Here is a 983641-nt window from a genome sequence, read left to right as displayed (position 1 = left end):
GATAGAAGACTGAGCAGCAGGTGATCAGGGCCACATCAGGTGGGGCTTGTAGGCTAGGGCAAGAGTTAGACACTTTTCTAAGTGGAATAATAACAAAAGGAAGCCACTGAAGCTTTTAAGCAGGGGAATAATACGTAATTTACATTTTTGTAAGATCACTCTGGCTGCTGGGTGGAAAGGGAGGGCAAATGGGAAGACAAGGAAAGCATTTAGGAAAATCTGGTAGCCTGGGCAAGTGGAGTTGTCCTGAGACTAGGGTTTATAGAGACGGGAGCAATGAGAAGTAGATGGTCTCAGGATACATTTTATAAATTTTGAAATTTGGCTTAAACAATGAGTAGACTGAAATTGAGAATGGTAGGGGAAGACAGATGTTCTATGCTTATACAACAGAAAGAACCAATAATTCTTTGCAGATGAATTGGATATAGAGGATAATTCTTTTTTTTTTTTTTTTTTTTTTTTTTTTTTTGAGACAGGATCTCACTCTGTCACCTAGGCTGTAATGCAGTGGCATGATCTCAGCTCACCACAGCCTCGACATCCTGGACTCAAGCAATCCTCCCACTTCAGCCTTGCAAGTAGCTGGGACTACAGGTGTTTGCCATCATGCCCAGCTAATTTTTCGTGTTTTTTGTAGAGATAGGGTCTCACTATATTGCCCAGGTTGGTCTTGAACTCCTGACCTCAAGCAATCCACCCACAGCAGCCTCCCAAACTGTTGAGATTAAAGGCGTGAGCCACAGACCCTGCCAGAGCCAATAATTCTTAACTTAGAGATTGACAAGTACAAGTAGGTACCTATCCTGGGCTTCAAGTTTCTTGGATAAATTTCCACCCCATATTAGTGAGTTGGTCACTGTGTTTTTTCTTATCCAAGAGCATGCGGTAGGTGCGGAGTAAATATTTGTTAAATTATGATGAATAGCAAATCAACCCTAATATGCATAAAACTTCTAGTTTAAATAGAATACTCCTAAGAACTGATGTATATTCATAATGGGGTTTGTATCTTCCCTAATATGATATGCAGATTAGTGGCTTAAAAAGAGCAAGAGCTTGTAAAGGGAGGCTGACTTGGGTATGAAACTCTGACACTCACTAGCTAGGCAATTGACATAATTATAGTTAAGCAATCAATATTTATTGAGTGTCATCCATGCACCAAGCCCTGATTTAGGGGCTGTGAACAAAACAGAGTCCCTGCTTTAATACAGCTCACATTCCAGAGGAAAACAACAGACCATAAACAAATGAATAAACATAATGGTAAAAAGTACTATAAAGAAAAATAAAGCAGAATGTGAAGAAAAGAGAAAGAAAGAAAATCCTCTTTTATTTGCAGTGGTCAAAGATGGCCTCTTTGATAAGACAGTGTTTAAACAGGGACCTAAATGAAGTGAAGGCATGTGTCACTTGAATATCTAGGGAAGAATATACCAGGCAGGACTGCTAGTATAAAGGATCGGAAGACTAAGAGTGCTTGGGGGTGTTTGACAAGCACACCAAGGTGACTGGAGAAAACAAAGAATGTGGAAAGCACTCAATGACAGGTCCAAAAAGTAGGACAGATCATACAGGGTCTTGTAGGTCTTAATTAAGGCTCTGGTTTTTTCACTTAGAAGGGATGGGAAGCCATTCAAGGGTTTTGAGTGGAGAAGTGACATGAGCTGACTCAACATTTGAAAAGTATGTTTGGTAGAAGATATAAATTTTGGAGTCTTCAGTGTAGTTTATATTTAAAGTCATGGGACTAGATGAGGTTACCTAGGGAGAAACAGATATACAGAGTGAAAAGGAGGTCCTCAGGTTCAACCCTGGGGCACACCAAATTAATAATAGTAGCTAACATTCATTGGGTGTTACTAGAAGCCCAAGCACTGTAAAATGTTTACAGATGTTAACTCATTTAACACTCACAATAACTCTGTGAGTTTGTATGATTTTATTCTATCTTAGAGATAAGCCTACAGGGGCACAGGGAAATTAAGTAACTGGTCTGGGTTCAGACTGCTAGCATGTATGGAACCAGATTCAAACCCTGACAGTTTTGATTGAAGGCCCTACTCTTGATACAAGGCTACTCTCTCATCTTGTTTCACTGCTATGCTATACTGACCACATTTGTAAAATGAGGATAACAATACCCACCAAGCTACAGAGATGTGAAGATTAGAGGTAATGTATGTAGAACACCTAGCATATAGTAGATGATCAATAAATGATAGCTAGTTCGTAACTGAGAGAATAGGACTTCTTAGCAGAGATTGGAGAACAGACAGAGATACCTTACCATGTGCTAAGGTCTGAATGTTTGTGTCCCCCAAAATTCATATGTTGAAACCTAATCCCCCATGTCATGGTCTTAAGAGGTAGGGTGATATGGTTTGGACCTGTGTCCTCACCCAAATTTCATGTTGAATTGTAATCCCACGTTGGAGGTGGTGCCTAGTGGGAGGTGATTGGGTCATGGTGGCAATTTCTCATGGTTTAACACCATCCCCTATGTAGGTGTTGTCTTGATAGTGAGTTCTCATGAGATCTAGTTGTTTAAAAGTGTATAGTATCTCCCTCCACCCACTCCTCATGCTCCAGCCATGTAAGACCTGCCTGCTTCCCCCTTGCCTTCCACCATGAGTAAAAATTTCCTGAGGCCTCCCTAGAAGCCACTATGCATCCTGTACAAGTTGCAAAATTGTGAGCCAATCAAACCTCTTTTCTTTATAAATTACCTAGTCTCAGATATTTCTTTAGAGCAGAGCAAGAACATAATAATGCATAGGGCCTTTGAGAAGTGACTAGATCATGAGCTGGAAGCCCTCATAAATGGGATTAAAAGAGGCTCGAGGGAGCTCATTTGTTCCTTCTACCATGTGATGACACATCTATGAACCAGGCACCAAGCCCTCACCAGACACTGAACCTGCTGGTGCCTTAATCTTGGACTTCCCAGCCTCCAGTGAGGAATAATCTCTGTTGGATATAGCTGTTCTTAAAGCTAGATCTACCCATTAGACTTCTCAATTAAGTAAATCAATAAATTCCTTCTTTGGCTTAGTTCCAGTTGACATAATAAAGGCTTACCAATAAATGACTTGCCCAAAGCCACACAATAAGCAAACTCCAATTTGAATAGGGTTATTGTTATTTGTTTCTGAAATAGTCCTAAGTAATACAAGCAAGTTATAACATCTAGAAGTGTACAGTTACCAACCTTGAGCCACTTCACCTCCAGTAATAGAATGAATATGTGTGTGAAAACTGAGACTAGCAGGTCTAATTGGTGCAAATTTTTCTTATGCTTCCATTTCCACTGAAATTAGTTTAGTTATTACTAAGAAGTGTACTTTATGGGTTTGCTATATGGATCAAATAAAACCATGTGTGGGCTGGGCACGGTGGCTCATGCCTGTAATCCCAGCACTTTGGGAGGCTGAGGTGGGAGGATCACTTGAGACCAGGAGTTCAAGACCAGCCTGGCCAACATGGTGAAACTCTGTCTCTACTACAAATACAAAAATTATCCGGGCATGGAGGCACACGCCTGTAGTCCCAGCTATTTGGGAGGCTGAGGCACAAGAATCGCTTGAACCTGGGAGGCGGAGGTTGCAGTGAGCCGAGATCGTACCACTGCACTCCACCCTGGGCAACAGCGAGACTCTGTGTCAATAAAACAAAACGAAACAAAATAAAATAAAATAAAATAAAATAAACCACGTGTGAGTAAAGAACTTTGTTAAAAATGCGTATTGCCAACTTTAGGTCAAACTTCACAGTTGCTAAATACAAACGCCAATTGTTTTTAAGTGTTTAGTTGTTTCTACTGATGCATTTGTCAAGAATGTTTCTGGAAGTTGCAAACTTAGAGAGTAATGGCTTTGGGAATATTCCAACAGTCTAAATATCAACCAATGAAATCAAATTGCCAAAAACATAACAATAATGAGTTTATTTTCAGTAAAAGCTGTTTTATAAGATGTAAGAATATCAAGTCTTGCACAATAGATGCACCTTAATATACATAGTGATTTATTCTCTGGGATGCTTATTTTAACTTAGGTAATATTATTTTGTCCAATATTTCAACTTTCTGACAGCTGGAAATTACTTTAGGCTGTAAAGAAGGAAGCAGAGTCATTCTCCCATGGCCTAAACCTTCCAGTTCACTTGAGCCAGTTCAGTTTTCCAATAGTTCAAGGCAGACAGACCAAACCAGAACTTTCCATGCCATGAATACCTGTTCTGAAGGGGCAGGCTTAAGTGTCTATTGGGTCTGAGAGAGATGTGCATATGTGAAGCCTAACGAAGTGGGTATGTATGCTCATGGGCATGTAAGCTTACCTATTTCCCTATTTACCTAGACAAGATTGATTATACATTTTCATCACAAATTAGGGTAAAACCATTTCATGTTTATACAGCTGGCTTCCAAAGTAATATTAGGGGGTGGGTGCAATGGCTCACACCGGTAATCCCAGCCCTTTGGGAGGTTGAGGTGGGCAGATCACTTGAGGTCAAGAGTTTGAGAACAGCTTGGCCAAAATGGTGAAACCCCATCTCTACTAAAAATACAAAAATTAGCCAGGTGTGGTGGCATGTGCCTGTAATCCCAGCTACTCGGGAGGCTGTACCACTTCACGCCATCCTGGGCTACACAGCAAGACTCTGTCTCAAAACAAGCAAACAAACAAACAACAAAGTAATATTAGGGATCATCCTTCACAGGAAGAACAAAAAGACACACCTATATTCCTGGAGTCAAGTCCTTCAGTTTCTAGAATCAAGTCAGCTATTCAATATTTATTTCGTGTTCTTCTATTAAAAATATTATCCTAAGGAAACCCTGCCTCTTTGGGAAGAAAGTTTTCCACATCTGTATATTTTTCTCTCTTTTGCTTTCTTCACTTTTCTTCAAGATAGATATCTTTAGGATAGAGCTAAAATGATTGGCATTTCTCTCTTCCTTTTCCTCACAAGCAAACATTTTTCTGTCCATGGAATAAAAAAATGTCCCTAGATCAAGATGCTCTTTCTTGCAGCTTTAAGCCTCCAAAATTTCACTCAGACTTATAATTTATGTAATTACTCAAATAATAATTCACAAATGAAATATGTTCCCCATTTTTTTTAAGAGATGGGGTCTTGCTATGTTGCTCTAGTTGGTCTTGAACTCCTGGCCTCAAGCAAACCTCCCACCTGGACCTCCCAAAGTACTGGGATTATAGGCATGCTCACCCAATTTATGTTCCCAAATTTTAAAACCTAATTATCAATTATAAGCATAGCAATTCTTCTGGCACCACAGTGAAACAGAGAAAGTACACAGGTTTCTGTAACCAATAAGCATTGTATACCATTAAAAATAATAAATTTCTTCAGCTAACTCAGATATTTGCTCATTTGTTCATCATGGCTTCTTTCAGATATTGGGGGAGGTGGTGCAAATTGAAAATTTTATATTTTCAATTATTTTCTTGAGACTGAAAATCTTACTACTTATAAAGTTTTCCCAAGAGCAAAAATAGGAGACAGAAAAATCAGTACTAACAGACTTGGAAAGGGTATAATTGATTAAGAAGTAAAATTATTCCCTGAAATGACATCTGAGAATGTCTTTGCCTCCTTCCTTTAAGTCACCCAAATGAAAAACACATTTGGCTCAAGGGAGAATTAAATAAAGGATAGGGAGATTAAAATACAAAATATTTTTTCCATTAGGTCAATACTTCACAATGTAGTTAAGTCAGCTCTAACTTGGAATTTGAATCCCATGACTCCCAAATTTATCAGATGTAAAAAATAACAGTGTCTCAGCTGAGCTACTCTGAACAACTCTCCCATAATAACTAAACTAATTTCAGAGGAAATGAAGGCACAAGAAACATTTGCACCAATCAGAACTGCTAGTCTCAATTTTCACAAACCATATTCCTTCTATGGCTGGAGTTGAAATAGTTCAAGGTTAGTAACTGTGCACTTTCAATTTTTATTTTTATTATTATTATTTTTTAAGACAGAGTCTCACACTGTCATCCAGGCTGGAGTGCAGGGGTGCCATCTTGGCTCACTGCAACCTCTATCTCCCTGGTTCAAGGGATTCTCCTGCCTCAGCCTCCCAAGTAGCTGGGATTACAGGTGCCCACCTCCATGCCAGGCTTATTTTTGTATTTTTAGCAGAGATGGGGTTTTACCATGTTGGCCAGGCTGGTCTCGAACTCCTGACCTCAAGTGATCCGCCCACCTCAGCCTCCCAAAGTGCTGGGATTACAAGCATGAACCACCGCACCTGGCTGACTTTTAAATTTTATAAGTTGCCTGTATTACTCAGGATTGTTTCAGAAAACAGAAACCCTATTCAAACTGCAGTTTAAGCCAAGGAGGAAATTTATTGATCTATTTGATTGGGAAGTCTAATGGGTAGATTCAGTTTTAGGGACAACTATATCCATAAATTCTGATAATATCATCAAGATCCTGTTTCTTTCTCTCACCACCTCTTATTTTACTTTCCTCTGTGATTCCTTTTATTCTCAGATGAATGCTCTCCACATTAAAACAAGGTGGCTGCTGGCAGCCCTAAACAACATTGTCCTTACTGGTCATAATCCTACTGAAAGACAGCATCTTTGCCCAGAATGCCAATAAAAGTCTCAGTGAAGACTCTGATTAGTCCTACACTGATCATGTGCCTATCCTTGACAATCACTGTGACTAGAAAGAGGAATTGGTTGGCCAAACCTGGGTCACTTGCCCACACTAGGCTTGAAGCGGGAGGGGAATAGGAAGAAAAGCCAACTTCATCTGAATTTCTCAGACTGGGCTTGTAATAGAGGGTAGAGAAGATTGACAATAAATATAGTGTTGTTATAAAAAGAAAATATGTAGTATAAACATCAAGTTATAATCTGAAAATGTCTTGTTAATATCTGTAGGTCCAGCACCTTGTAGGAAGTAAACTCAGATTTATTAATTTTTGTGGGAGGGTAGAAACTGATGAAAAAAAAGGAAGGCATTCCAAGGGAAATGTGGTCCTGGATAAATTCAAGACATTTAGGCTGTAGCTTCTAGGGACTAAGGAGAGTGTGGGAGATGCTCTCTTGAGGGTCAGAGATGGGAGCTTAATACTCTCTGAATCCAGGCTGGCCTTGTTGGCATCTAGAAGCTTCTAAACTTTGTTCTTTCTCTCTTGCTCCCTCCCTCCTACTTATTCCCTCCCTCCACATAATCTGTTATCTATGCCATGCATTAGCATCATCCTTCTCTGAAAGCTTCTTGGTTCCTGCTGCTCCATTAAAATGATTTGAATTTTCATGGCCCAAACTATAGCACGGACTAAACATGACCTCTAGTTCCCAACATCTGCTGACCTCAGTTTCTGTGTCTTGGTTCAAATCACAGAAAGAGAATCCTATTAGCTCAGCATGAGTCATGGGACCATTCTGATATACTCACCTGGGGCCAAAAAATTGGTCTGCTCTACCTACCTCCTTGGCAAGGGTTTTAAGGCACTGTCCCACTTTTAATACCCCCAAACACACTCAAAATTTGGTTTCACCATGAAAAACAGGGCCAGAAACTAGAAGAATAGTAAGGATTGTATAACATGATACTTTTAGTTACCACTATGATGGCTGCTTGGAGAAGTAGCTCAGATCAAAAGATTATTCTAAAAAGAAAATGGTTGTTCACCTGAAATATCTGCAGTGTAGCTGCAGGATTTGAGGGCTACCAAAACAAAAGCCAAATGCAAATGTAATCCCTGTATCATCTTTTTTTCCGCATGGCTATAAATTTGCAATAATGTTAAATAACTGTGTTAAATATCTAACATGGGGCATATGCTTCTGAAGGCCACTAACTGATCAGATAGCACTATCTGTTACCTAAGAAGGTGAATTATTTAAAGAAGTTTTGCTCTCTAATAAAAAGGAATAAAGAGAAAAACAGAGAAAGAGGAAGAAGGAAGGCAGTGAAAAATGCATACTGTACTTTCCAGCCAATTACTTACTAAATATCTCCAGAATTATTCCACTTTTCTTGATCTTTCTGCCACTCCCCAGCTTCTCCTTCTTAAATTACTAAAGAATTCAGGCTGGACTTTCTGCAGTAATCTTTTGCTTCTGTCAGCCACTCTGTATACTCCAGCCAAAGGGATTACTATGGTTTAAGTGTGTCCCCCAAAGTTCATGTGTTGGAAACTTAATCCCCAATGCAAAAGTGTTGAGAGGTGGGACCTTTAACAGGTTATTAGGTTGTGAGGAATTTGTCCTCACAAATGGATCAATGTCGTTATTGCAAGAGTGGGTTTGTTATAAAAGTGAGTTTGGTCCCCTCTTGCTTTCTCTTGTGCTTTCTTGCCGTTTCATCATGGAATGACAAAGCAAGAAGGCCCTCTCCAGATGCTGGCCCCTCAGTCTTGGATTTTCCAGCCTCTAGAACTGTAAGAAATAAATTTCTGTTCATTATAAATTACCCAGTCCCTGATTATTCTGTCACAGTAGCACAAAACAGCCTAAGACAGGGATGTTTTCTAAATTATAAATCAGATCAGATCACTGTTTGACTTTAAATCATTCAATGGCTCCTCAGTACTCTCAGAATAAAATGCAAATTCTTAAAAATCTTACAAATCCCTCATGATCTGTCTCCTCATTGCCTCTCAGCCTCACCTTACTCCCTTTACTCTAACCACACACTGAACTCCTTTTAGTCATCAAATGTGGCATGCTCTATCCTAGCTGGTAAATACTGTTTTGTCATCCTCATCCCTTATAACTAACACTGGCTCAACCCAGAATTTACTTAATTTACTTCCTGAGCCTTCTGTGGGCCCCCTGGGTCTGTGTTAGCGCCTCTTCTCGTATGTGCTGTCTTTTTTTTATATATATTAAAGCACTTATCACAGTGTCCTGTATTGTGATTACTTTTTTATTTGTTTACACCCTCTGCCAACATTTATTCAGACCCTGCCATGCACCAGGCAGTATGCTTAGCACTTTACAGACATTCTCTCATTTAATTTTCACTATATCTCAATGATGTAGGTTCTTTGATTACCTGTATCTTACAGACAAGATGATAGACTTAGAGAAGTTAAATTGTGTTCAAGCTAATATGTGGTGAAGGCAGCCTTTGAACTTGGGTAGTCAGCCAGACACTCCTAATACCCTGCTCTCCCAAACCCTTCATGAGAGCAGGAACCACTTCTATCTTGTTTACTGTTACATCCCCAGAGTCTGTCACAGTCTGACACATGGTAAGGGTTCACAAAATATTTCTTTAATAAATGTGGAATGATTTTTGCTTATGGCTGGATCCATTCTTCACGCATATTTTACAATTTCTACACTGAGTTAGATGTCTTAAAAACTAGAAAAAAAACGGCCAGATGTGGTGGCTCATGCCTCTAATTCTAGCACTTTGGAAAGCCAAGGTAGGTGGATCACTTGAGGCCAGGAGTTTGAGACCAGCCTAGGCAACATGGAGAAGCCCTGTCTCTACTAAAAATACAAAAATTAGATGACCATGGTGGTGCATGCCTATATTTCCAGTTACTGGGGAGGCTGAGGCACAAGAATCACTTGAACCTGGGAGGGGGAGGTTGCAGTGAGCTGAGATGAGATTGCACCACTGCACTCCAGTCGGAGCAACAGAGTGAGACTTTGTCTCAAAAAAAAAAAAAAAAAAAAAAAAAAAAAAAAAAAAAAAAACCTAGAGAAAAGGACTGCCAAAAATAAATCTCAACAGGTATTCATAAAGCCTGCAACTATAAGATCTGTGCACCCTGTTCCTTCTCCCCTCAAGCTCTATTTTAGACCATAGCTGAGTTGCTCATTCTCTGTAAAGATTAGAATTCCTCCCTTGAGTGGGTTATTGTTAGCTGGAAGTAAGCATCCATTCTCAAAGCCCCCTACGTATGCTTTTGAATTTTAGGAGCCAGAAAGTTAGAAACTACATTTTTCAGATTCTCTTGCAGCTAGATTTCAGGATACTAATTAGACTCTACCACGGAGATGCCCGCATATGAGATTTAGCAGGTTAAAGTAGGGTGAAAGTCATTTTCCTATTGCTGCTGCTGCTAAGCAACACTGTAAATGTGTATTTGAAGCCAGAACCCATCTTTCAGTAGTCACCAAAGTCATGAGCATTGACAGACAGTTTTGGCAGCTGACCTGTAGGCTACAGCCATTGTGGTGTACCCCTGAAATACAGAGTGCACTGGTGGTCCCTAACTTCAGTTTCTTTAGTGTTTCTAATGAATTTTACAAGCACTTAATTCCTTGTTTTTATAACTCCTTTCTTCTGGAAATACATAAGGCTGTTTCTGTTTCCTGAATTGAAACCTGACTGACACACCCCCTTAATTGCTGTATCTAGCTGACCCCTTTTTGTGTAAGCAAGAGCAAATCATATGTAAATGCAGTTATTTTGGAAATGTAAATGTAGTTATTTTGGAAATGTAAATGTGTGATGAGTAAAAAATTAATTGACAGGAATTAGAATAATGAATGAAAGAATTACAGGGGGTTTGTGTGTGTGTGTGTGTGTGTGTTTCACAAGTTGAGGAAGAGAGATGTTGAAAAAGATGAATCATCTGGAATGACAGAAGAAAATGAGTAGAGAACGCTCAGGTTCTATAAGGGAATAGCAGAGCAGATTTGGAATTAATAATGAGTCATTATTAAGAACTTAGTCTAATAACTGTTTACACGTGTGGAGCTATTTAGAGCTCCCAACGTTTCCTCATACTCTATTTTATTTGATCTTAACAATGAATGATTCTGTGAGCTAAGTGTTTGCAGGCCCTTTAGTGCATTTTGCACATGAGGAAAGAAAGTGAGGCCCAGAAAGCTCAAGGATGCAGCTGTAAGTGGCTGGGTCAGAATGCTGATTCCAAGTTTCAGCATCCTACTCCAAGCAGTTAGCTATAGAAATTACTTTTGGTTTAAGGATGAGGGACAACTGAGGAATTCAGACTGCCAAAGACAATAAGCATGCTATTTTGAATCTGAACACAAAGACTGTAGGGCCCAATCAGAAAGAGGCTTTCTTTTCTCAAGACTAGGAAATATCTTTCCTTGTTTTTTTTTATTCAGTGACTGGTCCCTGAGAGGTAGAACCTGAGTGAGCTGGCAGTGGAGCTGAGAAGCTAAATGGGTCCAGTCTCTACGCTGGGTAGTTAAAATTTGGCATTTTGTAAATAGTCTTCACTTGATGTTCCCATATTGTCAATCTTGCACTTAAGAATTTGGCTGGGCTGGGTGCAGTGGCTCACACCTGTAATCCTAGCACTTCGGGAGGCTGAGGTGGGTGGATCACCTGAGATTGGGAGTTTGAGACCAGCCTGACCAACATGGAGAATCCGGTCTCTACTAAAAATGCAAAATTAGCTGGATGTGGTGGCGCATGCCTGTAATCCCAGCTACTCGGGAGGCTGAGGCAGGAGAATCTCTTGAACCCGGGAGGCGGAGATTGTGGTTAGTTGAGATTGCACCATTGCACTCCAGCCTGGGAAACCAGAGTGAAACTCCATCTCAAAAGAAAAACAAACAAACAAACAAAAGAGTTTGGCTGAATTCTTATTGGCTTATCGCAGAGAATGGCTCTGGGGCAAAAGGAAAGGCTAGTTGTGGTTCCAAGGTCACATTAGTCTAAAGAGAAGGGCACCCTTTGGGTGCTTTGAGTCGTGACTTATGGTGCGTGAGACGCCTTCTTTGCAGAAGGGCCCTGGGGTTTGGGTTCTGCCAGCCACACGGGTCCCTCACAGCTCTTACACTTCCTTTCATCTTAGTCAATCCTACTTTAAGATGTGAATAGGCAATGGGCCTTGCTTGGGGAAAAGAGTGAGCTGTCCCTACTGGTGCAGTGTCACATAGAAACAGCTGCTCAAAAGTAGTGTGAGAAAGGGAGGATGAATGAGCAGTCATTTCAGGAAACTAGAAGGTGTTGGCTCTAGTATTTATTTCCTCTGCCTGGATGCCACTTCAGGATAAGCTGAAAGGAAGAGTGTCCTCTGCCCCTTGGGTGACTGACACAATGATGAACACAGATTCATCTGGCCCTGACCTGGGAATTGTGAAGAAGAAAACACTTTCTTAGGGAGACTGTACAACGAGGACTTCCCCCACTTTTGTCAGGTCTGGTGGCATTTGCCCTGGACTAGTCCCTGCCTCAGGGAATACAGGCAACAGTCACCCTAGGGTTAGCTGGGCACGGAGCGGCCCTGGAAGAAAAGAAGATATGAAAAGAGGAAGGAATGAGCTCACCTTGCCTGCAACTGTCTCTCAGGGGAGAGGGTTTAAGGAGACTTAAAGAAGAGGAGAAAAGTCCAGGAACTGAGAGCTGCTGTATATGTACAGGTGTGTGTAGAAATTCTAAAAGTTACTGGTAGATGCACTCTCAAAAAAGAGGTGCAGAGGGCAATATAGCACATTAGACATCCATAAAAATACACCCACAGTCTTAAGACTAATGGGTGGTCATATAGCTATTTGAGCTGAAGGTGAAAAGACCCATTTAGAGGTTCCAAGCCTTGGAAACTCTGAGATTGCATTTTGTAAACTGGGTGGGGAGGGTATATTATCTGACTCATCTTTGTGGCTGATTTTGATTCATGTTGTTCTTTTAAACTGCCCTGTACACACATCTACCAGTCTGCAAGGGCCAGATGGTCATAAATTTTTCTCCTGCCCTCACTCTGGATGGGAGCTCTTCTTACTCTCCACATCAGTACAGGAAAGGTATTTGCAAGAGAAAGAAGTAAAGGAAACTGACAGGAGACTATTAAAAGTCTTTCTGACTTTAGGCCGGGTGCAGTGGCTCACACCTGTAATCCCAGGACTTTGGGAGGCCGAGGCAGGTGAATCACTTAACGTCAGGAGTTCAAGACTAGCCTGCCCAACATGGTGAAACCCTGTCTCACTAAAAATACAAAAATGAGCCACGTATGGTGGCACATGCCTGTAATCCCAGCTACTCCAGAGGCTGAGGCACAAGAATCATTTGAACTTGGGAGGCAGAGGTTTCAGTGAGCCAAGATCACGTCACTGAACTCCAGCCTGGGTGATAGAGTTAAACTCTGTCTCAAAAAAAAAAGTCCTTGTGACTTTTGTTTTTTGAGATGGAGTTTTGCTCTTGTTGTCCAGGTTGGGATGCAATGGCATGACCTCTGCTTACTTCAACTTCTACCTCCTGACAATTCTCCTCCCTCAGCCTCCCAAGTACCTGGGATTACAGGCGCCCACCACCATGCCAGCTAATTTTTTGTATTTTTAGTAGAGATGGGGTTTCACCATGTTGGCCAGGCTGGTCTCGAACTCCTGACCTCAGGTGATCCACCCACCTCGGCCTCCCATAGTGCTGGGGTTACAGATGTGAGCCTCCTTGCTCAGCCTTGGCTTTTTACTCTAAACCTGGATTTGTCATGTAGGGGCTTAGAAGCCAGCAGGGATTATTATCATCATTTTCCCATTGAGAAAATAGGCAGTGGAGTCAAATAATTTGCCCATAATCATTCAACTATTACACCTGGCAGAGCCAGGATTTGAACCAGGTCTGCCTGAGTCCATGCTGCCTTTTTGAAGGAAGACTTATGGATTAGGGTACACAACTGCCTCTCCACTGCAGGACTCTAATATAAGTGAGAGTATCCAGCTGCTATCTTCGATCTCTCTTGACCCTCACGCATGATAACAAGCCTGGATGAGGACAGAAAGAGCTGCTACACCACCCCACTTTGCAGCCCAGTGACATGTCCAGCAGGCTAAGGACACCAGCTTATCTGAAAGTGACTGCCAGCCAGAGTCCCACCAGTTGGAATTCCAATAGTGTGTGGGGTGGGTAGGGCAGCACTCACTGCCCGTGATCATCAGTGCCCTTGTTCTTCTCCCTCCTCTCACCCACCCCACCCCTGCCAAGGCCTCCCTAGCCCTTCAGCTGTGAGGCTTTGAGAGGTCTCAGGCTCAGCATATCTCTTTCAAAGACTTCCTGACAGAAGGTAAGTGCAAGCCAGTTGCAATGAAAATGCTTTAAAATCTTCCTTTAGGCCCTAAAGAGTATAAGCTGAAGTGGTTTCCAAGATGATTTGAGCAAATTCATCACACAGAGAAGGTGTCATTAATAAACAGTAGAGAGTTTATTTCTTCATATCAATGGCACTGAAAGGCTATTCAGAAGTAATCAAACTTTGAATAATTAGGAGTGATGAGTCTTTTGCTTTCTTAGCCTCTCTGCAAAAAGTGCAGAAGCCATATGTGGATTAAAATTAAATATGCTACCAAAAAGGAGGCAATTTCAAAAGGCAATGTGTAAGTAACTCCCTTAGTGGTTAACTTGGACACACTGTTCTCTCTATTCTCTTGCCATTCTGCTGTTTAGCAAATGCAGGACACTGAAAGAAAAGAAAGTATTTTTCATATGAGAATGACCCATATCAGATTTAATTTATCAATCTTGGAAATAGGGTTCAGAGTGGGAAGAATGAAGCTCACTCATACCTTTTCCTAAAAGCTCCATTAACGAAAAAGGCAAGTTTGAGCAAGATAGGGTTTTTCTGAACATAAAGCGGGGTTTAGAGTGTCTGTTTCTTTGGTGTGTGTGTGTGATGTGTGTGTGTATGTGTGTGTGCGTGCGTGAAAAAGTATTTGTCTTAATAGGAACTTTTGTTATGAGAAATGTGCATATTATTGAAAATAATACAACTAAGAAAAACTAAAGTAGAGAAGTATATCATATATCAGTCAAATTTCATATATGTAAATCTATATTTACACAAGGAATAATTAGGGAGTGATTATTTAATTTTTTGTTTGAGAGAGAGATTCAAATATAGAATTTCTCTACATACCAAGATCCTGATTGGACATCCATGCTTCCAGATTTAGGAAAATTTAATTTACACTCACATTTTTAGGCTCATAAAGCTTCTGAGTAAAAAAAAAAATGTACCAGAAATAAGATGGAGTGAATAAAAATACATTTTTAACAGAAAGAGTCTTTCTGTACAAACAAAGAAAAGCCAAGTTATGGATACAGTAAGAAGCCAATATTGGGTTAATTTATCTAGGTTACCTTTAGTTGCTGCCTTGATTAACTTTCTGCCACCCCCGCCCCCCCCCCCATGCAAATGACACATATTTTAAACAGGGTTGCAGAGGGGGAGTTCAGAAAAAAAAATGCTTAAGACGATTGATACATACTTTTGTATACAAATAATGAAATTCTCCCAGGTGATTAGTGTTTATTCATTAAAGCTTCCATCATTAAACATTAGTTCTTGGCCTTCCCTGTTTAGCCCAGTCCTTACCAATAAGCTGCAGTTTAAAGTGGTAAATATGCATGTTGCTAAAATTATTCCATAATTTAAAAAATCTCAAATGAACAAAATTATCTTGTTTCCAATTAGTCTAAATAAATTAGATATTAGTATAGAGATTACAAAGTTATTTAAGAAAGAAATTCCAGAATCAAAAAGAAGAGCGGTTGAGGTGCTTTTTTTCTAACTAAACTTGAAGGTTGCGTTTGAGACAGAAAGTGGAAAAGAGACATTTTTTTCGGAGTATTGTGGACACTGTTGGTTGCCAACTCTTCTTTCTTTTTAGGCTATCGTTCCTAGCTCTCTTTAAAGCCAGTGTAACTTTGTGACCCAGTTCTGGCCAATGATATGAGGGGAGGTCTGCTGGGGTGGGAGGAGGAGTTAACTTCTGGGAATGACTTTTATTCCTGATCAAAACAGATGAGGGTTCAATGCAATTGTATGAAGATGTAATCTTGGAGCTGCAGCAGCAATTTTATTACCACGAGATAAACATTCAAGACTCTGACAGTGTCAGTGTAGAGAAAATAACTGATCTTTAATGGCATTGCGGAGCCACTTCCCAACCCCAGAACCATCTATCGCCAGACATGTGTTATTTGCTTAAGCCACTATTTGTCATGTGTTCTGTGACTTGCAGCTATATGTATCCTGGTGGATACAACAGACCTAGCAAAGGAAAGGATATATATATATATTTTTTGGTTAACATCTCACTCTGTTTCCCAGGCTGGAGTACAGTGGTACAATCACAGCTCACTACAACCTTGAACTACTGGGCCCAGGTGATCATGCTGCATCAGCCGCTGGAGTAGCTGGGACTACAGACACATGCCTCCACACCCAGCTACTTAAAAAAATGGTTTTTTGTGGGAGCTAAATGATGAGATCTTATGAACACAAAGAAGGAAACAACAGACACTGGAGTTTACTTGAGGGAGACAGTGGCAGGAGGAAGAGAAGCAGAAAAGATAACTATTGGATACTGAGATTAATACCTGGGTGATGTAAAAATATGTACAACAAACCTCCGTGACACCTGTTTATCTATGTTACAAACCTTCACATGTACCTCCAAACCTAAAATAAAAATTAATTTTTTTTTTTTAAGAGACAGGGGTCTCACTATGTTGCCCGGGCTGGTCGGTAACTCCTGGCTTTAAGTAATCCTCCCACCTTGGCCTCCCAAATCCCTGAGGTTGCAAGAGCCACCACACCTGACCCGGAAAGCATTATTCAACCAGAGCCACCATTACTCCATTTGGTACTTCTGTGTAACTTAGAAACTAGATGCTTCTTCCTCCAGAGGGGTGTTAAGTCCCACCTACCCACTTTGCCAAGTGCCCTTGTGCCATCACAGGTAACTGCGTTGCTTCCTTACAAGTTTATGGAAGGTCCGCCTCTGCTCAAAGGACTCAGGTTGAGGCTGCCAATTCCAAAACAGGAGGAGAGGGCAATGTGAGTTCCTTTTGCTTTCTGTCACATTGCAAGTGCATATATTGCATTGCTTATATATACTCTTGCAATGTGAAAATATGCACTTGTAATGTGAAATGGACTGTTACAGTGCAGATTATTTAATTATCTCATTCTTCTTCTCTGTTTGATCTACCGGCAGCACTTCATTTGTACACCTAGCATGACATCATTTAGCATTCACTTGATGCATATAATAAATTTACATATTAGGTTGGCCAGAATGCATTAGCTGGTACTATGTCATTTTCATCATGTTTAACCAAAATTTCACGTTATTAAATAAAGTATTTTTATTAAAAAGTCTAATTAATGTAAACACTATAAAAACCTAGTTTTGTCTGCGAAACTGGTAAAATTAATCCACAGGAGTACAGAAATATATGTAGGATAATAATGACTTTAAATTTAAGACATGCAAAGTTAACAGAAGTCTGACATAACATGTTTTCCCACTCATTAAATATTATATGCTGTTACTATGGGTACTCACTGATATACACTAAACTGGAAACAAACATGGTGACTAACACTGTATGACAAGATCCAGAATAATCTTATATTAGATGATCATAAAATATAAACATACACTTTAAAATTCTCCTTGAACTCTTAGATCCGTCTGAAAACTTTAACATAATGTATTTAAAACATCTAGGCTAATACTATACTTTCAAGGATCATTTCTATAATTAGTTGAAACATCTAGGTTGACAGCCTGAATAGACAAAGCAATCATCATAACTAGACCAGATATGACATAGATGTTAGAACTAGACAGGGAATATTATAATTATGATATTAATACTACTATATTAATATAATATATAAAGATCAAAGGAATAGAATACATAGCCCATAAATAAATGCACTCATATACAGTCAATTGATTTTTTGTTGTTGTTGAGAGGGAGTCTGGCTCTGTCATCCAGGCTGGAGTGCAGTGGCGCAATCTCTGCTCACTGCAAGCTCTGCCTCCCAGGTTCACGCCATTCTCCTTCCTCAGCCTCCCAATTAGCTGGGAATACAGGCACCCGTCACCATACCCAGCTAATTTTTTTTATTGTTTTATTTTTAGTAGAGATAGGGTTTCACCATTTTAGCCAGGATGGTCTTGATCTCCTGACGTCGTGATCCGCCCACCTCGGCCTTCCAAAGTGCTGGGATTACAGGCGTGAGCCACCGCACCCAGCCATCAATTGATTTTTGACAAGATTCAAATTCAATTCAACAGAGAAAATACAGTGTTTTCCACAGATGGTACTTGAATAATTTGACATTGAAAGGAAGAGAAAGGAAAGAAAGGAAGGAAGGAAGGAAAGAAGGAAGGAAGGAAGGGGAAGGGGAAGGGAAAGGAAAAGGGAAAGGGAAGGAAAAAAGAAAAGGAAAGAGGAAGGACCTTACACCTATGCAAAAATGAACTCAAAATGGATCATACTCCACAATGTAAAATGTAGAAATAAAAAACTTCTAGAAGAAAAACAGCATTTTGTATGATCTTGGGTTTGGTGATGAGTTTTTAGATATGAGACGAAAAGCACAATCCATAAAAGGAAAAATATGATAAACTGGACCCATCAAAATTAAAAACTTTGGCTTTTCCACCAAATCTGCCCTCCCCCACACACAAAAAAATGCTGTTAGTAGAATAAAAATACAAGCTACAGACTGGGAAAAAAGTTCCAAATCATATATCAATAAAGGACTTACAACCAAAATATAAAGAACTCATAACAAGAAAAACAAATAAAGTAATTTAAAAAAGACAAAAAGAGATCTGAACAGATACTTTTCCAAGAAGATACACAAGTGGCAAATAAGCATATGAAAAGATGCTCACAATAGTTATTGGAGAAACACAAATGAAAACTGCAGTAAGATACCTCAACACACCTATTAGAATGACAACTTTTTTAAAAAATGATAATTCAAAATGCTGGTTAAGACATGGTGCAACAAGCACTCTTGTCCATTCCTTGTGGTAATGCAAAATGGCAGAATGAGTTTGTCAGTTTCTTACAAAGTTAAACATATGCTTATCATGTGGCCCAACAATACCACTCCTAGGTAATTATCAAAGTGAATTGAAAACTTGTATTTATAGAAATCTATAAATGAATATTTATAGCAGCTTTGTTCATAATTACCAAAAACTAGAAGTAACTGAGATATCCTCAAGAGGTAAGCAGATTAACATATTGTGGTATATCATGCAATGGAATACTACTCAGCAATAAAAAGAAATTAACTATTGATTCACACAACAACATAGATGAATCTTAAATAAATTTTTGCTAAGTGAAAGAAACCAGACCTAAAAGATCACAACCTATTTTATTTTATTAATATGACATTCTGCAAAAGGCAGATCAGTGGTTGCCATGTGTTGAGAAGAGGTTGACTGCGAAGGGATCATACAAGACAATTTTTAGGGTAATAGAACAGTTTTGCAAGATACTGTGGTGGTAGATTCATGACTCTATGCATTTGTCCACATTCACAAAAGGTACATTTATTCTAACTAAGGTATAATGTATTATAAACCTAAGTGAAATTTACTGTATACAATTTTTTAAAAAATCAACCACAACGTGGGGAGATTCCAGGATGAAATGCAGACTGACGAATCTGTGTTACAAATATATGACATAACCTGACTAAAATGGTTGGGGAAAAAGGAGCTGACCTAAGTAACTTTGGAAATGTGTTTTAACTGGATACTGTAAGGCTAAAGCAAAATCAACTGTACATAAATGCTTTTCTTTAATTGGTCATTATGTTTCAGGCAGGAGTATGAGTTAGCAGTCCTGAAACTACTTTACATGCATACTAAGGCTGAACAAATAAGTAAATAAATTGTAGTTAATGGAAGCCAGCTTTCTCACTGTCAGAGAAAGAAGTTACAAACAAGCAAGAGAAGACTGAAATGAATCCTGTGGTTCTAAATAAAGTTGGCAATGACAATATGAATTCAATGTGTGTGTGTGTGTGTGTGTGTGTGTGTGTGTGTGTGTGTGTGTGTGTCCCATTTGAGACTCAGAGTTTAGGGTTTTTCTTGGGGGCTAGTGCTAAAAGGCATTCTCTGCCTGGCAACTGTCAAAATATCAGACTCTGAAGGAGAGTCTTGGAACAATTTGAACAAGAAAATCAATAATTATATTATTGGATTACAATCCAAACAAACTATATATATATATAAAATATGTAATTTCATTCCATACAATAGTATGGAATGAGTACAAATAAGTAAATGAATAAACAAATAAATTAGGGGAAGAAGAGCAAAACTTCCTTACAGAAGAATTCTGAATTATAAGTGTAGAAGGAATGAGGGACATTTAAAATCACCATTAGAGCACCTTAGTAATAACCGCTGCAGGTAAGATCCACTAAAATTAGTAGGTAAAACCTTAAGGAAAAGCAGCATATTTGTGTAGCCTCAAAGTATCTCATCAAAAAAAAATTTGTTAATTATTGTGGTAGCTTAAACATATGTCCAGGAATTATTTGATAATCCTTCATCTAGAAGGTGAAGCCTGATTCACTTCACAGGATTGGATAGTTGAGCTGGTAGGTGTAGGGCCCACACAGTCAAATCAGGAGCATGTGTAGCTCACTTACTTTGAGTGTAGATTGGACTGATTGTTTCAAATGAATAGAGAATGGAAAGGGAAAATGGTAACTTTACGGTGAAGAAACCTGGCAGGCACTACCTTAACCAAGTGATCACAGTTAACATCATCAGCAAACAAGTTACATTGATCATGTACTCTCAATATGATGTGATGAGAGGAGCACTCTACCTCCATGATATTGTTTTCCAAAAATCCATAATTCAGTCCAATCATGAGAAAACTTCAGAGAAAGTCCCATTCAGGGATATTCTATGAAATACTTGACCAGTGGTCTTCAAAATTGTCAAGGTCATGATAAAACAAGACTGAGGAACAAATTGAGGGAGACTTAGACATGATGATTAAATGTAACACGGTCTCCTGCATTAGATCTCAGAACCAAAAAGGAAACATTGGTGAAATCTGAATGAAGTCCGCAGTTTAATTAACAGTATGGCACCAATAATTTCACAATTTCAATCACTGTACTGTGGTTATATAACATAACATTAGCAGAAACTAGATGAAGGATGTCCATGAACTTTCTGCACTATATTTGCAACTTTTCTGTAAATCTGAGCTTATTTCAAAATAAATGTTTTTAAAAAGTACTTGCATGGGCACATACTAGCTGGTATCTCATGTTAGCTTCTCTTGGTTAATTCACTTGATAATGCTAGAGAATGATAGTGCTGGGAAATCTCTGTTGTTGCCTCTACTCCAAATAAAGTGTTTTTCTAAGGATAAGTGATTGTAGTGGCATTTATAATTGCTTTAGTCCATTCAAGCTGCTATAACAAAGTACCATAAACTCGGTGGCTTATAAGCAGCAGCAATTTTTGAAAGTTCTGGAGGCTGGGAAGTCCAAGATGAAGGCACCAGCAGATTCAATATCTGGTGAGGATCCGGTTCATAGGCACTTTCTCAGTGTGTCCTCACCTGATGAAGTGGGTGAGAGGTTTCTCTTCAGTCCCTTTTATAAGGGCACTAATCCCATTCATGAAGATCATGACCTAATCACTGCCCCAAAGGCCCCACTGTTACTGAGCAAAAGGGCTCACTACCCAAGGCACTAGACCCAAGGCACTAGAAGCCAATATTACGGCACCAGGCTTTTGAGAAAAGCTTTTATTGTGAGTCAGTCAACAAGGAGAGAAGAGTCCAGATCAAATCTGTCTCCCTGTGCTGGCTTTAAGGCAGTCATTTTATTAGAAAGGGTTTACAGGGTAGATTCTGGGATTAGTAGGTGATTGGTGGAAAGAAAGGGGAGGTCTGGAAAGTCCTCAGGCATGCACAATTATCTCTTCATGCTACTTCATGAATCACATTTGCAAACTTGGGGAACTTAGTAGGAAACATGGTGGAAATGAAAATTTTATCCTGCACAGACTCCAGTTGACCATGTTGGTTCCAATCAATTTCAGCCTTTTTTTTTCTTGTTTTTTTTAAATATCACAAGTAGAGGGAGTTTCAGCATTTCAGCAAGTTGTTTCTTTTCTTATCTGCCCTCATACAAGCTCAAGAATTTCTGTTATTCACTGGCTTCTTTAACTCTGTGGCACAATTTCGCCTCCTAACAATACCATCATCTTAAGAGTTAGGATTTCAATATATGAATTAGATAGGGACACAAACATTCAGACCATAACAATAAGCGTGGGAAATTTCTTTGCCCTTTAAATGAACAATATCATGATGAGAAGATACCAGGCTGACCCTTTTAAAAGTTAGCGCTTCTGACCAATGTCAGTTTTGAGTAGCTGAGGACACCGTGGTTTCATTGTCCTGTTAGTGGAGACTGGTTTTCAGAGTGCCATCATGGCTGGATAACCAGGTCGGGACACACGATCGCTCAGGGGCAAGGTGAGTGAGCTACACATGCCCCTGATTTGACTGTGCAGGCCCTACACCTACCAGCTCAACTATCCAATCCTGTTTTGAGACTGTTTGGAGGTATATGATCCAGGATGTCTGAATCAAACCAACACTAAAACCAGAAATACCTAAAAATGAGGCATTGTAAAAATGATGGCAAATATTGTTTCGGTCTATTTCGGCCTTGTTTTTGTTTTTGTTTTTGTTTTTAATGCTCACCACTGGCCCTAAGCATTCTAGGTGCTAGCGACTTCAACAGTGGTCAAGTGAGAGGCTGGGGAAGGGTGGAGCGGCAACTTTGGAATATGGACTTGTAAAGCTGTTTTGTATTGTTACCTGTGCTTCATCTATATTAAAATGTTTTTTTCTTTCATTGGAAAAGAGCTTTGTAGTTTTACCTTGGCTAAGCTCTTTCTTACTCAGCGGCTTTTGCAAAGCTACAGTGAAGTCATTTTTGCTTATTATTTGTGCTTCTACCTACTTCCAAAAAGGATCTAAGATGACTTATTCCCCAAACAATTGTGCTAACCCTAGGCCTTCATTCTCTTCCAGACCATCTGTTCCTCTTTACCATGAAGTCATAGTACTATATTTGTGATAGCACAATCATTTCCATGGCAACAGGATGTGGTCCTCATCACTGAATCCTGATTTCACTCTGACAAAGATCAAGCAGCAGGGGATTGGGTAGTATATTCTGACATTTTCTATTCTTTTTCAAGCTCAGTGTCTCTCTGAAGAAATTCCTACTTTTGATTCTAAAATTTTATACTCAGCCTAGAAATATGTTTTTGCAGAGTTTACATATGAAGAATTTGCCCAGCAAATAATTAGACATGCAAGCCAAAAATAATTTTGTGTGATTTGAGAAAAATCACACAAATCTATACACACACACACTATGATATGTAAACTTGCTTGAAAGTGAGATGATTAGCAAATGCCATTCTGGTTTGGATAAAAGAAAAAAGAACAGCAAATCCATTTAAAAGACAAGAAACTTCTAAGCCTAAGAAATTTGCTTTGATGACTGTGATAAGCAGTGGAAGGGACCTGACCTAGTTCTTACTCAATGCTTTCCTTTTCTTCTTTAGCACAAATAAGACACAAAAGGGCCTTCCCATGTGAGCTCAGACTATCTGATCAGGGAAAGATAGATGGATAGCTTTATTAATATGAATGACCAATATTCGTATAATTTTGTCCATTTGCTTTGATTGCACACAGTTTAATTACACAGTCTTTGGAGAAGTTCCTTAGAAAACTATTGCTACACTATGCAATTGAGTTAAAAGTATAAACTTTAAAAAGGGAACTAGTTACTACAGCATCAGAAAAAAAAATACCTAATTGGTCCATTAATTTAGCAGCTTTACAGGACAGATGGCAAAGACTGTTATAATGAGGCTCTGCTAGACATATTACATAACATAATATATATCATATATATTGTATATAGCATGTTAGATATGTGTAATGTCATATGTCTTATATAAGATATATGTGTCAGAGAAAAAGAGTAACTTGTAAGACTTGATCATGTTCCCTTCTTCTGTTCTCCTCTAGCTTCCTTGTTGAGTCTAAGGGGTCAGTCGGGGAAAGAAATAGGGAGAAAAGTTGGTAAGGGACAGAAAGAAGAACTGAAGGAGAAGCTAAAGCAATTTACATTAAAAAGAAAAAAAAAAGATAAGAATTACCTGCAGTGGAAAAGATCTGGAAGGAAGGGGAAAGGGACAGAGAAAGTAGGGAGGTGAGAGGTGAAGAGAGTGATTGAAATCTGAGCAGGAGCATTTGGACAGCAGCTGCTCTGCAGCATGGGGCTTTAGGGAAATAGGAAAGGAGGATTTTAACTAAGTTCCATTGTTTGTGATGGGATGTGATTCATCACTTTGCTACTTCTTCAAGAGCCTTCAGTGAAAATAAATTATTTTTCAAAGCTCTTTAAAGATGGATTTGTGATTCTTTTGAATGAGACAAAATATTCAGATGGACTCTAAGGCTACAGAAAGCCTTATTCTGATTTTACAAATATATATGTAAGCAGCCTCTCTTGAGGAAAATAACAAGTGGTGCTATCATTGACTGCTCTCTCTGACCCTCGGAGATTATGTTGACCAGAGCTGTCCCAGTCCCAAATAATATAATATTTGCAGTAGGTACTGTCCAGAGATGGGTGGTCTTCCGTGGTCTGGAGTTTCTAACTCTAACGAAACTTAATTTTAGCCTTAAAGGATTTAGGAACTTAGAAGAATCAAATGTGGAAGGGTAGAAAAATATACAATGATTGCTTCAGAGAGCCCTAGTGCCAAGCCAGTTTTTGAGGCCTACGAGAAGGCAAAGGATAATTACAGAGAGCATCATGATACCTAAAGGACAGGCTTCACTGACAATTGTAGTATTAAGACCTCCTCCAATCTCACGTTGGTCTGAGTCTTATTACAGACTGTAGTTGCTTCAAAAAATGCAGAGCCTTTACTCATGCATAGGAGTATGGTAATAAGTGGGAAGGAAGTCCTTCTGTGAAGGTCATCATCACTTTTGATCTCATCATTATTTTCCTAGTGTGAACATCATAATAGAGGATATGTAATGATTCAGGGGAGGGCAAGGTAAGACAAGGTGAAAATGATCATCAGGATAGAAATGGGAGGCCAGGGCAAGAGTAGGAAGGCTCAGCGATTCCCAAGTGTCCCATCTAACATTAGTGCATGAGATGCACTGTGATAAAAAAGAGTTCTGTGAGAAGACAATTTTGGGCACACTGTATAATTGTTTTTCCCTTGGAAAAATACCCACTTGCATGCTATAGACTCTGAGAAGTCCCAACAAGAAAAAAATTTCTGCTTAAACTACTGTTGCCCAAAATTATTTGATCATAAAACACATTTTAGCAACATCTATTAACATTCCAAGAGACTGGTATTATTCAGAACATACATTGGCTAATATTGGGGCAGATGATGTATCTAAAATCACCTCATAACAGGTTATATTACTGTGATAGCTTTAAAAAATACTGAAGGGCATTGGCCTACTGTCAACCTGTATTCAATTACTGTGACTTTTGGCCTTCCTATAATTTTGGTGTAGGACTTCACCCTACTATACAATCAGGGCTTGCTTCATAAAAACTGGGTAGGGTTTGTATGTAACACTCTACAACTCTACAAAGCTTCACCCCTTCCTTCAGTGCTCCCAAATGCTCATTACCTTCATGATGCCTGTTACTACCCAGAAACTCTCATTTGGCAAATCTCCAGGACGTAAACTTTTCTCTGCAGGACTGCACGCATCAGTGTCTTTAAACTCCCTCCCACCAAACCAATCTTATTTTTCAAGAAACAGCTTTCTGCTAGGGAACCAACAAAAAACTCCATCCTAATGTTTCCAGGATAGCCAGGTTACATATTTGCAGCCTGACAGGGACTTCCTGAAAATGTAATGCCTTTCTCCTAAAATAAAAATAAAAGAAGTTCCATGGTAGGGATTTCCAGAACTGGGACAAGTTAACAAAAGGAAATGTTTTGAGTTAGATAGGCCTTTAATGATCCACAGATAGTATCCCTTGAGAAGTTGCCTCTTCTCTTTAAAAGAAGGGGACTCAGTCAGCAGGATGATGCTCTCTTTGAAGGAACCACGCTTGACTGTGTGATATATTTCTTTTAAAAATACAAGAATCACTGGCACAGTCTCATAAGTGTGTGTAGGGGAGGTATCTACATTTAATGAATAAATAGTTGTCTCTGCTTGGGTGTGGACTTTAAACACTTTTTTTTGTTTATTTTTGAATAGGTAACACACTCATGTATACAAAATCAAAAGGCACAAAAGAGCATATCATGAAAAGTGAGTTTCTCTTTTTTCTCAGTTATTCTGTTTTCCTCCCCAGAGGCAACCACTATTACCAATTTCTTAAATTTCCTTCCATGGACATTCTATATATAAAAATGTATATATGTATTTTTAAACATATATAATTCTTCTTTTTTTACACAGATGGTAGCATAATATACATACTACTCTCTATTTTATTTTTTTATTTATCAAGATATCTTAGCTACCTCTCCATATGGAGAGTTAGTGACTTGGCTATTTTAACAGCTGAGTGTTGTTCACTGAATGCCTGTGCCATTTTGTTTTGCCATTCTATTGAGGGATATATATGTTGTTGCCAATCTTTTGCATTATTAACAATATTGCATTGAATAGGCTCACTGGATAAATACCTAGACATGGAATATGTGTCAATATGTACGTGCATTTTTACTTTTGAAAGATATTTCCAACTTTCTCTCCATCCCTTACACATCCATCAACTATTTATGACTGGCTACTTCCTCAAACTTTCATCAAAACAATATTTTATCAAATGCTTTAATCTTTTACAGTTTGATAGGTGAAAATTATAAGTGTGTGTGTTTGTTCGTTTTTTTTATAACGCAGGAACCAAAGAGAGAGAAGTTTCAACTCAGGTAAGTAGAGTGGTGCTGAATTAAAATAATAAGTTTACCTTAGATAAAAAGTAATTTGAGATTTAAGTAGGTTACTTCAAAATATTAAAGACGGCCAGGCGCGGTGGCTCACGCCTGTAATCCCAGCACGTTGGGAGGCCCAGGCAGGTGGATCACAAGGTCAGCAGATCGAGACCATCCTGGCTAACACAGTGAAACCCCACCTCTACTAAAAATATAAAAAAATTAGCCAGGCGTGATGGCAGGCACCTGTAGTCCAAGCTACTCGGGAGGCTGAGGCCAGAGAATGGTGTGAACCCGGGAGGCGGAGCTTGCAGTGAGCCGAGATGGCACCACTTCACTCCAGCCCGGGCGACAGAGCGAGACTCCGTCTCAACAACAACAACAAATTAAAGACACTTTCTACCAAGAAGGCTTACACATACATAATTCTGACGGACACTTTTAGAAAAGGAGGAAAACCCATAATCTCCTGAGAGTTTTCTAGCTTCACAATTCTGTGATTTCTGTAATTCCATGGAATAAGAAAGTACTGAACAGTGAGAAGAATACTTTCATTACCGATCCATCCATGATCGCAGTTTAGAAAATAAAGGGAAAACGTTTCTTTTGTAAATCACTAAATATAAATCAGGAGAAAAGAGGGAGACTACAGTTGTCTCCACTTCTGATTCACCTCAGCCTGCTAGTCTGGTGGCCATGTCCAGGACCTTAAAATCAGCTGGAGCCATTCAACCTCCCAAATTTCAAATTCATGCCTCTTACCATTTGACCACAGCTTCTGGCCTTCCAGCCACCTCATTTCACTATTGTCACCACACTTGTTCTCTCAGTTGACTATGCCTTTCCCCTTTCCTCTTTCTCCACCCAAGACTACCCACTTTTCTCCCCCGTGAGAAATTTAACTATATCACTATCCATCTTTGCTTCCTTCTTTCCTAACATAAACATGCACTATAAACTTAGATGTTTATGAAATACTTAATTTTTCTGTGAATAAATTCAACTTCAATTGCAAGCCTCTGTCCTAACATATAATCTTGGCAAATTCTCTGCCTTTCTCTGGATTATATCTACATTTTCAGAGTCTGGGGATTGTATTATGCCATAGGGGGTGGACAGGGTTTCAGGGAGCCCTGCCACACATACAGCAGCCACCTTCTCTTTGCACTGGCAGTCTGCAGATCACCATCATCAACCATCTGACTGTCAGAGCATGCTGGATGCTGCCAGGCTGTCAACTCCTTCAGGCCCTCAAGTGCACAGGAAGTCATTCCTCTGCTGCACTGCTGCATGAGGTTGGCTTGGGCCCATGCTCCTAGACATCACTGACATCACTCAGTCTTTCTTTGTCCTTTCATGAAAACAAACAAAATATTTCAAAGTATGAACAATAATATAAACCGTCCACGTACTTATCACCCCAAATGAACTAATGTTACTGTCTTTTCATATTTCCATCAAAGTACTTTTTAAAGAAATAAAGATAAAGGTCAAGTCTCCCATATGTCCTTCCTAGCATAATTCCTTTACTTTCTTTACTCCCAGAGGTAATCACTATCATGAATTTGGTGCAAATCTGTTAGTCCATGTTGATATGCTTTTGTTTGACATAACTGTAGAAAAACACAATATCTTGTATTGTTTTTTAAAAGCGTATGCACACAGTATCATACGGATATAATATGCTGCAACTTAATGTTGCAGAATGTTTTCAAAATATATCCATATATTGATATAGTCAGACAGTCATTTTAATTTCTGTACTGTCTATCACAGAACGAATACATAACAGTTTCTTCCCATTCATTCATTCTTGGGTTGTTTCTAGTGTTTTGTTGATACAAACAAATATTGCAACAACTATCCCTTCCTATCCTTTTTCACCATATAGTAGTCTCTCTCACAGTAAATGACATCACCAGGCACTGGGCCTAGGTGCTCCGCCAAAAACTTCAGTCATCCTTGAACCCCTTTCCTCACATCTCAAATCCCCATCAAGTTGTCTGTTTTGGCTTCAAAATATATTCTGGATCCAACCACTTCTCAACACTTTCAACCAATCCAAGTGACCAACATCACTTTCCTATGATTGCAATTGTTTTCTAATAATACTACACCCTACAGTCTCTTCTACACAGAACAGCCAGAGTGGCCTTTTAAGAATGCACTTTCGATCAATAGTATCTGACATGGTTTGGTCGTGTTCCCACCCAAATCTCACCTTGAATTGTAACCCCCACAATTCCCATGTGTTGTGGAAGGAACCCGGTGGGAGGTGATTGGATGATGGGGGCGGGTCTTTCTTCCACTGTTCTCGTGATAGTAAATGAGTCTTACGAGATCTGATGGTTTTAGAAAACGGGAATTTCCGTGCACAAGCTCAGTTTTCTGTTGTCTGCTGCCATGTGAGATGTGACTTTCATTTTCTGCCATGACTGTGAGGCCTCCCCAGCCATGTGGAACTGTTAAGTCCAATAAACCTCTTTCTTTTGTAAATTGCCCACTCTCAGGTATGTCTTTATCACCAGTGTAAAAACGGACTAATACGGTATGCCTGCGCAAAACCCTCCAATGGCGTCTCGTTCCGCCAAAAAGTCCAAACTCCTTACCTTGGCCTGAAGGCCTTATGTGATGTAGCCTTTGCTTATCTTCCAGATTCATCTCTTGCCACTTTCCAGTCACTAACTCCACCCCACCTCATGGGCCTTCTTCCTTTCTTCCAGTGTTTCAAGCACATTTCTGCCATTCCTTCTTGCCTGAAGTGCACTTTCCTTAGAACATAAACACAGATCTTGTTCTCTCATTTTTCTAAGTTTCCTCAAATTCACCTCAGGGAGGCCCTCCCTGTCCATCTTACCTAAAATAGTACTTCCAGCCCCTATCCCTTTACCCTGCCTGACCTAATATATGTGTTTATTCATAAGTTTGTCTCAATTTCATGAGAACAGTCTTGTTCATCATTTTATTCCCACAGCCTCGTATAATGCTTGGTTTATATAGGAACTTGATAAATATTTATTCAATAAATACATGAATAAATGTTTCCTTATATGTATTTTCAACCTTTTTTTCTAAATTATAGATGTTTCTGGATCATAGAATGTTTGCATTTTCAACTAGGCAAGGTATTTCCAAATTGCTCTCCTAAGTAGTTGTATCAATTTACATCTCAACAGAAAGTAAGATTTTTTCATTTCCCTGTATCCTTGCCAACACATGACATTGCCAGACTTAGAGTCACCAATCTCATGGATGTTTTGATTTGTATTTATCTGATTACTAGAGTGAGGTTGAGCATATTTTTTTTTTACTTCATTTTCTATTAGATTATCTTTCTCTTATTTACAAAAGTAATATATGTTTTCTGAATACTAATCTTTTGTTTAATATATGTTACAATTATCTTCTCCCAGACTGTGGCATTCCTTTTAATTTTGTTTATGGGATATTTTATCAAACAGAAGTACTAAATTTGGAGTGTTCAAATTTATTAGGTTTTTCCTTCATAATTTGTGCTTTTGATGTTACATTTAAGTAATCCTTCCTTCCCCTGTGATCATGAAATGTGTTCTCCTATAATTTCTTCTAATAGTTGTGAAGTTTTTACTTTGTTCCGGGTTTAGATCTTTTCCATCTGGAATTCAGTTTATACCAGTGGCTCCCAAACTGTAGTGTGGGGATACCTGTAGAGTCCCCAAGACCCTTTCAGGAGCCCTACAAGGTCAAAACTATTTTCATAATCATACTAAGATGTTATTTGTCTTTTTTGCTCTCATTCTTTCATGAACAGTGGAGTCTTCCAGAGGCTACACAACATATAATGATGTCATCACTCTGATGCCTAATAGAATGTGTGCTTATCTGTTCACGTGTTTTACAGATTTCTCAGTTTTAATTTCTAATATGATAAATATTGACAGATATAACCCACATAAACAAAAGCTCTGTGGGACCTTCAGTAATTTTTAAGAGTATACGCTGAGCGCGGTGGCTCATGCCTGTAATCCCAGCACTTTGGGAGGCTGAGTTGGGTGGATCACCTGAGGTCAGGAGTTCGAGACCAGCCTGACCAACATGGAGAAACCCCATCTCTACTAAAAATACAAAATTAGCCAGGTGTGGTGGCACATGTCTGCAATCCCAGCTACTCAGAAGGCTGAGGCAGGAGAGTCACTTGAACTCAGGAGGCAGAGGTTGCAGTGAGCCGAGATCACTCCATTGCACTCCAGCCTGGGCAACAGAGCAAAACTCTGTCTCAAAAAAAGAGTATAAAGAAGTCCTGAGACCCAAAAGCTTGAGAATTGCTGGTATAAGGTATAAGAAAGGGATCTAATATTTTTTTCTTTTTTTTAGTATAGAAAGTCAGTATTCCCCAAACCCACTAGGTTTATAATGTTTTCTTTATCATATGTCAAGGTCTCATATGTACATGTGTCTACCTCAGGGCTTTTCTTCATATTACAACCACTGTACTATTTAATTACTACAGTTCTACAAGGAACCTTCCTTTCTGGGAAGGCAAATTATACTTTCTTAATTTTTTAGAATTGTCTTGGCTCTTCCTAAAACTATTCTCTCTATAAGTAACTTTAGAATTAGCTCATCAAGTTCCACAAAAAAATCTTGTCGAGAATTTGATGAAATTGCATTGAATTGTGGAGAATCATACTTCTTATAGCATTGATTTTCTGTTCTGTGAATTTACATATTACATATTTTTTATTACAATTTTTTTTTGCCCTTTGCTATTTATAACATTCTTCGTAAAGGCTTTGCACATTTGTGTTAGATTTGTTCCTAAGTATCTTATTATTTCTGTTGCAAGTATAAATGTGATCTTTTCCTCTCATTACATAGGTGTATGCATTTCCTATTACTTAGGTATATAGGATTGCTATTGATTTTTCACATTGATCATGCATTTAACCATACTCAACACTTAGTCATTCTAATTTTTTTTCTTATAGAGCCTCTTGGAGTTTCTGGCTGAGAAATGATACTGTGCACACATATTTTTATTCTTCCTTGCTAATCACTGAATACCTCTTTTTCTCTTATCGTAAATACAGGGACTAGAACTTGTAGTATGATGTTTAATTATAGAGGTTTCAGCAGGCTTGCTATATTCTTGACTCTAATAGGAATGCTTCTATAGTCTCATAATTAAATATGTTATAGACTCTTCATATATACCCTCATGAAGTTAATATTTCTAGTTAATTAAGACATTTTGTTTTAAATTATAGTTCTTAAATTTTTAATGCTTTGTTTGTATCCATTGAGATGAGCATATGGGTCTTCACCTTAATCTGGTAATAAGGTAGATTACAGATAGATTTTAAAATCATAATACCATCTTTACATTTGGGGCAAATTTTAGTTGTACCTGATATATTATTTTGTATACTTTGTTGGATTTGATTTCATAATTATTTTATTTAGGATTTTCGTGTCAATGTTAAAAAGTGAGATTCATCTGTAATTTTCTTTGTCTATAGAGTTGCCTATTTTGGTATCAAGATTATATTAACTTTGTAAAATAAACCGGGTTGCCTTTACTCTTCTTGTCTAAAATAGTTTGTGCAAGTTAGTATAGTCTGTTCCATGAAATTTGATAAAATTCACCTGTAAAACCATCTGGCCTGGCTTCTTTGGCAAGGGATGGAAGGATGACCTGGAGGAGACTATTGGGAGACTTTTGACTATTGATCTATTATCTTTATGATGCTTGATTTATTCAGATTTTATATTTCTTCTAGAGTTAACTCTTAAATTTGTATTTTTCTGGTAGGTTGTGGATTTCACCTCAATTTTCAATCTACTGACATAAGATCACACAATATTACAAAATTTCTGGTATATATATCTATATTCTTCTTTGAATTCCTCATATTGCTTATTTATGCTATCTTCTTTTCAATGTGGCTTGTTAAAGGTTTATTTATTTTATTGGTTTCCTCAAAGAACCCACTTTTGAATGTCTTAATCAATTTTACTTTTTTTTCTTTCTTTTTTTTTTTTTTTTTAGAGATAGAGTCTTGCTCTGTCACCCAGGCTGGAGTACAGTGGCACAATCTTGTCTCACTGCAACCTCCACCTCCCGGGTTCAAGTGATTCTCCTGCCTCAGCCTCCCAAGCACCTGGGACTACAGGTATGCACCACCACACCCAGCTAATTTTTTTGTATTTTTAGTAGAGATGGGGTTTCACCGTGTTGATCAGGCTGGTCTTGAACTCCTGACCTCAAATGATCCACCCAGCTCGGCATCCCATAGTGCTGGGATTACAGGCGTGAGCCACCATGTCCGGCCTTTTTTTGTTTTTTGAAATGACTCTGTTCATTTTCCAGATTCTAGGGATAGGTGTTTGCTCATTTACTTGAAATCATTTTTAATAAATGCATTTAATACCATACATTTCCTTCAAATGACTGAGTTACTTGCATTATACAAGTTGTTCTATGCAGTATTTTCTTTGTTACTCTTTTCTAAATGGTTTTTATTTTTAAGTCATGAGTTATTTATGAGTCTGTCATTAAGTTTCAAACTTAGTAAAATTGATTTCTAACTTTACTAAATTTTGGTCAGAGAATATAGTCTGTACTGTGGTGATTTTTGAAATAGCTGGCCTGGTATGTGGTCAAATTATATAAATGTTTAATGTGTGTTTGAAAAGAATATCTATTTGTTGGGTGGAGGGTTTTTACATATGTATATAGATAGATATTATAGAAATCTTTCATTTCCTGGAGATGATCCATTTCCACTGAAATAGAAATCCAGATTGAAAAATAATCTTAAACTGACCTTAAAATAAATACATTCAATAAGATAAAGAAATAAAAAAGAATCAAAGGTTAAGAAACAAACACAAAAGACATGAATAAAGTAAAGATAAATATGAAAAATAATTACATAGGAAAATGGAGGCCAGGCATGGTGGCTCATGCCTGTAATCCTAACACTTTGGGAGGCAGAGGCAGAAGGACTGCTTGAGCCCAGGTGTTCGAGACCAGCCTGGGCAATATAGGGAGACCCCGTCTCTACAAAAAATTTTTAAAAAATTAGCCAGGCATGGTGGCATGCATCTGTAGCCCCAGCTACTCAGGGGGCTGAGGTAGGAGGACTGCTTGAGCTGGGAGTTTGAGACAAACTCTAAACTGCTGAGAGAAACAATTATTGAATTGCTAAAGTAAAGAATTGACCCAGAATTCAGCATGATATCAAAGAAAAGACATATTGTGGCAGTTTCAAATCATGGCCACAAATTCTTTGACACTCCTCCCATTAAGAGGTGGGTCTAGTTCCCATATTCCCAAACTGGGTGAGCTTGTGACTAAGTAAAGGTGGAAATGACATTATATATGACTTGTGAGGCTGGGCAATAAAAGTTCATGCATTGCACCTTGTTTGCCAGAACACTCATTATTGGAGCCCTGGGCTACCATGTCAGGAGTCTGACTACCCTGAGGCCACCATGATGTGAGGAAACAGAAACCACATGGAGAAGTCATGTGTAGGCATTCCAATCTACAGTCCCAGCAGAGTGCCACCTCTGTCCCTCTAGCCTAGAGGCAGGTGAGTAAAAAGTCCTCCAGTCATTCAAGTGACCACCCACTGTTCAAGTCTTCTCATCTGACTCCCTGGATATCTTGAAATACAGTCAAGCTATCCCCGATGTACCTGTTCAAATATCTATGATGCAGAATCTGTGAGCATAATACAATATTAATAGTTATTGCTTCTTGCCACTATGTTTTGGAGTGGTGTGTTGTTACATAGCAATATATAGACAGAACACACGAAGGATGCATCTAATAGTAATTTCAGAAAGAGGGAATAAAATGGTGGAAATAATATTTGTAGAGATGATACAGAGAATTTTTTAAAAATGAAGTTGCATATTAAGTGCAAAATAATGAAAACAAATTCATACTTCGATATACTGTAGTGAAGACACCTAACATTAAGGATAAAGGGCAAATTTTAAAAGCCACCCCAAAGAGAAAACACAGATTACCCATAAAAGAATGACAATTAGGTCGGGAGTGGTGGCTCATGCCTGTAATCCTAGCACTTTGGGAGGCTGAGGCGGGAGGACCATGAGGTCAGGAGTTTGAGACCAGCCTGGCCAACGTGATGAAACCCCGTCTCTACTTAAAATACAAAAATTAGTCTGGCATGGTGGCGGGCGCCTGTAATCCCAGCTACTCGGGAGGCTGAGGGAGGAGAATTGGTTGAACCCAGGAGGAGGAGGTTGCAGTAAGCCGAGATTGCACCACTGCACTCCAGCCTGGGTGACGGAGCAAGACTCCCATCTCAAAAAAAAAAATGACAATTAGACACCAAACTTCTCATTAGCAGCAATAGAAACCAGAAGCCAACGCAATAATATCACCAAAGGACTGAGATGAAAATAATTGGCAACATAGGTTTCTATATCCAGCTAAGTGACAATTCAAGAATAATGAAATAGAAAACTTTTCTTTAAAACTGACCTTAACAAGCATACATTTTTATTGAAAGAGCTACTAAAAGATGCATTGTAGCAAGAAGAAAAGTGAATTCAGAATGAAAGCATTGTATTAAAGAAACAAATGGTAAAAACAAAAATTGATAAATTATGTTGATAAGTCAAATTACACTATTGATTATATAGTAACAGTTTTATGTTCTGATAAATATGGAACTAAAATTCTAGATAACAATAACTCCCAATACATTAGATAGATAAAGCAGTCTTGGGGCTGGAGGATAACTGGCTTTAAAAAACTTCAGAAATCCGCCAGGAGCGGTGGCTCACGCCTGTAATTCCAGCACTTTGGGAGGCCGAGGCGGGCGGATCACGAGGTCAGGAGGTCAGGAGGTCAGGAGGTCAGGAGATCGAGATCATCCTGGCTAACACGGTGGAACCCCATCTCTACTAAAAATACAAAAAAATCAGCCGGGCGTGGTGGCGGAAGCCTGTAGTCCCAGCTACTTAGGAGGCTGCGGCAGGAGAACGGCGTGAACCCTGGAGGCGGAGCTTGCAATGAGCTAAGATGGCGCCACTGCACTCCGTCCTGGGCAACAGAGCAAGACCCTGTCTCAACAACAACAACAGCAACAAAAACAACCTTAGAAATCGTTAGGAAAATAAATGCTTAAGCATGCATGTCAAAATTTTAAGAGTAGCTTCTAAAAGAATAGACAAAATATAACCTACTTCAAATAGAGGTAAAAGCAAGGGAATTTTCAAAAGTTATCAATCCAACAAAGGCAAGAGAGGCAAATAAACAACCACCACCACAAAAAAAAAAAAAAAAAGAGAAATCATTGCAAACAGAAAATCAAAAGTATATTGGAATCCCAGCACTTTGAGGATCCCAAGGCGGGCTGATCACCTAAGGTCAGAAGTTCAAGACCAGCCTGGCTAACATGGCGAAACCCTGTCTCTACTAAAAATACAAAAGGTAGCCAGGTGCAGTGGCACGTGCCTGTAGTTCCAGCTATTTGGGAGGCTGAGGCAGGAGAATCGCTTGAACCAAAGAGGCAGAGGTTGCAGTGAGCTGAGATCATGCCACTACACTCCAGGCTGGGCGACAGAATGAGACTTCCTCTCAAAAAAATAAAAAAAAAAATAAATAAATAAATACATTGGTAGACATCAAAAGCAGACGTTGGTAGAGATAAATTCAAATAGATCATACTCATATAAATTGAACTTTTCAGTTAAAAACAGACTGTCAGGATTAAAAACAACAACAAAAAATCAGCTATATGTCACATACAAAAGATGTGGCCATAATAAAATAACATAGAAAAGGTTAAAAATAAAGGTAAAAGTTATAGCAAGCAAATGCTAAACAAAAGAAAGTTGAAGTTTAATATTGGTAGCAGACAAAAATAGTATAAAGCAAAAAGTATTAATAAGGATAAAAACATTACGTAATAATAAAAATTAAAAATTGCCAAGTTCTATCTAGCTGACCATATAACCATGATATAAAACAAAAACTAACAGAATTACACCAAAAATTAGTAGATCAACACTATATTGAAATTTAATTTTTTTTTTTTTTTTTTTTAAAACAAGTTCTCACTGTGTTGCTCAGGCTAGGCTGAAACTTCTGGGCTCAATGGATTCTTCCACCTCAGCCCCCTGGGTAGCTGGATCTATAGGTGCATGCCACCAAGCCCAGGAGCTATATTGGAAAATTTAAATATGTCTTTTTAGAAATTCACAGATCAATTAAACAAAAACTAAATTGAAAGTCGGCAGATGTTTTTAGTATTGTTTTCCTTGTGTACAAATTGTAATTTGCAGGTCATTTAGAGCGATAGTTTTTCCTTTTTTTTAACTTATTCCTTTGGTTTCCTGTTTTAGCATTGCGTCCATGTAGACTTGAGACCCCCTGGCTATGTGTCTCAGGATGTGTCCTTCAGTTCTGCCTCCTGAGCCTCAAAGTAAGTTGGCCTAAGTCTTGTGTGTGCTAGTTTGTTTCCTTTCACCACCATAACTAAGCAGTTTTTGTTGTTTTCTGTTTGCTTTGTTTTTTAAACTCTAGCCCAGGGTAGAAGTCACAGTTTTTCCCAAATTCCAGTTTCACGATGAACCTGACTAAGGTGCCTTACCACGTTTGGGGTGCCTTTGATCTCCACTACTGGGAAGGATTCAAACTCCTAGAAAACTTCTACCAGCTTCCAAACTCAGAAGATCAACGAGGCTGTAGCTGTAGCCCCCACTAACCCAGTTGTGTTGGTCTTTTTTTTTCTTTTTTTTTCTTTTTAAGATGCAGTCTCACTCTGTCAGCCAGGCTGGAGTGCAGTGGCGCAATCTCGGCTCACTGCAACCTCCACCTCTTGGGTTCAAGCGATTCTCCTGCCTCAGCCTACCCAGTAGCTGGGATTATAAGTGTGTGCCCCCACACCCAGCTAATTTTTGAATTTTTGTAGAGACAGGGTTTCCCCATGTTGGCTAGGCTGGTTTCGAACTCCTGACCTCAGGTGATCCACCTGCCTCGACCTCCCAAAGTGCTGAGATTACAGGCATGAGCCACTGTGCCTGGCTGATCTTTCATTTTGATGCCCAGAGACGATTATTTTGTTAATGAACCCAGAGATGTCTTTTAATTTTTAATTAAATTTTATTATTGAAATTCTTGGAGAAGATGTAGAAATTCAAAGCTTGAGCTCCACAAAACCATTTTGACCATTTTCCTATGACATTCTGGATGTAGGGAACTCTGGTCTTGCTACCTTTTTTGGCTTTCCTTAGTAATATGGATTCAGGCTTCTTGTATTCTCAAATGCCAGAAATCTATTTGGAATCTCTAAATCACAGGGCTTCTGGCTCAGGTAGAGGCACAGTATAAAACCCCCTGTTTCTTGCTCTCCTCGCTGACTTATTGTATACGACAATTAGAGACATTAAAACAATATATTCTGGTACTGAAACTCTTGCTCTTAAATTAGTCTTTGTCCTAAATTTCTTCAAAGTCTATGCATTTTTGTAACCTTAAGTTTTGAAATCCAGTAGGGAAGGGGTATAAGAAAAGGTGTGTGGAGGAAAACCCCACAATTACATCTCATTATTATTCTACCAGAGAAGAGATTTTCCTTTCTGCATTTATGTCCTGGAATCTACTTTTTCTTATTTCCCCAGAGGCCTCACTCTTATCTACCTCTCTCTCTCCCTCTCTTTTTTTTTTTTTTTTTTTGAGACAGGGTCTTGCTCTGTCTCCCAGGCTGGAGTGCAGTGGCATGATCATAGCTTACTGTAGCCTCGAATTCCTGGGCTCAAGAGATCATCCCACCTCAGCCTTCCCAGTAGCTGGGACTACAGGTGCATGCCACCATGCCCAAGTAATTTTATTTTATTTTATTTTTAAGATGGAGTCTCCCTCTGTCACCCAGGCTGGAGTGCAGTGGCATGATCTTGGCTCACTGCAACCTCTACCTCCTGGGTTCAAGCGATTCTCCTGCCTCAGCCTCCCCAAGTAGCTGGGACTACACCACCACAGCCAGCTAATTTTTTTGTATTTTTAGTAGAGACGAGGTTTTACCATGTTGGCCAGGCTGGTCTCAAACTCTTGACCTCAGGTGATCTGCCCACCTCGGCCTCCCAAAGTGCTGGGATTACAGTCGTTGAGCCATCATACCCGGCCTATTTTATTTTTTATGGAGACGAAGGTCTTGCTTTGTTGCCTATGTGGGTCTTAAACTCTTGGGCTTAAGTGATCCTCCAGCTTCTGCCTCCCAAAGTGCTGGGATTACAAGCGTGAGCCACCATGCCTGGCTGGCCTCTATCCCTGATTTTTCTATATCAGATGTTTTCCTGCTGAAGTTTCCCACCTCTTTATAAGACAAAACTATCTTTCATTCATTTTATAGGCAAGCTTTCTGAAAACCACACAAGTAGCTTTAATTACTATCTAACTGCTGATGACTCCCAAAGCTACAACTCTAGTACAGGTTTCTCTCATGTTCTCCAGATACACAAGTTTTCTCAACACCAGACAAATGTAGTTCAGCATGTCCAAAATAAATTCATTATCTCCACATCCCATACACCTCTCCAAACCTGTTCCTTCTCTTACATTTTCTATTTTCATGCATTTCTCAAGCAGAAACCTGAGAGTCTTCTTGATTCTTTCCCATCCAATAACTCACCCAGTTCTGTCATTATATTTCCATTTAATGAATTTCTATAGTCACATATTTGTTAAGTACCACTAGAACCATAGCAGTATAATGAATTAAAGATGAGGTTAGGCTGGGCACGGTGGCTCACCCACGTAATCCCAGCACTTTGGGAAGTTGAGGCGGGTGGATTGTTTGAGCCCAGGAGTTTGAGACCAGCCTGGGCAAAGTGGTGAAACCCCATCTCTACAAAAAATAAAAAAATTAGCTGGGTGTGGTGGTGCGCACTTGTGGTCCCAGCTACTCAAGAGGCTGAGGTGGGAGGATTGCTTGATCCCAGGAGATCAAGGATGCAATGAGCCATGATCATGCCACTGCACTACATTCCAGCCCAGCAACACAGTAAGACCCTGTCTCAAAAAAAAAAAAAAACAAAAAACAAAAAACAAAACCAAAAAACCCAAAAAACATGAGCTTAAAGTGGTAGAATGAAAAAAGATTTTTAATATCATTAAATTCCAGGTAAAAGATAATTTGGGTAAAGAAAACATAATTAGTATTACCAAATGGGTGTGGTGACTCACGCCTGTAATTCCAGCACTTTGGGAGGCCGAGGTGGGCAGATCACTTGAGGTCGGGAGTTTGAGACCAGCCTAGCCAACATGGTGAAACCCCGTCTCTACTAAAAATACAAAAAAATGAGCTGGGCATGGTGGCATGCACCAGTAATCCCAGCTACTTGGGAGGCTGAGGCACGAGAATTGCTGGAATCCTGGAGGCAGAGGTTGCAGTGAACTGAGATTACGCCACTGCACTCCAGCCTATGTGACAGAGCAAGATTCGTCTCAAAAAAAAAAAAAAAAAGAAAAAGGAGAAAATGAAAATTTACAAGAGATTATTAGATTTAGTTCAAAGGTTCCTGGCTATCTATCTGAAGCTTACCTGAGGGGTAAAAGAGGACTTTCTGCAGAATATACAGTAGTTTACAACAACTGTCTGGACTACCTTATTTTGTTTTGTTTTGTTTTAAATGGTATTTTCACTCATACTAAAATGGGTGAGAGTAGAGTGACATTCCACCTTGTACCCAAAGTCCATTGCTTCTCGGCCTTTTGGCAAAGATTAAGTGTAGTATCAAGTGTACACAAAGTCCAAATTCAAATGATACAATCTGTTTTGGAGAATATTGACATTTATTTATTTATGAGATAGGGTCTGGCTCTGTCACCCAGGCTTGAGTGCAGTGGCACGATCTTGGCTCACAGTAACCTCTATCTCCTAGGCTCAAGGGGTTCTCTCACCTCAGCCTCCAGAGTAGCTGGTTCTACAGATGTGTACCACCACGCCCAGCTAATTTTGTTTTTTTTTTTTTGATAGAGATGGAGTTTTGCCATGTTGCCCAGGCTGGTCTCGAACTCCTGGGCTCAAGCAATCTGGAGAATATTGGTCCTTTAAATGGCAATATAAAGTTCCTTAGGGTGTATAGCTTCTTGAACTGGATCTTAAATGGAATCATTTCCAACTGTCATAGATTTTAGGCAGCAAAACTAGGGATGTCCCCCTCAGAATTTAGAGATTGCTGAGTCTGGAAGTATACTTTAGAGGTAACAGGGTCCCTTTTCTTGATTTTAAGATAGACTGCGGATCTAGCCTCTTCTTAAAATCTCCCATGGAAAACAGATTATAATAGATGGGTGTCTGACAACTATTATTACCACCAGGCAATGTGCTTCTTTGCTCAACTATCTCTTCTTTCTCCTCTTCCAGACTTCATGGTTTTCTTTTTTCTTTCTCTCTTCCCCTATTCTTTCTTCTTTCTCAATTCAGTTTTCCTGCCTCTTTTACTTTCTTACCCACAAATGGGGGGAAAAAAAAGCAAATGTGGAAGTTCCTGACTGGCCACATTCCAGAGAATTGAGGAAATGCAAGTTGTTACATAACTGGGCGGGGCCAGTAGCATGACCTAGAGTTGAGGGAGGAGGAGAAAATAATTTTAAAGGTAAGAAAAGGCAAAATGGCAAATAAAGATATAACTTTAAACTTCTTTTACTTAAAATAATTCTCTGTGAATTCCATCCAGGGCATGCCATCTTTCTCAGGCTGTGACCATTCCCAGAAGTAGATCCAAAAATTACCAAAGAGGCATTTTGGTCTGTACTGGTGTATTAAAAAATGATCATCCTCATCAATTTTTGCTCATACATAAGTATTAGTGCCTGATACTGCATTAGAGCCACAGGAATTGCCTGTGACAAGATTTTTTTTTCAATCATCAGTTGTGAAAAGCTATTATACTTATCTTTTTTCTTTCCTTTAGACAAGGGTCTCACTCTGTTGCCCAGGCTGGAGTGCAGTGGCGCTATCTCAGCTCACTGCAACCTCCACCTCCCGGATTCAAGCAATTCTTCTGCTTCAGCCTCCCAAGTAGCTGGGATTACAGGCGTGAGCCACTGCGCCCGGCCCTACGCTTATCTTTAATGTGCTTCCTTTTCAATGTCTAATGTTACTTTCAGACTCCTGTAATATAGAAGTTCAGGCATTCTTTAAAAACCATGCTAACCACCACCAAAACAACAATAACAACAATAAACTCAACTTTGCTTTTTGGTTGGCAGAAAATGTTGAAAAATGTATGAAATTAAAGCCAACCATAAGTAGTCTACCTCAGAAATAGCTGCTATTAACATTTTATTATATTTATGACCATTTTCTATGTAATTCTATTTCATAGTTGCACTTTACATCTATAGTTTTGTATCTTTCAGGCATAATTTAGTATACTTTTAGCCATGGTTTTCCATCCCTTTTCTGGTAGGATGAGCTGTATGTATTCCTTTTCCTGCTGGGAAATAGAATGTGAACAAGTATACTATGCAAAATCTCATTCTGAAGGACTTTACAGTTGACTGGGACACTTACGTGGATTATCTGATTGCATGTCTGTACTCAATCTCAAGTGGAATGGTTCCAAAGACCTCTACCACAGCATTTATCACTCTATAATTTAACTTCCCTTTTACTTAACTGTCTTTTAAACTTAAGCTCTGACAGCAGGACTGTTTCATTCACCATTTTCACCCTAATGACTAGCATATGACCTGATACAATGAAAATTCTATTTATGAAAAGACTGAATATGAATATGAATATGAATGAAAGGCTGAATAAATTACTAAATACTAAAATTCTAGAGGATCCACAACTCATCAAACTTCTCCACAGTAGCAGGATACACCAAGATTAAGATTCCCAGAAGTAAAGTTTTAGTTTCAATATAGATTTGTCTTGAAAAAGCAGAGAAAGATAGAAATTGATCATCATCAATTGAACATGCTCTATAGATACTAAACTCAACTCTACCTAACATTCCTACAGTGCTTTCTTGCTAAAATTTGACTGTTCCTCAAATACTTAGAGAAAATTAGTTTCAGCTTCTTTCTACAGCTGGTAACCTTCTGTAACATCTAGGCCACTGCTGCCTGTATTTTGGAAATGTTGGCATTCCAGTTATTTGGCATGCCCTCTGGTCCTGGTCTTACCCACAGGAACATTGTTAAAGAACTAAGACTGGTGGGGTGCAGTGACTCATGCCTGTAATCCCAGCACTTTGGGAGGTTAAGGCAGGTGGATTGTTTGAGCCCAGGAGTTCAAAACCAGTCTGAGAAACATGAAGAAACTCCATCTCTACTAAAAATACAAAAATTAGCCAGGCGTGGTGACATGTGCCTGTAGCCCCAGGTACTCAGGAGGTTGAGGTGGGAGAATGGCTTGAGCCCGGCAGGTTGAGGCTGCAGTGAGCTGTGATTATGCCACTACGCTACAGCCTGGGTGATAGAGACCCTGTCTCAAAACAACAACAAAACAACAACAACAAACTAAAACTATTCATGTCCTCTTGGACAAAGAATGGATGACTTGGAGGATCACAATTGGAACATTACAGCCAATGGTTGAGAGAGCACGAGAGTGAGACAGCATGCAAGCCAAAGCCATTCCAGAGGTGTTAGTTTGAAAGAGGGCAGGGGAAAGCATAAGCAGCTCGTTTTGCTCCGTAGAAGCCTCCTTATCCTCTTTAGCTTTGAACCAGATCTTGGCTCTCATTTCATTCAAATACAAAACAGCTAATGAACTGAGATATCCTTCACAAATAGATGAAAGAATTTATACTGGCCAGGCATGGTGACTCACACCTGTAACCCCAGCACACTGGGAGGTTGAGGTGGGAGGATCACTTATCACTTGAGATCAGGAGTTCATGACCAGCCTGGGAAACACAGTGAGACCTCAAAAATAAAGAAAATTTGGCTGGGCATGGTGGTACATGCCTGTAGTCCAGCTACTTGGGAACTTGAAGTGGGAGAATCACTTGAGCCCAGGAGGTTGAGGCTGTAGTGAGCCGTGATTGCACCACTGCACTCCAGCCTGGGCAACAGAGTGAGACCCTGTCAAAAAGAGAGGAGGGGAGGGGAGGGGAGGGGAGAGGGGAGCGGAAGGGAGGGGAGGGAAGAGGGGAGGAGAGGGGAAGGCAGGGCAGGGCAAGAAAGAAAAGACAGAAAGAAAGAAAGAGAAAGAAGGAAGGAAGGAAGGAAGGAAGGAAAGGTCATATGATAAAACTGGTCATATAGTTTTGAGGCAGTATGCTGTCGACCTCTACAGCATTTTGTATTTGTTTTTAAAGGTGCATTTAACCTACATTAATTAAAGTGTGTATGCAGTTCTTATTCACCCTTTATATCAAGTAAGAGCATTTGTTGAGTGTCTACTAAGTGCCAGGCTGCTTACATATGTTACATGCCTTATTTAATTGAATTGAATTCAGAACCTGCCTCCAGAAACATAATTATCACATTTACTTTGAAATTGTATATAGCCCTTTCCTTAAAATCCTACATCCAGTTTACTTAGCCCTATCCCATTACAGGCAAAAAAAATTAACAATAATAATGCTAGAATTTATAAACACTTCTCTGTGTTTATAAATTCTCTGAAAAATAGAGACCACTGAGCTTTCCATTCTACACCCTGATCCAATTTTCTTTCCGAAATTTTAAAGGTAACTTTTTGTATTACATTCTAATTAGCTGATAGCCTCTCTTCTCTTTTGCCATCCTTCCCTAGCACCCTCTCCTGCCATATAATGAAAGAATTAACTGCTTCACCTAATCTCAAATTAAAAAACATAAAGTTAAATAAAAATAATTTGGACGTTGAAGACTTTTTCTACATCGAAGTCTGAGACTCTGTTGTGAGATAACTGATGAGTTATCCTTCATCTTATAACTGTGCACTTTACTCATTGCTTAAATATTTCATTTAGTTAAAACTTTAATCTTGTTAAATGTAATAGCAATTTCAATTACTGAGATTAGTTGAAGGCCCAATAAAATTATTTTCTTACTTCTTTAGGATTACTTCTAAAGAATACGTGGTCCAACTTTTTTTTGTTTTAGAGATGGGGTCTCACTATGTTGCCCAGGCTGGTCTCGAATTCCTGGGCTGAAGCAGTCTTCCACCTTGGCCTCCCAAAGTGCTGAGATTACAGGTGTGAGCCATTGTGCCCAGCTCCCAAATTTCTATTAATTTGGTTTTTGTTTTTTAATTCCTTGACTTAATGAACATTTATTGAGCATTCCTTGTATCTGGTGTTCTGCTAGGGAAGTGATAATACAAGAGTAAGCAAAATAGGCACAGCATCTACTCTTACAGAGCTTACAGTTGGAGGTAACAGACATTAAACAAAGATTTACAAATATGAAAGACTTACAAATGCCATGAAAAGGAAGGGCAGAGTGCTATGGGAACATATAACCAGTTTAGCTAACTTAGCCTAATGGTTGGGGGTTGGAAAGTAGAGAAAGCTCATCCAAAGAAGTTCAGATTTAGGCTTAAAGCATAGGTAGACATAAGAGTAGTCTGCAGAGAAGAATTACCTAGATAGAGGGAACAACTTATCTAAAGGCTCTGAGAAGAAAAGAACACTGCTTATTCAAGGACCTAACAGAAAGTCACTGTAGCTAGAGTGGTGATACCAGGGGGTGGGGAGGGTTGTCAGAGAAGAGGCAGGCAGAGACCAGAACAGAGGTCATCATAAGGATTGGAAACTTTATCCTAAGGGTAATGGAAAAGCAATGGAGACTTAAAGCCAGGGGAAAAAACTTTTTAAAAAGCTTAACATAGCTAAAATGTGGAATATACGTACACATTAATTTACTATTTAATTTGTTCCAGAATGTGCTCTTACATCTTAACCCAACAATATTAAGAATTGTTTTTAAGATGGAGCCTTGCTATGTTGCCCAGGCTGGCCCCAAACTCCTTGGCTCAAGTGATCCTCCTGCCTCAGCCTCCTGAGTAGCTGAGATTATAGGCACCTGCCACTGTGCCAGGCTAATATTAAGAATTTTAACAAATATGACCAGGTGAGGTGGCTCACCTGTAATCCCATTACTTTGGGAAGCCAAGGCTGGAGGTTTTCTTGAGCCCAGGAGTTTGAGACCAGCCTGGGCAACATAGGGAGACCGCTGTCTCTACAAAAAATAAAAAAATTAGCTGGGCATCGTGAGGGAAGCCTGTAGTCCCAGCTACTCGAGAGGCTGAGGCAGAAGGATTACTTGAGCCCAGGGGGTTGAGGCTGCAGTGAGCTGTGATCATGCCACTATACTCCAGCCTGGGCAACAGAGCAAGACCCTGTCTCAAAAAAAAAAAAAAAAAAAAGAGAAAAGAAAGAACTTTTACATATATGGAACAAACTATCCAGGTTTTTGACATGTAAAAGTTTTCTGAGAATAGAAAAGACCCTGGGATTGTTAAGCAAAGCAAAAAAGTGCTTGGATGCATATTCTTAGTATGCCTTGAAGTGATGGACCTAAGTCCTAAGTTTCTTTGCTTTTCATCTTTATCACATTTTAACTTGAATTGCAAATTGAATTGGTACAATAATAATGTCAGGGAAAAGAGGAAGTTGTGTGTTATTTCATTTTCACACTGCTATAAAGATACTACCGGGGACTGGGTAATTTATAAGCAAAGGGGGTTTAATTGACTCACAGTTCTGTATAGTTGGGGAGGCCTCAGGAAACTTACAGTCATGGTGGAAGGCGAAAAATGCACCTTCTTTACAAGGCAGCAGCGAGAGACAAACAAAGGAGGAAGTTCCAAACACTTACAAAAACATAAGATCTTGTGAGAACTCACTCACTATCATGAGAACAGCATGCGGGAAACCACCCCCTGATCCAATCACCTCCCTCCCTGGACAGGTGGGGATTACAGGTCCCTCCCTCAACATGTGGGGATTATAAATAGAGATGAGATTTGGGCGGGGACACAGGGCCAAACCATATCAGTGTGTGCATGAGTACATGCATGTACATGTTTCCCATAGTTTTGAAGAACAGATTTATGACAATGAATATCAGTATCACATTCTTAGTGCTCCAAAGTAGTATCTACCTGATAAAAGTTAGGAAAGTGGAAACTAGAAAATATTAAAAGATTATGTTATTTTAGTTGGGTGTTTTAAGAAAAATATGGCAACTTCTAGGTAACTCAACAGACTTTGACATGAAATATGTTGCTGTTAGATTAGGGACCCACAAGATGATTTCAGTAAGTACTGTGCAAGATTTCAGTAAGTAAAGAGATGCATGAACACTAAGGCCTTCTGCCAATAAAATAAGAGAGGCTAGGGTTCTCGTTTTGGTTTTTCAATACTTTTCAATCTTTCCTATGAGCATCTCTTCTTCTCCAGATTGTGTCCATTAAATCAGCAGATAAAAATTTTAGGTGTGGTAATTTCTCAGAGGTATTTGCTTATTGGGAGTTGGGGGAAACCTTGAAGATAATAAGATTTCCCTTAGTAAATATTAGGAAAATGGAGAAGTGAAGGGGGAGAGAAAGCTCTGAATATTATTCCCCAACTGTCACCTCAGTGCCTCCCAAATCAGAAGTTTCTTTTCTTCAATCTTGGACTGCAATGGTTCCTGACTATTCTTCAGGCTAAAAGACTCCATCTTTGGAGTGAATGAATAAATATACACTTGGCAAACTGTTTGAAAAAGGCTACTGACCCTTGATCTAAGAAATCTTGAGCAACAGGAGACCTGAATTTAAATGTCAATTTCTATCTGACTCACTATTTGAAGAGAATGAATTACGCATTTGATTGAATCACTTAACTCTATGGTCTGAGGTGTGGTACTGAAGAGGAATGAATGGCTAGCTTCACACACATTGTGTACTGAGTATGCAATTGATAATAAATGTGTTTCTGCTTTGATGAGAATGATTTACCAAGTTCCTAATTGTGCACAGGATTTATAAACATTCAGAATATGTAGGCTAAATATTAAAATAAATTAGGGCTTGTTATGATGTCATGGCACAGGCTGTCTATTATTATAAAAAGGGAGGAGGCCTGCTGTGTATTAATTGTCAGGTTACCAAAGCTCTGGGTAAATTTGGTAAGAATGTTAAGAGTAGCTTCTCAGCAAGTACTCAGTGTTTGATTGAAAAGAGGCCATTCTCTCTACTTGGACAGAAATGTGGTTATATTAGGCTGCTTTATGTGATAAAAGGTTTTTGAAAAGTTTTAAATCTCTAGCATCGGACTCACAATGTCCTAATATTGTGTTCTTTCCTGTAATCAGAGTCATGAATAAAGAAATCCATCTTCTAGCACTGGATGCCAATAGATTTGAATGTGAGTTCAGACCTATGAGTATTATAGACAAAGACTAGATTGAGAGCTGGGTACAGTGATTCACACCTAAAATCCCAGCTACTTGTGAGGCTGAGGCAGCAGGACTGCTTGTGGCCAAGAGTTAGAGATAGTCTGGGCAATACAGTTAGACTGCATCTCTATTTAAAAAAAAAAAAAGACTAGATAGAGTATTATTTTAAAAAATAATGTTATGCTGTAGTAGTTCTATTTTACTCATTTTAGCTTGATATAAAAGAGCAAAAGGGGCCGGGCAAGGTGGCTCACACCTGTAATCCCAGAACTTTGGGAGGCCAAGGCAGGTGGATCACTTGAGGTCAGGAGTTTGAGACCAGCCTGGCCAACATGGTGAACCTCGTCTCTACTGAAAATACAAAAATTAGCCGGGCATGGTGTTGCACACCTGTAGTCCTAGCTACTTGGGAGGCTGAAGCACAAGAATTGCCTGAACCCAGGAGGCAGAGGTTGCAGTGAGCTGAAATTGTGCCACTGCACTCCAGCCGGGGTGACAGAGTAAGACTCTTGTCTCAAAAAAAAAAAAAGCAAAAAGGCAGAAAAAATTTTGACGTTTATCAAGTTCAGTGTTGTATAATGGGCACTCAATCATGTATGTCATCATTAAAGGTCACAGGAAGCCTATAACAGGTAATGCTTCTATTTTGGTCAAGGAGCAAACTGAAGTTCAGATACCAAGATGGCAGAGTTAGAATGCATACTCAGGTCCGTTAGCTTCTGATCTTTCCATGAAATCACTTAGCCAAAAAGACAAACCCAAAAACAAAATCTGGTAGTATTAATGTAAGTAAGGAAGCTTCTCTTTAATTTCTTTTGGTTTAGATGTGATCTTATACCTGTAGGGGAAAAAGGTGAACGATATCTATTGCAGAAAGAAAGATGTCTGTAATTCTACAAGTTTGTTGACTAGGGCAAGTAGAAATAGATGAAATTGGAAAATGTGTATTACACAGTATATAAATAGAAGGTAATAATTTTTCTGAGTCCTATTGATTTTTGAAGGTAATTTTAATATTAGTATCAAAGTCTCCTAATCTCTAAAATATACTACTATTCTTCTATTTAGCTAGAGATATTGTAAAGCTATTGAAGACTCTTATAAGATTCTTAGGAAAGCTGCTATAAAACACAGACTTTATTATTTCTGACCTCATGTGTTCCTACTTTGTTCTTACCCCAATTACTGCATCCCTCATATTGCATCCTAATCATTACTCTGAGCTCTCTACCAGCAGTTGGGTTTCCTCAAGACAGGGACCAGGTCTCTTTCATTGTGGTGTCCATCATAACCAGAACAGTGTCTGAAATATAATAAGTACGCAGTAAATGTTTATGGAATAAATCAGCAAACACTAACAAAAGGATTCATCTTTCTGATCCGTTTCTCTATTTCCAAAATAAGAAGATAGTAGTAATATTTTCCTACATTGCTTATCAGGAATGTATGATAATTGTTCATACACTCTTTATTGGAGATATGTGCCACAGACATAAATGGCTATTACCATGATTAGTAAGGGGGTAATTATTACAATTTTTATTCTGGTTGAAATCTAACCAATTAAAAAATCTAACCAATACACGATCACACTGGTCTTTAAATTAAAAAATATATATATCTAACCAATAAATTTTCGGAAAGAAATGTAGGCTATTTGAGGTAATAGGTAGTAGGAGTCTCTATCCTTGGGCGCTCATGGTAGAAGGAAATGCAGAACCCCACCGCGGAAATGAGAATCCCTCACTAGGTGGCTCTCTTTGCCGTGAGTGGGCGGCGCGTTGGTGCTGGGCGGGTGATTGGGGGCATTGTACTGCCGCAAGCGCTGCGTGTCACGCCGCATCATACCAGGCACTGGCAGCATGAGGGGCATAGTCCACTTTCTATTTCGTTAATGACAGTCTGTCCTTGGAATTTATTTCAAAGCAGGTTGTACTTTCGTTTCCGCTAAACTTATACCTGATGTTTCAACTGAACATTGGTATAGTCTTATTGGTGCAGGTCTCAGAGAAGGATCTTGAAAGTGCCTCTTCAGCTGGCGTGGAAAAAGACAGCAGGAATCAGGTAGCCAAACCAGACCAAACCAAATCAAAATAGCCCATTAAAATCCTTATTTTAACTATCCTATGAGGGCTGCATTCTTGGAAGGTTTTATATAGTTACATATCCTAAAGTACTTTGGGATAGCTCCTTAAATGACTCCACAATACGAACCGAAAATATAATTTGTAAAACGTCAATTTCTTCAAGTCATGGATGGTGAAGTTTCCAGCTATTTCTCATACACTCCATATTATTATTGACTTCGTTCTTTATTTCAGCTTTTTGGACCGAAACCTGACACAAAACACACATAATAAATATCCAAAAAGATTTGTTCTAAGAATGAAACTTCTTTTCCTAGACTCCTTTCACCAGACAGATGTATCTAGGGTTCGTTCTTCTTGATCCTCTTTTATCCAATGTTTTCCTCTGTAACCCAACGACACAGAATGACGACTTTTAGAACACTGCAGACCCGTGAGAGGAGAAAGGTTGCAGAGGAGGGAGGAGCTTGGAGTCTGCCTTTAATAATCAAGATCCCCACTGCGGGGTGCCTATCAGAGTGATGGCGCTAGTCAGCCTTCCGGCTCGTCCCCGGCTTAAATGATAGAAAACCACGTGTTAGCTTTCTAGGATGTGTTCCCACCCTCACCCTGGCCTCCTCGCGGCCGGCTCGCGACAGCTAGGTCAGGAGGGAGTAGGCGGGTGGGGTGGATTTGGGGGAGGGGTCGACTCGCCAGACGTCGGCTATCCCCGTCGGCAGGGGAGGCATCGCGGCTGTCGTGTGCCGCTCTCCTCCCTCAGGGACCCCGTCCAGGCGGGATCCCGCCTCCCAGAGCCCAAGGCAGTTGTGGGGAAACCCCTTGCCCTTCCTCGCCGCTTGGCGCTGCCGCCTCGCCCTCCCGACTCCAGCCCGCCGCCCGCCAGCCTCCAGGCCATGCATCCTCTTCGCAGGCCCAGCCCTCTCCACGCCCGACTCTGAGAGGAAACTACGGAGGTGGTTCCCGCTCGCAGGCGGGTGGAAAAGCCCATGGTGAATGCCTCGGGGTGTCCCCCCAATTGCTGTGGGAAGCGGGAAGGGAGGAGGAAGTGGACTTCACCACCGGGGAGAACTACATCGATTCCTAACTTGGGGGAGGCCTTTAGATGGAAGGGAAGCCAACGGGGAACCCTGGGCGGTTTCCTGGGAATCCATTGGCCAAGGGGAGGGTCACCCTGTCCGCACACATCGGTTACTATGACAATATAACCACAGCCTCCAGTTGCCATGGCAGCTGCCTATCCAATCCGATTGTTTTCTTTTCTCTTCCTCTCCGGGCCCCCCCTTATCCCCTCCAAGAGTCTCCCAGCGTGCATGGGGAGGGGCTGCAGAGAAGAGGAGAGGGGGTCCTTCGAGTCACTCTCTACGCGCGAAGGAAGACAAGCGTTGAGGGACTGCTGGGAGGAACTGTAGGAGGAAGGGGCGGCGTTTCCGGTGGGGAAGAGTGGAGGCGTGCAAAAAGGAAGAGGGAAATCGGCAGGAGTGATAAGAAGGGGGAAGACTTTGAGTGTAACTCCCGTTCTTTTGGCCTGGGTGTTCCCGGTGGTGGGGTTGGGATTGCCCCCTTGCGCGGGAGGAGAAGGGTGGATTGGCAGGAAGCCGCCAAGCGCCACCAGCCGGTCTCTCAGAAGCCGCACAGGCCCCACACAGCTTGTTGATCCCAAAAGGGAGCGCTACAGAGAGGCGGAAATCACCGGGAGGGACAGGCGCTGCTGAAATCTCGCGAGAGGGACCCCCTCCCTCGCCCGGTCGCCGACTTCCTCTGCTTCTCCTCTTTCCCCCGCCCCTCCTCCCTCCCCCTCCCCCCCGGGTCGGAGTGTCCCTGCGCCCCACAGGCCAGAGCAGCAGCGAGAGCAGCTTTCCCCGCTCCCTCCCCCTCGCCTCATTCACCCCCACCCCCCTGCCGAGCGAGGAGGAGCCGGAGGAGAGGAAGATGGCGGCGGCCGCCAGCACCCGCGGTGCTGCGGGGCCGCTCCGAGGAGCCTGAGAGACCCACGGAGGCTTCGCGGGGAGACGCGGCGGCGGCGGCGGAGGATGAGCCTGCAGAGCGCGCAGTACCTCCGGTGAGTGCCGAGGCCGGGCTGGTACGTAGGGGGAGCGGGCCGCAGGTTGGGGCATGGAGCAACAGACACCGAGGTGGTAAGTCCGGGGTGGCGGGGGAGTTGCTGCGTCCTCTCCTCGCCGGGCAGGGCGGCGGAGACTGCAAGGGGATCTGCGGGAGGGGGCGGAACGGGTATGGGTGCCTAGCCCCTACCGCCTGGGCTGAGCTCTGGCGAAGCCGGCTCGTCCCGGTGCGAGGAGGGAGGTTGGGGAAGCGTGAGAATGTGCGCGCGCGCCCGTGGTCTCGGGCTCGCTAGCGAGGGGTGGAGAGAAACGTCCGGGGAGGCAGCGGCGACCCCGAGTGGAGGTGGGTGTGGAGGAGTCTGATCCCCGTGGCAGGGGACTCGTGGTGTGGCGTGGGATTGGTTGGAGCGATGCAGGAGTAGAGGACGGGGAGGAAGTCTGCACACCTGGGGTGTTGGGGCGGGGGAACCGCGGAGGGCAGACGGGGGGAGAGGGAGACCGCAGGAAACTGGAGCTTGTTCTTCATTCTCGGGTTGGGAGTATTGAGGAATAATGTCATCTGTAGTTAGTTGGCGGTGTAGGGAGGCGATGAAGAGGAATAGATGGGGAAGTGAGGAAAGAGGGAGGCACTGTGGACAAGGTTGGGTTTTTCAGAAGAAACTGGGTGAGAATCAGTGTAGTCGGAAGATACCATTCTGAGAGTCGTGTGCCTTCATTAAGAGTGGTGTAAGGAACTTGTATGTCAGAGGTAGAGTGACACATGGGTATAGTGTGTGTGTGTGTATGTGTGCGAGATGTGTGTCTGGGGTGGGGGGCGCGGCGATTGATGCACATTTCAGGAAGAAGATGTAGATAGGTTGAACTTAGTACCTGATGGCGAGAACATATTGAATGGAAGGACACCAGCTTTTGTGTCAGCTGAAAGGTTCCATGGAAGCTGAGTAAGAGCTTGGAGGTAGAGGTAAAGTGGGTCAAAAATCTTGGTAACAGGGAAAAGTAAGGTTGTTAGATCCTGAAATTAACTGGGGAGTGAGTGACTACTGCTTAGAAAAGGGGAAGACTTTAAAATTCGTCCTTTTTGTCTTTCAGGAGCAGAACTAAGAAAGGGAGGCCTTATGGAAAGATGTTTTTTAAAAAATTGTTTCATACCTTGCGGAGGAGGGAGTTGGATGAGGTGGAAGTCTGAAATGAGTGGAAAAGTCACTTTAGCTGTTTAGTGACATGAAAGTATTGACGTGTGTGGATCCCTATATGTATATTGCAAGAGGTGTGTAGTTACGTGATACATAGGGTGGCAATTATAATTTTTAAAGTAGTAAAATTTTATTAAGCATAATAGGGAGAGGAGAGAATGATGAGATATTTGAACTATGCTTGAATGCTTGATTTTAACACAACATATATGCCCAGTGACCATAGGACAGTTGGAATGATGTCTGTAATTTGAGGTCCTTTTTTTCATCTCAAATATCCCTTTGTTGTTTAATGTTTCAAATAAATACAGCTATGACAAAGATCTGTTGTAGGTGCTATAGAGAGATATGGAAACCATCAGGGTGCTGATTAGTCTTAAGGAATTTGCAGTTGAGTATCTATTAGGCAAGTAAATTAAACAGCACAGAGTGTAAGTACCATGAAAGATACCAGATGTTGCTGGGCGCGGTGGCTCACGCCTGTAATCCCAGCACTTTGGGAGGCCGAGGCGGGAGGATCACCTGAGGTCAGGAGTTCAAGACCAGCCTGGCCAGCATGGTGAAATCCCGTCTCTACTAAAGATACAAAAAATTAGCTGGGCATGGTGGTGGGCGTCTGTAATGCCAGCTACTCGGGAGGCTGAGGCAGGAGAATCGCTTGAACCCGGGAGGCGGAGGTTGCAGTGAGCCGAGATGGCGCCATTGCACTCCAGCCTGGGCAACAAGAGCGAAACTTCATCTCAATAAATAAGTAAATACATAAATAAAAATAAAAGATACCAAGTGTTTTGAGTCCAAAGGCAGGAGATCACCTGAGCAATGGGAGGGAATCAGGAAAGACTTTATTTGCTCATTCATGTACTCATGATTCATTAGTTGTTTTGTTGATCACCTGTATGGGAGGCATTGTACCAACATCTGAGAATAGAAAAAGAAGAACTCCACCCTCCTTTTACAGAGCTTACAGTTTGTTAGACTTCAAGAAAATGGCACTTAGGATATTGTTCATCCTTAATGTTCATTTTGACAGATGTGGATTGAGAAGAGGGGAATTCCAAATGGAAGGAAACTGAGCAGAGTTATGTAGGTAGGGAAGCTGGGGGGAAGGGAGGTAGTCAGTGCAGTTAGACAAGAAGGTAGTGTGATACAGCTGAGAAAACTTAAGAGTTGTAGAGATTATCAAATTTGACCCTTTCCTTTTACACATGAGGAATGTAAGCCCAAAGAAGATAACATGGTTGAGGCTCATATAGCTGGTATGTGGAAACTGACTGAAATGTAGGTCTTCTAACTTCAAGTCAGCTATAGAACACTGCATGTCAGTGTTCATCTGTTCTTTCCACAAATATAAGTTGAGAACATAATATATTCTAGTGTTGAGGGTACACTGGTAAACAAAAGGGTCAACGTGGGAAGATATATTATAGTAGAAGGACACAGTCAGTAAACATAGCAGTTAAATATATATCAGGTGGTCACAAGCACTAGGAAGAGGAATAAAGTAAGACAGGGATGTACTGTTTTATCTGGACAAAGTGGTCGGGGAAATCCTATTTGATAAGGTGACCGTATTTAAGAGGATCCTGAATATCATGTTCCATAATTTATAGTTAAAATGGGTAGACAATGGAGAATCTGAGATGATTTGTTAGAATTAATATGTTCATAGCTATGTGTTAGGAAAATGACTCTGTTTGTGTAATGTAGTGGTGGATAACAGAGAAAAGTAAGGTTGTTAGAGCCTGACATTAATTGGGGAGTGACTACTGCTTAGAAAAGGGGAAGACTTCAAAATTGGTCCTTTTTGTAAGGTTCTTTTCCTTACAAAAGATTCCCTTTGGAACTTTGGTCCTGAATAAAGTAGTGGCAGTGGATCTAGAAAGTTATGAAAAACAAATTGGCAGAGTGGTGGTACTTTTAATGGGGAAGATCAGTGGACTTTCAGAGGCTTCTTGTTAATGTACCTTATATTTTATAGCTTGACATGGTAGGGAAGACTTCCTTAGATGTGGAATCAATGATAGCTTGAGATGAACTTAGTTCTTTGAAGAAGGGAGAAAAGAAAAAAATGAATACAATGATATTTTTCAGCTAAAATTGAACAGGCAAAATGGGGGAGGCATAGGTCCTGGGGTCCCTTAAAGATTCCTGGAGCCAGTCTTGTCTCAATCTTAGGCATTTGTCCTAAGTAAATTAAAGCAAGTGTTAGAAGTCTGAGACCTAGGTGGTGGTTGTGGGAATCATAAATAAAGGGTTGTGCCAGTCTGAATTTCCCTCCTCCTCTTTTAGATAATCATTCCATTTAAAGTCTGCAGTGGGGACACTAGAGAATGTCTTTAAGGGAAGCATTATGTTCACGTTCTTTGAAAATAGAACTGTTGGTTTTTATAGACACTTCAGGGAGGATGCTGAGTATTCCTGAATGGATGTGGTTGGGGGGTGTAGCAATTGTTTTCATGACCTTGACTTTAAGAATTTTCTTGCCTACCTTTGTCAGTGGTGGAAGATCATGACTGGGCAATTTTTAATCTGCATAGCTACAGATCCTGCCTCATGTAGATGAAAATTAGTTTTGTCTCGGCTGAATTTTAATTTGTTAGAGTAAATGAGCTGGGATGTCTGGCATTGAAATGGTGGGGTGGTGGGAAACCAAGGAGCAAGATGGCAGTTTCAGAAGGGTCAGAAATGAAGATAGGAGGCAAGTAGTTCCAGTAAGACCAGTAAAGAGAGAATTCAACATCAAGGGAACTGAATTAGTCTCAAGTTGTAAAAATAGAGCAGAGATGAAAGGAAGAAAACCTATCTTCTGTGTGGGAAAGATGATGATATTCTGGGCAGGAAAGGATAATGAAATTTTTTGTTTGTTGAAAGGTAAGTATCTTTTTAATACACGACAAGACTTCTAAGAGAATCAGTTAAGTTGAAAATACTTTGTTATGTTTTATAAAAATAAAAATATGATCTTAAATATGAGGGTTCTAGGCCGAATAACATTGGGAATTTATTACTTAAATTGAAGGAGAATACAGAGTATTTTGTCTTTTGATTTATGACAGAATGAAAGATTTTAAAAGACTTTGACACCCCTGTTGAGTAAAAGAAAGGGTGTATTGAATACAGTTCATTTGGTGGGGGTAGGAGAAGGTTAGGATAGGCCGCAGGTGAGGTATAATATTATGCTTTAAAATAATGGCATTTTGAAAAAAAGAAAAATGGAAATTAACATATCAAAGTTGGAAAAGCAGGAGTGGGGGAAGTATTAAAGTACCAGACAGAGAAGACATCAAAGTTGTTTTGGAAGATGAGAAAGTAGAATAATCATAGCTATAGGGAATACCAGTCAAACAGGTCAAATCCTGTTATAAAAGGTGGCACAGGTGCCACCGAATGACTTCTGCTGCCATTGTGGGAGCCACTGTTCATACTCTATACTCCCTTCAACTTTCCTCCTTTCCTTCCTTCACTATTCTCTTTTGTCTTTAATTTCTTCCTATGCTGTGGGTGTTTCAGTGAGATCCACTTGAAGTGGATTCCTACTGTTAGACTCCTTTACAGGAAAGGTCCAGAAAGTATCTGTTTTGTTTTGTGTGTGTGTGTATATATATGTGTGTGCATACGTATATATATACATATATATGTGTATGCACATATGTGTGTATATATGCATATATTTTTTGTATGGTACATGTATAGTGAAGACGCTGCATCTCAGTGGCTCACTTGTCAGAAATTTTGTTACTAATATAATAGCCACAGGGTTGTTTTCTAAGCCAGCAGAAAAATGGTTGTCATTTAAATAGGAAGTAAAATATCCAATATGGTATAAAATAAAAATGTATCACTATAAATCTTGGAACAGAGAGAGATAGTGGAGATAAGGCTGGATAAAGTAGCAAGCTAAGCCTTATTCTAGCCTGGGGAGAGGAACAGAGAAGATAGTGGGAGCATTGGGAGGAATATATAACTAAATAGGATGGGCTCCAGGTTCTAGAAGAGTCTAGTAATGCTAGATCAGATATTCACTGTATCCTGAAGCTTCTAGAAGTCTTAGAGCACATGCTGATTTTAGTCCATGTGGTCCACGAAGTCTTCTTCCCCTGCCCCATCCCCTTCCTTTCCACCAGGTACATGCTTTACAGAATGTAAAGTAGCTTTTGTCCCGGAATATCAGCCAAAGGTGGTGACATTATTTGAATGAATGACTGTCTCTTTAGGCTTATAAGTCTTTGTTATAACAGTGTTAATAGCTTATTACCTGCTTGGATATTGTCTGACTAAATTATTTTGGCAGTTAATTTCTGCTTCCCTTGTGGTTTCATTTGGATTCAAAATGTATACTTCCTGTCCTATCTTAGGTTTCATTTCTTTGCTTTCTAACAGCTGTGGTCTTCGGCCTTCATGGTAGGAGAAACAATTGCTGAGTTTTTTGTTGTTGTTTTTAATGGATGTGTTACAGTAAGATCTGGACCCACTAGTATTACAAGTTTCGTGAGGCAGTTTTGAGGTGGAGAGTGGTTCACACTTTAAAAGGGCTGGTGTGTTTTATACTTGAGAGAAATTGTTTCCTGCCTCCACCTAGCCTTTCAAATTTTTGTATTGGTGTCATGAATGAGTGCCTGAAAGTTTAGATGGGTTAGTTTAACTGATCTTGTGTAGAGAATAAATTATAAAGCATATGTCTTGTAGATAGTGGATTATTCATCTGTTTGTAGGTATATTGGCAGATGGCCATTATATATTGCCATGAAAGTTTTGCAGTCAAGCTATATTTTAGTTTAGTTGCTGTATTGTTATGAATAGACTTATCAGCTGTCTGGGAAATTGTAACTAAGCATTTACAAGGAAATATAAGAGTGGAATTTTGGCAGATATGTCACATGGTAAGTGACAGCTTGTAACCAGCTCTTTTTTTTGTTAGTATGTAAATGGAGCTGCTTAGGAACATTGTTTTTACTCTCCCTTAGACCCAATTTTTAGTCAGTGGAAAGAGGAGGTGATTCTACTAATTGTCTAAGAAAATTTTAGGAATCTCAAGTAGACTATGTGGCAGCTTTGGGTTTTTTTCTCGTCTGTTTCATTTACAACAGGATTTCTCAACCTTGGCACTTATTGACGCCTTGATCCAGATAGTTCTTTGTTGTGGTGGGTTGTCTTGAGCATTGTAAGATGTTCAGCAGCATCCCTGGCCTCTATCCATTAAATGTCAGTATCTTCCCTTGCAATCGTGACAATCAAAAATGTCCACACATTGCCAGATGTCCCCTGGATTGTAAATTCACCTTCAGTTGAGAACCACTGATTTAGAAAATATATGTAGTAAAGATATATATGCACTGCATAGGTTCATTTTCTTGTTTTCTCCTCTAAGCCACAGATTATTTATTTAGATTTTCCCTTCAGTTTTCTTTTAGGTAGTAATAGGCTAGTTACCATGGGCAGACATTATCCATAAACATTTGTACATATTTTAATTTCTTAAATCTGTGTTCTCTTTTACTGGCAATTATTGAATACTTATTGTGTAGAGCACAATTACCGGGGTTTTGCCTTTGGCAAATTAAAAGAAAGACATTTAAGTAGCTATAATAGTAGGTCAAAGGTACTATGTAAGTATAGGCAAGAAGTTTATTCCAACAGAGGTGGAGATGGGGTGGAGAGGGTGTCTTTGAGGAGGTGAGATTTGGTTTGGATATTGAAAGATGGATGGGATTTTTAAAAGTGGATATTGGGCAAATTGCCATTTCAGGTGGGAAGAACAACTCATGGCTCCTTTATTCCAAATAAATTTTTAAAAAATTGATTCACTCATTTAATACATTGCATTAGTTAGTATTCTGACCACATCTAAGTTTTTCTTAGATAAGATAGGTTTATGGACAGAGAAGTGGTGATGTGGAAGTGGTAGTTCAAAGATTTGGTGGCTGCTGTAGGCCTCAAAAAGGGAAAAGGAATTTGGTCAGGCAGGATCCTACAGAATCCCTTCCTTTAACTGTACTCTTAAATGTTTACCATCCTTCAGGATCTTTTTTCAGTTGTGTGGCTCTCTTCTTTTAAGTTATTCCCTTTACTGATCTTACTTTCTGTGAACCAATCTCAATTTTCCCTTAAAAGGCCTTCCTGTTCTGATTTTTCTTAAAGTTCTGTCCTTCTTTACCTTTGTTTTATGGCCAAGCATTTCAAATTTGCCCTAACCTATGTTTTTCCTTTAGTTACCATCTACTTTTCCTTAATCCCTTGCTATCAAGCCATTTTTTTCTGAGTACATTATTGAAATTGCCATTTCCAAAGGTGCCAAAGACCTCATGGTGGCCAAATTCATTTACTGATTGTTTTCCTTTCTCTCAAACTCACACTTTTGTTTTCCTTCCTCTGTGTGTCCCCCTCTCTTGTATCTATCCTTCTATCCATTCTACCAATAAACATTCAGTTTGGGCCATGCTATATCCCAGGTCCCTGGGGATAAAAAGAGAATATGCCCTCAAGTAGTTTCCCTGGGCATACAAGTAAGTACTCAATTACCAAATAGTTCATACTGGCAGTGGTATATACACAGAGGCTTTATAGGGTGTTCTGAGCTCTGTTGCATTTAGCATCAAGATTTCATGATTCGGATTACATTGCCCATTCTTTTGAAAAATTCTTCCAACTGTTACCTTACCTGCATTTCTTCCTGCAAGTATCAAGAAGAAAGCATTGATTTGGGGCTTTAAGCACTGCCTGCTACTTTCTGTGTGAGCTAACAACTTAACATTTCTGGGTCTTGATTTCTTTATTTGTAAAACGGAACATCGATCTCCTAAAATTGCTGTCAGTGTTAAAATAACAAAGGTTTACATGTGTTTAACAAATTCTGGTTCTTTTTCAGGTTCTTTACCACCTGTCCCCCTGCTAATTAATCTTTGCATTGCTTCTATATTAATAGTCTTGAAAAAGTATTTGTATATGGCTTTCACTTCCTTAAACTCATTTGTCTGGTATTGTTGGCCTTCCATAAAATGACCTGCACCTACCTCTGCCTCATGATATCTTCTTATTCCCTGATAGAAACCAACTGCCTTAGCCAGAGTAATCTCATTGTTTTCTAATCATGGCATATGCATTCCTGCTTAAATCTGTCTTCCCATGTCATTTCCCATGTGGGAAGTGCCATTCTGTACTAGCTTAGCTTAAACTTCACCTTCTTTTGTGAAGACTTCCTTGTGTACTCTGGTGATTTCTGCATTCTTTGAACTTTGTAGCATTTCCTGTATCTTAGTCATTTGGTACTTGTAATTTCTTAATTTTGTAATGATCTCTTTTTTTATATGTGACTCATCTCTGCAGCTAGACCAAGTATGGTTGAGACCATGTTTCAGCATCTTTTAAATGTACAGTGTGCATAATTGGTGTTAAATAAAATTGTCATGCTTTTGTTTTGTTTTTGCAAAACATTTAGGAATATTTACCATATGCTAGTGCTAGGCTCTGAGAATATAAAAATGAACTGATGCTTACTCTTTAGGATAGTGGCTCCTGAGGGAGACAGATGTGGCACAAATATTTCAATATAATGTGGTAAATACAGTGTGAAATGTTTTCAAGGTATTCCATGAGTGTACTAAGGGAAATGGAACTTTTCCTGCATAGGAGGCTTAGGGAAAGCTTCTGGAGTTGAACACCGGAGTTCAGTTTTACTTATTTTTTTATTTTTCTCAGAGACAGGATTTCGCTCTCTTGCCCAGGCTGGTTTGGAGCTCTTGGCCTTAAGCAATCCTCTTGCCTCAGCCTCCCAAGTTGCTTAGATTTATAGGCATGAGCCACCATTCCCTGTGAGTTGAATTTTAAAAGGATGAGCAGGATTAGCCAGGTGAAAAAAGAAGAATATAGCAGGCAAAGAACAAAATGAGTAAATGCCTCAGTGCAGTGTGTTTGAAGAACTCTAAAAGAATCCTGATACTAGGAATGACTGAGTTTTGTTGATGTAAACATTATGATCGTATTGAGACTACCAGTCACATTAGGTCATATCAATTAGAGATTTTGATTAGTCCATGTCTCATTCTGCATTTTTTGTGTGGGGGTGGGGGGTCTAAGGTTCTCTTTCAGTGAACCTGGTCATTAATCTTAAGGGAGCAGTTTATATTTGAATAGCTGGTGTGTGTTATGCACATTCCTCCTGGAATAGGGAGACACAAGAGAGAAAGATTTATATAATGCCTACAGTACTTCCTCTTGAGATATGTAAAGATTTAGATTTCCTCCCCCCTACTTTTGTAAGTAGCCTCATCTTAGGTAAAAAAAAAAAAAAAATAGCTATTTGGAACATTATTAAATGATTACGTGGGAAATGATGACAGTGTTAGTGAGTACAGTAGTCCTCCCTTAATTATGGTTTTAGTTACCTTGTGGTCAATGGTAACTAAAAGTAGGTGGTCAGAAAATAGGTGAGTACAGTACAATATATTTTGAGAGAGTGAGAGACCATGTTCACATAACTTATTATAGCTTATGTCATAATTATTCCATTTTATTATTAGCTATTGTTAGTCTCTCAGTGTGCCTAATTTATAAGTTAAACTATCATAGGTAAGTCTGTATAGGAAAAAAGTGGTATATATAGTGTTTGTTACCACCTGAAGTTTGAGGCATCCACAGAATCATCTCCCATGGACAATGGACGACTAATGTACATGTAATTCTGAAAACAGCTTTGGGCTAATAGGACTTCATTTATAGAATCCTCACCTTGAGATAAGAAGGTAGAATGGAGGTAGAGTTGTGGGAAGGAGAAGTTCTATAGCATTAGGGGGAAATATCAGAAATCTTTAGTTACTAAGGTTAAGTGAAGTGTCTTTGGATTTAACTTTTTCAAGTCATAAAGAAGAAAAACTTTGCAGACTGTTTGATGATTAGTGTTTTGTTCTCACAGTTCTTGATGGCATTTTCCTGCTGTTGCGTCTTCTCTTAAATGACAAGCATGGTTCTGAAAGTCTGTTATGACTGCTATATTGCATTAATATTCTCATCTGTTTCCTAAAACTCTTTGGGTTCTTTTCTCAGATCGCAGAAGTTGAGTTCTTTTTCTTTCCTTCTTCTTCCCAAAGACATATAATAGTATTTCAGTGCTGTGTTAGTTGGGATACAGTATAATGGATGTGTCTGTTTTACTAATACTGCCTCTTAGAAAGGTTATGAATTATTTACTTTTGTATCAGGTGATCACCTAACCAGATTATCTTTGAGATACTGTCCAGTAATGAGATAATTAGTAGTGAGGTAATCAAAGGAAAATGCAACTGGAAGATGGTATTCAAAGAAAAAAATGAGTTAAAGACTGCTTACTTGAAATTTTTTTTATTACTGGTGAAAAAAGTAAAAAAGCATAGTGTTGAGAGAACCACCATAGGATAAATTTGGACATTAAAGAGTGTCTTGGGACATCTGCAAAATTTTGTGTGTGTGCATACATACAGCTTGTGTAATATATTATGAAGTGAAATTTTTGTACTTTTAATATCTGATTCTATGAAATCATATTCCTCAATTTCTGTTTAAGTAACCAAAATGACAGTGTTATACTTTGTCTGAAATAATCATTAGTTTTGTTTTTTGATGAAAAAAGGTTAGGCCATTTTAAGAACCACAACTCAAATAATAAGGCATATTGGCCATAAATTCTGGTTTATGAAAGGAAAATAATGTGACAGATTAATTGCTTTCTAGTTTTCTAATGTAATATATTAATTTGGTTGTTTAAACTCATACACAGGTCTTTTTGGCTCCCTAAGACAGCGGTATGGCATAGCAAGTTGAATGAGCCAAGGAGTTTGAATTAAGACTGGCTTAATTTGTATTTTGGTTGTCCTGAGTTCAGATCCCTATTATGTACTAGCAATGTGACCTTGAACCTCTCTAGTTTTTTACCTTGGCTACCTGTAAAATTACCATGGTAGAATTACTAGGAGAATTACATGAGAAGACAGACACAGTATAATCCCTCCATAGCCATGGGAGATTGGTTCCAGGACCCCCACAATACCAAAATCTGTAGGTGCTCCTTTATATAAAATGGCATAGTACTTGCACATAACCTGCATACATTGTCTACTTTAAATCATCTCTAGATCACTTACAGTATGTAATACAATGTAAAAGTTGTTACACTATATTGCTTTTTAATTTGTATTTTTAAAAATGTGCTATATATTTTTTTTCTGATTTTTTTTTTTTGGTCTGCAATTGGTTGAATCTATGGATGAGGAACTCACAGATAGAGGGTCAACTCATACCACAATAACCCTCATGCTTTCTGCTTTGTTGTTACCTGTGCTGTTTCTTTATACCTGAAATAACAATTAGTCTTTCCACTATTTTTGGCAGCTGATTTGAAGCTACAAGTGATGGCAGCTCTCAAGAATGTGTCACCAGGAACAATTCTCTCTCCCTTTAAATGCTAACAGGGAATTGTTAGCATTTCCTTTGTATGAGGGTTTACTTGCTTTTGTGTTGGATTTGGGAGAGGTGTGCAGTATATCCTGATGTGGCCATATAGGTATATCCTTTAATATAAATCTTTGTGAAACTTAGAAGGAGACTCCTGAGTTAATATCCTTTATTTAAAAATTTTTTGATGTGTTATTTTATTATTTTATAAATAATGTTTTTAGTAATCATTTTGACCTGTTGTTTGAAAGGCTTCTTTATTATACTCTTAGACCATCTGCCATATAGCTTCTGGGTTAGCTTCCATTCGCATGTAATCTGGCATACACTGACATACCTTTTCTTTTTTCAGTTCTGACATTGAGGCTTGCATAGACTAGCAATAAGGAATAACTTCACAGAGAGGCTGTTTGTTTGTTCTTTTGACATGATTGTTAATAGTAATAGCCAGCACTTTTATGTTGTGCCAGACACTATTCCAAGTATTGTGTGTTTATTAACTCTTTGAATAGTAGATGTATACTACTATTGCTTTGTTTCACAGCTAGGCAAATAGGCATAGGAGACATGCATGCAGAAAGTGGCAGAGCTGGGTTTTGAACCTAGATATCAGGCTGATTCTATCTGTATCTGTATAGTTTTATAATCTTACTTGCTTAGGATTGTATGATTTTGTTTTTATTTTATTTTTGTTTATGTAAAACATAATGTAATATATAGAATTATAAACATATATAATCTGAACACTTTTCTCATCAATGTCGACCTTCCTAATGCACTTTTTCTTTGTAGATAATAAGTGGGAAGTGGGAAGTGGGCCGGGTAGTTTTGCCAAAAAACTTACTAAGGGGAGATAAGTTTTTCTTGTATATTTGAAATTAATTCATTTAGATTGCTTTATCTTACTGACTAGTTGACCTGCTATTCCTCCCTTATTATAGCTGTTCTTTCTGCAGGTTTTATCTTTAGTTAGTATCACTACTTAGATACAGTTTATTTCCTAGAACACTTGGGAATATTGAGAACCAGCTATTATGGGGGAAAATAACTTTGACCTATCAGGGCTAATAGTACAAGTAGTGAATGACTTGCTAGTTTTTGTGGATAACTTCACTGCAGAAGATTTGGATTCCATTTTCCTCACTGACTTGGTAAGGTTATTACATAGAGATGTTTAGGTGCCAGCTTCTGACACTAAGGATTATAATTTTGCATGTATGAAATTTAAATCTTGGATAATAACTTGCTTCTAAAGGAAAATTCAATGTAACTTTTAAAAAGTAACAGATTACTAAAGCTATACTTTATATGTGACCTGATATCTTTGAATTTAATGTTTTCCCTTGGAAATTTATTGTTATCTGAAATCGAGACAGCAAGACTGTGGTTAACTAGGAAAAGGGACAGCTTTCCTTTACTCACTTCCCAGTCTTAATTTCTTTCTTTCATGTGACTTTACATTGCTCTTGAAAATTTCCTTCTTCCAGAAAGTCTTTCTTTGGATCATCTTATAATTTTCTCAGGTAAATGAGTAGATGTTACTCTTTTGTGTGTGCACCATTTTGTTCTCATGTTGTCATTTAAGAGGAGGGCTTTCTCTTAATTATTTTGGGACAACCTTAGAACCATACTGACACCCAGTAAATGTTGCCTAATAATATATGAGATTGCACTTACTGCAAACATTTTGAATTACGTGAATTTCTCGAGTAACTGACATATCTCAGCCTTCAAGGAATGGTAGAGTCTGAATAATTAGTACTATTCTTCATTGTTACATAAACAAAACCAAGCACGCTTGATTTAAGCAATGAAAAGAGGCAAAAACTGTATAAACTGTGTCACAGGCCTTTTTTCTTTTTGCGACAGATTCTTACTCTGTTGTCCAAACTGGAGTGCAGTGGTGCCATCTCGGCTCACTGCAGCCTTCACCTCCTGGGTTCAAGCGATTCTCCTGCCTCAGCCTGCTGAGTAGCTGGGATTACAGGAGCCCACCACCACGCCTGGCCAATTTTTGTGTTTTTAGTAGAGATGGGGTGTCACCATGTTGGTCAGGCTGGTCTCAAACTCCTGACCTCGTGATCCACCTGCATTGGCCTCCCAAAGTGCTGTGATTACAGGTGTGAGCCACCACACCTGGCCTTTTTTTTTTTTCTGAGACGGGATCTCACTGTGTCACCCAGGCTGGACTCCAGTCATGTAGTCATAGCAACCTCTACCTCCCAAGCTCAAATGATCCTCCCACCTCAGCCTCCTGTGTAGCTAGGACTACAGGCGCACACCACCACACCCAGCTAATTTTGGAATATTTTTCTTCATAGAGATGGGTCTCTCCAAGTTGCCCAGGCTGGTCACTGTCTTTTTAAAGAAATGCTAATAACACTGTAGATGTAAGGATTGAAGAATACAGGAGTTTATTAGGTTTTTAGTTGCAAGGAACAGAAAAAACACTGGCTCACTTAAGCAGTGAAAGGGCTGGAGATGTAGGACCAATAGCGGTATTGGTTTCCTTTTCCTGCTCTAACAAATTACTACCACCATGGTGGGGTTAAAACACACAACAGTTCTGGAGGTCAGAGGTCCAAAATGGGTCCTACCAGGCTAAAGTCGAGGTGCCATTCCTTCTAGAGTGTCTAGGAGGAAAATCCTTTTTCTTGCCTTTTCCAGCTTTTCAGACTGCCCACATTCCTTGGCTCATGGCCCCCTTCCATCTTCAAAGCCAGTAGTCACATTACTCTATATTCTACTTCCCCCACCACTCTCTTTCTCTGACTCTCCTGCCTCTCTTTCACTTAGAAAGATCCTTGTAATCACATTGGACACACCCAGATAATTCAATACACACCCCCGTTCTCAAAATCCTTAACTAATCACACCTGAAAAATCCCTGTTGTAGATAAAATTCAGAGGTTCTGGGATTAGGATGTGGACATCTCTAGGGAGCCATTATTCTGCTTTCCACAATAGCTATAAAGCCTGGAACAGTGCCTCAAATCACATCATAGAACTCAGCCTGTGAAGACACTTTGCAGAACCTTGATTGTGTCAGTTACTTTGCATTCCTGACCCTGACACCACTCATGCTGGCCCTATTGGAAATTGGATGTGGTTGCTGCTGCTGTCCAGAATGGATTAGCCACAGTCCCCACTTTCTCTCATTAGTTCACACTTAAATGTGGGGTTGGTGTGTTTGTTGATGGAGCCTGAATTATGTGTCTGTACACTAGCTGCAAATGAAGCTGGTAAATATATAATGGGAAGCAGGTTCTGCTTTATAAATTGTGGGGATTTCTCAAAAATAGGAAGAGAAATTCAGATGCTGGGCTTGAATACCAGCCAGAGAGAACATATAAGTACAGTTGAGAGTCATTGGTATAAGGATTCCATTCGTTTGACGAACTGTACCAGAGATCCACAGATGGATGAGATACATTTGTGTTTCTGTTGGTGCTAGCCAGAGCAAGAGTGGAAAGCTGTGTTCATATGTCAGTAGCCTAACATAAATCAGTACTATTTCTCTGAGACTCTGATAGGAAGCCATCTCTGTTATGTGAAGGCTTTTCGCTTAGTGTGTTTTTCATCTGTTCACCAAAAATTGCTATTGGCTGTACTTTTGCCTTTCAAATGGTGACATGAGAATAGTTGATAGAGGAAGGTGGGTAGGTTTTGAGGTTTTTCTCTTTCACTCCAGTAGGTTATCAGTTAAAGTGGTATTGATGTATAACTGTGCTGTCCAATATGGTAGCCACTGGCCACATATGGCTATTTAAATAAAATGAAATTTAAGATCCAGTTTCTCAGATGGTGACATGAGAATAGTTGATAGAGGAAGGTGGGAAGGTTTTGTGGCTTTTCTCTTTTCACTCCAGTAAGTTATCAGTAACAGTGGTATTGATATATAACTGTGCTGTCCAGTGTGGTAGCCACTGGCCACATGTGGCCACTTAAATAGAATGAAATTTAAGATCTAGTTTCTCAGTTACACTAAGCATGTGTCAAGTGCTCATGTGGCTAGTGACTACCATATTGGATAGCTCAGTTCTGTACCCATGGTGTAGCATCTTTACTGTACAAGAGTCAATCCAGGAAAAATAAAATGTTGATCAGGCTTTTTTGTGTGTGTGTGTGTGTGTGTGTGTGTGTGTGTGTGTGTGTGTGTGTGAGTGAGACGGTCTCACTCTGTTGCCCAGGCTGGAGTGCAGTGGCAGTCTCAGCTCACTGCAACCTCCACCTCCCAGGTTCAAGTGACTCTCCTGCCTCAGCCTCCCGAGTAGCTGGAATTACAGGCACCTGCCACCACGTCCAGCTAATTTTTGTATTTTTAGTAGAGACGAGGTTTTGCTCTTTTGGCCAGGCAGGTCTTAAACTCCTGACCTCAGGTGATCCACCCGCCTTGGCCTCCCAAAATGCTGGGCTTACAGGCTTGAGCCGCCACACCTGGCCAAGGCTTTTTTTCTTTTTAACCCTAATTATTTTTCTTTCTGATATAGTTCATGAGTGTTCACAATATCTTTCACATATGTTACATGTTTTCACTGACAGAATCCTGCAAAATAGGCTTAATTAACCCTCACTTTTCATACAGTAAATTGAAGCTTAAAAATAATAAGTTCAATCAACAGAGTTAGACAGGGCTTGAATTTTATTTAATTCCACTCAATCCAATATAAAATACCTAAGGTGCTAAGTACTGTGTTAAATAGTAAGATACTAAAAAGCTAGCTGCTCTGCCCAGGTCTGGTCCTCATTCTCTGGTTCTTGTCAGATCTTTCTGCTTGGGCTGGGCAAGGGAGGACAAGTGGAATAACTTTGTGAAGGGCAAGTGTAGTTTCTCTGAGAGTTGGTTACAGGGTGCTCTGGCTGTTGTACATCTAACTCCTAGGTACTACAGCTTGGGCTGGGACCTCACCTCCCTAAGGATGGTTAGATGTGAAGAATGAGTGAGAGAGAGATTCATTGATGATATTGATGTTGACCATAGAGAAATAGTAGCACTTTTAATGGAAATGAGGAATAAAAGGGAATATTTAATGAATATCTATGGTGAGATGCCAGATAGACAATTGGAATAGGACCATGGCTGGGTTAGAATTATTGCCTTTGTATTGTCTTCAATAATGGTGAGACTTGAATCTACAAGCTGAGAAGTATGAATTATAGAAGTATAAGGGCATTAGGGCCAGCTTCTTAGGGAACAAGTACCAGATAGTAATAAAGATCAACTTCTATTCTCAATGGTTTTGTTACTCTACCTATTTAGGTGGAAGGAGAAAGAAGAAACAAGAAGTGACCTATCGAAAACGTGAGAGGGACTAGGAAAGACTGAGCAGAAAAGTTTTAATGAAGGGGCTGCTCTAATGCAACAGTTTGCAAAATGTGGTCCCCAGATGAGCATCATCAGCATCACCTGGGAACTTACTAGAAACACAAATTTTTGAGCCCTATCTCAGACCAGCTGAATCAGAACCTCTTGGGATATGGCCCAGCAATCTGGGTGATCCAGGGCTAGTTTTTGAAAAGACACTGGTAAAGTATAGTATTGAGTACTGAGAGTTCGGGAAATACAAGGACTGAGAAAAAGCTCTTAGATTGGTCAGGGAATGTCATTGGTAACACTTGAGCAAATTTGCTACAGTGATAAAAGACCCCAACTACGAGTTTAGAAATGACTTAGGTAATCAGAAAGTAAAGCCAGTAGCTATATATATTGTCTTTTCATAAAGTTCAAAGACAGGGAGAAAGATGGATGCTTGATGGCAAAAGCAGGATGGACGGAAACTTAGGTTGGAAGGACTGGAGTACATTTTATGTTTTGGGCTTCAACAGACGATATAAAAGGGCATTTATTTTGTAGAAATTGTTTTATTCTTACCTGTGGACATTTTCTATGCAGAAAGCATTTTAAGTATAAAATATTTTAAGATTGGCTTATAGGAGACTGATATTTTAATAACTATTATAAATATATATCTGCATTGATTAAAATACAAACGTTAAGATTAAAAAATTTGGTAACATTAAATTGCCACCACTACTGTTAATACCTTCTAGTCTTTTTATCAATATAGAATATGCATTTTATGCATATACAGATAATGCATTTTAAACATACACTGTTTTAATCAAATTTTCTATGTAATAAAATATATTTATTTTAAATGTATAGTTAAGAATTTTGACAAACATATGCCCCTATAACCATCACCCTGATCAAGAACATTCCAAATCCCCCCAAAGTGCTTTTATTTATGTATTTAATTTGAGATGCAGTCTCACTCTGCGCCCAGGTTGGAGTGCAGCGGCACAATCTTGGTGCACTGCAACCTCCGCCTCCCAGGTTGAAGCAATTCTCCTGCCTCAGCCTCCTAAGTAGCTGGGATTACAGGCATGCGCCACCATGCCTGGCTGATTTTTATATTTTTAGTAGAGATGGGGTTTCGCCATGTTGGCCAGGCTATTCTCAAACTCCTGACCTCAGCCTCTCAGGGTGCTGGGATTATAGGCATGAGCTGCCATGCCTGGCCTCAAAGTGCTTTTAGACCCCTTGCAGTCAGTCTTAACTCTGCTTAACCCTCTGTGCCTCAGGCAATCATTACTCTGATTTTTTTCAATATTAATTTTGTTCGCATGTCCCATAACTTCTGAAGTGGGATGATGTAATGCATTATTTTGTGCCTGTATTCTGTTGGCATAAAACATACCAAGCGATTAATCCACATTGTTGTACACATTAATAGTTCCTTCCTTTGTTTACTGCTGAATAATATTCTTTTGTGTGAATATATAATTTGTTTATCCATTCAGCTTTTGATGAACCTTTAGGTTGTTTCTAATTTTTTGCTATTATGAATAAAGCTAGAACATTCTGTCTAAGTCTTTTTGTGTACATGTGTTTTCATTTCTCTTGGTTTGCATGTATGTATTTTGGGATATAAATGTGTGTATGTGTATGTATAGAATGTTACATACATGCACATATATACACTCGAGTACATACATATGTGACTATATACATATATATATCTCTCTCGTAGTCTGTGGCTTGTCTTTTCGGTTTTTAATGTATCTTTTGAAGAGCATAAGTTTTAAATAAATATTGATGAATCTAGTTTATTGGGTTTTTTCCTTTTATTGAATCTTAGCTAAGAATTCTTTATCTATCCTGGATTGGTGTCTTGATCTATTTGTGCTGCTATAGTAAAATACCTAAGACTAGGTAATTTATAAGCAACAGAAATTTATTTCTCACAGATCCAGAGGCTGGGAAGTCCAGTATTAAGGTGCCAGCAGGTTCGGTGCTGGCAAGGGCCCAGTCTCTGCTTCCAAGATGACACCTTGTTGCTGCCTTCTCTACAGGGGACAAATGCTGTGTCCACATATGGCAGAAGGGATGGAAGGGCAAAAAATGCCCTACCTAATTCTCTCCAGCCCTTTCGTATGGCACTGATCTCATCCATGAAGGCAGAGTCCTCATAGTCTGATCACCTCCTAAAGGCATCACCTCTTAATACTGTTGTGTTGGGGATTAAGATTTAACATGAATTTTGGAGGAGGAGGCACAAGCAGTCATACCATATCAGGCAGTAAAAATTTACTCCTTAGTTTTCTTCTAGAAATAACTCTGTGATCCATTTTGGATTAATTTTTGTGTGACGTATATTATTGTTTGAGGTTAATTTTTTTCTAGTTTTAAAATTTTCATCCAGTTGTTCCAGCATCACTTGTTGAGAAAATTGTTTTTCCTATTAAATTACTTTGATACCTTTGTCAAAAATATATTGGCTATACATGTAAAAACACACATACACGTATACATAAATGTAGAAATAGGTGAGCCTGTTTCTGACCTCTGTTCTGTCCTATTTCTCTGCATGGCTATCCTTTTACTACTATACTGTCTTGATGACCACAGCTCTCTAGTAAGTTTTGGAATCAGGTAATCTAAGTTCTCTATTTTTTGAGAATTGTTTTAGCTATTCTAGGTTTTTGCATTTCCAGATAAATTTTAAAATAGCCTGCCAGTTTCTAACAAACAATCTGCTTGGGTTCTGATTGCAATTGTATTATAACTATAGTTCAGTTTGGGGAGAATTATATAAATCCTTCTGAAGAATCAGCTTTTGTCTTTCACTTATTTTCTGTGTCTTTGTTTTCTGCTCTTCACTATTTCCTTCCTTCTACTTTATTTGGATTTAATATGCTGTTCTTTTTTTTATAGCTTCTTAGATGCTTAGGTAGATGCTTAGATCAAGGCTTTTAGACCTATTTTAACATAAGCATATAAAGCTATAAATGCCTCTCTAAGCACTGCTTTTATTGCATCCGACACGTTATATATGTTTCCATTTTCATTTGGCTTAAAATATTTCCAGTTTCTCCTGTGATTTATTCTTTGACCTGTGATTATTTATTTTTTATTTTATTTTATTTGTTTTTAGAGACAAGATCTCACTCTGTTGCCTAGGTATTGTGCAGTGGTACAATCATAATTCACTGCGACTTCAAACTCTTAGGCTCAAGTGATCCTCCCACCTCAGCCTCCTGAGTAGCTAGGACTACAGGAATGCACTGCCACTGTTTCTGGCTAATTTTTACAAACTTTTTTGTAAAGATAGGGTTTTATTGTATTGCCCAGGTTGGTCTCAAACTCTTGGCCTCAAGCAATCCTCTGGCCTCAGCCTCCCAAAGTGTTGAGATTACAGGTATGAGCCACTACACCCAGCAACCTATGATTATTTAGAAATGTTTGATTCATTTCCAAATATTTGAGGAATTAGAGAACTTTATTCTTTAACTTAGACAACTAATTCTAGTTGTTTATATATATATTTTTTTAGTTTGTAGTTCTATGACTTTAATTCTTTTAAATCTCTGAGATTTGTTTTGTGGTTCAGCATATGTTCTATCTTGGTGAATGTGCCATGTGCACTTATAAAGAAGGTGTATTCTTTTGTTGGGTAAAATGTTCTGTAAATGCCATTGGGATCTGTTGGGTTATAACCTTAGTGTTGGTCTGACCTCACTGGTTTGTTTTGTTTGTTTGTTTTTTATTGAGACGGAGTCTTGCTCCGTCACCCAGGCTGGAGTGCAGTGGCGCAATCTCGGCTGATTGCAACTTCTGCCGCCCATGTTCAGGTGATTCTTGTGCCTTAACCTCCCAAGTACCTGGGACTGTAGGCACACGCCACCACACCTGGCTAATTTTTGTATTTTGAGTAGAGACGGGGTTTTGCTGTTGGCCAGGCTGTTCTCGAATGCCTGACCTCAGGTGATCTGCCTGCCTTGGCCTCCCAGAGTGCTGGGATTACAGGCGTGAGTCATAGCACCCAGCCACCTTACTGGTTTTCTGCCTACTTTTTGTTAGTTATTGAGAGAGTTTTGAAATCTCCAAATAATTATAGATTTGTCTGTTTCTCTTTTCTCTGTTTCTGTTTTTGTATTTTCTTTTTCGTTTGTTTGAAACGGGATCTTGCTCTGTTGCCCAGGCTGCAGTGCAGTGACACCATCATGGCTCACTGCAGTCTCAATCACCTGGGCTCAAGCAATCCTCCCACCTCAGCCTCCTGAGCAGCTGGGACTACAGGCATACACCACCATGCCTGCCTAATGTCTTCTATTGTTTTATGAACTGTCTTACTCTTTTTTAAATTGCTCTAGTATTTACATTATGCACCTTTATATTATATAATTTTATGTGTAATATAAAATGTTACAACAGTATAGTACTTTTCATTTTCCTTTCCTTTTGTTTGTACTACTATTGTCAAACAGCTTCTATATTTGTTCTAAGTTTCAAAATATAGGGGACTTTTTTGGTTTTTATTTTTTTCTTAAAACAATAAATTGACTTTTAAATAAGTTTTAAAACAAAGAGAAAAAAGTTATTTTATATTTACTCATATATTTACTATTTCTGGCACTTGTCATCTCTTTGTTTAGTTCAAGGCTTCCATCTGGTATCATTTTCTTCCAGCCCAAAGAGTTTCCTTTTTAATATTCCTTATGGTATTGATCTGTTGGCATCAAATTTCCTCAGCTCTTATGTTTCTAAAAAAAATGTATTTTTTTACCTTTGGTTTTAAAGAATATTTTTGCTGGATATAAAATTATAGATTGGCATTTTTTCCCTAGTATTTTAAAGATGTTATTCTGTTATCTTCTGGCTTGTCTTTTTTCTGATAAGAACTTAGCTAGTCCTCGTTCTTTTTTTTTTTTTTTTTTTTTGAGATAGTGTCTTGCTCTGTTGCCCAGGCTGGAGTGCAGTGGTGCAATCTCGGCTCACCACAACCTTGGGTGTCTCGCTCTGTTGCCCAGGCTGGAGTGCAGTGGTGCAATCTCAGCTCACCACAGCCTTGCCTCCCGGGTTCAAGCGATTCTCCTGCCTCAGCCTCCCGAGCAGCTGGGACTACAGACGCACGCCACCATGCCCAGCTAATTTTGGTATTTTTAGTAGAGACAGGGTTTCACTATGTTGGCCAGGCTGGTCTCAAACTCCTGACCTCGTGATACACCCACCTCAGCCTCCCAAAGTGCTGGGATTACAGGCGTGAGCCACCGTGCTCAGCCTCTTATTTTAATCCTTCTTAGGTAATATATATATTTTTTTTTCTCTCCTTCTTTTATCATTGTTTTTCAACGATTTGATTAAAATGCCTTTGTGTGGTTTTCTTTTGTGTTTAAATGCTTGTAATTGAGCTTCTTAGATTTATAGGCTTATAATTTTCATCAAATTTGGATCCTGCAATTGCCATTGAAGTCTGTATGTTCATTTCTCATGTATAATTCATGTGAGAAAATATGGTAAACCTGTGTTATCTGGTAATTGTCTCATTAATAAAAAATTTCTAAAATTAGGATTTTTGTTTTACATTATGTTGAGGAGGAAGAGAGAGTGAGGAAAACAACTAGAGAGAACTCTTGGGAAAGAACTTACGCTAGAAGCTAAAACCAGGAGGATTTCTTGAAGAGTTCTTTATCAGATTTAAGGGAAGTAGGATGTGGGTGTGTCTTATGCTGTTCAAAAAGGCAAACTGGGCCAAGCGAGGTGGCTCACGCCCGTAATCCCAGCACTTTGGGAGGCCAAGTCGGGCAGATCATGAGGTCAGGAGTTCGAGACTAGCCTGGACAACATGGGGAAACCCATCTCTACTAAAAATACAAAAATTAGCCGAGTGTGGTGGTGCGTGCCTGTAATCCCAGCTACTCGGGAGGCTAAGACAAGAGAATCGCTTGAACCCAGGAGGCAGAGGTTGCAGTGAGCCCAGATTGTGCCACTGTGCTCCAGCCTAGGTGATGCGCAAGACCTTTTCTCAAGGAAAAAAAAAAAAAAGCAAACTGAATAAATCATAAGCAATGAGATATTTACACTTTAGCTTTTAATATATGAACTGTTGAAAATTGAGGCCTGTCATGCATTGTAAAATAATGAGCAGAAAAAGTTTAGGCTCCAGAATTCTGGTACTGTGCCTGGATTTGAATTCCAGTCCTAGCACTTAACCATCTTTGTGGCGTTGGGCAAGTTTCCTAAAATCTCTAGGTGTTTCTTTAATCATAAAATTGGAAAAATGGTTATAATCTCAGGTTGTCATGAAAACTAAACCCAGGATGGCTTATGTTCTTCACTTGTCATTTAGTAGATCCCCAATAATTATTAGTTATCTTTCCTTCTTTATATATTAACTTTTTATTCTTTCATTCAGGGACTTTTTTTCCTTTTAAATATATGCAATAGTTAAACAAGTCCCTATGGCCCTCATGAGACTTTATTTACCCATTATGTTTCTCTATTGGATCTTTTCTATGTTGTTGTTTATCCCATCCTATTAAAAAACATATTATATATTCCATCTTAAAAACCCTTTTGACCTTCACATCTCTCTGTAGCTACTGCCTCTTGCTTTTCCCAGACTGTGTTGTCTAAATTCAATTTTAACTTCAGTTCCTATCCTCTTATAACAAGATCCTCAGTGACTTCCACATTACTAAATCCAGTGATTAGTTCTCAGGCCTCATTTTACTTTATTTTTCAGGAGCATTTATTGATTCTGCCCTCTTTTCTTGAAGCTTTTTCGTTATTTGGCTTCTGGGACACTTTGTTTGACAAATTTACCTCCTACTTCTCTGGCCACTGGTTCTCAATCTGTTTACTATTTGTTTCCTTCTCAGTCTAGCTGGGAGTGTCCAGTGTTTTGGCTTCCCTGGGTCACATTGGAAAAAGAAGAATTGTCTTGGGCCACACATAAAATACGCTAACACTAATGATAGCTGATGAGCTTTAAAAAATTGCAAAAAAATCTCAGAATGTTTTAAGAAAGTTTGTGAATTTGTGTTGGGCCGCAGTTAAAGCTGTCCTGGGCTGCATGTGGTCTGTGGGCCATGGGTTGGACAGTCTTAGTCTAGCCCTTAAATATTGGAGTTTCTCAGACTTGTTACTCTTAACACTCCCTTGGTAATGTCATCCCGTCTTACGGGCTTTAACGAATATCTGTATGCTGATGACTCCCAGATGATATCTGTACTCCCATTCTCCTCTGACCCCTTTAACAAAACTCTTTAAGAAACTACCAGTTAATTACATTCATGTCATACCTTTGCTTAAAATGTCCAAAAATTTTGCTTGGTGGTTTCCCATATCTCAGATTATCTAGATCAAGTTAAGTCTGACCTGCATAGTCCAAAACAACTTCGCTCAAATGTCTGGGCCCTCAACTGGAATGACTGTGATAGCTAAGAAAACTGGGTCTCTCTTCCCAAGTAATCTGTCATCCTCAGCTTCATAGTGTTTTGATGGTGTTCCAAAAGGGCAAGCCCAAATGTGCCAGTGCTTACAAAGTCTCAGTGTCACATTTACTGAAGTCCAGTTGGCCAAAGTAAGTCACATGACCAAACCCAGGGTTGATAGGAGTTCCAGGGGTGCAAATGCCAAGAGGTGTGTGATTCATTGGGGGCAGTTAATAATGTAACACAGGTTTTATATAATCTGCATCTGGTTTAATTTGTTAAATTATTTTTTATTTATTTTATGTATTTATTTATTTTGAGATGGAGTCTTGCTCTGTGGCCCAGGCTGGAGTGCAGTGGTGCGATCTCGGCTCACTGCAACCTCTGCCTCCCCGGTTCAAGCGATTCTCCTGCCTCAGCCTCCGGAGTAGCTTGGGATTATAGGCGGCCGCCACTGTGCCCGGCTAATTTTTTTCTTTTTAGTAGAGAGGGAGGTTTCACCATCTTGGCCAGGCTGGTCTAGAACTCCTGACCTCATGATCCCACCTGCCTCGGCCTCCCAAAGTGCTGGGATTACAGGCGTGAGCCACCGCGTCCGGCCAAAATTATTTTATTATTATACAGCACCCGTTTATTTGCTCAGGAAAATAATCAAGAAAAAGAACTGTCTAGATAATTAAATTGTCATCTGGAAGTATGGGCTAAATAATGGCTCTTGTGAGAATATCAAGTTTGACTTTTGAGTATCTTTTGTTTTTCAGTTTCAGAGAGTACCTGGAAGTAGAAAATGTACTTTGTACCACAATAATTTATAGAATATTTTATTTAGTTAAATCAGACAGTATCTTAAATATTGTTGCTAGTTGAGTTAATTAACTTGTCCATCTTTCATGTTATCTACCTGTTCCAAGTTAGAAAGTTGAACTTTATTTCTCCCTAATCTAAAATTACATGGAGCTTTACATTTTATAAAGCACTGTTTCAGCTGAGTGCAGTGGCTCATACCTGTAATCCCAGCACTTTGAGAGGCCGAGGCGGGAGGATCTTGAGCCTAGGAGTTCAAGATCAGCCTGGGCAACATGACAAAACTCTGTCTCTACTGCAGATACAAAAATTAGCCAGCTGTGGTGGCACGTGCCTCTAGTTGCAGCTACTTGGGTGGCTAAAGCAGGAGCCTAGGAGGTTGAGGCTGCAGTAAGTCATGATTGCACTACTGCATTCCAGCCTGGGCAATAGAGTTTAAAACAAAAAACAAAAAACACTGTTTCTTTTTCCAACCTAATTTTTGTTCACGGTCACCTGTCAAAGGATATGGTTACACTCTTGTTTTCTTTTTCCTTTAAAGCAGCTTTAGGTTTACAGAAAAATTGTGAGAAAGGTATAGAGATTTCCCATATCCGCCTTGCTCACACACATGAATAGCCTCCCCTATTATGAGCATCCCCCACCGGAGTGGTACATTTGTTATAACTGATGAACTTACGTTGACACATCGTATTCGCCCGAAGTTCATTTTACATTATAGTTCACTCTTGGTGTTGTACACTCTGTGGGTTTGGACCAGTGTGTAATGACATGTATCCACCATTGTATAGTACAGAGTATTTTCACTGCCCTAAAAATCCTCTTTGCTCCACCTGTTCATTCCCCCTCTCTTCCCCTCCAACTCCTGACAACCACTGATCTTTTTACTATCTCCATGGTTCTTGCCTTTTCCGGAATGTCATATGGTTGGAATCCTATGGTATATAGTCATTTTAGATTGTAACATGCATTTAAGTTTCCTTCATGTCTTTTCATGGTTTGATAGCTCATTTCTTTTTAGTGTGAAATAATAATCTGTTGTCTGGATGTACCATAGATTATTTACCCTTTCCCCTACTGAAGGATATCTTGGTTGCTTCAGTAGGTGAATGGATAAATTAGTTTTCAGTGATTATAAATAAAGCCGATATGATATTCATGTGCAGGTTTTTGTGTAGACATCAGTTTTCAGCTCAATTGAATAAATACTTAGAGGTCATATGGTAAGATTATGTTTAGCTTTGTGAGTAACTGCTAAACTCTTCCAAAGTGACTGTACTATTTTGCATTCCCAACAGCAGTGAATGAGAGTTCCCGATGCTCCACATTCTCATTCGCATTTGGTTTTGTAATTGTTCTGGATTTCGACTATTCTAATAGTGTAGTAGTAGATCATTATTGTTTTAACTTGCATTTCCCTGAGACGTTTTATGTGGAGCATCTTTTCACATGCTTATTTGCCATCTGTATATCTTCTTTGGCAAGCAAGGTGTCTGTTAAGTTTTTGGCTCATTTTTTAATCGAGTTGCTTGTTTTCTTATTGTTCGAGTTCTTTGTATATTTCAGATAAGTCATTTATGAAATGCGTGTTTTACATACTTTCTTCCACTCTGTGGCTTGTCTTGTTCTCTTGACAGCCTGTTTTCTCCATATTAACTCCTTGTACTTTGTCTTGTAATGTTGTCCCTTTGTCAGTTTTTTCATATTACCGTTTCCAAATAAATTTGGTGTGCCGTTACTTACATTAACACTACTTTTAATTCTAGTATCTACTCATATTTTTGCTTTCATTTTGGTATCCTTCTTGTTTGGAATTCTGTTAACCTTTTATCTGTATGTGCAAGCATCTGATTACTTTGTTATGTCTTTTAAGGTGGTCTTATCTGACCATTTAATATTGAGATACTAATTTTAATCTGTTTATTATTTCAAGAAGGTATAGGGGTTGTTGCAAAAAAAGGACTATTTTTAAAAAGGCATTGGGTTCATTGCTTTGGAAAGCATTGTTTTGGCATACCTTGTTTAATGTAAAAATTGAGATGAGGGGAAATAGCTTTCCTGTTGTTTATGGCTTAACCTACTTTGCTTGTTTCATTCATTTGGGTTGTGAGCTTATGTTCTGTTTGAAGTTTTCGATTTTATATTTCGCAGAAATATTTAATGTTCTGTATATATTATATAGATTCCACTACGATGAAAACAAAATGTGAATTTCAGAGAGCCAAGTAAATGATTATGTATTTCTCTGATTGACTGTATAAAATGGTAGGTTTTCTTAAGAAAAAGTATGTTATTCCTGGTTCTCAGATGGAAAACCTTTCAGATTGTTTTTGGTGAAGACTTTTAAAACTATTGTCAGGTTTGAGAAACCTTGAGTTTTTAGGATCTTTACCTTTTATTGAGAAACTGTTTAGTCCAAATTAACCTGAATTTATTTGAGCAACTTGTATGCCATGCACTATGTGAGGCACTACATATGCATAATTGAATAGGACAGTCTCTAGTGAAGGAAATGTATACACAAATAACCTTATTGTAGTCCTGTGAGTCCAATAATAGATGTGGGCATTAAGATGCACTGGGAGTACTCAGCCAAACTAAGACCTGCTTTTAGGAATTACTGAGTTTAAAATACAAGAATGGGTTAACCAAACAAGGAGGGAAGTGGGAGGGCATTCTAGGATGAGTGAAAAAGCATGAATAAGGATACTGAGGGGCAAAACAACAAGAAATTAAAAGTAATTCAGGTTTATTGGATCACAAAGTGTAAAGTGAAAAGCTGTGGCACTTTATATGCTATGCTGAGGAACTTGAGTTTTATCATATTTTCTCTCATTCTTTTCCACTAAAGTGCGACTAAAGTCACAGGAGATTGAATACATGCTTTGGAAGTATGGCAGCAAAGTGCGCATAGACCTGCCGCATATTTGAAATTTCTCCTAAGACATATTTTATTGTGAAGAATTATGAAAAATGTTCTATTCTAGAATTGATTAGTGTGAGTTCTTAAGTTCCTAATTTATAGACTGAGGATAATAATAGCATTTACCTTTTAGGATTGCTGGGAGGAGTAATAACTATAAAATGATAATGACAATAATGGCCAACATTTTTTGAGGGCTTACTTACCAAGGAACAGTCCTAAGTGCTTTACTTCTGTTACCTCATTTAATCCTCAAAACACCTCAATGAGGTAGGTATTTTACTATCTCCATCTTATTTCTAACAAAACTGGGGCACAGAGAAGTAATTCACCTAAGGTTACACAGCTAGTGAGTGGCAGAGCTTGGTTTGAACCTAGGCAGTTTGCATATAAGACATTCTTACTATATTATACTCCCATTTTGTGATATCATGCATATAGAATATTTAGCTTTATATCTGGCACGTACTAATTATAAACGTAAGCAATTATCAGTAGCAATAATAATAACTTACTTTGTCCAGATCTTTGAGTTAAATTGAAGTCCCCAAGAAATTGTGCTGTTTTTCTTGTGACTTGATTTACACCTGACATACCACTGGGGTGCAGAAAGTGTGACTCCCAAAGCCATGCTTTTAACCACTGCCGCCTCCTTCCTTGTTGGTCTGTCTCTACATTAGATTTTAAATCCATGGCAGGGACCATATCGATTTTTTTCATCATGGTACACTTAGTCCTTAACACTGTATCTATGATATAAAAATGACCAAATTTGTACAGTAAATGAGAATCGAAAAACGTGACATTTTCAACTGATCTTAGCATTATTCATACTACCTATAATTGTGTTTTAATTGTTTTACATATTTTTTACATAATTGTTTTGTTTTACATATTTTTTCTTCAGTAAGGAGTCCATCTGCTTCCGTGTTCTACAGGGCATTCTCACCCTGGTCTTAAAAGAGCCCTGCTTGGTAACCGGTATCTGTTTGTCCTGTAGTGATCACTCAGTTTTCAGACAGTGAGGAACATTAGAATAACATTTTGGTCTATAACTAGAATCTGTTAGAAATATATGAGACAGAATTTTTAAATGTTTGTTCTAAGAAACATTAAACAAAAAAAGAAAAAGGCTTTGACATTTTTCCTTTACCTTTCACATTAAGTCATTTCAAATAAAGATAAAATAATTTTCTTAATAGGGGTTCTCTGTTATTGTGGGTTAACTCATATTTTCCTCCTCTCCTCTATCTAGAATGTCTTAAACCATTCTACCTTATGAGAAATTGGATGTTCTTGCAGATAGTCATTGTGGGAGAAAACGTTTCATTTAAGTCCCAGATGAGGACCGAAAACTTGAAATCAGAGGAGCATCTGAAATCAAGTAATATTAGGTAGGATGAAAATTACAAGGGATTTCTACATGTTTTTATTCCTTTTGGAGATGTGTATTATTCATACTCTGTGAATACTAATAAAATTAGAAACTTCCTGAAGCATTTGATTTTGGCCAGGATCGGGATGGGGCATGCTAAAATTTTATTATTTATGTGACTTCATGAGAACCTTGGCTTATGTTTACTTTGTCTTGAGCGTTTTTATCTTGTGGTCTAAGGAAGCTTTTAAAAATTTTACTGAAGTAAATTTTTAAAAATTTTGTTTTATATGAGGTCTCTGAATATTTATGATAAACATAGGGACACGTGATTTATACATCATCCTTTAGAATGAAAGTTTCTGTGGTTTTTTTTACATACTTAGTAAATCATGTGAGTGCAGGTAACATCAGCTTGCAGTTCTGTATGTCAGCATGGATGCAATCAAGCCTCCCAAGTGCCTGTAGAAATAGGTGTGTGATAGTATGCTAGAGAAGCTCTCTTGTACATGTGAATTAGTAACTATTGCTACAGCAGCTTATAATGACAGAAAATGCAAAGATGCTTGATCTCAAAGATGCAGCTTTTAACTGAGAGATGATAGTTGCCTCTGCGAGAGTGATACCTCTAGCCTGGCCATTTCAGAAGGCCTTAAATATGTTTATGAGCTCTGGGGTTTGGAACTAGATTGCAAGGGTGGAACCCAAGCTCTGCCATTTCCTAGTTATGTGACCTTGGGCAAGTTATTTAACCACTCTGTGCATCTATTTCCTCATCATCAAAATGGGCATAATATTATTACTTACCTGATAGAATTGTTGTGAGAATCAAAGATTTAGTAATATATGAAAGCTAAGACCTGGCAAATAATAAGTGATTAAACTATATTATTGTTTGACTACTGGTTAATTCTTAACAGATGAGTTTAGTCTGTTATCAGTTAGTGTGTATTTCTATGGTTTATAATTGTCTTGATATATCAGGTCCAATTTTAAAAATGTATTTGTTAAATAACATAATCAGAACTAATGTTTGGAGAAAAACAAAAAAAAATAACATCCTGACTCAATTATTTTGTAATTTTTATGTATCTGCCTCTGGTTTTATTTTCTATTTATACTAAGAACATAGTCTTCATGACATCTAAACTGTTTTTCTTTTGTCACTTGTGGTGGTAGAGGACCTATGGTTTTTTACTACAACTTTGAAATGTCTTTTTCAACCCAATGTGCCCCTTCAAAAGGGATCTCATGAAGCAGTGAGGGGAGGGAGGGACACCTGACTAGCCAGTCAGTAACCAGATTAGCAAAAGTAATTTGGTGATTATTGAACTATTCATGTCACAATCAGATTAGCCCTCCTTATTCAAATGATCATTTAGGTTCTTTTATATAACTTACTTGTCTTATTTATTCCTCATAGCAACTTTGAAAAGTAGTTTGTATCCTCGTTTTATGGCTAAGCAAACAGTCGTCTTAAAAGCTCCAAGATAGCACTACTAATTTGTAGGAAAGCCCAAATTCAGACCTGAGCCTTTTTGCTTTATATTATTTTCCATTACATAAAACTGCCTCCCGTATGGTTCATATTTTATCACTCAGTAATTCAACAAATTCAACAATTTTTAGTGAACAGCTGCCATGGGCCGAGGCATTATTCTAGTTGTTATGGCCCTCATCTTTTCCAACACTCCCAGTGGCTCATCTTTTTAGTTGTATTCTAGGCATATGTCTATCCTTGCACTCACTTTTATTGTATTGAAATTATGTACATGCCTTTGTATCTGTCACCTTACCTAGAGTTCCTTAAAAGTAGGTATCTACCAGTGTTATCATTTTGACTATTTAGAGTAAAAAAAAAAATCACTTATTTTAATTTGTACTTACTGGTAGTATTTCCTTTTTTGAATTATCAGTTTGGTCTTCTGCCGATTTTTTCTGTTGATATCTTGATTGAATGATTGATTGATTGATTTTGAGACCGAGTCTCGCTCTTGTTGCCCAGGTTGTAGTACAATGGTGTGATCTCGGCTCACTGCAACCTCCACCTCCCAGGTTCAAGCGATTCTCCTGCTTCAGCCTCCCAGGTAGCTGGGATTACAGGCACCTGTCACCATGCCCAGCTAATTTTTGTATTTTTAGTAGAGACAGTTTCACCATGTTGGCCAGGCTGGTCTCAAACTCCTGACCTCCCGTGATCTGCCTGCCTCGGCCTCCCAAAAGTGCTGGGATTACAGGCGTGAGCCATAGCACCTGGCCAATATATTTTTGTATTAATTTTTCAATTTTGTCTAGTCCACATGGCTCTTAACACTTTCTCTGCATTCTTTTCTTTGTCATTTTGTAATTATCCCAAATATTTACCATTCTCCTCAGCTTATCCCCCTCTTACTTTCAGAAACAGATTGGATCTACCTTATCTCTGAAATTGAGGAAATACAGCTGTAAATTCTCTTGACATCTCCCTACCCCCAGTATTTCCTAACACATTTTCTATGTTCTAACACATTTCTATTTAACCTTACCAACCTCCAATTTTATCCTGACTCTTTTTCAAGGCCAGTCCTCTTCCTGTCTTAATAATATCATTCTTATTTCCTTCTATCTCTTCCAGAACAGTGCTGTCAGTTTTATTTTCTGCTATTTTTTTATTTTTTATATTTTGTATTTCTCCTTCTTCAACCTATTCATTTCTTCCACCTTCTTTCCTTTATTCTAAACACTCTCAAGTGTCTCCCATTGGGAGGAAAAAAAAAAAAAAAAAAAAGAAGAAACTTCTGTTTAGCCATGGCCTCTGTCTCTTTACACAGCCCAGCATCCTAAGAGTTGACGTAAACTTCTCCCTCTTATTTGTTCCTCAACCTCCTGCATCCTGATACAATCTTTTCTCTGGCAAGGCTATCATTGACCCTTATTTCACCAAATCTGACACACTTTCCAGTCCTTATCTATCTCATAGTACTTTTCTGCTGCCTGTGTATTGATGACTACTCTTCCTTTTTGTTCTCTTATTTTCTATACTCCACTCTTCCCTTGCTGTCATACTATTCACCAACTTCTTCTTGGTGTTCTTCATGGAGTGTCTTTCATCTACCCTTTAAAAATGAAAACAGAGAACTAGCTCCACCCTTCTGAGTTTGTGGGCAGTTACATTTACTCTCATGGTTTAACTGCCATCAGTGTACTGATCACATCAGTGCTATATCCCTAGTCTCAAGTCTCCCCTGTGCTTGATACTTATCTCTGAATGCCTGCTTACGCATTCATTAATTCAACAAATTGAACACATTTTTAGTGAACAGCTGCCACGGTCAAGGCATTATTGTAGCTGTTATGGGTATAGCCCTGAACACTATCTTTTTTGGATTCTCTACCTTCTCATATACCCAGCTGGCCAAACTAACAATCTGGGAGTGACAGACTCTTTCCTCTGCTTTATCTTCCTTTCTTTTGGCTTAACTTACCAGGTATTTTTTGAATCTGGGTTTTTCCATTCATCTGTATTACCACTTCCTTACTTCAGTCTTATATCTGTAGTAATCTTTCTAAAATGTAAATCTGACAATGCTATGCTCTTGCTTTAAATTCAGCACTGGTTTCCTATTAAAGGACAGAATCTGAACTCCAAGGCATGTCGTGCAAGGCCTCTCACAATTTGCTCTGTCTGGATTCTTCAGCTTCATTATCTGTGGCTTTCTGCCTTGCATTTGATGCTCACTCACTAGCTTAGCTTTGCTTTTTATTGTTCTGTTATTTCTTCTGCTTGGAAGAATAACTCCTTCTCATCCTTTGAAATTCTCAGACCAGTGTTGGTCCTTAATAAAACTAGGTACACATTTTTAAAGAATATAAAGTATGGAGCGAATGTTGTGGTATAGAGTATTGTAGTGTTGGGAGATTTGAAAATCCTTCATGAGCCCTAAAGTGCTGTAAAGAGAAAGCAAATTAGTATTTTTATTAACGTGTGCAAGAAAAGCTCCTTTAGAAGCAGCATCTTCTCTAGATTTTCTTTTCCAAATGAAATTCAACAGTAGAGCAATATGATTTATTTTTCTCTGATTAATATTGTGAGACTTGATGTGTGTGTACAGGTGTACACGCATGTGCCCATTAAGTGCATGCTTACTTTATGTCTGGCCAATTATTCAGCATAAATAATTATGATTAGATTATTGTGTTTATGGTTATGATTGAGAAATGCTGTTATTATCCCAAGTATTCCTTAGAACTCTATGAAACAAGTGAACAAATTAACTTGTGGCTTTTGGTTAAATTTCTTAAAAAAAAAAAAAACAAAAACACTCCCAGCATGTTCTCCCAAAATAAAAGAGAGTGATTCACTTCTCCTTAGCAGCTGTGAGTTTAGAAGATGTTGAGTTATATTCCTGAATTCTGCTCAAAGGGGATTGGGAGTTCAGGCAGAAGGAATCTCCTATTTTATGTATTTTATGTGCCCTGAATCTTAGACTATATATTCTTTTTTTTTTTGGAGACGTAGCCTCCACTCTGTTGCCTAGGCTGGAGTGCAGTGGCATGATCTTGGCTCACTGCAACCTACGCCTCCCAGGTTCAAGTGATTCTCCTGCTTCAGCCTCCAGAGTAGCTGGGACTACAGGTACATGCCACCACGCCAGACTAATTTTTGTATTTTTAGTAGAGACGAGGTTTTGCTATGTTGGCCAGGCTGGTCTTGAACTCATGACCTCAGGTGATCTGCCCACCTCAGCCTCCCAAAGTGTTGGGATTACAGGTGTGAGCCACTGTGCCCAGCCGTTAGGCTATATATTCTTTAAAGAGATTATCCTGTATTTGTTACCTAGCATTGTTACATAAGTGCTATACATAATCAAGATATTTTTTAAAGAAGATAACCCAAATTTTAGTATTTTCCTCTAGTAACATTATTTGAAAAATTATCATAAAATGGTTAAGTATTGAAAGCCCCAGTTCTATGGGTTGTTACTATCAAACATTTCAATTTTTTTTCTTATACTCTTGTGTAAGAGAGGAACTATTGTATAATATCGTAAAATAATGGTTAGGAGTTATACTCTGGAGCCATACTGATTATGCTACTTCTGCTACTTACTATGACCTTAACTAACAATACTACTTAACCTCTGTCTCCTTGGGTTTCTTGAACTATAAAGTGGGAACAATAACAGTACTTAGTGTGAAGTAAATAATTTATGTAAAGCTCTTAGAACAATGGCAATAGTAAATGCTACATATAGTGTTAGCTGTACCTGTAGGCACTACAGTATCTATATATATTCTAATGTACCTAGTACCTATGCTACCTCTACTATGGTACCTGTAGTATGGTATATAGTACTGAGTGCTTAGAATGCATTAAGTGTATTTATAGATGTTGATTATTCCACAAGTATTTATTGTTTCAGTTTATTAGCTTTCAACATACTTGGCTGTCACTGAATGTTCCATATTTTATTCAGCCTTTTAATGACTTTTTCTTTTTTTATTGCTTGATAGAATTGCTTAATTTTTCCTATTATTTAATAACTAAGACAATATATTTCGATAGCTATGTTTAATAGTGTTATTTTGTTATTGAAAGCATGGTGATTTTATTCTTGGTTCATTCATTATTTTAATTAATTCCTTCAGCTTAAAGAATTAAAAGGAATTCATGTTGCCATACCCTCTACCAAGAGAAAACATTTTAAAATTCTGGCCTCTCTGTATGAGCGTTGGCTGTAAACTTTAATGTTAATTCATTGATGGTCTTTATAACAAAACCATAGAACAATTGAGGTATAGTATTTTTTCTTCTTCTTCTTTGGAGACAAAATCTCACTCCATTGCCCAGGTTGGAATGCAGTGGCACAAACACGGTTCACTGCAGCTTCAGAACTCCTAGGCTCAAGCAATCCTCCCACCTCAGGCTCTTGAGTAGCTGGGACTACAAGTGCACACCACCACACCAGCTAATTTTTTATTTTTTGTAGAGATGAAGTCTTCCTCTGGTGTCCAGGCTGGTCTTGAACTCCTGGCTCCAGTGATCCTCCTGCCTCAGCCTCCCAAATTACTGTGATTACAGGTGTGAGCCACCATGCCTGGCCTATTTTTTTCTTTATAAAGTAAAATAATGATATAGCCAATTTTGTGCTAATCTATTAAAACATTTATATAAGGTTACATATCCATTGATTTGATTTCTCATATATTGTACACTGTTTTTTAAAAAGAAAGCTAATAATTGCTTAGGGGTGGGAAGATAGAGATTCCTCTTGTTGTGAGGCAATAACTCTTAGCTTAACCCTCCCACCTGTCTAAATGGATATTTTGGGGATACAGAAAAAAAAGTTAGTGGATAATAGTATATAAGCCAAACTTTGTTTTAAAGAGTTTGCCACTAGATTCTATCAAAAACATAGCATGGCCTGCAAGTACTGTTTCTAATTATATGAGACTGTATTTTTTAAGATAGTCCACTTTGTGACAAGATCAAGATATTAACTAATAAAAACAGACTTTTACTCTGCAGACACTATTGTTGATGATTCCTTATAACCATAATTTGGTTTGGGAACTTAAAGAAGTTTTACTTCTTGTTCTTTTCGTCAGATATTCCTTAGAGCAGGAGATGGCAAACTTTTTCTGTTAAAGGATCAGATAGTAAATATTTTAGGGTTGGTGGGCCATGTGGTTGTTGTCTCAACTCTCAACTCTGCCTTGGTAGCTGAAAACAGCCACAGACAACATGTAAATGAATGTGTGTGGCTGTGTTCCAATAAAACTGTCTTCACAAAAATAGATCCAGGATGAAAGGGAATTTCATCCACAAGCTGACCACGGCATTTGAGTATAAAATTTATTTCTTGTGGTCCTTTTGATAAAAATTTCAGATATAATCTATTTCCTTTATGAACAGATCTTTTAATTTAGGCTAATTGACTTAAATGTTAATGTTCCTAGATAAGCCAACATTAGCTTTTTATGTCATATAATTTTGTTATTCTACTTTCAAAGAAATAGAAATAACTTGGACTTTGTGGAGTCATTTAAGAACAAAATTTGTACCTAATTGTACCTGACTGTTTTGTGACTGGAAGAATTATTTTACATCTCGGAGCTTCAGTTTTTCCATTTATAAAACAGGAATAAGTATAGCTATCCCATAGGGTTGTTATATTTTCTATTTAGCTGTCTTTATCAATTCAATTTAGCAAGGTTACTTTTAAAAAGAAAGCTAATAATTGTCATTATTAGAAAGCTAATAAAAGTAATTAACTTGTGCTTCTTTCAGAACCTAGGAAAGAACTGCCCAGAAATGAGCACTTCTACCCTTGTTATATTGAGGAATCAAAGCTGGAATTTCAAAATATTTTAACTTTTATGTCAGTTTTTGTGACATTTTTGTATTTCTATTAGTGCTTGACTTTTTAGTTTTACGGTTTTTCTTGGACAGATTATAGCATGGTAAAAATAACAGAGTAAAGTTTTAGATCTGTGTTTATCAATGGAAGCCTGCTCCAGAGTCTGCAAGAACTATAGTTCATCACCTGACAGCTTATAAGAAAAGCAGATTGCTTGTCAATTACATTTCTATTATATACCCCATGTAATCTTTGACTGGAAGTTGGTAACATCATTAGGTGGATGTTAGCATACTGAAATGTTACTTGTTCATCTTTACAAAACAAATCATGTTTGGAATGAGAAAACAACCTTTAGATGCATGAACCTAAGTATATATCCTGTATATACTTAAGTATAAATTTTTAGCTAACATAGGGAAGCATAGTAAAGTATATCCTTTGTAACTTCGCAACTCAGGGACAAAATGAAAGGTCATTCATTGAATCTAGTAAAGGTACATAATTAACCCTAGCTTTCTCACTATAAGGTTTATAAATTAGTACTCTCCAATAGGATTTTTCAGGGGAGGAGCGACATTTGTGACATTGGTAGGATAGGGTACATGGTGTGCTTTATTAAATTGTATAATCTTAGGTTTTAAAGGCATAAGCCAACAGCTTTGCAAATGTGTATTTTTTTTTTAATGGCAAAAGTTAACACCTGAAGTGAAGACTGAAGTCAGGCTATATGGATAATGGAATTTGATATGATGTTACATTTTATGACTAAGTGTGGCTATTTGTTTAGTATTCTTCATTTATGTTGCTAGTTCTCATAGGGCTTATGGTTACCTCCTTAGCACTACATTGAGATTCTGTTGTTTGAAAGCTTAATTTTTAAAAAGATGTAAATATCTTTTAAAGGCTAAGAGAATGAAAGGATTTGCTTTACATTTTAATGAAACTTAAATTTATTAGGTTGGTGCAAAAGTAATCATGGTTTTTGCTATGTTAAAAAATGGCAAAAACCACGATTACTTTTTCATCAACCTAATACAATTGACATTAAATACTTAATAAATTATATAAAACAATATTTACAGTAAAAATTTTAAAACCTTAATATTCTCTAGCTTTCATGCTAAAAGTGTGGGCGCCTGTAGTCCCAGCTACTCGGGAGGCTGAGGCAGGAGAATGGCGTGAACCCGGGAAGTGGAGCTTGCAGTGAGCCGAGATCGTGCTACTGCACTCCAGCCTGGGCGACAGAGCGAGACTCCGTCTCAACAAAAAAAAAAAAATGGAAATCTCAGCCGGGCATGGTGGCATGCACCTGTAATCACAGCTACTTTGCAGGCTGAGGCAGGAGGATCTCTTGAGCCCAGGAGTTGAAGACCATCCTGGGCAACATAGCAAGGCCCAGTCTCTCTCTCTCAAAAAAAAAACCTCTCTTAGGTTTATATACCTACCTTCTTAAATAGAGTATATGAGTGATTTATACTTTTCCTCTCATTAAAAATATGGAGTGTCTGTTGTGTGCAAGGTGCTGTGCTAGTAGACAAGGAGTTGTGATGAGCATTCTTAAAATCTGTAATATGTAACATGAAGAAAAACTAGAAGTGCTGTGAGAGCATAAAATAGGAATATCCTTAATCTAGATGGAGTTCAGGTGGGGCTTTCTGAAGCAGTAATGTTCTGACTGAGATAAAAGATAAGTGGTAATTAAGCAGACAAAGGGGGAAGAGGTGCTGCTAGCAGAGTCTTTTATAAAGACCCCTAGTGTGAAAGAAGCAGGGTATGCTGGAGAAACTAGAAGTCCAGTCCAGAAGTCCAGAAATGAGCCCGGAGATCAAGGAGTGAAGAGTAGTGGAAGTAGAGTTCAGAGACTGTCGAATGTTGTAGGACAGTTAAGATTTTGTTCTTTACCCTCAGAGTAGTGGGAAGTCATTAAAGTGTTTTAAAGGGACAATTAATAGATCAGATTTGCATTTTTAAAAGATTCCTCTGACAGCTGTTGGGAGAACAGAATGAAATGGGGCAAGAATGAAGTGGAGGAAACAAAGCCAAGGGATGGTTCTTGAATGAGAGTGGCTGAAAAAGAAATAAAGAGAAATCAACAGATTCAAGATATAGTTAGTAGATAACATTTTTTGGAGTTGATAGATGTTAGGGGTTTGGGAGAAAGTTGTCATGGAGGACTTCCAGGTTTCTTCTTTCCACAATTGGAAAGCTATGATGCATTTGCTAAGATGAAAAAACATTAGAAAGAGAACTAGAGATAGGGGATGGGAATGGGTCTTGAGTTCAGTTTTGGACCTCTTGAACACAGGCAATTCCTGACGAATTTGAGAGGGGAAAAAAGAGGCAGCAGCTAGAGGGGAACATGGGGCAGAAGGTTTTTAAAATGTGTGAGATACTTGGACATGTTAAAATGCTGAAGAGAAGGAGAGATCCAAATGAAGTGAGGGAAGTCTCAAAATTGGTGCAAGGGAAGGGGTAAATCAAAGGAACAGTCCTTAAGAAGGGTTAGCAAGAACATACCTAAGTGGAATTATTGTTCTTAAATATTAAATAAGAGGTGCAATACCTCTAGTGTTTTAACAAGAGAAAGTAAGAAGCAGGCTGTATGAATGTAGTACATATACTTCTGCTAAATAGTAAGTGGGAATTGTTTTCCCTGAGGTATGGAACTGTCATTTGGAGGTGAGGAAGGGGCATAGGAATCAGTAGCTTGAGAAGAGGGGAAATTTGAAATAGTTATGGTGACTAGTGAATTGAGAAACGTAGTAGGATTTTTTTGGCAGCATTGAGAGAATTTTTAAAAAGTTAATGAATATCATTTAATATTATCTTAAGTAAATCACATGTGGAGGAAAACAGCAAGAAAGTGGACTCTACTTAGCAGAAGAGGTCACTTAACTTTTAAGTGGTCCTTAAACTTTTAAGTATTGGCATTAATTTGCCAAGACCTTGTGCTACCCTGATGTTAAAGTAGGGATGCTGTTTGCAGTGCCACAAATATAGCTGCTGTATATCCTTACTGTAGTATATGATTTCACCTAACTTTTAGTGTTATTTATATGTTAGTTAGGCCTCGTTTGTTTCTAACTGATACTCTTTTTCGTTTTTTTTTCTATCTAGGCAGGCAGAAGTCCTGAAGGCTGACATGACAGGTATTGGCTGGCTTATTTCTTTTTCACAACATATTTTATATATTAAATTAATGGAAGGATATCCTCTTTCTTATATTACGCACAGCGCTAAATCCCATCTTAGTTGCCAAAAGGGATGATCATTTACTATCTGCTTTAAATATTTACTGTTTATGTAGTTTGAATTCTTGCTTAAATAACTGTTGGGAATTGCATATAATATTAATATATGGTATACTGAATTGAATGTTACCTAATTTAGTTTATATAATCACTTAATTTTTATGAAACTTTTTATTAATGATTTTTAAGACATACAGGAAAAATAACATACCCCATATAAACCAAAATATCTTAGAGTGTTAGGCTAATATCTTTCTGGGAAAATTTTTTTTTCTATTGATAATTAACCAAACTTTAGTAGGTAAACCTTCAGAAAAAATATTTATAGAAAAATTCTATTAGAAGTCCTTGAAATTGAGTGAGCTGCCTTGCTGCCTTTCTTTTCTCCCATATCTTTGTTACTTTTTTTTTTTTTGAGATGGAATCTCACTCTGTCACCTAGGCTGGAATGCAGTGGCACGATCTCGGTTCACTGTAACCTCCGCCTCCCTGGTTCAAGCGATTCTCCTGCCTCAGCCTCCTGAGTAGGTGTGATTTACAGGCGCACACCATTACATCTGGCTAATTTTTGTATTTTTGGTAGAGACAGGGATTCACCATGTTGGTCAGTCTGGTCTCGAACTCCTGACTTCATGATCCTCCTGCCTCAGCCTCCCAAAGTGCTGGGATTACAGGCGTGAGCCACTGCGCCTGGCCATCTTTGTTTCTTTAAATAATGGCTGAGGTCTTTTGGAAGAATAACTGCCAGGCTTAGCCATTGAAAGGAGTAAATGAGGCATCGTGCGGTGGCTCACGCCCGTAATCCCAGCACTTTTGGAAGCCCAGGTGAGTGGATCACCTGAGGCCAAGAGTTTGAGACCAGTCTGGCCAACATAGTGAAACCCCGTCTGTATTAAAAATACAAAAATTAGCTGGGCGTGGTGTCATGCACCTGCAATCCCAGCTACTCTGGAGGCTGAGGCAGGAGAATCACTTGAACTGGGGAGGTGGAGGTTGCAGTGAGCAGAGATCACGCCACTGCACTCCAGCCTGGGCGACAGAAAAAGACTCCGTCTCAAAAAAAAGAGTAAATGATTTAAATACAAAATTAGGAAATATGTTGTAATCACCGTATACTGATCAGTATGCCCTCCGTAACAGCATATGCCATCCTAAAGTGTAATAAGAGGGATATGTACTAGTGAATCTTATTCAAATTTCTGAATAATTTAGTTCTGCAGTGAAATTCACAAAAAAAAAAAAAAAAAAAAAATTAAACAGCATACCTGCCAAGATTTGCAAAGAGGAAAAGGACTATTAAAATATCTTTTTGTCAACTCTGGAGTCACTTAGGCTAATGTCCTAAGAGTTCATGGATAATCTCATGTCATCTTGTTCAAGGAAAAGTGTGTTGGGGGGCAAATAGCTTATATATTTACTCAGTAATAGGTACTACTCAGTTCTTTCCGTTATTAACAGATTTGTCATCATCTATATTGTGTATATCAGTGTCTGCTCTGAGTTACTGTATTATGCTCTTGAATTGGCATTGAAAACATAATCTATTATGTGATGAAAACAGAACATGGAGCAATATCAAGCTATCTGTACCATTTACCTTTTCTTAGACATTGAACAACCTTAGTAAATAGTCTTAGGGTTTGACCTTTATAGGGGACCTTTGGCTGCCCAGAAACTTTAACTAAGATAATAAGTCTGCTCATTTGAATGATGGTCTTGATAGATGAGAGTTAGTAATCTTTTACACTTCTTTTTCTTGCCATAAGTGAATTAAAGCAGGGTTGACTAAATCTATTAGTTAGTGATTAACAGTTTAACTAGGGATGAGGAGCTGATAGTGAACTCTATTCTTACTAGCCTGTAAACTCTTAGGAGCATAACTCAAGTCCAGGAGATTCTCTTTGCAAAATAGGATTGTGGTGGCTATAGATGCTAATAGCAAACCTAAAGAAGAGTGATGATTATTCCATTGTGTAGCAGCAAAACGAAGTAGCCCAGCTGGTTATGGGAAATATATAATTGAAAAGCCCATTATTAAGATCACCTACTGAGGGAGCTTACTGTCAGTTATTGCAATCATAATCCCAGTGATCGCAAAGGTTAATGTGCCTTGCATGACTCTGGCAGACAGCATGGCCCCAATTTTGTATTATGTGTAGTCATAGCCTGACTTTCTGATTACATTCTATACCCAGTCTCTCATCTGACCTGTTTAGCAATTTAATCCTAGTCTTTGTTTACATTAAATGACTAATGTGGATTGCTCACAAAAGTATCTTGGAAAAAGTCTACCACTCATTAAAATAATACTGTCATGGCTTATTCGGTCAATATATTGAGAGAGGAGTAACAGCAGAATACCAAAGCAACTGCTGGATAATCGGCTGATGTGAGAATTCTGTAAGGACATTTGTGGGAGTCCTTACGGAGACTCCCACAAAAAAGAAAGAAAAAGTTGCTTTGGAAAAAGAGATACAGTATGAGAGTAAACAGACCAACTTGACAGTCTGTTATTTCAAATGGGTTGGCTTGCTGTAAGGCATATAGTTTCCTGTTATATGAAAAGGCAGAAATACAAACAAAAAGCAAAGGGCAAACCATTCTTTTTTTTTTTAGCCCTTTTCATTTCATGATGTTATTTCAAAACTAAAAACAGAAGCATTGTAAACCAGACTTAGTCGTTAGTCAAAAGGTGAAAGTCATTTGAAATACAGTAGTATAAAACTTCTGCATTCTATGGAATATATTTAGAGCAGGTTTTGCCTTGGGGATGGAGCAGGAAGGAGTCACTGGTGTGGTATAATGGTTTTAACTGTTGGAGTTTATCTGTCTACTGTTATGTTTTTGTTTTTGTTACTCAGATTCTAAGCTGGGTCCAGCTGAAGTCTGGACATCCAGGCAGGCTCTGCAGGACCTGTACCAGAAAATGCTAGTTACTGATTTGGAATACGCTTTAGACAAGAAAGTAGAACAGGATCTGTAAGTATTACTTATGATTTGGGAAGTCCCTGTAAGATCAAGAATTTCACCAAGACTTTAAAACAGTTTGGTTCGTTATTTATTTTTCAACCTATTGCAGAATAAACTTTTTCAATGGAAAGAAATTCTAGTATTTGTGATATTTGGCCATTGGTATTATTTCAAATACAGTCCTTGGAGGTAAGAAGAAAAATGTTTAGAGTTGAATTCTATTAAGGTCATTAGAGCAGCTCTTTTAGGGCCTGTCAAAAAAAACAAATATATCTATTTCAAATACTAAGAGTGTTTGGATAGTCTGTGGTCAGTCTTATAATTAAGCCGCGATTTAAAAAACAATTACAAGAATAGGCTTTAGAAAAATCTTTGTTAAATGTGATTCTGTAATTTCTCTGTCAGGAAAATGTATTTGCATTGTAACGAAAGTTCCTTCTTTTAATAAGTTGGTAGTATTTCCTCCCCCACCCCCAATAAAATGAAAGATTTTGTGTATTTAGACTTTTCCGCTTCTTTCTATGAGGGGCAAAATGGCAGATAACCAGATTCCCAAGTGAGTAATTGTCTTTTGTGGAAGGCTTTGCCTTATAAATTGGAACAGGGACATTAGCCTGATAGAAATTTAAAAATCAATTAAGAGTACTTTGTCTACTAATGTCCATTACCCTAAGTTTTGGTGAAGATTAGTTTTTTCTATCATTTACATCTGCCTTAGATACTTTATATTTTTAGAAAGTCTAGTAATACAGCTAAATTACGACCATCAAAATCCTTATCCTGTGATGTTAGAATCAAGGATAAGATGTCATCAGAAATGCTGAGGGAAGTGATTGTCCTCCTAAGTCATTAAAAAGCTTAGTGCTCTAGAGCCTCAGAAGCTGATGTTGATATAGAATTAGCTACTTCTATGCTTTCCAGATAGGTTGTAAACTTCTTATCTGTGTTTGCTTCCTTTAATCAGGCCAGTAATATCTTCCCTTTGTTCTAGTTTTTTATTCCCCACTGTGGTTTCCAGGTTAGAGAGTGACTGTATTCATCATAACTGGACTTAAACTGATTCCATCTATAACTAGATTAAAGAAAAGCATTTTATAACAGGATTTTGGTATGCCGTATTTCAGCATTATATTGTTTCTTATTTTAAATAGCCAAATTTGAAATGTGGCTTATATTTCAATCACAAGAGAAATAAACAAAACTATTAAATAGCAGTGAAACTGAATGCTCTGGGAAATAACTTTTGGGGAAGTAAGAGATATGGCTTACTATTTACAAAATCCCCGCCCCCATATACATGTCACTTGTTAGGGTATAGTCCATCACATTTGGCACTATATGTAGAAATTTGTTAATACCTTATTTTTACTTTGATCTTGCCACCATTGTTCTGAATTTCTACTGGGATTCCTAAATAAACTCTAGTAGTTCTAAAAGATTAATAGCTGAAGCCACAATCTGATTATTCAAACATTTGGTAAGTGTTTACTAAGGTCAATTGGATTCTACTGCATGTCTAGTCTTGTTCAAAGGGAAGCATAAAGTTATTTAAATAAATGAATAACTTTAATGCAGGTTTACTGTCTAGTGTGGTATAATTATAACAGACAGTTCTTTCTTGTTCTCAGGGGGACCAGTGTCTGCCCAGTGAGTCACTGCTATACCAAATAGAATTACATTTTGTTTTCAGCTGGAATCACGCCTTTAAGAATCAGATCACAACACTACAAGGCCAGGCAAAGAATCGAGCAAATCCGAATCGGAGTGAAGTTCAGGCAAACCTTTCTCTGTTCCTAGAGGCAGCTAGTGGCTTCTATACTCAGGTGAGTTCTGCATTGTATACCAGTTTTGTTACTATTAGTGGCAAATATTCTGCTCTTTGTACACGTCTTAATGCATGTAAACAATTCTTGTAACCACTATGTGGGCCATCCAGGGATTGATCACTTATAATCTTTTCTTTTTTGGAGACAGAGTCTGACTTTGTCACCCCAGGCTGGAGTGTAGTGGTGCCGTCATGGCTTCCTGCAGCATCAGCCTCCCTGACTGAAGTGATCCTCTCACCTCAGCCTTCCCCAGTAGCTGGGACTAAGGTGCACGCCAACACGCCTGACTAATTTTTGTATTTTTTGTAGAGATGGAGTCTCGCTATGTTGCCCGTGCTAGTCTTGAATTCCTGGGCTCAAGTGATCCACCCACCTCAGCCTACCAAAGTGCTGGTATTGCATACCTGAGCCACTGTGCCCAGCCTACAGTCTTAATGCAAATGTCCATAAGACCTTTAAAAAAAAAAACGCTGTGCTTTTAAAAAGGTTGATGTTTAGCTTAAAGGTTGGAAGTTTAACTGTATGAATATAAAAGGGATAATTGAGCACAAAGCCTTATTGAAACAGTGGAAATAGTCAGTTACAAGTGGTATTAGAGGAAATGTGAATTTATGGATATAGCTATAGTCATTAAAATAATAGCTATGTTGTGCCAGATAAGAAATAGTCAAAATTTGTAATATCAAGTGAGTTTTCGTAGTATTGTTTATACAATGGAATTTATCTGGGTTTTGAGATGTTATTAAACTAAGAAGTAGAGTAGCTTTTCCTCTGTTTGAATAATAAACTATTGTTCATTGTCCCTAGAGATTTTCTTTTTCCTTAGTCATGTCCTGATAGAACTTCTAAATCAGGCAAGGTAAGAGAATAAATAAATCTTATTTTTGACCATGGAATTTTCTTTAAGCAGAATCTGTTAGAAAATTACCATGTCATCCATTTGTAATAGCATTTGTAATTAACAAAATTTTTGTATATAAATTAGTATCTTATAGTGAATGTTAAGACAGGGTTTTGAGAATCTTGCACTGAAAGAAATGTTTGGCCAGTTCTCACTATAGTACTGCCTGACCATTGCTGCCTATATTTTGGCTTCATTTTGATTTTATCATTTCTTTGAATGAAGAAAAAAGAATCTCTGCTGGGTGCAGTGGCTCAGGCCTGTAATCACAACACTTTGGGAAGCCAAGGTGGGAGGATCACTTGAGCCCAGGAATTCAAGCAGGTTGTGGTGGTGCCTGCCTGTAATCCCAGCTACTCTGGAGGCTGAGGCAGGAGGATCACTTGAGCCCAGGAGTTTGAGGCTGCAGTGAACCATGCTTGTGCCACTGTACTCCAGCCAGAGCAACAGAGCAAGACCTGTCTCAAAAAAAAGAATCCCTGTGTTGGAACAATTCAAATAACTGTCATTTCTGAGATTATTTATGTTTTACTTAGACTAAAACATCAGAGTTTGTTTTTGAAAGAACTCAGGTATGGTTCTTAGTCTCAAAATTTATTTTAAAATTTATGCCAACTTTTAGCAGCAACCAAAAAGTTGATACTTTTGGAGAGGGAATGCTTCTCGAGAGAGGGATTGGTCCTTAAAGCAGATGTTAAAGATTAATTCGTTTTACAAGTAGCTGTCAAAAGGCTACTATTTGTAAGGCACAATACTAGATGCTGAGGATATGGAGGGAAATTAGACAGAATCTTTACCTTCAAAGAAATATCTAGACTGAATGAAAAGATGGATACATTAATAGGTATATTTGTTTTCTGATTGTAAAAATAATGCATACCAATTTCAAGAAATTTGTGAATTATACAAAGTCCCAAAAAGTTCATTAATCCTCCCATTCTGGATAAATTACCACTTTAATATATACTCTTCTTGTGTTTTTATACTTTTTTGCATATTTAAGACCACACTGTATATCCATTTTTGTATCTGTTTTATAAACATAATGTAAGCTTTTCCTTGTTAACAGTTTAGCATTTTTGTGTATAAAGCATCTTCTCTAATACTGTATTGTTTCCTGAGGACCAGTTGTTCAAATTGAAATCATTAGGGAGTTTAAAGTGAAAGTTTAAATACTGTTGACACCATTTTGTTGTTTTCCCAAAAGGTCATCATTTATAACATTTTTCACTAGTTTCTTCTGTTGTCCTTTCATTTTATTTAGAGTTGAAGTACAGAAGTTACCAGGATTTTTTTTTTTCAATACATTTTCCTTTGTCCATAGATAAGTGCATATTTAATAATGAGGGAAATAATCACATTTAAGGAAACAAATAGATATTATAATTCAAATCTTAACATTTGGAAACAACACCAATGTTCTACAAGAGAATAATAGTTAAATTATGGCGTAACTGTAGAATGGAAACATGAAACGATTACAGGTTGATATTTATCAAGATTTTATAAGATGAAAAGATTGTTTTGTTGTTGTTAAGTGAAAATCATATAAAATTATATATATATAATTTGATTCTACATGTTAATTGAGTAGTCTCAGTTCAGTGGGATATTAATGAAAATGGTAACTTTTTTTTCAATCACTGCTTTCAACTATGCTCTGTTGGATTCCCAGATTCCCATCATTTCTTGGACAGATTCTATAACATTCTGGTTGCTTTCCATTTTTGAAGCATAATTCAGTTTTAAAACCTTAGTTTTGTTTCTGATTCAAATCTCGTTTCCCTCCCCCATGAATAGAAGCTAGAACTGGGAACATGACTAAAGTAGGGGGAGTAGGAAGGAGGTGGTGCAGCTGGCTCTGTTGGGGGGAGGGGGAAGCATCTACCTTCTGCAGTACATTTTTATAATAGCCATTATACAGATTGGTTTGTCATCTTGAAAAATGATTCTTAATCTTTTTTCGTTATATGACATACATGTGATATATTCCCAAGGGTTTAACTAGACATTGGTAAATCAAAACAGATCTGTAAGGAAGTAAAGAAAGAAGCATCATTTTTATTGAGGGAGTGTGGTATTTGTAAAAACATTTTATAAGCAAGGGAATAATAAAATCATTTAAATGTCTCAAAAATTGTTTTTTAAAGGGAAAATATGGATACTCTCTGAAATTTTTTAAAATTTTTTATAATAAGCATTGATTCTTCCCAACTGCATTCCACAGGCAGTGATTGAGCAATTATGATAATTGTAGAATAAGCATCAATAAACGTCTTTATTTTTATTTTTACATTATGATGTCAGTTAACAATATTAATAGGACTTTTCACTTGCTTTTTTTTTTTTTTTTTTTTTTTTTTTTTTTTTAAAGACAGAGTCTTGCTCTGTTGCCCAGGCTGGAGGCTGGAGTGCAGTGGCACAATCTCTGCCACTGGAGTGCAGTGGCACTCACTGCAACCTCTGCCTTCTGGGTTCAAGCGATTCTTCTGCCTCAGCCTCCCGAATAGCTGGGATTACAGGTGTGCACCATCACATCCAGCTAATTTTTGTATTTTTAGTAGAGATGGACTTTCACCATGTTGGCCAGGCTGGTCTCAAACTTCTGACCTCAGGTGATCCACCTACCTCTGCCTCCCTAAGTGCTGGGATTACAGGCGTGAGCCCCTGCACCTGGCCTCACTTGCATTTTTATATTGTCTTTAATCAATAATTGAAACGGATAATGGTGTTACTAACAATAATGTTGCACAAATCTTTCTTGATTACATGCAGTGCATATTTAGCACCAGATTGAGAAAGTAGACAAATTCCAGATTGTTATATGGCCTTATAAGCTAAGATGAGTTTTGAATTTTAAGTGTAGTTGCAGGCCAGGCATGGTAGCTCATTCCTGTAATCCTGACACTTTGGGAAGCTGAGATGGGAGGATCACTTGAGACCAGCCTGGGTAACATGGTGAGACCCTATTCTACAAAGAATCTAAAAATCAACCAGGCACGGTGGCGCACACCTGTAGGACCAGCCACTGTAGGAAGCTGAGGCAGGAGGATCACTTGAGCCCAGGAGGTTGAGGTTGCAGTGAGCCATATTTGCGCCACCTGCCTGGGTGACAGAGTGAGCCCTTGTCTCAAAAAAAAAAAAAAAGAAGGAGTTGCAAGTCATTGGAATTGGAAAGTAAGCAAAGGAAGAACATAATCAGATTTGCATTTTTAAACGATAACCCTGGATAAAGGGGTCAGCTGTGGAAGCTAGCTATGGAAGTTAACTCTTTTAATTCCTATTGGCCATACTTGGATTAGATGGATTGGATTGAATTTCTGGAATCAGAGTAAAGGAGGAGTCAAAGCAAATACAGTTATCAGTGTGAGCAGCTAGTCGAATGGTTGTACCATTTACTGAGATGGGAAACACTAGGGGGAAAGTAGCTTTTTCCCTGTTAAAGTAGATGCCTGTTTGACATCTAAGTAGAGATGTGAAATAAGCAATTGAATAAACAAGGTTGGAGCCCAGTGGAAACATCATAAAATCATAAAAATTTTATGATTATAGTAAAGAACCCTGACTTAGTCAGATGGTAACAGATTTAGCACAGGAGGAGCCACCATTGCAATCAAGAAAATGAGAGAGAGAAGGTGCCTTGGAGGCCAAGAGAAAAACGTCTGAATAAGGAAGGGAGTCATCAGCCCTGTTCAGTGCTGTTGAGAATTAAAGGAAGATTTAAAGTGACCAATTAGGTTTGACAACATGAAAGTCGTTGGTGAACTTAATGAATACCATATTTCTTCATTTCTGAAACTTTTTTTTTCATATTTTAACATATCTGAAATAGAGATAAGTTTATAACAGATGACAAGTGACCATATAACTTGTGGTTTTTTTCCCAATATTATATAAGATGATGGTTCATCTTATAATTTATGGTGTCTTTGTATTGATGAAATGTAACTTCAGCAGAGTGTTGGGGATAGAAACCTGATTAGAGTGGATTGAGAAGAGACTAGTACTTGGTTATCCACAGTAACATTTTCTGTGAAGATAGTTTTTTAGTTTTTGTTTTTTGTTTTTTGTTTTTTTTTTTAGTTTTTTTTTTTTTTAACGCTCACTCTGTCGTTTTGGCTGAGTGCAGTGCTTAATCATAGCTCACTGAAGCCTCAGACTCCTTGGCTCAAGTAATCCTCCCCCAGCTCAGCCTCCCAAATACCTAGGACTACAGGCTTATACCAGCTACTTTTTTTTATTTTTTGTAGAATGGAGTCTCACTATGTTACCCAGGCTGGTTTAGTTTTAACTTCTTAGCTACCATTTTGTTAACCAGTTAAAGCATGGGGTTTAAAGCAGAACCAAATTCCTGGTCAAAGTAAAGACATACCATTCTGCTGTAGGTTGTTTTTAAACATCAAAGAACAGAACGGTAGCCTTTATTCTAAGAAAATAGGAACCAAAAAGAAAGTGTAATCACTGAGTTTCTGTATTAGTTTAAAAGGTAATATTCTATACCTTCATAATCAATCTTTCATTCTTGGCATGGAATAAAGAGCTGAGGAGACAAGGGATAGTGTAAAAATTGATAAATAGGAACCCAGAAACTGTTCTAGTACTGCTCTAGGGCTAATTGTGACTATTTGGACAAGTCACTACCTCTGTGGTGCTTAGCTTTCTGATTGTAAAAAAGAGAGTTGACAAATGCTTGTAGGTTCATTTTCCAGTTTTATAGTTCCATGATTATAATTTGGGAAGAACTAGAGGCATTAATATTCAGCTACAGCCTTAGGAATATCTCCCAGTCAATACTTCTGTATAATGAAGTAACTAAGTTCTTATCAGACTGAGGAAACTACTACAAAGTAATGTACATCAGGGTCAACCTATATGAAGGTAGGACATTGTTTTGTCCAATTTATGAAACATCCTTTTCTCTTCTTTAGTTCCATCTTGTTACTGCCTCTAAACCAACTAGAGCTCTCTTTCTCAGAATCTTTGAGCCAGTAGGAGCTTTTCTGTCTGATATCACCACTTAAACTCGGGCTCAGGCAGAAATTTTATTACAAGCATTCTACATGATGTTCCAACCATAATTTTATTTATTTTTTGTGATCTTTCTTTTTTGTTTTTGCTAGATGTGCAGCCTTGCCTAGTTTTCCAGTCTGTTTTTTCATTACCTATTGAAGTCAGTTCTTTAACCCTCTTATGTTTCTTAGTTATCCACTTTTGTTTTTTTGTTTTTTTCATAATATATATGTAGGTATATATATATTTTTATATATATATATATTTTGTTCCTGCCCTGTACCTTGTGCTTTTTCTATTTCTTAACCCATCCTGTTCAGGACATTAACTTATTTACCCTATTTTTTTATGTATTCATTTTATTTAATTTAATTTATTTATTTTTTAAGACGGGGTCTCTCTCTGTCACCCAGGCTGGAGTGCAGTGTATATCATAGCTCACTGCGGCCTGGAACTCCTGGGCTTAAGTGAGCCTCCCGCCTCAGCCTTCCAAAGTACTGGGACTATAGCACTGCATGCCACCACACGTGGCTAATTTTTTATTTCACTTTATTTTCATTTTTATATTCATTCATTTGTTTATTTTATAGAGACAGATTCTTGCTTTGCTGCCCAGGCTGGTCTTGAACTCCTGACCTCAAGTGATCCTTCCGCCTTGACCTCCCAAAGTGTTGGGATTACAGGCATGAGCTACCATGCCTGGCCTTGTTTACCCAATTTTATGTTAGTGAATTTCTTGCCCATTACAAATGTACAAGTAAAGATGGAGTAAATCATTTCCATACCCAGTGAGAAAGGGTGCACAGAATTTATATTTAGTTATGGAGGTGATTTTTATCTTAGGAAAAAGGTGGCATGATTCAGATCCTTCTGAGTTGAGCCCTTAGGGTGTCTTATTTTGTATTTTGAATTCTGTACATGCTAGAAAGAGTGGTTTTAGAATCAAAATATTTCTAAATCTGTAACCTTAGTCCAGTCGCTTGATTATTTCTGCCTTCACATCCTCATCTGAAAAAAATTGAGCTTTATATCTATGTATACTGTGTTGCTACTAGTTTATCACAAGGATAAAGTGAGACAAATTTATCAGATAACCTAGGGAAATAAGTTATGTTATAAATGTAGAATATTCTGTTGGTTATAGTGTGTGTCATGTTGTCTGTCCTTCTCTCCTTTCCCTTTCCCCTCTCCCTCCCTCTCCCCCCTCTACTTCTCTTTTTGTACCTGACTTGCCCATTTAGCTACAAGCTCTTGAAGGAAACATATTTTCTTACTTATCTTTGTATCTTTCTTGTTTACTGGGTGTCTGATATACTAGCACATACTTGGATGAATATAATAATATTTGAATGACTATATTTGTAAGTAAATATTTGAGTAACTGTGAAGTAAATATTCTTCACAGTGTGAAGAACTGTGTGCGGGCCAAGAAATAAGCCCTTGGCAAGCAAAGTGAGAGGAGAAAAGCCTTTCTATGAAGGAGACTGAAAAGGAGTGATTGGAGGGATGACAGATAACTAGGAACAGCTCAGTAATCAACCATAAGATCAGATGTTTTAAGTGCAGCAAAGAGGTCCAATAAGATGATGTCTGAAAAATATCCATTGTATTTGGCTATTAGGTAACCAATTGTCTGATAGTAGTTTCAGTAGAGTGGTAGTGGATGGTTGGGTGAGGGGAGGGAGAGGGGTTGTGTGGAAGCCAGCTGATAATGGATTAAGGAGTAAATAGAAATTGAGAAAGCAGACATGAAAAGTGTGGACTCCTTTGAAGGCATTTGGTTGAGAAGAAGGAGAGACATTAAAAGCTTGCTATAAAGTCAAGAGGAGTGTTTTAGCTCTGTTTTGTTTTTTGTTCTTGTTTTTTTCTGTGGGAGACATTTGGTGTGTGTAGGCCATAGGAAAGAAGCATGAAAAGTTGAAAGTAGATGAAAGAATGGAGAGGTGGGAGACAGACAGGAGCCAGAAAAGAATGTAGCAATAGGCACACACAGGCAGAAGAGTTAGCTCTGACTAGGAAGAAGAGCCCCTCATACTTTAAGAACAGAGAAGAGAGGAGGTAGGAATGGGTGATACAGTAAAGGTGTACACTACTGTGAGATTCGTTGTATATGCAAAGACGTGAATTGGCATATAGCTTAAGAAAATAAATTGCAAGAAATACCTAAAGTCTGACAAATACCTTGGCTTACATTTAAGTCAAATTTGTAACCAATATTTAATAATTTTTGGGTTTCTGAGAGTAGTAGTTTTCTTTACTTGCTTAATGTGTCTGAAAATCCTATCCAGTTAAATAATCTTTTTTTAAAATGCTGCTGTATGCACGTCCTAGATTGCTATAATACTTGAGAATTCAAAAGGTATGATTTATAATGAATGATACTAGTTATCCTATGAAAGATTAACATATTATATATATATATATATATATATATATATATATATATATATTTTTTTTTTTTGGAGACAGTCTTGCTCTGTCACCCAGGCTGGAGTGCAGTGGCGTGATCTCGGCTCACTGCAACCTCCGCCTCCTGGGTTCAAGCGATTCTTGTGCCTCAGCCTCCCTCGTAGCTGAGATTACAGGTGCTCACCACCACTCCCGGCTGATTTTTTTTGTATTTTTAGTGGAGATGGGGTTTCATCATGTTGGCCAGGCTGGTCTCAAACTCCTGACCTCAAGTGATCCGCCCGCCTTGGCCTCCTAAAGTGCTGGGATTATAGGTGTGAGCCCCTGTGCCAGGCCTGAAAGATTACCATATAATTTTCATGCAGTTTTTGTTCAGATTTCAGCAGTATGTGGTCCTAGGTACACATCTTACAGTTCATAAACTTTACTTTTAGAGCACTTGTGACTTACTACTAAATTTTGTGTTTCTTTTAGTTATTACAAGAACTGTGTACAGTATTTAATGTAGATTTACCATGCCGTGTGAAGTCTTCCCAATTGGGAATTATCAGCAATAAACAGACGCATACCAGCGCCATAGTGAAGCCACAGTCTAGCTCCTGTTCCTATATCTGCCAGCACTGCCTCGTCCACCTTGGAGACATTGGTGAGCCTTTGCTGTGAAGGAATTGATAATATGTTCCTCCTTTTCTTTGGAATAGTCATAGAAAGAAACTGTTTTCCTTTAAGCGGAGCATACACACACAATTTAGATAGTCATAAGAAGAAACTATAAAATGTATTCTAAGGAACTTAAAATTTCTCAATATTTTTGGGATTGGCAGAGCATCTTGAAGAAAGTAACTTTCATATTAAGATTTAAATTTTATTCCAACTTTGTGTAATTTATATAGGCAAATGATAAACAGCAAAAACATAATCAAAGCTTAATTTTTCAAAGTGGTGCCATAATTTCTAAATTAAATATACTCTTTTAGAATAAATGAGGTTTATAAATTACTCCTTCTGAAGCGAAATTGCCTTCTTTCTTTCTTACCAGTGGACTAAAAGTTGATTTTTAATTTTGCTTCCTTTTTAAAGTTTAATTTGTATTTCTATTATATGTATTTTATCTGGGAATATTATATAACTTATTTATTCTTGTTCATTCCTTTAAGGTGACCTAGAAAGGTTGTAAAACAAATTAACTATAGGATTATGTTTTGCTTGTCCTCAAATAACAAAGAATGGAGAACATTACTGCTTTTAAGTTTGAAATTTTAGATTTCTTAATATTGTAAGTCAGTGGTTCCATGAGGAGGTCACATCAGAGTAAGCAGTGAGTTTGGCAGGGAGATTCATTGATACTGTGTTTAGGTTGTTTTGCTTTAAATATAATCTTTGCACACACATATTTAATACTGCGATAGGAATGAGACATTTTTCAAAATCACTTTATAAAATATTGAAAAATACATAATTTTCAGATCATATTGTATAGTGTATTTTGTTTTGTTTTGTTTTTAAGTGCCATATAACTCACCCCTTCTTGTGGGCCGGCTCCAGGTCACCAGCATAGTCCATAGTGGGAGCTGGTGATGCATGACACTGGAGGACCTGAAAATGGGGTCTAGGTAAGCTTTAAAATTGGTTACATGCTGAATGTCCCAAATAAAGAAGGCTGATGGACACTTCACACATAATCCTATAGTTAATTTGTTTTAAAGTATTTTGTCTTTAATTTTAAATTAACTTTAATGTCTTTATTATCTTTAGAACTTAAAATTATAGCTGTTTTGGAAATACTACCCTACTATTTGTTTTTTTGGGTTTTTTAAAACTAATTTTCTTCTTCTTCTTAGCTCGATACAGAAACCAGACCAGCCAGGCAGAGTCCTACTATAGGCATGCAGCTCAGCTTGTCCCCTCCAATGGTGAGTGGGCCTGTCAACCTGAGATTGACCGTGACACTTTGTTCTTTATAACAATGTGGCAGATAACTCAGGGCTCACCTTTGAAGTTTTATGAAAGCAATAAATGAATTTTGTTATTGTCATGTTTTTCCATTTAACTGTACATTCCATGTAAACTAAAATGAATTTTTTTTTTTACAAGTAAGATGACTTTTATTGTCAGTAAAGCAATATAGATAGAATCTCTTAATGTAATCTGATATTGTTTCTACAACTCTGGCTTCCTTAATTGCTTATAGAATAATTATTTCTTTAGATACCACCATTCCCCTCCCCCCAGAAAAACAATCTGTTACCTAAAAGATAATCTTTTAATGGCCCCAAACTAGGCATTAGCAGTAGTTCTTGAGTTACAGAAATTACAGCAGATGTTTAATTATTTAAATCATTCTTATTAAGACATTGAAATTCCTTTAGATTCTAGAAAGAGTCTAAAGCAAGGATGGTAGTCTGACCACACTACTTGTTTCATATTTGTTTATGGCTGCTTTCACACTACAGTGGCAGAGTTGAGTGGTTGTGATAGAGACCCTTTGGCCTACAAAACTGAAATTATTTACAATCTAGCCCTTTCTGAAGCCGCTCTGTACCCTAATATTGACTGTTTAACCTGTATATGATAGTGTGTACTGTCGCTGAAGTGTGCTGTTGGACCTTATGCTGGTTTGCAATGAGGCAGTCATATTTACCTTATAAAAATACTCCCCATTGTTTGAGTATTTAAACACTGATCATTTGTATTCTTATAGCAAGACTTTGTCACTCTTGGGGTTACTCCAGAATCTTAACTTTCTCCTGTAGGTCAGCCTTATAATCAGTTGGCTATCTTAGCTTCTTCCAAAGGAGACCATCTGACCACAATTTTCTACTACTGCAGAAGCATTGCTGTGAAGTTCCCTTTCCCAGCTGCCTCCACTAATCTGCAAAAAGCACTTTCTAAAGCACTGGAAAGGTAGGGTTGTTTGTTTTTTTTTTTTTTTTTTTTTCTTTCCAAGAGGACTTTGTAACCTGGAGCCTTAATTCCTCATAATTTGGTTTACAGAAAATAACAGCCTATGCTTCTCTTATTTCTAAACATATAGATTTTTCATAATTTGTGTATAGTCACTGAATTTCATCCAATCAATATCTGATTCAGTCCCAGTAAAAGAGTACACAGGCTGTTAATACTGACTCATCTTGAGTGTGTTGCAGTTGAAAAATCAGTCAAATACAGCTCTTTTGTGTATCAAGTATTTAGCAAGCCAGTGTCTCCTTAAGGAGTTGTAGCCAATTTGCTGCTTAAGATTCATGGAAATTTTTTCTTTCGTTTCAGCCGAGATGAGGTGAAAACCAAGTGGGGTGTTTCTGACTTCATCAAGGCCTTTATTAAATTCCACGGTCATGTGTACCTGAGTAAGAGCTTGGAAAAGTTGAGCCCTCTTCGAGAGAAATTGGAAGAACAGTTTAAGGTTAGATTTCAGAAATAGAGAATTTTTGTCTTGTCTAAATCAGGAAGCATAAGATTTGGAGGAAACTGACTCCCAGTTTTTGTAGTTACTTAACTGTGTGAACTATTTGTAAAAATTATATTCGAAGTATGTGAAATCTTTGCATTTATCATCCCTTCAATTTAAACTGAGGTACAGTCTGTATAAACAAATATAATATAGCAGTGTTTTCACTTGAGTAGTTGCCATTTGACAAAAATTATCAAAGTGGAAAAAAATAAATAACTCCTCAGTTTTGAAACTACTACTACTTTTGATGGTTTGTGTATTCTTAGATATGATTATGTTACCTGCTTTTATAGATATTGGCATTCTCCAAAACAAGTTCATTATTTTTATTGTGCTTGCATTCATCAGGATTGTGGTAGTTTGAATGAAAGGAATGAGAGTTTCATTTAACAGGGATATATTTTACTAATTTGAAGAGATAACATTAACCTTCATTCTATTTATATATGTGAAAATGATCTTTTATTAGTATGTTAAGATATTAGCAGTTTAAATGTAGTATAATGCATAAAATAAGGAGAAAGTCAAAAGTATTAACTTTTTTCAGTTCATGTATTCAATAAATATTTGACTTCTCATTGGTCATTGTTTTAGGCACTGGGTTAAACAGTAAATGACAATTTCAAAGAACATTTTATATTTCTTGGTTATTTCTAGGTATCTATATACTTGGGTAATTGTGTATAACTGCTTCATAGTATTTCTGTAAGTTCTTTATAAGTCAGGCATTTTAAGAGATTGTAGAACTTGGACAGTTAAGGTGTAACTTAGCCAAAAATAGTCAATGCAAAATAGTTTTTACAGGTAATCATTTTTTGGTTGATATTTTCTATGTGCAAGATATTATAATAGATAATTATAAATAGCAATAGTTTGTTTTGTTTTAAAATATACTTAGCCTGTAACATATGATTTATAAGGTTGGGTGTGTGAAAAGAACAGCTAACTTTGTCATGTCCTAGGCTGTTCAGCCTGGAAAAGAACAAGCAAGTCTATAAATAGTTTTCATAGTAAGAATTCAGGCATGTGAAGGATTATTTGAAAAGAACATATCTGTATCTTTCCTGAGGTCAAAACTAAAATCTTAAATTTTAAGTTGAAATATATAGGGGGCTGACCGTGGGATGTTGTGGATTCTCCATTTTGGAGAGCTTAAGAGTCAGATTGACAGCCATCTTTTTTGGATTATTTAAGTGCAGTCCTACTAAATAGGGGATTGGACTAGAAAACTTCTTGAGATTGCTTCCAGCTCTGGTTCTGTGAAATACTCTCTAAATTGGTGGTGGTGGGTGGTCCCTACCTTAATGAGATCTTCACTAAGTAAGTTATTCTAGTCTAGAAACCTAGTAAGTTTTGCATTTGGTTCAACCTCAAACACTAACACTCTCTTCACATATATATTTCTGTATGTGAAGTTCTGGTAAGTGTGGGTGGGCAGTTTCTAAAATATGCTTTGAAGTATCATTCCAGCACTCTAAAGTTAAACATAAAACATAGTATGAGGCAGATCTATTTGAAAGCTTACCCAGTGTTGAACTAGAACATTGCTGGAGTGAAATTTTAACATAGTGGAGTAAAATCTCCAAAGTATTTCTAAAGCATATGTAGATAATTAGTATCATCAACATGTATACTTCAGTGTTTCTAACAACCTTTAGCTACTAAGCAGAAATGTTTACCAAGTTGAGGTCCACTAAGGGATTTAAGGCCTGGGATCTGGGAATTGAGATGTAATACATTTTCTGTAAGTTAAATGTGGGCTGTTTGTTAATGGTATTTAGTTGAGTATATTTCTCAACTGTAGTTGAAAGTTTGAGTAGCAAAAATCTTATCAGTTCTAATCTGATTTTATTCCTTGGAAGACTCTCTACAGTATAATCTAAATTTTAGGAAATTACAACTGAATAACTTCAACCTTATTTCTGAATGGATAGGTTGTTCATTCACTAAGTGTTTATTAAGTACCCGCTATGTACCATGCACTTTTCTAGGCTTTTAGAGATATGGGGGAAAACATGACAAAGTCTGGACCTTCATGAACTTACATTATCATTTGTTAGTACTAGGGTGTATTCATATTCATTAATACTTCTGTGCATACGCTAGAAAATTCTTTAATGGGCTGTGACCCTCTTCAGTAGGATATTGCCTTCTAAAATTAATGCCAGCGGATTTATAGATACAGGAAATACATTACCATATTGTGCTTATAAGAAACTGCTTTTTGAGAAATACAACTACATATTCTCATTTTATGCCAGTATTATTTGAATAAACGCCAGCTTATTTAGAAGGTTAGTTGTAGAAATTGAAGGAGAAATTTTGTGGGAAAATTCTAGAGAAGAGACAGGATTTCAGGAAATTTTGAGGAAAGATTAATGCTTGATGTCTTTGGAAAATGGCTAACCATTCTAGACATATACAATGAAATGGCAGATTGCAAGAAGACTGACAGTGTGATAGAAAGAGTTCATGTAGAATGGAATTGTATTCTCTAATGATAATGTAAAAGACTTCCCTCTTAGAATCATAGAGCTTACTATGGCTATTTCAGGTTCTTTACGTAAATAAAAACAAAAATCTCAGAGTAGTCTGGGCAGAGACAGCTGTAAGTTTCTGACATGGTAGGATCTCCTGTCACTGCTGGTAGAACTCTAAGTAAGGATTATCTGTTTTCCACCATAATGCTAGTGATAATGAATCCCTGCTCTCTGCAATAATTCCCCTGGGCATAGAGGAAGACTGGCTATGGCTAAAGTGTAGGATGAAACTAGGAACTTCTGTTAGAAAAGTATTTTTGCCTGCAGGTAATCTAAAACAATTGCAGATATTAAAGTAGAAGGGTAATTCCATTGAGACACCAACTGAGAGCATCTGGGTGATTGTTTATAGTGCTGGTTAACAGATCACTGTGAACACAGTTATTAGAAGGTAAATGAAATTTGATGATCACGCATGTACTTCTCTAAGAGGGGAAAATACCAGTTGATAATTTGTAGAAGTACCTATAACACATCCTAATGTTGTTTTAGTATGCCATTTACCCTGTGTTCCAGAATATGTACTTGCTATGCCTTATTTATAAAATAAGTTTTAATGTATCAAGGCTTTGAAAGAGTAAATTTTATGACAAATCTGGGAAGTCATGCTTTATGTACTAGGAGTTCAAAAAATTATTTTTTGAGTCTGTTGCTTTCTAGTCATTGGTCCCAACTTAGTATTTTAATATGTATACATCTTATATAAAACAATTTCTAAAGGATTAAGTTGTATAAATTTATGAACACTCAAAGACTTTACTCAGGTCATGTTTAAAAATATATAGTTTCCTAGGAGAAAAAAGTTTGTTTGATAAACAATTCAAACAACTCTGTGGTGTCTAGATTAATTCCTTTCAAGACAAAAGTCAGTTTGGGAAATAATTAGACCCAATCAAAATACTGGGATTGAGGGCAGAACCATTTACTCATCTGTAATTCTGTTACACATGGTGGTTGTAAATGCAGACTGCCAGTTTAATTCTTGTGTCAGAGATGGTTCCTGTTCTTGATGATATATGCAGTACATCTGTCTTCTTTTACAGAGGCTGCTATTCCAAAAAGCTTTCAACTCTCAGCAGTTAGTTCATGTCACTGTCATTAACCTGTTTCAACTTCATCACCTTCGTGACTTTAGCAATGAAACCGAGCAGCACAGTTACAGCCAAGATGAGCAGCTATGTTGGACACAGTTGCTGGCCCTCTTTAGTGAGTATTGAATTACTTAACATGTGCCATCTTTTTTGAAAAATATCATCTTAGGCATTTCATCAATGTAGCAAAGCACAGTGACGTAAAAAAGCAGTGTATTTCTTACACTGAGTTAGGAGTTCATAATAACTTTCACCCCCAAGTTCTATCCTTTTATCTGCTGATACCCCCTCATCAAGTTGTAACTATAACATTTTTAATATGGGAAAGAGTGTCTTTTTAGAAAGAAGCTATAGGATACTCAAGTGTTAAACATAATATAGTAGAAGGCACATAATATTTTAATTTGAACTGGCACAGTTTCATATTTCTTATGCTTTTTGAATACATTTTTTTTTCAAGTGTCTTTTCTTGGCATCCTGTGCAAGTGTCCTCTACAGAATGAGTCTCAGGAGGAGTCCTACAATGCCTATCCTCTTCCAGCAGTCAAGGTCTCCATGGACTGGCTAAGACTCAGACCCAGGGTCTTTCAGGAGGCAGTGGTGGATGAAAGACAGTAGTAAGTATTTTTAGAATTTCATGTTAACTTGTGTGCTTTGTTTGTTTGATATCCGTAAATATGTAAAAACTGCCTTCTAAAATACAACATTTGAACAATGGAAGACTGTATTTTCTGCCGACTCTCGGGAAATTGAACTGAAGACCTCTTTGTATGCTTTTCGTTTGTTTATTTGAATTCTTCATGTGAGGCTTAGTCTTAAGGATTTGTGACTCCTTGTACACTCCCTTGTTCCCAGTTGCTGTCCTGGGGAAAAGGCATTTTTCACATTTCAAAGTGAACTTGAAGTAAAACCAGTTTGTTTCTTATCTATTACAGTATTTCTTAATTTTTCGTTTGAGTTGAAGGGAAGAGATTTTTATTTCTTCCATTTTTTTCTATACATGAACTGTTTGATGTTGCCTTACAGTAACACTCAATTTGAATAAGATTTGTTTATTTGAAGCATAAAGATTGAAAGTTATTTTGATTCTCACCATTTTCTCTGTCATCTCTACTCACAGTAATTCTGACAGCTCTTAGGAACCATTGCTTTTACAATGACAAATGAAAACTTTCAGTGTACCTTTGATTATAGAAATAAATACTTCCAAGGTGGCTTGGCACCAAATAGGAAGTTCCTCCCCTGCATATTTTGATGGTATATTTAAGGAGAATCTCTTTGAAAGTTTTGCTTTGTGGCCCAGCATGTGTATTGACCAAGGTCACAACTTAGAAAATGCCTTTTTAAAGCCACATTTAAGACCCTGTGGGCTGGGCACTGTGGCTCATGCCTGTAATCCCAGCACTTGGGGAGGCTGAGGCAGGCAGATCACTTGAGATCAGGAGTTTGAGACCAGCCTGGCCAACATGGTGAAACCCCATCTCTTTTACTAAAAATACAAAAGATATTAGCCAGGCATTGTGGCATAGCGTGTAATCCCACCACTTCGGGAGGCTGAGACAGGAAAATCGCTTGAACCCAGGAAGCGGAGGTTGCGGTGAGCTGAGATCGCACCACTGTACTCCAGCCTGTCTCAAAAAAAAAAAAAAAGAAAGACCTTATGGTCTGTCTGCTTCATAATTGTCTTTTCTCTCATGTAGCTATAAGCTCTTTCCATGATATATTGACATTATCATGAATAGAGTTTAGGAACATAGCACAGCATACTATATACATCTCCTTTTAATGTTAGCATTGGTTTTAGTAATACAGATTTTCAGACATTGCTTCCTTGCATAAAATTTTTATTTCTTAACTCAGGCTATACAGTTTTTCTACTCTTGTGTACTCTGGAACTCAAATTTATGTTTAATTCAATATATTTTATCAGTAATGTTACGAAAGAAGAACTGCATGTTTTACCATTTGCTTATAGAGTTTTTATATTTATGGGTAGGAATTGTTATTTTCATTGTGTTTTGTTTTTTTCTTATTGTTGTTCTTGTACAGTCCTTTTGGCCCATTCTGTGTATTCCCATTTCTTCTCGTGGCAAAAGATGTTCAGCCAGAAGGAGTAGCTTTATTGGCAAACATTTTTTCCCTCCATTTTTTTCTGTCCTTTACTCTTTCCTCTTCCTCCTGTCAGATTTACCAAAATCTTTAGAATTATGCCCTTGCAGGTGTTTGATTCTGTGTTAAATTATGTTAGTACTCATTTTAAAGACTAGCATGGGATATCACTTTAAAACTGAAGATTTTTCCTTGTATGTCTAATACACTAAAGTTATAATGTTCATTCATATCTTTTAAGTAATGGAAAAACAATGACTGTTTCTTTTGTGAACTCAGAATTTTATATATATTCAAATAATCTTCAGTTTCTTATATCTGGGCCTTCTCAATTTCTAGAATTTACTTTCCCTTGTACTTTTTTGAGAACATACTCTCTTAAGCTAATGAATACATGGAATAGTGATTTTCCTTTGTAGAAAATAGTTATAGGGTAAAGCAGTATATCATTAGGTCATCCACTCATGCGCTTTTTCTACAGTGTTTTCTCGAGAGCTTATGTATGTTGCATGAACGCATTGTACAGTATACTATTCTCTTTTAGTTTACTGACCTTTTTTTCCAACTATCTCTTGTAATCTGTTACATCTCCAAAGGTTTGTAGCAGACGTTTATTCTTCAATATTTGTTTATATATTTTTTATGTGTATATATTTGTTGATATTTTTAAAATAGCATGTTCCCATATTTCAAAGTGTACAACTGTCCCAAATAGTTGTTAACTTACAATTTTCCATAGTGTGATTATCTACATCCAGTTTCTCTATCCTGGGCACTTCACCTCATGCTTTTCTTTTTCTTTCTTTCTTTTTTAATAAAAATTGGTTGATACATATTCAGAGGTAAGCTTCATGTTAAGGAGAATGTGATTAGACAGATGAGTCTACTGTAGGAAAATCAAAGTAATTGTTTCCAGGCCAAAACCAAATTATTTTAAGCTAATTACTTTAACCAAATTATTTTAAGCAACATGGCTACTTCCACCCATCACATCTATTCCTCACCCCAGTAAATGAACACTCAAACTACTTAGATTTGTCTCACTTCAAAAATCTTGCCCTGTCATATATAATACATCAGATTTATAAATTGCTCTTATGTTTGAAAGATAACAGAGATTTTGATACAAATGTTTATATGTAAAGTGATATTTATAAATCTGTATCCATAATGGAAACTTTAACATACCTCACTCAGGAACCAAGGACGCAGTTAACAAATACATATATAGAACTTACTTCTGAATAGTGGAAAGAATATGTTCTAATATTTCATGTGTAAGCTTTCACAAAAATTGTGTATTAGGAAACAGAGTTTAGAGTTAAGGCTGTTGTAAAAATGTGGACTTTTTGTACCATAAAAAAAGAGGCATTATCACTTTGAACAGGGAATGTGATTTGTGTGGTATAACCATACCCTGTCACAGATTAAAGAACTAACAGTGGCTTCCACAACTCATAATGTATGTGAAAGCTCTGTAAAAACATAGTATGTTATTTCTTTGCTCAGAATTTTCTCAGCCTATTTCAGTTTTCCATGTTTAAAACTGACAAATTATTTTCACTGTGTGTTGAATTAGGAGCATGGGAAATGATCTACCGTGGTAGTAGGTCTCTGTCATGGAAATTTGTCCCTTTTGTTGTATCTTTATCATTATCTAGTGTATCTTTGAAAGTACATTTTTAAAAATTACACAGCCTTTGAAATGCTGAAATAAGGGAAAAATACATAAAGTCCAGGACCTACAGATACCATTTTCATGGCTTATTGGTGTTATGGCTTCTCTTATATAAAAATAAAGTCTGAACTATTTCCTTAATTTACAGCATTTGGCCCTGGTTGATTTCTCTTCTGAATAGTTTCCATCCCCATGAAGAGGACCTCTCAAGTACTAGTGGTAAGGGCTACCCTAACCTTGTGTTGTTGATGTGGTTCTCCATCATTAATGGTGGCTTAAGGCCAGAGAAAAAGAGGTTTTTGGTGATAAATGATTGATTTTAAATTCAGTATCTCAGAAGTGACTGTGAACTCTACATAAGTGGGTGGGTGGAAGTAGATAATGTTCTCCCAGTTCTTCTGGCAGCTTATTCTCATTTATCATCATTCAAATAGGAATTCAGAGAGTGTAATACCTTCAGATTCTTTCTTTCCTTCCTCCTCATTCTTACTATTTTAAAAAAAGCAATTAACGTGAACATTGCTCTATCAAAGTCTTACTCATCGTAGAAAATTTGGTACAAACAAAAAGAACACAAATCTCCCATACAGAGATACCTTTTACTAGTCACGATAGTATATCTTCTTCGGGCCTTTTTCTTACGTGTACACACACACACACACACACACACACACACATAGGAAATGATTCATATCAAATAAAGTTTTGTGCCTGATTTTGAAATTTAGTATTATATTGTTAGCATTTTCTTTTGTCATTAAGCATTTTGAAAACATGACTTTCACTGGCTTCATAATATTCCATCTTATGGAAGTGCTATAATCTATTTACGCACTTTCTGTTGCTTTAAAATTTTCCCCATTATAAATAATGCTGCACTGAACAACCTCTGGCTTGGCTTCTGACTTTTTTTTTCTATTAAATCCATGCTCCTCAGGCATTAATTTGCACATAAATCACCTGAATCTTTTTAAAATACAGTTTATGATTCAGTAGGTTTGAATTAGTGCCCAAGATTATGCGTTTCTTACAAGCTCTCAGATGATGTCAATGTTATTCAATACTTTCAGTAAAAAGAGACAGGTAATCTAAACATTGGGATTACTGGATCCAAGACTATGAATTTTTAAGACTGCTGATTTTTTAAAAAGGCATTCTCCTCAGCATTGAGTATTGGGTGAGTATTAGGGGAATGTCTATGTCCCAAAGATAACATGCAGAATTTTGACAGGTGAGTTATTTTCATCAGGATCACGATAAAGAAGAGCAGAGAACAATAAGCATTATAATTTCTTTCTGTATGTTAATTTTTTAAAAAATTTAGTGAACAGTATTCTACCAAACAACATTTTAATTAAAATGTTTGCAAATTTTGATTTTGACCCTTTAGCGACACCACTTCCAGAGGAGTTTGAATTACAAGGATTTTTGGCATTGAGACCTTCTTTCAGGTAGGTGATAGCTGAAGTACCTTTATCATTGCCAGTGATTGCAGTATTAAAATTAACAGAGAATTGGGCTTGGCTGTAGAGGAACCTTTGATCTGTCCCAGCTGTGTGTTATTTTTGTAACGTCAACTAATACTGAAAGTTGTTGTGAATTGGATTTGTGTATGTCACACCTTCAGTTCCTGTGTAATAAAAATTAAAATGTAACCTTTCCATCTGTGCGCTTGATCCCATCCCTTCTCACCTCGCTAAGAACCTTGCTCCATCTGTTATCCTCTCTGCATTGTATTTCCAGTGTCTTGTCTTTCTTTCCTTTCTTTTTTAGACAACTAATTATCTTTAGCCTAGTAACATTTAAGTGTGCCCCATTCTTTTAAAAAGGTAAAATGAATTTACATCCCTCTATTTTCCTACGTTGTCTTATCTTTTCATCATCAAACTTCTTAAAAAGAGTAGTGTGCACTTTAGGAGGCGGAGGCAGGTGAATCATGAGGTCAGGAGATCGAGACCATCCTGGCTAACCCGGTGAAACCCCGTCTCTACTAAAAATACAAAAAAAAATAGCCGGCCATGGTGGCAGGTGCCTATAGTCCCAGCTACCCAGGAAGTTGAGGCAGGAGAATCGCTTGAACCCAGGAGGCAGAGGCTGCAGTGAGCTGAGATCACGCCACTGCACTCCAGCCTGGGTGACAGAGTGAGACTCCGTCTCAAAAAAAAAAAAAAAAAAAAAGAGTAGTGTGGGCCAACTTGACTGACTCCACTTCAACTCCCAATCATTTTCAGCCTACTGCGGTTTAAACTATCAGTGCCTTCTAGATACCAAAATCCAGTGACTATAGTCTTTATCCTATTGAATCTTCTTCAGCATTGAGTCCGTTGATTTCCTTCCTTCATGAAACCTTTTTCCTTAGCTCTGTGATGCTATTTTTCCCACCCTTAGCACTCAGTCTTTTTCACTATTTCTTTTAAACTACATGCCTCTGAATGTTGTTGTTTTCCAGGATTCTTTTCTTGCCCTTTCCTTCCCACTTTCTACATTCACTCTGTTAATCAAATCCATCCCTATGTCTCTTGAATGGTATGTCCCAAATTTTCAGCTCTGACTTCTCTTGAAGTTTGCATGCATATTCTAACAATCTAACCTCCCTTACGCATTTTAAACTTTAACATGACCAGAAATTGAGCTTATATTTTCCGATTTGGTCAGCCAAAAAGCAAACTTCTTTCTATATTTTCTGTCTGTGCCTGTGGCATTACCCATCTATATGACCAAGCTAGAAATCGGAAAAACCCTTGTTTCCATTTGTCTTTCTCACCAAGCCTTTATAATTCTGTGTCTGAAATGCTTCCTAGGTTCAAGTCCTTCCGTTTATTTCCCCATATATAGTTCAGGCTTTTCTCACCAGTTTACCTGAAGTATAAAAACCTCCCTACGTATAGTTCCTCTCCTCCTATAGTCTGTTTCTACACTGCCTATAGTTTTTAAGTGTGGAAATAGTGATGTCACATGACTAATATTTTTGTTTACCCATTCCCGGTTGCTCCACTGTCTCTTTTAGCTTGATGCTCAAGTTCCAGCACTATCCAGCTCCTAGTTGTTCAGCCTTATTTTCTGCCATTTCCCCCAATATTTATAAACTCTATACACTATGTGCTATACTTGAATAGCTCCCTATTTTTATTCCTCCACACCTTTGTTCACGTTGTGCCTAGAACATTTCCTTCTCCTCTACTGCCCTTCCATCACCAGCCTGGTAAGCACTTAGCCATACCTGTCAAGGTCCAGCTCAGGTATCACTCTATGAAACCTTTCAGAGCTTCTCAGAAGGAACTCATCCTCATTTTACTATATTCACTTAATTCTTTACATAGTTCTTATTATGCTTATCAGATTGAATCATAATTATTTATTCCCAAAGGTAGGGACTCTTATTTATCTTTGTGTCATCAGCATCTAGCCTTCTGTCTGGCAATTCTTAAATCTTCTTAAAAAAAAAAAAAGTTTAATAAGGAGAAATCTGAAAAATCTTTATTTTTTCAGGTTGGTTTACCCTTCTGATATCAATGAGTTATTCTGTATGCTTTATGATATTTATACATTTTTCTGATTTAGAATGGTCCACCACAAAGTGGATAGATTAATATTATTTATTAAAATAGGCACCTCAGAGACTCTTAGCATTGCCATGGTCATTTCAAGCAAATTACTTAGCATGCAAGATAAATGTTTATAAAACTTTATTCTTAAAATGATAAAAGAATCTTTCCTAATAAAAAGTTGTGGTTTATTTGAGCTCCCCGACTAGAAAGTGAAATGTGAGTAAAAATATTACATTAATGTAATGAATTTGTATATTTTCTTTTCTGCTTTGTTTCATAGTTTGTAAAAATCTCTGGGAGTATAAATTCTAATAAATGCAGTTGATTACATCAAGTAGCTAACCTATGTGGAAAGTAATCTGAAGCCATTACAGTTAATCAGGTGAACTTGGTTGCCTGGAAAATATCTTTAGCAATTTAATATTTTCATAACTTGCTTGTGTCAATTTTAGGAACTTGGATTTTTCCAAAGGTCACCAGGGTATTACAGGAGACAAAGAAGGCCAGCAACGACGAATACGACAGCAGCGCTTGATCTCTATAGGCAAATGGATTGCTGATAATCAGCCAAGGTAAGTCTGTGGAGCTTCTGGTCTACCCCTTTTTAACCACCTTTTTAGATAAACACACACACACCCCCCCCCCCATATGTTACATATTTTAGGCTTTGGTATAAATATTGTCGATCATGAACTCTTAAATTGACATGTTGGTAGCACAACATCTAATTATAACCCTAGTGAGTAAGTATACTCTTTATTTAGAATCTCTGTTCTCCCTATTCTGTATTACAGAGGTCTTTCTTGTTTATCATGAGTTTCTGCTCTAATTTATAAATATCTCTGTAAATCTAACTGAATTGTACTTTCACAGTCATGGTAATTTGTATTGGCCTGGGCATGGTAGTCAGTTTCAGGCAGGACAGACCAAGATGGTGCTAGTAGCCAGTTAAGTACAAAGTAGATGTGGTCGTTAGTGTAGGGGAAAGAACGCAGGTTTTGTAATTCGATTGATTTGAGTTCCGTTTCTAGTTCCGCAGCTTCTCAAGTGGGTGTCCTTGGGATCTCCCCAGTAGATTATAACCTTTCCAAAGTCACTAACTACTTATTCATTTTTGTATTCAGGTTTCTGTCATACAGTAGGTAGTTAAATGCTTGCATGTTTGAATGAACTTACCACCATCAAGCTTCAATTTTCACATCTATAAAATAGGAATTATATATAGCTACCTTATAGGACATATCAGGGGCCCTAGACTAGTGTCTTGCACTTGAAGCATGCTCAGAAAATGTAAATTCTAGCAAACGTTGAAAGCAGAGGGATAGGTTGTGACAACATTAAGTGTGATAATGAGAACCTCAGTTTCTACATAACTACTTTTTGTGTTACCTGAATCCACATTGTTATATCCTGCTGTTTCCATGATTATTAGTGCTAGGAATATATTGACTTGGATCCACACACAATTCAGTTGTTATTTTTTAAGTTAATGTTTTTTATATATGGATTTATTTTTGCTTTTTTAGGCTGATTCAATGTGAAAATGAGGTAGGGAAATTGTTGTTTATCACAGAAATCCCAGAATTAATACTGGAAGACCCCAGTGAAGCCAAAGAGAACCTCATTCTGCAAGAAACATCTGTGATAGAGTCGCTGGCTGCAGATGGGAGCCCAGGGCTAAAATCAGTGCTATCTACAAGCCGAAATTTGAGCAACAACTGTGACACAGGAGAGAAGCCAGTGGTTACCTTCAAAGAAAACATTAAGCCACGAGAAGTGAACAGAGACCAAGGAAGAAGTTTTCCTCCCAAAGAGGTGAGAAGGGACTATAGCAAAGGAATAACTGTAACTAAGAATGATGGAAAGAAGGACAACAACAAGAGGAAAACTGAAACCAAGAAATGCACCTTAGAAAAGTTACAGGAAACAGGAAAGCAGAATGTGGCAGTGCAGGTAAGCTGTATTTGAACTATAAAGCAGGTAGAGGAAGGCTCACACAAAAGGCAAGATTTTTCATTTTGTTCTAAAGCCATGAGAATTGGCTGTCCTGGAAGTTTAAATGCATTATTTAATTGCATAGTAAGGTTATATAAAGAGCTGTGATAGATGGTTACTTTATCAATTCTTGGGAATTATAAGTGAAAAAAAAATCTCAGCCTGATTTGACACTTTCATCAATCCTCACCAGTTTAAGCAGTTTGAAAGGATTAGTTGCAGAGTTGTCAGTTTCACACAGGATTATATTTTATTTAGAAGCTATAACTACCATTTGTCAATGCTACAGTGGAGATTTGGGGTCTTCTGTAGATCCAGTAGAACCAAGAGTATATTAAGGCTTATGCAGTTTTTGGTTTTTTTTTAGATTCACTATAATATATATATCTGTGTGTGTGTGTGTGTGTATATATATATATATATATACACACACATATATATATTTTTTTCTTGGAAAAATATGAGACTTTTTTCTTGACAATTATACTTGTCCCAGCTAGTGGTATTAATATCACTTTAATCTTATCCTGGATCCTGGGAATTTATAAAGCAAGAACCCAGGTTTCTTGCTGGGAAAAGATAAGCACTGCTCAGTTATTTGTGACTTTCTTTTTATTAAAATATTTTTCCAAATAGAAAAGATGGTTTCATATAAACAGAAAAGGGCCTTTATTCTGTGATGGTTTTATTAATACTATTAATGTTTGAATAAATACTTAAGCGGCCATGTGAGTTGTTAACACATTTTAGCAAATGTATGTGTTTGCATGAGAAACTTTACATTGTTGAAGGCTGCTTACAAATAAATAGTACCTTTGATGTATTTCTCTAATTTTTTGAGAAAGAGAAATAAGAAAATAATAGTTCCATTTTATCATTATAGCAAGGAGAGAAACAGAAAGACAAGGTAGAAATTAAGACATGGGGGAGAGAGAGAGATGCTAGGGAAAGGCAAGAAAAAAAATGAACTAGAAAGCCAAAGGATGCGAGTTTTAGAGATAATGAGTCCAGCATTTTCTGTTTACCTTTCCTCCATTCTCTGTAACTGCTCGCAATAAGGTCCAGACTGAAAATAGAATCTCCTTTTTTGGTTTCTCATCCATCTCAAATCACCTATAAATGATTAAAGAAAGAAAGAGTCAACATAGCCCCACACTCTGTACCTCGTCCCGGGTTTTCTATAAATGCTACTCATGTTCCCTCATTTTGCTCAACTTTGAGCAGTGCATATGACATCTACTTCTCTCTGGCTCCGTCTATAGGATCTCAGGGCCTGTTCCTTACTGCTGAAAGTATCCTTATTTATTCTGAAGGGTGGTAAATTTGCAGGGTGGAAGGTGGATGCCTGACTGTACACATATGGCTACCCAGATGAAATTAAACTGAGGGCCAAAATAACTCACCTGTGGGTTAATAGTCATTATTAGTTCATAATTCATGTATGTCGTTTAATGAATTAGAGTATAGAGAACCCTGGGCCCCAGAACAAGCAACTTAAAGTCATAGACAAGTTTTTTTCAACTTGTTAGCATCAGGCATCTCATTTGTAAAACAAATGGGCTCTAAGGTCCTTTACATATTTGGATTTTTGTGATCATGGGAAAGCAAAATAATTAGTAAAACTAAGATAGTAAAATTATCTTTTATTGGCTATTAAATAATTTGCTTTGATTTTCCATTTTTAACTTAGGTGAATTTAAATATCTTCAGCATGTACTTTTTGATCTAATGAGGTTTTAAATACTTTCTTAAGAGTAGGGTCTTCTTTCTAACACATTTGAGTTTCAGTTTATTATAGATAGTTTTGCTTCTATTGGTTACAGGTAAAATCCCAGACAGAACTAAGAAAGACTCCAGTGTCTGAAGCCAGAAAAACACCTGTAACTCAAACCCCAACTCAAGCAAGTAACTCCCAGTTCATCCCCATTCATCACCCTGGAGCCTTCCCTCCTCTTCCCAGCAGGCCAGGTAAATATGTTTTGTAATTTCTTCTACTTAATCTTTTCTGTGCAAGAATTTCTATTCACTCACTGAGAAATGTGTTTTCTGTTGGAGTAATGTTACTAAGCCATAAAAAGTTCTATTTTCCCTAATACTTATAAAATTATTTTTGAACTGTTTCTGTGTAGTGTACATACAAGTGCATGTTTGTTATTATGAAGGAAATCCTATCACTAAATACAGAAGCTACTTACAGAACACTGATTACTTCAGTGGATAGAGGAAAAATATCAATAGTCTATTTTTAGTTCTTCAAATCAAGTTAAAGATTGACAACATGACTAATCTCTTGTGATTTGTTAGAAGACTCCCTCTACGTACCTGTTAAAAAAAATGACTTTTTTGCAATTTTTTGCTGTTTTCTTTAAAACTAAAGCTGTGTTCTTCTGTTTTGAAGGGTTTCCGCCCCCAACATATGTTATCCCCCCTCCTGTGGCATTTTCTATGGGCTCAGGTTACACCTTCCCAGCTGGTGTTTCTGTCCCAGGAACCTTTCTTCAGCCTACAGCTCACTCTCCAGCAGGAAACCAGGTGCAAGCTGGGAAACAGTCCCACATTCCTTACAGCCAGCAACGGCCCTCTGGACCAGGGCCAATGAACCAGGGACCTCAACAATCACAGCCACCTTCCCAGCAACCCCTTACATCTTTACCAGCTCAGCCAACAGCACAGTCTACAAGCCAGTTGCAGGTTCAAGCTCTAACTCAGCAACAACAATCCCCTACAAAAGCTGTGCCGGCTTTGGGGAAAAGCCCGCCTCACCACTCTGGATTCCAGCAGGTAAGTTACAGTTGTGTGTACTATCCAGCTGAATGAAATAAGGGGAAGTGCTGAAAGATTCAATGTTAGGAGTGCTCATTAAACTTTGACATACTTCTTGCTTAGATTTATAGTGATTATGGGAAAACAAAAGTATTGTCTCTACTGTTTATGAAAGTTCAAATGTTTTCCTTACTTTTGTGAAGGATAAAATACTAGATCTTAAGTACCATTCTTGGCTGCTACTAAGTGTCCATTTTATTGAAAATGGATTTTCTGCAAATCATTCTTCTGTAGGAACATAAACTACTAGGGAAATAGAATCACAGTCTTGATGAGGTGCCAAGACAGATGTGACACCAATCTTAAATGTTGTCGTTTGAAGCACAGCACTTGAAGCAGAAGGGGGAAACAGTCTTATGCCAATATATTCATTCATTCATTAAACCTCTTAAATAGTTGAATTAAAAGAAAATATGAGTGTGGTGCCCATAATCTGTTCCCAAAAAGCTCTGAGTATTGAAAAGCCCAAAAGGTAAAGGAAACTGCTGCCTTGCCTAGAGTTTTGTTGGTTGGAAAACACCCCAAGTTCATTCTGTGATTCTTTAGCATTCATTATAAGTAATATTGCATTTTATCCTCACCTTGATGACAGGCATGTCTTTTTTAGTATCAACAGGCAGATGCCTCCAAACAGCTGTGGAATCCCCCTCAGGTTCAAGGCCCATTAGGGAAAATTATGCCTGTGAAACAGCCCTACTACCTTCAGACCCAAGACCCCATAAAACTGTTTGAGCCGTCATTGCAACCTCCTGTAATGCAGCAGCAGCCTCTAGAAAAAAAAATGAAGCCTTTTCCCATGGAGCCATATAACCATAATCCCTCAGAAGTCAAGGTCCCAGAATTCTACTGGGATTCTTCCTACAGCATGGCTGATAACAGATCTGTGATGGCACAGCAAGCAAATATAGACCGCAGGGGCAAACGGTCACCAGGAGTCTTCCGTCCAGAGCAGGATCCTGTACCCAGGATGCCGTTTGAGGTGTGTGTTCTTTCCTATCACCGGGCAATTTGGAGATAGGTCTGAGGTTGACTATCTTTTGAATATCTCAAATAGATCTTATAAAAAGGCCACTCTTATTCGTTAGTACTATAGAATGCCACTGAGTATTGGTGTAGCTCTTGGTTTCCTCCTCAGAGTTGCACAGTATGTTTTAGTTTGGAAGCTGAAGAGTTCCGTAACTGATTTTGAACTCTGATGGTCTGGCAAAGAAACCATGTACAAAAATCTCTAAAACAGCATGTTAGAGAATTCTGAGACAAAGCACTCCTCTCAGTAGGGCTGAATCATCTAAGTTTAAAAATAGGTTTACTGATATTTAAATAAATTGCTCTCTGAGAGGAACAAAGTTAGCCAGTTATCTTGGACAGTGGAGGTCCCTTTCTTTGCCCTTTTTATTCATGAGAAACAGGTGAATGTTAGTAACTTTTTAAAAGATCTGTTTCTCTGTTAGCACAAGATATGCTAATTATTTTGCTCCATAGCATTGTTTTACTCACTAGCCACATTAACCTTTTGTGTTCTGCTCTGTCAGTATTTTTGCTTTTCTATTGTCTTGAACTTTCTCCATTATTGTCCTTGTGTCGCTTTGCCTTTGCATTTCAGAGCCTTTTTTCTCTTTGCCTAATACCATCTATCTCACTATCCCCTTGACTTTAGTTGTCTTCTTCCACCTGATTATGCTACTATTCCTTTATGCTTTTGTTATCCCTTATTGCTTCTCACTGTGATCCTTTCTGTCACTAGGACCCCAAGAGCTCCCCTCTGCTTCCTCCGGACCTGTTAAAGAGTCTGGCTGCCTTGGAGGAAGAGGAAGAGCTGATTTTTTCTAACCCTCCTGATCTTTACCCGGCTCTGCTGGGGCCTCTCGCCTCTCTTCCTGGACGAAGCCTTTTTGTATGTATTTGACATAATTCTGCTTCTTGCTCTAACCCCCAGCTGCTTCTCTGAGATACTGTAGTACACAGATTAGGTGATTTCTTCTCTTCCTGGGGCTGTCCTTTTCAGAACTGTAAAACGTATTTTCCAATTGCCTAAACCAACCTTAAGATGGTAGTAGGATATAGCAAAACATTTTTGCCTTTATAGTTCTCCCAAATCATAGAGACATACCTTGGTTTTATGTGTTATCCAGAAAGCATTCTGCAGAGCTGGTCACACACACGATGTGATGGTGACAAATTAACTCACTTTGCAGGTGACACTTCCATCTGGACCCAGAAATTTTAAGTGTCACTTAATCTTGCTTAGGAACAGTGAGATTTATTTCTCATATGTAGCCAAAATATGAAAGGAAATATGTTCTTGATTTTTTTTTTGACTGACATTACTGAACAGTATATGGCTCTTTTTTGTTTGGTTAACTAAATGCAGAAAGAGCCCTGATCTAAATTCAAAGTTGGATTCATAAACAGAATGAGTAAAAATGAAGAGGACTGTATTTATAAACTTTGTCAGAGTGTCATAAATGAGTAAATATGAAAATAAATAACTAGAATCACATAAAATAAAATCTGAGAACTCAGCCTGCATTTCAAAGAACATCATTCTATATGCTTGTCAGTGTTCATATTATATTTTACTGTGGGTGGGGAGTATAAAAGATGGAAAGAAAGATGTATGCTATGAGGCTTTTTCCCCTCTCTTTATTACACCTTAATAAAACATAAAAAGATAGTAAATTTTACTTTCTTGCTGTTTCTTTCTCATAAACACAGGGCAAGAACACATCGTAAAATTAAAGTACATTAATTTTAGTGTCAAGAGAAATAAAACCTTAACAGCTTTCATGACATTGCTGCCATCCCTGGCACTTGAATTTCCTTTAAGAATGTGCCTGGGTAGTAGCAGTAGGGGCCCCATACCAAGTTATTAAATAATAGCAATAAAAGATCCCCCTGGAGACTTAAATGGTAGTAGTGCCATGACTGAGCGCACAGGGATTGTGGAAGCGCAGCTGCTATACTGTTGCCTCTCTATGTTTGCCTTTCTTGCGGCTTTTATGCTGGAGTGGCTTTAAGGACTGAGGGTAGTGCTTCTGTGTCCACTTGTTTCCTAATCCCTTAGCTCCTGTTCCTGTTCCCTTAGTGTCCCTTTCATTGGAAATGGAGCTGATGGTAGAACAAGTGGGAGTATTTTCAGGGGTTTTTTTTTTTTTCATGTTTAAAAAACAACAATGAATAAAAAAACCTTGACTATAACCCTTCCAATATTTAACATTAACGATACAACATATGTCAAAGTGCTTCTCTTGTCGTAGGTATTTAGTAATGTTTTATTAGCCAGCTATTCAGTGACAGCATTAGAGATTCAGCTTTGTTTCTCCTAATAACTTTGCTAGGGCCAATAAATGTAAGCTTGACTTTTAGCAACTGTTTTACTATATACTGCAAATAGAGCTGCTTAAAAAGCATATTAACAAAGCTGTTTGTCAAATGGATTTGAAAGGCTTTTTAAAAGTCACCAGTGTTAATGTTTTAAAAATTGTGGGGTGGAGAGAAACAGTGTTGGAACAGTTCAGCATTTTGTTTTGAGATTATTTTAAGTGCAACTATTGACAAGGAGATTCCTAAGGTCCATGCCTCATAAACACTCAGAGTGCTGTTTACCAGGGTCTCTGGTCCCTGCCAGAATAGAATCTCTGACTAGGTTTGATCTAAAAGGAGGATTCTATGCACCTGTGGCAACTGGCACTTAGGCGGTATCTTGATATTAACAGATTTGAATTCACATCTTCTGAGCCTCAAATTGTACTCAGTGGGCGAATACAGGCATGCTTTTGCTTTGGTTCCATAGTATGGTAAGATTAATATTAAGAAAATAGAAGGTATAACTTAATTACCTTTTTTTCTGGGACTGTGAAGAAATCCTTATTGGAGAAGCCTTCAGAGCTCATGTCACATTCATCCTCTTTCCTGTCCCTCACCGGATTCTCTCTCAATCAGGTAGGTGAACAATGAAGAATCCTGCTGTGTGCCTTTAGTGTAGACTGATCATTGTCTTTCTCATACTGTTTCAGTATGTCTGTTTTTTCTTTATTTTCCATGTATTAGTGTATTCCAGGTATTTGATTTTATCCCCCTTGTCTCTGATTGGGGCATACTAGTGACTTGTATATCATGAGTTAAAACCCTTTAACTTCTCATTAATATTGAAACCCTTAGGGCTCTCTTTTTGAACTAAATAAATTATTCACATTTTCAACCTGGATAGTTTACACAGAGCAAATTTAAGGGTGAGAGAAAGCAAAGAGGAAAATTAATTTGACTGGAAAATTGAAACAAAAAGAAATAAAAGCCTTCAAAATTTCTCTTCCTAAGAAAAGCTTAAGGTGTACCAAGCATCCATGAACAAGACATTGATTTTTCTCAAATCTCTTTCCTTGGGGTGAGTTTATAACTTCACTGTCATGTCTTTCAGGAAAGATACCCAAATAATAGTATGTTCAATGAGGTATATGGGAAAAACCTGACATCCAGCTCCAAAGCAGAACTCAGTCCCTCAATGGCCCCCCAGGAAACATCTCTGTATTCCCTTTTTGAAGGGACTCCGTGGTCTCCATCACTTCCTGCCAGTTCAGGTATTAACTACTCTTTAAATTATAGACCTTACATGTCCTGTACACTCAGATTGATTAAGGGATAGTGAGATTCTGTAATCATAAATATATCAGTTGTTGGGTTTTTTATTTTTATTTTTTGTTTGTTTGTAACTTCTGAAAGGAAATAGAAAAAAAAAAAAAAAGAAGCCAGTTTATGTAATAAATGCTACTGACAAAACTTTTTACATCCTCAGTAGCCAGCAGAGATGTAAGGGAGAAAATAGAGGTTCTATCTTATGGTTCTCAGCTGTTTTTTAGTTTTATTTGTAGGTGTTCATTCTTTGCAGAAAAATTGCACTTTTTTTTTGAGACAGCGTCTTGCTGTGTTGCCCACTGTAGACTCAAACTCCTGGGCTCAAGCAGTCCTTCCATCTCAGCCTCCCAAGTAGCTGGGACTACAGGTGCACACCACTGTGCCCAGCTCTGCACTTTTTAAAATTGAGATTTTTAACTTATAATAGAGTCTGATTTAATAGTAATTCTTAAGGTTAGCAAATTCTTTCTGATACATGAGACCAATAAACGTATCTGAAATAGCCGTGCGAGAATAGTGCATTCATTCAGTTGACAAAAATTGCCTACTATTTTGTTTTGCTTTTTTAAGGCGAAGAATATGCCTTAGGTATGTGTGGCAGGGCAAATTAGTGCATCTAGCAGATCTCTTTGGAGCCTTTAGTTTCCTGTTCCTTCAAAGCCCTGTGGTTATTGTTAGTAGAATTTTAGTGATTAGATCTACAGGAACCTGTAGTTCTTTGTATGTTTGTGAAACAATGATTTACTATACCCTGTGTTGCTATTATTTAATAGATCATTCAACACCAGCCAGCCAGTCTCCTCATTCCTCTAACCCAAGCAGCCTGCCCAGCTCTCCTCCAACACACAACCATAATTCTGTTCCATTCTCCAATTTTGGACCCATTGGGACTCCAGATAACAGGGATAGGAGGACTGCAGATCGGTGGAAAACTGATAAGCCAGGTGAGATCTACATTTCATTGCCAAGCAAAATTGAAAGAATTTACTCTATCCTTCTCTGGGGTCTGGCAGTTGGCAGTGATAGAACATCTTCTTGAATTTTTCTTATCTCTTTTCATCCCTTAGCCATGGGTGGGTTTGGCATTGATTATCTCTCAGCAACGTCATCCTCTGAGAGCAGTTGGCATCAGGCCAGCACTCCGAGTGGCACCTGGACAGGCCATGGCCCCTCCATGGAGGATTCCTCTGCTGTCCTCATGGAAAGCCTAAAGGTGAGTAGATTTCAGGAACAAGAACCACAAGATTATTACAGCAAAGATGTCTCTGCTTTCATTCACATAAATAGCTAGGCTTGCTTCTCAGGCCCTCGGAGTTGACTGATACATAGCACATATATAACAAAGTCCTAGAAACATGGTCTGCCTTACAAGATGCTTGAGTGATAATTTTTAATTTCTGAATTCACTAGTGGTAAAGCAGTATCTTCAGGAGGACAAAAACAAAGGTTTTAGTTTCATTCTAAGGTTAAGAAAATTCTGATTCATTTTGGAATGTTTGATTTAAGCCTTTTCTGACAAAATAAGAGTACCTAATTTTAGAAATGTTTTATTTGCCTGAAAACTTTATAGTAAATGCCCTGTGTGGTACCACATACAGCTGAGTTTCACTAAAAAGACTTGATGTAAAATGTGATTTCACTTCTTCTGGTTTAAAATAGTCTTAATGGAAACTAACTAGCTTTAAGAGTCTTATAATAACTTTTTCTAATAGCTGGATTTTTGTGGGGAGTGAGGTTGGGTTTTGGGGCCGTATATATGCCTTTATATTTGGCTGGGATTGAAAAACAAATCCCTTTCAGACAACTGGGCATTTGACCTCTGCTGACAAGATCTGGACTGTTTTTCAGTCTATCTGGTCCAGTTCCATGATGCATCCTGGACCTTCCGCTCTGGAGCAGCTGTTAATGCAGCAGAAGCAGAAACAGCAACGGGGACAAGGCACCATGAACCCTCCACACTGAGGCCAAAGTGGCAACCTGGGAATGAAGGCTCCATAAACCATGGCATGTTGGGTTTGCAGGACTGGCCCACACAGTCCCCTGCAGGTGGCAGCCCTCTTTTCTGTTTCTCGCTGTCAAGAGGGTGTAAGTATTCCACCAGCCCGCTGAGTGTGCACGAAATGTTCGCAGTGCAACAAAAAGAAAAATCCATCAGGAACTCTCCGTCCCCCCGGGGCCTTCCGGAGGGAGAGAGAGAGGAACTGCTGTTTATCTCACTCAGTTACTTGGTATCACCGCCTCTCACCTTCTCCATCGTGCATGTCCCCAGCCACACGGGAAGTGAAAGCTGAGAAGGGAAGGCAGATGGGAGAAGCCAATGGGAACTTCTCAGTCCTTTTTTCCTCTTTGGGGAATAAAATAGGAATCCATTAATGATTGCTTTGCTGACTGAGAATGTAGTTGAAATTATTCTTAAACATCTTTTATTATTATTACTCTCAGTAGTAAAATATCACACTGAATTCTTCCATACACAGGTGTGCTTCTAGTCAGTGTGTAGCAAGGAAAGCCCCGTTCACTGTTCCTGTGAGAGGTTGGTGGTGACAGAATGGGGAACCGACCTCTTCAGCCAGTGGAAATGTTCCATAAGGGAGAGTTCAAGGCCTCTCAGAAGGCTCTGGTAGGCCCTCTTCTGGCCAGGAGACTCCAGCAGGAAATGCCCTTCACTCTGTAGGTGCTCGAGCCCCAATCGAGGATACAGTGTGGGTGGTGGTGCTGGGCTGGACTAGCAGGTGACTGCTGTAGGATTTCAAATTACGTTTTTGATTCCTGTACCTTTTACAGTCACACAGCAAGCAGTCCCACAGAAGGCAGGCTAGTCCATTCACAGCCTGGCACGTTCTAATAGGTAGAAGCTTTCAGTGTGGTTATTTTTTCTTTGGTTGGTTTTTGTGCCCCCATTCTACTTCCCACCCTCCTGCCCCATCTCCATCCCTTCTTTTACCCAATGCTGTATGCTAGTAATTGTTTTTATTCCTAATGTGTGCAACATCACATCTCCCCAAGAAGCAACAGCATGGGGTCCAGCAGTTGGGGCCCAAAAGACAGTCTGAAGAGGAAGGAAGCAGCAGTATCTGCGTAGCCCACAGAGGGCCCAGGCCCCTGCCCAGCTGCAGTCTCCCAGCCTCCACTTTCAGAGTGAAATTCAAGGCAGCGCGGACATGTGCCCATCACGCACAGAAGAAAACATGACGTCGTCCATTTTGGAAGAGACAAAAGAAAGGAAAATAAACTCTTTATTTGATATTTATTAGGAGGAAAGAGGACTGAAAATGTTCTTGTGTAGAAACAGAAGGACAGCATTTCTGTTAGTCATTTCCTGGAAAAATAATATTTTAAGGGGAAATTATGGAAACAATCTAAATGTTCAATTGCTGTGCTAGTGGTAGGGTTTATTTTCTGGGAGGTCTCTCCTTTGTGTGTCTGTGAGTATGTTTGTGTACACACACATGCCCATCTGCTGTCCCAGAGGGGAGGGGTTGTGTGTGTGAGTGTATGGAGTTAGTGTGGAACTTAAGAGCTGGAACACAGCTGTAGAGCAAAGCACATCCAGGAGCCCCGGTTGTCACTGGAGTCTGGGCAACCCCAGCAATGAAAAGGGGTGAGATAATGCTCATTGCTCTTCAGAGAGAGTGGTTGGAGCCCACCCCCCCGCCGCCCCCCCGTATGCTTACATTATTGCTCTTTTAGTTTGACATGGTGTTTGGGTTTTGTTTTGGTTTTTTGAAAGGTCTGAAAAGGTGAAGCCCCCCACCCAATGGCAATATGAAACCTTTTGTGCTTCTCTTCAGCCCCTTCCCTGTGTCCACCTTTCTCTCCTTCCCAAGCCTTTTTCCTACTACCTTTACCCAGTTTGTGTGTTTGAGCTCTGCATTCAGGCAGCTGCAACATTCCAGTGTTTGAACTGTCACTGATTCTTGCGCCCTAGACAAGCTAACCAGGTTTACCATCTCACTCCCAGTAATACCCAGCTCCCATCTAAAGCCCCATTCTGCATGAGAATTTGGTGTTTGGAATGTTTTCTGACTCTTGGGGCGGGATTCCTCGCCTTATCATCCTCACTGTGGAGTAATGAGGAGGGGGAGGAGAATCTTTATCAGAAACTGGTTTTGTGTAGTAAACTTCTTTTGTGGTTTTTTGTTTTGTTTTCTGGGTTTTGTTTTTTGTTTTTGTCTGTCTGTGCAAGACCTGCAGCTGCTGAAAATCAGCTTTGCCTTTAATTAAACCATGTTCTCTCCAACCAGATCTGTGTATCGATTGTTTCTTTTCTATCCTAAAAGATATAAGTATTGAAGAAAATCCAACTTAAAAGGCAAGAATTTCAACTACTCACAGGTCATCCAGGGAAAGGCATAGATGGTCAGAACTTGAATATTTTTCAGGGTTAATTTTGCTTTTAGTAGCATTCCAGACCAATGAATTACAGAAATTATAATTAATTATAATGGAAAGGCATGAGTAATAAGAAATTGATTATCAATCAATCAAAATTATTTAATAAAAGAAGAATGCCTTATGTTAAGGAATTAAGAGCCCATCATTTTTATTCCTATTGTAGCTGTTACTGAGGCAGTTCAGAGAGTTTATCCTTTTGGCCTGTAAAAATTCACTGAATCTGATTAGCAGCAACATTAATTATTCTTCTTAGCTTTGGGGTTTCTTTGAGTTGTGTCCAAAGTTTTCAGTGATTAGCTTGCTGGGTCTTCCAACTGTGTACTGGAAGCCAGTGCTGTAGCTAACCGTAGTGCCTGTGTGCTCACCCTGACCGGCTATCCTTTCACCTGCATGTTGATTCAGTCTGCAGTTCACTTCCTTATTCTGCTTTTCACAGGCGCCTGCACACTTGAAAAATTGTTAGCAAAGCTACACATACGCTACAAGAAGTGGGTAGGGAGAGGAATTAAGGCCAGGCCTTAAGGTCTAATAGTTACAGAATCCTTCACCCAAGTTAATCCTGAAAAATTGGACAATTGGGTTAGCCAAATCCATAGCATTCTGTTACGTATATTAGTATAGTATAGTATATGCAGTCATTTACCATATAACAACGTTTTGGTCAACAATGGACTGCATATACAATGATGCTCCCATAAGATTATAATACATTTTTGCTGACCTTCTCTATGTTTAAATACACTGATACTTACCATTGTGGTATAGTTGCCTGCAGTATTCAACACAGTAACATGCTATACAGGTTTGTAGCCTAGGAGTAGTAGGCTATACCTGGTAACCTAGCTGGGTAGTAGGCTATACCATCTAGTCTTGTGTAAGTGCACTCTAGATGATGTTTGCACAACACATTTCTCAGATCATGTCTCCATTGTGAAGCAGTGCATAACTGTATTACCAAGTGTCAGCTAACAAGATACTACTTACGAACTAGCTTCATGAACACCTCTGCTTTTCATCACTTAAATGTTGGTGATATATATTCAATATTGAGTTCTTAACACATGTTCCTCTCTGAGAATGTACAAAGGTATGTAATTCTATTAATTCTCTGTGGAATTGAGTGTTGTATTCCATGAGAACCTAACTCAGTCTAGGTTCTGTTTAAGCAACAAGACGTAATGAAAAAATAAAACAAGTTTATTTGTATATGCCTTATGGGTAACCTATAAGGTTACTTCAAGCTTTAAGAGTCAATTACAGTAATGGTTCAGAAACAGGAATATTTGTACTTACTCCTTGGGCCTGGACTTGCGTGTCTTGTTTTTGTAAGATAGGTTTTTTTATTGCGGTATGACACAGAAAAGTGCACCAAATGTACAGCTTGATGAATGTTGTTTACAGTGTGAACACAGCTGGCTAGCCAGCACTCAAAGCAAGAAACAGGATCAGCACCTGGAAGACCCTCTCGTGCCCTTTCCAGACACTTCCATCCACTCATCCTCTCCCCTAACTCCTCCATTCACCTGTCCCCATCTCCTCACCCACTGTGCCCCAGGAAATCATCCTGGGTACTCACATCATTATCTAGTAGGTTAAATTTTAACAGGGAATAAATAGTTAACACTTCCAAACTGTAATGTCTCAGTACAGTGTACAGCAGAAGGGTGCTAAATCTTACAAACAAGTAATAGGGCTTCATTTTCTTCAGCTTTGTAGTTTGTGAAACATCCTAGACTTCTCTCCGAGTGCTTTCCAAATCTGTAGTTGCGCATTCTTCAACAAAAACTTTGGGGAAAATGCCCACCTTCCCTTTGCACTCCCCTTCCAGCCATTCTTCATTCACTGATAAAAGGAAAAGTACACATGGATTTCTAAAACGACTGTAGGAAGATTACCCTGTCTGGCTGTTCCACACAGAATTTGTCATCGGTCACCCTTCCCCACCCCTAATTGTGATCAACAGGGAAAAGACAGTATTGCAAAGTGGTTTGAGAGTGAACACAGGGTTTAACCATCTTATTGATCTGTCTTAAACATGATAATGAAGGAGCAAAATGAAGAAGGATAAATTATGTTTTTCAAAAAGTTAACAGATAGAGAAGAAGGGTCAAAGAAATTGAACAACGAATCCTTAAATAGAATTTCCGTCCTTCCCCCACCCCCAACCTTGACAGGGTCTCACTGTCACCCAGGCTGGAGTGCAGTGGCGCAATCTGGGCTTACTGCAACCTCTGCCTCCTGGGCTCAAGTAATCCTCCCACCTCAGACTCCCAAGTAACTGCAACTACAGGCTGTGCCACCATGCTTGGTTAATTTTTGTATTTATTAGAGACAGGATCTCGCCATGTTGCTCAGGCTGGTCTCACTCCTGGGCTCAAGTGATCCACCCAACTCAGCCTCCCAAAGTGCTGTGGTGATAGGGGTGAGCCACCGTGCCTGGCCCAATTTTTTAAGAAAGGAGAGAATTTTACCTGCGCTTTATTGGGAATCTTTGTTTTGACTACAGAAAAGGGACATGCCATTGGTTAAATATATTAAAAATGAAAGTTCTTTAGTAAACTTTCTTCTTTTCACTGAACTCCATTAAACAGGTGAGTTGGAGCTAGTGATGGGTTAGTACATGTTTGTAAAATATAAAGATTTTAATAGCTCCTACTCAGAGCCTTTAATAGAGTGCAGGCATTGTACTTAAAAAAATATATTCAGACTACATAATAACTTGTAGGTATCCATATTTTACTAAGGAAAAGGAGACCCAGAGAGGTGAATAGTTTGTTCAGAGCCATTCTGCCAGTAAAAATCAGACAACTTAGGTATAATCTCCAAAGCCCACCTACCTGACCACACAGCCAGTTCAGAAGTTTGTACATCTAGATCAGACATTAAGGCACTAATGCCTGGATCCTGCCCCCAGAAATTTTGCTTTAATGTGTGGTGTGACTGGGCAGCAGTTTTTTCAAAAGTTCCCTCAGGTAATTCTAACTGCAAATCACTGTCTTGATTCTTTCTACTTACAGGGTAGGTCGTGCACTGGAAGCATTAGAAATGAAAAATCCCAGATCCCACCCCAAACCAGAGTCAGAATCCATTTAGGAAGATCCCCAAGTGATTCACATGCACATTAAAGTTTGAGAAACACTTTGTAGATGAGACCGTCTCATAACTTCAATGCAATTGAACTCCCCTCTGTCCTACCCTGACTGTGCTAAATTCTGCTTTCTGTTGAAGTGCTGCAATATGGGTGCTTCCTCAACTCAGACTCGTACAGATAGGTCATAGTAAGAAGCGCACTGGCTTCTCTCCATATCTACCCAAAAGGTTATTTTAGTGTGTTCTTTCATTTTATTCCTGCTCCCTCTCCCAAACTCCAGACAATTGAGCGGGTTGGTTGATTTAGGCACCTAGAAAGTGGCACTGGGAGGTGTTCAACCCAGTTCTTCCCACTGAGTTACCATTCTCTCTTGTTGGAACACTCTGCTTCTATATTACTACTACTCATATTTTTTTTTGAGACAGAGTCTCACTCTGTTGCCCAGACTAGGGTGCAAAGGTGCAATCTTGACTCACTGCAAGCTCCACATCCCCAGTTCAAGTGATTCTCCTGCCTCAGCCTCCCGAGGAGCTGGGACTACAGGCGCCCGCCACCACGCCTGGCTAATTTTTTTATTTTTAGTAGACATGGGGTTTCACCATGTTGGCCAGGCTGGTCTCAAATCCTGACCCCAAGTGATCCACTCACCTTGGCCTTCCAAAGTGCTGGGGTTACCAGCATGAGCCACCACGCCCAGCCTATACTACTCATATTTTTTATTAATTGCTACACACTTGTTGTATACTCTCTCTACCCCCATTAACTTTTTTTTTAATTTTAATTTTTTGTTTTTGTTTTTTTTTTGAGACTGAGTCTCACTCTGTAACCCAGGCTGGAGTGCAGTGGCACAATCTCAGCTCACTGCAACCTCCTCCTCCTGGGTTCAAGAGATTGTCCTGCCTCAGCCTCCTGAGTAGCTGGGATTACAAGCACCTACCACCATACCCGGCTAATTTTTGTATTTGTAGTAGAGACAGAGTTTCACCATGTTGGCCAGGCTGGTCTTGAACTCCTGACCTCAAGCAATCAGCCCACATTGACCTCCCAAGGTGCTGGGATTACAGGCATAATCCACTGCACCCGGCCTATTTTTATTTTTTTTAAAACAGAGTCTCGCTATGTCACCTAGGCTGGAGTGCAGTGGTGCGATCTCAGCTCACTGCAACCTCCACTCCTGGGTTCAAGCGATTCTCTTGCCTCAGCCTCCCTAGCAGCTGGGACTACAGATGTGCGTCACCACGCCCAGCTAATTTTTACATTTTTAGTAGAGATGGGGTTTCACCATGTTGGCCAGGCTGGTCTTGAACTCCTGGCCTCAAGTGATCCACCACCTCAGCCTCCCAAAGTGCTGGGATTACAGGTGTGAGCCACCACGCCCAGCCTACCCCCATTAACTTTAAAATTTCCCACTCTCTTTGTCTGTTGGATTTTCTGTTATAATTGATAGTAGTTTTTCACTGCTTTGCATTGGTAGTGCACAGACTCAGCGTATGAGCAGGGCTTTTATGATGGGACTTTTTTGTGTCCAGGTAGAGAATTAGGCTGGCAAACCACGAGTTGGAATGGTGCTTCTTAGAGTGTAGGCAGTAGACCAGCATCACCTGGAAACTTGGTAGAAATGCAAGTTGGTGGGCCCTACCCCAGACCTGAATCAGAATCTCTGGAGGGTGGGCCCAGGAATTGATTTAACAAACTCTCCCAGGGATTCTTAGAACTCTCCACTTTTAAGAGGTGGGTCTTGCTGTGTTGCCCAGGCAACAGCCTTGAACTCCTGGCCTCAAGTGATCCTCCTACCTCAGCCTCCCTAGTGGCTAGGATTACAGGCATGCTGTTTCAATTTTTAGTCTGTTCCTTCCGAACAGAATCAAGAAAGTCACCAGAGACACAGGATAGTTCTGAATAGCTGGTTTTTAAGGCAAAATTTACCAACTTTTCTCTTTGAAAAGTACATTAATTCAAAGAACTATGGTTTGCAGAAGGTCATACGGCTTGATGCAAAGGCAAAGTGATTCCAGCCAATTTGTTACCTCTGGGAATGAGAATCCATGGTTTCCAAAGCATACTCCTCTTTAATAAGATGTTTATCGCCGGCCAGGTGCGGTGGCTTATGCCTGTAATCCCAGCACTTTGGGAGGCCGAGGCAGGTGGATCACTTGAGGCCAGGAGTTTGAGACCAGTGTGGTCAACATGGCAAAACCCCGTCTCTACTACATACACAAAAATTAGCTAGGCATGGTGGTGGGCGCCTGTAATCCCAGGCTACTCAGGAGGCTGAGGCAGGAGAATCGCTTGAACCCAGGAGGGGGAGGTTGCAGTGAGCCGAGATTGCGCCACTGCACTCCAGCCTGGGCAACAGAGGGGGACTCTGTCTCAAAAAAAAAAAAAAAAAAAAAAACTCAGCTTCTTGTTGCTTTCCTGGCTACTAGAGCAATAGACAGGGAAAGTCTGAGTGCTCAACTCTGCTTCCTCCAGCTAGATGCTAGGAAGGAGGTTGAAAACACTGGCTAAAATTTGGTTTGTAGATTATTGATATTTTCTTCTCTCTGCCATTGACCTTGTTTCTACTAACATGTAAATTTGTTTCTATAATCTTGGAGTAGCACTTACCCTTTGATAGCACCAGGATTATATCCCCTTCCTGAAACTCCAGGTCCTCTGGTTGGGTAGCCTCATAACTGAAGAGTGCCTCCACTTGGCTGCCTTTCTTAAGCTGAGGTTCTGTTGTCTGGTTATTAGCATCAGCTTTTTCACTTTCCTTGGGTTCATCTGGAAAGCCTTGGTCACCCTGAAATAATAAAGGGCCTGTTAATTTTCCCAATTTCCTGCCAAATGAACATTGAACATCACTAAAGGAAACAGCGAAATGTCAAAGTAGAACCTGGGATATAAACTCGTAAAGTTTGTGATCAGCGCCTTGTGTAGAGCTTATATGCTCTTTATGAATACCAGATGGTTGGGTAAATCAGTCCCCAACCTTTTTGGCACCAGGGACCGGTTTCATGGAAGACAGTTTTTAGATGAATGGTGGGTGGTGGGTGGCGGGGGTGGTTTCAAGATAAAATTGTTCCACCTCAGATCGTCAGGCATTAGATTCTCATAAAGAGCGTGCAACGTAGATCCCTCACATGCACAGTTCACGATAGGGTTAACACTCCTATGAGAATCTAATGCTGCTGCTGATCTGACAGGAGGCAGAGCTCAGGTCAGTATACCCGCAGCTCACCTGCTGTGCAGCACTGTGCTGGCCGGTGGCCTGGGGGTTGGGGACCCCTGGGATAAATGAAACCAAAAGGTCTGCAAAATCATATACAGTCTTAAAATATCTTACTGAAACCTTACAATAACCTTGAGACAGGTAGAATGGGCATTATTATTTCTTTACAGATGGGGACAGAGCCCTAAGTCAAAACTGGCTTTCTTAGCATCAACTCTAACAGCAACACTAGGGACCTTGTTAGAAATGCAGACTTTCAACTCCATCCCAAAACTACTAAATCAGAAACTCCCTGAAGGTGAATCCTGCAATCTGTATTTTAAGTCCTCTAGGGAATTCTGATACTTGCTAAAGTTCGAAAACCACTGCACAATGCCATACTTGTTTTATCTGTAATAACATTTCTTATACATCTTAGACTTATGGTCTTAGACTTCTTCCACATTATTGTCACTTTTGCTTCACAAATGAAGGAGAAAGATGCAGTTTCTACAGATGTGAATCATAGAATTTAACAAATCAACATTAGAAATGCTGCTAGGCTTGTATGTACTGAGTGTTATAAGTTCTAGCTTCTTAATGTTGTTTGTTGAACCTTGGTATATTGTCTTTATTGAGAAGCAATACGATGAGGTGGAAATGGCCCTAGAGAGTCCACAGACCAAGGTTTGTATCCCACCTCCACTGCTTACCAGCTCTGTGTCCCTAAGCAAGCAGTGTAACTTCTCAGAACCTCAGTTACCTCACCTGAAATTGAGGCTAGAAGAATTCAATGAGATGACATACAATAATAGTAGTTGACATTTATTGAACACTTACTCTGTGGCAGTACTCTTCTAAATATGTATAAATATTTAGACTTGGTTAATGGTAAATGTTCCTGCATAGAGTAGATGCTTAATAAATGTTAGTTCATTTTATTTTTCTTTCTTTTCTTTTTTTTCTTTTTTTTTTTTTTTTTTGTATTTTTAGTACAGATGGGGTTTCACCATGTTGGCCAGGCTGGTCTTAAACTCCTGACCTCAGGTGATCTGGCCCATCTCGGCCTCCCAAAGTGCTAGGATTTCAGGCGTAAACCATACCAGGCCTTTTTTTTTTTGAGACAGAATCTCGCTCTGTCACCCAGACTGGAGTGCAGTGGTATGATATCAGCTCACTGTAACCTCCGCTTCCTAGGTTCAAGCAATTCTCCTGCCTCAGCCTCCCAAGTAGCTGGGACTACAGGTGCACACCACCACACCCAGCTAATTTTTGTATTTTCAGTAGAGACGGGGTTTCACCATGTTGCCTCAGCCTCCCAAAGTGTTGGGATTACAGGCGTGAGCCACCGCGCCTGGTTTTCTTTCTCCTAGTGAGTGAAAACCTGCCTTGTTGCCTCCAAAAGTAATGGATAGTGATAAAGAACATTCAACAGTGACTCCTGAGCCTGGATTAAATTGCAAAAAGATTGTTGGGAGTTTTAAGAGGGTTGGCTATGTGTAGCCACCAAACAGATTGAAGCTCCTGTCAAAGGAAAAAATTTTAATTAAAAAAAAGTTTAAGTGAAGTAGTTCACATTTAGAGCAGAACTCCTTCTAGGAAGAATCTTTTTAAAAAGATGCTGAAGGGGTTAGTCCAAAGACAGACAGCTGGAAAACCTAGAGTGACCTTTAGGACTTCCAAGAGACCCCTTACACTCACACTCACTCTTATCCCCAGGATCCTGGGGCCTTTTGTCTCAGCCAGAGACACCAGGGAGTCTCATCCCCAGTGGCTGTATTTCCTGAAGGTGATTTTCTGAATGGGGAAGATACCTTAAACAGCTTTATACACTGCCCTTTTCTAGGCTCATTCTCTTTCACTCTTCTTCTCCCACTTTATTTTTTCTTTTCCAGCAAACATTTGTCTCTGATTTGAGTGAGAATCTACCAAAGAACCCCTTGCTTTAAACAGAAGCCTCTGCCCAGCTGTGAGGATGAGGTTTGCAGGAAGGACTCTGCCCCGTACCATGGCTCCGGGCCTGGATGATACAGAATAGCTTTCCCACTTGCTCATTTCTACCATCTCCAAATCCACTTGTGGGTAGAAAATGGTAGCTCTCCCAAGGATTCATGTATGAACTGTTTCATATGATACTCCCTACACCAGTGTAACTGCAAATGCCACAGCCTAAAAATGCAAAGTCAGAAAAACAGGTGAATAGGAGAGCTGAAACTTCTGAAACAGCCCTAATTAACAGCTTTGGTCAGTGGAGACTGGCCTAATTAATGCTGTATCTGGAGCTCTCTCCAGCCTCAGGACTGGATGGAAGCTGGTTCATCAGGAAGATCTGGCTAGCCTAGCTCAGCCCCTGCCCTGCTTATATACCTCATAACCATTCTTTCAAAGCAAGACCTGACTTTCTTCCCTGCTCACAGCAGCATCCTAGTGTACAAGGCCTTCCATGATATGTTGCCTTTCCAGCCTGTCTCCCACCACTCTCCCCATTGCGTCCGGTAGTAACACTGCGCCCATTTACCCGCTATGCTGACTTTTATGGTGTTCCCTTTCTGTCCGTATAATGCACCCTTTCCTCCTCCATCTCACTAATTTCTTATGTATTGTTTTATGGTGAAGCTTCAAGATGATCTCAGCAGCATTTTCTTCAGGAAGACAACTCCTACCTGTTCCACTTCCCTCCAGCGTTTCTGGGTTAGATAGTATACCATGTGCTTCCATAACACAGTACGTCCATTGGTGAACCCCCGTCAGTTTACACAACATGAGGCTTCACGTGCCCATCTATAGAGCCCTAGGTGCTCAGCAAGTGTTTGTTGAAGAATGTCACTAGCAAACAGCCCAAATGTCCACCAGCAGGTGAATAGATAAACAACATGTAGTATCCATACAATGGAATACATTTAGCAATCAAAAGGATGAGACCAGTGAAACAAAAAGACTATATATACACTGTACAATCCACTTACATGAAATTATGTAAAAGGCAAAAGTATATTTACAGAAAACAGATGGGTGGTTTTCCAGGTCTAGAGTTGGGGGAGGGAATTAATGTCAACAACAAAAAGAAATGGCAATTTTTCCTCTGGAGACCAAGAGACACAGTTGGAGTGTTACCTTGTTGCTTCTATTAATGCTTCTAGCCTCTAACTTTTCACCTGACTCCTATTGTTCTTACTTGAAAGTCAGACTTCAGGCTAATAAGACCTCAGGCTAATAAGATAACCTGCCCTGGAACCACCAGTACAGCAGAGTAGTTAGGAATAGAGGCAGTCTCTGGAGTCAAAATGTCTGCTTGAGTCTGGCTCCACTACTAACGAGCTATTTAATCTTAGTCAAGTTGCTTGACCTCTCTTTGCCTTGTTTCCTAAATTATAAAATGAGAAAATAATATCTACCTTACAGAGTTATGAAGATTGCAAGAACTAACACACAGAATGCACTTTGCGACTGGGTGTGGTGGCTCACGCCTGTAATCCCAGCATTTTGGGAGGCTGAGGCAAGTGGAGTTGCTGACGAGGTCAGGAGTTCGAGACCAGCCTGGCCAACATAGTGAAACCCTGTCTCTACTAAAAATACAAAAATTAGCCAGGAGTGATAGCGGACGCCTGTAATCCCAGCTACTCGGGAAGCTGAGGCAGAGAATTGCTTGAACCTGGGAGGCGGAGGTTGCAGTGAGCCGAGATCACACCACTGCACTCCAGCCTGGGTGACAGAGCAAGACTCTGTCTCAAAAAAAAAAAAAAAAAAGAATGCACCTTGCACAGTATCTGACACATGGGAAGTTCTCAGTAGATACTTGCTGTTAATAGGGTGTTACCCAAATCATCTTTTGGTGAAATAAATGCTATTTTCTATCATCCTCATGTGAAAGTATTCTTCCTCATGTTAACTTGAGAAGGTTGGCCAAGTGCAGTGGCTCACACCTATAGTCCCTACATCTTGGGAGGCTAAGGTGGGAGGATTGCTTGAGCCCAGGAGTTTGAGACCAGCCTGGGAAGTATAGTAAGACTATATATACTGTAAACAAAAAATTTTTTAAAGTAGCCATGTGTGGTGGTGCACATCTGTAGTTCCAGCTACTCAGGAGGCTGAGGTGGGAGGATTGCTTGAGCCCAGGAGGCGGAGGTTGCAGTGAACTGTGATTGTGCCACTGCACTCCAGCCTGGGTGACAGAGCAAGATGAAAGAGAGAGACAGACAGACAGAGCACATGCCAAAGAGAGAGAAAAAGAAAAAAAGAAAAGGAAGGAGAGAAGAAAAGGAAAGAAAGAGAAAGAGAGAAAGAAAGAAAGAGAAAAAGAGAAAGAAAGAAAAAGAGGAAAAAATGAAGGAAGGAAGGAGGAGAGAGAAAGAAGAAAGGAAAAGAAAAAGAAAGGAGGGAGGGAGGGAAGGGAGAGAAGGAAGGAAGGAAGAAAAAGAAAAGAAAATTTAAGAAGATGAAGAATGGGTTGGGTGCAGTAGCTCATGTCTGTAATCCCAAGCACTTTGGGAGGCCGAGGCAGGTGGATCACAAGGTCAGGAGTTCAAAACCAACCTGGCCAAGATGGTGAAACCCCGTCTCTACTAAAAACGCAAAAATTAGCTGGGCACAGTGGCAGGTGCCTGTAATCCCAGCTACTCGGGAGGCTGAGGCAGGAGAATTGCTTGAACCTGGGCGGCAGAGGTTTCAGTGAGCCAAGATCACACCCAGCCTGGGCGACAGAGTGAGACTCCATCTCAAAAAAAAAGGTGAAGAACGGCTATGAGCTGAGCCTTAAGCTATGATATGACTTCATTCCAACCTTGCTTGACAGTAATGGATGGGATGTTTGACACAGTCAGGCAGGGAGCCGATGGAGGGGCAGGAGGCTTTCTGTGAGCTCCTGCCCTGCTGGGCCTGCTGTTCTCTTGTGGGAAACTCTCTCCCTGCTGCAAATGGGGTGAGGATGCAGGTAAAAGGGAGGCAGAGCTGTGACTTATTACACACCATATCCCCAATACCACGCATAGTGCCTAGTACACAGAAGGTGCTTGATAAATGTCAAATTGTTGAGGAAGTGGCTCAGTGGAAATATAACTTTAGATGCCCCTCACTGCACTCACCACTGTGTTCTCACACCACAGAGTCAGGCAGTAGTTTTTCACCTGGCCCCAGGCATCCTTCATGCTGTCTTCTGAAAGGGGCACCAGCTCATTGCTGTCCCGAGGCCGATAGCTGGGTGGGGATAATGAGTAAGAATCCAGTCAAAGAACATCATCACAAAAACCATCCTCCTCTTCCCTCCTCCAGGCCAGAACAACGTTCCCACTGTACACCTCACAGCTGCCTGCATGGAACTCACCTCAGCTTAGTGTGTTCCAGCCGGAGCTCCAGTTTCTTAGACACCATGTCCCGGACCTGGCTGTAGGAGAGCCCGGGCTGAGTCTCCATGACTACCGTATACTTGTAGTGCACCTTGAGTGTGTAGGGCATGGGAACACTGAGCTTCACTTCCTGAGTGGGGAGGAAGCAAAGGGAACTCCTGAGTGTCTGAGGCTTTCTCTCAACATCCTGGATCACCGCAGTTTTGTGATTTGGCACAGGGGGTACCCCATGCAGCAGGGGAGAGGCCAATAAGTAACTGGTTTCACAGTAGCCTAAAAGGCCTTCAGAGGTCCTTTAGCCCAACCCTTGCTTGGACACGAATTCCTACTGAGCAAGATCTGGCCCACTAGCTTGGGTAGTAGGAAGTGTGTGCATGATAGTGGAGGAGGCTATTAAGAGGGTCCCTAGCTCATGGACTCTGTAAGGTAGCAACTGGTTCAACCCTTCCATTGGGGCTCGTCCTATAATCCAGACAGACATGTCTGTGGTTGATAGCCCAAGCTATCCCATCTTCTACCACTTGAAACAGTATGAGGGAAAAATGTTACCTTAGGCTCTTCTTTTTGTTTCTGGCCTGAATGGAAAAAGTAGGGAGTAAAACAAAAGAAGATGGTGAATGAACATCCTTGGCCAGCCCCTGCCACACACAGATGAAACCTCTTCAAATAGGGCCCCCAACCTCTTACCCTTTAATTTGTGGGGCAGTTATTAACCTTAGTAAACTGTGGAGAAAATCTCGCCCTGGGGAAGCATGAAGGTCATGAACACATGAACAAATTCAGTCTCTGCTTCTAGGGAGCCTATAGGTAATTATCAAAGGACCAGCATATCCTCACCAACCCACAAGGTTAGCGGGATCCCAAAGGTCAATTAAACCCACAGGATCCAAAGCAATGAAAATCAGAGTGCAAGATGAGCCAGAGGCCACAGGAAGACGTACCAGAACCACGGATCCTCACCTTATTCTTTATTTTTGTGTCTGTTTCCTAAAGTTTATTAATTTAATTGATCTAATATATTAATCTAATTAACCAATCTAATATTAATCTAATTTATGTAAGAGTAGCATGCATAAAGATATTTACTATAGGGGGTACATGATCAGAGAAGGCCACTGATCTCAAACTAGCTGATCATTAGAATCACATGGAAAATTTTTTTCTAAAATACAAATTCCCAAGCCCCATTCCTGTCCTAAAAAATCAGAGCCAGTAGCCTAGGACTCTGTATTCACAAAATCATCCTAGGTTTATGTGTGATCCTTGATGAGCCTCTAGACAAAAGATAACAACAAAAAACCTGTCAAGGACATTGAGCAGGAGCAATGGGAGAAATTTGAATATGGAATATACATTATATAATAGTATCATATGAATGTTTAGTGTCCTAGATACCATGATTCTATTGTGATTATGCAGGAGACTGTGTTTTTGCAGCTGTGTAGGGTGAAGTGTCACGAGTCTGTAACTTATTTTCAACTGGCTCGGGGGAGAAAAATAGAATGGAGCAGGGCGAGTTCATGGTGCAAAATGTTAACAATTGATGAGTTTAAGTGAAAGATATTCTGATGTTTATTGTAGTCTACTGTCAGTTTTTCTGTAGGTTGGAGATTTTTCAAAATAAAAATAGGGGAAAGGACATCCCGAGTGATTCTGATGATCAGGCGCTTGTGGCAATCATTGATCTAGAATCTGGCCAACCACTCACTCTGCATCTCTACCAAGCGCTTATCCAGAATCTGCTTCAAGTGCTCTTCCCAAGACAGCCCTCTCCACACTAGGAAACAGCCTTTCGGAGAGAACATTTCCATTTCACATCTGCCCACTGGTTCTTTGTTCATCCTCAGGGCTCCACACACCAATTTCTTTTCCAGATACAGTGCCTCAGACATTGGAAAACAGCCACTCCATGCCCCTCAGAGGTAAGCTTGTATAGTTACTTCAACTTTTCTTCCTGAGACATGGTTTCCGTACCTAACGATCAAGGGGTTTGGTGGCTACATGAGTCATTCAGGAACCAGCTGCATTCACCCAAGCCCCGTAAGTGTTCTGCAGAAGGCAGGGAGAGAGGGCACTGATTTCATGTTTGGGGTGGGTGGGTGGTGCAGGAAAGGAGGGTTCTGGGGCTGTGTGGTCATTAGCTGAGTGACATGTTGGGAGAAGAAGAAACCAGAATTTCCTGGAAGGCAGGGAGAGGAACTCAGGAAGCAGCCTGGCATGCTCCTGCACCCAGACCTAGGCTGTGTTCCAGGACCACTCACCTGGTGACAACTGGGGTCTTCCAGGGGCTTTGGAACTAGGAGGAGCCGGGATGTCGGACTCCGGAAAGCTTTCTTCCTGAAGGCAACAGGGAGCAATGGTCAGAACCTTCATTCAAAGTTCCCAGGCAGGGGTGGATGTGGGGAAATGCCCCTACAGAGACCCCACAAAAAGGAGCCAGATGCAGATAATGTCCTAAAAGTTGGAATGGTAGTGACATTTGGGGAAGACGAAGGAAATGTTGGCCAAAAGAGGAGGCAGGGTTGGCCTGATGAAAATGAAAATCACAGTAGAAAGAAGACTCCTAACCCGCTAAAGGGCCCTTGCCGCTTTAGCATCTCTTTCAGCCATATTGGAAATCCACTGGCTGTGGGGCAGGACTGAGCTCTTGTCTCCACTGCAGAGGGCATTGAGAAAGGAAAAATTCCACTTCTCATTTACAAGGCATCTGAAGCTTTTCAAAGCATCTGGATATGGTGACTGACCAGGGATGGCTGAGCTCATATACAACTGGTTGCCCAGTCTAGAGACAGACAGGCTCCACTGCCATTGAGTCACTTACAGGGATGCTCAGATCTGACAAAGACAGCTCTCTAGGCCTGGCAGAAGGACATACTTTTGAAGTGTGAGGGAGGGAGTAGCAGCAGTTTAGAAGCAGTGGCTGGCGAGGCCCACTCTGATTCAAAGCTCTAAGGCAGATCTTATTTTATTATTTTTATTTGTATAGAGGTGGCATCTCTCTATTTTGCCCAGGCTGGTCTTGAACTCCTGAGTTCAAGTGATCCTCTCACCTCAGCCTCCCAAAGTGCTAGGATTACAGGCATGAGCAACTGCACCTGGCCTCATTTTCCTTCTAATGGCACTGTACCAGCCAACACATTGACTATTCTTCCACATGAAGCAGACACACCTGGGAAGACCTAACCCCCTCATATACTGTAGGCTTTGCTTCCCAAGTCACTTCTGACCAGGAAGAGTTACAGAGGTGGATGGGCCCAATGGGACCTACAGATGCCTCCAACTTAGCACATCTGGGCTTTTTTCCCCTCATTCCCAGGTTCAGCTCTGGGTAGCTGGTGCCATCTCAAGGCGGGCTCAAGACTAGTGAATCTTTCTTCAGGGGTCCCGACAGCACCTCTTTTACACTGCTCTTCTCCCCCCAGGGAAAGATCTCTAAAGGGTGAGAGGAAATGGGTCAGGCCTTGGCATCACATTACCTGGGGCTGCTGCTGAGGGTGGATCCGCAGCTCAACTGGTTCAAGGTAGTTGCAGGGAACAAGCCCCTTCTGCAGTGCAGCACCACAGAATCAGAAAGGAAAAAATAAAGATGTGCTCATCAGTACCCATACCACAGAACAGCCCAGAGTCCTGGGGAAGGGATGACGAACAGACAAAAGAAGTTGGCTGGTCTGCAAAGAAGGCAGCAGATACTGCTCCACAGAGACTGTATCTGCTGCCAGGATGCCATGCCCATCACACCGCCCCCTGATCCTCTGCATACCTGCCCGTTGAACATGACCGTGGCCCAGTTATCATTGCCCTTCTTCAAGACAAAGACAATGTTCCCTGGCATGACCTGGAGCTCTTCTTGTGTCTCAGGCACAAACCCAAATAGCACACGGTGAGCCTCTCCTTCCAGTGCCCTGCAGAGGATAGACACAAGATCCAGCCCCCATCCCTTCACACAATACCATGGCGCAAACATAGTGAACTTGGAGCCAGGGACTTGGCTCCAGCCTGGCTCTAACTCCACATCTAACTGCAACTGCTGAGGCGATGCTGAGCCTGTCTGGGCTCCCAAGAGGTCTCGGTAAGAAACTGGTATACACCTGTTCATAACCATATATGCAGAGGGGCAAGAATAAAAGGAAAAACCCCACAACACTAAATAGTGAGGACCTACAATCCTTGCCCTCCCTTCCCCTCTGAGGAGGAAAGTCCCTGGCTGGGTCATCTTGGCCAGCTCCCAAGGCTGGGCTGGGGTGGATCAGGTGACTATGGTCAGGGGAACAGCACAAAGCGGAAGTCAGGTGAGAGCCAGCTGGGCCAGAAAGATTGGTGGGAGAGGAGGAGGAGAAACCACCTAGAACCAGTGTTGGGCCAGGGTAGGGAGACCGTGAGCAGGGTAGGCGACAGGGAGTGTGAGGGATGCACATAGAGGGCTCTGAGGCTGCCCAGCTGCTGTGGTGCAGTGTCGGTTCCCTTAAGTCTGACTTCACGCTTTTAGGCTTTGAGGCTCTGATTGGTGTCACTTTGGAACGTGTGACTGAGAGGCTGGTGTTCAGGTTTCAGGCTTCCCTCCCTTTACTCCCCACTCTGTTACTTTCCCCTCAGCCCATCCTTGTTTCCAGACATCGTGTCTACTCCTGCAGGGAATACAGGCCCTTCCAGCTGACAGGGAGCTTAGGAATGAGCTCATCCAGCCCCCTCATTTTTGTAGTTGCTTTGGTACTTTTGTCACTTTTTTTTTTTTGAGACGGAATCTTGGTCTGTTGCCCAGGCTGGAGTGCAGGGACATGACCTTGGTTCACTGCAACCTCCACCTCCTGGGTGCAAGTGAGTATCCTGCCTCAGCCTCCCAAGTAGCTGGGATTACAGGCATGTGTCAGTCACCACGCTCAGCTAATTTTTGTATTTTCAGTAGACATGGGGTTTTGCCACGTTGGCCCAGCTGGTCTCGAACTCCTGATCTCAAGTGATCTGCCCGCCTCAGTCTCCCAAAGTGCTGTGATTACAGGCATGAGCCACCATGCCTGGCCAATCACTTTTTAAAACCTCCTTTTTGGGTGGGAGGACCAGGCTTGCTTCATCGCTTTGAGAGAATTCTTAAGAAAGCTGTAGGTTATGTCACCCTTTGTTTTTCATCTTACAGAAGAAGGACTTCCTTTTCTTGAGTCCTTCCTCTTTACTTCTTCAGAAAGCATGTGCTGATAGGGAGTGGAAAATGCCCACACAGGAAAAAGGACATCATTCTAGATTTCTGACTCCAGAGAGCTCTGGCCTTCCCCCATCAGAGGGGACTGCAGCCAATGCGAAACTGATCTCCAACCTGAGGTCAGCATCCTGGTCCCCAGGGTAGCTATGTTCCACAGGACACCACTGCTCCTCAGCAACAACCCCTTGCCATGTGGGTGGCTGTGCACGTGGACAGAGGGGCAATGGGACACCATGTAGCTGCAGCCAGGCCCTGATGGCCAGCCCCACCACAGTCAAGACTCCCATCCCCACCATATCATTCCTTTCTAGCCTGACATTCTAGAAGACATTCTTCTAGGCATTCCTTTCTAGCCTGACATTCTAGAAAAAGCCTGACATTATAGAAAGTTCAACAAGATTTAGACCCTGATCCCACCTTTCTTGCCATCAGTTCAGGCTTGGAGCTTGGATATTCTGTGTATGGATTTAAATCTAACTTACCTGAAGATCTCTGGGGTTTTCGGTCTGGGTGGAGGCTCAGCTGCCTATTGAACATTCAGGAGAAGTGAAAACGGAAAAGGCAATGAGGAAAAGCAGGGGAGAGACAACAAACGGCTAATGGTAATTTGAGCATTCTTCCAGACCAGAAAATCAAATAATGCATTTCTGACTGATGGGAACACTGTCTAGGAAGAGGGCACAGTCACCCTGACTAAACACTGGGAAATAACACCTCCCATCAGCTCCCCAGGTGCAGGTTTCACTAGCACAGCAATTCATTTTGAGCCAGAGCTAGTTTCTGGAGGTTAGCAGTCACACAGCAACATGGTGTCACAAGAATGCTTTGACCTTGAGCTCTGTCCTTTTCCCAGGACAGTTTCCAAAAGCTCTGTTTGGTAATTAATGTCTACTATGTCACATGACACTTCTGAGTATTTTTAAATTAACTAAAAACAATTTTTTTTTTTTTTGAGATGGAGTTTCACTCTGTCGCCCAGGCTGGAGTGCAGTGGCGCAATCTTGGCTCACTGCAACCTCTGCCTCCCTCATTCAAGTGATTCTCCTGCCTCAGCCTCCCATGTTGCTGGAATTACAGGCATGTGCCACCACACCCTGCTAATTTTTGTATTTTTAGTAGGGATGGGGGTTTCACCATATTGGCCAGGCTGGTCTGAAACTCCTGGCCTCAAGTGATCTGCTCACCTCAGCCTCCCAAAATGGTGGGATTATAGGCGTGAGCCACTGCGCCTGGCCACTTCTGAGTATATAAAATTGACACAGGATCCACTGACTGGGCAAATATCTCCTCCCCTGTTCTACGCTGAATACCATGGAATCCAGTCACCTGGGCTGCGTTCCCCTCATGGCCTCTGGCTGAACTGAAGCTCAAGGAACTTCAGCAAGGCTTTCATCAGCTTTATTGTGAAGAAAGAGATCAAGGAATCTAGATCTGGAACATACCTGCCCCTGCCCAGAAAACCACCCTCTGCTAGTGCTGACCAACGCTCTTGAAACCATCACAGTTTCATTGCCACAGAGTTCGTATTTTCCTCAATGTGTTTTCCCCTCTTTCCTTCACAAGGAAGCTCTGTCTGCATTTCTAGATCCACTGTCATCCAGTTCATCTGAGCCCACCTCTCAAGGCCCAGCTTGGGCAGAAAAAGGGTTCACTCTCAGTGCTCTGCCTGTGTTCCCGAAGGAAATCCCTGCACATGAGCAGATGGGTAGAGCCAGCAGAGCCCAAACCTCAGGCCCAGGCCCCACAGGGTTCCCCACTTGCCCCTGTACTCAAGAAGCGGCTTTGTTAATAAGCTTTCCATAGCTTGTGTTTCAGCTTCCTGAGAGAATAGTTGAGACTTCAGAGAGAGGATCAGCAGATCTCTTTAGAGACGTGAAGACTGGCATTTGTGGGGAAGGAGAGTTAGCTTCAGAGAACTTGGGGTGAAGCCTGACACTGCCTTATTTCCTCACCAGCCATGGAACCCAGGACTGCGAGAGGGCAGGCAGATCCCTCAGCTGCACTGAGGGCCACTTGAAGGAGCCCTTACAATAAGGCAGCTCAGCACACATAGTCCCTCGAATTGAATGCTTCACAGAAAGCTCTCGAGACCTAGGTCCATGGAGAAGGTCAGGACTGCCTCACCTGTGGTTGCAGAGGGGCAAACCCAGAGAAACTGTCTTGATCCACCACAGATGCCACGACCTGAAATCAAGGACAGGAGGGTGTGAGGCTCTGCCAGCTCTGTTTCCATTCTTCTGGGTCTCCCTCTTTGCTCATGCCCTAGACCTGTTCTTATGTCAGCCTGGTTTCAGACGTGAACAGTAACTAAGGATTAGATTCCTGAGCCTCTGGATTAGGATTTCAGCAACTGAAGAAACGAGTATTCACCCCACCCCTGCTAACACAGGGTTGCTTTCTCCTCTCTTAAAAAAAATGTTTTTATTGAGGTGCAATTTGTATAACATGAAATTATCTTTTTTTTTTTTTTTTTTTTTTTAAGACGGAGTCATGCTCTGTTACCCAGGCTGGAGTGCAGTGGCGTGATCTCAGCTCACTGCAACCTCTGCCTTCCAGGTTCAAGTGATTGTCCTGCCTCAGCCTCCCGAGTAGCTGACATTACAGGCGCCCGCCACCGTGCCCGGCTAATTTTTGTATTTTTAGTAGAGACAGGTTTTCGCCATGTTGGCCATGCTGGTCTCAAACTTCCGACCTCAGGTGATCTACCCATCTCAGCCTCCCGAAGTGCTGGGATTATAGGCATGAGCCACCACGCCCAGCCCAAATTAATCATTTTAAAGTGAATGATTCAGTGGCATTTATCACATTCACAATGCTGTGCAACTACCGCCTCTCTCTAATTCCAAAATATTTTCATCACCTCAGAAGAAAATGCTGTACCCATTAAGCAGTGTGTCCACACTCCCCTTTCCCCTAAACTGGCAACAACGTTTGCTTTCTATGACTGACTTGAGCCCTCTTCTTCTCTGAGTTTTAAAAATCAGATTTAAAGCTAGCTTTATTCACAAATATGCTTAAACTATAGATAATTTTCATCATTCATTCATATAATCAAAACATTTTTGCTGAGAGCTGTTATGTGTCTAGCACTGCCAGGCTGTGAGGACTCAGTGGAGATCAAGCAGACATGGTCTCTGCTCTCTCAGTGCTTAGAGGCTGCACAAGATATTTCCTATAAACGGAATTGTACAACATGTGGCCTTTCGTGTCTGGCTTCCTTCACATAGCATAATGTTTTCAAGGTCCATCCATGTTGTATCATGAATCATACTCCATTCCTTTTTATGGCTGTGTAGTATTCTGTTGCGTGGATATATCACATTTTGATTACGCATTCATCAGGTGATAGATATTTGGAGTGTTTCCACTCACCCAGGCTTTCTTGACCTCTGCTGCTGTGCTAGACCCAGCTACCCGACCACTGGGCAACTTTAGCCCTATGAATGTGTCAAGTCAAATGTGGTTTTGGAAGGGCACTGCTGACCCACTTCAGACATGTCTCAAAGAATTTAAGACCTGGATGTATTATTATTATTATTATTATTATTATTATTATTATTATTATTATTATTATTTTATTATTTTGAGATGGAGTTTTGCTCTTGTTGCCCAGGCTGGAGTGCAATGGCATGATCTCAGCTCACTGCAATCTCCACCGCCCAAGTGGATTCAAGCGATTCTCCTGCCTCAGCCTCCCAAGTAGCTGGGATTACAGGCATGCACCACAGCACCCGGCTAATTTTGTATTTTTAGTAGAGATGGGGTTTCACCATGTTGGCCAGCCTGGCTTGAACTCCTGACCTCGTGATCCACCTGCCTCAGCCTCCCAAAGTGCTGCGATTACAGGCGTGAGTCACCATGCCCGGCCAAGACCTGGATTTAGAAGAAGTCCAATTTAAGACATAATCTAAACACAGGACTGTGGAAGTGGGGAAAGACTTCTCAGCCCACTAAAACGTGAACTACAAGGAGCATTAATCCAAGAGGATCCCATGCTGATCTCTTTCCCTAACATGTTCTCTCCATATTTATTTTTATTTTTTAGAAACAGAGTCTCAATCTGTTGCCCAGGCTAGAGTACAGTGGTGCAATCATAGCTCACTGTAACCTCGAACTCCTGGGCTCAAGCGATCCTCTCGCCTCAGCCTCTCCGCTAGCTAGGCTGGTCTCAAACTCCTGGCCTCAAGTGATCCTCCCACTTCAGCCTTCCAAAGCACTGGGATTACAGGCATGAGCTACCCTGCCCGGCCCTCTCTTCACATTTAGCGGCCTCCTTCCTCATGGCTGTGTTTTCCCTTCATTGGCTCAGTCCCCAAGACTCAGCAACCTGTGAGTAACCCTGTGGCTCTCACCCAGGGTCAAGCTGGAAGGGAGAAATGGGAGCAGCTTGAAGAAAATAAACTAGACATGGTTGCCTATCTTTCAGCCAAACCTCTGTCCTATAAACAAGTCTCTCATTGCCATCCCAGGGACAGAGCCACAAGGAGGCTACCCTCTTCTCAAGAGTCCCTCCCACCTTGCTCCACATGGCCCAGGCCACAGGAGACTCAGGGGAAGCTGAGCAATCCCACCTACCGTCGCCTTGCCTAGGTAATCCTTCTTGGCCAGCTGAGCCACTTGTCTCTCATTTGGTCGAAACAGCCTGCCCACAGGGATCACCACCGGTTCGTACAGCTTCTGCTTCTGTAACACAGAAAACGTAGCATTTCCTTATGTGAAAATGGGGGTGACAATGCTTGTCCTGCCTCCCTCAGTGAATAGATGCAAGAATTCATTGAGATAACCACATAGAAGCACTTTTTCCAAATGAGTGTTGTCATTCCTCTAGGGTGTTAAGGTAGGAACCCTTGGTTTCAATACCACCTTCTGCTGTGAGCCCACGTGGACATTGCTGCTATTTGTTGCTATTCAGCACCCTCTTTTCCCAGAGGAACTGCTCCTCTCCCACTCTGTGTGCTGTCCGTGGGGTTCTCTCATGGTGTAGAGGGCACCACCACGACAAGGCTGGCCCAGGATCAAGCAAGGCTCATGACAGTGCTCCCTTGGATGGGTGTTTGCTGACGAGGATAGACATATAAAGACTGACTTGAGTCCTCTTCTCTGTGTTTTAAAAATCAGATTTAAAGCTAGCCTTATTCACAAATATGCTTGAACGATAAATAGCTTTTATCACTCATTCACAAAATCAAAACATTTTTTGGGCAGGTATGGTGGCTCACACCTGTAATCCCTGCACTTTGGGAGGCGAAGGAGGGCAGATCATCTGAGGTCAGCAGTTCGAGACCTGCCTGGCCAACATGGCAAAACCCCGTCTCTATTAAAAATACAAAAATTAGCCAGGCATGGTGGCATGCGCCTGTAATCCCAGCTACTTGGGCGGCTGAGGCAGCAGAATTGCTTGAACCCAGGAGGCAGAGGCTGCAGTGAGCTGAGATCACGCCACTGCACTCCAGGCTGGGCAGCAGAGTGAGACTCCATCTCAAAACAAAACAAAACAAAACATTTATGCTGAGAGCTGTTATGTGCCTAGCACTGTGCCAGGCTGTGAGAACTCAGTGGTGATCAAGCAGACATGGACTCTGCCCTTTCCATGCTTAGAGTCTGTGCGGCACTGCTCCAGCATCCAATATCCTGTTCTCCTGCATTGCCAAGGAGCCCCACTCCGAGGGTGGTATGATGCCAGGGCTCTGCCATCCCATACTCTAGGCCTCAGCTTCTCAGCACAGATTCAAGATCTTAAGTGGAACTATACCCTAAGATCAGTGTTACCCAGACTCACAGAAAGTAAAAGCACCACTTTTATGGCTTCTCAATGGCATGTCCTCTGAGACAAATGAGAATCCAGTGACATCCTCTCAACACCTGCATCACCAATACACTTACCCAGACACACTCCATGGCCTTGTCGATTTTGGAATGTCTGGGCTCAGACTTCATGCTCGTGGCCAATGCTAACTGTTCTTCAGCTTTTTTCCATTCCTCCTTCTTGGCATACATGAAACCAATGTTATATAACACCTAGAAAAGTACAGACCGCAACATAAAACTTGAGACTACTGCAAATCAAGGTGCCAGGGAAGGGCTCACACGTATACTCTGGGAATGTTGCCTGGTAGCCTTTCTCCCTTTCTCAGCTCTCCTGGGAATATCTAAAATACAGTGCAATTACTCTTGCTATTGAGTTATGTCAAACACAAACATGGTGTTAAGAAAACACCATGGAATGCGTAAATGCAACATCATTTGTACTCTTCCAACAACGAAATAGGTCAGGAAGGGACAAGAATTATTGTATACAGTGTGTTCAAACAAAAAAGATGAAGAAGAATTGTTGTGTTGTTTTAGTATGAGTTGCTTTAGTAAAACAGTGACTTGCTCAAGGCCCCTTCTAGAGGCAGACACAGGGTTGGGAATAAAATACAGGTGTGTGGTCTTCCAGTCCACCTCCTGCCACTGCACCTAGGCTGAAACACTGGACAGGTACAGAGCCGGAAGATGGATCAAGATGCAACCTCCTGTACCAGCACCAGCAGAACCTGGCCCAGACCATGTGAGTAACAAGACTAATGTAGCAACACAGGCCAGGTGCAGTGGCTCACGCCTGTAATCCCAGCACTTTAGGAGGCCAAGGCGGGTGAATCACTTGAGGTCAGGAGTTTGAGATCAGCCTGGCCAACATGGAGAAACCCTGTCTCTACTAAAAATACAAAAATTAGCTGGGCATGGTGGCAGGCACCTGTAATCTCAGCTACTTGGAGGCTGAAGCAGGAGAATTGCTTGAACCCAGAAGACAGAGGTTAGCCCAGAAGCCAGGGGCACCTTCACCTGGGGTGGGGAGGGAATGGTAAATGCAACAGTGTCATACTTTTCCAGGTCTTGAGTTGGGCTGTGGTTCTTGAGTGTTTATTTTATTATTGTGCTTCACAATTTACACACAGAATCAAATAATCATTTGGAGGCATTACCAAGATCTAAAAAATGGCTTGACTGAAATAAATTTTTTAAATAGGATATTATGGAAATTAGGGGGTGTGGCATTTGAGGCTAGATTATAAAAGACATTGACACTGTCTTGCTCTTGGGTCACTTGCTCTCAGAGAGGCCAGCTGCCATGTCATGACAAGACTTAGGCAGCCCTAGAGAGAAGTTCATGTAGCGAAGAACTGAGGCCTCCTGCCAACAATGACGTGAACTTGCCAAACTCAGACAGGTGGAAGGATTGGTGTTTCTGTGGCATTAGTGGCTGGTGCTGAATGGTGGGGGCCAGAATCAACCCCGGAAGTGGAAATCTGGACTCTTTTCAGTCCTATTTCTGAGATTCAATGAGCTACTGCCTTCTGAATTCATTGGCTTCTCCAGCCCACTCCTGACCTTGTGTGCAGAAAGAAAGAACTCAGATCGTTTAAAATTTCCTATTTGGTTCTCAGCCACCTTCTCTTAAGACATTTCTCTACAATCAGTTTTTATGAACTGATGATGAGAAAAACCTTGACACTCTTCAAAAATAATGATGTGATTCTCAGAAGCCAGGGTCATACCACACCAGGAAGAGAAGGATTGTAAGTAGGGAAATGACTGGAAGGTCCCATGTGACAAAGAGGGCCTTAGACCCTGAAAAGTTCAGCTTTACTTGCAGAGAGGGCCACTCAGCCAGTATTTTCTGTCCTCCTAGGGCCATTTTAACCCCAACTCCAGGGGAAACATTCCTCCCATGGAATTGTACTTTGATGCTGCTGTGACATAATCCTTTTTCTAGAGCCACTTGTCCCCCAACTTTCTAATCTGTATAAGTGGCTGTCATTGGCTTATCAGCAATGTCTGGAGGGATTTTAGGTTGTCACATTGGGTAGGGAGTGGTGGTGGCAGTGCTAGTATCATCTAAAAGCTAGAGATGCTGTCAAAGTTCCCATGATGCACAGGATGCACCACAACCCCTCTCTCGCCTCTGCCACAATACAAGATTGTCTGGTCCAACATATTAACAGAGCTACAGCTGACAAACCTTACTCGAGAAGCTGGTCGAATGGCAGCCAATTCCAACTGCAAAGCCCCATCTTCCCAGACTGTGAGACGTGAAGTTAGTTGCTAGCCTGCTGCAGGGTTGGGATGGGGCCACATGTCCCCAGGGGCAGAGGGCGGCTACAGACTCTATTATTAGCCCTGAGCGACCCTGGGAACACTTGACTTCTTGTGCCTGAGAAACTAAAGCAAGGGGACTTTTGTCAGTGATTTTTCTAAAGAAAGGTCTTTGACATTTACAGGAATTTTGGTTTTCAAAACTGCTAGTATATATTTGGAAGTGGGGGGGGGGGGATGGGCCAACTGGGAAAAGTAAATGAACCTGCAAAGTCAAAGCCAGTCATGTCTCTCCCTTTTGACAATAGAGAAAAGAAGTTGTTTTGCAGAAACCTTTACCTAAATATGTGCCTTGAGCTGTTCTTTGAGCAAGAGGGGACAGATTTATGCCAAATTATCCTCATTCTCTCTTTAGGTATCAATCAAGTACATGGGGTAAGAACCATGGATAGTAAAGAGTGCAGTCTATAAACTTGGGAACTGAGCAAGGTTCTGGCAGGTCCTGCATGGACAATGAACTCATGATTTTGGATTTGCTAGCAAAATGCTGAACAAATAGCTTGTCAATCTGAAGCGCCAATCAAAACATGCAAATTTTCATGAATATTTCCACAAGCCAACACACTCGTGTCCAGCCGCCCTTCAGAGGCCCAGTGGGCTCATTTTTGCATGGTCCTTTGTGCTACACATTAATAAAATATATGCCCCCCTGGTAACTGATGACAACGCCTTGATGAGCCTGAAATAATCCATCTCAGTCTTTTCTTCAAGGAAAATCTGAGTCTCCAGGCAGAGGAGGCAAAATGGCTTTTCCAAGCTCCTGGAGGTGTCAACAGATCACTGTGCATCTGAATTGTCAGCTGTCCATCCAGCCATGATCCCCCCTCCTGCCCAGGGCAGGCCCTGTTGTCCTTACCTCACAGGCAAACAGCTTGAACTGGAGCCCCAGGATCTTATAGTCTATCAGCTGGTTCCCTCGAAGCTGAATCAAGGCTTCTTTAAGGTCTTTGATAGCCAAATCGTATCTGCAGGACAGAGGGAGAAAATACAGCAGTCTAGTGCACGGAGGAATAAATGCAGCATAAAATATGAGTCTGCTTCTCCCTTCCCCATCTATTTCACTGGGACAAGAAGCCTTTCAGTTCCTTTTGACCTGTTCTAGTTTTCAGCAACCCTGAGTCCAAGTATTCTATAGAACTCCTTGGGAATGGTGCCCCCCCAGGGCTGTGCCTCACTGCAAAACTGAGTGCCTCGTCTTGGACAGTCACGGGGAGTTTCTTCTCTATTAACTGCATACAACTGTCACCTTTCTGACAACCTGGCTTGTCGCTTTCCAATGCAGCTCTCATTCTCTCTTGAAAGCTCCAAGCAGAGCCAGCACCTGCCCCCTGCCTGTGTCCCTGCAGAGTGTTCAGAGCTGATTTGGAATACTGCTCACTCCTGGCTCCCACTATCAGGCCAGGCCAGCCTGGCACACCTCAGAGGGGCCCCTTCTCACAGCTGCTGCCATCACCCTCCGGCCCACTGCCTTCACCCATGGTTTCTTTTGAGTTCAACTTAGAGCTTGGTTTTGTGGTCTTCTTTGTTTCCTCACCGCCCCCACTTCTGCCTCCTCCCTACACTTTGGAAAAGAAAAAAAAACAACTACTTATGCTATATAGTATTTCCTCCTTTTTTTTTTTTTTTTTTTGTTTGTTTTTTTGAGACAGGGTCTCACTCTGTTGCCCAGGCTGGAGTGCAGTGGTGGGATTTCAGCTCACTGCAAGCTCCACCTCCCAGGTTCAAGTGATTCTCCTGCCTCAGCCACCTGAGTGGGACTGAGCTGGGACTACAGGCGAGCACCACCACGCCCGGCTAATTTTTTATATTTTCAGTAGAGACCAGGTTTCACCATGTTGTCCAGGCTGGTCTCAAACTCCTGACCTCGACTGATCTGCCCACATTGGCCTCCCAAAAGTGCTGGAATTACAGGCATGAGCCACCATGCCCAGCCCCAGATAGTTTTTCTAATGCTGCTCCCCCTGCCTTGTGCTGCTGGATTGGCGTGGAGCTGACTGGCTTGAGGTATATCAGGGCTGCTGTCCTGGGACTTGTAGCACAGAATGGGAGCTGACCACATCAATAGAGCCCACAGGCATGTAGGTGGGACCTGGACACACACTCCTGAGGATGCTGGCCCAGGCCTTGACCATGGGCTCCACAGAGGCCCTGGTGGGAGGGAGCCATTGCTGGGCTATAGGGGGTGGGAGCAGCAGGCATAAGCTACCCCATCCTCGCTCCACTCAGTCCCCTGACCTGGCAGGAATAAATTTGGCTGCCTGGTTGTGGCTCACACCTGGGCAACTGGACTGTAAGTCTGTAAGTCCCTAGGCCACCATCTGACCCAGAGCTACCAACCCGGCTTCTCTTGGAGATAAGCCTGGAATGTGGACACAGGCTGGCAGGAATCCTCAAGAGGCAGTGTGGTGTAGTAAAAGGGCCAGGAGCCAGAGTCCAGATCCAACAGCTCTGCCACTAACTGGGGGACCCTAGCAAGTCACTTCCCTGGCCTGAAGTTCCACACCAATATTATGGCAGCATATTGTACACAGGGACATATTATATGCAAAGAACATATCATATAGGGAGCTTGCCAGTATATGGATCCCACTTCTGGAGTCAAAACCACCTGGTTTGAGTCTTGGTTCTGTCACTTACTATCTGGTGAGAAACGGCAAGTTACCTAGCTTCCCTAAGTCTGTTTTCCCATCTTTAGAATAAGAGAATAATAAGGCTGGGTGCGGTGGCTCACACCTGAAATCCCAGCACTTTGGGAGGCCGAGGCGGGCAGATCACGAGGTCAGGAGATCGAGACCGTCCTGGCTAAAATAGTGAAACCCTGTCTCTACTAAAAATAAAAAAAATAAAAAAATAAATTAGCTGGGCGTGGTGGTGGGCACCTGTAGTCCCAGCTACTCGGGAGGCTGAGGCAGGAGAATGACATGAACCTGGGAGGCAGAGCTTGCAGTGAGCAGAGATCACGCCACTGCACTCCAGCCTCGGTGACAGAGTGAGACTCTGTCTCAAAAAAAAAAAAGAGAATAATAACAGCATATACCTCACAGGTTCATTGTGAGAACTAAAGGAGATGAAGCATTTGGGTACTTCAGACAGTGCCTGGCACACACAGTAATTTTTTACTATTGTTTTTGTTATTTTATTTTCTTTAGCTCTAACACTCTACCAATTAATCCATACATCAGCCACTTATTACATGCTTACTTAAAGCTCCATGCCATATAAGCTATTATCAGGATATTTTAAAAATACATGGTATAGAAGCTGGAACTCTGATCTCATGGACGTTTAGAGCTGAGCACAAGGGCTGGTTGGCCAAGAGAGTCATAAGGAACGGGTGCCAGTGTGGCTGGTGGAGAAGCCATCACCATTAGGGTTGAGGTAAGTCACACAGTGGTAGCAGTGGCTATGTGGGAAATAAGAGAAGAGAGCTTGGGTTTGAAATAGGAGGATGGCTTTCTCTAGTATCCCTGTTAATAAAGATGATTGTAAAACCTACTAAATGCATGCAGGTCATTCTTTAAGTAGCAATGGGGCCTTTCTTGTCTTTTCCACGCATCTTTCTGGGTTCCTGGAAAGAGGAAGAAGGTACCCAGAAGTACGCCAGAAATCAGGTTCCTCTTTCTAAGCCAGAAGGTGGGGTAACTAGCTTCAATTCACTGAGCCGCTGAGCCTCTTCCATCGCGAAGGGGACAGGCAGAAGCAGAGGTTTCCTGTTCCTTGGCAGCTGCAATTTCCACTGTGTTCTATTGCCTGTTTGGGAGCTCGCTGAAGGCCTCAGAGGGCACATACTTTAACTGCTGTCAGCATTAACCTACCAACGTGCCTTCCTCCCTGCTGAGCTGGCTAAACAGATGGATTTCAGCTGGGAAGTGACACCACCTGGGTCTATCTGGCATTGCATGAGCCCAGCAAAATCCTCCTAATAATTCCCTAGCCCATCAAGACGTCTACAGAGGCTCGGTGCAGTGGCTCATGCCGGTAAACCCAGCATTTTGGGAGGCCGAGGCAGGCAGATCACTTGAGGTCCGGAGTTCGAGACCAGCCTGGCCAACATGGTGAAACCCCCTCTCTACTAAAAATATTAAAAAATTAGCCAGGCGTGGTGGTGCATGCCTATAGTCCCAGCTACTCAGGAGGCTGAGGCAGGAGAACCACTTGAACCCAGGAGGTGGAGGTTGAAATGAGCCAATATCGCACCACTGCACTCCAGCCTGGTTGACAGAGCGAGACTCCAACTCAAAAAAAAAAAAAAAAAAAAAAGTAGACTACAGATTTGGGCCTGGCAGGAGAGAGAGAGAAAGAACTGACAAATTATTCAGAGCGTTTGCTTTGTTTTAAAGACACGGTGAACCTGCCTGGGCAATATGGAGAAAGCCCATCTCTACTAAAAGTACAAAAAATTAGCCAGGCATAGTGGTACGTGCCTGTAGTCCCAGCTACTCGGGAAGCTGAGGTTGGAGAATCACCTGAGCCCAGGAAGTCAAGACTGCAGTGAGACGTGATTGCACCACTCCACTCCAGCCTGGATGACAGAATGAAATCCTGACTCAAAAAAATAAAAAGAAAGAAAGGAAAGAAAGTCCAACAACCAAAAAAACAGGGTGGGGCCAGGGGCTGAGGCTTGAGCCTGCAGTTCCAGCTACTTCACCAGAGGCTGGGGCAGGAGGATCACTTGAGCCCAGGAGTTTGAGGCCAGCCTGGACAATATAGCGAGACCCCTTCTCTAAAAAAAAGATTACTTATTTATTAATTTTGTTATAGAGACGGGGGTCTCACTGTGTTGCTCAGGCTGTTCTCGAACTCCTGGGTTCAAGCAATCCTTCCACCTCAGCCTCCCAAAGTACAAAGACTGCAAGTGTGAGCCACTGCACAGGGCCTAATTAATTAATTTTTAGAACGGGGAGGGGGCATCCTTGCTAAGTGTCTTTTTTTGTTTTGTTTTGTTTTTGTTTTTGAGACGGAGTCTCGCTCTGTCACCAAGGCTGGAGTGCAGTGGCACGATCTCGGCTCACTGCAAGCTCTGCCTCCCAGGTTCACACCATTCTCCTGCCTCAGCCTCCCGAGTAGCTGGGACTACAGGCATCGGCCACCGAACCCGGCTAATTTCTTGTGTTTTTAGTAGAGACAGGGTTTCACCACGTTAGCCAGGATGGTCTCGATCTCCTGACCTCGTGATCCGCACGCCTCGGCCTCCCAAAGTGCTGGGATTACAGGCGTGAGCCACCTCGCCCTGCCAACTAAGTGTCGTTTTTAAACATGTCTCTGAAACATCGGCCTGCTTCCCAGCCCCCTCTCTCCCTGCTGCAGGCCTCTTTTCGGCCTCTCCACTTGTTTACCCAGAGCTGCAGCCCTGAAGGGGGTTCCGCTTTGACACACAGCTCTTTTCCCACTACACAGGGTCGCAATAAGCTCAGTATGAGAATCCCAAAATAGCATTCAGCGCTGTGTGCCAGTGGGCCGTGCTGCAGCAGCCCCCGCCTCCCTCTAGACCTTCTTCAGCGGTTCTCTTCGGGGCCATTTGGAAGCATCCCCCAGGAGGCAGCCAAGGTGCTGGCAGCTTCCTGCAGGGCTCTGCTGGGCTGGGCGTGGGTGCTTTCTTCACACCCACACTTCAGTGACACCCCGTGGGGCGCCTTGGCTGCACTGGACCCAAAGCCCCCTCTTCTCCCAGGCAGGGGATGCACCAGCTGAAGCAGCAACCTTGCCATAGCTTTTCACAAGCTCCAGGCTTGAGAGAGTTTATAATCCCCATTTCTGTAATACTCCTAGGAGGTTTCTTAGTAACCTGCTTGTTCCCGTGCTGCCAGTGCCCCATGCGTCCAGAGTCCACAGCTCATACACCTGCACCCAGGATAATGGAATCTCAGCAACCTGAAAGAAGTCAAAACTTCAGACACCTTTGGGATGCTGCAGTGGCTGCTGTGACAGAGGTTTGGGCCCACTCCCTTTCCTGTTTCCAAGTCAGCAGGAAGAAGGCTTTGCTATGGAGCCTCTTTAAGCCAGCTCCATGGAATGGGTCTCAACCTTATTGTCATGCCCTAAGATTCATAAGGCACAGGATCTGAAAGACAGCTTCGAGCCCCTGTGCCTTTCGGGTGACAACGCTGGGGCTAGAGAGGCGAGACAGCTTGGCTGTGGTTATCCCTGAGACTCTGCTTGCCTTTTCAGAAATGTGCTCTAACTTTGTTCTGTTGGAACTTTATAATGACGGAAGAGCAACACCAAAACATAAGAAAGTGGGGAAAATAGAGGGAAATAGAGGGGAAAAAACCTCCACCCATAACATTATCAGCCTTGAACAGTTCCCATTTGTAATCTGAGGGAATTCTTTTTTTTTTTTTCCCCAGACAGAATCTTGCTCTGTTGCCCAGCTTGGAGTGCAGTGGTGTTATCTCGGTTCACTGCAACATCTGCCTCCCAGGTCCAAGCTATTCTCCTGCCTCAGCGTCCCAAGTAGCTGGGATTACAGGCACTCACTACCATGTGCTGCTAAATTTTTGTATTTTTAGTAGAGACAAGGTTTAGCCATGTTGGCCAGGCTGGTTTCGAACTCTTGATCTCAGGTGATCCACCTACCTTGGCCTCCTAAAGTGCTGGGATTACAGGTGTGAGCCACCGTGCCCAGCCAATCTGAGGGAATTTCTATCCCACACATTAAGAAGTAGTTTCTCTAGCCCCCATCCCACTTACTTAAAACTACCTCTTACAGCAGTTACCCACTTCTGCCTTGCATTACAGTTACTGGTGTTCTTGACTTGTTTCCCCTTTTTAATTTATAAGTTCCTTGAAATGGAGACTATATTTTCTCACTTTTATTTAATCCAACATTCATTTATTGAGTAACTACTATGCTAGATACTGAAATACAAGCATGAGTAAGTAAAGATTTCTTCTCTTACGAAATTCGTAGAGTAGTGAAGACAAATATATACAGAAAGCAAATATCTGTCATGGGCCAGACATATTACAAAAGGAGGCTCAAAAGAGGGAGCAGGCGCTGCCTTAGTGGTTGGGTGTGGCTGGGGCAAAGGCACGGAGGATGCATGAGTGGGTGGCAGCAGCTGGAACCACATAGGAACAGGCAAGGGAATTTGGCTTTTTTCTTGCAGTCATGGAAGCCACTGGAAGTTCTCACACAGATTGCTTTTTTTTTTATTTTACAAGATCACTCTGGAATACGAATGGAGGGAACAAGAGCAGTGGCTGGGAAATCAGTTTGGAAGTGACTGCAGTAGTCCTGGTGAAAAATGAGGGTCTCAACCAAGGCAGTGCTAGTGGGGATGGAGAGAAATAGGTGGATTTAAGAAATAATTAAGAGGTCAGTCAACCTGATGAGGTTTAGGGAAAGAGACATTCCCTGGATGGATCCCAGGGACAGATTCCATGAGAAATGGAGGCCAGCCATATGGGAGAGGGTGGCCTTGCCCAGGAATGGATCCTCAAGGTTCACATACAGACTTCCGTATCCATAGCCCCTGAATTGTACATAAACGAATGTGTGTCCTTGAAAGTGTATTTCTGGAAACACATTTTGCCATTTAACAACCACTGCTGCAGTCGTAAAAGGGAAAAGGGTCAAGAACAGAACTTCAAAGGGAATACCAACACCTAGGGAATTATGCAAGAGGGCCAGCTTGAGGTTTAATTAGTGCCTCATTTGTATAATTTCCTCATTGTTGAATTACAGATAAAACTTGGTAGATTTTTCTCTCAGGTGTAACTATTAATATTACCAATCACAGATTAACTGAATCCTGGGTCTTACTTTTAGAACTTTCCAAGATCTTTCTAATCACTCAAAACCATAGCCTTCCAGATCCTGGGACTCACGGGCATTTTTTGGAGGAAATTCTTTCTGGGAGCCTTCACTAAGTTGTATCTCTTCTTTATAGGCTATTAGAGCTCACTAAGGAATGACCTTAGAGTTTGCGTTTTGAGATTTAAGATCGGCTGAAGGATTTGTTGTTAGGCCTCCCTGCATATTCTATAGTCTGGAGATGGGGTAAGAGGGAGTGAGAAAGAGAAGGATGTTAAGAGCGGGGACAGGCAGTTAGAGGCAAGATGTCGGTCAAGACAAACACCTGCTGTACCAAAATATCTCATGTGTCCCAAAAATATATACACCTACTGCATACCCACAAACATTAAAATTAAAAATTAAAATTAAAAAAAGAATTTATAAAGTCACAATAAATATGTCACACTAAATATGGGGGGAAGAGAGAGCTAAATGCCTGGATATCTTCTCCCAATCCCAGGCTCTCTTTCTCCCCAGATTGCCATTGTGTCTGTGGTTTTTCTTTTAGAAAAGACTTCACTTCTACTTTCACTTCTTCAGGTAACTAACTGCATCTACATCTTTAAAGTCCTTTGAGCATCTTGTGGTTGCCCTTAGCAACAGCTGCATACACGGGTTTTACAGGCTCTGTTTCTGACCAAACCATAGGATCAAAGCCTTTCAGGGTGGCACAGGATCAGAGCCCAGCCCTTTCTCTGATGTCTGGACATTGTCTACAACCTCCCTGCTGCTCCATCCATGCCCGGCCTCATCCTCACCCCACCCACACCATGCACAGACCATTTTCACTGTCAGAAAGTTCTTTATTAGGCCGGGCTCGGTGACTCATGCCTGTAATCCCAGTACTTTGGGAGGCCGAGGCGGGTGGATCACAAGGTCAGGAGTTCGAGAGCAGCCTGGCCAACATGGTGAAACCCCGTCTCTACTGAAAATACAAAAATTAGCTGGATGTAGTGGTGGGCGCCTGTAATCCCAGCTACTTGGGAGGCTGAGGCAGGAGAATTGTTTGAACCCAGAAGGCAGAGGTTGCAGTGAGCCGAGACCGCACAACTGCACTCCAGCCTGGGTGACAGGGCGAAAGTCCATCTCAAAAAAAAAAAAAAAAAAAAAAAATTCTTCATTAGCCTGAGCCAAATTCCTCTTCCCTAGAACTTATACACACTGGTGGAACAATTTCTACAAAGAGTCAGTTTCCCATCCCCCAAAACATTTGAAATTATCACTTAGAATTTTATTCCTTTGTTATTTGTTATGAGGTATTTGTGCAGGATGAGAGGGAAGAGGAATTGAGATTAACTTTCATTTTGAATTTATTAATCTTTGTACTAATTATTCCATGTTGACTATAAACAAACCTAAAAATGCAGACAGGGTGATAGAAGAAAATGGATTTTCCTATAATCCCACCATCCAGAAAGAATTATTGATAACATTTTGATCTATGGCCTTCCAGATTTTATTCTGTGATACAGAAATGGGACTATCCTATACGCACTGTTTTGAAATCTGTTTTTGAATTTAACATCTGGCCGGGCACGGTGGCTCATACCTGTAATCCCAGCACTTTGGGAGGCTGAGGTGGGCAGATCACCTGAGGTTGGGAGTTCAAGACCAGCCTGACCAACATGGAGAAACCCCATCTCTACTAAAAATACAAAATTAGCTGGGTGTGGTGGCACATGCCTGTAGTCCCAGCTACTCAGGAGGCTGAGGCAGGAGAATCGCTTGAGCCTGGGAGGCGGAGGTTGCGGTGAGCCAAGATCGCGCCCTTGCACTCCAGCCTGGGCAACAAGAGTGAAACTCTGTCTCGGAAAAAGAAAAAAATTAACATCTACTGCAAACTTTTTCTGTATAAGTACATATGCTACTTACTTACCTGTAGTAATTTATTCTTATACATATAACGTTAATTTGTATTATCATTTTTGCAGCTGAAGTATATTTCCTCAAATGGATTAAACCAGGTTTCAGAAATGCATTTTGCTGGGATGAAGCCAGGTTTTGATGCAGTTTCATGATCATCCCCATTCTGTGACAGCTCAGTACATCATAGGAGACCTCCATGGGTGACCCCATCAGGGACACTGATGGGGTGCCACACCAGCTGAGTATCAGGCCCATAGTGGTTACCTAGGCTCATTGTGCCTATGACACAGCTGATTTATAATCTGGCGGCAGACCTGCCTTGCCTCCCCAGTGAGAGCTTCTGCCTCACCTGCTGATTTACTGCATAACTGTCCCCAGAAGGGCCAGTCACATTTCCCAACAGAGGTTGGGAAGGTACTTCTCAAACACCAAGTCTGCAACACTGAGACCCCTTGGGTTTTGCTTTGAAATCCTCCAGTTGGTGCAACATTGAACCACTTACTTCTCTGTCTGGTAGTAGAGCATCCCTCGTTGGAAGTAAGCCACTGCCAAGTGCTTGTCTCGGTTAATGCTTCTGGTAAAGGCCTGAGGAGAGAAGGGTCCAGACATGGCCATGATGCAAGGCAGTGAGGAGGTGTGAGATGAGCCATGTCTCACAGAGCCCTAGCTCCCTGTGGTGCCCAGCTCTCCTGTCTGCCCTTGTCGGCACCTCGAGGCCCACCCTGTGCTCTCACGGTGCACCCCACTTCGCTCTCACATTTAGGAGCTAATGTCTGGGACAATGGTTTGCACTCCTTGTATTGTCATTCCAGTTCTGCTGTGGATCTAAAAACATTCCTGGAGCCATACATATACCATCTGATTTCTGCTTTTGTTAGTCATATATGGCCTAGAAAAGCTACACAAGAATCCAATAATTCCCAGGTGCGGTTGCTCACACCTGTAATCCCAGCGCTTTGGGAGGCCAAGGCAGGTGGATCACTTGAGCCCAGGAGTTCAAGACCAACCTGGGCAAAATAGTGAGACTCCATCTCTACGAAAAATTTAAAAATTAGTCAGGTGTGGTGGCACATGCCTGTGGTCCTAGCTACTTGGGGGACTGAGGTGGGTCAATCGCTCGAGCCCAGGAGGTGGAGACTGCCGTGAGCTGTGACGGCACCACTGCACTCCAGTCTGGGCAACAAAGTGAGGCACCTTGTTTAAAAAAAAAAAAAAAAATTCCAATGATACAAATAAAGACAAAGTGGACTATAAGGGTGCAGACACTAATGGATTATCACCAACAGAAATCTTAGATGAAAAGAAAGACTAAAGCATTTTCCCAAAGGAGCTCATCATTTTAAAAATGGACTTGACAATATGAAGCACCTTCTTTGTAACTGTCTCTGACCTTCTCTGAGACTAGAATTCAGAATAGATAATTTAGACATTTACCTGATACTAATAAAAAATACATAATATCTATATTTAAAATATAGTTAGTTATACTTAATGACCTCATTCCCAAGTTCCTTTTTCATTAGTGTAGCTTTCATTTCTATTATCGCCGTTTTAATAATATGATTAGATAGAAGCTTTGAGCCAGTAGACACTATGTTACTAAATCAGTACTTTAAAATCTTTGGTCTTCTGTCTTTCATTCATATGAATTTAACTGCTGTTTGCTCTAATTTCTTTGAGTTCTCCTAGTTTGAGTAGAGTACAATTTTACTGTGAAACAATGCAGCGAGACTGTGCTGTGAAGTGAAGGTAGAGTTCTTCGAGGTGATAATGATGTGAAACCTAAACATACAATTCCTATCCAACACAACGGAGCACCTTGTCCAGGAAAGTAGTAATTACTATTTATTGCTCCGTGGAAGATAAAAAAGATAGGGAAATAGGAGAAGCTTCTTTGAAAAATGAAACATCATTAGACAGTCTTGGTGGTGCATGCCTGTAATCCCAGCTACTTGGGAGGCTGAGGCAGGAGAATCACTTGAACCCGGCAGGCAGAGGTTGCAGTGAGCCGAGATCGCGCCAATGCACTCCAGCCTGGGTGACAGAGTAAGACTCCATCTCAAAAAAAAAAAAGAAAGAAAAAATGATATCTAATGTAATAATGAAATTTTAACCCTTGTTGCATTTCTTGTATTCCTATGAATGTATTGAACATTCAGTTTAAAAAAATAATAAAATTTATTGCAAATGAAAATAATTAAAATATTATATAAATTGTTACATTTGTTTACTATACAAACGTATACATGAATAGTACACAATTAAAATGATAATGAATAAGAATGCATATAAATGCTAGTAGGAAGGGCTCAAGCAGGAAAACAAAGAAAGGCAGAAGGAATGAGAAGGCCAGAAGCAGAGGGATGCCAGGAGAAACAGAGACATGTGGGCATGAAGGCCTGGGAGCTGAGAGGTGAGTGGTGGCCCACACAACCTTCCAAGGATCCCATATCCAGGCCAAGGCAGGAGGCTACAGTCCCTGCTGGCATAGCTGTTACCAGACTAGCTGCCAATCTCTTCTCCTGGGACAATGTGGACTTTGTGTCCATCAGCCCTCAGAATGTGTGGTGCTGTTCACTCAGCCCCTCAGCAGGCCCCTGAGAGGAGGTGGGGCCACTGTCCTCCCTCCAGCCAGAGGTGGGGGGTCCTGCCATGCTCTGCCTTAGAGCCTGAGATTGACTTGTCAAGCTATGTGAGAACATTTCAGTCACTTCTCTGTCTTCCTGTCAGGAGGGTGTGGCTGAGGCTTGTTTACCTGCTGTTGGAGTGTGGAAGGGACTGGTTCTTTAAGAGACCTGGGGAGGCAGCCACTGCCACATCTTGCAAAGACTGGCAGTAAACGGTAAAAATAATAACTAACTCTTATACAGTGGTGTGAAGTTCCACAGGACATTAATAGTTTGGCATCTCAGTTAATTTTCATGATATTTAGAAACTCAGGAAGCTGAAAGCCAGATGTCTACATAGGCTACATAGCTTGCTTAAGACTAAAAGTCCAGAGAGAGGCAGAGGCTAGGATTTGACCCTAGATCTTCTCCTTCCAAAATCCATACCCTTTCTACCTTACCACAACCAATCAAAAAAATAATTATTGAGAATGCTTAACTCCATACTATAGTATTTGAGTGAGAAAACATAAAGAAAAAGATGCGAGACATCCCACACCATGCTCCCAGCAGACATCACTAATCAATCACAGTACAATTTCCTCTTGCCAGCCTCAGCATCTTTAAAAGAGTCTCCTTTATAATTGATCAGAATTGTCACTTGGGATAAAAGCTATTTTTTGTAAGTGCCTCCCTTAAATCTCTTGAGCAGGCAAAGTCGACACACATGAAAGTCTTGGAAAGCCAAAAGAGGTGGCTTAGAATCAATAATCAGGTGTAAAGCGTTGGGATAGATAGAGATTCTGTGCCCAGAAGGAGTTCTGTGTAGAAGAAAGTACGACTAGGACAGCCTTCACAAAGGTGTTAAAGACACTTGTAGAATGATTTTAATTTAGAAGATGGAGAAAGAGGCAACTCTGGCTGCCCCTCACCTGCTCTCCACCTGGAGAGCTTTTAAAACTGGCTGCCTGGGGCCCCTCCCAGATCAGTTAAATCAGGCTGTCTAGGGGTGGAGCTTGGGCAACTTTTGTTCTTTTCAGTCTCCCCAGAGGTTAGGTTTCCTAAATGCAATGGGGTTGAGAATCATAATAACAAATGCACAGAGGAGGCCCGGAAAGAGGCACCTCCACTCACCTTCTCTGCTTCAGTCATGTTTTTCAGGATAGTGTACATGCAGCCAATGTTGAAGCAAATCCGGGAGTGGGGGTCCTGGACGGCACTGAAGGCATCCAGGGCTCCCTTCCAGTCCTTCTTGTCCGCTGCCAGCACCCCTTCATTCCAGAGGCTGATGGCCTCCGCCAGGGACATGATCAGGTAGAAACCAGGAGGCCAAGAGAGCTGCCAGGAGACAGAGAGAAGACAGGTTGGGGCGTCTCCCCTAGCAGGGCTGCCTTAGTGGCCCCCAAGGTGTTCACTTTCTGGGCCAGATGAGTAGAATCGGGCCCAGCCTCCCTTAAAATAACTTCTCAGTGTTGCAAATGCATCAGGAAATGTCCCCACCTTTTGGCAACTGACTCATAACCCTACCACGAGAGAGAAAAGGAAAGAAGCAGAGAGAGAGAGGGCGAGTAGGGGTGGAGTGTGGAGGAGAGAGGAAGTACATCAGCTGCTGCCTGAAGGATCAGTTCCCCAAAATGCTTCTGCTCTGTCACCCAGCTCCTCTTCTCTCTCCCATCCCTGTTCTGTGGCAGCTTCTGGCCAAAGCTCTGCTTCTAGAGCCAGGGCAACCTCGGCAGGTAGAGGCACCTCCCTGGTGATAATGATAGGAGGCAGCCAAATGCCTAGGCAAATAGGGGCAGGTCCCTGGTGAAACCCCATCTTCAAGCCAAAAACAGCCTGAAGGCTGAAAGACTAGGCTACTGGTCCCAAATGAAACCCGTGATCTAGAGTGAGAACTTCTGTTCCTGTTTGTCTGCTCTTTCCCAATTAATTCTTTCTGACTAATGCCTTTTAAACAATTGAATGTTGCCTTTTCCAGTGCTACCTCTGTCCTGCCCCTCCCCTATTCTGAGCCCATAAAAGCCCCAGACTCACCCGCACTGGGGGGACTTTCCTGCCTTTGGGTAGGGGAACCACCGCTGCATCCCCTCTCCACTGAAAGCTGTTTTCATCACTCAATAAAACTCCCCGCCTGGGCTGAGTGGGCAGGCCATCTCGTGCAGCAGGTAGTGTGGCCCACTGAGGCCTGGGAAGGGTGTCACCAGCCAGAGGTCCCTGGCTTACAAAGTGATGGAGAAAAAATCCTGTGTCACTGGGCCTTGATTTCCACACCCTTGTTAAATGGGGGCGTTGGATGACAGGATAATTCTTTCCAGTCTTGAATGAATTCCTTGCTCACTTTTTTGTAATCCCATAGGCTGTATTAATATGTTAGTGTTTATCTTGAGCTGAAATTATCATTAACAAATTTTTGAGACAGGATAGTCTTTGGAGATCCATCTGATCTGGGCCTGAAATAACTTTTTTTTTTTTTTTTTTTTGAGATGGAGTTTCACTCTTGTTGCCCAGGCTGGAATGCAGTGACACGATCTCAGCTCACTGCAACCTCTGCCTCCTGGGTTCAAGCAATTCTCCTGCCTCAGCCTCCTGAGTAGCTGGGATTACAGAAGCCTGCCACCACGCCCTGCTAATTTTTGTACTTTTAGTAGAGAAGGGGTTTCACCATGTTGGCCAGGCTGGTGGTCTCGAACTCCTGACCTCAGGTGATTCGGCCTCCTCAGCCTCCCCCCAAAGTGCTGGGATTACAGGAGTGAGCCACCGTGCCCAGCCGAAATAACTTTTATGAACATTCATGAAGTTCAGAGGGGACCAATTTCCTGCAAATGTCAAAATTGGGAGCCACATATGACAATGAATTATGACTTCTCCCATCTTCCAGTGAAAAATTGAAGAGATGAAGGTCCTGCATTGATGACTAATGGATTTACTAGTCTCTGAAAAAACAGATTTAAGAGTTCTTTCCTTGCTTTTCTGGAAAAGTAAAAATCAGTAAAACCTCCCAGAGGAATAACTGGGGGTAAAGGGTATAGCCAATTTGGCTTACAAAAATCCTGGCTTCTTTTTTAGGTAAAATGCATGTTTATGGGGGTCAAATACTTAGATGCAAACTCTTGTTTTGTAGCAACTGAAAGAACTCACTCATTATCACTAAGCTTCCCCTAAAAGCCTGAAAATAAAACTTAAAAATGTATACTCCACAGTGCTTGTAGGATTGAAGGTGTGAGAATTAAGAAGACACGTGTGTCTTTGTCCAGATTGTTTTTCTGTGTTTACAAGGCCTTCCCAGCTCACTTCTTTGCCTGGCAAACTCCTACTCATCTTTCAAAGCCCAGTTTAAATGTCGCCAACTGTGCTAAATCTAGCCCCCAACTCCGGGTAGTAGGAGAATTTTCCTCTCCTTTGTACCACCTTTACCCAAAAACTTGCATCATACTTACTGCAATTTATCTCTTTATCTGCTCAATTCATGGGCTCCTTGGAAGTTGGGACCATGCCTTTTCATTCTAGGATCTCTAGCACTGATACTCAATACATGATGAAGGGATGCATTCTAAAAGAAATTAGAAATCATTGGTATATGACCTGCAGGTAGCAATGATGGCAGAAAGAGGTATTGCTATTCCATCTAGTGAATAAATAATCAGGACTTGAATAGCACATTAATTATTCCTGAGAAAACCAAATGGATTTGTAGCTAAATTAGACTTCATTTTTAAAAAATGTTTTTGCCCTCCTATTATCCTACCGTGACACTCAGAACTCTCCTTAATCTGACTGCCAAGACTTTTCTAGCCTTATCCCCAGAACTTTCCTTCACAATCCCATACAAACTCTGCTGCTTACTCTTCTCCTGCTATGTCTTCATTTCCTGCATCTGTGCGACTCGTGCTAGTTCCTCTTTCTAGGCTGCCCTCTCGCATGTCTGCACCTTCAAACCCACCTTGCATAGCCTTCGAAGGCCTGCTAAAATAGCACTCTCCTTAACACACTGCCCTGAAATCAGTCCTGCCTGAAAGCACTCAAACCCATGATCTCACCTTCTGAACTCCTGCATCTCCTTCTCCGCACCTCCCACGTGGCCCTTAATCACTCTTCACCAATGTATGTGCATGCAAGTCTTAGCACCTCAAATAGTCTTAGCACCTGAAGTAGTGTGCCTCGGGAGGATGTCCTGGGCTAACCCATGTTTGTGTCCCCCAGGGCACTAGCAAAGCCAGTCATGCTCCACTTCATCCACTTTCCCTCCCCTTCTCCTGTCACCACTCAGGCCAAGCCACTATCAACTCCCAGGTGAACATGATAGTCTTCTAACATTGCTTTGCCTCTCCATCCAGATTGAGCTTTTAAAAACACAAGTCAGATCACTTCATGGCCCCTGTTTTTAAACCTTCCATGGCTTTGCACTGCTCTCAGGATATAACCCGAACTCCCTCCCATGCTGCAGGAAGCCCCCTGCCTGCTGCCCTGTGCTCATTCCAGGTCATTTCCCCTCCTCCCCTCCCAAGAACTCCAGCTACACAGGCCTCCTTTCATGGTTTCATATGAGCCAGCCTCTTCCTCTGCTCGTGTAACGCTCTTCCCCCAAGCCTGCCTGGCTAGTTCCTACTCATCTTTCACTTCCTCAGTGAGTGGCCTTTCTGGATCCATGACCTTGCTATGTGCACCGTTCTCTCTGATCATGTATTTGTTACAGTTTGTAATTGTATGTCATCTGCGACATTGTTTCTGTCCCTCAATGCAGGGGCAGTCTATTTAATCATTACTTGATGCTGTTAGTAGATGGTCTGTTCAGCCACTGTTCATTTGCCTTCCTCCTTTTGGTAGAACCCCAGTTCTGTTCAAGCCTCCAGTTTCCTGAAGCCATGTGCTTCAGGAGGGAAAGTCTGCTAAGAATTTCTGGGAAAGATTTCTTCCCCAGTGATAGAAAATAAAACACATGAGAAGAAACAGCACTTGTTTCTCTACTAGACAGCATTGTGAGATGTGTCTGGAACATGGCAGCTGTCTTATAAACACGAGGGGAGACAACTAAGAACAACCCATTGTCTGAAAGAAAAGAGAATGGAAAAATACAAAGAGCTCAGATGCTTAGTTATGCTGATGAGATGTGTTGCATTATCTGTTTTCTGCAAATCTGGCTGGGCACAATGGCTCACATCTGTAATCCCAATACTTAGGTGGGAAGATCCCTTGAGGTCAGGAGTCAGAGACCAGCCTGGGCAATAAAGCCAGACCCCATCTCTACAGAAAAACACTAAAAATTAGCCAGGCATGGTGGCACATGCCTGTAGCCCCAGCTTCTCAGGAGGCTAAGGTGGGAGGATCGTTTGAGCTCAGGACTTCAAAGGCTGCAGTGAGCAATGATCATGCCACTGCATTCCAGCCTAGGTGACCAAGCAAGACTCCATCTCTTAAAAGATAAAAATAACATTTTCTACAAGTCTGAAACTGATCTACCTTGGAATTTCCTGTTTGGTTAAATAATAAGTTTGTTTATTGTTTAAGTCATTCATATCAAGTTTTCTATTAGTTATGGTTTAAAACGTTCTGACACACACACCACTGGATTCTTGGTACCTAGTACAGGGCTTGGCATATAGCAGGTGTTCAATAAACATTACTTGTTAAATAAAACTTGTTGAGGCATTGGTTGGGTAACTCAGTTTCATCTCGATGTTTTCAAAATTATTCCAAAATTCTGAATAAGTAAGATTTGCATATGATTGGTTAACATTACAAACAACTGTTGCATGTATTTATTCAGCTGGAAGCCAAGAACACTCCCAAGACCCTCCTTTTTTTTCTGAGGAAGAAGCCTGTAAAATCAAAATAAAACTCATTATTCCTGGGCACTCAGGAAATACTTTTTCATTCCTACATTTAGAGTTTAGTGTTCTATCGCTCTTTAACTTTTTCTGGTACATGAGGCTTCTTTCTTAAGCTCCTCAAAGGATAGAGCGAACTCTCCACTGTCCTTCAGTCTTTCGCCATGTTTAGCACGTAGTAGCTGCTCCGTAATCATTGGCTAACTAATTAAATGAACTGAAAAATGAGAAAACTGAATCCTAATTGGAAAAATATAATTTTGTAAAGTTTGTCAGTATCATGTTAGTTGCATAAAGTGAGGTACATTTAGACTAGTAGGGAAAAGAATGCACTTTTTTGCCCTCAACTCTAACATTGAGTAGATAGTTTCATTGAGTACAAGACAGGAAACCCTGAAGGAGGCAGGGAGGAGACCTCATTTGTTAGATATAAACTTGGCCTGGATCTCACATGAAGGATACAGAAAAGTCAACAGGGGTCCTGTTGTTCAGCAATGCTATTGAAAGCCTCAGGGCTTGAAATCGTCTTTCTCCAGGAAGGCAAGTTAGTCCTGTCTAATCTGTCGTTGGGTTGGTTTTCCATTGCTGCTTGACAAATTACCACAAACTTAATGGCTTAAAATAGTACACATGTACTATGTCACAGTTTTCATGGGTCAGGAGTCTGGGCACGGCTTAGTTGGGCCCTGTGCTCAGGGTCTCACAAGGCTGAGATCGAGGTGTTATCTAGGCTGCTTTCTCATCTGGAGACTTGACAGGGGAAGCATCTGCTGCCAAGCTCCCTTGGTTTGTTGGGGGAATTCATCTGTAGCTATAGAATTCATGAAAGCTTGCTTCTTCAAGGCCAGCAATGGAGGCAGAGAGAATCTCTGCTTCATTAAGTCTCTCACCTCTAGACCTTCTTTTAAAGGAGTCACCTGATTAGGCCAGGCCCACCCAGAATATTCTCCCTTTTGATTAATTTAAAGCCAACTGCTTAGGGATGTTAATCATCTCTGCAAAAATCCCTTCACCTTTGCCATGTTCTATTGATTAAAAGCAAGTTACAGGTCTCTTCCACTCAAGGGGAGGGGATTACACAAAGGCAGGGATCATTAGGGGTCATCTTAGAATTCCACCTGCCACACCTCAGCAGCTCCAGTCTTCTTCCCTGACTTACCAGTGAGATTAATTATTCCTGCCATGTGCACTCAAGGAGGTTTCTCTATACCTCTCCTAATGTGTGTTCAAGCACATGTGATTGTAATTACTTGTTTAAACGACTGTCTTTCAACTAGACTGTAAGCCCCGAAAATACAAGATCTGTGTCTGATTTTTCCACCGTATCTTTTGTGCCCATGATATGGTGGATTCTTAACATATCTGTTAAATAGCGATGCCATGGAAGGTGCTTTTAAAGTCAGTGTGATTACTTAATTTGCTTGGCTAAATATATCTGTCCTAGCATCCTAGATGAAAATGAGGGCATGTATAATGCCTATTCATTTAAAGACACCTCATATTAAGCACTCTTTTTCATCTTTGTACCCTTTACACACACAATGTCTAGTACCTGCATAGGTGGTCAGTCAGTAAAAGTTTGATGAATAAATGAATGAATGTGTAGAGATTAAAGATCTGAATCCTGAACGAAGCAAGTAAATACACTGGATCTCACTATAAATTGTCCTTTAGGCCAGGCGCAGTGGCTCATGCCTATAATCCCAGCATATTGGGAGGCCAAGGTGGGCAGATCACGAGGTGAGGAGTTGGAAACCAGCTGGACCAACATGGTGAAACCCTGTCTCTACTAAAAATAGTGCTAAAAATAGTAGTTGGGAGTAGCCTCCCAGCTACTCAGGAGGCTGAGGTAGGAGACTCTCTTGAACCTGGGAGGCAGAAGTTACAGTGAGCCGACATTGCATCACTGCACTCCAGCCTGGGCTACAGAGCGAGACTCCAACTTAAAAAAAAAAAAAAAATTGCCCTTTGACATTTCTCTGCAGATCCAAATCCTGTCCATCTGTCCATCTGTAAAAGCTCAGCTTAGACTCACATGCTACGTAAAGTCTTCCCTGACGTAAGTTAGTCTCAGTAATTTTTTTCTCTGAATTCCTATAGCATTTTATGATCAAACCCCAAAACACAAGCACTCTATCACATTATCTGTTTTCTACCTTAACTATCCAGCTAGCTATAAATAAATTATTTGAGGGCAGGGAACAGGCTTTCTATTTCTTTACATTTTCCACAGAACTGGCACCCAACATCTTATATCAAAGTCTTAATAAATATGTGCTGATCTGAAAAGTAAAAAAGAAATATGGTTGATGTGGCATGATTCTAGTCCTGCATATCTTAGGAACTTTCCCTCTTTGGATGCAATTGGCCTTTTCAGTCCTGCATTTTTCTTCTAGAGTACCCATTCACTAAATGCAATCTAGTCATAGAGCCAGGGATCTCTTTTACATGTGTTCAAAACTCCGTGGGTCTTTTTCTTTAGGAAGATTCCTGTCTCAGGATAGTTTTTGTGTGTGTTTCCCAAGCCAGTGAGTATCTATGGGGAAATGATGCTCTAACAAGATAGTTACTGATGTTGAAGGAGTAGAAACTGATCACGTCATTGTACAAAAAAGCGGAGGGGGCACAGAAGAGTTAGAAATGTACCCCCTATTTAGCAGAACAGAATTTAAAAAAAATTTTTAGATTCAGGAGGTACATGTGTAGGTTTGTTATGTGGTATATTGCAGAATGCTGAGGTCTGGACTTCTATTGATCCTGTCACCCAAATAGTGAACATAGTACCCGATACGTGGTTTTTCAACTCTTGCCCACTCATCTCCTTTCCCACTTTTGGAGTCCCCAGTGTCTATTGTTCCCATCTTTGTGTTCATGTATACTCAATGTTTAGCTACCACTTATAAGTGAGAACATGCAAGATTAGATTTTCTGCAAAACAAAATTTTTAAAGATTCTCTTTTGCTTTCCCGGTAGTGACCCTAACGACAGTGTCTGGACATACAATAACTATTTGCTGAATCACTGAATGAATGAACAAGTGAAGAGTGGATATCTGTTAGGGTATATGCCTCTCTCTTCTCTGGGACCTGCCTGTGTAATCCATAGAAGGATGGTAGGCCCTGTGGCCACATTTGTACTGCCTGAGTCCTGGCTGGTTGGACCCTGGTGGGCATCTGACAAGCTGGCCTCATTAGGTTATGTCTCCTGTGATTCAGGATTTAGGACTGAGAGGTGTATAAACTTAGGAGCTGTGGTTCTATCATGCTGTGCCCCGAGGCCCCGGGAAGCGGAGGAAGCCAGACTACTCAGAGAGAATGGAACAGATGCCCAGCGAGGAGCAGAGACAAGAACACACAAACTTTCCAGTCTCCGGTTCCAGCCTTTCCTGAGCCCCATCCAAATTCCTGCCCCAAGCTTAGACCCTTGCAATAAATTTCAGTGTTTGCTTAAGTTTGCTCTAATTAGTTTTGTTGTATGCCAAAAAATAGACTTGACTAATACAAAGTGAAAAATAGATGTGAGCCCCAGGCCCAAGACTCTAAAATAATCAATTGCTAAAGAGAGATAGGAGATTCTCAGAAACAAACGTAACCATGTGTTACTCAGGAATCCAGAGATGAGGGAAGTAGGGAGGCAATAAGACTCCCCAGAGAACGCTCTGAGGAGGCCAGACATGCACAGATGATGGAAGGCATGGCTTCTCACCAAGGAGAAATCCAAATGCTTGGCAGAGATCAAAGGCAGAGTATAAGGAAAGACAAAGCCCAGAGTGAGCTGAGGCTGCAAAAAAAAAAAAAAAAAAAAAAAAAATTACTAAGGACAGCACAAAGGTCTTTTTAATATCAGAGAAAGAAGAGCAGGGAGAGGGAGAGTCATGGCTTGGTGGAGATGGCGTCACTTTCACAGATGTCAGAGTGAAAGCAGAACTGCTCAGCTCCTATTTTGCTTCCAGCTATACAGAGAATTGAAGACCCAGATAGTGGATGGTGAGAAAGTTGCTAGCTGCTTTAAAGAAATTCATTTTATCAAATGTAGACTCATTAAATACCAGGAATTGATAGAATTTGCAAGTGTGATCCCTAAAATCTTATCAGTATTGAGATTCAGGAAGCCAGGATGTATGGGCAAGTATGAGTCTAGTCTTCTAAAAGCTGTGAATTCTAGAAATGGTATCAAAGACTTATGGGCTGAGCCCTGGAAATAATTATAAAATACAGATTATTAAACAAAGGCACTTACAAACCAAAAGGAAGCTATTACCTTTAGGAACTAGCATGAGTTTACTCAAAATAAGTCAGGTCAAAACAAACTCTTGACCAGGTACAGTGGCTCATGCCTGTAATCCCAGCACTTTAGGAGACTGAGGTGGGAGGATTTGCTTGAAGTCAGGAGTTTGAGACCACCCTGGGCAACATAGCAAGATCCTGTCTCTACCAGAAAAAAAAATTAGCTAGGTGTCAAGGTGAGCACCTGTAGTTCTATCTAATCAGGAGGTTGAGGCAGGAGGATTGCTTGAGCCCAGGAGTTTGAGGCTGCAGTGAACTATGATTGCACCTCTGTACTCCAGCCTGTGGATAGAGACCTTGTCTCTAAAAACAAAACAAAACAAAACCTCTTTTTCTTTCTTTCCTTTCTTTCTTTTCTTTCTTTCTTTTCTTTCTTTCTTTCCTTCCTTCCTTCTTTCTTTTTCTTTCTTTTTTCTTTATTTTGAGATGGAGTCTCGCTCTGTCACCCAGGCTGGAATGCAGTGGCACTATCTCCGCTCACTGCAACCTCCGCCTCCCAGGTTCAAGCAATTCTCCTGCCTCAGCCTCCCAAGTAGCTGGGATTACAGGTGAGCACCACCATGCCTGGCTAATTTTTTGTATTTTTAGTAGAGACAGGGTTTCTCCACGTTGGCCAGGCTGGTCTCAAACTCCTGACCTCAGGTGATCCACCCACCTCAGCCTCCCAAAATGCTGGGATTACAGGTGTGAGCCACTGTACCCTGCCCTCTTTTTCTTTTTTTGAGGGGATTTTCCTGGTAGGTGAATTGGGAAGGTGCCATCTACCAATATCAGTAAGATATTTGGCCAAGATATTCCTTAGACAATTTACTTGGCTAAATATTATGTCCACTGAATCTTCTTAACATATTAATGTCACCTTGTGCTTTTAACCTTTCTATAAACATCTTGGATCAGATTCACAAATAGCTCAAAGTTTGGAGAGAGAGTATCAACATGTACATCAGAATTAAAATATTTCTTGACTCATATAGATTCACAAAAGCTCCAAATGGAGTTTGATAAAGACAAATGTAAAGATCTGCTCCTAAGTTTAAAAACCCAACTGCCCAAACATCGGAAGATGACAATACTTGACAATTCTTAAGAGCAGTCCATCAGAAGAAGGCCTAGCCATTTGGATTGACTGCAAGCTCAGTATGAGTCAACAGAATCATGTGGTTGCCAAAACAGCTAATGCAATCTTAGGCTGCATTAACAGAAGTGCACCCAACTCTTGTGTCAGATGGTTCTTGACTCAACAACCTGCCCTACCCAGAGACCTGGGTAATCTCTCTATTGGCCAGAGCAGGAAACTGGCACCATTCCCCAATTCAAAACAAGCTCTCAAAGATTGTCTTCTGTTCATAGCAACTATTATCTGTCATCCAGGGCTCTCATTCTGAACTGACCAGTGTTCCCATCCATTTCCCCAGAACTCTTGGTTCAGATTAGAAGATGTTGTCTAGAAAGTCTTTTTTTTTCATCTGGTCACAGTTCAACTACCAACGCAGACCTGGCTTGCACATTCTCCACCAAGAGACACAGGCTCTTCACTCTGGGGCTTAGACTCTTTTCTGGGTTTCAGGACAGTCAGCAACATGCCCTTCATCAGCAGATCATCTGACAGAAAAGCCTCCCAGAATGATGGGTTCCTTCGCTTCCTTCTCAGCACTAGGGCTGGGCCTAGCTTGTCCAGGACTTTCACCTACTTGACAGAGGTTGACAGCACACACAAAGGCCATCATCCCACTGACCGCATCAGAGCTATGGTTCCCCATGCAGGGATGTATACCATCAATAACTTGCAAGATCATTTTAGGCACTACATGGACACACATTTTTATCATAATATTTATTGTTTTATTTTAGTTCCTTAATTTTTTTGGAAAAAGAATATATTCGCATGGTTCAAAAATTAACAAATACAAAAAACTTTCCTCCTCTCAGTGTCAAACTCTTCCTGCCCATCAGAAACCACTTTTATTAGTTTCTTGGTATTCTTCCCTCAGAGAAGATTTTAAGCATATGCAAATGCAGACCCTCTGTCCCCTCCTCTTCTACGCACATATCACTAGATATAAAGTTCTGCTTCTCACTCTTTAACAACAGTCTCTTATCAGTACATAGAAAGCTTCCTCATTCTTTGTTTATGGCTGTGTAATTTTCTGTCATATAATGAGTGCCCCATTTTCCAATTCCAATACAGTGTCTCCAATTGTATACTATCATCATCATATTGTGATGAATGTTCTTGTATATACATCATTTCACACGTCTGTAAACATATTTATAGGATAAACTTATAGAATTAGAATATCCGAGTCAGAGTGTTTATTTATTCTAATGTGCATTTTTTTAAAAGTATAACTAGCACACTAAATCCACAATTTCATTATTAGCATTTTTTATAATGAGGGTAGGTTTTAAAATGGTGAATCAGGCCGAGCGCCGTGTCTCACGCCTGTAATCCCAACACTTTGGGAGGTCAAGGCGGGTGGGTCACGAGGTCATAAGATCAAAACCATCCTGGCTAACACAGTGAAACCCCGTCTCTACAAAAAATACAAAAAAATTAGCTGGGCATGGTGGCGGGCGCCTGTAGTCTCAGCTACTCTGGAGGCTGAGGCAGGAGAATGGCGTGAACCCAGGAGGCAGAGCTTGCAGTGAGCCGGGATCGTGCCGCTGCACTCCAGACTGGGTGACAGAGAGAGATCTGTCTCCAAAAAAAAAAATGTGAATCAGTGAGAGAAAAATACTAAGCAAATCTCAGCATTGGTGGTTTGAAAATATGGCTAAAAATTATGAAAGTAGTAAGTAAAGGGCTGGAGTTTGAGAAACACTGACCTAGAACAGAATTATCACATTCCCTACCAGAAGCTCCTAAAGTCTGTATTTCTTATAGGGTTCAAAGGTGTCATAGCTGGCTATGAGTCTTGCAGCCTCATTTTTCTTATGTGGAAAGGTGTGTTGCTTGGTGGCTATTATAATTCAGCTATTCTGAGTGAATTTGGGGAAGAAAGAGAAGTCAGAATCTTTGTCCTGGCTAGCACCTTTCCCTTTCAACATGCCTTCTCCATAAACACATTTATGATGGCAGCCTGAAATTAAGCCAGATACAGTACATAATCATGTGTGTGACCCGTGCAGTCACACAGGGGCCCATGCTTAGAAAGTCCCCACCCTTGCTTTCTTTGCTGTCACCATCTTAAAATTCTTAATAATTCAGAACAAGAGGTCCATATTTTCATTTTGCATGGAGAGCCTGCAAATTCTGTAAGCACACACATGGCCTCCTCCCTCCTATCATCCACCTCCACCTACCTACCATGCCTCCTATTGCTCTTGAAGGTTACTGCTGTGTGAAGCCTCCCACCCTTGGGGCCATCTAAGGAAGCTAAAGCTTGGTCACTTCTGCTGTGGTCTGGAGTCCCCTCTGCTGACACCATCTGTCCTAGTGCTATCTCTCTCATGGCCTTCTCTATTAGGATGCTCTCAATGTCACTCAGGAGAGTGGCTTTGGGAGGCTAGTACCAACTTCCCCTGGGTATTCTGGGGGGTCTTAACTGATCAGAGCCTGGGTCTGGAGGCACCTTGGTGATGTTTTTCCCCATTAGGCCCCTGAGCTCTATGGAAGCACTTAACTGCCTGTTTCCCTCTTATTCTGTGTTTAGACCAAGGAAGCAACATGCCTGGGGTCTGAAATCCTGGATTCAAATCCTGACTGTGTCATGTGCTACCCGAGTGAACTTTCACAAGTCCCTCCAATTCTCAAAAGCTTCAGTTTCCTCATCTGCAAAGTGATTATAGAGCAATGCCTAACTTGCTGGTTTATTGTGAGACTGAAATTTATGACAGAAAAATGAACATAGCCTTTGTTTGTTTCATGGGGTGTTGGTCCTCTGTCCTGACATTCCCACCTCCTACTCCAGGCTGACTTGAGCGAAGGGTTCATAGAGCGCTGGGTACCACCTCCTCAGCTGGCCTGTGGACACTCAGTTCCACCTCTGTCCAAACTCCAAGCAGTTTTCTCTCAGCTGCAGTTTGCTCTGTAGCCATTTCATCCTTAGAATTCCTAGCACGCAAAAGCTTTGCAGAATAGTTCATCCCACTGCAGTACTATTAAAGCCATACAGTTCATGACACAGTCCAGGGTGATTAAATGCTGTGGAAGTCCCCTTTCACACAGAACACTGGACTTTAGAATTGATTGTCATTTGTCACTAAACACAGTTTCTCATACTTCCCTGCCTCCCTGTTTGGATTGTCTGCTTAGTACAATCTGCTTAGTAAGTGGACATCTCTTCTTTTTTTGATGGAGTTTTCTTCTTGTTGCCCAGGCTCGAGTGCAATGGCATGATCTCGGCTCACTGCAACCTCTGCCTCCCAGGTTCAGGTGATTCTCCTGCCTCAGCCTCCCAAGTAGCTAGGACTACAGGCACCTGCCACCACGCCCGGCTAATTTTTGTATTTTTAGTAGAGACGGGGTTTTACCATGTTGGGCAGGCTGGTCTCGAACTCCTGACCTCAGGTGATCTGCCCGCCTTGGCCTCCCAAAGCGCTGGGATTACAGGCGGGAGCCAACGCACCCGGCTGTGGACATCTCTTTATCATATCCACTGCTTTTCCAGATTCTCTCTTGCTCTCTCCTTCCACTTCTGCCCACTGGGACGTAGAATATGGTAGAAATGGTAGAAGGAAGATGGGGGACAGGTGTCCTGAATTCTAGAGAAGTGGCTTCTAGCAGAGCAAAGAAACATACAAGAAGCTATTGCAATATTTCAGGCAAGAAATAATGCTAAGGCAGCCACAGGAAGAGAGGATGGATGTGGATAAATGCCAGAGACAACATGGCATTTCACATGGAGACAAAGGAGAGTGACTGGGAGGCTGGGGACACCTGTGACTGCCACAGGAAATGGAGTGGTAACCTCATCCACCCCTACACTTTTATACAAGTGCCTCTCAAGGCATGCTTCTGGCCATATTGTCTCCCGAGAGCAGAAATCTGAAGACAACTGATATGGCCTTTAATAAATGGGGACTGAACTTTGGCGGGGGTCCTAATTAAGACAGCTGGAGCCCTGGGGAAAAGGAGCCAGTGGGGACTGTGGGAAAGTGTCAGAGAGGCAGGAGGAAGGTGAGACCACTGCGGTCAGCCACATCTGACTCAGCTCTTCAAGGAGGGAGGTGGACGGTGCGGAGGGCTGCTGGAGGGGAGAGGAAGCCGAAGACCATGATGAGGTCATGGCCGAGCTGGGGCAGTGGGCAGAGGAGGCGGAAGTCAGGTTGTGAAGAGCTGAGGAGATAGTGGGGGCTGAGAGGATAGAAGGGCTGGATGCTCTCCCTGAACTTTGAAAAGGAAGAAATCATGCTGCCCACAGGTGGAGTAGCCCAGGAGAAGGGCAACCCTGGGTCTGCAGCCCCCGCCCCTCTGCCTCTGTGTCTTCCTCACACTGGGCTCCCAAGCCTGTGCAGGCTTGAGTCTTTCTGAAACTTTGGTCAGTCTGTGGTAACACCTTTCCCATGATGAAACATGTTTTTTCTTTCCCTTTCTGCATCTTCATTAGTTGCCTTCCTCCTGAACAGAACTCGGCAGCTAAATTAGGCCAAAACCCAACTCATTTCCAACAAAGTTCACCAAGTAAGCTGAGAAATCTCTACGGCCTCACGGGAGTCAGTGTCAAGTCACGGGGACTCAGGGGGGTCTTCAGACCCCAGCTGCGCAGGGCCAAGGTCTGAGGTAAAGAAGCAGCCATGTTCCACATGCACTTCCCCTCCTCCGGACACAGAAGTTAGGATGTAGGACGTGTCTCAAAGGCAGTGTGGATGTGGAGAGGAAGTGATGGCTGCAGCCAATCAGCATTAAGTCCTCCCCAAATAGGTGTGCGGAAGTGGGAAGGGCACAGGTCTACCCATGTTCTCACTTTACCTTAGAGAAGGCTGGGGAACAGAAGGCTGAAACCAACTGTGTGCGGAGTTCTCAGGCCTCTACCAAAAATGAGCAGGACCTGCCCGACACCTTCTCCACTACAACCTCTTTTTCTGCTGTCACTGCCCATTGTCACGGTGGCTCCCTAAAGGTGAGCCTGAGTCCATATTTGCAAGCTTTGCCCTGAGGACAATTATATATATCTGATTGCTGTGGCTGCAGAGGCTTAGAATCCTTCAGGGGCTGGAGAGGTCCTGGCAGTAACAGTTATTCTCCATGAGTTCTTCTGTGCCAAGAAAGCTCTCCAGTGCTTGATATGCATCATTTCATTTGTTCCTTACCCAAATCCATTGATACTAAAAGAAGCTAATTCTTAGGTTAAGTATTAATCACTTGTTTAAGGTTACAGATCTCATAAATGATGAGGATTAAACCCAGGTTTGTCTGACTCTAAAGCCAAGCTGTGCTCTGTAAAGAAGAGGAAAAGAGAAATTGCCACCTCCCCAGCATTTCACTGAATCTAAATACATTTCATTATTTTTTTCTTTCCTGGAATCCAAAGCATGTCAAAGACATTTCAGCCATAAACCTGGTTATCTTTTCCTATTAAGAACAAACACGATGGGCCAGGCACAGTGGCTGACCCCTGTAATCCCAGCACTTTGGGAGGCCAAGGCAGGCAGATCACTTGGGCCTAGGAGTTCAAGACCAGCCTGGGCAATATGATGAAACCCCGTCTTTACCAAAAAATACAAAAATTAGCCGGATGCAATGGCATGCGCCTGTGGTTACAGCTACTCAGGGGGCTGCGGCAGGAGGATCACCTGAGCCTTGGGAAGTTGAGGCTGCAGTGAGCCATGGTGATCCTGCCACTGTACTCCACCCTGGGCGACAGAGACCTTGTCTCGAAAAGCAAACAAGCAAACAAACAATAAAAGCAGAGATGCTATCCTGCCTAGGGCAGGGAATGACTTAGCCCTTAGAAGTGTTCTAAAATTCTGATCCATGACCTGATAGACCCAAACCCTTCTACTGACACAAGTACAAAAGCTGTCATTTCTTGAGGGTAGCAGGGACTAAGGCCAGACCTTGGCAACTGGGGAAGAGGTTGGGAGGAGGAGACGTCAGCATGAGAGCCTGCCAGCGCACATTGTATCTTGAGGGACTTCATGCTTGAATTCACAGCCTTGCCTCCTAACATTTAAAAGTTTAAATAAACTAGAAATGTTTCCTTACCATGGGGACCAAAACAAGTTTCTGTAAAGGTAAATACATGTAAAAATAAATACAAAATAGCCAGATCTTTTAAAAACGTCCAAGACATTTAGAATTTGGAGTTCCTGGCATGGTGCTGTGTTTTTTCTCTTTCAGCTGTGGTGCTGGCCTCCTAAGAGCTCACCCCATTGCCTCAGCCTCAAACGTGCTGGCTGAAGGGAGCTGGGCCTGTAGCTCCATCCTTGCTGTCAGTGAGCTCCCTGGACCTAAGTGCCTTTTCAAATCCCATAGGGCCACCTGCACGTTCCCAGATTTCTTCCCTGGCTTGGGCTGGGACACTTTGACAGAAAGGTAGGCAGCCGGGGGGCAGGTGTGCCTAGCACTTTGGGAGGCTGTAATCTCAGCACTTTGGGAGGCTGAGGCGGGAGGATCACTTCAGCCCAGGAGTTCGAGACCAGCCTGAGCAACAAAATGAGACCCTGTCTCTACAGATAAAAAATTAAAAAAATTAGCTCGGTGTGGTGGCACACACCTGTAGTCTCAGTTACTTGGGAGGCTGAGGTAGGAGGATCTTGTAAGCCAAGGAGGTTGACGTTGCAGTGAGCCGTGATTGTGGCACTACACTCCAGCCTGGGCTACAGAGTGAGACCCTGTCTAAAACAAACAAATAAAAGACAAAAGAAAATGTAGGCAGAGGATCTGATTGTTCTGCTCTTTAATAGTAGGACTGGAATTTGGTGCCTTCTAGCTTTCCTGAGATTATTTGTGAAACTACAAATAAAGTCCTGCTAATGTAATTTGCCAAAGCCACATAGAGACACTCGACTACTTAGATTTTCTCTGCCTGAGGAAGAAGCAGGTGAATCTTGGCACCCTGGGACTTTCATTTTAACTCTCTGGAAAAAATCTGTGTCACCTGCTGATGTTCCCACTGAGCTGTTTTCAGATTCTAGGTTCTAGAGCAAACTGGGTACCAGCTGGAGACCCAGACACACAGTGGGGCTGGCCTACCGGGCCTGAGGAAGAGCACCGCACAGTTCACAAACAGGAAATGTCTTTTTGCAGAGGACTTTTTTTTTCCCCTCTCAAGATAGAGTTCTGAGGAAGAAAAAAATGTGTTTAGTTGACCATGAAGTAGCTTTAAATATCAGATACTACCTACTCAATTCAGGTAACTAATTAACAAATTGGCTCTTTGTTACATCTTTAGGCCAAATGGTCATGCTTTTAAGTTTAGCAATTCAAGGTGTAGCAATTCATTCATTTTGTTTATGCAAAATTCACAATGTTATATCTGTGAATTAATTATTAATATTAATATCTTCTAAACTACATTGTGATCATTTTCTCATCAGTCCTTATTCTCACTGTTGTTTTAACTAAGAAAAGGAAAAGGAGAACTGAAATCTAGGGTTGATGGCAAACTTAGTTAAGTCCTCAAATCATTACAAAGCACCAATTCGCATTCGGCAGTGGTCTCTTGAGCAAAGACTAGGATGTGATCCTTGCCCCAAAAAATCTTATATGTAATTCAGGATTATATAGAAGGGCTTGGGTAAAACACTTAGGGAACAGTGCTAGGCCAAATGAAAATACAGTAGTTGGCTGGGCGCGGTGGCTCATGCATGTAATCTTAGCACGTTGGGAGGCTGAGGCGGGTAGATTACCTGAAGTCAGGAGTTCGAGACCAGCCTGGCCAACATGGTGAAACCCTGTCTCTACTAAAAATACAAAATTAGCCAGGCTGGTGGTAGGCATCTGTAATCCCAGCTACTTGGGAGGCTGAGGCAGGAGAATTGCTTGAGCCTGGGAGGCAGAGGTTGCAGTGAGCCGAGACCAGGCCACTGCACTCCAGCCTGAGAAACAGAGAGAGACTCTTTCTCAAACAAAAAAAAAAAAGAAAATACAGTAGTCCCCCCTTATCTGCAGGGGATGCATTCCAAGACCCCAGTGGATCCCTGAAACCTCAGATAGTACCAAGCCCTATATACACTATGTTTTTTGCTGTATAGTAATGGGTAGGGAGCATATACAGTGTGGATACGCCGGACAAAGGGATGATTCACATCCTGGGCAGGGTAGATCCTGATTGTATGAGATTTCATCATGTTACTCAGAATGATGTGCATTTAAAACTATGAATTACTAATTTCTGGAATTTTCCATGGAATATTTTGGGACTGCAGTTGACCAGGGGTAACTGAAACCTCAGGTAAAGGAAACATCAGAAAGTGAAAGCATGGATAAGGAGGGACTCCTGTAAGCTCTATGTGGTATGGGCTGGACACCATTTCCAGAAGATGTCACTGCCTTGTGCTTAATTTCCTAGGACTTTGAACACATATATTCAAAGGAATTCTGCCTTGTTCCAGAATTAAAGTGTTCCAGAAGATTGGCTATTCTGATGTGCCACTTCAGTGAACCAAAAGGATGTTTTTTTTTTTTTTTTTTTTGGCTGTCTTTCAGCCCCTTGGCCTTCAGTAAGATTTTCTGTGCCTTTTATAATGTGTGAAACTAAAGCAACTGTCTAGACCTCAGATGGCTCTTTGGGGTCCAGTTTGCTGTATCTCAAGCCAGCATTTGATTGGTTGTCATTCTCACTGTTGCTTTAGAAGTTATTTCCCAAGCATTTAATCACTCAAGTTGAGGTTTCTGCACTTCTGCTGATTACTCCATGCTTCCGTCCACCCAGCACCCATTTGGGGAGGTAAAATCATAGACTCTTAGGTTTATTTGCTCTTCCTCAACTTGGAGGGAAAACACCTGTTACTTTTGGCCAATTGATCCCCCAATTCAGGTCTCAGAACTAAACCACCTACATCCAAGGCGAAAAAGAGGAGCCTTTCTGCTTCTGGGGGAGACCAAGGATAGGCTAGGGTGTGAGGAGGGCAGAGGAGAAAGGACCCACGCACGGGTGGTCAGTCCAGGCTTGGGAATTCATAGTGTCTCTTTTGCATGAATCTTATTCAGTCTCTCTTTTTGCATGCTCCATAGCAGGCCACCAGGCGGCACTTGTGAAACGATAAATGGAGCTCTCTCACTCTCATCCAGTTCCTGGGTGTCTCCTGAGTCACATTCAGAACAGGGAAGTAAAAAGGGCTGTGAAATGAGCCTTAGTGTCATGTGGTTCTTTTTCCCTAATTGGGTCTGGAGGCCCGGGCACAGGGGCCTGGGAAACATATCTTTTTGGCAAGGGTAGAGGGGAAATCTAGTGCCCTCTATTTTCCCATTCGGTATCTAAGCTGACATTCCGGATGAAAATCTCCAGAGGGCTGGAGCTGAACCATAATTATCCTTTTTTTTCTTTTTAAAACTGTACCAGTTATACACATGTGATTTCTAGGCTTAGAAAATGTGTCTTCACGATAAGAGGGATGCAGAACAAAAGCAAAAAACATCCACTTCAGAAAATTGCATTCCTGTGGCAGATATGCATATTCCCACTAATACAAATACTAAAAAAAGTCTGTATTTTTTCCAAACTCTCTATTTTTAGTTCTGTTTCTTCTGGCAGAAAATATAATCTCATTCAGTTCCAGGCATTCTTAGGCACTTCAGGTTTAAACCTACTCAAGTTTCCCTACTCTGAAATCCCCAAACTTTTCTCAGGGGCCTGACATATCTCCCTTTGAAGCTAGCTATTTCTGGGAGAGGTGGGCTTCCAGCATCCCTCCTCTGGACTCCAGCATCCCTGTCCAGGGTATAACTCTTGTTTCTCTCTCCCCCAGCTGGTCTCTCTCCCTTCTTAATCTTCTGGGGTGTGGAGGGGAGGGCAGGAGCAGGGTGTGGCTGGAAGAGGAGAGGCTGGTGGAGAGTGGAGACTGGTCAGCAAACACTCTTCATCCTGTCTTTCACTGGGACATGTGGACCCTTGCCAACTATTTGTCATTTCTGTTCTCTGGCTCCACCATGGCAATTCTGTAGGACAAATGGCAGCCTCTTACTTCTCCACAGGAATGGGGGCAGGTGGAGGAAGTCACAAAAAGGGAGGGTGGGTGGGGGACTCATCCATGAATACTTCACAGTATCACGTCGCAAATTTTGTTTGTGCTGAGGCGCTCTCCTGTCTCCTGTTACTCCATCCCTGGTACTGTTCACTATCGACAATGAATGCACCATTGCTGAGCAAAGGGCTCAGGGCCAACACCAGGGGCTTCACTTGGGACAGGCTGGAGCTCAGAGCAGAAGTTCCACGGGTCTTTTGTTCTCTCAGCATCCTGAAGAGAGATATGCTTGGGGTTGAGCCAGGCAGGATACACTGAGGTCCTTAGTCCAGCAACCTGTGCAAAACTGGCACTGCTTTTGTTGAACCTTGAGATGAGTGCAGCTTCCAGCCCCACATCTTGATTGTAGCCTGGGGGACACCCTCAGCCAGAGGACCCAGCTTAGCTGTGCTCAAAGTCCCAACACCCAACAACTGTGGATAATAAATAAATACATGTTGTTTTAAGCCTCTAAGTTTGATGGTAATTTTTAATGTAGCAGTAGATAAGTGATATAGTAGGAAAACTAAATTGACCTTCTAGTCATTCGAATGGGGCAGAAACATGTTGTTGGGGGCAATAACATGTAAATTAACTATATCTGTATGGAAGGTCACCTCTTATGACCTTCACTGTCTAGGATTTCTGAATTTGGAAACTAAGCCTTCCAGGGAGGGTACAGAATCCTCCAAGGAATGGTGCCCTTCCTCTTTTGTATACATATTTTACATGACAGGTCTTAATAATCATTGTTGTTCTAAGCGACTATGTTGTAGAGTAATTTGTTATGTAGCAATTGGTAGCAAATACATTCTCGGTAGCAAATACATTCTTGGTCCGTTCTATTGTTCAGCATTTAGGTATTCAACCAATATTTTCTGCATACCTGCTATCTACTGGGCAACTAGACATAGTTACCTTGTCTAGTAACAGACAAGTAATTTGTACTGGGTGCTAGACATGGGAGATCTGAGGTGAGCAGAAACAGACACACTGTCTGCATGGAGTGGGCCATGTAGTGGTGAGACAGATAATCAAATAATCATATTTGTAAACTACAAATAATAAGCATAAATTACAATAATGCCAAGCACTACATGGGAAAAGGGCAATATCTACTCAAGGCTATGAGGGGAGCTTTATTTATTTATTTATTTATTATATACAATTTTTGAGACAGAGTCTTACTCTGTCACCAAGGCTAGAGTGCAGTGGCATGACCATGGCTTACTGCAGCCTCGATCTCCAGGGCTCAGGTGATCCTCCTGCCTCAGCCTCCCAAGTAGCTGGGAGCACAGGTGTGCACTACCACATCTAGCCAATTTTTTTTTTTTTTGAGATGGGGTCACCCTATGTTGCCCAGGCTGGTCTTGAACTCACGGGCTCAAGTGATCCTCCCGCCTCAGCCTCTCAAATTGCTGGGATTATAGGTATGAGCCACTGTGCCTGGTTGAGGGGGATCTAATTTAGATAGATGGGGTTAGGAACAGTTTCTCTGAGAAAGTAAACTGAATGAGGAGTTTGGTGAATGGGAAGGATAGGAGACGAGCATACCAGGCAGAGGAAGTAGCATGTGCAAAGGCCCTATGCTAGAAGGAGCAGAATGGCAGAGGGAAAGCCACTGTAACTAGGACTCAGAGATGAAGGATGGGCAGTGAGGCTGAAGACAGAGGTCAGGCCACACAAAATTGTGTGGCCATACTGAAGAGTTTGGATTTGATACTAAAAGCAATGGGAAGCCTTTAAAGCCTTTTAAGAAGTAGAAAAATATAATTTTGATTTTAAATTTTTTGATTAAAAATATCTTGCTGTGTAGAGAATTGGTTGAAGATCACCAGTCAGGAGACCAGTTATGCAGTTAACAGTAATCTTGATATTGTTATCATCAAATAGCATGTTTACAATTCCCAGGCATAGTTAGCCTTTTGCTTGATATTCTTTAAAAAGAGTAATTTCTATAGACATAGTTTCTGGCCTCCCAGAGTCTACCCTCTAAAAAATAAAAACAAAATTTAAAAAATGGTAGGTTCAAATAGAATAACATGCAGACACATAAGATAGATGAAAATCTGAGAAATGAATCCAGGTAAAACCCACATCAATCCATCAATTAGTACATAAAGGAGATATAACTTACTTGAAAGCCTACCAGATAAGCCAGACATATGGCACGCCTTACTGATTTATGCCTCATAACAACTTCATGTTGTAGATATTATATTTACTTTACAGATGAAGAAACAGGCTCAGAAAGGTTAAGTTACTGGACAGAGGCCACATAGCTTGCTGGATCTGTTTTTCCAAAGTAAAAACTTGTTTTTTATACCACATTGCCCACACTTCTTATAAGACTCTATTTGCAGTCCTTCTTGAAGTGAAAAGTCTTGTTAATAATCAGACACATAAATTCTAGTTGATCACCGTAACATGTATTTTTTCTAGGCAATATACTTCTCCAAGTTAACCTCATTAAAATGGGGCAATAATACCTATATTCATTTATTCACCAAAAGGTGCCTAATACTTCAATAAATATAAGGGACCCCAATTATGCACAAGATTTCATAAAGTGACCAAAGATAAATAATCCATGGACCCTAACCTAGCAGAACCTATGTATGAAACACACATTTATTATTTTGTGTAATAAGAATCTCATTTCTGAGACCTTTTGGTCCTTACACTCTGTCAGGCCTCTGAGCCCAAGCCAAGCCATCGCATCCCCTGTGACTTGCACGTATACGCCCAGATGGCCTGAAGTAACTGAAGAATCACAAAAGAAGTGAATATGCCCTGCCCCACCTTAACTGATGACATTCCACCACAAAAGAAGTGTAAATGGCCGGTCCTTGCCTTAACTGATGACATTACCTTGTGAAAGTCCTTTTCCTGGCTCATCCTGGCTCAAAAACTCCCCCACTGAGCTACCTTGCGACCCCCCACTCCTGCCCGCCAGAGGACAAACCCCTTTGACTGTAATTTTCCTTTACCTACCCAAATCCTATAAAACGGCCCCACCCTTATCTCCCTTCGCTGACTCTCTTTTAGGACTCAGCCCGCCTGCACCCAGGTGAAATAAACAGCCATGTTGCTCACACAAAGCCTGTTTGGTGGTCTCTTCACACGGACGCGCATGAAATTTGGTACCAGTGCCGTGACTCGGATCGGGGGACCTCTCTTGGGAGATTAATCCCCTGTCCTCCTGCTCTTTGCTCCATGAAAAAGATCCACCTACGACCTCAGGTCCTCAGACCCACCAGCCCAAGGAACATCTCACCGATTTTAAATTGGGTAAGCGGCCTCTTCTTACTCTCTTCTCCAACCTCTCTCACTGTCCCTCAACCACTTTCTCCTTTCCACTCTTCAATCTCTCCCTTCTCTTAATTTCAATTCCTTTCATTTTCTGGGAGAGACAAAGGAGACACGTTTTATCTGTGGACACAAAACTCCGGTGCCAGTCACGCACTGGGAAGGCAGCCTTCCCTTGGTGTTTAATCATGGCAGGGATGCCTCTCTGATTATTCACCCACGTTTCAAAGGTGTCAGACCACGCAGGGATGCCTGCCTTGGTCCTTCACCCTTAGCAGCAAGTCCCGCTTTTCTGGGGAAGGGGCAAGTAATCCAACCCCTTCTCTCCTTGTCTCTACCCCTTCTCTGCTTTTCTGGGGGAGGGGCAAGTACCCCTCAACCCCTTCTCCTTCACTCTTAGTAGCAAGTCCCGCTTTTCTAGAGGGGCAAGTACCCCAAACTCGTATCTCTGCACCCCAATCCCTTATTTCTGCACCCCAACCTCTGTGCCCCAATCCCTTATTTCCGTGCCCTGACATCTTATCTCTGTGCCCCAATCCCTTATTTCTATGCCCTGACCCCTTATTTCTGCGCCCCATCCCTTATTTCCATGCCCTGACCTCTTATCTCTGTGCCCCAACCCCTTTTCCCACTTTTCTGGAAGGTAAGAACCCCCGAACCCCTTCCCTCCGTTTCTCTACTCTCTCTTTTCTCTAGGCTTGCCTCCTTCACTATGGGCAACCTTCCACCCTCCATTCCTCCTTCTACTGCCTTGGCCTGTGTTCTCAAAAACTTAAAACCTCTTCAACTCACACCCCACCTCAAACCTAAATGCCTTATTTTCTTCTGCAATGACGCTTGACCCCAATACAAACCCGACAGTAGTTCCAAATAGCCAGAAAATGGCACTTTGAATTTTTCCATCCTGCAAGATCTAAATAATTCTTGTCGTAAAATAGGCAAACGGTCTGAGGTGCCTGACGTCCAGGCATTCTTTTACACATCAGTCCCTTCCTAGTCTCTGTGCCCAGTGCAACTCGTCCCAAATCTTCCTTCTTTCCCTCCCGCCTGTCCCCTCAGTACCAACCCCAAGCGTCGCTGAGTCTTTCTAATCTTCCTTTTCTACAGACCCATCTGACCTCTCCCTTCCTCCCCAGGCTGCTCCTCACCAGGCCAAGCTAGGTGAGGCCAATTCTTCCTCAGCCTCTGCTCCTCCACCCTATAATCTTTTTATCACCTCCCTTCCTCACACCTGGTCCGGCTTACCGTTTCGTTCCGTGACTAGCCCTCCCCCTCCTGCCCAGCAATTTACTCTTAAAAAGGTGGCTGGAGCCAAAGGCATAGTCAAAGTTAATGCTCCTTTTTCTTTATCCCAAATCAGATAGCGTTTAGGCTCTTTTTCATCAAATATAAAAATCCAGCCCAGTTCATGACTTGTTTGGCAGCAACCCTGAGACACTTTACAGCCCTAGACCCTAAAAGGTCAAAAGGCCGTCTTATTCTCAAAATACGTTTTATTACCCAATCTGCTCCCGACATTACATAAAACTCCAAAAATTGGAATCTGGCCATCAAACCCCACAACAGGACTTAATTAACCTCACCTTCAAGGTGTACAATAACAGAAAAAAGTTGCATTTCCTTGCCTCCACTGTGAGACAAACCCCAGCCACATCTCCAGCACACAAGAACTTCCAAACGCCTGAACCACAGTGGCCAGGCGTTCCTCCAGAACCTCCTCCCACAGGAGCTTGCTACACGTGCCGGAAATCTGGCCACTGGGCCAAGGAATGCCCGCAGCCCGGGATTCCTCCTAAGTCGCGTCCCATCTGTGTGGGACCCCACTGAAAATCGGACTGTTCAACTCACCTGGCAGCCACTCCCAGAGCCCCTGGAACTCTGGCCCAAGGCTCTCTGACTGACCCCTTCCCAGATCTTCTCGGCTTAGCGGCTGAAGACCGACACTGCCCGATCGCCTCGGAAGCCCCCTAGACCATCACGGACGCCGAGCTTCGGATAACTCTCACAGTGAAAAGTAAGCCCGTCCCCTTCTTAATCAATACGGAGGCTACCCACTTCACATTACCTTATTTTCAAGGGCCTGTTTCTCTTGCCTCCATAAGTGTTGTGGGTATTGACGGCCAGGCTTCTAAACCTCTTAAAACTCCCCAGCTCTGGTGCCAACTTAGACAATACTCTTTTAAGCACTCCTTTTTAGTTATCCCCACCTGCCCAGTTCCCTTATTAGGCTGAGACACTTTAACTAAATTATCTTCTTCCCTGACTATTCCTGGACTACAGCTATATCTCATTGCCGCCCTTCTTCCCAATCCAAAGCCTCCTTTGCGTCCTCCTCTTGTATCCCCCCACCTTAACCCACAAGTATAAGATACCTCTACTCCCTCCTTGGCGACCGATCATGCACCCCTTACCATCTCATTAAAACCTAATCACCCTTACCCCACTCAATGCCAATATCCCATCCTGCAGCACGCTTTAAAAAGATTAAAGCCTGTTATCACTTGCCTGCTACAGCATGGCCTTTTAAAGCCTATAAACTCTCCTTACAATTCCCCCATTTTACCTGTCCTAAAACCAGACAAGCCTTACAAGTTAGTTCAGGATTTGCGCCTTATCAACCAAATTGTTTTGCCTATCCGCCCCGTGGTGCCAAACCCATATACTCTCCTATCCTCAATACCTGCCTCTACAACCCATTATTCTGTTCTAGATCTCAAACATGCTTTCTTTACTGTTCCTTTGCACCCTTAATCCCAGCCTCTCTTCACTTTCACTTGGACCGACCCTGACACCCATCAAGCTCAGCAAATTACCTGGGCTGTACTGCTGTAAAACTTTACAGACAGCCGCTATTACTTCAATCAAGCCCAAATTTCTTCCTCATCTGTTACCTATCTCGGCATAATTCTCATAAAAACACACGTGCTCTCCCTGCCAATCGTGTCCGACTAATCTCTCAAACCCCAGCACCTTCTACAAAACAACTCCTTTCCTTCCTAGGCATGGTTAGCGCGGTCAGAATTCTTACACAAGAGCCAGGACCACACCCTGTAGCCTTTATGTCCAAACAACTTGACTTTACTGTTTTAGCCTAGCCCTCATGTCTGCGTGCAGTGGCTGTCACTGCTTTAATAATTTTAGAGGCCCTCAAAATCACAAACTATGCTCAACTCACTCTCTACAGTTCTCATAACTTCCAAAATCTATTTTCTTCCTCATACTTGACGCATATACTTTCTGCTTCCCGGCTCCTTCAGCTATACTCACTCTTTGTTGAGTCTCCCACAATTACCGTTGTTCCTGGCCCAGACTTCAATCCGGCCTCCCACATTATTCCTGATACCACACCTGACCCCCATGACTGTATCTCTCTGATCCACCTGACATTCACCCCATTTCCCCAAATTTCCTTCTTTCCTGTTCCTCACCCTGATCACACTTGATTTATTGATGGCGGTTCCACCAGGCCTAATCGCCACACATCAGCAAAGGCAGGTTATGCTATAGTACAAGCCACTAGTCCGCCTCTTAGAACCTCTCATTTCCTTTCCATCGTGGAAATCTATCCTCAAGGAAATAACTTCTCAGTGTTCCATCTGCTATTCTACTACTCCTCAGGGATTATTCAGGCCCCCTCCCTTCCCTACACATCAAGCTCGAGGATTTGCCCCACCCAGGACTGGCAAATTAGCTTTACTCAACATGCCCTGAGTCAGATAACTAAAATACCTCTTAGTCTAGGTAGGTACTTTCACTGGATAGGTAGAGGCCTTTCCTACAGGGTCTGAAAAGGCCACCGCAGTCATTTCTTCCCTTCTGTCAGACATAATTCCTCAGTTTAGCCTTCCCACCTCAATACAGTCTGATAACAGACCAGCCTTTATTAGTCAAATCAGCCAAGCAGTTTTTCAGGCTCTTAGTATTCAGTGAAACCTTTATATCCCTTACGGACCTCCATCTTCAAGAAAAGTAGAATGGACTAAAGGTCTTTTAAAAACACACCTCACCAAGCTCAGCCACCAACTTAAAAAGGACTGGACAATACTTTTACCGCTTTCCCTTCTCAGAATTCAGGCCTGTCCTCGGAATGCTACAGGGTACAGCCCATTTAAGCTCCTGTATAGACGTTCCTTTTTATTAGGCCCCAGTCTCATTCCAGACACCAGACCAACTTAGACTGTGCCCCAAAAAAAAACTTGTCATCCCTACTATCTTCTGTCTAGTCATACTCCTATTCACCGTTCTCAACTACTCATACATGCCCTGCTCTTGTTTACACTGCCGGTTTACACTGTTTTTCCAAGCCATCACAGCTGATATCTCCTGGTGCTATCCCCAGACTGCCACTCTTAACTCTTGAAGTAAATAAATAATCTTTGCTGGCAGGACTATGCTGAATCTCCTTAGGCACTCTCTAATCAGATATCCTGAGTCGTCCCAATTCTTAGACATTTTATACCTGTTTTTCTCCTTCTGTTATTCCATTTAGTTTCTCAATTCATCCAAAACCGTATCCAGGCCATCACCAATCAAATCATTCTATACGACAAATGTTTCTTCTAACATCCCCACAATATCACCCCTTACCACAAGACCTCCCTGCAGCTTAATCTCTGCCACTCTAGGTTCCCATGCCACCCCTAATCCCGCTTGAAGCAGCCCTGAGAAACATTGCCCATTCTCTCTCCATACCATCCCCCCAAAATTATCGCCACCCCAACACTTCAACACTATTTTGTTTTATTTTTCTTATTAATATAAGAAGGCAGGAATGTCAGGCCTCTGAGCCCAAGCCAAGCCATCGCATCCCCTGTGATTTGCACGTATATGCCCAGATGGCCTGAAGTAACTGAAGAATCACAAAAGAAGTGAATATGCCCTGCCCCACCTTAACTGATGATATTCCACCACAAAAGAAGTGTAAATGGCCGGTCCTCACCTTAACTGATGACATTACCTTGTGAAAGTCCTTTTCCTGGCTCACCCTGGCTCAAAAAGCACCCCCACTGAGCACCTTGCAACCCCCACTCCTGCCCGTCAGAGAACAAACCCCCTTTGACTGTAATTTTCTTTTACCTACCCAAATCATATAAAACGGCCCCACCCTTATCTCCCTTCGCTGACTCTCTTTTCGGACTCAGCCCGCCTGCACCCAGGTGAAATAAACAGCCATATTGCTCACACAAAGCCTGTTTGGTGGTCTCTTCACACGGACACGCATTAAACACTCCATCTACAGAGTTACAGTGAAAGTCGCTATATTAGTAAAATGTGATCCAGCCTATGTCTCAGTTGACTGATCCAGAGGTTGAGTCTAGACTCAAGCTGAATCAATCAGAATCCTTCCCTGGGACTTTGGAAGTGGAACTGAGAAAGAAAAGTCAGTTTTGGTTTGGGTGCCTGAACATCATGATGGAAAACTTAGGGGGCTTCTGGTGGAGTGTTTTGTCATGCTACTGGTAAAGCAGAGGAGGCTGATTATCGGTGATAAAAGCAAGAATGGAGCAGACCTGCAGAGAAATGTAAGCATGAGTTTTCAGTGGCTGGCATGTAAAAGTTAAGCAGAGCTTTAGGCAGTATTAAACAATATTATTACAGCTCCCAGAAGCCCGGTTTATACTGATATCATATGAACGGCACCCCTCACAGCACAACTGTGTGGCATGAATGGTGTCGCCTGGACTTGTGCTATGAGGCAGTCCTACTTTTAGTTGGGGATGGGGCTGTAGATGAAGGCCAGGGCCAAATAATGCAGATATTATATATCATTTAGAGCAGGAATAAAATATGTGTTGTGATTCTACATGTCTAAAACCCATGGCAGACATCACTAATTCTCATGGTCCACCTACCTGCTGAACTCCAACATGTCCTACTCAATACAACACCCCAGAGAGTCACTATCAATCAGCATATACTTTGTCTATGTACTTCCTGGCCTGACAACAGCTATAACATGAAACTCATAAGTAGCTGCATCTCAGCAGCAGATGGTTTCCCTCTCCTTAGAATAAACACTGGGTATTATATCAAAGTTAAGGAAGTCTTTTGCTTTTGATCTGAGGACCCAGAAAATTTGGAACCAGTCTTCAAACTTAGTGGCAACATGGTATCAGTTAATTAACTTGATTTAATACTAATAATGAACAGGATTTTGGAGTGTTCACTAATTGTGTGAATTCTGAAATCGTGTTGTTTCCTCGGCTTGGTATTCCCTTCCTGTTTTCTATTTGGCAAACTCTTAGATAGCCTTCAAGGCCCATTGAAATCCTCCCATTTTCATACCTTTTCCTTGACATTCTCTCTTGGAGAAGTAATTGCTCCCCATCTGTTATTGTACATGAATTTACTCTCTTCTCTATTATAGCTTGTTTACTGTTGAATTTTAGTCATTGCTTGTGTCTCTTACCTAGAATCTAGATCCCGAAGGATAAGGATTGTATTTTAAATATTTTAAGCAGCCCTTAGCATGTAAATACTTGACTGAATGACAGTGAAACTGTGCTTTCACGTGCGAAATACTTTGGGTAGTTTGTCTTAAGAAAACACCCTCAAGTCCTGAGAAAACCAACCAAGTCAACATATTAGGATAAGACTTCCATATGGGGACCAACTAATCTCTTCTAGTTTACATTCGGAGCAGCAATTGTTGAAAAGAAAAATATGAATATTTTAAAATAAAAAAACTAAAATTTAAAATCATAAAAACATCCAAGAACACTTCATGAAATTTCTATTTTTAAATTTTGGAGCCGGGAAAATCTTTCTAAGTGTGACTTGAACTCTAAATGCCATAAGAAAAGATTAATAAACTCAGTTAGATAAAAATAAAAATAACCTTTTTATTTATAGTAAAAGCTATTATAAAGCGAAACTCAAAATGCAAGAAATATTTGACATTCCTGTTGAAAAGAGCTCCTACAAATCAGTAAGAAAAAGACCATCGAAAGGGCAAAGAAAATATAGAAATACAAAAATATAGAAAAGAAAATACAACTGGCTATTAGACATGTGAAAAGATGTGCAATCTTATTTACATTAAGAGAAATGCAAATATATGATACCATTTTTAAAACATCAGATTTGAAAAGATTAAAAAATGTTTTATGACAAACACATAGAATAGGTAAAGGGGTGGGAAAACATGCATTCTTCTACACTGCTAGACAAAATATAATTGATAAAACCTTTAAGAAAGGCAATTTAGCAATGTCTCCCTTAAATGCCCTCCAACTGACCTTAACTTTCACTTTTAGGAATTGATCTACAAATAGGCTTGAACATACGTAAAATGGCTTGTGTATAATGCTATTCACTGTAGCACTGTTTGTAACTGCAAAAGATCAGAAACCACCTAAATCAATAGGGAAATGGTTAAGTAAATTATGGTACATTTATTTATGTAATAGAATTATTATGCAGTCACAAAAATAAAATTGTTATCGGAAAGTGGTCCTGATCCAGGCCCCAAGTGAGCATTCTTGGATCTCACACAAGAAAGAATTCAGGGCGAGTCTGTAAAGTTAAAGCAAGTTTATTAAGAAAGTAAAGGAATAAAGAATGGCTACTCCATAGGCAGAGCAGCCCCGAGGGCTGCTGGTTGCCCATTTTAATGGTTATTTCTTGATGATATGCTAAACAAGGGGTGGATTATTCATGCCTCCCCTTTTTAGACCATATAGGATAACTTCCTGATGTTGCCATGGCATTTGTAAACTGTCATGGCGCCGGTGGGAGCGTAGCGGTGAGGATGACCAGAGGCAGAGGTCACTTTCATTGCCATCTTGGATTTGGTAGGTTTTGGCCAGCTTCTTTACTGCAAACTGTTTTATCAGCAAGGTCTTTATGACCGGTATCTTGTGTTGACCTCCTATCTCATCCTGTGACTTAGAATGCCTTAACTGTCTGGGAATGCCACCCAGTAGGTCTCAGCCTTATTTTACCCAGCTTCTATTCAAGATGGAGTTGCTCTGGTTCAAACGCCTCTGAAGGGAATAAGGAAGTTCTTTATGTATTGATAGGAAATTACCACCAAAATATACTGTTAATGAAAAAAGCAAGGCACAGAACACTATATATAGTATGTTAGTATTTATGTACACAAAGAGGTAAAATCTTATGTAGGTATTTGCCTGTAAACGCATACACTATATCCGGAAGGATGCCTAAGAATTAAGTGACCATAGTTAGTTGTCAAAAGAAGAACTAGGGTGGAATGGAAAATTACCACAGTACATATTTCTTACCTTTTGAATATTGAACAATATGAACAAATTATTTGAAAACAAATGAATAAAAACTAAAATAAAATATAGAACCATTGGCTAATGAATACACTGACCTTTAACTTAGCAAATTGAAGAAAATCTTAGTTGCCCTGGCACCTTGATTAAATTTTTGGAGAAACAAAAGGAAGTATGATGTTATTCAGAGAATTGGCCACTTAAGTTATTCGTTACCCTAACGGTTGACAGAATTAGAAAAATCTACATATAAAGTCAAGGAAGGTGATATAAATTCACGGATATAATTAATTGTTATCTTTAAGGAAAACAAGGGGTATTGGGTCACATCTCTGCTCTTAGGTGATGCCACAGAATGATGAGCAGTTCATATAAACTCCCATGGTGCCACTGTTAGCCAGATATGAGCTGAGATTCTGTCCCTCAGCCACTTTCTCTGGTGACTTCTGGCAAAGCTAAACACTATAGGGGCTGCACGTGGTACTCATGGTGGCTCTGATTTCCACCTAAGGCTGATAAATTCCCTTCTTAACTGTCCACATTGAAGTGAATTGAAATTCTTTGTGACTAAACTTGATTGGCTCTAGGGTATTTGAACCCAAGAATTATTTTACTCTTTGTATAGTTCTCAATTTGTACTTCTGATGTGTTGCCCTATTCAGGTACCCTAAGAACTGTGTATAAGTTAAGGATTTCTTAGGTGACTTGGCTCGTTCAATGTTACGCAACCAAGAGATATTTGTTGAACATCAACTATGCCAAGTGAATGTGGGGATGAGTAAGCGCCAGCTACTATGACTTCAGGGGGCCCATATAGTCTAGCAGCAAGGTCAAGAGGATGTGTCTTGCAGAGCAGGAGCTAACTGCTAGGCTGGAAAATAGGGGAGTTTTAGAATGCTTTGAAATTCAGGTGGGTCATACACTACTCAATTTGTGTTTCATGTGGTGTGGATTCTAGGGAACTGTTTCAGAGAGAAATAAGAGATGTAAACATAGATAATTTATGTTTATTACTCTTACACACTCAAGTAACAGAAATGATAAAGGAAAACAGAAATGTTAAAGTGAATGCTGTGTCCCATGTTGCTTGTGGTTGGATCATCAATGTGGTGAAGTAGCACCACCTTGAGGCAGATGACATGCTGTACCTCTGTGGGCTTCCCGGGCCTCCTCCATATCTGGAATCGTACAAGAGGCACCTGCACAGAACATTTTCACATTGGGGTTTTCACATATTGTACTAGTGACACTGGGGTGAGGGGGAGAGGGAGTGGGGCAGAGGTCCCACAGCAGGAATATGGACAGAAGCAGCCTTGTTTAAGGGCACTCGGTTCTACAGAGGCCGTTGGTCTGTTTCTTAATTGGGTGTGTTTTTCAATTATTTTGGTGCTTTTAAAATATTTTGTCTGTAAGGGGATGTTAGTTGTAAATCTAAAGGAAAAATCGTGTGTCTAAAAATTAATCAATCTGGCTGGGCGCGGTGGCTTATGCCTGTAATCCCAGCGCTTTGGGAGGCTGAGGAGGGTGGATCACCTGAGGTCAGGAGTTCAAGACCAGCCTGGGCAACATGGTGAAACCCCGTCTCTACTAAAAATACAAAAATCAGCTGGGCACGGTGACGCGTGCCTGTAATCCGAGCTACTCAGGAGGCTGAGGCAGGAGAATCGCTTGAGACTGGGAGGTGGAGGTTGCAGTGAGCCGAGATTGTGCCATTGCACTCCAGCCTGAGCAACAGAGCAAGACTCCATCTCAAAAAAAACAAAAAAAATTAATTTTCCTTTTTTTTTTTTTTTTACCTTTATACGTGGGCTGAAACTAAGTGATCATCAATGTCTATTTCAGCTAACAAAACATTATGATTTCCTATAATTTGACTTTCTTGACTCTATCACGGAGATAGTTTCTGATCCTGTGAATAATTCGCACCATCTAGAATTCTATGTTAAAAACATTAAAACTGCGGCCGGGCGTGGTGGCTCACGCATGTAATCCCAGCACTTTGGGAGGCCGAGGCGGGCGTATCACGAGGTGAGGAGATCGAGACCACCCTGGCTAATACAGTGAAACCCCGTCTCTACTAAAAATACAAAAAATTAGCTGGGCGTGGTGGCGGGTGCCTGTAGTCCCAGCTACTTGGGGGGCTGAGGCAGGAGAATGGCATGAACCCAGGAGGCAGAGCTTGGAGTGAGCCGAGATCGCGCCACTGCACTCCAGCCTGGGCGACAGAGCGAGATTCCGTCTCAAAAAAACAAAACAAAACAAAAAAACCATTAAAACTGCAAGAACAGTGACTATTAAACCCACTTTTAACTTTCTCTTTCTACTCTGTTCATTTCACTTGGACCGTTTGTCCTTTCTGCCCCTCCAAAGGATTAGTTCAAATTAATGTCTCACTTTAACTACTCTGATCCACCCTAATTTTGTTGTTCTCCCAACATTGACTAACTGCATTTACAGTCAAATGCTAAATTGTATGACGTTAATTTTCTTTTTTTTTTTTTTGTATGACATAATTTTCAAGTGCTTAACCTTACTTCCCAATGAGGCTGACAGCAAACTGGTGAACAAGATTCAGACCTTATTCTTCTGTTATGTCCTCATGATCCTGAGATCCACAGGAAATGCTTTAAAAAGAATTTGTACCATCTACACATTGATTTCACCCATGTTCATGTCCTTAAAATATCATCATACTTGTCATCAAGTATGACTGTTACCTAAATGGTGCTGTTACCCAATGACCAAGAAGGGGTATGTTTTCCATTTCTTCCCTTTTGTAAAATGGCAAAAAAGAAACCAAATAATAAAACCACTGAGATTAGAGGAGAATGGGAGGTAAACAACTACTTTTGTGCTAAAAGTGTCCTATGGCATTTATATATATTTTTCCACAATTAATCCTATTCCCAACTCTTTTCACCAAGGATAGTATTGTGTCACGGTTACTATACCCTGGGCTGACATTTAGTCAGGAGGCAACAGTTGAACCAGTTGTTTCCAGCTGGTATCCATTTTGACTCGGTCTCTATATTATACTACTTGTTAAATATTTTTATTATCTCCCCTCAGTAAAGCTGATAGACTGGCAGATTCTAAATATACCCACCCATTCGTGTGCACAGATATGAACTCCAGAATTTTTCCAAACACTTCAGTTATGAAAGTGATGTTACGAAGGATTTTATGAAAAAGCATTCAGTATCATTTGATTTTAAAGTTTGTAATTGGTTATGCTATACCTACTTGACTGCCTCTAATACCTATTGGCTAAGGCACAGTGGCATGTGCCTGTAGTTCCAGCTATTCGGGAGGCTGAGGCAGGACTGCTTGAAGCTAGGAGTTTGAGGCCTCAGTGCACTATGATCACACCTGTGAACAGCCACTGCACTCCAGCCTGGGCAGCATAGCAAGTCCCCATCTCTAAGTAATATTTAAAAATAATACCTATTGCTTAGCTTATCTTCACCCATAGGACCCTGAATTGCCTGGAAGTGTTTTAAAGTGGGAATATAGTCAGGTGAAGATCGAAAGCAAACAGAAGTTGCTGTGAGTAGGTAAGTACAAGAAATAGATTTGAGGTGTAAGAAAGAGAATTTTGGAGGCTGGGAATGAATGACTGCAGCTGCTAGGCTACTCTGCACTTTCTAGTCTAGGTCTTTGGGCAGTGATACTACATACAGGTATTCAGCTGCCATCCAGAGGGCTATGGAATCACTCCAAAGGCTTCAGTAGTGCTCTGACATCATTCATGACTCTCTTCTCTATCATCTTATATCTATATAAAGTAGTCTTATAAAAACTCTACCAAACTGTTCTTGTTAAGAGTACGGTACTTGGTGGTAGAAGCAGAAAACCTTTCCTCTTAATTAACCATACATTCGTAATTGTTAAAGTCAGAGAAAAATAAATTATTCAACACTGACATTTTATTTTCTGAAGTTTTATCATTTTTACAAAACAAAACAAAATGAAACAAAAAGCAGGTATCAAAAACAGCAAAGAGTTTATAGAATTTCTGTACCAGTTTGCACATAAGTCAATGATTACAAAACTGGTGTCCAATGTAAATACTAAGCACAAGCTGACTTCCCTCTTGGTCAGGTGGTTTGTTTTAGAGCTACTCGATATTTATAACTTTTTATAAGCACCGGTCATTTTTTGAGAACTGATTTGGTTTGTCCAACAAAGTAAACAATTTTTTGCTGTGTGGCAGTTTCTTTTTTTAAAAAACACTGAGCTAAAACACAGAATGTGTATTTGTTTGGATCTGAACCAAACCTTTTGAGATCCCAATTACCCTGAAGAACACTGAAGACATTTATGGGGCATATTAAATGGTATCTTAAATACTAGTTGTATACCTCATAATGTCTAAGGCAGCTATTATATTTCTAAAGAAAGTAGCATTTCATTCAGAGGCTGCCCAGAGTTTAAATTACACCATAGTTTTTCTTTCTTTCTGCAAATCATTCTTTCTGATTTGCAGTTTTTTCTAAACAGAGCCATATTATTGGAACAAAAGTTTGATGTTCATGCCCAACAAGCTCTGATATTTTATGGATACATTTGTATAGAGCAAGACTTCTTGCTCTGAACCCTGGGTGACCACAAATAAATTGAGAGGCCATGATTATTGGATGCTGAGAGAAAGTAGCATACTTAAACCCACAGTACAGATAATCAGGAGGCAAGCAAAAACAAAGCTATAACTTGGTAGTGGTATTCACCCACCACTTATTCCAAAAACATATTTTGCTTAAATAAGGGAAACATGGTCCAGTTTTGCAATGTTAATAGCTGCCAGTCTCTCATATTTTTTATAAATATCATTTCCTGACTAGCAATGAGCTAGGAAACTGGCCTCAAATTCTGACCAAATCTCTCAGTATTAGTTAAAAATAATACAAAACAAAACAAAACAAAACAAAAAACCAGCCAATAGGGGTTAAAAGTTGCACAATTAAACTTGAATGTAAATTATACTATATACAGATTGGTATAAACATCACTGAAATGGTTTTGAAAGGATGAAACACTTCTATTTTAACACAATTTCTTCTATATTATCCCAATTTTCATTAAAGGACAACTGATATGTAATTTTTTTCTTTACAGATATGAAAAAGCAAGAAGGCAAAGCTGAGAGAAACAGATGCTACCCACAGGGCAGCGGTGGCATTTGGTTGTTTTGGTCTTTGTACCAGCAATTCCCACTCCCGAGGCAGATAATCCACTTCCTGCCAGACTACACAGTTTTTCTTGCAGTCAAGACACGAACAATGGACCCTACTCCTCCAGCAGCAAGTGCCTAAAAACAAACCAAGATGTAAATGTTGACAGAATAATAAAAGGTCAATTCTCATATTTAGTAAAACATTTCTCTTAAAGAAGGAAAAGGCATGGCTATAGACCCTGAGTTTATTAGTTAACAAATAATAAATTCTTGAGCACCAATTACGCACCAGGTACTGTTCTTGGCACTGGGGTTACAGTAATAAACAAAACCTTGAAAGTCCCTGCCCTCATGAGCTTACATTCTAGTGAGATACTAGTTTACCTTCTAGTACATTAATTCTAAATAATGTTTTAAAAAATCTGCGGCATAGGCCGGGCGCAGTGGCTTACGCCTGTAATCCCAGCACTTTGGGAGGCTGAGGTGGGCGGATCACGAGGTCAGGAGATCGAGACCATCCTGGCTAACATGGTGAAACCTCGTCTCTACTACAAATACAAAAAATTAGCCGGGCGTGGTGGCGGGCGCCTGTAGTCCCAGCCACTCGGGAGGCTGAGGCAGGACAATGGTGTGAACCCGGGAGGCGGAGCTTGCAGTGAGCCGAGATTGCGACACTGCACTCCAGCCTGGGCGACAGAGCAAGACTCTGTCTCAAAAAAAAAAAAAAAAAAAAAAAAAGTATCTGCAGCATAGTGTTCCTGCTCAAAACAGGTGGACATTCTGCATTTCTCATTCTCACCACACAGTCAGGAGAAAATTCAAACTGGGATCAACCATCCCAACTTCCACTTCAATTAGTCAGCCTTTGTCAGATTTTTTTCTCCCAAAGAAAGAAGGTATTGTTTAATAGCTAAGAACTTAGAAACTTTAACTCTGACTCTAATTTGAAAAATAGAGAGTAATGATCAAGTATTAGGAATCTGAGCTCTGGTTTCTTTCTGTTCAAAAAATATTTATGGAATACCTTTGTATACTGAGTACTGTGCTAGATGCTGGGGATACAAAAGTGAACAAATACAGCATTTTCTGGTCTAGCATGAGGAGACAGACATATAAACAGGTAATTTTAATCTAATGTATGAAATGAGAGTTGTGCTTCAGGTGCTATTAAAGCACCAGGGAGAGGTTTATACCCAGATTAACAGTATAGAGGAATGTTTCAGCTAAGGCTTCATGGAGGAAATGACACATTAAAAGAATGAGTAGGTGACAGGCTAACACCAGAAAATCATGAGCAAATGTATGGAGGTGTGAAACGATATGGTGCACTCAGGAAAAAGGTGGCATTGCTATAGCCTGAGGGGAAGAATGACATGGAAGATGAAGCTAGACTTGGGAACTCTGACTTTATCCTGCAGGTGACTGACAAGGGCAATTTTGATTTTAAAGATATCATTCCGATGGCTGGGTGGAGAACAGATTTGAAGGAGGCAAAACTGTTAACTGGGAAACCAGTCAGGAAGCTATGGCAACAGACTGGGAGAGATGCTGTGAACAGCTGCATTAGATACACTTGAACAGATAGATTTCAGAAATACTTCGAAGATTGGTAAAAACTGGTGACTGACATTTGGAAGAAATGAAGACTTCACAGATGCTTCAGTCTCCTCAGCTACAAAAGAGGAATAATAGCAAGCATTTCCCTCCGTTTTTATGAGGATTAAATGAGTTAATATTTATAAAGTCCTTTGAAGAATACATGGAATATAATAAGTAATCAATGTTCACTGCAATCTTGAGGCTATACTAGAACTACGCTGCTTGGGTTTTAAAGCTGGCTCTTCATCTGTAAATCGAGGATGATAAAGATATTTATATACTTCACAGCGTTGTTGTAAAGGTTAAATAAAACATTAATAGTATGGTGTCTGGCAACAGAAAGTGTTCCATGAATAGGGTGCCATATAAATTACTATCCAAATTGGTACATTTTAAAGTAAAAGGGGGAACTATTTATAGTTATGATGGGACAACAGGCATAAACTGGGGCTATCCTGGGAAAATTGTGAGGAATGGTTACCCTATCCATAAATGTTAGTTCTTTTTGATAGTGTATGAGGGATAAAGTGACTTGACCAAGGCTAAACAACAAGTTTTACTATGTACTTTTTTCTTATGTTTGTGTTTTCACTCAGATACACTTCACTCAATATTTTTATGACTGGTTCTATTTACATGTTATCCAGTTTTTTACCCAAAGCTCAAAATCACTTATACTCTTTTGACAGATGATGTACCAGCATCTACTTACATTGCAAAATATATGTATGAAAATAGAAAAACATGATTTAAGAATTCTTGATTCTCCAAACCCCTAATTCTTTAAAAAAGCTGTAAAATATCTAACACAAGATTTGCCATTTTAACCATCTTTAAGTGTAAAATCCATTGGCATTAATTATATTCACAATGTACTGTAGCCATCACCACTATCTGTTTCCAAAACTTTTTTACCACTCCAAGCAGGAACTCTGTACCCATTAAGCACTAACTCCCTATTCCTTGCTTTCCCTACTTCCTGGTAACCTCTAAGGACTTTCTGTCCCTTTGTGTTTGCCTATCCTAGATTATTTCATATAAGTAAAATTATAAAATATTAGTTCTTTTGTGTTTGGCTCATTTCACTTGGTATGTTTTCAAGGTTTACACATGTTATAGCATGTGTCAGAATGTCATTCCTTTTAATGGCTGAATCATATTCCATTCTATGTATGTACCACAATTTAGCTGTTCATCTGTTATGATCCTTGTGTTGTTTTCACCTTTTGGTCACTGTGAAAGAATTCTTGATTTGTATTGTTTATTTTCTTTTACAAAGTTTTGATTTAATTCAGAGTTCAAGATTATGTTTAATTACTAATAATCATTGTTGAATAAACACAAGTGTTAGAATCAGAATCTCTTAAGACCAAGGCTAGTAAACATAAATATGAACTATCATTTTCATGCATTTTATTTGTAATAACAAAAATGTACAACCAATCAAAATGGTTACTTAGGTGAGGGAGGTTGTCACTGTCATTCCCTATTATAAAAGAACCAGTCATATAGATTTATAATTCATAACTTACCTTTTCATGCCATTGCAGTAACATAGCACTGCTATTGTCAGAGGGGCTCTCAAATCCTTTATAAATGTACTTCATTAGGAGATCCACACCATTCTTGTCCAGAGATTGAACTGCCTTTTCTATATCATTAGCTTTAAAAGAGATGAGCACCTTCAAGACAATGCTGCCTGCCCGGTCCTGGTGGGTAAATAAATAACAGAACATTTAGACATATCTGTATGAGGAGGGTTTAGAATTTCAGAAAGTCTACACTAAGAAGGTGACATTTGAGTAAGGACCTGAAGGACGTGAAAGAAGAAGGCTTGGGATAACTGAGGAAAGTGTTTCAGACAGAGGAAAGAACAGTGCTATTAGTGTATGTTCAGTGTGTTCCAGGAATAGAAAAAAACCCAATGTGGTTGGAGTGGATTGGTGGGAGAAAAGCACGTGAGTAAGTCAGAGGTTATGGGAGGACAGATCGTGTAAGGCCTACAGGCATTGTAAGGAGTTTGGCTTTTACTGAGAGAAATGAGAAGACACTGGAAGGTTTTAAGAGCAGTGCCATAATCTGACTCACATTTTAACAGGATCGCTTTGGCATCTATGTTACAGAGAATACGCTGTGGGAGTAGGGGATAAGGTAGAAGCAGGGAGAGCAATTAGGAGGCAATTGCAATAACACAGGCTGAATGGGTAAGCATAGTAGCAGTGGAGGTGGTAAGAAACTAGACAGACTACTGACATAATTGAAGGCAAAGCCGAGAGGATTTGCTAACAGATCAATGTGATAATTTAACGATTTATTAAAACAACATTTAAATTTATGTCTTGATCTTAAAAAAATATCCCAACAAAACGGCTGGGTGTGGTGGCTCACAGCTGTAATCCCAGCACTTTGGGAGGCCTAGATGGGCAGATCACCTGAGGTCAGGAGTTCGAGACCAGCCTGGCTAAAATGGTAAAACCCCGTCTCTACTAAAAATACAGAAATTATCTGGGCATGGTGGTGTGTGCCTGTGATCCCAGCTACTCGGGAGGGTGAGGCAGGAGGATGGCTTAAACCTGGGAGGCGGAGGGTGCAGTGAGTTGCGATTGCGCCATTGCACTCCAACCTGGGTGACACAGTGAGACTCTGTCTCAAAAAAAAAAAAAAATTCCCAACAAAACAAGGAAGCAGATTTGCAGTTCCACCTTGAATTATCCTTCAGAAGTAATTTTTTCTTAAAAACTTTCTTTTATTTAAAAATTTCAATAAACCAAGCTGTCTTATAAGAAAATTGACTGTAATTTATATGAATTGACTGTAGATATGAAATATAGTGATGTTCATTAATAATGATCTTTTTTCTTTGGCAAAAGCCTGCTTCAAAAGCAGTTATTTTCTTACCCATCCAGCCAAGCAAAGGAAACACTTAACTGACCTTTTCAACAATTCATTTCTCCTTCCATTCAACACAAAGTGATACCTCCAGCATTCCTACTGGTCAGGATTTCACATAATGTTTCTACCACCTATTGTTATCTTTGGTTTGAAGACTGCAATTACCAGATTTAGAAAATTATCTTTGCATCCAGGGTAAAAATGAAATTTCAACGACATTCTTTACAACTTGTAAAAACCAAAGAAATTTTTCCCCAATAAAAAATTATGTTACCTAGATAATTATTATGCATTTACCTAAGTTATTACTTACTACTATTCAATTGAGATTCTTGAAGCTCCTAGGATGTATGAATAGCTATGGACAACGGGGTTGATGCTATGGGCATCATTTTAAATAAGTATGTAAATAGGTTAAGAATTAGTAAAAGACTGCAGAGAATGTAAGTTGCACAACTGTTCCGAAGGGCAATTTGGCAATACTACATGTACCAAAAGCCTTAAAAAAAAGTGCGTTCTTTGATCCAGTAATTCACTGCTAGCAATTTACTCAAAGAGAACAATTAAAAATTTACCAAAAAATATTGATTTCAGTGGTTTACAATAGGAAAAAAAAATCAGTCTAAATATATAACAAAAGATTAGTTATGTATACACTGCAGCTTATCCATATGCAACTGTTAAAAATGCTATAAACTTATTGCGAAGGAAAGCTCATGTACATTGCATACAGCTGAAAAAGTATGTTATAAAATTTCATTCTTAAAAAACAAAAGGGAACTCTGTAACAATATAGCAAGGCCCCAAAGTAGTAACTGTTATCTCTGGGTGCTGGGACCACAAACCACTATCTTTTTAACCTTCCCATATGTCTGAGCTTTCTATAATAAATATTTAGTATTTGTATGGTTTTAAAAAATCTTTAAAAAGCAATTACAATCTGTTTATTTTTGTAAAGGTTTAACTTATTTTTCAAACCTTTGCTCAAATTCAGCCTGAGTGGTCTCCTCTAAAAACACACACAAATGATTTCACTATCGTTTGAACTTACTGTGTCTTACCATGCAGCATTATCATAACTACATTACAGGGCTATTTTTTCACGTGAAATTTTTACCTATCAAACTACATTATAAACTCTTCTATGTCAAAGATAGCAAACAGTTAAAATATTGATTTTTTTTTTGCAACTGCAGAGGATTTTACTAAGAATAAGGTATCAGCAGAGATCACTGTGTTGTAGTTGCGACTCACCTTCACTGCCTGACTCTTGGTGTTGATAGGGGGGTTCTTTAGAGCTGCCTGTAGGGCAGCTGTCATGTTTCCTGTGATGGAAGTTAAGGGTGTAGCAGCAAAGGATGGCCCCCAGGAAAGCATTATAACCACTGGTTCTTATGACTTGATTTACATATAAAAAGAAAATTATTTTGGTCACCATGTTCAATACTGGAAATTCAATGTGTTGGTTTCCAGGATGTTAATCAAAGGCAAAATATCAAAAGCAAAATAGAACATTAGACTTTTTTTTAATAAAGCAAAGACTGTTTCACTCTTGGTTCTAACTATCAAATGAACACCTTGATAGTCTTTCATCTCCCAGTGAGACACATATGCAAACATTACCTAGAGTGGTGTTAAAGAAATCCTAAAATATATATCAGAATGATTAGTCCCCCAAATGAAATAACCTATTATCAAACAAAATATGTCTTTTCCTGTGATTCTAATTGAAAAAATAAACACCAAGCTTTTACTAGAACTATATTCTATATTATCTGAAATGCTGGTAGAACATGCTGGCAGATTAGCAATCTGAATGATACACATTAGCAGTCTCTCAATATTGATGAAAAGAGGCATCACAGAAGATGTAATATTTCATATGTCCCTTAGGTGGCAGCTTAATTTTTTGCTTTAGATATTTTCTCTCATATTTCACAAAGGTTATTCAAACTGTGTTAGACCATACCTATTAAATTCAGGCTCTCTTTGAAAGCACTAGTGAGTTAGCAAGCATGAGAAACAGAAGGCCAATCAGACTGTCAGAATGTACAGACATTCCCCTAAAAGGAAAACCACAGAGTTCACTTGTTCCTCCATCTCTAGTACCCCACCACTAGGGCTGTCTTTCCTGGCTGTATGTAAGGGTAAGAAGAGACAGTATCTTTATATTTTAAGATGAACTGATCAAAAAGCAGATCCACTGATATGGATACAGCAGTACCATTTAAGAGTCACCACAAATTACCTGAAATACACTGGGGTTTCATAAAACACCATCTATCCATCACAAATAATGTTTTTAGGAAGCATGTTCACCATTTATCTTCTGAAGAAAAAGTTCTTACACACACAAAATCTCTGGTTGACAAGCTGTTATTTTCAAGGCTGCAGGGATTTCTAGAGAAGCATGCCTTATGTAGATTAGCTCATTTTTTATGACTCCAAGCACTTAAGTATTTAAATAATGCAAAAGAGCAACAGCTAATTAATTGTGAAAGTTGTGGCAAAGGACTATGTATATATTGATAAATGTCTAATGCTCTATTTAGGTGCCTTTAAAAAAGGATATTGTTGCCATTAAATATTTTCACTCTCATATTTCCCCAATATAACAGGACATTGTTGAGAGTCTTCCTTATGAATACACCCAAGAATAATTAGAAATGCATACAAATCCAGTGTCTGAGATTTTCTAAAACTACAGCTTCGGTTTTTTGCAACATTTACATTTTTCTAAAAAAGATGTAATGCAAATGCGAAGTCAAAGTTATGAATATTCAAATATGCAAAAACAGAAACCGGGAACTGACAGCCATATTTTAACTAAAATGGAAACAATTTTAGGATTACAAAAATGATTCTGCTTTATACAAATGACTCATCTTCTATCTTATTCATTGGGGTTTATTTTAAATATTTCCAAGGATTCTCCACACGCATTCCCCGTCGTTTTTCCTATTGTCCTTTTCTTAGCAGGTAAAAGGCTCCAAGCTTCCTTCTAGGAGTTTTGTATTTTTTGTATTCATTCCCCTCCCCCGGTTAACAAATTCTGTACAATGTATACTTTGCCAAATCCCCTTCTTCTTCTTTTCTTTTTCTTTTTTTTAAAAAAAGGCCAATGGGCTGAAAGCACATGGGCCCTCAATTTTCGAACCGTCCCATCTCCCCCCGCCCCCCGGTAAGGAATAAACTACCCTAACGCTACCAATAACAAAAATACAACAAAAAACAAAACCACTAAGGAAAGATGCACGTTCCCCACAATCAGAAATTTCCGGAGCTAATGTGACACCAGGAAATAGAGTTCTAGGAAGAAAAACTAAGGCGCTCGGCACCAGCCTTCCCCAACAGCCCGGGCCGCCTTCCCCAGCGCCGCGAGGGCGCGGCCGGCGGGACCAGTTCCCGAGGCAGGCAGGCACTCGGGTGCAACCTGAAGAATCTGGGGGCGTGTACGGCGCGCGGGGGAGGGCAGGCTTCCAAGAGTGGGACCCTCGCGTCTCCTGCCGACTGGGTAGGAAACGGGGGCTTCCCCCTGCCCTCTCAGAGCGGGCGACCCCAAAGAGACACGTTAAGCCGCAGGTTGAGAGGGCAGCTCCGCGCCGGTGCCCCGCGGATCCTGCAGGCTCCCGGGTCCCAGGAGAAGGGCGGGCTGGGCTGGGCTGGGGTGGGGAGGGCGGTGAATGCAAGGATATTGCCGCAGGCAGGAGTCCACCTCGCCCTCATCGGGCCCGGCCTGGCCGTCGCCCCCATCTTCTTCGTCCACGAACTTGTTCTCGTCATATTCATCCACGTCCACCTTCCGGAACCGGGCCGACGACACTGTGTTCTTCGACATCCCAATCCCGACCAGCGGCAAAGGCCTCTTCTCGGCGCTGCCTCTACCTCAGCAAGCCCAGCCCAGCAGCCCACTACCCGGCGCCTGATTCACTTCCCTCTTCCGCTCTGGGGCGTCGCCGGCTGCCGCGGCTCGGACGGTTCTGGGCCTGCGCGCCAGCTCCGTTTCTTCCTCCTCAGGTTCGCGCTCCCCTGGCGCCTCCCACGCTGCCCCCGCTCTTCCACGGAGAGCGCGCGCGAGGGAGGGAGCGCGCAGGACACAGCGCGCAGGCGCGGGCTCTCCGCAGGCAAGGGGCGGGGCTGGGCGAAAGAGGCGGGGGCGAGAGGGAGGGTCGAAAGGTGGACCGCGGGCAGAGGTAAGAAACGATTGGTCGTCCGATTGCGTCACGTGATTCTCGGTGGGGGGGTTCCCATAGAAACGCTTTTCTGCGGTCCAGTCTAGGGGGTCTGAGGTTGGCGGGGATGGGCAGCAGCGGCAGGTGGCGTTGGCTTTTGCTGCAGCCGTCAACGACCTGTCATCGGGGTCCTGCGTAAGGTCCAGCTGGCTGGGACTTGGCTGTGGGTGGGATGGACTGGCTGCTGGACCGAGTGCCCTGCGGTTGGTAGGAGTATGAGACGGAGTGATGCACACCCGGGCGCCCAGCATCGTTCTAATTGCCGGAGACATTGCCTCAGACTGTGCGCTGCTAGAGGCTGCGTTCCTGAGCAGGAAGCCCGTTTCCTGGGGTTGGAACTACCCTTCTTGGCCAGCGGGAAGTCCCCAAGGACGGAGTCGAAAGGTCAAATCTTATCTGTCAGTGCTGTGTGACAGCATCGCGACGGGACCTGCAGAACCTGAACTCGGTATCAAATCTATTGGGAGGGAGGGGAACGTGTCCGGGCAGGCGCTGGGGTCGGGTGGCAAAACTGGGGTGAATTTGTAGAATTTGGGAAAGGGTCGTTGACATCTTAAAATAGGTGGTCGTTTGGAGCAAGAATGCTCGAAAGGGGTGAGGGTAGGTTAGGCTCTCTAGTGCTGGGGGAAAACAAAATGTGTAAGGATTGGTGGAAACCAGACCTTTAAGATTTATATTATGACTTGAGATTTATATGATTCCATCTAGGCCAGATTTAAAAAAAAAATTGACATCCCCATTTCTGGAATGTAGGAGATAAAGGCACTAAGACGAAGGAAATGGTAGTTGTGCTGTGTGTATTACACTGAAGAACAAATATTTGCAGGATAAAATTAATTTGGACATTTGGCTGGACACTGCTCAGTATGGGTCCAGTTTAGTTGGACCTCGAGCAGAAGACTGGCTGTTGCCCTGTTGTGTACCACAATCTTTGGTTTCCAGTGCTGTGTTGAAAAGAGCACTGGGCTTAGAATCAGAAAACTCAGGCTTAAGTCTTGACTCTTCCACTCATAATGTTTGAATGAGACACGTCACTTAAAATTCTGTCTCAGATTCCTCATCACTGAAATGGAGCTAATAATGTGCACTTTACAAGATTGTTCTTAGGATTAAATATCACGAAAGTGTTTCCAAGCTCTAAAATTCCACATAAATGTAAAATGCATGTTACTTGTACCATTGGTTTTGGGACTAGTCTTATAAATTTCTTAATGATATATGGTGTTTTATCTCGTTCCTAGAAGAGATGGAAAGATTCTGAAGGGCAGAAACAGTTTTTCTTTTGTATCTTCCTTCCATCTGACAAAAAGCTAAGCATGCAGAAGGGACTCGATACATGCTTGATGAATGAATGAAATGTGAAAGATCGTACAGTTTGAGAATTATACTGAGAATAATAAATCAGAAGAGGGAGAGAGATCTCAAAATTAAATATTTGTTGGATATATACATGTAAATACATATGTCCAGTCTTCTTTAAGTTCAAAAAAATACATATATACATGTGTGTATATTTATCTATGCAGTATATTATATATAAATAGAGAGTGGGAGAGAGACCTTGAGAATGGAATACATCCCTTTTTCTTGGGAAGAAGCAATGTGGTGTTTTTCTGTTCCCAATTAAACCACTCTTCTATAAGTATATCATTTAGGTGATAGAAGTAACATTGCTTTAAATTAACATTCAAGTTATGAACACATACACTGGTAAAAATTCTCTTAGGACTGCCTTAAGACAGCAAAGGAAAAATTTTTATCTGTTGGCAATATTTATTTTAAAAAGCCATATACCAAAGTATAAAATCATTACTATGGTGAATGGCATTATATAACTTAGAATAAAGATTCTACAATTTTTTTCTCAGTTTCAGTCTTTGCTAACTTTAGTAGATGCTAATCAGTATACTTTAGCTGTTAAAGGTGATTGTACTTTTTCTTCTTTTAAATCAAGATTTTGCTTTGAAGAGAAAATCGAACATTAGAGGCATTATTGACAGCAAATGGAAACAGGGATTCAAGAGCTAATACATCTCTTCTCTTACATTTCTATTCTTTTGTATTGCCTTATTTAGGAAATTTTTTATTTTCTTATTTGAGAACTATGAAAGAATCCCAGAGTAGAAATCAGCTTAAGGGAATAGTGAAAGAAATTTAAATAATCGATTGCTCAAGGGTATAATTATTTTGATTGCTCAGAATTTTGCTCTATATGTTTAATGTGTTAAATGTAATTAATTGCCAGCCAAATAATGCTCATTGCATTTAAGATTGAAAAATGTCCTTTTCTAATGCAGTATTTTTTATTGTCTCACAATGATCTAAGTGCCTAGTACATAATAGGTACTCAACGTGTTCCTAGCCAATGATTTAATGATCTGACAAGTTAATTTTGGACTAACATTCAGAGATTGAGTATTTTTTAGTGGGCACATAAATTACTTCTCTACCTTATTAGCTAGTTAAATCTTTATAAAGCTTTAGGGAAATTTTTGTGTGTATGTGGAGAAATCTGTCTTTAATTATCTTTTAATTAGAAAACTCATTATTTCACTTCCTTGCAAATTCTAAATTTTTAATGTTAATCATGATACTTAATTCATCTTAGATAATATTATTTTCCTTATTTTAATTTTTCAAATGAGTGCTTACCCTGATATAAAAGATTTATAAGGTTTTAAGACATTTTACTTGTTGTGCAAATAACCTGGTTTGGTTCAATACTGAAGCAGGACCGAATCTGAATTTTCTCAAGGTTAATGCTGTATATGTAGTTCCTTATTTTCTGTGATGATGCAAACAGCCAAGGATCTTTTCAGTTAGAAGGGACTTAGTAAGGCTATAATAGGTCTTTCTTTTCAGACATTTTAAACCAAGGATTCTAACATGTGCTTCTCTTCTCCAAACTTGCCACTAAATACTTAAACAACAAATAAAGACATTGAATCCTGGCTGGGCGTGGTGGCTCATGCCTGTAATCCCAGCACTTTGGGAAGCCAAGACGGGCAGATCACTTGAGGTGAGGAGTTCAAGACCAGCCTGGCCAACATGGTAAAACCCCATCGCTACCAAAAATACAAAAAATTAGCTGGGGGTGGTGGTGCACACCTGTAGTCCCAGTTACTTGGGAGGATGAGGTGGGAGAATTGCTTGAACCAAGGAGGCGGAGATGGCAGTGAGCTGAGATCGTGCCATTGCGCTCCAGCCTGGGCGACAGAGCAAGACACTTCATCTCAAAAAAAAAAAAAAAAAAAAAAAAGACATTGAATCCTGCAACGTGACATTATTTATTTTTATTATTTGAAATAGAAGTGCAAAATCAATGTTAATCAAATATGTAAAACATATTATAAATATAAATAAGTGAATTTCAGTTCTGGTAAGGATGCTTTAATACCAGGGTTCTCTGGCAACATAATTACTGAAATATAAAAAGATTTTTAGCATGTTGTCCATAGACTGTCTTATGATTTAATGCTCCTATGAATATCTACATTAACTGGTTCTGTGTTAAACTTTAAAACATGAACCTTCAGAATTTCATTTTTTCTTTGTTTCAAGTTTTTTCTTTACATAATTTTATGATTACACATTAAAGTGGAATAGACAGGGTGAACTCTGTACTGAAACTTATCAATTAAAAACCTGTAAGCCAAAAAAAAAAAAAAAATCAGGGAAAAAAATCTCTAAATACATTGAATTTATTTGGGAATTAGAAAAGAGGATTATAACCTGAGATGCACAGCTGTGGCAAGCTACATATGCATCAAAGAAGGGAGGATAAAGGGAAATATTTTTCTTTTTTTCTTTTTTTTTGAGACGGAGTCTCGCTCTGTCGCCAGGCTGGAGTGCAGTGGCACAATCTCAGCTCACTGCAAACTCCAGCTCCCTGGTTCAAGCATTCTCCTGCGTCAGCCTCCGAAGTAGCTGGGATTACAGGCGCACACCACCATGCCCAGCTAATTTTTATATTTTTAGTAGAGACGGGGTTTCACCATGTTGGCCAGGATGGTCTTGATCTCCTGACCTTGTCCGCCCGCCTCGGGCTCCCAAAGTGCTGGGATTACAGGTGTGAGCCACTGTGCCTGGCCAAAGGGAAACTTTTATTTGGCAAAAGGAGAAGTTCACATAAGCTGCTTGGAAACAGACATTGGTTTTGGATACTCAAAGTCAGAGTTGGTGCCATTTTAGAGGAAGAGATGCTGTTACTGGGCAGGTATTGTTTTGAGAGCATTTTATCTGAATTGCTGCAGTCCTACAGAATTTCTTATTTTAGAAAGTCCTTGAGACAGGACTTCCAAAAATGTCTTTTATCTCGTCCATGCAATCATGAACCCTACTCCTTTGTGCTCTCCTGGTTCTAGTTGTGTTTGACAAAAAGTGATTTCATCCTGGTATCTGCAACTTTCATAAACCTTTATTTATATATTAGTACTTTAAAGATTAAAAAAAATTGTAAATCTCTTGCCTCAGGAAAAAGATTTAGTGCCAAAGAATAAGTCTTATTTTTAAAATATTGTGAATGAGACTTGTTTCATTTGATTTTTTTAATGGCTTATGATGATATAAAATGAAAGCTATGGACTTTAAAACATATTTATCCTGTATTCTTTCTTAGCACTGGTGTATTTTATTAATGCTAACAGTCGTTTTAAGGTTGCATCTCTTATCACACTGTATAATATTTGAGGTAATGATAATTTACATCTTCTTTTCTAATATTTCTGTCACTTATTTTATCTTGTGTTTGCTAGAATTGTGAAAAGAGTGTTGAAAAATTGAGTGCTGGACTCTTCTGCTTTGTTCCTATTTCAATTTCTTTGGTATTTCACCAGTTGACATTATATTGACTTTCACTTTATGACTTTTAGAAATGACTGCTAAAATTATCAAATGCCTTTTATGGGGATCTAATGATAAAAATCATATAGTTTCTATCTTTGAATTTATGAGTGTAGTGAATATATATGTTTTTCTACACTGAAACATTCCCACATTTCTAGAATAAACTCTATTTGGTTGTGAAATATTACCATTTTAATTACTTGCTGGATTTGATTAGTTTATATTTTGTTTATATGGTTTCAGAATTTTTTTTAAAAAATTGCCACAACATCTCACTCTGTTGCCCAGGCTGGAGGGCAGTGGTATGATCTTGGCTTACTACAGCCTCGACCTCCCAGGCTCAAGCCATCCTCCCACCTCAGCCTACCAAGTAGCTGAGACCACAGGAGCACGCCACTACCCCTAGCTAATTTTTGTATTTTTTGTAGAGATGGTGTTTTGCTATGTTGCCCAGGCTGGTCTTGAATTCCTGAGCACAAGCAATCTGCCAGCCTCGGCCTCTCACAGTGCTAGGATTATAGGTGTGAGGCACTGCGTGCTGCCTTTAAAAATTTTGTTTTGTAGATATGGTGTCTCCCTATGTTGCCCAGGCTGATCTTCAACTCCTGGCCTCAAGCGATTCTCCCGCCTTGGTCTCCCACATGATGAGATTACAGGCATGAGGCACCCCACCATACCTGTCCATAATTTCAGTTTTTAAGTAAGATTGGTCCATAGTTTTATTTATTTGTGCTATCTTTATCCAGTTTTGATATTAGTGTTAGCCTAACTTTGTAGATGAATTCAGATTTCAACCTTTTTTTCTATGCTCTGCAATCGTTTAAATGATGAAAAATTATCATGCTATTTGGTTTTTGAAAGTTACAGAGTGCGCTGCAAAACTACCTGGGCTTGCTGATACTTTTAGAGGTAGAACTTTGATTATTCTTTTCTTCTATGATTATTGATTTGTTTGATTTTCTTTCTCTTCTTGAATCAATTTTAGAATTTATGGTTTTTAGAAAATCATGCATCTCATCTAGATTGCCAATTTATTGGCAAGAAGTTGCACAAAATATTTTCTTATAATTATTTTAGTATCTTCCATGACCATGGACGTTTTTCTTTTTTCATTACCACTATTAACTCTTTAAGCAAAACATTGAAATCAACTTTTTCTTCCCCAACCTGATTATCACAAATTCTAGTAGCATATCTTTACTTCTTAAAGAAAATAAGAAGTCAACTATCTAAGACTCATAGGTTTGATAAAATTTGAAAGATCCTACAATCCTTATAATTTCCTACTGTTTATCCTTATCCTGTTCATATTTTATTAATAATAGCAACCACTTAATACGTTTATTGTGTGTCAGACACTTGGTAAATAAACTCTTTACTTGCATTATTTAATCCCCAGAGTAGCTCTATAGCCTAGAAATTAGTGTTCCCATTTTATGAATGAGTAAACTAAAGCTCAGAGAGGTTATGTAATTTGGCCAATGATATTCAATCAGCAAGTGGCAGAATGATGTGGGAACCGAGTCTGTCAGATTCTGGGGTTTGTGCATTTAATCACCACTCTCTACTTTCAGTATCTTTTTCATTATTCCAAATTATAATTCTTACTTTTTTCTAAAAATAAGTATATAACCAAGTATCAAAGGCCTAAATAAACCCATATAACAGCTTGAAATGAGCTGTAAATTGTGAACCTAAAAAAACCTTGTTATTGTAATGATTTTTCAAAGGATATTTGTTTTTTAGATATTTCCGTGAACTTTCCTTACCTTATCTCTGTATTTTGAGACTAGACATAGAGCCTGATTTCTAATATTTAGTCTTACAGAAAAGATGTCACTTTTTTTGTATTTAGAGAGACCAGTAGGTGTCAACTAGTAATTCAATTTTTAAAAAGATTATGATAAAATAGACATAGTAAAGTCACTATCTTAACCATTTTGAAGTGTACAATTAAGTAGTACTAAGCACATTGTTGTACAACTATTACCAACATCCATCTCCAGACCTCTTTTCATCTTACAAAATTAACTCCGTACCCATTAAACAATAACTCCCTGTTCCCTGCTCCCCAGCCCCTGGCAACCACCATTTTCTACTTACCACATGTAAGTGGAATCATGTGGTGTTTGCCTATTTTTGACCGGTTTATTTAACTTGGCATAATGTCCTCAAGGTTCATCCATGTTGTGGCACGTGAATGGATTTCCTTCCTTTTTAAAGCTGAATAATATTCCACTGTATGTATATACCACATTGTGGGTATCCATTCATCTGTCAATGAACATTTGGTTTGGTTCTACCTTTTGGCTATTGTGAATAATACTGCTATAAACATGGGTGTAGAAATATCTCTTTGAGGTCCTGTTTTATATTTATTTATTTATTTATTTATTCTGAGACGGGGTCTCACTCTGTTGCCAGACTGGAGTGCAGTGGTGCAATCTCGGCTCACTGCAACCTCCGCCTGCTGGGTTCAAGTGATTCTCCTGCCTCAGCCTCCCGAGTAGCTGGGACTACAGGCGCATGCCACCATGCCCGGCTAACTTTTTGTATTTTTAGTAGAGAAGGGGTTTCACCATGTTAGCCAGGATGGTCTTGATCTCCTGACCTCATGATCTGCCCACCTCGGCCTCCCAAAGTGCTGGGATTACAGGCGTGAGCCACCGTGCCCGGCCCGAGGTCCTGTTTTATAAAAAAAATTACTTTACTTTTTAAAATAGATTCAGGTTCTTGTTATGTTGCCCATGCTGGTCTTGTACTCCTGGGCTAAAACGATCCTTCCACCTCAGCCTCCCAAAGTGCTAGGATTACAGGCATGAACCACCGTGCTTGGCCAAGACCTTGTTTTTTATACCCAGAAGTGGAATTGCCTGATGATATATTAATTCTCTTTTTAATTTTTTGAGGAACCATTTGCACTTAATTTTAACTAAACAATGCAATAAAACAATGTTCCATTGCCTTGGGTCCCAGATTTAGTACATTTCTGAAAGTCAGGGACACCTAAGATAAGATAATCTTGGGATTTATGTTTGGCATGAGGTCCTGGGCAACAGGGGAGTTGGGGGGGTGGGCAAAGTTCTGGGATCTAGAACCTACTAAAGGTTTCCACCCTAGCCCACCCTGCCTACCTGGCTTCCATAGTTTAGAGGATGCCCATTGGTACTGTGGTTTGAGCAGAATGACAGAAAAGCTACAGGACAGGTCCTAAATAAATATGGATTCTTTCAGACTTTGTAGTGAATCTACATTGTTATTATTTAGAGAAGCATTAAGGCATAATGATTAAGAACATGGATTCTGGAGCTCGACTTCTTGGGTTTAACGCTCAGCTCAGCCTTAATTTACTACTTGGGTAGTTACTTAAATTATCTGTGCCACAATTTCCTTATTTGTAAAGTAGGTATTATAATAATATCTACCTCATAGGATTATTGGGAGGATTAAATGAATTAATACATGTAAGTACTTAGAAAAATACTTGACATATAGCTCTCACTCAATGTTAGTAATAATGATAATATTATTTTTTAGAAACAGGGTCTTGCTATGTTGCCCAGGCTGGAGTGTAGTGGTGTGATCGTAGCTCGCTGCAGCCTCTACCTCCTGGGCTGAAGCAGTCCTCCTGCCTCAGCCTACCAAAGTACCGAGATTACAGGCGGTAGCCACCACACCTGGCCGAATAATACCATTTTAAATTAGTATAGGTTATGATGTGGCTTTCCTTTTACAATTTCTTTTCTTTTCTTTTTTTAATTTTTAAATTTATTTATGTGGCTTTCCTTAAAAACCAGTAAGAGGAGTAAGATTCCATTCTGTGAGTTAAACTTTTTGGATTGCTTATATTATGAATAAAAAAGATGTAATGGCAGTTTAAAGAAATAGGATTTGCTGTCAGATCAGCAGGATTAGATTATAGCTTGATGAATTCTAATCTATTTAGTATTATATAAATTGGATTGTAGCTTGATGAAACATAGAAAATGGATTTCTAGTCACATAGAAAATGGATTTCTAGTCACATAGAAAATCGATGCTATGACAGGAGTTGGTCATAGAGGTTTGTGTTGTCTCTTGTTGCCTAGACCCTCCCAAACATTGTCCAGGAATGAGATGCCCTTGTGCATATCCCATCCACCACTTCATTCTAAGCAGATGTCAGTCACCACTACTAAAGCAGAATCTGATAGCACTAAACATTTGAGTCACATAATGGACTCCTCTAATCCATAAGGCAACCTTATGATAATTTGGCTTGCCATGTAGCTGATCTACATGGAGAGGCTATGTAACCTGGATGACTTGAATATATGCTTGCATATCCAGTTATAAGTCTTACTAGAAATCAGTACATTAGTTTTTTGTCTTTACATGTCAATCTCAAGAGCTTTGTTAACCAAACCTGCTTCCGATGAGAAAATCCATTCTTCCTGTACTTACTAAGAAGGTAGTTGAGCATACAAAGCTAAGACCCCCAAACCCTGGACCTTGGTAGATTCACCAAGATAATGTGTCCCTCTCTTCAGTCTCATTGTTTTCTTGGCATATATCCTAATGCCTTGTCCAGATCATCATATTACTAGCTATCTTAATTTACTTCTATTTTCTTTATTTCCATTATTTCTATATGTGTGGTGGCAGAGATATTCTTCCATATCACCATTGCCAGTTGGCTGAAGAGGTGTGGAGCAACCCAATTTCTCTCTCTCGATCCCCGGCCAGGCTGACATGACCAAGAATCACTGTGTAGTGAGCAAGGAAGCTAATCACTGCACTGCAGGATCTCACTTTGTGGAACTATTGCTTTGCTATATGCCTTCTTATAGCAGCAGACGGAGCTGAAAGGAACCTTAAAGATGAACTAGCCCACATTTCTTGTTTTACAGATGAGGAAACATTACTTGCCTTGGGCAGTGTATCTTTATGCTCTTCTAACAGTCTTTTGTCTAAGGTTGGCTGTATTGGCCTGGACTTAACTACCTGTCAGTAATCTTCTTCATAGCCCTAGTCTTATCGAACCAGTACAAAAGTTTATCTGCCAAAGGCACTTTTCTTTCCTATAGTTCTGACAACTTCTCCTTTTGCTATATACCACTGATATCCAGGTTCAGTTCATCATCTATTTCAGACCATGTTTCTAATTGGATTCTCTGTAGCCTGGTTCATGTTGTAGTCTGCCATTTTCTGGCAACAAATTGGATCTATTATTATAATGATCAGAGATGCTGGATTTGTCATGTTGGGATCTTTTTAACTCAGTATCCCAAACTATGGACATAGGATTTCATGAAATAAAAATAAACCTCAACAGTACTTCTTTAAATAATACTCACTATATACCCACAATAAAACTATATTCCAGTAATTCCATTAAAATTTGTATGCTAACAATAGAACTTTATTTTAAAATTTTTATTCATGTTTATTTTAACCACAATACTAATTGCTATTCCTAAAATATGTTTTTCTTTCTCCTCCTCCTTTATGGAGTATTAAATGTTTTAATGTCATGGCAAACTCTTTTATTAGCTTAGGATTACTTTGTATATATATATAAAGAGAAAAATTAATAGCAAGTTACAAGAAAATGTACATTTTTCTTATAATGTATCTTTACATATTTCAAAGAGGCAAGTGGCAGCAAATGTGAAATAAGCATAAGCAAAGTGCTTTCATTTAAGTGCTTAGAGGATTAATCAAGGAGCACTTCCTAGAAGTGTGTTTTGAAGATTTTAAGAGAAGGTACAAATATTCACTGGTGATGAGGATGGAGTCAGAAAGAGGGAAGTAAAACACACATTATGCATTGGGAGCTGCATTAGAAGGGGGAATGGATGCTAACAAAAAGAAAAAACATCTCTTGCAGGATGGTGAAGCAGGCTTTCAGCTGGGATGGAGAAGGGATGCTGAGTCACAGTCACTGGTGAAGTTATTGAGATGTCATTTCAGCCTTGCTACTCACATTTTGCTAGATAATGTGCTAGATCCTAAGGGAAAAGATAAGAGAAGGGAGAGACAGTGCTTGACCTGTAGGTACTTATGATCTTGCTGATGAGACAAGGCAACAGGAAGTTAAAGGAGGATCCTTGAAAGCTAGTAAGAGGAACTTGGATTTTATATGGTATGTGATGACAGGAGCCATTGGAGGTTCTCATGTATCATCTTGCCTCTATCATCTGCTCAGAAGGGAGAGGTCTGAGCTGGGGAAGATCAAACTGAGCAGGTGGCTAGGTTTTAATCTTTATAGCTATATGTAATCAGCAGAAGAGCTTTTTCCCACACAAAACTATTTTGAATCACTTTAGAAAAAAATGAGCTGCCTAAAATCTTCTGTCCATGGTTAACAATTAATAGAAAATCACTGGTTTACTCTTGCAAACAGCACTTAATGTCAGTAGCTTCAGGCTGTTTTTCAATTTTACAGTAAATTTTTTTACTGAAATAAATTTAGGTAGCTATTTTGTCCATGGGATTTGTAGTGGAAAGATGATGTGAGTAAAATAGAATAATGAGATTCCTTTTCTGCACCAAAATATTAGCAAGTTGCTAATGGTTCCATTTTGATACTGCCACTTTCAAAATAAAGGAGAGAGATCAAGTTGCTTATGGAAACATTTTGGATTATGTTTAAAATAGTGTAAATTTATAATAGTTGATATGGTAAATAATTCAAGGTTTGCTTTTAGTCCATCAGTTTATCTCCATCTTGGCTCAGCCCTAAGAGAGAAAGTTTCCAGATTTTTATTGCCTATCTAATAAGTCCCTTGGTAATTGGTTTCATGCTGTAGGAATGTAGGTTTTATTTCTTCCCTTTCTTCTTCTTCTTCTTTTCATCTGCCTCTTTGCTACTTGCAGACCGTTCTGTGATTTCCACTATCTCCACTGACCTTCCAGTGGGAAGCCTTCCAAGGTCCTCGGTTTCCTGGAATGACATTTGAGGCATATTTAAGTGCCTTACGATATTCCTGGGTTTATTTGGGTTTTGGCCCATATGCATTGGTGGTAAGCCCCTGAGAGGTACTAGCACAAAAACAACAGGAGCCCTGAGGTCTGGAGGTAGGTTGGCTTGCAGTTGTCCACTCGTCATTTGAAAAGACTGTCCAGGAAAGACATTGTTTAGGGGGTAGCTCTCTAAAGCCTCCTGAGCTTTTGTGTTTGGATTCCTTTTTGTCTGGAGAAGAACATCAGTGAAGTAAGGTTTTACGCCTGTTATGGCATTGATTTCATATGCGTTGTGCCTGTCAGCCAGTGCTCTCCCAGTTAAAATGGGCTGAAAAATATGTGATCCTGAGACACCACTAATAAAGCTGTGGAGAACAGAATGCCAGATCCCACCACTTATTGGACTCAAAACAACCCGTGGCCATAAGCTGGCCAGGCTCCGGAGAGCTTCGCGGTTCCATGCTGAGGCAGGAAAGTCCGTCTCAGTATGATAGAGCTGAGAAAAATAAATACTAAGAGTGACGCCTGGATATGTAATCAGGAAATTGTACATTTTGCTGATGCAGCAGTGGTTAGCTTCATTACAAGGGGAGTTGCTGGAATACAGAATGATATGCCTGATGCTGTCATTATTGTGTATGGCTGAGTCAAGATAACCATTCATTTCAAAGAGCATTGATTCTGGATGGATATCATTCCCAGTGCAACTGCTAGCATGGCCCTTTTGCACCAGGCTACCAGAAGAAGTTTTTACTTCATAAAATGTGAGGTGTTTTGTTTGAGGAAATGCTGTCCCATAAGGGAATCCAAAAATCTGACAAAATTCTGTGAGGGAAACTCTTGCTTCTTCACCTGTTCGAATATGGTAAGGACAATTAGAGCAATCTAGAGAGAAGCTTAGCCAGTAATATGGTTTTACTATTGTTCCATGATTTGCTAGGTATTCCTCATATATGGGCTCCATTGCTAGATTTACTGTCTTCTAGCTGCAAACCTAAACAAGGAAGAGAAGTTACATATAAAACCAGTGTAGGAAAAACTGAAGACAGTGCATTAATTTATTAAACCATACTTTCTTTAAAGGAAGTAGCATAATAAAGATAGTGATATATGCATAGATTTAAAAGCTCAGGATTCATTATTCTTTATTGAGACTCCTAGAGCATGGGGAGGAAACAGAAGAGAAACGCATTCTTCAACTTTACCTGTTTCATAGATTCCAAGTCAGTAAAGCAAATGAGTTAACAATGCAAGTTCTAGAAACAGACTGTCTGGTTTTAAATTTGGGCTTGGCCAATTATCAGCTTGGTGGCCTTTGACAAGTTATTTAACATTTGGAAGCCACAGATTCCTTGTCTGTAAAATGAAGATATTAATAGTACTTACCTCATAAGACTGTCTTGAGCATTGAATAACAGAATGAATATAAAATGCTTCACTAATGTGCTTGTCACATAGTAAGGACTCAGTAAATATTAACTCTTAGTAGTAAAAGTACAAATCCTAGGGTTATCTAGATTATTCCTAATTATAAAAGTACAAAAAAATGTTTTGCATTTTGTTCATGATCTTTCTTCTCAGAATATGTTAACATCTAATGTATTGTGCAGAACTATTGAGTGTGCTTGCATTTAACATCAACTTTCTTAAAATCACTGGCAATAATTTGGAGGTTTTTTGGTTTTTTTTTGAGACTAGGATCATGGGATCTCTTTTGCTTAATGGTAGAGACTTCCTGGGAAAGTGCCACTTGAGTATTCTTTGGGTTGTGGACACTCATTCGTTGACATGTAAGAGTTTTCTTTCCAGTGAGTGGGTCTTGTTAGAAGACTTTTGAAAAATTACTGTTACAGAAAGCAAATATGGTTCTTTAGAATATTTCAAATCAGTAGTTTCTGGGATGTTAAACTCAAAAAGCTGAGATCTTTAAGTAATGATTTTTTCCTTTAAAAAATATTCCTTCAGTTATCGTTGTTCCTATAATGCCCTAGGAGCTACCTATTTTGTTTGTTTTTGAGACAGTCTTGCTCTGTTGCTCAGATTGCAGTGCAGTGAGATGATCATGGCTCACTGCGGCCCCAACCTTCTGGGCTCAAGTGATCCTCCTGCCTCAGCCTCCCAAGTAGCTGAGACCACAGGTATGTACCACCATGCCCAGATAATTTTTTTATTTTTTAGGAGGGATACAGTCTCGCTATGTTGCCCACACTGGTCTCGAACTCCTGGGCTCAAGTGATCCTCCTACCTTGGCCTCCCAAAGTGCTGGGATTACAGGTGTGAGCCACCATGTCCAGCCTTCCATCACTATTAACATGTCTATTCCCTCCAGTCTTTTTTCTATATGTGTATGTTACGTATAATATAAATAAAGTCATGTTTTATACCCTGCTTTTTCACTTAATATTGTGCCATGAGCATTTTCCCATATTATTAAAAATTCTTTAAAAAAAATATTCGGCCGGGCGTGGTGGCTCACGCCTGTAATCCCAGCACTTTGGGAGGCCAAGGTGGGCGGATCATGAGGTCAGGAGATGGAGACAATCCTGGCTAACATGGTGAAACCCCGTCTCTACTAAAAATGTAAAAAATTAGCCAGGCATGGTGGCATGCGCCTGTAGTCCCAGCTACTCGGGAGGCTGAGGCAGGAGAATGGCGTGAACCCGGGAGGCGGAGCTTGCAGTGAGCCAACATCCCACCACTGCACTCCAGCCTGGGTGACAGAGTGAGACTGCATCTCAAAACAAAAAACAAAAAACACAATATTCATGGCTAATTAGTTTTTTATTATGTAACTGTAACATTCAGTTTCTTGCCTCTTTTAATTATTATAACACTTTGATGAATATTTCTGTGAGAAATTATCTATTGCATATATTATATAATATTTATTATAAAGAATCAGAGATTCTTTTTTTTTTTTTTAGAATAGATTACTAGAAATCATAGTATTAGGTCAAACATTGTCAAATCGCTTCCTAGGGAGGTGTACCAATCTTATCACATTCTCTTACAATGTTGATTATCCCAATTTGAGAAGTGAGCATTGGTATTTTTTTGTTGCTATAATGTGTGCCTTTATTATTTCTAGTGAAGTCGAACACTTTTTGACATGCTTATTGGTCTGTGGTATTTATTCTTCTGTGAAATATATTTGATTTTTTACCTATTTTTTGCGTGAGGTTTTCCTTATTGGTTTGCAAGACATCTTTATGCATTAAGAATATTAAATCTGCCACATTTGTTGCTAATATTTTACCTGGTTTATACAGCCTTTTAATTATGCCAATGTTATTTTAATTGCACCAAATTTTACATTTTTATGTGGTCCAGTCTCTACTCCTATGATTTTTTTTCTTATTGTATTTAGAAATGCCTTCCTCATCAAAGCATAATTAAGTATTCCCCATATTTTCTTCTAGTATTTATGGTTTCATTTTTTACATTTAACTTTGTCAGATAACAAAACTGATAAGGCAGAAAATTTAAATGAGGTAAACTGACCATTGCAACAGAATGTATTTTTCACTTTTCAAAATCTCACTTATCGTATCACAAGTATGAATACTTGTTGTAATAAATAAATTATGGCCTCTCATATGGAAGTGCTATGTTCACCTTCTGTCTTCCTCAGCGCAGATCAGCTCATTCATTGCTGTATTTGATACAGCTTGATCTCTAGCCTGAAACCTGTAGAGTTCCTATGCTAATCCTGTCCTGGGCAGAAAATATGTTAAAAGCCTCAATCCAGCTGTAGGTGGAATGTGGCTTTATTCATGTCACCATTATCTTAGTGGCTAATATCCTGCAGTAACTCTGGCACCACATAACCCACCAGATTCTAGATTTCTCCTAGCCTCTGCTGTGTCATCTTAATCCATACCATTGGACATTAGCTTTGTTTTTTCCTTCGTACTATATTTTCCTGATGTAACTGAATTCCTGCCCTGAGGCTTCCTAGACCTTGTCATAGCTTTCCTTCTAGGGAGCTGGATTTAACCCTTGGCAGTGGACGATCTCTTGGAACCTGATGCCATTTCCTGCTTGCTCCCGAGCATTGTTTCCTCTCTGGACCTCCTCCTCGCTTAGCCTTCATCAGGCTGGATGGATCTCCCCATCAGAACTTGCCAAAACCAAGCCCAAACTCTCATGCTTTTTAATATTGTGTCCTTGATGTGGTCGACTCCTGGGTGGTACACCAGACATCCAGGTTTCTGCTCAGATTACAATTTCAACTCACCCATAGACAATTTACAGATTGATTTGGCTAAATGTTATGGAAACAGAACCAAGAGGCACTTTTCTGTCTTTATTACTATTTCTTAAGGTGATGTGTATGTAGAGTTAACTATATATAATGGTCCCATAATTACCCTTTTGGGAAACAAAAGTCTTTGTGTGTTTTTAGATAAAGGTAGCAAAATGGAAACTCCCTATTGCTTTTCTAAGCACTCCTTCCTTTGCACCCCCATCTTCTGTGACTGTTTTAGCCAGAAATGATACATCATTACTGTCTTTAAGGAGATGGAGAGGACTATGGCTTTGACACATAGTGGAGGGAGCTCTGTAGTCTCATTTTTGCTGACAGCTTTTCAGTGTCAACCAACTATAGTTTCCTATTGGTGAAGTTTTCACTTTTTCAGTCTTTCTGGGCTTGTTCTTTGATCACCCTCATCTGAAGAGGAAGCAGGAAAGAACTGTTGCCCTCTTTGAACTCTGAGAGAATTCATGGTTTATTGTATCAATTTGTTATCAACCACAGATTATCTTGTTAACTTTTGGTATCTGTCATTTTATTCTCCCCAACCAGGTGGAAATGTACCCTGTTTAGGCCCAGGACCTACCTTAGCAACCTTGATTGGCTCACAAGCCAGGTTGCTTAAGACTTGTTTCCCCAGCAGCTGGTGTCCCTACCTTCTGCCTAGCCCTTTTCCTTTTGCTTTGTCTGTGCTTGGGAAATACAGGTTATACTCTGAAGAGCAGATTTGCTGGCAGTAAGAACAGAGATGTGTAGAGCCCAGCGTGCTGGAGGGCTCTCTGCATCTGGCTGTGAGTGGCCCCTGGACTGGGACCGTGGGAGGACAGCTTTCCATAGTTTAACATAAATGAACCACACCATAAGGACAATCTGCTGTCATTTCACTCAACTAGGATTTAGTGAGTACTGTTAAAGCTCAGTTTGCACTGGAGTAATTGGAGAATGGAGTTTGCCCTTCACAATCTGTGCACAATCTGTTAGCAGCTAAAAACAAATGTTAGCAGTTATAATTACCATCAATTTGTCTCCAGGCTTGGATCACATTCCAGGTGTTAGAAGAGATGGTCCATTTCCTTTTTTTTCTCCTTTAAGTCCCATGCCCTGTTTCAAGTAGCTTCAGAGGGCAATTGTGCTGTAAAGATTCGCCTTGTAATGGGTTCAGGACTCTTTCACAGTTTGTGTCTATTCGTTCATTTGAACTTTGCTGTTCCAAGTTAGAAAGCCCTTGCTGAGGTGTGGCTACCTCTAAGAACACTGTTGAATGGCTGCCATGGTAACGTTTGCAAAGTAGCTACTGCTAGGATACAGCTTTGACACTTATTACTTTATTTGCATATCAAGCCACCTGTTCCAAAGATGAAAATATACAGGACTGCATATTCCAGTCTGGGTAAAAGGATAATAGCTGACTGTTGAAGAGAACATGTTGGGGTTTTTCTCCCGCTAGCTGAAGAATCAAGTTCTGAGGGCCTGCTCCTCAGTACCTTTCTCCTGGTCTAGAGTAGGTGCCAGGCCTGGCGGTTCTGTTGCCTGCGCAGGTGCCAGGGCTTCTCCTTGGGAGGCTTGCCCTCTGTGAGAGGGAGCAGAGAGTTGACTTCCTCCAAGAGGCCCACAGTCCCTGAAGGGGGTGTTTTTGATTCTGTCTAAACCTAGGCTATGTGTTAGCCGTTTTCCTCCTCTTAGAAATTGCCTGGGAGAGTCTTGCTATTGGTATGTATGTGGTTCCCTCCAGTTTAAGACAAGATTTGTTCCAGGATCAGTTGTAGCCCCTTCTCTGTGGCTAACGGAAGAGCCACTTGTCCTTCTCCATTCTTTTCCTTAGTCTCCCTTGACCCCCACATCATCTCCTAGACACAAGACACATTGATAGTCACAATTCACTGTGAATCACTCTGGATTATTCCCTCATTCCTCTTTCCCAGGCCACCTGAAGGAGTGAGTGGGGATCGCTATTGTGTACATTCCAGTAATAACTACTGGCTGTAAGCAGACATACTCTAAAAATAACTCAGGGATACTGAGCACCCAGAGGGCACCTTCTGTCTTCTCGAAACTTCGCCACGCCTGTTTCCACTGTCAGACTTCCAGTCTGCACCACAGCACACATCCTTTCTCATCCAGAGTGCTCCTACTAGACGAGATGTTTTTGTCTCCTAAGGGCCTCAGGTGTATTCATGAACTCCTCAGCTGGTTATTTTCAGTTCCATCTTCCTTGGTGCTTGCTCTGGCACATGGCCACTGCTGCATCCTGTCCCTTCCCCACCGTTTGCCATGAGTCATCCCTTTGTTCTCATTGCTTGCATCTTCTAACTGAATGAACTTGTAAATATGGAACTGAAAGTCAATCCTCATAGCTCATCTTTTATTTAATCCTAATAAATGACAATCTATTGCAAACATTACTTTAAAAATATTACTTATAAAAAGCTGGGTAAAAGGATAATAGCTGACTGTTGAAGAGAACGTGTTGGGGTTTTTCTCCTGCTAGCTGAAGAATCAAGTTCTGAGGGCCTGCTCAGTTCTGTAAGAAAGTATTAGCTGTATGATAGGTTCCAGTGAGGGGAGGAAAAGACAAAAAATATAGTCCCTAAATCTGCACCAGCATCCCATGTGCACTGTGCACCTTCCATGGTGGATTGGATGCTCAGCAAATGATACACCTATGGAAGGTTAAGCCTAAAGAAACAGGAAAAATGAACCTTTGTCCACTAGCACATTTACCAATTGCATTTTAGGGTGATTTTAGGGATAGGCAACCCCAATTAGTCATTATTCTTTAAAGGTAGTTGTCTGTTAGATGTAGGAAGACTCCAAGGAATGTTAAGTTGGCAACATTCCATTTAGGTTGAACAGAATGACTTTTAAGACTAAACTTCATCATGAGGAAATGAAAGGCCTTTACCATGGTTCCTGTTCACAGCGAAATTGACATGTATTGGAAAGCAGATGCTTGGAAGAAATGTCTAGCTTCCCCAACAGACTCCTTTCTTCTCTTTTCTGTCTTCCTTTGCTAATCTGCCATGTTTCATCTTCATTCAGATGAGTTATGATGTATATTATTTATATAAAGATATTATGAGATTATAATGAAGAAGATTTACAAAGAACAAACTCTCCTGCAATGATCTAAATTTTTAAGAGACATTTACTCAGTTTGGCACTCTAAAAATTATTAATCTATGTTCTGGCAACCCAGTTTGGGGTATATCCAAGATGGCTTGTGTATTGCTACTTACTGCTTATAAGGCAACTTTCTGTTTGGGTGGCAGGAAGTGAAATATTTGTAAGTTATTGCTAAAATGTTAAAGTTTTATTTGAACCTACTGTACCCAAGTAATTATATAATTCATCACTTTAATAGCAGTTTGGTTGACACTGAACAATAATGCTCAAATTCATGTAGCAGTAACAAACTACGTGATAAAAGGAAGTGAATTGAGAAAGCAAGCTTCAAGTAAAGATCAGAAGATTAAGTAGATTTCATGAAGCTCACTAAGGAGTTAGATGGGAAAGTTGAGATAAGAAAAGCACTGGAGTTGAGACCAAAAGGAGACAAAAAAGCAGAGGGTGGATTTTCGAGCTCGGGGTCATAAACAAGATGGCCACAAGGTGGCAGCACAGTCTTAACAGCAGAGAGCTTTCTGTAGGGCCACCCTTAATTTGCTAACACCACAGATTTTCTCTTAGAGTTCCTCCATGTTGATTTTCCTCATTATCCTAGGGGAAACAGCAGCAAATGTTTAGAATTAAAAATGACTCCTAAAACTTAAACTGAGGAAAAGTGTAGGGTAAAGGCACCATCTTTACTTCTAGAGACTGTTTAGATGCTCTAAAGAAGGCTTCCAACTCTCTGTGGGAAAGGACCAATTGACATTTCCAAACCATATGTTAAACATAGTGATGGGAGGCCATTGTTTTGGGCTGAGCTTGTACACTAGGCCCCAGCCGACCAGACCAAACCAAAATGGAGTCACTCATGCTAAATGTGACATAAACTAAAATTTTAAGGGAGCAGATAGATCCCAAAGCAGACCAGGTTTTTTTTCTTTTCTTTTCTTTTTTTTTTTTTTCTCATGAAAACAGGAGATTCCAGCACAAGGAGGTCCCCTTAGTTCTCTAACTCTTACAAAAAAGTAACCCGAAATCCATGTTCCCACCTTAAAAACCAACTGTTCTGCTCTTTCTCTGTGAGATCTGAGACCAAATAAGTACATTTATGATGGTAACAGAGTGACCTCAATGCCTAAAGTTTTGGTCAGTGTCAAAATTGAGAGGTTGACCAAAAGGTGGGGAATTGTTAAATTAAGTTTAGCCTAAAGCTGCCTCCTTACATATTTTAAGTTCATCCTAAAGGTTTCTTCGTACTCAGGGAACTGTAACCTAACCGGAATGTAAATAGACTGTAACCTACTCTTGTACCAATCACCAAGTTTTGGCCAAAGGCAGCCAACTGTTTAAACCGTGTTCAAATCAGGGAAATGCCAAGCTGTAACAAATCCAGCTGTTTCTGTACCTCACTTCCATTTTCCTTATGTTGCTTTCCTTTTTTGTCCACAAATCCTCTCTGACCATGCAGCAGCGCTGGAGATGCTCTGAACCTATTCTGGTTTGGGGAGCTGCCTGATTTGCCAGTCGTTCCTTGCTCAATTAAACTCTGTTAAATTTAATTCGTCTAATGTTTTAACACATCATACACTAATACTTTTGTAAAAGTTAATAAAAATGATATTATAGAAAGAAGAACAAAAAAGACATATAGAACATAAACCTATTTTTTGGTAATTAGTTAAACTAATTGTGAAAATAGCACATCAAACTTTCTTTTTAAGGTTTTTGAAAACCAGAAAATCTAATTATTATACTCTAGCCAAACTACCCAATGTTTGCTTTACATTCTTTCCCCACAAAACGAAATTAGTGAACTAAGGCAGACTCTTAACTAAGTTCACAAAATCGACTCAAAAAAAAAAAAAAAAAAGATTGCTTTGCTTATTGGGGTCTTTTGTGGTTCCACATGAATTTTAGAATTTTTTTTATTTCTGTGAAAAATGTCCTTGGAATTTTGATAGGGGATTCTGTTAAATCTGTATAGCACTTTAGGTCATATGGACATTTTAACAATATTAATTCTTCCAATCCATTAATATGAGACATCTTTCCATTTATATGTCTTGTTCAGTTTTTTTAATCAATGTTTTACAGTTTTCAGTGTATAGATCTTTCTTTTTTTTAATTTTATTATTATTATACTTTAAGTTTTAGGGTACATGTGCACAACGTGCAGGCTTGTTACATATGTATACATGTGCCATGTTGGTGTGCTGCACCAATTAACTCGTCATTTAGCATTAGGTATATCTCCTAATACTATCCCTCCCCCCTCCCCCCACCCCACAACAGTCCCCGGTGTGTGATGTTCCCCTTCCTGTGTCCATGTGTTCTCACTGTTCAATTCCCACCTATGAGTGAGAACATGCGGTGTTTGGTTTTTTGTCCTTGCGATAGTTTGCTGAGAATGATGATTTCCAGTTTCATCCATGTCCCTACAAAGGACATGGACTCATCATTTTTTATGGCTGCATAGTATTCCATGGTGTATATGTGCCACATTTTCTTAATCTAGTCTATCGTTGTTGGACATTTAGGTTCCAAGTCTTTGCTATTGTGAATAGTGCCACTATAAACATACGTGTGCATGTGTCTTTATAGCAGCATGATTTATAGTCCTTTGGGTATATACCCAGTAATGGGATGGCTGGGTCAAATGGTATTTCTAGTTCCAGATCCCTGAAGAATCACCACACTGACTTCCACAATGGTTGAACTAGTTTACAGTCCCACCAACAGTGTAAAAGTGTTCCAATTTCTCCACATCCTCTCCAGCACCTGTTGTTTCCTGACTTTTTAATGATCGCCATTCTAACTGGTGTGAGATTAGATCTTTCAACTCATTGCTTACATTTATTCCTAAGTATTTTATTCTTTTTATAAATGGGAATTTTTCTTGATTTCCTTTTCAGATAGATTATTATTGGTGTAAAGAGATGCAACTGTGTTTTGTGTGTTGATTTTTGTATCCTGCAACTTAATTCGTTCTGTGTTCTTTACAGTGTTCTTCATATAGGATCATGTCATTTACTGAATACATACTCTGTGGCAACAATTTTACATGCATCATATCTCTACTAGTTTAGAATTATTATTATTTTTATTTGACAAATAAAGGAACTTGGGCTCAGAGTTGTTTGCTCAAGATTATACAGCTAGTAACTGGCAGAGCTGGGATTTGAACCCAGAGCACTCTAACTCTAACTCCAGAGGGCATACTTTTTTTTTTAAACGCCATAATCTTGCTATCGCATCCTACTTTTTGAGCAAAAGAAAATAATTTCAAATTTATGAACTAGTCTTAAGATAAATGGGAAAAATTGTATTTCAAAAGTGAGACAGTGATAAAGTTAAGGACAAGAAAAAAATGTTAACTTTGTATCCTGTAACCTTGCTGTAATTGGTTATTATAGTTCCAGGAGTTTTTTGGTCAATTCTTTTTGGATTTTCTACATACATGATCATGTCATCTGCAAACAAAGACAGTTTTATTTCCTCCTTTCCAACCTGTATACTTTTTTTCCCAATCTTACTGTGTTAGCTAGGATTTCCAGTATAATGTTGAAAAGCAGTGGTAGGAGGGGACATCCTTGCCTTGTTCCTGATCTTAGTGGGAAAGCTTTATTGTTTTTTACCATTAAGTATGATGTTAGTTGTAGATTTTTTAAAAATCAAAGTGAGAAAATTCCTGTCTATTCCTAGTTTGCAGAGAGTTTTTGTTTTTAAAATCATTAATGGGTGTTAGATTTTGTCAAATGCCTTTTCCACATTCATTGATATGTGGAAAAATCATATGATTTTTCTTCTTTAGCCTGTTAATGTGATGGATTACATTAATTGATTTTCAAATGTTGAATCAGCTTTGCATAGCTGGGACAAATCCCACTTGGTTGTGATGTGTAATTCTTTTTATATATTCTTGAATTCAATTTGCAAATACTTTCGTTGAGAATTTTTACATCTATGTTCATGAGAGATATTGGTCTGTAGTTTTCTTTTCTTGTAATGTCTTTGTCTGGTTTTGGTATTAGAGTAATGCTGGTGTCATAAAATGAGTTAGTAAGTCTTTCACTTGCTTCTATCTTCTGAAAGACATTATAGATAATTGTGTAATATTTTCCTTAAATTTTTGGTAGAATTCAGTGAACCTATCTGTGCCTGGTGCTGTATGTTTTGGAATGTTGTTAATTGTTGATTGAATTTCTTTGATAGATATAGGCCCATTAAGACTGCCTATTTGTCTTATGTAAGCTTTGGAAGGTTGTGTCTTTCAAGGAGTTCGTCCATTTCATCTAGGTTGTCAAATAGGTGAGCATAGATTGTTCATCATGCTCCTTGATTATCCTTTTAATATCTGTGAGATCTGTAGTGATGATGTCCCCTCTTTCATTTCTGATATTAGTAATTCATGTCCTTCTGTTTTTTCTTAGTTAACCTGGCTTGAGGCTTATTGATTTTACTGATCTCTAAAAAAAACCTATCAGCTTTCGGTTTAATGATTTTCTCCATTGGTTTTCTATTTTTAATTTTATTGATTTCTGCACTGGTTTTTATTGTTTCATTTTTTTCTGCTTACTTTGAATTTAATTTGCTGTACTTTTGCTAGTTTCCTAGAGTGAAAGCTTAGATGATTGACTTAAGGTCTTCTTTTTTTCTTTTCTTTTTTTTTTTTTGAGATGGAGTTTCGCTCTTTTTGCCCAGGCTGGAGTGCAATGGCGCGATCTCAGCTCACTGCAACCTCTGCCTCCTGGGTTCAAGTGATTCTCCTGCCTCAGCCTCCAGAGTAGCTGGGATTACAGGCATGCACCACCACACCTGGCTAATTTTGTATTTTTAGTAGAGACAGGGTTTCTCCATGTTGGTCAGGCTGGTCTCGAACTCCTGACCTCAGGTGATCTGCCCGCCTTGGCCTCCCAAAGTGCTGGGATTACAGACGTGAGCCACCACGCCTGGGCCTAGGTCTTTCATTTTTTCTAATGTATGCATTTTATATATATTTCCATCTAATTATTGCTTTTGCTGCATCTCCCAAGTTTTGAAACATTGTGTCTTCATTGAGTTCAAAATAGTCTTAAATTTCTCTTGCAATTTATTCTTTGACCCATGTGTTATTTAGAAATTTGTTGTTTAATTTCCAAGTATTTTGGAATTTTCCAGCTATCTTTCTTTTTTCTTTTTTAAAAAATTGAGATGGGGTTTCACCATGTTTCCCAGGCTGGTCTCGGACTCCTGAATGCAGGCCATCCGCCTGATTTCAGCCTTACGAAGTGCTGGGATTACAGGTGTGAGCCACCACGCCTGGCAGGAATTTTCCAGCCATCTTTCTGTTTTTGATTTCTAGTTGTAACTCCATTGTGGTCTGAAAGCAGACACTATGATTTCTATTCATTTACATCTGTGAAGGTATGTTTTAGAGTCCAGAATATGGCCAATTTGGTAAGTGTTTCCTGTGAGCTTGAGAAGAATGTATATTCTACTGGTGTTGAATGAAGTAATTTATAAATGTCAATTATATCTAGTTGATTGATGGTGCTATTGAGTTCAGCTATTTCCTTGCTGATTTTCTGCAGGCTGTATCTGCCCATTCTGATTGAGGAGTGTTAATGTTTTCAATTTTAATACTGGATTAATCTTTTTCCTTGAAGTTCTATCTGTTTTTGCTTCACATATTTTGATACTCTGTTGTTAGGCACACACACATTAAGCATTGGTATGTTTTCTTGGAGTATTGATCCCTTAACCATTTGGTAATGCTTCTCTTTATTCTTGACAACTATCTTTGCTCTGAAATTAATGTAGCTACTCTTCCGCTTTCTTTCGATTAGTATTAGCATGGTATATCTTTCTTTATCTCTTTCAATCTGTATGTGCCTTTATATTTAAAGTGGGTTTCTTTTAGACAACATATAAAAGAATGATCTTTTAGATCATTCTGACAATCTGTCTTTTCATTGATGTATTTAGAGCATTGATTTATTTTTTATTGATTTTTTTTTTGAGACGGAGTTTCACTCTTGTTGCCTAGGCTGGAGTGCGATGGCACGATTTCGGCTCACTGCAACCTCTGCCTCCTGGGTTCAAGCGATTCTCTAGCCTCAGCCTCCTGAGTAGCTGGGATTACAGGCATGTGCCACCATGCCTGGCTAATTTTTTGTATTTTTAGTAGAGACGGGGTTTCTCCATGGTGGTCAGGCATGTCTCGAACTCCCAGCCTCAGGTGATCTGCCTGCCTTGGCCTCCCAAAGTGCTGGGATTACAGGTGTGAGCCATTACGCCCAGCCAGATCATTGATGTTTAAAGAAATTATTGGTACTTGAATTAATATCTATCTTATTTAATACTGTTTTTTATTTGTTGCTCTTGTTCTTTGTTTCTATTTTTGTCTTCCACACTTTTTCTACCTTTTATATTTTTTTATTGAGCAATCTGTATGATTGTATTTTTCTGTCCTTTCTTAGCACATCAGTTCTACTTCTTTTTAAACATTTTTCAGTGATTGTCTTAGAGTTTGCAATATTCATTTATAACTAATCTAAGTACACTTTCAAATAACACTATACGGCTTCAGGTAGTACAAGTACTATATAATAACAAAATATTTCTACTCTCCCATCTTTTGTATCATTGCTGTGATTTATTTTACTTACATGCTTATATATATGTGTGTGTGCGTGTGTGTAATTAAATGCATTGTTGCTAATATCATTTTATTTTATTTTATTTTATTATTTTTTTTTAATTTCTGAAGTATTTATTGATCATTCTTGGGTGTTTCTCGGAGAGGGGGATATGGCAGGGTCATAGGATAATAGTGGAGAGAAGGTCAGGAGATAAACACATGAACAAAGGTCTCTGGTTTTCCTAGGCAGAGGACCCTGCGGCCTTCTGCAGTGTTTGTGCCCCTGAGTACTTGAGATTAGGGAGTGGTGATGACTCTTAAAGAGCATGCTGCCTTCAAGCATCTGTTTAACAAAGCACATCTTGCACCACCCTTAATCCATTTAACCCTGAGTTGACACAGCACATGTTTCAGAGAGCAGGGGGCTGGGGGAAAGGCCATAGATCAACAGCATCCCAAGGCAGAAGAATTTCTCCTAGTCAGAACAAAATGGAGTCTCCTATGCCCACCCCTTTCCACACAGACACAGCAACAATCTGATCTTTCCTTCCTTTCCCCACACTTCCTCCCCTTCTCTTCAACAAAACCGCCATCGTCCTCATGGCCCGCTCCCGATGGTCGCTGTCTCTTCGGAGCTGTTGGGTACACCTCCCAGACAGGGCAGCCGGGCAGAGGCGCTCCTCACCTCCCAGACAGGGCGGCTGGGCAGAGGCGCCCCTCGCTTCCCAGACGGGGCCGCCCGGGCAGAGGCGCTCCTCTCCTCCCAGACGGGGCGGCCGGGCAGAGGCGCTCCTCACTTCCCCGACGGGGCCGCCCGGGCAGAGGCACTCCTCGCTTCCCAGACGGGGCCGCCCGGGCAGAGGCGCTCCTCAGTTCCTCCCAGACCGGGTGGCAGCCGGGCAGAGGCGCTCCTCACCTCCCAGACGGGGCGGCCGGGCAGAGGCGCTCCTCACCTCCCAGACGGGGCGGCCGGGCAGAGGCGCTCCTCACTTCCCCGACGGGGCGGCCGAGCAGAGGCGCTCCTCACTTCCCAGAGGGGGCGGCCGAGCAGAGGCGCTCCTCACTTCCCAGAGGGGGCGGCCGGGCAGAGGCGCTCCTCACTTCCCAGACGGGGCGGCCGGGCAGAGACGCTCCTCACTTCCTCCCAGATGGGGTGGCAGCTGGGCAGAGGCGCTCCTCACCTCCCAGACAGGGCGGCCGGGCAGAGGCGCTCCTCACTTCCCAGACTGGGCGGCCGGGCAGAGGCGCTCCTCACCTCCTAGACGGGGCGACCAGGCAGAGGCGCTCCTCACTTCCCAGACGGTGTGGCGGCCGGGCAGAGGTGCTCCTCCCTTCCCAGATGGGGCAGCCAGGCAGAGGCGCTCCTCACTTCCCAGACGGTGTGGCGGCCGGGCAGAGGTGCTCTTCCCTTCCCAGATGGGGCAGCCAGGCAGAGGCGCTCCTCACTTCCCAGACGGTGTGGCGGCCGGGCAGAGGTGCTCCTCCCTTCCCAGATGGGGCAGCCAGGCAGAGGCGCTCCTCACTTCCCAGAGGGGGCGGCCGGGCAGAGGTGCTCCTCACTTCCTCCCAGACGGGGTGGCAGCCGGGCAGAGGCACTCCTCACCTCCCAGACGGGGCGGCCGGGCAGAGGTGCTCCTCATCTCCCAGACGGGGCGGCCGGGCAGAGGTGCTCCTCATCTCCCAGACGGGGCAGCCGGGCAGAGGTGCTCCTCACTTCCTCCCAGACGGGGTGACGGCCGGGCAGAGGCACTCCTCACCTCCCAGACGGGGCGGCCGGGCAGAGGCGCTCCTCACCTCCCAGACGGAGTGGTCAGGCAGAGGCGCTCCTCACTTCCCATATGGGGTGGCGGCCGGGCAGAGGCGCTCCTCACTTCCCAGATGGGGCAGCCGGGCAGAGGTGCTCCTCACTTCCTCCCAGACGGGGTAGCAGCCGGGCAGAGGCGCTCCTCACCTCCCAGACGGGGTGGCCGGGCAGAGGCGCTCCTCCCTTCCCAGACGGAGTGGCCAGGCAGAGGCGCTCCTCACCTCCCAGAGTGGGCGGCCGGGCAGAGGTGCTCCTCACTTCCTCCCAGACGGGGTGGCGGCCAGGCAGAGGCGCTCCTCACCTCCCAGACGGGGCGGCCGGGCAGAGGCACTCCTCACCTCCCAGAGTGGGCGGCCGGGCAGAGGCGCTCCTCACTTCCCAGAGTGGGCGGCCGGGCAGAGGCGCTCCTCACTTCCCAGAGTGGGCGGCCGGGCAGAGGCGCTCCTCACTTCCCATAGGGGGTGGCAGCCGGGCAGAGGCGCTCCTCACTTCCCAGATGGGGCAGCTGGGCAGAGGTGCTCCTCACTTCCTCCCAGACGGGGTGGCGGCCAGGCAGAGGCGCTCCTCACCTCCCAGACGGGGCGGCCGGGCAGAGGCACTCCTCACCTCCCAGACGGGGCAGCTGGGCAGAGGCGCTCCTCACCTCCCAGAAGGGGCGGCTGGGCAGAGGCGCTCCTCACTTCCCATATGGGGTGGCAGCCGGGCAGAGGCGCTCCTCACTTCCCAGATGGGGTGGCGGCCAGGCAGAGGCGCTCCTCACTTCCCAGATAGGGCAACAGGGCAGAGGCGCTCCTCACTTCCTCCCAGACGGGGCGGCCGGGCAGAGGTGCTCCTCATCTCCCAGACGGGGCAGCCGGGCAGAGGCGCTCCTCACTTCCTCCCAGACGGGGTGGCAGCCGGGCAGAGGCGCTCCTCACATCCCAGATGATGGGCGGCCGGGCAGAGGCGCTCCTCACTTCCCAGATAGGGCGGCCGGGCAGAGGGGCTCCTCACATCCCAGACGATGGGCGGCCAGGCAGAGACGCTCCTCACTTCCTAGACGGGGTGGCGGTGGGGCAGAGGCTGTAATCTTAGCACTTTAAGAGGCCAAGGCAGGAGGCTGGTAGGTGGAGGTTGCAGAGAGCCGAGATCACACCACTGCACTCCAGCCTGAGCACCATTGAGCATTGAGTTAGCGAGACTCCGTCTGCAATCCCAGCACCTCGGGAGGCCGAGGCAGGCAGATCACTCGAGGCCAGGAGCTGGAGACCAGCCCGGTCAACACGGCGAAACCCCGTCTCCACCAAAAATACAAAAACCATTCAGGCGTGGCGGCGCGCGCCTGCAATCCCAGGCACTCGGCAGGCCAAGGCAGGAGAGTCACAGGAGCCCGAGGCAGGGAGGTTGCAGCAAGCCGAGATCCCGGCAGTACAGTCCAGCTTCGGCAACAGAGGGAGACCGAAAAAAGAAGGAGAGGGAGACCGAAAAAAGAGGGGAGAGGGAGAGGGAGAGGGAGAGGGAGAGGGAGAGGGAGAGGGAGAGGGAGAGGGAGAGGGAGAGGGAGAGGGAGAGGGAGAGGGAGAGGGAGAGGGAGAGGGAGAGGGAGAGGGAGAGGGAGAGGGAGAGGGAGAGGGAGAGGGAGAGGGAGAGGGAGAGGGCGCTAATATCATTTTAAACAGTCATCTGTTAGATCAATTACGAATAAAAAAATAAAAGTTTTTATTTTACCCTCACGTATTCATTCTCAAATGCTCTTCCTTTCTTAATATAAATCCAAGTTTCTGAGCTATATCATTTTCATTCTCTTTGAAAAACTTTTAAAAATATTACTTGCAGGTCAGGCTTACTGAAAACAAATTCTCTCAATTTTTGCTTGTCTGAGGAAGTATTTCTCTTTCACTTCTGAACGTTAATTTCACAGGGTGTGGAATTCTAAGTTGATGAGTTTTTTTCTGTCAACATTTTAAATTTTTTCTTCCACTCTCTTCTTGCTCGCATTGTTTTTGAGAAATCATGTGTAATTTTTATCTTTACTTCTGTGTTCATATGGTGTTTGATGATTTATTTTTAATTTAATTTAATTTAATTTTTTAAGAGATAGTGTCTCCCTATAGTGCCCAGGCTTGTCTGGAACTCCTGGCCTCAAGCAATTTTACCACCTCAGCCTCCCAAAGTGTTCAGATTACAGGCATGAGCCATGAGCCACCACACCTGGCTGTGATTTTTTTCTTTAGGTTTAATTTTTCGAAGTTTGAATATCTATGCCTAAGCATAGGTTTTGTTTGTTTTCTTTTTGTTTTGCATTTATCCTGCTTGGTGCTATCTGAGCTTCCTAGATCTGTGGATTGGTGTCTAACATTAATTTGGGGGAAATTTTCACTCATTATTGCTTCAAATATTGCTTCTGCTCTTTTCTCTTTTTCCTCTCCTGGGATTTCCATTACATATGTTTACACCCTTTGTAGTTGTCCCCCAGCTTTTGGATATTCTGTTATGAGTTTTTATTTTCAGTCTGTTTTCTTTTTGCTTTTGGTATTGGACTTTCTTTTTTTTTTTTTTTTTTTTGAGATGGAGTCTCACTCTGTCACCAGGCTGGAGTGCAGTGGCAGTGGTGCAATCTCGGCTCACCGCAACCTCCGCCTCCCGGGTTCAAGTGATTCTCCTGCCTCGGTCTCCCAAGTAGCTGGGATTACAGGCATGTGCCACCATGCCTGGCTAATTTTTTGTATTTTTAGTAGAGATGGGGTTTCACCATGTTGGCCAGGATGGTCTCAATCTCATGACCTCGTGATCCACCTGCCTCGGCCTCCCAAAGTGCTGGGATTACATGGACATTTTTATTGTTATGTCCCCAAGCTTGGAGATTCTTTCTTCATCATGTCCAGTCTACTAATGGGTTCATCAAAGGCATTCTTTATTTCTCTTACACTATATTTTTTTGTAATCTCTGTGATTTCTTTTTCGCTCTTAGAATTTTCATGTTTCTGTTTACATTATATACCTGTTCTTGCATGCTATCTACTTTTTCCATTAAAGTCCTTAGCATAGTCCATACTCCATAGAAGCACAGTTGTTTTAAATTTCTGGTCTGGTAATTCTAGCGTTTCTGCCATATGCGATTCTGTCCAGATATGCTTGTTCAGTCTCTTCATATCTTTAAACTGTGTTTTTTGGCTTTTAGTTTGCCTTATAATTTTTCGTTAAAAGGTACACATCATGTACTGGGTAAAAAGAGCTGTAGTAAATAGGCCTTTAGTAATGTAGTGGTAAGGTATAGGAAGAAGGGGAAGTGTATTAGTTCATTTTCATACTGCTATGAAGAAATACCTGAGACTGGGTAATTTATAAATAAAAAGAGGTTTAATGCACTCACAGTTCCACGTGGCTGGGGAGGCCTCACAATCATGGCAGAAGGTGAAGGAGAAACAAAGGCACATCTTACATGGCAGCAGGCAAGAGAGAAGTGGCGAGAAAAAGGGGGAAAACCCCTTATAAAATCATCAGATCTCATGAGAACTCACTCACTGTCATGAGAACAGCAGCATGGGGGTAACCACCCCTATGATTCAAGTACCTCTCACCAGGTCCCTCTTACAACATAGGGATTATGGGAGCTACAATTCAAGATGAGATTTGGGTGGGGACACAGCCAAACCATATCGGGGGTATTCTGTGGTCTTATGAGTAGGTCTCAGTCTTTTGGTGAGCTTTTGCCCCTGAATTGTGAACTTCATCACTGTTTCTCTGTCCCTGTCTCTCTCCATCTCCCCACTCCCGCTCCCACACTTTACATGGGAAGGAATGACTTAGAAGGGGTTGGAATTGGGTATTTCTTTTCTTCCATGTGGAAAGCTAGAGGGAGCTGGGGTTGGCTATTTCCCTTTCCCCAGCTTAATCAGGCTCTGATCAAACCCCAATAGGCTCTGGTAAAATAGTTTCTTCTGAGGTCAGGCTTTCTTAAGAACCGAATGCCCTTGCACATTTCAAAAGTGGTTTTATTTTGTGTCCCCCTGCTGGAATCATAAGGGAATTTTTCTCTGATATTTGCTGTGAGGTAGAGCTCCTGGATGTAAAACTCATAAAAGTGTGGAAGCCCCCATATGACTGGGTCTCTCTGGAGTTTTAAACTTACAGTTGTCTCCACTGAGCCTCTAGCAATCCATTAATTACAGTTCAGGTTTTCCTATCCTAGCACTTGTTCCTGTGGAGGTTTTTACCTGGGAGTTTATGTTCTGATAAGTTGTGATTCTCAGTATCTGCCTGTCTCTCTGATATTTGGGGCAGTGGTTTGTCCTGTAACTCTACTTTTCTGATGGTTCTAAGAAGAGTTGTTGATTTTTCAGTCAGTTCCAGTTTTTACTTGATGTTAGGATGGAGTAGCAACTTCCAAGCTCCTTACATGCTGAACCAGTTTATTCCTTTTTAATGCTGAATAATATTCCATTGTATGGATATACTACAATTTGTTTATTCATCTGTTGGTGGACATTTGATTGTTTCTAGTGTTGGGCTACTGTATTAGTTCATTTTCATACTTCTGTAAGAACTGCCCAAGACTGGTAATTTATAAAGGAAAGAGGTTTAATTGACTTTCAGTTCTGCATGGCTGGGGAGACTTCAGGAAACTTACAATTATGGCAGAAGAGGAAGGGGAAGCAAGGTACCTTCTTCACAAGGTGGCTGGAAGGAGAAGTGCTGAGTGAAGGGGGAAGAGCCCCTTATAAAACCATCAGATCTTGTGAGAACTCACCCACTATCATGAGAACAGCATGGGCAAAACTGCCCCCATGATTCAGTTACCTCCACCTGGTCTCTCCCTGACATGTAGAAATTATGGGGATTACAATTCAAGATGAGATTTGGGTGGAGACACAAAGCCTAACCATATCAGATATTATGAAAAAAGCTGCTCTGAACATTCATGTTTAAGTCTTTGTGTGAACATATGTTCCATTTTTCTTGCGTGTATACCCAATAGTGGAATTGCTAAGTTTTATGATAAATAAATTTCAACTTTCTAAGAACTGCCAAACTGTTTTCCAAAGTGATTTACCATTGTACATTCCCACTAGCAATTTATGAGCATTCCAGTTGCTCCACATCCTTGCCAATGCTTGGTATTGTCAGTGAAAAGAAGCATTTACTATATCAATTTAGAAAGACTAGTTTCTTCTAAGCTTGCCATTTGACAGAAAGGGAGTGAAGAGTGGATGGGACTCTGTAGTTTCTTCATTTGGATAGCTAATGCTCAATAAATCTCCAAAGATACCATACTTATCAAGAAATTTGATATTTTAATTATCACCATTTCAGCTTCTCTTGTCCCAATTTCTTCCAAATGGAGCTAAACTCAGTTCAATCTGGTTTTCCAATTAGGTAGAGTATATGGAAGCTGAGAGGAAGTATTATGGCTATAGACTCAGTAGGGCATATGGTGAGCTCTGAAAATCCTCCAGTTGGTTGCTGTTGAGAAATTCATTGTCAGTCTAGTTGTTTCATTATAGATAATTTTTCTTTGTGACATTTAAGAAACTTTCCTTACCTTTGATTTTTTTTTTCTTTTTTTTTTTTTTGAGGCAGAGCCTTGCTCTGTCACCCAGGCTGGAGTGCAGTGGCGCGATCTTGGCTCACTGCAACCTCTGCCTCCCAAGTTCAAGCGATTCTCCTACCTCAGCCTCCTGAGTAGCTGGGATTACAGGCACCCACCACCATGCCTGGCTAATTTTTGTATTGTTAGTAGAGATGGGGTTTCGCCATGTTGGCCAGGCTGGTTTCAAACTCCTGACCTCAGGTGATCCACCTGCCTCTGCCTCCCATGTTCAAGCGATTCTCCTACCTCAGCCTCCTGAGTAGCTGGGATTACAGGCACCCACCACCATGCCTGGCTAATTTTTGTATTGTTAGTAGAGACGGGGTTTCGCCATGTTGGCCAGGCTGGTTTCAAACTCCTGACCTCAGGTGATCCACCTGCCTCTGCCTCCCATGTTCAAGCGATTCTCCTACCTCAGCCTCCTGAGTAGCTGGGATTACAGGCACCCACCACCATGCCTGGCTAATTTTTGTATTGTTAGTAGAGACGGGGTTTCGCCATGTTGGCCAGGCTGGTTTCAAACTCCTGACCTCAGGTGATCCACCTGCCTCTGCCTCCCATGTTCAAGCGATTCTCCTACCTCAGCCTCCTGAGTAGCTGGGATTACAGGCACCCACCACCATGCCTGGCTAATTTTTGTATTGTTAGTAGAGACGGGGTTTCGCCATGTTGGCCAGGCTGGTTTCAAACTCCTGACCTCAGGTGATCCACCTGCCTCGGCCTCCCAAAGTGCTGGGATTAAAATCATGAACCACGGCGCCCAGCCCTTACCTTTGATATTTTAATTTCACTATGATGTGTTTAGGTATGGATTTATCCTGCTTAAAACCCAAATTTCATGATTCTTATTTTTCATTAATTCAGTAAAATAGTCATTATTTTCTGAGTCTTATTTTCTCAACAGAGAAATGTTTCTCTGTTCTCAACAGATAAAAATATTTCTCTCTTTTCCCATCTTTTGGAACATAGATTACGTGTATGTTGAACATTTTCATTTATTCTATGTGATTCTTCATTTCTCTTTTGCAGTGGCTATAAAAATTATCATTCATTTTTCAGTGCTGCATTCTAGGTAGTTTCTCCAGATCAGTCATCTAGTTCTCCACTTCTTTCTACAGGTCTTTAATCTGCTGTTTAACCTACTTAAGGTGTTTTAAAAATCCAATGCTTATGTTTATCATTTCTACATGCTTTAGGGATTTTGGTTTTAATTAATTTAAATGTTCTTATAATATAGACTATAACAAACAATTCTATTTTCTAAAGTTCTTGGGAGTCTAACTCTGCTTTTTGTTATTTCTACCTACTTTTGCTTACCTGGATTGCTTTTTGAGTGTGGTAAAATTTTATTTAGTAAGTCATACTTGGTGGGGATCCTGTATGGCTTACATTCATGGGATGTCTTTCTAGAGCAATGTTTCCATTTTTTTCTTCAACTTTTATTTTAAATTCTGGGGTATGTATGCAGGATGTACATGTTTGTTACATAGGTAAACATGTGCCATGGTAGTTTGCTGCACAGATCATCCCATCATCTAGGTATTAAGCCCAGCATCCATTAGCTATTCTTCCTGGTGTAGAGCAGTGTTTTTTAATTTTCCTGCATATTAGATTCATCTACTGAGCCTTTAAATATCAAGATGCCGGGTTGAACCTCAGACCAGTTAACTCAGATACTGTGAGTATAAGACTGGAGCATCAGTGTTTTTAAAACCTCACAGTCAAGATCGAGAACCATTGCTCTAGAGAAAATTTGCCTTTGATTTTTATAGGCACTATGAGTGTGTTTTCAGACCTGGACTAGTTTAATATCAGTGTCTCAACTTTGGGTTCCTGAACTATATAGGTAGCATAAATTTGAAACTCATGTTTGGGGTACCTTTTTCTTTCTCTCATCAAACATGTAGGCTGAGATAGACATATTCCTTGTCATCTCTTTGCACCTAGAGAGTAGCCCTTTAGGGGTCATGGGGGCAAGGAAGGGCTCTGTTCTACTTCATCATGTTGAGCAAACCCAAGGCTTCATTGTTGATTCCGTATGTCTGTGAAATCCTGAACTTATTGATTACCAATATTAACAAATGCCCTCTGTGTGACTTAAATGTCAATGCCAGTGCAGCAGTTCTATGTTTGTCTTTTTCTGATTTTGGTTCTAAATTCCTCTTGCTTCTGTGAGAGCTCAGCTGTACATTTAGAATCTTTGTTATATTTTATTTAACAATTCTCAGTTTTTCTGTGTACTTACATCACACTATTGCTAGAAACAGAAATCTTCCTATGATGGCATTCTCTACCTTTGTGGCTATGCCCTACCCTTTGGGATCATCCTCTTTTCCAGATGTCTGCCTAAACCAAGTGTGAACTTGCTGTGTCTTTAGACATGGTGCATTGGGTTTGCAAGTGTCTACCTGGCAGGCCCCTGGAGCTTGTATGTGTTCCTTCACCCTGCTTGGCTTGGTCTTGGCTTTGTCTTAATCCGTCTGGTCTCTGTTGCCAAGGTCTAGGCATGCTTTGAATTCCAACCTACCTGAATTATGTCAACCTCTATTCTTTTTCTTGTGTTTCCAAGTCTTTGTCTTCACTCACTTGCTAAACTCAGGTCTGGTTTCAGTTAATTTCCTGGACTCATCTTTCCACAAAGGACTCGCTTTCCCTGATTTGAGGGTTTGTAGCACAGTTTATAACACCATGGGAGTGAGTCCAGCTCAGGATTCACATTTCTAGGATGCCAAGATGGTCTGAGCAAGTAGCTTCTAACTTTATATGTCATTAAAAAAACACTTGTTACTGAGTATGTAAATTCCAAAGACTTTCTATTATATATTGATAACATTTGTACCTATAGTATTAATTGAAGATAAATGCTGTATCACTGATTTTGTCAGGAAGAAGGATACCCTTTGAAGTTGAGGATACACTTTTGTTTTTTTTTAATTTCCTTAATTCATGTGTAGCCATCTTCCTGTGTATCAAATAAAACCAGCTGTGACTGGATTGTGGCTCTTGTAGTCCATGCAACCCTTTTACTCTGAGACGTTGGAAGGAAGCTGAGTTTGGTGGAAAGCATCCAGAGAACTCTTGGCAGCCTTGATGGATCATTTACCCCAGTTTGGACTTTTCTATCTCTTTAAGGAAGCTCTGCTGAGATCATTACTGAAACATCAGTTTTCCTCAGAGAATAACCCCTGGTCTTCTGCCAGTGGAGTTAGCATTTGGTTATGAAGATGGCTTTGAGAATTAAATAAGATACCTGGAGGCAGAAGTGCATTATGTACTGGTAGTGAGCCCACAGAAATGATAGGTTGTATGATTGTTGGTGGATAGTGGTCTAATAGAATCTTTAATCTTTCATCTATCAATTGCATCCTTTAGGATTTGTGTTAATGCCGCCCTTTCAATCATTCTGTCTTTATTTAGATTTCTCTTCATATTTTCTGTCTTTTCTTTCTTGGCAGTATCTTCAAAAGTAATTAGGAGGCTGTCCCAGAAATTGCCTTTGAAGATTGTTGCAATGTGTATACCTGTCAAAAGGAATTGACCAAACCCTGCTGAAAGCTATTTTACACATCAATTTATGAGCCAGTCTCAGCTCTTCTGTTCTGAGCTGATCATCCAGAATGATCCAAAAGGAAACCATCAGAGCCAATCATAGTGCCTGGAGTGATTTTCAGATGCCTTTTTTTCTTCTTTTACTTACACAGGGCACTCAGGAATCTTGCACTCTGGATGAACCCCGTTTACATTTTGGTTGGGATGGGAAAAGTAGAGCTTTAGACTTTATTTTGAAGGCAAAACCCTTTTATTTACTTAGGAAACATTTCAATTCTATATGGTTTTCTTTCTCTTTGTTTTCTTTTCTTCTTTCCCTCTATCCTTCCTTCCTTCCTTTCTTCTTTCCTTCCTTCCTTCCATCCTCCCTCCCTCCCTCCCTTCTTTCCTTCCTACCTACCAACCTACTTTTTTTTTTTCTCTTTTGGTATCTTGGAACATATCTAAGTCTTTTGGAAAATGGACATTGTTGAAGAAAAAGTGTTATCACTATTACAAAAATATGATTTAGAATAATGGAACCTCAGATTTGTAAAGAACCCGAGGATTCCTTTATTTCAGCCATTTAACTAATACTTAAATTCTTTCCAATCTAGTCACAGCCCATGATGGGATACCTACATCACCTGCAAGTGTTGGGAAACTTCTGTGTCCTGCAGTACCCCTTACAATTTTGAACAGCTCTGGCTGTTATTTAGTTACTGCTTATGTTGAGCTAAAATATACTCTCCTGTAATGCCTATCCTCTGCTCTTTAGTTTCTTTTTTGGGGACCATAAAGAGCAGTATTTTTAAAATTTCGGGCTGAAATTCAGGGTTGTGAAATAATTTTAATTGGTTATGACCATCATTAAAAGAGAAGAAAAGGACCAGATGTGGTGGCTCATGCCTGTGATCCCAGTGCTTTGAGAGGCTGAGGCAGGAGGGTCGCTTGAGCCCAGGAGTTTGAGACCAGCCTCGGCAACATAACGAGCACAGGTCTCTACAGAATAATTTAAAAATTAGCTTGGCATGGTGATGTGTACCTGTTGTCCCAATACTCAGGAGGCTGAGGTGGGAGGATAGCTTGAGCCCAGGAGGTCAAAGTTGCAATAAGCTGTGATTGCACTGCTGCACTCTGGCCTGGGTGACGGAGACTCTGTCTCTAAAAACAAATAATAATAAATAAATAAAAGGAGAAGAAGAACAAATAGAACAGAATGAGAGTAGAACAAAATAGAAAATATCAGAATATATCACAAGTAGTAAAGTTTTCATGAAACCTTTGTCTTGATTTTATGTTTATTTAATTATATAATTAACTATGTATGTGCACTGTATCTCAATGGTCAAAAGAGTTTGAAAGCTGCTGAATAGAACATGTCTCACTTTTCTTCCCTATGCCACCCACATAGTTGAGCCATTCTCATGCCCCATCAAGTCTTTTCTTCCCTAAAGGAAGCATTTCCATTTCTTTCCACTCATCCATATGTATCACAGTCTCACATTTCCTTGCCACACTGAACACAGTTCAGTGAACCTAGTTTGTATGAAAAATTGGGACCTGGAATCAAAAACAATGTCCCTAGCTATGTTCTAACTGAAACAGGGGCAAGTAGAACTACCCTGTTCTTGGTTAGCAGAATGCACTTCACTGCATTTTAATGCAGCATGAAGTGATTAGATCCATGAGGATGTGTCACAGAGACTCCAGAGCCAGAGGCCCCTGGGCTTTGTCTCATAGTGTTGAAATACACAGCCCAGGGGCCTCTGGCTTTGGAGTCTCTGTTTAGTCAGTGTAAGCCTGCAGATAAGCTGAAGAGTAACCAAGGATAAGTTACTTCTCTGTGCCTCAATTTCCTCATTTGTAATATAAGCATATTTCAAATTTGCAGTATTTTATAATATTTTTGGATTTTTTTGTGAGTATTAAATGAGTTAGTACATGTAAAGGACAGAAAAGGGCATATAATAAGCACTTAGCAATCCCAAATATTTTTAAAGCAATATCAGCAAATTATTGATTCATTGAACGTTTCATCAACTCAGACGTGTAGAGCTTTCAGCATGTGTATAAATAGTGTGATTATATGTCCCATGGTGCCCAGGGTAGCCCTAGTTTTTACCTATTGTCCTGGCATAATTAATGGTACCCCCTTTCATTCTCAAAGGCTCCACCAGAACCTCAGATTTGCTTATTCCAAATCATATTTTTGCAGTAGGAATTAATATTTTCCTCAGTTGTGTGCCATCCTAGGTAAAAGCCACATCTTCTCTCACTAAATATTTGATCAATTTTGGATTTACTTGGAAGACGGGATCTCTCTCTCTTTTTTTTTCTACTGAAGTTTCACCTGAGCCCGCTGCCCACCGTTACACCTCCTTTCCTTGCCAAGTGGCAGAAGTTAGCTTCAGACTAGAAACTCCAAAGGGGAGGCTGACCCCCTTGGGCCCAATTACCTGGGTTTAATTTGGCCCATCATTCTGTTCTGTGAAGACCTTTTGGATTCTGATTCTGTCATTCAGAATGTTTACTAATCCTCAATTTCATGTTATTTTCAAGTCCTTTTTCCTAGGGAGCTGACATCCCTTAAAGGTTGCTTTGTGTCTTAATCCAAGTAAGCTGAAGTTACCCAATGGGGTTTACCAGAGAGGGTTTACATAAAGCCCTGTGGAAGTGTTAATGGTTGCTATGTATTGAGCCTTTATTATGTGCAAACAAACTGCACAGTATCCGTCAAATTAGGGGTGTTGTGAGCATTTTACACATGTATCTTCCCTGGTCAATGTCGCATCACCATGAGTTAGGTGTTATCTCCATTTTAGGGGTGAGGGAAGCAAGGTTGTCACGTAGGTAGTGAGGCAGAGAGTTGGAACTTGCACCCAGTCTGTGTGGTGAGGATGCCTGGAGAACAGGGCACCCTCAGAATGAAGGTCTGAGCAGAGATTCTTGATAACATAGCCTTTTAAACTGGAAGGCTTTTTTTCTGATGTGATAAAATTGTACTTCCATATGCAATTCATCATTCTGCTGACGACTCATAGTCCTTATTTAAAATATCAATTATTTCCATAAAGATGAAACTATTAAAACAGATGTGGATGAGGTGGAACTTTGGGGGTTGGAGGATTGATAATTTGAGGGACAGTGTGCAGTTTTTTTCTTATAAAACATCTATAATGTCTATTTGCTTTTCCTCATACAAATGAAAGAATATGTGCACCTGTGTGTAACCTCCTAGGCAATGAAATAGCTTTCTGTGGAATAGATTGGTGCACCAAAGACCAAAGTGCCTTCCTTTGAATTATTTTCCCACTTTCCATAGATTTATATTCTTCCCTATCATGATACCATAATCAGTGAGTTTTTTATTGATTTATATCAGACTTACTTCCAAAGAGAACTTGAGTTTATATCACTTTTTGTTGATGTATCAGCAACGTTAAAAATATTACTTCTATATTACTAACATTGTCTATTACTAAAAAGTGGGCACTATAATTGAATATATGAATGAATTGGTGAATGGCCAACACGTATTAACTTTAAGAATATTTCTGTCTCACTTGTGTTTTGTTGCTGGTGAGTTGAGCTACTTTGTCTCTTTTTTTTGACACCAAGATTTTTTTTTTTTTTCCCCCCGAGACAGGGTCTTCCTCTGTCGCCAGGCTGGAGTGCAGTGGTGTGATCATGGCTCACTTAAGTGCAGGATTCTTCTAAGCAAGATTCCTTTTTTAAAAAAAGTTGTGATGTTTGAAAGAATGAGTCTATTTCCTAAGGCTTTTGCTTTTGGAGAGGTCTGGTTAGCTTCTTTGAAGATCCAGTCTCACACTGGCTGCTTACCTGCATGACAGAAGGGGTAGAAAACAGCCTTTCCAAGGGTGAGGCAAAGATCTCTTACTGTCACTGTTAGTCCCCTTTTACAAGCCCAAAATCGTTACTGAAGCCGCTGGGGCTGCGCATTTGCCATATTAACACCTCCAGCTTTTAAGTGGAAAGACCAGGAGACGTGAGTACCAAAGTGGATGGAAGAGCATTTATATATAGGTCCTAAGCATATCAGAGGGAGGAAAGGCTAAGCCCATCATTTGTTCCTGGCTCCTCCTGCAGATGCCTTTGAGATGTGAGGGGCAGGTTGCTTCAGCAGAGCCTAAAACTTAGTCTTTCCCTTGTAGAACCTTTTAAATTTCTACCTAAGTTATAATTCACATCTGAAAGCACACCAGTCTTTGATTTAAGTATTTTTATATTTACATTTATTATTTATTTTTATTATACTTTAAGTTCTGGGATACATGTGCAGAACATGCAGGTTTGTTACATAGGTATACATGTGCTGTGGTGGTTTCCTGCACCCATCAACCCATCATCTACATTAGGTATTTCTCCTAATGCTATCCCCCTCCTTGCCCCCCACCCCCGACAGGCCCCCGTGTGTGATGTTCCCCTCCCTGTGTCCATGTGTTCTCATTGTTCAACTGTCACTTATGAGTGAGAACATATAGTGTTCGGTTTTCTGTTCCTGTGTTAGTTTGCTGAGAATGATGGTTTCCAGCTTCATCCATGTCCCAGCAAAGGACATGAACTCACCCTTTTTATGGCTGCATAGTATTCCATGGTATATATGTGCCACATTTTCTTTATCTGGTGTATCACTGATGGGCATTTAGGTTGGTTCCAAGTCTTTGCTATTGTGAGCAGTGCTGCAATAAATATATGTGTGCATGTGTCTTTACAGTAGAATAATTTATAATCCTTTGAGTATATATCCAGTAATGGGATTTCTGGGTCAAATGGTATTTCTGGTTCTAGAGCCTTGAGGAATCGCCACACTGTCTTCCACAATGGTTGAACTAATTTACACTCTCACTAACAGTGTAAAAATGTTCCTATTTCTCCAGATCCTCACCAGCATGTGTTGTTTCCTGACTTTTTAATGATTGCCATTCTAACTGGTGTGAGATGGTATCTCATTGTGCTTTTGATTTGCATTTCTCTAATGACCAGTGGTGATGAGCTTTTTTTTCATATGTTTGTTGGCCGCATAAATGTCTTCTTTTGAGAAGTGTCTGTTCATATCATTTGCCCACTTTTTGATGGGGTTGTTTGTTTTTTTCTTGTAAATTTGTTTAACTTCCTTGTACATTCTGGATAGTAGCCGTTTATGAGATGGATAGATTGCAAACATTTTCTCCCATTCTGTAGGTTGCCTGTTCACTCCAATGATAGTTTCTTTTGCTGTCCAGAAGCTCTTTAGTTTAATTAGATTCCATTTGTCAATTTTGGCTTTTGTTGCCATTGCTTTTGGTGTTTTAGTCATGAAGTCTTTTCCCATGCCTGTGTCCTGAATGGTATTGCCTAGGTTTTCTTCTAGGGTTTTTATGGTTTAGGTCTTATGTTTAAGTCTTTAATTCATCTTGAGTTAATTTTTGTATAAGGTGTAAGGAAGGGGCCCAGTTTCAGTTTTCTGCATATGGCTAGCCAGTTTTCCCAACACCATTTATTAAATAGGGAATCCTTTCCCCATTGCTTGTGTGGCGTTATTTCTGAGGCCTCTGTTCTGTTCCATTGGTCTATATATCTGTTTTGGGACCAGTACCATGCTGTTTTGGTTACTATAGCCTTGCAGTACACTTTGAAGTCAGGTAGTGTGATGCCTCCAGCTTTGTTCTTTTTGCTTAGGATTGTATTGGCCATACAGCCATACAGCCTCTTTTTTGGTTCCATATGGCATTCAAAGTAGTTTTTTTCTGATTCTGTGAAGAAAATCAATGGTGGCTTGTTGGGGATGGCATTGAATCTATAAATTATTTTGGGCAGGATGGCCATTTTCACGATATTGATTCTTCCTATCCCTGAGCATGGAATGTTCTTCCATTTGTTCGTGTCCTCTCATATTTCCTTGAGCAGTGGTTTGTAGTTCTCCTTGAAGAGGTCCTTCACATCCCTTGTAAGTTGAATTCCTAGGTATTTTATTCTCTTTATAGCAATTTTGAATGGGAGTTCACTCATGATTTGGCTCTTTGCCTATTATTGGTGTATAGGAATGCTTGTGATTTTTGCACATTGATTTTGTATCCTGAGACTTTGCTGAAGTTGCTTATCAGCTTAAGGAGATTTTGGGCTGATACTATGGGGTTTTCTAAATATACAATCATGTCATCTGCAAACAGAGAAAATTTGACTTCCTCTCTTCCTATTTGAATACCCTTTATTTCTTTCTCTTTCCTGATTGCACTGGCCAGAACTTCCAACACTATGTTGAATAGGAGTGGTGAGAGAGGGCATCCTTGTCTTGTGCCTATTTTCAAAGGGAATGCTTTCAGCTTTTGCCCATTCAGTATGATATTGGCTGTGGGTTTGTCATAAATAGCTCTTATTATTTTGAGATACATTCAATCAAAACCTAGTTTATTGAGAGCTTTTAGCATGAAAGTGTGTTGAGTTTTATCAAAGGCCTTTTCTGCATCTGTTGAGATAATCATGTGGTTTTTGTCATTGGTTCTGTTTATGTGATGGCTTATGCTTATTAATTTGCATATGTTGAACCAGCCTTGCATCCCAGGGATGAAGCTGATTGATCATGGTGGATAAGCTTTTTGATGTGCTGCTGGATTTGGTTTGCCAGTATTTTATTGAGGATTTTCTCATTGATGTTCATCAAAGATATTGGCCTGAAATTTTCTTTTTTTGTTGTGTCTCTGCTAGGCTTTGGTATCAGGATGATGCTGGCCTCATAAAATGAGTTAGGGAGGAGTCCCTCTCTTTCTATTGTTTGGAATAGTTTCAGACAGAATGGTACCAGCTCCTCTATGAACCTCTGGTAGAATTTGGCTGTGAATCTGTCTGGTCCTGGGCTTTTTTTGGTTGGTAGACTATTAATTACTGCCTCAATTTAAGAACTTGTTATCGGTCTATTCAGGGATTCGACTTCTTCCTGGTTTCGTCTTGGGATGGTGTATGTGTCCAGGAATTTATTCTAGATTTTCTAGTTTATTTGTGTAGTGGCGTTTATAGTATTCTCTGATGGTAGTTTGTATTTCTGTGGGATCAGTGGTGATATCCCCTTTATCATTATCTATTATGTCTATTTGATTCTTCTCTATTTTCTTCTTTAATAGTCTGGCTAGTGTTCTATTTATTTTGTTAATCTTTTCAAAAAACCAGCTCCTGGATTCATTGATTTTTTTTGAAGGGCTTTTTGTGTCTCTATCTCCTTGAGTTCTGCTCTGATCTTAGTTATTTATTGTTTTCTGCTAGCTTTTGAATTTGTTTGCTCCTGCTTCTCTAGTTCTTTTAATTGTGATGTTAGTGTGTTAATTTTAGATCTTTCCTGCTCTCTCCTGTGGGCATTTAGTGCTATTAATTTCCCTCTACACATTGCTTTAAATGTGTCCCAGAGATTTTGGTACGTTGTCTTTGTTCTCATTGATTTCAAAGAACATCTTTATTTCTGCCTTCATTTTGTTATTTACCCAGTAGTCATTCAGGAGCAGGTTGTTCAGTTTCCTTGTAGTTGTGCCGTTTTGAGTGAGTTTCTTAATCCTGAGTTCTAATTTGATTGCACTGTGGTCTGAGAGACTGTTTTTTATGATTTCTGTTCTTCTGCATTTGCTGAGGAGTGTTTTACTTTGAATTATGTGGTCAATTTTGGAATAAGTGCGATGAGGTGCTGAGAAGAATGTATATTCTGTTGATTTGGGGTGGAGAGCTCTGTAGACGTCTATTAGATGTGCTTGGTCCAGAGCTGAGTTCAAGTCCTGAATATACTTGTTAATTTTCTGTCTCATTGATCTGTCTAATATTGACAGTGGGGTGTTAAGGTCTCCCACTATTATTGTGTGGGAGTCTAAGTTTCTTTTGTAGGTCTCTGATAACTTGCTTTGTAAATCTAGGTGCTCCTGTATTGGGTGATATATATTTAGGATAGTTAGCTCTTCTTGTTGCATTGATTCCTTTATTATAATGTAATGCCCTTCTTTGTCTTTTTTGATCTTTGTTGGTTTAAAGTCTGTTTTATCAGAGACTAGGATTGCAACCCCTACTTTTTTTTTTGCTTTCCATTTGCTTCGTAAATATTTCTCCATCCGTTTATTTTGAGCCTATGTGTGTCTCTGCATGTGAGATGGGTCTCCTGAATACAGCACACTGATGAGTCTTGACTCTATCCAATTTGCCAGTCTGTGTCTTTTAATTGGGGCATTTAGCCCATTTACATTTACGGTTAATATTGTTATGTGTGAATTTGATTCTGTCATAATGATGCTAGGTGGTTATTTTGCCCATTAGTTGATGCAGTTTCTTCATGGTGTTGATGGTCTTTACAATTTGGTATGTTTTTGCAGTGGCAGGTACCGGTTTTTCCATATTTAGTGCTTCCTTCAGGAGCTCTTGTAAGGGAGGCCTGGTGGTGACAAAATCTCTCAGCATTTGCTTGTCTGTAAAGGATTTTATTTCTCCTTTGCTTATGAAGCTTAGTTTGGCTGGATATGAAATTCTGGGTTGAAAATTCTTTTCTTTAAGAATGTTGAATATTGGTCCCCACTCTCTTCTGGCTTGTAGAGTTTCTGCCAAGAGATCCACTGTTAGTCTGATGGGCTTCCCTTTGTGGGTAACCCGACCTTTCTTTCTTTAACATTTTTTCCTTCGTTTCAACCTTGGTGAATGTGATGATTATGTGTCTTGGGGTTGCTTTTCTCGAGCAGTATTTTTGTGGTGTTCTCTGTATTTCCTGAATTTGAATGTTAGCCTGTCTTGCTGGGTTGGGGAAGTTCTCCTGGATAATATCCTGAAGAGTATTTTCCAACTTGGTTCCATTCTCCCAGTCACTTTCAGGTACACCAATCAAATGTAGATTTGGTCTTTTCACATAGTCCCATATTTCTTGGAGGCTTTGTCTGTTCCTTTTCATTCTGTTTTCTCTAATCTAGTCTTCACACTTCATTTCATTAAGTTGACCTTCACTGTCTGATATCCTTTCTTCCACTTGATCAATTCGGCTATCGATACTTGTGTATGCTTCATGAGGTTCTCGTGCTGTATTTCTCAGCTCCATCAGGTCATTTATGTTCTTCTCTAAACTGGTTATTCTAGTTAGCAATTCCTCTAACCTTTTTTCAAGGTTCTTAGCTACCTTGCATTGGGTTAGAACGTGTTCCTTTAGCTTGGAGGAGTTTGTTATTACCCACCTTCTGAAGCCTACTTCTGTCAATTCATCAAACTCATTCTCCATCCCGTTTTGTTCCCTTGCTGGCGAGGAGTTGTGATCCTCTGGAGGAGAAGAGGCATTCTGGTTTTTGGAACTTTTAGCCTTTTTGTGCTGGTTTTTCCTCATCTTTGTGGATTTATCTAGTTTTGGTCTTTGATGCTGGTGACTTTGGATGGGGTTTTTGTGTGGACATCCTTTTTGTTGATGTTTATGCTATTCCTTTCTGTTTGTTAGCTTTCCTTCTAACAGGCCTCTCTGCTGCCCCTCCTTCCACCAAGCTCGAGCATCCCAGGTTGACTTCATACTGCTGTGCTGGCAGCAAGAATTTTATGCCAGCGGATCTTAGCTTTCTGGGCTTCATGGGGGTGGGATCCACTGAGCTAGACCACTTGCCTCCCTGGCTTCAGCCCCCTTTCCAAGGGAGTGAACCGTTCTGTCTCACTGGTGTTCCAGGCACCACTGGGGTATGAAAAAAACTTCTGCAGCTAGTTTTGTGTCTGCTCAAATGGCTGCCCAGTTTTGTGCTTGAAACCCAGGGCCCTGGTGGCATAGGGACCCAAGGGAATCTCCTGGTCTGTGGGTTCCAAAGACCATGGGAAAAGCGTAGTGTCTGGGCCAGAGTGCACCGTCCCTCATGGCACAGTCCCTCACAGCTTCCCTTGGCTAGGGGAAGGAGTTCCCCGATCCCTTGTGCTTCCTGGTTGAGAGGACGCCCCCACCCTTCTTCAGCTCATCCTCCATGGGCTGCACCCACTGTCTAACCAGTCCCAATGAGATGAGCTAGGTATCTCAGTTGGAAATGCAGAAAATCACCTGCCTTCTGCATTGATCTTGCTGGGAGCTACAGACTGCAGCTGCTTTTATTCGGCCATCTTCTATTTACATTTATTTTTATATATAGTTATATATTTAAAACTTTATCTTGACCACTTGATTTAGAGTAATGGAAATTGGAGAAATGTATACAGTACAGAACATTTTAAATTGGCTTTTTTTTCCTGTTTAAAGTGCTTAAACGTTCTTTAACTCAAGAACTTTAATTTTGCTAATAAAGATTCTTAAGCTTAGTGTGAAACATGGAAAGGAAACGCCAACAGCCTTGCTATGAATAGGATCAGCAGTGCCATCTTGTGGTAAATACCTTGAATTGCAATTAGAAGCACCAGCATGGGATTTGGGAGACTAAGAAATTCTACTCTATGTTCAGTGATTTACATAGAATGTAAAAGGTATTTCTCACTATTTTAAGACTTTGGGTTTATATAATCAGAGGAGGTTCTTCCTTTACAAATGTGGCAAAGACTACAGTTTTCTACAAGACCTTTTAATGTTGAGCTTTTAATGTTACATACAATTGCATTAAATGTTACTGTAAGTAATATTAAAAACTACAGTTATAATTTCAAAAAGATTATAGTACATGATACATTTTCTCTAGCAGCAGCTCTAATGTGTAATAAAACCTAGGATTATAGGTTAAATTGGATATATCTATAACATAGTAAGGTAAGCAGCTATAGTTAAGTCAAAGCATGGCAAGTATATGATCAGATAATAATCCTGTTTCCTTCAGACTTAGCATGTGGTAATACAGTAATTTTGTGTTCTTTAGCTTGTCTGCTGCTTTTGAAAATTCTTTTCAACAGTTAACAAATATTGATGAATCCAATTGGAAAAATGTTTACCTATTCATTAGTTCCAAGTCTGTGATAGATAAATACGTGGGACCATTGTAGTTTCTAGAATAATTACATTTAAAATCCCCAGCACCTTGCAAAAAATTTCTTCAATTCATATTTTGCTTTTTACGTTATCAACACATATTAGTTTAGAGAGTTTAGCACGAATCACTAACTAGACCAGTATTAGTAATCCATTGGTAATTCCAAGTCTCACATTGGAGCATCTTGAAAATAGTTCATGGGTTGCTATTTTTTTCATTAGTTATATATGTCATGCCAAATCAACATTATTTTCAGAAGTCATTCCCCCTTATTTTATTGCCCTTTTGTGTCACTTTCTTTTTCTAATTATAAAAGTAATATATGTTCATGATGCAAGTTCAGATATTAAAGTAATCATTCCTGATAAACTCAACCCCTGGAAATAATCACCATTTACAGTCTGGTGTATTACTTTCAGTTGCTGCATTTATTAATAAAAATATTTTCTCTTTTCAGTTGGTCAGAGGTAGGGGCACCCCATCTTCATTTCCCTCAGTGGCAGTTTCTTTCAGAGAATTTGCTAACAATATGTTTTTTTTTTTTTTTTTGTCTGCTAAGATAACTGGGAATTTCATTACCCTGATAGGAAATTTTGATTTTTATTCCTAGTTTTGTTGTTTCTCACTTCCTGCGGTGTTGGATTTATTGGGCATTGGATAACAACACTCTGTAGTACTATACAGATTTCCTAGCATGTTCAGATATACATTAACCATGCATAGAAAGCTTAATGACTTTGCCCAAGTTAGCTAACATGTGACTAGCCATGATTTAAATCCCTTCTGATTACACATATACCTAGGTGAATTCCTCTGGTCCCATGACTTTAAATACCATCTGTATTTGAGATGACTCTCAAATTTGTATCTTTAGCCCTGCCTTCCCCCCTGAGCATCAGACTTGTATGTGCAATTTTAAAAAAAACATCTCCGCCTCAGTGGCATCTCAAACCTTGACTTGGCAATAAAGAGAATGCTTGATGTCCTCACCGCTACCTTTTTTCTCCCAAAGACTTCTCCATTTTAGCTATTGGCATCATTAGCTATCCATTTGCCCAAGCACAAACCTTGGAATAACCTTTGGTTTTTCTCTTCTTCAAGCTTGACATCAATCCATCAGCACATCCTGATGCTATCTACGTTTCCCTAACATAAGTTCATCTCTTACCTAGGCTAACACAATCACATCCCAATTGGTTTTCCTGCTTCCTCTCTGTCTGTCATCACCATTATGTGCTATCCTATTACCTTTTTATTTTTTTCAGTATATTTAACAATATCCGGTATTATTGACTCTTGGATATATTGTCTGTCTTACTTTCCTTCTAGAATGTAAGCTCTGCAAGGCAGAAACTTTATCTTGTCACCACTGAATCCCCAAGACCTAGAACACTGTTGGTAGGTAGGTTTCATGTTGAACCTATAAACGAACAAATTAATTAATAGAAGAAGTCTGGTGCTTGTTCAGTAGTTGGGAATTCAGGAAAATTACTCCTTTGCTGGTTTTCCCAGGGCTCTTTTGTATAGCGTTGAAAGAACTGAAAAACTTTTATTTAATAATGCGTTCTTGAGATTGATATTAGAGTCTTATTATCTTAGATATACAGTATCACTTAGGCCTTGCTGCATGCATTTTATGCTCCCTGAGATGTTTTTGGGAGATTTTCTGTGGAAACCTGAAAAGGAAACCAATTACAGTGCTTTCTCAGAGAAGCAAGGCTCAACAAATGACTGGGAAGAAACTTTTGCTGGTTGAGAGAGATATTCAGTACGTGCTTCAACAATGATGTAAAAGGGAACAAAGAGAAGTGAATGCAAAACATCTTTATTTGCTTTGGACTGCCCTTCTTCCAGTAAGGCTAACTTTTAATAAAGAGGAACTCAATACCGGGCCGATGAATAAATTTTTAAAACTGGAAACTCAAAATGAAGGTTTGAGGATCCTGAAATACTATATATTTTTAAAAATCAATGATTCTTTTAAGAAATGGAAAACAAAGTGAGGGAAGAGTGGGTAGAGAGATTGATTGGTCATTCTATATCTAGTGTAATGGAAAAGGTATTTTGTGTCAGCAAGATCTGGGTTTTGATTCTAGTCTTGCCACTAGCTGGCCACATGCCCTTGGACGTCTTGCTTCTGAAATCTAGGCTTGTTATTTCTGTTGGTGGTTTAGGATGATCACATGAGATGAATCTTGGGAAATAATTCTTACAATTATAAAGCACAATACAAGTGTAATATATTATCCTGATTATCATTATCTCACCATTCTAGTATGAGGATCCAGGGCTTCATTCTCTTGCTGTTTTCAACTTTGTGGTCCCAAAACTCCAATGGCTACAAAGATGCCAAGATCTGAACTCAGAGATTCATGAAACAGCTCTAAATAGTTTTAAATTACTTCCTTGGGAAATTTTTGCTTGCTTATGTGTATCTGAGATTAACAACAGTAAAAACACCTTTTATATAGCACCATCAGTGAGGCTTTATGTCTTTATTACAAATTTTGGAGCATCCTCCAGGCTCTCAAAATGAAATCTCTGGACCTACTGAAGAGAGAGAGAAAGAGAGACAGCAAGGACTTTCATGTCTTTAAAAGCAATTACAGGCTCAGGTCTCTGAAAAAGTATTAAGTGCCAAGACTGATGCCTCTGCAACCATTTGTTCTTGACATTTTTTCAACTTTTTTTTTCAGCCAGACTATTGATGCATTTTAATACCATTAGTATTTCTTAAAATTAGTTCAGCAGTATTATTAATTTGTCTTCTTAAAATAAAAGGCAGGAAAACAGTATTATGCATGTATTTAAAGAAGTCCCCTTTCCAGATATTGGAAGGCATGTTTTTAAGTATTCTGGAGAAATGTCATTTAAAAAAAATTCCCAAGCAGACCATTTTGCTTTAGAAATATTGAAGATGCAATATGTGAATCATATTTGGATTTTAAAGCAGGATATTAAACTTCACAGTAAAAGTGATTCCATAGTTGTTAAAGTCCAAAGAGAGGTTTACAAAGCCAGCAGACAGAGAAACTGAAATTCACTTGGAGAGGTAAATGATACAGGAATGGAAACATTGAATAAATAACTTTACAGCAATTTTTCTTGATGTTATTTTATCCCTTAAAGGCAGACAGATCATTAAAATTAAAATTGTATTAAAAAATATTCTCTATAAAAATATGTAACCCAATAAAATGAATGTTGAGTCAGCCACATGTATTTCTTTCCAAACCCATAATTTGGATTTGGATTGGATTTCCAAGCCCACAATACTAAATTTATTTAGTATTTTGAAATTCATATTTGCTAGGCAGTGCATCTTAGTAAATTAAAAAAAATAAATTCCCATTACTTAGTTCATGTAAATAATCCTAAAGGTGAACTGAATTGGCCTTACTGAAATGGCGGCTCATGCCAGGGCTGGCCAGGGAAGGTGAGGAGAGGATAAGAGACATTTTATCTTCATGCATTTGTGTCTTTGCATTTGCTGTTTCTCTCCTGGATGCATTTCCCATCCTGGGTCATTTGCTTAAATTCATACCAATTTTTTTTAGCATCTATTTCAAGCACCCTGTTCTCCACTATGACTTCACTAACATCTCTAGATAGATAGTTGCTCCTTTCTACTCCTTTCTATTGCTGCCTTATATGTAACTCTGTTATTGCATGTAACCATCATCAATAATTTGCTTACATTTCTGTCTCTTTTGTATTTCCAGTACCTACCTTAGTGCTTGACATATAGTAGGAACTTAATAAATGTCTGCTGAGTGAATAAATAAAAAAGTGAGTGATAGCTCCTGATCACTGCATAACATAGATACAACTCATAAAGTTGTGATTCCTGGCCCCATCCTTGTGGGGCAAGTAGGGGTGGTGGGACAGAGGCTACCCAGAAGATGAGCAGATGGGTGGGTTGATTATGCAATAAAAAACATTCATTCAGCTTCTGGCACTGTGCCAGGTGCTGTGGGGGAAACTGCAGAGATGTAAGGTACATCGTATCTGCTTTCAGGGGTTTACCAGTTAGGTTTAAGGGCCTAATTTACCTGTATGAATCATCTAGAGGGAAATTGAAGGCTAAGTCCTAAGACTTGACTGTGTGTCTATGAGGAAGTTAGAAAAGTTAGAAACCCACATGAGTTGAAGGAGCTTGGAAAGGCTTCATGAGGAGCCACAAGTTAATCTGGGCTCAGCAGTATTAACAGAAGGAAGGGCTGATGAGGTGGCAAGCCTTGGGCTAGGTGGGAGTTGAATGGGTGGCTGTGTGGGAATTGGCTTGTGGAGCAGTGTTTACTCTGGGGGACCATAGACACTTTCTACACCTATGGATGGATTTTAGAGATGCTTTGAACCCCTGGAATTATTTGCAAAATGTTGTATGTATGTTTATATGAGCAGTTTTCCAGGGAGAATTCTCAGCTTTGAAAGAAGTAGATGCAGATTTTAAAGGAATGTTAAGTTTTGTAGTTGTAATCGCTAATAGGTAGCATTATGATTATCTTTTCATGAAGTCTTAAAGAAAGGGAAAAAGGAAGAATTCGATGGGGTAGGGAGGTGAAGGGAGGAGGGAGATTCAGGCTAACAATATAGGTATCAATATTTATTAAATGATCTTTCCCTGAAAGTGTATCACTAACATGCTGTATCTTTAGCTGATTATCAAAAGAGATCATCTAAGCGATGGAGGCTACACTGCCTGTTTGAGAGAAACTACTGAACTAAAAGTGAATGAAAATGTATCCCATTGTTGCCCAAATGAAAATATACTTAATTCAAAGGCAGAGATAATTTTTAAACATTGTTAGTGTTTTAATCAGCAAACATTATTTTTTAAGGATTATTCTATTTAGGTTTTGAATGTAGGGATTTGCCTCATAATGAAAAATCTGCATTTCTTCATAAAAACTGAATAAAATGAACATGACTTGGTTATTTGCCATAGATGTGGATTCTTTTAATATTGGATGCTCAGTTTGTACAGAAAACATTTGGATTGGAGCCCCTCTTTGGGCCATTGCCAGCTAGAGGTTAACATACTAATACATCAGAGTATTAGTATGTTAAGTGATGGATTTCTACTTCTGGGTGAGTGTTACGCTATCAGAAACATGCCCTGAAGTGATAGCTCTATCACGTTGCAATTGTGAGTTAAGGAGGAAGGAAAGAGATCTATGAAAAAATAAGCTGTTCCTTTGTTTTCTGGCTTGTTCCAAAAAGGATTGCAATAAAAAAGAGTTTCATATTATTGGTTTATGTAATTGATAAGAGCCCAGTAATTGAGGAACAAAAAAGTTGTTAAGTTTATGCAAACAAATACTACAAAAGGGATTTTCCCATAATTCTATCTTTAGGAGAGTAATTAATTGGATAATAGTTAAAGAAGATAGTAATGTTGAGAGAGGGAATAGGTATATAAACCTCAATTATATCTTAAACATTAGTAAGCCATATTTTTACATAGAATTCAGTTTAATTGGAGGACCTGAGAAATTTGATGACACTGGAAACTTGTGCATTTTTGATTTATAAACCTGAAATATGCATAACTAATGTTAATTTAATAATGTTGAATTTTAATAGCCTTAAAGTCAAGCATTAAGAAAAATGCTCAGATCATATGATTTTATGAGAAATAGACTATTCAACTCTTAATGATTCAACATAAAGTGCCACTTCAGTGAATGTTCAAAATGTATTATCATTTCTGTGGTGATCTAATCTTGTTTATTGAATCTGGTAACATATATTTATGTATATATGAATATGAGAATCATAATATATATTTTAATATATATATTATTACATCATTCTGTGTAATATACTTTTTGAGTTCTTAATATCTTGTATTTTCTATAAAGTCATATATGTGGCAGATACATATATGGAGATATTTCAGATTATTGTATTACAAGCTGAGGAATGTTATATCTTCAGAACTTGCCACTTGCTAGGGATGAGGTTGGAATGAGAAAGTGTATTGGCCTCATGGCCATTCCTAAGGCTTGGGGCCGAAGGCTGGAGGTTGGCCCTAGTGAACAAATTACTTGGAGGATTCAGAAGTCGCTAGTGCACAGGAGAGAGTGCAATCCATTCCCAATGGGGAGCAGTGGGTCACGACTAGATGAACCATATACATCATCAGTCCTGAAAATGAGGCTGATTAAAGGGCATTCAGGAGCAGGGTGAATGAAGCTTCTCTGGGGAAGGAGAGAAGGTCCAGGCCTTTGTAAACAGGATTGAGTTTTCTAGGTTGCCCAGTCCCAGGTTGACTTTGGCTGGAATTAAAAGTCGTGGTTCAGGTAGTTCACCTTTTATAGTTTTGTGCTTATTAACATAAATTTACATTTTATTTTGAATACATTTTGCTATAATTAGTTAAAACAACTATAGTAACAAGATGCTTAACTCTCACTCTATAAACAATAGCATTACGAGTTTGGGAATATAGAACAAACAACAATCTATTTATGAAGAACAGATCAGTGGTTGCAGCTAGGGTGGGAGCAGTGACTATAAAGGGGTAGCAACAGGAAGTTTCTTGGGGTCATGGAACTGTTCTGGATCCTGATGGCGGTGGTGTTTACACACATCTGTATGCATTAAAATTCATACAATCATCTGCCCCAAAAGTCCATTTAACTATATGATAATTGTTTTTAAAAAGCAAAAAATGCTAGCAGGGAGATAAAAATAATTTTTTTTTTTTGAGATGGAGTCTCGCTCTGTCACCAGGCTGGAGTGCAGTGGCATGATCTCAGCTCACTGCAACCTCTGCCTCCCAGGTTCAAGCAATTCTTCTGCCCCAGCCTCCCAAGTAGCTGGGACTACAGGCGTGTGCCACCACACCCGGCTAATTTTTTGTGTTTTTAGTAGAGATGGGATTTCACCGTGTTAGCCAGGATGGTCTCAGTCTCCTGACCTTGTGATCTGCCCACCTCAGCCTCCCAAAGTGCTGGGATTACAGGCGTGAGCCACCGTGCCCAGCCAGAAATTTTTAATATATCAAATATACACAACAGAACAAAGTAAATCCTAACAGTCCTAGAAGGCCATAGGAAAGCCAGAGTCCTAAAAGTATGCCATTTGCCTGTTTCTGAATGTCTTAGGTTGGTGGAAGGCACATTTTACCTGGAAGCTGAAAATGATTTGGTTCCCTAGTTCTTCTTTTATCTTCCTTTCAACAATAGACCTGTCTTCCTTCCTTTCTTCTTTTCCTCTCTTTTCTTTCCTTCGATCATTCCTCCCCTCCTTACTCTCTTTCTTTCTTAAGTTCATGCTATCTGACATGGTGAAGTGGCATTCTAGATTACTTTTTTTTTTTTTTTTTGGTCACAAGTGCCTACTGGTGGAAGGGACCTGAAGGGAGGATGAGAAGCTGGTCTAGCTCTGCTCCAATCCTGAGGGTGGACAGTTGAGCCAGAATAAAACCAAAAGTGAAGCCTCACTACTTACCAGAATACACCTGTGCAGGGCCTACACTACCTGTAGGCCTTCCTGTTCCAGGCAGTAAAGTGTTGTTCTGGAGCTGAGCACCTGCTTTGAGTTAGAATTGAGACAGGCACCAGAAGTTGGATGCAGTCCAGACTGATAAGAGGATCCTTGGAATAGACTTTAAGTTGACCTTGACCCTTTAGTGTTCTTTGGATTGGACTTCCCAGGATTACTCTGTCCCTTTGAAAAAATATATTTGTGTCTTGGGCCTGAACCAAATTTAAATCAGTCTCCTAGAAATTGTGAAGGGCTGCTAAGGCATGGCACAGCATGGCCTGTTTTCTCAATATTGTCTCTTTAACTTCTCATTTCCTTGGCAACCTGATTTCTGATTTTCTGAATGGGTGTTGCTGTGGACATTTGCCCAGAAAACAGCTCTGAGTGAGGGACTATCAGAGAGAATTTTATGTCTCTTGGGAAGGGAAAGGTTAACTTTTATTTCCAAGAGGACTGGCTGCATGAGTTCTTGGATGCAGCAGTCCCCAGGAGAGTGCGGTGTGTTGAGCTGTGGCTAGTGTGTGTAGTTCCACACAGGCAGGAGTGGGCTGTGCAGAGCTGCTTGTTTACAACAGCTTCCTGAATCTGCTAATACCAGACTGAGTGAATGAAGTTCTTGACCCATATTCTTTACATTAAACATTGATAACCATTTTTTCTTTCAATCCTTCCTCTATGTTATTCTGGATTTGAAATCTCTAGCTATGAGATAATATTAACTGAAATTCTTGACATTTGCCAACCCTAGTCACAACCCTTGCTAAAGATCATTTCAACATAAAGCATTTGTCTTTTAGCTTGTCTGAAAATATACTGCAGTATGTTGCTGGTAATGGATTTCTTGGAGTTGAACCATTGGGTAGAGGATTTGTGATTTGAGTTTACCATCTGATTTATATGTTCTATGGTCATCATAACTCAGATTTGCAGATCTGGGTACTACTGGGACTGTGGGGCTATTGTGCCTGACTTAATTGCATATTTAAATGTAAGGCTAGAAGTAAAGCTGAAAAAGCAGATGGATTTGGAAAATGAGATTGTCTTGTTTTGAGGTCGTGTGGAAAGCCAAGAAATTGCTGGAGCAGCTCTGACAGGGATTTCAGGAAAACAGGCTGGTAATATTTCCACTTCTCTCAGCTTGCAGTCTGGCTGAAAATGTAGTAAGATCAGCCTTTTCCAAAGGTCTTGGTATTTCTGCAGCTGTTTCAGAAAGCCTTGAAAGTGAAAAGCGAAGGAGTCCACAGAATCTCAAGTATCCATGCTCCAATCACTAAAGCTCTTGGATGATCTAAGTGGAAAAGAGCTGAAGCCATGTAAGTGAAGGTGTGTATGACACAGTGCATGTGTGGAGGCTGCTCTTTCAGATATGACATCATGCCTGTGGCCCCCAAAAGCTTCCAGGAGAGCATCAGCTTGACAGCGAGGATGCCAAAAAGTCCTTGATAGGAGCTCTGCACATTATATTTCCACTTTCTATTATTTTAGATTCTTTTTTGTTCCATTCACCTGAGTCAGCTGGGCCATCTGCTTAAGCCAGCCAACATCTCACATTTTCTAATTGGTCTAGTTAGTCCAGGGTTAATGTGTCACTTACTATCACTAATGAGAGACTGTACTTGCTAGACTCGTAAAGCATTTTTAATGAATGCTTCCAGTATTATGATTCCTGTTCTACAGAAAAAGAAACCAGGTTTCAGAGAATTTATGTGATTTGTACAAATTATTTGAACAGACTAGTGGATCATGAGGACTATGGAATGTATATTTTATACTGTCAGCCACCAACTTTCAAGTGCTTGAAGCTCTCCACATATGTAATGTGTTTAAAAGGAAGTTTAAAACAATAGAAATGACTAGATTGTGTCAGTCATTTTTAAATATTCTGCAAATGAAACTTAAGTAAAAGTTCAATATGTTAAAGCTACAAGTTCTATTTTAGCATGAATTTATTTCACAAGTTCAGGTTTCTTTTTTTAACTCCAAATCCCTTTATTGACTAAAAATTATTAAGTTAGTAAAAGATCTATAATCATAGCAGATTTTACTTCATTGTTTTTGCCTGAATCCTGATATGATAAAGCTTTTATTTATTTATTTATTTATTCTTTTTTTTTTTTTGAGCAGTAGCGAGATTTATTGCAAAGAACAAAAGAACAAAGCTTCCCCCATTACAAAAGGGGACCCAAGCAGATTGCCACTGCTGGCTCAGGCAGCCTGCTTTTATTTTCTCATCTGATCCCACCCACATCCTGCTGATTGGTCCATTTTTTTTTTTTTTAAATTTATGAAGTATTTATTGATGATTCTTGGGTGTTTCTCGGAGAGGGGGATATGGCAGGGTCATAGGATAATAGTGGAGAGAAGGTCAGGAGATAAACACATAAACAAAGGTCTCTGGTTTTCCCAGGCAGAGGTCCCTGCGGCCTTCTGCAGTGTTTGTGCCCCTGGGTACTTGAGATTAGGGAGTGGTGCTGACTCTTAAAGAGCATGCTGCCTTCAAGCATCTGTTTAACAAAGCACCTCTTGCACCGCCCTTAATCCATTTAACCCTGAGTTGACACAGCACATGTTTCAGAGAGCACGGGGCTGGGAGAAAGGCCATAGATAAACAGCATCCCAAGGGAGAAGAATTTCTCCTAGTCAGAACAAAATGGAGTCTCCTATGCCCACCTCTTTCTACACAGACACAGCAACAATCTGATCTCTCCTTCCTTTCCCCACACTTCCCCCCCTTCTTTTCAACAAAACCGTCATCGTCCTCATGGCCCACTCCCGATGGTCGCTGTCTCTTCGGAGCTGTTGGGTACACCTCCCAGACAGGGCGGTGGGGCATAGGCACTCCTCACTTCCCAGATGGGGCGGCCGGACACAGACGCTCCTCACTTCCTCCCAGACGGGGTGGCAGCCAGGCAGAGGCGCTCCTCACCTCCCAGATGGGGCGGCGGGGCAGAGGCGCTCCTCACCTCCCAGATGGGGCGGCGGGGCAGAGGCGCTCCTCACTTCCCAGAGGGGGCGGCCGGGCAGAGGCGCTCCTCACTTCCTCCCAGATGGGGTGGCGGCCAGGCAGAGGTGATCCTCACTTCCCAGACGGGGCGGCCGGGCAGAGGCGCTCCTCACCTCCCAGACGGGGCGGCCGGGCAGAGGCGCTCCTCACTTCCTCCCAGACGGGGCGGCCGGGCAGAGGCGCTCCTCACCTCCCAGACGGGGTGGCCAGGCAGAGGCGCTCCTCACTTCCCAGATGGTGCAGCCGGGCAGAGGCAATCCTCACTTCCTCCCAGACGGGGTGGCGGCCAGGCAGAGGCGCTCCTCACCTCCCCGACGGGGCGGCCGGGCAGAGGTGCTCCTCACTTCCCAGATGGTGCAGCCGGGCAGAGGCAATCCTCACTTCCTCCCAGACGGGGTGGCGGCCGGGCAGAGGCGCTCCTCACCTCCCAATGGGGCGGCCGGGCAGAGGCGCTCCTCACTTCCCAGACGTTGGGCGACTGGGCAGAGGCGCTCCTCACTTCCCAGACGGGGCAGCCGGGCAGAGGAGCTCCTCACATCCCAGACGATGGGCGGCCGGGCAGAGACGTTCCTCACTTCCTATACGGGATGGCGGCGGGGCAGAGGCGCTCCTCACTTCCCAGATGGGGCGGCGGGGCAGAGGGGCTCCTCACATCCCAGACGATGGGCGGCCAGGCAGAGACGCTCCTTACTTCCTAAACGGGGTGGCGGCGGGGCAGAGGCTGTAATCTTAGCACTTTAAGAGGCCAAGGCAGGAGGCTGGTAGGTGGAGGTTGTAGCGAGCCGAGATCACGCCACTGCACTCCAGCCTGAGCACCATTGAGCATTGAGTGAGCGAGACTCCGTCTGCAATCCCAGCACCTCGGGAGGCCGAGGCAGGCAGATACTTGAGGCCAGGAGCTGGAGACCAGCCTGGTCAACACGGCGAAACCCTGTCTCCACCAAAAATACAAAAACCATTCAGGCGTGGAGGTGCGCGCCTGCAATCCCAGGCACTCGGCAGGCCGAGGCAGGAGAGTCACAGGAGCCTGAGGCAGGGAGGTTGCAGCGAGCCGAGATCACGGCAGTACAGTCCAGCTTCGGCAACAGAGGGAGACCGAAAAAAGAAGGAGAGGGAGACCAAAGAAAGGGGAGAGGGAGAGGGAGAGGGAGGGGGAGGGGGAGGGGGAGGGGGAGGGGGAGAGGGAGAGGGAGAGGGAGGGGACAAGTTCAGGTTTCTAATAACTACTTATTTTCAAGTTAACCAGTAACATTAACAAAGCTATTTATGAACACAAATATTTGAAATCTAGATTTGTAGATGTGAGTTGGAGCCTTAATATCTAATATATTTTAAAGGTTTGTTTGGTTGTCCCCCATTGAAAAAAAAAAACTGATTTACAGATAAATTCTTGAAAATAGGTATAATTTTCTTAAAAGCTAAGCCTACTGAAAATGTTATTCAATCTGATTGAATCAGATACTTGGGAAATGATTAACAGGTAGTTTTGGACCCACTTTGAATCACTATCTAACTATACCTGAAAATATTCATTTTTCCTCTTCTCTCCTAAGCCCAGTCCAATTACCATCCTCTGAAACAGCACTTGTCAAGGTCCCTAGACCTCTCTGTAGCCAAATCTGTCCGTAAATTCTCAGTTCTCACTTCATGGGACCCATCATCAGCATTTGACACTCTTGATCACTCCACTTACTCTCCAAGGCTCGCGCTCTCCTGGCTTTCTTCCCATCTCAAAGGCCACTTCTCAGTTTCCTTTGTGTGCCCCCGTCATTGTCCTGACTATCTCAAACTCCCTGTCAGTCTTTTTCAACCATAGTTTCTCATCTGAACCAAGCACACAAAAAATGATTCCAGAGAATATTTTCTCAACTTTTTCCAAGGAAAATAACTAGTTCTAGGTGCATAGGAAGTAATTTAATCCATCACATACAATGGGTGCCTAAGGCTTTGTCTTAATGTTTCTTCACATAACCTCAGTTGACAAAGGTTGCCAGGCTCAATCCACAAACATTAGGCATCTGATGCATTTTCATGACCTTAACTCCATCTATATATTGACAACTCCCAAATTTATATCTCCAGCCCAGGCCTCTATCTGAACACAAGATAATGTTCTATCCAATTTGATGCAACCTCTTGTAAATATCTGACATCTCAAACTTATCATGTTCAAAAACAAAACCTGATCTTTCCCCCAAAAACTGTTCCACTCAGAGTCATCATCTCTCAGGCCAAAAATTTTAGTCATCCCTGAATTTCTGGTCTTTCTTTCACATCTTTCATCCAATCCTTCGGCAAATCCTACCGTACCTATGTTTCAAATACATCCAGAGCCTGACCAATTCTTGCCACCTTTACTTCTACCGCCCTGACCTAAGCCACATCATTCTCTAGAGCTGGAACTATTCTAGTAGCCTCCTAGTTGGCCTCCTGCTTTCATTGTTGGACCTCTAGAGTCTATTTCAAACACAGCAGCCAGAGTGATCCAGTCCTTTGCTCAAAATTCTTCAGTAGCTCCCAATTACAATATGTGTGGTAAAAGCTGGAAACCTTACAATGGCCTACGTGATCTGTAGTGCCTCTTTCCTGACTGCTGCAGTCTTTTTGCTGTTCTTACAATACATTGAGCAACTTCCACCCAGGGCACTTTCCCCTGCTCCTGCCCCAAACCCCCATGGCTTACTCCTCACTTCTTTCAAGTCTTTGCTTAGATGATACCTTATCAGTGAGGTCTTTCCCTCCTAACCTTTTAAAAATTGTAAAGGCCCTAATCACTCACTATCCCCATTCCATTGCTTATTTCTCCCTATTGTGCTTATTATTTTCTAATATTTTACATGGTTTGCTTATTTATTTTTATCGTCTTGCTTTTCTACTAGTGTGCAGTTTCCTCAAGGGCAGAGATTTTGTCCATCTTGGCCACTACTATATGCCAAGTGTTTGGAACAGTTTGCACAGAGGAATGGTTCCTGAATGAATTGAATGCATGGTGAGTGTTTAATTTGAAATTTGAAATGTGATTAATGGAATTTTAATCATTTTAAATTCTCCTTGTATTGCACAAAATGCCTCTTAAATGCACGTTGTAACATCATGAGATATTCAATGCAGATACCTCAGTGCCCACTCCTGCTAAATATTTACTCAAAGGTTAAAAACCGTCATTGGTTTTGTATGCTGAGGCCAAATTTGAACTTTTAGTTGCGTGCTGGTACTTCATCTGCAGATGTAGGTATCATGCATTTCCACCCTACATTGCTAAGTTAATCTAATTGAATATATTGAAAATATCAGTAGGATTCCAAGTATCTCAGTTCTTTCCATTCCCCACTGTACTCTGTGTGAGTTGTAGCGGGGCTGGTCCCTGCAGGTTGCATTTCTCTTGGTTGGGCATCTTTCTGTCTGGGTTGACCTAATTGCAGGCAGTAGTGCGTGATGAGAGGCAGCTTGGAGAAGCCAGGGTATTTTCCCCTCCTCTGCTGCTGTCAGCTTCCTGCCATGGCCACAGCTTCTGTCAAATGATTCCATCCTAGTGTGTGAGCCAGCTCACACCAGTTCATGAGGGACAGTTTTGTTTATTTTTTTTCAACTCCATGTTTATGTTTTTCCAACTCCATCAATATCACATTGATGACTTAAAATAGGCCAAATCCTGGCTTTCCACTGACAGAGAACCAATTTGTTTAAACATTGACCAGCACACCCTGGTGGGCTGAGGCCTTGCATTCTCTAACACCCCTTTTTCCTTTTCTCTCTCTGGTCTAGGAGTGGTAGTGGCTTCCTGCTGTTGCTAATCCCTGGCTTATTCACTCTTCCCTGTTTAGGACTCAATTCCTTGGTCACCTTTGTAAAGAATTTCCTGCATTAATTCCCTTCCCTTTTAGAAACAGGAAATGATTTCTGTTTTCCAATACTTTGATACAATACCTAAAATAGAACAACCATGCTATGTTTGAGTGAACTTGAGAGAACCTTTAGCAGCAATACAAAACAAAAATCTTTGTCTCATCTGAAATATTTGCACCAGTGCCTTGCCTTGGAACACATAAAAATACTTTGATACAAAAAGTGAATTTCTGATCTCATTGCCAAAATTATTACACATTATTTTGAAATGCTACAACTTAAAGACAGCACTCTAATATAGTTAACACTTAATATGACATTATCCAACATAGTTTTAAGAGATGCTGCCATTTTGTTACCTCCTAATACTTGTTTCTGAAGTTTATAGGAACTACTTGAATACTTTTTTTCAATTGCTTTTCTTATAAGTCATTTTCAGTTGCTTTCCTATGGCTTACTCATCATTTGTAGACTTGGTCATGTTGTGAATGAGTATGTTCAAAGTCATTTAAATACCTTCTTCTGTTTTGATGTATGTATTGAGTGTTTTTCAAGGCTATAAACTCCCTTAGGTTTGGCCACAGGAACAAAGTGTACAAAAACGGAGAATAGGAAGAGCTATAACATCCATACTCTCATTTAGTTGAATTATAAAGATTTTAGCTGTCTTATTCATCACATATGTTGGATGCCCAGTCTTGGGTACTGTGAGCTGTGGTATCTGACAATGGTACCAATATTTCAGAGGCAGGGCAGCCTGGTCATTTAACACATTCACTGTGGGGTCAGTAGCTCAGGAGGTAATAGGGTTCACCCAGTGTGTTTCCTTCACATGTGTTGATGTAACTTACCCTGAACAATGTTTTTAAATTCATTTTTACCATTTAAATACTACTGGTCCAGACTGAGTAAGCATCCTTGAAACTATATTGTAGTCCCATCTACAGTCCTACATCAAGGCTTGTTCCAAAATTGCTCCAGGTCGTAGACTTGACTTTAACTCCATCTTCGTCTCTATGCCCACCTTATGGAGTCCTCCAAGGAATGTTCTAGAGAGCCCATCTTTCTGTATAATCAGTCTATTTAGAGTGGAGCAAGTGATGAAATTTAATGTGAAAGATTCCTTGATTTTCATATTATCCTATTGTCTGAAGATTCTGATCAATCTAATAAATATCTAGGTTAGACCCAGTCTGGTTTTATTTATCCAGGACCCCTTCTATCCCCAGCTAGAGCCACTAGATCACTAAATCAATCGTATGTACAGGCTGCCTCCGATTTATTTCCCTCGCTGCTGCTGGCCTGCCCCTGCCTTTTAGCCCTGATTGGAATGTTTCAATGTTTGCTTTGTTCTAATACGCTGTCCCTTGTACTGTCTTTTAAATAACCAACCTCTGACTGTCTGGGTTCTTGTTTACCCACCTTTTCATCAGCCCCTTCCTCATTCTTCAAGCCCAAATTCCAGCTTGAAGTCTGGGTTCTACAATCTGTTGACAGACTTCCTTGAAGCTTATGATCTGCATTCCTGACCTTCCTAGGAGTGTCCACCTCACAATTTTCTGATGTTATGTTGTGCAATGACACCTCATTTTGTTTGTTTTTGCTGTTGCTGACTGGACCATTGTATATCAGATATGGTGTTTTGCCTGCCAGACCAAGCCTTCCCGTATTGCATGGGAGTATACTAGTGGCTGTGACCAGACTGATTTTAAGTTCTAATCCCTCTTCCTGCTCCTACCCTCAACCTGCTCAGACCTGACAAAGTAATAGGGAATTGCCCACCCATTTAAGTCCCACAAAAAGCCATACTGCACCACTAGCCACTTCAATTATGATGAGTGGTTTTACGGGAAGAAAGGAATTGCAGGCTGATGATAGTAGCTTTGTTGAGTTGGTAGCACTGGATCCAGTCTCTGAGGGAAACATAATGGTTGGATTTCAACTTTGTAGTATTATTCCAGGAGCATCTGTATAGTATCATAAATATGGGATCTCACATGACATCTTCCTGTGTCTCAGAAAAATGGACAGAAAGCAGGTTTCAAGAATCTTTTTTTTTTAAATTTGACTTTAAGTTCTGGGATACATGTGCAGAATGTGCAGTTTTGTTACATAGGTATACATGTCCCATGGTGGTTTGCTGCACCTATCAACCTGTCATCTAGGTTTGTTTTTTTTTTTGACAGTCTCACTCTGTCACCCATGCTGGAGTGCAGTGGTGTGATCTCGGCTCACTGCAACCTCTGCCTCCCAGGTTCAAGTGATCCTCCTGCCTCAGCCTCCTGAGTTGCTGGGATTACAGGAGCACACCACCACACTTGGCTAATTTTTGTATTTTTAGAGGAGACGGGGTTTCACCATGTTGGTCAGGCTGGTCTTGAACTCCTGACCTTGTGATCCGCCCGCCTCGGCCTTCCAAAGTGCTGGGATTACAGGCGTGAGCCACCTCACCCGGCCTGTCATCTAGGTTTTAAGCCCCACATACATTAGGTATTTGTCCTAATGCTCTCCCTTTCCTTCCCCCCAAGCCCCTGACAGGCCCCAGTGTGTGATGTTCCCCTCCCTGTGTCCATGTGTTTTCATTGTTCAACTCCCACTTATGAGTGAGAACATGTGGTGTTTCATTTTCTGTTCCTGTGTTAGTTTGCTGAGAATGATGGCTTCCAGCTTCATCCATGTCCCTGCAAAGGACATGAATTCATTCTTTTTTATGGCTGCAAGATTAAAGAATCTTTTGCAACAGATGGGGAAATTGAGATTTAGATTAATCAATTGTTGCCCTTGAGATCACACACAGATTTGTTGATAGGATAGATCCTAGGTTTTGGTTTTGGGGAATAACAATCCACTGTCCCAGGGACTTCCAACCATTTGATGAAAGAAGGGTTTTTAGTTCCCTGAAGCCTTAAGGTAATTTAATTTTAGAGCTGGTCTGGAACTGACCTTGGAGATTGCCGGTTATTATTCTAAACCCTCATTTTCAAGGTACTGATGACAGAGAATAGGAGGTGTGTTCCATTTCCCTACCCCGTATTGTATGACTGATGGGAATGGAGAGATAGAGTAGGACAGAGGTGTATGGTGTATCAAGAAAGGCTTGAAGTCCTCTCTCAATCTTTTGTGCAAAAGTTTTATTAAATGGATGGAATTCAATGGGAAGTGAAATAGGGAACAGCCTCTACCCAAAATCCCACCCCACCCTCCACTGCCTTCAATAATGTTAGGCTCCTAATTTTTCCATTTTTCTTTTTTAAAATAATATTTTATTGGCCTGGTGCAGTGGCTCACGCCTGTAATCCCAGCACTTTGGGAGGCCAAGACAGGCAGATCACAAGGTCAGGAGTTCGAGACTAGCCTGGCCAACATGGTGAAACCCCATCTCCACTAAAAATAGAAAAATTAGCCAGGCGTAGTGGCAGGCACCTGTAATCCCAGCTACTCGGGAGGCTGAGGCAAGAGAATTGCTTGAACCTGGGAGGCAGAGGATGCAGTGAGCTGAGATTGCGCCATTGCACTCCAGCCTGGGTAACAGAGCAAGACTCCATCTTGACAAAAATAAAATAATATTTTATTGTTTTTTGCATAATGTCTTTATTTTGCAGAAAATGCTTTCTGCTTATTGTCTTTGGCTACTTTGTCAAAACTCTAGGTATGTCAACTCTAGCTATGATATCTGACACAAAAGAGGCCTGAAAATTACTTGAAAGCAACAAGGAAGAGAATGAAAGTTTGTTTTTTATCTCACTAAAGTAGGACCATTGGAGTTTACAAATTCTGGTATGCCAAAGTCATCTATATGCTATATGAGAAACAAACAAGAAGTTTCTGGACCCTAGTGAACAATTTTTTTTTTTTTTTTTCTGTGAATCATGGTGAATTAGGCCCAAATGCATTGCTTCCATCCTTGAATTCACCTAGATGACTCAGGACAACACTGCCACTGCAGATTACCAGCAAAGTGGGAGGTGGTGATGGGACTTTTTGATAAATAGTAGAATATGTATTCCTTCTTCTGTTTTAAAATGAAGTTAATAAGGCTTTATTTTCCTTCCTTTGACCCATGAGACCGCCATTTTATACCTAGTAGATCAATCAGATGAACGCTGGTTGCAAAGTCATTGCATATTTCAAGACATAGGTCTTGATTCACATGGAAGGTGGTGACATGGCTGTCTATAAGGCTACCAGGTAAGGTTGGGCTGAGGCATTGTACTGGCTGTCAGGCGTGTCTGTGTCTGTGACAGTCCCTTCATACAGTGGGGATCCTAGAGCTAGTAGATGGATTGGTGTTATGACTCATGGGGCACATACTGATGTGGGCAGGCATTCGAGGCTGGACCAACTGACAGGGGATTGGAGCATGGATAAACACACAGATGAATTGTCAGAATTGTAAGGCTCTTGTATCAGTTTGAACCCTGAGAGCGCACCAACAAACAACACAAGGCGATGTGGAGCAACACGCTGTTTTAATGTGTGCCTGGGTGCAGACGGGCTGAAGCTTAAAAGGGCGTCAGCACCAAATGAGGACGGGGCAGCAGTTTTATAGTCTCCTGTAAACAGGAAGTGTCTCAGTCTGATGTAACTGCTATGCAGTACCTGGACAGCAGTACCTCTCTCGGTCTTCAGGGGGTACGTGTCTTCCGGCCAGCTCTCTTCCTGCTTCTGCTATCTTGCTGACACATACTGTTGGCACAAGTGGTCTTGTGCCTTGGGACTAGGCCTGAGAAGTGAGGAGTTATTCACCACCACCTTCCCTCGCCGGCTTCCAGGCCCTGGGGAAAGTCTTTCATTCTTGTCTATTTGGTTATAGAGAAAGGGAAAAGCAACAACTTTCTCAATAACTACTCCAGTGTGACATGGGGGGTGGTGTGGCCACCTTGGAAACAAAAACTTAATTTTGGGGGTATTTTTGAGAGATGGGTTGGTATTCATCATGTCGTTGCAGCAGGAGCATCATCTGGATTGTCTGGCGGTTAACTGTGGTTTCAACAAGACTTTTAATAGCTTTTATTGTTAGTGGGATAATACAGGGGAGAAAGAGGAGGACCCCAATGATGAAGATTACTGTCCCTACCAGCATTTTAAATCCTCCCAAATTAGAGAACCACCCTCCTAGAAGGTTTGTTGGGTCCCATCCCTTCCAGGTTTGGACTGCTACATGGCTACTTTTCTGATGTTTGAAGCGATTTATAGTACTATTTTTCCGTTATCGGCTATGTTAAGACAACAATTGGAGATATTAAACTTACCACAGACCTCACCTTCTGAAGTTGTTTGGAACGCTTCTACCCCCCTGGAGAAAGTACAGACAAAGACTAGAAGATAGTGGAGCTGTTTGTTGGGTGGGATGTGAGTGAAGTCTACTTGCCAATCTTGCCCAGGTACCTGTCCCTGGGCTTGGTGGGTAGGAAAAGGCAGTGGCTGGAGGGAGCCCTGGGGTGACACTGAGTGGCAGATAGAGCTTGACTGGGTGATTTCTTGAACACAGCTGGAAAGGTGAGGACAAGTGAGAATAGGGCAGAGAAGTTGTAAGAGAGTTGCAACTGACATGGAAAAGTTGTGGAGACTTTGGGAGATAGGGATTGTTTGACAGTGAGGAAGAACAAAGCGCCCTTCCTTGACCTACCATGGTCCTTGCTTTTGAAGGTTTTGAGCTCAGAAGTCCTCCTTTTCTTCTGAGGAGTAAAGAGGAGAGAACAAGGACAGGGACAGAAACTGGCCTTGCACAGGTTGTAGGTGTACTTGTTTGGCTCCCTGATCTGCTAGTGCATTTCCAGCTGCTGTAGGATCGTATGGAGTTTGGTGGCCCCTGAAATGAATGATGGCAACTGTGGGAGCCTGGCAGCTTGAAGGAGTTTGTTGGTGAGAGAGCCATGTATGACAGGAGTGTTTTTTGCAGTTAGGAAACCCTGTTCTTTCCAGATGGACGAGTGTGAGTGCATTATGTGGAACGCATAATGAGAATTTGAATATATGTTGATCTGTTGTCTGGCTGCTAGAGTGAGAGCTTGAGTGAGGGCAATGAGTTCAGCTTTTTGGGAGGTGGTTCTTAGAGGGAGCAGATTGGCTTCAATAGTGTGTGGGGGGTGACACTATAAAATAGCCAGCATGTTGGTGTCCTTGATGTAGGAAGGAGCTGCCATCTACAAACCAAGTAAAGGAGGCATCTGGAAGGTGTTGGTCTGTTGGGTTTGGAAAATGTATAAGAAATGTTTGAACAGTGTTCATACAGGAGTGTGTAGGGTCTTGGGTGGTGGTAGCTTCAGGTAAAAGTGTGGCCAGGTTTAGACAGGAGCTGGTTAGCGTGGTGATGTGGGGAGTTTCTATGAATAGAGCATACAGTTGGAGGAGCCGTTGGGCAGAGATGAGACTTAGTACACTGCAGTATGAGCTAGCATGTCTTTGATGTTATGGGTTGAATAAACTGTTAGGTTGGCATGAAGAGATAGTTTTAAGTTTTCAAGGGTGAGGACAGCAGCTGCCGCCAATGCTTGGAGGCAGGCAGGCCATCCAAGAACTGTGGCTTCAAGCTGTTTAGAGAGGTAGGCAACAACCTGGAAGGTGGGTCCGTTAGACTGGGTTAGAACACTTATTGCAACTTCACACCATTCATTGGTGTAGAGGGAGAAAGGTTTGGTGAGGTCTAGGTCTGGGAGAGTGAGGACGGGGGCTGAGGTGAGAGCCTTCTGGAGTAGACGGAAAGGTTAGGTAATAGGCTATGCGGGTTTAAAGGCTCATGGAGAGGGCCTTTAGCGGCTTGGTATAACGGTTTGGTGAGTAGAGCGAAAGAAGGAACCCAGACCCTAGGGTCCTGCTAGTCCTAGAAAAGAGAGAATTTCTTGCTTAGTTTGTGGAGGTGGGAGGGACTGGAGGAGGCATATGTGGTCGGTTGTGAGCCCTTAGGTTTGCGGGGTAAGAGCTAGGCCTAGATAGGTGACTGGGGGGGGGGTGCTTATTTGTGCTTTCTTAGGGGAGACCTGATGCCCCCATTCTGCCAAGAAGTTTAAAAGAGAGATGGTATGGACATCGCAGTCTCTTTGAGAGGGTCTACACAGGTGTAGATCATCAACATACTGAAGGAGAGTGGACGGTTTTAGGGATAAGGTACAGAGGTCATGAGCAAAGGCCTGCCCAAAAAGGTGGGGGCTGTCTCTGAAACCTTGAGTTAGTATGCACCAGGTGAGCTGATGTGAAAGGTGGGTGTCGGGGTTTTCCCATGTAAAGACAAAGAGGTTTTGGGAATCAGGGTATAAAGGAATTGTGAAAACAGCATCCTGTAGGTCTAGAACAGAAAAACAGGTGGTGTTGGAGGGAACTGTGGAAAGTAAAGTATATGGTTTAGGAACTACTGGACATACTAGGAGTATGGCTTGGTTAATGAGCCTGAGGTCCTGGACTAAGCAATAAGTTCCATCTGGCTTTTTGACACGTAGAATTGATGTGTTAAAGGAGAGTCTGTTGGGCAGAGTAGGTGACTGACAAGGAGATGAGAAATGATAGGCTTTAGGCCTATGAGAGCTGCTTGGGGGATGGGATACTGCTTCTGTGATAGGAACTGGGTGGGGACTTTAAGGGTAACGCAGACAGGGGTGTGGTGTTTTGTGATTGAGGGTGTGGAAGTATCCCAAACAGTGGGGTTAACTATGGATGGGGGATAAGGAAAGGTTGCATGTTTTAAGGTAGGAGGTTGGAGGAGTAGAAGAAAGTTAGAAGCCCCGGAGGGGTCTGGGTTGATGCGTTGGGTACTATGGGGAATGTGGAAGTGGAGAGTAGTGTGGAGTTTTGAAAGGATGTCTCTACTTAGGAGCAGAGTTGGGCATGAGGGCAGGACTAAGAAAGAGTGAGTGAAGGAAAAGGTGTGCAGGGAGCAGAAAAGTGGAGGGGTGGCTCGGGGTTTGGAGACTTGTCCATCAATTCCCACAACAGAGACTTGGGAGGACTGGGTGGGTCCTGAAAAATTAGGTAAAGCAGAGTAGTTTGCCCTGGTATTAATTAAAAAACATACTGGCCTACCTGCCACCATCAGGGTTACCCTTGGCTCACATGAAGAGATGGTAGTTGCCGGGGTGTCTGTTCCAGGGCACCGGCAGTCTTCAGCAGCAAGGCCAATGAGATACGAGTAGGAGGTTTTGACTGGCTCAGGAAGGGATGGGGGCAGTCCTTGTGGGGGCTGCTCACAGTCTGACTTCCCGTTGGGTCCTCCACAGAGGGGGTACAGCCTGGTGGGCTTACCTGGGTTTGGGCATTGTCTGGACCAGTGGCCTTCATTGCCACACTTGAAACAGGCGCCAGGTGGAGGTGGATTGCTAGGAGGCTTCTGTGTGGAGCTGCGGCCCCGTGGGCCCACAGAGCCCCTGATGGCAGAGGCAAGCATTTGAAACTCTGCCTGTTTTTTACCGTTTACTTTTCTCATCACGATTGTTAAGGACTTTGAAGGCTAAATTAAGAAGGTCTTGTTGTGTGGTTTGAAGGCTGCTGTCAAGCTTCTGAAGCTTGCGCCGAATACTGGGGGTAAATTGGGAGATGAACTGAAGGTTTAAGATAGTGGTTCCTTCTGGGCTGTCTGGGTCTAGGTTGGTATACTTTCTCGTGGCTTCAGTTAAATGAGAGAGAAAAGGGCTGGATTTTTGTCGGGACCTTGGGTGATTTCTGAAAGCTTTTCATGGTTGACTGCTTTAGGGGCACCCTTTTTGAGTCCTGCAAGGAGACACAAAATCATGTGGTCTTGATGGCGGCATCCAGGGGCCCTGTCTTGATAATCCCAGTGGGGAGCCTGGTTGGGGACTGCCTCTGCATCACTAGGCTGGGCAGGAGCTTGGTGATGAATTGTATCAGCATGCGCCTGAGCTGGGGTCCAGATATGGTCCTGGTCTTCTGGGGTGAGGGTAGAACAGAGGATAACGTAGAGGTCATGCCAGGTTAGTTCATAAGACTGGGTGAGGTACTGAAACTCTCTAATATAAGAGGTAGAATCTTCTGGAAATGAACCGAGTCTTTTGTTAATTTGAGAAAGATCAGTGAGGGGGAAGGGAACATGAACTCTAACAATATCTTTAGTTCCTGCTACTTCCCAAAGTGGGCACTCTAGCACAGGTGCTGAAGTAAGGGTGGGGCATGGGCCAAAGATGGCACCTGAGCGAGTATGGGAAGGAGAGAAGGAAGAGCCTGGAAGTGGTTCCTGCTGAGGGTTTGAAAGGGGAAAGGGGGGTTGAGTTAACAGGCACTGGAAGATAGGGGCGTAAGGTGGCAGGATGAATTTGCAAGCCTCAGGAGAGGGCGGTGGGGGAGGACAATGGGTACAGGCAATACTAGAATTGTCCTGAGGAGGGAACGGTGTAGAAAAAGAAGTGAATACTGCTGACTGGGAAGATGACAGCTGGGAAGATGGTGGCTGAGAAGATAAAGAGGAGGTTTGGGGGTTAAAGAAGATGGTTGAGAGGGGAGAGGTAGGGGCTGGGAGAGGTAGACAGCAGACTGCTGGATCAAACAAGGAAAAAGAGGTGGGGTGGGGAGGAGGAAGGCGATCTGGGTGGTGAGAATGGAGGAGAATGATTTGAACAGGTGAACAAGAATTGCAGAGGTCAGGTTGTGATCTGAGTGCAAAAAGGCCTGGACATAAGGAATTTCTCCCTATTTCTCCAGTTGTCGGCAATAATTGCTTAAATTAGTTAAAATTATAAAGTTGAATGTTCCATTTGTGGGCCATTTGGACCTGTTATGTAATTTGTACTGTGGCCAGATTGAATTGCAAAAAAAGACAAGGTGCTTAGGGCGGATATCTTGCATGAGGCCTAAGGTCTGCAGGTTTTTTATGAGGCAGCCTAGAGGGCTGTCTTTTGGAATGAAAGACTGGGAATTTCCCATAACGGAGGGTAGGCTTGGGAGAACAGGGAAAAGGAGACCATCCTGGATGGCCGGAGGGAGATGATAAAAGGAGCGATCGTCACCGCTGCCTTTATCAAGGCCTTGTTCATGTTCCCTTCCCCCTCACTGATCTCTCTCAAATTAACAAGACTCGGTTCATTTCCAGAAGACCCTACCTCTTATATTAGAGAGTTTCAATATCTCACCCAGTCTTATGAACTAACCTGGCATGACCTCTATGTTATCCTCTCTTCCACCCTCACCCCAGAAGACAGGGACCGTATCTGGACCCTAGCTCAGGCGCATGCTGATACAATTCATCACCAAGCTCCTGCCCAGCCTAGTGACACAAAGGCAGTCCCCAACCAGGGTTAGAGGCATCCCCCTAAGACCAGATGATCAGCGAGTGCCTGGCACATGCCAGAGCCTTCTTGGACCAACATTGGATCTTTGGACTGGAGAAACCAAGAGAGGCCGTGTGGATTTTTCTCTGTTAACCTGGCTCCTGGAAACTTATCAGTAGGTGAGATCAGTGACTGGTGTGCATGCACAGAGAAGTGACTGGAGGCTGAGGAGCTTCCTTTGTCCGGTTGCTGTGGACTGCCGTCCAGGGTGGAAGGACACAAGGGACACGGACCGGAGCCCCTTCTGGATTTCGGCACCAGATGTAAGGCTCTTGTATCAGTTTGAACCGCGAGAGCTTGCCAATGAACAACACAAGGCGGTGTGGAGCAACGCGCTGTTTTAATGTGTGCCTGGGTGCAGATGGGCTGAGACTTAAAATGGCATCAGCACCAAATGAGACCGGGCAGGGGTTTTATAGTCTTCTGTAAACAGGAAGTGCCTCCGTCTGATGTAACTGCTACGCGGTACCCGGACAGCCTCTCTCTCAGTCTTCAGGGGGTAAGTGTCTTCTGCCGGCCGACTCTCTTCCTGCTTCTGCTTTCTTGCTGATGCACGCTGCTGGCGCAGGTGTTCTTGCGCCTTGGGACTGGGCCTGAGAAGGGATGAGTTATTCACCCCCTGTCCCCCTTCCTGCCCAGCTTCCAGGCCTCAGGGAAAGTCTTTCAAGAATATGTTGGAGAACTGTTCCAGTGAGCACAGGGCTAGGGTAGGAGGATGAATGTTGGTTCCTCAGGGCAGGGTACCTTTCACAGCTGTATATGAAAGGAAGTGAGGGAGGCCTCCAAACTGAGGATGGGGGTTGGCAGGTGGACAGAGGGTACTGGTTCTAGGAATAAGCTACCCACTGAATGGGAGTACCTAGATTGGGGTTCTTCCTGGCTGCCTTGGAGTTCTTCCATCATATCTTTGTAATTGCTTCTTTCCTTTGCATCCAGGGAAGCTTTTGCAAATGGATTGTGTTTAATTTGTAGCTGTGAGCTCTTCATTCTGATAAGCTGTCACAGTTATTTATGAACTAGGTCTCGGAAAGCAATGGCTAGTGATCATGTGTTGTGGACACCCCACTCTCACTATGTGAATTCGAGGCTGGTGCTTATTAAGGAGTTTGACATGATCAGGCCCCCTCTGTGTAGCTAGTTGTTGATCTTGACTTTGCTGAGGGAGATGGGCACCTTCATCCTGTAGGGCCCTAAGTTGGGGGAATTGGGCTGGAAGGGCACACACCTGAGTGCCTGCAGCTCAGGCTTGCCCTCTGGCACCCATTCCTGGTTCCCACTTCTGGTTTTCTTCCAGCGCTTACTGTGGGCCTCCATGAAGTCCAGCAAGAAGGAGTCCATGGCTCTTAAAGCCAGGCCAGACATGCTCGGCACTGGAAACAACTTCCTGGCATTCTTGGTGGTGATCATGTCATTGGTGAGCTCCTTGAAGCATAGCCACAACTTGCTCTCCTCCAGGCCTATCTGCCACTTTCACTCTACATGGTTACCCTTCTCAATGCCTGGCCTGTTGCTCACGCTTCATGGCTCTCAGCAAGTGGTCCACTCGGTACTGCAGGGTCTTCGATGCATACTCTTACCAGTGCTGTGGGAGCTCATTCTCCTGCCTGCCTCCCTCCCACTTTCTTCTAAGCCCCAACTTGTTACTTGAGAACCATCTTTACCTCTCCAAGACCTATGAAGGTGCCTGGGTCCCTGTATAGACTGGGAGGAGGGTGAGGATGGAGATCTGGTCAGGAAAGGCGCTGGTGATAAGGGGGAAGGTTATCATACTTGAACTCCTGAAAGGCATGACTAGGGCAGACCTCTTGCTCTTTTGTTTTTGCATCCCTTGTTTTTTGGCAGGTGTTTCCCAGGTGTATTAGTCCTTTTTCACACTGCTGTAAAGATACTACCTGTGGCTGAGTGATTCATAAACAAAAGAGGTTTAATTGACTCGTAGTTCTGCATGGCTAAAGAAGCCTCAGGAAACTTACAATCATGGCGGAAGGAGAAGGGGAAGCAAGGACATTCTTCACATGGTGGCAGAAGAGGGAGAGAGCACACAGGGGAAACTGCCACTTTTGAAGTATCAGATCTCATGAGAACTCCCTCACTATCAAGAGAACAGCATGGGGAAACTGCCCCCATGATCCAGTCACCTCCCACCAGGTACAATTTGAGATGAGATTTGGGTGGGAACACAGTCAAACCATATCACCAGGACCACAGAAGTAGTGGAAGTGGATAACTAGAAGGAAAAGGGCAAAAATCCCTTGCTTATCTGGGTGCCATCTTTCTCTTGGCCCTTGATGCTTCCAGATGTGACATACTTACACATGTCTTCTCTCTCCTGAGCTACACTTCTGCATCTTTGGAGGCCCCTTACTTGGAATGTCTCTGCTTTACCCTTCTTTGAATTTATCCTGAGCTCCTGCTCCTGGAGGTTGACCCCACAACCTGTTATTGAGTCAGCCCTTTTGGGCCGGGTCACACACAATGTCTCAAGGCTGGGTTACCCTTTGCAGCGTGCACTCAGATCCTGGGCAACTCACATCATTATGCAAAGGGTAGCCTGCTGCACACCCTCTGCACTCTACTTTTGCACACTGGTTCCAACCAACTCTTCAGTGAGAAGCAGAACCCAAGCTCTGTGTTCATAGGCACCCAGATTCCAGAGGACATCTGTCATTTTCTCTCATGAATTGTCCCTGGATGCAGTTCAATAACATTCAGCCCATGGAGCCTGCAGTTGCTCCCAGCCTCAGTGAGCAGTTTTCTGGGAGCCCTCCAACTCTCCCACCCACCACTGCACTTAATGAGTATGTAGGAGGTGTTGGGGGGTGAGGTGACAGAGAAGCACTCTAGAGAGGAGTGAAATACTATAGCCCACTCTTACCGGGTCTTTCCAATCCCCTGTTAAGATTAGTAAGGTTGAATGGGGTACAAAGGTGAGAGTCTAGGGGCCTTTAGTTTTCCCCTTGGAAAGCCTTGGAGGGAAATTCCTTCCATGTCCTGTTATAATTATCTGGAGAGGTCAGTTCTACATTCAGTTGAACCTGTGAGTGGATTTGGCAACTGCCTTGAGCTTAGCCCTGGTTGCCATAACTCATTAAGTTTCTCACAAGCATTTACTATGTTAACAGAATGCTGGGAATGGGGTGTGGGGGCGGGCAGAGGAGAAGAAGAAGACATTCACAGTTAACACCTCTGATGACATCTCTGATAGCAAATAGATACTATTACAAAACTCTATCCACCCAAGAGCTAAATTGTTAGTCACAGATGCAAAGTGCTGTGTGGTCTTGAGTAAGCCTCTCAGTTTTCCCATCTATAAATCTAGAGTAGCAGTGCAGATTTGCTTGGCAAGGTTTTTCTGAGGATTAAAGTACCCTAAATCATGTAATTAAAATGAACATAAAGTATTTTCCAAATTTGAAGAGCCATGGAAATGAGAAAAATAATTACTAAGAGACCCAGTGAGGGGCTATGTTTGAACTGTTGGCCATTCCTTGGGCAGTAGTAATTTCCTGGCAGGAACTGGCCTGGGAGGGCCCTTGACAGATGTTGCACAGAACTAGTTTAAGAAGGGCTGACTGGCATGTGGTTATTATTTTATCTTTGTAAAGCTACAGTGTGAGGCCTGTGACAGCAGGAGGAGGCCGTGAGGTATTCACTTGACAGCCTGCCATTGTCAACTCTAATGGGAGAGAAACTTCAGTGGCTAGAAGGGCAGCCTCAGGTTGTAAGTGATTCATTTTTAGTTCAGCTGCAATAACTCCTGCTGGTGATTTAATCCTGTGACTTAGGAACTCTTTGTGTGTGCTTGAGTGAATGAATAAAAGAGAGACAGAGTGAGAGAGAGAGTGTGTGTGTGTGTGCATGTGTGCACACATGCACACACATTCATGTGAACAATTTCTGTTCACTCACTTGTGATTACCAATGGGCCACATTCTATTTAGGTTTTGAGGCTTGGCATTAAGCATGTTTTGCTAGGATGATTTGTTTTTTGGACAAGGAAGCTAACATAGTAGTCATATGATAATTTAGTTTATGTCTTTATTGTTGCAGAGTTTGGCTGATAGCAAGGGCAGTCGAGAATGATAGTCTCATATAGACCTTAATCCCAGCTCCTAAAGTAGAATGGAATTGTGGAAATCAAGTTTTCTGGTCTAAAATAAATGTTTTGTGGCACTCTTTTAAAAGGAACAGGTTGAAAAGTCCCTGTGGAATCTTAATTTTGCCACTGCAGATTATTAAAGACCCCAGGTGAGCAAATCAACTGTGAGGAGGTGATTTTTATCAGTTGGCATTGGACAGACTACAGCATAGCTATCACCTGCATGGCCTTCCTTTTCCTTTGATGATCGTGTGTCAGTGGGATGGAGGATTTTTTTTGTTTTGTTTTGAGACAGAGTCTCCCTCTCTTGCCCAGGCTGGAGTACAGTGGCATGATCTCGGCTAACTGCAGCTTCCACCTCCCAGGTTCACGTGATTCTCCTGCCTCAGCCTCCCGAGTAGCTGAGATTACAGGCACGTACCACAATGCATGGCTAATTTTTGTATTTTTAGTAGAGAAGGGGTTTCACCATGTTGGCCAGGCTAGTCTCGAACTCCTGACCTCAGGTGATCCTTGGCCTCCTGAAGTGCTGGGATTACAGGCGTGAGCCACTGCACCTGGCTGGGATGGAGGATTTTAAAAGGAGTTGTATTGCCTTTTTGAAAAAAATCTAGAGGTCCCCCCCCCCTTTTATAATGACCCTTTTGACTGAAACTTTATCTTAAAAATTCCAGGATAAGGGATAAATTAGCCACTAGAATGTGATTTCCATGTGCTATAAATTTTCGTATTCTCCCAAAATTCCTTTGTTCAAATCTAATTCTCAATGCGATGGCATTTGGGAGTGGGGCCTTTTGGAGGTAATTAGGTCATGAGGGCAGAACTCTCATGAATGTGATTAAAGGCCTTATAAAAGAGGTTCCACAGAGATCCCTCATCCCTTCTACCATGTGAGGTCACAGGGAGAAAGCACTGTCTGTGAACCAGAAGATGGGTTTTCACCAGACACCAGATCTACCAGAGCTTTGATCTTGGACTTTCCAGCCTCCAGAACTGTGAGAAATCATTTCTGTTGCTTATAAACCATTCAGTTTATAATATTTTGTTATAGAAGCCCTGTTGGACTAAGATACGATGAATGTAGAGATATTTTGCATATTTTATTCACCGCTGTATCCCTAGGTCCTAGATATGACCTGACATATATTTAAGGTGCTCAATAAATATTTGTTTAATGAATGAATCAATCGAAAAAGGGCTATAACCTCCTGTTAGGAGTGATCTCTGGGTATTGGCTCATGCTTGCCTTTTGGGATCATCTGCATGGATGTCATAAGTGCTAAAATCTTAAGCCACGAGAAATATGGAGCTTGCTTCCACCACAGTGATTTTCTGTGAAATCACTACCCAAAGATTTTTCACGCTTTCCAAAAATATTTTTTGAATGAACACATGTCATGGATGGGGAAGTTTTCCTCTTATTAGGCAGACATTTATTGTCTTATTTCATTTATTATTTCATGCAGATGTCCCCTGTGATGTTAACTTAACCCTACTACTGGGTTTTCCATTTTTTTGCATTTGAATCATACTCAAACTCATGCCAGAGAACAATGCAGTTCAGCTTTCTGATGACCATGTACAGTTTTTGCAAAGTGGCCTATCTTGTCCCTTTTTAAACTGAGGACTAATTTAGTATAAAAGATCATTTAGAGAACTTATTCCATCTATTCTAGCTTTGCCAGCATGCTAGCAGAAACACCCAATGCCACAAAATCACCGAAATGAGACTCATACACCAGGATTAAGGGAAGATGATGCTTTTGATGAAACATTAGTGAACAAATAGAATTTTAGAATCAATGATAATCTCTGCCTCATTATGTAATTTAAGCCCCTTGATTTGTACCTGAGGAAACCAAAGCCCTGTGGAGCACAGAGTAAGGACGTATGAGAACTGGAGTTAAGACTTATGCCCTCTGACTGACAGTAAATTCTTTCCATAGTACTGTCACAGCATGCCACAGGGAAGAAGTGTCTTTTTATCTTTTAATAACTATGTATCAAATGCTTAAGGCCAGAAAGAAGAGTATAGATGTTAACAGTTTTGATATTTGCACTATACCAGCTCCCAGCCACCTGAAAGAGCTTGATGGGTTGGCATCAGTGAGTCTTGGAGAGTGCATGAAGACCCACTGCTCACAGGGTGTGAACTGGGAGTTGGAGGCAGTCTGGTGCAGGTGGAAAGGCATTGAACTGGGGTCGAGTGAGGAAGCTTGGGTTCTGATTCTGATCGAGCCATTGCCATGCTATATATATTTTACCTTGTTTAGTCTTAATTACCATCCTACTAGGTAGGGATGGTTATTCTTATTTTAGGAATGAGGAAACCGGGGCTTAGAAAGGTTAGGAAACTTGTTTAAATTAAGGTTATACAGGCTAATAAATGGCAGAGCTTCATTTGAACCCCAGCTTATATAATACTACCCAAAAGTTACTGCCCAGTTTCCCTCTCTGAGCCTCACTGAAAGGAAAATGTTTGGATGATCTCTGACATTCCTTCCAGGTCACAAATTCTGCATTTGATCTTGTTTTTTTTTTTTTTTAAGTGATGTTTGGCTTTGAAGATTTAGTCCACCCCCTTTCCTCCCTCGTTGTTGGTGAACTGATTGTTTTATAGATTTTCACACATCTGTCTCCCAGGATAGTGTGCTAAGAGGACCGTTGGAGACTGTAGAAGTTTGTTTCTTTTAGGTGTAAGCCTTGTTTCTCAGGGTACTATGCTTTCACTAGCATCTTAAATAATTAGGTCACAGAGACTATTAACACTTTATTTTCACATAATACCAAGTAACTAAGAATTGCCATTATTTTGCCAATTAGCCCATGCAATCCTTAGCTCATAGACCAAACCATTATCTTCAGATACATATTAGTCTCGATTACCCAGAGAAACAACCAATCGGAGACCTATATCTATAGCTATACCTATATCTTTCTATAACTATACATGTAGAAAGGGAGGGAGGGAGGGAAAGATGGAGAAAGAAACTATAAGGAATTGGCTCATGTGGTTATGGAGGCCGAGAAGTCCTAGGATCTGCAGTTGGCAAGCTGGAGACTCAGGAGAGCTGATGGTGTAGTTCTAGTGCAACTCTGAAGGCCTGCAAACCGGTAGAGCTGATAGTGTAAGTTGTAGTCTGAGGAGAGGAGTGAAGACAGAAGACTAATGTTCCAGCTCAAAGACAATGAATGAATTGGATGAGGCTCATCCTCATTGGGGTGGGCAATCTGCTTTACTCATTCTGCCAATTCAAGTGTTAATCTTATCTAGAAACACTCTCACAGACATACCCAGAACAATCCAGATACCACATAGCCCAGCCAAGTTGACAAATAAAAAACCATTACAATGTACTAGAACTATTATGTTTTTACACTTCAAGAGGTGTTGAAGTGACTCAGTCGATCTAAGGGGAAAAAGGTGATATGCTATTAAAAATATAAACACAGAAAAAAAACTGTATGTTTTAGTTAGGGTAAGCTAACTGTTATAACAAATAGACTCCAAAATTTATACTGGCTTAATCATAAAAGAAGTTTATTTCTTGCTTGTTACAAAGTACTGATCAAGTTATCAGGTCAGCAGAGTCCCTGCTAAAAGAGGCCTCTTCCATCTTTAATATGTAGCTTCTGAAGTCAGCCCAAATGTTGTCTTCATCTCTACCAGTTGGGAGGAGAAAAGAGCATGGAGAAGTGTCACATGGGAGGATTTTATGAGCTAGGCCAGGAATGGCCCAAGTCTTTTCTGTCACATTCTTTTGCATGGAACTCAGTCACATGGCTGCACCTAACTGGGGGTGGCTGGAAAATGTAGTCCCTGGCTGGGCAGCCCATATCCCAGCATGTCCACTGTACCCTGTATGAAGATCAGAAGATCTGAATTCTGTAATTGGCTTTCCTATTAACTGGTTGGTGATCTTTCCTTGTCTGTAAAATGTAAAAGCTGGTTGATATCCCAAATATCTTCTTGCTCTAGAATTCTATGTCTCTGTTTTGCTCTTTAAAAGAAAATGTTCTGTGTGAAGACAGCTAGTTCTTTGCCTGGATGCAGTGAAGGTCCTGGTTCATGCAGCAAACTTTGTCTCACGTAGGACTTAATACTGGCAAATCAGGGAGCCAAGTCTGGGGACTCTTTTGATCCTGTACTGGATAAATTATCATTCATTGGGCATAGTAAGCATTGATTCATGGGTGGCAGTTTACTGTATTTTAGGAGTCTTCTAAGTGGTGTGTGCCCCTCGCCTACATGAAGATTTTCCAAAGGGTTAGGTGTTACAGCGAGCATTTTTAGAGGATCAGTTATCTTTAATTTTTATATGTACCTACTCCTAAACTGATCAAAAACATCTGCAATGAAAGAGTTTTGTTAGTTCTTCTTTCCCACCTCTCCTTTCACAGTTGCCCTTCTCTACCTTTACAAATGAAAGTCTACTGCTTACTCAGCCCGCATCTTGCATAGTTCGTTGTTCCAAGTGTAGAAACCTCTAGGGCACCAAAGTGATTTTTTAAAATATGTGTCATTTATATTCAAGATATTAAACATACTTTCTCCATCTGGCACATTAGAGAGTATATTTATAATAAAAGTTTTGCTTTTTATGTTTAGTAATAATTTAGGAAAAGTATATGTATTTATGTTGTTTTGATCAATTATGTACCACCATAACTGAGAATACAGCTCAGTAAAACATTATTTAACTTATAGCCTTATAGTGACAGAAACTTAAAAAAATATTTTTTATTTATATTTGATACTTTTAAATTTAAAACTATTTTACCCTAAGAGAAAATTCTATAGCAAAGGTGAAACAGAAATACAATTTCAAGAAGCTAAAAGAGTGACTGTGTACTCGGGTGATGATTGAGATAGATTCTGCCCTTGTGGCTGATAAACTAGTGGAGGAGACATAAACAAGTAAATTAGCAAAAGTGCAAGATAATTTTAGATCATGATAAATGCCATGAAGAAGGTAAGCAGGAGGGTGGTCAAAGAAAGCCTCTCAGAGGAAGTGGCATTTGGTATGAGCACAGAAGAGGTCTTCTTTCCTCTTGAGTAAATATATCCTCTCAGGTTGGGGCATGGATATGGTGGAAGGGAAGCAGAGCTTATTTCTGTTAAAGAGAGCTTGTTCATGGCCGGGTGCGGTGGCTCACGCCTGTAATTCCAGCACTCTGGGAGGCCAAGACAAGTGGATCACGAGGTCAGGAGATGGAGACCATTCTGGCTAACACAGTGAAACCCTATCTCTGCTAAAAATACAAAAAATCAGCCGGGCGTGGTGGCACACGTCTGTTGTCCCAGCTACTTGGGAGGCTGAGGCAGGAGAATCGCTTGAACCTGGGAGGTGAAGGTGACTAGTGCCACTCTGCTCCATCCTGCGTGACAGAGGGAGACTCGATCTCAAAAAAAAAAAGAAAAAAATAGAGAGAGAGAGAGAGAGCTTGTTTATGTATATTTTAAATGGATGCTGATGGAGATCAAATTGCTGTGGTATTTATATTCCCACTGGATACATTTAAAGGAATGACATAAGTTTATGATATTTAAAATATTTCAATAGTCACTATACACTAGAAATTATACCATTTGCAAATATTTAAACTTACAATGAAAACTTTTTCATATCAACCTAAAATGAACAAGTGGTAAATAGTTTATTAAAATGTTTTTGGGGGTACATGAGCAAAGAACTTTCAAAACCACTGGCATAGTAGCTTAGAATATGGGCTTTGAGTTTAGGCTGCTTAAGTTGGAATCCTGGATCCACTACTGCTGGTTGTGTGATGAAGGGTCAGTTCTGTGAGCAACAGCATCTGAATCTGTAAAACAGAACTGTAATCCCAGCACTTTGGGAGGCTGAGGTGGGTGGATCACAAGGTCAGGAGTTCGAGACCAGCCTGACCAACATGGTGAAACCCCGTCTCTACTAAAAAAAAACTACCCGGTCATGGTGGCACATTAGTGTAATCCCAGCTACACAGGAGGCTGAGACAGGAGAATCGCTTGAACCCGGGAGGTGGAGGTTGCAGTGAGCTGAGATCTCGCCACTTCACTCCAGCCTGGGCAACAGAGTGAGACTCTGTCTAAAAAAACAAAACAAAACAAAAAAACGAAAACAAACACAAAAAGCACCTAAGAAGGAGGAAATTTGAAGTTTACATGAGATAATGCATGTAAAGTGCTAATCTCACGATAAGGGCTGAACAATGTTTTCTATATTATCAACATTATAACTTTGCTCTCAACTGTATAGTGCTGATTGAACTCTATTATCTTTCATATGGTTGCAGAGCAGGCTGAAAGGTAAATTGTGAAATCTAGCCCTTTGCTGAAATAGAGTAGCACTTAGGGGCAAGCTACACTATTCATTTCATTCTTTCCTACTTGCTTTATGTGTTATTGATTGACATTCACTCATTCATTGATAGTCCAAGTTGAGTATATTTTGAGACACTTGCTGAGCAGGCCTGCACCTTGACTACAGTGTGGTCTCTTCTCCTCCTTGTAGTTCATTGAAGTCATTCCAAGGAAATTACAGATTTTCCTTCTCTCCCTGTGCACATGTACCTCTAGAGTGTAGGGAGATGCAATCTTGAGAAGAGTACTTGGTTTCTCCCTGAGGACAAGCTGATGGCACTGGCTCTGTCTCCTGATGTCCTTGCTGTGGCTTCCTCCTTTGTTCTGCTAAGGCCTTAGGGCCTTCGTGTGACACAGCTGGGGATTACTAGGAAGAAGTAAATATTTGCAAAGGGTATTCTGTAGAATGTTAAAAAAAAAAAAAGAAAAAAATTAAAGGCCAGGTGCAGTGGCTCACGCCTGCAATCCCAGCACTTTGGGAGGCTGAGGCAGGTGGATCGCCTGAGGTCAGGAGTTTGAGACCAGCCTGGCCAACATGGGTGAAACCCCATCCCTATAATAATACAAAAATTAGCTGGGCATGGTGGCACATGCCTGTAATTCCAGCTACTCAGGGGGCTGAGGCAGGAGAATTGCTTGAACCCTGGAGGCAGAGGTTGCAGTGAGCCGGGATTGTGCCACTGCAATCCAGCCTAGGCAACAAAGTGAGACTCCATCTCAAAAAAAATGAAAAAAAAAATTGCAAAGGAAAGGGGACCTTGGGAGCAAGTTAACATGGTCTGGTGGGGTGAAGAGAAAAGCTGAATGAAGATGGCATTAGAAGGAGAGAAGATTTAAAATTATTGAGGGAAGTATGATTAAAGAAACTGGAAGATGAAGGTAAAGGATGGTAGAAAAATTAGCCTTAAAAAAATAGAGTCTGCCAAAAGCAAAAGTAAGGATTCACTAAGATATATAGCAGAAGGAAAATTGTGAAATGAAGTAAAGGAAAAATACAGCTGATGAATCACCAGGGAGTTATAGCAAGGCCTTAAAAATCATTAATGGAAAGTTTAATGCCAAAATATTAGAGTAAAAAGATAGCTTGAAAGTACACAGCTTGTCTGTGCCTGGCTCCTAAAAAACACCACAGAACGGCCAATCCTTTGCCTCTGGCACCCACACAGCATGCATGCCCTGAAGTGAAATCTTTCATACCACCCCTAAACTCCCTTTTCACACACAAGCTTTGTTACCATTCTTTTTATTTCATTCCCGCTGGTCCAAAACTGTATATGCAACCTATAAGAACTGACCCAGCGGTGCTGCCAACATGCAAAGACCTGCATCCCTGGGCTGCCTACTTCTGGCAAAGGATCAGTTTGCTTAAGTTGTCCACTTCCCTTGTCATACTACTGACTTGTCAATATTACAAGTGTTTATTGACAGTCTTTCTTCATTCAGTTGAAGGCCTTTCAAGCTAGGGACTGTGGCTCTTTTTCTCATTGTAGTAGTCCTGGAACCTAATGTGTGGAGAATGGATTAGATGGGGAGGGAGTAGGAGTTTACCTACTACCAGGGTAAGAAGTAGTTTTGGTGAATTAAGGGTGACTTGGTTTAGGGAGTTGGAAGCTGCGGCATAGGAAAATGTGTGTTTGAGACTTTTAGGAGATATGTTTTGATGAAAGAAAAGGACTTGGTAATTGATTGGATGTGGGTACTGAGCAAGGCAAAGTGTCAAGGATGACCTGGAGAGAGCTCTGGTTGGGTGGTGGTATAATTGAGTATAACAGAGAACACTGGACAAGGATCAAGTTTAGGAGGGAAATAAAAAACCCCTGAGATATCCTGGTGGAAATGTTGAGTTGGCAGTTGGATGTATGGAGCTGAAAGTGATGTCCTTTCACTCCCATTTCTCTAGACTTGACTTACTTCCTGATCCCAGATCTCTGTTTCCAACCAATTATTGAACATATTACCTGGAATAGCCACAGGCTGCTCATTCTCAGCATGACTAAAACTCACCTAATCGTCTTCCTCTGTGTAGCCTGGTTTCCTTCTTAAAATCTTAATCATTCAGTGGGAATTTTATTTTCCTGCTTCCTCTGTCTCTGACCTGCAAATCCATTCCACCCCTGTCATGTAAGTCTTTTTGATCTATACATCTAACTCTTATTTTCGTTTCCACTGCCATTGTTCTACTCCCACTGCCTGATGATTATTTTACCCCTGCCTATTATAATAGCTTCCAAATTTGTCTCCCTGACGCTGTGATTTCTTAACTTCAAGCACACTTCCTTATTGACACTGGGTGCAATCTTTCAAAGGCTCAATAGTAAGTATGAGTTTTAACCCCACAGTATGTTAAAAAACGCCTTTCCCCTCCTGTCCTCTGCATACCTCACCAATCTTGTCTTCTTTGCTCAACCAATCTGTAATCAGATCTTTGGATAACCTGCTATTATACAAATGTGCACTCTAATTTAGGCACCCTTGTGCCTGTTGTTTCCTCTCTTCAGGATGAAGTTTCTTCACCTTTGGCCACCTTGGATACTGTTTTCTTAGCTTGGAATGTGTTTTCCTCACTTCATTCAAAGGACCAGCTTAAACATCACCTCCTCATAGAGACCTACACTGTGCCTGTGTCTTGGTTTAGCTCCCTTGCCTACTTTTCCCTTGCCACCTTGGATACTGTTTTCTTAGCTTGGAATGTGTTTTCCTCACTTCATTCAAAGGACCAGCTTAAACATCACCTCCTCATAGAGACCTACACTGTGCCTGTGTCTTGGTTTAGCTCCCTTGCCACTTTTCCATTGTGACACTTATCACAATGATGATGGTATTATTTATGTGATCATTTATGTAATGACTGTCTCTGTCACTAGATTAAAGACCTCATAGGGTCAGGGTCTGTGAATATTTCATTCACCATTGTGATTCAGCATCTGTGGATTGTAGTTGCAAGCATGGATAGGGATGAAATTATTCACAGAGAAAATTTAGAGTGAAGAAAGTCAAGACAGAACACTAGGGAATACCAATATTTAAGGAGCTGGACATGAAGGCAGATCCCACAAAGAAGTCTGTGGAGGAGCACTGGAGAGTGTAAGAGAACAGGGCAGAACAGTGTCATGGAAGTCAATGATGGAGAGGATTCCAAGAAGAAGGAGAGAACAATTAATAGTCTGGGACCAAAAAAAAAAAAAAATATATATATATATATATATATATAAATGAACTTGAAGGCATAGCAATAGAACCTATCCAAAATGAAGCTTACACACAGAGATATAAAAGACCAGGAAAAATAAGAGAGACTTGGAGGCAATAACATGTTGATTGACATATGTAAATGGGAGGCTTCAGAAGAGAAGAGAGTAAAAGAGAACAGAGATAATATTTAAAGAAATAATGACCAAACATCTTTCAGATTTTATGAAAGGTATAAACTCACAAAGCTAAGAAACTCAGAACATGAAGCAAGATACCTACTATGGAAACCACACCAAGAACTTCATTATCAAATTACAGCAAGTTACTAATTCTGACAAAAATCTTAAAATTAGAGAAAAAAGGGCACATTCCATACAGGGAACAACATAAAAATAATTATGACAGAGTTTTCAGAAACTATGCATGTCAGAAGACAATGGAATAACATCTTTAAAATGCTGGAACAAATTTTGTCAATCTAAAATTCTAGACCCAGAGAAAACACCTTTCAAACATGAAACATGTCTTTCTTTAGACAAAGAAAAGTTGTGAGAGTTGGCCAGCACACCTGCAGTACAAGGCTTGTTAAAGGAAGTTCTTCAGGCAGAAGGAAAATGATGTCTGATGATAATGTGGATCTACACAAAAGAATAAGGAGCTCTGAAAGTGATAAATATGTGGGTAAACTAATTTCATCATTTAAAAAATTTTAAAAAGGCAGCAGTAGACTGCTTAAAACAACAAACAGCAGCAACAGTATATTGGGGGAATTCATGATATGAGAAAGCAAAATGCATGACAACAATAGCACAAAGGGCATGGGGGGGAAATGGAAGCACATCAATGCAAAATTCTTGTATTTTATGTAAAATATTGTAATGTTTTTCCAAGGTAGACAAATAAGATAAAGATGCGTATTAAAAGCCCTAGATGAATCATTAAAAAATAAAGTATAGCCAATAAACCGATAGTATTGAGAAAATGGAATTTAAAAATACTCAGCTAGCAGGAGGCAGAGCAAGATGGCTGAATAGAAGCCTTCAACCAATTGTCCTCCTTGCAGGAACACCAAATTTAACAACTATCTACCCACACAAAAAAACACCTTCGTAAGGACTGAAAATCAGTTGAGTGACCACTGTACCTGGTTTTAACTTCATGTCACTGAAAGAGGCACTGAAGAGGACAGGAAAAACAGTCTTGATTTGTCAGTGCCATCCCTCTCTGGTTCCCTGGCGGTGGCCGCATAGCAAAGAGAATCTGTGCTCTTGCGGGAGGGAGAGCACAGTGACTATGGGACTTTGCATTGGAACTCAGTGCTGCTCTGTCACAGTGGAAACAATACTGGGCAGAACTCAGCCAGTGCACATGGAGGAAGCATTTAGACCAGCCCTAGCCAGCGGGGCTTTATCCATCCTAGCAGTGGGAACTTGAGTTCTGGCAAGCCTCACCACCACAGGCTAAAGTGCTCTGGGGTTCTAAATAAACTTGAAAGGCAATCTAGGCCATAAGGACTGCAACTCCTAGGCAGTCCTAGTGCTGGGCTCAGAGCCAGTGGATTTTGAAGGCATGCAACCTAGAGAGACACCAGCCGGAATGGCCAAGAGAGTGCTTATGCCACTCCTTCCCCAAAACCAGGCAGTGCAGCTCACAGCTCCAAAAAAGACTCCTTCTTTCTGCTTGAAGAGAGGAGAGGGAAGAGTAAAGAGGACTTTGTCTTGCAACTTGGATACCAGCTCAGTCACAGTAGGATAGGGCATTAGGCAGAGTCATGAAGCCCCTATCCCAGGCCCTAGCTCCCAGATAACATTACTAGACACACCCTGGGCCAGAAGCAAACTCATTGCCTTGAAGGGAAGAGCCCAGTCCTGGCAAGATTCATCACTTGCTAGCAAAAGAGCTCTTGAACCCAAAATAATCAGCAGTGGTAAGTGGGTAGTACATGCCATGGGTCTTGGGTGAGACTCTGAGATGTGCTGGCTTCAGGTGTGACACAGCACATTCCCAGCTGTGGTGGCTATGAGGAGAGACTCTTTCTGCTTGAGAAAAGCAGAGGGAAGAGTAAAGGAGACTTCATCTTGCAGTTTAGGTACCAGCTCAGCCACAGCAGGGTAGAGCACTAAGTAGGCTCTTGGGGTCCCCAGTTCCAAGCCTTGGCTCTTGGACAGCATTTCTGGACCTCCCCTAGGCCAGAGCGGAGCCCACTTCCCCGACATATGAGTCCTAAGCCTGGCAACATTCACTACAAGCTGACTGAAGAGCCCTTGGGCCTTAAGTGAACATCAGCAGTAACCTGGCAGTACTCTTCACAGGCCTGTAGCAGTGGTCACCATGAGGAGAGACTCCTCTGCTTATGGAAGGGGGAGGGAGGAGTGTGAGGGACTTTATATTGTAGTTTGGGTGTCAGCGCAGCAGCAGTAGAATAGAGTACCAGGGAGATTCCTAAGGTTTCCAACTCTAGGCCCTGGCTCCTGGATGCTATCTCTGGACCTGCCTGGGGCCTGGGGGGAGCTTGCCATCCTTAAGGGAAGGACATGAGCATGGCTGCTTTCACCACCTGCTAATTATAGAACCTTAGGGCCTTGAGTGAACATAGGCAGTAGGCAGACAGTGGTTATAGCAGGCTTTGAGCAAGGCCCAGAGCTCTGCTGGCTTCAGGTCTAACCCAGCACAGTCCCAGTGGTAGTGGCCACAGGGGTGGTTGTGTCATCTCTCCCCCAGCTCTAGGCACCACAACATACACACACACACACACACACACACACACACACAGCCCCACATGGAGGGAAGAGGAGGAGGAGGAGAGAGAAAGAAACGGACTCTGTTTCTTTGGGAGAAAGTAAGGGAAGAGAATAAGAGTCTCTGCCTGGTAATCTGGAGAATTCTTCCAGATCTTATCCAAGATCATCAAGGCAGTACCTCTATAAGTCTGCAAGAGCCACAGCATTACTGAGCTCGAGGTGTCCCCCTAATGCAGATACAGCTGCAGTGACCAAAAACTCAGATGACAATATCCAAGTTCCTTTGAATACCTGGTAAGCTTTCCCAGGAAGGATGGTATATTAGTCTGTTCTCACACTGCTATAAAGAACTGCCCAAGACTCAGTAATTTATAAAGGAAAGAGGTTTAATTGACGGTTCTGCATGTCTGGGGAGGCCTCAGGAAACTTACAATCATGGCAGAAGGGGAGGCAAATGCATCCTTCACATGATGGCAGGAAGAATTGCTGAGCCAAGGCTGAATTTTTAAAAACTCAATTATATGTAGTCTATAAACATTTATTTAAACAAAAATACACAAAAGAGAAAAGGTGGGAAAAGATAAAGCTGTTTTAGTTATATTAATAGCAAAAAAAAAAAAAAAAAGAACTATTACCAGGGATAAAGAGGAATATTTCACAATGATGGAGTCAATGAATCAATAAGGCATAACATTCCTAAATGTGTATTCACCTAATAACTAAACCTCAAAATTCATTAAGCACTCGACAGATCTGGAAAGATAAAAAGATAAATCTACAATTATAATTGCAAATTTCACCACTTCTTTTAGTAATTAATAGAACAAGTCAACAAATAGAATTATGGAAGAATTAAACTAATCATCAACTTGAACTAATTGACATTTTTAAGAACATGTCACTTAACGAATGCAAAATATACATTCTTTTCTGGTGCAGTGGAGCATTTACCAAGATAGACCACATGGTTAGCCATTAAACAAGTCTCCAGAAATTTAAAAGGATTGATATGATATAGAGTATGTTTTCTGACTACAAGGGAATAAATTAGACATAAGCAATAGAAAGACACATAGAAAATCTCAAAATACTTGGAAATTAAATAGCATACATTGAAGCAATTAATGTTTCAAAGATGAAATAAAAAGGAAAGTAGAAAATATTTGGGGGTAAATGAAAAGAAGACACACATATCAAAATTTGTGAAATGCAGCTTAAAGGGAAATTTATAGGCTTAAAAGCTTAATTAGAAAAGAAGAAAACTCGGTAAGCAACAGGCCAAGCTTCCATCATAAGCTAGAGATATAAGAGCAAATTAAACCCCAAACTAGTAGGAAACAAATAGTAAAGAAGATAAATAAATGAAATAGAGAAACAATGAAGAACAATGAAATCGAAATCTGATTCTTTGAAAGATCAGTATAATGGAAAAACTGCTGGCTATATTGATCAAAAAAACAAAAAGGATGACAAATATTACCAATATAGGTAATGAAAAAGGGGACATCTCTAAGATTCTTTATACACTAAATGTCTATAGTTAAGGGAATATTATAAAAAACTTGATGTTAATAAATTAAACAACCTTGATGAAATGGACAAATTCCTTGAAAGACATAATCAAAACTAACTCAAGAATCAATAGAAAACTTGAATATCAATTAAGCACATTAATTTGTAATTAGAAATCTTTCCATAAAAAAATGTATAGGCCCAGATTTATTACCTGGTCAATTCTATTACCTGGTCAATTTATTACCTAGTCAATTCTATCAGACATTCAAGGTAGAAATATAAGTGACAATCCCTTATCCAAAATGCTTGGGACCAGAAGGACTTTAGATTTTTGATTTTGGAATGCTTCCATTATACTTACCAGTGGAGCATCCCAAATCCAAAAATTTGAAATCTGAAATGCTCCAATGAGCATGTTCTGTGAGCACCATGTTGTTGCTCAAAAAGTTTTAGATTTTGAAGCATTTCCTATTTCTGATTTTTGGATTTGGAGTGTTCAACCTATACCACTATATGAATTCATTTTGAAAATATAGGAGAAATACTTTTATTTTATATGGTCAGCACTTTTCTGATATCAAAACCAGACCAAAAATATTACAAGTAAAGACAACTACAGAATAAAATTCCTTATGAATGTGGACCAACAATCTTCAATAAAAGATGTGCAAACTGAAAATGAAATATATAAAAAACATAATACATGATAACCAAATAATGTTTATCCTAGGAATACAAGATTGCTTAACGTTACAAAATTAATGAATGTAGTTCATCTTATTGTCATAATGGGACAAAAACCATATCATCATTTCAATAAACGCAGAAAAGCCACTTGATAAAATTAACATCCATTACATATTATCATATTATACCATGGTAATCTTCCAGTAAACTAAGAATAGAAGGGAACCTCCTCAATCTGATAAAAGGCTGATGATGGCACATTTCTATGAATATACTAAAAACTACCAAATTTTACACTTTAAGTGTTTGAATTTTATGGTATGTGAATTATTAAACTGTTTTTTTTAAAAACCTGTTCCTAACTTAGTATTTAACCTGAATGCTTTTGCCCTAAGACCAAGAAGACAAGGGTGGTCACTCTCTCCACTTTTCAACATTCTATTGAAGACTCTTGCCAGTGCAGTAAGACAAGGAAGAAAAATAAGAGGTATATAGGTTAGAGAGCTACAAGTAAAACTGTCTTTATTCACAGATGACATGATCAAGCATGCAGCAAACAGCAAATCTTCATGAATCTACCAAAAACTAGTAGAACTAATAAGTGATTTTAGTAAGATTTCAGGATGCAAAATTAATTGTATTTCTATATATTAGCAATAAACAAATGGAAATTTTAAAAAAAGACTATTTGCAATAGCACCTCAAAGCATGAAATACATGAGTATGATGATTAATTTTGTGTATTAGCTTGACTGGGCTATAGGATGCCCAGGTGTTTGGTTAAACATTACTTTTGGGTATGTCTATGACAGTATTTCTAGATGAGATTAACATTTGAATGGGTAGACTGAGTAAAACAGGTTGCCTTCCCCAGTGTATGTGGGCCTCATCTAATCCAATTCATTGGGAGCCTGAATAGAACAAAAAGCAGGGAAAGGGAGAATTTCCTCTCTCTGTTTTTAAGCTGGGACATTGGTTTCCTGCAGTCAGACTGGAACTTATACCATTGGCTCCTAGGTCTTTGGACTTGAACTGGAATGTATATCATCAGTTCTACTGATTCTCAAGCCTTTGGACTTGGAGTAGAATTTACACTGTTGGTTCTTCTGGTTCGTAGGTGTAAGGACTTGGACTGGAAGTTCACCATCAGCTCTCCTGCGTTTCCAGCTTGCAGATGGCAGATGCAGAGGCTTGAGATGACTTCTCAGCCTCCATAATTACATTAGCCAATTCCATATATATATAGCCAATTTATATACATATATAGTTGGTTCTGCTCCTCTGGAGAACCCTGACTACTCCAAAGGGGTTAAATTAAATAAAATATATGTTAAAACCCCTACCCTGAAAACTGGAAACATTTCTATGTGGAATTTAAGAATATGTAAATGTATTGATTTATGATGTTTATAGATTGGAAGACCTGAAATTGTTTGTGATTTCAGTTCCTCGAACTGATTTACAGATTTGATGACATTTCAATAAAAATCCAGATTTTCTTATAGAAATGTTCAAGCTGTTTCTAAAACCTAAATGCTTAGAATAGCCAAAACAATTTTGAGAAAGAACAAAGTTAGAAGACTTAAACTTACTGGCTTTAACGCTTACTGTAAAGATACAGCAATCAAGTTGGTGTGTTATTGGCATAGTTTTGACACATAGATCAATTAAACACAATCGGGAACCCAGAAATAGACGAGCATGTGTATGGCCAATTGATTTCTAACAAAGATGCCAAGGTAATTCAATATGGAAAGGATTACCTTTTCAACAAATGGTCTTGAACAACTTGTTATCCACATTTAAATAAATTAACATCAACCCTTACTTTATGGTACACAACTGGATAATCTTAAATGTAAATGCTAAAACTATACAACTTCTGGAAGAAACTTTATAACCTTCAGGTAGGCAAAGATTTCTCAAATAGGACACAAAATAGCATAAACATAAAAAGTATAAAAAATTTATAAATTGGGCTACATCAAAATTTAAAACCCCTGTTTATAAGAAAATGCAAATGCAAAGGTAGACCTCAGACAGAGAAAATATATGTGTGTGTGTGTGTGTGTGTGTGTGTATACTATTTTATATTATAAGGACTGATATCTAGAATATATAAAGAAGTCTTTCAACTCACTGATAGAACCAATTATAAAGTCAATAAAATGGATACATTTGAACAAACTTTACCAAAGAAGATACACAGATAGCCAATATATCCATGACTATATGCTCAATATCATTCATCATTAGGGAAATGAAAATTACAACCACAATGTGATATCACTACACATTCGTTAGAACATTAGAGTGGGTAAAATTAAAAGGACCCCAAATACTAACTGTTGATGAGGATATGAAACCACCGATATTTTCCTGCATACACCGCTTATGGGAATATAAAATTGTACAACCACTTTGGAAAACAGTTTTGGCAGTTTCTTATAAAGTTAAACATACATTTACCATATGATTCGGCAATTCTACTCTTAGGTGTTTATCCAAGAGAAATGAAAGCATGTGTCCACAAAAAGAGTTGTACACAAGTGTTCTTTCACTTTATTTAAAGTAACCCAAACTGGAAACAACACAAATGTCCATCAGCAGGTGAATGTATAAATAAAATGTTTAACAATGGAATACTGCTTAGCACTGAAAAGGATAAACTATTTAAATATGTACCAACGTAGATGAATCTCAAAATAAATGTGGTAAGTGAAAGAAGACTGAAAAAAAAGTAGATATTGTATGATATTCAATATAAACCTCTAGAAAAGAAAAACTTAACATATATTTACAGAAAGCAGGTTCATGGTTGCCTGGGGCCAGTGATAGGGTGAGATTGGCTGGGAAGGGGATAAGAGAATGATCTTTTGAAGTAATGGAAATGTTCTAATCTTGACTTTAGCAGTGGTAACATGGGTGTATACTATTTGTCAAAAGTCATAGAATATACCCTTAACATGAGATATGTAAACTATCCCTCATTAAAATTGTGCTTGTATGTAGTAGTTGCTGTTTTTGAGGGGCAAGATCTGGGAGTCAGTAAAAGGAAACTTTATAAAGGTGTTGACAATTTCTCCATAGTATAAAGCCTGTTCCATATTGGGCACTGTGTCAGGCATTCCTGTGACTCTTGGCTGTGATACAAAGCAACTTCCCCCTTAAAAACTGGCTAAGACCAAGAGCCAAGGTTCCCTCCTAGAAGTCCCAAGCTGGACCCAGAGGAAGGTGCTAACATGGTCTGTTTCGGCCGCAGGTCTCTTTCAGAGGACCACAAAACTCACTACCTCCCCTCTCTGAGATAATGGAGTGAGTGTGTTAGGTTGGCTCAGTGGCTCAGACTAAAGCATCAGGGACTCTTATATTTAAAATTGATGTCACTGCTAATGTACTGCTTGAATGTATCTAAGCCCCTGCCTTTCTATTTCAATTTCCTCTGTGGTTACGTGAAACCAACTATGACAGTCCATTATACATGGAAGGCTAGTGTTGCCAGATTTTAATTTGGAGAGTACAGAACATAATTTTGACTAATTGGTCCAGTAGGAACTAGAGTAGAATCTAAACAACTCTGGAGGTCTGTGGCAATGAAACAGGGAAGGAGGGAGAGATTTAATCAACCTTCACCCAGGCAGGCTGTTGACAGATTTCTAGGCTGACTTAATCAATGTACTTATTTCTCAGGTAAGACCTCAAAACTATTTGGATCTAATTTCACTATACTTCATCCTGTTCATGATATCATGCTTTCAAAGTAACAAGCCTCGAATTCCTTTTAAGGGCACACAAAAGAGTAAAACACACTTTCTTTTTGTCCCGTCTGAAGTGGAGAAATGGAGTGGGTGCATAGAAGTTGTAACTCTGAGTCCACTTAAGTTTTGCTAGTGTATAAATCATTTTTCAGTACACAATGAAGTTAACAACTAATATCTTTGTGGTATCCAGAAACAATGTCAACCAAAATTGGAGCAATGAACCTGAGAATTGAATTCACTTGAGCTATAAATCATAAACCCATCAATCGCTAGAGCAGAAGCAAAAGTGAAGTCATTGAATATTATAATAGATTCCATATGTTGTTTTAAAGAAGGCTTAAAAATAACTGGACTTACAGGTAACCATATTTCTGTGGCAAAAATTTACATATGTGAATAAGAAGTGAAATAACTGACTGTCCAATTTTTGCTTCTGTTTTCTGCCACTTCTTTTTAGTAGTGGAATAATTATTTAGCTCTTGAAGGGCAGGGCAGAGGAAGTGTGATAGGCACTAGAGAATGTGGAGGAGCTGATAAAATAGAATATGAAGGGAGGTAGAAGAAACTGACTGTTAGCTTTGGTAGAAAAGGTAGCACAGATAAGGAAGCATGAATTTCAGATAACCCTCTTGGCCTTTCCCCTGCTACCTTATTGCAGAGAGTTAGTGTTTCTCCTTAAGCATTAAAGTTGCAAAGCCAAATAGTAACATGGCCACAATTCTGTGAAAATTTTGAAAGGCCATGACAAAATGAAAATGAAAGCTTTGTTCTAAGTCAGACAGATCTGTTTTCAAATTTGGACCCTGCTCTGTGACCTTGGGCAATTCACTTAATTTCTCTGAGCTTCAGTTTCATCTGGATGGGGAGTTAATACTTACCTCAAAGAGCTCTCAGTGTAATACACTTGTGTATTTCTCTCTTCTAACACCTATACTATCAGTTTGAAATATAATCTGTCATTTTGAAATGCATCTCTTTCTTCTCATATGATTGTAGACTTCCCAGGAATTGAGATTAAGAACTCCCAGCTCAAGGGCCAATTAGTGGAGAACACAGGCTTATTTATCTTTGTTTTGCCCTGCCCCATACACACCTCGCACAATAATTAGGCTATAGCTACGTAAAACTTTAGGGACTTCTTCCCTCCTCTGACAGCATGGTGCTAGGTGAGATTTAAGCAAACTACACGTGATGTCCCTGCAAATTTGCCATCTTGTTATAGTCAGTCAGATTGGCCCACTAACCCTCCAGCTAGAAAGTCAGGAACGCTAAATCTTATATTTGCATGATTGCTATTGTGCTAAGGTGTTAGAACGCAAGATACAATCTTAGTTCAGTTTACACTTTGGTTTATTGGAAATAGCAAGGTCAATTTGTGGCAATGAAAAAAATGGAAAGTCCTGTAAAAGTTTAAGGAGGGAAGAATAAAAGGAAGAGAAAAGAAACTGTAACCCAGTTGGAATGAAATGGTAACACGGAATGAAATGATCCTCTTTCCTCCCAGAAAGATGTTGGCATGGATTTCATATGGACTCTGAAACTAAAGCCGACACCCAACCGAGTGCTCAAGCCCTACATTCCATCCACCCCTCATTTGTTAGTATCGAAATTGAGGCATTTCACAAACTTGGCTATCGAATACTGTATGTGTGTGGAAAAGGGCCAGATAAAATGGGCCAATTAGAACACAGCCACATCTGTCAAAACTCTAACCCTTAACCTTAGTGAAAATATAATCTAGGATCAAACACAGAAGCCCCGCAGATGTACACAAGTCATTTAATGCAGCCCTTGGAAAGACTGTGATGAACGGCTGGTGCTATTGTGAAGGCCTGATGAGAAAGCCAGGCTTGGTTTTGCTAGGAATATTTGCAATTTTAAAGAAAAAAAAATAGGTTCTAATTGAGTAACCATTGAATGTATCCCAGTAAGGTCCTTCCCATAGGCTGAGTTGAAAATACTCTGACTCTGTTGCTATGCAAAGCAGTTTCTAAACATGTTTTGAAAATCCGTTTGAAATTTGAGAGTAGAATTTGGTTTTCAAAGGCTTCATTTAGGCTTAAAACCTTTTGGTTCACTCTAAAATAATGTGAGGGTTTCATCCTTAATGGACTATCGAAGTTAAATTCAACAGCTGCTTCTCCTCTGATATATATTTATGAATGTAGGATGCATTCTCTATGGTACAGTACACCCTCACAGAGCTCTGAGTAAGAGGAAAAAAACATGGAAACAAATTTTTTTTTTTAATGTTGGAGTGTCCTTATGGGGTTTGCTAAAGGACAAATGGGGCTCTCATTAAAAATAGGGATTGTATCTTCTCGAGTATACATGGATCGTGACCAACACAACAGTTTTTACTGAATTTACGGATAAAAATGTCACTATGTTATGTCAAGCTCAAGTCTTTGGGAGGGTTTTTCAGGATTCTGTAAGATATGGCTTTGACTTTGTATTCACTTTTGGGCACCAGGTCATCAGGGAAAAGTCACAAGATCTATGCAAAAGGCAGCATCAGGAAGCAGCATCTCTAGTGGTTTCCTCTTGGTTTCGTTGTCCCTGTGTTCATGTGTTCATCTGGGTTATTGAGTCTTCGATCCCACATGGGAAAGGTTGAGCCAGTAGTATAACTCATTCTAACTAAGGCACATAGCTTCCGCCCTCTCCCCTGCTAGACGAGTATTGGACCAATTCCTTTGTCCTTAGCACCACTTACAAGGATTTATTCCCATTCCAGAGGATTTATTCCCATTCAGAGAGGGAACAACATAGTTAGATAGGAATAAAAATGCTGCTCTGTATATAAAACTTCTTGCACCTAGTTAATCTAGCAAACTAGTGTTTTGGTCTTCAACACTAACTAGATCATTATTATGTGACACTAATCAAAGAGTCTTCTGTAATGGGATAAGGTGTTATCTGATCAAATGAAGGAGGAATGATATTTGGCAGTATATGGTATATGTGAAAATCATGGTGTCCTTGCTACTTAGAGACTGTGAGAGGGGATAAGGATTGGCTTAGAGCCAGCTCACTCTACATGCTCTCCCAGAAGTGTTTTCTTGAAAGAGTTTTTCCCCATTGGGACCTTCCATTTTCCTCTGGCTTAGTAAAGTGACTGTAATTAAATAGATTCAACTTCTGTTTATGGTGAAGTAAAAGATTGAGAACAGATTGCTCTTTAACCTGAAATGTGGAAGGGCCAGTCGATTTGGAAGCTAGTTAAAATGATTTTGTGTATTAACTGATAAACTCAACAGATTTTTTTTCCCTGTGAATCTAACATTTCTAGATCTTCGCATTCCTCCCGTGAGAAGCCCACCTCTGAATCCTTTCGAGAGCTCAGATTCCTAGGAACTCAGATTTTTGAACATCTACATGATGTTATTTTGTAAGTGGAACACTGACTGTTAAAGGATAGCAGTGGAGTGGAGTGGTGAGGGCACAGCTCTGGGTCAGGATGACTGGAGAGAAACCCTAAGGCTTATTCCATAATCTCTCTTGATTTGAGCTTCTGAGGATAAACTGAGGCTTGTGACGTGCTAGCCCAGTACCTGGTGTAGTAAATATTGAATGCACTGTGTTGGAGAGGGTTGTGTTGTCAATGTTGCTGTTGTTATTGTTGAGACCTAAAGGATTGCTATGATCTAAATCAGCTTAATTTCCTTCAACTTGATAAAAATTAGCCTGTGACTATTGAACTGGATGATGCTCTCCTAATGGTTTTTGCATTTTGCCTTCATTCAGCCAGTTAAAGCTGGTGTTTACAGAATTGTGAAACATTTGAGCCTGGAATAGTCATGTGATTTACAGTTTTGTCTTGTTTCATGCTTTCCAGCAACATAATTACTGAACTTTTTATCGTAATAAAAATATAGGCCATAAAAAAGGCAGTCCCCTGGAATTCCCTCTATCTCTCTTAGAATGCTAAAGGATATTTTTTTGTGATCTCAGCTCTGTTCTGTTTAGGTATCCTCTTCCTCCCCCACGTCTGTCTTTGCAGATTTGTGACCAGACGGCTGCACTGAATGGAGACTAGGAAGGGAGCCCAACTGTTTTCCTTGTGTTGGCTCTCTGTGCCGAGCAGGGATTGCTGAGCAAAGCAGGGATTGCTGAGCAGCGTTTCTCCAGGGAGGGTCACAGGGTAGTACAAACCCACTCTGGGTTTTTCTTTTTTTTATTATTATTAAAAACTTTGGCCAAATACTGTCAGTAAGGGGGAGAAAGTATGCGGTTTGAAGACCAGTTGGACCAGTCTTTTAAAATATCAACTAGAATAAAGCAGGAATGCCTTGCACTGCTTTAATTTTCTACATTTAACAGGAGACAGTTGCTCCCAGAGTCACTTCTAACTCCACAGACAGTATTGTGCAACTTTGCTCAGCATTCGAGGAGACACTATATAATTAAAATTCCTTTGAAAATGGTTGCCCAATGATTGGCATTTATTCCAAAATACATTATCATGTTGAATGCTTAATTCCTTCTTCCAGTACATTTTCTTTAATACAAAAGTAAAAATCTATTTTTTAAAAGGATGATGGAGTTTTGTAAAAAATTGAAGCAGTGTAACAAACTTATGTCTAATCTTGCTCTTAAAGAGCTGGCAGGCTAGCAGGGGAGACCAGAGTAAGTTATGGAAAGCAAAGAAAGCAATACTCAAGATATAACTGAGTTGCCTTATGTAGATAGACTTGAAATGCTGCTGAGATTCTGAAGAGGAAGAGATAATAGGAATCTGTTGCTCTCTTACCTCCTAGTACATTGACTCATACCTCCAGTTCAAACACAAGCAATGTTTAGTATTACTACGAAATTATCTAATGGGTTTCCTTTCTCAGGGCAGTAGGAATCTGTCTCTCTGCTGTGGCTTTCTGGAGTCCTTCCCTTCTGATGTCTGTCTGTGCCCCAGTTTCCATTTTCATATGGTCTTCTTTGATTCTGGATAGCTGCTTCTCTCTGTGTTCTCAGAAGAAATAGACTAGTGAGATCACTATCATGCCCCCTCCACAATTAGGAGGCTGTATCTTGAGACCTTCTTGGATCCCACAATTTGTAAATATCACAATAGCAATCATGGTTAGAGAAGTCTACCACCAAACCAGGAGTTAGATGCTAAGGATGGGTGAGCATGTCCAAATAGCAGCTTTAAAAAGCTTCAGCACACTTACAATTGACTACATGTCAGAGAATTTTGGGTTATCTCTGAATAGTCAAAACCCCGATATTATATACACGAATGTAAAGGGGCTATTTTAATGTCATCCTGTTTGTTTGATTTTTGAGTAGTGAATGCATAATATGGGAATAAGTACAGTATGTGAGTGAAACACCGAAATCACCTTTCACTGTTTTGTTTAGTAGTTTGGAGCCTTCAGTTCTTCTGGAAAAATAATTCAATGCACATTGGTTTTGCCTTCTAAATTTGAGGGAGGTGAATGCTTTAATTTTATAACTGTAAGAGGTCTCAGCAGTCTTGTAGCCTATTCATATTGAAGATGAGGACACTGAGGCCTAGAAAGGTGAAATGGCTTGCTTAATGGTTACACAGAGAATTAACTGTAGCTTCATGATTTTAACTCAGGTCTTGTGACTAGAATTTCAGTGCACTTTGCATTAGGCAATTCTGAACCTTTGAGTAAAACTAAAATGCAAAGACTGCTCTTGATATCATTCTAGGTGGAAGAGTTGAAGATAGTAGGATATAAAGATAAACAAACCTATCTTATCTGGACAGGACCTCAGCTCATTAGGAAGAGGAATGAGGAAGAGAGAATGTAGGAGGAAAGAAATGGCAGAAAGACAAATAATCATGGGAAGGGACTGGAACAGGGTAAATGCCAGACATTTTCAAGATTAGAAGAAATCTGAGTTGAGTTTGAAAAATTGAAAGATTTCTTCAGGTAGAAGCAAAAGGAAAATAAGCAGAAATATTATTATTATCACGTATAATGGAGTCTGCAGAGGAAGAGGAAAAGCATGACCCTAATAGATAAAGATAAGAAGCACCAAATCATTTCAATAAGTTTCTGAATTTTAAACACTTTCTTTTCCTTCCAAACATATTTAAAGAGGAGGAGGAGGAGAAAAAAGATAACGATTTGTGAGGGATGTCTCATATGCTATTTATTATAAGAAGGAAAGTAAAATTCAATAAATTACAAATTGATTTATCAAACAAAGTTCAGCATGGAGGTTAATAAAATAAATACAGACTTGAGTGGAGTTGTGTCCTAGCACTTACTTTTAAAGCCATGTTTCAAAAAAAGGGCATCCATGGAAGTGATGGATAATTTTTACCTGATAGCAAGAACAGACACTAATAATGGCAAGTTATTGTGTTCTTAGATTGTCATTTTAATACTTACGTTTTCAAGATTAGCCTCTGAGAAGCTGCTCATTTACTTTTGGTGCATAATGATCACTTAGGGTATGAAGCCATCAGCTGCGCCCTTTGTTATGACCGTGGAAAATGTTATGACCTCCAGTCAATGATTATTTTGGAAGGAATAGAAGAAATAAGTTATGATTACATATTATAGATATTATAAGCATAGTGTTAGTAAATATTTTAAAAAGAAGACTAGGCACAGTGGCTCCTGCCTGTAATCTTAGTACTTTGGGAGACTGAGGCAGGAGGATCACTTGAGCCCAGGTGAGACCAGCCTGGGCAACATAGTGAGATTCTGTCTCCACAAAAAAAAAAAAAAAAAAAAAAAAAAATCTTTCCATGGCTTTCTCATCTGCAGATTGTTTCTCAGTGTCAAGCAAGCACATCTTTCTTTCATCCCATGTGTCTTCCCTGTTTTAATTTTATTTCTGTGCTTCATAAGGTTGAGGCAGTGTACAATCACAATCCTTTTACAATTACAAAAAAATTCCCAAGCAATTTTCTTTTTTAATTTTTGAGAAAAATTTTGCTTTTATGCTCTCTGATCAGATTTGCCTTTATATACATACAGGTTCCTTTTTTCGCCCTACTCCCAACTTAAGGCTGATTTTACCATCCAGTGGTTTAAACAAAATTCTGTTTTGGGTATCAGGTGTTTTAAATTAAAAATTCTTCAAAATTGATTTCCAAAGGAGTCCATAAGGCTTACGATATTTTAGACCAATTCTTAACTAGAACAGAACATTTTGCCTTTTAGGTTTACAGTGATTTCATATTATCTGATGATTCTGTTGAAGGGGCCCATATTTATGGTATTTGCCTGGAGGTTGTCTTGTAAACCTTGACTATGTGTTTTCAGAAAGAAGGCAGGCTGAGTGCGGTGGCTCACGCCTGTAATTTCAGCACTTTGGGAGGCCGAAGCGGGCGGATCACCTGAGGTCAGGAGTTCCAGACCAGCCTGGCCAACATGGCGAAACCCCGTCTCTACTAAAAAATACAAAAATTAGCTGGAGGTGTTGGCAGACGCCTATAATCCCAGCTACTCGGGAGGCTGAGGCATGACAATCGCTTGAACCCTGGAGGCGGAGGTTGCAGTGAGCTGAGATCACGCCACTGCATTCCAGCCTGGGCGACAGAGCAAGACTCTGTCTCAAAAAAAAAAAAAAGAAAGAAAGAAAAAGAAAGAAGTGAGCAGTTCAACTATAAGATGCACAGTATATCAGAGGTAGTGGAAAGTCTACATATGCCTCATATTTTAATTTTAACAAAAAAATGACTCTGTCACATAGACTTCTAGCTCTTTTTAGGGGAATAGGTAGGAAACCTATAATGCATGAATTGTTTAAAGAAAGTATGGAGGCTGGGTGAGGGGGCTCATGCCTGTAATCCCAGCACTGTAGGAGGCTGAGGCAGGTGGATAATTTGAGGCCAAGAGTTCGAGACCAGCCTGGCCAACATGGTAAAATCTCGTCTCTGTTAAAAATACAAAAATTAGCTGGGCGTGGTGGCAGGCATCTGTAATCCCAGTTGCTCGGGAAGCTGAGGCAGGAGAATTGCATGAACCCGGGAGGCAGAGGTTGCAGTGAGCCGAGATTGCACCACTGCACTCCAGCCTGGGTGATAGCATGAGACTCTGTCTCAAAAGAAAAAAAAGAAAAGAATAAAGAAAGTATGGAATAAAATGCTAGATTTGAAGAGGAAAAGACAGGTTGGTAGCAGGACTGGCTATATAATTTGTGGGGCTCAGTGCAAAATGAAAATAGAAGTCCCCTTGTTCAAAAATTAAGAATTTTAAGGTAGCAACAGCAAAGCATTAAACCAAGCATGAGGCTCTTCTGAGCATGGGACCCTGTGTGACTTCATAGGTCACACACTCATAAAGCTCACCCTGGTCAGAAGTTGAGATGTCAGTAAAAAGGAAAAGGAATGATCCATTCCCTGTGATGTTTTCCTACCTCTATGCCATCCTTACCTATGTACTCATCAGATGTGACCGTCTTTCAACGGGGCACCATTGTGCCAGTGAGCTGAGACACAGACACTCTGGCTCTAGTCTATGGAGGAAGGAGCATGAGAAGGAGGTTGCATTCTACCAGTGGCAGGAGAGTAGGATGGAGCTGAAGTCTTTCTAAACTGATCTAGGAGAGAGAGCATGAACTTGGGAACTCTGCAACTTTCTAGCAGTGTAGTAAAGTTATTTAACCTCTCTGAATCTCATTTTTTCATTGCCGTAAAATGGTGATATCTACCTCTCAGGGTTATTGTGTGGATTACAGATAATGTGGAAAATGCCTAGCACAGTGGCTGGTATGCAGTGGAAGCTCAAGATATATTGTACATATGGTCATTTTTGTAAGTGCGGAGATACACTGAGGATAAGTGAAAAAGACTTCAAGTCTCAGATAGGGTGGAGGATCTCAGAATGCTTGAAGAGCCTTGTAAGAACTGGCTGCCTCTCTTGAGTCCCTCCTTAGTTCCTGAGTGCTTTGGAATCGTTTAAAACTCACAATTGCATCTTCCCAAACAGGGTGAGGAGCAATCTGTGGGAAGTCAGTGCACAGTAGAGTTCAGTCTTCAACGCTGAAAATTTGCCAACTTTCACCCACACTGCGGAGATGAGAAAGCAGCTGTGGGCAGACAGTAGAGTAAGCTGTGGGGTCTCTGGAACACGTTACACTTACAGATGTTCCATTGTTCCCATGAGATTTTGTACTTTGTCTATTTTATCCAGTTTTGTTTCCATAATATACGAAGGAGACAGCCAAAACCATTTTATGTAGTTTTCCTACTTTGTTTTGATTTATTTGTTGTTGTTTACAGTATTATCTCCAATAACAACAATGGAATTTCCTTTCCTACTAATCTGGCCTGTTTCCATTTTGCCTGTTTATTTTAATTTCCTTTTTTTGGACTGAAATCTCTACATGACTCTGCTTTGTTTATTTCCTTGTGTGTATGTGTCAGCATCATTTATTAGTGTGTCCACTCAGAGGAACTTTGTTCATTAATTATGTAGGTTTTGTTTCCTGGTTCCTAGTGGGAGGGTATTAAGTGCTCTATGTTTCTAAGTACTTCACGATGGTTTTGGTTATCAGTTTCTTCATCGCTGCTCTCTGCAAGCAGATGGGCTTACTCTCCATGGCTTACAGATGGAGCATGGGAAGCCCCAGAGCAGTGAAGTAACTCCTCTGCAGATGATGATTTTCTTAAATCCTCTGACCCATCACTCCTGCCAGTCGTATAGATTTCAATTTCCACTTACTTTTATTTGGGTAGTGGGTTAAGTGAGCATAACACCTGTGTTTTGCAGACATAATTCCTTGAAGACATTTCCATGAAAACCAGCCTGTTGTTAACGAATGAGCAATTTCATCTTGCATTATAAGCTGCTTGGGGGTGTGTGATGAATGTTAGACTTATCCCTTTTTTGTGAAGAACTTACAGCCCACTAAGTCAATAAAAAAGTTAAAAGGAAGAGGTAACCTGACTTTTACATCTGTTACTTGAATATATAAGATCTGCTGCCTCCTTTTCAGTGGATTGTCATGATTTACTAAATGATTGAATTAATGATTCATAAAACATTTATTCAGTACTTACTCTGTATGTGATACTATCTCTAGTCTCAAGATGCTTATAAGACTAGAAGGGGAAAATAGAATTGAAAGCAAATAAATATAATAAGGTGTTACAGGTGACATGATAGAAGTTTGTCTAGAGTACATAGAGTAACAAAGGAGGGAGGCCTGTATTCTCTTGGGATGGGGATTGGAGAGAAGGTGTCACAAACAAAGGCTATAGGCACCAGATGTATCTAGGGTCCACAGATACTTTCAAATGGCTGAAACAGTGGCTGAGGAGGCAGCAGTGCATGCATGAGGTGGGAGAAGGGAGGTGGAGGAAGCCAGACACAAAGATCCTTGGATGCTATGTGAAGGAATTTGGGTTTTATTCTTTAGGAAAAGTTTTAGGTAGATGGAACATCAGTAACAGTTTTGCTTTTTAGAAAAATTACACCAAGAATAGACTCAAGGAGACTTGAATGGAGGCAAGGAGACTCTTCTGATAATATGGGGCTGAGCCAGGCAAGATATGATGAGATTCAGAACAAGCCAGTGGTGGACGGAAAGATGTCAAAGAAGTAGACCTTGTAAAATTGGTATCAATTTTTAAATAATATCTTACAGGAACTGTTAGTGAAACCAAGGCCCAAGAAAGTGCATAGCCAGTGAATATCAAAGGGATCTTCCTCTGCCTTCATTGCAGTTTAGAAACACAATTACTGTGGCATTTCAGACACTATGTTGTAATACATCATATTGTTAATACTTGTTTACAATCTTTCTGTCCTAAGGCTCTAAGCTTCTTACGGTTAACAGCCAAACTACTGAATTATTTGTGTATGCCTAGCATGGAGCCTCATATACACAAGTGCATAATAGATGTTTGAAGAGTAAAATTCTTGACATCATAGCCAGTGCTTCTTCCACATGGAGCACTTGGCATGGAAATATGAAAACATCATTCAAGTTTGCCTGACAGCCACCCATTTCCATCACTCCCCGTGAGAGCACCAAAGCCAAGTGACGAGCAGGTATAACAGGCAGATGATGGCTTGCGCTTTGCTTTAAAATTTATATCAGTTTGCCATTATCAGAATGCATTCTTACCTCCCAAAGCCTGCATTAAAATACCAATAATGAATATTTAGAATATAAAAGTGGCCATAAAAGTTGATGCCTATTATGATACTGTCTTTAATGGTCTCACTAGTCAGAAGTCAAGCATGATAATTTGCTTCCATGTCTCTTTTAATGTTACTCATTGTTTTAACCTGGATCACACTTTATTCTTCCACACAGATCCGTAATGCCTCCTGCCTGCCTCTTTCAAGATGGAAGTGAAACCTGTGGGAGAACCTACTCAAGAGGTGTCTAAATTCAAACTTTCCACCAAGGTAGAAAGCACGGGACACTGGCTGGTGGAAGATCATGCTCGAATATGGGAAGTTTTAAAGACAGAGGAGGTAAGATGACTCTAAACGACACAGTTGGTGAAATGTTGGATTTGTTCATACCTGAGACTATAATTCTTCCTGTAGCCAGCACCACAGGCCAACTTGGCAAATCTTTATTCAGGGGCTGTAGGCACAGCCATGACTGGAGAACAAGTAAGTCAGGAGCATGTCCTTTGCACATTAATGACTACACAGTGATTCAGGCCAAGGAGGCTGCACTGAAAGCCAGCACTTAAAAAACGATGATCTAAGGCTCATACACATATAATCTGCACTTTAGCCTCAGGTATCAGCAGTGTATCTGCGGGTATCCCGCTAGCTACATTCTTTCTCAAGGCTGCCCTTCTGTGACTTCCCTCTCTCAAGCCTATTGTTGTTGAAGTTTCATTTGACTTATATAAAATGCTGATATTTGTGTGCATATTTGTGGTGTGTGTGTGTGTGTGAGAGAGAGAGAGAGAGGACGGGGAGAGAGAGAGAGAGAGAGATGCTATTATTCTTTCAATGGAAATTATAAATTAAAGCTTTTATTTTTATTATGCGTTTGAGGTAAAATACATATTGGCAAGATATTGAAAACCATTTCCATATAGGCATGAAGAGGTATAAAAGGAAGATTGGAAAAGAGAATGGAATTATTAACCAGATCATGGAAAGGCCTAATTTCCCTGAGCTTGGGTTGTGACCATCTTTTCAGCTCAGCAAATAAAATGAAAGCTAGAGGTTTGTATGTTTTTGTTTTTTTGGAGACAGGATCTTGTTCTTCTGTCCAGGCTAGAGTGCAGTGGCACAGTCATAGCTTACTGCTGCCTGGAACTCCTGGGCTCAAGTGATCCTCCTGTCTCAGGCTCCCAACTAACTAGGACTACAGGCCACACAACACCACACCTGGATAATTTTTAAATTTTTTTTAGAGATGAGACTCTCGCTATGTTGCCCAGGCTGGTCTTGAAGTCCTAGCCTCAAGCAATCCTCCTGCCTCTGCCTTCCAAAGCACTGGGATTACAGGTGTGAGTGACTGTGCCCAGCCCCAAAAGCTAGAGGTTTTAATACATGGGAAAGAGCATCTCAGAGAGAGGTACCAAAGCAAGAACTTCAAAACAACTAAGATAGCATAGAAATGTAATAGGGAAAACAGAGAACACTTTGTCAATGGTATTTTGGCTACCAGAAAGACCAGCAGCTATTTTCTGAGACGCTTACCTGGGTGATATTCATTATCTTGGGTAGTTGTCTAGGGTCTGGTCCTTAGCTTACATGCTTGGAAATTTCATTTTCTCATGTATCCAACAGAACTTTCTGGGGCAAACTCACATGAATTAAGTTTATGCAACTAATATGTAAAAAGAAAATGGCAATTCCTTAATTGATAAAGACAAATAGAAGAGTTTTATCTTCTGGAATACTCAATTTAAAATGTTTAGCTCACATTCTCCTTGTAGGCAAACCTAATGGGAAATCAAATAATGCCGAGAAAGTTGATTCCTAAGGATGGAATCATAACAAGTGGAAATATATAAATTCCTTGTTTGACAGCATGAGGCTAAGTATATTGGTATGGCTCTTTGGTTCCAAGTAACAGAAATTGACTAAATTAAGGAGAATGAGAAATTGCTGGAGGATGTTGAGAAGTTTACAGAATTGGTGAGAAGTTTGGAGAACTAGGCTTGGAAATAAGACAGGAACCAAGTCAGTAGAAACTGCTCAGGGTGCCAACCCTGACACAAATTCTAAACTGGTCCCCTCCCCTCCATATTCTCATATTCTGCTCAGGATGCAAAGCTGTGGGAGAGAGGAGCTCACTGCCAAGTTTAGTTGCATGCCTTTCTTTTGGTTCTTCTGTGAAGAGAAAGAGGAATCTTCCATGGGAAATTATTACACCAACTCCTCACTACACTTGTGTTTAAAATTCAAATTCCTAATATTGACACATTATGACAATTCCAATCCAAAGAAGTAACCTAACAACTAGTTTTGAACATGTAAAATCCAGCAGAAGCAAATACAAACCTTCTCTATAGGGATATACTTGCACAACAGACTTTTTTTTTTTTTTTAAAAAGCAATAAACTCCACAGGTGGTAGATGAAGTCTTTGTGTATCTCACCTAACAGGTCCAAGATAAGATGAGATGAGTGTTGTGCTGAGGGCACAAAATTTAAGGAAGCACTCACTCTTAGGTTTATGCCCTGTACTTGCACAAAATTGAGAGTGAGTGTATCCTTAAATTTTGCACCCTAGGCTTGATGCTCGTCTCACTCCAGTCCTGGCCCTGTCATAAATCTGAATTTGGTGTTTATCATTTTATGCATATTTCAGTATTTATACTACGTGCATGTGGATCTATATATTCAATATACAGTATTGATTTACATCTTGTAAATTTTATATAAGCCTTGTACTGTACATCTACTTCTACAGCTTGTTTTTTTGTTTCTATTTTTATGCTGACATATGTAGTTTCACTTTATTCATGTTTAACTGCTGTTTATATTATTTTAATATAGTCAAATTTATTTATCCATTCTCTTGTTAACTTTTAGTTTTCTTTCAACACAATTGGCAGTATAATACATTTTTCCTCGTGAACATATGCTAGAGTTTTTTCTAGCATAGACACCTGGAAGTGGCATGCTGAGTTGTAAAGTATGAATACCTTTAGTTTTGCTAGATATTACTAGATCAGCTCTGAAATGAGGCCATGAGTTTGTATCTCTGTTAGCAGCATACGAAAGTTCACTCATTCTATATCCTCACCTGTTATTGGTATTGACAGACCTTTAAATATTGCCCAGTCTGATTGTTTTGAAATGGGACCTTGTTGTAACAAGAATTTCCCTGAATTCTTGTGGCGTTGAGCATCTGTTCACATGGATATTGGCCATTTAGTTTTCTGTGAATCATCTGTTCTTATCCTTTGCTTGTTTCTCTTCATTGGGTCATTTGTCTTTCCTTGTTGATTTCTGGAAACTAATGTTTTGTTTACTATACAATCCTTTTTATTGATTTCCTGCACTAAAACAATATTTTCCCACTCCTAAATTTTTGTTTTAAATTTTAATTTGGTAAAATTTATCAGTCTTCTTTTCTCCTTATGGTTTGTGTTTTTTCTGCTTTAAGAAATTCTTTCTGACCTCATGATGATAAAGATATTCTCCTATGTTTTTTCCTAAAAGTTCTAATGTTTGCTTTTATTTGCGTAGTATTTATTTCACAATCTGAAATAGGGATATGTGTTTTTTCCATATGGATAATTAATTATCTAGTATCATTTTTGAATGTCATTATTTCTTCTTAGTTTATAATGCTATTTTTCATGTATCATGTTTCTATAGATATCCTGTCATTGGATATGATACTCCTTTAACTATTCTAGCTCTAAAAAAAGCCCCGAGTATCCAATAGGGAATGTTTCTCTGCTGAGCTATTGATCTTCAAGATTATCTTGGTTGTTTTTGGAAACTGTATTTTCCATATGGATTTAGGATGAGCTTGTTCAGTTCTGCAGATATGAAGAAAAATTAAGCAGAAACTTGTTGGGAATTTGATTCAGATTTCAGTAAATTTGTTGACTGATTTGGAGAGTATCAACCTTTTTATATTCAATGACTATCTTGTCTTCTTTTTGACTTTAAAGGTTATGCTTTAATATTTCATCCTTAATGTCTCACCAATATTTTATCCCACATTCTTTTGCTGTAGGATTTTGATAACTAGGGCTAAAGAAGTTCCTTCAATTCATTTTTTTTTTGCTAAGTGCTGATTTTTTAACATTATAGTATTTGATACTTACAAAATAATTCACATGCAAGTTATGGATTATAATATTAGAACAAATACTTGTGAGTCCACAACCAACTTAAGAAATAGTTTGTTGAGTCTATATGTGAACCGTTTCGCCTACTATCTCTTGATTTCTTTCCCTGCAAATGTACCCATCTTCCTGAAATTTGTGTTTAATCATCCTTTTGCTTTTTAAAAAGTCTTTACTGCATACATGTATCCTCAAACAATACTGTTGAGTTTTACACACACACACACACACATGCACACACATATATACACCTACATATGTATGTATATATAAACACATATGTATTTATATATATGGTGTCTTTGGTGACTCACTGCTTTTACTCAACATTATGTTTATAAAATTTTTAAGATTCAGCCACAAAAATATATATAGTAGTACTTCGTTAATTTTCACTATTGTACAATATGCCATTGTGTGGTTATATCATGATTAATTATTCATCGTTATGTGGATGAACATTTAAGTTATTTATAGTTTTTTGCCATGACGAACAATGCTGATATGAACATACTATACGTGTATTTTTTTTTTTTAGTTTTCTTATATGTTTTTTTTTACATACTTTAAGTTCTGGGATACATGTACAGAACATGCAGGTTTGTTATACAGGTATACATGTACCATGGTGGTTAGCTGCACCCATCAACCTGTCATCTACATTAGGTAGTTCTCCTAATGTTATCTCTCCCCTTGCCCCCCACCCCCCAACAGGCCTCGGTGTGTGATGTTCCCCTCCCTGTGTCCATGTGTTCTCATTGTTCAACTCCCACTTATGAGTGAGAACATGCAGTGTTTGGTTTTCTGTTCCTGTGTTAGTTTGCTGAGAATGATGGTTTCCAGCTTCACCCATGTCCCTGCAAAGGACATGAACTCATGTTTTTTTTATGGCTGCATTGTATTCCATGGTGTATATGTGACACATTTTCTTTATCCAGTCTATCATTGATGGGCATTTGGGTTGGTTCCAAGTCTTTGCTATTGTGAATAGTGCTGCAATAAACATACATGTGCATGTGTCTTTATAGTATAATGATTTATGATCCTTTGGGTATATACCCAGTAATGGGATTGCTGGGTCAAATGGTATTTCTGGTTCTAGATCCTTGAGGAATCACCACACTGTCTTCCACAATGGTTGAACTAATTTACACTTCCACCAACAGTGTAAAAGCATTCCTATTTCTCCACATCCTCTCCAGAATCTGTTGTTTCCTGACTTTTTATTGATGGCCATTCTAACTGGTGTAAGATGGTATCTCATTGTATACAATGACCCCTGATGATGAGCTTTTTTTTCATGTTTTTTGGCCACATAAATGTCTTCTTTTGAGAAGTGTCTGTTCATATCCTTTGCTCAATTTTTGATAGGGTTGTTTGTTTTTTCCTTGTAAATTTGTTTAGGTTCCTTGTAGATTCTGGATATTAGACCTTTGTCAGATGGATAGATTGCAAAAATTTTCTCCCACTCTGTAGGTTGCCTGTTCACTCTGATGATAGATTCTTTTGCTGTGCAGAAGCTCTACATTTATTGATTTGCATATGTTGAACCAGCCTTGCATTCCAGGGATGAAGCCAACTTGATTGTGATGGATAAGCTTTTTGATGTGTTGCTGGATTCGGTTTGCCAGTATTTTATTGAGGATTTTCGCGTTGATGTTCATCAGGGATATTGGCCTGAAGTTTTCTTTTTTTGTTGTGTCTCTGCCAGGTGTTGGTATCAGGATGAGGCTGGCCTCATAAAATGAGTTAGAGAGGAGTCCCTCTTTTTCTATGATTTGGAATAGTTTCAGAAGGAATGGTACCAGCTCCTCTTTGTACCTCTGGTAGAATTAGGTTGTGAATCCATCTGGATCTGGGCTTTTTTTGATTGGTAGGTTATTAATTACTGCCTCAATTTCAGAACTTGTTATTGGTCTATTGAAGGAGTTGACTTCTTCTGATTTAGTCTTGGGAGGGTGTATGTGTCCAGGAATTTCTTCTAGATTTTCTAGTTTATTTGTGTAGAGGTTTTTATAATATTCTCTGATGGTAGTTTGTATTTCTGTGGGATCAGTTGTGATATCCCCTTTATCATTTTTTTTGTGTCTATTTGATTCTTCTCTCTTTTCTTCTTTATTAGTCTGGCTAGTGGTCTATTTTGCTAATTTTTTCAAAAAACCAGCTCCTGGATTCATTGATTTTTTTTGTGTCTCTATCCTTGAGTTCTGCTCTGATCTTAGTTATTTCTTGTCTTCTACTAGCTTTTGAATTTTGAATTTGTTTGCTCCTGCTTCTCTAGTTCTTTTTTTTTTTTTTTTGAGACAGAGTCTTGCTCTGTTGCCCCAGCTGGAGTGCAGTGGCATGATCTCGGCTCACTGCAAGCTCTGCCTCCTGGGTTCACGCCATTCTCCTGCTTCTGCCTCCGGAGTAGCTGGGACTACAGGTGCCCGCCACCACGCCCAGCTAATTTTTTGTATTTTTAGTAGAGATGGGGTCTCACCATGTTAGCCAGGATGGTCTTGATCTCCTGACCTCATGATCCACCCGCCTCGGCCTCCCAAAGTGCTGGGATTACAGGCATGAGCCACCTTTTATTTGTAATGTTAGTATGTTGATTTTAGATCTTTCCTGCTTTCTCCCATGGGCATTTAGTGCTATAAATTTCCCTCTAAACACTGCTTTAAATGTGTCCGGGAGATTCTGATACATTGTGTCTTTGTTCTCACTGGTTTCAAAGGACTTATTTCTTTCTTCCTTTGTTTGGTTATTTACCCAGTAGTCATTCAGAAGCAAGTTGTTCAGTTTCCATGTAGTTGTGTGGTTTTTAGTGAGTTTCTTAATCTTGAGTTCTAATTTGATTACACTGTGGTCTAAGAGACCATTTATTATGATTTCAATTCTTTTACATTTGCTGAGGAATGTTTTACTTCCAATTATGTGGTCAATTTTAGAATAAGTGCTATGTGGTACTGAGAAGAATGTATATGTTGTTTATTTGGGGTGAAGAATTCTGCAGATGTCTATTAGGTCCGCTTGGTCCAGAGCTGAATTCAAGTCCTGAATATCCTTGTTAATTTTCTGTCTCATTGATCTGTCTAATACTGACAGTGGGTTGTTAAGGCTCCCACTGTTATTGTGTAGGAGTCTAAGTCTCGTTGTTGGTCTCTAAGAACTTGCTTTATGAATCTGGGTGCTCCTATATTGGGTGCATATATATTTAGGATAGCCAGCTCTTCTTGTTGCATCGATCCCTTTACCATTATGTAATGCCCTTTGTCTTTTTTTGATCTTTGTTGGTTTAAAGTCTGTTTTATTAGAGACTAGGATTGCAACCCCTATGTGTGTCTTTACATGTGAGATGGGTTTCCTGAATACAGCACACCTATAGGTCTTGAGTCTTTATCCAATTTTCCAGGCTGTGTCTTTTAATTGGGGCATTTAGTCCATTTACGTTTAAGGTTAATATTGTTATGTGTCAATTTGATCCTGTCATCATGATGCTAGCTGGTAATTTTGCGCATTAGTTGAGGCAGTTTCTCCATAGTGTCGTTGGTCTTTATATTTTGGTATGTTTTTGCAGTGGCAGGTACCGGTTTTTCCATATTTAGTGCTTCCTTCAGGAGCTCTTGTAAGGGAGGCCTGGTGGTGACAAAATCCCTCAGCATTTGCTTGTCTGTAAAGGACTGTATTTCTCCTTCACTGATGAGCTTAGTTTGGCTGGGTATGAAATTCTGGGTTGAAAATTCTTTTCCTTAAGAATGTTGAATATTGGTCCCCACTCTCTTCTGGCTTCTAGTGTTTCTACAGAGAGATCCACTGTCAGTCTGATGGGCTTCCCTTTGAGGGTAACCTGACCTTTCTCTCTGGCTGCCCTTAAATTTTTTTCTTCATTTCAACCTTGGTGAATCTGATGATTATGTGTCTTGGGGTTGCTCCTCTTGAGGAGCATCTTAGTGGTGCTCTCTGCATTTCCTGAATTTGAATGTTGGCCTGTCTTGCTAGGTTGGGGAAATTCTTCTGGATAATATCCTGAAGTATGTTTTCCAACTTGGTTCCATTCTCCCCATCGCTTTCAGGTACACCAATCAAACGTAGGTTTGGTCTTTTCACATAGTCCCATATTTCTTGGAGGCTTTGTTCATTCCTTTTCATTCTTTTTTCTCTAATCTTGTCTTCACTCTTTATTTCATTAAGTTGATCTTCAATCTCTAATATCCTTTCTTCTGCTTTATTGATTCAGCTATTGATACTAGTGTATGCTTCACGAAGTTCTTGTGCTGTGTTTTTCAGCTCCATCAGGTCATTTATGTTCTTCTCTAAACTGGTTATTCTAGTTAGCAGTTCCTGTAACCTTTTATGAAGGTTCTTAGCTTCCTTGCATTGGGTTAGAACATACCCCTTTAGCTGGAGGAATTTGTTATTACCCACCTTCTGAAGTCTACTTCTGTCAATTCGTTAAACTCATTCTCCATCCAGTTTTGTTCCCTTGCTGGCGAGGAGTTGTGATCTTTTGGAGGAGAAGAGGCATTCTGGTTTTTGGAATTTCAGGATTTTTGGGCTTGTTTTTCCTTATCTTCCTGGATTTATCTACCTTTGATCTTTGATGCTGATGACCTTTGAATGGGGTTTTTGCATGGGCATCCTATTTGTTGATGTTGATGTTATTTCTTTCTCTTTGTTAATTTTCCTTCTAACAGTCAGGTCCCTCTTCTTCAGGTCTTCTGGAGTTTGCCAGAGGTTCACTCTAGACCTTGTTTGCCTGGGTATCACCAGTGGAGGCTGCAAAATAGCAAAAGTTGCTGCCTGCTCCTTGCTCTGGAAGCTTCGTCCTAGAGGGGCACCCGCCAGGTGCCAGCCAGAGCTCTCCTGTATGAGGTGCCTGTCATCCCCTGCTGGGAGGTGTCTCTCAGTTAGGAGGCATGGGGGTCAGGGACCCACTTGAGGAGGCAGTCTGTCCCTTAGCAGAGCTCGAGCATTGTGCTGAGAGATCTGCTGCTCTCTTCAGAGCTGACAGGCAGGAACGTTTGAGTCTGCTGAAGCTGCACCCACAGCTGCCCCTTCCCCCAGGTGCTCTGTACCAGTGAGATGGGAGTTTTTTCTATACACCCGTGACTGGGGCTGCTGCCTTTCTTTCAGAGATACCCTGCCCAGAGAGGAGGAATCTAGAGAGGCAGTCTGGCTACAGCGGCTTTGCTGAGTTGCAGTGGTTTCCACCCAGTCTGAACTTCCCAATGGCTTTGTTTACACTGTGAGGGGAAAAGTGCCTATTCAAGCCTCAGTAATGGCGAATGCAAGCTCGAGGGTCCCAGGTTGACTTCAGACTGCTGTGCTGGCAGTGATAATTTCAAGCCAGTGGATCTTAGCTTGCTGGGCTCTGTGGGTGTTTGACCTGCTGAGTGAGACCACTTGGTTCCCTGGCTTCAGCTTGCTTTCAAGGGGAGTGAATGGTTCTGTCTTGCTGGGGTTCCAGGCGCCACTGGGGTATGAAAAAAAACTCCTGCAGCTAGCTCAGTGTCTGCCCAAATGGCTTCCCAGTTTTGTGCTTGAAACCCAGGGCCCCGGTGGTGTAGGCACCTAAGGGAATCTCCTGGCCTGCGGGTTGCAAAAACTGTGGGAAGAGCTTAGTATCTGGGCCAGAGAGCACCATCCCTCATGGCACAGTCCCTCACAGCTTTCCTTGGCTAAGGGAGGGAGTTCCCTGACCCCTTGCACTTTTCAGGTGAGCTGACACCCCACCCTGCTTCTGCTTGCCCTCCACGGGCTGTACCCACTGTCTAAGCAGTCCCAATGAGATGAACTGGGTACCTCAGTTGGAAATGCAGAACTCACCCGCCTTCTGCATTGGTCTTGGTGGGAGCTGCAGACTGGAGCTGTTCCTATTCAGCCATCTTGCCAGATCCCCACATACTATACATATCTTATTTTTGCCCATATGTAAAAGTTTTTCCAGGTTAATACCTATTAGGTGAATTTTGAGTTGATATGTGCAAGTTCTCTTCTTCAAATTATTGCCAAATTATTTTCCAAAATGGTGGTACCAATTTATGCTCTCATCCACAGTGCATAAGAGTTTCCCCTATTCCCTATCCTTGTCAATTCTTGGAATTGTCAGATTTCTTAATTTTTTTTTTTTTTTTTTTGAGATGGAGTCTCATTCTGTCACCAGGCTGGAGTGCAGTGGCACAATTTTGGCTCACTGCAACTTCCACCTCCTGGGTTCAAGTGATTCTCCTGCCTCAGCCTCCTGAGTAGCTGGGACTACAGGTGCACGCCACCATGCCCAGCTAATTTTTGTATTTTTAGTAGAGACGGGGTTTCACCATGTTGGCCAGGATGGTCTCGATCTCTTGACTTTGTGATCAGCCCACCTCGGCCGCCCAAAGTGCTGGGATTACAGGCGTAAGCCACCATGCCCAGCCCAGATTTCTTAATTTTTTAAATCTAGATGATATAAAACAAATCTCATTCTTTGCTCATGAATTCTTTATGCATCTCAGCTCGAGATCACTTTTCTTTTTCCTTTATACTTATTATTCTGAGGGTCTAACAGTAACACATCTCCTTCTCCCTTTCTCTCTCTCTCTCTCTCTCTGTCTCTCTCTCTCTCTGCTTTCCTCTCTTTGGCCTTAAGATGTCTTTATTTTGTGTGCTTCTCAGAGTGATAGTTTAGATGACTATAAAATTATAGTTCTTTGAGTACATTGGAAATTTTCCATTGTCCTCTGCCTTCCATTGCACTGGAAGGGGAGCTAGCATAAAGTTTAATTTGTATTATTTTGAATGTAACATCTTTTCTCTATAACTATTTAGATTGTCTCTACATTTTTTGCTGTCCTGAAGTTTCATTCTTCTGTTTTTCCATGTGGGTTTCCTTTTATTTAATATTTTGGGGTGTGAGGGCTTCTCAAATGGTTGAATTGGTGTCTTTCATCAGTCTGGAAATATCTCCAATTTTTTCTTTTCAAATTTTACCTCATTCTCCTTTTGTAACTCTAACAAGATTTATGTTTGCTTCTCTCACTCTCTGCTTATGTCCCTTAACCTCTCTTTTAGAGTTACTATCTTTTTCCTCTCTGACTTGCATTCTGATTAATCTTAGGTCTGCCTTCCAATTCCGTAATTCTCTCTTCAGCTTTAATGTCCTTTAACTCAATCATTGATTTTTAAATTTCACTTATTGTATTTTTTACTTCTAGAAGTTTTGTTTTGTTCTTTAAAAATCTTCTAGTCATTTTTTCAATCTCTTGCTTCCTATTTATATTTTTATTTTTTCAAGACATATTTGTCAAGAACTGTGAAGCCTATGAGATTTTAATTTTTTAAAATCCACAGTTTTGTGGATGTTGAAAGAAGACATGAGACTCTTGGCTAAGAGTAAAAGACTTTATTACTCACAGCAAGAGCAGCAGCCAGAGTGTCAACATGTTTGTTTTGGTTTTCTATGTTCCAATTCCTAGAAATGGGCCTAGATAGATACCTGCAGAGGAAGGGAACACGGACCTTGAGAAACTTGCCATTTTATAGTAGGTAATAAACAAGCTGGGATTTTATTTAAGGGGGAAGTATTAGCTCATCTGTCAAGTTTTCTTGCTACAAGCCCAATCCTGAAAAATAATCCGAGTAAAGATCAGCCAGGGCCTTGAATTTTTGGCATATATAGCAAGACATGTAGAAACAAGACAGACCCATGGAGTAGTGTTTCCTAACAATATTAAATATAGTGATTTTGTATTCTGAGTGTGGTAATTCTAAAAACTGTGGGTCTCAGTGTACTATCTGTTGTTTCTTTTGGCTCTTGAACATGGTGTTTTGTTTCTTTATGAGTTTTGTGATTTTTGACTGCGGGTTCATTTTTTTTTTTCTTGGAAAGAAGGAAATTTTCTCCAGAGAGAATTTGCATTTGCTTCTGGGAGCACTACCAACAATTTTATTGAAAATAAATTCTTAGCTTGATGTATTTCAGACCACTTAATGTGTCTACAGGCTAGAAATCTACAGATGGGCATGCTTGTGGTAGTAAATTCTAAGGAGAAAATGACTCCCCCTCTCTACCCCTCCTCAGCATCATATATAAAGATAGTCAACTTTCCTTGTATTGTCACAGAAGATATAGTATTACTAGCTTACCTTGATGCTGAGGGAATCACATTTTAGGGTCTCAGTTTTATGCAGTGGGGATTTCCTGTTAGATTCTCTCCCATAAGCTAACCTTGGGCTTTGTATATTGTTCCCTACTTGCTTTAAGGTAACAAGTCCTATGTTGGTTAGAGTAACATTAATGCTGTAACAAATACAGTATAAAATTTAGGTAGCTTAACATAATAAAAGTTTATTTCTCTATCATATAATAGTCCAATTTAGGTGTTTCTGGTGGGAGTGCCCCTTTTCTCCACGTGATAATTTAGGGACCAAGGCTACCTTCTTCTTGAAGCTCCACCATCCTCTGGGACCTGGGAATCTTTTGTATTCACCTGGCAATTCACAAAAAACGAGAACGAGGTTGAAGAAGACACACCCAATTCTTAACTCTCTTTGACCAGACATGCATGGTATTAGTTTACTTTCTATGACTGAGAATTAGTCCTATTGTTCCATACAGATGTGAGGGATGTGTGATGGGGAGATGAAATCTCTGGCTGAGCTGCTACTTACCAGTGATGACTCAATACTATGGAAAGTGAAATACAAATTGAATTTTGGTGGGCAGTTAAGTGTCACAGAAAACAAAGTTTAAATTTACCTGGTTTGGCCAATGACGTCTGAATGGAAGCTGACTTCAATGCCTATCTGTGGGTTCTGCTTTCATTTATGTTTTGGCTTTTAAGAGTTCTTAATTTTTTGCTAGCCTGTCATGTATTAAAAAAGATATTTTAGTTTTATTTTATCAAGTTTTTTTTTTTTCTAGTTATTTGTAGTGGGAGAGTCAACTAGGGTATTTAGTCCACTGTACTGCTGGAACTGAGTCCTACACACTCCTGTGAGTTATTTAGAAATGTGATCTTAAAAGTTGAAAGTCTATTTTTTTAAACTTATCTTTTGAAAATTACTTCACTTGGTCAGAAAGTGGCATCTAGATAATGTTGAATTTCTATTTTTTGGCCATATTTAGTTAATTTTTTGGCCATATTTAGTTAAGTGCCTGCTTGCACATGAATATTCGTAACTGACATCTTGTAATCATTTAAAAGTTTTTATGTAGTCACAAATCAGTTTGTCAAGTATATTTAAAATGAAAATATTATTTTCATTTTCAATGTAGTGATTAACTATTCTATGCCTTTAAAATTCAAATATTTAAAATTTAAACAATAAATAATACCTATGTGTAGTAGAAAATAATGAAATCTTTATTAAAGGGTTAAGTATGACAAATATCTTTATATAATTTCAGTACCTTTTAAAAAAATGAGCAAGGAAGCAATGGGAGAATGGGACATGTTTTGTGGTGATGTGTTCTATTTTTTGATTGTTTGGTGATTACATGGGTGTACATATTTGTCAAAACTCGTTCAACTATACATTTAAAATGGACATATTTTATTATATGTAAATGATACCTCAACAAAGTTGATCTTAAAAAATGGACAATGGGATGAGGGAATAGAATTAAATAAATAAATCAGTCATTGTCATACAGTGTGCTGTAATAAGTGTCCACAGGTATTTTGAGAGCCTAGAGCATGTAATCCAGCATGAGTATGGGCACTCATAGGTGTGCATGTCAAGGAAAGCAAGCTTCTCACTGAGCTGATACTTGAGTTCATTCATTCTTTTCTTTTCTTTTTTTTTTTTTTTTGACACAGAGTTTTGCTCTTATTGCCCAGGCTGGGGTGCAATGGCGCAATCTCAGCTCACTGCAACCTCTGCCTCCTGGGTTCAAGCGAGTATCCTGCCTCAGTCTCCTGAGTACCTGGGATTACAGGTGCCTGCCACCATGCCCAGCTAATTTTTTGTATTTTTAGTAAAGACGGGGCTTTTACCATGTTGGCCAGGCTGGTCTTGAACTCCTGCCCTCAGGTGACCCACCCATCTCGGCCTCCCAAAGCGCTGGGAATAAAGGTGTGAGCCACTGCACCCGGCCTGAGTTCATTTTTTTTTTTTTTTTTGAGATGGAGTCTTGCTCTGTCGCCCAGGCTGGAGTGCAACTTCGACCTCCCTGGTTCGCTTAAAAGAAAAGTAGAAACTAGCCTGGCAAATGGAATTTTTGAAGGGGAATTGGATCAAATATTTCTGGATCAGGGAAAACTGTAAAGGGGAGCGTTAGAGAGAATGTCCTACTGTTTAGAGCATCTGTAGCAGAAGAGGAATGGCAAGAGATGAAGCCAAGAGGAAACAAATAATGGAAGTCTTCCTGTATCTTACTTAGAAACTTAGGAAGTATCCTGTGGGCACTGCGCAGTCAATGAAAGGTTTTTGGCAGGCTAGTGACATGTTCAGATTTGTTTTTAGAAATGCTAGTCTGTCAGACATGTTTAGGGTGGCCGAAAATACTTCAAAACCTCTCTAGCCCACGTTGCTGTCTCTCTTCTCTGTCCACACTATACTAGCCAGTGCTCAAGTAGTGATTATTTGGGGTTGTTCTTTTTTTCATGATAGTAATTCTTCCCCTCCAACTAGACTGTCTGTCCTTGAGACGAGGCCTCTTAGTCTTCTTCTTTTTAAAAAATTTATATTCCCATATTGATAGGTCACCCCCTTAGTCTTAATTCTACTTCACTTATGACTCCCAAATCACTGGTACTACTAGACACAGGTTGAAATAAATATCTGATGATTGACTGATGAATTATTTTGATTATTTAATGTTAATACCCTGTTTCTCTAAATTGTAACATCAAGCAGAATGTTGTCATCTTTGGGTACTAAGGTGATTCATTTGACTCACCATTGGATAACACTTAGTTGGGTGGTTTTTTTTTTTTTTTGTATTGCTGATTGAATTTGCACTGAGTCATCCACTGTGCACTGGACTTATCTATGTTCAATGTTTTACAAGAATACCACAACGATATGCAATGTTCTCTATGGCTATCGAACAGAGATGTTCTCTGTGCGAAATTAAACTGGTGAATGTCTGTATGGAGACTGGACATATGACCTCTTCTCTATCCAGCTCAGGAATGGGGCTTCACATTGTAAAATCACATTCTTGGAGGAGGAAATAGTAAGTGTTCATCATGCATGCTTTGGAGATTAAATCATACACATCTGAGAGACAGAAAGAGAGAAGTTTTTAAAAACTGGATGGCAATTTAGGCAAGCAGTGGGAGTGTATTGTATTGAACTGTGAAAAGCCAGCTATTTGCTGAATTGTGGTTTGATGACAGAGCTAGGGTCCTTCTTTATGATTCTGAATGAATTTCTATTTCACTCTGCCACAAATTTTCATATGAGGCAAAGGGATAGAAATTTACTTTCTAGGAAGTTATTAATACATAAAAATGCTTTGATGTGTGAATCTCTGAGACGGGTAAAATAGACATATCAGTAGTGAGAAATGGAATATTGAGACTGAATAATATTCTGTTGAGTTTACAAGAAAAAGGAAAATATCATTTATTGAGCATCTATTCTGTGTCAGGAACTGCACTTGGTGCTTTCATATTTATCAATATATTTGTCACGGCCATAGGTACATTTTCATTTTACTCATAAGGATTATGAAGATTAGAGGTTAAGGCACATGCTCAAATATACATAGCTGTTTGGTGGCAGAGTAAGATTGAAATTCATTTGTCTCTCATTTATCTTTGTTCTATACTCTTATCTCCTCATGAAGCAAACTACCAAAATTGTTAAGTCACTCTAATTTTACATTTAGTTTTCTTGTCCAGACCATAACCATTCCTGGCGAGGGCATCAACTTCAGCTCAATAACTGGTACCAATCTTGCTCTGTTAGACCTTGGCTCTGCAATGCCCATATGAACAAATACCAGTGTGCCCATTGAGTCATAATCTTCTTCCATTCCTCAAAGTGCTGGCTCAGTTGGTGTGGCTAGGCCTCTATCTCAGTTCTCCTATATATCATCTGTCTTAGCCAGTCGGACTGCTACAATGAAATAGCACAGACTGGGTGGCTTATAAACAATAGAATTTTTTTTTTTTTTTTTTTTTTTTTTTGAGACAGAGTCTCGCTCTGTCGCCCAGGCTGGAGTGCAGTGGCACGATCTTGGCTCACTGCAAGCTCTGCCTCCCGGGTTCATGCCATTCTCCTGCCTCGGCCTCCCGAGTAGCTGGGACTACGGGCGCCCACCACCATGCCCGGCTAATTTTATGTATTTTTAGTAGACGGGGTTTCACCGTGTTAGCCAGGATTGTCTCCATCTCCTGACCTCGTGATCCACCCGCCTTGGCCTCCCAAAGTGCTGGGATTACAGGCGTGAGGAACCGTGCCCGGCCAACAATAGAAATTTATCTCTCACAGCTCTGGAGGCTGGGAGTCTGACATCAGGATGCCAGCATAGTTGGGTTCTGGTGAGGTTCCTTCTCTGAGTTACAGATGGTGACTTATCAATGTGTCCTCATGTGGCAGAAAAAGTTGGAGAGCTCTTTGGGGTCCCTTTTATAAGGGCATGAATCCCATTCATGAAGACTCCACCCTCATGACCTTATTGCCTCTCCAAAGCTCTGCCTCCTAATATCATCACACTGAGGGGGTTCTGTTTTCAACCTAACAAAGTTTGGGGAACACAAATATTCAGTCCATAGTAGGACCCAGTTTCTCAGAGAAACTGTACCTATTTAAATGGTGCCCTTAACTCCATCCGATTTAAATAGAACTTAGAACTCTGTTAGGCTGCATGTAGCTCTGTTTTCTGCGTAATTGAGCTCTGTTCCACTTACCCCAAGCTATTAATTGGGGTCTAATTGTAAACAGTCTGTTTGGAACCTGGCTATTTTTACCCAATCCCTGAACTCCTGTTGCTTTCTTGGATATGAAAGCTTGCCAGAATCATATCAGAGTTTTCCTATGCCCTTGTTTTGTGTTCCTTCTGAGCTTGGTTAGTCATGTGCAGCCATAAGAGATACAAGAGAGGCTCAGGAAAAAACAAAGGTTATTACACTTGCAGGTCCTAGAGACAGGAGATATTCTGCATGGGAAGACACGATTGTGGTCATGAGGCAGAAGACAGGAGTGAGTGGGAAACTTAGATTACTTCTGTATTGGGGTTTTTGAGGAAAAGGCATGCCAGGGCAGGGAGAATGTTTGGGATTGGTTAGTTTGACCACTTTTGGTGGGTTTTGGGCTATAGGAGTAGTTTCTAGTTGCCTGGTACCTGGCCCTGGGATGATTAAGGCAGATAAATACTGTCTCCTGAGGTATCCAGGCCGAACAGAGGAGATAAGGCTCTTGCTTGGTTAATTTGCACATCAAAGATATGCTCTCTGACTTTTGTTATCTTTAAGAATTAGCTAGCCCAGGGAAGGCAGTTTCTCCCAGTTGTAAAGTTTTTAAAGACATCAAAACATCATAATATACAGAAAATTAAAAAATATTTACAATACAGTCCTTGGGACACATCTTACCAAACAGTCTGCTATTACCATGGGACACATACCTCTAGTGAGGGAAGTCTCTCCAGCTCCAGTTTGTCCGCTGTCTTATTCTTTTCCATTGGCCCTTGTTGCCAGTCTCAAGATTCCTTGTGATTAAGACCACCTGAATATGACATGATGCATTTAATAAGTTTCTTAGTCTAAAGTAAAGGTGGATACTGAGGATATTAAAGCTTTCATTATGGTTAAATTTCACTGTTGGTATTAGAATATGCTCAAGTATCACCTCTTCCAGGAAGACATCCTTGATTTTTCTGGTCAGGGTTAGTGACCCTCCTGTGTGGTACTGTAACATCTCTGCATATCTGTCTCATAAGACTCATCACATTAATCGTACAGGCATACCTCGTGGATACCTGGTTTGTTTCCAGACCACCTCAGTAAAGCAAATGTTGCAATAAAGTGAGTCACATAAACTTTTTTTTGTTTTCCCAGTGCATATAAAAGTGATGTCTACATTATACTGTAGGCTATTAAGTGTGCAAGAGCATTATATCTAAAAAGTACATATCTTAATTTAAACATACTGTATTTCTAAAAAATGCTAATGATCATTTGAGCCTTCAGCAAGTCATAGTCTTTTTTCTGGCAGAGGGTCTTGCCTCAATGTTGATGGCTGCTGGCTGATCAAAGTGGTTGGTTGCTGAAGGTTGCGGTGGCTGTGTTTCTTAAAATGAGACATTAATGAAGTTTGTCACATCCATTGACTCTTCTTTTCTTGAAAGATTTCTCTGTAGCATGCAATGTTGTTTGATAGCATTTTACTCACAGTAGAACTTCTTTCAAAACCAAAGTCAGGCTGAGCATGATGGCTCCCACCAGTCAGCCCAGCACTGTAGGAGGCTTAGGTAGGAGGATTGCTTGAGGCCAGGAATTTGAGACTATCCTGGGCCATATAGCAAGACCCAGTCTCTGCAGAAAAACAAACAAACAAACAAACAAACAAAAAACCTGGGTGTGGTGGCTTGTGCATGTAGTCCCAGCTACTCAGGAGGCTGAGGTGAGAGGCTTGCATGAACCTCAGCAATCCTCACTCAGGAGGCTGTAGTGAGGTATGATTGCACCACTGCACTCCAGCCTGAGCAACAGAGCAAGACCCTATCTCTAAAAAACAAAAAACTGAAGTCAGTCCTCCCAAACCCAGCTGCTACTTTATCAACTAAGTTTATGTAATATTCTAAATCCTTTGTTGTCATTTCACAACATTCGCAGCCGATTCCTCAGGAGTAGATTCCATCTCAAGAAACCACAGTCTTTGCTTATCTGTAAGAAGTCACTCGTTGTCCATTCAAGCTTACTGTGAGATTGCAGCAATTTAGCCTATCTTTGGACTCCACTTCTAATTCTAGTTCTCTTGCTATTTCCATTGCATTGGCAGTTGCTTCATCCATTGAAGTCTTGCACCCGTCAAAGTCATTCATGAGGGTTGAAATCAACCTCTTTTAAACTTCTGTTAATGTTCATATTTTGATCTTCTCTCATGAATTATGAATGTTCTTAATGACATCTAGAATGGTGAATCCTTTCCAAAAGATTTTCAATTTACTTTCCTAGATCCATCAGAGGAATCATTATCTATGGCAGCTATAGCCTTATAAAATATATTTCTTAACTAATCAAACTTGAAAGACAAAATTACTCTCTGACCTATGAAATGAAATGGATGTTGTGTTATGAAATGCTGTGAAATGGATATTGTGTTAGCAGGCATGAAAACAACAATCTGCTTACACATCTCTGGCTCTTGGGTGACCAGCCATGTTGTCAATGAGCAGTAATATTTTGAAAGGAATTCCTTTTTTTCTGAGGGGTAGTCTCAATAGTGGGCTTAAAATATTCAGTAAGCTGTATATGCTGTAAATAGATGTGCTATCATCTAGGCTTTATTGCTCCATTTATAGAGCACAGCCAGAATAGATTTAGCATAATTCCTAAGGGCTCTAGGATTTTCAGAATGGTGAGTATTGGCTTTAACTTAAAGTAACCAGCTGCATTAGCCCCTAGCAAGAGAATCAACCTCTTCTTTGAAGCTTTGAAGTCAGGCATTGACTTTTCCTCTCTAGCTATGATAGTCCAAAATGGTATCTTCTTCCAATATAAGGCTATTTTGTCTACATTGAAAATCTGTTGTTTAGTGTAGACACCTTCATCAATGATCTTAACTAGATCTTCTGGATAACTTTCTCTTGCTGTAGCTTCTGTATCAGCATTTGCTGCTTCACCTTGCACTTTTAACTTATGGAGATGTCTTCTTTTCTTAAACATCATGAACCAACCGCTGCAAGCTTCAAACTTTTCTACTGTAGCTTCCTCACCTCTCTCAGCCTTCATAGAACTGAAGAAAGTTAGGGCTTTGCTCTGGATTAGGCCTTGCTAAAGGGAATTTTGTGGCTAGTTTGATCTTCTGTCAGACCACTAAAACTTTCCGCATATCAGCATTAAGGCTGTTTTGCTTTATCATTCATCTACTTACTGGAGTAGCATTTTAAATTTCCTTCAAGAACTTTTCCTTTGCATTAACAGCTTGGCTAACCATTTGGCACAAGAGGCTTAGCTTTTGGCCTGTCTCGGCTTTTGACATGCCTTCCTCACTAAGTGTAATCATTTCTAGGTTTTGATTTAAAGCAAGAGATGTGTAACTCTTCCTTTCACTTGAACACTTAGAGACCATTGTAGGGTTATTAACTGGCCTAATTTCAATATTGTCATGTCTCAGGGAGTAGAAAGGCATGAGGAGAGGGAGAGAGACAAGGGAATAGCCAGTCAGTGGAGCAGTGAGAACACACACAGCTTTGATCAATTTTTTTTCAGCCTACATCATGCTTTGAATACATAATAGTAGTTTAAAAGTTTGAAATATTGCGAGAAAATTACCAAAATGTCCAGAGACATGAAGTGATCACATACTGTTGAAAAAATGGCAAGACCTGCTTGATGCAGAGTTGCCACAAACCTTCAATTTGTTTTGCAGCCAACAAACATATGAAAAAAAGCTCATCATCACTGGTCATTAGAGAAATACAAATCAAAACCACAATGAGATACCTTCTCACACCAGTTAGAATGACCATCATTAAAAAGTCAAGAAACAACAGATGCTGGAGAGGGTGTGGAGAAATAGGAACGCTTTTACACTGTTGGTGGGAGTGTAAATTAGTTCAACCATTGTGGAAGACAGTATGGCGATTCCTCAAGGATCTAGAACTAGAAATGCCATTTGACCCAGAAATCCCATTACTGGGTATAAACCCAAATGATCATAAATCATTCTACTATAAAGATACATGCACATGTATGTTTATCGTGGCACTGTTCACAATAGCAAAGACTTGAAACCAATCCAAATGCCCATCAACGATAGACTGGATAAAGAAAATGTGTCACACATACACCATGGAATACTATGCAGCCATATTCCTTGAGTTCATGTCCTTTGCGGGGACATGGATGAAGCTGGAAGGCATCATTCTAAGCAAATTAACACAAGAACAGAAAACCAGACACCACATATTCTCACTAATAAGTGGGAGCTGAACAATGAGAACACATGGACACAGGGAGGGGAACATCACACACTGAGGCCTGTCAGGACATGGGGACTAGGGGAGAAATAGCATTAGGAGAAATACCTAATGTAGATGACAGGTTGATGGGTGCAGTAAATGATGATGGCATGTGTATACCTATATAACAAACCTGCACGTTCTGCACATGTACCCCAGAACTTAAAATAAAATTTAAAAAAATGCAGTATGTGCTAAGTGCTATAAAGTGAAGCACAAGAAAACAATCTGCATGCGTATACTTTTATATTTACGTATTATTGTCTCTCAAACTAAAATGTAAGCTCCTCAAGGGCAGGGCCTCTGTCATAATCCATCTTTATGTGCCCAATATTATTCACAGTATCTGGCACACAGTGAGAACCTAACAAGTACTTATTAAATAGAGAAAATGTGTAGAGGGACTAAGAGGTTGGTCTCCAGAGGCAGACTGGCCATGATGTGCAAATTCCTTAATCTGTATTTCTGTTTCTTTTTCTATAAAGTAGGTATACTAATAGGATTGTTATGAGAATTAATTGAGTTATAATATGTAAATTGCTTAGAATAGAGCTTGGTACATAATAAGCAATAGATGTAGACTTTTATTATTATTGAGTGAATCAGTGGGGGAAGAGTACAAAATGTTACACCACATGGGCCCACCAATTGTACAATAGTTGCTTTTGACTCCTGCTGCCTGAATTCAAGATTTCCCTCACATTCTGGAAAGCGCCACACTCCAGGATCCTTTGTTTTTAAGTGCCTGCAGAATTTGTGCTGGGTTACACAGTTGTTTGGCTCCAATGAGACTACCCTGATAATATTTGTAAAGGGTGACCTTTCAGAAAGGAAGACAATTGGCCTGAACTAAATAGCATTGTGTTGAGATATAAAAATTATTTGCAGGGGAGACCAGATATGGGTGTATTATTACCAAAACACCAGGACTTCAGTCCAGGGTTCTCCTGCCCACCACACAGAAAGCCAATCACTGAGATAACGAGCATTGCCAGGGAAGAAGGGTTTGAGTGCTTCAGCCAAGGAGATGGGAGACCAGTCTCAAATCTGTCTCCTCAACTGGCTAAAATTAGGGGCTCATGTGGCAGGGAAGAAATGTAACCGTGTATGGGAAAACAGGAATCAGGGAGGAGTAAGGAAGAGGAATTGATCAATAGGAAGTAGACGGTCAGTGGCCAGTTATTATGGGTGAGGGGTCGGGCATCCCATTGTCCAGATGTGGTGATCTGGTAAGTTTCACTTCCTTTATACTATCTGGGAGCCCTAATGGTTTCCTGAGAAAGGAACTCAGATAATACAAATATAAGTTTTTCTTTTTTCTTTTTGACATGAATTAAATTTTATTTCAACACAACTTTTTTTATTATTATTATACTTTAAGTTTTAGGGTACACGTGCACAATGTACAGGTTTGTTACATATGTATACATGTGCCATGTTGGTGTGCTGCACCCATTAACTCGTCATTTAGCATTAGGTATATCTCCTAATGCTATCCCTCCCCCCTCCCCCCACTCCACAACTGTCCCCAGTGTGTGATGTTCCCCTTCCTATGTCCATGTGTTCTCATTGTTCAATTCCCACCTATGAGTGAGAACATGCGGTGTTTGGTTTTTTGTCCTTGCGATAGTTTGCTGAGAATGATGTTTTACAGTTTCATCCATGTCCCTACAAAGGACATGAACTCTTCATTTTTTATGGCTGCATAGTATTCCATGGTGTATATGTGCCACATTTTCTTAATCCAGTCTATCATTGTTGGACATTTGGGTTGGTTCCTAGTCTTTGCTATTGTGAATAGTGCCGCAGTAAACATACATGTGCATGTGTCTTTATAGCAGCATGATTTATAATCCTTTGGGTATATATCCAGTAATGGGATTGCTGGGTCAAATGGTATTTCTAGTTCTAGATCCCTGAGGAATCACCACACTGACTTCCACAATGGTTGAATTAGTTTACAGTCCCATCAACAGTGTAAAAGTGTTCCTATTTCTCCACATCCTCTCCAGCACCTGTTGTTTCCTGACTTTTTAATGATCGCCATTCTAACTGGTGTGAGATGGTATCTCATTGTGGTTTTTATTTGCGTTTCTCTGATGGCCAGTGATGGTGAGCATTTTTTCATGTGTCTTTTGGCTGCATAAATGTCTTCTTTTGAGAAGTGTCTGTTCATATCCTTTGCCCACTTTTTGATGGGGTTGTTTGTTTTTTTCTTGTAAATTTGTTTGAGTTCATTGTAGATTCTGGATATTAGCCCTTTGTCAGATGAGTAGGTTGTGAAAATTTTCTCCCATTTTGTAGGTTGCCTGTTCACTCTGATGGTAGTTTCTTTTGCTGTGCAGAAGCTCTTGAGTTTAATTAGATCCCATTTGTCAATTTTGGCTTTTGTTGCCATTGCTTTTGGTGTTTTAGACATGAAGTCCTTGCCCATGCCTATGTCCTGAATGGTATTGCCTAGGTTTTCTTCTAGGGTTTTTATGGTTTTAGGTCTAACATTTAAGTCTTTAATCCATCTTGAATTAACTTTTGTATAAGGTGTAAGGAAGGGATCCAGTTTCAGCTTTCTCCATGTGGCTAGCCAGTTTTCCCAGCACCATTTATTAAATAGGGAATCCTTTCTCCATTGCTTGTTTTTGTCAGGTTTGTCAAAGATCAGATGGTTGTAGATATGCGGCGTTATTTCTGAGGGCTGTGTTCCATTCCATTGATCTATATCTCTGTTTTGGTACCAGTACCATGCTGTTTTGGTTACTGTAGCCTTGTAGTATAGTTTGAAGTCAGGTAGCGTGATGCCTCCAGCTTTGTTCTTTTGGCTTAGGATTGACTTGGCGATGCGGGCTCTTTTTTGGTTCCATATGAACTTTAAAGTAGTTTTTTCCAATTCTGGGAAGAAAGTCATTGGTAGCTTGATGGGGACGGCATTGAATCTATAAATTACCTTGGGCAGTATGGCCATTTTCACGATATTGATTCTTCCTACCCATGTGCATGGAATGTTCTTCCATTTGTTTGTATCCTCTTTTATTTCATTGAGCAGTGGTTTGTAGTTCTCCTTGAAGAGGTCCTTCACATCCTTTGTAAGTTGGATTCCTAGGTATTTTATTCTCTTTGAAGCAATTGTGAATGGGAGTTCACTCATGATTTGGCTCTCTGTTTGTTTGTTATTGGTGTATAAGAATGCTTGTGATTTTTGTACATTGATTTTGTATCCTGAGACTTTGCTGAAGTTGCTTATCAGCTTAAGGAGATTTTGGGCTGAGACAATGGGGTTTTCTAGATATACAATCATGTCATCTGCAAACAGGGACAATTTGACTTCCTCTTTTCCTAATTGAATACCCTTTATTTCCTTTTCCTTCCTAATTGCCGTGGCCAGAACTTCCAACACTATGTTGAATAGGAGTGGTGAGAGAGGGCATCCCTGTCTTGTGCCAATTTTCAAAGGGAATGCTTCCAATTTTTGCCCATTCAGTATGATATTGGCTGTGGGTTTGTCATAGATAGCTCTTATTATTTTGAGTTACATTCCATCAATACCTAATTTATTGAGAGTTTTTAGCATGAAGGGTTGTTGAATTTTGTCAAAGGCCTTTTCTGCATCTATTGAGATAATCATGTGGTTTTTGTCTTTGGTTCTGTTATATGCTGGATTACATTTATTGATTTTCATATGTTGAACCAGCCTTGCATCCCAGGGATGAAGCCCACTTGATCATGGTGGATAAGCTTTTTGATGTGCTGCTGGATTTGGTTTGCCAGTATTTTATTGAGGATTTTTGCATCAGTGTTCATCAAGGATATTGGTCTAAAATTCTCTTTTTTGGTTGTGTCTCTGCCAGGCTTTGGTATCAGGATGATGCTGGCCTCATAAAATGAGTTAGGGAGGATTCCCTCTTTTTCTGTTGATTGGAAGAGTTTCAGAAGGAAGGGTACCAGCTCCTCCTTGTACCTCTGGTAGAATTTGGCTGTGAATCCATCTGGTCCTGGACGTTTTTTGGTTGGTAAGCTATTGATTATTGCCACAATTTCCGAGCCTGTTATTGGTCTATTCAGAGATTCAACTTCTTCCTGGTTTAGTCTTGGGAGGGTATATGTGTTGAGGAATTTATCCATTTCTTCTAGATTGTCTACTTTATTTGCATAGAGAATTTGTAGCATTCTCTGATGGTAGTTTGTATTTCTGTGGGATTGGTGGTGACATCCCCTTTATCATTTTTTATTGAGTCTATTTGATTCTTCTCTCTTTTCTTCTTTATTAGTCTTGCTAGTGATCTATCGATTTTGTTGATCTTTTCAAAAAACCAGCTCCTGGATTCATTAATTTTTTGAAGGGTTTTTTGTGTCTCTATTTCCTTCAGTTCTGCTCTGATTTTAGTTATTCTTGCCTTCTGCTAGCTTTTGAATGTGTTTGCTCTTGCTTTTCTAGTTCTTTTAATTGTGACGTTAGAGTGTCAATTTTGGATCTTTCCTGCTTTCTCTTGTGGGCATTTAGTGCTATAAATTTCCCTCTACCCACTGCTTTGAATGTGTCCCAGAGATTCTGGTATGTTGTGTCTGTGTTCTCGTTGGTTTCAAAGAACATCTTTATTTCTGCCTTCATTTCGTTATGTACCCAGTAATCGTTCAGGAGCAGGTTGTGCAGTTCCGTGTAGTTGAGCGGTTTTGAGTGAGTTTCTTAACCCTGAGTTCTAGTTTGATTGCACTGTGGTCTGAGAGACAGTTTGTTATAATTTCTCTTCTTTTATATTTACTGAGGAGAGCTTTACTTCCAAGTATGTGGTCAATTTTGGAACAGGTGTGGTGTGGTGCTGAAAAAAATGTATATTCTGTTGATTTGGGGTGGAGAGTTCTGTAGATGTCTATTAGGTCCGCTTGGTGCAGAGCTGAGTTCAATTCCTGGGTATCCTTGTTAACTTTCTGTCTCATTGATCTGTGTAGTGTTGACAGTGGGGTGTTAAAGTCTCCCATTATTAATGTGTGGGAGTCTAAGTCTCTTTGTAGGTCACTAAGGACTTGCTTTATGAATCTGGGTGCTCCTGTATTGGGTGCATATATATTTAGGATAGTTAGCTCTTCTTGTTGAATTGATCCCTTTACCATTATGTAATGGCCTTCTTTGTCTCTTTTGATCTTTGTTCGTTTAAAGTTTGTTTTATCAGAGACTAGGATTGCAACCCCTGCCTTTTTTTGTTTTCCATTTGCTTAGTAGATCTTCCTCCATCCCTTTATTTTGAGCCTATGTGTGTCTCTGCACGTGAGATGGGTTTCCTGAATACAGCACACTGATGGGTCTTGACTCTTTATCCAGTTTGCCCGTCTGTGTCTTTTAATTGGAGCATTTAGCCCATTTACATTTAAAGTTGATATTGTTATGTGTGTATTTGGTCCTGTGATTATGATGTTAGCTGGTTATTTTTCTTGTTAGTTGATGCAGTTTCTTCCTAGCCTTGATGGTCTTTACATTTTGGCATGTTTTTGCAGTGGCTGGTACTGGTTGTTCCTTTCCATGTTTAGTGCTTCCTTCAGGAGCTCTTTTAGGGCAGGCCTGGTGGTGACAAAATCTCTCAGCATTTGCTTGTCTGTAAAGTATTTTATTTCTCCTTCACTTATGAAGCTTAGTTTGGCTGGATATGAAATTCTGGGTTGAAAATTCTTTTCTTTAAGAATGTTGAATATTGGCCCCCACTCTCTTCTGGCTTGTAGAGTTTCTGCCAAGAGATCCACTGTTAGTCTGATGGGCTTCCCTTTGTGGGTAACCCGACCTTTCTCTCTGGCTGCCCTTAACATTTTTTCCTTCATTTCAACTTTGGTGAATCTGACAATTATGTGTCTTGGAGTTGCTCTTCTCGAGGAGTATCTTTGTGGTGTTCTCTGTATTTCCTGAATTTGAATGTTGGCCTGCCTTGCTAGATTGGGGAAGGTCTCCTGGATAATATTCTGCAGAGTGTTTTCCAACTTGGTTCCATTCTCCCCATCATTTTCAGGTACACCAATCAGATGTAGACTTGGTCTTTTCACATAGTCCCATATTTCTTGGAGGCTTTGTTTGTTTCTTTTTATTCTTTTTTCTCTAAACTTCCCTTCTCGCTTCATTTCATTCATTTCGTCTTCCATCACTGATACCCTTTCTTCCAGTTGATCGCATCGGCTCCTGAGGCTTCTGCATTCTTAACGTAGTTCTCGAGCCTTGGCTTTCAGCTCCGTCAGCTCCTTTAAGGACTTCTCTGCATTGGTTATTCTAGTTATCCATTTGTCTAATTTTTTTTCACAGTTTTTAACTTCTTTGCCATTGGTTTGAATTTCCTCCTGTAGCTCAGAGTAGTTTGATTGTCTGAAGCCTTCTTCTCTCAGCTCGTCAAAGTCATTCTCCGTCCAGCTTTGTTCCGTTGCTGGTGAGGAGCTGCGTTCCTTTGGAGGAGGAGAGGTGCTCTGCTTTTTAGAGTTTCCAGTTTTTCTGCTCTGTTTTTTCCCCATCTTTGTGGTTTTATCTACTTTTGGTCTTTGATGATGGTGACATACAGAAGGGTTTTTGGTGTGGATGTCCTTTCTGTTAGTTTTCCTTCTAACAGACAGGACCCTCAGCTGCAGGTCTGTTGGAGTTTGCTAGAGGTCCACTCCAGACCCTGTTTGCCTGGGTATCAGCAGCAGTGGCTGCAGAATGGCGGTGGCTGTAGAACAGTGGATCTTGGTGAACCGCAAATGCTGCTACCTGATCGTTCCTCTGGAATTTTTGTCTCAGAGGAGTACCTGGCCGTGTGAGGTGACAGTCTGCTCCTACTGGGGGGTGCCTCCCAGTTAGGCTGCTCGGGGGTCGAGGACCCACTTGAGGAGGCAGTCTGCCCGTTCTCAGATCTCCAGCTGCATGCTGGGAGAACCACTACTCTCTTCAAAGCTGTCAGACAGGGACATTTAAGTCTGCAGAGGTTACTGCTGTCTTTTTGTTTGTCTGTGCCCTGTCCCCAGAGGTGGAGCCTACAGAGGCAGGCAGGCCTCCTTGAGCTGTGTTGGGCTCCACCCAGTTCAAGCTTCCTGGCTGCTTTGTTTACCTAAGCAAGCCTGGGCAATGGCAGGCACCCCTCCCCCAGCCTCGCTGCCGCCTTGCAGTTTGATCTCAGACTGCTGTGCTAGCAATCAGCGAGACTCCGTGGGCGTAGGACCCTCTGAGCCAGGTGTGGGATATAATCTCCTGGTGTGCCGTTTTTTAAGCCCATTGGAAAAGCGCAGTATTAGGGTGGGAGTGACCCGATTTTCCAGGTGCCGTCTGTCACCCCTTTCTTTGACTAGGAAAGGGAACTCCCTGACCCCTTGCGCTTCCCGAGTGAGGCAATGCCTCGCCCTGCTTCGGCTCGTGCACGGTGCACTGCACCCACTGTCCTGCACCCACTGTCTGGCACTCCCTAGTGAGATGAACCCGGTACCTCAGATGGAAATGCAGAAATCACCCATCTTCTGTGTCGCTCACGTTGGGAGCTGTAGACCAGAGCTGTTCCTATTTGGCCATCTTGGCTCCACCTCCAAGTTTTTCAAGTTTTAGTACTGAGAGGGTCAATTTCTATATTTATTCAGAAGAAACCATAAACATCAATTCTATGGGACAATTGGGCTGGTTCCAGTCCCGATCTTTCTATTTATCAGTTCCTCAATCATGGAGAATATGGTTGTCGATCTTTCGGGCTGCTTCATTCTAAAAAGGGGGCATTGTGAGCAGCTCCATACCATGGGTAACCACGTGGCCACCCAGGAATCAAACGTTAATTTAATACCATAGTTTTCTTCTGCAATACAATCTTTATGTCTCCAATCCACTACTTCTACCAAAGACAAATCATAGCAGGACTAACCTACCTGAAAAATAAGCATCAGTCCCACTATACTTGGCCTGATTACCCACACAAAGTGCAGCAAGAATCATTGTCCATATAGGCTCTTCTACACTGGCTTTGCTGGAACCTCTCACAAGGAATCTCAGACTCAACCTCCAAAGGCCTCTCAAACCTAGCCAAGGATCCATCTGTGTCTACAGATATGTACATGAATTGGGTGAACTCCTCTCTCTCCAAGGCCCCAAAAGAACTTGTGGTTCCTGGGCCTGCCAGGAAGGTGACTCTCTGCTTACCACAGGCCATGAACCCTGCAAAGGAACTGCATAGACAAGGTATGAGGCATCTTTCTAAGGGGTTCTCATTGGCTCTATAAAATCAATGTCAATTCCTCAAAGCTGTGTGCTCATATCCCAAAACATGCCATTTTAGTCCGAGTCCTAGAAAATAACCAGTGCCTCCAATTGTTTCCAAATATAAAAGAAAACAGATTCTTACTGATCTTATGCAAACAACCACATTGCAATGAATTAAGAACATTCACAAAGTTTCTGAATTCTGGATAAATCTGGCAGAGAGGGAGAAATATGCCTCATTTCTGTATACTCAATTGTTAAAGGGTATAAATAGCTCAAAAGAAAAAAATTCTGAAGACTCTGAGAAACAAAACAAAAAGAATCAGTAATGTTTCAAACAAAGAAGAGCCATGAAAATTATTTCAATCCTCCTGTAGTTCAGTCCATGCAGTCAGCTCTTGTTCTGCTTTATATTAGGTTAGCAGTCTTTATGAACACATCAGCCTTTCAATTAGTCTCCTGGAAGTTTTCTCTCTGGTCCAATGGCACAGTCTCCAAAGTTATCAGAAACCTGCAATCAGGAGTCCTTTTCATGAACTCTCCCAAGGAAGCCCTGGGTTGTAGCTGATTATAAGCTGCTTTTTGAGAAGAATCAAAACAAAACAACAATTGTGGATGATAAAAATCTTAGGACAGCTATAGTCAAAGACACAATTGACAAGAAAGTTTGATTATTTCTGTGGCATCCAACAATTTAACATAAAAATCATAATTTTTACTAATAACATATATTGAGACATATCAGAATTTCAGGAATCTCATACAATCCTAGAACACGTCTATATAAATATAACCCAAAGAAATAATGCTAAATGACGAGTTAGTGGATGCAGCACACCAACATGGCACATGTATACATATGTAACAAACCTGCATGTTGTGCACATGTACCCTAAAACTTAAAGTATAATAATAATAAAATTAAAAAAAAAAAAGAAAGTTAAACACCATCTTGGCCAGGTGTGGTGGCTCACACCTGTAATCCCAGCACTTTGGTAGGCTGAGGCGGGCGGATCATGAGGTCAGGGGTTTGAGACCAGCCTGACCAACATGGTGAAACCCTATCTCTACTAAAAATACAAGAATTAGCTGGGCGTGGTGGCACGTGACTGTAATCCCAGCTACTCAGGAGTCTGAGGCAGGAGAATCACTTGAACCCGGGAGGCGGAGGTTGCAGTGAGCCGAGATCACGCCACTGCACTCCAGCCTGGGTGACAAAGCGAGACTCTGTCTCAAAACAAAAAACAAAAAACAAAAAACAAAAAACCACCATCTCACATTTGACAATGCTTCCTGTGTACTAAATAAGCCTAATATGCCTCTCTTAGACTTCAGTGGACCTAATATCTTTAAAAAGTTAGTCTGAGGTCAAAAAGATTGAATTTAGAACTTGAACTTTTGCTTTTAGGAAACTTGACAAATACCAAAGTTTTAAGACACTTGATATCACAAAATAGATCACAGGTCACTGTAGAATAGTCATTCATTTAGCCAAAATAATAAAAAAAAACATTTACTCTTTGGTAGGAAAGAGAGTCAATATCCCAACCAGTAAGACCTAATAAAGATAGCATGAGGCCAACTAAATCTGTCTCTCTTCCCTCCTTTTTTTTTTTTTTTTCCTGGAGTTTACTCAAAAGGTAAACAAAAATCTTTTATTATCTCATTAATATTATAAAAAAATTTTGTTCAAAAGAGATTACCTTTATATGGTTTATTATTAATGTTAAAGCTAATTTTAATGAAACCTTATAAACAAATTATCTAATTTTAATCAGTTTGACCATAAGGTAAGATTTCCATAAACCTTTTATAACTTTTTACAACTTTCTATTGAAGAAAAGATCAATGTTCCAAGAAAACCCTGTTATTCTGATGCAGGGGCCAACATGCTGGCCTTGCAGCAGTGTGCTTTTGTTATTAACGTTTAATTTATAGGAAAACTCTGAACCATTTTTATTCCTCAAAATCAACCCTGACAATCTCACATGACCTCATCTTCCATAATACTTCCTGGGTCTAGGGCGATTGAATGGTTTTAATTTCTGGTCCTGTGCCTCACCAAAGCAGTTTGATTGTTACTTTCTCCCAGGTCTTAAGATAAGGCTTTGACTGGTATTAATGTTCAAGATTTAGCAGGAGTTTATTTCTTGTTCAGACCCAAGAGTCAAAGTTCTGTAACTTAACAGCACAAGGCTTAGTTAATAGGATATTTATACTATCACTCTGTCATGTCACAAATTAAAACGCTACGATTTGGTATCTAGTAGTTACTGCCTGCAGGACTTCACACCATCGTATTAAAGGGTTCATGTTACTCCTTGCACATGTCTAATTGCTAGAATTCTAGTGATAGAACTGTGACCAAAAGCATAAAAAATATGATAGGTCCTAAGCCAAACTTATCAAAGTAAGGTAATTAAATTTTCTCTCCATCATTTGAAAAATGGTAAATGTAAACATCAGTTTTAGAAATTCAGTATGAGGGTAAATAATCTCATTTCACTTAAATACTATAAAACAAAACAGGGACAAAGTAAGAACAAGCATACAATTTCTTTTCAGCTTTTTAAAAAAGTATCCAAGAAACCAATTTCCAAGATTGGTTTCTAGATACAGTACTAACAACTGATTAGGTAACTTTTACCACTAGAATCTTCAAACCAGTACAACACTTGTACATACTTTGTTTTCAAGTACACACATGAAGGCCCAACAATGATAAGGTTTGGGATCAAAAATCACTAGAATGTCTCACTTTTTTTTTTTTTAACTACTACTTAATTCAAGTGACTGTCACTTAATATGAATAATGGTAAACACAGCTAAAGTAATTTGAAAGAAACCCCAGTCAATATAATTTTCTAAAGGACAAGGTCAGTCTTTCCTGAACATTAAAACTTTGTACCCATATCAAGTTTTTCCTCATTTTCTAAAGGAAAAGATCTGAAACCAACTCAAATTATTGACTAAATTGAATTACCTTGGAAATAAACACCATTCAAACATATCCATTCCCATCTACTTTTCCAAATAACAAAATATTTTACTATTTCTGTTCAGAACTTATAAAAGTAAGTCTTTTAATTTTGTCCAGGAGCTTTATAAACTCTTATAGATCATTAAAGGAAAGCATAACCAATGCTAATGATCCTATAGATCATTAGAGGAGAGCAAAACCAATCCAAGTTTAAAAGGCTGGTTTGCTCTATCATTTTTTTTTTTTGAGGCTTGACAAAGGTAGCTTAGGAATTTTAGATAAATAGAGCAAATGATGAATGTTGGAAAAACATGGGAAACCAAATGGCTATTCATAGAACCAAATGCAAGCTTTTCATTAGGAACTGAAAACTCATGGCTGGGTACAGTGGCTCACCCTTGTAATCCTAGCACTTTGGAAAGCCAAGGCGGGAGGAATGCTTGAGACCAGGAGTTTGAGACCAGCCTGGGCAATATAATGAGAACTTGTGTCTACTAAAAATTAAAAAAAATTAGCTAGGTGTGGTAGCACGCATTTGTAGTCCCAGCTACTTGGGAGGCTGCAGTGGGAGGACAGCTTGAGCCCAGGAGTTTGAAGTTGCAGTGAGCTATGATCATGGCATTGCCCTCCACTCTATTCAGCCTGGGCAGCAGAGCAAGACCCTGTCTCAAAAAAAAAAAAAAAAAAAAAAGAAACTAAAGAACATCAGTGTATATATAAGTAATATGTATGTATAAGTAAAACCCAAAGGAGAACAGACAGCAAATAAATGAAAATTAAAAGCAAAAACAGATAAACAGGAAGCCCCAAATTTTTCTTTTACTCAGATTACCTTGGAGGCTACAGTGTTACCCACAGCCAAAAACACAAAAGCACATGACGGATATTTTGCTCCTGATATACAAATGAATGTTCTTAAGTCCACCAACACCACTATACATTTCGTGCAATTAAGAAATTCACTTCAGGGATGTGACCAGTTAAGTACTTTAGTGTTAGTACTATCTATGCAGAATAGAAAATATAGTGTGAAACAAATCAATGCAAGCATGTAGTGAAATTTAGCTCCATGCTAAATCTGGCTTCGTGCTCAACAATATTAAAAAAGAATTGCTGGCCGGGTATGGTGGCTTACAGCTGTAATCCCAGCACTTTGTGAGGCCGAGGTGGGCAGATCACCTGAGGTCAGAAGTTGGAGATCAGCCTGGCCAACATAGTGAAACCCCATCTCTACTAAAAATACAAAAATTAGCCGGGTGTGGTGGTGTACACCTGTAATCCCAGCTACTTAGGAGGCCGAGGCAGGAGAATTGCTTGAACCCAGGAGGCGGAAGTTGCCGTGAGCTGAGACAGCGCCACTGCACTGCAGCCTGGATGGCAGAGTGAGACTCCGTCTCAAAGGAAAAAAAAAAATTGCCAAACTGCCATGTATTTCTTTAAAATATTTCTTGTTTTACTTTATCAAGACTAAGAGCTTTAACTATGTGCAATGTTAATTAGCTCAATATCTCAAATTTTCTCTCAGGTTTTAAAGAATATTTTACTGTCTAAACTTCTGTCTTCTCTGTATGTGCATGAAGGTAGACACACAGAGAAACAGAAACAACAACAACAACAACAACAACAACAACAACTACATATGACTTACACAGAACAACAGAAGGACCATGCATGGACTTTCGGTTTTGTCTTAAATTCTCTTTATTTTTAAATAGCCAGTTATTTTATTTTAGGACAAAAATTTACCATTCCAAGATTCTTTCTCATACAAAATTCTTTTTTACTTTATAACCTTTTTTTAAAAACCAAAAATACATCTTCATATCCATAACTTTCTTCACATCTCTCTCCCCTACTTAACAGTTCTATTCTACCTTATTTCTTCATAAACAACCTTTTTAAGCCCATAATTTGAACTAACCTTTAGATAACTTTTTTTTTTTTTTTTGGAGACATGGCCTTTGCTCTGTTGTGCAGTCTGAAGTGCAGTGGTGTTATCACAGCTCACTGCAGCCTTGACCTCCTGGATTCAAGCAATCCTCCCAACTTAGCCTCCCAAGTAGCCGGGACTACAGGCATGTGCCACCACACCTGGCTAATTAGGAAAAAAAAATTCGTAGAGATGAGGTTTTACTATGGTGCCCAGGCTGGTCTCGAACCCATGGGTTCAACTGATCCTCCTGCCTTGGCCTCCCAAAGTGCTGGGACTATAGGCATGAGCCAGCCAGTAACTTTTGAATTAAACAAAATTATTCTTTTTCTCAGCAATTTTATATACGGAATTACATATTAACTACAATTCTTATTCTTAGTATCCTTAAATTTTAGTGAAAACCTAGGAAGCAAGAAATCCTGAACTGTCATATAAGATATTAGCATTTTGTAGATAAGGACCATTCCACAATTTTTGGAAATATGTTTCCCTGTATCATAACCTTTTCTTAATTGGGAATTACCTAGACATCTAATGAACATCAAAAATGATTTTAAGATTTTAAATTACATCATTCCATTTCTATTTCATTCATTTTTTTCATTTTTAACAGTTTTACCTAGATTACTTATGAGAACTGAGATATTAGACAAAGCTAGTTGTCATTTTCTTGTTAACAATTTTGTAACCTGTGAATAGCAGTAAGGTCCTTAAAGTTAACTACATGGGTATTTTCACCAATACTCAGAAGACAGCTATATTCATTAAACCAACAACATTAAATTAGTCTTACTTGGCAAAAATTGCACAAAGATCATTTTGTTTTGGCTGAATTTATAGCTTTATAATCTTCTGTGCCAAACCCTGACACCTCAAAATATCTACAGAGACAAATACAAAACCCAGACAAAAATGTATGCTGACAATTCCAAAGTCATATCTACTTTTATCTTACCAATAATTTTAAAGCTAGATTGCTTATTAAAGATTTACATAAGTCACATGAACTTGAAACATGCTTGGATAGATTTACTTATGAGCTTTCTTTTATTTATAAGCCAATTTGGTAGACACAATATATAACATAATAAATATTACACATAAACATGTAAACATAATACACAAACATAAAGCTCCAATAGCTTTTACTTTGGAACTCTGTAGCCGTGAGATAGTAATACAAACTCACCAGTTTACAAACACGTTCACGTGGCTACACTTTGTTTGCCCTGATAGGTAATCTAATGAAGGCTGAGACCCAAAATTTTGGGTAAGGTAATTTCCATAGCAGTTTTTTAAATGCCAAACCTCCTCATACTCCAAAGAACACTGAGGTCAAACAGCGCCATAAAACATCATGTATTAACCAGGCCCGACCCAGCTTAGAACAGCAGCATAAAAGCCTGGATACATGAAATTCCATCCCACTTTTTTATTAAACATCAAAATGAGGCCCATGGAAAGGCCACACTTCTATAGATTGCAAAGAATATTGGGGCAAAATAGTATTACAAAAGATCAGTTTATAAAATTCTGATTTCCCATGACTTTATTAACACACACATGTAGACAATCATCAAAACACCGTCCAACTGCTGCAGCAACAAGCCCCAAGCATGTCCAGACTGAAACGGTTGAGGTGCTTTTCTCTCTCAATTGGTTGGGCTTGTTTAACCTGCAAAAGGAAACTCCTTCAGAATTCCCCTAATTGAGAGGAGCAGATCCTGCTGTCTGTTACACACGAAAGACATCATCTGTCCAGATGCAGATGACAAATTTCAAAGGCTGTTCTTCCTAGGTGATCAGGAATGAAGTTGGAGCCAGCAGTGATGGTACCAGAGAGACAGAGAGAGAGAGACTGAAACCCATCTCTGGCCAAAAAAGGGGTTAGGCAGCTGCCTAGGAGGGCTTCTGAAACTCCTGGCCCATGCATTCCCAATAAGGGAACCAAAATCTGTTACCAAAACACCAGGGGTTCAGTCTAGGTCGTGCTGTGCACCACACAGAAAGTCAATTACTGAAATATTGCCAGGGAAGAAGGCTTTAATTGGGTGCTTCACTTGAGGGGAGAGGAGACCAGTCTCAAATCCATCTCCTCAACTAAAATTAGGGGTTTATGTGGCAAGGAAGAAGTGTAAACATATGTGGGAAAACAGGAATTAGGGAGGGAAAAGGAGTAGTTGGGCAACAGGAAGTAGGAAGTCAGGCAATCATGACGGATGAGGGGTGTGGCATCTCATTGTCCAGATGTGTTGATCTGGTAAGTTTCAGTTCCTTGATACTTTCTGGGAGGTCTTATGGTTGCTTTCCTGAGAAAGGAACCCAGATCAGACAAACTTTTTCAAATTTTAAGCCTGGAAGGCTCAATTTCTATGCTTAGTCAGAAGAAACCATAAAGATCAGTTCTATGAGACAATTGGGCTGGTTCAGTGTTAGAACCATTCATCTCTACTCCCTCCCTCCCCTGTGGATGAGGTGGTACCACACTCCAGTAAGCATTGTGCTTCTCAGAGGAAGTGTTCCTGAACCCAAGTGGAAGGCTGGGTTATAAACCTTACCTTATCCTGGCTGCTGATTCAGTTTGCTCAGCTGATGGTTATTTGAATGGGAAAAGGCAAAATTTCTCCAAGAGGATAAAATGATAAGAGGATAGGACTTATTTCTAGAGTGCTTGGTCCTGTAAAAATCTACTGGACATTTGCAGCCAATTTAGCCTGCTCTGTTTGGCTCCCAGGCCTAGAATGAGTCCTGCTTTCACTATACCAGACATGAACATTTCTTTACATTTTAGTGTAGAGAGCTAAGGAAACTCCAGTGGAATTTAGTAAACAAAGAAAAAAAAAAAACAAGAAAAAAAATGACCATTTTTTTCAGGGCCTGGAAATTATTCATTCTTGGGGCCTTAGGTCTCTAAGAAAAAGTTTGCAAAGCAGTTGTTTTAGCCTATTGTTTCCCAAAATATGTTCACTGTCTCCTTTTTATTCCTTTGAAAACTTGGGAGTCTCCTTTTTATTCCTTTGAAAACTCCGTATGTCAAGGGAAGCTTGACATCAGGCAATGAACAGGTAGGGAATGGGGTTAAGACCTTAAACGCTGAAATGTTTCCCATGAAAGGGAATAGAAGCATCTTCTGTTCTTTAAACTCATCCTTCCTTTTGATACGTGAGTGCTGGGAAGGGAAGAGCGTCGTTCCTTTAAATGATATGGAAGCGGGGAAGGGAAGTGTTGGATAGCGGAGGACATGGCCCCTGGCTAGGGTTCCACCCCCACGGACCTAGGTGAGGACAGGCACTTGTGCCTTCACTCCTAAATGTTGCGTTTCCCAACACCACCCTGGCCCGCCATGCCCCCATCCTGGGCCTATAAAAACCCGAGACCCTAGCAAGGCAGAGACAGAAGTGGCTGGACGTGGAGCAGAGCAGATAGGCAGAGGAAGACACAAGCGGCTGGACGGTGAGAGGACAGGGAGGGGAACACGCCGGTGGAAGAGCATTCTGACAGACACAGGCACTCAAGCAGGCTATTCACCAGCAGGTCTAGGCGGAGTTTGGCCAGGGCAGTCGGAGGAGAGCGCCCGCTGCCCAGCGGCCCAACTCCAGGGATAAACCATCTCCCTTCTGGCTCCCCCATCGGTGGACAGCTACTTCCACTCAATAAAACTTTGCACTTATTCTCCAAGCCCACGATTCTTCCAAGGCAAGAACCTGGGATACAGAAAGCCATCTGTTCTTGTGACAAGGTGGAGGGTCTAACTGAGCTGGTTAACACAAGCCGCCTATAGATGGCAAACTAAGAGAGCACCCTGTAACACACGCCCACTGGGGCTTCAGGAACTGTAAACTCTGCTGTGGGGTGCCCAAGTCTGTACGCTCCCCTAGAGGTTTGAGCAGCAGGACACTGAAGAAGCGAGCCACACCTCCGTCGCACGTCCTGGGAGGAGGACAAGGGAACCTTTCCTATTTCACTTTAAGAGGGCAGAAATGAGAAAGAAATGACATTATTTAAATTTTTCCTTAGCTAACAAATGTAGGGTATCTGGGAAAGTTAGTAGTTCTTCCTACAGTAGTAGAAATTGAAAAACCTTCACTGGAAACTCTACTCCCATGTCCTGGCATCTGAGAAAGTTACCTGCTTTACTTGATGGGAAACCGTGACCTACAGGAAACTTTGCTGATGAAGAAAATTTCAGAAAGGGGGAAATTTTGGGGGTGCGGGCTCCTGTGTAGGAAACAGTTAACATTCTTTAAAAACAATTGCACTCTGATATCGATAGTCCCAATGCCTTTGTGCATTATATTGTTCTCTCACAACACCTAGCTCTTACTCATCCTTCAGACGCTGGAAATTTTCCCTGGTCTCTCTGCAGACCACATCATACGACCTTATCATTTTTTCCTTCCTCCCTCCCTTCCTTCCTTCTTTCTCTCCTTTATTTTGTCCTTTCTTTCTGCGTTTCCTTTATGTACACTTATCACGTTATATGGCAGTTATTTGTTTTATGTTCTTTTCTAGTAGACTACGAGCTTCTAACACAAGGAACTGCACCTATCCGATTCAATTTATACCACTGCAATGTTGAGATGTTTGTCGAATGAATGGATTAATTAATGAACAAATAAAGGAATGGACATATAACCATCTTTGCCTGTTTGTGTTTCACCCTGAGATGAGCACGTGAATGACAGGATTTCTGGGAATTAGTGGTGTTTTCTCTGATGTAATAAAAGAGCAGACCCAAGGCTCAGAATGACATGTTTTATTCTGTGACTTGTACTTGCCAACAATAGGAACCATTATAATTTTACTGGATTTCTGAGAATCAGCAACATATGTGTGTAGTAAAAATAGTGACAACAAAAGCAAACAGCCTGATGAAAAGAGTCCTTAGCATGCAGGAGTCTTCCCACTCTGGTTTACCCTTGGGGTCAGGTCACGCTTCCAAACTAACTCATTGTTGCCTCAAAACATTCATCTTAAGTAGTATGGATACAATGCAAGAACAAATTTGAATTTCTTCAAAGTAAAAATGTTGATCAAGGAATAAAAAAATGGCAAACAGACTTGAGACACTGTGATGGAAGAATCATACTGTATCAAGGTGGGAGGGGAAGTTATTTTTAAGGAATAATTGAGGGTGGTAGAGACTTGGGAAACAAAAAAAAAAAGCCAAGATTTCACATGGGAGTGCAGACAAATTATAATTTACTAAGAGAAGTTCAAACTGCTGACAGTATTGTCACAACAAAAGTGAGTGATTGCCAGATGCCCGGAACTTACCAGAAGAAGTGTAGCAAGCCCCTTGATACAAAGTATGCATATGAGGACAAGTAATCCTTTTGGACAGGGAACATGGTGTCTTCACAGGGAAGAAGGTGCAGAGGCTTCACTGTCCCAGACTTGAACTACAGAACCAAGCAGGTGCTGGCCACTAAGCAGACATAAGAATGTGAACTGAGAACTGAGAAGACATATAAATAAATGTTTCCTAATTTTTTGTTTGCTTTGTTATGAAAGCAAAAAGGGCACTGCAGAAATTATAAGGGACAGATGATTTTTAAATATCTAGTCTCATTATAAAGTCTTGTCACACCACAGCCACAATGACTGTGGGACTGGGAGAAACTTGTCATTTGCCATCTTTAACTAAAAGCGATCCAGTAGTCCCATAGACAGTTCTTATGGATAAACATAGAAATTAACCCTTCTGGTCTTAAAGCTTGAAACTTATATTTGTTATTTCTTTTTTCCTTTTTTTTTTTTGAGATGGAGTCTCCCTGTGTTGCCCAGGCTGGAGTGCAGTGGCATGATCTTGGTTCACGTAACCTCTGCCTCCTGGGTTTAAGCGATTCTTCTGCTTCAGCCTCCTGAGTAGCTGGGACTACAGGCGCATGCCACCATGCCTGGCTAATTTTTGTGTCTTTAGTAGAGACGGGGTGTCACCATATTGGCCAGGCTGGTCTTAAACTCCTGACCTCGTAATCCGCCTGCCTCAGGCTCCCAAAGTGTTGGGATTACAGATGTGAGCCACTGCGCCTGGCCTACATTTGTTATTTCTGAGTTCCTTCCTCAGGAGAGGACCTCCAGTCCTCTCAGAAGGTATCAAATAACTGAAACTCACCAGATCACAGCATCCAGACAATGAGACATCAGGCCCTTCATTCATTATGATTGCTTCCTTACCCCTCCTGACTTTGTTTTCCCATACATTATTACATTTCTTCCTTGTTATACAAACCCCTAATTTTAGTCCCTCAGGTAGATGGATTTAAGACTGATTTCCCATCTCCTCAGCAGCAGCACCCGATTAAAGTCTTCTTCCTTGGCAATACTCATTGTCTCAGTGATTGACTTTCTGTGCTGTGAGCAACAGGACCTAGACTGAACCCCTGGTGTTTTGGTAACATATTCCATCTTCTAATGCTATTTCTTCTATATGCCTTAATGGTTACATGTTTCTTGTGCAGTAGAGAAACTTCTATGGTGTATATCACCACTTAACTTCTTATTTTTTCAGCTAAATAAACCAGAATGCTTGTGAATGCAGTGCACTGATTTAATTTTCTGCACACTTATGAGATAATAGCACACAGCCCATAGGAAGCACTTAATTGATGTTTGTTAAATGAATGGATGAGTAACTTATGTGAAAGCATATTCTCTGGCTCAAGTAGTTCAAGTTACTTCCAAATACAGGCAGAATTTGAGGATATAGGCAATAAAGAGAAAAGCCCATGGATTTTGGATGTAAACAATTTAGTGTGAACATGGGTCTGACATTTACTGGCTATATTACCTTGGGCAAGAGTTAATTCTCTAAGTCTCAGTCTATAGTCATCTATAAAATGTGTATAATAATATCCTTATGGGAAGATTGAATATACAATTTATATGAACCATTTAGCACAATGATTAGCATATAGCAAGGACTTAATAATATTATTTCCGTTTTTCTTCACTTTAGTTAACTCAGGTTTGACAATAAAACCACTTGAGATTTGGCTCTTTGAAAATAGTCTTGAATAGACTGGAAGTAATATGGAAAATTGTTAACATTTGTTCATTCCAGGTGGTAGTAATAGTACCATGATTATATATATTTGTGCTTTTCTATGTCTTTAACAATTCTAAAAATTAAACACATAAAAAACAAAAGCATTAAATAAAATGACAGATATTATTAAATAAAACATCAAAAAGAAATTGATTCCTACCTTTATAAATATAGAACAGTGAATTGAGTCATTCAGTTGAGTTACATTTGTTGAGTAACTACTATAAACAAGACTGATGTGGAGCTTACAGTTCAGTGGAGAATACAGATTTTTTTTTTAAAAACGTGATCAGAGCAATTGAAAGGAAATACAAGGTTGTAACAGCACATTATGCGGCACATTTTACCTGGATTTAGGAGATTAGGAAAAGCTAAGAGGAATTGATGTGTAGGAGTAAGTGATGTATAAACTGGCAGACAGAGAATGAACAGGAGTGAGAGATGGAGGTGGGGAGTGTCCCATGGAAAAGAAAAAGCACATACTAGAGGCTACAGGGAATGGAGAATGAAGAATAGTTCAATATGGATGGAGCATAGGGTTCAAGATAGAAGGTAGGGGACAGACAAGGCTTGCAAAGAGGGCAGGGGTCTGATCATGAAAGGCCATGAAGCTTTGTACCTCCTGGGGAGAGTTCATCCACCAAAACATGACCCCCATCTGTCACTGTTAGCGAGGTCTCCATTTTTTTGTACTAATGTTGTGGTGCTTAGGAACCAATAATTCAGTGCTTGAAGTCTGATGGAATGCTGTGGTTTCCGGGGAGCCCAGAATCATGGTGCTGCTATTTTTAATGGACAGAAACTTACTGTATTTCAAGTGAATAAAATGAGCATAGAGGTTTTGTCTCCTACACATTTTCAACCTAAGGACTTTTATAGATGGATCGAAGCTGTCCTGAGCCAAAGTGTACCAGTTCTGCATACCATCAGCAGAAGATATTAGCAGTGGTTTGTTTAATTTCTTTTTGGACTTTCAGAGAAACAGACTTGAAGATAGCCTTCGGGAAGCTAACTTGTAAGTACATGAGCTTTGTAATACAAAGTTAACTTTATCTTATTTTTCTTAGACTGCTGACATTTTCTTGCATCAGATGGATTATGTTTGTGTCCCGGATCTTGAGGTTAGCCAGAGTTTGTAAAACTAATAAATAATTTTACAATCTGGAAGATTTTTCTTTTAACAAAACCAATGGCGTGTGTCCATTATCCTATGGAGCTAGGACAACTTGAGTTTGGTTTGGAAAATCTAGAGCACAGTTGCTCTGGGGCAGGGATGAAGGAGGATTACATTCTAACGACAGTCATTTGCAATGTCTGATCGTGTTCAAACACAGGCCGATTACACAAGGTTTCATAATGGAAAATAAGCGGTCCAGACAATTCAGAATACACAAACCATTTGGTGACCTTGCCTGTGACTCCTCAGGGAGGGAGCTCATAGGAAAACTGATGATCTGAGATTGTGATTTGCCCAAAGTTGCAGAATAACATTATACTCTAATTCCCAACTGTTGCTCTATGGACTTGATTTTTACAATTATCTAAGATTTTCAAAGACTCTAAGCTTTGCAAACTCTAATTACAAGACAAAGTTTCTGGCCATTATCTTTTAATTTTAGAGTATACTTTTTATTGTCATTTGAGTTTTATGTACTTTTTATTGTCATTTGAATTCTGCATGATGATAGTCTTCCCTTCCTTCACTCCCTACCCTGCTGTTCCTTTCTCCCCAACCCTGTTAGTATTGAGAAAATTAACATCTCATTTGGAAGTGGGATGTTTGAAGGGATAGATTATCTTTACAGTTTGTTTCATGTGTCCAAGAAAATTTTTAAGCTGCAGCTTGGGGTAGCATTTTTCTTTCCTCCAGCTCTGTATTTTTTTCTTATTTAATGTGATCAGTAGTTCAAAGCAGGATCTATTTATTTTTGGCTCACTTTCCACCTCACTGGTTGTGACTTTTAGATGTGTATGTGGATTTTGTTCTCACAGGAAGATCTAAGGAGACCCTGTTATAAGCATGGGTTAACCGCCATAAGGCACAGCTGGTGCAAATCAGCATGATGCAGCATAGCTTAGGGTTATTGGCAGTGCTTGTGTTTAGAATTATACAGTAAAGAAGAAAAGGAGCTCTGTACTATAGGATAGGAAAGAAGGAAAAATCTAGTGGGGGAGAAGGGAGGATATCAAAGATAAACAGGAGAGGGAAGACATAAAAGAGTAGGGGTTTTCCTAGTGACCTCATAAACAAGTAGTATGGGGAAAACTGTATACTATGTAAAGTTTTACTAAATAAAATGATGTTTATATATAATCCTTTATGGTTTCAGGGATTTGGGGCACCTTATTTTATATGATATGTTTCTGTCCTTTATGGGAGTAAACAGAGAAACTGTGGGGAGGCTTGATAGCCCATGGAGAACTGGGAGGGTTCTTTAAAGAAGTTGGGGAGAATGGAAAATCTAGGATGGGATAAAGGGTCTGGATTCTATATTCCAAATTCTCTGTCCTCAGTCTGATTTGATGTATGTCATCTATGGTTCAGCCACATGTCTCAGGTTTTGGATCAAAATATACATGGTCAGCATAAGTCTCTCTGAGCAGATTGACATATTTTCCCAGATCATTACAAAAGAGGGCTCATCATTTAGGGAATTGTCTGCATCTTTCCCGAGGCCTGGATTCAGTGCTCCTTTGAAGACAAATGGGCCGTGATAGATGGAGCAGTTTCTGTAAGAGATGGTCCTGTGCCAGCCCCCTGGCAGAATTGTACACCTGGTACTGGTACAACTGGTGCTCTGCTTAGACTTTTCTCTCAGTCTTTCACGGACACCTGTTAGGTGGCTGGGAGGAAGAAATAATGTGAAACTTCCTCCTCCCCTGGAGGACAGACTGCTATCAGTAAGGGAGCTGTGTAGCTGTTCATTAGAAGTGGTGATTCTTATTTGGAGCATTGCAAAATTTCAAAATTTTCCCTTCCTTCCTTCCTTCTTTCCTTCCTTCCTTCCTTCCTTCCTTCCTTCCTTCCTTCCTTCCTTCCTTCCCTCCCTCCCTCCCTCCCTCCCTCCCACCTTCCTTCCTTTTCTTTCTTTCTTATAGTCTTGCTTTGTCGCCCAGGCTGGAATGCAATGTCGCCCAGGCTGGATCTCTGCTCACTGCAACCTCTGCCTCCTGGATTCAAGAAATTCTCCTGCCTCAGCCTCCTTAGTAGCTGGGGTTTCAGGCATGTGCCACCTCGCCCAGCTAATTTTTGTATATTTAGTAAAGACGAAGTTTCACCATGTTGGCCAGGCTGGTCTTGAACTCCTGACCTCAAGTGATCTACCCACCTCAGCCTCCCAAAGTTGCTGGGATTACAGGCGTGAGCCACTGTGCCTGGCCAAAATTTCCTTTTATTATCTTGAGATCAAGACGTGCTCAGATTTCAAGATGAGTATGTAAGATGACTCTCGATGCTAATTCTAGGACAGTGTGTGAGGTAGCCCCCACAGTTAATTCTGGGTCAAGGTGAGTGTGTGAGATAGCCCCAAAGTTTGACTCTAGGTCTGGGTTTGTGGATTGTGTTGGAAACTTTAAAAAACAAGGACTTGTGTAGAAGTTTGAGGAAAGACAGTTTGTAAATTTGTATCTTTTTTTTTTTTTGAATGATAGGAAAGCATCAGTGTTGAGTTCTGCAACCCAATTGAAAACAGAAGGTATTTTATGCATAGTGTGTGGGTGAAGAATGTATTTGTGAAGGAGGAAATGGGTCAATTGAAATAACTATCAATTTATAAAAGAGAAAATCAGTATCTAATTAGCATGAAGAATGATCAGATCAAATAGTGTCTAAAATGTTGATTCAGTTTGGTTTTATATAAAATACTTAGTGAGATATAAAGGATATAGAATTTGATAAAACTCACCTTGATTCCAGTTTCCTCCCTGGGAGAATACCTGTGAATGGGTGCAACATTCTTAATGTGCTGGGTGACTTGATTTTTTGCAAAGAACTATTTTGGTGGAAATGTGGGTTCATAATGTTTCTAATATGCTTTGCATCATTTTTCAGGAGCATGATAAATTTGAACTGTTACATCTATTTTACTTTGGAGCAGTCCTCCTTGTCGTCAAGGGCATCCATTTTTGAAACAGCTGTTTGGATTGAGGGATACAGGATGTGGCCATAAAGTAGATCAAAGTTAATTGGCCCTCAGGGTAAACAAGCTCATGACCTTGGCCTCATTAGCCCTGTGCTATAACTAGCTGAAGTAACCTGCCCTGGGCGGGAAGTTTGCTTCCCTGAAGAAGCTTCAGCATTTAGAAATTATCCAATAAGTCTTCTCATTTTGCCAGCGTGCCCTCTTCTGCCCCAGCACTGAATGCTTGGATGGTGAGTGAGAAGAGGCGGAGATTCAGTGCTTTATGGGATTACCATCAGGTAGGAAAAAAATGTTAAAGTCATGCTTATATTATAGGATTTGTATACAGGCTTGAGGATAGGTTTTGGCCAATAGAAAGCCTCGACATGTGTCACAACAAAAGGTGTGCAATAGGTGATACTTTCAGCGCAGTGGACTCTTTTGAGTCTCAGTTTTGCCTTACCTCTTCATACTGTCTGGATAAATAATCAAATATGTCACAATAGCCCTGACCATGAAATGGATTAATGAAGCTGCAGTTCAAGACTGTACACAAGAGTAGAAGTCATTCTTCCTTTCCTAGGCCCAAGAAAACAAAGGAGTCATGCTGTTCAGTGGAAATGGAGCCACCAGCAGCTCCTGAAGGCCTGTTCTCTGCAGCTGGTTTATATTCCTCACACTTCAGGGCCTATTGCTAAGTAGGTTTGTCAACATTTCCTCCAAGCACCTCTTTTTTAGCCTTTCCATTGGCCAGAGGGATGGGGCAGGGATAAGAGTGATCCTTCCAACTTTCTGGATAGCTAGGACATTTTGGTTCTTCATACTCTCAGGCATGGACTAGTTCCTCTTATCAAAATCTCTTTTCTGAAGTAAAATAAGTAGAAAAAAATCAAATCCAATTAAAAACCCAGATGAAGTAATTATTACTCTTCTTTTTCCACTTCCTCCTTCTTCCTAACACACAGTAAACATTTTTTTTGGAGAGATCAATTTCTTTTATGTAGACTGGAATACTTCCCCTTTAGCTTAGCTGGCTGAAAGTATTATGGATTGCTCTGCTAAGAACTCTCTTTTTCTTCCCTCTTTGGCCACATACCCAGTTGCTATTGAAAACACTAACTTAGAAACCATTAAAATAGTTATGGAATATTTATTAAGTTTTTTAATACTGTGGAGTATAAGAAACCTCAACTAGGCCCTGGTTTTTCTCCCAAATGCCACTCCACTGTGTTAAGCTATTTCTCCACCCCATCTGGTCCATTTACTGAAAGTTAACCACCGTTAACCATTTCTTGAGATTTTTTACAGAAGAAAAAAATCATGCATGTACCTGAATGTATACATGTACCCATCTCTACATATATGTGTGTGTTTTAACATATAAGGTATCATACTGTACATATCGTTCTATACCTGGCATTTTTCCTTTAATGATGTGTCTTAGAAATCTTTTCATGTTGGCACACACAGATTCATCTCATTCTAACTACATAGTAATCCATTATATGGATGTGCCATTTTCATTTAACAGTCTCTACTGATGGACAGACTGATGTATTTTTAAAACCACAACAAATTGTGCTCTAAAAAGGTTATGCCCATTTGCACTCTCAGTATAAAAATCCATTTTGAATAGATAGAAAAATAATATTTTCCCAGACTCATGTAGCTGGTTTCTGATTTTATTCTTAAAGTGTTTTCTGTGTTCTAGTTTATGAACACCTGATACATAAATAAGTGATGTTCCTATTTAGCTCTTAAGCTAATCAATAGAATAGCTCTTCTTCCACACCTTACAAGTTAATGTTCACCCTGTGCTTGGCCAGAAAAGGATTTGGGTTCTAACTATGAGGATTGTCCACTGATGGCACTCTGTCCCCAGATACCTGCCACAAAGATACCAGGGCTCCAATTCCAGAAAACATAGCCCAGGAAACAGGACTTTACTATTCCATCTCCACCCAGACACATGGTATTTTGAGAGGTTATTGCCAACTCTGCTGCCTTTACACAGACCCATCAAATTTGTGAGGCAAGATAGAATCTTTTTTGATACTTCTAAAGGAAACTCAGTGCCTATAGCTTCATCAGGGAAATGGAGCTCATTACATGGACAGGGAAGCTGCGAGGAATAACCACTTAAAAGCACTTTGAAGTGTGTTCAATCATAGTTAAATGCTTCTTCATAAAACTTGATTTTTGATGTCTGTTTGGCATCATAGAACTTGCAACTATTGTGTCTTCATAACTCATGGCCTGGGATTTGGCACTACATATTTTTATGGCTGAACAGGAATAGTATAATACACATGAGAGCTATTCAGATATCTAATATTACAGAATAATGCAGACAGAATAGATATTGTAGTGGGTGGATTATAATTATTTTATTTTTGTTGGTAATGTGCTGTAGCTACCATGCAGGGATTTGGTGAGATTGCTGTCATATTTTCTAAAGTATCTGGAATTCCTAAGAGGAAAGCTGGAAAATGAGTGCAAAGTAATGATGCACAGTCTCCTTAACTCTCCCAGTGCCATGGGGGTGTAGACAATGGCAAAATGAGAGGGTAGTCGGATCTCCATGTGTAGATCTCACTGCTTTACAGGGAACAAGAGGCTGAGTATTGTACTGGATGCAAGAATCAAGTTTGCCCACCTTAATCATAAACAGAAATATCTAGTTCTCTGGCCTGAACCTTTTCCACTGCTACTGAATTTCTAAAGATAACTGAATTTCTAAAAGAAAACCAGGGAAGGGTAGAGCTGCATTCCCAGGATCCTTGAGTTTCCTATCAATGAGGAAAGCTGCTGCTTATTTGTGGACCCAGTGGGTGCCGAAAGGAAGAACTGAAGGGATTTCTACTGGGTTACTGAATTTATTCCAGCTCCATTTTGGGGAACTCTCAAACCTTGGGGTGAGGAGTGGGGGTTCCCAGATGAATTCAACAAGAGAGAGAGGGAGGGGGAGATGGGAAGAGATAAGTTCAAATAGGCTAAGGGAAGAAAATAAGGAACACACACACACACACACACACATATATATATAATAATACTTAGATTGGCACAAAAGTAATTGTGCTTTTGCATTAAAAGTATGGCAAAAAAACCACAATTACTTTTGCACAAATCCAATATTATTACCTAAGGACTCACAGAGATTTCCTTAAGTCCATAGGGACAGGAGTCCTTGCCCTCCATGCTTCAGGAATGATTTAAGGATACTAAACAGGCATGTGACAATGTGAGCTTGCTCAATAATAATCCTTGATGGACCATTACTCATTTTGTGAAATTGAGCCAAGTCTCTCTTTCCTACTCCCCCTTTCTCCTTATTTCCCTTTCCCCTAGCTACTTTGCTTTGCTAAGTAATCAGACATGGATCTTATTCCCAAGATATTTATATTCTTAGGGAGGTAAGACATTTAAAATAAGGAGGAATGCAATAAAATCTATAATGGAAACCCAGATAATGAGCCACAGGAGTTCAGAGGAGGGAGATGTAACCAGTTGGAGCGGGGAGGAGATTATGGATTGTCATATTTTTGAGTTTAATATTTATTATGAATGCCTAAGTTAAGTAGGAATGGAATGGGAAAAAGATCTTTCCAGGGTGTGGAGTTGTCAGGAATAAATCAGGGAGGTCTGCAGTCTTGGGGCATGAATAGCATACAATGATGAGATTATTCTGAGTGGAGTGAAGGGTACACAAGCATATTAAGGAAGAAGTTTCAGTGGTGTGGTGGGCTCTAATCTGCAGGGCCTTGAATGTTCCTTGTCATAGCTACAGATAATTGTTAGAAATAGCCTGGTTTGCTGCAAAAGGGCAAACTGGGAGGGACAAGATCTGCTCTCGAGGATTGAGCAGGAACTGTGAGGAAGTCTAGGCTGGCAGACAAGGCATTAGAAGAGATGTGCAGAAGAATATGGCGATAGATGACAAGCAGTCACCCAGACAAGTTGGTACTGAGAGGTAGGAGACAAGTCTCAAGGAGGGAAGGTGCTGATACTGGGAAATACAGGAACAGGTGGCACTTAGAAGTGTAATCAAGACTAAGGGAATAAGAAAGTCTGTCAGCAGTTAGCAGGCTCCAGCCGCTATGCTCAGGTTCATGGGCAGACTTCCAAGCTCTGGGAGGAAACAGCAGAATGGAAAGCAAGAAGCTGGGCCCCAGCCCCAGAGGGACCAGGCAGATTTCCAAGCCAGGAGTCAGACCTGGAACATGGGCCTGACTAGCAGTAAGAATGGTTCAATACTCCATTCCAGAGTGCTGAGCCAAAGTCTTTTAATGCCTTCTGCTTAAGGTTATGACTGACCTTCAATGCTGGGTTTACAGGTTGGAGCAGAGCGGTCCAGCTGTTTGGAGGGGAGGATGCAGATACTGGAGAAACAGTCAGGGTCCACTGCTGGCTAAAGAGTCTAGGCCTTATTTAGTAGGCAAAAGGAGAACAATGGAAAAATTAAAACAGAGGAATATCTTAATTGGAGCTGTATTTCAGGAAGATCAATTTGATCCTAGTGTGCAAAAGGAACCAGAGTTAAGTGAGTCCTCACCTGTAACAAATGTCGGCTGTTCCCCTTCCTAAGCACTTCTCCAGTGTGTTCCTTCTCTCCAGGCCCCCTTCTAATACTGTGGCATAAACTATATGAGTAAAATTCATACAATTAATAAACTAATAAAATATTAATTTCACATGTTTCTTTTCATTCTTTTCATGTGGCTTCTGGAAAAAGTTAAAATTTATAAGCGGCTCACATTATTTTTCGATGGGGCAGTGCTGCTCTAATCCTTTCTCCATATTGCGTTAGAACTTTTTAAAATGCAAGTCTTCTCATGTAGCTCTACTGCATGACATCCCCCCATAATCGCCATTGCCCCAGGATAAAGTCTAAATTCCTTAGCGTGGCCCCCACCCTCTTTGTCATCTGGCCTTAGCTCATCTCCCATTGCACTAATCCTTCAGGTATATCAAACTATTTTCCGTCCAGCTGTGAAATTACTTTGTATTCTTTGGCATCCATGCCTTTGCTCATGCCATTCCTTCACTTGAACTGAATATTTCTCCCCTTTTTCATGTGTTAACTTTTGCCTCCTATTAAGGTCTCGCTGTAGGCATACCTGACTCCTTGACTGTGGATTAGGTGCTTCTCCTTGATGCTAGGGGCCACATCCTGTGCCTGCTCTACTATAGCATTTCTCGCATTATTTTTGAGGTCCTATTATCTTTGTCCTCTACCTGGACTGTATGTTCTTTGAAAATAGGAACTCTGTATTGATCCTTATGTCATGTCCAGCACCCAGCACAGTACCTGGAGCATAATAGCTGCCTGCATGATTGTATGAATGAATGAATGGGGCAGACATGTGCCAGGTGAAATGAACCTGAACCAGCATAGTGGCATTGGGAATAAAAAGGATAAGACACTCATCAAGAACGTAATTTGTGAGTGCTGGCAACCATGTAAATTGACCTCTAATTACTGGTTGGGTATTTTATTCAAAATGCTTTTGGCCAGGTACAGTGGCTTATGCCTGTAATCCTAACACTTTGGGAGGATAAGGCTAGAGAATCTCTTGAGACCAGGAGTTTGAGACCAGCCTGGGCAACATAGTGTGACCCTGTCTCTACAGAAAACTTAGCTGGAGATGGTGGTGTGTGCCTGTAGACATAGCTACTTGGGAGGTTAAGACAGGAGGATCGCTTGAGCCCAGGAGTTTGATGCTCCAGTGAGCTGTGATTGCACTACTCTACTCCAGCCTGGGCAAGACCCTTTCAATCAATCAATCAATCAATCAATGAAATAAAATATGGAAAATGCTTTTGTCTAGGCACAGTGGCTCACATCTGTAATCCCAGCACTTTGAGAGGCCAAGGCAGGAGGATCACTTGAGCCCAGAAGTTTGAGACCAGCCTGGGCAACACAGCAAGATCCCATCTCTAAAAAAAATTTTAAAAATTAACTGAGCATCAGGATGTATGACTGTAATTCTAGTTATTCAGGAGACTGAGGTGGGAAGGTCTTTTGAGTCCAGGAATTTGAGGATACAGTGAACTATGCCACTGAACTCCAACCTGGGTGACAAACTGAAATCTTGTCTCTAAACAAACAAACAACACACAAAAAAATGGCTTGGGACCAGGAATGTTTCAGATTTCAGATTTTTAAAATATTTTGGAATATCTGCATTATACCAGTTGAACATCCCTAATCCTAAAATCTGAAATCTAAAATGTTCCAATGAGCATTCCCTTTGAGTGTCATATTGACACTCAAAAAGTTTCAGATTTTGTAGCAATTTGGGTGCCAGAGTAGGTATGCTCAACCTGTACTAATGAGTATGAAGAACTAATGCACTTCATAAAATGCCCTAAGTCCTAAATAATATTAAAAATAGCAATGATGTGGACAAATGTTCTGAAGAAAAAAGAAACATTCTTTTTAAAGTATTGTGATACTTGGAGTCAAAAGACAGGTTCAAGACTTTGGTCCAGCATTTATATTGTCTGTAGTCTTGATATTTCAGTTTTTTAGGTCATAAAATGGAGACAGTAATACCTCTACATTTGGGGCTCATTGTGAGTATTAGGGGAATATATATAGAAGCATCTTGCAAATTGAAAAGTGACAGGCAACACTAGTTATTGCCAATACAAAAATATTTATACCTACAAGTAGGTGATAAACATGCTGTAGTGATAAAATTGTACATAATCGGGACCTGCTCAAATAATGTAAATCTCAAACAAACCATCCCAGCACAGAGGAACGTGGACAATTTACACTTTGTCATGTGACATTCCATCAATATAACTCACGGTATGAGCTAATGAGAGAGTGAGCAAGAGGTGGCTTGATTGGGCGGCCTCCTTCCCAGTGCCCGGTCTGTGATGGCCTCACATTTGACCTCTAACTGTGGCTCACACTATTCTCTCTGCTTGCATTGCTCTCTTCTTCACTCCTGCATTGCTTCACTAAACCCCAGCCCTACCACCTTAAAACTCTACTCACATTTTAAGTCTCCTTCAGGATGTCTTAATGGGTTACGAGTTCTTTGTCTTAAGGGCTCACAGCATTCGGTACTTCTAAAGTTGTCTTTTTTCCTCTCTCAAGAGAGATCCCAATATCATCATCTTTTCCATTTCCTGGTCAAGGATAGCGCTAACACCTAAGTATTTCCAAGGTGGGAATTGAAAGAGGCTTTTCCATCCAGCCTGTATTCCTGTCCCCAGACATGTGCCAGACCTGTGCTAGGATGACTGAATTAAATGGAACAAATGATAACATTAGCATTTAAATTTGGAATTTAGGGTCAGGATGGTTCCATAGAAGCTGCTATAGTTTGGATGTTTGTTCCCTCCAAACTTCATGTTGAAATTTGATCCCTAGTGTTGGAGGTGAGGCTTAACAGGGGGTGTTTGGGTCATGGAGGCAGATCTCTTGTGAATGGTTTAGTGTCATCCTTGCTGTAGTGAGTGAGTTCTTGCTTTATTAGTTCCCACAAGAGCTGATTGTTAAATAAAAAAAAAAAAAAAAAAAAAAAAAAAAAAAAAAAAAAAAAAAAAGAGCCTGACATCTCCCCGCTGTCTCTCTTGCTTCCTCTCTCACCATGTGATCTCTTACAGCTCCCCTTCACCTTCCACTATGAGTGGATGTAGCCTGAAGCCCTCACCAGATGCAGATGCTGGTGGTGCATCTGCAGAACCATGAGTCAAATATGCCATTTCTTCACAAATTACCCAGTCTCAGGTATTCCTTTATAGCAACACAAAATGGACTAGGAAAGAAGCCCACACTCACTTGCTTCCCTTTTACCTGCTTACTTTGTTCATTCCCTTGTTTGTCTCCTGGACTAGTCAGGGTTCACTACAGATACAGAAATAATAGGAATATATTTAATTGGGAATTGGCCTACATGATCGTGGAGGCTGAGAAGTCACATATCTGCTGTCTGCAACCAGCAGCGAAATTCAGTCTAAGGGCCTGTGAATCAGGACAGCCAATGATGTAAATCCCAGTCCAAGCACATTAAAAGATGAGATGAGATGTCCCAGCTCAAGCAGTGAGGCAGGGAAAAATGGGGCAAATTCCTCCCTCCTCTCCTTCTGTTCTATTCAATCTCTCAATGGATTAGATGATATCCACTTTCATAGGGGAGGGCAATGTATTTTACAGAATTTACTGATTCAAATGCTGACCTAAATCCAGAGACATACCTAGAAACAATGCTTAATCTGGACACTCATTGGCTCAGTCAAGTTGACACATAAAATTAACCATCACACCTCCCTTACTTTAGATCCAGGAGCAGTATGTACCATTCAGTACTTTATGCACAGTACATGTTCTGTTGAGGTCACTAAAATAGTTATTTATTTACCTGGCCCTTGACAGAGGATTATTTGAAGGATTATGGGATTGCATAAAATAAAACAAAAACATATCTCATGTTTCCAAGGGACATATACACAGTATATTATACTATTAAAACAAATTAGTGGTCAAGAACAGAAGATGTAGTGCTATTCTTATTTAGGAAAAATATACAGTATTAGCCTGTTTGGCATGTGTGTGAACTAGGGGGGCACGTCCAGGATTCTTTTTCGTCTGTGCTCCCTCTAACTCTCCAATTCTGTCTTCTCTGCTTAGATTGCTCTCTTCCCCTAACCACCCCTTCCGCTACTACTTTTGACCAATTCTGCCTCATCTTTTGGATGTCACCTAAGAGACTGTTTTCTTTGGGAACTCTTTCTTGAATTCTATGGGCTTAGCCTGTATACTCTAATAGGAGGTTTTCTCTCAACATTTATCATATGGTAGTGTAAGTGCTTTGTCTGTTTCTCCCTCTAATCCATTAGCACCATGAGGCAGGTACCATGTCTGTCGTGTAGAAAGTTAGTTCTACCAGCTGGGCGTGGTGGCTCATGCCTGTAATCCCAGCACTTCGGGAGGCCGAGGCAGGTGGACCACCTGAGATCAGGAGTTCGAGAGCAGCCTGGCCAACATAGTGAAATCCTGTCTTTACTAAAAATACAAAAAAAAAAAGTTAGCTGGGCATGGTGGCAGGCGCCTGTAATCCCAGCTACTTGGGAGGCTAAGGCAGGAGAATTGCTTGAACCCGGGAGATGGAGGTTGTAGTGAGCCGAGATCGTGCCATTGCACTCCAGCCTGGGCAACAAGAGTGAAACTCTGTCTCAAAAAACAAAAAACAAAAAAACAAAAAGCAATAACAACAACAAAAAGGAAACTCTACCATGTGTAGCACAGTGTCTGGTATATAGTGGTCAAAAAAAAATATTCATTACATAATAAGTAGGCAAAGCCCAGAGCAATTTGGAATCAGAGTACATCAGAGTAAGTCTTAGGATATTATTATAAGCAAGGCTTTGGCTAAATGGCTCCTTTACCTCTACTGATTTCTGTTCTATTTAACCAGGTATATTAATTGGAATATAGGTTTGGCTGCTTGTCACAGATTTATGCCAGTTTAAACAAGAAGGAATTTTCTTCGTCACAAAACAGTCCAGAGGTAGGCAGTCATGGACTGGTATGGCAGCTTTGTTCTTTAGGATATTAGGTTGGTGCAAATGTAATTGTGGTTTTTGCCATTAAAAGTGATAGCAAAAACCGCAATTACATTTGCACCAACCTAATAGTCAGAAGCAGGCTTTTACTTTTTTTTTTTTTGAGACGGAGTCTCACTCTTGCCCGGGCTGGAGTGCAGTGGCATGATCTTGGCTCACTGCAACCTCCACCTCCCGGGTTCAAGTGATTCTCCTGCCTCAGCCTCCCTAGTAGCTGGGATTGCAGGCACCCGCCACCACACCCAGCTAATTTTTTTAAAGATTTTTTGGTAGAGGTGGGGTTTCACCATGTTGGTCATAGCTGGTCTTGAACTCCTGACATCAAGTGATGCACCTGCCTCAGCCTCCCAAAGTGTTGGGATTAGAGGCGTAAGCCACTGTGCCTGGCCTCCAGGCTTTTTCTATCTTGATGCTCCAACATCCTATGATTATGCCCTTGTTCCCATGGTTCACAGCCATGACACAATCCCAGTAGGTCCACTTTTGTCCTGGAATCCTTGGAACCTACACTCAAAGCCAGTTTAATTTCTTTTGGGTACCTGAACTGATTTGAGGACCTTCTGGACCAGTAAGGCAGCTTGAGTCTGGTATGGATTTATAGAATTAATCAAGTTGAACAATTTCTCACTGCTTGTCTAATCCATGCCTTACCCTCAAGCCTTCTCAAGTAGGAAAGACTAATAACAGCCTTAGTTGGGTATGTATGACAAGAATGCCAGCTGGTTCTTATGCCTTGGTGAAGCAGCCTTCAACCAGGGTGGTATGGTTTCCTGAGGCAAAGGATACAATAAGTTAACAGAAGGGCATTCTAACGAGTTATAAAAGAGAAATTGCTTGGAACAATGTTAACTATATTACCTAGTTAGCTCTCAGGAAAAGTATATTACTTATTTGGCTATAAGGTTGCCACAAAATACCATTGCACCATTATTTCTTTACAACGCCTTTCTGTTGGGTTTATGTTATTCTGGAAATAAATCATTAATTCTTATGATAGAAGTTTGAAATGAAGGCCAGCCCACTCTATCAGTTCTCCCCTCCCATGATATATACACACATAGCACAGATAGCACATAAATGTGTACACACACACACACACACACACACACACACAATCTCTGGAGGGAAGGAGAGAAGAGAGAGGAAAATGGGAGAAGAATCAGGGTAGGGGTGAGAGCTGGGTGCAGCTTTCTAGAGCATTAGCTATTCACTCATCTAGAAGAAGCTGAATAAACAGAAGTAACTACTCCTTCCCTTCCCCCTCCCCAAACTAAACATAATTCATTCTGTAGACCTCACTTTGTGTCCTAGACAAAACAGGATCAGTGTGGGTAATTATGAGATGATTCTGCCAGTTTAATAGGAAAATAACAAAAAACAAAGATCTGTCTAAATTTGTTCTTGGCAAAGGCAACATATGAGATATTTTCTAATTTTTAAAAAGACGTTATCTAATTGATATACAATCCACAGTTGATTTTCTAAAGTGGCAAAATTCACTTTTCTTTGTGTTTTGGTGTGTCTCTGTGTGAGTAGTTATATTTGTAGAATTTTGGTTAATTTTTGTTACAATTATATTTCCATTATATATGTTTTTCTTTTCTTTCCACCTTCTCAAAAGTTCTCCTTTAAAGCAGGAACTTTCCATTCTTGGTTTCATCCAAAAGACAAATATTTCTGGGAAAACACTGTGTTTAAGCTATTCAGCAATTCTAGTGTTATGTAACTGACCACACTAAGACTTCCAATTAACTTCGGTTGTGTTTTATTGAAGAGTGTCATAGAACAGAATAACTGGTGACAATTTTTTAAAACTTTTGTATGTTTTTGAACAGGGAAAACTCTCTTAAAATATATGCAGCATCTTTTGATAAGTGTAGAAGGTAAATCTCCTGTCTGAAGTATTTTAAAGTCCATTGACTGTATTCCAAGACTGATGCTAATGTGTCTGACATTGAGGCATTAATTTTCATAACTCAAGTTCTTCTTGCTCTTCTTTCCCTCTTGCTCATTTCCCTGATTGTTTTTGTTTTTCCTTCTTCAATGATGGGTGCATCTTGAAACTCTTTTTAGAGTGCTTCTCTTCCAAATAAGAATCATGTGAATTCATGGTTTCAAATAATTTCCCATGTATATGTATGTACTAACTTACAAGTCGCTTTCTTCATTTTTAATCTTTATCTCTCCTTTCTACCACTCTTCAATATATCCAATTTCTTTATCCCCAGAACTGAGCTGATATTTTTTCCAAAAGCCTCATACCTTCCCATTTTCTCTTTAGTTTTATGTCCTCACCACAATCCCAGTGGCCTAATCTTAAAACCTTGCAGTTTTGTGGGGGTTTTTTTGTTTGTTTTGCTTTACTCTGTTATTTACTTGCAACATGCTGCCTATTATCAAGTTGTAATGTTTATTTTTCCTAAATATCACTCAGATTCATTTCTTTATTTCAAAACCCTGATATTGCCTCACTCAGCCTAGGTGATAATTATTTGGTGTGTACATTACTGTAATATCCTCTCTTATGTCCTTTTTCTACTCTAAGCTAACCTATGGATAAGTATGAGAATCATCTTGTTCACAGATGAGGATACTCATTTTCACCACTTTTATTCAACATAGTAGTGGAAGTCCCAGCCAGAACAATCAGGCAAAAGAAAGAAATAAAAGGAACCAAACTGGAAAAGAGGAAGTCAGATTCTCCCTCTTTGCAGACAACATGATCTTATATATACATAAACCTAAAGACTCCACCAAAAAAGAATTCTTAGAACTGATAAGAGAATTCAGTAAAGTTTCAGGATACAAAATCAACATACAAAAATCAGTTGTATCTCTATAGGCCAATAATGAACTAGCTGAAAAAGAAATAAAGAAAGCAACCCCATTTATGATAGCTACAAAAAATACCTAGGAATAAATTTACTGAAGGAGGTGAAAGACCTCTGCAATGAAAATTACAAAACACTGATGATAGAAATTGAAGAGAACACAAACCAAGGAAAGACGTTCCATGCTCATGTATTGGAAGAATTAATATTGTTAAAATAATAATACTACCCAAAGCAATTTATAGATTCAATGTAATCCCTACCGAAATACCAATTTTTCTTCCCAGAAATAGAAAAGACAGTCCTAAAATTTGTATGTAACAAGAGAGAGCCAGAATAGCCAAAGCAAAAAGAACAAAGCTGGAGGCCTCACACTACCTGACTTTGAAATATACTACAAAGCTATAGTAACCAAAACAGTATGGTATTGGTTTAAAACAGACATATACACCAATGGAACAGAATAGAGAAATCAGAAATAAATCCTTGTCCCTACAGCCAACTGGCTTTTGACAAAAGCACAAAGAGCATACAATGGGGAAAGGATACTCTCTTCAGTAATGTGCTGTGAAAACTGGATGTTCATATGCAGAGGAATGAAACTAGATCCCATCTCTCACCACGTATAAAAATCAACTTCAAATGGATTAAAGACTTAAACATAATACCTAAGACTATAAAACTACTAGAAATGCTTTAGGACATTAGTCTGGGCAAAGATTTTATGGCTAAGACTTCAAAAGCACAGGCAACAGAAACAAAAATAGATAAGTGGGACTATATTAAACTAAAAACCTCTGTACAGCAAAGAAAACAATCCACAGAGTGAAGAGACAACCTGTAGAATATGAGAAAGTATTTGCAAACTATTCATCTGACAAGGGACTAATATCCAGAATATATAAGGAACTCAAACAACTCAACAGGAAAAAACAAAACAAAACAATCCCATTGAAAAGTGGGCAAAGGATCTGAACAGACATTTCTCAAAAAAAGACATACAATTCGCCAACAGGTATGTAAAAAAAATGCTCAACATCATTAATCATCAGGGAAAGACAAATAAAAAAGAATGACTATTATCAAAAAGACAAAAAATAACAAATGCTAGTGAGGATGCAGAGGAAAAGAAACTCTAATACAGTGTAATGGAAGTGTAAATTATTATAACCATTATGGAAAACAGCATGGAGTTTGTAAAAAAAAAAACAACTAAAAAAAGAATTACCATGCGATCCAAAAATGTCACTACTGGGTATTTATCCAAAGGAAAGGAAATCAGTGTATCAAAATAAATTAGTATATCAAAGGGCTACCTGCACCTCCATGTATATTTCAGCACTATTCATAATAGCCACGATAGAGAATCAACCTAAGTGTACATCAGTGGATGAATGGGTAAAGAAAGTGTGGACACACACACACACACGAATACTATTCAGCCATAAAAAATGAAATTCTGTTATTTGCAGCCATGTGGATGGAGCTAGAGGTCAGTATGTTAAGTGAAATGAGCCAGGCACAGAAAGACAAATATTGCATGTTCTCACTCACGTGGGAGCTAAAAAAAAGTTAATCTCATGGAAAAGAATAGAATGATGTTTACCAGAGAGGCTGGAAAAGGTGGAGAGGGGGATGAAGAAGAGGTTGCTTAATAGGTGCAAAGGTACAGTTGGAAGGATTAAGCTCTAGTGTTTGATAACACAGTAGGGTGACTATAGTTAACAGTAATTTATTATATATTTTAAAATAGCTAAAAGATTATTTGAAATGTTCCCAACACAAATAAATGTTAAATGTTTGAAATGATGGATATCCTAATTACCCTGATTTGCTCACTGCACATTGTATACATGTATCAAACTATCACATGTACCTCATAAATATGTATCAATAAAAAAGTCCTCTTGTTCACACTGTTCATTTATCTTTTAAGAAAAATTTTTAAAAAATCTGCCACCTGGCTACTTTATTCCCACCTCATTTACCTGAACTATATGGTCCACTTCTCCAAACAAATATCATCTCTTTCCATCTCCTTTCAACGTGCCATTTGGAAGACTCCTCTTTCTTCCTCCCCGAACATATTTCTCTATTTCTTCAAAGGTAGTGGTTAATACAGCCTTAATAAAGGCTGAAATTACCTGGTCCTTTAAGAGCGAGCACCACTTGACTCATTTTCTCAGTGTCTCAGGGCTACATTGTTAGTCTGCCATGCTCTCTTAATCTGTACTTGGCTGATGTGTGGCTTTGTAACATCATGTAGTCATTTTCTTTATGCCTTTTCTCTGCTTTTAGAGTACAAGCAACTTTAAGGTAGAGACAATATCTAAGATTTATTTATATCATTCAACTGTAATTACTAAGTACTTGCTGATTTTGTTTTTTTGAGACAGGGTCTTGCTGCATTGCCCAGGCTGGTGTTGAATTCCTGGGCTCAAGTGATCCTCCTGCCTCAGCCTCCCTAAGTGCTGGGATTACAGGCATGAGCCACCATGTCCAGCCACACTTACTGAGTTTATAGCATGGTATCTATCTATATCAAATTATTTATTGAGCATCTGCTATGTGCTAGGCACAGTGTGAGGTGCTAGAAATACAGTGATGAGAAAAAACTGACATTACCCATGCTTTGATAGAGTTAACAGTCTAATGGGAGAAATGGGAGAAACAGACATTTATCAAATAATCATACAATTAGGTGTAAAATTACAACTGTGATAGAGCTACAAAGAGAGGAATATGGTACCATGAGAGCACATAATAGGGGTATTTAACTGAGGTGGGAGAGAATAGGGAAGGATGTCCCAAAGATGGAGAACCACATGAACAAAGGCTGTGTGAAGGGAGGGAGCCAGATATGTTCAAGACATTGAAAGAAGACTGGGGTGGCTGGAGCCCAGAGAGCATAGGTAGATTAGTGGAAGGAAGCTGAAGAGGTAGGCAGGGGCTAACCTAGGCAAGGCCCTATGGCATATGAAAAGGCTTTAGGTTTTTATACTCAGCAATGAGGAGCCACTGGAGGGATTTAAGAACAGGAAAGGATAGTATGGGGTTTTGAAAAGATCAATGTGGTGTCACTGTGTGGAGGATAAATTAAAGTGGGCAAGAAAATCAAGCATGATGTTTTTCTATGTTGTGTAGCGACTCAGTAAATGTTGCTCATTGACTGAACAGTTTGTGGGGCTTATAGTTCTTGCTGTAATCTCTATATCATGACGTTTGGCTTCAAGCTAAAAAATCTTGAGCTACTCAAAATATGGGTCTAATTTTTAACATAGTCTCCTAAGCATTTGCAATTCATTGACCTAACATGTAGTAGTAACAGATAATAACAATGATGATGATAGACAACACTATCTAGTATCTAGAGTTTAGTATCTAGTGTCTAGATAATAGAAAACATTATGTATGCTGCTGGGCACTGTGCTAAAGGCATGATGTCAATTATCTCAGTTATAAGCCAATGAGGAAGGTGTTTGTATTTGTATTCCTTTTTTTTTTTTTTTTTTTTTTTTTGAGATGGAGTCTTGCTCTGTCACCAGGCTGGAGTGCAGTGGCGCGATCTCGGCTCACTGCAACCTCTGCCTCCTGGGTTCAAGCAATTCTCCTGCCCCAGCTTCTCCAGTAGCTGGGACTACAGGCGCATGCCACCACACCCAGCTAATTTTTGTATTTTTAGTAGAGACAGGTTTTCACCATGCTGGCCAGGATGGTCTGGATCTTTTGACCTTGTGATCCACCTGCCTCGGCCTCCCAAAGTGTTGGGATTACAGGCGTTGAGCCTCTGTGCCCGGCCTGTATCCCTATTTTCTTAGAAATACGTTGTGCACATGTACTCTAGAACTTAAAATATAATTAAAAAAAGAAGAAATAGACTTAGAGGTGTTAAAGACCTTGCCTCAGGGAGAAGTGGTGGGTCTAGGACTCAAATCTAGTTGTCTCTAACTGCAGAGCCTTCACTCTTAGCTACTTTGTTATAGAAGTTCTAGTTTATCTTGGTTTTCAGTACCATTTCAATACCACTATTATGAAAAAGGAGACTCCTTCAGTCCCACAAAAAGATATGATTTGGCTAATTGCCCAGTAACTCCTTCCTCAATCTTGGTCAAAGCCTCCATGGCATCAGCTCACCCAGCTCCCATTCTGCAGATGTTTTATTACATGTCACACAACCTGGCATTATTTCTGAGTTGATGGTTGTATGTTTTGATCTTTTCAACCATGTGAACAAATTTCTGGCCGGCTGTCCTTTTTTCTTTTACAGAAATATATAATTAGATGAAGTAATAATGCTCATTAGCCCAAGTTACAAATAGTATTTCAGTATCCAACTTCCTCCTTAGGAAAGCATCATCACTGATTAAGAATAATTGCCAACAATTGGCTGGGCGTGGTGGCTCACACATGTAATCCTAGCACTTTGGGAGGCCGAGGTGGGTGGATCACTGGAGGTCAGGAGTTTGAGACCAGCCTGGCCAATATGGTGAAACCCCGTCTCTATAAAAAATACAAAATTAGCCGGGCATGGTGGTGGGCACATGTGATCCCAGCTACTTGGGAGGCTGAGGCAGGAGAATCACTTGAACCCAGGAGGCGGCAGTTGCAGTGAGCTGGGATGGCGCCACGGCACTCCAGCCTGGGTGAGAGAGCAAGACTCCGTCTCAAAAAAAAAAAAAAAAAAAAAAAAAAAAAAAAATTATTGCCAACAATTGGTGAACTATTAGTTGAAAAATGTTTGCTGTCATGGCCCGAGGAGCTCTCTGCCTTTGGCCTGCCATCTGCTAAGTGCTATTTGCTTGTTTCTTCTGTCTTCATTTTCTATACCCTAGGGCAACCTCTTCTTTAGTTGTAATACGTCTGCCTAAAGTGGGCTTGTAATTTGCTTGCCTAAATATAAAAACGTAATAACAGAGCATTGAGAATTTTTCACTCATACCTTATAGTATTTCTGTGCTAACTAATAAAATCAGCTTGGTCCCTCAGAAAATGGAAGCAACGGCTTACTGGTTAAGGAGTTTTCAGAGGACTGGTCATCTTTAACCAAACATGACTGGCTCTTTACCCTTTGCAAAAGAAGGTTGAAAGTTCAAGCAAAAAGCAGGTGAAACCACAGTTATCATAGCTAGGAACAACCATAGCAGAATGCCCAACTGATTCTGGAAAGCTGAAGACGGAAAGTTGATTGGTAAGCAACGCAGGCTGCAAACCTAAAGAATAGGGAGAAACATTTCATAGGGATATTGGAAGAAATAAATAGCTTTCATATTGTTGGAAGAAGGAATCAAGAAGTACCAGATTTATTTGCTTATGTCCTCCAAAAGTTTTTATGGATCTATAATCTTTATTATAGTTTATGAGTAAATTATTGCAAAAGGGCAATTATCAGTTTTGTTCAAAAGTCCACTACCAGTGAGTGGGAGAAGTTTCACATTAGTCTGCTTAGGTAGTGGTTATAGGTAAGTAGAGGCAATTTGTGCTCAGTAGTACTAAGGTGTGGAATGGAAATCCTACCCTCTCACTTATTTGTTTTTCTTTGCATGGTTATTATTATTATTGCCCTCTCAGGACTGCTTTCTTCTAAACATTTGACTGGGCATAGGACATTATAGTGCAGCATTCAGTTTGAGGATGACAAAGCCAAGGCCTTCTCATTTCTTACCATTTTATGTTGATATTGCCATCTTCAAGGCAAGTTTTCTTAAAAAGCAACTTTATTGAGGTATGACTGAGATGCAGAATGCTGTACATATCTAATGTATACAACTTGGATGAGTTTGGGGATAAGTATATTCCCATGAAACCATAACCACCATCAAAGCCACAGATATATCATCACCTCCCAAAGCTTCCGCCTTCCTCCTTTATTATTATTATTATTACATTCTTTTTTGTGTGTGTGTACGTGAAGAACACTTAACATAAGATCTACCCTCTCAGAAAATTTTAAGTATATAATAGAGTATTGGTAGCTATTAGGCACTGTGTTATAGACCTGTAGTAGATCCCTAGAAGGTATTCATCTTGTATAATTGAAACTTGGCACTCTTTGACCATCACCACCACATTTCTCCCACCCCCTCACCCTGCCAATCACCATGCTACTCTGCTTCTATGACTTCAACTTAGATTCCACATGTACAGTATTTGTCTTTCTGTGTTTGGTTTATTTCACTTAGTATGTATTTCAGGTCCATTTATGTAGCCACAGATGGCAGGATTTCCTTTTTTTTTTTTTTGACAGAGTCTTGTTCTGTTGCCCAGGCTGGAGTGCAGTGGCACCATCTCAGCTCACTGCAAGCTCCGCCTCCCGGGTTTGTTATTCTCCTGCCTCAGCCTCCCAAGTAGCTAGGATTACAGGCACCCGCCACCACACCTGGCTAATTTTTTGTATTTTTAGTAGAGGCAGGGTTTCACCGTGTTAGCCAGGATGGTCTCGATCTCCCAACTTCGTGATCCGCCTGCCTCGGCCTCCCAAAGTGCTGGGATTACAAGTGTGAGCCACCATGCCTGGCCTCCTTTTTTTAAGGTTGAATAATAATTGTATCTGCAATATTTTGACTATTGCAAATAATGCTGCAATTAATATGGGAGTGCAGGTATCTCTTTGAGATACTGATTTAAATTCTTTTGGATAAATACCCAGAACTAGGATTGCTGGATCATATGGTAGTTCTATTTTTAATTTTTTAGGAATCACCATACTGTTTTCCACAGTGGCTGTACCAATTTACTTTCCCAATAATAGCGTATCAGGGCTCCTTTTTGTCTGCATCCTCACCAACACTTATTTGCTTTTTGATAATGGCCATCCCCACAGGTATGAGGTGATATCTCATTCTGGTTTTGTTGCATTTTCCTGATGATTAGTGATATTAAGCATCTTTTCATACACCTGTTGGCCATTTGTCAGTCTTCTTTGGAAAATTGCCTGTTCAAGTCCCCTGTCTCATTTTTAAAATCAGGTTGGTTAGTTTGCTGTTGAGTTGTATGCATTCCTTATATATTTTGGATATTAACCGCTTATCAGATATATGGTTTGTAAGACAAGTTTTTATTACATACTTATTTCAAAGTACAGTGTCCATTATACTTTCACTGTCCTTACTTTTCTGTTATGCAATATAATATCTTACCCAGGCAAAAGTATAAAGAACACTCAGGTTACAAACCAAAAGCAGTAAACAAATACAAAATTACATTAAAGGGAAATGGTGTGAGGGTAGAGAGAGGAGATACATTTTTATTCAATGCCTCCTATGTTCCAAGTACTCTATCAGATACTTTATATAGTATATCTCATTTAATCCTCATGATAAGCATGACAAGAGACAAATGAAGAAAATAAGGCTGTGAGAAGTGAGGGTCAGACTCTTGGTTGGCAAGTCATCTAGAGCTGGAATTTAAACTCATATGCCAAATGTCCCATCATTTACCCAGACACATAAATATCACTCCATATCATCCTACATAAGTACATTCTGTCATAATTTTTGTATTTTTTACTTCTTCTTGCAGCCAGAGAGGTAGAATAAAATGTAGAAAAATGTGGTGTCATAGAGACCAATGAATACATAAATAAATGAATGAATGGGGCATATATATTGTATACTTCCATTTCTAGACAGACTCTATTAAAGAATCAGCACACCAGCTGCTTGCATTTGCTCTTTATTTATTGGCTCTGGTAAAACTGTAAAGCAAGAAAAATTTTTTTTTCTCCCCAGTTTGGTGCTCTTCCATACCTCTTTCCTCTTATATGCTAGAACTTTTCTGTTGTTACTGTCAGTGCACACCAAATATGGCAACACAAAACTATTCCTAGAACATACTAATGCTTAAATATAGATCTTCCCCTCCTTAGCAGATTTTCATGTATACAGTACATTATTGTTAACTATAAGCACAATGTACAGATCTCTAGAACTTATTCATCTTGCATAACTGAAACTCTGTACACACTGAACAGGAATTCCCCATTTGCCCCTCTCTCCAGCCCCAGGCAATCACCATTCTACTTTCTGCTTCTAAGAGTTTGGCTATTTTAGATACCTCATATAAGTGGGATCATGTAGTATTTGTCCTTCTGTAAGTGGCTTAGTTCACTTAGAGTAATGTCCTCAAGGTTCATCCACGTTGTTGCATATGACAGGATTTTCTTTCTTTTTAATACTTAATAATACCACATTTTCTTTATCCATTCATCTGTTGATGGACATTTAGGTTGCTTCCACATCTTGGCTATTGTGAATAATGGTGCAATGAACATGGAAGTGCAAGTATCGCTTTCAGATCTTGATTTATTTTGGGTAAATACCCAGAATTGAGATTGCTAGACTATATGGTAGTTCTCTTTAATTTTTTGAGGAACCTCCATACTGTTTTCCATAGTGGCTGCACCATTTTACATTCCTACTAACAGTGCACAAGGGTTCCAATTTCTCCCCATTCTTACCAACACTTGTTATTTTGTGTGTGTGTGTGTGTGTGTGTTTTAATAATGGCCACCTTAACAGGTTTGAGGTTACATCTCATCACAGTTTTGGTTTGCATTTTCCTGATGATTAGTGATGTTGAGCACTTTCTCATATATGTGTTGGTTGTTTGTATGTCTTCTTTGGAAAAATATCTATTCAGGTGTTTTGCCCATTTTTAAATTGGGTTTTTTTTTCTATTCAGTTGTAGAAGCTCTTAAAATATTGTGGGTATTAACCCCTTATTAGATACATGATTTGCAAATATTTTCTCCCATTCCATCGATCATTTATTCACTCTATTGATTGTTTCATTTGCTGCACAGAAGCTTTTTAGTTTGATGTACTTCCACTTCTCTAATTTTAATTTTCTTGCCTATGCTTTTGGTGTGATATCCAAGAAATCATTGCCAAGGCCAATATAATGAAGCTTTCCCCCTACATTTTTATCTAAGTCCTTTGTGTTGCTATAAAGGAATACCTGAGAGCAGGTACTTTATAAAGAAAAGAAGTTTATTTGGCTCATGGTTCTGCAAGCTGTACACAAGAAGCATGGTGCCAACATCTGCATCTGTTGAGGGCCTCAAGCCGCTTTAGTTCATGGCAGAAGGGGAAGGTGAGCCAGCGCATGCAGAGATCACATGGTGAGAGAGGAGGCAAGAGAGAGATGGGGGCCATACTCCTTGTAACAATCCGCTCTCACTGGAACTAATAAAGTGAGAACTCACACAATACCTTGAAGATGGCACCAAGCCATTAATGGGGGATTTGCCTCCATGATCCAGACACCTCCCATTAGGCCCTACCTCCAACACTGGGGATTAAATTTAACATAAGATTATGAGGGGTCAAACAAACCAAATTGTAGCAATTTTCTTTAAGGAGTTTTATAGTTTCAGGTCTTATGTTTAAGTCTGCAATCCATTTTGAATTGATTTTTGTGTATGGTGTAAAATAAATGTCCAATTTCATTCTTTTGCATGTGATCTAGTTTTTGTACAAATGTTTTCCCAGCACCATTTGTTGGAGAGATTATATTTTCCTTGTTGTGTATTCTTGGCATCCTTATTGAAGATCAGTTGACCACATATGCTTGGGTTTATGTCTGGGCTTTCTGTTCTGTTCCATTGATCTGTGTGTCTGTCTTTATGCCAGTACCATAAAGTTTTGATTACTGTGGATTTGTAATATGTTTTCAAATCAGGAAGCATGAGATCTCCAGCTTTACTCTTCTTTTTCAAGACTGCTTTGATTATTCAGGATCTTTCGTAGTTCCACATGAATTTTAAGGTTATCTTTGCTATTTCTGTCAAAAATACACTTGGGATTTTGGAAGGGATTGCATTGAATATACAGAAAGTTTTGGGTAATATGGACATTTTAACATATTAAGTCTTTCAACCCATAAACACGGGATGTCTTTCTATTTAGGTGTATCAGCAAAAAAACAAAAACAAAAACAAAAAACCAAAAAACAAAAACAAAAACCAAAACCCTATAAACTAATAAATAAATTCAGTCAATTGCAAAATAAAGAATTAATGTGTTTCTATATACTAACAACAAACAATCTAAAAGTGAAATTTACAAAGCAATCCCATTTACAATAGTATCAGAATAAAGTACCTTGGAATAAACTGAACCAAAGAGATGCAAGTCTTGCTCTCTAAAAACTACAAAACATTCCTGATCTTTTAACAAAACTTAACCTATCCTCTCAAGACTCTGTTAGGTCACGGGAAGGCTAATGTGGTAAATAAACACCAACTGAGTTATAAATGGCTTACTGGTTTGCCTTCACACATATTGACCAGGAGTACTTTAACCCAAAGGTACAGGTAATAAGGTAATATGGACTGAACTGCCTACTGATGAAATATTTTTAAATGAATATTAAAAAATTTGTAAACTGCAACACACAATTGTTCTATCTAGCATAAAGTCTGTCTCTTTTTTTGCAGAACAGCATTTGTACAAAATTACATACATTGTGAGGTGTAAATACAAATAGTTATTCTTGGAAAACCTCTCTGAAATTTTAAAGTAATTCCATGAGAAGACATCATTTCAGATTTCCTAGTGTTGCATGCATAACACGCTTTTCAGTGAGTCTGGATAAATATGGTTTGGGAGGAAGTACAATAAGGAGGCAGTGGAGTTTTTTTGGATCACTTACCATGTGCTTGATGATTTGCATGCATTATTTCATTTGATCCTCTTTCAGACTCTTTCAGGTAGATGTTTGTCCCATTTTGCAGATGAGGAAATTAAGGCTTAGGGTAGTAGCATTCAGGTTCACTCACTGTAAGGCTGGATGTGAAGCTGTATCCACTTGGCTTGAAGCTAGTTCTTTTCCCTTTACACACTAGGTGGCCAGCCAGGGAATTGGAGTACAGAGAAAGGTGAGTAGATCTGAAACCTGAGTGGGGCCTTGTGAATTTAAGCCGCCCTGTCCGGGAAGGTTTCCCGGGAGAGTGAGGTTGAAGAAACTGCTTAATATCCCTGAAATGGAAACATATCAGTTACTGCCAAATGTGTAGCCAAAAATCAGGTTAAAGTAGTGGTGAAGTTAATCTTACAGGTTGTTTAACTGTCCTCAGTTGCATTTTGTGGTCTCCAAGATCACCTAATAGGTCCTCTAGAGGTGGGCCTGGGTTCCTGAGGACGGCTTAACAAGCAGGGAGGTAGGGCCCTCACATGATTTTCCTCTGGTTCCCAGCACCATTCTGCGCTGATCATCATAGAAGGATTTAGTCTATATGTTTTTTGTTTGCTTGTTTTTTAAATTATAGAACAACCACTTCAGCTTGCTAAAAGGGCATCTCCTCTCTATGCAGTCACTGTACCCTTAGGTTCTGGTTGTATGGGGATAACCGTGCTGAATGACTTGTAGATGTTCTCAAGTGTCCACAGATCCTTTTGTTTTTCCTTAATGTGCCCTTGCTGTCATTTATTCTGCTCTCCTGGGAACATCGATACACTTGATTTGCTAAATTGTCAGCTCACGATATATTTACTATTAACCAAAACCCAGGCTTATGTCATAGTATGGCAATTAGTGGGAGACCTATTTTTTTTATTTGAAGGTGATTAAATTCATTTAGGGTGAATAGTATGAAAGACATGAGCCCTAAAGGTATTTGCAATTTGCATGGAATTCTGGCAGGTGTCAAGTTTGACTGCATTATCTGGTATCTCTTGCTGTTGACTTGTTAAAACTGGATCTAAAAAAATGTAATAATCTTTTATCCCTATAGCAGATCTTTCCATTATGATAAAACTCCTGCTGGTAGTCATCTGATGAAGAACTTTTCCCTGTGGCTATGATCCTACTGTGTCCCTACAGTACAGGCAACTCAACCCATGGTGGCTACTCACAAAGACTCACAGAACCTCCAGGACACTGTCAGTCCCAGAAAAACCTTACCCTGCTTTGTTCCCTTCCCACCCCCAATGGCCAGTTACTGGGTAATTGAGCCTTATCATAATGGGTGGTGAAAAGCCCAGCGCGATTTCCTGTTGGCAGTGTGCTGATGCAGGAGAGGATATAGCCCCTGGGCATGGTTTTGGAATACCCGGGTGTCCTCTGACCTTATCCTCTGTCCTAATGAAAAACTTCCTGGCTTCTAGTATTGCGGCTCTCATTGGGGTCATTCTGACTTAATTATTCTAAAATCAAAATAGATAATAGGCAGAGAGTGGAAGTTTTTCGGACTTTCTCCTTCCATTGTTTTAGCGAAGGAAGAAGACACACACAAATCCTCCATCCCACACTCAGTTCTATTTTGGCACCTGGTGACCGTCAGGAAAACCTGATAAACTTGAAAGTGTTGTTTCCCAATCACCTTCAGAACTGGAGAAACGCTTTCATGCTGACTTTATCCATGGGACTGAAGAAAGGGAGAGTGTGCTCACAAGCACAAACAGGAAAGCCTTACATCACGGAGTGGCGTGGGGAGGAGTCTGCTCCTCGCTTGCTCGCTCGCTCGCCGAGCTCCCTTTGTGGCCCGAGTCGCGCGCACCGGCGGCGGCGGGGGCAGCGCGGCGCGTGTCTGTGCGCGGCGGCCGCTCGGGACCGGGACCCGGGCGAGGCGCCGCGGGGCTGAGCCCAGCAGACACTGCGTTGGCCTCCGAGCAGGGCGCATCATGCAGCGTTCGCGCACCGGAGAGAAAACTGAGAATGAAATTGCTTTGGCAAGCTAAAATGGTAACGAGAGCTCTCTGCCTTCTCCCGAGGCTTCTCTGGTGGGGAATCTTCTCCCGCTTTCGCTGGGCGTGTTTTGGACTCCCTCGGAGTGAACGAAGCAATCCGATTCCATACTTGTGAGCTAAAGCTCTCTCACTCCGCTTTGTATTCCTCTCTCTCTGCGTGTCTTCTCCCTTTCAACCATACCTACTTTCTCAGCAATTGCCTGTGGTGTGTCTGGGGCAGATGCATGTCAGGAGGGGAGAACTTTGAAGGAAAAAGAACTGTTAGTGTGGGTGAACCGCGGAGCGCTTCTGCGTCCCGGCGGCTCTTTAACACAAACCTCAGGTTTAGCTGGGGACATGGAAATCCGGGGGGTCGCTGCACAGATTTTAGTAGAAGCTGCCTGATGATGTGTTGCTTTTTCTGCACTTGCCAGATTATTTTACGGAAATAAAAACTTTCCACCCACGCTAACTTTGTGGGCTCCAAAACAATGAGGAGAAAAGACAAGCAAACCACTTCAATTCCAAAGGAGTGAGGACTCTTGGCATTTTAAGCACTTGTTTGTGTCTAAGTTTAAAATCTGGTTTCTTCAATGACCGAGCCACTCTAAAAAGTACAAACTTATTCTTTTATTTTTTTCTTTTTCTTTTTTTTTTAACAAAGAATTATTTTTCCTTTCACTTAAGGGGGACAAGTTAATCAGGACTAAACTAGTTTCTTTGTAAAGAAAAAGAAAGACTTCAAAACAAACTATTTAAGATATGTGAGCAAGTCTAGGAGAAATAACTAAATGGAAAAGTCAGGGGATCCTGATACCACAGGAAGGGGCTGCAAGCCAAGAAAATCTCAGCATTCCCTCTATCAAAATGTGTCTTGTATTGCTCGGATTGTAATATTTATTTTGAACAGCCCATCTTGTGCCCTGAGTGCTGTTGTAAGCAGCAAGGCAGCTGGGATAGACTGTGGTTAGCAGAGAGGAAAAAAATACTCTTTTTCTTTCTCTTTATCCCGTCCCTGGCAGAGCTCGATTCAGGACTGGGGTGAAGAGGTAGAGGAAGGAGCTGTTTACCATGTCACCCTCAAAAGAGTCCAGATTCAACAGGCTGCCAATAAAGGAGCAAGATGGCTAGGGGTGAGTAAAGCTGGCGAGATGGTGAACTTTGGAATTTCAGTGTCTGTCGTTCTGTGAATATCATTATTATTTAACAGAGGCAGGCTTTTTTTTTTTCCTCTTTTCGCTTTAAAAAGGAAAATGCTAATGACCAAGTGTTTGCACTAGCTGAACAGGTCTCTTTTTGTATTTAATGTTTTCAAAAGCATCTTCCCTAGGTTTGTCAATAATTCAGAACCTCTTAGAAACATCTTGAGGTCTTTGGCAAATAGATTGGGGGTGGAGTGGCAGAAAATGACACACAGAATACAGGCCCAGAGAGCAGCACTCTCTTAGACAAGAGCCATAAGCAGCTTTGCCCAGAAGCCACCCTTGTCTCTCTCTGCCCTCCCCTAGTTGATGCTGTCAGTGTCTGCCTTGCTCCTATATCTCTAGGAGGTACCCAGACTGCTCAGGAGACAGAGCATTCCAATTCTGCATCCTTTGAGGGGTGGTAGATTTCCTATTGTGATCTCTTTTCTATATCTTGGGAGGAGGCAAATGGATGCTTAGTACCCACTACTTTGTGTGTAGAGTGGTGGGCCTTTGGAAAAATGCTGCTTCTGTAAACAGGACTCTTTTCCACTGAGATTGTAAAATATTGGGTGAGGTCATGCAAGTTTGTAGGTATCACCTAGTAGATCCTTCAACACACCCCAAATAAAGCAAATGTGAGAAATGGAAAGCTCAGCGACAGGATCACTATTTGGGCAAGTGTCAAACATGTGGAAGAATGAAGGGATTCTTGATCTGGAAGGAGAAGTAGTTCTCAGACCAGGCAGTGAGAAAGATTTTTCTTTCCCAAAAAGCCTTGAGAAAGAAAATAATGGTTGGCTGAATAGAGGGCATGGATTGTGATTTCACCTGGCTAGCCTTATTCTAGCCGATGGGCTTCAGAGTGTTGAAGATTTATGCACTTACATCCCATCTTTAGCAGCTTGGAGTCTCTGAAAATTCAGAATATTTTGAGCAGCATTCAAAGGTGGAGTGTGAGGGAGGATAGGACACAAAATTGCACAGGGCCTCCTGTTAAGAGTAGTGGTAGCGTGTTACTTGTAACTCCAGGGAGTTTAAGGCAGGATGGTGGCCCATGGCCGGCAGCAATCAGTTCCTCTGCCATGAGTCTGCTGACACAGGCTTTCACTGCTTTGGGCTTCCCCAGCTGCTTCAGCTCAGGCCTTTCCTGCTACTGTACTTTGGGCCAAGGTATCACCCATGAGGGCCATAAACTGTTAATGACATCTGCAGGTGTGGTCTGGAAAGATAGGAGCCTTCCAGCAAGACCTAGAGGTCTTCACTTACCAAGTACCTACCTTACTCAGAATATGATTTTAAAATTAATTATGTACATCACCAGCAGACCTGATAGGGAAAGCAGAACTAGAGTTCTGACAAGTCATCACTTTGTTTTTGGTGGTTGTGTGTATGTATTTTATTTAAATGTGGCGTCCATGTGGTTTGGCCTCTAGCTATTTCAGAATGATTCACAACTTCTGAACCAGTTGTCTTCAAAAGGGCCATTACATTTTTTTGGTATCAGGTTATTCCTCTCTTTCTAATGAGACTGACATTGCTTGGGTGACTGTTTTAGTTTTTAGCCATATACAACATTAGTTATGAGTAAGTCATTGGAAATGGAGGGGTTCACTCTGTAGGCCCCACATCTACAAACTGTCATGTATTTAGATGCTCAGAGTTATTTAGTAATCCCCACTGACTGTTCTCTTCACTAGACTTCACTTCTTTTCTTCTCTCTCCCTTCTCTCAGTGTTCTCAAATTTATACAGAGTTCAGAGTTAATTCACCCTGGATTCAACAGTAGATATGAAATATTGAGAAGGAGGATAATGTGAAAAGATTGGCTCTAGTTAATGGAGGAATCTGTCCCCCTCGCCCCCATTTCAACAAAGTGTGATTTACTGCTACCAGCCTACTTCTTTATTGCAAGTTCCTAGGGGCTCTCCAGCTCTAATCTACATGTTTTCTTGTCTTAGGTGTCCTGTTGGGAAGTTCTGTTTTTGTCCGTGAAAATTCCAGACTTAATTAAATGTGACTCAACCCATTGAGCCATAGCAATTACAAACCTTTCTCTTTAGAACTGAGTGGCTTCCCCATGTTTGTTTTCCTGTATTCCAGTACCCTTTCAAAATTCTTCAAAGTAACTAGTTTCAGAGTTACTAGAGAATGGGGTCAGGTGAGGAAATTATTGCAGTATGACAACAACCTTCTCAGGAAGATGGTGTTGTGATGATCTCTCTCTCTTTCTCTCTCTCTCTCTTTTTTTTTTAACATGAGGAGACTAATGCCCAGAGAGGTTAAATTGTTTGCCAGGGTCACACAGCGATGAAGTGGTAAACACCAGATTCAAATCCAGATGGTTGGCTCCTTGTTGTGAAGAATTTCCTGGGACCTTAAGGCTGTTTCCATAGTAGTAGAAAAGAACATTGGCTCAAAAGACTGAGGATGCTTTGGCTGTGCTTTTCCCTAATGTTGCAAGACTTGAGAGATGTAACTTTCTTTTCTTCATGTCTAGAATGATAACTTGAGCTGCAAATTGAGATATTTGTTGTGAGGTTATGATCTCACTGATAAACTCCCCATTTTGGAGGTTTAAAGCAGGGTGCATCGAAGATATGAAGATACGTATGAGGTTATGTAGCACATGAGGGTAGGCATAGCTTTGTTACGTGTCTGTAATGCTTATTCCAAATGCCTAAAAGATGCAACGTAATTTTTGTATTTTCTAGTATTCAGATCTCAAAACATAATTAAGATTCAATTTTGGGGAGGAGAGCAAAATAATTACATATCCTCAGATGTGAAGTATTATACAGTCCAAAACATTTAGGTCATTCTTTTTTATTTTGTCTGTTAAATTCTGTGTTCAGTTGATCTTTTAAAGTAAAACTCTGTGTTTGGAAAACTACAACCAAGTATGTCCCAAGCCCAGTTTACTTGTATGTGCAGCTGCATCCTTGCCCATTGACAGTGAGATTATGTTGGCAACTTTGAAAAACCAAATATTATTGAAATGCTGACCCATTTTCCCTTTACAATAACATCTTTGGCTGGGATAATTTTACCCACCTATAATTCTCGAAGAAAAATGACTTCAATTATGTCACAAAATTTTAAAAATCTTAGGATTGGAAGAGACATTAAAGAGCAATTCCGAGCCTAGCACAGTGGCTCATTCTTGTAATCCCAGCACTTTGAGAGGCCAAGGCAGGCTAATTTGCTTGAGGCTGGGAGCTCAAGACCAGCCTGGGCAACATAGCAAGACCCTGTCTCTACTAAAAAATAAAAAATAAAATTAAAAAATTAGCTGAGTGTGGTGGTGTGTGCCTGTAGTCGCAGCTACTTGGGAGGCTGAGGTGGGAGGATCACGTGAGCCGGGGTGGTCAAGGCTGTAGCGAGCCATGATTGCACCACTGCACTCTAGCCTGGGTGACAGAGTGAGACTCTGTCTCTTAAGAAGTAATTTCACCCAGACATTCACTTATCTTGTGATTTTTGGAAGAGCAAAGTGTCAAAACTTGTTATGTGTCTTTGGTCCCAGTGTTGTGGTTTTATATGGATAGTGAATAATGTGGAAATGAGTTAAGAAAATATCAGTATCCTCTGGAAGCAGGAAGTGTAGCATTTCAGGATGCATACTTAAAGGGACAGAGGAAAAGAATTCAACTGTTAGGGAAGGGCTTTGGTGTCAAGAGTTCATGCTGTTGTCTTCAGAATATGACAGACTCAGGGTCCAAAAAACATGTCAGCCTAAGATAAGTTCCAAGTGAGGATATTTGTTTTACAAGCAGGATTGTGAGTGCTAGGTCACTTCTGCAAAATTTGTGGTCAGTGGAATGATCAGTGGTTAGTCACATGGCTCTTCTTAGTCCTGTGCTTCTGTGGTCATGGAGTCCTTGTGGTGGGGCCCTGGGGCCTTTCTGCCCTGTGTCCAGTATTTGTCACACCGTTTCCTACATAGGCTCTTGATAAATGTTTGTGGGACTGAGTTGAAATGCAAGATAGATGGGAGTTTGGTAAAGAGAGTGAAATAGAATGGAGAAAGTTGAATATATGTAGAAATAAAAGAACCTAGAAACATTAGGTTATAGAATGTGGCATTTGGGCAAATTGTGGCCAATCGTGGGTTATGCGGGGACCGTGGTAAGATAACCATTTGTCACATCTTGATTGAGAATTTGACTCTCACTTGGATGTTCTATTCGGATTGACTCTACCTGGCATTTTCGTGTTGTTGCTATCCATGTTGCCTTCAAATGGCATACAGTTCCTGGAGTTTTCAGCTAATTTCACTTCTGGGAACCTTCTCTAATCCCCCAGCTCTGGATGAGGCATCCCTTCTGTGTGCTCCAGAGGCATTCTGCATCTCCCTGTCGTGCGTTTACCTCACTCTGTTGTAATTGCCTGTTTACTTGTTTGTTATCTTCCGTTAGACTGTAAGCTTGCAACCATGGCCATCTAGTTGGCAGAAACTCAATACATGTTTGTTGAATGAATAGGTCATGCCTCATCCTTCTTTGGGGGACTAATATTGTTTTTATAAGTATGAATGCATAGTTGGTTCTCATTTAAAACAAAGTCTACATGAAGATGTTCACTTACAAAGAAGAAGAAAGGGGCATGGGAGCAAGAAAAATCAATTAGATAATGATTATAGCTGTCTTACACCCATTCAGGAACAAAGCAGGGCACAAAGGTATCAATTATTCATTTTAATGAACATTCCCCAGTGCCTTTTAAAACCAAGAGGTCCAGTTGTACTTCTCTTGCTGCTGAATGTTGAAGAAAAAAAAGGCAATGCATGAGTTAAAAAGCATTGGCTAGCATTACAATTATGTGTGGTTGGAAAGTGCAGGAGTGGGATTTTAGAATTGTAAGGAGATAAGCCCTAGAGGAGCCTTTAGTTTATAGTTGGTCATCCTTGTTTTCATCTAGGAAAACAGGCCCTTGGGTTGCATTATATGTGTCTATTGGAATGTTTAATTTAGGCTTTAGAAAGTAGATTTCAGAATTTAGCAGCTATGTGTAAATGAACCAACTGGTATTTTTAATTTTGACCTTAGAAACATGTTTTTAAAATTATTAATCCAATGATAGGGTAGCCTCTACCAATCAAGAAAATATAATAAATTTAAATTGCCTGAGATATTATTACACTGGACCCTTTTGGTGCTGGTGCTTTCAAATTCTGTTGGGATCTGTGTTAGGAATATGTGACATGTAATCAAGAATATCCATTTCAATTCACCAATCCAGGGAATACTCAGCTGAGTTCAAAATACATGTCAACTCCCAGCAAGTACATAATGGCATAAATATAAGAGGCACATTAATTCCTTATACTTAAAAGTGTATATTCTGTTAAAACAATTTCATGAACATATTTTATTATTATTTCTGTGAAATTATAAAGAAAAAGCCTCTTGGAGTTTTACTCTTAGAAAGAAAATGAGAGAAATAAGGTAAATACTGTGCCTTTTCACTTTAGAGCTTAGCTGGAATTTGTCACTGCCCAATTCCACTCCTTTTAGTTTCCTTTGCCCATGGTATATGTGTCTCTTTAAGCTTCCCCCTTCTAAATAATCAGAATTTTTTGACTGTCTTACGTATTTTATGTTAAGATATGCAAAAACACACTACATAGTAAAACATTCTAATTTGTACCATCATATTCTTTTTACATAAAAAATTAATTTCTATAAACAGAGCAAGAAAAGTTTTGGTTAAATGGGGGAAGATAAGAAATGTTACTTCATTCCACCAGAGAAGCTCAGCTCTGTGTCTGGGTTGCCAATGGGTGTGGCTATCTCGAGACGTAGAGTTGATTTGGAGTTCTTTGGAGATTTTGGCAGTTTCTGGGTCATTTGCTAGTAAACACATCCAGTGTGAACTCCCTCACTGCTGTTGCATATTTCTATATGATTCTGTCATTTGCATTTGAACCTGCTAACCTCTCCTTCCATATGATTCATTTATTCATCAAAAGCCTGCTTTATGCCAGGCACCATGTTAAATCTTGAGAATACAAAGTAAAATACTCCTTGTTCTAGAGGAACTTACAAGTAAGTGAGGGAGACAAAGTTGAATTAATTACAATATATTGTGGCAAGTGTGACCATTGCTAGGGGAGCCCAGAATCAGGGGCATTTAAATCAAATGTGAGTGACAGGTGGGCAGTCCAGGAGGGCTGCACAGAGGAGAGGGCTCTTCAGTGGCGAAGTGACAGATGAGTCGGAGTTAAATAAGGGCTGGGACCCTGGGGGCCAGCATTCCAACTAGAGAGCACAGCCTGTGGGAAGGCGTGGAGGCCTGAAATGAGACTTCCCCCGTGAGGCTCAGCCTGGGGAAGAGATAAGGGAACCTGGTGGGAAAGGGAGCGGAAAGGGGGCTGGAGAGACAGGCATGAGTCGTGTCACCAAGAACCTGGAATGCTAAGCTATGGAATCTGCTTCATCTTTAATGTTAGCATAGTCATTGAAGAGTTTTAAGCAGAGTGGCATGGTCAGATTTGCATTTTAGAACAGTGACTGACAGCTGCAGGGGAGATGCATCGGAAGGGAGCCAAACTGGAGCACGGGGACCCAGGAGGAGGCTTTCTTTAGTGGTAATGAGGTGAAGAAAGGGATGAGGACCTGACTGAAGCTGTGGCGGCAGAGTGGACAAGGTAGGTGGGGATGAGTGTAGGCGGGGCACAGGGCGAGGATTCCCGGTGGGCACACTGGTTTCAAAGAGCAGGTCAGCAAAAGGCTTTCTGGAGTCAGTGTTGTCCTCTTCTCACTGGGTGAAATGCAATGGGGACTTCAAGTCAGCCTTCCTCCATATACACTAGCAAATGCCTGCGTTCGTGTCAGAAGGCTTGGCAGAAAAACCAGATCCAGGCATGCCTGATGTGTCATGTCTAGAGACGAAATCTCAGTTTAGGCTCACCATGAACAAGGCAGAAAGCACTGCTTGACTTCTCAAATTCCAGAGAACTTTGCAGAGCTGGTGGTTTCTTTTTCTTTCTTCCTTTCTTTTTTTAAAGTCTTCTGTTTCCCTACAAACCAAACAAATTGAATCTGCAGACCATGGAGAGAGAATAAATATGGAACCTGCAGGACTATGATTACAGAGTTGTATTTTAGAAAACAGCAGTTAAACTTATAATTGTGTTGTTAGGGACACAAGAAATTTTATGGTTAGGTGTCCTGGTCTTTTTCCATCTTCCTACACAATGTGTTTAAATTCTGTCTGGTACTCTTTATCCTAGCAGCGGACATTACTGTTCTTAAAGGGTCACTCTGATTGCTAATTCTCACTCCTTGTATAAAAGAAAAATTTCAGTAAGATAGGATACTTCCCTAGTTTACTGCTACCACCTCTCAGTCTCACTCTCTCACTTAAATACACACACAGCCTATATATTAAAATGTCTTTTCACATTTTATTTTTTAGGATTTGGTTCACCTTATAATGTCACTTATGGCCTCTTCTATATAATTAATCAAAGCTTGATTTTGGCATGTTTCGCTTGGTTTCCCTTAATTGTGTCATTATTGAGATTGTTTGATTGACTTTACTCGGAGAACTGCTTTTAGTTTAAAAAGGAATAAAAACAGAGGAAGAAAGGAAGGACTAAAAGGAGAACAAGCTTGCAACATTGGGTAGAAGACACCACCTTGTAGGAAGCTCAGTTAGTCTCGTACAGAGAGAGAGAGAATCTTGTCATTTCCCACTGATCCTTTTGTCTTGTCATTGTAGAAATACCTGTGTCTTTCCACTGATGTGACTGCATATGTTTCCCAATGCTTTGGGCCTCTGCTTGGCTTCTTTCCTCAAAGCCACCTTCTCCTTTATGTTATGCAGCATATGACTTCTGAGGATAACAGTGGTGGTGGTTGGGGGTGGGGTGTTGCTGGTGGTTCTAGATCTTTTTTAAACTCTCACAGACTCATTACCCTACATTTTCTAGCATTTAATTGCTTATGCCATCTGTGGTCCATTCATTTGAATTTGTTTCAGCACAGTTAATCTAATCCTATGTAAACTCCCCCAGAAGTTTTTTATGTTTTTCTTTTCTGCAAAGAATTCAGCAATTCAACTTTTTTCCCTTGTTTCCTGCTGTTTTAAATACTCATTTTCATCTTTTATAAAAATGAAGCCAAGGCTGAGTATTTCCAGTTTCTTAATTCTGAAGACAATTTGAAGGCAAAAAGCAAACCTTTTCTGCTAAGGGTAAGATGTCTTCGGTCAGTCATATCAACTGAATCTCTCCGCAACCCTCTTGCTAGTAATTCTGCCATAGTTATGTGCCATTCTTATTATGCCCATAACTTCTGTCACTAATGGTGATGGAGCTAGAGTCTGTGGACAATATTTATCTGAGAAAAGAACATTTAAGTATGTAGGTAAAAATAACTGAAACTGGATTAGACATTGGCTAAAAATAAAATGCTTTATAGTCATGACTTTTCCAATTAAAATTGCAATACTTGGCTGAGCGCAGTGGCTCTCACCTGTAATCCCAGCACTTTGGGAGGTCCGGATGGGTGGATCACTTGAGGTCAAGAGTTCAAGACCAGCCTGGCCGACGTGGTGAAAACCCACGTCTCTACTAAACATACAAAAGTTAGCCAGGCATGGTGGCATGTACCTGTAATCCCAGCTGCTGGGGAGGTTGAGGCAGGAGAATCGCCTGAACCTGAGAAGTGGAGGTTGCAGTGAGCAGAAATGGTGCCACTGCACTCTAGCCTGGGCAACAGAGCGAAACTCCATCTCAAAAAAAAAAAAAACTAAAACAAAAACTAAATTGCAATACTTGAAATTGTTTATTGAGATAAATGATACTCCTAAATAGAAAACTGAGGTAATTGAAGCATTTGGTTAGTTTGTGAAGCACAGGGAAAAGACTTGCCACTTTCTGTCCAAAGGCTGATTCCTTCTAAAGACATGACACAATAAACATGTCTGTTTTTCAAATGACTTTAAGGCCCAGAGCCATCAAAGCCTGGCTAGGGAATTAGCTCAGCTGGGGACTTCGTAGACACTGGCACCTCCTGGCTGCTTTTCATTTTCAGGGGTATGTTCAGCAGGAGCCCTGGAATAGGGAGGTAGCTTAGTGCAGTGGTCAAGAACCTATGCTTTAGAGCCAGACTTCCATGCAAAACTCACCTCTACCACATGTGAGCTATACAGGCCTGAGCTGTGAAGTTACTTAACCTTTCTAGGCCTGAGCTCCTTGCCTGTAAAGGGGAGAATAGCAGTGCCTTCCTGATGGAATGACTGTCAGGAGTAAATGAGTTATGTATGTAAGGTGCTCGGCACAGTGCCTAGGATATGGTGTGCACTCAACTCACTGAGTGGTGGGGCTCTCGTCAGCACCCCCACTGTCAGGGCCCTCTAGAACCCTGCCATGGAACCTTGGAGAGACCTGGGTGGCTTTCTTACATGGACCCCCTGAAGCTTGGTGTTATATGTAACCCCAGATTGCTTAAGAAACAGTATTAGCAAGGTTTTAGGACATGTCATTAACATCCCTCTCTCATTTTGTACATTTGAGAGGAAGGAACAATCATGGCAGGGTTTAGTAATCCTTGTATATTAGAAATAACATCTATTGTATTTTATGTCTCTGGCTTCTTGCATAATGAAAGACTGCATTATTCCTTGGGCTCCAACATTTTGCATTTGAAATTCCTTCAGTTTTTCTAAAGTAATTTGTTGGTATTATTTTTATGCTTTAAAAAATATTTTATTACTTAACAGTGGGCCATATTCTGTCTTCTGTTTTGCCATCTCTGACAGAAAAATCATACAGTCGGAAACAATTTTTCTAAAAACTGCTTGGTAAGCGTTATGCTAATCTTTCTTAATAGGACATAATTTAGGATGTTAGCAAATTGTTCTTGCACCATCAATTTCAAGTCCTGGACTAAACTACATGAGGTAAAGATAAAATTTCTTACTGTGCTACACGTTGATTAGCTTATACAATGCCTGAGCCCCAGTGCCTCAGCCAGGAATGAGCTGAGTTGCTTGTGAGGTTGTGACTTTCTGCATCTTCCATTTCCTCACCTGTGAAATGGCGTTAATATCTGTTTTTACTCTGCCTATGATTTTTGTGAGGATCACATGAGTTAATATATATAAAAGTTTTTTTAATATGTAAGTTGTTATACAAATATAAGGATATTCTTACTGTCATTTAACCTAGAGGCCTCTCTTTTTTTCTCTCTACTCACCACCTAAATGCTTGATAGGCATGTGGCTCTGTTCATTAGTCTTGCCTTTCTTCCTTCATTCCAGAGGCAATCTTTTCTGCTTTCTTTTCTTCCCACTTGCTGACACTTGCTGATTACCTAATGAGAGGAGATGTTCAGCTAGGAGTAGCGCTTCCTCTGCTACCACCGTTGTCCCCACTGGGATTCCAGGTGCATTGAGAATGCAGACAGCAAGGCTTCTGTCTGTAGATTGGTTGTGGGAAAAAAATACCCCATACTCACAGGAGTCTTAAGACAAATGCAGTGGATATTTTGTGTTTGGAAATGTTCTGTTTCTTCTTTGATTCTTCTTTTTCTTTCTGGTACTTTTAATTTGTTGTGAGAAGGGTGATAGAGCTAATAATGCACCAAGGAATGGAAAGTGCTTCCATCTTTGCAGAGGTCCTGGAAAATTAACTTTTGGTCTGAAGCCAAATCCCGATGTAGGACTTGAACTCATGACCTAATCCCAGAGGCAAGAATGTTACCAGCTGACCAACACTGACCCTCATAAAATGTAGACATTTAAAATACTCCTTTGAGTAGTCCTGTTGCTGCTTTCTATGTTTTCTTCTCTCTTTCAGTCGTTTCCAGCAGTGTTCCTGGCCTCCCTGTTAGGAACACAGTTTTAAAGATCTATTTTTCTCACTGTCTTTCCATTTGCTGATTATAGCTGCTTCCTTCTTGCTTTCCATTTCTCTTGTGTGAGTTCCTTTTTTTGTTCCTGTTCCTTCCTGTCCTTCTTCTGACTTAAAAATAGATTCCAGGGTCTTTGGCTGCTCGGCCACAAATCCGACCTTCCTTCTATTCATATGGGATCCCCCTGAGCATCTAAAGATCTTTTCCTTCTCTCTCAAGATACTTGAACCCCAGCATTCATTCCCTGTTCTCAGCTGACTTGTGGAGCTAAATGACCCTTGTACTCAGAGCTGTAACTGAAAATTAAATCTCTCCTACAAAGATGCTTAATAAGTTATTTACTTATGTTAAGTGTTACTGACAAACACTGAATTCTCCCTGAATCTACTGACTGTGTGTGGTGATAGAGGAGAAGGGACTCTTTGTACACTGACTCAAGGCAGGCGTGTAACACTCGTTTTTGTGCAAAGCAATGATACTGTGACCAGTTGAACCTCAGGAACCAGCTTTCAGACAACATACTGTTAAGGGTATCCTGGAGGGACCTGCTGCTGTTTTGTTCCCACAGAAGTGTTTCTCAGGGACCGAAAGTTGATTAAAGTGTTTCCTCATGAACATTCTTTGGTTAGAGTTGGAGGATTATGATATTCTTTACAGAAATGACTTCCTATCCAATGTTGATCTAGACAATCCACAAATGAGTGTCTGCTCGAGGGATAAAGGCTTGTAAAACTTTAGATGACTGGGATAAAAAGTGCTGATGACAGCAGCTCTGATTTCAGTGCCCAGCCCCACCCTGAACTCACTATTATGCTGCTTGTTACAGCAGCAGGGATGATGATCCTCTTCTCAGCGGCAAAAGAGGTTTAAAAGGTTTCCTTCCATCTGGACCTCCAGACATAACCTATGTGGTTATGTCTCCATGAAAAGACCTGGTCCTATTCTTAGTAGAGAATCTGGAGTTTTTGGTTTCATCAGCCATAGTGAAGTTCACATTTATGTGCAGCTCTGTTATCACTGTGTCACTGCTTATGGCATTGCATTTGCCTGCCCTGCTTTTCTGTTCACTGGTTGACTGATGAATCCTACTTACCTTTCAAGTTGCAGCTCAAATGTTATCTTTACTCTTCTACTTTTCCGGACCTCTCTTCTGGATTAACGATCCTTTTATCTGAGTTTCCTTAGCACTTTACCAAAAGCTGTATTACAGTACTTATCACACTATTAAAAAAAGTGTTTCTCTTTGCCCTATTCGTTTCAGTGTTTCAAGGGTGGGGGCCATATTTAATTAATCATCATATTCCCATAGCCTGGGACAGTGTTTGAGACATAGTTAGTACTTAGCATCTTATACATTGTTTGGCCTTATCTTTATTATAGAACATGTATCTTTAGTGACTTTTTTTGGTATTTGGTAATATTGTAAATTCCATTTTTTTGAAGCAGAAGGAAAACATTGAAGCAGCTAAATTTAACTTATATTTTATACTCCAACTACTGATACAATAAAAAAAAGAAAGTGATGCTTTTGCCTCATCTTTGTCATCATTACTTGACCTACACATTTCATGATTGTATGAAAAGTGGCCTAGGTATGATAGTAACCTTTATAGATGGGATGACTTGGAATTTAGAGTTAATCCATATACTTCTTAGTGACATATAGGTTTGAGTCATGGGTCAAGGATAGACCTCTGGGAACTCAGTTTCTGCTTTGAATTCTGAAGTTATTCTACTTAGGGTTTTCATATATCTTATTATATCTGGTACTGAGGCCTATAATTGGCTTCAAACTTGCATTGACCCAGTGTCAAGCCAATAAGGCTTTGCCCTACATAACACATTTTTATGAAGGGATCTGACACATCTCCATGAACGTAGTAATGAAGGTTATGCCCATAATGATGAGGCCTGTTACTCTGAGATTTATGTTGCAGGCTTGTCGTGTAGTGTACTTTCTGTGGTGCACCTTTCTTACTGGAACTCACAGGCAAAAGGAGACTTAATAAGTGACATAAATTACATAATATTTTGGGTATACTTTTACATTTTCATTAGTAAAATTCAATTCCCTTGCTCTCTGGCCCTCTGACACTTTTCTTTATTTTACATTCTTAAGTTTGAAATTTTCACTTTAGGCAAAATGTGAAGTTTATGCAAGAGGTTTTCAGAATTCTAGAATTTCAGAATTCTGCTTTTAGGTGCTTTCATTTACACTGTCCCAACTGTAATTGGCTCCATTAAAATTAAGTGTTCTGATGGCTTCTGAACCTTCCTGCATGCTTCCTTGCCTTTTTCTTTGCATTAGTGTTCAATGGCATAAATGTTTGCTTTAGAAAAGAAGGATGGACTTTTTGTAAAGCAATGTCATTCTTAAAAGAGTGATGAAGCAACATTATACCTTTTTTTTTTTTTTTTTTTTTTTTTTAAGAGACAGGGTCTTGTTCTGTCACCCAGGCTGGAGTACAGTGATGTGATCATAGTTCACTGCAGCTTTGAACTCCTGGTCTCAAAGGGTTCTCCTGCCTCAGCCTCCCGAGTGGCTGGAACTGCAGGTGCACACCACCATGCCTGGCTAATTTTTAAATTTTTTGTAGAGATGGGGGGTCTTGCTATGTTGCCCAAGCTGGTCTTGAACTCCTAGCCTCAAGCGATCCTCCCACCTTGGGCCCCTAAAGTGCTGGGATTACAGGCGTGAGCCACCATGACTAGCCCATTTTGTTTTGTTTTGTTTTTAAAGAAGAAGAAAATCATCTATAATTCTGCCATGATAACACAGTTCTTTTCACTTTTACTTATTATCTTCCAATTTTTGTTCACAGGCACACATTTTAACATAGTTGCAATCATGCTATCTATTCAATTTGTGATAGGCAAGAAATATTTTTCAGAACAAATTCTCTGAAGGTTACTTTCTAATTTGAATCGTTTGTGATATTTGTTATGTTTCTGTTGCCACAGACAAAAGAATGTATTTGGACTTCGTGTTTGAGGAGTTTTAAGGTGATAATGCTTATTTATTGGTTAATAAGCCTCATTTCTGTTTTTTACCCCCACGAAATCTCCCATCCTGTATCGGGGTGTGGGGCTTGCATGAGGACCCTGATAGCACCATATGAGATGAGGGCATGTGACAAACGTGCAATGGAATTCAGCTGGAGTGGATGGTGCTCCTTCCTTCTGCTTCTAGACATCATTGCGGGTCTCTTGCTCTGGAGGATGTGGGTCCAGAACTCTCTAGGCCTGTGGTGTTCAATATGGTGTCAACTAGCCATATGTGCCTGTTGAGCACTTGAAATATAGCCAGTCCTAATTGAAATGTTCTGTACCTGTAAAATCCGCACCAGAGTTTGAAAAAATAATGTAAAATATCTCAGTAATTTCCTATAGTGATCACATGTTGAAATGGTAATATTGTGGGTAAAATGGGTTAAATAAAATGTATCATTAAAATTAATTTTACGGCTGGGCGCGGTGGTTCATGCCTGTAATCACAGCACTTTGGGAGACCGAGGCTAGTGGATCACCTGAAGTCAGGAGTTTGAGACCAGCCTGGCCAACATGGTGAAACCCCGTCTCTACTAAGACTACAAAAATTAGCTGGGCGTGGTGGCGGGCACCTGTAATCCCAGCTACTCGGGAGGCTGAGGCATGAGAATTGCTTGTACCCAAGAGGCAGAGGTTGCAGTGAGCTGAGATTGCGCCACTGCAGTCCAGCCTGGACAACAAGAGCAAAACTCTGTCTAAAATAATAATAATAATAATAATAATAATAATAATAATAATAATAATACTTTTACCTGTTTCTTTGCAATGTTTTTAATTTGGCAACTAAAAAATTTACAATTGCCTGTGGCTGGCATTATATTTCTACTAGACAATGTTGCTCTCAGGCCTTACTTTTCAAAATGCAGCTTGTGGTTTATTTGTGGGTTCTAAAGTCAATTACGTGGGCTAAAAATCAGTATTTTAAAATCAGAACAGAATGGAATAGAAAATATTAGAATGTCATTATTGTAAAACCTTTTAAGTATGTGCATGTGTGGACTGAATCCCATGTAAAATGTATTTTTTCTTTTTACTATGAATCATGGCTAAAAAGTTTGAAGATTAGTAATCTGGGGTGGCCTGACTTAATCTGAAGCATTACCAGGAGGCCTGGTCTGCTCTGTAAGAGGGCAGGTTGGTACCAGGAACACTTTATAGATTTTAGGTCTGGTTGGTAAAAGCTATTCTGGGACTCTTCAACTAGACCAGACCCTGCAGGAAAGTAAACCTGAACATTAGTGCTCATCGTAAAAGCAGTGGCCACTCGCGAGACTTCCAGAGTGAAGGATGAACTAAGGATAGCTGCAGTTCTCTCTACTGAAGGCTGGACCTGTGTGCTCAACCCTAAAGTGTCCCTGGAGTCCAAGAATGACTTTTGTCTGGTTACTTGCTTCTCGGAGACTTTTTCAAAATGGTCTCATGAGTGGTGATACTTTCTGAGAAGCAGGGTGATTTTCTATTGACCTTAGAGCCAAGATGAATTGGACAGGGTTCCCTGTGACCCTCAGATCCTCCCTGCATCATATCCTGTTGAAATCAGAAGAGGCTGCTTTCTAGTCTAGAAGCATGTCTGTCTTCTTCCTGCCTGACAGAAAACATGTCCTTACAGTACAAAAGATGTAGGGGTGGTCACCAGAGCTGTACTTTTGGCTGGGTTCTAAATAAATGACACTGTAAGCCACAGAGAGAAGGGAGAAAAGGCTCCAAAAATGAAGTTTATGGGGTTACATGGGCCTCATATTTATTCTGACAGTTGTAAAAATTCTTTTGGGCTGACCCATTTTTCTTTTCTTAATTAAAAAAAAAATATCTGGCAGGCAAGAGGAAGAAATGTAAACCATGTGACTAATGCTTCAGCTTTTTCTCCTGGAGCCAGATTCTTTAAAAATTATACCTTAGACATGTTTGACTTTTTAAAAACAATTGCCCACAAAAGCCACCAAACATTTTTTTTCTGAAACTTGTAGACTTAGATAGCATTCATTTTCAGGAAGGAATCCAAAAGGACAATATTTAGGAGTTATTGAACCAAAATCTCCTTTGGAGATTTTGCCCTGGTGAATTAGATTACCCTAGGAATTGGCAGAGGAACAGGCAGCCTTTTGCCTCTACTTTGCTTGAGTGTTTCCAGTCCTGTTGGTAGCCACCCAAAATGTTTGAGGGAGTTAGACTAAAAGATCGTCAAGGTCCTTTGTAGATGAAAAGTACTATGACTCCAGTGACGGACTGACATGGCAGTCAGGAGCTATGTTTATGTTGACCTCTTGTTTTATACTTATTGCAAACAATTTGTTGTTCACTCACTCACTCAAATTTGAGCACTTACTATGTGCCAAATGTTGGCCTTTGTAGGAAAATCATAGGATTTTAGAGCACTTATCATAGTAGATTTGAGGGCTTCACAGTCAAGTTCCAATCTCCCTTTCTGGTGTGATTTCCTATGTCTCACTTTTGCAACTCCACACTTTAGCTAACTGGGCTATTTTCCTGTTTTAGGGTCTTTTCTCTCACTGTTGCCAAGGTCTAAAATGTCATCCTTTCCTTAATGCCCTTTCTCTTTAAATCCCCAGACATCACTCAAATTCTAGCTCCAATGTTACTTCTGTGAGTCATCTCTGGTTTCTCAAAAGGTAGTGGGTGATTCTTCTCTCAAGCCAAAGCACTTTGTACTTCTTTTTTAACACCACACATAATCTTCTTAGAATGAACTGTATGAAATCACCAGTTTTATAAGTTAAAAATGGTTAAATATTGGCAGCTTCATACAGTTCCACCTAATATTAACTGTGTTATTGTATGGAACTTTAGTTAGGCCTCTATAAATATATTGCCTCCAAGACTTATAGCCAGAAATATTCTTTGGTCTTTTCTTCAAAAATGTGAGTTATTATTAAACTACATTTCATTAAACCTGTGCTTGGAAGTTTCATTAAAAAAATTAAATATAGAAAATATTTATTTTTAATTTTGTTAGTCTTAGCTAATCATCTAAAATTTTGATTCAGTAAACCAATGTATTAGCTGTAACTTTCAGTGTAGTTTAATAAGGTTCTGTATAATTATCTACTTTATTTATTAAAATGATTTATTCAACATGGCTAAAGATAAAGCTCTGTGATATATTGTTGGAGACATTCCCCACTCCCAGCAATACTCGCCAGTTGACGTTTTTTTCACCATTCAGTATTCCGTGACATCTGATTTGGATACATATCTAGGCAACTCTGCAATTATTCAACTTGCGGAGTTCCACTGTAGCTATAGAGATCTAAGGAGAGAGTCGGTGGGATAGTTATTTGAAGTCAATGAATATCATGTCTGTAGCATTCCATGTTACCTGTATAGAATCAGAAAAGGATGGAAAGTTAGTTTGATATGATTTTTTTTCTTTTAATTTAGAGACAGGGTCTTGCTCTGTCACACAAGCTGGAGTGCAGTATGGTCGTAGCTTACTGCAGCCTCAAACTTCTGGGCTCAAGAGATCCTCCTGTCTCAGCCTCCTGAATAGCTAGGACTACAGGCCTATGCAACCCCCCATGGCTAATTCTTTTAATTTTTTTTTAGAGATGGGCCTTGCTATGTTACCCAGGCTCATCTCGAACTCCTGGGCTTAAGTGATCCTCCTGCTTTGGCCTCTCAAGGTGTTGGGATTATGGGCATGAGCCACTATGCCTGGCTGATTTTATTTTTCTCGGTGATTTTATGTTAGTTCCTAGTGATCGTTGCTTACAAACCAAATCTGGGATTTTGGGAACATTTGTTGGCAGAACTACCCATCCATTGTTTTCAGTCTACCTTAATTGCTGCCTAAAAATTGGTATACCTTCTTGTACACCCTTTAGACACCACTGTGATTCTAATTTCTGTGAAGATTCCGCTCGTCACATCTGCTTCTCCTTTTAGTGTCCTTCCAGGTTATTTATCTGGCCCTGGAGACATGAAATCACTTAAAGGGCTAAGTGCTTTCTTACTATCACCTTCTCTATCTTGGGCTTTAGTTTCCTCTTCACCATGCTGGTCCTACCCTTTCCAGTTTGAAGATCATTTTCCTCGATAGGGAGGATAGAAGCAAAAGAGGAGGGAAGTAGTTCTGCTTTTTCTTTGTTATCAGTTAACATTACCCCACCTATCAGCAACCACTGCCTTCCTATTTTTGCTCCTAGAATAGCTGAAAAAAGTCCTTTTACTTGACCTTAACAATTTTGACAAGGCTCAGTTCATTATACTATTCACTTTCATGTTACTACGTTTATAAATATGTGCTATCCTAAGTATATGTACAGCTTTAATTATGGGACCTGCTTTCTATATTTTATAATTTGGAAAACATGTACAACTACCTTGATCTCTTTAGATGCTTTCTTTCATTGCATATTTTAAATATTTGTCTCACCTTTCTTGAAGCCTCTTCCCTGTTAAAGAAGGTTTATATAATAATGCTTTCCTAATGTTTGGGATACATGTCTGACACCTCTACAAGAACATAATCACCCTCCGCCAAGGTTTCTATATATCCCGCAGCAACCATTTTTCATAACTGAGCATAATTATGTCTGGACTAATAGTTGTTTTTATTTCCTCCTGTCAGTAGAGTAGACAAAAACCTAGAAGAAAGCATTGATAGCTATTGGTGAGTGCTTATACACTGAGAGGGAGGAGTCAAAGATAATTCCAAGACTTTTGGTGTATTTGAACAAAGAGAACAGTGGTATCATTAGTAGAAACAGGGATTCTGGGAAGAACTTCTTTGTGGTGCTAGTGGGAGGGTAGTGATATAATTATTTGAATTTTAAACATATCATGCTGGAAGGGTTTCTGGATTAGAAGAGATTTGGGGTTAGAGGTGTACATTTAGGTAGCATTTACACATCGGTGATACTTTAAGCGGTAAGAATGAATGATATAGAGAAAATGGAAAATAAAAGAGTATTGCAGGCCAAGTGTGAGTAATGTCATGTTCCGGGGGCCAAAAGGTAGAGACCAGTTAGCCTAGGAGTCAGAAAAGCATAGCTAGAGAAGTAGCAGCAGTAACAGGCTAATTCATTGGCACAGACTTTGGGGGAGGCCAAAGTTTTAAATACATAAGACTGTGTACTCTAAAAACAAGTAACGTCCTCTCACTTTTGGTCATTTCAGCTTTCCAAAGCATATTTTAAAACTGAACATTAATGAAAAAGTTATCTGAGTAACCCAAATAGCTCTTATCCCATAGGAAAGGCCAGGAGGTTATCATTCTTAATGCATATCATATCAATTCTGAATGCGTAACAAAGTTGGTTGTTTATATAAAGTCATAATGAAGTTCCCTGTTCCAGTTGAATAGAAGTAGCAAATCTGAAGAAAGTGGGGCTTTTAGAAGCAGACATACTCATAGCAACAAAAACTGACAATCCCAGTGGAAGCCTATGTTCAAATTTCACCTTCTTGGTAAGGCCTTCTCTAATCACTCATATAAATTGCAACCATGAAGGCCAGACGCAGAGGCTCACACCTGTAATCCCAGCACTTTGGGAGGCTGAGGTGGGAGGATTGCTTGAGCCCAGGAGTATGAGACCAGCCTGGGCAAAATACTGAGACGCTGTTTCTATTTTTAAAATCAATCAATCAATCAATCAATTGCAACTCTCCCCATCTCTGTCTTTTTTTTTTTTGAGATGGAGTCTCACTCTGTTGCCCAGGCTGGAGTGCAGTGGCGCGATCTTGGCTCACTGCAAGCTCCGCCTCCCTGGTTCATGCCATTCTCCTGCCTCAGCCTCCCGAGTAGCTGGGACTACAGGCGCCCACCACCACACCTGGCTAAGTTTTTGTATTTTTAGTAGAGACGGAGTTCAGCATGTTAGCCAGGATGACCCTGTCTCTATTTTTTAAATAAACAAATCTCAACTCCCCCTAACCCTGGAACTCCCTATCCTCCATTTCAGCTTTACTTCCTCCTTAACTAATATACCTTTTTATTTGTTTGTTTGTTTCATTGTTATTGATTGATTGATTGCTGCTTCGTACATTAGAATGTAAGTTCCATGAGGACATGGGTTTTGGTTGTTTTTTTCCCCCTGCTATGTTCCCAAAGTCTAGAACAGCACCTAGCCAATGGAAGACACATGATTATTTGTGGAATAAATGCATGTAAGAAGAAGATGATGATGAAATACCAGGCATAAAAATAAGAAAAGTGTATAGGTATATGAGATCATTTAGCTTTGGAATAAGCACTTCTATTTATGTCAGTTTCTCTAGGGGAAGATACTACAGTTCCTTATAGCACTGATGGCCTACTGAGCTGTAAATGAAAGGTTAAACTGTGCTCCGGATGTTCTGCTTTTGAAGGCAGAAAAATAACATATTTCAGTAACATTTTAATCAAATAAATAAAACTTTTAGAATGTTGATATTTAAAGGGTCCCTCCTTGGGAAAATAATTTCTGTATTGAACACTAAATTCTCCTATGAATGACCATTGTTATGTGATTTAAATGTACCTTTTTTTTTTCTTTTCTTTCCTTTTTTGAGACAGAGTCTCACTCTGTTGCCCAGGCTGGAGTACAGTGGCATGATCTTGGCTCACTACAACCTCCGCCTCCCAGGCTCAAGCAATTCTCGTGCCTTAGCCTCCCAAATAGCTGGGATTACGGGCATACGCCACCATGCCCAGCTAATTTTTGTGTTTTTAATAGAGTCAGGGTTTTGCCATGTTGGCCAGGCTGGTCTTGAACTACTGGCCTCAGGTGATCCACCTGCCTCCACCTCCCAAAGTGTTGGGATTACAGGTGTGAGCCACTGCATCTGGCCGTGTACCAGTTTCTTAAAATTCGATTTTTCCTTAACCTTATTGACACCCTGGACAACTTTCTTCCAGGTCCACTGGAAATGTTAAACGTTTTGCCTCCTTTCTTTCCAGTCTCAGAGACCTTTAACCCAAAGGTGTGGAATTAACCCAAAGGTGTGGAGCTACAGAGAAATATATGGCAGCTAAACTTAAAAACTATTAAACTGGAATCTCTCCCACTGGTTTTGCTTTCACAGACTGTTGCTTTATTGTAGGACATCAGTGGCCTGTTTGTTACTCTCATGTCTTTTTGGCAAAATGAATGAGTAAGTGCTTCTAAATGACTGTGAGATGCCTGTCGAATCGCGTAAGTAGATTTGAAAAATGCTGTATTTTCTATTAAGGTATAGCTGCAAAGCATAGCTCTTCAGTTCAAGAGGCGTAGCCTGACCTCCTACACATTTTACCCTTCTCCACAGTTGCCTCGTAGTCCTTGAAAAAACATTTTTTTCTTATTCCCTCTCTTTCATTATTTACATTGGATACAATAGCTGTGTACGCTATTTCCCTGGCTCAATATAATATAAGTTTTTAAACTTTACAATCTATGGTAGTGACTGAGGACAACTTTTTAATGTGAAGGGAAAGTGTCTCCACTTTAATTAGAATGACAAAGCAGTATGGAGTTATGTAATAGGTATTCATGCAGCTCCATTGGTTACATAATATAATGGTCACTCACAACAGATACTTAAATCCATTTCACATCCAGGACCATTGTGTCCACTTGCAGAGACAGTGCTTTCTTTGTTTTCACCAAATAAATAGCTAGTGATTATTAGCTTAGCTTTTAAGTTAAATCACATTCCTGGAAAGGGAAATGTTGCAACTTTTTTTTTAATAGGAGAGGAGAATGCATTTTTGAAAATCCAAACATACTATTACTGCCAGTGACATGACCATTACACCTCTTTGACAAGAGAAACCTATGTTTTATTTAATTTAGACAGTTATAATTTCCCATAGTCACGTGACCTTTATCCTGTTAATATGCAATCTAAATATTTGTCTTCAAATGGTTTCAGTAACATGGAACAGCCATGACTTAATTTGCCTACGATGATGTCTTTTCCCTTCCAGCACCCCGTAAGTGGAATTTTGACTTGTTGCTGAGTTTGTGATTTATTCACAGCATCTGACATGGAGTAGGTCCTTACTACTTGGCATATGTGGAGTGGGGGTAGAGAGCAGCACGTGGGGATGTCTTCAGTGAGCAAATGGGGGGCCTGACCTACTCGGCTGTCTGGTGGTACTCCTTCCGTGAGGCTTTGGAGTCTGAGGGATGTGGGTTCTGTCTTTTGACTCTTGGCTCTGTCAATTACTAGTAATGTGACCAGGTAGATTGCTTGTCCTGTTTGAGCCTCAGTGTCCTCATCTATAAACTGGGATTATTGTGAGGATCAAATGAGATCGTGTATTTAAAAGGGCTTTGAATATTAGACACAACCAAAGATAATGATTCCCAATCTGAAATTTACTAGTCAAAAATGAACTTGTAACACTGATTGACTTTTGTATTCATTTCCTCTGATCTGCTCCAGTCAGGAACAAGTTAAAGCAAGTGTGTGCTTCTACTCGGAATAAAACTGGTATCAGTCAATGACTATGGAAAAAGAATAAAATTGGCCCCTTTCTATGGGTAAGGAAGAGAGTTGGAGAGGAGAGTGATAACACTGTGCTCAGTAGAAGCAGATGACTTACTTCAGTCACGGTTTATTTCATTTTGTCATCATAGGAATTTCTCTAATATTGTTACCATGGTTCTTAATCATCAATGCTTGTTATAATAACCAGGATTGAATGCACCTTCTTCAGTTACAGGGATTTGGATTTAGGAAGTTGGAGGTGGGGCCCATGAATCTACTTTTAACAAGTACCCCAGGTGATTCTGATGAAGGTGGATCAGCCAGGCATGGTGGCTCATGCCTGTAATCCCAGAACTTTGGGAGGCTGAGGCAGGAGGATAGCTTAAGCCCAGGAGTTTGAGTCTACCTGGGCAATATAGTGAGACCTCATCTCTACAAAAAAAAATTAAAAAAATTAGCTGGGCACAATGGTGTATACCTGTAGTCCCAGCTATTCAGGAAGCTGAGGTGAGAGGATTTCTTGAGCCTGAGAGGTGGAGGTTGCATGAACCATGATCGTGCTACTGCACTCCAGCCTAGGCGACAGAACAAGACCCTGCTTAAAAAAAAAAAAAAAAAAGAAAAAAGTAGATCGTGATCAACATTTAGGAAATTTTGCTCCCATCACTGTTGCTGTCTCCAGTAGTTTTCTAAGTGAATCTTTTCTTTTTTTCATATAGTTCATTCTTCATGTAAAATCATTCATCATGATATACTCACATTTACACTTACATTTGATCCTGATATAGCCACCTGCTTAAAACCCTTTAAAAGCTTCACATTGATATTAGGTTGAATATCAAAGTTCTTCTGGCTGAGCTTCCACCACTCTCCCTTGGTTCACTCTCCTTTGGCCACATCAACTTCTTTTTATCCTTCTTGTATTCCAACTTACTTCATGGCATTTGCACATGCTGTTCCCTCCCCTGAAACGTTCTCTTTCACACCGTTTACCTGGTGTACACCTACTCATTATTCCCATGTTTCCTCAGTGAAATTTCTCTTATATCTAAGACAAAACCTGATCCTCTCATGTTTTTAAGCAGCTTTTTATAGGGAGCAATGATTTCTACTGCCGTTAGACAATTGTTAAATTATCTTCTCTGCTTGAATGTGGGCTTCATGAGGATAGGGAGTGTGTCTGTGTTGTTCATTTCTGTATCCACAGTGTCCTATAATAGTATGCAGAACATAGTGGAAGCTCAGGAAATATTCTGAATAAATAAACTAATGAAAGTGGGATTTGTGGCAAAGAAGTGATGCTCTAGACCTCCACTTATGAGGATTTAATGACTGATGCAGTGAGTGGGCCTTTTTGTAAAGTTGACAATGTGCCTAACTTAGCATTCTAGAATGAGATGTTTATTTCAGTGATAAAAACTTCTTATGAGTTCAGAGACCTCAAACAATATCCTTTGTGTTCAAAGCTTAGAACCTGGTATGGGAAAAAGGGGAAGTTATAAAGATTTCAGATGAAATCCTGACTTATTTTGCATGACATCTTTCATGCAGAAAGTATTGGAAGCTGCTTGGTAGTCCAATGCCTTGCAAGTAAATTTCTTGCAATGTATTTATTTATGCTTATATCACATAGCTGGTTGATTAGATTGTGTATTCATTTCCTCAGATACTCCCACTTGGAGTTGTAAAAAGTCAAGTAAGTGCATATTCCCACTCTCTGTTTTTGAAGCAAACAGTTGGCCCAATGGTATCTACATCAGATAGAACAATAAGAGCAATGTCAGCCCCAGAGAATGAGAGATCTTTGTTATGTGTAGCTTGATTCAGCATCTCAATCTTGATGGGAAAAGAATTCTGGAGAAAAAAAAAACCCCATGACTTAAGTAATTTTTAAAATCATGATAACCAAATATAGAATTAATTGGTCTTCAAAAAAAGCTCAGAACAGTCATTTTAATAAATTCACTGCAGTTCTCAACTGCTATGAAGAAATGGGACCAGTTAACTTTGTTTACTTGAAATTTTTAGTTCAGAAAAACAGATTTTTGTATTTTTCAAGGTATCCATGGAATTGCGCATGCATCGAATTCAGATTTAAAAATAATATGCAATTTACTTACAGTATTACTTTGTTTTCCATTCATTACCACAAATATTTATTGAGCATCCATTATGAAGTAGACATTATTTTATGCACCAGAGACAGAGTGGTGGACAAGACAGATAAGGGCGCTGAACTCATGGAGTTTACAGGCAACAAACAAGTAAAGAAGTCAGTACTATCAAGAAATTAGTCTAGATAAGGTAATCTGGTGTGGCAAGGGAAGATGGGAAGTGTGACACTGACCAGAGGGATGCTCTAGGGGGTTTATCTGAGTAAGTACTGCCCAATCAAAAGAAGGGAATAAGGAGCCAGCCTGAGAACATGCTCAGGCTGAGCAGCATTTAAGGCAGAAGGAACAAATGCAAAGATCCTTCCATGAAAATGAGCTTGCTGTGTTTTAGAAACTGAAGGAAGGCCAGTGTGGTTGGGGCCTAGAGAGGGAAGGAGGTGGTTTTGGTGGTGAGGTCAAGGAGATAGGTAGGAAGGGCTTTGTGAGGTCTGGCAGAAGGCTGGATTTCATTTAAAGGATTATGGGAAGCCAGTGGGAGGTTTTAAGTAGGGGAGTGACACCATCTGATTTGTGTTTTTAAAAGATCACCATGGATGCCCTAAGAACAATTTAAAAGATTGTTTATTTTAGCAGTCCAGTTAAGAGGTGATGATCAAGCATTACATGCTTTTATTGTATGTGTACAGACTTTATATGTACATATTTTTATTTGACTGAATTTGGAAGAATCAAGTAAAGGTTATTTAGGGACTATAATAATGTCACTAGATAGATTCATTAGATTAAAAATATATCCATTTAATTAATATTCATGAAGAGCTTATTACTGATTTGGTTGTAGGCCACTTTCTAGAGATTTAAATATGAATAGTCTTTGCTCTTAAAAATTTTACAGTCTAGTGGGGGATACCTATAATTAAATAAATACAACCTAATATGGGAAGTATATGGCTATTATGAATAAAACTGTAATAAATGTTTCTGGCCATCTCTTTTGGTGGGCATATACACTCATTTCTGTTGAGAATATGTCTGAGTGAATTGGTGAATTATAGGATAAGCATGTTAAGCTTTAGTAGCTTGTTGGACTTTATTATAAAAGCAGAATTTGTACTTTAAGATCATTTTGTATATGGATGAGTGCTTGAAGTGATAAGACTAGAGGCAAGTGAGACTAGTTAGGTGCCTATTTACTCATACCCAGTTATGGACTGAGATCTAAATTAAGGTAAAGGCAATGAGGCTGAGGAATGAGAATGGAGTGGGAAGATATTATAGGAGATGGAAGAGGTTGGATTTTGGGGGGATGAGAGAGTAAGAATGATCTGTACATTTATGACTTGGGTCATTAAGTCAGAGGCTAGAAAAGGGGTGAGCTTTTAGAGGAATAAAATGAATTTCCTTATGTATGTGTTAAATTAGAGTTGTCTATGAATTATTCAGGTGAATGTGGTAGTTGGAAATTCAAGTCTAGAATTCAGAAGAGAAGTAAAAGCTGTAGATAAAGCTTTGGGGGTTAATATATTTGTGTTAGGTGAAACTGTGAGGATATATGTGTGGGATGACCGGAAAGAGTATAGAAAAAGAGGAAAGAAGGGTGTGGTTAGAAATGTTTACATATTGATGGTAAGTGAAGGATGAGGAACTGTTGATGAGCCTTTAGATTCACAGGAGATCTTTGAGGAAGATGAGATAGTGTGGTTAAGTCTGACTGTGGGTCCAGACTGCTTGAATTTGAATCCTGGCTTTTCTGCCTCTTAGCTGTGTGACCTGGAATGAGTCACTTAGCCTCTCTGGGTCTCAGTTTTCTTATCTGTAAAATGGGGATAATAAATGTATCTGCTTTATAAGGTTATTATAAGATATATACAAAATGCTTGGAATTGTTGTTATTATTGTTATTCTTGAGAATATGACGTTTATAAGGAAAAGGTACAGAGTTTCAGGAGGGAATCAATAGTGCCAATTCTACAGGGATATCACAGGAGGTAAGTGCTAAAACATTTCCATAGGATTGACAACCAGCTGGAAGAGTAATGAGGGCAGAAACAAACTCTGTAGGCTAATCATAATACCTTCCCTTTTTGTAGGAACACCTATTGAATTTCATAACATAAACACACAAGAAAGATCACATAGTTTGCTTGAAAGCATCTCAGGTTATTGACATAAGCGCTAGTAATACCTTAGTTTAATATATAGTTCTTTAATTTAAAGCAGTTCAAAGTGTGTCCTGCATTCTTTTGAATCACCCTCATAACATCAAGATGAGTTAAGGAAGATGAAGATAATATTCTTAGTTTACAAATGAGGAAACTAAGAGAGGCCAGATGACTTTATCCAAGCTTTTATTAATCAACTTCTCCGTTATCCCATCAGTAAACCCTAGTCATCCTTGTTTTCACATTGTCAAGCATAGTATAGCTCAAAGGGTAATCAATAGATATTCTGCAGTTTAGAATCACCTAGAATGCTGGTTAAAATGCAGACCACCTAGCCCTTGTTCTGGGTCTACTGATCGGAATCTCTGGGGCATGGGCTCAGGAATCAGTTTCTACCCAGCACTCCAGGTGATTCTCTTGAAAACCCTTTAGTGTATTTAAGGGAACAGGCAAATAAATCCATAAACGTATCTTGTTTATTAGTGAGATTTTTCACAAAAAAGTGTTAAAATATTTTGTATTCAGAAACTCAGACTACTATAACTAAAACCTTAGAACCTTGTTCTGAACATATTGTATGATTTGCTATCTTTTTGCAGATGAATAGTACTTTTGTTTAAAAGTAAAACTGATTTGACCTTACAAATGAATCCATTGGTAAGTTACCACAGCACTGCTGGAAATGTCACAGAGAAGCTATGGCTGAGGACTCTATTTTATATCGATTCGGTTAATGGCCCTAACTGCAGTTAGTATTTTTAGTTATATAGTATTGATTAGAAAGAGTTGCTCTCCCTATATTTATAGCTTCAGTATGCATACGATGATGAAGTGAGCCATATCTCTCTCTGTTTTTTTTTTTTTTTTTTAGCATAGCAGCATAAAACTCTGAGGCTCAGGTAGCTTTGAAGACTGTCTCTAGGAGGTGGGACCTCATAAGAGTCTAGGCCAGGTCTAGGCGGTAAAAGGATCATGAATTTGCTTTCTTATTTAATTGTAGAGGAGGTGCATTTATCTGTATGAGTTCGCGTCTTATCTGTCTATTACTTTGTTGTATCTCTGGCTTCCAGCAGCCCCATAGTAGGAACTCAACAAATATTTGCTGAATGAATGTATCTACTCAAGTGTATTTAGGAACAAACAAAACCAACCAAATCAAAGGAATTATCCTAGCTCACTACCGAGATAGCTAGTGCTAGAAAGCACTAGCACGTAGCTGATAATTAATTGAACTGGAACTAGAAACAGAATCTAATTCCTTGCCTGCCCTCCCCTTTATTTTTTCCTGACTGCCACCTTTATCATTGAATCCTAAGGTTGCGAGAGGCCTTCCCCCATCAGTTCTGCAACTCCCTCTGTGAGGCTCCTGCTTATTTACCTGGCATGTATTTAATGTCTATGGCATATGCACTAGTACTAAGCTCTGTACATCCCTTTCTTTACACGTCATTAAATGAAGAAATTCACACTCATACTATCGTCTCTACTATAAGGTTTTTAGAGAGTAGAAATCCCTTATTCCTTTTATAGATTTCCTTAGTACCTCATTTGAGTTCTTGGCACAATGGAGGCTCTTCTCTTTTTACTTTTTTTTTTTTTTTTTTTTAGAGACAGGGACTTGGTCTGTTGCCCAGGCTGGAGTGCAGTGGCACAATCATAGCTCATTGTAGCCTTGAACTTGTGCGTTCAAGAGATCCTTTCACTTCAGCCTCCCAAGTAGCTAGGCACATATCACCACACCCAGGCTAATTTTCTAATTTTTTTTACAAACAGGGTCTCACTATATTGCCCAGGCTAGTCCTGAACTCCTGACCTCAAGCAATCCTCCCACTTCAGCCTCCCAAAGTGCTGGGATTACATGCATCAGCCACCGTGCCTGGCCGAAGCGCTTTTAATACTGTTTTAATGACTGATACCAAGAGCGGGTCATGAGCCATGGAAATGATGAGCATCTTCTTAGGAGGATAAATATTTTCTTTACAAACAAATGCCTATCTTTTTACATAAATTTTTGATCATTAATATCTAGTAAACAAAATGTTTGCTTTCTTGGTTTCTGTTCATTTGGACAAATTGGATCTGTGTTTTTTTGCCAGCTACCAGGCCTTTCTATATGCTACTTTCTTCTTTAAATGTTTTTTTACAAGTCAGAATTTATAGATCTGCCCTTTTGTCTGGCTGTATCCCATAATCAATCATATTGTCATTCTGCTTTCATTTCCCTTTCTTTCTGAAAATAGAAGGAAACTATCTTTTGACTAGAGAGTAGATTTCTAAACCTAGCAGGTAGGAAAATTATTTAATAATCTGGAAATCAGAGCAGAACACGAGTGCTTCCCATGGATTCCCAGTCTGTATTACCCAGTAGTTTCTCATCCAGAAGCCAGCTTCTCCGGGCTTTCCTTGAGCCCTTGGGTTAAGTCATTCATCCATCTTTCTTAGACTCTTAGACTAAATTTACTCGTTTAAGAAACTATAATAATGAGAGGGATTTTGTTTCCCTCCAAAGAGAGTCTTTGGCACTAAGACGTTATTTTTTGTCTTTAGGTGTTAAGGATTTCAGTCAGTGTCAAGAGGTAACAAGGATAATACCAGAGATGATACCAGATGTAATCAGACTTAATTTTGGGTGAAAGTAGTTGGTGTAGGGGAAAGAAAGTGAAAAGTATTTGTAGAGTGCTGAATAGCTTGTAATCTTTCAACATGCCTTAGGTGTATTATCTAATTTTCTCTTTCTTACAAAAATCCTATGAAGTCTGTAGATTCTGGGCAATTGAGTTCTGATATTGTTGGGTGTACAGATATGGAGATTGAGTACCCAATACCGTATTGCTTTGTGTTTTTAGGGAATATCCCACGATTGAAAGACAGGGCTGGTTTTATATCCTTGCTTTAATGCCTATGCTAATTGGCTGGGTAACTCAGGGTGTGACCCCTTACTTCTCCAAACCTCTGTTTCCTTAAGTAAAGTGGGAATAATTCCTACACTACAGGGTTGTTGTAAGGGTTGAGCATCTAATCCATAATGTGCACTCAGTAAGTACAAGTTAGCCTTCTTTCTTCATTTACAGTCTAAGAATGGTTTTCTTAGAATTAATTTATAGCTTATGAAGAAAACCTATTAAGAAAAAAAGCCAGTTTAGCATATCTTTTTTTTTTAGACGGAGTTTTGCTCTTGTTGCCCAGGTTAGAGTGCAATGGCGTGATCTCAGGTCACTGCTACCTCTGCCTCTTGGGTTCAAGCGAGTCTCCTGCGTCAGCCTCCCGAGTAGCTGGGATTACAGGCGCCTGCCATCACACCCAGCTAATTTTTTTTTTATATATATCTTTTTGTATTTTTAGTAGAGACGGGGTTTCTCCATGTTGGCCAGGATGATCTCGAACTCCTGACCTCAGGTGATCTACCCACCTAGGCCTCCCAAAGTGCTGGGAATATAGGCGTGAGCCACTACGCCCGGCCTTCAGTGTATCTTTCAAAGAGGTATGCTCAGGATACACGAAACTGTTTTTCATAGAACTTTGCCCTAGGTTTGATCACCTGATAACATGCTTGAAAGATACCTGGTGGGTTTATCAGTAGCCAATTCTAGCAAGCCCATGATCTAGGAATATTATACGTGCCAAAAATAGTGCTGAGGGATAGAATACTTGCCAGAGGCCCTGCAGCCCAGGGCTTTGTGAATCATAAAGCTACATCTTACATCTGAATTGTAAGTCCACATAGACTTTAAAGATTTCATTTTGGAGGGGAAGGGATCAAACTAAACAATGTCATTATTACTTGAATTCCGAGATCCAGGGGAGTAATAATTTTATTGTCATTTTGGATAATGGGGCTTTGGTTTTTAACATTACAATAATAAGTAATCATAACAGTGGGAACTAAATGTTCCCATAGGAATCGCCTAGATAGGGAAAGTGCAGAAGATTCCTTAATGTGGTATACAGAGTAAGAATAAAAAATGAATGACTTGACTTTAAAGTTTGGAAACATCAGTCAGTTGCCACCCTTCCCCGTACTGTCCCTGGAGGATTGGTGAAGGAGCGCTTATAAATCTCACAAGGAGATAAAGCCCCATGGAGCTGTCTGTGGGATTTATGGCATGCTGGGAAAGCTTCTGGGCTGTGGGGAAGCCTCTCCATTCATAGCAGGCTTCATTCACAGAGAATATTAGGTCACACAGAAGCTCACTACCCCCTGCTGACCTTTACAGACAGAGATTGGCTGGGCTGCACAAAAACAGAATGGTCTCCAGCAAGCCAGGGCACCTGTTAACCTGTGACCTTAGTTTATGAAGACCTTGGACATTTGAGGCTCTGAATGAGAGAAAAAGGAGGGAGCTATGAATTTTGGAAGTTCACTCTGGATACTAATTTGTATGTGACAATTTGTGATCTTATTTGGCAAATGCAACAGTGGCTACTTTAATTCAAACTCCCCTCCCTCTATGCAACTCTTAAATCCTTGAACTTCTCAAAATTGCATGTGATGTATTCCTTTTATAAAGTAGGTAACGAAGTCATTGAAACTAAGTTTTTGCCCTAGGTCCGACAGTAAATTGGCTCCAAATGGAAATGCAACCTGTTAATTCATAGCACCTTAGTTCAGCAGTCCCCAACCTTTTTGGCACCAGGGACTAGTTTTGTGGAAGACAGTTTTTCCATGAACAGGGGTTGAGGGGTGTTCGTTTCAGGATGAAACTGTTTCACCTCAGATCATCAGGCATTAGTTAGATTCCCATAAGAAGTATACAACCTAGGTCCCTTGCATGTTCAGTTCACAATAGGCTTGGCGCTCCTATGAGAATCTAATGTCGCCGCTGATCTGACAGGAAGTGGAGCTCAGGCGGTAATGCTGGCTCACCTGCCATTCACCTGCTGCTGTGAGGCCCGGTTCCTAACAGGCCATGGACTGCTACTGGTCCGTGGCGCAGGGGTTGGAGACCCTTGCCTTAGTTATTGGCATTCTGAGTTTCAAGCAGAAAAGTATCAGATAAAAGTGAAATTATTTTATTTGAAAAATGTGGTCAGCAAACTTCTTAAAATCCACTTAATATTTAAATTTGCTTTCTGGGAAACTTTGGAATTCTTAAAGGATGACCAGAATGTCAGAAATGGAGATTTGTGTTAGAGAAGATAGAATCTGTTATGGATTAATGTTGAACCAAGACTCCAGGAGTACTACTCTTTTTCAGGAGATGAGAAACACAGCTTCCTGTTTCCTTCAGGAGGGTTCCTGGACTCTATCTAGGAAACCCTACTGAGACAGGATGGCAAAGGGGGATGGGATTTCTGTGTGATAAAACACTAGCTATTGTTTGTTATTACAGCTCCCTTTACATCTTCCTAAGGATGAAGGGTATTCATCATAGAAGCCTGACCATGTGGCTTCATTCTAACAAGTGGCTTCAAGCAAGGTCAACTCTTGGGGCTCTTGTAGTTTTTTTCAGAGCACATTCGTTTGTCATACACATGCCCTTCTGCCTCTCCTGCCTCCGCATTTCTACTTTCTTCATAGTTCAGAGGCGTAATTCCCTTCTTCTATCAGATAAAGATCATAGTGACAACACAAATACCTTAACTGGAACGTACACAGAAAGAAAATGTCTCAGCCAGAGCGAAGGTGTCTCTTGACACTGACACAATCTGAGAGGGACTTCTGGGCAGGGGTATGCTGAAAAACTGGCCCTCCAAAATAAAAGCACTTATTTGTGGCATTGCTAATTTTCATGACGTAAATAGTGTCACCATGGCTGAACTCACACTACCAACATGATGCCATTGAACGCGGAGGTGAGGAGTGTGCACATTTGGCTTGTGCAAGGGGTTCAAGCTGGCTCCAGCATACCGCTGTCTAAGCCTTGATATGTTTGCATAATTAGAGGGAAGGTACATATGTCAGCACATATGTGAATCTGGTGGTGAAGATTTCTTCTGGTTTGTCTGCCCAGAAATGCCGTCATAGATCAGACGATGTATGAATTTGCCACATGTGCAAGTGCCTCTTCTGGTGCTGCCCATCTTTACTCTTGGAACCCTCTTAATTTTGGTATTCATCCAGATACTATCCTTAGCCTACTACTCTTCCTATTTTAATTGATGTAATTTCTACATATTTCCATCTTAGATCCTTCTCCCAACTTTTAGATTCTAACTGCCTGTTGGACTTACCATTGGCATGTCCCCCAGAGTACCTCAAGTTCTACATTCCAAAATGGAATTCAGTACCTACCCCACCAAAATCTGACTTCCTCCCCTCAATTTTCTTTCGTATAGGTGACACCATTATCTTTCCAGGCATCCACACTAGAAATCAGGTGAAGTTTCCAGATTCTTTATTTTCCTTCATTTTATCCTCTACATCCAATTGATCAGAAGTCTTGATGATCTTCTTTTTGATCATTTGACGGGAGGGTAAATGTGTCCCTCCCATCTGCCACCTTCTCCATTCCTATTATCATTGTACTAGTTAAAGCCCTTGCAGTTGCTTATCTGGAGTATCCACAACTTTCGTACTGGTTTTTCCAACTTTAAAACTGTCCTCATCAAATCTGTCCTCCACGTTGATTTCCTTGACCATGCTTAAAACCTCATCATTGGTCTCCCATTTCAACAGGACATAGAGTCTCAGCTCTTTAGCATGCAACCTAAGTCCTCCATAATCAGGTAGTCTCCTGCTGGCTGTCCAGCCAAAGCATTCCTTCCCTCTATCATATTGTTTATGCAGCCACACATTTTCCCCCTGTAGTGGTGGAAAGGTATGATGCCTTTCCTCACCCATCATAAGGGTCATTGGTAACTCTCCTATAACAAAAGACAGGTTAACAAGAGAAAAGCATAACAGATTTCTTTAATCAAAGTTTTATGTGACATGGGAGCCTTAAGAAATAATGGCCCAAAGACCCAGAGGAAACTTTCCATTTTTATGCTTAGAGTCAATGAAGAATGGACAGCCATGTGGAAATGTGATTGGATGAAAAGAGTATGATCTGATGGTAATAGACTAAGGGGGAACCCAGCAAGGCCTGTCTGTTCAGATTCTTCCTGGCCACTCTTTGTAGTATTCTTCTTTCCCCCTGGGTGTGGGCCAGGACCCCTCTGGACCGAAGAGTCTTATGATCTACTATTAGACAAGGTAGGTCAGAGAATTTATGGCCAGCTTCTAAACAAAAAGGTGAGGGAGGTTAGAGCAATATTTCCAGGCTTTAAGCCTTGCTTTAGGATAAGAGGGGGTTCTAGTTTCTATGACTCACCTTGGGGAAGGAGGAATCCTGGTTTCTGTGATTCACTTCAAGGGAGAAAGAAGTGTAGGAGACAGGAGGGCAGGAAAAGGTCAGAGAGAGAATTTGCTTCTGAAGCTGCTTCTGAGGCCTTCCATTTCCTTTAGTTCAAAGTCCTCAGCATGTCAAAATTCCATACTTTGGGATAGCATTTTCATGACTTTGTTAATGCTTGTTTCTCTGCCTGCTGTGCCCTCCCCAACATAGTTAACTCTCATTCATTATGTGAAACCCAGTGCAGGCCAGGTATGGTGGCTCATGCCTGTAATGCTAGCACTTTGAGAGGCCAAGGTGGGAGAATCGCTTGAGTCCAGGAGTATGAGACTAGCTTGGGCAATATAACGAAGCCTTGTCTCTAAAAAATAAATAAATAAATAAATAAATTAGCTGGGGTGGTGCGTGCCTGTAGTCCCAGCTACTTGGGAGGCAGAGGTGGGAGGACTGCTTGAGCGTGGGAGGTTGAGGCTGCATTGAACCCTGATTGCACCACTGTACTGCGGCCTGGGCAATAGAGATGGACTGCATCTCTAACAAACAAAACGAAACAACCCAGTGGAGACAGAACCTACTTAAGAAGCCTTTTCTGACACCTCCTTTACACTGGGCCCCTCTTGGTGCTTCCTCCATGTCCTGCCTCTCTCTCCACCATTTTACTCACATTTTATTGTAATGGTTTCTTTGTGTCTGTTTCCTTCACCAGACTGAACAACTTGGTTGTCAGAACTGCATGCTATTTACCTTTGTATGTCTAGTACCTTGCACAGTGCCTGGCACATGGTATCGTTTAGTTAATGTGTGGCTGAATAAGTAGATGAATAAATGGAAAAGGCAGCCATTGTGTATGTGCTAGTAGCCTAAAAATACAGGATACACAATTACATTTCAAATTCAGATAAATAACAAATAGGTTTTTTTTTTAGTATGCATAGATCCCAAACATGGAATGGGACATACTTGTACCACATAGTATGTAATTATTCATTATTTCTCTGAAATTAAAATTTCACTGGGCATCCTGTAATTTATCTGTCAACCCTAACCTAGCAAAAAAGTGAGTTCACACCCAATATTAGGTTAGCACAAAGGTGATTGTGACAAGTTTTGGTTTAAGTTTTGTTAAGTTTGCCACTATTTTTAATGGCAAAAACCATAATCACCTTTGCACCAACCTAATAAAAGTTCACACAAAGCAGAAGCTCATGTTGAGCTTGACATCATGGGCCCTCAAGTATTTTCTAGACTTTACCTTAACATCTCTGAGTGTTCTGTGTGTAAATAGTCACTGTAGTACTCAGGTGTACTGGCCTTGTCATGTTCTGCTGTGTGTCATTACATACATGATTTCTGCTGAGAGAATGATGCAAATTTTGTTGCATGGCAAAGAAATTTATGCATTTGAGTAATATGGAGAGATGAGCAGAGCTTATTTGTGAGTCAGCTTGTGGGTTTTCCTATACAGGTTGAGTATCCTTAATCTTAAAACCTAAATTCAAAGTGCTCCAACATCCATGCTCATTGCAGTGTTTTGCAGTTTGGATTTTCAGAATGGGGATGCTTGAATGGTAAGTATAGTGGGAATATTTCAAAATCTGAAAAATTCTGATATGCAAACCACTTTCAATCCCAAGAATTTGAGATAAAAGATCCTCAGCCTGTATTGTGGTGGTTTGTTGTTGCTGGATAGTGGTTGTAGGGCATTTGAAAAGGAAGCATAAAACTTACTTTTGGTGTTTGGGGATGAATGTAGGGATAGGGTGTGGGTTTTAGATTTTTGGAGGGAGTTAACAGCTGGAATAGTACTCACTATTTACTTTGCTGCTCAGGCCAAGATGCCTGAGAACTGATATACTGAAGATTGATCATGGTGTGGAGGACTCCTTACTGTCTCCATTCTAATGAGGTTGTTTACTTAACACATTCCCTGTTAAACTATCAGATGACTGAAGTATTGTTTTGATTGAAGGAACTTTTTTTTTTTTTCCAAATTAGAAACACCCAACTGGTTAACAGTTTATGTTTTAGAAGGTGAAAGAGTTTATTTTTCCATGACTGGAAACAGAATTGAAATATGGCATCTTTCATCTCTCACATGCCCTTTTTCCTCTCCATCTCATGCCAAAATCGATAATTATGGAAATTACCTGGTAGGACACTTGGGCACAATTTTAGATATTTGCCCCGTAGGACTCAGACATGTTCTCTTAGAAAAAGCTGGATTCTAAAGGCACAAAGATCAACCAAAAAAACAAACATGAAACATTTTTGTGGTCTCAGTACCATGATCTTGTCAGTAAAGCGACGGTCTATGATTAAATCCAGATTGAGCTATTTCCTGTTAGCGTGCTAACCCACAGGACAGGCTCAGGCCTCCGTGTCTTGCTTTCTAAGTCTGGGTTATTAAGCACTTGTCTGACAAGGGTTCCACCCCTTTCGTCTTAAACTTTAATTCAAAGTTACTAAGATAATATAAGCAAAAATAGGTCCTAGAGTCTCTTAAAACACTTATAGACCTATTGAATCGTTTCCTGCAAAAATGAAACTTTCAACATTTTAGCTTCTCTTGTCGGGCCATATGGCAGAGTATTTTTTGTGTTTCCCCTCTGTACAATTTCATTTCAAAATAATTTCAGTGGTAAGCAGATCATTTTAAGTTTTTGTTTCATAAAAAATATACTCTATTTGAATGCTGGCAAATTAGAAGTCATCAGATCTTTCCCCTGCCATAATAAGCAGATATTAGGATATTTAGTAGATCTACAGAGAATGGCATTAAGCAAATTCTCTGATAACTTAACATGCAGTGTTATTTTTTGTGAGAATGATTGTAGGCACAAGAGCAATTCTATACTTATGATATTGTCATTGATGTTCACTTTGAAAATTATTTTTTAAATCTAAATTTTCAAAATATTTTATTAGTCTTCTGTTAGGTCACATGTGGTTCTTCCTAATGCACAGATGCAAACACTGAGGAACAAATACCGTTAAAGGGACTTACGGGAATCATGTATGCATATTGAAATTTTTTTCCGAGTAAGAAAGTACTGAAAGGGAGGGGCTGGGTTAATGAGAAACATAATTCCATTCCCAAGGGAGAACCCTGGCTTTCTGCCAAATCTCTGCTTTCTGGCAGGAAATGGGACCCACTTCATCAGGTCCTTTGACAAGCATTTTTCTCTGTGTTTGAATTTTGGGATACATCAATACTCAGTGAAAAAATGGTTCTTTTAAATAATCATTACTTTTGATAAGAAAGATTTAGAATTAAAGTAGAGTTTCCATTGTAAATAAAATAAGAATTGTCAAATTTCAACATTGTTTGGTAAGGGAACACTGATATTATCACAAGGCGAGGAAGCTTGATTTAAATCAGAGTTTGACTATCCCTAACCACTGAGAAGCCATTCCTTTTGTTGTTGTTAATATTTGACGTTGAAGTATATTTTCATGTTTTTTTTTTGTTTGCTTTTGAGATGGAGTCTCGCTCTGTTGCCCAGGCTGGAGTGCAGTGGCACAATCCCCAGCCCGCTGCAACCTCCGCCTCCCGGGTTCAAGTGATTCTCCTACTCTCCTGAGTAGCTGGGACTACAGGCGCGCACATTACACCTGGCCGATTTTGTATTTTTAGTAGAGATGCGGTTTCACCATGTTGACCAGGCTGTTCTCGAACTCCTGACCTCAGGTGGTCCACCCACCTTGGCCTCCCAAAGTGCTGGGATTACAGGTGTGAGCCACCGCTCCCATCCTGAAGTATATTTTCTAACTGCTACTTTTGAATATGATGCAGGATGACAATTATTTTGGCCAGGTCTTTTGAAGTGACAAAGTACAAAACGCAAAACATCCTTACATTTTTGTATTAATAAAGAGATCAAAGGAATACACATTTGAAAATAAAAATTAACATTACATTTTATAATGTTTTGATTTTTCTTTTTTTAAATGAAAAGTGGTAAATATGAGTTAAGTTTTAAATGCATTACAGTAATTTAATAAGCCAAAATTTTTCAAAGTATGTGCATTCTGAAGTTCTGCAAAGTGCTCTGAGACTAAAGAGAAATCCATTTGGAAATGCCGTATACCATACCCCTCTCTTAGAGTTGAATAACACATGTTGGCATATTAAAGTGTATGAGAAATTCTGCAGTAAAGAGATATCATTGACTTTGTTGAACTCTATAGTTCCCAAACTTGACCATAGGAGTTTTTTTGCAACGGGTGTTTTATAGCACACACTTAAAGCAACAGTGAACCAATAATTAATAACATGTAGAATTCTAAACCATATATCTTTTTCACTTATTGTTTCTGATAAAGTTAATTGGAACTTCTGGGGAACAGACGGGTACTACAAAGTTTGTTCTAAAACTACATGTAGAGTGATAAAGAACAGCTATTAGACCCTGATCTGAGTCAACAGTCTTAAAAGGCCTAAAGAAACATTAGATTTTTTGCCTGAATCAGATCCCTCTCCCTAGAAAACTTTCAAAAATTAAATAAAGAGATAAAGCCATCCACCACATAAGCTGGAGTCTTAATTTTAATTCCTGTTAGCAGTTTGACATGATGACATTAAGCTATTCTAACCCCCCTCTGAAAGCAGTTGCCACCACTCTGGTCTTTCTGAAAGCAATCCCATCTGTTAGTTTCCTTCCAGTAGTTTGATTTCTGACAGGCCAGGTGAAGGAAAAGCAAACATGGTACTTAGTAAGCACAGTATCATCATTAGAGATCCACTTCTCTCTTATTTGTGTCTCTTCTTTAATTTTCACATGTGATTATTTCAATTTAGGAAATCTGACATAAAACAATTCAACTTGTGATTCAGATAAACCGCCTGGCGATTGTTTGCATCACTTTGGATTATTTTTGCTTTAGAAATAGACCTCCTCTCTTTAGAGCAGTTTCCTTAGTGCCTATGAAGGATGAGTTAAACTTTCAAAATTGCAACTCTGTATAATTTGTTAGGCACAGATTTACTTCAGAATGTAAGGCACACCAATATTTTTCTTCATTCTAATTCTCTTCCCTTATACTCAAATTTTAAGCTGTAAAGATTTTATTACCAATGAATTTTTATGTATTATGGTTTATATCTGCCAAGGTACAATTATATCTACCAATATTCACTTACAGTTTCATTTTCATGTGCTAGCTGCTTCTCATTAGCAAATGTCTTCTTTTAGACTTTGCAAGTTTCCAGAAGGCAGGGTCATACACCCACCCACCCTTTTCATCACTCCCCAGAGCTTAACCCAGTGCTGCTTGGTACAACCATTTTCTCAGTCAGCTCTGTTGATTGCTGATGATATTGAATCAAAATGCACATTGCTGTCTGTGGACTGAAGAAAGTCAGATCATGGTTCCATCTCCATAGATTTCCACGGAGAATATACTCCAGCCATGGCCAGTTTTTCAAGCTATCAGCATGAGGTCAACTGGCTCACACAAATTCTTAAAATTTAACAATCCTCTCTCCAAAACCAGTATGACTCAGCTTCAGCACCCCACCATAGGAGCTGTCTTTAGGAATGAGTTTACAAAATTTTTTTTCCCATTCTATAGGTTGCCTGTTCACTCATAGTTCAACCATTGTGGAAGACAGTGTGGCGATTCCTCAAGGATCTAGAACCAGAAACACCCTTTGTCCCAACAATCCCATTACTGGGTATATACCCAAAGGATTATAAATCATTCTACTATAAAGACACATGCACACGTGTGTTTATTACAGCACTGTTCACAATAGCAAAGACTTGGAACCAACCCAAATGCCCATCAGTGATAGACTGGATAAAGAAAATGAGGCACATATACACCATGGAATACTGTGCAGCCATAAAAAAGGATGAGTTCATGTCCTTTGGAGGGACATGGATGAAGCTGGAAACCATCATTCTCAGCAAACTAACAGAAGAACAGAAAACCAAACACCGCATGTTCTCACTCATAAGTGGGAGTTGAACAGTGAGGACATAGGACACAGGGAGGGGAACGTCACACATGGGGGCCTGTCGGGGGGGTGAAAGACTAGGGGAGGGATAGCCTTAGGAGAAATACCTAATATAGATGATGGGTTGATGGGTGCAACAAACCACCATGGCACTTGTATACCTATGTAACAAACCTGCATATGTATCCCGGAACTTAAAGTATAGTTTAAAAAAAAAAAAAAGAACAAAAAACTTCAACAACAACAACAAAAAAGAATGAGTTTGTCCAGGTGCAGTAGCTCACGCCTGTAATCCCAACACGTTTGGAGGCTGAGGCGGGCGTATCACCTGAGGTCAGGAGTTCAAGACCAGCCTGGCCAACATGGTGAAAACCTGTCTCTACTAAAAATGCAAAAATTATTTGGGCATGGTGATGGGTGCCTGTAATCCCAGCTACTCGGGAGGCTGAGGCAGGAGAATTGCTTGACCCCAGGAGGTGGAGGTTGCAGTGAGCCAAGATCGTGTCACTGCACTCCAGCCTGGGCGACAGAGCGAGACTCCATCTCAAAAAAAAGAATGAATTTGAAAACTTTCCATGGAACAAAACAAAGGGAATGCTTGCTAAACCTGATCCTGGTATCATTAAAAATGTGCTTGGTAAAATTATGCCAGCAAACTAGTTCTTGATAGGAGAGTAAGTAGAAGCAAATGTAACCATTATGAAGTAATACCTCTACTTCTAGAAAGGTAGGAAACACGCATACCTCCACCACCACCACCCTACCACACTAAACTCATAGAAGAGAGCATTGCCTTATATGACGTGTAGAGAAATTAAATAAGGGTGAGGGTAAGCTGCATGCAGTGGCTCACACCTATAATCCCAACACTTTGGGAGGCCAAGGTGAGAGGGTTGCTTGAACCCAGGAGTTTGAGACCAGTCTGGATAACATAGCGAGACCCCATCTCTACCAAAAACAAAAATACAAAAAATGAGCAGAGCATGGTCGCCTGAGCCTGTAGTCCCAGCTACTTGGGAGGCTGAGTCAGGAGGATCACTCGAGCCCAGGAGCTCCAAGCTGCAGTGAGCTGTGATCACACCACTGCTCTCCAGCCTGGGTAACAAAAGGGATAAATAAATAAGAATGAGAGGAAACATAACAGGCTGTGGCCTTCAACTATTTCAATGCTTCCAATTTTACTTTAGGGAGTCATTTCTCCTTATGGTAATTGTTAATTTATTATACAGGTTGAAGGGGACCAGCTGCCTCCAGGACACACAGTCAGTCAATATGAAACCTGTAAGATCAGGACCATAAAAGCTGGCACCTTGGAGAAGCTTGTGGAGAACCTGCTGACAGCTTTTGGGGACAATGACTTTACCTATATCAGCATCTTTCTTTCAACATACAGAGGCTTTGCCTCCACTAAAGAAGTGCTGGAACTACTGCTGGACAGGTAAGAATGTAAAGGAGCTTTTGAGTTGAAAGAAATGTAGGCTGATTATGGAGTGGAGCACGAGGTTCTGAATCACCTGCACTTGGTATGCAGAGAGAGGTATGTGAGGAAAGATTAACGGGAAGGGATGACCTTTGGCACAAATGGCAAGAAGATCATTCAGGAGCCACTTATGGTCTGTTGCTGGGGAAAAATATCTCCTAAAAGATTTATAAAAGAGTTGAGAGTAGATACCTTAAATCTAGATTCAGTTGCTTTATGGATTTACTATTTGCCACCCTACATTTCTCCATATTTTTATGATTTTATATTATTCAGTAAATAATCAGTTGACCAAGAATTTTACTGGGATGTTGTGGGGATGAAATGTGCTAATAGGTGTGAAGTGTGGAGCTCATTCTTAGACCCACAGGAAGCAGCTTAGGAATGGTGGCAATGATGATGCGATGATGATGATAACTATTAACAGTCAGCATGTATTGGCTGTTTTACGGATCTGCACATAAATATCCTTGATCTGTATTTTTAAGCTACATATTACATAGAGCAGTATACATTGATATTTACACACTGTTAAACTTTAGATTTTCCTCTTTATTTCTGTTTTATTTAGAATTAAACTTGGTCTTTTAGAAAATATCATTAAATCAACTTGATACTGGGAGGAAGAAAGCTGTCAGCCAAACAATTGTTTTAGAATCAGGAGAATCCTCATCTAAATCCTTATATTCTGAGGTTTCCTGCATAAGGAAGGAAATGAGATACGGCTTTCTGTTGGGCTTGTTGAGTATTGATGTTTGTTAACTAAATTTTTTTATTTTGAAACTAATCTGTGCTCATGGTAAAAATTCTTACACTGTGGAAGAGTATGCAAAATATTAAAGTTTATTCATATTGCTACCTTTTACCCAAATTACATTTATTAGATTTAAAAATATTAGTAGTAAGAAGAAAATTAAATAGACCATCAACTAGGCAAGTAACACATATTAACATTTTAAAAATAGAGATAATCCATGTATATGGTGAAAAGTTCCATCAGCCCAGATAATTATAAAAATAAAAAGTAAAATATTTTTTCCCCAAGCTCCAATCCCATTCCTCCCAGGAAATCACTGTAAACCATCCTTTTGTATTTTTCCCACACTTTTGGATGTATAGAAAGTATGTATGTATATATACACACATTTATGTACTGTATGTCATATATATGATATGTTTATATATTTATCATATGACATATATGCTTATCTATGATACAGATGGTATCACAGTACACAATCTGTTCTGCAATTTTCATTTAAAGAATTTTTTTTTTCTATTTTTAGAGACAGTATCTTGTTCTGTTGTCCAGACTGGACTGGAGTGCAGTTGCACAATCATAGCTCACTGCATCCTCAAACTCTGGGGCTCAACAGATCAGCCTCAGCCCCCTGAGTTGCTAGGATGACAGGTGCATGCCACCACGCCTGGCCAATTTTCGATTTTTACTTATCTGCGTATCTTGGAAATTTTTTACTCATTAAGTGGATTAGTATATATAAAAGGCTTAGAACAGTGGCTGGCATATTGAAAGCTCAAAAAATGTAATTCTTATTTCAAAATCAGCACATATAGATGAATCTATCATAATCTTTTCAATAGCTTTATAATATTTATTGAATGGGTTATCATATGGATAGACATTAAAGTTCTCTCCAGTTTTTAATTTTTTTTTTTTTTTTTTGAGATGGTATCTCACTCTGTCTCCAGGCTGGAGTGCAGTGGCGTGATCTCGGCTCACTGCAACCTCCGCCTCTTGGGTTCAAGCAATTCTCCTGCCTCAGCCTCCTGGGTAGCTGGGATTACAGGTGTGCACCACCACACCCAGCTAATTTTTGTGTTTTTAGTAAAGACAGGGCTTTACCATGTTGGCCAGGATGATCTTGATCTCTTGACCTCATGATCTGCCACCTCAGCCTCCCAAAGTGCTTGGATTAGACTCGTGAGCCACTGCGCCCGGCAAATTTGTTTTTTAAACTTTGTAAACAGTACTGCAAGGAGTGTTTTTGAATACATATCTTCTGAATAGTTGTTTGAGAATTCTATAGGATAATGTCATAGAAGAGTCACTAATGCGTCAAAGTATATCAGCATTTAAAGATTTGAAAGATAACTGCCAGATTGCACCAATAACATTCCTGTCCACAGAAAACGGGAGTGCCTATTTCCTCATTTTCCCCACACTCTTGCCAACCATGGATATTTTCTCTCTACCTTTGAAACTGTCTTTGCCATGACCTGACCACTGACAAATGATAGCTTGTTGTTTTTGAATTTATGCTTCTTAAATTTATGAGTGAGGTTTAGCATCTTTTAAAATTCTTATTGGCTGTTTGTGTTTTCTTTTCTGTGAACTGCCTTTTCATATCCTTTTGCCTATTTTCCTTTTGGACTCTTTTCATCTAATTATTGATCATCTAATTATAACTCTGCATATTAAGGGAATTAGTTTGTTGCTTATCATATGTTAGAAATATTTTCCTAATTTTTCCATTTGTTTTAAAGGTTATTTATTAAAATTTTTTATAAAGACATTAACATTTTTTGTGTAGTCGTATCTATTAGTCTTACGAAATACCTTTAATAATCAAGTTATATTCCAATATAAGTAAGGTTATTGACAATAGTGTCTTTTCCCTCAAAGTAGTTTTCTCGTAAAGTGCATATAGAGTAAGATTATTTGGATCAATGGTTATTAATATGTTAATCTTCAAGAACACTCACAAAATGTCTGTTCTTTGTCATACATTGATCTGGTTATGATACTTTGAGCTGCAGCACAGATAGGAAGTTCTGTAGCTTTTTTCATAGCAGTGCTTGACAAAATAAGCCTGGAATATAAACTTGGATTGGTGAGGCATTTCTTTATATAGGCAGGATCTTATGTAATAGATCATACCTGTAAGTAGAAATTGAAAAATTATATGGATTTTATCTTTTTGGTATTTCATGCTTATAAAAAAATGCGGTATGCTGTTGGCAGGCAGTATGAATTGACTGTTCAAAACATTAAAAAACTCCTACAAGTTTACTTTAGAATTGGTAACCTCTTCTATTTTATGGGGTGACTATTGATAATAGGCCACAGATGTCCACAGTCAATAAAGGAGTGCACGTAAATTCCAGCTGTTCATCCTAAATAGAGGACATTATACACACAGGAACTGGAGTGTTTAGTCTATGACTCATATACATCCAGCTTTTGATATTTTTAAAATCTTTTCTTTGTTCTATTATAGAGGATAGATATTTTTGCTTTTTAAAACACTAACTGGATGACTGACTAACACTGAACATGAATCAAACTGCATTTAATTCAAGCTGTCATGTAAGATATAACTGAATGGAGAGTTAGGATTTATTTTGTACCATTTGGATGGGCCAAGGCTTGGCCTTGAATTTAATTTCATAAACAGATCCTTTGCTTGCTTCTGAAATGAATGGAATTGACAAGTACTCAATGCCTACACAATACCCAGCTTCTGCAAGACACCATGCGAATGGAACTCAGAAATATGAGACTTGTTTCATGCCTTGAGATAGTTTAGAGGTGGATTTACTATGAAGCCACTGGTACTTAACCTCCAGGGGCGCTCACTTGGAATGCCCTCTGCATAATTTTATATTCATGATTTTGTATTCTTTTTCTTTGAGAGGATCCCTCAGATTACATATGGCTTCAAATTACATATCCATAAGACCTGGATCCACCCCTCGGTACTTAATATTTTACTGCAAAAGATAACATATTAAGGCTTGCATTTCTGAAACAAGTAGATAACTGCTTGAGATGGTATTAGATGAAGTTCTAACATGTTCTGCAGATGAAACAGGATATAGAAGTTCAGAGAAATAAATCTCATTTATTTAGATTATTCTGCAGAAATTGGGATTTGTTCAAATAAGTACAAACCTCAACATGAGTATTTCTTCCTTGCTTCATTTCCTACTCACACTTAGAGCTTGAGCCAGGCTTCAGTCTTGATTAAATTTAACCAAAATGCACATTCTGTGAAACAGTGGGTTCTTAAATTGGTTGTTGAGACTTTTAATGTCTATAATTAAGAGGAAGCAATTATGTTGTATAAACTTGCCTATTCTGAAGATGAGCATTTGAAATATTATTTTGTCAGTAGATTGTGGTAGACTTGTTTATGGGTTTCTGACATAATTTAAAAAATAATTTCTTTTGGTTTCTTAATAGTAGTTTGCTTATCTGTTGTGAAATTAACACTGGAAAGCTATTACAGCATGCGCTAATCATACAATAATCAGTCGAGAATGGATTGAAGACAGATACTGCAGTATTTATTTCCCACCAGAGAAGCTTATTTGATGTCAAGCTTTGATTTCCCTTAAGACTTCTAATAATGTGGGTTTTCTCATATGGAACTGTTTGCTTTCTGGGATTTCTTTTTTATCTTTTGACAGTTTTTTATTCTGCTATAATATGAGCCTTTTGTGATTGGCCAATAAACAGTGGTTTGAATTCACGTATAGCTAATTCCATGTGTTTGCTTTACCCCTTACTTGGGGTGATCATTTCCCAAGGACCCCTGTTTCCTGTGCTTCTCAACATGGCTCAGAGTCCACATTGGTCTACTTTTAACCCAAGAGAAAGTTCTTGAATTGTGAGCCAGCAGTTTGTGTTGGGGCTTTGAGATCTTCTTTTATCTAACTTCAAATATATACTCATTCAGTTAAAAATCTGGCCAGGCGTGGTGGCTCACATCTGTAATCCCAGCATTTTGGGAGGCTGAGGCAGGTGGATCTCCTGAGGTCAGGAGTTCGAGACCAACCTGGCCAACATGGTGAAACCCCATCCCTACTAAAAATATAAAAATTAGCTGGTATGGTGGCAGGCATCTGTAGTCCTAGCTACTCGGGAGCCTGAGGTGGGAGAATCGCTTGAACCTGGGAGGCAGAAGTTGCAGTGAGCTGAAATTGCACCAGCTCGGGCGACACAGTAAGACTTGGTCTCAAAAAAAAAAAAAAAAAATCATTTGTTCTCTCCACCATACCATTTTAAACATAAGGGTGTTAGATACTACTGAATATGCCCAACCTGAAATGTAGGGAGAAACCTACTTTAATTAGTGACCCTCAGTGAGAGTCAGGAAATGTTTGCACAAGTATCTAGAGTTTTCTTCAGGTAGCTGTCACAATAGCTCCCTTTTGGGCCATTTCTTCAACATTCTCTCTTTCTGTGTTATGCACTCATATCAGAATTAAGCAGAATGGGCTCAGTGCAGTGGCTCAAGCTTGTAATCCCAGCACTTTGGGAGGCCGAGGCAGGCGGTTCACTTGAGGCCAGGAGTTTGAGACCAGCCTAGCCAACAAGGTGAAACCCCGTCTCTACTAAAAATACAAAAGTTAGCTGGGCGTGGTGGTGCATGCCTGTAGTCCTAGGGAGGCTGAGGCGGGAGGATGACTTGAGCCTGGGAGGCGGAGGTTGCAGAGAGCTGAGATGGTGCCACTGCACTCCAGCCTGGGTAACAAAGCAAGACCCTGTCTAAAAGAAAAAAAAAAGTAAGCAGAATGCCAACAAGAACCAGAGTAGGGGTTAACTAGGTCTCCAGAAACCTTTGCCAAGCTGATGGCACTCAGGTCACACTGTGGAAAGCACTGAGTAATAGTCTGAATTACTCCCTTAATTTCAAATGAATTCTCCCAGTGGAGGACATTCGGGGTTTTTAAAGGTTGGAGCCATTTGTAAATACTATACTTTAAGATTATCTGACTTAAATTTACTTGCTTATGTTGCAGAGAAGAGACTAATTCAGTAGGTCTTTGAACTTATTTCTTCTTCCCTTGTTTGCTTGCCATGTGTTTTCACAGGCTTTATCTCATTTAGTTCACTTATTTTTACCCGTATGTTTACAGATTAGAAAATTATGGCTTAGAAACATTCAATCAGTAAGTAGCAGAGCTAGAATTAAAACCTTCCCCTTTCTGACTTGGAAGCTCTTTCTAAGTGTACAATATCACCTTCCTTGATTTGTTAATATCACCTTTAAAGGAACCCTTTTTTGGGAATCCTTTTTAGCCATCCCTTTCACTACTACCTCAAGTGATTTTCCCTGGAAACTGTATTTCCCAAGGGCTCCTCCCTTCACACAGTTGTGAGCAGTTCACTTGAGCATCAGTGCTGTTATTCGTTTGTCTACTCAAGCAATATTTATCAGCTCTTTAATGTGTACTATGTACTGTACAAGGTGCTGTGTGTATAATGGTGGACAAACCTGCCTTCTTCATGCTGAATGTCTAGTGGGAAAGAGTAACATTAAACGAATCAGTGTGCAAATACATTTATATAATTAAAATTGGTAGACCACTGGGAGATAAAAGGTTCTATAACACAGAGTTATAAAGGATATTTTGGAGGGCTGTACCCAAATAAAACTGAATGTTGGCCAGGATCTTAGGTTATCACTTAGATCATGGGCCATGAAGGTCGTTGCTGTGTCTGTGTGTTTGGAGTGTTTCTGTGTACTGAATGGGCCCGGCCAAATCCCTGACCTTGATCAGCTTTTCCTGAAGGGTCAGGGATAGCAAATGAGAGAGCATGGGTGGATTTAAGTAAGTATAGTACCACCGTGGGAACAGAAACCTTAAATCCATTCTTTATGTCACCCGGAGTAACATTTTCATATGCAAAACATGACATACCAATAACCAGCAAAACGGAGCTGCCTTTGTTAGTGCAACCAGTTCCTCCACAGTGTAGAGAGGAGTTGATCAGATATAAAGCTTGAAAATTTTCATTTATTTCCAAGGATTTTGTCATAGATGTCAAACAGACTTTTCAGAATTTTAGGATACATTATGGGAAAAGCAATTTTTCCTGCCTTTTTTTTAGCCATGAGATTCAGGTTTAAGGCATATAGTATAATGGTTAAGAACATGGGCTTAGGAGTCAGAAAATTTGAATTTTATTCCAGTTTTGCACTCCTTACTTGCTCTGCAGTATTGGGCAGTTAATTTATCTTACTAGCTTCAGTTTTCGTCATCTATAAAATAACAAAAATAGCACCTAATTTATAGAGTTATTATAAAGTTTGAACATGATAATATAGGTAAAAATTCTTAGTATAGTGGCTGAAAAATATTAAGTGCTTACCTTGTTTTCTTTCTTCATGGCATTTATTATTATTTGAAATTACCTTATTTATCTTGCTTATTTCATGACTGTCTTTCCCACTCAGAGACCATGTTAGTCTTGTTCATTGCTCTACCCTCAAAATGGTGCCTGCAGTAGGTGCTTAGAAACTATTTGTCTAACAAATAAATAATGGTTATCATTATTCATGCCTGTTCCAAGCAGGTGCTTTGGAAGGTCCAGCAGTGAACATTGCCTATCCTCTGCCCATGTTTAGTGGGAGACAAATAAGTCTATAGACTCGTGTCATCATTGTCAAGGCCATGAGGCTGAATGTGCATTTTTAATGAAAACTTTTTCCCCCCGGGAGCTGGTAGTTGTAAACCTTCTATAAAAAGCCCATTACACAAATCCATTCAGTTCTCAAATGCTTTCGTAGCATGAGAAGCTGGTAAGTGTTTCTGAGATGCGTACAATATGTTCCAATTTACTTTTTGTTAAACCTCACTTAAAAATAATTGAATTTTTTATTTAGTGTTGGAATTACATTAGGCACTTGCCAAATATTCCTAGATTCATGCTGGCATGCAGTGTTCATGTTCCTGTACTTCCTTTTCTTTCAGTAAGAGGCAAGGTTTCTAATATCTTTCCTCTCCTTTTCCAGGTCCAAGGAAAGGAAATTGTCAGCAGAGAGAGCACTGGGAAACATACTGGAAACCAAACCCGCAGGAAGGGTCTCAGAGCATCTTCATGTGACTTATGGTCCCAGTGTCACCTCTAGGGTCACCAGCATCTAGAGGTGACACTGAGACCATAACTCACCTGTAGGTGCTGGTCTCTTATAGCATTAACACTCACATTAAATCTTGTTACTATGAAACTCATAATTTGATTTTTGTCTAAACTTTTTGTTCTGAGTTATTTATTAATGTTTAATTTCCATCATTTACATAGGAAATTTTTCAAAATAATTCCATACCATTCTCTTCATTAATTTTAGTAACCTCCTACAGGGCCAAATCGAAACTAGCAGAGAGGGTCACTCATTAAGTCTTTTGTGCCTCCCCTCAACCCACCCATGCATGAAACAGTTGAGATTTAGTGGTTGGTGGCTCCAGGATGCACATCCCATTTATTTAGTAGAAAAGCTTTCAGGAAATCTTAACATTGCTTTGCTTCCTTTCTAGCTTAACATACAATCATATTGAATATCCTGACTAGGGTGAGAATTTCTTAGTAAATGAAGGCTGCTATTTAAGATTTTTGTTAGAACAGATGAGTTTAAGTAGATTTTCTCTAGGTCTGGGTGTTGATGACTTCCTAGGCAAAAAAACCCAAAAAAACTTGGATGGGTTACACACACATACACATACACACACATATATATAACAGAACATATATATATATATGTTCTGTTATGTAAATGACCCTCTCTACTAGTTTCCATTTGACTCTGTGGGGGGTTACTAAAATTAATGAAGAGAATATGGAATTATTTTGAAAAATTTCCTATATAAGTGATAGAAGTTAAACATTAATAAATAACTCTTAGAACAGATGAAAAGTTAGAAAAATGTCAAATTATAAGTTTATGTTCTGTTCAGGACATCATGCCCTGTTCAGTTTTGGTCCACACACTCAGCTCCAGGAAGCATGGCTGGAGCCAGAATGTGACTAGCATTGTTATTATTTTCTCCCTGTAAATATATATATGTGAAAGTGTTTTTTAAAAAAAGGTAGATTGCTGAAAGATAAATTGGACTTAGATCTTATTTCCTGCAACTATGAGAAACATGACACTATTGGTTGGTAGAAGAGAAAAGAGGATTATAAAAAGGGTATGAAAATCTTTAGGTATGAAAATAGTTATAATATAGAAAAGAGCATTAAAAACTTTGATAGGGGATGCCTTTCATAAAAGGTCTCAGGCTCTTGCTGGCTTACACTTTATCAGGTGGAGAGAAACAGTTTAGCTCAGAAAACAATAGAAAGTATAACATTTTTAATAATTTACATATCCAAAGATGTCCACATCCTCATCCCTGAAACCTGGGAATATGTTAGGTTATATGCAAAGGGGAATTGAGGTTGCAGATGGAATTAAGGTTACTAATCAGCTGGCTAAAAAATAAGGAGATTATCTTGGATTATCTGAGTGAGCCCAGAGTAATAACAAGGGTCCTTAAAAATGTAAAAGATGGAGGCAGAAGACAGAGAAAGAGATACGAGGATGGAAACGGGATCAGATAGATGCTGTGTTGCTGGCTTTGAAGATGGAGGAAGGGGGCCTTGAACCAAAGAATGCAGGCAGCCTCTTGAAGCTAGAAAAGGGGATTAAACAGATTCTCTTCTAGAACCTCTAGAAAGGAACACAACCCTGACAACACCTTGATTTTAACCCATTGAGACCCTTGTTGGACTTCTGACTTACAGAACTGTAAAATAGTAAATTTGTACTGTTATAAGCCACTAAGTTTGTAATAATTTATTCCAGCAACACAGATAAGAAACATAAGAAACAAGGAATTCTTGTCAGGGAGATTGACTCTGAAAAATCTAGGCCATAGGCTCAAGGATGTTGAAGGTCGGTGTCTACCCTCATCTTTGTTCTGTTCAGGACATCATGCCCTGTTCAGTTTTGGTCCACACACTCAGCTCCAGGAAGCATGGCCGGAGCCAGAATGTGATGGACATTGTTATTATTTTCTCCCTGTAACTATGCCAGTTACTTTGGATTAACCAGAAAAATGTAATCTGGTACTGTTTGAGAATTATATCCAACCATAATTACCTGAGGGAAAATGGAAATAAGCTCTCTTCCCTGCTGGGTTGGTGGCCTTTGGTAAATATTTACTTTTGCCAAATGGACTCAACTCTCACCTGCCAACACGATGGGAATTCTGGATGGGAACATGTGGCGACTGCAGAGCCTTAGCTTGTGGGACGGCAGTGATGGTTTTGTTAAAGTAGACACTGAGGGGATGCTGTCAAAGACTTTGCTTCAGATCATAACCAGGCTAGCTTTCTTTTCTTGAAATGGGATTTATAAGACCTAAGAGATAAAAATGTTTCCATGAAGTAGCTTGTTTTTTTATTTCACTTGGCAAAGGGAGGCAAGGACATGCAATTATCCTTTTTTTGAAAAGAATATAAAATTGCCCAGCAGGTTTTTTTTTTTTTTTTTAAAGTGTGCTTACATTTGTAAACTACAAAACAAAACTGACAAGAAACTGAAATGTAATGGGTGGTAACTGAGTTAGTAACTGGACAATTAGACATTCAGCTTTGATCATTTAAAGCAGTGGTTTTGACCATTTTTCAGCAGTTGGTGGGAGTGATTGATCACAAACCCCTGTAAGAATGTACTAAAAACTATGGACCTTCTCTCTAGAAAAAAGAGAATGTCACAATTTTTTTTTCATAAAATTTAGGGACTTCCCAGACTTCTGTAAATTCATCTAGAGACCCTGGGTTATGAGCCCCTAGGCAAAGTGTCCCTAGCATGGTGACAGGGGATACATAGGCAGCCATTATGAATCAGAGGTGGGCACTGATCCTAGCTTTATTATAACTGGAGCACAGAACTTAAGTGTGGCTCTGAAAAGTAAACCAATCAAATGAACTAAAATTATACTTCATGGTTCATTCAGGTAAATTTAATGGTTTTAGAAAGTATCTTGGGACATCTAAAAGGGAAAGATACTGGTGGTTTTGAGTTAATTTTGTTTTTCATATCGCTATTCTCTTATTTGAAATTTTTTTTTACATTTATTTTTTGTGAACTTAGCCCTTGATAATGCTGTCAGGCCCCTAGTCCTGGGAACACAATTCTTTTGCCTTTGGCCTCTACTAAAGCTAACAGTAAGCACCCATTTAGATAAATTAATATTACTTTGAGTTTTTGTAAGCTGTAGGTGAAAAAGAAAAGTATTCTTGAAAATGAAAGGATGCCATGATACTAAACTCATATTCATTGTATTTGATGTTACAAAGCATGTTTCATAAGATTTTGAAGAGCTCTGCAGTAGCAACTTTTTGTGGTTGGGGAAAACTGAGCCACAGGCTTGTACTGATTTGTTAATAATGTATTAATTCATCTTAAACCTGAGAAAAATCTAGACTCATGAACAGAGTCTGAGTGCTGCCTCCTCCCTACCCCCATCTACCAGTTTCTTCTGTTGTCCATCATTGTAGCTGCATCCATTGCAGTGTACTAACAAGACGTGTTTGCAGTTGGTGGTTTAGCATTGTTGTGAACTAGAAGTGGAAGGGGTAGCTACTGATGAGCCACCAAGCTGTGAGTGCAGGAAACAGACCAGAGAAAGGAAACGGATGACAGAGGCTTGGAATGGAAAATAGAAGAAACCTTATAGCAAGAGTGTGAGAGCCAACATACTTAAATAATTTTAAATCTGCGTGAGATATAAGTTGTGGCAGGAGAGACCTTTTTTTCTTTCCCTTGGATGAATAGTGTCCTTTTCTTGATCTCCTCTTTAGACAGTTGTGGGTTAAGGGCTGGAAGGAAAGGTTATTCTCCAGGAAAATGTTATAGCATTTTGTAACTGTCAAGTGGGGCAGAAATATCAGGTACTCTTTTGCTGTTAATGTTGCCTAAAGTGTCAGGGACTTAATATGGAGATATGTGGACAATGAAAGAACAAGGAAGGTGCAGTGTCCTTCACAGCAAAGGCCTAGAGGGGAGTAGGGCAGCTTTTTTTTGGGTCTTCTAGCTTTTTCTAGTCAGGGAAAAATGGCCTAGAGAACTGGCTGTCATAAATGGAAAGCACAGTATAGGGTTCTCGGCTCAATCTTCTTGGCCCCTTCCTTTCCTGCAAGAGAACAAGGAGTTTTTGCCTTGTTGTTTTTGACCTTTGTCTTTCTCCTTGAATAAGTAACTTCACAGTGGTAACAAGACCTTTCCAAGGTAGGCTTGGTGGCTGTGACCCAGTTCTCAGGTCAGACTTGGCGGAGACGTGCCTGCCATGGAGGATATTATTCAGAATAATTAAAACCACACTTCTTGCTGATCTGTGGAAGTCCAAAGTCTTCACTAAGGTTTTCACCAGACATCTGCAGGCTATTTCACCCATGTCGTTCTCCTGAGTCAAGGTCAGCTTCTGAACATTTTTTTCATACCTGACCTGTGTTCTTTTGGGTCAGTTACAGAAAAATGCCCAAGATGTTCTGAGGCCAGCGTTTATTAGAAAAGATTCCCAGGAGTCCTTGAGTCAGCAGCTTCATGTGAGGTCTCTCTTTCCTTTACTTCCTCCTTTCTGTTCTTTCACTATCCCCAATAAAGTACCTCCTTCCCAACTCTTCCCGCCCCAGCCTTTCTTTTATTCGTGGTAGAAGAGGGTGTGTATTAATTCATTGAGCAAATATTTATTGTCTACTTTGTGCAGGCTCTATTCCAGGCTCAGCAGAAGTAGCAGTAAGCAAAATAGAAGAGAAAAACCAGAGTCCTTGCCACAGCCTACCAGGCCCTCAGCATCTGTCCTTGTCATCTCCATGCCTCCTTTTCTATTCACGCTCACTCAGCTCTGCCCCTCATTGGCCTCTTAATGTTTCTTAGAAACATCCTTCTGTTACTCTTCCAAGGCCTTTGCAGTGGCTCTTCGGACTGCTTAGAAGGCTCTTTCCCTGGAGATCTGCAGGGCCCACTTCCTCACTTTCTGGAGAGTTTACTTAGTTTTCACATTCACATTGGGCCTTCCCCAAATACCCAACCTCTAACCCTCCATTATACCAGGTCACCCTGACCTGCTTTATTTCTCTCCATTGCACTTTTCACTCTCTGACTTAGTATATATTAACTAATTATTGTTGTCTGTCTCCTCCGCATTACCATGTATACTTCATGAAAACAGAGACTTTGGTTTGTTCGCTGCTGTATCCTCAATGTCTAGAATAGTACCTGTACATAGTCCTTAGTAAATAATCCTCATTGAATGAGGACTAAATGAGTGAAAGAATGAAGATGGAATAAATGAATGAAAGGCTTACTATAGCTTGTATGGTAGGGAGTGATTCAGAGGCTGGTTGCTGAATGCTGACTGTCATGGCTGAAATCCCTGCTGCATGTATTAATTGTATCTTTGAGGGCATGTCACTTAATTTAAGCCTTCTGGGCCTCAGTTTTCTCATCTGTAGAATAGGAATAAGAATAACATCACTCTATAGAATTATAGGAGAACTAAACCAAGCCGTCGTGTAAAGCCCTTAGCACAGTACCTGGCATATAGTAAGTTCTCAATAATTATTAACTGCTATTATTATTGGATCATTTGCCAGAATCAAGCAGAGCCTGAGAGATTCTTCAGGATCACCCGCCTCCTGATCTGGTGTTACTGAGACTTTCCTGTTGGGGAGCAAAGGTTAGCAAGGGCCCCTACTAGAGAGACCGTCCCTGGGTACAACTTTATCTAAGGGTTTCTTTGAACCACAGATACACCTGGTCCTCGCCTTCAAACACATATAAAACACTTCATCTTACCAGATGGGCTACAAAGAATACAGACATCCTCTCTGGAAATAACTCTTTCCTGTTTAAATATTTAGCAACCAGTTAAACATTGTACTGGTTTTTCCTTTCCCTTTTCTATTACTTTTTAGGCTGCAGTAAATAATTGCTTAAGGCTGCACTTTAGGAGACATTTGTAAATTTTTCTTTTGCCTTGTGATAACAGAGAAAACCATGTCAAAAGTCATTCTGACAATTTGTATTTTAAGTTTTATGAGTTACCATTTAAAGAAGAGCAATTGGTCATTGGTAAGCCTTCTTAAGAGGTTGGAGCTTTGATCTTAAATCCTAGGGAGGCTTTGCAGAAATTGGATACGACATTGTTGACAGGTTTGTCGGTAGCTATTCTACGGCCATTAATTAAACACACACACTCATACACACACTTTATTTACTACCCTGGAATAAGTGAATTGAACTTGACTTTGATTTTTGATGGGAAGCTATGAGAGGGTCCAGGAAAACATCAAAGGAACCTTCTTAATCTAGCAGGACTGACTCTCAAAGGACCTAGCCTGAACATTTAAAGAGTTCTGGATTCCAACACTAGTCTAGTTTCTTTTCTGTAAAGCACTAATTCTCCTTAATGATAAGAAAGGTGCAGGAATGGCCTGGCATGTTGGCTTATGCCTGTAATCCCAGCACTTTGAGGGGCCAAGACGGGAGAATCACTTGAGCCCAGAAGTTCGAGACCAGACTGGGCAACAGAGTGAGATCTCATCTCTACAAAAAATAAAAAAAATTAGCCAGGCATGGTGGCATGCATCTGTGGTCCCAGCTAGTGCCTGTGGTCCCAGCCTCTCAGGAGGCTGAGGTGGGAGGCTTGCTCAAACCTAGAAGGACAAGGCTACAGTGAGCCATGACTGTGCCATTGCACTCCAGTCTGGGCAAAAGAGTGAGACCCTGTTTCAATGGGAAAAGAAAAAAAATTAAGAAAGGTGCAAGGGCAAATAATCATCTCCATCCCAGTCCATTAAGTTCCACAAGGTTACAGGCTCTTTCCTTTTATCTCACTTCTAAAAGACTTCTTTGGAATAGTGTATATACTTTTGTTTTGCATTTTAATAGTTTTTACCTTTAAGATCTCAACTTTAACATCTTAAAACTTTTTTTCTTTTTAATTGTAGACTTTCGGAATAATCACAGCTATCTTAAAACTTTTATGCTCCTAAGCCCTTAGAAGTGAGGGCTTGATACTTGTAGAAGCATAAATAAGGCCAGATGATGCCTTTGCAGAGGCAAATCTGAACCTAGTAGTTGGGAGGTCCATTACTGCATCTGCTTGTGAAACCCCAACAGAGCACTAGCATCAAGTAGCCATCACATGCCTGTTAGGTGCTAGGCACTAAAGAGTTGGGTGCCAGCTCTAAAGAGTAGTGAGCAAAAAGAAAACATCCTGCTCTGCTGGAGTTTATTTTCTAATGGACAGTTAACACAACAACAAAATTAACTACACAGTATATCAGAAGGTGTTCAAAGCCGTAGAGAAGATTAAAGGAGGGAAGGGGCTGATGTTACAATTGGTTTGTATTTTAAATAGGGCAGTCTGGGAAGGTCTCACCAATAAAGTGATACCTGAGCAAAGACCTGAGGCGCTGAAAGAGTGAGCCCTTGGCACAGGTGTGGGAGGAGGCAGCAGCAGGCACAGATTCGGAGGCAGGAGGATGCCCAGTGTGTGGGTGGAGCAGGGAGGAGGCTGGTGAGGCTGGAAAGGGAGTAAGGGCTGAGGAATTGTAGGAGGCATGGGAGGAGGTCTCCGCAGATCATTTAGGGCCTTGTGGGACACGTAAGACTTTGGCCTTTTCTCAGAGTGAGATGGGAGTCATGGGAGGGTTTCTCCCTTTTTCTTTTTTCTTCTTCCTCTTCTTCTTCTTTTTTTTGTTTTTTTGTTTTTTGTTTTTGAGAGACAGCATCTTGCTATGTGTTGCCCAGGCTAGGCTTGAACTCCTGGGCTCAGGAGATCCTCTTTCCTCAGCCTCTTGAGTAGCTGGGATTGCAATCCCAGACATGTGCCACCATGCTTGGCTTTTTATGGGAGGGTTTTGAGTGGAGCAGTCACATGATCTGATCTACATAAAGCAGGATTGCTCTGGCTGCTGGGCAGAAGCTGGGGACCATTTAGGTGGCTGTTGAATTGATTTAGGCTACACTTGATTTACACTATCCAAGATAGTGTAGCTGGAGCCAGGGTGGAAGCCATGGAAGTGATGAGAAGTGTTTGGATTCAGGATATATTAGAAGGGCAGAGCAAAAAGGATTTCCTGATGGGTGGAGAAGAGTTGGTGTGTCTGCAAGATTTGAGCCTCAGCAACTGGATCGTGTGCTCTGCCACACACTCCTTTTTATCCGTGGCCCTTATTGGTGTCCAAGTTATTATCAAGCAGTCACTCTGATCCTAATTGCGAAACTGTAGACACTCTGGTAGCCAGGAGAAATACTTCTGTGGTCTTCTGAGCCATTGCTCAGAAGATGCTACCAGGTTAGTTAATGAGAGAGAACTCGGCTCACCAGTGTAAGTTACTTAGTCTTTCTTGACACCTTCTCATTACACTTTTGGCATCACATTGTGGGGAGGAACTGTGATAGGTGTTGGTGCCACCCAAACCTGCACCTCAGCTCTGAGTCTGAAAAATGCAGGAAAAGAGCAGAAGAGTAGGAGAAGCTAAAGCAAAGATAAAGAATAGAGAGATCTGGAAACTTTTAGTACAAACCACTTTGAAAAGAAGACTATCAGGAGCAGTAAAATGTGTATCTTTCCCTGGTGTTTTCCCTTTTTATATCTACCTTTCATAGCTTCCAGTTGAAAGATAAAAAGGTGATATTTCCACAATAACTGGAGTGGGACTTAATGGACTAACATGGAATGTAACAAAAACAAAGATTAAGTCCCACATTTAGTCATTGAGAGATGGCAAGAGAAGAGTTTAGGGATCCTTCTAGTCAGATACATAGAAGATACACTGGCTTTCCAAGATCCCACTCTTGATTGCACCCATCGTAATCTCTCCTACTTAAATAAACCACCAAGCCTGCTGTGAGAGAGTACGAGGACATAGTTTGCTATGATGTTGGCCAAGGATAGAGCTGAAAAATCTCACCCCGTTTATTTATTAGGAATCTTGTTTTCCATCCTTGCCTTGCACACGTGGGGTTGAGTAAATCTTAATCTGAGTTCTTATCTCAGGAAGAGCAAAGGGTAGCCCTGGAAGCCTTCTAAATAGCAGGTGCAGGACAGAATGAAGAGGAAAAGAGAGGGTGGAGACCAGTGGAAAATATCTTTGGGAGGCCAAGAAATCCATAAGGCTGATGAGCTAGAGAAAGGAGCAGGTGGATGGGTGAGCTGATGCCTAAGGGCGCAAACTGGAACCTACCGGGATGGGATGATAGGGAGACCAGATGGACTGGCATTGGGTCAAACCAGATGGTGGGCTTTTATTTTTAAAAGGATTTGTAAGTCCTAGGAGCAAGGAACCATAAGGGTACTAGGGCCTTTAATCCCATTAGTAGAAAACAAAAGTGTGCTCTTTAAAAATGTAAACTCATCAATTATAGAATTTATCAAAACTTTGGGACAGACAACTCACTTGTGAAACCCCAAGGAATCTCTGGATTCTATATTGATGGAAGGAGAAACTGAAGAAATAGTCTAGGCATTATAAGTTAATTAAAGACACCTCCTTAATAATTTAAAGTGCATTTACTAAGTTTACATTCCAAACCAAACAAAATATGATATATTTGTATGAAATAGGCTGGCTCACATGTGGAGTTGGGAGAACAGCTAGCAGTGTAAGTAGGGACTGATGAATTATTGAGTAAATTTTGAGTTGGTAATGAGAAAACTTTTAAAATTTAAGCATCTATTGCTTTCCCAAAAATCAGACCCCTGCACCCCACCTCCCCAGTTGCTGTGTCTAGAGCAACCTGGCCTCAGTATAGCTACAGCTGCTCTCCTGGTTGCTAAGACATGAGAGCTTTTACTGTAGTCCTTGTCAAGACCCAGCCTTAATTTTAGGGTCCAGAGCTATTTCCATAATCCCTCTACAACGGACTTATTTTCAAGGAGACCAGACTCTTAAGTGTAGCCTGGAGCCATCAGTTTGTGCTCCCGTGTGGCATGAGTGTGGATGCTGTGCCTGCAGAGCCACGTGTCCCTTGCATAGACACGCAGAGGGGTTGGACAGGAGGGTTTGGTGTGCTACAGAGTTCATGAGGAATCTGCCTTCTTCGTATTATGAAATAGCCGATTCTCCTGCTGATAGGAACACTCTAATGTAATCTAAAAAAGACAATAAATGTTAAGTGTTAATATTAAGAGAAAGTTTTAAGTAGTGTGATTAGTTGTTAAATGACTTTTCTGTTTAGAATATGCAGATATATCCATTAAGTAACTGTGAATAATACTGCATCATTTTCAATGCTATTTCATAGATATATCTTTCCTTAATTACTTCTGAAAAGTATAACTGTCACTTTGTAGTTGAAGTTGAATAGAGTTGCTTTCCAACACCACTGACTGTTTTTGCTTGCTTGTTCATTATTATCTCTACAGGTATGGAAACCTGACAAGTCCAAACTGTGAAGAAGATGGAAGCCAAAGTTCAACAGAGTCCAAAATGGTGATCAGGAAGTGAGTCTCCCTTTTCTTTGCATTCTAAGCTCTCAGTCAAGACAATATCTTAAAGTAGTTTAGTAGAGTATTTTATTCCTTTGAATGTTGCCATGATTTTTTTTTCCATAATGCATACAGAGGCTTATTTTTTGATTACCTAACAATATTCATTTATGTAACCAGTGAAAGTATCTTAAGTAACCACTGTCTGCCAGGCATTGTGCTAAGGTACACAGAACAAACAAGTGAACAAAACAAGTGAACAAAATAACAGTCCCAGCTCATAAAAAGTGTGTATTTTACCAGAAAGAGACAAAGAATACACACAAAAAAGTGAAGAAGAATGAAGCAGGGTCTGAGGGCTGGAGCGTTTGGTTACATGTAGGGTGCCCGGATTGGGCTGTCTGGTCTGTTGGCATTGGAGCACACCGAAATGAGTTGTGCCCTGAGCCTTGCAAATAGCCAGGCAGACAGACCACGGGAAAGGCTCTGAGGCAGGAGCGGTGTTTGAGAAACAGCAGGGAATTGCATGTGGCTGGAGCGCGTGCTAGGGGATGAGCACTGTGAGGTGGTGCAGGAAGGTGGCCACTCACAAGGGGACTCATAGGAACTTGCGGAAAGATGTTGAATTTGATTCTGAGGAAGATAAGAAGCGCTTAGAAGGTTTTGAGAAGAGTGCTGTGGCCTGACATATCTTAAAAGACCCGCTCTGGCTCTGAGTCCAGAAAATAGCCTGTGGCAGTGTGGCTGGGGGCAAGGGTGGGAGCAGGGAGCCTGGTCAGGACCCTCCCAAGAGTCCAGATGAGGGCTGCTGGTGGTGCGGGCTGGAGCAATAGCAGTGAAGGTGACCAGCCTTTGCAGAGATCTTCCAGGTGTTGGTGGCAGGACAAGCTGGAGTGCATGGGCTGTGTGAGAGAACAAGAGGAGGCCAGATGCTTCCCAGGGTTGCGGTTTGAGCAGCGGAGAGACAGGACCTTGGCTTTACAAAACAAGAAGATCGAGGGAGCAGGTTTAATGGGGAGTGTGTATCAGAAATTTAGTCACAGACATAATTAGCTCAGTCTAGATTTCAGGGAGAGGCATGGAATGGAGGTATAAATTTGGATGTCTTTAGTTTATACATGGTATTTAAAGCTATGAGACTGAATGTGGCTTCCTGGGAACTAAGGGCAGATAGAGGAGAGAAGATCCAGAGACTGAGCCTGGTTCCTTGGGTGTTTAGAGTTAGGGAAGTAGAGCCTCTGGCAGAGGAGACTGGAACAGAGCTGCTTTGGGGAAGGATGGGGGAGGAGAAAAAAGAAGTTGTTGTGTCCCAGAAGACAAGCAAAGAAAGGATTTCAGGGAGGGAGTGACCGACTCCCTCCAGTGCTGCCCGTCGATGGAGTGTGAGGGTCTGGAAAGTGGCTCCTCCTTTGCGGTGCTGCGGTCTTTGGTGACTTGACAAGTGCAGTTTGGTGGATAGAAAGGTGAGCAAGCGAGAATGAAGGGGATGAAGCGGGGACAGTGAGTCTTGTTAGAGGAGGAGCTTTGCTGCAAAGGGGAGTAGAGAAATGGATGGAAGATGGGGTTTTTTTTTGGTTGTATATGTGTTTTTTAAAAGATGGAAGGTATTTTATGCTGATGAGAATGTCCTATGAGAAAACATCCATGATGCAGGGGTGGGGGCCATTGTAGGGGTGATGTTCTTGAGTAGATGGAATGTGCACCTGGGTGCCTGAAACCACTAGTGTTAAATATTCATTTTGGGGCCAAAAGTCTGGGGGGAATCCTGTGGAATTCCGGGGAGCTAGGGATGTGAAAGTAGAAAGCTGAGTATCTTTTTTAACTCCTGAGTTAGGTTCCATGTGGTTTTACAGTTTTATTTAGTGGATCATAACTTTCCAGAAAATCAGACATACCAGTGTAGGTATTTGAATGTCAAGCACAAGGTACAGTGGGAGGAACAATTCTTTTGTTTTTAGAAGGGCCTGGGGAAGGCCTCTTGGAGGAGGTTACCTTTGATCTGGGCCCTGAAGCATGGAGAAGATTTTGTTGGTAGAGCTGTCTGGGTATAGGAAACAGTAGGACCAAATTGGGCAAATGCAATTTTCATGGAATTTTGGGGAACAACACAGAATTGGTGTGGCTGCTTCATAGAGTACATGTTAGGTAAGAGGGGAGTCAGTGGAGCTGAAGCTAGAATGGACTTACTTCATGAAGGGCATTAATTTCTTGCAGGAGAGTTTGGACTTTCCCTGGTAAGCAGTGGGCAGTCAGCAGTAATGAATTTTTATAGGAGGGAAACAATATAATCTAAAAGGTGATTTTTCAGAATGGGTTAGACATAGAGCCTTCTCGCTCAAAGTGTGACCGTGGACCTATAGCATCAGCATCTCCTGGGTGGGAGCTTGTGAGAAATGCAGACTCTCAGGCCCCACTCAGACCTAATGGATTAGAATCTGCATTTTAACAAGATTCTCAAGTGATTCCTAAGCACTTTAGAGTTTTGAGAATCATAGGAGTCTATGAAAACTCACTAAGATAATGCTTTTTTTAGAAGAGCCTTTTTATAATGGACATTTTGGAGCATATACAAAAGGAGAGATACTGTAAGAATTGAGTGTAATCTAGACTTGTGAGCAGATTCAGAAATAGACGTGTTATTATGCACATATTTTGGAACTCAGTCCAATCTAGAGCTACCATTCAATTAGCCACCTGAACAGTCTGAGGAGAGTCACAATCTGAAAAATATCCAGAGCTGGCCGGGCGCGGTGGCTCATGCCTGTAATCCCAACACTTTGGGAAGCCCAGGAGGGAAGATCACTTAAGGCAGGAGCTCAAAACCAGCCTGGGCAACGTAGTGGGACTCTGTCTCTACAAAAATTTTTTTTTAAAATTGCTGGGTGTGGTGGCACATGCCTGTAGTCCCAGTTACTTGGGAGGCTGAGACAGGAGGATTGCTTGAGCCTGGGAGGTTGAGGCTGCTGTGAGCCGTGATCGTGCCACTGCACTCCAGCCTGGGCAACAGAGTGAGTGAGACCTTGTCTTAAAAATAAATAATAATAAAAAAAAATCCAGAGCTTCTCTGTCCCATGAGGTGTTTGAGATAAAATAGATTTTTTTGGGAAGTAGCAGTTAAGAAAATTGTACCCTGGGTATGAAGAGTCATGTTCATTCTTTTAAAGTCTCATTCGAATTCATTGTATACCAGGAACACTAATGTGAATGAAACTCCAAGCTAAGCTGTTTTAAAGGGTTTTAGAGTTTTAAGCATATGAGGGCTTAACAAAGAGCTTCACACAGAACTCCCCTGAGGGGTCCATCCTCTGGGGACAATGGTCCTTTCCTAAAGTCTCACAATAACTTGGTGGAAAGTTCTTGACCCTTTTCCTCAGACTGAGTTGCCTTTTAAAAAACTATGCCTGATGAAAATATGCCACTTTATCTTATAATGGGTCGCTCTGTCCTACAGATTCTGGAATGTTAAAATCCCTTCTTACTGGTGACCTCTTTCTTCCTTCCTCTCTTCTTCTTTCTCTCTGTTTTTTTCCCCACATCTTTTATTGTTTTTCATCTCACTTCACTATTATTTTTTGGCTCTCTTTTTCTGAAACTATCCTTCTCCTGATCATTTCTGTGCCTAGATAGGGTCACTGCTTTGTCTTTGTCTTTGTGAGAGGAAATCAGGGAAGCACCTTCTCCCATCTGTATGTAATGTATTGCAAATTTCCTGTTCATCCCAGATCTCTGGCATCTGACTTGCAGCAATGATTGAGGGCTTCCTGATGACCAATAGATGTGTAGGAGGTATGGCAGTGGTTCTCAACAGGGTGATTGTTATCCTCCAGAGGACATTTGCCAATGACCTACAGACATTTTGGTTGTCTCAACTTGGTGGGGGGATGCTATTGGCAACTCATGGGTAGAGGCCAGGGATGCTGCTAAAACATCCTAGCATGTGAAAGGTTCTTATATCGGTTCGAACCCTAAAAGCGCGCCAACAGACAACACGAGGTGATGTGGAGCAACACACTGTTTTAATGAGTGCCTGGGTGCAGGCGGGCTGAGACCTAAAATGGCATCAGCCCCAAGTGAGGACGGGACAGGGGCTTTATAGTACTCTGTAAACAGGAAGTGTCCCAGTCTGATGCAACTGCTACGTAGTACCTGGACGGCCTCTTTCTTGGTCTTCAGGGTTATGTGTCTTCCGGCCAGGGTAGGTGTCTTCAGGCCAGGGTAGTTGTCTTCCGGCCAGGGTAGGTGTCTTCTGGCCCACTGTCTTCCTGCTTCTGCTATCTTGCTGACGTGTGCTGCTGGCGCAAGTGGCCTTGAGCCTTGGGACTGGGCCTGAGAAGGGAGGAGTTACTCATCCCTTCAAGCTTTCAGGCCCCGGGGAGAATCTTTCAGCATGTACAAAGTAACTCTCCTCTACCCTAACAAGGAATGATCTGACCTTAAATGTCAATAGTGCCTAAGTAAGAAACCCTGCTATATAGTGTTGAGGCTCTAGTTCTGAAGTGAAACTGTCTTTATGAATACCTAACATATATAAAAATAGGAGCAGGCCTATTTGGAAATTTCTTTATTTGTGTCTCTTTTTATAAGTAGCTGAATCAAATGTGGAAGTGATCCAGAGGCAGCCACATGGAGAGGGAAAGGCCCTGGTGAAGGAGCCTGGAGAACTCAGATCCTGCTTCTTCTCTATCACTCTGTCACTTATCAGTCATCTGACCTTGGCTTAGTCACTTCACCTTCCTTTGTTTCAGTTTCTTCACCTGAAAAATGAGTGCTTGGAATAAATGCTCGCTGAGGTCCTTTTAAGTTCAGTGATGTCTAAGATAAAATTTATTTAGCTTTTTCTTTCTCTCAAGAAATGAATAACAGAAACAGAGATATGGTCCACACAGCATAGTGGACTTTTGAGAGTGTGGTACCTTTGACCACTTTTCTCTGTTGGAAAGTGTGTTACCAGTTTTGAAGAGACAGGAAGAAACACATACACAAGCTTTGTTTGTTATTAGTCATGACATCACAGCTGCTCACTGGGGTCATGAATAAAGAGCTGAGCTAAAGCATTGTTTTGTGGGAGTAAGGCAAGGAGTGGCAAAATGCCCATTGTTTTCTTTTGCTATGAATCTGTTCTCTTGTGATTTCAGGTGGAAAACCGACAGCAGGAATCCAATGACATTCAAGAAGTAAACATCCTGTTTAGGGCAGTTGCCTTCAGTTTTGCAGACCTGGGTGGAGGAGGGTGTGGGGACAGGGACTCACTATTGGATTTAACCATGAACAGAAAAATGCCCAAATATTGTTTGTTTTCCCGTTTTTGCTGTAAAGTAAAGAGCAACCCTTACATTTTACAGGCTCCCAAGTACCAAGTAAAATCTTTCCTGTATTTCCAAATATGGATTTAAACCTTTCAGAGGGTAAAATAACTTTAAAGAAGGAAAACGTGGAAATACAGATGACGCATTCAAGATGAAAAATTGGTTTCTGATGTCTTGGACCACAACCGACTAGGGTTCTTCATGCATTTAAAAAAGTACCAGATTGTGCAGGAACTCCCACATGCGGAGTACTTGTAATTCCAGTCCAGAGTTCAGGCTTTTCACAATGTCAGGACCCTCTAAAGTTATCTGGCTAAAACAAGAATGTCTTCAGTTGCAAAGGATTCAACTTCCAAGGCTTCTGGATGTTGGAATCTTTGCCTCACGGTGATTTCTGATGGTAGGGCTAGACTGATTATATAAGGTGTGCCACATTTATTTCTAGGATCCCTAAATTGGCCACTATTTATCAATTAGGAAACTCACTTTCTATGACAGAAGAAAACATTTGTGCCTATATTCATTCTGCCCGTGCCCTTTTCCTACTGACATTTTTACATGATACAATGCTATCTTTTTAAATAATAAAATCTGAACCAGATGGAAAAAGCAAATTGTCTCTAGGGCAGATTTATTATAGTCATTGAATTCAGAAATGAAGAGAATGTAAGGAAGGGATATTAACCATATAGAGCTTTTACAACACGAATCTTCATTCTCTGAATTTTATATGAGATGACCATATCTCCCTCTCTCTATATATAACTTTATTTAAAGAGATTTAAAACTCCTCAAGAAATGATGCTTTATTTCTTTCCTTTAATGACTATTATAAGGTTGAAATTGTTTCTATTTTCTTTTCTTTGATTGAATCTCATCAGTTTCCTTCTGGAGTGCCAAGTTTTGTTTTCTCAAACTCTCTACCATAGTAGTACTTCAAATTGTTGAAATCGTTCTGCTTTCATTTCCACATATTCAGAAGGTACATATATTGTTCTTGTAATCTTTTCCCAGAAGTTGTAAACAGTGACACCAGATTTCAGTCACTGGTAAAGGATCATGTAAATAGTAGTAATCCAAGACATTGGACACACTTTAAAGAAAAAGCAAAGGAGTTAAAGGAAGTTGGCTGTGTTACATTACTGCCTCAGAAACTTCACAGTGGAAAGTTAAAAAATCTTCCCAGAGAGTTTGCAATCAATATTCATTCCTGCAAATTCAGATGCCCTAAGAAGGCAATTGAAATTAATTGGAGTGATTATAACAAAAATGGGGAAAAGGAGGAGGGGTGAAGAACAGCAAAAACAAGATTTAAAACTCCAATTTAGAAGAATTAAAAGTTATAATGCGAAAGGAATTTTTTTTAAAGTGAAACAAAAGAAATGAAGAAGTGATATGCCGTACCGAAGAGTCTGGTATTGTCTTTAAAATATCCCTACAGGACAAAGAAAAATAAAAACCATAGTTTTACAAGTCATTAGCATTCTAAGTCAAGTCTGCATTTTAGGGACATGGGTAGAAAGCCCTGAGCAGAAACTGATGTTCTAATAGTTGAGGAAGAATAAAATAACATTGATAATCAATGGCTCAAAAAGAAGACAAATCAATCATATGAGTATCTCCTAGGGTTTTCTACATTAAAGAATGTCTCTTTTAGAAAGGAAAACAGACATCACAATTAGACTGTGTTGTTTGATTCACTGTACAGCATTGTAAACAATGAAAATGATGACACCACCCTTGCCACCACCATTGGCTACAATTTGTGGTATGCTTACGAGGCATTCTGCTAAGTACTTTATATTTGTGTCTTCTTCAACCATCACAAATATGCTGAGATATTGTCCTCACTTTATAGAATATAAAGTGAAGCTTCAGAGAAGTTATGTATTTTGACTAAGATCAGGCAGGTGGTTAAGTGACATGTCTGATATTTGAACTGTCGTCCAACTGACTCCAAGACCTAGGTGGAAAGCCCAGGCATGCCATTTATAGAAGAGCGTTGGGATCTCAGATACTCAAGATTTTCCTCCCCATTTGCCTATATCATCATAATAAGACTGCGGAAGTACATGAAGAACTAGATTACAATATCACTGTTGTGACTACTGTTTTAGATTGTTATTATTCTGAGTTCTTTTAATTTGTCACTATTTCCATTGCTCTATGCTGTTTTGCCTGGCTGTTGCTTTATTATTGAATGAATACCCTGAGCAAGGTTTGCACACAGCTGTTAGAAATGTGGAAGCTAGACCTTTTTCCTGGGGAAGGAGATGGGTTGAAGGATATGAGGAAACAAGACCAAATTAGGCCCATCAAAGGAGAACCTGCTTCCTGTTCCTTGTGCCTCATAGCATCTGTCACTACTAACGGAAACTCAGTTCTAGTGGTGAAAACTATAGAAGGCCTCAGCCATTTTTTTCAATAGAGTTCTATTTATAACATGAAAACTCCCTTCTTGGACTGTGGGGAATGAGTTATTGAGATCCCTGAAAGATAATTTTGGTGACTGGCAATGTCCTTTTCTAATAATAGCTAGAATTTATTGACTACTTAGTAGGAATAGTCCCTGTGTTAAGTACTGTACATACTTGTTAAATCCTCATAATGATTATGTTTTATTATTCTTATTTTACAGAGGAGGAACCTGGGGCGTAGGTTAAGGAACATGTCCAAGGCTACGCAGTGAATAAATGAAAGAACTGGGATTTAACCCAGGCCTTAACCTCTGTGCTGCATGACCTTTACTATTTTTCCTCTGATAAAAATGAAAATATTTCTCTTAAGTACTTAGCTTGGGAATGAAAGACAGGTGTGTAAATAACCTTGACTTTGGGTAATTGGCTTCAGGCTTATCCATCCTACTCCGGGCCCTCTCCCACTCACATTTACTGTCTTTCTGTATGTCTTCCTTTCATAATCTTTTTCTTCCTCTTTCTTGCCGTGGAGGTTTTTTTTTTCTCTTCTCTGCCTTCCCCATAGCCCCTGCATTGCCCTTGCCTTCTTAGTGCTTAGATCTGACTCTGGCTTTGTTGGCATTATTTCCCTGGTCTTCTCTCAATCTCTCTTTCACGTCTCCTCCTGGTATTTGAATCTCTATTTACCAACAGCACTGAAATGTGACAATGTAAAGTGTAAAAAAGCAATGCAGGACAACCTTGACAGGTCCAGATAATAATATTTTCATCCTTTCCAGGAAAAAAACAAAGAGGAAAGCTTTGTATCTTTCTTTGTTCCTTCTCATTAGGAAAATCATCTAGCTGGAGGTCTCAGAGGCAGCTTCTATCTGGCAACCTTTCCTGAAACAGAGGAAAACTGTTCTATGATTAGGAGAACAAGGTGGAGGGTCCGGCCCAGAGTCGGGGTCAAGGTTGACTTAGGCTTCAGTCCTTGAAGGACAAAGTGTATTAGATCCCACCCTCAGAGCTTGGCAGAAGTTACTTCATTGCTTGAAAGGCCGACCCTCTGCGTAAATCTTCTTACCTTTTCATTATCTGCAGTGAAGAGAAGATCCAGTTCTCAGAGAATGTATTAAAATAGAAAAACATTTTGCTGCTTTTGAAAAATGGTTCCATGTCTTATTTTCTGCTGATGATTAAGTACAAAAAATTATTATTTCAAATAGATTGCTGGGGAGAGAAAAGAGCTCTAGACGGATAGTGTTATTCTTTTTGTCACGGTAATCCTATTTCTTGGCTGGGAAGTTACACATCATGGGAGAGGTGACTTCATACCTGAAAAAATTTGTATTAAACATTTGACCAATTATAGAGTATTTTACTGCCTATGGAATGTTAATATGATTTAATACGTTTACCTAAAATCTACATTCATTAAAAAATCTGTGATTTGCACATAATCGCTGCCTAAATGCTTGCCTCAGCCCTCTCTGCGTTGCGTGCCTAAAGATCCCTGGGGTGGCTAGAAGTTCTGAACCATTTTCTTTTATCTCTCAGCCAAGGTGCATCTGTCTAATGTCTTCTAACCAGGTGTTATTAGGTGTGATTTCTAGTTGGCTGAGAAATCAATGAGTGGCCAACTGCGGTGGCTCACGCCTGTAATCCCAGCACTTTGGGAGGCCAAGGCAGGTGGATCACCTGAGGTCAGGAGTTTGAAACCAGCCTGGCCAACATGGTGAAACCTGGTCTCTACTAAAAATTTTAAAAAAATTAGCCAGGCATGGTGGCACGTGCCTGTAATCCCAGCTACTTGGGAGGCTGAGGCAGGAGAATCGCTTGAACCTGGGAGGCGAAGATTGCAGTGAGCCGAGATCGTGCCACTGCACTCGAGCCTGGGTGACAGCTCTGTCTCAAAAAAAAAAAAAAAAAAAAAAAATCAATGAGTATAGCAGATTTCATCATGCTCCTTTCCCCCATCTCTTTATATTTTTTAGTTTAACAGATCTTTAAGTCCTCTACAAGTGTTTAGCTCTTTCAGCGCAGAACCTCTGCCTCATTGCTGCCCCAGAGTCCTCATCCCACTGACTCCTAACCCTCAAGATCTCAGCTTTCACATCATTTCCTCAGGGAGACCCTCCCTAAAGCCTTGACCAGGTCAGCTCCCTCTGAAGTTCAGTGCTTCCCTGGAACCCTGGACTTCCTGTATTGTGATGCTCATCGCATAAATTGTTTTTGTGACTGTGGGAAATAAAGGGCACTCAACAAATATTATTTTAATTGGTGAATGAATTTCTTAGAAGCAAAAGTCCTAGAAGCTGCTTTAGTATGTTTCAAACAGTGACATCTGAGCATGTCTTCCTTCCCCTATAGATGATTGCAGTCGGTTGGAAAAGAGTCACACACTGCAAAGTTTTGTATGTTGCCAAGAATGCCTGAGGTAGAAAACTCAATTTTGGTTGTCTCCTCTGCTGTCAGTTTTGGGCCCCTGGCCTTGGCCACCTACCCAGCATACTTGCCCTTAGGACCGAGGAGTTTTGTTCTGTGATCCACCAAAGATTACTTTGGAAAAGGAAGTCACATACTGTCTTTTCTGCTGACTGAATTTAGGTTATGTCACAGTTGTAATCATCCAGTTTGGCTTCAGGAATTACTTCTGCCTTTATAAGTTATTCAAGAATCATCTCTTGCAATTAATACTACAGTTTGATGTCTTTGAGTTGTCCCAGAGAGGATACCTCAAGCTATATGTATGTGGGCACGTATGTGTGTGTGTGTCTGTGTGTGTGTTCACAGCAGCCATCTTCTTCCAGTAGGCCTGAAGTCACACATGTCATAGCATGGCTTGTATTCTGTGTCATTCTTCCTGTGAGAGGTGGCAGATTCTTTGAGTCAATTCCTGTGAGTGCTGATGGATTTTCGCTGAGCCATTTTACCTTTTCAATCCCTTCCTTCTGTGACTTCTAGCAAGTAGTTATAAGACTGTTGACAATTATGTTTCTCTCCAGGTATCTCAAAATGTCCTTATTGACATTATATCATTTGAAATCACAACTGATCAGTGTCAGGTAGATGAAGAAGGACTTATTATATCTCTTCCCCAGAGACGGGGGTCAGTGGAGTTAACTGACCTATCCAGGCTTCCTTAGTTCCCCGGTGGGACAGCCAGGATGAAGGATAGAGTTTTCCTTCTCCAGGTCTCCAAGCGTCCTGTCTTGGTCTGTGTACAGAACCAAGTGGCTTCTGTAGTCTAACAGACATACTGGACCTGTAAATTTGTGACTTCAAACTAGAATTTCCCTTCAGCTGTAAGATTCTTTACATCCCCCCACTCAGTTCTGGTTGGTATATAAGTTAGATCTTAGGACTGGAGCCAGGCTGGGTAAGACCAAAAAGCCATTGGCCAGTAATCCTGTTTTTCTTTTCATCATTATTTTGCGATGTTGCTTTCTTTTTTGAAATCTTAAAAGTTTCGCATTTGTATCTGCTTCTAAATCTATCAAGAACGGAAAGTTTCTTCCCAGGACTGGCACACACAAAGCTACTGTGAGCCTTGGGCATGTGTCCAGGCCTTTCCAGAAAGCTTCCCTGCCTGGTGTGCTGAGAAACGCTCTGCCAATGAGGAGGGCAGGGCTCTGCCTCGTATTCTATTGTGCTGTTTGTGTATGTCTTTCCCTTTCTCTGTTGCTTCGTCCTCCTCCCCCTTCATTCCTCTTTCGTGTGAAAATGCTTTTTTCTGGCTGATTGAGTGTCTGAGTTTATGGTGAACTTTCAAAGCCTTCTTAGGCTAAGCTACAGGAAGGTCACTGTCACAAAGAGTAAAAAAATGCATAGATCACCAGAGCTCATTAAAAACATCAGATTGAGGAACACAAAATGTCCACCTAAGGGCAAGTCCAATCTGGATGAAGGCTCCTCTTTAGGGCTCTCCTAGTTCTTCTGAGGCTGCAGCCTTCCACAGAGGTAAGTGCTGTGTGTCCATCAGAAATACCCACACAAGCATGCAGAGATGGAGGCAAGGATGCACATATTTTGTAGTTGTGAGAACCTGAAAATAACTTAAATACCTGCCTTCCAGTAGAAGAATACTTAATTATGGTGTGTCCATATCATGAGAAACAATAAGATAGATCTAGAGGTAATGATGAAGTATCTGTAACATACTGCTCAGTAAAAAAGCCCATGTTGATTTTCTATCTATCTATCTATCTATCTATCTATCTGTCTGTCTGTCTGTCTGTCTGTCTGTCTATCTATCTGTCTATCTATCTATCTATCTATCTATCTATCTATCTATCTATCTATCTTTCTTTCTTTCTTTCTTTCTTTCTTTGTTTTTGGAGACAGGGTCTCGCTCTGTTACCCAGGCTGGAGTGCAGTGGTGTGATCACAGCTCACTGCAGCCTCTATCTCTTGGGCAAAATCAATCCACCCACCTCAGCCTCCTGAGCAGCTGGGACTACAGGCGTGTACCACCACACCTGGCTAATTTTCTGTATTTTTTGTAGAGATGGGGTTTCGCCACCTTGCCCTAGCTGGTCTCGAACTCCTGGGCTCAAGCAATAATCCTGTCTCAGCCTCCCAAAGTGCTGGGATTACAGGCGTGAGCCACCACACCCGGCACATATTATGTATATTTAAATATGTATACATATCCACAGAAAAGCCTAGAAGGATATATTCTAACAGTTAACGAAAGGTCCTGGGAATGGGATTAGGATGAAGGGAGAGAGTAGGTATTTTGCTTTTTTAGTTTATATACATTTGTAAGACTTACTTTTTTGCAATAAATAATGAGTTTTATCATAATAATTAAGGATCACAGGCATTTAAGAAGTGAATAATATATTAGCATCACTGACTCTTACCTGTAATTTTGTGTTTCTGTCTGGGTGTTCTTTTCAGTGAAACACTGTTTTGTTGTTAGGCTGCTGCTGTTTTTGACTTGAGTATATGATATGAATTATGACCTCTCCATATCTGTTTTTCCATCCATGTCATCATAAGAGTATCTTTTCACTGAAATATTAAGAAACATTAAGCAAGTATACTGGTGTTAATTAGATTAATTCATCCCTCTTTTTAAAGGTGCAAAACTCTTTCTCTGTAAAAGTCAAGCTGATGTAAATGCAAATATCAGGTTTTCAATTAATTTCTTCTGGCTTTCTGGAAGAAAGTGAAATTATTGTTTATCATTTCATTTAATCTGGACTAAATATTTGGAGTATTGAATTATTTCTATGACTTTCATTTGAAGGTTTTATGTATCTACTTTAGATGCAGATAATTGAATATTATAGTTCCAAATGCTTTAACGTTCCACATTAGTGAAACAATGATCTACACCATAGTGAAAACAGTAACACATTTATTTTCTTTCTGTTTGTACTTCAATTCCAAAAGTTAAGCATTAAATTGGCTTTAGTCATACTTATACTTTGATGATAGTCCAGCTTCTTGGTGTGAAATCAAGATGTGAAGAAAGTTAGACACACCTGTGAAAGCCCAGCCTTCAGTTTCACATATGTGGGTAATAACTTAGTCCAGTTATAGTTTGTTAACTAAAAAAACAATTTGTTTGAAGTATAATTAGGTGATAATGATAATTTTAAAATGTGTTAAAAAATTCTTTTTGGCTGAAAAATTTTGGTAAAGTGTTTAGTTAAGATGAGGTGTTGTGTCTCTGTCAATAAAAGATGCATGGATTAATATGTAGTCCCTGTCATCTTCTCCAGCTTTCAGCAGTGAATATGCCTGGACCGTATGGAGTAACCGGTTGCTAGGCAGGCAGAGTGTTCTGTTCTGTTCTCCTTGTCTGTGGCATGTGATTGAGTCAGGACTGTTGGTAAAGTCTTCTTTGAAGATGAAGCATAGAATAATAGCATGCAAAACATTTTATCCTTTTTATCCTTCAGCTATTTGTCTCTAGCCTTCAGTGAGTGGCTACCCCAACTTAAAGACAACATGCTGTGTTATTACTAACATACTGGAGGGAGCTGTGCACATACAAATGACCCTGTCTCTTTTTGTGCCCTGGAACCTTGTCTTCCCCTAGGTGGACTCTGTGACCCACAGAGCCATCAGAAGAAATCACCTTTGTTATCAAGTTTTTCTCCTTTATCTTTTAAAGACATAACTTCTCTACCTACTGTTTCTCCTACTTGAAACATATTCTCCTCATTGTAATTTGAGAAACAAAAGGATAATTTTATGAGGACATTTTCAGTGTTCATGCTGAAGCCCTGGTGATCCTTGTCAACTTGAATTTATGCATTTATCTTTCCAAACTCAGGCACTTCCTTTCATCAGATGGATTTCTGGCCTACCGGCAGTCAGTTATTTCCTAACATATTAGGTAGCAGATTTTGTGGGATTTAATTTGAGCATAATCTTATTGTGTACAGATTGCTTTGAAGTTTCTTCAGGACTCACTAAACCTTCTACACATCAATTTTTCTGCCCTGTATGGGTTTTTCCAAAGTTTAGCCTCCTTAAAACAAACAAACAACAACAGCAAAAAACCTTATCAGCTTCACTGCAGCACTCCCCTTAAAACAATAAAGTTTAGTTTGTTTTCAAGTGCTTTAAATCCATTGATGTTTCTAGGAACTTTTGGATGAATGATCTGTTGACCACCTACCCAAGTTTCCTGGGGTGCCCCTGGATCTGCCCTGGTGTCCAGGGATTGCTTTGCCTCCCCACAGCCAGTTGGGTGCAGTGACTCTCCATTTCTCTTTCTCAGTGCAATCGCTTCCATACTGAGGGCCTGGCTTGACCAGTGTGCAGAAGACTTCCGAGAACCCCCTCGCTTCCCTTGCTTACAGAAACTGCTGGATTATCTCACACGGATGATGCCGGGCTCTGACCCAGAAAGAAGAGCACAAAATCTTCTTGAGCAGTTTCAGAAGCAAGAAGTGGAAACTGACAGTGAGTACTTGTTTGTTCGCAGGGAAAAGGCTAGATTCTGATTCTCCAGCCTCCACGCTGGAGAAAGGTTCTCCCTGTGCTGGCTAATAGGAAACCTTGGTACCCTCAAAACAACATGCTGCTGGAGGATTGGCTTGAGTATAAAATTCTCAAGATTACTGAAGTACTAATTATAGAGCCTAGAATTTTAGACAGAGAAGGGTATTTTCAAGACTACCTAATCTGGCTCCCTCGTTTTATGGATGAGGAAACTGTGGAAACTCCAGCTCCGAAAAATTAAGTAATTTCCTTGTTTCTTCTGTTACCAAGAAGAGGGTCTCCTTGATGAACTTTAGTCTTCCCTTATCAACATGTACCATGCTGAACCTGAATTTGCATTTTATTACCTGTTTAATGGCTCCTTCTATCCTTCCATCACAACTACTCCCATCTAGCAGTCAAGGAATGAAGTCCAGTTCTGATCCTGCCCTCCCAAAAGCTTGGAAAAGGTGTTTCTCCTTCAATATGGAAAAGCATCACTGTAACGGGTCCCCTGCCAGTGCAGATTATCGTCATTTAGCATCTCTAAGGGCCTCATCGAAGGAAGTTTCTGTGGCTGTTTTTCCCTATTTGAAGAATTGACTTCCTATTTTCAAGGACAAAGGAAAGGCAACCACTGCAGGTCATGAGGTGCTTGGAACTATTAGGCTTTGAAGAACGTCAGAAAGAGGCTGGGACAGGCTTCCAGTGTGACGTTGTATCCTCTCACTGGGGTGCTGGGTGACAGTTGCCATGGTGGCTGACCCACTTGGAGCTTCTGACAGGCATTACCCTGAAGGGATGCCTGACTTCATCAGTAAGGGAAAGGAAATGTTCCTCAGCACCAATAAGGAAAGCTGCATCAGCTCCAAAGAAAATAGACCTAAATTCCAAACAATACCTGCTGAATTTCTTATGGATGGGGGTCCCAGAGAGAGGGAAATGCAATTGCATCATTGGAAGCTGACTGCCAAATACTCTATATCTCAGATGACTTCATCTGCCAGGAATGTTTGAATACCAGGGGCACTCCTCCAGCTGCGGACCTCAGCTCCCTTCAGGGCCTCCATGCCTGGCTTTGTGCTGGAGTGGGAAACGCTGTGTTGGAGCCCAGCTCTCCCCATTGGGGCTGCCCCTGGCTCTGAGCCTAATTGGGGAACCGGTGGGACCAGTCATTCATTGTTTCCAACACAGGGACTGCAAGGCAGAGCTCATTTGGCAGGCTGAGGCAGGGGAGAGGGAGATTGCCTCAGTTCCCATGTGCTTGTTTTACCCAATTTTACTCCTGCAGAAGAAGCAAGCTCTCCTATATGTTTTTAAAAAGTAAAATTGTGCTTCATGTTTTTACTTATCTCTGGAGGAGAATCAAAAGCAGAAAACAGTGAAGGCGTGGACTATGCCCCAGAGAGAAAGGATCATGTAATCTTCATGCTCAGCAACATTATAGATACACATTGGGCTGCTGTGTTTGCTGAATGAATGAATGGAAAGATCAAGCCTTAGCACATACCCTGCTCCTTGATTGAAGTGGGTTAGGCTCTGCATTGCAGGGCAACTGGGATATATGTATGTATTTGTTGACAAGATGAGGGAGAGGCCCTTTCTGAACCTTTTTTTGGGATCCCAAGTTTCTAATTACTCCACTAAATTAAACAGTGCCAGAATTGTATGGAGGAAGAATGATGAAATTGGATTGCTTAACATCCTCCATGTCATGAGGTTTTAGCTTCCTTTAGCTTGTACCTGTTTGTGTCACAGACTCCGGGGATAGGCAGTGATCCCCTCCTACGTTTTTCAGTCATAACCCAACCCCATTTGCATCTGAACCTTCAAGTCCAGGGTAAAGGGGCAATCCTTAAATCACATACCTGCCACCAGTGTAGGCAGATACCCACATGCTGCCCTAAAGGGGAAGTGGTGTAGGGTCCACTCTCAGAAGCTCCTTTTCCCTGGAAAATGAAGGAAAGCCACTGTGACTTAATCCAAGATGCCCAATAGTCTTTAATTCTACAAAGAAAGAAAGAAAAGGCTCAAAATATAAGCATTCCTGGGGGAGTAGTAACATGCTGATTTACATTTCTGCTAAGATATAACTGAATGTAACTAGAGTTTTCTTTCCTTGAGAACAGGTTTGACAGGAAGGAGTGTGAGGAGTGTGAAGGGGCTGAGGTTGGGAAACATCCTGAGCACTGGGGAAAGGTTCCAGGAAAGGAAAGCTGGGGATTTAAGTCAGAAAAACTTCATCAAATTCCAGTCTTTCGAAATGGAGACTGGAGGTCCTATTCCAGGTGTGGGCTCTTCTGCTTTTTATTCGGAATCCTGGGTACTGATTTTCTCTTCTTCACACTGTGCCCTATGTAATTTGCTAATTGGTGATCTTGGCTGTGATAGGTTCAGGTGAATTTAGTTGAAGACTGTTCTGCTTCATGCATTCTTAGCTTTGGGTGGAAGTTGAAAGTGACTCTGAACATTTTGAGAATTTTGAGGGCTTCGTCAGCATTTCTAACACCAAAATGGCTCATTTTATTGCCCAAAGTCATACCTGCCTTCATGGCGAGTCCTTCCAGGCTTCTGGTTATAAGTTGCCCAGCAACCAAAAATTGCATGGTTGGGGTTTAGGAGTTAGTTGGATTAGTCCTGGAGCTGATCTGATCAAAAAGTTTGAAAGAGCCCTAGACAAAGGGCTCTCTCTAGACTTTGCCTATCCTGGCTCTTTCTTTGGCCTAGGAGCCAGTGATTTGTCAGAGTGAGAGCATGACAGCTCTGATCTTAATAGAGAATCTAAGAACAAGCAGAGATGGGAAGATCTCCATTGCTCTCAGATGCATTGTGCTTGTGGTTGTCTCCCTGTGGCTGTTCTGGAGGATTGGCCCTCTTCTTCCTAAATAAAAGAAGTGTGATGACTCTATAAGCAAGATTATATACACTGCCACCAAATTACTAATCTTTTCCATATGTGAACAGATGGGCTTCCCAACACGATCTCCTTCAGCCTGGAAGAGGAAGAGGAACTGGAGGGTGGAGGGTCAGCAGAATTCACGTGCTTCTCAGAAGATCTCGTGGCAGAGCAGCTGACCTACATGGATGCAGTAAGTCTTCTCTTTGTGATCAGATATACTTTCACTTAAAACATGGGGGAGTGATGGCACTGGTGCCCCGGTGAGAGCAGTGGGATAATGTGATTTTAAGTCTTCTTGAATCCTTGAGAGAGGCTGCGCCTGCAAATACAGAGTTAAGATGTGTCTTGAATCAATCATCTGAATAATTCAGGCCTGAGCTCTTCTTGCAACTCTAGGAGAAGGTGCTTTTGGAGCTCAAGACACAGAGGGAAATAAGAATTCGAATCCCTGTGAAACAAAATCTGCCTTGTTCTGTGGGTATTTTTCTCCCTTTACACTCATAAATATTTCAAGATCTGAACTGTTTATTTGGAGGATTGTAAAGGGATCAAAGTATAAGTTAGAATAAAATAAATTCACAGAATCCACATGTGATTGTATCTGGCCCCTCATTTCCACGTGTGCTTTCTGTACTTTTGAAGTTTGAATATTTTTGTGAGCTGGACATTTTTTTTGTGAGCTGGAATATTTTTGAGTATGTCAGTCACATTTCATAGGTCGGTGTTAGCTGGTAAATACAAGAGGACTGTGAGGAGTTATCGTGGTGGCTTTAGCTCTTCTGCTTTATCACTTTTGAGAAAGCAGTGTGGAACATGGTGGAGATTTTCCTTCTAGTGAACATTATCGATGAGTATATTAATTATTTACTTTTGTCTGTTGAAATGGACACCATGAGACAAATCAAGTAGAAAAGGATTATCCGGCCATTCACAAAAATACCAATTTACAAATGACCCAGATGACATGCTTTGCCATATGAAATGTCTGTGTTGTCCTTAAAGTCAGTTCCTCTTTTGTTCCAGCAACTCTTCAAGAAAGTAGTGCCTCACCACTGCCTGGGCTGCATTTGGTCTCGAAGGGATAAGAAGGAAAACAAACATTTGGCTCCTACGATCCGTGCCACCATCTCTCAGTTTAATACCCTCACCAAATGTGTTGTCAGCACCATCCTGGGGGGCAAAGAACTCAAAACTCAGCAGAGAGCCAAAATCATTGAGAAGTGGATCAACATCGCTCATGTAATTGTCTTTTATAAAATATTCTTTGTGTTTGGTAGATGCAAGAGACTACTCCATCACTTCATTTAAATGGTTTAGCTGTTTGGTTGAAAAGGCAGTCAAAAGACCATATATGAGAGCCCACTGGGTTTTTGTTGTTGTTCCAGAGTAAGAAAAAGGTTGCTTTTCTAAACTTGGCAGCTTATTTATTTTCCTCTTTTTTAAAAAATTGGACCCCTGCTCACTTCTTCCCAGTTGTGGGCTCTCACACTGCTACCTCTCCAGAGTGAGACATTCTGTCTGCTTTCCCCTTTGTATTCACGACAAGACTGAGTGTTAGTTTCAGCACCATGTTCAGTAAATATAAATGGATGGTCTGCATGTCAAAACAGACTGCCCTTCAACCCAGAGTGATTACCTGTGCCCCCTCCCAGTACCTGGAGGCATTACATATTCTGCAGTTTTGAAGAGCTGGTGCTTTCTCAGAGTCCTGAATCTCTTTTCTAAAGGACTGAGACACTTACAGAGATCTCATATTAATCTGAGGTCATATCTCATATTAATCTGAAGTTGGAAGGGAGGAGTCTGTTCCTAGGCCTGACTCACATTTTTCTGAGTGTTGGAGTCTAGTCTCTTGGATGAACTGCTTACATACCATGGGACCTCCCCTTCTCAGCATCTTATCTCATGACTGAGAAAATGGCAACAGTGTGCAGTCAGTGGGCCACCAAATATTTTGTGAACTCCTAATGTGTGTAAACCACAATATTCTGTACTTAGGTGACATACTAGGATAGAGCATAATTATTTGTTTACAGGAACCCATACTCAAACAAGGAAGCTAAGATGTACTGGAATTATCTCAGCCTGAGGCAGTAGAGGAGTAGGGCCATGGGAGATAAGCACTGTAAAAGTGGAGGAGAGAGAAATCATTTCTGATGGGATGATCAAGGAAGGTTTCATGGATGAATTGACATTTGAAATTAACTTTGAATAACAGATAGGATTTTTGGTATTTGAAGATTAGAGAGGTATTTTTTTTTCTAGGCAAAAGAAATTACATCAGCAAAATAATGATTTTGAAAAATTATTAATATGAAAATATCATATTAATTTGTGTTCTGGGCTCTATGGGTAAACTCTCAACCAAAACACATTTTGCTTTATGTCCCCTTAAATATGTTTTTCCTTAAGCCCCTATTGATAGGGCATAATGTTACATTCTCTTTTGTTGTCTTTGATTAAAGAGCAGAGACACAATTGTGCCAGATAATTTTCCTTGAGTCTTCAGGTGGTCTGTTATTACAGACTTCTTAATGTATTATGAAAGTCAGCAAGAAACAAAGAGTATAAGTTGCATAAACAACTTCTATTTCTCCTATTCTAAATCGAGCTTATTGCTCAGCAAGTAAGAGATACAAAAGAAGTTGTGAGTGAGATATAGTGTAGAAGTTCTGTCTTTTTAGAATGATAAGGAATTTTTTTTTTTTTTTTTTTTTTTGCCATAAGTGCCACAGCATGTCTCAAAAGCAGACTGTCTACCCCTAATTCATTCAACTACTTTGGCTATAGTGACAATATAGCATCTGTGTATGTGACATAGTGGGGCTCAAGCGATGACTTTTGGTCCAAATTGAATATAAATTGTGTATTTATGTAGTAATAAGAAATGCAAGTTGAATCATTTGAAGTATATTTCAAATCCCATATCATGTGCTAATAAAGCCAAGGGCCCTTACTTTTTTTTGGTGATGTCACTTCCTAATACTGAGTATGTTGTATCTTTTACAATTGTGTAGGGAAATGTAATAAAATAATGAGGCTCACCAGTGGTTTGCTACCAAGATTTATTTTACCTTTCCTGCATTCATCGTAGTCAATTTCTATTGAAAGGATATTTGAAAAAGAAAATTTTTCTGACCTAATATGACTATATTTTCTTGGACTGCCCTTAATGGTATGTTTTTACTTTTGCATCACATCTCCTGGAAGATGCCTCTTTTTCTAGAAATGGGACCAGATGCCTTTTGTACTCCTTTAAACCCTTAGTTTAAACCTCTTTTTGAATAATGTGTTCCATATGTTTATTTCAATTTGCATGATATATCTGTGCCTGAGTTCCTTTTTCTTATTGCAAGTTTCCTGATTTTTAGAATATAACTTTTGTGAACCTTTGTTGAACCATGCTCCCAAAGGCTTAGTTTCCAGATTGCAATTCAGAACATTTCTCTTGCTCTCTCTGTCTTCCCCTCCCTCCCTCCCTCCTTCCCCTCCTTCCTGTCCCTCCCTTCCTTCCTTCCTTCCTTCCTTCCTTCTTTCCTCCCTCCCTCCCTCTCTTTCTTTGTTTCTCTCTTTCTCTCTTTCTCTTTATATCTTTCCAAATAAGGGGAGGACATTGAGGCATTTAAAAAGAGTGGACATGACTTTTATTAAGTACTTTGGCATTTACTCTAAAGAAAATGTTTGAGGGTTTGTTTGGCATAGTTTTCAGTGTCCAGATTTTGGCATGCTAAATTAGAGTGCTGTTTTTCCTTCATATTCAGCATTAACATTTCTTTGCGAAATGATTCTCAAAGTGATTTACATTTATGCCCAATAACTCTGGGACTCCTTACCTGAGATACTCTACACAAAACCAAACATGCGCTCACATGGTGTACTCACTTGTAAACACTGGGCCTAGTACGCTGTCATGTGCCTGTATATGAAGCATCTCCTTTGACATAAGGCCTGGTCCACTCTCCTCACGTTGCTACCTTCCCCATGCCAGCCAAGAATGGGACTTTCTCCCTGTCTGTTTTGCTGTCCCTGCTATTCAGTCACAGGACTTTGACTCCAAGGTGACTAACTGCTGATGCTACAGGCTCCTTATGGTAGCTTAAGTTTAAATAGGGAGCCTCTCTCCTTACCCAGAAAATGGCATCCAGAATGTTTCCTGTTCTCTTTCTATTTTGTTTTAAAACATTGCCAAAATGAATTTTATTTTAAAAGGCCGAGTTATTTTGGAAGCATTGAAGTACCAAGGTGTTTTTGAATGTTTATGGTTGCAGGACAAGCCAGTTTGAAACCAAATGAATGTGCATAAAAATATCCCCCCTTGGCTAAGAGCATAAAAGCCAAAGTTAAACTTGTGGTGAATTTTTATTGCCAAATTATATACACCTCTGTGGACAAGAGTTGGTCATGAGATGTTCAATACCATCTGACCTCAAAGTGGCTGCTGCCCAGCTCATTTTGGGATCTAAAGAAGATCTAAAGTGCATATTTTTAAGACATCTGTGTGCTTTCAGCAGAAGAAAGTTGCTCTTTCTAGCATAGCTCTGTAGACTTACCTCCATTAGTGTTTTTACTAGGAAAGCTGGAAACTATAAAACTGTAACAACAACACAAAAAAATATATTGACGGGAGAAAAACAAGCATACTGTGCCAAAATCTATAAAGTGTTTCGATGACTGGGGTGGGAGGAAGGAGCCACTTTTTGATGTTCAGTATTTATACAGCTGCCTATTTAGTGGTAAGAATTCATAGCAGCTGTGATACCTCTAAAACAGGAAACCACCGAGTCACTGTAATATTGATAGTTAAATGCCTTTTATGTTTTAATCACTCCCCATGCAGGAATGTAGACTCCTGAAGAATTTTTCCTCCTTGAGGGCCATCGTTTCGGCGCTGCAGTCTAATTCCATCTATCGGTTAAAAAAGACTTGGGCTGCCGTCCCAAGGTAAGTTCCCAAGTGTTTGCTCTGCTTTTCTTTGGCCGGGATAATTAGTGGTTGTGATGAGTCCTCACCTTCAAAGCTTGTATCACATAACTAGAGAAACATATTTGAAATCCTCTGTGTGTTTCAGGCAGGGTGCATCTTACACATAATCATTAATGACTTTTGAGGCAGAAATCAAACTTGTTCTAAGTATACCAAAGCCAAGATTATTGGCTTTGGGGATGATTTGAAGGATGTGCTTATTATCTGGATTTTGAGGGATAAGGTTGTGGAGTGATGAAGTTACAGCAATTTGCCATTACTTCTGGTTATTTTTCAACCTCACTACAAAGCCCTAAGCTATTTTAGGACTCAAGGGGTAATGTGTGCAGATAGGACATTAGTTCTTGATGTTCAGTAGGAAACTATTTAGTTGTCCTTTTAGTTTCAGCATTTTAAAAACTATCTTATTGGGATTAAAAACGTTTAAATGTTCTTTCCTAAGTACCTGAAATTATTAACTGGCCACATCCTATATTGTTTTTCTTCATATTTCTTGGTGCAACCTTTGGAATAATTAACAATTTAGTTTCCTGATTTTTGCACTACTGTCATCGCTTCCATTTCCAGAACTTCACTGTAGATCAAAGAACTTTGTGCAAAGGAAGGAAAGGTGAGGGAGGGGGCAGTTCTGATTCTCTGTCACTACAGATTTAGAGGCTGGGGATTGTGTCATGAGTACAACTAGGCCAGCTACATTCAACAAGTTTCCCCAGGTTTGAACTAGTCAGGAAGTTAGGCTATATCAGGGAAGAATGTACAAATTCTGTATGGTCTATACCACATATGGTATAGTCAGTTTCAGTTAGGAGGAGCGGGATGCCAGCTGGCATCCCAGCCAGGCTGCCTTAGTGGGGCAGAATGTAAGGTCTGGGTCCTCAGTTTCATAAGTTTACTCAGAGTTGATCAAGCCCTAAGGGACTGACATTGTTTGAATTTGCAAGAGCCCCAAGCTGGTAAACCAGAGTTTCATAAATTTATGCTGAAAAATGAGTGCCAGAATCCTCAAGCTTGCTGATAAGCTCATATTCTCATTCAGGGGATAGTCTACTTGGTGTAAGCCAAATTATTTATTAGGTGATTCTTTGATGGGTAAAAAGAAAAAAAATAAAGTGGATGTTTATAATGCCTCATGTTACAGAGCTGTAGAAGCCACAGCTACTTGCACTCCAAAGCTCGTGCTTTGTTTATGACACCAATATCTATCAGTAGAAGAACTGGCAGGCTTTTCAAAGACCAATGCAATTTTCTTTATTATTACTCTTTTTTTGGGTTCTTTCTTCTCTATTTTGAATAATCAAGGTGATTGTGTGTATTAAAGAGAGATTAGTTGGTTGATTTTCCTCTGCACACTTCTCCTTAAGAATGATAGGGTCATATAAAATCATTACTTGATAGGCCCTGGTGAAATGTGATGGGAAAATCAGAAGCATGCAGTGTCCCCACCCTTCACACCTCCACTTCACCTCTTCTTTCCCTTACCACCACTCCCCACTCAACTGTAGTATAGTATCAAAAACAGAGGGACAGTCAAGTGTTAAAATGCAGCCTTACTCAATTGATTGCAGCCCTGTCTGATTGCCACGAAAGGTAATCCTTTCTTTGATGGTTGAAAAAAGAACACTAAGGAAAGTCATGTAACCAGCCTAAGATTTCTTCCACAGCAAGTTTGAGACTAAAACACGAGCAAAAAAAAATTAATGGACTTGTATCTTAGTCTCCTTGGTTGCCATATGAAAAGATTTATTCTAGCTGGCTTTTAAAATTATTTTCTAAAGACAAATGAAAAACCCTCTAAGCTGCATTCTGTATAACATATGTTTCTGGTTTGTTTCTTAGTTGGTTTGTATGTGTTTTAGCAAGGACACTACAGAAGTGTCACAGTTCCTTAGAGAACACACTTCTATATCAGCTTTACATGTTCTCCATTGCTAAATTCAAGGAACAGGATTAAGATAACTTATTTGGACATGGTGCATCTATACAATGGAATATTTTGCAGGCATAAAAGGAGTGTAGTACTGATACCTGGTGTAACATGAAGGAACCTTGAAAACATGCTAAATTAAAGAAGCCAGCCACAACAGCTACGTATCATATACTTGGACTTGTATATGAAATGTCCAGAATCAGCAAATCTATGGACACAGAATGTAGATCAGTGGTTACCTAGGGCTGGGACTGGGAGGACGGTAGGGTCACAGGGTGATAGCTAAAGGGTAGAGGGCTGCTTTTTGGGGTGATAAAATATTCTAAAGTTGATTATGGGGATGACTGCACAACTCTGTGAATATACTAAAAAGCATTGGACTGTATACTTCAATGATATGTGGATTATATCTCAATAAAGCTGTTATTGTAAAAAAAAGAAAAGAAAAAAGATATCTTATTTGGTTATCACTTTCCCTATAATCCTTGACATTTGTTGCTTTAAGCAGACAAAGGGAATACCTATTTGTTTCTCTTCATTTAGGGCCACGTATAATTAATTTTGAAATTATTTTCTCCAAATATGAATAGCTTAATGGTTTTCTTTATTATTTAGAGTAATATTACACTCACTATAAAACAGGCTCTTAATAATGGTCTTTTTCATAATAATGAAAATGTTGCATATGTAGTGATATTGCCCCTATTAATTCTTTGTCTTCAGAATCATGCACTCATTAACCCTGGAGGGTGTGTAGAGAAAACCATGAGGCTCACAGAGATGTAGTGTCCTGGAAAGGGAGAGGGGCAGAGCAGATGCTTTGCATATGTGGTTTCACTCACTGTCCCAGCAGTCCCATAAAAGCACTGTCAAATTACCCTTGTAGAGATGAGAACATTGAAGCTCAGGAGAGTTAAGCAGCTTGTCCAGGATCATTCAGAAAGTGAGTGGAGAGATGCAATTGGAACTCACCACCTCTGGTTGCAGAGCCCATCCGGTTCCACCATTCTCTGACTCTGGGAGTAGGAATAGTGTCCTGTGAGCCAGAAAATTTGGCTTCCATACCTACAACCCTCAGCAGTTATTCATGGAAATTTGGGAAAATCCCTGGTTCTGGCATCGTCATCTCTAAACTTAGGGGCCTGGCCAAGATGACCTCTCAGATCTGTGGGCTCTGTGTGTGTAACAGTTGTTTTTTTTTTTGTTTTTTTTTTTAACTCACTGACAAGAACATGTCCTAATTGAACAACTTGATGCCCCAATTGAATAATCCTTTTTTGTGATTATAATATGCATGGCTAGGGAAATATACCTCTCTCCACATGGGTGGCCAAGTCCACCTTAAAAGAAATAAAAAGCCATCCCACATAAAAAAATTCATGGGCCTTATCTGTGCTTACAGTACCCACCAACCCTGAGATCAGCACAGTCCCTCCTTAGACATGGGTCCTGAGGACAGCTGGGCCAAAAGTGTCGGGTTATTCCTAACTCTTCATTGTTAATATTTTCTTAATCCCTTTTCATAGGGACCGAATGCTGATGTTTGAAGAGCTTTCAGATATCTTCTCAGACCATAATAACCATTTGACCAGCCGAGAACTACTGATGAAGGTGAGGCTCTTAGTGAGGGTGCTGTGTAGTGCTGTTAATAGCTCTGGATTCCATTCAAGGAAGAGTAGTGTGAGGGCTCCTTAAGTTCCTTCAACCCCGAAGAAAGCCTAAGGTAACTAGAAGACAAAAATTTTTTAAAATGCAGAATCTAAGAAACTTGGGGCTGAGAAAATTCTAAGTCCAGTTGAGCTCTCTCTTTGTACCTCCCTTAGCTTGCCTGTTATGCAAGCAGATTGTGAAACTTGAGTTCATATGTGTATGTACCTCCTTAACAAGCTACTCTGCAAATACCAAGTGCTGGCAGTTAGGTGGGTGAGAGGCCCTGGAATATTCCTTCTCAGCAAAACATCTAAATGACAGAGGCCAAGCCTGCCTGCAATTCCACATCCTTTATTTGGACTAAATTGCACAATCTGTCAGTCAGCAGTATTTATTGAACACCAAGTAAGTGCTGACTTCTGAATGACACACTAGGTAAAGATATAGCTTAGTTCATTTTATCTCTCCAGACATTTGTTGAATGCCTAATATTTGTAAAGCTTTGAACCTGCTTCTAGAAATATGAAGATGACTAACACAAACACTGTTTCCTGGAGTTTACCTTCTAATTGGGGTATATAGACACTAAACAACAAGAATAAATAGTCAAATAAAGACAACAAACAGGTTGTGAACAACCATCAGAGGGGAATTAACATAGACCAATTATCCTCATAGTCTTTCTATAAAGTAGATTTTATCATCATCATTTTGTAGATAGCCAAGACTCAGAGAGGGTAATAACCTGCCCTAAGGCATACAACCAATAGGTGGTAGAGCTAAAATATAAATGTAATGTGGTGAGACTCTAAAACCTGTGCTTTTATCACCAAGACATAAAGCTATTTCTTCTGACCTTTTTGGAGTAGGGTGCAGGATGGATCAGATCCAGCTTCATAGAGAAGGTAAATTAGTAGTTCAGTAAATATTGGTTGAGCACCCACTAGGTATTGGAGATATAACCATATTAAAGGCAGTGTTTGGTCTTAAGGGGATTACAGTCTCATGTGGGAGGTAAAACATTTATAAAATAGTGTGATAGGTCCTACCATAGGGGAAAGTCCTGAACTGGGCAATCAAAAGTTGTGATTCTTATCCTTAATCTCCTTTTCTATAAATGGGAGCCAATCAAAGTATTTGGTCTGTTGACTTCATAGAATTGTTTTGAAGATTCACTATGGTAAAATACTTGAAAGTGCTATGCAAATGTAAGTTATTTTTTGTATTTGGTGAGCTATATTCATGTAAAACCAAAGTATGCATAACAAATGAAAATAAATAGAGAATAGGCTGCATATTTGAGCTTAGGGAAGATACTTGGAGTAGGAGTGAAAATCAGGTAGAGGTGGGGTTAGTAAGAAAAGGCATCCAGGTGCTAACCCTTAGGTTAGTCGATCCTATGAGGGCATTTGTTATGGTCTTCATGACTGTTCCTGTCCTATGTCCTACTTATCCTTCATGTCTCAGTGTAGACTCCTCCTTTTCTGGAAGCCTTCCTTCATTCTCAGGTCTGTGCTCCAGGAGAAGCTGTCATTTCTCTGTCCTGGCACTTATCACTTGCTCTATTGCAATTGCCTGTCTCTCTGCTGGTCTGTAGGCCTCTTGCAGGCAGGGGCTGTATGTATCTTTTCACTTTGAATCCCTAATGACCAACCAGTGCCTGGCATGCAGTAAGTGTTCAGAAGCTATTGTTTGGCTGCATGAATTGATGGGTCTTATCATTCACATGGCTTTTTAACAATATGCCCACTATTAGCCCTTCTTGGAGTAGGTGATATGAGAAGGGCAGTATGTGCTGATGTCTGACTTTGGATTTGGACTACCTGATTAACTGCACACTAAACAATCATTGCTGAGATCGTGTTACTCCCTGCTTCACATGCCGCTGGCTTTGCATACTTTAAATGGAAACCCATCTGGCTGGAAGGAGATGGCTTAGTGGTCTCCCTGTCAGCAGTATGAAGCTAGACTAACTGGAGCCACACATTCAAATCCAAACAGCCCTGAGTCTTCCTTCCAAAGTAGATAAATTGAATACTGTGCAGCTCATTGCCTGGTAGCAGCCTTCTGGCTGAAGGCTTAGAAGTGAAGCTGTATCGAGACATTAAAGATCCCATAAACCTTTCTTAAATGCAGAAGTTACCCCAGTACTCTAAATTAAATTTCTTATAGATATGACTCAAATTCCAAAGAAATGAAAAACTTGGCTGTGAATTCATGTGGTCTGTGCATTATCATTAATGACAGTGAAATGCTTTGGGCAGTCCATGTATATCTGTAGGTCCTTTTCCAGTCATTTTTGTTAATCATTCTTCATGTGAAGTGTCTAATTCTGCATGTAAATTGTCAGCACATTTTTTTTTTAAATGGAATCACAAGGTACTTAGGTTCTCAAAAGAGTCACTAGGAAAAACTACTGGCCTCTGTTTCTAGTGTTACTCCTGGGTTTATACTGATTTATGGTTGGGTAATAATATAATAGTTTTATTTTATTTTATTTTTTGTAGATATGTAGTCTCACTATTTTTCTCAGGCTGGTCTCAAACTCTTGGACTCTTAGTTTTAAATGACCTAACTTCTCTTCTTCTGGGAAGTTGTAACATGCCGCTTATATAATATGGCCCAGGCAACGTGATAATTAGCAAAAATCTGTGGTTTTCCTTTTAATTGTTTTTAAAAATGTTTCATTTCCTCTCAAAGACTATCTTAAACCTGCTATGTCCTTATGATTTCTGAAACCTGGGTAATTCTAAGCAGGTGAATTATAGTCTGGAAATTTCAAGACATCAGGAAAGAAAGCAGAATGCCACTAAATCTTGGTTCTCATGACTCTTGGTAAGAATTTTTTTGGTTGACTTTATATAAAGGACTGCTAGAAAGCCCCAGAAATTCAACCCTAATGGAGACGTATGTTCAGTGATACTCCAAAACATGCTAAACTCAAAGTTAGAGCAAGAGTCTGTTACAACTGTGACAGTTCTGAGCTATAATTGCTGGTAGCTACTGAGCTTAAGTTAACCAACATTTATGGAGATGGATCCAGAGTCTAGTAGACAAGTTCCATCTAGACCTAGTAGAAGAGGGCTCTCTGAAGCCCAAGAACAGCATGGATGAGGGTAGCTGAACTCTGCTAAAGATGGATATAAAGAAAAGGTGAGACTTAAGCAAGCCATTTGCACTATAGAGACGGAGAGTGAAGAGAAGGGCAGAGGAGGAGATAAAAGGAGAGAGAGAGGGAGGAGATTGATGGAGGAAGAGGGAGATTTGGCATTTATCCAAACATAGGTGATGATTAAAGTCATGAGATTGGATAGTATTTCCAAAGACATGAGTACAGCAAAAAACAAGAGGATGACTTTGACAAGAAGAAGAATCACTAAGAGAATATGAGAACAGCAGAGGAGGCAGGGGGAGAGAATGAGTGATACAGTCACAAAAACCTATGAAAACCTTCAAGAAGGTTCAAGGGATTGGTGTTGTGCGACGTTGCAGAGTAGGAGATTTGGGGCTGAGGAAGGAAAAACTGAAACTGCTGGATGTGGCAGATAAGTGGATTTTGAGTTGACACCTCATTTGGAATAATTGGGACTCGTCAGTCTTTTTAGATCTCTAGCAGGGATGGAATCTCATTCTCATGAAATCATAAAGTCATGGAATCAACAAGTCTTGTAGCTCCCCATCTCAGGCGTTTCTCTCTCCTGTCTAATGAGGAGGTTGTCTTAAGTGCTCTTTTGAGATCCCTTTCACCTCTGTTATTCTGTGATTCTTAGGAGCCTTTGAACTTTTCAGAAATCCTCTTTAGGAATTTTAGCCATGTCTACAATAATTTCCGATACATTATTCCTCTGCCCATAACTGACATACTGGAGGGAGACCAGAAAGACCTACACACCGGAAAGAGGTGGGCACTCTTATTGAAGTCAGACATAATTGATTTCTCACTCTAAGCAAATTCTCAAGAATTTCGGAGGACTCACAACTATCTAGCACAGGAAAGGCGCATATTAGGCTGCTTTCTTTTTTTTAGAGGTGGGGTCTCACTATGTTGCTCAGGTTGGACTTGAACTCCTGGGCTCAAGCGACCCTCCTGCCTCAGCCTTCTGAGTAGCTAGGATTACAGGCGTATGCCACCATGTCCAGTATAGGCTATTTTCATTCATCCCTGGGAAAAACTATGAGTGGGAGATCATTAAATAGTAGCTCTCTTTATTATCATTTGTGGTGGGAAGAACTTAAATAGATAATGAGTCACTGTGGGTTCTGTCCCAGTAGTGTACCTGGGACCTGAGTTAAGGCTGGTGAGAGATGGAACATGTTCATGCTCTGTCACTATCAGCAAGGCCAAGCCACTGAAAAAAACCCTTTTGCGGTTGTACAGTAGTGGAAGGTCACGTGCTGTGGTAATACATAAATCTCAGGAAAAGTGACTAAGGAAAAACTAGTATAGAAGTTATATACTACTGAATTGTGCAATTTACCCCCCATTCATGCAGTTCCTGGAAAATGAGAACTTAACAAGACCCTAAAACCGCAAAACCAAAAGCACTTAATGTTCAGTCAGCAAATTCATGATTATTCATTACATAGAAGAGTTTGTTGTTAAAATAGACAGGAGGAGAGAAAGGGTAGCCATGTGTCCTCAGGTACCAGGAGGAAGGACTGATTTGTAAGAGTTCCAAACCTGAGAGGCAATTTAGAAGAACTGACTGGGAGCTGGGGATGTGTGAAAGTTCGACTTTTATGGATTGGTCATGTAGTACAATATTGGACTTCCTCAGAAAACTTCCGGTGCAAAAGTTTCATTTAGCTAAGAAATGCTACAGAAGTAGTCCCTTTCTTTCACAGAATGCTGGCACATCCATTTCAGGCCAAGATCGAGAAATCACAAAATGTACTGAGGAAGTCGATCTTTGTTTTCAGGATATCTGATTACTTTGAGTTTAATTTGGGATCTGTAAAAATGTCTTCATTTATGAGAATTGCCTGGCTTGTATTGATGATTGCTTTCATAACCAAATCAGGTGATCTTCTTACAAAGTAAGGGGAAGGCCAGGTGTGGTGGCTGTCTCACGCCTGTAATCCCAGCACTTTGGGAGGCTGAGGCAAGTGGATGATCTGAGATCAGGAGTTCAAGACCAGCCTGGCCAACATGGCGAAACCCCATCTCTACTAAAAACAAAAAATAAAATAAAATATAAAAATTAGCTAGGTGGTGGCACATTCCTCTAATCCGAGCTACTCGGGAGGCTGAGGCAGGAGAATCACTTGAACCCGGGAGGCAGAGGTTGCAGTGAGCTGAGATTGCGCCGCTGCACTCCAGCCTGCCCAACAGAGCGAGACTTCGTCTCAAAAAAAAAACAAAGTTGGGGGAAGAACAAGAAAATCCAAGTCCACCAGCCTCATTATAAATAGGCAACTTGCAACAAGCCAGCCAAGTATTTGCATAATATACATTGTGAGAGCCTGCTGGAGGCCTCTTCATTTTGCATGGCATTCCGAGCGAGAGTTATGCAGGGTTGTGTGCGAGAAACTGGATGCCTCTTTACTTCTTACCATTGTGGCATCCTGTATCAATTCCCTCTGTGTGCATTTCTGTTTCTTAGGAAGGAACCTCAAAATTTGCAAACCTGGACAGCAGTGTGAAAGAAAACCAGAAGCGTACCCAGAGGCGGCTGCAGCTCCAGAAGGACATGGTATGTCTGGCCCTCGTCTTCCCTGACAGCTCACAGAGGAGAAGGGCCATGTGTGTCTGGGCTCCCACACGGCACTGGCACCTTCAGTCAACAGGGCACCCAGGCTTTCAGAAAGGGTCTCCCATTCTCTACCCCATTTGTTCTCAATAGCCCTGGGAGGTCTATAGGAGAGAGATGATTACCCCCATTCAACTAATAGGAAGTAAGCACTGGGTGGCAAATCTGTTTTCTGGCAAAGTTGTTTTCTGAAGGTGAGGGGGAGTCTACAGCAGGTAGACTTCCTCCCTCCTGCAGTCTCTTCCACCCACTCCTGCACTTAGAAGCTGCTCCACCTTGGCCTGAGAGCTTCCTACTGTAGTCAGCTTCTGAAACATGGTGACCAAGGAGAAAGAGTATCTTCTCCACAGGGCCCTGGTCCTTGTACTCAGAGATCTTTTCATTTGTTCTAAACCCTCTAGCCATTGCCCAGCTCTCCTTACTAAGCCCAAGGCTAACCAAATCTTTATAGTTTTTTAATATTTAAAGGAGCGTCATGCCTCCCTCCTGAAGACTGAAAGATAGTTATTATCAACTTTAGCTTCATTTTAAACTTCTGACTGTTAGCATAAAGTGTGGAAGACCAGAGGGAGGAGATTAGAGACTGACAAACTCTAAATATTCTGCTTTAAGAGGGTTTTCTCTTTCTTTGGAAAGCTCAACGTAAGTAAGAAATGTTTTTAAATGATAGGACTCTTCTGCAACATGAAGCCTATAAAACATTCACAGTGTTAGAAACTTTTTTTGTTGTTCAAAGACAAGCTAAAAATAGCTGTTACCAAAAAAATAGATTATTTTAGTACAGGATGAGACCTTGTACACAGAATGGGAAGGACACACTGCAGCTGACAGTGAGTTCCTGAAGGACAAAACCCTCCTTGGTATGAACCTCACAAAGCAGTTCTGGCTGAGGAAGCAGCCAACCTCATGTCAAGCAGCCTGGCTTTACCCTGTTTGAGGGTTTGTGTTCCTGCCAAAATTTCCAGAATTGGCTTGATGAGATTTAGGATAAGGGATCCATGGGGACCGCTTTTTACTTTTCCTTTAGGATATTTAGTGCCTTGGTGGCTTATTGAAGAAGAGAGACGATTTTAAAGGAGATTTAGTGAAATGAATATAGTGTATCCCTGCAGTTGTAGGTAGAAGTGCCTCCACCTTCATTTCCAACTTTTTATTCTGGAATAAGTTTAGATTTACAGAAAAGCTGCAAAGCTAGAAGTGCAGTTTCCCTCATTGTTAACATCTTCTAAAACCATAGCACACTTGTCAATACTAAGAAACTGACACTGGCATAATACTATTAACTAAAATCTAGACTTTGTTTGGATTTCACCAGTATTCCACTAGTATCTTCTTATCTGTTCCAGGACCCAATCCAGCATACCAACTGCATTTTGTTGTCTCTCACCCCTGTCTCTTCAGGTCTACGACAGTGTTTTCTTGACTGTTTTTTATGACCTTGGTGGTCTTAAGGAGTCTATCCAGGTATTCTGTAGAATGTTCCACAGTTTGAGGTTGTCTGCTGTTTTCTAGTGATTAGACTGAGCTTCTGGATTTTTAGAAAGAATAGCACAGAGTAAAGTACCCTTCTCATCACAGCACATCAAGGAGTGAATGAATGGTTTCAGCGTGACATCTGGTGTCGTGTTGATGGTGACACGAATGATGTTGAACTTTATTACTTGGTTAAGGAAGAGTTTGCCAGGTTCTCCCTCAGAAGTTACTGTTTTTCTCTTTCCCTCCTCTATTATTTGAGAGTTAGTCACCAAGTCTAGCCCAAGGGGTTATTTTAATAGTGATGCCCCATACTTTTGTGGTACATACTCCTCTGTGTACAACAGCCAATGGTGAGGCAATGACTATCCAGTGCCATCCCAAACTACCAGGAATGTCCCCATGCGCTGAAAGAGAACAGACATCCTTCTCACTTGAACCAAAGCAAAACATAAACCCCACAGCCAACACTTTTGAACAGATGTGTATGATCTCCTGGCTTTGAGGCTTGGTTTTCGTGATTTCACAAGTTAGACATTAGATCATGGAGTTTCTATCCTATTTGTGTAGAAATTTTAAAAATGTTATTCATGGAGGTTAGCATCACTGGCCCGCAGTTAGGCCTTGAATACGTCCATTTGCTGCAGCTTGAAGATTCCTAAAACCCTTCAACTTTTCAATAACAATAAGGACAGTTTTGCTTTGGTTGCTCTTCAGGGTGTGATGCAGGGAACTGTGCCCTACCTGGGCACCTTCCTGACTGACCTGACCATGCTTGACACTGCCCTGCAGGACTACATCGAGGTGAGTTCCATGTGGGTGGTGTGATTGGGCCTGCAGCCTTCTCACTGGATACCCTAAAGACTAGTTAACTTCTCTTAGTATCTTTTGAAGGTCCAAAAGTACATGGCATTGTGCTAGCTGTTAGGAGGAGTACAAAGAATAACACCAAAGACTAACACCAGAAGTGGCTCAAAATCCAGTGGAAGTAATTAATGTATCAAAATAAGCAGTGAACGATAGTAATAATAGAAATTCAAACAAATGCATTGAGAGAACATGGGAGATCCCAATTATTATTATTTTTTTGAGATGGAGTTTTGCTCTTGTTGTCCAAGCTGGAGTGCAATGGCACGATCTTGGCTCACTGCAATCTCTGCCTCTCGGGTTCAAGCAATTCTCCTGCCTCAGCCTCCCAAGTAGCTGGGATTAGGCGTGCACCACCACGCCCGGCTAAGTTTTTGTATTTTTAGTAGAAACAGGGTTTCACCATATTAGCCAGGCTAGTCTTGAACTCCTGACCACAGATGATCTGCCCACCTTGGCCTTCCAAAGTGCTGGGATTACAGGCGTTGAGCCACTGCACCCGGCCCACAATTAACTCTTATGAGGGGTTGTGATAAATAGGGCTTATGAAGTAGTGGGTTTGGGTTTGAACAAGACTTTAAGGCCAGGCGCGTTGGGTCATGCCTGTAATCCCAGCACTTTGAGAGGTCAAGGCAGGCGAATCACCTGAGGTCAGGAGTTCAAGACCAGCCTGGCCAACATGGTGAAACCCTGTCTCTACTAAAAATACAAAAATTAGGCTGGGTGCGGTGGCTCACGCCTGTAATCCCAGCACTTTGGGAGGCTGAGACAGGCAGATCACGAGGTCAGGAGTTCGAGACCAGACTGGGCAACATGGTGAAACCCCATCTCTACTAAAAACACAAAAATCAGCCAGGCATGGTGACACATGCCTGTAGTCCCAGCTACTCAGGAGGTTGAGGCAGGAGAATTGCTTGAACCTGAGAGGCGGAGGTTGCAGTGAGCCGAGATTGCGCCACTGCGCTCCAGCCTGGGCAACAGAGCAAGACCCCGTCTCAAAAAAAAGAAAAATAATAAATAAATAAAAATACAAAAATTAGCCGGTCATGGTGGCAGGTGCCTATAATCCCAACTACTCTGGAGGCTGAGGCAGGAGAATCACTTGAACTCGGGAGGCAGAGGTTGCAGTGAGCCGAGATCGTGTCATTGCACTCTAGCCTAGGTGCCAGAGTGAGACTCGGTCTCAAACAAAAACAAACAAACAAACAAACAAAAAACCCCACAAGACTTTAATGTTGAGTAGGACTACTTGGTGGGGTAGAGAGTTAGTCAAATTTGTGATTTTTCAAATATGCTTTTCTTTTTGTATTGCTACCTGCTGTGGGGTATTTTTCTCTCTCTCTGTCTCTCTCTCTCTCTGTCCCCCTGTCCCTCGTTCTCTCTGTTCCCCCTCTCTCTACCCCTACTCCCTTCATTCCCCGTCTTCTCTGAAAGGGAAAATACATGAAAACTCAGATAAATAGCTTGTTAGTAGCAGCAATAAAATATTAAGTGAAGAAGAAATTTCAAATTTGAAATGAAATTGAAAGATAGCTTGTATATTTCAGCATATACTACCCCCTTGTTATCATATGCAACCAGCCTGCTTTTATTGTATCTTAATTAGAAGAAGTAGAAGTTACTTTGCATCTACCTACCTTTGGATTTGCCACAGTGTTGTGGACACATTTATTCATTTTGCGTTTCCTGACTTCTATGTCTCTTCACATCCTCTTCCTCAGCTTATCTCAGGAAACACCCATCAGTGTTGGGGAATTTTGGGGAGTAACCAAAGATTTAGAAGTTAAATTCAGCCTACTGAGAATAGGAGCTGAGGGGATGAAGAATTGAAACTTAACTTTTCATGATGCTATGGAGAAATGACTTCCCTTTTGATAAACCATATGAGTCAATGACCATCTGTTTTAGTTGCTTTTGGTAAGGGAAAAAAGTGTAATGGAATATTTACTCAAGCTTTTATCTTTACTGGTTCTGCAAGTGTCTTTGGATCCTGATTTGTAATTATTTATCATTACTATTTTAGTTGGTTTCAGACATTTCAAGAGAAGGCTTTCTGCCTATCCTGCCTTATAATAATAATTTTTTAAAAAGTAAAACAGGACTCTCTTCTTCCACAGTAGTCATAATTATAGGATCATTGATAATTGTGACTTTATCACCCCTTTGATCTATTTTAATGTGACCTGTAACAACATAAGGCTGTGTTTTAAAGTAACTTGGTTGGTCACTCTTTTTATTAAAATTTCTTTTAGGGTGGACTGATAAACTTTGAGAAAAGGAGAAGGGTAAGTAGAGTTGTTGGCTGTGGTTTTCTGTTTTCCTTTGTCTGAGCATGAAAAAAATGAAAGAAATGGGGACTTAAGTTTTTTTGTAGAGGCAGAAAAAAATGAGTTAGCACCTATTGAACGTTTATCATATACCATTTTGCTTGGCATGCTCCTATACATTATCCCCCACTAGCCTTATGACGTAGGTTTTATCTCTAGCCTTATGAGGTAGGTTTTGAATTTGCAAACCAAATTGCATAGCCTTTGAGGCAAACCAAATTTGCAAACCAGCCTATGAAGCAAACCAAATTTGCAAACCAAATTGCAAACCAAATTGCAAACCTACCTCAGTTCAACGGTGAGGAAGCTAGGACTCAAGAGATTAAATTACTGGACCAGAATCTCTTGGTGGCAAAGCCAGGGTTCTCATCCTGTCCTGATGCCCCAAAGCCCACACTTCCTCCCTGCCCACTCCTTATCTCCTTTACAATTAGCTTCAGCAATAGCAGGCTCGCCACTATAATTAATAACAATGTATTTTATACTTGAAGATTACTAAGAGTAGACTTTAAGTATTCTTATCACAAATAAATATGTGAAGTAATGCATATGTTAGTCAGCCTGATTTAGCCATTCCATGGTATGTACGTTTCAGAAAATCATGTTGCACATCATGTTGCACACCATAAATACAAACAATTTTTTAATTTGCCAATTAAAATAAAAACCAGGTTTACCCTAAGGGGTTTCTGATGAGTAAATGACATAGAAGAGTTAATAAAGATGGTAAACTCTCGTGGGTCTACTTGAGAGAGGAAAGGAAATGGTCTTCGTCTTCGGTGTAGGTAGTTATTCTTTTCCTTTCGTGTCAGCATAGGAAGGTGTGCTCAACATCAATTTCAGTCTTTCTGTGGATAGCACAGTTCTGAACTGTGCTATTCAAGATAAAACAGTCTTGAAATTTTTCTGTGATTTTCATATTCAAATGGTGTATTTAAATAGATATTTGAAAGACTCAAAGGAAAATGAGTGAGCAAAATAATAACTTCACCCTGTAGTACTCTCGTTATTTTTCAGTACTTTCACATTCCACAAATATTGACTGTCTACCTAACATGGGGGGTTTGGGAATTATAGCAGAGAAAGAACAGAGCTCCCTGCCCTCATAAAGTTCACAATCCAGGAGAGAGGTAGACAAATAAATAGGCAGTTATAATACAACCTGAAAAGGTTTTGTGAGCAGAAGTAGTGGGTGTTAGAGAAGTATATAGGTGGGGTATCTATCTCCAACTTGTAGGGCCAGAGAAACTTCCAGGAGAAAATGACATTGAAGTTAAAACCAAAAAGGCATAGAGGAGCTAAACCAAGCTGGGCTCATCAGAACAAGATACTAACCTGGACAAATGTAAATTTTTGTGCCTTATAGACGATACTTTTTTCTTTAGCATGATGGTAAATATTCCTTGAGGATACTGAGACCAAGGGCCGAGGTCACTGGATGGCAAGTTGAAACTTGGAGAATCTGCCAGTTCTTGAGTTACTTCTGTCATGTCCTGTAATGATAATAAATTCAGTTATTGCCCCCTCAGTTTCCCTCTCTGTCATTTAACTTCAGAATAACCCTGGTTGGTAATCTCTTTCCTTTTTAGACTAGGATATTAAACTTTTGGAAAGTTTGACTGTAAAACCTAAACCTAAAGCTTATACCCATTGCTGACTTAAATTTTTTTTATTGAAACATCCAAAGAAGTATAAATAATTTTCAACATAATTATGTACTTGCCTCTCTGTGAGTTTTAAAAGACTTAGTTAAATGATTTAGTGGTGTAGTAAAAACCCAAGGATTCAGGAAATCTAAACATTCAATTTTATGAGACCTAGGAGTGTTTAGATACTCAGCCCTACCAAAACTTATTTATTGAGGGGTAAAGTTTGAAGAAGTTGAGGAAGATGGGGATGGGGATCTTGGGAGCTCCCTGACTTAAAGAATTTCTTTTCTTTTCTTTTCTTTTTTTTTTTAAGAAATATGAATAGAAAGTAATATATTTTATGAAGTACTTAAAACCTTAAAAATCATTTTTCTATTCCAGGGATGAAAGTGAAAAAGAGAAAAAGGAAGCCACTGTGACTTAACGTAGTGACTAGTTTGGGTTGCTTTGGTAGCTTGTTTTATACAAATTGCTTTGTCAAGGAGAAAAGAGGATTAAAAATTAAAGCATACAAGGACTTTGGAGAGTTCTAGTTAGAATTTTTAAGAGTTAGTTAGCTCCTTTATTTTTAAGGAAGCAGTATTTCAGAATCCTCCTAGATGGTTTTCTTCATCTTTTATCCTAATGTGGTGTATTTTCATGTTGAAAAGATTCTATATTTGGTTGGCCTTATTATTCAGTCTTTTTTTTTTAATTTTTGGTATTCTGTCTGCTTTAGGAATTTGAAGTGATTGCCCAGATAAAGCTCTTACAGTCTGCCTGCAACAGCTATTGCATGACCCCAGACCAAAGGTTCATCCAGTGGTTCCAGAGGCAGCAGCTCCTGACAGAGGAGGAGAGGTGGGCTCACCTGTCGTTCATCGGGGTAGAACTGAAGTGTTGGCAAGAAAAATGCTGCATTTAATACCTCGCTGGGTCATTTATTCAACAACTATTTAGTGAGCAGCTGCTAGGTTCCAGGTCCTTGGTTTTCAAAGGCGCGTGGTGTGGCAGGAAAGGCTGAGGTGATAGCATCAAGATGTACTTTCAGACTCTTGCTTGGCCACTTATTTATCTTTGTAACCTTGAACAAGTCATTTGTTCTTCCCTATCTTCAGGATGCTCATCTGTAGAATGTTTGTTTGTGAGGCGTAACTAAGATCTTATGTGGGAATGCTTTGTTAGAATGCTTGTCCTCAGTGTTATCACCACCACCATTGTCACTGTGTTTGTCATTCCTGTTAATTGATGGTACCTTTCCAGGAAGCTTTCAACATAGAGCGGGTGAGAGACTCATGAGACATTGAAATATGATGGGTAACCACATTGCTACAGAACCTATGGGAAGAATCGGGGAAAATAAAGAAAATATAAAGGCATTAATATTTAGGCTGGGCTGTAAAGGAGAAACAAGATTTTGCCATAAGAACCGGAAAAGAACATTCCAGACCGAGAGAGAACACAAGCAAAAGCTTGGTGGCCTGACATGCTTGTCATTTGGAGGAACAGTGATCACTCAGGTGTGGCAGGGACACAAGGAACAGTTTAAAAATAGTGGGATGGGCATAGAAAGGCACGTTGACTTGAGTGCCCTGCCCGCTGGCTCAGCACGTGCCTGTCCTGTAGCCTGCTCGCTCGTTGGCAGATTGGTCTGCAGGCCATATGTGGCCCACTGCCTGTTTTTACATTTTTAAATGATTGGGTGGAGGGGAACAAAAAAAGAATATTTTGTGACACAAAACAGTTATTTGAAATTCAAATTTCAGTATCTACATAAATAAGGTTTTATTGAAACACAGCCCGTTCATTTACATCTCATCTATGGTTGCTTTCATGCTGTAAAGACAGAGTTGAGTAGTTGCAACAGAGACCATATGGCCTACAAAGCCTAAAATACTATGTGATCCTTTACAGAAGAAGTTGGCCCATTCCTACCCTAGCCCGGGGGATTTCTTTGGAAGTTTGTCATAAGGGAGAGTGAAATTGACAGCAAAATAAGTATTTACCAAAAAAAAAAAAAAAAAAAAAAATTGAGGTTTAGAGCAGTATTTGAATGAATTAATGACAGCATTTGGATTCAAACTCAGGTCTGCCTGACTCTACAGCCTAAGCTCTGAAGATGGCTGTATAATGTCGGGCACCCTTCCCCACCTACTCAGTAACGAAATACATCTACTGTCTACAGCTACAAGCTTTCGTAAAAGGCACTTGGAATCACATATAAATTCCTCTTGTGCTTGTGTCAGTTATATCTGCCTGGCAGATAGAGGTCTGAATCTGGAGCATTTTTAATTTAGGATGTTTTGGCAATTAAAAAATTTAAAAAATATTTGTAGGCCACCCTGGCCAACCTGGTGAAAACCCATCTCTACTGAAATAAATAAATAAATAAATAAATATATATCTTTATCAGTAATGTAAATGCCCATGTCTGTTCATTGAAGATCAGATAGATTACAAAAGTCTCTTCATTTTCTTTAGATAAAACTAAGTCATATGTGCATGTGCACAAACACACACATACAAAATAGTAGGAAGGAGGTAGTAGAGAAGAAATAGGAGGGGGAGGTAGTAGAGGAAGGAAGATTCTTCCACTGGCCTAGCAGTGGGATAAGAATGATCAGAATGGAGTTAGTTTTTAATGCTGCCAAAGTGCATATATATCCTTGTATTTGAAACACTCAGAACTAAATAGCCTCAATCCATATGCCAGCGGAGGTGAAGGAGGAAGCACGTAAGATAAATGTGTCAAATCGAGCCATGAAGTCAGTACCCCCTGATGTTTATGATAGGACAACATTTGTATATATCTTTACTTTGAACAATTAGAGCCTTCTTTAAAACAAAACCAGGATATCACGTGAATTTAAGTCTGCTTTTCAATTCTCTAACTTTGACCTCATGGAGCCCCCTTCTCTTTCTCAGCTATGCCCTGTCATGTGAGATTGAAGCAGCTGCTGATGCCAGCACCACCTCGCCCAAGCCTCGGAAGAGCATGGTGAAGAGACTCAGCCTGTGAGTGTCCCCTGGGGGTTCTGGGGCTCCAAGAGGGTCCCATCAGAGTCGTGAGAGGAGATGTATTCAACAGGATGACCTCGAGCCAGGGTGAAAGTGAAGCACTCTGCTCATTTGTTAAGCCGTTTATCCTTCTGTCACTAACTCAAAGCATTTGCTAAGTCCATTCTTCTCCACTCCCCTCTCTGTTGTGAATCACCATCCTTTCCTGCCTGAATCACTCCAGTAACATCTTCACTGTCTTCTGGCTGCCCCTTACCCAACCATTCATTCTCCACTAAATAGCTAGGTTGTCTTTTAAAATGTACACCAGATTATGTTGCTTCCTGTATAAAAACCCCTATAGCTTTTATTTTAAAATAAAACCCAAACTCTGTATCCTGGTTTACTAGGCCTTAGATGACTTAACCTGCAGCCTTCCCTCTCTTACAACATTGCCCTCTGTTCACCAGTGTTGAGGACGTTTGCACTGGCTGTGCCTGGCCTGAAATGCTCTTTCTTCATGGCTGGCTCCTTCAAATATTAGCAAAAATGTTATGTGTCAAGAGAGAACCCTTTCTAATGTTGCTGTCCACCCCTCATTCTCATTCATACTAGCTGCTTCCTCCAGTGGAATGTAAGCAACCTGAGAACAGGAACCTTGTCTTTTTTTTTTTTTTTTTAATTTATTTATTATTATTATACTTTAGGTTTTAGGGTACATGTGCGCAATGTGCAGGTTAGTTACATATGTATACGTGTGCCATGCTGGTGTGCTGCACCCACTAACTCGTCATCTAGCATTAGGTATATCTCCCAATGCTATCCCTCCCGCCTCCCCCCACCCCACAACAGTCCCCAGAGTATGATGTTCCCCTTCCTGTGTCCGTGTGTTCTCATTGTTCAATTCCCACCTATGAGTGAGAATATGCGGTTTTTGGTTTTTCGTTCTTGCGATAGTTTACTGAGAATGATGATTTCCAATTTCATCCATATCCCTACAAAGGACATGAACTCATCATTTTTTATGGCTGCATAGTATTCCATGGTGTATATGTGCCACATTTTCTTAATCCAGTCTATCATTGTTGGACATTTGGGTTGGTTCCAAGTCTTTGCTATTGTGAATAGTGCCGCAATAAACATACGTGTGCATGTGTCTTTATAGCAGCATGATTTATAGTCCTTTGGGTATATACCCAGTAATGGGATGGCTGGGTCAAATGGAATTTCTAGTTCTAGATCCCTGAGGAATCACCACACTGACTTCCAGAAGGGTTGAACTAGTTTACAGTCCCACCAACAGTGTAAAAGTGTTCCTATTTCTCCACATCCTCTCCAGCACCTGTTGTTTCCTGACTTTTTAATGATGGCTGTTCTAACTGGTGTGAGATGGTATCTCATTGTGGTTTTGATTTGCATTTCTCTGATGGCCAGTGATGGGGAGCATTTTTTCATGTGTTTTTTGGCTGCATAAATGTCTTCTTTTGAGAAGTGTCTGTTCATGTCCTTCGCCCACTTTTTGATGGGGTTGTTTGTTTTTTTCTTGTAAATTTGTTTGAGTTCATTGTAGATTCTGGATATTAGCCCTTTGTCAGATGAGTAGGTTGCGAAAATTTTCTCCCATTTTGTAGGTTGCCTGTTCACTCTGATGGTAGTTTCTTTTGCTGTGCAGAAGCTCTTGAGTTTAATTAGATCCCATTTGTCAATTTTGGCTTTTGTTGCCATTGCTTTTGGTGTTTTAGACATGAAGTCCTTGCCCATGCCTATGTCCTGAATGGTAATGCCTAGGTTTTCTTCTAGGGTTTTTATGGTTTTAGGTCTAACGTTTTAGTCTTTAATCCATCTTGAATTAATTTTTGTATAAGGTGTAAGGAAGGGATCCAGTTTCAGCTTTCTCCATATGGCTAGCCAGTTTTCCCAGCACCATTTATTAAATAGGGAATCCTTTCCCCATTTCTTGTTTTTCTCAGGTTTGTCAAAGATCAGATAGTTGTAGATATGTGGCGTTATTTCTGAGGGCTCTGTTCTGTTCCATTGATCTATATCTCTGTTTTGGTACCAGTACCATGCTGTTTTGGTGACTGTAGCCTTGTAGTATAGTTTGAAGTCAGGTAGTGTGATGCCTCCAGCTTTGTTCTTTTGGCTTAGGATTGACTTGGCGATGCGGGCTCTTTTTTGGTTCCATATGAACTTTAAAGTAGTTTTTTCCAATTCTGTGAAGAAAGTCATTGGTAGCTTGATGGGGATGGCATTGAATCTGTAAATTACCTTGGGCAGTATGGCCATTTTCATGATATTGATTCTTCCTACCCATGAGCATGGACTGTTCTTCCATTTGTTTGTATCCTCTTTTATTTCCTTGAGCAGTGGTTTGTAGTTCTCCTTGAAGAGGTCCTTCACGTCCCTTGTAAGTTGGATTCCTAGGTATTTTATTCTCTTTGAAGCAATTGTGAATGGGAGTTCACTCATGATTTGGCTCTCTGTTTGTCTGTTGTTGGTGTATAAGAATGCTTGTGATTTTTGTACATTGATTTTGTATCCTGAGACTTTGCTGAAGTTGCTTATCAGCTTAAGGAGATTTTGGGCTGAGACAGTGGGGTTTTCTAGATATACAATCATGTCATCTGCAAACAGGGACAATTTGACTTCCTCTTTTCCTAATTGAATACTCATTATTTCCTTCTCCTGCCTAATTGCCCTGGCCAGAACTTCCAACACTATGTTGAATAGGAGTGGTGAGAGAGGGCATCCCTGTCTTGTGCCAGTTTTCAAAGGGAATGCTTCCAGTTTTTGCCCATTCAGTATGATATTGGCTGTGGGTTTGTCATAGATAGCTCTTATTATTTTGAGATACGTCCCATCAATACGTAATTTATTGAGAGTTTTTAGCATGAAGGGTTGTTGAATTTTGTCAAAGGCCTTTTCTGCATCTATTGAGATAATCATGTGGGTTTTTTCTTTGGTTCTGTTATATGCTGGATTACATTTATTGATTTGCGTATATTGAACCAGCCTTGCATCCCAGGGATGAAGCCCACTTGATCATGGTGGATAAGCTTTTTGATGTGCTGCTGGATTCTGTTTGCCAGTATTTTATTGAGGATTTTTGCATCAATGTTCATCAAGGATATTGGTCTAAAATTCTCTTTTTTGGTTGTGTCTCTTCCCTGCTTTGGTATCAGGATGATGCTGGCCTCATAAAATGAGTTAGGGAGGATTCCCTCTTTTTCTATTTATTGGAATAGTTTCAGAAGGAATGGTACCAGCTCCTCCTTGTACCTCTGGTAGAATTCGGCTGTGACTCCATCTGGTCTTGGACTCTTTTTGGTTGGTAAGCTATTGATTATTGCCACAATTTCAGCTCCTGTTATTGGTCTATTCAGAGACTCAACTTCTTCCTGGTTTAGTCTTGGGAGAGTGTATGTGTCGAGGAATTTATCCATTTCTTCTAGATTTTCTAGTTTATTTGTGTAGAGGTGTTTGTAGTATTCTCTGATGGTAGTTTGTATTTCTGTGGGATCGGTGGTGATATCCCCTTTATCATTTTTTATTGCATCTATTTGATTCTTCTCTCTTTTTTTCTTTATTAATCTTGCTAGCGGTCTATCAATTTTGTTGATCCTTTCAAAAAACCAGCTCCTGGATTCATTAATTTTTTGAAGGGTTTTTTGTGTCTCTATTTCCTTCAGTTCTGCTCTGATTTTAGTTATTTCTTGCCTTCTGCTAGCTTTTGAATGTGTTTGATCTTGTTTCTCTAGTTCTTTTAATTGTGATGTTAGGGTGTCAATTTTGGATCTTTCCTGCTTTCTCTTGTGGGCATTTAGTGCTATAAATTTCCCTCTACACACTGCCTTGAATGCATCCCAGAGATTCTGGTATGTTGTGTCTTGGTTCTCGTTGGTTTCAAAGAACATCTTTATTTCTGCCTTCATTTCGTTATGTACCCAGTAGTCATTCAGGAGCAGGTTGTTCAGTTTCCATGTAGTTGAGCGGTTTTGAGTGAGATTCTTAATCCTGAGTTCTAGCTTGATTGCACTGTGATCTGAGAGATAGTTTGTTATAATTTCTGTTCTTTTACATTTACTGAGGAGAGCTTTACTTCCAAGTATGTGGTCAATTTTGGAATAGGTGTGGTGTGGTGCTGAAAAAAATGTATATTCTGTTGATTTGGGGTGGAGAGTTCTGTAGATGTCTATTAGGTCCGCTTGGTGCAGAGCTGAGTTCAATTCCTGGGTATCCTTGTTGACTTTCTGTCTCGTTGATCTGTCTAATGTTGACAGTGGGGTGTTAAAGTCTCCCATTATTAATGTGTGGGAGTCTAAGTCTCTTTGTAGGTCACTCAGGACTTGCTTTATGAATCTGGGTGCTCTTGTATTGGGTGCATATCTATTTAAGATAGTTAGCTCTTCTTGTTGAATTGATCCCTTTACCATTATGTAATGGCCTTCTTTGTCTCTTTTGATCTTTGTTGGTTTAAAGTCTATTTTATCAGAGACTAGGATTGCAACCCCTGCCTTTTTTTGTTTTCCATTTGCTTGGTAGATCTTCCTCCATCCTTTCATTTTGAGCCTATGTGTGTCTCTGCACGTGAGATGGGTTTCCTGAATACAGCACACTGATGGGTCTTGACTCTTTATCCAATTTGCCAGTCTGTGTCTTTTAATTGGAGCATTTAGTCCATTTACATTTAAAGTTAATATTGTTATGTGTGAATTTGATCCTGTCATTATGATGTTAGCTGGTTATTTTGCTCGTTAGTTGATGCAGTCTCTTCCTAGTCTCGATGGTCTTTACATTTTGGCATGATTTTGCAGCGGCTGGTACCGGTTGTGCCTTTCCATGTTTAGTGCTTCCTTCAGGAGCTCTTTTAGGGCAGGCCTGGTGGTGACAAAATCTCTCAGCATTTGCTTGTCTGTAAAGTATTTTATTTCTCCTTCACTTATGAAGCTTAGTTTGGCTGGATATGAAATTCTGGGTTGAAAATTCTTTTCTTTAAGAATGTTGAATATTGGCCCCCACTCTCTTCTGGCTTGTAGAGTTTCTGCCGAGAGATCAGCTGTTAGTCTGATGGGCCTCCCTTTGAGGGTAACCCGACCTTTCTCTCTGGCTGCCCTTAACATTTTTTCCTTCATTTCAACTTTGGTGAATCTGACAATTATGTGTCTTGGAGTTGCTCTTCTCGAGGAGTATCTTTGTGGCGTTCTCTGTATTTCCTGAATCTGAATGTTGGCCTGCCTTGCTAGATTGGGGAAGTTCTCCTGGATAATATCCTGCAGAGTGTTTTCCAACTTGGTTCCATTCTCCCCATCACTTTCAGGTACACCAATCAGATGTAGATTTGGTCTTTTCACATAGTCCCATATTTCTTGGAGGCTTTGCTCGTTTCTTTTTGTTCTTTTTTCTCTAAACTTCCCTTCTCGCTTCATTTCATTCATTTCATCTTCCATCGCTGATACCCTTTCTTCCATTTGATCGCATCGGCTCCTGAGGCTTCTGCATTCTTCAAGTAGTTCTCGAGCCTTGGTTTTCAGCTCCATCAGCTCCTTTAAGCACTTCTCTGTATTGGTTATTCTAGTTATACATTCTTCTAAATTTTTTTCAGCGTTTTCAACTTCTTTTCCTTTGGTTTGAATATCCTCCCGTAGCTCGGAGTAATTTGATCGCCTGAAGCCTTCTTCTCTCAGCTCGTCAAAGTCATTCTCCGTCCAGCTTTGTTCCGTTGCTGGTGAGGAACTGCGTTCCTTTGGAGGAGGAGAGGCGCTCTGCTTTTTAGAGTTTCCAGTTTTTCTGCTCTGTTTTTTCCCCATCTTTGTGGTTTTATCTACTTTTGGTCTTTGATGATGGTGATGTACAGATAGGTTTTTGGTGTGGATGTCCTTTCTGTTCGTTAGTTTTCCTTCTAACAGACAGGACCCTCAGCTGCAGGTCTGTTGGAGTACCTGGCCGTGTGAGGTGTCAGTCTGCCCCTGCTGGGGGGTGCCTCCCAGTTAGGCTGCTTGGGGGTCAGGGGTCAGGGACCCACTTGAGGAGGCAGTCTGCCCGTTCTCAGATCTCCAGCTGCGTGCTGGGAGAACCACTGCTCTCTTCAAAGCTGTCAGACAGGGACATTTAAGTCTGCAGAGGTTACTGCTGTCTTTTTGTTTGTCTGTGCCCTGCCCCCAGAGGTGGAGCCTACAGAGGCAGGCAGGCCTCCTTGAGCTGTGGTGGGCTCCACCCAGTTCGAGCTTCCCAGCTTCTTTGTTTACCTAAGCAAGCCTGGGCACTGGCAGGTGCCCCTCCCCCAGCCTCGCTGCCGCCTTGCAGTTTGATCTCAGACTGCTGTGCTAGCAATCAGCAAGACTCTGTGGGCGTAGGACCCTCTGAGCTAGGTGCGGGATATAATCTCCTGGTGCACCGTTTTTTAAGCCCGTCGGAAAAGCGCAGTATTCGGGTGGGAGTGACCCGATTTTCTAGGTGCCATCTGTCACCCCTTTCTTTGACTAGGAAAGGGAACTCCCTGACCCCTTGCGCTTCCCAAGTGAGGCAATGCCTTGCCCTTCTTCCGCTCACGCATGGCGCGCGCACCCACTGACCTGCGCCCACTGTCTGGCACTCCCTAGTGAGATGAACCCAGTACCTCAGATGGAAATGCAGAAATCACCCATCTTCTGTGTTGCTCACGCTGGGAGCTGTAGACCGGAGCTGTTCCTATTCGGCCATCTTGGCTCCTCCCTCAGGAAGCTTGTCTTATCATGCTCACAGTTGTATTGCCTGAGGCCAGGAGTTTGAGACCAGCCTGGACAATGTAGTGAGATCCTGTCTCTACAAAAAAATATCACTTAAAGTATTAGCTGGGCATGGTGGTGCACGCATGTAGTCCTAGCTACTTGGGAGGCTGAGGTGGGAGGGTCGCCTGAGCCCAGGAGTTCAATGTTACAGTGAGCTATGATTGTGCCACTGCACTCTAGCCTGGATGGCAGGGCGAGACCCTGTCTCTGAGAACAAAACGAAACAACAACCACAAATATATATATATATATATGTACACATATACACATATATATGCAGTGCCTAGCTCTCAATATGTGCCTGAAAAACTACCATTATTTTTAATGAAATCATTCAGTTAATATCTTTTTGAGGATTTGGGGGGATCAGGATTCTGACTGTCTTTATGGGCATTTGATATTTCCCAGCACTGTCTTTCCACCTACCTCAGTGAGTCACATTGAGACACAGGCAGGGATGGCACATGACCTCGAGTGTTGCCAAATCCCCGGTGTAACATAAAGACCTCGCTGGATGTGGATAGCAAGGTCTCCTACCATCAGCTGCCACGCAGGCTGCTACCTGCCATCAGGTGATATGGGTGGTATGAGGCGTTGTGGGTGGGTTGGAACATGTGCTTTAGTAGAAAGCATCTGGAAGATAATCCTATGTTTTGCTCACCCTCTCTTTGTTCAGATAACTGTCCTGGCCCTGCTGAACTCTAGATTTATGAGCTTTTGGAGTCAGCTCTTGAGGAGAATTTTTCATAGTATTTTCCTGTCTTTTCATCTTTGCAGATATGGGGGAATGAACTACTGAGATAATCTGAGGGGACTGACCAAGCCTTGTCAGCTGGTAAGACTGGCATGTGCACAGGGAATCAGCTCCCTGATAGAGGAGTCCAGACATGCAGGGGATCCTGGGTGTCCACTCTGCTCACTGAGGCAGCAGAAGGAATTGGGAGCTTCTGGACCCACTATGGCAGTCAGAGGTTCTTAAGGAAAAAAACAAAAATTCTCAATGCAGGCGGGCCTAATCCTGCGTGCTGCTACCTCTGTCCTCCTGCCTTCTCCCCATCCTCATTTCTATGCTACTGCTTCTCTGTACTCCTCTCCAAGCCCGGGATCTATATGTTTTGTGGTGGGAGCTCTAATACCCCTGGATCCTCTCTCTTCACTGACACAGACAAGTGTTCAGTCCTATGAAAACATTTACTGTGAAATCCAGAGAAGGCAGGACTGTGAGGGTGCTATGCCCTTCACAAAGTGTGGTAGGCACTCAGTACATCTCTTACTAGTAAAATCTTGCTGGGATAACCCTTGGTATCTGCAGTTGAGTTTGGGCATCTATTATGAAAGCAGGTCATATGCCCCCATCTTATTTCTTGTACATACAAGGGTGTTTGCATACCATTATTTTTCAAAAGATTTCATGATCTTCTTAGCATGTTTACAAATCTGGGAAATGCATTTTTGCTGTTCCCACATTTAATGGCTCGTCATCCAAAGAGGCTGGAGAAAACTTTGGGTGCTTAGGCCTAGTTTGAAAGTCAGAGATGCCTACTACTGAGCCAGAATGAACCTTCACAAAGCAGGACAAAGCAGGACCTTACTGAATTGTAGAAATGGAAGAACCCTAGAGACTCTGAGATAATGGATGGAGGACCACTAGTTGACATCCTTCAAAGGTCTACCTTTGTAATTTATGAAGCAGTAAGACAAGGGCATTATTTTTGCTTCTGTGATCAGAGCTTAGCTCATACCCCTATAGTCCCTATAATGCTTGGAGGGTCATAAAAGGAAGACATGGAAAATGGGGCTGGAGATAGCGGGGTAGAGATGAGGCAGAGCAAAAATATGCTTGAGCTCTTGGAATTCAAGCATATAATTCCGAAAATATTTAATAAAAAATCAAGTTCATCTTCATTGTTTCTATTATTGTTGTTATTTTATAGTCAGTACTTGTTTAGGTTCAGCCCACATGCTAGTTGCCTTGCATGCAGTTCCTTCTTACATCTGACTCCCGCCCTCCTTTTACCACTACTTGTGATATAAATCTGTTAATGGTAAACCCTCTCAGTCTTAGTCTGAGAAAGTCTTTATTTTGCCCTCCTTCTTAGAATTATATTAGATGGGTATAGAATGCAAGACTGACTGTTACTTTCACTCAGCACTTTGACGATATTATTCAGTGTCTTTTGACTTCTGTGGTTGCTTTTGAGATATGTGGTATCTGCTTAATTACTATTCCTCTGTTTCATGTTCTCACTCCTGTTGCTTTTCTCTCTTCCTTCCTTCCTTCCTTTCTCTCTCTCTCTCTCTGTCTTTCTTTCAAAAGAGTTTTGCTGTGTCGCTTAGGCTGGAGTGATCACGGCTAACTGTAACCTCCACCTCCTGGGTTCAAGCAATTCTTGTGCTTCAGCTTCCCACGTAGCTGGGATTACAGGCACATGCCACCACACCCGGCTAATTTTTTTGTATTTTAGTAGAGATGGGGTTTCACCACTTTGCCTGGAGTGGTCTTGAACTCCTGAGCTCAGGCAGTCAGCCTGCCTCGGCCTTCCAAAGTGCTGGAAGCACTTTGAGAGCCACTGTGCCTGGCCCCCTGTTGATTTTAAGAATTTCTTTTGTCTTTGATATACCAGTTCAAGTGGGAGTTTAGTCTGACCCTATTCAGGACATGGCTCTTGGATGGAAGGATTCCTATGGTTCACCAGTTCTGGAATCCTCTCAGCCACCATCTCTTCTGATATGGGCCTTCTTCCATCCTCTCCATGTCTTCTGGAACTCCTCCTACACATATGTAGGGCTTTCTTACTGCTTTCTCCATCTCTTTTCACTGTTCTTTCTACGTCTTTATCTTTTGATGATGATTTTTGAGGGTTTTCTTCAGATCTGTCATCTAGTTCATGATTTTTTTCTTCAAGTTATTTAATCCTTCCACTGAGTTTTCAGTTTAAGTCACCACCTTTTTCACTTAGAGGTGAAATATTTTTCAAATTATCTTCTTCCTTTATTAGAATGTCTTGCTCTGAGCTCCAGTTTTCAATTTCTTCTTTTATGTCTTTAATATTTCCTAACATACTTATTTTGCAGCTTGGCTTATGGTAGACATGCAGATATTTGTTGGATGAATAAGCACATTATTAGTTTTGTTCTGACAGTTCTCAAATTTGAAGTTCTCAGGAGTCTAAGCCTGCTTTTTGTTATGCCTGTTGGCTTTCTTTTTCAGTGGAATATTTCCTTGTGTGTATTTTGTAATTTTGTATCACAAGTTTATCTTTATCAGGGGATTCTCTGAAGCCTGGGCTGAAGGTATATCCCTCCAGCAAGATTTTCTTTTTTTTTTAAGAAAAAATCTATTTTACCAGCGGTGTCACTGGTTGAGAGTTTCTAACCCCATAGACCACATAAATAGCAAATTGGAGTGAGGCACAGACCCAGCTCACACATGACTTCATAGGAGACATTTTTCTTCTTTCCATGCTCAGGCGAGAACAGGCTCCCTGTTGTCTTCCTATGCTAGTAGAAAGATATTTTTCTGGCCTATCTTTTTACTAAGGGTATAGCCCTTTGTGGGTCCTGGCTGTATATAGTTTTGGTTCGAACTCCTCACCCTTCATAAACAGAAACCCTCATCTTTGGGCCCTGGGTGTGCATTAAAACCCACATCACTATTTTGCCAAGATTACGGCCTCCCACTCCCCCACCAGAACAGCTGCAGAACTAGCTCGCGTGCTTCTGGTTTTCAGTTCCTTTTTCACTTAAAGCCTGTAGGGATTTCCCTTCCTATCTTGCAAGCTCAACTAAAAAGAGTTTTTAATATTTCTTATCTAGCTGTTTCATAGAGGAAGCGTTTAGGATATTGTAGTTCACAGATTGTTGGAAATAGAAGTCTTCCTCCTTGGTTTCTTACCCAAAGCAGTGCCATCCTTTTTTTGCCTATGAAGATCATTTTATGGTAGGAAGTGATGGGGGTATGGTGATGGTATCTTGATCCTGCCAAAGTGGTCCATAGACTGTTAAAATGTAGAGGACCATTGACCTAGAAAGACTTCAGATTAGTACTGAATAATCTGTGTGTTCTTTGAAGTTGGAAATACTCTTTTGGGACAAGGTGTTTACTACTATTTGTTAGAAACTTTATAGCGAATGTCCTCCTAAAATAATAATGACAGAACACACAAGACTGAAAAAACATCAAGGGCTTAATCAACACAAAATATTTGCCTAATCATGGATTCCAGATTTGTAACAGCCCAAATGCTTGGCATTCTGTTTTTTTCCAGACTGTTTCTAGGGTCTGACATGATCACCAGTCCCACTGCCACCAAAGAGCAGCCCAAGTCCACTGCCAGCGGGAGCTCTGGTGAAAGCATGGACTCTGTCAGCGTGTCATCCTGCGAGTCGAACCACTCAGAGGCTGAGGAGGGCTCCATTACTCCCATGGACACCCCTGATGAGCCTCAAAAAAAGGTATATACTCAATCCTTCTCATAATTCCTAATGCAGGCACCTACATGCTCTTTGCCACACCACAGCAAGGAATGTCTGTTTTTAAGTGGATCACTCTATAGTATTTTGAAAGTCATGTTTTGAACAGGCATCAAAAGAAGAGTTCAATTTGGGGACATACTCCTAACAGAAACAGGTGTAAAAGCACTAAGCAGTTTGGTTTATTCATTTGGCCTTTGAAATATTGTTCTATACCCACCTCTTAAGGCACTGGAGTTATTTAGGGGAAGTAGGGCTACTTAGAAAGAGCAAAAAGTCAGTCATGGAGACGTGTCAGGTTCTTGGTGCCATATTTTGTCTTAGCCAAGCATTTATCACAATAATGTTGCATAGCATGCCACTCCAAAAGTCAGTGACTTAAAACAACCACTACTTATCTCTCTTATGTATCTGCTGGTTGGCTGAGCTGGGTTGGGCTTGACACTAGGCCGCAGATTTGGTCCAGGTCTGCTCCACTTGCCTCTCATTATTTTTGGAGTAACAGGCTACCCAGGGCATGCCCTTAGCATGCTAAGATGGACAAGCAAGAGGGCAAGCCCAACTCGGAAGCATATATCAAGCCTTTACTTGAGTCATATCAACCAACATTCTATTGGCTAAAGCAATCATGTGGCCACATTCCACATAAGTAAATGAAGCAGAGAAATAGGCTCCAGTTTTAGTGGGAGGAACTCTGATATCACAGTGCAAAGGGCACAGATGCAGGGGAAGATGAGGGATTGGTAACAAGGATACATTCTCCCATGTTGGAAAAAAGGAAACTGAGAGGTGATAAAAGAATTTCCATTGAGTTTCTATTTTCTGTGACTGCATAAATAAAAATATAAAAACCAAAATATCTTAATCTTAAGATCTTAATTAAGACCAGTCTTCTTTTTTTTTTTTTGAGATGAAGTCTCACTCACTCTGTTGCCCAGGCTGGAATGCAGTGGTGCGATCTTGGCTCACTGCAACCTCTGTCTCTTGGGTTCAGGGGATTCTCCTGCCTCAGCCTCCCGAGTAGCTGGGATTACAGGCATGTGCCATCATGTCCGCATAATTTTTGTATTTTTAGTAGAGATGGGGTTTCACCATGTTGACCAGGCTGTTCTCAAACCTCTGACATCAGGTGATCCACCCACTTCGGCCTCCCAAAGTGCTGGGATTACAGGCATGAGCCACTGCACCCCACCAGTATGAGTGTTAATCTTCTGTACACATCTGCTTCAATCTGTTGGTTGAAGGGTTTGGATCAGAGAGTCAACTATGACATAACTAGAATTTGCACCATTTGGGGAAGGTTTCTGGCTAACCAAGCTTACTCAATAGTGACTTCTGGCTCCTTAGCTTATGGTTAGGTCAGTAAGGTAGAATGTTGGCAATGGTTTCATCCTTTGGTTTATATCTCCTGCTCTTTAAGGGGACATGTGTGTTGCTTCACGTGGTGTTAAAACAACAGTGGTAATCCTGGAACCCTCAAGTGACTTTGTCATAATGTAGCCAATCCAGGAAGAGCATCATATTCAGGATTCATCAAACTGAGATGACTAATTTGCTGCTCTAGTTGGATTTCTCAGCTTTCTGCTTTGAAATCCAGGGGATACAATCATTCATGCTCTAAATGTTGAAAGAAAGCCTTTGTGGACACCTACGGACTGGCCATGCTCTCAAAAGGCATTTTTCCTCAACCCGGGATGTAGTCATTCTTTGTGACTTGACATACAAATTAACTTTGTCAAAATCTGGAATGCAATCTCATCATTCACCTTTTCACAGCCTCTGAGGTTTTATAGGCTCCATTTCTAATGGTAGACATTGTAGGTAGGAAAGTAACGACTGAGGTATTGCCCACATTTTTGTGGGATTTCTCCCTGTCTCTCCAGGAAGGAGATGGAATCACAGTCACACCTTGTGGCATAGTGGAAATGTACATTGGTCCAGATAGTACCCTTTAAAACTATGCAGAAGCCCAGTGTGCTCTCTCCTGCACATCCCTTGCTTCATCTTTTTTGTCTCATCCCTCATCACACTGGCTTTTTAAATTCTTGCAGAAGTCATGGCTCTTTATTCTTTGGATGGACCTTTCTCAGAGTCATACATTTCTATAGACTTAAACATGAGTGATTCACTTGGATGCAAGTAGCTCCTGGACTGCACAATCCCTGCATATTAGCTAGAAAGGCTCGTGGTTCTCCTGCTTGGCACATAGCTGGACTGGGCTGACCTCCACACTTCCTTCCTGCCCTGAGAGCCTATGACAGCCACCTTCTCCAAAAGTCCTCCAGACTGTCATTCTTCCTTTCCCACAGGCTGCACTGTGAGGTTGCTCTTAAAGGTGAAGTGTAATTTATTTGCATTCCTTTCTTCATTCCCCTGATCATGATTTATAAATATTGATTTTTGCACTTGCTCCTCACTTCTTAAATTCTCAATAGGAATTTGGGGACTCATCAGGCAGTCTGTTTAGAGCTGCTGTAACTCAGGCATATTCTAGGCTTTATCTTAACTATAAATGTCACTAGAATCATAGAAAAATCTAACAAAGGAAATAGAGTTTGGATAGAGGAACATGAAGGTGAAAAAATGGAATGAATAATTGGAAATTGCACCCCCTTAACTAATATATCTGCAAAGAAACTTATGCTATTAACTTATCCATCATCAGTTAGTCCTCAAATTGAGCCACTAAGTTGATTCATTTGGGAACATAAGGAAGAAAAAAACCCAAAAACCAAAACAAAAACTAAACCATATTATGATAGAGCCACAATCAGACCCCTACCCATGAGAATTGTCACATCAGCTGGCTGGCTGTAAACTAACCGTGCAATAGAACTGAATGTATAGTTATGCCATAGGAGGAAATCTACAGGAAATAAGATAATAGACTCCATTTTAATAAGAAGCCTGATAACCAGAAAGCTCAACTTCTATACTGTTTCCCTGGAAAGGTAGATAAATATGAAAGAAATGTTATTTATTTTATAAATGACTTCCAGAATATTTTATAGGATTAACATGGTATAATTTAGCTTAAGTCATTCCAGGAAATTCTTTATAATTTTCTACAATAAGAATGGTTATTTTAAATGGTTCAATTTAATGATTTTTAAAAGTACCTCTTCCAATAACCTCTTTCTTTGGTTATTGGTATTGCATGGATGAGAAATGTGTAGTTAATCAGAAAAGCACATTAACTGTAGTATTCCATTTCTTAATTGTCCTTGATACACATCATGAAAGTGTGTACAGTTGGCTCTACTAGAAAATGTGGAAGGTGGTGAAGCTGCTTAAAGGCTGTATTTCCCTTGAGCAAGTCACTTTTATGTTCTGAATCTTATTCTCTTTGTCTTTATAATGCTCTGCATTTTGTTCACAAGACAGTTGTGGAATTAAAATGGGATAAGATAATATGAAAGTTCATGATAAGCCTCACAGTACTAAACATACCAAGGTAGCAGCATACTATGTTGATTCATCTTATTGTCATCAGCCACAGGCTGAGCCTTGGCCATGTGCTTGCTCTGGGAACTCGACAGTGGGAATCAGGGAGTTTTGGTTCCTGTTCTAGGGGTGCTGTTAACTAGCTGTGTGGACCTGGAGCCCCAGTTTTCTCCCTGGGTCTCAGGTTCCTCAGCAGAACAGGTATGGGACTAGTTGACGTCCAAGGCCTTTCTAGCACTAATATTTAATGCAGAGCCGTATAATCTGGGGTACTTCTCTTAGAAACTTCTAAAAATACAGAACTTTCTCTCTCATTACGAAATCTGACTGCAGCAGGACTGAATCAACTGTTGGCAAGGCTTTCCTCCAGCCCTGTAGGCTTCTGACTTCTTTGGGAACCCATATTGCCTCCAGTTTCTGGTGTCTGCTGCCACCTGCTGGTTAACTTCCATAAGAACAGCTAAAACCTAGGAAAATAAAGAGAACTGCTTTGTCTCACGTGGTTATAGAGTGATTAGGTCACACTGAGTCACCGATAGGCATCTACCACTGATGGGGACTCAGAGTACTTACACCAGGGATGAGACACATGTGTGCTGTGGGCTGTTGTGGAGGAAATAACTGCAGTCTATCAGTCTTGATATCTACCTCTGCTTTGAAAATTGCAAAGCTGTTGGCCAGCGTTCTAATCTGTTTTCTTCTGGGGTGTGTTTACTCTTCCAGCTCTCTGAGTCCTCCTCATCCTGTTCTTCTATCCATTCCATGGACACAAATTCCTCAGGGATGTCTTCCTTAATCAACCCTCTCTCCTCCCCTCCGTCCTGCAACAACAACCCCAAAATCCACAAGCGCTCTGTCTCGGTGACGTCCATTACCTCGACTGTGCTGCCTCCTGTTTACAACCAACAGAATGAAGACACCTGCATCATCCGCATCAGTGTGGAAGACAACAACGGCAACATGTACAAGAGCATCATGGTGAGGAGCAAGCCCTGACCCAGGAGTGGGTTTCCATTTAGATTGTGTGTCTGTGTCTGTCAGCCGCTCGGACTAACAGCCCTAAATATGCACACTCAATATTAGCATATACATATATGCATGCACACAGAAGGGATGTGTGTCAGTTCCAGGTCTCCCTGGGCATAGATGCTGAATGATGTATGTATATAAAATACATATACATATATATGTACACACATAGTGTATATAGGATATAATTTTCACATCTTAAAGAAATGCTAAAACTTATTCGTTTAGGTCAGTATTAGCCATTTGAAAATTCTCAATTTGGGTGACAGTGTAAATGTGCTCCAGGGAGGATGACACTGCTTCACACGTTTTTGGAAGCCTTCCTATGGAATCATATGTCTGGTTTTATCATTGAATTTCCACACATTCTTAGCAGTGTACTCCCCTGATGGCAGATTTTTGTCATTTAGTCATTTGGATCAAACCTAGTTAATAAAGTAGATGATCAAGCTAGAAATACAGTTTGGGTTAATGAGGAACGATGCTTATAAAATGAGACTGACCTTTTTGAGCTTCTTGTAAAATCTGTGTGTTTCTGAGGACAATTGCAAAGATATTTTTAATAATGGCAGTGTTTTGGGAATACACACAGAGCCTCTCATGGCGATAACCTTGGGTATGTGAGGTCTGGTAGGTTTATCACAAGAATATAAACTCCTTAGGTTATGGGAGATAATCATGTATTGGAAATCACATTATCCTTTGCAGCAAAATCCCACAGCTAATTCCACATCTCTCCTCATCTTTATCACTCACCTGTTTGAAGGCACACTTAGTGCTTACAAGCTCAGGTCTGAATATGGCATAAGTGGTATGGAGGCTCCACATAAAAGCTTTGCTAAAGCATTTATTGAGTCAACAAAATATCAAACATTAATTGCGTACTAGTCATTAGATCAGGCTTTGGGGATAGGGAGATAAGTGAGACATTTCTGCCTTTGAGGAACTTTTAATTACAAAGGGAGCTCACAAAGCATTATTCACAATGTGCAAAATAATAGAGCCAAGATCAGGTGGTAAAGGGCCTTGTGGCCCGCACAGAGGAGTGTGTTAATCCTGCAGGCAATAGGGTCTTGTTGAAGGCTTTTAAGTAGTGATGGGATTTGCTCATTAAGAAAGTCATGGCATTGTGTTTGCTGGAGTGTGGGGGTAGACTGGAGGTGGGGAAGCCAAGTTAGGAAGCTGCTATCATGTTCCATGTAGGAGAGGATAAGGGCTTGAATGACGGTCATGTGGCTGGAGATGGTGAGGATTTTTGAAAGCTTTTGATGAGTAGAATTGTAGAATCCATTCATTTAGTTACCAACTTTTTGGTTACTGTTGTGGAGGACTAGAGGCTGTCTGGGCAATTGGTGGGTCTGTGAGATATGAACTACCAGAGGAGGATATTCAGGGACATTTAAATCAAAGGTACCAGTATGACATCAGATGGCATTGTCTGATAGATGGTCAGAAACATGGGCTGGTGCAAGGCTGGTGCTGAGATCAAATACTGGGAGTTGTCAAACCCCACAGTGGGGACGTGGTCTTGCGAGAGTGAGTGTAGGATGAGGCAGAATGCAAGTGGTAATGAGGGAGGGGCTAATAAAGGAGCACCCGAGAGGTAGAGGAAACACAGGGAAGCCAAGGTCCTCCATGTGGTTACTGCCTGCTCAGCATGGTCTGTTCACCTGGCACGTCTTACCTGCGCCAACCAGAGAGAATGTCCACTGCATAACTCTACAGTTTCTCTGAATTATAGCATGGATTTGTACACCAAACAGTTATGTTTTGGGACATGCCGGTCAGCATGCACTCTGCTCAGTCTGGGGGGAACTGTGAGTGGTTGAACTGCACAAACCTCTACTGCCCAGGAAGAGTCATAGGTTGTGCATGCTGTCTGAGTGTTGGGAGGGTAGTGAGCAGAAGATCCCCTGCCCCGAGATTTCTCCTTCCCCAGCAAATGGGCTGCCTCTGTGAGAATCATCTCTCCTGCCAACCCCTTCCTGTGGCCCTTTATATTGCACCAGGTGGTGGCACTCACCTTTCATGAAAATCCTGCCAGCGCGTGTCACAGGCTTATTCTGTAGAGACGACACACTGCTCTCGTGCTCTCATTCTAATCGTTAGGCCTCTCAGGAGAAACCTTGCTCACAAGATGTACCTTTGTGAAATGTATTATGCTGTGTGCTGTTGACCAGAGGATGGAAATAAATCAGTCCAGGTTCAGGCGAGATTAGCAGTTCTCAAACTTTTTGTTCTCAGGACCCCTTTATACTCTGAAACAGCATTGAATATTCCAAAGAGCTCCAGACTATGTGGGTTGTATCTGTTGATATTTACCACACTGGATATTTAAACTGAGAAACTTTCAAAATGTTGATTAATTCATTTAAAATAACAATAATGAACACATTGCATGTTAATGTAAATTTTATTTTTTAATGAAAAATATCTATTTTTTTCCAAAAATAATATTGAGTGAGAAGAGTGGCATTGTTTTCCATTTCTGTAAGTCTGCTAAAATGTGAGTGAGACTGGCTTTGTTTTGTTTTGTTTTTGTTTTTATTGTGAGTACAGGGTACTGAAGAATACAGTGACAGCTAGTAGACTTGTAGTTAGAAACCACTGGACCAATTTCTGCTGCGGTGCCAGCAATTCCATCCACCATAGCTTCTGCAATACCTATGCAAATGTCAACACAAGGAAAAGACAAGCAGCATCTTAGTATTATCATGAAAATAATTTTGATCTCATGGATCCCCTCACAGATTTCAGGGACCCCACAGGCTATAGATTGCACACTGAGAACTGGTGGCCTAGAGGACTTGCTCTGCAAGAGCAACTAATGTCCCTGGAATCCAAGGCCCTTCCATAGAAGAAGAGGCAGCAATTAGCCCTTGTAAAATTACCTTCTCAGTGACTGTGGAAAAATGTCTTCTACCACTGAACCCATCACTCTTTCGAAATGATCTTTCTCTCCATTATGTCAATCACAGAGTCAGTCTCCCAAGATCCCTTACACAGGGAATGCAGTATTTTTGTCACAGGAAAGTCAATGAAGGTGACACCAAAGCATCATTCAGTACCGCGCATTCAGTACAGCAGCCACTGGCCACGGGTGGCGATGGAGCATTTGAAATGGGAATACTCCAAATTGAGATGAGCTGAGGGTAAAATATATGCCAGATTTTGAACACTTAGTACAAAAAAGTAAAATACTGCGTTAACAATTTTTGTATTGATTATATATGCTGATGTAATATTTGGGGTGTTCAAGTTAAATACCACCTTTCAAAAACTTTTTTTTTTTTTTTTTTTTTTTTGAGACAGTCTTGCGCTGTTGCCTGGGCTGGAGTGCAATGGCGCGATCTCAGCTCACTGCAACCTCCGCCTCCCGGGTTCAAGCGGTTCTCCTGCCTCAGCCTCCTGAGTAGCTGGGATTACAGGCACCCACCACCACGCCTGGCTAACTTTTTTGTATTTTTAGTAGAGATGGGGTTTCACCATGTTAGCCAGGATGGTCTCAAGCTCCTGACCTCGTGATCCACCTGCCTCAGCCTCCCAAAGTGGTGGGATTACAGGCATGAGCCACCACACCCGTCCTAAAAACTTTTTAATTGTGGCTACTAGAAACTTAAAATGAAATTTGTGGCTCACATTTGATACCTATGAGTGCTAATTCAGTCTATCAGCATAAGGATGCACGCTTGAGCTGTGAATACTCATTGTAATCATAAGTTCAATTCAGCATCGCTTTGATGGTACAAAGTAATAAACACGCAAGGGACAGCCCTTTGTCATCTTGTCCTCATTGGGACATACCTGGGGAAGTTTAAGGAAAGGAGAATGAAGGTAGCCTGGCTGTTTCATATGACTTACCCACCTTAGCCTGACATGCATCCCCTGAGGGGAGGTCTTCTTTAACTTTCTGCTACTAGCCCAGTGTGACACAACTTTGGGAGTATTTTCTTCATACTATCAAAAAACATATTTTCCTCATTTAGAATTTTGTGTGCACCTACTTTTCCCTTGTAAATGAATATGCCAGATGTTTTGGTAACAGACACGTGAACAAGATCTTTGCTGCTTACAAGGACCCCTTTGTAATACACATTGTTTATGGAATCACAAACACCAGCTGCTGCCCCAGATCAGAGCGAGGCATCTTGGCACTGCCATCCTCAGGCACACAATGGCAGTTTCTGGGAGGAAATGAGACTTCTGTATGTGTCGAGGGGGGTCGTGGGAGGCTTTTTTTCTATAGTCCTCTTGCCCCCTGGTGAGAACAGCTTTTATTTTTAAGTAAGAATAATCTGAGTTTTCATTCACTTCTTTCAAACTTAAAGAAATCACCCAAGGTATGGTATGTAATTTAGCTTTCTTTTCATGTTGCTCTGCACACCCTGCAAATAGTTGGCTGGCAGGCAGCGAGGTGAAGGGGAGAACATCAGAATTGGGGACGAGGGAAACCTTTAACTTGTGCTTTTAAAACACTTAGAAGCTGATGTTTATTGAAGCATAATTTGCATGTAGTTACATATGCAGATCTTAAATGTTTGATTCTTTGAGTTTTAATAACTATATATATCTATGAAACTACTACTCCAAATCTAGATAAAGAACATTTCCATCCTGCCTGCCAGATTCCCTGTGCCCTTTCCAATCAATCCCCTCTTAACCTAGAGGTTCATTTTCTAATGCCACAGATTCGTTTTTTCCTTTTTTTGAAAGAATAGACTCCACTGGTATGTAATCTTTTGTGTCCGGTTTCTTTCGCCCAAGATGATGTTTGTGAGATTCGTCTGCATTGTTGCATGTGCCAGTTCTTAGTTCCCTTCAGTTGCTCAGTAGGATTCTATTATGAATATGCTACAATTTATTCTCTTTTCCTGTTGATGGAGATTCAGATTGATTCAGTTTTTAGCTATTGTGAATAAATGTGCTATGAATGTTTGTGTACAAGTCCTTTTGTGGACGTACGTTTTTATTCCGCTTGGTAAATGCCTAGGAGTGGGACTGCTGAATCACAGGGTCACCTGTACTTTTTGAAATGATCAATGGGCAGAACTGTGACCATTTTTATCCCGTGGGTTGTAACCAGTGCCATAGAAGCAGTTCAACATGGGAGGATAATTTTGGGCCAGGACTAATAATTTTTTGCATTTTTCACAATTCCCTCATATATGTTCTTTCACGGGAACTTCAACCACTGTGGAGGAGATAGGCAAGGAAAGCGTTCTCTCCATTTTAATAGCGGATGACGCTGTGACTCAGAGATTAGGTGACTCGCCCATCATCTGTGGCTACTAAAGGTAGAACCAGGACTAGAAACCAGCGATCCTGGCTCTTGGTCCAGTTCCAATTCCACGAGTCCGTTCTTTCTGGAAAGGCATCACAACACAAGACAGCAAGAATGAGAGGGTCAGGAGAACTCCCTCAGGAAATGTGAAGCTAAATACTTTACAAACCTGTTCATTGTCTTTGCAGTTGACGAGCCAGGATAAAACCCCCGCGGTGATCCAGAGAGCCATGCTGAAGCACAATCTGGACTCAGACCCCGCTGAGGAGTACGAGCTGGTGCAGGTCATCTCGGAGGACAAAGGTGGGCATCCTTCTGAGACAGGCATGTTCCTTCCCAGGGCAGGTGGCTAGCACATGTCCACAGTGCTCCACATTTAGAAGGCAGAAAACGGATACATATTGTTTTATTGGGACCTAGTGGTGGTTTTTGATAGTGCAAGGGTGAACAACCGTGCCATCACCTCACTTGTACAATTAAGTATCTCAAACCGCTCTCCGATTCCCCAGCTCTTGTTTTTCCTGCAATTTTGACGAGTATTTCTTCTGCCCAGTCTTTCTGAGCTCTTCCAACACTTTTCTAGGAAGAAGTGTCTCCCTGTGCCAGGAGGCAGAGGGTAGGGGAGTCTGTTGGGCATTGCAGGTGACCACACACCTCCTTTACCCAAGAATGTGTTTCTAAGTTGTGTGTAAATCTGAAATTTAGTGGTTCCTATAATAATTTCTCATAATTTCAATTAATCATGTATGAAAGGTATTTTCTTTATTCATGATCAATTTTAAAATAACACAAACCTCTAACTTGAAGGTTATTTACCTCACATTTATTGAGGCAAAGAACTGGTAATCTATGAAAGGCTTCAATATGCCTGAGAACATATTATTTAAAGAAATCTCTTTTATGAAAGACTTTTTGGGGAAATAATCACCCTTGCGTGTATCTGTCTGCTAATATGAATTTGGGGATTGTATTTGTTGAGAGAAGGAAACAGGCTGGTAGAAAACTCCTCTGTACCTTGTCACTTCACCGACAGTGACTGTCAGGATAGGTCTCTTCTCCAAGTGCAGAAGGAGCAGCAAATATTGTTGACCGAAGCCAACCCTTTCTGCCGCCAGACCCCAAACTGTCCATTGCAGCCACCTTAAGTAGTCCTCTGCTCACCAACAAGCAGCATCCCCTATAAGTGAGAAGCATTCCACAAGCTAGGCTATGGGATCAGCGTGTCACCCAGGGCTCTATCGCTGGTTTAGAGGAGAGTGGCTGAAATTAGAATACTACCTTCTCCTAGAGATTAAAAGCTACAGCCTCTGGGAAAATTCTTTTTCAGTTTCCTCTTGGAAGAGTTCTCATTCATTCAGCTGAGCCTTAGGCTGTGGGGCAACACTTTCTCAGTTATAACCTTTTAATGTAATTATAGTTATAATTCTAAGCCTAAAAGATTGTCTCAAGTTGTACCATTTTGCTTACAACACAGCACTAAGGTGAGGCCGGTGGGTCTAAGGGTCCAGGAGTCCCGAGGGGTAGCCAGGACCCAGTGTTGCCCACCAGCTGTGTGGTCCTAAATGCAAGCTGCTGGACCCCCTGGCCTTGGTCCTTAATTAGAGACAATACCCTGCTGGGGTTCCTCATATGTCACAGGGCGATTCTGAAGATAACAAGAAATCGTGTACCTGAACATGGGGAGACACTAAGTGATATATAACTGTGAGGACTATTATTACTGACCCGTGAGTATGTGGGCAGCAGCATGGGACACTTTGAGGGGACTGTTCTCCACTGAGCCTTTGTGCACAGAATGTACAGGAGTCACTTGGAACCTGCTCATATCAGTCTTGCTATTGGATCTCAATGTTTGAAGTTAACTTAAGACTCGATTTGTCCAGTTTTACAACCATATGCCTCTCTGGTTGCCTCCCCCACCCCACTACCACAGAGCTAGACTTGCACACTTTACCTTTTTTAATTCTGCTTTTTTCAAATACTCATTACACTTGAGTGCTAAATACTGTATACCTTCTTGTGGCAATTCCTGAAGGATCTAGAACCAGAAATGCCATTTGACCCAGCAATCCCATTACTGGGTGTATACCCAAAGGATTATAAATCATTCTGCTATAAAGACACATGCACACGTATGTTTATTGCAGCACTATTCACAATAGCAAAACCTGGAACCAACCCAAATGTCCATCAATGATAGACTGGATAAAGAAAATGTGGCACATATACACCATGGAATACTATGCAGTGATAAAAAAGGATGAGTTCATGTCCTTTGCAGGGACATGGATGAAGCTGGAAACCATCATTCTCAGCAAACTAACACAGGAGCAAAAAACCAAACACTGCATGTTCTCACTCATAAGTGGGAGTTGAACAATGAGAACATGAGAACACATGGACACAGGGAGGGGAATATCACACACCGGGGCCTGTTGGGGGGTGGAAGACTAGGGGAGGGATAGCATTAGGAGAAATACCTAATGTAGATGATGGGTTGATGGGTGCAGCAAGCCACCATGGCACGTGTATACCTATGTAACAAACCTGCACGTTCTGCACATGTACACCAGACCTTAAAGTATAGTAAAAATAAAATAAAAGTTAAAAAATAAAAATAAAAGTGAGGCCGGGCACAGTGGCTCATGCCTGTAATCCCAGCACTTTGAGAGGCCGAGGCAGGTAGATCATCTGAGGTCAGGAGTTCAAGACCAGCCTGGCCAACCTGGTGAAACCTGCCTCTAGTAAAAATACAAAAAAATACCAAAAAAAAAAAAAAAAAATTAGCTGGGCATGGTGGCGCGTGCCTGTAATCCCAGCTACTTGGGAGGCTGAGACAGGAGAATCACTTGACCCTGGGAGGCAGAGGTTGCAGTGAGCTGACATTGTGCCACTGCACTGCAGCCTGGGCAATAAGAGCGAAACTCCATCTCAAAAAATAAAATAATAATAAATAACTTAAATAAACAAAATAAAACTGAGTCAAAATAACTTTGCTTTGATGATTTCATATTACACTTGGAACAATCCTTGTTCAAAAATTACAGATGTCTAGTTGGGAATCATTGAAGTTGAAAATAGTTTAAATATTAAAAGATACACAGGAAGGGGAACAACACACACTGGGGCCTGTCAGGGGATTGGGGAAAAGGGGAAGGAGAGCATCAGGACAAATATCTAATGCATGCAGGGCTTAAAACCTGGATGACAGATTGATAGGTGCAGCACATGTATACCTATATAACAAACCTGCACGTTCTGCACATGTATCCCAGAACTTAAAGTAAAATACAATAAAATAAAGATATGCATGTTCAGCATGTATCCCAAAACTTAAAGTAAAATTTTTTTAAAAAAAGATATATATTTTCCTACATGGGAAATAAAATACTCGTTTGATGGGATGACTTCAAAAAATATTTCAATATTTCAAGTAGAATTCTGGAGTGCTGTAGATTTTCTGTTTTTTCTATGTCATTGGATTCTCTTAGTCTTTGAGAAAATCTGCATACTGGGGTGGAAAATGGACTGCAGGAGAAAGGAAACCCGAGTTCAAATCCCAGTTCTGCCATTCACTAGCTGCCATCTTGGGAATTTTCTTTAACTTTTCTTGGCCTCTGTTTCCTACTGTATTTTTTTTTTCTAGCTTTAACATTTTCTATTGGAACATTTAATTCATGGAGTGAATTTCTAAAATCTCATTTGTACTAATTTTTTAAATTGGGATTGAGAAGCTGGGCCAATTTTTGGGGTAGTGACGGTGATCACTGTCTGGTTCAGGTCACATTCCGGAGATGAAGGGCCATAGTCCTGTTCTTGTGTCTGGGCAAGGTTTACAGCTGCCATTGTCAGTGCTGAGCTGACCTCCACAAGCTGACCATCTTATCTTTCCTTATCTTTTTCAGAACTTGTGATTCCAGACTCAGCAAATGTCTTTTATGCCATGAACAGCCAAGTGAACTTTGACTTCATTTTGCGCAAAAAGAACTCCATGGAAGAACAAGTGAAACTGCGTAGCCGGACCAGCTTGACATTGCCCAGGACAGCTAAACGGGGCTGCTGGAGTAACAGACACAGCAAAATCACCCTCTGAAGGGAGGGACCAATGGCCCCTTGTTTGCCAAAGGCAGAGTGGGGCTGAGAAACAGGCTGCGGTGATTGCAATTACCATCCAGTGTTCGAGGATCATTGGTGAAGTCAGCAGATATTTATTGAGTTCCTGTGGTGTGCAAAGCATTATCATAGGCATTGTGGGGAAATTGGAAATGAATTTGACATGAAAAGGATGAACGATTCACTGATTCTCTTTGACTTCTTTGAGACTAAAATACAGAATTACCAACATTTAAAACATATATATGCACACGTATTTGGTATGCATGTGTATATATATGAAAATATATAAGAGGGACTTTATGGGATAGTATGGACTATGGAAAAACAAATTTGCACAATGGCCTGGGAAGTTGAGGTCACTTTTTACAGGGAAATAGAAGAAACTGAGAACCTAGTCTCGTATGTTCTGAGTAAATGGAATCAGTCCTGGGAATAGAGAGTGTCCTTTGTGCCAGTATTACAAGAAGCCCAAACTTTATTTTTATAAAGGGAGAGGATGACTTTCTCAATCAAGTGCCGCCAGATAAAAACAACTGCAGAGGCTGGAACTGCCACAGGCTGCATGAAAGGCCACTTTGGAAAGGGTTTGGATGAGCTGGTGGCCTTCAACCTCTGCCTGCATCTGCCACTTTCTGCTACCCCAGGGAGGCCAGGAGGAGCTTCAGAGGACCATTGCCCCACTGGTCTAGCCATCATGACACCTCTGGAGGTGTCAAGCTCCTGAAAAGCTCATTTAGGTTTCTGGCAACCCCGTATATTTCTGTTTTCCCCCTAAAGAACATATCATAATCATTGCACAAATAACCATGTTCTTTGGTAATGAAGCCAGAAAAGAAAGTGTGAAAGAATGGTGACTCATTTGGACTCTTACCTGTCTTGGACTGTCACTATTTCATTGCCTTCTCTGATTGCCTTTTGCATGTAAAACTATGTGTCTGGAGTCTTTTGCCATCTGGATCCTAGTACCTCTTTATTATGTGCAATTTCTTCCTCAGGTGTGGAAATTTCTACTGCAGTTGACTACATTTGATTATTTTGAGCTTGTGAAAGATTTCTGAACAGTGATTGTCCCGTTAATAGCCCCTCAGAAGATGTTCCCTGCTGATAACAGCATCCTATTTTACTTATTAACTTTTATAGCATTATTGTGCCTAGTCATGGGGAAAGAGATGGGGCTGTATAGATTATCTGAATCATTTGTCTGAGAGGTACATTCTTCCAGATGGAATCAATAACTTTTTTTTTCAGGTTCCCATGCTTGCTATCACAGTATCACTGTTAAGTGACACTTTTGTCTCTCATAACACCATCACACTCTTCCTTCCAAGTCTGAGCTGTGCTGGGGTTTGAACTAAAAGCCATATGTGGAATATTGACATGTGTAAGAAGCACTTTCAGAATGTTGTCCTTTTTAAGAAATGATTCTCAAAAGACCAGTTTTTATTCCAAAAATAAAGAGAACAAATCCAGAATATGAAGTGCAGATTGTAACATGGAGCTATTTTTTTTTTTCCTAATCCCATAATACAGCTCCTAAAAGTTGTGTGGGATTTGCGTTGCGTAAATAGCCATGTGAATTCCGCAAGAAGCACCAGGGAAAGTTTAGAGATTTGTGGCAATGGACCGAAGAATGGGCCAGGAAGTCCTCCGATTTCCTTTGGTCTTTCCAGGAGATTGGACTACACATTGTAAAGACTGACTGGGTTTCAACTAGTCAAAAAGCACTTTCTTCTGTTTTCGATCCCTGTTCGATTTGTGCTTCTGTGCTTGCAGGAGAGATGGCCAGGGTGGCAGCCCTCATGCAGGTTGAAGTATATGTAGCCTCAGCCTGATATTCTTGGTGTGAAGGTCAAAAAAACAATATAAAACCATTGGCCTGGTTGAGGGTGTGACCACCAAGACATATATGTTGTGCCCCTGTGCTCACCCTGTGTATTTATACTGTATATGTAGAGTCTAGATTTATATACTGCAATGTAAAATATATATATATATTTACCTTTTTTAAAGACAATGGAAATTCCAAGTAGCTAAAACTTAGCCTCATTTATTTAATGCCACTTTAAATGTCTTAAATTTGTTTCCTGGTGGACAGCCGGGTAATGCTTTTAGCTGCTCGCATGCTTGTCTTTCTGCATCTCCATCATCTGTTTACCTTTTGGTTAAACTAATAAACTAGTTTGGGACTTGGCCGGCATGTGCTGCCAGACCCAAAGGGATCATATCTGGATTATTAACCAGGTGGGTTTTGGGTTCCAGGTGTGTCAGTAAGCTTTTGGGAAGCCCGCTGGATCGGTTGGAGGAGCACAGGGAAAGCCAGTGGCAGAGTTAGGTGGGATCCTCCCCACTGGCAAGTGTCACGAACCTTTGGGGGAAAGAATGACTTCCTTAGGAGACTGCGGTTGGAGATCATGCCGTTGCTAGATGGCTGTTCTTAGGGATGGAGTCTCACTCTGTCGCCCAGGCTGGAGTGCAGTGGTGCGATCTCCACTCACTGCAATCTCTGCTGCACCAGTTCAAGCAATTCTGCCTCAGTCTCCTGAGTAGCTGGTATTAACAGGTGTGTGCCACCACGCCCAGCTAATTTTTGTGTTTTTAGTAGAGGTAGGGTTTCACCATGTTGGTCATGCTAGTCTTGAGCTCCTGATCTCAGATGATCTGCCCACCTCAGCCTCCCAAAGTGCTGGGATTACAGGCATGAACCACCACACCCGGCATGGGGACACTTAATAATCCAACTTAGAGTGAGGGTCCAAGTTAGCATTTTGTCGCCTGAGAGCCTTTCCCCGCATTTTGTGATGGATGCCACCTGCATAATTCTTGAAACCGCCCATGGTGCCCTGGAAGCCCGGGAGACCTCCATGGAGGGAGGAAAGTCATTCCCAAAAGAATTACACTTGAAATCCTTTTAAACTGAACCACGCAGTTTCCCCAAAGGCATTAGGTCTGAGGCCAGCTTCACTGAACAGATGCACAGTATTGTCATTTATCATACGTTAAAAAGTTCCCAGAATTATTTTCCAGTAGATTTCTAAATGGATCCAAATTATCAAATGTTCTGTGCCCTTGTGGAATTTTTAGAGGAAGCCAAGTAGATATTTTAATAATAGGAAATTGATAATATGGGGTAGGGCAGAAAAAAAGGGAATTTTGTCTTTGGTACTTGTTTTTTCAAGATCATTCTAAAAGCCTGTTTCCCTTGTTTTGCCTTTTTCTAGAAACTGGGCCTGGGGACATTTTGCCTGAAGGAATAATGTCTTAAACTTGTCTTCTTTGGAGCATTTGTAAATTCTCCTTGCAGCACAGGATCATTAGGAGGCGTGCAATATTGCTTTATGTGTCCTGATTTCAGGGGGACTGAGAAGGTTCCTGACTCAAACCTCTTTTTTCTTCAGATGCCTACATTTCCACTAGGCAAAGTTATTTCCATTGCATTTTGCATTGCTTTTCCCCCTAGACTCTCTCTTAAAATTAAATACCTTTGGAAGGGATGTGTTAGGCTAGGCTAGGCTGGACCGAAGTAACAAACCAAGAAATTTCAACAGCTTAAGACCGAGGTTTATTTTTTCTTTCATGGGACAGTGTAATGCAAGTCAGGAAACTCCTTAGTAGCTTTTCTCTTAACAGCAGCTCACAGATCCAGGCAGCTTCTATCTTGCAACTTCACCATCTCAGTGTTTCCCTTCCAGTCACAGTGATGATACAGAGAGTAAAGAGAACTCACAAACTGTTCCCAGCTGCCTTAGACCAAAGCGACACCTGTCACTTCTGTTCACAGCCCATCGACCAGTCCCCGGCCCCGATGTGAGTACAGGGGAGGTAGGAAATGCAGGAGAAACCTGGAGGAGTTGATGAACACGACCACCTCTGCCACAGAGGGGTAATGCCTTCTACGGTGCACTGGTTTGTTCACCATTGGCAGTCATCAGAAAGTGTTTGGAAGAGATGGCAGTGAGGACTTGAGAGGAGGCTGCACAGAACAGAGGAAGAGTTGAAGAAAGAGAGATGCTGAAAGGAGAAAATACTAGAAAGAACAATTTAATTTTGTCTAGAATTAGCCTTGATCTTATTTTTTAATTTAATTTTATTTTTTGAGACAGGGTCTCACTCTGTCACCCAGGCTAGAGTGGCGCAACCTCAGCTCACTGCAGACTCCGCTTCCTGGGCTCAAGCGATTCTCCAACCTCAGCCTCATGAGTAGCTGGGACTACATACGCAAGCCACCAACGCCTTGCTAATTTTTTCTCTTTTTGTATTTTTCGTACAGATAGGGTCTTGCCATGATGCCCAGGCTGGTCTCGAACTCCTGAGCTCAAAGCGATCTGCCTGCCTTGGCCTCCCAAAGTGCTGGGATTACAGGCATGAGCCACCGCACCCAGCTGATCTAATTTATTTTTAATTTTTAACAGACAGTCACTCACCAACAATTTATTTTCTTCTGATGTGGTTCCTACTTTGATGACACTAGGAGCTACTTTATAGATGTAGTTATAAGTCAGGTTAAAAAAAGAAACCTAGGAAATGTAAAGTATTTACACAAAACCCAACAGATCAAATAGGAGCCAGGCAAATTTAATTATTTTAGACTCACAATTTGGCAACCATTATTGGGTGTGGTTTCTCAACATCTCTACCCAGAAACATTTGTGGAAGCAAGTTTCTTATTTAAAATTTCAAGGAATCTAATGTATGTAATGTTTTCTTAAGAGTTTGAAAGCACCTTACAAATCATGTAGTCAGTGGCCTCGTATTATAGATATGGGGCTGAGACACAGAACAGTTAAGTTGCCCAAGTTTTAGGGACAGAGCTCTGGATCATCCAACTCCACTCTGAGCATATCACACTGGGCCAGGCACTGAATGGAGGAGGCTCTCCTGACAGACACTTCCACAGCCTCATGGAGCTGGAGAGAATCCCTGGGATCTGTGGGCTCCATCCCCAGCCTTCCAGTCACATGAATTCCCACAAACTATCTTGGTCAGCTGGGCACCTGGTTGGTTCTTTGAAGTGTCTGAGGAACATTCTACTGAGGGTCAGAGCACTGCCACCTACTATCCTGAGCATCATTTCCATCCCACAGATGAGGAAATGGCCATAAAGATGATTATTGTGAGTTAGCACCCCAGCTGGATTGGAATCCATTTCTGATCTGTAGTCTCGGATGTTCCCCGGGGGTGGCTGCAGCGGGAGAAACTCCTAGGAAAGGCACCAACTGACAGGAGTTAACAAAGGAGGAGCGGATGGGACTGGGGCTTGAGTGGCATTCAGAAGAGCCAGTTTTAAGACCTCCTGGATCAGCCTCCCTGTAAGCCAGCTATCAGTAGCCAAGTGCTTTAACACAGGCTTCTCAGAAGAAATCATTTTATTCCTACCATGATTTCATAGCAAAGCATCATTATGTGCTACAGTTCCAGTTTCTTACACAAGAACGAAAAAGGTTACCAGTACAGCAAGTTAAAAAAAAAAAAAAGAAGACTGAATGATTTAAGCTGTTTCTGAATTGTTCCTGCCATAAAAAAAAAAAAATCAAGGCACCAGTTTTGAAATGGGAGAAGCATTCTAAATGAGACTGTTAGCTTGCCCCTTGACATCGATTTCTGATCCTCGTTTATTCAGTATCTAACATCCAAGTCTGCAGCAATATGTTATCTGAGAGTTTGCAGTATGACCAGCTGAATAATCAGTATATGAGGTTTCATAGGGGAGACAGACATGGGTTAGAAGTGCCAGCTTTATGTATCAGGCTGTGTGTGTGTGTGTGTGTATGGTGAGACAGAGTGCAAGAACGAGAGATTAGAACATTAAATGTTACTGAGAAAACAAGAAATGAGACAGATTATCCCCCAGCAGCTTGGAAGTGGGTGCAGTTTGGTGAGATCTGACCGCTTTGGTCTGAGTCCCAGGCCACTTACTACCTTAGGCAAGTTGCTTCCCTTAGCTCTTTGTCTTATCTGAAAGATAGGGATTCTTGAGGTTCATGCTGTGTTAAACTACACAGCACACGTAGGGAAAGTGCGGTTCACTTTGGTGCATGATACAAGAGTTAGCTGCTGTTATTGCTGAGAAGCTTCTGGCCTAAGGGAAGTCATGTCTTCAAAGAAGCCCTCCGACCTCCTCCCCGGATGAGCCAAATGGTCCAGACGTGAAACTCTTAGAGGTGGGGCTTCCATGTGTGGAACAGCACCCTGCGAAAAGCTAAGCCTGCTGCTGCTCTGGGGAGAGACTGACTCATGGAGTTGGAGGGCGTCCAGGGCTCCTGCAGCTTGTTCCACGGCTGGGGTCTAAAAAAGGCTCACAGAGACGGGGATGTGGGCCCAGTGCAGCCTCCCTGGCCGGCCTGCAGGCTTTGCAGTGTGCACTCACGCTGGACGGACTGTGACAGGAGAGGCTGGCTGATGTCAAGCAGCCCTGGGCCGGAGTGTCCCTCTCGGGGCCTGAGAGATCGGCCACCACACAGAGCTGGCAGAAATTCCCATGAGTCCCCACCTTCTTGGGTGGATTTTTCTCGCCAGAAACTCTGCTCCCTGCTCCTGGGTACTCCCTCCTGTGTCTGTCCACAGTCCCTGTGTCTTTCCTACAGGAAGAGGTTCTCGGCTCTGGTTCCAGAGGCCCTGTCCAGGGACAATGGAGATGCTTGATTGTGAGTTATTGCTCTTCCCCAAGCATTGGGGGCACTGGACATTTCACTTGTTCCTTTGCAAGCAGTTCAACTCAACACCAACTCAATCTCTCCCATAGTTGCAGACTTAAAAGGATAAAACTCTAAGGACAAGGCTGTTACCACTTCCATTTGAAGCGTCCCTCCTACCACACTATTTTCCCCATTGGTTCCCTCTCCTCTTTCTTGGCCTGTGCACTGGCATCACTGTCTCCAGCAATGGGCTTGCATTAGTCTCTTCTCCCCGCTCCTTGCACTTCTCTCCCGGACTCTGCTCTGAGCAGCAGGACTTTGCTCCATGTGTGGTGCTCTGGAAGCTGCCTCTTTCCTCTCCCCTCAGATTCTCAACAGGCTTGCACCACTCTGTCCCTTGCACTCAACTCTGCTCATGGTTTCCTCCCCTGAGCTAGGCCTGAGTAACAATATCATCCCCTTCAAGTCTTCACAATTTATGCTACCAATTTTTAAAAGCAGTTAAAGCCCTTCAGGCCACACCATCAAAATGCCTGGACAACTCAACTCCTGTCTGGGGGTCTGTTCCAAACTTCTCATTTCCTTTTGGGAGAGGAAACTGTCGCTGATTAATTTCCAAGCATCTAAGAACAGAGAGAGAGAGAGCTGCCCACTCCACTTTGAAAATCAAATTCCCCCACCAGGAAGAGCCCAGACATCCACCCAGCCACCCCTGGAATGGGAAACCCCCAGCAAAGCCTTGCCAGGTCCATGGGGGCAGAGCTAGTGCTCTGTGGGCCCTAGGATTGCTCAGACATGGTAAGTTTACTAAAGCACTCGTTCCAGAGAAGCCAGGCTGGAGAACTACAGGGAGGGGCATAAAAAGAAACTCCATAAATTCAAAATAAAGACAAGGCAATCCTCAGAGACGATTCTTCATTCTTTCCACTCTTTTTGAGGGCAGATGGGAGGATGGATGGCTTTGGGTTGGAAGCAACACAGCTGGTGTCACAGGGGCTACTGAACAAAGATCAGCTCACATATTAGCACATCCATGGGTAGAAGCAAAATACTAGGGCATTTCGGTAATTCACAGAGCAGAAAGGAAGCCATTCTTTTGCCCAACAACAAAGTTTAATGGAGCCATTCCACCACTTATCTTGGAACCCCAGTGTCTGACAATTCTTCCTGAAAGCTCACCTAAACTCCTCTTGCTCTGTCCCTGGGATAAGAGGGAGCACCATTTTTCACGTAATCTTTTGTAATATAATGTACTAAAATCTACCATCATTACTTCTCTCTTCTCCAAGCAGGCACAAAAGGACATTGTCCAGACTTTGGTTCTTGTCTCAGCTGCCCTACACTGACTTAGGGTCGCGGGCTCACAGGGAAGCCCCTCGTACGCCCCTCCTCTCCTGCTGGCCCTCCTCCCTCAGCTGCATTTAATTTAGGGACAGCAGGTTCCCCTGAAATAATAAACATCACCACAAAACATCATGTGGGCGTGATAATTATTTCCAAAGCTGTCTGCTCTTAGTTTTCAGAACGTGTCACCCCTTACATGCTATTTTCTTCTCATATAGCCAGCCTCATTTTAACTTTACTTTGTCATTATTTAACTCCTTAGTGAATTAACTTCTGTCAGGGAGATCACTTCTGGATCATTTCTTTCCTCTGTTTAGCTGGCGAGAATGTCTCAAAAGCACATTATAGAAAGCCTCCTGGGAAGATGCATCTTTATTTTATAGTTACTAGCAGGAGGGATTTGCTCCAATCATAAGGGAAAAACCATAAGATTTCCAAATTTGTAGCTGAGTGGGAACATTTCTTGTTTTGAACATCAACATTTTACTGGAAGCCTCTGTATTATCTGTCAAGATGGTAACCAAACTTAGAATTCTCCCAGAAACGCTGGGCTCTGTGCTTATGATGAGACAGCCCTAAGAGGGAGGCAGCCAACTTGCCTTGCCAGCATGATTGTGTCTCAGTCTTGTTTGTTATCAACCCCAACGCATGCCTAACTCTTCTGCCCTACCGAGTTCCCATGAATCCCACTTAAGCCCTTTCATAGTCCTGCCAGGCAATGCCTGGACACCATCTCCACCCACTGTGCCCAACCCTCCTCCCTCTTCTGAACTCCAATTCATCCTCCAAAACCCAACCCAAATGTCACCTTCCCAGCAGAGCTGCCCTGACAGTCCTCCTCCGCCCATTTTGTTCATCTCTGAAATAAAGCCATCCTGTTTGGCAGCCACCTGCTTTATGTTGCTCCTCCATTGGACTGTGGGCCCCACACAGCAGTAGAGACCTTACCTACTCCTCTGAGCGTCTCAGTGCCCAGCACAAAGCCTGTGGCAAGGCAGTGTTCACAGCTTGGTGTTTGAGATTTGGGGTAAGCTTGATCTAAAAATTCAAGCAGACACTGAGATCAACAAGGATTTTCTTTTTGTTGCTGTTGTTATTTTTCCACAGGAAAAAGCTCTTTGGCCTTGGACTGGTATCACAGTATCTCAGTATCTTTTGATGAATGGATAGACTGACCTGTAGCACAAAATGCAAGATGGACACCTCCACTCCCTCCCACTGGGGGCTCGCTTCCATCTTTCTGTACCTTGGAATCCTTTTCAGCTTATATAACAGTACCCATCAGTTTAAGACAACTCTCACTGCACAGGAAGGGCAGCAACCACCCTCCCCTCATTTGCCATGGGGATCACATAGCAGTGATGGTTCCCCCTGACCCCGACATCCTTGGTCAAGGGCAGACCTGGGAATCTCTGCAGCGCTGGCCGTTGATCAGTGCCTGCGGAAGCAATTGACAATCATATCTTTGAGCTAAGTTTTTTTTTTTTTTTAATTTTTCACAAAGAGCTCCAGAAGGTAAATAGTTTATCACTTCCCCACTCTGAAATAGCACGCAAGACAGATGATGCAGGGGGCCGGGTGTCCGCTCTTTCTTGTTCTCCAGAGCTCCTGCAGCAGGCCTGAGTGAACCGCAAGCGGGGACCACGCAGTGTGTCCCCTGCAAAGTGCAAGTGTTCAGTCCACACACAGCAGCACCAGCACTGCTGATGTCACGGTTGTCTGTCCAGAAGATCCCACGTTAGATCCCAAAAGAAATCCAGACAGGGTTTAGCCTCCAGAGGCAGAGAGCGGGTGCCAGGGCCAGATGCAAAGGCCTCTATACTGACGGCCTCACATGACACTGCAAAGGTCAAACGTCTTGGCTTAGGACTGTAAGGGAGAGATACGACAAATAATGAGGTCAAGGAACCTCTGGATTGCTGAAGAGATGACTTTAAAAAAAAAAAGTCGCATCTGCAGCTCACAATGTTCACCAGAAAAGAACACTGCTTGGGATTCTAGACCTGAGCAGGGAGAAACAAACTGGGCTAAAGGAGACAGAACTTTCTTCACAGTAGAACAGTCCTAGTCTAACATGCTAGAATTTAAGTCCAATGTCTTTTAAGAATGAGAGTTCTTAAATCTGTCAGACCGGCTGACGGGAACAGGAAAAAAAAAAAACCAAAAAAAAAAACCTCTATTAAACAAAACACCACAAAAATCAACCCAAACTTCCTTCAACCCCAGCACCCCAGCCACCTCCCACCCCGTTAAAAAAAATCATTAAAGTCACGCACACATGCACACACTCAAATATGAAAACAAAAATCAGATACCCAAGGAAATCTTAGGAATCACCTAAGGAATTTTCACTCGCTCCCCAGATGCTTTCTGTTTTTCTGGGGGAGGGGGTGGGAAAGGAAGTCACACTGACAGCTAAGTCTAAGTGGCACAATTTAGAGTTGGGTGAGTTCCCTTTCCTCCAGCGGCCTAGCTTGCTGGTCAGTGTAGAAGGGTACCCACGGTGAGTCGGGAAGGAAGGCCGAGGCTGGCGTCTGGTGGAAGGCAAGCTGCCTATTGTCCTAAACTGGGGACCCGCCCCTCACCTGGGGCGGTGAGGCTGCCTGGCTGTCTTGACTACCTATTTGTTGATGGGACAGCTTGGTGATCACTTTCTCTAGACTCTGAGCCATGCTGTTCAACTTTAATGTGGGAATCAGTATCACATGGGCAGTGAACTGAAGAATTAGGTGTCTGGCTTAAAGTGTATCTTACACTCGTATACTAAGCTTGTGTATGTAGCACCACCCGCCTGTGGACTCTGCTCTGAAGGGCCCTCCCCATGAGTTAAGTGTGAAGCTCAGGGTTTGGGGTGTGCACGGCCCCCCTATATGGCTGCATGGTGCACGGACACTGATGAGGAACGGCGCTGGTATGGGATGCCTGGGAGGGTTTTTCTGGAGACAAAAATTTACAGACAAGTTTATGAGAACATAAACTTGATGGAAACCACCATGATCTATACTAGGATGACAGATTGTGGAGTGGGAAGAAATCATGTAGTCCAACTCTGCATTTTACATAAAATCAATCTGTAAAGAAAGCAGAAAGGACTCTTAGGGGTTATCTTTTGAGAAAGGGTGTCTGCCCGGGATTCTAAAAGCTTCCCTGGTTGCTGGCCTAAATCAGTTGTTTGTTTCTGACCAGGTTTCTCACCTGAGATAGAGAATCATTTGTTTCCAAATAGTTCAAATCCCCCATCCACAGGCCTCCCTACAAGAGCCTGGCTGGGAAATTCAGGAGAATCAGATTGCCGAACCAGTGTGTCCACACCCACCACTCCCCCGGGTGCGGTGGAAGTCTGCAACATCTGTTTCTCTGCCTTATCCTAAAGACAATGTCTTCGCCCATTTTGTAAAATAAATAATTCAAAATATAATGAAAAAACCCTGGCAAGGATAGTTGCTGGCCTGAAACTGTGCTCTGTCTCTTAGCAGTGACTCACAGAACTCACACCTGCGGTGGGTTCCCAGGCTAAGGGGTGGAGCGGAGAGCATGAAGCTCTGTAGCAGCATGCAAACCCAGGACAGGGCAGGATGCACAGCCAGTCCTCACCCTTTATATATTACATTTATCTTTATAAATAGAGCATCCTGACTCAAGTGGCCATAATAAAAAAGCCAAACGTTGAGTTTTTCCCTCAAATACCTACACAAACTGTCAAATCTACTAAATTATATCCACATGGCAAACTGGTCACCTCTATATGAGAGCTCCAACTGCCATGATGGTCACAGGCCAAGTCTCAGCCAGACCCAAATACCCATCCCTACTGGATAACAGGGACTAAGACTTTTTTAAAAAAATCTACTTTTCAATAAGACTTGTGACAGAATCCTTTAAATAAAAAGCCAAATAAATATGATTTTAAGTGATTGATTCCTGTCTCCCAAACGTTGCATACACAAGTTTTCAATGTCATACAAAACGGACAAACTAGACCAATGAAGGTTGTCCAGTTGGTTTGGAGTTTTCAAGGTCACATCTGTCACATAAAATGGACCAACTAGACCAATAAGTCTAGTTGGCCTGGCTGCCTTGACTACCTATTTGCTGATGGGACAGCTTGGTGATCACTTTCTCTGGAACAAGACTCTGAGCCATGTTGTTCAACCTTAATGTGGGAATCAGTATCACATGGGGAGTGAACTGAAGAATTAGGTGTCTGGATTACAGTTTATCTTAACAGTTTCCAGAAAACGTGTCTTTCAGCCATCTTGGGAAATTTGGGTTGAATTTCCTTATTTCCTTCCATGGTCAAAAATATGTTAATTTCAATCTATCGCATTAGATCACTTTGGTTAGATGACTGTGACCACTAAAAACAAAACAGATAAATAGCCCTTTAGAAAAACCAGAGGATGTTGAACTGATGTGGGTCACACTCCTAGGGAGCCTTCATAGCTCATCCCTTGAAGGCACAGTGTCCAGGGAGGTTGGCGGTGGCAGGGCCTCTGTGTTCTTGGCATTGCTGTAGATGCGACTTTGCTTCCGGGACTTCCAGGCATGTGTCCTATCCCAGTCGGTGGCCACTGTCTCATTGTCCCAGATGGTGGAGGTCTCCGTGTCACTCAGGTACCCCGGCTGGCCTGTGTAGTGTGTAGGGTAGATGAGCAAGGGTTCTGCAGAGAAGGCTTTCAGGTCCCTGGATTCATAATACTCCTTGTACTCGGCTCTGAAAACAAGAAGGTGGCCGGACACATGAGGGGGCGGAAAGAAGACTTATGGAACAGGGACAAAGAGTGAAGGAGCCCTCCTGGTTACCTCTTAAATTGTCATGAATTCATTTCATTATTTAAATTGTGTCATTTGTGAAAAACTTTAGCCTACAAACACAAATATTTCTTTAAAAGCTTTCCAAAGACAAGCTCCCAAGCAAACAGATCAGGACCATGTATTTGGATAGACTAATTTAAAAGATGAATTTCAGGTCTGACTCCAAAAGTTAAAAAGTAAGCCCTGTTAGACCATAATGATAAATAAATATGATCACTTTACAAAAAATGCCCTGCTCTTAGATTAATAAATGAGACACCTCAGATCTGGACAGCAGTGATGGGGGCATGTGGCACGTGGAGGCTTAGAGGCACGCAGGCTTGGCTTTGTGCTCTAGCTCCCTGCTCACCACTCTGGCTCCAACAGGTGTAAAGGAGAAGGATGACTTGGCCTCCCTCCCAGGGCTCCTGTGCAGAGTACATGAGGTGACATCTGAATGTAGTAATTTCCCTTTTGTTTAGGGGATAATGGTTTGACCTCCATGTTTCTACCAGGACACAGAGATAAAGTCAGTCTCTGACATGTTATATACAAGAGGGCACACAGCTCCATTTTTACTGAGGACAAGAGACAAAATGAACTGGTGGCAGCATAGGAAATCTCAACAGCTAAAATGAAGACCATCTAGTGATGAGATCACCTAGCAACTGAGAGAAGGGGCCAAGGTTAGAACCAATGCTGCTCCATTAATGAATTTAGGAATCATTCATTAATGATTTAGGAGCTGCTGTTATGTGTAGCATTTGGACTAGGCTCTAAGGACACAGAGGCATAAGACTGTTACTGCCCCAAAGGGTTTATAGTTTATTGGGGAGATTGACAGGTAAACCATTAATTGCCACACCTTTTGATAAGCACTAGGTTAGGGTAAGCTCCTGGGCTATGGGAGCCCCAAGCATCACACTGCCCTTCTTCCATGGACATTATGCTCATGTATCAGGTCCACACTCCCTGAACCTCTTACACACCCCTGTGATTGCAGGAATCACGATATATCGTGATGATTTGTTCATGAGTCTGGGTTCCTGACCAGATTGTGAGCTCTGCAAAAATGGGTATCTCTGCTTAGCCAACAGTACACAATGACCTGAGCCAAAGGAACTGGAAATTTTGAGGTGCTTAGGAAGATGGCCTTCACCTTGAGGTGTATGAGGCTGTGGAAATAAGAAGAGCAAAGACAAGGAGGGGACCAAGCACATTACATTCAGTTCAACTACAAACTGGATATTACAAGAATCTCTGGGCAGGACACTCACCACCTCTGCCTCACCTTCCCATCTGTACAAAAGGATAAATCACCTGAATTATGCTCTCTGAATCATAATTATGAAAATATCATTCAGGAAAGCAGTACAACTTTAGAAAATATCAAGTACTACCAGAAATGGAGAGCATAATTCATGAAGAGGCTGTGCCCAAGGGAAGGCAGGCAGTTCAGGGAGACTCACACAGGATGCTTGTTGTACATGATTGGCAGAAACTCATCCACTGGCAGCATCTTCCCAAAAGGATTGGCTCCAACCAGCTTCTGTGCTCCTTCCAGAGAGATGACATAGCCCAGGGTCCAGTAGGAATAGTCGGCTTCGACCAGGTTTGCCACATTGGGCACTGCTTTCTCTGGCTCCTTTACTTGCATCCTCTTCCTACCAATATAACTGTAAGGAAATAGCAGAGGAGAAAAATTCCACCTTGACTATTATGCATGATAAGGATGGAGCACAGCTTTGGTTTACATACATACCTCTGAAATCCTGGACTGACTCTGTCATTAAATGATATATCACATCCCAAAGTGGATCCTATCACCAGTCATGACTGCTATCTGCCATCACTGGGGCCATTTTGCTGGCTCCATTTATCAACACCCCCACTATTCCTGCGTAGTGGACTGTTTTCAAGCCAGAAAGTAAGATGTAGTAAGATTAAAAGATCTTTCAGATCATTTCTCAAAGATGGGATGGGGCTTCCAGCTGTGTTTACAGAGGCTGGAAAGACACAAAAAAAGGCCAGATGGGAGAATCCTGAGGCTGCTGTCTTCAGGTCCCCAGAGTGTCAGCCTTGGATGCCTTCTGCACAGCACTCCAAGTGCTGGTGGAACACAGGACCAAATAAGCTGGGAGAAAGAGTCAGTCTGCAGTGAAGGTTCTGGGAACCCAAGAGCGGCCCTAAGGGGTTCCTTTTGGGGAGTAGGAATGACAGCTCCTGACAGGCATTCTCCTGCCTCACACTCGCCCAGCTGTGGCCAGGCTTCCTCCCAGACATGCTGCTCCAAGAAAGTCCCCCCAGGCAGCTTCCGTCCTCCGTGAACAACTTCTACAACACAGGATGCACCTTTGGCCACTCCCATCTTCCCTAGTCTACCCAAGGATCTGTGCTTCATTACTGTTGTCCGGAACCTATTGATTTGGGCTTGACTGGAGCAATTTGAGGAGTTGTCTCCTTCTTGCCTGCCAGGTAAAGCAGTACTTCCTCTATTTTGCCCTAAAACAATCTCTTTCAACATTCAAGGAGTTCCCCCTTGTGAAAGCATCCCAGGATTTGTAGAACAAGTCTATGTTCAACCTTCAGTTCTTCTGAGGACAACAAACATATATCCCCAGCCACTGTCTCTTCAGATTATGGAGTCTGAGCTTCTCTCGTGTCTCATCCAGTGGAAGGGCAACTCTTATCGAGCACTTGAGAGGAGCTAGAGTGATAGAGGTGCTGAGTTAATACTCTAACTTTAATTAATATAATTTTAAACGTTGAGGCTGTGTGAAATATATATATTTTTTCCATGAAACAAGTTCATTGTTTTGGTAGGACTACAGTTTACTTTTTTTTTTTTTTTGAGACAGAGCCTCGCTCTGTTGCCCAGGCTGGAATGCAGTGGTGCAATCTCAGCTCACTGTAAGCTCCGCCTCCTGGGTTCACGCCATTCTCCTGCCTCAGCCTCCCGAGTAGCTGGGACTACAGGAGCCCGCCACCACGCCCAGCTAATTTTTTGTATTTTTAGTAGAGACGGGGTTTCACCATGTTAGCCAGGACGATCTCGATCTCCTTACTTCGTGATCCACCCGCCTCGGCCTCCCAAAGCGCTGGGATTACAGGCGTGAGCCACTGCGCCCAGCCCAGTTTACTTTAACAGCTGAAAATTTAGCTTCTGGATTGAGAGGTGTTCTAAGTGTAAAATACATACCAGATTTTGAAGAGTTGGTACAAAAAAAAAAAGAAGGTAAACTATGTCATTAATGGTTTTAAAATATTAATTACATACCAAAATGATCATACTGTTTGGATATATTTGGTTAAATAAAATGTATTAAAACTAATTTAACCTAATTTATTTTTACCTTTTTAATGTGATTACTAGAAAATTGAAAATGACATATGTGGCTTGCATTATATTTCTATTGAACAACACTCCCTCGATGATTCTAATGACTTGTTCTATTCTTCCCTTTTATTATTTTCTTTTCCTGGAAAGACATAATGTGGCAATCATGAACAGCTTATTACCTTTCATGTCTAAGGTTTAAGTAACATTTGTTTCTTTTCTGTTTTAGAAAATAACAGGTACAATTTAAAACTGTTATAGTTCTGTAAGACTATATAATAGATTTTAAGGGGATATTTTGACTTGATCAACCTGTGAAATTTAGAAAACATTTTTTTTCCTGTATCCTTATCAAGACAACTGTTCTTCCTTCTTGCATCTGTTGGTACCTTGTCCTGAGAAATGCACCCACCGAACTACATGTGAACAGGAACGTATGCCAGCTCTAAACCTTAGATTCCCTGGGCTGAGTCTTCTGTGATTATGAGGCTTAAGTGAAGTTGCCTTTATACAAGTCACGTGGACATCAAGTAGCTTCCAGGCCTGTGAGGCCTTAACCACAGGCTGCGGAGCCATCTATTGAGAAAAGCTGAAATGCAGCGACTTCTGGAGGATATAGGAAGAAACAGTGATCTCAAGGGACTGTGCAGAATGCCAAATCTAAGCACATGACCACATGACTGAAATCTGACAGGGCATAGGTGTCTTCTTATTACACAGTGACACATTCGTTGAGCCACTGCTAGGTTTCTTCTGAGCTCCGAGTGGCCCATTTTCTGAGGGAACAAGTATTCCACCTGGGCCCACAGTTAAATACCGCCTGCGGGTGGGAGAAGCAGGGACAGCTCCTCTGCTGCAGCTGCTCCAAAGAAGCAGGCTCAGAGTTGATGAATTGCCTTTGACACACAGCTGGGAGCAAACACAATGCTTTGGAACTTTCTGCTTCATTGGAGAGAAATTGAAAGTGTCACTTGTTTTAAAAAGAAAATGAGAGAGAGAAAGAAGGAGGAGGCAGAGGAGGAAGAAGAAAAAGAAAGGAAAGAGGGAGGGAGAGAGGGAGAGGAAAAATGAAAGGGAAGGGAAGAAAAAAGTAGAAGCCACTCAATTCCCAGACAGTAGACAAAGAACATTAACTAAATGTCAACTCAGAGCCAGCACTCCCTTGGTGAGCCTGGTTTTCCTGCATCAGCCCCAGACCCTTCCCCAAATCTAGTTGTCCATGTTCTCCAAGTTTGTGCAGCCCCATTTCCCAACAGAGGAGCTCCCTGGCTGACCCTCTAACCTCCCACCTTCTCGGAAGCTGCAGAGGCAACCTGCTGTCCCGGGAGCTGAGGCTTAAATATGACACAGGACTTTTGCGCTTGAATAAATGGCCTCTTCTCCCACTTCACACCCACTCCATGTGCCACGTTGCTCGAGGGTGGGATTTCTGCTGTGCTCCTAAGTAAGTGCTCAGTGCCACACCTTGGTTCTGTCCGAAGGTCCCTGATCTGCAGGCCGACTCCAGGTCTCAGACAATCTTCCACAGTTTCCCACCCTGAAGAGTAGAAGGATGCAAAATCCAGTGGCTAACCTCTACCCACTTTTATTTCTGAGAACATTTATGGAAAGAAAACTAGACAAGTGGAAGCTTAAGCTGTATCTCCTACTGGCTGTGGAGGTGGGGCTCTCTGCCCATTGGAAAGGACTGAGTGCTTCTCAGAGCCCTCTCATAAGATCATCTTGTCACTCACATCAGTTCCCAGTCCAGCTGAGCCTGGTCAATGTCATCCATCAGCTTCATCAGCTTCTTCTTAAACTGATGCTCAAAACGCACATCATCTTCAATTACAAGAGTCTTTTCTAGCTCTCGATCAATTACCTGCAAAAGTCATCAGTAGGAAGATACCCTATGAAAAGTTTGATACCCAATTTTTATTAGATAAATAAGTATTAAAAAGTCACGAGTCTAGTAGCACAGACTCATAACTGGAATCTAAGCAAATGGCCATCAACAGTAGAATAGATAAATAAACTGTGGCATATTCACAGCAGTGAGGATGTACGATCCACAATTAAATGCAACGTTATGGGTGAATCTCCTAAATGTCATGTTAGGAGAGTACACATACTGCATGACTCCATTCATATAAGGGAAAGTACAAACAAAGGTAAAGCTATTCAATGCCTTTAGAAGTCAGGATGGTGACTACCCTTGGGGACTGGTGACTAGAAGGCAGTACGGGGTGGAGGGGTGCTTGTGGGATGCTGGTTACCTGCTTCTGGATCTGCGTACTGATTAACATGGGTGTGTTGTTCGGTTTGTGAAATTTCCCTGAGCTGTATCTTTTGATCTATATACTTTTATACCTATTTATCACATTTCACTTAAAGTTTAAAGAAAACAAGGGCAGGCACAGACTGGATCATTAAAAGAGAAAGTGTTCAAGGGGCCTTTCTTCAGGGACTTTCTCTTTGGTTGTGGAAACTGACTGTTTATCAGGAACCCCACACACCAATACCCCCTCCAGATATGTCTTGATCTGTAAGACAGGGATTCCACTTCTGGCTCTGCCACTTCTTACCTGGACAAGCTACTTAATAATTTCTTCTTGGGTAAAGGTGGTCTGTCCTTCCCAACCCACCTCACATGACTTCTGTGTGATTTCTTGTATAAAATCACTTAATAAGTGATGTCATAATAGGTATAATAGAAGGCATTCCTGCTAATGATGATAATGAATTAGTAAGAGTGTGGCACATAGGACATGGGTATCTCCCCCGTCACCATCCCAAGTGGCACCAAAGCTACTCCTCCTTGCCCCTTTGTTGCTGGTTTTGGGTCAGAGGGAGACACAAGGCAGGAGCAGCTCTCATGCACATTTCCAGAACAGTTGCGGGCTCACTTTACATCTGGCCCTAATTCACCTACAATAGCCTGCTTTCCTTTCTCCTCATCATAAAACTGCAATCTGAATAAAGCATTATTTACCTCTTTCCAGACTGAGTAGTGGCTGAGAAAGCAGCCAATTTCACCCCTCGTTAGAGGCCTGGAGGAATAGGGATCTCGATAGCCAGGCAGCATTTCAATATTCAGTGCCTTCAGCTGGCTTGTGTTGAGTGCCCTGCATCACACAAAACATGTCTGGAAATTAACAAGTCAAAGGTCCCCACCACAAAGGCCAGAGAAAGAGTGAGTTAGTTCTGCAAACACCCCTCCCCCACACAGACAAAGACCGATAAGCTTCCCTTTATTCCTTACAAGTTCCTCCGGGCTAATGTGTCACACTAGTATTATGAGGTCTGAGAAGACAAGAGGGTATCATATTTTTGTGTATACCTCATAGTGCCCAACATAGTTCTAAGCATCATCAGTTTTTTGACAACATTTAATAAGTACACTCCTATAGAAATTAGCTAAAGTACTGCAATAATCCAAGGAGTGTTTGATCAAGACCCACTGCTGAATCTGTTAACACAGTGAGCTTTGTGAAGTTCACAGCTGCCCTAATCTTAACTTGTTCACCCCAGCCCTACAAAAGCCTTGAAAACCAGTAGCCTCACAACTAAGATAGCGGCAAACCCCACCAACCCAGAAGCCACTGGCAGGGACAAAATGGACTGAGACTCCCCTAAAGACCTGTCCCCAGAAAATAATCTCTATTCAACCTGTCTAGTAGCTCCTTGAAAAGCTGCATTCTCAGAGCTTGTCTTGATTTGACCTGACTCAGAGTTCATTTTCTGTGAAGAGCACTATCTGCAGGTCATTTGTCAAAACCCATGAGCAACAACTGTTTAACATTACAGTTGTTTGAGAAGCATTATCAGTTGATGCTAACAAGAAGCCCATCAAAAAACTTAAAAGGAAAAACTGAGGAATAAGAGGTCCATAGGGAGTTTGATTTGCTCCAAAATATCCCTGAGAATCTAGAAGGCCCCAGGAATATTCAGGGCTGTCCACATGCCCAGGAAAAACTTGAGAAGTCCCTAGTCTCTCACCTCTGGCTGACCTTAAGGATCTGGAAAAAAATGTAGTGAAGGCAAATGAATAAAACACTGCAATGAAGGAAGAATTTGACATAGTAAGTTTTAAAAATTAATACAACCATGTGGTATCTATAAGAGGCAGCCTTTAGATTAAAAGACAAAAATAGGTTGAAAGTAAAAGAATAGAAAAAGATATACCATGTAATCAGCAATGACAAGAGAGCTGGCAGAGCTACGCTAATATTGGACAAAATAAATCTCCTACAAAATTCACGCTAGAGCCAAGGAAGGACATTTTTTAATGATAAAAAGGTTAATCTGGGCCGGGCGCGGTGGCTCACATCTGTAATCCCACCACTTTGCGAGGCTGAGGTGGGTGGATCACAAGGTCTGGCGATTGAGACCATCCTGTCTAACACAGTGAAACCCCATCTCTACTAAAAATACACAAAATTAGCCGGGTGTGGTGGTGGGCGCCTGTAGTCCCAGCTACTCGGGAGACTGAGGCAGGAGAATGGTGTGAATCTGGGAGCTGGAGCTTGCAGTGAGCCAAGATCGCGCCATTGCACTGCAGCCTGGGTGACCGGGCGAGACTCCATCTCAAAAAAAAAAAAAAGGCAATCCATCAGGAAGACATAACAATTATAAATGCATATGAACCTAACAGAACCTCAGAACCATGAAACTGGAAGAATTGAAAGGAGAAACAGACAACTCAACAATAATAGGGGAAGACATCAATATCCCATTTGCAATAATAGAACTAGGCAGGAGGAATACAAGGAAACAGAAGACTTGAATAATATCTTAAAATAATCAGACCTAGTAGGCATCTATAGAACACTCCACCCAACAATAGCCAAATACACACTTTCAAGTGTGCACGGAACATTCTCTAAGAAATACCATTTTTTAGACCATAAAGACCACATGGGTCATAAATTAAGTGTCAGTATACTTAAAAGGATTGAAATCACACAAGCTATGTTCTCCAACCTCAATGGTATGAAGTTAAAAATCAATAACGAAAGGAAACTTGGGAAATTCAGAAATGTGGAATTAAACAATACACTCTTAACCAATGGGTCAAAGAAGAAATCACAAGGGAAATTAGAAAATATTTTGAGATGAATGAAAACACAGCATACCAAAACTTATGCGATACACTTAACATGGTACTTGGAGATATAGTTACAGCTGCAAATGTCTATAGTAAAGTAGAATATCTCAAATAATAATCCTCCCACCCATCTTAAGAAACTAGATAAAGAGAAAATTAAACCCAAAGCAAACAGGAGGAAGAAAATAATAAAGGCTACAGTACAAATAAATGAACTAGAGAATAGAAAAACAATAGAGAAAAATCAACAAAACCAAAAGTCAGTCCTCTGAAAAGATCAACAAAATTGACAATTATTTGCCTAAACTGATGAATTAAAAAAAAGTAAACTCAAACTCAAAGAATGAAAGAGGGGTCACCCCTACTGACCTTATGAAAGTAAAAAAGATTATATGATAATACTATGAACAATTGTATGGCAACAAATTAGATAACCTAGATGAAATGGACAAATTGATAGAAAGGTACAAACTACCAAAATTGACTCAAGAAGAAATAGAAAGTAAATAAACAGCAAGTAAAGAAGTTTAATTAGTGATAAAAAAAAGTTTCCACAAAGAAAAGCCTAGAACCAGATGGCTTCAACTAGGGGTTTCTGCCAAATGTTTAAAAATTGTAACATGAATCTTTCATAAACTTCCAAAAAAAAGAGGAGGAGGGAATGCATCCCAGCTGATTTTATGAAGCCAATATTATTTTGATACAAAACCAAAAACATTATCAGAAAACTGCAGACCAATATCACTTATTAATGTAGATGTGGAAATCTTCAAGCAAATACTAGCAAGAGAATCCAGCAATTTATAAAAGGAATTATACAGCATGACCAAATGGGTCTGAGGATTATCCCAGGGTTGCAAGTTTGGTTTAAAATGTGAAAACCAATCAAAGTAACATACCATATTAACAGGCAAAAGTCACATGTTCATCTTAATAGACACAGACAAACCATTTGACAAAATCCAACACCCTTTTATGATAAAAATACTCAACAAAATAGGACTAAAAGGGACCTTCCTCAACCCAATAAAGGCCATCTGTGAAAAACCCACAATTAACATCATACTTAGCAGTGACAGACTGAATGCTTTCCCTCTAAGATCAGGAACACATCAAGAAACTCCGCACTCAACAGTTCTATTCAACATTGGACTTGATGATCTAGCAAGGGTAGTTAGACATGAAGAAGAAATAAATGGTATCCAGGTTTGAAAGGAACATATAACACTATCTCTACTTGCATGTGACATGGTCTTGTATGTAGAAGATCTTAAGGAATATACACACACAAAGGAAAAAGTACTATTAGAACTGATAAAAAGGGTTCAGCAAGGTTGCAGGATACAGAATCAATATACAAAAATCAATTGTATTCTTATTCATTTAGCAATGAACAATCTGAAAATAGAACTAAGGAAACAGTTCCATGTACCATAGCATCAAAAGAGTAAAATACTTAGGAGTATATTTAACAAAATAAATGCAAGACTTGTATACTGAAAATGACAAAACATCATTCAAAGAACTAAAGAAGATCTAAATAATAAAAAGACATTCCATGATTATGAATCAGAAGACTTCATATTGTTAACATGGAAATATTCTCCCAGTTGATCTACAGACTCAATGCAATTCCTATTAAAATCCAAGCTGCTGTTTTCTTTATTTGTGGAACTTGACAAGCTAATCCTAAAATTCATATGGAAAAAGCAAGGGACCCAGAATAGCTAAAACAAACTTGAGAAAGAATAACAAAATTGAGGGACTCATACTTCTTACATACAAAGCTACAGTCATCAAGACAGTATAGTACTGGCATAAGGATAGACATATAGATCAATCAAATAAAATTGAGAGTTCAGAAATAAACCCTTACATTTATGGGCAACTGATTTTTCACAATGATGCCAAGACAATTCTATGAGGGAAACGAAAGTCTTTTTAACAAATGGTGAAGGGACAAATGGATAACCATGTGCAAAAGAATGAATGTGGATCCCTGCCTTATGCCATATACAAAAATTTACTCAACATAGATCAAAGACCTAAATGTAATAGATAAAACTGTAGAATTCTCAGAAGAAAACTTCATGAAGTAAATCTTCATGGCTTTGAAATTGACAATGGATTCTTAGGTATGACACCAAAATTACTAGCAACAAGAACAAAAAATAAATTGGATTTCATAAAAATGAAAAACTCTTTTGCTTCAATGTATACCATCATGAAAGTGTGACAATTGATAATGCATAAAGTTAAAGAAAATAGTTGACAATTACATATCTGATAAAGGACTTGCATCCAGGATATATAAAGAACTCTCACTACTCAACTAGTTTCCCTGGTCCATGTGTTCTATGAATGGGACTGGGGCTCTTGGAGGTATTTGAAGCAGTGGTTCCTAAACTCTACCGCACCCAAGAATAGGGCTGACAGATTTAGGAAGTGAAAAACACAAAACACCCAGTCAAATTTAAGTTTCAGATAAATAATGAATCATTTTTTAGTATAACCAAGCCCCACGTGATGTTTGGGACAAATTTAACTGGCTATCCAGTATTTTATGTGGCAATCCTATCCAAGAATCACCTTGAGGCTTCTTAAATGCAGATCCTGGGTCCAGCCTCAGAGAGCATAATTCAGCAGGTCTGAGATGGGACTGAGGGAGCTGCCCCCTTAACCATCCCTGGGGACTGTGATGTGAGTGTCCGGGTCACACTTTGAGAAACACTGATGAGATTCTCTAAGGGAGTCATACGAACTTCAACAGCTGCTAGCCATACTCCTTAGTTGGGGTTATGCAAATAGAAAACAAAGCTACTGATATTCTAAACCAACATATAACATGGAAAGGCACATTTAATAAAAATCTATGCCTTGAAATAGTTTAGGGTGTCAAATAAAAGGGCAAAGCCGAACAAGATAAAACAAAAAGAAGGGATCTAACTAGGTTCCCTGTGTTACTTTCCTGCCATATTTCCAGGAAAAGTGGCCATTATGATTGGTCCAGGCAGATTATGGCAGGCATCTCATGCAACAGGAAATGTAGACTTTTATGCATTTTTCCATCTATTTTCTTCAGATTGCCCAAGTTTCAGCACTTTATGCTCTAATTCAGCTCTGAACACAATTCTGAACCCATTCCTTCTGTTACACTACAGAAAGCTGAAAACCACCACAACTGTTGCCTGAACCCCCAGAGACGGGACAATCACATCCAATGTGAGCCTTCAGCGTAATGAAGACCAAAGACCACTGGCTGGTGAGTGGATTTCAGGCCTGCTCTACAGGATGAAATTAACTTAAGTGCTACTACAGGTGGCCGTTTTAAAAATATGACTATCCTCTAATGACTGAAGAGACTTAGAGCCCCACCTGGGACTAACTCTCTGTCAGAGAAGACACATCCCCACTCCAATCACATCTGCAATGGGAGAAGAAACCCAACAACTCACTTTCCATCCACAGCCTCAACAATCTTGACCTCAATCTCCTGTTCATACAGTGTGCGCAGCATCCGGTCCCGCCTGTCCTTTCTGCGTTTGAGGTTTATCATGAAAATCTAATGCAAGAAGAAAAAGGGAAAAGACATATAAATTACTCAAGTCTTCTTTTAGGCTGTTTGAAAAGTTTAGTAAATGTTTTAAATAGAAGAAGGAGAGGAAAGGATAGGAAGAACTGTCGTAAAAATTCATTTCTATCTCATATCAGTGTTTAAGGTAAATGATACTAATTCAAATTGAATTATTTTCAAAACTCAACTCTTTGTAGTGACTTAACTCTCTTTGTTTCTCTGATGTTCATTGATAAATATGTTCTCCCTTCTCTTGAAATAGGAAAGTTAAAAAACTACTCTTTAAGAGGTCAAAGGACAATATGATCCTATGTTTAGAAAAACCTAAAGATGCCACCAAAAAACCATTAGAATTGATAAACAGCTTCAGTATAGTTGCAAGATACAAAGTCAACACACAAAAATCATTAGCATTTATATATGCTAACAACAAACAATCTGAAAAAGAAATAGAAAAAGCAATCCCATTTACAATAGCTACAAAAAAATTTAATAATACTTAGGAATAAATTTAACCAAGAAAGTAAAGATCTTAATAATCAAAACTATAAAATACTGATGAAAGAAATGGAATGATATTAAAAATAGATATCCCATGTTCATAGATTGGAATAATTAATATTGCTATAATGTCCATAGTATCAAATGTGATAAACAGAGTCAATGCAATCCCTATGAAAATACAAATGACATTTTTCATAGAAACAGAAAAAAAATCTTAAAATTTTCATGGAACCACAAAAGACCCTGAATAGCCAAAGCTGTCCTGAGCAAAAAGAACAAGGCTCAAGGCAGCACACTACCTGCCTTCAAAATATGCTACAAAGCTATAGTAACCAAAACAGCATGGTACTGGCATAAGAATAGACAACACACAGACCAATGGAACAGAATAGAGAACCAGAAATAAGTGCACACATTTACAGCCAACTCATTTTCAACAAGGACAACAAGAGTTACAGATAATGAGGATGTCCTCACTATTCCCAGATTTAATGAACCATAGAAGTATCTAAAGCTTTGTGAATGCCATTACAGGTAAATCAATGTTTTAACAAATAAGGTCCTTTTGCTACAAACAGTAAGAAACGTTTTAAATGTTAAACTAGTGACTTTAACTGCCAGTGAGAAATGATGATGACACATAGCATGGTAAAACAGAAACCTATAGAAACAAGTCAGGTGGTGTTGACTTCATACTGACTAACCATCTGGATGACTTTGAGGAGACATTAACGTTTCTGGGTCCAGTTCTATAAAAATAGGGAGGTGAACAAACTCGTCTTTCAAATTCAGTACAGATTAAAATGTCTAAGATAGGTGGTTTATAATAAAGTTGGCTTTCTGCTATGGCCAGAATAAAGGAGAAACTTTGTCTTAGAACCAGTCTGGAGTTCAGATTGTACTGTGTTAAGGTTTGGTTTACATGGTCGTTCTGAATGCAGTCATAAATATATGTTTCACTGGAATTAACAGCTACACTAACTAAAATTTCAACTCTTCCTTGCAAAATATTCTCATTTCTAACCATTTATAAATCCCTGGGCATAGAAACTGATGGAGGAGCAAGATATTCTCTTTGAAGAAATTGTCCACCTGATTTAGGGCCAAGTAGATTAAGCGCATCCTAATTTTACTACCTTTCTTGTTTACCTAACTAGGTAATTATTTTGTAAAAAACATAATTTTCTGTGGTGACTCTATTTGCCTTATTACTTGGGACTTTATAACTTAATGGGTTGTGTTCTTTTAGTCAGAATCAGACTGTGATGGGTCATGCCTCATCCCCTAATTTTCCAGATATGGAAAGGAAAGGGCATTTTCTCAGGTATAAACATGAAGCCACCTGAGGTCACTCTAAGAGAATAAAACCAAAACAGAACAAAAAATCAACAGAAATAAATCCAAAAAGGCCCCCAAAACCAGAAACCTCCAGTCTGGGAAGACTTTTAGTAAATAACAATCCAGTTCCAGTCCCTGCCAGGACAAGTGCAATAAAACTGTAGCCACGAAGTAAAAACACAGACGGCTTGCTCATACTTAGTGAACAGTAAACAGAGAAAAGAGTGTCACAGCCAAATGCAGCCCAGACACCACCAGTGAGGTCACAGAGTCCGAGGAGGATTGAAAAGCCCCTGAAAAGTCCTTTTTCTACCATGCTATCTCTGTTTCATACAGAGAGGTGACTAACCTCAGACTCAGGAAAGTAGAGTTTCCGAGCCTGTGCCACTTCACGGAGTTGGCCTTCTCCTGAAGGGCTCTAGGAGTGACCCAGTCCTTACACCGTGTCCTGCCCAAAGAAGACCAGAACTGGAAGATCCTGGTTTTGTCTTATTTTATTTGCTTTGGTTTGGTCCTCATAGGAATGTTTTTAGGAGGAGAAATGAATCTATGTAAGGACACTTGGGTCCTTTCACCTAGGGAACCGAGAGAGAGCCGTAGGGAGGAAAGCTACAGTAATATGTGGAAGCTGGTCCACTGTGGGTATGGGACAACCTTCTCTGTAGCCCTGATCATTTTTAAAAACTATTTGCAAATGAGTCTTATTCCTCTCTACTACATGTAGCTCATCTCTTCTCATTCTGCCCTTTGTGGAAATGGCATAGTAGCTGTTAACTCTTCCCCATTTAATATTCATGAAATACTCTTTCCCCCTTCCTGAAGTATAGCTCCAAATCAGTTTTATGGAAGAAATCTTAATTCTGAGTTCTAGCGTCAAATCCCTTTGAGAAGGCTGTACTCTGGGGACATGTACATATATGTATGTATATGTTACCATGTGATAAACAAGGCATCTTCCTTCGATTAATCAGTGGCAATGAGCACCAAGCTCAAAGCCTGATCTGTTACATATCCAGAGTCCATGGAAGAGTTCTCCGTTTGTGGACTCCTGAGGCACTGCCCTAGCTTCTAGACCACCAAGCTCCTTCTGAATACTGTTCAGCAGCTACAGGAGACACCCATGAGAGAGTCAGTGACGTGGAGTCACAATCCTTGCCAAGTATCTGTTATGCATATTACCAGGAGGGGAACCTCTTAATATTTCTGCTTCATTCTTTATACAACTAAAACGTAATAATAAATACTACCCTTAGAATATTACTAGGAAGTTCTTGCCTGCTGAAAGGCAGAATTTTAGAACAAATATGTTTTTTTTCTTTCTTTGTCCTCTCAACCCTGCTCTCCAACCTTTTTCCATGGAAGAATAGTAGAAAGAAAAGAAAGCTCAGAAAGTTCCAGAATAGTTTCCACTTGCTCAGATGTGGCAGAATAAAGCTAAAGTCCTCCATATCTAAAACATGTATCCTCTCTATCTTACTCTTGAATTTTGATAAAAAGGTTGATTAAAAATATCACAATATCTGCTCCTAGAAAATATCAAATTCACTTTCATTACTAAATGGTAGTTTCTTTCTAAGTAAATGATTAACTACCTTTTATCATGATACTCCTTTTTTTAAGATAAGGAAACTGAGGAACAACAAAAACCAAGTAGTTTTCCCAAGACCTCAGAGCCATTTCAGCAGCCAGGCCAATCTTGCTGGCTCTCAGATGCAAGCTCAGGCTTGTGTTCCAAAATGAACACACAAGCCTGCACACGCGTGCATGTGCACACACATATAGACACCTTTCCTACCTCATCAAATCCCATCTTGTCTGGATATTTAGGGACAACTGAGACATACTGGGAGGGTTCCATTGGAGGACGGTCAACTGGAAGACACAAGAAACATGCACAGTGCTTTGTTAATGAAAGGGTCAGAAATCAGAATTCCATCCGCATGCCTGATCTCTAGGGTTGGAATGCAACTTGCAAATACAGGGCAGGGGACAATGGCAGCAGTTCTCCAGGACTGAGTAGCCACACAGGAACCCTGCTGGTCAGGGCACTGTTTCAAGAGCATTTGTTTATATGGAGATTGCAATATTTGCTCCACTTCCCTTAAGACTTATTTCAAGAATATTTGGGAGGCAGTTTAGGATAATGGTTAAGAGGAAGAGCTCCAGAGTCGGATGATCTGGGTCCAAACCTTGGTTTGTGAAGGAGTAGGAGAGTTAGGGGACCTCTTTAAGCTCATTTCTTTGGTGTAAAGTTGGGATAATAGAAGTGTATCTGTGTTATAAAATTTAAATGAGACCTGCGTGCAAAGCACTCACCACTTTAACATAGTAAATGCTCAACAACTGTTAGCTAGTACTTACTATGGCCCATAATGAAAGAGCTCAGAAATAGGCTAGAATTTTTATTGAAAAACACTTTTTTCTCTGCATTTAAAATTGTCAAAGTTTGGGACTATTTTTATCCCACCTGGGCAGGTTCAGCTGTGGGTGCGCAAAAGGTCCTTTGCTTTAACAGGATCTAACCACGGAGAGCTGGCCCATGTCTAATGGGAAGATTCCAGCTGGGAGTGACACTACTTCTTCAATAATGAAAGTTTTATTTATTTGATACTCTAAAAATGCTTCCTTTGCAAACTATGTATTTTAAAGGTTGGAAGTAATATTGGTTAAGAAACCTGAGAAGGCCTTGAAGAATGTTTAGTATTATAAAAATTCAAAGTCCTCATTTGATTTTCCTTAAAGGGATAATACAAAGAAAATTTAAAATGATAGCTGGTAACTGGATTGTTGAAAGAACTATGGGTAATGGCCATGACTACTGTAACGTATCTGTTCACCTCTATTCCAGGCACAGGGGAGGAATACACTCTCTTGCCCTTGAAGTTACTCAGGGCTATATGACTTTCTGGGGAAAGTTTACAGTGTGGTGCTGCTGCTCCACTCTCCAAGAGCTCCCCCGACACTGCCCCTGGTCCCACCACTGTGCTCATAGCGGCATGTGTGGATATGGAGCAGATGTGAATTGGAAGCAGCCTGGAACATTGCATCAACACATGGAGGGCAGCTCCCGGGAAAGACACCCGCTCTGCAGACTTGGATAGCAAGAAATAAGCCATTGTTGTATGAAGCCAATCAGATTTTTACATTCCAGCATAACTTTGCCCATCCTGAGATACTGTCCAAAGGGTATGATCTGTTTAACTTCACTGAAATACTATAGAGAAATCCTGACATCCAATTTTACTTATTGGCGAATGATGTGAAATTCTAGAACATAGTGAGACAGAGTTCTTAAGCCAAACACAAGAGCTGGTCTCATTACTTCAAACTTGACACAGTCATATTTCTGTGCATATGCAGTGCATGTGTTTGTCTTCCCAATAGCAGCCCAGAATATTCTGGTCCTTTCTGCTCCACTCCACTCCTTATTAGTTTCTTTTAAAATCAACGGGGAGGGTCCACCAGGTACAGGGTTAGGTTTTTAAGAGAAAGAAGCTTGATGTGCCAGCTTCCTCCTGTTCATGATATGGTCTGAGGAGCTGTCTTGCTCTCCCCTCCTGGGGCCTGAGACTTGGGAGGATGTTATATTTTGAGTTACCCATTCTAGGCTGCTGGTCTCCTTTGGACTCACATGGCCTGTGTGGCTTTAGCATTTCAGCCAAAGAGACTGCTTTTAGCCACTTTGTTTCCATCAAACATAGGCAGTCATAGCATTCACAGGACAAGTGTTGCAAAAAAAGCCACAAGTGGTTGGCTCCCGAAAGTCATCACTGAGCAAAAATATCAGAGAAGTGTGCTTAGGTTTTGCCACTGAAGGCAGCAGTAAGCCATAGAGGAAAACAGGAAGTGATACAGTGAGTCAGACCTAAGAAACTTAGTCTGTGGGGAGAAGGATGTATCTTTGCTGACAACAGACTTGAAGGTTAGGTATATCCTGGCTTCTGTTTGTAGTCATTTCTGACTCCATCATTCATAATTGATCTGGTCTCTCATTAAATTCCTTCCTGGAAATAATCCTTCCCTGTACTGCCACTTGGGACAATGGGCTTCATTGCTTTCGGGATAGTTTCAAGATCCAATGTGAATAATTACAGCCATTGTTACAGAGGTCTTATCACTCATAGAACCCAGAGTTCTGTAAGTGATATATATGTCACATATATACTTGACATATATAATCACATATATTTAATGTTCACATGTACCATGGGATATGTATGAGTGTCTCCATTTTTATAGACAAGGAAACAAACATTAAATAACTTGCCCAAGATCACAGAGCTGGTAGAGCTGGTATTTGAACCTAGGTCCTACTCCTCCACCGGAGCTCTTAATTCCCATTCCACATCATCCCCAGAGCTAGTTCTTGGTGGCCACTGGTATTAGCCAATGAGGCAACTGGGCTGGGTCCAGAGTAGCTCATTTAAGCCCAGTCATGTCTGGAAAAGTACTGATAGATTGTACTTGGATCAAATCCTACCGCTTCTTCTCTATAATTTCTCCTGAACTTCTTCCATTGCTGCAGCCTAGCTTGGGTCCTTACCCACTGTGCCTGGGCTGTTTTTGATTTTTTTCAAACACTCACATGCTCTCAGTCTTTCCTATTCTAATTAATCATGCTCACTGTTGTCAAAATAATCTTCCATCACACAGCTCTGTTCTCGACCATAACAGTCACACTCAACACTACATTTAAGGGCTTAATAGGTTGCTAGGTGTTTTCATAGTCACCATGTAATTTTATCTTCACATTTTTGTGGTGGTTGGTTTTTTTTTACAAATAAAGAAACTGAGATCAAGCCAGATGTAGACTTGTCCAAGGTCAAATACTGGGTGATTGGTAGAGCTGGAACTCAGTTTTAGACCTCACTTCAAATCCAATTATCTTAATAATTTTTACATGATGTACTGTTGTCTCAAAATGTCAATACTGAGAGCAGGTACCTGAGACTTCCTACCACTTTATGCTGTAATTTGCAAGAGTAATCTCCTCATGCTTTATAAACCATTTAAATCTAACATCTTTATAAGATCTGGCCTCCTGTCATTCATCTCCCAAAGGCAGCACATCCCCAAATTCTCTGTGCAGCTTCTAATGTACTAAATGAGTTATCACATGAAAAGAGATGGGCACAGTGCTTTTAATAAGTGCTAGTCATTGTCGTCATAACTCTTCTCCCACCTCACTCAAATTCTTCAACTCTGATTTCTAAAACTCCAGTCCACAATTCAGAAATTCCCTGACCATCCCCTTCACAAGATTTTCAATTCTCATCCACTGATGCCTGATAAAACCCTAATCCTGGTTAAACCCGTTGCCCACTTACTCAGCACCAAGAGGACTACTGTGAGAAACATACACAATTGTGTTGACTGAATCACTTCAAAGCTACAATCACAGATGTCAAATTGGCACTTGACACCACCAAATGATGTAACTGTCCTTTCATAGTAAATTTATTTTCCCACTCTTTGAGAGATTGTATCTTTTGCCTTCTCTCTCCTAAAATCTCCAAAATCTCTGTCTAGCTCATGACTGGCCTATATACTTCAGAAAGAAAATATTCAAAATCAAATTAGATCTACCTTTTCAATCCACCTCAAGTCCACAAACCAAACTGCATGTGTATCAATACATTCTGCCATCCCATCTGCCACAGTAGATGAAGTTTCTATCTAGTATAGCCTCTCCAATATTGTTCTGGGCTGCAACCCGGGACAAAAACCCTCTTGTTTTCACCTTACAATTACCTTCTCTTCTACATCATCAAGATCTCCTTATATATTGGATCCTTGTGATTGGCATACAAACCTACTGTTATATTTCTATTTTTTTTAAAAAGCAGTACAAACAGACAAACCCAACCTAACCAGAAAAACTTTTCCCTTGACCTCTCACCCCCAACAGCCTCCATCCGATTTCTCCATTCCCCATCCCATCAAGATTCAGCTTTCTCATCTCCCCATTGGCTTCTCTTCAGTCCACTTGAATGGATTTGTGTTCTCATCATTGCACTGAAGTGGCCCATATCAAGGTCATCACAGACCTCTCTCTTGATGGAACCAGTGACCAATTCTTTATCCTTATTTTCCTTGGCTTCTCAGCAGCATCTTGGCTCTATCTTGAAACACTTCTCAATTTTTCCTCCTAGCTCTCTGGCTGTTTTGTCTTCCCCAGGGATCTGTCCTCTTCTCATCCTATGTTCTTTTACTGCATGAGTTCAGACTGTTCCACGGCTTCAAATATCCTTCTGATGCTGATGATTCTCAAATATCTGTCTCTAGCTGGAGTTTCTTCCCTGAACTCCAGACTCATATATCCAACTATCTTCTGCCTTTCTATTTAGATGCCTATTAAATATCTTAAGCTTACGTGACCAAAACTACCTCCCCACCCCCCAGTCTTTTTCTATAAAGTCTTTCCCATCTCAGTAAATGGCATATCAGGCTAAAATCTTGGACTCATTCTTGATTCCTTTCTTTCCTTCACGGACTGCATTCAGGTCTCTGTAAGTCCTGTTGCTCCACCACCAAAATATATCCTCAACCTGTCTGTTTCTCATCACCTCCTTGCTAGAGCTCACATCTCAATCACCATCATGTCCCACCAGGAGAGAGGTACTGGTCCCCCACACTCTAGTATCCTCACCACAGCCCAAATGTTCCTTCTAAATGCATGAGTCACATCAGGCCATGCCCCCTCTGCCCCACCCTGTCTTCCACGGATTCCCATTACTCTTGGAGTGAAATCTAAATTCCTTACCATGGCCAGAATGTTCGGTGTGATCTGGACATTTCTTCTTCCATTACTTCACCTCCCTTGACCCAACTCATTCTATATACCCCAATCATGCTGGCCTTTTGCCCCTGGAACACCCCCAAGCTTTTCCTGTCTAACAGTTTTTACATGTGCTCTTCTTTCCACTTGGGACATTCTTCACCCAAATATTCATATGGCTGCTTCCCAGATATATTGTCTGTTATCTAACTCTCTGTGTTAGAATATAAGTTCCCTGATGGCAGGGCTTCTGCCTGTTTTGTTCACTGCTTTATGCCCAGCATCTTGAACAATCTGCGGGGTACAGTATGTGTTAAATAAATCCTTACAGCCTGATTATCTCTTCTAACACCTTCATTGGCTCCTTAAGAAAGGAATTCTTCTTTAGCTGAGCATTCAAGGACTACAACAATGAAGCCACCCCACCCTCTCAAACTTTATTTCTGCCTACTGTTTTAAGTCAGCTCTCCTTCAGCACGAGAATACTTTGTCTTTTCTTGGTCTGTTTCCTCTGCCTGTAGTGTCCTCACCATACCACTCTTCTTGTTTAAATTTTACACTTGTACGCAAGCTTAGCTTAAGAACCATTAGGACTTGAGGCTCTCCTGGATCACACAGGCCATAGCAATCTCTTTCTATCCCAAATTCCTATTTCTTTGATATTTTCTCCTTTCTCAAAATGCTATACTGTGTTGTTAGTGTTTTTTTAAACATCTGTCTGTTTCGCCTATTAAGTCATACATACCTGAAAACAGAGAATTGATCATAAAATGTTTTGAATCCCCAGTACCTTCAGAGAAGACGCATACATTACAGGCATTCTATGTTTGCTCACGAATAAAATGCATGTACTAATGCAAGCTTGTTCAACCGTGGCCCGCAGGCCACATGTGGCCCAGGATTGCTCTGAATGTGACCCAATACAAATCTGTAAACTTTCTTAAAACACTATGTGATTCTTTTTGTGATTTTTTTTTTTTTTTTTAGCTCATCAGCTATTGTTGTGTTAGTATATTTTATGTGTGGCCCAAGACAATCTTTCTTCTTCCAATGTGGCTCAGGGAAGTCAAAATATTGGACACCCCGTTCCTATTCTTCAATCAGTATAGTCTTTCTAACAACACTATTAGCAGCCATTTATTTACTGCTCATTGGGTTCCAGGCACTATGCAAAGTGTTTTTAACACCTAGTTAATCTTTTATTAGAGAAAGATACTTGACTGATAGGATTTTGTCATTAACAACTTTTTATTAATCTTACATGGACTTCTAGGCCATATTTCTGCATTATACCCCTCAAAATTTTATTTTTCCAACATTTTCTTACTCCTATTATGTTCTATATTTTTAAAATTCAGGAAAGGACGTAAGTATAAGAATGAAATAAAATGCAATATGTAAAGTGCTTAGCACTAGAGGTGGCATGTGTTGGGAGATCAATGATGAAAGCTATAATTTACAGGTTCTTCTCAAATGAACTCTACCTGGCTAGCATGGTAGTGTGCATATTCGTAATTTGCAATCATTAAAATCTTTATTGATGACATGTGCATTTCTATGTACTGAGAATTTCTACTGTCAGCCCTGTGGGAGAAAACAAGAGAACATAAGGTCTGGCTGGCCTCTCTCTGAGGCCAGAGAGACTCTCCCTACTTGGGAGTCGAGACCGAGAGCCATGACACAGGGATAATCAGGGACAGCACTTTATCGAGAGGTAAATGGAGTCATAATAATAGCAACATCTCATTATTTTATGGAGTTGATATACTCTTTTATTTGCTCTTCTCAAATTGCAAAATCACTCTATAGATGAAGAAACTAAAGTCCTGAAATCTGATTCTCCCTTCATAAGTGACAGTGTCTAAGTTCGAGCCCATTATTCTGGCTTTGGGTTCAGTGCCTTTGTCAATACAGTTTTCATTCATTCATTTGCTCATTTGTTCATGCATTCAGCAGATATTTTTTTGGTAACAACTATATGCCATGCACTGTGCTAGGTGCTTGGGATACAAAGCAATAAGATGCCACCCATATCCTTTAGGGCCTAGAACACAGGGAAAGCGGCAGAAAAAGTATGTATTAAAGAAATTCGCAAAGGAGATGTCTGAGGGCTGGGTTCAAGAAATACTGTCACAGTAAACCAGCTCCTTGTTTCATCATTTCATCATCATTCATTCAGTCATTTAACAAATATTTGCTGGGCATCTGCCACATGACAGACAATGTGCTAGGTCCTGAGACTAATACGATGAAAAAGGAATTTATAGTGTAGGAGCAAGGGAGTGGGAAACAGATACTCATAGACAACTCAATGGATCTAAAAATAAACTCATGGTCTCTCTTTTCCTTTTTTTTTTTTTTTTTGAGATGGAGTCTCACTCTGTCACTCAGGCTGGAGTGCAATGGCATGATCTTGGCTCACTGCAACCTCTGCCTCCTGGGTTCAAGCAATTCTCCTGCCTCAGCCTCCCGAGTAACTGGGACTACAGACGTGCACCACCACGCCCAGCTTATTTTTGTATTTTTAGTAGAGACAGGTTTCACCATGTTGGCCAGGCTGATCTTGAACTCCTGACCTCAGGTGATCCACCTGCCTCAGCCTCCCAAAGTGCTGGGATTACAGGCATGAGCCACCACACCAGCCATGGTCTCTCTTTTCAAACCTCTCCTTTATTCTACATGCCCTATTCCATTTAAAGTTCCTAAAATCACCCCCAGACACTCAAGACAGAACTTGAGAGTTTTCTCTATGTCTCCCTTTTGCTTATCCACCTACAATCAACTCTTGGCTATGTCCTTTCAAGCCTATGCCCTAAGCTTCTGTTCCTTCCTCTCCATTCCCACTGTTACTGCTGTAGCTCAGGTCCTCACCACCTTTTGCCCAGTAGCTGTGAAATGTCCAAAGTGGTCTCTTCACCTCTGGCCTCAGACCAGCAGCCACTGTCCATGCATCCCATGCATGCTCCACCTACACTTCTCTTACCTCTAGAGTGACCTTTCTAAATCCAAATTCAACCTGACATTTCTGTGCTAAAATCTTCTTGAGAGTGCCTGTCCTTTCAGCTAAAGCACAAATACCTTCTTATACATCAGAGCCTCTTGGCGGGGCTCCTGCCCACTTTCTAGCCTCAGTTCCTGCCGTTCCTCCCTAATCACCTCCACTGCCCACATACACACCTCCTATGCTTTACTGATGAATAATAGAAAATAGTCCCTGCTTTGGGAAGCCATTTCAGCATCTTCCCCTAGGTTAGGTGGATTGGTTACTTTCTCTTTTAGCCACCATTGTACATCACACATAATAAAAAGCATAACTACTGATGACTGAGCACAGCAATTCATGCATCATGCCAGACCCAGAGGCCATAACAATAGTGTTTAAGGACATGAACTTTGGAGACAGCAAGATGGGTTCAAATCCCAATCTGTCATTTGTTTAGCAGAATGATCTAGGGCAAGTTACTTAAGGTAACATCTCATTATTTTTCATCTTTAATATGGGCATAATAAAACCCCTTCATTGAGTTGTTGCAAGGATTAATGAAACAATGTACAAAAAGTGCTTAGCACTTTATGATGTAACAGTGGTATCTGTTACATCATGAGCTATTATTAAGTTAAAGTTATAACTACTGTGGCTGTATTAGCCTTTTTACATATACCATGATGAATCTGCCCAAAAACCCTGGAAGTTTTCATTATTTCCATTTTACAACTAAGGATATTACTTGCTCAAAGTCATATAATTAGAAAGCAGCCAAGTTAGGGTTTAAGTCCACACCACAAAACACTATTATAGCAATTATCAGATCTTTTGGAAAGTATTTACTTGTGTACCCAGTGCTCTTCCAGGATGGGAAGCTCCCAGAAGGCAAGACCTTGTTATATTCATATTTCCCACAGGAAAAGTTTAGGAAAGAATGAACAAATGAATAGCTATGTATTCAGCCAGGGGAGACTGATGGCTGTGAAATTCCAATCCTGGAAGAGGAGGGAAGTGGCTAGCATGGCCACTGTGGCAATGGAACAAGAGCCATCCCCTCTGCTCCTGGGTCACTCACTCATTGCTTCAATCTGCACATGGATGAGGTTCTCGATGTCTTCCTGCAGTGTCTGATGGGGCTTCAGGGGGATGGGCAGGTAGCCATAGTGCTCTCTGTTGCAGAGGTACATCTGGATGCCTGAGGATCCAAGAGAGGGACAAAGCCAACAATCAGAAAACACACTGCTGAGTGACAAGTGAGGAGAAGGAACCTGAACTGTGTCTGATGCTGAGTTTGACACTGCAATTAAATAAGTGGTTGTTTCAAGTATGTCTATAGACCTAAAAAATGCTCCTTTATTAAAAAAGTAAAACACAGCATTGGGGACTAATAAAAACACTGGGCTATTTTTCAGCCCAGAGGAAATTGATTTTTTTCTCTCTGAAGAAAAAGCAAACTCATGGCCTGGAATGAACAAAAAAGTCATGAAAGGATCAAAAGGGAGGCAAGGAATTCCCATTCCGGAGAGCAGAATGGAATACTGTAATCCACCTACAGGAAATAACAAGAAAATGAGGAATGAAATCCATACTTGATATGAAAGCAAACAGGAAAATTCTGTAACGCTGACAGATTATTAAAGCTAAATCTAGGCATACATAGAACAAAAAATGAAAAAACAAAGGAAATTTAAAATTCTCCAAGATTCTCCCTGGTTTTATTGTTTCCCTTAGCAGGCATGGATTTGGAGCCAATCAACAGACATGAAACTTCCAAAATCAGTTCATATAGAGACAAAAGAGTCTGCATTTCAGAATGTCCTGTTAAGAACCTGTAGTGTGACAATACCAGAAGTATGCAATACCCTTCTCATATTCATATTGTTCTTCATAGCTCCACCTGATAACTTGCAGAGTTATAAGGCATCTGTGTTTAACCAGACGGCTAGAAATACAGGAATCAGGATGGTCTCATACAGATCATTGGTCAGCAGTTGACACTCCTGATCAATGAAAAGACTGCTTAGTGAAAAGGATGAGTCCGCCATGTATCCCAGCCTCTGGTCCATGTATCCAAGCCTCTGATTTGTTAATTGTGATAATCGTCAGTGTTTTCTGGAGAGATAATTATCTGCATAGGGACTTCTCTATTTTGTGCAGATGAAATTTCCTCCAGTCAGCTACATCATCTGTCAAATCTGGTGAAGCTGTCTCATGGAATTAAAAGAGAGGAAGGAGAAAAGAAAATAACCTTTATTCCCTGCTTTTACTGAATCTGGTTTGAATCAAGGCTGGTCTACCAAGCACTGTCCCTTCTCTTGCCTTCACCGAGCAAACTCATTAGCTCTGCTGTTTGCCCACATGAATGCTTCTGGGGAGCTTCAAAGTGCACCTTCTTGTAAAGTCATGATGAATTCAGGAAGTGGAAGGAAAAAGATATTAAAGGTGCATCTCTACCCTAATTAGGCAAACCATTTTACCATTTAACTTTCTGAGGCTTCCATAAAAAAATATGATACCTATCCAAACTATCCATCAAGTGTGAGGGTACAAGGAAGGCATTTTTAGACATGCAAGACCATAATATATTTACTTGCCATCATACTTTCTCAGAAAGTTACTGGATGATGTGACAGAAGGATGAGGAGGAAAGGAAGGAAGAGGAGGAGGAGGAAGAAGAGGAGGATGATTACAACCAGCAAGAAAGATTATAAACAACACGAACAGGAGAGTCAGTGTATAAGAGAAGAGAAATAAGTCTTACGTTGATAGCTGCAGCACCACTCAGATTAGAATATATTAGAAAACTCCAGAACAGACAACTTCACAAACATGGAAAAAAAGGACATCTGACAAATCTGAATATTCTGAGAGGAGTTTGAGGTAATTAGTGATTGGTTTTGGATCATACTAGTAATAACAAAACTAAGCAAAAAAAAAAAAAAGGCAATTATTAAAGGAATTGCCTCCAAAGAAAATTAATGGCGAAGGAAAACTAATCATAGCCTATAAATGACCAAGCTTGGATGTTTACAACAAGAACACTGACCATCAATCTGTTTGAAATTACATTGGGAGAACAGGGTGATGAGAAGAATGTGTTTGCATGCAGAAGGCAAAAGGCAGAAAGAGAGCTAACTCCTCACAGTCTATAGTGGAGAGTCAATAAATAATGCCCCAGGTGAAGTCAGAAAATCAAGAAGTAGCAATGCATGCATATTATTTAACATGGATGTAAATATTATACTAAAATGATCACTTAAAGGAGATAAAAGTGGTTGCCTTCTGGAGGACAGAAATGATGCAGGGTGATGTGCAGGGGACTGTTCATTTCTTAATAAACCATGGGGAACTATATGAATACTTTCAACCATGTGCATGGGCAGTTTGATAACAGAAAATTTAAAATAAAATGTGTTAATAATTAGATAAAGTCTATGAAAGAGTCTGCACTCCCAGTGAATGCTGCTTCTGAGGAAGACAATTTTTCTTTTGAAAAAGAAAAGTGAATTACGCTACATTTTGAAGGACTTTGTTTTTCTTTTAAACATATAAAACATTTTCTTGTACTCACATAGTACCTTAACATTGCAGATTGATATAATTATCCCTATCTTTGGTGATGAAAAATCAGACTCAGGCTGTCACTTGTCCAAGGTCACATAGTAAGTCATTAGTGCCAAACCTTTGTCCCTAAAGAGCCAATGCCAAGTGCTTTCTACCCACCCAGTAATTGGAAACTCAGTTCCAAGACCATTAGTCACTAGGGGATTGCCATCCCTCCACATGGGGACAAATTTGATCACTACCAGTGGTGTCCAGGATCTGTCTGCCCATTGCCCATATCACTTGCCTCTTTTGAGTCACATCAGACATTTGGAAGACGACTGGCTGGCGCCAGGATGGTTCCTGTGGCCGTGATACAGAACCCAGATCACTGGCCACAGTGGGAGGTGAACTCTTGACCCTGGACTCATTACAGCCACAGAGACTCGCCTATGACCACACGTGCTGTCTTCTTGGGCTAGAAGGGTGGCCAAGCCCCGCTCACCAGCACACTTGGATTGCTCCTCACTCATCACCCACATGGGGCAATGGCTAGAGTCTGGGGTGAAAGATTTAGGACCAAGGTTTGTGGTTGGATGGTCCTGCCTGGGACATGGATGATACACAGCCAGGGAGCTTCAGAAGAGTGAGAACAAAAGAATACCAATCATATTTCATGAAGAAAGAGGAAAGTGCTTTGCTTTGAAACTAAGAAAGGAAGAGCCTAGAGACATGCCCCGGGCTGCACATGACTCCCAGGCTCATTCATGTTTCTCTTGAAAATACTTAGAGATAAGTACAATATTACCTCAAAATCCACAGCTGTCAAGAAATACCTTTCGTTTCCCCAAAATGACAGTGAATCTTTCCTGCCTTGACTCCTGCCCTGTTCATGGTCTGCACCACCAATCTGGCCCTTAGCTTTCACTGCTTCATGACTATTAGTTGTGTTTTCACATGTAAAAATCTTAAGTCCCAACTAACACCGTGCCAGGAACAGAAGGAAAAACTTGGGAGTTCATCCTCTCTCTTTCCCTTTCTATCTCCTCTTCCCAAATGAGTCACCAAACGACTTTGGGTGTCTACCTGCTTTCAGTGTTCTAAAAAAGCCTTTGCAAAGTCTGACCAATAACACACAAAGTCCTGGTGAACAGGCCAAGCACAGGGCAGAGCTGAAAAATTCCTGCTTAACCTGAATCACTTTTCTCATCCCAATATCCAGGTATTGGTTTCATACAATGTATCATAATAATTTAGTGCATGGGGTCATAATAATGCTTTGTGCAGTGACTATAAAGGAGGACTCTGTTAGGCAGTGCCATTCGTGTAATTGTTAATATCTCACTTTCTTGGAACATCCTAACTTCAACCTCTGAAGGAAAGGGATTGGCGCTCAAAGGACTCAAAAAGCCCTGACTTTGCTTCCCGTCCTGGGGAAGTCAGAGCAAATCACAGACCAACTGAAAGAAGCAGTTTCCATTAACACTGACATAGGAATCTTTGCAAAAAACTTCCAATCATATGAGGATTGCTTTTGCCTAGACACAAGGGCTACAAAATGCCTACACCTGGCCAAAGGGTCTAAATTGCTCCAGCAGCCAAGGGGGAAATCAGCCTGACCCATTTCTACCAAATATTCTTATTCTCAGCAAATCTACAACTGATGAGTGGGACACCTATGGCTTTAAGGAGAGTCTGATGTGTGAATTGTACCTTGAATTTGTATTAATATTCTCATCTGCCAGCCACTTCCTCAGCTGCTGGAGGATCTTTGCACCATCTTTTCCACCCTCAGTTATATGGCCACAGTGAGTTTATTCACCATCTTCTTGGTTTATGAACCTATTTTTGCTAGTGGTTAAGTGGCATATTTCTGGCAAATTAATAATGGGACCCGACTTCTGTCAGGAAAGTCTGAATTATCCTAACAAAGCTTTGCTCTGTTAGATGCCATGTGTCTTGCTGTTGAACTGCTCTTGTGAATTGTGTCCTCCTGAAGCAAGTGTAGGGTGAAATGAGAGAAATAACTTTCCTTCCTGTTGACTTGTCTTTCTCAAAAATCTACAGGCCCCACTAGAAATGCTTTCCCAGTGGTTCATAAAAGACTTCAGTCGTGCTTTGCCTCTCCTTCCACAGGGACTGAGGCCGAGACTGTTCGGTGCCTCTTTATCTGTTCTTTCCTTCTTCTAGAGTGTGAAAATTGCAGTGCATGCATGCAGAGAATAAAGACGACATTCTGAGCCTCCCTTACAATGAGGTATTGTCCTGTGACTAAGCTCTGGCTAACAGGATTTGCATGGAAGTGCTGCATTCAACTTCTGGATTGCACCCTTCAAGGGACAGGGAGAGTTCTCCCTGCTGTTTCTGCCTTGCTGGCTGAAACGCATCCGTGGTGGTAAGACACCTGGGACTCCACAATTAAGGGCAGTAACTCATGGAGCGTGAGAAGCAATACACAAGAAGCCTGGGACTCTGAACACTTTGTGGAACAAAGCCACTACAGCAGCTCAGACTTTTTCAAGAAGAAATAAATTTCCATTTTTAAAGTCTGGGGTCTTTGCCAGTGTTGTTTTAGGCCTCTGTGACAGTTCCCTAATTAATAAATGGACTTCTATAATAAACAATTGCAATGCAGTCACACCACAGAGAACCAATCACCTTCCCATAATTCCCAACATCATCACCAGTCCCTCCAACTCAAAATAGAGTGGGTTCCTGGGTAGAGGCCGGCCCTGGCTCTTGGTCATTGGTGCTTCCAGGGACAGCAACATAGAGGGTGCTGGTATGGTTATTGCAGACAATTTATTGCCTCTCACTATCAGAAATATGAGGCATTTTTTTCTTTAATAAGATGCACAAAATAAAGGAGCTGGTCATTTTGCTGTGTCTCCATGGTGGCACTACAACCAAAGACAAACAGTACCTGCTTGCCTGCTGGAGAAGGCAAAGACAATGATGTCATCAAAGGTCCAGGTGTAGTCCTGGTGTGGGGGATAGAAAGTCAGCTTGTCCGAGGCCTCCTTCCTGAGGTCAATTAGGAAGGTGGAGTGGACCATGGGGACGGGGAAGCATCCTGTCCTCTTCCATTCTCGAATCTGAACATAGTCTGGTGTCCTCTTATAGAAGCCCTGTAAAAGAGCAAACAGGTGGGTTGTGTTTTCTGATCTGAAGTCTTCATCCTTCTCATTTGCTAGACTGATTCCTTTCAAGTTGTCACCAGCTAAATACAAGCTCCAAACAAAGCCACCTTCACTCCTCTTATCATGGCCTATGAATTTCCAAGTGAGCACAAGAAATGATGGCTACACATAAAATAATACTAAAAGGGTCTTGATATAAGGAATAACTTTGATTTCAGAATATCTCTTAATAATTTCATAAAAGTGAATTTTATTTTGACTTATGATTAAATATGAAGCATGAGTATTAAGAAGTGGCAGAGCAGTTAAGAGCACAGGTTCCAGTGTCAGACTCCCTGAGTTCAAATCCCACCTCAGCTACTTATTGTCTGTAGGTATGGGTCAAGTGACTCCACCTTGCTGCACTTGTTTCCTCATCTCTAAAACAGGGATGATGGCACTACCTACTCCATGGGGTTAGCTGTAAAATTTAAGTAAGGTAGAACCTGAATAGTGTTGAGACTACTGCCAGCACCAAGAATGTATCAACAAATACTGGCTCCTATTAAAATGACATTACACTATGGCTAATATTTGTAATTAAACATGCATTACTTAGATATACAAATGAGGGTCTTCTTTCAATGCAGTTACTTAGTCAATATTCTGGTGAAGCTGCAGCTGCTCCACAGTTTTTGGGGATTCAGCTTCTGAAACTTCCTTCTGCACAAGCACACAGGACAACCAATTTCCTTATTCCAAAGCTTGAATCATTTCCAGAAAAGATGAAGATATATCTCAACAAAACATGCTTATGAAACATACTTGTGGAAGCTTTGCCAGGCATTTTGGAAAATGTTCTAGGTGATGGCAGGCTCACTGGAATGAGTGTGAAGTTTTGCAAAGCCAGCACTCCGAAGGGCAAGATACTCTGGAAGTTCTTACGTGTTCATTAATCAGTTGCATCACTTCATGGTTACATTTCCTGTTGTAATTCAGCATCCACACATAAGGCACTACAGCCTCATCTACTTCTCTGACATTCCCTTCAGGTTCTAGAAGAGTGTCCTAGCTGAGCTAACCCTAATGCCAACCCCATGATAAGGGAGGAGGATCACAAATGAGGACTTAGAAGATGTGGGTCTCAGAGTCATCTTAATCACTTTCTAGCCATTTGATCTTAGTCCATGCCTACCCTCTTTGAGCCTGAGTTTTTTCTCCAGAAAAATGGGATAACAGCTGCTCTGTCAATTTCATAGAGCTGCAGAATGAATCACATGTGATAAGGTCTATGAACCTATTTTGGGAACTGCAATTCATTATATGAAGTATTATTATTACTATAATTTATTAGCCTTTAACTTAAGGATCATTTAACATCCTCTATGGTTTTCCTAATACTTCAGCTTATGAGCAGTCTTCCAAGGGATAAAGGGGACTCGGGTTTTTTTAAAGGGCTGCTTAAGTACTTGTGTCAAATATAAAGTTCTAGATTACTTAGGAACAATATTCCCAGAATGATAAGCTTGGAAAATCCATGATGATGATGAATCACTGAATATCCTTGGGGTGGGGCTAAGAAGGAAGGAAGCAGGGAAAGTGAGAGAGAATAAATGTGCCTCCTGCAAGGAGGCAGAAATGATGAATGTGTTTTTTTTCCACATAAATTGAATCTTGTTGGTAATAATTCCTGTTCATTGGCCAGACAACATCAAGGACATTTTGTTTTGAATGAGTTTAAAGGCTCTAGGAACCAGGTCCTGCTTTGAACTTATGAAGTCACTGGCCCTGTCTATTCCTGCTCTAGTAGAGACTAACTGGGATGGTAGGAAGCCAAAAATAAATGTAGGAAAATAATACTTGTCCCTAAGTTGCTCAGAATTTAGTTTTACTGTACAAAACAAGTGAGCACATTTCTCCTATTTGCTTTTAAGTCTGAAAGCAAATAAGGAGATAATACAAATTTGTAGGCTGCGGCCACTAGGATAACCCACCCTTGTTGCTGGTGTCAAAGCACAACTCATTAAAAACAACCCTCAAGTGATTCTGCCATGTGAAACACTGAAAATGTATGAATTTAAACCAATATAATGTTTTCTCCCAAGGAAGTGAATGGCCTTTAGAAATATGAACATATTACCTTCCCAAAAGAGGCACAGAAGATAGCACACATTCAAAATCTCTTACAACTAGAAGAAATAATTACAACAAAAGAGGAATGCTTCATCCAGTAGTGTACCAGACCACACATTGTTAAATTTTCAGAAATTTTGCAAACCAGTTGATATGCTGATAGCTTGGAATCCATAAAAACAGAAATCACGTTAATCCTCACCACTCTAATGACACCTCAGGTGGCAGTTTTGCATATTTTTAATAGCTGTATCATCAAGTGGCTATACTGCAGTTTACTGAACTTTTCCCTTAGCTTGACAACATTTAAGTTGTTTGCACGGTGGGAGTATTTAAACCATAAAAATTGGCAATGCTACCAACTAGGGTTTTTCCCACAAAGAGCCAGTTATTAAACATTTATCAGCACACTACTGGCCTTATTTCTCATCCAAAACAAAACCAAATATAAAGGGGAGACTCAAACTTTAGCCCTTTGGCCATGAGAATACATTGAACATACTCCCCCTTTTTTTGAGACAGGGTCTCAGTTGCATAGGCTGATCATAGCTTAGGTGTGATCATAGCTCACTGCAGCCTCAACTTCTTGGGCTCAAGCAATACTCCCTGCTCAGCCTCCCGAACAGCTGGAACTATAGGTGTGCACGACACTACAACTGGTTAATTTTTTGATTTGTTGTAGAGATGAGGTTTCCCCATGTTGCTCATGTTGGTCTCGAACTCCTGGGCTCAAGTAATTGTCCCACCTCAGTTTCCCAAAGTGTTGAGATTACAGGCGTGAGACACTGCTCCTGGCCAACATATCTTATTTTGCTTAGCACATTTTTATCCTACATTGATACATATTACATTAATCAGTTGAATCTATCTAATTCTTTAATTAAAGAATAAAAAATATAACCAGCCATGAGCATTCACTAAAACAGACTGCTACTTTGAATATTTTACTATGAAAAAAAGAAATAATAAAAAATCAAACCTTTTTTAACTTGAATTTTATAAAAATAACCTACGATGGTAGTTTTCATTATTAGAACTCTTTGGAAATAAATTTGGCAACATACATCGAAGGTCATCAAAATATTTGTACTTTTTTTTTTTTTTTTTTTGAGACGGAGTCTCACTCTGTCACCCAGGCTGGAGCGCAGTGGCGCGACCTCGGCTCACTGCAAGCTCCACCTCCCAAGTTCACGCCATTCTCCTGCCTCAGCCTCCCGAGTAGCTGGGACTACAGGCGCCCAACACCACGCCTGGCTAATTTTTTATATTTTTAGTAGAGACGGGGTTTCACCGTGTTAGCCAGGATGGTCTCAATCTCCTGACCTTGTAATCCGCCCGCCTCGGCCTCCCAAAGTGCTGGGATCACAGGCGTGAGCCACCGCGCCCGGCATATTTGTACTCTTTGACTCAGTAATTCCACTTCTAAAAAGCTATCCTAAGGATATAATCTTAAATGCTGAAAAATTATATTAATCATGACGGTCACGATAGTTAAAAAGTTGTGAATAATTTAAATGTTTTTCAAACCAAGATAAAGGTTAAGTAAATTGGAATATAGCCACTTGGTGATAATACAGTTATTAAAAACGTGCAAGTTTTATCTATGATGTTGTTACGGTGATGGAGATTTAACATCTGTCTTGTTGGTTTTCTTTTAAACTTTTTTTAATTTCTAAGTTTTTCTATAGTGTTCTTGTGTTAGTTTTGTAATGACAAAAAGAATTAATTAAAAATAGTAATTCCTGAATCAGGTGGGGGAAAGTACAAATTCCAGCATGCTTTATTGGCTAATTTGACGTTTCTAAGGCTAAGCTCTTTAGACTATTTTTTCATAATAAATTAACACAGAAGAGCGCAACTGGGTGTAGCATTGGACCTACATTTACTGCCCTTCCTAAAAAATGCTTGCTCTGGGAACACAATGACATGCATGTTTCAAGGGAGTAAACAAGAGAAGGGTGAATGGGACTACTGTTGACCGGGTGTTGCCTTGTTAAAACTAGTAGCCTTAATTCATTTAAGCAAAAGACTTGCCTTAGGGGTGATTCCGCACCAGAAATTAGAATACAGGCCCCGAGACTCCAGCATGGGGGCCACAATAGTTTTGTTTTCTGCAATCAGTAGATTGAGGGTCTGTGGATTAGTCAGGAAATTGTCAACATCTATGAACTAGGAAAAGAAAAGGATAATGTTAGGTGAAAAGGTACCTTTCAGTAATGAGTTTGAGAATAACCCAGCCCTTCTGAAGGATCCCAGAAACTTGCTCATGACATATGGAACCAGCTATCTATGTCCTCCTTATTGAAACCCATTGCAGCTAGGTGGCTTTCATTCAGTCAAAATATATTTAGTCTAACTTTCATATGTTGGGCTCTGCATAAGGCACTAAGCAGTAAACTGGTGCTGCCATACTGGGCATAGCCTCAACCAGGAACCAACCTACACTTTGGCTAGTGTTTTAGGCACAAGATATTAATGGCTCCCAAGCCATTAAAGGTTCATTCAAAAACACTTATTGACTGCCCAGTCTAGGTACAGATGGGCATGCCTACTTAGCTTTTCTACAGTAATGCCAGAGTAGCTCAAAACAGATCTATTAATGAATTTTAATGTGACAAGTAGAATTTTTGTTTAAGTACATTGTATCAACCCATGCTAACCAGTGAAGCTATTTCCTATTCTTAGGAGTCCATGTTAACAGTGATTTATTTAGAGACAGTATAACAACAGATTCTAATTTATAAAAGAAATAATCATACTGAACTGTACACTGAAAAAGGGATAAACTGACAGATTTTACATTTTGTAGGTTTTATCACAATAAAAAATTCAGAAGTCTTCATTTTTATGTTAGTCCGTCTGTTTACCCCAAATTTTGTGATTTAACATTTGTACACTTCAATGGCATTTAAACAGCTACACAATGTTAAATATTGTCAGTACAATTTGAAAACTTCTATGAAAGGATTTGTGTCACAAGTGTGCATGATACATTATTGGGCAGATTTTCACTGTGGTTGAGGGCTGAGGATGGACATAAATTCTCCAAAGAGAGCATCACTGTGCCAAGCAACAGATGCTACTCCCAGATCATTCAGGAGCAAAAGGGAACCATTTCAGAGCTGTTCAGCTGAATCACTTTTTTAGATAATTACTTTTTCATATCCCCCAAATTCTTCCAAAAAGTTGTAAGAACAACTTACATTACTTTACCTACAGCCTTTCCCGTGAACTAAAAATACACAGAGTTCTTATGCTTGTTGCATGGCAGAGACCAAATAATTCAGGCACTTCTTCACTTACCCACCGAAAATGCATGTGGGCCTGAAGATGAAGTCCAGGTAGCCCAGTATTAAACTACCAAAAATTTCCTTGTGCCTTTCTTAAAAAGTGGGGGAGGCACTGCCTAATCAAAAAGGTTGTTTTGATTGCTTCCATGGTTCTAGTCTTTGGACGACTGATTTGGATACATTTGAGATGACAGTTGTCAAGAAATCAAACATCGTTTTTACCAGAATGTAGTCTGACCATTTTTCCCTCGCAGTTCGAAGGGCTGCCTGTCGTAGTTTCATCACATGCGCAAACCGGGAGGTTGGCCAGTGCTTTGGTCCAATTTCATCAGGGTAAGACCTAAAATAATAATAATAGCTCACCATTATTGAGTGCCTACACGTACCAGGCTCTGTCCTAAATGTGTTTATATGTATTCATTTAATCTTCTTTCAATCCCAGGAAGTAGATACTATTATTATTGTTATCATCATCCCCATATTACAGATGAGGAAACGAGAGCAATGAGAAGTCAAGTAACTCACTGCTCACTGTACACAAGAATCTTTACATGAAATATTTCAATGGGTTCTCATGAGAGCCCTTTAAGGTGAGTACTACTTCTCTGCATTTCACAGGTGAGGATATCAGGGTAGAGCAGTTAAGTCATTCGTCCAATGTTACACAATGGGGCACAATCAAAATTTGAATCCAAAAAGCTCATGTTCCTAGACAATTTTTATACATCCCGACATCAAATAGATTTGGAGAGTATGCAGTGTAGAACATGAGTTTCCCAGGAAAAACAGAGGTTTAATTTACTTGTTGGAGTCTCCACAAATGATTCCACACAGTCTAACACATTGATCTATCTTAGGTAAAGTGAGGTCATGGGATCTCTATCAAGATTCACAAAACAGCCAGGCCAAGACTCCTCCATGGCCACATAGGCAAGTGGGTTGGAGCACACTCCAAAACTCTTCTGAAGGCACCCAGCTGGCATGGACATTGATACCGTTGCAGTAACCCAAAACTGGCCACCACTTCAAGATCTCATAGCTGCACTGGCAGTACTTTTGTTTTAGTGAGTGAAAAACTGCAAAAACAATGAGACTGTAACTATACAAATAAGGTTAATGAAACTATGTACAGCACAGGAATTCTCTGGAATATCTTTCCCAATTATTGTTTCAATGAAAATCAGTGGAATTCTCATTTTTCTAAATATATTCCCCCCCAAAATGCCTGCTCTAATATTTTTTCACAATGACCTTGGCATATAATATATTTAGTCAAAACCTGGCTGCAGAGAACATTACCAAGATGCAAAGAAGGGACACAAAGTATTTCTGTGCCATTTTTGTTAGGCCAAACTCCATTATAAGGCACTCTAAAGGAGTCTTTACAATCTTTTATGGTGTTCAGGCTTCACTGTTAAACTTTGCTTGATACACGGTCCACGGGCTTGGATTTGAGAAATACATATGTATATATTATATCATATTTGTATATATTTCTTTATAATATAAATATTTATAATAATTCTTACATATAGAGAGGCTAGAATAACAGAAACTTGTTCTGGAATGGCATTTATTATTACTATAATACAAATTGGGCTTTCAATAAACAATGATAGACTGGATTAAGAAAATGTGGCACATATACACCATGGAATACTATGCAGCCATAAAAAATGATGAGTTCATGTCCTTTGTAGGGACATGGATGAAATTGGAAATCATCATTCTCAGTAAACTATCGCAAGAACAAAAAACCAAACACCGCATATTCTCACTCATAGGTGGGAATTGAACAATGAGAACACATGACACAGGAAGGGGAACATCACACTTCGGGGACTGTTGTGGGGTGGGGGGAGGGGGGAGGGATAGCATTGGGAGATATACCTAATGCTAGATGACGAGTTAGTGGGTGCAGTGCACCAGCATGGCACATGTATACATATGTAACTAACCTGCACATTGCGCACATGTACCATAAAATCTAAAGTATAATAATAATAATAAAAATAAATAAATAAATAAAATAAAATAAATAAATAAATAATGAATAAAATAAAATAAAATAAAATAAATGACTCCTCTGGGGAAGAAATGCAGGCAACTCCTTCATTCTATTTCTATAGTTCCTTAAAGTAAAATTGTAGTAGCTTTGGGAACATTTATAATAGTAAGTTTTAAATACATTTATTCTTGTTCTTATTTGTTCATCCAACCAGTATTAATTTAGTGCCTGCCAAGAATATGGCTCTGAGGGGAGAGGGGGAATATAAAGTGTTTATATATTCTAGCCCCTGCCAAAGAACTTACAATTTATTTAGAAAAAAAATACACTAATTGCATAGGGGGAAAATGTTGGTTGCATATATCATTGTGCCAAAAAGGATGATATAGAATATAAGCAATACAATTGTTGAGACAAAGGTAGATATTTATAACTGAGTGATTAAGAATAGGTTTCTATAGTAGGCATGATTTAGGATAAGAGTTAGTTTTAAAGAAGGAAAGGGTCTTCCAGGACCTGCACAAGCAACAGTGTGGGGTTTGGAAATAAAAGGAACATTCTGGATAAAGCACATTTTCTTTTGGTGCTAAATTCATGGAATTTTAAAAATATAAATCTTAGGTGTTTGAACTTTGTTCAGGTCCTAAAGAGTAAGTGAAGTATTTTTAATAAAGAAATGAAATCATTTCATTTGTATTTGAGGTAGATTGATTTGACTGTATGGTATGTAGGATGACTTGGAGATAGAAGCAATTAATAAATTGCTATGGTGGCTGGGCACGGTGGCTCACACCTGTAATCCCAGCACTTTGGGAGGTCAAGGCGGGCAGATCACAGGGTCAGGAGATCAAGACCTTCCTGGCTAACATAGTGAAATCCCCTCTCTACTCAAAATACAAAAAAATAGCTGGGTGTGGTGGCACACACCTGTAGTCCCAGCTACTGGGGAGGCTGAGGCAGGAGAATCACTTGAATCCAGGAGGTGGAGGTTGCAGTGAGCCAAGATTGCACCACTGCACTCCAGCCTGGGTGACAGAGCGAGACTCTGTCTCAAAAAAAAAAAAAAAAAGAAAAAAGAAATTGCTATGGTAACCAGGCACAAAGGCTCACACCTGTAATCCCAGCACTTTGGAAGGCCAAGGTGGGAGGATCGCTTGAGGCCAGGAGTTCAAGACCAGCCTGGACAACATAGTGAGATCATGTCTCTACAAAAAATAAAAATAAAACTAGCCAGGCATAGTGGTGCATGGCTGTGGTCTTAGCTACTCAGGAGGTTGAGTGAGGAGTATTACCTGAACCCAGGAGTACGAGGTTACAGTGGAGCTATGATCATGCCACTGCACTCCAGCTGGGGTGACAGAGTGAGACCCTGTCTTGAAAGAAAGAAGGAAAGAGAGAAAGAAAGAGAGACAGAGAGAGAGAGAGAGAGAAAGAAGAGAAGAGAAGCGAAGAAAAGAAAAGAAAGAAAAGGAAAAGAAAGAAAGAAGGAATTTCTATGGTTAAGATAGGAAATTACCTAAATGAGCATCAGTAGGGGATCAATTAAGTAATTATGGTAAATGCACATACAACAGTGATTATGCAGTAAAAAAAAATGAAAATTAGCTCCTTAACTATTGCTATAGAATGATTATTAAGATATAAGTTGAAAAAAGCAAGGTGTATGTAGAAAGTATACACATTTTCACTATGATCCTCCAAATATAAAAGTTTATGTTTAAAATATGAATAAATAATATCAATATTTAAAAATATAAACTGTCATGGCAATTTATTTATGAAGTAATGAAAATCTGAACTTGGCTGGCAGCTGTGGGAGTAAACAGCAAGAGAGTACTGTGAAGATCTTCTAAGAGAAGTACTGTGAGAAATGGCAGATATTCAGAACTCACAGCTACAGAAATGAAAGACAATGAAAAGTCACATGTACCTCCAAACCTGGAAGCCCTAAAGAGCTAGTTAAAGAGGAAGGGTAAATAATGAGTTTACAAATTTTGCTCTTGCCACTCACTCTGGTTCATCCATAGGCCTCCACTCCACATAGTGGTAGAGTCTCTGTACATTTTTCAACCACTCCCTGAATATTTCTGTTGTATTATCCACATTGTGATCAGTGGCTGCCCTGCATGAGAGAAAGCACAATATAGTTTAACTATGTCATCCAAAGAAAGAGAGGGAAATCCAAAAGACCCCTGACTTAACTGAAAGAAGAATGGCTACTCCTGGAAAAAAAATTGTATATATGAAGATAATTCCCTCATAGTCCAAACTAGACAATACATTTCTAAAGTGAGAGACACTGCTTAAAATCATCTTTGTGTCATTAGATCCTTAAACAGGGCTCAGCCAATTGGAGAATGTGTAAATGGTTGCATTAATAAATAAACACATGAAAACACCAAGAGAGTGTAAGCATAAAATGAATTAACTGAGAGTCAATTAATGACTCTTCTTGGAAATTTTTCTATATGTTTTAATTTTCAGTTACCCAGGATGTAAACTCCATCTTTTAACTTCATTAACAATGACCCTCAATTTGAGCAATAATTCTGCTTCATCTTCATTTCAAGTCAATTTTCTAACCGCAGCAAAATATCTAGTCAGTGCTGCTTTAATCATTGTGAAGCTACAATAATAATTCTCAATATAAAACTCAAAATTTAAGGTATCTTCAATTATCTATTTTGGATTAACTTTACCATCACGTTTACAAAATAGAGTATTTTCAAAAGCCTTTAAATAATGTATACAAAACTTGTGCCTGTTCTACCTTGAAAGTTTAACAAATGGATCCACTTGCAAAGGGGCTTAACTCATTTATTTAAAAAGCATTTTCAAATTGTATCACAAAGCAAAACCCAACACATGTAAAACAGTTATTCAGAACACCTATACATGAAGAGATAATGAAATGAAAAACAGAAAAAGAGAAGAAAGCAGGAGTTGTAATCCTGACACAAACAAGGAAGAATTGAGGCCAAGGAGTATTAAGATGACAAAGAAGGAGACTTTATAATACTAAAGGAGGCCATTCACATCAAAATATACAAAGTGTGAATATCTATACACTTTCATATATTACAGGGGTTGGCAAACTTTCTTTCAAGGGATAGATAGTAAACATTTTAGGTTTACAGGCCATATACTATCTGCAGCTACTACTTAACTCTGCCATTGTAGTGCTAAATCAGCCATAAACAATATGTAAATGAATGAGCATTGCTGTGTTCCAACAAAACTTTATTTACAAAAACAGGCAGCTGGTCTGTAGGCTATAATTTGCTGACCCCTAATATAGTAGAAAGTATAGAAACTGTAAAGAAAAACAGAAATAACAATAATAAGAGATATTAACATACCACTTTCAGTTAAAGATGGTACAAATGGGGAAACAAGTAAGTATATATAGGATCTGTACAACATACTAATAGAGACTTCTCAAGTGCACATGGAACATCTGCTAGCACTGACCAACAATTACATCCCAAAGAAAGCCTCCATAAAATTGAAATTATATAAACAACATTTTCTGGTCTAAATGACATATACGTAGAAGTTGATAATAAAATAAAACCCCACAAATCCACTAAAAACTCTCTTATAAAGTTGTTTTTTAAAAAAATAACAATTACTAGTGGAAAAATAAACACAAGCCAATTTCAGAACTTCCAAAAATTAATAATGAAAATACTACATATCAGAATTTTGAGATACAATTAAAGCAGTGATTAGAGAAAAATTCAGTTTTATATGCTTAAATAAATAAAAATAAATGAGTTAAATTTCTACTCAAAAAGCTAGGAAAAAAGCAACAAAGCAAATATATATAAAGAAATTAATAAAGATAAGGGTAGGAAGTTGTGAGATATAAAACAGAAAAAGAGTAGAAACAAACTAAAATGCTGCTTCTTTGAGAAAGATCAATAAAAGACAAGCCCTAGTTAACCTACCTAAGACAAACAAATATAAAACAATAAGAAATGGTAAGGATGGGAAACAAGATGATTGATTTGAAAGAAAAAATTTAAAACTGTGTAAGCAACTACTTTCTACAACTCAATGAGAAATTTGAAAACTAAATATAATAGAAGATTTTCTAGAAAAATACATGTTAGCAAAATTAACTCCTGAAGCGATATAAAGCTTAAATGAATAATTTCCATGAAGATAGTAAACAGGAAAAAAACCCCAACTAGGCTTATGTGTTTTTACAAGGGAATTCTACCAAATCCTACAATAGATACTTCCAGTGGTATACAGCTTGTTATCCAGAGTGTAGGAAAAAAAAGAAAATTCTAAGTTCTTCTAATATTGCAAGTATAATATTGACGTCCAAACCTTATGAAGATTTACACACACACACACACACACACACACACACAACTACAGACCAATATCCTTTAATGCACATGCTGCAAAAATCTTAAATAAAGTATTAGCAAACAGAGTCCAACATCTTATTAAGAAAATATAGCATGGTCTAAGAATGTTCAATATGAAGGAATTTCACTAACATAATTCACTATGTTTATGGACCTGAAGAAAAATCATGATTATCTCTGTAAATGTGTAAAAGGTCTTTAACAAAATTCCACACCTAATCCTGGTTTTTAATAACCACACAGAATACAATTCAAGCAGATACAAAAAAAATAAGCCACTACAATTAAAACCGTGGTAATGACACAGGGATAAATGACATAGGGAGCCCAGTGGCACAGAACAGAAAGTATAGAAATTTAGTATATGATAAGGGTATCGTAATATTCCCATGGAACAAACCTGCACATATACTCCCTGTATCTAAAATGAAAGTTGAAATTTAAAAATAAATAAAGTTTCATCAAAAATATATATACATATGATACAGTTTTGAAAAATGATCAGAGGTACACATGAAATAATTTAGCTCCTATTGCATCATTACTTTCACTGCTATTTGTAGGATGATTTAAAATAAATTGAAAGTAAATATAAATAAAGGCCAAGTGTGGTGGCTCATGCCTGTAATTGCAGCACTTTGGGAGGCCAAGGTGAGCAGATCATTTGAGGTCAGGAGTTTGAGACCAGCCTGATCTACATGGTGAAACCCGTCCCTATTTAAAAAAAAAAAACATTATCTGGGTATGGTGGCATATGCCTGTTAGTCCCAGCTACTCAGGAGGCTGAGGCAGGAGAATCGCTTGAACCTGCGAGGTGGAGGTTGCAGTCAGCCAAGATCGGGCCACTGCACTGCAGCCTGGGTGATAGAGCGAGATGCTGTCTCAATAAATATAATAAATAAATAAAATATAAAAAACAGTCCTTTTCATTAAACATGAACCATTATAGTTTTTAATTGGTTTTAAATTGCCACTAAATATATTCAAAAAAATTTTTTTATCTCCGAAAAAAATAATCTTTAAGAGAGGGAATGTTCAGGAATGTTCAAGAGAGAAAAATACATTGTTAAGCAAAGCACAGTGGAACTCTATTTAGATAGGGAATACATTTCTGTAAAATACCAAGTAACTTAAAACTATGTAACTTAAGCCATAGGGTATAGAAAAATGGGACACAGAGGTATGTAAGTAATATTTGAAAATATTATCTTGTAAAATAGATACTTAAATTAAAACTAGCCTACTTAAAAACATTATCCAATAACTAGAGATGACACCAATGGCCAACTTGATCTACTTTCAAGTGTCTTCTTGAAATTAGATGAGAACCAACTCTTCTCTTCTCAGCAAGGTCTAGGAGGGAGAAAGACCCACAGGCCCACCTGGACATTCCATGGCCTGGAGAGGGAGAGAGGTGATGTGTGAAGCTGACAGTTTTGAGGGATACCAGGTGAGCATGTTAGGACCAAGACGGGGTAGGAGGAGCCCTTAGCAACTCACAGAGGAGGGAAAGTGGTCCCGAAAACAACGTGGAAGAAGGCCACAGGCTCCACTGAGTTTGTGATTGTGCCAAAAAGTGCAACATCAGCAAAAGTCACATCCATTGTGACTCATGGCCACAAGCTACCAACGTCCAGGGTACGCCATGAAGAGCGCAATGAGAGTCTAACCACTGGTCTCGTGATAGGAAGAATGCAGAGAGCAATTCCTGAAACTCAGAATTTACCATAAAGCACCTTATTCTTCACTCAAAACATTATGAAGAAGAGTAAGTTAAAACTAAGCAAAACAAAAATTCCTTACCACAGTGTTAGCCAAAAGCTATGAGAATTCTACATTATTCTTAAATTATTTATAAACAGCATAAGAGAATTTGCCAGGTGCAGTGGCACACACCCTTAGTCCTAGCTACCTGAGAGACTGAGGCAGGAGGATCACTTGAGCCCAGGAGTTCCAGGCTGCAGTGAGTACAACTATGCCTGTGAATAGTCACTGCACTCCAGCCTTGGGCAACATAGTGAGACCCCATCTCTTAAAAAAAAATAGTCTAGGTAATTTATGCAGCATCTACTTCTTTCCTTGGTTGTTTCTTCATTACACAGGACTTCTTAAATTCTCTTTGCCTTCTCTATATCAATGCATTTCCTAATCCTTTTGACAAAGTTGGTCTTATTGTATGAAACGCGTTTTCCTGGTGTACAGATTAAACAACTCCAAAACCTGCCCAAGCATCCACTCCTGATTAACATCCTTAGAAATTAGCTGCCTGGAGTATGCAGAGGTACAGATGTCTAATTAAAAACAGATGCACAGATTTCAAATATTCTCTTTATTGAGTTAAAAAACTGTCTGTAGTGTTACTTCCCTGAATTAAGATTCTGTTTGTTCTCAGGCTTCTGAGGAAATGAACACGTCCTCCAGTTGTGGTTGGAGAGAGGTGCATCCAATCTGGTCTTTGAAGTGCAGGGCCAATCTCTCCTACACTCATTCCCAGAGGAGGAAGAGGAGGAAGAGCAGTGAGGGCCACACCAGCCCACCGAGGAAGCCTGGTGATCCCCGCTTAAGACTAAGTTTCCCTGCTGCTCCTCCCCACTGTCAAAAAAGGCAAAAACGCAGAAATCCAGGCAGATATTTCTAACTGCTGCCTCGTAATCGCTCTGACAAAAGTATACTTCCATTTGAATGCATAATAATCAAAGCAATACAGGCCCTGGGCTATTCAGAGGGTTGGACAGAGAGAGATACCAAAGGCCCATATGCAAGCTCTCTGGAGGAAACCCAAGGCTGGTGCTAAGCGTTCTATTTTCAGAGCCCTGTAGCACAAGGCAACAACAGCGCAGTGCTTGTCCTGCTACAGCACTCCACAAGCAGCTAGACACAAAAACCTCTGCCGCTGAGGTGGATTTTACCATGAAGCTAGGAAGCTGAGAACCCAGAATGTGTGAGGCCCCTCAGGAGGAGCTGAGGCACAGTGGCCCCTCTCTCAGTCTGAAGGCTCCTTGCGGTTCCTGTGGAAAATGAGTACTGCCTCGAATCTGTTATCCTCCTCCCAATCAGACCAGAAAAGGCACCCAGAAAAATCGCAGACATCACTAATGGATTCCTTGAAGAAAACAAATGATGTGCAAGGACAGCTGGACATCTGGAGAGGTGATCTGCAAGTAATTGACAGTCAGTAATCAAACTAGAAAACCACAGACTGTGAACACACAAATATGGGCTGGCTGGGTGACCATGTTTCCGGGAGGCTCATACGGCTCAGTCTTTGCCTCAATTCTCCAACTAGAGCGGATTCACACCTAAATCAACACCTCCACTCACTCTCTCTTCCCCAGGTCTCTCTTACTCAGGATAAGACAACCAAGGAAAGGCTGGACGCAGTGGCTCACGCCTGTAATCCCAGCACTTTGGGAGGCTGAGGCGGATCACCTGAGGTCAGGAGTTCAAGGCCAGCCCAGCCAACATGGTGAAATCCGTCTCTACTAAAAATACGAAAATTAACCAGGCGTGGTGGTGCGTGCCTGTAGTCCCGGCTACTTGGGAAGCTGAGGCAGGAAAATTGCTTGTACCCGGGAGGCGGAGACTGCAGTGAGCTGAGATCGTGCCTCTGCACTCCAGCCTGGGTGAGAGAGCGAGACTGTCTCAAAAGAAAAACAACAACGACAAAAAGACAGCAAGGAGAGCTCAGTTCTTGAGCTGTTTTTAATTTTCTTTGAAGGTCATGTTGGGACAATAACTTTCCTTTACCTCTGGCCCTGGTACCCGCCAGCCACCAAGGTCTCTCCCTTCCATTTTTAGGGGAGCTGTGGCCCTGAGACAGCTTCAGTGCTCACGGTTGGCCACCTCTCTGTCCATGAGTCCTGGCCTGCTTTCTTTGGAACTAGTACCTGAAAAGGGAGTGCTGGTAGAAACAGGTGCCACATCCACACTAGCCACCTCTCACCCTAATGCTGCCCATCTGCTTTCCCTTTGATTCTGCTTTTGGTTCCTATTTCCCCTTCTTCCTCTTCTCCAGCTGTGCAAGTTAGCAAAAGCCCATGAGTCTCGGATTCAAAATTGAATTAGGACTAAGGGAATTGGAGTTGTGATCACAGCACGTGTAGGGATCCCCTTGGCTGATGATGCTCCCAGGTCAACAGGTGCACTGTCACCGCTACATGGAAGGGAACACAAAGAGCAGGCCAAGAAGTCAACATGTCTGCAGGATGAGACAGCTTTACTGCTTGGCTGTGGAAAAAAAAAAATTGAGATTTATCTGGCAACGTCTAAAAACACTGACATTTCTCCTTGTTCCAGAAGTTAGTTTTCATTTCTAAGTCTTGCCTCTTAAGACTCAGCGCCAACTAGAAATAATTAGAACTGACTCATTTATTTTGACCACAAGTCCTACTGAGGTTGTTAGGGCTAAACTCATATTGGTAAGCATGGGGCCACTGGAATCCCATTAAAAATGAAGACTGGATCTCTCAGCAGGTGGGACACGGAAACTGAGGACACAGTACTCCTTTATTTTACTTTATTTTTGAGATGGAGTTTCACTCTTGTTGCCCAGGCTGGAGTGCAATGGCACAATCTCAGCTCACTGCAACCTCTACCTCCCGGGTTCAAGTGATTGTCCTGACTCAGCATTCCAAGTAGCTGGGATTACAGGCATGCACCACCATGCCCAGCTAATTTTGTATTTTTAGTAGAGACAGGGTTTCACCATGTTGGTCAGGCTGGTCTCAAACTCCTGATCCTCAGGTGATCCACCCGCCTCAACCTCCCAAAGTGCTGGGATTACAGGCATGAGCCACCGCGCCCAGCCAGGACACGGTACTTCTGATCTCTTCCATCTGTACTGAGACTCAGGGAATGTCCTCAGCTTCCCTGCCACACCCCAGAAAGTCTAGACCTCTGTCACTATGGAAGAGGTCTGCGATCGGTGGAGTAGCAGGATGGCAACACTGGACAATGACTGATCTATTGATCTTGCTGCCTGAGAACCTGCAAAATATGTTCCCCAGAGGCTCAAGGGAATGGCAGTGGAATGAACAACAAAGTTAGTCACCACCTGGACAATCCTCACCATGACTAGTGAGTTGGCAAAGGTAAATTTTCCAATTTGAGACTTCAAACACTGAACTACCCTCTCAGATGCTTCTTGTTTTCATCAAGCAAAGAAGACTCATTGGTGTAGAAAATAAAGAGCTCCACCTAAAAATAAAATTCCACTAATGAAAGCAACTACTGTAATTCATTTTCAAGAAAGGTCATATCATCGAGTCCCGCCACCTCTGTGTCCAGTCTCAAGGAAAGCCTCCCCAGCAGCAGATGTGCCAAAGGCAGAGACATGCTCAGCCACTCAGCAAAATATGTCAATTGATTCTTGCTTCTTGGTTACTGGGTAGAGTTCTGTCTAAAGATCTGGAACCCTTTTTCTGGGTGGAAACTAGATATGGATATGGTTAAGGACATGAATATGGATTGGGGGCCTGGGGATTCCTTCCACAAAAAGCCTTTTCCTAGATCCTATTCATACCAAGTCACTTAGTTGCAATTCTTCCCAATTAACTAAGAAATCAGAAAAACCCACTTCTCATGAAAATCTCCTCACGAACAAAATTAATGTTTATACTTCCTCAACATCCCTCCTCAGTATGCCCCATTTCATCACAGAAACAATCATAGACACGACACATCTGAAGCCTGGGTATATGTGATGTAAAAATAAATATTTGATTCTAGAAATTCAAGCAACCAATCAATTTCATCCCTAAACGGCATCCCTAAATTTTTCCTGATGGTAAAATTTGCTGATTGACCAGTTAACAGTCAATTCAAAAGCCCATTATCATCTTTCAATAAAATTAATAAACTTAATTAAGCATATTATAATTGAACTATTTTTGACACTCATGATTCTGAGATACATTTTTCTTCTCTTTGTGTTAAGAACCTCTCAACATTATGTCACACACTAACCCATTTTTAGCCTTATGATTAACTAAGTTACTCATATCTTTATTTCCCCTGTTATAGAAAAGAAGGCTGAGGATGAGAGGTTATGACTTGCTCAAGTCATGCAAATGGTGGGTGCTAGAGCTTGACCTTTTTATTTAGGCCTTCTAATCCGTCCCTCAACACCCACCCCCCCACCCCAGGCTCCCCACCACACCTGTCCAACAAAGAGTAGATGACCAGGAAACACCTGTCAAATTGGAAGTTCTCTACCTTGTCAAGGGTATGAATCAATATAACCAATATGATCATCTCAGGATGACAGGATGGAAATGCCCTAGCAAAAAAAACAAAAGAAAAATGGGAAGATTCATCCATTCCCTACAAACTCTGCTTAGGTTTACTTTCAGCATAATTTTCCTTGGAGTCGCAACCCTTGGAATTCCATGAAAATATCAGTGGGAGCGTCTGAGACAAGACAAATATGTTTCTCATCTGTCTGTCTACCCTCTTCCTGTTTTTGTTCTCCTTTGGCCCTTGTCTATTCTTCTTCCCATCCCTTTCACCCACTCATCATGGCCCCTTTTCTCATCCTTATTGGATTTTCCAGTTCTGTTAAGTTCTTTATTTTGTGGATGTACCCTGAAGACATGAAGTTACTAGTTAAATGTAGCACTGGTACTAAAGAGAAGACACAGCAGGATCCAAAAACATTTTCTCCAGGAGTCCTGAACCTCTACACTTCCAAACACATCAGGTTAGATTGGACACCCTCTATCTGTAATCATGCAGCACTAGCTTGCCGTGCTTCCAGCACTGTGCTTGCTCCTGTGTTATAATTAACTGGTTCTATTTCTTTCTTCATTACTTGACTTTCTTCCCTGAGGACAGGGACTGTCCCAGTACTTAACAGTTCACTATAAAATAAGCACTTATCATGAGTTTGATGAGTGAATGAATGAACAATTTCAGGGAACTTTTCCCCATCCAACCCAAATGCCTATAAAGGCTGAGCACAGATAACAAAGAAATGAAATGGGCCATGTATGAGCCAACAGTGTGAAAGAAGGACTGTTGAGAATAGGCACATGTGGGCCCCAACTGATTGCTGCTGCACTGGAATGTGTGCCCAGAAATGCTAGGCTTTCAAATTGTTTCAAGAGAAGCTGGCTATCTACTTTTTAGAGATAAAAGTCTATTTATAACCTGTACAAACTTTTAGGCTGAAATGCCATGAAAATATTCCACCCTGGCAGGAGGTCTCTGGAAATCAACTTAAAAAACACATTATTTCATCTCTTAATAGCCCAGGTCCATCTATCCACACATGCTCAGGGCACATATTTCAGTAATTAAATGTTTCAAATATGGCTGGGAGGATAGCAATACTATCACTTTGCTGCTTTCACAAAACAGAAAGCATCTTCCATGAGAAAGAAAAGACAAACATGCACAGATTTAGCAAGATGTAAGTAATTCTCTCAACCAGTCTTATATCAAGAGAATTGGAAAGAAGAAAAAAATGATAGCGGCACCACGGAATGAGTATAAATGTACACTTCCTGCAAACACCGTACATACCTCCTCTCATTGCGCAGCAACTAAGACATGATTACTGCTGCACAAACTTTTTACTAACAACTTTATTGAGATATATTTCACATACCGAATATTCACTCTTCTAAAGTATAAAATTCAGTGGTTTTTAGTTGTGCAACCATCACCATTATCCAATTCCAGAACATTTCCATCGCCTCAAGAAACCCTACACCCATTAGCAGTCACCTCTCACCCCTCCAGCCCCTGGTAACCACTATTCCACTTTCTGTCCCTGTGGATTTGCCTATTCTCGTCCTTTCTGATCAATGGAATCATATGATTGTGGCCTTTTGTGTCTGCCTTCTTTCACTTTGCATACTGTTTTCAAGGTTCATGCATGTTGTAGCGCATATCAGTACTTCACTTCTTTTTATGGCTAAATAATATTCCATAGTATGGACATGCCACATTTTGTTTATTCATTTATCAGTTAATAGATATTTGGGTGCTTTCACTTTCTAGTTACTATGAACGACGCTGCTATGAACATTCATGTACAGGTTTTTGTGTGAACATACGGTTTCATTTACTTTGAGTATGGCTGCTCAAATTTTAAATACTATGGGAAAAGAAGAAAATTTATTTTATTTTGTTCTTTACTCTTTGTGGAGAATCTACTATGTTCCAGGCAGTAAGCTGACCATTTTACGTATATAACTTTAACATTTAAAGTAATTCTCCTGTAAGTATTATTATCCCCATTTTACAGAAGAGGAATGTGAGGCTTAGAGACTCTCTTCCAAAGATTGTTTTCTTTCCATTTATACTTGATCTTTGATATGTATTTTTCTTAATTTCTGAAATTCTCAGTTTTCTATTCCAATGTAGCAGAAAGGAATCCTTTACTCTGCTTCATGAGTATCTTGGTTATACATGAGATGAGCAGATGCAAGGGCCCAGGAATGCGTGGGCAGTTGCAAGGAAGTGAGAAGTGTCAGGTCTCAGCAGAGGAGCTGGGTGGAGCAGCTGAAACAGGACATGGATGATTAAACTCTGAGGGGGGATGTCCAGCACTGCCTAATGGTGCCTGGCAGGGCAATGCTACAGCAAAACATGGAGCCTCTGAAACATGAGGTCATGGGGGAACTGGAGCCAGCGCGACCACAGGGAAAGTCACAGCCCAAGGACGGGGCTTGCTACTTGCAGCAATTATTGACAGGAGGATCTCCCTGCTCTGTTCTCTGGAGGAGAACTGGCTGAACTGCGGTGACAATGTAAAGGCAAAGTGGTCTCTTGGATTGAGGACTGGGAGAAAGCTGAAGGAAGTGTCCATGTTCTGTGTAGAAAGATTTACTTTGATTCATTCCTTTCTGGAAAAAAACTGCAGTTAAGAATGGCAATAAATATTTTAGTTATCTATTAATCCTGAGTTCCTTGACACTACTATTTCGCTAACGACATCCTTAATCAAATAAAAAGTATGAAGTCAGGAGGCATGGCTCTTTCACCAATTAACTCTGTAATCTTAATGAATTTACTTGACTCTCTGTGCCTTGTTTTTCCATCTGTAAAATGGGACAATAAGATCTGCTGCATCTACCTAGCGCACTGGGTTATTCTGAGGAGCCAACAGCATGTGAAGGAGCTTTCAAGAACACTTTCCTTGAAAGCTGGCTTTCCCCTGGCTGTCCCCAACACACACACAGATCCTCAAATAAGAAATAAGACAGCTTGTTGAATAGGCTCTTAAGACACATGCAAAAAAGTTCAACACATGCATTTAAGGCAAACAAACTAGAATTACCACAGCCTACCATTTTTTAAGAATAAAAGATATACATGCCCATTAAACACAGAGAAAGTGAAAGAAATGTACAGCAAGGACTGCTAATTATCTCAACATCAGTTCTCCTCTTTTTCCCTAGTAATAGAATTTTTAGCTGAGTCTATGACTGTCCGGCTTAAAGAGTAAACTTTAGGCTCAACGACAGCAGGGACATTTGTCTGTTCTGTTTACTGCTCCATCCTTAACACTAAGAACAGTGCTTCACACATAGTATGTGCTCAATAAATATTTGTTGAATGGTTCCTTTCACATCAAACTCCTAGCCTAATAAGAACTATAAAAACACCTGTACAGTTCCCTCAGTTCAACAGACACTGGCTATGCATACCCTCTGTGCTGGTGATCATGGCACTTGCTGGAAAGCAACACCTTGTCATTCACATCAAGATGCACCCAGTTTCTCACAGCTGGACAGGAAATACAGATGTGTAAATAAATAACTGTAATTCGGTATGACGTTGTTGGCGATGGATATATGACAAGGTCTCCAAGTGCCAGGGAGGAGGGAGTGGCTAGAAAGGTGTGGGAAGGGCCATGAGAGGCTTCTCAAAGGATCAGAGGCTTGAACTGGGATTTGAAGATTGAACAGATATTAAGGGAAGGTAGAAAGAAGAATGTTCCAGAAAAAGGAACAAAATATGTGGAGGCAGAAAGGGATGAAAGAGTCTGATGTGTTTGTGGAACTCCACGTAAATTTGTTGGGCTAGGACTTACAAGCCAAGAGGGCGAGATGGCTGTAAGGTTTTAGGGCTGATGCAGTTGTCAGGGATGGGGTAGGTACAGGACACAGTGAAGAGGGGTGACCTCTTTCCTGGTCCCTAGCATCTTGCCCTCCTTTAAAAAATAAACTGGTTTATAATTCTCTGAAATTATGTGTTTTTCCAGATTGTGACAGGTATTGCTGTTAGCATGAGCATGCATTTATTCTTTGATTCCTCAGAGGAAATGTTCAAAATATACATGATGTGCTGGCCTATTTTATTCAGTTCCAATTCCATCCACAGGTACAGCTGCCACATAGTCTGGGTTTTCTGGGAAACGTGCGATTTCTAACATTCCGACCCATTTTCTTCATAACTTCATTTGTACCTCCCAGATCATGTGTTCAAAGTAAACACTTAACATGTGCTTGTTGAATGACTAAGTGAACAAATAAATGCTTGTATAAATCAATGACACGAACGAAAATAAAGTGGTTATATTTATTAAGGGTCTATTACTTAATGAAAAGCAGCAGCAAATCTGTAATAGAACAATATTAGATGCATATAAATCATTTTGATTTTTTAAAAAAGCCATCACACTTTTCTCTGCTATAGTATTTATTTCCCCATTGAGAAATTTGGACTAGAAATGTGAACAAAGAGAAAAAGTATAAATTTACAAACTGAATTCAAGGCTGTTTTCCCACAGAGTATCCCAGAATGAGAACTTGGCCCTGACTAAAAAAAAATGTCAGCCCAGTCAGTCACTGTTATCCAATACCTGTTGTCTTGGTTCCAGGAACAACACTCCTGGCCATTTCAGGAGGGAGAGAAAAATGTTTGCTTTGAATTTACCTGCTTTGAGAAATTTTCATTCTGGCCTTCCCATATCACTTCATTTGTGGTTCCTTCACATGGCGGCGGTGGGGGGATGTTGCAGGAGACTACAGTTTGGCAGGTGTTAGATACATGTTCATAAACTATACTCACACCCACAGTAAATTGAAGAGTCCCAAGTCATATTTTTTAGGAGTCTTGAGTTATTTTACTTAGTCGTAGTGTCAAGGCAAACAGGAGGCTATTCTGATGGTATTTTTTTTTTTTCCATTTCTATTCTGGAAAACTACCATCAGAGGGAAGGAACACCATGTGCTCCTAACATTCCCAGGGTCTGTGTGGCTTTGTCACTTGCTCCTGGGAGAGGAGCACGCATAAATACACAGCATATAGATGTGTTGCTGTTGCCTTTACTACTCACTGCCCTTCTGCAGAGAGGGGAGCAGTGAGAGCAAATCTCAGCTAAGTGCCCACTCCTGGCCAGGCATTGACCTAGAACTCTAGTAACATCTCATTTCATCCTCACAACAACCCTATGATGTAGTATTCTTACTATCTCCATTATACAGAGGAGGAAAATCAGGTCCAGAGAGGTGACACATCATGTCCAAAGACTCAGAGGTAGTAAGAATTAGAGCCAGACATAAGTCAGAGAGCTGGACTCATGATGTCCCATCTACCACTACTCTAAGAGGCTTATTTTGAAGCTGTCCTTTGGAGTGAAGTTTAAAACAGAAGGAAATACTTTTAAAGACAGTAGAGGGCAAATTCTAACTTTGTCTTCAAAGTGCTAGGTATATCAGTAGGCTTTACGTTATCAGTAAAACTGCTGCAACCACAGATCATTTAAGTTAGCTTAGAGTCCCCATGGGTCATGAGCCATCTTCATGCCTCAGAAACATAGTCAACGAAGCACTCATAATTTTCAATGATGTCTTAAAGAATGAATGGCACCTAATGATGATTGATTGACTGTTCTCTTTAATATTTCTCAAAACTTTCAGTCAAGTTGTTTATCTGGTCTCTGACAGATAGATTTAAGGATCTTTGCTGTTGCTGTGAATAGAGTTATCAGTTGAAAGGATGCCTGATGCACTAGCTTTTTAAAAGCTTGCTCCAGATTTCATCTGGTGACTTTGGAAGGTAGGACACGGATACTGGGCTCCAGACTTCCAAGGTGCTCAAGCCTTCCCCAACCTCCCCAAATGGGTAAAATCCCCCAGTTATATGGTTTTTGGTACCATGTATCTCTTCTTTCTAGTACTTATCAGAGTTGTAATTCTACATTTATTTCTATGGTACTCAATAATTTATTTCTCCTCTAATGGTTTATAAGCTCCATGAGGGCAGGGATATGTCTGTCTTTGCTCATAACTGTATCCTCAAGCTCAGGACAGTGCCTGGCATCAGCACTGGGTAAAGGGTTGCTAAATGAATAACTAGATGCAAAAATGCCATCCTCACTTTTTAAAAGAAAACTCTAAATATTTAAAATATGTATTTTTCACCAGTAAAAATGAAACACACAATCAGATAAAGAAAACAAAATGTCTTTTGGGGTACTTCCTCTCTTTCATAATCCATATCTGGAAAGTTTGACTTTCATGTGGGCTCTGGAAACAGGAAGGAATCATATGCTGTTTGGTATTAAGCTGCTGAAGGCTCCAGGGGAGCCCAATAACCTCTCTAAGAGGAAGTGGGGAATGCAGTCAGTTGCTTTGAAGGCAGCACCCAGGAAATATCTGGCCAGGACAGCGGTTCAAGCAAATATAATTGTGGTAGATGGTAAATATGGCAACAGGTGAGTAATTCTTTCTGGCTTTCATTGGGGGTGTGTCTTTTAAGCCAAATTAGAAATCCAGCAAAAGGATTTGGTATGCATCATTATAAACAGAGTCCAGCTCCAGCCAATGCAGGGAGAAGACTGCAACCTCCCTTTCAGACCCAAAAAAGGACCCAATGACTCCCTGAGGAACAAGTAGACCAAGGGCAGCTCTGAACACCCTCCCTTCCCCAGCCCCAGGTCAGGCCATGTCTAAGGCATGCTTTAGTCTCTAGCTGCCACCATGTTCTTTTGGAGGTGCCGTGTGAAGGAAGCCAACAATGTCCAACATTCAAAGTTCATGTCCCCAGAATTTCCTAATTTTTCAATTGCCTCTGTAAATTATTTCAGAACATGTCACTGTTAAAATTCTTATTTTCATTCCCATATCCTGATGTTTAGAGAGGGAATTAGGCATTACCAGAGCTAGATTTGAACTCACTGACCCAAGTTTCTTCAGCAGAGGATACAAAAGGAACCAAAACTTTCATCAGGACTGTTATGTGTATGAAGACATAAGAGAAGCCTTTTGGTAGAAGGTAGCACTCAAGACAAGGATTCAGTAAAATAAGTCACACTCATTTTCTCTTGTAATTCTTTTTTTTTTTTTTATTTTTTTTATTTTTGAGATGGAGTCTCGCTGTGTCACCCAGGCTAGAGTGCAGTGGCGCGATCTCGGCTCACTGCAAACTCCAGCTCCCAGGTTCACGCCATTCTCCTGCCTCAGCCTCCCAAGTAGCTGGGACTACAGGCACCCGCCACCACACTCTACTAATTTTATGTATTTTTAGTAGAGACGGGGTTTCACCCTGTGAGCCAGAATGGTCTCGATCTCCTGACCTCGTGATCCACCTGCCTCAGCCTCCCAAAGTGCTGGGATTACAGGCGTGAGCCACCACGCCTGGCCTCTCCTTTAATTGTTACAGCATCCTAGGAAGTAGGTATTCTCCCTATCTTATGGATAAGAAAATAGTTACAAAGCTAGTAAGTAATGGATCCACGATTCAAGCCTAATTAACCCTGCAAATTATTGTTATTATTATTATTTGAGACAGAGTCTTGCTCTGTCACCCACGCTGGAGTGCAGTGGTGTGATGTCAGCTCACTGCAACCTCCGCCTCCCCGGTTCAAGTGATTCTCCTGCCTCAGCCTCCCGAATAGCTCGGATTACAGGGGCGTGCCACCACGCCCGGCCAATTTTTGTATTTTTAGTAGAGACGGGGTTTCACCACGTTAGCCAGGCTGGTCTCAAACTCCTGACCTCAGGTGATCCGCCCGCCTAGGCCTCCCAAAGTGCTGGATTACAGGTATGAGCCATTGCATCTGGCCTTAACCTGCAAATTAAAGGTGAATTTTCAAAAGCAAGAAATGAAGAGATTTCTTTTTGGTAAGGTCTTATGGGGAGTAATAACAAAATACCTGGCATAAAATCAAGGATCCTATATCTAGTCAGATTTTTTAAAAATAGAAAATAAAGCCAAGTGTATTTGACTATACTGCCTATAGATAAATTCCATTTTATCCAGAAGGCGGTATGGTGAAGTGACTTCTGAAACCCTTCAGCTATTTAATCCTGGCTAAATTGCTTAACATCTCTATAAGCTTTAGTTTCCACATTTGCATTGTTGTAAAGACTAAAAAATCACATATGAAAAGAATAAACTTATTAGACAAAAAACAAAGAGAAGAAAAACAATAACATGAATACATATCAATAGTCATTTCTGAATACATAAAATTTCCAAACTTGTAGCAAGAAAATTGCAAATATAAGTACTTCATCAATGAAAGAAATAAGTGCTATAATCCAATAAAAGGCATTTGGCCCTGATTGAGAGAAAAAAATCTCCCAAACAACCAAACATTTTTAAAGAATCTAACCACTGGCAAAAGTGATTTTTGAACTCCAAACCTATAAAGAACAGTTCAAAACACATATAGTCATGTCCGAACATAGATGAACAAAAATCTTAAAACCTTAGCAAAGTAGAATACAACAAACATGTCAAACTCAGTAAAATAAACATCCTCTTGAGTGAGCAGCGGGTGGAGGGAGAGGAACAGGAGAAATCCCTAGGCAGCTTCCAGAGAGTTCTTCAAGCAGGACATTCTGCCAGTGGAGGCGCAGCCTCCGGAAGCCAGAGCCACGTCAGGCTAGCAAGCGCTCAAGGGCTTCTTGTATACTACCTTGTACGTTTGCTTCCAGCTGGTGTGTATTTTTTTTTTCTTTTTTTGGTTTGACTATTTGTTTTTCTAAGGAAACCTTTGGGGTTTCTTCACATTTTTTTCCCTTTAATATCCCAATTTACTTAAAATATTCCAATTACCTTAATACAGGTAAGTTTATTGTCTTTCTTTATCCCTTTAATTGCACTTTTATGGGGTATTCTAATTTGTCATCTTATCCTATTCTCCTTTTGAATCTTACATTTTACTTTAAAAATTACGTATACCCCATTTTATTATTATATTTTTACTCCTTATTTATTGTCCTTATATTCAACCCCAACTGTAATATGTGTTTTTAACTTTTCAATCTTATTGAGTGCTATTCTTTTAAACTCTTTTATCTGAGTTATTAAGTAAACGAATCTTGTGTTTCTTGTATTTTAAATTTTATAGTATTATTTTCTAGTATTGTCCCAACTGGTTTGACCTCCAATGCCTTGTACACTGCCAGGCCCACGAAAGACAGGCCATAAATGTTAGGAAATAAACAGCTCTGCACTGGACCACAGTGGGCCCACATGCTGGGGAGGAGGCGCACAGGCTTCTCCCACCCCTTCCTTGCACCTCTGATAAACCCTCAGGGAAATCACCCTGTGATCCCTTCAGGCTAACAGAAGAAAATCTATATGAAAAAGAGAAGGCAGAAAGCTGAAGTGATAATGTTTAGAATCCTTAGAAGCTGGAATGCCCATCTATAGATAAGGCAATTTAAAGGTGTAGACAATGATTGGGCTTCAGTGCTGAACAAAGACATCTAAAAATTAGGACTGATGAGACAAAATGGACAGAAAACTCCATGTAGATGCAATAAGGAGACCTAGCTCAAAACATTTTTTGGACTCTGGAGCTCTGAAAAGGGGTATTTTCTGCCAAGTTATCTATCCTCAGACAAAAGTAAATGTTTTGACATTCCTGCAGGCTCTGTAAGTTCCCCACCTCGTGAACAAAGGCCTGCCTAGAGGTGAGGACCTGTCAGCTGACACTGCTTATCTGCCTTAAAACCTCAGTGCAGTGGCCTTCTCTAAACACAGGGCAAGGGTGCTAATTGGAGAAGCCTGCAGTTCTCTCTCAAGTGAGAAATACCTACTGAGAGAAACTGAAGGTCTGGACATACAGCAGGTGTCCAAGACCCTAAGAAAGTAAATACTACATGGGTTGAGGAAATGACCTATTATAAATGGGGTGAATATGCACCCAGAGGGCACTGCCACTCAGGCAATCAAAATATTAACTATTTAGGCTTTTTTACATTCTTGAGCTTATCCTTGAAAGAATTTAGATGGTATAGTAACTGAGTCAGGAAGGGGGTCAATACATATGAGGTGAATGAGTGAATGGACAAGTGAATAAATGAATAAACAAATTCATGGCGTGGATCGGGGCAGGCAGTGGAAAAAGCTCTATAGAACAAGAGGCTTAAGGTCTGGCCACAAGCCCACTATCAACCTAGCATGGAATTTCAAGTAAATCAATTTACTTCTCAAGTTTATTTTCTGTAGGAAAAAACCATATTTTGCTTAACAGAGGTGTTGTGAAGATAAATATAAAATAAAAAAGATTCCCCCCACAGTATTCTGTATAGGTAAGACATTATAAATTGTTATATGTCTTACTATAAATTTTATCATGTAAGATTATATAGATGTTTAAGAGAATGATAAATGAACCCTTGTACATACCACCTAGCTTAAGAAGTAGATTTCTTTGAAGTCCTCTTTGTGCCTTCCCTAGTTACTCCTCTTCCTTCTCGGCCAATAATCTCTAGTCTGAATTTTTGGTTATTAATTCCCTTAATATTTTTTATAGCAGGGGTGTCCAATCTCTTGGCTTCCCTGGGCCACACTGGAAGAAGAATAGTCTTGGGCTACACATAAAATACATTAACACTAACGATAGCTGATGAGCTATAAAAAAATTGCAAAAATAACCTCATAATGTTTCAAGAAAGTTTACGAATTTGTGTTGGGCTGCATTCAAAACTGTCCTGGGCTGCATGTGGCCCATGGGCCGTGGGTTGGACAAGCTTGTTTTATAGTTTCACTACTTATGTATATAACCCCAAACAAACTATACTTTAGGCTGTTTTTGAACTTAATATAAATAGATTCATGTTACATGTGTTTTCTGTAGGCTTAACACTGACTTAAAACTTACACATGTTGATACTTGTATCTGTAGTTAATAAATTCACTGCCAATGCTGTAATACCTCACTGTATTATTATACTACAATTTAGTGATCTATTTGACTGTCAATGGACATTTAGCATATTTCTACATTTTTGCAATTACAAACAATGCTGCTATAACCTTTGTTGCATGTATCCCCTGCTGTATATGAACAATAGTGCATTTAGGAGCGGCATTCCTGGGTCTATCATAGGTCTGAACATGTTCAACTTTACTAGGGAATGCCAAATTGTCTTCAAAGTAGTTGCACCAACTGATAGTCCCAGCAGCAGTATATGCAAGTGTCTGTTGCATATATATTCCCAGCAATGCTTAGAATGTTGTCAGATTTTAAAATTTTTGCCAACCTGGCTGCTGAGAAATGATACATTATTGTGGTATTTATCTGCATCTCCTTATTATGGATCAGGTGGTGGAATGTTTCATATATTTATGGTCATTCCATAATGACCATATATCCTCTTTTGTGAAACCTGTTTGTATTTTTGCCCATTTTGCTGTTAGGTTCTTTGATTTTTCTCTTTTATTCATGAGTTCTTTGTTGATTCTCTACATTATTTCTCTGTCGGTTGGTTGATTCTCAGTACTATTCCTCTGTTGGTTGCAAAAATAATTTCCCACTTTATGGGTTGTTTGTCCACTATTTTTAGGATGTCTTTTGATAGAAAGTCCCCTCATCTTATTGTTTTGCTTTTTGAATGACTTGAGTATTCTTGGTCCTTTGCTCTTTCAAATAAGTCTTATAATCAGCATCTCAGAGTGCATGAACAATCCTCTTGGGATTTTTATTACAATTGCATTAAATTAATAGTCAGTCTGGAGAGAATCATTATCTTTATCAATTTTTCCTATCCATGAACATCTATGTCTCCACATTTATTCTGGCCTTCCTTAATGTTTTTAATAAAGCTTCAGAATTTTTTCATAAAGATATTATTTTTGTTAGATTTATTCTTAGGTACCTTACATTTTTGGTTTCTACTATAAATAATATTTTTAAATAAATGGACTCCGTTGGCATCTAACAAATGCAGTTGACTTTCACATGTGAATTCTGCTATATTTTTCTACCAATTTGTATAATTTATCTGCAAATTCTATTGCATTTTCTCTGTAGATAATCATATCTACATACATACATAATGATTGCTTTACTTCTTCCTTTCTAATTTTTAACCTTTTACTTCCTTTATTTACAGCATTTCACCATCAAATATGATATTTGTTACAGTCTGCTTTGGTGTTTGGCTTTTCTTATTGTTTTGTTTTGTGGGTAGCATTTATTGGGTTGAGAAAATTTTCTTGGTGAAAGTTTTATTTCGAATGATCGCTGAAATAAAACACTTTTTGCATCTATTGAGATGAACATATGGCTTTTTCCCATTAATTTGTTGATATGATAAAATGCGTCTGTAGATTCTCTAATGTTGAGCTAACTTTCCATTCCTGGTATAAACTCAACTCAATGCAGTATCTTTTTGCCATGTTGTTGGATTTGGTTTATTAGTACTTTGCTTAGGATTCTTACATTTATGTATATGGGTAAAATTAGGTAGTATTTTCTTTTATTATATGGTCCTCACATGGTTTTAGTATTAGGTTATGTTAACCTCACGAAATAAATTGGAAAAAGCATTCCCTGCTTTTCTAATCACTCAATGAGTATATATAATGTTGGAATGATCTTTTCATGAAATAATATAATAAGCCTATAAAATCTTCTGGGCCTAATGGTTTCTTTGGGGGAAGATTTTTAACTACTGACTCAATTTCTTCAATGTTTATAAAAACATACAGGATTTTTTTCTTCATGAGTCAGACTGTTATATATATTTCTCTCAGAATTTTAAATATTTTACCTAATTTCTCAAATTTATTAGTATAAATGTATTTATAGCATTCTTATATTCTCAATATTAGTTACATCATTATTTATGTATTCTCCTTTTCATCCTTTATACTGTTTGTATGACCAGTCTTACCAGGATTTTATTATTCTTTTCATAGAACCATATATTGGGTTATTAGTCCTCTTTGATATCTTCAGTTTCTATTTCATTAATTTCTGTCTTTATATGCATTATTTTCTTCCCTGTCTCCTTGGGTTTATTCTGTTTTTTTACCCCCCAAATGTCTTAAGTTCACCTCTTAGCTTATTTAGTAAAATAAAAGTCAAGGTCTTCTAAATTTCCATGATTATTTCTTCCTTGATTCTTGACTTATTTATAATTGTGACTTTTATTTTCCAAATACATGGCAATTTTTGAGTTATTTTGTTTTTGGTTTCCGTCTAGTTGTGATATATTCTGAGAATGTGATATGATGCCAATTCCTTTCAACTTTTCAGTCTCGTTTTTTGGCCTCTATGTGTCTATTTTTTGTAAAAGATCTGTGTGTGTCAGAGAAGAAAATATGTTCTGCAGTGGTGGTACTTTTTTTCAGTTTTTCTTTTCTTAACTTATTGATTGATTGATCGAGATGTTTTCCTCTCATTTTATATTTCTCCCTCAGTAGTTAATGGTTATCATAAAAATAAGATGTGTATATCTAACTTGACAAAGTTTAAATTTAATAAAAATGTTACCCTCTCCAAATCAATACAAGGAACTTAGAATGATTTAACTATAGTCACCCCCATCCCAAATGAAATATTGTTATATCATATTTTAGTTTTATCTTGATTTTGTAATCCCTTAAATTGCACAGCATTGTTCTCATTTTATAAAGTCAATTAATTTAAGATCCATCCATGTGTTTAACATTTTCTTTGTTCATCATTGATTTCTGCATCTTAAGTCTTTATTATTTACCTTCTCCCTGAAGTACATGGATTTAGGTATTCTTTACCTACTAGTAAATTATCTCAATTTTCGTTTATCTGAAAATGTCTCCAATTGACTCTCCTTATTGAAAGGAAGTGTTGCTAGGTGTACAATTCTAAGAGGACAGTGTATTTCAGCCCCCCATTTTTTTTTTTTTTTGAGACGGAGTCTCGCTCTGTCACCCAGGCTGGAGTGCAGTGGCACGATCTCGGCTCACTGCAAGCTCTGCCTCCCGGGTTCACACCATTCTCTTGCCTCAGCCTCTGGAGTAGCTGGGACTACAGGCGCCCGCCACCACGCCCGGCTAATTTTTTGTATTTCTTTTTAGTAGAGACGGGGTTTCACCGTGTTAGCCAGGATGGTCTCGATCTCCTGACCTCGTGATCCGCCTGCCTCGGCCTCCCAAAGTGCTGGGATTACAGGCGCGAGCCACCGCGCCAGGCCTATTTCAGTCCTTTAAAGATGTTATTCTGGCTTTGATATTTGCTCTTGAAAAGTCTCCTGTACTGTGTTGTTCTTTTTTGGTAATCTATCCTTTCTCTCTGCTGTTTTAAAGGTCTCCTACTTTTTTTAAAAAAATAAAATAAATATTTTTCAGCTTAACTATGATGCATCAAGTTGTGGCTTTCTTTTTATTTATTCTGCTTGCGAGTCATTGGAATCTGGATCTGAAGATTGCTATCTTTTATAGATTTTGGAAAATTCTTAGCCATATTCTGTCCAAGTACTGTCTATCTCTTAATCTTTTAAAAATATACTTCCGGAATTCCAACAAGCATATATTAAAGCTTCTCATGTTTTCTTCCATATGTCTAAACCTCTCTTTCATAGTTTCCATCTCTTTGACTTTATATATTGCATGCAGTACAATTTTTTAACTCTATTTTCCAGTTTGTTAATTTGTTCTTATGCTGTACTTAAAGCATCATTTTCTTTCATTTCTAGAGATGACTAATATATCCCTATCTCATTCACATTTTCATATATGCAGATAATCAAATTTTCCCCAGCGCATTCATTTCACACCAAGTTAATTTACATATTTATTGAACTATTATTCTGGGTCTCTTGATTATTAGGAGTGAGTTGAAATCACATAGAAATATAATATCCCACGAAATGCCCTGCTTCCTGCTTCTTACTCCCTGAATCTCATAGTCATTATAATCTGTAGGTAAAGTTGCAAGGCCAAATCCTTAGGTGTAGTTGGGAATATCCCACAGGTCTAAAAGTCTGGGCCCAATGCTTCTCTGGCAGAAATTTTCACTGTTTTATAAGGTTCTTCCAAGTACAGCCTTTGAATGACAAAGTTTAAACCCTCTAGCTATGCCACCCCTTACTCCTATTTTATCTTCCTCACACCATTTTGAAGATTATGATTTTTCCATTTTGCTGCTACTGAAAGCAAACACTCGACTAGTGGAAGTTTGGGTTGGGAGCCAGCCCAGTGCTCACTGTACATCCATCCTGGGCTCCTATCTAGCCTGTTCCACAGGCTGTGCTTCTATCACCAGCAGGGTTTGAGGGCCTGGGCCCACCAATAAACAAAGTCCACTTGGCCTGGAGAGGACTACTGCTGTCAGGTGACAGCTGCCCCTGGCTGGGAGAAGAAACCTGGGTTGGACTCCACGCCAGGAAATAAACTCATGGCCATCTGCATTTCCTTTCATGACTCAGCCGTTCTTTATGAAAGGATTTACTGTGTGAGGAGTAGGAGGCTAGAAGATCTGAAAGAAGAAACAGCAAAGGAGATTACTAAGCCATTGAAACAAAGATGAAAAAACAGCTTTCCCTAGGCAGGCTGCTGCTTTGTAGCGACAGGAAGAGAATTTTCCACTTAAAGAATAATTATTATAGAGAAAGTTAATCTTTGTATATACAATTCAGATACCACAAAAATAAAATAGGACCAAATAACCTTATTGGGATCTCAGAGATAAGCAGTAATATTTTGGCTGATAAATGCTGAGTTTATAACTTAGTCCTATTCTAGTTTGGTACAGTGAAAAGAGGACTTAGGTCTGGATTCTTATTCCATGCTTTCTGTCTTTCTATCTTTATGCCATTGTTATGTTGGATTTTTCATCACTCTCAGCCAAAACAATCTTGATGCAAAAGACTGGGCTTAATATCTACCAGAATTTAAAATTCACATTTTTTTAACCCAGCAATACCACTTATAAGACTATATCCCATAAATATACTGGAATAGCATTAAAATATATAATAAAAATATCAAAAGACTGTGATATCAAAAGAATGGAAACAAACTAAATAAAGATATAATAAAAATATCAAAATACTGTGCTATCAAAAGAATGGAAACAAACTAAATATTCAACAGTAAGTGACTGGTTGTGAAAATGATATATACATTATTATGTAGCCATAAACAGTCTCAGAGATCTATATGGAATAATCTCCACATTTCAGGGGGAAAGATCATATATTGAACTTTCCAAATACAACTGCAACAATATCTCTCATCTCATGATGTGACCTTGACATTCCTCCTATCAAAAGATAGGGTTTAGGTCCCCTCCTCTTAAATCTGGGAAGCAGAAGTAACACTGTCTGACTTCCAAGGCTAAGACAGAAAAGGCAAGGCAGCTTTCTCTGTGTTGACCAAAAAGACTCATGACTGGAGTCCAAAGTCACCTTGTAAGAGGCTGCCATGCTGTGAGGAAGCCAAACCACATGGAGAGACCATGTGCTCTACTACTGAGTAGATGATCTACTACCAAGTAGATGATCTACTACCGATAGATGCTCTGCTCAATAGTCCTCATCTTCAAAGTCCGTCCAGTCCAGGGACCAGTCATGGGAGTGACGAGCCTTCAGATGGCTGCAGCCTCCCAGCCTTCCAGTCTTTTGAGCTAAGGTTCCAGATATCATGGTGTAGGGAAAAGTCACCTCTGCTGTGCCCTTTATGAATTTCCAAATCACAGAATTGATGATTGTGGTAAAATAGTTGTTCTTTTTTGATACTAAGTTTGAGGTGGCTTCTTGCACAGATAGTATGTTTTTAAAGACTTATTCTTCATTGTTTGCTTTTTCATACCATTTCAATTTTTCTATTACCATGTACATACATTATTACATTTTCCAAGTCTATATAAAATAAGGACATTTGTTAGGAAACTCTATGATGCCAGAGACAAGCAGGTCTGCCGGCTTCCACTAGTAACACGACTCTGAAAGCACAAATCCCCACTGAGCACATATGAAAAAGTCCAAAGAAGACGAAGAGGATATTCCAGGCTTTCTAGTTTTTAAAATCAGATATCATATTCCCACAACTATAGTATGTCAACATGATACAAACCTTATCAGTATTTTCTTTTCACAACAAATTATTAATTAAAAAAGAAAACCACCACCATGCAGGATCTAAAACAGCATTATTTTAATCACAGAGTAAGGTGCAGGTTGAATATAACCTTCACTTCACATCTTCCAAATGGTAAGCTAGCTACAGTCTTAAAATCCACGTCTAGTTTATCCAAGGAAGGCTTTGGGAGGCTAAATGAGAACCTAAGATGTAAAAGGTTGTCACTCTTCCCTAACCATGGCAAGGTGCAAGAAAGCAGCACAACTTTGGAATTCATACAAGTGTCCTGAAGTCCGGTAATAATAGGAAAAAAAACCGTAACTACCCACTTTGCAAAACTTTGAAGTTAATGGAAAAAGTAGGAGGTAACCAGTAACACAAAGGATTTATTCCAAGTAATATCACAAATATGCAAAGAATAACAAAGCAGAGCGATCTGCATCGATCTACATCTTTAACTGTGTTCTACAACATTTTTAGGTATTTTTAAGTTTCTCTATTTCATTTAATTTTAAACAACGCTTTTAGAAGCAGATGTAACCAGAGGCAACTACTTCGCTATAAAAATCACTCAGCAACTATATAGTATACATGATACAGAATTTTCTATTTCCATAATCTCTAAACTGGCACCGTGGATGATTTACAAACATCCTGAGGGACGATGGCTCTTGGTAGACACCATAGAGAACATTAATGTTCTGGTAATTTTGTAGAAAAATTATTCTAGTCTGCTGTACTGCAAAACAGTCTCACTACAGAGCCACAGGGAGCCACTGCACAGGACAAGAGCAGGGGGAGGTGGGAGTCACAGAGAGATCCTTCCCTTGAGGGATCAGTTGTTTGTCATGGAGTTGATTCTGAAGGCCATCAAAACCTTCCTCATATCATGAAGTTTGTGAAAACCATTGGGAATAATTAATGTTTTATACTCAAAGAAAGCTGTCATTTCTATTAGCAAGGAAAGATTCTCCACACTGGGGGCAGGAGGCCCCTGAAAACAGAGGCATGATGGAATGCTGGCCGAGGGCTCCCACAAGTGTTCCACAGCCCTCTTTGCCTCAGCCTGCCTGGAAGCAGGACAAGGACCCAGAGCACGCTACTGAGCCGGGGCTCAGTCAACATCTGTGGAAAGAATGACTGGCAAGGAAGCCCCAAACTTCTCCAGGCTCCCTGGGCCCATGGATGCAGACCTGTTAAAAAGTGTCAGCTCCTCAGAAAGCTTGGCTTTCTCCTTCACCTTCTCACACAGGAACTCTAGTCCTGGCAGAAGCTCCCTGACCCCGTCACTTCATGTGAGCTGGTTGTCTTAATCTCTCCTAGTTGCTAAGTTGCTCTCTTGCCATAGTACTTCTTTGCTAGTGGCAGAAGGATGGGGAGTGGGGATATTTCTGGTTAGTGGAGCAAAGGCTTCAGTGTGTCACAGAATGTGGTCTCTAAGGCCCAGACAACTCTGTGGGATCTAGCCTAGGTATCGATTTGAAAAGAGCTACCTGGTTATACTCAGAATTCCCACCTATGCCCTTCCTGCCTGGAACTCTTTGACAGGAAGATTCTCCTGCAAGCTTTCTCAGCACTCTGCACAGCCCACCCACACTCTGCCTCTCCATCCTCACTCCACCGAGTCACCAGTCATATCTCTGCAGAGCTGGCCCCTGAGTGCTGATAGAACTCGACTTATTCCCCAGGAGACACCTCAGCCCTGGCGCGAATCATGAGACCTCTCCTCCACGGGGCCTGTCTCATGAGTTCACAGATGAGGCCAGGGGTGCCTGAAGCCCAGCACAAGACAGAAAGTGCAAGTTATTGGATGGATGAGAATGTCAGAGAAAGTCAACAGGACCCAGTGGCAAATTTTAATCTGTTTGCTATCATAGAAACCTGGGAAGGGTTTTAGGTATCTAAGAAAGAAAAAAGCTCTTCCCCTGCTGTTGGAGGAGAGTTATTGGAAAGAAACCATCTTCATACCAGTTTCTTTCCCCACCCTGCTATATTTCTCTCTCCCTTCTAGTATGTGGTTAAACAAAATTGGGAGCATACTATATGTACAGTTTTGTATGCTCTAGGGAGCATGTGTTCATATAATTTCAAGAAAGCTTGAAAACATTCTTTCATTCCACTCCCATATGTTGAACATTTAACTTGTTCCCAATTTTTCATTTTTATAAATAATGCATCGTGAATATTCGGTTCATAAATCTTTAACTGCAACTCTGGTTATTTTCTTAGACTAGAGCTAAAAAAATTAGAGTATGGGCCGGGCATGGTGGCTCAGGCCTGTAATCCCAGCTCTTTGGGAGGCCGAAGTGGGCGGAACACCTGAGGTCGGGAGTTGAAGACCAGCCTGGTCAACATGGAGAAGCCTCGTCTCTACTAAAAATACAAAAGTAGCTTGGCATGGTGGTGCATGCCTGTAATCCCAGCTACTTGGGAGGCTGAGGCAGGAGAATCGCTTGAACCCGGGAGGCGGAGGTTATGGTGAGCCAAGATCATGCCATTGCACTCCAGCCTGGGCAACAAGAGCGAAACTCTATCTCAAAAAAATAAAATAAAATAATAATAATAATAAAAAGATTATGAGGGCAAAGGATACTAACATAACTGAGGCTATTTATTTATATTAAACTACCCTTCGGAAAACTAATAACTTATAGTACTAGGAATACCCAGGCCTGATTTCACATCTTCACCAACCCTGCATAATATCATTGTTTTAACATTGCTAATTACTTTTAAACAACCCATATACAAGTTGTACCTCACTGATTCTAATAACGTATTTTCCCTCCTCTATCTTAACATCTCTGAATTCATTGGCACTTTGCAATACCTGGTGTCTGCCAATCACTTTAGACCAGTCAGTAGATGCCACTTAGTTATCTGTGATGAGTGAACTTGGTTGTTCATTCTAGTTTTACCATTGAACAACTACTATCCCTCAAGATTTCAGTCAAAAAGCTCTTAGGGACCATTTGAGGAAGCAGTGTTAGCCATGGTTGCTAACACATCCTGGTAAGATCAAAGCAGAGGCAGCATTAAAATGTGCAGTATGGGTGTCAGTGTCTTAGAAGAAATCCTAGAAACAAAAGCAGAGTACGATGCAATGCTGCAACCCCAAGCTCATGAAGGCACAGGGAATAACACCATGTGCAAAGCACAGACCTCTATGACTCTTGGGAAAAAGGTGATTCTGGAGAGTTGGACTCTGCCTGTGAAGTTTTCGGCAAATCTCAATCCCTTTATTTCTTTTATTATTGTATGTGTTCACAAGAGATAAACATCTATGTCTCAACAACTCTAAAAGAGATATTTTGATAAGCATAAGATAAAACTTCTAAGTGATAAGAAATAATTATGTCATAGTTTAACTTGCGGCTTTCCTTTCTTTTTCTACAATACATAAAATCATGGTATATCAGACTTGATTAAATATCATATTTTAAAATATGAGAGTATTCTACAATAATGGAAGCTGAAGTAATTTTCACACGATACGTAATACTTGCAACAAATCATGTAGATTTTACCTTAATCTGTGGGTAGGTCTTGCCCTCCTAATATGTTCCTTCCTCCTTAGAGAAGAGTTAGAATAGGACACATTTCCTGGGGACTGCAGCCACTCCAAGAACCAAGACCACAGTTCCATTTGGTGTGGAGCTCTGTGAAATTGGTTCACAGTGGCCATGGCCCCCAGGGTCCTCAAGCTTATCCTAGGTTCCTCAAACATTTTGGAAAGAGCTCTACCCTACTGTTTTTCTTTAATCTTTCCTCTACCAACATTACCTCATCTTTCTCAATAAAAATCTCTCAGAACTATTAAAGTAGAATACAGACACAGATCCATTTTATTAAACAAGCATTCATCACCCACCATTACCAGGGCCCACGCCTGGCGCTGGAGATGAACTACGATCACAGAATGCTTCCTGCTAACTAGGAACTAAAGTCTAATGCGAAACATTACTTATTAATCTCAAAAGGAAAATACTACTATACACTAGAGAAGTTGGAAATACATTAACCAAGTGATTAAAATTAACCTCACTAGAAAGGGGCAAACAGACATCAACCTTCAGATGTGATGCCAAAGACACGTGACTTATACAGTATTCCAAATGCATAAACAAAAGCTAATCATGAGGAAACACTGGAGAAGCAGTGGAATATTTTATAAATGACAGGCCTGTATTTTTTTAAGATCAATAGTATGAAAGAGAAAGGCTGAAATTAAATATTAATTCAGATTAAAGGAGACTAAAGAGACAGAATGACTTAATGCCATAAATGATTTTAGACTGGATCTTGTTTTAAAAAGAAAATTCTATAAATGACATTAGAACAATTCATAAAATGATGACATGTAGATTGTAGATGAAAGTATTGTACCAGATCTGGGCATTGTGGCTCATCCCTGTAATCCTAACACTTCGGGAGGTTGAGGTGGGAGGATCATTTGAGGCCAGAAGTTCGAGACCAGCCTGAGCACATATTGAGAATCCCATCTCCACAATTTTTTTTTTTTAAATTAGCCAGGCTTGGTGGTGCATGCCTGTAGTCACAGTTACTTCGGAGGCTAAGGCAGGAGGATCCCTTGATCTCCAGAGTTCAAGGCTGCAGTGAGCTATGATCATGTCACTGCACTCTAGCCTGGGCAACAGAATTAGATCCTGTCTCTAAAAAATACATTGCATCAGTTTAAACTTCCCGAATATGATAACTGAACTACAGATATGTAAAAGAAAATATTCTTATACCTAGGAAAAATACACTGAAGTATTTTTAGGTAAAGAGGCATGAGGTTTGCAAACTATCTCAAATAATTAAAAAATAATATGTATAAAAACACTCATATAGAGAGAATGATAAAGCAAATATAACAAAATGTTGGTATATGAGAGACCTTTGTATTATTCTTGCAACTTTTCTGCAATGTTTGAAATTATTTCAAAATAAAAAGTAAAACAACAGATAATTCACATGAAAGTCTTCTGTGTATACTTGTAAGGTTGTAGTACAATTAAAGAGAACTCTGTTCTTAAACTTAAAAATAAGATCTAATAGACAAGAAGTATAGACAAATAAGCCTGCAAACTTCAGTGCTATGAGTTCTGACACATTAATCTCCACATCCTGAGAAATGAACCTGAATGAAGTCAAGATCCGAGAGGCAGTTGTCAGCATTAAACATGATTTGTTAAATGTGAATTAAGAACAACAAAATTTTCCTTCTGTTTCAACATCCTGAAATTGCATTTTATTAAGAGATTGACACTTTCATAATCAAGGTAATTTCCTTCAATCCTTTTTGGAAATGGGTGAGGTATAAGTACAATTAATAGATGCATGATTCTTACCTTGTCCCTTTCTCAGTATGTATTATATTTGGTCAATTATGCCAGAAAGCTCCTAAATCTGGATTGTAAATGGCAACTCTTCAGATTATGTCTACTTATTTTATCCTCTGTTTTTTCTTGTCTTATCCTCCATATGAATCCCCCTTACTTCCTCTAAACCTCAAAATAACAGTTTTTATGATTCTTTCAGATTTTAAACAGAGAGTTATGAGTAGATCATCTTGGGGATTATATTCATATTGTTGACAGAAGACAATACCACTTTTTTCCAAATCACTGAATGCCCAGAACCTGGTAGTAATGGTCCAAGAAGTTAATGGAGACAGAGAGTTAAGACAAAATATTTTTGTTTAAATTTAAAATTTGCAATTATTATGGTATTTTAAAAATCTGACTTCTCTTCCTGCCTCTTGTTCATAATTTCTATTTATTCTACTCTTGCTTGTGTTCTGTAGGCATCACAGATCTCATGCCAAGGCTCTGCCCAGTGCAGAGAGCTAAGTAACACGAAAGCACTGAACATCCCAAAGACAAGTCCAGTTTCCATAAACTCATCAGTTATGACTATGTCCATGTTGTAGATTCCTGGAGGTACCAATGGAGTTGCCAGTTGCTGTCACTTCATCAAGGGGGAGGATCCTGCAAAATCTTCCACTGGATACACAGAGGTTTCCAGCATGGCTCTGGGGTCTAGATTTTTTTACCTAAAAATCTACAGGGACCAGCCAGTCACGCAAGTGAATAATGTGGTTGAGAGACTACATACCCCGACTCAAGGTATGGACATTATTCTGCCATTTAGAAATTCAGGCCCAGTAATACCAAAGCTTCCAATTCTTAAAGAGAAGGCAGAAATCCAGATTTTTATAGGAAATCCTTAAATATTGGCAATTTAAAAAGAGCAGGTTCCATCTGGCCCACAGTCACCTAGTTTAGGATCTCTGCTACAGGTATTTACCAACTGTGTCTACAGGTATTTACCAACTGTGTCTCCTCACTAAAGAGTCTGGCAGCCTGGGAGAGCTTCGCTATGGAATCACCAAATGTCTCCAAATCTTGAAAGGCACAGAGGGGCAAGGAGCTAACTGAACTCCAAAGACATCATGGTGATTTAGAGGCAAATAATATGTTTTCTAGAAATGATGAGTTTTTTTCCCCACCTTTCCTCCTACCAGTCTCCCCCTCTGTCCTCTCAAAGAATGAGGTACACAGGCCTGAGTGAAGGACAATCTCCTAGAACCATGACCAAAGAACAGTGGCTACTGTGAGGACAGAGAGGAAATATGACAGAGTAACTACAGACCCAAACTGAGGGCCACCAAATACCCTGCTTTTGATCAACATCTGGGGGAAAGAACTTCAAGGTTTCTTTGAACTCAGTCAGCCTTTGCTCCAAAAGTACTGGCCACCTTTCACAACAGCATCAATGGAATCTCCTGTCCAGATTTTGGGCTGCTGAAATAAAGGATCATCGGCTCCTGGGAGATGGATGACAGCCATAGAGTAGGAAGCCAATAGTGCCCTCCAGCCAGAGGAAGCAAATACAACAGGCCAGTGGGGAGGAAGGCCTGTTTTTAATTCTTAGTGGCATCATGCCGTGGCTCAGTGAGGGACTCTGAATGGGGAGGAGGCCATTGCTTGACATATAATTACCAGTGGCCGCAATCTACCAAAGAGGCTAGTGGAGATCCAAGGGCTATTTCAGCTTTTTCAAGAAACAATTCAAAGCCTTGTCAGAATAAAATCCACATTTCCTCTTTCTCCTTAGTACATTTCCCTACCTAGAGTCAAGCACGTAAGACACTGTTCACAGCTATGCTAGCTATGCAGGTGCCAGCCCCATGGTTTGCTTTGGGAGCCGATTTAATGAAAGCTGGAATTGGGACCAGTAAAGCTTTTATTTCAGGGCCATTCTCCAACATAGTTGTCTGACAACTTAAATGGGAAAGAGAAATTATCCAGAGAGAGACAGCTACTAGAAACCATTCTACTATGCACAACCTCCTTTTTCTTTCCAACTCACTCCAGAGTAATTCCAACCTCCAGTTACCTTCCAATCTGTCTGCTGAAAACCTTTTCCTTGTTTACTGCCATCTGCTACATAGGAAACCCAGACAGCCTCCATCCTCACTACTCTTATTTAAAGAGCCAGCCAGTAGGGGCAAACCTGGCTTCCTTGTTCCAAACGGCTGTCATGCTTCTTCACTATTTAAACCTGTGGTCAGGGAGCATTCTCTTAGTAATTCAAGGGGTCACTATCTCAAACTCTTCCTTTGCTCTCAATGTCATTGCGTAGTTATGGTCAGTAGGCAGCTCTCTCGGCTGCCTACTTTTAGACGGTGTAAACCCCATATGTAAAACCTACATGTGAGGTGCAAGTGGGTTTCAATCTGGGCAGTTGGTTAATATGTTCCCAGACTGTGACATAAACCAATAATAAATGTAACTGACCAGCAGGGTTTGGCTGGAAATGAAAATCTTACACATTCTCTGCACTCGCACTGGCTTTTACTATAGAATACTTTATTATAATTCATAATTGTGTAATCCCCAAGAAAACTATAAGAAAATAAAGGAAGGAAAAGGGCAGAAAAGGAATGATTTTTCTTTGTCCTTTCTCATGCCTGTTGAGGATGGCATTTCTCCTTTTCCCCAAAAAAGAACAAAGAAAAATAGGATATCAAATAAAAGAGAATAGAGTTTTCCCACAATCTCTCGTGCATCTAGACCATCCTGGTCCACAATCCTACATTTCTGCTGCCTCCTTCTTTAGGATGACGAGTAAAAATGATTTTTCGAATCCACTAATCTTACAAGACTTTGTGTGCAAATGTCTCTGTAAGTATTTAAAAACACTGTAAAATATTGTATTACTAATACAAACACAGAAAAGAAACTATTTAATCAGAGATTCTGATAGTCACCAAATCTAAAGCCAGCCGTGTGTGTTATTCCCACAGCATCTAGGATTATTAGAGGAAAAATGTGTTTTCTTTTAAACAAAATGAAAACATGATGCTGGGTCACATTTCCAAATTCTCTTCCTTAAAAGAGACAGAAAAAAGATTGAATCTATTTTCATAATAAGTATGGATGACTCTTGGAAACAATGAACCTTTGTTTGTTTTCACTGAACTTAGTAGTATAATCAAGAAACTGTACATTTTCAGTGTGTATATGGAAATTCTAATAAACATAAAATTCATCCTCACCGTGCATTTCAAAACGCAGTCTATTCCTATCATCAAAAAAGCAAAGTAAGAAAAAGGGTCCCACAGAAGAGAATCCCAATTTTTCTGGTTCTTGAAAAAAGCATATGATCTGTTTTGATCCTAACTCTGTAACCAGATAGGCCATTGAGGAACTTGGAGGAAACAATTAGTTGTCTTTGAGGATCTCAGTTTAATCATAAAATGCAAATAAATAAAGTGGGTATTGATGTGAAAATCTATTACAATAACTTGTTTACCTTTTCCCAAATATTTACCAAGCAGCTTCCTATAAGGCACCTCAGTGCTAGAACCTGGAGATTCAAAAAGTAGAGGGCAGGCCCTCAAGAAGCTGAGCCTAGGGGGCAGATCCAAAAAAGTAAACATAATTAAAAATAGTTATAAGAGTGTTATGGGAGGCCAGGTGCGGTGGCTCACGCCTGTAATCTCAGCACTTTGGGAGGCCAAGGCGGGTGGATCATTTGAGGTCAGGAGTTCAAGACCAGCTTGGCCACCATGGTGAAACCCCATCTGTACTAAAAATACAAAAATTAGCTGGGTGTGGTGGTGCACGACTGTAATCCCAGCTACTCAGGAGGCTGAGGCAGGAGAATTACTTGAACCTGGTAGACAGAGATTGCAGTGAGCCAAGACTGTGCCACCGCATTCCAGCCTGGGCGACAGAGTCAGACTCCATCTCAAAACAAACAAACAAACAAAACAGCTTTGTGGGAGATTTGGTAAAGCACACAATAGGTCTCAGCCCAGATTTCAATACCTGAGAGAATCTACTCAAAGAAGGTGTGGTCTGTTACAAACCTTAAAAAATAGGCAAGTGGTGTAGAGAGGTAGTCTGAATCTAAAAAAGAGTATTTATAAAGGTCCAGAGGCCAGAGAGAGTTGTGGCCCTGTGGAAGGCAGTTCAACATGACTGCAGCATGAGGGAAGAATGGGGAAGGATGGGGCGGGAGAAACTGGCAGAACTCTTGTATCTTGAAGGGCCTTGCATTGCCATTCCAAGGTATATGGATTTTACCCTCAAAGGTCTTTGAAGGTTTGGGAGTAACATGGCCAAGTTTTACCTAAAGAAACGTCATGTAGCTTCCAGTGTGTATAATGGATGAATTGGTGGGGGGTAAAACAGAGGGGCAGAGCAATCCATTAGGAAATGGGAGATGATGGTGACCTGAACTACGGAAGTGGCAGAACAGATAGGGAAAAGTGAAAAAATTCTAGAGGATTAAGTAGGAACAACTGACAAAAACTGATTAATAACTTGGTATGGATGATGGGGGAGGGGTCCATGTTTCTGTTTTGGGCAAATGGTTGCATGGTGGTGGGAATAGAGGAGACAGAGCTGGTTGAGAAAAGGAATGAGAAAGTGGAGAGATCAGTCTGAGATATAAGTTAGAGGAATCTCTGGACCATTCACATGAAAATGCCAGGAGATCTCTAGGTCTTGAGCTGGAGAGACACCATCAGGGAGAGAATAAAGAGTTGGGAGTCATAGGCATACATTTGGTAACTGAAGCTATAGGAACAGACCAGACTACTTGAGGTGAGGTTTTCCAATGAAAAGAAAGCCAAATTTAGATCCCAGGGGAACACCACTTTTAAGAAACATGCAGTGAGAAATGAGTAAGCCAAAGGGAAGACAGCAAGGTAAGAAGAAAATTAGGAAGGTGGAGCCATGGATCTGAGCGAAGGCACTGTTATAAAAAAGGAAACTGGTCCACATGATTGAATGCAGCAGAAAGGGTACTGAAGAGAAAGTGAAGTCAAAGTGACACTGGATTTAATGAGGGGGATTGCTCATTAAATGGTGATCTTGGCAAGGAAACTTTCAGTGGAGTGGTGAGTGTGGAAACTAGATTATGGAAACCAGATGAGAAATGAATGCAACTGAGAATGCAAAACTGGCAAATGTCGACCATTCTCTCAAGAAGTTTGAGTCTAAGTCCTTGAAGGCTGGCACTGTGCCTCATTCTCTGTTGTATCCTGAGGTATAATATCAAGTGATAAATAAATATCTGTTGAATTAATTCTAAACAAGGGAAGAAGATGAGGCAAAGGCTAATGGGAGGATGGGTCAAGGAAAAGGATGAGATTCAGAGTAAAAATGAGAAATTTACTTTAGACAGGATGAAATCTCTCTTCCAGAAGAACAGTAGAAGAGGTCACAAAATTGAAATAATTTTCATCCACTAGTTTTAGTTTTATTGATGAATTCAGAAGCAAGGTGATCTACTGAAAATGTCAGTGGAAATGATGAAGTAAGTAGATCTAGAAGAGTAAATAGCAAGCTTTACAAGGGAAACAGAAAGATCAGTGGGCAGCTGAGGGCCCACTTGAGGGTGGAGGGATTCACCCTGTGTGACAAAATTAACACGGACATGGGGCTGGGGGATGAACAGTCCTCAGAACTAGAGACTGCAGGAGGATGGATCTGGGATTGGGCTTTTTCTAGGTGGGTGAAAAAAAAGATGCTGGAGGAAGGGAATCTCAGATATTTGCAATTGGTCCACACTAGAAGGAACTGCAGACCAAAGGAAACTTTGATAGCAAGTAAAGTATCAAGAGGGTCTTAAAGAAGATAAGATCAGATTGTAGAGAACATGGCAGAATGAGAGCTGAAGGTTTGTTATAGAGGGATATTCTATGTGAATGTAAGGTAAATACACATCTATCCTGTTGCTTTTAGGTCTGGCTACCATGACCAGGTGCTCTAACCAACATTGCCAACCTCATCTCATTGTCCCCAGGCTCTCAGAACAGTGCCTTGTTCCTCAACCCACTGTGCTTCTTTTGTGATGCTGGGCTTCCCAAGGGGAGAGATGCAGTATTTTACTCATTCTGAGAGTCCAATTCCCGCCATTAGAGACATTCTTGATATCTGTAGTGAATGAATAAATGAAAGAATGTCTCCATGTTTGCACATCTTCTAATTTGGTGAAATGCAGACTGTTGTGTTCACTCTCCCTGTGTAGGTAACCTATGCAGTATTCTAAGTTCTGAGATCTCACGCAGGAGATCCCTGGCCCTCTGCCATGACGTTTTTCTGTTGAAAGTTAGGGAAGATGCTCTAGAAGGAACTGTGGGGCTGATGTGAAGGAGAGGTGATGCTTTAGCGTCAGTTGACAAGCCAGGGAGTTCACAGAACACCTCGCGGTGTAGAGAATTTGGTAAATTGAGTAAAAAGCTATCTACATGAAACTATAAGGAATTCCTAAGTCCCAGCTGTAGATGCCATAGATGTGGCAAACTGTTAAATATTAGGTATTCTAATTCACTGCAATTTATTGACAGTCACTATTAACTTTAGTGAATATGCTGAAGAAGTTAAAATGTCAAAGGTGATGCTATAAAAATGAATTCTTACTCCAGGCCTCAAACTGTCATGGGTGGCTTTATTTATAGACACATAGTGGTTTCTGAGGCCATACACAGTTAATAAAATGTGACAGAATGAGTTTTTCATGCACTATAACCCTTAGTTATTAAATTTATCTCAGAGTCAAAATGATTCAGAATTTTTCATTTTGATTATAAATTATCAGTCACTAAAATTTTTATCATTCACTGAATTATACCAAAGATTCAGTAAAAATTATATAGCAAATCTGGAGTGGGACTTCTCATGCTAAGAATTGTCTAAGTCAATGTGGCAAAAGCAGCCATATGGAATGTTTGCGAAGCATTTTATTGTGGGAAATAAATGTGGGTGTTAAAATACTATGTATAACTACAAATTTAGGCATACTATTTTTTATCAGCAGTGAGATTTCAGTGTTAAGGCTAAACTTCATTAATTCAGAAAGCACTAACATAGAACTTTAAAAGAACAGCTGGTGTGTGAGGTAATAAAAAGTAAAAACAAGTTTTCAAAAGGAATATTTCTGCCACTCAAGTGGCATTGTGGGGCAGCAGGGCAGGTGCTGTGTTTTGAAGCTAAAGACCTAGGCAGGATTGAATCTAGCTCTTGTGGGACTGGAAGCTTATATAACCTGGGGGAACCCATTTTAAGGAAAAGGATACAAAATTAAAAATGTAAAATTAAATTTCAAAAGTGAACTTTTTATATAAAAATATATAAAGTAACTATTTGTTCAAAATGACAAAAGAAATTATAACATTTTTAGAAGCTGAGTAATGCCACAAGCATTCAAAACTCAGAAAAATATTTTATTAGTTAACTGCCTGACATACTGCTGTTAATTTACTTCCTTATATTGTTGTTTATATACTCTCAACCTCTTCATATAACAAATATCTATATCTTTTTGTATAGAAAGAAAAGCAATATAATTTAGTCTTCCCTCAACCAAAGTTGATTGAAACTTGGTTTTACTAACAGTTTAGAAAAGTTTCAAGCCATTCCACTGTGTTGATGACAGTGTTATGCGCCATTTCAAATGGAACCGCCAAACTTTGTCAGGCTACATGCATTTGATCTGCTAGAACACAATCTAACCTAAGGTGTTGTAATGTATAAAATGTTATGTACTTGGACATACTCTCTGTTCATAGTACTGCCACAAGTTTGTGCTCTTCAAACACAGCAATCCTGATATCTTCTAATTCACGTGATTTTTATAGCAAAAAAGAAATGCATCTGATGTACTTATATTAAATTGTATTCACTGCATTATCAAGTATGTTTCTGGCAGTTTTGTTTTGACAAGGCATAGTGAGAATTAAATCATTCACTTGAAATTTTTCATGTCTGATGATTGGAAGTACTTTCCCGAGACAAGTTTCAATTGTTGTTTCTCCTCTGGCCCTCAATTACTTCTGATACCAGCCAGACAACAGAGGCTTTGGTCCTTTTCCACGTGTCAAGTGAACCACAAGAGTAATAACCTACATATGGAAGTAACTATAAGCTGCATTATTCCACCAACTGCAAACTAAATGCATGCCCAAGTTAACTTCCCCTCAACCAGATCACAGATATGTCCAGGGCCACTCCAGTGCCACCCAAAACAAGAAGTATGATAAAGGGGAAGTTGGCTAAGTGGTCTTAGCCAATTGCTTATAAAATATTTCTTTTCACAGATTTTACAAAAACAAATGTGAATACATTGTGATGGGCCCCTGCAACAGGCAGATTAAAGTGCAAGCTTCATTAGCATCACAGTTAACCACTTCTGGGCCTGGGCAGATCACTGTTTTGTCCTAAGCATGGCACTCCGGAAAAATCTTAATTTGTCTGAACTTCAGTTTCCCCTTAGTGAGATGAGGCTACTACTACTAATACGTGCTTCACAGGGCTGTTGTGAGCTCAGAATGAGTTAATTCATGGGAACCATTATCATAATGCTTGGTACACAGTAAATGTTTAATAAATATTAGCTTTCATTATTAAGCAAAAGATGTTATACATTGCAGGATACTACGTAACAAACTGGTTAGAAGAATAATTCATATACCAACAAACAATAAAGACATTAAGCAGACACAATTGTCATGTTAATTAAAGCTAATTTCCTAATTTTATTATTACCCTAAATAACTGTATATATTTGAAAACAACAAAACTACTTTTTAAAAATTATATCTGACCAAAAGCTCGAGGCTGCAGTGGGCTATGATCGTGCCACTGCACTTCAGCCTGGGCAGCACAGTGAGGCCCTGTTTCAAAAAGAAAAAAAATTATATATGAGAGATTTAACTTGTACAGATGGAATACCACCTCTTCCCATCTCACTATATTTGAAATGGGGTTGGGGTGGGGTAGGTGATTTGTTGCTCTATAGTATTTTAGGAGGAAGAAGAATGTTTCTTTTCTAGTATTAATTATTCTAACTGGTGTGTTATATTTCCTTTCCTAGGAAGCACATAAAGAATTCCATTCCCAGAAATCAAGGTTTCAAAACATCTTCAGAAGCAAAGTAAACAAAACGGAAAACAAATCGTAACAATAATTTTATTCATAGGAAATTTTTTCATTGCTAATAAAATCTAGGAACACTATAAACTTTTTTCAGACTATACAAATTCTTTTTTTTAACCTTGAAAATCTAAATATTTATTAAGTAATAGGTAATACTGCACAAAATATCTAAGTGAGAAAGCATGAGGTATTTTAGAGTCAAATTTGACACAGAAGCCTCTACATAAATGAATATACAATCTTTCAAAGTCATAAATTAGTATGCTGCAAGATTCTCCAGACAGCAGGGATCAGAATAAACTGAGAAGGAAGAAATATTTCCTGCCAGTAGCAAGCAGTAAAAATGCCAAATGCACGGAAGCAGGGGAAGCGTTTTAAAAATCAAATGGGGTTCATCATGGGACCATACATCTGCCTAAAGCTAACCAGATTATAATTCGTGTTTTATTAGAGATCAGACTTGCAAACATCTTGAGTTTCAACACTTGAATTTGAACGGCCGAGGACCTTTCTCATTGTCCCTAAAAATGTGCCTCTCCTTTCAAAGAGAAATATATCATTGCTTTCTCTTCCAATTTTTGGCTTCTCAATAGCAACTCACTTCTTGGTTGCACTCTATGGGAGGCAGAATAAATGCCATTGACTTAAAGAATCGAAGTCCACTGAGGTGAAAAGCAGTACTTGTGAGGGCTCAGGTAGGAGACAGAAAAAATCCTGGCAGTTATCTTATTTTTCATGAAGAAACCAGAGCTGAGCTGTGCCAAGCAGACAGCTATGAGCTCACTGGTTTGAAATAATTACGCATTGAGACTTTTCCTCAGGACAGAGCTAATGGGTTTATGCAGGAAACATAGCTCAAATATTGATTTACGGGGTTTCTCTTTTTAAATCAGTAATGAGTACCCTTTACCTATACTTGGGCCTGACAAAGTTCTCTGTTATGTTAACTGATGAACTAGATTAAATAGAAAATAAATATTCAACTGAAGTAGATTGTTCTTAATACACATTTTTTATGTTTGGTGGCCTCATTCCTATTTTAGGAGATGCAGAAATCAAAGCCTCAAAGAATTGAAAATGATAGAAGAGCTTTTCAGAGGAATGACACTCCACTGTTGAGACTCAGAACTTAAGTACAAACTGAAGCAAACCCAAAACAAATTGCTCTGTTTAGCCCAGAGCCAATCTGAGAAACGCTCTTTTTATTCAAGATGAGATGTGCTGTGACGTCAACCAAGGAAACAGAAACATCAAAAGTGGACAGTATTCAAATGATTTCTGTGGGAAGACACAGAACAGGATCCAAAACACTGATCTATATATTTCTGCATATGTTTGCTCCACGCCTAAAGAAAACAAGGAGAAGCATAAGGGAACAGCAAAAAATTCACCTAAAACGCAGTGATGCATGCTGTAAATTTAGCAGGTCCTTCCAAAACTCCTAACCTGTGCTGTAAGTGAGACAAGAGATAAATGCAGATCTACTGGTGTCCAGCACTCGCCTGGTTTTTAGACTCATTGGATGGCCGTGTAGAAAGTCTTCATTTATTGTCTAAGTGGTATGTTTTGTCTAATTTTGTTATTTTCAAATAAAGCATTTTTTCATAAATACTGCCCCTGCCCCCGAATCCTATTAGTAATGACACTGCCATTGATGACAGAAGAGCCAAGAAAAAGTTGAGAATATTCCACTGTGAAATAAGGATGCAGAGGATGTTAAGGTAGCAGATTTGCTAATATAATAAACAAGAGTTAACAGAGCAAATAATATTTCATTCCACTAACTGGGAGATGTTGAATAGTATAGTTAAATGGATTGGTAAGAATTAAAATGAAAAAAATACTATACTGTTGTTGATGATATTGAAAACTGACCATATTTCTCTCAAGAAGCTCAAAGAATTGCATGCTATTCTGAAGGCAAATCTGACCTAAGTCCAAAAAAGACTCAGCCATACAAACCTTCTTTGTTGTTTTCCCCTTTCTCCATTCCTCCCCTCCTCAACATCTTGACAAGATGGCTCTTTCTCATCATTCAGGCCTTGGGGCTCAAATAGCACCTTCTCAAAAAGCCTTTCTCTGAACACATTATATACAGCGTACTCTCCTATCAGAGCTCTACCCCATTATTCTGGTTTACTTTCTCCTTAACACATCTTTTGAAATCATCTTTTTTGTTTATTTATTTGTGTATCATCTGTCTTTCCCAGTGCACCATAAACTCTGTGAAAGCAGGGTCTACATCTGTACCACCAGCATCTCAAACAGTAACATTTATTATGTTCTTAGATTGTATGGGTCAAGCCTTTATAACATTCTTGCTTGGAGTCTCTCATGAGGTTGTACTTAGATGCAGTGCTGGCTGTTGGTTGCAAGCCTTAGTTTCTCTCTACGTGGGCCTGTGCTTGGGACTGTTTGGATGTTCTCATGGCATGGGGGCTGGCATTCCCCAGAGCAAGCAATCCATAGCAGAAACTGAAATGCCGTTTATAATCTGGCCTGAGAAGTCACAGGATCTCACTTCTGCCTATCCTGTCAAGTCACATGATTCAGCATGGGACGAGACTATAGGAGTGAATACCAGGAGGCAAGGATCACTGGGTCCATCGGGAGAGGTTGGTGCTGTTACAGTTCACTGTTTTAAAAAAGCAAGCCTTTGAGGTTCCAAAACCTTGTATTTTTATACACTACTTCAACATTTAAAGGACTTGAAAAAAATCATTAAAGCTTTCTACTTTTCTAAGGCATTTGAAGAAAGTATGAATTTCTTTCTAGTGACTTATATGGTTTGAATGTGTCCCCCAAAGTTCATGTGTTGGAAACTTGATCCCCAATGTGGTAACATTGGGAGGTGGGACATTCAAGTGGGACTTGAGCTCTGCCCTCATGAGTGGACTGCTATTGTTATTGAATGAAGGGGTTTGTTATCATGAGAGCGAGTTCCTTATAAAAGGACAAGTTTGGCCTCTCTTGTTCTCTCTCACCCTCTCTTTCCCTACCACCATAGAATGATGTAGCAAAAAGGCCGTCGCCAGATGCCAGCCCCTCAATTTTGGACTCCCAGTCTCCAGAACCATGAGCCAATGAATTCTGTTCATTATAAATTATTACCCAGTCTGTGGTATTCTGTTATAGCAGCACAAAACAGACTAAGACAGTGACAGAATAAATGAAAAGAATAATAAAATGACTACTGCCCCCTTCACTTTGTATTTAATAACAAGTTACTGGTTTTGTTTTACTATCTATTTAGTTGAGAATGTGCAGCAATCAAGCTCTTTGAATGTCAACGTGGGATTAATGCCAAGTGCAGACAAAGCTGGGAGAAATTTGAACAAGTATTTGGAAGCAAGTCCCCAGACAGGATTTGCAGCCCATGTCTCTTTTGAGACAATGACATATGCAATTCTTCTACCAAAAATGATCTCACTTGTTAACAGTTGATTGTTCAGGGGTCTGGAAAGGATACTGTATTATTCTGGCACCCAGAGTAAACTTAACTACAGGCTGTAGCCATGTGTAACCTTTATCGTCTTAGGGCTCAAAAACTAAGGAAGGCAAATATATTTGTAAAGTTGCTGAAGACAAGAATTATCTGTCTGGATTTTTTAAAAGTCATAATCATTCTGTATAAGGTGAAAGGAAGAACATCTTCTCCCAATTATTTAAGATAAGACAGTTGAATTTCTACTACAATGACTAAAACTAATTACGTGAATAAATAAATAGATCAATCCATCAATGAATTAACTAAGGAGCCTGAAGAAAGTATTAATTTCTTTTTAGTGACTCCTCTGGCTTGAATGTGTCCCCCAAAGTTCATGTGTTGGAAACTTGATCCCCAATGTGAGAAACCTTAAGATTCACCTAGAAAATGCCTGTTTGGAAACACAGAAAGAAAATAATTAGAAGGGAGAAAATGGAGCCAAATAAACAATGTTAGTACAAGTAGGAGTGAAATTTAAATTAAAATGAGAACTCTAAATTCACTCCAAAAAATCAGTTCAGGAGAAATTATTTCAGAAGGTAAAACACAGAGTATGGTTCTTCTGCTCCTTTGACATCAAAATAATAAGGGAAACTGTTGCTTTCTGGCTCAAAGCTATAGAACACAAAGGCAATTTGTTATCTAATACTTGACAACTGATATATAGATTAGGGGAAGCAACACTAAATCTCAGATACTCTATTACAAAGAAGAGAGAGAAAAGCTTCAAAATCTGTTTCGCCTCAGGGCAGAAATAGTTTCACCCTCAGTCCATTAAACCACATTGACTATGATATCAAAGTGAAAACTCATTAGGGCATTTTATGCTTTCATGCTTGAGCCCTAGTGTTACCAATGCACCCAAGAGAAACCTTCCTTCAGAAACTCAAAACATCTGGCACCAGATTTCAGGGAAACGAGGCAGCTGGCCTACAGCTGGAGAGTATCAGCTGAATAGCCAAGACTGGAGAGGGATGAGGGAGTCAGCCAAAGAGCAGTATTTTCTCGAGATAATTCTGACCTAGCAGAAGGATGTGCTTTTTTATTTATTAGTTATAGCTTGGAAAGGGAAGCGTTTGATTTTAGAAACTAAACCCCTAGTGTAAGTCAAAGAGTTACTAATGGGAAGACTCCTTGAAAAAGAAAGTTTTTGCCTTCTTGATTTTGATTTTTCTGTAGCACAGAAACTCAAACTCAGGAGACAAGTGATTTTCAGTCTCCCATATCTACTTCCTTTGACTTTTGTTTTGCTCCTATACTAAAGTGTCAGCAAGGAGGGAGGTAGCCCCAACCGGCTTCATGTTACAAGGACCTTTCATGGCACTCATGCTTTTGGCCTCTGAAGGCATTGCCAATGTTTAGTATTTCTATATAATGACACTACTGTGAAGTAAAGCCTTTCCATAGGAGGAGCTATCACTTCAGTGTAATAATCCATTAGCTTGGTGAGACTTGAATTCCAACTGGCAGGTTCTTCTAACCTCCAAAGTGCAAATGCAGGCTGAGCAAAAAACACCAGTAACTTTTGCAAACAACAAACACACATATTGTTTCCCATCACAATGGCAAATGTCAAACTGCTGTTTTTGCTTTTTCCAAAAGTGCGTGGGGTGGGCGGGGGGCAGTGCGGGAAGCATTCTACGGAAGACTTGCACTTACTTATTTTGCATGTATGATAAAAGTTAAATCTAACCAAATACCTGCAACACGTACACTTATGCTGCAAATATTCCACTCCTAGAGTCAACAGCAATAGATTTCCTAGTTTTTAGACCTGGAACTATCTCCTCTGACATAGTTCTGACATAATTCTCTGGGCTTTTTTCTTCTCATCACAGCCTTTTTTTGCTTCTGTTGTTCATGAAAAAAGATAGCATTTTCACTCAGGTTAGAGGGCAAATAAGTTTTTACAATTTTTATATAGACATGAATCATCAGTCTAATCACCAAGGATTTGAGACATGGATAAGTCAAAACTACAGAAGAAGTCAAATCTAAGTAAAAATAAAGGAAAAAAGCTCAAAATGCCATCTTAAATAATGTGGCAATAGAGTGAGTTGTTTCATTTTTCATGGCATTAGTGGTGGAACTTCAAATACATCGCATTTGGTGGCTAGAAAAGTCTTGAAAGATTAGCCTATGCAACCCTCATTGTACAGGTGAGGAGCGCAAGGCACGGCAAAGAATTCAAGAAAATTTGAAAATACAGTGGTACACGACATAGACAATGCAAAAGAGCAGTTAAGAAATCAGATATTACTGGTACTGGAATGCTCTGTATGGAATGTTGCTGAATACCTTCCAGCTTTTTTCTTTTTCTTTTTCTTTTTCTTTTTTTTTTTTTTTTTGACAGAGTCTTACTCTGTCGCCAGGCTGGAGTGCAGTGGCATGATCTCGGCTCACTGCAACCTTCATCTCCTGGGTTCAAGCGATTCTCCTGCCTCAGCCTCCCGAGTAGCTGAGATTACAGGTGCCCGTCACCACACCTGGCTCATTTTTGTATTTTAGTAGAGATGGGGTTTCACCATGTTGGTCAGATTGGTCTCAAACTCTTGACCTTAGTGTTCTGCCTGCCTTGGCCTCCCAAAGTTCTGGGATTACAGGTGTGAGCCACCACACCCAGCCTCAGCTTTTTTTTTTTTTTTTTTTTTTCTGAGCAGAGATAAAAATTAGGCTCCATTCTCTAAACATACGAGTATTAGGCAACACAGAGACAGAGATACAGCTCAAGGGTTTGTTGGATGACTGGACCAAGCTGACCTGTTATCAAAACTGGCTTCTATATAGCCAACATACTGAGAATCCATGCATAGACAACTGATAGTTCTACTACTGCTGTTATTTTGATAAGATGCATGGGAAAATGAGGTCTTGGGCCTCACAAGAAGATTATCAGTAGCAAAGTCTGGCCAATGGGCTTGGAGGTTCCATGCTTTCCAGAGGGACACTTAATAATCTGCCTCTCACAGGGCAAGGAGAGTTCAGCAAATATTAGGGCATTACTGCCCTTTCCACTTTAGACAAACACCAGCAGTTCCCCTTTAGTTCAGTGGTATTTGCACAGGCGTTATGAAAGCTGTTAAGATTGAGAACCATTGTCAGAGGACTTGGCAGAATGTAACCTAATCTTTTCTGACTGAGAGACAGAAAACTGGCCCAAAAGTGGGGCTATAACCTTCAGTCACCTGCTGGCATTGCTGCCATCTGATGCCTAAGAAATGAGGATCCAGTGTGTCTTTGATGCCCGTCAAAGCTTTGAAGCTGGGTCAAGACCAGGGGACAAAGGCAGCACTGTTTATGCAAATCTGGAAACAAAAGAAGCTAAACTCCAAAGCCATTAGAAGTAACATCAGAAATTCAATACCCAGAGAGGATTAGAGGCCCTATACCAGTATGAAATAGGAAACCTAAAAGCAAAGCTGGGCAACACACCAAAACACATACTGTAGGAAGGAATCCTGAGCTGGCCAGAGCCTGGCTAGATGTGCTCAGAAGTCTTGATATATGCAGCTCCCTTAGCCAAGAGGCAGCCATCTGTGTGCCAAAGGAAGGACCTCCTGGGCAGCTGCTGCTTCTCTACCTGGTGCGCACAGCTCCTTTATAAGAAGGTCCAATATATGCCATTGCAAGGCTAGCTGTCATGTTGCCACGTTCCTTGGGAGTTCAGTCATCATCAAGCACGTGCCTTCCCAAGGAGACAACACTCTTAGCAAACACCTTTCGCACAGTATAAAACAGGATAAAATACCACGAGCTTCCTAGAAAAGGATTTTTTAAAGCCACCCCACAGAGATCTAATGTTGGGCTGAGGGTCCAGGAAGCATCGATTATGCAGTTATGTGAACATTCTTCAGATACGGTTACCCCCATGAAGAGGAAAGTGTTAGGTCAGGAAAGGACTCAGAGAACATCTCATCCAGAGATTTTCAAGCAAGACTGCATATTACCACCCTCTGGGAAGTTTTCAAAATACATCAATTGCCCTGGATCATCAAATGATTCCAATAAGTGGCTGCATTTGAAAAGCACAATTTTAGCAATTTTAGCACATTTCCCTTATGTTACAGGAGAAACTAAGTGACTTGTTCAAAGCAGCCCAGCATGAGCAATGCTTCCAAGACCTTTCACAGGACAACACAGATAGCATATTTGCACACTAGGGAAAAATGAAAGAGGCTGCTTTTGGCTAGAGGAAACTGTCCTGGAGACCCCACTGCCACCAGCCTCACTTCATCTCCAGGTGATTGTTGTTTTCTTGGTGGGATGTGCTAAGCTGTGGTATGCAGTTCACATTTTTGAGAAGGATAAAAGATACAAAAATAAAGTGGATGCATAAACTTAAGAACCTTTATTGTAGAATTTTTGCCCTGTCACCAAAAAAAACACAAGAAAATAGGGTATGGAACCATATAAGACTTAACAACTGAGTTGCAATCTTCCCCACAAGAGGCTGCTGTACATGCAGTTATAACAATGCTGCTATATCAACTTCTTTAAAAATGTTTGTTGTGCAGCAGCAACAAACTCAGAACAATCCTCTGTATAGCAGAACAGAACTGTGTGAATTTCTAAAAAGCCATATTTTGAGTTCATAGCTAGTGAAGACACCAGGCTTAGGGACTTTGTAATATCATGTAATTAAGGCTGAACTGCCAGCTACTAAAAACAGGCTAATTTAGTAGACGGTTTACATTTGTCACAAATGAGGGGAGGAGTTTTTAATGGCATGCCAACGGGAAAAATCAAAGAAAATTAAATACAAGAAACAAAGAAACCAAGATTAGGGAATATGAGGACTGAAGTGGTTCAAATGAATTCTATTTAGTTTCAGGAAGTGCACTGGTTGGATTTCCCTATACTCTATTATAAGATGTTCATTAATAGGTATTTTTTCTTCTGCAATACTAAAGGCTTAATGAACTCATTGTGTAAGATACACTGAAGAAAGAATGTGAGGGAGTGTCGTTTTATACTGAGCCCCAGTGCAAGGAGCTTCATACAGTGGGTAAAACATTTGGGGCATTGTCTTTTAAAAAATCTTTTAAAAAAAATAGCCACTATTAGATGGAGACAGAACATATGTGCTTGACTTAATAATAATAACAAAAAAACACAAATGATGCATGCCTGGCTGGGTTTCTCCTACGTAATCCTGTACATTACTACATCTCTTAATAAGAAAACCCCTTGGTCTTTTTGATGCTTTAAGCATCTGGAATCTGAAGTTTAGAATATTCCAGAGTATGCCAACTTTCTAAACTCTGAAAATCCCATGATTTGTACTTTAAGTGCATACATAACCTTCTAGGAGCTCATCTTCTGCAGTTCCCAAACCAAGAAGAAGTGCATCCAAATCACTTATGTACATGCTTAACACACCAATTCCTAGGACCCCGCTGTGGACCATCTGATGAATGTGACTGAAATGGGCCCCAGAAATCCATGTATCTAACAAATGCTCCAGGTGTTGTGATGCAACTGGCCTCTGAACCTGTATTTGGGAAACACTAGTTGAAGCCTTACACTAAAGGGTTGGCAGAACAATGGTAAGGACCATGTCCACTCATGGCCAATGAACTAGACCAATGGGGACAAGTCACTTTTAGGCCACCTCAATTACTAATTTCAACATGATTACCTGGATTTATCCACACAGACAATCAATGATGGTGGAAGAAATAAAAGGATGTAACATTTCAAAAATCCATTGTTTTAGAAATCCATAGTTTGTCTTGCTAAATAAAAAGCTTACAATGGAAACCAATGTACCCAGTAAATCTTATTAAAATCTAACAAGATTGAGGAAAGGCAGAGAAGAGGCTTGTACTTTTCTAAAATATTTTCGTATGCTGGCTGTTTCAAGCCTTACATGCCAATTCCACAAAATCCATTTGCAACACAAGACATGGTCTGACTGTCTGAATGCTCTCCCGCCCAACCTGTTTCTAGCACAAGGAAAGCAGTGGCATGGAAGCTGCATATAAGCTTACTGTTCGATGGTGCAGTGATGACATGAAAAATCCTGATTCCACTTGGCAGCAACTTTCTACTATCTTGGCGGGTGTAAACCATAATCACTGTGGTGTGTGGAGCTGAGACAGGATTATGGGGCTGGCTGGCAACCAAGAAACTAAAAAGCAGTCTATTAGTCCAGCGAGGGACTCCGTGTCGGGAATGCCACGGCCCCAAATGTCTACAACCACACTTTTCACAACTATCCCAAGAATTTAAGTTCTACTGTTAGTCTCTAAAAAATTCTACCTTTCCCAAGACTCTAAAATGCAGCAGTTTCTCACTTAATATGGCTTTCAGGGAGAACACCAATCAATGTACCTCCATAGACTCTCCTGTCTTAGAGTTATGTCTCTCTCTCGTAAGAATGAGATTCTTGCCTTCACCACTGCCCTCCCCATCTCCAAAACATATACAATCACTCTCAGAAAGAAAAGGGGCTAGAAAGAAAGAGTCCTACTTCCCTATTGGCAGCAATTGTATGCACTTTGGGCTTGGCAGTCCAAATGGGGAAAGCTCTATGTAAAGAACCTCCTCTCTGCAGCCTGATGTATCCCTCAATAGGTCTTGAAGTGATTCAATCTGGAAGGTAATGAACTATTCCAATAAAGCCAATGTGTGAATGAAATCAGGTACTCATGAAAATGCTTCAGCTCAGCAGCTTGTCCCAGACTCATCTTCTACCATACTCTTGGGGGCATACAGCCCAAGATCACTATTGCAAGATCATTATTTATGTTATTATTTGTGTTTCTGAAAGATACATCTTCTAAGACGTCTTCAAACATTAATCAGAAAACACTGGAGGGAAGGAGATTATTTTGCATTATGTTTGCAGAGGAACAAAATCTTATCAGTTAAACCAACAAGTCAGGGGACAGGCCTTAGCTTGCTGAATTTGACAAACAACTAAAATAATAATTGTTGCTTCAATTAAGTGAAACACGTTACAAAGTCAGCCCTGGCAAGATGTCGTGGAGCTATTATTCAGAGTCTAACTCTGAAAGGATTTCTGTATGGTGCTCCTAGAGAGGAAAAGAAACGCCCTGCAGCCAAATCTGAGGTTTAATTCATGCAAGAGACTTGGCTAATGCCACCTACCACAAATGCTGCATTTTCACGGATCTGAACTACAGTAAGTTCCAGCAAATTAATTACAGCCACTCTATTTATATTCTGCATGACTTTTCAATTATTACCTATAATGAGATTCTTTTTTATTTTTATGAACATTAATGCACAGCTTTCCTACCAGAGGAGTAGAGAGCTAAGGGAAAAGTAATACAATCCTGATCCTTTTACCACTAGGTCACTCGCTGGCAGCTTGCAAAGCCTGCTGGTTCCCCAAAGCAGTTACTGCTTGGGTCCTGGGGTTCCTTCAGCAGCCTGAGGTGGGAGCAAAGCTCACCACCCCAATGTCAACATGGGTCAGGCAAGTCAAGTCAAAGAAAGACAGCGGGGACTAACTGCAAGTGCACACAGTGTGGGTCTGATGAGGACTGGGCTGCCTGGACAAAATCCAGGGGACAGCAGCTACTCAGCTCCAACAATAGTTGCTGTGTATGAATCTAGGCCTGGCAAGGTCAGGTGCTGGTTGCATGGTATGTTTTGTGTGTGAAAAGTTATCAAGTTATACATTTATGATATATGAACTTTTGGATAAATATTACACCTCATCAAAAAGATTTTTTTATTAGGGCCAGACCTTCTAGAGGCCAGAGAGACAAGAACAAGAGAGCAGGATGGGTGTTATCGGAGAGGCCTTCAGAGTACCTGCCTGGAACAGGTGTTATATGAAGCTGGCTTTTATTGTGCCACCCAGGGCATGGCTGTAGATAGGCTGGCAGTGTTTAAAGAACATGGGATAGAGAGATGGATTTTAAAATATTACACTTATCCAGAACTGGATATGTAAAACACTCATATTTGGGTTAAAATGAAAAGGATATATGTACATGTATAGAAAGTTTCTAGAAAAATACACAAGAAAGTGTTAACATTGGTCACTGGCAGGTGGTATAGAGTAGATGGGAGATTTACTTTTTGTTATATTCCCAATCATACTTTTTTTTTTTAATTATTATGCAAGTATATTACTTTTCCATTTAAAAAAGGCAGAACAGCAAATTCTTAAAATAACTGAAGTACTATTAAAAATCCACAAAGACACTAAGGGATTCAAATTTTTAAAAATTAACAATTTTTGATATGCTAACGACATATCAATTAAATGCAATTAAATGAACAAGTCACTCTTTTGAAATAAAAATGTCAAAAATACAATACATATGTTTTATAATTCCTGATGAATAATAGCTATAATTTAAACACATATAGTAAAAGTTCTTCATGATAACGGTAACTGAGGAATAGGTGTAGTGGCCATACCATAGGCTAATGATTTTCTTTCAGACTTTACTGTATGTTGTTATGCTATGTCAAGAAATATGCAGAAACAAGCCTTATTATTGTCCTACTATAGTCCTATATAAGCCTTATAATAGTCCTACTATACTGTGCCATAGACTTGGAGATGGTGCCACACAGCAATATGACCCAAGTGCACGTTTAAGTGTTGGAAAAAGAACCAAGGGACAACCAGCAGCCTTCTCAGTTACAAGGCGTTCATTGTTCATTCCTATGACCACCAGAGACAGACAAGCAAAAGGAACCTAAGAAGCACATGCTTATGTATTTGGAGTCACAAAGAAACTCCCTGGCCTAATCACTTGGATAAAGGAGCTAAAAACAAATCTGAGAAAACCAAACTCTGCTTAAAATACTCCCCATGCTCCTTTAAACCAAGAAGGATATTCATTATAAAATAATCAGCATTAAAACAGCTACACAGGATTAAAAATCTAGAAATCAGTTATCTCATTCCATAATCACCATGGAAATCTCTTAACTGCCCTGTGCTTTAGATCCCTCATCATAGAACTCAATATAATAAAACCAGGGCAATTTAGGCATTGTTTCTAATTTTGTAGTTAAGCTGTCATAACTGGAACAACAGGATTGGTGACATTTATTAGTCACTTCAGTTTTTACCTAAAGGAAATATTCTGAGCTCCAATCATATTTTGAAATTGGAGGTTGCAGGGAGGATTGATAATTTCTTCAATCATTTGGAATGAAGCTGAATTTAGGGGACAACCAAATCTAAGACTACTGATTGAAAAGCCTGAAAAATGGAATCTCTGTTTTACCAATATGAACTGAAAATGTAGCCAATACGTGTATGATTAGTGCCACCTTAATCATTTGCCACTAATAATACTTGAGAAATTTCTTTCTACTGTTATGTAGCTATGATCACAGCAAGTGATCTGCATATTTATGTACAACCCACATTTTAGTCATAATCTGTCCCTATGAAATATACCAAAACAGATTAGAGTTCACTAAAAAGTGCCTGAACTAAGTGATGAAATTATCAAGACAGCGGAAGAGAACCACTAAGACCCTTGCATCATTCAAGTGGAAACGACAATTCTTATTTGAAAGAAACACTAGCTTTCTTATTTTCCCAAGTTGGGTCAACCGACAGAAGCAAAAACTAGAACTAATTGGTCTTTTCATGATCTTAAGCAGACCATCTGTACTCGGTCTGCAACATTAGCTGCCTGGGTCACATCCTGGCTCCACCATGCATTAGCCTAGTGACCTCAGGCAAGTTATTTATATTCTCTGTGCCTCGGTTTCCTTCTGTGTAAAGTGATAGAGTAGAATGTAATGGCATCTCCCACCTAGGGTTGTTGTCTGGAGTAAATCAGTTTTGATACCAAAGTGTCTAGAACAGTGCCTCCATGAATGTATCCTTCCTTCCTTCCTTTCTTCCTTCCTTCCTTCCTTAGTTCTTTATTTTTCCCTTCTGTTACCTTTTCTTCTTTGTTTTATTTCTTTTGAGACAGGGTCTCGCTGTGTTGCCCAGGAAGGAGAATAGTGGCTCCATCTCGGCTTGCTGCAACCTCCACCTCCTGGGTTCAAGCAATCCACCCACCTCAGTCTCCCAAGTAGCTGGGACTATAGGTGCATGCCATCGTGCCTGGATAATTTTTGCATTTCTTGTAGAGATGGAGTTTCACCATGTTGCCCAGGCTGGTCTTGAACTCCTTGGCTTAAGAAATCTGCCCATCTCGGCCTCCCAAAGTACTAGGATTACAGGCATGAGCCACTGCATCCAGATAAATGTTAGTTTTCCATACTAATATTTTTTGTTGTTGTTGGAAAGAAGAAACTAAATGAATTTCCATTTGAAGATTTTTTAAAATCTTGATTTTGAAAGGTAAAGGTAAAGGAGATAGGAGAAAAAGGAAAAGATTCAAAAGAAATAGCAACTATCATTGTTAGTAGCATTTATGTAAAAGACACTGTGCATACCTTATATCATTTACTTGTAACAATAACTCTTTGAGACAGGTATTACTATTAGTTATTTGAAGATAAGGCAGCTATGTCTTAGAGGTTTACTGATGTGCCCACAATCACACAGAAGATTTACGCTCTAGTCTATCTGACCCTAAGCTTGTATATTTCTTCCTCCAACTCTGGTTGATGCCCTCCACGCTAAACTACCAGATTGGGAAAATGAGGAAAGGAAGAAAAAGGTGAGGAAAACAGACTAACAGACAGAAGGGGACTAAGGCATCATCTGCTTTTTCAGCCGTAAACCAAAACTTCTATCTGTAGGGATAACATACAACATTTAATATCAAGATTGTAATGATAAAATATGACATCATTCCTACCACTGGTGCTGAAAAATGTCACTGATACTACTTTGGAACATTTTATAAACACAAAGTATATTAGTATTTCTAGTTAAACAATTATGAAAATGCTACTGATTGGACATTAAAATGTGGAGATAAATTCAAGATAATCCCCAAACAATGCAGAAATAAAGTAGTATGCAAAATGTTAGGACCATCCCCCAGCTCATCACTGTTTATGTTTATGTCAACAGAAGCTCATCTCTTTATTTAAAAATCCATAAAGTGGTTCCCAATTTAGTATATTACTTTTCAAAACTCTACCAAACAAAATGCCCAAATCTTTCTGTAATTACATAGCAGTTACTGCCTTGTGCCTGCACAGACTCAGTGAATCCCAACTGTCTTCCCACAAGCAACAGCAGGCTCTCCAAAAGAAAAACTTAAATGTTTCACTTGGGGCAAATGTTTTTCCCTGTGCCATGCTTCAGTTTTCACTATCATGGTACTTGGCCCCACTCTCCCTAATCATAGGTTTAAGGAGGATGAGGTCAGCCTTCCTTCTGTTGCTAAGGCCACTTGCTCATGGCTCCACTGAATTAAGGAGAACCCACTGAAGTACACTGCCACTTGTCACAATGCCTCACAGTTCCCTTCATCTCCGCATATTCCCAAATCCCTAAAACTTAGTGCAGGTTTTAGGACACATGAAATAGATATCTTCCTTAGGTCCTTATCACAGGATTGTGATATTTGAAGGAAAACAATTAGTTTGGTGGATTTTGAGATCAGACAGGTAAATGTAAAAAGCTTTCCTTTTTGCTTGTACAAAGTATCTCTAAAATATAACTTTTCCTTTGTTCAGACTAATCTGAATAAACTTGATGCTGACTGAGATAACTGCGGACATTCTTCAACAACAGTATCTTCCAGGTCAACTTGATGAACTCATTTCATCTGTATGTGCAGTGCAGATTTGGTCCAGAACTTAAAGTGAGAAAAATTATCACATAACAGGGGAGTCTGAATGTGATCAATAAGCCAGGTCTCTCACTGACCCATCTGGGACAGAAATCAGATGCCCCTCTAGCCCGTGAGTGGATGAATGAGAAGAGTGAGTCTGCACAGAGTGAGTTATTGTGATCAGATTCAGAGGAAGCTGAATTCTGTGTGGCTCTGTATTCACTGTGGTTCTATTTTATAAAGTTCTGGGTAGCTCACAGCCATTTTTGACATCAGCATGTGCTGGCTTTGCAGAATGGATACTAATCAGTTTGGCATCTTGGAATGTTGCATAGAGCTTGGGAATGAGAAACTAGAGGCAAGCAATCGGCAGAAGCACCTCAAAGCTGTAACATCCTAGACTGAGATACCACCTCCCATCAGAGTGTTATATCTCATAAGCTTCCCAGCCAAATATTCCCCTAGGGCCAGACCAGAAGTCAGCATTTCCAGAGAGATTCTATGGTACAATACAATCCGTTTGGAGACTTGCAGTCATTAGACCTGCCACCCACCTGAACTCCCTGAGAGAAAACTCTGGTTGATGCCCTATTATCTTTTTTTTTTTTGCTTGTTTTTTGCCTTGCTGATCCCTTTTTCTAGAGCCATCCTTCTTTCCCAGGTTTTAGTTGATTTTTACTCTTCCTTCAAAACTGAGTTCAAACTAAGTGGCCACTCATCAAGAAGCCATCCATATCCATACAACTGCCCCAATCTGATTTATAAATCATTTGGCTCTTCCCCAAACCCTTTAAAAGCCATTCAGATCACCTTACACTGCCCAATAAAATGAATCATATTTATCTGTAAAAAAACACACATATCTAAATACACCTTTTTTTCAGCCCTGATCTGGCTGGTTCTTATTTAAAAAAATGCATTAGAAGAATGTGCTTGTACAGCCTCTCTGTACCTCAGTTCTCTCACCTGTAAAGTGGTATAATAACAGTGCATATCTGATAGGGTCATTTTGAAGCTTAAACCAGAAAATGAATGTAAAGTTCTTAGAAGAACCATGAGCTCTTATTATTATGTGTGGAATTTATAAATAAATGTAATTTTGAGTAAGTCAATTACTTTAAACGCATTTCTTCTTCTGGGAAATAGAGATAATTTTATTTCTTCAGAGAATGGTAGTAAGAATCAAATGAGTTAACAGTGCATGAAAGTTATTTCCAAAGGTTCTTTACAGCTCCTTTGTGAGCTGAAAAGAAGTATTTAGAAACTGGGATTTGTATTATTGTTACCTAAAGAATTACACAATGTTTTAAAGACAGAGCCAAGATTTTTCAAAGAAGAGTCTTCAATGACTGACGCAAGAATGGCCTTGCACTTCTTGCTTAACCTGCCAATGCTGGACATAAAAGACAACAGATTTCAAAGGTCTATGCAGAACTGGAATTCTCTCATCTAAGTAAGACACCAGTGTCCATACCATCTGGAACTTACAGGGAACTTAGGGTGTACATCGATGCTGGCTGATCCTAATTATATTGCAAAATCTATGGAATTCAAGAGCCATGAAGAATTTTTGAAATCATTTATTCTAACTCCCTCGTTTTATTGATGAGGCAACTGATGCCTATGGATCCCAAGCAACCAGCCCTAAATCACATATCAAACTAGTAATAAACAACTCAAGTCTCCTAATTTGTATATTATAGGTTTATGTAAATTTTGTTTATATCATGTTCCCTGCCTTTTTAGGGTGGCCTTTAGAGACATGCTTGGTTTCAAATTCCAGTTTCACCATTTATTAATTCTGTGACTTTAAGTGACTTACTGAACTGATGCAAGTCTGTCTCTTACTTTGCAAAATAAACATCATAGTATCCTCTTAAAAGTTTACTGTATGATAAAAAGAGGTAATGTCTCTAAATCAGGTAGCAAAACATGGGCCTGACACCTGCTTCACCAACTCACCAACTTCTTATGGTAAATACTGTAACGTTTTAAAAAACTAAATCGTGCATAAAAATGAAAACCATATTTTAAAATATCTCTTGAAAAAAAAAAACAACGAAGGTAACTGATATGTGTGAACTTCTTTTGGTACCCAAGTGGTTAAAAAAAAAAAATCCTTCCTTCTGGTTTAAAGCCTGGCTGTCCCAGTGCTCTCTTTCCACATTATATGCCCTTCTCCGCGAGGCAGTCACGTATGGCAGGGTGTATAGTAAAGCAGTGTACAGCACAGTGCTGTACTATATCACATGTTTGCTTTCGCACCTTTGCACCTCTCCCACCAGGTACTCTGAGGCTGCCAATTCTAGCTGCTGCTTTTACTCCTCTTCCTCTCTTTGCCCAACCGCTACTTTAAGGATGTGTCTCGCCTGAGAACAGCTCCCTTTATCAACACAAGACAGAAACTGCTCCAGAGTGACCTAGGCTCTGTCTTCCTCAGGGGGCCAGAGTCTTCTTGTCCGAGCACCTGACAGCCCATCTCCCCTGGCCAGCGTCCACCTCCTTGTCCTCCACAACCCCCTCAGCGGCTCACCTGGCCACCAACTAACTTCTTGCCCTCCGATCCTCGCGTTTATAAAAGGTGCGAGACGACCAAGTTCTACAACGTGGGGCGGGCAGCCACCCGCACTGATCCCCTGGCCCTCCCCGCAGCAGACACAGAGACCAGGTCCAAGCTTCTTTCCTCCGGGGACAAAACTTGGCTGTTTATCTTTCCCAGGGCGTCTTCGTCGCTCCCCGGGACGTGGAACCCCGACGCACTGGCAGGGACAGTCCGGAGCGCTTGCAGGAGACCAGGCCCACGGTGGTGCCATGGTTGGGCACACTCCGCGGTCCCCGCCCAATCTCCACCCCTAGGTCCAGGTCCGCCCGGGAGAGCTAGGGGCACATTTCCAGCCTGGAGCAGGAGCCTGGCACCGGGAAGTCAGAGCAGCGCACTCTGGCGCCCCAGCTACTGCGGAGCCCCTGGCCAACCTCAGTTATGTTCCATCTGTCGCGTCTACAGGGGAATACGGCGACAGGCACCCTATTCCCTCACGTCAGGGCTAGCAGTATGAGGTGGGGAAAGAGGAAACCTCGAGAGTTGAAAGGGAGGGAACTGAAAGTCCCCTTGAGGGGTGTCCCTCATGCCCCTTGTGGGACAAAGCCACCCAATTCGCAGGCTACCCCTCCAGAGCTCCAGCGGTCCGGTTCTCCCCATCAGCACCCTCTGCGCACACTGCCCCACGCGTCCCTCCGCCGCCTGACCGCCCGACCTCCAGCCACCGGCGCGGGCAGCGAGGGGGTGTGTGCATCAGATTTCCCGCGTGCCCCCACCATCCCGCGGCTCCCTCGCCCTGCAGCTGCTGCTCCGGGCGCTGTCCGCGCTGGGCAGGCCGCCCCCGCGTCCCGCCGCGGCGGCCCGGGGCCCGTGCTCGCTCACCAGATGGCCATCCTGCTCTTGGGGTAGTCCAGGCGCTCCAGGCAGCCGAGGAAGTGCGGCAGCGTGTGCGCCGCGTTGCGGGCGAGGACCGCCACGAGCACCGTGGGGCTCTGCAGGGGCGACTCCGGGAAAACCACCGCCTCCTCTCCGTCGTCCTCCGAGTCCGGCTCGGCGACGAAGCGCGCTCGGCAGCCTTCGCGGAGCAGGGCTGAGGAGAGGAGCAGTAGCGACCAGGCGAGGGTGGCGGCAGGGCTCGCAGCCATGTTCCGGGCCGAGGCGGGAGGCGGGGAGGTCCTGCCGCGAGCGCCCGGCTGGGCTGCCTGAGGGCGGCGGCGGCTGCCAGGGAGCAAGGGGCTGCGAGGGGCGGCCGGGGGATGCGGCTTGCCGGGGCCGGCCGGCTCACACACTGGCCCCGGCGGCTGCGGTTCCCAGGACCCTCCTGCCGCCGCTGCACCGCCCAGGCCCTAATGCGGGTGCGCAGCGTACCTGCAGCCGCTGGCGCTCCCCTGCGCCTCGGGCTCGCAGACAGTAGTGGCCCTGGGGCTGTGTGCCCCTAGTCCTGCGGAAAGTTCCTCTAGTCCAGGCTCCGCTCGTACAGCTGAGGTCTGTGGCCTTCCCTAGAGACGCGAGGTGTGGCCCTGTCTGCCAATGAGCGTGTGAGTGTGTGTGTGTGTGTGTGTGTACATAACTGTACAACCCCAAGAAAATTTATTCTGCTTTCGCAAACCGCAGACTGAAGCCCTTCACAGTGATGCAATGTATCCAGTTTTCATAATGCACCTATTGACTGAGTAGAGTTCTAAAATGAAAAGTCTCCCCAACTATTCACGATTATGATAAACACTTGTTTAACCACCGCAAAGGCAGCGTGTCTGTATTTTCTTATATACTCAACTTCTGAAATTCATTCTTGACTGAGTAGACACCCAATAACACAGAGTTTGAAGACTTGGAGAATTTTGGAGCCAGATCAGACCCCGCAAAATAAAAGAAAGCCCTTGGGAGACACTGTCCTGAAGCCTCGCTCTACTGTGAACCCAGTAAGCCTCCTCACAGGAGGGCTGTGAAAGAATAAGTTCACTTAGCTGGTTTTCTTTTTCCGTAATAAGCCAATATGACAGAGTAACAAAGAGGGAAAATTCGCGCATGTTGGAGAGCAGAGAAGAGATAAGGAAGAAAAGAAGGGGTGAAGGAAGAACACAATTAGCACATAAAATGAAACTGCCGGCATACACTGCTAAAGACTTACTTTTTTTTTTTTTTTTTTTTTTTTTTTTTTTGAGACAGGGCCTCACTCTGTTGCCGGGGCTGGAGTGCAGAGGCACGATCATAGTTCACTGCAGCCTTGACCTCCTGGGCTCAAGCAATTCTCCCACCTCAGCCTCCCGAGTAGCTGGGACCACAGGTGTCCATCACCACGCCTAGCTAATTTTTGTATTTTTTTTTGTAGAGACGTGTTTTCACCATTTTGCCCAGGCTGGTCTGGAACTCCTGGGCTCAAGTGATCTGCCCACCTCGGCCTCCCAAAGTGTTGCGATTACAGGCATCAGCCACCATGCTTGGCCGGATATTTAGTTTTGAAGATATATTGTGTAGCCTTTGATAGATAAGTATGGAGGGTGTTTTGGTGCCAGTGCACATTCATGATCTCCAATCCCAACTCACCCTCAGGTCTGTCCCATAGTCTTTTTATTAGTTGTTATCAATCCTTCTCAGCAACTATTAGAAGTCTTCCCCACTGTCTTTTGAAGTATATCACCTCCTTCATCCAACTCCCTCAACACCACTGTCTCCAACTAGCATCCCTACCAAGACCTTTCTTTCTTGCAGGTGCCTCCTCACGACAGGGTCTTTGATCACAGACTAGAAAGGGAGAGGTCTCCCTTTCCAGCTCATGATTTTTCTATATCATTCCACTCTCTACTGAATCTTCAACTGATCTCTATCAACTCCTTTCTCTCAAACTAAATACTTGGTCAGTCTTCTCTTATCCGTTAAAAAAAAGAAAAAAAAGCTTTTAAAAAAAATCCTGTGTCTTCTTCTAGCAATCCCTTTGCTTGACCAAGCTCCTTGGAAGAGAGATCTATACTTGTATTCTCCACTTCTTCATCTCCCATCTTTCCCACCACAGTGCAGTAAGGCGTCAGCCCTCCCCACTGTTCTGCAAAACCAACAGATGGCCTCAGCATTGGCGGATTCAGTAACCTCTTCCGTTCTCACCTTCCTGGACTTCGATTACATAATCTCCCATCCTAGATCTCCTCTGATACTACTTGTCTCTGAGCCAAGCCCCTTCACTGTGTGCCTCCCTATAGTGTGCTAGTCTTCCCACTCCATATGGTCTCCTGGGGTTATATCCTCAAAATCTATGTCTTCTGCTCTAATCTCTTCTCTAATCTTCATATTTTTTTATCTAATGGCCTACAGACATTTCCTTCCCCTCCATCCATTTTCAGGAATCGTTCCCACTTTCAAGGGGCTCACAGTCTTGCAGGGAGGACTGCGAGTTAAACATCTGTTAGAAGTACTATAACAGATGTACCAGCTACAGTGAAGGGATAGAGGAAGATGTGGTCATTTCCACAAGGGAGGTAGTGATGGGACTGTTAGAAAGGTTTCATGGAGATAATCTCCATGTTGTTCTGTCTTTCTTGTTTCCCTTTCTTGAACTATGTCCCACTCATCTTTCAATACTAAAATCCACACTCCTTAGCCAAACTTGGTTTGATAGTTATCATTTGTTCACTTCACTGCAAACAGAGGGAGTTTAAAGCTAGGCAACCACATTTCTGTCTTATTTTCCTTCTGTTACTGATATGGTCTGCCTGTGTCCCCACCTAAATCTCATATCGAATTATAGCTCCCATAATCCCCACGTGTCGTGGGAGGTAATTGAATCATGGGGGCACGTTTTTCCCATGCTAGTCTCGTGATAGTGAATAAGCCTCACAAGATCTGATGGTTTTATAAAGGGCAGTTCCCCTGCACATGCTCCCTTGGCTGCCGCCATGTAAGATGTGTGTTTGCTCCTCCTTTGCCTTCTGCCATGATTGTGAGGCCTCCCCAGCTATGTGGAACTGTGAGTCCACTAAACTTCTTTTTCTTTATAAATTACCCAGTCTCAACTATGTCTTTATTCACAGTATGAGGACAGACTAATACAGTCACCTAAAGTCAACAGCTTATCTGAGTCTATTTTTTCAAAGAATGATGAAGCATCTAAACCTGTATGGTCTCTAATGACATTATAATGAAATTGGCTCCATGGAGTTCTCTTAAAATAACTACAACCTGCTCTGCTCTGCAGATGAAATCAAGGGTTTCCCAGTCACACAACTTACAAAACACCTATTTAAAACTTTTAATTTAGAGTGCTCATTTAGTGACTGAGAATATTAAGGTAATAACAGGGTATGCAACAGTAGAAGATCATTGTAAATATGGTTGGGAGGCAGTGGAGGGGAAGCCTGGGAAAAATTAAGTCCCCATCTTACTAACAGATTTGTTTCATAAGTTCTTCAGAAATCAGTAATGTGAATTTGGATGTTTTCCCCCCGCATAGGATTGATGTTATGAGACAGTTAATTTGAGAAAAAAAAACTAATTTAAAAATAAAAGTCAATTGTATTTTAAAATATTCATTGCTTATAATGCTCTTTCCATGGAAAATTGGCTGAATGGAAAGCCAGGGCTGTACACACATATCTCTTTGTCTCCACTGCCAGTAGACTGTTCCAATTGATTCTACATAAAGTTAGAAGTAAGCACTTTCTCTCATATCCCCTCGCCATACTGTTCCAGCACAGGGGACTTCCTTCTGGGACAACAAAAACCTCTTGGACTGTCACCCTTGGTGCAATGTGGTGGGGGCAGGGCCTATGAGGTGGCCAGAAGACTTCTTGCAGGAAAGCTTCTCAAGATGTCTGTGGCTCCAGCAGCCCAGAAGAGGAGGAAATAAATGCCTCTGGGGCAGCTGTGATAGGCTTGAAAGAGCAATTGACACTTGGAGCTGAATTTTCATTTCACTTGTGTCACTTATTCTCTTTGTGACCTTGGAAACTTGACCTCTTTGAACATCAATTCCTTCCCATGTAAAAAAGTTTTAAATGCTTGCCTCATTTTTTCATTCAACAAACATTTATGAAATTGCTAAATGCCAATCATTTGAGTTTTGAATATTTGAATGCTTCTCCCTTGGAAAAACAGGGAGAAAGTGGCCAGCCCCTCATAAGTCCTGCTGGGCCGTAGTTGGCAGAAAGAGTCTCTCGGCTGAATTATCCAGGCTTCTTTCTTCTGTACTGAAATATCTTTCTTTCACTACCTGGTTTGTTTTACTCGCTTCTGATCCATCCTAAAATTCTACAATGTAAAATTTACTTGAATTGACAATTCTGCCAATTTCAACATGAAAATCCTTGAGAGAGGAGCATTAGATATCTTTTTAATTCAATCAGATTTTTAAATCTTATCACCTAAACTGAAATGGACTATAAGAAGCTTTGATAAAGGGAACTGAATGGGATCCTAATTTGAAGCATGGGTCTCTTTGGTGACAAAGCAAGTTTTATGGATTTCTGATACGTAGGCCCGAGGACTCTGGGTCCTAGGAAGGGAATTAATATTAAGGGAGAAGAAGAGCAGTGACTGAGGTGGGAAAGGCTAAAATTAAACTATCTCAGTGTCAGAGTTTTGTCTATGCTCAGGCTGCATCCAAGAGCTATATAATAGTTACTACAGAAGAATGTTTTCCAATTCAAAACAAGTTTATACAAATTTAAACTACACTTCTATGACTCATTTAAGAATAGATGCATCCCTTAAATTATATTAACTCATTCCTTCAAACACTTGCTCAATGCCTACTCTGTGCCAAGATATAGTTGCTGGAAATGCATGAATAAATAAGATGTGTCATATAAATGCACAAATGCTATAAGTCATTTTATGTCTTATGATGGAAAAAGGAGCATAAGTAAGGAAGTGGGGAAGTGGAGATAGCTAGGAAATGTTTCATTAAAGAGATGTATTTGAATTGAGCATTGAAAAATAAGTAGCATGCATGGACAGGAAGAATTAATATTTTTAAAATGGCCATACTACCCAAAGCAATTTATAGATTCAATGCTATTCCTAAACTACCATTGAGATTCTTCACAGAGCTAGAAAAAAACTATTTTAAAATTCATATGGAACAAAAAAGAGCCTAAATAGTCAAGGCAATCCTAAGCAAAAAGAAAAAAGCTGGAGGCATCACGCTACCCAACTTCAAACTATACTACAGGGCTAAAGTAACCAAAACAGCATGATCCTAGTACAAAAACAGACACATAGACCAATGGAACAGAACAGAGAACCCAGAAATAAGACTGCACACCTACAACTATCTGATCTTTGACAAACTTGACAATAACAAGCGATGGGGAAAGGATCCTCTATTCAATAAATGGTGCTGGTATAATCGGCTAGCCATACGCAGAAGCTTGAAACTGGACCCTTTCCTTACACCAGATACAAAAATTAACTCAAGATGGCTTATAAACATAAATGTAAAACCCAAAACTCTAAAAACCCTAGAAGACAACCTTGGCAATATCACTCAGGACATGAGCACTGGCAATGATTTCATGAAGAAGATGTGAAAAACAATTGCAACAAAAGCAAAAATTGACAAATGGGATCTAATTAACTGAGCTCCTGCATAGCAAAAGAAAGTATCAATAGAGTAATCAGACAACTTACAGAATGGGAGAAAAATTTTGCAAACTATGCATCCGACAAGGGTCTAATATCCAGTATCTAAAAGGAACTTAAGCAAATTTACAAGAGGAAAAAACCAAACAACTCCATTAAAAAGTGGGCAAAGGACACGAACAGATACTTTTCAGAAGAAGGTATAAATGTGGACAACAATCGTATGAAGGAAAGCTCAACATCATTGATTATTGGAGAAGTTCAAGTAAAAACCACAGCCAAGAAGAGAAGGAAATAAATGCATCTGGGGCAGCTGTGATAGGCTGAGAATTACAGTATAACCACAATGAGATACCATCTCACACCATCGGAATGGCTATTAAAAAGTGAAGAAATAACATGCTGGCAAGGTTGTGGAGAAAAAAAAACGCTTATACACCATTGGTGGGAGTGTAAATTAGTTGAACCATTGTGGAAAGACAGTGTGGCAATTCCTCAAAGTCCTAAAGACCATTCGATCAGGTCATCCCCCATTACTGGTTATATACCCAAAGGAATATAAATCATTCTGTCATAAAGACACACGCATGTGTATGTTCGTTGCAGCACTACTCACAATAACGAAGATATGGAATCAACCTAAATGCCCATCAATGATAGACTGGGTAAAGAAAACGTGGTGCATACACATCATAGAATACTATGCAGCCATAAAAAAGAATGAGATAATGTCTTTTACAAGGACATGGATGGAGCTGGATGCCATTATCCTTAGCAAACCAATGCAGGAACAGAAAACCAAATACCACATGTTCTCACTTCTAAGTGGGAGCTAAATTATGAGAACACATGGACACATAGAGGGGAATAACACGCAGTGGGGCCTATTGGAGCATGGAAGGTGGGAGGAGGGAGAGGATCAGGAAAAATAAGTAATGGATACTAGGTTAAATACCGGGGTAATGAAATATTCTATATCAAAAACCCCCATGAAACAAGTTTACCTATGTAACAAATCTGCACATGTACTGCTGAACTTAAAAGCTGAAAAAAATATAATTTGATTCAAAATATAAGAAAAGAAAAATGAGTAGCATGGACGAAGAAAAGGAAGACAGAAGGGGAAAGAGATGGGAATTCCAGGTAGATGGAACTGCAGGAGCAAGGAATCAAACAGTATGACACCCTTGAGAGATACAATGAACAGGGCGTGGCTGGGAGATAGGATGGGAAGTAGTAACAGGGAAAGCTAGAAAATTATACGGTTTTATACAATTTTATATATAATCATTTCTTTAAAATGGGCAAAGGACTTTGAATAAACATTTCTCCAAAGAAGATATACAAATGGCCATAAGCACATGAAAAGTTTCTCAACATCACTAATCATTAGGAAATGCAATTCAAAACTATAAGATTCATCACTTCACACTCATTAGGATGGCTATTAGAAAAACACAGAAAGTAACAAATGTTGGCAAGGGTGTAGAAAAATTGAAACATTGTGCACTGTTGGTGGGAATGTAAAATGGTACAGCTGCTGTGGAAAACAGTATGACAGTTCTTCAAGAATTAACAATATAATTACCATATAATCTAACACTTCTACTTCTGGCTATATACCCAAACAAATTGAAAGCAAAGTCTCAAAGAGATATTTGTGCACCCATGTTCACAGCGGCAGTATTCACAATAGCTAAAATATGGAAGCAAACCAGGTGCTTATTGATTAGTGAATGGAAAAGCAAAATCTGGTATATACATACAGTGGAATAGTATTCAGTCTCAAGAAGGGAGGAAATTCTGACATATGCTACAACATGTTAACTTTGAGGGCATTATGCTAAGTGAAATAAGCCAATTTTTAAAGGCAAATATTGTATGATTCAACTTATATAAGGTACTTAGCCAAAATTACAGAGACAAAATAGAATGGTGGTTGCCAAGGGGATGGGGGTAGGGGAAATGGGGAGTTATTATTTAATGGGTATAGGTTCAGTTTTAAAGATAAAAGAGTCATGGAGATGGATATGAGTAATAGTTGCACAACATTATGAATGTATTTAATACCACTTAAAATAGTAAATTTTGTTATATGTATTTTACCACAATAAGAAGAAAAAATCAATCCATGCAATTTATTAACAAACTTGAAAAACCATATGATCATCTCAAGAAATGCAGAGAAAGCATTTATGAATCCAACATGAATTCCTCATAAAAATTCTCAGTATATAGGAATAGAAGGGAACTTCCTCAACGTAATAAACAGCATCTACAAAAAGCCTACAGCTAACATCATCCTTAATGGTGAAAGACTGAGTGTTCCTCCTGTGATCAGAAACAAGATAAGAATGTCAGATCTCATTATGTCTGTTTAATGTTGTACTGGATGTTTTAGATGGGGAGGAGAAGAAGGAAGGAAAGAAGGAAGAAAGGACAGAGAGAGGGAGAAGGAGAGAAGAGGAATAGAAGAAAGCAGGGAGGGACATTTAAGCAAGGTAAATAAGCCGTAAGAGATATTTTAACATGAATGTGGAGTGTTGGATTAGCCCTTCTAGGCCAAAGGCTCTAAAATTCAATGATTTATTAAAGTCTATTTTACTATAGAACTTTAAAAAATGTTGAAAATGGGGGAAAAAAAGAAAAAAATCACTCATCATCCACTACTCCACCCAACCCTTAACATTTTGGGGTAATTTTAATATGGCATTTTTAATTTGCACATTTTCAATGTGGGTTTGTACTCAGTCCTCTTCAGTGAGACTCAATATCCATGTTGATAGCAGATGTTGACTAAATATCTAGAGATAGACATGGGATATTTTTTGGACCATGGATTGCTTTTGATGTCTTTTCATATTTACAAAGCCAGGCATTATTTAAGGTTGCATATACGCATCTGTTTGTTTATAGAAATTGCCTAACTTACTATCGCTTTGTACTCTAGATATTAGAAAAATTTTAATAAAAATATTTAATAAACATGAAATATATTATAAACTAACAGATATAATCCATAAACTAATATATTAAATACTACTAATAAAATGAATATCCATATACCCAGCACCCACCTTGAGAAACAGAACATGACCATTAACTCTGAAGCCCTGAGTCCCTTCTTGTCACAATGCTTTGTTCCATTCCCCAGAGATAAGTACTAGACTGAATTTTGTGTTAATCAGTCTCTTCATTTTGTTTAGAACTTTACCTCCTGTGATGGTTAATTTTAATGGGTCAACTTCACTAGGCTAGGGTGCTCAGTTGCTTGGTCAAACCCGTCTAGATATTGCTGTGAGACATTTTTCAAATGTGATTAATATTTAATCAGTAGACTTTGAGTAAAGCAGATTACACTTCATAATGTGGGTTGCCATCCAATCTGTTGAAGGCCTTAAAAGAATGGGATTCTCCACAAAGAAAGGAATTCTGACTCTGGATTGCCCTTGGACTCAAGACTGCAACATAAGCTCTTTCCTGGGTCTCCAACTTGCCAGCCTGCCTTCCACAGATTTCAGGTTTTCAAGCCCCCACAATCACATGAGCCAATTCCTTAAAATCAATCTTTCTCTCTTTTTGGTTCTGTTCTCTGGAGAACTTTGGTACATCTCCTAAATGTGTGTTAGTTTTGCCTGCATTTGAATTTTTCTTCAAATACCATACAATTCACCTATTTAAAGTATACAATGCAAAAGTTTTTAGTATATTCATAGTTATGCAACATGATCACAATCAATTTTAGTACATTTTTATCACCACAAAAAGAAACCTATACTCATTAGTGATCAATCCTCATGTCTCCCAGCTCGTGCTACTCTCTCACTAATCTACTTTCTGTCTCTATAGATTTACCTATTTTAGACATTACACATAAATGGAATTCTACAATATGTGATCCCTTGTGATTGGCTTCTTTCACTTACTATGTTTTCAAGGTCCATTGATGTTGTAGCATGAGTTCTTTATTCCTTTTTAATGCTGAATAGTATTCTACTGTGTGGACATACTACTTTATATATTCATCAGCTGAGGGACATTTGGGTTATTTCCACTTCTGGGATATTATGAATACAGCTGCTATATTTGAATTTTATACAAATCAAATATCTTACATATGCTTCTATAACTAACATTTTGACTATACATTAGGTTTTTAGTTGTTATGAGATTCATTCAAGTTGTTGGTTGAAACTCTATGTGTGTTTTAAATAATTACTTTTTAAAAACTGTACTCAACCCACTCAATTTATTTCACAACCACTAACAGGTCCTGGCACTTCATTTAAAAATATTGCTCTAGAATATATACCTGGGATTAGAATTGCTGGATCATAGGATTTGTGCATCTTCCCTTTGGTCTACTTTTCTGCCAACTCTTGGCTTTTGTTGCTAATCTGATAGGTGTATTATGGTATCTTCTTGCCTCAATTTACATTTTCTCACTCAATCAATGTCGCTGAACATCAAGTTATGTTTGCTGGACTTTTATCTCTTTTTTTCTGTTTACTCTCATTTTTTTTAACCTAAGGAGTGTTTTGTTTTGTTTCCTAATTGATTTTTAGGAGTTCTGTATATATTCTGGGTATCTTTTCTTTCAATTGTGTGTTACAGATGTCATTTTCCTTCCACTCTCTTAGTGTTGGAAGTTCTTAACTGGGATACAGTTAAATTTACCAAATTTTTTCCATATTGTCAGGCCTCTGAGCCCAAGCTAAGCCATCATATTCCCTGTGACCTGCATATATACATCCAGATGGCCTGAAATAACTAAAGAATCACAAAAGAAGTGAAGATGGCCTCTTCCTGCCTTAACTGATGACATTACCTTGTGAAATTCCTTCTCCTGGCTCATCCTGGCTCAAAAGCTCCCCCACTGAGCACCTTATGACCCCCCCCACCCCTGCCCGCCAGAGAACAACCCTCTTCGACTGTAATTTTCCTTTACCTACCCAAATCCTATAAAACGGCTCCACCCCTATTTCCTTTTGCTGACTCTCTTTTCGGACTCAGCCCACCTGCACCCAGGTGGAATAAACAGCCTTGTTGCTCACACAAAGCCTGTTTGGTGGTCTCTTCACAGGGACACGAGTGAAGCATATGGTTTGTGCTTTTTGTGTCTTAAGAAATCACTCTTAAACTTGGGGTCATAAAATATTCTTTTGTATTTTCTCCTAGAGATTTAAAAGTGTTTGCCTACACCGTGTAGCCAATCAAACCTTCTCTCCTTCCCTTCTTGCATCTGCCCACATGTGTATGGGTCTGTTGCCTGGCTCCCTATTTTGTTTCATTGGTTTTACCTATCCATGTGCCAGTATCACATACTTGTAATTAGAGATCTTTGTAAGAATTTAAATTTTGTTTAAAACCTTATCTTTATAAGATGTTTATATTTCAGAACTTTAACTTCGTAAGTTTCCTTCCTTTTGTTCAGAAAAAGGGTCTTGGTTATTTTTGGCCCTTTAGGCCCACATTTCAGAATCAGTTTATCAGGTATTAAGAAAATACTTTTTGGGATTTTAATTGGAATTGCTAGAATCTGTAAATAACTTTGGAGGAAATTGCCATCTTTACAATATTGAATCATTCTCTTTCTTGAATCTTTCTCTGTTCTTGAAACACAGAGAATAGGAAATTGTGTGTTTTGTGTACAAAAAAAGGAACAAGATATATGTGAACCTCCTTACAACCAATGAATGAAAAGCTGATCCAGAATGCTAGGCTACATTTTTCAGCTTGGAATCACTGTCTCATACAATACTGTCTAAAAGCTTTTCTTCTTCTTCTTCTTCTTTTTTTTAAATTTTCTTTCCACACTAGAGATTCACATCACAATTTAGTGTTCGCATTTCCTCTTGAGACTCTTACTGAATTAACATGTCTCTGGCTAGACATTACAGATTTTTATAGGAATAAAATGATCTGGCTCAGGATATCATTGGGAAATGAGTTCAGCAAGTGCCAGATTACAATGAATCTGATTAAATCCAATATACTCGGGGGGATTTCATTCATTGTTTCTTATCTAGCTTTTTTTTCTCACTACTTTGGTTCTCTAATAGAGTGAACTATTGGAGCATTTACAAAAGGAGAAATCCTCCAGGCTACTAGACACTGAAACTCTCTTCTGTTCTCTAGTAGATTTCACTCTAGATTGTCACAATAGGTATTTTGATTCTGTACTTTAAATACTGGGTTGTCTAAGTGTTCCCAAATCTTTTGTGTTCATTCTTAGCCATTCACAATCACCATGACCTATTTAAAAATTTACATTAACAGGGAAGCTAAGAGACACTCCCTTTTCATTCTTCAACTCTTTTGAAAAGCACGTAATATTCATTCTTGAATGTATCATGCTTTTTCTAAGCAACAGTATTTAATCTATTTGCCAAAGGATGGCATTTATCCGTCGCTTTTTTGGTTTATGGTTCTTTCCATACCCCCAATTATTTTTTCTTGAACATAAGCTGAAATTCTTCCCCTGCAGATGTTTGAGGCTGGTTCATATAGTCCCTAATCCCATTGGATATCCTTACTGATTTATAAAATTTTCCCTCTACTCAGATTAGCATCAAAATACTCTTAATGCTTTTAAAAATGCCATCATATGAACTGATTTGGATCTTTAGGAGTCAGAGAGATTTATTCACTTCCAATCACTTGAATTCGTGTCAGTGTTTCATACTTCAATGACCCTATTAATTTCAGTGCCATTTTCTTCTTTCGGGCTTAGCAGCTGCTTTGTAGTGGCAAAGGTTCATTCAAATGTAATGTATTTGAGGGCAACATATGAATCTTCATGTGTGGCTTTACATTTCATTCAATAATAGATGCCCTTCTTTTCCCTGTGTATGGTGTGTTATTTCTTTTGATGCATTCAAGCTTTTCTCTTTATTTTTTTGACTTTCAATAGTTTTATTACAATGTAGACTTCTTTGTGTTTATTTTAGTTGCTGTATATTTAGCATTTTGTACTGGTAAATGTGTTTTTCATCAAATTTGGGGAAATTCTGGCCATCACTCTTTCTTCAAAAATTTTTTCTGTCCCTTTTTTTTCTACTTCTGTTTACATGCATGTTGGATTGTCTGACATGTAGCAAATCTCTGTGGGTCTACTCACTTTTTAAAGATAATTTTTCTCTTTGTTGTTTACTTTTAATAATTTCTATTGCTCTATCTTCAAGTTCTCTACTTTTTCTTTTGTAATTTTTTTTGGCTGTTAAATTCACCCAGTGAATTTTTTATTTCTAAAATTATAATTTTCAATTTTCAGAATTTCCATTTGGTTTTAAAAATCTTTTTTTCTTTTTCTTTGCTGAGATTTTCTATTTGTCTCCTGAGATTTTCATTCATTGAAAACATGTTTTACTTCACTGAGGATAGTTATAATAGTCACTTTAAAAATCCTTATCTGTCAGTTTCAATATCTGATTCATCTCAGGGTTGATCTCTACAGTATGCGATCCATTTCCTTGAATTTCATATGTCAGATAGTTTTGGATAGTATTCTGGACTTTGTGAGTGTTAAGTGGAGAGTCTGGATTCTATTATTCTTCTCTGATGAGTGTTATTTCCTTTGTAGGTAATTTTTCCGGCTAGATTTTAACTGAAAACTCTCTCCCTTTTGGAGACAGCTCTGGTTTCAGTTCAGATCTTTTGTTTTTAACTGAGCTGCTGTGATTCTGTTTTGGGTGGTTCAGGATCTCCCAGAGATGTGGGTTGACAGTTTGGGGATCCACTCTCTGACTCCTTCCTTGGGATTTCTTAATCTCTTCAGAATTCAAAATTTTCTGTCTTCACTTTTCTGCTTCCCCAGATAAGAATAACTGATAAGTTTTATACATGCCCACCTGGTACTGCTGAGCCTGACTTCTGGACTGCACTTTGCCCCAAGCTAAATGCCAAAGAGAGGGGAATTTTCTTGTGGAGTTCCTGATCTTCAAGCAAGCTTGCCCTTCCTACCAGTCTGCTGTTCACATTTCAGTATATTCAGCTCTTTGTATTGTGTCCAAGTGGAGTTCCTGATCTTCAAGCAAGCTTGCCCTTCCTACAAGTCCACTGTTCACATTCCAGTATATTCAGCTTTTTGCATTGTGTCCAAGTTGTTTTCTGCTGGGGGATGGTCCACTAGGGTCTTAGTCTACCATGGTTGAAAACAGAAGTTGTGTCCTGCCTGGGACTTTGGATTTTGAGTCACCCTTGTCCTGGTCAATGCGATAGCCTCCTAACCAGTCCCTGTTTGTGTCCTTGCTCCCTCCAGTCTATCCTCAACATATCAGTCAGAGTGATCCTATGAAAACGTAACAGGAGCCTCCAATAGCTTCCCATTTCACTCACAGTAAATTAAAAAATACTTAAAATGTGCTACTCTGCCTGTCTGAAACTCCTCATCCTTGGCTTCCAGATCACATGCTTATGCTAGTTTGTATCTTACCTTTCTGAACACTCATTCAGCAACTCGTTGTTTCCTCTAATCCTGAAACGTGGGTCACCCTGAAAGTATGGTTCTACTTTAAAGTTCTATGCCAGGGCACTGAGTAAGGCTTTTCCCGTTCCCAGCAATCAGAAACCAGGACCCCACTGCTGAAGACGACGTATGTATCCCCCAACTTTCTCAGAGAGTTATCGGCAGCACTGACTTAAAGAGGATTAAGAGCTTCTGGGTGCAGGCTGCTCTTTAATATTTTTCACGCTAGAATTTGCTCAGATTTGAATAAACGCAGAGCGAAACTAGAGAGCGTTCGCGCAGGTTCTAGCTACCTTGGTCAAAAGGAGGGGCTGATGCAACTTTCCTCCCAGTTTCTGAGCCCTCTCGCACGGCAGCTGCGAGCCTCGGGGAAGCGGAACCCACAGGCGCGCGCGCCGCTGCTTCTGGCCGGGCGCGGGTTGTGGTGCACCACGGGAGCGCCGCACCGGCCGGCATGGAGGAGCGCGGCGATTCCGAGCCGACCCCCGGCTGCAGCGGCCTGGGTCCGGGCGGTGTTCGCGGCTTTGGCGACGGCGGCGGAGCTCCCTCGTGGGCCCCCGAGGACGCCTGGATGGGCACTCACCCTAAGGTCAGGAGGCGCGAGAGGAGCAGGGCGCCGTCCAGGCCCCTAACTCAGGCAGAACTCCCAGGCAGCTCGCTCTTTCTTCCTCAGTGGGAGAGCTGAGGACGCGCGCCACCCTCACCGAGGGGGAACGGTGTGCACAACTGCCAGCCTCAGGCAGCATCGGTTTTGTTTGTTTAAACAAGTTGCACTATCTGAATCCCCCAGCCAAAGCCATTCTGGAACTGAGAGCCAGACAGTAACTCCGCCCCTCTCAAGCCGGAGATCCCTAATAAGCGCTCCACTAGTTTTGCTGTCTAGGTAAATCCCCTTTGGGGGATAAATTTATTTAATCCTCACGGTAACCATGCAAGACAATTTGTGGGCGATGGATAAGATCTAGGGGTCCATAGTGATAAAGATTTAAGCACAGTCACGTTTACACTTAGCCTTGGGCCCAGAGTGCATCTTTATTTTGCAAAGGTGCAGTTTCCTAATATTTCAGATTTCTTCGAAAGTTTGAATAGGTTCTTGTTCAAAGCAGAGCTACTCACATTTTGCGTGTATTTTTCTAGATTAGCAGCAAGCGAGATCAAGATAGTCCCCTGCTTGCTTCTGCTTGAGACATTACTGCCTTGTACCAGTAAGGTTCCAAGCAGTGAACAGACTGCTTGGAGATGTGGGTTTTGTAAGAATCTCAAAAACTAGTCTCTACGGTACTTCAACAGAATTGCACTCTTCTGCTAGAGAGCAATAATTCATAATCATCTAAAAACAGCCAAGAAAAAATTTGAAGGTATAAGTTTGAAGAGTTAACCTTTTTCAGCTTCTCTTGCTTAATTTTATCTTCCTACTCTGTCCCCTTCATCCTCCCAAAAGGTGAGAAAAATAAACAATAGCATGGAAATATTATTTAGTGCCCTTTTAGGGAAACAATAGCATGGAGAGGCAGCATATTGGTTAGGCGCATGAACTCAAAATCAGACTCAGTTTAAATCCTGATTCTGTCACTTATCAACCTTGTGATTTGGGACAAGTTGCTTGATCTTATTATGCCTTAGTTTCCTCACCTGAAAAATGGGGATATTAATAGTTCATACTTACTTATAGGGTTGCTACAAGATTAAATTAATGAATATTTGTAAGCCATTCAACATACAGAAAGCACTATATAAGTACTTAATAAGTGAAACACCAGTAACAACTTTTTAAAACCTTATCTAGATTTGGTGGTGTTATTCAGTTTGTATACTTGTAGATTGTTTTCTTTTTCAAGTTAATGGCTGTATACACCTTGACCATCAAATCTCCCCTTTTGATTTCTCTTCTTGAAAGATCAAATTAATTTTTAAAAGAAAAATAACTTGTTTGTTTTTCCAATTTCACCTTTCTGTTAATTTAAAAATTATGTAGTTTCATTCAGTAAAATGGTACCAGATTTATTATCCCCAAATACACTTTTATTTTATTATTCTCCTGCTTAGAAATCCTCAGTGTTTCCATACTGATAAAATCACACATTTAGCTTGACCACCAAGGCCTTGTAACCTGGCTCAAAATTATGTTTTGGGTGTTATTTTCAAAACATGTTTCCTCCTGAACCTGTACAGTTACAGTGAAGCTGATGGGAGAATGTGACTTTAGACCTGTCCCCATGTAGGTCTGCTAATAATTCAACTCAGCATTAGCCCTGCATATCCACCTAGTCTCTGGCATAGCTGGGCAGCCTCAGAATTCTCCTGCAGGTGTAGGCCCCTGAAAAATATTCCCCTTATGCTGACCAGTAGTCTGAAAGAAGCAGCTTTCTCTAGTTCCTTGTCAATTCCTTTTAAAAAATCTACTCTTAAAGTGAGAAAGAGTGGGTGGAGAGGCTAGGACTGATACTCTAGCAGATTCTCTCCATATGCAAATAAGAGGCTAGGGAAATACACAGTATCCACTAACATGTCCCAACACAAATTTTATTAAAAAGGTTTCTCTATTGCTGGCAGATAGGTTTCTTTACAGGCCCTTGAATGTATGTGGCTTAATCCCACCTTTGTGTAATTACCTGCAGTATTACTCTTACTTCTGCACTTACTTAAATCATAATGTTCTTCTGTGCTCAAATTGTATCCCATCCCACCTCTGCTATAAAGCTTTTACCAGTCCCTCTGAGTAGAGCTCTTCTGACCTGCTGTGTCATGTTTTTTATTCCATTTACATGGTTTTTAATCACTTACAGTCATATATTGTTACTTGCCTAACAATTTTAAGTGTGCATGTATTTAACAATTGCAAGTTCTTTAGAGACAGAGATAAGATCTTATATTGCCTTTTAACTTCCACTATACCTAGAAGAATTTTATAGATTATATATGCTTGATGACTACTTGATGATTGGAAGAAAATATTAAATAATTTTTCCTTCTCAATTTGACAATTATATTTTAATTTTCAGTATTTAGAAATGATGGAATTAGATATAGGAGATGCCACCCAAGTTTATGTAGCATTCTTGGTTTACCTGGACCTCATGGAAAGTAAGTTGTTTGTTTATATTGTTTTGTTATTGGGACTGTGGTAGGGATTTGGGGGGTTGGATTGGGATATAGCATTCTTAACATAATAAGCAATCTTTTATGCATTTGCTGTTAATTTTGCAATTTATTTATTTACATTGGGAATTACTGAGTAACGGAAACTACTAGAAAAGCAAAGACAGGAGGTAGTGTTGTGAGTGATATTTGCTCAGCTGAGTATTAGGTAGAAGTTTGGAGTTTTTATTTTTTGTATTTAATAAACATTATTGTCCATTCAATGATGCTCTTTCAGGCAAAAGCTGGCATGAAGTAAACTGTGTAGGATTACCAGAACTCCAGCTCATCTGCCTTGTTGGTACTGAGATAGAAGGGGAGGGGTTACAGACTGTGGTGCCTACCCCCATCACTGCTTCCCTCAGCCATAACAGGTGAGCAGGTGATTTTGGTCTAAGTTCCTTTCCTAAGTAAAGCAGTAGGAAACATTAAACATAGTGATATAATATTTTTAAGGAAATTTAGGATACAGGGTTCATAGCTTTACTCTTGGCTATTTGAGGAATAAGTTAAATATGAGTGTTGTATTCGGCCATTCTTGCATTGCTATAAAGAAATACTTGAGACTGAGTAATTTCTTAAAAAAAAAACAGAGGTTTAAGTGGCTCATAGTTCTGAAGGCTTTACAGTAAGCATGGTGCTGGCATCTACTTGGCTTCTAGGGAGGCCTCAGGAAGCTTATAATCATGGAGGAAGTTCGTGAAGCAAGAGCAGGCACATCATATGGCAAAAGCAGGAGTGAGAGAGAGTGTTGAGGGGGAGGTTCCACACACTTGTAAATGACCAGATCTCACGAGAACTCATTGTCCTGAAGACAGCACCTAGCCATGAAGGATTTACCCCTATAACCCAAACATCTCCCACCAGGCCCCACCTCCAACATTGGGGATTACAGTTCAACATGGGATTTGGGCAGGAACAAATATACAAAGTATATCAAACATTCAACAAGTATTTATTTAGCATTTACTCTATGGTCAGTACTTTTTCAGAGGCAGTATGTATGGTAGAAATATTTATATTCTTGGTAAGGAAGCAAGACCATTACATATGAAATAACAGATGTTATAAGATGTACCATGTAATACAAATTATACTTTATATAGGAGTTGGTGAAAAGCATGATTAACATGCAAGCTGAAATCAAATTTTCACGTAGCTTTTTTTAAAAGCTTTAACAAAAAGACTTTTTTTTAGGACCTTTTTTTAAAAAGCTTAGGTACACAGCATTGGATTAAGCATGTCTTTGTTTCATGACATACTCTCATTATTAGTTCATGCTTGGTTTTTATTTATTTACTTAGTTATTTTTAATAATGTAATAAGTATCTCTGTACCCATCACCCAAAGCAAAACTAGATTCTTGACAATAACTAACATCTAATCTTACAAGTCCCTTCCTTAACGTGCTTTCACTGACCTGAGGTAACTGTCATTCTGAATTCCACATACACTGGGAATTTTTAAATTTTAGATGTTTTTAACTTTAATTTAAAAATCTTATCTTTTAAGGCTGACCTTCCTTATACACTTAATATTATATTGCTAAAATTCATCCGTTCTTGTGCATTTTTTGAGCTGCCACATAACATTCCATTGTGTGATTATACCACCATTTTCATATCCACTCCCTCGATGATGGAGTATTGCTGATGTTTAACTTTAGGAGATAATTTCAAACTATTTTCAAAGTGGTTGCCTCAATTTACTTTTCACCTGCAGCGTAAATAAGATCCTTTGGAGCTATATTGTCTCTCACATTTAGTATTGTCAGACTTTTAAATTTTTGCCAACAGAATGGATTATTCTCATTGTGGTCTTAATTTACATTTCCCTTATTACTCATAATACTGAATATTTCTTTATATATGTATTATTTATAAGAAATATCTGTTCATATCTTTTGCCTGTTGGGTTGCTTTTAGTTTTCTCATTGACTTGTGTGAATTCTTTATATATTCTTGACCGTAATAGTTTTTTGATTCTGTTTTCCAGTTTTTAAATCTGTCTTTCACTGTCTTAAGATGTTTTTCAATGAATAACAGTTCTTAATTTGAATATAATCATATTTATCCATCTTTTATAATCAACATCTTTGTGTCTAGTTTAAGAAATATTTTCTATCTAGTGGTCTAAAAAATACTCACTTATATTTTCACTAAGAGTTCTATTGTTCTTGTTGTTTTTAGTGGTGTGAGAGGAGGTTAGGGATACCATTGTCATGTGGATAACCACTTTTTCTACCTCCATTTACTGAATAGTCCCTCCTTTCCTCACTATCTGACATATCACTTCTGCTATTTTCCAAAGTTCCAAACATGCATTAATTTGTTTCTGGGTTCTCTATTACATTCCATTAGTCAGTTTATCTGTCCTTTTGCCAATACAACATCTCTTAATCACTTGCTTCGTAAGAAGTCTTGGTATCTGGTTAGCAAGCCTCCCTTACGCATTTCTTTTTTAGAAGCTGTGGCAGGCAGCTTCAAAGATGGCTTCTTCTAATTCTGGTATTCACTCCCTTATGTAACTCTCTTCCCTTGAGTGTGACCTGGACTCAGTGACTTCTTTCTAATGAATAAAATTTGGCAAAAATGATGGGATGTCACTTCTAAGATTAGGTTACAAAAGACGGTGGCTTCTATCTTGGGCACTCTCTCTTGCTTGCTATAAAGGAAGCCAGCTGCCACGTGAGCTGTCCTACAGAAAGTCTGAAAATAGAAAAGAGATGGCAATTGTTGATGGAGCAAGATTCTTGAGAGATGAGGAAGGATGGATTCAAGAGGATAGTGGAAGAGAGTAATACTGAGCATGTAAAAGGGAGCTGTAAACCTCTGAGAGTGGGGTATGGGAAGAATGAACAAATGAAAACACAGCTCTATTTGGGTGGCATATAAGTAGGGAAAAGAGCAGAGCCTCTTACATTCCAGCATGAATACCGTTGATGAATACTTATATTTTTTCTAGCTGACTATGACTGAATACATAGCAGTCTAGTAGAAAGAGCCCCAGACTATAAAGTCTTAAGACCTGGGTTCTAGTCTTGGGACTGACACTTAACATTTTGTTTGATGTTTAGCAACACACCTAGTTTCTTTGGGTTTCAGTTTCCTTGTCTTTTGTTGTTGTTGAGGGATTTAGATTACCAGTACATGCAAGATCCCTTCTAAATTAAAGCTGCTGTAACTGGTTATTTTCATTGTGCATATTTCATAAAGCCATATTAAACTAAATTTGCAGATTTCTATGAAGTATTTTTTGTATTTATGATTTCATAATGAGAATTGTTTTTTAATATGTCAGTCTATTCATGTGCTTCTTTGAGAAGCTCCTTACTGTGGAGTTTTTTCTGTGTTTGAGAATTACAAATAGTTGTTAGCATTGACATCAGATTTAATCACTAGTACTTTCCGGTTTTTACTAGCATGATTTCTAAGCCATCCTATATCCAAGAGTCTTAATTCATTCCTCAGAACTCATTACTTATGTCTTTTAATTACTGTAACAAATATTGTCCTAGCTAGTATTAGTGTTATATTATTTGTTTGGACAAGGAGCTACTATTTGAAATTAACCTGCATTTATTCCTAAAAAATAAAATTAATGAAAGCAATAGCCTATTTTAATCAAAATCATTTCATAAGTCTAGAAGTACAAATTTGTTTCCATTGTTAATTTCTAGTATTTTCCAAGTGGTAATTAATGCTTTTCTAGCTTGAATGGCTAAAGCTTGTTTTCTTCTTCAAGTAGAATTAGTTGGAATGATAATTTGGTAAGGCATTTTGGTGCTCTTGCATTTAATAACTGAGAGAGCTTAAATCTTTATGTCTTGTTTTTATATAAATATTCTTAACTATATTATGCAGTAGAATACTAATATAGAATATAGCACAAATGAGGCCTGATACATACAAGATTTATGCCTTTTAGTGCATAACATTTTCTCAACTCAAACTATGCAAATAACTTTTTAACAAATGGAAATGTGTGTGTGTATATGTATGTATGTGTGATTTCATTACTCAGTCTTTAACAGGGCAGTCTTTTAGGTAGTAGGCATACTTTTATCTATTTTTACTTTTAGTGTATTTTATAATATAAAATGTTATATATCTAACAGTAATGCTGCAATTCCAGCCTTTCATAGTTAATGTGGGAATTTTTTTGTGTTAGTAACACAGAGAAGAAAATGATTGATGTTGAGTCTCTGATAACCTTGTATAGCAAAGAAATTCATTGGGACATGTCCTAAAAGTATTTGTTGGGAAGATGTGAGGGTAACTCATCATGAAAGAAAAAATACTTTTTATTTAAGACAGAAAACAGCTTTTACTTATTCAGTGATGAAACATCTACATACATTAATGATTCTGTTTTCACTTTTAAATATTATTATTTGTCAGACAATATTGCTTGGGCTTTTTGGTCTTAACAATTATTTATTGAGTGACTCTTATGTGTCAGGCAATGATCTAGGTGCTGGGGATACCATGATAACAAATACTTTCATGACATCCTCATGAAAGTAGTATTCTAGCACTGAATATTTGCTTAGAAAATACATTTTTTTTTTTAGTAATTCTTGGATGGAATCTAAAAAAACAGAATTGCCCTTTGTTCAGATATTTAATTGAATGTGTGATTTGGAACTGCCTTCACTTATTTTGTAGCTAGATAACTGAATAACAAGTATTATGGAGTACTGATAAGTAGTTTAACAGGGATATGTACAAAATTATGTCAAAACCCAGAGGAAGGACAGGAAAAGTCTCTTTAGCCAGTAAGAGACCATGGTTTAGTAGGGCAACTGCAAGTAATTAAGCGTGACTGCCTACCTAGCATGGTGTCTAGTCAGAGTAGATGTCTAGTAATATTCCTTAAGGCAGCAAATGAATAAATGAATAAATAAAATTTCAGAGAAAAGAGGGAAAGGATGGAAAATTAGATGGGAAAGTTTGTTTAGATTATGAAGGCCATCATTGTTTTTACTTTTTTGCTATTACTAATGGTATTCTAATGAATAGCCTTGTGAGTACCTCCTTGTACTCATGTATGAGAGTTTTCCTAAGAATAGCTGGGACATTTATACCTTTACACCTTCTTTTTTCTTTTTTTTTTTTTTTTTGAGACGGATTCTGGCTCTGTCGCTCAGGCTGGAGTGCAGCGGCACAATCTTGGCACACTGCAGTCTCCACCTCCCAGGTTCAAGTGATTCTCCTGCTTCAGCCTCCTAAGTAGCTGGGATTATAGGCATGCACTACCACGCCCAACTAATTTTTTGTGTTTTAGTAGAGACAGGGTTTTACCTTACTGGCTAGGCTGGTCTCGAACTCCTGACCTCAAGTTATCTGCCTGCCTTGGCCTCCCAAAATTCTGGCATTACAGGTGTGAGCCACTAGGCCTGTCCTATCCCTTCATCTCTACTGGTTATTGCTAAATTGTTTTCAAAAGGATTATTACCAGTTTACACTTCCACTTGCAATGTGTAAGTTTTCACAGACTGGGAGAGGATTTATAGCATGTGCATAACTGACAGGTTAATTTAGAATTAGCTTCTGTGACTTCAGAAAAAAAATTCCAATGGGAAACATGGGTAAGGAATATGAACAGGCAACTCACAGAAGAGGAACTCAAATGCTCAAATATGTTTGTAAATGAAGGAATTACAAATATAAAATGTGTTTGTCTATGGTTTGTCTTAACTTTGAAGAAGACTTGCAGACAGTTTGTTTTTATTGTTTGACAGAAATAAGGTACTGTTTAATGGGGAACTTTTGAACAGAATTACAGCTAGCACTTAGAGAGTCTTTGAACAATCTAGGAAAAGGAGCTCCCTCTCGACATACAAAGAAAAATGTCTCTTCACTAAGGTTCAAGGCTTGGCGAACAGTGAAGGCCAGATTTTAGATCCACTTGTGCCAGGCACCCTTGGGCAAAGCACAATCTGCATATCTGTACATGATGCCCTGCCCCTGAAGCATGTCTATGGAGTCTTAGGTTTCCACAAAGAACACTGTGAAAATTACTGCTAAATGGGTGGTGTCATTGAAGGGCTTTAAGCAAGGAAGTGAGACTATTGTTTATTCTATGTGGTTTTAAGAATACTTTGCATTTGCAGAGAATGTTACAGAATTTCAAAGTATTTCAAAATATTTTTACAAGTAGACTTTCATTAAATCAGCACCAAAATCCCTAGTGGTATACAGGGTGTTTGTTTTATTCTAACTTTACATACAAAAAGCTGAGGTTAAAAGTATATTTTTATTTGTACCCCTACTTTTTCCAAAAGATAATAAAAGATTAAATGAGCTGTACCACAGTCTCAGTTAGCCTCACAGCTATTAGAGTTTCTCTTGCTTTATTGGTTTTTAAAAAGATTTTATTGTAAATGAAACTAGATACGGAAAACCACACAATACCAATGTATAAATTAATGAGTTATAAGGCAACCATCTAGAACTCTTGTAATTATAACTAAGTCAAGAAATAGAACTTTTCTAGGTACCCCACAAACTTTTCAATGTGCCCCATCCCAATCATAATCTTTCTTCCCCCAAAAAATAGCCATTATTCTTTCTTTTATAATAATAATGGGCTTTGGCCCATATATTGTTCCCAGGACCTCTTAGCGCTAATTTGTCTTTTGACTCTCACTCAAGAAAGAATGTTGGAATATCACTGGTGAGACTGATAATTTTATCAGGAATATTAGTTTTATGTTTAAAAATACCCTGCCAACTTTAGTACTCTATTGTTAGAAACAAATTACTTGCCACATACTATACAACCAACCTCAGCACACCAGTTGTAAATCACCATTTTAGACTGTGTTTCTTAGCTGCTTGAATATAGTGCTTTAAAAAATGCTTTGTATTCCTCAAAAAACCTTAAATAACATTTTTATTAGTAGGAGAGTTGGGTAGCATACATAGCTGTAGAGCCAGAGGAGTTGGCAGTTTGCTGGAGCTGCAATTTCTTATTATTTACAAAGAGCATATAGCACATAAGGCCTGATAACTGTCTCTTTTATTGAAGGAGACAAATTTTATAATCTGTTGTTTGTAAAACTGGACCAAACTCTGTCATTTACATAGTTAACTACAACTTAGTTATAAAATATTTCCCTAGTGATGACAAATAGTCCCACTGTTTCAGTCAACACTTGACTGTTATGTGGCGGAGTGGTATGTATATTTATATGGTTTATTATTTATTTTATGGTGTATATGTATTTTCTGCCTCCTTAAAAGGTAATTGTTCTAGGGAGTGTTTAATGTTATATCTGTGTGCTTTTCTAAGAATGCCTGAACAATTTTTAGTGTTTGCTTCCCACTTACTTTCCCAGGCTTTAGACCTGGTGATTTTGTTTACATACTTTCTGGCAAGAGTGTCGACAGATTCCATTACAGGGTAAATGTGTATTTGAATGACTGTGAGTGAATGCATTACTTTGAGCACAAGTACGGTTTGTGATTAGCGTTTTCTGTAAAGCAGTTATATATGATATGTGATCACAGTTAAAACACTTTGTCATACTTTTCAAGTTTCAGAAGGTCTTGTGTGTAATAGTCCTTATGAAAATATTGATTTAATGTTATTTCCTGATCTGTAATGGGAGAATAAAATTGATAAAGTGCCCATTTCTGATTATCTAGTGGGAAAATTTTGCTGATGGAGTATCAAGTAATTAATTGCTAGTGTTTCTTGTTTCTCTCATCTAAAAATACTTACTAAAGCTAATGTAAAATAATTTTTAGTTTGCATTATAATGCCATATTAAGTTGTATATTTGCATGGTATCCATATGGAGAGTACTCTAGATTGTTTCTTTGCTAAATTGAATCTAAGGAATACATGAAGCAACTTTGGTAAATGACTGTAGAGGTACAGTTTGCTCAGACACAGCAATAGTATGAAATCATATTCCTAGATACACACAGATGAAAGAGATCTGATGGATTTAAAGATGAGACAACAAGAGGAATACTAACTAAAACTAGTGACCTATCTTTTTCAGAGCTAAGATTGCAAATGAAGTCAAATTTATGTTCAGATAGCCTGATTAGCTTCACTTTGGACCACCTTGGGTCCGTTGGTATTTATTGAGCGCCCTAAATTGTAGAAGTATACTATACTTAAATTAGGATAATAGTATTACAATTTTCTGTAATAGTAGTAGTACTACAGGTAGTTGCAAATGGGAAAATATCTTAAGTGACTTATACAGGGACTCAAATTATAAGGGAACAAAATGGTTTTCTAGTCTTTAACTACTGGTAGGGTTTTGTTTGTTTGTTTGTTTTTCCCCCTCATAGACCCTATGTCACCACCCAATTCTAATGTAAATTTTGTTTCTTCAGTAAGATACAAGAGGTGGGAAAACCTTAGTTGACATATTTTAAGCTCATCTTTGGTTATATGTAAGTTAAAAAAAAAAGCTGAGCGAAGTGAAATGTCTTATACAATTATAAAATCCAGGCACAGTTAAGATACAGCTTTCTGAAACTATTAATCTCCTTTTTTTTCCCCAAAGGATTGTAGTTCCTTCCTTAGTAATATGTGAATCATTCGTCTTTTCAAACCTGACTAAATTATAAATGGTTCTTTCTTCTCAGTGTCAGAGAAAAATAGTGGATGGGAGAATGGAGCCTCTCCCATCCCCATTTTGTTCTCCTAGGACCACAAATAGTGGCATTTCTTTTGTTGTTATTGTTTCATGGCAGTTGGTAACCTTTCTAAATTGAATACACTCAGCCATCTTATCTGAGACAAAAATATTTCAAAAGTTCTTCTTGGCATCTGCATGTTACTTGAGAAGTTTAGAAAAAGATATAAACATTCCATATACCAAATTGCTCCTCTGCAAGCTTAGCTACCATGAAGCTAAAAGTCTAAGAGCTTTTAAAAGTTGGTTTGAATAAAATTATTTTGGCAAGAGTATTGTACAATTAAAGGAATTTATGCCTTAAGAGAAGTGAAAATAATTCTGTGCACATTAGAAATGAATGTCAGAGCCAAAGTTAGGATTCCTAGCCTGTGTTGATTTGCTTAATCTGATGCTTAGCTTATTAATGCATATCATATCCTATTTCCCTCAATGTTGTTTTCAAAAGAATGTACTCTCTTTTCCTCATACATTGAATCCGATGAATTTTAGTTATTTTTTCTTTGTCAGAATTAATTTTTCCCAGTATAGCTTTTAAAGACTGTCGATAGTAATTTTTCTTTTTTTAAAGGACATGATTACTTTAAAGAACATTTTGTTAGCTGTTTGTATTATCACAGCAGTAACCCAGATAATATAAATGGATGAATTATTTATTTTTAAATCCATTGCCTTCGTGTTTTCATGGGGAGAAGAAAAAAACTAATATTTTAAAACCCTGAGATGTGTAGGGAAAATTAAAAATTTATTTACTGTTCTTACCCATCACTAAAAATGTTATAAATGTATTTGATTATACTTTTTATTTAAATATAATGAATATAAACATAATTATATACTACCTAGAGGCAAAATTTGGTTTTAGGATAGAATAAAAAGGTGAATTGCAAATTATTCCAGTATTTTCTAAGTTGCTTATTTATTTATTGGCTGCCTGGGCTTATGGGGTACAAAATATTATAGACTTTGCCTACAAGATGCTAACAGTCTGGAGCTGAGATGGACAGTCATTTACATCCAGTGTGATAAACGTAATGACAGATATGTACAGGGTACTGAGGAAGACCACAGAGGGAGGAGACCTAACTTCGACTGGTGGGATAAAGAGATGAGAGAGTCTGGGAAAACTTACTGGAGGACAAGATGTTTGAAATGTGCAAGAACAAGGAACAAGGATGGGAATGGATGCCCTGGTTAAAGTAATAACATGAGCAAGGTATTGAGGGCTGAGAGGGCCTGAAATTTGCCAATAGTTCATTATGACTGGGTATGTAGTAATGGCAGAGAGAGTACCTGCCTGCAGTTGGTGAGAAAGCCCTAGATTGGTGTGGCATGGGTGGAGAAGGAGTGAGTATGTGTGATACAAGAGAGATGGGAATGATGGGAAAAGGAGGGGAGGAAAGGAGAGACAGACATAGAAAAAATATGAAAAAACAAACAAACAAACAGACAGCTCTCCTCCTGGGAAGTAACAGTTCAGGAGAAGCAACCTCTTAAGGATTAAGGAAGTCAAAGGTAAGAGAAAGTTAAATCAAGAGTTTTGCCGCTACAAAATCTGTAGAAAATCCTGAAACAAAGGTGGGAAAATTATTTGAGTCAGAATATTAGGAATTCTAATGCTTGTTTCTGTTTTCTGTAATGGATACCAGTGACAGTGTGCAAATCTGTGAGGATATAGATGTTTAGCTATTAATGCAAGAACCTAATTTGGGGATTTGAGGAGGTTAAGTAACTAGGGCTTAGTCATCTGAGCTTTTCTCTTCATTATACTCACTCCCTAAGCAGCCTCATCTGGTTCTAAGGTTTTAAATATCATCGATATACTGATGACTCCCAAATTTTTATCTCCATCTCAACCTCTTCCATGAACCTCAGACTCATATATGTAACTGCCTACTTGACATCTCCACTGCAGTCTAAAAAAGGCATCTCAAATTAGCATGTCCAAAAAGAAATCTTGATTTGCTCCTATACTTTCTCCTTCTGTAGTTTTCTTTATGTCAATAAATGGCAACTCTATTCATTCTGAAGCTCAGGCCAAAACCTTAGAGTCATTTAAAATGTATACACACACACACACACACACACACACACACACTTTATTTTTTAGACCAATTTTAGATTTACAGAAAAAATTGAGCAGATAGTACAGATTTCCCATCTAAGTCCCAGTCCAGCACAGTGTTTCCCCTATTATTAACATCCTTGTGTTAGTATGGTACATTTGTTACAATTAACCAATATTCATACATTATTAGTATTATTAACTGAAATTTGTCATTTACGCTAGGGTTTATTCTTTTTATTGCACAATTCTATGGATTTTGACAAATGCATAATGTCATGTATTCATCATCACATACAGAATAGTTTCAGTAATATAAGCATACCCTATGCTTCATTTATTCATCCCTCTCTTCACCCCCAAACACACCACTGGCTGCCACTGAACTTTTTACTTTCTGTGTTGTTTTGCCTTTTCCAGAATGGCATATAGCTGGAATTATACAGTATGTAGCCTTTCAGACTGGCTTTCACTCAGCAATATGTATCCTTGCTAGCATGGCATTTTGGGTTTTAGCTACCCTAGTGGGCACACAATGGCATCTCATTGTTCTTTTAACTTCTTGCAATTTCCTAATGACATATGATGTTGAGCATCTTTTCATATGCTTATTTGCCACCTATATATCTCCTTTGGTGAGGTGTCTGTTTAGATTTTTTGCCCATTTTTAAATTGGGTTTTCTTTTTGATAAGTTTCAAGACTTCCGTGTATATTTTGAATGCAAGTCCTTTATCAGATATGTATTTTACAAATATTTTCTCCCAGTCCATGTCTCATATTTTCATTCTCTTAACACTGTCTTTTTCAGAACAGAAGTTATAAATTTTAATAGAATCTGATATAATTTTTTTCCTGGATCATGCTTTTGGTATTTTATCTAAAAACTCATCACCAAATCCAAGGCATCCTATTTTGTCTTCTAGAAGTTTTATAGTTTTGCATTTCACATTAAGGTCTGTGATCCATTTTGAGTTAATTTTTATGAAGGATATAAGGTCAGTGTTTAGATTGATTTTTTCCAGGTGAATATCCAGTTACTCTACCACCATTTGTTGAAAAGATGTTTCTTTCTTCATCAAATTGCCTTTGTTTTTTTTTGTCAAAGATCAATTGACTGTTTATGTGGGTCAATTCTGAGCTCTCTATTCTATTCCATTGACCTATTCATCTATTCCTTAACCAATACCACATGATCTTGATTACTATAGCTTTATAATAGGTCTTTTTTTTTCTTTATGCGATTTTTTTGAGACAGGGTCTCACTCTGTTGCCCAAGTTGGAGTGGAGTGGCACGATCTCAGCTTACTGCAACCCGGTCCGCCTCCTGGGTTCAAGCAATTCTCATGCCTCAGCCTCTCGAGTAGCTGGGACTACAGGCGCATGCCACCACACCTTGCTAATTTTTGCATTTTTAGTAGAGACAGGGTTTTACCATGTTGGCCAGGCTGGTCTCAAACTCCTAACCTCAAGTGATCCACCTGCCTTACTTAGCCTCTTAAAGTGCTGGGGTTACAGGTGTGAGCCACTGTGCCCGGCTTGTAATAGGTCTTAAAGTCAGATAAAATCAGTCCTCTCACTTTGTTCTTTAACATTTTGTTGGATATTCTAACTCTTTTGCCTTTCCATATCAATTTTAGAATCAGCTTGTCAATATCTACAAAGCAACATGCTGGGATTTTGAATGGGATTGCACTTACTGTAGATCACATTGAGAAGAATTGGTATCCAGGAACATGGACTATCTCTCCATTTGTTTAGATCTCCTATGATTTCTTTCATCAGAGTTTTACAGTTTTCCTCACATAGATCCTATAAATATTTTGTTAGATTTATACCTAAATATTTATCTTTTATGATGCTAATGTAAATGGTGTTTTGTTTTTAATTTCGAGTTCCAATTGTTTATTGCTGGTATATAGGAATACAGTGGACTTTTGTATATTATCCTTGTATCCTGTAACCTTGCTATAATCTCTTAGTTTTCATTCTTCCATTTTCTCATACCCCCAAATTAATTTATCAGTAAACCCTGTCAATTCCTTAAAATTACATCCAGAATCTGTCCATTTCTTACCACTTACACTACAACTGTTACCACTCTGGCTTAAGCTGCTATTATCTCACCTCCTGGACCTACTAAGTGGTCCTCCTTTAAAACACTTGATATATTAATGCTACTCAACATATTTCATATTTGGTTTTCTTTGATTGTCTACTGTCTGTTTTCCTCCACTAGAAAGTAAGTTCCCTGAAAGTGAGAACTTTTTTTTGTTTATTGGTATATCCCTGGGGTCTAACCTGGTACCTGGTACATGGTGCTAAGTAAGTATTTGTTGAAAGATTGGGTAAGCTATCTTAGGCTACTGTGTTCCTGCAGCAGAGACTTCCTAATTAATACCTTAAAGAACATAAGAATATACTGTAAGCAACCTTTTAAGAGTTTCCAAAAAATTAGAATGTCTGCAAAATCTGCCAGGCACAGTGGCTCACGCCTGTAGTCCCAGCACTTTGGGAGGCTGAGGTGGGCGGATCACCTGAGGTCAGGAGTTTGATACCAGCCTGGCCAACATGGCGAAACCCCATCTCTACTAAAAATACAAAAAATTAGCTGGGTGTGGTGGTGTGTGCCTGTGGTCCCAGCTACTTGGGAGGCCTAGTGAGGCAAGAGAATCGCTTGAACCCAGGAGGTGGAGTTTGCAGTGAGCCAAGATCACACCACTGCGCTCCAGCCTAGGTGACAGAGCGAGACTCTCTCTCAAAAAAAAAAAAAAAAAATATATATATATATATATATATATTTATATATGTACATACATATGTATTTGCAAAATCCATCCACTTGCAGGATTTATCACCATTTTCCATGCTTTGCATTGTAACCTGCCAATGTTATGAATAGCCTCTTTTTAGTTGAATTTTTTTTCATTTATATTCTCTCTGCCCTTTCACCCCTCTTTTTCCCTAATGCCTTGGGAAAAGGACTTACATTAATTCTGGAGTAGAGGGGTTACTAGAACTAGTTCTTTCTTTAGAACATCTCTGAAGATATTCTTAGTTATGAGATTTAACCCTCAAATGCTACATACTTTCTTGAAGGACCGTCCGTTATTATTTCCCTGTAATTGAAAAATATTTCCACTTTCTGAAAGCATAATCCTTATTACAAATTCATTTAATGACCACTATTTTATTTGAGTTCTAAAGTCTCATAACTGCAAAATGACTTCTGTCATTTGGCTTCTCTGCATATTAGGATGTGTGTCCTCACCTTACCTCTGTTAGAAATCTGCTGCTGGTGAAACCCCCAATTCTGGCAGCTTCTTTTAACTGATACAGCATTTTTTTTTCTCTTACCCTTAAAAAAAAGCTTGCAGTTCATTACAGAATGACTTCCCACTGGGGTGGATAACTTGATTGTTCAGTAAACCCCCTTGGAATTTTAGCTGCCTTGATTTTTCACTAGGAAGGCATTGGCATGAATTTCAAGGAGGTGGTCTGTTATCCCTGAAACTTTTCTTTGGGACTGAGCCTGTGGATGAATAAGGCTTCTTTGGTGCCTCTGACACCAACTTAATTTTGCATTATGTTTCAGAGTTGCATTATGGCATGTCATTCCATTATATCATAATGAGACAAATCAAGGAATTATTCCCTTTTACTAATAAGGCTATAGCATATATTATTTGGCCATATTGAAGAGGATAGGAGATACTTTCTATGGGTTGAAATTAATACTACTTTTAACCCATGATACATTCTATTTCAATAGCATCTGAAGTTAAAAGTAATGTGGTCTTCAACTTCTTGTCCTCTGTGTAAATCTCCAGAGATTACTTAGTCTCTGTTTTAGAATCATTACAGAAAAATCAATGCCAAGATTTATGGAAAGCATTTAAATAGCTTGGACTAAAGGTATTAGCCAAATAGTGTTAACTGTGTATTTGCTTCAGGCTTGTTTTCAAGTTAGCTATATGAAGCTCTGGAATCACCTTTTTTCAGTACACAGAGCTCCTCTGTGAACAGTTATGAGAAATAAAAACCTGTTGTGAGCATCAAATTTTGTTGCTGTTAATAAATAGCTATTATTATTGATATATATTTTTCTTTAGGTGGGATTTTTCCCTTTAGATATAACTGAGTTTAAAACTTGAAACTGTTAGTATTAATACATAGGTTATATTTTTCATAGGTTGATTTCTATCCAATATGAACTATAAAGAATTTTATCATTTATTGTTGTAGATTTTTGTGATGAAACATACAATATTTCCAATATCTTCACAATATTTTTCCAAAGAACTGAGCTATTAAAATTTATACATATAAGGAAACATTCTGTCATTTCTAAAGTAAGATTTCAAACCATAAGCTTGTTAGAAATTAAGTGAGATTATAGTATTCTGGTGATACTTAAATGTTCTTGGGATCTTTACAATCATATGTGGTTTTTTAAGAACTTCAGAATCTTTTGTTACTGTTATTATTAATAGATTGAGAAAGTATAACCTGTTGACCAAAAGGCAAAGTAAACATTTTTAAGATTTTATGCAGTATCCTATGATGGAAACAAACAAGAAAGGTCTTGTTCTTGTTTGTTGAGGAAAAGATGATGGCTTTGCTTTAAACATACTTGAAAAATCGACTAGAAGATATCCTGAACAAGAAACTGTGTAAGACTTCTGGAATGTACTTCGAGTAACAGAGGCAGATAAACTATTTTATTCTGTTACTACTGAGAAGATTCACTGGTAATTCACAATCCCCACCCCCTCCAACTAAATACCATAAGCAAGGCCTCAGAAATGGGAACTTCCATTTCATTTTTGACAGTGATTTCTCTCAACTCTGAAAACAAAACCCCTTTTACAACTCTGAGTTAGTTTTCAAATGTTAGGGTTTCCTGCATGGGTATTTGGGGTAAGTATGAAAATGTTTTGCTGCTTAAATCAAAGAAATCTGGAAACAGATATAAATTGAGAATGGAAAAAGAGTAGTGAATAAGATGGAAATTTCTTTTCTAAATTTCAATATATGGGCTAGAATTCCCATGTAGTTTTCCTTAGTGAACACCCCCCCCACACACACATACACACATACAAACACACCTTCTGATTTAAATAATATTATATCTTCAGAAATGGAAAATGTGTAAAAGTTATGTTAACAGGCTTCCTTCTTGTCTGTGTCCCATTCTCATCACAGTCTACCAGTTAGGGATGTTTAGAGAAATTTATCTTGTGGCATTGAATTGGCTTTATGTGCATTATATATTGGGTTTTATGTATTCTGCATACTGCGAAGTAATCATGATGCATGCTGACAACAAAAGATGTAGATAAGTTAAAATTTTAGTTGATCCATTGTCTGTTTCTTCTTTTCCATCTTTGTAGCAAAAAATTAATTCAAGATGGACAGCCTATAAAAATTGATCTTTTTCTATTATTATTAATTTAGATATTGGTGTGCCACTTTTGAAGAAGGAAAATACTTAGCTACACTAAAAGATTTGCATTGAAGAAGCGATTGTGATATGCTGCCTTTTATCACAGTGTGACTTCCCATCAGTGCTGAGTAATGAAGTTTCTGATTAATATCTATCGTTGCTTTATCAGAATATCTTTCTCTAAAGTAAATCATTCTTATGAATAAGAATCTAGCTAGTTGTAATGCAGTTCAGCATAGGTGGAAATAATTTTTCAAGGACTAAGTCAATTTATGGGATTCACACTGTTTCAGAAAATAAACATTTTCTGTATTTCCACTAATGGCAAAGTGTACCTTATGTTTGGGTTAGTATTCAGTTTTAGCAATAATCGTGGAGGCAGGGGTATCTATAAATATTATATCCCAATTTGCAAGGTAGTAAAGCTGTATATATACTACATAATATGACCACTTGACAGTTTATGAAGTCTTTTCATATATACCATTTAATTGATTCATATAATAATCTTATGTGTAGACATAAAGGTATACTACTATCTTCATTTAAAGTATCCTTGAAAAGACTTTCTCCATTGAATTGCCTTTGTACCTTTGTCAAAAATCAACTGACCAGGCTTATAGCACGTTAAGAAGTAACTTATATGACAGTATTAACACAAAGGATGGGGCAAGGAATGAAGCTATATTGGAGTAAACAATGACACCAGATGTTATGTGAAGAAATGAAGAATACCAGGAATATTAAATATGTGAATGTAAAAGACCCTAATATATTTTCCTTTCTCCTCTTAACTTTATAAAAAGAAAATTATTTAAAGTAATAATTATAACACTATATTACTGGATTTAAATATATAAACATATATGACAATAATAGCATAAAGGAGGAGGAAAGGAATAAAGCTCTATTGGAGCAGTTTCTATATTTTTTAGAATCAAGTTAGTATTAAGCTGAGAGAAATTGTGATGAACTAAGACACAATAGTAATCTCTAGAGTCATCACTAAGAAACTCAAGAAACTATAGTAAAAAAAAATACATTAATTAAAATGGTGTACTAGAAAATACCTATTTAACTGAAAAGAAGGTGATAAAGGGGTGAGAGTAAGAAAAAAGACATGTGATATATAGAAAACAAATAGCTAAATGGCAGGCATGAATCCAACCATACCAATGTTAATTTTAAATTTGAATAAACACTCAAAAGGGCAGAGATTGTCAGATTGGATATAAAAACAAGATCCAACTGTATGCAGTCTATAAAAGATACACTTCAGATTCAGAGACAACGATTTTGGAAAACTGTCAACTATTTCTATACCATTCTCTTTCCTTTCCTTCTGTGATTCCAATTATGTGTATGTTAAACTTATTTGATACTATACCAGAAACCTCTGATGTTATTTTTTAAAATTATTTTTTCTCTTTGTACTTCAGTTTGGTTTCTTGTGACCTGTTTTCAAGTTTTCTAGTACTTTCTTCTGTCACATCTCATCTAATTGAGTGACCGCAACTCCTAAGTATATTGTGACTTTATTTTCAGGATAAGGGAGATCTTGAAGGCATCTCGAAAATTGCAAGGTGATCCAGATTTGCCGATGTCTTTTACTTTGGCCATAGTGGAGTCTGATTCTACAATAGTCTATTATAAACTTACTGATGGATTTATGCTGCCAGACCCTCAGGTCAGTGTTGAGGTAACTGACAGCAAGAAGTACAAAAAGAGGAAAATTATGACATGATTTTAAGTGTGACTCAAGTCATTCACAGTACTGCCACTTCCTTTGCCACAGGGAAAATTCAAGAAAAAAGTCTTGATTTTCATCCCTCAGAAAATTGGTTATATTTTGTTCAAAGTAGCATGTTCCTAGTTATTTTTGCAAAAAAAAAAAAAATGATTTCCTTACTCTTTGGAGAATTTCATGGTTTTCCAAAGTATTTTATGAAGTCATCATGTGTTTAATTATTTAGTGAGTAACTGAGGTGGAATGTAAAGGCTAATAATAGTTGTAAGTAAAAAAACGCTTCTTTAAGAAATGTTAAATTGGTTTGGACATTTTGACAGGAACATTTTAATAAGATAAATGTGCTATATGTGATTTCTTTACATACTTTGTTGGTATAATTTGGATAATTACATTAAATATCTTTCTAATTTTGCTTTTGGATTACATTGTTTATCGGAGAAAAGTCCATCCTGATCTTTTTTTTTTTCCAGACTATTTCTCTTAGAAGATGACATCTATGTTTCCTGATGCTTGTTTTATTCATACAAGATTGGATTTGAGACCCATCAGACTGCTTCATCTTTTATCTCAGAGATAGTCAGGGTTGACTTAGATAGTGAGGATTGACTTCCCCATTCCGTAAGGTTTTCACTCTGAAGAATAAAACTTCCCCAGGTAGAAGACTTTCTCCTCCTTAAAAAATATAGGGTGATTTCTTTAAAACTTTGTTATCTAGAGACAGTTTAATTACAGTTGTATACAGGTTTATGCCTAGGATGTATTCAGATGGGTGGGACCTGTGTGCTGCTTTTGTCATCCCGCACTCAAAGTTGCCTCTTTGTTTCTTGCTGCCACTGCCAGCTCATTGTTGAGACTTCCAACAATTCTCTTTCTTGGAGAAAGAGAATTGTTCCAACTTCCAACAATTCTCTTCCTCTTACTCAACTCTCCCCGGTGCCTTTTGGCCACTGCAGCTATCATAGAATGGCATTTTATATACACCTTGTCACCCACTTCTGTTTACTTTTTCCTCTCCAGTAGAAAGTAAAAGATTTCTTTCAATTGGTCTTCCCATTGCAGTTACTGTTATTTCTCTTTTTTGGTTAACTTTAAATCAAAACTCAAAATATGTTCATCCAGAGTGTAAACTTACATGTCTTAAGTAACAGGGACCAGAGACATGTTACCTACAGGAGTTCTGAGCCATCCTTTTCATTCCTATCACATATCATAGCTTGAATATTGCAACAGTGTGGGAGGGAGTCAACCATAAAAATGTCTTCATTAATTAGATCCAGTTATTCCACTTTTGTTAACGTCTCTCAAATTGTACAAAGTATGAAAAATTATATGCACAAAGATGTTCCAAGTGACATTACTTTTAGTAGCCCAAATTATAAACCACTTTAAAGTTTAGGGTAAAGATTGGCAAACTTTTTCTATAAAGGGCCAGAAAGTAACTATTTTAGGTTTTCAAACCTATTGTCTCTGTCATAACTTGTCCACACTGCTGTGTGAAGCACAAAAGCAGCCATAGACAATACATAAACAATACGGGCATGGCTTTGTTCCAGTAAAACTTTGTTTACAAATGTGGTGCCATAGTTTGCCATCCCTGGGTCTAGGAAATAGTCAATTAACAGATATATACAAATGGTACATAATGTACTTATTAAAAATTGGTAATGAATATTATTAAAAACATGAAAATATTACATTAAGTAAAAATTGCAAGACAGAAAAGTGTATGAGTGGGTGTAATCATGGCTGAAATAACAGACCAAGCATATGATAAAAAGATAACAAAGTAAATCAAATTACTAACTGGTTATAGTGGGATAGGAGGCAGAAAATGGATGACTTTGTCTTTTCTCAATGTTTTTATTTGTATTTTATAATAAAAATGTTTTAAAATTAAAAGGTGTCTTGAAATCTGTATTAGTTATCTATCATTGCAAAATAATATTACCACAAACGTAGCAACTTAAAACAGCACACATTTATTATCTTATAGTTTTTGTGGGTAAGGGACCCAGGCACAGATTAGTTGGGACTTCTGTGAGGCTACAGTCAAGGTGTTGGGCAGGGTTCCAGTCTCATCTGAGACTTGACTGGGGAAGGGTCAGCTTTTTCACCCACATGGTTATTAGTAGCCTTCAGTTCCTTGAGAGTGCTCAATGCTTATGTGCCGTTGGCAGGAGGCCACCCTCAGCTCTTTGCCACATGGGCCTTCTCAGTATAACTGGTTGCTTTCTCAAAGCCAGCAAAGGAGAGTCTCAGCAAGATGGACCTTATAATCTTATATAATGTAATCACATACATCCCATCACCTTTGCCATATTCCGTTGGTTGGAAGCAGGTCATAGTTCCTGCCTACACACTAGGGTTTCATGGCTGATTAGGAAACAACAATAACAAGAATGGAAAAATGATGAAAATTAGGAATATCACAAAATAGTATAAAGCATCATTCTTCATCTGTAGTCATTCCTGACTCCTTCCTTTGATGGTATTTGAATTTCACTTTTATTCTTGGTGGGAGGTCTCCATAACTCCTGGCTCCCTCTGCTTCCCCAGAAGACATGAAGATGGACCTATTCGGAACAATATGTGTTTTGGTGACTCTAGTGGAAAATTTGCAGGTCTAAGAATCCTAAAACAGTTTATGATAAATTCTTAGAGTCTCTTGATTTCTTAAGTCTCTCATTTGATTCATTTTGAGGGCTTTCATTATAATTCTAGAAAAATAGCATTTTCATAAAGAAATGTAAGGATAATGTCAGATTTGTGTGCCGGATCTGTTGACCAGTGGGCTCCTATATAAGTACAAAACCAGAAGTGTCTTTTGGGGTTGGCTGTGAAAGGTGCTTTTCCAACTCTTTAAACTAGAATTCAATCCTGCTGTATGTCTTGGGATGTTTACTCTATTTCAGAATGTTCCCTGTGTACTTCACCAAAGTTGTTCTGTCCAAAGCCAGCCAGATACATCCTAACATGAATAATGGCCCAGAACTGTTTGGAAAGGGAGGCCACCCAGCTGTGTATGTCTCATTTTAATGAAAAACTAGATAAAGTGATTTAAGTAATTTTGTAAGTGAGTTTACATTTGTCTCCCTGTTAGACAGGGCTCCTTAAGAACAGAACGAGAAATCATGTATTTTTTAATACATCTCTGTATCCTGCCTCTTTGCACAGTAACTCACATATAGTAAACCCTCAGTAAATACTTGGCAATTGAATGAATGCTGATTATAGACATGTCTGATTATATAATGGCTTATTTTTTCCCTCTGGGCAAACTAAAACAATTCATTTGGACACCAGAGGGCACTGCTAGATAACCACAGCATTTTCAGACTCTACTAAGAGTAGATTAGCTGGAGAAGTGGTGCTCTTGAAAATTTATTTTCAATCTGTAGGAAATAGCATAAATAAAAATATAAATAAGTTTTACGTACTCACATCCCCTTTTTCTTTCTGGCATGCCTCTAAAATTATACTGACATTAAATATGTGACTTGATTCATGCTTTGCTTAAAATGTAGATCTATATTTAGAAATAAAAGCCTGTTTAGGGTAGGGGTAGATGGGGTGGGTTATATATATATATATATATATATATATATATATATATATTTTTTTTCTTAACCATATGAAAGTATGCATTTTAGTTTTTCATTCTAAAAGCCTAATTTATTAAATGAATTTCAGGATCACATCACATAGCAATAAACCCCAGCTCTGGAACACTCACTATTCTGGCTAAGTGCTGGTGGTGAAAGATATACATTGCTGCTTTAATATAAGCAGGTATTCCTTGTTTTATTGCAATTCTCTTTATTCTGTTTTGGGGATATTGTGTTTTTTACAAATTGAAGATTTGTGGCAACCCTGCCTCAAGCAAGATTTTCGATACCATTTTTCCAACATGATCATTTCATATCTTTCTGTCATATTTTGGTAATTCTTGCAATATTTTAAACTTTTTTTATTATTATATCTGATATGGTGATCTTTTTATCAGGGATATTTGATGTTACTATTGTAATTGTTTTGGTGTGCCACAAATTGTGCCCATAGACAGCAAACTTAGTTGATAAATGTTATGTGTGTTCTGACTGCCCTACCAACCAGGCTTTCTGCCATTTCTCTCCCTTACTTCTGGCCTCCCTATTCCCTGAGAAACAGCAATATTGAAATTAGGCCAATTAATAACCCTACAATGGCCTCTATGTGTTCAAGTAAAAGGTAGAGTAGTACATCTCTCACTTTAAATCAAAAGCTAGAAACGATTACACTTAGTGAGAAAAACATGTCAAAAGATGAGCTAGGCCAAAAACTAGGCCTCTTGTGCCAAACAGTCAAGTTGTGAATGCAAAGGAAAAGTTATGGAAGGAAATGAAAAGTGCTACTCTGGTGAACACATGAATAAGAAAGTGAAACAGCCTTATTGTTGATATGGAGAAAGTTTGAGTGGTCTGCAGAGAAGATCAAACCAGTTACAACATTCCCTTAAGCCAAAACCTAATCCAGAGCAAGGCCATAACTCTCTCTTCAATTCTGTGAAGGCTGAGAGAGGTGAGTAAACTGCAGAAGAAAAGTTTGAAGCTAGCAGAGCTTGGTTCATGAGGTTTAAGGAAAGAAGCTGTCTTCATAACTTAAAAGTGCAAAGTGATGCAGCAAATCCTGATGTAGAAGCTGCAGTAAATTATCAAAAAATCTAGCTAAGATAGTTGATGAAGGTGGCTACATTAAATAACAGGCTTTAAATGTAGACAGAACGGCCTTATATTGGAAGAAAATGCCATCTAGGACTTTCATGGCTAGAAAGAAGCCAATGTCTGGCTTCAAAGCTTCAAAGGATGGGCTAATCCTCTTGTCTGGGGCTAATGCAGCTGATGACTAAATTAAAGCCAATGTTCATTTACCATTCTGAAAATCCTGGAGTCCTTAAGAATTACGCTCAATCTACTCTACTTATACTCTATAAATGGAACAACGATGCCTGGATGAAAGCACATGTGTTTACAGCATGGTTTACTGAATATTTTAAGCCCACGATTGAGACCTACTGCTCAGAAAAAAAGATTTCTTTCAAAATATTACTGTTCATTGACAATGCACCTGGTCACCCAAGAACCCTCATGGCCATATACAAGGAGATTAATGTTGTTTTCATGCTTGTGAACACATTATCCATTCCATAAGGTTAAGGAGTGGTTTTGACTTTGAAGTCTTATTGCTTAAGAAATACATTTTGTAAGGCTGTAGCTGCCATAGATAGTTACTCCTGTGATGGATCTGGGCAAAGTAGACTGACAACCTTCCAGAAAAGGATTTGCCATTCTAGATGCCATTAAGAACATTTGTGATTCATGGGAGGAGGTAAAAATGTTTGAAGGATGTTGATTCCAACCCTTGTGGATGACTTTGAGCATTCAAGACTTTAGTGGAGGAAGTTAACTGCAGATGTGGTAGAAATAGCAAGAGAATTAGAATTGGAAGTGAAGCTTGAAGATGTAAATGGATTGTTATAATTTCATGAGACAACCTGAACATATGAGGAATTGTTTCTTATGGATGAGCAAAGAGTGGTTTCTTGAGATGGAATCTGCCTCTTGTGCAGATGCTATGAACACTGTTGAAATGACAAAATATTTAGAAAATTACATAAACTTAGTTAATAAAGCAGCAGCAGAGTTTGAGAAGATTGATTCCATTTTTGAACATTTTACTGAGGGTAAAATGCTATCAAGTAGCATCAGAGTCTACAGAGAAATCTTTTGTGAAAGGAAGAGTCAATGATTTTGGCAAATTTCATTATATGTTATTTTAAGACTTTGCCACAGCCACCGTAACCTTCAGCAACCACCACACTGATCAGTTAGCACCCATCAACATCAAGGCAAGACTCTCCACCAGCAAAAAGATTATGACTTGCTGAAGCCTCAGATGATCATTAGCCTCTTTTGCAATAAAGGATTTTCAAATTAAGGTGTGTGCATTGTTTTTTAGACATGACGCCATATACTACATGTTCGTGTAAATGCAAGTTTTATAAGCACTAGGAAACCAAAAAAATTGTATGACTTGTTTTATTGCAATATTTACTTTATTGCAGTGGTCTGGAACTGAACCTTCAATATCTCCAAGGTATGCCAGTATAAACTTTTCTGTAAAAGGGGTGCCTTCTTTAGCTGGGGCATGAAAGAGGGAAATGGCACGTGAGGATTTCTCTCTGGTGCCACCTTTTCCTTTCTTTTCTGGAGTCCCTCATCAGTGTGCCCTCTGTGCTGGGGCAGCTCAGTGGAACGCTAAGCTAGGTCCTATGGCTCCAGACTAAGTATTTGCTTCTCCAGGCTGAGCCTCTTTAGAAGAATATGTTAGTAAACACCATAGATCTCTTGTAAAGAACATGAAGGAAGAGGTACTTTGGAATTCAAATTTACAATTAGAATAGACGAGAAATCTGCAAAGTTCACGTAGTCAGCATTTTTATTTTTATTTTTTATTTTTTACTAAAACAGCTTTTCCCTTTTATAAGCCTGGAACCAAATGACTTAACCAAAATTTCATGGTGTTTCATCTCTTTCTGAGTATTTCTGTTCTGAATTCCTCTCTGAGGTCACTTTTTCCATTGCAGCCCCTAGCAGGAGGCCTCTTCACTGCTGCAGCACTGTGGTTCCTGCCAAAGTTTATAGTTCTTCTATACAGAAGCTCTTTATTCATCTGCCATATTTTACCTTGAGTGTTTACATGTGCAGAATAATGTGCTATCCTCTGAACAATTAATAGTAGAATTTTCCCTTCTTTCTGGCCAATAACTGTTCTGTTCCTTACCACCCCCATTCTTGCAGTCTAATCCTCTTAATGATCTTTGGATAAGAACTGCTTGTACTCACTAAGGAAAGTGGATGGAAAAATCAAATGTCTAGTAGGTAGGTGTGCTATTATAATGTTTAAATGATTTTGAAAATTTTCCCAAAGCCAATTTAAGCAAAATCAGAGATTGGCCTTTTAGGTTTCTGGGTACTAAGTGGAAGTAATAAGAAGTATTTTATTAAAGGTTATTTATTTATCAGTTTATCTTCAGACATTAACTGGTATCTTAGCTAGGACACCCATTACAAAATAACATAGCCTGGGTGGCATAAACAACAGAAATTTATCTCCTTACAGTTCTGGATGCTGGGAGTTCCAAATTAACGTGCTAGCAGACTCTTAAGGGCTCTTTTCCTGGCTTGCAGATGGCAGCCTTCTGGCTGTGTCCTCACATGGCCTTTCCTCTGTGAGGCATGGCAAGATTGAGAAAAAGAGAGAGAGAGGGTCAGAGCACGTGCAAGTGCATGCTCTCTGGCGTCATCTTTTCATCTTCTTATAAGAACACCAGCACCATCAGATTAGGGCCCCATCCTTATGACATCAGTAACTTTAATTACCTCCCTAAAGGCCTTATCCCCAATTCCAGTCATATTGTGGGACAGGATTTCAATATACGAATTTGAAGGGTACATAATGCAGTCCATATAAACTGGGCTCCTTCTCTGTGCTCAGATACTGTGGTAAGTCTAGGGATACAAAGATTGGTGAGACATGACCTCTACCCTCAAGGAATTCAGACAGGCAATTACAACTCTCTTTAGCCAAAATTCTAAACACCCATTGTTAGTGTGAATTGAGAAATACTTGTCTTGCTGTGTATAAAGTTTGTGTAGTTTACTTAACGGTGAAGGGGTTTAACAACTTATGATAAACAGTTTTCAAACGATCATCATATGTGTATTATTTGTCCCAAGGGACTCAGCATTGGATCATATGCAAAGAAAAAGTGCACAGTGAACCTCTAAGGAGCTTATTGTCTCCCCTGAAAGGAGAAAATCTAGGTACAAAATAATTCAAGAGCATTACAAGGACAATATTATACATAAATGCAAAATTATAATCATGTTGTACTTTATTCACTACTAAGTGCTTCAGAACCCTATATCTTGATGCTCACAACAGAGCTGATGTTACTTACATGTTATTAACTTTTTATCCTCATAAGCTAGAGAAATTAGGGCACAAATGGTTAAGTAACAGCTCCAGGTAGTAGCAAGCGAGTGGAGTGGGTAATGCAGATTAGATCCAGGTCTCCTGATACCTAGCACTGTATTGTTTTCAGAATATTATGTTGTCTTTTTCTTGTATGAGGCAGAGAAATATATTAGTGTGTGCCAAAGAGTCTTTGGGAGGAAAAAGTTATTCAGTCCTGGAGAGAGTTAGGAAGTGATTTTGGGATCAATTACATTATACTCTGATACTTGAACAAATGTATCAAAATGTCAAGCTGTTTGTGGGTAATTCTGAAAAACATATTCATAAGCAATATATTTACAGAGTTTTATTCCAGAGGATAAACACATTCATGCTCAATGCTTTTATGTTGGCAAACCTAAAACAATATTTAATAGTAAATAAAGAAGAACTCAGAAAGTTTCTCTGCTTGTTGACATTAAATTTTGTGCTGGTACAAACAGAAAATCCAGAAACTTATAAATGATCATTTCACCTCAATGAAGAAGGGTCTTGCACCCCAAGTACTCCTCAAATCTGCCTGCCAGTGCTTGGAATCCTAACATAATTCTGTTTCTTAATCATGAATCAATAATCCAATTTAATTTGACAAACATTTTGATAGCAACTTCATGGGTAAGACATTGTGCTAAGATCTGGGGGAAAGACAATTCCAAATATGTTATTATTAGATTCAATAGGTCAAATTAATCAGCTTAACTGTTACAAGAATTTCTAAATGTTTATTCTCAATTTCTATACTTACATCATTGCAGAGCAGCAATAGTTTGTGGATTGATACCTGTGTATGAACCACACTTTGAGTGGCATGTGTTAAAAGCTTTGATGAGAAATGAGAGCCTGAACCCCAGTAACAGCCTGGGCATATTAGTCAGGATGGGTTGGATTATTATGCAGCAACAGCCAGCGAGTTCATTTAACAAGTGTTTATTGCTTGCTCACTTTACATGCCCATTGACTGAAACGACCCATTACATGCCCTTTACTCTGGAAATCAGAGTGACAGGGCCTCCACCATCTGAAATGCTGTCAGTTCCAGCTGCAGGAGGCAGTTCCAGCTGCAGTGTTGCTTACTGCAATTAGGAAGCAGCCCATGTTACTCCTGTCCACGTTTCACATGGCCACAAGGCTGGCCATGATCTACCTCAAGAAAGAGGGGAAGTGCAAATCTGTCATGTTCCTGCATTGAGGAAAAGGAATATTCAGAGAGCAGCACTTCCAGGTAATAGAAAGGAAAGGAGAGAGCCAGCAGGTAGATTTAACAACTGGATAGCTGCACGAACAGAGAAGGAGTTGGAGTTAAACCTCAAACTATTGAATCCCGTCACTTTAATGGGAGTGAGTTTCAGGTTGTTTTAGGAAGATAGTGAGAAGACATTGCAAGAAGGAAAGGGCACTAAGTACCACCAGGTTGGGAAACAGGCCACCTAGAGGACTTTTTCCCACTTCATGGCTTGGGTTCTGGAGATCAGAAAGAAGATCTTGTATGGATCAGGAACCTAGGGTCATTGGAGACTTTATTCTTTCCATTCTTCTGATGCACCAGATTGCTATACAGACTGTGTTGTCCTGGCCTTTTCTTTACTTCCAAAGAATGGAAAAAAGAAAGCAGTTGTGCCTATAGCATAGAAGATTTAGTGGAACTCTGCAAGAATATTTCTGAAGGAAGCTGGTTAAATATGTATGCATGGGTGAGGCTGGGTTTATGAAGAGCCTGGTGGCAGCTCTTCTGGGATGGATAGTTGTTTATGTGGGGTAGTGAACACGGAGTGTTTGTGTAGATCTAGGACACTTTCAGGGTGCATTAGCATCTGAAGGGGAGAGAGTTGGGGGACAGGCATCAGTCCTTAGGGTTTCTCATCAGTCACACAGGTAGTGGCTGAATTGGGCATCATTCTGCAGTGCCTGAGGTCCATCTGGGTCTCTCATGACTTTTTCTCTTGAGCACTTGGAAAATATTTGGTCTGGTCCTGAACTCCAGGGACATGTTGGGAAACTTTCAGCCTGTTTTGGGTCCTCTCCATCTAGATACACTTTCCCAGCCATATGTGCTTCTCTGCTGTCTTCATAGCATGTTGGAGAAAGATCCTAAAAGTCTGAGATATGTGGAGTATGTGGAGCTTTACCTGGGCCTGGAGGCAGCAGTGGGGGCTATAGGGTAGGGGTGGGTGCTGGCCAGATTCCCTTTCATTTCCTCTATTTCCTTTGGAGCATCTATTGTCTCTCCTCTGCACCAGCAACTTTCGGGGTCAGAGCGGAGGGCACGGACCACAGGTGTCTGCTCCATGACCAGTTCAAGGTTCTAACTCTTCTACTTTTGCTACTTTTTATCCCCAACAGGTTTTTTCCCCTAGGTTTATTTTGTCTTAGGGGTAGGAAAAACTGATGCTGACCATTTCCAGATCAATTTTTCCTTCTAAACATATTGTTTTTGCCAAGATTTTAGATTTTGGAATTCAAAAGCCAAGAATTTGCTCTTTTTGTTCTGTAGCATAATCCTGTTCCTGAGGCAGTGTGCCAAGAAAGTCTGTATGGGAAAAAGTTCATAGGTAACAAGAATTACTGAGAAGGGAAAATATATCAGTTAATATATCAAAAATTATCCAGTTACATTCACAAACAGAAGGTGTTAATTGTCATTAAAATTCATATTGATACTCTTGTGAGTATCAATTAAATAGGTCACAAGACCTATTTAATTTTCTGAGGGTACATTTTATCTTATCTATCAGCTTACATCCCACCTAATGATAATGCAGTATTTGATACAGAGTAGAAGCTCAATAAAAGTCTTATTTGATTGCATTCAAATATTCATAAATGAACTACTACCCACCCCATCCTATTCCTGCCATTCCAGTGGCAGGGCAAGGACCAACTGCTTTTCTGCCCTGTCCACTTTGTACAGAAAGCAGAGCTGCATGTACCTCAGGCTGTGAGACAAATCACCATCCCATGCGATTTGCTTTTGTAAGCATGCTTATGCTACGAGATCCCTTATATTTTGATCCCTTGCCTTAGAGTTCTGAGAAATCAAAATAAGGATTTCTAAACAAAATATATCTGCCTGATAAGTTTACTTATTATGTGATTACACATCCTTTCCTATGCCAAACCTATGCATTTATTTATTCAACATTTTTGGTGGAAATGAAGACATGTAAACACTGCTAAATTTGGAAACTCTACTTAGAAATGGTAATGCGTCTCACATAATTATACAATTATTGTGGATTGTACTTCTGTTGATGACCACAGATGGGGATGCTGTGGTTTTGAATATTGGGTGAAAAATTGGTCATCTCTTCTCCCATCCCAAGTGAGATCATTAGAAAACTTCGTTCCTATAAATATAACCAAGAATGTTGCTTTTTTCTGGATTGTACATTATCTGTCCTTTAGATATAAATGCATAGAATTCATCCACTTTGGACCTTAATGTTCCACTCCCACAAAATGAAAGGAGTTGGTGCAGATACTATCTGTGATCCCCTCTAGCTCTATATTTTGATGATCCTATAATTGAAAGATTTTGCCACATAGATCTTTCCTTATCACCCTCACGCTCATCACCCTCTTCCACCTCTACCCCTGTTGAAAACAACAACAACATATTCCTCCCATCATGGGCCTTATTAATCCACCATTAGAATTGTGCTCCTTTGAATTTTTGAGGCCCAAGAGACTTGCAAGGCAGAGTTTTGACTTCAGAAAACCAACAGTGACATGGGACAGTTGTGTAATCTCCCTGAGTCTCAGTTTCTCATCCGTAAAGTGAAGGACAAAGTGTATCCTTCCAGGGTTGTGTTTTCCTCACACGTTGAAATGGTTATGTGAGGATAAATGAAGCCCAGCATACAATAAACTATCAATGATCCTACCCTTTGCAGCCTCCAAACTCTTCCCATTGATGTGCAGGTTGCCACCTTGGGAGAGAATACATGATAACTAGCTGAGAGCCAGTCCTCCAAGGAATAGGACCTAGATGTTTAGCAGGGTATGAAGAAGGTAGTCTTAGTCCATTTTGTTGTTTGATATTCTGTTATTCTAACTATCACACCCCATCCCACCTGTGATGGTTTTAAGATATTATCCATAAATCCTTTTGATTATTATCCATAAATCCTTTTGAATATTATCCATAAAATCCTTTTGACTTATGGATAATATCTTAAAACCATCACAGGTGGGATGGGGTGTGATAGTTAAAGAGCATTTTAATTTTCTGTTATTCTATAACAGAATATCAGAGACTGAGTAATTTATAAGGAACAGAAATTTATTAGCTCATATTTCTTGAGGCTGGGAAGCTTAAGATCAAGGGGCCAGCATCTGGCAAGGGCCTGCTTGCTTTATCTTATGGCAGAAGGCAGAAGGGAAAGAGAGCTCAAGAGAAGTCAAATTAGCCCTTTATAATGGCACCAATCCTGCCCATGAGGGTGGAGCCCTCATGGTCTAATCACCTCTTAAATATCCTACCTCTTAATACCACTACAATGGCAATTAAATTTCAACATGGGTCTAGAGGGGACAAACATTCAAACCATGGCAAAGGTAAAGGAAAGGATAGGGGGACAATTTTGCCCCTTGAAAAATTTCTCAGGCCTGATCTTGCTGCTGCTAGTGGTGGTGGTGATGGTGATGATAACACTTTTTTTTTTTTTTTGGTCTTACTTTGGGGGATCCTTTAGGTTTAGATAAATTGCATAGGAATAAGATAAACACCAGCTATACAGTGGGAGACTTAAATCAAATAAGGAAAATTTCCACTGCAGGGAAGCTGTACTGGGGCAATTCATTAGGACTGAAAAGAAGTTAAACTTAGCACAGCACAAAAGCACATTGAAAAGTTCTCTCTAAAAGAGAAGGGGGAATGTTCAGGGTGCATTTAAGTCATGGGATATGGCAAGGAGCCTTCTGTTGATGGTGGGGATTAGGTGTCTTGAAGGAATGAATAAATTAAAAAACATGAAATAATAACTAGCAATTTGTAGTTGTATAAGCATGCCTATATTACAGTGGGGGATATAAGGACCTTATTTTGTTCTCTTCTATGTTCCCAGAAGTTAGAACAGTGTCTGATACATAGTGGGTGTTCCACAAATATTTGTGGAAGAAAATAAACAAATGAATACACATAAAATAATGTCAAGTGATGACAAATGCTATGAAGAACGTAAAGCAGGGTATGGGGATAGTGTGTGACAGGAATGCAACTTTGGTTAGGGTGGCCAAGAATGGCTTTTCTCTGCAGGTGACATTTGAGCAGAGACCAGAATGCAGTGAGGGTGGAAGTCATGCAAATAACTGGAGGACCAGCCTTGCGGGCAAAGGGAAGAGCAAGTGCAAATGTCCTGAGTTTAGACCATGATGGGATCTGAGATTCTGCATTTCTAACAAGTTGTCTGATGATGTCAGTGCAGCTGGTCCATGGACCACATTTTGAGTAGTAAGGGTATAGACTAGAGTTTGACCAGGGAGTCAGTACTAAAGTGAGTAAGTCAAGGAACTGAGAGGTGAGGTCATTGCATGAGAAAAGAAGAATGCAAAACTGTATATGAAATATATTCTTATCTATACAAAATGTATGCAAAGAGGGACATGAACAATATCAACAGTGTTTTCCTCAGTGAGGTTGCACTTCAGGTGATTTAAATTCTCTTCTTTTTAGATTATTCCAAAGCTTCTGCCATGTGTATTTATCACTTTTATATTCAGAAAAAAATATTTCTGGAAAGTTAACTTAAAACAGAAAATATGTGTTTAGTTAAGATACAAAGTTCAAAACGTATTAAAATATTTCTAAATTTTAAAATAATGTTATGGACACATGGCAATTGGTTGGGATTTCTTATGAAAGGCTTCATAAAGGAGATGACTTTGAATCAAATCTTGACATCTAAGTAGGCAAAACTAAGTTGGAGTTCTTAACAGCTTCTCTTCTCTCTTCCTGTTCTTGGGTGGAAGTTGGGGTGGGGGAGATATAGGGTATGGATGGTATATTAGTAATCTATTGTTGTGTGACAAATTATCCCAAAGCTCAGCTACTTAAAACAATAGTTTTTGTGGTTCAGAAATTTGGGAGCAGCTTTTTGGCTCAGGGTCTCTCATGAGGTTTCCATGAAGATATTAGCTAGGGCTTCCATTATCTGAAGGCTTGATTGGGGCTGGAGGATCCACTTCCAAGACAGCTCACTCACATGGCTGTTGGCAGGAGAAGGCCTTGCTTTCTTGCCATGTGGATCTCTCTACAGGACACCTTGGGTCTCCTCATGATATTACAGCTGGCTTCACTCAGAGTGAATGACCAGAGTGAGAGAGAGAGAGAGAGAGTAAGAGAGAGTGAGAGAGAGCTAGAGAGAGCGAAAGAGAGAGAAGATCCAACACCTTTGATGACCTAATCCTGGAGCACACACACTGATGCTTCTGCTTTATTCTGTTCATTAGAAGCAAGTTGCCAAGTCTAGTCCATACTAGGGGGAGGTGTATTCAAGTTTACCTTTTGAAAGGGGGGAGTATCAAAAGGACTTATGGATAATAATCTTAAAACTATCACAGGTGGGATGGGGTATGATAGTTAAGGCCATTTTAATTTTCACTTAAAAGGGACTGTATAAAATTACTGAATACTATGGATTACTGTAGGAAACTGTCAGTCATTTAGCATGCCTGGTGTTTAGCAGGGTGGAGGGTAGAAAGGTGTGATGAGGAAAACATCTAGAACATAATGCAAGCCACATATGTAATTTAAAATTTTCTAGTAGCCACACTAAAAGATGTTAAAAAGAAAATACGTAATTTTAATAATATGCTTTTAGCTCTATATATGCAAATATTTTCATTTCAATGCATAAACAATATAAAAATTATTAACAAGATATTTTAGACTCTTTTTTCTTTTTACTATCTCTTTGAAATCTGGTGTGTGTTTCATACTTATAGCATCCTTCGGTTTGGACTAGCACAATTTCAAGTGCTCAGGAGCCACATGTGGACAGTGCAGATCTAGAGAGCTAGGCCAGAAGCTAAGAATAGGTCACCAAGAACCATAATCTGTATCCATTGTCCAAACAGAGGGCCCAGTAAAGGGTTTAAGCTGAAGGGCACCATGATCAGACTCCTGGTTTAGAAGTCACTCTCACTGTTCTATGTGTAGAACGTGGAGGGATGGAGCAGGCAAGCCCAGACATAAGCACATAATCGGGAGACTTTCAGAATATCCCATGTGAGAGCTTGAATGAGGTTAGTTACACTAAAGATGGAGAGGAGCCGATGTATGAAAGATAGAAAGGAGGTGGTTTGTAGTAGGTCCCATGACCATTTGGATGTGAGAAAGTAGATGTAATAAGATAGAGACACTTAGAATGATTCCAAGGCTTCTGGCTTGGGTCATTGTCAGGAAAATTATAAGAAAAGGAAATACAGGAGTTAAAACATGGTTCGCTTTGGGGGGATAACAAGGTAATATTACAGCTATAGATTTGGAAAAGTTTTGGTTGAGATACTATCGGAGATGGAGGAGAAGAAATCTAGTGGACAGTGGATGGATAAATCTGGAGCTTAGGGGAGACCTAAGCTCCTGGTAGAACCACCACAAGGCATCGTAATTTTATGATATTGGTATGAAAATGCCAGGCACTGTGGAAAGTTCCAGTTTTCTCTTGTTGTAGAGGCAGAATCAGCTGAGGAAGAAAGAGTGGAGCCACCTCAGAAAGAGGCCTCTGAGCTGTGGGCACCAGCCAGGAAGGCCTGCTTCCCTGGCTCAGAATGACCTGGCTATTTAGCAGTGAGGGAGGGGCCATGAGAGCCACACTGTGGAGTTATCTTAGAGGTAGGAGCTCCCTGGCCAGGCTGTGAAGGCCAGAGCTCACTGAATGGAGTAGGAAGGGGAAGGAGTGTCTGGATAAAGCATCGGAAGTTAAAAACGCCTAGATTCTGAGGAGTCTGTTGATGGCATGGACTTTGGTCTTTTTGTTGAAAACCTCTTTGTAATATGTTCAATAAGTGGAATTCTTTGCTGCCAAAAGAGGGGGAAGAGGAAGAGGAAAATGAGAAGGAAGGAAGGAAGAGAAAGAAAGAAGAAAAGAATTCCTGCCTTGGGATTTGACTATTTCACATGTTGTCTCCATCTCAGAAAATATGTATCCTTGTCAGTGAAGAAAAAAATGTTTTTTGTATTTTTTTTTAGTAGAGATCGAGTTTCACCATATTGACCAGGCTGCTCTCGAACTGAATGACTTATATGAGTACATATGTCAAGTTTAATTGTGTTTTTCTACTTACATTTCCTATTGTAACCTTCAGTGCTCATCTAGGTTGTTTTCTGTTTGTTTGCTTGCTTGCTTGTTTTTATTCTCTAAGAAACAATATAATGGCTAAGACCCTATTTGTTGACTAATCCTATTTCTGGAAGGTTAGCAGACCTATGTGAGATATTGAGACTCTTCCCTCTTTTCGCACCTAAAGTGAAGTGTGTCTGCCCACCGCCTCTTCCTTAATAGGGTGATGCCTTAAGGCAAGGGTTGCAAACTAAAGTGCCTGCCCCAGGCAGGTAGATAATACACCGGAGTGAAGTGAGTGTACACGGCAAATGAGCTTGGCCAAAGGGAGCAGCTGTTGTGAAGCTCCAGCAGATTCTTGTGAAGTGGCAACATGGGCCTACTTGCCAGATGTTCTTACTTTTGTGTGTGAAATTTTTTGGTGAAGTTTCCCCACTTTTAACTTCACAAAATATCAATTTTATTTAAATACTGCCGATTAAACAAAATATGTTGGTGGGTTCTTATCAACCCACAGTCCACCAGTCTTTGACATCAATCTAAATCTTTATATGAGTATGCATGTCATGTTTCATTGTGTTTTTCTATTACATTTCCTACTGTAACCTTCAATGCTCATCTCAGTTGTGTTTTGTTTGCTTACTTCTTTGTTTTTATTCTCTAAGAAAAAATACAATGGCTAAGGCCCTATCTGTTGGCTAATCCCACTTCCGGAAGGTGAGCAGACATATGTGAGGTATTGAGACCCTTCCCTCTTTTAGGCACCTAAAACAGCAGACCATATGGAAAATGGCATGTTCCCCTGGCAGATTCAGAGCCACAGTTGTTGAGATACTATCAGAGATGGAGGAGAAGCATGGAGTGACCCTGGTGCAACTGGCCATGTTTTGGTGGTGACTCCTCTAAAAAGTGCCAGTTTACTTAAAGTAGATTTCATATTTAATAATAAATGAAATATCAAAATCATTCATGAGGGTACTAGATAGCATGTGGAAAAAAACAGTCATTCTTGCCAGTGCTCAGTTAAACATAAAAAAAAAATCAAATGCAAGAAGGAAGCAGGTGAGAGAGAAAATAAGAGGAAAATGTATGGAACTCAATGGGTTTCATGTGCATTTCCCTTGGATGTTATTGAGTTGTAGGTCAGGTTTGTAGAAGAGAAGCGATGCTTCCCCATCATGCCTCCCAGTCCTCCACCCTCTGCCCTATCCTGTGGGGCAGAGTTGCTATAGATTGGTGACACTCTAGGACACTGGACCATGTTTGCCAGTAGAATGGTTGCTGCCCACAAAAAGGTCATGCATAATGTCCACACAAAGACCTGTACATGAGGTTTATAACAACTTTATTCATAACAGTCAGACTAGAAATAACCTGAATATTCATCAATGGGTAAATGTGTAAACAAACAGTAGTAATCCTTACAATGGGATACTACTCAGCAATAAAAAGAACAAGCTGCTGACATACACCACAACATGGGTGACTCACAAAACATTCTGCTGAATGAGGGAAGTCGGAACCCAAAGCATTTATGCTATACGAATTTATATGAAACTTGAGAAAAGGCAAATTTAATCTATAATGACAAAATAGATCTATGGTTTTTTGAGGCTTGGGATGGAGGGTATGTAATAAAAAAGGGCATGAAGGAATTTAGGCAAAAGATGATGGAAATGATCTATATGTTGTTTGTGGTGGTGTTTCCATGTCTGGTTATAGTTTTGAAACTCACCAAACTTAGGCTTAAAATGGGTGCATATTCTTTCATGTAAATTATACCTCAGTAGAGTTGATGTAAACAAAAAGGTCACGTACAAAGATGCATTATCTCCTGTCCCTCTTTCATGTGTGCTATAGAAGCAGTCTAAAGACCCAACTCTCTTTTCTTCTCCTTTCTTCCTCCATGTGGCTTGAATGGGGAGAAAGCCAGGGCTCTCCTGCTTAGGATGTGCCCAGCCAAAATTTTGCTCTTATCTTGTCTGATCAAGCATTTTCATCTGTTTGGATTTCTGTCTTCATTTATGGCAGATGAGGTGTTGTGAAATGTTGAAGTTGAGTTTAGGCTTATGGGGAGAAAAGGTGTTCCATCTCTGATCCTCCAGGCTTGCTCAGGTGTCCCAGCCCAGCTTATAAGGGCTGTGCACTGTGGGTAGGGGACTGACTTCAGCTGAGAATAGGACACTTGGTTTTCTTTTCTTTACCAATTTTCTGGAGTATACAGCTCCCTCAGGGACATATTGGAGAGGGAGGGCTGAGGTTTATGAAATGATTTGGATATTCCAAAGACCCTTGATTAATACTGTCTAAACACTGTAATTATTTCTAAGTCTTCCACAGACATACGTTTACCAAAGGCCTCATTGCCTTTATGGAAACGTCATTCTCTAGTCTCAGTACCACTCTGGCTAGTCGGATACTTACTTTTCAAAATACAGCTTGAGTCATTGTCCTGAATCCTTCCTACCCTCCAGTCTCAAAGCACATGTATCTCTTGTTCCATGATCCAAAAGAAGGGAAAGGGGCTTAAGTATGATGCAAGTCTGGGTTCACACTTGACCTGCTGCTGGGAGACAGCTATCTGTCGCCCAGGAACACCTGCAATGGGCTGTTTTATAAGGAAGAAACAAACTTATTTTGGGTTAGGTCCCTAAAATTCTGGGTTTTGTTTAGTATAGCTGTTAGTGTTAATTGTCCTGGTAAATTTAGAAATTGGCACTTTGAAGTGGAGGTTAATGTAAGAAAAACCTAAGATATGTTGCATCGACTCAGCAGTTGGATGGTGGGCGGCACAGGCACTGATACCAAAGGCTGGGAAGATGGAGACCTGTGGAAGAGATGGCAGAGCATTTGGTAAATCTGTTGCTGGTGATTATTTAAAAGGCATGCCTGGTGCCTGACAAGTCTTTATCTCCAGGGGAGAGGCTGGCTATTACTTATTGTATTCAGCAAGGTATAACCAGACAGATGTGCTCTGCTAAGAACTCGTTTGTATGAGTGCAGAAATGAAACAGTCTAGACAGAGTCCAGAAATCTGATGTTTCACAGGATTGGAAAAGCGTTATTGTCCTCAACCCATAGAAGATATCACTGAAAAAGGCTTTGAGCAACGTAAGTCCATTTAAAAAATCTCAACTTAATAGATACCATGCTAGCATCTACAGACTAGGAAATAACTAGGGACTGTTCTCTGCCCTCAAGGAGTTTATAACTTAGTAGAAAAGAGAAAAATGTGTACAAATAACTGCAGTGGAAGACAGTTAATGATTGAAACATACATTACTATAAATAATGCAAGAATCACAGCATTCTAGGGTAGCCCAGAATAGGGGCTCTCAAAAGGACTGGGGAGCTTGGACCTTGGTTTCTCATCAAACCCTGAAACCCATGAATGAATGAATAAACCTCAATTGTTTCCCAAACTCATTTTCATCTTACTGAAACACTAGAGTTCAAATTTGGTCTCTGGGGTAGTAGCTGATCCTCTGGGCATTAAGGAGCTTCCTCAGGCCAGCCCATGACTTTCCTATCAGTGTTCTTCCCTGCCTTTACAAGTAGTTCAGACTGAGACTTGTATGGGTTCCCTACTGAGGGCCTCATTTCTGTAACAGAAGAGGGCTCTGACATCCTTATTTTTCTTCAACTGCCCTGAGATGATGAGATGCCCCAGACCTGAAAGCACCATTGTGTTTGCTGAGACTGCTTGTTTTTATTGTCTCTTGTGTTTTAAATAGTCATTCTTTGGGCAAAGAATGAGAACTTGCAGCTCCTTATTGTTTCCTGGCATGAACCTAGTACCTTTTTAACTTGCTTTTATTGCCTCTTTGGCTGTGTGGAGCATTTATCTAAATATAGACTGGTACAACACTATGAACAGGACTGGAATAAGATAAAATTTTCTTTCCGATCAATTCTGTTACATCTTCTTGTGAACACTAGGTACTGTTCTTTTCTCAGAGTGGCAAGAGTAGGCAGCAAAAAGAGATGATATTGAGTTGCAAAGCTTTTCTAAGTGGAAGTCAATCACTGCCAGGCCTTTTAAGGTCACGAGGCCCAGGTACTGAGTGCTCTGGACACTGGATCTGCCTATGACCTTAGGCAAACCACATAATCATGGTCAGCAACATACACTGCCCCTTGGAGGCAGGGTAATGGAGTGGAAGGGGCACAGCCTTTGACAGAACCCAATTGGATCTACTGCCTTGCCACTTATTTTGGGGTGACCTTGGGTAAGTTCCTTATTCTCATTTCTAAAAGGGGGCAATACTAATAAAATCTATCTCTTAGGGCTTTTATGAGGATTAAATGTGATGAATATATGTAACTTACTGAGCACATTTTCAAGAAATAGCAGCTTTTTTTTTTTGTAGGTAGGTACTTTGTGGCATTAATATATCAAATGCAACCATATCTTTAATTTTATTTCTAGGAGGGATAATCCATATACATTTATTAAAGATATTAACAAAAAGCAGCTCTCACCTTCTTGTGAATCAGATCCAAATCCCTTAACGTCTTCATTCAGGTGAGAGGGTTTCATTACTACAGGAGTGCACTGTAGTAATTAGAGCAGAGTCTCTGGTCTCAGGGTTCAAAACTTGGTGTGTGATATTGAGCCAATTGCTTAAGTTCACTGGGCCACAATTCTTGATCTGTGACTTCAAATTGAAACTATTTATAGGCTTTACTTGCTTAATATAAATCTTTCTATTTTGGGTGCAGAAATATTGGGTTTGATTCTAAGGGACCACCCCAGACCTTGGTGGGTGTTCTGTAGTATCTGTCATATGCACCCTGTTGCCTTTATTAATTCAGCATTCTGAGTTGCAAAACTCATCTGGTTTCCAGAGATTTGGGGATCTATGATATACCCTCATAGGGTCGCTGAGCTATATTCACTTCATGCCCCCCTCCGAATCTTATTAGCTATTATTATCATCTTGGAACAGTTTTTTGATGTGGCTGTTATTCTCCCATTTTACATATGAGGAAAATAAGACCCAAGAAAGTTAAATCACCACATAGCTCATATGTGATAAGGTCAGAATACAAGCAAGGCATTTCTGACATCAGATCCCATGCATTCTGTTGAATTCATTCTGTTGAATTCCCAGGACCCTGTACATGCCCTGGCAGAGCCAACCTCAATTAAGATTCCACCTGGAGAGATTAGAGTCTACAGTTAAGAAAACACAATCAGCTGGGACTGTCCTCTTCAGGCATCTCACAGGCAAACCAGTTCTGGTGTGGGCTCCTCACCCTCCTTTAGCGGCTGTGCAGAGGATGGAAGGGTGGGTCCCGGAAGGCTCCCACAGGGTCTGCCAACCACATGGCTTGAGGAGGGAGCTGGCCTGCACACCATCCTCTGCTGATTTCTCCTAAGGGATGTGAGCAGAGCATTGACAGGGTCTGTGATACACCCTTTAGCATAATTCTGTGCCATAGCAGGAACAGTCTATTTTGTGAAAAGCTCAGGATGAAGGCTGTCTCTCTCACTACTGTTTTGATGTTCACTGACAAACCCACCTACCATCAAATGATTCCCACCACACTGCCTGCCATGGTGCCTGAAATTTGTGCTATAAGCCATCAGTCTCCAGAGACTACCAATAAAATGTCAGTACATTACCCAGAAGTAATGAATGAACTGTGAACTTTCCTTTCTCCTCTGAGATATTTGCCTCAAGGGATGGGACTTGGAACAAAGATGTTTCAAGGGAAGACAGATCAAGAAAGTTCTGGACAGTAGGGCAGGGATGAGGGAAGGATAAGAGGTGGGTCACCATCACTGAAGAGTCTGGGTGAACTGGCGTGCTAGCTCCCAGGCTGGAGGTGGCCTCTGACGGACATGGCCTCTGAGGAGTGTAGCACCAAACACAGACCCAAAAGCACCCCTCAGAAAAGGAAAGGGATGAAGGGGTGATTTACACATTTATCCAGATCAGGACCTGGAAGGGAAGACCTCCTTCACTGTTGCTGAGACTCCGAGCTCTTGGAAGACGGTGACTGTCTTTTTGTCTCTCTCTCCCCAGAACTTAGCAGAGTAACCCATGACTTGTTTGATTGAACAGAGTGGCCATGGATTCAGTGCTCTGCTCTAGTCTCCACCTGCCAGTTTCCTTCTGACACTGCTATGAGCAACCCCCATATTTATGCAGATGAGTGCTCCATAACTCCACTTTTCTTCAATAAGAAGAAAGAGCAACACTGCTAACAACAACTTACTTGTTGGTGGTGAGACTTTGGGCAAATTAATGAGCTCTCTGTTTATTCATTGATAAAATGTAGAGAATGCCCCTGGCTTCCCACACTTGTGGTGCGGACTCAGTAAGATTCTTGTGGACTGATTGTGTCCCCCTCCAAATCCCCCAATTCACACGCTGAAGCTCTAATCTCCAGTGTGATTGTTTTTGGAGTTAGGCCCTACATGGAAGTAATCAAATTAACAGAGGTCATGAGAGTGGGGCCTTAATCCAACAGGACTAATATTCTTATAAAATGGGGAACAGACAGGATACCAGAGATCTCCATCTCTCTCCCCCTTCTCTCTCTCTCTCTCTCTCTCTCTCTGTGTGTCTCTCTCTCTTTCCCTGTTGTACACAGAAGAAAGCCCATATGAGGACACAGCAAGAAGGCGGCTGTCTTCAAGCCAGGAAGAGAGGCCTCATCAGAGATGGAATGTTCCTGCACTTCGGTCTGGATTTCTAGTGTCCAGAACTGTGAGAAAATAAATTTCTGTTGTTTAAGCCACCCGGTCTGTGGTATTTTCTTATGACAGGCCTAGCAAACTAACGTAAAATGCTTTGGTACAGCACCAGGCACAAGGTAGAGATTCATTAATTGTAATAATACCATATCAATAATTATTGATAATGGCACTATCAATAATTGCCATTGTTATTGCTTCTAATAAAACACCCACCCTTCTAGGGGAGAGAGGAAGAATTTTGGAAACTCCAGTAACAAACAGTTTGCAAATCCACTTTGAGCTTCTGATGAGAAATTGAGGGCACTTGAAAAAAATAAACCACATACACTGAAATTTTATGATCCTATTTCTGTACATATGTCATGATAATTTGTGTCAAGTAATATGACAGCATCTTTCCTCTGAGGGACTTAATGTGCTTATGCCAACTACTTATCCATCAGGCAAATGTTTACATCCTGAGAATGAACTAAGGGAATGTCTTAGATAGCTGGGAGCCTGAGGCTAGGACTGTGCACTGAGGGGCACTAATAAAATCAGATAATCAAATTTCTTCCACCTTCTCTGTGGTTTAGGCTGTGCAGTCTGGAAGCAGGCCAGGTGGTTGGTTTTAGGAATCACAGGGTTGAGTTTACAGTACAAGACAGATTTTACTTCAAGTCTAAGTTAGCCTTGACTAATGATTGTTCCATCCCTTTTAGAAGTCCAGCTAACTCACTCACAGGCACATCAGGAAGAGGGACCTCTCAAGACTGTTTTCTCACCAAAACTCTGAGGTTCTGGTTTCATAACTGTATTAGTCCATTTTCATGCTGCCGATAAAGACATAGCCAAGACTGGACAATTTACAAAAGAAAGAGGTTTAATTGGACTTACAGTTCCACATGGCTGGGGAAGCCTCACAATCATGGTGGAAGGCAAGGAGGAGCAAGTCACATCTTATATGGATGGCAGCAGGCAAAAAGAGAGAGAGTTTGTACAGGAAAACTCCCTCTTAAAATAACCATCAGCTCTCGTGAGACTTACTATCATGATAACAGCACGGGAAAGACCTGCCCCCATGATTCAGTTACCTCCCACTAGGTACCTCCCACAACACGTGGGAATTCAAGATGAGCTTTGGGTGGGGACACAGCCAAACCATATCAATAACATTCACATTCTTCAGGACACCCAATCAAGCCCTCCACATGGACCTGTGGGCTGCAGACTCTTGCAGACTGATCAGGGAGGAGGGCAGAAAAGGCCTCTCAGCAATTGCAGTTCTTTGTGCCTGCATTTTCAATTCAGATGAATGCATTAGAAATGGTCCTAAAATGTATTTGAAAAAAACAGAACCATCTAAGATCATTGGTCAGAGCTCCAAATGGTTTATAAAGAGGGGGAAAAGTATGCTGACTTCTGAAAAATGGGAAGGGGGTTACATTGGCTTGATTGAAACCAGTTGAAGGAGGTTTTTTGTGTTTTTCCCCCAAGTTTTTCTTGACTAATGATTGTTCAAGTCTTTAAATCAGTGTTGTCCAACTGTCCCCAAAGACTACATAAGGCACAGTTGAAATCTGTATTGTCCTTTGCTGTTACTGCCTCTCCGCTGCCCTGACTTCACAGGATGGGGTATTGTCGGTTATAGAATCACTTGCTTTTTATTCCTTCATCACAGATGGATGAAGTGCTCAAATCTGAATCATTAAACTGACTTATTTTGTACCTGTCAGACTGTTCACTGATTTAACGTTGTTTTAATGTATTCATTAGAGTCAAACATTTACTGAACACTCACCATGTGCCAGGCCCTCTTAAAGGCACGGGAGATGCTAAGGCAAATGAGACACAGATCCTGCCTCCAAGGGCTCCAATGTAGTGGAAGGGCAGAGAAATAGTTACTAACATATGGCAATGGAGGAGGGCAAGGTATGGAGAAAGGCTTTGAAGGGTGCACCAGGGACCTGGAGGTGACCTTCCAGGAGGGAAGAAAAAGACAGGAGCATTAGGAGGGAGAAAATTTAATTGGGAAAAAGAAGCAACCAGCATGTTGTTTTGAGAGAATCAATCTTTTGCTGTATGGCTGAAGGCAGCTGGTGATGTTGGTATTGATGAGCTGCATGACATAATTATTTGGCACAGAAAGAACAAAAGAAGGGAAGAAAGGAAAGAAAGAAGGGGAGGGAGGGAGGAAGTCACCTTCTATACTTGAGAAAATATCATCAATGAATCCATCTGCTTCTATTCCATAATTCCAACCCCTTCTCTCAGGAGGAGCTGAGAGATTGGTCTATTAGAGGTTCTCTTTGGCTTCCATAAAATCTAACAAAAATACCCCACCAAGTTTATTGCTCTCCTTGTTTGTCAGAAAACTGGAGAATGGACTTGCCTTGGACCAAACCCTTGAGTGCACTGACTTAGGAAAGGCAATGAAAATAGATGTCTTTTGTTAGAAGGGTGATATTAAAATGGATAAAGTTAAATATATATTATTATCTGGTTTGAACATATAGTTAATTAGCATGTAGCTTTGAATTTGTTATGTTGGTGGCCAAACCTGTTAGAAACAGGTTGGAATGCTATTCTAATTGCCTGATTCTAAAAGTAGGTTTCCAGAGATGGGTCCTAGCATATAGCTACACAAATGTGGGCACATATAGCTGCCCACAAGGAAAATGGAGGTGAGGGGCAGGAGAAAGATGTAGTAGCTACTGAATTAAAGCTCAGTTTAAGGACTGCTTTTCAAATGAATTGGGGGCCAGTAGTAAAGTGCATATGGTGGCCAACTGAACCAGAGGAAGGGGAACGGGGAGCAAGAATTCTTCCTGAGAGCACCTGTGCCCTTCCAGAGCTGTGTTCTTCTGAATTTTCTCCTCTCCTTTCAGTAACTAATTGGGCTTAATTAATGGGATTTGGTTGATTTTATCTGCAAATCTCTTTTGTACATATCTGAAGACCTAAACAGTGGTGGTAAAGAAATTGACTCAAACTTTTTCAGTCCAGAGATCAGATGACTGAAATCATGTCTTACTCATCTTTGCATCCTGAGCACACAGAGTAGATACTCCATATGTTCATTATGTAAATTAATGAGCTTCTTTACTCTACCTCGTTTTACCCTAGAAAACCTATTTCTTCAACAAATGTTTACTAATTATCTACTTTTTGCCAGGTGCTGAGTCAGGCACTAGGGATATGAGTGGGCAAGAGAGAAAAGACCCTTCCTCCTGGAGTTTACTGCCCATAAGGAAAGACAATAATTAAATCAAGCATTACAAGAAATTATGATATCCTCACAATATGGTAAGTGAATGCTAATAGAGCCAATACCAAGGGGCCACATTTGTTGAGGAGGTGGCTCAAGGGACACCTCCTTGTGCAGGTGACTCAAGTTAGCACTCTCAGCTCTAGTGGTGCTGATAATCTATTTGGAGAAAAAAAAGAATATCATGCATGCAAAAGTAAGAAAGAGTACAGTGTAGGACACTCTACGTTCAGTGTTAGATCATGGATTATAGAGGGTAGAAAAGGGTGATATCTAAAAGGGTATATGTAGGCTCAGAAGTTTGCAGGAGGAAGGAGCACTTGGACTGTCCTTGGAAGATGGATAGAAGAGTGGAATAGAACAAGGGAGGAAAGACAGAAATATGAATCTCACACAACGGGGGAAGTGAGCTTCAATGGGTAGTGGCAGGAGACAGGCTGAAATCATGCAAGACCTGGTAAGTCAGTGGAAATGAAAGTGTAAGCGTAGTTCTATTATCATTATTATTCTTAATAATGTGATAGAAGCTACTGTACACCAAGTCCTAGTCTGGGTTAGGTGCTGGGTAGAAAATGTTAAACAAAAGGTCTACAATTCATTCTTTCTTGCTACCAAAGGGAAGTCCATGGGAAAGAAGGAAGGAAGGTAACTTAATCAAATCTTCACATGAACATACTAATGACAGGCCTCCAGATAAACACATTAATGGTATTTGCTAGTGCAGGGTCCTTATCTATAGAATTCTTTTTAAAGGAGGTACCTGATCTGCCTGGGTTGCTCATTTGTAACAAATCTGAATCTATGCCTGTATTGGGTATGGGTTCTGAGAAAAGGTCAGATCAATTATATAACTATCTGAGTATAATATGAAGATATTTATTGATGGTTCTTTTCTGTGTAGGTGATGTGCCACACACATGGCTTGAAGATCTTCTGTGTTAATCTGGGGAAGAATATCTTGATGTGGCATGGAAGGACTTGGGACACTGCATGGGTCCTAAGCCACTCCCTGCTTCATTTGTAATTGCTTGTTTTATTGAAATTATTAGCAAAGTGTGATACTGGGTAAGATCTCTATTATGTGAATCCACTTTGATAATCTGATCTTTTTGTGTTATGTTAGGTACTTTACTTAATATATTGTCTCACATCAACCGTACAAGATAAGTGCCGAGAGAAATGAGTTAATGTGTCTAATATCACAGTGAGGAAGCAGCAGACTCCTAATTTAAACCCAGGTCAAACTCTGTGCTCTTCCCGCTACTTCATGTCACCCACTGATATGGTTTGCGTCTGTGTCCCCACCCAAATCTCATTTTGAGTTGTAATTCCCAGTGTAGGAGGAGGGAACTGATGGGAGGTGATTGGATCATGGGGGCAGACTTCCCCCTTGCTGTTCTCATGACAGTGAGTGAGTTCCCACAAGATCTGATGGGGTTTAAAAGTGTGTGTGTGGGAATTCCCCCTTTGCTGTCTCTCTCTCTCTCTCTCTCTCTCTCTCTCTCTCTCTCTCTCTCCTGCTCCTCCATGTTAAGACCTGCTTGCTTCCTCTTAGGCTTCTGCCATGATTGTAAGTTTCCTGAGGCCTCCCAGTCATGCTTCCTGTTAAAACTGCAGAACTGAGTCTATTAAACCTCTTTTCTTCATAAATTACGCAGTTTCAGGTAGTTCTAGAGCAGTGTGAGAACAAGCTACTACACCCACTTTAAAAAACATGAATAAAACAGAATAGAGCCTTGGGCCCCAGGAAGGCCCCAAGGACCATCAAGACTCACACAAGCCCTTTGAGGACCACTTACCAAAAGAACAGCTTTAATGAGAAAAGGCTTTCTGGTATAAAACTTGGCTGGGTGTGGTGGCTTATGCCTGTAATCCCAGCACTGTGGGAGGCCGAGGTGGGCAGATCACCTGAGGTCAGGATTTCGAGACCACCCTGGACAACACGGTGAAACCAAGTCTCCACAAAAAATTACTAAAATTAGCTGGGTGTAGTGGTGCGTGCCTGTAGTTCTAGCTACTTGGAAGACTGAGGCAGGAGAATCACTTGAACCCTGGAGGCAGAGGTTGCAGTGAGTAAAGATCGCACCACTGCACTCCAGCCTGGGTGACAGAGCGAGACCTTGTCTCAAAAACAAAATCAAAAACTTGATGTATTTGAGACTCAAAAGGTAGTTCTTGTGTCACATTTTCCATGGAAATTCATTTTCACCAGAGGCAAATGCTTATATCTCCACTGGGAGTCTGCAACTCATAGAGTTTGTTTACTATCAGGGGAATAATAACACATTCTTTGAATGCAGAGAGAATAGCCAAAAGACTGCACTTGATCAGAATCAGATGATATGAATTGAAGTTTCTGATTCTATTTTTAGACCTAAAGCAAGCTGAGCCTTGTGGGAAGGTTTACTAATCCCTGATGGGTGGGATCAGCCATATTTCACAGGTGCTTTCATTTTATAAGGATATTTGTATGCATTCATTCATGGCTCTGAGTTTTTTTGCATGGTCCTTTGCAAAGCATTAAGATCAGCTTCTTGTCAGGGAACTTGAGGATCCATGAAAAAAGTAAATAAATAAAAAATAAAAACTAGTGTGTGAGCATGAGGAAGGAGGTAGGTCATGCTAAGGAATGCATCTGTTCTTTTCTGCAGATGTAAGTGGTTTAATTCTAGTTGCTTGGGTTAAGGAGTCCCATTCCTTGGGGACAGCTGCCTAGCACAGTACCTTAGTTCCTGTTTAAAGTGCCACAGGACATGTATAGCTGAGATGTGACAGATTACCTCCTGCCTGGACCTCTCTCTCAGGGCTGCCAGCATCTTTAATGGACAAATGGAGCTGTCTTCCCTTTCTTGGCTGTGGCTGTCTGATCAACTTTGGAGATAGCAGTCAAACTTCTAGTTAATAAAAGTGCTTAATAAATATTCAAACTGTAATATCCCCAGAAAGATGGTTACCGTGGTAGAAAAACCTTCTGATAAAAGAGTACCAGAATCTCTATTTCAAGAATCAAAGCGGCTGGGCACGGTGGCTCACGCCTGTAATCCCAGCATTTTGGGAGGCTGAGGCGGGTGGACCACATGGTCAAGAGATCGAGACCATTCTGGCTAACATGGTGAAACCCCATCTCTACTAAAAATACAAAAATTAGCTGTGAGTGGTAGCGCACACAAAAATTAGCTGTGAGTGGTAGCGCACACCTGTAGTCCCAGCTACTCGGGAGGCTGAGGCAGGAGAATCGCTCGAACTCAGTAGGCAGAGGTTGCAGTGAGCTGAGATTGCGCCACTGCACTCCAGCCTGGCAATAGAGCAAGACTCCATCTCAAACAAACAAACAAACAAAAAAAGAAAGCAGACCCACATAGACCTGATATCTATCCATACCAATAGCTAGAGGGACATTTTAACTTGTTTCTTTACAAGAAAAGTAAAAAGCTTAGCTGAGGATTACGAAACCTATAGAGCTGAGTTGAGAAAAACAAGGTTCTGGTGTAGACCTTGGGTTTCTCTTTGGACCGCCTGATCCTTTTCTTAGCTTATGCTGTTGGTATCTTTCTCCAGTCTCCACCGGATAGTGCTTGCTTGCTTCTGGGCCCTTATCATCTTCAGAGTCCTCCATCTTTGTTTATACACTTAACCAATATTCCCTTTATATACAACCTCTCTCCATTACAAAGGAGAATCTGTTTCTCTCCAATACATGGCAAAATACTGGCTATTTAGTTCATTACTATCAGCTTATTTCCTGATGATCCTGTGTCTTCTCAAACCCAGTGCTAGATGTTCTTTTTTGGTTTTGCACCCTGCTCTTTGTATTCTTTCTTTTGCCTATCATACAGTGAAGAAAAAGAGAAGTAAACACCTTTGTCTTTTGGAGGCAAGAATAAACTCCAGCTGAATATAGACTCCTGGCAATGCATCACAAAGCTATTTCTGTACTACCATAGTCTGTCTACTGTAATGATCTTGGCTACAAGTAAACAGAATACCCAACTAAAAGCAGCTGAAACAACGAGGGGTCTATTTTCTGAGGGTGGTTAATAGAGCACAAAAGTTGCTACAATTCTTTCTTTCTTTCTTTCTTTATTATTATTATACTTTAGGTTTTAGGGTACATGTGCGCAATCTGCAGGTTAGTTACATATGTATACATGTGCCATGCTGGTGCGCTGCACCCACTAACTCGTCATCTAGCATTAGGTATATCTCCCAATGCTATCCCTCCCCGCTCCCGCCACCCCACAACAGTCCCCAGAGTGTGATGTTCCCCTTCCTGTGTCCATGTGTTCTCATTGTTCAATTCCCACCTATGAGTGAGAATACGCAGTGTTTCATTTTTTGTTCTTGCGATAGTTTACTGAGAATGATGATTTCCAATTTCATCCATGTCCCTACAAAGGACATGAACTCATCATTTTTTATGGCTGCATAGTATTCCATGGTGTATATGTGCCACATTTTCTTAATCCAATCTATCATTGTTGGACATTTGGGTTGGTTCCAAGTCTTTGCTATTGTGAATAATGCCACAATAAACATACGTGTGCATGTGTCTTTATAGCAGCATGATTTATGGTCCTTTGTATATATACCCAGTAATGGGATGGCTGGGTCAAATGGAATTTCTAGTTCTAGATCCCTGAGGAATCGCCACACTGACTTCCACAAGGGTTGAACTAGTTTACAGTCCCACCAACAGTGTAAAAGTGTTCCTATTTCTCCACATCCTGTCCAGCACCTGTTGTTTCCTGACTTTTTAATGATGGCCATTCTAACTGGTGTGAGATGGTATCTCATTGTGGTTTTGATTTGCATTTCTCTGATGGCCAGTGATGGTGAGCATTTTTTCATGTGTTTTTTGGCTGCATAAATGTCTTCTTTTGAGAAGTGTCTGTTCATGTCCTTCACCCACTTTTTGATGGGGTTGTTTGTTTTTTTCTTGTAAATTTGTTGGAGTTCATTGTAGATTCTGGATATTAGCCCTTTGTCAGATGAGTAGGTTGCGAAAATTTTCTCCCATTTTGTAGGTTGCCTGTTCACTCTGATGGTAGTTTCTTTTGCTGTGCAGAAGCTCTTGAGTTTAATTAGATCCCATTTGTCAATTTTGGCTTTTGTTGCCATTGCTTTTGGTGTTTTAGACATGAAGTCCTTGCCCATGCCTATGTCCTGAATGGTATTGCCTAGGTTTTCTTCTAGGGTTTTTATGGTTTTAGGTCTAACATTTAAGTCTTTAATCCATCTTGAATTGATTTTTGTATAAGGTGTAAGGAAGGGATCCAGTTTCAGCTTTCTACATATGGCTAGCCAGTTTTCCCAGCACCATTTATTAAATAGGGAATCCTTTCCCCATTGCTTGTTTTTCTCAGGTTTGTCAAAGATCAGATAGTTGTAGACATGCGGCGTTATTTCTGAGGGCTCTGTTCTGTTCTGTTGATCTATATCTCTGTTTTGGTACCAGTACCATGCTGTTTTGGTGACTGTAGCCTTGTAGTATAGTTTGAAGTCAGGTAGTGTGATGCCTCCAGCTTTGTTCTTTTGGCTTAGGATTGACTTGGCGATGCAGGCTCTTTTTTGGTTCCATATGAACTTTAAAGTAGTTTTTTCCAATTCTGTGAAGAAAATCATTGGTAGCTTGATGGGGATGGCATTGAATCTGTAAATTACCTTGGGCAGTATGGTAATTTTCACGATATTGATTCTTCCTACCCATGAGCATGGAATGTTCTTCCATTTGTTTGTATCCTCTTTTATTTCCTTGAGCAGTGGTTTGTAGCTCTCCTTGAAGAGGTCCTTCACGTCCCTTGTAAGTTGGATTCCTAGGTATTTTATTCTCTTTGAAGCAATTGTGAATGGGAGTTCACTCATGATTTGGCTCTCTGTTTGTCTGTTGTTGGTGTATAAGAATGCTTGTGATTTTTGTACATTGATTTTGTATCCTGAGACTTTGCTGAAGTTGCTTATCAGCTTAAGGAGATTTTGGGCTGAGACAGTGGGGTTTTCTAGATATGCCATCATGTCGTCTGCAAACAGGGACAATTTGACTTCCTCTTTTCCTAATTGAATACTCATTATTTCCTTTTCCTGCCTAATTGCCCTGGCCAGAACTTCCAACACTATGTTGAATAGGAGTGGTGAGAGAGGGCATCCCTGTCTTGTGCCAGTTTTCAAAGGGAATGCTTCCAGTTTTTGCCCATTCAGTATGATATTGGCTGTGGGTTTGTCATAGATAGCTCTTATTATTTTGAGATACATCCCATCAATACCTAATTTATTGAGAGTTTTTAGCATGAAGGGTTGTTGAATTTTGTCAAAGGCCTTTTCTGCATCTATTGAGATAATCATGTGGTTTTTGTCTTTGGTTCTGTTTATATGCTGGATTACATTTATTGATTTGCGTATATTGAGCCAGCCTTGCATCTCAGGGATGAAGCCCACTTGATCATGTTGGATAAGCTTTTTGATGTGCTGCTGGATTCGGTTTGCCAGTAATTTATTGAGGATTTTTGCATCAATGTTCATCAAGGATATTGGTCTAAAATTCTCTTTTTTGGTTGTGTCTCTGCCCGGCTTTGGTATCAGGATGATGCTGGCCTCATAAAATGAGTTAGGGAGGATTCCCTCTTTTTCTATTGATTGGAATAATTTCAGAAGGAATGGTACCAGTTCCTCCTTGTACCTCTGGTAGAATTCGGCTGTGAATCCATCTGGTCCTGGACTCTTTTTGGTTGGTAAGCTATTGATTATTGCCACAATTTCAGATCCTGTTATTGGTCTATTCAGAGATTCAACTTCTTCCTGGTTTAGTCTTGGGAGAGTGTATGTGTCGAGGAATTTATCCATTTCTTCTAGATTTTCTAGTTTATTTGCGTAGAGGTGTTTGTAGTATTCTCTGATGGTAGTTTGTATTTCTGTGGGATTGGTGGTGATATCCCCTTTATCATTTTTTGTTGCATCTATTTGATTCTTCTCTCTTTTTTTCTTTATTAATCTTGCTAGCAGTCTATCAATTTTGTTGATCTTTTTGAAAAACCAGCTCCTGGATTCATTAATTTTTTGAAGGGTTTTTTGTGTCTCTATTTCCTTCAGTTCTGCTCTGATTTTAGTTATTTCTTGCCTTCTGCTAGCTTTTGAATGTGTTTGCTCTTGCTTTTCTAGTTCTTTTAATTGTGATGTTAGGGTGTCAATTTTGGATCTTTTCTGCTTTCTCTTGTGGGCATTTAGTGCTATAAATTTCCCTCTGCACACTGCTTTGAATGCATCCCAGAGATTCTGGTATGTTGTGTCTTGGTTCTCATTGGTTTCAAAGAACATCTGTATTTCTGCCTTCATTTCGTTATGTACCCAGTAGTCATTCAGGAGCAGGTTGTTCAGTTTCCATGTAGCTGAGTGGTTTTGATTGAGATTCTTAATGCTGAGTTCTCGCTTGATTGCACTGTGATCTGAGAGATAGTTTGTTATAATTTCTGTTCTTTTACATTTACTGAGGAGGGCTTTACTTCCAAGTATGTGGTCAATTTTGGAATAGGTGTGGTGTGGTGCTGAAAAAAATGTATATTCTGTTGATTTGGGGTGGAGAGTTCTGTAGATGTCTATTAGGTCCACTTGGTGCAGAGTTGAGTTCAATTCCTGGGTATCCTTGTTGACTTTCTGTCTCGTTGATCTGTCTAATGTTGACAGTGGGGTGTTAAAGTCTCCCATTATTAATGTGTGGGAGTCTAAGTCTCTTTGTAGGTCACTCAGGACTTGCTTTATGAATCTGGGTGCTCCTGTATTGGGTGCATATATATTTAGGATAGTTAGCTCTTCTTATTGAATTGATCCCTTTACCATTATGTAATGGCCTTCTTTGTCTCTTTTGATCTTTGTTGGTTTAAAGTCTATTTTATCAGAGACTAGGATTGCAACCCCTGCCTTTTTTTGTTTTCCATTTGCTTGGTAGATCTTCCTCCATCCTTTTATTTTGAGCCTATGTGTGTCTCTGCACGTGAGATGGGTTTCCTGAATACAGCACACTGATGGGTCTTGACTCTTTATCCAATTTGCCAGTCTGTGTCTTTTAATTGGAGCATTTAGTCCATTTACATTTAAAGTTAATATTGTTATGTGTGAATTTGATCCTGTCATTATGATGTTAGCTGGCTATTTTGCTCGTTAGTTGATGCAGTCTCTTCCTAGTCTCGATGGTCTTTACATTTTGGCATGATTTTGCAGCAGCTGGTACCGGTTGTGCCTTTCCATGTTTAGTGCTTCCTTCAGGAGCTCTTTTAGGGCAGGCCTGGTGGTGACAAAATCTCTCAGCATTTGCTTGTCTGTAAAGTATTTTATTTCTCCTTCACTTATGAAGCTTAGTTTGGCTGGATATGAAATTCTGGGTTGAAAATTCTTTTCTTTAAGAATGTTGAATATTGGCCCCCACTCTCTTCTGGCTTGTAGAGTTTCTGCCGAGAGATCAGCTGTTAGTCTGATGGGCCTCCCTTTGAGGGTAACCCGACCTTTCTCTCTGGCTGCCCTTAACATTTTTTCCTTCATTTCAACTTTGGTGAATCTGACAGTTATGTGTCTTGGAGTTGCTCTTCTCGAGGAGTATCTTTGTGGCATTCTCTGTATTTCCTGAATCTGAATGTTGGCCTGCCTTGCTAGATTGGGGAAGTTCTCCTGGATAATATCCTGCAGAGTGTTTTCCAACTTGGTTCCATTCTCCCCGTCACTTTCAGGTACACCAATCAGACGTAGATTTGGTCTTTTCACATAGTCCCATATTTCTTGGAGGCTTTGCTAATTTCTTTTTATTCTTTTTTCTCTAAACTTCCCTTCTCACTTCATTTCATTCATTTCATCTTCCAGGGCTGATACCCTTTCTTCCATTTGATCGCATCGGCTCTTGAGGCTTCTGCATTCTTCACGTAGTTCTCGAGCCTTGGTTTTCAGCTCCATCAGCTCCTTTAAGCACTTCTCTGCATTGGTTATTCTAGTTATACATTCTTCTAAATTTTTTTCAAACTTTTCAACTTCTTTGCCTTTGGTTTGAATATCCTCCCATAGTTCGGAGTAATTTGATTGCCTGAAGCCTTCTTCTCTCAGCTCGTCAAAGTCATTCTCCGTCCAGCTTTGTTCCGTTGCTGGTGAGGAGCTGCGTTCCTTTGGAGGAGGAGAGGTGCTCTGCTTTTTAGAGTTTCCAGTTTTTCTGCTCTGTTTTTTCCCCATCTTTGTGGTTTTATCTACTTTTGGTCTTTGATGATGGTGATGTACAGATGGGTTTTTGGTGTGGATGTCCTTTCTGTTTGTTAGTTTTCCTTCTAACAGACAGGACCCTCAGCTGCAGGTCTGTTGGAGTACCCAGCCGGCCGTGTGAGGTGTCAGTCTTCCCCTGCTGGGGGGTGCCTCCCAGTTAGGCTGCTCGGGGGTCAGGGGTCAGGGACCCACTTGAGGAGGCAGGCTGCCCATTTTCAGATCTCCAGCTGCGTGCTGGGAGAACCACTGCTCTCTTCAAAGCTGTCAGACAGGGACATTTAAGTCTGCAGAGGTTACTGCTGTCTTTTTGTTTGTCTGTGCCCTGCCCCCAGAGGTGGAGCCTACAGAGGCAGGCAGGCTTCCTTGAGCTGTGGTGGGCTCCAGCCAGTTCGAGCTTCCCAGCTGCTTTGTTTACCTAAGCAAGCCTGGGCAATGGCGGGCGCCCCTCCCCCAGCCTCACTGCCGTCTTGCAGTTTGATCTCAGACTGCTGTGCTAGCAATCAGCGAGACTCTGTGGGCGTAGGACCCTCTGAGCCAGGTGCGGGATATAATCTCCTGGTGCACCGTTTTTTAAGCCCGTCGGAAAAGAGCAGTATTAGGGTGGGAGTGACCCGATTTTCCAGGTGCCGTCTGTCACCCCTTTCTTTGACTAGGAAAGGGAACTCCCTGACCCCTTGCGCTTGCCCAGTGAGGCAATGCCTCGCCCTTCTTCGGCTCGCACACAGTGCACGCACCCACTGACCTGCGCCCACTGTCTGGCACTCCCTAGTGAGATGAACCCGGTACCTCAGATGGAAATGCAGAAATCACCCGTCTTCTGCATCACTCATGCTGGGAGCTGTAGACCACAGCTGTTCCTATTTGGCCATCTTCAAAAGTTGCTACAATTCTTGATGAATTGATCTGTTCTCCTTTAGTTTCTCCACGTGGGTGCAAGATGGCCGCCTAAGCCATCTTTGGCTGAACATTATGTCTTCACACAACTACATCCAAAGGAAGACAGGGAAAGAGTCCATCCCATTAGAGGGCTCTTTCTCTTTTTTTAATAATAGGGAGGAAAAGTTTTCTAAGAATATACCCCCTAGCAGGTTTTTTCTTAGGTACCACGGGCCAGGAGAGGGCCCCGTGCCTGTGCTCTACCTTCCTTGAAGCTGGGAAAAGTGATGAAGCTGGGAAAAGTGAGTGATTGGCTTCTATGGTGGAAGTGGACTTTATGTGTAAAGAAGGAAGAGGAGAAAAGCTGTGGGGTAGTCAACCACAGCCATTAAATACCTTCCTGAAGTGCAGCAGTCCAGGAATAGATTATATTTAATCATTTCACATTGCTGTCACATGGGCCACACCTACAGTTAATATGGAGTCATAGAAGAAAAAGAGACCTCAAGAGTTCACCTCTACTCCTCTGTGGATAGATCATTGGCTACCACAAGCTTTCTTTTTTAATTGTAAAATATACATAACAAAATGTAAAATTTTAACCAGTTTTATGTGTACAGTTCAGTGGCATTACATACATTTATATTGTGTGAAACCATCACCTTCATTCATCTTCAGAAGTAGTTCCTCTTCCTAAAATTAAACTCTGTATCCATTAAAGAATGGATACAGATCCCACTGTCCTCTCCTCCCAGCCCCTGGCAACCACCAGGGCTACTTTCAGTCTCTATGAATTTGACTACTCTAGATATCTCATATAAGTACAATCGTATACTATCTGTTCATCTGGCTTAATTTAAAGATATTTGGTAACCCCTCTTAAAGTGCCCTTCATCTTCCTCCACCTTCTCTTCCTCCTCTCCTCTTTTCAAAATCCTTTCCATCCTTCAATGCTCAACACCAAGATTTTCAGTTCCTCCAGCCCATGAGGCTCTCTCCCTATTCTGGACTCAGAGTGTTCTGTGTACTTGACTTTCCCACTTTCTTGACCTTATGTACACTGTCTTATGCCATATCTTGAGTTATTATCTTTTACTTTTAACTTTTATTTTAGGTTCGGGGTACATGTGAAGGTTTATTACATAGGTAAACTCGTGGCATGGGGGTTTGTTGTATAGATTATTTCATCACCCAGGCATTAAGCCCAGTACCAAATAGTTATCTTTTCTGCTCCACTCCCTCCTCCCCGTCTCCACCTTCAAGTAGACCCCAGTGTCTGTTGTTTCCTTATTTGTGTTCATAACTTCTCATCTTTTAGCTTCCATTTATAAGTGAGAACATGTGGTATTTGTGGTTTTCTAGTCTTGCATTAGTTTGCTAAGGATAATAGCCTCCGTTCTATCCATGTTCCCGCAAAAGACATGATCTCACTTTTTTTAAGGCTGCATAGTATTCCATGGTGTATATGTTCCACATTTTCATTATGTAGTCTGTCATTGAAGGGCATTTAGGTGGATTCCATTTAGATCTTTGCTATTGTGAATAGTGCTGCAATGAACATTCGCGTGCATATGTCTTTATAGTAGAATGATTTATATTCCTCTGGGTATATACCCAGTAATGGGATTGCTAGGTAAAATGGTAGTTCTGCTTTTAGCTCTTTGAGGAATCACCATACTGCTTTCTACAATGGTTGAACTAATTTACACTTCCACCAACAGTGTATAAGTGTTCCATTTTCTCTGCAACCTTGCCTGCATCTGTTATTTTTTGACTTTTTAGTAATAACCATTCTGACTGGTGTAAGATAGCATCTCATTGTGTTTTTGATTTGCATTTCTTTAATGATCAGTGATATTGAGCTTTTTTCATATGCTTGTTGGTTGCATGTATGTCTTATTTTGAAAAGTGTCTGTTCATGTCCTTTGCCCACTTTTTAATGGGGTTGTTTGTTTTTCTCTTGTAAATTTAAGTTATAGATGCTGGATGTTAGAGCTTTATCAGATGCATGGTTTGCAAATATTTTCTCTCATTCTGTAGGTTGTGTGTTTACTCTGTTGATAGTTTCTTTTGGTGTGCAGAAGCTCTTAAGTTTAATTAGATCCCACTTGTCAATTTTTGCTTTTGTTGTGATTGCTTTCCGTGTCTTTGTCATAAAATATTTGCCCAATCCTGTGTTCAAGATGGTATTGCCTAGGTTGTATTCCAGTGTTTTTATAGTTTTGGGTTTTACATTTAAATATTTATTTCATCTTGAGTTAATTTTTGTATATGATGTAAGGAAGAGGTCCAGCTTCAGTCTTGTGCATATGGTTAGCTAGTTATCCCAGCACCATTTATTGAATAGAGAGTCTTTCCTCCATTGCTTGTTCTTGTCAGCTTTGTCGAAGATCAGATGGTCATAGGTGTGCAGCCTTTTTTCTGGCCTCACTATTCTATTCCATTAGTCTATGTTCCTGTTTTTGTATGTGTACCATGCTGTTTTGGTTACTGCAGTCCTGTAGCAATAGTTTGAAGTCAGGTAATGTGCTGCCTCCAGCTTTGTTCTTTTTGTTTAGGATTGCCTTGGGTATTAGGGTTCTTTTTTGGTTCCATATGAATTTTAAAATAGTTTTTTCTAGTTCTGTGAAGAATGTCATTGGCAGATTGATAGAAATAGTATTGAATCTGTACATTGCTTCAGGCAGTATGGCAATTTTAATGATATTGATTCTTCCCATCCATGAGCATGGGATATTATTCCATTTGTTTGTGTCTTCTCTGATTTCTTGGAACAATGTTTTATAATTCTCATTGTAGAGATCTTTTACCTTCCTGGTTAGCTGTATTTCTAGGTATTTTATTCTTTTTGTGGCAGTTGTGAATGGGATTGCCTTTCTGATTTGGCTCTTGTCTTGGCTATTGTTGGTGTGTAGAAATGCCAGTGACTTTTGTACACTGATTTTGTATCCTGAAACTTTACTGAAGTTGTTTGTCAGATGAAGGAGATTTTAAACTGAGACTGTGGGGTTTTCTAGATACAGAATCATGTCATCTGCAGAGATAGTTTGACTTCCTCTCCTCTTATTTAGATACCCTTTATTTCTTTCTCCTTCCTGATTGCTCTGGCCAGAACTTCTAATACCATGTTAAATGGGAGCAATGAGAGATGGCATCCTTTTCTTGTGGTAGTTTTTAAGTGTGAATGCTTCCAGCTTTTGCCTATTGAGTATAATGTTGATTGTGGGTTTGTCATAGATGGCTCTTATTATTTTGAGGCATGTTTCTTCAATACCTAGCTTATAGAGAGTTTTTAACATGAGAGGGCGTTAAATTTTATCAAAAACCTTTTTGGCATCTGTTGAGATAATCATGTGGCTTTGTCTTTAGTTCTACTGTTTACGTGATGAATCACACTTATTGATTTGTGTATGTCAAACCAACTTCACATCCCTGGGATGAAGCCTACTTGATTAGCTTTTTTTTTGATGGGCTGCTGGATTGGACCAAATGGATCTTATAGACCTCTACAGAACTCTCCACCCCAAAACAACAGAATATGTACATTCTTATAATCACCAAATAGCACATACTCCAAAATTGACCACATAATTGGATATAAAACAATCCTCAGCATATGCAAAAAAGAAAAAACTGAAACCATACCAAAAGCACTCTTAGACCACAGTGCAATAAAAATAGAAGTCAAGATGAAGGAAATCGCTCAAATACGTGCAATGACATGGAAATTAAGCAACATGCTCCTGAATGACTTTTGGATAAATAATGAAATTAAGGCAGAAGTCAAGTTCTTTGAAATTAATGAGAACAAAGATATAACATACCAGTATCTCCAGGACACACCTAAAGCAGTGTTAAGAGGGAAATTCATAACAATAAATGCCACATCAAAAGATTAGAAATATCTCAAATTAGCAACCTAATAATCACAACTGAAGGAACTAGAGAAGCAAGAACAAATCAATCCCAGAGCTAGCAGAAGACAAGAAATCACCAAAATCGGAGCTGAACTGAAGGAAATTGAGACACCAAAAGCCATTTAAAAGATCAATGAATCCATGAGTTGTTTTTTTGAAAAAACATTAATAGGATAAATAGGCCACTAGCTAGACTAATTAAGAAGAAAAAGGAGAAGATCCAAATAAACACAATTAGAGGTGACAAAGGCAATGTTACCACTGACCCCGCAGAAGTAAAAATGACCATCAGAAACTACTACAAACACCTCTGTGCACATAAACTAGAAAAGCTAGAAGAGGTAAATAAATTCCTGGACACATACACCCTCCCAAGATTGAACCAAGAAGAAATCGATTATCTGAACAGACCAATAATGAGCTCTGAAATTGAATCAGTAATAAATAACCTACCACCAACAACAAAAGCCCAGGACCTGATGATTTCACAGCCAAATTCTACCAGATGTACAAAGAAGAGCTGGTACCATTCTTACAGAAATTATTCCAAAAAATTGAGGAGGAGGGACTCCTTCCTAACTCATTCTGAGGCCAGCATCATCCAGATACCAAAACTTGGCAGAGATACAACAAAAAAAGAAAACTTCAGGCCGATATCCTTGATGAACATTGATGCAAAAATCCTCAACAAAATCTTTCAAACCAAATCCAACAGCACATCAAAGGAGTTATTGTATTACCTATCCTTTGTGAGTGAACGTCTTATCTTTCCAACTAGATTGAGATCTCTTGGAAAGCATAGACTATATGCATCTTACTTTTCTTTCTGTCCTCCACAACCCAAGCCTTCTACACAACAGTCACTCAGTAAATAGGTGTCAGGTTCCATTCTTTCTCTAGGAAATCTGCATAAATTACCTTTATTACTAAGATGTTTTGTCTTAAGTATGATCATGCTCTTTGGGGTCAAAACTTACGTCATTTTATTTCTTTTTTGATGTTCCCTAAGATGGAGAACAAATGTTCAGTGTCCTCCTTAAACCTGTAAATATACTTGAGGTAGGTTAATGTGTCACTTTAGCTTTCAGTTTTCTGGATTAAGCCAAGATAACGGGGCAGAACCATTATACTTACACAACACCTTTTCCTGAGAAATTCATAATACTTCTTTTACCTTAAGATCAGGTTTTTCCATGGTTACAAGTCAGCATAAGTTTGAGAATCCAGGGAAGATTATCTCTTCTGTAGAAAAAGTCTTGAGCCTCTGGCAAGCTTTTATTTTTTACAAAGATTCACTTGGAGGCTGCTTAATATCTACTGAAAGCCTGATGACTGACATACACATATACCCAATGCACACTCTATCCAAGGTTTGTAATTTTATATATTTAAAATTTTAAATTTAACAAGGGGTAGATGTGGCTTAGTCTTTCAGTATTGCTGATTAAGTGACTAAAGATTTTGGCAGCTAGGAATTTGTAATGATGAAATATTGTTCTGTTAATACTAGCAAATTTAACTAAAGCAATTCTAAGGAATGGTGATTATGGATATATTCTAACCCACTTTACCCTTTTCAAAATGTAGTGAAAGGCATGAAACTCAAACTGCTGGGAAGGGCATGAAGAAGCTGGGGCTGCAGGCTGTATGCTTTTGTAAACACATCCAGCTCCCTGCTCTGATGATGTGTCTGCAGGGTCATTTGGAGGAGTTGATGTGAGGGAGCAGATGAATCTTCTCATTTAAAATATCCTGTAATGTCAATAAAATCTATTTGAACCCCAGAAAGTTTATAAGCTAGTTGGATGTGTTAATTAATATTGGCTTGTTGAACTGGCTTATTGAGGGGTGTCAGGAACCCTTCTTTCCTTTTGAAGAACCATAGAAACAACACAATGGGGCCAGGCACGGTGGCTCACATCTGTAATCCCAGCACTTTGGGAGGCCGAGGCAGGTGGATCACCTTTGGTCAGGAGTTCGAGACCAGTCTGGCCAACATAGTGAAAACCCATCTCTACTAAAAATACAAAAAAATTAGCTAGGCCTGGTGGTAAGTGCCTGCAATCCCAGCTACTTGAGAGACTGAGGCAGGAGAATCACTCAAACCCGGGAGGTGGAGGTTGCAGTGAGCCAAGATCGCACCATTGTACTCCAGCCTGGGCAACAAAAGAGAAACTCCATCTCAAAAAAAAAAAAAAGAAAGAAAAAAGAAATAACACACTGGTTGGGTGAATGGAGGATTACACCCAAGGCACCTGGGAGGGAAACTGTTTATTTCATGAGCTTTCCCTTTGGTTTGATTGTGTTTTTAAAGGATTGGGAAAAATTAAGAAATGTTAAACCTGCTTCAGATTGGTTTATCAAACACTCACATAGTAATATAATAATTGTAAGGACAATAATTTCTAGTTTGTGTAAAATAGTTTTTATTGTATTCCTAATGTCCAAATTGGGAGGGGCTGGTAAGCATTTTGGTAGCAAAGAGTCATTTCATCAATTAGAAGAAAGAGCCTCTTGGGACATATGGCATTTGGAAGTGAAGTATTTGATCCTAGAGTTTTGGCTGGCCATAAAGGAAAGCTTGTATAAGCAAAAAAGAAAATATGTTTTCCTGGTGAAAAAACAGAGTAGAAGGGATATTTGTAGTAGGAAATAAGGATGGTAAGAAGAAGCTGGGTACAGTGGCTCATGCCTATAATCCCAGCACTTTGGGAGGCCGAGGCTGGCTGATCACCTGAGGTCGGGAGTTTGAGACCAGCCTGACCAACATGGAGAAACTCCGTCTGTACTAAAAATACAAAAATAGCCGGGCGTGGTGGCGCATGCCTGTAATCTCAGCTACTCGGGAGGCTCAGGCAGGAGAATCACTTGAACCCGGGAGGCGGAGGTTGCAGTGAGCCGAGATCGTGCCATTGCACTCCAGCCTGGGCAACAAAAGCAAAACTCCATCTCAAAAAAAAAAAAAAAAAAAAGGTGAGAAGAAAAATAACATTTTATCTTTGATAAGAGCAAGTAGAGCGTTATGGTGTTTTTATTCTATTTTGAAGTTCTAGAACCAATGCAGCCTCCCGAGGGAACTGCAAACGGGCCAGGCACTTTCATAATATTTACACTCATTTGTTCATCCATTTGCTGTCCATTTATCATTCGTCCAAAATCATTTATTAGGGACCTCTTCTATTTCATGCACTGGGACAATGATGAGAAATGAATTCTTCACTTGGAGGAACTACACTCTACTGGAGGGAGGCCTACATAAATGGGGTTTAGGGTAAACCTGACAGGTGTTCTACTAGATCTAATAACAGATATCTGTGGACATACAGAGAAAAGGTCGCCCCTCTGGGTTGCTGGAAAAGATTCACAGAAAGTGATATTTGAAGTGAGTTTTAAAGGATGAGTGCATTCATCAGGTTGAGCCATTCAGAAAGGAAAGCCCACTAGGGGACAGGCCTGTGCAAAAGCACTGAAGTGTGACTGGGTATGCAGAGAACAGGGAAGGTGGTGAGGTGGTGGGTGGAGGACCAGATACAGAACCATGGGAGAGGTGATGGGGAAGAGTGAAACTGAAACTGTAGGGCACCAGGCCATCGCCCTCCATGCATCCAAACTCAAGTGCCGGAAGGCACAACCTCAACCCATGGGTGACAGCCCTACTGCCAACACAGATACACACACACACACACACATCACACACACATACCGTGCACCCCCCCATTCCACCCCACAACCCACCACACACAGAGATACACACACCCCATTTCACACCCCACCACACACACATCCCGCCACCAAACACATACCCTCCACCACGTACACACATCTCACACACCCTACTCCATACCCCACCCCCGACACAACCCCACACACCAGCACACCCCTTCACACCACCACACTCCCCACACCACTGCACACACACACCCTACCACACACACACACCATATACCCCCCCACACACCTCCCACATATACCTCACCACATATATTCTACATCCACCTCACACACACTCTCTCCCCACCACACATACCCCACCCCCCACACATACCACCACACACCCCTCCACACATCCCACCACACACCCCTCAAATCCTGCCATACACACACACCCCATCACACACCCCACACACCCCACCACATACACACACACACAGACACACACTACCACCACACCCCCAACAATCCACCACGTACCCCACACCTCACACCTGACCACACACACTCTCCCCTCACACACACCTCACCTCATCACACACACACACACACCCCATACACCCCCCACCCCACATACAGGAACTGTTGTTTTGGCTGACCCCCTCCTGAGAAAGCAGAGTTGACTCTGGGCTGCATCCCACAGACCACAGCCCAGGGTCCTGGGAACACTGTAAGGGACATTGGTAAGGGGGATCCAGCACTGGTTTTTAAACATGGGAGTGCTACACACATCGTCTGTGGACTGTGAGTACATTGTGTCAGGACTAGGTCTAACTCATACTCTGTTCGTTCCTCTGTGCCTAGCACCGTGCTGGCATATAGAAGGTCCTCCTTAAATACTTGCTGCATGAATAAATGAGCTGAATAAATAAGGCAATGTGGAGAACCCACTAGCGTGGAAGGAAACTACTGTCAGTTCAGAGGCTCTCACAAGAATCTAGGTGAGCGATCACGGTGGGATTGGAGAGGAAGAACCAGAATGTAGACCAGCGCTCTCCAACAGAACTTTCCACATGATGGAAATGTTCTATTCTGCACTGTCCATTATGCAAACCACTAGCCACACATGGCTCTTGAGCACTTGAAATGTAGCTGGTGAGGCTGAGGGACTGAACTTTTAATTACTTTAAATTTTTTTTCTTTTTTTCTTTTTTTTTGAGACAGAATCGCGCTCTGTCGCCCAGGCTGGAGTGCAGTGGCGCGATCTCGACTCACTGCAAGCTCCGCCTCCCAGGTTCACGCCATTCTCCTGCCTCAGCCTCCCGAGTAGCTGGGACTACAGGTGCCCGCCACCACACCTGGCTAATTTTTTGTATTTTTTTTTTAGTAGAGACGGGGTTTCACCGTGTTGGCCGGGACCTCGTGATTCGCCTGCCTTGGCCTCCCAAAGTGCTGGGATTATAGGCGTGAGCCACTGCGCCCGGCCTAATTACTTTAAATTTAAATAGCCACATGTGACTATTGGCTACCACATTGAACAGCACAGTTCTAGAGATTTTTGTGGCAGAATCAAACAAACTTGTAACAAACTGGATTTATTCATTAATTTAATCAATAAATATTTATTGTTTACTTTGTTCTGCAGTGAAAACGTGTGTGGCAATAGGGTGTGACACGCCAGGGTGTTTAGACTTTGTGAGGTGCTTGGTAAAGGAGACCCAACACCAGTGTTTAAGCATGAGCAGAGCAGGTGATGTAATTTCCCTCTAGAGCTGACATTCTTCTGGGGGGAGGAGGGAAGGAAGGAAGGAAGGAAGGAAGGAAGGAAGGGAGGGGAGGGGAGGGGAGGGAGAGGAGGGGAGGGAGGGAGGGAAGAAAGGAAGGAAGGGAAGGAAGGAAGAAAGAAAGAGAGAAAAGAAAGAAAGTTCTATGAAGAAAATGAAAACAAGTGATATAACGAGTGGAGGAGAGTGGACAAGCTATTTTAGCAGGATTGGTCAAGGAAATCCTCTCTGAAAGGTGACAAGTTGAGAGTTGAATAATGCGGAAGTTATGTGGATTAAGAAAAACAAAAACAAAGAAAACCTCAAAACAAGAACTAAAATAATCATTGATGAGTAAAAGCAATAAAATTCATCCTGAAGACACCTGGTGCAAGAAGGGACCTATTCCATCTGCAAGTCAAACTCACTCACTTCCTTTCTCCAGAAAGAAAACTGAAGCCTGGAGAGGTAAAGAGACTTACCTAAGGCCAGTTGGCAAAAGACTCTTAACCTCCTGACCTCCAACTCCACTCCCTACTGGGTGTCTCTTAGCATCTTGAATTTCATTTTTCTTATTAGTAAAATGAGTTATTGATAGAAATGAAAAATGTAACATAGATAAGGTGCTAAAAATAGTAGCTGTTTTCATTTTTGGATTTTTTCTAATCGTTGTATAGTGTGCCTCTCAAATAATTAACTATGTTATTATTTTAATAATATAAAAGTATTAATATAATATATAATTATGTATAATTAATATAATAGAGAAATTTAGTAATTGAATAATACGAAAAGCCTAAGAGAGGCAATGAGCTTCAATCCCTGACTTTTTCTTAGTCATCATTGTCTGGGGTAAATCTTAGCATTGGGCCTATGCAGTCAACCTCCAGTACAACCTGCCATTCACCTGGAGGCAGCTGCTGGAGCTCTTTGAACGGTGTCAGAGAAGGAATAACCATCCCCCACACTGCTGGCCTGGCAATCCCCACCTTATTAAGTGGTGGCATGTATCACAGTCCTAGGATACTGCTGAGGAGAGGAATATGAGGCTGTGGTTTTTCTCAACAGACACAGGTGTCATCAAGCTCTTTATGGAAACCTGCTGTAGACAGGGGCTGAAAAGAAGATGAAGGCTTTAACAGGTTGTGAAATTGCAGTGATAAAAAGAGAGCACTGAAAGCATATGGCACTGGAAAGGATTTTCTGCATCCAAATTGAGAATCAGACCTTCATTTGTTTACTCTTCATTTTACCCCCACCACACCTCTGCTGTTTGAGCTGGTATTTTTGTAAATATTCAGATAGGACAAACAAGGTGATAAACGAGGTCATGGCTTTGCCAGAGGGACAGACAATGCTGGAATATAAATGTTGGGTCTCCTTGACTTCTCAATGTCATTTGCCTTTTCTAGCCACACCCTTGGGTCTCAACCCAGGGTCCTGGACTATGAGCCCATGCTCTAGCCATTCTGCCATGTTGCATCTGAGTTTGGTGTCTATGGAGCCACTGGTTCAATAATCCTTAGCTGATAGTTTGATCTGACTATTGTATGATCACCAAAGTAACACTGAAAATGAGGCATTGAACAACTATGGGTTGCATGTGAGTGACCTGAGAGCCATGTCTGAGGCTTACTGCCCACGGCTCATGACCTCACTGTTGCAACCTGACCTGGTCAGGGCCAGGAGCCTCTCCCCAGGCTGGAGCATCATCTCCTCCCATCATTCCTGAATATCACAAAGACGCATTAGGATAATGCCTCTGTGCCTTTCAGCCCTCCCATGCTCAGCAATGCACCTGCCAGTGAACACAGTGGCATACAAATACCTGCAGAGATAGAAGGATCCAAGTCCTTGGCCCAAACCTAGCAGGTCTAGATACCAGACCTTGCTCTACCACTTAGTTCACTGTATGAGCTTGGGCGAATTACTTTATTTATCTAGACCCCTATTTCTTCAAACGTGAATGTGGAATATTATCTACCTCATAGAGGTCCAAGAATCAAAAAAATTTGTATATGAAAATGCTTTGAAAAATAGAAAGCACCAATCAAGTAAGTACAGGTATTATTCAGTAGTCTACATACACTACAAGGAATTTTTTGTAGAAAAAATAAAACTTAATAAATATTAAATTATATTAATATCACTTTCATCCATCTACCCATTCATCCATCCATCCATCCATTCATTCAGTAAAGTTGTATTAGACAACCAGTCTGAGGCAGGCACTGTATTGGTGCTAGGTAGACACATGATTGTGAACAGCAAATATATTATTCCTTGTGTTAATTAGGGTTTTCCAGAAAACAAAAAACTAAAGGGAAATATATATCTCAAAAACAGATTTATTACAAGTAATTAGCTCATGTGATTATGAAGGTGGGAAAGTCCTGAGATATGTGGGATGAGTCAACAAGTTGGAGACCCAGGAGAACTGATGGTTTAGTTCCAGTCTGAGCTTGGTGATCTAAAAACCAGGATTGATGGTGTAGCTGAAGGCCAGCAGGCTCAAGATCCAGGAAGTGCCAATGTTTCAGTTTGAGTCTGAAGGCAAGAATAAAAGCCAGTGACCCAGTTCAAAGGCAGTCAGGCAGGAAGAATTCTCTCTTACCTGGGGGAGTCAGCCTTTTGTTCTATGCAGGCCTGCACTTGGTTAGATGGAGACTGTCACATTAGGGAGTGCACTCTGCTTTACTCAGTCTGCCAATCTGAATGTTAATCTCATCTAAAACACCCTCACAGAAACACCCAGAGTAAGTTTCACCAAATATCTGGGCACCACTTGGCCCGATCAAGTTGGCAGATAAAAGTAATCATCACCTTCCTCACAGAGCTTACTGTCTATTTGGGAGAGAAGGACATAGTAAAGCAATAATCATGCAAACAAATTTATAATGACAAAGTGTGCTGAGTGCTATGAAGAAAAAAGTACAGGCTCCCAGGAGTGATGATAACACTGGAGGCATATAAACATGAAACTTTAGTTGACTTGACTGATGTGGGACAAGGGGAGTGCATAGGGGAATTCCTTCAGATAGGAGAGCACTCAGCAAATGAAAGATCCAAAAGGTCAGTGTGGCTGGAACACAGGAAAGAAGAGGGATTATGTTGCCAATATGAGCAGACAGAGGGAAGGTCACAGACAACTCTTAGGGTTGTCTATGAGAAGGCTGAAAAGTTTGAGGCTGGTAAAGGAAGTATGAAATAGAAGTTGCCAGACTGAGAGAATGACCTTATTCATTGACAATGTAATGTAATAATATGGTTGTGTGGGCTATTTAAGTTGAGCTAGAATAAATTCATAAACATTGTAATCTCTCAGGTTGCATGATTTTTTTTTTTTTTTTTGAGATGGAGTTTCGCTCTGTCGCCCAGGCTGGAGTGCAGTGGTGTGATCTCAGCTCACTGCAAGCTCTGCCTCCTGAGTTCATGCCATTCTCCTGCCTCAGCCTCCCGAGTAGCTGGGACTACAGGCACCCGCCATCATGCCCAGCTTATTTTTGTATTTTTGGTAGAGATGGGGTTTCACCGTGTTAGCCAGGATGGTCTCGATCTCCTGACCTCATGATCCGCCTGCCTCGGCCTCCCAAAGTGCTGGGATTACAGGCGTGAGCCACCACGCTTGGCCAGGGTTGCATGATTTTTATAGCCTTTTGTTTGACAATTTGATGCAGACATATAAATTAATTTTAACATTGATTGTTGTGACTTTCTACTTTATACTGTTTTGCATGAATATTTCCACATTTGTTTTTCATAATTTTGTTATTTTTAATAGCTGTGTAGTATTCCATCATGGTTTCCATCATGTTATTTCTGGCCCCTACACACTCCTGTGGTTTTTAGCTCTGTACAGTTTTTCTGAAAAATATTTCTGCTGAGAATATCTTTTGGAACAGTGTTGTTTCTTATGAGCTTTTTTTTTAGGTTGCATCCCCTCATGGGTCGCTTCTCTGCACATCACAGCTTCTCTGTAGCGCACAGCGTCTGTGGTGTGGTGCTTTGTTTGTCTTGTCTGGGTGTGAGAAATTCCCGTGGCACCAGCTGTTGCTGGGGAGTTGGCTGGGGAGGAGTAGTGACAGGCAGGAAGAGGATGACCCTCATTAGGAGTTCAGAGAACGCAGGCTATTGTGTTACTGCACTGTATCCTCCAGGATGTGGCCTCTGTGAGTGGTTTATTCTGCACTGAGACCCTCTATGGCCCTTAACCTAACAGGGAGCTCTCTACCTTTGCCACCTTCCCCGAGGGCCTATTAAGTTCCTGGTAAGTGTTGTTCTATGTAGAACAAAGAATATGTAAGGTAGTGGCAATAATGTAAATTATTGTTCATAAGTCTCTGGACTGTAATTAAATGAAAGTTATGATTATATCATCTAAGGCAAATGGTTCCCTAGGTGCCATCATTTTTGTTCATTCCTTTATTTAATATATTCACTCTTAATTTCTACATATTATTGAGAAATTTGTAAGGGACCCGCTCATCAAGCCAAGTAGGTATCAGGGAAACTCATATAACATCCCTTCCTTGCCTAATCATAGTACACCCACTCATTTGACCCAGTGTATCTCTTAAGCATTTAGTATTTTTAACGCTGGTCAAAAAGTTAATGTAACAAAACAGAGTAACTGAACTCATTTGTGTTGGGACAAGGATAAAGTTTAAATTCGGTTTTCGGGGGGAAAAAATTCTATTATTTTGTCAAACATAATATCATACAGTAGTAATTTAGTTTAATGTTCTTGGCAACTGGAAAATAAGTTCCAAAGGATTTCTCTATTTTATTTATCAAAGCAAAGAAAGACAAGTATGGAACATAATAACCATTTTGTCCTCTTACCAACAAAGGGTATGTAGGAGAGGAGGCAGGCTCCTGCTAGAATCTTAGGCATTTTGGTCAGAACCATCATCACTGATGGCAGCGATATCTGTAGTTAATAACAGCAATGATAGTAACATGTAAAAACCATGGAGTGTTAACTGTATGCTAGGCACAGTGCTTTATGTTGTATCATTACCTCCCTCCCTTGAAGTGGGTTTTCTCAAAATCACAAAGCTAGTGAGTGATGGACTCAAGATTCAAACAGTAGACCCAAAGCCGGTGCTCCTAATCTCTCTCTACCCTGGTAATACAGTGGTTGGAAGCAGTGTGGGGTGGCAGGAAAAACCCACACCAAGGGATCTCAGCATTGCATTGCAAAGCACATGCCATGTTAGCCTTGAATCTGTTATGTAAATTGAATTAAGTCACATTATGATTATTATTATTTTGAGACAGGGTCTCGCTCTGTCACCCAGCTGGAGTACAGTGGCACAATCTCAGCTCACTGCAACCTCCATCTCTTGAATTCAAGCAATTCTCCTGCCTCAGCCTCCTGAGTAGCTGGGATTACAGGCATGCACAACCACACCTGGCTAATTTTTGTATTTTTAGTAGAGACGGGGTTTCACCATGTGTTGGCCAGGCTGGTCTTGAACTCCTGACCTCAGGTAATCCACATGCCTCAGCGTCCCCAAGTGCTGGGATTACAGGCGTGAGGCACTGCGCCCAGCCCACATAAACTTCCTGATGTTCCATTTTCTATAAAGCAGAAGAGACATTTGTGTTTTTTAACTCCCAATGTGGGTAATGCTAGATAAGTGTGAAAGTTCTTTGACAACCAGCCAGAAAGTCCTATAGATATCTAAGGATTCATTACTTTGTATTGTGGTTGCTATGATGATGATGTGGCAGGATTCTTGTACTTAAAATATGAGACATGCCACAGCTGCTCTGGGGTGAGGCTACTCTAATGGGCTAAATTCAAATGTCTCATGCAGCGGAGTTGCGTTTCAATGAGTCATCTGATATGCTGATGTGCCAGGGAATCAGATACTTCACAGTCAGAAGGCAGCAGGAATCATGTGTGTTGTGGATGTGATGTGACTGACGTGGTGACAGATACATTCAAAGCATCAGAAGGCTCTCTAAACAAAGCTCCTTCTAGGAAAACTGATCACTGTGGCAGGCTCCCTCCAATGACCGCAGGCTGGGAATTGACCATAACGGATCATGATGTAGGTTCTAGAACAAGACTGAGGGGTGGAACAGGAGTCAGGTGGTCTTCAGAGTGATTTTATTGACATTAGCCCAACCAAAGGCTCCACCATGCTTTGGGCAATCAGCACATCTCAGGGCTTGGGGTTCTAGATGTTGGAATACATTGCATAACTGGTCCAGTAGCAGGACATGAAGGCCAAGGCAGAAATTTCATCCATACTTTATGTAAACCCAGTAGACTGGTGGTCTCAAACTCCAGAGAGACTAAAATCCAACTGTTGGGTACTACACTTACTATCTGGGTGATGGGATTATTCATATCCCAAACCTCAGCATCATGCAGTATACTCATGTAATAAACCTACACATGTACCCCTGAATCTAAATAAAAGTGGAAATTATTTAAAAAACAATTGTTCAAATTCAGGTTTCTGGTCTTCATTCCCAGAGTTCACTATTCCACTGGTTTGGGGTGGGGGCCAATAATCTACATTCAACAAGCCCTTTAAGTGATTTTGATGCGGATAATGTACAATTTCCATTTTCAGGAAATAAAATGTAGTAGATACAGGAAGAACTCTGGATGAGAGTGACCATAATAAAAACCAAAAAGCTAACATGTATTGAGTATTTACTATGAACTGGGCACTCTTCAAAGTGCTGTACAGAAATTAACTAATTCTCATGCCATCCCATGAGCTAACCACTAATATTTCCTCCATTTTACAAATAGAAGACACTGGCATCTGTGATTTCATGTCCTGGTTTCCTGGTAAAATGTAAAAGTTTGAATGTGTCAGAATAATTTTGTAAGGAAGGGATAGATTGCTCAAATTCCACCTAGAGGAACAGCATGTACTCCCATCACTCTAGTGTTATAATATAGCCTGATTCTAATATGAAAAATTCACAGCAGCCTGGTAGCTTAGGGTAGGGATGGAGCTTAGGAGAAATTGTCCACTGTAGCATCTATCTCACGGGGTACCAACATTGAGACTGGAAGACATGAACTCCACTTATTCCTTGCCCTCTGAATGCTGAAATTGCCCTTACCCCAACCTTGTTTTTGGCTGGGACCTGTTGAAATGCTGCAAGTCTCCAGCTTGCTAATCAGGTTTACAGAAAAAAAGAGATTTTAAGCCTCTACTAATTAAAGATATAATGCTAACCATCTATGACCAGTTAACCATCTATGACCAGTTAGCTCATTTAATTAGAGCCCATTGAGAATAAGAGTGAACTCATTGAACTTAACATTTACTTTCTATTACAGAAGAATTTATTTGAATCTCTCTTTTCCTTGGCTAAGAAGAATGAAGAGGCAGGAGACTTGGGGGACCCCTTAACTGGGTATAATTACTGGGACAAATCAGCCAGCACGAAGAGGAGGTAATATTTAGATGGTTGGTTAGAAATATTCTTTGCTGATTTATTATTCATGTACTATGATTTAAAGAACGTTTAAGTTGTCTGAAAATTGTTTAAAATTTTGGAGATCTAGAATTCCAGATTTATGTTTCTAAGTGCCTGACTGCTAAGATGTTCCATTTGGTTGTTCAGCTAGTATCCCTTCCCCAAAACATATCCCAAATCAATCCCATCATACTCCCCACCAAGTCTCTCTTCTCTGGATGACACTACTTCTGTTCCTGATCACACCGTTCTCCCAGTTCTGGTTCAGAAACACAGCCATCTTTAAATCCACCCTCCCTAGAGAGTTGGTTGTAAGATAAATTCACATGTTTTCTCAGGTTAGCTTTTGCTCTTCCAGCAAGAAGAGCATCACTATCACCCACAGTTCAATCCTTTTCATCTCGTGGGGTCTGAACCACATTCTGGAGCTTTCCTGACCAGCATCTTCTCCGTTTGTCCTGCAGCTTCTTCTTCCTACAATGACTCTGCCATATTGAAATATCATTCTTTAGTTCAAACTCTCTGTGATTTTTATTGCCTCCTAAATAAAGTTGAAATTTACTAAACTCAAAATCTGGTGTACAAGTCCTTCTATAATCTTTTCCCATACTATTTGTCTAGCCTTGTTTTCTATTAAGTCTTTAAAAACAATTTTACTACTCACAGGGCTGATTTACCTATTAGATACAGGAAGTACAGCACCTAGGTCCCACAATGCTTTTAGAGGTCCAGGATGTTTTAATTTCTTTTTCAATCAAAAGAAAAAAGAACATAATCCAAATTGTATTATATGCATAATTATATTAACACAGTTGTAAAACATAATTTTAATATTTTTTGGACAAAGATACCTATGAAAGCAAAAGTGTCCAAGTCCCATGAAAGTCATGTGACTTTCCCCGAAATAGAAAATATAGATTTAATAAATGAACTTTGGTGAAAGATTTAAAGACAAATAATAAAGTATGCACTCATTAAATGTAAAATAAATAAATAAAATCATCAACCCTGTCTCAAAAAATGTTTAACTTTCATTTGTTCATTAATAGCTCAATTACTCACTCATTCAATCAACAAATATTAATTGCACTCTTACTATTTTTCAGGCACTAAACAATCAGTCCTGGTCTCTGTTATCAGAGACTTTTGATGCTACCATTGGAGTCAGACAAGCAGACAAACATCAACAAAATGATTATAAATTATGACACGCTATGATGGGAAAGAAGGAGGCAGAGAGAGAGGACATTGGCAGGAAGGAGCTCTACTGTAGATGTGGTGGTCAGAGAAGGGCCTTTGTGAGAAGCTGACACATAATCTCACAGTTGAAGTTGTGAGAAGGAGCTGGCCCTCCAGAGAGAAGTAGGAAGAGCGCTCCAGCAGAATCTCTGGGTGAGACTTGGACATCTGTGTTGTTGCTCTACTTTCTGGGTACATCTGATGAAGGAGGAGCCCCTGCTGTTGGTCTCATCCAAGAATACAGTTTAAGCTCTTCATTTCCATGGTTTTGTTCATGCTGCTCCCTTGCCCTAGAATTCCTTCTCTTCTGCCTCCCCTTCTCTATCTTTCAAGCCATACTCATCTTCTAAGACCCAGTTCAAATGCCACCACCAAGCCACTGTCTCTGTGCCACCTCCTCTGGCCAGACGCCTGCTCGCCTTTGAAGCCCCCACTCTAATGCTTAGCATTTGTCATCCCCTACCCTCTTCTTCCATATGTTTTATCTCCACTACTTGGTGGCAATTTCTTAAAGGTAAAGACTGTGTTTTATATCTTAGCATTCCTTGAAGCACCTCCACAGTGACCTTCACACATTAGAAATGTAGTAAAAATTTTCTGGATACATGAAAAATGAATGAGTCCATGATTCCAAGGTAGACTATGTATTCACATCATATTCTTGCAATCTTTCCCTTATTTCCTTTGCAGACAAGTGCAGCTACGACTGCTGCTGGGACCGCGATACTGTGATGAGACTTTGCATATTTAAAAGGATGTTGAGAGAGGAGGAGGAATGATAAATGAACTCAGGAAGATGTGATGTCTTCTGTGATGACACTAATAGATGGAATACAGAATTCAGCTCCAATATTTAGGGTTGGAAACCAAACATAAACAAGCAAGCAAGGAAAATGAAAAGGAATGTGTGTGTGTGTGTGTGTGTGTGTGTAGGTGTGGTGAGAGTATATGAAATACATGAAAAGATAAAAAGTTAGATGCTGCTAAAGGGACAGACATGTAGGAATTTTACATTAGGGTTGTTCTGATTTTCATTTTCTTGCCTTTTTAAAATTTAATGATTAACAAGTCTCCAGAGATTTTTATAGCCTGGGAGACCACTGGTAAGACAATATAGGTGGTCCCCCAGCAGGATCTAAATCAGAGCCTTCATAGTGGACTGTCGGGCTAGGTGCAGCTGTAGACAATGCATCTTCAGGAGTGGAGTGAAGCAATTTAATGGACTAGTAATGCAACAGGAGGTAGAAGAAAAGTGTTCTCTCACTAAAGCATGGTGGGTGTTTTCAAAATGTTTAAAAAACATTTTTAGGCCAGGCACAGTGGCTCACACCTGTAATCCCAGAGCTTGGGGTGGCTGAAGACCCAAAAGGAGGATCCCTTGATGCCAGGAGTTGTAGACCAGCCTGGTCTAACATAGCAATACCCTGTCTCTACAAAAAAAAAAAAAAAGATTAATTAGCCAGGCAGGTGACAAGTGCCTGTAGTCCCAGTTACTCAGGATGCTAAGGCAGGAGGATTGCTTGAACCCAAGAATTTGAGGTTGCAGTAAGCTATGATCGTGCCATTGCACTCCAGCCTGGGTGACAGAGTAAGACCTCAATTCTTTTTTTTTTTTTTTTTTTTTGAGGCAGAGTCTTGCTCTGTTGCCCAGGCTGGAGTGCAGTGGTGCGATCTTGGTTCACTGCAAGCTCCGCCTCCCGGGTTCGTGCTATTCTCCTGCCTCAGCCTCCCAAGTAGCTGGGACTACAGGCACCCACCACCACGACTGGCTAGTTTTTGGTGTTTTTAGTAGAGATGGGGTTTCACCATGTTAGCCAGGATGCTCTCGATCTCCTGACCTCGTGATCCACCTGCCTCGGCCTCCCAAAATGCTCGGATTACAGGCGTGAGCCACCACGCCCGGCCAGACCTCAATTCTTTAAAAACCAATTGTGTTATGCTTTTGGTTGCTGGGTTCTTAGAAGGAGGTTCTCAAGGTGGCAAGTCAGAGACATTCTGTTCTGTCTCTCAGAAATGCAAAATAATGGAGCAAAATTCCAAAGATAAAGTGAAAAATATGGCAATCAGGATAGCAAGAGCTGAGTGAATGGTGTGAGTTTGAGGAGGTGTTTTCGATTAACTTGTTTTAACATTGAGCTGTAAAAAGAAGTTAAGATAGGGAAGGATGGGGTGAAATATTGCCTGGTCTCCAACTGAAACACATGGGCCTGAGATATGGTGAAGTATTACTAATGGGATGAAAAAGTGGAGTAGGCCTGGTGTGGAGGAGCACAGCATCCTGAGCCTCGGAAGTGACTCAGGTTAAAGCGCTTCTAGGGCTACACTCTCAGAGCCTTGGAAGAGCTACCTGGCTTGAGCTCTACTCATAGCTACTTTTCTATCCCCTGGTTGTCAGCTCTTCAGCCCTTTATTCATTCAAAAAATATTTATTGATGGCCTACTAAATGACAGGCCCTGGGTGAACAGCTGTGAAAAAAAAAAAACGGGCAAATGTCTCTGCCCTCCTGGGATTCATATACTAAAGGGTCAAGAATATAAGAATTTATTATAAGAATAGTTCATGGAGGAAAAATGAAGCACAAGTATAATGGGTCTATTGACCTGTGTAATGACCCCGGATCAAGACCCTGATCACCCCATTTACCTGGTGCCTGTTATTGTAATGTCTTCCGCCATCTGTTATTACTACTTACCACCTCTCCTCTGAGATGTATGGTCCAAGCCACATACCCTCTTAAAAAAAAAAAGCTGTATTGAAGTATAATTTATGTACCATAAAGTTCACCTATTGTGAGTGTATAATTCAATGATTTTTAATAAACGTATAGAGTTGTATGGTCTCATCATTACAATCCAGATTTAGAACATTTCTGTCAGCCTGAAATATTTCTTTGTGTCCATTTGCAATCAATTCTGCTTCTACTTTCAACCCCAGGCAACCACTGATCTGTTTTCCATATCTATAGATTGGCCTTTTCTGGACATTTTATATCAATGGAATCAAGCAGTATAAGTTGCACATTCCTAATCCCCAAATCCAAAATGCTCAAATTTGAAAATTTTCAAGCATGACATGACACCACAAATGAGGGAAAAAAAGATGCCTGACCTCCTTACATATGCACACCACAAGTGGAAAATTTCACACATGACCTCATTCACATGATGAGTTGCAGTCAGTCAAAATGCAGGCATGCAACACACAGTTTATTCAGCCTCCTCAAGAGAAAATAGACCCACCCAGCCCCCATCAGCTGCAATACATCTTTTCTTCCCAATGTCCAGATTCCCCCATGCAAGCACACTCACAAAGGGTAATAAAAATGACACACGTGCAGGCCAGATGTGCCAATAGCATGTTCCCCATGATGCCCCACGGGGAGCCAAGATGGCATGTATTACTCCTTGTGTTTTTTTGCTTATTCTCTGCTCTGTGGTATAAAGATACTGTTGAAAATGTCAAAAAGGTCTGCATATGGGTAATAGTAATAAGAAAAAGAGGACATATTTATGTTTGTCTGTAGAACAGATACTAAACAGCAGTCTAAGTGTGAAATGTCTTATGGAAGAGTATGGTGTTGGAATGATCACCGTGTATGAAAATAAGGATAAACTGTGGAATTTTTATGCTTAATGAGCAGAATTTGATTAAAAATAGGAAAACGCTGCATAAAGCTTAAAATGAAGATCTCGATTGTGTATTGAAGGAGTGGATCCATCAGCGTTGCAGTGAACACATGCCACTTAATAGTATGCTGATGGTGAAGCAAGCAAAGATCTATCAGAGTGAACTGAAAATGGAACGGAACTGTGGATATTCAACAAGCTGGTTGCAGAAATTTAAGAAAAGACATGGCACTAAATTTTTAAATATTTGTGGTGACAAAGTGTCTGCTGATCATGAAGCAATGGAAAAATTTATTGACAAATTTGCCAAAGTCATCACTGATTAAAATCTGACACCAGAACAAGTCTATAATGCTGATGAAACATCACCCTTTTGGTGTTATTGCCCCAGAAAGACACTGACTATGACTTATGAGATGCCCCCTACAAGAATAATTGAGGATGCCAAGAACAGAATAGCTACTGGGATGTGCTAATGCAGCAGGCACATATTGGTATATACTTGCTGTGATAGTCAAAAGCTTACATCCTCGCTGTTTTCAAGAAGTGAGTTTCTTACCAGTCCATTATTATGCTAACAAAGAGGCATGTATCACCAGGAACATCTTTTCCGATTGGTTTCAAAATATTTTGTACCAGTAGCTTGTGCTCACTCTAGGGAAGTTGGACTGGATGATAACTGGAAGCTTTTGTTATTCCTTGACAACTGTTCTGCTCATCCTCCAGCTGCAATTCTATCAAAATAGTGTTTATGCCATGGACTTTCCCCCAAATGTGACATAATTCATTGATCATGTATCCTTAAATCAATGAAAAGTAAATATACAAACTTTTTTTTTGGAACAGCATGCTGGCAGCAGTGAACAGAGGTGTGAGTGTGGAAGCTTTCCAAAAGAAGTTCAGGATGAACTATGCTGTGTGTGCTGTTGCCAATGCTTGGAACCCAGTGACTAAATACACAGTTGTATATTTCTGGCACAACCTCTGGCCTGCAATGATGTTCAGTAAGGATGATGAACCAGGTGGTGACTTTGAAGGATTCCATATGTCAACTGAGAAAAAAAAGATATTTGACCTCCTTACATATGCAAAAAATATATCTTCAGAGGCTGTCAGTAAGTTGGAAGAAGTAGATATTGAAGACATTTTAACATTGATAATAAGCCTCTGGTTGTTCATACACCGATTGATGGTGAAATAGCTGAAATGGTTCTGAATTGAGGTGATGGCGATAATAATGACAATGAAGATGACATTGTTAACACTGCACAAAAAGTGTCTGTAGAGGACATGGTGAAAATGTATGATGGGTTTATTGAAGGACTAGAGCAGTGTGGATTCACAACGGAACAAGAAATCATGTCAGTTTATAAAAAGAGAGATTTTTAAGACAAAAAACAACAGTTAATGTGGCAGGTGACTTGAGGAAACATTTTAAAAATCTATCCAGCAGAACGCCTCCTCATTGCTAGGGGACCCATTTTCTGGTCCTTCAACTGCTTCTGATGTTTTTTCTCACCTAAAAAAAAAACCATACAGAATACAGTAACCTTTTAGTCAGAACACAGCACTGCAGGTGGAGACTGAAAGCCTGTTGTTCGTTGCTGCTGTTGTCTGACAGCTGATACAGGGATTCTGGTGATGCTACTGTGCTGCTTAATTACCCTGAACACATGTTTTTTTAAGGTATTAAAGATAAATAATATTTTTTACTGTTAAGTACTTATGTGTGAATAAGTATAGGAACATGATTGCTTATTGGTAGCATTTACATTTAGAGTCAGGAAATGTGGTGATGCCAAACAACCACAGATTGTCCATATGGGTGGCTGAGACAGTGACACCTGGGCTTTCTGATGATTCAGTGTACCTTTAAGCTATGTGTATAAGGTGTACATGCAACATAAATGAATTTCATGTTTAAACTTGGGTCCCACCCCCAAGATATCTCATTTTGTATATGCACATGTTTGAAAATCTGAAAAAAAATCTGAAATCTGAAACTTTTCTGGTTGCAGGCATTTTGGTTTAAGGATACTCAACCTGTATGTATGTTTTTGTATGTGGCTTATTTCACCTAGAATAATGTTTTGTTTTGTTTTGACAGGGAGTCTCGCTCAGTCGCCCAGGTTGGAATGCAGTGGTGCAATCTCGGCTCACTGCAACCTCCGCCTCCCGGGTTCAAGCGATTTTCCTGCCTCAGCCTCCCGAGTAGCTGGGATTACAGGTGCATGCCACGACGCCGGGTTTAATTTTTTGTATTTTTAGTAGAGACGGTGTTTCACAATGTTAGCCAGGATGGTCTTGATATCCTGACCTTGTGATCCATCAGCCTCAGCCTCCCAAAGCACTGGAATTACAGGCGTGAACCACTGCGCCTGGCCTAGAATAATGTTTTTAAGGTCTATCTATGTTGTAGCATATATCAATAGTTTGCTACTTTTCATTGTTTCAATAGTATTCAGTTGCATGGATATAGTATATTTTATTTATTCTTTCATTAGTTGATGGACACCTGGATTGTTTTCAGTTTGGGGATACTATGATCATTAATACATAAGTCTGGTATGGAAAGAAGTTTGTATTTCTCTTGTGTAAATATCTACATGTGGAATTGCTGGGTTGTATAGTAAATACGTGTTTAACTTTGTGAGAAGCTGCCACACTATTTTCCAAAGTGGCTCTACCATTTTCCATTCCCACACATACGAGAGTTCTAATTTCTCCACATCTTCACCAATACTGATTATCATCTGTCTTTTAATTATTGCCACTCTAGTAAGAGTGTAGTAGTATCTTAGTTTGGTTTTGAATTTTATTTCCGTAATGACTAGTGATGTGAGCATTTTTTCATGTGTTTATTAGTTATTTCTGTATTTTATTTGGAGAAATGTCTTTTCAACTTTCTTGGCCATTCTTTTGTTTTTGTTGTTGTTTTTTGTTTGTTTTTGTTTGTTTGTTTTTTGAGACAGGGTCTCACTCTGTTGCCCAGGCTGGAGTGCAGTGGTGTGATCATAGCTCACTTGAACTCCTGGGCTCAAACAATCTCTCACCTCAATCTCCTGAGTCACTAGGACTACAGGTGCCTGCCACCATGCCCGGTAATTTAAAAAAATTTTTTTCGAGCTAGGGTCTTGTTATGTTGTCTAGGCTGGTCTCAAACTTCAGGCCTCAAGTGATCCTCCCACCTTAGCCTCCCAAAGCACTGGCATTACAGGCATGAGCTACCATGAGCATGAGCCACCAACCTTTTGGCCATTTTTAAATTAGGCTGCTTGTCTTCTTGTTATTGAATTATATTAGTTATTTATGTATTCCGGATACAAGGTCCTTTATCAGATGTATGATTCATCAACTTTTCTCCCAGTTTTTGCCTTGCCCTTTCATTGTCTAATGACTTTTTAGAAGAGCAAAAACTTTAATTTTGTTTAAGTTTTTTCTTTTGTGGATTATGCTTTTGTTGTCACATCTAAGAATTCTTTGCCTAATTAATGTCACGATTTTTCCCGTTTTCTTCTAAAAGTTTTATAATTTTACTTAGACATTAACTCAATGATCCATTTTGAGTTAATTTTTGTGTATACTATGAGGTGTCTATGTTCTTTTTTCTTTATGTTTTGTACATGAATATCCAATTGTCTCACAACCATTAGTTGAAAATACTGTTCTTTCCCGAATTGAATTGCCTCACTTGTCAAAAATCGACTGACCATAAATGGAAGAATTTATTTCTGGACTCTCAATCCTATTCTATTGATCTATGTACCTATCCCATGCCAATACCATATTGTCTCGATTATTGTACCTTTATTATAACTTTGAAATTGGGGAGTGTAAGTTCTCCAGCTTTGTTCTTTTTTCAAGATTATTACAGCTATTCTAGGTTCTTTGCATTTTCCTATGTATTTTAGAATGAGCTTATCAACGTCTACCAAAGAAATTGCTCTGCTAGAAATTTTATAGGGATTGTGTTGAATCTATACTTCATTCTGGGAAGAATTGCTATCTTAAAAAGATTGAATCTCCAATTTATGAACATGAATTATAACTCCATGTATTTAGCAATGTTTTATAGTTTTCATTGTATAAATCTTGTCCTTGTATTTCTTTCGTTAAATTGATTTCTAAGTATTTTATTCTTTTGATGCTATGAAATATTCTTAATTTCATTTTTGGTTGTTTCTTTGCTAAAATGATTGACCCTTGAACAACACAAGGGATTAGGGGCGCCAACCCCTGTACATTCAAAAATTGGCATGTAACTTTTGACTCCCTTAAAACCTAACTACTAACAGCTCACTGTTGACTAGAGACTTACTGATGTAAACAGTTGATTAACACATATTTTATGTTATATGTGTTAGATACTGCATTCTTGAAAGTAAGCTAGAGAAAATAAAATGTTACTAAGAAAATAAAAAGGAAGAGAAAAATGTATTTACTATTCATTAAGCAAGTGAATCATCTTAAAAGTCTTTATCCTTGTCATTTTCATTAGCATGCTGAGGAGGAATAGGAAGAGGAGGAGTTGGTCTCACTGTCTCAGTGGTGGCAGAGACAGAAGAAAGCCCATGTCTAAGTGGACCCTCATAGAAATCTGTGTTGTTCAAGGATCAACAGTATATGAAATACAACTGATTTTTGTAGATTGGTCCTGTATCCTGCAGCCTTGCTAAATTTATTAGTGCTAATAGATTTTTTAAATGTGTGGATTTATTAGGATTTCTTTTTTACATACAAGATTATGTTGTCTGTGAATAAAGGCAGTTTTACTTCTTCCATCCAATTAGAATAACAAATTTTTTTTCTTGCCTTATTAAACTGGCTGAAACTTTGGTAAAGTGTTTAGTAAAAGGAACAAGAGTAGAGAACATTGCCTAATTTCCAATTTTAGCAAAGAAAACACTCAATATTTTATTATTAAGTATGATATCTGCTATAGTTTGTTTATAGATTCCCTTTACCAAGTTAAAGACGTTCCCTTGTATTCCTATTTTGTTGATAGTTTTTATCACTGATGGGTGCTGGATTTTTAAAATGCTATTTCTACATCTTTTTCTACATCTATTCTACATCTTTTTCTACATCTAAAATGCTTTTTCTACATCTATTTAAAATGCTTTTTCTACATCTATGAAATGATTATGTGGGTTTTCTTAATTCCATCAATATGGTATATTATACTATTGATTTTTGAATACTAAACAACTTGAATTCTTTGCATAAATTCCACTTAGTGATGGCATAGAATTCTCTTTATATCTTTCTAGATTCAGCTTCTTAAAATTTTAAGGATTTTTGCATCTGTGTTCACAATGGGATATCAGTTTGTGGTTTTCTTTTCTTGAGATGTCTGTTTGACTTTTGTATCAGGGTAATACTGGGTTCATATAATGTATTTGCAAGTGTTTCCTTTTACTCTTTTCTAAAAGTGTGAAGTATTAGAATTATTTATTTTTAAAATATTTGTTAGAATTCACCATTGAAGTCATTTGGAGTATTTCTTTGTGGAAAGATTTTAAATTACCAGTTCAATGTCTTTGCTTGCTATGGATCTATTGATATTTTCTATCTTTTCTTGAGTCAGTTTAGGGAAATTGTGTCTTTCTATAAATGTGTTAGTTTCATGTAAATTGTCTAATTTGTTGGTACAAAGTTGTTCATAATATTCACCTATAATCCTTTAATTTTAAGGTTGGTAGTGATTGCCCCACTTTTTTTCCTGATATTGGTAATTTGTGTCTTCTTTTGTTTTTTGATCAGTCTAGCTAAAGATTTGCCAATTTTGTTTATTTTTTTCAAGGAATCACCTTTTGGTTTCATAGATTTTTCTCTATTATTTTTCTTTTTTCTATCTCATTGTTTTCTAGTTTTGTCTTTATTATTTCCTTTCTTCTGCTTGCTTTGGGTTTAGTTAGCTTCTCTATTTCTAGTTTCCTATGATGGGTGTTTAGGTTATTGATTTAATATCTCTCTTCTGTCCTAATGTAGGCATGTATAACTCTATATTTCCTGAACTTTAATCACTGCTGTAGCTGTATCCTACAATTTTTCATATGTTGAGTATTTGTTTTTGCTTATCTCAAAAATTTAAAAATTTTCCTACCGTTTTATTTGACAAATAGTTTAGATAGAAGTGTTTTGTTTAATTTTTAAGTATTTTGTGATTCCTCAAACTTCCTTCTGTTGTTGTCTAATTTAATTGCATTGTTTTCGAAGAACATACTTTTGATTATTTCAAATCTTTAAAATTTACTGAAACTTGTTTTTATGGCCTAGCATATGGTCTATTCTGGAGAATGTTCTATGTATGCTTGAAAAGAATGTCTATTCTGGTATCCTTGAGTGGAATGTTTCATAAATATCAGTGAGGTCAAGTGGTAAGTTTAAGTCTTCTATATCCTTGCTGCTTTTCTGTCTAGTTGTTCTATCAATTATTGAGAGCGGAGTATAAAAATTTCCATCCACCATTTTTGAGCACTGCCATTTCTTGCTCGGGTTATTGAAATAGCTTGGCACTCCTTATCCACCATGCCTACTTTACTTTTTCCCATAGGATTTATCTTCACCTGACTTAGTATGTATTTTATTCATATTCTAGAATATAAAGGTCCCATGCTGTCAGGTAGTTTTTATCACTGATGTATGCCTGGCACCAAGAACAGTGCCTGACACATACTTGTCACTCAAGAATATAATATTTTTTGAACACATGCACTCATCACCAAACAAATGGCACCTTCTAGTTTCTCGGGTGAGTGCGAGACTCCTCATCCCACTATCTGGAATAATCTTAAATGGGTCAATACCAGTGGAATCCTGAGAAATTCAGGGCAAAGGGTGGGAGATATAAGGGGGTAACTACTGCTACTGCTTTTGGCCACAGGGAGAAACTTTCCCTTTCTCCTCATGTTTTTTGTTTGGATTTCTCTCTCCTTGAATTTTTATTTTATTTTATTTTATTTTGGTCTCAACCTCATGGGCTCAAGCTATCCTCCCATCTCAGCCTCCTGAGTAGCTGAGGCTACAGGCACGCACCATCTTGCCCAACTAAACTTTTTCTTTACCTTTTTTTCTCTTTTTAAAATTTTTTTTTTATTTTTTTAATTTATTTATTATTTTTTTTAGAGATGGGGACTAACTCTGTTGCCCAGTCTGGTCTTGAACTCCTGGACTCAAGTGATCCTCCCACCTCAGCCTCCCAAAGTGCTGGGATTACAGGCATGAGCCACCACACCTGGCCTCCTTGCTCATTGCATTTTCTAGTTATCAAAGTGGTAGGCACTTCAAGACCAGAACTGGGTATAGGTATCAAGGAGATATGCCACTGTGCTTGATTTTGATCCGGACTATTTGGCTGCCTTCTCCAGGCAAAGGCATCAGGTGGCCCTGTACATCTTAGTAGGTATTAAATCACAAGTGGGGAAGGAAAGGATGGGTTAAAACTTCAGAGCAATACGCAAAAATGTTTTCCCCTGCATCTGTACTTTTTCCTCCTGAACCTGAGACAAGTTGCCATAGGTGACTGCTCCAGGATTAGGTGCTGAGGACCCCAGCCAAGTATTCTTCCATTTTAGCATGATTGACAGTATCTGCTTAGATACATGCCTTGGTGTAGCTTTGAAATTTAATGCATATCCTGCTTTGGAGGGCTGTAATATACAACAACTTCAGAAAAATCCAGCATGCACTTTTATTCTTGAGTGCTTGGCATATGATAGCAAGATACGTTTCATGTATCTGGCATATCAGTTACTTTACATAATATATATGCTTAATCAATTAAAAATGAAAGAAAAGATTGACTGATATTTTTCTTTTACCCATGAAAGTTAGGCCTAAGTTTTACAAACTTTTCTCATATGGTCTGTATAACCAACTGGAACTCAGGGAAGAGGTCTGGGCTGGAGAAAACAGTTTGGGCCCCATGAATAAATCTCTGGTCATTAAAGCTGGGAGATGGGTCACGCTTTCTACAGAATGAGAAGGGGAAAGCATTTAGGATAAAACTTTGAGGAATAGTGATGTTTAATGGCTGAGTAGAAGATGATGAGCCTGAAAAGTCAGAGAAGGAGCATACAGAAAGGTAGGAGGAAAATGAGGAGAATATTGTATCCAGGAAGGTATGCATCATCTTTCTGAAAACTTACAATTATCCTTGCTTTGGGGGAGTCTCACTACTGGTAAAGCACTTATCATTTAATAATAAATTCTCATTACGTGAATGATCCTGCAATTGTTCTTGACACTGGATAAATAGTTCTTATGCAGAGGTACTTATAACACTTGGTAACATGAAGACTTTTGTGTTAATAAGAGTCTGTGTTGGGTGCAGTGGCTCACATCTGTAATTCCAGCACTTTGGGAGGCTGAGGTGGGGGGACACCTTAAGGCCAGAAGTTCAAGACCAGCATGGGCAACATAGCTAGACCCTGTCTCTATAAAATTAGCCAGGCATGGTGGTGTCTGCTTGTAGTCCCAGCTACCTGAGAGGCTGAGGTGGGAGGATCGCTTGAGCACAGGAGTTTGAAGCTGCAGTGAGCTATGATCACACCACTGCACTCCAGCCTAGGTGATGGAGCAAGACTCTGTCTGAGAGAAAGAAAGAAAGAAAGAAAGAGAGAGAGAGAGAGAGAGAGAGAGAGAGAGAGAGAGAGAGAGAGAAAGGAAGGAAGAAAGGAAGGAAAAGAAAGATGCTGTGTTTTCATCAAAATAATTTCACTCCAGAGCTGGGCATGGTGGCTTGCACCTATAATCCCAGCTACTCAGGAGGCTGAGGTAAGAGGATTGCTTGAGGTCAGGAGTTCAAGATTAGCCTGGGAAACATAGGAAGACCTCATCTCTAAAGAAGTTTTTTAAAAATTAGCTGGACATGATGGTGCCTACCTGTAGTCCCAGCTACTCAGGAGGCTGAGGCAAGAGGATGGCTTGAGTCCAGGAGTTCAAGACTACAGTGAGCTATGATCATGCCACTGCCCTCCAGCCTTGGTGGCAGACTCAATCTCTTTAAAAAATTACTTTACCTCAGTCCTTGTGCACCATGCAAGTGTGATATACTCTCTCAATGACTCCAGAATCCATCAGTGACCTTTTGGCATTCTAGTGGTAATTTGAATAATGTCAGTGAAACATGGCAATAGCACTGTACAAATAAATTGAATTTATTATTACGGCTCTCCCATGATGAAATTATTTATTTTTGTGTTTAATTTTTTCTTTTTAAGAGAGAAGAGTCTTTCTGTTACCCAGGCTGGAGTGGAGTGGAATAATCATAGCTCACTGAAGCCCTCAACTCCTGGGCTCAAGTGATCCTCCCACCTCAACCTACTGAGTAGCTGAGACTACAGGTGCATGCTACCATGCCTGGCTCATTTGAACAATTTTTCTGTAGAGATGAGGTCTCACTTTGCCTCCCAGGCTGCGAACTCCTGGCCTCAAGCCATCCTCTAGCACTGGCTTCCCAAAGTGCTGGGATTACAAGCATGAGCCACCATGCCCAGCCAGTCTTCAATATTTGTGGCAGTAAATAACAAATGAATTTTTATTTTAACGCTTTAGTCTCAACAACAAAGTTATTTGTAAGAGTGCTATTTTATTTGATTTATACATTCACTCATTCATCCATCAAACATATATTAAGTACCTGCTGTATGCCAGACACTGGAAATGTTAAGACGCATGAGGCATGGTTCTCAAGTTTAGGTGTGCATTGAAATCATATGGCAAACTTGTTAAAAATACATATGACCCCATCCCACTTTTTGTATTCAGTAGATCCAGGGTGGGTTTCAGAAATCTATTTATAGCAAGCTTTCCATGTGATTCTGATGCACAACAAGATCTTGGAACTATTGGTCTACATAAAAACATTTAGTGAAAAAATAAAATGTAATAAAGTATAAGAGGTGTCAGAAGTATACACAGGGTAGAGTATATATTACATTTTATAACATTTGTCTCTTACTATAGTAGTAGACTATAAACCCAACAATATTATTGCAATTTTTGACTGTAATAGAATATTTTGTTAGGGTTTTAAAGCCCTAGCAGTATAATTTACTTTCATTATATTGCACATTTTTAATGTCCTTAAAAATGATCATAAAGGTAAGAGAATGCTATAAAAATTCAAATATTATTATATCTATGCTTATAACTTACTTTAGTAAGACTGAGAAAAGCATCTGGTGGTTCCTACTTAAAACTCTGGAAAGCTTTACTGTGTCATTATAGGACTAGTTCTCTTATAAATGAAAGTGTTCTTTTCTCTCTTTTTTCTTTGTCTACTAGGCTCTTTTGCAACCTGTTTATACAAAGGTTCAAACAGCATTCGAGGAATATTCATAGCAGTTTCCTACTAAGACTTCAGCAATGATGCAAAATGCAAAACTCTGAGTCTTGCACTGGGGGAAACAAGCTTTCTTTTAAAAAATTATTACTTTCTTCTTAAAAGCAGGCACTCGTTCACCATGGCATTCACAAGGAAACTTAGGCTGTAAGAAACAGATCAACCGAAGTCCCATTGTAGGGAAGCTATGATATGCTTTGATTATAAGACTTTACAAGAAGAGATGTCTATAGATAGAAGCAACTATTTAGCAAGTCCAACTCAAAGACAGAGTGAAAACAGCACAGGAAATGTGAAAAAAGTTCTGGAATTTCTTCAAAATGTCTTTTCAAAATGTCACTTGCTTTTGAATTAACACTTCAAGAAGTGTATCAAAGAGTACTAGCTTATCCAAATTGTTGTTTCTCCTCTCCTTCTTGGGCACATACAGAAAGGATACTTCCCAGCCTCCTTTGCATCACTTGTGGTCATGTGACTAAGTGCTAGCCAATGGAATATGAGTAGAAGTGATGTCTGCCACTTCTAGATTTGACCTAAAAAATCTTCCCACTGTGGTTCTCAATGTGCCTTCTCCATTTGCTACTGGATGATGACTCCCAGGCAACCTGGAAGCCACAAGTTGAAATGGCAGGGCCTGTGTCAGCCTGGGTCTTTGAATAACTGTATGGAGCAGAGACACCCCACCCCATCTCCTCCCCATCCCAGTGCCAATAGACTTTGCTTGAGAGAGAAATAAACTTTTACTCTGTTGAGCCTCTGAAATGCTGGGGTGTTTTTTTTTGTAAAGCAGTTATTTTACTTTAATACAAGATGTAAGAATCTAGGCAAATCTATACGATGAGACCATGCACTGACCTGTCATTTATGAAGCCAGAGCCCTGAACATAGTTCTGTAATTCTCCTGCAGAGGTTGCCTATACCACAATCCCCTACTGAAAAGCTGTCTAGAAAGGATTCCTCTGACTCCAGGAGCAGGACTCAGGCTGTCAAGAGCATTCTAGTTCTCCACGAATGGTTTAAAAGCCAAAGTTTGGCCGGGTATGATGGCTCATGCCTGTAATCCCAGCACTTTGGAAGGCTAAGGTGGGCAGATCACTTGAGGCCAGGAGTTTGAGACTAGCCTGACCAACATGTCGAAATCCCATCTCTACTGAAAATACAAAAATTAGCTGGGTGTGGTGGCACATACCTGTAGCCCCAGCTACTCAGGAGGCTGAGGCACGAGAATCACTTGAACCCAGGAGGTGGAGGTTGCAGTGAGCCGAGATTGCACTACTGCACTCCAGTCTAGGTAACAAAGTGAGACTCTGTCTCAAAATAAATAAATAAATAAATAAAATAAAATAAAAGCCAACATTTCTCTTAGCCTTTAGGGCATGGTCCTAGCACCATACAAAGCATAAAATAAACACTCAGAAATTCTAACTCAAGAATCTGGAGAGAACAGAATTGGATAGAAGGAAGCCAGAGGCATAGCTGCAAAGGAGCATGACATGTAACATGGACAGATTCACAGCACAAGGCCACCTTCTAGGCCCTGCACTGTGCACTTGCCACAGACTGGCAGACTGTCATTAAGGTTTAAGAGAGAATTCTCTGGGTCTTTAAGATGTTTATCCAAATTATTCCTCTCAGCCTTAAAATCCTTCAGTCACTTTGGATACCTCTCTCTCTCCTTTCTAGTCCATTAGGTAAAATAGCTCCTACCCATGCAATAGTTATTCTGATCAGGCACTGTGCATGGCTTTACATATGTTGTGTTATATAATCTTCACATTAAGTGCATAATATTATTATCCCTATTCTGCAGATGAAAAAACTGAGGCACCAAAAAGTTAAGTAGCTTGACCAAGCTCATACAGCTAGTGAGGGGAAAACCCAGAGCTGAAATCTAAGCACTCGGACTCCCTGCCAAATGCCCTTAACCATTGTACTATACTGTTTCCAGCAGTAAAATTCAGCAGATTTTTGTTCACGTAAGAGACCTCTCAGGAGAGCATTGACCCTTCAAAAGGGCCAATAGATAGAATCCAGTTCATTGGCCCTTCATATTTGCATCCTTTCTGTTTTTCATTTTGTCCCTCGTGGGATTTGGGAAGCTCTCAGCATGATGCTGGTGTTCACCCTCGGAGGTACCGCCCTTCTTTAAATCTTAGCAGTTCCCTAGCATGGTGAGATCCTGGGGCTGTTGCCACAATCCTCTGGAAAAGAAAAGCTTGAAGAGAAGCTTCTTGGCTCCAGCACATTCTTAATGCTGAGGAGAAGAGCTGTTCTGTGGGGGCAATCTGTCACTGCATCTATATTTAGCGCCATCTGCCAGGAATATTTCAAACTGCCTATTTTAGCACATGCTGTTTCGTGCAAGTGCGACTGCTCCACCACTAGTTCGTGGGAAACCAAGGGCAATAAGTGGATTTTCTGGTTTTTTTTACGTTAAGTGTTGCAAGTTGGCCCTTCAGTCAACCTTCAAATGAGATATGGGAGAGAAGGGAGGTGGAGTTTTCCCAGGGTGTTAGTCCCAGGAGCCCACACATTCAGCTGCTCAAAAGTAACCCAAGGATGGCAGCTGTAGAGGAGGTGGAGGTGGCTCTGGGGGTTCAGGGGGAAGGGCAAGGGAATATAAAAGCCCAGGACTCCTATCCAGCAGCCCCAAGGCAAAGTGATGGCCTTATCCACTTCAGTGTTCTCCACTCCAACTCCGAGATCATTGTCCAGACTCTTGCAGCCTTAACCTACCCGCAGGAGAGCCTTCTTGACCCAGCTCAGTGAAAAACAAGGGCTCCCATTTACTGAGGACTTTCCTTGTGCCAATTTTCAGTGCTTGCTTTGATATGCATATTTGTTTCTGGCATACAGCCTCTCTATGGGGGAGGCTCTATTACTAGTTCTACTCACAGATAAGGCAATTGAGTCTTAGTGAGGGTCAGGAACTTGCCCAAGGGCACATTGCTTGTAAGTGGTGGAGTCAGAATTCAAACCCAGGCCCAGCTAAGACCAGGTCTTATGATCTTAAACACTGTGTACTGACAAATTCTATACATCCTCCCATCCAGTATCCCTGTTTTCTTCCCCCAGGTATAGACACACACAATATTTTTTGCATATATTTCAATTTCCAACTTATTCTCCAGACTTGATGGTTAACTGCATTTGAACAGCTCTGACCATAGGTTTGCTATCCAGCCCCCAGTCAGCAATGATGCTAACTCCCTAAGAAGCCCTCCTAGATTGGCCCCAGCAATAGCCCAGTGAGGGAGAGTGGCTTCTAGGTTTGCCCCAACTCTTGAGGAAGAACTGGTGGGTAGGAACAACCAAGCAGCCTTATGACAGGTTGTTACAGCTGCAGAGGTGAGTTTGACTGGAAAGGTAGAGATTCCGGCTTTATAGAGGGTAAGGACTGCCTGGAAAAGGAATTGCCACCAGGGACTGGCATGGGGCTGGGCTGAGAAGACTGACAGTGGAGTGGGGCTCAATAACACTGCTGTCCTGTATGACTTATTCATCTTAAGAGCAACTGACTCTAGGCAAATTCTAAATTGTGATCATAGGACAATCTCGAAATATATATGTATTTTTTATAGACACAATTCCCAAGGATGACCAATTTTCATTAAATCACCCTGGGATAAAGGCTAGAAGAGATGGCCCCATGTTTGCTATGGTTTGGGAAATTTGGAACTGAGTCCTTGGGCTGTCCAGGGACTGAAGAATATGAGTGGCACAGAATAGAGGCTAGATGTTAGATCTTTTAATAGCCAACTCCATATCCCATCTGTTTCAGTTATTTATTCCTGCATAACAAGCCACACTTAAACTTAGTGGTTTAAAACAAAAGCAATCATTGTTTTATCATCTCTGGAGTTGAGGGGTTGACTGGCCTCAGCTAGGTGGTTCTCACTGGGGTGTCTCCTGAATTACAGTCAGATAATGCATGGGCCTAAAGTCATCTCAAAGACCTTCTCACATACATTAAAATAGGTGCTGGCTGTCAGCTGGGACCTCAGCTTGGCTATGTCAGGACACCTACATATGGTCTCTCCATATGGCCTGGACTTCCCCGCAGCATGGGAGTTGCCTTCCCAGAGGGAGAGACCTGAGAAAATGGGGCAAATGCTATATAGCCTTTTGTGATCTACCCTTAGAGGTTACATAGTGTCATAGCACAGTCACACCATTACAGGTCAGCACCCACGCAAGAGGGAACACCGATATTCTTCTTAAGTGGAGAGGCATTAACATTAATTTGTAAGAAGGTCATGTGGTATGGGATATAAGATTGTGGTGATCATCTTTGAAAAATGCAATCTGCCATACCAGTTACATAGGGCCAGGGGAAGGACCTGGATTTGGTGAAGAAATTGGGGTGGCAAAGTAGCTGGCATTTGAATACAAGAGGGGTGGCCAGGCAGCAGAGGACCAAGACGCCACGCACGTCCTTCATAGTTTCAACAAATGCTTACTGGGCACTTAACATTTGCCAGAAATTGGGGCTGTAATAGCAGTGAGCAAAAGACAAGGTGCCTGCCTTCATGCAGGTTACAGTCTGGTGGGGAGACACCAAACAACTGCTCAAATAAACACAGAAGCTCCATAAAGAAATATAACAGTTGGGTAAGGGGAGTGACACTATTAGGGAGAGGGGTGTCTATTTTAGATAAAGTGCTTAGGGAAGACCTTGCTGAAATGGGAACATTTGAGCAGAGACTTGAATGAGGTGAGGGAGCGAAACAAGCAAACCTCTGGAAGAAGGGCATTCCAGGGTGAGGGAAGAGCAGCAACAGTCTCAGGGATAAGCTTGGCATGTTCAAAAAATAATAAGAAGTCCAGTGTGGCCAGTGAGGAAGGACTGAGTGGAAGAAGGATAGGAAATGACGACAAGAAGTTACCAAGAGTAGTTAATGCTTAATTGGGGGCAAAATCCATTTCAAAACATTGCTTCTGTTGATATTTGTTTTCCTGGGATGGAAAGAACAACTTTCCTAGGATGGAAGAACAACTCCTCCTCTTTCAAATGCAAATGACTATGTTTCCATTTGGGGCAGAGCTGACTGAATACAGATTTCAGAAGGCATCTCTGACACACACGTAGAGGCATCTGGCCACCTTGGGGTACCTTCCCACCACGTACCACAGTCAATCTGGTCCTTGTCAGGGCATCTTTCTCTTCAGAGAGTAACTATGACAACGGAGTTGGATGCTGCGAGTCTGCAGCAGCCCTCTATTTGCACACAACATGTGACGCTATCAGAACACAGAATTACGAATCAGTGCAGTGTCAGCTTTTCTCTTTGTAGTGAACAAGTTATCTGCTCTTTGATTCAATTAATGTTTTATTATTGGTCTTGTTTTTACTATGACTTTTCCATAACAAGATGATCAATATGTTCTATAGCGTCATTTCCCAGACACATCTGAGCAGAGCCCCATATCAGTTTTCTATTGCTGCTGCAACAAATTACCGCAAACATAACAGCTAAATGACACAAACTTATCTTACAGTTCTGGAGGTCAGAAGTTTGATATAGGTCTCACTAGGCCAAAATCAAGGTATTCACAGGGCTGTGTTCCTTTCTTGAGGCTCAAAGAGAAGGATGGGCTTCCTTTGTAGTTCAGGTTGTTGGGAGAATTCAGTTCCTTGCCTTTACAGGACTGAGGGCTCCATTCCCTGCTGGCTGTCAGCTGAGGGCCCTCTCCAGCTTCTGGAGGCTGCCCACATTCCTTGGCTCACGGCCCCTTCCTCCATCAGCAAAGCTAGCAATAGCGGGTCAAATCCCTCTCATATTTTGAATCTCTCCTCCTCCTGTCTTATCTCCCTCTGACCACAACCAGGAAAGATTTTCAGCTTTTAAGGACTTATGTGTTTAGATTGGGCCCACCTGGATAATCCAGGATACTCTCTCCTTCTCAAAGGTTCCCAACCTGAGTCACCTCTGCAAAGTTGCTTTTACCATGTAAGTGAACATTGTCATGGGTTCCAGAGATTACATGTGGACTTTGGTGGCAGGTGAATTATTCTGTCTACAGCAACCCTTATTCCCTGACCTCATTAAACTACAGTTTAATGGAATACAGTTTGGGAAGCACTGCCCGAGAGGTATCAATTCTAGACAGGTAAGAAACTAATTCTTTATGGGTAATGACCCAAGCATGGGTGAGCACAGGGACAGGTGGAGGATGGATTCCTCCATGTGGTTCAGGAGTGGGGTGCAGGAAATAAGGATAAAGCATAATGGATTTCAGTGACAGATTTCACCTTCTTGCCAAGCCACAAGTATAAATCAGGTAGATTTTCTAATCGGGCTTGTCTGTCAAGAACTTCTAATTGTAGTGCCTGAAGGGAAAGGGAGGGACAACTATGGTACTAGGTGATTTTCACAGTCATCTTATATAAGGGTCATGCTAACTTGTGAAGGCAAACCCTGCACTTGAACCTCAGTGTGGTGGGATCATTTGGTGTCCCACTCAGATCCCCTTTATCAGGCTGGTGTGCTCATCCTACAGGGTGGTAAGCTGACAGCTCACAGATTCTCCCTTCTCTGGAAATTATCCTTAAAGCCCTTGGGAGCTGCCTTAGCTAGGAAGTTATCCCCCCAGTCACCCCTCACCTCCAATATACACGCATACATACATACATACTCCGCAGAAAGTCTGTGACATCATTTATACTCCAAAGTCCTCTGGGGATCACATTTGAGAACACATTCTTGTTTCACTCTTCCCCCTTCACTTTCCCGCTTCCCCTCCTCCATTACAAGTTTTTCTTGACTAAATCAATGCATCTCGTGTCCTCAAAACCCTGCCTCAGGTTCTGCTTCCAAAGAACCAACCTAACTTGCCACGGCTCCCTAATTCCAAAGACCTTGCTCTTTGTAGCTACCTAGCCTAGAATTAGACAAGCACTAAGAAAAAGACTGGAGAAAATGTCCCTGACACACCTGGGACATGCTGTCTTCTAGGTATGTCACTGAATAAATCAAAAGAAGTTTGTTTATTTGCAAAAGTTGGGTGGGAATTCGGTGTATGATTCTAAAGACTTAGGTTTGTAGAAAAGACCAGGAAGTGAGAGTTGAGAGTTAAAGTTGAATACAATGGTCCATTCCACTATAAGCTCCTTGGGGACAGGAGTCATGTCCATGTTGTTCTCTACTGCATCCCTGTGCTTAGCACAACAGCTGGCATGTGGTACATCTGCAATTTGTGGAATAAGTAGGTGAAAAAAGTAGAGAAAAGCAATAGAAGGTCAGGTTTCTGTGAGTCAGGAGGTTCAACTGGGAGAAAGCTGGGGAAACAGAGTCTGTTCTCAATAGTACAGGCTGCTTTGCACCCTTCCAAGATCTTCTGTGATAGCCTCACTTCTGGAATGTTTCCAGGAATTGGCTCATGTAGGCCCTCCTCCGGAAAATGGCAGCATTTCTAATAAGCCTTTCTCCTTCTACACACGGGAAGGAATCCAGCAGCCTTGTCCTAAACCAAGAACATATCTTGCCTGTTAGAGGTCTAGTGGATCCCTAGATTAGACTTACATTATTTTTATTTATTAACATGTTATTTAAATTTGTAGAGTATAAAACCAGGTATTAGCTCATTTTACTTTAGTGTTTATATACAACTAACATATTTATGTTTTAAATACCAAAAAGTCACAAACCAGTAAAATTGTAATTAATAACATTCATGAAAGGTGACCTAATATTGTTTTTGTAAAATGAAATCTCTACCACATGTAGTGTGGTACTGACTCTCCAAGCCCATGTGCTTTTGAAATCAGCCCGTTCATATTATCGTGTACCTGATGCAAACATCTTCTCTGATCTCTCAATTTCTCTCTATTCAAACGACTTCTAAACCTTCCTTTGTATAAAATGGACCCTGCTGTGCAAATGCATTTTTGTGTTAAGTCCACCTTTCTTCATTCCTCACTAGCTTTGAAAATAAATAGCTTTACTTAGCATTAATTTATTACACATTGTGATATACATGTAAATACATACAGGCTTAAATCATGCAGTGCCTGGATTATAAATTGGACATTCAGATAACTTAGAATATGTAAACTTGTAAGTACATATATATTATATTTATATGTATGGATATACGGTTGACCCTTGAACAACTTTGGGGTTATGGGCACCAACCCACATGCAGTGGAAAATCTGCATATAACTTTTGATTTCCCCAGATCTTAACAACTAATAGCCTATCATTGACCAAAAGCCTTACTGATAACATAAACAGCTGATAAACACATATTTTGTATGTTGTATATATTATATACTGTATTCTTACAATAAAGTAAGCTAGAGAAAAGAAGATATTTATAAGAAAATCATAAAGAAGAGAAAATATATTTACTATTCATTGAGTGGAAGTGGATCATCATAAAGGTCTTCATCCTTGTCGTCTTCTGAGTAGGCTGAGGAAGAGAAGGAAAGGAGGGGTTGGTCTTGCTGTCTGAGGGGTGGTCGAGGCAGAAGAAAATATCCATATAAATAAACCTGCACAGTTCAAATCCGTGTGGTTCAAGGGTCAACTGTATATGCATCTATGTAAATGAGATAATCATCAAAGTCTAGTTTTAAAGTGAAAAATTACATCATTCTTTTAGAAAACTCCTGAACCTTGAGGAACACTGCTTTAGGCATACCCTGGTCTAGAATGCCACCTGTCTATATAGTTGTCCCTCAGTATCTGAAGGGGATCAGCTCCAGGACCCCCACAGATGCCAAATTCCACAGATGCTCAAGTCCCTTATATAAAATGGCATAGTATTTGCATATAACCTACACATATCTTCCTGTATACTTCAAATAATCTCTAGATTACTTATAATCCCTAATAGAATGTAAATGCTATGCAAATAGTTGTTATACTGCATTATTTTTAGCTGTACTATTTTTCTATTGTTGTATTGTTATTTAAATGTTTTCAAGTATTTTCCAATTTTCTAAGATTGGCTGAATCTGCACATGTGGAAACAGCACATGCAAAGGCTGACAGTATGCAGCTTTATTTCTCTTCCTGTCATGCCCATGCACTGAGTCAAAAATTAAAATTATTTCTCTTTACCTCTCCACTTGCATATTCAACCATTATACATAGTTGTTCATCTATTTTAGAACAACCAAACAGCCACATTTATTGCATGCCTATCATACCTACATCTTGATTTCACATGAACACTGCAAAATAGTATTATTAATATTAATATGTTATGATTTACATTTTAAAAATGAGAAATCTGGAGATCAGCGCGTTCAGGGGACTTGCCCAAGAACACGCTCATGTCAAAGGCTGGGCTTTGACTCAATTCTGTCTGATCTTAGATCCCATAATTGTGCCCTTTGCTATAGCCCCAAGGTACTGAAAGGTGCATGGCACATATTGGGTGCTCAATAAACATTTTTTGAATGAATACGAGAACAATGAACTGTTTCCATTCCATCAGTCTGCCTGCACTCCCAGCCTGTTGGCACTGTTTCCTCTCTAGGCATGCAAAGCCTAGGGGAGTACAAACTAAGGTTTGACTCACCCTGGTATCCCACAGCATGCCTGGCACATAGTAGGTTCTCAAATACGCATTAATTTGAATTGACTTGAACTCCCCCCAAGGCCCCGCTTGGAAACTTTTTTGAAGGCTAATTTAGAATGAGAAAAGAGAACTTGAGGAAGAGAGTGTGCTGGTGATGATACAAGCCCCCAGCTAGCCTTGGTAACTGGAATGGGAAGCGTTGGCCACCTCCTCCTGAGACTGGGCTCCAAGCCCTGCTTGGTAATGCAGGCAAAAGCATGTGATTCAGACAGCAGCAAAGCCACAGAACGGCACACCAAGTTCAGAGTCATTGAAGCAAGTAGTGTAAGTGACAAAATTTAAAAGACAGAGACCTCTGTAGAAGAAGCCAGGGTACCCAGAATTGACAGCATTGAAAGCTGGGCTTAGGTGGAAATGACAAGAGTCTCTGCCCTACCCCTAGCAGGAGGTCCTCGGTGAGTAGCTTATAAAATGCCCTTTTAAGTCCCTGAAGGAGCCCACTGCTGGATCAGCCAAGGCTGGGAAGGTCCTCGTGATCATGATTGAGGTTCTCACAGTCTTCCTGCCAAGGCTGCTCCTCGGGGCAGACAAAATGTACCGGGAGCTCCGCGGGTCATTTGTGTTTACATTTTTTCCCTCTTTACTGCTCTTGATGTTCACTCTTGCAAAATTACCAAGCTCTCGCTCTAGCCTAGTTCAACAGAAACATTTCTCTCCTTCCAGACTGTTTAGAGCTTCCTCTCCAGCCAGCAAAAGGCCCAGCCCATTACTGGTGCACAGGGGCACTGACCAGCAGCAGCTTGGCTTGCCCTGTTTGAGGGGGCTTGGCCTCATTGCCCTTCTGAAGGAGGCCCAAATGCCCATGTCTATTCCATCCCCAGATGCCAGCGAAATTGCAAGGTGTTTTCAGTGACAGGGCACCTTTCAAAAGTGGGAGCATCTTTGCATACATCACCTGAAATGGGGTCAAGGAAGAAAAGATTCATGCAAGACCCACCAGGGACAGACACTGGTACCCAGTGGATATCAGCTCATAGCAATTCTGTGAGCACTTTGCAGATCAGGAAACAGGTTCTCCTGAGACACAGGAAGAGAGTTGAAAATCAGGTGGTCAGTTCCCCAAGGTCCCAGCTTCCTCATCCTTTACACTCAAATACACTGCAAGGGCTTCTCTCTCCCCAACCTCACCTCTCAGAAGGGAATTTGTTCTCTCATTTTTCCTCCTCCCTCAACCACTGATTCAGGAAGAAACTAATAAACTCATGATTTGTAAAGTTTTGTTCCTCAGCTCTCCTCAGATACGCTTCAGTTGAAAACACAGTGTTCATTCATTCCAGATTTCCCAAGACACTTCCAATTTCATGCAATGTTATAATTGTAATAAATTCATTTACTTCAATTTGTGATGAAGTATAATTTGATTTCATATCATTTTAAGGTATTTCATGTACACAAATTCAGAAACTGGAAAAAATATGTTTTGTTAAATGCTATGCCCTGATTTTTGAATTGGAAAATATAAAATGTGTTCCCTCTCTGCTGTGCATGCACATAGCATAACATGATCACAGGAAACTCTTCACCTTAGTTCTTCTTTTGTCTGGCTTTTTTTTTTTTTTTTTTTCTTTTTTTTTGAGAGGAGGTTCTCTGTTCCAAGCATAGGGAGAACTGTTGTATATCCCTCATTGCAGGCACAGCCCCAGAATCTTCCAGCCCTTTCTCCAAACAGATTCTTCACCATGTGGTCTCAGTATCCCTGCCCGAAAAAGTCAAGATATGTTTCTCAATCTTGTAGCAACAGCTGCTCCCACCCCAAGGATTCCCCTCCTCAAACCCGAGTGAAGAATGAAGCTGGTTTCTGTTTTGGGAACCAAAAAAAGTCCTGCCCCTCCTCAGGGGCCCCCCTTTGGACTGGCTCCCTTCCCTCTGTTTGGATAGCCCACTCTTTCCAAACCACTGAGTCATTTCCTCTCCAGGACTTTCTCATTAAAATCTTCCTGTTTGCTATAGTTCTGGAGCCCCTCTCTGAGTTACCGTTTCCTTCCCCATCCCCACTGAGCTGTAATTAATAGCCCAGCACCGCCCTGCAATCTCTCCCATTGCGGCTTTCCTTCCCACTCTCATGTCGGCTGGAATCTCTACACTTTGTACACATTTGTACAAAGCCTCAGAGTTCCTAAAGCTGTGAGGGGAATGGAGGATACCACTCCTCTCCGGCAAGGTATTGCTTGAAAGATAAATTGGGAAGATGAGTGTCTAGAAACGGGCAGCAGAGAAAAAAAACCTGCCTACCAACAGCTTGTCCCAGAGCCGCCAGGCACAGCAAGTGCAGCAGTTGGGATGCAGGCTCTAATTAATGCGCTAGGAGCTGCTCGACCCTGAGCAGCCGCTTCCTCTCCCAGAAGACCCGGTTTGGAGGGTTGTGTGCACATCTGAGACCTGCTGACCCTGACAACAGGCAACAGATTGCAGCACCAAGGCAGGACTCCATGGGACAGAAAGACAGAAGACACCGGGGCTCTTTCGTTCAGTGACGGCGTGAAGAGGACTGTCACAGTCAACATGGCACCTTCATTCTTCTATTGGGTTTTTTTTTTTTTTTTTTTTTTTTTTTGGCGGGGTCGGGGAGGCAGTTCTCTGTTCCCAGCACACAGAGAACTGTTGTATCTTTCTCATTGCAGGCCCAGCCCCAGAATATTCCAGCCCCTTCTCTAAATAGATTCTTGATCAAATGAAACATCCTGGGCTGAACTGAGGGCAGTGCCATTTTTGCCTAGTGGGTATTTGGTAAATGTTCATGGAAGCAAGTCAAGCTGAAGTTCAAAAAGTAAATGATTTGCATTCGTTGAAGTACAAAAAAAGGTACATAACAATAGAGATGGACTGCAAACTCGTCCACTGACTCAACACATTGTATTATCTATTCACGTTATCCCATTGCTTCTCACTGTGAAAAGCCCGTAGGAGATAGTTTGGGGGTGACCGGTCATTGGCTGTCCCTTAAATCCCATCATGTTGACAGTCCCCTTCCCCAGTAACGTATGAGGTTCACATGATCTCAGAGCTGCCCGTATGGCTCTACAGTAATCCCCAAAGCAGCACACTCCACTTGGAAAAGTTGCTTTCAAAGTGTACTTATAATTGCTAATCATCACTGTAGTCTGGCAGCTTCCATGGAAGCGTGACTGGCACGTTCTGGGGCTGGCCCCTTGCCCTCTGATTCACAGGACACCTGTCTCAGTCCTCCCCAAACCCCATCCTGCTTCCTCTGCTCTCCACCTCATTCCCACCTCTGCACAAGCCTGGATCCTGTGGCACAAGTGATCCTTCCTTCTCCTCCTAGATTTCCAATCTCTCCATTCCCTGGGACTTTCTGCAAATTGCTAAACTCTTCTCCATTTCCAAGTAACTCGTTCCTCCTCGTGCTTCCTAGGGTCCTCCTTTTCATTTCCTCCCAGGGGGTACCACTCATAGCATATCCCGGTAGTGATCCAGGGGTTTCCATTCACAAAGAATACAACCTGAATGGCGACGGCTCTCCTTGTGAAAAGATGGGCACACCTGCCCCCTCCACAACAGCCTGTCTCTCTCCTTCCCTCCATTACCAACTTCTTACAAGAGCAGCCTGTAGTTCCTGGGCAAAAGTCTTCATGCATTTCCCACTGTGAGATCAGAGGCCTAGTGTTAATTAACCCTCATCCTGCTTACCTGTCTGCGGCGTTTGGGACCTGACCATTCCTGTTTCTGGGAGCACTCTCCTCCTCTGGCTTTCCTGCTTCTTCTGTGGCCTCATGGCTCCTCCTCAGTCTCTGACCAGCTCTCCTTCCAGTCTTCTCTCTGAAATCTTGATGTTGCTAAAAGCTGTTTCCTCAGCCACCTTCTTGTTTTTCACATGCTCTTCCCTGGGCGATGTCATTTACTCCCTTGGCTTTGATTAAACTTACACTAATAACCTTTCTCCTTACTAAATTAAAAACCTCATCATTACAAAGCAGCCTATGTATAGATAAACAAAAATAAGAAAATAAAAATACACTATTCCCACCATCCAGAGCATACCACTGTTAATATCCTATTGTACATCCTTCCAAAATTTTTAGGCATGCATATTTATGCAGACATATCTTTTTTTACAAACTGAGAAAAATACTGTTTTATGAGTTGTTACATACTGTTTTTATAAAACTTTCCATGTCAATATATGTCACTATATTTTACCTAATATCCAGTGTATATCTGATGATCTAAATCATCCCCGAAACGTCTTTTGTAGTTCGTTTGTCCAATCAGGAACCAATTCAGGCCTACACATTGCGTGGATATTTCTTAGGCCCTTTTCCAAGCATAAACATGACATTAGGCTTGTTAAGTGAATCTGGCCAGTTAGCCTAAGGAACAACCCATTTTCTGGATTTGACAAGTTGCTTCCTTGTGAGTTCATTTAGCTTGTTTCTCTGACCTTCTTATTCTTATAAACTGAAAGTAAAATGTGGCCAGGTGTGGTGGCTCTTGCCTGCAATCCCAGCACTTTAGGGAGCTGAGGCAGGAGGATTACTTGAGCCCAGGAGATCGAGACCCAGCCTGGTCAATATAGTGAGACCTCATCTCTTAACAAAACAAAAGAGAAAGTAAAATGCAAAAGCATGGTGGATTCAATTTAAACCTTGTTAGCTAGATTATATCACAGGAGATATGTACTTCTTATTGTATTTTGTCATGATATATATATTTTCTGGTTCTCCCACCGTTAGAGATTCTAGTAGTGACCAGTGAATTAAGGCAAACAACAATTTTCTTCTTCCAAGGCACCATTATGTTTTCCCTCCTGTGACTACAAGATAATCTGTGCGGTGTTATCTGGGCAATGCACAAATGTTCAGTTCCCCCTCAACAATGTGCTAATGCTTTAATACAGTTTATACTTGTTGCTGAAGTCAATACTTTTAATAAGGCATTTGTAACCACCCACTGGGTTCATTTTTCCTGATGCCCAGATAGAGCCAATTTATCAACATAGGGGAATTGCAATATAAAAAGAGTTAAATACACTTCAAGCTCGCTAAATGGAAGACTGCCGTTTTATTATTACTCAAATCAGCCAGCCCAAAAATTCAGAGGCTAGAGGTTTTTAAAGACAGTTTGGTGAGCAAGGGGCTAGGTAATGGGGAATGCTGGTTGGTTGGGTTGAGGATGAAATTATAGGGAGTTGAAGCTGTCTTCTTGCACTGAGTCAATTCCTGGGTAGAGGCCACAGGACCAGATGTGCCAGTTTACCAGTCTAGGTGGTGCCAGCTTATCCATCAGAATTCAGGGTCTGAAAAATATCTCAAGCACCAATCTTAGGTTCTACAATATTATCTATAGGATACAATATTATCTATAGGAGAGCAACTGGGGAGGTTAGGAACCTTGTGGCCTCTGGCTGCATGGCTTCTAAACCATAATTTCTAATCTTGTGATTAATTTGTTAGTCCCACAAAGGCAGTCTTGCCCCCAGGTAAGAAGGATGTTCGTTTTGGGAAAGGGCTGTTGTCATCTTTTTAGTTTTAATAGTTCTAAACTATAAACTAAATGCCTCCTAAAGTTAGTTTTGCCTATGCCCAGGAATGAACAAGGGCAGCTTGAAGGTTAAAGGCAAGATGGAGTTGGTTAGGTCCCTTTCAATGTCATCAATTTCTCACTGTTAGAATTTTTCCAAAGGCGGTTTCAGTTTAGAGCAATTTTCAGCCAGAGTTTCTGGTTTAAGAATATTTTTATAAAAGAGCTATTTACTTAGGTATGGGCAGGGCTAAGGCAACCATCTAGGGATCGTGAAGGTCCCAGGGGCTAGTGTCAGTGAGTGGCTATCGCCAGCCCTCATCTGAGGGGGCAGGAGAAAGGAATGTTCCTCCTGGTGCCTGGGGCTAGCTACAACCCTGGGACAGGAGCTGCCCAACAGAAGCTGTGGCTGTTAACAGAGGAATGCAGTTATAACCCAAACCATGACCAGGCAGGGCACTTTAATGAAGTAAAACTTTTCTGATGACTGTTTTCTGTTTCTTGCCTGAAAGACAATTGCAGGACAGGGGAGATTATACATTAGGTATTGGAGACAACTACAATATGCCCTTTTAATGTCTGTCTGTGGACCAAGTTTACTGTTTGCATTCGTAGCCATGGGAAAGAACAGGGGAAACAAGGTGGACACCACTCTCAGTGGAAAATTGGCCCCTGGTTGCCAAAGCACAGGTGGGGGTGGTGTGATGTGATGACGTTTGCAATGGATAATTTGTATTAGTTAACAGCTCTGGGTCAAAGCTGTTTTGTCTCCATGCAAGAAGTAATGAAAAAAACAATGTTAGTTCCAAGGAAACATATCCTCATCCATGAATAATTATTTGCTTTGACTCCAGGACACCTTTCATTTAAAGGTGTAAAGGCACAGAGAGGGGGAAGTGAATAATCACTAACTAACCTTTTATCACCATAGGAGAGGACCTGCTCCTGGTGCTAAGTATTATGAAACTTCAAAGGGAGTGATTGTCAGCTGCCCATAGTTCAGATTATTTTCCTCAGCATGGGAATAAAACACTTCTACTTCTCACTCACTACAGGTAAAAGAAATAGAACTGATAACATGTATTATATAATTCTACCAAGCCTTGGAGCCAGAAAACACACTGGTTTCCTCTGTCTCTGGGGAAGGGTTTCTTATTACATTTTCTTCTAGTTGACAAGCAATTTGGGAGTATCCCTCAATTACATGGGATGCCCCAGTGTGGGACTGAGAAGAAGATTAGATTGTAGGCTGCTCTATTACTTACTAACTGGGTGGTCTTGAGTATGTTATTTAATCTTCCCAAACCCCTGTTTACATCCATAAAACAGTGATAATCTTCATTCCCCTGCCTACAGGAGAACCAGCTTTGATGAGGCAAAGTGGATAAGAATGGGCTCTGGAGTCAGAAAGAGTTCAAAATCTAGGTTATGCTTCTTACCGATTGAGTGAAATGGGGCAAAGTCACCCAACCTCTAAGCCTTAGTTTCTTCATCTGTAAAATAAAGTAATAGGAATAGAAACAAAACAGAAACACAAGATAGAAACAATGTTGTATTAAATTTAAAGATTAAATGCTAAAAAGCACTTAACACAGTGCTGGCAATAAATAAGCACTCAATAGTTTGCTATTATTATCAGCTGCCCTGTGGTAGAATTCTAAAACAGCCCCTATATTCCTACTCGTGATGCCCATGCCCTGTATAGTTCTATTCAGTGTGAACGGAACCTGTGAATGTAATGACATATTACTCTTGTGAGGAAAACTATCTTGGGTTGACTTGACCTTTCCGGTGAAAATTATCTTGGGTTGACTTGACCTTTCAGGGGAGTCTTTTTTTTTTTTTTGAGACGGAATCTCACTCTGTTTCCTAGGCTGGAGTACAGTGGTATGATCTCAGCTCACTGCAACCTCTGTCTCTCGGGTTCAAGTGATTCTCCTGCCTCAGCCTCCTGAGTAGCTGGGATTACAGGCACCTGCCACCATGCCCGGCTAATTTTTGTATTTTTTGTAGAGATGAGGTTTCACCATGTTGGTCAGGCTGGTCTGGCACTCCTGACCTCAGGTGATCCACCTGCCTCAGCCTCCCAAAGTGCTGGGATTACGGCGTGAGCCACCGCGTTCAGCCTCAGGTGAGTCTTTTAAAAGCAGAGCGCTTTCTTCACTTGGTGCTGGGAAGAAGAAGTCAGAGAGGTGCACTCTCGTTGGCCTGGAGAAAAGCAAATATCCCTGCCATGACAGCCTATGGGGACTATGTGGCATGGAATGTCAGTGGTCTCTGCGAGCTGAGCATAGTCCCCAGCAGGCAGCTAGCAGGCAAAGGGGAACTCATTCCTACAGCCCCAAATAATTGAATTTTGCCAATAACCTCAATGAGCTTGTTAGAGGACCTCCAGTCTCAGATAAGAACTACAGCGTAGCTGATGTCTTGATTGCAGCCTTGTGAGACCCCGAGCAGAGGAGTCAGCTAACCTGTGCTCAGACTCCTGATCCACGGAACTGGAAGGTAATAAATGTCTTGTTTTAATTCACTGTTGGTGGTAATTTGTTTGAAGCGATGGAAGACTTATACACTATCCAGAGTTAATCAGCACTGTTTCTGTGGCTCTTGCTGGGTCCATTTCTGTTCCTAATTGCTGTTGTCTAATGCAATACTTGGTTGCATAAATCATGACAGTGGAAGAATGACAAGAGGTGCTGTTCTCCAACACAACCCCTTTAGATTGTCAGTACTCTCTCCGACTGTCTTCTCCTGCTAATGGGCTGGTGATGATCATGGGGGAGGAGCGGTTTATAGACCTTTGTGGCTTCAGAAAGGAATAAAAATATCGTCGGAGCTGAGTCTTTCCTGGAAGACGCAACTTATTATGCAAAAGCCCTTTCTTCATAGTTGTTTCCTGTTTGACACTACAAATCTCTCAATTACAAAGGGCTTATATGAACTTCAGGCCAAACTTAGCCAGATGGTCTGTTGAATAGCTTTAGGTCTTCACTGAGCTTGCAGTATATTGGAAAAAGGAGACATCAAACAAGTAATTGCACAAACCCAGAATTATCAACTGCATTGTGTGCCTTAAACAGAAAGCAGAGACTCTCAGAGAAACTTGAGCCTGTGGATTCAGGGAACACTTTTCTGCATAAGAATGGAAGGATGAGTAGGAGTTGACTAGGCCGAGGGATGATTAAGAGTACATCTCCCAGGAAGAGGGGATGGCTTGTGAAAAGGCCCTGAGGCAGGAAGAGGCATGACTATTTCAGGAAACCTGAAGACTGGAGAACGAGCAAAAAGAGTGAGGAGAAGAGCCTGTGGGGCCATGCTAAGGATTTTGGTCTCTCCGGTTTGCCCTTTCAGAAAATCATCCGGGTTGCAATGGAGAAAAAGAAATTGTAGGGAGCAAGGACTGATGGCAGGAATACTAGTTAGGAGGTAATTGCAACCATGCAGACAGGAGCTCATGGCAGCTATGACTAGGATCATGGTGGTGGAGAAGGAGAGAAGTTATATAGATCAAGCAGATATAATGTTTTATTTTTACTTTTACCAATTTTTTTAAAATCGAGGAAAACATTTTCTCATCACTTCTACTATTCTGTGGAGAATTCACATTCATTCACATATTTATTCAACAAATATGTACTGTGTGTCTTTTATGTGCCAGATACCATTTTGGGCATAGGAATATAGTCTTGAATAAAATAGTAAAAAAATCTCTGCTCCCACGGAGTTTACAAGGGAGTTAGACAACAAACAAGGGGGAAAAAATATATATATATATATATATATATATATATATATATATATATGTGACAGCAATAAATGCTGAAAAGAAAGTTGAAAGTTGACAAGGGGGAATATGAAGTGTTCAAAGAAGATTACATTATATGTTATGTCCTGACAAGATCTCACTAAGATGATGACATTTGAGAAAAGATTTGAAGTTGGTTAGGGATCAAGGCATGCAGCTATTGGAGGTAGGAAGATTGAGAGGAAGTATTCTAGTCAGAGGGAACAGCCAGTGCAAAGACTCTGAGGTAAAGAGGTGACTGATGTTTTCCAGAAGGCTGGAGAATAATGGGCAAAGTAATGCATCAGTCATCAATTTCACAATAATGTTGAGTAACAAGCAAACTCAAAATCTCAGTGGTATACAATAATAAGCATTTCGGTTTTCCCCTCAGTCTCAAGATCAGCTAGATGGTTTTGCTGATCTGAGCTGATCTTGGTGGGGCTTATTCATGCCTTCACAGTCAGCTGCAAGCCAGCACAGCTTTGCTGATCTTATCTGAGCTCTCTTACATATCTGAGAGTTTTGACAAGATGACTGGGTTGATTTAGGTCTGCTTCCATATCTCTGTTTCTCATATCCTCCAGTAGCAAAAGAGAGTCAGAGAGAGAAAGGGAGGGAGAGAGGCTAGAGAGAGAGCGAGAGCGAGAGCGAGAGTGAGAACACACATGAGCCCTCTTAAGGCCTAAGTTCAGAATGGAAACTGTCACTTCTGCCACAGTCTATTGGCCAAAGCAATTGAAAAGACAAGTTTAGTTTCAAGGGATGGAGAAATAAACTCCACTTCATAGGAAGAGCTTCAGAGTCACATTGCAAAAGGTGTGAATATAGTGAAGGGTGGAGAATTAGGACCAGATTTGCCATCAGTCTGCCACACTGAGTTAGTAGGAGATACAGTCAGAGAGATCACGGGGATCTAGATAATGTGGGGCCTTGCAGGCCAGGGTAAGACCTTTGGCTTTTACTCTAAGATGAGAAGCCATTGGAGAGTTTCCAGGAGAGGAGCAACACAATCCAACTCTATTTTAATGAAATCACCCTGGCTGTCAGATTACGAATAGACTGAAGTGGGGCAGGAGACCAGTGAGAAAGACATTCCAGTGATCCAGGCAAGAAATGAGGGGGGCTGGGGGGCCAGGAAACATAGTTAATAGAAGTGCTGAAAACTAGTCAGATTCTAGACATATTTTGAAGGTGGAGTTGTCAGGATTTGCTTACAATGCAAATGTGGGATATTAGAGTAAAAGAGGAGAAATTTTGGAGAGAGCAACTAGAAAAGCTGTGTTGCAATGTACTGAGATGATTAAAGCTATGGGAGGAGGAGGCTGCAAGGGGAAATATTCTTGAAAAATCCCCAACTACTTGCCAGTTTTTTAGTATCTTTGAATGCCATCAACTTGACAGGAAGATTTGACTGAAGTCAGCCAGGGACTCTCCCACAGTCCTTTCTACTAGCTTAGACTTGGGTTCTCACAGATCCAGAGATAACCTCCGCTGTAATATACTGTGCAGCCTGCTTCATGTGTACAGCCAGCATCCCTGTCATTAGCTGTGACATCAGCTCCGACTGGTTGCAGCACCCACTCTTGTTTCATCATCCATTCTGATTGGTCAGAACCTTAATTATTGTTCTCCATAGCAGAGCCAAGAGAAACACAATGTGAATGGAAGTGCCCTCTTTCTAAAAGGCAAAGACCATGTCTTATCCAACTTTGCACTTCTAGATGAAAGAAAGTGAATAAGTCTACTTAGCTTCTCTCCATTCATAGCAAAAGCATCTCAAGTTGCATACTCTACTAAGGACTGATGTAACATTTTTTTACTCTGAAGAAAAGGCACATTGAAAGATAAAAATGATTCTAGGCATGATTATTATAATTCACCAAATATTCTGTGCAGAATTTTTAAAAAATGCCTGTATTTGGATAGGTAAGGTAAAAGTTAACTATTGAAAAGGGGGAATATTTGTGTTCCTTTTGACTCCTTAAATTCTCATCTTGGCTCATGGGGGAGGGGATTGACACCAAAATTTCAGTACTATCTTAACATGAGAGGAAGTGCAGGGAGGGAGGCTCTGTTACAGTAGGTAGCTAGTCAGACATAAGCATGGCAGGAAAGGGCTCCCCTTGCCCCACCAGGAAAGTCAGGCGACCATCAGGTGATGGTCAGGTGGTTGTTACAATATTTCTCCAAACATAACATTAATAATTGGTTATAGCCAGCCCAGGGAAATGCAGTCTCCCAATAGATAGAAAACACCTGAAACTGGTGATCAGCAGCTTCCTGATAAGAGCTCAGGAGTTGGACGAGTGGGCTCTAGCATGCGCACTAAGGCAAAATGGTACAATTTAACTGGTATATGACCTTCTAAGGACATGCAACTGGTAAGGGAAGAAGGCCTCAAGAGAGCATGTGTGCAACTCCAGTACAAACACTGCGCATGCTCCCCTCCCAAATGCTAGCAGGCTGTTGCACATACGGACAGCCCCTCCCAAGGGAAGAATCGGGGAGAAGGAATGCAAGACCCTGGGAGCATGCCAACATATAAAACCCTAAGTCAAAAGGTCCAACTGTGCACTTGATCTCTCAAGTCGCCCCCTTGGGCCTCTTCCAAGTGTACTTCCTTTCGTTCCTGCTCTGATGTTTTTTTTTTTTTTTGAGATGGAATCTCACTCTGTTGCCTAGGCTGGAGTGCAGTGGCGAGATCTCGGCTCACTGCAAGCTCCGCCTCGGGGTTCACGCCATTCTCCTGCTTTAGCCTCCTGAGTAACTGGGACTACAGGCGCCCGCCACCACGCCCAGCTAATTTTTTGTATTTTTAGTAGAGAGAGGGTTTCACCGTGTTAGCCAGGATGGTCTGCATCTCCTGACCTCATGATCGGCCCACCTCGGCCTCCCAAAGTGCTGGGATTACAGGCGTGAGCCACCGCGCCTGGCCTAAAGCTTTTTAATAAACCTTCACTCCTGCTCTAAAACTTGCCTCAGTGTCTCCCTCTGCCTTATACCCCTCTGTGGAGTTCTTTCTTCTGGGGAGTCAAGAAGTGAGGCTGCTACAGACCCATATGGATTTGTCTGCCTCCCTCAGACAAAAATGGCAACTCCGGGCTGGGCGTGGTGGCTCATGCCTATAACCCTAGCATTTTGGGAGGCCGAGGCGAGTAGATCACTTGAGCTCAGGAGTTTGAGACCAGCCTGGGCAACATAGTGAAACCCTTATCTCTACCAAAAAATACAAAAATTACTTGGGCGTGGTGGCATGTGCCTGGAGTCCCAGCTACTAGCTGAGAGGTGAGAGAATTGCTTGAGCCCAGGAGGGCAAGGCTGCAGTGAGCTGAGATCTCACCACTGCACTCTAGCCTGGGGGACAGAGTGAGACCTTGTCTCAAAAAAAACAAGCAAACAAGCAAACAAATGGCAAGTCTGATTGGTAAATGTGTAATATTTACTAGGACATGCTTTATTAATGGGTAGGAATTGACTCTGCAGAGTGAAACTAGCCCAATGCATTCCCTTCACTGGGAGCATGCTGCCAAGGTGTGGGCCTTCACTCTGTCCCATTGTGGTTCATTTGTGAAGCAGCCTTAGTCCTTGCAACTGGCTATAGCCAGTGAATTTGGGTGGGCTCTGCGTACCTAACTCTTCTCTCAGATACATGAGGTGAGCAGTTCCCAAAGTCTAGTTTTGGTGACGAGTAGGAGGCCTCATTTGACCTCAGCCATGCTCTCTTACATGCAGAATCACTTGGCCAGTGCCCCATCTAGCTCCCTTGTGTGAGCTCCCCATCAGTCAGAGATGACAGGGATGAGTCATTTCTGAAGAACTTGAAGCCCTAACATCAGCATCAAGCCCAACTGAGATATTTAAAGAACTAGGATTTTCTCTCATGTTAATCCTCAGCATAATCTCCCTTCTCCTTTTTTTTCTGCTTCTAGAATAGTCCTTCTTTATCCCTTTATTTCCTTTTCTGAGGCATATTTAATAGAATGTGAAATTGCAGATTTATTAATGATGGCTTTTTTGATTTCAAGTAACAGAAACACACTTGAGCTCTCCAAAAGCAAAGAGATATAATTTAGTTTAAGAAATAGGCCTGTCTCAAAACTCAAGGGCAAATAGATAGCTGAACTACAGAAATGAATCAGAGCCTCCAGCATAGTCAGGACCCACCCTCCCATCTCTAGGATAGGTGACCACACATGCCAGTTTGTGCTGGCCTGTCCTTGTTGACATCTGTCACCCTGCCCCTTTCACTTTTGTGTCAGTCTTTGTCCACCAGGGGGCAGAAACCACAGTGACTTAAACAGAGAAAGTTTAATATAAATTTTTAAAAATTATTATAAAAGAGCAATTATAATATATAAGATAACTGTATGTGGTACCCTAAGGCTGAGTACCCAAGAGAGCACCCAAGGAGGGATGAACATAAAACAGGATGAGCCCTTCCCCAGGGCTCAGATTGCAATCACTGGATGGCAGAGAAGTTTGCTGATTTGCCCAGGCCAGAGCTGGTCTGCAGCTACCGGGCAAGCAGGAAGCAACCCTCTGGGGCACAGGTGGCACATTACAAAAACTGCAGCCAATGGCTTGGCACGTGAGCCTGCAGAGGGAGTAGGGACACCGTTGCAGACAGGAGGTCTGCAGCCTGCGGTGTCTGTGGTAAGAAGGCCGTGGGAAAGTGGGCATTAGGCCAGGACAGAGCTGCAAGGACATCAAGGAATCATGAGTTCTGGGCCTGTGGCTGGAATTAGAACACCACTGATGTTCCCACACCCACACTGCTGTCTGATGGTGCAGCCACCACTAACACCAGGAAGGCTCCTTTCTCCTGTAATGTCCCATCAGGGCCCTCTACTGAGAAAGCTTCACATGGTGAATGATCAAATCATTTTTTCTCTGTAAAGAAGAAATGCTCAATGGAATTCCGTCCGTTATTGCAGAGCAGGTATTGAAGGGTGAATTTGAATCTGAAAGTCAGTAAATTATTAACACAACTCTCAACAGTACCCTGGTAAGAATGATTAATTCCCAGAATAGTGAAATCCATAGGGAAAGGAAATAGCATAATAGTTGCCAGGGGCTGTGGGGCTGTGGGAATGGAGTTACCTGTTAATGCTTATAGAGTTTCAGTTTGGGAAAAGGAAGACATTTTGGAGATAGACTGTTGTGATGGTTGCACAAAAATGTGAACATAATGCCACTGAATTGCATGCTCAAAAAGGGTTAAGTGATAAATTTTATATTTGGTGTATTTTACCACAATTTTAAAAATGATGAATTCCTGGGCACCCTATTCATCTCTCATCTCTGCTCTTCTCTGAACATCTACTTCCTTTTTCATTTCCGTTTCTCAGACCACACACTAAAAAATATAGCCAGCAACAGCTCCTGGAGCTACCTCTCCTTTACTTAAGAAACCAGCCAGATGGCCAGGGGCGGTGGCTCATGCCTGTAATCCCAGCACTTTGGGAGGCCGAGGTGGGCAGATCACGAGGTCAGGAGATTGAGACCATCCTGGCTAACATGGTGAAACCCCATCTCTACTGGAAATACAACAAATTAGCCGGGCGTGGTGGCGGGCACCTGTAGTCCCAGCTACTTAGGAGGCTGAGGCAGGAGAATGGCGTGAACCCGGGAGGCAGAGCTTGCAGTGAGCCAAAATCGTGTGCTGCACTCCAGCCTGGGCAACAGAGCAAGACTCATGAAAAAAAGAAAAAGAAAAGAAAAAAGAAACCGGCCAGACTAAGTCCTGGACTCCCATCATTCTCTCTTTCAAATTCTCCTGGAAGATCTGCTGCAGCTTTGGTCCAATGCTCATTTTGGCCATTTGGGCCAGTGTAATGGTCATATGGTATAGACCTGTTTTCAGAGGAGTTTGTTTGTGGAGGGGGAAGGGAACCACACTGACAAAACCAGATGTTTTCTACTATAATCATTTAATGACTCCTCTCCCCTCCAGTCTTCCAACTAAATAAAGAAGCCAGGCAAAAATGAATATTAAAACATTCACATTAAGAGTGAAACCAATAGTAAAAATTATGTCAGATCAGTCCATTTTTTTTTCTCCTCTCCACCTGTGTTAGTAGTATGAATCAGTAAGAGAGCCATATGGCAGAATAATCAGAATTATTTATCAAGCTAATTAGCCATAGATTGTTTCCTAAGTAGTCACAAAATGGCAGAAATCTTTATATATATAGTGAGACATAGTACTTGTATTAAGATAATTAAAAATTATTTGTGATTGTTACTGTGATTATCATTTTTTTATCTTTGCTAGCACAACTCCTCAAACTGATATATATTCCCATCAGGTGCTTTAGAGAAGCACTGGCCTTTTTCTTGACAGGCAGTGTGCATTTTGGCAAGATTTTGAATGGAAAAATACAAGCTTTTCCCAAGCCCTAAACACAGAATATGCCATCTATTAGTTTGGATTTCTTCCTTAACGATCATTGTACCAATATGTGGTGGTTTTTCTAAGGAGAAATCGATCCAAATCTTTCTTTGGACTCAGAATCCAAGAAGCCTGAGTTTTATCACTGGCTTGGTCACAGATGCACTGAAAATGGGCAAGTTACTTCCGTCTTTGTCTGAATTTCTCCATCTGGCAAATGTAGATTCTGACACTCACCATCAGATAATGTTTGCAAAATGTTTGATGGTCCTTGCTGGTAGGCAGTATGTAATTGCAAACTGTTGGATCATTTTTTTCTGTCCTAAAAATTCTTCTCTTTCTTGAGAAACTATTTTTAAATTAAAAATATCACTTTTAAAGTATGAGCACACAGTAATAAAAATTCAGTTGGTACTGGAGAGTAATTTTTAAAAAAGTAAAGGTTTTACTCTTTGGCATTCCCCAGAGGTAATAGCTTAAAATTTTTCTATTTTGAATCTTTCTAAGGCCAACCTCTACAATAATAACATTATTCCTTTACTTTTTATATATCAACTTCAAAGTATATCTGCTGGACCCCCTTATGAAAGATGAAGCTCTTGGCTCATTTATACTTCCCCTTCAACATTAACTTCCAGATGTATTTTGTTTTTGTTATTCTTTTAGACACTTCTATAGCTTTATACAATACATTCATCTTTCCATTTCTTTTAAAAGATTTATTTTTAATTATGGGTACATAATAGTTATATATATTTGTGGGGTGCATGAGATATTTTGATACAAGTATCCAATCTGTCATGATCAAATCATGGTAATTGAAGTATTCATCACCTCAAGGCTTTATCATTTCTTTGTGTAAGGAGCATTCCAATTCTACTCTTTTAGTTATTTAAAGATATGCAATAAGTTATTGTTAACTATAGTCACTTTATTTTGCTACCAAATACTAGATCTTATTCATTCTAACTATATTATTGTACTCATTAACCATCCTTTCTTCACCTCCCCCCTCCTCCGCACTACCCTTCCCAGCCTCTGGCAACCATCATGCCACTCTCTATTTCTGTGAGTTTATTTATTTATTTATAGCTCCCACATGTGAGTGAGAACATGCAATATTTGTCTTCCTGTGTCTGGCTTATTTCACTTAACACAACGTCCTCCAGTTCCATTCATGTTGTTGCAAATGACAGGATTTCATTCTTTTTATTGCTGAATAATATTCTAGTGTATATATTCCCCACCTTTTCTTTTTCCATTTATCCATTGATTAACACAGGTTGCCTCCAAATACTGGCAATTGTAAACAGTGCTGCAATAAACAGGGAAGTGCAGCTATCTCTTCAATATACTAATTCCCTTTCTTTTGGATATACACCCAGCAGTGGGATTGCTGGATTCTATGGTAGCTCTATTTTTTTTTTTTTTTTTTTGAGATGGAGTCTCACTCTGTTGCCCAGGCTGGAGTGCAGTGGCATGATCTCGGCTCACTGCAAACTCCACCTCCCGGGTTCACGCCATTCTTCTGCCTCAGCCTCCCAAGTAGCTGGGACTACAGGCACCCACCACTGTGCCTGGCTAATTTTTTGTATTTTTAGTAAAGACGGGGTTTCACCGTGTTAGCCAGGATGGTCTCGATCTCCTGACCTTGTGATCTGCCCGCCTTGGCCTCCCAAGGTGCTGGGATTACAGGCATGAGCCACCGCACCTGGCCTATGGTAGCTCTATTTTTAGTGAGAAACTTCCATACTGTTCTCCATGGCTATACTAATTCACATTCCCACAATAGTGTTCCAGGGTTCTCCTTTCTCAGTATCCTCATCAGCATTTGTTATTGCCTGTCTTTTGGATAAAAGCCATCTTAACTGGAGTGAGATGATATTTCATTGTAGTTTTCCTTTGCATTTCTCTGATGATTAATGATGTTGAGCATTTTTCATATTCCTATCAGCCATTTTTATGTATTTTTAAAGAAATGTGTATTTAGATAGTTTGCCCATTTTAAAATCAGATTATGTTTTTTTTTCTATTGTTGTTTGGGCTTCTTATATATTCTGATTATCAATCCCTTATCAGATGGGTAGGTTGCAAATATTTTCTCCCATTTTGTGGGTTGTCTCCTACCTGTGTTGATTGTTTCCTTCGCAGTGCAGAAGTTTTTTAACTTGATATGATCCCATTTGTCCATTTTTGCTTTTATTGCCTGTGCTTCTGAGGTCTCACTCAAGAAATCTTTGTCCAGACCAATGTTCTGGAGTGGTTCCCTAATGTTTCCCTCTATTAGTTGCATAGTTTTAGTCTTAGAATTAATTCTATAGTCCATTTTGATTTCTATTTTTTTATATGGCAAGAGATAGGAGTCTAGTTTCATTCTTCTGCATATGGATCTCCAGTTTCCCCAGCACCATTTATTGAAGAGACTGTCTTTTCTCCAATGTACATTCTTGGCACCTTTGTGAAATATGAATTGACTGTAAAGATGTGGACTTATTTCTGGTTCTCTATTCTGTTCCATTGCCCTATATGTCTGTTTTTAAGTCAGCACCATGCTATTTAGGTTACTATAGCTCTGTAGTATAATTTGAAGTCAGGTAATGTGATTCCTCCAGTTTTGTTCTCTTTGCTCAGGATGGCTTTGGCTATTCTGGGTCTTTTTTGGTTCCAAATAAATTTTAGATTTTTTTTCTATTTCTATGAAGAATGTCATTGGTATTTTGATAGGGATTGCATTGAATCTGTAGATTGTTTAGGGAACTATAGACATTTCAACTAAATTGAGTCTTCCAATCCATGAATGTAGAATATCTTCATTTTGGGGTGTCTTTTTCAATTTCTTTCATCAATGTTTCATAGGTTTCATTGTAGAGATTACTTCTTTGGTTAACTTTATTCTTGGTATTTTATTTTATTCGTAGCTATTGTAAATGAGATTACTTTCCTGGTTTCTTTTTCAGATTCTTTTCTGTGGGCATATAGAAATGCTACTGATTTTTGCATGTTGATTTTTTTATCCTGCAACTTTACTGAATTTGTTTATAAGTTCTAACTGTTTTCTGGCGGAGTCTTTAGGTTTTTCTAAATATAATTTTATATCGTCTGCAAAGAAGGATAATTTGACTTCTTCCTTTCCAATTTGCAGGCCGTTTATTTCTTTCTTTTGGCGAATTGCTTTGGCTAGGACTTCCAGTACTATGTTAAATAGGAATGGAGAAAGTGGGCATTCTCATCTTGTTACAGATCTTAGAAGAAAGGCTTTCATTTTTTCCCCATTAAATATAATACTAGCTATGGGTTTGTCATATACGGCTTTTATCATGTTGAGGTATGTTCCTTCTATACTCAGTTTTTTGAGAGTTTTTGTCATAAAGGATGTTGATGTCGAATCTTATCAAATGCTTTTTTGGAATCAATTGAAATTATCCTATAGTTTTTGTCCTTCATTTTGTTGATATTATTTATCACATTTATTGATTTGCATATGTTGAACCATCCTTGCATCCCTGGGATGAATCCCACTTGATCATGATGGATGATATGTATATATTTTTTTCAAGATGGAGTCTTGCTCTGTCACCCAGGCTGGAGTGCAGTGGCACAATCTCAGCTCACTGCAACCTCCGCCTCCCAGGTTCAAGCAATTCTCCTGCCTCAGCCTCCCAAGCAACTGGGATTACAGGCGTTTGCCACCACACCTGGCTTTTTTTTGTATTTTTAGCAGAGATGGGGTTTCACCATGTTGGCCATGCTGCTCTCGTACTCTTGACCTCATCATCTGCCCGCCTTGGCCTTTCAAAGTGCTGGGATTACAGGTGTGAGCCACCACGCACGACCATGATGAATGGTATTTTTAATGTATTACTGAATTTGTTTGCTAGCATTTTGTTGAAGATTTTTGTATCTGTGTTCATCAGAGATACTGGCCTGCAGTTCTCATTTTCAACTTTCCATTTCTTGATTCATTGATTTTAGCCAGTACCTCTTGACTTCCCTCTAAGATAATGAAGGATTTAACAGCCCTACCTTCCTGTCTCTGTCTCCTCCCCTAATGGCTATTCCCAATGTCACAGCTTCAGTTCATCACACTGTTAATTTTGCATTGCCAAAATTTATAGAATTTATACTTTCCTATATAATTATACTTTCTTTTTCTGTGTTTTGGCTGTTCGTTAAGTCTAAAAGTAGTCAGAATTTATATTTTATTTAAAAGGATATTACTATTCACTGTATAATCAATTCCATTCAATTCCAATAAAAATATTTGTTTATTACATATTTTGGGCCAGACACCCTTCTAAGTGCTAAGGATACATCACCGAGTACAACAGGTGAACATCCTGCCTTTATAGAGTTTACATTTTAATGTATGGTTAGACTCATAGAAAAAATGATGCAATTCTATGTCATTGAACCTGTGCCAATAGAAAAATAAATGAACATACTTAAATTGGGAGAAGGAGAGAGTAAGTAGAGAAAACAGGGTGCTGAATTTTTATAATATATTATTAGATATGCCTTTACTTTCTCTCTATGATAATCCAGAATCCTCAGCATTTTAGAAGAAATGTATTTATTTTTCTTAAAGATATTCTTTCTAAGCCCTCCTGACTTGCTGATCTAATTTGCTGTTTTCAATTTCATCCTGCTGAAGGATTCTTTGTTTAGTTTATTGTAGGGGTTTTCTTGCTTTTGCTTTTTCTGGTTTTATTTTGTATTGAATGGCTAGGGTTGGTTGCTTTTATAATTCCATGTCTTTCTCTCTTATTTATACTGCTGGAATAAATTCTCAAACAATTATTTCAAGAAGTATCATATATTCAGATAAGGACTTTATTTTCACCATTTCATTATCCCATTTGGTCAATAGTTTTTGCTGGGAATAGAATTATTCATTAAAAATCCATTTCTATCAGAACTCTGAAGGTATTCTCTCACACCCTGAAGAGAAGATCAGATGCCAACCTGAATTTTGCTCCCCTGAGGCTATCCTGCCCTCCTATCAACCCGTAAGTATTACATATTATTTTCTTTAGCCTTGGCAAAAGAAATTTTACAAGGATATATTTAAGTGTGGGTCTTTTTATAAAACTAATTTTGCTGGGTATATTATAGTTGCCCCCTCTCATGAGACTTACCTGTCTTCAGCTATGGAAAAATTCCCTTTATTCTATTTATTTATTTATCTATTTATTTAACTTTTACTAGTCATGTGCAGTAGTGAGAAGCAGGCAAAGAGTAGAACAAGGAGTTTGATCTGTAGCTGACTGAACAATCAATTGAAATAACTCATTACCCTCAGACCAGCCTTCGTTCTTTGTTTCTTGACAAATTCCTAGCCTTTTGGAAATCATACTGGGTAGATTTGGGCCTTCTTATATTGCTTCTCCATATTTATTCACTCTTCTCATAATTCATGTCTTAGCTTTTTTTTTTCTCTCTCTCTCTCTGTCTATGTTCTGGGAAATTTATTTAACTCTTTGGTCCAGTCTTTCCATTGAATTTTTTATTTTAACAATGATATTTTTAATTTCCATGAATTCTTTCTTATTCTCAGATAGCAGCCCTTTTTAATTTAATGGATGCAGTATCTTATTCATTTAAGGTTATCTTCTCTTCTTTGAACCATCTGTTTCCTTTGCGTCCTTTGCTCTGCTATCCATAGTTGTCTTTGCCTTTTGTGCTGATCACTTTCTCTCCCTGTGTACGAAGGATTGGACTGATTGCCTCAGATAGCTGATATGGGTTGCCTCTGCCTTTTAGGGCCTACTCATCAATAAGAAGGCTGGCCTCATGACTTGGGTATGACTTCAGGGTCCTGGTTCCCCAGCTTCACTTTAGGGCATGTGGGCAGAGAGCTAGGCCCCACTGCCTTCCTATTTTACACTGCCAGAACAGGCTCTGCTGTGAGGAGCCAGTCCCCACTCTGCAAGCCTTGTACCCTCTAGAGTGTAGTTCTTGGTTTTAGCATGAGGGCAGTGCTCCTATAGTCTGGGAGCTGGTTGTGAAAGAAGGTGAGGCCAATCTGGAAAACCATCCTGTAAACAAGTCTCCAACCAAGCCCCCATTTCTGTCTCATATCCATGGATTCCAGTGTCACAGTCTTGTGAAATATTCTGAACTTTTACAATCTTCTTCTATGCATCTTCTGAGCTGTGTCTCTCTTTCTCTTATTTTTCTACCAATAAAACTCTTCTGTCTTCCATTCCAGATGTCAGTAAAAATCTTCCTCCCCCTCATGCACCCACCTCTTATTTTCAATGTCTTTATGAACATATTCCTATTTATCTCTTTTCTAACATTTCAAAAGATTTTAAGAGCAAAAAGGAAAATAGGGATGTATGCCCTACCCAGCATCTTGTATCAGAATCTCCTTTCTATTTCCCTTATAAGATACTGAAAATATCACCTTAAATTGTGTTTCATTACTGTTGTTTTCAAGTATTGAAAAGAGACTGTTCTTAATATTTTGCCTTGAATAAGTTGGTGGCTATTTTTGTCTTTATTTCTGTCATAGCAGGTGGCAGTCCAATTGTGAATTTAAATATATTATCTCAGTAACTGGGTTCAAATTATGGGATGTGTCCAGCGCTCAGAATTGACGGTTAGGCAAGAACCTCTGTCTTCTGAAAAATAAAATGTTCAACATGTGGGGTATTTGTTTCTGAGACGCAAGTCTAAGAGTGCAGAGTTGTGGGGTTTTTCAACTCAAGTGAGTGTCCTTCCTTGGATTTGGTAGTAGTTTCTTAGATATGTCACTAAACACACAACCAACCAACCAACCAACCAAACAAACAAAACCTAGATCTTCATTAAAATGGAAAACTTTTGTGCTTTAAAGGACACTGCTATATCTGAATATTTGTGTCCCTCCAAAATTCATAGGTTAAAATCTTAATCCCCAAGATAATGGTATTAGGAGATGGGGCCTTTGGAAGGTAATTAGGTCTCAAGGGCAGCACGTCATGAGTGGGATTATTGCCCTTATAGAGAAGGCCTGAGAATTCCCTGCCTCCTCCGCCATGCCAGATTACAGTGAAAACAAAACTATCTATGAGGAAGCCTCGCTAGACAATCTGCTGGCACCTTGATCTTGGAGTTCCAATCTCCAGAACTGCTTGTGAGTTACCCAGTTTTATAGTATTTTGTTTTAGCAGCCCAAACAGACTGAGACGGAGACAGTAAGAAAGTGAAAAGACAACCCACAGGGCCATGTGCAGTGACTCACATCTGTAATCCCAGCGCCGAGGTAGATGGATCGCCTGAGGTCTGGCCAGGTGGATTAGCCTGGCCAGCATGATGAAACCCCATCTCTACTAAACATACGAAAATTAGCCAGGTGTGGTGGCACATGCTTGTCATCCCAGCTACTCAGGAGGCTCAAGCATGAGAATTGCTTGAACCTAGGAGGTGGAGGTTGCAGTGAGCTGAGATGACATTGTGCCACTGCATTCCAGCCTGGGCAACAGAATGAGACTCTGTCAAAAAAAAAAAAAAAAAAAAAAGACAACCCACCAAGTGAGACAAAATATCTGCCAATCATATATTTAACAAGGCACTTGTATGAATAAAAAGACAATCCAATTTTTTTTTTTTTTTTTTTGAGACAGAGTCTCGCTCTGTCGCCCAGGCTGGAGTGCAGTGGTGCCATCTCGGCTCACTGCAAGCTCTGCCTCCCAGGTTCATGCCATTCTCCTGCCTCAGCCTCCCAAGTAGCTGGGACTACAGGCACCCACCACCACGCCTGACTATTTTTTTGTATTTTTAGTAGAGATGGGGTTTCACCATGTTGGCCAGGATGGTCTTGATCTCCTGACCTCGTGATCCACCTGCCTTGGCCTCCCAAAGTGCTGGGATTACAAGCATGAGCCACCACACCTGGCTGATGATCCAATTTTTAAATGGGCAAAAAGTCTGAATAGACATTTCTCCATGGATCCAAAGATACGCAAACAGCAACAAGCACACAAAAAGATGCTTAATATCATTGGTCAACAGGGAAATGCAAATCAAAGCAAAAATGAGATGTCACTTCATACCACTGTTATGGCTAGAATAAAAAAGACAGATAATGACAAGAATTGGTAAGGCCGTAGAGAAATTGGAATCCTCATACATTGCTAGTGGGAATAGAAGTGGTACAGCTACTTAAGAAAGTCAAGCAGTTCTTCAAAATGTGAAATAGAGAGTTACCATATGATCCAAAAATTTCACTTCTAGGTATATACGCAAGAGAAATCAAAGCATACATCCACACTGAAAGTTGCATACAAATGTTCACAGTAGCATTATTTATAGTAGCCAAAAGATGGAAACAATGCAAATGTCTACTAATTGATGAATGGATGAATAAAATTTGGCATATCCATTCAATGGAATATTTATTTATTTATTTTATTTTTTTGAGACTGAGTCTCGTTCTGTCGCCCAAGCTGGAGTGCAGTGGCGAGATTTCAGCTCACTGCAAGCTCCACCTTCCGGGTTCACGCCATTCTCAGCCTCCCGAGTAGCTAGGACTACAGGTGCCCGCCACCACGCCCAGCTAATTTTTTGTATTTTTAGTAGAGACGGGGTTTCACCATGTTAGCCAGGATGGTCTCGATCTCCTGACCTCGTGATCTGCCCGCCTCATCCTCCCAAAGTGCTGGGATTACAGGCATGAGCCACCGCGCCTGGCATATTCAATGGAATATTAATGGCAATAAAAAAGAATGAAGTACAGACATCTTCTACTATTGGGGCGGACCTTGAAAACATGCTAGCTTGAAAGAAGCCAGTCACAAAAGACAATATTGTTTCATTCCATTTATATGAAATGTCCAGAACAAGCAAATCTATAGACAGAAAGTAGGTTAGTGGTTGCCTAGGGCTGGGCAGGATGTTAGGTTTAGGGGTGATAGCTAAAGGATACAGAGTTTCTATTTGGTGATAAAAATGTTCTAAGATTGATTTTGATGATGTTTGCACATCTCTTGAATATACTAAAAATCATCGAACTGCACAATTAAGAAAATAAGATTGAATCAGGAGGCCATTTTGAGTAGAGTTTAAGAATACAGACTTTGGAATCAGGCTGACCTGAGTTCAATTCCTGGCTTTACTACTTACTGGTTGTATGACTTTACTGAAGTACTAATTCTCACTGCCCCTCAATTCCCACATCTGGAAAGCAAAAATAATGATATCAGACTTAGACTGCACGTGTGTGGGCACACACCCCACACACACGCTTCTCAAAATGGCCAGAAAGTGCTCTGTGGAAGCAGAATGGCGGAGGCCAGTCAAAGGCTTCCTCACTCTTTCTCTGCAACAACATACCCCTCTCCAACTCTCGCCTTGGTGCAGAAGCAGCTATGTCCTGCTTTATCCTGAGGTGCTTGACTCAGGGGAGAGAAGACAGATCTAATTCAGTGAGAAACCAACTAATTGTCACCTTCTCTTGTCATTTCTCTTCCTCTGATTTTTATCAATCCCAATCCCATATCCATAAAGTCCCTTCCCCAAATTTGAAAAATGGATAGAGGTGAAAGACAGCAAAAAATTAACTTTAAAAATATCTCACTATTTTGATGTTATACCCAAGGTCCCAGGGACAGAGTAGACAAGGACTGGACATTTATCAATTACAAACTCCAAGGCTAGGATAAGTTACTTCAATGGATGTGGAAATTACAAGTGGTACTTAGATGCTAGCTGACTTTGGCAAAGACCAAGCAGATTAATCATTATGGTGTGGTATAAAGTCTAGATGAAACCAAGTCAGCCCAGTAATTCTAGCTGGAGAGGGCACGTAAACACTTCAAAAACAATCAGGCAAAAAAACATAGGCTGTGGAGAATAGCCATTTCCAAAGCCACAGAAAACTTAGGGATGAGTTTTCTAAGAGAATGTTTTATCTCAAGCCAAATAGACGTACCATTAAAGCACCAAGCCTATAGCCTGCTGGACCTACCAATCCATACTTGTCAATAAAGGACCACTCACCCAAAGGGAAAAACATTTCCAACTCCTTTCTTTACCTACCTTACTCTAATCTAAAATTGACTCTACTGAGAAGACAAGGAAGATGTGACTAATATTTTGGCAGGAAGCAAATCCACCCTACAGTGGCAATCTAGGATTGGTACTAGCCATCAGGATGGTTGGTTCTTAGCAAGATGGTGGTGACATAGAGTTATAAAATTTCTAGGTTAAAGCAAAGATAAGAATAATGAACATAATGATGATGATAAAATAATCATAGCAAACATTTATTAAGAACTTACTATGCCTAGGAAGTATTCTAAATACTTCATGTTTTAACCAATCAAATTCTAACCATAACCCTACAACTAATATTCTCATTATTTAGAAGAGAAAACTTAAGATAGAGACCAGCCTCTTTTTTGGTAGCACCTAGAATTGAGGCCAAGGGAAGTAAAGGGATCTTGTATATAATTATTGAAGTTTGCTTTATCTGCCTTAAGACTTCCTTCTTCATGAATTCATCTTTTCTCTTTACCATATTTCAGGTTCTCAATCCTTTTTATTTATTCATTTATTTTAAATAGAGACAGGGTCTCACTATGTTGCCCAGGCTGGTCTCAAAGTCCTGGGCTCAAGCTATTCTCTTGTCTCAGCCTCCCAAAGTGCTGGTATCACAGATTTGAGCCACCATGCCTGGACAATTCTCTTTATTTATGAAGAAAGCTGGCCGGGCGCAGTGGCTCACGCCTGTAATCCCAGCACTTTGGGAGGCCGAGGCAGGCGGATCAGGAGATCAGGAAATCGAGACCATCCTGGCTAATACGGTGAAACTCCGTCTCTACTAAAAATACAAAAAATTAGCCGGGCGTGGTGGCGGGCGCCTGTAGTCCCAGCTGCTCGGGAGGCTGAGGCAAGAGAATGGCATGAACCCAGGAGGCAGAGCTTGCAGTGAGCCGAGATGGCGCCACTGCACTCCAGCCTGGGCAACAGAGCGAGACTCTGTCTCAAAAAAAAAAAGAAACCTGTTTTCATGAAAACATCCTATGTCAGCCATTTATCCTTTACTCATCAATGTCACTAACATCTAAGTGATATTGGTGCAAAACCCAATGTTTAATATCTTCCTCTTGCTTGTCCCATAGGCAGTGTTTTTTCTTTTTGTTTGTTTTTTAGAATTTCAAATTGTATTATAGACTGAAGGGTAGACATACAGTTTTGTTACACTGAGTAATCCTGAGGCAATTGGGTAAATTGAGTGATGCTGAGACTTGGGGTCCCACATGGCAAAAGGAATGCACAAGCTCCCTCAGGCCTCTTTTATAAGAGCACTAAACCCAGTTCATGAGGTGGAGCTCTCATGACCTAATCACTTCCCAAAGCCTCCATCTCTTAATATCATTGCATTGGAGATTAAGTTTCAACATGTGATTTTTTTGGGGATACATGAATATTCAGACCATAGCAATGTCTGAGACATCTCAAACTTACTATGACCAAAACCAAAAGTATAATTTCCTTTACCAAACAGTCTTTCCCTGTATCAGTAAATGGCAACTCTGCCATTCTTTTTTTTTTTTTTTTTTTTTTTGAGACGGAGTTTCGCTCTGTCACCCAGGCTGGAGTGCAGTGGTGCGATCTCGGCTCACTGCAATCTCCGCCTCCCGGATTCAAGCGATTCTCCTGCCTCAGCCTCCTGAGTAGCTGGGATTACAGGCACCCACCACGATGCCAGGCTAATTTTTGTATTTTTAATAGAGATGGGGTTTCACCATGTTGGCCAGGCTGGTCTCAAACTCCTGACTTCAGGTGATCCGCCCACCTCCATCTCCTAAAGTGCTGGGATTACAGGCGTGAGCCACCACGCCGGGCCTACCTCTGCCCTTCTAGGTGCTTAGGTGAGGAGTCTTGGAGTCATCCTTGACTCCTCTCTTCATCCCCATATTTACATAAACAAATCCTATGGCTCTACAATCAACACAGATCCACAACTTAATATTTTCTCACCATCTCACAATTGCTGTGGTCTGGTCCAAGCCTCAACCTTCCTGCCTGGATTGTTGTGATAGCATTGAAAACAGTTTGTTCTTCCACCTCTGCCCCACTGCAGCATATAGAGTGAAATTTTGAAGCCATGAAGTCAAAATCCTACAATAGCTTCATATGTCACTCAGTCAATAACTAAATTCCCTCAGTGGTTCATAGGCTCTATGTGCTTTGCAGGTTTCCTAACCTCACCCAACAGTCCCTCTGATCTCCTTCTTGTACAATGTCTCTTAATTCACTTGCTCTTGGTCTCCTTGTTGCTTTTGTATGTATCAGTCATGTCACTACTTTAAGGTCTTTGCACGTGCTATCTCTCAGTCTGGAACACTCTTCCCCAGATAAACGCATGGCTAGCATCTTCTCTTATTTTAGGACTGTGCTCAAAACTCATTAGAGAAGCCACTCAAAATGATAAGAAAAGAAGCCACTGAATATAAATGACAACCTATCACTTCTGCATTCCTGATCCCCTTTCTCTTTTGTTGTGAGCCTTAGCAATTATAACCACTTGATTATGATATGTTTAATTGTTTATTGTTGGTCTCTCCATATTAACTCTAAACCACATGAAAGCAGAAACTTTGTTTATTTTGTTCACTGTAATATCCCCAGCATCTCTAACAGCACCTGTCACTGTTAAATACGTGAATGGATAAAGTTAAATCAGAGTGTAACCTATCACAGGACTACTTGTTATTAGGTTGTACCTTAATAATAAAATAATAAAATCTGCAATTTACTTTATTGCAGAAATAAAGACATTTCTCTGTCAAAGAACTTCAGGACCTAAATATGGTGAGGGTGAATGTATCTGTGGAATTATTCTTCATGGGGTCCCTGACCTTACCTTCATATCGATTTATCCTGAAAACTGTTTCTTTAAAGATTCACTTATAAATTAAAATCAATGATAGAAGGATGACCATATTTTTTTGGTTTGGTCAGGGCTTTTTCAGGCATTAAAATGTGTTGATAATTGCGGCTGTGTAACTCTGTTGACTTGACTAGAGTCCTTTTGACATCTGAATGTTTTGGGAAATCTTTTTTTTTTTTCTTCTCACATCCCTTGAGGAAAAACATGAAGACCTGAGAGTACAGTGGCCACAGCTATTCTCTGGGAACCAACTTAAGGGCTGTCTTCCTTTTAAAAAGCACACCACATATACCCACTTCTATTATGAATATGATAGCTATGAGTGTGACTGCCATGGAGACCCAACTGTACCACAGACCTCATGTCAGATGAACAGACAGTTAAATGAATGAAGTTGCTGAAGAGACTGAACGTTTGGTTTGCTTACAGACTGTTTTTTTAACCTTTGCCCATTCAGCAACTGTTAGTAACTGTTTTGTCTCTCTCCTTACCCCACAGTACAGTTGGTCCTCCATATCCATGGGTTCTGCATTGGCAGATTCAACCAACTGCATATTGAAAATATTTGAAGAAAAAGGATGGTTGCATCTGTACTGAACATGTATAGACTTTTTATCTTGTCATCATTCCCTAAACAATACAGCATAACAACGATTTACGTAGCATTTACATTGTATTAGGTACTATAAGTAATCTAGAGATGGGCCAGGAACAGTGACTGGCACCTGTAATCCTAGCATTTTGGGAGGCTGAGGTGGGAGGGTCACTTGAGCCTAGGAGTTCAAGACCAGCCTGAGGAACATAGTGAGACCTCGTCTCTATAAATAATTAAAAAATTATCCGGGTGTGGTGGCACATGCCTATGGTACCAGCTACTAGAGATACTGAGGTGGGAGGGTCACTTGAGCCCTGGAGACTGGAGCTGCAGTGAGCTATGATCACTCGACTGCACTGCAGCCTGGGCAACAGAGCAAGACCCTGCCTCAAAAAAAAAAAGTAATATAGAGATGATTTAAAGTATATGGGAAGATGTGTACAGGTTATATGCAAATGCTACATCATGTTGTATAAGGGACTTGAGCATGCATGGGTTTTGGTATTTGTGAGGGCGTCCTGGAGCCAATCCCCCATGGACACTGAGGGATGACTGAATTGTGTAGGCTCAAGCTTCCACTATTGAGCATCTGACTCGTATTACCCTTCTCCTTTTTGATATTCATGTGAGTGGGCTTGATTTGGGTAAAAGGAAAGGGAGATTTCCATGAGTTCCAGTTTCCAAGGAGAGGGGGACTCTGTTGACACTGCACTCTGTGACACATCACCTCCACTACCCCAGAGGTCACCTACCAACGGCTTCCACACACCCTGATTTGCTCCTATGGCTCTGCCTGAGGACACTGCCTGGACACAGGCCTAAATTTGGCCACGCTCCCATATGCTTTTAGGAGTGGCGCAGGCCCAACGTGCCAGCGAGCCCACCCTGCAGGAGGAGCCCTCAACCAACAGAGATGGGAGTTGCTGAACAAGTAATTGAGCTTTTTGTCCCCTCAGGGGGACAGTTCTGGGGTGTTTTTCATCCATTTTCTTAGAATGTACCCAGAAATATTAACCCTGTCACCCATGATGGTAACCTATTCATTAATTCCCAATGTATTGGCTTTACTCTCTTCCATGTCTTATTTTCCCATTCCCTCAATGTCCTTCCTGGACTCACCTCCCAAAGAAACTACTTGTACTGAAAATCTTTTCTCAGATTTTGATTACAGGGAACCCAAACTGAGGTGGGGCATATGTTCCTACTTGAAGTGGCCTGGTCCTACTCTTGCTCTTGGAGAGGACAAGCACTTAGAGCTACGAAATATCTGAATTAGCAGCTGTTGCTGTCACTGAGCTGCGTGAAGTGATATGGCAGGACTGAAACTGACCATGTATTTTATCACTTGGATATTAAATGAAATTACTTGTCAGTTAATGAGTACCAAAGACATGATACTCATTTCTTCACATACTTTATTGATTTAAATAGATATGTAAGTTATCAATATGAATAACAGAGTAATATATGTTATCATTGGATGATGATAAGATTTGTTGTCTGTTATACAGTACTTTTAAGAGATAATGGTCATTTGTGAATTTAATTTATGCTCAATATCATTAGCCATCAGGGAAATGCAAATCCAAACCACAGTGAGATATCACTTCACATCCACTAGAATGACTGGAATGAAAAGGTAGACAATAACAATGTTGGTGATAATGTGGATAAATTGGAACCTTCATACACCACTGGTGGGAATGTAAAATGGATCAGCCTCTTTGAAAAACAGTTTGGCACTTCCTCAAAATGTTAAACATGGAGTTAGTGTATGACCCAGAAATTCTATTCCTAGGTTGACATCCAAAAGAAATGAGAACATGTGTCCACATAAAAATTTCTACATGAATATTCATAACAACATTATTCATAATGAATGGCTTAAAGGAGAAACAACCCAAATATTTATCAACCAGTGAATGGATAAGTAAAATGGGGCAAATCCATATGATGGAATATTATCTGGCAAAGAAAAGAATGAAAGACTGATATAGGCAATAACATTGATAAACCTTGAAAAACCCTTATGCTGAAGGATCCAGACACAAAAGGCTATATATTATTCTATATTTATGAAATGTCCTGTATAGAAAAATCCATAGAGACAGAAAGTAGATTAGTGGCTGCCAGGGCTGTGGGTGGGGAAAATAAGGTGTGACGCTAAAGGATATGTGGCTTCTTTTTGAGATGAGAAAATGTTTTAAAATTGGTTTTGGTGATGGTTGCACAACTGCGAATATACTAAAAACCATTGAATTTACACTTTAAATGAGTTAGTTGTATAATATGTGAATTATATATCAATAAGGCTGTTATTTTTTAAAAAGTAGAATGATAGAAAAAGTTATACCATGCAAAAACTAATAAAAGAAAGCTGAAGTAGACTTCAGAACAAAAATATTATCAGGAATAAAGTAGGGTATTTTATAATATTAAAGGCATAATTTCATTATGAAGATATGACAATCCTAAATGTGTATGTACCCAAAGATAGAGCTTTAAAATACACGAAGCAGAAGTTAACAAACTGAAAAAGAAATAGACAAATCCACATAAATGTATGGGGATTTCAACATTTCTCTCTCAGTAATTGAGGGAGTAAGTATATTAAAAAAAAAAAAAACAGGGATATTAAAGTCATAAGCAACTTTGTCAACCAACTTGACCTAATTGGCACTTAGAGATACTCCACCTAACAACCAGAGAATACAAATACTTTTTCAGTGTACTTGAAACATTCACTAAAATAAAGTATTTGTTGGGCTATAAAACAAATCTCAATCAATTTAAAATATTGTGATCATACAGAGCATTAGAGAAAATCAATGAGAACAAAAGCTAGTTCTCTAAAACGCTCAATAAAATAAACCTCTAACCAGATGGATAAGGATTTAAAAAGATAAATACGAGTTATCAACATCAGTAACAAAGAGGAGATATCACTATAGGTCTTTCGGATATTAAAAAAATAAAAAGGAAAAATTTTTTGGAAGGAGGTATGGGGGAAATCTTCATGGCCTTCAGACAGTCAAAGATTTCTTACATAATTTTTTAAAAAGCACAAACTTTAAAATAAAAAAGATAAATTAGGCTCTCTCAAAATTGAAAATTCCTGCTCTTTCAATGACATCATTAAGAAAGTGGAAAAGCAGGCCACAGACAAGAAGAAAATATTTACAATACATGACAAAAGACATATCCAGAATACATTTTTAAATCTCTCAATTCAATCAGTAGAGAAAAACAGTATTAAAACAGGGAAATATTTGAACACACATTTCACACACACATAAATGATATAAGAATGCTCAATAAGCACATGAAAAATGCTTGATCAATAATAACCAGGAGGCCAGGCGTGGTAGCTCACGCCTGTAATCCCAGCACCTTGGGAGGCCGAGGCAGGCGGATCACCTGAAGTTCAGGAGTTCAAGACCAGCCTGGCTAATATGGTGAAACCCTGTCTCTACTAAAAATACAAAAATTAGCTGGGCATAATGGCAGGTGCCTGTAATCCCAGATACTCTGGAGGCTGAGGCAGGAAAATCGGTGGAACCCGGGAGGAGAGGTTCCAGTGAGCCAAGATCATGCCACTGCACTCCAGCCTGGGCGACAGAGTGAGACTCCATCTCAAATAATTATAATAATAATAATAATAATAATAATAATAACCAGGGACATTCAAATTAAAACCACAATGTGATGCCACTACAAACTGACTAAAATAGCTTAAAATACTGACAAGTGTTGCAAATATGGAGCAACTAGAATTCTTATATGTTGCGGGCGGGAAAGCAAAATAATACAACCACTTTAGAAAAGAGTTTGGCAGTTCCTTGGAAAGTTATACATACCACAAAAACCAACAATTCTACTTACTTAAGAGAAATGAAAACATATTTTCACACAAAAATTTGTATACAAATTTTCATGGCAACTTTATTTATGATAGCCAAAATCTGGGAGAAAAAAATCCAGTTACCATCAAGAGTTTGTATAAACAAACAGTGATATATTGATACAATGGAATACTACTCAGTAATAAGCAGAAATGAACTGCTGATATATACAGCAGCATAGGTGCATCTCAAAAAACATTATCCTGAGTGAAAGAAGCAAGACACAAAAATGTACATACTGCATAATTCATTTTTTAAACTTGAGATGTGCTTTGAGTCTGAATTTTGCTGATTGCCTACCCATGTTGCAGTTCAACATGACCATATATGTCTTGCAAATTAGAAGCTGGATCCAAGAGCTTGATCACACTCAGATTTGATGTCTTTGGAATCAAATGTTGGCATTTTTTTTTCACTGATGGGCACGTAATGTCTAGTTATTGCTCTTGGATGATGTTAACAAAATGATGATTTTCCAATCTGTCACTACGCTGGTTGGAATAATTTTATAAAGAGATACTCCTTCTTATCTACTATTTGATTTTCCAGTGGTACAGTTCTTTTTTTTTTTTTTAATACTTTAAGTTCTAGGGTACATGTGCACAACGTGCAGGTTTGTTCCATATATATACATGCGCCATGTTGGTGTGCTGCACCCATTAACTTGTCATTTACATTAGGTGTATCTCCTAATGCTATCCCTCCCCCCTCCCCCCACCCCATGACAGGCTCTGGTGTGTGATGTTCCCCTTCCTGTGTCCAAGCGTTCTCATTGTTCAATTCCCACCTATGAGTGAGAACATGCGGTGTTTGGTTTTCTGTCCTTGCGATAGTTTGCTGAGAATGATGGTTTCCAGTTTCATCCATGTCCCTACAAAGGACATGAACTCACCCTTTTTTATGGCTGCATGGTGTATATGTGCCTCCAGTGGTACAGTTCTTAAAGGAAAGCAAGGATAAGCATTTGATGATTCTTTCTTTTTATTTAATCTGTTTCCATAGTAACGCTTTAGTTGTTTATCATACAATTAGTTGTTGTTGTTGTTTTTTAGAAAGACAAGTTATCTGTTGCCCAGGCTGGAGTGCAGTGGCACAATCATAGCTCACTGCATGTCCAACTCCTAGGCCCAAGGGATCCTCTGGCCTCAGCCTCCCAAGCAGTTGGGACTACGTGTTGCACACCACCACACCTGGCTGACTTTTAAAAAAATTTTGTAGAGATGGTTGAGGGTCTCAATTTGTTGCCCAGGCTGGTCTCAAATTCCCGGCTTCAAGTGATTCTCTGGCTTCAACCCCCCAAAGCACTGGGATTACAGGTGTGAGCCATCACACCCAGCCCCAATTAGTTTTTTTAAATCTCTGTAGAAATACATGGACTCAAAGATATTTAATGGGTTCCAATTTATTGCAATTCTTATCTTTGTCGAAAGTCAAATTGTTCTATCTTTGGCAATAAGAAATGGGAATAGAGTAGAGTAGAGTAGAATAGAATAGAATAGGTGAGCCTCATTAAGTTAGCTTCTGAGACTTTACACAGGACTCTAGTGGTCTTCTTAATAGTTTCCTTGGTATGTAGTATATCAAGATGTTTCAGATTCATCTTGTTCATTTCCTGTCCCACATCTAGAATCAGTCATTTCTTCAAGAAATGTTGATTTCTTTGAATATGCAATGGCATTTCAAGACCACAATCTGAGTACAGATACGCTTAGTGCTACTGACAAAGGATATATCCAGAATATATATTTTAAAACTCTCAATTCAATCAATAGCAAAAAAGAATTAAAAATGGGGAAATATTTGGACAGACATTTTAATGAATAGGTCATGGCTTCTGGCCTTTTCAGTGGACGGATGGATAGATATAGTTGGGTAGAATATGCTGTGAGTATGTGCTATTTATTCTGGTATTTTCATTAAATTCAGAAATATTGGATTTTTATTTAACCTCTTCTATACTACATCTCTATTTTCTTTCTTTCACACTGACAATTCCAGTTCTCAAGGATACAGGGGAAAATACAGTTAGAATACTCTATAATTATTCATTTACATTATCTCATATGATACACGTAACAATCAGAGAAAAGCAATGTTAATACAGCCACCACCAATTATAAGGACTGAAAAACAGTTTAAAACATTATTGCATCTGTCATTCCTATTTTTTCTACTTTTTGTGCATACACATGTAATCTTCTCATATACTGTCAGGGCTTATACCAATCTTGAAGCCAGTATATGGGTCTTAATATAAAAATAACTATTCTTCAATTTAGTTATCTTACAATCTCTCCTCATCAAAACTCAGATATGGCTAGGATACACTTTCCTAGTGTAGTCCCATAAGCAAAAGCCTTTTTCATGCATCACTGGTTAAATAGACCATCTTTGGCCAAGTGTTTGCAATGCTACCTCTGTCATATATCAACTTTCCATATATGTAAACATCTGTTTCTGAGCTCTATTTGTCTATCCGTGTGCCAATACCACATAGTCTCAATAAGTATTACATCTAGTAGAGCAAATGTCCCTGCCTGGTAGAAACAAACACAAATTCTTTCTGAAGGAGCAAACTTTACAACCAAGTCTCAGAGAAATACCATAGTTAAAGTTCCCTGTTACACATGCTTACTGTGCACATAGGAAACACACAACCATGAATGAGACTCAGCAAAAATAGAAAACCTCAGAATCAGACCTGCAAAGACTCACATTATTCAAATTATTAGATACCAAATATAGAACATAAAATAAATATGTATAAGTTCATTAAAATACCATGTATTAAATAAATTTGAAAATGAGCTCTGGAAAGAATCTCCAGAAGTGAAAATTATAATTGAAAGCAGAATCTGGATGGATGGATTTAATACTATATTAAACTCAGTTAAAGAAACAATTAGTGAGTTGGAAGACAAAGCTGAAGAATTCACACACAATGTGGACACAGACAGAGAAAAGGGACCTTTGAAAAAAAGATTAAGAAATGTGAAAGACAGAATGAGTAGATCCAACACACATATAATCTTTGTTCCAAGAAGAAATAATAAGGATGAGGGAGATGCAATATTGAAAGACCTAATGACTGAGTGTTTTCCAGAAGGGGTTAAGAACACCAAATCACAAATTAACCCTTACCCATTTGCCCCAAGAATACTTGCTGACAGCACTTGCAGTTGCAGCGTTTACCCAGAGATAACTTTGCCACAGAATATTTTGTCTTTATTATTATTATTGCATCGCTTTAGTATATCAACTTTGGAAACCAAAGACATCGTTCCGTTTATAACATTCTGTTTTTAGTAGTGATATTTCTGTTACCGTAGATAGCTGACCAGGCATGAGGGGGCAAGAGAGGCTTCCCCCCATCACACCCACCAGGAATGTCAGGTGACCATCAAGTGATGGTTTGGCCGTTGTCACACTGCCTCTCTAAAAATGATAATTGTCAGTCAGTGCTAGGGAGAGGCAATTTACTGATGGTCCGCAGTTGTCACACTAAAGTGATCACTGATTACAGGCGCCAGGGAGAGACAATTTCCCAAACAGAAAAAAACACTTGAAATTGGTAATCAGCTTCTAATAAAATGTCAGAAACTGGGCAAGTGAGCTCAAGCATGCACATAAGAGATATAATGGAAGGGTATGACTTTCCAGGGCCATTCCACTAGAAAAGAGAAGAAATCTTCAGGTGGTCATGCATACAACTTCCTAAACGCACTGTGCATGCTCACCTCCCAAGCATAAGGAGGGCACTGCATGCAGGCAGCTCACCCTAAGGGAAGAATCATGGGAAAGGTGTGCAAGATACTGGAAATGGGCCAGCATATACAGTCCTAGGATCAAGGTTAAATGGGGCATTTGACCTTCACAGTGCCCACTTGGGTCTCTTCTAAGTGTACTTTCCTTTCTTTCTTGCTCTAAAGCTTTAAACAAACTTCCACTCCTGCATTGAAACTTGCCTCAGTATCTTTTTCTGCCTTAGGACCCTTAGTCAAATTCTTTCTTCCAAGGAGACAAGAATTGAGATTGCGGCAGACCAGTATGGATTCGCCACTACTAACATTTCCATTTACAAAATATGGTAATTCTTGATTGCTGAAAATGTCAAATCCTAGAAAATGTAGCATTCCTATGTGTAATGTTAACATCGCTCTCGAACAGTTGTTGACAGAAGATTCATTTGATGAATCTGATTTTTCCAAAATATACAATTCTGATGATTCAGATGGTTCTGATGATTCAGATGATTTCGATGTTAGTTCTGTTTAGAAATAACTCCAAGACCCATTTTTGTATTTTATTTTCACATTGAAAATCAGTCAGATTTGCTTCAGCCTCAAAGAGTGTGTTTATGTAAAATTAAATGAGCTCTGGCAGTGAACTGCATTTTTTTTTCTAAATGGGAAAAGGTTTAAGGAAGTTTCCCAAAGTGTTTCACCATAGGTGAAAAGAAACACACAACTGAGTGCCAAATTCAGAACAATGAAAACACAGAGAAGAAAATAGAAGCAGCCCAACAGAAACAAAATATAAAAGAATCCAGAAATCATCTGTAATGACTGACAGCTGACTTTTCAGCAGCCAGAATAAAACCAGAAGCTCAGAAAATAAACTTCCAAAGTACTGAAAGTAACTTTCAACCTAGAACCCTATATTCAGCAATATAATCTTTCAAAAACAAAGGCGAAATAGACATCTTCAGACACAAATCCAAGAGGATTTACTATTAGTTGTACATTCACAAAAGGAACTTCTAATGAGGGTACTTGATGTCAGAAGGAAGGTTTGCAATACATGAAAAGAGAATACATGTGTTGACTGTTTCAATGGTAAAATTAATGCCTAATTTGTGAGGCTAAATATCAAGAAAGGGTAACATATAACTTTGGGTAGGTGGTGACTGGCATTACAGCACTTTAAGATTCTTATATGATTTAGAGGAGAGTAAAGCCATTAATATTAAAATGCTAATTATGCATGTTAAAATTTCTAGGATAATCACAAAAAGAATAGAAATAGCTATAAATGTTAGTTATTATTGTTATTATGATGATGATTATTATTATATTCCAGGGATCTTATAGAAAGAAGAACACACACGCATACACACACACACACACGCACGCACGAAGGATTCTGTATTCAAAACAGTTTGAATTAAACTTTTCCTGCTTGATTTCTTTATATTTTTCTCAGCTAATGTGTATTATAAATCCCTAAGTGGAGACTGTAGAGGCTTTGCAGCATTTCCTATGTTTATTTTACATCAAAACCCTTATCTTATGGAATATCTATTAACATCTTGAGGTGCTTGACAGTTTGGGAAACACTTTTTAAGTAAAATCTGAATTCATGAGAGTTTGTTTGTCTGTTTAAGGGAATAATAGAACCATGTGGGCTTGAAGGGAATAATAGAGTCAATGTTAGAAAGACCTCAGGTTTGGGAAAATAAGACATTAAGAAAGAGTTGAAAATACTATTGACCAATGATACTACAAAGGGTGGGACATATTGCAATCTGTTAAATGGAAAGAAAAAAATAAAATCACCACCTAGCAAATAGATTGGAAAGCTTCTGCTACAAGGCTGTTGGGACATCTGGGAACATTGCCAAGCAATTCTGGGGAACAGACTTGGCACTAATTGTGGCCTTGTGTTCTTTATGAAAGAAAAGAGATTATTTTATAAGCTGTAACACACTACCTAGATGCCAAATTGCCAGTTAAAATTCTATTTGCAAGCAGGTGTAGGCTTTCAAAAAAGCTTTCACCCGACATCATAGGATGCTGCCTTTTCATAATCAAATATGATGCAAACTGTCTTTTCATCTACATGTTCAGTGTTTGAAAATGTTCCCAAAATGGCAGGTTCACTATGTCTTTAATTATAATGAAATCCTATGCATTCGCTCTAAATGTAGCTGTTTGGTTGAATACAGAGATCATATAAAGAAAGGAGTTTTTGCTCTTATCCATCCAATTAATTATTAGATTGGTGCAAAAGTAATTGTGGTTCTTGCAATTACTTTTAATGGCAAAACTGCAATTACTTTTGCACCAACCTAACATTTCCCCTTCAACTTACATTTTAAATGTGTCCAAGCAAAGAGAAGGGTGAATGGTATTTGGTAGTGTTTCTAATTTCATCCTGTTTATAATATAGGATGCTATCTTTTCTTTCAGTCCATAATATTTCTATTGCAATTGATGTAATTTAATCACACTGATGCTTCATGCTGTGCATATACCAGGCTTGTTTTCTCTGAAGATTCAAATAAATCTGCAAACATTAATCACAGTCCTCATGGTGGAAGACGGAAAGGGTCAGCCAAATCTAAGCTCTGGCATGAAACGATTTTGATAGGTGGAAAGAAGAGAAGACTTTCACCCTCTCCAATTCTGCTGGAATGCCCTCAGCACAATTTTCTCTTTCTCTCCGATCCTAGTCAGTTCAAAGCCTACCTCTTCCATGAATCTTCCTTGATAACCCTGGTCCACCTTAATCTTTTTCCTTTTCTAAATTTTCACAGCCCATATCTCTAGTTCTCAAGGTAGCACTCAAATCCTACTGCCCGGCATTGCCCCCAATTATTAGCTGGATCTTTTCCTCTAAACAATGAGGTCTTGTATTTCTGATTCCTGCTCAATTCAATGATGGGTTTACAGAGTGCAGTCCATAAATGCTGTTGATAAAGTGACTAGTGCAAGAATCCGAGAATTCGATTGTTTAGGAGCCAATTATGCTGGCAGTAGGGAGGTTTGGGGTTATCGTGGGGATATGTCATCATTCTTGTCATCTATTTTCAAAGACCTTAAGGAAACACACTGAGTACTCCTGAGAGCGTCTAATCTCTCAGAATCCTTGTTTATCTGTGCTTATTATTAGATTAGACCAAAGGCAAAATAAGGACCTTTTCCTGGGATCTGAGGCTCTTTATGTGACAAAGAACTGCCCCAAAGGGATGGCGAGGAGAGAAGGCAGGGCATGAAGTGGTGCTGGAGACACATCTATATTTTTAATTTGTCCTGCCCTGCCCCCCTCCCAACCACCACATTGTTGTTTGATTGCTACTTTGTTCTTTGACTTCCCCTCGCAGTCCCCTACACTTGTATCTTAAAGGACTGCTTTGAAGATGAGGATTTGGAAATGTGTGTTTAGCAACTTGTAAACCCCTCCCCCAAGGTTTTGCAAAGTCAACAGGAGGCATTTTGATTATAGCTATTTGTTCTCAACACATTTCGAGTTTGCAGATTAGAGATCAGATCCTGCCTCTTCTTGCCAATCAGGATAAACCCGTGCAGCAAGGCTCCCCATGGAGCACCCATTGGAGGTCTCCATGGAATGGGCCTGGCTACTAAGGCCTGAATCAGGGGAGAGGATGGGGAACACAGTCCTGCGTTCTGCTGGCTTTGGAGCGAGCTGCCTCCTCTGCAGAGAACTGATGCAGCCTGGCTGTGCGGAGGAGCCAACATGCAGTCTCCAAGAACGCGATGCTGACTAAAGCAGAGGGCCGTTTCAGCACGAACAGCTGGCTGATTTATTTCAGAGACACCGTTTCCAGGGGAATGGGAAATTGTTTAGTCTGAGATCCTTGGTTGGTTTCCTCTTACATCATTTCTGTGTCTTTCAATTATTTGCACATTTGGGGAGTTCTAGGGCCCTCCTAGACCATACAGGTGTGTACTTTTAATAAAATGCAATTTATGAAAGTCCGAGTTTACAAAATTGGTAAGTTATGAGGATGGATTATTTTTACCACAAAAGGATTTTGTGATGAAATTCAGGATCCGTTTTATTAGTCAATAATGTTCCTGGTGTATATAGCATTGTATTTATGGATTTCTTTTTTCTGACTTCAGAAGTAATCCCTGCTCCTAGCTACAAACACCATGGAGGTTAAAGCCACATGTGTTGACTTCAGACAAAACCTAGGTTTGAGAAGGTTCTGCCACTTAGTTGTTAATGTGTTTGAATAGTTGCTTACCTTCTCAAAAATACAAGTTAAAATGTTTGCAAGGATTAAATAACATACCTCAGGCACTTAGCATAGAGTAAGAGCTCAACACATTAGTAAGAAATTCTTATTTTTCTTATTATTAGAGTATTTATATGTAAAGGTTGGTTTACCCACATTTGATGTCAATGCAGCTTTCCTTGTTTGTTTACATGTGAGATCTACCTTTAATGCTGTCACCCACCTCCTTCAATCATTCTACCCTTTGCCTCTCCTGCCCAGCAGTTTTGGTTCTAAGGCTCTGGGGCTGCCCCAGGGAACAAACTAATGAGTCCTTCCCTGGACCACTCATCACAGAATGGGGTAGAAAAAGGGATACTCTGCCAGGCATGGTGGCTCACGCCTGTAATCTCAGCACTTTGGGAGGCCAAGGTGGGAGGATTGCTTGAGCCTAGGAGTTTAAGACCAGACTGGGCAACATAGTGAAACCCCATCTCTACAAAAAATAAAAATATTAGCTGGGCATGGTGGCATGCGCCTGTAGTCCCAGCTACTTGGGAGGCTGAGGTGGGAGAATCACTTGAGCCAGGGAGATGGAGGCTGCAGTGAGCTGTGCTTGTGCCACTGCACTCCAGCTTGGACAACAGAGCAAGCTCTTGTCTCAGAAAAGAAAAAAAAAAAAGAAAGAAAAGAAAAGAAATGAAAAGAAAAAGGGCTACTCCCAGATCACACTGGCTCTAGGTAGAGATTCTGAAACTAAATGAGGTTTCTCTCTAAAATAATGTTTCTCAAATTGAAGTTCATGGACCACTCTATCACTTTGTTAAAATGCAGATTCCTAAGGTCCTGCCCAGGGCTTTTGGAGCAGAATCTTTCTTTGGTTGGGTGGCGGGTTGGGGGCGGGGGTGGGATAGGAATATACATTGTAATAAGCACCTAGGTTATTCCTTGTGTGTTTGTTTACATGTGATATCTACCTTTAATGCTTTAATTTCCAGTGTAGTTTCCAAGCTTGCCCAACTATGGAGTGGCCTGAAGGGTGCTTAGTAAAGATAGAAGTTCCTGGGCCCATCCCAGAATATCCAGTGGTGGGGCCTGAGGATGTGTACTTTTAAGAAGCACCCTCAGATGCCTCTAAGAAATGAGTCAGGGAAATATTGCTCTAGAGTGACTGGCCAGTGATGTGCTCAGTGTTGTTGTTGGTCACAGTAATGCGGTAGGGGTAGGGGTTAGGGAGGGGCTTGGAGGTATCAATGATCCAGAGAGTGACCTGGGTCGAGTTGAGCCTCCCTTGTGAGGACTCACCTTTGGCTTTCTAATGTCTCCTTCAGGTATGGTGGTCTGTGTCCCGCCGTTCCCACAGTGTTTGAGGTAGGAATGCCAATCTGAAGAGAGGAGGCAAGCCCGAGAGCAAATAGTGAAACTTGTGGGCAGAGACCAGCAATCCCAGGTGAGCTGTCATGGGACCCTGGATAAATGGAAAGAATAACTGCTTATATAACAGCCAGCCCTGGCCCTCTGTCGTATCCTGGTTGCAATTCCTGCCTATGGTTTTTTCCTAAATTGCCTCCTTTCCTTAAGACAGTCTGGGTAGGTTTGTAACTCAAATTACTTTACCTAAAACTATGTCCTACCACCAGGAGCTGGCCTTTGGTGACCTGTGACTGAACTGCACCTCACGTACCCCCCTTCTGTGCCTCTGCAGCTAGATTCGCTCTCTCAGAGCTCATGGTGTATCCCAGCTTCCCCTCGGCAGCACCTGCCAGTGATGACAAGCCATCCTGCCTTATGCCCAAGTTTTGATCTGTGGCAAGCAGAACAGTAACGCTTCAACCTCATGTTTCATTGACAGACATGGCTACCAGCTTGACAAACATAATAGTTTTAGAGATGCTCTCTTGAGACATTCATCCTCTTCCCGTGATCGTCTTCTTCCAGCAAAGCTGGACAATGCTCCTCTTATGCTGCCCACCCAGTGATGAGAAGGCAGCCTACAACCAGACAGCAAAGTGTGTCTCTCTGTCTTTATGTGGTGCCTGCCTCTGCCGTTTGCCCCCATCTACCGTTGCACCTGACCTACCCCTCAAGACAACACTGCTTTTTTCTTTTCTTTCTTGTAGGCATTAGCTATGATCCAAAGGGCGCTAGAAGAGCGTGTTTTATCACATTTCAGCCAGCAAACATTTGATGATGCCAGCCTCCTCCAGGTGAGATATTGCAGTAGACTCAGGGGGCATTCAAAGATAAATAAAGTCCAACTAAGAAATTAATTCAAATGAAGAATGCTGTGGCATTCCACTGGGTGACATATCCAAGGACCAGCCATGCTATAAAAAATATGAGTCAGGATATTAAGCAGAGAAAAAATGTCGGAACTTTTGGTTGCAATATGTGTGTGTGTTTCTATATTTGTATCTACAGAATACTGAAATCTTATTAGGAAAGTACATCAGTCATGTGCATTGTATCAAGTACTGTGTTGCCAGCTGCCCTAAACCAACTTGATCATTTACAACTGTTGGGTTCTTTTAGTGAATAATGGTGATTTCCAATGACTAAGGGAAGTGGAAGGTTTTAGGTCTCCTTACTGACAAACTCACTACCAGGAAGTAAATTACAAGGAAAGCAAATCTCAGACCAAATCCTGCAACAAACACACACACAGGCACACATTTATTAACCCATAAACACAAAGAGAGTCATACAATATGCTCTTATTGGCTCCCTCCCTTGGACCCTCTGCCAGATACCTTTCATACCATTTCACTTTGGCAGATACAGCAGTATTCTCTAGGGAGGATCAGCTAGACATCAAATCAGAATCAGACAATAAATCCTCTGATAAGAGATGGGACACAGGACCAAATGGAACTTCTAAACTAAGTTGAGTCTATCTGGTGAAATTCAAAAAGCTAATATTAACTCATTTCCTGCTTTTTGGATTTTTTATTTAATAGGGCCCTATCCTAGAGGGTAGTGAATATAGATAGACCTTTTGCCCTAAATGCAGGGAAGGACAGAGATCTAATATTAGAAAATGCTGGAGAAAGAAGTATAGGTTTTTCTACAGAATGGAAGAAAATTATTGCAATCTACACATCTGACAAAGGTCTAATATCCAGAATCTACAAGGAACTCATACAAATTTACAAGAAAAAAAATCCTATCAAAATTGGGCAAAAGTTTGAGCAGACACTTCTCAAAATAAGACATTTATGCAGCCAACAAACATACTACAAAAAGCTCAACATCACTGGTCATTAGAGAAAAGCAAATCAATACCACAGTGAGATACCATCTCATGCCAGTCAGAATAGTGATTATTGGCCGGGTGTGGTGGCTCACGCCTGTAATCCCAGCACCTTGGGAGGCCAAGGCGGGTGGATCACGAGGTCAGGAGATTGAGACCATCCTGGCTAACACGATGAAACCCCGTCTCTACTAAAAAATACAAAAAAAAAAAAAAAATTAGCCAGGCATGGTGGCAGGAGCCTGTAGTCCCAGCTACTCGGGAGGCTGAGGCAGGAGAATGGCATGAACCCAGGAGGCAGAGCTTGCAGTGAGCAGAGATCACGCCACTGCACTCCAGCCTGGGTAGCAGAGCGAGACTCTGTCTCAAAAAAAAAAAAAGAAAAAAGAATAGTGATTATTAAAAAGTCAAAAAAAATAGTTGCTGGCAAGGTGTGAAGAAATAGGAACACTTTTACACTATTGGTGGGAATGTAAATTAGTTCAACCATTCTGAAAGACAGTATGGCAATTCCTCAGGAATCTTGAATGAGAAATACCATTTGACCCAGCAATCCCATTACTGGGTATATACCCAAAGGAATATAAATCATTCTGCTATAAAGACACATGCACACGTATGTTTATTGCAACACAATTTACAATGGCAAAGTCATGGAACCAACCCATATGCCCATCAGTGATAGACTGGATAAAGAAAATGTGGTACATATATACCATGGAATACTATACAGCCTGTAAAAAGGAATGAGATAATGTCCTTTGCAGGGATGTGGATGAAGCCAGAAGCCATCATCCTCAGGAAACTAACACAGGAACAGAAAACCAAACACTGCATGTTCTCACTCACAAGTGGGAGTTGAACAAGGAGAACACATGGACACAGGGAGGGGAACATCACACACCAGGGCCTGTTGAGGGATGAAGGACAAAGGGAGGGAACTTAGAGGGGTTCAATAGGTGCGGGGGGGTCAATAGGTGCGGGGGGGGTCAATAGGTGCGGCAGACCACCATGGCACACATATACCTATGTAACAAACCTGCACATTCTGCATATGGATCCTGGAACTTAAAGTAAAAATTTTTAAAAAAGAAGTAGAAGTTTTTTAAAAATGCTTGCTCTCTATAAGGGCAATGCTGGTAGAGTGTGTGAAGGGCTTTGATAGGGTGGGCCATAGAGAGTCACAAGAATGCATGAGAGGGGCATTTAGAGCTGACTGGGAAGTTCCAGGAAGGCTTCCTGGAGGAAGGAGTTAGCTAAGTGGATAAGGAGGTTTGGGAGGCAGAGAAAGTAGCACAACAGAGGGCTGCAGGCATGATGGAGGTTATGCCATATTTCTGCAAGCAATTTGGTATGACTAGAATACAGTCTATGGTAGGAAGGGAGCTTAGTAAAATGTGAGGTTGAACTGCTAAACTTGGCTTAGCTCATAAATCTTAAAGGCGGTAGAAAGTCACAGGAGGATTTTTGAGTAGGAGAATATGAGTATCAAATATTCACTGTGCAGAGGTCAGTCTGCCATTGTGAGAAATAACTTAAAGGCAGTTTTATAGCAGGCAGGGAGGCCAGTTAAAATGAGCTTTCAGGAACCAAGAAAGAGATTATGAGGCTCTGATCTGCTATAATGGCAAGTGAGGGTAAAGAGAAAGGGAAACGTTGCAGACATAATGGGTAGACTTGATTTAGCAACAGATTGAATGTGGGTGTGAGAATGACCCCGTGTTTTTAGTCAATGATGGTGACATTCCTCAAGACAAAGAATATAAGGGGAAAAGCTGATTTTTGGGGTGAGACGGGAGGACGAGGTAAAAATATTAATGTCTGCAAGACATCCAAACATATGAGGGTTGGGAGCTCAGGCAACAAACAGAGGCTGGAGATGGGAACTGAGGTTCAGTTCCACAGAGAAGGTGGCTCATATTATGGGAGTGAATGAAGATCATAGAGAAAGTACACAAGGTACACAGAGAAAAGGAATATGTCTAGCTTCTTAAAGATCATCATCATTTAACATTCAGTCCCTTTTGTGTATTATTTTCTGTTTCCCAAGCTGGTTTGCATCAGAATGGTCATTCTCTGTTTCAGGATTTTAATGCCAGCTGCAGATAATTCTGTCTTTCTGTTTGTTTACAATTGTTGAAAGCCCTGACTTTGAAAATAGTGTCTTCAACAACTGTGTTCAACCACTTTGGAGATGTGGTGGGAGCATCATGTTTCTCTTGTTAAAGCACTTGTCTGTGCTATGCCTCTTGTTAACTGGCACATGGCATCTCCCTCTCTAGCTTGCCCTGTGGTAGAGGAGAGGCAGGAATGTTTTACGGCTTCCAAACCTAGAGGAGAGAACAATGTCCAAATTTTGTGCTGCCAAGATCTCCGTCTCCTCAGAAGTCCTCAACTCTCCCTTCTTTCTGAATTACTTGGTGAGGCATCTCCTGGGCTGTAAAAAGAATTTCTTAAAGTTTTGATGTCACAAAACATAAACTGATGACATTTTATGCACAGACATATAAAATGTTTCTCTAAAAACTATTTTGTTAGGACAACAAAAACCCCCAAAGTAATATATGATAAAAACAAAGAAAAATCATTTGATCTTGAAAGGTAAGGAAATAAAATTAGTATTTTTCATGATTATGATAAAATGATTATTTGTTATAAGACTCGAAAGTAGTTTTCCATTTACTCACAGCACACCTGCAGGTTACTCACAGAACACCGATATTCTGTGGCACATAATATGAGAAACACCATTGTGGGGATTTCATTGTGATGGTCCACGGTTCCGTGCCCACCATGTGGGGTGCCATTATCTTTGAATCTGAAAGGCAATTAGAGAAAAGAAGAGGGATAGCCCAGAGAGCTGGTTAGTTCTGTCCTTTAGTCTCTACCATTCTTATTAGTGATGTTGGAGAGAGCAGGGCTCTGGGAGGCCAAGGAAAGACCCTGCAGAGTAGAAAGCGATGCTCGTTGATTCTGGGAGGCAGCTGCAGCAGTGAGAGGCGTAGGAGCAGTCATTAGACAAAAGGCCGCCCAAAGAGCAGAGAGGCCAAGCCACTGATGGCAATCGGCTTAGTTAGCAACAAGCCAGCCCCACCACATCACAGGAGAGGGCTGGAAAAGGCTGGCGAGGATGCCCTAGCCTTACCTTATTTCCTGCGTTGTGTTTCTCTCTCTCTCTCTCTCTCTGAATATGCATGCATAATAGATTGTTAAAGGATTCTTTTTTTCTAAAAAAAAAAAAGGTAAAATCGGTACTGTCATACAAATAGAAAATGAACCTCTGTCAAATATTGTGCTTCTTTCTTTAATAAATTAGAGAACAAGTAAGATGTTACAACCAGTTTAAAGAGCCTACTGCCCAGGCTGGAGTGCAGTTGCACAATCATAGATCACTGCAGCCTTGAACTCCTGGGCTCAAGCAATTCTCTCACCTCCCGAGTAGCTAGGACTATAGGTGCATGCCACCACTCTTAGCTAACTTAAAAAAATTTCTTTAGAGACAGGGTCTTGCTATGTTGCCCAGGATGGTCTGGAACTGCTGGCCTCAAGCGATCCTCCTCCTTGGGTCTCCCAAAGCACTGGGATTACAGGCATGAGCCACTGAGCCCAGCCCTAATTTTTTAATCAGTATGTATTATATCTATTTTGTGAATAATGAAGAATAGAATAATGTTTATAAATACCTAGTATAGTGCTTAGCACAGAGCAAGCATTCAATAGTAATAGTATATTTTCACTATTAAAATTGATCATTTTAATAATGCTGAAACTTCTGTTTATGTAACCAACTGTTGCCATTTTCATTACAAGTATAATCAGCTAAAATTCCTTTTGGATATAAAGTTTTAAATTATGAATAGATAAATAAATAGATGCCAAATATTGAGTCTGGCAAAATGGTGCGTGTTATGTCTGTGCTTGTTCCAAAACTAATTATTGAGTAGGCCTATGTTTTACTTTGCTTTTTTCTTTCCTAAATATTAGACATAAGTGCATCCTTGTCCCTAGACATGGAAAAGGGTTGTCAATGCTCCCTAGGAATAAAACACATGGCACAGAAACTTTTATCAATAACTACTTATGAAACAGATGACTCAACATCATGAGTCATTGACTGTCCTTTCTATGAATCCATTGATTCATAGAATGGTAAGATAGGACACTTCAGGAAAACAAATCCATTCATTCCTTTACTTTCAAGATAGGAAACTATTATTCAGAGAAGTTAAGTACATTGTTGAATGCCACATAGCCATCAGCAGAGCTGGAGCCAGAAGCCAAATCTGCTGACTCCTAAGTTAGTTTTCTCTGAATTTCCCTATATTATCTCCTCATCTATTTGGCCATAGCTAAAAAACAGAAGAGTAGCCTTCTTCTGTATATACTGAATTGAGAAATCAAGCCCCATAGAAATGGCATGCAAGCTTCCCTGCAGTACTCAGGACAAATTGGACATGCCAGAAAAGGAGGTTCCACTTGAGCAGAGCTGAGCAACCACTGTCCAAGGTGGAATGAACGACCTCCTCGTCTGCTGCACCTCATGATTTATTAACTGCTACTGGTGCCCATGAAATATTCATCCACTCTTTCCTAGAGTTACTGCTTCACTGCATCAACAAACCATTGCTTTCCCATCTGTTTAGGTGTGCAGCTTGGAGAAGAAAAGCTTCACACATAATGGAAAAGAGGCTTCTTTTCATGTTTAGCCCAGAGGCAGAACACCAATTCACTTCTTGGTTCATTGTCCTTTTCCCAGACGCACAGTCAGGGCTGACTCCCTCGGCTCCTGGACACAGAGAAGCCCTGTCACTCATGTAAGCAAAGGTTGAATAGCTAGAAAGAAGAGTGAAAGACTTCATGTGGTTGGCTGGCTGGTTGTAACACTCCCAGCTCTAGCCTCAGCTTATTTTGCTCTGTAAGCAGTAAAGCGGGGCACAAAGAGCCAGGGCTTGCCTGACATGGAGGCTCCTTGTTGCCAAGGCCTAGTGTCAAGCATCGAACCTGAGTTGCTCCATGCAGCCTCTCCTTTGGGATTAGAAGCACTGCTTATAAGAGCAGAAGGAGTTAACTCTGCCCCACTTCCCTACTCCCTCTTCTTTTTAGGCTTCATCATAGACTTTTCTTCTGCATACCCCTTAGCTGTGGTTGCTACTCTTCAGCCCTCTTTTCACTCGCTGCATATATTCCCCATAGATGTTCGTATTCATGATCATGCATTCTCCTTCCCTCAATAATCATTTGTAAATCTCTCTTTCTCCAGCTTCAGATCTATAGGTTCAACTACACCATCTGTCTATACCAGGAGAGCCAATTGCCCTTCAACCTCCATAGGTCCCAAACTGAATTTATTATTACTACCCTATGATCCCTTCCCATCCTCCATTCACATCTATAAATCTTTCAGAAAAAGTTTTAAAAAGGAACCTTTCTTATTATAAATTCATATGTTGACATTGCAGCTTTGAAACCAGTTTCTTTTAAAGGTAGTTAATTAGAAACATATATAAATATTTCAGAAAAGAAGCTCCATCATATTATCAAAACTGGTTGGGAGTCATCCTTGATTCTCTCCCCTTTCTATTTATTTTTTTATTTTTATTTATTTATTTTTTTAGAGACAGGGTCTCACTCTGTCACCCAGGCTGGAGTGTGGTGGTGCAATCATAGCTCACTGTAGCTTCAAACTCCTGGGCTCAAGCCAGTCTCCCTCCCCAGCTTCCCAAAATGCTGGGATTCCAGGCATGAGCACTGCTCCCGGCCCCTCTCCTCTTTCTTATCTCCATGTTTCAGTTATCCATTTACTGCTTATTATTGAGGCAAAACTTAGTGACTTAAAAAACAACAACCACCATTTATTTTGTTCATGAATGTGTCATTTGGACAACACTCATTTTTACTCCACATGATGTCAGTTGGGATATCTTGACTGAGGACCCATTTTCAAGACAGCTCACTCACATAGCTGGCAAGATGGTGCTGGTTGTCAGTGGGGAGTTCACCCAGGGTATTTGGCCAGGGGATCTCAGCTCCTCTTCACTGGGGACTCTTCACGGGGCTCTTTGGGCTTTCTCACGGCATGGTGGCTGGGTTCCAAGAATAAGTGTTTCAAGAGACAGGAAGTGGAATATATAGGTCTCTTAAGGCCTGGGTCTGAAAACTGGCGCAGCATTACTTCTGCTGTATTCTATTGGCCATGTAGTCACAGAGCCCATCCAGACTCAAAGAGGAATAATACAGACCCCAGCTCTTGAGGGGAAGTGTCAAATAATTTAAGGCTTTCTTTAATCCACCACATTCTACATCCAATTAAACTCTTGCAGTCCTCTCCCTGTATCCACGCCTTTTCACATGCTGTTCCTTTGGTCTTGAATGCCTTTCTCCACCTTGTCCCCTTCTCTGCTCTTTCTCCAAGATTGTGCTCAAGAATTGACTCCCCAAACCTTTCTCAATCCCTCCTCCAGAAGAACACCCTATGTTAGCATTTATTATTTTGTGTTGCGATTGTTTGTATATCTTTCCTATAAGACTGAATTATTCATGACACAGTCATGAAAAACTATGCCTTATTCATTTTTGTATCCCCAGAACCATGGAGCTGGGCAGAGTAAATGACCTCAGCAAACATTTACTGAATGGATAAATGTTTCCTTGTTTCAATCTCTCAATAGTCCTGTGAGGTGGCAGAAATGGAGTGTTATTCCTGTCTTACTGCACTGACTTCCTTATTGTAGATAAAAAGAAACAGACAGAGCAAAAAGTAATTGCATTACCCAAAGTCACTCAGCCAGGAAGATAATTCAGTACAGTCAATAGGAATTCAGTTCCCCGAAGTAAGTTGAACATCATAGATTTAGGCACAAGGTTAGGAAGGCTTAAGAAAAAGCCCAACCATGAATGGACTTAGTTGTTTAGCAGAAAATGCCTTTGAGGTTACCCTACTAGTCTATGTATACTGGTGCCTACTCACGGGATGCAACTGATCTTCTGTAGACTGCTAGGAAACTAAAAACACCAGAAAAGATAGAAGATGGTCTGATAGAATCTGTTAAAGAAGAGAATGGGCATGGTACAGTGCTTTGTGAAAATAGGAAAGGTGGATCTAATGTAGAGTCACAAAATGACAGTGGGAGAGTGAGTTCACAGTGATTCTCAAATGACTCTTCAGGGCAGAGAGAGGCAGCTATTATCAGAATGAGAGGCTGTTTCTAGGGGCCCAAGTGTTTGGGTCAATTGGATAATTCATTGGAGTTAAAACCTTAGCTGCAATAAAACACCCCTCAAGGAGAGCTGACATCCTGTGCTCTGATTTCATACTTAACAAGCCCCTTCTGTTCACTAGTTTGGTTTCTTACATATTTTTTATTACAAAAATATTCCCTTGATAGTGGACATGGGTATTCCAGCCAATAGAAAGGAAACTTTCTTATTATAAATTAATAATATGTTGACATGCTTTGAATGTTTCTTTTAAATTTAGTTAATTAGAAAATTAACTAAATTTGAAACCAGTTTCTTTTAAATTTAATTAGAAAAATTCCCCTGCACACAGATGAATAGATTTTTTATTTGAGTTTTTTGATTAGTTTTTTAAAAATTACACAAATACTTAATATTGTATTAGTCCATTCTCACATTGCCATAAAGAAATACCTGAGATTGGGTAATTTATAAAGAAAGAAAGTTTGATTGGCTTATGTTTCTGCAGATTGTACAGGAATCATGATTCTGGCATCTGCTCAGCTTCTGGGGAGGCCTCAGGAAACTTAGAATCATGGCAGAAGGTGAAGTCAGAGCAGATAATGTCTTATATGGCAGGAGCAGGAGCAAGAGAGAAGGAGGTGCTACAGACTTTTAAACAACCAGATCTCATGAGAACTCACTATTGCAATAATAGCACCAAGTGGATGGTGCCAAATCATTCAAGAAGGATCCGCCCCCATGATTCAATCCCTCCCACCAGGCCCCACCTCCAACATTGGGGATTACAATTTGACATGAGATTTGGGTGGGGACACAGATCCAAACTATATCACATATATACTTTCTTATTGTAAGAGATCCAAACAATTAAAGTATACTTGAAAAGCCCTTTCAACATCAAGCCCCGTCCTCTCAGCCTCTGAGATAATCAGTTATAAGTTCAATATGCAGCCTTCAGTCCCTTTCCTATACACTTATTTATAGAGATGTGTGTATATTTATGTGTCCCTTTTAATTTTATACAAAATTGATCATACTATACATTTTCCCTTTCATATAACTCTATCCCATGAAGATCCTTCCACATTAATTTTTCTACATTCTACAAGAAACAAGCTCTGCCTTCTTGTTTCTTATGGCTGCATCTTTTTAAAAAATAGGATGTATTATTCACGATTCTTCAGAGACACAGGACTGATAGGATATATATATATATATATATATATATATATATATATATATAAAGAGATTTACTATAAGGAAATGACTTAGCAGTTATGGAGACTGGCAAGTCCCAAGAGCTGCAGAGTGAGTTGCAAGCTAGAAACTCAATGGTAGGAGAGCCAATGGGTGTAGTTTCAGTGTGAAGGCCAGCAGGCTTGGGACCAGGAAGAGCCAATGTTTCCATTTGAGTTTGAAGGCAGGAAGAAAGCTTATGTCCCAGTTTGAAGGCTGTCATGCAGAAAAAATTCTCTCTTACTCAGGAAAGGGTCAGATGCTTTGCTCTATTCAGACCTTCAACTAATTGAATGAGGCCCACTGACATTATGGAAAACAATTGGTTTTACTCATTCTACCTGTGTAATTTTAATCTCATCCAGTAATAGCCTCACAGAAACACTCAGAATAATGTTTGACCAAATATCTGGACACCCTTTGACCTATTCATGTTGATACATAAAATTAACCGTCACACAAGGTTATGTAATTATTCCACTTTTAATGAATAGTTTTTTTTCTTTCTTTTCTTTTTTCTTTCTTTATATTTTCTTTTCTGTTAGGAACACTACTGCAATAAAAAATATTTGGACATACGTTTTGGGTATGTGTGTCTATTTCTGTAGAATATATTCCTACAGCTGGAATTGCTGGGTGTAATAGGTAGAGTAATGCCCCTCCCCCAAAATGTTTACATCATAATCCCTGGGACCTGTGAGTATGGTAGGTTGCATGGCAAAGGGAAATTAACATTGCAGATGGGATGGAGTCTCCTATTCAGCTGACCTTACAATAGGGAAACTATCCTGAATTATCCAAGTGGGCCCAAAGTAATCATAAACATCCTTAAAGGTAGAAAACGGAATGAAAAGACAGAACCAGGGAGATGGAAGAGTGAAAAGGAGTAGGCCTGGTGTTGCTGGCTTTGAAGATGGAAGAAGAGGCCATGAGCCAAAAAATGTGTGCAGCCTGTAGATGCCGGAAAGGACAGGGAAACAGGTTCTCCCCTAGAGACTCCAGAAAGGAACATAACCCTACCAACAGCTTGATTTTAGCTCAAGGAGACTCATTTCATTCTTCTGAACTACAAAACTATAAGACAATATACTTGTATTGTTTTAAGCCACTAAATTGGTAATCATTTGTTATAGCAGTCACAGAAACTAACATACTGGGAATTGGAGAATGTGTATTTTAAAAATGTGATGAGTAATGAAAATGGCTATGACTTTCACACACATATGAGAAGGTTTTTCAGTTTACAGTTCTATCACCAGTGTAAAAAAAAAAAAAAAAAAAAAAGGCCATTTTCCCTTATCTTTACCAGCTCTGGATTTTATCAATCTTTCTAATTTTTAGTAAGTTAATGGCTAAAAAATTATTATTACTTTGTTGCTGAAGTTGGGGGTCGTTTTAGTGTTTACTTCCCTATTTACAAATTGGATGTTTATCTTTCCTTATTTTTATGCAAGGTTGGTGATCTTTGTTCTTGACTTACAGATGCTCTTTAGATGGTATGGCTCTTAGTTCTTTGCCTGATGTATATGTTGCACATATTTTCTTTCAACCAATCACATCTCTATTAACTCCAATTATGGATCTTTTGTTATACAGACAAACTTCATAACTAGGGTTTTGTGTCTTGGTTAGGAAGAGAAAGCTAATGTCTTAACTAGAAATGCTGCAGATGCCAGCCTGAGCTGAGTCATAAATAGCTTGAGTGACCTTGGGTAAGCCCCATACTCCTTTGATCATTAGTTTTCTTATCAAAGTGATTAGCTTCCTTATTAAATTTATTCATGCAAAAATTATTTACTTTGAATCCACTTTATGCCATGTCTAGATGTTATAGAGACAAATGAACACAATATTCAAGGAATATACAGTCTAATGGGAGATATGGACAATTAAACAGCCATAACAATAACCATACAGAATGGAATATGCTGTGATGGAGGTTTGTGCAGAATCCCATGAAACCCCATGGAACCCTACATCCAGACTATGAGGTTTTATAGGAATTTATAGGGGAATAAGAAGGGCCCATTGGTCAGAGGGCGCTGCAGGAACAGAGGCTTGGGGGCAAGAGAGAGGAACTACAACCAGTTCATCGAATAGGGGTGATGATGGTGGTGTGTTATGAATCTGGAAAGGTAGGCAGGGACTATTGCAGTGCCTTTCATTCTGTTTGGCCTTTTTCCTGGGGACACTAGGATGCCTTTGAAGTTTGAAGCATGGGAGTGAGATGTGGACTAGCCTTTAGTAAAGATCACTTTGGCATTTCTGTGAAGAGGATAAAAGAGGGCACAGTCAGAGGCAGGGAGGCCAGCAAGGAGGCTGTTGTACTGGCCTGGGAAGGAGATGGCCAACACAAATGAAGCAGTGGGGAAGAGATGGACACGTTGGATAGCTTTGGGAGATTTGTGTCTGTGTTTCCCATCACTCATATTTGTTGTGAATCAAAAACAATATGTAGCATTGTTCCACATGGAAGTTCTTTGTAAACTAAAAAAATTCCACTTCTTAGTGGAATTGTAAGCACTGTGACAGGTGAGTGGAGATAGTTCTGAATACAGAAGACTTTCCAGGAAGAAGAAACGGTCACTATATTTAAAGTAAAAAATCATTGTGTATTCAAATTGTACTTATTTTGTCTTTCATGTTTTGGTTTTCTTTATATGGCTGTGAATGTATAACCTAAGCATCAGCTCATCTGCCCGCCCCTTTCCTCTTCCCAACCTCTTATTCTTTTTGATTACATTCCCATGATATATGTTAGCAAAGACCAGGGCTTATTTTAGTCTTTCCTGAGAGTTCTAACTGCCGCTCTGCAATTGGCCACCAACTATCTCCCAGCCATTCACTACCCTCACTGCACTTGAGGACAAGCACCTGCTTCCTCAGCCAAGGAGCCAGTGAAGATGTGAATGGGGGGAAAGAAAACTCTCCAATATTTCTCCATTCCTTTATTCTTCGTATCACCGCTTATCAAGCTGATATGCGGACTTCATACTTTACTGAAGCACTAAATTAGACAAAGGAAATTACAATAAAGAAGACAAAATTATTCAAACGATAGACTCACTGTAATTTTCACCTTGCTCTAAGGGACAAGTGCTTCCTCCCCCCAGTCCACCCTCATCCTCAGCTCTGCTTCTATTTTCTGTTCCCAAGTGAGTGGCTGAACAGTACTGGAGAGAAAACATGCCCTTTGTCAGGAGCAAACCTTTTCTTATCACAGTATTGTTTCCTCAGCTCTCTGTTTCACTTAGAAATGGAAAAAATATTGAATGCCATTTCCCAGACCCACTGCTGGCTAATAGCTCCAACTGCTAATGTTTTATGAAATCTGTCCCAGTTGATGTGGTGCATTAAGCAGAACCCACTGCGTTAACTTTGCTCCTCTCCTCCTCTCTCCCGGTTATTTGGCTTGTGCTGTATGTGAAGAAGCTCTGCAGGTCCGAAGCTCTGCCTGTGCACAGCAACGGCGATGGGAAATGACTGCCATCTGCATGCTGCCATTTTCCTTTTGGTGCTGACATGGATTCTTTGGCAGATCTTCCAAAGAAAGCTGAGTGTGTTGACACTGTGAGTTTGGTTATCACCCACTTTCCTAGGACAAAGGCTCAAGGCAACCCCTAGTACCATTTGGTTGATATTAATTTCATCTATTTCTATTCCTCATGGTTAAAGACAGTAACATAGCATTGGTGCTGTGGCATCAAGATGCACAGTCCTACAAATGGGGCATCTGGCCTAAAATGGCAACAGGTAACTGGAGAGGACAGAACTGGAAATCAATTCAGAAAGCTTTAATAATAATAATCTTAATACATTTACAGGTGCTCTCTTATTTGATCCTTAGATGAGGTAGGTATTTTTTTATCCCTGTTTTAAAGATAAGAACACTGAAGTTCAATGACGAGAAACTTGCCCAAGGCCATAAACCTTGGAGGGAGGAGGTATGGATTTAGGTGATTCAAGCCCTAAGAGTTCCAATATCTTATCTGGATCCTGTTGTTAAAGGAAAAAATGTTCGTGACATTTGTTAAGACAGTAAGGCAGATTTTACTCAAGACAAACATGACAGGTGTAGGGACTACCACAGTGGGGTTTAGCAGTAGGGGAGACAGACTGGGTTCAACTCTGAACATAAGAAAAAGGGGGAATTTAGAGCCAAGGGGGTGGAGGCTGTCAGTAGATGGAGAATAACTAAGAGGGTAGGGTGATACTTTGCTAAACCGTCCTAACAGGATTCTTGTTAGGGGCAGGCAAGCCATAGTAATCAGATATAACCTGGGGATGATGGGAGTGGTAAAGAATTTGGTCAGATATTGAGGATGATCAGATATTGAGGGTGGGAAATCCTGGCCAAACCAACCTGACAAAATTCTTGCTGAAATTGGATGATGCAAGAATGGACACAGAAGTCCAAAAGTTGAGGCCTACCTTGGAAGAGGATAATGGTGACAAAGAGTCTCTCTTTGACCAAATTTTAGTCAGGCTCCACCACAGGCTCCCCTCTGCCCATAGCTGAGGGCAGCAGCATCTGGAAAAGTAAGGTTCAGTGAGTTTTGAGTTTGGTTGTGAAGAAGGACAGAAACAAGATCTGGCAAACAGAAAGAAGTAACATTTGTTTGGGGATGGTGGTGGAATGGGAACGATCCTTTATTAAATCCTGGGCATTAGGTACATCTGATAGGGAGGAACCACTAACACTCAAGATCCTACTGAGGCAGCAGCTCCCAAGTCCACCGTTTTCCTCTGGGAACTTTGGTGTTTAGCCTGTAATCAGCTGAGCATTAAGGGCAGCATCATCCGGGAAAGCAAGTAAATAGGTTCAGGTGAGTTTTGAGTCTGTGAAGGACAGAAACAAGATCTGGCAAACAGAAAGAAGTGACATTTGTTTGGGGATGCTGGTGGAAGGGAACGATCCTTTATTAAATCCTGGGCATTAGGTGCACCTGATAGGGAGGAAGCACTAACACTCAAGATCCTACAGAGGCAGCAGCTCCTGAGCACTGTTTTCCTCTGGGAACTTTGGTGTTTAACCTTTAATCAGCAGAGCATTGTGGACTGCTAGCCTCTACATTCCCTACATGGTTTCCAGCTCTGTTAGGAATTGGGAGCAGAGGAAAGACAGGTCTGAAATGGGCTGGGTAATGGAAACCTGACTCTTTCTCTTAGAGCTCAAAAGAGTAGCCCATGTCACAACCAGGAGCCTCAGCTGGGCACCGTGGGGCTATTTGCAGCCTGACAGCCTCTGCTGAATTATTGATGCCCCTCAGTACCTTGGGACCTCCTCTATGTTAACAAATCACACTGCATATTAAAATTTAAAGAGGCAAATGAGGGCAATCTCTTTCCTTATTATTTCCCTCTTCTTTTGCCATCTGAGCTCTAAGTTTTAAGTCAATCAGCCTGAAAGGCTTCTCTTGGGAGATGGCACAGCTCAGAGAGCCAAGCCCAGGAAAGGAAAACTGGAGGCCATGAGTGGGCCCAGGACTGAGTCCTGAGTCAATTAATGAAGTCCGGGGGCTCTGGGCCGGGTGAGCACTGACTCTCTGAGTCGTGGAAACACCTGAGAAAAAAATCTGTTCATTCCCTCCTTAGGACAGCTATGCCACTGCCCAGTGTGCCATATCTCAAGTGTTTCCCTAAAGCAGAAGATAAAAACTTTTAAGTTGTGGTCCAAATTTGTTGTTGTTGTTTTTTAGTGAAAATAGTTGCAAAAAATTTTAAATTAGAAGGTTTTACCTAAACCTGTTTTTTTTTAAATATTTGATGTGCTATTTTGCATGCAAAGATTTGAAACTGTTATACTACCTAGATTAATTATTCCTTTTATTAGTATAAAGGACCTTTTTCGTTTGTTTTCATGCATTTTTCCTCAAGTTCTACTTTTACTGAATGTAATTTCTTCTTTTTTGTTTATTATTATTGTTACTTTTTTGAGACAGAGTTTCACTCTTTTGCCCAGGCTGGAGTGCAGTGGTGTATTCTCAGCTCACTGCAACCTCTGCCTCCCAGGTTCAAGCGATTCTCATGTCTCAGCCTCCTGAGTAGCTGGGATTACAGGCGTGCACCACCAGGCCTGGCTAATTTTTGTGTTTTCAGTAAGAGATGGTGTTTCACCATGTTGGCCAGGCTGGTCTCAAACTCCTGACCTCAAGCCTTAGCCTCCCAAAGTGCTGGGATTACAGGTGTGAGCCACTGCACCCAGCCTCATTTCTTCCTTTAAACATAAGATTTTCTGACTTCTCTTGAGCAATCTGAAGGCTTGGGCTTTCATCTGCACATTGTACCCCTTACTGGGGATGACAGTGGCTACTCCTTCAAATGAAGTATGGCCTCTTAACCATGGTTCTTACCATTTCCCATTAGTGGTGGAATTTGCAACCCCTGGTTTCAAGAAAGATGGCAAACAAGTTTTTCTATGTGCCAACTCAGATCTATTAGCAAGACTGCCTGTAGCACCAAAATGAATCTGAGGTCAGCTATGGTAGATTGCTATGTACTTTGCAATTGTGCACCTTCACTTCCATCTAAGAGGACTGCATGTCTCTGACCTTTGCCATGTCACCATGTGCGGATCATTCAAGCAGAAGTTTTTAAGAGGCATCATAAGTTGTCGCCACCTCTCTGGCGATTTCATATTCTGCTGTGGGAATAGCACACCCTATGATCCTTCAGCCTGGATCCCAGAAGGAAAAGGACACATGGAGCTAGCAGCTGATTTACAGCTTGGAGCTGAGCCACAGTCTGGAGCAGCGCTTCAGACAACCCACAGCTTTCAGTAACATAAGTGAACAGCAAATGTTTCTGTAAGCCACAGAGAATTGGAGGTTATTCATTACCACAGTAAAGCTGACCAATACAGCAAGACTAGTCTTGATAGAAAAGAATACTGAGGTTTTTTTTTTTAAAGCAGCATTTTTTCTATTTTCTGAGAAGAAAAAATTAGGTAGCATTAGGAAATTCCTAAATATTAATTTCCTTCAATTTAAAAATATAACTTCAAGGATTCTGAAAAAATCATGGCATTGGCAGTAAAATAACTGAGTTGGATTCCTGAATCCACACTTATGACCATGTTATAAAATATTGAATGATGTTCCTTTTATTAAAGATAATTATCTTTTTTTAAAAAAACTTCTTGTGTGTATTGAAGTTGTAGTATCTGTCAATTTCATTTCTAACAGGGATCAGGGAATATAGATATTGTTATACAAAGGCAGTCTGGCATCTGATAGGGTTTTACCCACTACCTTATTGTGAGGATCAAATGACCTTGATTGAAAATGCTCTGTCAGCCTTACGTGATTACTAGTGATTTCTAGTTTTTGCTAGTTTCGTAAAAACACGGCATCTCTTTCTCACTTTCTCCATTAGGAGGCAGGTTAGGCATGACTATCACCATCTGACAGATGCAAAGGCAGATGAGGTGGCAAACGGGTCAGGGCCGGAGGGGATTTGCCAGCTAGTTAAGGGCAGAACTGAGAGGCAGTCAGTTTATCACGGAGTCTCCTGACCACCAGTAATCTGTCCACTGCCTTACTCAAAAAGGGGCCAAACCAGGCCTTATGAGCAATTTTGCTAATACACAGATTTCCAGTCTAATGCTATCAGTTATCATGAGGCATGTGCTGGTTTCTTGGAAGCAGTCAGATGTAATTCACCTCAATATCTACTTTCATGTTTACCTTTTACATCCTTTGGCCTCTGGCATTGCTTTAATTTACATTTTTCAGTTTGTAATGTCAATGTTCATCAGCCCCTTTCAATCCTTGATTAACCATTGTGTGGTAGGCATGGTAGTTATTCTTTTCTTTGTTACAGACAGGGTCTTTCTCTGTCACCCAGGCTGGAGTGAAGTGGTGCCATTGTAGCTCACTGTAGCCTCGACCTCCTGGGGTCAAGCAATCCTCCCGCCTCAGCCTCCTGAATAGCTGGGACTACAGGTGCCAACCACCACACTCAGCTAATTTTTACATTTTTTGTGAAGGTGGGGTCTCGCTTTGTTGCCTGGGCTGATTTTGAACCCCTGGCTTCAAGTGATCCTCCTGCCTCAGCCTCCCAAAGGTAGTTTATTCCTAAGTAAGAGAAAGGTTTAATTTGCACATGGATAATACTAGTATGCATATTAGTATTATCTATATACAAATTATGAACTATGTTCATATTAGAGAATATTCATGGTATACAAAGTTAAACTCCCAGAGTTGGGATTTTTATACTTCGGCATCATTCACTAATTTTGGACTCTCTAGTCTGATACAACTTCAGGTCATCCTTTTGGGCTTCAAAGGAATTTTTATCCATCTAAAAGGCATCTCTGCCTCAATGTCCCATAAACAATGAGACAGCTTTGAAGGACAATTACCTAAACTAAGTGTCTGCTAGCTGACGCATCCCCTTTTAGGAGATGTTGATGTGGGGCAAAAGCTGGGTCACTGGTTAGAAATCTGCTGCTGCTGCAAATGCACAATGGAATCCTCCAGAATTTGGGGATGCCATGCCAGTTGCTCAGTATCTGAGGGCAGGCAAGCTATGTGGAAGGGTCTTTGCTTTGGAACCCCACTATACATTTATCATTTTCATTTCCTGTGTTCTCTGCTGAACTCAAACTCCTTTTTTGAAAGTAGGCTTATGTCAAGAGGTCAAGGCTGCAGTAAGCCATGATGGTGCCAGTGCACTCTAGCCTGGGTGATAGAGTGAGACCCCATTAAAAAAAAAAAAAAAAAGAAAGAAGAGAAAAAGAGAACGTATGCTTATGATGGGGCTCCATTGGAGAGTAGACATCTTTTCCATTGACTTAAAACTTTCTGTGTGCGTGTGTGTGTGTGTGTGTGTGTGTTTAAAGAGAGTCTACTGATGCAGAATGAAGAAAGCTAGAGACCACCATGTCATGGAGAAACTTCCTAGGGGTGGAGGAGAGCTCAGAAGAACCTTTTGGGGTAGAAGCTGTGAGGCCAGATATTATCCAGTTTGCCGAGAAATCCTCACCTAGAGGCACCAAATTATTGCCCCCCAGCCTTGGCTTGTAATTTTTGCAGCCTCCCTAATGTTAAGGTTTCAAGACCTGAAGTAAATTTTTCTCAGGGGTGGAACATGACAACAAGGGGTTCCTCAAAGCCCTCCCTGCTACCAAGCAACTATCACCTAGCTCTCCACTTCTCTTCCCCTTCATTGGCATCGCCTATCTCCTACTCACAAGGGAGGGAAGAGCTCCCTGTGGAAGGGGCTCTGACCCACACACCCTCCTGCAACAGCATTTCTAGTCACCCTATCCCAAGAAGCTTTGCAAACTTATGCAAGATGGACCAAGGCTGGGCCGCCCTGCATGTCAAGTGTGCTCAGCAAGCATGTCCCACCTCATCCCCTTGCCCCACCCGCATGGCAAAAATAATTAAAACACCGCTTCTACTATTTCCCAGATAACTTAGCATTTGTCAAGTGATTTCATACACGTGAACTCATTTATTTTTACCTCAGCAGCTTTTGAAGCAGGGACCATGACTGCCATCTTAGGAATGAGGAAGCAAAGCTTCCCACAGCTTTCAGGACTTGCCTGAGGCCTCCCTGCTGGGAAAGGGCAGAGCTAGGACTTAAGCCTGGCCTTTCACTTTCAGGCCCATCTTCCGGCCCTAGTCTGCTTCCTTGGGTCTATGAGGTTGAGTCACCCCCGTGTTTCCCCCAGCTGTCATTTCCCTCCTCCCAGTTGGCTCCACACCAGCCTCCCACCACAGAGTAGCTTCAGACACACTAGGAGTCCTTCCACAGCTGTATTCCTTTTTCGCCCTAGTCTCCTACAAAGTATATATTTTAAAGCTTCTGTTTATTTGACAGTCTCCCCTGATGGAGGGTAGAGGAGGTGATGGCTTTCTCTCTTCCTCAGTCCCTCAGCAAACATGCTATAATTGTGTGACTTCCCTTCCCTAAGATTTTGCAATGACTCCTTAAGACCAATCTCATAAAACCGGAGTCATTAATCCATCATGGAAGCACTCCCTTCTAACTTTTTTCTTTTCTTTTCTTTCTTTCTTTCTTTTTTTTTTTTTTTTTTTGAGATGCATTCTCACTCTGTCGCCCAGGCTGGAAAGCAGTGGTGCAATCTCGGCCACTTGCAACCTCTGCTCTGCCTCCTTGGTTGAAGTGATTCTCCTGCCTCAGCCTCCCGAGTAGCTGGGATTACAGGCACCCGCCACCACGCCCAGCTAATTTTTTGTATTTTTAGTAGAGACAGGGTTTCACCATGTTAGCCAGGATGGTCTTGATCTCCTGACCTTGTGAGCCACCTGCCTCGGCCTCCCAAAGTGCTGGGATTAGAGGCGTGAGCCACCGTGCCCAGCCCCTTCTAACTTATTATTTCTATTCTTACCTCTCTTCTTTACGAACTCTGTGTTCTGGTTGTTTCTTTGGTCTGTGTCTCCCACTTTCCACTCTGAATTCTCATTCTTCGAGGCTTAAAGGCCCTTCCTTCCACAGGTGCTCCCCCTGCCCCCCTCCCCTCCTCAGGCCCAGAGCATTTGGTTTGCGCCGCCCATCAGACATCTCACTCTGGGTTGTATGGTTAGATTTTACGCATGTGCATGTGTGGGTGTGATCCCCACTACTAGTGAGAAAAGTCTTTGAGGGAAAAGATCCCATCTCGTACGTCCCCTCCTGCTAGAGGAAGGTAAAGGCATAGGGAACCACATGGCTTGGAGAAGGAATGCAGAGAAGCTGAGAATAAGGCACAGGTGCATAAACTTGCACAATAATTACTTCATTAATATCAAAACCAGTGCGAAACATTCTCGGTCCAGAGGGCAGGGCTGGGCCGGGCTCCTTCCTGGAGCCTCTGGCCAGCACTGCAATTCCTCTGAGGCACGGAGCTCTCTTGCTATATTTCTTTCTTTCTTTTTTTTTTTGAAATGGAGTCTCACTCTTGCCCAGGCTGGAGTGCAGTGGCGCGATCTCGGCTCACTGCAAGCTCCGCCTCCCGGGTTCACGCCATTCTCCCGCCTCAGCCTCCCGAGTAGCTGGGACTACAGGCGCCCGCCGCCACGCCCGGCTAAGTTTTTGTATTTTTAGTAGAGATAGGGGTTCACCGTGTTAGCCAGGATGGTCTCGATCTCCTGACCTCGTGATCTGCCCACCTCGGCCTCCCAAAGTGCTGGGATTACAGGCGTGAGCCACGGCGCCTGGCTTCTCTTGCTATATTTCTCCAGTCCCTGTAGCTGTGCAGGAGGAGCCACGACCACTCAGGAAACCTCGTCTAATCCGACCTCCCATCCTCACTTTCCTCTAATGGCTTTAGGGGTGCTGACACAAGAGTACCTCGCATTAGCCTTCATGTCTGTTACCCCATTTTATGCTAGCCATTCCTACCTTAGACATGAAGGACTGACGTGGAGAAATTACATGATTTGCCATAGCTGTTTTGCAATACAAGAGAGTAGAGAGAAAAGCAGGAAAAGATCAAGCTCTCAGCACATAAGCTGCCCTTGGAGAAGTCCACAGTAAATGTACCTTATTTTGTGACTATTTCCCACTGACCGTCCTCAGTTCCTCACCCCCAGCCTGCAGAAAAATGAGGTTTCCCCTATCCCTAGCAGGGCAAGAGCCCACTAACAGTCTTGCACTCTTTCTTCCAGACCAGAGCAATTCCTTTCCCTTAGTGAAGCCCTCTGGGGGCCTTCTATCACAGGTGCAAGAACTGAAACATCCAGGCTGTCTGGAATGACTTGCTCAAAGTCACTGAACACATTGGTGGCCCAGTTAACATTTATATTGAAAGCTGCTAATGACAGTATCTGTCCTCCAACCACCAGTCTGGGCCGATGGGTATCTGTTTATAACATACTTTTCTCTGGCTCCCTTGACAGCCCCTAACCAATGTTTTCTTACCTAATTACATTCCATGTAATCTGCTCCTGCAGATTTGCCCTCATTGTTGCCAGCATTTACAGCCTTTTCCACACATTTCCTAGAAAATGCTCACGTCCTGACGTTAGGTAAATGTTGTCATAGGTAGGAGAGCTCCCTGGTGTGTTGATCTATACTCCCATACCACTACTAATTCTTCAAAAGGAAGCTTCCCAGAAGCCACTTCGTCTTTAGAACTGGTTTTCACTTGCTCAGTGCCATGGAGTGTTCAGTGAGACCAGGATGTCACTGCAGCCTCGTGGTTGTGTATTCCAGGTGCCTGGCCTGGACGGGCATAGGAGCAAGAGCTAGTGGGCAGTTGTGGGGGTGGGAGTGGAAGAAGGAGTTTTCATACAGGGAAGGTCAAGGGAGGTAAGTTCTATTCTGCAGTGAACATTGTATAGGGTATTAGACAAAGCGTGTACCTTGTCTGTGTTTTAGTTTCTTCTTTGCTATAATGAAGAGGATAATGATTTTAAATTGCTTGCCTTGTCAGTAAGTACAAAATATATTTTTAAGGTTTTGGATGTCCAGGTAAGTGCTGGCATATGATTAGAATGGATTTAAGCCTTTGTGCTCTGGCTATGCCTCTTAACCCTGAGATCTTGGCCAAATTACCTGAGTCCATCGATCCCCAGTTCCTTCAACCAGAACAAGGGAAATAAAAACTAGTACCTACCTCATAGCATTGTTGTGAGGTTTAAATGAGTCACTGTTTATAAAGCACTTAATGTATGCCTGCATTTCTCTAGTGCCTCACTCAGTACAGTCCTCACAGTCAGAGCAAAGATGACCCAGCTTAAATGTCTAGGGTTTTGAGTCTAGTGTATTGATTTCCTCATGGCATTAGACAAGCTGATCTAAAATTTTATATGGAAGAGCAATGGACAAAGGCAGTGTTGGAAAAGAACAAAGTGGAGACTTACCTCACCAGGCATCAAGACTCTTTATAGTGTTTGTATTAGGGTTCTCCAGAGAAATAGAACCAACAAGATATATTAAGATACATGAAAAGGGATTTATTATGAGGAATTGGCTTATGGGGTTATGAAGGCTGAGAAGTCCCATAATCTACTGCCCACAAGCTGGGAGCCCAGGAAAGCTGGTGGCGTAGTTCCAGTCCAAATCTGAAGGCCTAAGACCCGGGAGTGCAGATGTCCAAGGGCAGGAGAAGATGGAGGTGCCAGCTCAGCAGAGCAAATTTGTCCTTCCTCTGTGTTTTTGGTCTATTCAGACCCTCAACAGATTGGATGAGGCCCCCTGACATTGGTGAGGGCAATCTTGTTTACTTGGTCTACTGATTTAAATGTTAATCTCTTCAGAAAACCTTCCCAGGCACACTCAGAAATAATGTTTTACCACCTATCTGGCCACTCCTTAGCCCAGTCAAGGTGATTCATAAAGTTAACCATCACATAATTTCAGCAATCAAGGCGGATGGTACCAATGTAAGAATAGAAAAATAGACAAATAGACTTGGTTATCCATATGGAGAAGAATTGAAACACATTATACACACACACAAAATCAAATCCAGGTGCATCAAAATTAATACACTATGTGAAAAGCAAAAATATACTTTAGAAAAAAAATATAGGAAAGCATCTTGGACTTAAGGGCTAGGAAAAGAGTCCTTAGATAACACACAAAAAAACAAAAACCATAAAGGAAAATTGTGACAAATCTGATTGCATGAAAGTTATGTTTAAAATTTCTTTTTAGTGAAAGATACCATAAACAAAGATTAAAGGTAAGCCCAAGACCAGGAGAAAGGATAGGAAATACAAATATTTGATAAAGTCCTAGAATCTGAATTTTAAAAAGAACAACTCAATAATGAAAAAAAGAAGATAGGCAAAACATAGTTTAATTTTTAATAGTTGTTAATTGTCAATAAATACATGAAAAGATGCTCAAGGTCCCCAGTAACTAATAAACTACAATTACAACCACAATAAGACACCATTACTCACTCATCAAGTTAACTGAGAATTGAAAAGTATAAGCAAGAGTCTAGATAGGTGAGAATTCTTCCACATTACTTTGAACTTAGTTATAATCACTTTGAGCCAGAGATTCCACCTCTGGGCATATAATCTCATGAAACTCTGTCACATCTGCAGAGAAGGTGTATAGAAGAATGTTGACTACAGCATTATTAGTAACAGAACAAAATAAAAGGAAACGAACTGACCATCAACAGTAGATAAATAAGCTGTACTATAGCCATATAAGTATAATGAAATTTTGTGTAAGAACTGAAATGAATGAACTAGAATTGCATGTATCATTAACATGGGTAAATCTCAAAAACAACGAATTTAAAAAAACCAAATTACAGAAAAATAGGTACAATAGGACACCTTTTGTATAAAGTTTAAAAGCGTATAAAACAGTCTATTTGTTATTTATGGATTCACACATAAGACACATATGTGAAGAGTAGTATAAAGCATGAATAGGAATGGTAAACACGAAATTTAACATGATGGTTACCTGTAGGGTGGGCTTAGAGGAGGAGCACGTAGGAGGCTTCAATTACGTTATAGTGTTTTATTATTTCACAAAATCTAAAGCAAATATGTCAAAATGTTAAGATTCAATAAAGTTAGATGGTGGGCAGACAAGTGTTTAATTATGTTATTTTCTCTCACGCTGTACGTATTTACAGAATTTTGTAATCCATTTTAAAACATTTTAAATTGTCCTTTACTTCCAATACAAAGAAAGATGAAATTATAACTACATGCTGTTAAAGTGTTGATGTATGGCCTGCCACCCTCTTTCAACAGCCCTGGACAACTATTCCTAGTACTTAGCACAGTGCCTGGCCCCAGAAGAGTAGACGGAAAGAATGAAAGAATGAATGGACCTGTCCTTGGAAATAGAGGTGCGGCCACATGTACGTTGTGCCCTTTCTGTCATTAAATCACACTTTAGGAGTCATTTCCTTCCCATCCATCTCACTCAGCCTGAGTTGCCATCCAGTGTAATAATTCAGGGTAATCGTGCTTAGAGACGATTGCTAGTGGGACAGCAAGGAGTTGCAATTCAGCCCTGGCTGTGCTCTGAATTCATTAGTGAATTCATTTTCCAGCTTCGTGTCCTGCTCAGAAGAATGATCCTCTCTCCAAGCAGGGCATTGCTGTCTTTCTCATACTTAGCAATAACAACCAAAAACAAACCCAAGGAAATAAAATCACCAGGGAGGCTTTCCTCTTTAATTAAGGAGTTCTAATGAGTCACAGTCTCACCATGCATGGGACTCAATTATCCTTTATAAATAGGGGATTGTGAATGTGGGATGTTTTCTTTTGCAGCCGTGCTGCTATTTCTCCTTCGTTTCCTTCTCCTGGTGCTGCTGTTTCTCTCTGTACACGTGTGTGCACATATGTGAAATTGATGACATAAAGAAGATCCAAATCTCTTCACCTAGTCAACTTGAAGTTGTAAGATTCCTTGAGTGTCATTGAGAAATGTAATAGGGACTGGGTGGCTTGGCTGGTAGCTTAAATGGTGCCAATGATTGTGAAGTCATAGGTACCATCCCCCAAAAGCCAGAATGATTTCCTCTGTTCTGCTGATACAGAGATCATCACAAATCTTGGCAAATATATCATTGGTTACATGGTTGATCAGACAAGGCAGGGAGGAGTGAATCGTGTCAAATGCACCATCACCACTGAAACTCAAACCTGCCCCCACGCTGGTAATTTTTGTGGATTCCTTTAAAAGGAATGGTGAGTGTCTTCTAAGAGTAAGAAGGGTTAGCAGTGTTCCAGCTTACCTACAAAATGTGAAACTGAGAAAGCCCACTGGGGCGACTTCCATCTTTATTGCTAAAGAGTAGGAAATAGAGACTTGGTCATTCTCACTGTCATTTTTGTGATTTTTCTGAACCTGAAGGTATATAATGAGGAAAAATGAGACAAATTCAAGCAAAGAGAAATTTGGGCAGAATCTCTGGAGGGAAAAATAGTCATGGTGAAATCCATTAGACTATGTAACAGTCATCCCTAAGGGGGATGATGTAAACCTCATAGTTGCAGTCATTTAAATTTAGACTTAACCATGCATTTGTGAGCAGACCCCAGGGAACAATCCTGCATTGCACAGGGGATAGGGAAAGCGATAGGCCAGATGACCTAATAGATCTTCTCTAACTTAATTTCTAGGGTTGTGGGATCCTAATTAAAATGAACTATATTGCCTGTTATGAACCCTCCATGTTAATATTCTGTAAGGTCTCCAGGCAAGTCAAGGGGGTCTTGGCTTTTTCTTATTTCTTTTGAGCCAGAGCCCACAGGCTGCCTTAAGCACCTACCTGCTGTCCATCACTTCTTAGAGCTGACAAAGCTTGACTTAAAAAAAAGTTTTTAAAGAAAATTACAGCACATATTATGAACTAACATTTTATACAAATTAATTCAGTGGAATGAGAGAAGTATGCTTCATTCTTTGACCTGTGATAATAAATATTATTCTGGTTAATAACACGATGGTGAGTCAGCCCTGTGATGGAGGCAATTGTTGCCATATAACACACAGGACTCAAATCTGCTTCCTCACATCTAGTGCTGACTTTTAGTTTTAATGATGTTTGAAAGGGAATATTGACACTGGAAAAATCTTAGAGAGGCTCCACCAATCAGAGACGAGCACAATTAAAATGTGGGCTTCTTTTCCTTGACTTCCTCTAGACATGGAACTCCACTGAGGATTCTCAGGCAGGGCCACTGGCGAGCTGGCCAGAGCTGCTCTGAGAACCACCAGTGAAGGGCCGAGGGCACTTTAGCCCCGAAAGTAGCAGTTTAGGGCAGGTGGAAGAGACGGGTGGTTCAGTTGCCCCATGTGGCGTTTCAGGTGGGCCGCATGGGGCAATTGAGTCTTATCAACTTGTGTCTTATCTAGCAATTGAATGCCATTGCTAGATAAGAGGAGAGTGGTGACCTCCAGCTGGTGGGTTATTTTATCAGCCTTGTCCCATCCCAAGGATCCCCAAAAGGTTCTTGACAGGCCACAGAACTCTGCCAGCAGGAAGTAGGCACTGGCGTGCATCAGAGAATATCAAACTCTACCTATTTTAAATTTATAAACTGGATTCTAATTAGCCTGCAGGGAGTTTCCATGGAAATTGGAGATATCACTTTGCAACAGTATAAGATCACAGCAAGAAGTAGACAGGAAAAGTGGAAAATCTATTCTTTTAGGAATCAGCTGGAGTCACCTTGCTATGAAATTGTCCCTGATTCAGGCAGATCCCAGGTGTTCCCACTTCCATTACAGTATTTCTAGTATGTAATTGTCAGTGTACATATCTACATCCTACAGACGGGGGAGACACTGTCATTGTATCTGTTTTTCTCCAGAATATAGCTCAGTTCCTGATACAGAAGATAATTAAAACAACGACAACAACAACAACAACAACAAAACTTGTTCGATTATTACAGTGATGTCTTAGAACATTGGTTTCTTCATCTATAAAATGGCATAATAATACTAATTCAGTTGGCTGTTCTGAGGATTAAATGCCAGAACAAATAAGGACTTATGACAGTGCCCAGCTCCTAAATAACGTGTAGTTCCTATCCCCGCTTGTGTTGTATGAGAGGATTATTTTTGGTTTTGATAGGTATCAGGCAAAAAGGGTTTTTTAAAACAGCAAATAAATTAGAATATTCCACACTTGTCTGCATTTTGTGTTGCCATTTTATTGGGTTTCTAGACTAGGCCAGCATTTTATATTCTGTAAGCATGGTAGAGGTTATATTATCTCCAGCCCCAAATCTTGGACATTAAACCTTTTCCCCATTGCTCACTTGGCTAGATATACATTATTAATAAAGATTTCTGAAATGTTTAGACTTGATTCTAAACATTCATGAAATAAACTTGGAGAATGAGTAACTATCATCAGTGATGATAAAAATGAGCATGGGAAGATAGCCCTGTGTGTTGATTCTGATGAGAATTTTATCTTTATTGGACACCAGAATATTTCCAGGTGTTCCCTGAAAACTCCCCTAGAGATGTCTTAACTCTTCTTTGATGGTTAATATTAAGTGTCAACTTGATTGGATTGAAGGATGCAAAGTATCATTCCTGGGTGTGTCTGTGAGGGTGTTGCCAAAGGAGATTAACGTTTGAGTCGGTGGACTAGGAGAGACAGACCCACCCTCAATGTGGGTGGGCACCATCTAATCAGCTGCCAGCATGGCTAGAATAAAGCAGACTTACTGAGTCTTCCGCCTATCTTCTTTCTCCCATGCTGGATGCTTCCTGCTCTCAAACATCAAACTCAAGTTCTTCAGCTTTTAGACTCTTGGACTTACACCAGCGGTTTGCCAGGGACTCTCAGGCCTTCGGCCACAGACTGAAGGCTGCACTGTCAGCTTCCCTACCTTTGAGGTTTTGGGACTCAAATTGGCTTCTTTGCCCCTCAGCTTGCAGATGGCCTATTGTGGGACTTTACCTTGTGATCATGCAAGTCAATTCTCCTTAATAAACTCCCTTTTATATATACATCTATCCTATTAGTTCTGTCCCTCTAGAGAACCCTAATACACTTTATTTTTACAAAACAAGAAGTGCGTATAGAATGACTTTTCAAGGAGGTTTATGCAATCAAAACACACTACAGTGTGATACTGGGTTTGCAGGGCCGCCATGGAACTGTTTGGCAGAAACTCACATGTAGAATAGCCTGCCACCAACCAAAGCCAGGTTTCATCTTTCCCCACCAGCAGAATCTACCTCTTCCAAATCCACCCACATCATTGCATGGCCTGCAGGTAGGCTTTTCAGCTTCCTCTGATTGTCATACCAGGCACTGGGCCTATAAAAAGCAAAGCGGAGGCTGAGAGGAGGCAGAGGCAAACGCCGAAGGTGTTTCAGAGGCCTATTCCCCCTGTGTATGGTGAGCACAGCACCTGGCAATGGATTGGGCTCTCGCACCCAAGCCCCATGCCCACTCTGGCACCTCACCCCTCAGTCTTGGTGCCCTGGGCTCCCTAGTTCTTCCGTGGCCTCGACTCCCAACTGTGTGAAACCTGCATTGTCTTGGAGTCAGTGAGCTACTGCCTTCTCTATTTCATGCTTTTAATTCCAGTTGACTCTTGACTTACAATCATGTATTCTTACTGGAATTGCCTCCCTGAAGGGCAGAAATTCCCCTTCTCCTGCTCTTTTGCCCCATCTGCCCTCTGCTGGCCATCGATAGGTACTGCGGTCAACCCTGAAAAGCCATTTTTCCCAGTAGCATGTACCGAAGCTGTTTGCTCTTTCCTAATTCAGACGCTTTCTTTTTCTTTTTTTTTAAATTTTGGTTGCATTGCCTCAGAGTTTTTCAAAGCAACACGGAAACACCCTTTCTCTTTCCATGTCCCCAGTGACCATGTCATGGATCTACCGTAAAGCATCTCTTACAGTAGTGGTCCCCAACCTTTTTGGCACCAGGGACCGGTTTCATGGAAGACAATTTTTCCATGGACCAGCGGGGTGCGGGGATGGTTTCAGGATGATTCAAGCCCATTACATTTATCGTGTGCTTTATTTCTATTGTTATTACATTGTAATATGTAATGAAATAATTATACAACTTACTATAATGTAGAAGCAGTGGGAGCCCCTGGCTTGTTTTCCTGCAACTAGAAGGTCCCATCTAGGGGTGGTAGGAGACAGTGACAGATTTCCAGGCATTAGATTCTCATAAAGAGTATGCCATTAATCTACAGCATCAGTGTTACGCTGTAGAATGGTTCAGAATCTTAGCCACCGAGATCCTTCACATGTGCAGTTCACAGTATGGTTCATGCTCCTATGAGAGCCTGACAGGAGGCGGAGCTCAGGTGGTGATGCTGGCTGGCCCACACTCACCTCCTGCTGTGCAGCCCGGTTCCTAATAGATACCAGTCCGTGGCCCCGGGGGTTAGAGACCCCCGTCTTACAGCATCCAGCGGGGCCAGGCACTTGGTTAAGTAGATCCTTGATGACTGAAACGTGACATTGCTGAAATGGCTGTGGAGTACTGTTTGGAGTTTGTGGGGGTAGGGTTGGGGTTTGTAAACTGGAGAACTTTATGTTAGAGTTCCTTATTATTGACATTTGAGGCTAAATAATTCTTTGTTGTCTGAGTCTCTCCTCCACGGTGTAGTATGTTTCGCAGCACCTCTGGCCTCTACCCTCCTCGTGCCAGTAGCACCTTCCCCAAGTTTGTTGTCCTCACAGACAACCAAAAATGTCTTCTCTACTCACTCCCAAATGTCCTGGGGGGCAAAATCACTCCCTGTGGAGAACCATGGCATTAGGGTGATGGAGTAGAAAGCCCGCTCTACTCAGAAGGACTTCTAAGTGCCAGAAGGTGCAGGTCTGCTCTCTGGGGCCGCTCAGTGCTTTGAAGGACACCCTGATTTATTTTGGAGATGGATACTGCTGAATACACTGGAGTGGGTGGGTGGTCCCATCAAAAGTTTTTCTCAAAGGTTTTCAATGACTCCTCCTGTGTTCTCTGGCCTATCCTACTCCAGCTCTCAATTCTGCTAGGCTCGAGTTCCAGTGTCAGAGCCTTTCTGAACCTCTCTTCTCAGTCTTAGCGTCCCCTCCTTCCCTCTCTCTCCACCCACCTTCTGGCCATCTGGGAAGCTTCAGCTTTATCCTGCTGCCCCAGCGCTGCTCCTCCATCCACCTTTTTTTCTTCCATAGATTTGTTAAAAACATCTTGTCTGAAGGCAGTTCTCCCCTTTCTACATCATCATGGGACTTTTTTGCAGAATTTTCTTCCATTACAATCACTGATTGTAATCAATTCTCTTTCTCCCAGGTCTCTGTCTCCTCTCTCTCAGGAAGGAGAGAGAGAAGTTAACCACACAGAGCTGATCATCCTCTTTACCCAGAAGGAGCTGATCAGCCGTATTTAGGCAGAAGGCTTCCTCCAGCTGCACCCAGATTCCCCTTCTGTCTCCCACAGCACCCTGGGCTTACTTCTCCAGGCCATGTAACACCCTGTGCTAAGATTGTTTATCTCTTGTCTGACTTCTTGAGTGGATCATAAGCTCCTTGAATGCACGCATTGTGTCTTCTCACCCACAACATCTCCAGTGTTGAGGACAGAAGTGCCCACAGTGCATAGGATATACTCAATAAAGGATTATCGAATGCCTTGGAAATAAGGCCTTAATTTAAATTCAGTGGGAAGAGATTTTCTTGAACTTTAAGAAGACTTGGGGACAAAATAATTTTGAACTTCTTATATGTGTTTCTCCTCAAAGAGCATAGCTCTGCCTTAATTCTTCCGAATCTGACATTGAGCCTCTGGAGTTTACTAGACTCTTAGGCTGGGAAGCTCTTGGTCCATTTTTGATCCACTACATTCTGCAGTGAGATGAAGCCCATTCCTCTGACATCCCACTTGGTGTGCCATGCTGATAAGCCCATAACACTCATGCTGTAGATTAATGGCATGCCTTCACTTATGAACACCTTTTCCCCATGGTGACTAATGGCATTTTGATGGTGTCTCCTTAGACAGCTGCCTAAATATAAAGCAGTATGAGCTAAAAGAATAAATTGAAAATATCAGTCGTTTTGTGTAATCGTTCCATAATGTTATCTGGGAGCCCAGCCTAGCTTTATGGAAATCATTCAGTAGAATCAGACAAGATTTTTCCTACAGCACTTTTATATTTGCAAAACCATCATCGTTGTCAGCTTTAATTAATATTTATTTCTGTGTATCACACCTCATGTTAATAACTCTCCTCTAGGACTATTAACAAAATCTAGAACTGTTATTTTTCAATAGAGGAAGCGGAGGTATACACAGAGGTTTGACAGCTTGCTTAAGGCTACAGGATAAATTCAGAGTCAAGCTGAGACCAGCAGGCACAGATCTTTATCTCCCTGAGAAGGGCAGCTGCTCTAGGGTCAGCTTTGGGACATATGCCTCACCTTTGTGTGCCCATCAGACAAAGTGAGCCACCTGGTAGCTATGCCTGGACATGGTAAGAAGCACGCTTTTGAAATGAAGAGGGAGCCATCTCATTTTCCTGGCATATGTCACATCTCTTACTGAAGGGAGAGACCCATAGCTGCCTGTATTGTCCGTTGGGGCATGTTACAGTCTAGAGACATATGAAAGACAAAAAAGCTCACTTGTCATCTGCCTTTCAGTCTAGGAGAGACAGCCCAAGACTGCTGCCGTGGTGGCTGTGAGACGCTGTGTCACATATTAATTAGGAGGAGCATATGTAGCATTTCTAAGCCAGGGGCCATTTGTGGCGGCAGCAGCCACGCAGGAGGCAGGGAGTACAGCTAGTAGCTAAATGGAGGGTTTAGGATGCAGGTTCTCGGCTCAGACACCGGGAATGAATCCGTTAAGGGAATGTTGCGGCCCTCCAGGCCCCGCTCCTCCCGCCCCGCAGGTGCAGTCACTTGCTGCCCTGGGTTCCCGCTCAACCAGAAGCTTCCTGGGCCCAGCGAAAGTTCTCATCCCCTGCTCTGCAGCCCTTGAGACGCGCGGGAGGGTTGCAAAAGCCGAGCCGATTGTGGGTGGCAGGCCTCCACAGAGATCGATTTGAAGGCAGAAGCTGAACTCATCATACCTCTTTAGAGAAAAAGCAGTAACGTGCCCTTTTCGCTCAACAAAAACATGGGCAAGGCCAAGGGAAAGGATAGCGCACCCCATGCGGAGAGCAAGGGCGCGTGCGCAGAGTAGCCCGACCCAACACTCACCTGGGAATGCGGCTGGGCCAGGGTACAAATCACAGCCTCTCTTCCATCCCCGCCCCTGCCACCCACTTCCCTCTTCCGACTTCGCTTTCTGCGAGTGCGCGTGAGGAGAGACTTATCCAAGGTCAGGGACAGAAGTCAGAAGATCCTGATGGTTGCCTGCTCCTTACTAACTGTGTAGCCTTAGGTAAGTTCCTTAATCATTTTGAACCTCTGAGTCCTCGTTAAACTGAGAATGAGAATACACATCTTACCTATGAGGCATGGTCCGGTGAACTATGAGTACTGTATAGAGAAGCGTGCTCCACAAATATGAATGATGATGGTGATTTTCATATTCAACTTTGTCAGGTATACCCTTAAAGTCACACACTAAAGTACTAAGATACAAAACCCTTAGCCAGGCATGGTGGCTCATGCCTGTAATCCCAGCACTTTGGGAGGCCAAAGTGGGAGGATCATTTGAGGCCAGGAGTTCAAGACCAGCCTGGGGAACATTGTGAGACCTCATCTCCACAAAAAAATGCAAACATTAGCCAGGCATGGTAGCACACGCCTGTAGTCCCAGCGACTCGGAAGGCTAAGGTAGGAGGATCACTTGAGCCTGGAGGTCAAGAGGCTGTGGTGAGCCATGAGTGCACTACTGCACTCCAGCCTGGGTAACAGAGCAAGACTCTGTCGTAAAAAAAAACAAAAACGAAAACAGAACCCATTAGGGACCCAAGGCACTGTGATGATACATAACTCATAATTTTGAGGATGTGCTGCCCTTCTTGTGTTATTGTGCCCAGTCAGGTGAAGGGACTGGGATGAGCCAGTCCATCACCTCCACAGACCTTTCTTCTTCTTCTTCTTCTTCTTCTTTTTTTTGGCACAGTTTCACTCTATCGCCCAGGCTGGAGTGCAGTGGTGTGATCTCGGCTCACCGCAACCTCTGCCTCCGGAGTTCAAGCGATTCTCCTGCCTCAGCCTCCGGAGTAGCTGGGACTACAGGAATGCGACACCACGCCTGGCTAATATTTTTGTATTTTTAGTAGAGATGGGGTTTCACGATATTGGCCAGGCTGGTCTTGAACTCCTGACCTCAAATGATCTGCCTGCCTAGGCCTCCAAAAGGGCTGGGATTACAGGCATGAGCCACTGCACCTGGCCAGACCTTTCTTAAGTACTGGTAGTGTTTTTACCACTGGGCTAGACCTTGTAGAGGATACAAGAACAGACTGAATACAATCTCTGTCCCTAGAGAATGAGCCATCTAGAAACAAACAAACAAAAAAAGAAGACAAGGGAAGGAAATAGAGCATTCTCTAGTCCAGTTGTTTTCAACCTTTTGGAAATGCCATGTCCTCTTGGGCAGCTGAATGTCTAGAAGGTACAGTTTATATTGATCTGCTGTTCTGTTTCTCGAACACCACTCTGTTCTCTTCTCAGTGGAGATGAAGCACAACCACATGCTTCAGATTTCTTTTTAGATCAAGGGATCTCCCACCCTCTTGTTCAAAATTCTCTCTGTGGATGCTGCTTCTTTACATCTTGAAGTTGAATAGAACAAGTCCTTTTTCTTCCTTGGGCCCGTGGTCTGCATGCTGGTGAAAGCCCATTGCTCTTGACTCTCCTCACCAGGCCCCTTAAGTCAATGTCCTACAGCACAGGATGGGTACTTTCTCCTTTCTCCCTCGAAGGTGGCCTGGTAGTTCCCTGTCCGTTAAAAACTTTTGGCCCACAAAACTGCAGAAACCAATTCAAGATTTACATAACAGTTCAAGGCAACAGAATATTGGTCACGAGGCAGTACATGATGAGTTGCCAAATGAACTGCATAGCCCTGTTGCTATAGGAGTGCAGCTTCCTCAGGTCCTTTCTGGAACTAAGCAGATCATGCACTGTGAGCCAGCCGAAATGAACAAGCTGACAGAGGGGAAGGAGATCCAAGCAGACAGAGGGAATCTAAGGAATTTGTCTCTCAACGACCAATTGTACCATACAGGAAATATTGGGCCATCAAAGGATGTCATCACTTTAATAAGTCAAACATAGTTAAATATTGATCATTTCAACTTAAACATTTGAGGATTTGGTAACTATTTTTTAATATTTACTTGAAAAGTCTATGTGGCTTTTTGTTTTGATTTGAAGATAAATCTAGAGCATAGTTTTGACATCTTATTTGGCCATTGGAACTGATAGCATCTTTCCTATGTACCTCAGACTCTAGAGAAATTGTCACATTTCAAACTCATAAACACTGTGAATTGGGTATTTTTAATTTTTATACAGAAAACAGAGGCTCAAAAAGGTGAATTTGCCCAAAGTTATGCAGCTGGTAACTGCATAACTCAAACCTCAGCAAATAGGTCAAACCTCAGCAAATAGGTCAGATTCCCTGTTTATAGTTGATATTCAAGAAATATTTATTGAATCAACCTAAGTGCACACATTCAAAGGTTCAGTCACTACATCTTCATGCAAAACACGTGTGATTCTCACTTATGTATACATATCACTCATGCATCTCATCCACCACTTTTTCCTTTTGTTTACCCAGTTACTGGATATCTCTGAACCTCGTTTTCTCTTCCATTAAACATATATTTGGTGAGCATGTACTATGGCCCCTTTTGATAGCTGTTTCTGCTTATCATGTCTTTATTCAATTTTTTTATTATACTTTAAGTTTTAGGGTACATGTGCACAACGTGCAGTTTAGTTACATATGTATACATGTGCCATGTTGATGTGCTGCATCCATTAACTCATCATTTAACATTAGGTATATCTCCTAATACTATCCCTCCCCCCTCCCCCCACCCCACAACAGGCCCCAGTGTGTGATGTTCCCCTTCCTGTGTCCATGTGTTCTCATTGTTCAATTCCCACCTATGAGTGAGAACATGCGGTGTTTGGTTTTTTGTCCTTGCGATAGTTTGCTGAGAATGATGGTTTCCAGCTTCATCCATGTCCCTACAAAGGACATGAACTCATCATTTTTTATGGCTGCATAGTATTCCACAGTGTATATGTGCCACATTTTCTTAATCCAGTCTATCATTGTTGGACATTTGGGTTGGTTCCAAGTCTTTGCTATTGTGAACAGTGCCACAATAAACATACATGTGCATGTGTCTTTATAGCAGCATGATTTATAATCCTTTGGGTATATACCCAGTAATGGGATGGCTGGGTCAAATGGTATTTCTAGTTCTAGATCCCTGAGGAATCGCCACACTGACTTCCACAATGGTTGAACTAGTTTACAGTCCCACCAACAGTGTAAAATTGTTCCTATTTCTCCACATCCTCTCCAGCACCTGTTGTTTCCTGACTTTTTAATGATCGTCATTCTAACTGGTGTGAGATGGTAGCTCATTGTGGTTTTGATTTGTATTTCTCTGATGGCCAGTGATTATGAGCATTTTTTCATGTGTCTTTTGGCTGCATAAATGTCTTCTTTTGAGAAGTGTCTGTTCATATCTTTCACCCACTTGTTGATGGGGTTGTTTGTTTTTTTTCTTGTAAATTTGTTTCAGTTCTTTGTAGATTCTGGATATTAACTCTTTGTCAGATAAGTAGATTGCAAAAATTTTCTCCCATTCTGTATGTTGCCTGTTCACTCTGATGGTAGTTTCTTTTGCTGTGCAGAAGCTGTTTAGTTTAATTAGATCCCATTTGTCAATTTTGGCTTTTGTTGCCATTGCTTTTGGTGTTTTAGACATGAAGTCCTTGTCCATGCCTATGTCCTGAATGGTATTGCCTAGGTTTTCTTCTAGGGTTTTTATGGTTTTAGGTCTAACGTTTAAGTCTTTAATCCATCTTGAATTAATTTTTGTATAAGGTGTAAGGAAGGGATCCAGTTTCAGCTTTCTACATATGGCTAGCCAGTTTTCCCAGCACCATTTATTAAATAGGGAATCCTTTCCACATTGCTTGTTTTTGTCAGGTTTGTCAAAGATCAGATAGTTGTAGATATGTGGCATTATTTCTGAGGGCTCTGTTCTGTTCCATTGATCTATATCTCTGTTTTGGTACCAGTACCATGCTGTTTTGGTGACTGTAGCCTTGTAGTAAAGTTTGAAGTCAGGTAGTGTGATGCCTCCAGCTTTGTTCTTTTGGCTTAGGATTGACTTGGCAATGTGGGCTCTTTTTTGGTTCCATATGAACTTTAAAGTAGGTTTTTCCAATTCTGTGAAGAAAGTCATTGGTAGCTTGATGGGGGTGGCATTGAATCTATAAATTACCTTGGGCAGTATGGCCATTTTCACGATATTGATTCTTCCTACCCATGAGCATGGAATGTTCTTCCATTTGTTTGTATCCTCTTTTATTTCATTGAGCAGTGGTTTGTCGTTCTCCTTGAAGAGGTCCTTCACAACCCTTGTAAGTTGGATTCCTAGGTATTTTATTCTCTTTGAAGCAATTGTGAATGGGAGTTCACTCATGATTTGGCTCTCTGTTTGTCTGTTATTGGTGTATAGGAATGCTTGTGATTTTTGCACATTGATTTTGTATCCTGAGACTTTGCTGAAGTTGCTTATCAGCTTAAGGAGATTTTGGGCTGAGATGATGGAGTTTTCTAGATATACAATCATGTCATCTGCAAACAGAGACAATTTGACTTCCTCTTTTCCTAATTGAATACCCTTTATTTCCTTCTCCTGCCTGATTGCCCCGGCCAGAACTTCCAACACCATGTTGAATAGGAGTGGTGAGAGAGGGCATCCCTGTCTTGTGCCAGTTTTCAAAGGGAATGCTTCCAGTTTTTGCCCATTCAGTATGATATTGGCTGTGGGTTTGTCATAGATAGCTCTTATTATTTTGAGACATGTCCCATCAATACCTAATTTATTGAGAGTTTTTAGCATGAAGGGCTGTTGAATTTTGTCAAAGGCCTTTTCTGCATCTATTGAGATAATCATGTGGTTTTTGTCATTGGTTCTGTTTATATGCTGGATTACATTTATTGATTTGCATATGTTGAACCAGCCTTGCATCCCAGGGATGAAGCCCACTTGATCATGGTGGATAAGCTTTTTTCATATGCTGCTGGATTCGGTTTGCCAGTATTTTATTGAGGATTTTTGCATCAATGTTCATCAGGGATATTGGTCTAAAATTCTCTTTTTTGGTTGTGTCTCTGCCCAGCTTTGGTGTCAGGATGATGCTGGCCTCATAAAATGAGTTAGGAAGGATTCCCTCTTTTTTTTTCGGAGATGGAGTCTCGCTCTGTTGCCCAGGCTGGAGGGCAGTGGCACAGTCTCGGCTCACTGCAAGCTCCGCCTCCCAGGTTCACGCCATTCTTCTGCCTCAGCCTCCCGAGTAGCTGGGACTACAGGCACCCGCCACCACACCCGCCTAATTTTTTGTATTTTTAGTAGAGACGGGGTTTCACTGTGTTAGCCAGGATGGTGTCGATCTCCTGACCTCGTGATCTGCCCGCCTTGGCCTCCCAAAGTGCTGGGATTACAGGCGTGAGACACCACGCCCAGCAGATTCCCTCTTTTTCTTTTGATTGGAATAATTTCAGAAGGAATGGTACCAGCTCCTCCTTGTACCTCTGGTAGAATTTGGCTGTGAATCCGTCTGGTCCTGGAGTTTTTTTGATTGGTAAGCTATTAATTATTGCCTCAATTTCAGAGCCTGTTATTGGTCTATTCAGAGATTCAACTTCTTCCTGGTTTAGTCTTGGGAGGGTGTATGTGTCAAGGAATTTATCCATTTCATCTAGATTTTCTAGTTTATTTGCGTAGAGGTGTTTATAGTATTCTCTGATGGTAGTTTGTATTTCTGTGAGATCAGTGATGATATCCCCTTTATCATTTTTTGTTGTGTCTACTTGATTCTTCTCTCTTTTCTTCTTTATTAGTCTTGCTAGTGGTCTATCAATTTTGTTGATCTTTTCAAAAAATCAGCTCCTGGATTCATGGATTTTTTGAAGGGTTTTTTGTGTCTCTATTTCCTTCAGTTCTGCTCTGATCTTAGTTATTTCTTTCCTTCTGCTAGCTTTTGAATGTGTTTGCTCTTGCTTCTCTAGTTCTTTTAATTGTGATGTTAGGGTGTCAATTTTAGATCTTTCCTGCTTTCTCCTGTGGGCATTTAGTGCTGTAAATTTCCCTCTGCACACTGCTTTAAATGTGTCCCAGAGATTCAGGTATGTTGTGTCTTTGTTCTCATTGGTTTCAAAGAACATCTTTATTTCTGCCTTCATTTTATTATGTACCCAGTAGTCATTCAGGAGCAGGTTGTTCAGTTTCCATGTAGTTGAGCGGTTTTGAGTGAGTTTCTTAATCCTGAGTTCTAGTTTGATTACACTGTGGTCTGAGAGACAGTTTGTTATAATTTCTGTTCTTTTACATTTGCTGAGGAGTGCTTTACTTCCAACTATGTGGTCAATTTTGGAATAGGTGTGGTGTGGTGCTGAAAAGAATATATATTCTGTTGATTTGAGGTAGAGAGTTCTGTAGATGTCAATTAGGTCCACTTGGTGCAGAGCTGAGTTCAATTCCAGGATATCCTTGTTAACTTTCTGTCTCGATGATCTGTCTAATGTTGACAGTGGGTGTTAAAGTCTCCCATTATTATTGTGTGGGAGTCTAAGTCTCTTTGTAGGTCTCTAAGGACTTGCTTTATGAATCTGGATGCTCCTGTATTGGGTGCATATATATTTAGGATAGTTAGCTCTTCTTGTTGCACTGATCCCTTTACCATTATGTAATGGCCTTCTTTGTCTCTTCTGATCTTTGTTGGTTTAAAGTCTGTTTTATCAGAGACTAGGATTGCAACACCTGCCTTTTCTTGTTTTCCATTTGCTTGGTAGATCGTTCTCCATCCCTTTATTTTGAGCCTATGTGTGTCTGTGCACGTGAGATGGGTTTCCTGAATACAGCACACTGATGGGTCTTGACTCTTTATCCAATTTGCCAGTCTGTGTCTTTTAATTGGAGCATTTAGCCCATTTACATTTAAGGTTAATATTGTTATGTGTGAATTTGATCCTGTCATTATGATGTTAGCTGGTTATTTTGATCATTAGTTGATGCAGTTTCTTCCTAGTCTTGAAGGTCTTTACGATTTGGCATATTTTTGTAGTGGCTGGTACTGGTTGTTCCTTTCCATGTTTAGTGCTTCCTTCAGGAGCTCTTTTAGGGCAGGCCTGGTGGTGACAAAATCTCTCAGCATTTGCTTGTCTGTAAAGTATTTTATTTCTCCTTCACTTATGAAGCTTAGTTTGGCTGGATATGAAATTCTGGGTTGAAAATTCTTTTCTTTAAGAATGTTGAATATTGGCCCCCACTCTGTTCTGGCTTGTAGAGTTTCTGCTGAGACATCAGCGGTTAGTCTGATGAGCATCCCTTTGTGGGTAACCCGACCTTTCTCTCTGGCTGCCCTTAACATATTTTCCTTCATTTCAACTTTGGTGAATCTGACAATTATGTGTCTCGGAGTTGCTCTTCTCGAGGAGTATTTTGTGGCATTCTCTGTATTTCCTGAATTTGAATGTTGGCCTGCCTTGCTAGACTGGGGAAGTTCTCCTGGATAATATCCTGCAGAGTGTTTTCCAACTTGGTTTCATTCTCCCCATCACTTTCAGGTACACCAATCAGATGTAGATTTGGTCTTTTCACATAGTCCCATATTTCTTGGAGGCTTTGTTCATTTCTTTTTATTCTTTTTTCTCTAAACTTCTCTTCTCTCTTCATTTCATTCATTTGATCTTCCATCACTGATACCCTTTCTTCCAGTTGATCAAATTGGCTACTGAGACTTGTGCATTCATCACGTAGTTCTCGTGCCTTGGTTTTCAGCTCCATCAGGTCCTTTAAGGACTTCTCTGCATTGGTTATTCTAGTTAGCCATTCGTCTAATCTTTTTTCAAGGTTTTTAACTTCTTTGCCATGGGTTCGAAATTCTTCCTTTAGCTTGGAGAAGTTTGATCATCTGAAGCCTTCTTCTCTCAAGTCATCAAAGTCATTCTCCGTCCAGCTTTGTTCAGTTGCTGGTGAGGAGCTGCGCTCCTTTGGAGGAGGAGAGGCACTCTGATTTTTAGAATTTTCAGTTTTTCTCCTCTGTTTTTTCCCCATCTTTGTGGTTTTATCTACCTTTGGTCTTTGGTGATGGTGACGTACAGATGGGGTTTTGGTGTGGATGTCCTTTCTGTTTGTTAGGTTTCCTTCTAACAGTCAGGACCCTCAGCTGCAGGTCTGTTGGAGTTTGCTGGAGGTCCACTCCAGACCCTGTTTGCCTGGGTATCAGCAGTGGAGGCTGCAGAACAGCAAATATTGGTGAACAGCAAATGGTGCTGCCTGATCGTTCCTCTGGAAGTTTTGTCTCAGAGGAGTACACAGCCGTGTGAGGTGTCAGTCTGCCCCTACTGGGGGGTGCCTCCCAGTTAGGCTACTCGGGGGTCGGGGACCCATTTGAGGAGGCAGTCTGTCTGTTCTCAGGTCTCAAGCTGCGTGCTGGGAGAACCACTACTCTCTTCAAAGCTGTCAGACGGGGACATTTACATCTGCAGAGGTTTCTGCTGCCTTTTGTTTGGCTATGCCCTGCCCCCAGAGGTGGAGTCTACAGAGGCAGGCTGGCCTCCTTGAGCTGTGGTGGGCTCCACCCAGTTCGAGCTTCCTGGCTGCTTTGTTTACCTACTCAAGCCTCAGCAATGGCGGGCACCCCTCCCCCAGCCTTGCTGCCGCCTTGCAGTTTGATCTCAGACTGCTGTGCTAGCAATGAGCAAGGCTCCATGGGCGTAGTACCCCCTGAGCCAGGCACAGGATATAATCTCCTGGTGTGCCATTTGCTAAGACCATCAGAAAAGCACAGTATTAGGGTAGGAGTGACCCGATTTTCCAGGTGCCGTCTGTCACCCCTTTCCTTGGCTAGGAAAAGGAATTCCCTAACCCCTTGTGCTTCCCGGGTGAGGCAATGCCTCACCCTGCTTTGGCTCATGCTCGGTGTGCTGCACCCACTGTCCTGCACCCACTGTCTGACAATCCCCAGTGAGATGAACCCAGTATCTCAGCTGGAAATGCAGAAATCATTCATCTTCTGCGTTGCTCACGCTGGGAGCTGTAGTCTGGAGCTGTTCCTATTTGGCCATCTTGGCTAGCTCCCTATTCAATTTTTTTTAAAGTATGTGTATATGTTTATATTACACACACATACTCAACACTTATTGTGTGCCTGCCTCTGCACCCTGAAGGGATGAATGAATGATGTTTTCCGCTTTCTATGAGCTCAGAGTTAAGCAGAGGAAATAAACTGTAAACCTAAGCAAGACCCTGCCCAATGTTATGGACTGAAGCAAAAAATAGAGGAATATATGAGGTATGTAAAGTAAGATATAGGGAGAAAGTATTCAATTAAGAGAAGCTCACAGAGAGCTCACAGATAGCTCACAGTGAGCTAAGCTGGGCAGCCCTATAACCCCAGGATACAATTCCAGGCATGTAGCAGGCATTCAATACCTTTTTTATAAACAGAATCACATTGATTAAACTGAAAATTTCAGAAGGATAAAGAGGAGTTTTCAAGGTAGGTAAGAATCAGGAAAATCTTCCAAGCCAACAAAATTTAAAAAATCACAGAAGTATGAAACACTATGGTAGGCTAAGGACCTCAGGAAGCTTAGTATGATGATGGCATTAATTTGGAGAGGAACATGACATGAGATGTGGCTAGAGAGTTTATACATCTCAATGGATTTTTTTCTCTGCTGGGCAGTGGGGAGGCCTGAAGGAGCCTAAATAGAAGAGCACAGAATCAGATTTGTAGGATGTGTGGTTGGCACATAAGACTTAGCAAAAGAGGTGAAAGGAGATGAATGTGCTGAATGGGACCACTCCATGCCAATCCAGGGCAAGGAGCAGGATCAGAGTAGGGTTGCAAGGGGCAGAAATGCAGGCCATGCAGTGGACTAGGAAGGGGAGACATCCTTCCAGGACCACCAGCCTGACCTGCTGTGTGTGGGGACTGCTCTTTCTTTTTTTTTTTTTTTTTTGAGGCAGAGTCTCACTCTGTTGCCCAGGCTGGAGTGCAATGGCGAGATCTCAGCTCACTGCAACCTCCACCTCCCAGATTCAAACAATTCTCCTGCCTCAGCCTCCTGAGTAGCTGGGATTACAGGTACATGCCACCCACGCCCAGCTAATTTTTTTTTGTATTTTTAGTAGAGATGGGGTTTCACCATGTTGGCCAGGCTGGTCTCGAACTCCTGACCTCGTGATCCGCCCACCTCGGCCTCCCAAAGTGCTGGGATTACAGATGTGAGCCACTGCACCCAGTCTGCTCTTCGTTTCTTTAGGACTGCTATTTATTTCTTTTTTCAGTTATTTAAATTTATATCCCACTTTCTGAATTTGAGATGGTTTTCTTTTTCTTTTTTTTTTTTGAGACAGAGTCTCGCTCTGTCACCCAGGCTGGAGTGCAGTGGCACGATCTTGGCTCACTGTAAGCTCCGCCTCCCGGGTTCACACCATTCTCCTGCCTCAGACTCTGGAGTAGCTGGGACTACAGGCACCCGCCACCACGCTCAGCTAATTTTTTGTATTTTTGGTAGAGACGGGGTTTCATCGTGTTAGCCAGGATGATCCGCCCGCCTCGGCCTCCCAAAGTGCTGAGATTACAGGCGTCAGCCACTGTGCCCAGTGAGATGATTTTCAGTAGAAGAAATATGTATAATGAATTTATTAAAATAGAAATAGATTTTTTTTAAAAAATAGAGAAAGAAATAAATATTTTAAAACCATACACTAAGCCAGTATCACTACTATTAATGAGCATTAAGTTTGGTTTAAGCTTTTAAGCTGCCAAAGAAAAAAACATATAGCACAGAGTTATTTAGTCCTCATTATTTTTTGAGAGAGACAATTTTTTCCCTGGTATTAAATTCTGAAAGGAATTTCCAAAGTTGGGCCCTATTAAAGGTGCTAACATCAACACTCTATCCCCATCGTTTCATTCCAAGCTGTCCTCGAATGTCTCCTCTGAGATTTCTTGCCTGGCTGCCATTTCTACAACAGCACTCATTCTCAAGAGCTCAAGGAAATGTGAGCCCTGATTCCACACTTCCCTGTACCCACTTTCTCTGGATTACCTTTTAAGATGATATGCTCAGTTCTAGTCAGAAATGGGTATGAGCAATAGCACATGGAGAATCTTTCCACATTTTTGGAAAAACTGATGTTGAAGACATCGTCCATTGTTTAGCAAATACTGAAGACCCACACTGAGCAGAATACTGTTTCAGGAAAAGATCATACAGCAGGGATCCCAATAGATAACGTTCTGTCCCTTGTAAGCCTATATATTTTTGTGGGAGGACAGGCAATATGTAAATAAATATATGAGGTAGTGATAGGTGCTGGGAAGAAAAATAAAGCAGGGTAAAGGGTCCTCTTTCAGATGGCGTGCTCAGGACGCCTCCTTTCCATAGCTCAACTTTCATCTCACACCTTTTTATCTGGCTACATCACCTTTTCCTTAGCAACAGAACAGAGAACAAACATTACAGAACCAAATACCTTCACCAAGTTGACCATTAAGGATGGCAGGAAAATGTTCTGCTACTATTTGAGGCCAGGGGCTTATGCCAAATTGTTCATCACAAAAATAAGTCTGCTCAGCCAGGTCATTTCAATGGTAAATCTAATTCGAAACTAAGCTACTGAATCCAAGGTCTTTCTGAATTCCCTTGCAGGGTTCCAGAATAATATATTTGATTGTTTGAGGCAGGGTCCCACTCTGTTGCCCAGGAGTTCAGTGGCATGATCTCAGCTCACTGCAACCTCCGCCTTCTAGGTTCAAGCAATTCTTCTGCCTCAGCCTCCGAGTAAGTTCTGCAGTAGCCCAGCTAATTTTTTTTTTTTGGATTATATTTTTATTAGAGACAGGGTTTCACCATGTTGGCCAGGCTGGTCTCAAACTCCTGACCTCAAGTGATTCACCTGCCTCGGCCTCCCAAAGTGCTGGGATTACAGGCATAAGCCACCACGCCTGGCCTTATCTAGCTTTTATACAGGCCGCGCCCTCAACATTTATTAGCTCACTGAATGAGATTTCTAGTAGCCTCATGCTATGGACTGAATTGTGTCCCTTCCAAATTCATATGTTGAAGCCCTAATGCCCATTGTGATGGCATTTGGAAATGGGGTCTTTGGGGGTAATTAGGTTTAGATGAAGTCATGATGGGGTTGAGGGGTGTTTCTCATGATGAGAATACTGTCCTTATAAGAGGAGATACCAGAGAACTTGTGCACGTGCCCTCTCTCTTTCCACCATGTGAGAATACAGCAAGAAGGCAGCAGTCTGCAAGCCAGCAAGAGAGCCCTCACTAGAACCCAGTGATGCTGGCATCTTGATTTTGGACTTCTAGCCTCCAGAACTGTAAGAAAATAAATTTCTGTTGTTTAAGTCACATAGTCCATGGTATTTTGTTATGGCAGCTCAAGCAGACTTGTTATGGACACCACACAAGAAAAGAGACAGTAGAGCATATGGTTACAAAGCGGGCTCTGGAGTCTGACTGCCTGGGTCTATATCCTGACCCCAAGAATTCCTCTCTGGGTGATCTTGGGCAAGTTATTTTACCTCTCTGAGAGTGATCTCCTTGTCTGCAAAGTGAGAATAATAATAATAAATATCTTGCAATGTTTTGTGAGGATTAAACTACTTAGCACATGTGTGACAATGAGAACATGTCTGACACATAATGCTCAGTAATGTTTATTATTATTATAACTCCAATTTACAGATGAGGTTACTGAGGCTTTGAGAGGCTAAGTAAGTTGCCCAAGGACATACAGGGAGTGGGTTGCAGATTCAGAATTTGAACCTAGGCTTCTCTGACTCTGTACTCATGCTCCTTCTGTTATGACTGTCTCTGTCACCATGAATACAAATTAAAATGATGTTACCTAGAAGAGATCTAGCTCCAAATAACAATAGAAAAACAGGAGTCCTCACGAGAAACAGGGATCATCCATTACAGTGGTGAGTTGCTCAATCAGCCATACTGTATTTATCAAATGCTACTGTGTCCAAGGTCTTCCACTGAATAAACAGTGGTAACTCAAAACAAAGAGGATTTCTCTTTGTCTGATTTTTCACTTCACTCCTTCAGTTGTTTATTTGTATAATATTTACTGAACTTTGGGGGATTCACAGAAATAGTGGAAATGATGCTGCTCTCAGTCTCAAGGAGGAAAGGACAGAAAACATACAAAGGGCAAATCTGTAGAGAATATGATCTGATGCTCAGGACAGTGGACCCAGTCACAAAAGAACTGGACTGAGATGTAAGATTTGGTTGATCCCGGGTGGGACTAGTCACACAGAGTTGGCCTAGGTCCTGCAGAAAGTAATTGACATAAATTATCCAGGGGTTCTCTAAAGCACAGATTTCAAATTTTAGATCTAGAGGATAAAGTTATCCTGAATAACATTACCTCTGCTAAGACATTACAAATTCAGTGAATATTTTGGAGGTAAGTTTTTATGCGATGGCTCTGTGTTTGTTGAATTTTTAAAAATCCATTTGTGTTTTCATAGAAATCTGAATTTGAAATCCCCATGCTAAAGAATTTCCCCTTTGGTTCAACAAATATATCAGCCAGTGTTCAGTCAAAAGATGGAAACCACAAAAATATTATTTTAACAGAATAAATATAATATAAAGAATAGTTAGCTAGATATAGTTAACTAAGTAACTAAAAATATAATAAGAAAACTCTGCCATTTCATGGAGGTAGCACCAGCAGGAAGCAGCTCTAAGGAGAGGGTGCTGGCACATGCTGGTGTCTGTCTGGGGGGCACAATGATGCTGGTTCTGCAAGGGCTGGAGACATTGCAGACCTGACTCAGCTGCTGATGCAGGAAGGCAAAGAAGCATTGCTAGAGTGATGCTCACAGGAACGGGAGGTAGACCAGAAGCCAAAAAGAAGCATGTCTCTTCTTTCTCCTCCAGTCTTGCAGCCTCATTCTAGCACTTCCTTTGGCAGAGCCTAACATAGAACCAACTGGCAATACAAATATAAATACAACACAGGAATGAATGTGGCATCTTCTCTCATCTTCAGCATAAAAGGAATGACAGACATGTAAACCAGAAAGCACAATAGGTGTATATCATACCAGAAGACTGTACAGATGTGAGGGCAGTGCTAAATGAGAAGTGATTCTTCTGGTTGGGTGCGGTGGCTCATGCCTGTAATCCCAGCACATTGGGAGGCCAAGATGGGAGAATCATTTGAAACCAGGAGTTTGAGACCAACCTGGGCAACATATTGAGACCCTGTATCTATAAAAAATAAATAAATAAATAAAACTAGCCAGGCTTGGTGGCACGTGCCTGTAGCTACTTGGGAGGCTGAGGTGGGAGGATCAGTTGAGCCCAAGAGTTTCAGGCTGCAGTGAACTATGCTCATGCCACTGCACTCCAGCTTGGGCAACAAAATGAGATGCCATCTCTTAAAAAAAATAAAATAAAAGATTCTTCTTACTTACAGTAGCAGCTTGGAAAGACTTCATAGAAAACTCTTGAGCTGAGTCTTCAAAGACAAGCTTTGTTGGTCAGGTAGACATAGTCACCAAGAACATTCCAGACAGGAAGAGCAGGCTGAACAAAGATACAGAAGAAGGAAGAAGTGGGGTGTGTCCAGAGATCATGAAAATAATTTGGCCCGATTGGACTGTGGGGAATAGAAAATGGATGATGTGGAAAGAGGTAAGGTTCATGAGGTAGGCTAGGGCCAGATCATGAATACTCTTCCATGCCAGCTGAATGGTGGGAACCCTATCCTAGAAGCAATGAAAGATTTCAGTTAGGGGGGTACCATGAACAGAATTGTGTTTTTGAGGGATAACTCCTGGTTTGTGATGGAGAATCATTGTAGGAGAGCAAGGGAGGCCAGTTGGGAGACTGTTACGCTATTCCAGTTGAGCAATGGTTAGGGTTTGACCAGGGGCAAGCAGCAGTGGAGAAGGATGAAAGAGGCAGACTGGGGAAATGCTAAGGGAGTAGACATGAGACAAGCAGGGATCAAGGTGGGCAACAGAGACAGGAGTCTGGGTTTGGGGCTTAGGTCGTGGGATGGATGGTGATGCCATTCTCCAAGAAGGAAGGTTGGCAGAGGCTGGTCTGTAGGTGAAGGAAGAAATAAAAAGGATAAGATCGTGACTTAAGCTTTGTACACTTGGCTTGAACTTTCCAAGGGCTGAGAAGATTTTACCTTAAAAGGAGTTGAGTTGGTATTGATCTCATCTTTAATAGGACTCAACAGTCCAGATGACATCAACTACTGCTTCCTAAAAAGGTGTTGCTCATTAAGGAGATAGAAACCATTCAGCAATTCCAGGAAAGATCTCTGCAATCTTTAACACTTCCAGAAGATGTAGTCATCATTTCCACATTATCATTCTTTCCCTCTGTCCACTTGATAATGTTGAGGCCTGTGTTGGCAATAGGACAGATGACAACAAAGATTGACATGTGAATGGCTTTGTCCTGGGGCTTAATGTCTAATTCCTTAACATGATTTCTGATCTAAAATATCCTCCTAAGATATCCAGAAAATTAAAAAAATATATTTTCTATTGTGCCTGAAGTGAATTCAAATCTCAGATAATGATGTTACTGCTATTCTTAAGTTCTCAGGAATGACTGCTGCCACATTTTAGTCAACTAAGGGCTACTGTCATAGTCAGAGCTACTTTTTCTTTCTTTCCTATCTCTTACATTTGAGGTAGCAAGTATACTTATAGAAGTCATAGAAAGCCAACACAATAGAATTGTTCTTGTTAAGTATTTTTAGAAGGCCTCCTTAACAGTTTGTCTTCTTTTTGTTCATTGAACTTATCTTCCTTTACATAAAATATAGTTGTTTAAAAGGAAGAAATGAGGGAACAATTTGTGGATATGCAGGGAGTCCATAGATGTCCAAGGATCCACAGGGCACCATCTCTCCTGTCTTTTCCTTCCATCTCTCTGACTTCCTTTTGCACACATTCTCACCCACCCAACCTTTTAGCACTATCTCTGTAAAGTCCAGCTCAAAACCATAGCCTTTCTCCTTCCCCAGATACCCAACCCCAAAGCAATCCTCTGAGCTCCTGCAACATCAGGACTATAACTCTGTTAGCCTTTAATTGCCAATATTGAATATGAAATATCATCTTTCTATGTGCATATCTGTCTCCCTAATAGAGTATAAATCTCTGGAGGGCAGAGATCCTCTCATTTGCCTCTTTACACACTTTGTGCATGTAGTAACTGGCCTTTGATAAATTACTTCCATGATAAGCTTGACCCTTGTTCTCCCAGGCTAAGCCCTAGAGGTCACCAGATACTTTGTGGCTAATCTCTGGCCTTCCTGCTGTTTACACCCAGGCTTCCTTCTAGCTCTAGAGGATCTTACACAGTACAGAGTCACTGAATAAGCTATTTCCTTTCTTAATCACCTCATTCATTTCATTTATTCTTCCTTGTATTTACTTTGTGGCTAATCTCTGGCCTTCCTGCTGCTTACATCCAGGCCTCCTTCTAGCTCTAGAGGATCTTACCATAGTACAGAGTCACTGAATAAGCTACTTCCTTTCTTAATCACCCTGTTCATCTCATTTATTTCTCCCCACAGATGAGCCACTCTTTCTAATTTGTATCATATTTATTAACTCTCTATCTTCCAGTAACACAACACACACATCTTGAGGCTACACAAAGTCTTGATAAATGGGATACACTACTAGTCTCAGAAGGAAATCAATCACCATAAAAGTTAATGTGCTCGCCCCATAAAGAAAAATCTTCCTGACATACAATGGTAGCTTCAAAATTGGTGTATTCATTTTATGACCTCCTTTATTAGCCAGAATGATGCCTTGTTTGATTTCTAAAATTTGTTTAGGATCATTAGCAATGGGCTCCTGGGTGTCACTGACAACTTATACATTAGCCTTGCACATAAGTCCTAGAAATGAGACCAAGGAAACTGCAGTTTTTATTCCTTCTAGGGTATAATTTTTTCTCTCTTTCTCCAACCAGTACCTCAATATTTCTCAAATAATTTATATTTTCAGATTTTACAAACATCTCAGCAAGACTATATTAGTTTATTGACCCCATTTTGCAAAAGGGAAGGCAGTTACCAATAGTAGGAGGCTCTTTGGGGCCATGATGGTTTCTTAGATGAGTCAGTATCAGACCTGAGCTCTAATATGACCCTATCTAATTTCTTTTCTTTATTAGGTAGTTTCCTCTGTCCTAAAAAAAAAAAATAGGAAGAGAAGTGTACTAGCTTGCCCCTCTTGTGTGCCTCTGGCTGTCAGAAATTGAATTTGAAAGAGTAGATGAGAAAATGTGAGAAAACCGTTTACTGATAACTATTCCTATCTTCTCAGGTTTTTTATCTCTGGCCACAAAGAGTGATTGGGAGAAAACATACTCCAAATAAGTTTTTCTTTCAACTCCTCCTTAACTCTCAAGGCCGTAATTGCCACCCCCTGCCCTCCCTCCCCGGCATCACTACTCTGCTAATACAAACGTGATATTTAAACTTTGCTTCTAGCTTTGGTTTCTTTTTAGCAATAATATGTCTTTTTTTTTTTTTTTTTTTTTTTTTTTTTTGAGACGGAGTCTCACTCTGTCGCCCAGGCTGGAGTGCAGTGGCAAGATCTCAGCTCACTGCAAGCTCTGCCTCCCGGGTTCATGCCATTCTCCTGCCTCAGCCTCCCGAGTAGCTGGGATTACAGGCGCCCACCACCATACCTGGCTAATTTTTTGTATTTTTAGTAGAGACGGGGTTTCACTGTGTTAGCCAGGATGGTCTTGATCTCCTGATCTCGTGATCCGCCCACCTTGGCCTCCCAAAGTGCTGGGATTACAGGCGAGAGCCACTGCGCCTGGCCTTTTTCCTCCATTTTTTAAATTTTATTATTATTATTATTATTTGAGATAGAGTCTTGCTCTGTCACCCAGGCTGGTGTGCAGTGGCGCTGTCTTGGCTCACTGCAACCTCTGCCTCCTGTGTTCAAGCAATGCTCCTGCCTCTGCCTCCAGAGTAGCTGGGATTATAGGCGCATGCCACCAAGCCTGGCTAATTTTTATATTTTTAGTGGAGACAGGTTTTCCCCATGTTGGCCAGGCTGGTCTCGAACTCCTGACCTTAGGTGATCCATCCACCTCAGCCTCCCAAAGTGCTGGGATTATAGGCATGTGATATTTTAATTGAGCATTTCCTATGTGCTAAATAATGTGTTCAGAGATTATTTTCTAATAAGGGAGTAAAATTTGTACTGTTAACTATGCTAGTAATACCTTCTGGGCTACAACAACATTGTTATCAGTTTCTAGCTACTTAATGATGAGGTCAGATTTGATAAGTTCAGGAGTTGTTTGAAGTTCAGAGAAGGTTGATCCAGTGGCTCAATGTTGTCCTCAATGAGCAGATTTTTCTGCCTTTCATCCTAAGGCTGTCTTCCCCATAGTGTCAATGTGGCTGAACTGTTTCAAGCTTTACATCCACAGAGCAAACCATCCAGGAGAGATATTTTTCTTGCCAACCATTTCAGAAAAGGCCACATAGCCATCTCTAAATCAATGACCATGGCTAGGCAGTGGGTGTGTTGATCAGCTGAAGCAAATGAGAGCCCATCTCTAGAACCTTGGGTGAGAACAGCTTCTTCCCAGCTATATAACATAAGGCAGGAGGGAAAGGTGAACACTTGAACAATAATGTAGGATACTACTTGGAAGAGATGGGGAGAGGGGTTAAAAACATCTAGGTAGGCAACCAACAGACCAAACGTCTCCAATACACATCCCTATTTTATCATATCCCAGGCCCCAGGCCAGGCCTTATCACATCATCCTTGGGTTACTTGAGAATTTTCCAGCTGAATTCACAAATGCCTCTTCTCTATTTGGTCTGTATTCATTTCTTTAGGAATTTCCACACTTCTCTCTGATAAGTTACCTACTTTTCATCTTTACTTCCTGTATTAGTCTGTTCTCATGCTGCTAAGAAAGACATACACAAGACTGAGTAATTTAGAAAGGAAAGAGGTTTAATGGACTCCAGTTCCACATGACTGGGGAAGCCTCACAATCATGGCAGAAGGCAAAAGAGAAGTGAAGTCATGTCTTACATGGCAGCAGGCAAGAAAGCATGTGCAGGGGAACTTCCATTTATAAAATCATCAGATCTTGTGGCATTTATTCACTATCATGAGAACAGCATGGGAAAGACCCGCCCCCATGATGCAATTACCTCCCACCAGGTCCCTCCCATGATACATGGGAATTTTGGGAGCTACAGTTAAAGATGAGATTTGGGTGGGGACACAGCCAAACCATATCACTCTCTTTTCTTTGACATGTCCTGGGATTCTGTTTGCCTTCCAGTCCTCTTTGCAGTACAGATTAGACCTTCCCTCCCCTACTGGTAGGATTATTCCTCAATCTCCTTTTTCTGCTTTTTTTTTTTTTTGCAAGATTTCCCCAGCCACCTATTAATTCCACCTTCCCTATGGTACTCCCCAAACACACCCTTCCATTCCTACTCATCCATCAAGATAAAATGCATGCGATGAAGTCCCATGTTCACATCCCACAACACAGACAGATGGCACCAACAGTAGATGCTCCATATTGTATAGGCAAATGTAAATTGACTTGTGTTTATGCTTCCAAAATGGATATGGTATGTTTCTTTCACTTTATCCCCCTTACACTTACAATTTGACCAGCACTGGCTCAAAACTTTATTTCAACAAGTAAGCAAATCACCAAGAACTCCAGTGCCTAAATCTTGAATTTAGTGGCTCAAACCAGAACCACCAATCTCATAGTAAAACCTAGTCCTGTGAGAATCTAATGTAATTTGGGATATGAAAATTATCTTAGTATTCAAATAGACTCCAGGAGTTGAGATGCTTATCTGATTCTCAAGATTGGAAGTCTCCCCTCTTAGGATCCCAGGATTTGATGATCAGATGTAAAAATCTCTGGTAATTTTGGAACATATTTTGGGCATTTTTTTCAAAACCCATTATTATTATTATCTAGGATATGATCCATCCATATACTCCTCTGGTTTTGGGTCACTTCAGCCAGTGAGTTTTTCCTAAGAACTCTTCCCCATCCTTCCAAAGTGGCTCTCAGAAAAATCTCTTTTAGAAACGTAGTTAGAAATGATAGGAGCCATCATAAAGAACAGATGGTTACTTTTTGTGAGAAATAAATGCTTTTAAAACTTCTATTCACAGCATTAACTAAGGAAACTTGTCCAGCCCCGAAGAGTTGCTGAGACTCCTTTCAGCTGGTTCTTTGCTAACATTGATATAAGAGATTTGAGTTCATTGTTTAAAAAACTTTGTAAACCCATTAAAACAATATTGTCAAACAGGGGCTTAGATGCATACGTAGCTGGCTAGATGGATGGATGGAAATGCAAAAAAGCAAATAAACTAAAATATGAATGTTAAAATCTAGATGGTATGTTTATGGGTATTCACTGTCTAATTTTTAAAATTTTTCTATGTTTGAAGATTTTCAAAATAAAATGTTGGGGAGCAAAAGAGTCTTGAAGAAAAAAGAGATGGACCAGATGAGGGAGAGGTGGTACACTGACACACCTTTGGAAGAAGCCTACAGACAATAGGGAGAAGTCCATATAAGCATGGCATTACGGGGTGAAGATTGGAAGCTCTAATTGGGCAAAACAAGAGAAGAATAGACATAATAGTTCCTGTGAGAAACTATCAGAAGTACAGCTAGTGGCGTATAAATGCCTTCTATCACTGTTCCTCCCATTACAATCAAAATCCTATTAACAGTCTGTCAGGAGGGAAGAGAAAGTCTGAACCCTGTACCAAGCACTTTGCCTGGATTATCCCCTTCACTTTTTGCAGGAAACATGTGTATTTATGTATACTGTGTATTTATTTGCTTGTTGCATTCACAGCATTGCTTACCCCTTTTCCAGCTAGAATCACACTAGTTCTCCTAGGGAGACTCACCCACCATCACTGAATATAGACTTGATGCCCTATCCTACCTGATAAAAGGTGTGGACAAATAACCCGAGTGAACGAGGTCAAGTAGGCACTCTCTCCAGGAAATTCTAATCGTGAACACAGTCGGTAATGAATTGAAAATTGTGGAGTTGACAACATAGAGACCTCAAAGAATGTTTTCATTAGTGCCTGCTTCCTGGATCCTTTGGAACTCTCTGGATTCCTGTAATTTTGATTGGCCAGTGTTGCTTCTGTTACTTACAAACAAAACTCTTAACTGACAGAGGGAATGTAGCTCCCATTTAAGAAATCAAGAAACCCAAGCTCAGAGGAATTAAGTGTCTTGGCTCATGTCAACATCTGATGTTTGTAACTGAGTCCCTCTGGACTACAAAGTCCATCTTTTATACTGACTCTACTATGCTTCCTCTAACTCTATAGACTGGGTTTAATTCCTGCCTCTGGCACTTACTAGCTGGATAAGTTTGGGTAAGCTGTGTGCCAGTTTTAAATTTTAAATTTTTTGATCTGTAAAATGGAGTAAAAATAGTCATGTATCTCACAGAGTTATGGAGAGGATAAAATAAGCTAATTTATGGGTGGTGTATGGGCATGTGTCTGGCACATAAGTGCCCAATAAATGTCAGCTGTGATGATGATGATGATATCAGTCAGGGTTCTGGCAAGAAAAAAAGAAGTGTTTGAAGAGAGTTTAATGTAAGGCTAATTAGAAAAGCGAGGAGAGGGTGAAGGAGATGAACAAGGGATGGGTGAAGGACCTCAGGGCTAGAAAGAGCAGCAAGCTGTGGACAAGAGCTGCCCAACAAGGCTGGCATCTCTACCTGTGTTTCTAAATTAGTGGCCATGGCAGACACAGCCAACAGTGATTCAGCAAAGTGGGAGCCAGGCGAATAAATACCCTGTTTGTGCCCTCTCGGTTCACCCTCTGTTTTCCTGCCAGGGCCTTGAATTGACCAAACCTAACCATAAGCTAAAGACAAAGAAGTCTGGCTAATGCAGTCCATGGAGGTCAATGTCTAAGGACAAAAGCAGGCTGCAGAAAGGTAGATATTCAACCTGGAGATACTTCACCACAGCATCCTCTTAGCTAAGTGAAAAACTTGTGTCCCCGACACAGGTCACCTCCATCCCATGCTCTCCCAGCCCCTCTGCTGGATGGGGTTCTTTATTTGCAGGAAAGTTTTGAAACAATTTGGGGGTTCAAAGTTCTTAGTCTTGTCTGTGTTCCCCTAAATGTTCCCATCCTGTGTCTCAAATTTCTACTCTTTTCTCTGCTCCATAACAAAACAGATGTTGATGCAGTTCTCAGATGCTGGGCTGGTCCTCACTCATATCTTTTTCAAGATGGTTGGTAAGCAGCTCTTTTAAAGCTGCCATTAAGGTTTTCTGATATTATACTTGTGCCCTGAATGGACCTACAAAGCTTTTAATTTTTCCTTTCATCTGTGTACATTATCTAGGACACACAGAAACACCAGTCACACCACAATCTTGATAATTACCATTGTCACCGTAGCAACTAAGGACCCTAGCTAATTGATATTTCAACACCTTGCCCTCTACTTGCATTGCATCCCAATCTCTGCTACTAGGAATGATTTGAGTAACATAGCGTGGATTATCTATATCCCATTTTCTTCTGTCAGGAAGCCTCCTTGTTCTCATCAAATATGTTAGCAACTTGTATCAGTTTTCTATTGCTGCTGTAACAAATTACTACAAATTTATTGGATTAAAACAACTCACATTTATTATCCTTCAGCTGTGCAGGTCAAAAGTCTGGATACAGGTCGCACTGGGCTAAAATCAAGGTGTCAAAAAGACTGCATTCTTTCTAGAGACGCTAGAGGATAATCCGTTTTGTTGACTTTCCCATCTTTAGAGGCTGCCTGCGTTCTGTGGCTCATGGCCTTCCATCTTCAAAGTCAGTAATGGCTGTTCAGTCTTTCCTACATCACTTCACTCTGACACTGACTCTCCTGACTCCCTCTTCCACTGTTAAGGACCCTCTTGATTGCATTGGGTAATCAAAACCTGGTTAACCAAGATAATCTCTATATTTGGGTCAGCTGATTAGCAACCTTAATGCTATCTGCAAACTTAATTCCCCTTTGTCATGTGACATAATCTATTCACAGGCTCCAGGGATTAGGACACGGGCATCTTTTGAAGGCCATTATTCTGCCTACCACACAATACCATCCCAATACCATTTTAAGAGTCTGTTTCCTGAGGCCATTTCTAAAGATACTATTCTATTTGTCTGGGTTCTATCAGGAAACAAATGGCACGCTCAAAAGAAATGATTGGAGAACATTTGCTGAAGAGACAATTGCAAAAATGTGGGCAGGGGGAAGGAAATCCATGAGGGATAATGAAGCACCCGAAAGACAATGATAGCAGGAAGGGTCAGGGATTGGGGGAAGCAGTTACCAGGACCAGGTGATGGCTGTGCCTTAGGTAAAGGATCACAGCCAGTGCCAAGCCATAGCCCAGCAGGGAAGTGACCGGGGAACAGATACCTGAATCTCTCCTTCTACCCTTTGATCTCCTTCCAGTGCTGCCGATTGGCCAAACCTGCACAAGGCAGAAGGCAAAGGAGCAGAGTTGATGTAGCCAAAGAAAGTCAGCATCCTAGGGCATGAAGTAGGTGGGGAAGGGTGAATAATAGATCTATGGAGCCGACAGACTATAACCTGCATATTATTTAACTAAATAATTTCTACTAAAAGGTAAATGGGACTACCACCCAGCATGGCATTTGTATTTTAAAATAGCCAGCCTAAGTCAAATTAATCTATAAGTAGAAGTTACGGGGAAGTATTTTTGAGCGGCAAAGCCTAAAGCGAGTCCTAGCTATTAATACTAAGTTCCACTATAGAATGTGTACATCAGCAACTAATAAAAATAAAGAGGTAGCACATCTATACAGAAATACGGGATGTCAGTTATTTTATCCTTTTTAATGAGGGAAGAATCACATGGATTTATTCCTTCACTACCATGAACTAAAAGGGATTTCATTCCATCACAGTGATGATAGCACCAACTCAAAGGATGTAGCCATGAAGATGCCATAATTTTTCCATCATCTGACAAGGACTTTATAAATAAACATAGTGGTGATCATCACATTCAGGATAAAATGCTGGTCTGGCAGTGCATGTAGTTTACATGAACACTTTTTCATCTTGCCAGTAAGGTTACTCAGACATATGACACCATATTTTCCAATAACTACAGTGCAGGTATCGGTCCAAAAAGTAGGTCTGAAAGTAAAGGAGTTGATATGCATGTTTCTGTCACTTATGTTCCATGTGCATAAAAAAATGACAAACCAACCCAACAAAACCCACCACCTTGGCCAAGTACGTGCTCAGGGAAAGGAGTTTCCTTCACAGTGGAGAATTTTCCAGTGAGAGACAGACACAACTGTAGAGGAAAGAGCATTTCAGTAAACAGGAGAGTCTTCCAGAGAAAACTCTGTGCAGAATAAATTGTTTTTCCTTCCTCAAACCACAGAGGCCTATAAATTCCTACCTCCAAAGTGTCTGGAAGGGTAGGATGTTACAGAGAGCAGTTGCTCTCTTAGTCCAAATGAAGTTCAGAGAAGAATTACCCTTCCCAAGACTTCCACATGGCATATACATTTGGAACAATTTCAATGGTAAAGAAATAGAGTATTTAGACATGTAATGACTGAAGTCTGGATTATGGAGGTCAAACTAAACTCCTGCATTGTACGTTTTTAAAAAATATTAAGAACAGTACATGCTTATTATTCTAAACCTTCTAAGCAGTACAGAACCATATAAAGTGAAAACCAAAAGTTTTCTCCTTCTCTTTCTCTCCCTCCTTCCTTCTCTTCCTTCCTCTCCCTTCCCTCTCTCTGGCTCTCTCTCTCTCTCTCGTTTTTATTCTCTATATATCTATCTCCAGCTACTTATACACACAGGAATATGGTTATAGATACTCCTCTAAAACTTTAGAAGATCTGTTTTTAAGGCATGGTCATCAAAGTAGGGAATACCAGATTTACCATGGCATGGAATACCATATGGGAATTTCTATGTATTTTAACTAATCCTATTTTATAGCTACTTGGGAGTATGTTATGTGAGTTAGACAGTACTATACCATATGCATAAAAATTACATATGTACAAATATTCACACATTGAAGGTGCATGGATGAAACATTTTTCTGACCAAAGTGCCTGGTTTAAAAATTTGGAGACCATTGCTGTAAGAAACTGAAATGTAAACATTTAAATAACATTAAGAGTATCCATCAGCTAATGTGTCAGCTAATAAAAGGAATATTTATAAGGTGCTTACAATGTTCCAGCTGTTCTCCTTGCATTATGTCTTATTTACTATGCACAATGGCCCTATCAGGGAGGTACTATTATTTCCCCAACTTCTCAAAGAGAGAAACTGAAGCACAGGAGTTTAATAGATTGCCCAAAGCTACACAGCTGGAAAACGGTCCTCACAGGAAACAAACTCAGGTCTTTCTATCTAAAGATACAGTGCTCCTCACACTACTCCAGAAGTGACTCTACCATAGACTAAGGTAGAATTAAAAGGCAGCAACAGGAAGAGAGAAGATGGAAAGCCCCTGATTGACAAAAGAAGAGGGACAGAATCAAGAAAGACATCCTATCCCAGGCACACCTGCCCTACCAATGGGGAGGTAGCATTTAATACCAGAGTCCATGCTACAGTTCTGCTGTGACTTTATAATGTAATTTCAATCTAAATATAATCTCTCTGTGTGGCAGATTATATTTTCCAAAGACATTGGCACAATACATTTCATCCTGCATGCACTTCCTGCAAGGTACTGCTACTTCTTCCATAAAAATGTGTAGTCCATCTTTTTTCCTCCTTTTAAAAAACTATGCAGCCATAAAAAAGAATGAGTCCATGTCCTTTGCAGGGACATAGATTAAGCTGGAAACCATTATTTTCAGCAAAGTAACACAGGAACAGAAAACCAAACACCGCATGTTCTCACTCATATGTGGGAGTTGGACAGTGAGAACACATGGACACATGGAGGGGAACATCACACACCAGGGCCTGTCGGTGGGTGGGGGACAAGGGGAGGGAGAGCATTAGGACAAATACCTAATGCATGCGGGGCTTAAAACCTAGATGATGGGTTGATAGGTGCAGCAAACCAGCATGGCACATGTATACCTATATAACAAACCTACACATTTTGCACATGTATCCCAGAACTTAGTTAAAAAAAAAACTAAATAAAAAAACTTTTAAAACTAATCAATGAGTCCAGTAAAGTTGCAGGATACAAAATCAACATACAAAAATCAGCTTCATTTCTTTACACTAATAACAACCTATCTGAAAAAGCGATCAAGGAGACAATCTCACAGTAAAATCAAAAAGAATAAAATACTTATGAATAAATTTAATGAAGAAGTGAAAGATCTGTACACTGAAAACTATAAAACGTTGATGAAAGAATTGAAGATGACACAAATAAATGGAAAAATCTATGTTCATGGATTGGAAGAATTAATATTGTAAAAATGTGCATTCTACCCAAAGCAATATACAGATTCAGAGTGACTATGGGAGATGATGAATGTGCTAACTTGCTTGACTGCAGTAATCACTTCACTATGGATATGTGTATCAAAGCATCATGTTGTATACCTTAGGTGTATATAAGTAAACACACACACACACAAAGTTGTTCATTTTCTCGCCCCTCTTGAATCTGGAAGGCCTGTGACTATGGTGAAAGTGATGCTATGTGACTGCCAAATAGGTTATAAAAAGTGATACAGTTTCCACCTGGACCTCATAAAGTTCATTTCTGTTATGCAGGTGCCATGTTGTGAGGAAACCCAGATCACATTAAGAGGCCACAAGTAAGTGTTCCAACCGACAGACCCTGCTAAGGTCTCAGCTGACAGCCAGCATCAACTGCCAGACAAGTGAGTGAAGACGACTCTCACCCGAGCCATCATCTGACTGCAACACATAAGAGATCTTGGGCAAGAGCTACCTGGCTGAGCACAGTCCATCCCCAAAACATGAGAGATAATAACGGAGTGATTGTTGTTCTGAGCCACTAGGTTTTGGGGTGATTTGTTGCACAGCAATTGATAAGAAGAACACCGCTGTGCCCCCTGTGGTCACGTAAGGACAATAAATCGCCAGAAATAAAAAAGCTCTCCTAGTGGGTGGTCCTGAATATAACCACACTTTTCCTTCATGTTTTCCCTTTTGGGTTGCTGTTTGGTCCTTGTGGATTCAGCTTCTGCTGAAGCCTGGGAGACCCTCTATCCCATAGCTTCCTTCTCCCTTTCTCTTTCTTTTCTATCCTGTGTCTTTCCTACTCACTGGAACATGTTCCTGGCTCCATCTGGGAAGATCCCAGTAGATCCACACACGTGGAGGTTCTATCTGGAGTGCATGGTGGAATTAAGCTGAGGCCTTGGGTATTTTTCAAGTAGTCTCTAGAAGACAAATAAACCTCTTCTTTAACATGGATTGCCTCTCATCCCATAATACAGTTCTCCCTTCCTTCCTACCAGACGTGAGGAAAAAGCCCTTCCAGTCACAAATAGAGTAACTGTTAGTAAACATATATAACCTGTCTCTTGTTCAGGGTCTATTCTTTTCCCCAGACTAACTCCTCCAGCTAGTCTCTCAGATTGACCTTAGACACTGCCTCCTAAAGGAAAGCTTCCCTGACTCACTCCCCAACCCCTAAGGCTGTGGCTGTGGCTGTGGCTGTGGCTGCAGCTATCATAGGTTTCCAGCCTAGGTTCCACCAACATCCTAAAAACCCTCTACTTGAATTATATTGCAGTTGCCTGTTGCTGTCTCTTTCCCTCATTGGACTGTAAGCCCTTTGAGGGCAGGGATGTGTTTCAGTTATTCATTATTGTATCATCTGGTACCAGGCAGTCCCTGATACTAAGACTTTTCTGATAAAAGAATAAATTTTAGAAATCCCAATGCCATTCCCTCTCCTTCAGATAAAGTGAATATCTACACCATTTTTAATGACCTCTGAAAGGCATCCTAGTAGTTTGCCTGGTATGTACTGCTGATACTCTGATTCATAATTGTAGAATTCAACCAGTCAAAAGTTCACCAAAACAAAAATACCCACTGTAGAGTGATGGACGTCTTATCACTTCTTAAAGCACTGCTTCCCATTTTTTTGAACATCTCAGATTGCTAGAAAGGCCTTTTACACATTCAGAATGTGTCTGTCTTCTTTTCATTTACACCATATTGGCCCCAATTCTATTGGTCTTTAAAACAACCTAGATTTAATCTTAGTCTTTATATTCTACTCTATAAAGCACTCCCTTCATTAAAACAGAAATTCTCTCACAAAAGGATAATGCATTAAGTTGGTCAATATTTGGCTCAAAATTGCTGATCAAGGCAGGCATGTTTTAAAGAGGAATTAGTGTGCTCTGTGGAAGAAGGATTAATTTGGAGTATAGGGTGGATGGAGAGGGAGCCTCAATGCTCAGAAAGGCAGGAGCCTGTGAGCATCTGGAATTCTCTAATGGGATAAGGAGTCCCAGGAGAGCGATATGGTCGAATACAAAACCCAGGCTTTATCTATTTAACCTCATCACTAATGGACTGCCTGGGCTGTGGGAGGTTGACCAGCAGCCCCACCTGTTTTGAGAAGCCCACCCCCTCAGGCTCTGTGACTGAGCCTGGAGCACACATACAAGGGTCTGTGAAATAAGGCTCCTGACACAGCCAGCCTCCTGGTGTTCTGGGGAATTCCAGATATTTTGGGGCAGGGGCTGTAAGCATTGTGTTATCTGGAGGTATTTCTGATAAATATCCAAGATTAGTGTCTTTGTTCAGGAGCGGGTAGGAATAGGGAGAAGTCCTAGTTGTCTTGATCACCCTGGAATTCCCAACCCTAGCTCAACATTTAGAAAGAAACCCAGTTCCTGGCATCCTGAGCATTGAATATGCTCCAGGGAGCCAATCCAATCTTGAGTGCAGGAAAATCTTACCAGGACAATTTCAAAAGCTTATAATTGATTTCACTTGGGTGGCTCTGAAAAACAACAGTTTTGTAAGAGATAAAGTCTTTTTTGGAATATATTATTCAAAAACTAAACCCCAGCATTTCTGTGGTTTGTATATTTGGTTTTGTGGAGGTATTTCTCCTCTTCCAGGCCATGTGAAGACTTGAAAAGAAGAGAAAATATATAGAATAAGAATCAGTTCTAAACTACTCATTGATTTACTAAGGAGAAATGTGAGTGATTTAAGTCCCTGGGGTTGGAAGGTCTCCTTCTCCCTGTGCTGAGAAAAGCAAGTATCATTTGTTCTCCACCCCCCTACCTCCCGTTGGTGCTGGTAAATTTCCCAGAGAATGAGGAACAGCTGCTTCTCAAGTCAGGGTCCTTGAAAAGGGCTCAGTCATCAGCTATGGAATCAGCTGTTTGTTTACTTCCCCCAACTAGGAAGACACTAGAAAATAGAGAAATTTAAATATCCTTTGTCTAAAGACAAGAGTGGGAAAATGTGATTCTTTTTGGTTTCTTTTTAAGTCTTTTTTCTTTTTCCTTTTTTTTTTGAGATGGAGTTTCGCTCTTGTTGCCCAGGCAGGCACTCCATGGTAATTTTCTTCTTACCTTGCTGTCTTCCCTTTGGCTTACTCATTTCTCACTACATGTTTCTTAAAAGTGGTGTCCCCTGGGATCTAGATTTGGCTTTCTTTTCATTGGAAAACCTCACCTCAAGTAGTCTGGTCCATTCCTGTAGCTTCAGTTATCAGATGTATGCCTATGACTCCCAACTCTTTATTCTCTCCCTGATGGTGTCTCTCCAACTCAAGACCTAGAGACCTCCTGGCATTTTCATGTGAATGGTCCAGAGATTCCTCTAATTTATATCTCAGACTGAGCTCTCCATTTTCTCATTCCTTCTCTCAACCAGCTCTATCTCCTACATTCCCACCACCATGCAAGTATTTGCCCAAAACAGAAACATAGACCCCTCCCCCGTAATCCATATCAAGTTTTAATCAATTTCTGTCAGTTGTTCCAACATAATCCTCTAGAATTTTTTCGCTTTTCCGTATCTGCTCTGTCACTTCCTTAGTTCAAGTCACCGTCATCTTCCATCTCCTAATGGATTGCTCTGCCCTTTGTTTTACCCCTCATCAGTTCATCCATTACCCACACTGCAAGCTACATGACCTTTCTTTAGATAAAACTTGGCCGTGTTACTCCCAAACCTTCAAAGGGCTTTAAGGGTAAAATCCATATACCTTGGAATGGCATGCAAGGCCCTTCAAGATATAAGGGTTCTTCCAGTTTCTCCTGCCCCATCCTTCCCCATTCCTCTCTCAAGCTGCAATCATGTTGAACTGCCTTCCCCAGGGCTACAACTCTCTCTGGCCTCTGGACTTTGTAAATGCTCTTTTTTAGATTCAGACTACCTCTCTACACCATAAACTTGCCTATTTTTCAAGGCTTGTAATGGATCACAACTTCTTCGAGGACATTCTTGCAGGTATTGAAATCTGGGCTAAGACCTATTGTGTGCTTTACTGAATCTTCCATAACACCTTTTTTTTCTTTTTTTGAGATGGAGTCTGACTCTGTCACCCAGGCTGGAGTGCAGTGCCATGGTCTCGGCTCAGTGCAACCTCCGCCTTCTGGGTTCAAGTGATTCTCCTGCTTCAGCCTCCCAAGTAGCTGGGATTACAGGCGCCTGCCACCACACCCGGCTAATTTTTGCATTTTTAGTAGAGACGGGGTTTCACCATGTTGGCTAGGCTGGTCATGAACTCCTGGCCTCAGGTGATCCACCGCCTCAGCCTCCCAAAGTACTGGGATTACAGGTGTGAGCCACTACGCCCAGCCTGTTTCTTTTTAAGTCTTGCCTTCTCCTCCAATGCTGGACACTGAATAGGCGCTCTGCAAAAACTGGTTTTCATAAAATCTTGATACTAATTTAACAGACTATTGTAATGAAGAAAGGAAAATCTATAGGCTACTCCTGGGCAACACAGATTCTAGTTATCCTTATGTAGTAGAATGAACCCTAAGCCAGTGTTGACTTGCCTAGAATTTCAGAAGTGGGCTGTCATTCCATGAAGACCACCCATTCAGTCTGGCGTTAAAGCTCTTTAGTGCTGTAGAGAATCAATCCCTGACAGAGAAAGGCCAATTTCCTGAATGAGAAAAGAAAGGGCCATATCAGGCTGAGAGTAGAAAAGAATATCTTCCCATAAGCCCATTCGTAAGGATAGGGTAAGGCTACCCTTTAGTGCTTAATCAAAGAGCAGTGAATGCCAAATAAAGGGAGATTATCTGTTCAAGAAAAGCCACGATGTTGTAGAGCATACAAAATAGTGGCAAATCACTGAATGGTTCACACATGGGTCCATCATCTAGGAATATTAGAGAAATGAAAAGTGGAGTACCTCCACTGGGGTATGTGTGTGTGTGTGTGTGTGTGTGTATGTCATGTGTGTATATGCGTGCACGTGTGTGTATAACTTTCAGGGTGGCATATTTTCTCTTCTCTTTCCTGCTCTTTCTACCTCTTTCTCAGAATTCTCGGGAATATATATAATACAGGAGCAAGCTCTTTAATGCTTTTGCCACAGAGACAATGAATCCTGCCTGACTCCAAAGGAAGGATGGGTGTTGCCTTCTTTCTTTCCTCTCTCTTATCTTTTTCTTTTGTGACTATAGGGTAATTTCTTGTCCGTGCCGAGTTTTATTTTCTCCAGTTAGATTGTTAAAACATTCAGGTTCACATTAACTCAGTCTTTCAACTCCACCCATTTTTGTTGATATACCTCTGACCCACACTCCTATTAGAGGAATAAGGCTAGTCATTAATAATTCCTCATCTGCTAATCCTTTAAAGAAACTAGAAAGAGGTGGATGTGTAATTCGTATTTATTTCTGTATTATATGAAAGAATCCTAATTCTGGGTACTTCAGGTATTTAAGTGGTACTTGTTGGCTTATTAACAGGGAATGCTTTGGTTAAAACTAGAACCAAGAGATAAAAATGTGTCATCAGAAACCTGTTTCCACTTTTCAATTTCTCTTATATCCACTTTGTTTTATTTTATATGCAGTCTGTACTAATCAGGGTTTGTGGTTACAAAAATCAGAAGCTAAATCTGGCTAAGTGAAACAGAAAGAGTTTTGAGGAGAAGAATCCTGAGTAGTATACAGAATTGAGGGGAAAGGCAGAGAAGCAGTCTTGGAAAGAAAGCAGCCAGTAAAGGAGGCTGAGAAGCAGAGTGCACAGGCAAGAGCAGCTACAGGAAGAGACTCCATCACCATGAGACCCTTGACTGCCAGGCATTTGGCACACAGCCGCTGAACTCAACTCTGCTGTTGCCAGAGTACGTGACTTCTCACCATCCCTGAACCTTTGCATCGCTCTCTCCAGATCCATGTGATAAAATATATTCTAACTGCACACTCAGGAGCTAGGTAAACAGCCATAAGGAATGTCTGCAGTTACTACTGAGATGCATCTGTTTGAGGCTTACTTTTTACTTTACGCCCACAAACCTCACTCTGACCAGTGGATGACAGTGGCATTCTGGGTCCTCGGGAATAAATGTTCAGAGCCAGGTTCCAAATATCCCTCCTCCCCAAGAAGTATTGTACAGTTGCCCTGGTATACATTCATGAATGCCTTTGGGGACTGCTTGGAGATGGAGTCACAGCCTGCACTTCAGTAAAGGTTTCTAGGTTGCCCATCATTCAGAATGCTCTGGGATTTGTGAATTGATTCAGGTCTGGGAAATGGGAGAGTCATCCTTGTTCAAGTAAGGGCTTTTTTTCTATAGAACTGGAAGGTTTTAGTTAAACAAATCAAATTGAGATTTAGTTGCTGTCCATGTATTTCAGTTCAGGGACCCTGTGATCAATTAACCACTGTGGTTCAAATCTTCAATTATTCCCACTGGACCTGCTGCCTATTATGGTAGCCACATTCACTTTGTTTCTGCTGGTTAAATGCTATTATTTGACTTTATGACATCCCAGGATCCTGATATTATGGAAGCCAAGACAATTTTGGCATTCTTCATTCCACGACTGGCTATCGCGAGGTTGCAGAGTGCAGCCACTAGAGTGCTGTTCAAATATGTTGGCAACAGCAACCCCCACCAATGTATTCGGTGGGCTTGGTGATATCTGGACACTCTTGGGGAATATAATTCAAGGGTGGGTGTGTAGGTTCCCAGTCTGAATCTACTCCAGTATTCCTAATCCCTTAAATCTTTGTTTTTTGTCGTATACATGATTCAGAGGAAGCTTTGGCATATACATATTGTTTTGTTTATGCTGTCATCTCCTAAAGCATTGACCTTGTCTGTATAGTGGAGGCCATATCAGAGCCATATGGGCATTTCAAACCAGAGTAAAAAGGGAAAGGCCAAAATCTTTTTTTTTTTTTTTTTTTTTTGAGACAGGGTCTTGTTCTGTTACCCAGGCTGGAGTACAGTAGTGGGATCATGACTCACTGCAGCCTCAACTTCCTGGGTACAAGCAATCCTCCCACCTCAGCCTCCCACGTAGCTGGGACTATAGGCACACGCCACCATGCCTGGCTAATTTTCGTATTTTTTGTAGAGGCAGAATTTCATCATTTTGCCCAGTCTGGTCTCCAACTCCTAGGCTCAAGCAATCTGCCCACCTAGGCCTCCCAAAGTGTTGGGATTATAGGTATGAGCCATTGCGCCCAGTCCCACAACTTTTCAAGTTAAAATTAAACAAGTAGTTGCATGTCTTACTTTTGCTCATATCCTAAACTTTTTCACATGGTTATTCATATATAGCTGCAAAGAGACCAGGAAATGTGGTTTATATCTGTGTGGTCACATATTTGGGAAGAAGGAAAGAAAAGATTTTGAATAACAACTACCAGTCTGCCAAACAAACTTAAGCAAGAAAACATTTATAGAAGGAAATCGAGTAGTTTACAGAATTATTAGAATGCTTCAGAGGTAGGAATATAAAACAGGCAATACCCAAGTGTTTCTAGATAGCTGTGAATACAACCAAGTTCATGCCCCAGAAATGGTCTAGTTAAAATGCTACTGCAGATGAATACTTGTTTCAAGTATGTCTGGAAGTGCCATAACTGAACATTTCCTGCTGTCATTGGATTTTTCACTCCAGCATTTTTGTGTAGTTAATCACTATTTTTGCAGTTTTACATCACAACCTTAATATCTGAAATAGTGGGTAGGAGAGTCACATTGACAAGACTCAGTCTGATTGAGTCACAGCTTTCAGGGGTAGGGAGAAAGAATGTTTGATCTTAGCTGGGCACGATGGCTCACACCTGTAATCCCAGCACTTTGGGAGGCTGAGGCGGGTGGATCACGAGGTCAGGAGTTCAAGACCAGCCTGGCCAAGATGGTGAAATCCCGTCTCTACGAAAAATACAAAAATTAGCCCAGCGTGGTGGCAGGCGCCTGTAATCCCAGCTACTCGGGAGGCTGAGGCAGAGAAATGCTTGAACCTGGGAGGCGGAGGGTGCAGTGAGTCGAGATCACACCACTGCACTCCAGCCGGTGACAGAGCAAGACTCCGTTTCAAAAAAAAAAAAAAAAGAGAGAAAAAACATGTTTGATCTCTTTTATTATTAGAATGAGTGTCAGGACCCTGCCTCCTGCTAAGGGCTACACAGTAGAGATCTCAAATTGGAAGAGGGTTTGGATATTGAGTAGCCCAAGAAAGACAAACCCCTATTTTATAGACTGTGTCTTTTTAGATAGCAAGCTGTCTGTCAAGAGATCCAGCTCATATCTTCCCAGCCAGCAACCTCAACAGAAAGAGAATGTCTCTCTACCATTACGCATGTGTTAAGCCCAGGGAAGATGCTGATGGACACGGTTTGGATGCTCATTTCTGTACTCATCACTGAGGTCTAAGAGTGGAGTATTTTGATTGACTCCTTCTACACAAACATGCCCACATTTGTGACTAGGAGTGCTTAGGAAAGCACTGAAATTGAAAGCCATTCATAATCCGTGAAGTGGGGAGAGGGAGGTTGTCCCAAGGAAGATGCACTGGAAGACAAAACTACAAAGTTCATTTTAGAGTTCTCATAATCATCTGGTTTATCTCTTGACTACCATTTAAAAAAAAGCTTATAATACTTTCCTTTCTTAGTTACCTGAATATCAATATAAACCCTCAGATTTCATTACTAATGAAACTTTGGTTTCATCAGGTAGCTCTTTAAAGCTGTGGTAAGGCTTCACCCATGAGGGACTAACTATGGGATTAGCCCTCTGGCCATAAACAACACTAAAACTGCAAAATATATGAGGCAACATTTTTTTAGGCATTTGACAGTAGACTGCACAAAACTGCAATAATACTTGAGAGAAGGAAAACTCAAGAGATGAGCCCCACAACGGCTATATTTGTCGGCCTGGGGACAACTTTAGACTTTGGAGATGCTGAACTGATTGGGATCTTTAGAGCAAGGCAGGGCACCAGAGAAGAAAGAGCTAAACAGAAAGGAGACTCAAAAATCTGGGTAGGGGTTCTTCATGAATCCTTGGCTAAGGTCTAGACTGTGCATGTTTAGGATGAGTCCATACTAGGTTTACAGGACAGTGGCTACCATGGGGATTGAGAGGAGAAAGGGGTATCAGAGATGGAGTAGTGTTGGATGATACTAGAGTGCTGGCTTAACTAGAGTGCAGAGCCCTTTTTAATACCCTGGGTACCCAGATGAGACACCAAAAAGGACCTGCTTTAGGAGGAAGGACCACTCTAAAGCAAGACCTACAATAGACCCACCCCAACAAACTCTAAAAATGAGACTTAATGAGATCTATGAGGCATCAGAGTTTGGAAGTTGACTCAACTGAGGTTAGAGAGTCTAAGAAAACACTTTGCCCTTTGCACATGTCTGCCATAACAAACCATAAAACTAATATATAGATTCAAGGTGCTAAGCCAGTAATTAAACTACCTCCTAGAACAAAAGTCAACACTCTTCAGAGGAAGGTCATAGAATCAAAATAATCTAAAATATGTCACCAAAAATGTCCAATATGTTGTAAAAAATTACCAAAAACAAAAAGAAATACAAAAATGTAAGCCATAATTGAGAAAAAAAATGGCCCAAAAGATTTAAAGCAGCAATTATGTATATTGTCAAAGATTTAGAATAAAATATGGTCTTAATGAGAGATCATATAGGGACTCTCAATGGAGAAATGAAAACTCTATTTTTTTTAAAAAAATGAGATAAAAATTCTGGAACTAAAATATAAAATAATTGAAATGAAAAGTTCACTGAAAAGGATTCATAGCAGAGTAAAGATTACAGAATAAATTATCAGGGAACTTGAAGACAGATTTAGAGAAATTATAAAATATTAAGAACATGCGTAATTGAAATCTCAAAAAAGAAAGGAAAGTGAGAAAAATGGAGAAAAAAATGCATAAAAACAATGGCCCCAATTTTCTCAGGTTTGATGATTAATATTGACTTACAGGGCTAAAAGCATAATGAATTTCAAGCAGAGTAAACACTAAGAAAATCACCAGTGATGCACCATACTCAGACTACTTGGTATGGCATGTGAAAAGCCAAAGCTAATTAATAGTGTTAAACAGTCCAGTGTTTCCCTAGGGTGAGAGTGGTGGGAGGAGATTGGAGAAAGGGACAGAAAAGTTTTGGAATGGTAGAAATATTGTATGCATTGATGGGAGGGTGGTTAAATGAGTGTATGCATTTGTCAAAACTCATCACACTTCACTTAAAATTTGTACATTTTGTTATATGTAAATTATTTCTAAATAATGTTGACTTACAAAACTAGAAGTGATACTTAGTCAATCTAATACTTCAAACATTCTAACTTAATTATTTTGCCTTATTTTTATGTCTTTACATTTTAGTTCCTTTAAGTCTGGTTTTTATTGCTTTCTGTAAAAGGATGAACTAGACTCCAAATTGACAGTTGTATACACACAAATACTGACATATCTTGTTTTGTTGCGTTTTGCAGATATTGCTTTTTTTTTTTTTTTTACAAATTAAAGGTTTGTGGCAACCCTGTGTCAAGCAAGTCTGTCGATGCCATTTTTCCAACAGCACGTGTTCATTTTGTGTTTCTGTGTCACATTTTGATAATTTTGCGTAATTAATATTATTACACTTTTAAACATGTTCATAATTAATATCATTATTTTTATCAGGCAGCCTCCAAACCAGAATAGGTTCAGAGAGGTTCCCCATTATTTTTATATCTGTTATGGTGATCTGTGATCAGTGATCTTTGATGTTACTACTGTAGTTGTTTTGGGGTGTCACAAGCTGTACCCCAATAAGATGACAAACTTAATCAATCAATGTTGTGTGTGTTCTGACTGCTACACCAATTAGCCATTCCCCCACCTCTCTTCCTCACCTCAGGCCTCCCTATTCCTCAAAACCCTATTGAAATTAGGCCAATTAGTAAACCCTACAATGGCCTCTAAGTGTTTAAGTGAAAGGAGGAGTTGCATGTATCTCACTTTAAATCAAAAGCTATAAATGATTAAGCTTAGTGAAGAAGGCATGCCAAAAGCCAAGATAGGCTGAAAGCTAAGCCTCTTGTGCCACACAGTTGGCCAAGTTGTGAATGCAAAGGAAATGGTCTTGAAGGAAATTTAAAGTCTACTCCAGTGAGTACATGAATGATAAGAAAGCAAAACAGCCCTATTGCTGATGTGGTGCAAGTTTGAGTGGTCTGCATAGAAGATCAAACCACCCACAGCATTCTCTTAAACCAAAGTCCCTAACTCTCTTCAATTCTATAATGGCTGAAAGAGGTGAGAAAGCTACAAAAGAACAATTGGAAGCTAGCAGAGGTTGGTTGATGAGGTTTAAGGAAAGAAGCTGCCTCTATAACATAAAAGTGTAAAATGAAGCAGCAAGTGCTGATGTAGAAGCTACAGCAAGTTATCCAGAAGATATAGCTAAAATAATTGATGAAGGTGGCTACACTAAACAACAGATTTTCAATGTAGACAAAATAACCTTATGTTGGAAGAAAATGACATCTAGGACTTTCATAGCTAGAAAGAAGTCAATGCCTGGCTTCAAATCTTCAAAAGGCAGGCTGACTCTCTTGTTAGGGACTAATGCCACTAGTAACTTTACATTTAAGTAAATGCTCATATATCATTCTGAAAATTCCAGGGCCCTTAAGATTTATGCTAAATATACTCTGCCTGTGCTCTATAAATGGAACAAGAAAGCCTGTATGACAGCACATCTGTTTACAACACGGTTTACTGAATATTTTAAGCTCACTATTAAGAACTACTGCTCAGAAAAAAAAATATTTCTTTCAAACTATGACTGGTCATTGACAATGCACCTGGTTGCCCAAGAGCTCTCATGGAGATATACAAGGAGATTAATGTTACTTTAATTGCTAACACAACTTCCATTCCATAGCCCATAAATCAAGGAGTAAATTTGACTTTCAATTTTTATTATTTAAGAAACAAATTTAATAAGGCTATAGCTGCCATAGATAGTAATTCCTCTGATGGATCTGGGCAAAGTAGATTGAAAATTTTCTGAAAAAAATTTACCATTCTAGATGCCGTCAAGGGCGTTTGTGATTCATGGGAGGAAGTCAAAATGTCAACATTAACAGAAGTTTGGAAGAAGTTGATTCCAACCCTCATGGATGAGTTTAAGGGTTCAAGACTTCAGTGGAGATCACTACAGATGTGGTGGAAAAAGCAAAAGAATGACAATTACAAGTGGAGCCTGAAGATGTGACTTAATTGCTGCAACTTCATGATAAAATTTGAATGGATGAGGAATTGCTTCTTATGGATGAGCAAAGAGTGGTTTCTTTAGATGGAATCTACTCCTCGTGAAGATGCTGTGAACATTGTTGAAATGACAACAAAGAGTTTAGAGTATTACATACACCTAACTGATAAAGCAATGACAGGGTTTGAGAGGATTGGCTGCAATTTTGGAAGAAGTTCTACCATAGATAAACAGCTATCAAATAACATCAAATGCTACAGTGAAATGTTTCATGAAAGGAAGAGTCAATCAATGCAGCAAACTTCATTGTTGCCTTACTTTAAGACACTCCTCCAGCCTGGACAACATAGCGAAACCTCATCTCTACAAAAAATAAAAAATTGCCCAGGCATGGTGGCACATGCCAAGTAGTCCAGCTACTTGGAAAGCTGAGGCAGGAGGATTGCTTTAGCCCAGGGGTTTGAGGCTGCAGTGAGTTGTGATCATGCCACTGCACACTAGCCTGAGCAGCAGAGTGAGACCCTGTCTCAAAAGAAACAAACAGCAAAAAAAGACATTTCTACAGCCACCCCAACCTTTAGCAACCAGCCACTACCCTGACTAGTCAGCAGCCATCAGTATCGAGGCAAAAACCTTCACCAGCAGAAAAGATTACAACTCCCTGAAGGCTCAGACTACAGTAGAGTATAAACATAGCTTTTTTTTTTTTTTTTTTTTTTGAGATGGAGTCTCACTCTGTTGCCCAGGCTGGAGTGCAGTGGCACTATCTCGGCTCACTGCGACCTCCTCCTCCCAGGTTCAAGTGATTCTCTTGCCTCAGCCTCCCAGGTAGCTGGGATTACAGGCATGCGCCACGATGCCCAGCTAATTTTTGTATTTTTAGTAGAGACGGGGTTTCACCATGTTGGCCAGGCTGGTCTTGAACTCCTGATCTCCTGAGATTCGCCCGCCTCGGCCTCCCAAAGGGCTGGGATTACAGTCGTGAGCCACCGCACCTAGCCAAACTTTTATATGCACTGGGAAACCGAAAAAAAAAAATGTGTGGCTTGCTTTATTGCAATATTCACTATACTGTGATGATCTGGAACCAAAACTGCAGTATATCCGAGATATGCTTATAACATATGTTGCTTGCTATTTTCTCCTTATTAAATAGCAGACTTCAGCCTAGACAAATTCACTCACATGAAATCCACCCAGCTACACATTTTCTGCTGCCACTGAATCTTTAATCCGTTAATAGAATGCCTCAGTTACTGCGTCTATTCATTGGACATTATCACTGTTACTACACTATATGTTGAAATACATATTATTTAAAATTGCAAATAAGATTCTACCCTTAAAATATTCATATAAGTGACTATGAAAGTGCTATAAAAACAACATGTTGTGTTTATAATTTGCCATTTTGTTTCTTGCCTAATTATTTAAAAAATTAAAACTGATATTTTGGATGTGATGTAAAATTTCATCTTATTTATAAAAAGTGTGCTGAGAATTTTATCCAATATAGACAAATTTAAGATAATCCATGTGGCATCAAAATAGCTTAAATTACTTAACAGCTATGATTGTTTGGAATTAGTTCTTCCTTTCCCAAGAAATGCTTTTGCTGTGGATGAAAGCAGACTCTGGCTGAGGTTTTGTGATGTTATAATGATAGGAAAATGCTAGAAAAAGACAGAGGAGAAGAATCTCAGTGTACAAACAGTGGAGACGCTAAACCGGTGAGGTTAATTTTAGTCAGTTCTACTAAAAAAAATTTTTTTAAGTATGAGACTATAGGGATAAAACAAGATGATATAAGCAGAGCAGAATAGTACATTTGATAAAGTATCTGCTAAAGTAAAGATATTTTATATTGAGTAATACAGAGCAGAAGAAGAATGGTGATTAAATCCAAACCATAAGACTTAGCAGTAGACTGGATGGCCTTTCTCAGGGCAGAATTTGTAACCAGCAGACAGGCTTTAAATCCAAGTTTCATTGCTTACTACCTATATGAATTCTATAAATCTTGGTTTTCATGCTTGAAAAATGGCTATAATAGTACTTGCCTCCTAGGATTCTTGTAGAAATAAAGTAAGATGCAAATTGCCTAACATGGTACATAGCACATAGACACCCAGTAAACATTTACTGATCCCTCAACATCAGAATAAAAGAAAAGGGTAATTATTCTAATCTTGGTACAGGGTGTGGCAGAGGATTTTTTCTCTGGCTTCTGGAAACTTGTATAAGTCAAAGCTTACAGAAAGGATGTCTGGCATTGGGCTAGTTATTGCTTCAAGTACACGAATGCCCCAGAGGGAAGCTTATACTCTAGATTTTCCAGGATGCAACCATTTATGCTGTAGGAAGAGGCCAGGAGCAAAGTAAGCTGCTTGTGAATAACAGAAAAACTGTCCTTGTGTGCTACGATGATAATGTTAACAAAGGAAGTCATTTCCCTAACCAAATTTATTATTGACCTGAAAGTGAGATAAAAAAGATATTTTTTTTTTCCAGAGCCACATAAAGCCTGAAGAGAAGGCTAGGAAAAGCAACGAGCTCGAGAAACTGGGCAATGTTCAGATCGGCAGCTATGGAATACTCTCCTCATTCTTATGTCACTGCAGATTTAATGCCCACAATGTCCCAGTGTCTGCACATTTTTATTTCGAGCATGAAATAATAATAATGACAGGCAATTTAAAATGATGACCACTATTTTTGTGTTTCCTTGAGAAATGGACCAATTTTCTCATCTATTCTGGCATATGGCATAGTGTGTGTGTGTGTGTGTGTGTGTGTGTGTGTGTTTGTGTGAAAGGGGGAGAGACAGAGAGAGAGAAAGAAAGGAGGGGTGCAAGAAGAGAAGAATCACACAGATGATTCACACAACATTCTGCCCTCACTGAAGGAACAGAGAATCTAAAAGTTTAAAGTCAACTCCTCTAGGATATAGTTTAAAATAGTCTGATGTCAAGGGATGGGCAAAAATTTATTGAGTGTCTATGTGCCATGCACCGTCTTAGGCAATTGGCATGGTATAATATTGCTATGACAACCACTATTGCCTTAAACAATATAAGATTAAAAGGGTTTCTTTTTTTGTTTTGTTTTGTTTTTTGAGACAGAGTCTTGCTCTGTCACCCAGGCTGGAGTGCAGTGGCATGATCTCGGCTCACTGTAACTGCCACCTCCCGGGTTCAAGTGATTCTCCTGCCTCAGCCTCCCAAGTAGCTGGGACTACAGGTGCACGCCACCATACCTGGCTAATCTTTGTACTTTTAGTAGAGACGGGGTTTCACCATGTTGGCCAGGCTGGTCTTGAACTCTTGACCTCAAATGATCCGCCCTCCTCAGCCTCCCAAAGTGCTGGAATTACAACCGTGAGCCACCGTGCCTGGCCTTCTTTTGTTTTTAATTTTAATTTTTATCAAAACAATACTCATACTTGGTGAAAATAAAATAATGCGGAAGAACTCAGGAAAACTGATATTTTCCCATTCAGTCTGACATATGGTCATGTCTTCTGATTGTTTCCATATTTAATTCTTTGGCTAGTTATTTTCATAAATTTAGTTAATATAATTATAACTCTGTATCCTGATTTTTCATTTATGGTCATTGTCAATTAACTCATGAGAAATGAAAATTTATCTCACAGTAATCTGTTCCTTCTCATCCTCTTCCCAATATTTCATATTATTTTTAACTTTTCCATTAGTTAGTTTCATACTATTCAATGATATGGTTAAAATTATTTGTTTCCATCAACTTTCTCTGTATCTTTCCAAGTTGGAAAGTGTCCTCACTCCTCTACATTCCTCTTCTCCCTCACATTGCATCTTCCGTCAGCTCTATATTATTTTACATTGTCAAATATTTATTAACAATTAGATTATGTCTGAAAATTTCGCCAAAATTCTTACTTTATCCATGGATTGACTCTAAATCTTAATGTGAATAATCTTTACATTACTATCAAGATGTAAATGTAGTTTACTGCTTGGTCGAGTAGTGTATTAGGATTACTTTTGATTTTCTGTTGTTTCAATGCCAGGATTCTTGAGTCACATTTTAAAAAAAAAGTATTCCTAGCATTAAAACCAAATATATTTTCCTTTTCCCCACTATTTCATTTGCCTAAATAGGTATGACATTTTCATTTACTTGTTAATATACCATACTTTTATAATAGGGTTTTTATTTTTTCTGTAGTTCTTTTTGCCCCTCTCTTATTTGAGAGAAGAGGGTCATTTCAGACATTTTTTTTTTTTTTTTTTTTTTTTTTTTGAGATGCAGTCTTGCTGTGTTGCCCAGGCTGGTCTCAAACTCCTGGCCTCAAACAATCCTTCTGACTCTGCCTCCCAAAGTTCTGGGATTACAGGCCTGAGCCACTGCACCCAGCCCAGGCTTTTATTACCTCCTCAATGATTACCAGTTTTGATCATACATTTTACTGCATTCAGACTTCCTTCCTGGTCCCTTCTGCTTCTGGCTTTAGTCTGGACTGAAGTTCTCTAAATCTGCTGCAAATGTCATCCTGAAGATTCTCATCATTGTTTTACTGGTTTGAATTCACGGATTCTTGAATTTCAGGTCTTCCTTTTTCTTTTTGCTTTCAATGACACTGGAGTAATGTCCTCTAGTACCTAAGACAAGTTGCTTGCAAATCACATTTTCTGAGTGCTTGCATGCTTTAATCTCTCATTATTGGCCAGACAGAATTTTCAGTATGAAAATAATTTTCTTAGGAGTCTTTAAAGCACTTTATTTTTTGTTTTGTTTTGTTTTGTTTTAATAGATGGGGTCTCACTCTGTTGGTGAAGCTCTGTGCAGTGGCGTGATCATGGTTCACCACAGCCTCAACCTCTCGGGTTTGAGGGATCCTCCCACCTCAGCCTCCCCAGTAGCTGGGACTATAGGCGCGCACCACCAGCCCCAGCTAATATATTTTTATTTCTGGTAGAGACATATTTTGTTTACTAGCATCCACTGTTACTCTTCAGAAGTCTGATAACGGTCTGATTCTTATTCATTTGTAAGTGAACTGTCTTGTCTCTCTGAAAACTTCTTTTTAGTGTTTTGTAATTTTATGAGGCTGTATCCAGGTATAGGCCCTCTTTTATTCATTGCACTGAACACTCTACCTGGTTTTCAGTTCCAGAAATTTTTCTTCTTTTCTTCTGAAATTTTTATTAAGAGGATAATGATGTTAATGGATTGCTCTTCTAATGTCTCTTTTTTATTTTGTATATTTCATATTTCTCTTTCTCTGACTTATCATATATTCTGAGAGATTTCTCCACTTTGTCAGTCCTTCAATTGAATGTCTAACTTCAGTAATCACCCTTCTATTCTCTAAGAGTTCTTTCTTCTTCTCTGTCCGATTTTGTAGAACATCTGTGGCAGCTATGGAGGTGCACCCTCAGATCTCCCTTCAAGCAGAATCTGCTGGAAAGGATTCAGTTAACTGACAGCTTCCAAGTGTGGTATGCTTGGAATCCCTACTGCGTTAAATCCATGCCCTCGCTCCCTGGGAAGCCCCAGCCAATGAAGGAGCATGGTGGAGACTCCAGAGCCTGGTGGTTTCTGTCAATTGGGATACCCCAAAGTGCTGGCTGAGATTTTCTTTCTTTTTTTTTTTTTCTTTTATTATTATTATTATTATTATTATTATTATTGTACTTTAGGTTTTATGGTACATGTACGCAATGTGCAGGTAAGTTACATATGTATACATGTGCCATGCTGGTGCGCTGCACCCACCAACTCGTCATCTAGCATTAGGTATATCTCCCAATGCTATCCCTCCCCCCTCCCCCCACCCCACAACAGTCCCCGAAGTGTGATGTTCCCCTTCCTGTGAGATTTTCTTAGAGCTACACTACACTCTGGAGCTCTTCCTTTCCAGTCCTCTTTCCTTCCCCTCTTCTTTCATAGCCTATTAGACCTGCATCACAGTCTGAAAGTATATTTCTCTGTTCACTCCTGTTGCCTCTCGCCTTTATCTTCCAAAGTCGTTGCCCCCAGTACATCTCTTACACTTATTGTCTTGGCTTTTGCTTCCTTGGGGACTAGAACTGGCAGAGCATCCTATCTTGCTTTACGAACATACTTGCTTCCTACATCTCTCTATTTCACTTATTTTTATAACACCCAATACATCTAACAGGGGACATTTAACCTGGTGTAGTGACCTAGTGGGCTCAAATTGCACTGTAGGAAGCTGAAATTAACTAGACAAAAAGATGTCATCTGTACATCACAAAGGTAAAAGAGGAGACTAGGTGCACTTTTTCCCCAACTTTCCAGAGGGGGCAACATTTTTAATAATTCTAAAAAGTAAAAAAATTGGCAATATTACATGAAAGTATGATTTTCTTCCATCTGCTACTGCATACAATTTTCTGATTTTGTGGCAAGATATGCCGCGGCCTCATTCAAATCATCTGCACCAAGAATCATGCAGTGCCTTGCACTTTTAGTTATCCCAGCACTTGCCCAAGTCTTGTTATCCCAGCACTTGGATTTTATGACTTTTGAGGACAGGGACTGTGTGTTCTCTTTAGTGCCTCATAATAATAACGATAATAAGAGCTGAGCCGTTGTTTACCATGTGCTAATTACATGCCTAGCCAGGTAAGGTGGTAAACACTTTGTATCTATTGTTTCGTGTGAAAACACAAAATCTCCGAGAGGTCATGTAAATGGCCCAAGGTCCCACAGTTAGGATGAGGCACATGTCTGCCTTTCTCCAGAATCTATGCTCTCTATCACATCCAGTACTGCCTCCCCCTGTACCTGACACACAGAGGACACTCAATAGCTGTCAATCCATTGGTTGAGTTACAACTGTTATTAACTATAGGCAAATAGGTAATAGAAATCTCATTTACTGTCCTATAATATGTGTTCTATAGATTTGTGATGGGGAATGAATGAATATGCAGGGCTAAGGAAGCCTCATACATTCTCAAAAATTATCTTGCTAGGAGAAAGCACATCGTTTACCAATACCAAATCCTTTATTTTACATGAAGTTCCCTGACACTGTGAAGCTCTAGTAGTAAGTGCTTTTTTATCTTTGAAATATACCTCTTTGTTCAGAGGCAGAACATATGAAGTCTCTTATTTTCCCTCTTACAGCATGTCATTTAGCGACTCTGTGGGAGAGGAGGTAATGTGTCAATATATGCGTGCTTGCTCTCATAGAGAAAACCAACTCTGTTTATCTAAGCTTCTCCCCATTCCCCTAGAGAAGTAATTAAACCAAATCATTGACCCCTTCTGGAGTAGCCCAGGAGTTGGTTTTATTTATGTGAAAGTAAAGGATTTGGGAGAAAGAAAATGTCATTGGGCCAAAATCAGAATAAATCCGTTTACATGGAAAATATGCACAGGAGATTTGACAGCATCTTTTGTGATCTCTTTTTTCCGATATTCAGAAACATGAACTTTTATAACTACAAAGGTTATCCCTTTTGTTCCTAGAATTCCTTTGTGATTATACATAGCTCACCAGGGGTTGCTTGTCATGAATGGTTACAATTTTTCACTCAGCTGTTGTTTAACAGAGGATCAGCGTTTGCTCAGGAGGTGAATATGTGACTCTCCTCCCTCCCCCAGCAACGGCATAGTTATTTAAAGGCAAAATTCCATTTGTTTTTCTCCTAATCGTTTCTACCACCATAAAGCTGTTTCACCTCCCTTACTTCATCCCTTCAGAAGATACTGGGGATTAGCAGTCATAACCCCAGAATATAAAGTGGTGATCCCAGTCTTCAGAATTGGGTTGTGACATGGACAAGAGTCTGGCATGCAAATCATCTTTGGAAACCAAGGCTGACTAGTGCCTAAGCACCATTTCAGTTAGTAGCCCATCTAAGGGACTATGGGAAACATATAAGCTGATACTCTTGATACCAGATGCTAATGTTTAGGTTATCTCTTTGGAAGTGTTATATCACCTAATCCAGATCCAATCAAAGTGTTTGATTTTTCTCAAATCTAACTTAATACAAACAAGACTTTAAAAGTTTAAAACATTTTGGCCGGGTGCGGTGGCTCACGCCTGTAATCCCAGCACTTTGGGAGGCCAAGGCGGGCGGATCACGAGGTCAGGAGATGGAGACCATCCTGGCTAACACGGTGAAACCCCATCTCTACCAAAAATACAAAAAATTAGCCGGGCATGGTGGCAGGTGCCTGTAGTCCCAGCTACTCAGGAGGCTGAGGCAGGAGAATGGCGTGAACCCGGGAGGCGGAGCTTGCAGTGAGCCGAGATCACGCCACTGCACTCCAGCCTGGGCGACAGAGCAAGACTCTGTCAAAAAAAAAAAAAAAAAAAAGTTTAAAACATTTTTCTGAAAGGCGGAATTGAATTGATCTGAAGGACAAAGAGACGGTTGCCCAGTGAATCTGAATTTCTACAAATGTTTATCAATTACTTACCACCGGTAAGCCACTAGGTTGGATGCCAGGGATACAATGGAATAAGTAGAATAAGACAGACATGGTCACTGCCGTCATGGGGCAATGGAAGACAATCACTATATAAGTAAACATGAATTATGATTGATGTAGGTCCTACAAAGGCAAGGTTTGGGAGCTGTGAGACTGAGTAACAGAGGGATGCAATGCCACTTGGGTGATATAGGGGAGTCTTTCCTGAGAAGGTGATAAATTAGGCTGATATAAGCAGGAGTTATCCAGGGGAAGAGTGAGAGGCAAGTAGTACAGCTTGTGGGAAAGCCCAGAAGTGAGAAGGAACCAGCAAGCCAGTGTGTCTTCAGAGCAGAGCCTGAAGTTCTTCACTTGGGATCCCCAGGAAGTCTTTGAAAATCAGATAATTCTCTGACCACAGAGAGTGAAACTTGGTTATACAGCATTTGCAATCCACTTGCTATTAGGCATGCAGTAAATAAGCAGCTATATCCCAATGTGCCATAGCACAGCATGGTGGTGAAATGTAGTTCTCTCCTCCAGACACACCTGCAGTCATACCAAATGTTGTGTATACATGGTTATTCACTAGAGCATTGACTATTCTAGCAAAAGACTGGAAACAACTCAGTGTCTCTCTGTAAGGAACTGGTTAAATAAATCAAGATACAACCACACAATGGAGTAGTATGCAGCTGAAAAATAATGATAAATTATTTGCACTTACATGAAAGGATCTCCAACATATAACATTAAGTGAAAAGATAAGATCCAGAAAAATGTATAACAAGTGCTACCACTTATATAAAAAAAGTAAAAGTAAAGCATATTCGAGAGCATAAGAAGACAATCCACAGGGTACAATAATATTTGCAAAAGACATATGAGATGAAGGGCTATTATCTAAAAAATACAGAGTGGAAAGATATTTTATGTTCATGGATTAGAAGAATCAATATTATTGAAATGTCCATACTACCTAAAGCAATCTAGAGATTCAATGCAATCCCTATAAAAATACCAATGACATTCTTTACAGATGTAGAAAAAAAATCCTAAAATTTAGATGGAACCATAAAAGACCCAGAATAGCCAAAGCTATCCTAAGCAAAAAAGCAAAACTGGAGGAATCACATTATCTGACTTCAAATTATACTTCAAAACTATAGCAACCAAAACAGCATGGTACTGGTATAAAAACAGACAAATAGACCAATGGAACAGGATAGAGACCCCAGAAACAAATCCACATACCTACAGTGAACTCGTTTTTTACAAAGGTGCCAAGAACATACACTGGGGAAAAGACATTCTCAATAAATGCTGGGAAAACTGGATATACATATGCAGAAGAATGAAACCAGACCCCATATCTCACCATATATATGAATCAAATCAAAATGGATTAAAGGCTTAAATCTAAGACCTGAAACTATGAAACTACTATAAGAAAACATTGGGGAAAAACTCCAGGACATCGGTCTGGGCAAAAATGTCTTGAGTAATACCCAATAAGCACAGGCAACCAGATCAGAAAAATGGACAAGTGGAATCACAAGTTATAAACCTTCTGCACAGCAAAGGAAACAATCAACAAAGTGAAGAGACGACCCACAGAATGGAAGAAAATATTGGCAAACTATCCACCTGACAAGGCATTAATAACCAGAATATATAAGGAGCTCAAACAACTCTATAGGAAAAAATCTAATAATCTGATCTAAAAATGGGCAAAAGGTTTGAATAGACATTTCTCAAAAGAAAATACACAAATGACAAACAGGCATATTTAAAGGTGCTCAACATCACTGATTATTAGAGAAATGCAAATCAAAACTACAATGAGATATCATTTCACCCCAGTTAAAATGGCTTATATCCAAAAAGAGAGGCAAAAACAAATGCTGGCAAGAATGCAAAGAAAAGGGAACCCTTGTACCCTATTGGTGGGAATGTGAGTTAGTACAACCCCTACGGAGAACACTTTGGAAGTTCCTAAAAAAACTAAAAACAGAGCTATCATATGATCCAGCAATCCCACTGCTGGGTATATATTCAAAAGAAAGGAAATTAGTATATCAAAGAGATATCTACTTTCCCATGTTTATTACAGCACTATTCACAATAGCCAAGATTTGGAAGCAACTAAAGTGTTCATCAACAGACAAATAAATAAAGAAAATGTGGTACATATACATAATGGAGTACTATTCAGCCATAGAAAGAATGAGATACTCTCATTTGCAACAACTTGAATAAAACTGGAGGTCATTGTGTTAAGTGACAGACACAGCAGACAAACTTCACATGTTCTCACTTATTTGTGGGTGCTAAAAATCAAAGCAATTGAACTCATGGAGTTAGAACACAATAATGGTTACCAAAGCCTTAGGAGGGTAATGGGGTGAGGGTGGGGGAAAATGGGGATGGTTAATGAGTACAAAAAGGTAGAATGAATAAGATCTAGTATTTGATAGCACAACAGAGTGACTACACTCAATAATAGTTTATTGTACATTTAAAAATAACTAAAAGAGTGTAATTGTATTGTTTGTAACATAAAGAAAAGATAAATGCTTGAAATTATGGATATCTCATTTACCCCAATTATTACACATCATACGCCTGCATCAAAATATCTCCTGTACCCCATAAATATATACACCTACTATGTACCCACAAAAATTAAAAATCAAAATTAAATATACAAGGAACCCTTGAAACCCAGCAAAAAGTAAATGAACAACCTAATTTTAAAATGGGCAAAAGATCAGAACAGACATTTCACCAAAGAAAATATACGAGTGGCAGATATGCATATGAAAAGATGTTCAATGTCATATGTCATTAGGGAATGCAAATTTAAACAATAATGATATACCACTACACACCTATGAGAATGGTCAAATCCAAAACACTGATGACACTAAATGCTGACAAGAATGTGGAGCAATAGGAACTCTCATTCATTTCTGATGGGAATGTAAAGTGACACAACACTTTAGAAGTCAGTTTGGCAGTTTTTTAGAAAACTAAACATGTACTTACCATATAATCCAGCAATTACATTCTTTGGTATTTACTCACATGAGTTAAAAATTTATGTTCACATAAAATCTGGCACACAGATGTTTACAGCAGCTTTATTAATAATTACCAAAGCTTGGAAGCAACCAAAATGTCCTTTTGTAGATTAATGGATAAATAAACTCTAGTACATTCAGAGAACAGAATATTATTCAGCACTAAAAAGACATGAGCTATCAAGCTATGTGCTATGATTTGGATATTTGCCCCCTGCCCCAATGTCATATTGAAATTTGATCCCCAGTGTTGGAGGTGGAGCCTAATGGGAGGAGTCTGTGTCATGGGGCAGATCCCCCATGAAAAGATGAATGACCTACCTGGGTGGAGGACAGAGTGAGTGAGTTTTACTCTATTAGTTCCCTTGACAGCTGGTTATTATAAAGAGCCTGGCATCTCCTGTTCCCCTCTCTCTCTTGCTTTTTCTCTTGCCATGTGATCTCTGCATGTCCCCTTGCCTCCCTCCATGAGTGGAAGCATCCTGAAGTCCTCACCAGAAGCAGATGCTTGGGCCATCTTTGTATGGCCTGCTGAACCATAAGCCAAATAAATCTCTTTTCTTTACAAAGTATGCAGCTTCAGGCATTCATTTATAGCAACATAAATGGACTAAGACACCATGTAAGACATGGAAGAAACTTAGTTCAAATTACTAAGTGAAAGAAGCCCATCCGAAATGGCTACATGCTGTATAATTACAGCTCTATAGTACTCTGGAAAAGGCAAAACTATAGAGACAGTAACTAAGATCAATGGTTTCCAGGGGTTGGGGGATGGAGGGATGAGCAGACATAGCACAGAGAAATTTTAGGGCTGTGAAATTGTTCAATATGATACTATAATGATGGATACATGTCATTATACATTTGTCAAAACCCACAGAATATTCAACACTGAGAGTAAACTCTAGTAACACCTATGGACTTTGGGAGATAATGATATGTCAACTGTAACAAATGTATCATTCTGGCAGGGATGTTGATAGTGGGGGAGGCTCTGTGTGTGGAAGGGGATAGGAGATACATAGGAGTCCCTTTTTACTTTCCACTCAATTTTCCTGTGAACCCAAAACTGCTCTAAAAAATAAAGTTGATTGTTTAAAACAAAACAAAGTAGAGAACATATTTGGATTTGGTTGCATTTATATAGGAAACCCTTGAAAGGTACTCAGAAGACTAATAGAAGCAGTTACCTATGTGGGGCAGATGGGGATGGAGGTAGGAGGCTAACCTTTTATTTTGTACCTTTTTTTAATAGTCATTGGGTTTATGAGACATATGAATGTGTCATTTATTCTAAAATTAAATTATATGAAGTGGGCACTAGAGTTAAACACATCATCTTGATTCCTGACTCTGTCATTTATTAGCTGTGTAGCATTGTAACATTACCTAACTCTTCAGTGCCTGACTTTCCTCATGAGCAAAACAGGGCTGATAATAGTTTCTACCTCAAAGGAATGTTTTGATGATTAAATGAGCTAAATACATGTAGAGCCACTAAATCAATGTTCATCATATAATAACTGCTTAATAAATCATGAGGATAGTCATGATGCTGCTGCTCTTTAAAGGCATGTAATTTTTCCTATGATATCTGTGGCTTTCTCTGATGATTGAAATTCTTGGTGGAATTATGAGTAGTTTTTATTTTCTTTGTTATACTTAAAGTATTTTCCAAATATTTATAAAGATCATGCATGTGTGATGAGAAAAATCCATGTTTTTTTATTGTAGTAAGAACATTTAACACAAGATCTACCCTCTTAACAAAATTTTAAGTTAAAAATACAGTATTGTTAACCAGAGGCACAATGTTGTATAGCCGATCTCTAGAACTTAATCATCTTGCACAACTGAAACTTTATATTTGATAAATATCAATTTCCCTTTTCTATCTACCCCCAGCCCCTGAAAACCACCATTTTACTCTCTGTTTGTATGTATTTGACTATTTTAGATACCTCATATAGGTGGGATCATGCAGTATTTTTCTTCCTATGCCTGCCTTGTTTCACTTAGCATAGTGTCCTCCAGGTTCATCCATGTGGTCTTGTATGGCAATATTTCCTCCTTGTGTAAAGCTGAATAATATTCCGTTTTGTGTACATATCACATTTTTCTTATCCATTCATTCATTGACCAACATTTAGGTTGCTTCCATATCTTTGCTGTTGTGAATAATGCTGCAATGAACATGGAAGTGCAAATATCTCTTCAAAATCCTGAATTTAATTATTGTAGATGAATACCCAGAAGTGGGATTGCTGGCTCATATGGTGGTTTTATTTTTACTTTTGTGAGGTACTTCCATACTGTTTTTAGTAATGATGTACCAATTTACATTCCCACCAACAGTATACAAGGATTCCAATTCCAATTTCTCCACATCCTTGCCAACACTTACTATCTTTTTTTTTTTTTTTTTTCAGTAATAGCCATCCTGATGGGTGTGAGCTGATACAGGATTGTGGTTTTGATTTGCATTTCCCTAATGATCAGTGACATTTAGCATCTTTTAATATACATGTTGGCCATTTGTATGTCTTTGGAGAAATGTTTACTCAAGTCCTTTGCCCATTGTTTTGTTTTTGCTATTGAGTTGTGTGAGTTCCTTAGATATTTTGGATATTAACTCCTCATCAGATACATGATTTGCAATTATTTTCTCACGATCTATAGGCTGCCTTTTCATTTTGTTGATTATTTCCCTTGTTGTGCAGAACCTTTTAATCTGATATAGTCCCACTTATCTATTTTTTATTTTGTTACCTGTGTTTTGGTGCTGCATCCAATAAATCATTGCTCAGACCAGTGTCATGAATCTTTTCCTCCATGTTTTCCTCTAGGAGTTTGATAGTTTCAGGCCCTAAATTTAAATATTTAATCCATTTTGAGTTTATTTTTGTGTATGGCATACACTAAGTTTATTTTTAAAAAATAAAATAAAAATTGTCCATCTTTAGTCTGAAACTCTGCCCACTGGGTCTTGCCTTTACCTGTGCCCTGCCTCCTGCCCATTAAGACAGCCCAATGCACTCACCCATGTGCACTCTCCAGCTTTTCCAAAAATTGCCCTTCTGGCCACACCCTTTTTCCTTGGTTCACTGTTGCTCCACATAAGTCCTATGCCTGGCTTTAGAATTCTAACTTCAACCCTACCTCTTTGGGACTAATGTTTATATTTGTTTACTTGAGCCTTGATTATACTTAAACATAGGTATGAATTCCATCTAGTTTTGTCTCCAGGAAACCACCCCTGATGACAAGCTCTTGGCTGTCACCATGGCTTTGCCAACGCTGGCTGTCCCCTAAGTTTGGGAATGGGTGGTGCATAGGAAGTTAAGATAATTTGCATTTTATGCAGAATATATAATTTTTGGCATGATAAGAGAGTTGGCATCCGGGCAAGAATTCTAACCAAAGAAGTATTAAATTTATAAGAGAGTCATTTGAATTTCTAATGTGACATGATAAGCATGCCTTCTTGTAAAAACATTTTACAGAAAAATAGAATAGCATGACTGGCTGGCAGTACAGACAATTCTGTCAACAACTGCTGGAGCTGTTCCATGCAGCATTCAAGAATTCCTTGATTTGGAAAAAACAAATAAGAAACAAGCTATATGGAAGTGTAAGGACGACAGAGCCATGTGCTGATTGCTGGGGGTTTTAAAGAAAGGAGGGGAGTAGGGTGAACTCCCTACTAGCCTAAGGTGAACACTGGATTCGACAACCAGAGAGAACTCATCTTGATGACTGGTCCTACCCAAGATCTCAACCACATTCTCTGCATTTCCAAGAGGCAAAGAAAATGAGCTGTCACTAATGTGTTTTATGTTAACTATCAATAGGCGGAATTTGTGAACCGTCGCATGCTTAGCATCCAAAATAATTCCCTTTAGGCTGACATAGAAAAGAGAAAAGAAAAGATAAAACAAAAAGTGAACATTTTTGCTGGTTTGAAAACATTTATAGTCTGATTTTCTAGCCACCAGCATAGAAATATTTATTTATTTCTCAGTATCATTTTTATGTTTATAGCACTTTCCAAATTTTCTACAGAAAGCTTAACTTTAAATTGGGAATGGGGCTGAGCATGGTGGCTCACACCTGTAAACCCAGTACTTTGGGAGGCCAAGACGGATGAATTGTTTGAGCCCAGGAGTTGGAGACCAGCCCGGGAAACATGGCGAAACCCTGTCTCTACAAAAAAATACAAAAAAATTAGCCAGGAATGGTGGTGCCCACCTGTAGTCCCAGCTATTCGGGAGGTTGAGGTGGGAGGATCACCTGAACCCAGGAGATCAAGGCTGCAGTGACCTGTGATTGCACTACTGCATTCCAGTCTGAGCAACAGAGTGAGACCCTGTCCAAAAATACATACATACATACATAAATTGAGAATAGGATTTTCTTTTTTCTATATATTTTCTCCTAATATAAATGCAAACCCAAACATAAAAGCAAATATGTATGTTTTTGTGTGTTTTCTCTTCCTCCTCTTTCTGCTCCTCCTCCTTATTGTTTTTTTTTAGTGAGTTGTAGTAAAAGTAGCAGAAAGTGTGCTTAAATAGAGAATCATGATCTGTAGAATGCGAAGTCACAAAAATTCTATGTTGACACGTGGCTAATAATAATAGCAATAATAATAAATCAACAGCTTTAAAGTGCTCTGTCAATGTCCCTACATGACACTTACACGTGGACTGAGCAATTGGTTTTGCTTTATAGCTATGTCCTGAGGGGACTCCATAAAAAAGAAGCGAAAAGAAAGACACAAAAGAGAAGAAGAAAGGAAATGTCATTTACCACATACTTAGTGTGTACAAACCCTGTGCCAGATATGTTATATACCTGAATTCATCTGTTCTCCTCAAGGCCCTATGAACGGGTTCTAGTGTCCCAGTGATGGTGAGGAAGGAGATGATGGTGGTGGTAATGATTACCATTTTTGAGGCTCTCTGTAAGCTAGGCACTATACTCTCTTCATTCAACCTGTATTCATTCAACAAATGTTTGTTCAGTGCCCATACTGTGTGCTAGGCACTATTCTAGGCACTTGAGATATATCAATGTATAAAACACACCAAAATTCTTGCTCCTATGAAGCTACATTTGGGGGTGAAAGTGACACTAGAGATTCCCAGATAATACACATATAAATAGGGAACTGAGAGAATATGTTAGAAAGGGATATGTGCTATGGAAAAATAATAAATCAGACCACAGCAGGTCAGGATTGTGGCATGGGGTTCAGGATGCAATTTTTAATCAAGTGGTGGTAGTAGCCCTGACTGAGAAGGTGATACCTGAAGCAGCTAAAGAGTTTGGCTGGCCGGCAGGTGTCTCATGCCTGTAATCCCAGCACTTTGGGAGGCCAAGGTGGGCAGATCACAAGGTCAGGAGTTCGAGACCAGCCTGGCCAACATAGTAAAACCCTGTCTCTACTAAAAATACAAAAATTAGCCAAGCATGGTGGTGCAGGTCTGTAGTCCCAGCTACTCAGGAGGCTGAGGCAGGAGAATCGTCTGAACCCGGGAGGTGGAGGTTGCGATGAGCCAAGGTCACACCACTGCACTCCAGCCTGGGCAACAGAGTGAGACTCCATCTCAAAAAAAAAAAAAGAGTTTGGCCACATGAGTATCTTGGAGGAAAGGGCTCCAGGCAATGGGAGCAGCCAGCACAAAGGCCCTACAACAGGAAGATGGCTGGAGTATTCACTGAACAGCAAGGAGGCCAGCATGGCTGGACAGGGGAGAGAGGTAACTGGGGCCAGATCCTGCAGGGCCTTTCAGGGCAATGAAAGGAGTCTGTCTTCTATTCTGAGTGAAATGCTAAGGCATTGGAGAGATATGAGCAGGCAAGTGACATGGTCTGATATACATTTTAAAAACATCACTATATGGTATATATACATCATAGAATACTATGCAGCCATAAAAAGAATGAAATCATGTCCTTTGCAACAACACGAATGCAGCTGGAGGCCATTACCATAAATGGATTAATGCAGGAACAGAAAACCAAGTACCACATATTCTCACTTTTAAGTGGGGGCTAAATAAGCATTGCATACACATAGACATAAAGATGGGGCCAATAGACACTGAGGACTACCGGAGGGGTCGTGGGCTGAAAAACCACCTATTGGGTACTATGCCCACGGCCTGGGTGATGGGATTATTCATCCCCCAAACCTCAGTATCACACAATATACCCAATGTAACAAACCTGCACATGCATGTACCCCCTGAATCTAAAATGAAAGTTGAAATTATTTTTTAAAAATAAAAATATCACTATGGCTGTTGTATTGAAATAATATTCTCCCTTACATGTATAATTTAGTGTGATTATTTTCTGAAATTCCTATAATTCTCATTTTACAAGCAAGAAGCTGAAGGGTAGAAAAATCAAGTAATCTTTGAGTAAGTGCTAGAGCCAGGAATCAAACCCAAACCAAGAATTGTCTGAATTCTAAGCCTGAGTTCATTTTATGACTGCCTTGAAAGAACAACTTCTAGGTTTCCATTAGTTCATGACAACTGAAATACACGTTTCAGACATAGGAAAAAACAGCATGTTCTGTCTGGCTTAATAGATGGAGGGCAACAAAAATAATAAATTAATGGACTAACTTAGCAAATGAGTAATGAGTTCCTCCTATGTTTGTAGACACTGTGTTAAGTATTGGAGGGGCAAACTCACCCCTTAGATAGCTTATAGTTTAAGAAGTGAAAGATAGATATTGACAAATATGTGTGATAAAGTATTATTGAAACAATTTTAAAAGAATCTATAAGCTCCAGTGGGGGCCAAAATAAAAGTGATCAATTCTAAGATGGAGGGGATGGACTGTGGTATGTGACTCTTTGCAGTTGGAAAAACTTCTTCTCTCATCTGATGTCTTGTATTGCCTAGTTTACAGTCTCATAGTTTAGTTCAAGTGGCTTAAGAAGATCTTGTTTTTCTCTTGAGGTGCTTTCCAGGAAAAAAATGTAAGACTTTCTCACTTGAAGCATCCTCTCTGGGTCTTACCACTTTGCCATCTTGCTGCATTGGTGAGTCCTCTGGTGCAATCCTTCCAAAAGCCCCTGCCAATCATCAGGGAGGGAGCGTTGGGAAATGAAGACATGGTCTGTGGGCACCGAGCCTATCCTGGGTCAGAATTCCTGATTCTACAATTTACTAAACTGTGTAACACTTGGAAATCCTTGTACCCTCCTCATCTGTAACTCAGGCATAAAAATACCACTTCATAGCATTGTGTTAAGTAAGACAGCCAAGGCAAGATGAGCCTGACTCATAACAATTGCCTGATGAGTGTGAGCTCTTTGTAGGATTATTTTAGTGACATTATCTTCCCACATCAGAATTTGTGGCAGTGCTGAACTGGTCATTGCTTTGGTCAACATTTATAGATATCCCTCCCTTGGAGGAGGAACTCCAGAAGGCTGGCTGCTGGCTTTATTTATTATTCCTGCTGGAAGGGAGGAGGACAGAAGGCTGGGGAATCACAAGCCCCTTGCTGGGATTTCACCTCAGCTGGTTCCATCAGTAGCCTTACCCCAGGGATTACATAAATATTTTGTGTTCCCAGAACCTCACTCTGGGCACTGTCCCAAGAGAGCTCAGTGTTTAGAATGCTGTGTCCTCAGCAGTCTGGCTTCAGACTTTATTAGTTAAGAGAAACTGCAGCAGACAGGAGCCCTCCTTTGAGTGTTTCAAGGGAGATAATGAGCCCATCACCATCACAATCATCAATAAGCATTGGCTTAACATGTCCTATCTCCAGGGCAGTTTGCTAGATGCAAAGATGATTCCATCCTTGGGTCAGCCTAGTGTCACTTACTTCTGCTCCACTCTGGTCACACTACTTAATATTTCATGACCCTTTGACATGAGACAGTGAGGACAGGCATCAGCCCTCAATGTTGGAGATGACTGCTCCCTGATATAGTCAACCACCAAATTCATGGCCTTGAGGATGAGGCAGAACCCAGACTGCTCAGCAGAACTCATAAGCTCCCCTACAAAGGATGTTTTTGTGATTTCCTGGGACACACCTGGAAAAGCAGAGTCATGGCCTACACAGGTGGGGGGACCTGCAGAAGGGGGTCTTCTGTAAACATAAACATGCATAGACTATCCCTAAGGGGCCTGGAGCTCCTGGTCTAAAGCCTGGAGTATGGAAAAGGAGAGCAAGAGAGACAAGTAGGTGAGTAAATACAAGGCAATGGGATATGTGCAGTAACAGAAAATAATGTACAAAACACTCAGAGAGCACAAGTGGCAGTTTATCCTGATCCCAAAGGGGCCTAAAATTCCTATTTATAGGAATGTAGCTTGGTGGGACCTAGAAAATAAGTAGACCCCTGATGCTTTAAAAAAAAAAATTGCTGAATTGCAAAACCCTGCAAGGGCAATGATTAAGCGTATTTGACTTGTTTTATATCATAACTATCATGGAGTTGAAAGCATGTGAATATTGAATATGGTGGAACTCCTACAATAGTAAAGAAAGGGACATTTGCAGGAAGTTTTGGGTGACAACTGGGACAGGGTGTGAAGTATGGACTAATTGGTTGAGTGCTGACTAGGATAAAGTCATCTCTCCATTCTCCAGAATAATCTTCACCCATCTTGATTAGGTGATTTGGGGTAAATCAATTAAATGTTGGGCTTCGGCCTATCCACAAAGTTGGAATTTGGCAGCCTATCCTCCCTTACAGAAGCATCAAAGAGCTGATAGTCTTAGAAAGGTGCTTTGTGTGTCCAGAAAGAAAGTTGTTTGAACATCTGAGGTCTTATCATTTGCATGGTGTGACTCAATAAAGGTATCATTATACTTGGGGAAGAAAACCAGAGTTGAGACACTTGAGATGGGAGAATGTGTTCAAGCATGTCAGAAATAGACGAAAGGGTCATTGTCAGAAAATAAACCCCTGGAGCAAGCGTGGCATTGGAACGCATACCTAGAATGGAGGAATACTCAAGCAATCTTCTCTTTAGATCCCTCTGGGCTCATGTGTCTAATTCCAGGAGCTACAACTGAGAAGGGCAGTCAAATTTGGACAGGCTTCAGAGGAAAAGTTGTCAAGTTGATTGAAGGGCTGGAAGATCATACCTATGAGAGAAGGTTAAAGGAGATGGGTCTAGCACCAATGAACAGTGTGACTTTAGACAAGTCACTTAGGCTTTGAGGAGCTCTGTCCACTCATCTGTAAAATGAGGACAGTGACCTGGCAAAGCACTCAGGTCCTCCCGGGTCTCACAGTATTTTTACAGTCCAGGAGGAGAGGAAGCCAGGCCGTAATTTGTCATTCATTTCAATTATATGCCTGTTGCAAATCTCTGTCTTCCTTACAGGAGATATAATAAGAGTAAAAAGGCTGGGACTGTAGGTACAGCTACTTGCTGAAGACAAAGCAATGCCATAGAAGGCTTTCCCCAATTAAACAGAGCAGAATTCAGAAAAATAAATGTAGCTAACCTTCAAAGTTTTTGTTAAAATTATATTTTGGTTCTCATGTCTTCAGAAATTAGAGGCCAACCTTCCCACCTGGAGCCCCTTCCCCTTGTCCTTCTTGTTTCCTCCTCTTGGATCGGGTGGGATGGGAATAATTTATCTGCTCTCAAAAGAGATGCCAGTAATTTGTATGTGCATGCATGGATTACAGGTCATCCCAGGACACTAAATCCATTTAAAAGCAGAACAGAAACACCTACAAAAAAGTCGCACCCATTCAATCCTGTTAGGCCATTCAGCAGAGGCTGCCTGCCAGCTGCAGTCGGTTTGTATCCAAGAAGCCCCAATAAGGTGATCTGCCTCTCATGGTCCTTGCCCTAATCCCTCCATGCTCCACTTCTATTTGGAGGAGCCAAAGATTGGGAGCAAGAATAGATGAAAAGCAGAACAATCTGAGGCAATAGTTGGAAAACAGAACCCTAGGGCCTATGACTCCCATTCCTCACTGCCAGGTTCAAAGGCACAGGGTCATGTTGCATGGAGTATGAAAGCCTAGGATCATGGCCATGCTGATTTCACCTGCAGGGCTAACACCCAACATCCAAACGTCCACCTTCTAGTAGTGCTCTTACTCTGAACTGATGGTATTCAACATTGGCTGCACATCGCAATCACCTGAGGAGCATTTTTAAAATACCAATGCCCCAGCCCCATCTGTGGGGAATTAAATCTCTTGAGCAAGTGCGTTCCAGAAAGAATTGCCTTACATATTGACTGTGCCATGAACCACTATATTCTTCCAGTGGCAAATTAACTTAAAACACACAAAACATCAGGAGAATCACAAAGGAAGAAAAAAACCTAGCTTATAATACCATGTCCCTAACATATAATACACTCCTGTAAGGAAAATGGATGTGCTGCAATCAAGAATAGGCCAAGGCAGACATCTGGTCCAGCATGACTCAGAAAGTTTGGAGTGCAGGTGCACAACTCCACACGTTATGTAACCATGTCATGTGAGGCTCATTATGTAACCACTCCACTTGAGGCACATTAGGTGATCACCCATGTGAGCTCAAGCTTGGCTTAGAGCCACTATTGACTGTAAAGGTTCTAACTACCCTGCTGACATTGTACATATGACTTGTGCCCACAGCTTGTTTGTGCCCATGGCTCGATCATGCCCAGAGAGAGAGTAAAAACCATGTCAAAACTCTATGATTCCTTGAGTGTTTTTCCAGCTACCTGCCACTGGTCCACCCACTCCCCTCGGACCTCAGCTTGGGCTGAAACCCATGACACAATTGGTGTCATGAACAGGATCCCAGAGTGAGTGAGCTTTTTGTCCCCACAGCTTCCACGTCAGCCATATGGCCACAACATGGGTTGTGGTACCCTGTGACAGCTGTGCTGTGAGGATGGGCTCCAGTGGAGACCTGAGCGGTAGTAGATGGGTCCCCCCTGAGCATGGAGAAGGCACTGAAGCAGCTGGAAGCACAGAACACCAAGAAGGAGCGAGCCTTTGCTGGCAGAGTTGGATGGGTGTTTTTGACTATGCTACACAACTAGTACCTGAGGGATGCAGCACAGGTAAGGGCCCTCCAGGCACAGGTGGGGTGCCTGGAGGCCCAACTACACAGCTCAGAGAAAGAATTAGATGCTGTTGTGAATGGGGCAGGCAGGGCACCTGAAGGCCTGGCTACAGAGCTTGGAAATGAAATTAGAGGCTGCTGTGAATGCAGGACTGGGTCCGTCATCTCAGCCAGAGACCCCCACTTGGTCTGAGTCTGCACCATAAAGAAGGGGATGCTGCCTCACCCACAGGGGACCCCCCACATGGGAGAAAAGGAGGCCCCAATGAGTGACATGTTCACAGGTATGGAGATATATTTGATTTTGGCCTGGGTTGACTGAGAGAAAATTGATAAGCAGCCCAATGAAGTACTCTTAACTTTGTGGAAACGGAGCAGCAATTCCAGAAAATGCCCAAGGGGAAGGATATTGCTGTGTGACCCAATCCCACCCGAGTGCTTCAGCTCAACGACTACTTGCTGCAGCCAGGTAGAAATGTAGAGCCTTTCCTGTTTGATTAGGGAACTGGCCGAGGTGCCTGGCTTGGGGGAACACCGGACGACCAGAGGCCACATGTGGAATTGCCAATCTACTGGTCCCCTACCAGTGTACAGCAAGTGCTGGGCTGGTAGACACCAGTGCTGATACATTCTGGGGGGATATTTTACATGGCTTGGCAGCTGTGCCATCTATCACCAACCTGATGGACCACTTGACAGAACTGGGACAGTACCACTATGTCGTGGACTTGGCTAATGCATTCTTTTCCAGAAAGCCAGGAAGTTTGCCTTCATGGGAGGGTGACAATGGACTTTCACAGTGTTGCTGCAGGGCTATGTGCATAGCCCTACCATATGTCATGGTCTTGTTGATGATATTATGCTAACCTCTGATTCTCTTGCAGATTTTGAAGCAGTAATGCTCCCCTTGTCTAGAATTAAGATGATGACACTGAGACAGTCTTTCTAGCAGCTAAGTGGGCTATTCAACAGTCACAAGCCCTATGGGTAATTAATCAGGGGTGCCCATTTAAACTCGATATGCATGTGTGACCACAGATCGTTTTGGCTGGAGCCTATAGCAGCACTTGGAGCCCTTGAGAGCACCAGTAGGCTTTTGGTCCCAAATAAGGAAAGGAACTGAACTCCAGTATGCATTGATAGAAAAGCAGTTAGTAATTGCATATGTTGCCTTTCAGGCTCACGAGAGCATGGCAGGACAGGCTACAGTCATCAACTTACCTGATAGTGGGATGGATGCATTCATGGATAATAACTCCCTGGACTGGGAAAGCAGTTAGCAACTGTATATGCTGCCCTTCAGTCTCATGAGACTGTGGCAGGACAAGCTATAGTCGTCGTGCAGATGACTTACCTGATAGTGGATGGGTGCATTCATGGGTAACGGTTAATGACCCCCTGGACTGGGATGGCACAGACATCCACTTTAGCAAAGTGGAGTGCCTACTTGAAGCAGCAGAGTACACTGAGTACAAGTCCCTTTGCAGCAGAGTTGCAAGAGGTCTTGGGACCTGTGGTCCTAATGCAAGATAAGGCCATGGGGCCTGAGGCACCCCTAGACCCTGAGCCTTCGCCATCTAGGGAAAGGCGTCCCCCCATTCCCAATGGTGCATGGTAAACAGATGGGTCTAACCGAGGTGCTGCTGCTGCCTGGACCGGACCACTGTTGCAGTCCAACCTAGTACTGCCACCATATGGTTTGAAACTGGGTGTGGGCAAAGTAGCCAATGGGCTGAACTTAGAGCAATATGAATGAAGATCACCAAGGAAGTGACACCTGTGACAATCTGCACCGAAATCTGGGCAGTTTATTGAGGCTTAACCTTGTGGTTAACCTTGAGATTAACATTTGAGTTAGTGGGCTGGGGAAGGCAGACCCACCCTTAATCTGGCAGGTACCATCTAATCAGCTGCCAGCGAATGTAAAGTAGGCAGAAAAATGTGAAAAGTCTACACTCGCCTAGCCTTCCAGCCTACATCTTTCTCCTGTGCTGGATGCTTCTTGCTGTTGAACACTGGACTCCAAGTTCTTCAGTTTTGAGACTCAGTCTGGCTCTCCTTGATCCTCAAGCTTACAGACAGCCTATTGTGGGATCTTGTGATCATGTAAGTTAATACTTAATAAACTCCCATACATATCCTATTAATTCTGTCCCTCTAGAGAACTCTGACTCATACAGTAGGGAAATGAAAACCTGGCTTAGTGTATAAAGCAACATTGGGGTCACATCACCATGGGGTGGTTGCCTACTATAACCTGGAGTTGTTGCTCCCTGTATTACTGCTGTGGCCTCTGGTTACACAATTCCACCCTGTGGGTGCATCTCCCCACTAGAATAGTCCCTTAGCCTAGAGGGTGGGATGTAAGGCCTATGTGTTGAACCTGTGTGTCTGGGGCCTGTGTGCCCAGATCCTATGTATAAGGCCTATGTGTCAGACCAGTGTCCAAGGCCTATGTCTCCCTCGGCCTAGGGGATGGAGTGTAAGAAAAATGGATGTGCTGCAGTCAAGAATAGGCCAAGGTAGATATCCAGTACAGCATGACTCCGCAAGTTTGGAGCACAGGCGCACAACTCCACAAGTTATGTAACTATGCCATGCAAGCACATTAGGTGATCACCCACATGAGCTGGTGCTTGGCTCGGAGCCACTATTGTCTCTAAAAGGTATAACTACCCTGATGATGTTGTACATATGGCTTGCACCCATGGCTTGTTTGCACCCACAGCTCGCTTGCACCCAGAGAGAGAGGAAAAGCCATGTTGAAACTGTCTACGATTCCTTGAGTGTTCTTCCAGCTACCTGCCACTTGTGCACTGACTCCCAATGGACCTCAGTTAGAACCTAAGAACTCCTTAAGAAATTCTCTTCTTATGGAGATGCTGTTTCTTCACTCCTATGTTAAGCATTCTTTTGTGCAGTATCCATTGATTACCTGATCTATATGAAGAATACCTACCCTCAATGAGTTGTCTGTAAAAAAAAAATTAGTGGCAGATTAATGTTGATATCCACCTTTTGTTGCTGTTTCTCCCAACCATTGTGATTCTGTCATAGTGCTTGGCACTTAGTAGAAGCTCAGTATGTTTTTGATAACTGATGGACAATCTTTGACCTTGCCCCTGAAAATTTCAGCCCACCAGATGCTTAGATGGTATTAAGGAAATTTATTCAGAATTTAGAATGGTGGTAGCAGTAAATCAATGTTTCACATTCATAGGGGCTACTGGCGGTAGGATGGGTTTACAGAATTTCATTTCCATCTACAGTTTTCCTGCCCTATTTCATCTGTCAGACAAAGGGCTCACATTTGTATTCTCTCTGCAGGATGTTTTCACCTTGTCTGCATATGCATCATTAAATAGTTCAAGATCAATTGCAGAGTAGATAAATAGTGAAACAGTGAAAATCTCTTTCAGAGTTTATGGCAAATTTCAGAGCTGGGTTCTTTGATTCCAGTTATACCTGGGTTATTGTTGCTGTTTAGCATTCCTTTGCAGTTCCCCTGTAGGTGCTGGGTGATGGATGGGGCAGGAATGCAATTTATCAAAGCATTATGCTGGCAAACAGATTGCAAGACACATAATGCCACTCATCAGTACCCACTTACAAACCTGTTTCTCACTCCTATTCATCTTGTTCAAGCTGCTGCCTCTACCTGAAAGGCTTCACTCACAACCACCCTCTTCATTCACTTCTGGCCACTTTAGGTTACCTCCTTCAGAAAGTCTTCCTTGAGACCTTGGAGTCCTGATGATATCCACTGTTTCTCCCTGTGACCACACCTACCATTGAATTTGAACTTACTGAGGAAGACAGCCTCACTACAGGGAGATGGAGGAGTCAAAGAAAGACCCAGGGTTCCAACCTGGTGACTTCTGTAGCAAGGAAGATAGACTTTTCTGTTCATTAGGGGAGAGAGAGAAAACATTTTTTCTCAGAACATGTTTGGATGATGGCTAGACAATTATATATTGAGTTTATATATTGAACAAAAATGTATTAAGTGTCTATAAACTGCTAAGTGCTGTGAATTCGGAAATGAGTAAGCTTACAGTGAGTCCCTCTTCCTTTGGAATGCCTTGTGGTCATCCTCAACTCTCCAGGCCTTCCCTGACATCCTAGGGCTTCACCTCCTCACCTCCCCTTGCAACACAGTGCTGGCCTCTCACTTCCCTCCCCTGTTTTTAGTCTCTTTTCTCCAACCAATTTTGCAATCAGTGTTCACACTAATCTTCATAAAGGGAAAGGCTTGCTCTTGCCTTTCACTTGCACTTGCTCAAGAATTTCTAATGGCTCCCTGTTAGTTTTTTTTTTTTCCTTAAAGGCCTTTTTGTTTTGTTTTGTGTTCTGTGTTTGTTTTTCTTAAAATGCCTTTCCTAAAATGCCTCATTGGCTGACCGCATCCAAACTATTTAACATAAATCTACCTACTACTTTCCTTCTCGCCCCATCTACCCAACACAGATTGTTCACTCCAGTTTAGCTGGCTATTTCCCTTCCTGTCCCATTAGCCTGCCCACATCCCTCCCACTTTCCTCATTGCGCATGCCAGCACGTGGCTTTGTTCAGCTCCTCACTCAGCAGACAATGCCCTCCTCTCTATGCTATGCCAGACTTTCTGCCTGTCCTCAAGGCTTATCCCAACTCCATCTCTTCCAGGACCTCTACCCCACCACTGCAACCCCCACTTGTCTCTTCTTTCCTCGGTTTTCTTCTGCACTATAAGCTGGTACCGTGACTCCTTATGGTTCCCTAAAAATTGCATACTCCTGAGACAACATATACTATTTCTTTTGTGTTCTTCACTTTGCCTATCACATTGTATCCAGCAAACGTGTTGATACTCATCATCTGTTAAGAAAGAAAACCACTTTGGGAGGCTGAGGCAGGTGGATCACAAGGTCAGGAGATTGCGACCATCCTGGCTAACATAGCGAAACCCCGTCTCTACTAAAAAATACAAAAAATTAGCCAGGCGTGGTGGCAGGTGCCTGTAGTCCCAGCTACTCGGGAGGCTGAGGTGGGAGAATGGCGTGAACCTGGAAGGCGGAGCTTGCAGTGAGCAGAGATTGTGCCATTGCACTCCAGCCTGGGTGACAGAGCGAGACTTCATCTCAAAAAAAAAAAAAAAAGAAAACATACCTTATTCACCATAATAGACAGGGTTGTTATAAAAGGCCAGTTTGAAAGGGTATAAAACACTGAGAAACAAGCTCTGAATTCATGTAGGGAAAATAAAATTAGGCCATGTAAAGGAAGAATCATGTATATGATAACTTTGATATACTTAAGATACTTGTTAGAGCAATGATTTTGGTAATGCTATAAATAATAAGAACAGTAAACTATAACCATTATTTCAATATAATTCAACACACATGAGAGCATTTAATGAGACTGTACCATGTGGCAGCCTTGGGACTTGGTAGAGGACCTTAAAAGGGAATAAACTATAAGCAGAAAATAACTATATCAGGTAGTTATATTTGGGTAATATCAGGTAGTTATATATGGGTAATATTATAATTGTGATAGCATTTTTAAAAATTTACTTTGGCTTATAGTATATGGAATGACTCATGAAATCTGGACCTTGATAGAGGATGTAGGGTTTTTGAAAGGGAGAGGTAGGACCTTGTAGGGTACTGGAGGATGAGACGAAGGGTAGAATAGAGTGATAGTGCTCAGTGGAACAAATTGCATAGAATTTGAAAGTATGGATTATTTCAGACAATAGTCAGTTATATGATATTTAGTTGCAACATGAGGTATTGGGAAAAGGGAAAGAGTATCAGAAAATATGGAGCGTTAGAAAGGTTCATTGGTGCCAGATTGTATAGGCCTGAGGGTTTGAACATTTTACATAAGAAAAAAAGAAACTATTGAAAGTTCTTGAGAAAGTCCTGATTGCAAATTCTTCAAAATTTTGCAGGATAATTCTCTTTAGCAAGTCGGTGAAGTAAAAACTTGGCCTAAGGCAATGAATTTCCTTTTTGTTTGAAATGCTAGACTTGAAAGAAATATGTCAAATAAAACTGAATAGTGTTGAACATCTCAGATATCCAGGAGTTTGTTCTCTAATGTGTGGAACTTTGTTGAAATGTATAATATTTGTATGTTCTCACCATTGTCATACAAGCAAATGGCATGCTTTTGAGAATGTAGATCTCCTCAGATGTTTCCTGGCTAGTACAGGATGTACTTTCATTCGGAAGGTTGGCTGTCTGGAGCCCTAACTTGGGTTCACTTGCACCTTGCAGGGTTGAAATGATTTTAGGTGAAAGGTGGCCACCATCTCTAAGAGGAACAGTTCTTTCCACTTTTAGCAAGAGTGCCCACTAATGTAAAAGTAAATCAGGGAGGCTAAAATCAAAAGGAATTAATTGTCACCAACAATTCCATTTGCATTTATTTATTCATAATTAATATTTACTGGAAGTGGCAGCTTATGCTCATTTTCTCTGGATCATTAAAATGTGCTCATCTGAGCCATAAACAAAGCCAGCAACGCCCAGGAATCAACTGGAACAATTCAGTTAGTGATAATTGCATCACAGCTCTCCTGTAGCATCTCGCAAAGGTTCATTTGATTACAGTTACTAATGGCAATCCTGGCAAATGGAGGGTATTTATTAGACTAGTGGTTCTTGGGTTTCTACCCTTAGACAGATTTGAGGGGGAAAGGACACTGCTCTGCAATTGCTCTCCCTCAAAAGCATTTCAACACCTTGCCTAAAATGGTGAGAATACAGTAATATAATAGTGGTAAAATGGTTAGAAATTGATTTTGCCTTATGGTTCAGGGAATTGACTCATGGCATCAGACCCTTGATAGAAGATGCCGGATTTTGACAAGGAGAGAGAAGACATTGCAGGGTATTGAGGAATGAGGGAAAAGGTAGAGTAATAATGGTAAGAGAAGCAAATTGCCTGGGATTTGAAAGCATGGAATGAAATAAGCAATTATTTATATGTCTAGAAAATGTATTATTACTGTCCAATTTTAAGCACGAATGCTTTAAACTTTAAGGAACTGGTCTCGCCTGAGTCCCATAAATTATATTTTGAGAGCCATTTATCAGATAATCGATAAATGAAAACAAAATCAAACAACTCAAATGAGGCAAGAAAGAGAGCTGAAGGAATGGGTAACAAACAGTCAAGAGCATGTTTTGGAGAGTACCAGCCCCCAAAGGTTGGGCTTGTGGTTCTTAGAGATGAACAATCTTGAATCTTCTATTTCAGATTCTTGGCTGGAAACACCTTATCTTAGAGTCCCTCAAGTTCAGACCTGACCTAAGACACATGTTATTTCTCTACAACCACTGAGTCTGTTAGTGTTGTACACATATTAAATGCTCAATGGTTTGCTGAACAAATCTTCATAGATACTTCAACTCACGTATTTAAATAAAGCTGAACCTGAATGAAGAGATCTCCATGTCTGGATAAGGTCCATGGTTTGTTTCCAAAAGGGGCAAAAGTTGGATGCAGCCAGAGATTCTTTGTTGATTTGTTCATAGTTATCTATATTTTGAAGGTTGGTTTGTTTGTTGTACCCTGTTTTTTATAAAGCTGAATTGATTGCAAAGGTAAAATAAGAATTTCCTTTCCCAGGGCTATATTCATTCTTCCCAACTGAGGTGGAAAATTCCAGTATTAGTTTTAGCAGTACTTGAACCATCTTCTCCCTAATATAACGCTTCTAGGGAACATGGGAAAATTCTTTTTTTTTTTATGTGGTAGCATTTTATTTTATTTATTTATTTTTTCTTCTTCTTCTTCTTCTTCTTCTTATTATTATTATTATTATTATTATACTTTAGCCTCTATGGTACATGTGCACAATGTGCAGGTAAGTTACATATGTATACATGTGCCATGCTGGTGCGCTGCACTCACCAACTCGTCATCTAGCATTAGGTATATCTCCCAATGCTATCCCTCCCTCCTCCCCCCACCCCACAACAGTCCCCGAAGTGTGATGTTCCCCTTCCTGTGTCCATGTGTTCTCATTGTTCAATTCCCACCTATGAGTGAGAATATGCAGTGTTTGGTTTTTTGTTCTTGCGATAGTTTACTGAGAATGATGATTTCCAATTTCATCCATGTCCCTATAAAGGACGTGAACTCATCATTTTTTATGGCTACATAGTATTCCATGGTGTATATGTGCCACATTTTCTTAATCCAGTCTATCATTGTTGGACATTTGGGTTGGTTCCAAGTCTTTGCTATTGTGAATAATGCCACAATAAACATACGTGTCCATGTGTCTTTATAGCAGCATGATTTATAGTCCTTTGGGTATATACCCAGTAATGGGATGGCTGGGTCAAATGGAATTTCTAGTTCTAGATCCCTGAGGAATCGCCACACTGACTTCCACAAGGGTTGAACTAGTTTACAGTCCCACCAACAGTGTAAAAGTGTTCCTATTTCTCCACATCCTCTCCAGCACCTGTTGTTTCCTGACTTTTTAATGATTGCCATTCTAAGTGGTGTGAGATGGTATCTTATTGTGGTTTTGATTTGCATTTCTCTGATGGCCAGTGATGGTGAGCATTTTTTCATGTGTTTTTTGGCTGCATAAATGTCTTCTTTTGAGAAGTGTCTGTTCATGTCCTTCGCCCACTTTTTGATGGGGTTGTTTGTTTTTTTCTTGTAAATTTGTTGGAGTTCATTGTAGATTCTGGATATTAGCCCTTTGTCAGATGAGTAGGTTGCGAAAATTTTCTCCCATTTTGTAGGTTGCCTGTTCACTCTGATGGTAGTTTCTTTTGCTGTGCAGAAGCTCTTTAGTTTAATTAGATCCCATTTGTCAATTTTGGCTTTTGTTGCCATTGCTTTTGGTGTTTTAGACATGAAGTCCTTGCCCATGCCTATGTCCTGAATGGTATTGCCTAGGTTTTCTTCTAGGGTTTTTATGGTTTTAGGTCTAACATTTAAGTCTTTAATCCATCTTGAATTGATTTTTGCATAAGGTGTAAGGAAGGGATCCAGTTTCAGCTTTCTCCATATGGCTAGCCAGTTTTCGGAACATGGGAAAATTCTTAAGCCTGGGTAGCCAATATGAAAGATCCAGAAAGAATCAAGCATAATGAGAATGTCTGAAAGAATTTGTTCTCTCAAGCAAACTGGTCTGTCAGAAGGACTAATAGCTTAGGCCTATTTTGCTCACCATTTTAGAGGGGCTACTTAATCTCCTAGTGCCTGAGTTTCCTTGTCTGTAAGATAGAAATAATAGGCCAGGCATGGTGGCTCACGCCTGTAATCCCAGCACTTTGAGAGGCCGAGGGGGTGGATCACTTGAGGCCAGGAGTTCCAGACCAGCCTGGCCAACATGGTGAAACCCTGTCTCTACAAAAAATACAATAATTAGCCAGGCGGGGTGGCACATGCCTGTAATCCCAGCTACTCAGGAGGGAGACTGAGGCAGAATAGCTTGAACCTGGGAGGCGGAGGTTGCAGTGAGCTGAGATCACACCACTGCACTCCAGCCTGGGTGACACAGCAAGACAAAAAATAAAAATAATAAAAAATAATAATAATAATAATAAAGAGTATTGTGAGGATTCAATGAGTTACACATGTAAATACTTGGAAGAGTGCCTGGAACATAGTAAATTTTTGATTAATGCTAGTTTTCATTATTTTTCTTAACCTCATTTTTTCTGAACTTGTAAAATACATTTACACAATAGCAGTCACCTCTCCTTGGGGATTTAGAAATAGTACCCATTATTTATTGAGCATTTATTATGTTCCAGTCCTCTGGCACATGTCTACTTTGATCCTCACACTAATCCTATGAGAAAGTTATTATCATCAGTTTCAGTCAAGAAACTGAGGATCAGAGAAATAACTTGGCCATACCTAATAAGAGATGGAGGGGGGATTTGAACTCCCACCCTACTGGGCTAGTTCTCTAAGATCCTAAAGAAACTGCTTTGTATCCCAACATGAAACTGAACTCAGTTAAAAATAAGCACACGGGCTAAAGACCTCTTTTCCCTGACTTATCTCTCATAGCATAGATTGCTTGGTGCCTCTCAGAGAATTTCCACTTAACACCCTGAGATTAGTTGGCCTTGTGGCTCTGATCAGTGGAGGTCTGTTTAACTCAAGTCACATGTGGGTATTTTCACTCCAATCATAACGTCAGTTCTAAATCTGTTGGTATGTCACAAAGGCACAAGTTAAAACCCAGGAAAGAACTTGAGCTGTTACTGTTCCCAAGTAGAAACATCCTTAGCAGCTTATCTGAACAGAAGGCCAATCTAAAACCTTGGAGGTTTGCCCAGCCCTGGTTTCCTGTCTAACTGAAAGCAGAGAGCCCAGACACAGAGCCAAGAAGTTCACGCTTGTGGAATCAGCAGCCTAAATTTGAGAATTTGGATCAGTAAGACCAACTGCAGCCTGCAGCCAGAGCCGTGCTGGAGTCATGGGCCCAATAGTCCCAAGAGTGCAAGGAAAAACTTATGAGACGACTAAGGTAATTGTTAGGAATGAAATCAAAATACAACTATGCAAACCAACTTCCCAACTGGCAGAGGAGAGAGAAATCTCCCTGGGATTATTTTTATAGATTATTCTGCTATCTTTGGCTTCCAGAAATGACTTTTTGCTGTGTGTGATAATGCTGGTACTGACGTGTACCATGCACTTACCACATTTGTGATACTGTGCTAAACACTTTACACACTTTACTTCAATCATGAGTAATTACAACTCAGGTATACGGACATGAGTTTCCATAGAGGGTGTCATTTTAGCAGAATCTTTACTAAAATGAGCCACTCCTGTCCTTAGAACTATATCACCTCACCTGGCTACCCTGTTTTCTAGCACAAGGTCACTTTGAGTGAAGATGTTCAGTTTTGTTGTCACTGTGCCATGGCCATGACTGTGGGAATAACCCCATCTGCTTACCTTGGGAGGTGGAAACTTGACGAACCCAAGGTCCTTCCCCAGATACTTCCAGCTACTTCCCAGTGATGCCTCCTGCTCTGGCTACCCTAAACCTACAGTCAAACTATGTCTCTCCGCAGCTGAAAACCCCCCTTAATTGCAGTAAACAGGATAACATCTGTGGGAAGAAAGGGAACTATCTCTTCACATGTTGTTTTCTTAGGGGGGAAGCTTTCCTGGATAACCCACAAGAGACTTCGTGTCTCATTTGCCAGCATTTGATCATGTACCCATTTCTAAATCCATCAATCACAGGAATGTGACTGCCATGTTTATCTTGGACTAATTGGGATCTGCCCCTAAGCCAGGGATAGGGTCAACTTCCCCAGAATCAAGTGAGTAGAGGTAGATCCCCGAATAAATCAATGTTAAGAAGGAAGGGCTGGTGAGACTAGACACGGTAGAGCAGCCATCAGTGTCCTACGCAGGCCTCCGTATTTCACAGAGGTAGTTTCCCTCTGCTCCCACCTCATGCCCCAGATGAAGTCTTATTTTCCTTTAAGTATCGCTACTCTAAGTCTGGGTCTTGCTGTTCCCCCAAAAGAAATATCCCTCTTCATATTCCCAACCACTCTTGTAGCTACCTTTGTTACAACATTTACATATTTTTTCACACCTATCTTCTTTTACACATATCTCTCCTAATTAGACTACGAGATCATAGAGGCCATGTGTTATTCATTTTTTAAATTTCCAGTACCTAGCATAATTCCTGGGATAAAGTAGGTGCCCAATAAATGTTGGATTGATATGATTTGTGAATTTAGTTTATGAAAGTCTATTTCAGCATTACTTAGAATTGGATAGAACAAGTCTGGTTTTAAAAGTGGGAGAAAAAGGAGGATGATAATATTGTTTCATAATCAATTTTTAACCCGCCTAATTCAAAAAAAAAAAAGGATGTAAGGGAGCAGGGGTGCTGTGTGTAATGTGCTGTGCTTAATGTTGCTTTTCTTTTATTTCCCACAGCACACAGGACACGGTGGGGATGCAGCATCTTGGACCTCATCCGCCTGTGCTCTAATTCAAAGACAAATATGTTTCCCAACTTGCCCAAGGCTCTGGCAGGGAAAACTCAGATCCCCAAACTCAGGTCGTTCTAGTGCAGCAATAACCAGCTGGGTTTTCAGCAACTTGGATGGAGCCATCTGTTTTCCCAGCCCACATAAAAATATGCACAAGAAGGGTGCAAATCAGCAAGTCCACAGCTTCCAGAGGCCCCAGCTGGGATGCGCCCTCCCTTTGGGGACTAATGAAAGGTAAATCCAGTGTCAAACGACAGAGGGCCAGCAGCAAGACTACGGAGCTAAGTGAGTCCAGACTCTGGTCCCTTTTCTGCCTTTGCCTGAAATAGAGCCCATCTGGCTCCCTGGCTACTGTGCTTGTGTGAAGGGCACTGCAGTGCATGCTGAGTGCCCGGAAAATTACCAGAGGTCTCCCGCCTCTCTCTCTGGGGGCATCAGGAACTGGCCACATAGGAACTCTCTTCTCTGATGCTCTGCGTTCTTCTGACTGCCTGGTCAGCCCTTAAGCTTTCACATAATGAGCCTGGTGAGCCCAGGTGGTCAGGAATAGAGGGGCTTTTTGTGTCTTGGTCTTAGAGAAGGGAGCCCCTCAGATTTTCCCACATACTCCCCCTTCCTTTCCTACCACTCCACATCACAGAAGGGAATTTAGAGTCGTCTTGGCTTTCTGGCTAAGACAGAGGACAGTAGATTCCACATGAAAAGCCAAATTAAATGGGGGTGCTGTTACCCAGCCACCCAGGTGCAGATGGCTTTTGGCAGCCCAGTACTGGGCGGTGATTGAGAAGAGTCTGTCTTGAAGTCATTACAGTTAATTGTCACAGAGTTACAGACTCATCTGCAGGCAAAGAGCCAGCTCAAAATCCCCAGGGAATTTTCAGATGGATTAATAAACAAAATGGCATATGTGTAAAGCAGCTGATTCTCTACAAAGAAATGATAGTATTATTTCTTTACTCTTCATTCCTGGACCCAGGACTATTTTACAGTCTCTTTCACATCTTGGAAGGCATTTGTCCAATAGGGCTCTGAGTCAGGGAAAGTATTTTCTTCCTTGTTTTTATCTAGTAGCACAGACACTTTCACCATAGGGTTGGTGCATTTTTCATGGCTCCTGGTACATCTCAGAAAAATGCACATCAACCCGGCCATCCTGTTGACTAAGTGGCATTCACTAAGCCAGTATTCCACATAGAAACACTGATGTGGTCTTAACAATGGTAGAGTAAATGGCATCACCACCTGTCTACATACGTAAAACAGGTGCACAGTTGGCAGCTGGAGCCATAGCCTCATTGATATCATAGACAGAAACAGGATCTGTTCAATAGCACTGGTATGAGGAAAAAAGCAGCACAGTACTGGATCCTGCATATCACTTCCTTTTCCAGTTTCTTCTTTGATTGTTCTGCTAAGGTTTATATGATTACTCCTGAGAAGCAGGAATTGCCTCAGAAAGTTATCCTGCTCTTTGGCATAACCGCCCTGCTGGCTCACCCTGCCCCACAAACTCTGCCAGCCCAGTGTAGAGGAAGAGAGCTGAGCATCTGCTAAAGTCCCTCCATCACCAGTGATCTGTGCCTGAATTTGTCTTTCCTTGCTGCTTGTAAATTTCATTTCCTCTAAGGCTTCTCTATATTACATAGCCCAGAGAAGTGCTGGTTAATGAAAAAATGAAAAGCTTGACTTTACAAATGAAGAGGAAAATGCACTCCTTAAAAAAAAAAAAGTTGCAGCCAAGTGAACTTATATGTGTGCAAGAAAAGAAAATTGTTTTGAGCTGTTTAAGAGTAATAATTACATTACATTACTGTGTTACTGTCTGAAGATATTCGTATTTTGCTTTTTTTTTTTTTTTTTTGGCGGAGTGTTGTTCTCCCAGGTTCAAGCAATTCTCCTACCTCAGCCTCCCAAGTAGCTGGGATTATAGGCATGCACCACCATGCCCAGCTAATTTTTGTATTTTTAGTAGAGGGGTTTCACCTTGTTGGCCCAGCTGGTCTTGATCTCCTGACCTCAGGTGATCTGCCTGCCTTGGCCTCCCAGAGTTCTGGGATTACAGATGTGAGCCACTGCGCCTGGCCTTATTTTGCTTTTTAGTGCTATTTCCTGTTTAAATTTCTCAGTGTGACTCAAGAGTCTATCATACTGAGTTCATGCTCCCAGTATTTAAAACTGCATGAAAATAATGCAGAAAATAATTTGCTAGCATTAACTTGCTCCCAGAACTTAAACTGATCAAGCAGGACCTCTGAGGAATAATACTTTTTAGCAGGGGTTGGCAAACTTTTTCTGTAAAAGGCCAGAGTGTAAATATTGTAGGTTTTGTGAGCCATACAGCCTCTGTTGCTGATATTCAATTCAGTCCTTGTAACACAAAAGCAGTCATAGACAACGCATGAAGAAATGGTGTGTCTGTGTTCCAGCAAAACTTTATTTATAAAAACAAGTTGCAGATTAGATTTGACTCACAATTTGTTGATCTCTGCTTTGTAGTAAAGCCCTGATAAATTTTCTTCTTGGGTTAAGTAGTGAGTGGGAACTTGCCACATCAGAGTCATTTTGGGGAGATGGCACATCCCCACACGAGAGCCAGCATGGAATAATTTGGTTTATTTCTCCTACTTTTTAACAGTAAGTGACAATTTTGCAGCTATTTTCAGCTTACAAGGAACATATTAACCACTTGAACTTCCAATTCCATGAGATAATATCAGCATAATGCAGATTATTCCTTATACTAGACTTCCAGTTTCTGGGAATAGCAGGTACATTATCCTACTGAAATGCTGAATACAATACAAAAAGCATCTACCTTAAAGCATCTAGGAGCTAACAAGATAGAAAGGAATTACCTGACCTAAATGGGAGGAAAATATTAAGGAATTACATAAACAACTTTTGCCCTGATATATTTGCTGATCCTGCAAAACTGAACTTCCTTTTGATGTTTTCATGGTATGCTCAGTATTTAAAGCCAAAGCCTACAAAAGTCTGAAAGTCTACTAAGAAATTGTCCATACAATAAACTTGAACCTCAAAGGACCAATCCCAGGAGTAAAAAAGAATCAGAAGTGACACAGCCTTCCTGCATATAAGCAGGTGGGTTTCACATTCTCTGGTGGGTCAAGGACTCTCAAGCCTTGAATTTGGCTTAAGTGGTAGTTCCTCCAGACATCTTTCAGAAGCAAATATAAATTCTTTCTGAAGGAAAGCAACTTCAGTTCATCCTGGGCCTTAAGTACCCCACAAATGATTTTGTAAACACAAGGAACAATAATATATTAATATATATTTTTTAATAAAAGAGGTACACAAGTAAACAAAACACCATGATGTCACCTAAATTTGAAGATATAATGGCTGCCATTTTTTCAAAAATGATGAAAGATATCAGAGAAGTACTACAAACCCCAAGTGGGATAAATACAAAGGAAATCACAATTAGGCTCAAACAAATTTCCAAATACTTCAGCTACTAGAATTATCATATACAAGTTATAGAGCAAGAATGTTTATGATTCTTAAGGAAAAAAATATAGATTAGCTTAGTAGCAGAAAACCATAACATAATCACAGAGTAGATTTTTCTTTGAAGAACCAATAGAACATCTACAAAGGGAAAATAGAACAATCAAAAAATTTTAAATTTAATAAATATTTTTAGTAGCAGATTAGACACACCAAAAGAGAGAATTAGATATCAGTAGCCCAATTTTTGGAGAAAAGGTGTTCAATATTTCACAATTAGCAAGTACCTGATAAATGATAAGTTAACTTCCTTGGACCTAAAATTCCACAGATTTCTCAATGCATGGCCAACTTTGTGGTTAATATGTGTTTATATTGCTAAGGATAAGAGGAAACTGTATCTTCTTTTTTCAATTTTCAATCCAGTTTTGGTGCTACATTCTGCCTCTTAACTAAAAGCTCTTCAAGTAACCAGGACATTGATACCTTTGTCCTGTTTAGGATTTTCTTCTTATGGTCAAATTCACTTGATCTGCTGTGGCTGAATTCAAGTTTTCACCTTCAGTTTCAGTTTGTTCTAACCTCTTTTTAACTAATTTCACTTTGGCTGAGTTCTGCCCAGATGCCTTCACAAGAACCCCGAGGGTTGGCTTGACAAATTCAATAGGATTTTCATTGTTTCCTATAATAGACAATATGACACTAATTCCAATTACATGTCCCCTCTTAATTTTGTGTTATGATTTTCATGAATCTAAATTCTCTCTATATTTTAAGCCCCATAAGGCAGTAACTATGCATTAGATTTACCATTTGCTTTCTCTATTGCTCTTCATTCCCTCTTGGATTGCTAGGATAACTTTCCTTCTGTCCAAAGAATTCCTTTAAGCATTTATTTTATTGTGGGTCCCCTGGTGATGAATTCTGTTTTGGCTTATCACTAAAGATGCATATTTCATTTTCACATCAGTGATGTTTTCACTGAATAAACAACTCTAGGTTGGAATTTTTGTTTTTCATGTTTTCTTTTGCCACTTTAAACATGTCACTGCATTGCCTTCTGGCTTCTATTTCTCTTTGGAAAAAGTAGCTGTCAGTCTTATTGATGTTCCTTTAAGGATAATGTGTCTTTTTCCTTTGATGCTTTTAAGATTATAGTTTGTGGAAATTTTATAATCATGAACCTAATTGTGATTTCCTTTGTATTAGTCCCACTTGGGGTTTATGGTACTTCTCTGATATCTTCCATCAGTTTTGAAAAAATCGCAGCCATTGTATCTTCAAATATTGCTTCTGCATTATTTGCATTATTATCTCTCTCCTTATCTTCTGTACCTCCAATTATATGTATGTTAGACTTTTTCTCTATGTTCTGTATAGCCCTCATGATGCTATTTCTGCATTTTTTGGTCTTTTTGCTCAATGAAGTTCAATTTTAATATTTTAACTGAAATATTTTCTAGTTCACAAACCCCTTTTTTGTTATGTCTAATAAGCGGTTCGGTCCTAATTTCAGTTGTCTCATTCTTTGGTTCTAGAAGTTTCATTTGATACTTTTATTTTTTTATTATTATTTATTATTTTTGTAGCTACATAGTAGGTGTGTATATTTACAGGGTACATGAGATGTTTTGAAACAGGCATGCAATTTGAAATAAGCACATTAAAGAGAATGGGTAGCCATCCCCTTAAGCATTTATCCTTTGAGTTACAAACAATCCAATTACACTCTTTAAGTTATTTTAAATTATACAGTTAAGTTATTATTGACTACAGTCACCCTATCATGCTATCAAATAGTAGGTCTTATTCATTCTTTCTAACTATATTTTTTGTACCCATTAACCATTCACATCTCTTCCCTCCCCTCCCACCATCCTTCCCAGTCCCTGGTAACCATTCTTCTACTCTCTATGTCTGTAACTTCAATTGTTTTCATTTTTAGATCCCACAAATTAGTAAGAACATGTGATGTCTGTCTTTCTGTACCTGGCTTATTTCACTTAACATAATGATCTTAATGATCTTTAGTTCCATCCATGTTGTTGCAAATGGCAGGATCTCATTCTTTTTATGGCTGAATGGTACTCCATTGTGTATATGTACCACATTTTCTTTATCCATTGATCTGTTGATGGACACTTAGGTTGCTTCCAAATCTTAGCTATTGTAAATAGTGCTGCAACAAACATAGGAGTGTAGACATCTCTTCAATATACTGATTTCCTTTCTTTTGAGTATATACCCAGCAGTGGGATTGCTGGATTCCACTGGTAGCTCAATTTTTAGTTTTTTAAGGAAACTCTAAACTGTTCTCCATGGTTGTTGTACTAATTTACATTTCCACTAACGTGTTTGAGGGTTCTCTTTTCTCCACATCTGCACCAGCCTTTGTTATTGCCTGTCTTTTGAAATATAAGCCATTTTAACTGGGTTGAAATAAATCTCATTGTAGTTTTTCATTTGCATTTCTCTGATAATCAGTGATGTTGAGCACCTTTTGATATGCCTGTTGTCATTTGTATGTCTTGAGAAATGTCTTTTCAAATCTTTTGCCCATTTTTGATTGGATTATTAAATTTTTTTATAGAGTTGCTTGAGCTCTTTTTATATTCTGGTTATTAATTGCTTGTCAGAGAGTTTGCAAATATTTTCTCCCATTCTGTGCATTGTCTCTTCACTTTGTTGATCACTTGCTTTGCTGTGCAGAAGATTTTTAACTTGATGTGAGCCTATTTATCCATGTTTGCTTTGGTCACCTGTGCCTGTGGGTATTACTTAAGAAATCTTTGCCCAGTCCAACATCCTAAAGAGTTTCCCTCGTGTTTTCTTTTAGTTGTCACATAGTTTTAGGTCTTAGATTTAGGTCTTTAATCCATTTTGGTTTTATTTTTGTGTATGGTTAGAGATAGGGGTCTAGTTTCATGCATCTGTATATGGAGATCCAGTTTTCCCAACACCATTTATTGAAGAGACTGTCTTTTTCCCAGTGTATGTTCTTGACACCTATGTCAAAAATGAGTTTACTGCAGGTATGTGAATTTATTTCTGGGTATTCTATTGTGTTCCATTGGTCTTTGTGACTGTTCTTATGCCAGTACCATGCTGTTTTGGTTAGTAAGGCTCTATGATATGATTCAAAGTTATGTGATTCCTCCAGATTTGTTCTTTTTATTTAGAATAGCTTTGGCTATTCTGGGTCTTTTGTGGTTTCATATAAATGTTAGGATATTTTTTTCTATTTCTGTGAAGAATGTCATTGGTATTTTGATAGGAATTTTATTGAATTTCATTGCTTTGGATGGTATGGACATTTTAGCAGTATTGATTCTTCCAGTCCATGAACATGGGATATCTCTCCTTTTTGTGTGTGTCATCTTCAATTTCTTTCATCAATGTTTCAGTTTTTATCATAGAAATCTTTCACTTTTTTGGTGAATTTAATTTCTAGGATTTAATTTTATTAGCATCTGTTATAAGTGGGATTACTTTCTTGATTTCTTTTCAGAATATGTGTTATATTTTCAGAATATATGCATATTTTCTATATGCTATATCAGTAGCATATAGAAATGCTACTGATCTTTGCATATTGATTTTGTGCCCTGCAACATTACTGAATTTGTTTATTGGTTCTAATAGGTGTTTTTATTTTTTGGTGGAGTCTTTGGATTTTTCCAGATGTAAGATCATATTATTTGCAAACAAGGATAATTTGACTTCTTCCTTTCCAATTTAGATGACTTTCATTTTTTTCTCTTGTCTGATTGCTCTAAATAGGACTTCCAGTACTATGGTGAATAACGGTGAAAGTGGGCATTCTTGTGTTTCAGATCTTAGAGGAAAGAATTTCAGTTTTCTCCATTCAGTATGATACTAGCTGTGGGTCTGTTTTATATTGCTTTTATTATGTTGAGGTATTTTACCTCAATACCCAGTTTGTTTAGTATTTTTATCATGATGTGATGTTGAATTTTATCAAATGTTTTTTCAGCATCAATTGAAATGACCATATGGTTTTTGTCCTTTATTCTGTTGATATAATGTATCACATTGATTGATTTGCATATGTTGAACCGTCCTTGCATCCCAAGGATAAATCCCACTCAGTCGTGATGAATGATCTTTTTAATGTATTACTGCATTTGATTTGCTAGTATTTTGTTGAGGATTTTTGCATCAATGTTCACCGGGGATATTAGCATTTAGTTTTCTTCTTTGATGTGTCTTTATCTGCTTTTGATATCAGCATAATACTGGCATCATAGAATGGTTTGGAAGTATTCCTTCTTCCTTTATTTTTTGAAATAGTTTGAGTAGGATTGGTATTAGTTCTTCTTTAAATGTTTGGTTGAATTCAGCAGTGAAGCCATCAGATCCCAGGTTTTTATTTACTGGTAGGCTTTATATTAGAGCTTCTATCTTGTTACTTTTATTGGCCTATTTAGGTTTTGAATTTCTTCCTGGTTCAATCTTGGTAGGTTGCATGTATCTAAGAATTTGTTCATTTCTTTTCAATTTTCCAATTTATTGACATATAGTTGCTCATAGTAGCCACTAATGATCCTTTGAATTTCTGCAGTATCAGTTGTAGTGTCTCTGTTTTCATTTCTGGTTTTATTTATTTGAATTTTCTCTCTTTTTTTCTTAGTCTGGCTAAAGGTTTGTCAATCTTGTTTAACTTTTCAAAAAACCAACTTTTTGTTTCATTGATCTTTTGTATTTTTTAATTTCAATTGCATTTATTTTTGCTCTGATTTTATTATTTTTTTCTACTAGTTTTTGGTTTGGGTGGCTCTTGCTTTTCTAGTTTTTAAAGATGCATCATTAGATTATTCATTTGAAGTTTTTCCTCTTTCTTGATGTAGGAATTTATAGCTATAAACTTCCATCTTAGTACTGCTTTTGCTGTATCCCATAGGTTTTGGTATGGTATGTTTCCGTTATTATTTGTTTCAAGAAATTTTTCAATTTCCTTCTTAATTTCTTTATTGACCTACTGGTCATTCAGAAGAATATTTGTTAATTTTTATGTATTTGTGTAGTTTCCAAAATTCCTCTTGTTATTAATTTCCAGTTTCATTCCACTGTGGTCAGAGAAGATGCTTGATATTATTTTGACTTGTTTTAATGTTTTAAGACTTGTTTTGTGATTTAATATATGGTCTATCCTTGAGAATGATCCACATGCTAAGGAAAGGAGAATGTGTATTCTGCAGCTCTTAGCTGAAATGTTCTGTAAATATCTATTAGATCCATTTGGTCTATAGTACAGATTAAGAATGATGTTTCTTTGTTAATTTTCTGTCTGGAAGATCTATCCAATGCTGAAAGTGTGGTGCTGACATCTCCAGCTATTATTGTATTGGTGCCTATCTTTCTCATTAGCACTAATAACATTTTCTTTATATATTTGAGTGCTCCAATGCTGGGTGCATATATATTTATAATTGGTATATCATCTTGATGAAGTGACCCCTTTATCATTATACAGTGACCTTCTTTGTTGCTTCTTACAGGGTTTTTGTCTTAAAATCTATTTTATCTGATATTAAGTATAGGAACTCTTGCTCTTTTTTTGTTTCTATTTGCATGGAATATCTTTTTTCATCCTTTTATTTTCAGTCTATGTGTGTATTTATAGGTGAAGTGTGTTTCTTGTAGGCAACAGCTCAATGGATATTGTTTTTCCATCCATTCAGCCAGTCTCTGTCTTTCGATTGGAGAGTTTAGTCCATTTGCATTCAATGTTATTATTGATAATTAAGGACTTACTCCTACCATTTTAGTATTTGTTTTCTGGTGGTTTTATGGTCTTCTCTTTCATCTTTCCTTCCTATCTTCCTCTAGTGAAGGTAATTTTCTCTGGGGATATGATTTAATTTCTTACTTTTTATTTTTTGTGTATCCATTGTATGTTTTTTGGTTTGAGATTATCATGAGACTTGCAAATACTATCTTATAAGCCATTATTTTAACCTGATAACAACTGGACACTATTTGCATAAACAAACAAACAAGCAAAAAGAAAACTAACAAAAACTGTATGCCTTAATTTCATCCAACTGCTTATGACTTTTTGTTGTTTCTATTTGTATCTTTTTGTATGGAGTATGTCTTGAAAAGTTGTTGTAGTTATCATATTTGATTAGTTCATTGTTTAGCCTTTCTACTTAGGATAAGAGTAGTTTACACACCACAGTTAAAGTGTTATAATATTCTACGTTTTTCTGTGTACTTACTATTACCAGTGAGTTTTGTTTCTTCTGGTGATTATTGCTTCTTAATGTCCTTTCTTTTCTGATTGAAGTACTCTCATTAATATTTCTTGTAGAACAGGTCTAGTATTGATAAAATCATCTCTCAACTTTTTTTTGTCCAAGAAAGCCTTTATTTCTCCTTCACATTTGAAGGATATTTTCATCAGATATACTATTCTAGGGTAGAAGTTTTTTTTTCTTCAGCACTGTAAAAATGTCATGCCACTCTTTCATGGACTGTAAGGTTTCCACTGAAAAGTCTGCTGCCAGAGATATTGGAGCTCCATTGTATGTTATTTGTTTGTTTTTTCTTGCTGATTTTAGGATTCTTTTTTATCTTTGACTTCTGGGAGTTTGAATATTAAATGCCTTCAGGAAGTCTTTTTTGGGTTAATTCTGCTTGGTGTTCTATAACCTTCTTGTACTTGGATATTGATATCTTACTCTAGGTTTGGGACATTCTCTGTTATCATCTCCTTGAATAAACTTTTTACCCTTATCTCTTTCTCTGCCTCCTCTTTAAGGCCAATAATTCTTAGTTTTGCCCTTTTGAGGCTATTTTCTAGATCCTATAGGCATGTTTTCATTGCTTTTTATTATTTCTTCTTTTTTTTTGAAACAGAGTCTTGCTCTGTCACCCAGGCTGGAGTGCAGTGACATGTTCTCAGCTCACTGCAACCTGCACCTCCCGGGTTCAAGTGATTCTCCTGCCTTAGCCTCCCTCCTGAGTAGCTGGGATTACAGGCACTTGCCACCATGTCCAGATAATTTTTTTTTTTTTTTAGTAGAGATGGGGTTTCATCATGTTGGCCAGGCTGGTCTCAAACTCTTGAGCTCAGGTGATCCACCCGCCTCTGCCTCCCAAAGTGCTGGGATTACAGGCATGAGCCAACACACCCAGCGTTTTATTATTTTTTCTTTTGTCTCCTCTGACTGTGTATTTTCCAATAGCCTGTCTCCAAGCTCACTAAATCTTTTTCTTTTTTTTCTTTTCTTTTTTTTTTGAGATGGAGCTTCACCCTCTTCGCCCAGGCTGGAGTACAATGGTGTGATCTCAGCTAACTGCAATCTCTGCCTCCTGGGTTCAAGTGATACTCCTGTCTCAGCCTCCTGAGTAGCTGGGATTACAGGCACCCACCCCCATGCCTGGCTAACTTTTGTATTTTTAGTAGAGACAGGGTTTCACCATGTTGGTCAGGCTGGTCTCAAACTCCTGACCTCGGGTGATCTACCCACCTCAGCCTCCCAAAGTGCTGAGATTACAGGTGTGAGCCACCGCACCTGGCCCAAGATCACTAAATCTTTCCTCTGCTTGATCAATTCTGCTATTAAAAGACTCTGATGCATTCTTCAGTACGCCAATTATATTTTTTAGCTCCAATTACATTTTTCTGCTTGGTTCTTTTTATTTCAATCTCTTTGTTAAATTTATCTGATAGAATTCTAAATTCCTTCTCTGCATTATCTTGAATTTCTCTGAGTTTCCTCAACGCAGCTATTTTGAATTCTGTATCTGAAAGGTTACATATCTCTGTTTCTCCAGGATTGGTCCTTGGTGCTTTATTTACTTCATTTGGTGGGGTCATGTTTTCCTGGATGGTGTTGATGCTAATAGATGTTCTTCAGTGTCTGGGTATCGAAGAGTTAATTATTTATTGTAGTCTCCACTGTCTAGGCTTATTTGTGGCTATCTTTGGGAAGGCTTTCTAGATATTTGAAAGAGCTTGCATGTTGTTAACTAAGCTGTATCTACTTTAGGGGGCACCCCAAGCCCAGTAATGCTATGGTTCTTGCAGACTCACAGAGGTACACCTTGATGGCCTTGGACAAGATCTGGGAGAATTCTCCGGATTCCCAGGCAGAGACTCTTGTTCTCTTCCCTTACTTTCTCCAAAACAAACAGAGTCTCTCTCTCTCTGCTCTGAGCCAGCTAAAGCTGGGAGTGGAGTGACACAAGCACCCCTGTGGCCACCACCACTATGACTGCACTGGGTCTGACCTGAAGACAGTACGGCACTAAGTTTGGCCAAACACTGTTGTAATCACTCCCTGGTTACTGCTAATGTTTGCTTAAGGCTCTGGGACTCTAATCAGCAGATGGCAACGCCGGCTAGGCCTGTGTTTTTTCTTGCAGGATGGTGAGGTCCCCCAGGCCCTGGATGGGTCCAGAAGTGCTGTCTAGGAATCAATGATAAGAGTCAAATGCCTTAGAAGTCTTCTTTTGTGTTCTATTGCATTGTGGCTGAGCTGGCATTCAAACCACCAGATGCAGTCCTTTCCACTCTTCTCTCCCCTTACCAAAAGCAGAGGAGCCTTACCACATATCCATCCACCCTAGACCACCAGGAGTATTGCCAGACTACCAGATAGTGTTCCTTTAAGGCCCAAGGGCTCTTAAGTCAGCTTGTGGTGAATGCTGCCTGGCCTGGGACTCACCAATCAGGGCAGAGGCCTACCCTCTGGCCCATGGCAGGTCCAGAAATCCTATCTGAGAGTTAAGTCCTAGAATTGGGGACCCCAAGAGCACACCTGATGCTCTGCTTTGCTGTGGCCATGCTGGTACATGAAGCCAGAAAGTCTCAGAGGCTCACCAAGTCCCTCAGTGTAGTACCTGGGTATCGCTGCTGGTTTTTCAGGGCCCAAGGGCTCTTCAGTTAGCAGGTGATGAATGCTTCTAGGACTGGATCCTTCCCTTCAAGGCTGCAGTTCCCTTCTGACCCAGGGTGTGTCTAGAAATGTCATCTGGGATCTGGGGCCTGGAGCGAGGAGGAGAGTCATGACTCTGTCCAATGCCCTATTTGGCCAGCTATGGCTGAGCAGGTATCCAAGATGGAAGACAAAATCCTCCCCACTCTTTCCTCTCCTCTTCTCAAGTGGAAGGAAGGGGTCTCTTTTGGAGCCACGAGTTGTGCAGCCTGGGGTTAGGGGAGGGATGATGCCAGCACTCCCTTGGCTGTCCCAGCTGTTGTCTCAGTATGTTGCATGCCCCCACAGTCCACTGTCTCTGGGCCTAGTTCAGCACTAGGACTTACCTAAGAGTTGCAGTCGTTATTGCCTAGACTGCCTTTCAAGTTTACTGAAGACACAAAGCACTGTAGCCCTCCATGGTGAGGTTTGCAGGCACTCAAGTTCTGACAGCTGGGACTGATTCCCCTCTGCCTAGGGCTGGTTTAAATGTGCCCTCTGTGGATGGGTGTCAGCTGAGTTTGGTCTGGTTTTCCTTTCTGCTGTAACAAGACAGCACTGAGTTCAATGTCTCACAGCTGCTGTGTTCTCTCTCCCCCAGTGCTCTCTACACCACTCTGTTGCTGCTGGGGTTTGGGGAGGAGTGGTGTAAGCGATTCAGGACTGTTTTTCTCTGTCTCTTCAGTGCCTCTTTCAGCAATATGAAGTTAAAACCAGGTACTTTGAGTGCTCACCTGATTTTTTGGTTCTTATGAAGGCGTTTTTTTCTGTGTACATAGTCTTTAACTTGGCATCCTTGCAGGGGTGGGAAGAAGATCTGTGGAGCCTTTTATTCCACCCTCTTGCTCCATCTCTCATTTGATGCTGTTATAGACTTTAGTTCTTTGGTGAAATTTTCCCTCTTGGTGTCTGTTTTTCTTTTTTTTAAAAAAATTGACACGTGATTGTACGTATTTATGAGGTACAGTTTGATGTTTTGAGACATGTATGTTGTATAATGATCAAATCAGGGTATTTAGTGTATCCTTCACCTCATGCATTTATCATTTCTTTGTGATAAGAACATTCAAAAGGCTCTCTTGTAGCTATTTAGTAATATACAATGCCTTGCTGTTAACCATTGTCATCCTGCTATGCAATAGAACACCAGAACTTATTTCTTCTGTCTAATTGTAACTTTGTACCCCTTGACCAACCTCTCTCCATTGTCTGCTCCCGTTTCCTCCCTAGTCTTTGGTAACTACTGTTCTACTCTCTGCATCTATGAAATCAATTCTTTTCTTTTCTTTAAGATTCTACACATGAGTGAAATCATACAGTATTTGTCTTTCTGTGCCTGGCTTATTTCATTTAACATGAGGTCCTTCACTACCATCAATATAGTCACAAGTGGCAAAATTTTATTTTATTTTTTTATAGCTGAACAGTGTCCCATTGTGTATGTATACTACATTTTCTTTATCCATTTATCAGTTATTGAACACTTGGGTTGATTTCATGTCTTAGTGATTGTAAACAGTGCTGCAATAAACAGGTAACACAGATATCTCTTTGTCATACAAATCTGATTTCTTTTAAATATACACTCAGTAATGGGATTGCTAGATTACATGGAAGTTCTATTTTTAACTTTTAAAGGAATCTTGATACTATTTCCCTAGTGGCTGTACTAATTTACAATCCCACTAATAGTGTGTAAGTGTTCCCTTTTCTTCACATCCTTGCCGACACTTGTTTTCTTATGTCTTTTTAATAAAATCCATTCTAACTGGAGTGAAATGGTATCTCATTGTGGTTTTGATTTGTGTTTTCCTGATGATTAGTGTTGTTGAGCATTTTTTCACGTACATGTTGGCCAACTGTCTGTCTTCTTTTGAGAAATGTCTATTAAGGTCTTTTGTTCATTTTTAAAGTTGGGTTTTTTTGTTTTGTTGTTGTTGTTGTTGCCGTTCTTCATATATTCTGGATATTAACCCCCTTTCAAATGTGTAGTTTGCAAATATTTTCTTCTATTCTGTAGGTTCTCTCTTCACTTTGTTTCCTCTCCTGTGCAAAAGCTTTTCAGTTTGATATAGTTCTATTTGTCTATTTTTATTTTTGTTGTGACATCTATTTTTCTTGAGCATATTAATCAGTTTTCTAAAAGTCCATATCTCATAATTCTAATATCTGAGTTAACTATGAATATGTTTCTCTTGTCTTGTTTTTAAATTCTGTTTCTTGATATGTATAGTAATAGTTTACTGAATGTACAGAATTTTTAATGAGAAACTGTAGACAATTAGAATTATGTTGTCTTTCCCCAGAGAAATTTATCCTATCCTTACAGACAGCTATAGGAAAGGAGATCACATTGATAAAACCAAGGAGTGAGCTGACACAAGTCTGTTGTAACCTTTGTAAGGCTTTGTGTATCTCTGGCACACCAACTGAGAGCGTAGGGCTCTGACTAAAGCTCTTCCTCCTTGGCAGATCCTGCAGAGCTCCATGTTCTATCTCCTAAGAGATATCCCCACGAGACTGCCCCAAATTCTTTTTTGTTTTTCACTTGCTTTCTGCTTTACCTTTTAACCACTTATCTATGCATCTTACAAATTTAACAACCTAGGTGAAAGCAAATTTAACACTTCTAGGTGAAACAACAGATTTAACACCTCTAGGTGAAAGCCAGAGTATCCTATGCTCTCTTCTCTCGGAGATCTTGGGTCCTCAGGTCCTGTCTCCCTTGGCAGTCCTAAACTCTAATTTTTTTCTCTCTATGAGATTGCTGAAAGCTCCACTGGCTCTGCCTCTTAACATCCACCTTCTGCTCAATTCTCAACCTTTTTTCATGCCCAAAATTAGTAAAATCCCTGAATGTGGCACAGAGGGTATTGGGGTCCTCTCAATTAGTTTCTCTCTTCTCTGGGATATTGGCTACTCACATCCTGGATGTCCTGGCTGATCTTTGATGCCATATAAGACATATGTATTTTGTATTTTATATGGATTTTCCAGGTGTTTTCAGTAACAGATTTGTTCTGCTACAAGATACTCTATCATGACCAAATTAGAATGTTTCCTATAATAGAAATATATAATTTTTCTCTTTCTGCTTCCATCTTTCCAAAATTGGCTTTGGTTCTTCCTCAGATACATGAGAATTATCTTCCAATACTACTTAAATGTTTAATGACTTTGACACGTTAGGGCTGAGCCTCCCTAGTTCATACTTCTGATTATATCCAGAGGTTCAAGTAAGAGAATGTGGCTGTCACATATTTCCTGAGTTATGAACTTCTAATCTAATGTCCGGGAAGGCATATTTCCTTAATCTGAGTTTTCAAGCTTCAAGTTAACCTCTGCTAACTTCCAAGTTTTGCAGATGTAGTGAAGTTCTTCTTGTTGTTCAGAAGTAGAGTTTCCTTATTTATTCTGCAAACATTTATTTGACCCCAACAATTTCTTGGTTATTTCCTTTTTGAGCCTACATGTTTGTTATAAAATTCCTCAAAATGAGGAAAATATGAGATAATTCTATATAAATCTGTTCATATACCATTGCTATTTTCCCTTTCTTTTGTGATTCCTTTAAAAAGTATCTTTTAACTATATATGGAATTCATCCAATGATGCCCATTTATTACAACTGCATTAGGCATTATTAAGTCAATTAAAATATATAATTCAGTAGGCAGTGCATTGAGCCTAATTTAAAATGCATATATTGGAGCCATAATGTATTGCTGTGTTGTCAGATATGGCAGTTCTTCATCTGTTGCTGATAAAGATGAAACTCTCTTTTGAAAAGTAAAAGACATCTGCAGCTGCTTTGAAAGTCAACTGACATTTTGTTAATTAGCATTTATTTACAATAGTTGAATAACAATATCAAACTACAATAAGGAATGAGCAGTTAACATTTAAAAAAATGCTGGTGACATTAAGTTTCATCATTTGGCAACTAGTTAAAAACACAAATTATTTCAGGGGTGCAGAAGAGAAATCACTGATGTCTGTTTAAATGTGAAATAAACTGGCAAAGGAAGCTAGAGCTGCCAGAGAGGGCTTAAGGTATGGCTCTGGGTCTTAGAATGGAACAGACATGCAAACCATTAGTTGAGTGTCCAGTTAGGCAAGAGGGGAGGATAAGAAGAAATAGAAGAAATTTTTTCCTTATTATTGGCTTTTTTAACACATACCAAATTATCACTGGAATTTTGTCAGTCAGCAGATTCCAGATGACTAAGATGATCAAATTAAGATGTCACGTTCAACTCGTGTCCTGCAGTATTTCACCATCAACCTCCGGGTTTGAAACAAGCAGGGAGTAAGAGGAAAGAGAAGAGCCTAATTTTATCAGGAACATATTGGTCTATAAAAATTAGTATCAGGCTGATCCAAGGGTAGTGAGTTATCTCAGTTGATTGTTCACAGTCAGTTACAGATCGAAGTCCTTGTTCTACTCTTTCTCCCTTCCCACTACTGTACTTGACTAGTCTTTAAGAGAAAGAAAGAGAGAGAGAGAGAGAGAGGAAAATGCCCACAGTATTAATTTTTTGTTTGTTTTTTTTCCCCTCCCTAAGACTCCTAGAAAATATAAATGTCAAAACTAAAAGTAAGATACTGCTATTAAAAATAACCAGTGATATGTTACCAAATTTCCAGTTGATCTTAAATGCTGTTATTAATAAGTACATAATTTTACCATAGTTCATAGAGAAGTTCATTTGCCACGTCAGTCTTCATCCCCTGTAATTGGTACTAATGCTAAACATTTGTTAATGAAAGAGAAAAAATAAATTCTTCCACTATTTTGCCTTTTTCCTCTCCAAGACTGAAAAATATTCCATTACATGTATAAAGCCCATTTTGTTTATCCATTTATCTGGACAGACCATTTTGATTTTATGAGTGTTTGGGCAAAAATGTAACCAGGATCATCTTCCTTCAGAAAGGACTTTGGTAGCTCATGTTAGGAGCTAGGGAGGTTGGGGAGCAGAAGAGCACCCCAGGAAAACTTAGCACTGGGTGGACAAAGACTTCTCAGCCATCTCCCCTCCTTGTACCTCTTGGTGATCCAGCACTTTTTGCGTATTGCTCTTTCTTCTTCTGTATCGGGTATATCATTTTTTAAAATTATTATTATACTTTAAGTTTTAGGGTACATGTGCACAATGTGCAGGTAAATTACATATGTATGCATGTGCCATGCTGGTATATCATTTTGATAGCAATGCCCTAACCCCCACCCCAACCCTAAGCTCTGATTCTGACATCTCAGTGTGGTGGGAAGGTAAATAATATCTACTGTACCCTAAGCAAAGCTTAGATTTTGATGGTTCAGGATTTTCGCACCCATGAGATCAGAAAATAATCCATTTTTATTCATCTATTTCCTCTTTCTCTCTTTTCTGCTCCTTCTGTCCCTCTTTCTTCCCCTCTTTTATTTCCCATACTCATGATACTTATTTTACTGTGATATATGTGAGTCTATATTCTTTCCATGAAATCAGCAGCTAATGCAAAGAAACATACCTTTCACCTAAATAATTTTTCTACTGTAAAAATATTTCTGAGAAATTCTCCTTTTTTTCTTCATTTGGCCTTGTATCTTCAGGGCTCCAAATCCTAGGGGAAAAAAATAATAGTGAGACACCAGATACCACAGCACAATATTGTATAGTTCAATAGGAATTTGAAATAATAAAAAATCTGGAGACAAATACAACCACTTACATCAAACTTCCCGGTAGATTCTCAAGACATGTATCTTTCTGAAGAATCATTTCAACCCAAAATTTGCTGTAGGTAAAAAGAGCACATGACATGTCCATCCTTCTCTTTAGAAAATGAAGAAACATAAATCAACTTGAGTTTCTTGCCTTCGGAACAGTGTGAAAGATTACATTGGAAATGTATGTTCTCCCCAGCCTGGGCAGCTTTCTAATTCTCTCTTAAGAAAAGGAAATTAGTGATTTTGATCAGAAACAGTCTCAAGCCCACATCCCAAAGCAAAATTTTTTATAACCAAACTGTCCCTAGAAATACATCTACCATGAACTAGATAGTCTGGTTCCATAACAAAGAATTGTAAAATTTTAGAGATGGAAGTATCTTGGTCCAAACCTCTAACTGGATGCTTCTCCTCTAGTTAACAAAACAGAAGTTATATCACAAAAAGAGTAGGGACTGTGTCTTATGTGACACATGATCATTGTAGAATACTAGTAGTAGTATCACCGTGTTTCGGTGGTTTGGAAGTGAGAGGAAAGACAGAAAGGGAGAAAGGAGAAGGGAGGGAAGTAGGGAGGAAAAAACAAGAAGGTGAGTATTGGTATTGTTTAATATATATATTTTGCCAATAGCCTTCACTATTTAGAGTAGCTAATTAAATTATCTCAGGCAACCACTTATAAAGATACTAATATTCCATACTTAGGGTTGAGGAAATTGAAGTTCAAAGAATATAAGCTCATATATTTTTAGCACACTGGAGAAAAAAGGCATTGATAGGAGAGATAGAATTTGTTTTTAACAGGACATGGGACAAGAGAAAGCCTGTGAGTGACAGATGCACACTTAGTAAATGCTTCCTACCTTTGACTACAGGACTGTAATGAAGAGATCATAGTTAGGACAATGAGTCACATAGACCCTGTTCATGGCTCTGGATTAGTGTTGACCAAAGTTAATTTCTTTCCTATCTGTCAGAAGTGGCAAAGGAAAAAGTGATAGCAGGAAATAGAGTGTTTTTCCTCTGTAAGTTCTAATTATTACATTAATGTCTCCTTGAACCTTCTCACCAATTGTGGGATGTAACAGATTATAGAATTATAATAGAAAATGGCCTAATATTGTTGATGCTAAAAAGCAGGAAAACATCACCTTGATTGGGGCAGTGTCATACACCAAGATGTAAGTTTCTATTGTTCTGATTTTAGCTTCTAGAACAATCGGTGCTATGACTCATTGGGCTAATAACTGATTTTAGGAAAAGACAAAATCTCCTAGGTGCATTTTGTCTGCAGTTTGTAAGCAGGACTTTGCTGACACATCCTTTAAATAATTTAGAAAAAGTGAAAGGCTCTCAAATTCACCAGCATCTCTTGCCTCAAGACACACAATTCTCTTCTCAGGGTCTCTAAGACAATGTTCTGAGGCTTCATGCAGACTTTTCTGAAGAATGTTAGACAAATCATTTAACTTCTTTGTGCCTCCGTTATTTTCATTATAAGACGAGAAAGATGGACTGGTCTCTAAGGCACATGCGAGCTCCAGCCCTTTGTGGTTCACTGAAAGGTCAGTGTATGGAGTGCTGGATTTGTTCTTGATTCTTCTGCACCATTGCAAAGAATTATACATAAATTTTCGTCATCATGATCATGATCATGATCATCATCATCCCAACAACCACATCTGTTACATGGTAATAACTGTATGTGTAGTATTTCTAATTCTCACTATAATCCTTGAAGTAAGCATTATTTTCTCCAATCGACTGAGGAAGAAATTGCACTAGTTTAAGAGTCATTTAATATTGAAGATTAATTTGAATATGAGGCCTATATGACATTTTCAAAGCTGATTCGCCAAAAAAGATTTTAATACATTTTTTTTTTGCTTAATTCTTTTTCTTTATTGAGGGATATTTCCTAAGGCTAAATTCACTAGAGAATAATTGTATTTTCAAAGATAGGAGGATGAACTCTTTTCCAAGGCAGCACAATTCTCACTCCATCTATCACGCAGTTCCTGAATGTATCTTCCCACGAACAGAATGAGCCACTCCTTTCTAGTATCTTTTTTGGACCCTGCCTGAATTTCTGGCACAGCGCCTGTTACACTTTATGGAATGTAATCATTATCTGCCTATCCCCCCCTTATTGGATTCTATCTGTGAATCCCTAAGAAGATTACTGTTTTCTATACTGGGGGAGATTTTTAAAAATATTTATAGTTCCATTAGTTCAATACTACTTGATATATAGTAGGTACGTAAAAAAAAAAACCTTAAATAAATGAATGAAATGTTGATGAATTCACTTTCACAGTGTTGTATAAATTTGAACTACAAGCAAAAATAATATGAGTGTGTTTTATGTTTTCTACATTCCCATCAGCATGGTAGGCTGGCAGGGAAAATGCCCTTAAGACTTCTTTCCTTTCCTAGTCCCACACTCTATGAGATATTTGCAAGCACTGTCCCTTTTAGTTTGGGAAATCCTCTCAGTTCTATTTAACTTCAAACCAGCAACCCTGATACGATTTCTAGCATTTCTGCTTCATCTCTATTCTATGTTCTCCTTCTTCACTAATTCCTTCACTATTGACAGCCAGTTGGATGGTGAAACATTGCTCTACAGTTTCTATTGACAAGATCATAAACATTGGAGATGGAAATGGTCACCATCATCTCTCAGGTTATACCATTATTTCTTGATTGATCTGCATGAGACATTAGTTATTGGATCTCTGCTGAAGTTGGGCTGTGATTCATCTCTTGTCCCTCCTCCCTGTATACTTATTATTTATATTTTCTCTGTTGGATCCACCTAACTTATTTTCCCATCAGTATGCTTTCTTTATACCCTCAATTTGTTGAGGAGCACATACTCAAGTAACTTCCTATGAAGGGTGCATGAAAGATAGGTTTTTAACATACTGGTATATCTGAATATATTTTATTATTGGGTTAATCACTTGGCTGAGCATTATATTTTAGATTGAAGCCATTTTCAACTTCATAATTTAAAGACATTGATCCATTTTCTTTTAGCATTCACTGTTACTGTTGAAAAATTTGCTGCTAAGCTGGATCTCATCCATTTGTATGTGACCTTTCCCCCACCCCTCTAGTCCTGCTCCCACTGCTGCAGACTATGATCTCACACCCTATACTTCACTGAGGTATGCTTAGATGTGTATAACTCTTCACTAACCCTTCCTGGTGCCCGGTAGTTTCCTTTAGTAGGAATGTCGTGACTGTCTAGTGTCTTTGCGCAGGTGTCACCATCTGAGTAAGGCCTTTCCTGACCACCCTGCTGAATTTGCACACTTGCCCCAGCATTCAGTGTCTCTTCCTTTCCTGACTAATATTTGTCCATAGCATATATCAATCTCTTAATTTCTGAATAACTTACTTACGTTTTTTTCCCTCTTCCTTCACGTCAGCAGGAATTTTGGTCTATTTTGTTCACTGTTGAATGCCAAGAACTCTGTTCAGCACCTCGTAGGTATTTAATAAATATTTGTTTAAAAATGTTTTTGCGGGGAGGGAACTTAGAGTACAGGTCAATAGGTGCAGCAAGCCACCATGGCACATGTATACGTATGTGACAAACCTGTACATTCTGCACATGTATCCTGGTTTTCTTTTTTTTTAGAAGAAGAAATTTTAAAAAGGAACACTAGGAGAAACACTGAGATAATACTCTAATTTTTGAAATAAAATCAAATTATGTAGTACAAAAAATGTTTTTGCTTCATATTTAAGAAAGAAGCAATAAAAGCTTCATCTGCGTGTGTAAGGCTCATTAACTCTCAGGTTGAGTGTACAGGCAGCTGTCCATGAGGAGAGCTGGCTATTGCCCTGGGGGACCCCCAAATGAGAGATTGGAGAATCATTTACACTAGGGTGCAAACATCCAAGTTCCTGCATGCTCAGAGATAGTTCATTCTGAAAAACAATTAAGATACAAAATTTTATTTAGGGTTATGAGTAAACATCTTTAAAAGTAATATATGTCTGTAATCCCAGCACTTTGGGAAGCCTTGGCGGGTGGATCACGAGGTCAGGAGATCAAGACCATGCTGGCTAACACGGTGAAACCCCGTCTCTACTAAAAATACAAAAAATTAGCCGGGTGTGGTGGCGGGCACCTGTAGTCCCAGCTACTCCGGAGGCTGAGGCAGGAGAATGGTGTGAACCCGGGAGGCAGAGCTTCCAGTGAGCTGAGATTGCGCCACTGCACTCCAGCCTGGGCAACAGAGCGAGACTCCATCTCAAAATAAATAAATAAATAAAATAAAATAAAAATAATATATGTGTATAGTGGGGGGTGTGTGGAGAGAGAGAGAGAAGGGGGATGAAGGGTAGAGAATGAGCAGAATGAGAGAAAGAACAGAAATCAGAAGTGACTCCACTGAAATAGACACTAGTATTATTGGTGATTATTTTTAATCTCCATATTTTCCTGTATATTTCAGATTTTTATATTATTGTAAAAATTTACAATAATATAAAAATTAACAAAGTATGTTTTCAAGATGCTGCAGTGAGGATTATGTATGTGTGCTGGGTAATGTGAACTGCTCATGTGAATATCTATTCAGCACTTCCTCTTCATTCCAAGTTTCTGATTCTTCTCGTCAACTTTCTACGTGGTTTTTGTGGGGTTGTTTTTTGTTTGTTTGTTTGTTTGTTTGTTTTTCACTTTTTAACCATTTGGAAATACCACTTTAATTTAGATCTGGGTTTATTTAGAAATCTTATATTTGATAGAGTTGTTAGCATTTCTGCTACCTAGGCAACAAAATATGGTTCTGCTGCTAACATCTTTTCATTTTTAGCAAAATGAAATCTTAAAAATCTTTTAATAAACTTGTAAAAATAGAAGCCAGACTTAAATATACTCCTTGCCTTAAAGAAAAGAAACATGGGGGTAATAAGTACAATGGGCAGCATATAGGACCATGTTTCTTGGAGAATGTAGAACAAGTTTGGAGAAAGAGGGGCGCACATTTCAAAATAAAACCAAAACAATCCTGAAATACCAATTAAATCCACTTCTAATTTTCAAAGTTTGACTAAGTGCTTGAAGAGCACACTGATCGACTACAAATATTGCATCTTAAATATATATATAGACCCAAATATACTATTTTTTAGATTATGGAAATATTGTACCTTATTATAGAAAACATGAAAGTATTGAAAATGCATATAAAGACTCCAGCTAAAATACTCTATCCTAAATATCAGAGATAATCTCTCTAGGATGCAGTTTTGAATTCTACACTTTTACTTAAAAATTATATTGTAAACATTTATCATACAATTATTAATGTTCGTCAAAATCAGAATTCTTCAGAACCATCAACGTACTATGGTCTAACTGCTCCAATACAATTTGTCATTTCATTTCTTTGCAGTTTTTGATGTAATAAAATGTAAAGAACATTCTTGTGCAAAAAGGGTTGTCTGCATCTCTTTTTCATTCCTAATGACAGAATTCTAGAAGAGGCTCCTGAAGCCTGATGCCAAACACTCTCCAGCAAGACAGCAGCACTGCATGCCCCGCCCACCACCTCCCCCCATCCCCAGGTTACATGACAGCGTCCCCCTGACCCTCTCTAGCCCTGAGTTGACAATTCAATAGGTCAAATGTGATGTTTAGACTTGTGAGATTTGGGAGGAAATTGCACTTTTCCCCATCTTTATTGACCATCTGTAATTCCTCTATAAATCGCCCATGCCCTTTAACCCATTTTTTTCTATGGAAGCGTTAATATTTTTCTTACAGGTTTATAAAACAAAACAAACAAAAACAAAACAAAACAAAAAACTCTGAAAACAAATGGTATTAACTCCTTGACTATGATCAGTGGGAAACAGTTTTTCAAACTTCTCATTTTTATGTGTTAGTGATACTTTCTTTTTAGTTTAAAAAAGGGTAGTATTGATATACACACTTTGAAACTTCCTGTCATCATATCTATTGATCTTTTCCTTGCCCAAAGGATCCGTCTCCTAAGAGTCATCCTTATTTTCTCTGTATATTTGTGTTGTTTCATTTTCTACATATGTTGTATTATTTAGACATCACTGGAATTGATGATTGTGTATGACCTATGGGATAAGGTAAGGATCTAGCTTGATTTTTTCCATATTCCATTTATTGAGTAATCTCCCTTCCTTTGTTTTGTGATGTTGCCTTTTTAGCATTCAAGCCATTATATATAATAGAGTATTTCCTTATTCAGGGCTATTCTCTTTTACCCATCCATACAGTGGCAATGTTACCCTTTACTGTAGCTTTGCAATATATCTTCTGTATGGTAAAACAAGTTCACCCCCTCTTATTAGGTTGCATTTCCAATTTTTCTTTTGCTGTTCTAATGTATTCATTCTTCCAGCAAAACTCCCAAGAAAAAATATCTCATTGAGATTTACCAGATTGCATTAAAACTAAAAATTAATGTGAGTAAAATTGGAATCTTTATAATAGTCTACACAGACACATTGTATGTCTTTTTTAAGCCTTATTTTATGTTTCTTGATATAGCCTTGTAGTATTTTTCACAAGGTCTGACACATTTCTTATTGAGCTTGTATTTCTAGGTGTTTTATATTTCTATTTGTATTGTGAAAGAGATTTTTCCTCATCAGATTTTCCGATCATTGCTAGTATGCTTCAAGCCCATTTGTACTTAGATTCCTTCATCTTGCTGAACTCTATTTTAACTATTTTCTAGCTGATTGTCTAGAGTTTTTCTAGGTATATATATTATCATGTTGTCTGCAAATAATAACTTTGTTCCTTCTTTTCCAGTGGTCACACATTCTATTTCTATGTTTTCTGTGATCAAAACTTGTAAAAATAACATTAAACAATAGAAAGGATAGCAGAAATCCTGTTTTGTTCTTAATATTAATAGAAATGTCTCTAGTGGCATTTTCTCAATAAATAATAGTATGGGCTATCAGTATAAAATATTCTTTAATGTGTTAAGGAACTATTCTTCTATTCATGGCTAGTAAAAAGACTTTTCCCTTTAGGAATGATTGTAACATTTTTATCAATGCCTTTCAAAATTTAATGATCATATGGTTTTTCTTATTTGATCTATTGATACAACCAAAGTGATATTTTCTACTTGGTTGTGGTAGATTATTCCTTTCAAATATTTTTAATTCAATTGCCTGAAAATTTATTTAGAATTTTTAAATATATTCATTTTTTCTTTTTATTCTATCTTTATTATAAAGTTTTATTATTATTAATAATAGTAATGGCAGTTGGGATAATTTCACAATCTCATACCATGTTCTGCTGCACTTAAATTCTTACACGAATTTTCTCATATAATTCTTATAATAATTTTACAATTAGATGTACCATTATCTACATTTTGCCCATAAGGAACCAAGCTCCAGAGGGGGTCTTAACTCCATTAAGATCATATAGCTTGTGAGGGGGGCCTGTCTGTACTGCCTTTGCTACATAGTATTGGGGAATTAAAAATGAGTTGGGTAGCTTTCCTGCTCTGCAATGGAATAGTACATAGAATAGGAAAAATCTGCTTCTTGAAGGTATGAAAGGACAGATTTCTACATGCACAGGAGGCAAAATGATGCTGTGAAAAAACATTGGCTTTGAAACCAGACAAATGCTGGTTCGAAATCTAGCTCTGTCTGTTACTTCGTAGCACTCAATAGAAACTAATCATTATAAAAACATCTTATCCAAGCGCCATCTTTGACAACATTTTCCATTTGTGCCTGGATCTTTTTCTAATTTTTTTCCCATAACATCCTGTTGCCCCAGGAAGTAATGTATTTCATCTAGATAAGGAAAAGTATTATTTCATATTCATATGTATTATTCTCTGATAGTCTTAAAATCTCTGTGGCTGCTGTCCTATCCCCTTGGTCTTTGGTATTTAATTGTGTGTTCTCTTTTTATCCTAACTAGATTTTCTAAAGATTTTTCTATTTTTTCTCAAACCATTTTTTTTAACTTTTAGAATAATGTAGTTGGCTGAATATTGGCTCTCCAAAAATGTTCATGTCTTAATTTCCAGAACCTGTGAATGTTGTCTCATAAGGCAAAGATATTTTGCAGATGTGATTAGATTAAGAATCATGTGATGGGGAGATTATCCAGATTATCCAAGTGGGCCCCGTGTAATCACAGGATCCTTATACGATGAACACAGGAAGTTTAGACAGAGGAGAAAGCAATATGACAATAGACACAAAAATTGGAGTGATGTAGCTGCAAGTCAAGAAATGCTGTCACCCTCTAGAAGCTGGAAAGGACAAGGAATGGAATCTCCCTGGAGCCTCCCAAAGAAACCAGCCCTGCCATCACTTTTATTTTAGTCCCCAAGACTCATTTTGGACTTCTGACCTGTAGAACTGTAGGAAAATAAATTTTTATTTTAAACCACTAAATGTGTGCTAACTTGTTACTGCCACACTAGGAAACTAAAATCAATAGTTTTAGATTAACAGAAAAATTACAAAGATGGTACAGAGTTTCCATATCCCCCATACCCAGTTTCCCCTGTTGTCAATATGGTGCATTTGTCACAAGGCATGAAACAATATTGATCACTAACTAAAGTCCATATTTTATTTAGATTTCTTTCGTTTTTACCTGATGTCCTTTTTCTGTTCCAGGAGTGCATCTAGGAAACTATCTGTGTTTAGTTGTCATGTGTCCTTGGGTTCTTTTTAGCTGTAACACTTTCTCAGACTTCTGTCGTTTTTGATGAGCTTGATAGTTTGAGGAATGCTGGTCAGGCATTATTTAAAATGTCCCTCAACTGGGATTTGTCTGATGTTTTTCTCATGATTAGGCTGAAGTATGGATTTTGGGGAATGATGATCACAGAGACAAAGTGTGTTGTCATCACACTATACAAGGGTACATACTGTCAACGTGGCTTATTGTTGACGTTGACCTTGATCACCTGACGCAAGTAGTGTTTGTCAGCTTTTCCACTGTAAAGTTACTCTTTTCCCTTCCTTTGTCTATTGTTTTACAACAAAAAAGGACCTTTTTAAAACTTGTCAGTTCCACTCTTTTTCTGCTATATGATTAATTAATTTCTTGCTTTATGTTGATTAATTTCTTCTGTCATCCTTGTGGTTCCTTTTTTGTTCTTTTCTAACTTCCTGAGTTAAATCCTAGGTTTACTTATTGTTATTTTTTAATACATAAGGCATTTAAGGACATGTGATCTCCATTTAGCAAGGAGTTATTAGTTTGTTTGTTTTGTTTTGATTTTTGTTTGTAGAGACAGGGTCTCACTATGTCACTCAGGCTGGAGTGCAATGGCACAATCTTGGCTCACTGCAACCTCCACCTCCCGGTCTCAAGCCATCCTCCCATCTCAGCCTCCTGAATAGCTGGGACTATAGGCACACAACACCACACCCAACTAATTTTTTTGTACTTTTAGTAGAGACGGGGTTTTGCCATATTGCCCAAGCTGGTCTCAAAGTCCTGGGCTCAAGTGCTCTGCCCGCTTCAGCCTCCCAAAGTGCTGAGATTATAGCCATGAGTCATCCCGACTAGCTTAGTTTGTTTAAACACTTGTTATTAGTTTCCATGTTTATAATATAGCAGTAAAAGTGTGTACCTTATATAACTTCTGCTGTTTGGAACTTTGTCAGGTTTTTCTTTTTCTTTTGACATACAATTACTTTCTGTAAATATCCCATGAGTACTTTGAAAGAAGTTATGTTTTCTGTTTGCAGGGTATAAACTAGACACTAAATTCTGCAGTGGATAAGAATGCATCTGTTTGACTTACCATTAAATATCTAGCCCCTAGTACAGGACCTGATACCTAGTAGGGATTGCATTAAATAACTATTGAGTAAATGGCTGCAAAATTTCAACAGTCCCAGTTGCAACAATCAAAAATGTCTCTAGACATGGCCAGCTGTCCCCTTGCAGACAGAATCATTCCCGATTGTGAACCACTGCTCTAAAATGATACGATTATTCACAAAAAAATCCAAAAGAATCTCCTCAAAAAGTATTAGAATTAATATTTGAATTCAGCAAAGTTAGTTGAAGGGTATAAAATTAATATACAAAGATAGCATTCATATATAGCAGTAGTAAACATTTAGAAAATGTAGTTTTAAAATAAATAATATCAACAATAGCAATTAAAATTATAAAGAATAAATCCAATAAAGTATGGGCAAGACTTATGAAGAAATTTATTAAAATGTAACGAGAAACATTAAAGAAGACCTAAGAACAGAGAAATTTACCATGATTATCTAAGAGAAGATTCATTATCATTGAAGTGTTGTTTCTTCCCCAATTGGCCTATAATTACAATTCAATTCCAACAAAATCCTAACAGAGTTTTTGTGGGACTTAACTGATTCTAAAACTTACATTGAGAATACAGCATAAATATAGTTAAGCCACTTTTGTAGAACAATAATTTGGAAGCCTTGCTATATCAGATTTTAAATTTTATTCTAAAGCCATAGTAATCAAGAATGTAGACAGAGATAGACAAGTAGAATCAGGAAATAGGATAAATATTTAATATTTAATATATAGTTCTACACATACATGAAAACTTGATATAGGACAGAGGAGGCTTTTAAAACAGTGGGCAAAAGATATAATGTGCTGAGATAACTGACTTTATGTTTTAAAACATTCTTTTTATTTACTCTCTTTGTCCCATTGGAAGGTAAGCTCCATGAGGGCAGAGATTTGGTATGTTTTCTTCACAGCTGCATCTCCAATGTCTAGAATAACTCCGGCATACAGTAGTTATTCAGTAGATATTTTTGAACTACTAAATGAAAAATCCATTTTATTAGTTTTCATTGCTTTTCCTATTATTATATAACAAAATATTTACAGTTTCTATGAAGGTTTGGGAAAAATGTTTCTCTCTCTCTCTCTCTCCCTCCCTCCCTCTCTCTCTCTCTCCCTCCCTCCCTCTCTCTCTCTTTCCCTCTCTCTCTCTCTGTGTGTGTGTGTGTGTGTGTGTGTGTGTGTGTGTGTATTTCTTTCCCAAGAGCCTAAGGAAGTCACTGAAAGCTAGATGTAGCAAAATGGTAGCTCAACACCAGATGCAATTATTTCATAATAAACTCTAAATTTGTTTGCCCCTTTAATAAAACTCTATATTCCAATATTCAAAATTATAAAACAAAGTAAGGAAATTGTTATTTATTTCAAAGATTTTTGTATGCTGCAGATATCACAGGTTCCCTTTAAATATTTATATTAAAATGTGGTTCAACCCGTAAAGCCATAGGAATATGTCTTTTGCCAAGTAAGGTAGCTCACCTGTATCTCTTATGAGAATTTTAATAAAACAAGTATTAAGCCTTCTTTCAGACAGTTCCAACAGCATGATTCTAATTTTTGGTGTCCTATAAAATATCAAATTACTCCTGGCTATGCTTCCTTATGGACCATCCAAAGACAATAGCACTTAGCCAGCTGGCAAGGATATTTATAATCACACATGGCACCTTCCAACAGTTCCCTCTGTCACACCTATTGGTCTAAGATAGTTTGTCTGAGAGGACCAGGTGACATTGGATAGTTCAAAGCAAATCCAAGACCCACCTAGAAAATTGAGCCAATCCACAGGTCTCTCAAAAAGCATTAATTTATGCTTCATTAAGCACTCATTATGACCGAGAATTTGTGGGTTCCTATCACTTGTCAGGCACTACCACATCATTAATATTGCGGAGTCCAAGAGTTATATTTGCTATTATCATACAAAGTCTGAGCATCTCAACCAGCTGAGGTATTAAGTTCAAACTCTGAAGTGGTAAATAGCAGCACAGTGATTTGGCAAGTCTTAAAATGGCTCTGTGAACCTTTCAGTTGAGTGCAAACACCTGGTATCAAGGTTCTCCTTCATCTTGAGACCCAACAACCCTCCTCCCCATACTGTACCCCAGGCCCCTTTCACTCTACCACTGCAAACTCTCTCTCTGGCAAACAGCCCAGCCTCACTCCCACCTCTGGAGGCTGGCTTTTGTCCTGACTTCTGCCTCGATCTAGAAGACCCTCCACTTCCTCTGTGTCCATCCAAATCCTACTTTTCTTCAAGGCTCAGCCACTCTGAACTGTGTTCCCCCCATCAAATGTAGGACACTCCAACAGCCCTGGTCTCAAGTGTGAAGCTCTGACCTCAGCTAGACATCCCGTCTGGTCTTGGTTAGCCGAAAGGCAACAGAATGAATGTCCATTCCAGGTAAGAAACCTCTTCATTTTATACACCAAGAAACTAAGATATAGAATGATTGAGTGACTCTTTCTAAGAAACAGAGTGGTTAGCGTGCTAGAAATAGGAAGTTGGTGGGCATAGTGAAAAACATTTGTTTCTCTAAAGGGAGAAACATCTGAATGTAAATCCCGCTTTGACAACTTACTAGCCGAGGAAATTCAGGGAAGTTACTCACCTTCCTCAATCACTGTTCCCATACTATAAATTGACAAGGATAGTATCTTCTTTGCAATATTGTTGTGAAGATAAGATATAAAGAGATAAAATATCTGACTTATACTAAATGTAACTGTGGGAACCCACTTCTTTCTTAATTTTACTACCCTGCTTCTCTACAAGACTGTAATCTGCTTGAAAACAGGATCTATGTTGATCCTACATTCTATAGTCCCCTATGTTCTCCATAACAGCCAACACACAGTGCACAGCATAAAGTGGGAGCTTCAGAAATACTGTTTTTTCCTTTTTCTCTTTTTGAGACAGGGTCTTGCTGTGTCACCCAGGCTGGAGTGCAGTGGCACGATCACAGTTCATTGCAGCCTCACCCTCCTCTGGGGCTAAAGCAATCCTCCCACTTCACCCTCCCAAGTCGCTGGGACTACAGGCACATGCCACTACACCTAGCTGATTTTTGTATTTTTTGTAGAGATGGGGTTTCACCATGTTGCCCAGGCTGGTCTCAAATTCCTGGGCTCAAGCAATCCTCCTTCCTCGGCCTCCCAAAGTGCTCTGATTACAGGCGTAAGCCTCCATGCTCAGCCCCAAAACACTTTTTTAAATGAAAAAGCTTGTTTTCCGGAAGGACAACATTCACTTAAATGAATGTTCTCTCAAAGAACAACTATGACTTAAACAATGAATTTAAGTCTATTATCTTGTTTTTTCCATTTTTATTGCTCTGTCATACACTTATCTTTTATATACATCCCCTTATATGACAAAATATTGTGTAAACAAATAAAATGTTAGTAATGAATGAGACTTCTACCCTATAAGACGGTAGTATTCTTGGATAAAATGTAGGAGCTTATATAGTTTTAATCCACGACAAATAATTAAGTGCTTCCCAATGCTAATTTTTATTTTAGCACTAAAACTCCAAATATCAGAGCCAAAAAGATTTCCAGAATCATGCCAAAGGGTAGCTCCTAAGTTTACTCTGGCGCAATGCCACTTACAGGGTGAGAAAAAGTTCATGATTTCCCATTGTGTGAATCACGTGTACAAAGTCCTTTTGTCCAAGTGGCCTTGTCATGTGAGACTGCTAAATATCTTTCACTTGGCCTTCCAATCACGTCCAAAGTGTCATACCCCTAGAAGCAATTTGATGTATGAATAATGGAAGCCTGAACTGAAGCTCAACAGTTTGTAGGAATTGTACTGTGCCTAGTGAACCAAATGCAGACCTCTCCAAAGCTCACTCAGAACATTTACAAGATGAGGAAAATTCAAATTAAGAGTCAAAGTCATTTCAGGGCTGAGAGGTAAAAATAGAATACTGGTCAGGTTATTGGAGGACAAAGAACAAAAAGTTTATTTTGTTTGAGAACAGAATTTGAATTAGAATGGAGTTCATTTCATTTTAGGACTTGTTCATTTTACCAAAAAGAAGTAAAAGCAAACAAAAATTTATTAGAGAGTAGAAGGTAAAAGAATTGGGATTTGATTTCTCACATGGCATGGGAATAAAAATGTGCAAGATTTTTCCTGTTTTGAAAAATTATCAAAGGGTTATTTAGCAGGAATCTACGTTTTAAATTTCTGCTTTAAACTACATCACTTTAACCTTCTAAGCCTACCCGATTCCCCTGTAGCTGTGGAATCACATGAACCCACAAAGGCCTGTGTCTACTTGTTTTACTCTGCAGATTCTCAATCAGCCTTCATGAATGCTTGTTTTGACACTTTCCATTTAGCAATTCTGTGTGCACTTCCCTAGCTCCTTTCGTCCACTAACAAATCTTCATTAGACTTCATTAGACCTCAGCTTTTCAGCCACTTAAATGCTGAAAACTACACATTTTAGAATATTATCTAGGTCATCTACCTGCCAGAATTACATGGTAAATTTCTCAATAAAAGATACAATTTGACATACCTCAAGCATGTATATGTGTTAAAGTGATATTCTTCTAAGGAAAATATTAGCAGGCATCTGTACGGTTGTTGGGGGAGGGGAGGAGTGCTACTTTTCTTTAAGAATTTCTTGAGAAGGAGCCATATTCCGAGCCCTTATTACACTCTCCAACAGAAATAGGTGAGAGAAAAAGAAATTGTGAGCAGATGAGATATCCCTCCAGTGATGTTAATTATGGAAGTTATTTCTGGGGCCTCTTATGAAATCTTTTCACTTGATTTCCTGGCTAACAGGGTGGCTAGATCTAAGGCTACTTTATGAGCTGAGTGAAAGAAACACAGCATAGGTCTTCCAGAAATCTCTAGAAGGGCCCCAAACATTCCTAATCATCTAGTCCTGTCCCATCTAGTCCAGGAGGTTTCAGGGAACCCAGATCCTCTTTAGAGGTGCCCTTGGGAATTATTGGTCTTACTGATTTAAAAATGATGGTGCTGTGGCCGGGCGCAGTGGCTCACACCTGTAATCCCAGCGCTTTGGGAGGGCGAGGTGGGCAGATCACTTGAGGTCAGGAGTTCAAGACCACCCTGGCCAACATGGTGAAACCTGTCTCTACATCTCTACGAAAAAATACAAAAATCAGCCTGGCGTGGTGGCAAACACCTGTAATCTTAGCTACTTGGGAGGCTGAAGCAGGAGAATCACTTGAACCCTGAAGGCAGAGGCTGCAGTGAGCCGAGATCAGGCCACTACACTCCAGCCTGGGTGAGAGAGTGAGACTTCATCTCAAAAACAAGAAAAAAAAAAAAAAGATGGTGCTGGAATTTCTAAAGAGAGCAGTGATGTGGATGGAGAAAGTGATGCTTTTTAAGGCTGCATATATTGTCAAAGAAGATTGAGGAGGCATCACTGGACCACCTCAAAGAATGATGTTTGAGAAGCTTATGCATGTTATGGGGAGGGGACACAGAGACCCTGGTATCTCCCACTGGCTTCATTCTTCTTTACCTATTTCTCCTTGATAATAAACTTCCCACCTCTCTGACAGTGAGACTGAAAAACCTCCTTCACCACAGTTTGAAGAACAGATCATGCTGTATTAACAAAAGGTAAATTCCAGGAATCATATGTGTTTTCAGAGTTCTGTTTCGCTGCGCTTCTTAGAAAATGCCTTTATTCCTCCTTTGGTTCACTACATGGAGCTAAGACAACTGCTATGCTTTTAATATTTGATATTTGAATCTGATGATATGAGTTTTCATTCCTCATTATAGTTTACAATGTGCTTTCTTTTATTTAACAATATTTCTCAAACAGAGATAATCAAAGATGTGATGGGGGTATGCAACATGAAAGAACAGAGCATTAATATATTGTTCCTGCTGGCAAGACACTTAAAACGTTATTTATGTAGTGAAACAAACACACATCTATTATTAACTACAATGTATAATTCACATGAATTTCTCAGATAAGACAAAGACTTCAAAGAAAGTCATGCCTGAAATTTGCAGCTACGAGCTTTACCTACAGTCTTCTAAAAGCGCTAAAGGTGCTTGGTAGAAATTTGAGTTAGCATAGGTAAACATTTTTTTCTTATTTTACTTCCACCCAAAAAAATACATAATAGATAACATGTTTACTGTTATTACCTCCCCTTTATGGAACAGAAAACTAAGGCTTACGGAGTTTGACTTCACTAGGTAACTTTGCCACTTTCTAATTGACAGAGCCCTTTCTGCCCACCTCTCCATGAATGAGTTCTTCATGAGTAAAGTTTCCCTGGGGTGGTAGGCTGAATAATAGCCTTCCAAAGACATCCATATCTGAATCCCAGGACATACGAGTATGCTACTTTACACAGCAAAAGATATTTTGCAGATGTGAGGAAGGTAAGGATTTTGAGACGGGGAGATTTTTCTGAATAATCTAGATAAGCCCATGTAACTACGGGGTCTTCGTAAGAGGGAAGATCAGAGTCAGAAAGTCATTACATCTAAAGATAGAAACAGCAGTCAGAGAGGAGAGAAGAGATGCTATGCTGTTCTTTGAATACAGAGGAAGGGGCCACAAGCCAAGAGAGGTTGGCAACCTCTAGAACCCAGAAAAGGCAAAGGAGTGGATTCTCCCTAAAGCCTCTAGAAAGGAACACAGCCTTGATTTTAGCCCAGTGTAACCCATTTTAGACGTTTAACCACTGGAACTATAAAAGAATACATTTCTGTAGGTTTAACCCACTAAATTTGTGGTAATTTGTTACAGCAACAATAGGAAATAATATACCCGGTAAGGCTATGCCAGTCCCCACATTCTGTTTTCTTTCATCCTTATGCCTATTATTAGTATCACCTTATGGTTTTATTTTAGTGATTTTAATTTATCATAGTACTATATACAGAGTTTTTAGTTCCATTAAAAGTCCCATACATTTTTAGTTTCATTAAAAACAAATGGACCAGTGGCTGAGAATGTGGAGAAATTGGAACCCATGTCCATTGCTGGTGGGAAGGTAAAATGGCATAACTGCTGTGGAAGAGTTTGGTGGGTCCACATTAGATTCAATATAGAATTACTGTATGATCCAGGAATTCCACTTCTGGTTATATACCCAAAAGAAGTAAAGCAGGTGTTCAAACAACAACTTGTGCACAATTATTCACAGCAGCACTACACTTGATAGCCAAAAGGTAGAAACAACCCAAATGTCCATCAACTGGTAAATAAATAAACAAAATGTCGTATATCCATGCAATGGAATATTACTCAGCCTTAAAAATAATGAGGTACTGACACATTCTACGGGGTAGATAAACTTTGAAAATATTATGCTAAGTGAAAGAAGCCAGGTACAAAAGGCCACATATTGTGTGATTTTATTTGTAGGAAACATCCAGAGTCAGAAAATCCTTAGAGAGAAAGCAGATTAGTGATTGCCAGTGGCCAGGAGGAGTGGGGTATGGCAAGTGACTACTTAATGGTACAAGATTTCCTTTGGGGTTAATGAAAATGTTCTAGAGCAAGACAGTGACATTGTGAATGTCACTAATGACACATTTTATGTTATGTATATTTTACCACAAAATAATTTAAGACAAATAGAGTTAAATGTTTGTAAAGTCAATAAAGCATCAAACTCCTGCCCCTCTATTCCCCCTCCCCCACCACCAATTTCTAACTAACTCCCAGTTTTACAGTCCAAGGACTTCCATTTAAAAGTGAATTTTTGATAACTAATGATTTAGCTATTTGCTGCATATTTCCAAATAACATACTAAATTGCATGTCTCAAAGACAGCAATTAACTTTCCCAAGACCACACAGCTGGTAAGTTTTGAAGCCATGATTTGAGTGCAAGTCCTTAACTCTAAATCTAAGAACCTTATAATAATAATAATAATACCAAGAAAAGCTAACCCTAATATAGCAGTTACTATGTATGGCAGGTGAATAGTTGCTTTCAGAAATATCTATGTCCTAGTCCCTAAAATCACTGAATATATTAGATTGGTTGGCTAAGAAGAATTAAGGTTGCAGAGGGAATTAAGTTTGCTAAACAACTGACCTTAAAACAGAGAGGTTATCATAGATTTTCTGGCTGGCCCAATACAATCACCCAGTGAAAGCAGGGAAAAAAGTAGAAGAGGGAAGAAGAAGGAAGAAGAGAATCAGAGGGAGACATGACAACAGAAAAAAAGGCACAAAGAGATGCAGTATTGTTGGCTTTGAAGATGGAGGAAGGGGACCATGAGCCAAGAAATATGAGTACCCTCAAGGAGCTGGGAAAAAAAGGAAATGGATTCCTCCCTAGAGCCTCCAGAAACGAGCAGCCCTGCCTGCTGTTCAGTTTTAACCCAGTGAGACCTGTGAGGAACATCTGACCTACAGAATTGTAAAATAGTAAATTTATGTTGTTTATGCCTCTAAGTTTCACATAATTTGCTACAGCAGCAATAGAAAACTAATACACTGTATGTCAGGAATTGTTCTAAATGCTTATATATATCAACTTATTTGATCCTTATAAAAACTCTATGAAGTATGTATGTTATTATCCCATTTTTCTGATGAGGAAACTGAGGCACAGAAAATATTTGAACACTTTACAGAAGACAGTGTCAATAGGCATAGGAAAAGATGCTCAATATTAACAGTCACCAGGGACATGCTACTTCAAATAATGAGATACTCTACATATGCATTAGAGATTTTGAAATTAAAAAGACAATATCAAGTATTGGCAAGGCTGTTGAAGAAATGGTGCTCTCACATATTATTGGTGTGGGGGTGATATAAAAATCACTATGAAAACATTTTCACAATTTTTTTAAAAGGTAAACATATACTCATTGTAACACTCAGCATGCACCTGTAGTCCCAGCTACCAAAGAAGTTGAAGTAGGAGGATCACCTGAGCCCAGAAGTTCTGGGCTGTAGTGTGCTATGCCGATTGAGTATCCATACTAAGTTCAGCATTAATATGGTGACCTCCTGGGAGTGGGTGGACCATTAGATTGTCTAAGGAGGGGTGAACCTACCCAGGTCAGAAACGGAGCAGGTCAAAAGTCTTGTGCTGATCAGTAGTGGGATTGCACCTATGAATAGCCAAGGCACTCCAGCCTGGGCAACATAGTGAGACTTCGTCTTTAAAAAAGAAAAAAGAAAAACATCCAGCATTCTTACTCCTAGGTGTTTTCCAAAGAGAAATAAAAACATATGTTCACACAAAGACCTGTATACAAAAGTTCTGAGCAGCTTTATTCACAATAATCCAAACTGGAATATTCATTCACAATAATCCAAAAAGTCCATCAACATGTGAACATACAAATTTTGGTATATTCATTAAATTAAATGCTTCTTAACAATGAAAAAGGAATACTGAAATAGGAAAAAAAAAAAGTGGATGAATCTCAAAAACATGGATTCAGTGAAGCTGGGCATGGTGGCTCACACCTGTAATCTCAGCACTTTAGGAGGCCAAGGTGGGAGAATCACTTGAGCCCAGGAGTTCAAGACCAGCCTGGGCAACATAGAGAGACCCTGTCTCTAAAAGAATGCAAAAATTAGCCAGGCATAGTAGCATGCACCTGTCATCCCAGTTACTTCAGAGGCTGAGGATTGCTTGAGCCCAGGAGATCGAGGCTGCAGTGAGCCAAGATTGTGCCACTGCTGCCCTCCAGCCTAGGTGACAGAGTAAGACCCTGTCTCCAAAAAAAAAAAAAAAATCCAAGTGAAAGAAGTCGGACACAAAAGAGTATTATATGCTGTTTAATTCCATTTATGTAAAACTCTAGAAGAGACTAACCTAATCAATAGCAATAGCAGATAAATGTTTGCCTGGTTTGAGGGAAATTAACTGGAAAGGGGTACAAAGAAACATTTAGTGTGATAGAAATGTTACAAAGGTATAAAAATTTGTCAAAAGTCGCAGAGATGAACTCTAAAAATGAGTACTTCTTACTACACGTAAGTTATCTCTCAATAAAATTTATTTTCAAAAAATGTACCAAGTCACACAGCTAAAGTTATAGGGCTGGGATTTGAAACTAGGCAGTCCAACTCTAGTGTCTGTGCTCTCACCAGTAGATAGCTATCTATCCATGCTGTTTGGGCACTGTAACAACCCAAATAATTGTCCCTAATTGTAAGGGTCAAAATTCTTTGGCACTCCTTCCATCGAGATGTTTGGGTCTAATGGCCGGGCGCGGTGACTCATACCTGTAATCCCAGCACTTTGCGAGGCCGAGGCAGGTGGATCGCGAGGTCAGGAGATCGAGACCATCCTGGCTAACATGGTGAAACCCCATCTCTACCAAAAAAAAAAAAAAAAAAAAAAAAAAAATTAGCCGGGCGTGGTGGTGGGCGCCTGTAGTCTCAGCTACTCGGCAGGCTGAGGTAGGAGAATGGCGTCAACCTGGGAGGCGGAGCTTTCAGTGAGCCGAGATCGCACCACTGCACTCCAGCCTGGGCGACAGAGCAAGACTCCGTCTCAAAAAAAAAAGGTGTTTGGGTCTAGTTCTCCTTCCTGTGAATCTTGCTGGTCTGTGACCACTTTTTTTTTTTTTTTTAATTATACTTTAAGTTTTAAGGTACATGTGCACAACGTGTAGGTTAGTTACATATGTATACATGTGCCATGTTGGTGTGTTGCACCCATTAACTCTTCATTTAACATTCGGTGTATCTCCTAATGCTATCCCTCCCCCCTCCCCCCACCCCACAACAGGCCCGGGTGTGTGATGTTCCCCTTCCTGTGTCCATGTGTTCTCATTGTTCAATTCCCACCTATGAGTGAGAACATGCGGTGTTTGGTTTTTTGTCCTTGCGATAGTTTGCTGAGAATGATGGTTTCCAGCTTCATCCATGTCCCTACAAAGGACATGAACTCATCATTTTTTATGGCTGCATAGTATTCCATGGTGTATGTGTGCCACATTTTCTTAATCCAGTCTATCATTGTTGGACATTTGGGTTGGTTCCAAGTCTTTGCTATTGTGAAAAGTGCCACAATAAACATACACGTGCATGTGTCTTTATAGCAGCATGATTTATAATCCTTTGGGTATATACCCAGTAATGGGATTGCTGGGTCAAATGGCATTTCTAGTTCTAGATCCCTGACGAATCACTACACTGACTTCCACAATGGTTGAACTAGTTTATAGTCCCACCAACAGTGTAAAAGTGTTCCTATTTCTCCACATCCTCTCCAGCACCTGTTGTTTCCTGACTTTTTAATGATGGCCATTCTAACTGGTGTGAGATGGCATCTCATTGTGGTTTTGATTTGCATTTCTCTGATGGCCAGTGATGATGAGCATTTTTTCATGTGTCTTTTGGCTGCATAAATGTCTTCTTTGAGAAGTGTCTGTTCATATCCTTCACCCACTTTTTGATGGGGTTGTTTGTTTTTTTCTTGTAAATTTGTTGGAGTTAATTGTAGATTCTGGATATTAGCCCTTTGTCAGATTAGTAGATTGCAAAAATTTTCTCCCATTCTGTAGGTTGCCTGTTCACTCTGATGGTAGTTTCTTTTGCTGTGCAGAAGCTCTTTAGTTTAATTAGATCCCATTTGTCAATTTTGGCTTCTGTTGCCATTGCTTTTGGTGTTTTAGACAAGAAGTCCTTGCCCATGCCTACGTCCCAAATGGTATTGCCTAGGTTTTCTTCTAGGGTTTTTATGGTTTTAGGTCTAAAATGTAAGTCTTTAATCCATCTTGAATTAATTTTTGTATAAGGTGTAAAGAAGGGATCCAGTTTCAGCTTTCTACATATGGCTAGCCAGTTTTCCCAGCACTATTTATTAAATAGGGAATCCTTCCCCACTTCTTTTTTTTGTCAGGTTTGTCAAAGATCCAATGGTTGTAGATATGCGTCATTATTTCTGAGGGCTCTCTTCTGTTCCATTGGTCTATATCTCTGTTTTGGTACCAGTACCATGCTGTTTTGGTTACTGTAGCCTTGTAGTATAGTTTGAAGTCAGGTAGCATGATGCCTTGAGCTTTGTTCTTTTGGCTGAGGATTGACTTGGCGATGTGGGCTGTTTTTTGGTTCCATATGAACTTTAAAGTAGTTTTTTTCCAATTCTGTGAAGAAAGTCATTGGTAGCTTGATGGGAGTGGCATTGAATGTATAAATTACCTTGGGCAGTATGACCATTTTCACGATATTGATTCTTCCTACCCATGAGCATGGAATGTTCTTCCATTTGTTTGTATCCTCTTTTATTTCCTTGAGCAGTGGTTTGTAGTTCTCCTTGAAGAGGTCCTTCACATCCCTTGTAAGTTGGATTCCTAGGTATTTTATTCTCTTTGAAACAATTGTGAATGGGAGTTCACTCATGATTTGGCTCTCTGTTATTGGTGTATAAGAATGCTTGTGATTTTTGTACATTGATTTTGTATCCTGAGACTTTGCTGAAGTTGCCTATCAGCTTAAGGAGATTTTGGGCTGAGACAATGGGGTTTTCTAGATATACAATCATGTCATCTGTAAGCAGGGACAATTTGACTTCCTCTTTTCCTAATTGAATACCCTTTTTTCCTTCTCCTGCCTGATTGCCCTGGCCAGAACCTCCAACACTACATTGAATAAAAGTGGTGAGAGAGGACATCCCTGTCTTGTGCCAGTTTTCTAAGGGAATGCTTCCAGTTTTTGCCCATTCAGTATGATATTGGCTGTGGGTTTGTCATAGATAGCTCTTATTATTTTGAGATACGTCCCATCAATACCTAATTTATTGAAAGTTTTTAGCATGAAGGTTGTCGAATTTTGTCAAAGGCCTTTTCTGCATCTATTGAGATAATCATATGGTTTTTGTCATTGGTTCTGTTTATATGCTGGATTACGTTTATTGATTTGCGTATGTTGAACCAGCCTTGCATCCCAGGGATGAAGCCCACTTGATCATGGTGGATAAACTTTTTGATGTGCTGCTGGATTTGGTTTGCCAGTATTTTATTGAGGATTTTTGCATCAATGTTCACCAGGGATATTGGCCTAAAATTCTCTTTTTTTGTTGTGTCTCTGCCAGGTTTTGGTATCAGGATGATGCTGACCTCATAAAACGAGTTAGGGAGGATTCCCTCTTTTTCTATTGACTGGAATAGTTTCAGACGGGATGGTACCAGCTCCTCCTTGTACCTCTGGTAGAATTCGGCTGTGAATCCATCTGGTCCTGGACTTTTTTTGGTTGGTGAGCTATTAATTATTGCCTCAATTTCAGAGCCTGTTATTGGTCTATTCAGAGATTCAACTTCTTCCTGGTTTAGTCTTGGGAGGGCGTATGTGTCAAGGAATTTATCCATTTCGTCTAGATTTTCTAGTTTATTTGCGTAGAGGTGTTTATAGTATTCTCTGATGGTAGTTTGTATTTGTGTGGGATCGGTGGTGATATCCCCTTTATCATTTTTTATTGTGTCTATTTGATTCTTCTCTCTTTTCTTCTTTATTAGTCTTGTTAGTGGTCTATCAATTTTGTTGATCTTTTCAAAAAACCAGCTCCTGGATTCACTGATTTTTTGAAGGGTTTTTTGTCTCTCTGTTTCCTTCAGTTCTGCTCTGATCTTAGTTATTTCTTGCCTTCTGCTAGCTTTTGAATGTGTTTGCTCTTGCTTCTCTAGTTCTTTTAATTGTGATGTTAGGGTGTCAATTTTAGATCTTTCCTGCTTTCTCTTGTGGGCATTTAGTGCTATAAATTTCCCTCTACACACTGCTTTGAATGTGTCCCAGAGATTCTGGTATGTTGTGTCTTTGTTCTCATGGTTTCAAAGAACATCTTTATTTCTGCCTTCATTTCGTTATGTACCCAGTAGTCATTCAGGAGCAGGTTGTTCAGTTTCCATGTAGTTGAGCGGTTTTGAGTGAGTTTCTTAATCCTGAGTTCTAGTTTGATTGCACTGTAGTCTGAGAGACAGTTTGTTGTAATTTCTGTCCTTTTACATTTGCTGAGGAGTGCTTTACTTCCAACTATGTGGTCAATTTTGGAATAAGTGCAGTGTAGTGCTGAGAAGAATGTATATTCTGTTGATTTGGGGTGGAGAGTTCTGTAGATGTCTATTAGGTCCGCTTGGTGCAGAGCTGTGACCACATTGACTACTAGAATGAAGTGGAAATGGAACTATTCCATTTCCAGACCTCACCTTTAAGAGACTAGCAGCTTGACACTGGTCTCTCAAAGCCCTGGGATGCCTTATAAGAACACCCACTACCTTGCTTGAACACCCACATGGAGAGGCTCTGAAACTTCATAGAATAGGAGAGGGGGCCAGCTGAGCCCAGCTTCCTGGCACCCTCCAAAAGACAACAGATATGTGAGTAGAAATGTCTTAGACCCTAGAGACCAGACCACTCACTGAATGAATATTACTGAATCACCCCAGACAACACCACAGGGGGCAGTAGAATTAGCCAGCTGAGCCCTAACTCAAATCCTGACCCACAGAATCATGAGATATAATAAGAAGGTACTGTTTTAAAACATTTCATTCTCAGGATACTTTGTCAGGCAGCAATAGTTAACTAGAAAACTGATCAAAGGGCATTCCCATTTCTGTTGCCACTGAGATATTTCAATTCTTCATGGTAAACTTTCTTTCTAGTATTCCAGATGTGATACCATAATTTTCCCACTTAGGGGCTTAATAAAGAATGAACAGCTGAAAGAATTATGGAGCCCATTCTCACTAGTTACATCAAGTCTGTAAATAAACAGAAATGTCAATTCAGAACCACCAGCATGCACTGCTCAGGCTACTGTATCTGGGCTACTGATATTTATTCACCACATTTAAGGTAAGGTATAGGCAATTCTCAGCACATCTAGTCCAAGAATTAAACAACCTCGAGTTTTTGTGTAACAGTCAGATACTTATATAATTCTTCTTCTATGAAAGGCAATCTTTTCTGATATACCAAATCACTTACTGGATACAGGTAAGAAATTGGATGCATCAGAAAGAAGATATTTTCTGAAACGTTGGGCAATGTCTGACTTTAGCATCTGTGTTAATGCACTTCAGTAAATATAAAGTACTGATGCTTCACTTTATGGGGTTGGAACTCTGCTTAGCTACAAAATGCCAGCTGTCCCTATGGCTCCAATTGCTTACTACTCAAGAATGAAGTCAATGCACAAAATAGAACTATGCACAAACTGGCAGAGAAGCCCTTGATAGTACTGTAGATTCAAGAATTGTTGAGACTATACTAGTGCCTTTCAGATAAAAATGCTTCCATTTGCTATAATTTACAAAGTGTATTCTCATAGAATCAGAGTTTTAAAAAATGTATTTCTTTGTTTATTGGTTGTTTATGACAACCCACTTATCTATAGTCTGATAAAACAGTGTCAAATGCTAATACTTAAATGATCTGCTAATACTATTAGTAATGCCAGATTATGTCACTCCTTGCATAAAACCCACTAATGGCCACTTATTGCAAGCTATTTACCATGGCCTCGAAATTCTGGCATGATCTCCCGACTGTCAACCTCCTTCGTCTGATATTGTCTTCCCCTTCACTATTCTCCAGCCACAGAAGCCTTTATTAGGCACTTATTTCATGCCAGGCCCTGCGCCAAGTTCTTTAGATGCATTATCCGATTTAATATTCATAACAGCCCTGGGAAAGAGATAACATCATTGCCATTTTGTAAATAAATAAAGACCCAGAAATCATGTAACTTGGCCAAGGTGACATAAATACTGAGTATTGGAGCCAGTTATTTAACCTCTATATACTGATTCAACTTCCAAATGTGTATCTTCCCTGAATTCAGACCATATATCCAGCTGTCCCTCTGATATCTCCACTTGAATGTCTAACAGACATATCAAACATAACCCGCTAAGTAAATCCAAATTAGAAGTTTTGATTTCCCCTTTCATCCTCATCTTTCCAATCTCGGTCATTGGTACCACCCACTTGCCAAAGACAAAAGCTTCAATATCATCTTTCATTGCTCTCCTGCCCACATTTAATTTCTCAGCAGCTCTTGTCATGTTTCTCTTGAAAATATAACCAGTATCTGCTCACTGCTCTCCATCTCTGTTGTTGCTACCCTAATCTGGGCCATCTTCATCTCCCACATGAGCTTCTGCAAGTCTCCTAATCGGCCTCCCTACTTCCTCTCCCACTTCATCACATGTGGCCTAGTGGTCTTTAGAAAGAGTTGTCACTAACTCCTTAAAACCCTCCAGTGATTTCTTCCCACAACATGAAGAATGACAGCAAACTCCTGACCATGGCCTTCGTAATCATACTTGATCTGGCATCCCTGCCAGTTTTCAGCCTCTCATTGTTTGTTATTATTGCTGCTGTTGTATGGGAAGGGGAACCCAGAGGCAGAATCCTGTCAGTCATATTCCTTAGTTTGTGGAGCATTAGCATCTTTGATCCACATAAGATCCTTCTCTTGTATGTTGGTTGGTTATCTTGTTTATTTCCTTTTACCCAAATTCCCCACCTGCATTTCCTCACCTACTGTAAGCAGCCTACCATTTTGTTTGTAGGTGTCATCATAAATTGTATATTGATGTTTTCTATATTTTTAATTTATATAAATGATATTGTGTAATAAATCACATTTTTCTTCTTACTTTTTACACATGGTGTCATGAAGATCCATCTATGTAGCATTTTTCATCTAGTCCATGTCTTCTCACTGCTGCATAGTACTGTCTGGTGCATCCACTGCCTTTTGACAATTCCTTCTTTGGGATGGACACCAGGTTAGATTGGTTCCCACTCACAAACAGTAAACATCCCATTATTGTAGTCTTGTGTGAGAATTATTTTGCAACATATATCAGTGGGATTGCTGGGTAATCTTGTGTATTTGATCTGAAAATGTACTGTCAAATGGCTCTCCAGAAGGCCTACAGCCTATATTCTTACCAGTAGCGCATAAGGGAGCCAATATCTGCACCCCTCAATACAAATATCCAAGCAATTTGATCCAAGTGAACATTAGGCATTTTCCAACTTTCTGAGTTTTGTCACTTAAAGAGGTGGGATGTTTGATAGCTAATGAATTTGAGCACCTTTTATGTGCCATAACTTAGGTTTCCTCTTCTGTAAATTGCCTGTTCATGGCTTTTGCCTGTTTTTTCAACTAGTATTACTTTTTCTTGCTGATTTTACAAGAACTTCTTGTAAATGCTACGTATAGGTCTTTTATTGACGTTAGACAGTGAAAATATTTTCTGCCAAACTATCATCTGTCTGTTAACTTTTTCCATGTTATTCCGTACTGAATAGCAATCCTTTGATAAAATTGGATTCACCTGTTTATTTTTATTTTATTTTTTCTTATGATTTGTGCTCCTGAATTTTTTTAGGAAGTCCTTTCCCACTACCAAGATGCAAATTATGAGGGTTTTGTATTTTTCCCTTTCTATAGTTGACCTCTTTTTTTCTGTTTTCATATTGCGTGGGAAACTGCCAATGTTATTTTAACAGTAGCAGTGATAGTGGGTATCTTTTTCTTATTCCCAATCTTATAGGGACTGCACATTGAGTTTTTCCATAAGTATAGTTTTTCTTGTGGGTTTCCAGTATAGAACTCTACTATGTTAAAGAGTCCCTTCAGTTCCTTCTATATTGATAGGCTTATCCTAAATAGGTATTAACTTATTTATGTTTTATCAAATGCTTTTTCCACATCAACTGAGATCATTTATTTTTACATTAGACTAGTTATGTGGTGAATTATGTGGCTAGAAATTTTTTGTTAAACCATCCTTTCATTCCAGGGATATAAAGAATAACAAATCTTTTATTTAGGATTTTTTTCTCTATGACCATAAGTAAAATATACCTATTATTTTCTTTTGTGTTCTTTCTACCTACTTACATGTCAAAATTACACTTGCTTCACAGAACGATCTGGGCAATTCATTTCCTGTGTTCTATATGTACTTCTATAAGATAGAAAGTGATTTTTCCTTGAAATAGTGGTATACTAATGTGTAAAACCATCTATGCCTGGGATTTCATGTGATGGCTTGTCTTTCAGATACCATTTCAGTTAGTAATTATTGGTATTTCCTGGCCTATTTAAATTTTCCATTTCCTCTTATGCCAATTTTGACACCTTCCATTTTCTAGGCATTTGTCTATTATATAAAAGTTTTCAAATATTATAATTCTCTTTCATTATTTTTAAGAATCTTTGTTGAGGCTGATGTTATTTCTGCTTTTTAATTTTGTGTTTAATTTTCATTATCTCTCTTGTATCTTTTATTAAATAAGCATTTTATTGAAGTATAATATACATACAGAAAAATATATATCATAGGTATATAGCTCTATGAATTTTTATGTATCTCTGTGACATACATATCTACAAATAAAAATTATGGATCAAGCCTACACATGTGCACAAAAATGCTGTATAAAAATTATCACAGCAACATAATTTACAATTGAGAAAAGTGAAAATAATATCAACATTTATCAACAATCAATAACAGGATGGATAAAGAAATGTTAGCATATTTATATTATGGAATATTATACAGCAATAAAAAATAATAAATTACTACCACACACAAATATATGAATAAAACACACAAACACAATGTTAAGCCAAAGAAACCAAACTCAAAGAAGAATGTACTATATGATTTCATTCATATAACCTTTAACAGAGGCAAAACTAACTTATGGTTATAGAAGTTAGAATAATGGTTAACTTGTGAGGAGGGGGACAGGGGCTGGGAAGCGCATGAGGAAGGGTTCTATGGTTCTATAGTTTGATCTGGGTAGTGGTTACAAAGATGTGTTTACTTTGTAAAAATTCAGTGAACTACGTGTACACTTATGAATTGTGCCCTTTTCTATGTGTATAATATGCTGCAATCAAACATTTATAAAAGAGACAGTGACTGTCACAACAAAATAACTAAAAGCCCTAGGAGTATCCCACACATGGTGAGAACATTCCAAACGAAGTGATTTCAAGAGGTTGAAAAAAAAGGCATTAGCAAAGAGATACAGGACAAACGCTAAACAACAAACAAAAAAAGGAGTGGTCATATTAAAATTAGGCAAGGTGGAAAGTAAGGTTAAAAGAACTCAAAGGACACAAGTGAGCATAATATGATAATAAAAAAGCACAACATTGTGAAGAAGTTGTAACAGTCATAAACTGGCTTAAACCAAACAGCACAGGAGCTAAATATACACAAAGCAAACCAATTAGGAAGCTATTTTAAATTCACCTAAAGTGTGAGATGTCTGTATATTTCTTTCAGAATCAAAGAATACTGTACTCAAATAAAAATAAGGAGAAAAAGAGATTAAGTAATATATCAAAAATAAAAAGTAATAAAATATTTAGAATAACTTTGGTACTTTTAGTACTTTCCAACTTTGCCTAATTTTAGTATTACCACTCCCTTTTCCCTTTTTGTTTGTTTGGTATTTGCCTTGTGTAAAATATACAATTTTCATATGACCATAAAATATTTATCAAAATCAATCATATATGTGTATATATATGCATGCACATACACACATATATGTGTATATACATATAGTAGACTTTATAAATTGAGGCTATAAAATAACCCAATTATATTAAGAATAAATAATAAAATGTTGACCAAAAATAAAAGCATTAACAATTTAGAAAGTAAGAAAGACATTTCCAAATAGCCATTAGATCAAGAAAATGTCAAAGCTAAAATTATAAATGCTATAGAAGCAAGTAAAAAGAACACTTCATAGATGAACTTATGAGAGACAGCCAAAGATATACTCAGAGATCTGAAAAAATAGTCATAATGCCATTAGGATTTTAAATGTAAAAGCCTGGACCCCGTGGTGAAATCCAGCCTCTACAAAAAAACACAAAAATTAGCCGGGCATGGTGGCCTATGCCTGTAATCCCAGCTACTCAGGAGGGTGAGGTGGGAGGATCACTTGAGGCCAGGAGGTTGTGACTGCAGTGAGCTGTGATTGCTCCACTGCACTCCAGCCTGGGAGACAAAATGGGACCCTACCCTCCTCCCCCAACCCAAAAAAACCCAAAAAACAAAACAAAACAAACAAAAACCTCATTAATTTAATTTAATTTAAATAAATAAATAAATAAAAGATGAAGAAACTTGGTACCTATCCAGTAAATTAATGAAAAATGGAAAGCCACTTTAGGAAGAGAGAATTTATAGAAATAAAATTTGAATTCAACCAAATGAGCAACAAAAATTAGCAGATGATAAATTAATCCAAATGCTGGTATTTCAAAGGACCCAATAAAATAAATAACCTATCGCAAACTTATTTTAGGAGATAAAAGAAAAAATGAAAACGTAGAGGATCAGGAGTGAGAAAAGAGACAAACTACAATACAGGAGAATTTTTTTTAATTACAAGATGGAATTAGATGCAACTCCATGGCAACAAATTTGTGAATCTAGAAGAAATGAATAATTTCTTAGTAAAATGTGAATGACCAAAATTGTCCCAAGAAAAAGATATGAAAAACTTTGAATAGGCCAATTACCACAGAAGACACTAGAAAGGTTAAAAAGACCTTTCACTAAAAATGTTACCTACTGGCTTCATAACTGAAATCTAACCTTTAAAGAACATCTAGTTCCTATGTTATTCAAATGATTCTAAGTCAGAAAAAAATACAGAAGCTCTTGACTCATTTTACAAAACCTGTACAACTTTAATGAAAAAAAAGTTGTATTAAGCTTTTTAAAGAAAGTACAGAAACAGATAACTAATTTCATTTATGTGTTTGGATGCAACAATTGTTTTTAAAAATTAGCAAATGAAAACTGGCATGGAACAAAATAAATTAATTCATTAAATAATTTTTGGTAGCCATTCAAATATTTATTGAATGAATCAATGAAAGAATAAGCATTTGTCTTTAAAAAACAGCATGATAATTAGGATTTATTCAAAGAATGCAGAGGTAATTGTACATTAGGAAGTCTATCCAGGTAATTCATTAGGACAACAAAAGAAAAATGTGTGATATATCAAAAGTACTGAAAAGCTATTTAAGAAACTCAATATTCATTCTTATGACACTCCAGATAGGGGGTGAAACTTCCAGAAGAACTGCATGAGAAGCTCAGCAAATATTCTCCTCAAAAAGCAATGATAAAACTAGAGAAAATTGTCCAACAACCATTTCAAACTCTAAAAATTAAGCAAAGCATGCAACAAATTGAAGGGCATTATTTACTCCTGGTTATATCTCTTGCTGTGAAATCCCTATTGTCTGATATTAACATGGCCAGTTCAGCGTCCTTTAGATTAGTATTTTTTATCTTTTTACTTTTAACCTATTCATATCTTTATATGTAAGGTGGGTTTATTATATAAACATTTTCTGCCATTTACATGTAGTGCAATTATAAATATGGTTAGGTTTAAATATATCTTTTTGCTATTTGTTTTCTATTTCATCCCATCTCTCCTTTGTTCTTTTTTTCTTCTTACTCTTCTTAAAAAATTTTTTTATAATTCCATTTTATTCACTATTGGCTTATTAAATATTTCTCTTTTTCTTTTGTAGTTATTGCTCTGTGATTTATAATATACAATTGAATTGTCCCTTCGTATCTATGGGGGATTGGTTCCAGGACCCCTCACAGACACCAAAATTCATGGATGCTCAAGTTCCTTATATAAAATAGTATATTATTGGCATATAATATTGGCACACATCCTCCCATATACTGTAAATTGTGTCTAGATTACGTGTAATACCTACTACAAGGTAAATGCTATATAAACAGATGTTACACTGTATTGTTGAGGGAATTATGACCAAAAAAAGATCTGTACATGCTCAGTACAAATGAAACCATCCATTTTTTTTTCGAATACTTTCAATTCACAGTTGGTTGAATCCATGGATGCAGAACCCACTGATACAGAGGGCCAACTGTGTATCCATTTTATCACAGTCTACCTTCGAATAGTTTTATAACACTTCCCATATATTTTAAGAACCTTACAATAGTGTACTCCCATTTCTGCCCTCCCATCCTTTGTGCTATTGTTGTCACCTGTTTTAGTTCTACATGTTATAAACCTAACAATACATGCTTATTATACTTTTCCTTAAACAATTATCTTTTGAAGAGACTTTAAAAGTGAGGAAAATTTATCTGCTTACCTACATATTTACTATTTTCAACAATCTCTATTCTTTAGTGTAGATCCAAATTTCTTTTAGTATCACATTCCTTCTGCCGGAAGAACTTCTTTTAACATTTTTTTTTTTTTTTTTTGTAGCATAGGTCTTCTGGCAATAAGTTCTCTCAGTTTTGTTTCCCTTTTTAAAAAGTCTCTCTTTAGCCTACATTTTGAAAGATACTTTTGTAGGTTGTAGACTTCCAGGATGATGCTTTTTTCTTTCAATATTTTAAAGACTTCACTTCGTTACCTTCTAGCTTTGACAGGAAGTCTGCTTTTTTGTTGTTATTGTTGTTTTTCTCTGTGTGTTGTGGCCCCATACTCTGCACTTGCTTTTAAGATTTTCTGCTTATCACTGGTTTCCAGCAATTTGATTATGATATGCCTTGGTGTGGTATTCTTTTTTCTTTTGTTCATGGTTCGTTAGGCTTGTTGTATTGCAAGTTTAGAGTATTCATCATTTAGACATTTTCCAGCCATTATTTCTTGAATTTTTTTTCTCTCTCCCTCCACCTGCCAGGGCTCACATTACACACATGTTAGACTTCTAGATATCATCTCACAACACTGATATCCTGTTCCTTATTTCCCCAGGTTTTCCCCCTTTGGTGTTTTATTTTACTTAGTTTCTAATGTTATGTCTTCAAAGATCACTGATATTTTTTCTGTGGTGTCTAAGCTGCTATTCATCCCAGTCAGTATAACTTTCTTTCAGATATTGCATTGAGAAAAATAAAGTAGGGAAGGAAAATAGAACCCGGGTGAGTGAGATGGACATTTTAAATCGGGCCATTAAGGAAAGAGTTACTGATAGGATAAAACGAGTAAAAACCTGAAGGAAGTGAAGTGAAGATATTCAGGTCTTCATCATTCTCCAAAGCTGTTTCTATGACACCTTTAGCACATTTCTCCTTTCTATTAAGTCTCTTCCTTTGTTCTGGTGTAGCAAGGATAGCCCTCCGTTGTCTTCTATAGGTTCCTTTTTGTCTCAAATCCTCCTTAAGTATATTCTTGCACATTTTTTTCTATTTGTCTATATCCTGTCTTCCTTTCCCTTATTACGGATTCCTTTTGCTGCTTCTCTTGTGGCTTCTGTATCTACAATGGTTTCATTTTTCTCACCCATTCTTTCCAAAGCTATGTCTGCTCACTTGTCATCTCCTTTAATAGTTTTTCACCTTATATGTGAACACCATTATTTCCTCTTTAACTTCTTATTTCTAGGGACCATGTCCTCCTTAACTTATTTGATATCAGAAGGGAAACACATCTTCTGTAGCATGTTTCTGTTTTGTGAATATTTTTTATCGATTTTTGCTCATTATATACCTTTTTCTTTATGGTTGCTTTTGATTACTACTCAATTCTGAATGGGGCCAGGGCTTTTCTGCAGCAGTTGTTTATAAAAGGTGTGTGGGAAGGCTCCATGAAGTGAGTAGAGACAGAAAGTAGCCTGGGTTTAGGACTTTCTCAAATCCTCTTACCAAATGCATGTCTCAAATTCTATATTCTGGAGCCCCCTTTGGGATAAGCAGGAAGTCTACTTGTCTCCTGTATGCCACGGCTTTCTTTAATGGTGATTTAATGGTGATTTAATGATAACTACTGCTGATTATTTTTCTTTCTCAATTATCATCAGCACTAAGCTAATTGTCACTTGCCTTCTCTCATCTATCCCATCAAACTGACACCCGTTCTTCCAGAAATGGCAGGTCTAATCGGATGATCATCCAGCCCCTCCTCTCCTGCTGCTCTAGGGTGTTAAACCAGGCTTGGGATACTCTCACACCAATCTCCACGCCCCGCAGACCTACCGATACAAGTCAGCAAATAATGGTTGGCCCTCAGTATAGGCAAACACTTTAAGGAAATCTGTCTGCCCCTCCAGGAACTGTTAAGGTATATGTTAAGATATGTGTCCACTCTTGCTCTGCTCCCTATGTTTGATCTACATATTACTACATTTGATAGCACTCTTCATAAACTATCATTGCCTGGCATCGTGCCTTCCTTATTTCATTTTCTTCTCCATGGTTCATTATTGTTTTGTTATTACTGGTTTGACAGAGAAGAGGAGAACAAAAAAGCCTTCTTTCCTATCTTTAATTGGAAGTTTCTGTTTTAATTTAATTCAACTCAAAAAATATTTATTGAGTGCCCATGAAAAATAAGATTCCGTGATTAGTGCTGAGGAGAGGGAAAAGATGAGAGTAAAAAAACTTATGGCAAATATTTAAAGAACACAAGGAATCCCATTGTACCGGAACACAAACAGAAGGAAAGAAATCTTCACCTATCTCTATAGTGGCAATAGGAGTGTTCTGTTGTTTCAGCAGAAAAGTCTTTGCAACTTTGTCTTAAGTGAAATAGTCCTATTTATGTTCTGGGAGCCCTCAGGACCATCCTAATAATAGCAATGCTTGTAAGTATTAATAAATGATGCTGAACTATCCAAATAATTATGGTAACTACTATTCAGCATGTTCTTTGGTAGGTACTTTCATGCAGACCCATGTGGGTCACTTAACAAAATAGAATTTCATTTTTTTTTTAAGACCAAGTATAGAATAAGCCATTATCTGGAGTAGCTCATTGCCTAGTTGAGAGGGTAGCTGTGCCCCACAGACTTAAAGTAATTGTACTGAGGCAATTTAGCGAAAGGAAGGAAGGAAGGAAGGAAGGAGGGAGGGAGGGAAAGAAAAGAAAAGAAGGAAGGAAGGAAGGAGAGAGAAAGAAAGAAGAAAAGAAAGACAGAAAAAGAGACAGAAAAGAAAGGAAAGGAAAGGAAAGGAAAGGAGGAGACATTGCATCTGTTCAGGAGGCCAGGCAGAAAACAAAAAATAGATAAAACCAAGGGCTTTAGGGCCCCTGATGATGCAGTAGGCGAGGAAATAAATTTAAATATAACTAAGCAGAAAGGAGAAGTAGTGGCCACTTTTTATTCTCCTTAAATCTAGGGATATTGACACCAAAAATTAAACTTCAATAATTTATGGGGTTAAAGTGCTTTTGCCTTCTGCCCCAAACCATGACAAAAAGTCTTCACCCCAAGGAAGCAGTATTTGACTCTCAAAGCGTGTGCTCACTCATTTGCTGCTGACCTCCCTCCCCATCCCCTTTTCCCTGACTCCTCTGTATGTCCTCAAGGGCCATATTTTCCTCAGTGTCTTCTCCCCTCTGGGTTCTAGGTAGAGACCAATGGGACTCTGACCTGCTATTTATAAAACTGAGCTTGCAAAGTGAACAGTGGGCTCTTCTCCTCTTTCTGAATTTTCTGGGATGTTCTACAGATGCACTAGCTATTGAGCCATTTAATTGGGGAAGGGACCTGGGATGAAAAAACTTAAGAACTGCCGGCCTAACATCAGACTTTGGTTTTTGGAAACATTAGTATATGCCCAAGTCAAATTGGTGACAGATGGCTCTGGATTGAATGTAACTATATATAAACATATTCTTAGAAAATATGTTTTATTGACTTAGCAATAAGAATCAGATGAACCCTATCAGGAGCCATGGAAGGAAGCAAATGGACTGTTACGGATCTGAGACCTCTGGGGAAATGGTTTTCTAAAATATAGTCATCACTGGGGGACTTGTTAGAATTGCAAATTCTCGGGCCTCTCCTTAGACCTACTGGACCAAACATTAACCGAGTTTAACAAGCCCTCCCGGTGATTCTGATGTATGTTAAAGTTTAAGAACCAGTGTAGTAGGGGAAGAAAATAACTCAAGGCATAGATCAGTGGGTCTCAAATTTTGTGTTGCCTCAGAATCCCCTGGAGAGCTTGTTGAAACAAAGATCACTAGATCCTACTCTGTGAATGTCTGATTCAGTGGGGCTGGGGTGGGGAGAATTTGCATTCCTAACAAATTCCTAGCTGGTGCTGATCCTGCTGGCCCCGGAACCACACTTGGAGAACCACCAGTCTACATAAAAGATTTAGGCAAGTAGAAAACTTTCCTGGCTCAAGACTAGAAAAGGATTTTCTGGGCTAAGGGGTTGGAAGGCAGGGGAGGAGGAGAAGTAATAACTACATAGACATGTTAGTAATTTATATAGAAAAAGGCTCTGCTTCCTTCGGGCTCTAGGGAGACAGCAAAGCATAAGATTGCTGCTTTAGGCAGTCAGGGTTTTAGAATCACTCATTGACTTTCCTGCTCTCCAGGTGTGGGAATGGTTGGAAAGTAGGGATATGCTGTCCAGAATAGGCCAAGTGAACAATCTTCAAAGTGGCCTGCATGAACCAATGCCCAATCATGATGATGACATGTTTGTTGACACCTGAATGAAGAGATAAATTCATAGAAAAGATTATCCTCCTCACACCAAATGCCCTGACAATGTAGCAATGGGAAGCTTCCAGAACTCAACCATGAACTGAGGGAAAGTGGAGAAACCAAGATGGTGCATTTGAAAGGAGGCTATGTTGTTAGCACCTTTCATAGGCTCTTTGGAATAATGTGAAAGACAAAAATTTTGAAATGTTATTTCAGTAATTCTTAGGAGACACAAGTGAAGTACGGTGCCTCATGATAGGGTTACCCTTCAACCGTGGACCTGAAATGGTCACCTCAGATGCCCTACCAAAGCAATTGCCCTGATGGTGGCATCAAACAGAAATTGAGTCATAGCCAGGAATGGTGGTGAGCACCTGTAGTCCCAGCTACTTGGGAGGCTGAGGCAGGAGGATCGCTTGAGGCCAGGAGTTCTGGGCTGCAGTGTGCTATGCTGACTGGGTGTCTGCACTAAGTTCAGCATCAATATGGTGACCTCCAGGAGAAGAGGACCACTAGGTTGCTCAAGGATGAGTGAACTGGACCAGGTCAGAAATGGAGTAGGTCATGGCAACATAGCAAGACCTTGTCTCTAAAATAAATAAATAAATAGAAATTGAGTCATAAAACATAAAATGACTAATTTTGAAGAAACAATTGGTAAAACTCAAATGGAGGGGGACATTCTTTCAAACAGCTGGCCTATACATTCAAATATATATATATATATATGTATATTTGGTAAACAAATGTATATTCTGTAAACAAATTGTTTGCCAAAAAATTAAGAATTCTCCATCTGCATATGAGGACATGTTTTATTTTTGTCATTAATGGTCACCTGCATCTTAGATTATGGCATTGTATCAATAATTTTCTAAATTTGAACAAAAATGAACATGGCTTTGTGAATTGAGATCTGTACCTGCTATGCCCATACCCATATCCTTATGCTTAACACTTTTTCAGAATAGTGAAGACCAGAATAGTGAAGGTCACAGTTCAGCACCTTAGAGAACTTACACACCAAGAATAAGAATTGTTTTTTCTTTCTCTTTCTTTCTCTCTTTCTTTCTTTCTTTCTTTCTTTCTTTCTTTCTTTCTTTCTTTCTTTCTTTCTTTCTTTCTCTCTCTCTTTCTTTCCTTCCTTCCTTCTTTCTTTCTTTTTCTTTTTTTCAGTTGAAGTCTCACTCTGTCGCCTAGGATGGAATGCAGTGGCACAATCTCGGTTCACAGCAACCTCTGCCACCTGGGTTCAAGCAATCTCCTTCCTCAGCCTCCGAGGTAGCTGCGATTACAGGGATGCACCACCACACTCAGCTAATTTTTTGTATTTTTAGTAGAGACAGGGTTTCACCATGTTGGCCAGGCTGGTCTCAAACTCCTGACCTCAGGTGATTTGCCCGCCTTGGCCTCCCAAAGTGCTTGGATTACAGGCCTGAGCCACTGTGCCTGGCCTGTGAGTGATCTAAAATAAAACTTTTAAGAGGCCATGGTTGAATTCCTTCTCTAGGTGGTTAATAGGATATTCTTGGAGTGGAATTTTGTCCAGGGCGGGTGTGGAATATCACACAGTCTTGATTTCAGGGATTTCCCAGGGTGATAACAGCCACAGTTTACCACAGACACCTGAGACAGGAAAAGCGGCTTCTTGTAATCCCTTTCAAAGTGAATGTTCTTTGATTTCTCTCCTTCTATGATCTTTCTTGTCTCTGAATTCAATAGTGTTTGCAGTCTGAACCAAATACCCTCATGCTTGATTTTATCCAGGCAGGTATTTTTCACCTGTTGTTTCAAGTACATATCACTCATCTCCCAGCCCAGATATAACCTCTGCAGAGGCAGGAACTGCATCTTCCATTACTTTCGCCTCCTGAGTAGCACTCTACCATGCTAGAACCCTGTCAGCACAGAAGAGAAATACTTATTGATTCACAGAATGCAATGAATGAAAGAATGAGGGGGGAGTACCTTTTTTCCTAATCTGCCTATTTAAAAAATAAGCTCCTCTCAGAAACATGTCTATTGGATTTGAGAGGAGTTGAGTAACAAATTATTTACCAAAAAATTAAGAATTCTCCATCTGCATATGACGAGGTGTTTTATTTGTGTCATTAATGGTTGTCTGCATGTTCCTTTCTATGCCTTGTTAGAGAACTGCCACATGCCTCATTATTTATGGCCAACAATGATGCATTTGTAAGTTTACTCGTTGCTTAAAGCCCAGACAAGACTGTGAAATAAGCAAAATTTGGCTCTGCCATCCCTCCTTAGAACTGTTTGTATCCTCATCCTATCCCCCATCCCCACTCTCCCATCTTCTTTTAACTAGTAGTCAACCAATTAGCCAGTAAGAGCTAAATTATTACCCCTCTAGGACTATGTTTCTTTTAGTAAAGGATTCACGAAGAGCTAACTTTTAAAATCTAAAGAAATGGATCTCTAATTGCAAACTTCGTGATCTTCAATAGATAGTGGGAGATTTCACAACCAGGCTCCTTAAATCTCCCCTTCTAGAGCCTATTTTACCTACTCCTGAGGTTGGGGCTAGTAAGATTTAGGAAAAAGTTCTCATTTCGATGTGAGGTGTAAAAACTCAGGTTTTTCCTTTCACATAGGTGTATTCATGCTTTGGGAAATGGATGTGGGTTAATGAAACTCACAAGTTACTGGTTTAGAAGTCAGAAAGTAATTTATGCTTTTCTTGTTCTTAGAATATGTATGTATTCTATTTAAGAAATAGGTATCAATTATCCGACAGAGGTGCCAATAATTTCTCCTGCCATGCTCAGAGCAGACATTGCTACTTAAGCACAGCACTCTTTTCCTTGTTAACACAGTGATTCAGACATCCATTGCCATTGGTCTGTGCTGGCATGCAAGATGAAACATTTTCTGCTTGGTGCAGAGCTGAGTTCAACTCCTGGGTATCCTTGTTGACTTTCTGTCTCGTTGATCTGTCTAATGTTGACAGTGGGGTGTTAAAGTCTCCCATTATTAATGTGTGGGAGTCTAAGTCTCTTTGTAGGTCACTCAGGACTTGCTTTATGAATCTGGGTGCTCCTGTATTGGGTGCATATATATTTAGGATAGTTAGCTCTTCTTGTTGAATTAATCCCTTTACCATTATGTAATGGCCTTCTTTGTCTCTTTTGATCTTTGTTGGTTTAAAGTCTGTTTTATCAGAGACTAGGATTGCAACCCCTGCCTTTTTTTGTTTTCCATTTGCTTGGTAGATCTTCCTCCATCCTTTTATTTTGAGCCTATGTGTGTCTCTGCACGTGAGATGGGTTTCCTGAATACAGCACACTGATGGGTCTTGAGTCTTTATCCAATTTGCCAGTCTGTGTCTTTTAATTGGAGCATTTAGTCCATTTACATTTAAAGTTAATATTGTTATGTGTGAATTTGATCCTGTCATTATGATGTTAGCTGGTTATTTTGCTCATTAGTTGATGCAGTCTCTTCCTAGTCTCGATGGTCTTTACATTTTGGCATGATAAGCAACTTCAGCAAAGTCTCAGGATACAAAATCAATGTACAAAAATCACAAGCATTCTTATACACCAACAACAGACAAACAGAGAGCCAAATCATGAGTGAACTCCCATTCACAATTGCTTCAAAGAGAATAAAATACCTAGGAATCCAACTTACAAGGGACGTGAAGGACCTCTTCAAGGAGAACTACAAACAACTGCTCAAGGAAATAAAAGAGGATACAAACAAATGGAAGAACATTCCATGCTCATGGGTAGGAAGAATCAATATCGTGAAAATGGCCATCCTTCCCAAGGTAATTTACAGATTCAATGCCATCCCCATCAAGCTACCAATGACTTTCTTCACAGAATTGGAAAAAACTACTTTAAAGTTCATATGGAACCAAAAAAGAGCCTGCATCGCCAAGTCAATCCTAAGCCAAAAGAACAAAGCTGGAGGCATCACACTACCTGACTTCAAACTATACTACAAGGCTACAGTAACCAAAACAGCATGGTACTGGTACCAAAACAGAGATATAGATCAATGGAACAGAACAGAGCCCTCAGAAATAATGCCACATATCTACAACTATTTGATCTTTGACAAACCTGAGAAAAACAAGAAATGGGGAAAGGATTCCCTATTTAATAAATGGTGCTGGGAAAACTGGCTAGCCATATGTAGAAAGCTAAAACTGGATCCCTTCCTTACACCTTATACAAAAATCAATTCAAGATGGATTAAAGACTTAAATGTTAGACCTAAAACCATAAAAACCCTAGAAGAAAACCTAGGCAATACCATTCAGGACATAGGCATGGGCAAGGACTTCATGTCTAAAACACCAAAAGCAATGGCAACAAAAGCCAAAATTGACAAATGGGATCTAATTAAACTAAAGAGCTTCTGCACAGCAAAGGAAACTACCATCAGAGTGAACAGGCAACCTACAAAATGGGAGAAAATTTTTGCAGCCTACTCATCTGACAAAGGGCTAATATCCAGAATCTACAATGAACTCCAACAAATTTACAAGAAAAAAACAAACAACCCCATCAAAAAGTGGGCGAAGGACATGAACAGACACTTCTCAAAAGAAGATATTTATGCAGCCAAAAAACATGAAAAAATGCTCACCATCACTGGCCATCAGAGAAATGCAAATCAAAACCACAATAAGATACCATCTCACACCACTTAGAATGGCAATCATTAAAAAGTCAGGAAACAACAGGTGCTGGAGAGGATGTGGAGAAATAGGAACACTTTTACACTGTTGGTGGGACTGTAAACTAGTTCAACCCTTGTGGAAGTCAGTATGGCGATTCCTCAGGGATCTAGAACTAGAAATTCCATTTGACCCTGTCCCAGCCATCCCATTACTGGGTATATACCCAAAGGACTATAAATCATGCTGCTATAAAGACACATGCACACGTATGTTTATTGCGGCATTATTCACAATAGCAAAGACTTGGAACCAACCCAAATGTCCAACAATTATAGATTGGATTAAGAAAATGTGGCACATATACACCATGGAATACTATGCAGCCATAAAAAATGATGAGTTCATGTCCTTTGTAGGGACATGGATGAAATTGGAAATCATCATTCTCAGTAAACTATCGCAAGAACAAAAAACCAAACACCGCATATTCTCACTCATAGGTGGGAACTGAACAATGAGAACACATGGACACAGGAAGGGGAACATCACACTTCGGGGACTGTTGTGGGGTGGGGGGAGGGGGGAGGGATAGCATTGGGAGATATACCTAATGCTAGATGATGAGTTAGTGGGTGCAGCACACCAGCATGGCACATGTATACATGTGTAACTTACCTGCACATTGTGCACATGTACCATAAAACCTAAAGTATAATAATAATAATAATAATTTTAAAAAAAAGAAACATTTTCTGCCATTGCTATTCTTCCTGATATCAAGGTACCTAGGAAGTAATAATTTATTAGAATATTGTTTGGCAAAAATGGAATCAAAGCAAATGACCAATTACAAAAAAAATAATAAAATTAGGAAATAAAATAACACAAGTGAAAATAAATTAGAATTAAGGAATTATAAAATAAATTAGGACATCAAGATGGGGGAAGGGGCATGGTTCTGTGTAGTTAATGTCATTAGAACTTAATATAGGTTTACTGGTATCAGAAGCTTAAAAAAGAAAGAAAAAGAAGGTAGACAGGAAGGAAAAAAGCAAGGAAGGGAGGGAGGAAGGAAGGAAAGAAGAAAAGGAGTGAGAAAGGGAGGATGGAAGGGAGGAAGAAAGAAAGAAGGAAAAGTTTTTGGATAGACTGTCACAGGAGGGACAGCAAGTGATATGTTAGACAATGTCCTTATTTCTATGACAAATGAAGCAATGAACTTCATAATTCATAAGGCTATGTAATATCCCTTAGTAAATGCCAAGGGCATAAGCCTCGGGCATAATTCAATAAAGACAGTTCCAGAGTGGGTCCAGATAATGTGTTCTAATTTAATCTCAGAAAAAGAATCTAGACTACTGAGACGCATAGGTGGGTAATACCAAAGGGAATGTGATCATTTTGTAGAATTTTTGAATCCTGGGATATTATTGCCAACGCACTATATAGTATAACTTTCTAATGACTGAAATACCAAAAACTAGCGTCTTTCTTGGGTAAGCCACGACAAAACATCATTCTTCTCTCCCTTTTAAGCAGTCCTGAGAGTTCGCCAGAAACTTCTGTCATTGCATTCCCTCATAACATTGCTATGTCCCATGTTAAGGCATTTCTGAATCAACTGTCTTTTAAAACAATTGCTTCTGGCAAGCATATGAAACATATTAAATTGACAACATTTGTCCCTACAGTGTAAGACATGGTGGTGCTGTGTCCTCAAACACAGAAATTGTGATTCCAGTAATTTCACAATCTAGTACAGTTCTTTGTAGACATAGGTGCTCAATAAATATGCATCAGGCCAGGCGTGGTGGCTCATGCCTGTAATCTCAGTACTTTGGGAGTCTGAGGTGGGCGGATCACCTGAGGTCAGGAGTTCAAGACTAGCCTGACCAACATGGAGAAACCCCGTCTTTACTGAAAATACAAAAAATTAGCCAGGAGTGGTGGTGCATGCCTATAATCCCAGTTACTCAGGAGGCTGAGGCAGGAGAATCACTTGAATCTGGGAGGTGGAGGTTGCAGTGAGCCGAGATTGCACCATTGCACTTCAGCCTGGGCAACAAGAGTGAAACTCTGTCTCAAAAAATAAAAATAAAAAATATATATTCATCAAATGAATAAGTATCAAGGACACTTGTATTATTTTCTCCCACGTGTTTCAGATTTTCAAAGTTTGTCTAGTAGACAATTTGCATTTGAATAATAATGGATTTGCTTTTACAGATCAGTATAACTAGTTTTATCTCCTGGACTCAATATAATTATAGTAAAACGCAAAGAAACATGACATTTTAGCCTGATCTCAGTCATCTCAAGTAAATGAAAAGCTTCTTGAGATTATGTTTGGCCCTGTTCATTCTTACAGAGAATGAAACACACTTTCTAGTCATGGAATGTTGCCTTAGTTTGGGAGCTTCTCTCGATGATATGTGTGTGATCCTACCTTACACCATAAACCAAAATAAATTCCAGAATGATTTAAGAAGTAATTGTAGAAAATACAACAATAATTTTTAAAACTAAAATAAAATTTAGATGAATATTTATCTTTCTCACATTTGAGAAATAGAGCCATTAAAATATTAAGAAAAAAATTAAAGTTTTCAGCACATAAAAGTTAAATTCCTCTTCATGTAAAAAAAAAAACTAAAGGCAAACAAAAAGTAAGAATATACTCTTCTTAATCACCTTCATTTATAAAGCATTAATATAATCAAAAAGAAAATTATTTTCTCAATAGAAAGATTGGCAAAGGGCACTGACAATTTTAAGAAGAAAAAATAACAATAGCCATTTAAAACCTGTTTAAGTGGTCAGTATTACTAGTAGTGTGGAAATGGAAATTAGACTAAGATACTCAGTTTGATCTATCACTTTACTACATATTTCAAAAATAATAATACTTAACACTGGCAAGGGAATAGATTTTCTGGAAAGCATTTTGGCAATATGTGCCAAAAATCTTTAAAGTTCCCAGTCAAACAGGGAAAGACCATATTTATATTATTATTTATAATGGCCAAAAACTGGGGAGAAAAATAGATGTATTATTTACCATGTCCAAAAACTGGGAAGAAAAATAGATCTCTAAAGGGAAAGTAAAAGGTTCAAATAATTAAAATGTGTAATGGAAGATTTTTTTTTTTTTTCTGAGACAAGGTCAGGCTTTATTGCCCAGGCTAGAGTGTAGTGGGGCAATCCCTGCTCACTGCAACCTCCACCTCCTGGGCTCAAGCGATCCTCCTACCTCAGCCTCCAGAGTAGCTGGGATTACGGGCATGCACCACCACACCTGAGTAATTTTTTGTATTTTTTTGTAGAGATAGGGTTTTGCCATGTTGCCCAGGCTGGTCTTGAACTCCTGGCCTCAAGTGATCCGCCCACCTCGGCCTCCCAAAGTGCTGGGATTACAGGCGTGAGCCACTGTCCTTGGCCTCGGTGGAAGAAATGTTGATGAAACTGTGAAATCATGAAAAAATTTGTATGAAATAATGCTAAATAAAAAACTATACATAGCTATATATGCACTACAATTTCATTTACTTAAAACCTGTGTATCACCAGGCGTGGTGGCTCACGCCTGTAATCCTAGCACTTTGGGAGGCTGAGGCAGGAGGATTACTTGAGCCCAGGAGTTCAAGACCAGCCTGAGCAACATAGTGAAACACTAGTCTCTGTTAAAAATTTTTAAGTTTTTTTTTAAAAAGACCTATGTATCTATATAGACATGGAAAAAATTTAGAAGAAAATATACCAAAATAGTAAAATATTAACTTTGGGTTGTACTAATATAAATAATTTTTTCTTCTTTGAACTTTTTCCTTATTTTCCAAATCTTCTACAATTATCATATATTATTCTCCCATGTTTTAAAAAGCAGCATATGAAATTTTAAAATGCAATGTCTGACCTAAATGGCAGATTCTAGAATGTTTCCATGTAAACATTTAGCTTTTTCTAGTTTAGTTGTTTCCCAGAACATCCTCTGGATTCTGTGGTCTGGTGTTACGTTGTACCCTTAAACTGTTCTCAACTTACTCCCCCAGGGGCAGGTGTACTTCAGTGATAGATGATAGAATTCCTTAGGACTATACCTAAATTATTAAAAGTCAGGCCAAACCTGATGGATTGGATATGTGGTTTACAGTAAGAAAAAAAAATAGCCTGTCCCAAAGAAATAGCTAAAGGTGTCATCATCGGATTTCAGAAGCAAACTTTTTGATCTGCAGTCTCCCCTGGAAGCCTTCCTTAAGTCCCTCGGAGGGTGAAGGGTGCCTCTCTTGGGTTCTTGTGCTGTCCTGACTTGACCTCAGCATTTTCTGCATTGTACTGAATTAATCTGTTCACCCGCCTCCCACTCCTCCTTCCCCCTACCCACAGGCCCCAACAGAGCTGTGAATTCCTTACACACAAGCCTCTGTTTTACTCACCCCTGTAGCTTCAGAACATAGCCCTAGGCAGTCTGAATGATATTTCTTGTCTAGTGATTTCACCTGAAACTTGACTCTTAAAAATGAATTCAAATGAGAAGTGAAAATATTAGTCTCTTGAACTAACAGCAGTGAATGATGCAGAATCCTGCCTGCTTCCTCAACTTGGCGTGGCGAATCACACATCTATAAAATTGGTGGTTTCAGATTGTTCTGCCCAAAAGTGGTGGTATGAAACCCAACCCTTGTATCATTATCACATGCTCTCTTACAACTCTCCTTGTCCATCAGCAGACTAAGCATTAACTTAAATAAAGCTTTCTTTTAATAACTTTGCTTGGAAATGATCATGTAAAACCATGAAATTGAATTGAAAGTTTCTTGTTTCACTGAAATTGGACCAACGTTGACTTCACACACTAACTGCTGGTGGGGCAGGGGCCTCTTCTCTGCTATCTCCCAGTCTCTTATTTGTTCAGCCACAGGCCAAGGTGAGGTTGAACTCTACATCCTACAGGAATCCTGAGAGACTCTTCGAACTGGTAAAATCCTTCCATCTGAGACTTGCCTATATTGGAGCATCAGTGTTGTTTGCTCTGTAGGACCAAGCCTTGTCCAACTAGAGAATCAGCATCCTACAAGGGCCCTCTGCTCTGTGAAACCTTGCTCACCTTGATGCCCTCCTTTGAGCCCCACCCGACTTTGATAAGCTTCTTCCCATGTCTGTTTCTTTCACTATCCTGTAAGTTCCTTGAAGGTCGGAACAATATTTCATATATTTTTGTGGCATGAGTGCCTAGCACGTGCCTGAAATACAGTCAATAATAAATTGTATTGAACCACTGGGGAAAAGGATGTTTTTAGATGCTTATTATATTTTTAGGCTCACTCTGGGAGTTACAACCACTTCTATACAGAAATATAAGCTTCTTCTAGAACATAGTGTGATTAGTAGAAAGCTTTTTCATAGTAGTGTAGGGCAGGTGAGCCCCAAATTGGAGCTTAGCCCCAAAGGGTTCTTGGCTTTGCTCAGAAAAGAATTGTTTTCTAACCTTTAAGTTCAGGGGTACAAGTGCAGGTTTGTTACATAGATAAACTTGTGTCATGGAGTTTGTTGTACACATTATTTCATCACCCAGGTATTAAGCCTACTACTCATTAGTTACTTTTCCTGATCCTCTCCCTCCTCCCACCCTCCACTCTTAAAGGCCTCCGTGGTGTTGTTCCCCTCTTTTAAGAGTGAGCCAGTGGTAGAACAAATCAGCTTCATGGAGGTGACAGTATTACAGCTCCGAGACTGCTCCTGCAGAGCAGGCTATCCCATAGGCAGTGTGTGGAAAGGAGAAGCTCAGAGGCTGTTTTGTAGTTATATTTATCCCCACTTTTAATTACATGCAAATTAAGGGGCGGATTATGCAGAAACTTTTAGGAAAAGGGTGGTAACCTTCAGGTGGTGAGGTTGTTGCCATGGAGAGGGGAGGTGACTTTGAGGTGTTGCATGGCAATGGTAAACTGACATGGCACACTGGAAGGCATGTCCTATATGGAAAGCTGTTTCTAAACTTTCCCTGTTTTAGCTAGTCCTCAATTTGGTCTAGTGGCTGAGCCCCACCTCCAGAATCATGTCCCATCTCCTACCTCAATAGTTCTATGACTTTAGTAACTTTATATACTAGCAAGTTACTATTTCTTGAGCCTCCATTTTCTGATCCATAAAAGAGGGAGCGATACTAATTGTATTGTTGTCAAGATTAAATGAAATTATGCCACTCCCCTGGCACATAGTAAAGGGTTAAAAATCTCACAGCTGGGTTTAGAGTTTCCCCCATGCTACCAAAACAAATTTACCCACCAAAGCTTTTCCCTTCTCCTTAAGAATCTTACTTTTCTTCCATGAGAACTCATGATCCTTTAGAGCAGGGCTCAAGCAAACATTTTTTGTAAAAGCCCAGATAGTTGATACTTTAGGCTGTGTGGGCTGCAGGGTATCTGTTGTATATTCTTCTTTGTTTTTGCTATTGTTGTTGTTCTGGTTTTGTTTCTTTATACCTTTACCTTTTTTGCCTTCTTTACATTTTAAAATGTAAAACCATTCTGAGCTCATGGGCTATATACAAAAGCCTCTAGCCAGACTGGACCCACAATCTATAGTTTGCTGAACCCCGCTGTAGATCAGTGGTTCTCAAAGTGTAGTCCCCTAACCAGCAGCATCAACATCTTTTGGGAATTTGTTCAAAGATGCAAATTCTCGGGCCCCATCCCAAACCTACTGAATCAGAAATTCTCAAGTTGGGCCCAGTAATCCGTACAGTAATAAGTCTTCCAGGTGATTCTGATGCAGGCATTCAACAGCGGTTGCATATTAAAATCACCCTTAAAACATTTCAATATCCAGGCTTCACCCTATATCAAATCAGAAACTCTGGGGGCGGGACGAGGCATCCGTTGTTTAAAGTCCTGCAGGTGATTCAATGGGCAGCCACAGCTGAAAACCACTGGTATAAACCTGGGAGATAGTTTTTGTATCTGCAAAGAAAGATTTAGCGCTAATAATATTGCCAAGGTATACAATACTTGAGAATCTGCTTGTTTTGATAATTTCTTGAAGGAATTTCACGACAATCAATTAATCAAAGGATGGCTATACAGTACTACATATAAAGCACCAAGTTAGGTATCCTGGAAATATTTTCTTGAAGCATATTTATATGATCCCATCTACTTCTGAGTAGTTTGCATATGGGAAATCAAACTTCTCCATTTCAAAGAAGCTTATAATTTCCATTTTACAAGGAAGGACCAACTCAAGAAGCACCACCCAGATTTGTTCACTGAGGTTAAACCTGAAAGACATCTTCACTGGTTACCATTTTCTTACTCCCCTCACCATTGCCCAACAAGCTGGTTCCTTATTTCATTATTCCAAATGGAGTAAGTTGTAGGATGATTCATTCTTGTTGCAAAAGCACATTTTTCCTATAAATATTCTGTGGAAAAGCCTTTGTATGGTTTTATACTGGTAGGATAATTCTAGAGTGCCACATTTGACAAATGACATCAGCTTGCCTGCCTAGCCATAAACCATTTTAGAACTCTTATGCATAATTTGGCTTCAGGTCAAGGTGGTGTAATATGAACCAGCAGAATATACAGTACAGAGTGTCCTCAGAAGCTATCTTAAAGATCAGCAAAACTCATTCCTGTAAGAGAAGCTCATCTGTGAATCAAGGTCAAGCCCAGTGGTCATCAGAGAAGGATCCCCTAGCTGGAGTTGCTCTTTGCATGGAAGTGCTTCTGCCTTGTACCTCTGCTGTGGCAGACCCTCTAGTTGCCCACCTTACATCCATTCCCTCTACCACCAACTACTGCCCTGGTTTCTTGTTATAGGTATTCCCATTTGTTCAGGAATCAGACAGCCAAATTCTTCAGGGGAGGCTGGCCTTCTCCCCAGCCCCAGGGGTTGAATCTCAGTGGTTGAACAAATCATGGTAATTCCATTTCCTTTCCAGTCATTGGTTTAGGAATAAGCATGTGACCCACAGTTCTGGCCAATAATACTTCTTGTTTTGACAGGAAGTCTGCAGGGGGACTTCTGCAAGGGGAAGTCTGCAGGCCTCAAAGATGGGCAGCAGTTGGGGCAGCTCTCACAGGAAGGTCTTCAGGATCACAGCAGGGACATGTATGTCCCCATAGCTGTCAAAGTTCATGGGATTCCCTGCACACAGAACACAGTACAGCTGAGGTCTGGGCTCTGGCCTGGGGTTTGCTGCTGCAAAACGAGCTCTGAGGCAAAATGGCTTGAAAACTCCTGGTGAAAATAGCCTTATTCTAGAGCTACATGTCCCATGGATGACTTTGTCCTCACCTGGATATGGGGGTGCTCTGACCTCACCAGCCCCCGTGGCTGCACACCTCACCATTACTGCTTCCTCCTGGGTCCCCAGCAGAGGCTGGGGTGGGCTATTTAGCTTCTCTGCAGTGTTGCTCCTAGCTAGGATGGAAGCTCTCTGAGCCCAGGGCCTTAGCACAGGTGACACACAGCCCACAGGCCTGGGACAGGCAGGCAGATGAGTGCCCGAGCTTGGCACCATGCAGCCCTGAGGCTTCGTGAGTAAGGCATGATTGATCATGTGAGCAAGAGGGATCGAGGGCAAGTCTTCTCAGCAAGGTAGTGGCTTCATTAGTGTTTGCATAGAGGACTCTGCAGGAGGAGCTTCTGGAAAGTTCTCTTTGCTGTTCAAAAGAAATATAAAGAAAGATGTTTCTTCTTAGGCCATTGGATACTTTTGTGTGGATATGATGCTCAGGGCTGCTGTAGCCACCTTGAAACCGTGAGTGAATATGTCTGGAGCCAAAAGCTAACACAATGAGGATGGTGTAATAGAAAGATGGTTTATTAGGTTCTCCAGAGAAACATATATGGAGAGAAATATAGAGAGATGTAAGAGGAGACATATAATGAAACTTGGCTCACACAATTATGGAGGCCTAGAAGTTCCAAGATCTGCCAACGGCAAGCTGGAGAACCAGGAAATTGACTCCTGGTGATGTAACTCCCACTCCAAGGCCAAAAGCCTGAGAACCCGGAGTGGGGTCAAGGGAGGGACAGTGGGAGGTGGAGCTAGTGTATGTCCCAGAGTCAGAAGGCCCCAGAACCAAGAGCTCTGATGTCCAAGGGTGGGAGAAAAATGGATGTCTCAGATCAAGGAGACAGGGAGAGGCTGGGCATGGTGGCTCATGCCTGTAATCCCAGCACTTTGGGAGGCAAAGGTAGGCGGATCACTTGACGTCAAGAGTTCAAGATCAGCCTGGCCAACATGGTGAAATCCCGTCTGTACCAAAAAAAAAAAAAAAAAAAAATTAGCCAGAGGTGGTGGTGCGTGCCTATAATCCCAGCTACTTGGGAGGCTGGGGCAGGAGAATCACTTGAACCCAGGAGGTGGAGGCTGTAGTAAGCCAAGATTGTGCTACTGCACTCCAGCCTGGGTGACAGAGTGAGACTCCATCTCAAAAAGAAACAGACAGGGAGAGAATTCACTCTTTTATTCAGTGGGCATTCAGTGGATTGGATGATACTTGCCCACAATGGTGAGGGCAGATCTTCTTTACTTAGCGCACTGATTCAAATGCTAATCTCTTCCAGAAACACTCTCGCAGACACATCCAAAAATAATGTTTAGTCACCTACCTGGGTATTCCTTACCCAGTCAAGTTGACACAAAAAATTAGCCATCACAGATGGGAAGAATCTGGATCCCCAGTGAACTCTGAGCTGAATTTAAAACCCCAACATCACTTTATTCAAGACTTCAAGACTTCAAGACTTTATTGTTATGTGAGGTAATAAATGCCCTTATTGTCTAAGCCACTTCTGGTGGATTTTCTGTTCTTACAGTCAAAAGCATCCTAACTAGCCAGGCAAGGTGGCTCACACCTGTAGTCCCAGCATTTGGGGAGGCTGAGGCGGGTGGATCACTTGAGCTCAGGAGTTCGAGACCAGCCTGGGCAACATGGTGAAACCCCCTCTCTACAAAATATATAAAAATTAGCAAGGCATGGTTGTATGTGCTCATAGTCCTATCCACTTGGGAGGCTGAGGTGGGAAGATTACTTGAGTCTGGGAGGTGAAGGCTACACTGAGCTGTGATCGCATCCCTGCACTCCCGCCTGGGCAACAGAGTGAAAGATAACAACAAAAGCTTCTTAACTAATACATCTGTTAGCCCCATGACCAACTCTAAAAGAACCTTATACCTCATATTATAGTAAGTATCTGATTACTCCAAGAAAATACATATTAGTACTGGGATTTTTCTGTTGGGAGAAAGATTTTTTTTTTTTTTGCTCATTCCTTTCCTAGTTTTCTCCCATGCTGACATAGCAGCTTGTCTCCACCACAAGGCTTAGTCTCACTGAGTACTTTATAGCTACCACTTATTCATGAAGACCTGACTGAGCTTTTAGTTCTGACATTATTGCATCAGCCTAAAACAGAATGGTAGTCCTAGCCACATCAGACACCGAAACAATGAAGAGAAGTCTTTATCATTCAGGTGCTGGCATTTTAATTATCTGTTTGTTGTTGTTGGCATTGACATTGTCATCTCCATTGCCAGCAGTCTGAGCTCCCCAAAAGCTTCTCTATAATATGCCCAGTGCTTCACATATAATAGGCATTTAACAAATGTTTGTTGTATGAATGCATGAGTGAACTCTAGTTACAATTAGAATGTCAAGGAGGATTTGGAGAACTTGAAGATATGTGTGGTTCTATTTTTGAGATAGAAACTGAAATACTAACTAGCCTTTTTCTGCCACATCTAGTTAAAACCAAAGAGTAAAAAGTATCATAGCACCCTTTTTAAGAATGAAGTGCCCTCCTTCCTTGCTCTTCCTCTGATTCTCATGCTTGCTCTCTCTGGAAGTTTTGGAATCTAAATGATCTGATCCTGTGAATTTTTTTTTTTTTTTTTGAGACGGAGTCTTGCTCTGTCGCCCGGACTGGAGTGCAGTGGTGCAATCTAGGCTCACTGCAAGTTCTGCCTCCCAGATTCACGCCATTCTCCTGCCTCAGCCTCCCAAGTAGCTGGGACTATAGGTGCCCGCCACCAATCCCGGCTAATTTGTTTGTATTTTTAGTAGAGACGGGGTTTCACTATGTTAGCCAGGATGGTCTCAATCTCCTGACCTTGTGATCCGCCCGCCTGGGCCTCCCAAAGTGCTGGGATTACAGGTGTGAGCCACTGCGCCTGGCCCCTGTGAATATTTTTTAAACAGATAGTTTCATGCCTGCAAGAAGATTTTTCTTTGAAGCCCAAGGAATTCCATCACTGTTGGTTACAAGACTCTGGTGCATTGGTGTGTGCATTTTGAGAGGGTCGTGTAGTTATGTCGGCTCTATAGTAGCTAGTTTATTGGAAAACTTCAAAGGTGTAAGACTGTATATAGCATTGCTTTGAAGAAGTACCGTCTTTGGAAATATTTTATCCAGCAGACTGACTTTGGTAGCTAGGGTAAAGAAAAGAATTGGCTTTGTTCGCTTTCCTGTGTGCCTTCCCCCCACTATCTCCCTGTCCAGAGAAGGGCAGATTTGTGACAGTCAGTGTGAGCGTGGCCACAGAAGGAAATGTCCTCCTGCTTTCTTGTGGAAACTTCATCATCTGTCTCAGAGAAGGGAGGCTGATTCACGCTAAGATTAAATGTTGCAAGAATCAGATCCTACTCACTGGGAGAGATTGAATGACCTCAATGGAGAAAAAGAAGCATCACGCTGAGACTGGGCTTCTCTGAAGCTAATTCTGCTTCAGAAATTAATTCTCAGTGGACAGTACTTCTGCAATCGTCCCATGAAGGAGGAGAGCATGTGACAGCAAGGGAAACGTATATTTAATGTGCTCCCTGCGGTCCCTGGTCATCCATGCGAGAATATAAAAATTATTGGCTGAATCCCAATGATTTGTATTAATCCCTCCACAGCAGAGTGGCTTGAATCTCTACCTAACACTTACTTAATGTTTCCTTATGAAACAGTGACTTGCTTATATGTCTGTTTCTTCCATTAAATTTTAAGTACCTTGAAGCCTGGTCCATGTTTCAAGTCATCTTTGAACCCCAGTGCCTGAAATACTTACAGTAGCAGACACTCAGTAAATATTTTGAAATGGAACTAAATCATTCTGTAACAGTGAAAGGGCCCAGACTCTATCAGTTGGCAGATATTTACTAAGCTGAGAAGAAATAAGACAGAGACTGTAAATAAAAGTGTTCTGCTCATATAATGAGAAGAGTCTGGGGTTTGGAATCAGATAGACCATGTTTTGAATTCCAGCTTTGTCACTCACTGATTGTTCTAGTTTGAGTTAATTACCTAGCATCACTGAGCCTCAGTTTCATCCTCTATGAAATGGGGATAACAACAAATTTATCAATGGATTGTTGGAAAAGTGAAATGAGGTGATGATACAGGTGGAATAGTGGCCCCCTGCAAAATTTATATGTTGGAATCCTATCTCCCAGTACCTCAGAATGTGACCTCATTTGGAAATATGGCCATTGCCAATGTAGCTTATTAAGATAAGGCCAAACTGGAAAAGCGTGTTCACCCTACTCTGGTACAACTGGTGACCTTATAAGAAGGGAAAATTTGGAGTCAGAAAAGCATGCAAGGAGAACACCATGTGAAGATTAAGGCAGACGTCAGAGTGATATTTCTACAAGCCAAGGAACACCAGAGATGATCAGCCAACCACCAGAAGCTAAGGGAGAGGCATGGTACACATTCTTCTTTCCAGCCCTCAGAAGGACCCATACCAACTAGACCAACAACTTGATCTTGGCCTTCTAGCCTCCAGAACTCTAAGACCACAAATTTCTGTAGTTTAAGCCACTGTGTTCCTGGTGCTTTGTTATAGGCATCATAGCAAACAAATGCAGGGAGCATAAGTAGTACACTGAGGGGCAGAGCCTGGAATAACAAGTATTCAAAATTTGTACTTATTATTCCCTCCTTCTGTATTAGACTTTCCTGGAAGTTTGTGTTTAAGAATGACTTTGGCTGAAGGTTAACATTTGATGATGGTAGGAACAACTGAAAACAGGAGTGAGTAATGATATAACGATTTATGTTGGGAAGGTAGAGATTGGGTAATACAAGGCAATACAATTGTGAAGAAATAGCATTAGGTAGCGGTATGCTCCATGGTTTGAGTGAAATATTTCTATCTAAAGACATACATTTTCTGGAAGTTATTAAAAGTTTACTTCTGTTTTTTTTCTAGTATTTTTCTTCTTCTGAAAGCTACTTTATTCTGAAAGTAGTAGTAATGACAACTGATTATGTGTCGATATATCCTTAAAGCTAAAAGATAACCAGCCCACAAAAATGAAATCAAACAATGTTCATAGCAGCACTATTCACATTAGCCAAAGAGTGGAAGCAACCCAAATGTATACCAACAGATTACTGCATTAACAAAATTTGGTGTATATATAATGGAATATTATTCAGCCTTAAAAAGAATGAAATTGTTACACATGCTACGAATGAACAAACCTCAAAAACATTCAATAAGTGATCTAAGCCAGACACCAAAGGACAAATATTATATTATTCCCGCTAGAAGTTCCTAGAGTAGGCAAATTTATAGAGACAGAAAGTAAAATAGTGGTTACCAGAGGCTGAGGAGAGAGAAGAGTGGGGATGTCATGTTTAATAATGAGTTTCTGTTTGGAATGATGAAAAAATTATGAAAATGGATAGTGGTGATGGTTGCACAACATTGTGAATGTACTTAATGCCAATGAACTGCATACTTAAAAATAGTTAAAATGGTAAATTGTACGTTATGTACATTTTACCACAATAAAAAAATGTATTATTGACTGCCAGCAAGATAAAATCCAGGCTGCTTAGATTGGCCAATAAGACCTTTCAAGTTTTTGTGGTATATACCTAGAAGTGGACAGATAGGTTATATGGTAATTCTAATTTAACTTTTTGAAGAACAGTCAATCTGTTCTACACAGCAGCTGCGACATTTTACATTCCTACAAGCATTTCACAAGAGTTCCAATTTCTCCATATCCTTGCCAACACTTGTTATTTTCTGGGATTGGGGGTGGTTAATAGTAGCCATCCTGAGCCAGGCACGGTTGCTCACACCTGTAATCCCAGCACTTTGGGAGGCTGAGATGGGTGGATCACCTGAGGTCAGCAGTTAGAGACAAGCCTGACCAATATGGCGAAACCCCTTCTCTACTAAAAATACAAAAATTAGCTGGACTTGGTGGCATGTACCTGTAGTCCCAGCTACTTGGGAGGCTGAGGCAGGAGAATTGCTTGAACCCGGGAGGGGGAAGTTGTAGTGAGTGGAGATTGTGCCGCTACACTCCCACTCCAGCCTGGGCAACAGAGCGAGACTTTGTCTCAAAAAAAAATAAAAATAAAAATAAAAAATTAGTAGCCATCCTAATGAAGTGTAGTGGATCTCACTGTGGCTTGAATTTGCATTTCTCTAGTGAGTAGTTTGTGTTGAGCATTTTTTTCATGTGTTTATTGGGCATTTGTATATCTTCTTAGGAGAAATGTCTATTTAAGTCCTTTGTGCATTTTAAAATTGGGTTGTTTGCTTTTTTGTTGTTAAGTCATAGGATTTCCTTCTATATTCTGGATCTTAATTACTTATAAGATGCATGATTTGCAAATATTTTCTCCCATTTTGTGGGTTGCCTTTTCACGTTGTTGACAGTGTCCTTTGATGTACAAAAGGTCAGTAAATAATTTAAGCCAATAATTGATATTTTTAATTGGTGCGTTGGAAGTTGGGTTTGAATGGGGCAAGGCCAAGAGGTAGAGAGACAGGTTAGATCACCAGGCAAGAAATGGTAAAGTCTGAGCTGAAACAGAGAAGGAATGGAAAGGAAGCCTATTTAGGAGGTAAAAATCAACAAGATTCTCGTGACAGTGTAGAGGAAAAAGGAACAGAGAGAGGATGTGTTTGGAAACTACTTCGATACTCAGCAAGAGATGATGTGAACCTGCACTGTGGGAGCAGCAATAGGAGCAGAGAAGAGGGCCAAATTTGGGGAGAGTAAGTGCTGATTGGACAAGTGTGGGAATGGGAGGAGTGATTGATGATTCCAAGTTTGGGCAACCCAGGAAAATATTACCTTAATTCATAGTTGACAACCTAAATAAAAGTATTCATTGACACAGACCTGTCTAGAAGTATAGATTCCTGTAGTAAAAAAAAATTCCCTTGAGCCTGCCCTGAATCCCCCCTCCTCACCTCACTTTCCTCTAGAATCAGTTTTATAAAAGTAACTTCTGGGATTTATCACTGCTGACAATGCTAGCCTCCAATCCTTTTAGGAGGTGAATGGGATAATAAATGAATGTAAAAAAAAAAAAAAATCCCAGGTTCAAATCTGAATGCTATTTACTAGCTTTGGGAGGACTTTGTGTAAGTGACCTAAATTCCATGAGCTTCCGTATCTTCATCTGTTAATTGGGTATAATAGCACCTTCCTCACAGAGATGCTGTGAGGATCAAATGGAAATGATGCAAGTCAAACAGCGCTGTGCCTGGCATGCAGAGAGCCTCAGGACATAGACGCTGTTGTAGGAGGTGTTATTTCACCTCCATATCCAATGGCTGTGGGGAGACAGAGTGGCTCAGCAGTGAAGGTGATATGTGCAGGCCACCACCCTCTGCCTAGAGAGCACGATGAAAGAATCATGGCCCTGGAATCAGAAAATCCTCAGTTTAAAGACCTGGGAGAGAGTGACAGCCAGCCAGCCCCAGTGGTGAAGGAAACATTTGGCACTGTAGTTTTTACTGTGCCTGTCTTCAGATGCGTTGCAGTCAGTGGAAGTGGCAACTCCACTCACTTCGAGCCCAGATCTACAGAATCAGCGTTGAATCTACACCCACAGCAATGTGGTATCAGCATGAAGGATGCTCAGGATTGCATCCAGAATGTTCATGGTGCCTAATAATAGCTTCTTGGCCACTCTGAACCCCAGGCAAACCCAGAGGATCGTGGGTTACAGCTGTCCCACCACAGCAGTGCTTCACAAGGTGACTTCCTAAGTCTGTCTCTGCCAACAAGAGGTCACAGCTCTTTTGTAGCTGAGAATGGAAAGGATTTTGGCATTGTCACATTTAAATACAATAAGCACTTTCTGCCCCATGGGTTGTTAGCAATGGTGATGCCAAGCATTTAAAGCTGTTGTGCCTCATCTAGCTAGGCTTCTATAGAGAAACATAAAGCTCTAGCTGTATGTATATAGAGAGAAAGACAGAGAGAGAGGTTAAGAAACCAGATATTTATATTTCTGAAATAGGTTAACTCAAGCTTTCAAAAACATATTAAAACTGCCCCCTTCCTCACAAAAAGGCAATATGGCAGTTTTATGATTTTTTTGTTTACTTCTCTTACTAATATGAGTTAGCTTGTCGCTGTATTTTGTCTGTCCTCAAAGGAGTTACATACAGTGAACAGTACTAGTCACAAGCATGTGTGTTCCACAAGCTAGCACTGACTTTTTACATTTGAATTAATTGCTGATATTAACAACTCAAAATTGCATGTAAAAATCTATTTCTGGCCTCTCTTGATAAAGCATATGAGATTCACCCCCACAGATGTCAGTGACCACCTGAAACTGGGAGGTGGCTGCCCCCTGCAGATGGTGGAGTGGGGCATGCCCTGATGTGCCCCAGTCCCTACAGCCTGCCCTATCGCCCAAGTTACTTCTGAGCCTTTATAGGCATGTGAGTAAGGGACACTTATCCACTTTCTGCACCATGTCATGTACAAATAACCAGCTAACAAGTAATTACGAAGCACCTACTAAATGTCCATTACGGTCCTGGTTGCTCTCTGAATAGGAAAATTTCAAGAAATTGGGAAAATTCAAAAGTTAGAAGAAAACTCACCCCTATGCTCAAGGCACTTACAGCCTAGTTCTGTGCCACCCAATACGATATTCCCTAACCACATGGGGCTCCCGAGCACTGGAAATGTAGTTAGTCTGAATCAAGCTGTGCTGTACGTGTAAAATACATGCTGGATTTTAATGATATTTAATGACATTTTAGTGACACTAGATTTTAAAGATATTTTGAAATGATAATATTTTGATATATTGGGTTAAATGCAATCTGTTATTAAAAATAATTTTATGATTTTTTTTTAGTTTCCAGTGTAGATACTAGAAAATTTAAAATAACGTGTGGCTTGCATTATATTTCTATTGAATAGCATTGGTCTTGTTGGTGAATGTATGTTCAGCAAAAATGTACCCAAACTCCCAGTAGTTGGGGTGATATAGGCACCCTAATGGAAATGGAATATGAATCAAAATAGGTGAAATGTGACTAGATCTGTGTCTAGTACCGCATAGAACCTGGAACTGCAACAGGATGTCTGTCCTTTAATCTGATTCTCAACCTTTTCCTTCTGCTTTAACTGACACTTCCTGGTGAAGATGATGGTGAGATGGAGAATGGGGAGGAGGAGGCAGGAAGGTTTAGGATTTCAAGACTGCTGGGAAGTTGTGTTTGCTCGGGTCCTCTAAGAAGCAAATGCAAGTTGGGGTTAAATGCACATGAGTTTTTATTAGGGGAAATGCTTGTGGGAAAGAAAATAGGGAGAGACCCAGAGAAGGCAGGGAGAGTAAGTCTAAGCCTTCAGAAGGAGAGAGGGAGAGAAAGTTGAGTGGAAGCATCCCAGGCTGCTGTGCAGCCTAAGGCAGGTTCAGCAAAGCATGGGAGAGACCTGGGGACAAAGTCGGAGGAATCCTGTGTCTCCCAGGAATGGGGTGCCTTAGTATCCCTACTGCACTCAGTCATTGGCTGGGAGTAGCCTATGGGAAGTGTGGCCTCTGCAGACGCACAGCAATGGGTTTCAGGGCACAGTAGCCTGGGGCCCTGGGTCCTGTGTGTTCTCCCTAGTTGGAGGTCAGCGAATGCATTCTCAGCAGCTGCAGGAGCCATCTATGGTATCCAGTGGTCAATCTAGAAAATACATGAGAATATTCCCTGCGAAAGAGCAAAGACTGAAAGTGGCCACCACTTTCTCTCATCCTTAGAATACCAGTATCTTTACCTGCCCACCTAGGTCTTATGGTTCATCCTTCATTTATCTGCATGGCTCCCCTCTGAAGACTATGAAGAAATATATATGTACCTAAAGAAAAAAGAGTAAACCCAAAATATATTAATTGTAGTATAAGTTGAAGTGCTAAATGAGTTTACAGTGAGAATAGGAGTTTGAACTAAAAATCTTAAAAGTCACTTCCAATTCCGACAGCTATACTTCTTTAACTATTTTCAGGGAAAGACTCTTAAAGGCATCAACTCCTTTTTCAATAACTGGTTTTTTTTTCTGTCTATAATAAAGTAAAATGTACTCTTCATAGAAACTTTGAAATTTAGAGAAAATGTATTTTAAAGAGCAATCACCCCAAATCCTACCACGTAAAACTTATCATTAACATTTTATTTTTCCAAAGCATGCTTGTATCTATTGTAATTAGATCATAGTATATATACAATTTTACATACTCTTTTGTAGTATAATGTATCATAAACATTTACCCATATCATTAAAAATTCCTTAACAGGCTGGGCATAGTGGCTCATGCTTGTAATCCCAGCACTTTGGGAGGCCGCAGCAGGCAGATCGCTTGAGGCCTGGAGTTTGAGACCAGCCTGACCAACATAGCGAGACCTCATCTCTACTAAAAATACAAAAATTAGCTGGGCATAGTGGCACACACCTGTAGTCCCAGCTACTCAAGAAGCTGAGGCAGGCTGGGCGTGGTGGCTCAAGCCTATAATCCCAGCACTTTGGGACGCCAAGGTGGGTGGATCAACTAGGTCAGGAGTTCAAGACCAGCCTGGCCAACATGGTGAAACCCCGTCTCTACTAAAAATACAAAAATTAGCTGGGCGGGGTGGCGAGCGCCTGTAATCATAGCTACTCAGGAGGCTGAGGTGGGAGAATTGCTTGAACTTAAGAGGCAGAGGCTGCAGTGAGCTGAGATTGTGCCATTGCACTCCAGCATGGGTGACAAGAGTGAAACTCCGTCTCAAAAAAAAAAAAAAATGCTGAGACAGGAGAGTCTCTTGGATTCTAGGCTGCAGTAAGCTGTCATCTCACCACTGCACTCCAGCCTGGGCAACAGAGCAAGACACTGTCAAAAAAAAAAAAAAAAAACCTTCTTAACATATATTATTATACATCTCTGATTATTTTCTCATGGTAAATTCTTAGAAGGCTAATAATTGCTAGGACAAAGGATATACAACTTCTAGTTTTGAACATAGTGATAAATTACTTTATCAGTGGGGTAAGAGTGCCTCTTTTTCTAAACCTTCCTCAACTCTAGAGAACTACTTTAAAAAAATCTTTGTCAATTGAATAGACAGAAAATGGCATCATATTTTCAATGTATTTCCTTTTATTACTAGTAACATTGAAATTTTTCATTTATTTTGTTAATAATTTGTATTTCCTCTTTTGTAAATTATTTCTTCACATCCTTGATTGACCAGTTTTCTATTGATTTGCTGTTTTTTTCTGGACTTATAGGACTCTTTTTGTTTGTTTGTTTTGAGACAGAGTCTCGCTCTGTCACCCAGGCTGGAGTGCAGTGGTGTGATCTCAGCTTATTGCAACCTCTGCCTCTAGGGCTCAAGTGATTCTCGTGCCTCAGCTACCCAAGTAGCTGGGACTACAGGTGTGCACCACCATGCCCAGCTAATTTTTCTATTTTTAGTAGAGACAGGGTTTTACCATGTTGCCTAGGCTGCTCTCAAACTCCTGGCCTCAAGATATCCTCCCACCTCAGCCTCCCAAAGTGCTGGGATTACAGGCATGAGCCACTACGCCCGGCCTAGGACTCTTTACATATTAAGTGAACTAATCATTTAACTATCAAATATATTACAAATGTCAGTCCAGTGGGTCATTTATTTTCCTTTTTTTTTTTTGAAATGGAGTCTCGCTCTGTCACCCAGGCTGGAGTGCAGTGGCGTGATCTCGGCTCACTGCAGGCTCCACCCCCCAGGGTTCACGCCATTCTCCTGCCTCAGCCTCCCGAGTAGCTGGGACTACAGGCGCCCGCCACCACGCCCAGCTAATTTTTTGTATTTTTAGTAGAGACGCGGTTTCACCGTGTTAGCCAGGATGGTCTCGATCTCCTGACCTCATGATCTGCCTGCCTCGGCCTCCCAAAGTGCTGGGATTACAGGCGTGAGCCACTGCGCCCGGCCTATTTTCCATTTTTGTTTATGATGTTTTTCTGACATATAATTGTTTCATGTATGCAAAACTAGCAATCTTTTCATTTATGGTTTCTGCTTAGGTAAGCCTTGCCTGTTTCAAGATTATATACAAATTTCCTTATGTTTTTTCTTCTACCGAAAGGAAAACAAAAGTGGATTTACTTTTCATATTCAATATGTCATCCATCTGGAATTTATTTTTATATATTAATGAAGTTAGGAAGCTAATTTTCTTATTTTACAAAATATTGCCAGTTGTTCCCAACACTATGGCATAATCTATCCTTTCCTATTTATTTGAATTTTCATCTTGCACAAGGATAATGTTTTAAAAATTGCTGTGGGTTTTAAAAATTCTTTTGTAATTCATTTCCAGTTTTATTGCATTGTCATCAGAGAACATGGCCTAGATATTTGTCTACTTTGGGAAATATACGGACATTGCTCTTTTGCAAAGTATAATGGGTCTCAGTCACGGTGAACTGTTATGTTACGTGGTGTGTTGCAAAGTAAAATTTGACTATTTTAAAATATTTAAACTTGTGAATGGTGTACATTTTTATAAATTAGGATTTTGGCTTTTTTTTTGAGACAGAGTTTCACTCTTGTTGTCCAGACTGGAGTGCAATGGCATAATCTTGGTTCACTCAACCTACGCCTCTGGGGTTTAAGCGATTCTCCTGCCTCAGCCTCCCAAGTAACTGGGATTACAGGCATGCACCATGAGGCCTGGCTAATTTTTGTATTTTTAGTAGAGACGGGGTTTCACCACATTGGGCAGGCTGGTCTCAAACTCCTAACCTTAGGTGATCCGCTCGGCTCGACCTCCCAAAATGCTGGGATTACAGGTGTGAGCCACGGCACCCAGCCAAATTAGGGTATTTTTGATGTCTCTCCAATAATAATATAATCCTTACTCACCAGCATTACAGTTCTTTCTAGTGGGACAGACTGGTGGGAGCTGTATGGAATCACAGCATGGAGTAACAGAAGTGCTGGGTGGTGGCTGCCAAGGTTCCTATGCGTTGGTGTCCTCGAGGCCTGGCCATTGTGGTTTCTGTTTTTGAATTTCAAGAAGGACTCTGCTTGCTGTGATGCTGCAGAGAGTAATTACAGTAATTCTTTCTGGTCCCTCTGACTCAAGCCAGTATGATTAAGCCTCTATTCCTTATAATTTAAAAAAGAAAAAAAAAAAAGCCTAATTGAAACACCATGAGCATTCTTTAGGGCTGGAAGAGGGTCCAGTTCATACCAGAGAAGCTCAAACATGGGTCTGTAAGGAGGCAAGCAGCCCTAGCAGACCGGGATACCTCTACTGAGTAGCGGCTCCCTGGAGATGTTGCATAGCTGGACCAGGCCTTCTCCCCCAAGAGTCCTCCCATGGCGACAGGGCCTGGCACTGCCTTGGGATCTGAACTCTGAGCTTTGCTGTTTGGTACACTTCCAAAGGGATTTAGTAGGTACCTATTCCCCCCTCCCTGGTTATAGTAGCTCCAGCCCCTCTAGCCACAGTTACAGGAAGATTCTGCTACAAACCTCCTTCTCTGGCTCTTTGGGTCTTTCTTTTGCGTTTGGTGAATTGAGAGTTTTCCTTCTTTTCTTTCAAATGCATTGCACTTCATTGAAAGCGAGTATCTAATACATATTTTGTAGATTGCTCTGGAATGTGGTAGCACCTCAATTGAGTTTCTAGGATGGTCACAAATGTCACCCTATTGTTTTAATTCCTTTAAGAGTGGATTTTGAGGGAACATGGGTGAGTTAAGCCTTTGTGCTCCAATTACCATTATGAGTTGAAAATTACTTTTCCTGGTTTTATTCCTTTTTTCTCATTTTAAACTAAAAAGTTTTCATTTTAAAATAATACCTCTTTATTGAATCTGCCCAAGTAATTAAGGGAAGAAAAGTACAATGAATAGGCATCAGTTGGTAGAAATACTAGGACATTTTTAATAGCTGGAATGAAACATATTAAATATAATTACAGCCTGAGCAACATAACAAGACCCCTACCTCTACAAAAATATTTTTAAAAAACTTAGTTGGCTGTGTTGGCATACGCCTGTAGTTCTAGCTACTCAGGAGGCTGAAGTGGAAGGATTGCTTAAGCCCAGGAGTTTGAGGCTGCGGTGAGCCATGATTGCACCACTGCACCCCAGCCTGGGCAACAGAGTGAGACCCCTTCTCAAAAAAAAACCAAACCAACCAAACAAACAATAAAAACATATAATGGATAATCTCAGAATGGTATGCAACATATTCTTTGAGTTTTGCTCAATTTTTTTCTTTGTACCTTCTTTATTCTCTCTCTTCTCCCTTGTAGTCGTTTCATGTCAGGATACCTAATGGGTGATAATATCAGGAGTAAATAACTCATTCAATAAACACATTTGGAGACCCACAATTTGTAAAACTTTGAGCAAAGAATTGTAGGACATGCAAAGGGTAACTGAGTACTGGCTATAGCAACTGCCATCGTAAAATTGTAAACTTCCACAGGACAGCACATTTAAAAAAAATGCTCAACATGATTCGTTATTAGGGAAATGTATTTGAAAACTATAAAGAGCTACCATTTCACATCCACTAGGATAGCTAGAATAAAAAAGTCAGGCCAGGCACAGGGGCTCACGCCTATAATCCCAGCACTTTGGGAGGCCGAGGCGGGCAGATCACCTGAGGTCAGTGGTTCGGGACCAGCCTGGCCAACATGGTGAAACTCCATCTCTACTAAAAATACAAAAATTAGCCGGGCATGGTGGCATGCCCTATAGTCCCAGCTACTCAGGAGGCTGAGAATTGCCTGAACCTGGGAGGCAGAGGTTGTAGTGAGCCAAGATCATGCCACGGCACTCCAGCCTGGGTGACAGAGTGAAACTCAGTCTCAAAAAAAAAAAAAAAAAAAAAAGTCAGGCAATAAACTGTGAGGATGTGGAGAAATGGGAGCTCTTCTGTTCTTTGGAGTGATAGAAATTTTCCAAAATTAGATGGTGGTGATGGTTGCACAGTCATGTAAATATATTAAACACCACTGAATTGTGTAATTTACAAAGTACATATCTGCCTTGTATTAGTCAGAATTATAATGAATAAACCAAATTTCTGAGGCTTTCAAAAAACCTCGAAACTTTAACAAGAGATGAAGAGGGGAAGAGCTCCATTCTAACAAGGGAAATTTTGGAAAGCTTCTCAGAACAAATAGCATTTAAGCCAGATCACAAGGAACAAGGGTTAACATGATAGCCATTTACAAAACACCTGTATCTGCTCTGTAAGTGTGCAGAGTTCCAGGTCTTTATTTCAAATTCTCTGTCTACATAACATGTTCTCTTTGTTGCAGATGAAGACCATCAGAGAGGTCAATGTGGCTTGCCCATGGCCAGAGAGCTAATGAGAGTCAGGCAAAGAGTGAGACTGGCTGAGAGGCAGCTTCTGAAATGTGTAGGGGTTTGAGTAGTCTACGCAGAGGGAAGGATAAGTGCAAGGGTGAAGGGGTAGAAAACAGCAGAATATGGATGGGAACCAGCAAGGCAGCCAGGTGATTGGGCTATTTTTCCAGTTAGTGTTTGGAACCAGGGATCTGTCTGAAAAAGTAGGCAGGAGCCAATTTATGGAAGGTTTTGCATGCATGGTGGAAAAGTTTAGGCTTCATTCTGAACTCTTCCAGGAGCTGGAACTTTTAAGCTGGAACTGATCTATGCTTTAGAGACAGGGCTTTAGCAGCAAGGATGATGCACAACCACAGAGCCTGACGTCAAGACAACTGGTAAAGAATCCAGGATAGGGAGACTGAGGTCTGGGCTAGGGTTGCAGAACTAAACAAGGAGGAAAGGAGGAAGCTGATAAAACCATCATTTCAAATTGGTGCAAGCATTTTAAGTGTTTACATTCCTTTCCATTAACATTTGACACTCCAAATAAGGTGAAATGATGTTCTTCATCAACAGCGTTATTTTGGACCAAGGACCGATTTAATTAAACTGAGTGCTGATGCATGGAAATGCTATCCTGCCCTAAACCTTCTAGCCCTCTTTGCTCTGTTATAGGCTCCTACCTCATGAGGTTAATAGTCTTCTGGCTAGGAGAAGCAAGGGGGAGCTTCTGTTAGCCGGTAGGTGGCATGGTCTGAGAACGTTAATCCCCTTTTCCTTGTCCTGGCCCCTCACATGTCATAAAGACTGCACCCACGCAGGAGAAGGTGGAAAGTATACTGCAGCTATCTATCATTTAGCAGATTCCAGGAGATAAATTGTTCACTTCTATACCCAGAGTCACAAAGGTTTAGAGGCCACCATCAGTTTGGGGTAATGGTTTAGTACCAGGCTTAAGAGCAAATCCCAGCTCTGCCACTTATAGCTGGGCACCCTTGACTTTGCTCTACTTACTTAACCTTGCTGTTCCTTGGATTTCATATCTAGAAAATAGAGATAATAATAATAACATCTTCATAGCACTGTTGGGAGGCTCAAATCAGTTTAAACAGGCAGTAAAGATTAGAAAACTGCTTAATACACACTAATATCCAAAAACTATTTGAAATTCTTGTTTTGGGATTTTCCAATCCCTTCCTTTCTCCTTTATATAATACAATCTTGAAATAATAGTTTGCTTGTATCTCTATGGTAGCAATATTTTCCATTCACTCCTAAGATAACTTGATTCTCAACAATTGCATCTGAAATCAGACCATAGTATCAGAACCAGTACAGCTTTTGAAAACTGCAGTGTAATCCATGCTAAAGACTTACTAGCTGCTTTAAGGGTTCCTGCTTCATTATGATGAACAAAACTGCAACTTTACTCCCTGTGTTTATCTATCTATCTATCTATCTATCTATCTATCTATCTATCTATCTATCTGTTTATTTGAGATGGAGTCTCATTCTGTTGCCCAGGCTCAAATGAAGTGGCTTGAACATGGCTCACTGTAGCCTTGACCTCCAAGGCTCAAACGATCCTCCAACTCAGCCTCGCAAGTAGCTAGGACTACAGGTAGGTGCACGCCACCACACCTGGCTAATTTTTAAATTTTTTATAGAGATGAAGTCTCCCTATATTGCTCAGGCTGATCTTAAACTCCTGAGCTCAAGCAGTCCATCCACCTCAGCCTCTCAAAGTGCTGGGATTACAGGCGTGAGCCACCACACCCAGCCTGTGTTTATCTTTTCAACACTGTTTCACTTTCTGAAAAGGATGGGGGAAGGAGAGGACATTTTCAAAGAGGTAAAGCTGAGAAAGAGATGAAAAATAATGTGTTTTTTTTTTTTGTTTCTTCTCACTCTCTATTTCCTTTTAGCCACATCCTTCTTGCTGTGTCACAGTTGCTGAAATTTCTGGATGTCAATATTTGCTTTCTATTTCCACTAAGAAGAATGCACATAGTAACTTAATTGATTGATCCATCAACTTCCAAAGGTATATTGAGCCTGAGCCCTATAGGAACAACAAGGTCTCCTGTTTTCATAGAGCTTATAGTTGATTGGCGAGACAGGGCCAGTGTGTGAAATAACAATACTATTCGCATGTATAAGCTGGCAGCGGAACAATACTCTAAGCAGGTATCAGTAAGGGCCAGATGACTTGAGCGTCTGGGGATTCATCAGTTATACCCACAGTGGTGGGGCTGTCAAGTGGCCTGGGAGAAAAGAGCTCTACACTGGAATGCTAACTTCAATATCTGGGTGAAGCAAAGGCCAGAAAACAAAAAGGGGAGGAAGCCGGCAACCTTGAGAGGCTCTGCTGACCGCTTAATAGTATCTGGATTTTACCTTCCCTCTGCCTCATTTTGAGTCTTACTCTGGTGATGGGCTCTTATACTCCTTGCTTCAAGGGAAAATGTTCCATGTTCTTATCTTCTATCTACCCAACTCTTGAAAATGACATAAAAGAGAATACAGGCCGGGCGCAGTGGCTCACACCTGTAATCCCAGCACTTTGGGAGGCCGAGGCAAGAGGATCACAAGATCAAGAGATCGAGACCTCCTGGCCAACATGGTGAAACCCCATCTCTACTAAAAATGGAAAAAAGAGCTGGGCGTGGTGGCGCATGCCTGTAGTCCCAGCTACTCGGGAGGTGGAGGCAGGAGAATCGCTTGAACCCAAGAGGCAGAGGTTGCGGTGAGCCAAGATCGCGCCACTGCACTCCAGCCTGGTGACAGAGACTCCATCTCAAACAAAACAAAACAAAACAAAAAACAAACCAAAAAAACCCCTAAGGAGAAAGCCAAGAAGAAAATAAACAGATAACAGATATAAACAAGAAAGTAAGAGCTATCTAAGGTCTGGAAAAGCTGGTTACTCAGTAATTCACACATCATTGAAAGACCAATTAGAACCATTAGCAAGTTGTTAACACTGACTTTAAACTCTTCTCTGATTTAGCCTGGAACCATCCAGAAGGAGCTGTGTCACCATAAGTGGCACCATTATAAAATAAAAATGCATAAACAGCCCTCCATTCACAGCTGCTTATTGGGTCCTTTACTTGTGTGTGTGCTGTGGTATCCCCAAAGGAAGATTTTAAACACACCACACACACACACACACACATACACACACACACACACACACACAATCAAGCCTGGTGGAGCTAATGTAAAATATGTGGAAGGTCCCCAACAGCGTAAGGCTGTGGAAGATCCTGGACACTTCAAAAGTTCAGAAACTCAGAAGCTGAGATCACTCACTTAGGAGTTAGGGTTCCTGGCCTTGAAAGATGAGTAAAACTGAGGCAGAAAAACAGAGGAGATTGAAGAGAAAACATATTTCTTAACAGTTAAGGCCAGGCGCGGTGGCTCATGCCTGTAATCTCAGCACTTTGGGAGGCCGAGATGGGCGGATCATGAGGTCAAGAGATCGAGACCATCCTGGCTAACATGGTGAAACCCCATCTCTACTAAAAAAATGCAAAAAAAATTAGCCGGGCATAGTGGCGGGCTTAGTGGTGGGCGTCTATAGTCCCAGCTACTCAGGAGGCTGAGGCAGGAGAGTGGTGTGAACCCGGGAGGCGGAGGCTGCAGAGAGCCAAGATTGTGCCACTGCACTCCAGCCTGGGTGACAGAGTGAGACTCCGTTTCAAAAAAAAAAAAAAAAAAAATACAGTCAAAAGCATGGGCTCTGGCATCTGACTAATGAAAATCAACTACTTTACCTTGCACTCATGACTTCACACCTCTGCACCTCTGTTTCCACATCTGCATGGGAATGATGATAATATTAGCATCTATCTGAGTGTGTTGTCAGGAAGATGAAGTGAGTTAGTTTGTATTATGAATTACATGATGCCATGCTTGACATACAGTGTTAGCTGTGATTGCATGGAACAAATGGAAAGAAAGCACATTTCAGAGTAGCCTTCAGCTTAGGGTCACTTATTTTTGAATGACTCTGCCAAAGCTACTTTTGAACTTGATTATTCAGAAAAATTAACTTTATGGAAAAACCTTTAAAAAATAAGCCACATAAAATGAATTAATTTAGATTTATATGAGAAGTTATAGGAGAGTGGTGTGCTGCTTTTACTATCTTTTAAACCATCATGCATTTTCCTTAACTATCAATGATAAAGGGAACCTATTGTCTTGGTGGGTCCAGGCTGCTATAACAAAACACCATAGACTGCAAGGTTTAAACAAAAGATATTCATTTCTCACAGGTCTGGAGGCTTAAAGTCCAAGATCATGATGCCAGCCTGCTCAGGTTCTTGGTAGAACCCTCTTCCTGGCTGAGATGGCTGTCTTCTTGCTGTGTTCTCATATGCGGGTGGGAGGGAACAAGCTGTCTGGCTTTTCTTATCAATGCACTAATCCTATCATGAGGACCCCACTCTCAAATCATCAAACTCCAATTGCCTCCCAAAGACCTCACATTCTAATACCATCACATTGAGGGTTAGGGCTTCAAACATTCAGTTTGGCCTACAAAAGCCCATTGAAGGGCATATCATATTTAAAAGAAAAAGAAGAAAGAAATAATTCAAACCATTATGTTATGTACAGTCCTACAGATGCAAGTCTTTATAAGCTAAAGCTTTAGGACTAAGAGAAAATTGATAATGAGAGTGGTGCCTTTGAAGATTAAAATGTAACTTTTCTGGGCAAAAAGAATATTAAATTTTTGGAAAATCATATTTAGAGTGTTTGAAGATATGGAATCCAGAGATTCTGGTGGTGTGGAAGGGTGATGCAACCAGGGGAAAAAAAATCATGTTCTTCATTCTTTTTATGTAAATATGCTTATAGTCATCTTACTAATTACGAATAGCTAGAGAGATTATTCTGTGATAAAATGTCTAGTAGATTTAGCTTGTGCACACCAAGCAGATTTGCAATTTGTGGCCACTCCTGTTGCACAGTTAGTGAGTTGGTGTGCATACCAATGGCCGATGTGCCTCTCCAGCACCTTGGTGGCCAATCTGTCTGTCCCCTCCCCTCCCATTTTGCTCTTCTCTCCCTCCTTTCCTTCTGCAGCCCCTATAGAGGTCCCCAGTCCCACTGCCCCTGCTGTGGCCAGGTGCAGGGAAGTGTGTGTTGGTGGTGATGGGAGTCTCCCTCTCACCTCTTCTAAATTTGTGGGGGAGGGGAGGAGAGGTGTCCCAGGGATCCCAGGTAAAATGAGGAACATTTCACATTGAAGCAATGTTTATCAAAGTAGTTAATTTCTATAGAAATTCCAGCACCAAAGAGAGTAGGTTTACTCAAAAGCAAATGGGGCTTAGACCTTCATTTACATGAGCCCAATCAAGGGGATTTTGTACTTTTGTCTTCCTTACACTGAAGGTAGCTCCCCAAATTGTTTCACGACCTTATTTACATTAGCGTCTCCTAAGGGGTTTTAGTACTTTTGTCTTTTTTAATCTTGAAGGTGGCTCCCCAAATTTTAAGTGCTTCAAGTCCCACAAAATCTGGATTGTCTCTGGTCAGCATGGTCATTTAATTGTGGGATTCCTTCCATGGGCTTTTGTAGGCTATCCTGAGAACCTTACTACTGTATAAAATGTTGCTTCTGTGGAACAGTTTCTGTGAGAAACAAACAACACTTACAACACATATACAATCTTTTCTTGTATTGGTAAATTGTCTGATCTCTAACTAGGTACTTAATGTTTGTTGATTGAATGATGATGAAATAAATGAGGGGAAAATAGACAAACTTGGAGCACTTATTGAATGCTTCTCTCTAGATGGTGGAATTATGATTTTATTTTCATTTTCTTTGTACTTAGCTTTTTTCAAATGTTGAAAATTTCCACAATGAACCTGTATTATCTTGAGTAATCTAAACCTAGCTTTAAAAGTTCGTAGTATAGATGTTCTTTCATCTACACATGTATGAAGTGCTTCTTCTGTGGCCTTCGGTTAGTTCTAAGGATATCAAGCCAAGCAAACCCCATAGCCTTGCCCTCAAGAAATCTACAGTACCAAGCACTGTCTGAGCCCTGAAGGGGTACACAGGTCAACATCACAGAGCTCTGTCTATTCAGGGTGGTCTATGTAGATGAGGGAAGGAAAAAGGAGGGGGAAGAATGAAACTTATTGTCCTCAAAGATCCTTTTATATGGATGAACACACACACACACACACACACACACACACACCTCAGTTATGTATTTATTTCATTTTACCAGGCAAAAGTTTCAGGCAGGGCATAAAAACCCAAGGGAAGAGTGGACTACATTTGAATAAATCCATCAGCTGTGTCCATTCTCCTCCCTAACTTTTCAGAAGGAATGGAAAGAGAATAAAATTCTACCAAATTTGAGTTTAAAATAATCATGTTTGAAACAATAGCTTCTATTTATTGAGTTCTCACCCATGTGTCAGGCACTATGCAAAGTGCTTTACATGCATTGCCACCTCGTTTTATTTTTTTTACTTTCACAGGCTTATGAGGTAGGAACGATCATTATCAATCCCTTTACAGATGAGGAAAGAAAGAAGAAATGAAACAAGTCACCAATGGTGAAAGGGATGGCGCTGGCTGCCCCTGATTGAAATCTCAATTTGTCTACCCTCCCTTCTTAACCGCTCCTTTCCAAGAGGCTAGACTACAAAAAAATTTGGGGTCCAAGAAGTATGAACCAGAATATGGATATTTTGTAAAAATGGAATGTAAGATGAGGTTCCTGAACAATGTGATGTTAGGCAGGGTGCGGTGGCCTGTAGTCTCAGCTACTTGGGAGGCTGAGATGGGGAAGATCCCTTGAGGAGGATCTCTTGGGTTCAGGAGTTCGAGTCCAGCCTTGGCAGGAGACCCCATCCCTGAAAACAATAAAAATTAAAACAACAACAGTGGGGTACTAGAGTTTTAATTTGAAAAAAGAAAAAAAAAAGGGGGTGGAGAAAGGGAAAACCAGTTTTCAAAAAAGGCCAATTTCCTAGACATTAGTGGTTGATTACTAACTCATTTCATTAAACTAAATTATGAATTGGCTTTCTCGTCAGTGTCACCGCTCTGATG

At 40.2% G+C, this 983641-nt stretch overlaps 8 protein-coding genes and 2 pseudogenes across 31 annotated transcripts; 5 read left to right on the top strand and 5 right to left on the bottom strand.

The window, feature by feature from the left end:
• The first annotated feature begins 40469 nt into the window (after nucleotides 1-40469).
• Nucleotides 40470-40646, top strand: LOC129022792 (U2 spliceosomal RNA; annotated as a pseudogene).
• A 10646-nt stretch (nucleotides 40647-51292) lies between these two features.
• On the top strand, nucleotides 51293-133509 carry SMG7 (SMG7 nonsense mediated mRNA decay factor). 12 transcript variants are annotated; one of them, XM_054443405.2, is made up of 24 exons: nucleotides 51438-51697; nucleotides 52024-52251; nucleotides 92150-92181; nucleotides 95145-95262; nucleotides 96944-97076; nucleotides 105874-106045; nucleotides 107241-107312; nucleotides 108153-108303; nucleotides 108667-108802; nucleotides 112434-112596; nucleotides 112942-113098; nucleotides 116417-116487; nucleotides 117659-117719; nucleotides 120269-120388; nucleotides 121343-121769; nucleotides 123635-123779; nucleotides 124210-124592; nucleotides 125242-125613; nucleotides 126379-126528; nucleotides 128496-128576; nucleotides 129052-129211; nucleotides 130040-130210; nucleotides 130334-130479; nucleotides 131115-133509. In XM_054443405.2, exons 2-24 carry the CDS (start codon nucleotides 52223-52225, stop codon nucleotides 131226-131228), a joined length of 3564 nt encoding a protein of 1187 aa, XP_054299380.1. In that variant the 5' UTR covers nucleotides 51438-51697; nucleotides 52024-52222; the 3' UTR covers nucleotides 131229-133509. The 12 variants fall into 12 exon arrangements, with proteins under 12 accessions (XP_054299412.1, XP_054299405.1, XP_054299380.1 ...); XM_063648256.1 differs by lacking the exon at nucleotides 51438-51697 and adding an exon at nucleotides 81617-81708 and having other exon boundaries at nucleotides 51986-52251; XM_063648244.1 differs by lacking the exon at nucleotides 51438-51697 and adding an exon at nucleotides 81617-81708 and having other exon boundaries at nucleotides 52104-52251; nucleotides 121343-121631.
• A 1331-nt stretch (nucleotides 133510-134840) lies between these two features.
• On the bottom strand, nucleotides 134841-174395 carry NCF2 (neutrophil cytosolic factor 2). Of its 3 annotated transcripts, none has more exons than XM_063648225.1 (16): nucleotides 174325-174395; nucleotides 172022-172225; nucleotides 168784-168866; nucleotides 159474-159582; nucleotides 156365-156499; nucleotides 155057-155164; nucleotides 152606-152665; nucleotides 150964-151007; nucleotides 149048-149189; nucleotides 148764-148832; nucleotides 147549-147624; nucleotides 145837-145862; nucleotides 145266-145417; nucleotides 145027-145138; nucleotides 139360-139537; nucleotides 134841-135503 (listed from the first exon to the last, which is right to left on the bottom strand). In XM_063648225.1, exons 2-16 carry the CDS (start codon nucleotides 172193-172195, stop codon nucleotides 135391-135393), a joined length of 1581 nt encoding a protein of 526 aa, XP_063504295.1. In that variant the 5' UTR covers nucleotides 172196-172225; nucleotides 174325-174395; the 3' UTR covers nucleotides 134841-135390. The 3 variants fall into 3 exon arrangements, with proteins under 3 accessions (XP_063504295.1, XP_054299359.1, XP_054299367.1); XM_054443384.2 differs by lacking the exon at nucleotides 174325-174395 and adding an exon at nucleotides 172489-172605; XM_054443392.1 differs by lacking the exon at nucleotides 174325-174395 and adding an exon at nucleotides 172388-172456.
• LOC129009816 (UPF0729 protein C18orf32-like) lies at nucleotides 169063-169593 on the top strand (annotated as a pseudogene).
• Nucleotides 174396-207567: 33172 nt separating the features above from the next.
• On the bottom strand, nucleotides 207568-217354 carry ARPC5 (actin related protein 2/3 complex subunit 5). Its single transcript, XM_054443372.2, has 4 exons — nucleotides 217019-217354; nucleotides 214578-214650; nucleotides 211964-212140; nucleotides 207568-208967 (listed from the first exon to the last, which is right to left on the bottom strand). The coding sequence occupies exons 1-4, from the start codon at nucleotides 217159-217161 to the stop codon at nucleotides 208905-208907; spliced, it is 456 nt and encodes a 151-aa protein (XP_054299347.1). The 5' UTR covers nucleotides 217162-217354; the 3' UTR covers nucleotides 207568-208904.
• Nucleotides 217355-217548: 194 nt separating this feature from the next.
• RGL1 (ral guanine nucleotide dissociation stimulator like 1) lies at nucleotides 217549-523004 on the top strand. 5 transcript variants are annotated; one of them, XM_054443321.2, is made up of 20 exons: nucleotides 217567-218003; nucleotides 278537-278646; nucleotides 323384-323547; nucleotides 394821-394931; nucleotides 436043-436251; nucleotides 454465-454542; nucleotides 468972-469156; nucleotides 472139-472263; nucleotides 473097-473312; nucleotides 476911-477014; nucleotides 480510-480594; nucleotides 486237-486326; nucleotides 488574-488660; nucleotides 490976-491008; nucleotides 493418-493539; nucleotides 495604-495693; nucleotides 506711-506897; nucleotides 511083-511337; nucleotides 516858-516972; nucleotides 520575-523004. In XM_054443321.2, the coding sequence occupies exons 3-20, from the start codon at nucleotides 323416-323418 to the stop codon at nucleotides 520760-520762; spliced, it is 2412 nt and encodes an 803-aa protein (XP_054299296.1). In that variant the 5' UTR covers nucleotides 217567-218003; nucleotides 278537-278646; nucleotides 323384-323415; the 3' UTR covers nucleotides 520763-523004. The 5 variants fall into 5 exon arrangements, with proteins under 5 accessions (XP_054299316.1, XP_054299296.1, XP_054299286.1 ...); XM_054443311.2 differs by lacking the exon at nucleotides 278537-278646 and having other exon boundaries at nucleotides 217573-218003; XM_054443346.2 differs by lacking the exon at nucleotides 394821-394931 and having other exon boundaries at nucleotides 217609-218003.
• On the bottom strand, nucleotides 226171-238554 carry APOBEC4 (apolipoprotein B mRNA editing enzyme catalytic polypeptide like 4). The gene is made up of 2 exons (XM_054443360.2): nucleotides 234615-238554; nucleotides 226171-230339 (listed from the first exon to the last, which is right to left on the bottom strand). Exon 2 carries the CDS (start codon nucleotides 230307-230309, stop codon nucleotides 229203-229205), a length of 1107 nt encoding a protein of 368 aa, XP_054299335.1. The 5' UTR covers nucleotides 230310-230339; nucleotides 234615-238554; the 3' UTR covers nucleotides 226171-229202.
• LOC129036857 (transcription factor NF-E4-like) lies at nucleotides 287535-291136 on the bottom strand. Its single transcript, XM_054488536.1, has 4 exons — nucleotides 291000-291136; nucleotides 290244-290367; nucleotides 289889-290045; nucleotides 287535-287860 (listed from the first exon to the last, which is right to left on the bottom strand). The coding sequence occupies exons 1-4, from the start codon at nucleotides 291134-291136 to the stop codon at nucleotides 287535-287537; spliced, it is 744 nt and encodes a 247-aa protein (XP_054344511.1).
• Nucleotides 523005-525051: 2047 nt separating the features above from the next.
• On the bottom strand, nucleotides 525052-632590 carry COLGALT2 (collagen beta(1-O)galactosyltransferase 2). 5 transcript variants are annotated; one of them, XM_054452669.2, is made up of 12 exons: nucleotides 631947-632590; nucleotides 573263-573373; nucleotides 569466-569583; nucleotides 567988-568122; nucleotides 563625-563829; nucleotides 558234-558353; nucleotides 549190-549266; nucleotides 545434-545540; nucleotides 539864-539996; nucleotides 538626-538753; nucleotides 535025-535231; nucleotides 525052-533475 (listed from the first exon to the last, which is right to left on the bottom strand). In XM_054452669.2, the coding sequence occupies exons 1-12, from the start codon at nucleotides 632207-632209 to the stop codon at nucleotides 533199-533201; spliced, it is 1881 nt and encodes a 626-aa protein (XP_054308644.1). In that variant the 5' UTR covers nucleotides 632210-632590; the 3' UTR covers nucleotides 525052-533198. The 5 variants fall into 5 exon arrangements, with proteins under 5 accessions (XP_054308644.1, XP_063504291.1, XP_063504285.1 ...); XM_063648221.1 differs by having other exon boundaries at nucleotides 632433-632543; XM_063648215.1 differs by lacking the exon at nucleotides 558234-558353 and having other exon boundaries at nucleotides 631947-632584.
• An 11954-nt stretch (nucleotides 632591-644544) lies between these two features.
• Nucleotides 644545-723016, top strand: TSEN15 (tRNA splicing endonuclease subunit 15). 3 transcript variants are annotated; one of them, XR_010122920.1, is made up of 6 exons: nucleotides 644545-646693; nucleotides 649107-649188; nucleotides 649481-649616; nucleotides 720204-720319; nucleotides 721450-721735; nucleotides 722273-723016. XR_010122920.1 is itself a non-coding variant. In XM_054452481.2 (5 exons), exons 1-5 carry the CDS (start codon nucleotides 646559-646561, stop codon nucleotides 667652-667654), a joined length of 516 nt encoding a protein of 171 aa, XP_054308456.1. In that variant the 5' UTR covers nucleotides 644545-646558; the 3' UTR covers nucleotides 667655-669062. The 3 variants fall into 3 exon arrangements, 2 of the variants coding, with proteins under 2 accessions (XP_054308456.1, XP_054308458.1); XM_054452481.2 differs by lacking the exons at nucleotides 720204-720319; nucleotides 721450-721735; nucleotides 722273-723016 and adding exons at nucleotides 666959-667100; nucleotides 667634-669062; XM_054452483.2 differs by lacking the exons at nucleotides 720204-720319; nucleotides 721450-721735; nucleotides 722273-723016 and adding an exon at nucleotides 665425-666944.
• The last annotated feature ends 260625 nt before the right edge of the window (nucleotides 723017-983641 follow it).

Source organism: Pongo pygmaeus, chromosome 1, assembly GCF_028885625.2.
Source record: "Pongo pygmaeus isolate AG05252 chromosome 1, NHGRI_mPonPyg2-v2.0_pri, whole genome shotgun sequence".
NCBI lineage: Eukaryota > Metazoa > Chordata > Mammalia > Primates > Hominidae > Pongo > Pongo pygmaeus.
This window is presented reverse-complemented; position numbering and strand designations above follow the sequence as displayed.

Excerpts from the sequence above, each read along its gene's own strand:
- SMG7 (XM_063648227.1), top strand. The coding sequence starts at position 81,593 with ATGAGAAATTGGATGTTCTTGCAGATAGTCATTGTGGGAGAAAACGTT. Across the intron at positions 81,709-92,149 it reads CTGAAATCAAGTAATATTAG|GCAGGCAGAAGTCCTGAAGG; the intron begins GTAGGATGAAAA and ends TTTTCTATCTAG. Across the intron at positions 95,263-96,943 it reads AAGAAAGTAGAACAGGATCT|CTGGAATCACGCCTTTAAGA; the intron begins GTAAGTATTACT and ends TTTTGTTTTCAG.
- NCF2 (XM_063648225.1), bottom strand. The coding sequence starts at position 172,195 with ATGTCCCTGGCGGAGGCCATCAGCCTCTGGAATGAAGGGGTGCTGGCA. Across the intron at positions 145,418-145,836 it reads AACAAAAAGAAGAGCCTAAG|GAAGTGAAGCTCAGTGTTCC; the intron begins GTAACATTTTTC and ends CTCCCCACTCAG. Across the intron at positions 139,538-145,026 it reads TGTGGTGTGAGAACACAGTG|GGTGACCAAGGCTTTCCAGA; the intron begins GTGAGTGCAGTG and ends TTATTATTTCAG.
- ARPC5 (XM_054443372.2), bottom strand. The coding sequence starts at position 217,161 with ATGTCGAAGAACACAGTGTCGTCGGCCCGGTTCCGGAAGGTGGACGTG. Across the intron at positions 214,651-217,018 it reads GTGGACTCCTGCCTGCGGCA|AGGAAACATGACAGCTGCCC; the intron begins ATATCCTTGCAT and ends AACTTCCATCAC. Across the intron at positions 212,141-214,577 it reads CCAAGAGTCAGGCAGTGAAG|GACCGGGCAGGCAGCATTGT; the intron begins GTGAGTCGCAAC and ends TTTACCCACCAG.
- APOBEC4 (XM_054443360.2), bottom strand. The coding sequence starts at position 230,309 with ATGGAGCCCATATATGAGGAATACCTAGCAAATCATGGAACAATAGTA.
- LOC129036857 (XM_054488536.1), bottom strand. The coding sequence starts at position 291,136 with ATGTCTGGCCTGGCTTTAAGAGCCATGGACTCCTTCTTGCTGGACTTC. Across the intron at positions 290,046-290,243 it reads CTGAGAGAGAGGCTGTCCGG|AGCCTTACATCTGGTGCCGA; the intron begins GTACCGCGTAGC and ends AACTGATACAAG. Across the intron at positions 287,861-289,888 it reads AGTCACTGATCTCACCTACT|GGGCTCTGTGGGCCCACGGG; the intron begins GATAAGTTTCCA and ends CTCTGCCATCAG.
- RGL1 (XM_054443321.2), top strand. The coding sequence starts at position 323,416 with ATGGAAGTGAAACCTGTGGGAGAACCTACTCAAGAGGTGTCTAAATTC. Across the intron at positions 469,157-472,138 it reads GCAAGAAGTGGAAACTGACA|ATGGGCTTCCCAACACGATC; the intron begins GTGAGTACTTGT and ends ATATGTGAACAG. Across the intron at positions 516,973-520,574 it reads GGTCATCTCGGAGGACAAAG|AACTTGTGATTCCAGACTCA; the intron begins GTGGGCATCCTT and ends TATCTTTTTCAG.
- COLGALT2 (XM_054452669.2), bottom strand. The coding sequence starts at position 632,209 with ATGGCTGCGAGCCCTGCCGCCACCCTCGCCTGGTCGCTACTGCTCCTC. Across the intron at positions 558,354-563,624 it reads CTTCTCCAGCAGGCAAGCAG|GCATCCAGATGTACCTCTGC; the intron begins GTACTGTTTGTC and ends TTGGATCCTCAG. Across the intron at positions 539,997-545,433 it reads GTTGAGGCTGTGGATGGAAA|GGCACTCAACACAAGCCAGC; the intron begins GTGAGTTGTTGG and ends TGTGTGATGCAG.
- TSEN15 (XM_054452481.2), top strand. The coding sequence starts at position 646,559 with ATGGAGGAGCGCGGCGATTCCGAGCCGACCCCCGGCTGCAGCGGCCTG. Across the intron at positions 649,617-666,958 it reads GCTTCCCTCAGCCATAACAG|GATAAGGGAGATCTTGAAGG; the intron begins GTGAGCAGGTGA and ends CTTTATTTTCAG. Across the intron at positions 667,101-667,633 it reads TTATGCTGCCAGACCCTCAG|ACTATTTCTCTTAGAAGATG; the intron begins GTCAGTGTTGAG and ends TTTTTTTTCCAG.